The sequence below is a fragment of the Equus caballus genome, chromosome 2, assembly GCF_041296265.1.
Source record: "Equus caballus isolate H_3958 breed thoroughbred chromosome 2, TB-T2T, whole genome shotgun sequence".
NCBI classification, from domain to species: domain Eukaryota; kingdom Metazoa; phylum Chordata; class Mammalia; order Perissodactyla; family Equidae; genus Equus; species Equus caballus.
The window spans coordinates 118781624-119935056 of NC_091685.1; the positions used below are offsets into that span (position 1 = coordinate 118781624).

Genomic DNA, 1153433 nt, shown 5'->3' on the forward strand with positions numbered 1-1153433 from the left:
AGCATCAATGAACAAATTCAGAACTTTTTTAAGCTGCAAGTACAGAAAACTGAATTCCAAATATCTTAAATAACAAGAAGAATACATTATTTCACAGAACAAAAGAAAGCTGAGTTAGTTCCATGGTTATTTCAGTGACTCAACCACATGAGAAAGGATCCAGGTTCTTTTCATTTTTCAGCTTGCCCTTCTAAGAGTGTCAACTATACTCCAGGTTACAAGACCTCATGGTCCCAAAATGCATGACTTGGTTCCTAGTGTCACATCCAGTCAGGACAGCATCTGATGGAAGAGCTCTTGCCCGCTCTCCTCCACCCCCACCCCCGGGAAAGAAACATTTCTCAGAAGCCCCGTCGGCCCAGAACTAGGTCCCATGCCATACCTATTGGCTGAAACTGGTAAGGACCTAACCCAGAGCTGGGGGGCCTCTCCCCCTTATACCATGGGTGTTCAGGGAAGGGAGGATACCTCACAGACTGCATTGTAGAGGTTTTTTTCAAGAAAGAGTTCAGAAACCAACATTGTCTGGTATAGAAAGTACATTGGGAAAGTCAGAAAAATCTTTGTTTTTACTGTCCCATTTAGAGCTGCTATTCTGTGCCTAATGAGAGTGGTGAAAAAATAAAACAGAAGCAAGTGAGCCATTACCGTCTCCAAACCCTACACCTCGCCCCCTGATGTGTCCCCTCCTGCAGTAAGTTCCTCAGGTTCCCGGTCAGTTCCGTGCTGGAGGATTCTTCCATCATATAAAACACTTTGGGACCAGGAAAGTTTAGTCATTTCACTCCCTCCCGAGTTCTGCCAGGAACTTCAGCCCCCAAAAGAGCCCCTGAAGCCAGGATTGTGTCCTGCTCGTCCACATACGCTCTTTACCCATCCCTAACTTTAATGAAAAACTTTTACAAAACAAGTAAAGACCACTTGGGGCCTGAAACGACAGGTGGTGATCAATTGTCTTCAGTTCTGCTTTTCTTTTTAATTACTTCAAAGAAAGAAAGTAGGAAAGTGGGGGAGTGTAACCACTAAGTAACATCAACCGTCTTACTCACCATCCACACACTTGGTTCTGCCCCGCAAAGTGAACAAAAGAATAAGTGGCTCATCCTCAGAACCCTTCCCGCCTGGTCTGAAGCAACAACTTGCCGTGTGTGGGAGGACGCGTTGAGCTAACGACTTTGTGATTAAGTGGCGTTATATGTACAATGCTTCTTGTCAGTATGGTTGTTGCAAATGGAGATGACTCAGAGACATCTTCTGCTGAAGGTGGGGTTGGTTACTCACCACAGCCTTTCTTACAAAAGCCTTAGTTCTCACAACTTATCTTCCCCTCATATTTGCTCTTAATATTTTCATGAGCACTTTCACCCCCAAACAAAAGAACTAGATTCTGGCTTGTTCAAATTATGAGGAAAGGACTCCCTCTAGGGCATAGGACAAGTTTTAAAAGTGACAATGGAATTCACACTCCTGCATTCCCCTCTTTCAGTTCATAAGAAAATGTGTTACTCCGTCTTGAGACCACTCTGCTAGAAGACGAAGATCTGAACGTACAACACACGTAAACATGCATACATAGGAAGAGATATGGAAAATGAAGCACTGTGGGATGGCGAACAGGCATTTGGCTGGCAATGAGAGATGAGTGGGAAAGACAATATAAAATGAAATTTCCTTATAAGGAGGAAACGTTGACCAAGTGCTGACTATGTTACAGGCATGGTGATAAAAATTTTCCCAGAAGGAAAGAGCCCCTTGCCAAGAGATTGCAGCTGTGGGCTTCTACCTCATTCTTAACTGGGCTCTACTGCCCTCTGATTCATGCTAAGGCCACAAAACTCCTTAAAACTTACCCAAGCACATACACCCTACTTTTGGGAGAAGTCATGGAAAGAGGTCTTTCACCACCCAATCCATTACTCATGCCCCAAGAGCCGTTCCCCGGGTTTGAGACATTGAGGCTGGAGAAGCATCCTGGTCTTTAATCATGTTTGCTGTGGGATTTCTATGTTGATGCTACGGCATCAGGAAAGAGGGAATGAAGGAATGAGGGAAAGGGGGCATTTTGAACTCCAGATCTCCGCAGTAGGAAACCTCACGTTCCCTTTAGGGTAGATCCCATCTTTGTGTTCCATATTCACTCTTTTTTTATTTCTTTTAACGCATATGTTAAAAGCATGAATACACACAACCTCCCAAGAACAAATATTAATTCTTCTAAGGCCTAGAAAGAAAATACTTTGGTAGCTGCCTCTTGATCATCAATGTCCTTTCTCATTCTTAGCATATTTGGTTTCTTTCCTATTTCCCCTTCAAGCTTACTAAAAAAAATGGCAGAGCCTTATTACCCCTAATGATTACTTCTCAAGGGATGCTGAAATGCTGAGGATCTTTTGTTTTGTTTTGTTTTTCTAAAGATTGGCACCTGGGCATCTGTTGCCAACCTTTACTTTTTTTTTTTCCTTCTTCTCCTCGAAGCTCCCTGGTATATAGTTGTATATTCTAGTTGTAGGTCCTTCTGGTTGTGCTATGTGAGACTCTGCCTCAGGATGGCCTGATGAGAAGTGCCACGTCCGCACCCAGAATCCAAACCAGTGAAAGCCTGGGCCGCTGAAGTGGAGCACGCAAACTTAACCACTAGGCCATGGGGCAGCCCCAGGATCTCTTGTTCTTACTCTTCATCTGCAGAAAGGAAAAGGGATGCTCAGTTTCCCAATTGCGTACACAAGACGAAAGCAAGATCAGACTAGACTTTCTCTTGTGTGTCTTGCTTTCTTCACTTATTAGCATATAAACAAATTTCATTTCAAAAATATACTCCTATTACTTTTAGTGGCCTCATAATATTTACCTAAATGATATGCCATTTATTTAACCAACCCTTGTTGTTGAACGTGTATGTTTCTTACTTTTATGCTATTGACAATAAGCAATGAACATCTTGTAGCTAATTTTTTGCTCAGATTCTTGATTATTTCCTTAGGGAAATTACCAGAGGAGAAAATACTGAGTCATGCATTCCATTTTAGCCTCACAAATAGTTCTGATTTATAGGGCAGAAATTATCAGAGATTAAATTACATGACCATGCTCATTCAGTGGTAAAATTTTATCTCAAATCTAGGTTTCCTCATTTCACGTGCAGTAGACTCCCCACTGTGCAATCATCTGCAGCTCCTTTAAGCCACCACGCTCGACTCTGGTCACCACATTGGAAGGATAAGCTACCCCAGGAGGGAAATTCCAGAACACTGTTGCTATTCATAGCTTTAGTTTTGAACTGTTCTTTCCACTTGACTACATTCTTCTCCAGATCTTCGTGTGTATGGACCTTGCTGTTTAGGCTCCTGTTTTGGTTTTTTATTGTTTTTTCACTTCATCTTTCCCTTTAAAATGGACAAACACATTTTCCTAGATATCATTTAGGTTGCTTTTAAATATGACTTGGGCTGGAAAGTGCCCTAGATAGGCCTAGGAAGTCCTAATGGAAATACTCAGCCTGGATTATCAGTTTGGGAACTACGGATTGGCAAAAATGACTACGATAACTCAAAATCTTGTTATTTTCATTCTTTTGATTGTATTAGTCAGGGTTTTCTAGAGGAACACAACTAATAGGACATATGCAGAGGTAGAGAGATTTCTTATAAGGAATTGGCTCACATGATTATGGAGGCTGAGAAGTCAAGATTTTCAGGTGGCAAACTGGAGACCCAGAAGAGTCAACGGTGTAGTTCCAGTCTGAGAGCCAGCAAGCTTGAGAGCCAAGAAGAGCCAATGTTTCAGTTCAAGTTGGAAGGCAGGAAAAGACCAACTGAAGTCCCAGCTGCAGGCGGTCAGGCAGGAGACACTCCTTCTTACCAGAGGGAGGGTTAGCCTTCCAACTGACTGTATGAGGCCCACCCACATTAGAGAAGGCAATCTGCTTTGCTCAGTCTACCAATTCAAATGTTGATCTCACCCAGAAACACCCTCACACACACACCCAGAGTCATGTTTGACCAAATATCTGGGCACCCACGGCCTAGTCAAGTTGACGCATAAAATGAATCACACTGGTGTTAGCAATAATACAAGAGAGAAAAAGAACCTGCCTGATTTTCAAGAAGACCAGATAAATGGACAACCTGTAGATGGCACCCAATCTAATAGCCAATCTTATGGGTAAGAAATCTCAAGAAATAGAATAGCTATTGCCAATTTTAAAACTTGAATGAAAAACCATGCATTTTTGAAACCTAGAGCAATGCTCCTCAAACAATTTAGTCTCAGGACGCTTTACACGCAAAAAACAGTTGACAACCTCATAAAGCTGTTGTTTATGTAGCTTATATTTCCTGACATTTAGCATATTAGAAATTGAAACCAAGAAGCTTTTAAAATGTGATAATGTACAAGTGCATCATCCATTAGCCCTTAGGGCAACAATGTCACATCGTTCCACCTCTAGAAAACTCCACTGGACACTCATGACAGAATAAAAGTAAAACAGTAACAGAGGGAGAAGCCAAGCATCCAAAATTACTCTCAGTCTGCCAAGAGGCAGCATCAGGCACTAATTTACCGTCTTGCCTGAGACAATTTAAAAAACAGACAAAACATATGAAACAATGGTGTTTTGAATTTGGGTATTAGGTGACACAGGACAGTGATCTCAGAAATAGGAAGAAACAAGGTGAACTCTATGATTACCCCACTTTACTGCCTGGAGAGAGTTTCTAGCCTGTAACACAAGGGGCTCCCAACATTGCCCGCTAGTCTCCTTGAGTTGAGGAAATGGAGGCGGGAAAACAGGGAGGTCAAGGCAAGTAGAGTTCACAGGACAAAGTTCCAGAAAGAAGGGAACTGCACAGAGAATGCTCTGGAGATTTGCAGAGGATGCTCCTTGAGTCTTCGGCTGAGTACTGATTAGTGAGGCTGGGGGAAAAAATGCCTGAAAGCTAATCACCAGGGCTCGCATAGGGCTGGAAATAGTTTGCGCTTTCACCAGCCAGAGTGGAAAATCCTTGTAATCCGCAGGGCATCAGATAGAGGACTCAAAAGTTTATTGCCCCTGTGGTGGGAGAAAATTTTCCCTAGATTAAAAGCTTTTCTGATCCTCCATAACAGACTTTAAAAACGAGCCTCAAAAGGATCAAACTGTTTCCAAGTAACTAAACTGAGCCCCAGAGAAATTTTAAGAAAAATTTACAAGAGTACACAATACCCAGCAATAAATAAGGTAAAATTCACTATGTCTGGCAAACAATAAAAATCACCAGACATACAAAAAAAGCAGGAAAACACGAACCATGATGAGGAGAAAACTCAATAGAAGAAACAGATTCAGAGAGGTGAAAGATGATAAAATTAGCAGACAAGAGCATTGAAACAGTTATTATATATCATTGTGATCAAGAATGTAGAGGAAAGATTCAAGCATGTTAAGTAAAAATATTCTAATATATATAGAAAAAGTTCCAAAAAGAACTTCTAAATATGAAAAATACAATGTCTGAGATTAAAATACACTGGATGGAATTATTAGTTTATCAGATGCTACAAAAGAAACAATTAGTGAACTTAAAGACATAGCAATTGAAACCATCAAAAATGAAGCATGGAGAGAAAAACTGAAAAAGCATAAGCAGTATATCAGTGTGCTGTGGGCAACTTCGAGCAGCCTAATACATGTATAATTGGAGTCCCCATAAAAGGAGAGAAATAGGAGGAAATGAAAAAATATTTGAAGAAATTACTGCCAAAATTCTCCAAATTTTATGAAAAATATAACCATAGTTTGATTGTGATGTGTCTTGGTATATTTTCTCTGTTTCTTGTGCTTAGGGATCATGAGCTTTTGAATTTGTGAGTTGTGCAATGCAGGAATGGGAGGGGACAATTGCAGGAGTAAAGTCCTTGGGAGGAGATGGGATCCAGTACCTCACAAGTGTGATCTCTTTTGATTCTTCATATGTCAGGTCTGCTTTGAGAAGTCATTTTCCAAAATTTACTAGTTTAATAATAATCTATACTACTATTAAAAAAAAAGTTGTAAGATTTGGTTAGTTCTGTATTTTAGAAAGATTACTCTGGAAGCGGTGTGGGGCATAAATTCAAGTGGGTTAAGATTAGAGGTGTGGATTCTGTGTTAGGCAAAATAATAACCCTCCATATCCTAATGTCCATGTCCTGATCGCTGGCACCTGTGAGTACATTACCTTACATGCCAAAAGAGATTCAGTCAACGTGAGTAAATTAAGGAACTTGAGATGGGGAGATTATTTTGGATTATGTGGATGGCCGTCGTGTGATCACAGAGTCCTTATAAGGGAGAAAAGGAGGCGGGAAAAGTAGAGACAGAGATGAGAGTACAGAGAGAGAGAAGGAGAGATTTAAAGATGCTACACGATTAGCTTTGAAAGTGGAAGAAGGGGCTACAAGCCAAAGAATGCAAGTGGCAAGCTGGAAAAGTGGCAAGCTGGAATGCAAGAATGAAAGCTGGAATGCAAGAATGAAAGCTGGAAAAGGCAAGGAGGCAGGCTCCTGGGAGAACCTGCAGAAGGAACACGTTGACTTTAGTCCAGGGAGAGTGCTGACTCTCAGAAGCATAAGAAAATAAACGAGTCGTTTTAAGCCACTAAACTGGTAGCAACTTGTTACAGCTGCAATAGGAAACTCATACAGATTTCAACTAGGAATTTAATGCAGTGATCCAGGTGAATGATGCAGACTCCTAAGCCAGGATGGGAACACTGTATGTGGAGAAGAGAGGAGAATTCACTGGGTATTTGAGTTGTGACCATAGAAAATTAGTGCTGTGGTGTTCAGAATAAAAAGAAATTCGCTCTAAAAAAGGAAATGTGGCAGATGACTAGTTTACTACCACAAGTCATTCTTCTCCTTCCAAAGTACTGGGAAGTTGCTGCCTGGTGAGGGCCGACATATCTTCAGTCCCCTGCAACTAGGGGTCATGTGACTAATTCTTGCCAATGGAATGTGAACAGAAATGCTGTGTCGTTTCTAAGACCAAAGACCTGAAAAACCAGGTGTGCTTTCTATGCTCTGTTTCCCCATCCTCAGGCTGAGTGAGGATGCTGAGGCTCTGCGTGGCAGGAGAATAGGGGGATGCGGAGCCACAATATGAAAGGAGGTCCCCAAATCTCCACTTGGAAGGTCACTTGCCGACATAGGTCTGTGTGATGAGCAAGAAATAAACTTCCATTTTTTTAGGTCACTGATTTGAGGCTTATTGATTTTCATCTTGAAAATTGTAACTGCTACTAGAATGCTGTTTTAACAGAATCCTACAATATGTGCCATCATTCAGTGGATGGCAGAAGTTGATGTAGGAAGCTGGGAAGATGGAGAGTGATGCTACGCAGTGGCAATAGACTTGAAAACACTTCACTGCCAATAGCTAAGTAACTGCCACGCTTGCAGCTCTAAATTAGAATGTTGGTCGTGTTAGCTTGTTACCAGCTGTTTTTAGCAGGCTATTGGAAGAAAGATGAGCTCAAGAAAGAATTGACTGGTTTGCATGCAAAAATGAAAAGGAATAGAGAGAATCTAGCTATCGGAGGTTTCTCACAATTGGAAAGTCTGCATAATTCTCGAATTCAAACACTAATAGATAAGTGAAAAGGTTTTAAACAACTGAGGCCCTTTATTTTTTCAGTTAAATAAAGTGACTTGGTCTCAGATCAAAAGTCAGAATGAGGATGTTTCCTTCCCACCTAAGCCCATTGTTTGAAGACAGCTTTAAGTAGGCATCATTAAGTTAAGAGAAAGGCATAAGGCAAGAAAGCCAAGAAATAAAGCAGCCTGAGAATGAGGTCTCGGAAAAAACTGTAAAGTCCTGGCATATGGAACCGCTGGGAACTGGAACCTACTAAGTTTCTGAGGGAAGGAGTTACATTGCCAAAGGATCCACAATCCTAAACAAAAATGCTGTTGCATGTTTAAGCATTATCTTCAAACCCCAAACTCTCATGAACAGAGAGCTCAACAGAACCAAAGTCCATTCCCCAACACCCACTCCAGATACGGCCGTTCCTGCCAATGGAAGCCCTACCAGAGAGCTGGTTCAATGTTGAACCAAGAGACTCTCCCCACCTACCACTCACCCCCTGGCCAGGACAGAGGGACTCCACAATGCCACGAACTCAGCATGATTTCAACTTTGCCAGGGACCAGTGACAGCTGCGTGAGTCTCATTTTTCCCCTCGATTTGTTGAATTCCCCAATGTCATTAGATAGTTTGTTAAAACAAGACTAATTTTTTTAAAGCTTACTGCAGTAAGGGAGAGTTGACCACCTTGATGGAGGTTCAGCAGTGTCTCAGGAGGCAGAAATCAGAAATGGGATATATAGGTTCCAGAGTCCAGGATCAGTTGGTTTAAGCAAGTCGTTCAAAGCGGGGAACTGTTTGAGACAAGACAACGTACGTGATGTAACAGTTTAGGGCTGGTGGATGTAAGGGAAAGGGAGAGCTAGAAGCAAAGCCTTGATAAGAAAACTGTGACTGATAATGGAACTACTTACCCAGGTGAACAGACGATTGTGCCTGGCGGGAAAAAATATCTGTGGGAATTTCCTAAAGCAAACCATGGAGTTATTTCTTGATTTATAGCCATGTCTTTCCAGGTCAAATGTTTCCTCGAACAAACAGCAAAGTTGTGGTCCACAATATTTATCTAAGTCACATCGACACAAACTCTCAGTTTTTAGGAGCTGCATCCAAACCTGATGAGAGACTCCTCCTCCCCAGAGATCTAGGATCTGGGGGATGCGTTGATAGAAAGTTCCTTGGGGAGGAAGTAGGTGTGTTCCGTATTTAGAAAGAAGTTCGTATATGGATATTGGCTGCACAGATGTCTGGACCATATAAGAAACACTTAACTGATCACCACAATTTTGTGCCTCCCTTCCATTGTATAGACTCGTCACCAAGAAGTAGATGCCCAGCGAGAGACCACATTTCCCAGCTTCCTGCACAGTGAGTGGAGCCCTGTGACTAGTTCTCAGCTATGTGAATAGATGTGAGTGATGGTCCGGGTCCCTCCTAAACCTGGAATCTGTGAAATAGGCGTGCATGCTCTATTTTCTCTTTCTCCATCCGGCACTGAAGGCAAAGTATTTTGGCACTCTAGGAGAAGGCCAAACCAAAAATGGAAGAAACCCGGATGCCTGAATCCACACGTGGAAGGTTGCCCACAGACCAGAGCTGCCCACATTGGTTTGTTTGGTGAGGTAGAAATAAACTTCTGTTGGGTTAGGTCACTGAGATTTGGCAGCATGTTTACAATCGTAGATGGCGTTGTCCTAACGAATACATGGAGCTTATCCAAAAAGATTGAATATATAATATAAGTTCAAATAGTGACATTTGACATATTCATTGAAAAAGCAATACAAGCACATATGCATGGAATCATGCCATTTTTGTAACAACCACCAACTATATAAATAGAAGCTACAAGAATATTCATTAAAATTTTAATAATAAACATCTGAATATTGGTATTACTGATAATTTGTCTTATTCCTTATGCTTTTCTGAATTTTCCAAACGCTCTATAATTAATATGAAATAGTTTTTTTTTTTTTGAGGAAGATTAGCCCTGAGCTAACATCTGCCAGTCCTCCTCTTTTTGCTGAGGAAGACTGGCCCTGAGCTAACATCCATGCCCATCTTCCTCTATTTTATATGTGGGGTGCCTGCCACAGCATGGCTTGATAAGCAGTGCACAGGTCCACACCCAGGGTGTGAACCAGCAAACCGTGGGCCGCTGAAGCAGAACGTGTGAACTTAACCGCTGCGCCACTGGGCTGGCCCCTGAAATGCTTTTGATATAAGGAAAAAGGAGAATTTTTTTAAGGATGTAGCTATTAATAACCAGATGTGAGTGTCTCTAAGACATGAACCATTACTACTGAGTCCTGGCACACAGTAGTTCCTCAACAAATACCTATTAAATAATAATAATAATGACGGGGCTGGCCCCGTGGCTGAGTGGTTGAGTTCGCGCGCTCCGCTGCAGGCAGCCCAGTGTTTCGTTGGTTCGAATCCTGGATGCGGACATGGCACTGCTCATCTAAGCCACATGCCACAACTAGGTGGACTCACAACAAAGAATATACAACTATGTACCCGGGGGCCTTTGGGGAGAAAAAGGAAAAAAATAAAAAAATAAAAATCTTAAAAAAAAAAAAATAATAATAATGAAAGAGCTCTCACATACAAAGCCTTTGCTTTCTCAGGGGTTGCTGACAGAACAGAGGTGGAGGGTTCTGTAGGTGCTTTTTCAGTTTTGTGTTTGAAGGGACTCTTTTCTCAACAAAAAGCAAGTTCATTAATAAGTCATTTTTAAAAATAAGAGTGTCCAGAAAGTAATACTGTCATGAACTTTACTCAGGCAAGGTTTAAAAAGCGTAAGGCTAACACAGAGACTTTCAGACATGCCTGACCTCATACTGCTGTGACTCAGAATGAAGAACCATCCTCAGGGTAAGCAATTGATTCCTGAAATCGCCTGGAATCAGAGTGGAGTTGCTGGCAATGGTGTTTTTCTCCCCAGGGGGATGCTGAAGTGCCATCCAGCTCTGACTACCCCTGAAAACATGTGTTCTATCACCATGGCAGCAAGGCTGATCCTCTCATCTTGATTAAAGAGTTTCTGCTCTCAATCCCGTGAGGGTAAAATCAGCACTTCCAGGCGCAGAGTGAGTCAGTGCTTTGGGTCTCATTAACGTTGTGTAGCCCTTCCATCTGCTAACAACCCAATTTTTTAAAAAACAAAAAACAATTAACCAAATGAGTAAAATGATGCAGCCAGGCAGTGAGAATTCCAGCAAGTAATTCCAAGTCCCAACTTTGCTTTGGAAGAAGAGAAAGTAAATTAAAAAAACCCAAAAACAACTCCAGAAAACTACAATTAACCCTTTAATTTTACATATTCTTCAAAGAGCCAGAATCACCTGGTTGTTAGAAGAAAACATCGATTAAAGTATACACAGTGCATAGAAACCAAAAACAGTCTTCCCCCTAGTCCTGAAGAATAGACAAGGTTATTGCGATGCAGAATTCCTGGTTAAATGGGCTTCTTTGGCAGCAAGCTGGAGCCAGAGGAGAGGGCGTGTCTTCCTGCCGCTGAGACGGAGGGTTGAGTGGACGGGGAAATCGAAACCCCAGTGGCAGCTTTGTATGGAGAGGAGCCAGGGAGGAACATTCTGAAGCAACCATGTGGCTTTTGGAACAGTAGACATGTTTCATTAAGAGAAGGGACATGAAAGAGACTGAGCTGGACCATAAGAAGAAAATGCAACTATTCAACTCCCATTTGACTAAGCAAGGATTCACGATCAAGTTTTCCCAGGGTTAAACACACACAGCATAGAAAATACAGAGATCAAACTAGAATTTTTTCCTCTTTTTCCCTGCCAAATGTACAGGTAGCTTTCAGTACAAATAGCTAATTGAAGCACCATTATTTTTCTTGTAAAGATGACATTCTAAGATTTAACGATCTTTAGTACAGCAATCATGACAATATTATTATGTAGAGACTATTCCCGATGATTTTGTTTCCAAAGAGAGCCTCTTGTGGGGTGAAATGACAGCAGCAAGACTACTCCATAGGATGAAAGGAGAGGCTAATAATTTCTCAGTAAGAGTTCTGAAGAGCTAGGAACATCTTTAAAGAGTCCAGTGAACACGATCTCATTGTTAAGAACTTTACAATGTAGAACACATTGGTAAAATGACAGCAAAACTGGAGGAAATAGACGTCCAGGAATGCACTGAGAGCTGAAATATACAGCTCATGTGCAACTGGAGAGCACCTTAGGGGGTCTCATAAGGCCAAAGGTGCATGGTGGATGGATCATAGCAAGTAAGTTCCGTTGCTTTGAGCAAAAGCGATCTTGATTTCTCAGAACAAAGCATTGGAAGAAATCCAATAAAGTAAACAGACTAGATTCAGGTTCCAGAGACCTCTAAGAAAATGGGGTTACTGCGGAGTAAATACTCAAATGTGAATTTTAAACTAAATAAGGACAGGAAATAAAGAGCCAGTGACTATATTTAGTCTGAAATGTGCTAGTCAATTGAATTTCACATTTCCTAAAGCGGTCTGATTCTCCTTGGGTTGGGTGGATACATGATTTCCCACAGAAAAGAGCATGGCAGTGGTCAACAGTAGAGGGTATATTAACAAGGCAAGATTGATGGCAAAATACTTGTAGAGATTATACGATTGTCTTTAAAAATCTGTGGTACTTCAGATCTACTAACAGCCCATTGTCCTGGTCAAAGGCTACCGGCCAACCTCTTTCTAATTGCCTGGGATGTCTGCCATACTTAGGAATTCAGACAAGTAACTGTTCATCAGCATTCTCTCTCTCTGCCTGCCCCTCTCCCCTTCTCTCTTTCTCAAAGTTACCTTAAATCAGGACTTCAGAGCAGAACAGATGTTCTGACTAAATCATGGATATGGAATTTGTTTCATACTCGACCTTAGATACAGCATGTTTAAAGATGAAGGAAAGAAATCCCTTTTCATCCATGAGATATATTAAAAGTTCAGATGAATAATTAGTTAATTGTCTAAAATCTTCACTTTGTTTCTTCACAAAAAGAACTATAAGCCCTCAGTGAAGCAGTTCAGAGAATCTGAGACAAGTTCAGATAATCTTTATATTTTTCTCTCTTGGTAAATGTCTAGATAGGATAATGTGGGTCAATAGAACCAGGATTAGGAGGTTTGGGAAGTCAAGTAATATTGAACTTCTACTTTGTCAAGGATTATTCTGTAGGATAGCAAATGCTTGAGTAAAAGTCAATCTGTTCTCAGATTTATCCTTTGAACTTTCCAGGGCCTTTGTTTTGTTTTGTTTTTAGTCACATTGCCATTAGATATATGAGAACCTCTTTCTCTGAAATATCTCATATCTACTTTTTACCAAGGGCCATAAAATGCCCCCACTGGATTTCTCAGTTTTATGATTCCAAAGCAATCCTGGAACCAATGGACTAGAGATAGGAAGGACTCATGATCATCATCATCAAATGATCAGTGTCATTAGTTCTTTCCCAACACCATCCCCATCCAGGAATGTTCCAGGTTGGATTACCAATGAGGAGATGGAGTTGGGCACAAGATGTTTATTACCTATCACCACCTGTAAAGTAAAAGGGAGGAAGCAGGACTGGGCACAGGAAGAAGTCAGACTACAATGGAGCGCCAACAAACCTTGGCCAGCCAGACTGGAAGTTCTTGAGCGAGTGTGGCCTGTCAAGAGTCTCATACATTGAATTGAAATGGCTTGCCTTTGCATTCTTTCTCTGGTCAGCCCTTCTGTGTAGGGGCGCCCTGGGAAGGGCATGAACTTCAGTGAGGTGATTCTCTGCAGCTGAGGCAGACTTTGAAGGAGCTGACAGCTGGAGGTTTGCTGATAATCACGCCACAAGCTGAGCAGTGAGCCTTTCTTTAAAGGGGATCTGGGCAGTGCTTCTTCACGTGTATCAGAGGGGATTTTAAAATGTCCTCTTAAAAATGGTCACCACTCATAGGTCCACACAAAAACTTCTGTATGAATGTTTAGAGCAGTATTACTCATAATAGCCAAAAAGTGGAAACAACGCAATGTCCCTCAAGTAACGATTGGGTAAATACAAGGTGATCATCCATCCAGGGGAGTATCGTTTGGCGATACAAAGGAATGAAGTGCTGACAGATGCTACAACGTGGAATAACCTTGAAAGCACAATGCTAAGGGAAAAGCCAGTTACAAAAGGCAGCATATTGTATTCTTTCTTTTATATAAATGTCTAGAATAGGCAAATCTACGTGCACAGAAAGCAGATAAGTGTTTGCTTAGGACTTGAGGTGTGGGTGGAGAGAGATGACTGCTAATGGACATGGGGTTTCTCTTGGGGATGACGAAAATACTCTAAACTTAGATGGTGGTGATGTACAACTCTGCAAATATGCTAAAACCATCGAATTCACCACTTTAAATCAGTGAATTTTATAGTATATGTGAGGTAGATTTCAACAAATATGTTTTTAAAAGGGTCACCACTGAAGTAAGGTAGGCAATGTACTTCCTGCTCTCCTCTGAATATGTTTGACTAATCATCATTGACAACATTATTATTGTCATTAATATTAATAGGTACTTGTACCAGGCACTCTTCTAAAATGCTTTGCATGCATTATCTCATTTGTACATCAACCAACGATGATGACATGCTTCCCCGTTTTATCTATGATAAAATTGAGGTTTAAAGAGATTTAAGTAATTTGTCTAAGACTGCAGAGTTAGTGATACCAGAACTATGATTCAGTCTCTTTCTGCTTTCAGACCTGCTTAATGACTGTATTACCTATGTTTTAGAAATAGATCAAAATACCTGTTTTGATTTAGTGGCACTGTCCTAAAACTAACCCTGTTTGATGACATGATGATTTTACATTTTACATGCCCTGCCCTCTATGAAGTTTGAGAGTTTAAATCACCTCCTAATTATTCATTTTGATTATATTTTAATAATTAAGTTTTAATCTATTTCTCTACTTCTGGAAGCAGATTACCACTTCCTTATAATAAAATAATTATTTACTGGCATCTATAGAAATCGGAGGAGGATCAGGCAGTGGTATAAGGTTTTCTATTGGAAGATAGTACATTTTCTTTGCATGCGGCTATAATGAAGTTTATGAGGAGACAGAGACTGAGAATGGGGTGACAGTAACGTTTACACAGAAGATTGTCAGATCTGTATAAACTTGTAGACTAGTCTTTTTTTTATAGACAGTTGCGAAGCTTTGGAGGCATGGCATGGGAACATTCTTTTCAGTATGATTTAATATGCCAGGAAGTAGGACTGAAAACAAATGACCTCATGGGATACAGTCTCAAAAAAATGTGCCCTGACCACTTTACTAAAGGCCTTGGGCTATTTATCTGTGATGCTTCTTCAGTTAGGTGGGATATTAGTCTATTGTAGATTAGAAAATGTGAGTCTCAAATCCATCTCTGGTGGATGCTCCTGGCCCTGGTGCAAAGTGATATTGAAGAACTATGCATCTCATCAGGAGGAAATCATTCCAATATATACCAAGGAAGTTCATTTTAAAAATAAGACAAATTTTGATGATAAAGGTGAATAACTAATGATTTATTGGATAGAAGCCAATTTAAGAATTCAGAGATTTAAAAAGTTATTACTTTTAAGTTGTTAACCAAGAAGAAAAGAGAAAAGATGCAAATTACTGATATCATAAATGAAAGAGTGGTTACTACTACTGATCCCATGGACATCAAAAGGATAATAAAGGAAAACTATAAACAGCTCTATGATCAGAAATTTGATAACTTAGATGAAATGGACTAACCTCTTGAAAGAAACAAACTACCAAAACTCACACAAGGAGAATAAATCATTTGAATAGGTCTGTACCTATTAAAGTAACTGAATCAATAATTAGTTAACTTCCAGAAAAAGAAATCACCAGGCCTATTTCACTGATGAAGTCTACCAAACACTTAAGGAAGAAAAAATTGCAAATTTTCCACAATTTCTTCCAGAAAATAGAAGAAGAGTGCACATATTCTAACATGTTCTATGAGACTAGCATTACCCTAGTATCAAAACCAGATAAAGACACTATAAGAAAGGAAAACTATAGATCAGTATTTCTCATAGACATAGATGTAAAAATCCTCAACAAAATATTAGCAAGTTGAATCCAACAGTGTATAAAAAGAATTATATACCATGACCAAATGATTTATTCTGAATATGCAAGACCGGTTCAACATTTGAAAATCAATTAATATGATCCATCACGTCAATAGGTAAAAAAAAAGAAAAATCATATGATCATATCAGTTGCAGAAAAAGCATACAACCAAATTCAATACTCATTTATGATAATAACTCAGCAAACTAGAGAGAGAAATGGCCTTCCTTAAGTGACATCAGCAAGATGGTGGAATTGGGAGATATGAGCCTTTGTTCCCCTGCGAAAACCAACAATTAGCTATCCATGAATAAAAATAGCCCTAGGAGGGCTCAAGAGTCCAATAAGGACGTGCAGCAACACAGTGAAGCAAAAAACAGAATAACTACTCACAAAGTATCACCGGGAAGATTGGCATAACTGAGATGTCTGGAGATGGCTAGGAACAAAGAAGAAGGGTGGGAACCCTCAGTATCAGCCATATGTCAGGTGCCACCACTGTCCCCAGTGGCCCTTCTGGCAGCTGACAGCTGTGGACTCCCCACAGCTTTCGTATCAGAGGGTTCCATAGTGTTCATCAGCATGGACCTCAGTAGCCTGCTCCATAGAGGATATCAGCAGCTTTTGCCACTGAGGAACCAACGTCCATCACTGCAGCAGACTCCTGGAGAGGCAGACATTGCAGCACACCCCTCCTCCTAACAAGGAGCCCCTGTTGCACCACCCCAGGACAAGGGCTGTCATGCCTCTCACCCAGCCCTGCAACCCTGCACATGCCCCAGGTCCAAAGCTGCCACCTCTCTGTGGTACCTATACTCCAGACCTCAGCTCTATAGCGGCTCTGCTTATGCCCATGCTCCAGATCCGGACTCAGCAGCCACTCCATGAACACCTGCACCTAGGACACCAGAATAAGAGCTCTGTAGCAAGACTGCCCATATCCCTGACCTGTAGCCTTACTGATGGAGCTGCATGGAGACTATGCTGCTGCACCCTCTCCAGAGTTGGAACAATCAGACTCCACTCAGCCAGCACCCTCACACCCACTGGTAGGTGAGCTCTTTCCCTACCAAAAGCAGTCCATCAAATGTGACTGCTCCATCAAATGTGCAGGCAACAATGCAAGTGTATAAGAAACATGGAAAATCAAGGAAAAATGACACCACCAAAGGAACACAATTTTCCAGTAACCATTCCCAAAGAAATGGAGATCTAAGAGTTGCTGGACAAAGTATTCAAAATGATTGTTTTAAGGAAGCTCAGTAAACTACAAGAGAGTACAGACAGATAAAGCAAAATGAAATCAGGAAAACAGAATATGAACAAAACAAGAACTTCAACAAATTATAAAAAAAGAACCAAACAGGGGCTGGCTCTGTGACTTAGTGGTTAAGTACAGTGTGCTCCACTTCAGCAGCCTATGTTTGTGGGTTTGGATCCCAGGTGCAGAGCTATACCACTTGTTAGCCATGCTGTGGCAGCAACTCACGTATAAAGTGGAGGAAAATTGGCACAGATGTTAGCTCAGCACTAATGTTCCTCAAGAGAAAAATGAGCAAGATTGGCAACAGAAGTTAGCTCAGGGTGAATCTTCCTCAGCAAAAAAATAAAAACAGAACCAAACAGAAATCCTGGAGCTGAAGAATACAATGAATGAAATGAAAACCGCAATGGAGAGCATCAACAAAAGACTTGATCAACAGAAGAAAGAACCTGTGAACAGAAAGACAGCCATTTGAAATTACCCAGTTAAAAGAACAAAGAAAAATGAAAAAGAATGAAGAAAACCTATGGAATTTATGGGACAACATCCAGTGAAACACATTATGGGAGTCCAAGAAGTAAAACAGCAAGAGAAAGGGGCAGAAAGCTTATTTAAAGAAATAATGGCTGATAACATCTCGAATCTGAGGACAGATATGGACATCCAGGTACACGATTTATAGGTCCCAAAATTCAATCCAAAGAGGACTTCACCAAGACACATTATAATAAAACTGTCAACAATCAAAGACAAAGAAAAAATTTTGAAAGCACCAAGAGAAAAAAAAAAAAACCCTTCACATACAAGGGAACCCCATTAGGCCATCAGTGGATTTCTCAACAGAAACTTTGTAGGCCAGGAGATATGGAATGGTATATTCAAAGTGCACAAAGAAACTGCCAACCAAGAATAATTTACCTGGCAAAGCTGTCCTTCCAAAATGAAGGAGAGATAAAAACTTTCTTAGACAAACAAAAGCTGAGGGATTTCATCACCATGAGACCTGCCTTACAAGAAATGCTAAAGGAAGTTCTTCAAGCTGAAACAAAATACATTAATTAATAACGTGAAACATGAAAGTATAAAACTCACTGGTAAAGGTAAAGATATAGTCTAATTTAGAATATTCTAATACTGTCATGGTGGTGTGTAAATTACTGTTAACTCTAGTATAAATTAAGGCAAGTATTAAAGACAACCAAAAAGACAGAAATATTAAAAATATCTATAGCTATAATAATTTGTTAATGGATACACAATATAAGAAGTAACTTGTGACATCAAAAAATGTAAAATGTGAGTAGTGGAGTAAAAGTGTATGGTTTTGTATGTAATCAAAATCATTATCAGCTTTAAATAGAGTGTCATAACTGTAAGATGTTTTATGTAAGCCTTATAGCAACCACAAAGCAAAAACCTACAGTAGATACACAAAAGATAAAGAAAAAGAAATCAAAGCATACTAATACAGAAAATCATCAAATAACAAAGGAAGACAGCAAGAGAGGAAGAAAGGAACAAAGAAACTACAGAACAGTCGGAAAATGATTAACAAAACCACAATATTAAGTCTTAACCTATTAATAATTATTTTAAAGATACATAGATTAAGTAGCCAATCAAGATATAGAGTGAGGACTCCCTTGGCCCATACCTGCACCCATGCACACTCCCATGCCAGCCATTCTGTCAGGGCAACCCTAACACAGAGTGCCCCAGGACACCCCAAGCCTACACCCACTCCAGCCCTAGCCATCCCACCAAGGCAGCCCTGGTGCAGCATGCCCCAGGACCTCCTGGCCCATGCCTGCTCTAGCTGCAGTCTTCCCACCAAGGTGGTCCAGATGTGGCATGCCTTGCGATTCCCCCAGGCTACACCCACTACAGCTCCAGCCAGTCTGCCAAAGCCACCCAGCACATGCAATCTAAACAGGGGATGCCCCTACACAAGCCCACTCCTCTAAGACCAGGAGATGTAGCTGTTTCACCTAATTCATAGAAACAAACACAGAAAGTCAAACAAAATGAGACAAAGGAATATGCTCCAAATGAAAGAACAAGATAAAACCCCAGAAAAATATCCTAAAGAAAAGGAGATAAGTAATTTACCTGATAAAGAGTTCAAAGTAATGGCCATAAAGATGTGTACTGAACTCTAGAGAATGGAGGAACACAGCGAGAACTTCAACAAAAAGTTAAAAAATCTACAAAAGAACCAATCAAAGCTGAAGAATATAGTAACTGAAAAATACACTAGAAGGGAGCAGCAGCATATTAGATGATATAGAAGAATGGAACAGAGATCTTGGAGAAAAACTAGTGGAAATCACTCTATCAGAATAGAAAAAAGAAAGAATTTTTTAAAATGAGGATAGTTTAAGGGACCTCTGGGACAACATCCAGCATACTAACATTCATATTACAGGTGTCCAAGAAGTAGATGAAAGAGAGAAAGGGGCAGAACACTTATTTGAATAAATAATAGCTGAAAACTTCCTTAACCTGGGGAAGGAAACAGACATCCAGGTCCAGAAAGCACAGAGAGTCCCAAGCAAGGTGAACAAGGTAAAGATAAAGAGAAAATCTTAATAGCAGCAAGAGAAAAACAGTAAGTCACATGCAAGGGAACCCTTTTAAGAATATCAGTTGATTTTTCAGCAGATATTTGCAGGCCAGAAGAGAGTGGTATGACATAGCTAAAGTGCTGAAAGGAAAAAACTTACAACCAAGACCACTCTATTGGATAATTCACAACTGAAGAAGAGATAAGGAGTTTCCCAGAGAAGCGAAAATAAAGGAGTTCAGCACCACTGAACTGGACTTACAAGAAATGTTAAAGGGTCTTAACTTTAAGTAGAAAAGAAAAGACTGTAACTACAAATAAGAAAATATAAGAAAGAAAAAATCTCAGTGGTAAAGGCAAATATTTACTACAGGCAATGGTCAGCCACTTAAAAAGCTAGTATGGAGGTTAAAAGACAAAAGTAGTAAAATCAACTACAATAGTAGTTAAGGAATACATAAAATAAAAAGATATAAAATAGGACACTAAAATCAAACCAGGGGAGGGAAGTAAAAATGTAGTGCTTTTAGAATGTGTTCAAACTTAAGTAACTGTCACCTTAACATAGACTGCTATATATATAGGTCAATATATGTGAACTTCTTGGTAACCACAAACTGAAAACCAACAGTAGATACACAAAAAGTAAAGAGAAAAGAACCCAAATGTAACACTAAAGAAAACCATAAACCATAAGAGATCAAAAGAAGAAGAAAAGAACAGAGAAGAATCACAAAAACAACCATAAAACAACTAACAAATGGCCATAAGTACACACTTATCAATAATTACTTTAAATGTAAATGGACTAAATGCTTCAATCAAAAGACATAGGGTGGCTGAATGGAAAAATAAAAAAAAAGACCCACCTATATACTGCCAACAAGAGAGTCAGTTCAGACCTATAGACACACACAGACTGAAAGTGAAGGGATGGAAAAAGATATTTCATGCAAATGGAGACCAAAAGAAACTTGGGGTAGGGATACTCATATCAAACAAAACAGACTTTAAAACAAAGCCTAGCTGGCCCAGTGGTTAAGTGTGCACGTTCTGCTTTGGCGGCCTGGGGTTCACTGGTTTGGATCCCAGGTGTGGACATGGCACTGCTTGGCACGTCCTGTCTTGGTAGGCGTCCCACATATAAATTAGAGGAAGACGGGCACAGATGTTAGCTCAGGGCCAGTCTTCCTCAGCAAAAAGAGGAGGATTGGCAGCAGATGTTAGCTCAGGGCTAATCTTCCTCAAAATAAATAAATAAATAAATAAATAAAATAAAAAATAAAACAAAGGCTAAAGACGGAGAAAGGCATTACATGATAAAAGAGTCAATCCAAGAAGAGATATAACATTCATAAATATGCATGCAGCCAACAAAGGAGCAGCTAAATATATAAAGCAAGTATTTACAGACATAAAGGGAGAAATTGACAGTAATACAATAATAGGAGGAGACTTAAAACTCCACTTACCTCAATGGATAGATCATCCAGACAGAAAATCAATAAGGAAACACTGGCCTTAAATGGCGCATTAGACCAAATGGACTTGATAGATGTGCACAGACCATTCCATCCGAAAACTGCAGAATAAACATGTTTTAAGTGCACATGGAACAGTTTCCAGGATAAGTAATGTCAGGCCACAAAACAAGTCTCAACAAATTTAAGAAGATTGAAATTATATCAAGCATATTTTCCAACCACACAGTATGGAACTAGAAATCAATTACAAGAAGAAAAGCGGAAAAAAATACAAACAGGTAGAGACCAAACAATATACTATTAAACAACCAATGGGCCAATTAAGAAATCCAAAAGGAAATCCAAAAATACCTTGAGACAAATGAAAATGGAAACAAAACTTTCCAAAATCTATGGGACTCAGCAAAAGCAGTTCTAAGAGGGAAGTTCAAAGCTATACAAGCCTACCTCGAGAAACAAGAAAAATCTCAAATAAACAATCTAACTTTACACCTAAAGGAACTAGAAAAAGGAGAACAAAGCCCAAAGTTAGTAGAAGGAAGGAAATAATAAAGATCAGAGCTGATATAAATGAAATAGACACACTCAAAAAATAGAAAAGATCAATGAAAGTAACAGCTGGTTCTTTGTAAAGATAAACAAAATTGATAAACCTTTAGCCAGTGTCATCAAGAAAAAAAGACAGAGGGCCCAAATAAATCCGAAGTAGAAGAGGAGAAATTAAAACTGACACCACAGAGTTACAAAGGATTAAGAAACTGCTATAAACAACTGTAAGCCAAAAAATTGAAAACCTATAGGAAATACATAAATTCCTAGACACACACGACTTTCCAAGACTGAATCATGAAGAAATAGAAAATTTGAATAGACTCATTACAAGTTTAGTCATGCATTGGTTAACTACAGGGCTATGTTCTGAGAAACGCATTATTAGGTGATTTCATTGTTGTACAAACATCATAGAGTGTACCTACACAAACCTAGATGCTTGAAAAAATAATTTGAAGAAATAGCCTACTATATACCTAAGCTATATGGTACTAAAATTATGGGGCCACTGTCATATATGCAGTACATCATTGACCACAACGTCATTACGCAATGCATGACTCTAGTGAAATTGAATCAGTAATTTAAAAACTCCCCACAAACAAAAGCCCAGGACCAGATGGCTCTACCAGTGAATTCTACCAAACATTTAAAGAGTTAATACCTATCCTTCTCAATTTATTCCAAAAATGCAAGAGGAAGGAACCTTCCAAACTCATTTTACGAGGCCAGCTTACCCCAATACCAAAACCAGACAAAGATGCTACAAAAAAAAGAAACTTATAGGCTAATATCCTTGATGAGCATAGATGTGAAAATCCTCACCAAAACATTAGGAAACCAAATTCAACAATACATTTAAAAAATCATAAACTACAATCAAGTCAGATTTATTCTAAGGATGTAAGGATAGTTCAACATCACAAAATCAATGTAATACACCACATTAACAAAACAAAGGATAAAAATCATACAACCATTTCAATAGATGCAGAAAAAGCATTTGACAAAATTCAACATCTATTTATGATAAAAGCTCTCAACAAAGTGGGTATATAAGAAACATAGCTCAACATAAGAAAGGCTATGTATAACAAACCCCCTGCTAACATCATACTTACCAGTGAAAAGCTGAGAGCTTTTCCTCTAAGATCAGGAACAAGACAAGAGTGCCCACTCTCACCACTCTTATCCAACAACTGTGTTGGATTGGAAGATCAAGAAGATATAACAATTGTAAATATACATGCGCCCAACATCAGAGCACCTAAATATATTAATATGTTAAATAAGGAGAGTGAATCAGTAGTCAAAAATCCCCCAACAAAGAAAAGTCCAGGACCAGAGAGCTTCACTGGTGAATTCTACCAAACATTTAAAGAAGAATTAACGCCAATCCTTTTCAAACACTTCCGAAAAACTGAAGACAAGGGAACATTTCCAAACTCACTTTACGAGGCCAGCATTACCCTTATACCATAGCCAGATAAGTACACTACAAGAAAAGAAAATCATAGGCCAATATCCCTGATGAACATACATGCAAAAATCCTCAGCAAACTATTAGCAAACCAAATTCAACAGCACATTAAAAGGATCATACACCATGGCCAAGTTTGATTTACCCCGGGGATGCCAGGACATTGTTTCAAAATAATAAAAATCAATAAATGTGATACACCACATTAACAAAATGAAGGAAAAAATCATATGATCATCTCACTCAATGCAGAAAAGTTTGCTAAATTCAACATCTCTTTATAATAAAAACTGTCAACAAATTAGTTATAAAAGGAATGTACCTCAATATAATAAAGCCCATTTAGACAAGCCCATAGCTAGCATCATACCTAACAGTGAAAAGCTGAAAGTTTTTCTTCCAAGATCAGGGATGAGACAAGCATGCCCTCTCTCTCCACTTTTATTCAACATCACACTGGAAGTCCAAGCCAGAGCAATTAGGCAAGAAAAAGAAATCAAAGGCATCTAAACTGAAAAGGAAGAAGTAATATTGCCTATATTTGCAGATAATATGATCCTGTATATAGACCTAAAGACTTGACAAAAAAACTGTTAAAACTAATAAACAAATTCAGTAAAATTGCAGAATACAAAATCAGTTTGCAAAAATCAGTTAGATTTTTATATGCTAACAACAAATTATCTGAAAAAGAAAAAAACAATATCATTTACAAGAGCATCAAAAAGAATAAAGTACTTAGGAATAAATTTAACCAAGTAGATGAAAGATTTGTACGCTGAAAACTATAACACATTGATGAAAGAAATTGAAGAAGATGCAAATAAATGAAAGAATATCCTCTGTTTATAGATTGCAAGAATTTATATTGTGAAAATGTCCATACCACCCAAAGTGATCTACAGATTCAATGCAATCCCTACCAAAATTCCAATGGAATTTTCCACAGGAAAAAAATCCTAAAATTTGTATGGAATCACAAAAGACCCCAAATAGGTAAAGCAAGCTTAAGCAAGAAAAGCAAAGCTAGAGGCACCACACTTCCTGATTTCAAATTATATTACAGAGCTATAGTAATCAAAACAGTACAGTTCTGGGTGTCGGCCAGTAGCACAGTGGTTAAGTTCACACGTTCTGCTTTGGTGGCCCGGGGTTCACCAGTTTGGATCCCTTGGCAAGCTATGCCGTGGCAGGTGTCCCACATAAAACAGAGGAAGATGAGCACGGATGTTAGCTCAGGGCCAGTCTTCCTCAGCATAAAGAGGAGGATTGGCTGCAGATGTTAGCTCAGGGCTAATCCTCCTCCAAAAATCCCCACAAAAAACAGTATAGTTCTGGCATAAACACAGATACATAGACCAATAGAACAGAATAGAGAGCCTAGAAATAAATCTTTGCTTTAACGGTTAAATAGGCAAAAACACCAGACATCTCACCAAAGAATATAGACAGATGGTAAATAAGCATATGAAAAGATCATATGTCATTAGGGAATTGCAAATCAAAACTGCAAAGTGATAGCATTGCACACTCATTAGATTGATTCAAATCCAAAAAACTGACGATACCAATTGTTGGCGAGGATATGAAGCAACAGGAACTCTCATTCTTTGTTGGTGGGAATGTAAGTGGTACAGCCAATTTAGAAGACAGTTGGCAATTTCTTTCAAAGCTAAACATCGTCGTACCATAGAATCCAGCAATCACACTCCTATGCATTTACTCAAATGGATTAAAACGTATATCCACTCAAAAATCTGTATTAGAATGTTTATAGCAGTATTCATACCCCAAACTAGAAGCAACCAAAATGTCCTTCAAAAGTCAAATGGGTAAACAAACTGGTACATCCATACAATGGAATGTTTTTCAGTGAAAAAAGAAAAATCTATTAAATCACAAAAAGCTGTGTCTGAATCTTAAATCCATATTGCTAAGTGAGAGAAGCCAGTCTGGAAAAGATACGTACTCCATGATTCCAATTATATGACATTCTGGAAAAGAAAACTCTAGTAATGGTTAAAAAAATAATCAATAGTAGGCAGACCCTTGCAGATGGGGGACACAGTGAATAGATGTAACATAGGGCATTTTTTAAAAAAGTTTGTAAAACAATCTTTTATGATACTGTCATTGGGAATACATGACACCAAATTTGTGAAAACCCATAAAATGTTACAGTGCAAAGAATGAATCTTAATAATATAAATTTCTAAAATATCACATAGGAGGTCAGGGGATCCAAGGATGGAATGCAGAATATGACAAGACAATCTGACTGTATCACAAATGCATGAAACAACCTCACAGAAGAGGTGAGGGAAAAGGTACTGACCTTGTAACTTTGAAAAGAGCGGAGTCTGTAAGACTGAAAGCAGAAGAAACTGTGTATAAGCACTGTAATTGACAAAGTTGTTTCCTGTGGGGACATGGGTCAATAATTCTGATACCACTATACACATATACTGGAAGCAAACATTGTGTAGATGAAAAGTGGATGGTTTGAATGAGAGTTTACAGGTAAGTAAGGGGAAGAGGTTAGAATGATCCATGTAGTAATGGATTAAAGTCGGAGACCTCAGTCTGAACTTATATTTAGCCTAATGGAAGTACAGATGGTTACATATAATAGTATTTTTCAATATATGTCTATCAGTGGGTTATTATACACACACACACACACACACATTTCCTTGCTCTGTTAGCTGAGAGGGCTTAGAAGAAACAATACCCCAGCAGCAATGGGCATACTTGGTGCCTAGATCTTTTTTTTTTTTTGAGGAAGATTAGCCCTGAGCTAACATCTGCCACCAATCCTCCTCTTTTTTTTTTTTTTTCCGCTGAGGAAGACTGGCCTTGAGCTAACATCCTTGCTCATCTTCCTCCACTTTATATGTGGGATGCCTACCATAGCATGGCTTGCCAAGCGGTGCCATGTCTGCACCAGGGATCCAAACCAGCGAACCCCAGGCCTCCAAAGCAGAACATGCGAACTTAACTGCTGCGCCAGGGGCCTGGCCCCTGTGCCCAGATCTTTTATACCATCCTCCAAAGAAAGGAACCAGAGCTCGGAGAAAAGGCTGGTTCTAGGACTGGAGCAGGAAAAAAAATAAGATGAGCATGGGGTATCTAGAGTGCCAGAAAGCAAGGAAGTGCTTAAAAAAGAAAAGCCCACAATGATGGGAATGCATCAAAGGGAACGCTGGAGCCACCTGAAAGAGCTCCCAATGGCCAAAGCTGACATAATTGGATTAACAAGATAAAGTCATATTGGATTATAAACCAAGATATAAAATACATATTCCTGAGTCCATTCTGGTATGAGTAAATGAATAAATTAGTAAATGAAGAAAATAGACAAATCTCCTGTGTATAAGAATTAAAAATAATTCTTGTAGCTGTCTCCTTCAAGGAGGTGGAGCAGAACCACCCACTCCTTCAGTGTGGGCTGTGCAAAATGACTTTCTTCCAAAGGGGACAATTGCAAAACGTGGGGGAAGGGGTAACTTTATGGTGGTGAAGCCTGACAAGCACTAGCTCAGCCAGGTGATCAAGGTTAAACATCAACAGTGCTGTCGTGGTGAGATGGGTACTCTGTACTCTTGAAATGATATGACAAAAATGGCGACTTCCCTCTGGAGTCTTTCTCCCCCCAAACACGTAATTCCAGTCTAATCATGAGAAAAACAACAGACAAATCCCAGAGGGACATTCTCTGACCACTACTTCTCAAAACTGTCAAAGTCATCAAAAACAAGAAAGTCTGAGAAACTGTCCCTGTCCATAAGAGCATGAGGAGATGTGACAACTAAATGTTACATGTTATCCTGGGACAGAAAAAAGACATTATGTAATAACTAAGGAAATCTGAGTAAAGGATGAAGTTTAGTTATTAATAATGTGTTGATATTGTTCATTAATTGTAACAAACGTACCATACATTAGTACCTTACATTAGTAGGTAAGATACTAATAATAGACAAAATTGGATGTGGGGTATATGAGAACTCCTTGTACCATCTTCACAATTTTTCTATAAATCTAAAATAAGTTTTTAAGTTACTGTTAGAGAGTGGTTATGAAATCTTACTTTGATTTAAAAAAGTTGACAGAAGTACAGCATCTTTGCCCTAGTCATATCTGTTTATGTGTGTAATTATCAGCGAATACCATGATCAGCGAGAAGGCCAACCTGAAAAGTATATTTCTTGTAGCATAGCTACTACAAATTAGAGCCAACCGATAAGGTTAGGTGACATGTGACAGTTATAAGATTTTCTCAGAAAAACCACTCAATGACATACCAGCACAGTTTATGAACATTAGCATTTAGTTCAGAAGTGAAGTCACTGTCCCAACAAATTATGGTTCTTGCATCCTGCAACAATGTCCGACAAGTCCTTCCAAACATGGAGGCCTCCATAACCGAGGCTCACTTTCAACTATAGTATTAAAGATTTCCTGTTTTTCCTTGCTGTGTCTAACAACCATCCAGCCTGAGACCTTACAAAGAGATTCTTATACTGTTTCCATGAATGTTAATTGATTCTGAAACAATTCCTGCTTATCACCTAATGATGGGAGAGAGGGAGAAAGGGCGGGAGAGAGTCTGATAAGCATTTTTTCCAGGTTCAGTAGACATTACTTGATTATCTTGCATACTATCTTCAAACCATATAATAAGAGCGGTGAGGGTGGCAATGCTTATTACCCTGCCCCTTAAAAGCTTGATTTCTTTCCTCCTTTCAGGTGAGTAACATAGTGCGCAGCTATGCACTGGCGGAAACTTTCCCAGAAGAAATTTAATGCCCTCCCTCCTAAGCCGAGGCGGGATTCTGGAATCATATTGGCAGACAATGATGCCTGTCTCTGAGTTAATTATTTTATGTAATAAAGTATACGGAATAGATTCTGGCATGTCAAGCTTCTGTTCATGTATTCAATGCGACAGCCTTGTAAGCGAAAAACTATTGTTTGGCCAAATAATTTAACTGCCTTGGGCCTCAATTTCCACATGTGACAAGGGGAGCTAGTGCCAGATTACAAGGGCCCTCTCAGCTATCAGTCTGTACAGAGCTGCCTGAGGAGGACTTGAAACCCAGGACTTTTGGACTTTGTCCCTATTATTTAGCACATGGTAATTCTATTTCTATCTTTATTATTTTTCAGAAAACTTGACTTCAACTTCTTGAGTACAACCTTGCCTATCAATCTTACTTGCCCACTCTCATTTATCAATCCATTTACCAACCCAGAAAACTGCTCAGAAAGTTCTCATGTCCCATAACGCAAATTTCTACATCTTGATGATATTCTAATTTGTTCTTTGTAATTCTTAAATATCATTTTCTAGAAGTATACTCATTTCCTGGGGTGGCCATAACAAAGTACCAGAAACTGGATGGTTTAACCAACAAAAATGTATTGTCTCCTAGTTTTGGTGGCTGGAAGTCAGAAATCAAAGTGTTGGAAGGGCTGGTTCCTTCTGTGCTCTCCGAGAGAGAATGTGTTCCGTGCCTCTCCCCCGGTTTCTGGTAGCCTCAGCCATTCCTTCATTGCAGATGGCGTTCTCCCTGTGTCTTTACATCGCTTTTCCTCTATCTGTGTCTATTTCTGTTACCAAATTTCCTCTTTTTATAAAGACATCAGTCATACTGGATAGGACCCACCCTAATGATCTCGTTCATTTAATCATCTGCAAAGACCCTATTTCCAAATAGGTTCGCGTTCACAGGAACTGGGGTTAGGATTTCAACATCTTTTGGGAGGACACAATTCTACCCATAATAAGAAGGAAAAGAAATGACCTTACTCCAAATAATAGGTAAAAATGTTTCCTCCTCTATGTTTAACTTTTATAAAATGATGCTGTCATCTGAAGTTTCTAGTTGGCATAATCTCACTTTCTTTTCATATTTGCATAATTCTCTCCTCCTCCTCTCCTTTTTCATTTCCTCATCAATCTTTCTTTCTTCCTATGCAATGTGAAAATCTAAGAACTTGATGCAAACTTTTGAACCTTCTGTTTTTGTTCCAATTATCTCATTCATCAAATTAGCTTTAACCAATATGGATCATAATCTGGAATTATTTGTTTAGCAGGGATTGCTGGGAATATTGTGGTACTTACACCCAGGAAAGAGGGAGAGGTCTGAGCAAGGGAGGCAGGAATCAGCATCCACAATGAGATGAATAATGGCCAAGGAAAGGTGAGATTCTGAATCTGCAAATCCACTAACATAGGCTTGAATAATTAAGAAAATTTCTTGTAAAGCTGTGGATAAAATTTGTGTAAGTTTTCTTGGTTGTGAGAGGACACCTCCCCTACCCCAGATCCTGGCTATTATCATGGAATAAAGTTGGCTCTGGTTTGAAATTTGCATTTATGCCTATGAAATGGTACTTGAACTTACCACTAACAAGATACACATAGTACAAAAGCCAATTAAGCCTGCCAGAAAATTTATCTAAAATTCCTGGATCTGAGACGGTCAGCAATTGGCATCTCTGTGCTTAACACTTATTAGCAAGAAGGGTTCTAATGCTGGATTATTTAGACACAGAAGAGGCACATGTGCTTGGACGGCTCACAGGTCATCCCTGCAACTCCATCCTCACCGTGGTAAACCTTATCTGAGCCTCCTGCCACTTATATATGTGATATGTCTAGAATATGACTATGTCACATGGATGGAACTGTTTTACAATTCAACAAATTTGGGAAGGAGTGGTTTTTAGCCTAACTCTTTTGAAGTCCAGCTAAAAGATATATATTTTTGGTAATCTTAGCAGGTCCAACAAGAGTACACTCTGAACCACCACTTTGTCTTCATGCATTTTTGCTCAACATCAATTGTGTTTCAGTGGTTTCTGGGACTGCAATGTCATGAGTATTATTCCCTCTCTTTTGATCCACATTTATTTTTGGGAGTTAAATGTATTCCTTATTTCTATTTCCTGACTTCATATGTATGTCTAGTCCAGATTGCATTCTAAGATTGTAAACTGCCACAGCAGTACTGCCTGAGCTGTGTTGTGCATAAAAATCACTAAGAAATTTACTTTTAAAAATGCAGGTTTGGAGTTTTTAGCTAACGAGATTCTCAATCAGTAGATCTGGAAGAGAGACCCGAGACCTGTGCCTGTACCAAGCACCTTGTGGGGTCCTGATGCAGCTCGTCCTTGGAGCCCACTTTAGGAAACCAAGGGAGAGGATGGGGACAATCCCACCTAAGATGATTTATATCATTCACGGAGATAGCCCCACGCCGGTAGATAGTTAACTAACTCTGATTGTTGACTGCTGAAAACTGCCTTGTAAGCACTCCTTATAGCCAACTTGCTGGGCAGAAATAGAATGTTAAGTAGTTCATTAGCCACTGAGAAACAGAAGGACTCAGGGAGTTTTTTCCCCAAGTACTAGAGATGGCCACTAATTCTTAGACCAAGTTACTAAAACTCCCTCTTTCTTTGGTGCATGCAATTCCTGTGACCACAACAGTTCTTATGGATGGCTATGCTCTCTTTGGTTGACAACATATAAATGGAAAGTGTTTATAGTTATAGAGATGTACTCATTTCTCCTTTTCTTTTTTTTTTTTTTTGAGGAAGATTAGCCCTAAGCTAACCGCTGCCAATCCTCCTCTTTTTGCTGAGGAAGACTGGCCCTGAGCTAACATCCATGCCCATCTTCCTCTACTTTATATGTGGGAAGCCTACTACAGCATGGCTTTTGCCAAGCAGTCCCATGTCCGCACTCGGGATCCGAATCAGTGAATCCTGGGCCGCCAAGAAGCAGAACGTGTGGCCTTAAGTGCTGTGCCACTGGGCTGGCCCCTCATTTCTCCTTTTCTGCTGTCCCTCAGCATGTCACCTCTCTTCACATTTGTCTGATATCAGTTGAGGAAGATGCATTTATTTTACCAATTACAAAAATATTGCACAAGGAAAAAAAAAGTACTCCATTCAGGCCAGAAGCACTGTGCCCTAAATAAATAAATTTTCATCCAGTAGGCAATACTGTCCCAGTAGGGCTAAGGTTTCCGAGACAGACAGCCCTGTAACTCCAGCACTTCCAGTAGACGCTGGCTCTGACTCCCCCTGGTGCAGTTGAGCACCCCGTGCCCCCCTCAAGCCTGTGTAGCCTCCTACACCACTGTGTCATTGACAGTTTACTTGTCTGAATCCCATTGTCGTTTCTCCTGGAGGGTAGGAATTATGTCGAAACCATCTGTGTAGCCACAGCACTTGGCAAAGTGCCTGACATAAAGTAGGCAATGAAAAAACAATAGTCTAAGGAATGAATCGACCATCTAACTCCCTGGAAAAGCAGAGCTGGTTTCTACCACAGTCTTCCAGGAAATTCTTAGTTTCTCCAGGGGTGTCGGATCCACGCTGGTTCTCACGCCGGCAGCCTAGCCACTTCCCCACATCTCAAGCGTGCATTGCATCTACTTCACCAGATTTGTTCTAGAAGGATTGGTTGGGAAGAGATTAAAAATAAATCTAGCTTAAGCTCCTCAATGTGAAATGTCCAAGGTGAAGGGCAAGCTTAGACACAGGAAGGGGGCATGTGTGTGCGTGGGGGCAGGAGGTTCAAGGCATTCTCACAGCTTAGAAAGCTTCTGAATCTAACCCTTCACAACTGAACCCACCTATTATAGATTTGTTCAAGGCCTTAAAAACTTTCTTAAAGCCTTTTCTTTCCCTTTTTTTCACACTGTGTCCCTTCTTATAACATCTGCATTTTTATTTTTTAAAATATGAACTGGAAAAAAGCTGGAAAACGAAATATGGTGATTTGGGAGAATTTATCACTCGCCATCTCCTAAAAGGTGCTTAGTGCATCAGGACCCTGCAGTGAAACAGACATTGATCCCACCCAGAAAGGGGAAAGGAAGATCCCTTCCTCCTTAGCATCCTCATGTCCCATTCGTATCCATCCATAGCTCTCACGGCTGAGCTATTTTCTAGTTTTGATGCATTCTTGGTAGAAAAATAAGCAATGGCATTCATAACTCAGACTCTAACGGTAAATAAAAGAGTCTAATCTTTGAAGTAGGGAAGGAAATGGAAGGATTTCTTTTAAAATCTGCATGACTCTGACACCTGGTGGTTTAAAATTCTGACATACAGAGAAAAAAAGTCGTCTGAAAAACAGAAACACTGTAGAACTTGCTGTTGGATGTAGATTCTTTCTCAATAATACAAAGAGCAGAGCTCCCACAAAACTCCCCAGCACCTGGACTTTCTCCTGCTTTCTGGTCACAAGACAAAAGGGCACAATGATTCAGAGCAGAAATTTTAGAATCAGACAAAACTAGACTCGAATATTGTCTGGCCTTGAGAAAGTTATGTCAATTCTAGGAACTTCGATTCCCTCATCCATAAAAATGAAGACAAAAATACCTCACAGGTTATTGACAACATGAATAATGGATCTCTAGACAGCAGGCATTGATCACATGGAGATCAGCTAGCGGAGTGCCTGGCTCACTGTACGTGGTCCACAGAGCGGGCAGCAGTAAATTCTGAACCAATGCACAAGAGCTCCCGTATGGAGAATCAGACCCCCGCTGCCCAGGTGCTCTGTGTTACCCTTCAGATCCTTCTCTCCCACTTCTCCCGGTCTTTGTATGGATCTAGGTCACTCTATATATTTTTTTTAACTTCTATCATTTTGAGTCTTAAGTTAGATTCTACAAAATTACTGATGTTCCACCATTTTTGACCTGCAAAAACCAGCTATTTCATAGGGTTCAACCAAAAACCTCTCCATTGGTTAAAAGTCATTGTCCATTGTTAGAGGCTTTTCCAAGCGAATAAACAGTTGGGGAAAATGATTTTCCACAGGGTGAAATCAAAGCCTTGTGGTTAGTTCGCCCACTGAACTTAAAGGGGTCTGAAGAGAAGCGATTCCGCCTATAAAATCTCCCTTTTCTATAGGCTTTCCATTAAAGCACCTGTGATTGCTTCCATTAAAAGGCTCTCTGTGTTTCACAATAAGAATTTTAGAGGAAATTATATACTATGTAACTGAGGATTTTAAAGACAGTTTTTTCTGCATGTAATCCAAAATTGCTTTCTTTTTTACCATCTATGAAATCAAGAAACAACAAAAACTGTGGTTACTGAAAATAAAAGCCTGCTAGGCAACAAGCTCACACAATACAAAAATAATCTAATGCTGGCAGAAACGGTCCCTGGGAATAGCGGCTCATTTGTTTAGAGTTCTCCTGTTATTAACTTCGGGTGAGCGGGGAGGGAGAATGGAAAGGATGCCACGGAGAATCATTAAGAACAAAACACCAGATAGCGATAACCCATTTAGCTGACAAGCCACATGATGCAGTTTGGATTAAAAGCAAACCAACATACAAAAACAAAGGAAAAATTTAAAACCACTGCTGGAGAGCAGGAAGTCCCTGAAAATCCTGGCAGATTCCTGACATCTCTACAAAGGAAGGCCATTTCAATGTTATTGTCCCAAACCAATAACCAATGCTGAAAGTGTTTAAAAGGAGCTAAGAAAATGGAAAAGAGAAATTCTTAGCTGGAAGTTGGTAATATTTGAATGAGAGATTTAAAGTGGCCAGTGTCTCTTAACATTTTGTGGCCTTAAATGCACAGATGCGTCTGCAGGGGCAGAGTCTACACACGGTCAGGCCTAACCTGAGTGCAGAGCCTTCTCTGGAACATTCTGTGCATTGCCAGAGATTCTTGATCCCATTCCTTCACTTTTTTTCTTTTCTTTTTTTTTTTTACTGCACTCTTTTGTTCTGTCACTTACTCAAAATAATAGAAGCAGCCTTTGAACTCTAAGATTAAATTAATCATTGTGTCCACATTGAAGAGTTTCCTGAACTCTTGCTGAGCGCAGAAACCATGTGACCTTCAAAGAGTTGGCCGATGTGATGCGTCCACTGCAAGTCCAGAGCAGACTGGAGCCCCCTCTGACAGAGGAAACAACGAGGATGCTTATCTTCCCTTCCTGGGTCTTTGACAATGTCACCCTTGAGCTAAAGGGTTATAGCATCCTTGCTTTCTTACCACTTCTTTCCCTATATTTTCTCATATTGGAAAACAGGATAATAATCGCATAGGCACTGAAGGATTTCCCTGTGTGGTTATCAAGATATACATGGGATCGGGGAAATTTTTACTTTCACACACAAAAATAGTTTAGGGATATTCTCAGTCATTAACAGAAGATTCAGAGATGTGGATCCTATCAGGCTTGCAAAATGAAAAGCTTTCAAATTGTTAGATTTATTTGATTGATAAACAGAAGCTGGAAAATCAAGTCAGATTTGCCCTTGAAGAAAGACTTTCTCTGCATTTATTGATCATTGCCTCACACCATCACTTTTCCTCTCTACAGAGAACTTTTCCCTTACTTGCCATAAAAATAATTGCCTCAAAATGAAATGCAGTTAAATCAATTGTTAAGATAGTTTTGTTTTGTCTGAATCCAACGATGCTTTAAAATAAAACAGTCAAATCTGTTAAACACAGCCATTTTAAACCAAGTCTTCTGAGATTTCTTCACAATGTTTTATTCCTCCAAACCAATTAGTTAATTTTATCGATGTCTCAGTCCATTCAGGCTGCTATAACAAATTACCATAGTCTAGGTGGCTTATAAATGCTAGAAATTTATTTCTCACAGCTCTGGAGGCGAGGGTCCGAGATGAGGGAGCCAGCACGGTTGGGTTCTCACGAGAGCCCTCGTCCAGGTTGCAGACTGCAGACTTCTAGCGTGTCCTCACAGGAAGGGGTGAGAGCTCTCTAGCTCTTATAAGGCACTAATCCCACCCATGACGGCTCCACCCTCATCACCTAATACTTCCGAAAGGCCCCATCTCCAGATACCATCACATTTGGATAGAGTTTCACCACATGAATTTTGAGGGAACACCAACATGCAACCCACTGCGATGGCTTTTAGTCACAAACACAGCCAGTTGCTGTATAACTATTATCTCCCTTTGCAATACAAGGACCAAAAAGAATCAGTCAATATATAAATAACCACTCACTCTTCTCTCTGACCAGCCACTCCCCACCCACCATAGCTGTAAGTCTTTACTCAAGTGTCACCTTCATAAGACAGTCCCTGCCCAACTGGTTCAAAATCACAGTCCGAAGTCTACACCCTAGCTCCTATTGCGCTTCCCTGATTTATTCACCTCAGGACCTTTACCATCTGCATTGTTACATATTTTATTCATTTAATTTATTTAGGAAGGTCTTCTACTTCTATGAGAGAGGGTTACCTTTGCCTCTTACCTGCGGGTATACCTCAGGGTCTAAAAGAGAGCAGGCACATAGTGCGCGGTAAACACTTACTGCGTCAAGGAAGGAGAGGCTTGGGTGATGGAAAATTTACTTTGCAGTCATCTCTGAAGCCACTTTGCTATGAATGGAATTGATTTATATATCCAGGAAAAATACCTCCTGAAAAGTCTCTGCAGGGCAAATCAAACATATTCAAACAAATAGTGATAGTAAATGTGACATGTTATTTTTAGATGTTACACACTGGAACACAGGAAAGGGCGAGATCTGTGGGGCAAAACCCATAAAAATTCTATGCATGAGTAGAGAAACTAATTCTCCAAGCTTTACGATGCTTAGAAGTCTACAATAGTGCACGTGGCCCTAACTATTACAAATGAGTGAATTGGCTGCATCTTACAATGGAGTTTCAGTTCCTTCACAGGTGACTGAAGGGGTTGCTAAAGCTTGTAAACTGAAAGCAAAAGAAAGATTTCCCTGCGCTGCTGACAGGCTCACCTGCCAGGGGTCTGAAGTTTCTGAGCTGCAGGTGCAGTTGAACAGCACAAGATAACTTCCTGTAGCTAATGAGCCTTTTGCAGGTGCTTTGCATTGCTGAGGCCGCACGAAAGTCAACACCGCATCAAGGATTGTTCAAGGGAACTTTCTGGAGCCTAATTGGGCTTTCCAATACGGTTATTAAGCACAGCTATTGGCGTGTCCCCAGGCGACCTGAGCTGCCTGCTCCATACTCATTGCTACGTTCTTCGGCACTTGCTAGAGAGATGTTTACAATTTGCCGAGTTACAGAACAGAAAGAGCAGAAAAGGATTTAGTGTGATGTGTAATGGCAGCCCATGGTTCATATTTAACCTCACAGGTCTCCTCCATAAACTAGGTAGACTAGTCAACAGGCACTGGCACCGGCAGCATCTATTCTGTCCTTTATGTGGGGGACAGGGGCACACAGTGTGGCTCCCTCCCTCTGCCTTCCATTTTCATTTGCTGTTCCTTTCTTCTGCCCTTCAGTAGTCTGGGGTGTGTGGGTCATCTAAGTTCCACCATAGCTTATTGCCCATGAGTTTCTGAAGACTGTTAGGGAGTGTTGCTTTAATGAGAGAGTTATCAACATGGAATGGGGATCTCAGCCCTCAATTAGGTATCTCACTCCATTCTAACCTCAGGGAGGAAAAAAGAATTTCACAGATTAATTCACTTTCTCAAAAGAAAAATATACTCACCATACTTTCTTTAAAAAGGAGCATGCCATAGTTTGCTCCTGGAGTCAGGAGGGTGACTAGTGCAAAGGTTTGGCTCTTGCGCTCTGCAGTCAGATGGCATCACCTCTGTCGCTCATCAGGCATGTGTGCTTGGCTGTGGCCCAGTTTCTTGACTAGGAAATGAGGGTAATATAAGGACCCACCACTCAGGGTTGTAGTGAGAATTAAATGAAACCATGTACATAAAGTATTTAAGACTGTGCTGGACACGTAATCTCTCTATAAACATTCGCTGTTATAATTATTGCTTGCTACACCTTTGAAAAGAAAAACCTACAGTTCTCTACTGAGTAGGAAAAAGCCCACTCGTTCCTCCTGTGAGTCTGTTTTTCTTTCCTGTAAGTCTCCTTTACTTCTCACATTGAACGCTTCATTTTATTTTTTTTTAATTTTTTGGTGAAGTTCCATTTATGGTTTGTTTTTTTTTTTTTAAAGATTTTATTCTTTCCTTTTTCTCCCCAAAGCCCCCCAGTACATAGCTGTATATTTCTCGTTGTGGGTTCTTCTAGTTGTGGTATGTGGGACGCTGCCTCAGCGTGGTCTGACGAGCAGTCCATGTCCGCGCCCAGGATTCGAACCAGCGAAACACTGGGACGCCTGCAGCGGAGCGCGCGAACTTAACCACTCGGCCACGGGGCCAGCCCCTGAACGCTTCATTTTTGACACCCCTGGTCACCAAATGTGTTGGGGGTGTTTCCCCCATACCAGGCAGTCCTCCACACCAGCTGAGTGTCCTACAATTTAACTCAATTCTAGCACTATTTATCTGGAGACAGCATCAGATCCCACCAGACTGCCCCCCCCCACACACTTCAGACGCCTACTGCAAACTCAGGTTGTCACCTGCACTTCTGACCCACCAGCTATAGACTGGAGCTTCCAACAACCCCCCTTCCAGTTCATGTAATTTGCTAGAGCTGCTCACAGAGCTCTGAGAAACATTTTACTTACCTTCAGCAGTTTGTTATAAAAGGATATGATACAGGATACAGATGAACATCCACATGGAAGAGATTTGTAGGGCAAGGTATGTGGAAAGGCACATGGAGCTTCCAAGCCCTATCCCGGAGCACCAGTCTCCCAGCACCTCCGCATATCCACAAACCAGGACGTTCTCTAAACACTGTCCTTTTGGGTTTTTATGCAGGCTTCATCACACAGGTGTGATTACTTGACTCTTTGGCCATTGGTGATTGACTCAACCTCCAACCCCTCTCTCCTTCCTGAAGGTCAGGGTGTCAGAATCAAAGTTTCAATTCTCTAATCACTCCCCCCATACTTAGAAGCTTCCAAAAGTCACCTCATTAGCATAACAAGACACCTTTGTCGCTCTCATCTCTTAAGAAATTCCAAGGGTTTTAGGAGCTCTGTGCCAGGAACCAGGTCGAAGCTCAAATACATATTTCTTATTATGAATCCCATCACAATGTCACACTGAAAAAAATGCATTAAACTCTTCTTAACGTGAATATGTGATAAATTTAGAGTGTTAACTAATATCACAGACCCTTCTCAAGTATCTGTGCTTATGAGGCCAGAAGGAGATAAAGGATGATTATCCACAGATCTTATTGCTTTTCAGCTGCAACCGGTCAACAACATTCTCACCAGCTTTAAAAAGTAATTAACAGGCTTCTGTTTACTTCACTATCTCTGTCTCTTTCTCTTCACCGTTGGGTTCAGGTGCAGATCAGCAGGGAAATGGTTGAGGGTCTTTCCCTGACCCAAACAGCCATTTTCAAATGACTTCAATTTAGTAGAACAGCATTTGCGGAGTACCCACAATGTGCTGGGAAGTGGGTATTTGCTGGGGCACAAACTTCCCTATTTTTCCTTTAAGATGAAGAATTTTACCCCTGTGTACACATCTGCCTGTGTTCTGGGAGATTTAAATGCAGAAGAACAGGGTCGACGTTCGTGAATGCAGGAGCTGAGGGTGAAGGAGGAGATGAGCCCTGGCGGAGACCAGACCAGAGGAGCCTCCCTTCTTCAGCTCCGCCCACCTTCCTCCCCACCCAGGAGTGGACTTTGACCTTTCCTCAGCTCTTACTCTTGATTCAAATTGGCTCCTATTTCAAAAGACTGGATCGACACCAAGCTTGATTCTCTGTACAAAATCTTGGAAGATTATTGAGGAATCCAGGCCAGAAATAAATAAAGCCTCTATTCGTCAGTTCCCATTTGCTGCAGGACTCCGGGCTGTTCAGGCACAGCTCAGTTATCTGATCCTCCCCTGACAGGGAAGAGCACGATGCCATCATGATCTGTTGACTCCTATCATTCCTCAGCCAAACAGGAAGACCAATAAACATTGCTGTTAGCTCTTCTCGAAACCAAAATCTTATTTTAAAAATCCTCATGATCGATTCGCTTCATTTTGGTGATCATTAAGTCCACTCATTCAATTGAAATGAAGGAAATATATTAAATCCTAAGTAAACCACTATGAAAATAACCACCGTGGACATTGTAGGGGCAACCCACTAATCACTCATTTCATCTACAGAGTCCTACATTTTTAACCATGGGAGAAAAGAATTCAGACATGTTCAGTAGGAAGCCATTTGTTACCTCATTCCTCATATTGCTAAGAGGGGAGCTCTATTCCCCAAGAATGAACAATTTTGGGAGAAAACCGTTTTTTTTTTCCTCACCATGCTTGGGCGGGTCCACACAGCTCACAGGACACATAGGCTGCTACCACATGACAGGGAAAGTGCTCAGGGCCAAGCCTCTCCAACCACCCTGGAAATGGGTGGGAAAGTCAGTACAAAAGAGTGGGAACAGAGAAGGATGCCCAATTTTGGCTCCAAATCTATGCCTAATCCTATTGTATGTTTACTTACCCAAATAAAGCTGGTATTTGCTCCTGTAACTTCTCCCCATCTGGTGGAGGGTCATCTTCTGATCCCATCGTAAGAGGAAGATAATTAAGGAAAAATATTAACTTCCTTATACGTATACCCAGGTTCAGATTCCATTTATAAAAATTGTTTTCAAAACTTTATTTTGGAAGTGGAAATACCAATATCTCTTTCAAATGATTTGTTGAGTTTGGTATTGATCAGGGTCACCTGTGAATCTCACCAGTGATGTCAAGGTGACTGACTGTGACGCATGAGGTGAAAACCTGAGGACATTCAGAACTCTCAGTCTGTGATGAGATAAACAGGGGTGGGACCAAGTCTGCTGATGTCACGTGTGTGACTCTGAGCTTGTGTGTGATTGTCTGAAGGAAAGGAGGAACATTCATGTCATGCATTAATTAGATTTTCTAAATAAAGATTTATGAGCGACAACAGCTTCTAATGCATATAAAGCCCCAAACTGAACCTTCAACCAAATGTGAAGTCAGCACAATTGTAGGTACAATTTTAAGGTACAATAACTTAAAATATACAAACATTTTGCTGATTTTGTTACATAAATTAGTAAGGATTTCTGCAAGGTAAGGAACACAACCATAAAGTTTCACAAACATAAAGAGCCCAGTGGGTCATTAGACGTGTTAGAGAGGAAATATTCTTTCTCCGAGGAGTTTTATTAAGTTGGAGCAGATGATATATAAAATTTATTGTGCTTATAATTTATTTTACAATGTTTACATTTTGTTACTTGTAAACGTAATATATTTTTGAGGTGGAGATTTTGGAAAACACAGAAAAATACAAAGAAAAAGATGGAGAGCTAATTCTTATACTCACAGATAACTGTGTTCCATCAAGTGCTTCCTCCATGTGTGAGCGTGTGTGAGAGCCTGTGAGTGTGTGAGCATGTGCCTGTGTGTGTGTGTGAGGTGCTACATGATACTGTTCCTGCGGATTCAGAGCGTGGAGCTTTGGCGAGCCCCAGAGGACAGGAACTATAGTGCTTGACGACCCCTCCATGCAAGACAGGTGGAGTTTGTAAAACCAGTTTTGCACCTAGCTCATGACTGACTTTGCAAGAACCGAACAGAAAGGAGAGGGTGGAGGAAGAGCCAGGGGGCCTGGTGAGGAGTGCTTTGCAGAAGCTCTGATGTCCTGTGGATTCCCCCTTTACTCCTCCAGCTAAGCATGTGGAGCTTCAAGGAAGCCACTTGCAAAGATAAGCAAGTGAACTCTGAAATTTGGGAGATGGAGATAGCCTGACTCAGGCCGGAAGAGTCCAGAATGATCTGTGGTGGCAGAGCAGGGATGAGAAACAGGTCTGCTTTGGTACGGCCTGAACTTGCAGATATCAGCACAGCCAGAATGCACAAGATCCAGGTGGATGAGAAAAGGTGATTGGCCTTGAGTTGGCCTGAGAAGGACCCAATATAAGGACATGGCAGAGTGAGGTAACCCCCAAAACAGACTGTTGGTAGCTGGGGCTAAGCAGCGGGGGTTGCAAGCAGCCAGGCAAAGGGCTCCAGAGATGGGGAGATGCAGCCAGAGGGAGAGGGGGATGGAGGTAGGGCCCCAAGGCCAGTCTCACACACACACACACACACACACACACATACTTGGAAGACCCTGTCCTTCCTAATCCCCCTTACTTAGGTTTTTTCCAAACATTAGTTATGCATGTGTGTGTTTGTACATGCGTTTCTCCTTTGCAAAATAACACTTTACTTCACATGCTAGTAACAGTCATTTAAAATTTTCAACTGTATAAGTCCTGCGTATAAACACATTTTTGAATATCAGTTACTGTTTTATTTAAAAAAACCTGGTCCTTGGTAAATTATATTCTATTTTCCAACAATCTTATTTTTGAAAAGTTTGATCTTGATAGTGTCATCAGGCTTTGACTTTCGTTTCAGTGTTTGTGAGGACCTTGTTCCTAGACCACACCACAGCTGTCTGTCTCCTGTCTGCCCCCGAAACTCTTTCCACCCAGAGCTTTCCTGATCAAATATCTGCTATGGTTGTACATGGCCAACCGCATAACATCCACACTCCACAGCTTGGCAGTCAAGATTTTCCGAATTTAATTTGAAAAATCTTTTCAGATTTACTTCTCTTCATTCCCCAAAACCAACTTCCTGCATCAGGGAAACGGATCTATTCACGCTCCCTGAATATGCCTGACATGCTCCCTCCTCCCGGCTTGTGCTCATACAATTCCTCTGGGCTCTTCTCCACCTTTCTAGGAATGTCAGTTGAAAATTTTGGCCTGAAAGGAGAGAGCGATGGAATGTATTTCAGGGAAGGAGCAGATTCTAATGAAGTTTAAGTTAGGTTAGAAAGAGTTTAAGCATATTTATAGTCTAGGAGAGTGAACTGCATGTTTCCTGAGACAGAAGGACTACGAGGATATTGCGATAGGATGCTAGAAACACACGGGTCCACAAGGGAGATTTCTACATGCCAAAAATTGTGGCAGGATGAAGTAGTTTGAGGACATTGATTCCATGTATCTTTGTAAATAGAAGGGCATCCATTTAGAATGGGCAAAAAAGACCCAAAGGTTGGATGCAGACAGGTCTAAAGACTGTTTTAAAACCAAACAAAAGCTAGCAGAGCTGACCCAAGAGGCCACAAATGACCACCCCCAGACACCGTCCCTGGCCTGAATCCTGAGCACCTGTGAGGAGAAACTATCTAGTTTTAGAGTCAGCAAGAATGTTCTCATTCGAGCGACCCCTCAAGTGGATAAGGCGCTTCTAGATGGAAGTTACCTGGTTCTGACTTGAGTTTATTCAGAAGTTGGTAAGTAGTTACTTCTCCACAGCATCAGATGGTTACATGCCGCTCCATGCGGGACTCTCCCACACTGACTGGTTTTGCAATCCTGCCTCCCTGTGATTAAGAACTAATGCTGCTCCTCAGAATTACTGGGCATTCCAGCTCGTACCTGGAGATTATTAATATAGTTTTCAGCCTCCAAATACTTGGGAACAATGATTTCAAAGACAAAGCAAAACAAAAGAAATGTCACTGCAAATTTACGGAACAATTAAGTGAACCAAGTCAGATAATTACTTTAAGTTATTCAAAACAATTAAGGTCATTGGCAGGAAAAAAAAAATCTATGCAAAAGGTGGATCGATTAAAAGTCCTCAAAGGATGTGTTTGGAAAAATCTGCATTCATTCATTCATTTATTCCTTCAAAGAATAATTGTTATGTACTATATCTCAAGTACTGTGATAGACCTTACGGGACAAAGATGAAAATTTAGAGAAAGGGTCTGATCTAATAGAGTTTAAATCTAGTTGGGAAAAAACAACAAAATAAACAAATATAGTACAAGGAGATTGTTGCTGAAGTAGAGATATGCAGGAAAGAGCACCGAGACTGCCCTGGAGGGTCAGGAAAAGCTCTGCAGGGAGACTGCATGTGAGGGAGCTCCTGGAAGCGTCTCCTGTGGGGATGGGGAAGTGTGAGCTGCAGTGGGGCGAGAGTCAGCAAAGCTGTGGAGTGGCGGGCGGGGAGGGGTTAGCTCAGAGACCAACAGCTGTTGCAATGGACAGATTACAATGTTTTTATGGTAACAAAATACCTCTCAAGTAACAAGGTATAGGATGCGATTTTATGATTGGATGCCCTGGAAAGCTCCCAAGAAAGTCATTTACTATGAGCACACAACTGAACTGGCAGCCAGGTGCAATTATTAACATGTTATTAGACATTTGGGTGGCCTTTCATTACACTGGTGGTTCCCAGTATGATGGAGCATTTAAAAGCATGCATCTGCCATCAGAGCTCCCACATTCTGACCCTACCATACCTAGCTGTGAGAACTTGGGCAAGTTACTTTACCTCTCCGTGCCTCACCTTCCTCATCTGCAAAATGGGGGTGATAAATGCATTTACCTCAACAGGAGCATTGTGTAAATAACAAGACAAACAAAGTGCTTACAACAGTATCTGGCTCATAAGAAGCTCCTGATAACTACTAGCAATTTTTCAAAGAATAGACTAGCATCTAAACAGATTTGAGCTTAAATAGATTCTCTTTGTTTACTGGTTAAACTTTAACATGGTCAAATTTTAATTTAACAACAGTCATTCTGGTCACTCGGTGAGTCTGTGTGCTGCAATCACAGCCCGTGAGAGCTGGCAAAGTTCTTCGAGCCATCCAGTCCAGAACCCCTTCCGCATTTCACAGGTAAAATCGACGTCTACACAATTTCAGCAACTTTTCCCGTCGCAAAGCTTCTGAGCTGGCAGATTTTCGCTCCACTGTGGCAGCCGCCACGGGAGCTGTTGGGCAAATGACCGATCGTCTGCCGCCCTCTCGTGGCCAATCGGGGATATTTTCTTGTGTGCAATTCTAGAAACGGTGTCCCAAGAACCACTTATTTGCAGAGGACTCACGGGTCATGTAACAAAGTTTCTATGCGTTGTCTCTGTAGTGAAGTGAAAGTTAAAACTACTCGGTGTTTTTATTTCTACTTACAAGTAGCTAAAATTATTTCCATACAAATCGTATAAGGGATTGCTCTTTTTGAGTATTTGCGGTTTCCTTGCTTAAGCACCTCGACGTGTTTGAAACTCAAGCGTTGCTTCGGTGTTAACAGTATCTTATTACCAGTATCTATTTCTACTTGGGTTTAATCATCTATATAGTAACTATATCATTTCTCTCTGTCTCTCAATTAGCATGTGATGAATAAGAAGGAGGAAAAGGTGAGGAAAGAAATTAAACACAGCCAGAGGCTGCATAGCTCTGGGTTAGTCTCCCTAACACACCGTCAATAGACTCACACATCCGCACCTACACATAGAAGTTGTTTGACACAGATGTGGACACACTATTCTCCCTCCTCTGGACCTTACTTGTTCATATAAGACGTACTTGAGATAACAGCCTCATACCATTCCACTATGCATCCTATTAAAGATATAAAATTTTTCATTTTTTACTATTTTCAAAAAAAGGGTGCAATATTTTCCTTTCTCATGGAGTTTATCAATAAATCCCTTAAAGCAGAGCGGCTGAGTCAAAGGATTTGTAAGTATTTCATTCTGAGAGACATTGCCTTTATATGTTACTTCTCACGCCCACAGGTCTGTGAATGCCCCTTGTTCCCACACTTGGGGTAACACTTGGTCTTATGAAAATTGTAGTTGCTTCCAAATTGATACGCTTAAAAATAGCATCCTATTGTTTTAATATATAATTAGTCTTTTAATTTGTGATTAGTCTCACCTACTAATTGTCGGTGAGGCTGGGCTATTTTCCTGCGCCTGTGTGAACAGTCTGTGCACATCCTCTGCTGTTTCCATATTAACTTGTTGACATACGCGATCTCTTTACATAATCAATAAATTCATACTTTTCCATTTATCTTTTAATTTTGCTTATAACATTTTTCCATGTGGAAATTTAAAATATTTTTATAGTCAGCTGTATGGGGTTTTCTTCCACCCAGGCTTGTAGGTTTATTTCTCATCTGCAAAGATCTTCCTCATTGAAAGTAATAAACAATTTGTCTCTGCTTCCTTTTATTACTTTTACAGTTTAAAAAAAAATTACATTTGAATAAGTGAGCTATCTGTAATTTGTTTTAGTGAAGGGAAGAAATACGGATTTACTTTTATTTCCTCCCCAAAATAAGTAGTCATTTGACCTAAGACTATATAGAATAGTCTGCTCTTTTCTGGTTGGTTTGAAAGGCTATATTTATCATATGCCAAATTTCCATTTATTTTGGATCAGTTTCTCCTTCTGGAGTCCCCATTCTATTTCACGGCTCGCACTCTCAGTGGCTACACTAATACTAAACTCTTTCAAAAACAGTAGCTTCAAATAGTCTTAATATCTGGTAGGGCTCCCTTGCTACAAACATTTCTTTTTTTTTTGACCCCTAGAATCTTCTTGATTAATTTCACATGCTTGTTATTCATCATATAAACTCAACTTAAAATAAAATTCTATAAGCAATTTTATTGTGATCATTAGGAAATAAATTAATGAAGAATTGACAGCTTTACAGTATTTTCATGATTATATGTAAGACAGCATGTGTTCACCCAATTAAGTAAAACTTTTAAACAGTTTTTAATAGGCCCCGTACATTCCTTGTTAAATTTTTAACTAGGCATTTAATCTCTTTGGTTGCTATTGTAAATTATATGCACTGTTTCTTCCATTTTTAATTTGGAGATTTTCTATGTTAAGGAAAGTTACAGATTTTCTATGTTAATTTTGAAAAGAGTGACAAAATTGTTGACTAATTTTTCTTTCAGTTTGATTTCCTTTGGTTTTTCTGGTTCACAAACATATTATCTGCATAAATTGATGTTTGCCTCTTCTTTTCCAATTTTTATGCTTTATTTCTTTGGCTTTCCCCCCCAAATTTGTATTTATTAATGCTTCTTAATTCTGGCTAATAATGAAAATAATGGACTTCTTTTGGTCTTGTTTACAGTTTTAAAATAGAAATGTCCCCAGTGTTCATTATGAAGCAGGATGAATTTTGGTGTGAGGAGCACATGTCCCTTCCCCTAGTGCCCTCAATTTACTTAAAAAAAAGAAAATCTAGGTTACAAGGCAAAAAGGCATAAAGTAAGAGTTATTGCCTATAAAGCACAAATTTTAGCTAAAATTGCAGCATCGCTTGTGAACTGCATCCTAAAAGTAAATTCTTTCTAATTGCATTACGTAAACAAACAAAAGACCCCTCTATTTGTTGTACATTCATTCTTTCTGTTCTCATGTTTTTAAAAAAAATAACTTAATGAATGTATTAGTTTTTAACTGTTTACATGAGAGGATTTATAAATATTCCATAGCTGATATTACCTTGCAAAGAGTCAAGGTGACAACCTTGGGTATGGATGAAAAGGGAATGGTCTAAAACTGATGATGCCAAGGGATAGCACAGGGTGGGGGGAGGGAAGTGGTTGTGGGTGGTGTGGAGTCAGAGATCAGGTTTTCTCTATTACTGCAAATTATTGCAAAAGCTTTGCTAAAATGGGCATAACTTAAATGCTCTTCACATAAATTTATTTGAACATTTGCTAAGGAAGTGCCGTCTGTACATACGCATGTATCATTAGATCATTTTAAGGAAGAATGTATTTCTTCTGATTTTCTTAAAAGGATACAAAGATCACAAATGTATGCTACATTTTTCCAAATGCTTCTTGACCATCTATGGGAATAATCATACATTGGTTTTCTCCCTTGACCTTTCAATGTAGGTAGTTATATTAACAGCTATTAGTAACGAACCATTTTACATCTTAGAAAGAAGCCACTAGGTCATAATTTATTATTTTTTAAAATGTGTGCCAAATTGTATTTGCTATTTTGTAATTTCTGCATAGCTATTCCTTGGTGAGTTTTTGTTGTTGTTATTTGGATGTTTTGGGGGTACGCTTTGTCCAGTTTTGGTACCAATGATATACTTGCTTTGTTAAAAAAAATATTGGGAACTTTTGTTTTCTTCCAGGGCCCTGTGGCAGTCCAAATGGCATTGAAATCATCTGTTTATTGAAAGCTGAATAGAATCCATCTGTGACAGCACCTACCTCTGGGGCTTTCTTGTGATGTTAAATCCTTGATTACTGTCTTGATTTCTTCCATGGTTATCGGGTGTATTAATCAATGTTCTCCAGAGAAACAGAACCAATAGGATACACACAGGTAGATAGAAAGAGATTTATTGTGAGGAATTGGTTCCCGCAATTATGGAGGCTGAGAAGCCCCACGATCTTCTGTCTGTAAGCTGGATGCCCAGGCAAGCCAGTGGTGTAGTTCCAGTCCAAACCCGAAGGTCCTCGAACCAGGGGGCCCATGTCTAAGTCCCCCTCCAAGTCCCAAGAACCAGGAGCACTGATGTCCAAGGGCCAGAGAAGACAGATGCTCCAGCTCAAGCATGAGAGTAAATTTGCCCTTTCTCTACCTTTTTGTTCTCTTCTGGCCCTCAGTGGAATGGAAGATGCCCACCTGCATTGGTGAGGGCGGGTCTTCTCTACTCAGATTACCAATCAAATGCTAATCTCTTCCGGAAACAGCCACGCAGAGACACCCAGATACACAACGTTGTACTAGCTACCTGGGCACCTCTTAGCCCAGTCATGCTGAGAGATAAAATTAACCATCACCTTGGGATTTTCCTTTACTATCTCTTCTGTGGTAAATTTTAGTAATTTCCATTTAAACAAAATCATTTCCTTTATTCAGGTTTCTATATTTACTTACATAAAATTAGGAAACATTTTCTTTTTTTTTTTTTCTTTTTTTTCTTTTTTTTTTTTAAAGATTTTATTTTTTCCTTTTTCTCCCCAAAGCCCCCCGGTACATAGTTGTGTATTCTTCGTTGTGGGTTCTTCTAGTTGTGGCATGTGGGACGCTGCCTCAGCGTGGTCTGATGAGCAGTGCCATGTCCGCACCCAGGATTCGAACTAACGAAACACTGGGCCGCCTGCAGCGGAGCGCGCGAACTTAACCACTCGGCCACGGGGCCAGCCCAGGAAACATTTTCTTATAACCATTTCCTCCCTGATTATTTCCCTAGAGGGGTTCTCTCCTAATTCCAGTGTGTGGCGTTTCCCCCCCACCCCCCGCCACCGACACACACACCAACAGGCAATTCTCTTGCACCAACTGGGTGTCCTAGAATTCAGCTCAATTGTGATACTATCCTCCTGGAGAGAGCATCGGATCCCACAGGTTAAGGGCTCAGTCCTACAGGGCTCCCCCTCCCCTTTCAGTGGAGAGCCCAGGTTGTCACGTGAGCTTCTGACTGACCAACTACAGATCAGGGATTCCAGTGACCTCTTTGATTTTGACCAATTTGCTAGAGCTGCTCACAGAACTCAGAGAAACATTCTACTTACTAGATCACTTACTAGATTTATTATTATGAAAAGCTATAACGCAGGAACAGCCAGATGGAAGAGATGCATAGGGCAAGGTGTGGGGAACGGACGCAGAGCCTCCATGCTCTCTCCAAGCACACCACTCTCCCCACATCTCCACACGTTCACCAACCCAGAAGCTCTCCAAGCCCCGTACTTTTGGGTTTCTATGGAGGCTTCATTACATGGCATGATTGATTAAACCACTGTGCGGTGGTGCTTGATTCAATCTCCAGCCCCTGTCCTTTGTCCAGTAATCAGCGGGGTGGGGTTGAAAGTTCCAGCCTTCTAATCACATGGTTGGTTTCCCTGGCAAACAGCCCCATCCTTAGGTGCGGTCAGAAACTCACCCGGTTCACATCAGCTCAAGTGTGGTGGAAAGGGGCTTGTTAGGAATAATAAGTCACCCATTTTACCTTTATGGCTCTGAAACCATTTCAGGAACTGAGGTCAAGAAACCAAAAATTATAACAAAAGATGCTCCCATTACACGTATCATTCAGGAAATTCGAATGGTTTTAGGAGCTCTGTGGCAGAAATGGATGAAGACCAAATACATATTTCTTATTATAAATCACAGTATCACACTCTCCATTCTCTTTTTTAGCATGGCACATTTCTGCTTTCTCTTTACCTCTTGTTTATGTTCGTGGCGATTATCTATATTATTATTTCAAAAGACAGCTCTTAGACATATTTTGTGTTTTTACCATTTTTCTAATTAATAGATTGATCCTCAAAGGTTTATATTTCTCTCAATAGATATATTAAATGTGCATGCTCTCTTAAGTTTAAGGGCTGCACTAGTTCTTATTTTCTATTTCTAGACAATTCATACATTATATTCCTGTCTGGTCACTCTGGGCAAAAGAATTATGACCCCTAGTTTAAGGCTTTAAGTTTTCCTGTGGCCTCTGCTTAGCCATATCTTGTAGCTTCTAACACGTCAAGTTTTTAGGTTTTTTGAAGCCAGACTTGAAGGAGGATTGAGAAATAAGAAACTGGGGAAACACACGTAGGGGAAAAAGAAAAAGAAAGGCAGAGAAAGAGAGAGAGAGAGATCATTAGTTAGATGCAAAGCCAGGATTGAAGGATAAATCTGTTTTTCTTGGAAACTAACAGAAACCTGAGTGGGTGCCTAGGCTGGGAGAGAGAGCCAGAAGAGAGCATTACGAGAGAGAGCAATGGGTTCTAGGGTGCATGTGGACATACGTAATTTGGGAGGTAGGAATAGGAAAGGCATTTGTGATGGTTAATTTTTTGTGTCAGCTTGACTGGGTAACGGGAAGCAGGTAGTTGTAAACATTATCCTCAGTATGTCTGTGAGAACATTTCTGGATGAGATTAACATTTGAACTGGTAGGCTGAGTAGAGCAAATTGCCCTCTCCAGTGTTGGTGTACCTTATCCAGTCAGTTGATAGAATAAAAAGAACAAAAAGGCTGGCCCTTCCTTTAGTAAGGGCGGACTCTTCCTGCCTGACTGCCTTGACCTGGGACATCAGTGTTTTTCTGCCTTGCAACTCGAACTGAAACATCAGCTCTTCTTCGGTCTGGAGCCTGCCGGCTTTAGGACTGGAACTACACCATCGCTCTCCTGGGTCTTCAGCTTGCTGACTGCGCATCTTGGGACTTCTCAGCCTCTAAAACCACATGAGCCAGTTCCTTATGATGTCTCTCTCTATATATATTCATCCTGTTGTTTCTGTTTCTCTTTAGAGCTCTAACCAATGCAGCATGCCACTGACATCTACTTTCTTATAAAACAGTCAAGGTCATCTGCTGAGCATGCGGTGGGTGAGGAAGAGAAAGCAGACTCTAGGAGAAAGAAAGAGATTTTGGAGAAGAATAGAGATGAGAATGGTACTGAACAGGGCTTGTTTCCTTATAAATAAGGCAACAAGGTATTTCTCTAGAAGACAAATGTTAAATTAATTAATTATTTGTGAAATCATTGGTTCCATATGCCTCTACTGCAAGATTATAAACTGAAGGGGCAGGGATGGTGTCTTTCAAAGATGGAGCATGGTTTACTGCAGGAGCCATTTGCTTGGGTTCTTATCCCAGCTTTGCAGTTTTCTAGCTGCATGATCTGGGCAAGTTACTCAACCTCTTTGCCCCTCAATTTCCTCGTTGTGTCTCCTTCATAGGTTTGTGGTAGAGACTAAAGAAGTTTCAAGGGCACTTTCAATGGTGACTGGCAATAGTGAAAACTCATGACCATCTTGGCCTCAATCTACCCTGAGCCCTTAGCACAATGCCTGGAATACAGTAGGTCTTGAATGTGTGAATTAGTGGATGGCTGAAGACTGTCATTCTGTGGCTCAAACCCTATGGTTAGTTGCTGCCCTACCTTGTTAATCAGCATCATTTCTGTCCTATTCTACATTTTTCCCTGCAGGTTGGGGGAAGATCCTCAGAACTATACTTCTTGGAATCCATTTCCAGTGGGGTTATGTGTTAGATCCTGCCAATGATACCTGTTTGCCCAAGGTTTGAAAAGAAAAGAGGAGGAAAGTAATTATTTGTTCAGGGGCAGCCAGGAAGAGTGCATGGACTTTGGCAGAAGACAGAGAAGGCTTCCTGCAGTTGCATCTGGGTATTCTCCTAAGAAGCATACACTTGGTTGCTGTGTGGAGCCAAACCCGCCAGCTCTAGCTTCTAGTTCTGATTTCTACACTTAGGGATATTTTTTTTTTTTTTTTGAGGAAGATTAGCCCTGAACTAACATCCATGGCCAATCCTCCTCTTTTTTTTTTTTTTTTTTTTTTGCTGAGGAAGACTGGCCCTGGGCGACCATCTGTGCCCATCTTCCTCTACTTTATATGTGGGACGCCTACCACAGCATCACGTGCCAAGCTGTGCCATGTCTGCACCCAGGATCCAAACCGACGACCCATGGGCTGCTGAAAAGGAATGTGCAAACTTAACTGCTGTGCCACGGGGCCAGCCCCTGCACTTAGAGATTTCTTTAAAGCAGCAGTGGCTTCCCTGCCTTCCCTCTTTTGGCTCTTCCAACAATCGTACCATTTTCTAATTCCCTGACTCAATCTTTTCGCACTTGAAATACCTAGTGGGCTTGGGTTTTTGGACTAAATCCAATTGTTATGGGCCAAATTGTGTCCTCCCAAAATTCATATATTGAAGCACTAAACCTCTAGTACCTCAGAATGTGACTGTATTTGGAAACAGGGCCTTTAAAGAGGTGATTAAGGTAAAATGAGGCCATTTGGGTGGGGCCAATCGAATCTGACTGGTGTCCTAGTAAGAACAGGAAATGTGGACACAGGGACACCAGGGATGCACGTGCACTGAAGAAAGACCATGTGAGGACACAGCAAGAAGGTGGCAGGCCGCAAGCCAAAGAGGGAGACCTCAGAAGAAACCAACTGCCAACGTTCAATCTCAGATTTCATCCTGCAGAACTGTGAGGAGATAAACTTCTGTCAGGTAAGCCCCCAGGCCGTGGGGTTTTGTTACAGCAGCCCGAGGAAACAAATACACCAATCTCAACCCCAACAGGATTGTTGGAACAGCAGACGCTCCGCACTGTCCCTCTGTCCTCCGGGTGGTAGTGTGGCTGGGGAGGGGTTCTCTAAGGAATCACATTTGGTGAGTCATTTGGAAAATTCACACAATGTCCAACTCCTCCAAAGTTGCTGCTACACCACGTCCCAGTCTAGATGAGGGCTGAGTTCTCATCAACGCTCAGGATAAACGGGCACGATGTGGAATTCGTGCAGTCGTGGTAACTCAGTTGTTCTGCACGTGCACAGGGACAGCTGCTGTGTTCACGTCCCCCTCCAGTCCAGCCCAGGGCCCTGCCAGCCCTTCTCTTCGCAGTGTCTGTGCTGGACCTGCTGCTGGAAGAGAACACTTAGTAGGGGTTGGCGTGGCTTTCTCCAATTCTGCAGTCAAGGCTGAGAGTGGAGAAAAAAGAAAACCCAAAATAGAGTATGCGTGGGAAGTTTGAAAAAGGAATGGAAACCAGAACTGAGTTATAAGGGCCAACTGAGAAAAAGAGATCCTGAACAGTCTTTCCTCAGAAGGGGAAGCAAATCCAAGGGCTTCACTGACAAGAAGTTCCTGTGAGTGCCTGTGGGAAGCGGGTCACTTTATTTTCTAACCTAGAGGGCTCAGATGAGGCCTGCAACACCTACCCAGAGGCTCTCTCCTCCCCGAAGAGGTGGAAGGTCACAAATAGGGCTCCATAACCAATGGCCTCCAAGGACACATAGGCCACCATGGCACTTCTAGCTGAAGGGAGGACACATGAGGCAGGACTTGCGGCCCTGCCCTGCCGCCTGGTGTGGCGAGAGGGTTCTGAGGCGAGGATTCTCTCTTATTTTACTATGAGGGAATTATGCTCCAGAGGAGGAACTTCCGCAAAGTCACATCAGTGTGGACAGAGCTGGAGTAGTTCCACTTCAGTCTTCCTGCAAGAGCACCTGTTTAACCGTCGTGTCATATTGCCTCACTGGAACGTTTCAAGGGCTTACCAACCAAACCTTTCCAGTGATTGAAGGATGACAAATACCCCTGTCAAATGTCTCGTCTGCCATACACCCCAGCTCTACCCAAGGATACTCATGCGTGTCGTTTACTCCAGACCACGGAGCTAGTTTAAAGCAAGGGAGTAGTTTTGTTTTTCCCAGGAAGTGTAGTATAACCAAAAAAGCATATTTTAGTTTGTGTGCAGGAGTTGGGAATGAAGGTTTTTCTTATGATATTTGAAAGATTTTCTTAAATGTTCTATTATTACAGCAAGAAAAAGTGTATTATGTATTTACTTGAGGGACTCATTCTAAGATTGTAATTCTAGCTTTAATTAGATCAGAAAGAGAAATCCTACCTTGACGAAAGGAGACGACAGTTTTTCAGCAAGGAGTGGCAACCGAAGACAAAGACTTTCAAACAACTTCTTTTTTTATAGCATAATGAAAACGAGCAGACCATGTGTATTCCATTACGTAAGAAAACCTTGTAGCGATTTTGGTTCTCATTAAATTTTGTTGAACTTCCCTTTATCTGTTTTACTCATGTGCTGTCTGCTTGCCCACACCCAGACCCTCCGTGCCGACATAAATCGAATGACACCAGCAGCCTAAGTTCATTCAATTCAAGCCTGTTTCAATGTGCTTGTCTGTATTTGCTCGTCTTTATGACTAATGCAAGTCATTTACGAGAGGAGCATCATCTTCCTGCGGTCTGAGGGTTCCCACCATCCCAGATTTTAAATACGGTTCTGTAAAGGGTGTATGACTCACTGTTCATTTTTTTAATAGGGTTTGCACACCACCTAATTAACCATGAGAAGACATTGAATACTCTCTGTTGCTTCAATCTCCTTAATCAAACCCAAGTCACTGGAAGCCCAGAGCTCCTGTTGACGGAAAGCACAGCTCCTGAAGCCCATGAGAGGAGGGAGAGCTACACACATCCTACTACAGAAACACTTTTCAACTTTGGCTCTACTTCCTTTGAAAAATTTCAAGCAGAATTGGTACTTGAATTTTGGAAGATCTTGTAAATCAACCAGGCAGATGGGACAGATCCTGTGAGCTTCCTATCTCACACTAGATAAGATTTAAATAAAGCCAATTCCATAAACCGAGCCTTTTTATTTTTGCAGTAAAAATATATTATAGCAACACTAAAGGGATTTTGTTTTTTGAAAAAAAAAAGTAACCTCTCCAAATACAACTGATTTCACTTTTGCACATTCCTGCCCTGTCTTTATTTATATTAATGTATCCATTTAATTTCTAATTCCTCTTCTCAGGCTATAAGAGATAAATAACTCCCACCCACCCAGTGAAATGCTGTTCCCAAAGGCAGGGCTGATTCTGAGAGCTAGCGTCTTATAGGAGAGAGCTGAAAGGGGCCCTGCCTCGTGGGCTCGCTGGGCTGCCGAACCCTGGCTACCCTCTCCTCATCTCCCTCAGGCCCCTGGATGCCTAGTGCTCATTTACTACTGGCCATCTCAAAACGAAAAATAAATCTTTGTTTTTCTCCCTTTTTTTGATTGGCCCCGAGCTAACGTGAACATCTGGTGCCAATCTTTCTTTTCCTCCTTCTTCTCCCCAAAGCCCCACAGTACATAGTTGGATATTCTAGTTGTGGGTCCTTCTAATTGTGGCATGTGGGATGCTGCCTCAGCGTGGCCTGATGAGCGGTGCCATGTCCGTGCTCAGGATCCAAACCAGCAAACCCCTAGGCCACCGAAGGCGAGCACACGAACTTAACCACTCAGCCAGCCCCTGTTTTTCTTCCTTTGAATGACAATAAAAGTTCTTTGATGGCAAGGACAAAATCTATTCATCCCAGTGCTTAACACGATGTTGGACCCAGCATGTTCAGTTACCAAATAAAAACAACAACAAAGGCAATTTGTTCTTTCTTTTGGCTTCAAATCTATGTTGTCTCTTTAATAATCTCGTTTCTCCTGAAATCACAGATTAGTGATAAAGAAGAACAAATCACTGTTGCCACATTTAACACTTGTACATTTTATTTAATTAAATCAGCCATTGTACACATTGCAGCTATGTATTGTTAGTGTTGTATTTTTTTCCATTAACTAATACATGCCCTCATAGATATATTCACTTAGTGTTATCACCATGGGAACAAGATGCTGATTCATCAACTGAAAATTCACTTCTTCTCACAGTATTCAAGTTTTTTGATTACACAGCAAAAATCAAAATCAAAAAAAAGGTGAATAACCATTATGCTGTTACACAGACATCATCTGCACTGCAAAGAACACAATAGAAATGCTTTTCTTGAGCTCCAGTGAAGGTTGTAACAAGAAGGCCATGGTGTGTCCCAGAAAGTTTCACCACGGGCCTCTCTCATTCTGGCTGCCAAAGAATGCTTGATTTCCTATCCAACTGCCAAAAAGTGCTAGCCTGTGAGGCTTCGAGAGTCGGCTTGTGGGAAACCTCCCTCCCAGGAAATTTTCTCTCTTGGCAACGTTCCTTGAAAATGATGAAGTGCCATTGTTTGTCCCGTTTGTTTTTGACATTCGGGGCAATGAGTCATTTTTGCACAACAGGAAAAGACCAGATAGGAGTGGAAAACGTTCAATCATTGGAGGATGGACTCTGGTGTGTGTGTTGTTTTTTTTTAAATTTCATCTTCATTGAATATACTTTTCTTTAACAAATAACTGATTCAAAATGTATACCGTTTATATGAATATATTTGTGAATATATATATATGTTAAAATGCTACACAGCTTCAACCACTAGAGGAATAAGGAACAGGACGTGGAACTCACTCAGATTATTAAAGTCCCTTCTTTGAAACAAACGAACAGGAAAGTGCACCAACGCACTTAAGAGTTTCCAAGGGAGTTTGGATTTCAAATAAATAAACCAAAAATTTTAACCAAAACCAAATTTTTAAGGATTTCTCAACCTTGTCTGCAAGCTAAAAAACAGACCTAGCTGAACAGTGAAAAGTGCTTGCTCAGGGTATAAAGAATGAAAACCATTAATGTGATCAGAAGAGGGGTTTTGACTGTGGTTTTGATTTTCAAACGCTACATGCACGTATTAGAGAAGATACAAACCTGGGGGAAAAAAAAGAAGAAGCCACTCCAACACGGTGAAGGAGTTTAACCTTTTGTGTAGTGGGTAAGTCTGGTTTCCAATGAGTTATCTACAGTGCAGTGGCCAGAAGAAAGTACCACCAATAAGACAGCGTGGTTTGCTTAAGCAGCAGTGAAAACTGGGGAACTACAGTAGTTATAGCTTTTTAAAATACCCTGCCAACGTGTCCAAAATCTAAAAGACCTGAAGATGCTAGAGTGCCACAGGATGCAGTGGCTAGCAACTGAGTATCTCCTTGTCTCATTCTCTTTGCCTTCTGCTCCCTCCCTCAGAGTGGCTTTAGGAGAGTCACAAATCACGGCTGGCCAGCACCAGCAATAAGTGCTTAGTTAAGACAGTTCCTCAAGGTTATTAACCCATCTTTTAACTAGGAGCAATGGCTACTCTGGAAGTTCTAAGGACGTGGTAGTCTGAAGTGCTTCTTTTGCAGTAGAACTGTGTTATCATTCGATTGTGTTAGCAATATCTTAAGTAACCATTGTTCAGCAACTCTAGAGGCCTTTTATTCCATGATGCCCAGTGTAGTTAGGATAGGCAGTGGTTTTAATTTTAATATGTTGTTCATCTGAGCATTTTAGCTATATACATACATGGATATCCCTTGGAAGGATTCCGATATCTCATCACGTGAAGAGGTCTGCAGGTGAAGTTCTTCTGATCAATGGATCTTCATGGAGCTTGTGCAGGAGCAAAGAAAAATGGAGGTGGCCAGTTCCCAGGTTAGCACAGACACAACAAAGTAGTGGATACAGCATCCAGAATGAAGGATGCTATCTTTGGTCACAAATTAGCTTACAGTTAAAGAGGACGGGGAAAAACTAAAACAAGATGCAGTGTATCTGCTGAAAGTGGAAATGTCAGGGTATCCCACTAGGTCAGTTAGGTCACTCTGCTAAAGAAATGGGAAGTTGCATATTGAGCGAATGCGTGGTTTCTGGGTTGAGAATTGAGCAGCCCCTCATTTGGCCTCTTGCTTCAAGTGCTCCTTGCAGAAATGCTGAAGGAGTTGCTGGAGGTCGCGCTGGAGGTCGCCCTGGTCTAGCGCTTCTGGTACGTCCTCCAGGTGCTCCAAGTGAATGTGTTTTCCGTGCTGGTCCTTCACCACAGCCCTGCTCCGTGTACTGGCTTTACTCATTACTGTCCTGGAGGAAAGCAGACAAGAGGAGATTATGCTCTCTCTTCACTGCTAAAAGGCAGCTACTGCCTTTGGTATGGGGGTAAGCATCCCACTAAAGTACTTACTGTCTTACCTCTAGATATTTCTACACTGAGTTATCAATGTAACAACTACAGCCATTTTTTCACGTCTTTCTTTAAACATGGCTCCCCTATCTGAAACGAGTCATGAGATGTTTTTAAAGTATTCTGAAACAAGGAGTATTTTTTAACACTTTAAGAAATATTTCAAATAAAGGCAACCAAGCTTTAATATGATTTTCTCAAAAAGTAACCATACAACCATTCATGTTTTAAGTTGCACTGATATAAAAGAGCTTGGCTCATCCTGAAATAGTGATTCCATGCATACTTTCTGACAAGCTAAAGAAAAAGTTGTTAATTTAATTTGTGTAAAACACTTTAGCTGCCAGCTTAATCCTTAGAGTCACATTCTGACTTAAACTTCCCAGACTGGTGCTTACTTGAGAAAAGGGGGCTGTGATGTAACATTATATTTTGCGCTATTATTTTCCTGTATCCCTACCTGCAAATCGTTATACTGTAATTTTCATTCTCATTTCTTCTGTCTACTCTTAAATACAATTCTTCATTCCACAAAAACACGGTGAACGTGTTTTATGTGCCAGGTACTATTAACATAACAAATAAGGAAACTGAATCTCAGAGAACTGAAGCAATGCTCCAAATAAAAAATAGCACAGTTAGTATCCGTGGGGCCAGAGCCAGAAGCCATCACCCCTCTGCCATGCATCTTCACTTAGAACCCCGGAGGGATAAGCAGTTTTCGTGGCTTTACGCAGCCTTTCCTTCTGGATTCCTAGTGTCCAGGAGTCGGAGGTTCTGCTCATGGCTGCCCTTTTCATCAGGATACCTTCCAACACCTCCATGCATTTGTTAAGGTCATCCTGACTTTTAAAAAATGACTTACTCCAGCCAGAATACTTTCAGCTCACTTTTGGACATCTCTGCTTCCTTCATCCTTCTCCTCTCACGTTCTCTTACTTCCCTCTGCCCTTTGATACCACATGAGTTATTTTCTATCTGAAAGCAAACTTAACTTTGTTTCTCTTGATAGCAAGGTCAACTTTGGTTCCAATGGTTGAAATCAGATTATATTCAGCATCCATATATCGTTTTTTCCCTCAAAAAGAGATATATCTGACTGTTTCTGCCAAGAGCTAGCAGAAGCCTTTATGGCATTGGCGTCGGGGGATCAGCTTCTATCGTAGGACGACAGGCCCTGTATGTTGTGCAGGTATATGTAGATGAAGGTGTTTATGTATATGACTCAGGAAATGGAATGAATTTACTCAGATGTGTATCGGGGAGCAGTGGGTGTGATAAAATGTCTCCAGGAACGTATAAGACAAAGTGTTGCACATCGCAGACAGAGTTTATAACTAAGTAGCTGTGGAACTTAATTGAGTTGTCTGCATCCCCGGCTTCAAATTCACCAGGTGTAAATGAGAACTTTGGATTCATTGATCTCTAAATCTATTCTAATTCGAAGATCTCATGACGCTAGGGTGTGCACGGTTTATGTGGTTTCATTGGAATAACTGGTAAAAGACTTAAAAGCTGAGAGTATAAAAAGTACTGTATCCTTCATTCGTGTAGCCCATTTACAGTTCTGTGAGCAATTACACTCTTTTTAAATTCCTAGCTGCTGCTGTTTTTCACATGTGATTGGAGGGTGGAATTGCGACAGAACCTTTAATTTTACCGTTGTAATTATTATGTTCTACAGGCTAAAAATAGCTTTGTAGAGTACTATAAATGACAATCTTTCTCTTCTTTTCAATGAAATGGAAGCACAATAGTAACTTGAATTTCCATTGTGTCTTTTCACTGAGAAGCTGAGAACATTTGATGAATACTTACAGTGCTGCTGGAGGACCAGGGAGGAGCAAGAGTCAACCAAGGTCACAGCGCTGGAGTTTATGCATCAATGGGTGATGGAGACGGGGCAGAGCAGAGAGCCTGCCAGTGAGGCCCCTCATAGGCACAAAATAAGCTGGTCACTGCTTTCATGACACTTTCTTAACTTCTCAAAGCACCTAGTTTCAGCATCACTAGATTTATTCAGTTCATGGGTATCAAACTCATGCTCATGTTATTTGCTACTCAAATGCAGAATCAAGAAGCATCTTATTTAAAAAAGCAAAAACAAAAAAACAAGCATGTACTATTCAAAGTAATAATTTATTAAGACTGAGCTGAAGGCAGCTGGTCACAAGATTAATCTGCAAGCAGTTACTTAGATTCCTCTCCCTGTGCTCCCCAAACCCAACAACACATGGAAGACCCCAGCTGGCCGGTCTCAAGAAATGAGGACTTGCTGAAACCCAGGGAGTGACTGTGTCAACAGGCCTCTCCGCATCATCACACCTTATACGACCTTGAAAGCATCCAGAGGACACTACAGGCGTGACACACCGACAGACCTAGCCCTTGACAAAAGTCTTACAAAACAGGGAGAGTGGCAGTTCCCAAGGGGTTTTAGGGCATATGTAGCGGCTCTATTTTCCTTAAAAATCAGAAAAAGCTTTCAGGTGTGTTAGTTGGCAAAGCATCACTCCATGCTAACCAAACCTTTTAATTACGGATCCATCCTCTTTCAGGATTTCTCTCTCTACTAAACTGGGGGAGTGGACTTTCATGTGGCTACCTGTGTAACTCAAAGCCTGAAGTAAGAAAAAAGAAAGCAAGACAAGACCCATCTTAAACCACAGACTTTAAAATAATCGATTACCTTGCTTAATTGATAGTCGGTATAAAAAGATATACTTGAAAGGATAAACAAAAACAATTCTTGGAGCAGATCTGAGAAGTGAGTTTTAATCACATGTCTCCCATTTGTGGGGGGATCTGTTCTGTGACTCCACAGACGCTGCTGAGTAACATCCACACTGGTTGACTTATGATTTCCTCCTCGCCTCACCCCCTCCCTTTCCACAGGGGAGACCCCAGCGACAGATATAATGAGCAGAGGCAGGAACAAGCAGCAAACACATAAGGCCCAAGTGTATAACCCAGATAATTCATCTTTTGATCATCCAAGGTCACCAGTTGTCAAAATGTGAAGAACTAGAAGTATTTAAATAAGGCATGCTTTTAATATCACAACGCACTCACGTATAATCTCAATGCATATTGTGGGTATAGAAGAGGACACACAGGTAACATTTAACTTCAAAATGTTTTATAGCAAAAAATGTTTTGTAGATGTTTGCACATGCCTGTGATCCCTTAGTTGAAACCTTCGGGGCCAAATGTGTTTCAGAATTCATATTTTTTTTCCTTTCGAATTTTAGAATGGTAATATGATGCATATACTGTATGCTCTAATACCCCAGGAGCAGGGACAGCATCCTGTAATCAAACTCATTGCTATATCAACAGCAAAACATACGAATATTCACTCTAGGTGGGACAGAAAGACTCCATGGCATAGCTCCATGTCAGTTCACATTAAGCTTTATTGCCAAATCAGCTTGCTACTAACTTGTAGCATTAGTTTAGGTTTTCAGAATTTTTGGATTTTTTAATCATCATAATAGTTTGTGGACCTGCCACTGTGGACCCATCTCCTAATTATTGGAAATCAGAACTTAAATAATTATAAATGCTTGTTTTATTTATGACTATAAAATATATCTGAATTTTCTTTAATGCCTACCATTGGAAACATTTGAGAATATTAGCTAGCAAAGGTAATTTGCAACCTCCTTCTTTCTTTCCCTTATTACTTGGGAGTGCGAGTCGCTTCTGGGACTTTTAAGCAAGATGTACAATCCTGCCCCAAACTGGATGTTCTGATTTGGATTCAGCTGAAGTGAGTCCTGATCACTGGATTTTTAACAGCTCTTGAGCTGACACTGATGAACACCATAGGCCGAGGTAATGGAACCTCACTGCACGAGTTATTCAAACAGGAGCCCTCCTCTCCTGAAGGATTCTGCACCCTCCATGGATACATATACGGAATGACACAATGATAAACCATTTTCTTTTCAAGCACAGAGCAAACAGAACACACACACACACAGAAGGACAAAGGGAGGGGTTCTATACCTCTTCAAAGTCATCTTTGGCTGAAGGAAGATCAGTGGCTAAACTAGAGTCCCCCAGATGCTTCTCCATCCTCTCTCCATGTACCATGGTTGTCTTAACAACTTTGCTGACTCTACGGCCTTCCACTGGTTCAGCCTCAAATTGTGAGGAACTGGACAAAATGCTGGGCTCAGACAAAGTCACCTAGTGAATGAAGGACACACAACACACAGTTTCTGACTGCCAGAACGTAACAATGATGAATTTGTGTATGTAAACAAACAAAGCAAAACAAAAACATCTACCATGTTATATACTGGCCTTCCAGGAAACCAGCCATTTCGGAAAAGAGAAGCAGTTAGAAAAAAAAACAACCCTATAATCAACTGGTAATGTCTACATAATGACTCTATCTAGACAGCACCCAATCAATCACTTAATTAGTCACTTAAACAAAAATTAGTCAGGAAGTTTCATGAATAAGGAACTGACTGCTCAGAGCCAGGCAGACATAACAACCTATGGATGAACTCTCTTTTCCCATGTTTAAATGGTTTGCTTTGGCATTGTGAAGATAAAATTAACCCCCAAAGGAGGAACTCTCAAAGACATGAGAAACGGAACAAGTAGATTTCTAGAGGACCTCATGTGGAACATAATAAAATTTTGAGGATGTGAACGAATGCAAAATGTTGAGAATGTCACAAACCATACATCAAAGAGAGTAAACGTGTTCCTCAAAGAGGGAAGTAAAAGAGAAAGAAAGAAAACCAGAAACCAAGGAGTTTCTGGATCCTGATTTTAGGGACTCTGAAATGGAGAAGTCTAAACAGCAGATACTCATCTAAAGGTCCCTACACAAGCTGCTGTGCTGACCAGGCACAAACACCACAGTGCATTTGCACAGCATCTTGTCCTAATGTCCTGCTTGCCCCCAAATAGGATTCTAGTCTTCTAAAATTTCACTTTTGGATTTCTGCTGTGGTCAACTGTGAATTAAATGGAAAACACAAATAAAAAGGACCAAACAAGCACAATGAGTATAATGGTTACAAATCTCCTCGATGGCTATTTTTAAATTCCACAAAATCATGGGGGAAAAAAATAAATGTGTAACTAAAAGCAGACTGCCATAAAGGGGGAGAAGGGAGGTCAATATGAATAAACATCCGCCCATCTCTTTTGAGCTCTATTTTACACTTCTCCATAAAACCAGGTGGGAGAATCAGAGGACCTCACCTCCGACAGTGCGGTGTCACTCTTCAGTACAACGCGCTTGATGACTTTGGAATAGCCATCCCCCTCCTCGACGTCCACGGGGTCCTGTGGCAATCCCTGCACTGTAATCTCTTCCTTCTCGGTGCCATCCGAGGATACATACCGCTTAATGATTTTCCTCGTAACCTGAAAGATAGTTTATTCCCGCATCCTGTTTGTGAGTGACCATACCAGGGAACTGATACATTTCAAACAGCAGGTTGCAAATCAACCATGTGAGAACACATCAGACAATACCTTCTTTACCACCGTGTGTCCGTGCTCATCAATGTATTCTTCTTCTGTGACTGATTCCGGGGGTATGTCAGGCATGTCATCTCCCTAAAGAGTTAAGAGAAAAGGGTCACTTCAGTGTTTGACACCAATTCTGAGGAACGTCTCCCCAGTGTTTATCACGTGAGCGATGTTAGAATGTTAAAGGAACTGTTGAGAAGCACAGCAGAGATGCCAAATCCTGTCAGGTAGTAAGTTTAAAAGAAAAAAACCCAACTGGTGGGTAATAACATGCTTAGGAGAAGTGGACCAAAGGCAGGTAAAACTCCAAACAAACAAACAAACAAAAATGGACAAGCGCGAGGTGAGGCGGGAGGAACTGAAGAAGCTAAGTCTTGCTCTTGGTGCTCGCTCTCTTGGAGGCAGGCTGCAGATCTCACACCACTGCGTTTCCTTACAAACACAGCTTAGGAGAGTGGAGGGGTCTGCTGTTGATGGCCATGCACGACCTCAGGAGCATGCCGCGCCCTCATTGCTCTGGGTCTATCACTCCCTAAGGGTTACGGGCACAGACCCGTCCCGGACGTGCAAGTCATTTAACAGCTGGTACCTGAATGATCACTCGCCGGCGGACAACCCTGGTGGTTACCGTCGCCTCGTCATCTGAGCTGGCCTCCAGCTCACCTAATTCCTCTGTTAGCTCCTGGTGGAAGCACAGAAGCACTGTTTCGTTTAACGTGCTAAGGACTGTCTTCACTACTGGTCTCTGCTCTAGCTCACACTGGTTTCTGAAAGTTTTATGCATGCAGGCTTTGGAGGAAAAACCAGCAGGGGAAACAAGTGCATGCTAGTCTCATACTTCAGTGGGGATAGAGCTTTTTGTTCAATGAATGAAAAAAAACATTCTGGAATTCTGAGAGCTGTCTCGCCCCCATTACTTCTTGGACTTAAACTCCTGATAAATAACTGAATGTCAACACAGAACCCAAGCAGCATGAGAAATGCCTGTGAGCCACTGCCTCCGGGCTTAGACTTGGAATGGTTAGCCCAAAGGAGGAGAAACGTCTTAGGCTTGTGGCAGAACTATCTGCAGGGACTCAAAAAAATTCCCTGTCGCTATTATCCAGCCAGTAGTGCATCCCCCTGGCACCAGGGAAGGCAGGCTCTGAATAGGATGAGACTCATTTTGCAGAGAAGCTGAGATGCAGAGGCCAGTCTGATTTCATGGGTCTGGCCCAAAGCCAGAGATGGAGCTAAGAGCATAATTTTAGATTAGAACATATGTCTGAGAGCCATATATTGAATCACTCTTTCCTAACGGAATGTTATTTTTAGAAAAAGACAACTAAATTTTCTCGACGTATTTTAAAATACTGGTTATATTTCTGTATTCTTTTCTGCTAAAGGAAAACACATAAATTCTAAACAAAATTACACTTTAAATACACTCAGGAGTCTGCTGTCTAGAAATATGATCAGCAAGAAAAGTGATTGAAATTGGATCCTCAAGTCAGGGTCATGAGAAGTTAAGGGTCAAAATAGAAAGATTTAAAGAGAGAGAATTGCATATTCATCAGGAATAAGTGGAACAGACCCGGATAAAGACCGTGGAAAACAGAATGACTTATCAAAATTTACTTACATGCAGAGAACAGATTAAACAATGTGAATTATCCAGATAATTGTTTCAATTCTATACTTCAATTAGCCTATGGATTCTTAGGTTAAATTTGGTAACTTTTAAGTCCAGACAGCATCTATAAAACATTTTTACTAGAATTCATTTAAAGCCAAGAATTTGAGAGATGAGTAATTCTGTGCAAAGACAAACTTGGAATACAACTCCATTCATGGGATGAATTCATTATTTCAGATAACCGCCAAAATCACGAACAGTTCTTATCTGCCTGGTCCTCTCCTAACTGTAGCTATGATTTTAGAGAAATCCTGCTAGCAGATGTCACACTCACAGTGAACAAAAATAAATGTAGGTCTTAAGCCCAAAGATACGTTGTATCACTTTTTCCCCCAAAGTTTTAATTCATTTATATGACTCATTCTTTCCTACTAAGATGTATATTGATACTTTAAAAATTTTTTGACATATAAAATGTTTTTAAATTCTAGGAGGAAAATATATATCTAATTTAACTTATATTAAAAGTTTAGTTCAAAAAGATTCTTAAGCTTTTTTATGAGAATCATCTAGGGAGTCATGGAAAATGCAGATTCTTGTCCCCCTCCCATCCCTGGGATTCATTCTGATTCAGGAGTTCTCAAGAGGGATCACACCGCCCCCCAGTCAATGTGCAGAAATATGAACCATTGAGACCAAATTTTGAGAATCAGTGGCTTAAATGCATTTCTTAAGATGGTCTCCACCTCTCTTCACAATGTCAAAACTTACTTAATGACAAAGGAAACCCTGTGAAGCAACGTCACGCTGCTCTCAGGGTCCTGACATATACAACCAGCAAGAAGTTTAGGTACAATGTCCCTTGTCTGAGTCATTCTGAAATAAATATCAGGGGTTCTAATTTGGAAATAATCCTTCCTCTAATGAGAAAAATTTGTTTTGGGAGATAAACACAACCCAACAGCCACAGTCTTTGTGCTTATCACCTGACAGCACAGACATAGACCTAACAAGAGTGCGGGTTCCAGCACTTTCCCACGGTTACCTGAGGCTCTGTTAATGCCTCTCACTAGTCTTCATGCCTAAGGTTACTAATTTTGAAAAGCTACATCAGGTATATTGTTTCACCTCAGGGTTCATTTTTCTTAGCAACAGAGTTTTCAATTATAAAATTAGGGATTATGGTCAAGTAGCTAGAATTGGAACTGTGTTTCAATTTTTCCTCGAGTCATTGGTTCCCGGGTTTCAAAAGGGATTGGGGGCTTCATGTGGCCCAGGTTAATTAATTTGGCAAAGCTTTTTGTTTTTCAGGGAAAAATAAGCCATCAGAGAAATGGAAACTAGGAGAAGCCTTGTAGTTTTGCTACACATGGGGAAGAAAATGGAGAAGGCAAGTCTTACCTTCTGAAAAGCTGCATCTTCCTCGAGTCTTTCAAAGGCCTGTGGCTGGTCGTCAGCAGACTCCACTATCACGAGGCTAGTTTTCCGAGGACTCTCCTCCCTCTGTGCTAGGGGCTCTTCGGGTTCCTGTACGATGGGAGAGTCACCCTGCTCACTCGGCGTCGGGGTCTGGAGGTACGGCCTCTCCTCCTCAGGAGGGGTAGTAATTTCCTCAGGCGTCTTGCTGGGAGACCCAGATGCTGCCGTAGCCTTTTGAGTCTCTGACACTTCTGTCCCTGGGGTTGTCACACTGAAATGGAAAAACCAAATTATATCACGAGAACCTATGCATTTCTCTTCCTACTGAATGAAGCTAGGGAATTAGAAGAGAAGATGGAACTCATCTTCATAGGCCGTGAGAGTCAAACAGATTTTGTAAATTTGGCCAAGAAATGAAAGTTGAATAAAAATTACATGTAAGATATAGTATAGAGTTACAGCTCATGGATCTAGCATTGACTGGGAAAGATGTATTCTACAGATAAAAATTATCCTAAAATGTATTACCATGTCCTAATCTCTACAAAGCACATACATCATAATTTCATCTCTTCTTTGATAACTCAAAGTAATACTGAAGATTTGAGGAGATTTACATAACAAAGATCTGTAGATAATTAAGGCTTTTGAAGCGAGAATCAAAATTTGGCAAAATTTAGGAAAAGCAGTATATACACCCTATTTTAATATAGTAACCATATTGTAGACAGAGGGAGTTTCTTATTTTATCTCCTGAAAACTGTATTACTTGATAGAAAGACCTGTTGACATCGAAAGTTGTTCTACTGATAGAGTTTGGAGTTATTCCAATGCAATCTTTATAATCTCAATTTCTAAATAAGAAAATTCTCTGCCTTCTGCTCCTTTTTTCTATTTATTGCAATTCTCTGTCACTCCACAGCCATGAAATGCCCAGAGTGCCTCTCTGATGTTCCCTCTTTGCCTCCCATCCTTGCCTTTGTCCTTCTCTCTTTTCCTTACTTCTTCTTTACGTTCTCACTTAAAATCTAAAGGTAGATGGGGATAGGGTGGTGACCCTGCAGAAGAAAAGATCATTTTATTACCCATTTCACCCTCATCTCAAGTTCCAGGGAGCCCAGCACAAACCTCACTTTCACGACAAAGGCCACGCTGTGACACAATCTCCTGACACACTGCTCTCAGATTTCACATCTGCTTTTCTCATGATTGGTTTTCTTTTTCTAGACAAGTGCCATTTAAACAACTCTCTGTCTCCTTTTCTTCCCTAAAGCCCAGAACTTGAGTTCTAAGCTGCCTGTGCTCTGCAGCTTGCCTTAGCCAGAAGCTCTCTAGAAGGCTTCTCTTTATTCCCCCTCCAATCCCATCCCACCTCCTCTTAATGGTCTTTCATTCTGTGCGAATAATTTGTGTTGCATTTCTATTTTACTGTTAGCCACCTCCTAGCTTTGCTGAAATATGCGAGGGCTGAATCACCTCCAGCATCGCTGTTCATACTCTGAACCAATCATAGTACAGCGGGCACGTATCAGAAGCAGAGAAGCGAAGTGTAGCAATCTTACAGGCACTAACCATGTGGTCTACATGAAATTTTATAGTTTAAACAAAGCTTTCAAAGGCATATCCTTGACCCCCAACCCTGTGAGATGAATAAGGTGTATATTATTATCATAATTCATAGATGCAGAAACGAAGACTCAAAGGGGCTTTGGGACTTGCCCAAGGTCACAGGACTGGAGGCCGGTTCAAGCAGATCTGTGGCACACATCACCATCACAATCACGTCTCTGAAATATTTTGCTTTTTTCCGTAGCTCTGGCATTTGTTATTGGTGGTTTGTTATTCGAAAACTATCTGAGAATGATTTGTATGTGCCTGTACTTGTACACACTTGTATATGCCTGGCACCCTTGCCATATTGGCTTGTTTCTTTGGCATCACATTTGACGGGCTTTCTTTCGAAACTCACAAGTACTCCTGCTGATGGTCAGGAGGCGACTTTTCAGGCAGGTCTTGCATTTTCCCTGAGAAATCCTGTTGAACTTCCTCCTTGTGAGTCTGGGGAAGGAGCTCTGTTGTTGAGCTGTCCCCATCAGTTTTGGGGATGTAATCCTGAAAAGTGGAATAACCAACAGAAATGTCTTCCTCTGAGACGATGGGAGGCTGATCACAGGGCTCGCCTTCTTTGGAAGCAGCTTGCTCTTCTTCTTTCTGCTTCTGCTGTGCCAGGCACAGCTCCTCCTGAAGCACTGAGAACCCTACAGTGGAGAGCAGTTTAAATTAAGTATTTAACTGAAGCTCACCTATATTGAATGGGTATTTATTAAGTAACTACTACATGCCACATCCTGTGATAGGTCCATGGTTACAAAGCTAAACAACACACTGTGTCTGCCTTCAAGATGCTGATCATGTAGGGGATGAGCTTAGGCAAGGAACAGTCTGTTAAATTGCAGAGCGGCTGCGCCACAGGGTCAGTCAACGAATGTGGGGGTACCCGAGTCAGGGCTAAAGAATTAGGAGAGGAAATGCAGAGGGCATGACATCTTAAGGAGACCTAATGATAAACGGGCATCAACTGCAATAGCTGAGGCACAGAATCTAAGTGGTAAGAAGAGTCAGAGTTAATGATGATAATAATGATAGCTAATACATTCTGAATATTCACTATGTGTCAGGCACTGTTCTAGGCGCTTGGCAAGTAGTAACTTGTATTAAACAACACTCTGAGGTTAGCACTCTTCTTACAGAGGGGCTCTTACACCAGGCTAAGGCGTTTCATTATATCCAGGGCAATGATGCATCATCGAAAGATTTTTAGCAGAGGTGAGACTGACATTCATCTATTTATTTATTCACTCAACAGACACATATTGATTATCAACTACGTAGCAGGTGCTGTTTAAATGGTAGATGTATAGCAGTGAACAAGATAGAAAAAGCTTCTGTCCTCAGTGAACTTGCGTTTCTGCAGATACATATACAGTTGTGATAAATTTTAGGAGAAAAGGAAACCAGGGTAAAAGTATAGAGTAAATAGGACTAGCATCTTAGATAGACTGGTCAGGAAGGGCTCCCTGGAGGAGGTGATACTTGAGCAGAGCCCTGAATAAAGTGAAAGAAAAAGGTGCCTGACGATCTGAGGGAAGAACGCTCCAGAGTGGAGGCAACAGAAAGGACCAGGGCCCAGGAGCCCGAGAATGCATAGGGTGCCCAGGGCAGAGCAAGGAGGCCAGGTGTCCGGGGCTGATGAAAGATGGAGGGAGATGGGAGATGGGGCAAGCTCTGAGGCTCTCGTGAACAGTAACACACACCATCATTTAAATCAATGAAAAGTAAGAAGCTACAGCAAGAGACTGAGGAAGAATAGCCAGTTATACAGGAAAAAACAAAACAAAACAAGAAGCGAGGGTGCTGTGGAAAGTGAGTGAAGAAAATGTTTTAGGAAGGGATGAATTTTTCGTGTCAAATGCTCCTAAGGGGTACAGTAAGATGAAGACAGTTACCCACTGGATTTGGCAATGAGGAAACGACTGGCGAATTTTACAAGACTGTTTCCTTTGAGTGGTGATGACAAAAGCCTGACTGGTGTGGATTCTAGAGACAGTTCTAGAGAGAATGGGAAGAGAGGAAGTAGATACGGGAAATTAAGACTATTCTTCTGGGGGCCAGCCCTGTGGCGCAGCAGTTAAGTGCACACGTTCTGCTTCCGCGGCCCGGGGTTCACCGGTTTGGATCCCGGGTGCGGACATTGCACTGCTTGGCACGCCACGCTGTGGTAGGCATCCCACATAGAAAGCAGAGGAAGATGGGCATGGATGTTAGCTCAGGGCCACTCTTCCTCAGCAAAAAGAGGAGGATTGGCAACAGTTAGCTCAGGGCTAATCTTCCTCAAAAAAAAAAAAAAAAAGACTATTCTTCTGAAGAGATTTCCTATAAAACGGAGGAGATACAGAGCAATCATACAGGTTGATTGCATGATTGGGTAAAGGAGCTATTTGCTTTGTTTAGTTTTTAAAGACAGGGTCCATTAAAGCAGGTTTTAATGCTGTTGAGCATGGTCCAGTTGTAGAAAGCCAGAGTGGATAATTGCAGGGTTGGATAATTAGTTGGATAAAAGGGGTCAAGATCTAGCACAAAAAAAGGAATGATGGTTTTAGCAAAGCAAGGAAATTTCAGATAGGAGGGAAGGTAGAGTGTAAATACTGAGATGCACTTAGGTTGGTACATTTTGTGCTGAAAGAATATGGACATTTGCTTATGATTATTCCTATTTTTTCTAAGAGATATGAAGTGTGGTCATCAGCTTGGAATAAATAAGGAGAAGAGAAATGTTGGAGGCTTGAAAGAAGAAGGGAAGGTGTAAAATAGAGATCAGAGAGATAAAAGGAGAAAGAAAGAGTGAGTGAGCGTGCAAACGCATGGGTTAAAGAAACTTTAATACTCAAAAGGATTGATAGGACCAACGACTGGAGGACCCAGATGGTTTGAAGAATTGATGGTATAAAAGCCAAAGAGGAAGTATAATGCTGCAAGTTAGGACCTGGAAGTAGTACAATCATTGATGATGATATAGTCTTGGTCACGAGCATAGAAATGGGTGGAGTAAACGACACAAGTATCAGAAGTGCCATCAAGGAACTGAGGAAAGGGCATCAGACGGATCATCCATGTCAATGGTTGTTATGAACTGAATGTGTCCCCTTAAAATCTAATCCCAATGTGATGGTATTTGGAGGTGGTGCCTTTGGGATGTAACTAGGTCATGAGGGTAATTAGGTCAAGCCCTCATGAATAGGATTAGTGCCCTTATAGGAAGAGGGCAGAGAGCTAGCTCGCTCTCCTTCTTCCATGTGAGGACACAGCAAGATGGCTGTCTGCATCCCAGAAGAGGGCCCTCAACCAGAACCTGACCGTGCTGTCACCCTGATCTCGAACTTTTAGTCTCTACAACTGTGAGAAATACATTTCTGTTGCTTAAGCCACCCAGTTTATGGTATTTTGTTATAGCAGCTCAAGCTGACTAAGACAATGGTGAAATAACAAAGAAGGAGCAGAATAGGGGTGCCTATAAAATGGGCAGGGAAGTCTCAGGGTAGCGAGGAGAAAAGTGTGTGATCACCAAAGGCCAGAGTCCACCCTCTAAAAAAGGAAGACAGGAGGTCCAGTTGCCTGAATTAACCATACATATAACACATAACACACACATAACACACACACACACACACACACACACAGTTTTACCTTCACTATGATCCAGTGTAATGGTCTGTTCAATTTCTGCATAGCTGTGACTCATGTGCTCCTGGAGAGGCTCTGTGCTGGTCTCCAGGAGATGAACAATATCCATTCGGTTGATCTTGGTGAGGCATTCAATGAGACTGGTATCTGGGATATTAGAGAAAAAGCATTTTACATCTGAGGGATACTCTTTTCAAAATCTCTTTCATTTAGTTGCCTTGCTAAAATTTTGATATTTGTACAGGGAACAACCGAAGCCCAATTAAGGGTCTTTGTAACAACAGCAAACAGATAAAGAAGAGGTATGCACAAAAAGGGTGACAGCATGGGCACAGCCCTAATAGCAGAGTTGTCAGATAATGTATAAGACACCCTGTCAAATTTGAATTTCAGATTAAAAAAACCTTTTTTGGCATAAATATCCCAAATATTGCATGGGATATACTTATACTAAAAAATTATTTGTTGACTACCGGAAATTTTGTTTTAGCTGGGTGCCTTCTACTTTTATTTGCTAAATGTGGTGAGCCTACCTAGAAGAATGGTCAGAGAAGGAAAGATAACTGCAGACTGGATGTAAATAAACGGGGTCTCTAGGTAGATCTTCAGAGAGACACTAAAGGGAGTGGCAAATTCAGACCAGCTGAGGGATGAGAAGCAGTTATGGTCTACATCACTTCCCATTTATTAGATGTAGTCAGAATAGCAGATATAAATCATTCTATAGAATAATCTACTTGACATTTTTTCCCCACTTAAGTTATTTGGGAGTAAGGGAAGTAGGAACTGAAGGTAATGCACTACCAATAAAACAATGACCAATAAAGTAATTGGGCCCACTGTCAGTATTTAGAAAATTTTAGGACTTTAATAACATTCCTGTTAGCAGCCAGTGCTGGTATCACTTTCCACTTAATGCTGCTCATGGGAATATAGAGTAAGACTCTTAGGCACCATGCATATTTTAGAAATATCATAGCTTGTTTTCATTTGCTTACAGTAGTACTTCAGATTGATGGCATTTTCTCTTTTGTTATTTTACTGAATTTGCAAGAAAGGGTTTGCGGAACAAGACTCATTTCCCCTCTAGCCTAACGCCTTTTACACACAGCCCCACCCACCTGTAGCATGTTTCCCATCCCTCTCCAGCCAGTACTTCAGTAGCGCATGACTCTGGTCTTGGAGGGAGTTAGGGTTCTCAATTCGAATTTGATGAATTTGCTCCTCAGTGAAATCCAGTTCTCTTGCTAATTCTAGAAGAGAAAATACTGCTCTGTAAACACAATGACTTCAACGTTTCAGTCTCCACATCGGCCTCGTGATTTTGTAAATGAAGTGTTCTTTGTATTGCTGAGTTATAGGGCTCCTTTTTCTGCTAACATATTAAAAGTAACTCTTATATGCCTTTGTTCTTCTAGCACTAATTTCAGATTTTTCCTTAAAATTGGGTATGGAATTGATCACTGTTATAGTGGAAATAATAGTACATTTGAGGTAATGATGATAAAATATGAATAATTAGGCCCATTTAATTCAAAAATGCAGGAGAGACTATTAACTCTGGCTCATACTCTTAACCAAGATAATGGAAAATAAATGACTGAAAACAGGAAAAACAGACCATTTCTCACTTTTAATCATCATTAGGTGACGGTTTAAGTACTATAAATCCTGTTTCCAGGTACTTGGATAAATATTGGTTGTGGATATAGTCTGGTGGTTGGATAAACTCCTTTCTTTGATTTGACATCACATGAATAAAAGGTCTGGGAAGCATTAATTGGCCTAGGTAAAAAGCCACAAAATTTTTCTTTAAAGTCTACCATTAACATTTTATATGGATAGTTATACATTGTGGTGTGCAAGAGTATGCATGTGTGTATGTAAATAAGATGCCCGCTTTGGAAGGCAAATTTGCCAATATCTTTCAAAACTAAAAATATGCATACTCTTTACCGAGCAATTCTACTTTGAGGAATATACCCAATAGATATACTCAAAAAAATACACCAGTACACAAGGATATTTATTGCCATTAACAGGAAACAACCTAAATATCCATCAATAAAGGTCATTGATAAAATTATGGTACCTCCGTACAGTAGAATAACAGCCATTTAAAAGAATGAGATACGCATGTCTATGCTGATGGAATATTTACGAGGAATATTAAGTAAAATTTTGCTTATTTTTAAATTATAGGCATAGATGTGGGCACTGCATATTTTTTTCTGAATACTTGAGAACGTGTTAGCAGCTACCTTTGAGGTAGGGGGCTAGAAGACCAGAGGAAGGTGTGAGACTTATTTACTTTCCATTCTACACCATTCTGTATGGTTGTATGGTTTGAGTTTTCAACAAGTATACAGATATCACATTTAATACATTTGTATACATAAAATATATTTACAAAACAAAATAAATAATTCTGAATGTTATCAATTTATTAAGTCAACCAGGGATATTTTGATGCTCTTCCTTCCCCCCAAATCCCTCAACTAAATAAATCTGATCAACATCTACAAATTACTTTAAAATGTTTAAAAGTGAGAAAATAGCTGTTCTTCTGGCTACCAGTCATTTTCTGTATTATCAATTATCTTATTTAAGGGTCCTATGAACACCTATTCATCACCAAATCTTTGAGAAACTGAAAGGAGAAGAATATTAACTTTATACTATTTCTTTCAATAAAGTAGTCACAAGTGATATAAAAGGAAGTCAGACCAAGAAAAAAAAACAGAAAGCCAGACTGACAATTTCACCTTAATATGTTAAGTCAAAGCTAAGATTTTGAAAGAGTAGCTTTTAAAACCTAAAAATTATTATTTATAAAGAAACCATATTCATTTTAGAATTCACTTTCCCTTAATAAATTAACATATATTATAAATTCTATACTTAAATATTCCCATTTCTCATAAAATTAGTGAAACATCTCATTCACATGTATTTCAACATTCATCCAAAGCAAATTTTAGTACTGAGCATGATGAAGATATCTGATATATGGTATCTAAAATAAGGAGCCCTGGTTAAATCTCAAATTAAATTTTACGACAATTACATCTAACGATGGTTTTGAAACACAGTAATCTCCCCAAAGTTTGGAAATCCACAGGTCTCAAAGGAAGGTGGTGAGGGTTGGTATATTCTCAAAATCTCCCAATCTAAAGTTCTATTATTCTAAATCCCACAGACAATAAAACACCTGCCCTGGTTCACACAGTGAGTTAATGCAGAGCCTGGATTTTCTAGTTTGTAGTTTATTTTTCTTTTCACTATTCCACGTGGTCTTCCTCAAGGAAAGAAAAAAAGGCATCTTTTCATTGTTAATGACACTTGGCTGATGCAATTACGTCATTTAAGCCAAGCAAGTTTTGTTGGAAAAAAGGGTCACTTCATTTTACCTGTCCAGCTGAAGCCAAGGTGATCAGCAATATAAGCCAGCCTTTCCTCAGTCCGTTCCTGCTCATCCTGTTGATCTATAGAAGGTCAAAAACAGAATGGCCAAAGGTTGTCTATGACAGGAGAGGAACCACAGTACCGACCATCCAAAGAAAGGAAGTCACTTGTCCAAATATTGGATGATAGCACTAATGAGCTATTACATTTTAAATCATATTAAATTGTGAGTTTGCCTGACTTTTGGAATGGAATGGGGGAATAAATCTAATTATGAATCATGAAAACCATCTGCTTCCATATCTCTTCAATTAAGACTCATCACTGGACATAATTATATAAGTTGCAGATTTCGAGTAATGGTAGGACTTTCCTGTTTAAATCATCTGAGAGAATACTGCCCAACAGAAGACAACCATCTTGTTCATTAAACACCAGAAAAATCATCACAAATGAGATGCAAAAGTGGAGTAACTGATTAGGACCTCTACTGTGGCAGTAGAGATCACTTTCAGATCATGTCCGCAAGAAATCACATCTGAGATGACCAGATTATGGGTTGATCAGACCATACTGGGTTTTTTCAGTGTGGCCAGAAATAACATTTTCCTTGGTCCTGGTGACCTTGGAAGAAAGGACAAAAGTGTATGTATTTGTCTGATGTATTAGTATCTATATACGTCTTTTGGGCAAACTTTCTGTCTGCTTACTACTAAGTAGGCTCATAGACTAGTCCCACAAACTACAATTTTCCCATTCATTTTTAAGCCCCATTAATTGATGGGTAGCATTTTAGATCATGGTATTTTTTATAACCCAAATATAAGATTAACAGTCTTTATTGTAGAGATATTGGAAGACCAGAGGCTACCTCTCAAAGCCATCTATGGTTTGCTTTTTTTTTTTTTTTTTTAACTCAGCGAGTCATCATCCCCTCAGTCAACTTAAATCATGCAAAGTTTGAGTTTTTGTTGTCTGCCGCATCTAATTGGAGTACATTCTCCAACCATCTACCACTGAAACGAAAAGCATATTTTTACCTTATATTTGTTTGCTTAAAGTGTTTACCAATGTTATCTGAAATCCAATCTTTCTGAATCAAAAACAGATCCACAACAATTGAAATTTCATGATATGAGAAATCTTCTTGGGCAAATGGCTTCCTAGCAATTACAAAATTGTTAAGTACAAATTACTGTAAAGTACTCAAAGGTAAGAATAAAAAGCAATGAATCTTCATAATATGAAGCAAAACCCAATATATTTGTGTGCAAAAGCAAAAGGGCACAATTCAAGGCTAAGCCTGGGACTTCAGAACAACAAAACTCAAAGCTTGCATGGCCTGACGTGCAGTGGCTGGAGAAAGGCAACTTCACCATTGCCTGTTTATCGTGTTTATGTTTTCCATAAGCATTCTCATTACTCAATCTTGAGATTGTTTTCATAGACAAGAGTATACAGAGAAAGCACAAAACACAAAGGGCTTACACAAACACAGTAATCACTACAGAAAGCTTAAAGAAAATGAGACACAAATCACCAAATAAAACAGACATACAAAAAAACTCTATCAAATTTATGACATGCGTAGCACAGGGAATCCCAGTGGCTGGCAAATACCTTCAGCATGGTCATGGCCATTTTCATCAGGGATGCGTTCAATCAGAGTCTCAATGGACTCATCCCAAATGGGCCTTGTGTCAAAGATGTCCTCAGGAATTGAGTGCTCGGTCTCAACAGGCGGCAGATTTTCAATGACTGAAACTTCCAGGGCACTACTACTCTCATCATCTGAAACTAGTTCCTGCTCCCTTTCTGACTGTGTAAGTCTATCCACTAGCTTGGAAGCCTCATCGCTAATCTCCTCAAAGAACTCGATGGAGTTCCTATAAAGGTCAAGGAAGTGCTCCTTACTGTCTTTTGTGGGGCTCGTGTCCTCCCTGCAGGAAGATGTGGTGCTTTTGCTCTTAACTGGCAATCGGGACGCAAATATCTTTGTTCTTGTGGCCCCTTCTTCGGATTCTAACTCAAGCTCCTCTGCCTTCTCTCCGCTCTCTGTTTCTGTCTCAGTGTAACTTCTAGTTTTTACTGGACTTTTGGCCTTGGAGTCCAAAGGATCGGCATCAGATTCAGATTTGCTTCTATCATCTCGTGCTCTGCTTGTCACGTCCTGACCCTGAGGAGCCACTGTTTTCTGGAGAGATGAGTCTAGAACCAAAAGCTGCTGCTCTACTCTTTGGACGGGTGCTTTCACGGGGATTTTAGACTTTGGTTTTGTTTCATCCTCTTTACTTTCCTCATCCAGGCTGGGTGGAACATCTTCAGAAAGGGAATTCTCATCCTCCGCAGATGGAGGTGCTGGGGTTGAAGTGGGGATAGTCCTTATAGGAATTTTGGATTTGCTTTCAGTAGAAGGCACACTCTCCATGGGTGCAGTAGGGATTTCAATTACTGATTTCTGTTCCTCTGGGGAAGAATCAGGAGAATCATCTTCCCGATCTGAATACACAGACCTAGTGACTGTGGAAAAATCTAAGTGAACTTGCACAGCGGGCTCAGGGGAATCAGGGCAAGATGTCTGCTTCACACTGGACTTAGGAGGTGTGTCACTCACTTGTGTGGTGGGGAGGTCCTCAGGCTCTGCAGAAGTAGCATCTTCTGTTGATGTTTCAGCAGAGGCTGAAATTTCCATTTGGGAGTTAAGTTGAGCATCTGAAGAAGGTATTTCTTCTACTTCCTCACTCAGGTCGTCAGGAAGTAAGTCTGCCTCATCATCCACTGGTTCTTTTGATTGTGAAAGTGCTAGTGACTCAGCTGATGTCTCAAGCTGTGGAGGCTCAGCCCCAGTACTCACTCCTTTCATGTCTTCAGAGAGAGTTTCTTCGCTGGATTCTTGCCCAATTTGGAAAAAATGAAAACTTTCATCAGCATACGACCTTTTGGTCATATCAATAGCACCACTTCGGGTCATCTCAAACAATTTTCCCTCCTGAAAGAGGAATGGATTTTGCTCACTGGTTGGAGTCCCCTCTTCAGTTGGGGTCCTAGCAGGAGTGGTGTCAGGGGTGGTACCCTGTGACTGTCTGTCTACCATCAACCCAAATATCTTTTGCTCTTCCTCTTTCACTCGGGCCTCAAAGGCTTCATCATCCTCACGGATTTCACTCCAGGAATCAGAATCCACATCAGTTTTTGTGATGATGACCTTGCTTATTTTTTCACCAACAACTGCTGAAGTATTTGGTATAGTAGACTCTACAGATGAGGGAGCTCCATCTGACTGCATTTCCCACAAGGTACTTTCTTGTTTGGATTCTAGTTCCATGTTTTGGTCTTCAAAGTTAGATTCTTTGCTTGAAACAGTTCTACTAGAGGAGCTTTCCACTGCTACCTCTGCAACAGAGGATGTGACTGTAACAGAACACACTTCAGAAGAGTGAAAACTTGTGTGACTTGCATCTGTTTGGGTTTTGCTTTCCTCGCTAGAGAAAAAAGATTGGGAAGGAACATTTTCATAAGGGCTTATGGTTTGAGGATCAGAGATTTCATCAGTCTCAGCTGGGTCAGACACTGGTACATCCACAGACAATCTATCTGTTTGGGGGGTAATTGATGAGTCTTCAGTGGAACAGTCCTTTGGTAAGCTCTCAAAAGCTTGGTCAGTTTTTGTGGCCTCAACTTTTGTAGGAGAAGAGGGAGAAACTAAGTCTTCATCTAATTCTTTTCTTTCAGATGCTAGACAACGAGGCAAAGAGGATGGAGAAGAAGAGCTTTCACTGGGGCCTTCTACTTGTGGAGATTCCAATCCAGAAACATCAAGCTCTCCTTCTGTGTCTTTTTCCTCAGCGTCTTGGAGAGGTAATGCTTCCTTATGGATAACTAGCTGCTCGCTGATATCATGAGCACAGGAACTGTGGAGACCTGAAGAGATAGGAGTGGCTGGGCTGCTAGGACTCCCAGCCTCACAGCCATGGTCATCATAGATTTTTGGTTGATCATCATCTCTCTTTAGATCATCATAAGACATATCTGGGCCCTCAGTAGAAACAGTCTGACTGTCTTCAGGTAAATGGGATTCACAAACTTTTTCTTCTTCTGATTTACCTGATTCTTCCTGAGTATCTTCATTCATCTTGAAAGTGTATTGTTTGGAAACAATAGGTTGGAACTGTACTTCTTCAGGACTAGAATTGGAGTCTATGCTGGATGGAAGTGGGGAAGGAGGTTGCACTCGAATAACTGGCTCTGGTAAGAGGCCTGAGTCAGCACCTTTCTTCAGCTGTGTCAACTCAGGTTCACTTTCTGAGGAGGAAGAAGCCTTTCTGCTCTCTGATGTTACCGCCACAGGGACCTCGCTTTCCTCCTCCGCACTCTCCATGTGTTTCGGTTCATCCACATCTGCTGAAGAGTCAGCATCCGGCTCAGAGGAGGAAGATGATTCTTCTTGCTTGGGCTCTTTTCTGTAGTCCCTTTTCTGCTTTGCTTCTTGTTCAAGTTCATCAAACGTTTTGATTTTGGTTACCATTTTGAACATTTCCTCTTCAGGTGTGAACCTCTTTTTCTCCCCATTTTCCAGGTCATCCTCCTCTGCACATTCATGAATCACAGCTGGTTTTGGTGTGCTTGCATCTGTGGCTTTGGGCGTGACCTCATAGCTAATTTCTTCAGAGCTCGGGGTGTCAGGAGAAAGGGGGCTCTTCCCTGAGCTCTCCATGAGCGACGTCTGCTCAAGACTGTCATCCTCAGCACTGCCATCCGGATCTCGGAGCAGCCGGGACCGCATAGAGGCCACTTCTGTAAAGAGTTCCGTTTTGGCTACGGCTGCAGGAAGAGGAAAGTGACTTGAGAGAATTCCAGCCTTCATCTTTGGTTCCACAGGGCTGCTTTCGAGAGAGTCACGGCAAGGGGACTCTTTCAGAGGACTCGGCTCCAGAGAGTCAGGGGTTTTGTGTGAGGAGTTATCCTCCAGCACAGGGCTGGCTTCCAGGGAGTCTTTGTGGCTTACTGCAAACGATTCATCAGCGCCAGGGCTGAAGACCTCACTATCGCGGCTAGGGAGTGCAAGTTCTAATCCTTGGGGACTTCTAACAACTCCCTGGGGCTTTGGTTCAGTCCCTGTGCCTGTCTTTACAGAAACATCAGGCAGCGGCGAGGCCTTTGTCTCATCTGAGGGCTTGGTGGTTGTGGATCCCTGAGCTTCAGTATCAGTTTGGGCCTTGAGGGCTGAACTAACGTATGTAGGCTGACCCTCATCACAGGAGGCTTCCTCAGCCAGTCCTTTGGGTGTTTCTTTTGCTAATGATACACTATTACTGTCAAGGTAATCACCTTCCTGTTTGGAGGATGTGTCTTTGGAAGGGTCTAGGGTGGCCTCCTTCAGCAGGCACTCAGCTGAGGGCTCTGTACCCTCAGTGACGGCAGCACCTGGCTCTTCAGAACCATCAGGCACGTCTTTGGTTGAGGGATGTTCTTTTTCTAAATGAATTTCTCTTGGTGTTTCTAACTTGGTAGTTTCATTTTCTTCCCTAACTGGCTCTTCACTTTTCTTTGGTGAGAAAGAAAGGCTTTCTGGGCTTGTCTCAGGGGTCTCTGCTAGGCCCTCATGCTTATAGCTTTCCTCCGAACTAATCTGAGGGGTCCCTTCCATCAGGCTGCCGCATGGAGAGCCTGCCACCCCCTCGTGCTTTGGGCTCTCAGAACTGCCGTCTAAAGCACCGCTCGGTAAAGAGAGAGCTGGAAGAAACTCATCTTTCACGTAATCTAGTGGAAACGTCGTGTTGAAAGGACTCGTGAGGACCTGGTCTAGGTGAAGTTGCGCCTTTTCCGGCTCTTCACTCAGGCGGAATTGTTGGTATTTCTCATTGTCTTCCAGTTCTTGCTTAATGACATCAGAGAAGTCAGTGGAGGCTTTCCTGTCTGGGCTGATCTGGAGATCCATGTCTCCCTGTTCCTCAGCCGGCTTTTCTTTGGGGACTTCGTTCTCTTTATGGCTTTCTTCTTCCGGTGCTGACCGAACAGGTTCCGGCGTTTTGTGGCTGACACCTTTCTCCTTTTCTCCAACTGTCTCTTCTTTCTTAAACCCTAAGGAGGAAGCACGGACCCCTCTTTTGGATTCTGAAGCTCCTGTTACCAGGATTTTCTGGCCTCGTTTGATGGTCTGACTCTCTGTTCTCTGTGTTTCTCTCTGGGTTAACATCTGCCCCTTTTCTTTTTCTACCCGAACCTTGCCTTTTTCCTGTGGCTGCTTTTGCTTTGCTGATTTGTGCTCAAAGAGTCCAGCCTTATGTTTAGATGGGTCCTGACCTGACTGGAAAGCTTTCATCAACTCCCGCACAGACATGGTCTCCTCGATTCTTTCTGTTTTTGAGGTGGGGGAGACAGGTGGTTGCTTTTCTGTTTTCCCAGAAGGCGACACAGGCAAGTGCTTCTCGGTCTTCCCCAAGGCTGACACAGGTGGATGCCTTTCTATTCTTCCAGCCGGCGATACAGGCGAGCGTTTCTCCGTTCTCCCAGGTGATACTGGCGAGTGTTTCTCCGGTCTCCCAGAGGGCGATATGGGTGGGCGCTTGTCTGTTTTACCTGAAGGCGAAACAGGTGGGTGTCTTTCTGTTTTTGTGGAAGATGACACAGGGGAGTGTCTTTCAGTTTTTGTCGAGGGTGATACAGGTGAGTGTTTCTCAGTTTTACTTGACGATGACACAGGTGAGTGCCTTTCAGTTTTTGCAGACGGTGACACAGGGGAGTGTTTCTCTGTTTTACTGGATGGTGATACCGGAGGATGCCTTTCAGTTTTTGCAGAGGAGGAGAGAGAAGAGTGTCTTTCGGTTTTCGAGGCGGGTGACGCTGGTGTGTGCTTTTCTGCCTTCAGAGAGGGTGACACAGCCGGATGTGTCCTGTGCACTATCTTTTTTGGCACATCCTCCTTGCCTTTGACTCTGATGGGCAACTTGCTTCGACCCTTCTGTTCATCTTCCACTCGTTTCTGAAGGGCCTTTACTTTGTCCTTTATGGAACCAATGGGAGTTTCTTCTATCAAAGGTGAAGTGGCCTTTACAGCGGGAACAGGCTCAGGGGCCAGACCCAGGTCTTCATCTAATGACTCTTCTGAACTACCTTTTGTAAGTTCGGTTTTTTCTGTACTAGCTTGTAAACTTTCCTCCTTTTGTTTCTGTTTTTCTTTTAATTTCCTTCTCACTGGCTTCTTTATTCCCAAGCTTGGTTTCTGCTGTTTCTGGGGAATCTGTGTCTCATCTGGGTGGGCATCTTTCCCTTCGTTTTCAGAGCTCCTGCCAACAGCTGGAGCCTGCGATGTCTCCCCTGCCATCTCCTGAGCTGGCTGCAGTTGCTCTCCATGAGGAGACACATAGGAATTGAGATCCTCAGTCAGGTAGTTCACTAGCCCAGTTGAGTCTTTCTCTACTTCCTCTTTGGTCTCTTTATCTATTCTAACTTCTACACATGGATATTCGGTGATTTCTAAAGGTGCTTTCTGCCTGGCCTCCTCTATTTCCTCATCGCTAATGATAACCCATTCCTCTTCCACTAATTCTCTCTCCGACCGAGCCCTCGGCGCACTGGCTTCATCTCTTGTGCAGGTTCCACTCCTCAGGATTTCATTCACTTTCTCTAAGTCCTCTTTAACTCTCTCAACGATTTCAAAGGGCTCTCCTGGCTCTTCCTCGGCAGCCTTCACCAGCTCCTTCACTTTGATAGAACCCGCCCTTTCAGATACATCTGTAGTCAAGATGGCGGTCATTTTGATCAAATCTTGTTTCATCTCGGAAACTTCAGAGAGCAAGTCCGGACTGGCTAGGACAGGAACTTCATTAACCAGGTGACTTTTCAGGACAGATGTTTCTGTAGATTCTGTCTCATCATCTTTGATGTGAATGAAAAACATTGAAAGTAAAATGGAAATCAAAAAAGATATTGGCAAATGTAATCAGGACTGAAACGACACAGTGTCTTTTCCTGTCGTGGTGGGAGGGACAACAAAATGGGCTGGGAATGGCAGATCCACAAGGTCTCAGGATACAAAAGCAAAGCAAGGCTAACGGAAAGAAAAACTGAAAAGAAAAAATGAGCAGGAAATAACTTGCTTAATTTTCTCACTTGTAGCACATCCACACATACAACAAAGCTATAAAAAATAACCAAGACACACACACACACAAAACCATCACAAATCAAAACAGAACGAACGCAGTGAAATTACACAGAGGTATCTCAAGATTGTTCAGATGTTACAGATCAATGTTGAAAAAAATAAACATGGGGAAAGAAAAGGAAAAAAGCATTAGAAATTGCAGAAAGTTGATTTCCGCTAGGAGAAAGCCAGTAGGAGCAAATTCAGAACACCTTCTAATGATGTATGTATATGTTTTTAATCATAGAAAAATCTGGATTTCGGTACGCTCAGTTCTGCCAATATATACAATGACAATATAAAAAATATATCTGAATCAGCTGCAAACCGGCATTTCATCTAAGGGAAACTCACACCTAACAATGAAACAAACGGTCTTGTGCTGAGAGGCATGCCCTTTCCTTGGAGCAACCTCCTTGTTTAGACACATAATGGACAGACCAAGGAGGGAAATAAAGGAAAGGAAAGGAAAACAACAAAAACAACAACTGTGATGAAACTACGTGAGTCCAAAGTTAAAATCTGATGCATGGCAACCCAAATCAGAGACAGTCACACGGGACACACGCACAGTTTATGTAAGCCAAGTTATTTCCATGCAAAGCAAAGGTGGAGTAAAACCGGTGGGAGAGGTGGCCTTGCTGAAAAGCACGGGCAGGGGGATGGGAATAAATTAGAACGAGTATGTAAAACCTTACTGTGGTGAAGCGTATTTATTTCCCTATATAAGATGCTGAATGCAGTACAGCCCGGGCCTAGGTAGCGGGGGCCTGCGCCCATGAAAAGCGAAAAGGAAAACTCAGTCAAATGCTTTCAGGATTTACTCGTGAAAAGACTGTAGGAGAGTCCCTTCAACAGAGCCAGCCCTTCTTTAGAGATTATTTTATACCTCGATGAAGATTCTTTAATGATTGTCTTTAAACCAAAAGAAAACCAAACACGAGTCTATATTTGAAGTTTTTAAAATATTCACAGCACCCAGGAGTCATTCAGGAGAATCCATGGCACTACAGGAACATAGTAACTTTTTTCTTTTTGTTTTAAATGATTGAGCCAGGTGGATATATTAAATTTTGATTTCTACTAGCTCCTATCCAAGGAAGAAAAGAAAGGGCCATGTAAATAAACACAGGAGTCCTGAAGGAGAAAGTGGGATAATAAAATAAAATCTCTTAAAAAAGAAAAAGGAATTAATGAAGGCAATGATAACTTCAGTATTTTAAATAAACAAAAGTGCCTTCTCTTGAGAGAATCAGTATTTGTTGAAGAGACATACTCTGTGAATATGCATATATAAAGATATATTTAAATAATTTATATCAATAAATATTTGCTCAAATATAAACCAATGCAGACGTCCAGAATTTCAAGGATTCTAGTCCTGAATACTGATTTAGCATGAGAGTAAGGACACTCTCCAGTAAAAGCATTCCAGTAACTTAGTAGTAAATTAAATTGTGCTAGGACTTCAAAATAAAGGGAAAAAAAGCCCTCAGGTCATTGATGGGCCAGATGACCATATTAAACATGGTTCTAAGTTTTCTCCTTTGGGGAATAGCACCCTGAAATACAGTGATTCAAAATAAATCTTAAAATGAATAAATATGAAAAATTTGAATTTTTTTCCTAAAGCATTTGGGGCATAAAAGCCAGAAAGATAGGCGAAAAATTCAACTACTTCTACACAGGAAGCCAGAGAGTCACCAGAAACAGGCCAACACACTAAAATGTTAATTGAATGTTACAGACCTGAAATGAGTTCTAAAATAGCTCTCTTAAGGTCTGTACAAACCAGTTCTCTCTTCAGTAGCTTATGCTTGGGATTTGCATATTATTTAAAATTAGCCCTGTAATGACACGCTGTTGTGATTAGCAATTTCATCCAGAAGGCTTTAATTTTTGCATTCTTGGTTCTTATTTTTTTCAGAAGGTTTTCACAAAAGTCCGTTAGACCTCAGCCCTAAACAAGTCAGTTACACTTCACCACAGTAAGGGTGGGGGATGGGGGATGGGGGGGTTGGGGGTGGGGGAGAGTTAGGGTTGGCTGACAGCTATTAAGACAGTATCACTTTCGCAGGTGCAGCCTACAAAAATAATGAGGGCTCTACCGAAGTCAGTGTCACTTGATATAAAAAGTGATACTGTCATGTCAGTGCTTGAAAAAAAATGAGATGACAATGTTATGCTAATAAATGCACAAAAACGGTAGGGTGGTCTCTAAACAAGCATAACAGCAATAGCAGGGTTAACAGGGATATCAAAAGAAAGTGAATGCTTAGATGAATAATCATTGCATTTTACTGCTAATTAGCTCATACATTAGATATATTTGTCATTTAACTGGCCAAGCTGCTTTTCTAAATACACATTAATCATTAATAAGGATAATATAAAAATATAATTATTATGGTGGTTAGTAATGGCAACTAGCTTGCATCTTAATTCATGCTTCTCTTTATTGTAGCCAGCTTTCAAACAAACTCAATTTAAAATCTTACTTTTTTCTGATGTCATATCGATCTGAAAGAAAACATACATAAATTGAATGGTTACAAATAGCATCTTGTGTCATAGCCCCTGATGCGTACAATAAGCTCATATTCATAATTACACACATTGGGAGACCCCATCGGCTAGAGCAAGGTCGGAGTAATTTGCTACAGTTCTTCCTGGGAGTCCCTTGATTCTTATCCCAACTTAGAAAAAATAAATCTCCTTTCTAGACACTATGGGTAGAAAGTCTTTCCGACGTGTTATTCCTGGGAAGATATGACTCAGGGTGTGTTTGATGTCAGAAATAATATTTATTAGGGAAAAGGCCAGGAAAAGAGGGAAGTGGGTATTAAACAGTAAGCGTCAATTTAGTTGAGAAACAGAAGGAAAGAACAAATAGCAGGCCAGGTTGATATGCTCTACAGAGGTAGTTTCATTATCGTTAATTACAAGCCAGAATGCCAAATCCTGAAAGAACACGAAGTGGATCTATTGCCCTGAACAGTTCCTGAAAATATTGAATAGAAAAACCATAAATCTAATGGGAAAAACTCATTTGAACTTAGCAAAGTTGGTTTTGTCATTGTATTGCTCTTTCAAGAAGTTGTGTAGGTATCATTTTGAAAAGCTTTGGTGATACAGCCACCAAGTGCAGGAAGGAAATTGAATACGTGAGGCAAAGAGTGACTGCACAGTTGAGGGAAAGAATGACCTCAGTCTGTCAGAAGTGTATCGTGTATCTGCTTACGCACGGCAGGATAACGAGTCTATAATCACGCCTCTTCTCCTGCTCCACTGCCAGGATATCAGTGAAAAAGTGAATTCATGGGGACTCTCTGAACTGATAAGGCCTTATATTTTAAGCTGGTGGGGACGAGGGTGCTCATTATACTTTTCTATGTTTTTGTATTTAAAATCCAACAGAACAACATTAAAAAAATAAAACCAGTATATTTGCAAACATTTAAATGTAACTAATAACAATTGCCTTTGTCTATCTTAGAAATAAAAACCAATATATTAATAGGTAAGAATAAGGAATTTTGCAATGATTTCTTCTATTTCTATACAATGTTTGGGCATTTTCAGATCCTTATAAGGGAAACAAACACATAGTTTAACTTCAAAGCAGGTATAATTCAAATGGCTACTTATTCAGGGTAAGCTCTCTAAGACCTGTTTTCTCCATCTACGATGTAGCATCTGTGATGGCACACACCTCATAGGGTGATTGTGAGTGATCAGCGCTGACGAGGTATGTGGAGCACTTAGTAAAGAGCCTACCTTATAAGAAGTGCTCATTGTCAGTAGAGTTCCGCATTATAATGTCATTACAGTCTAACGGGTGAACTACATGCTCCTTGAAGTTTTTGGAATCAGTGGTTCTCAAACTTTTTGGTCTTAAGACCAAAAAAATTACTGAGGAGCCCGAAAAATTTTTGTTAATGTTTGATATATATACATAAATAAATACCTGTATTATGAATTAAAGCTGATAAAACGATAGAACCCAAATACACAAGCACACATTCCAGAGTGTCATAGTGATGATATCACACACAATGTAGCCTCTGGAAAACTCTGTAGCTTGCGAGGATACGGGAGTTAAAAGGCAAATAATGTCTAAGTTCTATTTAAAAAAAGAGTTTTGACCTCCGGGCATCTCCAGACCAACCTTTGCGAACCACTGAGATAATAGTTTGATCTTCAGTAGTTGGTAGAGAAATATATGCTATTGCACAGAGACAGGATAACAATTTACAGGGAAACTTTACTGTTCTCTGAGGTCAGTCCACAAGATGAGAAAACAGGGGCTCAGAGAACTTACGTAAAATTGTGATGCTTTAGTTACTAAGAACAACTGTACAACCCTTCTGAGAACACAGGTAAACCACGGGCTTTTGTTAGTTATAGCCACGACAATGTCAAACAATTACCTCTTCCTCCTGTTCTTGATCTGACTCTGATTCCTGCAGCCCCAAGATGCCATGCAAGACGGGAAAAAAGAGAGCAGGAAGAGCAGAGAGCATTTAGAAGAAAAGAAAAGATTCAATACCCTGCCCCCAAACATCGACAGGCAAGCAAACAGTCAGGGCACCCTTATTTCTTCTTACTAATAGTTTACAGAAGACAGACACAAAAATTAAAAAGGCTTGACAAATGTAAAAGTCTGTAGGTTCAAGAGACAAAAGAGACAAAATTACAAATATACTAATTTATTACACCAAGGAAGTAAAATTATAAATATTCTAATTTCAGATGCTAGGTCACCAGCAGCCTCAAAGTTTGACACTCAAACTTTAATGGCATACATTACAGAAATGGAGATGATAACATCCCAGTCATTACAGATATTGGCTGAAAATGTTAAAAGCCACAAATAAGGATATGGTGAAATATTTTCAATACTTGGGCCATATTTAGGAGTTCTATTATAATAAATAGCTACTAAATTCTAAAGTATATCTGAAGTATACAAAGTTTGGCATGCTTTCTTTTCATTTTGGGTTACTCAATGAAAAGTTGTCCTGGACCACAGGGTATTAATAACTGTGTCTGATATGTCTTCATTGAGAAATATAATGTAATAATGAAGTAAACGCTTTCTTTTAGAGCACACTGAAGGCTCCCTCAAATCAGAGACAAAGCTCAAGCATCCCTCTCTATCACTTGGTGGACTGCCTGCAGCAGAACCTATTTCTTCCGGTCCTTAGGTGGCATTCGGTTCTGTGACTGACAAGTGAGCAGCCCTACCAACCCCATGCCTTCTGCAGCACTGGAGAGCAGTTAGTTTAAGCTCACTTGGGTCAAGAGACCTCTCGCTGTATTCTAATTCTTGGAAAATATGTAAATTTCCAGAGAGAGATGGTGCTTCATCTCATTTTTATCATTTAACAAGAATTCACGATGTTAAACTTGATGCTACAAGCTGTTCTCTCTGTGATTGATCTCTATTTACAAGAATAACTAATTAAGAAAAATATACCGTGGTGCATAAAAAGAAGTATAGGGAATGCTTTGCTTTGTGGAATCAAGATTTAGGATTTGAAATATATTTCTACTTCCCCAGGTCTCACCTACACCACTCACCCCAACCTCCCCAACCTCTAATACACACCCCAACAACTTGCTGCAAACTCCTATAGGCTGCCATGTGGGAGCTTTCTATTAAAAAGGGGGTGCCAGTTAAAAATTTTTGTAAATAATAAGAAAGAAGTTATCCCAACATTAAATTCTTCGATTTGATCAGGGTAATCAAGGAGTTTTGTAATGGGGAGAGGTTTGAAAAGGAAGTAATATCCGTAGGTAGACTGTGGCTCAGAAATTAATGAATTTATCTTTTTCAACAATGTTTAAAATCTACTCCTTATTTATACTCATCATGTTAAAATATCTGAAAAATTCACCTGATGCTCCTAAATATTACAGGTTATAAGATGAACAGGTACTTATTTTATCAATAAGATAAAATATCATGAGGTTGCTCAGAATTTAATAATATATAACTCGCCTGTGAATTGGTCGTAAACAAAAGCTAATGGCTCATAATATTTGGGAGGGCCAAATGCACTAGCATGGTCCCAGGAGGGTAAGTAAAAACAATAACGAAGACAAAGCCAATTATTTTATTTTTAAAAATTAGTCCAAAAAGTTAAACTTTAAATTCAAATTTTCTCTCTCCCATACCCAATATGTATTTATAGAAATTTTTCCATCAAAGTGAATTTAATGCAAAATAAGGTAGAGCAACTTTTTCCCTACTTAAATGGAAAATCATAAATTTGGCAGGGAATCAAATTTGTTTGATTTTTTTCATGCTTGCATTCAGTGTCTTTGCTTTTATTTCTTTTCAAGGCTTTGAAAATCAAATCTCACAGTGCCTAAACTGCACCCCAGCAGATTTTACAATACCTTTGTATAAACCGGCAGGGTGATGTTTAAGTTGCAGATAGCCTGATGCACCAGGCCTCTTGTGGATTTTGGCTCTTTCATAAATGATAGTCGTCCGCAAGGTTCCTGAGTCGTGTCACGTACCTTGAACAAGAAAGGAACACAGGCTTCACTCCTATCTGATGAATACTCTTTTTTTTTAATTAGATGATACTCAAAAGAATCAGGGAAAAATAAAATTCAATTGATAATGTAAAGTAAGGATTTAGAAGAGTTCCTTTTTCCTTTTCCTATTATCTTGAATGACTTAAAAAAATCATTCAGCTAAAAAAACCATTGTAGTAAAATATACATAACACAAAACTTACCCTTTTCACTGCTATACTTACCATTTTTAAGTGTACAATTCAATTCAGTGGCATTTTAAGCATACTCACTGAGTTGTGCAATCATCACTACTATGCAGAATGTTTCATTATCCCAAACAGAAACTCTGTTCCCATCAAACAGTAACTGCCCATTCTCCACTCCCCCAGCCCCTGGTAACCCCTATCCTACTTTCTGTCTCTAAAAATTTGTCTCTGCTAGGTGCTTCGTATAGATAGAGTTATACAATACTTGTCCTTTTGTGTCTGAGTTATTCACTTATTTTCAAGGCTCATTTATGTTGCAACATATATCAGAATTGCATTCCTTTTTTTTCTTGTGTTAAAATATGCTAACATAAAACTTATCATTTCAATCATTTTTACATGCACAGTTTAGTAGCATTGAGTGCATTCACAGTGTTGTACAACCATCACCACCATCCGTCTTCAGAACTTTTTCATCTTCACAAACTGAAACCCTGTTTCCACTAAAAAATAACTTCCCATTCCTCCCTTCCCCCAGTTCCTGGCAACCACCATTCTATATTCTGACTATGCATTTGACCACTCTAGCTCCCTCATACAAGTGGAAACACACAATATCATTTGTCGTTTTGTGTCTGGCTAATTTCACTTAGCATACATCTTCACGGTTCATCCATGTTGTAGCATGTATCACAATTTCATTCCTGTTTAAGGCTGAATAATATTCCATTGTATGTGTTTACTACATTTTGTTTATCCATTCATCTGTTGATGGATATTTGGGATGTTTCCACTTTTTGGATATTGTGAATAATTCTTTTATGAACATCGGTGTGCAAGTGACTGTTTTTTGGGGAGTCCCTGCATTCAATTCTTTGGGGCATATATACCCAGAAGTGGAATTGGTAGATCATATGCTAATTCTATGTTTAACTTTTTTGAGGAATCACCATAATATTTTCCACAGTGGCTGCAGCATTTTACATTCCCACCAGTAATGCATCAGGGTGCCAATTTCTCCACATCCTCACCAACATTTGTTATTTTCTGTTGTTTTTTTGGGTTTTTTTGTTTTTTGGTAATAGCCATCCTAACGGGTATGGAATGGTATCTCATTGTGGTTTGAATTTGAATGTCCCTAAGCTGTTGAGCATGTTTTCATGTGCTTACTGGCCATTTGTATACCTTCTTTGGAGAAATGTCTATTTGAGTCCTTTGCCCATTTTTGTATTGGTTTGTTTATAGAATGACTTTCGTACATCAACAATATCAGATATTAGCTTAATTATACAGCTGTTTGTGTTAAATGGATCCACTATCCCTCAGCAGTTACTGCTCAATGTGGTGATCTGACAGAACCTATCTTTAATAAGGCAAAACAATCGAACTTTCCAGAAATGGCTCAATGAAAGGCTCAGTGGAGATCTTGGGAAAACTTAATAGACTTAAAAAAACTTCAAAGAAATTTACAGACACATACAGAGAGATCACGAGGGGTTAAAAATAAAAGGCGTCATTGCTGATGGACTGTTCGGGAATGAGTATTCTGAAGCAGGACTAGTAAAATGCCGATGGAGACCAGCTGCTACCTTGTGAGGATCTTGTGAGAAGTGAGCATTAGGACCTCTAGACGAGAGAAACGACACTGGGAGAAACGGAAAAAATGAGTGGCTGGAGAAACAGAGAACAGAATTACTACTGCCTTTTTATTGGAATCTAGAATGAAACATGTATATATCACTGCCAAATTTGTAATTTGCATTAATATTCCTAAACAGAGACAACAAATTATTGGTGCATTAAAGTGTCTCTATAAATTTTTACTGAATGAATTTATGAAAGTATATCCAGTCTATAGCTCTATCTATGATAATCTCTTATTAGATTAAATGAGATCCTGGTTCTTTTTGAGAGCTTTTATTACAAAAAGTTGTCACTTAGAACTCTTTTGGTCTCCACATTTGTGAAATTCATTTTTAAAATTTAAGCATAAATATTTAAAAGATATAACAGTAAAAAAAAAAAAAAGAGAGACTTTTGGAATTTGGAAAAGAATTGCCAATTTTTCTAATTAATGAATTGGCTTTTTGTCCTCATTCTTGGTCTTAAACGCAGTCTATAACTAAAAACTAAGGTTGACTTTGAACTTCAAAAATAAAAATGATTGGTTTTCCAGGACTTCAAAATTTTACAGATATAGTTTAAAAAATCACGGGAAATGACTGAAAAGTAAATATTCTCTCCTGCTAAAGGAAGCAAAATCTTTACTTGATCTTGAATAAAATACATTATAAAATTCCATGTATATATTACCTTGACAAAGAGAGGAAGTCTGTTTTCTTTGAAGGCAAAAAAACTGAATATATGATGTTGGCCACTCTTGGTTAATGGCACCAGGTTGCCAAAACAGTCAACATAGATGGGTTTTCCTTCTAATACCTGATGAAAACAGAGAAAAATAACACAGAGTATAGTAGCTGCAATTATTACTTGTTATTTTCACAAACAAGTGTTGGTACTACTTGGAACACTAAAATTCTTTAAATATACAAACAACAATCTCTGCTGACTGACATTTTGTTTGTGACAAAGTGCATACGAGAACTCCCTCTTCTTATGAGTAAGGGGAATCTTCAAATGCACGATGCTATTTAATGTTAAAGTTCTCATTTCAACACTGTAGCATGTTACCCCCCAAAACGAATATATCTTTAAATCCTAAATTTAAATCTCTGATTAGGTAATTTTTGACATCACAATGAGCCAGGTTACTCGACTTCAATATCCAAAGGTCTACATTGATGGAAAATTCTGAAATAAGACAAAGTAATGTAGAAAAGCCCTGGATATTGTACTTTCACATTCACACAAAAAAATATACTTCCCAGATTGTTTTCTTTACTATTAAAAATAATAACAACAAGGAAAGATAAAAAAAATCTAAACTGTTATAGTCACTTACATACTTTATCAATAACTCATGATTTTTCCCAAAATAATCTTTAAGAGAGTCCTTTTCCTCTTCACATACACTGAGTCAACCCCTATAGGATAGGTCCAAACTGGCTAAAAATAGCTAATTTTGGACTTTGACCTAAATGATCAAAATGTGAACTGGTCTTTTTTTATCTATGACTCTACTTATTAAACATTATTTTAAATATGGTCTATTAATAAAGGTATAAACAACATATCAACATAATTGCTTTTAAATACAGCACCTCCACATCCCTGCTTCTGGCCACCTCTGCAAAGTTTTCCTGCTGCTCAAGGGTCTTATCCACTTTATCATCAGTCATGCAGAAACATCGCAACCTGGCTTCAATGGGGTCATGCGATTTGGCAAACACTACAAATTTGGCCATATACGGGACACAGATGATTTCTCTGTATACTTGGGATGCAAAGGTAACGGATTCCTGGATTTGTCGACAATCTATCAGCCAGAACCTAGAAAATGAAATACGGTCAGTTACTTGAAATTTAAAGTGTACCAGGTGAAAAAAAAAAAAAAGGTCCTTCAACATGATTAAAGTAGGCATTAAATGCTTCTTGGAAAAAGAAGGTGAGAGAGGGAAGATGATGTGACAAAGTAAAAGTAAAGGGAAAGATAGCGAGGAGAGGCAGGAGGAGAGATGGGAAGGAAGAAGGGAGTGAGGGGAAGAGAGAAAGATGGTATCAGGCATTTACGATCAACGATTAAATACTGCATTTGTAACTTTCTTCCTTTGAAGCTCTTCTGAGTATTCAACCTTCCGAAATGTACCTTTAGTGTTTTGGAATCTTTTTACAGTGGTGTCCGCCCATATCAGACACTATGATAAATATCTCACTGGATGCGTTTCTATTTTCCTCAGTTCCCCCTCCTAGTCTTCATTTCATTTCCTGAAACTCTTTCCAATAAAATCTACCCAGCTTCTCCTCATCTCCTCATTCTTTTCCAAAAACCTCTCCAGTCACCCAGGTTGGATCAATCTAACCATTTTTAAAAATCTGCTTTTGCTCCAGAACTCCTAAATATTGCTGAATATAATTCATAGAAGAAATTATTGGTTTTGTGACTAATTTATGATTTCTAGCCTCAGCTGAGTCTGTGACGTTGCTTGGCAACTTTTTCCTCATATATCATTTTACTCAGCATAGTGACAACACTAAACCTTTATGACACTCCTCGAGCTTCCCCCTCATGTCAGGCCGTAAGAAAGATAACTCCACTGAGAAAGTAGAGGCCACCAGATGGACGTTTTTCCAATTTGCTATCTATACACTTCCAAAGGGTTATTCCAGAGCCTTGTGCTCTGAAACCTTTCTCCATCAACAGCCACCTCCTTCTCTTGACTCCTTTCCTACAATCTTCAAACATTCATGAGATGTCCTTGTCCTCTTGGCTTCTCTTTTCTTCAAATTCCTGATCCATCTCTCTTCTTGTTTTTTTTTCTTTCCGGCTTTTTGGTAAAGTGTACATAACATAAAATTTACTATTTTAACCATTTTTAAGTGTATGATTCATTGGCATTAAGTACATTTACAGTACTGTGCAACCATTACAGCTATCCATTTCCAGAACTTTTTTTTTTTTTTTTGCAGGGGAAGATTCCCCGTAAGCTAACATCTGTTGCCAAACTTCCTCCTTTCCCCACCCCCAAAGTCCCAGTACATAGCTATATATAGTTGTAAGTTCTTCTGGTTCTTCTGTGTGAGCTGCCACCACAGCATGGCTACTGACAGATGAGTGGTATGGTTCCGGGCCTGGGAACTGAACCTGGTACACCAAAGTGGAGCACACTGAACTTTAACCACTAAGCCATCAGAGCCGGCTCTCCTGAACTTTTTCCTCATCCCAAACAGAAACACTACACCCATTCAACAATGATTTTCAATTCTCCTCCTCACTCCAGACCCTGGTAACCTCTATTATACTTTCTGTCTCTATGAATGTGCCTTGTCTAGGTACCTCATATAGGTGGAATCGTGTAATATTTGTCCTTTTATGTCTGGCTTATTTCAGATGTCAAGGTTCAGCATAGTTCCCAGCTCTTGGCAGGCACTCAATACTCCCTTTCTCTTTATACTGATTCAACGATATTTTAGTCACTGTTTCTTCAGTTGTCTGGGAGTTAATTTATTAATACAATAACTAAAAAACTCCTGACTTCTCGGTCTGTCCTATAAGGCTTTCTCTAAACAATGTTGTCAACCAACATTCCAACATTATTTCTGAAGTATAGACCTCAAGATCATTGTTGCTATACCCCAATAACCTTTCTGCATGCTATCTCTGCATCTTTGCTCATGTGACTCTCTCTTCCGCTTTTATCTGCCTATTTTGTCCTACATGCCTCATGAGTCACCTCTTCTCAGACATCCTCTCTGAAAACCCCAACAAGAATGCCCTCCTCTGAATTCTTTTGGTGCCTCTGGTGTACCTCTCATTCAGAACTTGTCATTTTTCTCACCTTGGGGTGTGGGTGCATGAGTGGCCGAGCACACTGATGCACAGAACCAGAGACAACAATTGAGCCCTTGGGGTGGCTGGAACTACAAACATGTGCCACCACACCCAGTGATGGCTGTGCATTAGAACTGAATTCTTCATGCATTTCTATCTTTTCTTCCCCCCTAGAATAGGAATTTAAGCTTTAACCACTCTCATCTCCAGTTTTCTCATCTGTAAAACGGACATAATACCTCTTGCCCTACTTAAGTCACAAAGCAGTAATCAAATTAAATAAATGGGAAAATGCTTAGCTATCCATTAAAGATCATGCGAATGGGAACTAACATTAATAAATTGAGTTAGTGTGTGCATATGAAATAAAATTAGATAGCTTCAGCTTTTTAAAGATGTGTGATATTTAAATGGGTAATGTGTAAATGTGTTAGGACACCGAAGAGTCACTGAAACCTCCGAACCATTTAAGCAAACCACAGTGGGCTTTGTGCTTCTGTTATCGTTCGTTCTGTTGGAAAAAGTAGTTCAGGCCATTTTGTTGACAGCAGGAAACTGGTCATTCGTAAGACCTTCGGGGCTGGAAAAAGCGCTGGCTGCTAAAACCAGACACGGGGTCACACAGTCAAAGCCGACAATCACTGATTTTCCTTAGATTTTAACCTGACTCGTTGGACTTTATTACTGTATCATCATTATTACATTTGCTGGCAGGTCTAGTTTAAAACATGAAAGTAAATGCAGACCATATTTAAAACCAAATAAAAAAAATTCACTTTTAAAGAATGTAAGAAACAAAAGAAAACAAAACAAAAGACAGTTTAGGGGGAGGGGACAATATCATAGTGGCTTCTCTGTGCTGCATAACCATACCTGGCAGACACATTGGTTGTAAAGGAAACACATTCATTGACAAATGTTAATGGCGTAGTTCCTGTAATATCTTCCCACTGAGCAGGGGTGGTTCCACCTGAAATAATACAATTGTTGAAAAAAATCAGGCAAAACTCCAGACTCTGGATTGTAAAATAAAATCTCTGTGGTTCTGGCTGTGTTCACCAGCATATCCCATCCACCCCTCAAAATGACACACTGGAAACAAAATAACTAAAAACTATGTGCTAAAAAAATGACACATTGAAAATAAACAGCAGACACCACCTTCCAAGGAACTAAATTTAAGGGAGGTTATTTGAATAACTGCTTCAAATTACTAGGTGTTCTATTCTCTGCCTGACATTCTGAAGCTTTTATTGTAACTGCTAGGCTGTTAAGATAATTTTGAACTGTATACAGTTGATTATTTTAAAAGATCCTTTGACCAACCAAGGAGCTGAATACTTTGCTAAATTAATGAAAAGTACAAAAATTCTTTTGTTCCTGAACTTCATATTTTATGCAATTATTCTCTTATTTATTTATTTTTTTGGTGAGGAAGATTGGGCCTGAGGTAACATCCATTGTCAATCTTCCTCTTTTACCTTAAGAAAGATAGTCTCTGAGCTAACATCTGTGCCAATCCTCCTCCACTTTGTATGTGGGATGCTGTCACAGCATGGCTTGAAGAGCAGTATGTGGGTCTGTGCCCGGAATCTGAGCCCACAAACCCCTGGCTGCCAAAGCGGAGTGTGTAAACTTAAGCACTATGCCACCAGGCCAGCCCCATGAACTTATTTTCAAGAAACAAAGTTTCCTCTCAGTTTACAACTGAAGGTTGGCAAAAAAGAGATGCTTGGAAAATATTAAGAGCTCAATAAGTCCTGCAGGGTGAATGAACAAATGAATGAATGCCAGAGGCTGGCCTCTGCACATAGGAAAATCACCACAAAGGCTGATGCCCACTTTCATTTCCACTGAAAAATTAAGCTGGTGTAGATTTAACAGCACAGGAGGAATATACAATTGAGATGAAGACAAATTTTGACTCTAAAGTTTCTTAAAGAAAGAAACGGGTTATCAAAGAAAGGTCATGGAAACTTATTCTAATAGGCCTTTAAAATAAAAATTCTTAGCAGAACTGTATAATATAACATAGCAAAACACAAAAATCCAAACACATAGGTTAAGCATGTTTTTTTAAACTTAATAAATAAATTTAAGAAATCGTTTGGTGCAAGCCCATCTGAAGACAGACAGCTAGAGTGACTAGATTAGATAGCATCTAGGCCCACCTGGTACCCACTTGACCATCTACAAGGGCAAGATGTGCCACAGACTCTTTTCAATCTTGTTTTGCTTCCATGCTATTATGTTGAGCATCATAGAAAAGTTAATCGTATATACATGGACCAAAAAGTATGGGAAAGACACCCAGGAACACTAGGTAATAACGAAAAATGAGCAACCAGGCAAGAGATCATAGGTGAAGCATGTGATTTCCCCCCACACTCACTTTAATCCATATATTTGAAAATTTTGTCATATTGATAAACCTATGGGGTAAAGTCTCAACAACTTGCTATCATAAGCATGGAAAAAATACTAATAAGAAAAAATACTACTACTAATAATAAAAATACTACTAATAATAATTAATTAATACTAAAATAAGGGTGAACATTCCTGCCAATATGAAGGAGAAACAACAAAAAAAATTCTAACAATACCTAAACAACCAGGGATGGTTATTATTCCTACCCAAAAACAAAATTTTTACTGAATGCCAGTACCATGTAGTTACTGTTCAATAGGGAAATTATCAGTCAAGTTGTGTAGCTTGAGCATAGGTTGCTTATATGGATTTTTCACCTGACACCATTTGTGATGGTATTATTGGGCAGAGACAACCAATGTTCTGGGAATGTCCTTCTGGAGTTTGGTAGTTGTCTGAAAGGTATTACAACTTCCAGTTGAAAAGACCAAAATTCAGTTAAATGTCAAAAATCTTTACTTTGTTTTTCCAAAGTTAGTTCAATAGATCAATGAGAAACACATAACCAATTCTTAGAAAAGTTTGGTTTGAACTACTGGGTATAATTATTCAAGACGCTATTTATTTTTCAAAAGCTACAAGATGATGTCTTCAATGAAAGCTTAAAGTTTGGCCTCTGAGGTATAAGGGCTTGGACTGGAATCCCAACTCTGCCAAATATTTAGGGTATAATCTCAGGCAAGTTATACAACTTTTCTCAAACTTGATTTCCTTTTCAGTAAAATGGGGTTAAAGTTTCCTCATAGGACTAATGTGAAGATTAAAATGACAATGCAAATGATGTGTCTAATAGTTTGGCACACAGGCTTTATTTAGAAATATTAGCTCATTTCCCACCACCCTTCACTTCCCGAGTTAATTAGAATGTTTTTCTGAATCAATGCATATAACCCTGTAGGCATCTTATGACAAAGGTAATTTAACATTTGCAACGATCTAAGTTTCTTCTTTCAGAACATTTACTAACACAGTCCTACGTGACTCACCTGTTATGCTGCATAGTAATCTTAATGTTGGGGCATCTCCCCCAAAACCATTCAACATGACATCACTTGAAGCTTTGGGGACAGGAATGGTCATGGTAATTGGCTTGTGAAATTTTCTCCTTCTAGGTTCCAAAGTGACAATAGGGCTGAAGGTAGCTTTGTTGCCTAGGATCTTCTTAACCAGCTCGCTGTGCATAGGTTGAGCCTTTGTGAGGAAAAGAAAAGTATTAAAAATAACAACACATCATTATATTTCATGTCAAATTTCTTACTCAACGCATTGCTTTTTATCTCGTAAATCAGTTTGGGGGCTTCAAGTAAGATAACTGTGAGTTTAGTACTGTTTCTAAGCACTCCTCTAAAACTTTATAATGACAGCTTTTGCTCACCCAGGGATAAGTAGATTCTTTAACCATTTATTTCCCATTTGAAAAGCTGATTTGAAAAGGTGATTTTTTAATCACCAGAATGAAATCCATGTTGGGTGACCTTGAGTCTTAACACGGGCATACCTGCAGGCCTACGCGGATCCGCTTGGTCAGGGCCCCCTCTGGGAAGACGGCCTGCACCTGGGGCACCACCGTGCTGCTCAGCACGCCTCCCTCTGGGCCAATCAGGTTGCTGTCCTGTTTGATGCGAGACACCACTGCAAAGTACTGTGGGAAGTCGCGGGTGACGATGCGGCAGATGCGTTTCTTTTCTAGGTCTTCCGGGCTATCCAGCACTGCGGCAAGAAATGACCCATCTTCATACAGCAAGGGCTTCCTTCTGAAAGCATTCTAGCAAACTCACTGGCATGGCTAAGAGTGAACAGACGTGGCAGCAAAGCACTTTTTTCTTTTTAAATAATAGGAAAATTTTAAAAACAAGGCTATCCTAACAATACCAGAAAAAAAATTTGCAATCTTTCAAGACCCGTTAGTATTTATTTTGCATGTCTTATTTTTTTTTTGTGCAAACTAGGTTTTTCCAGGGCGCCGTGAAAGAAAAACATCTAGTTTGAGATGCAGTATTGCAGAGCTGCCTTGTAAAGGAGGGGGTTTGAGGGCAAACCTGGGATGAAAATGAACCTATTCTATTCTTGGTTCATGTGATAGGGAGGAAACTCTTTATGAACTCCCTTTCTTTGCAATTTCAAAATTAGCTCAAAAACTAGTTACTGTGGTTTTAAAAAGTAATAAAGCCCTTTCAGTTCTCAAGGGAATAGGCAGGAATAAAACCTGTCTTGAAGGGCAAGGTTTGTGTTTGTGTGTTTACTCCAGTAGGACAGTTTTTTGAGATAGTCACTGTGGATATAAAAAACGGTCAGTAATTATGAATCCAGGGTTTCAATATTCCCTGGAAACCATTAACTTATCAAACTTATCGTCCAGCATCAGGAGGACAGGACCATGGGCATTAGTGCAGATATGTAGGGCAATACAAAAAATCAGACTGGTTTAAAATGTAGAAAATTTGAACTAAGTGGATTACTGAATTTATTAAGAGATTATGGAAAGTTTTTCATTTTTAGAAATCATTTACAATTCATTACAGAGTCAGGAATAGCAACTATGTGGTGTTTTTGACTATTGAGTATAACTAGGTACCAAAAGCCAGAAGTCCTGGAATCTGATCGTGCATCACTGATGCTCTGGTAAACACTAGCATACGCTTACACAAGAATGCATTTCCAAACATAATGACTGTGAAAATACACAAATCTGAATCTTTGTTTTAAAACGAGCTTTTTACCTATGTAGAAAGTAACAACAGCAGGCCCCCGTCCGAGGACAAGATGCCAATGCTCATGGCAGTGTCAATGTCAGATAAATATCTCAGAGGAAAACATCCTAAAACTAAACGTGGGCAAAAGAAATGGTTCCAAGAAGCAGAGCAGCTAAATATTGCATGGAACAGGCTTTATCAGTAAGATTCCTGATCTTTGTATCTTGCTTGGAAGATACTGACCTATACATCTAGAGGGCATACTTTCTTCTTCCACCCACCCTGTGGATAGTGGAAGCCTGGTCTCTAATCTTATTCAATTTCAGCAGGATGCAGAAAGAAATATGAAAGCATCAGCTGTTGGTCTACTATCCACGAGCCACACCTGAAGCTACTGCAGCAATCCCAGAAGACAGAGAGACATGACAACAGCTGTGCAGCTGTGTGTCCAGCGCTATACAACATTTGGCATGCTCTTGGCATTTAGGCAAAGACCTTGCCCTATTTGTGTAGTTACTTAAAGTAGAACAGGTCTCCTGGTATTAGGACTGGACCTTGTCTCTGTGCAACCTAACGAGCCCAAGAATGAGCCACTTCCTTCTAGTCAAACAGATATTTCAACCTGTGGTAAAATGGCCCAAGCTGGATTTGGGATTTACAGAGTCTAAAGACATAATGAAAAAATAAGTTCCTTAACTATATGTGTACGTGTGTCTATGAAATTCGACCCTGGCTAACTTCCTGTGTGAATTGTATGTGGACGTTTGAATCCTTAATAATCGAAAGTTAAAAAGAAATTATATTATCCCATGATGCACTAGTTATGGGATATGTAAGTTTTTCAATAGAAAAGCTGAGCACTTTTTACCAGTGTCTTAAATATCTAAATTTTCAAGTGAGGCATTTTTTAAAGTCACAGATTTATTATCCAGTATCAGCTTATTTTGTTACAAAACAATAATATCTATTCTATCTTGTGTCTTAGTTTTGAAAAAGTCTACACTAAAGATGGAGACATAGTGTGTCTCGCTACTAAAATGAGATATTTGCTATTTAAAGGATTTTTTTTTCCTGCATGCAAGAGAAGTAAGACTAGGTAAATAAATTGTGCCTTCCATCTCAGCATCACTGGAACATGCCAGATTCCCCTAGGTCATAATGAAGTGCACTGTTTTCATGCCTCCACTTTAGAGTTCTTTGAAAACCCTCAGTATGAAGTACCTTCATCCATGCCATTAAGGATTTCATTCAATTCGTCTTCAGTGTATTCACAGTAATGCTCTTTCCAGCTGTCCCCGTTCTCACTGCGCAGGACCACCAGTTCCCTCTCCTTTCCTCGAAGGGCAGCAAAATGAGGGATCTCCACGATCACAGGCCTGTCATGGTAAGGCAGAAGGTTTAGTGTGGACAGGAGCTAACCAACAGCAAGACAAGCACCTTGACTCTGTCTGTCGCAAAGTGACCTGGAATTCTTCTCTTTCTGGGGACAGAGACAGAGTGGGCTGTCCTCTGGAGCTGTCGGCTAGCAGATGGTTGCACAGTAGCACTCCACCTCAGGGGCACCAATCCTCAGGGTCATGCTGCTACCTTAAGCCAAATGATGTTTCCCTGTGAGTGCATGTGGCATTCTGGAACTTCTCCTTTGATAAATGTAAGTAGAACACATTTAACCAAAAGAAATGTACATGCATATCTGGGATGTGTGCCAACCTCCTGAAATGTTTTCTACAAGGTGCAAAATGACAAAATGGTTTAAGAGGGAAAATGGCTCACGTGTTGCACAGTTTGATGTGTTGTAAATGAGGAGATGTCAGAAAAGTTGAAGACTTGGGAACTAAAGAGTCATGCACTCATGGTTTTTGTTTATATTTTCTTCATTCGGGGTAACAATAGGCATGTGCACACATGTGGCTTGAATCGAGCACCTCAGCAGACAGCCCAATTGTGTGCAATGCCTATTATATTCAGGATCCAGAACATGCGCCACCCCACTATTGTCAGGTTGCATTCACTCTCAGAATGTACAGAGGCTTTTGATTTTTCAGTCCAGGTTGCTTTGATACAGACTCCGAATTTATCATAACAACATCATAACTAGCACATAGTACAACTAGGCAGATCTCATGCTTTAAACGAAAATGAAGGTCACAGCACTTTAAGGGAAAAGATACAAAAACATCACTCAAAAATAAAAGTCACATACCACAAGGGTCAGAAATGGTCTACTAAAGATAGCTTATACAGAATTTAAATCATAGAGAGGGACATGTCATGGGCACAATGACAAAAAGAGAAATCATATTGCAGAAGAAGGAGAAGAATGGGGGCCAGCAGCCATCAATTTGTTTTAAGTCACTCCTACCCAAGGAATTTGGTTCCAGGAGGCCCCAGCTGAAGGATGCGGCTGACCAAACTTTCTCCCTCATTAAGTGGGGGAGGAGCCGTGGGCAGGTGAAGTTTACTGAGCACATCCAAGCAGCAGTAAAAGAAAGAACATAGGTCAGCTTCAGGCGTTGTTTCCCACAGAACCCCAGCGTCTCCAGCTGAGCAACAGGGTGAAGTGTGGTTTCACACTGCGTTTGGTTCTGCCCCTCCATTGGTCACAAAGAGCAAGGAACCGAGACCCAGAGTGTACAATGGAGGTGTGTGGAAGGAGAGCACTTGGGGGCTGGATCTGTCCCCATTTAGGTTCACTGCCAGGGCATGAGCCAAGAAAGAAAAGTAATATGCTCCACAAGAAAGACCAAGCTGTTGGGAATACAATAAAAACTCTGACTCGGTAGAGAGGCCAGATGTTTTCATGGATATTCCTTGACAGATCTGAAGATTACTAAAAAGCCTAAAAGCCTGAGCACGAGGGAGGGAAAAGGGCCTGGTCCAGAGCACAGAAGGACTTGTAGGGGAAGTGCTCCAACCATAACGGCATTTTCTGATGCAACCCAGAACTTCGCAGGCTCCTTCTAGATCCCTGGTCTGTCTGATAAGAGGACACGGGAGGGGGTTTCCTTAGTTGGGAAATACAGACACACCCCTTTTCAGGTGTGAACATAATTTGGAGCAACCAGTTAAGAGTTTGCTCCAAATTACATAGCTTTAGAACATTTTCTGAATTCTAAAGCAAGAAATCCTCTCCCCAGTATGACATTGGAAAAGCAAAAGAGTTCATGATTCCTAGGATTTTCTCCCAGTTTTTAAGCACAAAGACTCGATATGACAAGACTTAAATACAATTGATTTGTTTCAAAGTATTTTGAAACTCGTCCCCGTCCAAAACTTCATCCTTTCGTCACTTTTCAGCGGTAGCCATTCATTTCTTGGGATATTGAGATACCACTTAACATAATAGCAGCCATACAAACAACAGAAGAAAGAAGAAATGCTAATTTCTGCTCAAAATTGCTAAAAAGAGCATGGCGGAAGTTAGTCTGGATTTTGTTGTCTTCATGAAAATTACGACTAAATAGACTCCCGGTGTAATTTTAAGACTCAAGGTAGCAATTTTGATAACAGAAAAGACAATCACATAGACTAAATTTTTGGATCTTCTATAAAGGCAACACTGCTTTCCAAAGTGAAGATAGTGACTCTGTTTCATAATGACATGAGGCTTTAAATTTATGTTTAGAATAGAGTAGTATTTTTTCTTTATGACTTTACCACTTAAGTCTCAGATGAAATAAAAAATACCTACCATGAGCTAAAACATGATTATTCACATTGGGAGTCTAGCAGCTATTATCACATCCAAAGAGAAAGAATAATAATTAACCTGAATGTTTAACTCATTAATGCCTTCAAAGAGAGGCATGTAAGTGTAGTCAAGCATTGAGGTGCTACTTCCAAGTTTTACACAATTTCATAGGGGCCAATCTTCTTTCAAAACGTTTTGACGTACCTTTTTCCACTCCATCCTAGTGATTTCATGTAGAGGACACAAGCTCACCGGTGACTAAGTGGGAGGTTTATCAGAAACCCTTACCCAAGGAACTGAGCACCAGAAGGTCCAACTTCGATCAGGCGACTGGCCAGGCCTTCTCCTTCCACCATTGGAGGCATTGTTGCCAGCCTATGGCGTTTGACCAGTCGGCAGGTGACTCGTGTCGGGGCAGTACATTTCCGAGGGGGAATAATGATACGGAGCCCATTGTGTCTGCATCCTCGCATAGCACCACCTCGGGCATCCACCATAAAACTAACCAGGAAACTAAAAATTAAAATAGAAGATTAGATGTGTTGTGAAATATCAGAGGCAGAGAGATAAGCTTTGTCAAGTTAATTTTTTTCCATAATGCTATGTTCCCCAAACACCTCTTTTCTATTTATATGCATAGTAGCAAAAACTTTGTCCTTAAAAGTTATTTTACTTTATAACAATGCCTTTATTTCTGTTTCATTATTGTTTCAATTTTTGTATTATTTTGAACTAGAACTAAAGAAGTCTGCTAATTCTTGTTAACAATAGTGATATTAAACATAAACTGTAAATTAATAATATGCCCAATTGACTTAGAAAGAAAGTGGAATGAAATTAAATTAAGAACATTGAGGAGTCTTCTTTTGTTACAAATGCAAAGGCTCCTGCTTCCTTCTAAGTGTGTCCTGAAAAATCCCCATATTGAAACAACATAAGGATAGAGCAGAGAGGAACGACCAAGCTGCAGTTTATCTAAGTTAACTCGACTTTTCTAAATTCCATCTTGTCTAGCTCATTTTAATACAATTCTATGACTTAGGAAAAAAAAAGATTCCCAGGCCTTCTCCCAAGATCTAACCTGTGTACATGCATCCTGCTCCAACATCTTACCCAGGATGCAGGTTTGTAACTGATTACATTTCAAAGAAGAGGAAAAGCAAAATAATTAAATGTTTTAGATAGAACCAATTTACTGGCTGAAAAGCACTTTTTCACTTCTTAAGTAGGAATCTCCCTGTCGTGCCATGCTAACTGAAACAAAGATGGGGTGGACAGGAAACAAGATTATAAACACCTTCTACTGTGTTTTGAAGTGGGAAACCCTGGGCTCATGTTGATGGAGGATATCTGTGCATCAAGATTTTCCCCAAATTATAGTAAATTGAACTATAACAGTGGGAAATCATAGCTAATAATTTAGAAATGTAAAGGGATCTCTATTATTTTTCCCAAGCTAACTGTTCATGGATCCAAGGTGACTCAGCCTGTTTATTTCAAATGTACCAAGAGGAAAGGTTTGATTTACTTTGAAGTTGTTTCCTTTGGGACAATCTTAACAGATCCTGATGCAGCTTTGTGTCAGTTCCTGTCACTTTGTTAGTCATAACACTCATTAATGTGTTGGAGGCACTCACTTTGTCAAGGAGCAAAAATTAAACCAGGCAATCTGACTGTTGTGCACATATACACAAGGACACAAACAAACAGTGTGTACGCCCTTACACAAACTACATTACTGTCTTTCCCAGTTTTCATTGTATTTGTAAGATTTTTAGACCAAAACAGAAAGAGGAAAGCACCATATAGGTGTATTATGGATCTACTTATAGCTTCACCAGCGCAGAACTATACCAGATTCACCACACCTAGATACTGCATCCATGACAACATTTAAAACATTTAAAGCAATTTCATCAAAGTAAGTTATGGGATAGAAACACAATACATTTATGTTATTTTTAGACAAGTGAAGAAAAAATATCTTAGCATCCTCTTCACAGCAGAACACAGAGCGCATTATTAAGCATGCGATTAAACAGAAATCCTGTTGCTAGTATCAAAAACGGATGCGAAGGAGCCCAGAGTCCCTGTCTGAAGCACACCATGCAGGACGAGACCACAAGAAGAGGCATCAGAGTCCTTCCCACATGCAGGAGCCAGCCTAGACGGGCCATTCATGCCCCGCCCTATGTAACCAACAGTCCAGTACTGAGGTGTGGATGTTTCTGGTCTTTATCAAAACACAATGAGAAAATGTTGGCTGCTTTCCTACTACTAACTAGTCTTTAAGTATGAATTATTAAAAAAAATTCTTTCCTATTTGTTTTTTAAAATGTAACATTGCTCAAAAGATTGGAAGAACTGGTAAAACTTCTCCATGAATATAAAAGTTTCCATGCCATTGTATTATTTTTGACTAGTATTTTTATAAACACTAGAAAAAAGCTACTTAAGTTTTAACCAGTGCTGTTCCAAACTCATTGCAATATTTCTGACTTTCTCTAATTTTTTTTTTATCTTTTGGTTACTATCACCATTGGTGAGCAGAACAGGGACTCAGACTAGTAAGGAATTATTACAATACATCTGCTTAATATTATCAATCTTCAATACTATTTGTATCTTTTGAAGGCATTTAGGGAGTTTCCATACTCATGCTACGTGCTATTATATTTCCACTATATCCATTCCGGGGACGGCTTATAGCTTATACAATGCCTCCACCTAGAAGAGCATATAGGGCATCCTCTAGAGGTGCATTAATTGAAGTCGCTATGTTCTTGGCTGTAACAATGTTTGAGTAACTATATGTTTAATTACTTTCTCTGAGTTTGTATCATTGACTGTTCCTTTTGAAATTCTCTTTTGTTCTCATTTACTCCATAATTTCCATTTCCATGCTCCCCGTGCAATGTTTGTTACCCTAAAGTGTCAGGTGCCCTGCTAGGAACTGAGAACACAGAAAAGACATAATTGCTGCTGCCAAGATGGTCATAGTCTAAGCCCCAGATGTCACACGATGGTATCGCTTACTCAGAATCACTTACTTTCCTGGTCAATGAAAAATGAATTATAACCAAATACAAGAGTCATATACATGCCATAACGGCAGCGGCCTTGTTCTCCATATTTCTTCCTGTGTTCCCCCAAGGCCCAGCACAATGTGGATGGAGCACATAATAGGTAGTTGATAAATAATTGTTGAATAAGTGAATGAATGGAAGACTGAAAAGGGCAAGTTGTAAGAAGTTGTATATATTTCTGTCTAACAAAGAGAGAAGAAGGCTAAAGTAGAAGGCAATTTCATTTGGTCTCTGCACAACCGATCCAGTTAGAACTCATTCAAATTACTACACTCACATGTTTCAGCTCATAAAACAGCAAAATAGTTGGGAAGGAGTATCCTTAATATGAAATATTCTTCTACAGGCCTTTTCCTGCTCCAAAATGAGAGAACCAATAAATTTATTTCTCTTGATAGAGGACTAGTAAGAAATGAAAGTAAGCAAAAATCATTTGAATAGACCAAAGTAAACCATTTTCTTATGAGTGAAATTACATGAAGACAGACCAAAGATTGGGAAATCAAAATAAAAGAACTTAAAGACTGAAGCTGCAAGTAAATAAATTTAACTCTAAGTGTCTTTGTGTCATTATAGATCTGGAAAGTAATCCCTAAGTACTGCATCAGAACACAAAGCAAACTGGAAAAATTAAGGTGCAAATATGCATAATTCAGAGAAAAGAAAAATTAAATCTCCAAAGAAAATAAGCCTTTGCTTCTTTATCAAATAACCAAAGAAATCAGCACAGACTACAAACAGTGATGCTCTAGCGAGGGGATTTTCTTCAGCAAGAGAGAGAGAAAGAGATTGAGAATAAAGCGAAACAAAAAGATGTCAAGAAAGAAACAAGAGGATTGGAAGACATGGAAGAATTAAATAATAGTCATAATGAATAAAAATGTCTGTAAATTTAGCAAGAAAATACTCTAAACAAATTAGACTCAAATAATGTAATTGTAGAATAAACACCTAATAAAAAAGCCAAATACGTAAAATTGTATGCTAAAAGAAGTCTTGTCTTCAAATAAGAGGGAATAAGAGAAATAATGATTCAAGTTTATATCTAGGTACTGATGAAAATTCTTTTAGATAAAAGTTAACTAATATGCTAATCAGTTAACATGCTAATCAGTTAATCCCAATAGTTCGTAATACAAAATTGGGTACACATTTTCATTAAAAATATCAGACTATCGAAAGCTGTCATTATTTGGATTGGTAGTAGATTAGTGTACAGTTATTCTGCAATGTATCAAACAATTTCAAACAGCAAAAAGCAGATGGTAAGAGACCATGTACTTTTTTGTACCATAGGAAAAAGTGAAAGGTTGGAAGGCATGAGTCATGAGATGAATCAGTTCACATACTAGAGTTGATTAAATAAATATGACTTTCTCACCATTTCAGGGGATTAAAAATGGGACAAGATAATGCCTGCAAACATTTGGAGATGAAAGGAATTGAAGTAAAAACATGTAATTAAATAGGTACAGAGGAGATGGGATATGGATTGAAGCTCAGCTCTGTTGTTCATGAGTTGGAAGACTGAAGCATCATCTGTCAATGAGGGATAATCACGTCACCACTTACGGGTACAGTGAGGATTAAATCACAGGTGGGTAAAGCCTATAGAATTCAATAAATGCTCGTTCTCTTTCCCTGTACCCATATGATTTTTTATACTCTGAATGTCTTAAACATAATAGTACAATATCATGCAATGCCTAAAAAATAAATGGAGAAGCTAACATTTATTCAATACCTACAGTGAACTTGGAACTTTGCTAAAGCAATTTAATATACATGGAGTCTTTATTAGTTTATGAACCTAACTATTTAAATAAGATATAACAATACTACTATCACAGAGCACAAGACAATGCAGTAAGTACCATGCTCCTTCCTGGATCTATCTCTGTCTTGAGTTATTGCTCTAACCTTGGGCAAGTCGCTTAACATCATTAGGTTTCAGTTTTCTCCTCCATAAAATGAGAGACTGTGACGAAATAAACTCCAAGATGGTCTGCTGGTGTTAAAATTCTCAGTACCATTTACTTGTTAACTAGGTTAGGAAGCCTACTGAAATGTTCCATTTCAGATGCTCTAGAAGAATGCCTATTTGGAAAATAAACTGCTACCACTCCAAGAAACGTATATTATTTTTGCTATGGTTATGATTTGTTATGGTTAAAACAGTCAACGAGTAGTTTTGCAGAAAATGTATACACACACTGCACTAAACATTGACTTCAGACTGTGCAGACAAAAAATACTACATAACATACTCGGCTTTAATTGCATATCTTACTCTCCAAATGAAACTCAGCAATCATGCAAAGTAGAAATTCTTGTTGAAGTTTTCTAAATTGTGAGATACAATGTTATCACAATTTAAAAAGGATAAAAGCAAAAGCGATCCACCATTATTATGCAGATGACTTGCCTACAGATTCACAGTTTGATTAGCTAAACAGGTACATGCTTCAGAGGAGGGGCAGAAAACAATGGTTCTGGTTTTTTGAGGACTACATCCTCCACCCCAAAAGTTACTCATCCTTAGGTTTACTCTTAATTCATCCAGGACCATGGGGTGGGATGGGAAGGAGATTGCAGCATTCAGAGTTAGTTCTTGGGTGAAAACAGGAAAAAATAAAGTCATCAGGGTGCTTCAGTGATCCACACATACATAGCAAGAGGGCTTTCCATGAAATCTGATTCCTGGGGTACTGTGAGAAAACCACATCATGAACTCTTTTTCCTCTATAATTCCTTTAATTCCTTCCTAACCCTTCAAATTCCATAAACTGAAAAACAGATAGAAAATGGCTTTGAAAAAAGTGGCTCAAGTTTATTAAAATCACCAAATAATTATTTACCACTCACTATGTTCATGTGTAGAAACATAATATTTAGTGTGTGTTTCAGAAAAAATAAAAGGATGGATAGAAAATTTTCAAAATTGGAAATATAAAATTGTCTTATTTGTAGACAATTGGTAGTGTCATGAGAGAGGACTGTGTAATAAAATTACTATCATCAGCAGTCTAATAAGAAGCTTTAAAAATAACTTTATCAAAGTAACATAGAAAAATGGATGTTTTAGAACATTGACCAGAATCATTCGACACCCAGTTGAATGATTCTAGTCAATGTTCCAAAATATTAAACAATTTCCAAAATATGAAAAAGATATCAAAACAATTTCCAAAATATCTAGACAATTTCCAAAATATGAAAAGTTTGCATTAAAAGCAGCAGTAGCAAGGAAATGCACTATTAATAAACTTTCAGCCTTTGGTTCACCTAGAATATAGTTTAAAAAGCCTCTGCTAAGTGACATTTAAAATCATAACCTTTAAAACAACTTTAAAGTAGCTCAACCGATTTGCACAATTGCTGGGAATAAAATTTTTCAGCTCCATGTAGCACTTTTTCTCACAAAAGAAGCTAAGTGGAGACCCATGACCAAGATAGGTGCTCACAGAGTAAGTCTACATTAATTTTGGCACAAAATTTCTCTTCACCATAGAGAAAGGGGAATTCAGCAATGGCCACAATCTGGAGAATATAAAGCGCTCTCTCTCTCTGGCTAGGTATCTTCACACTAAAGCATCCTGAGGCAGGTTTATGCAGAAGGAGATGGTAAAAGGGGAGAGGAATAGGCAACATGTTCAGAGAAGGAATTATGCAGAAGTTCACCTGCTGTTGTCACGATCAAGACATGGAGAGGTGCGGCTGCAACAGAATAGATACTTTAGCACAGAGAAAGAATGGATAAAGTGAAATATAAAGAAGGAAATCAGAGGTGACTTTCAACAGAAATATATTGCTTATATACCAATACAGTATTCATTGAAAAAAAGATGGAAATATAAATGAGATATAGCTCTATGCAAATGCTGAGAGAAGAGCAAGGGAGGAGGGCTCTGTGGTGACTCCCAGTTTAGGGAACTGGGGATGTTATAAAATCAATGGATATGGATTTGTAGCCCAATTCAATACTGGCTTGTGGGGACACTTAAAGTCTAAGTGCCCAAGAAGTTACCAAAGCTCAAGGGGCATTCTAATGAAAGTTACAAAGTCTTTGATTTGATGGACATAGTCTGTCTCCAAAGCTTTTCATTCATGCTTTTAATATGTTCACAATAATGGCAATGCCCTTTTGGGCTACTACAGAAGAAATGCACACAGAAAAGGCACAATTTAAAGAATAGCTTCAATGACAAACAGTAGCGTAAACTATGAGGCAAAGTAGGTAACATTAATTACCTACTAGTAGGTAACAAAACACTATGCGAACAGTCTGAGTGCTTTCTTCAAGATGTTCGCTCTCTGCTTTGGGAATTGCTGTCTTCCTCACTGGTCACACTGACTAATCCCCTTTATAGGCTTGCCTTTCATTCCTCTTCCACCTGAGTCTGCTCTTCCTCAAAACCCTCCATAAGTTTTCATACAGTTCTCTTGTGTTTTCAACACCTGATGATATACGAAAGGACACGTTTAATGGACCAGAAATCCGACCTTACTAAACTTGTTTTGCCACTTATAAAATAACTTTCTTCATCCAAAAAATTTACCTTCATGTACCTTAAAAAGACCTAGGGTGTTTGAAATACTTGAAGAACTAAATTAACTGCTATAGGTATTTAGACAAATATTAATGTTGTCAAATGAGAAAATGCTTTGACTTCCTTGCATTTCAAATATCAACTTCCACTATTTGAGCTAATATCTTCGCATGTTTTTTAAAAATAGACTTGATGTTTTAGAGTAGCTTTAGCTTCACAGCAAAACTGCCTTCAACATGTTTTTATGAAAAATATGTCCTCTAAAACATCACTTTCTTATGGACTTCTAGTTACTATAATATCTTGTAGCATAACATCATGAATTTTCATTTAATTTTTGGTATTTGGCTATCATTAAAAAAACATAAAAATAAAGACCTTTGGAATAATAATATTTAAAATGAATCACAAAACTAGCTATTACTGGGAACTGTACCTTACATCTGCTAATTCATTATGCACTTATGAATTGGAGAAGAACCGTAAAATTCAAATTCTTACCCAAGCTATGTTGGTATATTTATAATTGGGATGCTAGAAATAACTGTTGGTTAGACTGTGAATCAATAATGCAACCTCTTAAAGAACAACAACGAAAATACTACTATCAGCCTTTCTTTTGCCAGACATTGGCTGTGTCTACTGGGCAGAACAGGTTTTTTAATCACCAATACCTATTCTCCTGTAGTCATGGACATTAGTCATTGGAAACTTAGAGGAGAGGTGAAAGCAAACACTAATACTACTTCTTGGTAGAAGCTATGTCTTCTATTAATCTAAGGTCCCTTTATAGAATCTAATGAACATTATACACAAAATTGCGACATGTGCATAAAAAAGCTAACTTTACTATCTCTTCTATCAAAAACCACTTTTTTCTTACATTTTGGGCAGATTTTGAAGTGGCTTACGAATTCACCCAGTTAATTAAAGAGAAACTTAGTTCCTTGAAAAATATATAAAAACTACTACTCAGGAACCTACCGTATAACGAATAAAACTACAAGAAATCATTGTTACATGATAGGATATTATGAACGTTATTCATATACATTAATATCACGGTGGCTTTCAAATACACTCAGAACCATTGAGTTTTCAATGGTAATTACCCATCTTATTAGAGTCATCTGTTGCACTGTTTGTTCAATACTATAGTAGAGACATTACTAGATGATAGACTATCTGATAAAGATAACAATAAATCAAACACTGCCATTATGAATTGTACCACATTGGTACTGGTATTTGAGGATTCAGAATACATTTTGCTGAACTGATTTGGAATTTATGAAAGATCTGGAAGATGTATGAGGATTGTATAAATTATAAATAAATTATAAACGTAATGGCTATGATTTATTGAGTACTTATTCTTTCTAAGCAAAATGCTACTTATATAAGCATTTTATCCCGCAAGCTCTCATATGGGATCCATAATATAACATTCGTCCTACAGATAAGTAAACTGAAACTCAGAGATTTTACATAACTTGCCCAGTGTCCTATATTGTGTGTCAGGGCCAGAACTGGAATTCTGATTGGTCAGACTCCAAAGCAAGCTCTTAACCATCATGTTATCTTTCTTCTAAAGATTGTCTTTCAACTTCAAATAACAACATATAGATGCATTTCTTAAAGGTAAGGGTAGGTCTTACTTATCTATTTTCCTTAGTGCCTGGCACAAGGATTGGTACTTTGTAGAATTCAACAATATGTGAAAAATGAATACCCAAGTGAATGGAAGAGAGAAAAAATGTTTGAGAGAACTAGGTATACGTTAATTACCCAGGTCTCTCTAATAATCAAAGTTTTATTAGGCAAAGATCTTTCTTTCTAACAGTGTATATCAAATTCATATATTTGGATTATTGACACTTGCGGAAAATACCAACGCCAAGGCCCCAACAACAGAGACTCTGATGTAATTGATGTGAGTTGAGACCTGGGCATCAGTATTTTTTAAAGCTCCCAGGAGATTCTACTATACAGCCAGAGTTGAGAATTATTTAGAGTCAGTGATCATGTTTGAAGTTCACAGAAAAATTGGCTTATTAGAGACCAAGATTTTAAAGATCCTTATCTTAATAAGCAATTAATCTTTAGCCACTGGATGCTCTTGGTTCGTCATGGTTCATCATAAGCAAATAACTATAAGTACTTATATATGTATCTAGTTTTATACAATTGGTATGTATATGGATGTACTTAGTGACTGCATTTTACTGACCTTCAGTAGTTAAAAGACTTTTTTAAGAAATTCCTTCTTTAAAACAAATTATTTTGAAAACTGAAGTATTACCACAACACTTTGACTCTTTTATAAATTCAGCTATTAATAGTTGATCACATTTTGCTTAAAATAATCTTGTCACTTTGTAGGCTGGATACAGACTTCATAGACTTTATTATGGTTTCCAGATTCTGATCTATCATCCTTCAACACTCTAGTCCAAGCCTCTTTTCCTTCTTCTCATCATTGAGAAATTTAGTAGCAGATTGAAATGGTATGTTTTTTGAATAATTGATAGTTGTCAGATTTTATTTATCTCATTTTATACTTAAAAATATCAAAGTAAAGTTGGATGAGGTTTAATTTGGTTTCTATTCCCTTCAATAACTCTTGTATCAAGAATTAACTTTCACTTATATAACAAGGAAAAGAGCATTATGATTATTTTCAATATCTATATAACATTTTATATCCTATGAGACTTTAGTGAAAGATTAGACTAAGAGGTCCAAAGAAATTTTTTTTTTTTAAAGATTGGCACCTGAGCTAACAACTGTTGCCAATCTTTTTCTTTTCTTTCTGCTTTTCTGCTTTTTCTCCCCCAATCTCCCCAGTACATAGTTGTATATTTTAATTGTGGGTCCTTCTAGTTGTGGCATGTGGGACGCCACCTCAACGTGGCCTGATGAGTGGTGCCATGTCCGTGCCCAGGATCCGAACCGATGAAACCCCGGGCCACCAAAGTGGAGCACGCAAACTTAAACACTCCGCCACGGGGCCGGCCCTGAGGTCCAAAATTTTTAACTATACTATCTTAGAATGCTTTCCTGAAAGGAGAATATTTTAGAATAATAAAAACAAGAAAGGATCCACTCCTCAAAATAGTTCTGAGGATTATGGATAAAGAGTTTGGGATAATAATTTAAACCAAAGTATCACATTTAGTTAGATAAAATATGGGTAGGGCTTTAAAAGTGATTAAATGAAAAAGTATTTTAAGGTTTACACATAATTATGAAATTACTATATAACTTGAAACTAAAATGTAAGGGAAAAGCCAATTTTCAAGAGTGTTACAATTTGAAACTCTTTAAGGAATTTATATTCCACATAATTAAATTCTTATACCTTAAGAACATCTTTAAGTATGTTTAAAATTATTTACTCAAAGTTCCACTTTTTACTGAGTTAAGACAAACAGGCAGCATGCCCTACGTAGCAGTGGCATATATATTACCTGGATGGCTTTTAAAGATGATTGAGAACCTGACTTGTTGCATTCAAATTTGCCTTTGCAGCATATCCCTACTTCAAATGGCATATGAACTCTTCTCCCTAACTGTGTGACTCAAACTCCTGAAAACATTATTTTAATTGCATTACCATGTGAGGAAAGGCATTTATTAAACTAGTCAGTTAATCTTAGTAAATAGAACTTTCTAGAAAGCAAATGATCCTGCACCTCTTTTTAAGATGTCTTAAAGACAAAATGTGAACAGTAAGGAGGTCATGGATATATTCTGGTTAGTTAGCAAGCTGTTCGACGGAATTCTACTAGGAATTTTAAAACAATCATCAGTTTTTCTATGCTCAATTCAACCCTTTTTGCTGGTTTGTTTTTGGAGATAGAGTCCACGTTGGATAAAGCAATGTTATTTACAAGTTTAAACAAAGGTCACTTCCCCTGTAAGCGAGCCATCAGCTAAAGCTACTGGACAAGGCTGTTATTTTCACTCTCATCTCTTTTTACCTCTTGATCTGGATACATAATATTGATTTACTCACCCTGAATGAATAGGGCTGGAAGAAAGAGCCACGTTGTCTAAGTTCTCAGTGCCCCAGCTGAGACGATAAGAATTCCTTTCTGCCTCCTTGGCTAGCGCTGACACCTAAACACAAAGAACACTGAATTTAATAACAAGACTTTCCTTCCATTGAAGCAAAATATAATGAACTGCAAAAAGTGGTACCACAGGAAGGTGTTATTACCTGGAAAAACTTTCATTTAAAAATATAAGACCAATGCATTAAAAAGGAATCTCTTATAATACATCCCTATTTCAATTATGTTATTGATATAAGATCACGTTTGTGTCATTGCCTTTGAGGAGAGCAGGGGTTCATCTATTTCCCTATATCCAATCAGCCAAAACAGATAAAATCAGTCCTAAAATTAAAATATTTCATAATAAATTTTACATCAATAACAATTGTAAACATTAAGATGTTTTTTAACTTGTACCACTCATCTTACACCTTGAAGGCATCCTACTTCGCTTTTTTCTTTATTAGGGACGTTATAAAGAAACAGATTTTTATATATAACATCCACAGAAGAATTCAGAATAACTGAAGAAAGAAGCAGTGTGTTACTTTAGAAAAACTTTGCTCATTTTAAAATCTACTGAACAGTTTTCAAGTTGTACGAAAACCCTCAAATCTCTTATCATAGTTTGTCAACAGAATTATGATAATCTTTTTTTTTTAGTGTAAAAATCTTTCTCTGGACATTTCCAGCATCAGGTAAGATTAAAAATCTCTCCAGAAAGCAGAAACGCGAAGGTAAAAAGTCACATACCTGGTGACTGGGGATCACAACCGTGTCGTCAATCATAGCACTGTCCCTCAGGTAGGAGGCATGGCTCAGGGTGTGAGACCTGTCGGAACTGAAGGATCGAAGGCTGGTAGGTTGGCAGGAGGCCATGGTCATATACCAACAGCAGGTAGGGTTGGGCGGATGAAATGAAGAGCAGAGCAGGAGAGTGAAAAAAGCGTGCTATTAGCTAACAGTGCAACTTCCAGGGGAACATAAATCACAACCGTGGGAGAAGAAAACACAGGTCTCTGTGTCGTCCTACCTCTCTGTCCAACAACTAAACTAACACACCTTTTGACTGGTTCCTACCACTCAATGGCAAGGACACAAGGGAATCCAGAAGTTAAAATTTGATACTCCTAATCTGATTCATTTTCTTCCCAGAAATGTCTGAAACCAGCAACTGTGGTTTACTTACTGCCAGTATAAGAAATTCACACTGGAAATAATTCCAGGATAGATTGCTTAAATCTGAGTTAAACGTTAATCCCCCTGAAACTAAGAAAAATATTAGGGGGAAAATAGTCTTCAGAGAGAACAAAATGAAAGCACAGGTTTCACTTTCACTCATTTTCCATTCTCTCCATGCTTCTTTCTCCTCCTCCCCAAGTGTGAATGACTGGATGTTGGTGCCTTCCCCTGGAAGCTACAGAGTGAAATGAACTGTGGCCAGATGCATGCTTCCTGCGGAAGTGGAGTTCCTCTTGTTTGTCTCTGGTGTCTCCAACAATGCTATTTCAAAGGACAGCACTGTTCCCTTTGCATGTCCTGTACGTGGTGAGTGAAGCACCAAAAGGTGCTGGCAATGAGATGCAAGAGCACAAGAAGCTGTTTCTAAGCACCAACCAAGAACACAGACACATCTGCCAGCACAAAAATAAACTGCCAGTGCACACTAACCAAAAACAAGGTTTGGCTTAAAAATGGGATTTAGGCCTTGACAATCAATGTTTTACATTTTTGATAAATCTGATTTCAAAGTTCTAAATTATATACTCAGATGGGTAAATGTGACATTTACAAAGATGAAATTTCATTCCTTCCTAATCAATTTGTACAATCAAATGACAAATAGGTTGATATCTTAAATAAACTATATTTTGTACACGTTAGTCCAAGAATTAAAGATCTGTATTCAAAATATTAGCCCAAAGCCCATAGGGGAAAATAAAGAACTCTGCAAGCTTTCGCAACATTTATAGAGGCAAAGTTTGATTTACTTTAGCTAGTCAGTATTTGGCTAGTGAAGCATTGTAGAATTATGGACTAAATGTCAAGTTAGTGTATTTATTAGCAGGAACTATTTTCATCTTTCAAATATACCTAATTTTGTAAACCATATACTGTCATCTTTATGAGGTGTCAATATAGCCAACTTCAATGATCTTTGAGGAAACATCACTTGGTAGATAATTCATAGTAATTTAGCGCTTTCTCCCTCCTATTCTGTTGTAGGTTTTATGCCTAAAAACTAGACCCTGACTATTAGAGGGTAAGTGACATGAATCAACGGAGATGACTCTCTGATCCTATGTGTTTACACTATATAAATCTGGGTGTTGAAATGAAATCTACATATAATTTGGGAATTCGCTATTTCATGTTATACAGGCTTTTGGAGATGATAGAGGCTCCTGACAGGGCCAAGTCAGGAGCATCCTGGATCCCTTAGTAAACCCGTCCACAGGCATGTTAATCCTGGCCGTTGGAGCCAGCCTGTATTATGGCTGATTTTACAGTTGCACAGCTGGGTTTTGATGGTACACTTCATAAACAGGCTGTGGGCTGCTGTGACTAACCTCGGCCTGACCTTGAATTTGAGGATTAGAAATGGATTAAATTACTGGGGAAAAGGGTTTTTAATCTTAGCAAAAGCTTGCCTCAACTGAGGGACTGAACTATTTTTTTCCTGCTTTAAACCACAAAGAGAGTTAAGATTCACTTGTGTGTGTTTTGTACCAGGCAGCACTAGATTGCCAGCTCTTAAATTCTATTCTCCTTGATTTTGTTTTGAATTGGTCCACGGGAGGGAAAATAGTAGAAGGGTCAACCTCTGGAAATGATATGTCCATCTATGGGCTCAACCATCTTGCCCCATCAAGTTCTACTGGGCTGAGATTTGTTAATTACATAATCTCTATCCATGGCTTTAGAATTCAAAGATCCAGATTATAACATCACACATTTAAAGGTGCTAGATCTATAAGAATGAACAGTACAAAAGGAGCAAGAGGCATTGGGATACAAGACTAGAAATGCCTGCTCATAAAAGCAAGTGGGGACTCTGTCACCAGGTAGACCTTTAAATGTAGCACTGGGATAGCAGGCACACAGGTTTCAAAGGGAAATGGAAATTTAGCTTGGATGGGAACAAACCGAATGGTAAATAATGGTTCTTTAAATAAGACCTAGTGATGTGGTTGCCACCATTGTAAATGTCTAAACTTTGAAAGAAGGCAGCCGAGTCTCAATTTCCACTCTCAGGGAGATACCACAGGTGAGTGGATGTCTGTCTATTCTAGGAATTAGACTTGAAGGAGCTCATTTGGCTGCAAATATAAAGCCACATTTTGCAATCAATGCCTGAGTAATAAAGGTGGATTTTTGATCTCCATCTCCCTTTTCCCTGGGTCTATCTCTTAATTGGTTTTGAACCAAGAGGGCAGAAGGGCTTCGGTGTTATTTTTTTATCTTTCCTAAAGCACCAACAGAAAAGAAATACAGAGGAAGAAGAAGGAAAGAAAGAGACAAAGTGACTTACAACCACAAAAAGCAGATTAGGGGAGAGAAAGAAACATATTAGGATATGGAGACAGAGAGTAGGAAAAGTTGGAGAGACAAGGAGAATGAGTAAGTTGGAACCATGTGTCTAAATACCTCTGTCCTCTATGATTTTATTCTAGCTCACTGTTTACTGACTGCTAAAAGGCAAATTGGTTATTTCATCAATGCTTATAATTTCTAATTGCTCTTTTTTCTATGATGTCATACACTCTACTTAAATGAAATAAAGGTAGAATATCCCAGCAGCAAATTATTCTCTCTGAAGGAATAGTGAACGGCATAAAGGTGTGCAATAATTCAAGTCCTTGCATCAGAAATGTCCATCCTGATATAAAATATCACAAACACATTTAAGTACTTTACAATGGAGTTGCCATTTTTCAAATTAATTCAGAAGTCATTTAATTCAATAAATTTACAATAACACTGTCCATAGAAGTGTAAATTTTTACTTACAAATTTCAGCTAAGGGATGTGCCAAAAGTTTCATTATGGTCTTAAATTTATACTTTTTTCACTATGGTACAACTGCTTTATGGACACATAGGAGTTACTATCAAAGTCTGTAATTTCACTGGAAAGCATAATAATTACTATCTTAGTAACCTGTAATATTTAATAGACATTCAATTAATGGAGTTTTCAAACCCTACTGGACAAGTAAATATCCAAAATTTTCAATGTATTGACTTTGATACATGGAGAAGCATCTGTGGTTCGCTGTTATTTAGTGTTTTACATAGAATTTGGATAGCATTTTTAATTTGTAAGCAATAACAAAATAAAATGGACACAAAATCCAACTCATCAGAACTTGGTTGTGTTTTTATTCAATGTATCCTATATTGCCCCTACTTTTTTCCTTCTGCATCCATGTACATGTTAGGCATCAGAATCATTTCTCTATCATTCCCAACTATACATCAGCTAATTAGGTTCCTCATGGGGAAGCTTGCTAATGTTTTATCAACAACAAGGTGAAACTGTGACCATTAAGACAAAGTCATGCCTGGGGCATGTCACAGACTTTCATTTTAGTAATATATGCACCCTTTTAGCTCAAAAGCTATTTAATTTAATACATAAAAATCCTAATTTGAGAATAAATCCATAATTCTAGAATATGAGCACTCCCTGCCAACTCACACACATACACACACACACACACATTGAGCAGTGAGCAGAGAAATGTGGCTGCATCCAGGAAGGTCATGGTTTCATACTATATAATACCTACCTGGGCATGGTACTATTGAAAGCATACCAAATAAAGAAATAATGAGAAGGAAAAATGGTTACCGAAAATAGGTAACATATTGAAATGTCTAAGCAAAATAAATAAACAAAAAAACCATGAAAATGAAAGACTGCCTATAATTCTATCATGGAGATCACGAATATATCTAGTGTTCTAGAAACGCAAGTGTGGACCTGGAGAACCAACCATGTCTTCTTAGTTTCATACCCCCCGTGCTGACATGCTGATAAGTATTCGGTTCAAGTACAATCATCAGACCATAGAACCCTGCTTTATAGAAAGTATTATTCTAAATTCTTTCTCAACCTAAGTACTTTCAAAGAAGGAAAAAGGACCAAATCAAGCACTTATTCTTAAGAGAGACCACGCTGAAAATAAAGGCTTTTCGGCTGACAGTAATATGATTATTCATACATTATTATGAATTCATACAAAGCCACAAATATTTCATTTTAGTGAAATTTGAAGTCTTTTAAGAATCTCAGACTGTGAGGTCCAAATCTATCAGTGTGTCAAAACTCACCCCCTTCTTTCACCCACCTGAGCGGCTCTTCCTTCCGTACCCTGATCCCAAGAACCACCCTCCATCTAAGTCATTGAAGCCCAGGAGCCCAGCCAATCTTCTTCCTCTCCTTCACTCACCCTATGAAATCCAGTGCCAAATCTGGCCAGTTTTACCTTGCAGATATGCTCTCGATTTTTTCATTTCTCAAGTTGTCCCATGACTGCTACCACCAAGGCTGTAGTTCGAGTCTTCTCCTAACAACTTCAGCTAATATTAGCGCAATAATTTCTCAGACGGTGGCAACTGCCAGGATCAGCCCTTTGACAACTCTCCTCTCAAGTTCTTCCTCTAACTCACTGTCAGAGGGATCCATCCAAAATGCAAATATGATCCCACAGCAGTCATAGTTACCCTCCAGCAGCACTCACTAGTCTCTTTCTCACACACACCATGAACCTCTGCTCGTGATCTTATTAAGGCTTCAAACGCCCTCCCCGTCTTCCCTCACCATCGTTACTCATCATTCCATCTCAGTTTGGGCTCAACTTCTCCAGGAGCCTGAGCCTCAGGGTTCTAGCTGTACTCTGTGGGTACCACCAGCCTTGTGTCTCTCCCACCTCGATAGACTAAAAATTTAGCAATCATGTCTTAGTCATATTTGTAACTCCAGCATCTACCACAAAGCCAGCCTAAAAAGGTACTTATTACATGCATATTCAATTGTTTAAAAGAAAAACAAGGTAGGCGAGGGGGCACTGGTGCTCAATGAAAAATACCAAGAAAAGCTGGTTTTTGCTAATTACCCATTTAGAATTGACTACTCTTTTTGGGGGGGGGGGGGCAGGGGGGTTATTGGCCCTGAACTAACATCTGTTGACAATCTTCCTCTGTTTGCTTGAGGAACAAGCAAAAAGTGGGCTGCCAGAGTGGATGTGTGCACTTAACCATTACGCCACTGAGCCGGCCCTGAATTGACTACTCTTTAAAGTGTTTATTTCTTAGACTCCAAATAAGCTGGATACAGCTCAGAATAGAGCCAAGACTAAAACTCTAAATTTGAGATTATTGATTAGTGAAAGACGTGACACTATATGGACAACTACATGCTTAACCTAAATTAGCAGTCATACTTTTCATGAGGTACCATGGAATGTTCTTATTCAGCTTGCCTCAAAAAAATAACGCCAGTCCTGCTAGTTAGTAATAACCAAAAAATAACATGGATGTTTCGTTTCAGAATATTATAGAAACCTCCCCAGAGTTGTCGATAAAACCTGGGCTCCTGCAGATTTTTCTCAGATTGCCTTTATGTCCAGGCTCTTGTGCGATTCAGTTTTGATTCTTTTTCATGAAAAAGTCAGTTCCAACATAGCTTCCTTCTGAATTTTTCTTTTTAATCCCTCTTCACAGCATCCTTTTATTCACATACATTATGGCACTAACAAAAACCCCAAAGGGATTGGAAGTGTCTATAATTGCCACTTTATAAGACCGCCCATAAGGCAAAACTGTCCTTTTTATTTGCTTAGAGAACAATGTGGCAAATGATTAAAAACGTCATATTTAAAAGTAGAGAGCTCTTTATTTATCATGGCTCTGCTTCTTCCTAGTTGTTTGATTTTTATCGTTATTTAATCTCTCTAGGCCTCAGTTTCCTGTTCTTTAAAATGGGCACTTAAAGTTGTTAGAGATGCAGTAAGGTAACATGCCAAGTGCTGAGAGTAGTGAGGTACTTATGAAGTGTTAATAAATATGGCTACTTTTTTTATCATCATCATAAAAATGCGTTGCACCCACTTCCGGCTGGTAACAAACGTCAGTTTCGTGTGAATACCTGTCAGAGCGTCCTCCCTCTAAGCTGTACCGCAGGTAGTTCATGCCATCCAGGAACTGACTGCTGGGGAGAGAGTCGTCACCCAGTTCCTTCAGATCCTCAGGCCGAAGGTATTCTCCCCCGTCACCCGTCATTGTGTCATCACCTTGAAACAATCAGAGGAAGATGGAGAAAGAGTTGTTTGTTGGCTGTATTATCTGCTACAAAATGACTGATGGTGAAAAACATCAGCATCATAACACTGACGTCACTGAAACACTGCACGCTAGAAAACACAACACACGCAATTAAAAAGTGCTAAAACTTAGGAGAAACAATGTTTGACTAATTTTCCTATTGCTTATCAAGAAGAAATAATTACCTGAATTGTAATTCTTTCAATATCAGTCAATTTTCTTCACTCATTTCTTTACCATGATAGCTGGTTTATAGCTTATATTATTTAACTTAATTAGTATGACAGGCAGACTACTTGCTTCTATATGTAGTGTCAACAACTTTGTACCTAATGTCAAGCATCAACAGTCTCTTCATGTAATTGGCAATATTCTAAGAAATGTCTACCACTCTAAAACAAATAGGAGGAATGTTAAATGGAGTAATACGATTTATAAGATTAACAAAATATGCACATTAGGGCAAGAACACTGGAACAAAGTGAGCAGATTGTGACATTTTAATAAACAAACTGGAACTTAATTTTTAAACATTACAGAACATAAAAAGAATGTTTTCTTGGAAACTAGATGGCTCCCCAAAGGTGAAGTACATCGAAAAAAGTGAATTAGGTAACTAAGCAGTGGCAGGCAGAGATGACGAATGCTGTAGCTCACATCTGGAAGTCCAAATGGTAAGGGGACGTTCTCTGCCCTAGAACTGGAATAGCTCACTTTCAAAATAACAGATTTCAGGTAATTCAATAAATAATATCTTATTCACAGGCATGCCCTATATACCATTAGCATGCTGGAACGGAGGAATAACACAGCTGAGAGAAACTGTTTTTGATGACTTGTTAGGAGCGTTAACCACACACTGTAAGCCTGATAACCTCTATAAGGAAAAGCCCGAAGGAATGTGCTTCATTTCTATAAGGAAGGTAAATATCATGTATTTTAATCTCATTTGCTTACAATAATTCCTCTCAATCAACACTAATTTATTTACAAAGATACAGCCTGAGAGGGATACGTCTTAAACATTTCATTGCTTCCCTGTACATATGATGCTAAGAGCCTAGATATATATCAAAAGATTATTAGTGCTCTAAATTACTTAAAGCTAAAGGCAGAATGAACAAAAGACCATTCAGGAAACAGAGACGCAATTTACCCACCATTAGATTTTTGTCTCAAAATCAATGCATTTAATATTTCACAGTTATAGGGTCTCACGATTAAAATTAATTTTATAGTTCCTTCAGGGACATCATTAGATTTTTATTTAGTTTTGGCTGAATTAGGCTACACAGAATAGCAATTACAAGTTGAGCCTTTAGAATTGGATAGACTTGGGTTCAAATTCTAATTCTGCTACTTACTTGCCAGTTAATCTTCCTGAGCCTCAGTTTCCACAACTGAAAAATGGGGATGATACTAATAATTGACCTTGCACTGATTACACGAATTAAATAACATAGAGAATGTGTAACAGAGTGCTGGAATTCCTAACTGCTAGCTATTATTTTTATTAATATAAAATGGTCAAAGTGTTGACACACCAACGAAACACGAGCTAAATTTCATTTACGCAAAAAATATTTTTTGAAAAAATGTATATATTAAAAAGAAATAAATATAATTTTAATCCACTGAAATATTTCATAAATCTAATACCGCTAATGAAAACATGAGTAAATTTTTTAAAATTAAGTTTGTTAAAGTGGTTCTCCCTGCCCTTGTGTACATTCTCTTCTTCAAAGTGTTCCCTCAGAAAGCAAGATACAACAACAATAGCATCCTATAGATACATAACAATATAGTCAAACACAAAATGCAGGGTGTTGGTCAACTTGAAAAACCAAAAAGGTTCAGAGGGGGGAGAGATCACTTTAGATGATATACTGGGTTGAGTAGTGTCCCCCCAAATTTCATGTCCACTCACGATGTGACCTTATTTGGAGATAGGGACTCCAATAATAAAGGTAAGGATATAATTAAGGTAAGGATTGAGATAAGAAAAATACTAAATAAATCCAATTATCATGTTTTTCTAAGAGACAGAGAAGGACACAGAGGAGAATGCCATGTGAAGGCAGAGGTTGGAGTGATGTATCTACAACCCAAGGAACACCAAGGATTGCTGACAGCCACTAGGAGCTGGAAGAGGCAAGAAAGGATTCTTGCCCAGAGCCAATAGAGGTTAGCATGGACCCACTTCTAACCTCCAGGACCGTGAGAGAATAAATTTAAGCCACCAAGGTTGTGGTAATTTGTTGTGGTAGCCCTAGGAAATTCCAGTGAAGCTGGAGAAGGAATCACTGAAGAAGGAATTGGAGCTGGTCATTTGTTTGGATGCAGTTTTAATGGGCAGAGATGATGGTATTTCAGGCAAGAGGCTGGTCTGTAAGGGGTCATGGAGAGCAGTAAAAATAGCGTGAATGAAAGAGTGCTATGCGATACTTATTTAGAGAACACTAAGTGGAATCGCTTGGCAATAGTAAATGTTCATGTTGGTGAGCAATGGCAGAAAGTGCGGGGAGAAAGCTGGTGTCTGAACATAGCAAGAAGATCAAGAAGCTCAGACAGTATAACATAGGCCTTGTAGTACTTATTTTTACTTTTGTTCCACCATTTCCACCTCTTGTTTAATTGGTATATCTTCACATAAGAGTGTTTGTAAGAGTCAAATGTTAGGATCCCCTTTGTTTATTTCTGGGAGAAAAAAAATTCTAAGATCAATTCTAAGAATTGGTTTACCAAGACACAGGCACTATCTAGTTTGGATATAAGCCTAAATGATTTTCAGAAAAAAATACATGAGTTTTGTTAACAGTTGGGAAGACTAAGTCTATTCTAATTTATTAAAAAGTGAAGGGACTAGTTAAATGCAGGATCTGATATATAATATAAGCTATACTTCATGGATCCCTTGAGCAAGAGGCCAAAAAGATTATTTAAAACTCAAAAGTCTGCTTGAATATCCTCTTTCCCTATCCTCCACTGTCCTACCCCAACCTGCAAGAATTCAATGTAGCTGCTTTCTGGCATCAAATTCCTAATTCCACTCAGATTAGGGCATCCTGTCCCTCCTCAGAGTCAATTTGCTTTTGCCCTTCATCTTGCTTCTCCTAATCTGCCAGTTCCCATCACAGTCTCCTAGCAGCCAAGAGGGTCACAAGGAACAAACGTAACTCAAAATAAGCTTCAATTTCTTGGTTCTTAAAACTCCTTAATAAAATAGGGCCTACATTACAAGTTTTCTGTTTTATTCCTCTCAATTTCCCCTCTTGTCATCCCTCGGTAGAGAGAAGGTTTATAAGAGAGAAGGAAAGAGTGGAGAAAAAAGAAAGGAAGGAAGCCTCGCTGGAATGACTCTAAGGCTGAAGACAAGGCCAGTGTCGCAGCTGCATCTTGTAGAACACACAGATGAACCACCAGAACTCAGCCTTGCCCCTCTCGCGTATATGGAATCTTATTAGAAGACAGAAAGAAAGCAATCTGAAGAGCAAATTTTCATCACATGTATCAAATTTTGCAACTGGTGATGAGTCAAGGCACAATTTAAAAACCTCTGCTTACGCTGAGATCATGAGATAGGGGATGCCCGTATTTACAGTCTTCCTCATTTTCTGCATTTTGATGGTTTTGTGACAATGTTATCTAAGACAGCTGCTACATAAAAAATCCTCTCCTGGTTCAATGTTACTAAATGTGAAGTTCAGGGTTTCATAGACACCTGTGAGGGCCTTAGGTATAGACAGCCACGCTGCATAATGATATTTTGGTCAACAATGGACCACATATACAACGGTGCTCCCATAAGATTAGTACCATATAGCCTAGGTGTGTAGTAGGCTACACCATCTAGGTTTGTGTGACTACACTCTATGATGTTCCCAGAATGACGAAATCGCCTAACGATGCATTCCTCAGAATGTACCCCTGTTTTAAGCGATGTATGACTGTATCCTGGTGTCTTGATTACGTCTGAGAGAGAAATGGCCCAAAGAAGCAAAGTCCCTAAACGCTGGTATCAGGGGCCAGATCCCAACTCAATGTTAGATTTAGCTGGAAAGGCACATGTTTGGGTACTAATATTGCTGGTGCTACCGTAAAATTTCCCTCCCAGGGCACTTGTGTATAAAACATGCTATTCAGTAGTTCACATCAGCAGTGTGAGGTGGAAAACAGAAATGCCTGCAGAAATTACTAGAATATAAAATCAGTTTGGGGAAAAAATAAAATTGCCCAAGTTGGTCCATAACTAGGAAATTCTGCATACAGCTCAAAGTTTTAAATGTTTTTAATGTGCCCCCAAAATAAGACAATCATATCCTTGCCTCCCATCTTGGTAGGCGAGGTGATTTCTCCCAGTCCAAGGCTAGCCCACTCTTGCCTTTGGATCCTCTTCTTCTCCCATCTTCCTAGATACCTTGTCTGGTAGGCCCTTCATTTTCAACCTCCCCTCTCTGTCAGCCCTTTCTCTTCCACAGATAAAACATCCATCTTTCTGCCATCTTTGAAATACAATAACTTCTTCCCCCAACTCTTAGTCCTTCTTTATTTCACACTGACTCCTCTTCCTTTCATTGTCAAACCTACTAAACAGATGCTTGCTAATTTTACAAATTAACCAGTGGCCAAGAGGTGATTTCTTCTTTGGAAAACGACCCTCCTGAATTTCTCTGACACAAATCTCTCTTGACCTTCCCTCTATTTCTGGAGTCTTTCCTCCCAGTCTCCACTCTCCTTAAATGTTGATATTTCCCAAGTGACCTTTCTTCTTATTTGACATATTAGCACGTGTTTTTAAGACTTCAAGGACCACCGATATACTGACTATACACAAATCTGTATCCATCCCAGACCTCTCTCAAAAAACTCCCCATTTGTATTTTAATTGCCTCCTGGACTTCTCCACATCCTGGATTCAATTGCTTCGTGGATTTCTTATAATCATCTCAGATGTAGCATATCCAAAACAAGACTCATCTTCTTTTCCCACCTCACCCTCTGCCCATCTGCTTCTCTCTGCAAATTCCCTATATGAGCAAATAGTACAACCGCTGCCCTACCCAAGCCAATGAGGAAAGAGGGAGGAAGGAAGCTCTCCTTTAAAATACGATGTTGGATTAAGATTTTTAGCTCTTATTTGTTTGAGGTGAGTTCTATGAGACTTGGAAAGAATTCTGCACAACTCAGAGAGCTTGTGGAAGAATGGTTATACTCTAACATACGTTTTTTTTTTTAGGAAGATTAGCCCTGAGCTAACATCTGCCACCAATCCTCCTCTTTTTGCTGAGGAAGACTGGCCCTGAGTTAACATCCATGCCCATCTTCCTCTCCTTTATATGTGGGATGCCTACCACAGCATGGCTTGCCAAGCGGTGCCATGTCCACACCCGGGATCTGAACCGGCGAACCCCGGGCCACCAAAGCAGAATGTGTGCACTTAACCTCTGCATCACTGGGCTGGCCCCTAACATACTTCCTTATATCAACTTACTTATTTGATGTAAAACAAATGAACAAAAGGCAAACCCTGTTTTCTTGCATCATAACAAACCTAAAAGGAACTTCCTTATTGTATCTTATACTTGGAACAACCCCTTCTCTGTCATTACCTATATATTCACTTAATAGAGTTCTGACTCCCAGGTTTTAGGACTTAACTTTTTTTTGTTGTATTCTCCAATTATTCCAATTCTGTGAAAAATCGTTCCTACTAACTGTATAGTGATGGTGTATTACTGGCTTTTTAAGTAAAGTTCATATTTTGATATCTGGAAACTACAAGATTCCTCAATGATAGTGGCACGTTTAGCTATGACCAGCCTCTGTAGGACACAGATCTCAAGAGCATGGGAATAAACCAAGATAAGCAAGTTAGCCTGAAAGGATATCTATACTTGGCTTCAATGCTATTTTGAGTATTGATACACACACTATCATTAAAATAGTAGACCTATAAAGAAAACAGGGATTGGCTAATACCTTCCAAACACATGCGGCTGCACTCTGTCCATATGAGTGACAGTAGTTTCCATGAAAACATTTTAATGGCACAAAACATTAAAGGGTTGGCAATGACAACCAGCCAAATCCCTTTATACTAATTCTTTGCACTAAAAAGTTGCTTCACAATATTCAAATATATCCTTTACATAAAAATTATTCAACTTGAATTTATTTCTGGGAAAAAAAATGTTAAGTTTTTGGCTATATCTAAAAATGGAAATTTTCTTCTCTCACCACAAAATTCTTGATCATTAGCCAGTATTCTTCTCAAATCAAGAGTTCTTATCACTAACAACTTTTAATATGTAACAGTTTTAATAAAAGTGTACAGAATGTTATAGATAGATCTTATATTATGCAACGGGCAGGTCCAAGAGGCTGTTTTATATAAATGGAATTTCTATAAACCCAGTAAATACTTTGAATGCATTAGCTATTGGAATCCTTTAACAATTATTTTGGAAATAAAAAATTATTTTTTAGTTAAATAATCACTATCTAATTTATCTGATTTATAAATTCAGATTTTCATGTAACAAGTTTGCTTAAAGTCATACCACATGTACATTGGAACCTACTTGCTAGATAGAATATTTTGTATTATCCATTTTCCCTATATGACAAAATTCTTTTTCATCATATAGGGAATAATTTTTAAATAATTTTTAAAGGTTACTTTATGTCTATTCCTAGCTACCTTAAAAAAATCACATTATAACTACTAATTTAATATATTTTTTTACCACACCTAAAATATACCTTCACCCAAGAATGATGTTAACTGCATTCATTTCAAGCTGTCATCAGATAATTTAATTGTGTTAATAGGTTTCATTAAGAGCATAAGCAATTCACGGCTTTAAGCTTCTAGGTTAATAGAATCCACACACTTAAATGCACACATACATATTTCCACCCACATTACACATGCTATTTCAAAAGAAACAGATTAGTATTAAGCAAGTTGCTTTTCCCCAGTTAAGAAAAACTAAAAGCAAACAAAAGTTCTCACTCCAACAATTTCCTCTAAAGGTACCTGAATCGCTAAGCACTTCCCCATCAATAAACTGGTCACCAAACTGTTTTAAAGCTGTTCGACATACAAGTGAAGATAAGAAAGATGAGCCCATGAAACAAAATGTAGTATGCACATATGAATGCTGAAACTAGCTGGCAAGTATTAGGATGGAACACAAAATTATTATAATAAATACTTGAAACTTCTGGCTTTGGCAATACCTTTTAATTTACTCAAAATCATACACTTGACCCAACATTTGTTCATTCTTGTCATAAGCTCTTTTAAAAGCTGAGATAATGCAACGCCTTTACCAACAGTTGATTTAACAAACTGGTTCCAAATAAGGACATCTCAGTGTAAAGTTTTTCCTTATGATTATATCTGGAAGAACCTAAAGAAATACCTTTACTAATTCTCCACAAAAGTAATTAGCATTGGGCCCAGTACCATCTTTTATGGCAATAATTTTTCAAATATATAGACTTAACTGAGAGCTGTACTATCGAAATTTGGTTGCATACTTTATGTGCTGCATTCATGATTTTTTAGCAGCAGATTTCTTTGGTCAAGAAGAGTCAACTACTGGATGGTAACTAGACTTATAGTGGTGATCATTTTGCAGTGTACAAAAATACCAAATCATTACGTTGTATACCTGAAACTAACATAACGTTAAATGTCAATTAAACCTCAAATAAAAAAAGAAAAGTCAACTACTCTAGTTGAAGTAGAGGTAGGGAGCCAGAAACCCTGCTAGGGGGACGTCTAACACAATGTTCCGTCTCCCTTGCCCCTCCCCCCAGGTCAGCCCCAGAGCAACAGGCTTCTCAGGACTTAGAAATCCACTCAATGCCTTAGAAAAGTTTTATCAATTCTAAAACTACAGGGGGCATATTTTCTGACTTAAAGAACCAAATTCTTATGTTGAATTTGTATGACTTACTGCCATGCTATTTTTAACTTTCTCTATGGCTCTTATCCTCTGGATGTAAAATATATTCTGTACATCTGAAGCAGTCAGAAAGCAGACATTTCTCAATATACCACAGATACTTTAAGGCACACTTTAGGGCATTTAATAAAAAATGTATTTAACATAATTAGAACATATATTATTAACAATCATATTATCAGGTAGAAATTTTAACACATGGCCAATCTCCAGTTTCTTCCCCTTTTCCCAGCCTTACTATTTAGTGAGACATTCAAGACAATACCGGTTGAAAACATTCTTGTTCAAATCCTCCCTCCCCCAAATGGCAAAAGTAGATCTATTGAAACAAAGGTGAAAAAGTGACTTTAAAGGTTAAGATGCTGTCATTCTCACCGACTGACCAGCCTAGTCACTGAAAAAAGAAAATGGCTTGCCCTTGTGTGAGACCACAGCAGATGTCACGGAAATTTGAATGAAAGTCTTACCTTCTTCATCAGAAACATCCAGAACCTCGGTCATCGTCTCAGGAACATTTAGCTTGTGTTTTTCAGTGATGGTCTGGAGAGAAAAAAATCATTAATGCCCAAGTTAAAAACAAAATCAAACAAAAGATCAAAAGAATCACAGAGGTAGTCCTCCTCTTTGCATCAGCAAGCCGCAGGGCCCTGAGCATCCCATCTCTTCCTCAAGTTTATTTTGGAAGCTTATTCTCTTTCAAGAACATTCATTTGTTCTCTCCGAAGATAAGTGATCATTTACTCCAGTAAAGTTGTACAAGCGAAAGTTCATTATTTTGAGTTCCCATTTGAAAAATAAATTCTTTAGCAAGGGCAAAAATAATTAGTCACACTGAGAAAGCAAATTATTTTCAGGGCTTCCCTAAAATGAACGAAGTAATGTCTCCAGAAAAAAGCTTTAAAAAGAAGCAATGAACATATGCAATTTATTAAAAACCAAGCCATTGGAGAAGTAGTTATAAACAATGTGAAAGACAAAAACTATTTGGGTGGAAAATGTAATGCATCTCTTCTGGGACAAGAGAATCAATCATCCTGACAGCGTTTCACTGGGCTGCAACTCGGGGTGTTGCTTATTTGCCTTCCGGGAGAGCACGGCAGAGTTGTCAAGTCACTGCTGTCCATTCCTGATATTCGACGTGAGGTTAAGGGACCGGGTTCTTGGAATCTGGCTGCCTGGGTGCAAGTCCTACCTTCAGCAGGTATTAGCTATGAGGCTTGGCAAGTCCCCTTGTTTCTCTATGCCTCAACTTCCTCAGCTGTAAAAGGGGGATAATACTACTACTTCATAAAATTGTTATGAAGATCAAATGAAATAATATATATAAGAGCTCTAAGAACAGTGCTTGGCATGTGTTAGTATTCAATAAATATTAGCTATTCTCCCTATTGTAATTCAATATTAAATTAATCTCAAAAATGAAGGGCCTCTGCGCTTTGTAGTTATTCAGCCACTCAAGAGACATTTTGAGTGCTTACTGCATGACAGGCATGATTTTAGACACCAGGGATACCACCGCGACAGAAAGATAAAAATCCAAATCTCATGACTTTAAATGTCACCCAAAAACAGTTGAGTCTCAATTCATATCTCTAGTTTCTGCACCGAAAATGTGTTAAGTGCATCTGCTGGCATTGTTAGGGGAACTTTAAAAAATGAATGTCTCAAAATAAGAGTAAAATCTTCAGCTAAAGCCACCGAAATACAACAAACACATTGTGTAGGTTTTTAGGCTTTGCCACACACATATTACAGACTTGTCTGAATGGCTGCAAGGACCCATCACTAATTTCTTTCTTTCCAAAAGCAGTAGAGAACTTCAAATATATTCACAGGGAAATTCAACTGATTAGTTTGAAAATATATACACATATACACGTATAATATCTGTGTGTTAAGAGGGACTCATTCAATCATAATGTGATATGCATTACTTTTCAGTGGCTCCCCATTTTCTTTAGGAAAAAAACAAAATAAACTGGTACAGAAGACCCCTGGTGACGCAGTAAGGAGAGCCAGGGTAACTTCACCTCTCACTCCACGCTACGACCATTTCACAGGTCATGCTTTCTCACGCCTCTGAGTTTTTCCATATATTCTTTCCTTTACTAGAAATATTCTTTCCCCTCTTTTCTTGGCTCATATCAGATGGAACTTCCTTGGAGAAACATTCCCTGATCCTCCCTGATGAAGTTATTTGTTTAACTGTGTTTATCTGCTGCTGTGTACCCTACAGCTTGTGTATGCCACATCAAACACAACCGAATGTGTGAGTCATTAAAGAGTAAGATTGTTTCCACAGAACTCGAAACATAGTAGGTGCTTCTCAAATATATATCGAATAAATCAATGAGATAAAATTATGCAAAATTCACATAATCACTAAACAGATTTTCTTTTGGGTACTAGCACACTGAAGGAATAGGAAGAAAAATAGGACAAAGCCAAGAAAGTCACATGTTACCCAGACTAAGGCACTGTTGAAGACCAGAGTAATAAATTCAGCTCCCCTACATGTTATTTATGGTGTTTAAATAATTCCATAATGTCTTATTCACCAAAAACAAACTAGGAAAGACAAAAGCATCCACCCAAAGTTCTGGAGAATAATAGGCAGTCAATAAATATTTGTTGAATGAATAAACTTAAAAAGACAATTACAATACACCACTTTATTATTTTAATATTAATCTATAAATTTAACACAGATAAATTGCAACCTATGTTCTATATCAAAGGTTCTCAACTCAAACTGCATATTAAAATTATTAGAGGAATTTAAAAAATATTCTTGCTTGGGTCCCATCACAGACCAATTAAATCAGCATCCCTGAGGACAAAGCCCAGCGATGGGTATTTTGATTTTTTAATTTTTTATATTTTTTTGCTGAGGAAGATTAGCCATGAGCTAACATCTGTGCTAATCTTCCTCTATTTTATATGTGGGATACTGCCACAGCATGGCTCATGAGTGGTGTAGGTCTGTGCCTGGGATGTGAACCTGTGAACCTGAGCTGCCAAAGCAGAGTGCGTTGAACTTAACCACTATGCCATGGTGCCAGCCCCAAGAGGTATTTTTAAAAAGTTCCTCAGGTGGGTGTATTGTGTAGCTCAATTTGCAAATCATTTCCCTGGATTACGAAAGTGCATAAATCATAGAAAAGTGATTTGCATTTAAAATATAGGATAGAGACAGTGACATCCTATTAAACAATGACATCCTATTAAACTCTGACTTTTAAAATAAGTATCTAAGTGTAAATAAAATGACTTAAAAATGCAAAAGGATATCTACAAGAAAATCCATTTCTACCAGAAAATCCATTTTTGTAGAATTGTTCCAGAGCATCTGCCCTCCACAGGAAACATTTCCACAAGAGGATGCTCCTCCAACTGAAAATAATTGATGGAAATACTTTTTAAATGATTAAGTTATATTGCCTGACATTCTTAGTTTTTTATTTTCAAAGGCTAACAATGGGACTATATTTTCTTTGAACTTGTGAGAGTGGAAATAACTGCCTTAGTTTGGTCTCTGAATACTATCAAAGTTATTCTCAGCAACTATAGGTGGCAACAGGAAAAGTAACACACAGTTATCATATTGGTCATGGACATTTTCTGTGTAGATATTAAAAATGCCCTCTATATGCAATGTAGTAAATATAGCATGCATTTGTACATGACGTCATGCTTGACCTTTAGAAGGCCATCGATAAATATTTGTTGAATGGACAACAAATAGGTCTTCCTACACATTAGTAATGTTACAAGAAATGAATATATGTTTTCCTTTTAAATAAAGTATCTTTTGAAAACTTGATTATCAGAAGATAAATATGGTTTTATGCAACTCCATCTGAATAGTATACAGAAAATAAGGATATAATTAAACGATCATGGGCATCTCCCTCTGCTATAGAATCTAAGATTCTGTGGTCAAGATTAGAAACTACTTTAAAAGTTAAAATGAGTCCTGCACCATGCACAAGTTTAACAGGATATAATTAAATCATATAATACAAACAAACAAATAGGATAAGCTAGATGGAAGAGTTAATAACGGGTTTTTAATATTTATCACAATGTGGGAAAGATGTAGAAAAAAAAGCATCCTTTAACATGCTGTTCTACAAATCATGGACAATATCTGGTCTGTTCTATGCAAAAGTAAAAGTCTGCTTTACTGACCTTTACTGAGGAATGGTTTACATCCCCTTGGTCAACCACTTCCTTTGTACCACATCCTCATCAAGCCACCAAAGCATGATGAGTGATCCTGGCTACTATGCCACCTTCTAATGCCCACACACGTTGGCTCCCATTGGTGGAGTGACAGGCCAAACTTGGTTTTGTACCCAAACCTATTTATACCAAGTGTACATGTTAATATAATTTTTGTAATAAATAGTATATAAATAGTATTTTTCTATAAAAACTAAGGTAAATGGTTTGGAAATTCTCAACAAAGGTGGGTCACCAAAAATAACTGCTACTCAATTAGGTGTGTTCAGACAATGATAACAGATTGGAAAAAAATGTGCCAAAAGTTTAAAAAGGTTTTGCACTCAGTATAGTGTCTCTTTAAGATAATACACAGAATATTATATAGATATGGATGTTATAAAATACATACACACACACAATATAGTATGTATTACTAATGTTCTTTATGCAAGAATGACAAATTAGCCTTCTGGTCAATGGACCTATGTTCAAAGAAAAGATCTTGACTCCACCTCAAAATGTGTCAAATGACTTTATGTGTATTTATTGCATTGCCATTTTAGGATTCCCATTTTAACTGACTTAAGGCATCAGATAAGATTTAGGACTTTGAATATTTACATTTTCTTAACTGCTTGTCAAAAAATTCCCCAATGGTTTAAATGATACTATAAATATAATATTTTTATTTTAGTAGTTTATTTGGTAATTTATGCTCTATATATCAATGATTATACACAACATGAAACATGATCACTTTAAAATTATGCAAATCATAGAAATAATTGATGATAGCTGATCAATAAGTAGAGGGATGAGTCATATCTCAGAGTTCTTCCAAACTGTATTAGGAGATTGAGCTTGTTGGCTTCTGCTGCCACAAATGTGTTCCTATCCCTTTGATGTCCATTCCAGCAAGTATACAATGACCGTAAGCCCAGGGGAAGGCTCACAGTCTCAGAGCCCCTGCTGGGTCTTTCAAAGTCGTCGGAAAGGCAGAGGTTAAGGAAACAAACCACAATTCCAAACTGTCTCAGAAATTTCTGTGGCAGTGACTTTTCCTTTACAAACCGCTGCCCGACCCTTCTCTCTACACAATGACTTTATTCATACTTTGAGAGAAAGAACTCTGGACGGAGCAAGAGCAAAGGAAACTTTCTCTGATGAAAGAGAACTCACTTGGCTGCCCAAATGGCACATTGTATGAAGCCAAGGATGTGAAATTCACGTTAGTTGTGCAGCTGTAGTTCAACGACTACACTGAAATGATAATAACATTAAATTTAATTTTACTAATTTTACATAATTATTAAATGGTCTTGTGCTACTTGCTTATCACCAGCAACTAGTTCCAAATTATTTTTAGTGAATCTGTAGACTTTAGAAAACGAAATTGAATAGGATGCTTTCAAGAAAATCAATAAAGAACATTATTTAAGTGGAGTTTTTTTTAAGTTGAAAATTAGGTGAAAACATTTCTTTCACATGATTCCAGTTAAGCTGCTTGTAGCAAAGCCAAGAGCAGTTATGTCAGAGTGGTTAAGAACACGGACTTTGGGATCTGACAAGCTAGCTTTGAATGCTGGATCGGCCCTTCATGTCTGGCATATCTGTAATTACTAAATATTAATTATTGTTTTTAATATCCTTAATAACACCATTATGTGTGGGGGAAAAAAATAAAAATCTCTTCCCAGAGAGAGGAACTACAAAGTAAGAAGACTCACATAACAGACAGGAATAAGTTCCTATTTCCAATTCTTAACCCCAAATTCTGTTTCACAAAACGATAAAACTCATAATTCTAAGGAAAGGATCCAATCCTAAGAGAGGCAGAAAGTAAAGATAGGGCAGCACCAAAACATGTAACCAACAAATAAATAAGACCACCCATTTAGATAAAGGGGTGTTTGTTTAGTTAATATGGGCAATGATTTCTTATTACCCCTACTGAACGCAGGCATGCTACTATGTTCATATTTGTTTGTTGGCTTTTCACCTAGAAACTTGATTTCTAAGTAGAGTGGTTTTTGTTGGAGTCAGCTCAGCTAGACAGCGTAGAGAACAAGGTACCAGAAAAGCAAAAATCTCGCAGAGAGTTCTCAGAGGAGGTTTTGAATCCCCCTAGAGGTAGATGTGGTGGACATAGGACCACATGCCTCATTTCTGAACTTGTTTAGCAATAGTATTTAAAAAGCCAATTGCTCCTCTTTCAAAATATAGATCTGTATAGTTAAAGTCATTCACTTTAAGTAACAGCTGTGAGCCTGAGATCTCTTTGAAACTGGATGTGTAAGTTCTATAGTTTTGTTGATGTTAAAAGAATTTATTTTCGTACCAAACGTCAGTCTTATTCTCCACTCCCACTACATGTAAGTTGCTGGCGGGGAGGAGTAATGTTCTTCAGCAGTCAGCACAGAATCCAGCACGTATTTTACATCTAGTAAATACTGAAGGAATGAATTAGTTAATGAAATGAATGGAAGAAAAGTGGGTCAAGGTGGCAAAAAAGATGCAAGCTTGCCATCTGGTGGTAACTTGATAAAAATGTACAAACATGATTACCAGAGAATGGACAAGGTTACAAAGTTGACAGAAGACATGACTTTTAAAAACAGATGTGCTTGGCCACTAACGGCTTCACTTATCTGCGACGTACACATTCTTTCAAAGACACCACATTAGAGACATATATGTATAGATCCCTAATATGAAGATTTTCCTGGTATAAGAAATCATAGAGTAAGAAAAAGCCATTGATTCAGCCTTACCAAGTGACTCAGAAGTATAGTGCGAGGTAGTGACAAGACTTGTTTTTTTCCTGTATAATTTATTAAAGCTATACTTTAAAAACATTTTGGTGCGCTGGCCAAAGGTTCTGAAGAAAACAACCAGTGCTGTTCTCTCCCATCTAAATTCAGTCTGTGTCCTGCAGTTCATTAATAAATCATACTCCACTCTATTTAAAACTTCACATCAAACCAACTGTCTTGCATTTACCTCAATGTATGTCAACAGGGATTTGCTGTCAGCCTGAAGAATGAAATTTGTCTCTTTTTCCTCACATCTACCAAAAGAACTGAGTGTTCTAAAACTCTATGTGCATCATTCCCAGCATGGGGCATTTACTAGAACCTCATTCAGAATTGATTTGTTGATTTATGATCTTATTGTCTCTAAAGAACATCTAATGTTCTACTGTTGCTCCACTTTCCTACTTTACAAAGGGAAATTAAACAGCTGTTGTCCTTAGAGTTCAAGCTTAACGGGAAAAGTTAATGAACGCATAAATGCAAAGAGATGGCATTTCCACTGGAAGTCTCCCTCTCATGAGGCCTCTTTCAAGCTTTGCTCCAACTGAGTGGCAAGAGCATTAGCACTCATTATTATCACTTCTAGAGTTTCTCTGGCAAAGGCCAATGATGATCACTGTTCTCTCCTACAGAATCAGCATCGTATTCAAAACAGCAAAAAATTTAAAAAATTAAATATGTACTGTCATGATATAGAGTTTACCTACTAAACACATTCAGTTTTCTTTTTGAATAAAAAATAATAATCAGAACTAAGAAGAAAGTAAGGATGACCTGATCTCACGGGGACCCATCTGACCCCGTGTGAGCATAGCGTTCGGAGGTCAGGGTCTTTCCAGGGGCTGCCTGAGCTCCTGGTTAAGGTGAGAAGTTTGCTGTGGAGTGTTCCTACCCGCCAGCAGCAAGTGTCACACCCAACCACAGCAACAGCGCAGAGGAGCCAGAAAAAAAGAAGCCAGTCACAGAAAAAGGAACCAAGCATTATAAAATTTCACTCATACATTTTATATGGATTTATGTTGACTAAAGGAAGCTAAACCCCTGCATTAGTTGTGTGAATGCATTTACATCTGCATACCTCTATGCATGTTCTACAACATATTCACCAAAAGAAGTTCAAAACTAAAAGCTCAAAACATTTTGTAAGTGAAAAACTATGTGGCTTGAAAACCCACACACTGGAGCCGAAGCTGAGCAGAGCAGTCCCTCTTACTCACCGTGGTGGTGGTGGTGACCTCCTCCGTCACAACCTTCAGGGTGTCGACCACGGAGATGTAGCCCAGCCGCTTAGCAATCGCCAAGGCCGTGTTGCCATTCTGAAGAGAGTGAACGAGAGAAAGAGTGAGAACTGAGAGGGAGGACGGCGATGGGAGCCAATGAGCTCACCCGCGGCTCTGCATGAGCCAGCATTTCCTTCCAAAACAAGGCACAGCTTAGGAAAATCACTAGTTTTTACCATTACATCTGAATCGTCTTTGTAACTTCTCTAGACTAGAGCCCAGGTCACCATGGTAACACAACAAGCTGCATCTGCCTGCGCTTTCCAATAAGAAGCACTTGACGCTTTAACCCCGAGGTTGTCAAATAGCTCTACCAATACTGTATTCTGCTTAGGAAAGTACCTCTTGCACAGAGGATGGTGCCTCCAAAAACGATTAGCGAGCACCAAGAACGCGGATTCCTCAGCACAGGCCGAGCCATCTGCTGCAGGTAAGATGTCACCACAGGGGACACAGTAACATCTCTAACTACAGCTGTGCAGAGGCTCACTGTGCAGGGAAATAACACAAGCCAGCAATTCAGGCTCCCGCCCAGGCCACTCGGCATGCCGGTTTGTTTAATTGCACCGCTTAGTTTACATTTCAATGGCTCCACATCCCCAAGAGCTTTGTCTAAGCCTCGGAAACTGTGCGCCCTTAAGAAGGCCGGGCGGAGGGGTGGCCTTGCGCTCACATCTGAGAGCCAGCTGTAGTCAGAGCACGTTCCAGCGGCCGGAGTGCGGGGCCCCGCTCTCCCGAGAGACAACTGAGTCAGGCCGTACTCCCTCCCTGGCCAAGCACTCCCAGCAAGTCCTGCTGATTTCTGGAAAGGCCTTCCAGAAAGCCCGGGCTTTCCAGAGTGCGGGGGCGTACTTAAGGGGGCCGTATCTGAACTCAGCTCAGACAACGGGCGGCGTGGGCAGGGGCAGCCACGCCCCCTTACCGCGGTGGTGGCGTTGGGCTTGGCCCCGTGCTGCAGCAGGACATTGATGATGTGCGTGTGGCCCTGCTGGGCGGCCTGGTGCAAAGGCGTGTAGCCGTTCTGTCGATGACGGTGGCGGTGGACCGGGTGGAGATTTGCAGAAGGAGAAGGAAAATTAGGTTAGCCTTCGTTTGGAATTTCTTAAATCTTATTTACAACCAAATGGTCACGGATGCCTGTTTATCTGGAGCGCAGTCTCAGCAGCAGCCCGACACTCCCTCACACCTTATGGTGAGCTAAACAGAAAGAGACCAGCTTAGGAAAGAGCAAGACCGACAGATGCCACATTCTAACTGTTTGGTGTTTTCACCAATTAGCATTAAAAATGGGTATGCTGAGAGAAGATTTATAATGAGAAACAGTGTTATCAGAGTGAATTCTTCCCTGGGAAAGAGAAAGAGTAAAATGCGTTTAACTGAAAGCTGCAGAGGATCATAACACTGCTTGCTAGTCACGACCTCCCTGATAATCTTTGGGCTGGCTTTAGGGATGCTAAGTCAATGAAAGCAAACCTCAATCTTACATTCCTTTGAGAGCACAGCTTTGGCCAAAGAAGAGCACACTTAGAGAAAAGAAGGTTTCACTGGAAGCTGAGTGGTCCACTTTCAATTAAAAAGTCTTTAAAAATTAGGTTCTTTTTAACATTCTGGTCTAAACTTCCACTCAGATGAAACCCTGTAATCCATGCTTTGTGAGGCATTGCTGTCAAGGTTAGTGTGAAGCCAACCTTGCCCAGCACTCTAGTGGGGGGTCGGCATGGCACAGGTGGTTTGCATAATTACGTTAATTAATCAAGCTGCCCTGGAATCCTTGCAGGCACAACAAAATGTTAATAGCGACCATTTACTGAGCACTCGTTCTGTGCCAGGTACTGGACCTTATATTTATTGTCTCTCTTAATCTTTATTATCATTGTGAAAATGAGCGTGCTTGGGACATGGTAGGTGTTTCGTGAATAATGGGTGACTGAGTGAATGAACAAATGAGTTAATAAATGAATATTTTTCTCCCCATTTCAGAGATGAAACTGAAAATAACAGTTATATAATTTCTTCACAATCATTCTAGGTTCAGATCCTACGTACAAGATTATGATAGCCAATGGCTATCAGACTACTTTTTTATTATCTACCTGCCTCAGCCCTGATAAAAGCGTATGGATACATTTCAGACCCAATTGTCCTGGGCTGTAAGTTCTGGGTCACCCGTGCATACCTTAAACTTGTAAGAGTATGCATCCCTTTCATCTAGTGTCACTGCCACCTCGTGACCAACATGTCGACTTGCTTCTCCTGTCTACACGAAGCCTCTGTGCAAGGTGTCCAGGATTCCCTCTACGCTTTCACTGCAGCCCTTCAGTCCATGGGGATGCACCCATGTGTGTGAAAGTCTGTCAGTCCGAGTGTCCCTCGGTCTGGAACATCATCAGCTCTGCACGTCTGCTATACTCTACATCCCTACAACGGAACGACCCCAGAAAACCTGGACATAAAAATCTGAGAAATTTAGAGCTATCACAGGACTCTGCTCTCAAATCAGGTAATCCATGGACATTTGAGAAGCATAAAGTAAGTGATATTTCCTCTCCTAAAAATTCTCCCTTTGCACTGTGTTTACACATATTCTACCAACCAAACTTAATTCACCTCTTCAGTACCAGCCAAGTTAGTTCATTCAGCAAACATTTACTACCCACGGGCTATGTGCTAAATAAGAGGCGCTGTGCTCACATAAATTAATGATGCCATAGTCCCTTTCTTGCCCTCAATAGCCCACATTATACTGAGTCCTCAATGGACACTGTGGCCGGGAAGATGCCCCCCAGGCCTGATTTCATCTGACTTTTACCTGAAGCCTCGGGTGCGTGAGTGTATCTGTAGGGAAGTGGGGAGCAACTCAGAAGCTTTTACGTGACTATTCGGTTGAAGCTTAATCTTCCATCTTAGCCCCACCCTGCTAGGAACTGTAGACTCAGTTCTACAGAGTACTAGCCTCTCCCTAAACCCCTCTAACCCTCAATTTTCTCATTTATAAAATGGAAATGGCCAAGATTTCAAGTTTGGTGAAGGATCAAATATGTTGTCTGTGAAATATTTCTTTAATTTATCTAAAGTTATATGAAAATGCTAACATTATTTTTCTTTCTCATTGAAGAGCTCTATGATCTTTGTAGCATATTTTATAAAGAAAATTTTCCTTTTATATGCTGAAGTTCTAAACACTCTTTGCAAATTAATCATATAATTAACAAAATCTGGCTTGCCTCAAGCTGATGTTACAGGGTTTCATTCTAATTTTAAGCAATAGTCCCATAAAACAAGTTCACTTTTCCAAATTTTTAGACCAAGTCATGAATGTTTGAGGACCAAAGGCAACACATATGTTTACATTTTCATAGCAACCAAACAATTTTTCCGTAACTATGGTTACACATGAGATGTGATGAAGAAAACACAATTCCTTCTCCAAAGATGTCATTCTCTGTGAAAAAATTCTTGTGTTTATTAAAAGAACATTCTTTGAGGTATGTATCTATCCACTCCCCTGAAGATATATCAAAAGATATATTTACTTCCAAAAGCAAGTAAAATCTACATAGTTTACTTTAAAAAAAACTTGAAAGTTAAAATGAAATTTTTCTCTCAACCAAATGTCCATTTGAATGCAGACCACACCCCAGGGAGGCAAGTGATGTTATCTAGACAGTACATTTGGCTTCTAAATATTATAACCATTTCAACAATCCAACACTTAAAAACATATGATAAACGTTTGCAAGTTCTGCCAAAGTCTCACTTATGCCTTGCAGGAGAATCCCTGGATTCCAATAAGAAGGTCTTGTCTGCAGTGCTTATGTGTGAGCTGAGTCAGCAAAAATGGTGCTAGGTGCTACTACCTGAGAATTCACATTTGAGAGTGTAAATAAGTCTCAAAGTGCAATTTCATGAGAACTCAAGAAGTCAGAAGCTAGGCAGCAGCTACTCTTGCTAGAGTCGGATTACAAGCTTTGAATCTCAAATGTTAATAGTATTATTTATAATTTTGAAAATAACTTTATTTTTAATTCACTTATAAATATGCTTATATAGAGACATGATTTTGTTTCGACTTCTAAAGGATATAAAAAAACTGACTCTTCCTAAACTTCATATGTTTCTAATTAGTAGCATCTTGAGTGACAACTTTGAAAATTCCTAAATGTGTTCACAGTAATTTACTTGAGCCCACTCATAGCTGCAGTTAGGGATACCTGATATATAACTTAAGAAAACAACATGCAATTACTTATTTCTTTGGACCAAGGAACCTGAGCTGAGTTATATTATGCCTGGCAGCAGTAGTTATCTTGCACATTTCTCTTCCCCTTGAAGAGAGTGCACAATTTGAGTACACTGAAGTGAGCTGTTACATTCCCACCTCGCCTTGCTGAATGCCACAGGAAAAAACAGTTGGGATCCAGTCAGCTCTGCATTATCCTTGAGAACTTCCCACCCAGGCCTTACACATTATTGCCTCACTGAGCATGACCACATGATATTCCAAATGTGAAAGAGTTGGCGGGAATGATGAGAATGTAATTTGGTGCGGTCACTATGGAAAACAGTATGGAGGTTCCTCAAAGAGTTAAAAATAGAGCTACCATATGATCCAGCAATTCCACTTCTGGGTATCTATCCAAACAAAACAAAAACACTAACTCAAAAAGATATATGCACTCCCATATTCATGGCAGCATTATTTACAACAGCCAATAGATGGAAACAACCTGAGTGCCCATCAGTGGATGAGTGGATACAGAAATAGTGGTATGTGTATATATATATATTATGCTAAGTGAAATAAATCAGACAGAGAAAGACAAATACTGAAGGATCTCACTTGTATGTGGAATCTTAAACAAAATACAAAAAACTGAACTCATGGATACAGCAAATAGATTGGTGGTTGCCAGAGGCAGGGGGTGGGGGGTGGACAAACTGGGTGAAGGGGTTCAAAAGGTAAAAAGAAAAAAAAATGAAATAAAAAAATAAATTTAAAGTTTGCATTATTTTGGATGTCCTGTGTTCAGCTATCTCCTACTATTTTAGTGTGAAGAATCCTTTCCTCAGGGGTGAATAGGAGGTGATTAGAAAGAACATACATTATTTTTTATAATGAACCATCAATAAAAATAGAAAGACATTAAAAAGTATGTACTGGTAATTTTTAAATGTTTTATGAGTGAATTTAAAAAGGAAGCACTATTATTTTGGGGATATGGTAATCATAAAATGTTCAAGTAGTTGGAAAAGCATTATAGAGGTTGTAGTTTAAGGACAGATAAGATTTAAATAGACAAAAGAGGGAGCACCTTGGAAGAGGAAAGACTATGAGCAAAATGGGAAAATATTAGTTGGGAGAAAGTGAAGTATTAACAGGCTACAGTTTAGTTGTGGGAAAGTTACGGGGGGCCATCTGGAAAGTTGCATTAGGTCAGGTCCCATTACAGCGACTCAAGGAATGGAAGAGGACTCCTTAAGAGAGGGAAGCAACAGGATCTGATAGTGTGGAATAAATGTCAGGTAGGAAAGTGAATGATGACGGATAAGATTTTAGATGCAGTGAGTTGAGGTTACTGACTTGTAGCAACGTGGGAATCAGAACAGCATACGCAGCAGTAAGAGCGGCCCCTGACGCTGACTGCCTGGGACTGAATTCTGATTCTGCCGACTAATACTTTGTGACCTTAGACAAGTTCCTTAAAGTCACAGTGTAAAATAGAGGTAGTAATAGCATCTGACTATGATGTTACTTAAGGATTAAGTGATTTAATATACCTAAAGCCATATATAGTGTATATATGACTCATAGCATACATTTAATGGATATCAGTTTTAAAGAAATGAAAGGAATGCAGTCTGGGCTGCCTGTCTGTCTTTCCTCACAAGGGCGTCAGGGCTGGGGGAGGGAGCCAAGGCCCTGCAACGGTGTAAAGGTGGTGAGCCAGAACATCACGATGTTCTCCAGGTATCTACTGTATCCTGCAGTAAAGTTTAAATCCATGTCAGCTACCTGAACTTTGTAATAGAAGTAGTTCTGAAGTTAACCTACATAACCCATCAAAGGTTATTAGAATGAGAAGTCTCAAACAATTGTACAAACTGATATTACTTATTCAAAACTGCTTTAGAAGAACCAAAAAGAAAAAAAGATACATTTGTAGCTATGGTGAGCTAGCAAAGTGTGCATATGGCTGAACCTTTTTGCTTATGGAAAATGAAAATGAGTACAAGTATTTTACCTTGGTTTTTGCGTTGACATCTGCCCCCTGCTTCAGAAGAAAGTTGACCATTTTCACATTTCCATAGTGACAGGCCACAATTAAAGGAGTGTAACCAAGCTATAAATAATAATAAACAAATAAATTACCTCTCTAGTGGTTAATACTCAGGGGAGAGCGATTAGGTAGAATTTCATTTGCGATAAGATGGGAGAAATTCTATTTGTACATATATTACTTAGCAGATGATATAGACATAGAAATATGGATAGGAGCAGATCCCTGAACACAAGGTACTTAACACCAGCAAAGGAGATCAGATGTGTGTGACTTAATCTGACAAAGAGCTAAGAGAGAGGCACAAATAACAGGACCTGATAACAGGAGGAGAGACTGAGCCTGACAGGAGGATCTTGAGGAGGTGTGTGAAAAATGTAGCTATGGTGGGCTTGAAGAATTTAATGGCATAGAGAGGGAAAAGCTATTTCAAGACCAAGGGCATGGAGGCAAGCAAGTACAGGAAGAAAACAGCAAGCTGTCTTGACTAGCTGAAGCAATAAGGGAGGAGGGTAGACTTAAGTCTGCAAAACTGGAATCATTTTGTAAAGGGTCCTGATATCATGCTATCCATTTGAACTTGATTCCAGCCAAACTGGAGAACCATTATAGATTTATGAGCAGGAGAGAGTCATAATTAATTGAGAATGGACTTTTAAGGAGGGGGGACTTGGACTTGGGGTGACTGAATGGGGGCTACTGGGAATCATCCAAGTCAGAACCTGTCACAGTATTGAGAGCAATTGCTTTACCTTCGTGTGAGCATCCTGATCAGCCCCATTCTTGGTGAGAATATCAGCAACATTCACTTTATCTTCCTGGGCTGCAAGGTGTAAGGATGTGAGTCCGCTCTACAGAGAGAATGGAAGCAAAGGGGTACATTTGAAGAAGAAAATACATTGCATCCTCTATAATATCATGTCTTGAAAAAATCCTGGAAAATTCATAGCCTCCCCCCAGAAACTGTAACTTTTGATGGATCTTGGACTTTCCATCCAAGACATATTCTCTAAGTTAATCAACACTTGCAGCAAGTTACATTTTCTATATTGGGTACTTAAATTATGATGTAAGACTTTAAAATAACTCAGCTAATAAGCTTCCAAAAACATTCATTTCAAACCAATCTGTGCCTCCTGCTGAATCTATTTATCCAGTTAAATAATTGATCAACCAACTACTACTTCACACTTTATAACCATAGCACAGTCTATATTTTCATCAATAAAATAGCACATCAATGTAAAAAGTGTACAGAGTTACAGGAAATGCGTTCAGAATAATTTTCTCCAGCACCCAAAGATAGTATACTATTTTTTTTGGTTCCTCTAAATGGTAAATAAAAAGTAACTCCATCATTTATATATAGCACCATAAACTGGCCATTTTTATGTAAATTGCTTGGCATATATACATTGAGTAATTATTCCGGTTAGTTGAATATGTAATTAACATTCAGTAAGAATTAATAAAAGATGAAAGAATAGAGAAAGGAGGAAAAAGTGGTTTATTCTGCCATAGATAATCTAGCAGCTTTACTATATGTACAAGTAGCATCCATCAAGGAAAACTGAAATTTAAAGAATATCTTCAAAACCTAAATCATTTGTACGTTTGATAGTATTTTTTGAGTACTTTTCATATGCCAGGATGTGTTTTAGGCACTTGAATTTACCAGTGAACTGATTTCAGATATATATGTACCATTTTTATGAATTAAAAATAACACCATCAGAAACATTGCAAGATCAGTTTCATGTCCAGAATTTTCATTCTACTTAAAATTTTGCATGATTTGTTTATGAATTTCTTGTGTTTATTTTCAAATAAAGATGTGTTTTTAACAGGCAATAAACACTTACATGCCCCCTTCATAGACTGATGTTAAATGAAACATTCTACCATTGGTTTCATGGTAAGGATATCCCCAATAGGGCAAATGACCCCCTAAATGGCATGGTTTCAGTGGCCACAAACAAATCCATGCTCAGACTGTATTGACCATCTGGCTAATACACTGAATTTCACCATAAGGCTCCATCACGTTCATTCTGGTTAAAATGCAAGTATCTTTTGGAGGGCTAACTCTATCATTAGCTCTCACGATACTTTAAAACAGGATCTGTGGGACTTTGATAGAGAACAGAGAAGTGCATAAGGGCAAGTGATGTACTAGAATACTTCTGAGGGGAAAAAACAGAATAGCACGCTAAAGGCAGTCAAAACAACCTGTCTTTTTTATAGCTGTTTCCAAAGGACAGATGCTATATAATCTATTTACAAATGCTAAGAGCAATTTACAAGTGAGTCTCCAAAAGCACTAATTAACTCAACAGTGAGATGTAGAAAACATAGAATTGTATATTTGTGGAGAATCCTAAGAAACTTAATTTTCACTAAACCCACACCATGTGTTACAAAAAGCATTAAGAGATCTAAATTGTGAGCTAACATAAATATAGGCTCCCATTTTTAGTTTCTCAGCAGCTGGCTCTACTGGGGTAGATATAAGTGTAAGACAGATATAGAATAGATGAGATTGACAATAGATAGAGCTACAAATATATACGTAGAGAGAAAGACAGACAGACAGACATGTACTTGTAAAAACCTAGACATTTTTATATTTGAATAATATCTTTTCCCATATATGTCTGACTGTTATGCTCTTATAGTTAATATGCTTGCCCACAAAGGCTATTCTCTGGGGAAAGAGTGACATGATTAGGGTGCTTTATTAAAAACACTGATTCTCTGACCACTACCACCACCACCATCCAAGACAAGCTGAAGATGGCTCGGAAATCTATATTTTACTGAGTTCCCTACCCCTACCCACAGGTGCCTCCGATGCTCAGCTGGGCTGGAGAACGACTGGGTGGTGGGCATGGCCCAGCAGCTTAGAAGCAGTTGTTTGGGTCAGACTCCAGATGAAACTGTCACCCCTCTCTCCTCTTTCTCTCACTCTCTCTCTCGCTCTCTGGGATGTGGAACCAGGCCCACCAGGTGCTGCAGCAATCTGGGCTGATGCTTGAACTGCGTGACATTAACTCTTGGGAGCTATGGGGTAGCCTCTTTGGTCACATATGCAGAGAAGCAGAGAAAGCAGATCTACCAAGAGGGGTAAAGGAAACTGACTTTCAGGGAAAAGTCAAGATGCAAAAATGCAGCCGTACAGACGGAGAGTCTGAGAGGCCCACTCCTCGCTTCCTTGTGGTTTCCCAGTCCTCATAAGGCTGGACTCCTTTACTGTCCTTGAATTCTGTAAGACATCTCTGTTGCCTTTTAATACAGCCCCTCTTTTTGGTCCAAGTTATCTTTGATTAGTTTCTGTTTACGTTCGTCCAAAAGACTCGACTAAAACAGGAGGTAAAAACAGAATACCTTGGTTGACATGTGGATATTGGCTCCCTTATCCAGAAGCAAGGTGACCATATCGGTGTGCCCCTCCTGGGAGGCCAGATGGAGTGGAGTTACTCCTTGTTTTGTCACAATGTTAGTCTCTGCTCCATAGTTCAAGAGTGTGGAAGCTATCTGCATTTGATTCTTCTTGGCAGCAATATGTAAAGGAGTATAGCCGTTCTAAAATAAATAAATAAGTAAATAAAACATGTATATATATATACACACACACACACACATATGAGGTGCTTACTATATATATATATATAGTAAGCTTAACAATTGCCCTAATATATACCTCTCAAGGAAATAAGAATTTCTAATCAGCAGAAAAGCTAAACACGTTAAAAGTGAGTTTGTAGTAAATCCAAATTCTTACTCGTCACGAGTTTCCATCCAACAATACCCAAATCTTTGCAACCAATGTCACAAGGCACCCCATCCTACTGTGAGACAGATAGAGACACAAAAGCCCCAAAACTTAAAGTCTCCCCCTAATATTGATTTTCTCCTGAAGAGCAGCATGAAGCAAGCCAGGTTCCTCTTCTTCATGACCATTCTTTAAACACCTGGAAATGGTGTTCCTATCTCCCTTTAGTCTTCTCTTTTCCAGGCTAAACTTCTCCATTCCTTCAACTATTCCTGACTGAAGCCCCATTGCTAGACCTCACTGAGGATGACTCGTTCTGAACTGATTCTAGTTTTCAGTGTTGCTGTTGAATGGTACTACCCGGAACCGAATGCTATATTTCAGAGATGGTTTTAATTACACAGGATAAAATGGAATTCTCTCTACGATCTTGTTATAACACTCCTTCTAATATGCTTCTGGTTCGATTGTACTTTTTTACTCATTCGACAGCTGTTTAGCGAGGACCCAGCATATGCCAGGCAGCATGCCAGGTGTGGGGGTACACAGGTGGACAAGACACAACCCCATCTTTAAGGGGTTGCATTCTACTGGAAAAGATATGAAACAACAAAATTGGCTTATATTAATCTTGTGGTCAGTTAAAATCCTGGATCTCCCCTTCGTCTCTACAACCTGCTGGCTCAAAAGCAGAAATATGAGGCTCCTAATTTTCTGTGAGAGTTCATGGAGAGGACCAGAGGAACTCGTACTTGCCTTACAAGAACCAAATTTTAGTCCCCATACTTCGCTAAGAGAAAAAACAAACAAAACTCTGGAACGAGGGTAAGTCTGGAAACTATATTGTTTCCTTTCCTTTTCTTTATCAAGCCTGGTAGAATTTTCCATGAAAAATGTGTGGTTGAAATAAAAAACAGTGGCTTTGCCATTAACTGTGACACGCTGAAGGGAAAGACAACATCATGATCAAATGCTTCTTGTGAGACAACCGTAAGAGGTCATTTTAGGTCATGTTATTTCCTGAAGTCTAGCTGCAAAGTGTACTAAAAAAAAAAAAAAAACAAACCCAACATTATCTATCTACTTTGTCCCCTTTGCTCCAAGCAAAAATAAGCATCTTTCAGTCCAGATGAATGCTATTTCTCTTTAAGCTGCTGAGGAAATCCAGCAGCTCTTCTTGGAAGTCTTTTCAGGGTCTGATCAGGCCCCAGATGCTCTAGGTAGTCTAGAACGTCAGAGCTGGACCATGGGCTCTATGAAGAGAAGGGCACACTGGCTTTTGTGGGGCCTGTAAGTTTAGGCATCATTTTTTTGCTACATTCTGTTTTCTTCAGTCCCGACTTTCCTCATTCCTGCAGCACAGGCTCTACAGAGGTTAGGTAAAGTATCAGAGGAAACCTACCAAGGCGGGGTAAAGTCAGAGACTCATGTGGAGGAGGACAGGGGCTTCTAACACACCAAAGCAAGCGGTCATCAAAGAGTGCCAAATTTGGCAATATAAGAGGTCTGACTCTCCAGCAGATAGTCGACCTGCAAGACCTGAAGAGCCCTCCTGCTCCATGTAGAGTAAAATTTTTTGGAATCAAATAACCAAAAAAATCCCCCAATGAAGATTATGAAAAAGTTCTGGACTCTGGTAGAAAGCAAAGAGGTTCTAGGGTCCAAAGGACCGTGAGTGTTGTGTGTGTGTTTTCGGGGGGAACTGTAGTGAATAGAGAGTCGAAAGTAGAGATGGGGCTGAGGGTTCAACCAACTAGACGCCTCTTAGAGCGGCCCCAGAGCTGAAGGACTCATGCTCACCGAGAGGCTGGGGCAGATGAGCGGGAGACACTAGAGGAGCCTCCTGAACACCTGCCCTACTGTGGGCTCTGGAGCAGAGGATTGCTCTGTCTCGTCTTCTGGACTTTGTCTGTGGCCCAAGAGTAAGGACCATACACTAAAGAGGCGAGAGATCAAGGCTACATTTGTCTCTTTGGGAAAACCACAAACATTATTGTATAATTTAGGTCTTCTCTCCCAAGTAGACTGAGAGTCCCTTGTGGGAGGAAAAAACGTGTTTTATAGTTTTTCTACAATCCTTTCCTTATACTAATAAGAGTTCAAATAAGTGTTGTGTTGGGTATCGATGAAGTCTTTTACAACTACGTTAAAAATGGTCAACCTGGAAAGCTAATGAAAAAAAATACTGGCATGTTAAGTGAGCAGGTATTTTTTATTCCATTGAAATAGTTGCTCAGTCTTCATTCTTTCATACAAACTTATTGAGAACCCACATAATATTGCATGAGACACCTCAGGGATATGCAAATGAACATGACATGATTACTGTCCTCAAGTAGTTTATAATCTAGTAAGAAGAAAGACATAAAATAAATGCAGAATTGATGAGATTACAGAGAAAAGGGTATAAAGGAGGAAGAATGGTATGTGCAATTATAAAAACTTTCCCTCCTTCTTTGACAGTTTAAATATTTTATTGTAAGTTGTATATTTGTACCAATAAAATATGCATATTTATGTATACATAGATGTATATATGTAGATGTATATGTAAGTATGTGCACAAAGTTGTATATATATTTATAATATTTTATTATATATAATGTGTTTACATACAAAATATATGGCATTATGCAGAATATACTTCTACATAGAGTATTCCATCTTACTAAGTATGTATAATTTAAATAGACATGTGAGTACACATGTAGATATTTACACAATAGAAATGGAATAATTCTCTCTCCCCTGCTCTGGGACACAGTGGACCTGGTGGTTAAGACTGCTGGCTGTAAAGTCAGGTTGCCTGAGGTCAGATCCTAGCTGTCACTTAGTCATGTGACTTTGGACAAACAAAATAACCTATTTAAATCTCACTTCTTCATCTATAAAATAGAAATCATTATAACACCAACCTCATGGGATTATTATGAGATCAAATGAGATATTTCATGTAAAGTGCTGGACACAGTGTTTGCCACATAAATGACAGTACCTGTTGTTTTATTACGTCATCTAATAGCATCAGTTTTTTCCCACCACAATACATACTTTTTCTTTCTAAATACACCCTGATATGCCCTCAATATACGTTTGCTGAATGAATCAGTGAAAGATGCAGTGATGACCTTATGTATTATACGACATTGATGTACACTTCCAGTGTAATGAGAAGGAAACCGGGAAAGGCCCTGACCAAGGGTACAAGTCTTAGCTGGAGCTGTTTCAGCAGTTGGTGCTACATAAACACCAAAAAGGCATTCCTAGCCTAGGAACTTAAAAGGATGTATGCTATAGTTACCATGGATAAAACCTTTAAAAGGCAAAGAAACAATGAGTCACTCACATAGCACAGTGAAAAATCTGAAGTCAAGGAATGAGCGAATCAAAGGGTATGTTATATCCTAACATGCTGTCTACAGGGGCAAGAAGAAACCTGCACTGCCTTTATTATGTTTCATTTCTCCAATTCATACTTCAGTCTCTAAACAACGAGTGTTGGTCACAAAGTCATCTCTACTGGTTCCTGGGCACATCCCCTTAATATCTACTGACTTTTAAAAAATCTTAAAAGGCTTTGTGGAAGCAACTGGTAGAAAGACAAAGAAAGAAAAAAGATGTCAATACCAAACATTTATTACTAGGACAGCTTGCAGTTATACCATTCCACGTGTTTAAAAAGCAGTTCCCTGCGCTGTCAGAGTATAGTTACACCCCATGTCTGTAAATCCTTTTCTGGGGTCCTCACCTTGGCAGTGGCATGAGGGGAAGCACCCTTCTCCAGTAAGAGCAGCGCCACCTTCTGGTTGTCATAATGAGCAGCAACATGGAGCGGGGTAAGGCCGTTCTGTAAAGGGTGTGTTTAAGTCTCAGCATTAATAAATAAGCGTTAGCTGCCCTGAAGCTACCAGGATGCACAGACACTGATATCGATTAAGTCCGTGTTAATTAATTAATACAGTGAATAGAAAAAAAATAATCAAAATAAATACCTAATGATTTTCATATTAGAAACTTAACTAAAACTGAAAATGACTGGTTGAGCTTATAATTAGCACACAGCATCTTTTTTTTTTGAGGAAGATTAGCCCTGAGCTAACTACTGCCAATCCTCCTCTTTTTGCTGAGGAAGACTGGCCCTGAGCTAACATCCATGACGATCTTCCTCTACTCTATACGTGGAATGCCTACCACAGCATGGCATGCCAAGTGGTGCCATGTCCCTACTGGGATCCAAGCCAGTGAGCCCCAGGCCACTGAGAAGCAGACCGCGTGCACTTAACCACTGCGCCAGCTGGCCGGCCCCCAGCACAGAGCATCTTGATGTCCACCATAAATAAAAGTCTAAAATGCTAAGTAAGAATTACTACAAGAATAATGCAGGGATTCTTCCTAATACAGGCAGGACCTGGGCCCCGTTGTGACAAGAGCACACATTTGTGGCACAGCTGTACACGCCGTCTGGATCGGTGTGTTTGTGGACAGGTCATGGACAGACATCTCCATCATGTCTATTTGAGATTATTTCATCAGTTACATTCATATTCCCTTCAGAAGAGTGAGAAAGACATCTTAAAATACAAACTTCCAAAGCTCCCAACTTGCCTGAGTTATATAACTAACAGTTTTTACTGAAAACCTTTACCTTCCCAGCGGAATCGGCAGCAGCACGGCGTTGCAAGAGAAGTTTTGCCACATCCAGGCTTCCATACTTGGCTGCCACGTGCAGCGGAGTAAAACCCTTCTGGAAATGTGAAGAACGAAAGTAAAATGCAGTATTTATTTTTGTGACTCCTAACAAAATCTTGTTTATTTGTTAACATGGTAAGCAAACTATGTTGATTCTCCATTTGGGAAAAATGCTGGAAGCATTAAGTCTCTTAGCCATAAACAAGGACTAGGGTAAAGAATGAAATTTAACATGCAAGAGTTTGGCTTGATAGACTAAACAGAAGAAATTTTATTTTAAGGGTTTGGAGACTGAAATTTTACTTTACGCATTTGGGATTTATAAAAGCCACTAGTGTCAGTAAAATGGCCCCAATTTGTGAGTGGCGGGAAAAAAAGCCTGTCTTTTTCTTGCCTCTGAAATTAACAGGATTGAGACCATAGCTGCCTTCTCTCCAATCCTTCTCTTTCTTTCTATCCTTTTTATAATACCTGAATTCCAAATTTCTTCATTTAAATTTTAGGATGTTTCAACAGCCATGGTAAAAAGTATCTAATTATTTGTAATTCAGTTGATTTGTATTTTCTGCAGAAATAGCAATGGTCAACAGAACAAAAAAATGTTTCCATGAAAAAGCACCTTTCATTCTGATTGTGACCGCCTTTCCCAGAAGACCCACACCGTATAAGAGACCAATTCCTTTTGTAAAACACGCTCTGCTTCTGGCGTGATGTTGAACTCATTAACGCTAGACTTTAAACACACTGCGGCTTTAAAGCTTTTTTAAAGACTGCTCTCCTGCACATTTATATGTACAGAGTCAACGTTTTGTATGCCTATCCAACGCCCCTCTGTTGTTGCAGAGTGTGTTGCAGACACAGCCAAGTCCCTGGCCTCGGATCTCAAGGATGGCACAGTTCCTACACCATGATCTCAAATCCATCCTCGTGGCCGGACAGTCTCACCACATGCTCTTCTGGGCCTACGGTGGGAGCAGGAGAATTCGACAGCTGACCAGGGGCTATAAACACACAGCAACTACGCCTGGGTGAGGTGATCTGAGGTATGGCTTCTCCTCAGGACCATTGAAGCCCTCATTGTAACACAGAATATCCCCACGAAACAATATTGCCCTTGTGCAGGGTCACCACACTAATTATTTTTAACTAAGATGCCACTTTTCCTTTTTGCTTCTTTTGGAACATTTGGTACCAATAAGTCCTTGGAGGAGAGTGAATCTCCCGCTTTTTCCAAGTATGGGACACGTAGAGGAAAGATTTCCTCCTTCTTGCCTTAGTCCATGTCAACCAACACTTGTTGTTACTGCTCTCCTCCCCCACTCAGTGCACACAATGACTGGGGCAACACTCGACTTGAAGGAGAGTTCTTTGACACAAACCACGTGGTTGGGAAGAAAAAGTAAACTCCTTATCCTTGAAGTCCTGCCGGAATTGCGATCCAGCCCCTTTATAAATTTGGAAACTATTATTAGACAAAACTACATAGAATCTTTACTGTAAAATCACAAACTAGAGGTTGGAAAGCATCTCTTGAGTCACACATCTTCCTTCTTCCCCTGTGTTAATCTGAACAGGATTTCTTTTACCCGAGGATATTTATAAACACTTAAATAGCTTTCATGATGGTAAGTGAACTACTCTTCAGAACCCAGTCAGTTCCACTGCTGAAGTCCTTCTGTTTATTAGTTTCTTCCATTTTATTGCTCTAATTGACTATGGCTCCAGATATATTTTTTAAATCCTAAAAATCTTTGGAAGATAAGGAACTATGTTTTATTCTCTATTCTCTATTTCTATATTTTACATATCTGAATTTCAAGGATTTATCACCTTCGTCGGATGAGACCATCACCCAGTCTCTCTTGGGTAATTATTACTATTATTATTATATATTTGTTGCTTAGTTTATGACTTTTTAAAAATAAAATCCTTTGAACTCTTTGGATTTCAGTATTTGAATAATTACCAGTTTCTTACAGCATAACATGCTTTACAGCCACAGGCACCCAGATGAGCCTTAACTGCGGGTGGGCTGCTCCGACTGCTAAGAGGACAGGTGCCACGCCACCACTGTGGTTCAGACTTGCAAATGGGCTTCTCCCCAGATGCAGTATTTCTGCCTATTTATTTTGAGAAAATTGAAAATGTCTTTTAATGACCTGAATCACTGTTGTATTTGTGGGAATTATTTTGCCCTGTGAACCATTCACTCTTTCTAGGCCTAACGTGTCTCATTTTCCTGCTCTTCTGCACTCGTTCAATTACTCTTGCTCCACTTAGCCAAGTGTGTTCATGTTTCATTCTAAGTCACACCCAAATAGTGAATTTCAAATAGAATGTATCAAGTGGAGAAAAAATTACTCTGCCCTAGCAGGGAACTGTGAACATAAGTAGAATTCAGGCCGGTGTATATCCTTGGTTAGATGACAGTAATAATAAATAAAGTGTGACTCTCCAGCAAGCTCTGTGTAGACACTGTAAATACCCAGGCAAGAGTGTGGCTGGTAAAGATTAGAGAGCAGAACAGGGATGATAGCTGATACCAGGGTTGGGCAAATGCAAATTAAGTAAAGTGAACTTCTAGATACTACTAAAACTCTTAACAAATATTGTTCTGCCAATTTAATACATTTTCATTTTCCTTGTTAGTAATACTAGTTCAAAGTATTTGGGAATCTCCTTGGGAATACATCAGAGGTTTTATAATGGAAAGGAAGGAGAAAGTAGCCCTTGCTTTCTGGAAATCAGCTTAGTTAAAGCACCAGATACCTGTACTACAAACAATACTGGCATTCATTAGGGGAATGGAATCCAGCACTCTTTATTGAAGATATTATATGGACTCTTACAATCCCCTCTGATCATTTAGAAAATGAATCTAAAATATTCAAAGAGAAAGAAGTGAGTCAGAGGCCTAAAGGAGATGGACCCTTCTTAATGATCTGTGTAGGAAAGGAGAGGCACCCCACTTCAGATTCCTTGTGCTCCATGTTGCCATGAAGCCATTCCCCTTACCTTGGTAGCTAAGGAGTGGGCTGCCCCTGCTTCCAAGAGGACTGATGCCACATCTACCTGGCCTTCCCTGGCAGAGATGTGCAGTGGAGTGTACCCATTTGTAGTGGCCGCATCTGGATGAGCCATATGTTGTAGAAGCAGCTGGACAATTTCTGTCTTACCCAGGCGAGAGGCAATATGCAAAGGCGTCTGTTCCTCCTACAACTCAAGTCAAGTACAAAGTTAGTGCCGGGACAAACCAAACTTCACTGATAATGTATTTCACTCAGATGTTTCATGATGTCTTCTTGGCATCTCTAGGAACTCCTACCTAAAATGAAATTATTACTACTCTGCCCACAATTTATCTTATATTTTGCTATAGAAGTGACCTGTTTTGTCACAAAATCTTCCTTAGGTTTTTTAAAAGTATGTACTTCCATGAACTCGGTCATTGTTTTCTGGCCAGACCAAAATGTTTCTCAACTCATTAAGGCTTCAGCTCTCACTTATGTTTAAATATAAACCAACTCATCGTTCTGAATAAGAAGGAAATCTAGTCCAGAAGTCCTAAGACCTAGATTTACATCCAAAGCTTTCATTAAGAGTCAGTATTTATTCCGGGAACCGTATCAAGAGAAAAAGAATGCGGAATGCTGGGAAAACTTTGTTCTTACTCCACTCAGCAAGCCAAGGATACAAATGCTGGTCATTTTGCTCAAGGAGAGACTGTGGATAAAGACGATAGTGTAATCTGATTTAAAAAGATGTTCCAGGAAACATTGCAGATGAGTCTGGGACTTGCATCCAGGACTTCAAAGATGAAATGGAACTCTGGCAAGAAGCAAATGGGGTTCACCATCTGCCAAGTGTTTTTCATTTAAAAACACAGAGAGGATATAGCTGGTATAAAGGACGGGAAGAACATGTTTGAGGAGGCTCAAGAAATCACCTGACTCTAATGTGTAGCCAAGAAAATGTTTTCAATATTAAGTAAACCAAGCAAACCACTGTCTTGTAAAAAGAAAATTGTGTACAACCTAAGTGATGAAAGAGGTATATCTTTATAATCTTCCCAAGGGCATGTCATGATAAAAGTGAGGAAGGCAAAGCTGGGCCAGCTCTCAGGGCTAAGAATGAGTGGAGAAAAGATGTAATAGAATCGGGAAGAGCTACTTGAATAAAAGCAGAATCTTAAAGTTAGAAGAAAGAAAAGTATTCGGAGGGAGCTACAGGAATAGATGAAATAGCATTGAATGAATTTCAGGGTGCTGAGGTATAAATAATAATATAATTATTTTAGTAATAGAATTGGAATTTTATAAAAATTTGTAATTTACAAACTTCCTTCATGTATGATGTATACTTGGTCCTATCCTTGTAATAGACCTGAAAAGAAGGCATAAAATGTATTATTAGACCATTTTCCAGAGGAGAATGATTAAGAGGAATTAAATGAGTTCTCCAGGATTGCCAAGGTCACTCAGCTATGAAAACAGGACTTGAATTCAGTTGTTGGATTCTAAAGACACTTATTTGCCTAAACATGCTACAGAAATAGACACAATAAAAATGGCAACTAACATAACTAGTAGGCCAAGGTGATCCTCAATAGAAAAGGAGACGCATAACACTTTAGGAGATGTACAGAGGAGAAAATAGAGGAATGCGGGAATTAACAGTTACAAAGATCAATGGATAGCAAAACAAACAAACAAACAGTAACAACAACAATTAAAAAACCAAAGAACTTGAGAATAGCTGTCCTGAACGTTTGTTGTGTCTGGGTCTCCCTTCTTGGACTTCTGCCCGGCAGAATTCGATGGAGGTGGGTATTACAAGTAACAAACTTGAAAATGTGTTTTCAACGAGTTTGGGCAATGATAACCCCTTAATCCATAGCTGAGAAATGGCAATCTCACCACTGATGGTAGCCAAGTAATTGTTTAAATTATCAACTAGTGTCCTTTAGTTCTCATACCATGGAGCATTAAGGTACTTGTCTAAAAAGAAGTTAAGAAATAATCTACCTTGCCCATTTTCTTCAACTTTTAGTACACTCCTATCCGAAAATGGAAAAGAGAAGAACATACAAATTTGATAAGAAAGTCTTTCCACCTGTAACCAGAGACATAAGATCTTTTGAGGTTTAGGTAATTTTTTTCCCTGTTGAATTCCAAAAGTTGAATTTGCTGCCCCAAGCTAAAGCTAAGTCAAGTCAAGGAAAAGAATTGGGAAAGCACAGAAGATAATATTCATGAGAAGGGTAAAAAAAAAAAAAAAAAAAAATGGGAGGCAACTTGATTCCCTAGACCTCTTCCAAATATAAAGGGGCAATAATTCCTTCTTCATAAAGCATCAGTGACGGTGATACAGCCTGGACCATGAAGAGATGAGCTCAGGCTACTGTTTTACTTTGCTCCAAGGTCACCAAAATTAGGGAGACTTTGCTGAGCCCCAAACTCCTTTTACCAAGAGACAAAAATAGCAATGGCTAAGACAGAGTTAAAAGATTTGATAAAATGTCTGCTATTAGTTCTAGCTAATAGGATTCGCAGGAACCAGATCTGCTGGCAGCTAACTAAAGTTTTAAATGAGTTAAGTTTCAAGTGAGTGTAAGCCGAGGGGCCCTGTGATTGCTCAGTCCCTAAAGCAAATGCTGGACCTCCATATGGTGCCAACAGAACGTGGGCACCAGGGCTGGCCCCATGGCTGAGTGATTAAATTCGCGCGCTCTGCTTCAGTGGCCCAGCGTTTCATCAGTTTGGATCCTGGGTGTGGACATGGCACTGCTTATAGGGCCATGCTGAGGCGGTGTCCCACATGCCACAACTAGAAAGACCCACAACTAAAATATACAACTATGTACCGGGGCGCTTTGGGGAGAAGAAGAATGAAAAAAAAAAAGATTGGCAACAGTTGTTAGCTCGAGTGCCAATCTTTAAAAAAAAAAAAAAGAATGTGGGCACCTAAAGCAGGAGAGCTCCCGGAAGGGCAGGTCCTGGTGGCCCTCAGTTATGTTCATGGAGGACACTGGCTGGACGAGGAAGGACCTTCCTGAGAGCAGGGTCTGGGGGCAAGCACACTGGCTGACCAAAGAATTTATACTCCTGCAGCCTCGGCTCTCCAGTCTGTCCAGCCAAGTATGACTTATGCTCTTGACTGGCGAATAGAGCAAGCTGCTTGCACATTTTAAATGAGATACTATTGTGATTATATGATTTTTTTCATTACATATTGGGAGTAGGCAAAAATATGACTTAGCCCCTTGATTATATAACCATGAGGTATTGTTTCTAAATCCGACTGAGAAGAATGCAGATTACCAGAAATCTCGACCTTGGAGCTCACTGCGGTAACTGGGCATAATTTGTGACTATCTCCTCTTTGGGAGAGAGTGGATAGCAGAGCAATAATGTTAGGTTAAGAGAGGGAGTTTTCAGGAGTCCATCATGTGCGGACGTGTGCTGGGAAACCCAGAGGTAAAATACAGCAGATAGATGGTTGTTTTCTGCCTAGTACCTCCTACCCCCTTCTTCTGGGAACAGCTTTCCCTCCTTTGGGGGAAGGGGACATCCCAGACTCCCTGTGGCTCTAGAGGGGCTGCCAATCATCTCACCCCACCTCATGTGGGGGCCACATGAATAGACATGGAGCCCAGGATTGATATTCTATCCTGGCCGTAGTGATCAGCTCAGGCAGGGAATGTGACTAATTAGAATTCAGTTGTTTGAATGAAAGAGAGAAGGGCTCTCTTTATATCTGAAATGGGAGATAATGATGTCATCAGAGAAGAGCTTGGAGAAAGATCCAGAACCAGAGGAGGAACACTCTTTCTTATCTGTTCTAACCCTTTGACCACAGGCATGTCAGCACAATCTTGACTTTTAGGATCCTAAGCCACTCTATAACACAGGGTTGTCCTGTGTGTCACAGTAAGATAATTTGTGTTAAAATGCTTTATGAATTAGAAACCACTGTACAAGTGTTAACTAAACCGAGTTCCAGGGAAACGTTAAAGGGTTAAGTGAGAATCAAAAATTCACAGTGAAAGTACAGCTTAAAATAGGACATGTGGAAAGGAGAAACCACAGCTCCTTGCTGCTCAATGTATAGTCCCAGGACCAGGGCATTGGCACCTCCTGTGAGATTGTAAGAAATGCAGAACGTGGGCCCCACCCTAGACCCTCTGAGTTACGGTCTGCATTCTACCAGGATCCCCAGTCATTTTTATGCGTCATGACCTTTGGGTAGCACCACTCTGTAAGGCTATGGTGGTTTCTCCTGTCCATAGTCAGAGGATGCTCTGGGGAAGGGATTTCAGTTGCCTCTAAGAATAGGTCGTAGAGCTGAACAAACAAACGAGCAAAGGAGGACATGAAATGTGATACTTAAATAAGGAGGGATGAAAAATTGAGATGTTTGTTTATATATGTAGACCATGAGACTAAATGTAGCTGCAAGAGAGAAGTAAAACAATAGAATTGATGGAATTTGTCTGAAATAAATAAATAAAGGTTATGATATTTCAAAGGAAAGAGTCTATAGCCGGTGGTGTTTTTGAGGAAGGGGTTTCAGATGGTATCCAAAAAGGTGTAAGGCAGTAATAATAGGTTAAATCAACAACATGAAAAAATTGGCAGAAAATGAGAAAATTTCCATTAAAAATAGAATAAATTAAAATTTGAACATTGAAAAGTATTAAGCAGTTTTATTTTGAGAGAGAAATGGGGAGCCTTTTATTATTAAATGTGGATTACAAATTATTTACCAAGATCACTATTATAATTTCTGGTAAAAATAGTGAAGTTCATGATCTTCAGATGCACTGATTGACCATAAAATTTTTTTTAAATAGCTGAATGCCAGGTAACCTTAAAAGGAAACAAGAATGGGCAGAGCACAGAGGATTTTTAGGGCAGTGAAACTACTCTGTATGATACTATAATGGTGGGTACATGTCATTATACATTTGTCTAAACCCACAGAATGTACACCAAGAGTGAACCTTAATGTAAAGGATGGACTCTTGGGAATTACGATGTATCAATGTAGGTTCATCAGTCATAATAAATACACCACACTGGTGGGGAATGCGTATAATGGGGGAGGCTGTGTGTGTGGGGGGTCAGGGGGCATGTGGGAACTCTCTGTACCCTCCTCTCAATTTTGTTCTGAACCTAAAACTGCTGGAAAAAAATAAAATCTTTAAGAAAAAGAGAAACAAGAAAAATGCCAAGGCAGGGGAGAATACAGTTTGAATAAGGAAAGCTCTAAATACATAAAAACATAAAATACCAGTGACGATTATGAAAGAACATAAATTACACTGCTTGTGCAATAGGGAAAGGCAGATAAAATCTAAAAACACAAGAGTGATGTCAAGGCTGCCCATGTATCACTGGATTCTGCATGAAGGGCTGTGGAAAAAATGCTATAAAATTCTTAGAGCCAGACAGTGTTAAGAAAGTCTGGAATGGAGTTTCAAGGTTTCTGAGCCCAATCTTCAAATTGTAATGATAAAGACCTGGAGGCAAAATGACTGGCCTGAAATGACAATTTGTGTGACTTGAGACAAATGCTTCCATTCCAATACAATACTGTTTCTAAAATGAAATCACGATTGTATGACTCAAGCTGAAGTGAGTTCTAGCTTAGGTATATCAAATATTGAAGAAGAGAAAGTGTTTAAGTACGCCATGAGAATCCCAAAGATGCTAGTGCGAAAGTTAATGGAACACGTGGAAGAAGAAGTAGAGGATACAGTACGTTGATACAAAATTACTGGTATATTTGGTGTAAAGGAAGATGTAGAAAGAAACCGGACAGTGAAATTTTTTAAAAAATGGAGAAAAAATCAACCTGTGGGGGAATTAGAAGCAATTAGAAACAGAAGTCCAATCAAGCCATCTCCAGGGCCCAAATTCCTCTATTCTGGGATAATGGAAGTACAGAATGTCTACATATGTAAAATCATATAAGAAGAACAGTAGAACTCATTATAGAAAAGAGGAAAGTGAAACAGATGAAGGTAACGCATTAAAACTTTCAGTACAATTTGTTTTTAAATAACTAGTAAGGAACGTCTGTGGAAATCTGATTGGCTTTGGTGGTCAGACATGAGTGTATAGTATCAATATAATATCTATATAGTATAGGTAAAGTTTTATAATTCAGGAAAATAAAGAGATATGTGAAAGTGCTCTTATAAGTAAAAAAAATATTAAAATGTTAGTCAATGCTGTATTTCTTAGATACTAAACTGTATATTTTTTCAAATGTCAATGTTTCTGAAATTGGGGTCTATTTTCCATTCTGTATATTTACTGTACCATTTATTTTTTGCCTGAAAAACTGTATTGAATTGATGCTTTCACTTACAGTCCCTGACCTATCCATGTCAAGGAAATGAAGATAGCACCCCTCGTAAGGATAGAACTCATGCCTACAATGAAAGAGACCCCAACACCAGACCTACCCTGGCTCTGGCATCGACAAGGGCGCCATTTCTCAGAAGGCATCGGACCACTTCCACCTGCCCCGCCCGGGCCGCCATGTGCAGTGCAGTCTCCCCGCGCTGCCGGGAAACAAAGATCGTTAAATCATGAGTAAACGCACTGCTCTAGATGGTGAAGAACAAAAATGTGCCTTTTTTGGTGACACTCAGCATTATATCCAAAGGTTTAAGAAATCTATGAAAAGGCATAATTAATTCAGAATTATTGCGTCTGGAAAAACACAGTTTTGTATCTTCTCTGTCTTCATAAGGATAAAACAAATGTTCTATTTTATTTTATTTTTTTAAGTCCGTGACAAACCAGTGAACTTACCCAAACATCCAGGACACCCTGAGGTTAGCTTCATAGTCAACCTCACATAACCTATGTTGTGTTTGGTGATACAAAGTTATCTTTTATGCTTCAAACCTGAAATCTGTCATTGTCACACTTAACTGTGTGATTACAACTTGACCCCATTTTAATGAGAAACTCTAGATGCTGAAGATTAAGCCAACCTGGTGCAAAAAAACGCATCATTTGTATCATACAAACGTCATTCCTTTCCAGAATTCAAAATTTACTTCTGAAGTAAACTACTATTTTGCATCTGCTTTGTCGTTGTGTTATGAAAGTAGACAATGACTGTTCATACAAGGAATCTGATTTGCCCAGCAGGTCCCCTATTTATTATTAATGAGCATTTTAATATAGACAGTTATTTGAGAGAACTACTGAGAGATGAGAAAAGCAACTGTTAACAGTGTCATCTGCTGACGTCATTCCCCAGGGATCTTCGGGCCACATCAAGGTGGGACACACTTATCAGGAAACGGTAGCTTAAGCTGCACCTTGAACGATGATGGTTAGATGTAGGAGAATTTTCTCACTGGGAAGACAGTTAATGACTAACTCTAAGAGAGGGGGTTGGTTGGTTTGCTTTAATCAACATAGTTTTAAACTACATGCAGTTCTGAAGAAGCCAGGGGTTCATTCTTTCAAACACTTCTGCAGTTAAAAATGAACAAGATACTGGAATAAAAGTTATTACTTTTAGTCATCACAACTATTCTAGAAAATAAGGCTGACTTCAATGAAGTAAACTATTCCAAATAAACTAAATTTATCCTAAAGTTGGTTATGGTAATTGGATAATTCTGATAAATTCCAGTGAATAATTTCTCCTGATTTCTTGCACAACAAACATTTACATCTAGAAAATGAACTTTATTTTAGTAGACAGCTCACAGTTCATTTTTTCCCAGTATTCACAGACCATTCCTTATTAAGTTATGAGAAATTTATTTCAAATGATTCGATTTTGAAAGCATTAAACTGGACATTTACTCTAATTTTCTCTTTTTCGTTGATGATTCATTTATCCTCTAATGGCCTTATTGTCTGATGACATATTTTGACTTCTGTAAAATAAATGTATCTGGAGTATGTTGTTTAATAAAATATATTATTGGAATAGTAATATTTGCCTTCAGACTTTGGGTGTATGGCAAGATTTTAGCTCTGTGGACAACCATGATTCGTGACTTGTTTTCTATATCACGGAAAACCTGCCTCTAAATAGATGAAGCAAAGATCTTCTAACTATTAAAAACAAAAAACAAATCCCCTCATCTTTACTCTATTTCTAGGTCTTATATAAGAATAGCAATTTTACTAATTTGATAGAAATGAAGACAAAAATAAATTTCCCTACTAGAAGTTAAGTTAAAGAGGCTCAGGAGTACTTACTCAATGATGAATTTATTATTTACTTTACAAGCCAAGTTTTATTAATAAGGTGTTTCAAAATGTAAAGTGTTTCCATTAGTAGTTTTAATATTTCCAATACCCTTACTTTATACTTAAATAAGTTATTTTTATGGTGTTTACACAGTCGAAATTGATGAGTTAGATATAACACCTAATCTAAAGTATTAAACACTATATTCAAAGAAAAGTTATATGTGCACACATGGTCTCTCCACCTTAAAGCAATGGTCTTGTTCAATTCTTATTTAATAGCTCTGGGGTAATCGACTTTTATTATAAATTGCCCTTACCCTTTTATATTTGTATTACCCTTGTTTATACATAAATTATAAATAAGAAATAAAAGAGAGTGGATATTATTTTGATCAATAACTCCCATTTCTTGATTGTTGGGCACATCATCTTATTCAACACCCTTGTTTTCCTTATCTTAAGCTAATTAACTTTAAGTATTGGGGAAATCCTTAAACATAATATGAAGTGTGAACTTAGCCATGAATCCATTGATTTGCTATAAGAAGAAAAACCTTGGTAATACCCACATTGTACTCTGGATAGCCCCCAAAATACTTGGGTTTCTACTCCCATGGTTGTCAGTAAATACTTTGCATTATGGATATATTACAACTCGCAGTTCAGCTTTCTAGGTTTTAAAGTGCATTTGTGAGCTTTCTGGAAAGGGAGCTTTGCAATAATAATATCTGCATGTGATTGAGTCATTGGTACACCTCACACTTGGAGTGAACTTTGACACAAAAACAAGACTGGCAAGAGAATGGGTATGCTCATGTCCAAAGCAGGTACTAAATTTCATGCCCCTCTTCTCAGTTGTTAAAACTGACTCTGCCGACAACTACATTGACTTCCACTTTGGCTGCATCAGTTGGAAAGCATCAAAGCACGACAGACAGCATTGCATTCAAAACTGCAACATGATTTCAGGCAACACACAAAGGCTCCAAGGGTGGGGTACATTGGGGTCAGGAAATGACCAGCTCTGACACAGCAAGCAGGCAGTCAGTATTCACACGGTCTCTTAATCAACCTGCGAAGTTTTGGATCCAGCTGCCATATCCTCATGTTCTAAGAATACAAAAGTTCATCGGCATCCCACGGCTAGAAAGTTAGATTCCTCTAAATATAGGGTTGCCAGATTTAGCAAATTAAAATACCGGATGGTCAGTTAAATTTGAATTCCAGGCAAACAACTAATAATTATTTTAGTATAAGTATGTCTCAACTATTGTATAGGATACACTTATATTAAAAACAATTATTCATTGTTTATCTGAAACTGAAATTTAACTGGGAGTCCTGTATTTTATCTGGCAACCCTGTATATATGGTATTTGCTTCCTGAAGGACACATCATACAAAAATCAAAATAAACAAACAAAAAAAACAACTAGGAAGCATCTGGAGGGAAGGTTTACAGTGGCAGGTGCCTCTCAAGTATTTGTTTGGAGGGGGCTGAAGGGAAAGAATACGTAATAGACAAATGAGAAGATAAAACAAAATGAAGAACTTTAAAATGACCAACTGGTGGAAGTTAAAGTTTAATATAGCGATTGTCAAATTTGGGAGTCTTTAAGAGCCTAAAGGATGTCAACATTTTTACTGTTTTAATTAATGTTTCATTTATCTTTATTTGAAAATCTGCATGTAGCCTATGTAACATTTTTTGTTGTTGTTGCAGAGAGGGGCATAACAATATGGAGTCATTTCTTAAGTGTCAAATGATTTGGAATTGGTCAGTTAAGAAGCAAATTAAAAGTAGCCACAGAATTATACAGCCATTTCATATGGATTTTCTTTGATGATTTCGAAAAAATCTCCCCTCTGAAAGATCAACCTAGGGGATTTCCATCAAGCATTGCATAGAATGTACTTGTAAATGTTATTATTATAACACAGTAACATAATTTAACATAGTATCACCATTGCTCCTGTGATCCTGTAGGCATTGAAATGAAATAAGGATAATACAGTATAGTAGGAAAGTGCACAGAGTACTTTTCTTGAAAGTTATTGGTTTGTACAGATCGCAAATAAAAAAAGGGAGGTGGTCATCTGTCAAGAAAAAAAGGATGATGTTGATTTTTTTTAAGTTCTGAGAAGGGACTAGAAATTAAACTCAAACTGACATGTTGTGAAATTACTCTTATCCTTAATGGAGTAATTAGAGATTAGCATATAATACTATTACTTTAGGACCAATAAAGTGTAATTAGGGAAATATAGACCATATTTCCGTTCTTTCATGGTTTTATGCTCCACTTGTGATTAATATGAATAGAGAGTATTAAATAATATTTAAAATCAAATAAATTTATTTCACATGGATTTTTTCCATGCATCAGAAACTTCAGCGCAGAAACAGTGTGTAAAATACAAAGAAATGAGAATATGAGAGGGAATACAAATAAAAAGTGAAATTGAACATTGTTGCACAACTCAAATGGAATGAGATACCAAAAATTAGCAACAATAGTCAATCAATTGCTTTTGAAAATATGATTCATTTTAATAATAAGCACTAATGTTTATTTGGGGAGAGTTATTCTGTGCATACTTATAAAAAATCTTAATATTCCAGTGGCCCCTGCTGAGCTTCAAATACATGGCCGCATCTTGGGGACAGCAGGTTCTCTTGCTCAGGAGAAAATCTGCATTTGATGATCAAAGTTTAAAGGGGCAGACTCCAAGATAATGAGAGAAATACAAGCAAATTGGAAGTAAAAGTCCTAATCTAGATTACATACAAGAATTCCGGGAGATCCAGTACTTAATGACAGGATGAAAGTTGTCTGAGACCAACATTCATTAAAGGATACGTGAAAAGGTTGCAATGGTATAATTATTTCAGGTAAGAGAGGACTCCACTCTAGCAAACAAAATCAAATCAAAATGAAAACTTGAAGGTTAGAAAATGAAAACTCCATGTAATTGAAGGAAGGAGAATTTGATATCAAGTAAAAATCCCTAATATTGGTCTGTCTCTGGTTATTTATTTGATATGATTGATTATGGTACTGACTTGATATTTTAACCAAAATTACCTGGAATACAATTCACTCAAGCAACTAGAGGGAGCCCTGAAGATTTTATTCCAACCAGTCATCCATTCATGTTCACAGGAGCTTTTAAAATGTACTTTGTTTCCATAAATGTATTTAAGATGCATGTTCAATCCGTGTGCACCAGGAAGCTGAAACAGTCTTACTCCACAGCTTCCATTTTATGTTTGAACACATTTCTCACCCTATTGAGGTTCTTCTCCACGAATTCTAGCAACTACTTCAATTGTTATCACTAGCACTCTTCTCAAAGCTCGGCCGCTGGCTTTGATGACATGCACACAACACCCCTGCACACTCCCACACTCTCTTCTCCTCTCGCTCTTTCTCCCTGCGGTTATTCTGACCCCAGCCATACTCACAATGTTAGTGACATCTGGAGAGGCTCCGTTCTGCAGCAGAAGGAGGACAATGTTCAAGTGGCCCATGAAGGCAGCCACATGTATTGGTGTGAGGCCAGACTGCGGAACAAAGCAACAGCAGTTTTACTCCTCTGCACGGTGAGAGCTTTGGGGCTTCTTCAGATACATACAACTTGAGTGAGGAGGACAGAGATGGGCGGAAGGAAGGGGAAGAAGGAGTAAGAGAAGCAATGTTTCGTGACAGGCTGAAACATTTTCTACCTCTGTGATAGCCTGGATTGAAGCCCCATATTTCACCAGCAGTTCCATGACTTTGATGCGGTTTTTCTTGCAGGCAATGTGCAGTGGAGTAAAACCGTTCTGTGCAAAAGACAATCAAGTTAGTTGAAGACATGCAGAAACGATTCTCACACAGCTCCATGCTGGCACATTGCAGGCAGTAACGTTACATCGTCACGTACTGTTACCATTTCTTCCAATGCTGTAGGTGTTGGAATTTGGGAAAAAAGGTGGTGGTGTGTTTCTGTAGACACTGAACTTTGCTTATATATGGTGGGCCTGCATATAATTCTGTTTGTGGGGGTTACAGAGAAAACAGAAGTAAAGAAAACTACATGGGTCTACTCTTCAAAGAAGGAAAAATAGAGGGGCAACTATCCTTTAGAAGTTCTAAGATGTTTTAAAATATACTTATTGGTCAGGTTATGAAATGGCTTGAAGACAAGAATGTATCTTTCTGATGAAGGACTATTTCTTAGAGCATAAAAACCGTTTATCTGTTTTACCTCAAAAGTCTAAGAACATGACTGCCTCTATAATAAATGTTTCTATAATAAATTTTGCTACCATTTTCTTCAGGGAGGAGATGTTGCAAATGAGCAGAAATCTTTATTTATGTTGATAATTTTTTATATCCAGAAGTTATGTATCTTATATTAAAAATTTTTTATAAAGAGTGTATATTAGCAGAAATCACTATGTTGATAATAATTTATATCCAAAAGTTATGTTTCTTATATTAAAAAGTTTTTATAACATTTGTCAATCAGATACATTTTATTTTATGAAGAAATGAGTCTTAAGTTCCTGAATATTTTCAAGAAAAGTATGGAGAATTTCTGGAATAATTGTTAGGAGATATCTCTCAGAGGCAAAGGAATGTGGAGAAGAAATCTTTAAGGAACTTTCTAACTTTTCAAACTAGGCTAATGTGTAAGAATTGTGGAAAATTACATAAAAATTTGTTAACTAGCCCCATGTTTAATCCTATGTGTTATATTTAAGTATTATATTTTTATGTGGAGAATGATCACTATATAGAGAATAGTTACATCTATTCTGCCAGTTAATAAGTTTGCATGTCCCAATGGGGTCTGATTGTCACTATTTTTCTACACTAGCAGTTCTCAGGAAAGCATATGGTCTTACTTAACCCAATGACTTAATATGCTTCACAATTTTTGTTAAATCATTTCCCCTTTATGAGCTATGTAATAAGCCAGATATAAATAGCCACATGTATATGCAGTACTTAAAGATTGCAATTATTAGATTGTGATATTTTATAAATGTACTGATCACTATCAGATTGAAAATGAGTATTTTCCTCCTTATGAGAAAATAAATATTGTCACATAATTGCACATAACTCTAAAAGTACATTTGCTTCCCAGGCAATTAGTAATAAATCGATTCAAATGGAAAATTTCTAATAAAAATAAGATTCAATATTTGATAATTCTAACAACATTTTCTTATCTTAAATATTGTCTGAAGACTAATTTAATGGACATAAACCATGTAAATGTATAGAAAAAAAGGATTTGCTTTTAGTTGGGGAATTAGGAAGCAAAAGGCATAAATTAGTACATGCCTAATACCTCCAATGATTATTGTTAGAATATCAGTGAAGCGAGGAAGATTTAATTCAATATTAGACCTTGGGAGACACAGAAGCTGCTCTAGGGGCAGCCTCTTGCAGATCTGAGCAGTTCCTGGAATGGTTTCTATAAAATGCTTCCTGAAGCAACAAGATGCTAGCATCATGTTTCTATTATCCCATGGTTGGGTAATCAGGTCAATAAGGAGAATCTCCAAGTGACGCTTCACAGGCTTACATTTTAACTATCTTACATAATCAAATCTAATCACCGCTTTCAAACTTTTTTTCAAAAAGAGATTAATAAAGTTCACCTTTTTTACACCTTTATTCTGACTCTATATAGAGGTGTCTAGAACTTATTTTATAATTTCTTATTTTTTGATTTCTATTTTCCACTTAAAATTGCTTATCACTCCAGGTTTTTCATGTCTATCTGCAACTCGCTAGTTGTGGAAATGGTACCTTGGTGTTCTCTCAAATCTATCCTTGCTCACCATCGTTTAATAGCAAACCGTGAAGGCATGAAGTAGGCAGGCAGCTTGTGGGAGGTGACAAACTTAGCAGAATTAACTACATATCCATAACCATGCATTGCTGGTGTCTGCACCATTGGTCAATCAATGTGGGTTTGCTCGTCTTGATCTGTATTCAGTTAATGTGGACTGGGCCAGGTTTACCAGGGCTCTGGCGTTCGGATTGGCTCTCTTGTCCAGAAGGAGTTTGGTTACACGGTAGTGGCCACAGTGTGCAGCAACATGGAGGGCAGTCAGGTAGTCTAGGGTGACATCATCAACAGGGGCCTTGTGCTGTAACAGGTGCTTCACACATTCCACGTGGTCCCCCTGTGCAGCCATGTGAAGTGGAGACAGCCCATTCTGTGCATCAAAATAAAACAAAACCAAGTCCACATTTTCGTCATTACTTCCAGGTTCTGAAACTCAACAACGTCAATTCTTGATCTCTGGCACAGTTGGTAGCAGGGAAAAAAATAATTTCCATTTGACATCTAAATATAAGCAGATTATGTGTGTCAGAGAGGGAAGCTAAGAGAACACTTAATTTCATAATTATGCTATTCTTAGGTAAAACCACAAATTAATATGTCTTTCATGAATGAATACAGAGTATGTGTGGCAATTCGATTGGACCTCATAATTATTAGGGAAATATTAGATATACAAAAACAAGCGACAGCTGATGCTTAAATTATTTTTATCCAATTCCGTACACGGAATCTATATTCAATTAATCTCTCTGCATGAATTTCTTTACTTCTAAATGGAAGAGGAGGTGGATGAAGGAGGAGGAAGTGGATGGGTCAGGGAGAGAAAGGACTTCGATCATCCACGCTGCTCTGAAATTCTATGATTCCTTTTTTCTATCATGAGAACTGAATTGGACTTGGAGAAAGTAGTGAGGTAAGAGCTAGAAAAGCATGAGGCAAATGTGCACCATGTGTCAATGATCTCCCAACTTTTAAATTTTGAGGATGATCTAAATTTATCATCATTGATACTGCTCCAAACAGCTTCACCTTATTTCTCAGAGGTCAACAGCAGGAATACAAAATATCAGGGTAATTCACTGATAATTATCAGTCTGGGTAAGATCCTCATTTTTTTTAAGTTAAATAAGCTTACAGGAAAAAATATGTAAAATTAGGAAAGAAACTAATTAGAAAAGATCTGCCCATTAAAGAGAGTGGACCGTTGTCTTTTCTTAATAGTCAATGAAAATAAGGTCACTAGAAAACCATTGTTGACCAAGTAACCAGTGTGGCAGTCATAACATTCAAAGAAGCAGAAACAGTGTCTAGAAAAGAAGCCAGAGTAGGCCCAAGGCTGAATACTCCCAACAAGGAAGGTGGTTTGAACAGTGAGGGACAGCTAAAAACAAAAGTATCAAAATCTTAGTTGTGGTGGTTTGTGGGTGCATATGTGATTTTAAAGTTATTAGTGTATTTTTCCATGTTCTTGACATACTCTTTATTCATAATTATTGCTTATATATTGAGAAATCCATAAAATGAACTTAGAAAAGAAAAGCAGGTTGATGAGAATGTATTTATGCATTGGGGGAAGATAGTATAAAGCACAAAGTGTAGTAGAAATTCAGGCCATGGCAACATGTGGACTGGTGTGTTTCATGTTTTTCTGATATTCTACCCATCTTTAATGCTGTTTTATCCACTTAAAGATCATGTGGAAAATAAAATCTTCACTATTTAATCTTTTGTTCATTTTACAAACCCTTTCTTTCATATTTTCTGAGTGCCTACTCAGCTCTGTTTAGGTACTGAGGAGACAGCAGGGAACAGGATGGCAAGGAGCCCCTGTCTTCATGGAACTTCCATCCTAGTGTGGTGGGCAAACAATTCAGAAAGAGCAAAATGCAAATGCATAGTACATTGGAAGGCTGTCAATGTCAAGAAGAAAACCAAAGCATAGGATGGCCAAAGAAGATTGTGTATATGCATGTAATTCTGTATTGGGTGGCCAGAAGTGGCCTCACTGAGGTGAGTTTGGACGAAAGACATGATGATACTAAGAGAGCTGGTCCTGTTGATTTGAGGGGAGAGCATCTGAGGTGGAGGAGAAGCAAGTACAAACATGTTGTGTTGGGACCACACCTAGCATGACCGATTAACAGTAGGGAGGAGAATGCTGCTGAAGGCAAGTGATGAGGCGGGTGTATAAGGAGAGGAATTCAGAGGTAAGGACCCCAAGTCAGAGCAGGTGCTTTGACTTTTACTCTGAGTGAGATGGGGTGCTCTGGAAGGTTAGAACAACAAGATTACCCTGGCTGTTGTGTCGAGAATAGACTAACAGGGTGAAGAGAGAAGAAGCGAGGCCAATTAGGGCCTCCCGCAGTCATCCAGGTAAGAGTGATGGTGCTCTGGACCAGGGTGGTGGTAATGGGACTGTTGAGAAGTTGCTGAGTTAGTGATACATTTTGAAGGACGAGGAAACAAAGTTTAGTAACAGGATGTGGAAAGAGAGAGAAAGAGAAGAGTCTAGCATTATATGAGGCATTTCGTCTGAGAAACTGAAAGAATGGGATGGCCATTATTTGAGATAAGAGAGACTGCAAGGGGATTAGGAATAGGTGTGGGGGTAATATCAGGGGCTGAGCTTTTAACTTACTAAATTTGAGATGCCCAGTGGACATCTCAGCAGCAAAGGAGGGTTGACATCTACATATGGAATTCTGCAGGTACACATTTGTGTGTCATCAGGGTATAGGTAGTATTCAAAGATGAGACTAGATGAGATTTCTTAGCAAGTGAGTCAGACAAAGACACAGTGTGAGTTCTGGAAGTTCTAACATTCAGAGACCTGAGAGTGAGGAGGAACTACCAGAGGACACCGAGAAGTGACAGCTAGAACAGAAGGAAAGCCAGAAGAGTTGAATGTCCCGGAAGGCAAATAAGGAAAGTGTCCTGAGGAGCGAGGAGTAAACAGTTTTGTCAGATGACAGCAATGGGGGAGAACGTAAATGATACAGGCTCTGATGCATGTCATTGGAGAGTCGGAAGGTAGGAATCTGTAGAAATGCTCTTCTGATTGCTTCCATTTTCTCAGTGCTGTGGGAAGTGAAGACAAGGAAAGAAGTCCAAGAAATTTGGAGAAAAAAGGAAAAGTGCAGAATGGTCAGGTAGCAGGGAGTGAGAGTGACTAGACTTGGGAAATACACTGTGATTGTCAGGCAGATTAAAGGCAGACTTGAAGTTAGAGATCATGAATTTAAAACAAGCCCAGTCCGCATGGTCAGGTATTTCCTGCGGTCACATTCAGCTGCAAGAGTGTGAGTTGTATTTAATTAGGGTGAAATGTAGGAAGTGAGTATGAATATATCAGGAGTGGTGTGAATAACTATGGAATTTGTGCTGGGCAGAGGTGAGGGCACAAAGTGAAGGACAGTGAAACAATGACTGACGGACCCAGCAAAATGAATGAGAGTTAGCTGAAACAGAGAAGGGGGTGGCTGGAGAGTGGGGAGGTTAGACACAGAAATTACAGAGGGTTGACAGTTACCAAACTGAGAGGCCAGCTAGAAGGATCACCTACTGCTCTTGCCAAGATCATTAAAGTCATCAGGAACTAGAATCGTGGTTCTAGAGAAGAGTCACAGTTTGCTGAGAGCTAGAATTTTCAAAGAATGAGGGGGAGTGACAACTAGATGGATGAGTATTTGCTTCAAGGAGGAACAATGGATGATTCAAAACTGGGAGTTCTTGTGGAGGGGGAGACAGAATAGTCTGGCATTATATGCCTTTTCCACTCAGGCTAGTGGCACCACTCACCAACCAGGTTAGTTCATCTTGTCTCTGTTCTTTACCCTATACATAGCTCTACTTTTAAGAATTATCTCCTTATCTATCTGAACCACTAAATTCCAAACTTCTTGAAAGTATAGACTGTGTCTTATTTCTCTTGATAGTGCCTTAGTTATCAGAACACTGCCTGGCACATTGTAGCTAATTACTATGATAGCTGGATGCATGGATGAAGGGATAAATATAGTCATGTAGTCACAGACGGTTTATGCTGGATCCTTACACATGAATATTTGATTTCACAAGAAGGCCACTAAAAAAAATTCGATAAAGGTAATCCATGGTTTCCATTAGTGACATGACAATTACAGGCAAATTCTGTCGACAAGATTGTTTTATAGTTCATGGAAGAATATATCTACCTAGCCTCAATTTGATAGAGACTTTTCATTAGTTTTAACGTGGCTGGTGAGATTTTGTTATTTCCATTTAAATTTCAATCAGTTTCCTCAACAAAACTTTCCGCAATTATCTCTGCATTACCCAGCTCAAAATGTCACATTTCAAAGGCAGATTTCTCCAACACTCACAGTTTAAGTAAGAGAATGAAAATATATGATTTGAAGCCACCTTTTCACAGCCTGTGGGGCATATCTTTAAAGATTGAGTTCATTCTACACACATTTTAAATGTGTGGGCTGGTTTTTACTCCAAATAATTTCAATTAAATGTTCAGTTAAAATATTACATAAATTGAAAGATATTTGCTCATGTTGGCTTCCTTATTTTTCTCAGCTTACCCTTGTAACACCATCAGTTGATACCAACCCTGGTTGGGGGATTGAAACTGGGAGAAAATTTAGGAAGCGTCCTTTGTCTGAATTTTTGTTGTTGAAGGATTCAAGGGTCGCTGCATATCCTATTAAATAGCTCTGTGCGATTATCTTCAATTTGTGTCTCATGATCTTTTCTCGTAATCCAATGTATAGGTGGAAAATGGCAAATTGTACAGTAATAAAACTTTTAAAATACATTCTATAATGAAAACCTCCAAGAAATCAGCTCATCACGTGGGTTTTTTAAATACGGACAAGCGTTTTTCCCATGTTGAGTGTATTGATGAAATGAGACAATAAGTGCTAGATGTACTGTGCCATAGAGAACAACTTGCTTGTTTAATGGTTCTTTGTGGATGGGCTATCCTAACTCAGGCTTTCCATATCATCTACAAATCCTAATTATAATCAACCAACACCACTGGTGAGTAATTCTTTTTGCTAACATTGCCTAACAGAGAAAGATTGGAGAGCTAAAAGATTTATCTTGTATTACTAATTGTGCTGCTTTAAAAGACAATTTTATAGGTATTTTATAGTCATCTCAGAGAATCATAAAAATATAGACTCACAGAATGTAAGAGAGTCTCATTTATATATAATATTCTCTTTTATATATAATACAAATATATTCAAATTTCCAACTGTAGTAAGAACAGCAGGTAAAAATATAGGAAGAACTTGAAGGTATACAACACATCTTAAAGATGCATTTATTAATTTTAAATAATTTTAAAACAGTTTGATGTATATTCCTCATTACTAGCACACAATTATTATGCAACTAGAAAATGCCTGGCTGATGCTTTGATTCCAAGAAGAATAGAGAGTGTAATAAAAAGTGGCTTAAAGCGTTGTTTGGATCCCTTCTTACCCATAATGCCTCACCTTAGTCCTTGCCAGCAAGGGAGCACCCCGTTCCAGCAGAAGTTCTACCACTTGGTCGTGCCCACTTCTTGCAGCACAATGAAGTGGTGTCAACCCATCCTGCCAAAAGAATTAAAGAATTAGGCCTGAGTTAAACTCTTTTTTTACAAAGCCAAGATTGTATCTATTGCTACCTCAAAGAGAGAGTTTCCTGAACTCAATCCTAGTGACTCAATAGGTCAGTAATAGAATTTCTACTAGTTAAATGAAAGAGAAAGAGAAGAGTGAGAGAGAAATCTTGACAGAGAGCCAGAGAGAGAAAGAGAAAGAGAGAGACAGGGATTGAGCAAGAGAGAACCCACATGTGGAGGTTCAATGTAAAAAGATCTGTTGCTGGTCCTCTGTTTGCATATTCAGGAAGATGGAAAAGCAGAGGATGCTGCATTTGTTGACCCTGAAAGCCCTACTTGCTGGGAACCACAACCAAAGATTAGATTGTTTACTGTTTTCATTTTGGATGTCCTAATACAACTTTTACTTAAAAATTCTTCTTAATCTAATTTGTACATTTATCTTCTCTCTTGAATTGTTGCTATTGTCATAAATTTTCCTACAATGCTCCCTGCTGCTCATAAAAGGGAAGAGCCATTTCTTCACATGCTTCTAAAGGTTTCTTCACATGTTTTACCACATTTTATAAACTACATAATTATTTCTCAAACATGAAAATTGTTATTAATAAATAGCATTAACACTGCCTCAAATAAAATTATATGTTATGTTATTTATAAAACTTTCTGACCTTGATACTTCATAGGTAGTTTCTGATTCCAGAGCAATTCCCAAATACCCTCTGTCTTTTGGATTTTATTTCCGTTTAGGTTGACATGGCCAGAAAACAGAGTTGGTGGGAAATATGAGGCAAAATGTAAGAACACTGAGCAAGAAGTGAGAGAGAAAATGAAATCCTGAGTACATAAGTTAGCTAGTGTTTTCAGTCTTAAGGAAAAAAAAGCAAAGATTGTCACAGGAAAAGAGATTGAGAGCTAGGCAGCAGTCAGAGAAAATGCGGGGTGCCGAGCCATTAAGAGGACTTCAGAAGCTTCTGATTTATCCAGAACTCAAATGGTCTATCTTCATGTCTCTGTTTCCAGGACCATCTTTCTGGGTTGTGCTTTCCTCCTAATAAATATAATTCCTCTGGATTACAACACTCTTCTTGATGCAGCATTCTGGGATTTCTATGCTAGATACCTTCCCTTGCCTCTCCACATCCATGTCCCACAGACAGAACTCTCTAGATTATATTTGTGGGCTACCTTGCCCCCTGGCTTCTGGTTGGGTTTGGTCAATGGGAAATGCAGCAAGATATGGGAGCGACTCCCTGAAGGCTCTCCTAATTCTGGCTGTGTCTCTTTAGCTCCTGCCAAAGCAGCCTGCTCCATACAATTCTCTCCTTTGAAGTTCTGGTAACCACTCTACTCACCTTTCGGGTCTGGGATCGGTAAGGCACCCTGTGGCCACTGGCCCCACGGATACTGCACCATCCCTTGTGCCTTCCCTTCACTCCACCCACAATGTTATAAATAGGCCCTTTAATAATCTCTATGCAAATTACCAAATTTGAGTGTGCCATCTGTTTTCCGCTAGGACCTTGACTGGTAATGATTCCTTGCTGTGTTAAATCTATTTAGCTAGTATTAAGAGACCAAGTAACCAAAACAGATCTTGCAGGTTTTTTTAATGTTGGAATTAGCATGAAAAGACTGCCTTTTCAGAAAAAAGTATTTAACTACTGCAATTGAGATGCCAAGTTATTTTAAAGTTTGCCAGAGAGGAGCCTAAAAAAGAAACTGAGCCGGCAAAGCGATTAAAATGATTATGCTTCTGTATCTTCATAACAGTACCTTGTGGTGGAACTACAGAGCACTAGTGGCTATATAAGGTATAAAGGTATTGTTTTATATGAATTAAATGAAATATTCATTGTGTAATCATGTTGAAACCTCCAACATATTCTCCGAATAGCAATAGGAAAATAGGGAGAACATGTAGTAAACGGACAAAAACATCAAGGGACAATAAGGACTAAATTGGTTCTAAATCTTACATTTCACTGATGCAATTTATCTGCCCTTATAAAGAATGTGTGAATTATATCAAATTTAAGTTGCCCGTCATGCTTAATCTGCGATTTTGGATATTTTCTACAAAGAACAATATCTCGTTATTGCCCCAAAAAATTCTATCAAAGTTTTGTATTCAAAGACTTTTTTACTTAAATTTTCTTTTTCTTTGCTCTTAGGGGCAATGATCTGTTTGTTATCTTTTTTCTTTTTTTACTTAAATTCTTAAGGTGGTGTTTGAAGGTTACTTTTTTTTTCCCTCCAGAATCCTTTTCCCTAAGTTCTCTTTCTCTCCTCACTAGAATCACTTCAGATCATACCATGATGTTGCTAATTCTTAAAAGGAAAATCAATCAACGTTAGAGGGACACCATTTATCCAGCTGGCAACCCACAGCATGAGCTTCTTACAAGCATTTCTTTCCCTACCTTTTCTTTCCTCCCTCTCTGGTTAGACTGTTCTTCCAGTGCTGCATCCCGAAGTCTGTAGATTAACATTGGCTCTGCTAATTACTAAGCTGTGTGTCCTAGGTCAAGTTACACAACTCCTCTGAAACTCATTTCTCCCTTTGGTAGTCTCATTTCTCAAATGAAGACCTCAATATTTTCTCAACAAGAAAGTCATACATACTTCATAAGTTATTAGGAAGTTGAAATAAGATGATATTTCTCGACAACTTAGCAGGGTGCTTAGAACATATGCTTACGACAATTGGTAGTCACTACTGTTTTTACTTTATTACTTCTAATAACAAGTAGCAAGTGTGATCTCTTTTTCTGATGGATTGTTTTTCATTCATTATCCTTTCATGTTTTTCATACACTTTTATTGTTTGCATTGAAATATGTATTTTAATACTTTAACCATAATCTTTATCTGGAGTATCTCCACAGTGAAATAATAAATAAATTAAAAAATAAAAAAGAATAGTGCCCTTAATAAAACTGAATTAATAATGTCATTTTTAACCAGCTATAAAGTTTCTGTTTTAACATTAAAATGAGGTTTTTTAGATACCAGAAAACCAAGGCTCTGTGAAAATGTCTCAGAGCGTCTCACTAGATCCTAGTCAATGGTGAGAATGCCAGGGAGATGCAGGATGTCCCCCTGAACGACAGTGCTGGGGAAAGTGGGGAGAAACTCTGGGAAAGATTATTTTTAATTATCCTAAAGCCTCTCTATATCTTGCTTTTCTACAGATAAAGAAAACTTCATACGTGAGAAAAATAATGGGAGGTTCGAGGAAAAACTCTTGATAGAATATACTAACTTCTGAATGTTTAAAACTAATCTGATTAGTAGGGGAAATTGAGACCTCTCTGATAAAAAAATGAAAGAATAATATTTATATTACTTTTACTTTCATATATAGAAGCTCTATTGTATTACCTAAAAGGATAGTCAAAAACAAAATAACATTTTTCTATTTTAAAATATATTTCAAAAGACAAAAGCAAACCATATTCCTTTGTTTTAGTAATGAAATATTATAGCTCCAGAACTCGCCCCACCATTCCAGACCAGTCCTTGTTTTCACTATTTACCTCCCGCTTGATTTTGCCTTTGGGAAGAAGGATATGTCTTTTAGTTATAGCCACAATTGAAAGAACCTAAGTGCTTTTAAAGTCCTGCTCCTTAGAGATGAGGAAATATTTTAACTTATGGGGGAAGAAGCTTAGTGCCACCATTCAATATTGCACCTCATCCTGGGGTGTGTTGGAACCAGCACACACAAACTAGTGAGAGCCAATTTTTTGCACATCTTTTCCCAATTCTGCATTCAGTTAAACCACACTGGTAGCTCTGATTGGCCATGAGGGAAGTATGGAGTATTTATACCATGGAAATCGGCAAAGGCAAGGGCTACAAATCAGGGCGTTTTTTTTTTTTTTAAAACCAATCATTAAACTCTTACCAACACACTGCCGTCTGATCCCTTGGGGACTGTTGACTTGAGTCTCTGAGGACAGGGACCTAGTCTGCCTTGTGAACTGTTCTATATCAAGAGTTCATAGCACCAAAGAGGAACTCAGTAACTATCTGTTTAAGGAAGGAATGAACAGAATGTCCACACCACATATCCAATTAGAAAATCTATTTTTGCTTTATAAATTCTTGAATGAAATTCAATTTATTTGCTGTATCTAAAGGACTACTGCACTGGATGGGCTGTCTGCTAGACTGGATAAATACAGTCCAAAAAGTCCCTGTACAGAAGAAACCAAGCCTTACGTTTGATTGTCAGCTTGCTGAAGGATAAGGAGTTACTGGTAGAACTAGCATAAGCATCGATTTCTCTCCACTTCTTAGTACTCTTCTTATGAAAATACAATGCCTATTTGGAGTTAGACTTTTAAATTGTATAAGCAAATGGATGTAGGCCATGCAAATTAGAGCATCTTTTAAAGAACTAGAAAATGTGGTGATGATTAGTAAGAAAAAATCAACTGCCTCAATAATGAATGAATACTCCAGAAAAGCATTTGTAAGATCAATGTGAACCCTTAAGACACTAAGATAAGAACTTTTTCCATTTACAAAGTGCTGTCTTTCCATTGGTGCTCTCAATTATTAGAGCGCCTCAACAGAAATGGAAAGGTAACTGTAAAGGGAGACATTATGTTAGTAAGGTACTTCAAGGAAAAGATACCGAAACTCTTTCCTTTAAATATAAAGAACAAGTAAGCAAAACATGCAGCATTGTGCATAACTGTTCCAAATTCTGCATACCTACAGCATAGCAAGGGAAAAGGCGTGCTGACAAAGCAAAGGGTAGAAACCACATAAAACTATGATGCAAAGACATTGGACACCACAACAAAGATCTTGACACACAGAGCAAACTACTCCAGAACTCCCACATGATAATACGACACAGGTGCTGTGGACCAAACGTCTTAGAGAAATGAGATTAAGAGAGCAACATTTCCTGAGGTCATTAACAGCCAGAATATATAGTCTGGGGCTGGTGTGGTTTCTGGAAGCTCAAAGATGATAAGGCTTTGAACAAAAACATTTGCCAGCCTCAAGATTTGCAAGGGAACTCGATCTGATTCTGATTCCTTGGACTATGAGAACATGAAGTCTCAGAATTAAAATAAGTGAGGACAAAATATCACAAGGGATATATCCTATCTACCATCCTCATAGACTTCTTATACCATATATTTAAAAATTTTCATATTATAACAATGTTTAAAGTTTTGCTGAAGTATATCCAGGTCTGGGGATAATTAACCATGTCCACTCCAGAGAATTAACACTGAAGTACTAGTTTAATGTTTTAGCTAGTAACTGCATATAATTTCAGTAACATAATCACAAATTATTAGTACCTAAGTAATTTGCCCACCCCACTTAAAAAAAGACAAATAATAATACCTAAGTGTTAATTCTCCCACAACCTATGAGGTAGGTACTGTTATTAGCCTAAGTTCAGAGAAAGTAAGTAAACTGCCAATATCAAGCAGCTAGGAAGTAGTAGAAGCAGGATTTGAAATCAGGTCATCTGCCTTCAGAGTCTGCACTTTTAACAGTTGTTCTCTCCTGCTTATCTAATTATCTATCTGCTGGGAGTGCATAAAAACCCAGAACAGTATTTTACTTAACAAGATTGACATGAGTAGAAGTGCACTATAATAACTGTATGCCTTTTCTCCATAAGCATTATAGCAAAGCTCCTGCTTACGTCAGTACAGCATAACCACTTAAGAAAAACGATTTAGGGCCAGCCTGGTTGTGTATGGTTAGGTTCACATGCTCCACTTAGGCAGCCCATGGTTCACGGATTTGGATCCCGGGAGAGGACCTACACACCACTCATCAAGCCATGCTGTTGCGGCACCACACATACAAAATAGAGGAAGATTGGCAAAGATATTAGCTCAGGGCCAATCTTCCTCACCAAAAAAAAAAAAAAAGAAGAATGAAAAATGATTTAGGAATTGAAAAGTTAGAAGCAAAAGATTTTCAACATGTATTAAAATATTTTACGTAAAAGCCACACTCTCATAGCTTAATGTATATTGATGAGTTTGAGTTCTTTATATTTACAGCTAACCACATGAGAGGTGTGTTAAGTCCAATCTTTGATCTTTGTTCGCAGAAAATCAATAAGCAAGGACTTGAAAAATCATCTCATTGAAGACCTAGCATTCTGTTTCTCCAGGAACTTATGAGAAAATATTAATTCCACTTTACAATGTGAAACCTCTAAATGCTGTATGAAGTTTCAATCAAATCTAAGAAAGCAATTTCCTTGAAAATTCATTGCCTATGTTTAGGACTGGTATTTTATTGTACCTACTAAAAGAATACAAGAAATAATAATGGTAGGAAAGTGAAAGAGCAGAGACACTCACCCTAGTTTTGGCATCGATCTGACCACCACGATCCAGTAGGAGCTTCACCATGTTTGTGTTCCCCCTTTTGGAAGCCACATGGAGAGGAGTGATTCCATTCTACACCATGGAAAGACCAAACAAGAGCATGTTGGGTAGGACAGGGCATGATGGTGAAGACCTTGTGTTAGAGGGCACAACGGAGGTTGTGACCTATGTGGTAATTTGATGCAAGGGTTCTAAAGTCTTAACGTCTTCAAAATTTCAGGAACAAAAAAGCACACAAACCACAAAGCACTATAGTTAAGGAATGAAAAATGGAATGAAACTGTATAACTAAGTTAGTCAATAACTACAACATAGGTATTGAATGTACACATTACAGTCAAGAGACAAAGGGAGCACTTTTGCATAATAGAAACAAAATTTCAGATTCTGTCTAGGATTGAGCCCAAGTCCAAAGTCTATCTTTCTTTCTGTAACACCCATGCACTTAAAGAATCTGGGATCTTAAAGTTGGCTATGCTTAAAAATAAAATATGCATATACATATCAATACCCAATGGAAAAATATTTCTGAAAAACACGTTCTTCAGAATAATTCAGTAGGAAAAACAACTTGAAAATAACTCAACATAGTTTCAGTGCAGAAGACTTCTAAGAACAAAGCACCGTATATACAAATTAAATTTATTTATTTTATTGGCTATCATATATCATCATCTTGACAAGGATATGTACCTCATTTTTTCTATGTCATAATTTTGCAAATATTCAAATGCTGCATTTACTGATTCATATTAAGTACACTGAGTATTATAATTATCATGTAAGTGTATTCTTTCCAATAAAAGCATACCATTTAACATATAACACAACATGATGTCTTTTTATGTATTTTGGTAAGACTCGTTATATAAGCAAATTCCTAATTCATTAAAAAAAATTCTCTGTCGAATTGTGTGCCCTATAATTATTGTTAAGACACTGTATAAATGTACTTATACATTTTATACTTAATGTTTTAACAGTTTCCAAGTTATTTATTGACTTGAAGCTGCCTATTCATGACTCATGGTGTGATCTTTAGATATAACTGCTCCTACTGAGGTCAGAATTAATATTCTCCTTAACCATTGCAAATGATTTGTGTGCTTCTGAATTTACACCTTCTTATTTTTCACTTATTGGGTCATGATGACTTCCTGTGACTTGAAGGAAAAAATGGAAAATCTAATAACTCCAGCACAGATCCAGTTAAGGAAAAAGAAATAAAACATTTATTGGTGTTCATTTTTACTTTAGTAAAATGCCCATTTATTGCTTTCTAAAATGAAAAAGTATTTGAATCCATACCCTGGCTGTGAAGTCCACAGCAGCTCCCCGGTTTAGTAGAAGAGTTGCCACGTTGACATTTCCATAATGGGCGGCAATGTGCAAAGGAGTAAAACCACTCTATGGAAAGCAAAGAAATTGAGTCAGTAAAGCATTTTACCTCCATACGTTGCAGTCACTGGATTAGTGAAGAAAATCACATGGTAACTGTCTACCTAATATGTGAGCAATACAATTCAGATAAATGCTTATAGCCTAGTGCTATAAGGTGGTAAATAAGCAAACATATAAACAGGTCAATAAATATCCTACATTTCTTGGCAACATTGTTTCTAATTACGTTAATAATTTATCTATTTATGAGATTTGTTGTTTATACAAAACCATGTTTCTTGAGTTGGTTTGGCTTTTCAGAAAAACAGAACTTGATTAAACAAGAAAGTTTCAGCCACGGGACTAATACAATTATGAATAAGAAATGTTTTCTCAAGAGAAAAAACCGAAACTTCTGTTTTTTTTGATTTTTGAGGTTTTTTTAAATGAGAAACAGCATTGGTTGGCATCGTATCTTTTGAACTATGAAAAATATTGTGAGAAATTCTTACAGAGGATGTACATTCATTCCACATCATTTAACACTGTCCTGATATTTCTATGCTCTTTAACAACTGTGTTTAGTCAGACTGTGTTACAGTGAAAAACCATACATTAAACAATATACTTGGCATCAATATGAATACAAAATAAAGAAAAAATTCAGCTGAACCCAGTTTTGAATATTAATTAAACCAAATTTCGTCAATAAAATACGATTGATATAAAATAAAATAAGCAGGTTAAATCAATTATCTGGGCATTAGAGAACTGTTTACTCTAAGAATGTTTAAAAACTGAGTCTCAAAGTCTTAAATGAAAGAAAAGTATACTTCCTTTCATTTCTTTTTCTGATTAAAATTTAGTTATAAATTTTTGCCATTTCATAATAGAAGCATATTAACTCTTATCATTCAAGTATGCAAAGACATATTATCTTTGCTCTCCATAATTTTCATTACTTAATAAAAAATTATAGGAACAATAAAGACTGTTCCTATAAAATTGGATGTCAGATCCTATAGTTCCGAAGTTATTTGTATTGTTCTCTTTAATCTGGAAATGGACTAGGATGTGCATAACATTGTTTTTAACAAATATCATCTACATTACAACCATTGCTTTTCTATCACTTGATATATAGGCTCTCGTGATTTTGTTTTGAAAATGGGCCCAAATATGCATTCAGACATGTTAGGTGACAGAAATTCCTCTGTGCTATTAGCCAAATTAGCTGCAAGTAATTTCTGGCTGCAGAGAACCAAGACATAAAATAAGAATAGTAACTTTTGATCCAAATCCCACGTTGGTGGTCAAGATGTTTTCATTTTGTGTCTACAGGATACCAAATATTCATGTCAATATGGAGGGAAAAAAATACGTCTACAACCTGGCTATTATCTTATAAAATGTCAAAATTTTATATTTTAGGAAATAATTGACTGGATGTTTTTCATTTTTATCTTGATATTTCCTGTCACCCAGACATGTCCTGAATGTGCGTCTGTAATTCAAGTCACAATTTAATTTCAGAAAAACATAGGGATTGCTGGTGAATCGTGTTCAAATTATCCAGCCATAATAATATTACTTTTCTCAATTTCAAAAGTAAACTAATTTATTGTCTGACACAGCCTCATTGACCATCCACAATGCTGCCTCGGGCTGTGACTCTTGGATCAACACGAGGCTGGAATAAGCCCCTGAGAGGAGCTCTCCCCTGATTAACACGGAGACAGAAGGCTCAGTTCACTTCCTACAGGATGATCAGGGCAGCGGCTTCCCCTCTTTGTTACTGTATTGTCCTCGAAGAAATATTTCTGATTCAGTCCCAATCTACTCTACCCACTGCTTTCAACACAATGTGGAAAGCCAATACTGCTTTCAGATATGTATCTTACACAATTACCAAAATTCACTTAAAAAATTAAAGGTATTAAAGTCAGTAATCAAGATACCAATTTGTACAGCTGCAGTCTTGAGCAATTTCACCGAGCAGTTGGCCTTTTTTTAAATCTCTGACCTAAGCTCCATGCACAGATATGGAACGGAAGAAGTGATATGAATAATTCACATATATTCACATCTCAATGGGTAAATTTGTCAATAAACAAGATATTAGTTTAGAAATATACTACTCTCAGTAAATTCGAAGTGTGTATGTTCCAAACCCCCACAGTGATCAGATGAGATGTTCGTCTCAAACTCCCCTCAACAAAGTGAAAATCAACCTACATTATTAGTCACTTGCCTTTGAATATTGGTTAATTTTTATAATATACTTTCAACAATGTTTGTGTTCATGCGTCTCAGGAGCAAAGGTCGAGAGACCACCAAACACACACACACAGACACACAGACACATGCACACACACACTATCCTGAGAGGCTTTTGCACTGAGTTTTCTTGTTGATCGACGTGACTTATCTTGGGATGTGGAAAATAGACGATTTCACGGCAAGTATTGTAAGACTTAGCAAGATAAAAGCAAATGCTTTGCTCCTGATATGCTCAATATCATTATTGATCACATACAATGTGGTTTAAAAAAATATGGAGAAAAAGGGCAACCATGAGACAAAAGGATTAAAACAGGGACCGAGAAATCTCCTTAAATTTCACTTTGCTAAACTCTAGCCTGAGAATTCTCATGAAGAGAAGTAAGTCACATCTCTTACTGGCAAAAAGCTAATAGTACAGCTCACTCAGTAAAATATATATTAATGAAGTTTCATTTCCTGCTCTACCCTAATAAGCTATTTAAATAGTTTCAATGATTAAATAATGCTTCAAATATATGTTACCTTAATTTTTTTGAACTATCCATTTGCCTCAATTATGGGAAAAGTTTCCAAATTAATTTCCTAATAATGGAAGTTCCAATCATTAGTACGAATTAGTGAGCATTTATTCTAATTGGGAAAAAAACTAAAATAAATAAAAACAAGGTATATTTTGGTTATAACCACAATACTGTACCTCGGTTGTCCTATTCACCATCATCTGAAGCAGTGTTGTGTGGGAAAAAGAGGGAAGATATTACACAGTGCAAAATGAAGGAAACAATCTTCTCACGGCAAGTGGATACACTGTTCCAACATGCCAAAATGCATTCTACCAAGAAAAGACATTCCTAATACAACACAATACAATTTTATCTTTCTAATTCTGTTTCTATTATTTCTGACTATAAATAGAATAAACAAACAGATTTCTAAAAAGCTGAACCTTATCTTTAAAAGAAAATTATCTTTAATTTTTTTTGATTACTGTACCCAATAGATAATCCCCTTTTTCCAAAATACCTCTGAAAGTACTTTATCTCTTTTGATGACCAGAAGTAATTTTGCATTATCACCATGGCCTACTTTGTCATCTCCCAGGAGGAGTCTGGCAGCGAAGAGCTCCTCTCCACAATGTGTTCAGCTTTTACCTTGGATTGCACGTCAGCATTGTGATCGTTCTGAAGCAGGAGTGCGGCAGACTTGGTGTCATCTTTCCTAGCTGCAATATGCAGAGCTGGCAGCCTCACTTTCCCTTTGGTGTCATTCTCCAAAAGGATGGCCACTGCCTGGTTGTGTCCTTGCTGGAGTGCCACAGCTAGAGGCGTAAAGCCGTCCTAGTAAAACAGAAGGAAAAAAAATCTTTCATTAACTTTTGCAAGTGTGGGATTCGACGCTAAGCAATGATGTGTCTAATTTTTGAAGTAACGCTGAAAACTGGCAAGCAAAGCAAAAGGATTAAATATTACTTTGAAGACTAAAGCAGATTGTCATCAGTTATTTGCAATACTATGGATTGACTTCATCAGACTGTTTTCTTAATTTCTATTCTATATATTTTGAAAAACATTGGCATTCCCTAACGGAGCATATTGCATACTGGATGTGCTCAAATGTATGTTTAGAATGGAAAAATAAAAGTCAGAACCAACCCTAAGTAATGCCTGCTTATGGAAAGGAGAAAATGAGAAGGGTAGAAATAATGATGTCCAAGTCTGATTGGGAACCAAAGATATGGTAGCCAAGAGAGGGAAGTAAATTATATAATTAACTATGCAAGTTGCTAAATATCTCTGTTGCTAATTCTCTTTGTATTGATTAGGGAAAAGCAATAACAACTGTTAATGGAATGGTCTGTTACCAATTAATTTGGGAAGTCTGGGACATCATATGATCCCAAACTCCTCAGCAAATAAGGCTAATTCATTAATTTTGTACTTAGTTGAATTTTATATTATTTAGATCATTTAGATCTAAAATTACAAGTGCTAGGTAATGTGAAAAAAATCAGCTTAATTCTAAACTAAATTCTAAACTTAGAAAACAATAAAAAAAAAAATCAGTAGCACAGATCATCAGAGTTAGGAGTCTTAGGGCTAGATAGATGACCACGCTAGAAAACTTGGGAGCCATGATTTCTCTCCAGAAACAAGTATTCAGTTAACAGAAAGGTGACAAGTAAGTAGGAAAAATATATAAGACCTCCCTTACTGTACAAAAGCTTGAGAATAAGTTGCAGAGTTAGAAGTTTCCATTCATAGAGACAAGAGATGAGGGCAATAGAACGGCGCTTTCATGACTGCACTCTAGAGACAACGGCAGTCTACCTCAATCCAACTACTCTATTTGTTTTCAACAATAATTTTTAAAAAGGTAACTGTAGACTTTTGAGGGAAAATCATTTTCCTCAAACGCATTGTGTCATCTATGCACTACCACAAAAAGAACTGAATTTTTAAAATAAGAATTGAATTTTAAATAAACACCCTACTTGATAGAATGGAAGAGTAAAGTGTGTGGTGTCATAAGAGGACAAATAGCAGCCTTAACTGGGAACTTTGATTGGCACCAGTTAAGCACTCCATGGGTGAGGCAAGAACAGGCTCTCACCTACATCGTTCACGTGACTGCCCTGCAACAGTGGGATGGTTTATAACAGAGGAGTGTAGGACAAGGCATTTGCTGACAGTACAGAACCTAATTAAAAAGGGTTTAACCTTCAATTTTGGTAACATTGAAGAAGAAGGAAGAAAGTAGAGAATTCTACAAATGGTTGTGGAAGGACAGTGAATTCCCTTCCGAGAATTTAACTTTGATCTCCACCACTTGGATTTCATTCTAATCTATACTCCACAGAGGAAGGTAAATATCGAGAATGATTTTTTTCAAGTACTTCAACTAACTCTATGAAAAAGGAAACATATTAAAATTCAGTAGCTTCATTTTTCATCACTTATTTACCAATGCTAATTGCTATAATTATGGGAAATTTCAAAACTTTAAATATTCTTTTTCAAACACGAGAGTCAATGCCATATGAAATGATTTCATAATTATTTGATTTTTAAAGTGGTCACAATATCTTGATCAGGAATTAATCTTTCTTTCTTTTTTTTTTTTTTTGAGGAAGCTTAGCCCTGAGCTAACATCTGCTACCAATCCTCCTCTTTTTGCTGAGGAAGACTGGCCCTGAGCTAATATCCATGCCCATCTTCCTCTACTTTATATGTGGGATGCCTCCCACAGCATGGCTTGACAAGGGGTTCGTAGGTCCGCACCCGGGATCCGAACCAGTGAATCCCGGGCCAGCGAAGTAGAAGGTGTGAACTTAACTGCTGCACCACAGGGCTGGCCTCGGGAATTAATTGTTGCAAATTGGGGCTACTAATGAGTTCAGAGTAAGTGTTATCTTTAGGCAGATTCACACATGTGCACCAAACTGTAGAAGGTACTTAGTGACAACCTAAAATCTCAAATAGTAATCAACTATAGAGCCCTATGAAGGTGTTATCTTTTACAGAATGATAGACTAAAAGGGAATGTGCAAAGCTTTGTCCGCATGCGTGTTTATTGATAATCATTAGGGCCAGCAGTGGAGGGTTAACCAAGTTCATATATGACCAGTCAGGAAAAATTCATTTTAGTTATTTAAATGATTAAAAGATGAAAACAAATAACAGGCAGACATACATATGTCAAAGCTGGGATTCAAAACCTCATATGATTCACTTGCAAAAGCCACATTTCTGTGAGAGTTTTAAATTTTCTGAGAATCACAGGGAAACATGGCCTCTGCCAATGTTATGTGCATAAAGGGGTATTTTTGGAACCAGACTGAAATGCTACAAAAGGCCAGACCGAAGGAGCCCTGAGACAGCTGAGAATGCCAGCAAGCTGAGTTTCCCTAAATCACACACTAGAAATATTAAGTCTATTTGGCAAGCAGAAGAACTCTGTAGTATAAAGATTTCTTTAGGTAAGTGATTCCACCTTTAAGGAAATAAAATAAAACAAACATAGATTTCCTTGTTTTGGTACATTTCTCAGAGGTCCTGATGCCGAGATACAGTCTCATATTGTCACTCAAGCTTTGCCTGAAGGTTTTCACAGGGTACTCATTGATAGAATTAGTGTCTCAGAAAAAAATGGTCCCAAATCATAACAATCACGCTGTAGCCTTCTGGTAAGAGTGTAAAATCTGTGTGTGCTGAATAGAGAACTTGAGATTATTTCATACTGGGCAGTTGTGTTTTCCACTCATAAGCAGGAAACATGGTCCCATTAATAGTGGTTTCTTAGAATTTCTTTTTCTTTTAAAGATTGGCAGCTGAGGTAACAACTGTTGCCAATCTTCTTTTTTGTATTTTTCCTTCTTTTTCTCCCTAAAGCCCCCCAGTACATAGTTGTATATTTTAGTTGTGGGTCCTTCCGGTTGTGGCATGTGGGCTGCCACCTCAGCATGGCCGGATGAGCAGTGCCATGTCCACATCCAGGATCCGAACCGGTGAAACCCTGGGCCGCTGAAGCGGAGTGAGCGAACTTACCACTCAGCCACGGGGCTGGACCTGGATTTTTTCTTTTTAACTAACGCGAATAAGCTGTCAGAAAGTTACTGTGATTGACTCCATAAAAATTTTTCTCCCAAAGGAACTGGAAATGGATTTAATAGATTATAATGACCTCTCCCCCCACAATGCAGGGTAGAAGGGAGTTCATGTTTATTTCACCTAAAGACTTAATTTCCAGAAAGAAAGTCATATTAAACATTAAAAATGATCAAGATAGTTTCTGAGTGACAAGAATCTACCAGTCATCTTTCACTCCAGCCCAGGAGTTTTAAAGTTTGATCATTGGAGGAGCAGAATATGAAATAGGAAAAACAAAGCCTGCATACTCTGGTTGAAAGGGGTGAGGAGAGGCATGTCCCAGTGGAACTCTCTTCCCCTTCTCTCTCACGTCACCCACTACCAACCTCCTACTCCCTGAGGCATTTTCTCCAAGCTCAAAGGCTTCTGGAGCATCCCTCAGAAATCACTGTTCTAAACAACATTGAACTTGCTTGTTAATCTGCCTAGGCAAAAATAAGAAGGAAAGTACACAGTAAGTTCTGCTTATTGGAGGACACGCATAGGAAAAGGCAAGTGATGTTCTCAGTTGGCCCATGCCAACCTCTTCTCATGTCCGGGTATCCTGAATGTTTGGATACTGGACTGACTTTGAACATTCTATTCAGCTGTCACCATAATCATAGTCACACAGCTACATGCCATAATTTGTGCTTCAGACAATAGGAACAGCTCTTTTTAGTGACATATTCCTCATAAAATTGTGCTAACACAAATATCTGTGAATTATTTCTGATCATTAAAAACTCTTCCCTTAAGGAATTGTATTGGATCCTAACAAAGGTAAAACATTGATGAATAGAGAAGGGTAAAACTTATAGTAATCTAATTTTGGAAAAGTACAAAGCTCCTCAAACCTAGAGAATGGCAAAATGATGGAAGCATGATTTCATGTAAGAATAAATGGACATGAATCACAAATCAAGGCATAAACTCCTTGAACTGTGTGCACGGGGCCATTCATTCATGGCCACTGTTGTCAACTGCGACAGTGATGGGAACATTCTTCGCATATTTTAGACAGGGTAATGGAGACCCTTAGCAGCTGGATATAAAGAATACAGACATTAAAATCAAAGAACTTGAACCTTCGACAGTCTTACCTCAGTAGCAGTGCTCTGATTAGCTCCATTCTCCAGCAGATACTTTACAACATCTATGTGGTTCTCTTGGGCAGCCATGTATAAAGGAGTAAAGCCATTCTGAAGACAAATAATAAAAAAGACACCTTCAATCATCTGTAAAGTTTAAACCAGGGCAGAATAGAAGGCAAGGAAAGAGAGAGTACTATAACATAGACGTTTGAAATGGTGAGGCATAGGACATGTCTTCACCCCGAAGAAGTAATACATATATTTACCAATTAAAACTAGACAAAATCGAAGTGAACCAGTTCCTACACACAATTCCTAAAAGAATGAGGAGAAAGGGAGAGGAAAGACGTTCCCTCATTTCCTGTCTTCATTTCAGCACCAGAGATTCACAGTTCTCATCATCGAACATTGTGTTAAAACTAAAGATCTTCAGTATCTTAACATCTACATAATTCTTAATATCTACATAATACATAGAATTATCACTATATATAGCATATATATAAAATAATATTTATTAAATATCTTCTGTATTTATCAATCCATAAACTATCTCAACAGACCACCATTATCTTGAATGTACACAGTGTGGTTAGCACCTTTAGAAGTATAAATTATTAGTCATTCCAGAATAGGCTAGGAGAGATTGCAAATCTGATTGAAAATTTAAAGAAATCTATATTTCAATGTTCTCATTGAAGTAACATTGTTTATACTCTATATCTTTGTATTACTTTTTTTAAACCATTCTGAAATTCTATCATTCATTAATTCTCACATTCATTTATTCAATTATTTACTGAAATCCAGACACTGGTAGCTGGGCCATCACACATACAGTGATAAACAAGGTAGACATCTGCCCTCATGGGGCACACACTATGATAAAATTAAAACATTAATATGTAGTCACAGATTGAAGAAAACCACTAAAATATTATAACGAGTTTAAAACGAAGTTTAAATTGTCAAATTTTCTTTTCATTGGATCCTTTGCAATATGTAATATCTCACTAAGGAAAAAACCCACAAAACTTTGGGGACAAAAAGTGAAATTATTAATAAACTCTCAAATCTAACAATTCTCTCAAAACATAGTTGAGTCCCTTAAAAATTCAATGCAGCAATGAGAATAAGTAAAAACATAGATGATACTTCAGGGATTTTCAAAAACTTTAAAGGGGAGAAAAACAACTCTTTTCAAAAATTCTTCTATATACATTGTGTAAGTGTAGAAATATTATTCAAAATGGCCAAGATCCAGCAAAATATAAACACAGAGTATACAAGTAGAACAAGAGAAGAAATGTAAAATTTGATTATAAAAGCAAACCTGCAGGCTTCAAATGGCAGAGGAAAATTTCTAACAAAGAAATATAAGAGAATGAACTGAGCGTTTTGTAGGATCTGGATAACTTGCTAGCTGGGTAGCATGTTTTTTAAAACACACAAACAGGTGAGATCTTGTGTATTTTAAGAAGACTGAAGAGGTGGCGGAAGGATGGAATTAAAGTTTCAAGGGAAGGGAAAGCCAGTGAGGATGGTTAAAAACAATGAGTGGGTGTGCAGTAAGGCTCTTTCACGACAAGTAAAAGGCAGAGGTGCAAAAAGAGAAAAAGAACTTTTAATAGAATAAAACAATTTGCTTACATGTTTTCCTCTGATAGAATCTTAATCAGATCACGAGAAAGGGAAATAGACCGTGGTTGCCAGATCAATAAGGGAAAGGAGATGCGCCATCCTTGGGCTCCTGCCCTGGTTCCTGGGCTTTATAGGGACCTCCTCCAGCTGAGCAGGGCAGGATCCATCCAGAGGGACATGCCCACTCTGATCCTGCAGCTCCCCTGCTTCCAGACCACACCCCAGGCATGCGGCCACCAGAACCCCTGCTTAGGCAGCCCCAAGTGTGGTTCCAGTGCTTGCTCAGACTTCTTCCTTGGGTTCATCCTGCCAAGAGTCTGTTGCTATGTACACCCTGTAGTAGGTTGACTAATGGCCCCCAAATACGTCCACATCCTAGTGCCTGGAACCTATAAATCTTACCTTATATGGCAAAAGGAACTTTGCATGGGTGATAAATTAAAGATCTTGAGATGGGGAGATTACCCTGGATTATCCAGCTGGGCTTCATGTAATCACAAGGGATTTTATACGAGGGAGGCAGTAGGTCAGAGAGGAGAGAAGATACTACACTGCTGGCTTTGAAGATGGAAGGAGGCGGCATGACTCAAAGGAAAGAGATTCTCACTTGGAGCCTCCAGAAGGAGCCAGCAGCGCCAACACCTTGGTTTAGCCCCTGCAAGACTAATTTCAGACTTCCAAAATTATAATAGAATAAATGTGTGCTACTTTAAGCCACTGAATTTGTAGTAATTTGTTATAGCAGCAACAGGAATGTAATACACACCACTAGAGTTGTTTGCTAGGGAGGGTGGAAGTAGGAGATGAGCAGAGCTTGAATGTGTAGGTTGGGGTGTCTACATATTTACATATGATGCTTTGGTGGTGTGGATGGAGCCAAGGATGCGGAGAGAAGAGGGGCCAGCTGTAGGCCAGGGTCCAGAATCAGCCCTCCCCTCAGCCACCATCCTGCATGGAACTGCAAGGTTTCTCAGAAGTCTAAGTCTGGACTTGTCATGTCGTTATTATAATATATTTGTCAGGGTAGGAGGATAGGAGATACTTATTTAATAGTTAGCTTGATGTATAGCTTTTAATTTAAAAAAATATATTGTAAGTAGGCTTCTTTTACACTCTTGTCCTGGGCCCTGCAAGTTTAATGCTGGGCTATAGTGGTAGAGAAAGAAAAGGGAAAAACGTCAAGGCTGATGATGTGTAGTATATCGTGGGGAAAGGGCAGTGACAGAGAAACATTCAGGATCTTGGTTAGAGCGCATCATGAACAAGTTTGTGCCTTGTGCCACAACCTGAGCATGCAAGGGCTTCCAGCAGAGTTGGAGAGGCACATATGAAGGACGATAAAAATAGAAATGCTCCATGCTACTCCCTGGGAGAGATGCTTTGAATATACCACCTCAGATTACTGGGACCACATGCCCCTGTTTGCCTGGGATAGTCAAAGTTTATGTATAGTATCGTGGAGTAATTATTAGTAGTGTCTCAGTTGGGATGATAAATTGGATGGCCGAATACTTAGAACAGTGCTGCAATATTGGTATCATTATCCCCATTTGAACTGAGGCAGCTGAGGCTCAAACACTTGGGTAACTTGGCCAAAGTCTCCCAGCTAATAAGTGAACTGGAAATGACAGACAGGAACCAGCCACGAATAGGCTTCTTCCCCTCAAGGAGCTGGGGATCAAGTGTGGTCCTCAGCCTGGCTGTGTGATAGACACTCCTGTGGAAACTTGCAAGACTGCCTACATACCACCCTGACACCAGACTGAACTGGAGTCTCCTCAAGCCGAAGCACATGCATTTTTTAAAAAGCTCGGTTTTTGAAATGACCTGGAGAACTTTGTAATAGGTGATTCAGAACAACTGAGTGGTTTTGGGCAGGGAGTACCATGACCACGTTTGCACTTCAGAAAGTTCACTCTGCTGACAACAGATGCCTTGGTTTGGGGTGGTGGGAAATAAGAACGGAAGTAGGGGTGAATCAGCTTTTGCAATATTTGCAAGAGTGAATTTACAAGATGAAAGAAACAGGAGCCAAGATAACATCTTGGCTAGGAGAAGGAGGGAGATATTTACTGTTACCAAATATATGTAGTAAGAAGGCAGAAGAGATTTACTACAGGTCCTAAAGATGTGGGAAATTATCCTTTCTTACCTCACTGATGCTATTTAACAAGAAATAGTCCAGCAGAGAATGGGAAACACGTGCTTGGGACAGGGCAAGGAGCACTGTGACACCACTGTCAGGTTTACGAGGAAGCTTTTATCTTCACACAGAGATAGGTTAACACCACAGGATTATTGGCCTCGGTGTCCATGCATCCAGGTACTTTCCAGGATATTATGTTTCTATGTTTTTCTAAAATAGCCTGGTTGCTTGTGGATATGAAAGGATATGTATTTTCTCCTTGTTGGTATCAAAAAGTCAAAGAGATCCACATCCCAGCTGACACTTGGAGAGTGTCAATGAGTACAGCATTGTCAGCTGTAACAGTAGTTCCAGCATGACCAATAGGTGCCCCTACTAACTGGTTATTAAATATTTTGAACATTATTCTTTCCATAGTAAATTATCATTTGCCCTTTATTTATACTTACTCAACAAAACTGTTTGGTGAGCCTTCACCGCGAGGCATCACGTGTTCACTTCTAGGGATTCAGAGATGAAAGGCAAAGTCTCTGTTTATGAGGAGCTCACGATCCAAGGCTGAGATGGGCAAGTCAGCAAACTATGGTACTACAGTCAGTGAACACATTTATAGTTAGTTTCCTATTTTTCAAAAAGAAGTTATGGGGCCGGCTCCATGGCCGAGTGGTTAAGTTCGTGCGCTCCGCTGCGGCAGCCCAGGGTTCGGATCCTGGGCGCGGACATGGCACTGCTCGTCAGGCCACGCTGAGGCGGCGTCCCACATCCCACAACTAGAAGGACCTGCAACTAAGATATACAACTATGTACTGGGGGGTTTGGGGAGATAAAGCAGGGAAAAAAAAAAAAAAAGATGGGTAACAGTTGTTAGCTCAGATGCCAATCTTAAAAAAAACAAAAACAAAAAACTTCTTTAAAAAAATAAATAAAAAGAAATAAAAAAGAAGTTATGTGTTGGATATAAAGAGAACATAGCAGGACACAGAACTCAACTGGATGAGGAAATTATAGCCGAAGGAAGTCACTGGGAGTGAAGGCTGGAAGACACTGGGAATGATTCGGTTTGAACTAGTCACAAAAACACTGAAGTTAAGCTAGAAGCAGGAAAGGTTTTTCAAAGAGAGAAGAGAAAACCAACATATAGAGATTGTGAAGAATTCATCATGACTGGTGGGGAGAGGAGGCTGAGACAGATGGGCGTCCATCTCCGCTTGCCCTGCTGAGAAGTCTGAATTTTATTCTGACGTCTTGCAAGTCACTGAAGGGTTTTAAGCAGGGGTTTGACATGGTCACATTTCCATTTGAAGGACATTAATTTGCCAGGGGTGGGGAGGATGAATTGGAAAATGACCAGAGTACACTCTGGAAGAGTAGAAAGAAGGTTTTGTAATAATCCAAATGAGAAGCGAGGATTCAAAATATGAATATAATTTTGATATTTAAAAAAGTAATTTGGTATTCATGTATTTATATTCTACTTCATGCCCTCCAAGATTAGCAGTGGTAACAGTCTACGATTTATTGATAATATTTCTCAGACTTATTAAAAAATTATAACATTTTCCTTCAAATCCAGTAGTTATGCTGCATTTTAGAGAATTCAAACACTGAAATATTACAAAAAATGTTTTTCCTATTTTCATTAGTGATATAACTGTGACTCAATCATCAGGTTTTAGCCCTTGGTGAGAATTCTTTTTGGTAATTGGATTATCTGGGAAAGCTGAATGAACAGGAGCTAATATTTTTATGTCTACCCATCAAATATAGATTTATTGAAGTTTTTGAGAACATTTTTAAAATAAGTAAATCTATTGATATTTATATGTCATTTCAAAAAAATTATAAAGAGACAATGTCAGTATGCAAAGTAATGAATGGTTTAGCATCAATGTATTGGATAAGGACCAAAACTCCAAGAATAATCATTATTACCAAGTTTTAAAGAATATTAACTTTTCAGCCTTAATTTTGCGGGTATGTATAACCTTATTCTTTCTTCATACAAGTGAATATTCATCAGTTGGATGACTTGAAATGATAGATCATATAAAATTACTTTTATCTTAACACAAGAGTCAATGTTACCATTCAATTCAGAAGGTTTTTTTTAAGGCACTAAATGTGTTCTAAAATTTTTCACCTAGGCACCAGACTAGGTATTTTGAGAGTAATACATGTAGATATTCATTGTTCCAGCCCTCAAGAGCAGGAAATATAAAGGAATTCACAGAATACACGTATAGAGAGTCATCTACAGCTCAATACATACTATAATCACTGAAAGAGAAGATAAATAAGATGCTGCCAGAGCACTAAAGAGTGATCACTTCACACCATGAAGAAGGGACTCTGGCCCAAGCACACAGATCTGAGGGGAAATGAGGATGCCTTAAGGAAATGAAGACAGTAGATCCAGAGAAAATGAAATGTTCTTTGCTGCTCTTTTCTCTTCTGGTTTCACTTGCCCCGTCCCTCAAGAGATGTGGTGTTTGTACGGGAAGTCTGACTGTGTTTGCTGCAGGCACATATTTCACTTGGGGAATTCTGTTCTCTAAGCCTAATAACGAGTCTAGTGAATAGTAAAAGAACAGTAAGGAAAATCACTGAACATGAGTAAAGCAAAGCAAGAATGCAACTTGAAAAGAATTCTTGCAGGTCTAAAAATTAAAAACAGAAAAAATTCAAAGATCTCTTAGCCAGACTGGTAACATAGAAAATGTCAATTCATGCATAACACATTACCACCCAACTAAAGAGAAACCTGAGGTAATTTCATAGATCAAGCCTGAGCTAAAAGAGTGGATTATGAAAACTTTAAGGGTGTATAAACTAATTTCTCTGTAAACTGCTCATTGTTATTTTATTTGTCATTACTTTCAGTCCTGTGCTGCTAAGTGTATTAAGTATATTTCAATGATTAAAAGAAATTGCCCTATTTTCCTAGATGAAAATGTTATAGCTAAAAGGGAACTCATCATTTTACATTTGAGGAAATTTTAGCCCAGAGACTGAGTGGACCACCAAGTGGACAGGCCAGTTACAAAGGTTGAGGTGAGAAGACGAAGTAAGCAGGCACAGCAGATGCAGAGATGCTGGGGACTCCTACCCTTTCCTTCTCATTTTTCAGGCCTTGACACAAGTCTCACACTCTCTGAGAGGGCTTATTCGGTGCCCATAACAACGTTTAGCATACAGTAGGTGTTCAATAAATATTTGTTAAATGGGTGAATGAACAAAGTAGAATAGGATCTAAGTTCCTTTTCATGCCTGTCGTGGTTTTAAAACATGACTGCAAATGCTTTGACACGCCTCCCTTCAAACAATGGAGCCTAATTCCCCTTCCCCTTGAATGCGGGCCAACTTAGTAATTCACTTCCACTGTATTGATTATGGTGGAATTGATGGTGTGTGATAGAGGCTAGGGTTTAAAGTCACTGCCTTATTGTCTCGCTCTCTCATGGATCACCTGTTCTGGAGGAAATGAGCTGCCACATCATGATGATATTCAAGCGGCCTGTGGAGAGACTCACAGGAGAAGGAACTGAGACCTCCCACCAACGATTAGCACCAACTTGTCTACCATGTGCAAAAGCACCTTAGGAGTGAATCTTAGGCCCAAGAAAGCCTTCAGATGGTTTTAGCCCTGGTCAACATCTTCACTACAACCTCATGAAAGAATGAGCCATAATGTCATAGCTTAGCCACTACTGAACTCCTGATCCAGGAAAACCGTGATGATAAATGTTTACTAATATTTTAAGCTACTAAGCTTTGGGATAATTTGTTATGCAGCAACAACTGACTAACACAATGTCCAACAAGGTCCTACATGATCTGGCCATGGCCTACCTTGCCAACCACACCTCTCACCATTCTTACCCTATGCTGCTTCCTTTTTCTTTAGGACAGGAATTCAGATCCTAGACAGTTACTTTCAAATTTTCTACTCATATAACTCTCTTCAAATGCTATCTAACCTAGAAACTCTCAAAATAAAATATTAAACATAGCTGCTCTGTTTGATGTTGACTGAGTGAGAACTATTCAGCAAAGTCTTCCCCATCCTCACACTACCAGGACAATAGTTTTTAAACTATGCTGTATTCCAAGGAGGTACATCAGGGATCCTTCTAGCAGAATGGAGAGTTTTAAGAGCTATGACTGTTTGAAAACACAAAGACAAAGCAGTATAACGTGGCAGTCATGTGTTACCCTTCTTTATAATGTTCTGCAATTGGAAAAGACATAGTCTTTGCATTAAGAAGAAGAAATGAGTGAAGTAGGTAGCTCGTATATAGTTGCTTAGATGGAGCAATCTACAGTCTAAGAGAGTTTGAAAACTACAGCTTTCAATCTTTATAAGACCCTTAATTTCATGTGCCATTTGTCAGTTTTCTAGGAGTATTACGTATACTCTCCATATCTACTGAAAGACTTATCAACAAATTACACAACCAATTCCAAATGTAGAAAATAGGAATGGTTACAGACAGCTCTGGATTTGAACTTAGCAAAAGTAGGAATACCCTTCTGACGAAGCCTTCTGTCTTTTGCAGGAAGGTCAGTGTCAAGACTAGGTTTTTTCACAGAGCAGAATTCTTCAGCAGCCTTAGCCATGACATGCTAGGAGGCTCTTCATCACACACCGGTTAGTGCTGTTTGGGTATTATCACGCTAGTTACATCCCAGATGCTGTGTATCATCTTCTTCCTTTGAATTAGCATTATGAGTGATAAGGTTGGAAAGTATCCCCAAACTATCACCCAGCTTTTAGGTCAGGATGATTCCAATTATTTCCCTAAATATATTGCAAATGCACAGCTGTAAAGCATGTAAAAAAAACCAATGGGTAGTAATTGTAGTCACAAAAATAGGCTATTTTGTGTACTCTGGGAGTCTACTTAGGGCAAAAGAAGAAGAGATAGATTTACGCACTTGCTTGGTAGATAAGAAGGCATTTTATTAATTAAAATGTCACACAAATTTTCTCAGATGATCTGAACTTGACAATTTTTTAAGAGAGTTAGGATATTATGAGTTATTTTAACCACCTTCTTCTCTCCAAATTGCTTTAAAGGATTATAGCTAAACTATTAAATGACATTAAAATAATTAATGTTCTAAATCTTTACAGGGAGGTTAAATTTCACGAAATGTTTACTTTATCATTTTGTTTCATCCCCAGGACCACACTATTAGGATCATTTAATGGATAAGTCTATGGCTCATAGTTATTCACCCAAGGACACACTCACAAGTGCTGTGATTGGGGCCTGAATCCTAAAGGACTCCGAACTCAGTGCTCCTTCCACTCCCCTCAGCTGTCCCCTTCAACCAGGATCAAATTGCCTCAGAGAACACCCACACTCTTATCTAGTAATTGGACAATTAATTAGCCTTTTTCTATTTTCTCCTAAGCCATTCACTAGAGATGAGCAGGGGACCTCTGACTAGTGACAGAATTGGAATTGTCATGACCTGTTTGATGAAGAATGTCCTAGTGTTCTCTAAGGTATAAAAATTCTTTTAGTTTTTATTTCCAGCGTGTAAGAAATTTAGGGTGGTAGTAGTGAGGAGAGAGAAGACTGCACACTTTATATTTATTTAACCCTAACAGCCAGGGGAAATAAGTAATATAGTGCTATATGACTCAAGGAAATTAACACTCACAGGGATTAAGAAGCATGCCTAAAGTTTCACACTACTTCAAACGTGGAGCTGGGATTTGAACCCACATACATCTAATTCTAAAGCTCACGTTGTTTCTACTACATTATTCTGCCATGTGCTTTAGCAGCGAATTTGACAAAGTATTTTATCATGTCTGGGTATTTCTAGCAATCATAAACGACGCTGAAAATACTGTATTCCCATTGGGTCTACCATAACCCCTGCTTTCAGCTCTTGATGGATAAATTACCAGAAAGACATTTGAACTATTTTACATATTCCAAGTTACTCCCTCCAGTGCACCCTGTACAACAACTGAACTAATCTTCCTAAAAAGTATTTTCAACAAACTACTGTCCTACACTGTCATTTTACTGACCACGATTGAGGATCAGTTTTCATAGACCATGGCTGAAGATCAATACCTTTTACACCCTCACTCCAGAGTCATAATAAGAACGAACCTTTAACACATGTTCTGACATTGCTCCAGACCAACTTGTCTCACCAATACTTCTACGCTCATCAAGCTCAACTGTACCTCCTAACATTGTTGTTACCAATTTTCCCATGTGGAAAGTCTTCCCCTTCAATTTCCCCTCTTATCTCTTTTTCAATGCCTGGCTCAAGTCCTCTGTGAATTTTTTCACGAACAGAGTTTAGTCAATTCCAACTTTCCTCTCTAAGACAGTCTGTTCCATACAATTTAGGAGCAAATCGTATAGGATCTTCTGTTGTTTGCTGTTGTTTTCTGTGTGTTTGTCTTGACTTTACACATAGGCTGTATACTTTTTAAAAGCAGCTTCCTGTCTGACACTGGTGGGGACTCCTCCACAGCAATCAGCACTGTGCCGAGTACACAGTAAACACCCGATGAACAGCTGCTGACTGACTAGCAGTTTACGCTTGGTTTTATTTTACTCAGTTCCTGACAATTATAGGTAACTTAGATCTATGCTTTTCTCCTTTATTCAAGTTTAAAATTTAAACTTAATAGGTAACTTATGACCACTGCATTCTACAGAGGAGTCAAGGTGGCTGGTGATGTTTTATTTACTCTCACATAACTCCAAAATGCTGAAACCATTTATCTCCATATTTCACTTTGCAAAAATGAATAAATACCTCATTAAACTTTTAAGCTAGGACTGAATAATTATATTTTTTATGTCTTTGGATTTGTAAACAAAATATGAGAAGCCAGATAAATTTTTTAAAAAATCATAGAGAAAGCAAATGGATTTTAAGAGAAAAATGAAATTTTAAAAATGAACAAACCAAATTAATTTTTTAAATGGAACGCCTAAGATACAATAGTATGTGTTTGTTGATGTCCACCCAGGATCCTTCCTCTTTTTTGAAAGTATTCTGGTTTTTTCTTAATGTATCTATGCTTTCCCAGTGAAGCTGAACTCTCCTCGTCTTCTAGCTCCAGGCAGGGCATCTGATGACTGAAGCCAATCCACACATTCCATTCCCTTGGATACAATCACAGGTTCAAGATTGGGGAAGAGAATTAAGATGGTCCAATCAGTCAATACCAGGATTCTCTTTTAGAAAGCTGGGACAGACAAGTTCCCTTATCATGACTCTGAACACAAAAAGTATGGCTCTAATCTTAGGTCCACGAGGGAAGCTGGCCTAGAATAAAGCTGCACTGCAGAAATCATAGCAAAGAGGAGAGAATCTGAGACCTTGGTTATGAATAAGCCAGTGGGAGAAAAAAAAAAAAAAACCCACCAATATAGTAATGGAACTTACCTTACCTATTTGAACTTTGTATTAAAAAAAGCCTAGAAAGTCTCTTGTTTATTTATCCAAGTATGAGGTAAGTTTTTTCTTGTTTGCAGTTGAAGGCATCCTAGATGATACAGACATCTACACTAAGATATAGCTTATACTGCTGTCCTTAGTTTAAAATATTTTCCAGGAAATCTGGAGTATCACAACATGTATCACAAAAATAAAAGTATGAAAGCAAAATTAACTATTAATTTGTTAAAAATAAATTAGCAAGTGACCCTGGGACACATCTGCAGGAAAATATAAAATAGATTTTTTTTATTTTTTGAGGAAGATTAGCCCTGAGCTAACACCTGCTGCCAATTCTCCCCTTTTTCCTGAGGAAGACTGGCCCTGAGCTAACATCCATGGCCATCTTCCTCAGCTTTATATGTGAGATGCCTCCCACGGCATGGCTTGACAAGTGGTGTGTAGGTCTGCAGCTGGGATCCAAACCAGTGAACCCCGGGCTGCTGAAGTGGAACGTGTGAACTTAACTGCTGCACCACCAGGCCGGCCCCTAAAATAAATTTTTAAGAATGAGGTTGAACTACAAAAAAGTAGGTGGATCATTTTCAGTAAGGAAGTAAATTTCTCTTGCAAGTGATGAGAATTTAAAATAATTTTTTCTCTGTGAGTGGCAAATACAAAATAAGGTATTCAGTGGTAGGTTTTCTACCATTGTTATTTTTGCACATATAATGTGCAAAATATAATAACTTTTATTTAAGTTGTTAATAGAAATTGCCTTTACCTATCCATAGAGTAAATGTTTTGTTGCTATATCACATAAAATTTTATAATAATCTATATAAATGACTTTGTGTTGTATACGTAATAAATAATTTTAACGATAAAAAATAAATTTGCAGATGTTGTGCCCTGACTAATCCCTATAGAAGTAATGAAAATGTGTCAACATCAGAGATGAAACTTTAACATGAAGTTAATGAATATTTGAATATTGAAATTGGGTAGAAATTCATTTCCTGACAGATTTTCTTTAACGAAATTTTTCTAGACTTTTAAATTGCCGAACAGCACAGATTATTAGGTTCAGATCTTTAGTATGTAATACAATTTACTTGGATATATAGCAGCTGCTTTAAAAATGTGCATTTTTGAGCAACTTCAAAAATGACCCAGTGGCTTAGAAGCAAGAGGAAATGTGTCACCTCCAAAAGCAAAAATATTGACTACTGCGTATAGGTCCATGATATTGAGAAAATAAAGTCAATAACAATCACTGTGGGGTACTTTTATTTTCCCCCAATAGAGTAAAATCTGAAATCTGAGTAAAATATGAGTAAAATCATAAAACTGAAAACAATTATTTTGAATTAAGCCATAATACTAATGTAATTGGTTATTATTTTATTATTTTAAGGTTAAGTGTCATAACAGTCAAAGAATTTTGACTCTCCAGATTAAAATACTCAAAATACGCTATAACTCTTTTATTTCTCTCACATATTATGCCAAAAAAATTTTTTAAATTAATGATTAACCAAATATAATTCTTGTTTCTACCCAACTATCTTTGAGAAAATAAAATGCTACTCCAAGTCTTTAAAAACACATCTAACATCAAAATACTATATAGTTCATTTGGGCCAACTCATCTAAAGCCACACTTCTTATAATCCTGTCAACAACTGCAGCTAGTAGGCTTCACTTTGTTCATAAATAGAGAAGGTAATCCCATAGCATTTTTCTATTGCCCAAGACATGCATCCAGACAGTCTAAATACGGGGGGGGGGGGGGGGGGGGGGGGGGGGGGGGGTGGTTAATTCATTCATTTTTAGCTTTTATTTAAAAAATTGAGGTTATGATAGTTTACAACATTGTGAAATTTCAGTTGTACATTATTATTTGTCAGTCACCATATAGGTGTGCCCCTTCACCCTTTGCGCCACCCTTCTCTCCCCTTCCCCCTGGTAGCCACTAAATACTTCTCTCTGTCCGTGTGTTTATCTGCCACATATGAGTGCTATCACACAGTGCTTGTCTTAGGAAGTCTAAATATTTAATGAGGGGCCGGCTCCGTGGCGGAGTGGTTACGTTCACAGGCTCTGCTGCGGCGGCCCAGGGTTCAGATCCTGGGCGCGGACATGGCACCACTCGTCAGGCCACGTTGAGGCGGCGTCCCATACCCCACAACTAGAAGGACCTGCAACTAAGATATACAACTGTGTACGAGGGGGAGGAGGGGGGTTTGGAGAGATAAAGCAGGAAAAAAAAAAAAAAGAAGAAGATTGGCAACAGTTGTTAGCTCAGGTGCCAATCTTTGAATAAATAAATAAATATGTAATGAGATTAAATTATTGCTTCCTTCAGCAATGTCAATCTTTTTTTTTTTTTTTTTTGCCATTTAATGATTAGAGTACTTTGCATGCCAATCCAAAAATGAAAACATATAGTTGAAAGCATGCAAACACACAAACACACTCACACATTCCATTGGGATTCAAAGATTTTTTCTTAATTTTCCAAAGCAAAAGTTTCCTTTTCTTTGATTCTAGAATATTTGCTCTAAGTTTTCTCAGTCCTCAACAATAGTTAGAATTACAATGCTATTCTTACCTCTTGTCTGATATTGGCAGTTTGGGATACAAGCAAGGTCTCACTTCATGTCATTTTATACATATCATACCAATAGAAACTAGATCAAAGACCTGGGACTATAAAGAGGTTCAGTGCTGTCGGAGGAACAGAGCAGTGTAAGGGCAATAAAAGCTTAATATAGAACACTTCCCTTACTAAAGGTGGGTTATTCTCTGCGTTGATTTACCCTTATCTAAGCCCTTTCAAAAGTTGCTAGGGAGTTAGAGCAGGCAGTGCCCCCAGGCAGTGCTGAGACCAAGAAAGAAAATAGATCCATTAAAATAACCAGCCCCAAGCGATATTCTCAATACTTAACAGCTGCTTAATACATTCTAGTTCACAACTTGCCAAAGATATACCCTCAAAGAATAATACTCTCAATGTAATGATCCAAAAACTCATGTAGACAACACATGGGACCATTCATCACATACCCAGACTTAGTATCCTTTGGAGTACTCATTTATAATTTATATCTTGAAATATATTCACCTTCACAAAGAATTTAAGGTTACTTAAAACACTTTATATATACATACAGTTAACATATATATCTAAAGTGGAGATAAGGCTAAAGAGGCAGACCTAAGGAAACTTCAGTTGCAGAAACCTAGTGGGATGGCAGAACCCAGAATGAGCTAGGTGCAATAATTGAACACTTGGATTTTGGCAGCTATAGAAATAAGGGAAATGTGATAGATGATGGAGGTTGTCATATTTTTTAAAAAAGGAAACTTTCTGATTGCCATCTAGAATCTTGATTTCAAACAAGGGACAGAGAAGGCACGGAAGTTGTCTAAATGTGCCCGAGGGAAGAGTTCTCTCAGGCACATATATGTCAGAGAAGGAATCATCAGCAGATGGAGAGTGAGTTTTCATCCAGGGAAATAACCTTTAATTAGCATCTGAGGTGGCAAGGTTGATTCATCCTACTCCTGGAAACTATGAGTGTGACACATCCTTTCTGAGACAGAGGCTCCTTACTTTAACCTAGATGTACCTACAACAACACTTCCCTTCAAAAAATGTGTTTGATCTGCTTAAAAAATCTGGGTGCATAGAGTTCTTAATCTCAAAATAGGAAAGATACAATTTGGACTCAAATAATTTTAAGGGAAGAGGTTACCCCTCAAAGCTCAGCTATAAAAGGACATAAATATGTCCCATCTATTCCTTATCCTCCCATTAAAAATCAGATTAAAAAAAAAATATATATATATATATATATTTTTGATAGTCCTGCCTGGATGTATTGGCTTCAAAATGTACCCAGAAACAACTAACTAAGCTGATCTGTCAGATGTGTTTTCTGGAGCATGCCTGCCCCAAACAACAACTGTCATGGGGGCTGAGATGATAATTATTATTATACTTTCAAATGAGGATGTCTTAACAGATCTAATTGCAAAAAGGATAACTCCCGGTTTGTGCTCAAGGCATTGTCATGGTATAGAATTCTTATCTTTATTTTGGCCGTGGCAAGTGAATATTTACTGAATCAGGAAAGTACAGAAACAGGTTGTTTAGATGTAAGCACCTTTAAAGGTCTAAAATCAGAATTCGGTCTGTGAATAGAAAATGCTTTCCTTTCCTGCTATTATCAGCGGCACTATTTGAGAAGGTTTGCATTGTCTGAGATTGCTGATGGCATCCTGGTAGCTTGGCCTCAAACTATTCCTAGCTAAAAAATCAGAAGGTGACAAAAGATTGGTAAATAGTTTACAAAAATTTACAGTTTTAATTATTTTCTCAGTAAATTGAAAGATTATGACAAATATTCGTAAGAAACAGTTTTGCCAGAAATTGCTTGCCCCTCACATAAAGTAATAGATTTAGTCTGGGATTTGAAATATACCAAGAAAATGTAAGGAGAATAGCTGGTTTAACAGCTGAAAGAGAAAAAACAAGGATTTTTCTAAGTAAGCAATCCTTTATCTTCAGCCTTCAAAATGTGTTTCTCATGTGTAAGAAGGGATAAAGAACAGCATATTCTTTTATTAAATCATATTTAAGTAAATTTGTTAAATAGTGGGATTAAAAATGTAAGTTATGTTAAAAGAACAGAAAATAGAAAAATTAATTATTAGATCAAGATAACAAGAAAAAGGGATGTTTTTTAGTTCGGTTGTTATAACTACCAGAAGTTAATAAGGCAAAGACTATCTCGGTGCATCCCCAGTGGCTAGCACAGTGCTTGGCCTACGATATGTGTTCAATGAATATTGTCAATTTTCTTTCTTGCTTTTGTAGGAACTGCTTTTTCTAATCATTCAGCTTCATGCTCTTTTTCCAAACCTAGGTTATAAGAAGGAAAAGTCACATATAGCTAATCCCTAAAGATGAAATTTCTGTATAATCTTTTCTCTACCTCTACCTCCAGATAATAACAGTCTCTCAGCTCCGATGGACAATCAGCCATAATTACAAATATGGTCCTCAATTGATGCACCAAACCATTTTTTACTTATTCAACAACTAAAGAAAATAACACCATTATATATAATAATTAGGAAAATAGCTAACATTATAGTCCATTTATTACATACCTGGCCCTGTTCTGAGCACTTTGCATGTACTAACCCATTTCCTCTTTATATTTACTCTGGCAGTCCATACTGTTACCCCTATTTTACAGATGGGGAAATGGGGTCACTGAGAGGTTAAGGAACAAGCCCAGGGTCACACAAATAGGAAGTGTAGAGTAGGGGTTCATACCCACTAGACTGTAGAGTCTCTCATGAAGTCTTCATCCCAGCAGGTAGTATTCTCAGATTAATTAAACTTCAATTAAACTAAATCAATTAAATTAATTATTTCATTGCCTTTCTTCTCTTGTTCAGAAGTAGTGGATCTGCCCTGCTCCTGTATTTGTCTCCACTTGCTGACGTCTTTGTCCTGCTCTCCTGAAAAGATGCACCTCAGTTGTTTGGTACTTTAACGTCAAGGTTTTATTCTACTGCTTATCTTTCCTGCTATTCGTGTCTTCAAGTCAATGCGTCATTGAAACTTAAAATTTTAAAGGGATACAATTTAAAATATTGTATCAAGTTATGTTCGGACAGCATTCAGGAGAACCTCTCGTACAATCAGATCATTAGCAAATGTCTTTTGATGACATTGTTGGTTCACGTGAGTTTCAATTCCTGAAAATACAAAATTTTAAAAGGCTGCTCTTTGCAAATGAAAGATACATACTTTCACAATGATGTGATTTTGTGACCTTTCAAAATCATTAAAAAACATTTCCCAATGATTTGAAAAGAACAGAAAATATAGTTGAAGTCGGTCATGCAAGCACACTCTGATGAAGCTCTACCCTGTGATTCACAAATCTAATTTCAGTATATTTAAAGTCCTACTCTACCGCTTTTAGATATGAAACTTACTACTTTTAGTGTTAACTGTTTAAGAGAATAATTCATTTCCTCTTTCAGACTGAAGAAAATCTTAGACAAATACCATGAAAGGACAACTCTGTGATTCATGGATAGAATTATGCAGGCAATAGGCTCTTAATAAATTAATAAATGTAAAAATATTTTAACAATTGATTCGTAGGTTCCTTTAGATTGTTTATTTAAATAATCATATCTTCTGTATAAAACAACATTTTTGTCTTTTCCTTTTCCATTCATATTCTTATTTTATTGCATTGGCTAGGGCTTGAATGCAAGCTTGAATAGTATCACTAACAAAAATCCTTTCCTTGTTACTGGCTTTAACGAGAATACTTCTAATATTTTGCCATTTAGACTGATGTTTACAGTGTTTTTTGGTATATTTCCTCTGGAAGCAGCCTGATGGTCCTAGTTGGGTAAATTTTTTATTATTTAAATTCAATCTATTAATTTAAATGCATATTAGATACACCATTTAAAATAATATTAAAATATTGGATACAAAAATATGTGTAGTGGAGGACTAAAATTATCCATAAAATACTACCAATTAGTCTTTCAAAGAGGTAAACATATGCTCAAATAATAGATGTAGCATGGTACTTTATATTTAAAGAAAAGCAAACCATATCAATCCAGAACACTGATGTTTTTTAATTAGCAATTTAAAGTTGTTTCTCCATACCTTCAGCCTGTGACTTTAGCCTCATTGATATCTTGTTCTATATAAGGTATATTAATGCTATATTTTAGTCACTTCAAAAATCTTTTTACTATTGTACCATAAGCAAAGATAAACAATACTTGTTAGGTTTATGATATTTTATTTAGAATTTTCCACAATTGGAATTACCCTCTAAAAGTGACTTTCAAAACTAGTATTTGGTTAAAACCACATTTTGTTAGTTGTACTTCAGTTTTCACCATCCAGAATGTAGGTATCTAAGATGAGAATTCTCATTCTTTTATCCATTAGCCTGAAGCTACAAGTGTCTCTAGGTGATCAATGTCTATACTCTAAAAGTCCTGATATTGAATTAGTTAAATGATTAAATTACTGTTGTGTCTGTGCTGAGGATAATGCAATTTCATGCACTCCAACTGACAGTGTTCTAAGGAGCGTGTGAAAAAAGCCAGTCAGAAGAACTACAGATTTCACTTTTAGTAGCAATCTCTTAACCTACATCAGTGAACTGACTGTTACACTGCTCACTGTGCGAAGAACAGGCAGCAGTGGCCTGCAGAATGGCTGCTCTGGCACAAATGCACTATCACTGAGTCTGGTGATAATGACAGCTAACAGTCATTGAGTTCTCATGCCAGGCATTGTTCTAAGTGCTGCACATGGATTAACTAATTTAATGCTCAGGACAACTTCTATGAGGAAGGTACAATTATTATGATGTTCCTTTCATAGATGAAGACATTGAAGCATGGTTACATGAGTAGACAGTAGAAGAGTTTGAGAATCCAGCTTCAGAATCTGTATTCTTAGCCACTTCGCTATGCTGCCTACCTATGCAATGTCAAAAGGGATCACAGGTAATTTTAACATCTTAAAAATGTCTATTCTCTTTCATGGATTTAAGAGTAGAAATAATCAGAAGATTTCAGCTATAACACATAAATAGTTAGCTGTAGTTAACAGTCTAATTTATTTGCATACAAATTTATATTTACCATGGTCAGTCAATTACTGGGCACTGCAAATCTTCCCAAATAAGAAAGGAAATGCATACTAAAGAAATTGGTTAGAATAACGCTTGAGAAAAGAATCATAAGAAATTGCACCAAATATGAAAGTTAAAAAAAATTGTCATAATGCAGATGCTAATATTCATGTTTCAACAGGGTTACGTAATTAATCAATGTTTTGGGTATAAACAAAATCACTTTGGGTCCGTGAATTTCCTTTCTATAAAGTGGAGAAAGCAATGTCTGATTTCTGTGCAAATAAGGTAGCAAAGAGTAATGAAATAGTCTCAATAAATTCCCTTGTGCTTTTCAGAGTTTTAGACATATAAACCTAGAAAACTCCATTAAGGAAGAATAAAAATGTAATTGCTTATGAAACATCATGGTGTAGTATAAAGAGAATTTAATTGCATAGAAAGGAACTAGAAAAATGATTACTTCTGAATAAACGCATAGTAATTGGGAAGGGGAAAATTATACTTTTTGTTACATAAACTTGTGCATTGTTTTGATTAAAATAAGAATATATTCATATATTGCTGGTAAGTTAAGACAGACAGGTAGATAGATGATAGATAGAGAGATAGATAGACAGATAGATAGACAGACACTCAAATCACACTGAGTATTAACCAGATATCAGAAGACAGAGGTCATCAATAGGACTATGGCTACTTGACTCCGTGGACCTCAGATGCATATAGCAAGTGCTACAGACATGATGTCTCTAATACTCCCTTCCAGTTCATAACTACAATAATTTAGTGAAGGGCATAATACGGGGAGAATGCAAGGGACCCACACCCCTTAAATAAAGCAAAATAGTTAACAATCATCCATGGGAGATTTACTCTAAAAATAGTTAAAATACTGTTCACATCCTAGCCTCTACAACTTTTTGTTAAAACACAAAGCACAATGCTAATTTAGAAGGTCAAAAGCTTTTCCAACAACTTCAGAAAATAGGCAAAATATCAAAGTGTCCATATAAGATGACATAGTATATAGAACGTTGTTGCAAAATGCAAAGCTGTTTATTAATCAATGACATATTCGAATAAAGGAGGGAAAGAAAGGCCACCTGTAAAGTCTTTGCAGCTGGTCCAACTGTCAAATGCTAGTGAGTTTGTTTGTCATTAGCTCCAATACATGGTGTGCACCTTGAGACAAGAATCCTTTCCTAGTCAGACCAATTGAAATAGTGTAGGAATAGAAGTTGAAAATTCTGATCTGTTTAAAAGGCCTTGATATAGTTGGATATTTTGTGTTCTCTCCTGGCCTCTCTTTTTCATCCATTAAGTTCCCAGTTTCTTTCGCTGGTCTTCACACTGCTCTGCTCTCCTTTCCAATATTCTTGACTTGCAAATGCTAACTTAGATTGTCTTGCACTGCTATTCTTAAGAATCAATAAATATAATAAACAGGGAGGGAAAGTAATTCAGGACCTAAGGAATCAAAAACAACTGAACCAGTGCTTCCCACATAGATAGTAAAACAGCCTTCCCACGCCCATGCCCGTGAAGCTGACAACAAAAATAACAAAAATAACAACAGAAACTAACATAGAGTGCTTGCTGTGTGCCAAGGATTGTGCTCAGTATTTCCTTCAATCCTCACAATAACCCTAAACTTTATGTACTGTATCTACTCCTGTCTTACAGATGAGTAATCCAGGCACAGAGATGATAAGTCCCTTGCCCAAAGTCACAAGGCTAGTGGGTGGGTGATGGAGGTAGGATTCAGGATTCTAGGTTATCTGATTCTGGAGTCTGGCTCTCAACTCTGCTAAACCCAAGCCAGTCCAAGGTTAACTCAACGCTTTATTTCACGGTCTTGATTGGCTTTCATTCTAATTCTTCCAGGCTTGCTATTTTTCACTCACTTTACATTAAGGACTCAGAGACCTCTGGAGAATTACTATAACTTTTTCAATTTTTTTTTTTTGCCATATGTCCCAAATTTTCTTCATCACCTTATTTTCTTCAATACAAAAAACTTCCCATAAATAAAGTCATCCCATTTGTGACAACATAGATGGACCTTGAGGGTATTATGTTAAGCAAAATAAGCCAGAGAGAGAAAGACAAACACCATATGATTTCACTCATATGTGGAAAATAAACAAATACATGGATAAGGAAAACAGATTAGTGGTTACCAGAGGGGAAGAGGGGTGGGAGAAAGGCGAAAGAAGTAAAGGGTCACATATGTACAGTGACAGATAAAAACTAGACCACTCATGGTGAGCATGATGCAGTCTACACAGAAACTGATATACAACGATATACACCTTAAATTACACAGTGTTGTAAACCAATATGACCTCAATGAAATAATTTAAAAAATAACGAAATAAAAACTTTCCCTGCATCCTAGACCCTCTCCCACCTCTCCCAGGCTTCACTGCTTTGGCAGCCGCATTCAAGTCTAATGCTTCAACAACCAGTTACGCTGGATGACCCATAAACGTCTTCATTTCGTTCCAGAATTCTTCCGCAAGCTCTAGACCTGTAGCTTAAACGTCCCAATAAAATCTCCTCTTAGATGTCTAACAAGTACTTAAAATGCGACCCATGATCTCCACTCTCCTTTTCACCCAAAAAAAAAAAACCCCAAAACAAAACCCTGTCCTCATCCAGTGTTCTATCAGTGGACTGCATCACCATCTATACTGACAGTTAAGAGAAATCCAGAAGTCATCCTGTCACCTCTTCCTCACCTCCCATAGGCTATCAGTACCCAGTGCTCAGAAAGAGTTCCTACCTCTCTGTCAGAGCAGTCCCCTTTTCTCCAGCACACAAACCACCAGCTCTCCATGCTAAGCTAATATCACCTGTTGTCTAGAGTCAGCCACTGCAATTGTCTCCCAATAGTTTGCTTTGCATCCGCCCTGGCTTCCCTCCAAGTTGTTCTCCAAACTGCACCAGGGCAACCTTCTCCACATCCAAATCTTATCTCGTTCTACCTCCCACCTCCACCTCATATTAGGCTTAGGATAAACATCTTAAAACGAAAGCATTAACGTGGCTCACAGAGTCCTGCAGGATCTGACTTCCTCTGTCAGGCCTCATATCTACCACATTTCCCCTTAATGTTTCAGCTCCCAGATGTCCTCAGGCTCCTGCGGGTACTATTTCATTTTCCTGTAGCACACTGCATCTCTTCTTACCCTGATTTTCATCTCAGTTCCTGTCTTCAAGAGAACAGTTCACTGGAGGGCATTACGCTCAGTGAAATAAACCAGAGGGAGAAAAACAAATACCGCATGGTATCACTTATACGTGAAATCTAAAAAAAAAAAAATCGAACTCATAGAAACAAAGGGTAGAAAAGTGGTTGCCAGGGGCGGTGGGGGGTGGTACGTGGGGGAAATAGGGAGAGATTGGTCAAAGGGTACAAAGATTCAGCTATAAGATGAATAAGGTCTGAGGATTTAATGTATAAGACAGTGAGTATAGCTGATAACACTGTGTGGAATAATTGAAAATTGCTAAGAGAGTAGAACCTAAATGTTTTCACCAAAAAAGAAAGCAATATGTGAGGTGACGGATGTGTTAATTAATGTGACGGGGGGAGTCCTTTCACAACAGATACATACGTCAAATCATCACGATGTACACTTTAAATATCTTACAATTTTATTTGTCAATTATACCTCAATAAAGCTGGAAAAGGTAAATTAAAAAAATTAAATTATGAGTTAGAAGAAAGAGAGCAGTTCAGTTGTCACTTGCTCAGGCCTCCTTCCTCCCCGCATCGTTTTATCTCTAGCAGACATTAGAGAACACACATTGAATACCAGAGACCTGCTGAGGAGGGGAGGGTGGTGGGGGTGATTACTTCCAATAATTTTCTATTGGCAAGTTTTATTTAGCGTTATGTTTTCCCATTTTTGTTTCGTTTTGCGATCTTTGTCTCGAAGGGTCTTCCTGATGGGTTCATCCAGGGTCTCACTGGCTGTGGAGTGTACACACTGTGCTGTGAGAGCTGAGGTAACCACTTTAACCATTTACTGCCACAGAAGCTTATCTTCCACTTTAACTCAGAAGGAGAGGAAAAGGAGGGTCTTCTGTATGAAATTTGAACTGTATTTCTACTAAGAGAAATTTAGAGCTATCGTTGCCATTTTTCTCTTCTCCCTATAAGTCGCATCTTACTCCAAATTTCGTTCCCTTAAAATGCAATAATATTGGACTTGGGTAGGCTTATGAAATGATAAATAAATGGGGGATCTACCAAAGATTTAGATTTGATGATGTTTATGCCTTAATTCATTCAAGTTTCAGAAAAAGTGACAACTAGCATTCTGTCTTTCCATACCACCTGTCCCCAGATAAATGAGCATAAAGTCAAAATATAAATATATTAATTTTATCTCAAAAATTGAAAAAATTACTTTATTGAAGACATTATCATGTCTTTTCAGAAATTCTGTGTTCATATTTAGCAGACTAGTAATTTTGTGTGTGTGTGAGAGGAAGATCAGCTATGAGCTAACATCTGTGGCCAATTTTCCTCTTTTTCTTGAGGAAGAGTGACCCTGAGCTAACATCTATGCCAATCTTCCCCTATTTTGTATATGGGATGCTGCCACAGCATGGCTTAAGGAGTGGTATGTAGGTCCGCACCCAGGATCTGAACCTGAAAACCCTGGGCCACCAAAGCAGAGCACGCGAATTCAACCACACCACCAGGCTGGCCCTGCAGACTGGTAATTTTAATGCTGGAATTCTACTGGGATGTGAGACAATAATTCCATCCTATGCAAAATTTTAAAGACATCAATTCTCATCATTTCTTTAAGCATATCAAAGAATGGAGAATTGGAGAAAGCATACTTCCTTTAACTTGGAATGCTGAGGAACACAGATGTTCCTACAAACTTGTACTCACCCAATAAGCTGATTTTCAGAGTCAAAAAGACAACACAAGTATTCTGACTTCTTTCTTATGCCTGGACAGATGAAAGTACGTGCCTTCATCTTAACATCAGAGAATTTGTGTTACGATAGTAATTTTCCCAATTGAAAAAATCAAGAACCTTACTAAGAAAGAACCATACGTGTATATTTGGAGAAAAAAAAAAGCTGAAAACAAAACCTTTTTTTGAAATCTGTGATCACGGATTCCATTTTATACACTTTGTGTGTGTGTGACAGAACAGAATGTTCCATTATGAGTTTTTGTTTCGAGAGCCAAGGATGGCTCTATGGCCATATGGAAGCAATTCAGTGTAATGGGCATGCTGGCCAACTGTGTAGGCTTTCTTCCTCTTCACAGCCCAATTCAAATTATTTGTGACAATGGGTAAGGGCCAATGAAGAAAAAGCTATTGGATGCTACACCTGAAAAGACATTTATCCTTGCATATGGAGGGTATATGCACCTCTAAAATTCTGGGGTGTAATCAATGGTCATGAAATCTTGCAACTGTTGTTAATGGTCACAGTCTGAAACTGTGAAAGCTAATAAAATAACAGCCTAAATATGCTTGTGTTAAAAAGAGGAAAGTCTTCTTTTGGAATGAAATTTCCAGGATTGAAAGAACAAATGTCACCAACTAATTGCCCTGAGGAACTCAAGGGTGGGTTTGGAAGCATTTAACTGTTTAAGAGATGCAATCACCAATCACCCTGAACCAGACTAAGCCCCACCACAAGGGCGAGGTCTATGACCTTGGCCTTATATTTAATGCTAAGATCTCCTCTCCAGGAGGAGCATAGGCCTTATTACCATAACCTACAGTGTCTGTGGAAACATGTTTTCCATCTGAGCCTGCACCAGCGAACATCCACCTCTCCCTTTTGACTATTCATTCCCCATCCAAAATAAAAAGTCCTTGCTTCCCTTTGTTCAGGGACACCATGACTTTGGAAATGACTCCACGTGGCCTCCTATTTGCTGCAAATATACCCTACTTTGTGTAACAACTGTTTCCAGTGGAGAGTCTGATTTAACTCACCAGGAGGAAAACACACTTTGGTTTCAGTAACACAAAGAGTAGTGAGCACAAAACAGGCAAAAGGAGTCAAGAAAAACAGAAATAAATTTTCAGTAAAACATCAAGACTACCAAATCAGAGTATCTTATTTGGACTTAACCATTAAAATAAGATGAAAAGAAAAAATTCTTTCTGGAGTCCTCATAAAAGGAGTGAAACACAAGAAATTCCAAGAAAAAGTAAAACAGCGTAGACATAGATAAGAAAAATGAATCAAAAAAGACATGACAAACCACAGCTCAGAAAGCGTATTTAAGTCTTCCATGTGTTAAAAATTGTGTTTGGTGAAAGAACACTCTTAAGAGAATGGATGGCTGAGTGAAAAAGTCCCGACTACGGATGAGGCGTCACAGTGTACGTGAATCCCTTCACCTGGTAGTTGCCTACCTTTTACAGAACGCTCTTAGTTATTTCCACCATCTGAGCACTAGACCAGGAGTGAATGGATGGCGTCTGAACCAGGGACCCGGCTCTTGTGGAAGGTAAGTAGGGTCTTGGACCTCCCTAGTGGAGGCAGAAGGTGTAGAAACAGCTTTACGGGAAATAGTGAACTATACTGAGGATTATTGGAAGGTATGTTATTAAGGTATCCATACCAAACGGCCATGGGTTTGTGGCTCCATCACTAATTTGTTACGAGATCTTGGTTTTCCTACGTGCCTCCGTTTTCCCCATATCCAAAATGAGAATAACCATCGCTGATTCACATCATCGTAAAGATAAAATGAGATTAAATAACACATGAAAATACACTGTAAGAGTGTGAGTGCAACATATCACTATTTGGCTGTACCTTTGTGGCATCTGGAATCTATTTCAACCCAGACTCAGCTCCCCAGACACATACTTCTTAAACAGGCTCATGGGAGCTTCTAGCCCATCCTTTCTTCTAATGAAATCACATTTTTCTTTCTCTATCACGGAACTCAACCATCACAGGCTCCACTGCACAAGGTGGAAGATAGTGAGAAAGCCACAGCTGACCAGTTGTCCTGGCCCACGCACCACAGTTTCACCTAGTTTCTGCTGCACAGAGATTTTATCTATTCTGGGATCCATTTTGCTTTTTTTTTTTTTTTTAATTGTAGTAAAGTATACATAACAGAAATCAGTTTGCTTTATAAAAACAAAAACCAGATATTTTTAAGGTACCCTTGCTTTATTTAAAATCATTCTGATTTTAATAATTTTATATAAGGAGAATATAATAAAGATCTAAAGGAAAAACTTTCTTAGATGAGGAACAAAAAGTCACATTTTTGTAGAGAAAATTAAAGGGGAGACATTCCTCAGGCCTGATTTCCTTGGCAGTGACAGCAAAATCTATTCACGTCTCGAACATTTCACAGAGCTATCGCACCTTGAACCTTCTGCACGGATTCTACTTCAGGAGAATCCACTTATTTGGACCTTAATATGGTTTTGGGCCAGAAGAAAAAGGAATTTTTAAAATTATTCTCCAAGGTCTGTAGTGAAGGTAGAACTGATGTGGGAACTGTGAGGAGCAGTTTTGCCTGGGGATGCAGATTATGAGCGAGTAAGTGAAATATCATTGTTTGTTTGTCATCGATAATGACAGAGTAAATGAAGATCAAAAGAGACAAGGCACACAATGCGCTGGAGACAGTGCCCGGCAGTCAGTATTATTATTTGTACTATTATTAATATTAACACCCACTGTTAGGAATGACAGGAATACATAACAAAGCTAATTCTTACAAATGAAGAGCATCCGTGCACATGTTTAGCCTCCGATCATATACGCACAAGGCTTTATGCCAAATCCCAAGACTATAAAGAAATGTGAGAAGAATGACCTGCTCTCCAGAAGTTAAAGACTTTGCAGAAATTGTAGATATACACTGAAAAAACAAACCTGAGATGGCTAAATTTCAGCAGGCAAAAAGTGCTACAAGAATTTAAGGGAACTCATTTCTCTAAGAATATTTTTAATACTTTTTCAAAGTCTAATTTCTTTGATAATATGTAACTGGGACAATTTTTTAAAAGTCATCTCTCTGAGTCTCGTAGCTTTAAAGGTTATAAAAGTGACCAAAAAATGCCCGTACAGATAGCCAGAGCGCATCCCAGCAAGACTCATGGAAGACTGTTTGGAGGATGTTAAATGCCTAATAAGGATTTCCTGAAAGTATCTCTGTTTTCAGAAAGCAAGCAACCATCATCGAGGCAAATAGCATTCCTTAGATCACTCTAATTTGACTTCCAGCCCCATTATTCCATCAAAACAGCTTTCACTGAGGTCTTGATGAGATCCCCATGCCACTGAATCCAGGAGAGCCAAGAATCAAGCCGGAGAGACACAAGGTCAGGGCAATACTTAAAATCACACTGAGAACTGGCTGGGTGGGGCCCTCACTGCTACCACTGCTGAGCACAGAAACTTCAACGTTTGTTGACTGTTAACATATCAACCACATAATTCTATTTAAAATACTTAAATAGCTCCTGCTGGTGTTCTGCAATTCTTCATGAAATAAGCACACTGCCTACCGAAATTGGCACTGTCATGTGAAGGTAAGCCTCCGGTGGATCTCGCAGTTTCTGTAGAGAATGCAGAAGAATCCACAGATGTGTACCTCTCCAGAACCTATGAGCCTGTAAATGTTGACTGAATGCTTATCCCTTCAAGCTTTCCAGAGAGTTTCTTACTTTCTTAATTCAACAAAAACCTTAATGGTCCATTTCCAAATAACCCAGAAGCCTTCCAAAAGCAAAGTACTATGCAGCCACCAACGTTCCTGTAATAACAGACTATTCTGTACTTACCTTGCATTATGTTCTTAAAAAGATGTAGAAGGTATAATTTGAGTACAAAATTCAAAATCTATGTTGTGCATTTGGGATTCCTATGCTCTTTTTCTGGTTCTGAAAAGGAAGTGACAGTCCAACCATCATGAGCATGGCTCTTATCCATTCACCTGAGTCCACTGTTGTCACATAAGAAATCTGTATCTTAAACAGGACAGGGCCGAGGAGAATCATTTATGCAGAAGGACTCATATCTACCCTCAACAGCCCTTAAAATCATGCCTTTGGAATTTACTTATACACAGAAGCAAAATTGTCAACCTGTTTTATATAAATTCCTGTATTTTAATCCTAATCATTAAATTATAAAATATCCTAAGTAATAATAATTTTTGTTAATTGGTAATGATGGCTACCTAAATTCAATATAGCAAAAAAAAGTCACTCTAAAACTTTCTCACAATATAAAAATCAGTTTGAAGCTATTTGTCAGGATTTCCTATAATGTAAATCTTAAATTGAGCTAATTGAATATAGTGCAGATAAAGATTATTTTAATCTCTTAATGATAATATAAATCTTCCTTTAAGACCTGTTATAATCTGGCATGATTATGACTATAAAGAACAGGCTCATTGACTCTGAAAGCAAATTACTGATTAAACGGTTTTAGCTGGTTCTCCTTGAAAAGGCTCCAAAGCATATAAGTTTCCAACAATCACTGTAATGACCGATGTAACTTTTAACAAGCATTTACCTTGCAGCATCTGCTACCTGTCAACTTTTATGAAATCACTATGTTCAACCAGTCAGTTGAAAAAAGTAACCAAGTTCTTTTTATAGATATTAATAGCACCAACGTATAGGTGAACTTCCCATCAAAAGGAACCTCCTGTGGGCAATTGAACTTGACCAGGCTCTCATTTCCATGCTTCTTAAGTACATAAACTATTGACTCATGCATGTAGTTGAATCTATATTTAGTGAATCTTACTACAATATTCTTATGCCAAATTTTCTCTTACATTCTCCAAAGCAGTGGTTCTCAAAGTGCGGTCCCTGGGCCAGCAGTATCAGCATTATCTGAGAACTTGTGAGAAATGAAAATTCTCAGGTCCCACCCCAGAACTGAACCAGAAATTCTGGGGTGGGGCCCAGAAGCACGTGTTTCAACAAGCCCTGCAGGTGATTACAATGCAAGCTAAAGTTTGAGCACCTCTGCTCTGCAGCGAAAAGATGTTCTCTTGCTATAAAGAAAAGTTTTTATCCCTTACTTTGGGGCAGTAGATTTTGTAGAGTCCTGTGTCTCCAAGCCCAAGATACCATCATACTTTATAGAATAAACAGGAGTTCTTTACAGATGGTACCAATTTTTTTAAAAATTTCATTTAATAAAGACTTTAGAATATGGCATATTCTTGATAAATGTGAAAATATTGATATGTATTTAACTAAAAATTTGTGTTGTAAGGGAAAAATGTGGTTATTTAAAACAGTATGATATTACAGATAAAAATGGATAATGTCTTGTCTGTTATAATTTCAACAGATTCTTCCCTATAATCAAAGTCAAAGAAAATACGGCTGATTCCAACCTTTGCCCTTAAGTATTTCATGGGTCCAGAACTCGGAGCTTGTGCCATTTCTACAACTAGACCTGTGTCCTCATGACAAATGAATGAACAAAGTAGGTAACAGATATTCCTATATAAAGGACTTCAAGGGCAAACTGGTGAGGTTATCCCAACAAATGCATTGAGAAGGACTGGTTTATTTTCCCAATAACCCCCATGGTGTGGTCTGTGTTATCAGAAAGGCTAAAAACCTTAAAAAGTAGAGAAAATAAATGGAGTTGATTATAAAGATAGGCACCTCAATTTCTACACAAATGCATACTAGATACTAAGAGTAAAGCTTTGGGCAAAACAATATTTTCCCTCTTTTCCACCAGAAAAAAAAAATAGGGATCAAGTTTAGGGTATGATGTATTTTGATTATTCTTTTAAAATTTTTCTTAATTTCATTTTAATAACATGCATTTCCTACCTTATATAATTGTTATTCCATGCATCACAAGGCTGTGGGTCTCGAATTTTCCCGTTTCCCTTTGGGGTTTTGTAAAGCCCACATTTAGAGTGTGAAGTAACCAAGGTAGTGTGATTCCCACTTTACAGCAGATTTCCCACTGGAATGCTAATCTTTTGAGAATTTTTAAAATTTAAGGAAAGAAAATACTTTTATAGAGCAACACAGAACTTGCATGAATAATTCATATTTCACAGATGTCACTGTCATTCTGGATAAAACACTTTATATTCTTTTTTAATGCACTTCAAGACAATGATAGACTGTGCACTTGTCAAAGTTTCAGTTATCTTAAGAGGGAGGTCATGATGCATCAAAAAAATGAGAAACGTCATAGCCTGAGTTCATAAAATAATTTGGCTGAAATAAATAACAGCAGTACTTATACTAAATTTATCTACCCAACTGCTGACAAAACCCATTAAATCAACTTCACAAAGCTGTTCTAATTGAAATTTATTTACGTTAGAGGAAATCCGAGTGTAATACCTGAGACTGTGCATTGATATTGGCTCCTTCCTTAACCAGAACTTTGACAACTTCTGCTTGTCCAGCCAAAGACGCAATGTGAAGAGCAGTATTTCCCTTCTGTTTTGGAGAAACAAAGTAGAAAATGTTAGGTTTCCAAATTTTGTAGAAATTAAAAGGTACAGGCATTTTCAATTTTGCTGATTCTTTCAACTGGTTAAAACTTATCATTCTATCAAAATAGTAGCCCACCTTGGGAAGGGATAATTTTTTATGGTTAAAACCCATATAGTGTCTTTCTTTTCTATCCTTCACAATTCCAGTGTAGTGTTAAGAACATTCAAAGACTGAGTTCTCATTGAATCAAATAATTTGGGATGTGTGTGCATGAGTGTGTGTGTGACAATATCACCATTCATGTGATTTAACCAACAACTAAACAGTCCCATCCCAAGGTAAAGTTAACTAAAAAAAAAAACTTTACTGAACCATTGAGCTCATACCACCTTGCGGAGAAACCTACAGATTTTAAGTGGTAGAGAAACTGACTTAACTCACAGTTGTATTTCCAGCCACTAGAGCACATGGTTGTTCAAAATATTTGGGGAATGAAATACTACATTTTACAGAAACTATAACGTTACTGATGATTTCTACCATATGCTATATCAAAATTTACCATCCACAGGACCAAACATAAATGAAAAATAATTTAAACTTTTCATGAAAAGAAAATATAGATGAAAAGAAAATATAGAAAAAAAGAAAATTATGATGTGACTAAAATAAATAAAAGGAAAAAATGAAAAAAACAGAAATCTGTAGATTCAGAGCCATAAATCATGGACACTAGTTCTCTTTCTGTCACCAACTCACTATGGGGCCTTCAGCCACTCACTTCCTATTTTGAGGGCTCAGCTGCCTTCTTTTTAAATGAGATTTTTTTCCAGATCTAAAATTCTACAATTGTAATCTATGATGTAAAGTGAATCTATATTTCAAAATATCAATAGAGTTTAAAGGAAAGGAAATGATAAACAAGCAACCAAAAAGTAGTTGGTTTAATGAATATATTATACTAATTTGGGCAACTCAGAGGAAGCAAATAATTTGATACACATTCAAACTGATATTCTTTAAATATTCTTTTAACATTTATTTGACGTGTCCAAGAGAAATGTTAATAAAAGTGTTCATTCTGGTATTACTCATGGCTGAGACTAGCAAAGAAAAATTTATTTACCCTTTCCATACTTCTCATTTCTCATTTAGTATTGAGACAACGTTTTCCTTTGATGGTTCACAGGCATTAAGCTACATACATTCATACTCTCGGTTTGTACATTCAATCTAGAGGTTCTAGAGAAATAGCAACTTTTCATAAACTTTTTGGTTATGACATACAATATGAGGGTTTAAATGTTTTGATACATTTGAGATTACCAAGAGAATTTCTTCAGTTGTAAAACAGAGCCCAGTTCAACATAATCATATATGCAAATATTTTAATCTATTGATTTCAAAATATTTTAAAATAATGATTTATCAACAAAATAAATGCACATACACACACACACACACATTTGAAATGAAGTAGGAGACACAGACATTTAAAATACAAGGCCAAGGGTCTGGCCTGGGACGTAGTGGTTAAGTTTGCACACTCTGCTTAGGCGGCCTGGGATTTTCAATACAGATCCCGGGAGTGGACCTACACACCGCTCATCAAGCCATGCTGTGGCGGTGTCCCACATACAACGTAGAGGAAGACTGGCACAGATGTCAGCTCAGCAACAATCTTCCTCACCAAAGAAAAATGTTCATTCTCTTTTTATGTTCAAAGTAAGGAATTTATTGCATATCATGAACTTACATTTTGACTTCTTTGGAATTGCCAGAGAATTTTTGTTTGTTTTTGTTTTTAAATTTCCACTAGAATTGCTGTATACTACACTATACTGTAAGCAGGGCCAGTCCACATTTTGGCAATTATGCATGAGGTATTGGAAATCCAGGTTAACTGGCCATATTCTTAATTTATTCCAGTACTCTTTTTTCTTTCCTGCTTAGACTAAAGCCCCAGCTGGGGGCTGGAGTGCCTGTCACCTCTCTCTGCATCTCCCACAACCATATTATCACCCTCAGCCCTGGTCAGCAAGCTTGATTCTGACTGGCTGCCAGTTTTTTTTTTCAAATTAAAATTTCACCTTCTAAAGACAAAGACTTGTCACCATTGATGATATGTTTTAAAACATCTGTTGTTTCTGAAATGACTCCCCAAAGATGAGATTCAAATATATTTTAGCAAAAGCATTATCAACAAGGAAGCAACGGTTTCTAGTATACTGACCATCTTGTACATTTCTTTAAAAATGAGTCCAATTTCTTTACAAACCAAGTACAGTGACAAAAATCTAATTTTCCTTTAATTCAATCCATGATCTAAAAAATCTCTTTTCCACTAGAGTATAAAGGATTCTGTATATTCCTTTACCAACTTAAATGAATATATTAAAAGATATAACAATTTAATTAAAGCATGAAAATTACTTGCTCATTTCCACTGAGAAGCTTATTACATCAATTTATTTTTAAAATTGAATTAACTTTAGGAAAACAGGTGCTATCGTTTAAGGAGAATTATATTAATCTAGTCTCTATGTGAATCAAAGGAAAAAAGAAAATATTATACAGAATTCTTCAGTCTCATATCTGAGAAATCTCTAAATGAAACAATTCAAACTCTAAAAAGTTTAATGGAACGGGTTTCAATTTCAGTTCTGTATTGTTAAGAATCTTGGTGTTCCAGCAAACCTCTGAAATGTATAACCAGGGAAAAGAAACTTTAAATGATTTCTTCTTTTCCAGGGAAAAAAATTCTACCAGCACGAACCTTACCTTCGTGGCAGAATCCACGGAGGATCCTCTCCCCAGCAGCTCCTGCACCAGCCCCACGTGGCCCTCTTTGGCAGCCAGATGGAGCGCATTGAGTCCATTCTGAGGAGAGACAAACAAGGCCTCAGAAGTGGAGTAGCAATGAGAGAGACAGTTGCTCACCTAAGGCTAGCATATAACCGCGAGAACAGACAGACTCTGATCTCCTCATTGTTCTTTCTTTTTGTATAAGCTTGATGCTATTAAGTTCAATTCAGAGAGGCAAAGAGGTAAATATTCATCAGAAATGTGGTTTTGGCAACTTCATTCAACAAACTTTTTTTTTTAACTAAGAAACATCTAAATAGTTTTCTAATGAGAGAAAAAAAGAGCAACTCTATATTATTTATTGTGCTAGCCAGAAACAAAATTCTGTCCAGTTTCTAGACCATAGAGAGCTTTAAATCAATTTTTTAACAAATGGAAGAGAAATGTCCTTTTCATAAAAAGTGATTAAAAAGCCATAGGACAATTTCTAAAACAACATAACTTTGCAATGATAATACTATACTTAAAGGACATTTAGCATTATGTCACTAATTTGTCTTGAGATTATTTTTCAAAAATTTAAAATTTATCTTACAATCTCCGATAGTACTATAATATCTGGTTCCCATCTAGCTAAATTCCTAAAAAATTAATTACTCACCATAGCGTTGAAAAAACTCATTGAAAATTTCACTAAACATGATATCTACACATATTATACTGACATAAAGTTTGAAGGCAGATCTTGCCCTAAATACAAGGAGAACCAAATGCAGATGCAAGTTGCTATATGGTAAGTTTCCTGTTTGCGGTCATTGAACATCTTATATTTAATGATTTTCTTATGGAAAGTATTCAGGCTTTTATATTTGACTCAAAAATAAAGCATGGTGCCGGCCCGGTAGCACAGCAGTTAAGTTTGCACGTTCCACTTCAGCAGCCTTGGGTTTGCCTGTTTGGATCTCGGGTGTGGACATGGCACCATTTGGCAAGCCATGCTGTGGCTGGCTTCCCACATATAAAGTAGAGGAAGATGGGCAGAGATGTTAGCTCAGGGCCAATCTTCCTCAGCAAAAAAAGGAGGATTGGCAGCAGATGTTAGCTCAGGGCTAATCTTCCTCAATAAATAAATAAAAAAATAAAGCAATATTTGTTTTTCTTCTTTGCAAAACGTGGTCCTGGTTTCTCACTAACAGTCAACTTTGAGTAGGCGATACAGTTGTACTGTGAATACATGCCTGTCATGGTCTCTATATATTTACATGGTACAAAATAGTAAGAATTAAAGCACTTTTGAAATTTATTATTATATTCCTAGAAAATTTATCAAATGAATCAACAATATAGTAAAAACTTGAAAAAGATGGAATTTTATGATCCCTGGATTCTACCACTATGCAAATAATGTTAACTGTGTTAACTATACACAAATGATTCAACAACTAAAAATTATTTTCACTCCCTTTACCAGACCAAGGAAAGCATTACATTTTAAAGTTGTTTTCTGAGCTAATTATTCAACATCCACTCTCTTTGTAACAGGAAGCACTTAATTTAAATAGATGTAATCTACTTCACAAACAGTCAACTCATTCTGACAGACAGGGAAGAGAAAGCAATGTGGCCACAGGGTAGAAATTTTTAAGGAGATAATTAAGCCTGAAGATATTTAAGAGCCTTTAACTTCCCTGATAGCTTTTTATTCTATATATTCTTCAGCATGACATTTTATTGGTTTTCCTAAGTTGTTTACAGGAAGAAATCTTCAACTCTATATCATGAACGATCACTAAAATGTTTTGGGAGAGTGGATCCATTATTTCAGTCAGTAAGAATCAAATGTTCCAATCACTGGGAGTAGTCTAGATGGCCTAATATCGAAAGAATTTTGCATCTTAAGATGTTTATTGTAAGAAGTTGCCTTCCCTCTTCCTCAATTCCTACCTCTGCCTCCATCCGAGGTTTCAGAACCTGAGAGTTTGAAAAGATCTTTGAGACTGTTCAGGTCAGGGATTTACGGGTGCTCAGCCCCAGGCTGACACAGAGAATCTACTAGATAAATATTGTTGGACGAATGAAAGACTCTACAGAGAGCATAGAGGGAATATTTTGGTAAATATTACATTTGTAAATAATCAAAACTATTTAATATGTTTGAAAAAAGATTGAGTAGTCCCTACAGTTTATAAGCTTTCTGTATATCAGGATTTTTGTCCAAATGGGAATAGAGATAGCAGGTTTGGAGATATTTTTTTCCAGGTGCTTGAGGCCTGCCTGTGGAACAACTGGACTCATTTGCCCAGGAGTTGTTATCGTCTTTCTAAAATCTGATGCCATATAATTTGGTAAGCTCTAACTTGAGGGGCAAACATTTGGCTTGGTCAAATAACAGAATCTCTCCATGGATGACTCCGTGTTAACCCACTCTTTACAAAGTTCCTCTCCAAGACTGAAGAATGGGGAATCGTTTTATTTGCTCTTCTGCAAATCTATCTTTCAGTTTTTAAAAAAAGTTCCTTTTTGCTGACTTTTATATCCCACTAGAATTTTCCCAATAGATCAATTTTACTTTTTAGAAGTTATTTTATCTGATGTCAATGTTTATTTAACTTAAAAAAAAAGTTTAACCTGTAAATTAAAATCACATGTGGAGGGGACATGGAGGATGTCCCACCTTAAGTTCTCTGAAGCCCTTTAACCACCCCAAACAGAGCATGGACTAAGCCCATGGCTTCTGAGCTATAGCTAGTCGAAGGAGGAGAATGAAAAGGAAGAGAAGAAGAAAGCCTTGCCTCGATATGTGCCAGCGATTTCTCTCCTAGTTCTTTAATTTAATATTTCCCAATATCATGTCTCCCTTTCCTGTCATGGAAATATTTTACTATGCAAATCAGCAAATAATATATATCAGGGCTTTTTTGCCCCCCACTCCATCCAGTTGTTAAACATTTACCAGCAATATCACCAATATTAAAACATCAGCCATATTACAAATTTCGTAATGTGGGCAGCTTGTGGGATAAATCTATGGGGAATATTGTTTACATTTTTAATAAAGAATCAAGCATTATTAACTAATCATCAATCCATCATTGTTTAAAATGAATGCTCTAGACTGGCTTGAAAATGATCTCAACAGTACCATTCTGAATGTTACTTTCTACGAATTTAAAGTAAAAGGTTTGAGAATGAAGATGTTTAAAAATGTGTAAAATTTTCTTTGATTCCATGAGTGATCAACTCTCTGAAGTTTAAAGGATTTACAATTCTCTTGCCAGCCTCCCCTCTGACAGATATTTCTCCTTTCACTCCACAGCATTAGCACCACCGAAAACTTGAACTTGCTGTAGAGCAGACTATGAGAACACTAGACTTCCGATTTTCCTATTTCAACAAATATCGACAAAAACTTTTAAAAAAATTGATGAAGGTAACAAGACAGTATCTCAAATAGAATAAAGCTTACACAATCTAAAAACTTACGGAATTCAAATATATACTTAAATTAAACAATTTCAGGAGAAGTTATCCTAAGGAGGACCCCAAGGCCAAACCTTCTTGGTTTACTCCACAGAATTTTCTTTTCATAAATTCATGAATGTTGCCAACCTCATTTTCACACACACACACACACAAAAATTTAAATCTACAGAACAGGATAGAACATTTCCTTAATAATTGGCCAGCTTTCTTCTCAATTAATTACTAGGTTAAGTTAGAAGAATTTTACATGGAAAAAAATATCCTTTTGGGGGGCACAAAGTTCCCACTACAAATCACTGCACTATAGTTGCATTTGATTGAAAAAATCATCAAGAATAAGATTAAAATTTTCTATGTGAGGGAATAGTTCAGAAACCAAACTGCGCACAAGATATAAATGGAATTCAGGATATACATGTCTCTTCAAGATTTCTGTAACACCAGTACTACTCAAACTAGCGTGGTTATAAAGACACAGATGGTGGGTGAAATTCTACTCATAAATGCTGTTAAATTCTTAATCTGCCTTCTTTTAAAATGCAATGAGGGGGCCGGCCCCGTGGCCGAGTGGTTAAGTTCGAGCTCCACTTCGGTGGCCCAGGGTTTCGCCGGTTCCGATCCTGGACGCGGACGTGGCACCACTCATCAGGTCACCCTGAGGCGGCGTCCCACATGCCACAACTAGAAGGACCCACAACTAAAAAGAATACAACTATGTACTGGGGGAATTTGGGGGAGAAAAAGCAGAAAAAAAAAAAAGAAGATTGGCAACAGTTGTTTGTTAGCTCAGGTGCCAATCTTTAAAAAAATAAAAAATACAATGCAATGAAAGTGGGACTGCCATCATGTTATTGAATTCACGTCCTTCAGATGTAGGAAACAGAAGACAAGCAACTTTCTTTATGCTAATGTTTTGGTGTTGGAATTTCTAACCAAAAATAGATTTAATTAGCAGTTGAATACGTTGGGTAAGTGTCATCAGAAAAAGCAACTCAGCATCAACTGGACTTAAAACAAAAATGTTTTATCTTGTGAATATGAGCTTACATACAAATTAATTATGTTTAAAATGGAAAGTGATAAACAATCCCATTCAACAGTACAACTCAGCTAACTCCTCGAGAATATATCCTGTAGTTAACCCATTGGTGAGTTCTTCGGTCATATTTCCAAAAATCAAATTTCCCACAGGAGCCACACTATCAGTCTTTAGCTTACCGTAGTCAGTTAGTAATACTGGCCCACATTTCTAAGGATGTTTTGTTGGTGTTAGGTACTTTTCACTTTGTTGAGTGAGGGAGCAGGAAGGAGGCAGGCTTGAAGGGGTCAGACCCTTTATATTTGGGGGCAAATACAGGGCAGGTTCAAGTACTTTCTCAGTAGTGCCTCCCACACACACGGTGTCTGAGGCACACAGGCTCTTTCATATCAAAATATAAAATAGTGTCAGTTTCTGCATTTATTAGAACACTCATCATGGGGTCACTTAGTTCTGGCTGAAGAGTCTTCTGAGACAATTCATATACAACAGAAACATTAACTATTCCTTCTCCCAGATTACTATCAGGGTAGACATTCAGGTAGATCACCAGAAAGCAATGTACCTAGAGCATGTTATCTCTATTCCCTACAGAAATGGCTTCACTGAACTATGAAATATTACAATACGTTTGGTTTTACATAAGGTGGATATAAGAAATGTCCATTTGAGCAATATTTATGTCCTTGTGTCTGTCTTATATGGGTTCTCTTGGTTAACTATTGTTGAATTTAGTAACAGGAAAATGTTTAGTCACAGAGAAAGTCTCTATGCTTCTTTTTATTAACCTTTAATTTAGGAAAAATGCATAATTTAATGTGTTTCTCTTTTTCATACTTTCCAGGAAACAGAATAAATTCAGTATCCACGGGAAATAAGTAACACGAGTCCTCTATTCCTCTCTTCTTTTTGCTTGGTTTTGCTTTTATATTGTTTGGTTTCATTTTTAATGATGTCAGAATCACAGGGCATGTGAGTGTGTATATGTACATGCTGTTCCACCAATACCTTATTGTAAACATTTTTTAGTCCTTTTGTATCTCAAAACAGCTCTATGCCACCTGCTATTCTCACTTAGTTTGATATATTCCCTACTTCAACGGATTTACAGACAGCAATTATACTTTGAACAATACGGCTGCTCACTCTAATTAGCTACTTAGAGACTCAACATAGTAACTAACACTTTGGAAAAACCTTAGAAGAAAATTTAAAATGATTTAAAAATAAAAAAAAATTTTAAGGGAAAATCTAAGAATTAATTAAACCTAAAAAATAGTAGGCTAAGCAGTGAATTAATATCCTCAGTATGCTTGGGAATAAAAAGCCATTGATGTTATTATCATTGAGTTAGAGAAGCCTGGAAATCTTTCCTTTAAAGGTTAAAGGTTAAATGTTTCTCATTTGATGCGACTGACTGAATGTGCTTTTTTTTCCTTTTTCTTTCTTTTGTTTTTCTTTCTTCCCTTCTGTTCTTCTTTCTTCTTTTTTAATACAGTATGGGCAACTGCAGGAATAATAACATGGTGTTGGGAATAATAAGAAACGCAATCTGGTCCTTGCCCTGCTGCTAACCAGAAGTGTGGCTTCTGCCAAATCACTTAACCTCTCTGTCCTCTAATGGTCTTATATACAAACAATAATAAGGATGACAATGAAAAGTGATGATGACTACGATAAAGAAATAAACATTTATGAGCACTAGTTATGTGCCAATCATTGCTTTAGCCTTTTTTTTTTTTTTTTTTTGGAAATGAATGGAAATTTATTGAAACTGGTTTTGGGGAGGATGGGTGGGTGGATAGTTGGGGCTTTTCCAAAGAGAACTGTGGGGAGGAGCCAGCGCCCAGCCTGGAGGGAGCAGGAGCCTGGCCCCAGACCCCACCTCAGGCCCAATTTCCTCTCCTGCTGCTTCTCACGCACCACGTCCAGGTTCCAGTCTTTCCACAAGCTTTTGCTCAGCTTGATGGGGCGCGAGCCCATTCGTCTCACACATGGGGTGCACAGAGTCTCTGGGATCCTTAAAGATGATGAATTTAGCCCCTGGTCTTGCCCGCGCTTTTCTCAGATCCCTTTAGCCTTAAGGAAGGATGGGAAGTGGCCGAAGGTGCTGCCAAGATGCCATCGTTCACCTCATTGCCCAGATCCCCACAGAAGATCCGGAAGTCATCTGCATCCCACTCCAGCAGGCTGGGGTCCTCCCAGCTGCTCCCAGCTGCCCTGTGAATGCAGCATTTCAATTTCTCTGGCTTTCCTTTCTTCTTGTCCTCACCCAGGGGCTCTGGGACCTCGAGAGCCGTGAGGCCAGGGCAAGGAGGCCAGGACCACGGACGCAGAGACAGGAGCTCAGGGATGCACAGCAGGGGCAGTAGGCCTGGCACAGTGCTTGCAGCGGGAGGGGCAGGGACTCAGCCCAGGCCAAGGCATAGTCAGGGCCAGTGGTGGGCTGGGCCCTATGACTGCAGGGCCAGTTGGGGCACCCCCGTCGCCAAAGCCACCAGCGCACTAGCCTCCTCCAGCCCAGCTGCTGCTGCCACCACGGCCTCTTCTTTCTCTTCTAGGCCCAACCCCAGGCCTACGCCCAGCTCTCGGGGTGTAGCTGGCTCTTCCAGGGGAGGCCTGAGAGCAGCCATGGAGCCCAGGGGGACCCCAGGCCCAAGCCATTGGTGGCAGCATCATAGGTGGTCCCAAGGGGCCCAGGCAGCTGGGAAGGGGGAGGCCATCAGGGCCTGGTGAGAGGGCCACAGGGCCATAGGGCAGGAACCAGCTTCTGCAGAGGAAAGGGCAGAATCTGCTCTCTGTAGCCCTTGAGGGAGGAACGATAGACTCAGGATAGGAGCCCTCTGGGAACCACAGCTCTTCCCCGCAGGAACATGGCTTACCGAGCCCCTGCACTGTCCAGGTGACTCGGATCGCCAGGGCCAAAGCCAGCTAGGCCCACAAAGGAGGGCCACCCGCCATGCGAAGAACCACTGTGGCTGCAGCGGCTGCCGGGGCCTCCAGAGTCTGGTGCACCTGCTGGTAGGTGCTGGTCGCGAGGAGCTGCTGAGACGTGCATCGCTTCTACCATGGGGACCGTGGGGACCACAGGCGCAGCTCCTTACCGGAGCCCCTAGAACTTCCTGCTCAACCGGCGACATGTGCGCCTCCATTTCCTTCCCGCGTTCCTCGCCGCTCTTGCCCGGGATGCCGGCGCCAGGGCCCGGGAGCACGGATCCTCTGCCCCGAGAGTCCGGCGCTGGCCCGCCAGCCCCTGCTGTCGCTGCCGCAGCTTACTGAGCGGAAACCAACCAAAGCAGGCTACTACTGATAAGTCCTTGATACTGGCTTTATGTAAGTTAATGTTGATAAAACAATATGAACTTGAGTCTTACTCATTGACCTCTTATCGTGAGCAAGGTATCGATTGTGCTCATAGATCTGCAGTCCCAGGCAAGGTATCATCGTTGATTCTACAACTTTTGGAATAATGCTATTTCTATGTAATATCATTAAAATGATTAAATATACCAAGTAGTCAAAAAATAAGATCTTAACGCTACTTTGAAACAACCATGTACTCATGAATCAATTTTAAAGGGTAGAGTTATCTTTTTTGTTTAGCACTTCTATTAAATTTTTATAAGGCAGTATTATAACATTTTGTTTACAATCAGATTTTACAACAAGCTCTGTTCACCATTTCTCTTGCTGATTTCATGAGATATTTTGCCCACTGACTGCTTTTCTATGATCATGTAAATCTATTAGATGAAACCCAAGCTAAAATAGTCAATAAAAATTTTTATAGAGTCATTTGAGTATTAGTTACATTTCTGGCACACACAGAAAAGATAGAGTAGTCCATCTGGACAAGTTGAGGAAGAGATTCAAGAGGATACAGCTAAACACATAGGAAGGGTAAATGGTGGCATCAAAATCCGTCTTTCTGCATCTTAGTACAAATCCATAATCAATACATATTTATCAGTAAATCAACAAGCATTTGCTAGGTACCCACCAAGTGCTCAGCTCTAGGTACAAAGTTCTAAGGGAGAAGCAAAGGACACATGACATAGTTTCTTTCCCCAAAGTGCCCCCGAAGTATTTATTATTAAACAACCGAAAATCACCTCAGCACTAGCATGTACTTGTCTGTGATTTTTTTCAAATCTCTGGTTACTCTACTTTGCAAATCTTACAAATTAAGTTAAGGGTCCTCCAGTCCGTCTGATGCATATCAGAAAACTACAACCAGCTTATATAACTTCCTTAATTATACTAAAATGTGAACATTTGGAAGGAGGCAATTGAAATATATGTTCTTGAAAAATATTAGAAGAAAGAGATGGAGAGTGAATGGGCACATCAAAGGGCAAGAAGAAAGAAGAGAAAGTGAAAAATGGCCCCACCACCACCCCACCCCCGCTCTGCATGGGGCTTCGGTGTCAGAGAGGCCCTGGACCAGGAGCTCTTTTCAAGAGAAACTACATGCCCACATATAGATTTACAAATAAATGTGAAATACTCTTTACAGTTTTACTCTTCCATTAGCATCAATGACATTGGCAAAAGGAATCATCTCTACGATGGAGGGAAAAAATTGAAACTGAAAACAAAAACGACCTGTTTACATATTCCCATCCAAGTCCCACTCTTTATTCCCATCCATACTCTATGTGCACCTTTCCCACCTCTTTCACAGTGGCTGCTCTAAACTAAGAGTACTCACTGTGATGGACTGAAGGATTTATTTAGTTTTTATGAAGAACAGGAAAAGCAAAGTAAACAATGTGTTATCTTTGTCAGACTCAATTTAACTGATTTTACCATGTCTTTGGCTGGTCTCCAAAGGTTTAATAAAGTAAATCAAACTATGGGTGACCCCGCAGGAAACTTGTTTTATTAGTGGATTATTCTTAAATCTTTAAGGCTTTCTTGTTAATTCTCAAATGATGAGTTTTTAATGAGCTATTTGCTAAGCCTTCAGCAATTTAAAAATATTTACAGTGAGGCTTGGAATTTGGTGGCTCATTGATCACGTCATAGGGAAAAGGCTTAGAATAAGAATGCTTTGATGATATCACTTTATATAGTCCACTTCTGGATCCCCATTTCAACTCATCTAGTGCCCCTCACTGGTAGCTCCCTCTTTGGCCAACGATCTTTCTCCCCTGTCTAGCTCCATCAATGTTTCTATCATGTAATCCACAAAATATAGAGAACAACATTAAATATGATAGTAAGTAAGCCTGGCAGAAGAAAGAGTTGTGAAAACTCTTCAAAATCTTACCAAGATCAAGAGGGATAAAGAGGTTATGCATACTGAGAAATAAACACTTGATGAATGAAAGAGTGAGAAACTTAATGACATAGATATCATTATTATACTTTATATTTTAGATCTATCACATCATTATATCTTACAGATAACAACACTAAAATGTTCAGAAGTCAAGTGATTTGCCTCAAAGACCCTTACCCCTAAAAAGAAGAAAAGCAAAAATTCAAACTTAGATCTATCTGATGTCCAAACTCATGCTATTTAAGATAAAATAATTAAGCTCTAAACTCATGTTTCAAACTCTAAATCATGATGCATGAGGAGGTCATAAAATCTACTTAATGGATTGCCAATCAATGTATTTCAAAACATGAAGTAGAGCAAAGAAAAACAGAATGTACTGTGGATGGTGAGTGTTGATTTTGTTTTTGGTTTATTTTGGGGGTGAAACTTTCCAAACATCCACATGCATACATGCACGTGTGTCTGTGTGTGTGTGCACACATGCTCTGAATTTCAAAATAAAATAAGGAAGTTTAAGCAGGATCTGAAACATAGGGCATCTTGGGGAAACTAGATGTCTTTTAAGACCAAGTAAGTAAAAAGCAACACTTACAAAGATCATTCTAAAAGAGGAATGATTTTTATGGTATGCTTATTTGAATTTTCTGAACTTAATAATTCCCACTTTAGACGAGTGTCGTGATGCAAATAAGAGGAGTGACAACGGGAGGAACAAGAATTCTTCATTTGAAATTGTTGGCTGCATCACTGTTAAATCATGTCCATAGCTGGGGTTCCAAGAGGGAGTGCTGACTGGTGCAGAACACACACTTTTGATGACACCTGAGCTCCCATCCTGTCTCTCACAGTAGCGACGCGAGTTAGAGCTTATTCACTAGTAAAAGGGCAAAAGTTCCCACTCTGCCCACTTTAGATAGTTATTTAAAAGAAAATAAAAAATAAAGTAGGTTTGTGCTATTTGAAAACTATAAAATAATGTACAAATGTAAGATATTGATGATTTCCTGGTTAGATGCAAGAAGTAATAAATTCATACGTTCCTAACTCTTGCCTTCTGTTTTCTGTCACTGAGATTTGGTTAAATATGATGAATTGAATTGAGCAGTTTTGAGTCTAACAAGTAATGTTTACCTGGGCTAGGGTAATTGTTAATTTATGCAGAAAAGATTTATTTTAAAAAGTATTTTGCATTCTAATAAAACCTGGGAAGCAGATGGGAACCTGGTCCATTTTAGTCATCCTTGTCAATAATTCAAAGAGCTGCTATTTTACTACTGAAAGTTTTAACTCTCCTAATTTAAATGTCACTTTCACATGGTCTCATTTCTTTGATTAAGTTAATTTTTATGAGAAATGATAGATAAATTTTTTCTTTAGTATTTGACTTAACATGTGCTAAAGCAAACATCATATGAAGCTCAAAGAAAGACAATTATTTGAGCTACTTATTGGAATAGCCATGCTTAAAGAGATTTAAACATTAAATTTAAAAGTTAGCAGCAAATTACTTAAATAATAGCTAAACTTATTAGAGTTTATTTCTATGTGTCAGGCTCGGTTCTAAGCTTTTAATTGCATTAACTCATTTAACCCTGAATTGAACATTATGAGTTATGAACTACCCAGTGATTCTAGCTCAGAAACTACACTCTTAAGCCCTACAATTTAAAGAAAAAAATCTAAGGACCTTGCATTGTAATCCTACTTTGCTTTCTTTAGACCTCAATTTCTCATTACCACTATTTGGTATTCTGTGGAATAGGAAATATCTCAGGCTCTGATAATAAGTCAGTAGTTAAGGAGAAAAATTATTTCCTTTAAGCCTCTAGACATATAATATCCAAATGTGTTCAAATTAGAAAGGGATTCTATAATGAATTCTAGAATGTTATGGTATCATACTCATGCCAAGCTTAGCTGGTTTTAATTTAAAGTAAAAATGGAGGAAAGGGGTTAGACTGATCCCTTAAGTTTCTCACAGTAATAAAATTCTGTGATTCTTAGATCAGATGACAAGTAATGACAGTATAATTTCCAGAAGATTTTGAAGAAAATATCCAGGAGACTAAGTCTTGTCTTTGTATATTTACCACTGACTCATCTGATATTTCAATCAACTCATTCAGAAAGAGAGCATTAAAAATCTGAACTTTCTCCTTCTAACCCAGAATTTGTCAAGACTGGCAAGCAGGGGAAGGAGCGTGTACCGGAATCAATCAGTAAACGTTTTTTTTTTTTAATGAAATGAGAGGAGTCTCTAGTAGGGTAGCCTGAAGTAGATGTGCCTCCAGGGGCCAAGGGTGAGATTGGAATGAGGGAGGGAAAGAGGTGCAGGATCTCAAAGGGAAGGAAGCAAGAAGGGACAATGGAGTCTAAAAACGTTCCACAGCTAACTCCCCCTACTTCTAGTGAGGCACAAGACAGGAAACAGTTCTGAACAAAATATTAAACTCGGATAAAAACATGGCACAGAGTTTTAAAATTAACATAGACCAGAGAAAGCTTAAATTCAATAATAATAATAATTGACTATCAATTATTCACATATTAAAACATTTATTGAACGTTTATTCTATGCCAAACATTCTGCTAGGAAGCAAGTCCACATTTCAAGGTACTCATACAAAAGTCTAGTGATGTTATTAGAGAATTACAATGACTTCTAATCTTTCCATTTTTTACAATTTTAATTAAGCGTAAGCCAAATTTGTCATGCTGGACTCTGGAAGTATATGGGAAAAGTGAGGAGGGAGCCATCCAACGACAAAAGTTGGCTTATAGGAGTATTCCAAGGAGCACAGCATGACTCTGCTGTCCATCATTATAACGTGATTCCTACAGATTGCATTTGGTACCAATTTCACGTCTGTCTGAGACACGCCAGCTGGCGTAGTCACTTTATCCTCTGAGAAATCACCAAATTTGGTTCTTTCCACAATTTATTGTATTTTGTGTTTCCTGTTTATCTTCCCAACAGGGCTTCTTATGGGCAAGAATCAAATCCTATTAACCTTTGTCACCTCCACACCTAATATAGCACCTAGCACAAGAAAAAGGATACTTCAACAACGTTTGTACAATGGGTGCGCTAATAAACAGCACGTACGGTATGGAGATAAACAGGAGTCTGCTTAATTCATCCAGTTACTCTGCATTTTGTCACTAAATGCAGTCAGTGTGTGGGGAAGTCAAGTACAAATATGTCCATCTCTAGCCTTTGGAAACCCATAAGGAAAGGTTCACTCTCTGAGGCTGGAGGTGGTTACTATTGACATTGATAACAGAAAAATAACCCCAAGATAACCACTGAATCTAAAACAGCTTTTCTCATCCTAGAATCCTTGGATGTGTTCTTAAAGGTCTCAGAATTCTGCGAGAATTTTTTAATTTGACATTTTCTTTTTAGTGACAATCTAAAAAAAAATTAATAGAAGTATATTCTAGATCATCTGGATAATCACATTTAGTTAACTATCATCTAGTAATTTCTTATTTTTGGTCATGTTTAAACTGTGTTGATTGATTCCAAGGGATCACTTAAGAGACCACTCAAATTTTAATGCAGTATTCTCCAACTGAAGCATGCGCAGGGGTCCAAAGACAAGTCGCCCTCTGCAAGGGGAAGAAATTGTCTTAAGAGATGGATTGTAAACAAAACCTGACAAAACTTGGGTCTTTCCATCTAGAAGGCAGAATAGATGCTTGCGGAGGCATGAGTAGAACCTTCCTAAGTGTTAGAAGCTTTACTGAATCCCACACGATTACAAATTGTCTGACAGAAATTTTGATTAAATTGGAAGGAATAAACTTGTTAGTACTTGTCCATCCAGCCATTCTAGTTTGAGTGAAAACATTAATTGTGGCCAGCCCTACTTTTTCTTAATTAAATTTTATCTAGCTGCAATTGTCAGAGACATAATTTGGTCTCTTGAGTGAGTGTGCGCAACACAATAGGTTTTCACATGTATCATTTGGGCCCCCCTTTGACGCAGAGAAGTATGTTGTGAAGATTATACGTATAAAGTATGTAGTACAGTGATGAGCACGTAGTAGGCATGCAATAAAGGTAACTATTATTTGATATCGTAGGTATTATCATTTCCCACTTCACAAATGGATAATTTGAGACTCAGAATGATTTAAGTGACTGGCCCAAAGTCCATGTTCATTCAATCATCCATTTATCAAATATTAATTGGATACCTATTATGTGCCAATCCTGGGTCTCATTCCTTCCAGCGGAGTACTGCCCTTTTCACTAAACAACGCTGAAGCCTGAATCCTAGTTAACAAATCATCGTTTGTGAGCTGGTTCATGTAATTCAGTGCCAGCCTCCTTCCCCACTAAGTTTAATTTTGACCGTATTCCTATTGATACATTTCATGAACCTTTCTTTTTAAACCTTAATTTTCCAGTGTTGCCAATGTTCCAGGTTTCCAGTTTGTGGAACTTGCATTCCTTTCTGCATATTGCTAAATTGTTAGCTGTGAATGCAATTGGTTAATAAGGATCTGGTACCTTCTTTAGAGACACAAAAATCTCACTAACAGGAGTTGTTAAAAAGGACTGTAGAGATGGTTGATAGTTTGATGTCCAAACTATTAACTCGAAGGGAACTTGAATAACAAATCTCTTGATGAACTTCTGGTGCTTGCTTTGGATGAGAAAATACATTCTTGATTCTCATAAATTGCTTCTTTGTCTTCCTGCTTCCCTCCTCTGCCTCCCATGGGCACTACTGCTGTCTTCTCTCATTCCTCAAAGGAAATATTGCGCCATAAGTTTTCTAATAAATTTCTTTCCCAAGAGCAGTAGCATCCTTCATTCAGCCCAGCAACAACTCAGATACCCACTAAGGTACAGAGTTTCATTTCAGACTGTTTCCACTGCCCACTCCAACCTGCACAAAGAACTTTCTTCTTTTTATTGATGATAGCTTTTGGGAGGGAGGGGAGCCATGGATTACCTGCTCCAAGGTGTGCCCTTATGAGCTTTTGTTCATCCGCATTTCAGACTCCTTCATCCTACCCTGAGACCTTTCATTTGTGAGGGAAGAGGCTGAAAAGAAACGAGTAGGGGACTAATAACAACTGCCTACATCAAGTTATACACATGGACATACACAGGCTCATTAACAGACAAGTGACCCTTGATCATGCCCATCTCAACGGACAACCACTTCTTAGTACTGGACTGCTGAATTCTCTTCCACACATCTATTTCTTTCATTTCTAAGAATTTGAAGAAGTTACTATCTGAAAACAAGGTTTTATTTTCTCCTTATTCCAGGAGAGAGAAGGCCTCGAAAAAACTAGAGATCCTGAGATTTGGGTTACTCTGTTACAATCATTAAAACATGCATACACATACACTCACACACACACATGAAAAGAAAGGAGAAGAAATCCGTGAGGGCAGAGAGGGATGGGAAAGGACTGGGAAACTTCTGTAGAAGACAGGAAGACGACTGCTTAGAATAAATGGTCAGCAAAAGAAAGAGAATGTTGGACTATGAGTGGGGCAAAATCTCAGCTACTGCACAGGGGCTGGATATCGAATGGCACAAAGGAAACAACCAGGCAGAAAAATGACTAAGCTGGAATGGCAGCTACATCTCACCTTACACACTACCTGTGTCTGCTTGTAGTGTGTATCTGAAGAGCTGTGTGGAATACACATTTGGATCAAGATCTTTCCTCTGTTGACCTCCAACAGCAGAAATCAAGGTGAGACTCCAGAACTCTGCAGGCTCCAGGCTGGACTCCTCCCCATGTCTTCCCCCAGATGACTCCCACAAGCTAACCATCACCATCTGCTTGGGACCATGTGGACTAAATTTATCATACTCTTTATCCCTGTTTATGCAAGTCACCAGGTCAATCCTCATGCCTTCAAATGTCACCCCTGTATGCCTCTGTGTATCCCCTTTTCTGACTTTGTCTCTTAGAACTTCCCGTTTCCTGAAACTCTTACACTAAGTGCTCTAGAACAAATGATTGTAGTCATTAGCAACATCTCTGCATGCTAAATCTCTTCTCTAAACATTCCTCTCAAACTTCTTGCTCTAACTGAAACCTAAACCACTGCTTCCCTGAAATCTACTCAAATGGTAGATATTTACCCTTCACATCCCAATTAACCACTGGACTCGATGGAGCTGTACTTATGCTCCTGGCCCACCATCGCTCTTCCAAACTATTTCTTCTTCTCCTTTTTCATAAACTTCCAGATGATATCAGCCTGTATCCTCTAGATCCCAGCTCTCATCCCTTAAAGATTTTACCTTCTAGTTGATTGTCATTTTCTCCAATATACATGTAGGTGATTTTTCCAAAACTTTGGACTTTCGGGTTCCTGACTTCCTCTCTGCCAATCATTTGTCATTTTCTCTACTTGATCCACTTTCTTCCATGGTGACACTCTAGACCTTGTCATTATCAGTAATATAGTCTCCCTCAAGGATCTCAATTTCAAGCCTCCAATCCTTTGGCCACCATCTATTTTCTTGCCAATCTACTGATTCAACTCCAACAATCCCTGACAGCTAGAGTCTATTCATCTTTTCGCAGTGCCCGCTTCTCTCCTCACTCGGCCTAAAGTTCATGCATAATCTTTATAATCATTTTATTCATTTCCTTGTATGCAACGAATACATACAGTTTGTTTGCCTTCCTCTAACTATCTTATACATGCTGAGCTAAACCACATTCCTAGTTATATATAACTCTCCATCTGATCCCATGCCTGAATGTAGCTGCAGAAGAACACGCATACATGCTAACTGGTCACGATCCTTAAGTGGGCCTTTAATGCCACCTGGCAATCACACTCTGTTACCCTTAATCACTCTCTCCTTCACTCTCTTTGATGATTATTTCACATCTTCTCTCCTCGATCTCTATCATCTCCTCTCCCATCTTCACTCTCAGCTGATAACCTTGACTCATACTTCACTGAAAAAATAGAAGCAATTAAAAGAGAACTTCCACTCCACATCCAGCTCCCAGCACCACACCCACACAACTTCCTGCTCCTTTATCCACAAACCCTTCCATTTCCTGAACTATCCACGTTCCTAGCAAAGGCCAGTCTTCTCACTTGTGCACCAGGCCCCATCCCCTCTCATCTACTCAAGGACACCAACCAGCAATTCTCCCTTCTCTCTCTCTTGCATCATTGATTTTCACTCCTCTGCTGATTTTTTTCTAGCAATGAAACAAAAATGTTATTATTTCATATTTTTTTTAAAAAGCTTCTCTTGATTCCATTTCCTCTTCCAGCTACCTCCTCTGTTCTCTTTTTCCCTTTATAGAAAGAGTACTTGAAGTAGCATGTGGTCTGCCCATCATCTATTGAATCAACCCCAGTCAGACTTTCACCCACTACTCAACTGAAAATGCTTTTATCAAGGCACCAGGTACCATGACATTACTAAGCTGCTGTCACTTCCTCAGCTTGTTTGATCAACAGCATTTTATAGAGTTAATCATTTCCTCCACCTGAACATAACTTTTGCTTGGCTTCCAAGACACCACACTCTCCAGATTCTCCTCCTACTTCTCTCAACACTCTTCCCCATCCTCCTTACTGGCTCCTCCTCATCTTCTTGACCTCTAAAAGCTGAAGCGCCCCAAGGCTCAGGCTTTGGACCTCTTCAATTTTTCATAAACACTCACTCTTTTGGTGACCTCATCCAATTTTATGATTTTAAATAACATTAACACTGAGGGCTCGAAAATACATCTCTCTGGTCAAAACCTCTTCTCTGAACTCCAGACTCACATCCAACTGCCTACTCAATATCTTGGGCATCAAATAGACAAATCAAGCTGAACATGTTCAAAACTCACCTGATTATTCCCTCAGATCTGCTTATCACACAGTCTTCCCCATCTCAGTTAATGAAACTTTAATTCTCATTAGTTTCCTTGTGACCCCAACCTTCATCCCTGACTCCTCTCTTTTGCTCTCATCCTACATTAAATCCTTCAACAAAATCTATCAGCTTTATCTTCAAGACAGATCCATAATCCAACCACTTCTCTCCATGTCTCCTGCCCGCTGCCCTAGTACATATAGGATGCCTCATCTCTCACCTGAAGCATTCCAGAGGCCTGCCTTCTTTCTGCCCGTGCTCTCTCACAAGTTGTCAGCTTCCATCACTTTTCTGCTAAAAACTCTCTAATCACTTCTCTTCTCACTCAGAATTAAAGCCACAGGTCTTAAAATAGCCTACAAGTGCTTCCCTGACCTGGGGGCCCTTTCTGCTCTGCCCCGACATCCTCCTTCTCTTCACCTCCGTGATCCTACTCTAGCTACGCTGGCCTTCTTTGTGGGCCTTGAGCACGCCAGGCTGCTCTCTCCCTGGGGCTTTCGCACATATCAAGCCTTCTTCTAAAATGTACCTCCTCCAAAAAGTGCAGGGCTTCCTTGCTCAGCTCCTTCAGGTCTTCTTCTGACCATCCTATCTAAAACGACACTCTGCGCCCCTTCTGCTCCTTCTCCTCCACGGCTGTATTTTTCTCCCTCTCACTTACTGCCATCTCTCCTTCTATATGTTTTACTTACTTCCTTGGTGACTGTCTGTCTCCTCTCAGGTTCTAGATTGTAAGCTGTTTGAGAGCAGAGTCTTTGCCTCTCTTATCACTGCTCCATCCCCCCAGCACCTAGGACAGTGCCTTCCGCATAGTAAAATAACAGCACACGTTTGAATAAATAGATGAACAAATGATGAGCCTGAGTTCATATTGGCAAAAGAATGCTGTGATTATAATATCTGAGATGAGTTAGGAAGAGTTGAGTGGCTGCCTGGGAGTTATATATTAAAATCCACATATTTCAGTCATAGAGAGCATTCCAGAGAATTCCCAGAAAATAAATTGTTCTCTGTTCCAATCTAACCCACTGCAGCAGAGCACTTAAGAAGACAGTCTCAGAAATAATTTGCATGAAGCAACCCCTACAGAGCAAGGACTGGTGTTAATGCCCGGAAGAAAATTAGAGAATAATACAGTCTCCAAAGGCAAACCAGAACCAGACAGCTGCACCACCTTTTGCGTCTTGTAAATGAGGGGTCAATAATAAACACATAGATATATAGCTCCATTATTTGTACATATATTTGTGCCTCATTTAACTGGTTAGAAAACAATACATAGTTCATTCCATATTCCATTAATTCCATGAATTCAATTCTCTGCTATTCCTTTTTGTTGCCATTAGAAAGTCCCAGGCTAACAGAATTGTTTCGGGCATTTTTAAAGAGAGGTCCAGACTAGATGGATCTAAATGGCATTTGTGAAAAAAAGACTTTAGTTTAACGCAACCCAGATAAACAGTAATTGCTACCAAATTGCTACTAACATGATCTTTCCTATTTGATGACACAGGCTGTGTTAATACCTTTTATGTTCTGTCCTGCCTATTAGAACCAGCATCACTCTTGCTAAAGTGGAGGTTGAGAATCAATATCCAAAGATTACAGTATTATAATAAGGGTTACCATTCGCTGATATTTATTGAATGCTTGCTCTGTTAAGCATTTTGCAAACATATAATTTAATCATCACAACAACCCTTTGACCTCAGTCTTTTTATGATCACTATTTCACAGCTGAGAAAAGTGAGTTTTGGAGAAGGTGATTGCCCGGGGTCACTCGGCTGGTAAGAGGATAAATGAGAATTTGGATTCCAGCACACACATTTTTAATGTGACCTCCAAAAATGCTTTTGTGGTCTGAGTCATAAGTATGTGAGCATATGCTAAAGTCATTGTTGGGTGTACCTTCTTGTTGCTAAAGGCCTGCAATTTGAGGAACATTAATATTATTTGGAAAATGGTGCTTTAGACCTTGCCTTCTGTTTTTGAGAAACAGGATCTAATTGATAATTTTGCATTTTTACACCTTCGCGGCAAAAAGTCAAGACCAAAAATCAGGACAATTTAAGAACCGTTAACCTTTAGTGTCATATCTAGAATTACGTCCAATAAATGATAAGTGATACCCTTTATTTTGAAGTCACTGCAGTAGAACTAATAAATTTTATACATGGTGAAAGTATCTGAACTCTCTGAGGCTTTTATCGACTTGTAACTGGCTATAAATTTTTTATGAACAAGTTATAGAGTCTATTTTTAATGTCTGGAAGTTAACCTTGTTTATAACATTATTAGATTATGAGGAAATACTGCATAAGTAAGAGAAGCATGAGTAGACATTAGTTTCAGAAACAGGAAGCAAATGCAAAGATTTAGCCTCTTTTCTGAATGTACAAGAGATGATAAGATAAATAAATTACCACTTTGATCTTTTAAAGAAAATAAAAGTTAACAGATTTATAACCATTTGGGGAAGAAAACTGAAAACTTGAAGCTGGTTTTATTTTTTTTTTTAAGAATAATATCTTCTGCCAAATTTATGAATTTTTCCCATAGCCTTTAAATGATTAGAAGCCAAATGGTATTTTTGGATTAAATTTCAAAATTCTCATGGTAGTTATGAGACCAATTTTATGAAGAAAAAAATTTTCATCCAAATATCAGTCTAAGGAATCTTAGCACGCCAACACAAGCGATATTTTTGGAAAGCCGGTGCAGCCCAGACTGCCTTTCGTTGAGAAATAACAAGGTCTGGAAAGTCCTGGTTTCTATGTTACATGTCATAAAGCTCCCCAGAAACTCGGGCTTACAAGCAAAAGAGAGGATACTTTTTCTTCTCTGCTTTCATATGCCATCATAGCTTTGAGCTTTTACATATTTAGAAATAGGAATACTTTGACTTACCAGTTGCTTCTTTTTCCCTCCTGGGTGTTCGGAAAATATTTTCTGTTCCCTATTCTATTTGACTTTTAGTAGTAATCCCGATGGTGATGCTCTTTGACTTAAAAGTTCCTCTAACTACCTACTATGTTAATCTAAGGATGAATAAAGATCTTTTTATATTAACAAAGGTAGATTAAAAATAAGATTTGAGCTTCCAGATAAAGGATACCACCACCGTACACTTTGAAGTGCAGCTCCGAATGTCTCAGGGAGATGTTCTGAAGTAGAGAAGAGGTGGACGTGGGCGACAGACAGACCTGAGTGAGCCTGGGAACATCACTGAACTGCTTGTGGGCTCAGTTTCTGCATTTGTAAACTCGGGCGAATGCCTACCTCATGACATTCGTCTGCGCTGACTGACGAAACGTCACATGGAACGCCCCAGCAGGAAGTCTGATACATAGTAGCTAATTAGTTAACTTCAGTGACTTTAATTCCCTAATCTCTATTTAATGTACATTCTTGAATAGTAATAATAAAGAACCAATACGAGACAACAACATTTACTTACTGCCTAGTAAATTCAGGTGATTGAAGAGAATCAATCTCATATTTTGTGTGGAAGTCAATTTTAACTTTTTTTATTCTTGGTGAATTATACACAGTAATGACAATTAGAACACATGCACTTTAGAAATTCCTTTCAGATTTCATAATTTAACCTACACTGCAACTCAATGATGTAAGCACTGAATGTATTGCTATTGTCCTGTTTTAGAAATTAGAAAAATGTCACTTTCTGAACTGGAATGATGTGACGAGAGTGGAGCTGGAACATAAACTTGAGCCTCTGGGCTCTAAGTTTTGTGTGGTTTCGTGACATCGTGTTGTCTTCTCACAGAAATAAATCTTCTTCCTTTTTATGATATGTTAGTGGACAGTTGGCCACTATTAGAAAAATATGTGAAGCTGCTAAAAACTTTTTGAGGTAACCCAAGAACTGAGGGTGGTCTGTAAAGCTGGTAAGAACTGAGTATTTACTGCTGAGAGACTATTTTTCCAAAAAAAACCCTAAGATCTTTCATACAATTAATACACTTGTTATACTTTAGGATGAAGTGGACTTAGTTTCACTTAGGTTAACTTCATTTTCCATGGGCTCCTTTTTTGGCATTATTTATCATAATTTTACCTAAATGATCTAATAATTTCACTGTCCATTCTCTAGCATACTGCAAATTTAGAAAGTTAATGAATTAACATTAAATTTGGGTAATATATAATAATACACTTTAAAAAACCTAAAGCAACATGTTAAAATTATAAAATATTTTATATTCCATTTCATAGGCATTTTTGGAAGATGTTCACATGTCCGTATGGGAATTTGGATGTTCTTTCTCTTTTAAAGTAACTAATGTACCTAAAGTTCAACTTGATTATTCAAAAGAGCACTAAAAACATGTCAAATAAAAAGATTTATAAGGGAAAATAAGTTTGATAAGGAATGGAGATGCAGAATATGAAGATCTTATATATTGGGATAAAGGAATTTGGCTTTATTCCATAGGTCAATGTCAAAAACTACAAAGGGCTGGGATTTTATCTTACCTACAAGCTAAAAAGCTAAACTGCTACTGTGTCACGATGCTGAATCTAGGAGACATGAGTCTCCTAGGTCAGAGACAAAGGACTTTATAATTCACAGCAAAAGCAGTGGCTAAGTGTACCAGTTCCCCACACCTGCCTCCCAATCCCATGGGAGTGATGCAAGGGACAATGGTTGATGCCTACACATGCAGTGGGGTTATATTAAAGAAGAACACTGAACTTGGGGATTCACAGCTTTTACAATAAGCAGAAACAAGTCTATTTTTCGTCTGAGAGGAGGTGTTATCTAATCCCTATTGCTCCCTGCAAGCACCACCCTCAGAAATGGCTCAGATGAAGTGCAATCAGGGCCTTTCATTCTTGTCACACCCCAAAGAATGTGCAGGGATTCTCAGGGTGACAGTAGATTGCCTTTCCCAACAGCAAGCAGCACTCCACATTTTTCAATGCTAAGAAATGCGCTCCTCTAAAGGATAAGAAATATTGCCATCAGTGGCAATGCCTTCTATGCTGGAAATCAGCAGGTGGGAATTAGAGAGGAGAGTAAGTTTAAGTATGAGAAGATATTGGGGGACTATAGATTGAACATAACTGGGCTCCATATATTCCAGGATACAAACAGGCATTCTGAAGATGACTTAGAATCCAACAACGAAATTTACCTCTTGTTAACTTAAAATTAGCCAGGATTATTCACTTTCCAGTTCACTCAGTCAAACACACACACACACACACTCACCATCAACATTTAGCACACTATAGTAAATAGTGGAGTCCGCTAGACACTTTAATTCAGGGCGTAAAAATCTTCGTCAAAAATATAAAAATCTCAACATCCCTGGGTCCGAATAATATCCAAAATGTGTAATGTTGTCTAGTCATCATCAAACGGATGTGATGAATGAATAATGCAAACCCTTCACTTAAGCCCATAGTTTCAACCTCTTCCCATTCTAATCCATATTTTAAAACTAATTAAGAGAAAAAAGGATAAGTTTGATTTTATCCTCTTAGTTCTCTATCCCAAATTGTAATCAGTTACGCATGAGTAAAAGGCATACAGCAGAGAAGAAAAGAAGCCAGAGCCTGGAGAACTAGTTGATGATAAATGAGAAGTAAAACATCATTCTTGGTCAACATTCCAGCTAAGGGTGGCCAAAGTCACTTCACAGACAAAGTGGAATTCCATTGTTATTTTTGACCTATCTACTTTGCCAGCAAAGTTAGCTCTATATGCAAACGTCTGAGGCTTCAAAAGTTATTAAAGGCGAGAAAATGGATTTTCATAAGTCTCAGTGACACTTTAATAAATTCAACGAGGACAAAAAATAACTTTGGGCTGCTGTAATACATCTGTGGGTAACGAGTGGTTCTTCTTTGTCTGATCCCAAGCCAGCTGCCATGCTCTCACCTGATTGCAGGTATTGATGTCTATGCCCCCCTTGAGATATTCCACGACTTTGTCCAGGTTGCCTGCTCTGGCAGCACGGAGGAAGCTTGCATTGCTGTCAGACTGGGAGAAAAAGAAAAGACTTTTAGTCAATTATTGATAAAACAAAGACACGTCGAAGACGAAAAGACAAGAATGATTATACTGCAAGGCAGAAAATATTAGCTCCTAAAAATTTCAATACTGAGTTTAAACATTGAATAATGGTTCATAGTATAAGGTAGCAACTTCACAATATTTCTAGAGAGTTATTTAAGGATATTAAAGTGAATAGGAAATACACTCTATTAAAGAATGCAAATGAACCATTAAAATGAAAATAATTGCTACTGACTTATTCTAAATCTTCAGCCACAGTGGAAGACGAATTTACACTATCCCCATATCCACTATGACCCTTTCGTTTTAGCTACAGGATGCTAGTGACTTTATACTGAGCCTAATGTCGAGCCTAACAGGAATCAGAAGACTAAAAGAAATGGGAGACGCTGGGTTTCTTCTTTCTCTCCTTCACTGTTTGGTTTTCAGATGAGTCTCAGGGAGAAGGCTGAGTAGGGGTCACTCAGCAGTCATCTGTCCTCATTAGAGGGGAATAACAGAAGGCTCCGAGGATGCTTTGAGGAAAGAGGATAGCACTACTTGGCAGGTGTGGACTGGGCTGATGCAAATTTTGTGATCCCAGTGATTTTGGAAAAACAAGATTAAATTTAAACAAGCTGACATAATACCAGACTAAAATGTCTTGGTAAAGATGATCACTCTTGATGTACACTGCTTTGTAAGTCCTTATCTCTCACCTACTCCTTTCAAAATCTGATCCGGGAAGAATTGGCTGAATTTTCCCCATGGAAGGTCCTGAGGAGAGCTGCTCGAGAGGCCCAGCGGCAGGCACCCTGCCCCTCCAGCTTGCTGCAAGAGCCTGACTTTCAAAGCTTAACACAATAGTGATGATAAACGTTTGTCAGGTTCTAAGACACTTGCATACTTTATAATTCTTCCTGTGATAGAATATCTGTTTAGAGAGAAAGCAGTAGCACGCAAGGGACGTCACTGCCCTACTAGGATGTGAGACAAGGTGTGAGGGCTCTGAACCCAACATTCTCCTCAGCAGGCCACACTGCCTCCCTCCCTCTGAGAACGCACTCAGCAGGGGCTCCTGGCACACTCTGTCAGAACTATTTATCACCACCGGTCACGATGCACAAAGATAGAAATGGAAGGACTTTCTCTGAGAGTCTCAAATATGGAATTACTTGATACTGTTAAAATGATTTACACATGGGAAGACTGAAAACCCTAGGACTAAATTAGCTCACATTTAACCGAAATACCACAATGGGTTACACGTTTACAAGTCAAAGAGATAACTGATGAAAAATTGAAGGGGATGCCTGAAATCTATACATCTGGAACTCATGCTGATTCCTTAGAAATGACTCATGGTGTGATTAATATCCCTCCCTCCCTGCACCACTCTGATGCCTCACTGTCGTCCTTCCTGAAAGCTGTGCCCGTGGCAGGTGCCCCGAGGGTATCTGCAATGCTGCAGGGACCCAATTGTGACTCATCTTTAAATGCCTAGTCTATGGAATTACTTTGCAGTTTGGGGCAAATTCTAAATTTCAGGGAGATTTTCCACCTTCAGTTTCTTGCTACAGCACTTAAAGGGGAAACATAATACTACTCACTATGTTATGTCAATATCTCACAGGAAATGTTATTTACCATAAGACAACAAAAATTAAATATTAGGTCACAGAAAGTTTGACAATATTATTTCCCATATATAGTTTTAAAAAATAAATCTATGTGCTATATCTTAACATTTGCGCCTAGAAAGTACTTCCAACTTGTATGTGAGGCATATTAATTATACGTGATATTTATTGAGTGTTTACTGCAAGCCAGGCACAGAGCTAAGTATGATATGTATAATATCATTAATGCTCACAGTAATACCATGAAGAAGGAACGATTATTATGCTCCTGTAATAGGTGAGGAAACAAGTTTAGAAAGTTTCCAAGGTCACAAAACCATTCGGTGGAAAATCCACGATTTAACTCATGTTTATCAGCTTTGGAGCTAGTCTTATCTGCTCTTCTGCCTCACCCCTCCAAAGTGACAAGGCAGATGTTACTACAGATTCCTAACCTATGAGCTATAATCTATTTTGTTTCTGATAGCCATGGTTATCTGATGCCCTTGGTCTACATATTCACTCTGTAAATCATGGCACTTGCTAAATAGAGTGCTTCAGCTGGAGAGAGAATTCTCAGCTGACATCCTAGTCCTCACATTTATCACCCATGTATATACACCTAGAAAAATTAGGAGCTGGCCTGAGATAAACTACTTAGAAACATATTCATTTGGGAATGAGGAAAGAGGTGGTAAAGTACACTCTCGTGAAAAACCCAGTTGTCTGTCTCTCTGTACATGCCTAATATGATTAACCGTAGGACCTAAGATCAGGTTGCTGTATCTTTCTTGTAAAAAAAGAATGCCAAGAACAGGTAGAACAGAAGGAAGTATCTGACCCCAAAGGGATTAAGAGACACCCGGAGACACCACTGTGGAAGTTAAAGGGGGAGATGTTGGTCTGAAGGGAGCTGCAGACGTCACTGAGGAGCACCCAACAGATCCTCTCAGAGCCTTCTCTAGGGACTGGACGTGACATTAAGGACTGTTTTTGCTGTTACATAATAACATGTTTTCATCACTGGTTTTCTCTTTTCTGAATCAAACTTCTGAAGAGTAGATGCAAGTCAGAGACTTACAGCCAGTCCCTGAAATTTTAGCAAAAAATGTTCCCACTGTTCTTGAGGGGCTGGACCCAATGGAACTGTAACATCTGAGCCATCCTGCCAGGGAGCTCTTCAACAGCTGAGTCACAGGAGATTTCATAGTAGATTTGCTATAAGTTGGATTCTTCTGGAAGCATGGTAAGAGATTTAGTTTTCCCAAAGTGAGAAAATGCATTCAATGAAAGTGTGATTATAAATGGTTCATGAACATGGATTTCAAGAACAAAACTAAAATGAGACTTCAAAATTTAAGTACAGATATTGACATTATTGAAGGTCAAAAGTATAGATGTGCACAGAAATATATATTCTTCTCTCCCTGCCCCATAGACGCATGTACACACTATGCTACAACGAGGTCAATCTGGGATTAAAGCTCTTGACACAAGAGCTTAGGGTAAACAGTAGTCGATCTGGTTATCTTCGATCAACACAGAGAAGAAAGAGGATTGAGAAACTCATGGTGAGAGATGCAGCAATTTTGACCATGCTGTTTCCTTCTGAGCGTGAGAAAAGTCAGAATTTTAAAGTGAAGTATAAAAAAGGGGAAAAGCATGCTTTCAAAATAGACTCTTGTCTCCTGGCTCAACCAGGAGATTTCACACATAAAAAGCACAATAAAGAGAAAATGAGGCAAGAGCAAGTCCTCTGGAGAAAGTGTCAGATGAATATAAGACCGCCCTCTTCCTGCTCTGCCGTTCTGTGTCCCTAGGACTCTCACTCCTAAAACCAATTGTACTGATGCCTGCAAAGTCGGACCCTGAACGAGGAATTCAAACACTGAGCCCCATGTATTTTAATCTGCAACAGATGGATGACATTAAAACTTGCCCCCTTTACAACCCTAGTGTGGCATCTCAAGCCAAGAAAGAAAAATTTCCTCTTAAATTCTTCTTGACACTGGTCTGTACATTTTTTTGTATCTGAATGTTAGAAAAACAGAATACTTTCTTAGCACCCAGCAGGGTGGACATGAAAGGCACAGAGGAATGTGCATTCACAGAGCTACATTATATCCCAAAGGAATGCTTCCCCAAAGGGTCTAGGGATCCACAGGGCTCCATTTTAAAAAAATTCTGTGCGTTCATTTCAATAATAACCTAATAAGGAAAATATAAGCATGTTCCAGGTCATCTAGATGGCTACCATTTAACTGAGTACAACCATGCAATTCTGGTATATGACTTTGTGTTTATAATTCAGTGCATAACAAGCGAAGTATAGATGACATATAGATGCATGATATGTACAAAGTTTTACCATGGTACAGAGAGTGATCAGAGAATCTGGTCATCATATGTGGCAGGATGGTAGAGACATGACGAGCCAAAAGAACCTGAGCACAGGGGGCTGACCCATGACCGAGTGGTTAAGCTCATGCTTTCTGCTTCCGTGGCCCGGGGTTCACTGGTTTGTATCCTGGGCGTGGAACTACAAATTGCTCATCAAGCCATGCCGTGGCAGCATCCCATGTAGAAGAACTAAAATGATTTACAACTAGGATATATACAACGTTGCCTGGGGCTTTGGGGAGGAAAACAAAAAGAGGAAGATTGGCAACAGATGTTAGCTCAGGGCCAATCTTCCTCACCAAATTTGAAAAAAAAACACAAAAGAACACAGTGCACAGTAATCAGCAGCAGCACATTAAAGCTGCAAATAAACATGAGGCTCTGTGTTATCTTTGTATGGTCCAACTTGCACCGACCATTAGCAGTGAGTGTACTAGAAAATCCACAGGGAAACATTTTTCAGCTCCCATTTTAGCTTTTAAAGGATTAGGTATACATCTCTACCACAACACTAATTTCACCTCCAAGTAAATAAACAGAGCTTTAAGCGATTATCAAATGGCATGCCATTAAAATTGACATTAGCAAATTTCTCTGGTAGCTTTCAGTCTTATAATTCTGAAGTAGGAAACAAAATCTTAAACATATTATAATGGTTTGTACAACATGCTAACAAAAAAAGGTTTTCTTTATATGGTTTCCCTTGAAGTCAAATTCAGAAGCATATTAAATTACAGAAATCGGAGATTAAATCTTTTTACTGTTAAACCCATTATCTATGATTTAGTTTTAGACAATTCTATCCATACTATTAGGTTGGTGTCATTTATTTGGATAATACTAATTTTGTAGTTTCATTTATGCTTAATTTGTAAAACTTTCTTTTTAGTAGTGGTCTAAGATTTTAAGCAGTTTTGTGTAGTTTTATCTTTACATTTAATTAACACTATAACAAAAATAACAACACCAGAGGTCATGAACTTTGTTTATACTTTAAAAGAATGGATACATCATTCCAGTCTAAGAAGCACTCATCCGACGGTGGGAGTCAGCCAGCCGTCCTCCCAGCCCAGAGAGAGTGTGGCAGAGCCCCTCTCTTCACTGTCCCCGGCTTATAGCGCGCCTGCCACCAATATCTGCTGACTGATGAGCCCTAAGAAAAACACATGTTCCTTGTGGAATTTGAAGAATTTGTTTATTCTCTTAGGATGCAGTTTTTGCTTTGTAAAAACAGGGCCACTTACCTTCCTACCCCGAGATCCACATTTTTATAGCAATACAAAATAAATAAAATTTATCAAAATAAGTTGAGGGGAAAAACTTTAATATGAATATCATGAAATATGGAACATTTCTATAGTTCCTTGGGTCTTTCCTAGGAATGTGGGATAAGGTAAATCCACGTTCAGCAAATCGTGAGTTGCATGATCTCTGGTGTTTGTGGGTCTCAGTTTCCTTAGCAAAAATAAAGGTACTTTATAGAGTTGCTGGAAGTATTAAATACAATGATTTGAAGGTGCTTAGCCCAATGACAGGCACAGAGGACACTTACTGAGTTTGTTTTATAATTGTGGTTTTTCTTGCAAATCATAAATGCAAAAAACAACAGCAAATCAAAGTACAGATGCACCCACGTGATCTTTTTAAAAATGAAGGTTGTTACCAGAGGACCAGAGTATTTGAAAATACTCTGATATTTGCAGGTGCAGGAGGACAAAGAGCTGGGTCTGTGTGGTCTGTCTCCACCAACGAAGATTTGTAGCACTCTCTGTGATATATCAATGCTTTTACTTAAATAATCATACTTTTGCTGGATTGTTTAAATAATTTAGCTCCTCTAGTAGCTCCAATTGTTATCATTATCTTGTCATAAAACAGAAATTTAGGGGCAAATGAGTACTGCACACTAGATGTACTGGAACTTTTTAAAAAGAATTCCACAAGTTGCCCTCCTCCAGTGAGAACACATAAACGACAGGTAAAACACCTTACACCACAAAATCCCACTTGATAATTTCCGTTCAGCCGCCACTAATAACAAAAACTGCTGTAAAGCAAAAGTTTGTTCCCTTTAGTTCAAACATGCAGACTAACACACATTTTCAGGTTCACTTCAATCGGTCTTTAGACTGCCACTAAATGAAAAATACTGACAGATGCTCTAATACTTAGAGAGTTAATGCAGCTTCCCCACAGATTATTTACTCCAGCAACCTATGTGCTAAGAAAATTGGTTCAGATATAGGCGTTCATGTTTTTCCTTTTAAAATATTATCTAAGATACTTATTAACAAATAAAATTGAGAATTGGGATCAGAACAATGTCTAAGTTTAACTAAACAGATAAATTATGCCTGAATATTTTAAGCAAATACCTTTTTGTTATGCAAGATCACTTGAAATGATATTTTTATAAAACAAGGATTTTTTTCTTTATCTTTATTACATTTTGACATTGATTTCCACTAGCACACTAAATTATTTCACTCATCATGCTTTCCCTAAGATTATCATCCATGAAATGTAAAAACTGCCTACAGCATACCAATTCCATCCTTTTCAAAGCATTATTTGCAATCCTCTATTGAGATTTGTGACTCCCTTGTACAATTCTTATACTTTAAAAGAGAGTAAAACTGGAATATTACACAACAATGGGAATAGGAATGAACGAACCCTATCTATATGCAACATCAACAGCTCTCACAAAAATAATACTAAGCAAAATAAATCAGACCCAAAAATGTACATCCTTATGATTCCATTTATCAAGGCTCAAAAACTGGCAAAACTAATCTGTACTGTTAGAAGTCAGAAGTTTCTGGAAAGAAAATGGAGTCTGGTTGCTGGAAATTTTGTAGTTTTGCTTTCTAGTTCTGGGTGTTGTTAAATGGGCATGTAAACTTTGTGAGAAATATCAAATGAATATTATAATTTATGCATTTTTCTGTTTGTATGTTATAATTAAATGAAATGTTTACTTAAAAAAGATGGTGACACTGAAAAATAAGTTCCTAACTTATACAATGGTGACAAAAATCACTGAAGAGTAAATAGATGAAAACCTTAGTACTCAAAAGCCGTATCTTTTTCTCACAGTGGAGGCACGTTTTCTAATGCTGACTATTCATATTATGCAAGAGTTTTAATGAAAATTATATTTGCATATATTTAAGGTACTACACAGTCTATGAGACAACACAAACTACTAAATATCACAATTTTATTCTTTAACTGAAAAGAAGGGTTGCTAAGTCAAATTCTAGAGCATCTTTTCTTAGTTGCTCTGACGTCTATGAGGCTTTGTAATTATAAAAACTGCATGATTCTACTTGATCATACATTAATTATACTATTCATTTGGCATTAGTGAAATTTACTCCACTTCTCTTATCCTTTGTCCAAATTGTACGAATAATACTCCTCTGATATTCAAAATGTTTACTACTAATCCAGGAAGACCAGATTTGGTTCAGAGATCTCAGTTGTTAAATCTTCTAGGATAAACATAGGTGAAGTAAGTTGTTTGAGACAATTTTATATCTGAAAAAATTTTTGTATACTTATGTTTCTCTGACACTCACTTTTCTGAAAACTTAGTCAAATATTAATAATGTGATAATATGCTTCCTTAATGAATTAGAATTACTACCACAAGAACACAAAAAACCTAAACTAGTAGGAACAGAAACTCTAAACCAGGAAAGACAATCATCATGTACATTTGATAATTGTTTTTTGATGAATATTTTATACTTTAAATTCACTACATGATAATGAAATTTTCAAAAGTGTTTATATATATATATATATTTTAAAGAATTATTGAGCAGAAGGAATATGAATTTCCCAGTTAGCATTTCATGACACAGTAGAAGTCTGACGTGAAAAGTGACCATTTTGCTGACATTAGTTTGGCTTTATAAAATATTTCTATAACTAGGCTCATTACCAAGATGCTTATTACAATGAGATGCATTGAAACTTTCACTAAAATGGGAACTTTTACAAAGATTCGTGGAAACTTTCTTAAGCGTTTATCATTCTCAGTTTCCTATCGAACTTCATGGTGAATTGAAAATCTAAGAAACTTCCCACAAGGTAGAAAATCAAAAGGTTTTGATTGCTTGTATTCTAGGCATATGTTCTGCCTATGATTCTGAAACACCTGCGGAACTCAAAAATTCCATCATCAGATACAAAATGTCAGAGCCAGCCCTGATGGCCTCGTAGTTAAGTTTCAGCGCTCTCACTGCTCTGGCGGCCCAGTTCATTTCCCGGTTGCAGGACCACACCACCCGTCTGGCAGTTGCAGTGCTGTGGCAGCAGCTCACATTGAAGACCCAGAAGAACTTCCAACTAGGATATACAACTATCCAGTGGGGCTTTGGGGAGAACAGAAAAAATAGAGTAAGATTGGCAACAGATGTTAGTTCAGAGCGAATCCTTCCTTGCAAAAAAAAAAATTCACTAAAAAAAAAGTCAGTTTTTCCTGAATTTAAATGGGAAAATGGTAAGTTTGTAGATGGAAATATTTGTGGCTCCTTTCACAAATTTATAAATCTCTACCAAGAAAATCAGAATAATAAGAGAAACATTTTGCTATAGTTATAGGTCAGATGTAAGATTAAATAACTTGAGATTCATCTTAAAAACTTAAATGGAAGAACATTGCAATTGAATTCTTCTGATTTTTTTCAAGTGATGAGATACGCTTTGAGAGGCCTCAATTACATGAACAGATTTAAGACATTGCTGCTTCAGTTCAGTAAGTACTTTAATGATTGCTTTGGTTATTAAACTATTTATCAAGGGTTAATATTTCTTCCTAAAGAGCCTATCATCCTCCAGAGAATGATATATGACTAGGAGACCAGGATGCCCCACTTTTGTTACTGGTTCCTCTGGGTGTAGAGCTATCTTATAATATCATTGTTTAATTCCACACACAACCCCTAACACTAGGGGTTGCTTGAACTGATGTATTTGAAAAGTTCTGCTTATTTTTTTATGTTCAAAATGCTGACAGTGCAATACCAAGCAAACTATTCTACAAATCCTATACCAAATATTATAGTTTTCCCATAAAATTTCCTAATATTTTCAATAGCTAAAGTAACAAGGAAATCTGCATTTAACATGTTAACAATAAAAATAATGAAAATAATTGAAAACTTAGAGCTCCACAATAGAAGTTTAATAAGCCACACCACATCTATAAATGATTGAATTCTAAACAGTTCTCTATCACTGCTTTGGGATCTCCAACTGGTATTAATTGTGTGTAAAATAATGAAAACAATCTGTATCCAAGACCTAATCTCTTTCCTAATTTCCAACTAGCTGGACATCTCTGTAAAATGTTCTGCCCGTATCCTAAACTCAACATGCGCCAAATGAATATGGGTCAAAACATGGAAGAGCTTATCAAGCTTTTATGTACTGTTCACAAATTTCCAAAGGAATTTCCTTTTGGACTGTCACTGATCATAAAAGAAGTAGGTTTTATAAATGAATAACAACCAACTATAATAACATCTGGGTCAGGAGAAAAAAGACAAAGCTTTTGATATAATTGGTAGGAACAGTTTATTGAATTCTTTCATTAAGGGAGTTTCTCTACACAAAACTCTTTTCATTCCCTGACTAATCAGCGTCTTAAAATATTACAGGACATTTTGAGGGGAAAGATATATTAGAATTCATCCCACTGCTATACTTAAGGTCAGGATAAATAGACCTGAATTAGGTTTTAGTCTCCCTTGAAGGCCTTTAGAACTGTCAGGATATGAAAAAACAAACCCGAACAAGTGAAAATATATTTCATCAATTTTTTATTAGCGAGGCATCCTACAGTGTTAATTTACTATTGCCCCCTTGAGGTAAGCATCGCATTTTTATCCCCATTGGTCTGATTATTCTTCATCTTCAGACCATCTGCTCTGAGGCAGACATCACTCAAACAGAAGCAGCTTCGTGACAGAGCATAGAAGAGGTGCTGACCCCACCCTCATGGACAGCACACACTACAAAGTAGATTGCTTCTTTAGCACTGAATTATTCAGGATTGAAAAAAAAAAATGCATTCTTGCAATGACAGCTTCACAATGTCTTCTTTTATAATATGACCTCTATTTTCAAAGAACTTGCATATATTTTTCTGTCATGATACATATCCTTACATCGTTGATTTTCGTGGGGTCTGTTAAGATGCATATGGAAATATAGAAGGGCTTTTTGTTTACAACAGCCTGGAGTACATCTGTAAGTGTCAGTCAGACTGATTTTTCTAGGGAGTATCACTTAATTATAGCTTATCAACCACACACCATGACAACCTTACTCTACTTGTTTAAATGCAATTCTGAACTCATTTATACCATTTTCAAAAAAAGATCAATTCAGAGAAAATGCATAAGTTATTCAAATATTTTATTTTCATTTTTTTAGTAAAGTTCTACAATATTAATATCCACTCCAGAATAACATAGGAATTCAAATTCATTACATTCTGTATCATTTGTGGTCCAAAGACAATATTTTAATTTTCTAGGAAGAATAAACCCAAGAACTCTGTTTGTGCCGCCCTTGAAGTTTCTATTTTTTGGGGAAAATCTTTCTAATTATCAAGTGTCGGGAATTTCAGCATGATAATTATGTTGTTTATTAGAAATAATTTGTGTGTCTCTAGTCCCTTTCATTAAACTATTACGTTCATTGTCATCTGTAAGATCACAAGGGTTCATCTTTCTAATGTGCATATAATTTTTGAGAAGTTGTTTATTTACCCCATTCTCCAAAGTATGTGGGTTCCAAAAGGGCATGCACAGCTTTTAGACTCTTTTGAACATTTGTGTTTATCTACATGGACAGTGAGTGCAAACAATGAACTTTAGAAGGTGAAATTCCAATCCTAATTAAGTCAGCATTATGCTAAATGTAATATATAAAATTATTTTTACATCCATTTCCTGATCTCCATCATGCTGGCCTTGTGGTACACAGCAGAATGGCAACAAACTTTTTAAAATTAAATTAAAAAAAACTCTAAAGAATATGTAATATGCGTACCGTATAAGAAGGAAATCACGTCCCAGTTTGACTCACTGAAAAAATTACCGAAAAGATCTATAGTTGTGCCTGTCTAAAGGTGTACATATTGGAAAAATCATAGCTTCAGTTTGGAAAAAGTGGAATAAATTAGTCAAACAACAGGTTATTTTGCCAATAAATAGTTAAAATATTTAACCAGTCCTTTGCAACAATTTAGTTGAGAGTCAGACAAATACTTTTGAAGCACTGTGTGCCAAGCACTGTGTTAGATCAAGGAAGTGAATGTAGAAGAAATAAACATGATCCATCCCCTCAAAAGACTTTAAGATCTGCATTAAAAAATAATTTCAGGGGCCAGCCCCATGGCCGAGTGGTTAAGTTCGTGCACTCCACTTTGGCGGCCCAGGGTTTCTCTGGTTCTCATCCTGGGCGCACACCTCGCACAGCTCATCAGGCCATGTTGAGGCGGCGTCCTACATAGCAGAGCCAAAAGGACCTACAACTGGAATATACAACTACATAGTGGGGGGCTTTGGGGAGGAGAAAAAAAAAGGCAACAGATGCTAGCTCAGGTGCCAATCTCTAAAATAAAATAATAATGTCAGCTGCAATATGGTCCATGAATTAGAAGGGGCAAAAGTGGATCCAGAGAGATCCATTTAGAGGCAGTAGTCCAAGCAATAGACGCTTGCTTTGTTTTACAAACATATTTTATATTTAGATATAGAATAGGAACAGCAATATAGTGTTTGATAAAGTTGCTGGTGGAAAGTCAGGTGGAAAACATAGCAGGCACAGGGAACAGAAGATGCAACATCACGGTGTTGTGAAAGAACGCAGTGTGTAGGAAACTGTAAGTAAATCAGTTGTATGTGAATTATAACGATCATGTTGGCAACAAGAAGTAAAATTCTGAGAGTCAGGCAGGGCCCGGACCATGAATGTTCTCGTATGCCGTAATAAGAAGATTGAGTATTATCCTGTAGGTGAAGGGACAGAAAAAGCCAAGATCAGATGTTGTTTTAAAATAATCCCTCTGGAACACATGGAGGATGAGTTAGAGGGGGAAGAGAAGGCAGTTGGTGAGACAATTTGGGATACTATTGCAATACACCTGGTGAGCAAGGTCGTCAGGGACAGCAATATGGGAAAAGAAGTGATTTATCATATATGTAGGGAAAAGAAGGTATAAAACTGGGGGAAATTGAATTTGAGGGTTTATGGAAAAGAAGAAATTAAAGAAAACTTGGAGACGTCTAGCTTTGGCATGTAATGAGTGACGCGTCTGATCAAGACCTGGAATCCAGGGGAACAGAAAAACCCTAAAATTGGAGAGAGCACAATAGTTTTGGACTGATTAAATTTGAAGAGCTATTGCTGCACAGTAGTGTGCTGAAAATGCAAGACTAAGAAGTCCAGGAGAGAGTGTGGACAAAGACACGGGCCACAGAGCAACTTTCACTCCTTACCGTTTCTCTGTCCATAAAACTCCTAGGAATCGGGAAATTCACCCATTAACATCTTGCATGAGATGCCAGGAAGTGCTGTTAAATAGAAATTGCAGTATATATATATACTGCAGTACATCTGTACATTGCAGTATGTATATACAGGTACATACATATATACATATGCATATGTATATACACGCAGTATGCATATATGTATATATATATACATACACACACATATATATGAGATATATATCAGTGAGACTGAAACAGAATTCTGTACAAGAGGTGTCTCATGAGCTCAGAATACTGATATCATACAGCTGACATTTTCCCCTAAGACCCGGGCACAACTGAGATATCGCTTATATCCTCAATGGATGTGACCTGCTGTAACTTTCTAAATTTACCCTTGTGCTTTGAACTGCAATCATCAAGATGGTTTGAGCAATTCGATTCTAACTCTATACAAGGTATGCAGCTTATGAAATTTTACACTGAAATGTAAAAGATAGGATGGAAAACCGGCTAAAAAAATGTGTAATTGATTAATTACAGTACATGACACATGGCAGTGGAAAAAAGATTAGCGAATCAAGTATTGGTAGCTTGCACTGCCTTTTTCTTTCTTTCTTTTTTTTGTTTTTTTAACATTTTAACTTATAGTACAAAATCCCACTGTTGGAAATCAGTCAATAAAAACCCCTCTAGTTATTACTGCATTTCAAAGAATATCTGAACTTCTTCTGAGGCAGCTTTCAAAGCACATTCTTGAGTTGTTGAGAGAAGAGCATTGGCATCAAATGTAAAGAAAGTTTTGAAAAGGAAACTCCTAATTCCAACATAACTAGAAACAAAAGCAGGGCTAATTCATCTCATGGAACTAAGCTTTGGTTCAGATGCCCAAGACCCTTTTAAAAGAAAAATCAGGCTTAAGCCAAGTTTAATGAAAAATGGAGAATTCTCTACTAGTTGTTTTTTATTATTTGACTTCTACAAGAATTTGTATTAAGTGAAGCCTGTGGGTCTACTTCCCAGAGGCTTGGGATAGCTTCTCCAGAACACCCTCTCAACCTACCCTCTCTGCACAACTTTGAACACACTTCTTTACTCTGGGGTTCCCTAACACCCTGAGCATTCAATCACTCATAAATATTTGCTGACTTCTGGTGATAAGAGCACCATGTTGCACTAAGTGTTGTGCAGGGGCCCCAATTTATCTGTTTACGTGTCTATCTCCCCAACTAGCCTGGCCCTCCAGGGTAGATAGTCATGACCCACTCATCTTTGTGACTCTACTGCCCAGCACAGCACCCAACTCAGAGTAGATCAATAAATATTTGTGGAAATGAACAAAAATAAAGGAACAAGTTCAACAAAGTGAAGTTGGCCAAATAGGAGCACCAAGCAGCACTGGCCAATGTGAATTAAACTAGTGAAAAGTTTGGTGGATCAAGTAAATTTTGGCAGACTTGCTAAATTTTAAAACTTGGTGTCAAATCTTTTTTTTTTCATGCTTTTTCTCCCCAAATTCCCCCAGTACATAGTTGTATATTTTAGTTGTGGGTCCTTCTAGTTGTGGCATGTGGGACGCCGCCTCAGCGTGGCCTGATGAGCAGTGTCACGTCTGCACCCAGGATCTGAACCGGCGAAACCCTGGGCTGCTGAAGTGGAGAGCGAACTCAACCACTTGGCCATGGGGCTGGCCCCTGGTGTCAAATCTTGATTAGCAAAATTTATACTTGTTATATTAATTCACCTGAAACTCATTACTTAAGATTAAAATTGTTTTTCAAAGTCTCCTATATAATTCTATGAGATATCCACAATAAAACCAAATAATGCCTAACTCTTCCTAAGGGTGAATGAACAGAGTAATGGGCACGGATGGCCTCCACCAGTATCATTATTCTTTTACAGCTGAAGTCATGGGAAAACTACTGGACTGAGCAGTGGACTTGATGAGATAGGCTCTGGCTCAACACTCTCTGACTTTAATTAGGTTAACAGATAGTTGGCAATGATGACATTAGTAAAGAAATTAAATATAGAAAGAACAAGTATCTTATGGATACTAACTACACAGAACCATTAGTGTCCTGTTTCTTAGAAATAAGAAACTATAATTTTGCTCTTCTCTGGGGGAGAAAAAAAGACTTTATATAAAGTAATAACATAAGCTTTTATTACTGTATAAATCATACAAAGAAAAGAATTACTGACTATGCAGTATTTCTGAATGCATAACAGCATACAAGAATCCATTTCAATATCCCCAGTAGTTACAGTAAGACTAGTTAACTTTCTAAATAAAAGGGATCATTGGTATGTTTAACTTATTCTAACCAAGATATAGAGGAGAGAGGCTGTTTTCTCTTAGAATTATTAGGCATATAAACTATACTTCCCCTCAGTTATAAAGAACCTATATATTTAATTCCACCTTTACATTCTTATATAAATATCCACCTGAAATATGACATATAAAATTAAACTATATGTGTGTAAGTGGTGTGTTTGTGAATTTGTGTGTATGGTGTGTGTGTATGAGTGTGTGTATGGAGAAAGAGAGTCATATACCCACATATAACTTCCCTTGAAGGCAGAAAACAATGTCCTACAATTCTTAGAATTTCCAAATCCTAGTTAAAAGCCTACAATTATTAGCCAATAAATATATTATGATGATAATGGATCCTTGGGAAAAATATTATCATATATTTTACTCTTACGCAAAGCTGATAACAAGTAATATAAACGCAAGTTATTCTAGTTTTAATTGCTTGAAAGTTAAACTTAGAAAATTGCTATGCAAGAGCTGGGTTACTTTTGGACATATAAAAAGATAGCATTGGGACTTGCTGTGCAAAGCGGTAGTTAACTGTAGCCAATAAGACCTTGTTTGTCCAGCAAAATCAACTTAGTTAAAATGTCAAAATTTTTCTTAAATATTAACACCATAGATACTTATTACTGGTCTTTGACTAAGAACCAGATGGCAGGCTACCTTTGTCTCAGTAAACAACAAAACTTGTGAAACTAAGAGATGTTGAGAATTTCATTTAAAAGATGTTTCGCTTGTGCCGTTTCTGATTCGCAGTCCTCTAGAGCAGGAAAGCTCCACTTCCACTTGGTTTCTTTTTCCCACATATAAGAAACATGGGGACTTTAGTAACTGAGTTTCTTTTGCTGATATCTTTTCACAGGTGTAACTATTCATTTAACCCTGATGATGTAAAGTAATCGTTACAAAGATTTAACCTAACCTAAAGCCTTTTTCTCCTGGTTATGGTTTCGAGTAAGAGAATTAATTATACGTGTTTTGATTGGGTTTACTTCACTTTTTTACCACCATATTTTAAGATAAGCAATTGTCAAAAGGCACATTGAGCAAAAAGTTAATTCTTCATCGTTTTCACACGATTCATGAATATTTATGTAGTTTTGGTGATTGCTTATTGAGATTTCTTAATATTTTCCTACAGAATATGGACTGACATACACACATTAGGATTCTACATGCCGCCTAGACTTGCTTTGTCCTTTAAGACGTCCGCCTACTTATGAGACTTGACAACATGCAGTTTGCTTTTGTGGGCATACACTCTGCTACGCAACCAGACCGCAGACTCCTTGAAGGAAGCAATAATGGTTTGCATTTTTTGTATTTCTTTCTCACGCTTTCTGCTACAATATTAATGACTAACGCTCCTGTATGCCAAACACTTTTATATTCTCATTTAATTCTCATATACCACCCAAATGAGGAAACTGAGGCTTAGTTAGATTAAACCACTTGTCCATGGATTTTTAGTAATAAATGCCAGAGCTGAGATTAGTGCCCAGTCAGTCTTACTCCATACTCCATAACCACAACTACCACGCATTACCACCACCCTGGCTCCCCGCAAAAGGGCCACATACCTTTTCATTGCCGACTGACTTATAGTAGCGTCTGCTGCTTCCTGCTCTGGGGGAAAGCTACTGTAGCCACGTTCCCGGCCCAGTGATCATGTTCTGATCTCCCTTGTTGCCCACTTCCCTTCCTTGTGTAGGGGCAAGGCCAGCGTTTGAACCATACAGCCCTGACACCTCTGGAATTCCAGATTTCTTGTCTTTAACACTGCTACCCCAAGAGTTGTGACTTTTAAAAACAAGTTATATTATTTCAAAATATGGCTGCATATTATCCTCAACAAGTGAATCTAGAGCAATGTTTCTATCACAATTGTCACTATCACCATGCAAGGAAAAAATTTTTCAAGCTCCACAGCATGGTAGGCTTCAAAGACAACATTTGTTCCTCTGTTTTCAAAGCAGCATGCAGACTTTTACTAGCTCATACTGACATATTTCCCTGAGTGGGATTGAAAGCTGGACTGCTTCCAAGATGGATGAAACTTCTCTCAGCTGTTCTTAATTAATCACCACACCTGCTAGTTAAATGTTGATTACACCTATAAGAAATGATAATAGTAATCCTATTTTCCTGGTGAAAAGGTACACACAAAAAGTCTTCTCTCCAAATTAAGTGAAAAGCTAAATAAGTGTAGAATATTAAATAAAATAATTTGTTATGAAACCTAGAGAATACAGAAATAAATACTCCATAAGAGTATTTGTCTAACACTATACAACTTTCTATGTTCTTTAACCCCTTTTTTGTTCTTACAAAAACTTTCTCTTAAAAAAGGTAGGGGGATCATTAAAAAAAATATATATATATATTCTCATAATAGAACATCTGAAAATGAACGAAAAAGAAAACACAATCAGCCAGCAGCCATAACCCCATTAATCAAACTTGGCAGATTTTGATGCATTTTCTTCTAGAATTTTGCTATATACACTGTATAGTATATACACCCTGTATATGTGTGTATAGATAATGTTTCTACAAAGCTGGGGTAATAATACTCTGTCTTCTACTTTTAAAATCTAACGTTGCCAAATAACTTTTGCCTACACTATTCAAAGTTTGAAGGAAAGTCTAAATCTCCTAAGAGTTTACAGCTAGATTACAATTGTTTTTAACTTTCCCTAATCATTTGTAAAACTAGTGCATTTGATTTTGATTATTGTCAAGAATGTTGTGATAAAAAGTTTTGTACATAAGTCTTTGTTCCTGGCTTGATTATGTCCATTGTTTAAATTCCTAAAGGTGGAATAACCACGTCAAAGGATGTAGATTCTTGGCACATATTGTAATATTGCAAAACTGTCCTCAAGAGAGGCTGGATGAAAAGATACCACCACGGCTGTTTGTGGAAGAGCCTGTCTCAGCAGAACAGCATGCTCAAATTTGCTTTGTTTAATTGATGTGTATATCATTGTGGCTTTGATTTACCTGTTTCATTTTTAAAGAGTTTGAAAACTTAGTCAAACATTTATTGTTTATTACATTTTTTGTCTTCTTTGATTAGTTCACATTTTCTGTCCTCAGAGTTTCAAACGTCTTTTTTATTTTTAAAAATTTCATATAGGCAAGATAACATTTTGTCATATTTGTTGCAAATTTTTCCAAATTTATTTTCTTTTTCGTATATCTTGACTTTCAGAAGTTTCAAGTTTCATAGACTAAAATGTATAAATTTCTACTTTTGGATTTTTTTCCCATTGCTTTTATGCTTTCCAGTCCTGAAATCAATGAAATACTTCTCTTCATTTTCCTCTAGCTTTAAAAAGATTACTTTTTTTTTTTTGCATTTAACTTTTAATTACCTGAAATTTATCTTGGTAGGGGCCATAAGTGATAATCTGAAAATTTTCCAAGTGGGCAATTTTTCTCAATTGTTGAAAATTTTTCAACTCACTTTTAACTTTCTCTAATATCTCCTTTTTTTACATTTCTCTTTCCTTAAAAAGCCAGGATAACACGATGCACTTAGAACTACCTTTTCTATGCAGGTTCTATCACTTACCACAGGCTGTGTGACCTGGAGCAAATTACTGAACTCAAATAAGCCTCAGTTTACTCGTCTATAAAATGCATAGGATTATATGGATTAAATTAGGTAATATATGTAAAACCCCTAAGAGGAGAGTATCGGGATAAAAGACACTCAATAAAAGTAAATTTTAATACTTGACTCACAGAGCTATCACCAGGAGTAAATTAAATTGATACTCTGTGAATGGTATGCAGCACACCACTACAGAATCTGGCAAAAAATAGGGGCTTAGTAAATGATAGCCACAATTATTAATAATTAATATAGAATTCCCTCCTACATTCCTACATTTCTTTTATTTTCTTTCTTTTTTATTTTCCTGCTATTTTCCACATCTAAGTCATTTTTCATCCTGAGCAGACAAGACATAGTCCTAATGCCAGATCAAGTGGTTAGGGACAGTCCAGAATGCAGCCCAGGATCAATAACTTGACTGACAATGTCCAGGTGAGGCTCTGACACATGGCTCTAGCTGCATGGGCCATATTTTAAAAAGGAATGGAAGTTGGCTTGTCCATCTGGATCACTGCTTAATTCTTCAAAGAATTAACTGGTGAGTAAATACAAATCAACACCAAAGAAAAGGTTGATACTTCAATCTTCATTAATACATTATATAACAAAAGAAAGAAAGGAAGGAAGGAAGGACAGAAGGAAAGAAGGAGGAAGGAAGAAGCGTGTAGACTTACAGAATTCATTATTTACCTTCTTGGAAGAAACTGACAGCACTTAAATTTACAGATCTTTTGGAATGCATATATAATTTTAAAAATTGAAAAGACATGGAGTGAATACTTGACACTTCACATTAGTCGATGTACTAAGAAATTTTAATGAGGCCAGAACTTGTTAATCATTTCTCACATGCTACATGACTTTTTAGGCAGAAGTGGCATTCAGCCAGGATCTCGTACTGGACTTCAGTTCCAAGGAAGGATCAGATCATCCAGAAAAGCCTGCTGTTCAAGCTGGCTGATCAACAGCAGAATGAAATTCTGATTTTTAAAAGATTTGGGGACATATTTTCATAACAACGTCATAGAGGTCCTCAGTGCCTAGATTTCTGATGGGAGTTTACAAGGTTAAACAATGAATGAAAGGACTCTAGATAGGTATACTGTAGTTATTAGTTTTTGGAAGTGGAGCTTAAAATTACTCTAAGTGCTGTGGTTTAAAATTCCATTGCAATACAATGCAGACACTTTCTTACTTTTAAGACGATGCATAAGAACCTTAGGAGGGCCCCATTTGCTGGCAGAGCAGCCTCTGTTCCCATGTGTCCTGTGTGGTCTTAGTTTCTTTATTTACCACTAAATAGAATTTTGGCAATCAGCTGAATTAACCTGTGTTAGAAGAAGCTTAATAAAATGCGAAAGGTTTTTATTCTCTTAAGCACTGATGTTACATATTGAGCCCTGTCTCTTCAGTAAAGTCAACCTCTTAGAACACAGAGCAGTAGTTATCATACTTCAGTGCACTTAAGGGTTACTTAGAAATCATGCTTAATCTTGTTAAATAAATAATCTTGGCCCCCACCTTGGAGATTCTAATTCTAGAGTTCTGGAGGGAGGCTCAGCAATTCACAACACTTTAAAACACCCTAGGTGATTCTTCTGATGTGGCTGGTTCACAGAACACACTTCGGGAGTTGCTGACATAAAGGATTAACTTGACCTTTCATTCTATGTATTTATTACACAACCCAAATACTCTTTATCCCTGTGTCATCATCAATCATTTAGTTGGTCATAAGATGTAAGAATGCATAAAAAGCTGAATATGATAAGCTATTTTTTTAAAGAAATAATTATGTATTATAGACATATGGACAACTTTGTAAAACATACTCTTTATTAGTAGAAAATTGTTGAATCTTTTATTTCTGAAAAATATCCTTTTCCTTTCATAAATCTGCAAATAAAAAAATCCACACATGACAACCAGTGGTTTTCAAAAAGGAAAGAGTCACAAATTTTCTTATGTATTTCAGTTTTACTAGATGTCTTAGTAGATGCTTTCTAACTAATTTCCTTCAGAAGACCAACCACGTAGAAAGATGTGATACTCAGGTAGCAAAGCCAAAGAGACTAACTCTAGTTTTAATACACTGTTTCCGCCTGGAGAGATCCAATTTGTTGTATTTTTCCTTGATAAAATGAGACGTCTCCATTAGACAAATTATCAATCATAGAAATTTAATTTTAAGTACATGATGTGTTTATTTCGTAGAGTTGTTACATTAGAATGTAGAAATTGTTACAGTTTCAGGTAGAACATAAGATTATGCTTTAAAGCCCCCTTTTGTAACTCATTGATAACTTAGGTGGGTAAAGAGTACAAAAAAACCCCACCAAAATTTAAAATAAACAATATGTCAGCAACACTTATAATTCATCAAAAACACTGTTTCAACTCACATCTCTACTTTACTATACAACACGTGGCTTTCACATAGCTTTTAGATACAATTCCTTTGCTCAAAGACACCATTAAAACGATTACACTTCAAATGATCATTGTACGTCGTAAGATTTTTGCCCACACAAATATGATGTGAATGTAACTTTTGAAAAGCCAAACACTTAAAATGTTGACAATTAAATGTAATATAATATGCCCCAAATTTCACGAAGAAACCTTTAAATGAAAATGAACGAATCATAAAATGAGTAGATATTTCTTGCGGCATAATAAATTTTAAGTTTCACCCACTAAAAGGACATTAAATCCAAACAGCAACTGAAAGTGGATACGAAGCACGGCAGATGTCTGTGTGGGAAGGAAGCAAAATATGGTTGAAAAGACAGCTCTCTCCCCAGACTATTCTCAGCTCCATCATACATGTGACCTTGGAAGAGCCACTGTATGTACAGTGAAACTACTCTCATTAAATATAACAGAAGAAAGACTGTTAAAAATTATTAGACAGTTTAAATAAATAACTATGTTTGGTTTGGATGAACCTCACTGTAAGAAATATACAATAGACATATTATATTAGATATTGTTTATGTTGTAATTATTCCTCTTGTCACAACGTAAACTTTCACTAAATTTCTCTAAAAGGCAAGGATTGCATTTTATATACAACTTGATATAGGGAATGCATAATAATTCAAGAAAATATATGCTATTTTATATAGTACATATGTCTTATAGAACTAATATTCCACAGCAGTAATGTGTGTGCACTTGCAGTAAGGGTACATTCCTTTTTTGAGCAGAAGGTTATAATTAAAACTTCTTAGTCGCTGAGTTCTTGAAATGTTTGAGCCATGTCTTTGGTATCTCTATCACTTTTTCATTTCACAGCCTCTGGTTTCATCTGTGGGCTGTCAGCAGCAGCTGGAAAATGCCCACAACTGGATATGCTACCTTGGGAGATTTCCTAGTCGTTCACTTATTTATATGGTCCACAAATATTTATTGAGCACCTATTAAGTGCTAGGTACTTTGTTAGGCATTGCAAAGAGAGTGGTGCTTCTGATATGCAAACCACAATCTAATTGATTCTCCTAAAATGGCCTTTGATCAGTGGTCTTTCACTGGAATAGAGTCCAAATTCTATAACTTGGCTTATCAAGATCTTGATAATCTGATCCCCATGCTTATTATACAAATTTCATGGGTTCTATACATGTCCAATACAAACTAGGTGTTATAGCCATGGGGATTTAGACACTGCTTCTCTATCATTCTATGTTACTGCGATTCCAAGACTGAATTTGTGATCTACCCATAACGCTGCAAGATTTGACTTTTCTGCCACCCTTTCAGACTGAGTTGTCATTCTTAGGTAATCCATAAGACCTTGTGATTTTTTACCACATTATATTGGGACTCCTGCTTTGTCCATCCCTGGATTGTGCTCCTTTAAGCCGAGGTTGTGTGCCTTATTGATCTGGGTACACCTAGGACCCGGCACTTAGCAGGTGTTCAGTAAATGCTTACTGAATGTATCTTCTTCCCAACAGGAACCAAGATTGTACTCTCCTGCCAAGATCTACTACAGGCTCCAACTTCTCCATTAACAGAAGAGAGATTCAAAACGTTTAACAACTGGTCTTAGTTTCTTTATTCATCATTAAATAGAATTTTGGCAGTCTTCTGAATTAACCTGCAACCAACCAATGACAACAGATGCTGGCTGTAGCGCTGGAGGAAGGTGGTCCTGGAGGCCCCTTGCTGCCAGGCATTACTCCTTTGTCTGCTCATTTTGGGGATGGAAGTGGACTGGGGAACCCTGGAGACAGGCTCCAGGCAGCTCACTCGAAGAGCAGCTTGGTGGGCTCACAGAAGCAGCTATTTAATTAGCCTGTGTGGAAGGAGGTCAACTCTAAATATTGGTAAATTGGTAAAGCTGTTGTGCTCCAGACTGGCTGAATATCAGCCCTGTGTATGAGGCATTCCCAAAACACTGGGCTGCACTGGTCCTCTGCTTCTTCAGCATCTCCTAGGTCCTCATTTCACCACTCACATTGCCACTGAAGTGTCTGCGGCCTTCTATAGTCAATTGATCACATGAGGATAAGTCCTATTTGTAAAACCAGCTTGAAAGTTCCTAGATGACAGAAGCTGTCTTATCTTCCTTCAATATTTATCTTTAAATAAATCATCCAAAAGTTACATAACTATGCCCAAATCATTTCATATTTTTTGAAATGCTTTATTAAAAGGATTTTCATTGTACTCTTGATTCTTTTTTGGGTTAATATCAAAACTAACTAAATGAAGAAAGTTTCCTTATAGCAGTTATAAAAAGGCTACTGAAGATAATGTTTACCGTATCATTTAAAGTCTCGTACATCTATCCTCTTAAACACAAAATTGAAGAAAAGTTTAACTCTCTTGACATACCGATGTGTTCCATACATAATGAATCATCTTTCTCTCACACAGATACACACACAAACACCACTCCACCTTAGTAAATAGCACTATCTTATACCCAGTTGCTTAAGCCAAAAACCCCTTCTCCTTCTCTTGTAACACCAAAACAATCCTTCAATAAAAACAAACATACGCCCTGAATCTGATCACTTGGCTCCTCCACTGTTAACACTCTAATCCAATCCTCCAGCATTGTTCGCCTCAGCGGTTTCAGGGACCACTAAATTGGCTCCCTCCTTCCTCTCTTGCCACGCTCACAAGCCATCCTCCACCAGAGAGAAAAAGACAGAGAGAGACAGAGAGAGAGAGAGAGAAAGTCAGAGAGAGAGAGAGAGCTCTTTCAAAGCACAGATGAGGTCCTATCATTCTCCTGACTAAAACCCTCCTGAGGTTTCCCACTGTACTTCGAATGAAACTCAAGCCGCTTTACCAAGACCCACTACATTTAGAAAGAAATCCAAACTGCTGCCAAGGTAGGCCCAGGCTCACCTCTCAGACCTTGCTGCCATACACTGTCTTCTTTGTTCACTCTGCATCAGCCACACTGTCCTGTCCCTTGACCACGCCCAGCACATTCCTGCCTCAGCTAGGCAGCACGCTCCCCCTGCCCCCCACCACAGGATCTCTGTCTTGTCACCAGGATATGACCAGCACTTAGAACTATACCTAGCTCAATAAATATTTGCCGATTGACTTACTATCTTTTGATTCAGCATAGCAGAAAAGTTCTGAATTGTGTTCACAGTGACACCAGAATTCACTGCTCATGGTGTAAAGTCACATGAAAATTTACAGAATAATGAAAAGGCTGATATAAGAAAGATAAAATTCTTTACTATAATTGGGGAAAAATGTTAAAGTAAATTAAATGAGAAATAAAAATCTCCGAGAATAAACTGATAAAAAGAGAAGGATGTACTAATTTAAAAACCAGCTAGGATAGATAAACTAAGGAATGTCTGTGACGAAACATCACATTTATGGTTTTGCTCTTGGGACAAAGCAAATTAATCTGATATGGTAAAGAAACTATAATAAAACATACATGATCTAGATGCAAAAAAAAATACAGACCGCACTTAGACCAATATGCAAATCTATAAATGATGCCATAACAAAAATGCAAACCAAGAAGAAGCACAGGAAATGAAGACATATTCCTGATGCTGTTCTAGATTGCACGTTACCAAAGCATGGTCAAGAAGCTGTCTCTCTGGAGCCTGCTAGGACCCTGCATGGCTTTGCTGACTCATGTCACGGACAGAGGTCCCCTAGCATCCAGGGCATCTCTGCACGGCATCTCTAAGAGATTCTCCTTTCATAAGTGAACTTGGACTATACATACCGCTGATCTGCATGAATGAAAATGTGTCTGAGAGATGATGCAGTTTTCCCTACTGTGATCCAAAGAAAAACTCAGGATTCTTACTAGACTTATTCTGAATCAGAATTTAAAAATAATTGAATTTTGTTCTTGACTCTCTCCTGCCCTACATGTTTCCTCCTTTTGGAACTGTCAGGCTGATTGTGGTAACAGCAAATCTTTGAGTCCTTTAAAGACCAAAGTAAGAGGCAACAAAATTTCAGAGGAAAACTCTAACATATGCTCATGAGTCTTCCATCTTCTTTAGGAAGGCAGGTATTTTCTCAGTGGATTTGGAATAAGGTCTCTGGGGTAGAGTTCTCTCCCACCTGTAAAGTTTGAGTGAAGGGAGAGATGGGCTTGCGAATACATACAACAGAGAGATTGGAGTCCAGTCCAGTCCATTTTCTGAGGCTGGAGGTGAGAGTCTGCCCAGAAGATTTGCCTATTCTTTTTTCTCCATGAAATGCCTCCCTGCTACTAGAGTCTTCACTGCACTAGCGAAACAAAATACAGAAATTGTAACTAGAATTTGAAATGTATTTCCAAATTGCTTTCCAAATAATTAGAAAAATTTACAGCATACCCAGGAATGTCTACCAGTCTCAATACAATCTTCTAAGACTAAGTATTATACTATTTTATTATTACAAATATTCAGTCTTAGAAGATTGGTATGATTGGTTCAGATAGAATAGTAGCTTATTATCATTTTAATTTATATCTTTCCAAAATAGAAAAATAGTAACTAAAATTAATATTTAGTGACTGAAAAATTTTGCAATTGAAACTTTAATAATAGAAAAATTTAGTAGTTGTTGGAACACAGCCAGGCCTACTTGTTTATCTATTGTATATCGCTGCTGTCGCCACAACAGCAGAGGTGGGCAGCTGCAACAGAGACCACATGGCCCACAACATCTGTAATAGTCACTCTCGGGCCCTTTGCAGAAGGAATTTGCTGAACTCTACTTTTATTAATTTGTATATACATTATAAAAACACCACATTGTTGGTCCAGTTCTAGAATTTGACATTTTTTTGGCATATTAGCTGTTCATCTTTTTTGCTATAATTGTCAAAGGTTGCCTTAAAACTTAGAAAATTATCATACTGCCAAAATAATGTTTAGTTTCATTTTCTATTTTTTTGGTATAATTTCTGTGTTTAGGTATGTAACATATCTGGAAATGATTCTGGTCTGATTTTCTTTATCTTTCTTATAAAAAACTTGTAAGCCTATAAGTGGAATTTCAAATACGGACATACAATAATATTGCTCAAGGAGAAATTATTTTTGTTTGCTTACTTCCAACACAATTTCTGACTATTGATTTATTCCTCATTGCTATAATTATCCGTAAGGATAAATGTGAGAATATTCAAAATTCTAAATAAAACTTATAAAAAAGAGTGAAGTATTAATTTACATAAAGTCCAGCAGTTGTATTACTTTAAATTATATTTTTTCCATGAGTTTAGTTCTGATTATGAATAAACCGGAAAATTTATTTATTTGAAATTTTTGGCCAAACAACACAATCAATGCTATAAAACATTTCTAAGTTTATTTCCAAAAGGAAAAAAGTGCCAAGGACCTCTGTTTCTGTTTTTTCCCCTCAAAAAAAGGATATTATAAAGATATAAGTTAATAAGTTCTGAAGCTCTTTATCATTAATTGTGATAAACATGAATGATGGAAAGGGACTAATTAAGGAAAGTATTTATCAGATGATTTAAGGAGTGAGTGACTCCAGTCTACTATAAGACCCCATTTAAAAGTAAAGAAAGATGATAGATTTTCTAAATTTGGGAAACCTAAGCTAGATAGAACCACATATTTTACTTAAGTCATCCTTGGTAGGAAGAATTAACTTTTTTTGCCCCATGGCCAAAGTGGAGAAATTCTGAGCAGAATGTTACTTTAGAAGATAGACAACAGGTGCATTTTCACTTTTACTGTCCCTTTCCACGTCACAGCAATCAGTACATGCTGCCATCTAGAAAATCTTTGACAGAAGAGATTATTCAATGATCAGCAGGTTATGAGTATGTTATTTAATTCAGAGAAATCAGATTATAATATTAAAAAAAACACTTTTTTTAGGGCCAACATCTATATTAATAGGATAAAAGGATTTTAACAAAGGAATGATATTGCTGTTGGTTATTTCTTTTAAAAAGTCTTTAATCGCTTTCTGAACTCTGAAGTTTTGAATGAATTTCTCATTCCAGCCCTTGGACCTCAAAACCATGTTGACACTTGCTCTTCTTTACCTAAAAGAACCTGTCAACGCATCAAGATATCACCACTTCTATTCTCTACATTTATAAAATATGCTCTCATATTTAATTTTTAAAGCACCTCTTATTTTTACACATTACATTTTTCTTAATGACTTTTCAAAGATGAAAAAATGGAACACACTGTGTAATTTAAAAATACTGAAGGAATTTTTAACTAACATTTTAAAGAATGCCCTAAATTTCAAATTAATAAATATTCATAGAAACTATCTTTTAAATAAGGTAGTTACTTCCTAGGGAATATATTTTTGGATTGCAACTAAGCAAGCATGTAGAGTTACTAAAAAGTTACCCAAAAGTTCACCTTTTTTTTGTCTTCTCAGTCCAGAAATTGCATCAGAAGTGGCTGCTCAGAAATCTAGAGTGACTCTCCTGGTGGACGTGGGTCATTTAAACGGCAACCCAGAAGGAGAAATGCAACTGCTCTCGTTAGGAAGCTGGCCTGTGCGGTTGTCAAGGCAGGTGCTCTCCCTTCTCGCGGGGTTGCCTCCTCTCCACCTTTCTCTTTATTCCCCTGTCTGTGCTCATTTCCATTCCCGTTCCAGAATCGCTGTCCTCTTTTTCACTACAACGCTCATAGACTTTCTCTTCACTTCTGCTGACTGCAAACACTGGCTCAGCGTATTGTCTTTATTGATACGTTACGTTCTTAGTTTCTGTGTCAGTTTCGCTGTGGGCTGACAGAATTTCAATGCTATGAAATTATGAACTTCATCCAGGTCAGAGTAAAAGACAAAAAGAGTAGGGCACCACCCCAGCCTCCTCACAGACAAGCTGTTCTCACTCCTGGAAATAGAATCATCAGGCACGTACTTCCTCCAGGACCACCTCTCTGTCTCTCGTACTCAGAAATCCTACGTTGCTTACTTTCATGGTTTCACTCTGAAATAAATAACTTGTGCTAAGGTCAAATTCCTGGACCCGACAGATCAAAGATAAAACTTTATTCTCCAGAATATATGAAAATTGAATATTTCAGAAAGATTTTTGGCCCTTCTCCCCAAAAAATCACAATAAGCCTTTGTAACCATTTTAAGGAATATACCAAGACTACGTATTATTAAAATCTGAAAGTCAAGTTAAATATTTGATTGCTCAACTTTGAAGCCTCTGCACAAAATATTATTGTCATAAGCAGAACAGTATTTAAAGGCATTTTCACTGAAGTTCATCAAATATTAGACGTAAAACGCCTGTGCAGGCTCAAGCTGGGATCTGAAGTTAGCACAAGCTTAAATGCTCTGTGACCGAATGAAAAATGAACCGTATACGAACATGTAAACAGGCAGAAGAAAGTGACAGCCTGGATGGAGGTAAATCTCTGCAAGATTGCAACAGGTCACTCCATAATAAAATGTCCAGCTTTGGACAAAATTTCAAGTTAAAGAGACGGCATCATTGCTTATTCCCAAATGTCAGTTCACAGTTAAAGCCAGCTCAGAAGGAACAGACACGTGTCCCTGCAGAGTGCGCAGAGGAAGCCACAGCGTGCCACTGAACCAGAGGCAGTCAGGTGGCTGGATCACATTGGTTTTATTCTGTCAACTTCCTTCCAGGAAGTTTAGAAGTTTGACCAATGAGGTCCATTGTTGATTTTTATTCCACCATCCTCCTCCCCTCCTCGTCTGTGGCCTGGAACTTACCCGTGACCCAAGTTCTTTGGTGTCCTCGCTGTCACAGCCATAGTAGTCTGGGGTTTTATCCAGTTCCGGCATGTGTCCTTGTGCGCCTACGCTCTTACTGGCATGGCAGGACGGGCAGAGAGCTGCATTTCCCATCTCAGTTCTACAGTTCCTGCTGTCAGTGGGCCCGTCCTTGCCCTCTGTGCTGTGTCCAGGGTTCCCAGGGGGACACTAATGTGGACAATTCATCCAGATGATCCTTGGCTCCTCTGCTGGATTGCCCTACACGCCCCTCATCAGTTCTCCCCATCTGCTGGCTGGCCTGCTGGTGTCAGGGACAGCTCAAAACCCCAGCAACTGCAGGCTGCCTTCAGTGACCATTTCCAATTCAGGCGCTGCCAGTCTATTTTTACACCTACCAGGCCAGCTATGCATGTCAATGGAGTGAGGGGGGTGAGGCCGAGGGAGAGCAGGGGAGGGGGCGGTGATGTTTTGTTTTTCACCATGCAAGCAGCCTGCTTTACACACGGACTTAAGTTCCTGCTGTGTAAAATGTCTCCACATAGGAGAATTTTGCAGCACTCAATGAATGCCTTCGAAAACTTTGCTTTTTCCCCTCTCTGTCTTGCTGCTCACACAGAACACTAAATCTGCTAATGATCTCGCTTTACCAGCACAACAGGTAAAAATTATGTTTGTAACTGCTTAAACCAAGAGGCATCCACTCAGCTTACAGACATTATTTTTTCATGATCATTTACAGAAAAGAATTAGCCATCCTTTCAGCATTTGAAATTCACTGGAACCACATCAATCAAAATGGCTCATTTTACACTGCTATGGATGTTTTACATTTTATCCACAGTTTTCCATTATTCGTGATTGTGCCACATAAGAGCAAACATTTTGATTCATTTATAATTTTTAATATTTTGAAAATGTTTCCCCCAGCTTTACAAAAAATACTCAAAAATGCCTTTCAACACCATACATACATACTATCTTAGGTGAAAGTTTCATAAAGATGAAGCTTCAATATCAGTAACAAGATTAAACTGGTAGCCGAGACGTATCAGGCAAAGGCTTTGTGTTGCCTGCATCATTTTTATATAGGCTAAACTAATGCTTTATCATAATATGGGAATTTCTCATCAAATCTTCCACATACTTGAACTGTGTACTCTAAGAATTAAGTCAGCTGTAACGTTTAATTATGTGTTTACAAACTCTTCTAAAAGAATGTGTTTTCAATTTTCCTATCTTCTTCTCTAAGGTTCTTACTGCCTTACATGGCCTTACAAAGTCACAACGGGTGTTTCTTCTTGAATATATGTGAACTATTTTATTCAGAATATAAGCCAAGATTTTGCCAGTTGTTGAAAGAAGGGGACTTTTTTCCTCACTTTGGAATCAGTCAGTTGATTATTTTTAAAACATGAAAATTTAATATTTGCCTTTTAATATAGAATCATGCAACTTAAAAACTGAAAGCAAGTCCTAAAAATTTTCTCTAGCCTCCTCCCTTCATTCTAGAGCTGAGATCTGAAACCCTGTACTTAACATGTGTAAAAGGAATAATTCACCACTCCAGATTAGGGAGAGACGTCCCCAGGTGCAAGATAAATAATTCTGCAGCGCTTTAACAGCACGAATTGCTTGCTGGCATCTTTCGGTCTTGTTAATATGTTACCCATTCTACCACCATGCCTTTAATTTTGTTTCCCCTCAGCCAAGCATGCAGCCCCTCCCCGACCAGTCCATCTTTACTGTCTCTTTCAAAGGTCATCTTAAAATTCACTTTCCCCTGAAAGTCTTAATTACTCCTACGTTAGTCCCTTAATCTGTTCTTTTTGAATAAAGTTGGGACTACTATCAGCTCTTACTCTTTTTACATAATATGCCTTGTCTCTCTCACTGACCTTCTCACAGATGTAAAATGCACACAGTGGTATTACATATTTGTTAAGTAAATGAATAAAAGGCAGCCACCGATCGGAGCAAAATTCATAAAGTCAATATTTAACTGGACTACACTGACCTAAACTTCTTTCTACGCATTAATAGTAACAAATTTAATAATTTTACACATTTTTAAAGATGACAAATCTTTTTTTTTTAAAAAGATTGGCACCTGTGCTAACAAATGTTGCCAATCTTCTTTTTTTTCCCTTCTCCCCAAATCCCCCCAGTACATAGCTGTACACTCTAGTTGTGAGTGCCTCTGGCTGTGGTATGTGGGACACTGCCTCAGCATGGCTTGATGAGCGGTGCCACGTCCACGCCAAGGATCCGAACCAGTGAAACCCTGGGCCACTGAAGCGGAGCACGCGAACTTAACCACTCAGCCTTTGGGGCCGGCCCCTAAGCATGACAAATCTTTAATTTCATCTCCAGATTTTAGCCTTTGAAAAAATATTAATATTGTATGGGGTCAGGTTTTGTAGAAAATAATTCATTACAAAAGAAAAAAATGTTTATAAAGTACAGTGAGACTATGAACCAAAAAAGAAACACTGACAACTCTTAGAAGATACTTTTTCTGAATGACTAGCAATTACTCTTCTTCTATCCTTCTCTCTTCTCTTCATCCCAGGGAAATGGTCTTATTCTTTCCCTAACAGAGAACCTACCTGCTTGTGGACTGTAACATCCATGCTGCTATCCTCCAGGCTGCCCAAAATATGCCCCATAGTGGTTCTACTACAGAAGTTTAACCCCAAACAAGAATGGGAAAGGAAAGACAAATCCATCCGCCGGTGCTCCTATGATTGCCGAAATTTTCTATTTTCTGACTGAGCAGATTTAAATTATCAACCTGGAAGATATCAAAGCTGTGAAAACAGAACTTCCACTGGACAGCTTTACATTCATGATCACTCCACACTTTGCCAATGGTCTGATGCTTTCTGCCTAATCCTAAACGGGGTGAGAGGGGTCTGTGGAAGAGGGCGTAACTTCAGAAGTTAAAATACTGCTAGTTCTGTCTCCCAGTGGATAACTAAGAGTGGCCGCCAGACAGGTTTGTCACGAAAGCTTGGGGGATGTGACAACCTATATACTTAACATTTTGTCAACTAGAAGGCAAGGTTAACAAATACTGTGCAGCACCCATGCCATAATAATGTGTCGTAGACTGTTGGGATCTCTGTGGACATCTGACAAGGATATGCTTTCTGCCAGGGTGGAACAATGTCACCAGTGTTTCTCAAAAATGCTTCAAAGTCATTAGGACAAATTACTCAGAAAGCAAATATTTGCATGTTTGGCCACACTTACAGCAGGACACTTGAACTTGGTGCATGAGTTAGAAAGTGAAATTCAAAACTCCATGATGTGACATATTTGCAATATCTTCTTAAATTCCCAGGCGCTTTTACTGTTATTCTTTCATCTGAATAGCTGTGTTTCAAATCCATCAAAAGAGCACCATGATTAAGGACTGAGAATGCAGGCCAGCTTCTCAGCTATAATCTTCTGAAAGCAGCTGCTGACAGCAAATCTGAAAACTTTATCCACTGCAACTTCAAGTTTCACCTTTCAAATATGAAGCAATGATTAGAGAATCATCAGAACACTAACACCTTGGAGAGGAAATAACTGTCTCAGTCCTGTAACTTAACCTAGAGTTAGACCACAGCTCCTGTAGTGGAATGAAAAGACCTCTTCGCTAGGAGTAACTAATCCCAGATTTTGGTTCTACTACTAATTTACCTGTGTGGATTTGTGTAACCTTTATCAACGCTCCGCTTTAATTTCCTCTTTTTTAAAATGAGGGCTTAGACTAGATGATTCTAGAGCCCTTTCAGCTCTGAAGTTCTTTACTTCTATGAAACAAAACTTCTTAACATTTGAACGCACATCTAACACAATGTAGTAGTTGAAGCTGAGCATCTATTTAGTTTGCTAGCATGAAATTTTTTAAAAAAGGATAAGAACCACTCGGTATCTTGCATCACGGGTCCCTGGTTCCAGGAGCTGACTATGCTCAGTAGCGTGTCCCTGGGAGATGCACAAGGGAAGATGAAAAGACCATTCTGTAAAATCTGATGAACTCTTTGTTGGTATCCAGGAGCTCTTTTCCAAGATGACGCCCCTTCTCTCTTTCTCCACCTTTCCTGAATATTAGCCCCACTGAAAAACTTGAAGAATTTTGGAAACCATACCTGTCAGTCTTCCACATCTCACAATTGTAAAACAACTTTCACCTGGAAATGGTCTTGCTCTCCAAAACCAACTTGTAGGACAGCTTCAGAGGACTTGGCAGGACAAGTTTTTGCAACTCAACTGCATAAGTCAGTAGGGGTTTTATTCTCCCTCAAATATTTCGATTTATTTGTTCTTAAAGGGCAAGTGCTATCATATTAAAAATACTGAAAAAAATATTTTGCTGGAAGTCTTTAAAGCGGCAAATTAGAAAGAAAGTTTCACTCGGAATCATGGAATTTAATTTTTCTCTCTCTTCCAAAGTTGTAAGGGTTATTCAAGAATATCTACCACACCAATGAAAAAAGCCATGTAGAGTCTCTGTTAATCTACACTATCGTGCAAAATAAACTGTCCTAAAAGGATATTTAGCTCACACTTTGTATTTTGCAGACCATCATTCATATGTAAGATTTATGTACCTTTGCTGAATTTGGAAATCTGCTTAGATTACAATCCACTTCCCCTCTTTCCTTTTTTTTTTTTTTTTTTTTACAATGGTAGCCATAATTCAAGACTGATTATTTTGGGCTTTATCTGATTAAACTAATATTTTGTTACTCCTGTTACGTGCAAAATTCTCCATGCCAAATCACATGAGACCAAGGACAAGTTCTTCTCACTTTGAGAATCACTGACCTGTGAAAATAAAACTGGAACATTCTGTGCAACAACCGAGGCAGCACATCATTTTCTCCTGGGTTTGGGTACATTCGATATAATTTCTTCAGCTAAAAGTTAAACACGTAATGATTTTCTCCAGTTGGATCTGTTATATAATTGACCAGTCAGGAAAACTGTTGCATAATGTATAGATCTACACCGGATTCCCTCTATTAACACGTGGCATAACTTTTCTAATCAAGGTCAGTATAAATGAGTTTTACTGTTTACACTGTACACAAATGAATCAAAATGAATATTGCCAAGCTTTATGTGCCCACAAACATCAATTAACCAATTTAATTTTACATTCCTCCCAGCTATTATTTTCATTCCAGACTGCGGCCTCTTGACTTCTAGTACATAAAGGAGGACATTCTTTAATAAACAGTGCTACCAACTTGAGAAGTTTTCTAAATGCTACTGCACACAATGCCCAGCACAAAGTGGGCACTCAAGAAATGTCGTTGACTGACATTAAAGAGACTCTGAGGCAGGAAGTGTAGGGTGTCCAAAGCAAGCCAAAGGGCCATTTGACCAATTCTAAGCTCTGTCATATTGAACTGGACTTTGAAACACAACACGAATAAAACAATTTAGCCATTGTGCACTCCTACTTTTTCTGAAGAAAACTATGTGTGTGCATAGGACTCAGAAAGCGGTTAACTATGAAAGCAGGGGCTCCCCACAGGCTTTATTGCAGAAAGGGTCAAGTGATGAAAATACAAAAGCAGCAAGGGGGCTCCATGACACTCTGGCTTCAATAGTGACTTTTTGAAACCTAAGTCAGCATTTTAGTTTACTAACATTTCTTGTAAGTTTCCATCTGTGAACCAGGGAGACAGCTGATAGAGGTGATCTGGAAAGTACTCGGTTAAGGTGATGTTATAATGAATGAATGGCGCATTGCACAGCTGTTGATCAGATAGTGGGGAAAGGTGAGTGCCCAAAGGAACAACATTCTTGGAGGAGATAACTCCTCACGGGCGGCTGAGGCGAAGGCTGACCAGCTATGTTTCATGTGCTGCATGCCACAGCTGTCTAGACCTATCTATCAAAGAGGTCACTCACCTGCTGCAGCAGCAGACACAGTGCTTGAGCATCAGGACAAGATAAAGGGGAGTGCTGAAGTGATGAGAACTTAGACTCAACCTCTCCAGATAACGCCTTCCTATTAAGCACATAGGAAACCCACCACCAAGCTCAAATGAATTACCCATGACTGAGAGTAGTGAAGAAAAATTCATTTACCATTTCCATACTTGTCAGTTCTCACTTAGTACTAGGACAATGTTTTCCTTTGATGGTTCACAGACATTAAGCTACACACATTTGTGCTCTCAGTTTGTACATTCATACAACATGAGGGTTTAAATGTTTTGATAAACTTGTCATTATCAAAAGAATTTCTTCAGCTGTAAAACAGAGCCCAGTTCAATGTAATCATATACTCAAATATTTTAATCTCTTGATTTCAAAGTGTATTAAAATACAAATTTCCCAATGAAAAAAAAAATGCATGCACACACACACCATTTGAACTGAAGCAGGAGACACAGACATTTAAAGTGCATGGCCAGATTGCAGGCAGGCATTGATCAATCAAGAACAAATTCAAGTTCAGACTAAATATCTAATACTAGCTCAAACTGGTGCAGATATGAGTATTTATCAAAATGACCAATTAAACCTGATTTATTAAGAGGATGGTAACTGATTTCCTTGTACTACATTAAAATATTCAATGAAGTAGGTTCACCCAGTTGTGTAGCACCTACCTCAGTGAGCGGTTGTAAGCCATGGTATCATGAGTTTTTTTAAAACTGCATGTTGAGTGTGCATTCAATCAAAAATTAAATTAACTACAATTATGGAATGATAGAGTAAATTCAGTTTATTTCAAAGGCTGTGAAATCTTAGAGTGTCAAAAAGAACCCAAATTTCATAGTCCAAGTGGTAATTAATGTGGCTTCTATTTCAAGATCTTCCTAGAGTGAATTTATTCTATGCACCTTAAAGTATAAATAACTGTTTATAATCCTTCATATATTATTCATACTGGAAAAAAATATCTTGACTATATATCACCTGTTCTCCCTGGAAAATAGGAGAATTTTTAAAAAGTTTTTAATTGTGTCCTACAATTTTTTGAAGACAGAATCATTTTATAGGCAATCAAAAATCCTGGGAATATAAAAATAAAAATATTATAAAATCAATATCATTAATTCTTCTAAAACTGTGTCAGTGTGGTCTTACGTCCTCTGAGCTACAATGTTATTGGCTATATGTTCCTAAGGAATGAATGCTGGACAGAACACTGTCAGCTGTCATTTTGAACTCGAGTATTCCCTTCTGTATAATAATGAGCTACAGTAAATAGACTCTCATGCTAATGTTTGTGTGTCTTGAATCTTCAGAGTCCTAAGTTTATAAATCATGCTATGAGCTCAGCAAATGATCTTCTCTGCAGGAAGATAAGGAAGAAAGAAAGATGGAAAAAGGAAAGGAGAGAAGGAAGGAAAAAGGAAGTAAATATGATAAGAAAATAACATCTGTCTCTAAAACTGAAGGATTTTTCTCTTAAGAGCAGTTACTATAAAATATTTCTGATAAAAATGTTTTTCCTTTCTACTAGTTTTTTAGAGCTAGTATTAAACATGCTCAGGGCTTTCCTAGGTCAATAAAGAATCTCTCTCCTGGGGCCAGTCCCATGCAGAGTGGTTAAGTTCACATGCTCTGCCTTGGCAGCTTGTGATTTGCCGGTTCAGATCCTGGGCACAGACCTACACACCACTCATCAAGCCATGCTGTGGCAGCATCCCACACAGAACTAGAATGACTTACAACTAGGATATACAACCATGTAATGGGGCTTTGGGGAGGAAGAAAAAATCTCTCCCCTAAGCCAGTGTTCTCCCCAAACCTGCTCCTGGCCCTGTCCCCTGCAGCTCAACTGACTGGCACCCCATACACCATGCTGTTCAAGCTGGAAATGATGTTCTTAACATTCCCTTTCCTGTACACTCAGTCCTGAAGGGTCTACTTTTTTCCATCCCTTTGCCACTATTTAAGGTCAGGAATTCATCATTTCCTGACTGAATTACTGTAACCATCTCCTAAATAATTTCCTGCTTCGAGCTTGCTCTGTTCCAATCCGTTCTCCACACTGCAACCAGAATGAGCTTTCCAAGGCTTAGACCTGTTCAGGGCACTTCCTATACTCTTCACGATAAAAGGCAAAGTCTTTACTGTGGTATAGAGTCCTGTATGATCTGACCCTCCTGCCCCGTCTCATCTTTGCCTTTCTCTCATAATTTCTTCTAGACTTTTATAAACAATTAATTCTCCATCTGGATCTCCTCCCTCCCTCTCTCCATATTTACAAGACTTTTCTTGGAACCCTGCCTGGCCAACAGGATTAGGGCCTGTTGTGAACACAGAGCCATCAGAGTGATTGCTGTTCTGCGCTGTAAGCATCTTTTTACATGCTTGTCCCCTTCAGAGACTATGAGCTCATGGTGGACAGACAGTACATTTTATCTGTCTGTTTATCACTGGTCCTTCTGAAAGTGTCTCTAATACAGCAGACACGCATAACTGATTACTGAATAAATAAACCATAAAACCTTCCTTAACACATTTAAAATGATTGGTTTTTACAAACATTTATTTCATTCATCCCCTAAATATTTATCCATCATTATATGCCAGGCTCAAATATATCATTTAAATAAAAAGAGGCAAATGTGTATTATTTCTGATGTACACACAGAAATGCTTTAATAAATCTCTGAGAATGGCAATCTGCAGCAATCCATTCAATTACTGGTAAATACTTCTCTGTTTTGTTCACATTGCTATTCTGTCAGCTCTCGTATGATTATTTTTTCAGATGTTTGATTTTGTTAAGAAATGGTCTTGGCATTCAACTTGTTGGTAATCACCTGAATATGAGGAGGAATGAAAAGAAGAACAAAAATGCAAATGGCTACAAGAGCCACAGAAGCCACAAACCAGAAGATGGTTTATTAAGTAAGGATACTACTCCTGATCACACCATGGATATTGTAGCCAGGCCTAAAACCTACAGAGAGTAATCACTGCTAATGCCAGAGACATGTAGTGATTGTCCTCTAGAGGTACAAATAGATGACTCTTACAATGCATGTTCACATGCAAACATGTGCATGCACGCGCGCGCGCACACACACACACACACACACACACCCTACCTCTGTGGCTTGGCCATCATGGGCCTCTAAGGTTTATGTGCGGTGGAAACCTCTTTTCATTCTGTCCTTTCCACCTGTAGAGCTGCTCTGTGTTCTTTCATTATTAGCTCCCTTTTTAATTGATGTTGATAGGTCATCAATAGGTCCCTGCCTTTACTGTCACATCTCATCCTCTTCACAGCCATCACCCCTATACGGCCAGGACCTTCTCTGACATTGCCTCTAATCTATGACACTCACTTCCTTCTCCTCCTTTCCACTGTTTTTCTTTATTTCTTCAATATGTACCTTTGCTTCTAACATCTTACCTTAAATGCAAACACTAAGCTTTTGTAGACAACACCAACCAATAATATAGCAAATTCATAAATGCAAAATACCTCACAGTTATCACCTAGAGTAAGTACTCATAGAAAAAAATGTGCATTTCCTACTTATGCCTATGATAAACAACCAATTAAACTGCACCTGGAACTCTCCAATCTTTGCCACTATTAGATCTCAGTAATCCAGATAGATGTTCTCTGCAGTGGTAGATCTTGAAGAAAGGAGCACCACAAAAATTCAGTCTTGCCTTCTTTTTTTAATGACACTTCTAATGTTTGAAATTAGAATTTCCAATTTCGAAATCCCTATGGCAATAACATTTATTTCTGACTTCCTATTTTGATAACTCATTAGACTATAAATGGCAAAGTACTAATCAGATTTTGTCAAATTTTACTAAACACATAGATCGTGTTCTATTTGTTCGACTAAGAAGTGTGTCACAACGATTTACTTTTATACTAAATTCTTCCTAAAAAAAGAATGATCAGTAAGAGTAAACGGAGCTTTCATTAACCACTGACATTTTAAAATGTCAACTTTACTGAAATATGTTCTTCCTATTTTAGTAACGTTCGATTTTAGCTGCTTTGGGGATCAAACTTCAAAGCCATTTCTGATAAGGTGGTTCTTTCTCTTTGCTCTGGACCCCGATATAGTTCAGTTGATTATCATTCCACACTGAGATAGGGAAGATCGATTTGTCTGTTACAGCGCTTCACGCAGATCCTTGACCTCATCGTTCTGCCAAGGAGAGATGGCATTCAAAGACCTTCACGTGCTGCCCACCTTTCTGGGTGTGTAGTCAAGAAGACCTCAGCAGTCGTCCTTTGCCAGTGTGCTTCGTATTTATGTCCTGGGGTTCCCTCTGTGGTCCAGTGAAAAAACGAACTTTCAGGAAATTTTAGAACTACCTCCATCTACAGTTTGCTAAACTGACTTCACATTAACCACCCATTTGACATTTGGGGTCTATGAAACCTACGTCATCTGTCCTCTACTCTCACAAGATTCCTGTTGAAGACATCTAGGATGTAGACATCTACTTGATGCTATTTTGATTGTTAGAGATGTGAGCAGTACAGGTGGTCTGAGCACTTGGTAAGGCTAACCATTCCATCCTTCTTCCTCCTATAATCTTGTTATTGGAGACCTTGATGTGGTGGAACCACATTACGACTGTTAAGAGGCTCTCCCATCCTGTTTGCTGTGTTCCTTGAAATGTTAGAAACATTTTTGTTTATCTTAATGATACACATTCTACATCACAGCTATTTTTATTGCTAGCATTATAAGGTAAGTTGGAGAAGTACAGATACAAGTTATTCAGAGTTTTATCTCTTTCTTCCTTCTTAAACCTCACTTTTTCCATTTAACAAAAGGGGGTTATAATCATTTCTGCCTCATGGTGGTGCCGAGAGATTAAGCAAACTGCTGCATCTTAAGCTGAGCACAGTGCCTGCACATGGCCTTGCTCGGGAAATGCTAGCTATGATTAGTTTTCCTCACCTTTACTCTTCTTTCACTTTTTGAATTGGATGGCCCCAAATTGTGTCTATTACTTGTCCTACCATGTAACTTAAAAGTACTACAAAATCAGAATTGTGTCACAGCATACGCCAGCATGGTTTAGAGAAAACGCATGGACTCTGGGATCAGACTCAAGGAATATATTTGCTGTGAGATTTGGGGCAAATGAATTAATCTTTCTAAGCCTCATTTTCCTCACCTGAAAAATGAGGTTAAAGATATCTACTTCAAGGGGCCGCCCCACGGCCAAGTGGTTAAGTTCACACATTCTGCTTCGGCGGCCCGGGGTTTCACCAGTTCGGATCCTGGGCGTGGACATGGCACCACTCATCAAGCCATGCTGAGGCGGCATCCCACATGCCACAACCAGAAGGACCTACAACTAGAATATACACCTATGTACTGGGGGGCTTCGGGGAGAAGAAGAAGAAGAAGAAGAAAAGAAGATTGGTAACAGATGTTAGCTCAGGTGCCAATCTTTTAAAAAAAAAAAAAAACTACCTCATTGTGAGAATTAAATGATATAATAAAAAAATCAGAAAGCCAAGTATAGAGACTACTGTTCTTATTTCTGTCTGCGTCAGTTCCTCGTGCCTGGCTGGGTCCGCAGATGCATCCCACTTGCTGCCTCCATTCATCCCTAATTTCAGAACAGATGGGTCAAACTTCCTCAGGCTTCCAGGCAGTGGTGGCTCACAATGAAGTCATCTTCAGAAAAAGTTCCGCCTGCTCTCCTGTTTTACTCATCATCCATTTAGGGGCAAGTCCTTGTATCTTTACCTATATCTAGCGACAACCAATAATTAAGTCACTCTCAAAGTATGACTTCATCTTCCTCTTCATGTTGTCACTGAAGAGGAGTAACCCTTACTTCTAAATTTAGGCTGTGTGACCAAAACCCTAGTACCTCTCTCTGCCTAGAGGGCTGCCGTGAAGGGGTCTGTGGGTAGTACAACTTCCCAGGTATATTCATAATGTTTTTATTTCCCAGTACGGAAATTTTGTCCCATAATCAACATCAGGGGGTGGCATCACGCTGGCCAAGAATAGATGTGAAGCTCCTCTTTGCTTGATCCCCAATAGACAGCTGCTGGAACCCCTCATTGCTGTATTCCCCCTGCCCAATAAAAACCCCTATGTTGACTGTTTCCTACATGGTGGATGAGGCAATTATGTGATCCCATGCCTGGCATACCCTTCTGAGCCCAGACTCTGCAGCTAGATTGGTTCTGATGCCAGATCCCAAATGTTATCACTTAGTTCATGGGGTGCGTAGGCTGAGACAGTGCCATCGTGCTCAGGCTACAGTTGCAAGGTACAAAGTACAAATTTCAATACTCTTTAACTTAGAAAAGGTGTCTTCAATTTCACACACTTATGAAAGGATCCATCCCTTTGTTAAATCCTATTAAAATGGCCACTCCCTTAAGAACATTTGAAGGCCATACTCTAGGAAAACGGCAATACTGTAACTTCAATATATTGGAAACTCAGGGAAAAAAGTAAACAGAGAGACACTATTAAAACACACGTAAAAATGGAAATAAAATTTTGAGAAATATAGCTATATAGAATATAAAAATGTATGTCCACACATGCATACATTTATATATACAGACACATCATACCTTAAAATCGGAATTCCAAGGATGGGTTTTCTCACAGAAGAACCTACTTCACAATGAGCTAATTAGAAAAAACCCTTTAATCAAGTTGCGTAAGAGTTCATGGTCTGATAGTTGTGACATCTCAGAAGAATATTCTGTTTTTTCTTTTATATGGTAGAGACATTTTCCTAGTTAACTTTACTACTCTGTTAGGTCAAATTCTTGACCTATTTCCTCCATGGCGTTAAATGATAATTGAGCTCAAAGAGGAAAGGGAAGGGAAAAAAAGCCTTTGAACTTTTAAAGCTTTTGTCTACACATTTCACTCTTATATCTTGCCCAGATGTGTTTTTATCCCTGAATCTTCCATGAAAATGCATGTGGTTTCACACAGAGAAAAACTGCTTCTTCAGGATATGTGGGATCACAAAGATCCCTTTTAACTCTGCTGTGCTTTAGTGCGTAGGAATGTTAGGCGGTTTTAGACTCAGTTACAATACACTGCTTGTTGCAACAGTGTGCCTTTGCTGTTCTGTTCTACAGGTTTGTCTGCACTTGAGTCTGTAAAACAGGCCTACACACCACAATCGGTTAATTAGTCTTCGAAGGCTAACTGGGCTTCACACTTCTACTCCCTTTGGCATTACAGTGATGTGCATGCTGTTAGCAGCTTTCAAGGGGGAGAAAACTACATATACCAGGGGATGATCCTTCAGAAGTTTTATAAATCATTGGCACACTGATACGTCTCACAAGGAATGGAATGCAGATTTCAGCAATGCAGCCTATATGCTTGGGTCACTGGCATGTAGGCACCTCATCACAGGAGCTTGAGTGACATTCATCAAAACAGAGCATGAAGAGAACAAGGAACGTTACTGAGTTTGGCCCTGCTTTCGGGCAGCTAAATATGCCATTAATACGCACTTATGAACAAGGATCATGGTGAAGGGGAGAAGCAGCACAGAGCAGTCATGAGAAGGTGTCACCAGCCTAACGCAGTCAACTTCATGGACCCCAGCGGAAAGCTTCAAGTCCCATGAAGATGAGGACATTTGTATTGAAAACAGTACAATTAGTAAAAAAAACTATTAACTAAAAGTTTTTAAACATCAGTTTGACTTTGAGATACAAACAGTGCATTAACGTTTAAAATTACTGGTACGATGGGAGATAAAAGATATTTCTCCATAAAATTTTTTGTCCTATCCTTCATAATGTCTTTAATTTTCTTGTTAATATATGCAGTTGAGAATAGCTGTTTGCAAAATGTTAAAAGCTCTGGTTCTCTTTCATTCCATAACAATGGCTGATGCTTGCTACGATCTAGCAGTTGCCCAAATAAATTTCTCCTTTTAAGTTTGACTCAGAAGACTAACCCATGACAAATTTGAGTTTAGGACACAAAAATGGTAATTGGATGTTTAGAATCAGTAGGTTATCTACAGTGTCTTAGGCAATGGTGACATGACATAGAAGGAAAATCAGTGGTAGTTATGGGCACAGCAAGCTGGTCAAGTCACATGACACCAGGGCATTGGGCTGTTCCAGGCAGAACACTGTTCTCATCTTGTGCATTAAAACTACAAACTACATGGGCTTAGGGAAAGAACCTCAAGTCCTCCTGGGTAAACACATTTAGTTAACACTATGTCATGTGGTCATTTATGTAGAGAACATGGATGTAGCATTAACAGAAGTACTTGTGTGGTCTCTAATCAGTGGTCAAGTGCTCTACAGAAGGTTAAAATACATGCTTAACTTACAATATCATTATACTTTTGATTATAACTAAGAATTTAGTGTCAAGTGAACCGACATTACATATCTAAATATTTTGCGAAGCTAAAATGTAGGCGGGCAAGTGAATTACTAACGGCGAAGAAAACAGAAGGAAGAATTTTACCGAGTTTGGCCATGAAGTAACAAAGTTAATTAAAATGAGAAGTTGAGCGCACCTTTGAGAGGGACCGGGGAGGGCTTCATCAGTTGTGAGAGTATTAACTGTATGTGGAGAGCAGCTGCCTGCTCGTGAAAATTATTAGAGACTCAAGTATGGCAAATAAAAGAGAAAGTTAATTCTCATAGCCAAACTGGAAAAAAAGAACAACTCAGTGGTACATTATCACCTCTGAAACAGAAGTAGCATATTGTACAGTTTCCTGCACAGATTCATGGTGTACCTTGGTGACAAAAAAGCAGAGAAATAAGACAATTACCCAAGTAATTCAAACTAATAAAAATGATAATTTTGCCCACCAGTAGGAAGATAAAAAAGGTTTAACAAAATGTTAGTGGCCAATGTTATTTTATATATTACATATTTAATGTCACCAGCAAATAAATAGATATACTTCTACCCATTATCAAAAAAAGATCTTTTAAATTACCATTTTATTCAAAATAGTTCAGGAATAAAATGGAAAAGTAAGAAAAGGATTGCATCAGTGCCAACATCATCTCTGCCAAGAGCGCAGTGTTCAGTACAAGGCAGACAGGTAATTCATACAGACCCACTTCAGATATTTGAAAAATACCACCATCATAAACAAAACACCGTCTGGTAATTTTGGTCATATCATTCAATACACTATACAGAAGTTCTTTGCATGTGCCATTTCTTTAAATATTAATTTATGTGAAAACATGCATAAATACATTTAAAACAAAAAAATGCATATGTCAATTATACTTCAAAAAAACAAAACTAAGAGAGCCGGCCCCCTGGCCAAGTGGTTAAGTTTGCACGCTCTGCTTCGGCGGCCCAGGGTTTCGCCAGTTCGAATCCCGGGCGCGGACATGGCACCGCTTGCCAGGCCACGTTAGGGCAGTGTCCCACATGCCACAACTAGAAGAATCCACAACTAAAAATACACAACTATGTACCAGGGGCCTTTGGGAGAAAAAGTAAAAATAAAGTCTTTAAAAAAAAAAACCTAAAATAATTCTGTTTTGTATTTATAATTTCATGATATCTTTAAAATAAATAAATAAAAATATCATAACACCATACAAGTTATTCTAAACTCTACAAGGTAATTGTGGCTCCTAAGTTTTTCCCTCTATGACAGCTTAGACAGTTAATTTTTACTGAATTCTGTAGTTAAAAACAATTCACTAATACAACTTTTAATAGTGTGAACTATCAAACAGGTAAGATTGCTGTTTACCTTTGTGCCTTTGTATTAGTTATAACCAACATGACTTCTTCCAGATTTATAAATTAAAATTCTACTGAGAGAAAAATCTTTCCCTTCTCCATACTTATTTATCCATTTATTCAATTATTTATTTCTGTTATTATGAATCATGGGTATTTTATTCTATGAGTTATAATTCATTACTCTTATCAATTATTTTGTTGTTCAAATAGTAGGTCATTGGGAGCTTCTTCATCATTTTTTGAGTACTTTCTTACTTGAGTCAGCCATTTCTCCAAGGAGTTCTGGTTCCTTTTATTGGAAAATGATATTTAGAAAAGATCTGGGTTACATATGCTCATTGCTACTGATGCGTCATTGCCGCCAGACCCTCTCAGTGGAGAGCTGCTCTTTGTATGTATACACACACAGAGCACACATCTCTACATATTTCTCTTTCTATCTATATGTATATTAAAAACAATGAGTTTATACTGATATCTTTATAAACATTTTTAACCCTTTAAGTGGTAACTAAATATCCTTTTCTCCTTCTCCCACATAAAAAAAGGGGGGAAAGTTGGTAATATGATAACTAATATTATCTGTCTAGTGCTTTCATGAACATTATTTCATTTTAGTCCCTACAACTACTCTTTTCAGAAAAGAAAACCAAAGCAGAGGATCAGATGACCAGAATGTGGTGGAGCTGAGCAGGATTCCAACTCTAAACTTCAAACTTCTTTCACTACACCAAAACAGAAAGATAGATAATATTTTTATTTTTTGGCCTTTTGTTATAAAGTCTCTGTATTTAAGTAAGAAGGACATCATCTTGCCACCATTTCAAACTCATCATGTATAAAGTAATGCATTTTTATTTTCCCCTTGAACTGCACTTGAGATTTTTGTTTCTGTCAATGCCACCGCCATTTTTAATATCACTTAAATGTATAGCCTTAAAATCATTTTCTTCACCTTTTTTCCATTACTCTCAGTTGAGTGCTAATCTCCATCCCATTTTCCTCCCCACTGATGTGCCCCTTCAACTCTTCCAATCCAAGCCGTGTTCATCTGTCTTGGATTACTTTACAGTCTCCCGGGTGACCCCACTGGCTCCACTTCCTCCCCACAATCTTACGTCATCACAGAACCTGCTGAAGTTTCTGACTTTTGCCTCATGGAGTTCAGTTACCTCTTCCTTGCTCTGAAGGCTCTCCTGGGCAGTCAGCTTTATTTCCGACTATCCACCAACTCTCATCCAGTCCTACCTCTCTAGTCACGTCCTGCCGGGCTGTTCACCAACTCATACACGTGTCTTCTGAAATACTCTCCACCTAAGCCAACCTTAACTATCCTCCTTACACCTGATGTAGCACTGTCCTCTAATTTTTTCGCCACAGACAGTGACCTTAAACACTTATCTAGAAGAGAAGTTGCTTGAGAGAAATATATTTTTTCACTCAATCAAAAATCTTTATCACTCTTAACTTAAAATTTAGCTCATAGTAGTTATTCATTTAATAATTCTTTGATCCAAAGAGCGGCAATATTTTGAATAATATGTATTTATACATCTGAACTCCCATTGGAAATAGGGAGAAGGATTGATGGAAAATGAAGCATGATAATTTTTTCTAACCAACACAAGAAAGAACAGAAATAAATCAGTTCAATTTAAAAGAGCTCCTGGTTGACTCTAAGTGGAAAGTGTAATTAAAACTAGAAAGCACACTTATTTGAATTTCTTGATTAATAAAGTTTTATAGAATTTTAAAAATCATTGGAGTGACTAAATTGTTTCATAAGCTCTTATACAACTTACTATAGAACACACAACCCAGCAGGCTCATGTGTGGAAGCTAATTACAGTGATTAAAGAGGCGTGCATCTCTGTTATCAAGCTTCCTTTGATGGCAAAAGGTTTCTCATATTAGCTTACCACAAATTCTTCTTCCATCTTTCCAGTGCTGTTTCCTAGCATAAAAGCTGAAAGTTCAGAAATATTGCGTCTTGCGTTAAATGGCTGAGCATGAGTGTTTTATGTTATACACAAAGCCCCTTACAGGACTCGCTAAAGTGTTTGTAGTCAGAACTGGCATCTGCTACTCGGTCCTTCATCATCTGCCTTTTCCTTGTTAATGACAACTTGTGCTTTTAAGATGCCTTTTTTCTCCCCCACCCACGCCGTCTTTGATTCCCGCCTCTGTGAACCTACACTGAAGCCCCACGTTTAGAGGTGACCACCCTGAACAAAAGCTCCTCATTTCCTCAGTGACCTCTGTCCTCAAAGGAGTTACTGTTTCTAGGTAACCTGTTCCACTTACACTTTATCGGTTTCGGTTGTTTCAGGATGTGACATAGTTTAATTAGGCATTCTGGCCCAGTTTGAGGTAGGAGTTGTAAACAAGGAGGAAGTGTGTACTTCTTCCGCTGGAACAACTCAGGAGATGGTTACTGTCACTGAGCTGTACAGTTGAATAGTTTGTGAATTGCTGAGGTTTCCTTTTGCGTGCTATGCACTCTTGTTCATCACAGCACCCTGGGTTTCAAAGGCATTACTGCATTGGATCTTTGTAAAATGATTAACGACACCATGATGATATTTCTCTGTGGGTTTATAAGTCGTGCTATTATCAGTATACAGAGCACCTAATAGAAAATAAGGGAACCACAATAAACATCTTCCTACAAAATGAGTCAAGTTAGTATCAGAAATATAAAGCAAAAACAACCACAGAGCTTCAGAAGATTACTTCATTTTCTATACATCCTGCCTTAACAACGTCCAGAAAATTTCAAGTACCACAACAGGAACTATTTCCTTCCATTATTTCTTCTGCCAGATAAGAGCTTACAAATACAAGACCTATTAAAGAAAACTTGCGTCATATATACAAAAATAGGCAATCTCCAATCCAACTTAATGGCCCAAATGACATTTTATTCTTGCTATTCGTGAAAGTACCTATCATCCCACGTGGTCTGAAAGCTCCTTGGTTGAAGGCACTGTATCTGGGACATAGTGTCAGCTCAAAAAATGCCCATTAAATGAGGAAAAACTTGGAAATTCCACTGAACTATCTCAATCATTTATAAAAGTCAAGATAAGCAAAGACACAATTAAAAATGGTGCAAATCATACAAGAACAGAAAGAATTGTATCACACCTCAGGTCGTCATCATTTTATAGGTGAGAAAACTAAGATCAGGTCAGTGGTCTACCCAACGTCACAGTTAGTCGACAGAATTAAAGACAGGTCTCCTGAGTTTGCCTTTATGGAGCTGTAGAAGTATCTGGTAATTGTGTATAAATATCACTTATTAAATTAGTAAACAGCTTTCTAGTATGTTGCCTGTTCTGTATAACCTTAGATCCCACATCCACCTCCACTTGTGCTGAATGTCTGGAAAGGGTTGGCAGCTAAACTTGGTTTCAGATGCAAAAGTAATATTTGTCTTTATATTAATAATAAAAATGGAGACTTAGAGTACATGTTTTTGATGTTAATATATTTTTTAAATCCAACCTAGAGATTAAATAGCTCCCCTGAAAAATAGACATTTGAAAAAAAAAAGCATCATTACTCACGTACAGACACATAAAGAGAGGTCATTGTCAGTCTTGATTTCACCCTTTTTTTTACACACCAACTATAAACAAGTGAGCTAAAATTGGTAATTAACAGATCTCTATACAAAATATATACAAAGCCAAGAAATATATATTAATGTGAAGTAACACTACAGTAGTCTCCCCTTATCCGTGGTTTCACTTTCTGTGGTTTCAGTTACCCACGGTCAACTGCGGTCCAAAAATATTAAATGGAAAATTCCAGAAATAAACAATTCATAGCTTTAAATTGCATGAGGTTCTGTGATGAATCTCACAAGGTCCCACCTGGGATGCATGTGACTCTTCCCCTTGTCCTGCGGATCCATCCTGTATACACTACCCACCCCCGTTAGTCACTTAGTAGCCCTCTTGGTTATCAGATCAACTGTGGTGATATCGCAGTGCTCCTGTTCAAGTAACCCTTATTTTCTTAATAATGGCTCCAAAGCACAAGAGCAGTGATGCCAGCAATTCAGATGTGCCAAAGAGAAGCTGTAAAGTGCTTCCTTTAAGTGAAAAGGAGAAAGTTCTCGACTTAATAAGGAAGGAAAAAAAATTGTACACTGAAGTTGCTAAGATCTATGGTAAGAAGGAATCAGGATTGTGAAGAAGGAAAAAGGAATTTGTCCTAGTTTTACTGTTGGACCTCAAATATGCATATACAGGAAAAAACATAGTATACATAAGGGTCAGTACTATCATCAGTTTCAGGCCTCCACTGGGGGTCTTGGAATGCATCCCTCACGGATAAGGGGGCACTACCGTATTACTCCTAACCAAATAAAGACTAGATTGATATGCTTACAATAATTGCACCTCTCATATTTCTCTTCCTTAATACTACATACATTATTTTCTATTGAGGCATCCCCATGATATAAGCTGCATAGAAATGATATACAATAATGGGACTTCTCTAGAAAAAGGCTAAGTTGGATTACAATGAAGCTCTAATTGAGGGGAGAGGGCTTTCCCTGGTAAGCTACTAATAAAATAATGGAAAATGGAAGGAACAATTCCAATTGTACATGCTAAAAAGTCCATTCCAGAATTCTGTACAACCTAGTGGAGAATTCCTTCCTGGCTGCCCTGGAAGCTGCAGTGAGCCAGGAAGAGAGTGAGAGAGCAGATGTAAAATATTCACGCAAAAAACAAAAACATAACAAACAAACAAACAAAAAAACATTGTGATTGCAAGAAGTTGATCAGTTAGAAATATTAAAGGAAAATATCAGAAGAATAAGGGCAGATAATTCTTCTATAAGTTTCTTCATTCCTTTTTCCTCCTCTATATTCACACTATTTTATAGAATTTTGAAAAGAGACAGAAAATCTATCAAAGTCAAGTACAAGAAACAAAAAGTAGTCGTTGATTTGTGTTAGGAGTTTTAGAAGTACTGACATCTCTAAAGGTTTGAGGTCTCCAAGGCTGCTAAGTTACCAATTAAATTCCCAGGACATTTACTTGAATTTACACAAAATGGCACAATCTGTTTAAGACGTAACTTTTAAATCACATTTTAGTGGATTTCCTTCAAACACTTCGCTGAGATAACTCCTTGATCCTCTTTGAGCTTAGTTATGTAGAACTCAAAGATGAAAAAGCCTCATTCCTGAAGATTATTCCATCAGGACAGAGAGAGTCACACTGCAGATCATGAAGCTTTACAACTTTCCCTTAAACACTTGTTTCCTCATCTCAATGCTCAGAATTAATTGGTTATTATATCGACCAATTAGTCTCATTAAACTTTCAGAAGGTTGCTGGGGTGTCCTCTAGCTACACATGGAAAATTTTTCTCAATGGCAGTTTAGATCTGGTTATTAGGTCTGTCATTGCTCCAAATTCAAAGATAGGGCAGAGTAAGGGTTGGTGAGGGGATGAAAGTATTTATTCTAGTGGCTTCCCATTCTGGTTGGAATCACCATGGGAGCTTTAAAACTGTATAGATTAGAGTCTCCTTTCCCTCCCATTCTACCCAAGACTCTGCTTTATCACAAATGGGACGGAGCCAGATGACACTGACAAAATTTTCCATACTACGCATTTAAAATCACAAGTCACCTTTGGAGCAAAAGGATCACACTCAAATAGCTGATGATTCCACCACCAATTTATGTAGAACTCCAAAATTTGGGAAGTGCCTTCTTTGTACTATTACTTATCTTAATCTATAGTCTGTCATTGAGTAAAATTAAGTATTCTTTGTGAAGAAGTTATTTTGAGAATTATAAATGAAAAAGGATGACATAACGGAAAATGTAAACCCCCAAATCATTAAATATGGTGTGAGTAGAATTCTTAACTTCACTGACCCCTACAATGCCTCCACAAAATATTTCCAGCATTCTTTATGATGTCAAAATGTGCTGTAAATATTATCATTTTTTACCCAAGTGATGAAAAAGTTTGATATTAAAGGTTTGAAATTAAAAGTTTGATAATAAAGGTCACCAATGAATTAATTTTGATTTTTGAAGATTAAGATATGTATATGAACTCAGATTAATAAAACAAAAACGGGGAAAAATTATGTTGGGTTGTGTTTAAAGATTTTAGATTCCAAAAATAAATTAAATCCACTCATAATAGCTTTTCTACATTAAGATTTTGTCTTTTAACAGTCTTCTTAAAAACTTATCTCAAGCCATATAATTGGGACTATTTTTTGCCACAATTCCACAAATCTGACAGCTGTAACCCTAAGCTAGTAGTTACTCACCCACTCAACAGCTGAAAGAGGTTCTTTATACTTAAGAATTAACAGAAACTCAGACTTACGGTGCTGCTGAAGAGCGCCGTTAACAGTGCAAGGCGCTTATATAAAGATAATTATTCTAACCAAGAAAGCGTTTGTGAATTGAACTAAGAAAAGGGGATAGAAGGAGTTTTCAAATGGAAGAAAATGGGTTTTAAAAAAATCATGATTCTATGGCAGCCTCCACATGTAAATAGATAAGCCTGAACATATTTATTCAGACTCAAGTGGGAAAGCAAATCCACAAAACCTTTAAGTGTTCACTTATAAGTGGGCATTAAGACATAAGAAGAGCAACTATCCAGATAAAGCTCAAGACTGACCAATCTACCTCATGTTAGTGTGGCTTCTGGAAGTACTGACATATTGACAAAGTGGGTATAGGAAGTTATATAAAAACAATTCGATGTAAGGCCTAAAAATCGGTACCAGAATTTTCCATGTTTGAAGAGTTCTAGAATGTAAAACATTATACAGGACCATATTATTCTGCTGTGATTTGTATTTTTAATTTGTATTTGGCTTGGTGCCCAGAAATCTTTGTGTACATGGTTCTAAGTGTTGCTGCTCTCAGAGTTGGGCTTCCCTTTGGAATCAAGCTGCCGAGAGCCTAAGCAGAAGACTAAAGGACAGGAGGGGTGACTGGCCTGTCCACTCTCCTCCTACACGACAGGGCTCACCCACACACCACCAGCGAGAACAGGCACAGCCAGCCATTTTATGTTTATTTACAACTCATCTTACAACACAATTCAGAAGTTACAGAATACACTCCTCTCCGCACTTAAAAATAAAACATTCTTCCATTTTAACAAAGTATACTCATACAGAAACTTTTAGAAGTCCACATCTCTCCATGTCCCATTACAGCTTGGTGATAAGTCCACTATATTTACCCAATAAGTATTACCATTGTGATCAACTTAATAACCACATGGACATGGAGAAATTGTGGGGTAGTGTCTCCCAAAGGTTATCCTAGAAATTAGTAAGTCTTGTTCTCGCCAAGATAATAATGACATACATAAAAAAACAAAAGCAAAGAACTGATCAACCTTTGTCTATGAAATTCAATGAAAAGGACTTGGAAAAAAATTGGTTTTATTTTCTACTCAATCCCACATAAAATCACCTTTCTGTGTCAGTTTAATAAATGTAAATACACAAATACATTTTGAGGTCCTGATAAAATTTTAAAAAAGAATGATGATATATCATAGTCTATCACTGACTGCAATTACTATATACAAGGAGCGAATGTTGATTTCTAATAATTAATTTTCCACGAAATCTCATGAAATTTACCATAGAATCACAACCTTAAATTTATATAGTTTCCTCTCAAATATGTCTTTTAACTCATTCTCACAGTAAATTTCTTTTGCTTGTAGAAAGGTATTTTGGAGGTGAAGAAATTGAGGCACAGGCAGATTAATTGATTTACTTCCAGTCTACATTCAGCATAGGTACAAGACCAAGAAATCATATGACCTTTTTTCCCCAATGAATTTTGGAGCCTGAGTTCAAATCCCAACTCTGCCACATACTAGTTGCATATGATTAAGCTAGTTCTATAACTCTGAGTCTCAGTTTCTTTAATTGTGAAATGGAGAGAATTAATGCCTAATGTGTAGGACTGTCATTGGGATTAAACAGCACAGTGTGCGTAAAGTGCCAGATACAGGGCCACATTGGCACTCAATAAATATTATCATACATTTTTTTACAGGAAATATGAACTCTGTCATTTTTAATAGGATGAATTAAAATAATAGGAAGAATTCTTAAGTATTAGATGCTAAGAACTAGTCATGCAAATTGCTTTTTATGTCATATGATTCCAATGAGTGTTACAGACATTATGATGGATTGGAAAATGGTTTGTCCATGCTGAGAAATGGAGAACATATCTATTTATTTGAAAATAACTTGTATTCATAAGTTTAAATGAGGAAGACCACGTAAATACATGCTTTACTTTCAAGGATGGAATTATTTTGTTTTTTTTTTTTTTTTACTGATTCTCTGAAAGTTAATTATTTTTCCAAATTTAAAAAAAGTACAGTTGAGAAATAGTATGTGGTTGTGGAAAGACTATTATGCTCAAAATTGCTTTCTAGAATTAAGTCTTAGAAGTTTGTGAGAAACCGTTTTTCTGTGGGCATCCTCTTCGAGTCTAAAATGCTCAGGTTTTATTGTAGAAACTAGACATCTCGACATAAAAAGAAACGATTTAAGTTAATATATGCTAATAATTAGAACAGGAATATCCTCTTATCCCTGTAAAAAGCTAGAATATTAATGTACTCCTTTGAGTAAATAAACGTTAAATTAATTTGTTTTAACTAATCTTAATCTTGGTCCATTTGCTTAAAGCTCAGTTTTATTCTAGCTCTACCACAGTATGACACCTACACAATATACATTTGGTACATACTATATTTAAATATTAGCTATCCACATTATAGCCCAAAGAAGCCTGAACATTTTATTCTAAGGTAAATTCTGCTGATGATGAGGCTGAAACTAGGTCCCCTACTATACAAATATAGCCATTTAAAAAAACCATACCACTGAGAACTTGCTAGAGGGCTTATAGCCAAATATGCAATGTGTTTTAAGTTTACACATAATTGAAATTTACTTAAAATGTTTCATGGAGTACAACATAATAATGCAAAGATTCTTTTAATAGGAAATTTACAAAAGAATAGTAAAATGAAATCCAAATATGAGACTACCTAATTGATATAATACTCAATAATTTTTACTTCAGGAAAAATCTTTTCAAAGTCAGCTTATTTATTTTTTCAAGCTCCGCAGTTGGATTTATCTGCATTGGGGCAGGTCCCATCTGAATTTTGCGAATAAACAAGTTCATTTGCAAGACACTTCATGAGTGCTACGTTAATGACACACTCAGTCATCTCTACAACTGATGGATTCCCATATGGTTACAAAATGGCTCAGCAAATAAAGCAGAATAATTTTTAGATAACTTTCTGGAGATGGTGTTCCAGAGTGCTGCTAACAGGCAACCATCATTTTTTCATTTCTTTATAAACTACCGTTTTATAAACCTTATGGAATGATAATGATGTAAATTTTTCTTCTCTTAAACCAAATTTCAGAACTTGCTCAAGCAGCTATGTGTGTTGGGGTAGGGGAGATGGAAATGAGAAAATAAATCTGATACAGCTTAAAAACCCAGCCACCCTTTTAGCAAGTATCTGCTGTGCTGAGTAAATACCTATGTAATGCCTCGCTCATCTGCAGTAGAAAGGGGAAGCGGTCCAATAGGTATGTTTAAAAAAAAGAGAAGAACACGAACAAAGAGTAGCTATGCCATTATTACCCCAATTTCCTCTGGTTCTAGCTTAATGATATTATCTAAAACGTGAAAGTCAGAGATGATCCCATCGTCTGACCACGTTATTAACCAATGATCTTGCCTCCTTTCTGGATTCAAGGAAAAACAATGCAGCATCCAGGCAACGGAGATTCTGAACAACTATTGGCACTTCTTCATTTTAATGATGTAGTTTTACAATTTTAATAAAGCACAGAAAAAGGAAAAAAATTGAACTAGATGCAGATACGAGAGTGAGACAAAGAGCTCTTCCAGGTGTCTGCATGGTTCTCTAGCCAAACAAAGTTACTAGGTCACACCTGGATGCTGAACAAGCAGTCCTGGCCAAGGTATAATATACTGTGTTTTGAAGAACAAAACGTAAAAAAGATATAATCACAGGAAACTGCTTCATGCAGTAACGCTCCATTTAGAGGACTAGAAACAGAACTGCAGTAGCTGTCAAGAAGGAAGCCAGTTCCCACAATGATGGCCAATAATACTTTTGATATCACGAAAAAGAATTAATGCATCCTTGAAACAAGGTCTTGTAAAGGGCAGACAGACTGTATTAAAGTTTTCCCCGGAAGGGAAATTATAATATACACTAATTTTATTTATTTGTGTTGCCTAACAGCAATCATGTGATCTAACTGGTGGGGAAAAGTAGTAAAACTGAAATGTAACGAATCTCTATGCAGTAAGATCTCAACTCACTGTGAGTTCTTAAGCATCTTTCCAAAAATGAGGCAAAGATAACATCCCCAAAATGGAAAGGTAAACATATCTATTATGGAACCAAAAAAGGCACCAAGCATATGGATTAGTGAGCATCTGGGGATCCCCAGCACATCCCTAATCCCAGAGCTATGTTTAACAACAGCTTGCGTTCAAATCACTATTTTTATGTTCTGCTAATGTGATATGCCATTTAGCATCTTCTGAAACTATTCAGTGACCTACTTTGTTCATTAAAGCATTTACAGAGATCTTCTTCCCCGATAGAACCAGACCACTCGCTAAATGAATATTTCAGTTCCATCAAGTTATAAGATTATTTCTATTTGAAAGAAAAAAATATTTTAAAAGACAGAAACAGACAACAATTCTATAGTTTAATGTAAAGAGAATCAATATTTTTCCCCTTTATTTAACCTTAGTCTTCTCATTTAATTGCTATAGTCAGAAAAGAAAACCATAAGATTAATGATGGCAATCAAAAATAAATTAATTAAAATTAAAATTTTTAAAATTCAGTGACATGGCTCATTGCACCAGTATTCTTAGTGTGGTTTCACATAGAACAGTGTCAACCTTCAGAAGGGAAAAAAAAGAGTAAATAAAACCTGTGGTTTACTCTTAAGTAGAGATCTAAATCAAATATATAAAGTCACTGAGAAGGCGCAGTGCTAAAGATCTATCTAGTAGTAGAGATGAGGAACAAGAAGAGGGAAATACTTTAACCTTCCAAGCATAAATCAACCCCTTCCTTCTTCTATGACAAGTGTTCAGAGTGGCCTGGAGAAATAAAGCACTTGGCTTTGAGATTGAATAAAGATAATTGAGAAAAACAGAGAAAAATGAGGTGCAGGCATTTTTATCTTTGCTTGGTTAAAGCAAAGGGAATTTGCCCTGGTCAGGCATCTCCTCCCAATGCAGCAAATTTAGGCATGAGCTATAGGCTGCAAACTGAGCCTGGGGATGGTGCAGGGGAATGATGGACGGAAGGGAGGATGAAGTTGCCAGTTCTGAGGGTTTACAGTGAGCCACAGAGAGAAAGGGTTAAAGAGACGCTCCTCATACCTTTCTTTTCCGTTCCATGCGCTCTCTGGGGATTTTCCGTTGTTTTTTTCTCTCTCTCTCAAGGGTTTTTTCCTTTTCATCCAGTTCAGCCTCTCGAACTTTTTTAATAGAAGCAGCAGCATGAGCCATTTTGCAGAGGAAATCAGCAGAAGCAGTTGCCGCGGCTCAGTTTCCACTCCCTAGCAATCCAGGAGATTTTAAGAGCTAGATGGAGATGTGACTTGCCCTACCAGGCCAATGGCTGGCAGCCAGAACACTCACAAAATAATCCACTCCGCCCCCGAGCTAGGTCATAATCTTGCTCCAGCCTCTGCAGCACCCATAATTCACCACGACGTACCAAGGTCCCAGGCCAAGCGCCTCAGCAGCAGACACCTGCACACGCGCAGGCAGAGGTTTGCACCCACTCTCGGAAATGGTCCCCGGGGAGGGCGGAGCACTAGACTTCAAGCTCTTCAGCAGTTGGGAGGCCGCAAGTGCAGACAAGCATCCTACTAGTTGGAAAAAGCCTTCCTTAGACACGCATCACCAGTTGGAACGGTCTTTGGGGACTCCTCCAGACAGTCTGTGTCTTCCGACTGGAGCCAGGAAGAGGCCACCTCTGTGGATCTGCTAGGGGGTGGGTAGCTGATTGCCGCTTCCAACCACACCTCTATGCAGGGTGAGAAGAAAATGGTGCAGTCTCTCTGAAAGACTCGCTGCTGCTGCTGTTGCTGCTGCTGCTGCTGCTGCCGTGGCTACGGCTGCTCTGCTGTAGCGCATGACATGAATTCCTGCCTCTTAAATCTCTCAGTCCTTCCCTTCTCCAAGGTTCATTTAAAGAAAAGAATCAACGCTGCCGTTTGGAGAGAGGACGAGCACTGTTGGCATTACTTGCCCCTGCCATAGCAATACAGGGGTGAGCACCCCGGGGGAGGGCTGGGAGCAACCTGGTCCTCCCTGTGTCATTGACAGACCCACGTGAGGCTGCACTGGGGAGCTGCATTAAGCAGGGAATGGAAAGGAGCTGTCAGTGAGCACAGCATAATCTGGGCTCAGCTAGGTTATCCCCGGGGAAAGAGGGGGCCCCCAAATAGGGAAAGGAGGGCAGAAATAGAGGAAAGGAGAGAGAGGAGCAGGCAACAGGGAAAGCTACTCTCCATCATTCTAAGAGGCACACAGGTACACATCATTAACTACCAAAGGCTTTTGTCAAATACAAAATTAACATTAAGTAACGTGATGAAGTAAAGCAGGATCGTATTTCTGGATGTTCCTGTTTCTATACTCAATAGGGAGACGCAATGAAAAAAGAGAGGACACAACCTGTTAACTCAAGAAGATGAAATTCTATTCAGCATTCCAGTTGCATATACGGCCAAATTTTCAAAATTTTACCACAATTTTATCAAGGGCCAATAGGATGTCACTTATTTCATAATTATTCATCCCTGGACTCTGGAGACAGTCATAACACTGTGTTGCACATAGCGGATTATGGAAACCCCTGCACACATACACACACTCACTCACACAATTGTCCCATCTTAGAAGAAAAAAGTTTTGACTACTACTATAATCATTGACATTTAAACAATATAATCTGATTCTACATATTTCCTATTATTAAGAAAAAAGTAAAATAACATCACAAGTGTCCTCTTAGGAAATGATATGTTTTTGTACCCTAACTTTACAACATACCTACCTCGATAAATGAAGAATGTATAGTTTCCTTTCCTATACTGTATGAAGATAGTAAGATAGTAACTCTTCTAGGAGAGAAAATACTAATTTTCTATACTGTGGGTGGTCTCTACATGTTTTAGCTTATAATAACATAATTTACAATTTTTCTTTTCTACCTAAAATAAGTTGAAAGAGGTAAGATTAATAAAATATCCCACAAGCAAGCAAAATGCACTGCAGGGTAGTATAGAGAACCCAGCTTTTAATCTGACTCAAAAGTCAGTCAAAGGCGAGAATAATCACCGTGGCTTGGGCAGCATTATATTGGCGCCATGGTGGTTCATGGATCAGTTAACTTCCAGGCAGCAAGATTAGTTTCTTATGTATGAGAAGCATAACCCTCTCTGACTTGAACAGCTGAGAATTCATCTCCTAAAAAAAAAAAGTCAGCTTCTAATTGACTCCTTCCTCTAGAAAATCTTGTACATGTTTACAAAGAAACACACATAGACATTTAGGCTTCCTGGGAAGGAACCACATGGATTTGGGGAGAATTCTTATATCTCCTTACCCAGGTGACTCACCGCCTGCCACTTGATATAAGACAATTCTAACGTTTTCTCCTCTGAGGTACTTCAAGACGATCAGCTGTGATGGTGTCAAAGCGGTCGTTAGGAGCGAAGGTGGCTCAGGGAGAGCACCAAGACTGGAGTGCAGGGTGTCCTTAGGGCCATCTGCATTCTCTTTTCTCCTGAATACTTTTTAAAAAATGTTTACAACCAAGCAAGTCTTACTTGATTCGCAAACGTCCTTTTAACTTAGTACCACGCATCCTAATAAATTATGGCCAAGCCTCCTACGGGGTTTCCCTGTTAATGAAGGTGACTCTTGGGCTTCCTCTGGGACAACGCCCTTCCTCTATATCACAGTATCTTCTCCCCTCTGTAGACGTCCCCAAAGGAAGGTGAAAAATCACAAGCACAGCTAGAGAAGAAAGTGGGGAGTTCCTGTTGTCGAAAAAAAAAATGTGTTTACTTCATTAGCTTTAATGAGCTCAATAGACCTACTTGTAAATCGACAGAATCAATTTAACTATGTTGTCTTCTAAGGCCTGGAAAATTACACATTTTTAAATTTCAATCTGCTAACTTAAAAAGAAGTTCTTAGACATGGTTAACAGAGTCTTAGTCCCCAAGATCCCTCCATTCCATTTTTCTACAAAAAAGTAGAGAGCGCTATTCTTGAGAGCTCTTTTCGTCACTTTGTCTCATGAAGAAAAGGTAATGAGTTAGATGTTGGTTTGTTAGATGTTTAGTTTGACTGACATAAATATTTCACAAAGCACTGTGATTGCCAAATCTTTGAAAAGGATAATTACGCTACTTTGCCCACATTTTCTCATAATATCTTTGAATGCAACACAGAGAAGCAAAGTCATCGTGTTTTTACAGTTGAGGACACCAGAAGGCAAACAACTTGTTCCAGATCACCTTCCCGAGGATGGTTTGCAGTGGCAGGAGGGCCGAGGTTCGGTACTCTTAAATCAGCCCACTTCGGGAGAGGCCACCCACTCAAAAGTTCCTGCTGTGGGCTCTACCGGTCAAATCCCCAAACAGGAACTCACAGGCTAGGACGAATATTTTTAAATAAAATAACCGATCACGAGTCCTTTTTTAGTGCGCGATTTTTCATTTATCTTTTCCTCAATCATAGAACATATTGCTCCCACATGAGATGGATGGCAGCACATAATCCTTTTTGGAGCAGATCAGACATTCCTACGCAGTCGGAGTGTCGTTTCTCTACAACCAACTTATTCAATAGTAAGCTGTTGAGAAATGATTTTCTAAAATCACTCCTTCCTGTATATTCCTGTTGCTCAAACTTTCCTGATTTCTATTTGAATGGAAAAAAATCGGTGTCGATTTTCTGAGGAAAGAGAGCAGCGAGCACTCACCAGCTGACCTCTGCACAGACAGGGCACCAGGTTCCAGTCCCAGGAGCTCCCGGCCATTTAAATGATGCAGGCACCGCATTCAAGGAGTCTTTCCATCAAGCCTCCAGCGGAGAGACAACACTGCCTGAATTTTGAACTTGTAACAAAAGCTGCTTCCTTCCACAAAGCATCTTGGCCATCAATGGGATAAGCTTGTGTCTGCCTTCAAAGTAAGGAACACACTGTCGTTTACATTTAAACTTGAGAGCCAGCATAGATAGATTGCCCTTCAGAGAGGACATACTTCATTTTAAAGACAGGAGAGAAAAAGGCCATTTGCTGTCCTCAGTGTCCAGCACTCCATTGATCATAATCCAAAGAAAATCCTCTGCAGACGTCAGGCATCAGTCAGGGCATCGTTCAATAACAACTGAGCCGGCCATATGCAACTTAATCCCCTTCTCTCTCCCCTGCCTCGCACAGGAGAGGCAGCTATGCAATTAAACAGCATATATTGTCACTCCACCAAAAATGGAGTGTGGGTGGTAAGGGGGAAAAGAAGCAGATGCACTAGGAAGACAGTTAAAACATCACCTAATCAGCAAAAAAAGACTCTGCTCACTTGAGCTATGAGCCAAGAGTTTATGCTACTCGAGTTCAACGGTGTTTGCCCATGTTTGAGAATTCCTGTGTGTTCTGAGACTCATGAATGGTCAGGGTAAGAGAAAGCAAGCTGAACGAGGGGCTGCGTTGATGTATCACCCCCGATTTGTTTTGCCTGAAGCCAAATCCAAAAGCCAATTTGATAACATAAGGTTAATAAAGCAGAGCTTGCTAATAATATAACAGATCCTACTTTCCATTGACAACGGTCTCTGTAAGGAGATGATTTGGTTGAAGTTAGAATACCCAAATGGTGTCTTCCTTCTACTTCTGCCTGAGGAATGGAAGTAAGGACACCCCAGCTCCAAGTCAAAACAGGCAGTTCCCATAGTTTATGACGGAAAAGCAGAAGCAGTCTCAAGACCCCCACCTTCCAGCCTCTGAAATAAGCTCATAACACTTTTGATGTGTCACAGAAACTTTCCAGCTGTTACAATGGGAAGCAGACAAGGAGAGAAAAGCTTCCCTCTGGAGACCCCTTTACATAAAGAAGATAAAGCCACACAAAGTGTAGGTCATAAATAGTTAGCATTTTGTCACCAAAGACCTCAGCCCTATAATGACTGTGAGTATGGTAAGGGGATCAGCGGAGCAGCCACGTCTGCAACGGGCAGACGGAAGGGAAAGGCACAGACAGAGAAAGGAAAATCAAAAAAGCCACAGTTCAGGAGGAAAAGAGAGATACGGCCTCTCTCTCCCGGCATCAGCTGAACCCCATCCCCAACTCCATTCATTCATTCCCAAAGTGCAGGCCTAGAGGGACAAAGGTTCATGTGCATTAGCTGAGCTTGTGTAAACTGGAGTCGGCCCAGGTTTGCTCCCTGTAAAAAACTCTTCCAACAGAAAAACCCTTCACTGAGGCTTCTTAATCAAATTTATTTCTCTGTGCTCCCTTTGACAAGAAATAAAGAAATAAGTTCATCAGGAATCAGAAAAGCCCCATAATGCTAAAATCTATCCTCCTTTTAATTTTTTATATAGCATCTTAGATTGAAAGCCTCGGAATTAATCTAAAATTTGCCTTTTAAAATATTTTTTTTTAATATTTGTTTAAAATAAAAACTTTCTCACTCTCCCCACCGTATTACTGCACAGCTTCTATCTCTGGTGCCACCTTTTTCTTAAATACAGTTACTGCGGGCCTAATATGAGCCAGTCGAGAAGCACCGGGGATGCAGGAGTGAAAATGACAAAGTCTCTGCCGTAGTGGAGATGAACATCCACCATTAGAAGCGAACGATTTCCAGACATCCTGCAACATCTCCGTCACTCTGTACAATCTACAGTGAGTACAACTACGAATATTCAGATCTTGAATAGAAAGCTGTTTCCCCATCTTCAAATGCCTGGTTTCAAGTTTCAAACTATTTCTAAAAACCTTTAAATGTCTTCTCAGGGCTGCTCTCTTCTCATAAGTGGACATTTATTCAGGAAAAACATACTGATCTTGGGTAAGAAAGCCCCATCGTCTATTAGGGATTGAAAGCTTGGGGTTGAGTTTTAACTCCTGCTGACAGTTTAAAGTTGTCTTTTAAAACACATATAACTTCCCTTTTGGGTTTGTAACAGCTTTTCATAAACACTCTGGCTGTATTTCTTAGCCCTTTTACTTTGGCCAAATAAAAAGCACTGAATTGTGGTTAAAATGTGAAAATGCAATCTCAAACTTATTCGCCCTTGAAGATGTTTTTGTGTACCTTTTATCCATGAAGGAATTTATATTTTATTCTAGGAATTATATTTGTCCTCAGGATTTATATGTTAGTACCTTTAGCATCTCAAAGGAACAGCTTAATTGGTAAGGGAGAGAGAAGTTTGATCAACACGTGAAAGTTTTATATTTGCATAATGTCAGTTAGAACTGCTACTAGGATAAACAGTTTGATAGAACATGTTTTCATTAGACTATTTACAAAAGGAAAAGATTAATTTTTCTTGATTGAGACAAAACTATTTTTAATTGTTATTCTTTATGTGACTCCAAATTTAAGCCATGTGTCTTAATTTTCATGAAATAATTTATATTTGCATATAAATCAGAAAGGCTTAAAATCCAGTAAATGTGGGTTGAAATGACTGGACTATTATTCTATACATTTTATCGACCATGAATTACAGCCCTGTAACTAAGTATTCCTGGCCAGTAAATTATTAGCAAAAATATCTCATTATTTTTCAAAATTAACAATAGAAAGATGGCAAAATGTATCTTAGAGCATACCCAAATCTGCTGAAGATCAAACACCCAATCAGTGATAGATGTTTCAGATCTCCAGTTTTCCAAGCCAATGCCCTAATCATTAAAATACGGACATAAACACTTGCAGCAATTCCAACAACCAATTCCATACCCAGTGGAGTTTCTGTGCAGTGGATACGGCAATAAATATAAAAGACTTAAAACATATGTTGTTTCAATAATTCAACCATTCAAAAAACAATTCCCTTGTGGCTGCATTGTTGGTACTAAAAAATTGAAGTGCTCCAAAGTGCTCCTTTTGTATCTGTGGATGGTTAGTAATTTTTATGAAGGTATAAACTTCTGGATTATTACTGCTTCTGGACCCCATCACATTTAGTTAACCATCCACCACAACCACCACCACCCCCACCTCTGCCAATATAGAGTTTCCATGAGCTGTTTTCATTTCTTCACCAACAGACATAAGATATCCTTTTTATCGCAATCTTTGTTTAATTGACCTATAAAGAAAATCTGTTGCTAGGCAGTCAGCGTTTCTTGCTTTAGGCACGACCAGCACTTTTCATTTTATACTTACTCATGCAAAGTCATAGCCCATAAATATGGAAACCAATGCATAAAATTAAATCAAACTTTCTTTGGAAACCACATTTCCGGAGGTAAGGCATAGTGGAGTCTTTTCTGTGACATGGTGTTTATATCACTTCTAGATCAGATCAATCAGCAAATTACTGAGCACCTACATGGACAGCATGTGTTTCCAGCTAATAGGAGCCAGGTCATCCTGACCAACCCTCCCCCAAAACAAACCAGGAATACTGAATATAATATTAACAACTTCTTAAAAGCAACAAATAGCTGACACTATAAAAAAGAATTCTAGGCAAAACTGAAGGAAAACGGAGCCACTGAAAGATGAGCATAGAAATTGCTTTTCTTTCCCGAATGTATTTCCCTAGAAAAATTGAACTTTGATGTTGAAAACTTCATGAGAAATCAAAGGCCAATGTCTACACAAGATGCAGTGTCTAATGGAGGGGTCTCCCCACAATCACCTGGGACTTCAAAAGCTATACTCTTAGGCTAAGGGTAGAATAGTAAATAATCGCCTTCCAGCAGATTTACAACCTGGGTTTTACTGCCTGGAGTTTCAACAAAGCTCAAGCCTTGAACCAGGTCTCAGGTGATCTCCAAACCACCCGTGACCACAGAGCCTGGCAGCAGTAAATACAGATCTCGGCAAGAGTCACTTTCATCCTTGACCTCAAATTATCTGCATAAATAATTTTCCAAGTACAGTGACCAGCATACAATCAAAGACAATGAAGTATACAAAAGAATAGAGAACAAACCTATACAGACTTGAGATAATGGAACTATGAACAAGGCAGTGACACAAAAAAGAAGAATTCAAACAAACAAACCAACCAACCGTTCTGGTTCCTCAAAATAGTATCACTTAGTTAGGAAGTTAAGTAATCTAATCTCTTTGAGTTCAGACTTATTTCCTTTTTTTTCTCTACCTCTCAACCAAACTATACTACTTTGCATAAGAACAGACAATAATAAATGTTAGATAAGTGAGCGATAGAAGCATCCAATGAATTGTAGAAACTATGTGTACTATAGGACTTTAGAACGCCATACATTTTATTAATAAAAGTTTTGTTAACGATGTAGTAACTAAAGGCAATTTCACCCTTAAACATCTGAAAATTCAAAAATGTCACCAAAATCTAACAGATAAATAAGATGTAACTGAAAAAATACAATAGACTATTTTCCACAAGTTAAAAGTTTTATATAAAAACAAATCTGATGGCTTGGGTAGAAACTTTAGGCAATATTCAACCCAACAAACTTTGTAACATAACATCTGCAGTTTTTACTGTTTCAAGTCCTGTGATGCACTTAGCTTTCAATGTCTTCACAGAAAGTTTTCTTTCTCCCCTCATTTCTTGAAAGACAGAGAGTAGAAGCTCTCTTAACAAACCTTTACTTAACAAGATGTCTCCATTCCCTCTAGGAATACTACTGATGCCCACCATATATTAGAAGCTTGCAGCTTACTAGTTGTTCTATACTATCTGCACATTCTTCTCCAGCTAGTAAAGTTGTATGCTTACAAGAGCCAGCTATGTTTATTACTGACCTTTTTATTCCAGTTGTACTTGTTATTACAATTATATAATTTAAATATGTCTTATATTATCTAAGAAAATATGGGTACAAAAAAAGTTGTTTTATGAAAATTGATACAAATGCTTTGTAAGGACTTGATAAAGATGAATCCCTAATAAATACTGCTGTTGAGTGATGAGAATGGCTGGAACAAATGTAAAAGATTGGGGGACAGGCTTTAGAAACATCTAGAAATCCTGCCATCAGATTTTTTTGCAAGTGTCTTTAAGTTCTGACTCCAAGTAAAAGACACCAAACTGGAAAATATAGATGAGACAATACCTATAGGTAGGTATTGTTTATTCAAAGATCACAAGATGAAACCTCAAACAGTGAAAAATTCTTAAACAAAAGGTCACGATCCAACATCAAACCATTGATAAAAGAAGTCCAATGTATATGTTTCAAGTTAAAATAAAATGCTTAAAGCATGTAAGTATTATTGTTTGAGTCTCCACTTGAACCATCTTTTCTTATTAACTGATCATATAACACAGTTTTGATAACGTTATAAAAGAGAGCTTCTTTTTGTGGTGAAGGGTCTTGAGTCTGGATTCCAACTTGGGCTCTATAACTTTGGATACATTACCTAGCCTCTGTAGTCTTCAATCTCCTTCTATATAAACGGGGGTAATGTCTACCTAACAGAACCAAGAGCAATGGCACCTGTAAAACTTGTAGTAGGTGCTCAATGAGTAGTAACTACTGTGATCACTGTTCTGAGAAAAAAAACAAAACATGAATATAAAAGCATGAAAGGGGAGGAAAGTAGACTTGTAAGACAGAAACACAGGGAATAGATGGAAATAAGATACAATTGCCCCCAAAAATAGTGTGGGAAGAAAATGCTGATCCCTTTGATGACCAACATCATTAATAAGCTCACAATTCTTCAGACTGTTTGGTAAGGATGAAATCCAACACAAAGCTTTGTAACACTGTGGAATGAAGCTTAAAGTCAGTGAACTTGTGCTATAGTCTGAATGTTTGTGTCCTCCCAAAATTCGTATGTTGAAATCCTAATGCCAGTTGAGATGGTATTAGTGGGTGGGGCCTTTGGGAGGTGATTAGGTCACCAGTGAGATTAATCCCCTTATAAAAGAGACCCCAGAGAGCTCCCTGCCTCCTCTGCACCACATGAGGACACAAGGAGAAGTCTGCTCCCCTGGAAGAGGGCCCTCATTTCACCTGACCCCATAGTGGCACCCTGATCTCGGACTTACAGCCTCCAGAACTATGAGAAATAAACTTCTGTTGTTTATAAGTTACCCAGTCTGTAGTATTTTGTTATAGCACCCTGGACTGACTAAGACAACTGAAGTGCCTGAGAAAGTTTTACTAGCCCCCGTGAAACGATAGCTCTATAGTCAAATTACATAAGTGAATTCAGTACCACAGATTTACGGCAGGCCTCAATCAGAATAAAGGACATCCTACAAAAGCTCCCTTTTGAATGGAAAAACAAAACAAAGAACAGTTACCATTTGACTACCAAGTAGGCATAGTTCCAAATAGAAGCCTCTGTCATACTTTCTTTTACACATAAATTTATTACCAAAGTACAATAATAAATAGGGAGGTGATGGAACGCTTTTTCAGTCTCATAATTAGAGGGCAAAACTGACCTCATTACAGGAATAAATATAGAAGGACACAGTCAATCGGTCCGTCAGTTTGGCACACCTATGTAATACTGGGAAGAAAATGTCAAAATAAATCCCTTTTCACTCATAAGATTGGAGATAAAATGTCATCTTTCCTGAAAGAAGACAAAAACAAGACATACACCCATAGGGTAGGAGTTACAAATACAACTGAAGACAAACCCAGTACGAGGAACTTTCATAACTTGGACATCATTCTGCTTATGTATTATTCTCTGCAGTGTCAGCGTTAGGATTTTTACGGAGCGAAAGATATTTACGACTCTACCCAAAAAGAGCTGACTTTGAATTTGGAAGAGTATTTTTGGATAAATCAGAGCGGAGGGTTTCCATTAGCCTCCACAATTCACTGGGGTTCCTGCAGAAGCAGCTCAGGGGCCCTGCTGCAATCTCGAGCAGCTCCAGGGGCACCTCCTTTACATACAGGAAAACTCCATTTGAAGAAAAAGATCCGCTGCTTAAAGAAAAAAACACCAAAAAAACCCAGAAAACAGAAAACTCAAATAAGCTATACAAATTTGTTATGTGTACAAATACAAATTCCTGGAGTTTGGTAGCCCTCTGCTGGATGAGAGAGAGTAAATCCACTTCTCTAAAGCACTGTTTGAGAAACTAAATGTTTTCATAAGATTTAGAGGACTACTTTAATGCTTGCTATATACCTATCTTTTGTTCAGTGGATATTTTTCTGTTTTGCAGAAGAGAGAAAGGAAATATCCTCTCTGCCAAGCCATATAATATAACAGTAAACTAGAACAATCTAATGCAGATTATAAATTAAAATACTGTGCAGTTCACTTTTTTAAAAAATAAAAACAGAATTTGAAACAAACAAAGCAAGTAAAATTTCAGCACAAGCAAGATATTTGTAGGTTCTCAGCTGTCACATCCCCACCTAGGATTTCTCTTAACCTGATTCTAGGTTAGATCAACATATTTACAACTGATTTTTAAAAGTCATTTGTTGATGCAGTCTCAAACTGTACACTAATATGTGTTGTCAGGTCTAGTCTTATACACATTTGAGTAATACAATATGATCAGGCTTTTTGTTTAGAGTAAGAACATTTCTAAACATCATGGCAGAATTACTCTAGAACATTCAACTCAGTCTGGATGTGCAATTTCTGAAGCATGTCAGGTCCTAGAACAATGCTGTCTTTACAGAAACTGTTTTGCAAAAGAACTTGCATGTTTATATCAAACCCAACTGGAAAATTATTTGTTGTGTGTTTGAAAGTCTCAATAGTAAACCTTAAAACGAATGAGTCTCGAAATTGTCTCTTAAGATCTTGGATCAATTTCTGGTTAATTTTATTTCACACATCTTTTCAAAATCCCATCTTCCTGTTGTATCACTTAAAACTTTCTTACTTTCAAGCCTCTCTCCATACACCTAGACTCTGTCACTGGTGCTTCCTAAACCAATTGATAAGCTTTTGCCTGGTGCACAGTCTCTTCAACTTTCCCATCCTCGCAGCAGAGGCCACCTGATATATTCACTTCCAAATTCTGCTAATCCTGTCCTGAGGCAAGTAGAGATTATGAAATTCTTTTCCAATTCTCCAAAATGCAGGGCCAACTCACTTTTGCATCTCAGTTTAGATAACTAGGTTTATCCTTTGATGTCAAAATTTAATCCCAACCTAGGCTGGTAAAATGCCTAGGACTTGAGAAGTGCTACCTACTGACAAGACTGCCTGCTTCCAACTGCCATCATTCTCCTGAATATCCAAAATTCCTCTCCTCCTGAGTTTCTGTCTCCGTGCTTCACCTGTCTGCTGGGACACCACTGTCGTGCACATTGGACCCTCTCAATCTGTTGGATTATCACCTATCTCCTGGGGCCATTTTCTACTATCACCGTAACCATTGAGTACACTGAGTCTAGCTACTTCCTGTTTCCACTGTTCATGGTCCTTAACTAGACACTGCTAGGAGGAGTCCCAAGATACCACACTTTGTTACCAAAATTATGTTCTTCACCCTCACCCATTATATTTGATTTCACTAATTTTAAACCATAGGCTCAGTTTACTTGCTTTTTTTTAATGATCCTGCCTTCTCTTTCAGTTTTTTCTCAGTAACACGTTTTTCACAGTTCTTTTCACTTCAAAACAACCGTCTAGATTTGTAAAGCTCTTTGTGATAATAATGAAGTTTTCAAAATTTTTTTAATTTTTTTTTTTTTTTGAGGAAGATTAGCCCTGAGCTAACATCTGCTGCCCATCCTCCTCATTTGCTGAGGAAGACTGGCCCTGAGCTAACATCCGTGCCCATCTTCCTCTACTTTATATGTGGGACACCTACCACAGCATGGTTTGCCAAGTGGTGACATGTCTGAACCTGGGATCCGAACCAGTGAACCCCAGACCGCAGAAGCGGAACATGTGAACTTAATCACTGTGCCACCGGGCCAGTCCCTTTCAAAAACTTTTTTAAAAGACAAAAAGCCTGCTTTTCTTTTTGTCCTTATTTCCCACACCAGAATTCCCACCATGTCTCCATCAAAATAACAAAAATACAGTCCTTTTGAAAAAAGAACTGCAGCATTTCACCCAGGGAACAGAAACATTATGCAGGGGTTACACTCTTAGCTTACTACTGAAAAGAGGAACAGGCAGGGGGATGACAATGTGGACAGAGGAGGTTTCCCCTTCAACCTGTTCTAACGCTATCAAGTACTCATTAAACCCCAGGTTTCAAAGACCCTCAATATTTTAAAAAGTGCTGCCCAAGTCAGCATTTTGTCCACCTTCTGAGGAAAAGAATGAGAGGCATGAGGGAGGAAGGAGACAAAAATAACAACTAATATTTTTTAACTTGCTAAAATGCAAATTATAAAACTAGGCTTAAACATCTTCCTCTTGTTTTATATTTAAACAAACATTCAGGTGTGCATACATATTCCATTTCCTGAAAAATGACTAACGGATATTCTAATGCGTATACCCTATCAACTTTATATAGCTGACTTTTAAAACACTGACAATGAAAGCTAAACATCATCCTAAATGTTGATGAGTCTTATATAACGGCACAAATAATATTTAGTAATGCATTTCTAGAGATCTTATGTGCTTCAAAGGTACTAAGCACTATTTTACCTGGATTTTGGTTAGTGTTAAGCAGGATTCTAAATTATTTTAGTCATTTACCATAAATTCATGATGATGTATACTGGAGTAACGTTTGGCTATTTTCAAAAATTGCCGTTAAAAAACATCACTAAAATTCTTTTCCTTTATTTCAAAAAACATTCTCCACTTAAAAGAAATCTTTAGTCTTGGATGACACTATTTTTAAAATAGTTGGTGTTTTTGTACTATGAAGGGTATCAAATTCAGTCAATTCTTGGCCATTTAAGCATTTATTTCTTAGTAGTTAATGCCAAGTCTTCTCTTATATAAGTGTTATAAAAAGTGAAATAAGTGAAAGAAGATGAAAAGTTTCAAGTCATCTTGACATAAGCCATTTCATAGTATTTGTGTTCCACCTTAAGGCCAATTTCACTTTATGCCATGGATTACAGCAAATTAAATTGCAAAGAAAGCTCTAGTATTTGTGATTTAATCACAGCAGGAGTAGACAAAACAAGAATGTATTTACATGGGCGTTTTGAAACAGATAACATTTCATCACTGATTTTTCTGAGTAGATGAAGGTAAGTAAATTAAGTAAATATAACAAGAAGGAAAAGAAATTCTGTGAAGAACAGGACAAAATAATTCTATGTCGTGTGTGTGTTGTATTAACTTTCTCTTTTGTCCGTTTCATTCTCCTGCCTCCCCTTTCCCTGTGTCATGCTTTTGTTTTGGCCCAAAGAGAAGAGGAAAATTAGACGAATAGGGGAAAATAACTTGGGAGAGTGGAGAGGAAGAGAAAAATGAAGTCAGTCCCTGAGGACAATACAAGGTGAGAAGAAGAGGATGCCCTAGAAATGCAGTTCAGTCTAGATACGTGCTTTCAAAATACCTGGAAATACTTTACCACGTTACTAGTGACCTCCATGTTGCCAAATCAAGTAGAAATTCATCAATGCTTATATTAGTTGACCTTTTAATAGTATTTCATGTAATTGAACATTCCTTCCTCTTTTGGAAAACTCTCTTTACCTAGTTCTGGCTCTAGAATCTCCTGTTCTTCCCCCTGTCTTTTCAGCTATGCTTCAGTCTTCTCTGAGGTGTCCTCCTTTTCCTCATCTGAACTCAGCTGCTCAGAACTGTCCTGGGGTTTTCTTGCTTCTCACGCTACACATGCTCCCCAGCAGCAGAAGCTACTCCCATGGCTTTAAATCTTATATCTGTGCCAAATCCACGGTTTCTCTCTCTAGTTCTGACCTCTCCTATGAGCTGCCCATTTGATATAACCATTTGGATATTTTACAGGTATTTCTGGATCTTTCCCCCCAAACTTCTTTCTCCCCTAGGCTTCCATATCTCAATAAATAATACCCAGCCAAAAACCTGGGAATTGTCCACATTCAATCTATCCCTGAGTCTTGCAAATTCTTCTACTAAAATGTATCTTCATCTATACTTTCCCTTCATCCCCACAGCTTCCAGCCATCGCTGCTTCTCGCCAAGCCTCTCCCAACAGCTTCCTACAGCTCCCCTACCTCTACTCCACCCCTCCTCCATTCCTCTCAGAGAAAAAGTGTCAAATTATAAGTTGGAGCCTGCTTAGCAAATGTCTAAATAATTCCAATGAATTCCCACCGAACTTAGTAACAATTCCAAAGCCTTCATGATCTGGCCCCCGTTTGCTCCTCTCTCTTGACTACGCTCCAGTGACCCTGGCCTTCTCTCAGTCCCTACATGCAACAAGCTCTTCCCCACTTCAGGACCTGCACATCTACTTCCCTCTGCCTGGAATGTTGTCCTCATTCTTCACCTTGCTTATCCTTCAAATCTCAGATTCAGTATCATCACTTGCTCATAGCAGGTCCCTCCGACACTTTCTCAACCCGAGCCAAATTAGCTCGCCTTGTAAAACTCTTATAACAACTTGGGTTCTAATTCATAGCACCTATCACAATTTCTAATGATGTAGTTAACTAGGTTCTTATTTGGTTAATTTTTCCCCCACTGGAATGTAAACTCTACTAAGGCAAGCTCCAGGTGCCAAAAACACTGACTGGCATGTAATATGGGCTTAGTAACTTTTTGTTGAGTAGACGGATGAATGCCTGCATGCATGAATGATCTACTGACGACTAAGAACACTGAAAGGAATGCTGATGATTAAAAATGCTAAAGTTGTATATCTTTGGAGTCCAGTAAATGCCACTAATGACTAGAATTTGACAGTTCCCCTGGGATCCACATTGAATTTCTTAGAGAAATTAAGGATATTTCCTTTTCACAGATAGAAGTAATAGTATCTTTGCAAAAAGTTATTCTGCATTTAATCAAAGCCTCAATTTTTTGTACCAAAGAGAGAAATATCATATTCATTCATTAATGTAAAAAACTGTAATTATGACTCATTGACATATACACATTTGGAAAGAAATACATTATCATGTTATCAGTGGTATCTCTAGAATTTGGAAAAAAGTTTTTGTTGCTGTTGTTGCTGATTTTGTTTTGTTTTGTTTTTTAATTAAGTTCCATAGTCTACAGTAGGGTTCACTCTCTGTGCTGTACAATTCTATGGGTTTTGACAAATACATAATGGTATGTATCCAACATTACAGGACCATACAAAATAGTTTCACCACCATAAAAATCCTCGCGCTTCACCTATTCATTGCTCCTCCATTTCACCCCAGAAACCCTCATGAAAACAGATCTTGTTACTATCTCTATAGTTTTGTCTTTTTCAGAATGTGATATAGTTGGAAAGAAATAGTATGGAGCCTTTTCAGACTTGCTTCTTTTACTTAGAAATATATATTTAAGGTTCCTCCATGTTTTTTTGTGGCTTGATAGCTTATTTCTTTTATCACTGAATAGTATTCCATTGTATAGATGTAACACAAGTTTATTTATCCATTCGCATATTAAGGGATGTCTTGTTCGCTTCTAGTTTTGCATAATTATCAATAAAGCTGCCATAAGCATTCAAGGACAGTTTCTTGTGTGGACCTAAGTTTTCGCCTCATTTGGGTAAACACCTAGGAGCATGACTGCTATAGGTTTTTTTTTAATCAATTTGAATAAGTTCCCCTCTATTCCTAGTTTGCTGAGTTTTTTTAAAAATCAAAACTTGATGTTGGACTTTGTCATATGTTTTTTCCAAATCTATTGACATGATCATATGATTTTTCTTCTTTGGCCTGTTGATGTAATGGATTATTTTAATTGGTTTTTGAATGTTGAATCAATATTGTATACTTAGAATAAATCCCACTTAGTCACGGTGTATAAATCTTTTCTATACATCGTTGCATGCTATTTACTAACATTTTATTGAGGATCTTTACATCTATTTTCATGACAGACATTGGTCTGTAGTTTTCCTTTCTTGTCATGTCTTTATTTGGTGTTGGTATTAGGTAATGCTGGCCTCAAAGAATGATTTAGGAAGAGTTCTCTCTCTTTCTATTTTCTGGAAGAGACTGTAGAAAATTGATATTATTTCTTCCTTAAATGTTTGGTGGAATTCATCAAGGAAACCATTTGGGCCTGGTGCTTTCTTTATTGGGAGGTTTTTAATTATTGATTCAATCTATTTGATAAATATAGGCTTATTCAGATTATGAATTTCCCCGTGTATAAACTTGGATAGATTATGTTTTTCGAGGAATTGGTCCATTTCCTCTAAGTTGCTGTTCAAAATATTTCTTTATTGTCCCTTTAATGTACATGAGATCACTACTGATGGTCCCTCTTTCATTTCAGACACAAGTAATTTGTGTCTTTTCTCTTTTTTTTTTTCTTGGTAGCCTGGCTAGAGTTTTATCAATTTTATTTAATTCAAAGAACGAGCTCTTGGTTTTGTTGATTTTCTCTACTGTTTTACTATTTTCAATTTAATTGACTTTTGCTCTAATTTTTATTATATCTTTCCTTCTACTTGCTTGCTCTTCCTTCTCCAGCTTCCCATGGTGGAAGCTTAGATTATTGGATTTTGGATCTCTCTTCTTTTCTAAAAATGCATTCAATGCTGTAAATTTTCTTCTAAGTACTGTTCTTACTGTTTTGTTTTGCTCATCTGTATTTTCTAATTTTTCAAAATAGATTCAACATATATTACACATAGGGGCAAATAAAGAAAGGAAATGGAAACTCTGAACCATGGCTTGCCCAAGACCACATGGCTAGCATTGATTGATCACTAAGATATGTTAGGCTTTATTTATCACTTTATTCAAATCATACAAGTATACATGTATTTATGTGTATTGCAAGAGCAAAACATCTATAGCTATTTTGCTTTTTTCTCTGAGCTAATGGCTAATCCAAATTTCAAAGTTAGCTTTCAAAAGCTAAAATAATTTACAGTGCTCAAATATCTGCAGTGTCTGATTTTCCTGAATCTGCATCTACAATTTATTTTGATTGTATCTAGATATTAATACTCCTTCAAACAGGATCAGCCTTAAGCAAAAATTAGAAAGTTTTCCATCCATATAATGTTTCCTGAAATAAATGTGTACCAAAAGCAGGTAGCTCTGAAAATGATCTAACACTAATCAATCCTGATTTATTCTCCCTTTGGAATAGGAAAAAGAGTAAACTTTGATAGGAAAACACTCCCAAGCTGTATAAACTGGGCACAATTGCATTCTGGAATCTATTATTCTTGCTATTATACCTTGAAGCAGCCAGATCTACTGGAAGAAACATAAGCTAGGTCTCACTCAGAAAAAAAAATTACATGCTGAGTGTCTGGAAGTTCACCATAACCGATCTGCATGGGTGCTACTCACTCCAGCAGAGAGCCCAGCAGAAATATGCCTTTCTGGGAGCAGAATTTAGGGTAGTGAATACTTGTCATCAAAGCACCTATCAGACACAATTTGCTGCAAAGATCACAGTTAGGAAATCAATTATGTCACATAGATAATTCTACACAGCAGAGAGAGCCTGAGTGACGTACTTTGACCATAGCCAATGAAATAAAAAGGAAACGGAAGAGTGGCACTGGACAACTCTGTAACTAACAGACAGTCCTAGCCAGAAGAGAAATTAAAGGAGTGGTGATATTTTGCTATGGAGAGGGCAAATAAAACAGCCCATGTTGGCCTTGGAGGCAATTAATACTGTTTTGGCTCAAGGTCAACTGGTAGGCTAGGCATTCCAGAAAACTACTCGCATGAGCATTGTGGCAAAGTCCACTTGCTGTTCCTTAACAGCTGTTCTCCCTTCTTGTTTTGATAAGATAATAATAATAATAATAATATTGTTGGGCACATGGCTGTCATAGTAAAGACGACATTTTCCAGCCTCATCTGAAGCCAAGTGCGGTCATGTAATTATGTGATGACCAATAGGATTAAAAAAAAGAAAAACAGATTGCTTTCAACTTTTGTAAATGTCCTTAAAGACAAGTCATGAATATGCCTCCCCATCTTTCTCCATTCTGCTGGACATGATGGTTAGAGCTTGAGACATCAGTTTAAGCTATGAAGTGGCAGCTTCATGGTGAGCATGGCAGAGCCACAGGATAGAAGGATCCTGGATTCCTGACCCAGTGGAGTACCTTACCAGTTTCAGAATATTCATGTTGGGCTTTATTTTATGTGTGGGAGAAATGAACTTCTATCACATTTAAGCCACTATTACTGTGGGTTTTCATTCATTCCAGGAATAAACAATTATTTACTTAATTAATTAATCCCAATTGATGAAGAGACCAGGGAGCCTTTTGGTGAAGAACTCATCCAAATAGAAGAAGGAGCAAGTCACAGGAGATTCATGTAGCAACGAGGACGTCTTCATAAAAAAGAAAGGGCTGGCTGCTGTCACAGACAGCACTCCTTATCCTTTAACTCCTTATCAGCTCCCAAATCCTCCTCATATTAGAACTGTATAGAAAGAATTGGAATGAACTTTGTAAGACACTGGGGCACAAGCTACACTACTGTGGCTGCCCTTCAACACAGCACAATGGGGATTGAGTTCCAATCAGATAACAAGTACCTTTGGCCCCTCAAAGACATTGGTGCCCCTGTGGAACCTGGGGCCAGAGCAGTGGGCAATGGAGGAAAAGAGAGGATATTCTCAGTCACCATTTGGCAGCTGATGAGGTGGTTCACCAGACTTGTTCATGAGCACATGTAAGACCCCACCTGGAGACCCCCCCCCCCAAAAATACAAGAGTGGTGAAGGGAGGCAAGGAGAGCAGGTTTCCAGTAGACTGAGATGGGGATATTGGTCATAAAAGAAGACATGTGACTATGAAACTGACTTCATTTGTATCCTTGGCTGGTGGGGCCTAAGGAAATTTAGCCGTCTGCATGTGGTCTCTATCTGCCAAGGTCTGAATTACAGTTAACTAATACAAACCCACATTTACAAAAACTATAGAGGAAAATAAGTCTGAGCATGCAGGCAATGAGATGCACGATACAAATGTATTTAGATGAGAAACTAAGGCAAAAGATAAAGGTTCCAGAGTTCCTGACCCACACTACAAAACAGAAAAAAAAAAGGCACGTAGTCATGGTGGTCCAGATGAGGTGAACAGAAAAGTCTGAGAAAAAATGTAGAGGTGGTCCAGACACTCATGTCTAACTTACAACTGGTCTTGACCATCCAAGTATTTTATTTTCTATAGAAGAACTATTAACACACTTATAATCAGAAAAAAATATTTACTTCAGTTATTCTCACCTAGACTCTTTCCCTGGTCCCCATCATTTTATTTATGGCTCCTGTCTTCTACTGCTGTGGACAATAGAATAATAGAGAGAAATAGTAACAAGAAAGGACATACTAAATATAGCAGTTCAAGATCTGAATACTTCCTGTCTTCGTGCCTGATGCTATTCATAGGCAAACCTCCCAGTTATCCACACTCATCCTTAAAATGGCTGCAAAGTAACAGTGCCATTGTTACATGGATCCTTAATTTTCACCTATTTAGATACAATTTCAGAGTTCTTGGAGTACTTAACCAAAATTAAAAGCTGTCAGAAAAAAAGGCACAAAAGGAAAAACAGGTACTATATTAAAGATACACTTTGAAGAAGTATCAAACACAGCAGACAGGAGATAGCCAGAGAGAGGTCAGTCTCTTCTCTTAGAAAACGGAAATCCACGTAAACCTGCCTCTGTGGAAAAGTCCTGAGCCACAATTGCATGAAAGCATCACCCCACATAGAACACTTTTTCCATATTGGGGAATCCCATGGTAAGAGGGAGGCAGGGCCCACCTCCCATCACGGAAGACCTGACGCTCCGTTTCACCAGCCCTGCCAATTAGCACCTGGTGCATGACCTCAGCCCATGTGTAATTGCTCTTCTCTAAATTTCACCTGTTGCTTTGACTCTAGCAGTGATGCTGTTCTTCAGAGACACCACTGGAGGCCAGTCATGCTACAGTATGAATTCCAGCCACACCCTAAATTTTAAAAAAATAGAACTATAGTTACGAAAACAACGCTTTGTGAGTATACACAGGTAAACGTACACAAATCTGATTTTAATTTAAAAATTCAACATAATAGTAAAACTTTTGCTGGAGAAGAGATGGAATCTCGTTCTGAGATTTCAATTAAACACCTCTATCCATCGTAGGATAACTAAATATGTTGACTATCTTGATTGTGGTGATGGTTTTATGTTTCATACATATGTCAAAATTTATCAAATTGTATACTACACTAAATATCTATGTCAATTATATCTTTAAAACTGCTAATAAAAAGAAGATAAGTGAAACCCACTGCAGCTTTAACTTACATATATATATTCAAGAGCCATACACTCCTCTCCATGGCAGTCGATCCTTTCTGGCCCTCTCAGAGCTGATGTAATTGGTTTGAATTCGTAACCAAAGAGCTTCCTTCAGACGAATGTCTGCATTTTTAAACTTTACATAAACACGGTTGCCTCAAGACTGTCTCTTTTCCAATGACTTAAAGTCTTTGTCTCAGAGATATGTTGATAAGAAAAGCCTTTATTTATTTATGAATCTGATGATGAAGCAAAACAGAATTCCCCTGGTTTTTAAGAAATTGTTTTTAAAAAAAATCACAGAGCACCTCAACGGGATATGACTTGCAGATATATTAAAATAAGCAGAAGAAATGACCTAATTTAATTTGCATTACTTCAGCATCCAATTCAATTTAAATATTTATTCAATGTGTTGGCCACATGTTCACCAGGAAAATTTATCATCATTAATTGAGAAAGAGAAACAAAGGCAGCAAACTAAGGAAGGTCTCCAAGAGTTCTGTTCATTTATAAAAGTTTCATAATACACTCTGGTCCCCACATAAACACTGGCTGAGTTAATTATGAATCTGGGACAGATTTTCAGGCAAAGAAGAATTACGGTGAACTCCAAACACTTAAGTTCTTGGTTATCATAGAGTTGATATTTTGCTACAAACTGCTACCAAAAAATGGAAGCAACAAATTTCAGTGAATTTTCAAATGCAGAGCAGACAACTTGGGTGAAGTCACTGCATTTCATTCAGTGAAGATTTGCTGAGTGCCTACAATGATTCAGCCAGTGTGTTCACATGGTGCCTAGACAACAGGGCTTTATGCAGCGAGAGCAAAGGACAGCAGACTGTTATTTGAAGCTTTAATGAATGTGTTGATACTATTATAGAAGGAGCAGATTTTCAAATAGTAAATGATTTCTTATAGAAATAACAGATCTGAGATTAGATATAGGCAATTAGGGTATATGTTTGTGGCTGAAACAGTAACTTAATAATGTAAAAGATTTTCTGAAGCGTCTAAAAGTACCCAATATAGAGCTACAAAACAGCAGTCATCTGAACACCTTATCACTAATTCTCATTGATTAAGATAACATATGCATAATAATTGGCTTTTTCCAGTTCAATAAAATCTATAAAATAGTATTATAAGCATTTTAAAGCTCTTTATATTCTCATATAATATCCACGAAAGCCAAAAGGCTAAATGATGGGTTCAAGGTCAAAAGAACTGGGACTAGAATATAGTCTGTCTAATCCCCACGCCAGTGTTTTTTCCACTGGGCTCTTTAACTCTTGGAAAATATTGCTTCTTTTAACTTTTCAGTTTTTAAAAACCTATCTATATTGGTATAACCGCTTTAGAAAACAGCTTTGCATTACCACATAAAGTTGAAAATGTGCAAAAAAAAAAAAGCATATTAAATATCTGTATAGGAAATTTGGGGAGACATTTACTATCCTATTTGCCAGGTGATCAATAAGATAATATTGATAATATTAATAATCAATAAGATAATATTGATAAGATAATCAGGGAAACAACATCTAAAATAACCATTGCAAGCATTTAATAACCACATAATATATGCAGACAATATTCTATATACCTTACAATTATTACCTCATTTAATCCTTAAAATAGTATGAGGTAAGTATTATTATTCCCTCTATTTTACAGGCAACTAAATGAAGATCACAGAATTGACTTGTCTAGAATCAATGTAGGGTAAGTGGCAGGGAATGGAAGAAACTAAAATACAGAGCATAGTAAGTGACTTCAAGATAGCACAACTAATTTCGGGCAGAATCTACTCTCTTTAGCCCAGCGCTTCTCAAACTTTAGCACCCACATGAATCACCGTTGATGTAAACAGTTCTGATTCCCTAGGTCCGAGCTGGCGTCTGAGATTCTGCATTTCTTACAAGCTCCCAGGTGATACCCATGCTCCTGGTCTGTGGACACACTTTAATTAGCAAGGATTTACACTATTGTTTCTGCCTATGTATCACATGACATCTTCTCTCTACTTCTTCCTTATGTTTATTAAACTTAATATTTATTAAACTCCAGTCCTCGCAGTCAAAAGGAAGAGCAATTCTCCACGGTGATAAATGCTGTATGTAGCTTTGCTATTGTGTATGGTACATACTTTGACCACATGGACTGTAATCTTGCAGCCAGATGCCATTCTAAATAAATCCAGGTATTCTAACCTTAATTTTCATCTTTGCACATTACAACATTTTTTTAAAAAAACATTGAGAATGTACACTGACTCTATTCAAACCATCTTAGAAGAGAAAAACAATGTTTAGAGTGGAAACACATGATTTTGATTTGTAAGGAAAATACACAGTTTCCACCAATCTTTGTATCAATGGATTTTGTTTTTATCTGTCATTATAGTACCTATGATTATAAATCCTTAAGTTTCATACAGAATGTTCAAAAAATCCAGTAAAGTTTAGACACCTGCACAGGTTATTAAAATGTCTGAAGAGAGGCCTTGGTGAAAGTCAGTGGAGGCTGCGACGAGTGTCTGAGGGACACAAGCAGAGAGCGGGCAGGGCAGAGCGATTCAGAGCAGACTTGGAAATCAGACCACCAGGACACAACTCCTGTTGTCTGTGAATTTAGACAAATTTTATTCTCTCTCTCTGTCTCAATTTTCGTATTTATAAAGTGAGGCTATCTAATAAGGATAAATAAGTTAATATGGAACCCTTAAAATGTTGGCACATAATAAGCACTCAATAATGTTAGCTACTATTATTAAAAAATAATAATTATTTTTTTTGGTAAGGAAGATTGTCCCTGAACTAACATCTATGCCAATCTTTGTCTATTTTGTATGTGGGATGCCACCACAGCGTGGCTTGATGAGTGGTGTGTAGCTCCATGCCTAGGTCCTAACTCATGAACCCGGGGCTGCCGAAGAAGAGACTGCAAACTTAACCATTATGTCATCGGGCCAGCTCCTTTTCGAAACTAATTTTGATAATTTTCAAAACTATGCATGTTGATTCATTTCATCTCTTTGTTTCAGAAAGTAGAATTTCTTTTTAATCAACTTTAAAATTGCCAATTGGTATGCAAATCATAACCATACTCTGGGAAAAATTTAATAATGACAAACACATCAAAATTCATTAGATTTTTAAAAAATATATAGATCAAGTATCACGTCTTATAAAGACTGTGCCAATCCAAAATTAGATTTGGATTGATTTGACTACTATTTAGTTTGCCTAAATTCCTGAATTCAGAAATCAAGGTAATTGGAATTATAATCATTTTTCTCCATTCTTTGTAGCTTTACAAGAGAATTGACAGAAGTCAAATTTCAGTCTGTATTGGCTTGGATATCAATATGATACTAAAGATGACTGATAAGCAGTATTTTAAAAGCAGCAGGTGCGATCTGTGCTGAAGCATTACTGCCAACGTCAGGTTTTATGACATCGTTCAAAGACAGACAGAATCTGGACCACTGTTATTCAGAGCTTGATCAGGAGGCAGATAGGCAGAACTCTTAAGCTCATCTTTTCTCTTTGCACCCATACATCAGAGAGTCTCCACACTCTGTCACTGATGTACCGTTGATATGCCCAGTAGCAGCCCCCAAATTCTTTGATTTTCAAACATCAGAGGGGTGTTTGGATCCTTTCAACCATAATTCTGTCATTGTCTCAAACTCAAATGCCTAGCATATTGCCTTAAGTATGGGAAGCCGGGGTGATAGTGACCGGCTTGCACATGCCCCTTCTAAATAGGGCAACTTCTATTCAGCTTCAAACCGTTATATTCAAGCAGGAATGCTGGCTCAATATTATCAGATATTCTGATTTTTATGGAGAAACTAGAAATCCAGACTTTTGTGTAAAATCTTCTGATATTAAAATATTGACAACTAACTCAGTTTTAGAAACATCATGTGAGCTAAACAGAATACGCTGTAGCTTGGGCAGTGGATTTTCTAATCCCAAGATTTTATGGTAGAGGATGCAATTTGAGCAAACATATATAAAAACAAACCAAAAAAACAACCAAAATCCACAGAAGGAAGCTTTAAATCCCTACAATGTCAGTTACTGGAGCCACTTAAGAACAGATCACTCAGGGTTAACTTTCAAATACAGCCTTCCTAAATCACGTCCCCAAATTTGACCCAGCCTTCCCTTACAAAAGAAATCCTGGGAGGATATCTTCTCTGTAGCATCGTTTAGGTTTTCCATTTTAGAACTCATTGTAACATACTGCAATAATATTTTGAGATGCCAAAAGAAAATTAGATTTTAGAAGGAGAAAGAGTCAAGAGTAATAACTTGTTACATAAAATGGTAGCTTATCAATGACTTGGTATTTTTATGAAAGTCATATTCAAGGTTAGAATAATTTTTAGAAAGAGAGGATTTAATGGAGGACTCTCATTTCTTGGGAAAGCCTTTAGAGTAGGCAGGCATTTCTGCATTAGCCAGGACCATTCCACGTCCATGATAAGATTCCACAGGCTTCTCGGTATGAGGGTATGTGGATCTGATAGTATTAACTATCCAAAGGATGGCAAGACTTTGACTTCACACAGCTTTTACTCATTTCTTGATTCTATAGCCATGAAGAAAAAAACACAATCAAAAGTACCACATTTTATTGTATTTCAGAAAACCATTAATGCTTCTCTAAGTCTAGAAGAAAATTCTTATGCCCTATGAACTAGAGATTATGTTTCATATCTCTTTTTCATCTATTTCAATCTATTAAAAGTTCCTTTCAACTGTAAACCCTAGCATCTTCTATGAGTCATAATAATACCTGAAATTACAGAGGGCTCTATTTATAGGTTTTCGAGGTATCTTCATGCTCTTTATCTCCTGTCAAATATCTCCTTCATAAGGTAAAGTAGGACAAAATTGGCAGACACATTTAAGAATCTAAAGCTTCATTTTCTAACATTCTAAAGTGCTTTGGTAACAAAGCAACATAATACAACATATTAAAAATTAAAAACAGGAAAAAATAATGACCAATTAAATACGGTCACAAAACATTTGTACCTCCTGCCATCAAGAGAGAAAACCTATTTTCCACCCATTGAATCTGGGCTGGCCTTGTGACTTGCTTTGACAAATAGAATGTGGTGAAGAGGCACTGTGGGACTTCTAGAGCCTAGGTCTTAAGATACTTTGCATCTTCCATTTTTACCTTCTGGGAAAGCTGCCCTGAGACCACCATATAAGAAAGCCAATGGAACCCACTGAAATTGAGAGAATTTAAATGGTTGTTGTTTTAAACCATTGAGTACTGGAGTGGTTTGTTACGCTGCAATAATTAACTAGAGCAGAACTATGGCACAGAAAGATCAAATGATGTGGTTAAGCAGAACTGGGACTCATGATAGATGAAACCATGAACGTTAGAGCAAGCAAGGCCTGGATTCCAGTCCATGATCTAGTCATCCAGCTTTTGTGAGCTTCAGTTTACTCATCTGTAAAATATGATGCTAATTATGTCTGTGTAACAATTATGGCAGTTACATGAACTAATGTATAAAGATTCATATGCAAATAAATGTCTGTTTCTTTCCCAGCCCAGGTCACTTGGCTTCTGTTTGATTATCTTTTGGAGACATAAAATGTTCTTCTTTTCTAAATAACATTTTGTTAAAGATTAACATTCCTAGGTTTTCAAGCTTTGTTACATAAAGCCCATTAAAATGAGACTACGATCATGCGTTTAGACACATGAGGCCAACTGTTGATGATGGTGCACTCTAACAATCTCCACTTTATGTAGGTCAACACTTCCACTTTAGAATTATGTTTGGAAATTAAGGATGACGCTAATGTTTTGTGCACATGGACATGCATATTCTAAAACACTAGTGCTATCTGTTCAGCTTGTCCCCCCGCCCATTCCTAAAAGAACTGGGACTGCTGCAGCCACTAACCAAAGGCCCTGTGGCATAGCCAGAGAGGCGCCGGTAAAAAAACTCCCAGAGACCCAGCCGTGCCTCTCAGAGCACCGCCTGCTCCTCTGGAGAACCCCCGAGTCCCCGAGCTCAGATTCTACACAGCCTGCAGTTCCCAAGACAGTATTTCACCATAGTACTTCTAATTCTAATGAAGAGCATCAAGGGATAGCTGACATAGCAATTTATCAGCTTCAAACCTATCCAGTGAAAAATACTCACGAGTTAATTCTGATTTCTCGTAGAGCATACAGCGCCATTCTAGGAAGTCTAGACGCACTTCAATCTTCAAAAAGAGTACCAACGAGCTTTTGTAGACCCCACCAACGCCGCTGCCACCCAGCCAAGGTCAACCCACCCGATTCTTTGGCATCGCAGTCAAGGGCTAGCTCTTGAGCCATGTCTGCTTCAAGCTGTTTGCAGACAGATTTCCAAAGACAGCAGAAACATTTTGCATTGTGAGCACTGGGGAGAAAGAGTTTGGTTATAAGGGCTCCTGCTTTCACAGCATTATTCTGGGACTTATGTGCCAGGGTGGTGACTTCACACCCTATAATAGCACTAGTGGCAAGTCCATCAATGGGGAGAAATTTGATGATGAGGACTTCAAGCATACAGGTCCTGGCACCTTGTCTATGGCAAATACTGGACTCAACAAAACGGTTCCCAGTTTTTCACCTGTACTGCCAAGACTGAGTGGTTGATGGCAAGCACGTGGTCTTGGCAACGTGAAAGAGGATGTGAATATTGTGAGAGCCATGGAGAACTCTGGGTCCAGAATGTCAAGACCAGCAAGAAGCTCACCATTGTCCACTGTAAACAACTCTAATAAATTTGACTTATATTTCATTTTAGCCACCAAACCATTCTTTCTGCAGCTCAGCAGAGCATCTCTCCACCCCACCGGCAGGCAACATCCTCTCATCTTTGTGTTCTTGCTGCTGCTCTTTGGGGTCCACGCTTTCCTAGCTCTCTCCACATCTAGTTGGATTGCAGAGTTAAATTTACGATTATGAAATGAAAAATAAACAAAACAAAGATGGCCAATGAAATCAGTTTGAAGTGAAATCTTTTGAAGCTAAAATAATACATTGTGAAAATTTATGTTCAAAACCTAAAATTTATTTATAATTTACTTTTAAAAGTTTCCAACCAAGATGCAAGATAATAGGTGAATAAATGTAAAACAGTAACAGTCATTCAAAATGTAAAATCTCCTGAAAAGTAATAATACTTGAGCAAGAAATGGTCATTAAAAGTACATTATTTATATCTCTAGAACTTAGGGAAAATCAATGTCTATGAGGAAACTAGGAAACCCATCACTTTTTAAAAAGTAAATAATTATTAAATAATACACATGTAACTTTGAGATCTCTATTTTTGCCCCCAAACTAAAAATTAAAGTAGGCTTGGAAATTCTCCCTGTTTCCCTCCACTGAGGAAATGGATAACTCATCTCCTTTTGATTTTTTTTGTGTATGTGTGTGTGTAAGGAAGATTGGCCCTGAGCTAACATCTGTTGCCAATCTTCCTCTTTTTGCCTAAGGAAGACTGTTGCTGAGCTAACATCTGTGCCAATCTTCCTCTTTTTGCCTAAGGAAGACTGTTGCTGAGCTAACATCTGTGCCAATCTTCTTCTATTTTATGTGGGATGCTGCCATAGCATGGCTTGACGAGCAGTGCTAGGTCTGTGCCCAGGATCCGAACCTGGGAACACAACCACTATGCCACAGGGCTGGCCCCTCCCTTTGATATTTTTAATTACTTGTTAACGATTTTCCCTGCTTTTAAGGAGTGGTGAAATAACATAGAGAAAAATAAAGAGTTTAATAAAGTGGAAAAAAATTTTTAATTTCTATAGAATAGAATAAGTCAAATTAAAAAGGAAAAACAGTCTGGAATGTTTTATTGTAATGTTCGAGAGATTTGTAACTTGGGACCTTTATGATTTGGTTCTAATCTATTTTCCAGCCTCATCTTTCATGACTTTCCAACATACGTCTTTTTTTTTTTTTAATCTTGTTAAACATTTGCCAAGCCTACACTATGCCAGGACGTTCCACAACCCCGGGACTGTGGCACATGCTGCTCTCTATGTTTAGAATGCCTTTCCTCCCATCTTTTCCCAGAAAACTCTTATTCATCCTTCAAATTCCATTGAGCACCACTGTCTCCCCAGGGCAGTTACGTATGCTATCCACTGCACTTTGTTCCCTTCTTTACGACGGCACCTAACACATTTTATTGCAATTTATTTGCTTATACATCTATGTGTTATTTGAATACAAGCTTCTTGAAGTTAAGGATGCCCTAGTCCCTTCAGTGTTCTTATCACTCGATATATACCTGCCACACACAGCAGCACTTATAATGTGGTCCCTGGTGACCTCTGACCTTGTCTCTGACCGTTCTCCGTCTTGCTCCCCATGCTTCACTTACTAGTCCCACTGCTCTCATCGAGGATGCCAAGCAAGTTCCATTCTCAGGCACCGTAGACTGGCTGTTTCCTCTGCTGGGAATGGACTTACCCTGATAGTCACAGAGGTGACTCCCTTACTTCTCTCAGGTCTCTCATCAAGTATCACCTGCTCAGAGAACCTTGCTTTCCTTCACTACCTCAGTTCAAACACCCATCACTCGCTATCTCCTTACTGGGCTTTAGTTTTCTTCATAGCATGTACTGCCATCTGACATCATGGATTTGTTGGTTTCTGTTCATTGTCTACACCCCCTACCTCCACTGGAACATAATCATCAGAGGGGCAGGGACTTCGTGTCATTCACAGCAATGTCCCCCACACCTAGAACAAGGCCTGCCACAGGGTAGGCACGTACTCAACATTTGTTGAATAAATGAGTGATGATTGTCTGAGATAAACTGAATGGCAACTATAGAAAACTATCTATGAATATAAACAAAGAATGGAAAATATGATTTTGTTATTTAATACAGCAATCAAAACTGTCTTCAAATTTTTATTTAATTCTAGTGTGCTGATTTTTGAATAAAAACAGAATAGTTTTTAAAACTACTTCTGAGACAGACTACTTTTATCAACTTCTGAGACACGTTTCAAAGACAGGCAAAGCGTATTCAGGGTCTTTACTAATAGAACATGGTGGTTCTTAAATGTGTTCTGAGGCAGTTTTTATATTGGTATTAAATATAATATACTACTTTGGTTCTACTATATCTTCTGATCAATGATCAATAAATATATAACATTGGACCAGCTTTTAGGTCATATAAAAGGAAAAATACTAAGTAAATTAACTTACGATATACAGGGGCCCAAAGCTAAAAGCAAGCTTTCTGGGTCCTCTGTTCTTTCCATCTTCCCTTCTACATTCAAGCAGAACTTCCAATAAACTGTTCCAGAAGATGAGAATCTATTTCTTTTAAAAGAAAATTAAAAGTTTGATAAAACCCTAGTGACTGCCTCTAGTGCCTAACAACTCTGATGGAAAGATCTTCCTTCCTCTAAACCGCTTAGGCTGCGGTCCCAGTCTGTGCTGGGGGCTCCCAGCTGAGTTCCTCACAGCCTCACTCCCTTAAGAGGCCCTCACAGAGTCGAACACTTTTACCAACTTGTCTTTGAGGTCTGTCTTCTCCATGATGAATATTTTTTGATCAGCCCAAGGGTTTTAATATGCAAAGTCACAATTTGCAACCACGGGTAACTTCCGGGCAGGCAATAAATATTGCCACTGGGAATAAAAAAAAGGCCCACAGAAATGTAAGTGCCACAGAAATCTGTGAAGGACAAGGGCTGACAACAAGGCTGGACATAAGTAATCAACATGGAAACCAACCCACATGATACGTGTATCACAGCAGGTGGGGGATGGATTTAAAGGGGCAGAGCTGGAGGTGGAACAGGGACAGAGTAAAGAGATGGTAACCATTGCAAATCTAGACATACACGTAGGTCACAATAAGCGAGGAAGCACAGAACAGGTTCAAGTTAATTATGATTCTAACTGTATTGCCTGTCTACTATAGCATCTCATTTTTTTATTGGTTTTATTTCCCAATGTTTATGACTCTCTGCGAGCTATCCTTTAAATTTTGTTTCTGAAGCCTAGATGTGTATATTATATTTTAATGTTATTTCCCAATTTTAAGCCAAATAATTACAATGCAACTGCACTTTGCATATTACACTTTAAAAAGCACTACACATCCACTTGAACTCCTACTCATTCTTCCAGAATTGATTCCAACATCACCTCCCCTGGAACGCCTTCTATAGCACCCACTGTATCCCACCCAAGACTAGGCTAGACTCTCCTCGTGGGGCTGATAAGGCTCCCTGAATGTCCTCTCTCCTCGTCTTTATCAGACTAGAGAGGCCTCCGCTTACTTTGTTTATCCCTCATGAGACAGATCTTCTTGAGAAAAGGAATCATCTCTTTTATCTCTGTATCAAACAACTCTGGGCAATAAACACTCAAGAAAGAGGCAATGAATTAAAAGGTGAAAAGTCAACTACACTACATAAAACCATTTTTTAAAAATTGTAGAAATAGCTCTGGGTTCATTTGGAAATATATTGGAGCTACAGTTTTGATGGCTTGTGCCCTATGGATTGAAAGAAAAAAGTTTAATACCTCTGCACTCTTGGAATTCTACTCGATAAATATTTAAAAGCCAATACACAAGATATGCCTGCACCAGCAAAATGAAAAACCAGCCATGCTCCTCTGTCATTTCAGTCCCCTTGGTTATTTCACTCACACGTCACCTGCATCAGTGGTCATTTTCATAGATTGTACAAACTGAAAAATCTAAACTAAGGGTTCTTTCCAGTGTCTAGATAGATATGGTTATTGTGGGTTATGGCAACAGCATTCCAGGATGGTGGTTCTCACTCATCTAACCCTTAAAATCCAAAGGATTTTAAACTATTCATTTACGCTCTGAGTCTCATATTCCTTGTCCAAAACGAGGGCTAATAATACTTACTTTATCTTTCTCAAAGGGTCGTTGATGGGCCCAAGTGGCATAAGGACTTACAAATACTTTGTAAAGTACTGTGAGGACATAGCTATTCTTAATCACAGATATTTATTTTAGCATCATAGAACGTTTATGTTTCATTTTATGTATCATTTTAATACAAAATGATGTGTCGTACATATCTTCTAAATAAAACTATCATCTCGCTTAGCAATTTTATTTAAGCAACTACAGAAAGATGGGATTTTTACCCCTTTACTTAAAAATAATCCACAGAGGAAAAAATTGGGAACAAGTGTTCTGAATTTCAGAAATCCAAGAATATCTCCCTAATCATCCAAATGGGAGTCTATTTGATGAGATAACATCTCCTCTTGTTCTAAAACAATAGTCTTAAACTTATTCCATCATGGATTTAATAGTGTTTAGTTAGTTTCTATTTTTAAAAATAGCTTTATTTTCAATACCATTACTCCAAGGACAATTTTCAGTAGCTCTTGAATACAGCAATCATAGTCATTCCTTACCATACCAGAGGAAGCTTGTTATTCGCCAAAAATTCATGCTGCACTTTCAAGAAGTATTGTTTTTGGAAAATGGCCACCCCAGTGCAGACCTCATTTTGCATTAGGTTAGATCATATGACAGACTATGGAACCTAAGGAGAAGAGACGCACGTCCCTTTCCAGCCCGGCCTATAAAATCTCCTGCACCGTCCTCCACAGGCTCACTTCCTTGGTTGGCCCGGTGGATGTCAATCCCCGGGGAGATCTCGGAAGCCAAAGGTTAGAAGAGGCGGAGTCTCTATCAACCTTAGTCTCTGAACAAATCTGTATAAATCTGAGTCCCTGACAACTGCATATAAAAGACACAAGAACTTCACCCCGACCCCACCATCGTTGCACTAGACTCTACGTGAACAAAAACTAAGCTTCTTTTGTGCTAAGCTATGAAATTTCAGGCTTATATATTACATCAACTATCAGTAATAACTCTTATATCACTGCTGAATTTAGCACATAATCTCAATGTCCATCGGAGATATATTCTTAGAAAAAAATAACCTCAATGAACTGATTCAAAATACCAGATACATAAAACAAAATACTTTAAATACTTGCTATTGGCTAGTTTCCTTCTTGAGACTGAGATTTCCTGTGGCCCAAGCAACAGTGTCACTATAAATCAACACATCTATGTTGTGGCTTTGAACTTCAATGCCCACCTGACTCTGCTTGGCCCAGAGAGATTTCTCAGTCACACAGTGGGAGGGACAAGCAGTAATGCCCCTTTCCCGCTCCTTACACCCGCACATCTGGTTTGTGCATCTGCAAGAGGACGGAGTGGAAGACTAGATGCAAGTCACTTGTGCCGTCTAACTGCAGGAAGAATTAAGAAATTATAGAAATATGCACCATCCTCTCCAGATGGGGCTGAGGGCACACGTTAGGGAGCCACTCAGACTGCTTATGCCCAGGCTGCCCAAACACGTTTGCACGTTCATCAGTGACTCGGACAGATTTTGTAGTTCTAAGCAGGACCAGTTTCACAAAGATGGCTCAACATTTATAGCAGAATTTATGCAATATTTTATTTCAAGGAACATAACAATGAAGACTAAATATATAAAATTTAAAGAGGGAACTAGGAATAAATTACTAAGGAATTCTGTCTTGTAAAATTCATAAGATGCGAAATATTTTAAGTCAGAATATTTGAACCAGGTTTGCTCTCCTCACTTGTATAATATTCTCAACTGAAGCAATTGCCCACAACAGAGGAATACTCTCATGTATGTTTCAAATATTGAAGCTGAATTAGTTTTGTAAACAGTCCAATGGATAAAATGGAGGGGGAAATTGTGCATTAAAATTGAACATGATTAATTAAGTTTTAATAATTATGTCATTTCATCATTAATAGTGACATAAAATTAATTATTAAATAAATTAATAAAATTTATAGCTATTGCAAAATCTGAATACAAATGTAACCCTATAGAAATAGAAGGCAAAGAATTCTTGTACCAAATGAAACTGAATTATTGTACACATCTGCTGCATATTTAGATGCAAAATATAGATAATGTAAATCCAACTCCATGTTAGTATAAAATGTACAATTTTTTTATATTATAGGTTTTTGTGTATTATTTATTCAATAAATATTTATTGAGCATTAGAACATGCATCCACTGTATTACTTCTAGGACCAAGTTATTTTATGGGGAAAAGGATAGAATGCAATGATTGAGTTTAATTAATTATAGGTGGAAAAGATTTCCTTGAAGAAATAACGTCTAAGCTGAGACTTGACAGATGAGGGGCCAGTTTTGCTTATTAATAATAAATAATTTTTCACCATCATTAAAAGGACTTACCGCCTATCATGTAAAATGATTTGAAATCTAAACCAGCAATGATTATGTATTCTCCACAAGTGATTTAAATAGTATCTTCAAGGGAAGTGGATTTCTGTTTAGGGTCATATCATCAGAACACCTTGAGCCCAAAGCAGAAGAGCAGGGCAAGATTCTGCTAAGAATGTTGCCATGACAGCAAAAATTTCCCCAAGACTTGTCAATGACAATACATTTTTCACACTAAAAAATAGATCTTTTTTTCTATTAAGTAATCAGCTTCTTATTACCTTTTTATTACTAAATGGCTCCTAATGTCATGCTGCTAGGATCAAGACAGCTGAAGTGGCAATTAAAAACTCAGTTAAAGGGAAGCCAGCTTTATTAATTGCTAGAAAATGCCTAGTCATCCTAGCTGGGCTCAAAGATTGTTACCCTGGAATGGAATCATGTTCTTTGAAGGAACTAATGACTATTTAGAAGTACACTCCCTTCAAAATTAAAAGCAATCAATGTACATAGGAGATTCCCACTGACATCAGTTAATGCTGAGTTTAAAAATGTAAAGTGGTAAGTGGTATTAGATATACACAGTAAAAATCTTATTTAACAGAACTAATTAAAAGAAAAGACAGTCTGATGGGCCAGCCCACTGGAGTCACAGTTAAGTTCACATGCTCCGCTTCAGCGGCCCAGGATTCCCAGGTTCGGATCCCAGGCATAGACCTACACACTGCTCATCAAGCCACGCTGTGGCAGCGTCCCACATACAAAATAGAGGAAGATTGGTACAGATGTTAGCTCAGTGACAATCTTCCTCAAGCAAAAAGAGGAAGATAGGCAACAGATGTTAGGGCCAATCTTACTCACCACAAAAGAGAGAGAGAGAGAAAAAAAAAGAAAAGAAATTGATGTTTTACTTTGATCAGAATCTAAGTCTTATAAGATGATAGAGTCTATATCCATTATACTGAGTGTATATTCTCGAAACTATATGGGGAGCAGGCATACCAGACTGTATACTTGACAGACAAAACTGTTTTCCCATCAAACAATTCAAAAGGCTTCACAGAGCTTTCATACTTTATTTTATTATTCCTGATTTTTAAAGTCTTCTAGCGATAAAGAATAACAATGAAAATGTCACCATTAGAGGCTAATTGTGAAATGATAGACCGGTTTTAACAAACAAAACCACTTCCGCTTCCATAAACCTCTTCCTTAGGAGAGCAACATTGACTGTTTTGCTCTAGAAATCACCTCAAAGCCCAGCTAAACCACGTGAGGGTGCACCACTCTCTGCCGTCGCAGAGGCCCACAGGCGGGTTAGCCGGAACTGCACCCGCCAGAAGCAAGACATTCAGGATGTCAGTGTGGCAACTGGCTTTCTTCTCTTAAATTAATAGTTAAAACTGCTTTATGTTTTCATCTTTGATTAGGTTTGAATATTTTTCATTTTATTGAATTTGGTTATTTGTGGTATGCTGAGGGAAAAGTCAAGACAAGGACACACATGCAACTGAAATGTTTATTTCCTCTGAACAGACCATTTTCAATAATGACACAGTGGTTCAGATAAATGAGGAGGAAAGCCAATACAACTAAATAGATTTGAAAAAGAAATATAGTTATAATCATTTTCAAGGTCACTCACTTGAAAAACATTTACTGAAATGTGCCAAGTAGTATTCTGAGCAGTAAGAAAACTGAGACAAACAAGGTGTGGTCTCTATCCTCAAGCGACTTGCACTCCAGAAGAGAAAACCAAACATAAAAGCAAGGAAGTGCAATTTAAAGATGTTGAAATTAAAAGTTCAAAGAACAGCGGGGAAGCAGCTGGCCCTGCGTGAGCGGTGCAGGGACAGCCTCACAGACAGGAGTATGCGAGCCGCAGCAAAGGAGCACAGAACAGCACTGGAAAGTGTTCACAGGTCGTGTGGTTCAGATCGTGAGTTAAGCTGCAGAGGGAGCAGGGGCAAAATCAAGCCATGATTAACTGTATCCGGGAGACAATGGAGGAAACAAAGTATATCTATAGCAGAATTACTGATTCAACAGATTCCGCTGAGACCCAATCAGCTCTACTGAAAAGACACAAACTGTAATCTCCTCCCTCCGCTTGAGTAGATGGACCAGAAAATGCGTAGGGCACTGGACCAAAAGGCAGGAGGTAGGACCCTTGGGCTCTTGGGCAGGTTCCACCTGTTTTACTATGAGAAATTTGGATGCAAGCCAGCTTCTCCAGGTTTCAATTTCTTTTTAAAAAATAAATGGCTGATGCGAAATATTCTGCATATTATTATGAAACTGTCCTCTAAGTTTCTCTTATTTGCTACTTAGAAACCTTATTTGTATATTAAAGTACGAGTTTAAGAGGAAAGCAGCCCTACTATTCTGCATTTTTTTATGTGAATGGCTAACCCTAAAGTACTCTCTGGCAGTTGGTTCTCCTAAGTGGTTAAATGCTCCTTTCTGAGCTTTACTCAGAATATTTATGGACAAACACTGCAAGTGCTAAGCAGCAGAGACTCTGCAATCAGCCCAGCTGGGAGGTTCCAAATTTGGCTCCACTACTTACCAGTCAATTGACCTTGAGTACATCACCTAATCTTTCTAAGCCTCAGTTTCCTCATCTTTAAAATGGCAAAAGTAATAGCATCTCATAAGGCTGATGAGAGAAATCAATGAGACAAGGCATGCAGAATGTTTAACATAATGCCTAGTACATGGGAATTGTTCAGTAATTGCACTCATGGGTTTTTACATTTCTTTTCTCTACTAGATGGTAAATACAGAGAAAGCACTGGTAGCTACTTTTTGATGTGTCACCCCAGGCACCCAATCCAGAAACCGGGCAGTCATCTTTACATCTAATCTATGCTGGTTGATTTCACCTCCTAAGTATTTCTTGAATCCTTCTTCTCATCCCTGACTACCAATGCCCTCTTTGAAGAAATCCCCATCTCTCATCTGGATTCTAATAGCTTCGTTACAGGTCTCCCTGCCTGTAGTCCACATGGCAGCCAAAGTGGCTGTTCCCTAACACAAACGTTACTGTAATTCCCTCTCTTGTTCAAAACTCCACCACCTATAGGACAATGTAGCTTGGCTGTTAAGGCTCTTAGAAAATATGGTGCCTACTCACCTCTCTGCTTACCAGGCTTCAGAAAAAAAAATCATAGACTGACCTCACCTAGGGGTCAGGGAAGGTTTAATCGAGGTAGAAGGAGAATCGGAACAGTGCACTGGCCATGGTAAAACACAATGTTATTTTTCCTGCTTCAAAAACATACGAATACTGCTCTGTAAATTCAGTAATATAACAGCTAAAGAAAACCTAGCAGGACAGGCTCACATCTGGGCACTTTTCTATTCTGACAAGGGAAAAGAAAAAGTCTATCTACCACAAAGGAAAAAGTCTATCTAATAAACTTTCTGAAGCCAAAAGAAATAACTGCTGATAACTTTATGAGACTTAAGCTTAATTTTAGAAAAAAATCATGTTCACTCTGCATCCAGCCGATGCCTCTAACAGGCTGTAACACCTACATCATTAGTAACCCACTGCTTCACGTGACCTCATTTCCCCAGAGAGCACTGCTACTATTGACCAGTAGCATCCAATATGCTGATAGAATAATGTCACAAACAATTCTCAGCAACTCTGCCTTCTGGAAGGGCTGCTCCTGCCAATGACATCACAGCTTGTCAGCTCAATATGCCACTGGCATATGGGTTCACTTTAAGTGGTGATAATAAATAGCATCGGGCCATCCAGTTACACTCCATTTTGAGATCACATTACAAAGTGGCATGAAGTCCCGGGCAAGACAGGAGGACTGCTGCTGTTTACTGTCTCTTGAGCCTCACTCCGTACTTAAGAAGGAACCTAAATCACAAGAAAAATGGGAACATGATCATGTAACAACTAATATTTTAAAACTGTAGTTTACAAATCTCTCTTTCTTGCATACTTTAAAGGAGATAATCCGAGAAAGCCATTATGATTCCTATTTTAAAGATAAATAAACTGAAATGCAATTGAGATTGCCAAGGTCACTCAATGAGATGGAGCCCCCAACACATTTTGTCTGCATATTTTATGTTTTTATTGCATGAGCAGAAGCAGATAGAATGGTCCTCGCTGGTGTCTGCTTTTTATGCAGACACATTCACAATACCAGAGCAGGCCTGCTCTTAAGGAGCTTGGTCTGGGACTATTGTTCTGTGTAATGGCGTGGATGGCCAGCTGCTGGATTTGATTCAGTAGCCAGTGGTGAAAAGTGAACAACACTTGCATAGAAGCAAAGTAGAAAGCAGCCTTCCTTGGGGACAGCTTGAACTCAATAAATAGCTCCATTAGTTTAAGGCAGCAAATACGCACAGGGATACACAGCGAACTCACAAAGGCACTGTTTCTCTCTGCCTGTACTAATTGGATCTAACTTCTTTCCGTGGTTACTGGTTAATAGGACTTGGCAGATGGTCCTTCGAACTGAAGGGACAGTAAAGGTTCATTTAGCCCATCCACCTGTTCTCAAGCAGAACTATCCTTAAAACAACCCAGACTTTAAAAATTATATTCTTTAAAAGCTTTTCTTAATTATAACAGTAACATAAGCTCATTGAAAAGATTTTGGACTACACAGAAAGTTACCAAGAAAAAATAATTACAATCACTTACAGTTCAATACTCCAGATATGACCACTGTTACATTTTGATGTTTCCATCTAAATTTTTTATGTTTGTTTTTATCACTTTCAAAATTAATTTTCTTATATCCTATTTCCTTTTAACATTATATGATGAGAATCTTCCTATGTTAAATACTTAAAAAAAATATTAAGTGGCTGCATTTTGTTTTCATGTGGATATACTAAAATATGTTTACTCACGTTTCTATAGTTCAACAGTCAGGTTTACTTTGCTATTGATAAATAATGCTGCAATGATCATCTGTTTACATAAATCATTATTCAAGTGTCTGACTATTTCCCTGGATAACTTCTTAGATAAGGAATTATGTAGTGAAGGAATATTGAGATTTTACGCCTTTTCCTGCAACACTAAGTTGGTTTCAAGAACGTATCAACAATATATAAGAGGGACCCTCTACGTTCATCAACTTTGAATGCTATGTTTTATATTCGTGTTTTAATTTGACAATCCAAAAGTAGGTAAATATTTCTGAAATATATTTTATTTTATAATACATACAGAGAATGAGATTTGGCATCCTCCCTTGACAAAATCCTCTATGATTATTGGAGATAAACTGACTTGGAATATGACAAAGTCTAAAATGTTACAAACGCTTGTTGTTGTTGTTTGTCTCAAAATAGTTAGGAACAAGGCCCAGCCCTGGTGGCCTAGTGGGTAAGTTCAGCACCCTCCACTTCAGCAGCCCAGACCCAATTCCCAGGCACAGACCTACACCACCCCTCTGTCAGCAGCCATGCTGTGGTCATGGCTCACATAAAAAAATAAAGAGGAAGATTAGCAGCAGATGTTAGAAAAAAAATTAGGAATAAGAAATAAAGCAAAACAGCACATGAAGGTAATTTAATTGTCTGTTGGTCACACCACAAATCCTCAGATGGAAGATTCCATGGTGTCTTAATCAAGTAACATAAATCAAGTGCATTTTTCTCCCTTATTTGTCAAAAAGATATTTCAGATTTGTCAACCTGAATATTTAAACCACCGTATCTCCTTATATACTGCAAATTCTCTTAGCTCCATTTTACGTGGAAATGCATTGAGGTCATTGACTCGTCACAGTTACAGTTGCAAAAGTTCATTGATAAACTGAGCAGGAGAAATGATACAAACTCCTCACTTTCCAAGATAAAAAGTTCCTGACATTGACCCATGCAGTAGATTTACAACAGGACAACTGTTAGCTAACATTTCTCAGCCCATTGTGAATCACCTCACAACGGTTAGGAGCATCACTTATTTTCCATCCCTCTTTCCTTCCTTCCCTCCCCCACTCCCTCCCTTTCCTTCTTCCTTTTTTCCTTCTATCATGGTAAGTAGCTAAGAAAAAACCTTCCAGCACCAGTAAAGTCAGATACTAATTACAGGTTTCTTGTAAAAAAAAAATGTAGTGAATTATTTCCTACGAAAATGCAACATGATCAATACTAAAATATAATGGATTACATATTTCAATGCTTAGAATATGAAATCCTACAATGAAAACAAAATCATTGTCTAATACCATCTCCTTCAGAAAGCTTGCCTGACCAAGTAGATCAATCTATAGTTTACTAAGCGTAAGTAATAGGCTAACAACTGGGTTTTAGATAATTCTAACACTGGCAGAAAGTTATCAATTCCTAAGAATATAGTGCCTTAGAGCAATGTCTTTTCAAAATGTGGTCTTCTTAGCACCAACGACAGAATCCCTGGGCTGCTTGTTTCAATACACATTCCTGAGCCTTTCTCCAACTTATTGAATCAAAATCTCAGTGGGGTTTAGAATATCTTTTTTTGAACAACATCCTTAGATATTCTTTCGCTAAACTAAACTTTGAGAAAGACAGATGATTTCTGTAACTAAGCGTATTAGTTCTTGTTGCTAAGTATCAATCTAAGGGTATTTAACCAGATCACCAAATCCAATGCTATTTGAGAAAAGGAATGTTTTAATGATTATTTGTTAATATACTGCCCTTTAGATCAGAGGTGCTATTGGAAAACAGCCATCCAAAAAATCTTCTGCCATTTGGCAAAACTTCTCTGAATCATTATTCATAGTTACTTGTTTAATTCAGATTAAAGAAGTAAACAATGCTTAAGCACCCAAGCCAGACCCTCCACCTGTATGTCTCGGGTTTACTCTGGCATCCAGGTTTCCGTGGATAGCTTCCCAGGCCCAAGTCTTTCTTTCCCATCTGCCATATGCCACCCAAACCCACATGCAGTAGGATGGCAGGGGCACAGTATATGGGATTATAATGGGTTTCCAGAGGTGATTTTGAGGACGCTCATTTGAAAAGCAGAGGAAATGTTACCAAGGTTCATGGTGAAAAGATCCTATTCAGGACACGGGGATTGGAACTGGAGAGGAATACCTAGTCAAAGTTACAAGAATTTAAATGTATTAATCACACTTAAGCAAATTATTATATGGGGCTATATAGTGTGATAGACATAAAAAGATATCTGATTAAAAGAGCTTGTCATCTACAAATACTCTTTATTGTTCACAGTCAAGTAGAAATTTAATTTATTGAAACATATGTCCACCTCCCTTAGTTGATTATAGCTATTATGTAATCGTAATTTAGATACGAAAGAAGTGTGTTTCAGACTTTAGTGTATAAACAAAAATCTTTTTTAAATGCATATTTTGATTCACTAGGTTGTGGAGCAGGGCAAGAGCCTACATTTCTTACAAACTACAGATGATGCTAATCTGAGTACCACACATTTTGAACAGCAACGTACCAAAGTGCATTTTTAAATCTATTCCTACTTTACCATATATTAAGCACTTTCAACCATGTTGTTTGAGAGCATGAGAAAAAAACTGCTGCTGCTGAAATACCCATTTCATAAATGTATTTGCGTTCCTACTAGCTAGCTAAACTTGCAAATCCACAGTAGCTTTCCCAATAGCAATCAACCACGCGCTCTTTTTCTCATAAGCATGCATTAGTTACTCAGCCTTCACAGAACTGACCCTGTCTTTCTCTTTCTTGCCTTAGACTCTCTTCCTGCATACGTCTCTCTGCCAATCAAAATTTTACACATTTAAAGTCCACTGAAATAGTACTTCCTTCGTAAGTCTTCCCTGATAGCCTCAATGATGTGTAATTTCTCCTCCCTTTAACTTCTCAAACTTTTCAAATGGATAAATGATTCAAAACAGTGTACTCTGTACATCTACAGGAGCTTGGCCATAACTACGTTTCTGCTTCCTTTTTATCAGTTATTCGTTCTCAAATCTAGTTGCATATTATGCATGTGAGGAGACATATGAAAAAACTTTGGGGCCACAAGCCTTACCAAAACCAATTAAATCAAAATCTCTGGGGAGCAAGACTCAGGCATCAGAATTTTTTTAAAGTTCCCCGTGGGGATTCCAAAGTGCAGCCACAGTTGAGAATCACTGTCTTGGAAGGCTCTCGAAGAGCTCATACCAGGGCTTGTTCATAATCATTTATAATAGTACACTCAACTCAACTCAACTCAATAATTTACTGAGGGCCTTGAACACAGTAGGCACTTAATAAATACATACCAAATTGAACATTAAAATTTTCCACATTTGCACACTGGGAAGAAAAGGAAATCACATCAACCAAACTTTCTAGTCTTCACAATGCATTCTCAAATGGTACACTCAATAAAAGATGAAATCCTTCGTGTAAAAAAATTCTGAAATTGCTGATATATTCCTCAATTCCTCTGCCATCAAATGTTCACTTTAGAGATTAGGATTTTCCATAAGACTGGTTCCAATTTACTTTTCTTTTTCAGAAAAGCACTTTTCGCCTCTCTTCAAGTTGAATAGATACTACGAATCATTAATGGAATGTTCAGCAGCAACCATCCTGGAAATAATCAGCTGGCACCCAAGGCAGGGCACACTTTTCGCTGCTGTCAAACAAAATTAATCACAAGCCTCCAGCATGCTGAGTAGAGGCGGCCCTGGCACCAACGGAGGGGGTGCCTCTACAGCGTGGTGGCAGTCGGTGATCAGCGGGAGAGCCAAGCTGTTTTCAGATAACACAGCAATGGGTTGCTTCTTTCCCTCCTTTTCTTTCTTCTTTTCAATTTCTAAGGGAGAACCTCCTGGCAATGCACCCAGGAGGTTTTCTTGCCATGGAAACAAGAGAACCGGTGTCTTAAAAGCAGACTGTAGGAAAGAATGCCACTCTCCTGGCTTTGTTCTGCCTCTGCAGAGGACTATAGGGAATTACTTAAAGAATTCAGGCTGAAGTCCTAGTTACACATGAATTACACAGACAAACCAGGTATATCCTGGGAGTCCTGGCTGTATTATCCAGATATATCTGTCCTAGCATGCTTTGGTGTTATTTAGGAGAGATCTAAATTGTATATGTTCAATCAATAAGAGTTAATTCATTATTTGAAAAATAAATTAACTGAGTGACATTGATGTGCCAGGTATTGTGCAAAACTCCAAGAATTAAAAGGCACAGTCTCTGTGACACAGTTGAGAAGATAGTCAGGTCTACTAACAGCACAATGGAATTGTCACAAATTCTATAATAGAAACTGTTTGAGTAGGGACATTATAATGTCTACAATTATAGCACCCCATAAATAGTCTAAACACATACTTTGAGAGCTAGAAAGGAAGGACAGCAAGAAAAATCTTGAAGTAATTGTTTTTTAAGAAAAAAAAAGAACATCAAAGAAGTCATCATGGTAATTTCTTACACTTATATTTTGGTGGAGTTCTGCATAAGGCCTTGTTATTGCCTAAGCCACTCCCACAATCTCCTGACACAGCTCAGCAGAGGTGTCCTCACCCCTCATTCCTCACCCATACCTCTAAGAAAACAGTTGCAAACGTCTTCTAATTTTGAGAATATCTCATACTCACTTTATTTAAACATCACAAAGACCAGCCTGGCAAGAAGACTGACATTTGAACACCTGAGTAGATTGGCACTTGAACTCTGTAGCATTCAAAACACACTTTTTCCCCCAGAAATCCAACTGTCTATGTTGCCTGAGTTTGCTTGTTGTAAGACTCCATATAATGAATCTCTGAGTCATCCGTCTAAGCCCAAGAAAGGGGATCTGATCTAAGCATATAAAGATCGTTACAAAAGCTGTGTTTTATTGGCCTTCTTTCTCATACCAAGTAGCCCTTAGGTTATCAGGAAGCCAGAGTCCCCTGCTACTTTCACCAATAGGGCAACGGTCAAAAGTGCTGGTAAAAGGAGAGGTTTAGTTTGTAAATGCTTACTCAAGGTATTTGTCCTTCTGTCTGCTGTCTTGGGCTCCCCAGCACTGACTTTATTCAAAATGAGGGAGGGGCAGGGTGTACCATCATCTAAACCCACAGCAGATTATAAAGCTATATGTCAATCAGTGAATCCCATCAGGGTGCAGGGTAGTGAGTAGGGAGGGCTAAACATGCTTGTTGACCAAGGAAAGAGGAAAGTTTGGCTTAAGGAGAAGGTGGATTTTGAGTTAAGTCTGGGAGGAGTTATCCTAACAGCCAAAGTAGCTAAAGTCCAGGTAAGACAGACCCTGTGAAACACAGGGAGAGTTTTAGGAAGCTCTTCTGGACTCCTCGATCTGAGTAGCAATCACACTGTGCATTTCTGTAGCGTCCTTTAAAAATAGATACTATGGCCTTCATCACGGCGAACTGTAATTGCTGTTTATTTTCTAGCCTACTACCCTGTCAGCTGACTGCCTTTGAAACCATGCCATTCTGCCAGTCTTCGCCTCTAATCTGACTGAAAAGACATCAGGCCTAAGCTTCTGTCAGCTCCTATTGCATTTAAGGTTTTGTTTTTAAATAAATGCGAGGCAATTCAGACATGTACAGTGTACACTAGAAGCAGTCATTATTTCAGGACTATGGGATGGTTGTCATCTCAATTTAAAATGAACTCAGCCTTATTCTTAGGGCTTTATCCTGTCTGTTACTTCTTTCTAAACAAATCTAACTAGACATTCTTGGCTCATAACTTCTCTGGGGTGTGACAGTCTCCTTTATCCATCACCATTACTGTCATCCAAATTTGATGTTATGATGGGTACTAAGGGTTTACCGAGCAACTAAACATAAGCATTTCAAGTGTCCCTAAGGCTTATCATCTTAGACAGAAAAGATAAAGGCAGAATGGTATGTTAATGACATATACCATAAATTAATTTAATTAGTGTCTAAGGATTTTTAAAAGACTCAGTACATTCACTGGCAGCATTGGGTAAGATCAGGGAAGTTACAAAGAGAATTAGGCTGTTGGATCTCTGAAGGAAATGTAGTTAGTCTGACTGAGCAGCAATGGCTGCTACCCAACAAAAAAAGTGTTTGATTGGTTGGTCCCAAAATTGTACTGACAGGCTCGTAGGGCAAATGGATACTGTCTTCCAGTCAAACTTATTGCTTTCCTGGTGTACCAAAACCAGGAAATTAAAGTAAGTGCATTTTTATTGGGACTTGTAGGGAGTCAAAATTTGCTACCTCAAGATGTATCTCTTTGGCATGATGATTATTTTGGGCTGGTTATTTTTCAAGAAACTGTAGACATGGAAGAAGCTCTGAAAACCAAGCAGAAGTTACCCTTTGTAAGATACATTTACATTTGTAAGGGACATCTCCATCTATAAAGGTGTCTCCCTCTCTGTACCAGGAAGAGGGGGATAACCTTATCTCTAGAAACTCTCATCAACAGAAGGCAAGGACTTAAATCTGCATAATAACCTTACTCTTGTTTAAGGTGCTTTTTCTGGTAATCTCCCATAACTGACACCCCACCTCCAACATCCTCCTTTATCTTTATTGAAGATGGTATTTAAGGCAGCAGCTTTAGCCATTCTGGCGAGTTCCTCAGTTTTCCTGGGTTTCTCCCACAGATACATGTTATTAAACTTTGACTTTCTCCTGTTATTCTGTCTCATGTCAGTTTAATTCTTGGACCAGCCAGAAGGACCTAGAGAGTAGAGGAATTGTCTTCCTCCCCTACAGATTCAAATTCAGAGTCACTAAGTTTAGTCAGAATTAGAAGAAAAAATTCAAACATAGGACAATGCCATTTATACTGATTAATCCCAGAGTCAAATGCCAAGTAATCACATGCTTGAAGTATCACCACCACTCTCCTAGTTGTACACATAGTTTCATGAACTTTAGTGATGCTGACTGAGATTTTTTTTAAGTGATAAAATGACAATGATGGCATTCTAGGGATAGAGGTCAGTAGAGTACAAAGGGAAGCTGATGAACTTTGTCTAGAAGAAGAGAACACGTACTAAGACAAGAGAAATGAATAAAGGAAGCTATATTTTAATTTGGAGAATATAAGATGTAGTCTCTCTGAGAGAAAGTATGGAATTGATGTGCCAATTCTCTGCAGCATCCACCCAGGATCAGGAACAAAAGAGACAAATGGTGTAAAGACTGAAATGTGGTCTGACCCTCAACACATGAGTGAAGTGACAATGTTGACCTGAACATCCAACTGGGATTAGGATGAAGTGGGTTAGATTGTTCTGGTCAAGTGTTAAAAAGTTCACAGCATGATGTACAGCTGGATAGCCCCCATGCCTAGAGAACAAGATGAAGAAGAGGAGGAGGTTACCAGAATTAAGCAGAAAAGAGAACTTCGACAACAGCACTACTGGATGAACAGAGTCCTGTGGTCCTTGGGGGAGGCCAGAGAAGAAAGAATGAGTAGGCACTGTGGTCAAGGTAAAAGTGATGAGTTAGAGAGAGACACTGGATATTCAGCATGAGAAGGAACAATGAGTCACATGTGGTCCCAAGGTTAATGAGAAATATTACCCTTTAATGGAAAAGTTTAGCATAAACGATGATGCAATAAAGAGAAGACCAGCTCTTTTCTTGTCCTATTTAGTTTCATTTGGTAGCAAAATATCCAGCTTAAGATATCATATGGTTGTACCAAAGGTTAAACGCATTTCTTGACTTTTAAAAGACTGATTCCACCGGGCTGGCCCTGTAGCCGAGTGGTTAAGTTTGCGCGCTCTGCTGCAGGCAGCCCAGTGTTTCGTTGGTTTGAATCCTGGGTGCGGACATGGCACTGCTCATGAAACCACGCTGAGGCAGCATCCCACACGCCACAACTGGAAGGACCCATAATGAAGAATATACAACTATGTACCCGGGGGCTTTGGGTAGAAAAAGAAAAAAATATAAAATCTTTGAAAAAAAAAACAACACTGATTCCAATATGTAAGTCTCGTGAACTTGTGCTGATCTTCTTTGATGATGAGTATTATCCCTTACTTTACTAAAGCACTCTTTCTTCTCTCTCAGTCTTCATGAGGCGTGTTGCTACTGCTAATTGTCCACTGCAGCCTGTGCTGGAGACCTGGAAGACGGCCTGCTCTAATTTGGCTCATTTGATGGTTTGTGCCAATAAATTTTTAAATTCTGCTCTCCAGGTGGCAAGGCTGTTTTATAACAAATTGCTGGCTAATTAGGGCATAAATGTTCTTTTCTTCATTTCTCCCTGACCTTGCTCATTCTCCTCTCCTTGCTGATTACATGCCCCAGCAGTGGTCTCTCCACTCCTTGTTTCACAGTCTCTTCTGTGATCTGCTTGCATCACTTATTACTTCCAGGACTTTGATCTTAATTTCCAATTTTTTTAATCTGTTGAGTCTGACATCCCTTACTTAATTTTATACCTTCTTAGTATTTCCCTAAAGCTAAACTGATAGTTTATTATTTATTTATTATAAAATTATCTACAATTTTTTACTCTTAACCATGTCATTATTCTGTCTATAATACAAATATACAATCATATGAGGCATTTCTGACCATTCTCTTTATCCTCATGTGACATCACACTCTATTTCTAAAATCTGTAAAATACATTTAGGTGCTCCACTAGGCACTTTTCTAATCCATTCCTAAAAGTGTTATATATTTTTATTTGCTTTTTATCTAATATTACAAAATTGAAATTACCCAAAGTTTTTATGAGATGCCTATTTATGTGATTGACAATATATCAAATGGTAGAAGCAAACAAGGGTAACATAAATTTAAAGGACTTCCAGAGACCTCCAGAATGCAAAGCATTTAAAAATAACAAAGTAAATATTCTCATAACAATTTCCAGCATCACTTATATACAACACATCCAGTATAGACATAACTTACTGCCTCAATTTTTGTATATCTTTACAATTCTTTCACTGTGTAGGTGAAATTCACACATAAGGGCAGGAAACGCTTAAAGACTTTTTAATTGCCATTCACAGGCAATTATTAGCAGATTTGTTTTTGTTGCAGAGATGTGGCTATAAAGTTCACATCTTTCCAACACTTCAGGGAAAACTGTTTAAAGAAAAAGAAATAAAAATGCGATAGAGAGAGAGAGAGATAATTTGTTCTGGTTTTCTTTGGGAATAATTGCTCAAATGATCTCTTTAATTTGTATTTGCTCCAGGAATTAAATAGACTTATAACAGCATGCTTAGAAAATCAACTGGCCTGAGTGGCCCAGAGACACAGTGATCGTGTGACCAGTACAGAGAGGAGAACAAGTGTGGTCCACCTGACCAGAGAGAAACATGTCACTGTTAACTTATTCTCACCATGGTCGTGAAGGCTGGGTGGAGTCTTGGACAATCAGGCACCAACAGACTCATGCCTGGGGCCACCATATGGAAAGCGCAGCCTCAGAGGCACACTTGTTAGAATCTAAGCCTGGCATTCATATGTGGAGAAATCAAACCCAGTTCTCCTAGGAGCTCCTCCACCTCCTTTTATTGTCTCCACCCTGAGAATCTCTTTCTCAGCCTTCCCAATAACTACAGGTGTCACTCCAGGACTCTGTCCCCCACCTATGAGTGACTTCATCGCTTCTCACGATTTCAACCTCTCTATCTTATGGTTCCTAAAATTCTATCTGTCCTCACCTTTCCTCTAAGTGTCACACTTCAAATGCTTGCTGGACTTTTCTATCTGCATGTGTAATACAAACCTCAAGCCCTATATGTGAAAATTGGAGCCCAGGACGCTTCCCTCTGAACCGCTCCTCCTGTACTTTTGGCTCTGTCAGTTGCTAGTACCGCCAGCCACCAAATCACCAGAGTTGGACACCTAAGAGTCATTTTTGCTTCTTGTTCCCCTACACTCCACCTCACCCCCTTGTCCACTCAATGGCTTAATCAGACTAATTTACCTTTGTTTTTCCCTTCCTTTCCACACCTACCACTACATCTTAGTTCATTTCCATATCCTATCTCCCCAGCATTATAGCTCCCTACATAAAATCTGTCTCAAGACTTTCTCATTCTCTACATTCTCCACAGGGATGGAAAAAATAAATCTGGCATGTCACCCCACTGCTTAAAGCCTTTCAAAGTCTCCTCTTTAGCTACCCAGCATAAAGTCCAAGCTCATCAACATGAGGAACAATAATCTTACTCCTGCCCACGCCTTCAGCCTCATTTATCACATGTCCTACTTACTTTTCACTTTATAATCTAGCAACAGAAAATTTACATAGTGCTCACTCACTACTGCCAAGCCCTATTCTAAGCACTTTACATACACCAACTCACATAATTCTCACAGAAACCCTATTAGGTAGGTCCTATAATTATCTCAATTTTTATAGATGAGGAAACTGAGACGCAGAGAAGCTAAGGTACCTGCCCAAAGTTACATACCTCGCATGTGTCAGAGCATGTGGTCCAGTTCCAGACTCCACCCTCTACCCTACTCTGCCCCTCCTTCCCTGGGTGTGCAGGACTGTTTTCATTTCCTCATGACATGGCTCATGCTCTACCTTCTGTCGGAAATGCTTCTGTCGCACCTATGCCTGGCCCCCTCCTACTTGCCTTTAAAGCTCAGCTCAGTCATCATCGCTTACAGTAGCTCAGCCGTCAGAGCTTGCAGCAGTTCTTGCTAGACTCTTCCCCTTCCTCACAGGGCCTCCTGTGCTCCTAAAGCAGGCCGGGAAAATTCTGTGCTCCTATAGCAGGCTCTGTATATTCTGTCCTCCTATAGTAGATGATGTATATTCTGTGCTCATACAGTAGGCTATGTATATTCTGTGTCCTGTAATAGGTGATGTATGGTCTGTGCTCCTACAGCAGGCTATGCATAGGCTGTGCTCCTATGGCAGGCTATGCCTATTCTCTACTCCCATAGCAGGTGATGTATAGTCCGTGCTCCTGTAGTAGACTAGATATTACCTGTGTGCAGGCTGTGTATATTCTGTGCTCCCATAGTAGGCGATGTATAGTCTGTGCTCCTATGGCAGATTATGCATATTCTCTGCTTCTACAGCAGGGCACAGAATACGCCTCCCTCATTTTTAGATTTTGTATTTTGCACAGCACAGTGTCCAGCCATTAAGAAGCATTCAATAAATGTGTACTGAGTGCAGACTTAATGAATATGTGGATGAACAAAGGGCATCCCCACCAGTAACCAAGACATCTTCCTAATAAGAGTACCACAGTAAGTGAACTTTAAGCACTTACAGAATGAGTCCAGGAGCCCCTGCAGTCAGCTTACAAAAACCGTAATAGGCCTAAGTGCATATGCCTGCGTGTGTGTGTGTGTGTGCATGTACGTGTGAGTGTGGGTGTGTTGGGGGGAGCCAACATGAATCAAGGTAGAAAGGGACTAACACTTGAAGCAATACACAGACTACGCAGAACCAAGCAACTCTATGAGACTAATGTGTGTTAACGATTCCACAAATCCATATACAGTTTCCTAATAATGTTTTGATTTCAGTTACTTTTTTAGTTGGTTTTAAAGTCCTAATTTAAAAAGGCCTTAAGGTATCATAAAATATATACTGGAACCCAGGTGGACTGCAGGGTAATGACTATAGCAAAGCAGCCCTCTTTTCACAAATCACAGCTGAAAGACACCTACTGGTTTGGTAGCACCAATATGACAAATTCTCATGAAGCATTTGATTAGTAAATAAAAGGAAATTAGCTTTTGCTAATAACCTTGCAGATGAAAACTTGGTATATCACTTGGTGTTAGAAACATGGCTTGTCCTCACTGTCAACCTGCACTGCCTCTCCTTCATCCAGCAGATAAGGGGCATTTCTAAAGCTGTACCTCTCTCACAATCAGCACTTACATGCTCTTTCTCATGGCTAGGCTTTGATCACTCTTTAAGATGGCCTCTAAGCAATAGGAAGATCAGTGTCCTAGGAGTCAGGAGACACGCATCTAGACTCATGTTTACATGCTTTTGGCCAATGTGCTTGACTTCTCTGGGTCTCAGTTTTCTCATATAAAAAAAAGACATTTGGATTTGGAAATTTTCAGCTAATCTCAGCTCTACTTTAAGCTACTTGCATCTCTAAAAGTTTATGCTCTCAAAGAAAACTAGTATGAATCACACATTAAAGTCACCTGCATGCATGCACATAAACACACACACACACACACACAAAGAGAGAGAGGGAGGGAGAGCCCTCAGATATATATTGATTTTGCAATTAAAAAAACGTTACCTTTATTATATACACAGGATAGGTGTTATTGGTATGTTTCTGTAGAATTTGAGAGGTACTATATTTGTTTAAATTTCAATTCTAAATTTTGTATTTGCTAGAGGTTCTACAGATGCACAAGAAAATTAATTACAATTCATGACTTAAATCATAAATAAAAGTTAGTTTACTTCTCAAAAATTTTCTCATTAGTTTGGATTTCCTCAAAATGATGGGTTCGTACTCTGCAGCAAGGTACACCAGCACAAGTTGAGCTCTTAGAGTGAGGTACGTAAGCTGGGCTGGCAGGTGGGGAGACAAGTGTTGCTGACATGGGAAAAACAAAAGGTGGCCATGTGCCTCCATGGAACGTAGAGCCCCTCTTGGTTAACGCTAGCTGAATCCTGACTGGCGCCGCCTGCTGTTATGTCTATGCTCCCAGAACAGCTGGCACCTGCAGAGGGGAGACATGACTAAAAGAGGCACAAGATCACATCAGGATCATGAGCTACACGGCATTCATAGCGAGCTCAATCTGCACACAGAGATGATGAGGCAGGTGGAAGGGACCTTTGTCTAGTGTTAGACTCACAGCAAAATGCACTTATGTCATATCAAATTCTAAAGGGCTTCACATTCCTAAAGAATTAATGCGGCAAAATCTCTCTAAGTTAAGTAATGCACATCTTTAACACCTAAAGCAACACAGCTTAAACTGGATCGTATCACTAAAAGTTCCAAAAATGACTTTCAATGGGAAGAAAGCCATTTGCACATACCTACTGTAAAAAAGTACTCTTTTGTGTTTATGAAAATAATCAAATTTCAGTTAACTGTTTTAGGTCAGCCCCAAAATAAAATAACATTATATTAAAAGCAGCTGAATGGAGAGCTTTCTGTAAGTAAGGTGACATTTGAGGCATCAAGTGAAATAAAGAAGCAGAAATGTATTTTTTCCATCGCAACCTAAACAAGTTCAAATGTTATTTAGTTGAAAATTAGCAAGAATTAACGTCTACTCAAAATTGCCCTGAAATTTATTTTACAGCTTTACTTTTACATTTTCATTGAGTTCAGTTGCATAATTTTAAAATATAGTAATATTTTTATATGAGACAAAATACCATTTTCCATAATTCAGCTTTTTTCCATATTTACTGTTAATTTTCAAGAATTTTTAAAACTATAATATGAAAAAATACCTACCTATAACTGCCAGCAAATGAAAATAATCTGTAATTAATATCATAGATGTATATTACTATTTATCAGTCTGTTTAGCTTTCCCTCTTCTTCCAACTGAGAAAGTGGCCACACAAAAACAGACAACGTTTTTTTGTTTGTTTTTGTTTTCTTTTTATTGCGTTCATAGTAGTTTACATCAATGGGAGATTTCAGTTGTATGTTATTTCTCAATGTTTTTTGATTGTGGCAAAAACAATTATTTTTACAATGGTAAAAGACACATTTGCACCATGAAAGAAATCAAACTTTGACCAGACACATGGAAGAAAGTGAACTCAAGAACTACAATACATTTTCTGAGAAAGTAATGTTGAAATCCACCTTTTCCAGAACTTATTTTAATAATGACTATTATCAAATACTATCTTATCTCTAATATTAGTGGCAGGTATGATTTGAAAGCCTTTACTAAATAATAATCCAATACTATCAATTAGGAGACATGGCAAGTTTTATGGTGTTTTTTGCTGTTATTTGGTAATATTCCAAAGATAATATTTGTTATACACACGCATGCACAGATGCATATATATGAATATATACATAGTCATATATAATCCACTGGATAAGTTCTTACTAAATTTCACATTCAATTTTATAATCTTAAATTCCAAGTAGATATTACACTTTAGAATTTGAATTTTGGTCAGCTATAACACAGACACTTGTCATCTGTTATCGAAATTGGTATAAGCACCTCATTTCCTCAAGGTCACTTTAGGGTCAAAAGACATAATTGCTTGTCATCATGGTAGGCCTAGGGAAAATAATCAAATTAGTACTGTAGAAATAGAAGGCAAAATATTAATCCTATTCTTAAATAGCTTGGCTATACAGCCTTGAAATTACTGGACAAATAGTAAATGAATGTGTTCTAGACAGTTGCAATTGAATGGATGCAAAGGGATCACTCTCATATCCCAGAACATTCAGCATATTGAAAGATGTAGCCAGTCACATCTGCCTAAGTATCAGTCACCCCTGAGATGCAATTATTTCTATCAAAAATATTCTCGGAGTTCCATGTTGAACCACATATTCTCAGCTTACTGAATTATTCACAACTATTCACTTCTGCAATTCATATAGGATTGAATAATCTCTACTTAAAATGAGGCTCTTCTGGACATTAACAAAGGTATATAAAAGGGTGATATGTATTCATATACAAATATACAAAGAGTGGTACAGACAGTAATATAAAGAATATAAGATCCAAACTTATTGATGATTGATCATGAATTTGAGAAACATTCCAAATAGTAAAAATTCCAAAATGCACAGTAATATTACTTTTATTATCAAGGACTAAATTGGAATGTACATGATATTTGAATTATAGATCAGGCCATTCCATGACAGTGTCCACATGACCCTTGACTCCTGGCTTGGAATGTGAGACTGCCATCATAGATCATGAGATACACAGATAAAAATAGCCAAACCCACCCTAAGCCTGTTTGAATATTTGGAAATTCAATTTATAGTTTTAAAATTAATAATCCAGCTTTATACAAGAATATAAAATCTGCAAATGGCATGGTATTAAGTTTTCAGAATGAGGATAGTTCATTATAAAAACCTTCTATGACAACAGTAATAATAAAGACACTTCAAATATCCAGGCAGCTATGAGTTATAGCATGGTCATCACTGTTTTTTCAAAAATCCAAAAGTTTCTAAACCATTTCTAATAGTGTCATATCTGAGCCTCAGAATAATCCAAATGCATATGTGTAAACAGAATTTTTCCCAAACTCTTGACGATGTTCTATAGGCAGCCTACAAAAAGTACCTCCCAATATCCTTTATGAAAATAAAAATCAATTGCTCTGCAAAGGAAAAAGTAATTCCATTACACTAATTGTCTTCACATGGAGATAAATTAAAAATGAGATTTCTTAAAAAAATAATCATCGATTAATACTATCATCAGAAAGAAGCAATAAGAAGAGGAACTTTGCTTTTCCACTGGACTCTGGCCAGTGATTCAGAAAATGGTTCCAACAGTAGTTCTTTAGCTGATCAAGCCTTCTGTCAAAGTAAGAGTAAGTTCCCAAAATCTGTATAACGTGTTGCTATTGCCCAAGAACTACCTTCACAAATCAGGTGTGGAAGCCACTCGGGGTCAGGCCACAGGGAAGTTTGCAGATGCAACAGACCTCCTACCCGCTCCCCAAATAGTTCACAGTGCAGGTGCCTACGTGGGCCACTAGACTACGGCTGATCGCGCCACGTAACAGTCCAGTCTCTCCTACTGACTGTTTAACAGCTGGACAGAGGACCCTGCGTGTGATGAGATTATGGAGCACATGATAACTTAGTGACCTTTGGAATTAGGACAAACAACGTGAACTTACTAACAAATTCCCCCTTATATTGGAGAGGCTATGTTAAGGGTGACAGCCATTTGACAAAAATAGTTGAAGAGCAGATGGAAATACTAACACATAAAGCTTCATTCTTCAGTGTTCCAGTGCTCAGACTGAGAACTCACATCTGGCTTGAATATTACAGAAGCACTGGACAATTTTAAGTAGTCAACAACTACATAAAAACCACTTTGCTATTTGGATTTATACTTCTGTTTTGAACTATATTTGAAAAGAAAAATCAATCAAAATAGCTTTTTAGATTCATTGACCAGTTAGCAAAGACATATTAGTGCAGTGAGTTTTGGACGTAAAGAAACCTCTATATCTTTCATTCTTCATCCTATTTTAATTGTTTAAAACTTTTTCTATCAGCATATATAGCACAGGGGTTTGGAGACAGGCAGAATGGTCAACTTGATCTGGGGTAACATCCAGAGCCCATCATTTAGTAGCTATATGGATTCAATCAGGGAAGCTTTTCAATCCCTCTAGACATCAATCTCCTCATCTTTAATATGGGGATAATATAGTACCAACTCATCAGACTATTCTGAAAATAAAATTAGATAATCTATGTAGAACTCAGCACAATGGCTGACACATAATATGATAAGCTCTCAATATTTTAAACTATTGCTTATTATTTATTATTGTAAAATGCTGTTCCAATAAGGTGAACTAATTTTCCTAATGAAGAATTATTCTATAATTAAACTGTTCAGCTTATTGGATAAGACATAATGTATTCAAACAAGTTTGATTTAGGTAAACTTCATCATAAAGGCATAAAGGATCTCCATTTTACTCTCATTATATTACGATTGCTACTCCTCATATGGACCTTTGACAAAGGACCAGAATTCCTTTTCATGTTGAGGAGATAAGTAATTAGGGGATAATCTTGATACATAAATATTTGTTGATAGAATAGTCATTTAATTTTTTTAATTTTTTAATTTTTACTTTTTGCTTGGAAAGATTCACCCTGAGCTAACATCTGTTGCCAATCTTCTTCTTTTTTATTTTGTTCTCCCCAAGGCCCCGGTACATAGTTGTATATTTTAGTTGTAAATCCTTCTATTTCTTCTATGCAAGCCACTGCCACATCATGGCTACTGACAGATGAGTGGTGTGGTACCGTGCTGGGGAACCAAACCTGGGCCACTGAAGAGGAGTGTGCTGAACTTAAACACAAGGCCATCAGGGCTGGCTCTAGAATAGCCATTTTTTAATAGTATGCTTGTCTGGGTAATGGATTTGGGTTTGTACACATCTAGCAGTATTCTCCTGCCCTGTCTCCCTTTGATCAGCTACTCTCTGAGGTTAAGAATGAAGTGCAAGCCTTAGAGACTAAATGAAGATAACTGATTTGTGTGAAATAGTAGTGGCTAGATTAGCACTATGCCCTAAACAGCTGAGCAATTCAAACCAAAACCCAATCACACTCATCCTAAAACCTCAGTACATGGACTTATTCTGAGTCTCAGAGCAAAGCATAGCAATGTGTTACTTAGGAATGCTTTATTAATGCTACTCAAACGTGGTTTTCAAAATAGTCCAAAATTATGAAAACAAACGGGTAATTCACATTGAGGTTTTGCAGAGTCTCTACTGTACTAGAAATCATAGGCTATGAGGAAAGTGTTGCCAATTTCTGAGTTCTTAAAGCACAATACAAAATTCACAAAAAGAATTTTATACGTATACTTCACTTTATTCCTGTCATTTGTTTCATTTCATTCTGTAGGTTGTCTTGGGAGAACCAGCTCCCTTTGACAGAACGAGGGGGTAAACTCTGCAATGTAAATTCTACTCTAATATCAGATTTATGCATTCAAAATTAACAAACAACTATCAGACCTTGAAATCCACACAAAAAAACTACTCTGCAGTTAAACCTCAGATGAAAACCTATTTTATCCTGTTGAGTCCACAAACATTTCTGCATGCCTTCTGAAATGGGTGGAAGAGCAGCTACCTACGTGACATCTCCTCAATGTCAAGGAGTCCTCACCTTGTACTATGCAGGATACAACATTACCATCAGGATAGAGCAGGACTTGACTTTCTACACAAGTCAGGAAGCTGACAACCGTATTGAAGGGCATATCAGCTTTTCTTCAGGAGATTTAAAAGAATCATCACAACCTTGAGTGTAACAAATTTGCCTTACCTCTGTCACAGGTACACATTCCCATTATATGCTGTGTGACCCAGCAATGCACAGGTGTGTGGCATACAGCCACATCGAAGTCCTGGGGCAGAGGAATGATCTGTAAGAATACACCATTATGGTACCCCTCTCCTCCTCATGCAGAGGCAGAACAGAACTGATTCCTATAGGCTGTTTTATTTATAAAGTAATTCATTGGCATTTAAATATGAGCTTTTGAACAACTGTTCTACACAATTGATATGTGGTAAGTCCTACTAACCCTAAATTGCATAGACAATTATTAAATACATTTACTACGGTTCATGTCAACAACATACACATATCAAATTCATATGCAGACCTCGTCTTTTGAATTTGACTGATTTAAGAGGACACTGAAATGATTTACTGTGTCAACTACACGGAGAATACTATACAGTGATGCCAGGTTAAACATATCTAAAACGGGTTTGATTGAATGTGAGAAAATTAAACAGATATTCAAACCAATTTTAATAAGCCAATTGGATGGATAGTTCTAACGGCATCTCTAAACTATTGAATGCAAAGTGTCTGCACGTGTTCTAGTTTTTTTCCTTCCTGGTTTTCATTTTAAAATATTGGTCTTTAGCTCTGTTGCCACCCTCATGTGCAATGATTACAATGAGACAGTGCTATAAAATGAGAGAGGAAGGCATTCTGCCACCACACTCAGAATTCAGGGCAAACACTTAGAAAACCTGAGAAAACGAATCTTTAGGGATAAGCATTATTTGAATAGAGAATTGAAATCTTGACACAGAAAATACCAAGTTTCTCATATATCATTTTCATTATGTTTGGATTTTTAAAGAAGTTTTCAATAAGTTTTTAAAAGGCTCAGTTTGTCACATGGAAATATTTGTTGTTAAAGACTAGCATTATAGTAAATTATTACATTATTATATTAAAACACTTATAAAAAGGTGTCGCTTACTAGTACTTGGTAAAACATTCTAGGATGGCCCACCTTTCATTTTTAACTTCTTCAAACTTCCAAAATCAACACAGATCCTAACACTTACTTCTGTTTCCATAGTTTTACATCTAAAACACCCCGTTACTTCTTTCTCTTTAACCTTGAGTCTTCTCTGAAGTGGCAGTGAGTATAATTGTCCTTATTTTATGGGTAGAAAGTCCAGGCAGCTAAGGGTAAAATGATTGGCTATGAGTCACTCTGCCTGCTGGTGAAGATGGACAAAGACCACGTGCAGAAACCTGTGGACAGACCAGCAGTGGAAAGGAGGGAAAAGTCATGAATTTCACATTCAAGGATCCGAAAATCAAACAGGACCTAGCTACTCGGAGCAAATTCAAAAGGATGCCAGCACACAAAGTGGGCTAACATATACCAGATATAATAATAACCAAAGGAGAAGAACCATTTTCAGCTACTACACAGCGGCTTAAGAGTTTCTGAATAAGTATTCTAGGTCATCATAGCCCTGGGTTAGCTATATCAGCATCTCTTCAGGTAAAAGCAGAGGTTGATTATTTGGATAATTTCAAAAAGTATCCCTAACTAGACAAGACGCCTTGTTAATTTGGAGGCATATTTATTGGAATTTCCTATTGACTACAGAAATGATTTATAAACACGAATATATATGGGGCAAGGATTCATAGATAAGATGAGTGATTTAGAAGATATGTGCTGGGGGCCGGCCCGGTGGCACTGCGGTTAAGTTCCCATGTTCCACTATGTTGGCCCGGGGTTTGCTGGTTCAGATCCTGGGTGTGGACATAGCACCGCTTGGCACGCCATGCTGTGGTAGGCATCCCACACATAAAGTAGAGCAAGATGGGCATGGATGTTAGCTCAGGGCCAATCTTTCTCAGCAAAAAGAGGAGGATTGGCAGCAGTTAGCTCAGGGCTAATCTTCCTCAAAAAAAATAAAAATAAAAGTAAAAGATATGTGCTGTAGGAGATGGACACAGAATAAGTCCTCCAAACAAGATGGATTCCAAAATGTAAGTCTAGAACTGACCAAGGCTCAGAGCATAAGGACATGTCACAGGGAGTTCACCCACAAAGTCTATGATTGTGAACTACAACAAATCTTTCAACAGTGTCCTAATCTTTAACGTGACTTGCAATCATACAGCTAAGCTCGCGCCAGACAGATTGCCTGTGTATTCCTTTCCTTCATACTCAAGTAGTAGCCATAATTCAAGGCTCAGGGCTACAGCTCATTCACTTGTAGGGCTTAATGTTTTAATAAAATCACATTGATCTCTCACCCTTCTAAAGGCTCCTTTAGAATTTATTTTTGGAAATGCACAACATAATACTTATTATTTACAATACTTGTGAGCATTACATAATAGTCATAATATTTCTCTGGATTGCTCATTATGTGTTTTTGGACAGGAATGTCTGCTCAATCAGATTACAAGTTTGGTAAAGTTATCAACCATTGACTTTTAGACCAGCGATGCCATGGAAGCTATTACAGTGCTGTACACCCAGCAAACCAACACAGAATTGTTCAATTAAAGGAGCGTTCCTATGCGTTAGGAGGAAACACCTAAATTAAATTGAGTTAAACAAGCTGATTCTTAGAAAGTGAAGCTCATTAAGCAAATGCTAGAAATCAAAGTCTTTGTCTTAATGAGCACAAACACAAATTAGTGGGTAGAAGATGATAGTTGTCTTTGAGTTAACAGAAAAACATGAATAAAAACCAGGGCTGAGAACCAAGTAGAAGCTCACCCTCTAGATTTGGGTCATTAACTAGAGCATATTTCACCATTTTTCTCCAGTTTTTAAAAACTGACCGTCCCTAAAGGGTTAGCAGTATTAATGGATTTCAAAGAAAAGAAATACCCTATCATGTTTACTTAGTCTTGTGTATAAAATAGTTACTTTTTTTTTAATCAAAAAAGATCATCTCATTTGGTAGCAATCCCAATTCTGCCCTTTTAAGTAAAAGGAAATTGAGATGGTAAGTTTATTTGTTGTCAGGAATCCTTCCAGTGCCCACTGAGACAAAAATAGGCAGTGGTTTTGTTTCTGCTACCAACAGGAATCAGAACAGAATACAGTCAGGAGAGAAATAAAGTCATAGGCATACTTATCATTTAGTATGCTCTGAATCAGGACTAGACGGTAACAAGTACAGATAAAAATTTTAGTTCTATTTCAATATGCAATCACTTGTCTCTGTAGAAACTTCACCAAGAAGGAAAAAATGTCAAACCGTTCAGAAAAAAGTACATGAAAAAGAACCTTCCATAGAACAATTACTGAGAATAACATACTAACAGAGTTTCTCAACAGAATATTTAGAACTAAAGTTAAGAAAGTAGGATCAACTTTTTATGTTGTCTTGATTTAATACGCGTAAACCACATGAAGATACTTGTCTACTTATGTAGTTGTTCTGTTCATTTTTGTGTATCTAGTTATTCCGTTCATTTTGGCGAATTTTCAAAGTCCAGTACATTGTCTGTATAGACTAAAAGAAATATCAACACCAACATGTCACAAAATGAAGCAAAACGAGGGAAAAGAGGAGTCCTGCTTGGAAGAACACTATTGACAGCCAGGAGAGAAATCACCTTTACATATTATTCCCAGAGATTAGAGTGAGCATTTTGGAGAATGCGATCAACTGATAAAAGATAGGAAGCAATATGGGGGCAGGGGGATATGGAGGCTCTCTCAGCAGAAGATGAAGCTGTAGGTACCTTAGGAACTTTGGAAGAGACCGCAGAGGAATAGCTTGGCCCCTGGTTTCCACGGAGAAATGGTTCAAAATGTACCATTTGTTGAATAGCAGGAAAAATGTCTATCATTTGTCTAGCACCATCCCTACATAAAGTCTCTGACTTTCCAGCTCCTCATCTACGAAACTGGGATAATAATACTCAATGAGAGTTATTTTGAAGATTAAATGAGACGGTGCTTGTGAAGCAATTTTAGGACTAGATGTAGAATAATAGTAAGATAGAAAAAAATGCTTTCTGCTGTCTTCTGTCATTGCACTGCCATCTAGACGTAAACAAACGTTAACTGTAAGAATCAAGTAATATCTAGCACACTCAATTCAAATTAGAGATTCTTCTTTTTAAAGTAACTCGGTGTTCGTAACAAAGAGTTGGGAGGCTGTTAAAAATCCCTTAAACTGATTGAGCAGGTCAGAAGTGGGTTCCAGGAATTCTATTCTTTTAGGAGGAAACCCAAGTAATTCTGGTAATTATGGTCAGCAGACAGCACTTTGTTTTAAAAAAGATATTCTAGGATTAATATCTACATGTGAAATTAGCAGTGAAAAAATCACTATCATCAAGGTGGGTAGAAAGAGATGGAAATAGAGAGACAGACATAGAAAGAAAATCATGGAATACCAGGTTGTAAGGGATTTTTCCATCCAATAAAAAAATTTCCATCATATTGGACAGATGGTCATCTTAAATACCTTCAGTGATGAGGAATTGCTGTCTTCAGGCAACACATGCTATTTTGGGTTATAAATTGATGTAAAAAAAAAAGGGCAAATCATAAGTTATTTGGAAAATTGAAGAAATGGGGATATCTTGAAAGACTTTCCAGACTTGATTGAACTAGGTAAGACACCAACGAAATTCAAATTCAATTTGACTGCAAGACTATTTGAACATCCAAATGTTGGATCTACTACCTGATTCCACTAAAAAAGCCATACATTCTGTGGCTGCTGTAAAAATAAACCTTTTAATATGTCTTTGATTCACATTTCAATGGTGCACCATTTCAATCACACATCTGGCATCACTGTCATCTCCCTATTTAGGCAGTGGCAAGTAAATAGCAATAAAAATATATATAACCAAAATATTTTGCAATGTTCATGAGGATCAAAACATCTTAAATAAATATAAGGTATCCTACAAAGCCATTTTATCTTACTATTCTGTTGAAACTAATAGTATTTATATTTTAACCTTTATATAGTTTTATAGTTATTCCACCAAATGAGGAAAACAATTATCAAGCCCTTTAATTGTTCACTTGTTTTAAAAGAACTCACAAAGCCAAGTGGCTTCAGATGGCTCTGTCTCCTGTGACTGATGCTTGGGCATTTCCATTTTCATTTATGTAAATTATCAAAGGCTCTTGTACTCTTCTAGCACAAATCCACTGCTATGTCATTGATACAAAATTGGAAAGTATGTGGTGTTGCACACTAATATGGTCTTGGATTATTTCAATCTAATCTGTCAAAATATTGTCTGGAATAATGAATTTTTACAGAGTTGTCTGGCATTTAGAATGGGCTAAAAACTCCCTTACATCAATACATTTCACATAGGTCCCACTGCTTCCTTTTAGTCCAGGATTTCAGCTGAAAATCAGAGTAGTTCCCATTTCCTCATTTCCACTGAACCCCCATCAACCCCAAATCTGCACCCTGGGCAATATTTGTTTGTGTGAAATAACTGGCCTTAAAGGAACTGTTTTGTTGAAGTATTAGATAAAAAACGTTTCTATGAATACTTCAGCAATGCTACTATCTGATTTATTTTATTTTATTGGACACTAAAGAGCATCCAATAATAAATAAATCTCCCTCTCTCCAAAAGTATCTTTGTGTTCAAGCTTGAGAAAGAGAAAAGCAGCTACTGACATGCAGGAGCTGGCTGGTACTATCAGCAAGACCTTGGTGCTCGCCTATTGAACGTAAACAATTTCGCAGGGCATCAACATCAGACCAGGCCACTCTGTGGTCGTGATGGAGCTGGACAAAAAACAGCACCACTCCCTTATCACATCCGAACACAGACGAAACACAAACATAGTCCAAGCCACAAAATACCAAACATCCCCCTCTCCTGCTAAATAAGAGACTGCCGCTTCTTTACTGACTACAGCTTTAGTAACACTTCAGTCTGTCCTCCTAGAGCTAAGATTTATTGGGAAACACAATCAGAGAAGCGTCTCCACTTTCTGACAGTACCCAATCCACAGTGAGCCCCCACTTTCTCAGACCCTTCCCCAAATTACTCATCTAAAGCCCAAATCCTATGAATCTTTTTTAACATGATTCCCCATGATGTGCATCCTCCCTCAGTGCGGTGAGTTGTAACCCCAGCATGTTCAACCACAGGTGTGTGCTGCCTTTGCATGTGGGACATTGGCAAGCTCAATTACTAAAGCCAGAATAGACATTCTTAAGAAAAGCTAAAAGGATTTTTATCATCAAGGTACTCTCTACAATTCTGATATGAAATAATCTCCCTGAACCTTTTTTCTCACATTGTGGGTTTCGTGGCAAAGGATCCTTTAGTTCTGTCCTCCAGAAGAATTACTTTTGTGAGGTATAGAATAAACAAGTGGATTATGGCTCATCTGTTAGATATTTACTAGAGGAAGAGGCGTGTTTTCAAGGAATATGATTCAGCATGTGAGCTCAGCACCCAGGCCTCAGTGAGCCTGGTGGTCCATAATCCTGGATGCTTATATAGAATCCTGCGGTGGATGCAATGCGAACATCTGGTAGAAAAACAGACAACTGTATTGAAGTGACGCGGTGTTGATTTTGCTCCAATTCTTGCTTTTCTCAGATTTTAGGCCTATTAGGGATGTTTATCTCTTGACTATTATATCCTCATCAAAGCACATTTAATGGGCTAGTTTCTAAATATGAAAATTTAAGTTGCCTGCTATGCAAAAAGATGTGAAGCGGCAATTTAAAGACCTAAGGTACGTTTACGTAAATCTCAATAATTTGTACGAAACAAAAAGTTTCCAATTATAGCATATAACTTTTGACATTTTGAAAAATGACTACTAGCCTCTGCAAAGTACCAATATTATATTCTGCCTCTCCCAAAAATATAAACAGACTTTCTTTCCACAGGGCTTATTACAACAAATAATTTCCACTTAAGGGAATAGTAATAACATCTAGAAGTTATTGCCATCAACTATATATTTAATACTGCTCAAAGATTTTTATACACATTATTTTTAATCCTGACAAAAATACCAAAGGTATATGCATTTATTCACGTTTTGCAGATGACGACCTGGATCAGAGATATTAAATGATACATACTCCAAACACGCAATATTAATGGCTAGAGCTCAGACTCAAACCCACCTATGTCTGACTTGACAAGCTGAAGGATGTTTGTGTGTGTGTGTGTGTGTGTGTGTGTGTGTATGTTTTCCTTTTAGGTAAAATTACTTTTAACCACTCAATATTCACTGTGTCTTAACAGCTCACTTAATATGTGCCTCTGAACGTGTCCACCAACACACAAACATTCAAAACTTGCTATTAATTGCTATCATTCTGACTAAGAGTTTGGAAAAGAATTTATTCCTAAAATAAGTATGTTTGAGAAAATGGAGCTTAAAAAATATTATAGTTATTACATATGATGATTTCGTCTTCTCTACCCCCTCAAATACTTTAAGATGGCTTTGGTCATGTGAATTTAGTCTCATCACTCAGAGCTTAAAATCTCCTTGAGATCATTCACCACCCCTGGAGTGCTTCTGAGTATATTGTTTCTAACGCAACACAGGGACTTCAGGGAGAAATTAAGAGGATTTTCAAATGACACTATGAATTCAAGCAAAAATTCCTTTTTTCTTTCTTTCTTTTTCCTATCTCTTGCTCTGTTTCTCTTTTCTGTTTGCTTTTTCTTTTTTAAAAAATGTTTATCAATTAACTGACACTATAAAAATGCCCTTGAGGTCTGGGGGATCCAGAAGCCTCAGGTACAAAAGGACATTCTACCAGTGTTCCGACCTGCCCTGAATTATCCTTTGCCTTTATCAGATTGCATCACTATCTCCAGGCTATTATTAAAAAATTGTCATCTGTGGGCATGCTTATTTTTATCAAATTACATGGCACCATACAAATATACTAATCTCTTGTTTGCTAACACAATGATCTTTTAAATATCAGAGGATTCAAACTGTTTTGAATTTTTTCTATTATCAGATGTTTAGTACACCAGAGATTTGTAATTTTGAAACACAATGCAATTTCAACATTATCAAAATTAAAAATACTCGTTTATTCGTGATAATTATTTCTTTAATCTGCTCATTTAAACTCCAAAACCAAACATTGGAACCATTTACATTAGAATTATACCCTATATCCTGCCCATATTATTGCTTCAGGAAATAAATGGATTTTAGGAGAATATATTTAAAAGGCATCTCTTTCAGAGGTGGGGCTCAAAGAGCTCTGTGAGGCTGCAACAGTTTACCAGAAGGAATCAGGCCATAAAGAAAGAAGTGCTGGCATTGGGTGGGGCCGAATAGTTTGCATCTTTTCCCACTGTTTCTCCCTGGTATCACTTCCATGAAAATCAGCGGTGTGGGCCTGTGTGCCAGGGTAAGAGATTCTGCGCCTGCTTTGTGTGCCCACACCCCCGCCCCATAATATCCTTAGCTGTTTATCTTAATCAATGAAAGAGCCACCACAAGGTCTGGGAAAACCGTAGAGGAGGTAGGCAAGCCAAAGAAATATCACGCTGGGGATCATATTTCTCCTGTCACAACAAGCTTTTCTCCTTAGGAAGAATACAGTTAGCGTGGAAGCAGAAGGCATTTGCTGTCTAGCCATCTCAAGATTATCACCGAGCAAAAACATCTGGCCAAAAATCTTCCTTTTACTTCACGATTCACCTTGCTTAGCACTTCCTTTTAAAGTCACACATCCTAAAAATAAAATGACTCTCTCTGTACCCGGTTAACACCAGAAGCATCCATCAGTGGCCACAATCCTCAGTAACCCACATGCCAAACACACCTCATCTCTGTTCACTTCACCATGCTCCAGGCAGTGTATCCATCATGAACGGGTTCCTTTCCTAGTCTCAGAAAGCAGCCGTTGGCACCTGCCTCTTTAAAAAGCAGTGCTTGGCACTGCTATAGTCTATAGTTACTCAAACACTCCACAGTTTCTATAGCCTCACTGATATTACACACTCACACACACACACATCTATATACAGACATTCCTAATTCCGGTGATTTACCTTTTTGGGTCTTTTTCTTCTCTGACTACTGCCGTTGAACTTCTCTCCACTGTCGCTTTTCTGAGCTGCATCTTCGTTCATCATTTTGAACAGTTTGGAAAGAAAATAGCTGTGCCATTAAACCCCGCCGCCTGTACAGACCACTAGCGAGTGTGCACTTACTGGAGGAAAGCAGGAGGAGGAGGAGGGGTGGGGAAGGGGCGCGCACTGGGAGGGTAAGGACGGTGACGTTGCCATGGCAGCAGCTGCCACAACTGTTTATCTGACTGCATTGTTAAATCTGATTCAACCAATTACCATCAGGGACCGGTTACAATGAAGAAAGCCTTGAAAAAAGAATGCCGAGGACTCGAATGATTTGGGGACACTGCTGGTTGGTTTCCGACACACCCTCAATTCGATCAGCTCTCAACCCACACACAAAACCTGGGCTTAATTTTCCTCCTCAGGTACTTCAACACAGAACAGACACAATGCATACTAAGAAAACGAAAACATTCTTGAATGTGTTTCTGAACCTGAAGAGGTACATCTCAGTCGGTGAAGAGGCCACTCAAGGAAACGGAACAGCTATTAATGTCCTAAAGTGAATGTCAGAAAGTTACATTTTTAAGATGTTATTCACACGACTTGGAAAGATAATCCTTCAAAACTCAGTTTAAGGATAACTTCTGTCATAAAGCCTTGAGAACAGGTTTCCCTGCGACCAGGTGACACAGACCACTCCCTCCTCTGTGCTTCTCTTTCCACTGTAGCTTCTGACAGAGCACCTGAACACCATCACAATGCCACATTCACCCAACTGTCTCTTTTTGACAGGCCAGGAGCTTCTGAAGGCCAGGGGTAGTGTGCATGTGTGTGTGTGTGTGTGTGCGCGTGCATCCGCGTGTTTGGGTAGGTGGAGATCATTGATTTTCCCAGAACCAAGCATGATGCCTGGCACATTAAAGGCAATTAAGCAAGGTTGCTGAATATTTAAGTTAGACACTATGGGTAATACAAATATAGGAAAGTTATGGAATTAAAACATTTCATAACTGACCTTAGAAATCTTCTTAATCTAATTTTCGTTGTTGGCTGATGAATAAAACAGAACCCCTGGTCTCAAGGAGTTTATAATATAAAGTTCCAGAATTATTCTTGATAAGAAAAGAAAATAGGGCTTGTTTTTATAAGAAGAAACTCAATTTCATCTATCAGATCAAGGTGGCCATATTTGTATATTAAAACAAATTAAAATGTGAATGCAACCAGAACCCAATATGTTTTGTACAAATACACATATGCACACGCTAAACATTCAGCCCTCTTCCTAGAAAACAAACTCGAAGTATAATACACAGAATACTTAGATGTAAAAATAGAGTTAGGATGGAACCAAGGAGGTAATGTATAAAATATTCTTTGAAAATTGAGGGTGCCTATGTGAATGTGTTATTGCTATTGCTAACCTATCATTATTTCTACAAATATAGGGGCTGGCCTGGTGGCGTTGTGGTTAAGTTTGCACATTCCATTTTGCTGGCCAGTTTGGATCCTGGGTGCGGACTTAGCACCCGTCGTCAAGCCATGCTGAGGTGGCATCCCACATAGCACAACTAGAAGGACCTACAAGTAGGATAGACAACTATGTACTAAGCTTTGGGGGGAAAAAAAAGAGGAAGATTGGCAACAGATATTAGCTCAGGGCTAATCTTCCAGTTCAAAAATTAAAACAAAACAAAACCCTCTTTAAAAAACCCCGCAAATATAGGTAATTTTCAACCTGGAAAATCTACTTTAAAAATGTTTCTTACAAGAAAACCTCTACCAAAATTGGAGCTCATCTTTCCAGTAAACACAGCAAGAAAAATTCACCTTCTCTCCCACTGCTGTTGGGATTGTTCTCTCTCTGCCTTAACATCCCTAAGATCTTTGCCACATCCTCATCCAGAGGCACCTCGTCTTGCTGCCCCTCCCTCCCTCCCTCTGCTACAGCAGACACATCCCACCAGTGATACCTCAGATCCCACAGCCAGGACAGAGGCAATAGGCCCCTTTCTGCAAAACAAAACCCTCCAGGAACTTCTACAAAACCCTCTAGAAGCCCAACTCCCACTGTTGTCAGAACCCTCATCAAAGTCCCCCATGATATCCTCCCTCTCCTCCGCTGTCCCCTCACCCATCCCCTCACTCAGATCCCCCATGATATCCTCCCTCTCCTCCGCTGTCCCCTCACCCATCCCCTCACTCAGATCCCCCATGATATCCTCCCTCTCCTCCGCTGTCCCCTCACCCACCCCCTCACTCAGATCCCCCATGATATCCTCCCTCTCCTCCGCTGTCCCCTCACCCATCCCCTCACTCAGATCCCCCATGATATCCTCCCTCTCCTCCGCTGTCCCCTCACCCACCCCCTCACTCAGATCCCCCATGATATCCTCCCTCTCCTCCGCTGTCCCCTCATCCACCCCCTCACTCAGATCCCCCATGATATCCTCCGCTGTCCCCTCACCCATCCCCTCACTCAGATCCCCCATGATATCCTCCCTCTCCTCCGCTGTCCCCTCACCCATCCCCTCACTCAGATCCCCCATGATATCCTCCCTCTCCTCCGCTGTCCTCTCATCCATCCCCTCACTCAGATCCCCCATGATATCCTCCCTCTCCTCCGCTGTCCTCTCACCCACCCCTTCACTTATTCTCTCTCCTGTCTCCATTGTGCCCTGCATACTGGTCCTTTCTTAGGTGCAGCCTCAGCCTGGAAACTGTATTCATTTACTCTACAAATATTCATTGAATGCCTGTCATGTGCCAGGAACTAAGCATTAGGGATACATTGACCTAACCACCAGGGACATAATGGTGAACAAAACAGGCAATGTTTTTGCAGTCATGGTGCTAATAGTCTAACAGGGGAACTAGGCAGTAAACACAATAATTGTGCTAAGTGCTACGGGGACAAAAAGTAGGATAAGGAGTGATGGGAGACAGATGCTATTTCAGATAAGGTGCTGAGGAATGCTCTCTAGAAACTTGAATGAAGCGAGGGACCAAGCCAAGCAATTGTCTGGAGACAGAATATTCTAGGCAAAGAGAATAGCAGTTCAAAGGTGCTGAGATGGGAACTTTTTGGCAAACATAGTGAGGAAACTATGATACCACCAAAAGGGGAAAAGAAGGAAAAAGGAAAACTTTTCTAGCAACTGGTTCTATAGGAGAGCTGTGTTACCAACACCCTTCATTCTCCTTAGATGTCAGAATGTGCTTTTCAATCCATGGGTTTGGTGGCCCAGCTAGGAACCTAAGCATTTCTTACATGACCTCTGCAATGTAAATTGCAAACAAATGTACTTTATGAATCCATACCTTCTGATTATGTTCAGACTGCCTCTGGTAACACTCCCTTCTCTGTCAACGTCTACATATATAGTAGATGGCCCTAAATATTCAGGTTTAGGTGTCTAATTTTGACAATGAACTCTAATCTCCTGGTTGTTTGGTGTTGTTCTGAAATACGATTAAAACTTCTATTCAATACACATCCTTTACAGAGCAGAAGTACTGCACAAATACTATACCAGCACACCATGGATATCAACGTCTATAATCAAAGTGTAAAATACAATCTCAGCAAGTCGATGAATTAGCCAGGTGCCAGTAGTACTACGTCCATTGCAGTGTTAGAAGGTAAATATTCTACATATAGAGAATGTCCACAAGATGTGATGGTGTTCTAAATGTTTGGGTTCCTCTTATGAAGCTTTCAATCTATTCCTCCATGCCTGTCTGCTGGGCACTCTTCACTTGCTATCCTCATAGTGCAGTTTTTAGTGGGCATGTGCCCAACTGGACTCTAAGCTCCCTGAGGGCCAGATTAATGTCTATCTTTGCATCCCACATGGAGCCTAACACATTGCATGGCATAGCATAGGGGCCAATTTGAATGCAATACACAAACCTTTTCAATATTTACCATGAGTTTATATTTACAGTTAAATTTCTAATGGGTAAATATTTCATTTCTTAGATTTTCTTTTATTTTGTGTACTTCCTGACATCTAGGAGGTATGCATAATTTCAAACAGGATTTTTTTTTTTTAAAGATTTTATTTTTTTCCCCCAAAGCCCCCCAGTACATAGTTGTACATTCTTCATTGTGCGTCCTTCTAGTTGTGGCATGTGGGATGCTGCCTCAGCGTGGCTTGATGAGCAGTGCCATGTCCTTGCCCAGGATTTGAACCAACAAAACACTGGGCCGCCTGCAGTGGAGCGCAGGAACTTAACCACTCGGCCACAGGGCGAGCCCCTCAAATAGGACTTTTTAAGGGCATTTGAGAAACTGGAGTTGCTGCAGATATGATAGCAATGATGATAATACCTTACATTTGTAAAGCATTTTATAATTTATATCATTTTTAGCTCCTAGAATGGAAGCTCCATGAAGACTGAGATCTTTGTTCTCACTTACACATCCCAAGCACTTATAATGACAGACACTCAAATATTAAGTGATTTTGTGGGATTCTCACAATCACACAGGGAAAAGGTTAATATCAATCATAGTATAGGTGAAAAACCTGAAGTAAAAAGCAGTTTGGGTGACTTGCCCAAGATAACAAAGTGAGTAAGTTACAGAGCTAAAGCTCTTTTTATTCTAAGGCCACTGTTCTTTCAATAAGTCATGGCTGGCTTCAATGAAGAGCAGCCACCTCATAAAGTATGGTAAGATGGCCAAACACTAAGATGGGAAATGCCAAGAGCAGAAACCACAGATAGACAACAGGGACCCAAGTAGAAAAAGTAAATCTTTACTGGTTTTATGTTAAGCATATTTTACAGGCCTGGGGTTTTAGAGGTGATTATATTAATTTTAACATGCCTATTCTTTTTTATTAAACCATTAGAGTTAATAGTATTACAAAATCTGACACATAATACCTTTAAAAAAATTGTAACATTATTTGAGTAGGATAAAGTTCCTTGAAGTATAGCAATTATGATCTTAGAGATAGGTTGTCTTCCAAAAGTTAGTCAGAATTGTCTGGTGTTAAAAATACATTTTTCACAGAAACAATGTTATAAATAAAGGTTCAGTTCTCTAAAGCCCTCAAAAGTCTCCCCAACTCACTCTTACTTGTGGTAGAGAATCTTAACAACTAGGCAGAGATTGATCAGCGGTTCACCAAACCATTTCTCTTTTCCTCTTGGTCAGGTAGACCACTATCATGGGTTGAACTGTGTCCTCCCAAAAGATATGTTTGTCCCATCCTGCCCCCCCAGTACCTGTGTGTGTGATCTTATTTGGGAACAGGGCCTTTGCAGATGTAATCATGTTAAGATAAGATCATAATGGATTAAGGTGGGCCTGAATCCAATGACTGGTACCGTTGTAAAAAAAGGAAAATTTGGGTACAGAGACACAGAGGGAAGACAGCCATATGAAGACAGAGGCAGGAATTGGAGCAAAGTAACTGCAAGCCAAGAACACCAGTTGCCAGCAACCACCAGAAGCTGGGCAGAGGTAAGGAAGGATCCTTCGCTACAGCCTTCAGAAGGAGCATGGCCCTGACGACCTCTTGATTTCAGGCTTCTACCCTCCCAAACTGTGAGAGAATGAAGTTCTGTCATTTTAAGCCACCCAGTCTGAGGTGCTTTGCTATGGTAACCCGAGGAAACTAGTACAACCATATTTTCCAGTCACCCTTGCAGTTGGGTGCAGCCACATGACTTAGTTCTAACCCCTGGAATGTGGGTGGAAGTGTATGCCACTGTCATGCCTAGCCAATATAACCCTCCCAAGAGTGATCTTTTCTCTTTACGCATCTAGTGGCTGAGCACACAGAAAGACATAACCAAGCAGGTAGAGGAGCAACAGGTCAGTGAAAGCCTGAGTTCCTTAATCATCGTGCAGAGCAGAGTCCTTCTTTCCATTCCCTCCTCTGTTGACCCTCACTGGACCTGAGTTACTTTTTGTCAAGAGGGTTTTGTCACTGAGATTGTGGTGTTGTTTGTTACAACAGTTAGCCCATGGAAACTAACCACATCTGCTCATGTCCTCCAGGGCATACGTAGTCACATCTGCTTGGGTTGCCTGTTATATGAATGATGCTCTCAGTGCATCAAAGCTTGCAGCCCCTGTAAATGGATCCTATGTGCTAGAGCAAAGGTGCTAGTCTGAAAGAAAGAGGCCCACAAGTAATTAGAGAGGATCAAAAGAGATGAGGAGAGGAATATTGTTGATCAGGAGTAGGTAGGAGAAAGGGATGCCTGATAGGCCTATGGGATGACAGTCTCAGAGCAGCTTTTGTCCACTCCTTTCCTTCCTATCTCTCTTCCTGGATAAATCCTTTGTTTCATTTCCTATTTCAAGAAGTCATTTCTTCTGAGCATGGTGGTCTCCCTTCTCTGACCCACTGAGAATGAAAACTTACAGTGCTTGCCTATCTTATAAGCAAACACATAGCCTTCTTGAGGTTCTCTAAGGATTCTTCTTTTTCTTCCTTTTTTTTTATACATTTGTTATCAATGGGGAAACAAATATGAACAAAAGATAGCAAACAAAGGGAGAACAGTTTCTCAAAGTTCACATAAAAAAGCCCTAGTGTTTGTTGGAATGTACACAGACTTGGGCTCAAATCCACTTCTAGGTCCCAGGACTGCTCTCCTCTAGCGCCTTTTCCTGAATTGCAGGGTATTCTGCATAAGTCTTATTCTATGTTGTTTCTTTTCCATGGGAAACCCAGAGGGACTCTTTCTAACAGTTACACCTCCTTAGAAGCTTCAGTCAGGCTCACGGGCCAGGCAGGAGGCCTTTTTCATTTTTCTCTCCCAGTTCTTTATAGTTCCAACCTCAGCATCAGCAGGAAGTACTTGCTCTCCCTCCTTGTGAGCCTCTCCTTCCTCTCATCTATGACTTCCTCTTCAATTATTCACTCACTCCTTTATTCAGATATTTTATTGGGTGACTGATTACTAAAAGCTAGGCTCCCTGCTAGATGTTGGGGCTTTAGCATGAGAATTAGATAATCTTTGCCTTTAAAGAGCTTACAATCTAAAAGTGGGATGGTCATTGAACTAAGAGTGTAATGACTCTATCTGTAGGGGATGTTAAGGGTATATGGAAGCAGAAAACAGGGTCCCCACCTTAGTCTGAAAGAACAGGACAAGTTTCTGAGAGGAAGTGACTTGAATATTAGGAAGATTTGAATGATGAGTAGGAATTTTCTAAGAGGAAAGAAAGGTGTAAGGTGGGGTTTGGGAAGAATGATCGAAGCAGAAGCACCAGCATAGGTGAATGCCCTCTGGTGGGAAGGAACGTGGCGTTGCAGAACTGAGACAAGACCCATGTGGTTGACTGGTAGCCCCTAGCCAGGCCTGCAGCAGTGATCCTTCCTAAGCCTTAAAGTATCACCAATTGTGCCTGTCCATAGATGGTCATTGTCCCATGCAGGTACCCACATCTGACAGCTAATCCTGATTATATAACTTGTGAACCACGTAGCAAGATGGCCCTGTTAGCTTATGAAGAATATGTACCCAAAACCAGGATGTTAAAACCAGGTGATATGGCCAGAAAAAGGCAGATTTTGCAACCATGTAACATACTTTGGAGTTTCAGGGAGGCTATTTGGAGATAGAAGAAGCCAGTCCTCACCCTGGACAGGAAAAATTCCATCACCATGAAACCAAGCACATCTCCCGTGAAGATCTGGAGAGACTGAAGAAACCACACCCAGCAACATCCTTCAGCCAGATTTCACCAGGTGTGATTTGATAAATGTATATTCTTTGTGCTTACTGCAGCAAATTTAAACCAAAACAAAGTACTCATTTTCACTGAGCCACCACCTCAGTGTCCTGTGGGACAACTACTGGCTGCAGCAAATTAAAGGAGAGGGTGGCAGGAGGAGAGAGTCCAGAGGTGTAGTAGGGACTAAAGAGCAGAGAGGCCAGTAAGACATCCCAGGATTTGGGGTTCAGACCAAAAAGCCATGTAAAGCCACTTAGTGGTTTAAAGAGAGAAGTGAGGGGCCGGCCTGTGGTCAAGTTGTTAAGTTCACGCACTCCATTTCGGCAGCCCAGGTTTCGCCAGTTGAGATCCTGGGCAGAGACCTAGCACTGCTCTTCAAGCCATGCTGTGGCAGCATCCCACACAGAAGAACTAGAATGACTTACAACTAGGAGCCACAACTATGTACTGGGGCTTTGGAGAGGGGAAAAAAAAGGGGGGAGAAGATTGGCAGTAGACGTTAGATCAGTGCCAATCTTCATCACCAAAAGAAGATCATAATTATAAAGATAAAAGTGAAATGATAAATTTGGTGGGGTTTTGTTTTAAGAGTATTCTTTATAAAGAACTACTGAAGGGGAGCTAAACAGACACTGGATGTGAAGAGATACGGTTAAGAGGCTATATCAACAGTCTGGGAGAATGATGATGGTGACAGAGTGGACAGAGGCATTAGTTACTCTGTCACCATTAACAGTGCTTTATTCAGAAGTCCTGGGAGGAAGCGAGAAGCAAGAAGAGGGCAGTGGGGAGGCATCTTGCCCAAATAGTAAAGGGAAAAAGACCTCATCTTCATAAAAGTCTCACATTAGAAAGAGGCCTCAAAGAAAAGATTTTTGAAATCCATTCCATTTAACAAACGAGGGAACGAGACTCAGAAAGATTAGAGATTGTTCCCAAGATTCCACAACTAGTTAGTAGCTTAAGGAAGACCAGGCTCCAGGACTCATGCCACCTCCCTCAACAGCCTTTACATCAAGAGAAGGACCTGTGTTTCTCACGTAAATATGCTGTGTGTTCCGCCCTGGATTGGGGCAGGCTCAATAAATGTTTCAATGAGATGGATTGTCAAGCAGCAGCTGCAACAATAGACTAGGGAGGGACCTGCTTCTGCCACTTTATGCCAGTCTTATATAAGGTTTACCAAAGAGGTATTCTATTGCAAAATTTACCGTATCCAACCTAAAAAGAGAGCTTTTGGAACCCATGAGATACAATTTGAGCACCTCACTTCACCCGAGGCACATAATTATTAAAATTAGGGTAGTGATTAATGATCGTCTCATTTTTCATAAATATCAGCAACAATATTTTAGATCAAACATAGAATTTTACAGGAGAATAACAGAATGTGGGTGAGCGCACCACGCACACGTTCCTGTCTAGGTCAGTTTTATAGGACGCACTGTCACCCGCTTGCTCCACTACAGGGGCGCTCTGCTCAGTCTCCAGTGGTGTCAGTTTTTGAAAATAGCTGTTATAATTGGGTTTCCCTGTAGATACAAATGAACAGCTCATCGGGGCAGGTTGTGTCCTTGACAAACTTTTCCAGTGCAATTTAACTTGATTGCTGTAAACACTTTAAATCTTAAACTAGTTTGAAAATAGGTTAAGACAAATGGGTTTTTTTCTTTTAATGATGAAGAGAAAGTATGTGTCCAATGATAATCAACATAGAAATAATCCAGAGTCTCCATATTTAAGTCTTACATAAATGTAAATCATATTTTTTTCATTTTGTTTTGTTTTTTGTGAGGAAGATTGGCCCTGAGCTCACATCTGTTGCCAATCTTCCTCTTTTTGCTTGAGGGAGATGGGCCCTGAGTTATCATTGTGCCCATCTTCCTCTATTTTATGTGGGATGCCTCCACAGCGTGGATTGATGAACCGTGCTAGGTCCGTGCCTGGGATCCGAACCTGCAAACCCTGGGCCACCAAAGCAGAGAGTGCAAACTTAACCACCACATATTTGTATGTGGCTCCTGTAAATCATATTTTAAAAGATGTGTAACCACGGTGGTAATACAAGTAACAAAACCACCAAGACTCTCAATGTTAGAAGGTAACTTAGAGACTGTCATATCTAGCTCCTCATTTTCAATAAGTAAGAAAATTGGAGCCCAACTGGATTATTCACTTACCCAAGGCTGTACCTACAGTTAAGTAGAACTTTGAATTAAATTCCCAATTTTCTCATTCCTCCTCCAGTGTCGATGTCTTCTAGTGGGGCATCTCTCTAGTAAATGAAAGTCTAGGAGCCCTCCCGCCTCAGCAAACACACAGGTGTAGTGATGGCTCAGTTGCTCTCAGAATGGAAAAAAAAAATTATATGATTCATTTTACACCAGGCAGAAATGTTTCAGACATTAGAAGTGGAGAGCTGAATAAGATAAAATAATCTCTTTTTTTTAATGTTGCAAAATATCCCAAGTTGAGATCAGGGTTTGCTATAACAGGACCACAGGAGGAGAAGGCAAAAGAGGATTAACTTGTAGATGAGCTTATTTTTTCACAATTTTACTCTTTGCCAAAGAATCTTAAGAATGATAGAAAAGCAGTGATAATATGAACATTAAAGCTTCAAAGAGCCTTTAAAAAAATGGATTAATCAAGACGACAGGAGTTGACAAATGAAGTCAGTTTGCTATCTTATAACTCCTGTGAGTGAATTATTAATGAATGACCACTACTATTTCTCGCATTTAGAAAAAAAGGTCAAAATGAAGATCTTATTTTCTATAAGTGCTCTCTAACTTTCAACTTCCAGTCCAGAGTGACAGTATTCCAAATATTTATTGCTGTTACAAACTACCTCATAAACTAAGTGGCTTAAAACAATAATTTTATTTTGCTCAAAAACTTATGGGCCAAGGATTCGACAAGGGCTCAGCTGACTGATTCACTTGGGTTCATGTGGGATCAAGCGAGGCAGCTAAGGCTGGAGAATCCGCTTCCATAATGGCATTCTCACTCACGTTCTCGTTCCTTGGTGCTTGTTGACCTTTCTCTCTATCTACATGGCATCTCATTTTCCAAGGCCTCTCCCCATGGCTGGGACTTCTCACTGACTGTATGCAAGTCTCAAAGTAGTTGCATTCTTCCATGACAGCTGTCTTCTAAGAGGCAGGAATTGGAAAGGACCAGGCCAATTAAGGGCTCTGCCATATTTTATTAGTCAAAGCAGTCATGGGGTCTATCTAGATTCAAAGGATAAAGAAATAGACTCCACCTCTTGATGGGAGAGGGTGGAAAGGTCACATTGCAGAAGAGCATATGGGATGGGGGAGCCATCTTGGAAAATGCAATCTGCCACAGATGGCTAGCAAGTAAAGTAGGCCATGAGAGAGATAAAGTACAAGGGCTGACTTTGCATATTATAAAGACAGGTCTTTTCCCAATGAACAGACTCTGCTAGCTAGAAATGCAGTGGTCTGCAATCTTTTTTTTTTTAATACAAAAAAGTTATCAATGTTAATTTCTGAAATGATTAACTATGTATTACTGGGTCAAACTCTACTATTGCCTCTCAAAGCAAAGCCTCTGTCAGTCTTCAAAGATGAGTTTCACGTGTCATATTTTCTGAACGTGAGCCACTTTGTCTAACAGATTCACAGGAAGGCTTTCATATTTGAGTACAGCTTCCTTTGCACCTTTTCGCTTTGCACTCTCCCCGGCCTCTCACTCACTCTCGCACCCATTCTATCCTTCTGTATAACATCAAGATGGCATCATAACCACCTTAAATTCTACAAAAGATGATAAGAAAAAAAGCTTAAAAAGGAAGCAGAAGTATATTATAGCTAAGAACTACCTTGAGCTAATGTCCAAAGAGAGACATGCAGTCATATTCATTGTTAGCTTCAAACCCTATACCAGGAAAATGATTAAACCTACATTAGAGTTGGAGGCAAGATTACCAATTTGTTAAGTACACTGTAACTATAGTCCAGAATTTACTCTTTAGTGCTGATTTGCGTAAATGTTGGATATCATTTGTTATGGGCCTTAACAAAGCTATGAGTTCCCTTTGTCATTCAGTCTTCATGTGTTCTCTTCTATGTAGGCCTCACTTGTGTTTCTAGCTTAGAAATAAAACTAAAACAGACAATGTCTATTTTAATATTCAATCTGCTTAACTACCAAGAACAAATTGTGCCTTAGGCCTTGATAATATGGTGATAATCAGGCCTGGAAAGGGAGTTTCCAAATTCAAGTAGGCAGAAGAATCTTCCTTAAGGAAGTTCATCAAGTCATACATGCAAAATTTAGCAACCAAAGTATGGTGAATCCCTCCATTTTGGGCATATTGACTGTCTATATAAATTCCTACATAATATCTACTTGCCAGTTTATCCTGCACAATGTCCCAAAAAATAACTTTTTCCAGCTGTCAATTTACAAAAACATTTAGAATATAACAACGATAATATATTCAATGCTATATAGGTTGTAATGAGTGAAAGCAAGGACTATTTCACAAATCCTACCACAAGCCCCAGGATATCAATGTCCCACTTGGATCTTAGGCTGTTCTATCTAAAACTATAGCAGTCTAACTAATATACAGCATTTCAGATTTCCTTTATGCCTTGTCAATTATCAGATTTTTCCTGGGCCCATAATCCTCGCCACCTAGAAAGTTTCAAGAACTGTGAAGAGTCTGAGGTCCTACTTATAAGGTAACAAGTTAGCCTGTTACAGTTTCAGCTGGCAGAAGACATGAAACTTCTGGGTCAGAGACAAAGTACTTCACTATTCATGGCACAGCAAACAGCATGGCCATCAGCATACTTGTGTAAGTTTTTCTTACTCCCAATTCCTGAAGAGGTAATGTGTGGGGGCCACATGGGTGCCTGCACACTCAGTGGGTGTATAGAGGAGAGGAACTCTGAGTTTAGGGAACCTGAGTCTTTCAGAGTAGGTAGTAAGCATGTCTGTATGTTGCTCCACAGGGAGCCATTACCTTTATCACACTGGAGAATAAGTGTGCCTGATCTTTGCTTCTCTGTCTTCCAAGGCAGTTTGCTATACCAACATCCTTGAAAAAATAGTCTGGAACAGACAGTCAATGCCTCTGCATGCAAGATGTACAGAAATGTAAGAAACCCATAGAAAATTATCTCTTCAAAAGAAAGTTTCAAGAAAACAGGTTAGGCCAGCCCTGGTGGCCTAGTGGTTAAGTTTGGTGTGCTCTACTTCAGTGGCCCAGGTTCGGTTCCTGGGCATGGACCTACACCACTTGTCTGTCAGTGGCCATGCTGTGGTGGTGGACTCACAAACAAAAAGAGGAAGATTGGCAGCAGATGTTAGTTCAGGGCAAATCTTCCTCAGCAAAGACAAAAAAAAGAAAAAATACAAGTTATCCTACAGTTGAGGAGTTAAATGCCAAACTGGCCTCTATAACAGTCTAAATTTAACTGGAAACTAAGTGAGATTGCCTGCACATTCTCTGCAGTGATACATATATGCGATGTTTTAACAGTTATCCTAGTTATAAACATTTGGAAGATTTCACACATTATCTATAGCTATATTTTGCTAGAATTACGATGGCATACAATAAGGAGCAAAGGTTGGAAAGCCAGTACATGTCAGTTGTCGTTAACTGACAACATGGCTCACGACAAATTATATAATTTACCTGGGTTTCTGTATCTATCCGAATTTGTGATCACTCCCCTACTTTTCTCCCAGATAATTTTCTACTTCTTTTTGTAGTGCTAAAAGTCCTTGAATCTATGAACCTACATTTTAAACGGGAAAAATGATGCAAAGAGAATTTAATGAGCAGATTAAACGGCCAGTGATTCAACATCAAACAGAATGTAATGTAGCTGTCTTTGTTTTCAATTTTCTTTTCTTTTTTTCCTCTGGAAAACAAAGACTTTGGAAAACATCTGAGACTACAGAACCTAGCTTTTCTCAAGGTCAACAAATGAAGTCAGAAAATAATGAGGGGAAACAGAAATGCTGACAGTTACGATACAAATTATTTAGAAAACAATTTTGGCCCTTGTGCAAATGCTGTGGAGTTTCATCCACCAGTCTGGACAGAAATAAAAAGTCTACCAGGCTTGAAACTTTAGTCACCTTTCCCTTCTCTCTTTCCAATCTCTCACACCCAGTAAATAAAACCTTTTGTTTCTACTTTGGAAAGATATTTACGTATTCATTCCATTCTGCCCCTACACCACTGTGCCACCGCTTTTCCTTTCATATCTGAACCATTTTAATCAACAGAATTTACTGTTTTGTCACCTCCAGGTTTTCTCCTTGAATCTGACCCCCACACTGTTGTACTTTTACTCTTCATAAAATTTTTTTCTAGTCTTCACTTCCTCAGAACAAAGTTCAAACATCTCCAGTTATTGCTCAAATTCATCTGTACACTCCCGACTTCAAGTGTTTTGCTCAAGGTGGTCGATAAAAAGAGATAGATAAATCAAAATACAATATAATCAGATTCTTCTTAAGGAAAAGTTACCAGAGCTTCTAGAAGGAGCATCAAATCCTGTCTTGGTGGGTCAGTGAAGAATTCCCAGATAAAAAATACCTATTCTTATTTTCTTTCTTCTCCCTAAAATCGACACCCCTCAAGTCTCAAATTGACCGTGGAGCCCTTTTCTCAAGATCACTATGCCACTTCTCTGTATTAACCACACAAGCTACTTAACTGCTTAATATGCATCTATCTTTTATGCCCAGCTAAATGCCTTGCAATGTCAAATAAAATAATCATGAATAAATCCAGGACCTACAACACCACCACCAAAAAAAGATATCCTTTGATAAACATCTTTTTATCCTGGGTGAAAGGCATTGTTGGTATTTGTTATTTCCCCACACAGATTCATAGCGGGTAGAATAGTAGAAAAGCCTATTTTAAAAAACAAGTGGATATGAACCTAACTTAGAAAAAGTGTTGGGTTCCCAAGTTTGAACACATTTGGTCCTAGAAACTATGTTATATAAGACTATGTTACCTAGAGTTCCTGGATAACTCACAAAAACCTTGGTACCGCCCAAAACAGTTTTCAATTATATCTAAATTGCCATTTTAAACATGTATAGGAAAATGAATTTCATACTCCCACAAAGATGCCAAAATGCACTTCCTCATCATGGTAGCCTAAGCAGGAAGGTAGGGAAAGGTGAAGAGAGAGATGTCATGAGGTGGAAAAGAACAAGTAATTTACTCATTCTCTACATTTGCCCAGAAAGATTGTCAATACTCCTTCAGCAAACATTATTGTGCACCTGCTTAGTGCCCGGTTCTGTTCTCCATTCCAGGGATACAATGATAATTAAGATATGATTCTTGCCCTCAAGGGTATGCATGAAAATGGTCTCTTCTCAGTGAGAACTCTGGTCCCACCTTTACTTTAACCTAGGAAGGTTACAACCACCCCCTGCGGGTTCCTTTATGTTAGCTGGAGTCTTTCCTCATTAATATGTTCTTTCCAGTAATGCTGGTCACAAAGCAGACAGTACATATTTCTTGATCAATTGAATAGATTGCAGATAAATCAAGACTACTCAGTTATTATCAATTTAATCAGAAAACTCCATCTGGTTATAAGCGAAACAAAATTACAAACAGCAGAGAGTCCTCTTCTTGACCAACCTAAAGAATATTTGTGACATAGCTAAAATTGATCTTGATTTCCCCTCTTGGTCTAATCCTCATCCTCAAATTCACCCCATTTTCAAAGTTTTCCCGTTCCACCATTCAACACGGGTCTCCGCTTGGCACAGGGAGTTGGAGCCTCTTCCGCTGGCTTGAACTTTTTAGGTAATTCCCAGCAAATTACTCATTCCATTCTGCTTGCTAATTTGGCATGGCAGCATATTCATAGGAAAATGGAGCAAGCAGGAAGAGATGGTCGCCCAGCACCAGATCTACCCACTGGGTCTGGAGACCTGACTAGCAGTGGAGGTTCAGCCAAGAAGCCAGGACACACTCTTCAGGATCATTAAGAAAGCTCTTCCCGTAGCTCAGATAATGAGGCATCCAAGGTGTAGGAATGAGACAATGTAGGAGACAGAATCAAGGCAAGTGATTACTGGAGGTTGTGGATATAGAGGTCAAGTGCTAACAACAAAGGGACAGTTAGATTGTCCCTACATTGCTGTCTGTCTCAGAATGTACACTCCAGAACAAATGGAAAATGCTCATTTAATTTACTTTTTATCATAGAGTCACATACCTTGCTGAGCTTCTTGATAATGTTGGAAGAGGGTAGTAGTAAAGAAGGCATATTAATAATACAAAGTTAACATTTAATATAGAGAAGATTTATTTTGTTTTATAAAATATTTCTCTATGTTTCCTAGATTTAAGAACTTTTTATTCCCCATCAAGACATTATAGACCTTGAGTTTTTGGTCTGCTCTATAGGATGAGTAGTCAGGACACAAGAATCCCATTCTTGGATCGACCACTAATTGGAATACAACTGTGGGCAAGTCACTTTACCTGAATCTCAGTGCCTTGATTTCTACAATAAGAAAGTTAAGCTATAGGTATGATTATCAAGGTTGTTCTATGAGCCTATCATCCTGGTATACACTCAGTCATTCTCGGCTCATGTATTACAAGATTGTGACATTATCCTTGGTTACACTGGTGGCCACAGGGTGTTCCTCCGATCCCTATTGATCATGTTTCTTAGGCCCAGATAATAAGTGTTTTTCCAAACACAAGAAAAAGGCTGTTTCATTTTTCTCAAGTGTAATCTAATTGAAATGAACCATGTGGGAAAATAGAGCAGTATTCATGATTCCACAAGGGTGCCTATGTTTTTCCTGGTACTGGAAGCTGCTTGTGGCATAGTGAATGTCAACTGGACCTGCTTCCAAAATCACTCCAAAATTTTATTTTTCTGGAGGAATTCATTGCTTTCCTGGAGAAGAATGTTTCACCTGGCTGGTAGTAGACATTTTCAGAAAACATACATCTACAAGCATTTGAGTGAGTATTCTGACTCAGCCTAGGAACATGATCCTATAAGAAAGAGAACACTACAGGGTGGCTCTCTCTTTGGATTACATAAAACAAATGAGACTCATTTGATTGTAAAAGACTACCTTCCTTCTCTCTAAACTCATTCTTAAGTCTTTCTCTGGTATCATTGACTTTGGAAAACAGAAGTTCTCTTTGGGCAATACCTCATGTCATGTTACAGCCTTACTCATTGCTAAGTGGAAGATTTAGGGATCACACTAATGTCCCTAGAGACTCTACTCCCAGAGGCCCATCAAGAACAACTTAAGATTGGGAAATTTAACAATCTACCCTCTTGGCACGAAAAGAGTTTAAAAGGGTGAAGGTGGGAATGAAGAATACCTGGCAATAGAAACAGGACTCAAAGACAAAAAGGATTGATATCTCTTCACTCTGGAATCCTTCTTATGCCTCAATGGGGAAATGGAGTTCAGTTCCCCAATGAGAAACAAAAGTGCTATGGTAGCGCTTGACATTCACAGGGTGACTTTACCTGGATTATTCTCCTTAGTCTACACCATAACCCTCTAAGAAGAAGTTCTCTTTGGTTCTCCCATTTTACATGGGAGGAGACTTGTGGCTCAGAGAGGTTAAGTACTAACCAAGGCAAACCCCAGTCCGTGGCAGAGAGGGTGCTGCATGGATCCTCTGGTTCCCATTTCCACTGTTTTACATTCCTCATATTTAACCTATGCCTTTGACTCTCCACAGTTGACGCCCGGGTCTGGGCATAGAACAATAGGTTTTCCATATGTAGAAACCAATTGGAAAAATAGAAAAAAGCAGAGATGAATTAAAAACATTCTATATGTTTTTCTCCCTCCAAAAACCACAGACACATAATTTAAGTTGAATATATTTTTCAAATAGTGTGCGTAGCCAAAGAGTAGTATAGTAAATAGAAGTGTTAATTACAGTCAAAATAATGCATTGATTCCTGTGTGATAGCATTAACACTCCTGCCAGGATGTTTGGGAAACTTAGTTTGAGAAGTTCTTTATTTCTAGAGCCCTCGACTGGGCTCGTATATAGGAGTTAAAGCACAACTTGATTACACAGCAATTACATCTAATTGTGATGACTTCAAAACATGCTGTGCATAACGAGTAAATACAAATGTTTTGTTTTAGAAAAGAAAAAGAAAGAAAGAAATAAGAAAGCACACTGTGGTTTTTGCAAACCCTTGCAGCTGATGTTAAGAACGTCACTGTTTTATTCATCCTGAGTTCTCCATTTCCTAAGTAATGGGAGGAGGGATGTTCAGATGGGATTTCCCAATTCTTCTTTAATGAGAGGCTTCTCCTCGCTCCCTCCTGCTGAACCCTGCAGTTATATCTGTCCTACTCCGATAACCAAAGAACAAAAGAACAAACCCCTGGTGCACTTAAGGTTTCGTCCGTGATAATACTAAATCACCAAGTCAAACCAGAAAACCAAAAAAACAGAAACGGGATGAGGGGTCGAGGAGACTAATAATATCTTTATTTTTATTTATATTTCCATGATTGAGTAAACCTCATTTTAAGCGGTTCCTATCCCTTAGGAGGAAGTTTAAAGTCAAACCATTCCAGCTTACTAATAAGCAAGAAATCAGCCCATCTGCCCATTATTTTCAAACAGTCCCCAGGGCACCCTCTCCCCCTTAAATAAATAAATCCAAGGCAAGATGAATGGATGGCTCAGAGAAAGGGAAGTATCTCCAGAAAAGATGAAATAAAGGTAAGTTTTGAGCCAATTAATAAATTATAAAATTGATTTTTTTCTAATGCATCTCTATAGGCGTCTCAAAAATAATAATATTATATAGCTCGTCCTTTCGTTTATTTTAATTAAAATTTACAATTCATTTCGAAGAGGTTTTGGCTAACTTCAAATTACCATCACCGAGCTGGTAGACAATTCAAGTCAACTGCTAAGTATTTTTCAGGCACATAAATATCTCAAATCTTAAGGGATAATGACCATTCATTATCTCAGTCAAGCTTTCCAGGATGGTAATTTCACTATTCTCTTCGTCTCTTCTAATATTCATCACCCTGATAGTCAGCAACATATCTTTTTGCTTTCACTGAACCCATTTTCCTTCCATCTCAATATAAAAAGGAAATGATCAACCTCCCCCTCATAAGAAATAAAAATCCCTTCCTGTATTTAAAAGGATCCATATAAGTAATTTTTCAGCTTATCTGTTGTTGTTGTTGTTTTTTTATTTTCTGGCTTGAACCATTCCCAATTTCTTAAACCTGTGCTCACGTACGATCTCCTCTTTCCTTCTTTTTGATCATCTGGATTACTTTTACACACTCTTCAGTTTTACCTTGTAGCTCCTTAAAGCACGTTGGCCATTCACAAACACGGAATTCCTGAAAACCACAGCCAGCCCAGTGCAGACACTTTTAAACAATGGCAGTGTATTGCTGACTCATATTCAGTTTGTACCAGATTTTTTTCCTGGCCTTTTCTTTCATTCTGTGCTGAGTCCAGCCCTGTGTTTAAATTATAAAGGACATCATACTTCTCTGTAGAGAATTTTTATTCTGTTTGTAAAACTACTAGAATTTTATTTCTATCTTTGGAGTCTCACCTAATTTAAGCATCAAGTACAAAACCGATGAACATATTCTAGATTCTTTTTTCCAGGTCATCTAGTAAAGATATTAAATCAAGTGTCCCCAAACCCAATCCCATTGCTCAACAAGAAAGGAACTGAGCTACAGAGACTGTAGGTTCTTGCTTCAAACACTCTCCTCTTCACAACATTTCAGCCAGGCTGGAGATGACCACTTTGCTTAGGAAACTATCAAGTGAGTCAAACATGAGACTTTCCATTCTCTAGGTGGCTGGCACCTCCCTGACAAGTTACCTGATCTTTTTTTTTTTTGCTCTTATATAGAGAATGTACTCTCTTGATTTTATTTTAGTTGTAAAGATGAAATACATGCTGCCTTTTCAATAATACCTGTCTATACACTATTGTTCTGTTGCCTTTTGATGATATTTATAATTCACATAGTACACTAGATACCATTTTTAAAAATATGTATTTTTTATTCTACATAATAAATATATTTACTTTTCATTGAAAAAGTGTTCCTTAGTAGCAGATAACTCACAAAGTAAACCAGATTTTACATTTCAATTTCAAATCACCTATATGTGGAACCTCAAAAACAAAACACACCAACAAACAAAACAGAAACACACTCATGGAGACAGAGCACAAACTGGTGGTCGCCCGAAGGGGGTGGGGTGGGAGACAGGCAAAACAGGTAAAGGGGATTAAGAACTATAAACTCCCAGTCATAAAATAAATAAGTCACAGAGATGTAGTCTACAGCATAGGGAACATAGTCAATAATATTATAATAACATTGTATGGTGACAGATGGTAACTAGACATATCATGGTGATCATTCCGTAAAGTATAAAAATATTGAATCATTATGTTGTACATCTGAAACTAATACAATATTGTATGTCATTTATACTTCAACAAAAAAATTTCAAAAAGAACAATGAGAAAACCATGTAAAATTGTGTGACTATTAATTGTGATAAGGTACACATGTTTTATTATTTCCCTCACTTATAATTTAAGAATGAGTCAACAGACACCCCCATAACTCTACTGCCTTCATCTACCAGGGCACTTGGTACAATGGGTGTTTGGGCTGTCAAGGTAAATATGTCATCCTGAGGTGTGGAGGTACCGAGACAAAGCACAGGCAAGAATGCAGAGGGCTATACGGGCCAGGTTCTACCTGTGGGTGTGTAATTCTGAGCAGGTCACTCCAACTCACTGGGTCTCAGTGGGCCTCAGACCCATTGATCCTTCTGGTCGCTTAAGCTCTAAAGGTCCATCTTTTTAGAGAAACTTCTGTCACATTCATTGGCAGTATCTTTTTTAAAATACTTAAATCCCCATGTATCATAAAAGTCCTTGTTTTAGAATAATTTTGCTCTCTTAAAATATTATTTTTCTAGGAATTAATGACAAGTAATATATAATCTACTCCTACTAATATGTTAAAAGTGCCTGGAGTTTTTCCAGTTACTCTGAATCCAAGTTTTTATTTTAATCTTCTAAATTCACTCAATTGTGTTGATGCCAGATATGATCAAACCTTCTGAGGCTGAGCTGCTCTAACAGAACACACAGTAAGATGTCATTCCAAGATATTAATTTATATTAGCACAAGTACTTGAGTTGATTGAGTGTTTCAATCCCCTGCCTGAGGAGAATAGATATATTGGGTTCACATAAAGCAAAATATAAAGGAAGTGGATGGTCTTTGAGGTTTCTCTCATAACCTTTGGGTTAGCAAATCATTTTCCTCCATCATGGAAACAATGCACATTTTCCTTTGCCACAAACAGAATGTACAGACACTCCACAAGCATCATTCTTCTCACTTATTCTAGGTTTCTCACTCTAAAATCTGCTGCAAAGCAAACCTATTATCTTGGTAGCACAAGCTTGAATTCTGAATTAAGCCCCTAAATGAAAACTTAACAAAAGGTCCCCTTACATTTGGGTTATTGAAAACAAACCTGCAGCCTTCCTTGAAACCTCCAAATATAATTGATTATTCCTCCTTTGTTCTTTGCATATGTCTCTATTACTGTAGCTTTGTACTGCCCTGTAATGATTTGTTAATGTGTTCATGTTACTTCTCCACTACATAGTAAACACCATGAAGACAGTCGTGTGGCATTTTATGACTTCCAGTGCCCAGCACAGTGCCTGGCACATAAGTGGTACTTAACATATCCAACTTAACATATCTAAAATAGCTAACAAACGTTCTCCCCATTTTCCTGACTTACTGTATCTGGACTTCCCTCTGGGACAGTCTTTCCCTCTGTTCAGAACAACCCCCTCATTTGGCTCCCTCCTATGCCTCCTTCAGTTCTTATCCCCAAGGTGACTTCCCCTGAGAAACCTCTGTCCTGTTAGATCAGTTGCGTGCCCATTCCATGCTCTCACAGTATTTTGCACTCCCCCCTACCATGGCACATGTCACACTATTGCAATTGCTTAATTAGCCATGTCCCCTGTTAGATACAAGTAAACATGTGCAAACTGTTTACCATCTCCACTAAGGCATAATCCACAGAAGGTGCTAAATAAATGTTCGTTGTATTAATGGCTGCCAGTCATCTATTTTAATAGCTTTACCAGAGCAGAAGAAATAAATTTGAAATAAATACATTTGAAATTTTAAATAAATAAAATGGACAAGCTGGAGGAATGCACATTTTACACCAGCATATTTTTGTTATTTTTAACATCAACTAAACTATGCCACCACATTACATGACAACAGGATAGTGTATTGTAAACCAAGTAATCAATCATTTCATCCAAAACCACCATTTCCAAATAAATCCACCAGTCTCCTCTCCTCCACAGGAGCTATACTTCAGTGTTTTTTAGGGAATTTCAACAAAAGGGCAGAAAGATTTCTATTTCTATTTTTCTCCTATATACCTCCCAGCAGAAGATTTATGTTTAATTTTCAGCAAACAACAGCTAACAGGAATTTAAAAATTTGTGAAAATGGAAGTGTGCCATACCATTCAATGGAGTTAAAAGGAAATGGCTGTAAGACGCCTGGGGACATGAGCTCTTCCTGAGCTCTTGGCAACATGATATAATGCTGGAGCCCCAGGGGCAGGATCATGCGGCTCAGCTCAGGTAAGGGCAGCCCCCGGAAGGGGACAGACAGAGTTCAGTGGAAGGGCTGCATATAAACAGGTAGAGATCAGGTTCTGCACAGTCAGCAAAAATAACCACGGAATACTCTTGGCTCAGCAGAGCCCCACAGTAATATTACTTGAAGTACAACCCACCCTTAAGGAACCAAGACCATCGGTCTAGAGACATTATTACATGCTAGAGTGACTTTCACACACAGGAGAGAGAGTATATCTCCTATAACCTGTGAGTTAGTGAAGGTATTGAACTTCTGAATATACTCTCAATACACTCAAATAATGATTCATAATTTTATTAATCATCCCATCCAGAAACTATCAAGAAATTTTATGTTTCAGCTATTCACACCATAGAGGGGTTCATATATGTCACCAGACATGCAAGTCAAAAGAAGTCACTTACCTTCCAAGATACCAGAGACAACGAAGAGAGTGTATCACCATCCAACCTGAAGCAAGCACAGATGCTCCCCATTTCTAACACATCGTTTTCCCTGAAACCAATGGATTCCTCCACTCTCACCCTGGTCCCTTTTCTCTTTGTATCCAAGCTCTTGGAAAAGCGGCATACCTCTGGAGCTTCCAGTTTCTCACCTCTAACTCCATTAACCTTCTCCAATCTGGCTTCCATCCCAACTACTGCAAAGGGCCACCCTTTTCATGGTTTCCAATAACCTCCTCTCAGCCAAATCAAGTTGCTGCTTCCCTGGACTGATCATTTTATTTCTTTCCTCCAAAAAACCAGTCAGCACAGTCCGCCATTATGAATTACTCCCTTCTCCTTGATTCCCCATTGTCCTGCACTTCCAGACACAATCCCACCTTCTCCAGCTATTGTTGTCATTTTTTTTTGCCTCCTATTAAATCTTCACTTGACTTGACTATGGTTCCGCAGCTTAGCTATTGGGCCCTGTCCTAAATGGCTGCCCTCAGAATTATCAACACTCTCAGTCCATTGAAAATATCTCTGTAGATCAAATTTTTCTAGAAAAATTCATTCCAATGAAAGTTTTGATAAAAATATTTCTGCTTATCAGTTGTTGATCCACAGCAGCAAAGCTCTGTTGATACAGTTACAAAGGAAAGAGGAGACAGTTCCTGCCCTCAAAGAACTCCACGTGGAGCTCTCTGGCACAGGAAGGAATCAGAGACGACCTAGTGGCTAGGACATGCATCACGGCAGTCCTTGCACTGGACATGGCTTCATTGTGTGACCTCATTGTGTTTAGTTTGGCCCACACAGTTGTGTTTGTGTTTTTGCTTTTGTTAGAACTCACTTTAAAAAGTCAGGAGATTTTGCGTCAGAATTCTTATTTATTACTTCTTTTGAAAACTCACATGGAGCTCACATCAGTACACGGCAACAGTAAGTCGAGCTAAACTGCAGCACTTCCCTGTAGACTTACTTTCCACATAGCAGGTCCCAAGTGTCAGCTGCCATATATCATGGCACTGGTGTTTGTGGGGTTTTTTCTCAAGAAATTTATCTTATACTCTATGTCTATCAAATGTCAAGGTGCAAAATGACCAAGAAACCAAGCAATTCTTCTTATGCCCATCCAGCTTCATTTATTTACTTAACCTGCCTGTTCCTGTTTTAATTTATATCCTTGATCTCCTAATTTTATGAATTAGGAAATTAACACACATAAAGGTGAAATAATCTATATAAATTCACCTATGTATCATTTCTCACTATTTAAAGTTACATAGCTATTAGTCATACCACCCATCCCTCCATATCTCTCAAAAACTTCTTTTCCACAAAATAATTCCTGATCCATCCCTGAGAGTGAGACCCCTTCCCCCAACCCTTAGATCCTCATAGCAATTTATATTTACAGATTTCACAGAGGAAAAGAAAGAGCTACTCATTAACCATCCACAAGAACCCAAGAAACAACATGCAAAGCTAATTACAACTGTGTAAGGAGATAGCTTCATTCATTTTGAAGGAATGTAGGGATGATTGAAGAGCAGCCTTAGAAAGTGTCACACAGATTAATTTTTAGCAAGGTTTTGAATAGAAGAAACATAATGTACCAGGAGTTTGGGGATTATCCATCAAGGCACAAAGAGAAATTTACATTTGTTTGGACAAAGAATCCAACTGGAGATGGGCCCATCAGGAAACAAATGTGTGTGGAGGGGGTGGCAGGAGTGAAGTGGTACATAAGAATCCCCAGGGAGACTCCCGAGGTCCACATTCACAACCTCTCTCGCTCTGTCAGGATTCTTACATCATGGGTATGTGTTGAGAGGGGTCAGGGATGGGGGAGCTGATGCCGATAGCCACTTTATACATGTTGCCTTATAAAAAAAAAAGAAAAAAGCAATGTGATTAGAGTGGTATCTAAGGATTGATCCTGGCTGTTATGCTTAGGATAACTGGGGAAAGGGGCAGAAAAGAGCAAAGGAAAAGAATTAGAGAAAAGAGTAATATAGAGGGGTACTTTGTACAAGGATTATAAATGTTAAGAATTAGGGAAAAAATGATGACTTTCTGAATTTTAGCTTTTGAATAATAATGAAAGAACATTCTAAGAGTAATAAATCAATTGTATGCTACAAAAAACAAGACATACAAAACTAACATGAAATATAGGGAAATTGCAGTACCTTATTCTTAATCTTGATGCAAACCTAAAACCACTTAAAAGAAAAAAAGACTAAACCACAGCCGGCCCCATGGCCGAGTGGTTAAGTTCCCACGATCCACTTTGGCGCCCCAGGGTTTCACTGGTTTGGATCCTGGGTGCGGACATGGCAGCACTCATCAAGCCATGCTGAGGTGGCATCGCACATGCCACAACTAGAAGGACCCACAACTAAAAAATATACAGTTATGTACTGGGGGGCTTTAGGGAGAAGGAGGAAAAACAAAATCTTTAAAAGAAAAGTATTTTTTTCAAAAAAGTCAAAATAGACTTTTTTAGTTTAATACCTAAAAGAAAATGTATGCTGGAAAAGATTAATCTTTAACATTTTTACTAATACAGTCTTTGTACTTTTTACGACTATCACAGGGCCTGAAATTTTGTGACTAACAAACATTTAGTACCAGTAACCTAAATTGTACTATCTTCTAGCCTCCAACGATGATTTATGTCCAGCATTCTTCGTACACTGTTTGTAAGGCTGGGAAGTGGAGGTGTATTTAAGCTTGCATAATGTCCTTGGTATCTTTAAGATACAAGCTCTACAGTCCTTACAAAGACACAGGAGAATGGCTTGTCCTGTAGTACTTCACAGTTGTCGTGCTGGGCACAGGCCACGTGACTACTGCCATAGTTACACAACTTCTGGCAGGGACGGTTTGCTGGGAGTAGTGCCTTGAGTGTCTTCCATTTGTTTTCTCTTTGGTGTTTCATTTGTTTATTTTTGTAAACCAAGGAAGATTTTTGCATCCTTTTAAAAGTGTTTTCTGGGGGCCAGCCCCATGGCAAAGTGGTAAAGCTCAGGGCACTCCCAGTTTCACAGGTTCGGATCCCAGGCATGGACCTACACCACTCATCAGCCATGCTGTGGTGGCGACCCACACACAAAATAGAGGAAGACTGGCACAGATGTTAGCTGAGGGTGAATCTTCCTCAACAACAACAACAAAAGTGTTTTCTTTATGCAGCAAATTGACAAATGAGTAGAGAGAGAGAAATCTTAATGGGGGAAAAGAAATCTGGGATCCTAAAGTTGAACAACAGGCTCTCACCTGTGTCTATCTGAGAGGACGTCTAGTATGTCAGCAATTTTTAAGTAAAATAGATTAACATATACTGTTCATTTTTTTTTTTTTTTTTTTTTTTTTGTTTTTTTTGGAGGAAGATTAGCCCTCAGCTAACTACTGCCAGTCCTCCTCTTTTTGCTGAGGAAGCCTGGCTCTGAGCTAACATCCGTGCCCATCTTCCTCTAGTTTATACGTGGGACGCCTACCACAGCATGGCTGCCAAGCAGTGCCATGTCCGCACCCGGGATCCGAACCAGCGAACCCCGGGCCACCGAGAAGCGGAACGTGCGAACTTAACCGCTGCGCCACCGGGCCGGCCCCATACTGTTCATTATTAAGCCCAGCCTCTGCAATGGAGGAGGATGCTCTTTGGGTAAATGCATAGTTTTATGCTAACAAATTAAAGAATTCCATTATATATATCTTTTTCGGTTTCTATTCTCATTGCCTGGTTTCTTTAAGCCTGATATGAACATATGTTCTGTGTTAATGAACTAGAATATATGTAAAGTTACCAAAATAGGAGGTTTAAATTGAAGTCTACTCTTTACATAAAATAAATATTTTAAGTTCCATGAAGGAAAGGACTGTTACTTTCACTGTTGCCTTTCAAAATTATCTTCTCATGAAGGAAATTCATTGATTTTCCCCCAATTATTTATTAAGCATCCACTAAGTGCCAGGAACTGAGCCAGGTGCTGGAGATGGAGCACGAACAAACAAAGACCCCACTGTCGTGGAGCTCACATGGTAGCGCGCTAGGAAACAGAAAACAAATGAAGACGGAATATGGCCAGTGGTGAGACAAAGACAACACAAGGTAAGGTATAGAGACGGGGGCGGAGCTGTTTTAGATGAGGTGTTCAGACACGATGTCTCTGAGAAAGTAACATCTGTTCAGGGACCTGAAAGGAGCGTGGGAGTCAGCCATGGGCACATCTGTACAGAGCATTCCAGGCAGCAGCATACAGTACACATGCGAGGAGCGCTGGGCGAAGCCCCCCAAGGGCAGGCAAACTGAGTGAGGGTGGGAGGTGGAGAGTGATGGAGCTGTGGTAGCTGGGGCTGCCCATGCATGGCCAGGCTCTTGCTGGGTTAGATTATTGGTGGGCAGTGGGTGAAATGAGATGGGGGCTTAATATTTAGCTATAGAAAGAGTAGTAGGAAATGTAAGCTGTGATCTGAACTCATTCTGTTTGTTGGTCCACGCTTATGGACTGATTCACTCCTCCTTTCCTCTCCTGTCCATATTCTGAACTATTTTTGAATATTAGGCATGCCCTGGAGGTATGTACAGATTTTCTTTAACAAATCAATCATAACGTTTATTGCTTTTACAAAAATTCGAGTAATAGAAGGAGAAATCTTCCCTTTTGCTGTAGCTCCATGGTATTGATTATGCTAACCTCTTGAAATTCAGCAACACTGCTCCCATCTGGGTGAAACAAGCACAGTGAGGGAAATTTGGCTAATTTTTCAGGACTCATCATTGCATCACCCAGCCAATGAAAAGTGATATGAAGTCTCTGCTAAAAATAGCCCGCGGTTCTTATGACATTAAAGCCACACTCTCAAGGATAAGTGAATTAGTGTCAGCCACACTGATGGAAGAGGTAGCAATTATATTTTTAGTTTTTAAATTTCTCTATTGTGGTTAGCTCTAAATGAGTGAAATAGATCCAAAAATTCCACATACAGTGTGTATTGGCAGGGAGTGGCCAAGTGCCTGGGGATGTGACCAGGATTCCATGCCTCCCAAGAAGTAGGCACTGGATAAATCTCTGAACCATCTGAGTTGAGTCACTGTGAAAAGCGAAGGGTTTGTACTGGAGCCCCATCCAGCTGGAAAACGCTATTATCCTGGAACCAAACATCAAATACAATATGAGAGAGAAACGTCCAAGTGAAGAATGAGGAACTAAAGTAGATTTTAACAGAAATAATGCTTTTCCTCTTAAGCCTTAGTTTACAATCTGGTAAAACAAGCATTTCATAAATGACAGGAGCCATGTTGCTGAATTTGCCAAAAAAATACTGATCTGTAAATTTATGTGTGTTATCAAATACATATGATCAGCAACATTATATGGACATAGTGATAAGCTGCCCTGTTTTCCTTTCCAGATAGGGGAAAAACTACACAGTTCCACACATATATATTCTTGCTGGACCTCATGACTACTAAAGAATCTCAAAGATTTTATCTATTGATATAAAGTTACCCAAATGGGAAACATTTAGAAACTCTGAAGGTTTAAAAAAAAAAAGAGGGAAATGGGAGAAGAAGAAAGCTATCCAAAGACTGTTGGCCTCAAAGTGGGAAGCTCAGTGTCATGTTGTTTAAGCATTACTTTAGTTATTGTTACGAATATTTTAAAACAAAGTTAATTCTTAAAACAGTTTTATCTAAGTATCTTTTTTTCCTCTTTAGAATCCAAGCTCCTCCAAAGCTAAGGCTCAGATTACCTAAAACATATTTATATGTAACACAGATTTAACAAACACACAGGGAAGTAGAGATTGCCGTGAATACATAATAACGTGTCTCAGTCGGTAAGTTACAAATACCTGTATATACTTCAGAAAGCCATCTCCTTATAGAGATGGCAAAGTTATATTCCAAGATAATGTGTCATGACTTTTAAAAAAATCACACAAAATAGATAAAATGGGATCCAAGCCAGTGGAGGTAAACAAAGAACGTCCGAAGACTTGTCTGCTCTGCTCCTCAAGCATCCAGCCTGGATTCCTCCCCTGGCTCTGCTGTGAACACTCTTTCTCAACCCAGGATCCATCACCAGTGGCTCTCTATACCATGCCTGCCCCCCTACATTTGGCAAGCTATTTCACCACAAAGCTGATGTGAACATTACATATTTAAAGTTTATTTAAAAAAAAATAAATAAAAGGAACGAAGCATGAAGCACACCCTAGGGGATCAATAGTTACTTAATTGAGAGTAATACTCACTATTGTCAGAATTATACAAGGCCGACAGCTTGTGGGTTCCATGACCTACAAGTTTGCAGGCCTGAAAGAAACGCTTCTTTCAACTGTATGAGTTTCTCTTGAATGAATCCCTTTATTTTGCAGACTTCTAAACGTCAGTAAATATATTGGAAGAATTTTTAAAGCCACTTTACCTTAAAAGAAACAAGAATGGAAAACGAGAGGCTACATTGGGTTCAACCACTGGAAGGGGTGGTCATCACTGTGGCTAAAGTGGTCTCACTTGAGTCATTAGGGAACCATGAAGCTGGTAAAATTTGCAAATGTTCTCAGTGCTAGTTTTGAGTTAGGTTGGGCTGAATCATATGGGCGACCTAATGATTAATTAATGACTCTAAAAAACTCTGAAAGAGCTGCATCGTTTGAAGTTTCTATAAGCAAGAGAATAAGGAAATTTCTGATAAACAAAATGGCCTTCATTTGAGAAATCAAGAATAGTTTTATAAATTGTTTGGTCTCCATTATAGGCAGAGAACTATTCTGAAACTTTCTAAGGAGCTATTGAAATTTGGGGATGAGTGAACAGCAGAGTGATGTGTCTTTTCTATTGAGATTTGTCTTAGGAAGTGAATTCACATCTTCTTCTGTACTGGAACGTTTTTTGAAAATGTTTTAAGGAACAAAAGGACAGGAAAACAGTAGAGAAAACCTAACAGACCTCTGTCTGATACTAAATTGTATCGCAATGTTCTCTTCCTCTTTTGAATGATAATAACAATTATTACTTGCCAAGTGCTTCATTGTTTAAAAAGTTTATTCACATTATCCCATTTGATCTTCTCAAGAGCCCAAAGAGGTGGGTAGGTTTATACTAGCAGCATAGGGGGATATTTCAAAATGCAAACACTTGCTTCTTTCTTCTCCTTGGGATTCTTACTTCTTCAGTTTGGAGGTTTTACCTTCAAAATGTCACCTTTTTCTGTGAAACCATCCCTGGTGACTCTACCTAAAATTACAAATCATCCCACATGTTTCACTGCTTTTTCTTTTTCCTTCTTCTTTCTTTTTCTTTTTTTGCACTTGTCACTTATCATTCCAATATATGATGTATTTGCTTTTTTAAAAATTCCTCCCCTGTTAAATAAGCCTATAAGGACGCAGCCCCTGCCCTTTTTGTCTGTTTTGTTCACAGCTACATCTCCAGCACCAGGAAAAAGGGTCTGGCACATGATAGGTGCTCAGTAAGCACTCTGCACAGGAATGGAACTAGATTCCTCTCCGGACTTGTTTCTTCCTCTATAAAGTGTTATAACAGTTCCTATCACTTAAGGTTGTTGGAGGAATTAACTCAGCTAAGGCTTGTAAAGCACGTAGCACAGTACCCGCATGCAATAAGCACAGGATCAACCTAAGCCATTATTACCTCCATTTTTCAGATAACTAAACTGAGATTTAGAGACGCTAAATGACTTTTCTAAATCATACAGCAAGTGTTTAGTGGTGTCTGACCAGGATCTGGTTTGACTCCCATTCCAGTACATTTTTTAAACAGAGATTATTCAATACCATCAATGTTACCTTCTGCACAACGAACCTATTGAAAAATGCTTTGGAATAAAATGCTTCATAAAAATAGCTACCATTTATTCAGTGTTTACCGTGAGGTAGACATTTTGCTTTACATAAATCTTTTCTGTTCATACTCATCAAGGACTCTAGATGATCTATGAGATCAATTTTATTATTATCCTCATGCTATCAATAAAAAATTGAGGCACAGAGATGTTGATAACTTGACCAAGGTCCCCACGCTGCAAAGAGGCAGACCTGGGCTCTGCTCTAAGGTCCCTCAGCTCCAGAGCCCTCGACTGCACACTGCGCTCCTGCCAGCCACACCAGGCTTCCTCCGCTTGGCATTGCTCTCCCCCTCTCCCTGCGGGGATCTTAGGGGGCTCACCCTGGGCTGACGGTGGGGGTTCTGGTTTTGAGTGACTCATGCGAGGACAGAACAATCTTGTGTGACCAGAAACCCCTGGAACATCTCGCACTAAGGATCTAGCAGGACAATGGGAATGAGCAAAGGGGAAGAAGTGTTATGCTGAAAGACTACAGGGCTCTCTGAATTCTCCCTTTGTGTATAAAAGCTTCTATTCATTGGGATTTAAGAGAAAAAAATCCCCTTTACTCTCTGTGCTTTGAAGGGTTTACATCATTGCTTCTCACATTCCAATAATTCAGCAGAAACAGCTGTTCTGCTGTCCTGCGCAAGAAGCCATGAACTGCATTCCAAAGAACATGTTCCATGCCGTTATTATTTATTAATGATACAGCGCCTGCCTTATAATAAACTAATATCTACCAAAAAGAGTAAACAGAAAGAAAAGTCATTTATTTTCTCTATTTCCCAAAGCCAAAGCAATACCCTGATTTTATATCCTTAGCCTCTAAATGAACTGCTACGTTATTCTCTCCACTTTTCAAACAAATTCGTTAAGAATCCTTTCTTGTCTTTTGGTAGAATATAGACCAGAAACATTTTATCATTAAACTGACTTCATAAGCAAAAATGAAGGATTTCTTTGTCTCAGAGGATCAAAAAATATAAACAAAAAAATCCAAGGCGGTGAAAATGGGAAATATCTTGCATACAGATTTTTTAAATGATAAATATTTAAAATAGAAAATATCTGCACAGCTGGCATCAAACTAGTCATTGAAAGCTTAACCACTTTGCCTGGTCTTCTGAATCAGAGTAAGACGAATGTATCTTTCATGCAATCAACACCATCCAGACTCTGAAGTTGGCTCCTTTTCTGTAGAGTTGCACTACCTTTATTAGATGACGGGGAACACCTCCTAGTCTACATTGAGTTTAGAAATAAAACCCACAACATACATATTTTCACTTGTATTTAGGAATACATTCACTGTTTTTCTGGATTTTTATGATCATAAACAGTTTGGCTACTTCAGATTTTAAATTAGTGATCTAACTCTTCTAGAAAATAGAAAAATGGGAGCCATCCCCTAAAATAAAATAAGGGTCCAAAATCAGATTCTCAGAAATTGTGTTGCATACCATTATAATTTTCTTATTATAGAAGAATACTTAGAAGATAGAATCCTTAGAAGGTACTTTTTATGCTCAAAATGATTATTAATCTATGTTCATAAATGACATACCTCTTAATTTCTTTTTAAGAGTGAAGCCATTCTTTCAAAACAATGTAAATAATAACATGAACAAAAATAGTTGTATCTACTCAATCATCAAAAACAAGTATAATTTTTCTTGGAATATATTATGTGTGTTTTGTTTTACCTGATTTGTATGTGTCAAAAAAAGTCAAAGGCTATACTAGATCAAATAACATTTAACTGAAAGTATTTTGCTTGGAAGAACTGACTTTTATATATCTAGGGCAGAGTTTAGATGCAAAAAGTGTGCTCAAAACTTTATTTACAAGCGTGGTTAAAGTAACATGCTCTCTGTGTATCTACTTCACACTATATGTATAGAGACAGAGAACTGATGAGAACTTTAAATATTATTGAGAAATACAAAATATTTTTAACTGGGATATTTAAAAATTTTTAAAAACCTACTGGCAGTAGATTATTAACTAGTTCTTTTTATATACGGAATCTGTAAGTACACATTATCTTTAAAGAGAAGGATGCACACACATCTTTAATTGCTACCTTAAATAAAAAGCTTTGAAATCCTATGATAAATGCTCACAAATAAGGAAGTTGCATAGTTCCCCTCAACTGGTTAATCTGGGGAGAAGTCCAACATTCAGCTTCACGTTGGATCTATGTGACAATTTAGATGAAAGTATAAGAGACCATCGCAGAGAAGTGTAAGATTAACACAAGAAATTGATATCCTTGCATGAATGGCAACCCAACTCTGTTCACTCATGTCCCAAGGAGATGGGGAAGGTGAAAAGAGTGCCTCCCACAAATTAGGCCTTCAGGACGATCTGAAAGGATGCATTTGCCTATTGATGACTGAAACAAGGTCAGGGACAACCTGGAGAAACACCTCCCGTGCCGCAGGCTCCTGTGCCTCTGTGGGATGATAGAAGGGAAAACCTTGCTGGTGCTAGAATTGGTATATTCCTTACAATTGTGCTTCGGTCAGCCCTAGCTATGGCCCTAAATAATTATCTCACTTACCACCTTTGGCACAAGTGCTAAAGAAAGCTCTCTTTAGACCCTAGGTCTGAACTCCAAATTTCCAAACTGGTAAGCTGTCAAATAGTAAAGACTGATTTAATTTATCTTCCATTCGCATAGGCTTTTCTCCCAAGAGAATATGATGAACTCCTACGACATGGATTTTCAACACAATGGTTCCTTAGAGATTTTGCTACCAAAGTAAAATCACACATTTTAATTGTAAACTGGTGTTTTGATTGATGGTCAATAACTAACATCCTTCAAAGTATGGCCCTTATTCCAAGATAGATTTAATTTCAAATTTTCTCCAAGTCGCAACCGCTATCTTTGTAAAATGACTTCCTGTCAAGTTGCCTGTGTTTTATATCATGAATTTCAGCCAGTTGCCTCAGGCTACAGAATACTGGTCTGTCAGTTTGAACACACAGACATCGAGACTGACTGACAACTAAAACACTCTTTGCAAATCTAACGCACTAAACATTTCACCTTGTTATTTTCAAGGAAAATATCCAGAATTGCAACAAATTCCCATTGTCTTCACACGTATTACTTTGAACTTCTCCTCTTTGCATGCTATTAAGTCCACAGCCGTTTGCTCGTACACTCACCACATCCAATTATTTAGAAAATGAATATTTTCAATATCTGACAATCGGGTCTGATGGGTCGTTTGACACTGAAATAAAGGTAGGGAGAAAGAGCTTCTCAGAGCAATGGGCATGGATCTCGTGGCATCATATACCATCCGCTTAGAGTGTCCAGTTAATAGGAGATTCCATAAAAACTGCATGCTGCAGCTAAAATTCAACCTTCACTAGCCAAGTTTTTCTAATCCATTTTCAAGTGCACTTGAAACAAGTGGAGCATTAAAGGTCTATACTAAAATCTTCACGTTAATGAGAGATGCAAATCTAAGGTTTGGAGGGAACCCAAATAAGATGAGCTTCTGAAAGATTTATAGTTGCAGCATACTTCATGAAGAAAGAGTCCATTAACTAAATTATAGAGTCTTTAGAAAATGTCTATACTAGTTCTAATTTCCACAATGCTGGTTTAGCTTTTCTCTTCCATGATAAGCCAAAATAGAGGCTTCAGTCTTACAGAGATTTCTCTTAAAGAAAAAGATCAAAGACTACTATGCTATACATGCAGCACACTGGCCTTCACCCTTTGTTTTTCTATTTTCTAGAGAATTCATATTATCACCCGTAGTGTTCACAAAATAGAAAACCGACCAAGTTAGAGCTTCCACACACCCAAGACATTTCTTGAAAGTGAAATGGGTGCTTGGGAAAATTTAAGCTATATAATGTACTCGAGGAATATGAAATAAGTTTAATATTTAGCTAAACAAAACAGGAAGATAAACAGCTGCAAAAGGAAACCCAGCAGCGTACACAGAGGTCAAAAATTAGCTACAAAGCCTTTTGAGACACTTTTAAATTAAAAATTAAGAGCTGTTTATTTACCATAGGTGCCCACAAAATTTCCTAAGTGGTCTGCCATTGTCTAAGTATTTCATGCTTAGAAATGAGGTGAAGGAACGGTCGAGAGTGCTAACAGCAATTCTCCTTCCCCTCCTGGAGAGAGGAGACAGGGTGGGAGGATGGAGACCTGGCCCCCAACCTGTCCAAGTTGACGTGAGGTAGGGCAGTCGGGGACAATCCGCGGTCATCCTCAGCAAGGCAGTGGATGACAGTAGCAGCTTCTGGTCCTCACTCCCTCTCCACAGCCTCTCCATGACTAGCCTCTCTGGCAGGATGCGTAGCTGGTCTCTACAAAGCCAGAATCAAGCTTCCTTTCCACCCTGCTCCCTTGGACTCATTTTCCCATTGCATAATTTTTCATTCCTTTGGGTCTTGAAAGCAGCCTTTTAAAAAACACAAACCCTATGGTGGGGAAGATGGCTCAGAGCTCTTGCCACCAGAGGCCGGAAGAAGGTATCACACTACCAGCCCACGCCTTCATTAGCATTTTAGCCTCTTGCAGCAGACCAGTGAAGAATGTGAGACCTAGGGAAGAGCATCCTGGAGCAGAGGAGAGATGGTAGGAGCTCTGAAAAGGAAAAGGGTAGTTGTCAAAAACAACATAATTTTGCCATTCCACCAAAACAGTCTTGCATTATTGTCTGGTACATGAGCTATGAGCTGCTGAGTAGAAACTTGGAGGGTGAAGAACCTACGAGAGTTTGTGCTTCCCAGATATTAAAAATGCCCATAAAAGATTCTATGGGCTTCATGTCAGATGAGGCTTCTCTCTCTCTAAGGCCTCCAGGCCCCTTCCTAAACGTCCTTAACAACAGGAAACCTGCCACCTACTAGGAAATTTGGAAAAAACAAAGCTACTCAAGGAGAATTTTCACTGCCAATTCTCTTGAAGGCTTCCATATCTTTTTTTTTCTGGAAAAGTTCATGTGTGTGTGCTTTGCTAATATTAACTTTTAAACACCATATCATGATCTCCTTATTAGTCATTTGCTTGTCTCCCCAAACCTGCAAGATGCTATGCCTCAAACCTTGAGCAAAACCTTTTAAATTTATCCTGAATTGTCTTCAACTCTCTAGGAAATAAATGAGCAAAAATTCATGAAAGTAAAAAGCATGATGGACCAAAGAAAAGATATACAACTGGGAATTCAAAATCTTTCAGATTTTCATGATAATTCTAAATTCCTTTTGTGAAATGGCACGCAAATTAACAGTAGTCATTAGACTAGGTAGTTTCCATGGAAAGTGGAACATGATGCAATGTGACCCCACAACCCATATCGTTTTCATTATTCATGAACTAGAACTAAGGGCAACAAAACTGCAGGTAGCAAAAAGAGGAACTAAAATACCAATATTATGAATGACCTCATGAACATATTCCATCACAACGTTTAGTTCAACAATTGAAAACGCAGTTAACAGCGCATAGAAGTCTACAGATTAGATGTTCTGAGAGTTTGGTCATATAATCAGAAAGTTAAGACCCTTGAAATTTCAGCTTGACACACTATAAAAAAATAGTTGTTATTTATTTAGGGCTCTGAGCTAAGTCTATTCTCATCTTATCCTTAAACTTTATCACAATCTTGAAAATTAGGTATTATTACATCTTCTCAAAGATAGGAGGAAATTAAGGCTTAAAAGAGGCTAGGGATTTGCCCAAAGTCACACACTATTAGGTGCCAGGGCTATTTCTAATAATTTCTGTAAACCTGTTCCATAAACAGGATCCCCATTTACAGAAATGATATGTCCCAAATCCAGTCAATATGACAAGAGCATTGGCTCACATGTACCGGTACTAAGCACTTTACATACATTTTCTCATTTAACCTTTACAGTAACTCTAAGAGACTGTCTTATGCATTCAGGCTGCCATAATAACATGTCACAGCCTAGATGGCTTATGAACAACAGAAATTTATTTCCCACAGTTCTGGAGGCTGGAAGTCCAAGATCAGAGTGCCAGCGTGGTTGGGTTCTGGTGAAGGTGCTCTTTCGGATTGCAGACTGCTGACTTCTCATTGTGTCCTCGCATGGCAGAAGAGGCAAGGGAGCTCTATGGGGTCTCTTTTATTTTTATTTTATTTTATTTTATTGAGGAGGATTAGCCCTAAGTTAACATCTGCCGCCAATCCTCCTCTTTTTGATGATGAAGGCTGGCCCTGAGCTAACATCCATGACCATCTTCCTCTACTTTATATGTGGGAGGCCTGCCACAGCATGGCTTGCCAAGTCGTGCCAAGTCCACACCCAGGATCCAAACCTGCGAACCCCAGGCCACCAAAGAGGAACGTGTGAACTTAACCACTGCACCACTGGGCCAGCTTCTGGGGACTCTTTCATAAGGACACTAATCCCATTCGTGAGGGCTCTACCCTCATGACTTAATCACCTCTCAAAGGACCGACTTCCTAGTACCATTAAGTTGGTCATCAGGTTTTCAATATATGAATTTGGGGGGAAACATTCAACCTATTGCAGAGTTACTTATTATTTCCACTTATAAAGATGAGAAAGCTGAGGCTTAGAGAAGTAGCTTCAGCTTTACATTCAGTAACTTAATGGCACAGAACCATTAAGTGGCAAAGTCAGGACTGAACCCAGTCTATTGGCCTGCAAAAGCCACGATCCTAAGCCATTTTGCAATACTGCCTTAACCTCACGTCGGTCATCAAATGAAGAAGTGAATTGTCATTTATCATAACATAAGGTTGAGCTAAACGCATGGAGAGGAGCCAGTTAATACCAACTGAGTAGTTTGTATCCAGCACTATCATGAAAGGATAGTGCTTTGATCCTAGATGACTCTCTTTTTTTTTGACAGTAATATATTCTTAGAATTAAAGATCAGAAACAATGGAAATGAAAACTTATCATGAGGAATATTTATCCTAATTCCATTTTGACCAGAACTTTCTGATTTGTAATTAGTTCCCTGAGTAGAGACATGCAAAGAAAATGAGGTGTGCTCTGTGGAAATGACTAGTCTACGTTTCTGAAAAAGCTGTATCTTCCTTTGTAAATGGTTTAAATGGTTTATAAATCCATGCCCGTGCATTTACTTATTGTGAGCCAACCACTAAAGACAGTGCGCCCCTGGGTGAACTGACAAAAAACAGAAGCAAGTTTCTGGACCAGCAAAACTGTAGATGAAACCAAGGGCCGTGAATACCCCCACAGAACGGCTCAGCCTAAACAACCACCCAGTGCTCCTCACAGCGGCTTTAAAACAGGGCTCTGCAAGGACACTCTCAGATTTGAATTCTGGCTCTGATAATTAGTAACCATGCAACCTTGGGAAGTCGCTCAACGTCACTCTGCCTCACTGTTCTTATCTGTAGAATGGGAATAAGAACAGGACCCTCACAGGGTTATTACAAGTGATAGACCCCTCATATGGTATCATAAAGCTTAAGTGAACAATGAAACTCTTGCAACAGTTCCTGGCACATGCTTTGTTCTCAAAAAATGTTGGCCATTGTTATTATCTCTTAGGTCTACAAGCAGCTCAGTCTTTATGGATTAGCCAGCCATCCTATGAAATCTTCAAAGATTTTCTGTTTTACTTTTCATTTCTGGGTCTCCGTGAAATAACAAACAAAGAGAAGGCTACTTCTAGTCCATGCCTGATTCAACCCCATAGTCAGTCAACCTAAAACCGGCTCTCCAGGTCTCGGAGCTTGACCTGGCAAAGATATGCAGTTATTCTAATTCCTTAAACTGAGTCAAATTCTACATCACAAAGTTGAAATGAAACAGTCACGCGATCTCTTTCCCTCACTCAAAAGTTTAGTGATTAAAACAAGGAAAAGTGCTGGCTTTCTGTTCCATTAAGATGGTGATTAACAAAATCCTTAAAACAAATATTCCGAATACCTCTTGGAAAAGGACGGGGCAGATATTTAGTAAACATAGAGGCTTTCAACTTCAAGACTAACCCCTGACCATTTCAATATTTTGAGTGTAATTGTGAAGGAAAAAAAAGTGTTCAAAACACAAGAGAGCCAACACGAAGACACTTTTAAAGCAGTTTAAAAATCCAATGTAAAGCTAACTTAAAAAAAACACACCACCAAGGAAAAATGCACATTTTATATCTCTTTATTTAATAATTATATACATGATTTTTACCACAAAATGTTAAAAGTAGTTAGCTCTAGGAGATTTTTAACTATCTGCTTTATGCTTTCTAAACTGTCTGCATTTTAGATAAGAAATATGTAATAAGTATAATTAATAAGTATAATTAGAAAAATAAACTGATTTTCATTTTGCAAAAAAGGAAATATGAAGAGTAATAGAATTTTTTGGAGTCCTCTAGTGTTCTGATGTCTGACAGAAACATGAAATGGTTCTTTCCCTCTCAAATAATCAATGTGTGATGATGGATGGTCTGGCTACTTTGTGAGCCCTTGGAAGAGTCAGATGGAAATGACCTTGAATTAGGTAGTGTCTGTGAAATCAAAACACTTTGAAAAACAGGCTGCTAAATTATCCTCCTGGTATGTAGATGACATACCCTGAACTAATCATAAACTACAGAGCAGTTCACGGGGATATCAGTTCTTTTCCAGAGTATGGGATTCCTGCCGTATGCTGGCGAGGATCACTTTAAAATACCACTGAGATAAACAATGTCTTTCACTTATGAATTCCAACTGATTGCACAGAAACTTTAAAGTCCTAGCAACACTGTTGCTATAGCAATGCAACCTGATTAGATATTCTTAGCAACCAGCCACAACTCACACCCACAGAGTTCCCTCATTTCTTCCAAGAAGAATAATGTTGATATTCCAATTTCTAAAATATACAGATCTGAGTGATAGACATCTATGTATGAGAGGCCTGTGATCCAGTGGAATAGCAAGTGAATAAATATTGCACCTGGGTCTTGAACACACCCTATATATAAACAATAAACACAGACAACAGTGTATTCTACATGGCTGGAAATTAACGAAGATTTCATTTGGCTCTTGGAGTATATGTAAATAATGGCAGAATCCTTGAATTTCATATTGTAGTAGCTAAAGTTTCCATGGTTCTCAAATTGTATATTCTTTCATACTGAATTAACAGAGATAATGATGAAATTACATGTTTACAACAAAGAGCAACAATTTGACATTTTGATTCTAAAGCTTTCATCGGAACAGGCATCACACTTGAAAAACCACAGGCACTACTGAGAGCGAGGTGTGGTTGATTACGAATGTGCCCAGCAGAAACATGGCCTTGCTGTCACACAGGCCTAAGCGAGAACGGATGCGAGAGACCGGTGGAGTTTTGCTCCAAAGGGCAGGATCTGTCACATTCTGAGCAGGATGAGATTTGAAGACGAAATTCTAGAGTTATCTCCAGGCTGATCTTAGGAAGATCAGATGCCTGACTGTATCTATGAAGGCTCAGAAATGACGACAGCCCAGAAATCTGCAAACATGACCCATGGCTCTATCATTAAATAAAGGATGCTCTCCTCTAAGTCCAGATCCTGAATCATTCTGTTTGATATGAAAAAGAAACCAATTACATCCTCCCCCTGCCTTGAATGGTTACATTTTAGTGCTTAAAAATCCATCTCTCTCTGTATGCAGCTTCTGCTACAAATGGAGGTGAAGGGAAGAAAGGAATTAAGGTGAAAAACAACCAGAAGCAAAGATATGCCTTTTTGTTATCATTGCCTTTAAAAGTTATTAAATATGAGCCATGAATATGATATTATGAAAATAACCATTCTCAGCTAAGCTACAGAATTAGGAAGCAGTTTTGAGGGATCTCCAAATTTGATTAATTACTTTAAAACATCAAATCTATGAAAAAATCTGCATCAAAACTTTTTTGCACATCCTTTATATAAGAATTCAATGCATCCTGAGAAAATGACCATTAATGTGCCCAAATACACGGCTAGAAGCAGCTTCATCCTAGCAATCTAAAATAACAACTTAAGTGGAAACAGCCTAAATATATAAAAATGTGGCATTAACTAAATTAATTATGGTATTTTATATCACAAAATACTCCTCCACAATCCCCTTACCTAGAATCTTGAAACCTAAATAGCACAAAAAATAAGTTTATATATAACTTATTTGGCAGAAAAACCTGATCTGACCAGAGCTCATTTGACACCAAAACCTAATTGGAAGTGAGACTATTCAGAGGCTTTATTTATGTCACACAGTGTGATTATTCTACATTTCAATGCAGAAATATTCATGTGTTTGATTATAGGGTGCTACCCCAGACACGCTGAAAATGTTACCTAATACACGTTTTTAACCATAGGATGTTTCAAAACTTCAAAAAATCCTGAATTCTAAAATATTACCACAAGAGATGTATATAAAGAATTGTGGACATTTATATTTAGTGAAAAAAGACAGGTTAAAACTGTATATACGTCTGGTGTTCTCTCTACCTGAAACACTCTCTCCCTGACTTTTACACGGCTTGTTCCTTCCCATCCTTCAAGGCTGGACTTAGAATTCTCCTCCTAGAGCTGTTCCCGTCTACCACGTCTAACGAGGATGCGTGTTGTTATTCTCCACGACACATCCTGCTTATTCCCTTCACAGCACCCACCACCACCATGGATCATCTCCTTTCTTTCTGCTCTTGCATATCTAGTGACTGTCTCTCCCACTGAGCGCCAAGAGGGCAGGGGCCTGACTTGTCTTGTTCTCTGCAGCGTCCCAGCATCCAGGGCAATGCCAGGCACCTGGTCTGGGCTCCGTATATATTTGTCGAATGAATAAATGAGTGAACAAATGAGTTTTTGTAAATATATGCACATTAAAAGATGAAAAAAAGACCCAAGGTTAACAATTGGGTGGGATGAGGCGTAGTTTTTTTTTTCCTTTGGGGTTTATCTTCAAAATTTTCTGTGAGAAAATTGTATTCCCTTTGTAATAGAGGGAACAATTTTTAATGGATAGTGTATCAGTGATCAAATTGATTCACAGTACACCAAACGCTTCTCTCAAAGCACTTATTATTTCAAAAAGTACACGACCCTCTGCTAGCAAGAATTTCTTCCGTCAGGATCACACAGTGCAATTTCCCCAAAATGAGAAACCAGGCGAAATAAAAGTGAAAGATAAAAGTAAGCTCCAGGAGCAGACCCATATTTCCTGCAATGCTCGTGCTCTCCACCATGTGTGGATTATTATGTTATTTGCTCTCCTGCCTAATTCCCAAACCAAAGTGCTGCCATATCGTTCCACAAGTATAATGGGGTGTGTGTGTTTGTGTGTCCTCTCCCAAAAATAGGGCCTTGGAGAACAAGGAATCTAACAAAAACTGTGGGTTCATTTATGAAGATAGGATGAGCATTAGAAGCACAGCCTACTTCATAAAGGTAAAACATTTTTTAACTACACAATTAGGCATTTCCAAAATGGATGTATCACACCGATTTACTGTGGATTACTTCACAAAGGACACATACAACCAAATGATGAAAATTCCAGATCCAGTCCCAAGACACTGTTTACCCTCAGGAGCGGTCCGGCACTGAGCGGGAGAACGCACCTGTGTCCTCTGACCCCGCCGCAGGCTCCAGAACCGCAGGGTGCCTGGAAACGGCAGGGCATGGCAACTGCTTTTACACAAAACATTCTCAGTATGTTTTTCTTCAACCTCCAGACGTGCTTTCAGGTGAACTACCTCTGAATTTCCTGGTGTTTGCAGACTTTTTGCCTACTGTTTTGTATTTCCTGTAACTTTTTCAGATTAACAATTGGGCCCATTGCTTTAAATTTAGAGGTACTTCAACTAAAAAGGTGTCTGGAGGATGAAGAAACACGCTGAAAACATAAAAATAACTAATGAGTATTTAAAACAGTTTCAGACTTTTGAACACTCTGTAGTTTCCAGAATATGTTTAAACCAAAGAATAGCATGGATTTGCCATCATTTTAAGGAATCCACTTAACACCACATCCATCTCACTTAATTCCTGCTCTAATTCTAGGAGCAGCTCAAAAACAAAAACAAAACCACTAACCAGAACACTGTTCTCCTTTATCTGCATGGCTGCGTGTTTATAATAAAAAATCTGTGGTTCAGGCCTGATGGAAGAACCGGGTGCTGACAGCCGTCTCTGTGCACTTCAGTGGGCAGGTGTGTTGTATTGTCATTTAAAACACGCTCTTGAGGACAAACCAAATTCTTCCTCTGCGGCCCCTTAAGTGAGGCAGCTGAAGACCAGCAGCTGCAAGCTGTCTGCTTTATTCCCCAGCTCGTCTTTGTTAGCTCTGGTCACTGAGCCCTTTCCCCTAATGAACAGGCTGCGTCTGTGGGGCAGCTGAACGGGCCCGCTCCTATTCACCACCAAGACGTGGAGCACAGAATCATGGAGCCAAACCGCCCACAGCCAGCAAGGCCTCAATGTGCTCACTTTAAGGACTAGAGGGTCCTGGGATATGGATAATACAATTACCCCATTAATGAGACGAAATGGAAAATGACCATTTGATTCAATAATTTCCCACCTACATTCTCCAAATCGTGTTTGATACATTTTTCTTTTACTTTTCTACAATAGAAGCACCTCATTCCTTTTTAATTCACATTAAAACACCAAATACCAAAGGCCTACTTCAAGGACTCCAACTTTACAAGCACGAATCAAACTGAAATTCTTGAATGGCCTATTCTATGTTTCGTAAGTGATTTTCAAATGTTAGCCTGTAAGTGGCTTATAATCAGAGGTCTAGATATTTTATCTGGTATGAAAATTAAATTTCCTGTCTAAAAACTCCAGTCCTAACTAAAACTAAAATAACATTTCCTTTGGCATATCAGAACTAAATTCTAAGGCTACACTTGCAAAAACAAACAGCTGATAATCATGTGGGGTTTTTCTCTAACTACAAATACAAGGTTTATGTACAATAAACTCCACTTAACTGCCTTTAAAAGCCAATAAAGTGTAGCACACAAGGCTTGTGCAGTGTTTGCAAGTCTTAGGCAGTTGGGAAATCCTAAAATTACAACCTGAGTTTATTTCCATTAAAAAACTTAGTTCAAAAGGAAAAACAAGAAAATTCCATTCAGGAAAAAAAAAAAAAAAGAAAAGCTTAATAAGTGAATGGTGTAGGTACATTATTGTCGGGGTAAAACTACTATAAAATGCAAGAATTAAAACTCTACCTGATGCTGGCTCCAGAGAAGAAAAATGTGTGCTGTTCTCGAAATGGAAAGGTTTTAGAGGAAGTGACCTGGAGAGCTGGAGCTCGCGAGCCTGAACGGACAGACCTCCTCCACTCCCGTACGCTGCCTTTCCGTTTCTTCATGCCCTGTAACTGCCATATGACGGTGTGTCTCGTAGGGAGTCTGCACTCCCCTCCACTGCTGGCTTTCATTTTAGCTATGCTTGTGTCTGTATAACACGGCCTTACCTATTCACCTTTACCTTGTTTGCTTCTGTTTTTAAATCTTAACGCCATACTTCAAGGTACAAACTTCCTTGCTATCAATAAATTCAGTATGCATGTTCTCTGTTTAGCAACCCATGTCATTAAACATATGTGATGTGATTCTGCATAATATCTCTCACATCCAAGTCTTTCTGAGCTCTTTCACTTCTTTGAGTAACAGTTTTCTTCTGAGATGAGAAGAAAACACTCTCAATGAAGCACACAGGAAAAAGTACATTACTATCCACTTAGGCAGGTGGTACTTTGAGTATCCTGTCACGGAACTATTGATTATACTCAGTTTCTGAGTGTAGTTGTCAGCAAAGGGTAAATCTCTGGGGACTCTGTGGCCAGAGCCACACTTAGCCACCTGCTTCTCCAGGACAGCACAGGTAGCCATACACATGAGAGCTCCATTCTGAAAAGCTTAAAGCTTACTCGGCTCCCCAGAGGCCAAGATGAAGGTCAAACTGCTGCACAAAACACTCAAGTCAGGGAATTCCATGTATTACACATTTTTCCAGTTTTCTTATAAGTTAAAAGAAGCAAGGGGCCTGCCGGTGGCCGAGTGGTTAAGTTTGTGTGCTCTGCTTTGGCAGCCTGGGGTTCGCTGGTTCAGATCCTGGGCACAGACCCATGCAGCACTCATGAAGCCATGCTATGGTGGCATGGCACGTAGAAGAACTAGAATGACCTACAACTAGGATAGACAACTATGTACTGGGGCTTTGCAGAGGGAAAAAAAAAAAGGAAGATTGACAACAGATGTTAGCTCAGGGCCAATCTTCCTCACCAAAAAACAAACAAAAAAAGCATGAGTTTAACTGTTTTGGATTGCACATATAAGTAAGATCAGGGAGTATTTGTCTTTCAAAAACAAAAAAGAAGAAAACAACATTTGATCAAAGCATGTACCCTAAAACATATAACTGATTAAAAAAATAGGTATTTTGGAAAAGCAATCAATGGTAGACATCAGTGTATGGTGTATCAATATTTTTTTAGACCATTTACTTTCTCAGGCTAAATAAAATGCTAGCCTTTCAGTTTCAAAATAGAAGATAAGAAGAGTAACTCTTCTTTCTTCTAAATTTTCTAATTGTAAGCAATTTTTAAAGTATGAGTTTCTTGGAAAATGTATTCCTCAGATTCACGACAAAGTCTCATAAGTTTGAAGCAAAATATAGGGACACACTTTGTCCCAGTAAGGGGGCAGAAGGGGGAGGGAAAAGATAAAACTGGACCAAAAGATGGTGAAAGGAAGATTTTTTTTAAACACAAATCACTCAATTTTAATTTAAAATTACATTTATATTTTAACATAGAAAAAATGTATTAACACAGTCCCAAATATATCTGTGAATTAAATCCCTACATGCAGAATTGCTGGATCAAAGGGTATGTTTATCTGTAATTTTGATAGATATTGCCAAATTGTCCTCTTTTGTTGTACTCATTTACACTTCTACCAACAATCTATGGGAAAAGATCGTTTGCTCATATCTCCTAACACAAATTATTACCCAAGCTCTTTCATGTTTGCTAATCAGAAAGACGATCAATGATATCTCAACGTGTTTCAATGTGTACCACTCCTGAGAGTGAAGCCATGCCTCCAGTCACATTGAAGAGACACTTCTATTTCCTTTTCTGTTAACTATCTCGTCATTTCTATGACCTATTTTATTGGTTCATTTGTCTTTTTCTTATTGATATGTGAGAGCCCTTTATCTATTAGGTAAATTGGCCCTGTGTCTGTGACACAAGCGCAAATATTTCTCCCTGATTTGGAGATTATTTCTTGAATTTACTTGTGGTAACCTTTGCAAGCAGAAATATTTTTATTTATATGTAGCTGAACCTGTCATTTTTCTTTCTCATGACTTATTATTCTTAGGTCATAGTTAGAAAGCTTTTCCCTATTCCAATTTTATTAAAAAATTCTTCTATGGCTTATTGAAGTATTTCTTTTATGCTTTCATTCTTCATGTTTAAATCTTTAATTCATTGCCACTCTGCAGACTTGAGATGCCACTGTGGGGACCTGAGGTTGGCCATCCCAAGATATGTCTCTTTGGCTTCAGGATTATTTGAGGCTGATTGCTTTTGATAAACTGGGACAGGGAAGGAGGCTCTGAGAATGGAACTTGCCCTTTGTTAGGACATATTTACATTTGTAAGGTAAATCTCTATCTGTAAAGGTGCCTCCCTCTCTGTACCAGGAAGAAGAAAGGAGATGACCTTCTCTCTAAAAACTCTTAATCAATACCAAAGGCAAGGACTTAAAATCTGCATTTTATCGTGCTTCTCTGGTAACCTCCTATAACTGACTTCCCTCCCCCTCCCAACATTGGCATCTCCTTAAAGATTAAGCATCTTTCTTTAGGCTGGGAACCGATTGCGGTGCTCATCTGTGACCCCCCCCAGCCCGAGGCAACACACCTGCCACCCCGTGGCGTCCACTGAGACAGCAGGCCTATCTGCCTCCATCAAGGGCTGTGCTGACAGAGCGGCCTCATGACTGTTGTAAAAGGGACATTTCAATCACATGTGAAACACCCTGTTTGGGGGTATATAACCACTATGTGCACCTCACTTCTTCGGTGCCCTTTCTTCCTTCGGGAAGAAAGGCCCCGGGCCATGGTTCCTCATAAAGCTTTGTTTAATTTTCTCTTGCTATTCTGTCTCATGTGAATTTAATTCGTTCTCCGGCCAGACGAACCCCCATTTGGGGAGAGGAAATGTCCTCCTCCCCTACAGCACCTCAATCATACACTCAGTCCTCACATTTAGCTTAGTCTCTTTCTTTTTTTTCCTTTTTTTTTTCAGCGAAAGATTTGCACTGAGCTAACATATGTTGCCACACTTCCTCCTTTTTTTTCCTCCCCAAAGCCCCAGTGCATGGTTGTACATCGTAAGTCCTTCTAGTTCTTCCATGTGAGTTACCACCACAGCATGACAACTGGCAGATGGGTGGTGTGGTTCTGTGACCAGGAAACAAACCTGGGCCACTGAAGCAGCGGTGAGAGGGCTGATCCTTAACCATTAGGTCATCAGGGCTGGCTCTCCCAGTCTATTTCTTGACCTTCTATTTTGTTCCATTGATTTGTCTCTTTTCATATTCCAATACTATACACTATGTTTTATAATATTTAAAAAATATTTAATATTTTAAATACTTAATATAATATTTAAAAATATTTTAAATATCCAGGCTAGTCCTCTCCCCCTTTCCATATTATTCTCCTTTTCCAGAGTTTTTGGTCAATTATTGATTATTTATTTTTTCATTTGAATGTTAGATTCAGTTTGTCTAGCTCAGAAAGGAAATAAAGAAAAAGATCTGTAATATTGTTTTGGGGATGATGTTAAATGTACAGATTAACTTAGGAAAAAGGTATATGATATTGAATTTTCCTATAGGAAAACATGGTCTGGTTTTCCATTTGTTCATGTCTTCTTTTGAGACCTCAGGAATGGATATAAAATTTTTTCATAAAAGTTGACACATTTCTTGTTTTGTTTATTCCCAGGTATTTTATCTTTCCTGTTGCTATTGTAATCGGGGGTACAAAGAATTGCAAGATAAGACTTTCACACTCAAAGGTGGGCAGGTGAAAATCTTAAATATTTATTAATCTGACACATTCCCAGAATATTCAAGAATATGCTGGCCATTTGACTGCAGCATTCCCTTTGGTAGTTTTGCTTCATAACTCATATTTTTCTTTATAATAAAGATAATTTTATTAATAGTCAATTATAAAGGTTCACATTATTTTTAAAGAACAGAAAAAGGAAGCAAGAAAATGCAATGGAAAAGAAGAAAATGTTCAACGTTCATCTCATATCTTTACCATCACAGACATGAGCTCAAAATTTTGTAGAAATTACTCCTGTGTCTTTTGTAAACAATTGGAAAAAGTGACAAGTAAATAGTCATTATCTGGTTACATTCTTCTTCACAAGGATGACGGTTTGGGTAATGAAAATAATAGAATCAATCCTATTGTCATCACTCAGTCATGAAGACCGTGACAAGGAGCCACTGAAAGTATCTGGAGTTTTGAATTGATTTGAACCACCCACACTCTTTCACCAGAAGCTGTGTGCACAAATCTAGTTTTCCTGGTTGACTCAAAACATAACTCTATCGTTAGTTCCTATATTCAACTTTTCCCAGCTTCTACTCTCATGGGTTTTTCCATATTATCCTATATTCCTGAAAAACTTGCAACTCACTTATCAGATGACTTTCTTCCGTAGACACACTGGCCAGTGTATTACTGAATAAGTCCCTTTCTCTCTCTAGACCTGTCATCTCTGAGACCCTCCAGAAATCGCATTCCCAAATTAACTGTGCTATGATGTTTGGCAAGAAAAGCCAGAAAGAATTCCAGGAGGTTTAAATAAAATTAAAATCCGCAGCCCAAGCCCTTCATGGTTGGCACTCTGACAGTGGATATGGGCTCTTTTTTTTTTTTTTTTTTTTTGAGGAGGAGGAGGAATAGGAAGTGGGGGTGGGGGGAAACTTAGTATATTGCTAGAAATCTTCTACTGTTTTTGTAGTCCAAAATTTCAGATGTTCTTTAGTGAACCAAAACAGCTTGTAAAAGCACTGAATATTTCAAGAGTATACGTAGACTTTCAGAATTCTGTCCCTTCCACTGCTCTGTGAGGTGAGAGACAGAGGCAGGCCTAGATCAGTGGTGGCTCTGAGGCTGATTTTCAACAAATCAGTTAACCTCTCTGATCTCCGTTTCCTCAATATAAAAGGAGGTCATGCTGGGCCTGTCTACCCTGCGGGGTGATTGTGAGAATTAAATAAAATGATAATTTGAGGTTGCTTGGTAAACTGTAAGGTGACACATAAATACAGAGTATTCAATTACAGTTACTCTTGAAACTGTCTTCCTTATCATTATTCTATTATTAAAAATTTGGGTAAAATATTTTCAACAATGGAAGAATGATTTCTTAGCATCTATCCCCATTGCAGAGGAAAACAGGAGAGGTATAATGCACGACAGGAAATTGCTTATTTTAATATTTGAAAACGTATAATGTGCACATACATAGCATTTTGTCTAATATATGTGTTGCAATACTTTACATATGTGTATACTTTATACATATACAAGTATAGAGGCATAATTTATAATTATTGTTCTTATTTCTCCTATTTTGATTTGCAATTAAAATATATACAAAAAGGAGTATATGCAGAGATTTCTCCAAATTACTTTAGAAGTATGGTCATTTTCTGCAAAATGAAATGGGTATTTTTGAATTAAAAAAAGTGCTGGATCAAATATGTTTAGTCAATGCCACGTACTGTATGCCTTACTTAGAGACGAAAAATTCAGTGACATATGAGAGGTTCTGAGAAATCCTGCCAGAGAAATCTGTTCAACTTTATTTAACACAATTTGCCAAATTTATTTAACCATGACACTTTCATTTTTTTTTGACCAACCACTTATTAATATTTCATGAACCTCTAGTGTTCTGCATAATACAATTGGGGAAAGCTGGTCAGTGAAATCCATGTTTTAAATACGCAGCAGTCATTACAAAATAAAAGACACCAGTGCAGACTCTACACTAGGCTTGCTGACCACTTTTTCTCTCACTCACAAACATTTCAACCTAAAAGCCATGCTGGAAACCCTGGCAAATGCGTCACGATACATGCAGCCGTGTGACTGAGATTGACCGGACAGCAGAGGGTACTTCTGGCAAATGGTACAAAGTATTACAGTTGTTAGAGACCATCACTCATTTTAGGCACAAAACCTCTTCTGAACTGTACCCTAAGGGCCCAGTGGGTGAACGGAGAATTGCACCTACAGGGAGGCAGGCATAATTGACTTCTGCTGGAAAGAGTCAGTTTGCCCTTGGCAAAACAGCCAAATGTACCTTGAAAATGGCAATCATTTATTACCACTGGATTATCTAAGATTTATGAAAAACTCAGTATGCCAGACTCTATAAAAATATTAGCCTCATCTAATGAACTTTTGCTGATTCCAGTAGCTTTTGAGAACAAAATGTGACGAATTAAGACCTTCATATTTAGGACCACAGGCTCAAAGGATGACCGTTGTATAGGTTACAATTTCCCACATGCTAGGTGATTAGACAAAGTAGTCAATGGCACCAAAGTTTTATGAAATCTGACCCCACAAGTAGAAAATCAAAGCCTAAATATTTGTGTTCACATAAGTACCCAATAAGAAGAGAACACAATGCATTCTCCAAAAACGGGGGAGTTCTTTTGAGTCTTAGGTGTTTGACTAGAAATGAGCTCCCAAGGATGAAAAATCCAAGTGATCTGACGGAGGCATCGCCTCTGTATCCAGAGGGTTTTGAGGTGAAGAGGAGGTTGATACATTAGCCTGCATACTAGGCATTATGCGTAGCAGAGGAGCCTAGCGGAGAGGGGGAGGGGCAGAAGGAGGAGGGGGGTGACGGAGGGAGCTCCTAGATTTGATCAGTCAGAAATTCCACAGAGTAAGGATGTGCGTGCAGTTTGAAACTTACATATTCTTACTACAGGAAAATAAACTTCACCATAATCTTGACTAGTGAAGATCTAGCAAAGAATGCAAAAGCACTAGGAAAAACCTAAACTTTATGTGGATTAAAATGAATGAAATATTATGACACAAGTTAAGGGAATGGTGCAATAAAAGGAGGTATTCCTATTGCCTTCTATAAGCACAGTACATATTTTATGTGTAAAATGAGTATATATGTTCCTTTTTTAAACATAATTTTATTGAGGTATAACTGATGTACAATAACCTGCATATATTTAAAGTGTACAATTTGATGAGATTTAACATGTGTATACCCACAAGCTATCACCACAGTTAAGAAAATGAACATATTTATCACCCCCAAAAGTTTCCTCATGCCCCTTGGTAATCTGTCTCTCCCTGCTCCTGTCCTTGTTCCCAGGAACTCGCTGATCTGCATTCTGTCACCATGGATTAATTTGTATTTTCTAGAATTTCACATAAATGGAATAATACAGTATGTGTTTGTTTTATGCCTGGCTTCTTTCACTTAGACGATTACTTTGAGATCATCTATGTTGTTGTATGTATCAATAGTTTGGCTCTTTTTGTTTACTCATTCACCAGTTGATGGATATTTGGGTTGTATCAAGTTTGTGTCTATTACAAATAAAGCTGCTATAAATATTTGCATATGAGTCTGCACAGATTCGTGCTTTCATTTATCTTGGGTAAATATTTATGAGTGGAATGGTTGGGTATGTAGGTGTATGTTTAACTTTTTAAGAAACTGTCAAATTGTTCTCCAGATTGGACCACTTTCCATTCCTACCAGAAGTATATGAAGGTTAGAAAGGATGTGGAATCCTCACCAAAACCTCATGAAAGTAGATCATACTATCAAAAGCACAATGTATATACCACAAAGAAATTTTTAAACTACTAGAGACTTGCTAATGACAATTTGCCTTCTGAATGCTGCCAAAAGTTTATCGGTAGAGGAAACTCCATAGTTTGTTGTTAGTGCCATGGAGTTGATTCCAACTCTTGGTGACCTTGTGTACAGCAGAGCAGAAGCCTTCCCAGTCTTTTCGAGCTTCCTCTCACTTTCCCCTGCTATAACAGACAATGTTCTGCTGCTATTCACAGGGTTTTCATGGCCAATGTTTTCAGAAGTGGGTGTCCAGGTGCTTCTTCCTCATCTGTCTTAATCTGGAAGCACCACTGAAATCTGCCCAACACGGGTGACCCTGCTGGTATTTGAAATACCGGTGGCTTTTCAACATCACAGCAACATGCAGGCCCCGCAGTGTGACAACGGACAGACAGGTAACATGATTCCCTGACCAGGAAATGAACCTGGGCAACTGGCAGTGAGAATGCAAGATCTTAATCACTAGACCACTAGGGCTAGCTAGAAACTCCAAAGCAGTTCTTAGCCAACTGTCTTATGAATTATTGACCTAGCTAGGATATAAATGTTCAAATTTTGTTAACACATCATTTTTCTTTTTGCTATTAGTTGCCACGAATCTACCAGTGAAGGGAATTATGTCTGTTTACTAAAATATGTTGCAAAAAAATGTCTTTTCCTCAGTGTCAGAAAGAACCTGTAAAAATGTTGCTGTCTCTGAGACTGTCAAAACTATTATAAGAAAACTGGTTAGATTAATATCTGATTTTATTAATGCATTCACTGTTCCATTCAGATCCAAGGGTCAGCATACAAACCTACCTAGCAAGTACTAAGATGTTCCGGACTGTCTGTCAAATGAAAATAGGTTTGTGTGCATCGATGAGCGAAGGCATGCAACTGCCCCCAGAATGGAGTGAACACGCTCTTGCTTAACTCTATACTCCTAGCTCCCACCACAATGCATGGATGGTAGAAGGTATACAACCAAAGAAGCAGAATCAGTAGAAGGTATATATTAAGAGATTTATCGCAAGGAATTGGCTTATGCAGTTGTGGGGTTGGCCAGGAAAGTCTGAACTCCTCGGGCAGGCCATCGGGACAGGCAGGCTGGAACTTTCAGGCACAGGCTAAAACTGCTGTCCAAAAGAAGAATTTTGTTTTCATCAAAGAAACCTTGGTTCTGTTTTTAAAGCCTTTCAAATCGAATCAGCCCACCCAGGTTGTCTAGGATAATCTCCCTTATTTAAAAGTCAGATAATCACATCTACAAAATACCTTTACAGCAATGCCTAGATTAGAGCTTGATTGAACAACTGGGTACTGTAGCCTAGCAAGTGGACATTACAATGACCATCACACGAACCATGCACATCCAGGAAGTGGGGGTGGGTGGCGAGGAGGGGAGAGGAGAAAGCTGGGGCTCTAAGCGTATTCCGTCCTGGGATAAAGGCAGATTTACACTAACAAGCAGTGGAACATCCCCTTCGTTGTTTACTGTGCCCCCCAAATTGGTGTCTTCTCCTCTTTTGAAGTGCCTATCACGTCATGAAATATTGATCTCCTTGGGTGCATTAGAGATGATAAACTGCACTCTCTCTGTCTGGAACAGGCCCAAACATTGATATGCAACTCTTAGATACTCTAAGACAGGTATAAAAAGAAATCCCTAGGGCTGGCCCTGTAGCCTAGTAGTTAAGTTCGGCACGCTCCACTTTGGCAGCCCAGGTTCAGTTCCTGGGCGTGTACCTACACCACTTACTGGTGGCCATGCTGTGGTTGCAACCCACATACAAAATAGAGGAAGACTAGCACAGAAGTTAGCTTAGGGTGAATCTTCTTCAAGAAAAAGCAGAAAGATTGGCAACGGGTGTTAGCTCAGGGCAAATCTTCCTCAGCAAAAAAAAAAAAAGAGAGAGAGAGAGAGAGAAATCTCTCCCACAAACATGCTGGACATTAGAGAAGAAATCAACTTAGTCAAGGAATAATTACTCAGAGTGGGGTGTCGTCTAACATCTGAGACCAGGGACTTTCATACGTTGACTAATACTGAGGGACTGTCATCATGCCAGCCCTCTAATGGCCTCAAAGCTATTGTTTTGGCTCAATATCTGCATTATTTTAGGAAGTTATTAATTCAGTTTGCCAAAGTATTGTAATTTCAACAATGCCCATGGAGCTATGGAATTAAACGATAATTTTCAATTTCATCTTGGAAGGATACAGTCATGCACTGTCCAAAGTAAAAAAATGCGTGTGTGTATGTGTGTGTGTGCGTGTGCTTGCTTTAATCCATGGGTGTCAAAACAACTATTACCTTCACAATACAAAACTCCACATTCCCTTTTAAACTAAATTCTTTCCAAGATCTCTGATGAATTTCTACCATTTGGGGAAGCTGACAAGACTGCACCACAAGGCTGCAGGATATTTTTTGAAACCACGCATTTAAAAATTTGTCCCACTGTGATGTTCCCTAACCTCTCATAATCTAGAGACTGACTTTATGAAAGTGTATTGAGAGCAGACGGTACAAGGTGCTGAGCCTGTCAGAGGCACACGGGCTTATTTTTAGCCCCATAAACAATTAGCTAAAATAAATATAAAACACCACTACAAATAAAAGGAAATTTGGTAGATAAATATTATGGCCAAGAGGAATCAATGAATCAGTAAGACCACATGTTTTATCATATGTTTGCGACTACAGACTTCATTTTCATCAATATTATAACATAAATTGTCCTATTAAAGATATTTATGAGTGTCTGCTATAATATTAAATAAGAATTTTTAACTTGTTTCTCATTTGAAATATGAGAACTAGATCTCTAGGGTTTTCTGTGGTCCTAGGATTGGTTTTTATCCGCTTTAAGAAAAACACAAGTTGGAGACAGGTCTACACATAAGTTCAAGTATTATTTGTCTACACAGTGAGCAGGACCATTCCTGTGGACCTGGCACACCTAGAAAACCTGCCTCCTCCCAACAGAGATTTCGAGACCAAGCTCTTTTTCTTCCCCATCAGAATTTTGTTACCATTTGTTACCAGCAAAAGCTAATATATTGGTCTCTGGTTATCAGCTGTGAGTAGGATAAAGACTCTGACCCCCTTCTACTAGTTCACGTACCATATCTCATCACACAGTTCGGCTAATATTACCTTTCCTATTTACCTAAAGAATTTTGTTAGGTTCCAATAAGACAAGTTAGGTGAAAGAAGGTTGTAGATCATGAGGCATTGTACATATTTTAGCTGTTACTATTTAACAAAAAGAAATGCTAAAACACATCCCAAGTTAACCAGTCACTGTGTCTCCAGGTGCTGTTTCCCCATTTCCATCTCTAAATTTGGGGACAGGAAGTAACTGTATGATTGGCCTGTAGCAAATTGTTAGCTCTCCCTTAGAGAGTAACTGTATGCTTCTCAGCTCAATTCTTCTTCCCATGGATTTCCTGGATCCTTGCTTCCACATCTCAGAACCCATCTGAGTGGAGCTGGAGTAGAACATAGAATAACAATTCTACGTAAGTAAGAAGCGGATCGCCCACTCAAGATACTTCAGCCATCATCCTGTAAGGATATTCCTAACATGGTCAAGAACAACAAGGACAAAGATCCACTGAGGACACTTGATTCTCACAACAATGTAAGTGCCAAGACACCAAAGGGTTTTCTCTGTTTTATTTAATGTTGCATCCTAGTTGCTGGAATAGTGCCTGGTACATAACAGATGGCCAATAAATACCCAATGAACGAATTAACCTGCTTCAAGTATGCTTCCTTAACAATTTCTAGAAGAGTTTTTTTTTTTTTCACAAAGCAGCCACATATGTGTAGCTATTGCTAATCTGCAGTGTAAACCACTGATTTCTTTTCACTAGGGCACTGAGGAAATGCTAGGACATAAACTTTATCCTAATTTGGAACCCATTCCTCCTTTGTCATGCTAGTTCTGTTCTGGCGTCTGAGTCACCTCTCATTTCTACATCTTATGCTGTTGCACGATAATGTAGCCACTTCCTGGAATCCGAAATGATATATAGGAAATTCCCTATTTTTGTACATAACGTATCCCTGAAAAAAATGTTACCACGTTTAGTGTCTGAAAGTTGGGCAATAGACCTGCGTGTTATAGTTGTTCCCTCAGAAATCAAACAAGAGAGATAATAATTCCTGAACTAAATTTCTTTCTGGTACTGCGTCCCACAGGGCCAAGCAATCATGCTAGTGAGGGACAACTTTCATAGGTGTCTGGGAATTGCTGACCTCGGAGCCAACTGGTCATTTCCATTCCCTGACACAAACATTTAGTAGGGTATTCCCTTCCCCAAAGACACGCCGCCTTCCAACAAAGGCAGGTGAGAAAGTCAGCATCCAACCTGAACCTGGTTAGGACCTGAAGCAAAGGATAAAGGGCTTTTGTTTATCTCCCGCCCCCATCCACCAGGAGAGGGAAGCATAGAGCTCATCGCCAAGGTGCGTGGCCACCTGAGTACAATCCAGCGCTGCCCACAGCACTGGGGAAGCGTGAACCAGAAAACTGTCCTGAATGCCAGTCTAGTCTGAACAAGTTGGGAGGATAGGACTAAAGACCCACGCAATACCTTGAAACCACGAGGTACCTGATACATGAAAACTTGAATTAGGTGTCTGCCATGCGTGTCAATGTCTACCTAGTGTGCCAAAGTGCCAGTGGAGGAAACGTGAACAGAGAAGGTTGAACGCTGCACAGCCTCGTCTGCACGCACTCGACGTTCACTCCACACTGTGGCTCCTACTTCATTACCAATTATGCTGTTACTCTAGCAGTTCTTTCCATTTGATATTTCACAAATCCAAAATACTGGAAATGCTTAACAGCGAAACGCCTTCAAAGCAGACACCCTGTCACTGCCTTCTGTAAAAATGTCACCTACAAAGATAGCTGACGCAGTCACACAATATATAGAGCGTCTCAAATGTGTTGAAGATTTTCCAAGCAGAATGTGACCAGGAAGATCCTCCCCCAGAGTCAAAAGCCATTTCTTCTAAGCATGTTTCCTTCTCCTACTGTCTCCAGTTCCCTGGAGTAAATGAAGAGAAAACCCTCTGCTGGCTACCTCTCTGGGGATTTTACAATTTGCCAGTCTTATGCTCATGTGGGTGGCTAAAACACATGCCTTCATATAAAACTAGCATTGTAAGCACTTCAAATTCTGTAAGTTTCTATTTTTTTTAGATGAAGGTTCTCTGCTTTAAATCTTTTTTTTTTTCAGGAAGATTAGCCCTGAGCTAACCTGTGCTGCCAATCCTTCTCTTTTTGCTGAGGAAGAGTGGCCCTGAGCTAACATCTGTGCCCATCTTCCTCTACTTTATATGTGGGATGCCTGCCACAGCATGGCTTGATGAGCAGTGCGTAGGTCAGAGCCCAGGATCCAAACCAGCGAACCCCGGACTGCCGAAGTGGAACATGCGAACTTAACTGCTACACCACCGGGCTGGCCCCTATGCTTTAAATCTTAAAGTACATTTGAATGATATATACAGACAGGACTTAATGAACTAGAAAAAAAATGGCTATTTATATATAGAAACTATACATTTCTCTAAATGTATTGCACAGCTCAATTATAAACAGAAACTTGAGAGCCAAACTGACCTTCCTTGGATCTTGAACTTCTGATCCTATTACCCTGGACCAGAGTCTATTTCTCTCAGCAGAGCCTGGGGTCTCTGAATCTTTAGTTCTACACCCTGCCTTCCAGGGAGAGCTGTGGAGCCTAGAAGGCCCACTAGACAATCTGAGAAATGAGACTAGCAGCGGACTTCCATATCACTAAACTAAACGACAGATGTCCTCTGAAACTAGTAGCTTCAAAGACCTAACTTTAACCAAGCAGGTTCCCATAGAAGAGCTAACGTTCTCATCAATCTTCAGATGAGAACGAGTTTACAAATACGGATGTGGGGCATCAGAATCGGCCACCCCAAAATACATCTCTTTGGCTTGATTATTTTTGAGAACAAAAGGCTCTGAAAGAAACTTTGACCTCCCCGCCAAGTGCCTTAAAGAATTTAAAATAGGGCCCGGCCTGGTGGCGCAGGAGTTAAGTGCACATGTTCCACTTCGGTGGCCCAGGGTTTGCCAGTTCGGATCCCGAGTTTGGATGTAGCACCGCTTGTCAAACCATGCTGTGGCAGGTGTCCCACATATAAAGTGGAGGAAGATGGGCACAGATGTTAGCTCAGGGCCAGTCTTCCTCAGCAAAAAGAGGAGGATCGGCAGCAATTAGCTCAGGGCTAATCTTCCTAAAAAAAGAATTCAAAATAGAAGGGGGGGTTCCAGAAAGGAGCTAATACCATAAGACAACTGCAAGGTAATGTAAAACATGTCTCTCAGGCCACATTGTCTGTAGTTGACCCATTTACATTTCCATCTGCATGCAAATTGCCTTCCACGCCCTTGAAGTCCCAAACCATGACCCTCAACATCCTCCTTTGTCATTAGCTGAAGATGATATTTAAGATGAAAGACTCAGCCATTTTGGCGAGTTGCTCAGTTTTCCTGAGTGTCTCCCATGTATACACGTTATAAAGCTTTGTTTGATTTTCTCCTGTTATTCTGTCTCATGTGAATTTAATTCATAGCCCAGTCAGAAGGACCCATTGGTGGAGGATATGCCTTCCTCTCCTACACAGAGAATGAGGACTATGCTCAATAAAAGCTCGGGAAGAGTTCTCCTTCTTAAAACCACAACCCAAGTGCAGAAGGAGAGCACCCGGCTCTGAAAGAGCCTCCCCTAGAAGCCTGTCTGCTCTCAGTGCCTCTTCCCCTTAGAAGAATGACTGGAGAGAAGTGGAGAAGAAGACGGGCCTCGAGTTAGCATTCTCAGCGTACCAGCACAGGTGGGGGTTGGGGGTAGTCTCAACTGTAACGCAAATCTCTTACCTTCAGAATCACAATGACAAGTTTGCAGACACGCTCAATTGACGAATACCTGGAACTATATCTCAGTGGGAGTGGTTTAGGCATAGAACAGTGTTTCAAAAGGGGCTATTTTGATGGAGGCCCTTAGAAAATTTAGTAGACAGGTTAGAAATACAAATACGTCTATCTTAATCACAGCAGATATAGGAGTACCGTCTTGTTTTGAATGACAACATCACCATGATTTAAAAAGTCAGCTACATAAAAGTTTAATCATAGAATCTAGATGGTGGATAAGTGAATAACTATGCAATTACTCTGTATATTTGAACTTTTTCATAATAAACTCTTGGACAAGGTAGAGGGGAAGTGAAGCCACAGAGAGGAGTTAGTTCACGGAGCCCAGTTTCTCAGGGACCCTCTGGCTCCAGCACGTGCTGGTAACACAATGGAGCAGCCTGAATCCAGACGGTATGAATGTCCTTCCCAGGTGGGGGTGCGTGCGCTCACTCCTAACTGCTAGAATGAACTTTAATAATAATAACATTTGTGACAATGTGGGTGGACCTTGAGGGCATTACCCCAAGTGCGATAAGTCAGACAGAGAAAGACAAATACTGCACGGTACCATTTACAAGTGGAATCTAAACAAAGAGTCAAACTCACAGAAACAGAGAGTAGAAAAGTGGTTGCCAAGGGCTGGGGGGTGGGGGAAACAGGGAGAGGTTGGTAAAAGGGTACAAAGTTTCAACTATAAGATGAATAAGGTCTGAGGATCTAATGTAAACGATGGTGCCTAGGGTTGATAACGCTGTATTGTATAATTGAAATTTGCTGAGAGTAGAACTTAAACGTTCTCACAAAAAAAAAAAAAGAGATAAAAATGTGAGGAGATGGAGGGGATCCTTTCACAGAGCATACGTATATCAAATCACTACGATGTACACTTTAAATATCTTACAATTTTATTTGTGCATTATACCTCAATAAAGCTAACATTTTAAAAATAGTCAGTAACCTACTGGGATTGGATGAATTTCTGAGGCTCCACACACCCAGCCATCTTGATTCTTTAAAGAGGAAGCCGGGGGCCTGGTAATAAAGACGTGGGCTTTGAACCAAAGTTGAGATCTTGACCTTGCTACTTCCTACTGATCAAACTTCCTGATCCTCTCCCCATACATCAGGAAAACCAAGATACTAACTTCAATTTCACACGGTTGATGTAAATACTAAATAAGTAGATTTTTATAATCCCAAGCACAGTATGAACACATTGTAGAAGACCTTTCGTTATGATTCCATATTGGCTGAGCCTCTGCCCAGATGAAGAATTGTCTAGAACTTTTAAAATTGCTTTTAGGCAGTAGGATATCAAATTATCATCATTATTATTTCGTTGAGAGCACTAAAAATATAGATAAGTTCTTTTAAGCAGGCTCCGTCTTCATGAACTTCCATATGTCTCCAGTAAAGTATTTGGTTTGTTGATGACCCCAAGGTCCCGAAAGTTCCTGAAGTGTCTTCTGAATTATGAAAGTACAATAAGAGGGAAGAAAAGGGAGAGACAGCTGTTCACTCTCCTAGAACGCGGCTCCATGTCACCCTCCTTCCTGCTGTGTTATCCTCCACATATGCAGAAAGAGGCAAAGAAACAGCAGGAGATAAATTTATAAAAGGAGCTCAGTTCTTTTTTTTTTAGCCCACATTTTGCACAACAATGTTAGAAGTCTACATACTTCATATAAATAATGACAATGCATCCATGATCATTTTTGTCACCGTCTGAATAATTATTTTATAATACATATATATGAGCTAAAAAATAACAAACAATCTAATACGTTGAATAAAATGAAATACAATGATGTGAAGAAGTAAACCCATTTTCTTCAGAAATGCATATTAAAATCTAGCAGCAATTTTTCTTCAAGATAATAAAATAGAATTTTGACTTTAAAGATGGTTAAAAATGCTGCATAGAGTTAATGAGAGAAATGAAAATGATTACTATTATTAGTCTTGTTGGGGTGGCTGAAATGCCGTGTGGGTCTGGCGCACTGGTTGCCATGGTGTATATTGTTGCATTCTTCAAACAGAGGATAGAACAGTTCTATAATCAATAACAAGGGCTGGGAGAATGAATTCTACTGCACAGATTCCAAAACAGCTTTTCAGTCCCTGCTTTTTCCTTCAACTACCAGGAGGAACCACAAAATATACACGAAACGACGAGACTTTCTAGAACTGCTTAACCAAAAAGTGTAAACAGTGTGTTCTTGGTGGTTTATTTCGAATGTGACCAGCTTTTGTCATTTTTTTCCCCATCTGCAGGGCACAGCTTCCAACAAGGAATCTTTGGTCCCATGTGAGTCCTGGTTCACATCCATGATGCCCTCCACCCTCTATGATTCTTCAAAAGCCCCTTTCCGGGGCTGGAGCCCATGTTCTCTTCAACTTTTCCCCTAGGACAGAGGCACTGGAAATTCCTCCATGACCTAAGATATTTTAGCAAAAATTTTTTTTTTCCAAAACAAAATTATTTTAAATTTCTTGTATCAGCTCAATTTTATTTTTCAAGAACATAGTAATAACTATGCGCTTTTTAAAATTAACGTTTCAAGGCCGGCCCAGTGGAGGAATGGTCAAGCTCACATGTTCCACTTCAGCTGCCTGGAGTCTGCCAGTTCAGATCCCAGGTGCAGACCTAGCACTGCCTGTAAGCCATGCTGTGGCAGGCGTCCCACATAAAAAAATAGAGGAAGATTGGCACGGATGTTAGCTCAGGGCCAGTCATCCTCAGCAAAAAGAGGAGGATTGGCTGCAGATGTTAGCTCAGGGCTACTCTTCCTCAAAAAATATAAATAAATACAATAAAAATTAAAAATATTAAATTAAATTAATGTTTCATTTGTTGAGAAAAATTCTCTGCTAATGCTACCTAGCAGATTTTCAGAATTTGCTAAATTCATATTCTTCATACAAATTAGATTATTTTGCCTTTCTGATCACGTTGTATTGATAGTTCAACATAAGATAAAAATATGACCTCTCAGTGTCTGTCAAAGTTGATCGTATTTCAAGATTTAATGTTGGAGATAGATCACTCACCTCCAACTAAACGTTTTTTCCCCGAAACTTTATGCTTCTCCTCCTGCCCCTCAATGACCACATCTCCTGCATTCTCTTATTCCTGTATCTTTCCCTTTAGAATAGATATTTTGTGAAGTTTCTTCCTCTGGTCAATTTTCTTCTCTATAATCTTTTCCTCAATGACCTCATTCTTTACCATGGCTTCAAAAATGTCCTCTATGAAGCTGCTTACCTCAGTCTGAGGAAATGATAGTTCCCAAATTTTCCCCTTCACAAATCCCTCATTGCAATATATATGTACTTTAAAATGAATATTATATTAGTTTTCTGGGCTGCCATAACAAAGTACCACGGATAGCGTGGCTTAATCACAGAAATGTATTTTCTCACGACTGTGGAGGCTGGAAGGCCGAGATCAGGGTTCCTTCTGAGGGCTGTGAGGGAAGGATCCATTTCTGGCCTCTCTCCCTTACAGACAGCTGTCTTGTCCCTGTGTCTTCACATTGTCTTCTCTCTTCACGTGCCTATGTCCAAATTTCCTCTTCCTATCAGGACACTAATCATATTAGATTAGGGCCCACTCTAATGGCCTAATTTTAACTTAATTATCTCTGTAATTACTATTTCCAAATATGGTCACATTCCAAGGTACTAGGGGTTAGCACTTCGACATACGAATTGGGGGGATGACACAATCTAGCCCATAACAAATATTGTACAATTATATTGTATTGAGATATGATTATTCAGTGAAAACTTGCAAAATTAATACTACTTCATTGCTATTATGGGGAAGATTACCCAAGTGAGGTCAACTTTTATGTCAAAGACCAAAGAAAGAAGTGGAAGTGGATCCACAAGTAAGAATCAAGATAGGCCCCAGCTAAGCAGGAGACAGGGACTGACCTGTCTGTCTTAGTCAAAATCTTAAGAAAGAAGATGTCAGGATTGGGATCCTGGACGGTGGGTTTTAGGATGGACATCACGTGGAGGGAGTTTGGGAGCTATAAAAAGAAACATGCCTGTAGCAGGCCCCAACTAAAGAGCAGTGAGCAATATTTTGTGTATTTAATTATCTATGTTATTATAAATTATTCTCCATTTCAAAATCTCTCAAATGTTCCGAATTCTATAGCTTCCTCTCAGTGATTGACAGTGAATGTTAATAATTCCAAAACTGAAAAGTCCAGTAAAAATAAAATGAAGTAAACATAAACAAGATTTTACAATTTTAAGAAACGATTTGCCTTTAACTCCAGCATTTCCAAACTCATTTGACCACAGACCTCTTTTTTTCCCACACGGGCTAACCATCGTTGTGTCACATTGAGAAGGGCTGAGTGTGGCAAAGCTTTGTTTGAATTTTTGTCCCAGCTGTTGTGTGAGGTCAAAGTGACAGTTGCACTGCTTCTACAAGCATCATGTTGGCAGAGACAGTTGTCAAAAGGCAGAGAAACCCTTTCACCATCCCACCCCCAAGGAAGACGCATCTTACGATTGTTGAAGGAATAAAGTTAGAACCATGGAATCTGGCCTCCTCCCAACCTTGGAGGGTAAGGATTTGTCTTTAAGGAACAGGCAGTACTTCACAATCCCAATGCCTACCTCTAGCCCTGACTCTCTTTTGACCTCACATTTTGTAGTATTTCTTTTGTTTTCCACTAAAGTTGGTATTCCTCAATATTTCTTCCTCAGGTGTAGTCACAAAAAAGATTAATTGCTAGCCTCTTAAATTCAAAATACCCCAAATAGAATTCACTGCCTCCTCCCCAGTCCCTTCCTCCTCCTGATTTATTATTCCTGTTAGTAGAACCATCATTCTATTAGCCCTCTCAACCTGAAACTTTAGTTAGTCATTCTCTACTCGATTTCTCACCCAATAAGGTGCTAAATCTGGTAGATTTCACCTCTGCAATGTCTCTTGAATTTATTCCCTCTTTTTCATTCCAAGCTATCACCCTAATCTGGGCCCTTCCATATAAACTCTTCTGAAAATAGAGAATCTGAATAAACCAATCACCAAGTAAAGAAATCTAAACAGTAATCCAAAACCTCCCCAAAAATAAAAGCCCAGGACCAGACGGTTTCTCTGGAGAATTCTACCAAACATTCAAAGAAGATTTAATACCTATCCTTCTCAAACTATTCCATATAAACTCCTCTGATATGCCACTTTGCTGTTTTCAATCTGCCTCCCAGCTCCCCTTCTCCAGCCTCTACATTTCTGCTGGTCAGTTTTCACAAAGGCAACTCTGACATTTCTGTATGTAAATCTTTGATATCTTGCCATTGCCTACCACAAACTGGCATTCAGCCTAGGATATCTTCACAACAATTTCATACCCAAACTGCTTTTCCAGCCTTATTGCTCATTCTTCCCTTACTCATATACCAGTGAGGTCTTAGGCATGCACCTCACTTGAGCACATCTCTGCCATTTTTATCTGGAATGTCCTTCCTCCACATTCTTCCCCCATATCTTCCTCCAGGTCCATCTCAAATATTTACACTCTCAGGCTGAGGTATGGTGTAGTAAAATGGTAGCACAGGTGTGTACAAGCTTTGTAATCAGGCAGATTCTTGATTCATAACTCAACTGTGACTCCTACCAGCTGTAAGCTCTCTCTAATCCTTGGCACCCTCATGAATAAAACTGGAGATAATAATCTTACTACATATGTGTTCATAAAGATTAAATGAAATCCACACACACGCACACATAAAGTTTCTGGCACATAATCATTACCACTATGATCACTGAAATCTTTCCTAATTTCCTCTATACTAAAATCATCTCTTCCAATTAAAAATTTCACTATTAAACAATTTCACTTCATAAACAGCTTTAATGACATGAATTCTGCTTTACTGTGCTTACTGATTCCTACCATCACTGCCACCCCAAACCCTAAGCACCCCAAGAGGAAGGACTAACCACATATTAGCACACACTAGAGCATTACATTATGCCTTGATGAGGCACTCAGCACATAGGCACATGGCTAGTGACCTGCAGAGTCAAGATTTGAGCCCACCCAGGGCCGGACCACACTCTGTCGTCTCACTAGTGTAAAAGGTCAGAGGACTACAAGAAATTTATACTTGTTGAAGCATTTTCAAGTTGCTAAAATTACAGTTCCAGAAGAACTAAATTACTGGGAAAATTTTAAAAATGAACAGAAACAACTCAAATTTCCATTGATTGGTGAATGGATAAACAAAATGTGGTAAATAGAATATTATTCACCCTTAAAAAGGAATGAAATTCTGACATTTGCTACAACATGTATGAATCTTGAGGACACTATGCTAAGTGAAACAAGCCAGACACAAAAGGACAAATATCTTATGATTCCACTTATATGAGGTACCCAGAGTAATCAAATCCAGAGATACAAAGTAGAACGGTGGTCGCCAGGGGCCGGGGAAGAGGAGGAATAGGGAGGTGTTAAATGGGTACAGAGTTTCAGGTTGGGAAGATGCAAAACTTCCGGATGGTGGTGATGTTCCCACAGCGATGTGAATGTGTTTGATGCCACTGAACTGTACACCTAAAAATGTTTAAAATGGTAAAATTTTATGTATGTATATCTTACCACAGTAAAAAAAAGTGGAGCAAAATTACATTGCAAATTCAGAATAAGAGGAATTTCTAAATGAATGTAATAGAAAATAAACTTCCAAAAAGGATAATAATTATTTCCTTTTTTAACAGAATCTTATGGGAAAAAAACAATGAATTAATGTTTATTAAATGCTTAAAGAAGAATAAAGTCAAGGTAGATATTAGAAAAACTCATCACATTTTTAAAAAATTCAGAAAAGACATTACAGTTAATGATTCAAACTCACTTTTAAAATTTCTTTATATTTTAATATAAAACTATTCTTAAAATTCAATTCCACTCAGTACTTTCTAACAAGTTTGTGCCTTGTTGGAAATAAAAGTGTACCTTGCTATTGTTAATTTCAACAATATCCTTTGAGGAAGAAAGATAGTTGTTCATAATAAACAAAGTAATTTTTTCCATACCAAAACAGCCAAACAATTTGATATCATCGACTCATTTCTTTAAATATCACAACAAAGAATCAAGAAAGGCTTATGGATACAGTCTAATTCCTACTATTTCTACCCTTCATAAAAATTTAATTGTTAAAATAAATTTGGCCCAGTAAAAACTATTCTTTAAAATGGCAAACCTCCACTTTGTTTCAGAAAAGAAAATCAAGAGAAAGAATAGAACATAGAATTCCCGCTTTCTAGTCTTCCAAAATAAATCTAACTCAACAGAGACTTGCAAGAGTTTATTACTGACAACCCCCGGGGCTAGATGCTAGGGGTACAATGATGACTAAGACCCTTTCTCCCTGCTGTCAAGGAGTTGAGTCCATGGGGGATATAAGCACGTACTTGAATGCCTCTCCATGTTGTAGGCGGAGATTCAAAGAAGGAGATTTAACAAAAGAGGTGGATTTAAAATATAGTAGGAGCACAAAAATGTAATCATTTCTAAGTTGCTAATTCTGGAGCTCGCTTGAAGGAAAAGAAAATCACAATGCTCTCTGGTATGGAACAGCTATCTTTAGAAAAAAGTCAATATCAGCATTAATATCACCTTACATTTCTAATACCACCCTAGGTTTCACTGTAAAATTTATATAGCGATTTCTCACACATTACTTTACTGGATGTAACAACCCTGCGAGGCCTCTATGATTATTCCCACACTGCAGATGAAGAAGGTGTCTCAGAGAAACAGCCGGCTCAAAACTACATAGCCAGCAAATCCCAGGGCTATTTACAACAAACTCTTAATTCCTAAACTGCTCCCTCACTAAACTTCACACCAGCATGCTCACAGGGGAAGGCGTAGAGAATATACGGATGGCAGAAAGAAGTAATGTGAACTGAAGAAATGTCAGAAGCATGTGTTGGCATATTAAATCTTCAAATTGAGAAACATCAATTAAATATACGATGGGAACAACTACTTAGGCAGCTGAGGCTCTCTGAATAATAAAGACTAAAGATTAACTCACACCACGTGCAGATTGATCGCATTCAAATGTACCCATTTACCAGTTTTAGAAAATTCTCTGAAAAATAATTAGTTGGTGCCCTAATCTAATAATCTGATAGTTTAAATGAAATATTTGATAATCATGATGTAGAGGAAGTGCCCCTGAACCATTCCACCTGATTATTGTCAACATTAAAGGGAGTCATTTGTGCAAAAAAAGAAAGATGTGCCAATCGGAAAACAGACTTTATTTGCTTCCAGTCCTGCTGCATATCATTTATAGAAGGAATTAAAATTAGAGTGGTTGATGGTGTTCACTTCCAACTCACAGGTCACATTAGATAAAACTGCCAGCCCTTCCTTTTGATTTATTCCTCCAGTTTAATTAAACCCATTTTTCTGTATTATTGAATACATCAAACAATGAAAAATCATTTAAAGTTGTGTATAATATTTTCCAAAATGTTTTTTAGGATCCAGTAAGTTTTTTTTTTTTTCCTTTTGAGTTTATATTTAACTCAACTGGTCTTGACAATCTGAAAACTATGAATAGATCATTTTATTTGAAGGAGCAAGGGCATCTCCAAATTCACCCTAGCCAAAAAAAAAAAAAAAAAAAATTGTAAGCAATAATCATCACAAACTTAGGAAAATTATGATTCTTGCTAAGTGAACATACACATGAGTAGAATATGCTAATCTTACACAGGTAGCTAAGTGGAAGCTCCTAAGCAGTATATTCCTTAACAAAAAGATAATGTCAAACAGATAAGAAGCCCAAGTGACTTAAATTAGATTCTCGGTGGTGGGAGGTGGGGGCAGGGTTGAAATGAAGAACAGCAATGTCGTATATGAAAAGTGCCCAACTGGGAATGCGTGACATTAGTTTCTCATCCAGGTTTACTTCTATCTAAACGTTTTACTTTATTATCTTCAAATATACTTAAGCCATCTGAAAATGAAAACGTTGGACTCGATGACCTGACACATCCCTTCCCATGACATCCCCACCCTTCTCTGACAGCCCTGCCTCCCCACCTTCACACAGCTTTTGGTCACACCTAGGTTCTCTTCCTTTCTTTTTCTATTTTTACCAAGGCAAGACTAGGAGCTAAATTGGGAAGTGGGAGAGAAGAAATAGAGAAATTTCTATGGAGTGTGAGTTCTTTATAGAAAACTAGCTAGGGAAACCAGAGCAATTTGTTAATCACTCTAAACTTCATTGTCCTCACCTATAAAGTGAAATAATAAAATTATCCTGAGGATTAACGAGATAATCCCTCTGTAGTCCCTGCTGCATAGATAAAAGCACTTAATACATTCTGGCTATTATTGCCACTGTTTATCGAGAGCAGGAGATGGAAGGAGAAAGAGGACTAGTCAGGTTCACCCATGTCCTCTCTTCCTTTTATTTTATTTCCCCTCTCCTCACAAACATTTTACAATTCCATTTCACTCCGAGTGATGATCTATACGAAATGTCAGGTAGTATTTAATTGAGTAACAAGAGACAAGCAGCTTTCTGGATTAGCACTTCATGTTGTATATCGGATCCCTCTAGCTCTTTATAGCAGACACAGGAAATTAGCAGGGTCCCCTTTTAACAGAAAACGTTTTCTTGCTAAATCTGAATTGCTTTACAATTTTGGCCCTTGTCATTGTCTTCCCACAAATGACACAATTTAACAGTGGATGCGTGGATTCTCTAGAGACCGAGAGGGTTCATGAAAATATCCCTAGGAGAGGTGTGGCCTTTTCCCCCAGCACTACGCACTGCACCCAATTTAGAAAGACAAACTCTCAGCAGATGGGGCTCCTGGCCTCTTTCCAGTACGTGATTTGAATTGTTTTTTAAAGACACCACAAATCAAAGGCTGACTAATGTCGCGAACAATTTTTATGTCTCAGAGAATCAAGTGACAAGGTCAGTGCAAGGCACCACTTTAATTATTATACTTTTTAATGATTTCCTTTTTAGAGTGTGGTAGCTGGTGGCGTAAGTAATTTGAGGCTTTCCTAAGATTATAATGAAATATTTCTTACCTTCAGTTATCTATCCAGTCAGACGGACAGTGACTGACCCCTAACAACAGTGCAGTGGCCCGTAAGAAATGTTTCTGCTTTTAATCCAGTTCCTTAATGGAGAACCAGCTACACCACACAACCCATCACCCAGAGTGGGACCATTTAGATGGAAAAACCAATGGCCAGATGTGGTCCTGTGTCTCCATTATTTAATGTCAGTCAATATCCTAAATGATGGCACAAGGAACATGCTCATTAAGTCTGCACAGGAAGCCAGGCTGGAAGGAAAGCAGGGGCCAGCATCTGAGAAAATACCAATCAGCTCGCAGTGACCATGTCTAACTGGATCCTTTATCAATAGCAACACAACAAAACTCGGCAAGGAGAGTACAGACACAGATAAGATGGAAAGCACACACTAGTCTGAAGCTCTGAGGTCGACTTAACTCTGCCATCTATTAGATAAATATATATATTTACCAGATAAATATATACATATTGCTGTTCCATACTTCACTTTGTCAACTATAAAACAGGGATAAAAATGTCCTACCACACCTATTTGCTAGAGTTTTGTGAAACTCAAACCGCATCTGCTCATTTGATTTTTAAAATAAAAACATGAAAAACATACATTCCAGAGAAAACAACCTCACCTCTCTGTTGTCCTACTCATATCGAAAGTCTCATTGAGGAAACGATATTTGTGGAAGACAGTTTGATTACTACCACCCACAGTCACCATTTGTACTATCCTACTGCCGAGGCCACTACCACGCAGTAACCCTTCCCATCCCGCCTCCCCGGCTTCAAGTAACACCTGTGCACTGACAATTCCAACACTCATTTTTAGGCCTCTTCTTGCCTCTGAACAAGTCAGTCTACCTGACAGCTCCACTTAGATGTTTAATAAGCACATAAAAGTTTTTTTTATAATAATAGTAATAATTTTAATGGCAATCATCGCAACTACAGTTTATTGAACACTTACTTCATGCCAGGCACTATGCTAATGTTTTCAATATCACTTTCCTGTTCCTTCCCTGGCAAGACTCCTCTCCCTTAAAGTTTACACTGCTCTTGGCAGAACTGTAAAAAGGGCCCATTGAATCTTGAGTAATTCTTCCACAACCCTTTGAGAAAGAACCATTGCTAGAGATGAATCAAACAGGCCATTTGAAAGTCCAATTCTCAGACTATAATTATCCTTCCTACTCCCTTCTCACCCCACCCCTGTCCCACCGGAACTGCTTTCTCTGAGTGGGTTTTCTTGTTGGTGGTGTTGTTTTTATTTTTCCTTCTTCTCCCCAAAGACCCCTAGTATACAGTTGTATATTTTAGCTGTGGGTCCTTCTAGTTGTGCTATGTGGGACGCCACCTCAGCACGGCTTGATGAGGGGTGCCATGTCCGTGCCCAGGATCCTAACCGGTGAAACCCTGGGCCACCCAGGCAGAGTGCGCGAACTTAACCACTCGGCCATGGGGCCAGGCCCTCTGAGTGGGTTTTAATGTGCATCCAAGGCTTCCATTGCAGGATCCTTTAAGAAAATACCCCTATCACATCTGTTATTGCATTTGCCAGAGGGCTGTTGTGAGGACTGTGGGATGTGTAATTCCAAGCCTCCACCCTCTGACCCCCAATCTGAAGCTCCTCAGGATAAACGTTTTTCTTTTTTTTTAAGGTACGCTTTTTGGTGAGGAAGATTGGTGCTGACCTAATATCTATTGCCAATCTTCCTCCTTTTTTTTTTTTCTCCCAAAAGTCCCCATACATAGTTGTGTACCCTAGTTGTAGGGCATTCTAGTTCTTCTATGTGGGAGGCTGCCACAGCATGGCTTGATGAGCAGTGTGTAGGTCCATACCCAAGGATCCAAACCAGTGAAGCGCAGGCTGTGGAAGCAGAGCACACGAACTTAACCACTATGCCACCAGGCCAGCCCCTAAACCTGTCTTTTTCTTAAGAAAAACTTTCCTTCCCTGAAGGAATTGATGTGCTTCTTATTTCCAACGATAAAATCTTCTAATCTTTCATATCTTCTACTCACTTTGGCTGTCAGAAAACTTACAAGGAAATACAAATTTTAAACAGTAATTACTTTACAGCCTATGTACATATGTTCTATTTCCCACTTTGATCTTAGTCCTTTACAGTAACATCTTAAATTATTTGTCAGAAAAATTATCCAAAACTTGGAAATTGGCAAAAGAGATTACTAGATATGCTTTCAGTGCCATACCGGGCATTCTATTGACTATTAACAATTTCGTAGGGACAGAGGTTGACTTGCAGATTTTCTTCAGTAGAAATACAAATAACGTCTGTCCGATGGAACTCAAAGGTTATGGCTTATGGCTCTGTTGGACAGTAACCAGTTTTGTATCTAATTTAGCGATCTAATAAATCTAATAAAAACTAAGTGTTCTTTGGACTAGTTTTTAACATTTTACTGGTACCCTCATCAATTAATAAGATGAATGAAATCTGTGACATGTTCATTTTATATTCTCATGAGTCAGGATTTTTCCCTTTTAAAATTATACTTCAACATATTTTACATAACCATGACTTTTTAATTTCTGTTCATATTTTCCCACTTTATTATATGTATTTTGTTGTATATATTTTTTTCTTATACACATATGTTTATAGTTTAGCAGTATTTTCAAATAAAATAATATGACAGGGGCTTCAGCAAAAATAGTATTTAGGGGGCCGGCCCCATGACCTAGCGGTTAAGTTTTCATGCTCCACTTCGGCAGCCTGGTGCCCTGGGTTTGCAGGTTCATATCCCATGCACAGACCTACACCACTTGTCAGCCATGCTATGGCAGCGACCCACATAAAAAATAGAGGAAGAGTGGCACAGATGTTAGCTTAGGACGAATCTTCCTCAAGCAAAAAGAGGAAGATTGGTAACAGATGTTAGCTAAGGGCCAATCTTCCTTAGCAAAATAAATAAATAAATAGTATTTGGAGTTAGATATTAGGCCTTTCATACTTATCACTAGTGAGACTGAATTAAAGTACTATGTGAGGGCTCAGCTGTGAAGAAATACAATACTTATTATCAAATGAAAAAGGAGGTTGCTAGTAGCTGCTCTCCATATCTACCAAGGACAGAACAAGACGATACTGGCTCACTCTACAGGGCAAAAGTCAGATTAGATATGAGCAGAGGGGTCGGCCCCATGGCCGAGTGGTTAAGTTTGCACGCTTTGCTGCGGCGGCCCAGGGTCCGGATCCTGGGCGTGGACATGGCACCGCTCGTCAGGCCACGTTGAGGCGGCATCCCACATCCCACAACTAGAAGGACCTGCAACTAAGATATACAACTGTGTACAGGGGGGGTTTGGGGAGATAAAGCAGAAAAAAAAAAAGAAAAAGATTGGCAACAGTTGTTAGCCCAGGTGCCAATCTTAAAAAAAAAAAAAAGACTAATTTTCAATATGATGACAAATTTGCTTTTAAAAAGTGTATATATGTGTGTATGTATGTATATATCCATTTTAAAAGGACGAGAAAGAAAACCAAAACACTAATGCTAATTTACATGACAAATGTGACTAATTTTCTAAATTTTCTACTAGTAATATAGATTACTTTTATAATGAAAAATACATATAAAAAGACTTATCCTCAAATTACATAAACAAAAATTATTTTAGTATATTTTAATTTTTTAATGAGTTGTATAATCTTTTAGGAAGAAGCAGAAGATATAAATTTAATGAAACATTCAAGACATAATTTGGTTTCATAGCATAAGAGTTCACAAGGCAAGAGAAACATATCATAGTTTCTTCCTAAAGTATTTTGCACCTTAATTGATGCAGATAATTAAACTATTATAACCGAAGATGTTTATAGATTTCAATTTTTAAAAGTTTTATACTTGGCAATGTGACGGATATCCTATTTAAATATATTAAATTTGAGGTTTTCTAAATTTGAAAATGTCATTAAAATTCTTTTTAAGAATTTTGATGGTTTTGTAAAGTTAGGCAATAAGAATTATAAAATACAGCATTGTGTTGTTTGCTATAACAGAAATATTCCAGCCAAAGTGATTTAAAATATCATCTAGGGATAAAAGGATAGTAAAAATAAAAAATGTCATGTTTTCTTCTAAATAACTAAGACTCCACAGTAGGGATATGGTTGGATAATAACACAATGCATCCATGAACATGATGCATAGGATGACTACATACAATCATGGAAGTGGTTATAAGACATCAACATCAGTAAGTGTCGATAGTTGGCTACTATAAATAATGGGGATAAAGACTGTAAAGGGTCACAAGAAAATGAAATTACGCTAGCATGCAGGTATTATCACTGGTTAAATTTCACTTTGTATGTCAAAGTAATGTTAGCTGTTTCGAATTGTAACTGTTTGATTATTGCAAATATCACTTTCTATAAAGACATAGTTAAGCTTCCATAGTTTACGAAGGTTTTTTAAGCTATATTTTTCCTTGAAGGAAACATATGAGAAGTTAACATGTTTTACTATTGCCTTCTTTTTTGCTAAGGGAGATTCATCCTGAGCTAACATTTGTTGCCAATCTTCCTCTTTTTGCTTGAGAAGACTCACCCTGAGCTAAGATCTGTGCCAGTCTTCCTCTATTTTGTATGTGGGTGCCACATACACGGCCTCTGATGAGTGGTGTAGGTCTATGCCTGGGAGCTGAACCCAGGCCACTGAAGCAGAGCACACCAAACTTAACCGTTAGGCCACAGGGCTGGCCCCTTATTACGTCCATTTTATAGAGACACCCATGGAGACTGAAAAACCCATGCAGAGAAATAGCGATTGAATTGGGAATGAAATTCAACCCTGCTCCTTCTCTGAACACTTTAAAGCCGAGTGCTACTCTCTTACTGTGGCCCACGGATTATTTTTGGTTATCAACATTTTGAACTAATAAATTACTTCTCTAGTTTCAAGTATGACTAAATTCTAAGTAATCTCACCAAAACTCACTGAACCCAAGAGCTGTAATCACCTTTGGTGCTGTGATATTTTGACTATTAGAGCTAAGAGGCAGGAACAGAAGCATGAAATAGATTGAGTTCCCAGAAAAGAGTGTTTCTGCCTTGTTCAGCATAGCTATAAAGGTGAAAGTGGCTTTAGTTTCATCAAAATCATTAAAAATTAAAAGAGTCGACCAATAAAACCAACATATACTTGGAAATACACTCGGCTTTGAAAGAGAAAGAATTAAGCCAAAATACATGCTCATATTGCTTTCAGAGACGAGTACAGCTTGAGACCACTTAGACAAGTCAATCTCCTCCAGGACAACAGTCAGAATATGCCACTGCCTATTTCAATGTTCCTGCTAGTAACTGAATACTAAGCAGTATAAAAAAATGAAATGATGGGAAACAAATTAAGTAATCAGGAAATATTCATCTTTTAGCTGAAAAAAAGCTGGGCATAGAAAGAAATAACACTTTAGTACACAAATGATTAGCAGTAACTTGCTGGTGAGTCTCAGAGTAAACAATTTCCTTTCCTATGCTGAGCGATGCCACACTAAAACCAAAGTCTAATTAAGGTTTAGTGAAGTCATGTCATTCTGCTCTTGCCATAAATCAGTGATTCTCAAAGGCATTTAAAAGTACAGATGCTGGCAGTCCTCTCCCCATAGATTCCGAGTCATTAAGTTGGAGTGGGGCTTTCGGATGTTTCCTTAATTAGTTCCCATTATCTATAGGGAACCAAAATTTGAGGACCACAAACTAGATTAGTGGTACTTAGAAGTACATTGGAAACTTTAGAAAAATTCCTAGGCCCAAGCCCCACCCCAGACAAATTAAATGAGAATCTCTGGAGAGGGGCCCAGGTATCAGTATATTTTAAAGGCCTTCAAGTCATTATTAAGGGTGGTTGGGGTTGAGAACCACTGCATCATTCTGACTTCTGGAAAGCCCTTCGATCAGCTCTGGTCATTAGAATAACGCTAGAATTTTTATCTTAAGATCATCAGCACAGCACCTTACTTAAGAAGGAGAGAAAATGGCTAACAAAAAGTCAACCAAAGACCCGTGGTCCAGCAGCCCTAAACATGACGGAGGGAAACAACACAGCACGCTCCCGTTCTGGTTGCATAAGTCACAGTCAGCAGAAAGCAAATGGTCTTCTCAACCGACAGCCCCCGCAGCTCAGCCAAGGCCCCGGTTCTCTGGCATTTTCAAGTATTTAGAAGCCATTAAAGAAATGAGGAACTTATTAAGCACATGCTTTTCCTTTCTCCATCCTGTGCTCAGAATCTACGTTTGCAGGTTTATTTTGGTAATTTTGAAGTAAAGAAGGAAAGAAGGGTTCTGTTTGGTAATATTTCTGAGATGGAAACAAGTAACTCACTCTCTATACCCAAAACCTTATTGCTTCATTCAGTTCTCCTTCCCTACCCACGCTGAAAGCAGCACACGGGAGTTTTGGTGCTGTTGTTATACAGACTCTCAGAATCCAGAGAAAGCACCCAGTTTTCTTCACACAGAATTCATCGTAAGTAGATCAGACAAACTCTTTCCACGGGCTGTCTGCTCAGACAAGAAAATGGCTTTTTGTGCAGAACTCTTCTCTGCAGCGAGATTTTTGTAATGGAATTTTATCTGTAGCCTATTTGTCTCTAGTAAGCCCACTATTAGAATTATTTGAATACTTAGTTACTTAAACAACTTACATAAACTAAACAATTTCTAATATACCTCAAAAAAACAACGCTACACAAGATCGATAGGGAACTTGAGTGTTGCAAACAGCTTACAAATCTGATTATTTGTGAAAAAGCGTCTGGTGATAAGGCAACGCGACAAACTGAGAATAACCTGAAGTCACTCCCTAAGGAAAAAATGAACTTTTCTGAACCTCGGTTTTATCTGTAAAACTAGAGTAATACCTGAATACCTGAATACCCTTGTAGGGATGCTGTGAAGGTTAACAGGAAAGGCTGGGAGGAAACTTGGGAAGCCAACATACTAAACAAATGACTCTCATTACTATAACAATGCTCAAGTTGGGGAAAACAATGGCAGAGTTAAATTTTAATGTAAAGAAGAATTATCATTAATTTATTGTTTTAAAGAATAACTTTACAAAGATAATAGTGTTTATTTTTAAATTGATTTAATTCTGGTCTTCAACTAAATACAACCTAGTTTGGGGGCCTTATGACTGCACCAAACTTTAGGACTAATGAATTCTTTTAAAATAAAGAATGTTGGGGGGGCCAGCCGGGTGGTGCAGCGGTTAAGTGCTCACATTCCACTTCAGCGGCCCAGGGTTTGCTGGTTCAGATCCTGGGTGCATATATGGCACCACTTCACAAGCCATGCTATGGTAGGCATCCCACATATAAAGTAGAGGAAGACAGGCATGGATGTTAGCTCAGGGCCAGTCTTCCTCAGCAAAAAGAGGATTGGCAACAGCTGAGGGCTAATCTTCCTCAAAAAAAATAAAAAGAATGTTGGGGATTCTAGTTCTTAAAAAACAAAGAAACAACAAACAAACAATGATTATACCTGGGAACCAGAAAAACTACGTTAGAAAATAGAAACTCAGGGCTAGCCCCGTGGCCGAGTGGTTAAGTTCATGTGCTCTGCTTCAGCAGCCCAGGGTTTCAACGGTTCAGATCCTGGGTGTGGACCTGGCACCACTCATCGAGCCATGCTGAGGTGGCATCCCACACAGCACAACCAGAAGGATCTACAACTAGAATATACAACTACGTACTGGGGGACTTTGGGGAGAAGGAGAAGAAAAAAAAAGAAGAAAGAAGACTGGCAACAGATGTTAGCTCAGGTGCCAATCTTTAAAAACAAAAAGGAAAATAGAAACGCATGTGTCTGGTATAATACTCATCTATTTTCTGTCATTTTGAGTGGCTTTGGAAATGAGGTACCAAAAGATGATAATAGTATATTTTTTTAAAATACAGCAGACGTTAACACAGTTCCTTCTCTGGTTTAGAATCTACCTTACATACATTTCATCTATGGTCATCCAATCTAGACAACTTTGCCTCAAAAAGAGGCTCTGGGACAATATATGTAGGTCCTCGAGCCTAATGGCCACCTCCCGATATTCCTAACACAGATGGGCTTGATATTATTACAGGATGGCTTTCTCAGTTCTTCTCTTAGATGATGCTATTCATCTGAGTTGTTTGGCTTGGATATACAATGACTTTTGTCTCCACTTAGGTTCTTTTAAATAAATTATTACTGCTACCAGTGTCACCACAGGAGACAAGCACCATGAAGGCTCATCAGAGTTTCTATCATGCACTTTGCTTTTCTGGTTTCAGTCTATGTCAGTGGCTTAACATCAGATGGGTCTAAGCCTTGGCCTCTGGATAGCAGGAGCACACGTGATTGTTGACAGTTCTAAGGCAGGTTTCAGAGGAGGAGGTCTCTCCAGTCGGGCTGACAGCAAGGTATTCCTCATGGACCCAGCAGGTACCTGCACATGGATTTGACAATTCTCCCAATCTTCTGAGGGTCTCTCAGCCAGTATTTCTTTTACTTCCACTCTTTTTTTTTTTTTAAAGATTGGCACCTGAGCTAACAACCATTACCAGTCTTTTTCTTTTTTCCTGGTTTTTCTCCCCAAATCCCTCCAATACATAGTTGCATATTTTAGTTGTGGGTTCTTCTAGTTGTGGCATGTGGGACGCCGCCTCAGCGTAGCTTGATGAGTGGTGCCATGTCCGTGCCCAGGATCCAAACCAGTGAAACCCTGGGCTGCCAAGGCAGAGCACACAAACTTAATCACTCGGCCATGGGCCCAGCCCTGCTTCCACTCTTTAATCTTACCGCCAGCACTTTCAGTAGTAGCACTACTATTTATCAACAGGACAACTTGGATGCACAAAAATTCCTACTATCAACACATTTGAGGTAGGAATTCTGGTCATAAAGGCAACTGTACTACAGACAGAGACTACTCAGTAGAATAAACCACTATCTCTCTACTTATCCACACGCCTGTGTGTCCCACAATATCTTCACAAGGTTCCCAAACCTTCACTTTTTCACCTTTGCATCAATTCAATTAGGCAAACACTGATAAAAGCATTAGAGACTCAAAAATAACTTTTACAATCCCTAAGGAGGTGCTCTTATCTGCGGTAGTGAGGAGGGCTTCATTAACAAAATAACGTATCTTACAATGGAGATTTTTTTCCCAGAAAATTTGCTTCATTGGGGGTTAAGTTAGGGTTCCGTTCTCCATTTCAACCTCCTTTTTTCCTGATACGATATCCTTATCACCGGATTGGGAATAAACATTTGGCTCCATATATTAATAACGTTTTTCAAGTAGAGTCAACTCAAAAAGGGTACTAAACACTTGACCTTATGTGGTACATATTAAATCTTTAAGACAAGGGCAATAATGAAATTTCACCTTAGGGAAATTTAAGAGGTCACTTAAAAATATATATATCACAAAATACAGAGTACAGACACTGTCTACCTTCCCATCCTTAGCCATTAAATTTAATTAACACTCGGAAGACTCAATATTTTTATCCACTTCATTCTCTCCATTCAATTTTAGTTTTTTCATGGATTCCACAGGTGGTAATGACTTAGGATCAATCACAACTATTTTCTTAGGAACGCCTAATATTTATAAAATGCAATAGCTGCCTTTGAAAGGAAGACTAGAAAATGAGTTATTTTAAATATTTTTATATGTTTTTGCTAACCATTGTCTCTCCTGCACTAAGTACAGCAATTGGCACATAGCTGGTGATTGAGAAGCACCTATTAAGTGAAAGAATGAATGAATAAATGCCTGTACTTGCTACAGAAAAAAAAATTATTTAGGAAGCAAGATGGCCTCCACACAAACTTCCCTAAATAGTTATATGGGTCCTTCATTTTCCCTTCTCCCTCAAATACTACTAATTACCCAAGATTAGTACATAAATATTGGTAATTATATATTTAACGTTTTATTATGCCCAGCATATTGCTACGTAAAGCATGTTTGTTTCCAGTAACTAACATTCATGACACAATAGACTAGAATCCCATTGTATCAGACTATATGCGTACCACGCAGTAAATTGGTAATTCCTTACATAATCAAGTGCACAATAACTTCACATTCACTAAAAAAATTTTTACAATAAGATGTTTTATGGTTTAAAAGTTTTTGGACTAAGAATTAAAGGACTAAATGTTTTAGTCTTCCTTGCTACTAATGTTCTCACAACTACATAATTTATAGTATATAATCGCTAAGGTTCTGGCCCTTTCACTATTAAAAACAGAACCTTAAATTATTACAGCAGTGAAAGATGGTCTGTACAATCATTAGGCCTAGGTTAATTTGATGCCTAGTTCTGGGTCAGGAATGCAGCTTATTTTTCATATCTTTTATTATAAAGGTAATATGATCTTTTTAATTAGAAAAAGATGAAAAATACCCTGACCACAACCACTATTAACATATTGAGTATTTTCTTCCGTAGATAGCTGAAGTTGTTGCCTACTTTTAATGAAGCTTAGATGATTTCAATCAAAGAATGATTTCCATCTTCTTTTTTTCACTTACATTGCCATAAATTTCATTTTTATGGCTTTGTTTCTGTTAACATAACTGTAATGTGAGCACAGTTAGTGTAACTTCATACCTCTTGCCAAAGATTTGCACTTTTCACAATTATAAACATATGTGGTCATGCAGGAGTTTTTTTTTTTTTTAACATATCTAGGATTTTTTTTTTAGGACTGATTCCTTCAAATCAGCTTCTTGCCTGTGTACATTTTCAAATTTTAATGTACATTTCCAAATTATTTTCCAAAAACATTATCCCATCTTACACTCATCCCATCAAGCCTTGCTTATAACACCGCATCTACAGAGAATTTGTGTCTACGTACAAAAAGCAGAGATGGCCAGATAATTCTCTGAACTTTTTCATTTCTAAAACCAGCATCTTTCTAGTCTAAGAAGAACTGTCTTCTTAAAGACTATATTTATATTTTGCTATTCTTATTGTTTAGAAATACAGGTTGATTAATGGTCAAATAAAATTTATTAAGAAATCAAATGGAGGGTGAACATCAAGTATTACAGGTCTAGAGAGCTGGTGCTGTTTTCTCCAGAATGAAGCCCAAAAGCCATTACCTGTTTAACAGTTTAAAGTTCTGCTTATATTTGAAATATGTATTAGATATGAGTCATCTGGGTTCCCAGTACACAATCCCTTCCATTTAAATACTTTATCTCCTTGCTCCCATGGACAGTAAATGTCATAACTGGAGTTCAAATAATATTCTGCTTTGGTTCAGAAAATAATTTAATGGAAGTGATTTTTGCCACTCTAACTCTGTAGAGGGAACTATGACTTTCAGCACTGACATATTCCTGAACTGGCCTCTGGAAAGATAGGGAGGAAGACAGGGAGGGAGGGAGGAAGGGAGAGGATGGGAGGGGGAGAGAGAGAGGAAGTTATCAATACCCAGTGGCAAATTTCATTCTGTACAAATGAATGAAATTATTCACATAGCAATAGCAATTAGGAACTGAAATCCTATTTGGGTTTAAAATACAGACAGAAGTTACTGCATTTTTCTGAGTCTATGAAGTGCCAACCTATCCCATATTCCATTCTAGTCTTTATTTATTTATTTATTTATTGCCCCTAAAATTAGCACAAAACAAGAAAGTATCTGTTTATATGACTTCAAACACCTAAAATAAAACTAAAACATTGAGATATTTGAACAGGGTGGATAAGATCTCCATGGCTAGTTCCTATGAGTTTTCACAATTTCTGAGATGCTTATTAGACCACCAAACACCTGATACTAATCCTTACCAAAATTGAAGACACAAGCTTTAGTACCAATCAAGCAAAAGAACTACCTCTAGCAGAGTGGAGAGCAGGGAAAGTCAATGATTAGACCTCTAGAGAATTCCAAAAGTTGAATTTCCCTTATAGGAAATTAATATCTGTCAAAAGGAGTCCTGTATGAGAAATGCTCGTGTCAAAGCTCTGAAATTAATGCAAACTAAACATACATAATCCTTTCAACAAACTGATGATGGGATTCTCCCCACAACCACAGGAGGAGGCCTGGGGACAGTAGGCACAGTGGTCCTTGCTGTGAACATCGCCCTCACTGGAACACCAGAAAAGAACTCTGGCCTTTGAGTTTCATATAGAATCAAACACCTGAATACAGCACTTCTTTCTGGAACAATGCAGAACAGGAACACGTGTAGCTGAGAACAGTGAAGCTGTCCTACTTAGTGGCTACTAGTTTAAAAATATGAGGGGCCGGCCCCACGGCTGAGTGGTTAAGTTTGCACGCTCCACTTCGGCAGCCCAGGGTTTCGCCTGTTTGGATCTGGGTGCAGACATGGCAGTGCTCATCAGGCCATGCTGAGGTGGCGTCCCATGTAGCAGAACCAGAAGGACCTACAACTAGAATATACAACTCTGTACTGTGGTGCTTTGGGGAGAAGAAGAAAAAAGAAAAGATTGGCAATAGATGTTAGCTCAGGGGCCAGTCTCTAAAAGAACAAACCACAATCCCAAGAACATTGTTTAGCAAGTTAGCAGAGGGAAACCCACATTCAACCAAAATCCACAAGTAAATAGAACCCTGCAAAGATGTGATATGATAAAGCATATTTGTTATGAGATATCAGTTTGAACTATTTATTATAAGGAATAGCTATGGTGTATTTTTCCCCTGGGTATTAAAATGCTAAAAGAAGAGAAATTACTACTATTCACTAAATCTTGGATGAGAACACTCTCCAGTGAGGTCAAGGGTGAGCAGGGCAAGTCAAAGCTGTCAGAGGCAAGAAAAGGAAAAGGAAAGTATGGTCACCATGAAAAACAGAAATCAAAATAGCATCTATGTTTTAGAAATAGTACATCGAGTTTCAGTCAATATTGTTTCTTCCACAAATTTGGAAAACTATTTTAAAAGTTATTTATCATAATTTCTTTGCTTATTGAAAAGAAAGACACTAAAAATCCCTGTAGGCTCTCAAAATAGAAATTTTAAGAAATAAAAAGGAAAAATAATCCTGTTTAAGGAGAAAGGTAGTATTTAATGATACTTTCCTGGAACTAGTTTTGCAATATCCGAGCTATAATAAATGATATGTACCTGAGGAATGGATAGAATAAACTGCATTCCTAGTTCCCTTTTTTTTCTTTCTTTCTTTTTTTTTTAGGAAGATTAGCCCTGAGCTAACATCTGCTGCCGATCCTCCTCTTTTTGCTGGCCCTGAGCTAACATCCATGTCCATCTTCCTCTATTTTACATGTGGGATGCCTACCACAGTATGGCTTGCCAAGCGGTGCCATGGCCGCACCTGGGATCCGAACCAGCAAACCCCAGGCCACCAAAGCAGAACATGTGCACTTAACCGCTGTGCCACCGGGCCAGCCCCAACTGCATTCCTAGTTCCTTCCCTGCATACAGGGAGTCCAGGTTAGGAACGGGGGGCAGGAGATTATAGCACCTCTCGGAGTTACGTTCTGGGGTCAGACACCCCTGGCTGTGAACCTCATGTTCCCCACTTCTTTCATAATTTTGGGTGAGTTGCTCTCTCTCTCTCATCTGGTTTCCCTGCTTGAAAAGTGGAGATTCATAGGGCTATTGAGAGGATTAAACGAAATAGTACCTGCAATGTATTTAGAATAATGCTTAGCACACCTCCAGTGCTCAGCCAGCGTTTCCCGTAGTGACGTTGTTGCTGCTATTATTATCTTTATTATTATAGCTCTCCTAATGTCTCTTGACCTTGGTCAAGTCACCTGACCTCTTTGTATCCCCATTTCCTAACCAGTAAAGTGAGAGTAATAATAATCTTCACACAGGTTTGTAAAAAGGGTCAAATGAGATAGTATAAAGAAGCAATTTAAGAAATAAAAGGATTACATTATAAAATTATCTCCAAGAGGGACCAGCCAGGTGTACTGGTTAAGTTTGTGTGCTCCACTTTGGCAGCCCCGGAGTTCACTGGTTCAGATCCCAGGCATAGACCTAGGCACCACTTACCAACCCACGCTGTGCCAGTGTCCCACAAATAAAATAGAGGAAGATGGGCACAGATGTTGGCTCAGGGCCAATCTTCCTCAAAAATAAATAAGTAAATAAATAAAAATAATACGAATAATAGGAAAAGTCTCTCCAAGAGATATTTTAGTTTAGATAATTGTACCTGTATGCTTAGAATCTCACTCAGGAATTGAGAACTTTGTATATATATTTTATGCTTTCTTCCTTTTTTTTTTTAACAGGAAGCTCAAAGGCTTAAACACACATGTTAAGGAAGAGTAATCTCCTCAATTAGTGCAAGTTAAGGAAGCAATCCCTCTGCCGTAACACACATTAATGGCAGCTAACAATAAAACAATGCCATAATAAGCTGCACTAACACAAATTAGGGACTCAAAGAATGGTTCTCTTTCGTGGTTTGCAGTTTTCCTAGCACAATAAAGATAAATCAGAAAGCAAAGATAACGGCTATATTCAGTGGTGTGCTGGAGCTGGCTCACCCAGGCTTGCAAGCGCCAAGTGTTAAATTTTCAAGAATTTTTCAAGCCAGTTGTTAACAGTCATTTAAGTTATAGAATCTTATAATTAAATAAATTATATTAAAAGTAAAGATAAATGTACATTTCAAACTTATCACTTCCTATTTACTATGTTTCCTACATTTTATTATTATCTATGCTCTTGAGGTTATGTCTACCATATCTGTACGGTAAAAATGCTATACAATACTACATAATACAATGGTGTGCTACTGTGTATCCATTCCCAAATCCATGTTCAGTGATGTCACATTGGTAGATTGAAATTGAGCACAGTGAGAATATTTACAAAACAGAAATGGACAAGTGCTACAATAAGGGCTTGATTTAGTGCTAAAGCTGAAAGAGATTTGAGTTTAATGAATATAATTTGTACACAGATAAGAAATAGCTATACATTATATTATATATAAGGTATAATGATAATTGGGAAAAGAGTTAGTGGATTGGGATATACTTCTATGTGTCAAATCATGGTTGAACTGCTACCATAGGTTGGCTACAGACACGAGTTGAGCAAAAATCAATGAAAGCATTTTGGGATAATTAATTAGCTATATAACACAAATAAAGACTATTTCCTATTTTATCATTACTTGTAAATCGTGTGCTACCTTTACACAAATTGTGTGCCTTCCTTATGAAAGTAAAATTTAGTAAAAATTTATGTAAATCTATCTATTTTTTGGAAAGCTAGTTGTCAAACATTTACCAGTACGTTGCTGGTGATTTTTTAAACTCTTAAATACAAACAGTTGTCTTTTGGAAAAAAAAACAAGCTGTAATTTCAAATAGTTAAAAAAGGAAACTAATCCTCATCCACTAGGTGGCAGTAACAAGAATTAAGAAAATGGCAGGAAAAGAAACTAGAAGGAAAAGGAATTTACAAAGAAATTACTTCACCTGTTTTCTTTACATTTGAGTCATTAAATAACATTAGAAAAGGAAATTATGACCTTTTTCGAAGTTGTCTTGTACTAGCTAGTTATCAAAATAACCTGTGTTCAGTATAAAAAGTTCAGAAAATGAATAAGGGCATATAACTTAAGTAAAATAATCCACAAAATGACTCAAGAATTAAGTACTGTGAAAATCCTTGTAAACATTTTGCAAAGACAAGATTATACTATACACACTTATTTATAATTTTACTTTTTCCTACTGTATCACACTTTTATGTCAAGAAATATGATTTTTAGTCACTGCATAATATTTGGTTGCTTGGATGTACTACAGTACATCGACTTCACATTTATTCATGGGTGTTCCACTCGCTGATAACTTTTCCCTATTATAAGCAAGACTTTGATAAACAACCATGTACATGCATCGTTGTGCTCTTGTGCACAATTTTCCTAGGATAAAATTCCAAATCATGGAATTACTTGATCAAGAGTGTGCACATCTTAAAATTTGATTCAAACTGCCAAATTCTCCTACAGAAATATTGCACTAATTTATACCTCCAGGAATAGGGTATAAATACACTATTTCACCCATGCTGGGTATTTGCAGTTTTTAATTTTTTTCAATTCAATAGGAAAATATTGTTTGTAATTGCTTCAGTTTAATTCCTATTAATTCTTTCACTCATTTACACATTTATTCAATGAACATTTGAGTCACCTGTGACCAAGCTCTAGACATATATTAGGAAAAAAACCTAGAGATTAGGTCCCTGATCTTAAAAAGCTTCTATTCAAATAGAGGCAGACAGGGAAGCGATGACACAGGAAATGACTGAGCTGAGGGGCTTTAGGGAGAAGACCTGAGCAAGAAGGAATCAGGCTTATAAAGTCTGTGAGCAAAGGGGGCAGCTTTCAAACAGACCCAACAGCAGCTAGGTGAGACTGATCATGTGATCATAGTTATGTGTATTGAACAATTGCACTTCCTCTTTATTGAGTTGTCTATCTCTAGCTTTTGTTCATCTTTCGACCATATTTATATTTTTCTTAATGATATCTCATTATATATTGAGACTATTAACCCTTTTCATAAATTGTTGCTCCATTATATAATTAGTTCTTTTAACTGTTAATGGTGCATGCCATACAGAAGTTTTTAATTTTTATATGTCCCAGTTGAGCATTCATTTCCTTTATAGTTTCTTAGGTTTGCCACCAAATTTAGAAAGGCCTTTCCCAGACCAAGATGAACATCTTTTTTTTCTAGTACTTTTATTAACTTTATTCTGCATTTTAATCTTTAATCCATCTCAGATTTATTTTTGTGTATGGTATTAAAATAGAGATCCAACTATTTTTGTTCCAAATGGTTAGCAAGATATACCAATGCCATTTAGAAAGAACTTCCCCCAATACATTTGATTATTACATTTGAAAAAGAATGTGGAATAAAACTCTTTGTTTTGGCTCAGAATTTAAGCTGAAGCCCCAAACTGAGGCAATAGGTCAGCAGTATCCACAAATACTCTAAAAGTAACCAATAGGTGCATCATCCCCACAGGAATTAAAAGATCACAAACCACAGCCAGTGAACATATAATTTCACTGGCTACAGATTCATTAAGAAGCCTGTTTCTTTGAAGGGAATTTTAGGAGGAGAACGCTCTGTGATGTTTTCCCTCCATCACACCATGCAGGAAAAGGAGGGACCAAGAGAACGACATTGGAGATGGCTGCAGGTTTTACGCAGCTGGGGAGATACCAATATCTTCTTTCAAGATGAAACCAATGAAACTAGATTCAAACAGTTAGCTAAACTTATGTCATCTTGACTTGACAGCCATCCCCCAAGAAAGCAGTTGCCTGCCGGGGCAAAAGGACCCACCAGGAAATGGTTGGAGTTGTACTGCACAGGGCAAAAGTTCAGGGATGAGAGAAACTCTGAGATAAATCCAACAGGAAATCTTGAAAGATCACCAGTGGCCTCATAAAAGAGGCGGCATCTGAATACTTGAAAGGAAGAGGGCATTTGATACAAGGACAGTACCACAAACAACGTTACTCATTATCCTCTTTGTCCACCCCAGAAGACCTAAAAGTGAGGAGACTATGGGGCCAGAAGAATGAAAGACCCGTCCTACTCCTCCTCACCCCCTGCTGATTCCAGAGTCAACCCTAAGTCAGACCTGAGCTGAAAGGAGGCTAAGTCTTTAAATTGCACATCAAAATAAAGTTTCAATCAAGAAGAAATAACACTTATAAATATCTATGCACCCAGCACAGGAGCACCAAAGTTCATAAAGCAACTATTAACAAACCTAAAAGAAGATATCAAAAATAACACAATAATAGTAGGGGACCTCAACACCCCACTCACATCACTGGACAGATCATCCAGACAGAAAATCAACAAGGAAACAGTGGAATTAAATGAAAAGCTAAAACAGTTGGACTTAATAGACATATATAGAACACTCCAACCCAAAACAGCAGAATACACATTCTTCTCAAGTGCGCACGGAACAATCTCAAGGATAGACCATGTGTTGGGAAACAAGGCAAGCCTCTGCAAATTTAAAAAAATTGAAATAATAACAAGCATCTTCTCCGATCATAATGCTGTAAAGCTAGAAATTAATTACAAGAAAAAAGCTGAGAAAGGGACAAAGATGTAGAGACTAAACAATATGCTATTGAACAAGCAATGGATCATTGAAGAAATTAAAGAAGAAATCAAAAAATATCTGGAGCCAAATGAAAAGGATAACATGCCACACCAACTCATATGGGATACAGCAAAAGCTGTATTGAGAGGGAACTTCATCGCAATACAGGCACACCTTAACAAACAAGAAAAATGCCAGATAAGCAATCTCAAATTACACCTAACTGAATTAGAGAAAGAAGAACAAACAACGCCCAAAGTCAGCAGAAGGAGAGAAATAATAAAAATCAGAGCAGAAATAAATGCTATTGAAACAAAAAAGGCAGTAGAAAGGATCGATGAAACAAAGAGCTGGTTCTTTGAGAAGATAAATAAAATTGACAAACCCCTAGCCAAACTTACAAAGAAAAAAAGACAGAAAGCTCAAATAAACAAAATCAGAAATGAAAGAGGAGAAATAACAACAGACTCTGCAGAAATACAACAGATTATAAGAGAATACTATGAAAAACTATATGCCAACAAAATGGATAACGTAGAGGAAATGGATAAATTCTTAGACTCTTACAATCTCCCAAAGCTAAGTCAAGAAGAAGCAGACAATCTGAACAGACCAATCACAAGGAAGGAGATTGAAACAGCAATCAAAAGCATCCCAAAGAATAAAATCCCAGGACCAGACGGCTTTCCTGGGGAATTCCACCAAACTTTCAAAGAGGATTTAACGCCTATACTTTTCAAGCTATTCCAAAAAATTAGGGAAGATGGAACACTTCCTAACACATTCTACGAGGCCAACATCATGCTGATACCAAAGCCTAACAAGGACAGCACGAAAAAGGAGAACTACAGGCCAATATTGCTGACGAACATAGATGCAAAAATTCTCAACAAAATTTTGACAACTTGAATTCAGCAATACATCAAAAGGATGATACATCACGATCAAGTGGGATTCATACCAGGGACACAGGGATGGTTCAACATCTGCAAATCAATCAATGTGATACACCATATCAACAAATTGAGGAATAAAAACTACATGATCATCTCAATAGATGCACAGAAAGCATTTGACAAGATCCAACAGCCATTTATGATAAAAACTCTGAACAAAATGGAGATAGAAGGAAATTACCTCAACATAATAAAGGCCATATATGACAAACCCACAGCCAATATCATACTCAGTGGGCAAAATCTGAGCGCCATCCCCCTGAAAACAGGAACGAGACAAGGATGCCCACTATCACCACTTTTATTCACCATAGTACTGGAGGTTTTGGCCAGAGCAATTAGGCAAGAAAAAGGAATCCAAATAGGGAAGGAAGAAGTGAAACTCTCACGGTTTGCAGACAACGTGATCTTATGTATAGAAAAGCCTAAATAATCCATTGGAAAACTTTTAGAAATAATCAACAACTACAGCAAAGTTGCAGGGTATAAAATCAACTTACATAAATCAGCATTTCTATACTCTAATAACGAACTAACAGAAAAGGAACTCAAGAACACAATACCATTCACAATTGCAACAAAAAGAATAAAATACCTCTGGGTGAATTTAACTAAGGAAGTAAAAGACCTATACAACGAAAACTACAAGGCTTTCCTGAAAGAAATGGATGACGACATAAAGAGATGGAAAGACATTCCATGTACATAGATTGGAAGAATAAACATAGTTAAAATGTCCATACTACCTAAAGCAATCTACAGATTCAATGCAATCCCAATCAAATCCCAATGACATTCTTTACAGAAATAGAACAAAGAATCCTAAAACTCATATGGGGCAACAAAAGACCCCGAATTGCTACAGCAACCCTGAGAAAAAAGAACAAAGCTGGAGGCATCACAATCCCTGACTTCAAAACATACTACAAAGCTACAGTAATCAAAACAGCATGGTACTAGTACAAAAACATGTACACAGATCAATGGAACAGAACTGAAAGCCCAGAAATAAAACCACACATCTATGGACAGCTTATCTTCGACAAAGAGCTGAGGGCATACAATGGAGAAAAGAAAGTCTTTTCAACAAATGGTGCTGGGAAAACTGGAAAGCCACATGTAAAAGAATGAAAATTGACCAATCTTTTTCATCATTCACAAAAATAAACTCGAAATGGATCAAAGACCTAAAGGTAAGACCTGAAACCATAAGGCTTCTAGAAGAAAATATACGCAGTACACTCTTTAACATCAGTATTAAAAGCATCTTTTCAGACACTATGTCTTCTCAGACAAGGGAAACAATAGAAAGAATAAACAAATTGGACTTCATCAGGCTAAAGAGCTTCTTCAAGGTAAGAGAAAATAGGATTGAAACAAAAAAACAACCCACTAATTGGGAAAAAATATTTGCAAGTCATATATCCCACAAAGGGTTAATCTCCATAATATATAAAGAACTCACACAGCTCAACAACAAAAAATCAAACAACCCAATCAAAAAATGCGCAGGAGACATGAACAGACATTTCTCCAAAGAAGATAGACGGATGGCCAAGAGGCACATGAAAAGATGTTCATCATCACTGATCTTCAGGGAAATGCAAATCAAAACTACACTAAGATATCACCTTACACCCATTAGAATGACAATAATAACCAAAACAAAAGGTAACAAATGTTGGAGAGGTTGTGGAGAAAAAGGAACCCTCAAACGCAGCTGGTGGGAATGCAAACTGGTGCAGCCACTATGGAAAACAGGATGGAGATTGCTCAAAAAATTAAAAATAGAAATACCATATGACCCAGCCATCCCACTACTGGGTATCTATCCAAAGAGCTTGAAGTCAGCAATTCCAAAAGTCCCATGCACCCCTATGTTCATTGCAGCATTATTTACAATAGCCAAGACATGGAAGCAACCTAAGTGACCATCAACTGATGATTGGATAAAGAAGATATGGTATATATACATATATATACAATGGAATGCTACTCAGCCATAAAAAAGAATAAAATTGTCCCATTCACAACAACATGGATGGACCTTGAGGGAATTATGTTAAGTGAAATAAGCCAGATAGAGAAGGACAATCTCTGTGTGACTCCACTCCTATGAGGAATTTAAACATGCAGACAAAGAGAATAGATTAGTGGCTACCATGGGAAAGGGGAGCATGGGGGATGGGCACAAAGGGTGAAGGGGTGCACCAGTGTTGTCATGACTGACAAACAATAATGTACAACTGAAATTTCACAAGATTGCAAACTATCATAAACTCAATAAAAATTAACTAAAAAAAATGTTATCCTATCCTATGCAAAAAAAAAAATAAAATAAAGTTTCGATATATGTGGACTAGACTGTTACATGTCTGAAAATGAGACCACTTGGTCACATGAAAGTGACCAAAAAGCTATCAGATGACTTAAGATGATGTCCAGGGCCAGGAGAGAGAGATGACAGAGATTTTTTGAAAGAAGTGTTGGGAGAAAACCAGAGTTGTTTCCTGTGTGCAAGCCCTTCACTGAATCAAGATACTTACACGTTGATCATATCATTGGATTTCTTCTGGATTCTATTCTGGCTCATTGATCTGTCTGTCTCTTCCTTCACCAGGGCCAGCTTTAATGACTAATTACTGTTATTTTTACATTGTTCAAACAAATATGTTAAACTGTTCAAAACACAAGTAACAAATATTTTTAAACTGTTCAAACACAAATATTGTTCAAATGCAAATAACAACCAGCTAAAATTTTATGTCAATTCTCACAAAAATGAACCATAGATAGAAAGAAGACATAGTATATATCTATTTGGCTTCTCCAAGGTGCTGATTTCTAGTAAGAAGGCAAAAAGCAGCTCAAGCAGCCTTATCAACTGCTACTGCCCAGTTATCCAAGGCAAGTGGCACACGCTCGATCCTCTGTGATAACTTAGCTCCATCATCTCCATTTCCCATGCTTCTCTATTCTGACTTCTGATTTGGGCAGAAAAATGTGAAGAGGAAAGTGATCATCATGGGTCAGTATGTACACATTAGGAAACGCATGTAATAAAATGACAAGGGTCAACAAGGGGAGAATGGCTCGAGCACTTGGTGGGATCAGAAATTTTAAATCTCATCATAAGGTTGGCAGATATCACAAGGTTCTCCTATTTGACACACATTTTTCTCCAGAAAAATAGAACAGACGGCATCTTCCTTAGATTCGTTGACTTACCAAAACAATCCTGACTGTCGGACTTCAATAATGATAATACAGTAAGTACTGTTTCCTGAGTGCCTGCTTAGGTCTAGATGTTTTCCACACACTTGATCCTCAGAACAACCTTACAAGTTAAGAATTACAAACTCCATGTAATAAAATTTAAAAAGTAAGTTTCAAAATGACGACAAATTGCTGCAGGTGAAACAGCTATGAGTCAGAGAGCCCGGACGGGAACCCAGACATACCTCACAGACTGTGCCTGGGGTGCTTTCCATTACTTCCTATAAGCTCTCTGGTTAATTACCAAACCATTGCACCAATTGGTGCAATTAATAAATTGCCCCAATTCTTTTTCATTTTATAAATTAATATCTTGGAGTTTATCAGCATAACATCTACATTAAATATATACCTCCTAATTCTCTGGAAACAATAAAATTATAACCTTCCATTGTGCAGGTTTCAGTTGCCTTCCCTCTATGGCCAGATGCCTCCATGCTTCTCTCTGCCATATCTTAAGGGGATGGAAATATAATTAAATAATTCTAGTCGTTTTTTGGCATAACTCAGAACGATAAGGACCTTATTTGATAGCAAGATCCCAAAGCAAAGATTGTCATTAAAATTGGGGGCATATATTATCAGTTAATGAGCTACATAAAATGCCTAACCATAAAGTAACTACACTTCATTAAATCAGCCATTAACTGAAGGGCCCACACTAAGAATAATGGGGGTTAAATAACCGCTTAGCGATGGTTCCTACTCCCAAAGGGCATACAATATTATGTGAAGATAATATGGACTTAACCAGCATGCAGTACCCATTCATACAAGTGAATCACTCCAGAGAAAAGACTGCTTTGCTGTTTCTGCATTGGTTTCATATCAGTGTTAACTGGGAAAGGCAGTCTAGAAAACGTGGAGTGAGCAGAGACTTTAGGAAAAGATAATTCTTCAATTTGAAAGAAGAATTGATCCACTGAACAGAATCACCTATGCAAGTGTATCTCAACGGTAAGCAGATATCTGAAGCTGAGCCATACAACTTTGGGGAAATCACTTAACCTCTTTAGGCTTCAGTCTGCCTACCTATAAATTGGAATAATAGTACCTACCTCATAGGGCTATTGCAGGGAGTCAATAAAACCATCTAGATCTGGCTTGGTACCAGGTACTGTTTAGTAGTCAATGCTAAGAAAAAGTAGATTTTTACTGTTACAAATTCCAAAATTAGTTCTTCTGATATTGTTCCTGGTCTATAAATGGTATATAGACTTCATTTATTTATAGTTAGAAATAGTGAATAACGGACTGCTGCAACTGGTTAACTGACAATTTCACCCTCTTTGCCTTTTAATTTAAGGTCAGCCACCTGTCTGTGCCGTAATCAAAGTACAGGCAGTCTTATGTACCAGCATCCTCCCAGCTTCCGCCACGGACACCCCTTTGTGACTGGCAGCACTCAGAGCAGGGGGTAGCTAACAGCATCTCTCCGCCTGTTCATTTCTCCAGCGCTCGGGCTCGTGAAAGCCCACCCCACCCTCCAGCCCACCACATCCGGGCATCGGGAAGCCCGCTTAGCCCGGCAAGGGCTCCTTTCCAGGATGGCTCTGGTCTTCATCTTATGGGACATCACTGGTTCCCAGCCTCTGACGGAGCCCCTCTGCCAGGCCCAGGAAATAACTGGGCTTCTGTAGCAAAAGCCCAGAAAACCACTAATTCAGAGACAGTTCGTTGTTCTGGTGAGACTAGGCTCATGGCCACAGCAGAGTGCCAAGACAGTTGCTCTTCTCCTGGGGCCAGCTGAGCCAGCTGCACCACCTCTCCAGTCGCTGTCTCCTGAACCCGCCGCAGCCGCAGCGCTCAGTATCCCGCGGGGCCCAGGGTTGCAGCAAGCTGGCAGGGTATATGGATGAGCACTTGTTCTTTGATGCTAGATAGGCAAAGTTCAGTCGCTTCTGAGCTGTGCTACTTGGGAAGTGGAACTTGACCCCTTAGGGCCTGGGTTCCTCATCTGTAAAATGGGCATGCTAATACCACCATCACTTATTATAAGCACTGTATGTATGATATAACCTTGTATTTCTCAAACTAGAGTCTGTTGAACTGAATTCTTGGTGGGGCGGAGGTATCCTGTGTCTGCTCTTGTACTTATGTTGAATTATCTTACACCTTTACAAAAGAAATAAACTTCCTGAGTGATAATTTGCAATTAATAGACACTTTCAGAACATAAAACTTCAGTTTCTTAAGTCAGGGCTCCTCAAACTGCTGTTCATGACTGCATTCTCAGGTACACTTAGAGTGACTGCCACGTGGTTACCATCAGAAATGGAAGCCCTGACCCAGCGATTTATTAAACTTTTCCTGCTTAGTCACTATGACCATTTTCCTTTAACGAATTTATTACTTTTAAAATCTTGATACAAAATAGTAATTGGGAATATTTTTTCCTCTTTTTGGTTGAGGTTGGTGCAACCCACCAGTGTTTCTGGTTCTCCTCCTTCTGGACACAAGGCGGCATTGCACTTGCTTTTGGCCGATGAAGTGGAAGTAGAAGTAACATTCCTCTCTGCCAGGGAGAAGCCTTTCACAGTTGGCACACGTTTCACCACATTGCTTCCCAGTGCCATGGCACACAGCAATATTCCAGACGGCAGGAGCTCTGCCAGCCTGTGCCCCGAGTGAGGACAACGTGGAGCACAGTTCCCACCAACCCAAGATGCATGTGCGGTATGAGCAAGAGATAAATCTTTGTGGATTTAAGTCACTAAGTTTTGGGGTTATTTGTTACTGCAGTATAACCCAGCCTGTTTTGACTGTATACTTGCTTAAATATCATGTAATAATTTGTATAAAACCTTGGACATCACACTCTTGGTCTGAGAATGTTAGCTCTCACTTCAGCATTGTTTTTTGCAGGAAGGTACCCTTTTCTAAAAGGTAATCAGTGGGAATGCCACTATGGAAAACAGAATGGAGATTTCTCAAAAAATTACAAATAGAAATACCATATGATCTAGCTATCCCACTACTGGGTATTTATCCAAAGAACATGAAATAAACGATCCAAAGAGACTTATGCACCCCTATGTTCACTGCAGCATTATTCACAATAGCCAAGACATGGAAGCAACCCAAATGCCCATCAACTGAGGAATGGGTAAAAAAGATGTGGTCTATCGAATACAACTTAGCCACAAAAAAAAGTGAAAATCGTGCCATTTGCAACAACATGGATGGACCTTGAGGGCATGATGTTAAGCGAAATAACCCAGAAAGAGAAAGACAAACACTGCATGATTTCATTCCTATGTGGAAGATAAACAAACACATGGACAAAGAGAACAGATTAGTGGTTACCAGAAAGAAAGGGGCTTGGGGGGGGGGGGGGTGAAAAGGGTAGAGGGGCACATATGTATGGTGACGGATAAAAATCAGACTACTAGTAGTGAGCACGATGCAGTCTATACAGAAATTGATAAATAATAACGTAAACCTGAAATTATACAATGTTATAAACCTTTATGTTTTCAATAAAATAATTGAAAAAAAAATTAAAATAAAAGGTAATCAGCCCTGAGAGGGAGAGCTACCTGCATCAAATCATATTCTTCCTCAAGGCAAGGTATCATCCTCAGCAGTCCACTGATGGCCGTGTCACCATTCATTCCCTCTGCTGTCCTCTGTAAGTCCACTGATGGCTGTGTCACCACTCATTGCCTCTGCTGTCCTCTATAAGCCTCTATACGGCTTATTCTGTTACCTGCTTCAGCTCTCCTCACTGCAAACAAACTAGCCTTTTCATTTCTTTTTCTGTGCTAAACCTTAACCTAGGAATCACTTCCCAATTCCCATGTGCAAACAACTACCCTGCTCACCAAACCTCAGGAATCCACATATTCAGAGGTTCCCATCAAAGGGGGAGGAGATGGACACGAAAGAGGAAATTAGGGTTTATAAGGACCTAGCCTCTTAAAATTGAGTGACTTCAATGTGCTGTAACATTCATTAAATGTAGTCGTGATTAATAATAATTTCCCATTGTCCTTATCACAAAGAAGTAGAATGTTTGCATTTCTGAAAAATTCCAAATTAATGGGTGCTTTTACGTTTGGCAGGTCTGTCAACTGCAAAAGTCATTTGCTCCGTTTATTGACTGGAAATGAAAATACTTGTACAGGAGTATGTGGGTGAGATCATAGTAAACACATAGACAAGACAGCTAATACAATGCACCATGTCTTGTCAATTAGGAAAAGGCCATAACAAAGAGATGCACACCAAGACCAAGACATCCCAGAACAGTAAGTGAAAGCCTCGTCCAGAAAGAGAAGGGGGTTTAATGGCCGATTTCCATGTAGGGAAGCCTTATACATGTGTTCTCTAGTCCTGGCCCAACATAAATAGTAGTTCAATGGACTGAAAATTCTGCAACATGTTACCACAGGCTTCTCGAATCTAAGGCCACCAAAACCCATGCCCATTTTATATAAACAGTCTGAAGTCATCTAAATTACATCTGACTTACAAATTAGGTTTGAATCCATAAAGCTTGTTACTGAATACCAACTCTGCTTTCCTAATTAAAAATTATTACCCAAGAATGCCAGAAAATAAATTAAATTATATTCTCTCACAGCAATCTTCTCTTTCCACCATCCCTACCCCACCCCGAAATGTTTACAGCAAAACAAGGTAGAGGAAAAAGTAAAAGAAATTATAGGCTCCATGTTATTAGTTTTTGGGAAACTTCATTAATCCTAACATTATCATCTCATATACAACACACACACACACACACACCCCTTTGATATGCAATAAAATTAGAAGAGTTTAGAGCTGAAAGGGTCCTTAGATGCCTAATGCCATTACTGCAAAGGTGAGGACACAGAATCCTACAGAAATCAAATCCAGGCCTGTGTGAGGCATCAGAATTGGCCACCTCAAAATGGGTCTCTTTGGCTTGATTACTTTTTAGGAATAAAAGACTGAAAGAAACTTTGACCCTCCCCCTAACTGCCTAAAAGAATTTAAGATAGAAGGCCTGTTCCCAGGACAGGCCACACCATCCATAACTCTGGGTATGGTAGACAGGAGGATCCTTGCTACACCCATTTTAATCAAAGTGCTCTCTCTCTGGTCACACTATCCATAGATGGTCAGGGAACATGTGTTTAGCAAACATTTGCTTTTCCATCGCCATGTGAATTGCCTTTCTCCCCTTTGAAGTCCCAAACCACTATCCCCAACATCCTCCTTTGTCTTTAACAGAAGACAGCATTCAAGGTGGTGGCTTCAGTCATTTTGGCAAGTTCCTCAGTTTTCCTGTGTTTCTCCCATGTACACATGTTATTAAACTTTGATTTTTCTCCTGTTCTGTCTCACATCATTTTAATCCTTAGACCAGCCAGAAGGACCTAGAGGGTAGAGGAATAGTTCATCCTTCCTTACACCTGGAACCCAGAGCACATACCTCCAGTCAAGGTCTTCTTCCTCTGGGCACAAAGGCCACAAGTGAAAATGAACAGAAAGGAGGAGAATAATGGGAATCTGGTTCTCCCAACATCTCTGATTTTTTTCCCACGGTTGCTCAGTCTTTAGAGTAAATTGTTAATTGAGGCTGCCGATAATTGAAAGTAGAAGGAGGGAAGGAAGGAAGGAGGGAAGGAGAGAGGAAAGGAAAGAGAGAGAGAAACTTCCAGTTTATTTTGAGAGAGTTCTCACAGAGAATACACTTTCCTTTCAAGTTTTACATTTGAGCCATCAGCACCTATGATCTAGGATGAGAATTAGCCACCTGCTGAGGCCCCATCTGACTGCTTAAATCTGTTCTCAGAGTTAGGGGTTCATTATGAGGCTTCGACTCTGCCATGCACCTGTTCACAGAAGTCTGGAGAAAGAAGGAGAAAGATGAAGGGCTACAAAAATGCTTACCAAATGTAACCACTCACATGTTGGGCAAGTAAAATTGTGTTCAATTTAGTAATTTGTCCTGTTGCTAATACTTTAGATTACAATTAGTTTAAAAAGCGTTCCTCCCCCCAAAAAGATAGTGTGTAAGAAATTAATGGAGGGGCCAGCCCCGTGGCCGAGTGGTTAAGTATGCACGCTCTGCTTTGGCGGCCCAGGGTTTGGCCAGTTCGGATCCTGGATGCAGACATGGCACCGCTTGTTAGGCCATGTTGAAGTGGCATCCCACATGACACAACTAGAAGGACCCACAGTTAAAATGTACAACTATGTACTGGGGGGGATTTGGGGAAAAAAAGCAGGGGGGGAAAAAGAAATTAATGGAGAAAATTATTTTCTTAATTTTATTTTATGAATAGGAAGGAATATAAAGAGATAAGCAAATAAATATAAAATTAAAGTTGATACAAATCAAAGTGACTTGTTTGGGAAATTATAAGGAAAGCATTTGGCATGTGTACACACACAAACCCATTTGTAATAACCCATTTGTATATAGATATGCTATATATTCTCTTCCATTCCTCTCAGTATCATATTTTTAAATCTCAATAAATATTTCAAAAATATCCTATACAATTGGTGTCATTCCCTCTCTAGTATACTTTGATCACTTTTCCTCATTTTTCTTACGGGAAGCACTACGCTTTAACAAGATTACCTGGGTTCAAATCCTGACCCCACTCCTTGCTTGTTGTGAGTCTGCTCAGTTTTCTTGTCTATAAGATGGGGGTGATATCATTAAATGACATGACACATAAAACTAAACCACAAGGTGCTAAGTGACTATGAATTGCTTTGAACATATCCTTAACTTTCAGTCAACAAACCTTTATTGAGCACTGACTAGGAACTGGACAAGTGTCGGATACAAAGGAAAGTAAAATCAGCAAGACCAACACAGTCCTACCCAGTGAAGCTCACAGCCCACTGGAGAACACAGTCCTCAAACCGATCATTAGTTCATTACAGCAGCAGGATGTGCTTCAGAGAGGGTTGAATGGCAGAGAAACTAAAAAAAAATCCTAGAAACAGACAATATATTTTTTAAATAACGTGATCATAAAATTAACATGTTGATTACAGAAAATTATGAAAATAATGTAAGGAAACAAAAGAAAATAAATCTATATACTAATAATCTATAAAACACCACACATAGCAATAAAAACAACAATCATAACAGCTACTGTTTATACCAGTCACTGTTCTAAGCATTTTAGAAGTATTATTTTATTTAATCTTTATAGCAACCCTATAAAATATGTCCTATCATTATCTTCACTTTTAAAATGAAGAAACTGGGGCACAGAGAAAACTTCTACCAAAATTTCGATGTGCAGTTTCCATTTTTTTCCTGTGCATATTTATTATATATTTTTTCTTTTTAACCGAATTAGGTTAATACAGTTCATATTCTTTTTAAATAAGCTTTAATATGTTTTTTGATATGCTTTTTCACTCAACACAATCACATGAACATTTCCTCACGTTGTTGACTATTCTTCTGCCATATGATTTTAATAGAGTATTATGTAAATAAAGAATATAAATATCCTAAAGACGCACTTAATAACTTTCAGGACAAAGTAGCCAAACTCCTCTGACAATTTTTCAGTATATGTTTTCCCAGGTTTTAAAAATGCCAGAATCTGGGGCTGGCCCTGTGGCCGGCCCTGTGGCCGAGTGGTTAAGTTCGTGCGCTCCACTTCAGCGGCCCAGGGTTTCACTGGTTCAAATCCTGGGTGTGGACATGGTGCCGCTCATCAGGCCACGCTGAGGCGGCATCCCACATGCCACAACTAGAAGGCCCCACAACTAAAAATACACAACTGTGTACCAAGGGGCTTTGGGGAGAAAAAGGAAAAATAAAATCTTTAAAAGAAATGCCAAAATCTTATCAACAATAGCACGAGGGGCTTGAAAGTATCTGTCACTTTCTTGCATTGATCTTCAGTTCTTAATGGGAATGCGAGCCTTAAAGTCCGTGCTCCAGAACGTAAATAAATCATCTCCCTTGACATAAGGATCCCTATTTGGCTATGCTTTCACCAAGACAGAATAGATGCCTCAGGGACAAATCAATGTGCTTTAAGCTGCCTGAACTAAAAATGCTGCTTTTCCATGCAAAAAGCAAACCAAGAAAGCGTTCAAAGACTTTTTATAGATTCCTTCACTTTGAGTTCCTTTATCTGAAATGTCCACACTGAGCTGGCATTGCAGTCATGATTCTGAGGCTGCTATGCTAAACGCAGTCCTACAACAGTTACGCAGCTGAGCATATGTCAGACAGTCCAAGCCTCAACACATTATATTAATGGGTATTCTCATTTTCTGTACAATGCCTCAGGCATTTGGAAGAGCTTTAAAAATGCTAATGACTTCACTTCTCAGACCAAATACTGAAAGTGGTCTGGAGTCAGTAATTTTTTTAAGTGCTTGGACATTCTCTGTGTATGTTCAGATAAAGCCAAATTTTTAATTGTCACCAGCTCCTCTTGTTTATGTGTCCCTGGGTAAGATTTATCCCACGAATGCTCTACATAATTATTAGGTGATTTCTACAGTCTGTAGCAAGGTTTTAGGTTCATGGGAGTATTTAAGAGTGACTTGTCAATGAATATGTATCTTGCCTTTCTCTACCATTTTCTTACTAGCAAAATAAAGAAATGAGGCGAAAACTCGCTTGGGTAACAAGCAAATAACATTTGCTAAACTAAAATGCCTGTAACTGTGTTTCTCTGGCCTGCTGATATGATTGCTGCAAATTACTAAGGCACTGGAAACGTGAGAAGACCTGGCGGACATTTACAACCTGGTGATACTGTTTGTCAAGTAACATACTGAGAATTTCTGTACATAATGTACGTGCAAATATAAATTTATTATAGAAACAAACAAGAAATTGACAAGGCTAAGAATCGCCGTTTAAACATAATCCTGGGAATAAGAAAAGGAATTTTTTAGTGGGAAAACACTGCCATTTTTGCTAATAATTAAAAGCATGTTATGATAGCTGAGAGAACTCTAAGTTTTTCATAAAATTTTGTTCTTTATAATAATAGGTACAATTTGTATAGCTGTTCTTTATCATAATAGGTAAAATTTTATAAAAAGGCATATTCACTTGCAAATATCTAAGGACACATGGGAGAATAACACTGGTGGCTAATTAGGTAGCTGGAGGACAGAGATAGGGAGGGAGAATTTTCACACTATGCCTTTTTGTACTTTTTGAATTTTGAGTCATTTTGATGAATATCCAATCTTAAAATAATTTTAAAGAATGGATTTTTCCCTGATATTACGTTTTTTAAATTCACAGTCTCTTCCAATTTTGACTTGATGAATACACCTACTAGCTTTCCCATTTTCTACTGACTAGCTTGCCATTTCCCAAGCAAGTTTAAAAATTAGCCATACAAATATTTCCACAAGTCTTAGTTTTAAAAAAAAATTTGTTTCAATTTCCACCAAATATTAGCAAACTAACTTTACAATAGGAGCTAGGATACAAAACTATGAAGTACAAATAAAACTGACAAACTTGTTTTCATATATGAACTATAGAAAATTCTCCAGCAAAAGGAAAAATATGAATAATATTTTTAATTTAAAAAATAAGAATGGGCCGGTCCCGTGGTGTTCTGGTTAAGTTTGCATGTTCCACTTCAATGGCCCCAGGTTCGCAGGTTTGGATCCCAGGGGCAGACCCAGCACTGCCGGTCAAGCCACTCTGTGGCAGCCTTCCACATAAAATAGAGAAAGACTGGCCAAAACTTTAGCTCAGGGCGAATCTTCCTCAAGCAAAAAGAGGAAGACGGGCAACAGATATTAGCTCAAGGATAATCTTCCTCATGACAACAACAACAAAAAGAAGTTAAATTTAACATTCAATTCATTTAATAAACCTTTATCGAGTTCCTGCTATGTGGCAGGCATTGTTCTGGGTTCTGGGGATACAGTAGTGAACGGAACAGAAAAATTATGGTGCTTAACATTAAGGTGTGATACTCTACTGATGAGTGGCTCACAGTGTACTAGAGACTCTAAGGTGGTACGTCTTACATCTCCCCTTTCTTTGTTTTCCATTTATTTTAACATTTTCCATCTACATCTTGCCTTCTCTAATTTTTCTTTCTTAGCTCAGCTATCTAGAAAAAATCCACTAGGTGGCATTGTCTCATTGATCAGAATAAAAAGTGACTTCCTTGTTTCCATGGGAATGTATTCTTTTTGTTTCCTTTGGTTTTGTTTTTAACTTGCTTTTTTCATGACCAAAACACAGCTTAAAATATACCATTTGGGGGAAGTAAAAAATATATAAACAGGTGAGATAAGAGAAGAGTCTGAGTTTGCTGGAACACACCACCTTAGTTATAACATAACAGGTTAAGGCATGATTTCTCACTCAACCACACCCCAACACATATGGCGGTGGGCAGACTCCTCACCACAAAGGAAGAGAACTCCTGAAGAGAAGCAGTGTGGAATGATGGGGAAAAAAATCTGGAAAAAGTGTCTAGAGAGATACTTTCAAGTTCCGGCTTTAGCTCACCTTTAACCCACCTTTAGATGAGCAACCAGGGACAATTCACCTAATCACCGTGCACCTTAAGTTTCTCATTAGAAAAATATAAGGAGTAATATATCCTTACTCCCCCAGGAGGGTCTTGTAAAGATCAAATGATTTAAAGTCTGTGAAAATGCTATTTTGGACCTATTTAGCTACGTGGTTCTAACAAGATATTTTGGCTAAGAGAAAATACATGATTTTTGGAATTATGAACATAGTAAATAATATTTTTAAATTATTTTTTAATTAGTGCTTACTATGTATCATGAACTGTTCCAACTACTTTAAAATATTAATTCATTTAATATTTTAAATTTAACACAATGAGGTAGGTACTATTCTTATCCTCAATTACAATTGAGGAAACAGGGTTACAAAGAGAAAGAATAACCTGCCAAAGCCCATACGGCTATTAAGTGGCAGAGCTCATCTTTTCCCCAAGGACCACCTCACTTCCGTAAACCACATCCATTACACGAGCTGTTTGAGGAGTTCCTGCCCCACTGAAAACATCAGAACCAATAGAACACTTGGCATATGATAAAGAACAGGAATTCTTTTCAGAGCATGACAGGGTAATGCGTATAACAGCATCATACAAGGAAATCAAGCTAATCAGACCTGAAAAGGCCTGAACTGAAAGAGACTAGAACTGTGCTCATACAAATGAAGTCCATACTCGTGTATCCTGTATACTTTTAGAGCTGATCCAATATAGAGCCCCCCATCCAAAGGTAAGTCATGAAAGGTCAGATTTTCCAAACCTATCATTATTTTATCCAATCCTTCAGGCCCTGTTCAGACACTTGTCAGCTCTTCAAAAACAAGCTCAGATCTATTTTTTGGGAATAAAGAAAAAGTCGTTGAAATACAAATACCTTCATCAGTAGAGTAGTTTGGAACATGATCTCTATAGAATACAGACTGTTTTGGTTTGAATTTTTGCTCCCTCACTTGCCAATTGAAATATTTGGGGAAAGCTTTTGACCCCCACATCAATAAAATAGGGACAGTGATAGTACATCTTAGGGATGCAAGAGTAAAATGCGTTATTACATGGAAAATGCTTAGAATAGGATCTAGCACATAGGAAGAGCTCACTAAGTGGTAATTATCATTGTTCTCGTCCTTCCTACTTCTCAAAACACATGAGCTCTTCACACTTAGTGGCCAAATCATCTGCATTAGTGCTATACAATACAGAAGCCCCTCCATTTACCAACTTTGAATCCACACAATTGCAGAGACAGATAAAGCCATGCTCCAGAAGAAAAGTATGTGTCATTGACGGATTGTCATTTTTAACTAGTGACAGATTAATTTAGCAACGGTCTTTCTGAGACTAACCTCTCCCAAGAAAGATAAACTTCCTCTATTTTACATCACTGCTATTGCTTTGTCATTTTTAAGTTTTAATTTCTGTATGTCTTTCCCTGTCTCCTGCTAAGAATGATTATAAATTCCTTAAGGCAAGGGTCTTGTATATTTTTATATTCTTCATAATATTGACTGAGGATTAAAGGGTGTTTGTTGTTATTTTTATTGTATGCTTCAAAAATCACAGAACTGAGAAGACAAGATGCCAGACACATGGTGTCAAAGGCAGGGATGTGGCTTAGACATCATTTTCTCCCAGGATAGAGCACTGTGCTTGCCCCGCAGTAGCGGTTTCAAAACATTTATTCAAATAAACAAAAGATGATATCATATTTACCTTCACAGTTTTACTCTAAGATTTGTGTGTGTGTGTGTGTGTGTGCGCGTGTGTGAGGAAGAGTGTCCCTGAGCTAACATCTGTTGCCAGTCTTCCATTTTTGGCTTGACGAAGATTGTCACTGGGCTAACATCTGTGCCAATCTTCCTCTATTTTATGTGTGGGACATCACCACAGCATGGCTTGATGAGTGGTGTGTAGGTCTGCACCCAGGATCTGAACCTGCGAACCCTGGGCTGCTGACATGGAGCATGCGAACTTAACTGCTACACCATGGGGCCAGCCCCTAACATTTTTTTTTTTTTAATTTTCACTTTCAAAAGTAATAAATCCTGAGTAAAAGAAAACATTTAAGATGCAATTTGGGTCATGTCACTGCTCAGCTGGAAACCCTTCAATGGCTCCCCATCTCACTAGGAGTAAAACGAAAGACCTTACAAAGCACTATATGTTATAGCACACCAACTATACCCTTTACACACACAGACACTTCTCTGACTTCAGTTTCTACACTCTCTCCCTTGCTTACTCCATTCTAGCTCCTGGAACAAGCCAAGCATACTCCTACTCAAGACTTTGCCCTCACCGTTCCCTACATATGGAATGTTCTTTCCTCCAATACCCACACTGTTTGTTCCCACCTCTGCTCAAATGTCATCTAATCAGAAAGGCTGTCCCTGTCCATCCTATAAAAGAACAGCATCCTCCCCTTTGCACTCCTTATTCCCTCTATTCTCATATAGTTTCCTCTACAGCACCTATTACTATCTAACAAATACATTATTACTTGTTTGGTTTCTGTCTCCTTCCACTAGAATCTAGACTCCACGAGAGCAAGGAGCTTTTGCTTATTTCATTAAGTGCTGTATCTCCAGTACCTGAATATTGCCTGGCATGTAGAAAATGCTCAATAGTTATTTGTTATAAGTTAATTTTACATCATTTTTCTAATCTATGTGTTTAACAAAATATGAAGAAATAAATATAATAAATCCTGCAGAAAGGAAAGAGGTGGATTGACAGTGACTTTCAATGACTAAAAGAGCAAATGTGATGGTAGAATCCAGTGAATACCATTGACTTGACTTAAATGTTGAAAAAATAGAGATGTTGACTAAAAAATCAAGTCGAGAGGAATTAAGAGACCAGAGGGAGAAGAAAAGAACGTTGGGAGAGAGTAATGTCTTGGATAAAACAAAAAATAGAAAGATATAGAGTCGTAGGAATCAATGAAACCACAGAGAACTGGAAGGTTCTCAGAGCTCAAGCGGATCTCACCTCCAACCTCCAGACGGAAACACTCAGCAGGGCTCTCGAGCTGGTCACTAGCTTCTACCAAAAACTTCAGCCACAGAAATAAAGACAGTTAAGTTCTTTGTGGAGAAAATTCTTGTTAATAAGTTCTTCCAAATTCTAAACCCAAACCTTCCACTTCGTTCTCCCATTAATTGGTCCCAATCCTGCCTTCCAGAATTACACTGATTCTATTTCCACAACTCTTCAAATATTCAAAAACAACTAACAGGTCCCATCTCCTCCACCCCTTGCACAAGTGTCCCCTCTTCTTGGCTAAGTCTCTCCAGCATCTCTGGCCATCCGCATACGACCGTGTCCAGATGGTCATCCTCTTAGCCAATCGCCTTTAGAGCTACTGCAATTTTCCTGTTCGCTTCTTTAAAAAATTACTTGCACAAGGAAAGGCCAAAGATAAGTGATTGTGTTTACATTAATAACTTGTAACTCATTTTAGAAATCACTTTCTACTTTTTTCAGAGTTCTCTCATGTGAATTACACTGTTTAATCCTCACTGTAAGGTGGTTTTGTTTTCAATTTTAAAGCTGGAAATACCGAGAATCAGAAGAGTTAGTTAAGTAACAATTTCCAATTTGTCAGAGTCACTATAAGCTTCCATTGTTTCATTTCATGACAATTCCCAAAGCCAGAGTGTAGATCTGATATTAGAAAACCTCTCTCTGGTTTTGGTTTTATTTTTTATTATGAAAAATTTCAGACATACATAAAAGCAGAGAGATTTGTAAAATGAACATCCATATTCTCTTCTCCTAGATATAACAATGATTAACATTGGTTTCATCTGACTTTTTTTTCCTTTGGTAAAGTGCTTTGAAGACAATTCCAGGGGGGCCAGCCTCATGGCCGAGTGCTTAAGTTTACGTGCTCTGCTTCGGTGGCCTAGGGTTTCGCCGGCTCAGATCCTGGGTGCTGATGTGGCACGGCACATCAAGCCACACTGAGATGGCGTCCCACATGCCACAAGTAGAAGGACCCACAACTTAAGGTATACAACTATGTACCGGGGGCCTTTGGGGAGAAAAAGGAAAAAGGAAAATCTTAAAGAAAAGAAAATTCCAGGCATTCTGGCATTTCATCACTAAGTCCTTTAATACACACCTCTAAAATATAAGGACATTTGCTTACGTAACCTTTAACTGGTATCACATCTGACAAAATTAACAATTATTTCTTAATATCACCTAATTCTCACTCCATATTCAAATTTCCCTGCTTATATCCAAATGTCTTTTTTTGATAATTTGTTCATGAATCATATCCCTTAACTCCTGATCCATTCTTATTTCCACTATACCATGGAAATTACAATCAAAATGGAAAAAGGTATGTTAATAAGGGAAGGATGAAAGAAAAAATTGACTGTTGAATGATCAATTAATTGATTTTTACATTTTTCTGAACATAGGAAAAAGTAAGAGACTATCAAAGGTAACATGAAGTTGACTCATTTGATTAAATGAAGGATAATTATATTAGTGATTTTATTAAAGTTTTTTACTAACATTTTCCTTTAGCTTTACATTAGAGAAACTTTAATCTTATTTAGTAGGAAGCTACTTTGAAAACTCACAGAGATTTTTTAAGAGTGAAATTATACGTAGCAATCTGGTAAATATTTTCAAGAAGTTTTTTTCATTGGCCTTAAAATAGTCTACTAAATCTGATTACAAACAAATTTTGGACTAACACAAACTCTTACATCCTTTGTAGGCAAAAAGCCACAGCTGCAGCCATGAGAATGAGGCTAGCTTGCTTCAGACTGTTCAGCATTTTGGCCAAATATTTTATCTTTATCACTCTCATCAGGCTAGAGGCTGGCCCTGCACATATTAAACAATAAATTAACACTTGTTGACAAATAACTAGTTCTTAGCAGCAGGAACACTATGATATTCTGTTGTCTTTTTAAATATGAATTAAACTGAATCTTCAGTACCTATGTTATATTAAGCAGCAATTTCCAATTTTTTAGAATCATTATAAACCTTCATTACTTGATTTTCTGACAATTCTCAAATAGGAGCGAAAATTAATTTTGTCTGTAAAAAATGTGCAATTCCTATAAGATAATTAGAGATACCAGGATTGGGGCTATAAATCAGTATGGGATGCTCTTTGTGGAGTTATCACTTGATTCTCCAATCAAGGCATCAAGACTAACCTGCAGTTACCTCAAGTAGGGGGAGGAGCCTTTATGGAGCTTATTAAGGTAGAAATCTTTGTATGTAAAATAAGCAGTATGCATTCAAGCTTGTCATTAACTTACAACAAATGCATGGCTTCTTGAATCCCATGGCTTTAGGCTGTGAGCCAATGATAAAAGGGGATTGAGGGGAAGATGAGTCTTGTAGGGTGCCAGTCTTTCTATTTCCACCACTAAGACCCCAGTGTCCATGGCCCTGCTCTCCTCAACCACTTTCCCAGACATGTCCCCCATCAGCTGCACCCAGGCTTTCTCCCTAGCGACATGCAGCATCCACAGTGGATTTAAAAGCTCTTATCATCACTGAGAGAAAAGGACTAAAGAACTGTTACAAATCATCAGACTTCCTGTTCATCTACACCCCCCCCCCCCCCGCCCCCTGCCCCGACACCTTGAAGCCTCTATGTCCTGTTCCAAGTGTGCTCTGACAAATCCGGGCAGTTATTCTCAATCCGCGCTTAATTTAGTTTCCCTCCTAAGACACTTTACACTCGTAAATGTCTGGAGACCCCACTTGTTATTCCTGTCTGTTGTCCTTTATCACGTTGAGCCTTATTCTTACATCTCTTTTTTTCCCCATTTACAGTTCAGTCCTTCCCTCTCTGCCCCTCACACCTTAACTCCCCTGCCCAGTATTCACAGGTAGCACCCCTAGACAACACTTGAACATTTTCAATTAGCAGGAAAGTAACTGTAAGAAAGTGAGCTCCCACTTTGATCAGATCTTACATCCCCAAATATTCTATCCCTCTACCCTTTCAGCACCGTCCCATTCACCGGTTTCATTATATGGGCCCGGAAGCAAAAAGTTCATTATTCTGCCAGGAGCAAGACAATCACTCAAAGAGACCCCACTTCATGAGTCAGTGACTATCACAGTCTCCTCGCTGGCCAAATTCTAGTCATTGTAAACTGAGTGTGGAGAGTTCTTCCTTCAATATCTGTCTAGGCTGCCACTTCCTGGGAAGAAATGCGACAGGCAACTATGCCAGCCCCCACCCCACAAAGGGATATCATTAGGTTTGTGGTCATCAGAGAGAGAGAATTAATGCAGATTGTTAGGATGAGAACAACCCAGGAGGAGCCTACCTCAAGTGGCAAAAACAATCGCTCATTGTAATCCAGACTTCATTTATTTCTGAGTTCACCTAGAGACCAGTCATTTGAGGTCAAGAAATGGAAGATTTCTCAGGGGAAAATAAGCTTGGCCAGCTGGCTAGTGCCTATGTTGGCCATGACAGCAACAAAAAAGAAAGATTAATGCAATGGCTGCACATGAACACAATAACAGAATGAATCCAAAAAGTAGGATGAATATTTGTCACAGCAAGCTGCTAGTTCAGGAGCTTGCCCTCCACAAAGTTCTCTTCATTTGTTCATTCTTTTTTTTATAATCCTGAAAGCAATTTGTTTTCATCATTGCAAACTCTTGTTAGAATAGAGATATGTCTATGGAATAAATGGCATGTCAATCATTTCTAAACTAAGAGATGTGTAGTAGTATAAATCAGGGACCTCCCAAAAACAGAAGTTGACTTTCACCAAAAATGGGAGCCAAATAAACTTTGACTGGTAAGCAGAAATAAACCTACTTACAGACTTGAATATGGTGCATGGTTGCCCTATTCTACCTTGAAGGCAATGGAAAACCTCTTAAGACTGAAACCACAGAAATTTATTTTCTCGTAATTCTGGAGGCTAGAAGTTCAAAACTGAAGTGTTGGCAGGGTTGGTTTTTGCTGGAGCCTCCCTCCATGGCTTACAGATGGCTGTCTTCTCCCTGGGTCTTCACACGCTTTTCTCTCTGGGAGTGTCTGCGTCGCAATCTCTCCTTAGCAGGACACCGGTCATACTAGATTACGGCCACCCTAATGACCTCATTTTAATTTAATTATCTCTGTAAAGACCCTGAAATATTGCAGGTTAGGATTCCAACATATGAATTTGAAGGGGACACAATTCAGCCCTTAACAATTACTATTACTATTGTCAAAAAATTCTATCTTAGATGTTTCAAGAAAAATGTATCTTTTCTTTTTTCCTTTATTATTATTTATTTATTTATTTAGAGGAAGATTAGCCCTGAGCTAACATCAGCGGTCAATCCTCCTCTTTTTGCTGAGGAAGACTGGCCCTTGAGCTAACATCCTTGCCCATCTTCCTCTACTTTATATGTGGGACGCCTGCCACAGCATGGCTTGCCAAGCGGTGCATAAGTCCCGTCTGGGATCTGAACCAGTGAACCCTGGGCCGCCAAAGAGGAGCCTGTGAACTTAACCACTGCACCACTGGGCAGGACCCAAGAAAAATTTTTTTTAAAGATTGGCACCTGAGGGGCCAACCCCCGGCCAAGTGGTTAAGTTCGTGTGCTCCGCTTCGACGGCCCTGGGTTTCGCCCATTCGGATCCTGGGCACAGACATGGCACCACTCATTAGCCCACGCTGAGGTGGCATCCCACATGCCACAACTGGAAGTACCCACAACTAAGAATATACAACTATGTACCGGGGCGACTTGGGGAGAAAAAAAAATTTAAAGATTGGCACCTGAGCTAACATCTGTTGCCAATCTTCTTTTTTTCTTTCTTTATTTCTTCTTTCTTCTCCCCAAAGCCCCCCAGTACATAGTTGTATATTGTAGTTGTAGATCCTTCTGGTTGTGCTGTGTGGGACGCCACCTCAGCATGGCCTGATGAGCAGTGCCATGTCCACCAGCCGCCCGGGATTCAAACTAGGGAAACCCTGGGCCACCAAAGTGGAGCACACGAACTTAACCACTCGGCCATGGGGCCGGCCCCCCAAAATGTACATTTTTATGGTTGACAGTGAAAAGATGTCACAGTGCCATTTGTGTTTTCTATCATAAGTGCTAATGACATGAGAGTATATTATTTTCCTATTTAAAACATTTCCTAATTGTATCAGAGTAGGAAAATGAAAGGCACTTCCTCTGTCAATTATAATTACTTCAAAAGCTAGTTCAAAGAAAACAGCAACTGTTTTAGCCTGAAGTCCAGTGTATTATTCTTTTCTCTATATTTGCACTATTTAAAAATGCAATTATAATCATTATTTTAAGACTTAAATATATTGTCACAGATGATCATACCTTTAGCAAACACTTTTTTCTGATATTTCTAAAAGTGTACATATCAATTTCTTTTTCAATTTCTTTTAAACAAAATGATCCTCCAAGACTATTAGAAAATCAGAAAATGCTTATAAACTTTACAGGCTAATGGCACACCAGGGCTTTCCTAACTAAGTATGGAGAGTATCTAGAGCCAGCCCACTATTAGCTCTGATCATTTGGTATGAGAAAGTTTATTGGTCTGGAAAGCAAGAGGGGATATCTTTGAATAGTTTCAAGAGCAAAGTCACATTTCCACACAACAGGTCAAAGAAATAAGTACAATTTACACATAACTCTGACATATTTTGCCTGCTGCCACGGTAACAAGGAATGCTTCTCCAGTAAATGCAATGAAGTTTATGACCATAACTTACTCAGCAAAAAACATAAAAATGATTATGATGAAATCAATAGCTGCAGGAGAGTTGATTTTTGTCAACAAATCTGTCAGAATAGATTTTTTAGAAACAGCCAGGGTAGATGATTCTATACATTTTTTCTGTGTGATATCTGAGAACGAATCACCAATGTGTCATCTCAACTTCTGAAAGAAGCAGTGATGGGCAAGGAGGAGATACATCCCATCTCCAGCTCCAGTGGTAAGTAGTGATGAGCAAGAAAACAGCCACTGCTTGAAAGAGCAGTCGGTATAGAAATATCCCTGATGGGAAATCCATTCCAAAGGCAAAGTCATGCAGGTATTTATAGTGTGAAAGCACGATTTTCAAAAAGGTAAAATCATAACTATCATTCCAATAGAAAATGTTGGACGTCAAAGATTTTATGTAGCTAATTAAGGAGGAGATGAGTAAGATGTTAAAACAGGTCCAAAGAAGAATCTGAAGAACAGACTTATAGACGTTGAAATGATTTTGCTAATAGATGCAAAACTGGTTAATGGCCTAGATGGTAATAAAATATTGTGTTTGAGATTATATTTTCTATGTAACAGACATAATTGTATTCATACTGGATAAAATTTACTAGCATCTCTATGGAAAAAATCATTTGCATTACTATCAGTTTTCTACAAATTAACTTCTACCTCTACAAAGCTGTCAAATGGCCTAGAAAGAGAGTTGAATATGAAGACCCTTACAAAACCAGATAATTCCCAGAGGTCTGCTAGACAGCCTCCAGCACTCCACTGAACAGACACCCATGAATCTCTTCTGCCATTTCAGATCTTTGACAATTTATCCTGACATAATTGAATCAATCAATTTGCCTGCTCTTTGCCCTTCTATTTCTGGCATGGTAGAACCTCGGACAATAGACATGAAAAAATCAACATGTGAGAAGACAGCTCATGACAGGAAAATATCTTTTCTATTAGAAAAATGTATATCGTCCCAATTTTAAAGAGTAGACCCTGAGCTGCTCTTTCAGAGTAAGCAACGCGAGGACCAGCCTGATGTCTTATCTCTTTGTATCCTCAGTGACTTGCATCTACAGCCCAGTATTCTCTATTTGGGCTACACGTCAAAATAGCTAGAGGGGTTTTCTGTTTTAGTTTGCTTAAATATAGTCACTCTGACCTTGCTGAACATATCAGGTTCTCCAGGTACAGAATGCAAGTCTCTGAACTTTTTAAATGATTCTGATGCACCCATGGGGGAGACACACTGATGACTGAGTGAAAGGAAAAGATTCAAGGAAGTTATTTCTGAAATTGTTGTGTAGGGTCCAGAACACAAACTAATGCCTGACTTTACATGCAACTATTCTGTTAAAAGCAAAGAATCACCATATCTTCTTTTCGTGATGACTACAGGTTTCTCCCTTAGCTGACCATAGTTCCATTCAACTGTGGAAGAATGGATTGATTACCAGAGAAGTCCAGGAAAGAAAATCATTTCATGTTCTATAACTTTAATTAAATACTTATTATATTCTGTACCAGCAAAGTCTTCTGAATAATCTCTCAGAGTTCTTCCAAGTTTATTCCACTCAAGTAGTCCCAAATGTTTATAGTATACTTGCACCATTTGATTTTATTAGTTAAGAATTCCTTTGAGGTATTACTCTCTCTATCATTGGGTATTAGGAAGACTATGCCAAGTTCATATTGGCTGGGATCTGCCAGATTTAAGCTATTATTTTCTTCCAATCATGTGAAAATTTTCTTTCAGAATATAATTTATATAGTCAATGGGATCTACATTGGGCAGATACATCTTCTGTATTAGTGATAACAGCACACACATTTTTAAAAACCTCATAAAACTTACCATGGCAGATGGAAAACGGATGGTTGTTATTAGTCTAAGGCTTGAGTGGTGGAGCGACGCAGTGGATCCCAGTTTCAGGGTAGCAGGTATTTCTGCATTCTTTGTTTTTTTCCTTCCTCACACATTTCAGAAAAAACTAGCTTTTATCATATCCTATTGACAATGATTATTTTCATCGTAATATGCAGCAACATTTGGAATCAGTAAGCTTTAAAAAATGTAGTTTCTGATTATAAAAGGTAATAAATGTTCCCTGTAAGAAGAATTTTAACTTAAAGAAAAAATTGAAGATAAATGCTAGGTATCCAGATAAAACCACTATTGACATATACATATTTCTTTTGCATGTTTCTATGCCTATGGATAAAACAGTTGAGAGCATATTGGATACATTTTTTCATCCTGAATTTTTTTTTAAATTGGCACCTGAGCTAACTGTTGCCAATCTTTTTCTTTTTAGTCTCCTCAAAGCCCCCCAGTACACAGTTGTATATTCTAGTTGTGAGTGCTTCTGTTTGTGCTATGTGGGATGCCACCTCAGCATGGCTTGATGAGTGGTGCCGTGTCCGTGCCCAGGATCTGAACCAGTGAAACCCTGGGCCGCCAAAGTGGAGCGAGCTAACTTAACCACTCAGCCACGGCGCCAGCCCCCAACCTGAATATTTAAGTTAATAAATAATGAGCATTTTTCATGCTATTAAAATTTCTTGTAAAAATTACTTTTAAATGGCTGCATAATATTCCGTTTCATGGAATACCATAATTTATTTAACAATTTCCTTATTATTAAATATTTTGATTGTTTTTCATTAAGAACCATTATAATAATACTAACTCAGCTTTTAAAAAGCTGTTTTCTCATCAAGCAATAGCCAGAATATGCACTAGCTGTCTAAGATGAAGTGTCATCCATGGATAAACAACTCAAATTTTCTGGAGACGTTTCAAGAAATCTAAAAAGTCCTTAGTTTTAAAATGTCAACATACACTCACCTTTTAAATTAATTTCAAAATCATTTTTACATATCATCTTTTCATTTTTTTACACTAAGACTTATAGAAGTATCTTTTGAGTCATTAAAACAGAAGTGTGACTAAAATATTTCAAAATTGGAAGAACTATTATTTTTAAACCTCTACTGAATTTCAGAGATCATTTCCTTTTGGTTTGAATCAAATTCCAAGAATTTGGGCGTTTCATCATATTCCTTTCCAAAATCCTCTTTCCTCTCTATGCCAATAAAGCTTAGCAACACAGCAAAAGTGACCAATTCTTTTTTTTTACAACTTACTCAAGAGATTGCTTGATGTTAATATTTTGGTTCCCATTTGGTTCAAATTTCAGGACTTGACCCTTTGGGGTATTTAAAATGAACATACTAATTTTAGAGCAGTCATGAATTTTTTTTGCTTAATATCTAATTCATATTTGCAAAAGACGGTCTTTTTCTTCCTCCCTCAAAATATCTAGCTCATGTTATTTTCCGCAAACCTCATGTGGTATTTGAGCTTGCTATTTGGGGGGATTTTATTAGCTCAATGCTCATTTAAAACAATATAGCAACAATTAGCTTAATAATCAGCCTCATTCCAAAAGTAATTCCATACAAAATAGAGTTTAACATTTTAGTTAGCAGCTTAAGTACCAGTACACAGTACACAGAACACAGTACACAGAACTTTCCACTAAAGCAATTGTTCTGGCATTTTATTGGAAAAGGCAAAGAAGCAACAACATTAAAGACATTTTAAATAACTCTTCGATATTATCCCTTACAGCATTTATTTAAATTGTTGGAATGTAAATAAATTGAATTTCTCTGATCTTTAGTTTAGTGCTATGTGTTAAGTGGGGTGGGCTTTGAATGTAGCGCTATTAAATGCCAAAACACAAAAATGCTAAAAACAGAAAAATGTGTTGACTAGGGTATATTGATTATTGAAACTGCACCTCCATTTGGAAATACAGATCTTGTGACATTTAAATCTATGCCTCTCTAACAATAAATTCAAAGTATTATTTTCTTTGTAGTTAGAAAAATAATCTTAGCATTATGTAAGAATTTTTTCCTTTCCTTTTTTTTAAGGAGCATTAAAAACAACTTCTTGTGTATAATACTAGAAAAAAAGGAGACAACCTCAAACAAGGACTTTGTTCCCTCTGCTACTGAATCTTGGGTTTTGCTAGGTTGGTGTCGGTGACAGTGAATATTGGAGGTCATTTTTAATCGTAGCTGTTTTTCAGGGTTTGACCATACTCATGTTGACCATACTCATACAATGTTGAAATGCAACAGTGGTAGTGAACTGTCTGAAATGATTAATGCATTAAATCAGTATCAAACTTCAAGACCTTCCTTTTGATAGTCCAAGTAAGCTCTTTATGAAACCTCTGCTCTAAATAAGTAACTCAACCCATCTCTGACTCCATCATGCCAGGCTGAACAGTCTTTGCTACCATCTTGAGTATTCCCAACCAAAACTACATTATTTAATCTGTACTTTGGTGTTGTGACATAATAGAAAACCTATATTTATTTGTCTCTGCCACCAGTTCCAGGCACAGAACTCCTGATACCCTTGTAATTCCCTAACGATAAGAGCACTAGGAGAATCTTCTGTTCCAAAATTTGGTTCCTGACACAGAGCTCCTAAATCCTGTGGGATTTCCTGAGTCATAGCTGCGTCTTTTGTTCTAAAGAGGTGATTCTTACTGGGATCTTGGATCAGAGCTGGTCACCAGAAAAACCTGCCATGATTGGAAACTTGGAATTTTCAGCCCCACTCCCCATTCTCCAGAGTGAGGAGATAGGCTAGAAATGAAGTTAACAATGGATCATGCTTATGTGATGAAGCCTCCAAAAAAATCCCAAAAGTGGGAGGCTAGTGAACACAAGGAGGTGCTGGAGGAGTGGTGTGCTGGGACGTCTCCACTCCCCTTCCCACATATCTTGCCCTACACATCTCTGTCATCTGGATGCTCATCTGTATCCTTTATCATATCCTTTTATAATTAACTAGCAAACAGTAAGTAAACTGTTTTCCTGAGGTCTATGAGCCACTCTAACAAATTAATCGAATCAGAGGAGGGAGTGTGGGAACCTCCAGTTTAGAGTTGGTCAGTCACGAGCACTGGTAACAACCTGGGCATGCCACTGGCATCTGAGGGGTGGGGGCGGTCTTGTAGGACTGAGCCCTTAATATGGGGGAATCTGATACTAGTTCCAGGTAAACAGTGTCAGAATTGAATTAAATTGTAGGACCCCCGGCTGGTGTTGTAGAACTGCTTGGTGTGGGGAAAAAACCCACGTATTTGGTGACAAGAAGAGTCTAGTCCAGTGAAATCACTAGAAGTACCTGTGTGAGTACTGAAGGAGAGACACACAGGAGGAGAAGTGAGTTTTTCCTACTCAAGTATCTTTAAATTGAGTCCTCTTTTACTTCTTTCTATCACTTTACTACAGAGCATTAATTAAGAACATTGCTGAAGTTCAAAGTTTGCAAACATACATCCTAGTTGGGCTAAGTCATTTGAAGAGGATCTCATAGTTGGTGAATATTTCTTGTCAATTATTCTATTTCATCTTAAATATGGCTCATAGGGATAGTAAAGAATCCAGTCACAAAACTAAATGTGGCAACATGAGCATGTCTAGAACCCTTGGGCTACATGAAAAAGAGGATTGGACAACCACACAAGAAAATTACAGAGGTTAGCACAAGGACAACTCAAGTGCAGCTCAATACAGATTTACTCAAAAATGGCTTTCTCTCCTCAAAACTCCCGAAGATAAGAACCAGTCTTCCCTCTCTAACTGTCCAGTTAAAGGAAACCAAGGGTTCTAGAGATTGATGTATTTGGACACTCCCAAGATCAATTAGAATAGCCCAAAAATTTCATTAATTAGAACATTTGAACTAAAAACAGCCTTTGAAAATCATCCAGCCCTACTTCTTCATTTAACAACTCAGGAAACTAAGGCCCAAAGATGTTGGTCAGTTGTTCATGCCCACAAGATTAAACAGCACTGGGGCTGGCACTAGCACACAAGTCTTCTGACTTCCAGACTAGAGTTCTGTTCCTTCTGCTGCCTGTCAGATGACGGTTTCCAGGCAACACATTCAAAGGACAAATGAAGTAGAGCTGAATTGCTGTGAGTTCTAAGCACTATACATAGGAGAGGATGCTGTTAGACATTTGACAAGGAACAAGTAATAAATTCTTCTCAGCTGCCATGGTAACAAACATTTAAACACAGAAACAAATGGAGGAAAATGCAAAAAACGTGGAATTGTATTTTAAATTCACTCTTGAAAATTGGATAAAAATTAGAGAAACACTATCTCACGTTTCTCAAAATACCTTTACTGAACTCTGTGTCGGAGTATATAACAGCAACTATAAAAAGAATTAAAGAAACCTGACGCAGAAAATTTTCTCATAAGAAAATAATACATAGAATTATTCATTTGGACTAATCACCAACATAAACTCTGATAACATGATGTCTTTAAATAAATAAGATTCTCTGAATATTTCTTAACAAGAAATCCCTGAGCTACACAAGCTAAAGTTGTAACTTAAGGTTGAATTTTAAATATAAAATTTAACAATTTTATATTTGGCATTTAAAGCAATTTTTTTTTTAAGATTGGCACCGGAGCTAACAACTGTTGCCAATCTCTCTGTTTTTATTTTCTTTCTGCTTTTTCTCCCCAAATCTCCCTAGTACATAGTTGTATATATTTTAGTTGTGGGTCCTTCTAATTGTGGCATGTGGGATGCCACCTCAGTGTGGCTTGATGAGCAGAGCTATGTCTGCACCCAGGATCCAAACCAGCGAAACCCTGGGCCACTGTAGCGGAGCACGTGAATTTAACCACTTGGCCACAGGGCCGGCCCCTAAAGTAATATTAAACAGAAAGTGAGGGAAGTAGAATGGAGAATTCTTGATCCTTAAGTATGTGTGTGTGCAATAAAGTATAGTCAGAATTAAAGCAAATCTACAAAGTAAACATGACAATTCGGTTAAATAAGAACAGAACAGACCATCTTTGAAGGCAGTATGAAACTCTATCACACTCTATCTATGAGGAAAGTAAGCAAATAAATGGCTTCTCTGTGCCAATCTGCACATTATTTATAACTAATATGGCAATTCCTTCAAAAACCCAAGAGAATTTAAAATACTAATGATGAAATTATATTATTTACAACTAAAATAATATATGATTGTTAGTAATCAAAAATCCTTGAAGATTATTTTACTTTGTCCAGATTTTAAAAGCATAGATTTTAACAAAAATAAAATGTATCTTGTCTCTTTATTGTTACATTCTATATCCTCCATACATGTGTGTAATATTTTGGAAACATTTATTACTTCTTCACTAATTGCTTTTTGATAGGGACACATTTTGTCTAATTGTGGGAAGGCTGGGTGTAGACATCGGCATTTCCACTTACGTATCCTCAGAACACGTCCCTCACCAGACACCATCTCAGGAGTTGTTGCCAGCACAGAATGTATTTTATAAATATATGTGAAAAGAAAACTGAGCTGAGTCTCCTTAATATTAGAAATGCAGACTGACTCTGTGTCTTACAAAGTGTTTTGTGGATGTTACAAACCATACAAACACAGCAGTGAAAAACATTCTGGGCTCAGAGGCAGGAGATGTGAGTTTTAGACCCAGCCTTGCCACTCACCAGGCAGGTGGAGAACCTTCTGTAGTACCTAAAATAAGATCATTGGACTTTAATGATCCCTTCCCAGGAGACCGAAAATTCCATAATTTTATTATTCTACTCTAAAATATAATAAATTTTATTAATAGCTGCATGAGGAAAAACTATACCCAGACGCATTAATTAAAGTGATATTTATTCTTGTCTTGACAAAATAATTTTTTCATTAGGATGTTCAATCTTCATTGATGGCAGACATTATAATGCATTTAAAGTTCTCTTTGGGGCCAGCCCAGTGGCACAGCAGTTAAGTTTGCCCATTCCACTTCGACGGCCCGGGGTTCACCTGTTCAGATCCCGGGTGTGGCCCTACGCACCGCTTGTTAAGCCATGCTGTGGCAGGCGTCCCACATACAAAGTAGAGGAAGATGGGTATGGATGTTAGCTCAGGGCCAGTCTTCCTCAGCGAAAAGAGGAGGATTGGCAACAGATGTTAGCTCAGGGCTAATTTTCCTCAAAAAAAAAAAATAAATAAACTTTCTTTAAAAAATTAAAAAATTTTTAAAAAATAAAGTTACCTTTGTATTTCCCAACTGGAACTTTAGTCTGGCAGCACTTACCTACAGTTGCAAACATTAGCAAGATACTTAGTAGGACTACAGCAAACAAACAATTATTCCCTATTACAGAATATCGACAAAGTGCTGGTTTATGAATTTTCTACTTGTTATTTTTTGCTAAGAGAATTAGATTTGGTAATGCCCTTATTTCACTGTCTCAGGAAAAATAAAGAGAATGTTGAAAGCTCTATGCATTTCAATGCAAATCAAAACCACAATGAGATACCACCTCACACCCATCAGAATGACAAAAAATAACAAATGTTTGAGAGGATGTAGAGAAAAGGGAACACAAACCCTCCTGGTGGGAACGCAAACAAGCACAGCCTCTATGGAAAACAGTATGGAGAGTTCTCAAAAAATTAAAAATAGAAATACCATACAATCCAGCTATCCCACCACTAGGGATTTATTCAAAGAAGTTGAAATTAACAATTCAAAGAGACTTACACAGCCCTATGTTCACTGCAGCATTATTCACAATAGCCAAGACGTGGAAGCAACCCAAGTGCCCATCAACTGATGAATGGATAAAGAGGATGTGGTATATATATACAATGGAAAACTACTCAGTCATTAAAAAATGACAAAATCATTCCATTTGCAACAACATAGATGGACCTTGAGGGTATTATGTTAAGTGAAATAAGCCAAAGACAAATACCATATGATTTCACTCATATGTGAGAGATAGAACAAAAGATGGACAAAGAGAACAGATTAGTGGTTACCAGAAGGAAAGGCGGTTGGGGGTCAGCATAAGGGGTGAAGGGGCACCTATATGGTGACTCACAAATAATGATGTACAACTGAAATTTCACAATGTTATAAACTATTATGACCTCAAAAAAAAAAAAAAAGCTCTATGTATTTCAAACTGTTAGGATTTAGGTGCATTAAAAATAATTCAATATATATTAAAATTAGCATATACATTAATTATCCTCTTTTGGCCTTCATAAAATAAACTAATTGTTATTTCCTCACCTGAAAGGCTGGACTTCAAGATGTTAATATCATCAGTGAGTGGGCTTATGCTGAGTTTTAATTTATTTTAAAATATCACTTTTTTTAATATACATCAAAAACATAGGTAACACAAATAAAAACACCTATGATAAAGAAATGAAATCTGACTGAAGCTAATGGAAGTATAAACAGAAAAATAACGAACTGCTTAATGCTATTCCCCACCTCATACAGCTCCTGCCAGTCTTCACCGTCACCTACAAATTCATCTGACAAAAAAGATGCTTCTGCCAATTTTTGGTATGGAGCTAAGGCTAGAGGACAATACTAATATGTATATCTTAGTATACCAAGAAATTTCCACTAAGCTAGGAAGAGTTCCATTTTAGTCAGCCCAAAAGCGTATTTGCACATAGAACAGGATAAAGAAAACTTTATTAAATACAAAGTGCAAAAAAGTAGAAATTTAATAGAGAGCATAAGCAATCAAGGGTCAATTAAAGCAGAGCATATTGCTACCCCTGATTAGCAGTATATAGACTCAAATAATTATGCAGAAATGATGACATGCAAATACCAATCCCAGTTCTGGAGGTAGCCAAGTAAACAATGGCCAAATAAACAAAAAGCTGGGAACATGGGAAAATAAACTGCCACGGAAAATTTTAACAATTTTTCAAAAACAGAAAGTAATTAGCATGAAAATTAAAGGATAAAAAGATTAAAGGGTACAAAAAGTCATTTGCAATCCAAAACCAATGCTTCTGTTGGCATGCCAAACCACATAGATATAAAACGTGAAACACTGAGAAAATAGCAGATAATGTCAATTGCTCTGCTGTCATGCCTTTTGATTCTGTTTGTTAGAAGGTGGCGTAACCTTCAGGCTAAGAGGCTTTGAAGGAGAATGTAAATGGTATCAATTTATTCCCTACAGAATCCTTTAGGAACAATGGCACCACTAACATTCAAATCATTGTATTTGCAAATTATATTCCCTCACATATGTTCCCATGTATGTCCCATAATGTCCCATATGTCCCATAATGACTGTAGGCTTTGTCATTAAGACAGGCCTGGGTTCAAATTTAAATACCACTTTAAGGTGTCTAAACTTGAGCAAATTATTTGATCTCTCTGTTTCTTATAATGTACATTTCACAAGTGTATATTAATAATGCTCCCTTAAAGATTAGATGCGGAGATTCAAAATTACACCCACAAAGCATCTGGCTCATAAAAGATCCAACTCTACTAGTTTGTAGTTACTTGGAAAAATGTCTTAAAATAAATTATGTCCCTAAGCACAGTGCCTTATATATAATGTTTTTAAACTAATCTTTAACAGGCAAAAGACTCTAGTCATTAAAAAGTCTCCTATTTCCAGGAAAAAAAGCTGCTCAAGAAAGGTTCTCAAGCCTGTTAGTGAGGTTGCACCCAACTCATGCTACAGTCAAGGACCGCCAAATCCCACCCACAGCAACTGATGAAAGTGACCCTCCTTATCAGTTAGACAGTCTCTTATCAAATTGATTCCACTTACTAATGAAAGAAAGCAACAAACACAACTGTAAATCTTTAGATGTGAACATGGAAGTGAGGTGGTGAGCATTAAAAGCACTTAGTGGTTTGGTCTGAACAATACTAAGTAGCGTGCAAATAAAGAGGCACAAGCAGATTTCAGCTTTAAAATATGATGCACTTAACTTTCAATTAACCATTACTGAGTAATTAAGCAAGAATTTTCCCCTTTATAATTGAGGAGTCTTGACTGAATTTTAAAACTCCTTCAATTTTGCACAAGAAAGCCAAGATTTTTGAATCTGTTTCTCCTTGTTCTTCAAAGAGGAAAAATCACCTTCACTTGGCAAGAAATGCACCAGCCATGGTGGAGGCAGTCCTAGAAGTTTGATTTTCTGCCACGTCTCTCAGGTACTCCCAGTCATGCGACAAATCTGGGTGATAACTCCATCATCTTTTATCCCTCCTTGAATAAATATCCGATGACGTCACTTTCCTGCTTGTGCTCTGTCAGGTGCTCCACATAATCTGAATTATGCTGGCAGGGAAGGCAAATACAGGGAATTATCTTCACTCTCCCCTCCCTGAATCCAGGGTAGCTCTCAGCCACAATCTCCCAGGCACTCTATTCCACTGAATTTGAGTCTCAGAGTCCTTCTTAAGACTGTTCCAGAAGCCACTTCCAATCAATCAGAGATAGCCCATGAAAGAAAACCTACCTATCTCCTGGATATACCACTAATCAGAAGAATGCTCTGCTCAGAGGAGGGTCTGAGCAACGGACTTACAGTCAGAGGAAAAAGAGGTTGACCATGCCAGTCCAAGCAGGCGAAGCAACTACAAGCCCCAAACCCTCCCACGTTCCAATCCTGGTGGCCAGATAATCCTTTTTATGTAGATGATGCCGCAGAAAACTAGGCTGATACCATTGACAATCAAATTATATAATTATCTCCCCGCTTCTTCTGGTCTCATCCTTATGTAAAAACCTTCTGGTTAATATTTGGTTCCTATATAATTTTATTTGCCTATAAATTTAGAATACTAGACTCATGTTGGCACTTCTATTCAAATCTTATGTGATGATACACTGGAACTATTTTATACATCACTTTTGTTGAGGTCAGTTAACATGAATTCACCCCAAGAGATTTTTCTATTCTTGGTGTGCTGACAAACTTAATTCCTGGGCCTACAAAGTAAGGATTCAAGGTAGAACCATGATGAATTCCCCAAGATTCACGTCATCTAATAATATATCTTAACAACCAAACAGTTGGAGTTTATTGCCAAGGCTACTTCTTTCTCACCAGAACCTCAACACGTAACTCATGGAAGAAAGGTCCCTCATGATCTCAGCCCCACCTTTTTTTCCCACTTTTACCTCTGATGTGATCAAACAGTTAGTACCATCAGCAGGAGTGCCACCCATGGCAGTGCTGTTGGTGGAGGACAGGATGTTGCTTCAGCATCAAATCTAAAGTCATGAAACAAAATCTAAAATAGTGGAGTGAGAAACAATGCTGGAAGTTGTGAGCATCGAAAGCTTACAGAATTACCCTGGATGTTATATGATATGGGAAGTGGGATTAGACACAAGAGAGTTATCAGTGAAGAGACTGTCATGAGTTCTGTTTTACTGTGGTGCTTGGTGCTTTGGCAGAATGATGGGAGCTTACAGCAGTTGGGTGACTCTTGGGCCTCCCCACTTAAACCCATCTTGTGCACAACCCTGAGCCTACCCACCCTCAATTACTTGCTGTTCTGGAATTGCCATAGTCCACACATTCCTATGTCTTTGTACATGCTCTTCCTTCCTTTTGGAATATCCATTGGCCTTTACTCAAGCCTTGCCTCCTCTCTGCTCCCATAGCATTTATGACATTGGCATATAAGAAATCCCTATATATTTCTTTTATGAGTATAAATTCCTTAAAAGCAGGGCCTAAGTCATCTTAATTCCGCTGAAGTGCCGTTCAAACAGTACTTTACATACAAGGAGATTTGCCATGTGATTATTGAATTACTCATTAAAACACATTGAATGGAACTCCCGGGGCTATTATAATAGTTGAAGATGTTCTCAGAAACACTCATTTATTCATTCATATAACACATGTGTAGCAAAGTTTTTGTTTTTCACTTTCTTAAAGTAAAATGTGCCAGACCTTGTGCTAGGAATGTGAGATACGAAAGTGACTCGGTCTTGGCCATTAAGGAGATGATGGTCTTGGCAGAAAGTTGACACTTTTTCTCTCTGTCACATTGCTATCCAAATGGCCACAAAATATACATAGACGAGAAAGGTTTAATTTAAATATTTAATAGATTAAGGGAGAAATTTTAATTTATGCATTGGTTATTCATCAAATCTTTATACATCAATATCCTCTGCCTCATAATTGTAGTTTAGTTATAGAATTATAATGTGCATCAAAGGTGATTTTGATAAATAATCCCACATTCTCCTATTTTCCATTACTGAGGCTCCCGGACCTGCTCAGTGATAAGGATGCAACAGTACATTTAGTGAATTAACCTTCAATAACCAAATTAAAGGCAGATTTTTATTACTTATATCCATAAACTATTAGGTTAAATGTTGGCCCATTTCCTCTTCAAAACCACATGAGAACACAAAAATGCTACAGATTCATATGACTGGTTTATTAATTTAGGAATTGTAACATTTAGAATCCACAAGCCAAAAATACTGTCTGATCTCGAAAACAAATATATTTACTAGGTAGTTTAACAATAACTTTCTTAACTTAATGAAACACACACATCTTTCCTCAATGCAGCATCTGAAGACCACTGAAAAAAACCAAAAAGCATACAGAAAAGTAAAAAATTTTGCGTATGTTAATTTTTGATGTTCTAAGTATAAAATTCTGTGATAAGCAAATGTTATACTAAGTTATACTAAGTATACTTATACTTAATAATTATACCAAGCACAGTCATGTGCTCACAAACACAACTGCAAAGCCTAAAAGATGAAAGCAAACACAAGACTGAAACCCAACACAAACTGAAAAATCATTCATATTACCTTGTTACCAGTTTTTAAAACACAAACTCTTATTCAAGATACACTCCATCCTATATTTTCCTTTGACAATTTTAACTTATCCTTTCAAAAAAATCTCTTTGGAGTCTTATTTTCCTGTCAGGTCTCATGTTCTCGATAAAGATTTCTTTTGATCAAGTTCGACATTTACATTTGTTTGTTTATCCCAACACGTTACTGAGCGCCCATCAGGAGTTTCCAGGCACTGAGGATCCTGAGGTTAAGAGAGCAGATAAGGTCCCTGCTCCTAAGGAACTTTGTCTAGAAAACACACCAGGAAGTAGAAAGAGCAATAATAATTGGAGAAGAAATCGAAATCTAATTTCTGTAACTCAATTCAATTCAAAAGAAGTCATAAACTTATTATCTTGGGAAAATCAGAAAATATGGACCCTAAATTTACCAGTAAACTTTAGTGTAATGTATTTTCCAGTAAGTATTCAGAAGAAGGCAGCAGCCCCAGAAGCACTGGCCATTATCATTTATATTGGACTCTGTTGCATTAAGCTTTCCAAAAATAGAATTCACATCTTCCTTCATGTATCCCCAACAGATTTTTCCTCCAATGGAAGAAACATTAATGTTCTTACCTTGACTATCATTTCAACTGTGATACAGGAACTTGAATTTAAAAATCAGGGGTGAGACTAGCTCTCTAAGGCCCCTTCTAGCTCCAAATGTCAGGAAACAGCAGGTGCCACTCCCTGCCCCCCTAATCTGAAAACACATGTGCTGGGGCCTTTTCCGAAACCCTCAAGTCACAGAAAGAAAAGTAAGCAGGTATGGAAAAAAATCACACTAGATGGTAGTTCACACTAGATACCTTATGCAATCATATGTAATTTTACCATGTGCTAATTCTATAAACGACTGGATGCAATGAAGGTAACACAAATGGGTATTTCATTGTTATGTTTACATGTAACAGTTACCTATGTATTTAGAAATATAGGGTACAGTTTGATTTCATGATTAAATGTACAAGTTTTGAAATCAGACAGATATGGATTTGAAGCCCAGCTATGCCACAATTGACGTGACCTAAACAAGTTATATAACCATGCCAAGCCTCAGTTTCCACTTCTACACAATAGGAATACTAAAAATCTACCTCAAAGTATCATGCACCTGAGGTCGTTAGCAGGAATTAAGCACTAAAGCTGTCAGCTATTACTGCAATAAAACATTTCCATTGAAAAGAACATAGGATAAATACCTGCGAAAAGTTCCCTAACATAAGAAAACATAGATACAGAAAAAATATCTTGAAGATGTTACTATATCTAAAATATATCTTGAAGGTGCTATTATATCTAAATTTCATAGCAAACTGGTCTCATTTTTATAAGCTTGGCTCTCTTTTCAAACAACTTCTCAATGGTTTCCAAACAGGGCTTTCAAGCTGCTGAACAAAAACAGGTACATCTGTACAACTTTAGGATGCGTGTCTAACATGTTTACAGATGAAGCCAAGTCAGATGAAGAGAATAGAGGGTATGAAGAGATTTTCAAAGCATTTAAAGAATTCAAGGTATTGAACTCAAATACAGACCCTATAATCTAACTGGGTAAAATTCAAGAACATATATTTTTAAAAATGCATTATTCAAAAATTAATTCTGATAGAAAACAGTTTCAGGAAAATAAGTAAAAAGTACAAAGTAAAATCAATTTTTCAACATTAAAACATGCCATTTCAAAGGGGCTAACATTGACTCGATAAAGTGCTCATATGATGTACCGGAAAGTCTCTGTGTCTCACTTTCTCATTCTTTCTCTCCCTCTCTCTCTCCTTTCCTTCTTATCTACCTCTTTAGTTTCTAGAATAGTAGAGGTTGTATTTATTTTTGAAAACTTTTATTAAGGATGTATTCTATTGAACAAACTTCTCAGTTTCTAATTGCCTTGCTTAGAAAGTGGGAATGATAATGACTTCACCTATTCAACAGGGAAAGGCATTATTCTGCTCAAAAGTCTTTATGATAAGCTTCATTTTGCCAAAAAACTTTATATCGCAGGAAGATACCCAAATGCCAATTACTGGCATTTCATATAAATATACAACATTATATAAATATTTAATATTCAAGTAGTATTTAATATAGCACTATTCTAGTGTTACTAATAATTTGGATAGTTACAATTTGAACATAACAACAATAGATGTGAACTACGTAGAGTGCTCCAACACACAAGCTAATATTAGTTCTTTTTCTGCTATATGGGCAACCTGAGCCTATGCGCTGTGTCTTGTTCCAACCATTGATTGACATACTACATCAGAAAATGACAGATCTGGAAGAAACCTTAGAGACGTCACTAGATTTTCAGTCCAGTACTTTTTTCCCCCTAATCATGTTTTCCTAGATGTAGTTATTTCTAGAAGCTGGAAAATATTTAATTTACAAATACATATCTCTACTCCACTTTTGGTCACGTGGCTGACTTGCCCTTGATAATGTTAAAATAAATTAGGCTGCTTACAAACTCAGTCTTCTGGAAACCATACTACGGATCAGCGACCATCCAGCTCTCTTCATTGCGTGATATTTTCCATGTGACTTTTCTAGGAATACACATTTTGTCCTTTGGGAATCCCCACTTAAAAGATGAATAATTTTTCATGGGAGGAAATGAGAGGGATAGAAAAAAAATCACAATATATACCTCCCCCCGCCAGAATAAATTGGCAACTAAATGGTTTTCCTTACATTCGATATTACACAGTGGAATTTTGCTTGGAAACTCTGAAGTAGGAATGAGTGGTTTATAAAGCAATGCTTTTATACCAGAATATCAGAGTTTTGGGTCACGTGTTGAAAGAAAATAAGTATATTTGGAAGCACTTGGTCCTCATAACTGATTGCTCCTTTTCTCCAAATTTATCTTATTAGAAAAATTCAACTTTTTTCTGAGTCACAAGTATTGTGCCCACATAACTGTAAAATCCCACACCCAAATTTTTTAACAACAAAGATGACACAGTACCATAACTAATTATATAGATATACTCTAGCTAACTCACCTCAGATATGTAAACTATTTTTCTAGCTAACTCATATTTTATTTCCAGAAAATTCTTTCCTTTTTTATCTGAATAACTTGGCGAAACAAATTATATAGAGACAACTTTAGCTTCTTTTAAGCGTCATTGACAACATAGTAAGTAAAAGAATGGTGTTAAATTTTGTTTAAAATTATACTAATGTTATACATTTTTTACCACAAAGAAAACAATACTGAATTTCTACTCAAGATTCACATGGTACAGGGGTCAGCTCCGTGGCCAGGTGGTTGAGTTCTCGCACTCTGCTTCAGCAGCCCAGGGTTCACGGGTTTGGATCCTTGGCACGGACCTACCCACCACTCATCAAGCCATGCTGTGGCAGCATCCCATGTGGAAGAACTAGAATGACTTACAGCTGGGATATACAACCATGTACTGGGTCTTTGAGGAGAAAGAAAAAAAAAAAGAGGAGGATTGGCAATAGATCTTAGCTCAGGGCCAATCTTCCTCACCAAAGAAATTTAAAAAAGAAGATTCACACAATATATGATAAAAGCAATGGCTTTTCTCAGAGGATGTTGAGACACAGTCCCCAAGTGTGGGATATTTTGTAAAATGCACTAACTAAAATAGATCTACTCTTGGAAATGTTGTTTATTTCCAAGTCATTGACGGAACACTAAACATTTGTGTCTAAATTTTGAAAGCAAATATGAGAATCATATTGTTCACAGGATCAATCAATCAATCACTCGGTTGATCTGGCCTCAAAGACACACAAGCTCAGCCAAGAGCACATTTCCAATCAACTTCACAAATATCCCCTGAGCAAAGATAATGGATCTAGGACCACATAAAATTGAATATGTCTAAGAGACTATGAGCATTTTAGCCCATGTCATCTATGTAATCTTAATCTGTGGATGATTAACTATAATAAACTAATAGTTAATCTAAAATGAGAATCCCTGCCACTGTTCCTTACTTTGCCACATTATACACTTTTAGTTTCCATCAAAAAATATGAATATAAATTTTTTTAATTTTAATATAGTGCTTCTATAATATTTTATGTTTGCTAATACTTTGTCATTATTTTTTTTTTTTGAGGAAGATTAGCCCTGAGCTAACTACTGCCAATCCTCCTCTTTTTGCTGAGGAAGACTGGCCCTGAGCTAACATCCATGCCCATCTTCCTCTACTTTATACATGGGATGCCTACCACAGCATGGCTTTTGCCAAGAAGTGCCGTGTCTGCACCCAGGATCTGAACCGGTGAACCCCGGGCCGCCAAGAAGCGGAATGTTCAAACCTAACCGTTGCGCCACTGGGCCACCCCCGTATTTTGTCATTATTGTTCTTCCTTTTTTTTCTCTTGCTAACCAAATTTTGTTTATTCATTAAACTTTTCACCCAGTTGATGGTCTATAACTTTTCTAGATTTTCTATAACTTTTCTAGATTGTTTTATCTCTCATAGATTTCATTAAGCAGAAAATAATGATAATAAAAATAAAATGTGAAATACTGGTCAGTTAAAGAGCATTGCAATTAAAGCACTATTCTTCAGGGTTCAAAAAAGAAAAACATCTATATATTTACATATGTAAATATATAGATACATAAACATGTATATATACACACATAATCTAGGAAGCTTATAACGATAGTGTAAGAGTTCATGCATGCTTGTATTATAAGAAAATTTAAATTAGCCATGTTCCTAAAGGATTTAGACCATCTGGAATTTTAATGTAGATTTATAGTAAGTGAAACTGATGGACCCAAATCAGAAGTCTACATATGTTAGGAGAGGGGAAAAAAACGTAATTGCTAACTTTTTCCACTCACTAACAATGGCTAATGATGGATTTTGTAACTCCACCACGTATATTTTTTTTCTCAAGTGGATATTTCTGTGATTCCCTAACTTCAGTCCTTCCGGAGGAACGTTTACAGACAGAAATAACTTTATGTCAGTGCTATTCTCACTACACTGTCCTCAGGCTACACCTTCTGCAAAGGCAACCAGAACTATAGGATGAGTTCTTAGCCTAACTGTGTCAACAGAACTGCCACATTTTTTCAGTTGTCAGTATTCTTATTTTGAAAAAGAAAAATTAATCTTCTCTTCCTCACCCATAATTTCCAATGATTCTCATAATAGTCATGTAAAATAAGCAAATCAGTTCATGTTTTGACAGTCATACGGTTAGTCAATAGCAAAGTCCGGACTAGCAGTCTTCCCATTATGTTATTCCCTTTAAAATATACACATATTCTCTTAAATATATATATATATATTTTAATACATACTCATTGAAAACAGATCCAAACAATACAGAAGGTATTTATAAAAAGGAAAAGTCTCCTGTGCCCACTCAGAATCCTGTTTGCCAAAGGCGGCCACCATTAACAGTGCAGTGTCCTTCAGACATTTTCTACGGCTATGCAGATATTCACGACAGAAATAGATTCAAGCATGGTGTTCTACATCTTTCTTTTCTTTCTTCCTTTTTTTTTTCTTTACCTTGGCGATCTTTCCACCTTAGAACACGTAACTTTATTCAATTTAAAGAGCTATCTATCCACCAGTCCCCTCTTAAAAGTGGATGCTCCCTTTTAATTTTTCTATATTAAGCCCATAGAATATTTTGTAATGCTCCAACTGTAACGGGAAAATTTTATAAAATGTGAAAATCATGGACTTACATTTCAAGTCAGTCAGTCCTCTCCACTGTTCTGTATGATTTAATTTTTGTGACAAAATACTTAAAATATATATATTTGAATTTAAAACACCTGGTAAAAGTTCTTGATATTGCTATAATAATTTGTTCTGAAAGACGATTTCATCACTCAATTCATATACATTCATATAAACAAACATAATATAAAACATATGTTATTCATTAATATTGATATATACAGCATGTTTTCATATATGCCAATATTTTCCAGAAAATATTCTTTCGAGACAAACTCATCTATACTGCTGTGTAGCTTGTTTTTCTGTAATGTATATAATCCGGATCAGTAAACATGGTTTTTCTCATATGAATACATATTTAGAAAACTGATTGCATTGACTGATATCATAATGATGAAACTATAGCAATATAGCAAGAAAAACAAAAGATACTGAAATAGTTTTTTTAACTTAAAAAGCAAATGGCAAATAAACAAAAGTCTTCAAATTATAAACCATATGGCTTGGGCTTCTGTCAATTATGAGAAATTATTTTGGAAGCACCAACGGGTATTAAAAACTTTTTTGAAAAAGGCTAAATATAGGTTTTTCTTTCAACCTTTTTCAAACATTGCTTCTAAAATCTCTTAGCAGTTGTCTTCCCAATATTACCCTCTTTTTAAGGTAAAAAAGACAAAAGATAATTAGTTCCTCTGGAAGTCTCTATGTTTGCCTGATTGTGCTGAGTAGAAATATGCATATTTGCAGATCTGCCAAGTTCAATCCATTTTGCTGGAGAATTCCCAATGCATTGGATTTTTGCCAAACAACTAAACTAAGCTGGGTTGTTGAAAGTTCTTTTTATCCATCTGCAAAATTTCACTCTCTCCCTCTGCTGGCGGCCACAGACACCCTTTACAGATATTGGGTTTAGACATGCAATGAAATGCACATTTGTTCCCTTTAAGCGTTACAACAATGAGTACTTCAGTATCCCCTTCTTATAAGTATTTTACTTTAGAGCTGCTCTCAGTAACTGGACTTCACCACTCCCTGTGGAGCTGAATAAAGCTTTTCTGTGAAAGGCTCTTCCTATAAGATTTGCAACTCTTACCATTATTTGGAGAGTTCAGAAGCACTTCTAAAAGCTGTAAGCATTTTACAACGCTTTCTTTGCATCACTGAACAGCCCTGGCTGATGAAAGCAAAATGGAAAGGGCCAGAAGCGTGCTGAAAAGAGCACGGTCCTTTCTGTGGGATCAATATTTCCAGCTTTAGCCCATAATCAGGGTGAGGGCCTGCCTTGCTCATATGTGTTGCCTCTAAGCATGTGGACTCAGACATTGCAGATCACTGGGATGCATGTAAGTTTGCGCAAAAAAAGTCTCTCCAACTTACCCAAGAAGAACATGCTTACTCTATTGTTTATTTGTTTGCAAAATTTTAAACACTAAAGAAGATGGTTAACAACAATAATTAACACAAATTTTGCTGTTGTACCCCTGGTTACTTATGTGACCAATATTGCAACTGTAACACAAAAAGTTACTAGCACTGCTAGAATTACAATTAATTTATACAAAATAAATGGAGGAATTGTGGGAGAGGGAGGCACATTTTGCTTTGAAAAAGTAACAATTTGCTCATTAGAGCTTCACTCACTTTATTGGATACCAACCCTTCCACATGGTCTCTGTTGTAGACTGACCACACAGTGAGGACGGGCTCCAGGTGTGGTACAGAAAAACTCATCAGAGTGAACACTTTCCAAAAAGTCTGTTCTTTTCTTTCAGAAAAATTATTAGTACTTTGGTTTATTGAGTTTTCATTTTCTCCTTTTTTTCACAGTGGGGGCAGAAAAGGAGGTTTTATGCCAATTGTAAAGCTTTAACCAAAACCAAAACATAACAAAACAGGAAATAGGATGAAACGAAAGAAGCTTCTTTTCTCCAGTCACAAGAACTGCATGTAAACGATAATTACAGTAATATAAGGATAATATATCTATCTATTAAATTTAGCTGAGACAGAGAGACTAGAAAGTTCCCATTTGATCTGATGCTTAGTAACACAAATGGATTAAGATGAACAAATCTAATTCTATCATTACTCCAAATTGTGTATGTTCTTCAAGAAAAAATATTCCTGAAGACACAGAGTTTGAGAGTTTGAGTTATCTAAATTTAAGCAAATCATGTTGTAATTATTGATCAGAACAAAGGGTTAATATTCCATCCCTGTAGGAAATGTCTCAAACATTACATTTGATTTACACAAAAAGATAAGAAGTTGGCACTACAGAGTATAAAATTTTTTTTGACATGACAGGCAAACAAAAATGTACATATTATCAATAATAATGCCCATGCAGGGCATTCTACTCCCTAACATCTGATCTCCTAGGAGCCCTACATATTTAAACACGCTTTGAAAAAACTTCTAAAAACTCGAGACTGTAAATTTTATATCTGGCTCACATGATGTCATATTTAACGATTACAATTATTCTCATTTCCCTTTGTTACTTGCTTCTCTATAACCAGAAGAAGATCTCATATACCAGTAGATACAGATCCTAATGTACAATTTGGGGATTTGCACCTGAATAGAAGATGTCAGGGACACAGCCCAGAACTAAGCTCCTTCGCCTTTCCCAGGAAATGAATCTGGGAATGAAAGGAAAAAGCTCTCCCAGTCAATGGGCCAGACTTCCAAAGAAAGCGACACTGCCGGGAGTCCTCAGCCAGCGGGAGCCCTTCAATATTGAAAGCTCTTGGTGGCATAAGCCCCAAGTGGCCTGCGCCCTGCAGAGATAGTCCGCTAATCACCATAGTATTTAGAGGGAGGATCCTGCAGAGGCAATTAAAAAGGAAGTAAGTTCCAAGGATACAGGCTCTCATTGGACTCTCAGAGCCACTTCTTTTCCCAGTAGTCGCTGGAGGTCTTCAGTTCTTGGGTAGCACTCTCTGGGCTGGAGCAACAGTCCTCTTCTTGCTATATGTCTAACTGTTTTGAACTTTGCCTTCACAAGTTCAGCCACTTCTAATCCCAGCTGGCTGTTGGGTCTGCCACTGCAAGGCCACTTTGGTCTTGAAATAAAATGATCTGTATCTAAATTTGGGCTCCACCACATTTGCTGTAATTTACTGTGTGAGTTGGACAAGCTACTTAACCTCACTGAGCCCCCATTTCATCGAACATAAAATCAAGTCATAATGTCTACCTCATGGGGTTGCTATGACTATTAAAAATAAGTCAAGTAAACTATTTGGTATTGTATGTGGCACAGATCATATGTTCAATACTCTCCCCTATTGTTTGACTTTATAATTCTATTAGCAAGTCCTACATACTCCAAGTTAGACTTCTTTTGACCATTCCCTCTATCTACCTTACCCATGCTCTAGTTTCCAACAGGATGCTGTTATTTTCTTGACAACATTCCATTTCATGTCTATAGATACTCTCAGCCCTAGGCAAAGTCATATCCTAACATAAGAGCAACACCTTAGTAATTTATACTACGTACTTTCATGGCTGCTCAAGGTCAAGGCAGATAAATCCCTCCTGCCGTATCATATGTCCATCCTTTGAAGACAATAAAGAAGAGTTCTACACATGAGCTTAGTAAAGGACTCCTCATTTGCAAACTTTGATCATCCTGACCAGCAGAATTAATTAAATGGAATGCCTGGCTTTCCAAAGCCCAGATCTGCAACAAACTTAGCAATGGTTTTTATTGACCAAAATTGCTACCTATTATCACTAAAATTCGCAATATAATCACATATTTTGGGTCAAAGTAGATACTAACCTGCCTATTTTATTATAGAGGAAAAAATTATCTTCAAACCACAGTTAATTTATCTTAAGAACTTTATAATTTGATGAAATTCAGTACAGTTGTGATCACCTAGAACTGTAATTTTCAAACAACTCTCCACGGAGGTTCAACAGTGATGTCTCAGGGGACCTACCTGAACACGAGATGAGAAGGAAGGGAAAAAGGGAGAGTAGGCGGGGTCCAGGTCCACCATGCAGACTGCAACCAGAACAGGGCTCTTTTTATCTTTGTTTACACCACACCAGATTCTATTTCTCAAAGTGGTCTTGCAGCAAAAAAAAAAACATTTGAAAGGCCCTGAACAAGAAGATCTCTTCAGTCTTGTAAAGAACTTTACGCCCTCAGGTAAACACTCTCAAAAACCAAAACAGGAATAGAAATTTAGAGTTTCTAGTTAAATGGGCATATGAACATTCTTATAATTCAAAGTCAACAAACTGAAGTCTTTCATCTTCTGGGCCGGTTTAGTACTTTCACAGTCTAACTCTACTGTCCAAAGGACGCTCGCCAGAGTAGGAGGAACATGCCAAGCTAACGACGCCTGAGAAGGGACAGCAGGCTCTCTTCAGTCATGGCAAACAGGACATAAGTTTTTGATTAAAAAAAGTAAACTTTTCTTCAAGGTCAAATAGTGTTAAATTTTGCCATGAAAATACTAGGAGACAGATACCGAAACTCAAGACCTGAGAAAGTAATAGTCAATATCTTCCTTATCCCATTCCTCAAGGCAGAATATCTCTGATTTCTGATTTTCAGAAAGTAAATTCATACATATAGTACACTTATAAAAATATACATAATATTTGTTCATGAAAATTAAGGAAAAGACCACACTTAAATGAGTGTCTTCAAATATGGTTCTATTTTAATTCCGTGGAAGAGGGTACTTAATTATTAGGTTTAAATAAACCCTCCTACCACCTAACGCATGTCATCATCTACAATGGTTAAAGGTTATCATCAAACTGAAAGCTTAAGACCACTGGCAAAATTCAGGGAGTTTGATGACACTACAATTCCCAGTCATTGATTAGCCAGCCTAGTCTAAAAACACTGTCCCTAATGCAAATTTCCCTCTCCCATCTCCACAAATACTATTTCAAACTTTTCTCTTTCCTCAAATCCTTACCAACTATCTGGCCACTCCCTCTTCATAGAGAAAATTGCCGGTATGCCCCAACTTCCCCTGCCAAGTCTATAAGCCTACCTGCATCTGTACGTATTCTACTGTCATTGCCTTAGTTACGTTGAGGAGGTATCCTCCCACCAGCTATGGGTAACGCCTCTTCCTGCACTGCCCACTTCATCCTTTCCTTCCTTTTCAGAAACACACACCTTTAGTCTCTCCACTTCTTCTGCACTGTTCCCGTTAACATTTAAACGTGTTCAAGGCTCTCTCCCATTCCAACATCCCTGTCCAGATATGGGATTCTCTCTATTTTTATTCACAGACAACATTTTCATAGAACTCTCTTTTTTGCTAACCTCATCTCCTTACCCATTATTTATTCCTCAACCCATTCCCATCTGGCTTCTGTCCCCACCATTCCACCAAAACGTCCCTTGCCAAAGTCACTAAGGACAATTATGTGGAAAATCCAGTGGGTTTATTGAAGTCTTCATCTTCCTTGACCTGTCAGCAGTATTTGGCACTCCCAGAGAACTCATTATTCTCTCCCTTTTTTCAAGTACCAGAGTTGGTTCTCTGTTCGTTATCATACTATAATCTCTACAAAAGTCGTTTCATTTATTCTCACAGCCTTAGTAACCAACTGCAAAACAATGATTCCCCAAATCCACCCCAGATCTCTCTTCTGAGTTTCTAAGACTCATCTATTCAACTGCCCATTTAGCCTTTACGCTTGGAAGTCTCACTGGTATCTCAAGTGAAGCAAATTGTATCACAATATGTTAATATAACAAAGACAGGGTAACATCTGCCCTTCCTAAAAATAGCCCGAGCTGATTAGTGCTCTCTCATTGTCAGTAATAATAAAATTGTCTAATTCTCATTTGACACTCAAAAAATAACCACAAAGTAAAGAAAATTTATGCTAACTAAATGATCATCATTTAGAAGAGTATGAACTTTTTGGTGTAAAGCTATTTCCCCAACTTTTTTTCAAACTTCTCTTCAAATTAAGTCTCTTCTGAGGCACCTGCCCTGAATTTCATAAGGGCCTTCAGGAAATTTCTAAGCAAAATCAGAAATTTTTTTTAATTGTGATTTTATACAGAAGTCAAATAGATTTCTCCTCTTTTAGTACTCTCATGTATCTTTTGTTCCTTGGAATAAATTGTCAATTTAGTATAAAGGGACAATACTCACTTTATTGCACCTAAAATATCATCGGTCTTTTGCCTGATTGCCAGTGTTAATGGTGTTGCACAGCTCACCCAATAGTTCATAATGTAATTGTTTCCCCTGTGACCAGATGTGATGGTTTCTATAATATTTTTAAAATTTCTTCTTGAAAAGAAAGAGATTCTTCCAGACAAGAGTCATGACTTTTAAAAAAAAATCAGATTTCCACAAACTATGCATGTGATAGATATCCAGAACTAAGAATTTTATATTCTATTATTCCTTTAAGTGTATTTCCTTCTTCCTTCCCTCCCCTTTATTTAATTTTTTTTCATATAAATAGAAACTGCAAAATTCTCCACACTGATGCAACCTATTTGAATTATCCAGAATCAATTTGCCTTATTGACCAGCTTAGCGTGATCAATTTTGTGAGCAATTCTAAAGACAGTGTTTTGATCACAGAAAACAAACCATAAGACCTTAGAGAAAATAGACAGACAACCTTCATGCCCAATTCCAATGTATTCATTTTGTCTACTGCATCTAATTGCTCTGCCCCATTTCACTCTCTCCAACAATGCATATGTTGACAAAATGGTAATTTATTTATCTTCCCATTGCCAAATAACATTGACAATAATTTCATAGACAACAGAAAGAAAAGTCCTATTATATATTACATTTCTCATAATTAAAATATTATTAAAGCTATATCACCTTTAAATCTATTTACACAAAAAATTGTTTTTACCAAAATAGTACTTTGCTATATTCCAACCTCTGTCTTTTTATAGGATTCCTTTTACAGTAATATTAAAATACCAAAAGTACCTTTTGCAACATGGTTGTCATTTGAAATATCACTTCTTCATGTCCCTGTTCAGTTACTTACCTAAAAGAACAAAAAAAAGAAACATAAGTTTGAAAGCATTTCAATACATCATTAAGAAAAGTTTTTTACATCTGTAATAAAAATAGGTTTGTAGTAGGCACTGATAAATTACTCCATAAAAAAATTGTCACTCTACTTGAGGGTATTATGTTGAGTGAAATAAGCCAGACAGAGAAAGACGAACTCTGCATGACTCCACTCATAGGTGGTAGTTAACATATAGACAAAGAGAACTGATCGGTGGTTACCAGGGGAAAGGGGGGCATGCGGGGAGGGCACAAAGGGTGAAGTGGTGTACCTACAACATGACTAACAATAATGTACAACTGTAATTTCACAAGGTTGTTAACTATCATAATCTTAATAAAAAAAATTGTCACTCTATTATAAATGCAAAAGAGCAAACAAAAAGTAGGCAAATATTTCAAGAGCTCAGAAAAGTAGGCAAAATAGAGTAGATGAAAAGATGGAAAAATAGTATATATAAGAGGAAGAGATTTAAGAAATTATGAGAATGTCCATCTACTCACAGGGAACTTTAGTCTGAGATAGTCAAGATAATTGCAAATGAGATAAAATTCTTGTGTTCACACTTGAGAATTGTTTACATTGGTTCAAGCTGAGTATGCCAAACAACACTTAACCAATACACTCTGGTTGATGCTTTAGTTATATTCTATAGGAAAGTTTACATAGTCTATATTAAAACTTTTATTGTTAAAACATTATAAAAATAGTAAAAGATTTGAGGAACAATAAAAATCACTCATTTCACTACCTGAACTCAATAGTTTTTATTTATTCATGTTCTTTCTCCTTTAAATCTATGAATATGAATAGGTACTCATTTAAAGAGGTGACTATAAACCTAGCATGAATATGAGTATGTACTCCTTTAAATCTAGCACATATAACACACTATAAATACAAAATATTATATTCTTTCTTTATTTTTTATTACTTATAATTATTTTTCATGTTACTGCCTACTGTTCACGCATGTCAATTTAATGTCTGCAAATTTGTGCATTGAGCTGCTGTTTCATAATTTACTTATCCATTGTCTTTTTAATGACAGGTAAATTATTGTCAAATTTCTATAAGTAATAATTCAAGTATATGTGTATACGTAGCTCTTTTCTCTCTTTTCAGTTCCGCTCATCTTTAGTCCTAATTTTTGCTGATTTATGTGCATCCCTACATCTGGTAGGATAGATCCTCCTTCGTTGCCCTCCCTTTTTTTTTCAGAGTATATGTTTATATCACGCCGATGTCTTTTCCAATTGAAGTTCAGTATCAATTTGTTGAGTTTAATTCCTTAAAGTCCAATGAGACTTATTAGGATTGCATTCAGTCTATAAATAGATTTGATAAGAATTGACAACCCAACAACTGCTTGTCACTCATCTATCCCTTATTCAAATCTTCCCTTTCATCTCCCAAAAAAGTATTCCAGTTGTCTTTGTATGGTTCATGCACACCCCTTGCTAAGCTCATTGAGAGGTATTTAACACTTCTTCTTGCAATTGTCAACAAGATCTTCTTCCTTGTTATACTTTCTGTCTGATATACATTAATACCATTAATTTCTGCACTTCTGTGTTTATTCTCTTTAGAAAGTTTATAGGCCCTTTAAAGTTTTTGAATTTCTTGATTACATAACAATTTTTAAAACTATAAGGAAAATGCACAAATTCTTCCTGAGTATACCTATTATACAAGTTAATATAATTACGCAGACAGACCATGATATGCAAAACAACCTGGAGTTGATGGCAGTGAGGACCATCAAGATGACTTACTGAGCCACATTCCAAAAGTAGGCTTTGATTTTTACGTGTACATCCACTTGGAAATCGTGCTGCCTCACACGTAACATTCAAATATTTTATAACTTTGCATTAAAAGTGTGCATGTATCATTTTCAGAGAAAACTTACTACACAATGATATCCTTTGGCTTTCCTCAGAAAGCTATTTTAAGTGTGTTTGTGTCCCATGGGAGAAAAGGTCAAAGGATGTGAACTGCGGTTTAACAGGAAGAGCCTGGCTTTGGAATCTTACCGTCCTGGCTTCAAGGCCTGACTCTGCCACTTGCTAACCACAGGCCCTGCGCAAATTGCTTGAACTCTGAGCTCCAGTTCTCCTCAGGAAATGAGGTGACTCGGAGGATTAGAGATAGTAGGTAGGATGCAACTAGCATAAATGTGTCACTCAACAATTGGTAGGTATTACCGTTTATTGACAGAAGGCTATATCTAGACTTAATTCTAAGCGTTTTACATACATTAATTCATTTAATCTCACAATAACCATGTGAAATATTTTGTATATTTAGTCCATGAGGAATGGGTTCAGAGTCTATATTGAACAAGTTCACAATAATCAGTGCTGATCCGGGATTCTAACCATGTCTCTCTGATGCTAAGTCAATGTTCTCTCCACTGTGACATCCTGAATTCCATTTTCATTCCTTTTCCCTTCTAAGATCCAGCTTTTCATAATATTCTAAAGACTTCCTCGGGGCCAGCCCGGTGGCGCAGTGGTTAAGTGTGCACGTTCCGCTTCGATAGCTAGTGGTTCACGGGTTCAGATCCCGGTTGTGGACATGGCACCACTTGGAAAGCCATGCTGTGGCAGGCATCCTACATATAAAGTAGAGGAAGATGCGCATGTATGTTAGCTCGGGACCAGTCTTCTTCAGCAAAAAAGACGAGGATTGGCAGCAGATGTTAGCTCAGGGCTAATCTTCCTCAAAATAAACAAATAAATAAATAAAGGTTTCCTTTTAATTTGAAATGATGGAAAAGAGACCTTTCGAATTTACTTTAAAATCCAGTGAATAATGTCTATAATCTTGAAACTGTCATTAAAAACCATCTATCATCTATCTAACCCAAAATACCTTTTCCAACGTTAGTTATCACTACTTTCCTTTACTCATCCTACAACCAGACCAAATTCCTTGCTATTCTCCTTTACATACATGCAAAATTTGATTTCACTTTTTTGTCTCCATGCTGTCTCAACATAATTCACTGAAAAACTTTTCATTACAAAAGAAATAACTGTTTGTACTGGTTATTTTCTAGGCACGCCTGAGCTCCCATCTGTTCCCTTCTCTTCTCTGCCCTGCTCTTGTCTGTGAGTTGACCTCCACAGACTGTTACACAAGCGCCCTTACCCAGTGGCTTTGGGTTTTGCCAGTGGGACTCACCCAGCAAGAGATACCACAGTGGAATATGGGAGAGATTAACATTAATGTGTATGTTCTTCATGTTCCCTCCCGGCTTTGACATTCTGGCCATGCCTGCACCCTTCTAGCACTACAGCTTCCATTAGATGGCCCCTGTTTACATGTTAGGAACACAGTTTCCTCCACCTTGGTCCTTCAGGTCTAGCCTAAGGGAGATGATGGGTGCCCCAATGTACTTCACCATGCCTTGATGGTTCCCTTAACCTAACTCACTTCTCTTTAAACTGTCTCTTCATTAAAGTCTCTTCAAGAATCCTGGCTGAGTGTCCCATCTATTCTTTCTCATAAAAAAAAGTGTATAAAGTACAGAGAAAAATACTCTATGTATAAGCATATAAAGTAAAGAAAAAGATATTCTTGGAACAACCAAGCTTAACAAGAAACATATTACTTCCAGAATTGCTTTATATATGTACACAGAGTTATTGTCTTAAAAATTATATAATATTGTTTTGGAACTTGCTTTTTTTGTCCTCATGGACCTTGGCCATGCCAGTATATACAAACTCACTTCATCTTTTTAAATACTTCTTAGTGTTTCTAGAATATATGCACAAACCATATATCTATTTAATCAAAGAAAAGACATTTTTTCCATCCCACAATATCCAAAATTAGTTTAAAATTTTCTTAGTTTTCATTTATATCTTCAAGTGCTCCGTTCATAATTCTTCTATGAAGGAAACTTGAGGGATGATGTTTACTTTGACTCGCATACAAAAGCACTGTCTGAAATTGCTGACCGAGGAATGTTAAGTTGGACAGGCATCTCGTCTCACAGTCAAACTGTAAGAAAAACTAAGAGATGAGCGATGCCTGCAGCCTATTACTTCTTCTCCCTTTTACAATTACCATTTATTACACACCTACAATATGTCCGAAGCTACACTAGCTTTCTCACGTATATTATCTATTTATTCTTCATGACATGTAAGAAAGAATTAAGTCCCTTTTACAAGAGAGAAAACTAACCATCACAAGGCTGAGTAATTTGCCCAGGCTTTGTATGTACCAGAGCCAGGATCTAGCCACCTCCCAAGTCTTCTTTTTCATTGTCTTGCTGCCTCCTTTAAAAGATTTGGTTTATTTACAATTTACTTGATATCAGGAGTTTAGAAAACTTTTTTATGCCAAAGTTGTGTTATATTATACGAAGTTTTGCTAAACGCTCATTGCATTGCATCACACTACATCAGATTTTCTTGACATGTGATTTGGCCTAAAGTTTCATTAAGCCATTAAAATACTGTAATGTTTCCACTTTATCCTCTCCTACTCTTCAATGTAGGTTACAACTTCACCAGTCATTAACATTCAAGCCATGAATGGTTACGAAAACATGAAGGACTCAAACACTACAGCGTTAGAGATGTTCCAATGACTGAGAGGCCCTAAATGAGTGCCCCTGGACCAATTACAGCAGAATCACAAGGGTGCTTTCTAAAAAGTCCTAGAGCCTTGAGCCTCACCCCAGTATAATTTGTTAAGATTTTACGCTTTTTAAAACTTCCCCAAGATGATCCTTTTGCATATTAAAATTTGAGAAAATAAGACAAGAATGATTGCCTTGTTCCAGTGGGCTTTGGACCAGCAGTATATCAGCATCACCTATGAACTTGTAAGAGATGCAAATTCTTATGCCCACCCCAGACCTTCTAAATAAAAACAGATATTCAGACACTTAAATCAGAACCGTCGTTTCAAATTGCCTTAGAATAGTGTTTGTAACCATAGAGATCAGATGGTTAGTATAATACTTTTTTGAAAATGTCTTTCTATAGTTCCCTTTGTTTGTGATGAACAAGCCTCTCTGTATCTTAGTATCAATTTGGAAAGTACAACATTTAGGCATTCCTAAGAAGTTTCCATGGAAAAGATCAATCAAATTGAAAGAAGAACATCGCCTCTAGATGTCAAAAGAATAGCACAAGTTCACAAAAACCTTGGCCAATTAAAGTCTAAGACAATAACATCACAGAATATTAATTGTGGACCAAGTTGCTGCCCAGCTTGTACATTAGTGAATGCACTAACCGGGATGTGATCCGCCGTCTTACACAACAACCAAGAACCTAAGGGGAAAATCAACGCTGTTCATTGCATGCTGAGCAAACTGTTGCATCTGACATTTAGAACTGGTTGCACTCAACTACTTTTAATTTTAGTCCCAATTTTAATAGACAAAACAAGAGAGCTACTGCATGAAGTCCTTGTTCCAGGTCCCGTTGGCTATTCTGTTGAGCCTTTGAATACTCTGAGCTCCACCAACAGAACACACATTATTTCCTTTTGAAACTGAAAACCAGTTCCTGGGCCTTTGCATCCGTGTTCATTCTTCTCTAAGAAAATCGAAAGCAACGTACGTGCTCTCCTCTTCCCTGTGAGGCTGTAAGTCTCCTCTCTTAATGATGCAGTGTCTTGGGCTTAGTTCATTTTAAAATGCACTTTCTTGGCCTCCTTCAGCTCCACAATTCAATTAGATTCTCCCGGCCTCTGACTGTGAATAGCTTTCCGTGCTGAAATATATCAGACCTCCTATTTTTCTTCCTTCAAGGCAGAGTATTTTGCTTTGAGATTGGCAAAGAAACAACACTGAAAACCATTTGCAGCAAATAAAATATTAACTAGACAGACATGCTCAGCAGCAGTTTCTCAACATCTCTTTCCTCTCTAAACTTAATAGAAAACCCCATATGAAGATAAAGACTCACTAATTTCAATCTTATCTTTCTCCTAATTTTAACAATTACTTAAACAGGAAGAATAGGTACAGTAGCTTTTCCTCATGTTTTAGAATGTACGTTTCCATTCCTACTTCATAGTTATCCAGTCACAACCGACTACTAAAAACCACATATGAACAACAAGATGCATATTTAGATGACCGAGTAGGAACCCCGCAGGCTAAAGTGGTAGGTCTGAAACCTGCAAACCAACTCCCCACAAAACTACACAGTATCGCCAGTGTGCAAGCCATTATTTCAGTGCTTTCCAATCTATTTGGAGATGACATAATTAAACAAAAAAATATAATTATTAATAATAATAACCTATCACTTATAGAGTGTTTCCAAGTACAAAAAATCGTATTGACTACTTTACATACATGATCTCCATTACTATTCAAAACAACCCCGTGAAAATCATCCTATATTTACATTCTATAGGCAAGGAAAGGGAGACTCTGGGAAACGAAGAGACCTATCCAAGAACATATTGCTAATAAGTGATTGGACTGAAAATCCAATCCACGTCTTTCCAATTTATGAAGCCTAGGTCTTAGCCACAGTCGGTTTTATAAATCAAAGCAACGTAAACTAAGTGGCAACGTAAACTAAGTAAACTAATACGCTGGATCAGGCATTAAATGGCTGGCGCTGTGTAATCTTTACAGAAGAGATGAAACTTAAGCTGACCTTTGAAGTAGTTAAGAACAGAGAACAGAAAAGGAAATTGGAAGGAAGGAAAGGAAGGGAAAGAAAGACCCAAAGGAGAATGTCAGATGAGTTAATATTGGCCTAAGTAAAGTTACAGAGCAAGACTTCTCAAGGCAAGTTCAAGAGACCAGTCTGGCTACAATAGAGTTAACAGAACAAAAAAATAAAATGGAAAGTGTGAGTGAGGGTCAGATTTCACAGGTCTTAAATGTCAAGCTATGCAGTTTGACCTTGATCTCTAGAATATGACGAGTCATACTTTAGGTTTTTTAGTAAGAATGACATGATCAGAATGGAGTTTTAAGGAGATTCATCTAGCAAGTGGGCAGGCTGACTTGCACAGGGGTTAGAAAGAGATAACTACAGGGAAAATAATGTTCTAAAGGACCTGACAATTGCAAAACACCCCAAAGCTTAAGAATTATATCCTAGCTCCTAAAGACCAAATCTGCATCAGTTAAACCTCTTGGACTTAGCAGTGAATGTCTTTTTTTTCCACCCCAGGTCAAGTCTAGGACTAACACTTGCAGAGGCTCCAGCCACTAGAATGTAAGCTGCATGAGAGAGAGATTGTTGTTAATTGTTTTAATTGTTGAATGCCTGTGTCTAGAACAGTGCCTAACATGGAGGAGACACTCAATAAATATTTACTGAATGAAAGAATAACCCAAAATGCCCAACCACGTAAATGGCTAATCCTAGGCCTAATGCTATTAAGTGCTTAGGTAGAAAACTCTTTTTTTGGTGAGGAAGATTGGTTGGCCCTGAGCTAACATCTTTTGCCAGTCTTCCTCTTTTTGCTTGAGGAAGATTGTCTCTGTGCCAGTCTTCCTCTATGCTGTATGTGGGACCGCCATGACATGGTCTGATGAGTGTGTGTAGATCCATGCCTGGGATCGAATCTGCTAATCCCAGGCCACCAAAGCAGAGCATGTGAACTTAACTACTATGCCACCGAACTGGCCCCGGAAATACATTTTCTATACAGACCACCACTCACCCATCCCATATATATTCATATATAGGGGAGTGTGACATAAATCACACTCCCCTATATATTAATATTAAACAATACCTCATTATAACCAAATGCAATCTACAGGCTTGTTTGGGTCCCGATTTGAACAAATCAACTGTACAAAAGGCAGGTCTAAGACAATTAGGGAAATATGGATATTAGGTATTTGGTATTAAATTTTATTAAAGAGCTATGATAATGGCATGGTGGGAAAAAAAGCCTTACTAGTTAGAGGCATAATGAAATATTTACAAGTAGAATGATATAATGTCTGGTGTTTGCTTTCAAATACTTCAACAAAATTGAACAAAAAAAATGTGAGGCGGGAGAGAGACGAAGCAGAATTAGCAAAATGATGATTTTTGAAGCTGATTGTATACATGGCAACTCATTATAGTATTCTCCTTACTTTGGCCCACGTAAAAAAAATCCAGAAACGATTTTTTTAAGAGCCTCATGAAATGTGGGCAGCAAAACAAAAACAAACACCAAAATTTTAGTCTACACGTGGAGATGTCCACCAGATACCACCCAAATATGCTTATCCTCATTCATTCATTCAGCACATGCTTATTGAGTAGGCAATGTACTGGGGTTACTCGAAGGTGAAGGAGACACAGTCCCTGCCCGCAGAGATCTCATAATCACAAACGGGAGGCAGGATGGAAAGCTAATGATAGCAATCCGGAGTCATTGTGACGCGCTGATATAGACAAGTTACAGTGGGGCACAAGGGACACAATTAAATTTAATATTTAGAAAACTCCATCTGGCTGCAGGGTAGTTAATGGACTGAGGAAAGCAGGGAAAATGAGGACAGGAACTGAGGCGGTAGCACTGAAACTAGAGAAGAAGGGATGGATACAAGAAATGTTAAGGAAGTAATATAATTCTCATACTACTTATAATTTACTTTTAATAATAATAAAATAGCTAGCTCTATTGGGTGCCTACTTTGTACCCAGTTCTGCAAAGAAGATCCTGTTTTTGATCTTGTCAAACATGCTGATGGCTAAGAAAATGGTGTTTTTATGGGCCAGAGGAGGAAAAAAAGGAAACTATATGTGCACGCACACAGTAGTTAGAATGTAAATACTAATTAACAAGATGAGAAAAAAATTTATGGAGAAATAGATAAATAAATACTATAAAAATCATTTTGGATGTCACTAAGAAAATACGTACACACACATTGATCTATGCAACGGTTTTTATTTAAAGCGAACTCCTTTTGCTGAACTCAGTATGTGATATTTAGAATCCAAACACTGCAGAATATATCCAGTTACTCAGGTCACATCTGTATTCTGTTAAGGAAGTTAGTTCCCTAACTTCCACTAATATCAAAATATGTGACAGGATATTCAAGGAACCACACACCTGAATGATTCTCCGTAACATTTCTTTCACTCAATTTTAAATAAAAAATAATGAGCCTGTGCCCACAGGAAAGGCTTCGCAGCCCCATCGACCTGGGTAGAGTCAGGCTAGAAAGATGCAGACGAGGGTTAGGAAATGCCTTTTCCTTCCCTGAACAGGGTGTTTGGAAATGTTGAAAGTACCTGGGACGGCCACATCTTTAAATGTCTCAGAGACTGGAATGAAATATCTGAGTCGACAGTCACAATCAACAGGGTAACAATTCCTTCGTGGAGCTGACACTTCCCAGAGAAAAAGACCATCTTCTGTTTCCTCCCTTTTTATTTCCTGGTGTGTCAACGACACGAAAAAAATTATCTCCCTGGGAGAGTGGTCTGAGTAAGTCATGAGCTTAGATATCTTCGTTAGACAGGAGAAGAAAAGCAAATGGATTATTTCATTCATTTTCATTATACTGAAGGCCATTTCCTCATGATCTTTTCCAAATTAATTTCCAAATCTAGAATCTAGAACTTTTACTTGAAAAGACAGTCAACAGAGGTTTAAAAGTAGTTGGCTCGAGTGGAGAAACTTGACAAACACTATTTCAGCCAGGTGACCAAGGTTCATACCAACAGTGCTAATCATATGGATGGTATTATCCTTGATATGATGTGATGGGAACAGCACCTTATTCCGTGATCTTCCTCTCAAAAATGTATAACCCAGTCTAATCATGAGAAAATATCAGACAAATTCCAGTAGGGGGGTATCCCACAATATACCTATCCAGTATTCCTCAAAATGATCAAGGTCATCACAAACAAGGAAAGCCTGAAGAACTGTCACAGCCAAGAGGAGACTAAGGAGATAAGACTTCGTAATGTGGGATCCTGGAACAAAAAAGGAACATTAGGTTAAAAACTAAGAAGATCACAAAAGGGGCTGGCCCGGTGGTGCAGCAGTTAAGGTCACACATTCCGCTTCTCGGCAGCCTGGTGTTCGCCAGCTCGGATCCCGGGTGCGGACATGGCACCGCTTGGCAAAAGCCATGCTGTGGTAAGCGTCCCACGTATAAAGTAGAGGAAGATGGGCACGGATGTTAGCTCAGGGCCAGTCTTCCTCAGCAAAAGAGGAGGATTGGCAGTAGTTAGCTCAGGGCTAATCTTCCTCAAAAAAAAAGATCACAATAAACTATGGATTTTAGCTAAGAATAATATAAACAATAACTATAATTAATAAAATGTATTACTAATTGTAACAAATGTACTATTGTAAGATGTTAACAGTAGGTGAAATGGACGGGGAGAGGTAATATGTGAATTCTCTGTACTATCTGCTCAATTTTTCTGTAGACATAAAATTGCTCAAAAAAGAAAATCTATTAATTTAAGAAAAAGTTGGCTTCTCTCAATGAAATAATTCAAAACGTATTCTTATCTTTCCTATTTATGTTTCATAAATCCATACTATGATTAGATAGTCAATCTCTGTTCTTTTGAGATACTTAAGAGGAATATACATATTTTCTCCATTATCCCAAAATAGATTTCCCAATCTCAAAAAGGAAATAGGAAGGAAACTAGCTCTTATATTATTCTTGGAAATAATGAGAATAAAAGGCTCTTCCAGAGACCAGAGGCCTGACACCTTCTGGAGAGGCATGCTGCTGTTGCTAGCTGCAAGAGCGAGTAATGGGAATTGCACTGCGTTGGTATTAGAGATCCCAAACAGATGTTCAACCCATTGATCAAAAGATGTGCAGTATGGAGAACTGAACATCCATCTGTCTTTTCCCACAAGAAGACAGAACATCATCAGTGCGTGGAAATTGTTGGGTTTACAAAGACCCTTAAGAGATCATCTGCTCTAATCCTTTCATTTTCACAGATGAGGAAATTTTAACAGCCAGCTAATTTCTGATCAGCAATCCACTTAATACTTTTTTGAAGTGTGATAAATAAAGAGGCTGATCCTAAGCGGTTAAAGAAAATCAGCCTCTTTTCTTTATAATAATGTAGGCAAATAAATTTTACTTAAGACAGACGACATTTTCCACTTGAACTCCTAGTATGGAGAAAGGGCAAATCAAAAAAGTAGCAAGGACAAAGACAAATAAGAGGCATTGAACAAAGAGAACTGGTAAACTAGGTCAATGAAGATGAGGCTGATGGGAAAATCCAGGAGAGGGAAGAAGCCTCTGTCATGGGGAACTAGAAGCTACAGCCATACAAGGTTTTTGGAGGCAGATACAGTTTTTGTTTTGCCTGAACGAAAACTTGAATAACCACTGCCCGATCTCTAAAGAACTGGCCACTTCCTCAGTGAAGCTATCAGCGCAGCTCAGCGACAGGGGACTCTAGCCTTGGTTAGAAGAGAAGTAAGACTTGTCAGAACACCGGCTGGGAGAGTGCACTGGAGAAGGGAAACTGAGAAGAGGAATTCATGACTGAGGAATCATCTTCCCCTATAACACAAGAGGGTGCCCTTTATTGGCATGTCTGTGTGTAGTTAATATGCTGAGAACACTCACACTTGGAGGTAAGAGGTCTGTTCTCTAAAGAACAGTTGGACTGTGAAGTCAAACATGATTCAGTGGAAGGGGCTTTCCTTAGAGCAGGAAAGGGGCCATGGCCATGATTCCAAGTTGAATACAGAGAGAAGCCCCTAATAAGGTCTCAGGTTGGTGACAGCAGAAATGACAACTGACAAAGCAGGCAGTCTGAGCCCAGCATTTACTGAGTTTATCCAAACCAGCTCCATAGCAGCAATAAAATCTTGGCCAAAAGCTCTTGAATCCCTTTCTCAGCATCTGAGATGTCATAATGTCTTTCTCTACCTCAAGAAAAGGGGCACCAGCACCCAGACATGCACTTTTCCTTTCTGCGAGAGAAGAGAGGTCTCAATAAGCTGCGAGGTTTCTGCTCTGTTCCTCAGTCCTGTTTTCTCCTCTCTGTCTGGTTCTGCTGAAGGTGGTTTTCACTTTCTTTCCAATGCACGGATTTGGCCTCTCAGAACTATTACTTGCTTAGACAAGGCAAAAGGCTTGGCAGCAGACCGACTGTAGGAGAAACTCATTCTGCACTGGAGAATAGGCCTCTGCTGAGGAAACAACTGTGCTCTAGACAGAACTTTTTCAGTTCATAATCGATACCACACATGGCAAAAGAAACAACTTCTGCAAGTACATGGTACCTCCTTCCCCCGTGGCAGGAAAACAATGTACAAATAGCTAAGCTCTCTAAATAACCCCCGAACATAAATTAGTAGGAGCTTTACTGCACGTCCAGCAACCCTGTGGACCCTTTAAAGCATTGTAAAGAGAGCCCCTTTTGCTCCGTTGGAGTTTGGGCAGAGCGGCCTGGAAGTGAAGCAGTAGGGCGATGAGAGAATGAGGACAAATGCTTCCACTGTGCGGCTTGCCGAGACAAAACAAGAGCTCGATTCACAGATGCAACACAATTTGGGGCAATGCAGAGGCCACCATGCAGGGGCCACCATGCAGAAGCTATAACGCAGAGGCCACCACGCAGAGGCTGCCATGCAGAGGCCGCCATGCACCAGCATTGAAACACAGACTCCTCGAATGCTTTCACTTCGACGCATACTCTGAGCCGGACAGCTTTCTACCTTGTTCCTGACATCACTGCCAACCAACAAAACTATTTTTAAGCTGCTTTTGTTCTTATTTTGATTTTGGAATTCACAAATACTGAGGGAGATAGACTTGATATCTTGCCTGGTTGGTTGTTGTTGTTGGCATTTTTTAAACATAGGAGTCTTGCATTACTTTAGTTTGGGGACACATCTGGGGAGGGTGTTAGGCAGAATTTCAAAGTAACTGAACTATGTGATGCAATTGTTGATGAATTAAAAGTGTTCCTTTGGGTTCTTATGGTGACTGTATCACTTGTCTGAAAAATACAGAAGTGCCAGCATCCGCAAGCCCTCGTGTTATGTGAGCATAATAGGAAAACTGTGACCTCAATGGAGCATTTAAAAAATCTATTTAATTCTCCAAAGAATAGACAATGATAACTTTCTGCCACTCTGGGGAGGAATCGATGGCATTCTCCACCTAAAAGTTCCTAAAATTGATGGGGAAAGTAATGCTGATCTTCGCTAATGAATGAAAATTCCTTTTGCAAATCCTGCTTTGAAAGATTATTTTTTCTTTTAAATTGAAAATAGGCTTGCCTATTCAAGTCTGTGAAAGAGAAGAGTAAAAGGCTTTATGGTGAGTGTATCAAGTTTCCCTGAGTACTGTATTGATGTCATCCACTGCAGCATTAGGCTAATATACTTGTTTTCAGTGCCATCTGTATTTTCACCCAGACAAATGGAATATGACAGCAACAATACTAAGTGGCTCAATACTTATCACAATAAAAATTTCCATTAAGAAAATATGGTTACGAGTATCCAGGGTAACTAAATTATCCTTAGGTCATTTACCAGCACATTGACGCTTCATTTCTAAGCATCTCCATTGGGAGTGGCCTTATAAAACTACTGCACAAAATGTGTCTAATGCACCAGCATTCTGATGTCACCAATGGTACATTGAGCCTATTAACCCTGCCATGCATTTATTGAATTACTAGAAATTTTATCACTTGTTAGTCATGGAGACTGAGGAAAAAAAGAAATATTATATACCAACCCTGGCATTCAGATCCTGCAGCGTCATCGTATCTATGAGCTCTGCTGTTCTAAAGCGTGTTGCATTGGTGCGACTCAAAGAATCCACAGCTAAAACATGAGTATAACAAACTTCCCTCTTGTTTCCACGCCTATGAAGTCATGCTGGAATAACCAAGGGATGGCGGAAAAACTGGGGTAGTGACTTAATCCAAGAGAACATCCTGCTTCCAATGAAGAATGACACGGATCTTTGAGTATTTGGGTTTTACTGTGTTTCGCACATTTCACTTTTAAGCAGTTGTGGAACATTCTATAGCACACCCAGAGAAAAGTAAGTAGCCAAAAAGATTTTGTGTCAGTCAGTAATTTCAATCTCCTTAAAAAGAAAGGACTAGCAGATGCCTTCTAACTACATAAATGCATGGAGTCCTCCTTCGCAACTAGACTAAACTTTTCAAAGATAGAGCCAGGGTTGTATTCACCTCTGCATGACTGGAGCCTATTACATGTCTGGCACATAGTAGGTGCTCAAGAAATGAAGGGATTAGGTTAGAAAAATAATATGCTTATAAGTAGTCAGCTAAGACATCTTGAATTGGGACATCACAGAGCTTAGAGACTAGGAATCAGCACGACATGGTGGAAACTGCACAAGCACGGGGTTAGACAGGCTGGTGTTTGCATCCTGATTTTGCGATTTCATTGTACGATAATGAATAAATAACTCAATCTCTGTGGAGATTTCCTCCATCTCAAAAAAGAGAAGAATCTCACAAGACCATTATAGAATAAAGAATATACGCAAAATGCAGAGTTTGGTAAATAGTAATTATTATGATAATGTTTCCTGAGTTTCTTTATAGCAAGTTAAGATTTAAGGTGCATTATTATTCATATTCACAAGAATAATATCTCACACCTATAGGTAAATGCACTTTTCTAAGCATCTTGTAAACATTGTGATATCAACCCAGTCAACAACCGTAGGAAGCAGTATTATCTCCATTTTATATCTGAGAAATTTGAAGTTCCTATTCCTAGGCATCTTCACAAGATTAGAGTTAGAATATCAGCATGGGCTCTTAAAGAAATGTAAAAACAATTAACTAAAAAAATTAAATATTTATCCAAAATGTAGTTGAAATGAACATTTTTTGGATATATGTTTTAATGAGTAACTTGTAAAAAACATAAACAAGATATTTAAAAAACATGCAAATGTATTAAGATGTACCCTCTCCTGACCTTTTGCAACAGCATAAGTAGCTAAATATGTGAAGCCAAAATAGTTTTTCAAAGATTGTTATTAAGCGTAAAACCACTAAAGCCCCAGACCCTATGAACTCAGGACTCAAAGAAATAAAAAGAGAATGAGAAAAGCAATTATGCTTTAAAGTTTAACCTCACTACCCTTGGAGCATACACATCAATCATAACCTTGACTGAATCCTTGCTGCTCCGACCATGTGAACATGGAACACTGCTATTTCCTGATGGCAGCACACCCAAGGGTCAGGGCTTGTAACTAGGACAATGTCAGCATTCACAGCAAGTCCATATCTTTGCAAAGCACTTTACATTCACAAAGAGCTTTCAAATACTTTACTTCAAAATTCGACATGTCAGATAGTTGTGATGATCCTTAAAAATTATAAAAGCTATCATTTGTTGGATTTCTATGAGCAAACGTTACATACGTGCATACACACAAGGCGGCACACACATACATCATTCTAATCCTTTCAAGAGCCCTATAGAGTAAATATTATCATCCCTAGTTCTCCAGTGAACCAGCTGAGGCTGCTTGCCCAAGGGACTTGCCCCAGATTAACATAGCCTAATTTCAAGGACCAGATTTTCCTGCCATGCAAGAGCTATTTCTCTTTTCCCAGTAAGTAATGTCAATAAAATCTTTGTGCAAATAACATTTGTTTGAGGGCCCCTTCCATTTCCACCCCTTCCTTCCAGCTGGATCCAGAAAAGTTTCACTGGCCCAGCATTGTCTAGAACTCCCAAATCCTGTCTGAGTCTCCCCTCCCAGGAGCTCCATGCAACTTTTCCCTGCCCAAATTCCCATCCTCCCACTGCCATCATCAAAACCTACCTAACCCAACTCTATGCTTTTACCTCTCTCTCCTTTTTCTTTTTTTTTTTTTTGTGAGGAAGATTGGCCCTGAGCTAACATCTGTGCCCATCTTCCTCTATTTTGTACGTGGGATGCTGCCACAGCACGGCTTGCTGAGCAGTGTGTAGGTCCACACCCGGGATCCAAACCCGCAAACCCCAGGCCACTGAAGCAGAGCGCATAAATTTAACTGCTAAGCCACCCAGCCAGCCCCTCTCCTATATCTCTTTGAAATACAAATTATCAAACATAAATGGATGCTAGTGCATTTTATTCCTCTAGGATTTAATAAATATTTATTGAGAACTTATTATGTGATAATTCTGGAAAAACAAATGCTTAAATTCTAAGGACCAATGAAGCTACATTTATCTTCAGACAAGTCTTTGGATGGCACTCAAAGTAGGTACAGAGGTCATTTTCTCTCCCCGCATATAACAATTGATAACATTCATCAAGCAGTTACTCTGTTTTACACATATTACCTGTACACGTATTACCTCATTTAAAACAAACATTGACCCCATAAAATAGGTACTAATAATAATATTGCTGTCTTCTATTTGAGGAAACTGAGGCACAGGGATGAGGCATTTAGACAGAAATCATTTGGCTAGGGAACACTAGAATCAGGGTTTGAACTTAGCTCCGTCCTGGGAGCTGATACTCCTAGTAAGCTATACTATCTCTAGTTGGGTTTTATTGTTCATATTTAGGGCATACATGCATCCTAATTTGCCTGTGATAATTCTGGAGTAATCAACAGTGCCCCCATTCACTCTCAAAAGTGTCCTTCTTTGAAGAATAAAGTTATACTGTCACCCTAGTTCCAACAAAAGAGTTATTTTTACCTGGACATGGCTAGAATAGAAAACAGCACAAGATTATTAATTTAGTAGATGTTATCATTACCAGATAAAATAATTCTATAACACATTCACTAAGACACACACAGGGTATGGAAAGGAAGGAAAACCAAAAAACTAGGAGTCAATAGACCTTGATTCAAGACTGGGCTCTGTTACTGGTTAGTTGTGTGTCACTGGGCAAGTCACATAACCTCTTCGACTAATTAATCTCATCCATAAAAGTGAGTGAAAAGCACCAACTCCCAGGGCTGAGGAGAAAAGCAAATGAGATTACACAGGAAACGTACCTGGACTTCACACGTGGAACACGATAAGGTCTCAAAAAAATAGGTGTTCAGTTATTCTTTGGAACCCAGTTTCTCTTACTACACATGATTTTTCTACTGCAAATGACAATGAGTTCTTAGAGAATTAAACGGCCTTTGGATAGGCATCTAACATTACAGAGCCAATAGAAATTTATGTCATGAATTCCCACTACAATCTTTATTCTTCAGAGTTATAGCATTGGGAATTATGTATGAAAATGAACCCCTTTCATAAGACATTCCTCGAAGGCCACGCAGTATTCTGTAGCCCGAGGATCTAGTCATCGTAGGTGGTCTTACCATGTAAGCTGAAGTAGCAAAACCACATCAGGCTCTTGGATTTTCATTTTTATTCTAGAATCTGGGACTTCAAAGACCAAGGAGCTAAATTTGAAGACTCATCTTGAGGGAACAGGAAAGGAAATCCCAGAGCAGCAAGGTAGGATGGAGCTCTTTCCCTTTCTCTCACTGTGAAAGAATAAAACTATTTGGCAAGGAAGACTATGTTTGTACCTCCTGTACTGTGTTGAAAGAAAGAAAAAGAGGTAAGGAAGAATGCAAGGGGTCTGAATATATTATAAACCACTAGATATTATTAGTTTAATGTTTCCTAAGCCTACTTAATTATTTATTTCATCTTTTAAGTCTCTCTTCATAGCACAGTTTTGCTAGATGGTAATAAGGCAAGATGCTAAAGAACGATGTGTTTTCACTTAACAAGCTATGAAAGAAGAAATAAATTTCAAACGGCCCTCAACTAAGAAAACATCACAGCCCCACAGACCTCTGCAACCCCGAATCCTTGAGGAATGTGGATTCACCCAGCTCTAGCTAACATTAAATTGTCGGGTGATTGTGCTTCTTTAAATTCAAATAATTCATGCCAATTACGTAAGTCACATGACTCCCTGTGGACTTAGCAATTCCCTAACAGCTGGGATGTGAAATAAAGACCATACACTGAGTTCTTTTCAAGGATAAATTAAAACATAAACCTATTGGATCATGACATGCTTTACTAGTAAATAAAGAAAATATCATGATATACTTTCATTTCTCACACTAACTTTGTAAAGTAGAAATAACTGGTCACTTTTAAAAATAAAAAAAAAATCAGGAACCCAGTAAAAAAAATTGGGGTGGGAGACAAAAAGAAAGAGCTAAAAAATATAATATGATAGCCAAAATATCTAAAGTGGAACATACAAAACAGAGATAAGTGTTTATTCTGGTCTACTCAGTGTAGCTCTGCAGAACTGTGGGCTCCTAGACCCTGTGTTTAGAAGGATCAAGACGGGCCGTGTAGAGCATACATCCTGAAATGTGTATAATAGTCTGTAATATTGTATTACAGAAACAACATCATGCATCACTCACCCCAAAGAGAAAAGAGGCCAACATCTCCCAGAAAAGAGATCACTAATCGTAGGCACAGTGTTCAAGTGAATTTAAAGTTTATCTTTTTGAATGAGTACTTCAAGAGAAATAGCAGTCATAGAATTCAAGAATGGTAACTGTAAATAGTATCTATTAAACAAGCTTTAAAAACTGGGGAAAAAAATCTTATTTTAAGGAAACCTTCATAAATGGAGATTTTAAGAAGAGAAATATGTCATTTATAGGAGAGATAGAAATTGCAATTCACAATTTCGTAACACCACTTGATGTTAGCTGGTTGATAAATTTATATCAGTCAAAGGGACCAAATATAAATAGGGGTTTATGCCCTGATTCCTTTTTTCCATCACTATTAACAAACCTTCCAGAAAACCCACCACCGTTAATCAGGTTCAGCGTACTGGGGTCAGCATTCTGAGTCATCCTCTTCTTTGTTTGGCTGTCCTGACATGATACATGTTGGTACCACAACAACGACAGCTGACAACTACTTTTCCTGTTTGAAAAGACTCTGCCATTCAACTCGGACCAAAAACATTTGTCATGTTGTAGGCAGTAGATTAACTAGAATCAAACCAAGCCAGCGGTAGCGCCAGTGCCAGATTGAAAGAATCTGCTGGAACAAAGACTGGATTTATCTTTCTGAGCGTTGCTAGTTTGTTTCTCTTTTGGGGGGTGGGAAGGTCAGAGGTTAGAAAACAGACAGAACTCCCTTTCTGTAGGCAGTCCTGATATTTTCAAAAGAAAATATCAAAATTAAAATAATTTAGAACTGTTTACCTTGCCAAAATCCATCCCCCCCAAATTTTGTTTTGTTGTTTTTTTGAGGAAGATTAGCCCTGAGCTCATATCCACCGCCAGTTCTCTTTTTTGCTGAGGATGGTTGGCCCTGAGCTAACACCCTCGCCCATCTTCCTCTACTTTATATGTGGGACACCTACCACAGCACGGCTTGACAAGCAGTGCATAGGTCTGCACCCGGGATCTGAACAGGCGAACACTGGGCCACCAAAGCAGAACATGTGAACTTGAGGACTGGGCCACCAGGCCAGCCCCCAAAAATGTTTTCATGTTGAGAATTTATCCTAGTTATATTTTAAAATGCAAACCTTTGTTTATTTTCAGAATGCAAAAAAAATCTTCCTCTTATATTTTTTGTTTGAGAAAAGTTTTACTAATTGTACAAAATATCAACTTAGAACTCTGACTCTGTGAACCACTCTAACTTTCTGGAGCTCCTTTTTCATCATCTCTAGTGACTAGATGATCCCTTGGGTCCACTTTAGCTATAGAATATGATGACATTAAACACTGTTAACCACTTCCACCTTCTACATAACTAGATAATTCCTCACCAATCAATTTTTAACTTGTGAGTTGTTATCAAAGGGACCATAAAAATAGTCAGTGTGATATGTGTAAATAGCAATCAAATCTACAGCTAAAACCCGCTTGAAAGAAACTAACAAATAAAGGAAAAAGACTATGTACTCTAATTTTGGTTAAAATATAGATTTTAGTTAGCAAGCCTTATATTAAAACTATAATTCCCAAGAAAAATTATTTGAAAACTCTGAAGGCTCTTCTTGACACACTCAAATGGTTTAAAATAAATTATCACAAAATGGTAAGATGTGTGTCATATTTATGAAAGTTTGGCCAAATCCAGTGAATGTCAGACATTTAATGCATATTTATTGAAAATTTACTATGCGCCAGGAATTGTTGAAAATATTGAGGCTACAAAACAAGGTCTCTATCCTCAAGGAGCTTACATTTTAGTAGAGAAGATAAACAAATAAATGTATATTCAACATTCTGGGATAAAAACAATAAACAATTCTATTTTCCACTTATACAAAAAGGGAGAAGATCAATCACTTTAGCCTGCTAATTTGTGGAAACCTCTATGAAAACTCATGATCTATGATAACATTGAGGAAGATTCTCCATGCATACATATAGGTACATGAGTAAATACAAAAATTTCAGAAAGTGGATATTTTCAAAACAGGAAAAATATGGGACACATACATCTTCTACTCATATATTCAAAAATAATTATTGAGTGCTTACTATATGACTTTGATGGGTAAATACATTAGTAACTAAAAAGATAAGAAAATACAACCCCGGACCCCAAGCAGGAAAATAAAATATGCATGGAGGTAACCATAATATAACTATAATGTCACATAGTTAGGTACCATGGGAGAGACATCAACCAGTGAGAAGTCAAAAGAGAAATAAATTATTTCCGGTTGGAGGAATTCAAGGAAGCCTCTTGAAAACTTCCTACAATTTGAATAGGACCTTGAAGGATGTATTAAATATTAACAAAAAAAATAATGGGAAAATGCACTACAGGCTTTTTGTGGGCTGGCAACATGTGGGTTATCTCAGGTACTGTTTCTTTGACTGCATTTTTTTTCTTGATTATGGGTCTTATTCTGCCTCTTAATATGACTAGTAGTTATTTTACTGTATGGTGAAAACTGTGGGTGATACATTGTAGGAAGTCTGGATTATGTCATCTTCCTGTAAAGGGTGTTGAGCTATTTTTCTGGAGGGCAGTGACATTATTTACAGATCCTTTTGGTCCTGTTGGGATCAGTTTCACCTTCTTTGTTAGGACAAGTCTATTTGTTTTGAACCTAGACTTAGAGCATAGCTCTTAGCCCTTACTCCACACACTTACTGGAATGTGGCCTTTTTGGGATCTCAGCTGAACACTCAAGGTATCCGATGTGGTGTCCCTATTCCAGCTGGGCCAGAACTTGAACATCTCCCAGCATGGTACAAGCTCTGTATCACGTTCACCTCTCAGCCCTGCAGCAGGCAATTTCTGCTAGGCCTTATGGAGTCTTGTCTTATACATGTGCAGGTCAAACTTTGGACAAGGATGCACAATGAGTCCCCAAGATGACTTCTGTGACTCTCCTCCTCTTCTCCAGGCTCCCGTCCTACAAATTTCAGCTGCTGCAGATGCTCAAACTCTGATCTCCACCTCCTCGGGCCAGTGAGACTGTGCTCCATTTGGGCTCCACCTCCAGGTGCCACAGCAGGAAAGGGTTCCCAGAAAGAAGCTATGGCCCACCTCACGTGTTTCCTTCCCTTTAGATATCCAAAACATATTATCTCAAGGAAAAAAATGAATTCCTTGTCTCAGTAAGGAATAGATGAGTATCAATATCAACAGAAGCTTTTGTTGTTATTGTCTTTTTATAGAGACTCTAGCATGATTATGGACAGGGAAGGAAGTCAATGGAGAAAGATTAAGTGAAGACATAGAGGAAAAAAGGATATTGAGACCAAAAACCCAAATAAAAATGTTTTAAAACTTAATAAAAGAGTAAGAAATATTGTATTTTGATAGTAAACATGCCAACCTAAAAAGTATTTATCCTTCTATGTTCTCAGTACAATGCAGAGGGGAGTTAGAGGGAGCATGATACATGGTCTCTGCTCCAAGTTATAATCAAAAGAATCAAAGCTCGCACATCTGAAATAACAAAGGATTAATTCACACTTATCATGTGAAAGAGACTGAAGGTACTTAAAAGAATTTGGAGGCAAGGGAGACACGTGAGGGCTAGTGAAGCTGGGAAAGTTAGGAGGGAGAATAGAGGGATTAAGCTGACTTTGGATTATAAGATAGAACAGAAGATATTTCAGGCAAGAAAAAAGGTGAGCAAAGAATGTGTTAGCAAATATGAACACAATGCGCTTCTGTGATATTCAAACAACCTGATTAGATGGTCGTGAGAGAGGCACCGTTGCATAACTAGAATGAAGTCTGGATCTGGGCTGGCAAACGCGTGCGGGAGGGCCGAATGCAGCCCGTGAACTAAAAATAGTTTTTATACTTTGAAACGGTTGAAAAATATCTAAAGGACAATAGCATTCCATGACATGTGAAAATTATATGAAATTCAAATTTCAGTGCCCACAAAGAAAAAGAGAGCACAACCATACAGACTCATTTACATATTATCTATGACTGCTTTTGGTGTAAGACCAGAGTTGAGTAGTAACCATATGACCCACAAAACCAAAAATATTTACTATCTGGCCCTTTACAAAAAAAGTTGCCAAACCCTGGTCTAAAAAATCAAACTTTTGATCTATTCATTATCCACTGGCCAACAAGTTTAATAATTTCAATCAAAATAGGCCAGTTTGTTTCATTTTTGTGATAAGACCACTAGAGAATTTTAAAGACTACAAGTTTACACTGCCTATCTCTTTTTTGAAAACCTTTTATCAAAATTTCAAGTTTTTCTGTAATTACTTACCACAAGTATTGATAGAGCCTAAGCTACATTTTCATAATCACTCAGGGGAATTCATGAAATGAGATCAGATTTGGTTGAAACTTTACAGAATCATTTTTTTAATCTCTTGAAAAAGACTCAAAATATAAGCTCACCCTCCTTGCCTCCTTATCTCAAACCATCAGGTCCAGGTGTGGGTTGGTAAATTGAAAAAGCTAGAACTGGCAATCATAAAAAAGATATATAAATAACTTAAACATTTTATTTTTTTTTAAAGATTTTGTTTTTCCTTTTTCTCCCCAAAGCCCCCAGGTACATAGTTGTATATTTTTAGTTGTGGGTCCTTCTAGTTGTTGTGGCATGTGGGACGCCACCTCAGCATGGCTTGATGGGCAGTGCCATGTACGTACCCAGGATCCAAACCGGTGAAACCCTGGGCCGCCGAAGTGGAGTGTACAAACTTAACCACTTGGTCACGGGGCCAGCCCTTAAACATTTTATTTTAACTTGATCAAAAGCACACGGATTCACCATTTTGTTGAGTAGGGCCAAGGACCTTTGTTTGATGGCATGTCTGCAATATGGAGTTCCAAGTCCTCTGCCTAGCATGAACCCCATCCTCAATGGACAGTCTCATTTCATATTTCAGCTCCTTTAAGTAGAGGGAAAATGTCAATCCAAATGTGAGGCAATCTGAATACAGATCCTTCAAGATTTTTGATAAAATTCTCCCTAATCTTTTAAAGTTTTCTGGCCCACTTTGACACCCCAAGTCCTAACAAAGCATTCTATTTTTCATAGAAATAACTTTTTTTTCAAATATGTTTCATCTGCCTATGTAATAATTAAGTTGCATAATTCTAACAGCAAACACAAGTGGAAAGAAAGACAAGTGACTGCGAGTGAGCACAAAACTCCCAAGCAAACCGGATAGCGGTCACCAGCCACATCCATTCAGCACATCATGGCTCCATTCAGTGTGTTCTCCAGGGGAAAGGAGCGTACAGGTTAAGCCAGCCTGGTGATTGCATGAGCACTTCGATTGTATTCTGCTACAAGGCTAATAAAAGCTTTGTGTCCTTTGTACAAGACACTGTTATTCTCATGGAATTTATCAACAAATATTTTTCATATTCTCAGGATTCCTAAAACTACATTAAACACTCTGCCTATATTAAGAGATGAAATCAACAGAATGTAGGTTTCTTATTTTGCTTTGTTTTTTAATCTTTCAATTATTGAGGCATTAGACCTGATATTCTTGATTAACTCCAATTTGGATCATTTCATTTCGCCTACATAAATTTTCCCAAAGTTTCAATTAGATATGGCATTCTTTGATTTTGATCCTAAACCAACATTCTTATTGTTCTGAACCATTGAACAGCTGCCACATTCCATTCGCCAGATGAGGTTTCCAACCATTCCAAATTAGTAAACATCATTCAGAATTTGAGCCTGAAAATACATTTTAAACTACTAACGGATATTTCAGCAACTAAAAAGGGATTTAATTTTTTCTTCTTTTGTAAGTTGGTAATCTTAACCCTAACATTACTGGGAGTTACTTCTGTATATTTTTCCCTACATATGGGACTATAAAAACAATTCAAAGGTCAAAAGCTTAGACAAAAAAATGTCTTCATTCACAGCAGCTGATACATTCAAATATTCATTAAACAACAATATACAATTCCATTAGTTATTTAAAATTGTTCTCTAGAATATATTTGATAACATAATATGTTCATGATGTAGAAAGTAATGTAAGACTTTAAAATGTGTGGCATATTTTCATTCTTATAAAGGAGAATGAAAATTCAGTTTATACTAAAACATTTAGTGGTTATTTCTATGTGATAAGCATAGTCGTGATTTTTACTATCTTATTTTAGCTTAACTGTACATCTAATTCTTAACAATAAACTTTTGTAACAAGAAACAAACAACTGGAACTTTTCTCTAGGAACAGATTGTATTATCCCATTTCCCTCTCAGTCTAGGGCTCCAAGTGAAGCTGAGAGGGACCGAGTAAGGCCTTTTCTAATTCTGTTGATCTCTTTGAGGGATTTATAGAGAAGTTACCAAACCCTGGTCTAAATAACCAAACAGAGAAAACAGGAAAAGGAAAGAGGATCTGAGGATACAGAAAGGGGATGCTCTGCTCAAATTTGTATCTTAACATTAAAATGCAGGAGCAAGCATTTGTCTTGTTTTTCCCCTACCTCAATCAAAGACTACAAATCTCGCTTTCAACCTATAAAGCTAATTTTTCTCATCATGGTCATGAGCTAGTTTCCTGAAGCAAAATGATGCTTGGCTGTTGGCATTTCACACTTGGCACAATGGTGTCAACTTGATATACCTCAGCTGATCCTGCAGACAGAGCTCTGAAACCCACAAACTCTCTCATCAGCTACTGCCAATAGATAGAACCAGTTTTCTGCACTGCTGGGTGCCCATGCTCATTGACTTTGTAAGGAACTGGTATATTAACTACAACAAAATAAAATGGAGTATTCTTCACAAGCCCTACACGAGCACTTTCAAACAGAATTTTCTGTAACGAAGGGAGTGTTCTATATTCTGCCCAGACAACAAGCGTGGGGGGAGGCATTGCACAGGGGCATGGGGAAACTCTTGGGGTCATGGATAGGATCACCATCTTGATTGTGGGGATGGTTTCACGGTTGTTTACAGCCCAGTTTGTAATCCATCCCTCCCAACCCTCCTCTCCCTCCAGACAAGCATCATGTACATTCCCATCACCTTTCAGCTCCAATACATCCATTTCTACATCTGTTTGTTTAATCCTTTCCTGCAGAGTTGGAGGAAGCAGGACGTCTAATCTCAAAATTAAAGCCTACACCTGTGCCCTCCATCCCACATACACTGTTTTGCTTGCTTTTTCAATGGCTTCCATTCCTCTGGTTTCCTCCTCCTCCTCTTTATTTACCTCTGTAAATAGTTTCAACATAAATAAAAACTCCCTAATTTATCTTATTTTGAGAGTGTCAGCTTCTTTCTATTGGAATTCTAATTGATATGCTGTCTAATTTCAAAATATCCCCACCGTATATGCAAAATACATTGATGTAAATTAACATGTTTCAAAGCATATAGAAACTCCAAGCGGGATTCCCTGTTTTAAAGGCGGGACACTGATTATCACCGTGGTGAAGCCCTTAAGCTGCTTTCTGCTCAGGTTATATATTGGCTTCCTATTTATTCAAGCTACAAACTTATCTGAAAAACAGCATTGGCAAAGGACTGGTTATACTCATTCAAAACACCTCTTTAAACTTTTGAAAAGACATTAAATGTTCTACGGGAAAAAAATCCCAAACATCCAGGGAACATTTCCCATTTGCTTTAATGATGAAAGCAGAAATTAAAAGTAATTAGAGAGTTGAAACATAATTTCTCAGGATGGCTTTCATTCCTCTAAGCATCTCCTGCCTAAAATTCTAAAAACAAACTAGTTTTCCTGCCTCTGGTCTCTCAATTTTTCAATGCCTAGCTCAGACTGCCATCCGACAAATAATTGCTGAACTAAACGTGCAAGTATTGTTCTACGCCCTGGGAATGCAGCAGATATAATAATATTCATTCCTTCCAAAAATCTCCTCTCTCTTCTTACTGATTACAGAGGAAAGTCCATACCCATTGGCAAGGCAACCATTATCTTTCATAATCTGAGTCAAATTTATATCCAGGGTCATTTCCCACCATTCTTTTAGGTCAGTAGTTGTCAAACATTTTGCTCTTAGTCTGTTCACACTCTTAAAAGTTCTTGAGGACCCCAAAGCTTCTGTTTATGTGGTTTATATCTGTCAGTATTTACTATATTCAAAATTAGAACTGTGAACCTTTAAAAATGTTTATTTATTGAATAATTTTTGCACATGAAATATTCTGCAGGATAGACCATACATTATGCCAAAAAATAACTCAATAAGTTTAAAAAGAATGAAATCATAGGAAGTATATTCTTCAACCTCAATGGAATGAAATTAAAAACCTAGAACAGAATAAAATTTGGGAAATTCAACAATATGTGGAAATTAAACAACATATTTCTAAGAACCAATGGGGCAAAGAAGAAATCACAAGGGAAATTAGATAATACTTTGAGATGAAATAAAATGAAAATACAACATACCAAAACTTATGGGATAACAGGGGCAAGTTTACAGCTGTCAACGTGTTTGCTAAAAAAAAACCCAAAAAAACTCAAGTCAGTAACCTAACCTTTCATTTTAAGAAGTTAAAACATAAGAGCAAATGAAACCCAAAGCAAACAGAGGAAAGGAAATGATAATGATTAGAGTATAAATCAGAGAATAGAAAAAAAAATGAATAAAACCAAAAGTTGGTTCTTTGAAAACATCAACAAATTAACAAAATTTGAATTAGATTGATCAAGAAAAAAGAGAGAAGAGTCAAATTACTAAAATCAGGAATAAAAGAGGAGACATTATCCCAATATTACAGGGAATAAAAAAGAATTATATGGAAACACTACAAACAATTGCATGCCAACGAATTTGATATCTAGATGAAATGGAAAAATTCCTAAATAGACACAAACTACTGAAGTGACTTAAGAAGAAATAGAAAATCTAAATACATGCCTAACAACTAAAGAGAGTGGAGCAGTATTTTAAAAACTTCACACAAAGAAAAGCCCAGGATAAGATGGTTTCACTGGTGAACTCCATCAAATGTTTAAAGAGTTAAGTTCAATCTTTCAAAAACTCTTCCAAAAAATAGAATATGAGAAAACACTTCCAAACTCATTCTCTAAGGCCAATGTCACCTTCATACCAAACAAGACAACGCCCTCACAAGAAAACTGCAAATCAATATCTCTTAAGAATACAAATACAAAAATTATCAACAAAATACCAGCAAACCAAATCCTTACCATGCAAAAAGGATTATACATTATCACCAAGAGTGATTTATCCTGGAAATGCAAGGTTGGCTTAATATCCAGAAATCAATTAGTGTAATATGCCATATCAATAGAATAAAAACAAAAACCACATGATCATCCCTATCGATGTAGAAAAACCATTTAACAAAAAGGTTTTATTATAAAACATTTTTGTAATAAAAACACTCAACAAAAAAAGGAATAAAAGAGAACTTCCTGAACCTGATAAAGGGCATCTATGAAAAATTCCCATACAGAATGGTGAAAGCCTGAAAGTTTTTCCCATAAGATCAAAAGTAAGATAAGCATGTCCACTCTCATCACTTCTAGTCAACAGTGTACTGGAAGTTCTAGCTAAAGCAATAAAGCAAGAAAAAGAAATAAAAGGCATTCAGATTGGAAAAGAAGTAAAACTATTCCTATTTAAAAATGACACAGTATTATATATAGAAAACTCTAAGGAATTCACACATACCCACACATACACACAAATGCATACACACACAATTTAATGGTAATAAATAAGTTTGGCAAGGTTGTAGGATACAAGATCAATAAACCAATAGCACTAATATTCCTATATGCTATCAATGAACAATTCAAGAGTAATTAAGAAAGTTCCATTTATAACAGCATCAAAAATAATCAAATATTTTAACTTGATTATTTTATTAAATATTTAAATTAAGAATAAATTTAACCAAAGAAATGCAAGACTTGTACACTGAAAACTACAAAACATTGTTGAAAGAAATTAATGAAGACCTCAATAAATGGGAAGACACATGTTCATGGGTTGGAAGCCCTAATATCATTACATTGGTAATACTACCCAAGTGATCTACAAATTCAATGGAATCCTCATTAAAATTCCAACTGCCTATTTTGCTGAGATGGATAAGCTGACCCTAAAATTCATAAGGAATTGTAAGGGACCCACAATAGACAAAACAATACTGAAAGAGAACAAAGTTGGAAGACTCACACTCCCTAATCTCAAACTTATTACAGGACAGTGTGGTGCTGGCATAGGACAGACATATAGATAAATAGAAAAAATTAAGAGTCCAGAAAAAAAACCATGTGCCTGTGATCAACTGATTTCCAACAAAGATTCCAAGACCATTCAAGGGGGAAGAATATTCTTTTCAAGAAATACTACTAGGACAACTGGATATCAAAATGTAAAAGAATGAATTTGGACCCGCACCTTACACCGTATACAAAAATTAACTCAAAATGGATGAAAGGCCCAAATATAAGAAATAAAACTATAAAACTCTTAGAAGAAAACATAGGTATAAATCATCATGACCGTGAACCATGCAAGGATTTCTTAGATATGACATCAAATGTACAAGGAACAAAAGAATCAACAAGTTGGACTTCATTAATATTAGAACCTTTGTGTGTCAAAGGGCACTATTAAGTGCCCTTTGTATTAAAAGGATCTTTTCGGACACTATGTCTTCTCAGACAAGGGAAACAATAGAAAGAATAAACAAATGGGACTTCATCAGGCTAAAGAGCTTCTTCAAGGTGAGGGAAAACAGGATTGAAACAAAAAAACAACCACTAACTGGGAAAAAAATATTTGCAAGTAATACATCCGACAAAGGTGCAATATCCATAATATATAAAGAACTCACACAACTCAACAACAAAAAATTAAACAACCCAATCAAAAAATGGGCAGGAGACATGAACAGACATTTCTCCAAAGAAGATATATGGATGGCCAATAGGCACATGAAAAGATGCTCATCATCGCTGATCATCAGGGAAATGCAAATCAAAACTACACTAATATATCACCTTACACCCATTAGAATGACAAAAATATCTAAAACTAATAGTAACAAATGTTGGAGAGGTTGTGGAGAAAAAGGAACCCTCATACACTGCTGGTGGGAATGCAAACTGGTGCAGCCGCTATGGAAAACAATATGGGGATTCCTCAAAAAACTAAAAATAGAACTACCATATGATCGAGCCATTCCACTACTGGGTATCTATCCAGAGAGCTTGAAGTCAGCAATTCCAAAAGTCCTATGCACCCCAATGTGTATTGCAGCATTATTTACAATAGCCAAGACATGGAAGCAACCTAAGTGCCCCATCAACAGACGATTGGATAAAGAAGATGTGGTATATATACACAATGGAATATTACTCAGCCATAAAAAAGAACAAAATAGTCTCATTTGCAACAACATGGATGGACCTTGAGGGAATTATGTTAAGTGAAATAAGCCAGATAGAGAAGGACAATCTCTGCATGACTCCACTCATATGAAGAATTTAAAGTTGTGGACAAAGAGAACAGATTAGTGGCTACCAGGGGAAAGGGGGGGTGGGGGATGGGCACAAAGGGTGAAGTGTTGCACCTACAACATGACTGACAGACAATAATATACAACTGAAATTTCACAAGATTGTAACCTATCATTAACTCAATAAAAAATTAAAAACAAAAAAAGAAATTGAAAAGATAACTCTCAGAATGGGAGAAATCAGAATGGGAGAAAATATTTGCAAATCATATATCTGATAAAGGTCTAATATCCATAATATATAGAAAAGTCTCAAAATGCAATAATAAAAAGACAAACAGCTCAATTTAAAAATAGGTAAGAAATTTGAATAGACATTTCTCCAAAGATGATATAAAAATATCTAATAAGCACATGAAAAGATGCTCAACATCATTAGTTACCAGAAAAATGCACATCAAAAACACAATGAAATACCACTTCACATGCACTAGGCTGGCTACAATCAAAAAGTCAGATATTAACAAGTGTTGACAAAGATGTGGAGAAATAGGAACCCTCATACTCTACTCTGATGGTAGAAATGTAAAATGGTACAGCCTCTTTGGAAAACAATCTGGCAGTTACTCAAATGATTAAATATGGAGTTACTGTATGACATAGCAATTCTACTCCTAGGTCAGTATCCAAATGAAATGAGGACATATATCCACAGGAAAACTTGTACATGAATGTTTATAGTAGCTTTATTCATTATAGTCAAAAACTGGAAACAACCCAAATGTCTATCAACTGATGAATGAATAAACAAAACGGTGCATCTATACAGTGGAATATTATCCAGCCATGAAAAGAAATGGAATACTGATACATAATAATGTGGATGAACCTTGAAACATTATGATAAGTGAAAGAAGTCAGACACAAAAGGCCACATATTGTATGATTTCTTTTATATGAATGTCCAGAATAAGCAAATCCATAGACACAGAGAGTCTATTAGTGGTTACCAAGGGCTGGGGGGAAGTGGGAATGAGGAATGACTGCTAACAGGTAGAGTTTCTTTTTTGGGGTGATGAAATGTTATGGAGTCCTATGGTGATGGTAGTTGCACAATTTTATGAATATTCAAAAAACCACTGATTTGCACACTTTAAAATGATGAATTTTATGGTATATGTGTTATATATCAATTTTTAAAAAAATAGAATCTATAAAAAAATGCAAAAAAATAGGGAAAAACAGAGGAAATAAATGACAAATTAAGAGTATTCATCAGAAAAATGCTACCAAGGAACAGACAAAAAATTTGATCAAATGTATTAATGTAATTTATAAAAAGCTTTAAAAAGCAATTGCCTTTATAAAATAAGAGCACAAAGTAGAAATACAAGTGCTTAGAGAAGATAAGGAAATACGTTCAAAGGAGATCAAACATGAACTGGTAGAGTTCAAGAAAAAAATGCAAAAAAATTAAAAGACCTCAAAAAATGGAAATCATTATGAAAGCAGAGAGAAGTACGTTACAGACAAAACATAAGGTTTTTCAGAGTGTATTAAAGGAGAACCTAGAAATCTAGCATGGATCTGGGAAATAGCTAAACCCGTCAAAATACAAATAATTTTTTTAAATGCATTAAAAGTAAATTTGTAATAATTATGGAAACTTGGATTTACCTACAATTTATAAGCTTTAATACAAGGAAGTAACTATTCTGACACAAAGCAACACTGACAAACCACCACAAAAGATTATCAGAAGACAACATAGAATTGTGAGGGAAAGGGAAAAGACCATGACATGGAGTTTTCCTTTAGCCATAATTCACTTTTAAGAAAAATTTAGCATTCACCTTCAGGACCACAGCATACTACTACCTTCTCTTTAAAAATTAATAATAAACATGAGGAAAAATATACAAAAAGTTTACACCGCTGTTAACATCAAAAATTAACTGTCAGTTTGGGGGTAGTTGGATGATAAGTGAACCTTATTATCTTCATTTTGCTTGTGTTTTATCATTTTTATGCAATAACCAAGTCTTATAATAAAATAATTAAAAAGAGCAATGCCATCTATTAACCTTAGTTTATTATGTAAATGTAACTATGGTTAAGGTACCCAAGGAGTACTCAGTTTATATCATTCTTATTCTGTAGTTTGGGTTAGTCACTAAATCTTTTTATTGTCGTTATATAATCTCACATCAATGGTTCCCTCAGGTATATGGCTAAGATCTTAACTGGGTCTCTACTACGATCCAGATTTTGATGTTCTTACCTCACGGCAGGATAAGCTACGCCACTATATCACGCTACTGTAAGCACTTTCCCTGCGTAGGGTTTACAGGGGGTGGCAGGGCATGAATTACAGTCACAAAGCGGATGCCCAATAACTGATAGTTAAGACTATTTAATTCTCCAAAAGATAATTTTCCCTTCTGCACCACATACTGCGCCTCAATTAGAAAATAGTTATGGCTCGTATTTAAGAAAACAGCAGTGCTGACTCTTATTAAAATAGAATGCTTCGTAAGTGTAGCAAAATGATCTGCCAAAGAACTAAAGTAAGGCCAACATGTGGGTGTTTGCATGTGTGTGTGCAATTAATCTTAATTTCCCACAAAACTTTATTAGATAATTGAAACATATTGCTATGGAAAATAACAGGGTGCTTAATTTCTTTAAAACTTGGAGCAATGATTTTTTGGAATGAATATGTTAAGAAACCCAGTAAACCATCCCTACCAATAACAGATTTTTTATGAAGTTGCAAGAAAGTTTGTGAAACTCATCCATCCTTAGTATTTCAAATATGTACGTCAGGAAATAACTCTTAGGTAAATAACAATGTTTTCATTTTTTAAAGGTTATGGTGTGTAAATAGATTAGATGTCTTTTAGTATTTTCTATCATCACATCTCATAAATTCTAACTGCAGCAAAACTTCATTCCTGTGATTCATCGGGCTCTCCTCCACACCCCTACACCACATTTTGTTTTGCTCTAACCGTTTTTAAGTAGTTTATTCATTTATTTTTCATGGGTGAAACTTGCAGTAAATAGAATGAGATTACTGCAACAAAATATATCCTTTTTATGTGGCATATTAATGCTTCTCATATATCCAGCAATCTTTTCAAAAGAGATCTTTTTAAAACCTGAATCAAAAACCATACACACGGGCTGCCCTGGTGGCCCCGTGGTTAAGTTCACACGTTCTGCTTTGTGGCCCGGGGTTCGCCAGTTCAGATCCCAGGTGCAGACATGGCACTGCTTGGTGAGCCATGCTGTGGAAGGCGTCCCACATATAAAGTAGAGGAAGATGGGCATGGATGTTAGCTCAGGGCCAGTCTTCCTCAGCAAAAAGAGGAGGATTGGCAGTAGTTAGCTCAGGGCTAGTCTTCCTCAAAAAAAAATAAAAATAAAAATAAAAAAATAAAAACCACACACAAACATTCCCATTGAGACCTGCAGCTGTGAGTTTGGTATAAACCAAAACTCATCATAACTGTAGCAACGGTTTTGACAAAGTTGGGAGAAAATGAAAGGCGGGAAGGTTAATTTCTTTAACCTTTTTTTGGTCATGCAATTTTTAAAACTCTCAACATTAAGTTTCATGACTGGCGATATTGCTTTTGGAGGATTATGACTTATAATGTGGAGCCAGAGTTCTCCCTGTTACTTTGACAGCAAATGAAGACCCACCCCACTGGACGGATTGGAATAATCCTAATGCACAGGTCTCAGCGAATGCCATTTCCACGGCTGATGAATCCCTAGTTTCTACTCCTAACAGCCACTCAGATCAAAGTGCCGTCAGCATAGTATTTGGTTGCTTTGATATGCTTTTAAAATACAGTATGAGTTAATGAATAACTTTTGGTCAAATAAACATTAAACATAGATATATATCTTGGAGTGTGGACTCCAACACTGTAATCACCTGTTGAACTTACATGTTTTTCTCCCTTTTCCAAAACCCTAATAGAAGATATCACCCACTTTTTGTATTTATAGGCAGTACCTAATGTCAACAGTCACAAGTGAGCAATTTGATTGCCTCGGAGAATTAACCTATAAAAATCAGCCCATAGTGCGATGTCACCTCAATGAGGCAGAGAATCAGAAGTTAAAATAAAGAGAGGCAAGGTAAGACCTGTGGGATCAGGGGGTTTTGTCTGTGTTGTTTCTTACTGTACCCTCCCTGCCCACATCAGTGCCTGGCATATAATAGGATCACAACCAATGTTTGTTGAATGAATGAGTGACAATCTTTGAGATCATGAACACTTTGAGACCTCATTGATGATATGAACACATCTAAAGCAAGAATGTGCTATTTCGAATTGGAATTCATCAGCACTGGAGGAACTCAGAAGGGAAGTCATAGATCAGATGTTGGCAGTGTCCTTGAAAAACAAATCTTTAAAAATCCTTACCAACGTCATAAGTAACTCAATGAGAGGAATCCTTTCACAATGTATATATATATCCAATCACCAAGATGACACTTCAAGTATCTTACAATTTTATATGTCAATTATACCTCAACAAAGCTGAAATTTAAAAAAAATTCTTGGGGTTGGCCCCATGGCTGAGTGGTTGAGTTCGTGTACTCCACTTCGGTGGCCCAGGGTTCGGATCCTGGCGCAGGCCTAGCACTGCTCATCAAGCCATGCTGAGGCGGCGTCCCACGTGACACAACTAGAAGGACCCATAACTAAAACAAATATACAAGTATGTACTGGGGGGCTTTGGGGAGAAGAAAGAAAAATAAAATCTTTACAAAAAAATTCTTACCCTTTCATGAAAATGTTACTGGTCCTTCCCAAAATATCACAATGTCACAGCGATAAGAGATGGCACTGAGACTGAATGGTGGATCTGGTTAAGGGATATTTTGATCTCATCTGGAACAAAATCTTTTTTGAATACTAAATGAATGAAATATGTCCATTTATTAACCAGAACCCTTATTTTAGTCTTTCCCTATTATTTTGAATCTGATTTCTTGCTTCTACAAATAATATTTGGCTGCTCTCCATAACACCCTACCCACTGCCTGCTTCTTCCTCCCCTGACGCCACATGCAGACAGTTCTCCTGGCTGCATGTACTACCACAGAAATGTCAGGCTCTGGGGACCACTGACTGTGCTGTCTGTCATCTTTTATTAATTCTTTTAATAACAGTATTTTATCATTTAATTCTTGACCTCCTTTTGTTTACAAATATTTCATTATTTTCTTCATAATACATAAAATGGAGCTGACCAGTTATAGCCATTACCATATCAAAAAATTATAAACAACGATACTCTAAAGTTAGAGGTTTTCCCCCAAATTATGTAACAGTAAAAAAAAAAAAAGGATTTTGTAACCTTTAAGATCACAATGAAATCTCAGGCTATTGAATTTACTACATCTTATGTAAAATTAGAAATTATTAATTTTTAATTTAGGAGTAATGCATGATCACTAAATTTTTTTAAATAAGAATACTTGAGGGGCCGAACCTGTGGCCGAGTGGTTAAGTTCGCCTGCTCTGCTTCAGTGGCCCAGGGTTTCACCAGTTCGGATCCTGGGAGTGAACATGGCACTGCTCATCAGGCCAAGCTGAGGTGGCATCCCACATGCCACAACTAGAAGGACCTGCAACTAGCATATACAACTGTGTACTGGGGGGCTTTGGGGAGAAAAAGCAGAAAAAGAAAAAAGGAAGATTGGCAACGGTTGTTAGCTCAGGTGCCAATCTTTAAAAAAGAAAAGGAATACTTGAAAAATAAAAAACTTTACAATGCCAATACCCACACATAGCTACTGTTCCTCATAGCCTTTTTCTCTAGTCAAAGACTTTTTAAATTTTCATAGTTATAATCACACTGACTATATAGAAATTAATATCTCTTAAAATCCTTTTTTCAAAAATGAAATACAGCATGTTTGGGAGCAAAACAAGGTAACTTCTCAACGTTTTGTTCTACAAAAACCATAAACGCAGATGAATAAATTATGAAATAGCAAAGTACTTAATCAATTCCAAAACCTTTACTTCATCACTAGCGGTGCACGTGTCATATTTTATGTATAAAAACTGTATTTACAGGAAAATTCAAACTCTGGAATTCCCTGAATCCTCTAGAGTAAATGGCTTTCATTTAATTTTTTATTCATAGGAAAAACATTTATCTCATGTCTTAAAAATGCTTTGTAAATTAAATATACAAAATAATTGCAAAGAAAAAAAGTAGTTAATCTAACAACACAACTATAAGCCATAAGACCTCACATTTGAGTATCTGATTAACTAATTTCACTGCCATCTAATTTGAAGAGAAATAACCCTTCTCAAAGGATTTAGACTCAAACCAGAGTCTATAAACATTTTTCCCACTAGTTTTGTTTCTGTGCTTTTCTTAAAATCCCAGAAAAACAACTGGGACTCTGGAATACAGCTGCCCTTGTCAGCATTCCAAAAATTAAAGCTCTGATCCGCCTTGGCCAGCAGCACTCCAGAAATAATGAAGCCCAGCTTTCACAGGGAAGATCAGCGTGTTTAAAAATGAAGCTTAGAACTGTTCTCATTGGACAAACCATCTATATCTCTTTGTGAAATCAAAAAGTAATAACTGGACACTGAACAATAATGAAATAAACTACTTTAAGGGAAAGCACTGTTTCTTAAATCTGTCACACACCACCATACTAAAGTTCTTTGTTCCTATTTTTGAAATTAAGGGCCCATCAGTTTAACGCCGGTGGGGGAGGAATGATGATCGCCAACTTTTCCTGGGTGTTGAGCACATGCCAGATACTTTGTTTATAGCCTTTATCCCCTTTCACCTTAGGAGGACTATTATCATCACCAAAATTGAGATGAAGACACTGAAGCGGAGAAGTTAGGTAGCTTGACCGATCACTCAGTTAGTAAGTTGCACACTTCAGATTTGAACCAAGGAGTCAAGATTCAACTCTGTGCCAGGTTCTGGCCACTCTTAAAGAAGAAGGAAGATTTCCCTTTGTTCGTTTTCCATATGGCTGTGAGTCTCCCATTCTTCCTTCTTTTTCTCTCCCCACCTTTTTGTTTGCTTGTTTTTAACAAAGAAGAATTATCTCGATTCACATTTGTGATAAAATGTTGCCACCCTGAAAGAGCCACATTTCAAATCATTGTACCCAGTAAGGACGGGGAGCCTTATCAGGTTCCTTGGGACACTAACAATGCCATTAAATTTCATCGAATCCTCTCAATAACCCCGTACTACCTCATTTTATACATAAGCTCAAGCAATTTAAGTAACTCCCTTCAAAGTAAACAGCTATTTAGTGCGCAGCTGAGCTTACGGACGGCTGAATCTGAAGGCTACCTATTATTTCCTCCAGACTCCATGCTGTTTCACAGGCTAAGACCCACTAGGACCACCAAGACTACAGTAAAGAAGACGTCTGAGGCGACCCTCAGTAAATCAGCGTGGCCACATGTTTGTTTGGGTCTCACTCTAATCTCGGTGAGTTAAGTATGCACAGCCTTTGGGACAATCCTGAATGCCTCAGAAACGGATTTACAAGTTCCAGATTTCAAGGAATTCCAACCTAATTAGTAGTCCATCTGCAATTTCAACCTTTCCTTTCCCTAATAAGATATAAATCCAAGAGCTTGAGTGTAGCCCGGCTAATTAGGTCTTTGTCAAACAATAGTCCTTTTCTTTAAATCTGTGCCTTCTCACCCAGATGATAAAAAGCTATTTCAGTTCAAGACTTTTACTTAATTGGTTTGCGCCCTCACAGGGACCTCCTGGGCTCCTTCTGCATGTCCCACATCAGAGGGTAGGGAGAATTCTTTGCCTCCCAGCAAAGCACAGTTCTTCTAAGATTTATGTGTGGCTTTCATGTCCACCCATTGAATGAAATCTAAAGGCTTCACTCCTTTTAGCTTCCACTACCTTCCCTAAGGAAAGCACAGCTTTGGAAACTTGTGCATGTCAAAGGAGTTTGTTTACCATTAGAAAAGTCCAGCAGAATTAACAGTGAAGCAATTCTTTTATACCCTTTGGCAGCCTCTGTGGCTAAGGACCCCAAATCACAATAGCCCGAGTCACCCAACCTTGGAAAGCAAGATTACATCCAGAAAATAGTCATTGTAATATCTTTCCCCTTTAAAATGTTAACATATATTCTACCAGTACTTATTAAACCCACATAATTAAGCAAGCCCCTAATTTAGCAAGTATTGCCTTGTTTCCTGAAACACATGGCGACAAAATTTTAGACCTCAAGATATCAGTAATCACTTTTTCCAACCACTTCATTTTTCCAGATACTTAATCTGAGGCCCGGAGGGCTCAAATGTCTTTTCCAGTGAGTAGCAGGGTGGGCCCAGGACCCAGATCTTCTCAATTATTTTCTAGTGTTCAAATAAAAAACAAAAAAGAAAAAGAAAGAAAAAAACCTCTGTTAAGAACTTGGGTCACATTAAATGGTAAATCTGGCTCCAAGAGACTGTGGATGAGAAAGTGACTGGGAAGGAAGTGCAGTAAACGGCACTTAGTCACATAAATGTTTTCTTCTCTGAGAGGCAGACACTGTAATAATGGAAGGCTGACATGAGTCTTCCTTTCACTGGAGCTGTTCCCCCCATTGGGTGGATCAGATCACCTGGTATGGAACAGCACCCCCTTATTTTGTAGAGAACGGTCACTCTATTCCTGGCACAGCAGCAATCAGCCAGTGTATTCACATCTGCCAGGGAGCAGACAAATCATGGAAACCAAGACAAATTAAGTAAGCAACTAAAACTCCATCTTTTTAATATTATTATTATTATTATTTTTCAAGTAATGAAGGTCATTAATTCAGGAAAACAAATCCCTATGTATTAGCCCTCTTAACCATAGAACTTGAAATCAGCCAGGTGAGAGGGGTCCCCAGACAGAGTCTGTGGCCTGGGCAGGGCAGTCACAGATAAGTAGCCATTTGGCTGCCCCCATGCACATTGCACATGTACTTGGTCCTCAGCAGAGACTTTATTAAAGAGACTCCAGGCAGCAGAACACAATTCTGGCTTCCACCCACATAACCTGACAGCAAGGAAGAGACAACGAAGGTGCAAGCTTAGGCCAACACAGCTCTGAACAAGGAGGAGCCTGCTGAGGCCAGATAATTCGGGAAAACAGACATCTAACTGGGCCACCTCTCCTGACCCTTTCCCAAATCCAGGAAGCACAAAGTAAGAGTACTAGGAGTTTCAAAGGCCTGGTATTTTAATGTAAATATGGAAACAAGTGATCATAATTATCTTCTGTAAAACTACAATTCTTTGAGAGAGTACAACTAAGAAACACGCTAAGTTCTCTCTTCTACTTTGCCCAGGAACTATTTAGCCAAGTGACAATTTCACCCTTGGCCAGACGTATCTGTCTACCATTTACTTCAAAAGACTTCTACGTGGGCAGAGGGATGTTGTAGTTGTACACGGGTCTTAATCTACACCCTGAGGACAGTTAAATCAGCTTTTCCAGGGGGAGGGGGCTGGCATTGGACAAACCCTCATCAGCATTCAGGAGTCTGAGCTTCTGAGGTTGCTTGGGCAAACAATTCAAACATCTCCATCTGACTCACTCTGGGCAAAAGGAGTCATTAGTTAACACAAGGCTCTTAGACACAATCCCTTACTGGTGAAATGAGGGGTCCTCATGCCATGGGGACTGGCTGGAAATAGCAGATGGACAGCTCTGCCCTGCACGGCAGATAAGCACCTGTCCAGGCCAGGGGCATAGCAACCTTGAGTAGCTCTTAGGACTAGAACATCATTTATTCCTGTGTCTGTCACATAACAGAGGACTCTTGTCACCTGATCCAACTCCAAGGTTAGGAACCCTGCTGCCAGAACATCCTAACATTTGCCTCAGAGGAACCTGCCATATGCTGGGTTGCAGGAATGTACGAGAGAGAGTGCAGACCAGCAGCTGCATTCCAGGGCGCACGACTGCTTTCGGGCTTGCTCACTATTAGACGCATGTTTTGGGACACAATTTGGTCCAAACATGCTTTCATTGTGTCAGCTCACATGGCAGTGAAGTTGTGGACGGGACAGAAGACAGCCCTCACTCACGTCGTCTGCTCACCGAGGCGACCACTTCACCAAAAGGAACCTGAGAGCTGTGGACGGTCACCCTCTCAAGAGAGATGTAGCATTGGACCCACCCCTGCCCACATCTGTCTTTGTTTTCCCTGAACAGAGAGGAAATTAAATGGGAAATTTCCCACACTTCCGTCTCTTTCTAGAACAAGGTACTATAAAAGTTGTGAATCTTGGGGACGGCCCCGTGGCCGAGTGGTTAAGTTCGCACACTCCGGTGCAGCGGTCCAGGGTTTCACCAGTTCGGATCCTGGGCGCGGACATGGCACCGCTCATCAAGCCATGCTGAGGCTACATCCCACATGCCACAACTAGAGGGACCCACAACTAAAATATACAGCTATGTACTGTGGGGCTTTGGGGAGAAGAAAGAAAAATAAAATCTTAAAAAAAAAAAAAGTTGTGAATGCTGCATTTACTTCTATAATTCCTAGGTTTGCTAGCAAAACAATAAAACAGGAAAGAGAGGATGATATATATGGGTGACGTGTGATGTTGGCGGCTGTACCTTGATGGAATCCACTGACTGCCGACAAGAGGAGCCCCATGGGATTCCGGGCTGACTGGCAGCTCAGCCTCGGAAGGGTCAGTCAGCTGTGAACTGCACACCACTTTCGGTAAATAGGATCCTTCGGGCCCTTTGCTTTTGGTTTTGTTTTCAGGCTTTGTCAGCTTATACATCAAGCCTTTTGCTGCTACTTTTTACCAGAATCCATTTCTGTGAAGAAAAATATTACGCGGAGACCTATGCTGCCAGTGTGGTAATTTACTGAAAATACTTGCGTGTGTGTGAATTTTTAATCTACACTGTAAAAGTGAGTGATTAGCATTTGCAGTATGTAATCATGAATCAATACTCCAGAGGTTTCTGGAGTACTTCAAATATCCTTCTCAAAATCTACACCAGGGTGCACGCTGCCCACTTCCCCCCTACTCAACCCCCCCGCATACTGCCTGCAGCCTTCAACTTCACACACACACACACACACAAACTACACCAGAAGCTTTATTAATTAACACAAGGGAGGTTTGAAATAATGTTTCCTTGTAAAATGAGTGGAGGAATGTTGAGCCCCACTGTCCCCAGGGGACAGCACACGCAGCGTCTGAGGCCCCATTGGTACTGGGTCTCTCCTGTCTTAGGATGCTTGGTCATCTCAACTCCCACAAGCTTAGCTGCTCCTGCCATCAGAATTTCGTGTGTTTGCCTCAGAGTGAGGTTTTCATGGGCAGTGTTGGTAAGAGCACAGAGAGCCCGAGGACAGAGATCGGGGGAACTCCAGGAACAAGTGCTGGAACCTTCTGGCCTTCTGCTCATAGTGTTTGGAGGTATAGCAATATGTGGTCTGAGACTTGCTTTCATTTTAACATAAAGACTTCATGAGAGGGGATCAGAAGCCACTGAGAGTACTCTCCAAAAGAGCCTGACAACTGTTGAAGGGTCAAACAACTCTGGACTGTGTGCATCACACAATCCGAAGGGAAGAAGAAGATTACGTACCTGCTATGTGGAGGGAAGGTTGAGAAAAGAGAAACTTTCAAGGAAGAACATAAGAGAGTAAATAGTCTCTAGATCATCTTTGTCCTCAAAGATGTTACAGCCACAGTCCTAGACAGAATCATTTTGCCAGGTCGGTCTTTTCTAATTTTCTCTTTGTTTCAGTCAATACGTGAACTAAGGTGGATTGTGAAGAACAGGGATCTCGATACTGTTTCTGTTACTACTACCAAATTTGCTCTTAGAGATTAGACACAACTTTGGAGTCAAGCAGATCTGAGTTCAAATTTCCCTTCCATCACTGCAGATTCCTGAACTTCTCTGAACTATGGTTTCCTCCTCCTTCGATCAAAACACATTTAATAATATGTAGCTTGCAAGGCTGTTGCAGGGACTTAAAAAGATGAAATATAAAGAGCACCCAGAAGAATGATTAGCATATAGTCTGTGCTCAAAACACGACAGTTTTATTATTTTTGCTATTGACCTTATTTTTGGGAATAATACTATTGCTACTCATTAGGAGCTCATATCCATAAAAAGGCTTCCGCTTAATGAGGGATGCTACAAGTGAGGAAGTCAGTGACACCTATAAATAATGTACCACACTTCCATGAAATAACAGTCATCTTCACTGCCTGGAAGTAATAAATAAATTAAAATTCTGATTTCACAATGTGACAAGAATATGACGGGGATCAAAATATGCAACCCCAAAATACACCACTTTGGCATTAGTATGGCGTTGAGCTGACAGCAACTAAGAAGCAGGAAATGCAGAAAGAGGTCTCCACCCTCCCCCATCTGCCTAAAAGCAGGACCTAAATGTCCCTTTGTGAAGATGTTCACTCTTCCCACTCCCTGACCAGGAGGAGGAAAACAGTCATTACCAGAGACAAAAAGACGACAGTGAGATAGGTCTGCACAACCAAACCTTACTAAAATAACCCCCGTCTTTCCATTAGTTTCCCCATATATTTATCTTCCCATAATTTACTGCCCCTAGAAGCTCAAATCCCCTTTTTTTTTTTGCCTCATCACTTCTCCACAATTTATTCCTCCTTGTTAAAATGGTATATAAGCTCTGAAGATTAACTGCTTCTTTGGGTCATTTCTTTCCCATGAAGGCCTCCATGCACATAAAAAATAAAATACTAACATCACATAAAATGTGTATGACTTTTCCTCTGTTAATCTGACTTGTGTCAGTCTAATTTGCATATCCTAGTGATGGAACCTAAGACGGTAGTGGCAATGTTTTTTCCCTTCCCTTTCAAACGTATATATGTTTTGAAACTAGGAACTACTCTTAATTTTAGGGGAGAGAAGTAAATAAATAGCTCAAAAGGGCACTTAGTGCTATTCCTTTTGAGTTAGATCTTTGCTACTCATCCAAAGACCAGCAGAATTAGCATCACCTGGGAGCTTGACAGAAATGCCAAATCTGAGGCCCTCCCTAATGCAGATGTACTGCGTCAAAAACTGCATGCTAACAAGATCCCAGGTGATTTGTACGTACATTAATATTTGAGGCGCACTGGACCCTCACTAGCCATATTGCTCCACATTCCTATTTAATGACACACAAGTCCAATAGCTCAGGGTGGTAACATTCCATTATTCTGTTTCTAATCAGTAGGAGGTGACTAAGTAAACCATTGCAGTGTAGAAACATGTTATTTCTCTTTTAAAACCCAATTAGAGTCTTGCACAATAAATATCTTGGTGCCAAATTCCAGGCAAATATATTCTTGCAAATTTAAACAAGATATACTAGAGAATACTAGATGAACATTTCCTAATGGTTTTTGAATATGCCTAAGCCAAATCATGAGCATCTGCTTTTCTGTGCTATGGCCATTGTAGGCGAGAATACATTTTACATAACATGTTAATGGTACACAACTGACTTGAGGTTTCCTGACATTAAAATATTAATGCTCCATAAGTCTGAGGAATACCTTCCTCCATTTCTTAAAAAACTAAGAAATTTATTTATTTCTTTTGCATATTGATTCTCTTCTTCATAAACTTTAGACAGGTCCTCTGAGCCTTCTTCTCAACTGTCCCTCAGTCTTGGTCCCCGTCCTTGTTGGGCCTGGATAGCCCAGTTTTAGCAAGAATCCTGATCCGTCAGTTTGAAGAGAATCCCCCATCCTCAATATCCAATCAAATTCCTCAGCTCTCACCCCTGATATCTGGTCACCCTGGCTTGTCTTCAGCGAGAATCCTGTTAAGTCAGTTCAGCAAGAATCTCCCTGCCCTTAATGTCTCCTTTTAGTACTTTTCCACCCACTGACCCCTCACTCTGCTCCTTGGCTGTAAGTCTCGAGCTGTCTTTGCTGTATTGGGAGTTGGGCCCCATCTCTCTCCCCTATCACAATAGTCTTGACACCTTTCACAATAGTCCTGAATAAAGTCTTTCTTACCATTTTAACAAGTGTCAGAATAATTTTTTCTTTAACAATGCACTTTTTAAAAATTCTTATTAAGAGGCAGCCAGAGCACAGAAACATTGGCAAGAACCATAGCTTACCCATAGAGAGCTATAAAACACTGGGAGCAGTTTGTTTGAATAAAATTTATTTTATTAAAAGTATACTTGAGACTATTCAGCTTAACAAGTGAAGTTATGCAAGGCTGTAATTTCACCCAGAACGTAGATAGGGATAATGAAAAGAAAATCAAACATCTAAAACAACAGCCCAAAAATGTGAAGTCCCCAAATATTAATGATCTATTTTGTTTGGAGAACAGAGGTCCAGTGATCCTGCATTAATTCACCTCTTGGTCAGGTACCCACATCTAAGTTTCACCCACACTGCTCGTGAAACTCAAATTAAGTCCCAGAAATGAGATAACATGAGACTCTTCTCACGTCCCTCAAAAGGCCATGAAAATGACAACAGGGCAGTCCAATTCCAAAGGACCAGGCTCTCTAGGTCACATCAAGCTATCTCATCTCCCCTGGGGACATTTTTGAAAAGACCTCTAAATACTCTCAAGTCTGAAAATTAACAAAGTAGGTCAAAGCAGAGGCACTCATTAAAGTGTGGATAGATGATAAATAAGACAATTTCAGGCCACTTTTATAGGGATTGCCCAGGTTGAGTGCTTCATTATCCACATCTGTGTTTCCCAAGGCCATGTTCTGCAGAACACCGGCCAATGAGATGCTCCCCCCAAAAATGGTTCCGTCATCAAATAAACTTGGAAAAGAGTGCGTGCTCAATCCTCCCTGTGTCAAGACTCACATGCTCATCAGCATATGAAAGATTCTAATCACATTAGCATATTACTGGTTCCGAAAGTGCTGAAGGAAAGGAGCCTGCATAACTGTCCAGTCCAGGGTTTTCCCAAACGCAATTGCCACAGACCCTCTTCAAATCTCACAATGTCAATTGCTTGTTGAAACTGCTGAACCTCATGGGGAAGATTTCATCTTCTTGGGGAAAGAAAAGGAGAAGATGGGAAGGGAGGGGTGTGTTTTATCAGTGAAACTTATAAAGGAAAGAATTAAGATAGGGCATCACCACGCCTCCCCCCCATTCCCCCCCCACCACCACCATCATCACCTTCTCATCACTCAAAACACAGGATAATGGAGAAATTTTGCTTTTCCTTTAAAAGTGGAGAGCACACAGGTAGAGTGCAGCCATCCGGAAGAGCCCCTACTGGCCACGGAGTGAGAAGGCGAGAGAAGAGCTCCACTGGGACACACAATGGAAGAGGAGAGGCCATTTCAGCGGGCCCATGGGGCGGGGGCGGACACCTGTTCCTGACAGGGCCAGGAGAACCCAGACTGGTTGCTGCAGCTCACAGATAATGCCCATTTATTCAGAATGATGAAACACCACAGAGCGCACAGAAGAACAGGAGTAGGACTGGAGAAAGCAAAGAATGGGGAGGGGAATCAAGGTGATAATTGCAGGTGACAGGGAGGTTAAGCTCAGGGACTCTGGAGCCAGGCTGCCTGAGTCTGAACCCTGGCTCTCTCACTCTTCAGATGTGGAATCTTGGACAATCGTTTAACTCCTGTCCCTCTAGTTTTCTCGCCTATAACCATACTTACCTCATAGGGTCGTTGTGAAGTTAATGCATGCAATTCACTTAGGGCAATGCCTGGCACACAGTAAGTACTAGATAAATATTAGTTATAACCATTAGAGGTATTTCTGCTGTAGCTTGACATACGCATTCTGAAAAGAGAGGAATAGGGGTACCTCTCAAAACCTACGCACCCTGTCATCAGAGCACTACCAAAAACCGTGACTTGTACAGCTTAAACTGCCTAGGCGGCAACTCCACAGAGCTGAAAGCTGTCCCAGCAGATGCTTAAAATGTGCGAAGATAATGGAGGGGAAATATGGCAATACTTCAGTCTGAGAGGCTGATGGGTGTTGAGAGAACGCAGATGGATGCAGAGCCCTGGGCCAGTGGTGCTGCCGGAGCCACAATCCCAGGAGGCAACCCAACCCCTAGGGACCTGCACGAGGCCAGGGGCACATCCTCTGGGAAGCCAGCCCCACGTCCAGGCACTTGTGGTTTTTTTCCCCAAAGATTAGCACCTGAGCTAACAACTGTTGCCAATCTTCTTTTTTTTTCTCCTTCTTTTTCCCCCCAAATTCCCCCAGTACCTAGTTGTATATTTTAGTTGTGGGTCCCTCTAGTTGTGGCATGTGGGACACTGCCTCAGCATGGCCTAATGAGCAGTGCCATGTCCACGCCCAGGATTCGAACTGGCAGCACCCTGGGCCACCGAAGCGGAGTGTGCAAACTTCACCACTCGGCCATGGTCCCGGTCCCAAGGCACTTGTTTTCAATTTCCACAAAATACAGCAGAAAGTGCTCCTGCTAACAGTGCAGCTGAACTATTCCAAGGTCTCTACTGCGAGAGAGTATTAGGAAGCTGACCGTCTCCACACAGCTAAGCCACATCCTGTCATGGAACCTTTCTTAGTACTAAAGTTAATATTTTGCTGCCCATTTTCCTGAGTCTTTTGTCATTCTCAGTTAACTTATAATGCATGGGAGAAGAGAAGTAAGATATATCAGCCCCCTTGTAATAGATTTTCCCATTTTAAGATGAGGAAACTGAGGGAAGAGTCATTAACTTGCCCAATGTCATCCAGCCACACAGAGCCCAAGTTCATGGTCGGTGCCCAGATCATGGACAGCCTGTCTTAACCAATGTATTTATAGGATTAAAAAATGGAACAACATAGTCAACAACTGTGTTGTGTCATTAGGAACTTAACATTTAGAAACAAACTAAAACCTTTTTTATGGTTTGGCAATTTGTCATCAACCTAACTCTCTAACACTCAGTCAGAAACACAAATACAGAAACGGAATAACCAAATCAAATCACAGCCCCTCATCTCCCATTCTACCCGACTCCTCCCACACTGAACCCATCTCTGGCACAATGATGCACCCATTCCCTGTCCCCACCTCTGTACTCTGAGTCCTAAACTGAGCCCTCAAGACACAAGTTCATTATGACTCATTACAATGTCCTGCTCCCGAAAACACTCTTCCTCTTGTAATCCCAGTTTTGGGGAATCACCTGTCCCACTCTCTAAGGCCAGAACTCTTTGATGCCTTCCTAGAATCCTACCTCTTCCGATCACTGAATCATGCGGATTCAACCTCTCATTCCCACAGTATTGGCCCTTATCATCTGTCCTGCAGAGGCTACGACAGTGTCCCAGCTTAGCTCCCTGTCTCCCTGCCACCATCTATGTAACTACTACCAAATGACCTCCCTAAAACACAATGCTATCACGTCACCATGGAAGGCATGTCAGGCCTCCATTGTCTGGCCTGCATTATCTGCAGACTCCCATCGCATGTCTTCATCATACTAAGCTGTGTACAGGTCCCTGAACATGCCAGACTGGTTCTTACATTTTCTGTCCTTCACTCATGTGTCTCCCTGTCTGAAGGACCCTCCTCTACTCCCAGGCCCCACCACCTCCAGTTCTACAATTTATAATCACCTTCCTAGTAACCCCCTGCTGAATTTATGAGATTCTGCATAAGAATGACTTCCTCTGTCTTGCCTTTACAAACCCACACTGCCCTCCACTCCCCAACCTCTGTAGAAGTGCCCATTCCTTCCTTTGGGTCCCCATTCTCATTCTTGGCCATATACAGCTCTAGCAGAGCCCCTGTAACACTCTATTATCCTTATCTCCTTACAGATACCTCCCCTCTACTAGACTCTAGGCTCCCTGAGAACAGGAACCGTATCTATACCATTTCGGTATCTCCTGTACCTAACATTATTCCTGGCATGTAGTTGAGGATTATTAAATGCTTCTTTACTGAATGAATGAATGACACTTATGAACGTTTAAGGTATTTATTTCTACACCATCTTGTGGCCATTCCTAGAAATGGCACCTTCTCCAGAACCCTGAAATCCTATGAATTAAGAAATATTCCCAGTTTCCCCTAGATTTCTCCCTGTTCTCTGCTGTCCAAAATACTCATAGAGATGGAAAACTCAATTGATTAGCTAACTTGTAATAGTTGTTCTTCTATCAAAAGGAAGACTTTTCTTTTTTGCTTTTTCTCCCCAAATCCCCCCGTACATAGTTGTACATTTTTTAGTTGTGGGTCCTTCTATTGTGGCATATGGGACACCACCTCAGCGTGGTCTGATGAGCGGTGCCATGTCCTCACCCAGGATCTGAACTGGCGAAAACCTGGGCCGCCAACACGGAGCACGCGAACTCAACCACTCGGCCACGGGGCTGGCCCCTAAAAGGAAGACTTTTTTAGTAACTGAAATTCAAGAACAATAGAAGCTTAGGGAATCAACCTCTCAAGTTATTTTGTATTTATTAAGGGAAACAATTATGTGGATGTAAGTAAGACAAAGCTGCTTCTTTTAAGACATTCTTTTAGGAAACTAAATTCTAGTAGATATGTCTAGAGTGTTAGTTGGCTTTTCTAGCCTATGTTTTATGCTATTGTGCAAAATCAATTCAAACTTACCATTATACACAAAGAAGACAAATCAGAGTCATTATAAATAACATTTTATACTCCAAAATGAGGGGTCCACAAAGCGGCTTTAAATATTACATGTAGCCAAATGTTTACTTTTATAATCAATGAGCCCAGATGACGACATGTCTTTTCTCCAAATTCCTGCTTAATTTCTTCCAATGCTTTCTTGATTGAGGCCACGTGTTATCTTGAGAGCTTTTTTTCCCCTGTTGGTATTCCATTCCAATACCCTCGCTTGGAATTCACCAAAAAAAGGGGACTTATAATCCAACAAAAAATGCACGCAGAGAATCCTAAGTATGATACATGTAAATGCCTATGCATTTAGAGAAATTCCTAACTAGGAAATATGGCAGAAACTTCGTGTTGTTTTTTTCTTAAAAGACTCACATCTTGGCCTAGAAATTTAACTTCAAACATATCAAATGACTCACGCTGTTCGAACTTCCTCTACTGATCAGTTCCACTGATTATTCACTATGTGTTAAGCCCACACTAGACGTGCAGGGGAAGGAGGAGGGCAGACATAGGAAGTATAGGAAATCCTCCTGACCTCAAGAAAGTTAATCGGAAAGACAAAACCAAAATATAAACAATTTGGGTATAATAAAATAGTGATTTTTAAGTACAATAGCAGAGATGTTGACTAGAGTAGACAGACAGCAATCTGGGAGAGATGAAAGTTGAATTGGAAATTTAAGACTATGAAGGGTCAAGGGGATGTTCTTCAGGCACAAACGTCAACCTGGGCAAAGAAGCAACAGCAATGGACATGGTGTGTTCCCAAAACATCATCTCTCTACAGCGCCCCTTACATGCTGGAGTATGTTGTAAAAGAATATAACGGGTGAGGGAACGGAGAGACGTTTAAATGCCAGTTTGTATCTAATCCAAAATAACACAGATTTATGAACAGTTCTTGAAGAAGCAAACCAGAAGCAAAGAACACTTACAGACTGGACAAATCTATTGAAGGGGGCTAAGGGTCCATCATAAGTTAGTGGTAGCAATATTGGAGAATGGATAAATAAAAGAAGGATTTTAAAGAAAAACAATGATAGTATAACATTCAACTTCATTCACATGAGAAAAGTCAAGTCAAAGGTGATGCAAAGTTCTAGCGTAACAAGAGCAGTTGGGGAAGAGAGCTGTCTTTGAATGTGGATCTGAAATGAGAGTGGGATACTGATAGAGATATCTGGGGTTGGGGCGGGGAGTGTTTTTCCCATTCCTGACATTTCCTCCACGTGGATGAATGTCCAGCAGTGTAACCCCTTGGCCTCACTCCACCTCCTCACTCCCTCCTCCCCACATGAGGTTGACTGGGGAACCTGGGAGAAAAAGCTAGACATGCAGCATTTCTCCTTCCTTTTCTCTTCATCTTTGGGCAGCAAGCGCAGGAGGAAGTGCACTCTGCTTTGCTCCACCTGTTTAAGTTTTAAAGTGGACTGTTCAATTTTGCATTCAGCATTAGGAAGTCAATTTTTCACAAATATAAGTCACATTTTAGACTTTCAGCTCTACTAATAACAAAGATGGTATTTTGGTTTCATCTGCTTTACTCCTAGTCCATCCATTAACTGGCTCAGATCTTGGGTGTGGAGGACAAGTACTATTCATTGGTCCCCTAAAACCTCACTAATGTCCTTCAGGTAATGAGATCATACGCAGAGATGCTCATCTGAGAAATATCAACATATAGGTCATAGTCAAAACTGAACTCCCTAGGAATAAGAGCAGAGGAGGGGAGACAGAGAGAGGAATGACCACAGAAGTGTCGCTAAAGCATTCTAATGCATTCCAAGCAAAAAGACCAACACAGGCAAAGTCAGGAAACTATGGGCCACTGTGAGAGAAAAGCAATAACCCTATTTGACTAAACTATAAAGTGTGTGTAGAGAATGGGAAAAAGGAACAAAAGATAAAGCTGGAAAGGCAAGTTAGATCCAGATTTTAGAAAAATTTAGACATTTCTGGACAGCAGTGCGGAAACCTTAAGCATTCCAAACAAATCTATGACTAGACATACACTTCTTCAAGAAGCATAAACTAGAGGCAGCTTAATGACTAGCTTGGAAAGGTAAAAGATAGCCAGTAAGGAGAAGAGAGAGAAATCCAGAGAGGAGTCATAAACCAGGCATGTGCAGAGGAATGGGGAGAGAGAGAATGAATAAGACTACTACAGAATGGTGTGGTCTCAGGTGACTGTTAATTACAGGGGACAAGGGAGAAAAGAGCAAGATAATTTCGACATTTCAAACCTCTGTAACACAAAGACTGGTAATGTCATTAAAAGAAACAGCGAAGTTGGATATGACACCAAAACCACAGGCAACAAAAACAAAAATAGACAAGTGGGACTACACAAAACTTAAAATCTTCAGCATAGCAAAGGAAACAATCAGCAGAGCAAAAAAGCAACCTACAGAATGGGAGAAAATAATTGCAAATTATGTATCTGATACGGGCTTAATATCTAAAATATATAAGGAACTTATACAACTCAACAAAAACAATAAAATCCAATTTAAAAATGGCCAAAGGACTTGAGTGGACATTTCTCCAAAGAAGATCAACAAATGGCCGATAAGCACATGAAAAGATGCTCAACAACACTGATCATTAGGGAAATGCAAACCAAAACTACATGAGATATCACCTCAAACCCATCAGGATGGCCACTGTCAAAAGAACAGAAAATCACAGATGTTGGTGAGAATGAAGAGAAATTGGAACACTTGCGCACTGCTGTGGGAATGTAAAATGGTACAGCCATTATTGAAAACAGCATAGAGTTTCCTTAAAAAATGAAAACTAGAATTACTGTAAGACCCACCTATCCCACTTCTGGGTATTTACCCAAAAGAATTCAAAGCAGAATCGTGAAGAGATATTGCACACCCATGTTCATCACAGCATTAGTCACTATAGCCAAGAAGTGGAATAACCCAAATGTGCATTGACAGATGAATGGATAAAGGAAATGTGGTATATACATACAATGGAATATTATGCAGCCTTTAAAAAGAAGGAAATCCTGTCACATGCTACCACATGGATGAACCTCAAGGACATCATGCTAAGCGAAATAAGTCAGTCAGAGAAGGACAAATACTGTATGATTCCATGCATATGAACTACCTATATAAAGTAGTCAAAATCAGAAATAGAAAGTAAAAAGGTGGTTGCCAAGGACAGAGGGAAGGGAGAAGAGAGAATTATTGTTTAGTGGGTAGTGTTATAAGGTGAAAAAGTTCTAGAGATCTGTTGCACAATAATGTGGCTATAACTACTAAACTATACACTTAAAAATGGTTATGATGGTGAATTTAATATTTTTTTATTATTAAAAAATAGACAAGTAAAAAAGAGGAATTTGTTTGGGGGTGGGGGGATACGACGTTGGGCTTGATTTTGTCCCATATATACACACCCTGCACCTGGTGCTAAAGTGTCCCCTATAAAAACAGCAGATTACGTTGTCAACTCTGAATGCTTGAATACATCAATTTGTCTTACATGTCACTTTTTTGGGACTGTGCCCACTTTAACTTTGGCCTCCATACAGATGCTCCTGTAAATCCCTTACATGGTTCAATAAACATGGACTATGAAACAACATTCTACCCTACTGATGCCAAAACAAAACACTCCAGGATAAATGCAATTTTGCAGATTGTTTCACAGTCCAGCAGTTGCCATTTCATGTTTAGAATCAGAAGATTGCTCCTTTTTGTTGCAAAATAGCATATGCACGGCCATCAAACTCTTGTTCCACTCCTTATGGGAAGGGTGAGTCAGAGCCAAGGAAACTGATTGACCCTCATTTTTCTACTGTGAATCCATTGCAATTCAGCACAATGCAGTTCAATTTAACAGACATTTATTTCATGTCTACTTTTGCCAGACGATAAGAATCAAAGGTGAGTAAGTCAACACTCCTACCTTCAAAGAGCTCAAAGTCCAGCAAGTGAGACAACCAGATACATAAATAAATATAATCATAAAAGTTCTCTAGGGGCCAGCCCGATGGCACAGCAGTTAAGTGAGCATGTTCCACTTCGGCAGCCCAGAGTTCGCCAGTTGGGATCCCGGTGCGGACATGGCACCACTTGGTGAGCCATGCTGTGGTAGGCATCCCACATATAAAGTGGAGGAAGTTGGGTACGGATGTTAGCTCAGGGCCAGTCTTCCTCAGCAAAAAGGGGAGGATTGGCAGCAGTAAGCTCAGGGTTAATCTTCCTCAAAAAATAAATAAATAAAAATAAAAGTTCTCTAATAGAAGCATTATCAAATGCTATAAAAACACAAATCGGGGAAAAGCACTTCCTGTGGTAGTCACACAAAAAAAATACAAATGTAGCATTTGAGAAGGAGAGGAAAAGAATTGACACTTTGAGGCTCTCCTCTGGCCTGTGTACTCGATATAGTTTCTTTTATTAAATCCATTTTTCTGATGAGGAAACTAAGATGAGCTCTTCATCCAAGCCCGCCTGGGTCCAAAGCTCATGTTCTTTCAGGAGAGTAACGGTGCCCCCAGTGAACAACAGAGAGACATCACTTATGACCAAAGGAACAGGAGCAAACACAGACCCACCAGTGCCTGCCACACATAAGAGGAGTGATTGATGCCATGCAACTAGAGCAAGGAAAATGATGGAAATACTGGCTAAAGATAAGCTGGGAGAGTCAGCTGGGCCTGGGTTATGAAAGGTCTTCTAATTACTAGCAAGTAATCTGAATTAAAATCCTGTAAGCCAGCAATTTTCAACTACACTCTAAGCACAACGCCCATACAAGAAATTTTGCAGGTTTTTTTTATACTGGGGAATTTTGAGTAAGATTTATTTGAAGAAAGAAAAAGCTTCCATTTCTAAAAATCATCTTTAAAGAAAGCCCACAGTAGTAAATGGAGAATGAGAATGAAATGATCTCCTATACGCTTTAGAAAGATAATAGGGTGGCTGTGTGGATAACAACTTTTAGGCCAGAGACCTCTCAAGAAGCTTCAGAAATAAGATAACACAGAGCCTTTGGGGATCTAGCTAGACAGACAGTGGTAGAAAGATGAACTAAATAATTGAAATATTTAGAGCTGGGTGAAAAATTTGCTGTAGGGAATAAGATATAAAGAGGAATCAAGAATGACTGAGATTTCTAGTTCAAGCAACAGAGTACTGATCATTAACTGAGACTGGGAAAGTGGTGGAGGAGAAAGCTTGGAGAACAGAATTAGTTCAGATTTGCTTGGTTTTGACATGTTGAGTTCGAAGTGTCTGCAGGACACACAAAAGGAGACATCCCATGTTAATGTACTCAATGGGGGGAATCCTTTCACAATGTATACGTATATCAAATCATCATGATCTACACTTTACATATTGCACAATTTTATATGTCAATTATACTTCAATAAAGCAAAATCTTTTAAAACATTAATGAACCATAAAATAAAGAAGACATCACAAAGTAGACATATCTATGAATCTGGAGCATCAGGGGGTGGGGCTGAAGATATTTTAGCAGAGACCACTAATTTTTCCCCCTTCTTCCTTGTAGTTATTAAACTTGCAGTTTTCACAGAGTCCATGGCCACTCATTTCTCAGCCTCCCTTGAGACTACATGTGGTCAAGCTGCTGGAAGGAGCTTAGCCTCACTATGACTAATGTGGGAGTCATCAGCTCATAGTTGAAACCTCAGGATGAATGAGATCTTCAGGGAAAAAAGGAGAGAAAACTTGGAGGAGCATGATAATGAACAACAATCTCTAAAAAGTGAGGAAAAATGAGACCAAAAAGAAACAGTCACAACAGAGGTAGGAGGAGATCAAGAGAGAGGAGACAGGAGGCTGGTTTAGAAAAGTAAAATTGGGCAGAGGAAAACTAAGATGGAGACTAAAAAGAGGCTAATGAATTTGGTGACATTGGCTAGAACAAAGTCAGTGAAGTTGTAGGGGCAGTCTGCCTATTAAAAGTTAACAGGCCAAGACTATACAGTGGAGAAAAGATAGTCTCTTAGATAAATGGTGCTGGGAAAACTAGAAAGCCACATGCAAAAAAATGAAAGTAGACTGTTATCTCATACCATACACAAAAATAAACTCAAAATGGATCAAAAACCTGAAGATAAGTCCTCAAACCATCAAACTCCTGGAAGATAATATAGGCAGTACACTCTTTGACATCGAACTAAAAAGGATCTTTACAAATACCATGTCTTCCCAGACAAGGGAAACAAAAGAAAAAAATAAGCAGGTGGGACTTCATCAGACTAAAGAGCTTCTGCAAGGCAAAAGAAACTAGGATCAAAACAAAGAGACAACCCACCAACTGGGAGAAAATATTTACAAATCACATATCTGACAAGGGGTTAATCTCCATAATATATAAGGAACTCACACAACTGAACAATAAAAACACAAACAGCCCAATCAAAAAATGGGCAGAGAATATGAACAGACATTTTTCCAAAGAAGATGTACAGATGGCCAACAAACACATGAAAAGATGTTCAACATCACTAATCATCAGGGAAACGCAAATCAAAACTACACTAAGATACCACCTTCTGCCTATTAAAATGGCTATAATCACTAAGACTAAAAATAACGAATGTTGGAGAGTATGTGGAGAAAAGGGAACCCTCATACACTGCCGGTGGGAATGCAAACTGATGCAGGCACTATGGAAAACAGTATGGAGAGCACTCAAAAAACTAAAAATAGAACTACCATACATCCAGCTATCCCGCTACTGGGTATCTACAGAAACAACTTGAAATCAACAATCTAAAGCAGCATATGCACCCCTATGTTCATTGCAGCACTATTCACAACAGCCAAGACAAGGAAACAATCCAAGTGCCCATCAACTGAGGATTGGATAAAGAAGATGTGGTATATGTATACAATGGAATATCACTCAGCCAGAAAAAAAGACAAATTCATCCCATTTGCAACAACATGGAATGACCTGGAGGGAATTATGCTAAGCGAAATAAGCCAGACTAAGAAAGACAAACACCAGATGATTTCACTCATATGTGGAACATGAACAAACACATGAACAAAGAAAACAGTTCAGTGGTTCCAGGGGAAGGGGGGTGGGAGGTGAGCACAGGGTTGAAGGGGAATGCTTATCTGGTGACAGTCAAGAAATAGCGTACAATTGAAATCTCACATTGATGTAAACTATTACAAACTCAATTAAAAAAACAGGTATGTATTTATAAAAAAAAAAACTTAGGAAGGAAGGAAGCAGATACAATTGAGGAAGACTACTGTTTCAAGAAGTAGAGAGAAGAGAGATGAAGAAAGGTATTTTGAAGGTCAGGATTACAGTTTCTTGTATAAGCTAAATAAAACCCCTAAATGTGAGGCAAAGTCAAGTCGTGGCGACTCAAAGGAATCAGAAACCAAATAAGAAGGCTTACTTACCACCCTAGATCTGGCTGGGTACCCCAATCAGCACCAACATGGGAAGTCAGAAGGAAGGAAGGAGGTCAGGGTAAATTTTTATCCTAGCCTCAAAACCCCCAATATTAAGACAACATCCCAAGAAAAACCCCAAAATTTAAAAATAACTTTTGGGAATCCACATTTTTGTAAACTCTTCAGTAAATTTTTGCATGTTGACAGGTATTTCCAAACTGACATTGGCAGTGGCTCAGTGACATGACAGCAATATAAAATCCACAAGGGTGCATGAGAAGGGAAGTGAGCGGTGGTTAATTTCCCAGAAGACACGCTATTTCCATCAGTCACATCCCTGCAATGAGAACACTCCCATCCAGCTTTCCCAACCCCAAGAGAGGGCTCCAGGTGCATTCCCTTCTTTAATTGGTTTCTATTCTCACACCTTCCTTTTAAGTCATCATTTTCTGGAATAACTGGTATCTGTGAATTCTCACTAGACTCCATTTCCTTCTACTGAAAAGGAACTTAAATTGCAATATAAGGAAGATAAATGCTCTATGTTTAACTGAATTTTCCCTGTTGTTTTATAACTAGTCCTATTTGCTGCATTCTGTAGTTATATGTACAGAGAAAAAGAAAAAACACCTAAGTAAACAATGTTCATCAATATTTGAGCCCCATCTTCAGGTAATTGATTATATTAATTGATTACAACGTATTTATTCTAACCACCAGGCAAGAGATTCTACATTATTCCACATTCTTTTCTTTTACCTCCTAGCAAAATTTTATACTTAGCACAATAATTGCTAAACACGGATTTTGCAAAAAATGTTTGATAGCTCTTTTGCAATTTTATTAGCATAATGGGATTTCATGAAACTCTGTTTATCCCTTTATACAGGTGCACTCCTTATTTAGGTTCTGCCATGATGGTGGAAATGCCATCAGTATAAACGGAGAGTAATATGCAAGATTTCTCTCTGAAATGCACTGCTGTGTTTAGAGTAAACATGAGTTGAATACGTTATTCTTTATATTACACAGTGAACTCCTTCTGATATCCCATGAGAAGAATTTCTTTCTGGTCCAAGTTCCAGGGATAACTATGTTTCACGTGAGCAAATGACATCATAATTTTCTAGATACTGAAAATCAAATAACTAACTGCTTCCTTCATAAACTTCTAGTAAGCTTAGCACCAAATCAATGTCCTCCCCTTGCAAATGCATAAGATTTTATGGCAAATATTTTTCAGAATGAGGCTCACTCTTAAATCCATTTTACTTTCCAACTTTATCTTTCCTTTGCCTTAGTTATCCTAGCTATTTTCAATTTAGATTTTCCTTGCTCTGTATATATCTCTGGGAGTTTTCCTCAAATTTTAAGTACGGAAGGATATAAATGGATGGATCAACTGATGGATGATTGAAGTGTACACCTGATACTGCTAGAATTTCCATCCTAAGTTAATGCATTCATTCACTCATTGAGTCATTCATTCGACGAGCATGGGTCCAGTTCCTGCTAAAGGAGAAGCATTGAGCCAGGCACCAAGAGGGACCTAGTGATGGCTCCTAGTCTCAAGAACTTTCTTTTGGGCAGATAAGCCATGACAGGAAACTAATAATGTATGATAAACTGTGATCAGTATCATAAGGAAGGGACAAAGAAAGTGCAATGAAAATCTTATCTGACAAAGACACATTGCCAACCTATGCTAAGAGCTGTCTAACCGTGAACTCAGCAGAGGAGCTAAAGCTGTCTTCACACCATTGTTGGGAGCTCTCAGATGAATCAACATAAGTTATCAAGTACCATTCTGGACCACTTTAGAGGAAACATCTTCTCAAAATAGGGAAAAGGTGAATACAATTTTTTTTTTTTATTAATGTTATGATAGATTACAACCTTGTGAGACTTCAGTTGTACATTATTGTTAGTCATGTTGTGGGTACACCACTTCCCCCTTTGTGCCCTCCCCCCAGCCCCCCTTTTCCCTGGTAACCACCGATCAGATCTCCTTGTCAATATATTAACTTCCACCTATGAGTGGAGTCATATAGAGTTCGTCTTTCTCTGACTGGCTTATTTCGCTTAACATAATACCCTCGAGGTCCAACCATGTTGCTGCGAATGGGTCAATTTTGTCTTTTTTATGGCTGAGTAGTATTCCATTGTGTATATATACCATATCTTCTTTATCCAATCATCAGTTTCTGGGCATGTAGGTTGGTTCCACGTCTTGGCTATTGTAAATAATGCTGCGATGAACATAGGGGTGCAAGGGACTCTTGGGATTTCTGATTTCAGGTTCTTAGGATAGATACCCAGTAATGGGATGGCTGGGTCATAGGGTATTTCTATTTTTAACTTTTTGAGAAATCTCCATACTGTTTTCCATAGTGGCTGTACCAAAGGTGAATACAATTTTTAAAGAAATTAATGTATTCCTGGGGCCGGCCTTGTGGCCAAGTGGCTGGGTTTGTGTGCTCCGTTTCAGCAGCCCAGGGTTTCACCACTTTGGATCCTGGGCACAGACATGGCACCATTCATCAAGCCATGCTGAGGTGGTGTCCCACATGCCACAGCTAGAAGGACCCACAACTAAAAATATACAACTATGTACCAGGGGGCTTTGGGGAGAAGAGGAAAAATAAATCTTTAAAAAAAAAAATTAATGTATTCCAGTCCTGTGAATCTGAGATAGTATTCACAATAATAAATTTTTCTACATACCTTAAAAAACATCAAGATATTATCTTACTTTTCAAAACAACTTTGTGTTATAGTCACAAAATTCTTGTATGCATGTAATATTATTCTAAATATTTATTTACAGAAATATAAGTTATTCTTAATGTCAGGTTTTGAATTTAAATTATGAAAGTTGGTTGCTTTAAAGTCTAAAGAAACTAAGTTCCAGATACACAGTAGAGAAAGAAGATTAAACAAAAAAGATGTTACTTAGGAAATATTTAGAGTGAGCTCCAATATACCCATATACCCATTTTATGATTTTTTCAGGGCAATACAGTTAAATTTTAGAATGAAAGACCAGGGGCCAGCTCCATGGCCAAGTGGTTAAGTTCTCGTGCTCTGCTTCAGCGGCCCAGGGTTTCACCGGTTCCAATCCTGGGTGCAGACATGGCACTGCTCATCAGTCCATGCTGAGGCAGCATCCCGTGTACCACAACTAGAAGGAACCACAACTAAAATATATACAACTATGTACTGGGGGGCTTTGGGGAGAGAAAGGAAAAAAAAATCTTTAGAATGAAAGACCACATTAAGGACAACACTCCCCAAACATAGTACATTGGTATCCTTTAGAAGATCCTTAATAAGCATTCTTAAAAAAAAAAACATTTCATTGTAAAAGACATTTGGAATCACAGACAAGAGCAAGAATTCTCAGCACCTTTTCCATATGCTAATATGCATTAAAGATGAAGGTGGGTGGGATAGAACATGCAATATTTTTCAATCTCTTTTGACTGAGAACATTATTTAACATAAAACATCTCTTAACATTTCATGGGCCACTAGAGCTCCAGTTTCTTCACATCACTGTCGGGTGTTCTCAGGTAAATCAAATGTGAGACCTTAACGGAGCGTCTGGTATTTGGATGATAAAAAAAGAAAGGATAGTTGAGGGAGAAGTGCTAATTTCACGTGAATTTCTCCCACACAAAATCTCTTAGCAAATCACAGTTGACATCTCTGTGGTAGGCTAAATAATGTCCCTTCCCCAAAGATGTCTCATCCTAACCCCTGGAGCCTGTGAATGTTACACCATGTGGCAAAAGGGCCTTTGCAGATGTGATTAAGCTACGGACTTCGAGATGGGGGGATGATCCAGGTGCGCCCAATGTAACCACAAGGATCCTTATAAGAGGGAGGCAAGAGGGTCAACAAGGGAGAAGGTGATGTGATGACAGAACCAGAGGTTGGAGTCATGTTCTTTTTTTTAAAGATGGGCCCTGAGCTAACATCTGTAGCCAATCTCTTTTTTTTCTTCTCCCCAAAGCCCCCCAGTACCTAGTTGTATATTCTAGTTGTAGGTGCTTCTGGTTATGCCATGTGGGACACCACCTCAGCATGGCCTGATGAGTGGTACTAGGTCTGCACCCAGGATCTGAACCTGCGAAACCCTGGGCTGCCGAAGCAGAGCGCGTGAACTTAGCCACTCAGCCACAGGGCTGAGTGATGTTCTTTGTGTATGGGATCAGGAGCCAAGAAATGCAGGCGACCTCCGGAATTTGGAAAAGGCAAGGAAACAAATTCTCCCCTAGAGGCTTCAGAGGAACCACAGCCCTGCCAAAACCTTGCTTTCAGCCCAGTGAAACCCATTTGGGACTTCTGATCTCCAGACTGTAAAGTAATAAATTTGCGTTGTTTTAAGTCACTGAGTTTGTGGAAATTTATTATAGCAACAATATGAAACTAATATAATATCTCAATAGTTAAAAGTAAAGAAATTACTCTTATGAATCATAACTCTAGCTTTCAGAGGTTTAATCTATTGCTTTCTTCAGTGGGAATGTTATTTTAAGAGAAGCACCAGATATCTGTTGACATCAAAAATAATGTGGGGTAAAGGGTCATTCACTTTTTACTTCAAAAATGTCTTCTCCTATTGAATTTTTTATAAGAAGTACAAATTATCTTTAATGGAAAATAATTAGTTTGAATTAATATAAATAATTTGACGTTGGATATTCAATGGGGTCTATAGTCATTCCTGACCTGTGAGAAGTTCATAGCCAGAAATAACCATGCCCTTCAGTAAAGCTACAAGTTGACACAACCAGGCAAGAGTTATTTGTTAAGTGGGAGAATAAGTATTTATGCACCGGTTAGAATGGCTATAATTAAGAAGACAAGAAATAACAAGTGTTGGAGACGATGTGGAGAGAAGGGAACTCTCATACACTGCTGGTGGGAATGCAAACTGGTGTAGCCACAATGGAAAACAGTATGGAGATTTGTCAAAAAATTACAAATAGAATTACCATATGATCTAGCTATCCCACTTTTAGGTATTTATCCAAAGAACATGAAATCAACAATTCAAAGAGATTTATGCATCCCTGTGTTCCTTGCAGCACTTTTCACAATAGCCAACATGTGGAAGCAACCCAGTGTCCATCAATGGATGAATGGATAAAGAAGATGTGGTGTATATACATATACAATGGAATATTATTCAGCCATAAAAATAGACAAAATCTTGCCATTTGCAACAAGATGGACGGACCTTGAGGATATTATGTAAGTGAAATAAGCCAGACAGAGAAAGATGAACATATGAACCACTCATATGTGGAAGATAAACACATGGATAAGGAGAACAGACTAGTGTTTACCAGAGGGGAAGGGGGTGGGGGCAGGGCAAAAGGGATAAAGGGGCACATATGTATGGTGACGGATAGAAGCTATGGTGGTGAACACAATGCAGTCTATGCAGAAACTGATATATAATAACGTACACCTGAAATGTATACAATGTTATAAGCCAATATGACCTCGATAAAACAATAAAAAAAGAATAAGTGTTTATGCAGCAAACCCATACCCAAGAATTATTTGATCAGTAAGACAATGTTTTGTGGGTGTAATTCTTCTAACGAGGAAGCCAGGAACAAGTCTAGGCTGCCAGGCCACTGGGCAAAATTCCCAAGAAATGGCAGGCCCTTTTGCTCCTCGTTCTACAGAAAAAAAGAAAGTGATCTCATTTTCCACCAATTTCCTTCTCATTCAAGACACCTTCAGATCTGTTTGTAAGCCAGGTCTCTGTCATCCGGTATAATATGTAAAAAATGTTAAACAGCTCCTAAAAAAGAACCCCAGTCAAGGAACTCTTCATGTCAGAAGCTCAGATAGAATTCAAACGTATTTTCCCTTAACATTTTTTAAGCTTAAGTTAATAATTATCCACATTACTGAACACACAACATGAAAGCCTTTAGATAGCCAATCTGAAATTAAAACCAACCAAAGAAATTAAAAAGTGGTCAGCTTTCTAAATACACACCGCAAGGTTGTTTTGTTTTGTTTTGTTGGCTTTTGCATCATACACACTTGCTTAAAGACAAGATGTTGTGGGTTCATCTCTAAAGACAGAACACCCCATCTTCATGTCAGGGAGTGACGACCAGGTCTTCTGTAGAGGGGTTTCCGTATGTGTCTAGATTATAAGGTAACAGCAAAAAGAAGCATGTAATTTCTTCTCTACAACAGAAGAAACCAGACCTGAAGTCATTTACAAGGGCGGTTGACAGGGCTTCCAGAAGTGTTCTTTGTGTGGCCCATGGGGAGGGAGGGCATTGCTTGGTGAAGAGCTGAGAGCAATCAGTGCTCACGTAGAACAGTGGGAAAGGTGCGTACTTCTGCTGTGACCATTTTAAACGATGATGCTTCTGAGAGGCAGTTGAATGCAGAGGTGATGAGCTTGCATTCTACTCTACGCTTACCCATGTTGGAGTCCTGGCCCTGCGGAGTGACTTTGAGCCTTACTTAACCTCTCTGTTTCTTCATCTATAAAATGAGGATGCTACTACTAGCGCCTACCTCATAAGGTGGTTAGGACTGAATGAATTAATACATGTAAAGTGCTTAGGACAGCACCGAGGCGCAGCAAGACACTGTGCATGTGTTTGCTCTTATGGTTTTATCTCTGCATACTTCTCACCCTAAACAAGTCCTCATAATATTAGCTGTCAGCTATATTCTCCCTCTTGGACATCGTAGGGGCTAAATTATGGACCCTCTAGGGATATAAGCCCTGGGCCCGTATCCCCCCCAAGCAGTACTCCCCACCTAACCCAGAATCTGTCCCTTAATCTAGGACTGTGACTTTCTGGAGGAGAGAATTCACACCCTTCCCAGACGCTGTTATATCAGCACTTCAGCCGGCCCCCTCCAGAGGAAGCTCCTTCAAGCCAGGCAAGGGTTCCCTTCCTGAGGAGCCTCCCAGAAATATCGACGCTGAATGGACAGCTCTCTCTGTGGGATGCAGTGCATCGCACGCTGGCGGTTACTCTCCCTATTAACCACCTCACTCCTGCCATGCTCTGGGCCAGTGCACAAGCATCATCTGATGAAAATGCAGATTCCTAAGCCTATCCCAAGATCTGGACTCCGCAGCTGAGGAAGGGTCCCAGGAGAGGCCACAGAGCGCACTCTGGGAAATGCTGCCTGTTCCAGACAGAGATGCTTCGCCTGGTGCCAGCTGTCAGACCAGGACCACGTCTTATTCCTCTTTGTACCTCCAGCACACAGCACTAGCTCTAGCACATCATAGTTGCTCAATAAATTAGTGTTGCATGAATGAGTGAAAGCAGGAGGAAAAACTCTTGTCCTTCAGAGATGGAACAACAGCCCATTGGCCAACATACAGAGGAGTGCAAAACTAGCGGAGAAAGCACACAAGCAGGCATTTTTAAGAGGTTTCCCCCTGAAGGACTCCCAGGTACAGAGAATGTGAGAGACAAAATTTCAACCATTACATTTAATTCTCTTTAAAGTCTTCCATCAATCAATAAAAACTATACCCAGGATGAAGAGCAGACATGGGCCATTATTGTTTAAAGCCGGCTGGTGAAATCTAACTTGTCATGGATTAATCATAAGGTAACTGAAAAAAATAAGCAGTCTTCGTGTTCTTGATCATTTTCCTCCACTTTATACTTTACTTTTAATTTAAGTAACAGAGCAATTCTGTGAGAGTTTGTGATGCTCCAAATTTCAATGAATACACCAAATGACATTCATCTTAATCAAAACCATACTTTAATATTTGATAACATTCATTCAAATTCATCAAAACACTTAGCATCACCACTCTTTGAAGACTCAGCACACGTTCATGATATCCTTCTATCGAAGCAGACAGAACAAACATCACTAGAATGACCAGAAATATCTCTTGTTTTCCAGGCTGTTACTAAAACGCATGTGTGCTCCTTCAGCACATTTCATTGAAAAACAGCCTGATCCTGAACATCAGGGAGTCAATTGTTCTTTTCCAGTCTGCAGTGCTGACTCGATGTTATTATCTTCGGCACATCTTTTCAAATGACTTAACCTTTCTGCATTCTGCATGTCTGAAAACTTGGGATCAGTGCATGAAAGTATAGTGCTTGTCAGCTATAACACAGGAACACAGGAAGAAGAAATGGGGTGATGCTGAGAAAGGCCAGCTTTATCCAATCACTTGGATGACGAGATGGTGCAGAATGTCTCCTTGCTTCATGGTGCTTCTGAGAATTGAAAGGTTATAGGATGAGAGCAGAAAGTAGGAGAGGAGATGCTAGAGGCCTGAAGTTCATAGAGGAAAGAGGAAAAGCTGACCATGATTTGATAGGGGAAAGTGGAGGAATAAAGCTAAAGCCAAAGATGTTACAAAGATGAGGAATATATGGGAAAGAGAAATACGAAGAGGGCAGGAGAGAGTGTACTCATGAGTTTCTAGAAAAAATAATTTAACGTAACTTTCAGGCAAATGCTATTTAAAGTAACATTTGGGAATGTTCATTTGTCATGATTCTATTTAGTTTTAATTCCCACCTGAGTTTAGACAGAGTATAGGAAGTAACACAGACTTAGAGTCACATCAGGATAACTTTCTAATCCTAAAATGAGCTGGAAACCATGGATGGGGCAGGGAGAGCGTGGCAGCAGAGGGGAACACTCTGTTCCACAGCTCACAGAGTTGCTTGCATTCTACCTGGTCCCTTCTGGACTGAGGCAGCTGAGAAGTGGGCATTTCTCAGTATGCAGCAAGGCCTCCGGGACGGGGAGCTGTGACCCCAGCAATTCCAGGTGGCTCTCCATAAGGCTAACAGCAGAATGACGGAAGGACCACTTCCAGCAAAAAGCTCAGGGCAGCTAAGGTTTGTCTTTTTTTTTTTCTTCATTCCTGAAAACAGTCTAGGAGAAAGAATAACCTTCACTGCTGCTCAAATTGGAGGAAAAACAAAGGAAGGGAGAAGAGTAGCACTATTAAGCATCTATTTGCCAGGCCCTGTCCAATGGACTTTGCATGTGTTATTTCATTTAATCCTCAAATATTAACAAAAAGTTCATCTTACTGAGCACTTACAACATGGTAGGCACTGTACCAAGCATTTTGATAGATTATTCTATTTAATCCTTAGAAGAGTCAAGATACCAGATGTCATCATTATTCCCAATATATGAACGAGGAGAATGAGGCTTGAAAAGGATAAATAATTTGCCCAAGGTCATGTGATTAATAAATGATCCAGAGTTAAAATACAGGTCTGTCTGACTCTAACTCTCATATTTATACTAAATTAACATGCAGAACGTTAAAATGTCAATAATTACTCTTCTGTTAAAATATAACTCCTAAAATTCCATAGTGTAGTATTCATCATAAATACGTAAGTATATGAGAAAATACAGTAAGAAAAAATATTTAAACAACCCAAGAGATAGAAAAAGAAACATGCCAAGTATCCATAAACAGAGGACCAGTTAAAGTCTGGTACAATAAAATGCTATGTGGTCTTTACAAAGAATAAACCAACTGTACTTAGGCTAATAAAGAAGTTGATGAGGGGAACCTCAAAAGAAGTGGAAGAATTAGAAAGTATTTTGCAACACTTAATGGAATAATGGACTGAGGCAATGATAACCACTGGATGCCAAAAACATTAGGTGAAATGTGGATGGGAAACTTTATAATGGGCAGATCAGGCTGACGCCACCCAAATCCTCCGCTCAATCTTAGAATCACCCGAAGTGAAACCAGAAACACATGAGCCTCCTGAGATGACACAGCAAGAACACAGCAAGACCACCTAGGAAGGATTCTTGCCCAAAAATATTCAACCTGAATCTAATCAAGCCTCAAATACGAGGGAAAGAGGAACAAGTTGAACAGCACTTGGAGGAAACATTCAAATCAAGAAAGTAGGGTCTTCTGCAGGATAAATAACCTTGTTTCTTGAAAAGATAAATATGCTTTTTTTCTTTAAAGGAAGAGAACTATTGAAGTTTAAAAGAATGCCATATGTGGACCTAATTTGGTTCCTAATTTAAACAAAACAACTATAAAAAGCCATTTTTGAGAAAATGAGGTAAATTGGAAAACAGACTAGGTTTTAGATCATATTAAGAATTACTGTTAATTTTCTGAGATGTGATAACAGCATTATAGGGATTTTTTTAAAGTCCTTATGTCTTAGGAATACAAACTGAAGCTTCTATGGGTAAAATTACACGATATCTAGGATTTATTTTAAAATACTCCAGAGAAAAAGGGGGAGGTATAGACGAAACCAGAATAGCAAATGTATTTCTTATTATGAAAATTTTTCAACATACACAACAGCAAAGAAATAATATAATGAATCTGCATTCATCCAACTTCAATATTTTGCCAGTCTTGGGTCAAGCTATTCCTCCCACACATCATGTTTTCTTGTATATTTTAAAACAAATCTCAAACATCAGACAACATATCATTTACTCATAAATATATCAGCATGCATCTCTAATTGATAATAAAAAATTATTTAACATACCCACTAGGCACCGACCACACCTAAGTTAATGATACATTACATATTATACATTAACACAAGTTAATGATAATTCATTAATATCATCTTATACACAGTAAGATTGGCAAAATACTGGTATGCATGTTGAAGCTGGATAATAGATACCCGGGACTTCATTATACATTCTAATTTTGTTTTCATAATAAAACATTTGTTTAAAGAAAAAGGTAACTTTGTACATACTGATATGGAGCAATACCCAAGACATATTAAGTGAAAAACGGCACAGAATAGTGTATGAAGCATGCTCCAATTTGTGTTTTACAAGATAGATATAGATACACGTATATATAGTCACGGGATATAACCAGAAAATACACATGGAACCAAAAACAGCAGTTGTCTCTGAGGAGGGGAACTCAAGCCCCAGGGAAGAAGGAAGACTTATTTATCCTTTTGTACCTTTTGAAATGGGGACAGTATATTATATATTCAAAAACATAAATCATTCATAAATTAAAAGGAAAAAACAAAATCTACAGCCACCTGGGTACATGATGTATCATCAAAACTAATCATTAACTGTGATGATCAGTCACGGCTTACACTAATCTCACTTGGTGTCCTCCCAGATTTATCTAGGAAAATTGCCCTGATACCTCTAAACTCAGAAATCCCCACCATGTGTCCAATCCAATATTCCAGTGTTCTGGGTTTTGGAGCTACTATGCTCTATAAGATTGCCTCTTTAGCTTGCTGTCATCTCCCCCTACCTAGCATCACCTATTTTGCTTATTCTGATTCACACATTTTCTATTTCGGTATTCCAAGACTTTCTTCAGTAGAGCCAACGCTCTCCGTTAACTTCTTTGATGGTTCAAAGTGAATGCAAGACCACCTTTCAATCAGCCCCATGTCCACATGAGACCCGCCTTACAATCCAGCTGCTACAGATCACTTTCTGTCCTTCCAACCGACATGTCCCAGCTAAGTATTGACTAACTAACATATGCTGGGCCGGCTACTTTTAAGGGGATTTGCCTTTTTTAAAAATTAAACTTTAAATAATTTAAACAGATTCGTATCTAATCACAAGTATATAGTTTTCTCTTTATAGCAATAATTTAGATTTAACTGAGGCAGCATACCGGGATCTTACAAAGCACCAACACATTTCATTTTCTTTTTCTTTTTTTGTTTTTTCTTTTTCTTGGTGAGGAAGGTTGGCCCTGAGCTAATATCTGTTGCCAATCTTCCTCTTTCTGTTTGAGCATAATTGTCACTGAGCTAAAATCCGTGCCAATCTTCCTCTGTTTTGTATGTGGGATGCTGCCACAGCATGGCTTGATGAGTGGTGTGTATGTCTGTGCCCTGGATCCAAACCGCAAACCCCGGGCTGCCAAAATGGAGTGGGCAAACTTAAGCACTATGCCACCAGGCCAGCCCCAATACATCTCCTTTTTAAATATTTTTTCTAAATTTCTTCTTTTCAACCCCAAATGGAAAATGAAGCAAGAGCATATAACAAATAGGAAACTATAGAATGTTATTCCCTGTGTGAAATTTTAGAGCAACAATTATTTTTAGTAACATCTCAGCCAAATGTTCTTACAGGTCTTAGTTTATTCTGAAATTGAATACTGTACAATATCAGAATGAGGAGTTTAAAATTCTGCAATATTATTCTAAAAGTAACTTTATAACTAGAAAGAATATGATTTTATCTATTTCAACAAAGTTTTAGTAAGCATAAAATGTACAATATGGAGAAGCAACAGCCTTTCCTGACAAAACAATACTTATGTGACTGTGAAAGGATGCAAAATCTACTTTTCAACTCAGCTTCATTCTTCAGTAGGGATGGTTTAATATTGCCTTTATATAAAACCCAGTGATATTAAGCAATGAGGACAAGCTACGAATTGCAAAGTGGATGTTCCAACACCAAGATGAGAAAAAGATCTAATCAAGTAAAACTTTCTGGAGCATATTTTTTCATTAGCACTTGAAAACCACATTTAAGGGTGTACTTTTAAGTGCCGCAAACAAGAGCCCCAACAATGGGTGTTCTGAATGGCTAGCATGAAAGGATTTGTGACATTTCTTTGCCAAAAATCAAGGCACAAGCAGTTCAGTTTGGATTAGATTTTGTTTTCTGGTTTTTGTTCTGTTTTTCCACAGTGTATTCTGTTAAAATGTCAAAGAAATCCAACTTTGAAGTTTCAACCACTAAGCTTACACCTTGAAAGAGCTGGGCCTCACGGTGGATGGCAATTTTGCAAACAAGCAACCTCCTGTAGCAGCCACTGTGCCCAGTTCTGGGAAGACAAAGGTGAAACTCAGCCCTTCTCTCAAGGAGCTTAAAGAACTCTAAGCTAAGTGGACAAATGCCTACTCAGGTTAGGGGACATGAACTGATGCGCAAAAGGAGGAAAATGTCACAAATATGATGTTGGGCTTTTTCAGACTTCCAGTATTAGCGTTCTGCGAAATATTTTAACAGCGCGTTGTTACACTTTAGGAAGCCCTCCAACGTTGAACAGCAAGTTAAATTGACTATAAAGCTACCATGTTTTGGATAAAGTTGAAAGAACTATGCTTTTAAAAACAAGGTCCTGTGATACAAAATTTTGTTAAATGATGGTATTTTCATCAGGAGCTTGCTATGCGGACTGCCTTCTAGATCCTTAAAGTAGAACCAACAAGCAGGTAAGTAGCACACGTGAGCATTTCCCATATCTTTTAACCATATCACACCACAATTTATTAACTTAATGGTATCCAAAATAAAGGCATTCTCTCCTCCCCTCACCAAATCTGTGTGTTGTATGTAAATAAAAGGTCTTTGTCACAACCTTTATGTCTGTGTACACAACTCTAAAGAAATCTATAGTTGAAACAATAAGCATAATTACAAGAGATAGAGGTTTAGACTTAGAAAGACCTGGTTGGAATCTCAGCTGACAAGTCACATGCTTTGGTACAAGTTCACCTTACCACCTGTGAAATGTCCATAGATAAACGCAGTGTTGGTAAAGGGCCCAGCATACGGGAAGTGCTCAGCATCTGGAGTTGTTATTGTTGTTATTATCATTACTACTTACAACACTTCCCCGAAAACCAGTTTAATCTGATGCAAAAGGCACAAACCAAATGGGGTAAGATCAAGGAATAAGAGACTAACAATGTCAGCGAAATCCGACACTGTTTTCAACTGAGGACACTGGAGAGTCTTTTTCTAAATCAATATACACAGAACTACTTTTCTACCAAATCTTCTCAAAGACTGTGTTGTGGTGATATTTTCAAGCGTGGCGTTGTACATCTTCATGACTTCTTTTCCACGCTCAAGACAAAGGACCAAGATGTGCTGAAGACCCACATCAAACCCAAAGCCCAAAAGACAATAAATAAACACAGTTTTCACAAGGAAGCTCTCCGTCTAAACAGCTTAGACAGTTGGGCGTAAATTAGGTTTAAGAGATTGTTCTAAAAAATCAGCATTAATCAAAACAGACTGGAGTGTAGAAGCTTAAATTTATGGTCAGAAAAATCAATCTATAACTTCCATTGACCCCAAGCAGTAATCTCAGATTTCACATTGAAGCTGGCAAAGTTACTAGCACAGTAAACAGTAGCATCTGGCTCTCATGTGGGATGGCGTATACAATGGACTGCTCCATAACTTCAGTCTATTCTAGACATTTAGATGGATGGGCTAAGAGCCCAGTGTGTTATAATAACCCTGAAAAGCTTTTGGCTCTGGCTGTGAACACATTAGCATTAACTTAAATCTGTTGCTTTGTTTACAACAAGAGATATTTGCTTGTGCTTTCTGCCTAAATGGAACCAGTTAAAGGCACCCAGGACCTTAAGGAGTGAAATTTACACCGAGGACAGCAGCTTTTCACCGTATCAAGCGTCTAGAGAACCACCTTCTTTGCATTTCCTCTTAGTTACATCTTTTTAAAATAAGTGTTATCTTTATTTGGAGTCTCTGTTTCTCCACATTAGGAACATCAATTCCTAATTTCCCTTTTCTGTTTTGTTTTTTCCCCCTCCACAACCTGAAGCTTAAAATAAGAAATCAGCTAGAGGGTTCCTTGAAGATGTCACCATTTAGAAATGTCACACATGCAGCCATTTGTTTCCGAGCTGGAGAGCACAGGCTCTTTAGAACAGTGTTCCAATTATTCTTGTTGAAACTACTCAAAGCTACCAGAACTAATTTCTCCCAATATATCACTATAGTTTAACGTCTAGAATGAAAAGATGCCCTCACTGGACCAGTAGAAACTGGTTGTTTCACATTAAGGATATAATCAGAGGGCTTCTGTATTGTAGTCAAGGCTTCCAAAAAATGTAATTAAACAACACCCAATCTAATTATGTGTTTATTGCTTTTACAAATAGCATCAACATGATGAATTACATGTGACATTTATTCATATTTACACTGATTTCAAGCAAATATGTGAATGTCACCCTGACCAAAATTAGACTGAATAATTAACAGATGGGCATTCTAATACCATTATGGAACAGCATTATATTGCGTTATCTTTTAAATCTCGTTACATTCATAAGTAGACATTTTAATGTTCTGTATATTCTATAAATCAATCAACAAGTATTTTTTTGAAAATCTCTTTTGGGTCTAGCAATAATCTAAAGAGAGTAAGTTAAGCTGAAACTTTTAAATTAAGTATCTCTTAAATGGTTTTAAATATGTCACCATGAATAGGGCCTGTGTAAAAAAAGAGCATTAATATGACTCAGAAAACTACCTAAATGGGAAGAAACTTCTAAATGTTCTTGTGGTATTTGATTTTCCATAACTCAACAATGATCCTGATATTAATTAGAGTGGGCCACATCCCCAGTAAGGCAAGACTGGAAAATTAGTGATCAGCTATCTGAGATCTCATCGCAAGAGCCACAAAAATATATACATGCTACTCCCCTGAGAACATGGAACTTAATTTTCTTTTTTTTTCTTTTAGGAAGATTAGTCCTGAGCTAACATCTGCTGCCAATCCTCCTCTTTTTGCTGAGGAAGGCAGGCCCTGAGCTAACATCCGTGCCCATCTTCCTCTGCTTTATATGTGGGACGCCTGCCACAGCATGGCTTCTCAAGCAGTGCCATGTCCGCACCCAGGATCTGAACCCACGAACTCCAGCCCGCCGAAGTGGAACGTGTGCCCTTAACTGCTACGCCACTGGGCTAGCCCCTAATTTTCTTTTTAAGGACTTTCCAGTCTATTGCAACATATTCTTAGGAAAGTGAAATTGCAGTGATTTTACTAGTAATAACACAGCTAAACAGAATAAAAAATAACCTGAAATTGAAAAACACCGAATTTTGTAGGAAAATACTCTCTCCTTAAGTTTCGTGACTGCAGAAGGTGCACTGAGCTGGAAGGCAGGAGATCTGGGTTGTGGTCCTGACTCTGTCACTCATCACATGTACAACTCTGGCTAGTTTTCCCCTCTGTAAAATAAGGGGATGAACCGTCAGTCCTTAAGGTCTGTTCCAGCTCCAAGTCCCTCACTGCATTTGCCTTTCCTGAAAAGTAGAAATCTGGAGTATCGATGGCCCCTCTGCATTAATCATAGCCTGCTGAAAGTGATGGTTAAGACAAGAAGGAAGCACAAAGACATTAAACAGAGCTTGTGTGCATGAGATGGGGAAATGAGTAATTTCCTTCCATTTCTTTTCATAGTACTGTATTAATTTCCAAAGAAATGAAATTCTAAAATTCTCATAAATGGACATCTCTACCCTAAAAAGCAGGCGGTGTGTGCTTACAGAGAGAGAAGGGCTCCTCGGTTTTATGACCAAGCAAGGGCATCATTTCATCCGGCTTTCCTTCAGAGAGATACAGTGCTTGGCATGTGGCCAAAAAGGGGGGTGTGGTCCAGGGGCTGATCGGAGAAGGCAGAGAGAGAGGGCTGGGTCAGTAAGAGTACCTCTGAAATCATTCCTCACACTCTGCTCACCTGCTTTCCCCCAGCAAGTACCAGCTGCACATCCTGTGCCCTTTGTCAGCTTCTCCGAAATGGCCAACAAAATTCTAAGCCAGAAAAGGGACTGTTGGCAGCATAAATCTAGCTTCACTCAAGAACATGGAAGGAGGACAAGGCGGGGTGGGGCAGGACGGAGGGAATCTCCATTTCATTTGGCTCGCACTCTATTTCACAGGGCTCAGAGGATGAATTAGAACCCTCTCTGCACTTACAGCTCGTGCAGTTCAGTGGAATAAAATGGCAAGTTGAATAATCCACGTTCACAACAAAATGGGTGGGGCAAGCTCTTGTCTGTTGTCTGAGGTTCTGGGACTTAAATCATCTATTGCAAAACGCTGTAAAAGAGAATAGACCTCACCTAAGCATACTTCCTTTGCTCCCATCCCACCGTCTTTCCCACCCAAAAGTTTCTGGAATGCTTAAAGGGTTCTGGAATCAGTCTTTGGCCCCAAAGCCTACAGTTTGTGCAGAGACTCACAGAAAAGGCTAGAATTATGCCTTAAAAAAACAAAACAAAACAAAAGAATATTTTTCCAATGCTCAAAGACATAGCCTAATTATTTAATATTTGCTTATTGTCTTTCAAGCAGACATCCTACACCTTGGCCTCAAATGTTCATAGAAAAGTGCCAAGGCAAATAAACAGTCTGTTCTCCTAAATTTCCCTTTACGGCCCCTTCCGACCACACACGCTTATTTTCAGTCTCTAAATAAACTTAGCGCTATACTCCTAGAAGGAAGAGTAAGGTGTTATTGGATTTACTCCCTTGCTCTCCAAAAAGGCCACACCTAAACATCGCAGAGGCGAGGCTCTCTGCAGCTGCCTGGGTGCGGGAATGCGACGCTTGTTACCAGCAAAAACCAATAACGTGCTTGGAAACCTGTACCTCCCGCACTTCTCCCCATTCTGTAATTGGGCTTCGGAAGCAGGAAAGACAATTTGCTGGCTGGGCACAGGGAGAGAGAACTCCATCATGCTTTCACTCCCGGCACCTGTTCTGCCAGCTGACACCACCTAACATAAATTAGACCATTAAGAAAAGGCAATATATTAACGGCACTACAATTTGCCAGAAACTACCCCAATCTCCATGCTCCTCACGGCTGGTTTAGCCTGCTTTCTCTCCCACCACCTATTCACCCCAAGCAGAAAAGGGGTGGCAACCACGAAAAATTTCTCCGGCACAGACACAGCCAGTAGCTTAACACAAGCAGGGATTCCGACCGAGGGCCACCACCCTCTTTCCCGTGTCCCTGCTTACCATGCAGAGAACACCAGGTCCTCTCAGGGGTCTGGGAATCTGAAATCAACCCACTTTAACCATATCTAACAAATCTGCCCTAAATTACAAAAATAGAAAACGCAAATCAGAAAAACACATCACATGGAGTACAAACCAAAATAGGGGCTGGGGGACATTTGCACATCAGTGCTGCCTATGACCTCCAGGATGGCATGTAAAAGAGACCTGCCCAGCCCAGATCTGGGAGAGTGTTTGACAAAGGGCTTCCAGGAATCCCCATCAACACCAAGGCTTCCTCCCCGCTTCCAAAATGCTCTGAATAAGACCTTCTTTAAGCACTTACTGGGAGCAGCAGCTTCTCTCTGCAATGTGCCTGTGAGTCACGCAGCAGGAGGGGCCCGGGAGCGGGGCAGATCCGAGAGCCCCCAGCTTCCCTGCAGGCTGAGGTCTATGAGACAGCAGCCCAGGAGCCGACTTTCCCATTCCAGCCTCAGACTGTAATCCATGTGCTTTCGGCGGGCCAGTCCCAGCTGCCCACAGAGCACCACATGATCCTCTCTGACATCACATCAGCCAGACGTGACAGCCCATCCGCAGCCTCTTTCACACTCACAGTTGCATCATTTGGGTGCCCTGGGCTTGCATTTAAGCCGGTGGTACCGAGGAAGGAACTGTTGTTTTCTCACAAAAAAGAAATTTTTTTTTTGCCTGATTCCCTCTGTTTCTAGCAGAAGGAAAAAATAAGCAAGAAAAGCACTTGGATCTGTAAGCAGCCAGAATTCATCAGATATATGGGAAGTAACTGGAGTTCCACGCCTGGTCTGGGAAGGTGAAGAATGAACTACTGTCAAGATGCCAATACCCTGGGAGTGATTTCATCCGCCAATCACTGCCCCCGCCTTGTGTAGATTATCCTTATATAGGTGTGTGTGTGTATATATATATATCTATATATATAGACAGACAGACATTTAAGTCATAAAATATTGGTGGGTTAAAAAAATATATTGGTGGGTTTTGTATGGATTTTATTTAAACTAGTTACCACTGATTTTAGTTTTCAGATGTTCTCAGGGAGTAACCACTAGACTCGGTGCCATGCACAATAATTGCACTGCGAGGGGATTCACATACAGTCCAGCAGAAATAGACTTACAGACCTAGACAGACAGACAGGTGAGTAGGCAGAAAGTCGGGACCATCTATTCATGCTTGCGCTCATTCATTCAGTAGCCGTTTATTGAGCACCTAGGAGGTTCCTAGCACAAAGCGGGGGATATTAGAATTGGGGCAGGGAGATATTTGAGCAGTGTGCATAGTTTCAAGTAAGATTTCTTTTTATTAGCACAGGGTTTCTAATTTTATTTCTGTGATGTCAAAAAAGTAATAGCTTTATCAAAGCTCCTTATACATAATATGTTCTGTATCTAATACTGAATCTGAAGGCTGATAGTAAAACATGTTTTATCTTAATTTCATTATGATATATAGTAATAAATGTAACCTTTAAGGAAATAACAGCCAAAATTACTGAGCTTTTATGAAGCAAAATCATAGCAAAATCAAGTTAGGCAGCAAGGACCTCCCTAGCCGAGAGGAGAATTCGCTTTCTTTGTCTATTTTAACTGCATTACTTCTGGGATTTTGGTTTATCAACTGTATTTCAGATGTTTATGTAGAAACAGGATCTTCCTGACCAGCTTATAAACCCACTGAATGTCATGCACCTTGGTATTATTTACAGTTATTTGAACATAATAGGTGTTCAATAGGTAATGAGAATAAATGAAGTGACTCAAACAGTTTTATTCTTTACATGGCTTATTCCCAATAGAGATCAAATGGAAATTAGTTGCCCCATGGAATCTCATATTGAGTTCCACAGTCACAGGCAACCTGGTCATCTAGTCAGGGGAAAATATCACAAGCTTGATACATAACAGAGATGACTTTAATATTATATATAGAATGACAAATAGATTATTAGATTAATAATTATATAGACTAATAGATTATTATTAGATTAAATTATTTCCATAACAAAGAGGCTACTAGATACTATTTAAATGCATAAGGACATAGTACAATCCCGTTTAAATGCAAAGAACAAAGACAGCCAGGGGTTTTCATTATTTTGTGATTATTCTGTGGGAAAGAGCATATTAATAAAGTAAAATACAAGAAAATGAAAATGATACATTTTTCTACTCGGGAAGTGTCTTTTTGTTTGGAGTTTCTTGGCGCTTTGCTCATTTTTAACTTTATAAACATAATTAACTTTGAACATTTTAAAATAACGCTTCCCAGAAATGTGACTCTACCAACACCCCACTTAGTGATCTTCTGCCACGATCGCTTACTATACAGGCTAAGTAAAGTGGGAAATTTGGTCTCATAGACAAAATGCTGCTTCCAAAATCTATACAGCTAATCAAAGTTTAATATTCAAAGACAGCTACTGCTAAAACGCTAGTTCCAAGTACCACCATGCTGTGTCTCCTGGACAACAGCAACTGCTTCCACTCTGTCCTCTACACGGCAAACAGAATGTTCTTCTGAATCAGACAGAATCACGCTTTTACTTAAAACCCTTCACTGGTTTCCCTTCTCCTTTAATTCCATACCATGGCCTCTAAACCCCTTCAATAATAGTGCACAGATGTTTCTCAAATGGTTTTCCTCTCTAGCAAGAAACATATTGAACATTACTTTCCCTGGCTGAGTTATTGTTCTTTAAGCAATTAATACTTATTTTCTGTAATTGATTTATTTCCTTAGGATAGATGATCAGAAATGGAATTATTGAGTCAAAGGATGTGGTCTGCTTCCTAAGTAATAGTGTTGAAGCTAAATATATAGTCTTCCATCCTAAAACTACAACTCCCAACCTCCCTTGCAGCTAGGGGTGGCCTCGTCAGCAGAATTCTACCTCTCTTGCTTAAAAGCAAATTGCTTGTCCTAGACTTCTTTCCCCTTCATGCAAGCTGGAACACAGACTTGTCTGTGACCTGCCTTCAACCACACAACTTTAACACTTAGGAAATGGCAGAACAAGAGAATGGAAGGAAATTGGGCCCCTACATGACCACAGAAAGCAGAGCTGCCCTTCCAACCTGGCCCACTCTCCCTGGTTGTATGAAAGAAAAACAAACTTAGGCTCTATCCTAACTAGCACAAGTGGTTGCAACGTTTTCATATCACAACTGAATTCACATTGCCCAATTACTTAGCAGAAAGCCAAAAATCAAGTGACGTTTCCACCAACGTAGACAAGATTACAGTTTTACTGCATTCTTGTCAACACTGAAGCTTATTTCTTTTAAAGAAAATCTACTAATTTGATAAATGAAAAAATAGTATATATTCTCTTTATTATTAGGAAGTTGAACATGATTCAGTATCTATTATTCATTGGTATTCCATCTTTTGAGAATTGCCAGTTCATGTTGTTTTCTATTTTTATTGGATTTTTAACGTTTTTCTTGTCCACTCTGCTGAGCTTCATAGTTTCTCTTTCAATTCTGCTTTGGGAAACATGTAGAACTGTTTTATTGTCATCAAATACGTAATTTTTCTATTGTAATTTGTTCCACTGAAACCTTTCCGAATGCCCACGTTTTGAACCGGAAATAGCATTCCCCACTAAAAGGAATCAGGGCTCTTTGGGGAAAAGGCTGATTTCATATCTGAGGCAGAGAATGTATAAGGGGAGCTTAAGACATCGTCTGATGCCAGAAAGCAAGGAAACCATTGAAGAGCATTGGCATCATGTCCAAGGACGTAGGAATCATGTTGGGGAGACTCCCAAAGGCCAACTTCGTGAAAGCATCTGTTCTGGTTACTGCGGCTGTGCAAAAAGCCAGGCCAAACTTAGCTAAAACAACATTTATTCTTCTTCAAATCCTGTCTGGGCAGGGCTCTGTGGGTCAGCTGGCGTGCACTCCACTCAGCATCACGTGAGCGCCTCAAAAGCTGGAGCCTGAAATGCTCCGAGGGCTCACTCACTCATTCACACGTCTGCTGCCTGGACTTGAACAGCTAAAGTGTGGAACAATCAGGACCCCTTAGTCATCCTCCTGTATCTCTGTGTTGTCTTTCCATGTGCTCACTCCAAAGTGGTGGCTTCCGGGTGACTGGATTTCACTAAAAGCACCAGTCCCGAGAGACTGCTGGGCAGAAGAAATGGAGAAGAGTCAATATCACATTCTAAGAAGAACATGTGGGACCAAATATATCTGTGTAGCTTTCCTTGCTAATACAATCTGTCACAGCATCATGAGGAATATGATAACTGACTGATGCACTTGAATATATAAAATCCTAATGAGGGGCCAGCCCAGTGGCATAGTCGTTAATCTTGGCTCTCCACTTCAGCGGCTTGAGTGTGTGGGTTCAGATCCTGGGTGCCGACATACACACCATTCATCAAACCAAGCTGTGGCAGCATCTCACACACAAAACAGAGGAAGATTGGCACAGATGTTAGCTCAGGGCCAATCTTCCTCAACAAAAAAAACTAATGATACTCAACATAGAAAGAAAAAAACACATTTGCCACATATTAAGATGATGGTTATACCAATTCTTTATTCAAATATTGGTAAAGAGAGAAGTTTAAGTATTAACTCTTTCTTTACCACGTGGAACTCTATTTCAGAATAACAATTAGCTCCAGTTGATGAGGGGAAGCTCTTCTTGACAGAAGAATCCTAATTACTGAATGCAGAAGGACTGACAGAATTGGAAAAATCATCATTTTGCACCTGTAATGGAATAACTGGTTCAGGCAAGAATCAGCTATGGGTGCTAAAAGCATTGAGTATAAAGTTGACAAGGACTGGATAATAATCTGCTGCCAAGCTACCAATGCAGAATATTTACTTGTCTCAAGGGGAAAAATCATAACTCTGCAATGGAGAGATGTGGCAATTTTCACATTAACCATTAATCTAGCGACGGAGTTTAGCATCATAAAAAGTAAAAGAATGAGGTATTACGCAACTCCTGATATGATACAATATAATGATCACAGCATCAGCCATGAAATATTCTTGACAAGAGTGTTTTACCTGACTTTAATCACCACTGAGATCAAAATCTCCAGTTTACAGAAATTACAGTGGAGAGTAAACTAAAAGTTACATAAAACAGGAAGAAAACAATGATATACCCAGAAGGTTCAATTCTACCAGGAATTGACCCAGTCTCTTCAACAAGAAAATATAATGAAAAAAGGGAGAGAGGGACTTTTCTGGACCACAGAGCATGAAGGGCCATAACAGCCAAATGGTAAGGGCCATGTAGGTCATTGACTGGATCCTGGCATGAGCAAATTAGCTCAACACAAAACACTCTTGGGGAACAACTGAGGAAACCTGAATGTGTACTGGGTATTAAAAGACACCAGGGAATTATTTTTAATATTGTAGATGGGATAATAATATTATTGTGCTTAGTTAGGAAAATATTCTTATTTTAGAGATGCATACTAAAGAATGCGAGGGTAAAACAACATGTCTGAAATTTACTTCCAAATTCTTTAAAAAGAAAACAAATATGGAAAAATGTTAGCAATTAGTAAACCTACTTAAGGAATACATGGGGATTTGTCGTACTATTCACTCCATGTATTTTCATGTTTGAAATGTTTTATACAAATCATAATAAAATAGAAAAATTCTTCCCAAGTCCAGGAGTTTTCTAAATATTCACTTCTAATTTTTCTAATTTTTATGGCTTGATTTTTTTTAACCAATTTAAGAATTTAAAAGTCATCTGTAAGGGTTTTTTTTTTTGAGTATTTTGTCTATCTTCAATTACCAAACCAATTGTCCTAGAAAATTTTTTTTAAATGTAGCTTTTATTTTTATTGATTTATTTTTTTGTGTGAGGAAGATTGGCCTTGAGCTAACATCTGTTTGCCAATCTTCCTCTTTTTGCTTGAGGAAGATTGTCCCTGAGTTAATATCTGTAGCAGTCTTCCTCTACTTTATTTGGGATGCCACCACAGCATGGCTTGATAAGCAGTGCTAGGTCCATGCCTGGGATCCAAACCTGTGAACCCGGGGCCGCCAAAGCAGAGTGTGCAAACTTAACCACTACGCCACCAGGCTAGCCCCTGTCCTAGAAAATTTCTTAAATAATCCCTCAGTTGTTATACCTCTTTTGTCTTCTATTAAATTATCGATATATTAGAACCTATTTCTGAGATAACTATTCCATTGATTTGTCTATACTAGTGTTATTTTAATTTAATCATTATAGCTTTATGTAATAATGAAACAACTTTCTCTTTTCAATTTTTAAAGCCATTATTGCCCATTTGGCTTTCCAAGTAAATTCTGAAATTTGCCCCCAAACTCTAAAAGAATCTCACTTTTTTCTTTATATTTTCTATTGGGTTTTGAATAAAATTGAACTGGGTAGCATTATCATTTCTACAATACTGACAATACTTAATCTCACTCAAATTTTAAGAGCTCTAGTTTTAATTTTTCCTCATATTGAGTCACAATGTGCTTTCTTCAACTTCCCCAACCCACTATTTTAGTTCTCCTCCCTGGAGTGATATAAAATTCATGTGCTCCTTCTTCCAAATTACTGAAGAGAGCAATTAAGCTCCCAGTTTATGCAGCCATTTCTTTTTTTTTTTTTTTTTTTTTTTTTTTTGAGGAAGATTAGCCCTGAGCTAACCACTGCCAATCCTCCTCTTTTTGCTGAGAAGGGCTGGCCCTGAGCTAGCATCTGTGCCCATCTTCCTCTACTTTATATGTGGGACGCCTACCCACAGCATGGCTGGCCAAGTGGTGCCATGTCCGCACGTGGGATCCGAACCGGCGAACCCCAGGCTGCAGAAGCGGAACGTGCGCACTTAACTTCTGCGCCACCGGGCCGGCCCCTGAAGCCATTCCTTATTTCACGTGATTTTCCATTATCTTCGTTGTCCTGCTACCCACTTCCAAACATGCTCCACTTTGTCAATGCTTCCTCTTGAAATGCGGAACTCGGATCTAAGGACTCACGAATGCAAATATAAGTGGTCTGAGAAGCACAAAGTGGTATTGTGCCCCTTATTCTGAACCCTCAGCTGTTCCTAATGCAGTCTAGATTTTATCCACTTTTCTTGGCAGCCCTCTACACTACTGGATCACAATGAGCTTGCAGTCAACTAAAATCACTAGAACTTTTCCACTAAATTGTTCTTAAAATAGATCTTCATTTTCTGAAACATAAGCAGATGAATGCTGAATCTATTTGTATACATATGGTCATATGTATCCTTGTGAAATGTCATCTTTTCAATATCGGTCCATCATTTCAGCCTGGCCATAAATCCTAATTCTACCTTCCAAAGCTTTAAAACTTAGTCATCTGTAAATTTAATAAACATGCCTTTTTCTGACCTCCTGCACAGAGTCCGACAAAGAGCAAAGGACTAAGTTCTGTGACAAAATAATCAAATGCTGCCTTCAGGGGATTGCCCAAGGTTGGGATCTTCAGATTGCCTTACCAACTAGGAGGCCTATGGACAACAGGACCAAGGTTATTGGATCTCACTTGCTCTTTGCAAACCCAAACTGACTCCTAGTGATTACTTCTCCCCAATCTGAGTGCTCACAAACCACCTATCTTAAAATTCATTCTAAATTTTGCTGAGGACCAACCAATTGTATATCGAAATCCAAAGTTTATCCCCTTTCTAAAAATATGGATAAAAATCACCCATCACCCAGAATCTCTGCCATTCTCCAGCATTCCTCAAAGAACAGTGACTGTGAATTGCACCTGCAGGTATTTTCATTGTTCTGGTACATCATCCCTAATTGTGGTACCCACATGTACTTTCAAGAAGGGGTTTGCATACGTGTTTGTATTCTCAACCAGATTTTAATATACTTAAGAACAGCATTGAGGGCCAGCTCAGTGGCACAGTGGTTAAGTGCGCATGTTCCACTTTGGCAGCCCGGGGTTCTCCGGTTCAGATCTCGGGTGTGGACATGGCACCACTCGGCACGCCATGCTGTGGTAGGTGTCCACATATAAAGTAGAGGAAGATGGGCACGGATGTTAGCTCAGGGCCAGGCTTCCTCAGCAAAAAGAGGAGGATTGGCAGCAGATGTTAGCTGAGGGCTAATCTTCCTCAAAAAAACAAACAAACAAAAACGAAAAAACAGCGTTGAGTCACATTCAGTTCAATTCAACCCACATTTAATGAGCGTCAGGTATTTTAACAGCAACTGTGATAGGAGACGCAGAGGGACAACAGAGAGAACAGAAGCAGGGGTGTAGCACAGCATAGTGTGTGCAAGGACTAGAAACAGTTCTGCCCTGCTGGCCTGAGAGTTACGGAGGAGCAGGAAATGAGGATGAAGGGTGTTTAAAAGACACCTCAACCAGAGAGGGCCTTGGAAGCCATGCTAACAAACTTCAGCTTATAGGAGAAAGTTGGGAACACCCACCCAAGAGCCACCCACTCGTTTTGTCTGCCCCGCTCAATCTTAAACACAAAGGTACAAAGAGCTACATGTCTACTTTGTCACAGTCCCTGCCTTCTTGTCTTACACTGCCACTAGAATATTAGCTCTTGGAGCACTGAGCCTTTGTCTGCTCCTTTATAACAGTCTCCTCTGTGCCTAGATCAGTGCCTGGTGTACAGGAAGCATCAAAAAGGAAACATTGGTCTGAGATCTCAATAGATGCAGAAAATGCAATACACAAAATTCAACGTCCTTTCATGATAAAACTCTCAACATATTAGGTACAGATGAAATGTGTATCAACACAATAAAGGCCATATATGATAAACCCACAGCTAACATCATACTCAACAGGGAAAAGCAGAAAGCTTTTCCTCTAAGATCAGGAACAAGACAAAGGTGCCCACTCTCACCACTTCTATTCAACACAGCACTGGAAGGCCAAGGCAGAGCAATCAGACAAGAAAAAGAAATAGAAGGCATCTCAATCAGAAAAAAAGAAATAAAACTGTCTCTGTTTGCAGATGATATAATCTTATATATAGAAAACCCGAAAGACTCCACCAAAAAACTGTTAGAAATACAAACAAATTCAGTAAATTTACAGTATAAAAAAAATACAACGAGTTGCGTTTCTATACACTAACTACAAACTATCAGAAAGAGAAATTAAGAAAACAATCCCATTTATAATAGCATAAAAAACAATAAAATACTTAGGAATAAATTTAACCTAGAAGGTGAAAAATCTCTTCACTGAAAACTGTAACACATTGATGAAAGAAACTGAGGAAGACACAAATAAATGGAAAGATATTCTTTGTTCATAGATTAGAAGAACTGATATTGTTAAACTTCCCCATTTATTTTTTCTTGTCTCAATGAAAACTAGACCAGGTATGTGTACCGAAGGATGTCTTGTTCCAGGCTATGACTTAGCTATGTGACCCTGGGCCAGCTATTCAAACTCTCAGTGCCTATTTCTTAATTTGTAAAATGTCCATACTATGCAAAGCAATCTGCAGATTCAATGCAATCCCTATCAAAAGTCCAATGGTGGGGCCAGCCCAGTGGCACAGCAGTTAAGTTCGCACGTTCCACTTTGGCCCAGGGTTCACCAGTTCGGATCCTGAGTGTGGACCTAGCACCGCTCATCAAGCCATGCTGTGGAAGGCATCCCACATATAAAGTAGAGGAAGATGGGCATGGATGTTAGCTCAGGGCCAGTCTTCATCAGCAAAAAAGAGGAGGATTGGCAGCAGATGTTAACTCAGGGCTAAACTTCCTCAAAATAAATAAATAAATAAAAATTAAAAAGTCCAATGGCATTTTTTACAGAAATAGAAAAGACAATCCTAAAATTTGTATAGAAATACTAAAGACCCCAAATAGCCAAAGCAATCTCAAGAAGGAAAAACAAAGCTGAAGACATTACACTTCCTAACTTCAAATTCTGTTACAAAGCTATAGTAAAGCCGTATGATACTGGTATAAAAACAGATGCATAAATTGATAGAGAGCCCAGAAATAAACCCATGCATACATGGCCAACTAATCTTTGACAAGGGAACCAAGAACACGCAATGAGAAAAGAATAGTCTCTTCAATAAAGGGTGTTGGGAAAACTGGATATCCACATGCAAAAGAATGACACTGGAGCACTATCTTTTACCACACACAAAAATTAACTCAACATGAATTAAAGACTTAAATGTAAGACCTGAAACTGTAAAACTCCTAGAACAAAGCACAGGGAAAAAGCTCCTCGACATTGCTCTTGGCAGTGATTTTTTTGGATATGACACCAAGAGCACAGGCAACAAAAGCAAAAATCAACAAATGGAACTCCATCAAACTGAAAAGCTTCTGCACAGCAAAGGAAACAATCAACAAAATGAAAAGGCAGCCTATGCAATGGGAGAAAATATTACATGCAAACCATATATCTAAGGGGTTAATATTAAAAATACATAAAGAACTTATACAACTAAATAGCAAAGAAACAAATAATCCAATTTAAAAATTGGCAGAGGACCTAAACAGACATTCTTCCAAAGACATACAAATGGCCAGAGGGTGCATGAAAAGGTGCTCGACATCAGTTAATCATGAGGGAAAGGTGAATTAAAACCACAATGAGCCAACACCTCACACTTGTTAGGATGGCTTTTACTAAAAAGACAAGAGATAGCAAGTGTTGGCAAGGATGTGGAGGAAAGGGAACAAACTCCTGGATTCTTCTGGAAGGACGCAGCATCTTGATATTCAGTGCTGTTGCCACACACCCCTCTCCTGACATACATGCGTACACACATTCATTAGTATATACACACAAAAGAACACTACCAGAGCTCCTCCTTTTAAACAAAGTCTTGTTTCAAAGACTGTAAGATTGGCCATGTGTTGATGATTGTGGAAGCTAGGTGATGGACACACGGGGCTTCATTATACTATTCTCCCTACTTTTGAATATATTTGAAAATTTCAATACTAAAAATACTTTTTAACTATTTGAAAAGTTACCATGTCATTTATTCACCAAACATCCATTATACCAAACACTACTAAACAATCACGCCGAGATGACTAAGACATGATCTCTATCTAGGGTTACCAAATAAAATATGCAGGAGGCCTGCCCAGTTCAATTTGAATTTCAGATAAACAACAAATAATATGTTTTTAGTGTGAGTATATTCCATGCAATGCTTGGGATATTTATTCTCTCACATTTCTGGCATTGAAAAGCCTGAAATCAGTTTCACTAGGTTGAATCAGGGTGTGAGCAGAACTGCATTCCCTCCCAATGCAAATTTTCTAGGAGAAAATCTGCCTCATGCCTCCTCTAGATTCTGGTGGCTGCTGGCTTTCCTTGGCTTATGGCTACATCACTCCAATCTTCAAGGCCAACATCTTCTAATCTCTGTCTGCTCTGCCTTTTCATTGCCTCCTCTTCTGCGTCTGTGTCAAATCTCCTCCTGCCTGTCTCTTATAAGGACACTTGTGATGGCATTTAGGGCCCACCTGGATAATCCAGAATAATCTTGACATCTCAAGATCTGTAACGTAGTCAGATCTGCAAAGACCGTTTTTCCAAATATGGTCACATTTAAGTGTTCCAGGAATTAGGACCTGATATCTTTGGGGGTCATTATTCAGCCTACCATAGGGGCCATGATAGACATATACCAGGGGACACTAGAGAAACAGAGAGGAGATGACAGTTCAATTAGGAAGGAGTGGGAAGAAGAGGCAGATGTCAAGAAAGGCTTCCAAAATCATTGATGTTGGAGAACATAGATTACTAAAGCAGCAGTGATAATGACACCCAGTAATCAGACCAACCAGAACAGACATCAGCTGTAAATAACTACTGCAGACTCCCAGTGAGTACCAGTTGAGCATCAGTCTTGCTAACAGGTGTAAAGCTGGAGGCTTGCTACAGAAGAATAAATAAGAAGCAGCAACTGAATGACAAACCTTCTTTACACGTGGCTCCTAATCTACCACTTAGGGAAGCTAGAAGGCAAGAAGACTTTTCCCTGTGTAGTTTGAAGAGAGTAGCCCCAAAGCTCCTACCCCACTGCCAGTCATTGTTTTTCTTTCTATGTCTTCTACCTTGCTCTTCAAAACTTCCCCACCCCTTCGATTATTTTTTGTCAACCCCCAATTTACTCAAAATTTGTACTCAATAATTTTGATTTAATTATTTTTTCATAGAATAAAGTGCTTTGTGGAAAAAAATTCTAGCAATACAAGATTATATAAAGTAATAATTCCCCTCTCCTCCAACTAACCCCACTTCCCAAAAATAAGCACAGTCACAGACATATCAAGACCTTATCTATATGTATATAAGCACTTGTATATTTAAATGAACAGGAAGGAGCAATCACTTAGCTGTTGGCAAAAAATGATAATCAAAACAATGCTACTTCTGTTTGACAAATATTAATGTACAACTGAAATTTCACAATGTTATAAACTATTTAGACCACAATTAAAAACTTTAAGAAAAAACAAAAAACAATGCTACATCAGCCCAGTATGCTCCCAAAAAGCAGCAAATTATGTGCCCCTTCCTGTAGGATTGTGTGATCCAATCTCACAGGAAATATCTCTAATTCATAAATTATTAATTCTGTAGTGCATCCTAGAAGAAGATTGGCAATAGAGCAACCATCAAAACATCAACAACAAGAATTTCTCCTAATCTCCCCCTAAAACTTTCACCCTAATAGTCTTCTTGGCTGTCACACAGACACCTCCAATATAAATTATCTCAAACTGAATTTATCATCTTGCCTAGGAAATTGCTACTCACCTAGTAGGCAAGCCAGAAACCAGAGAGGTACCCTTTCTCTCCACATCATAGATCCCCAAAATGGTCAAATCCTGGAAAAAGAGCACTCAAATTTATAAACTTCCCTCCATTCCTGGACTGGTACAAAAAACTCCTGAGTGCTCTCCCAGACTCCCGTCTTCCCCTCCCCTTACCCATTCTCCACATGCAGCTAGAGTCATCTTTGCAGAACACAAGTTTAATTCTGATGCACCCTTTCTTCAAGCTCTTTAATGAGTCTCCATTGCTCACAGAACAGAGTCCTAAAGAGGGTTGACAAGACCCCAGATTAGGCAGTTCCTGCTTCTCTCTCTGGCTTCATCTCACACCCACACAATCTGGTCTCAAACCACGCTTGCCTTTTCTCCATTTTCTTAAGAATGCATTGTATCTGCTGTTTCTTATAAGAAAGAGCTGTCCTTTTCCTGCTTAGCTAATTCCCGTTCACTCCGTAGGTGTTCATTTAGTTATCGGTTCCTCTCGGCAGTCTTCCCCAGCTCTCTCAGTCTGAGTTAGGCGCCTCTTCTCTGTGCTGCCTCAGCACCCTGTGCTTTCTCTGTCATTTATTATATTTCTCAATTGTAATGGCCTATTCACTTGTCTTTCACCACCACTGGGCCACAGATCACAGACCTTTGCATTCTCAGGATCTAGCATAGTACCGAGGACACAGTAGGATCTCAATAAATTATTGTTAAATTTGCTGTTAGCGCCAACTGATTCTGACTCCTAGCGACCCTGTGTTCAGCAGAGTGGAACCCTGTCCATCTTTTTGTCCCGTCCTCTCACCTTCCAGCACTCTATCAGACAATGCTCTGCTGCTATTCACAGGGTTTTCATGGCCAGTTTCTTCAGAAGTGGGTGGCCAGGTCCTTCTTCCTAGTCTGTCTTGGTCTGGAAGCTCCGCAGAAACCTGTCCACCATGGGTGACCCCGCTGGTATTTGAAACACGGGTGGCATAGCTTTCAGCATCACAGCAACAGGTAGCTGCCACAGTCTGACAACTGACAGATGGAGGGTGGGGCAACTGCCGTGAGACCACCAAATCGTAACCACTAGACCACCAGGGCTGGCTAATGAAATTGGTAAATAAGTGGAACTAAATAGACAGAAAGAGTAACGAGGATCTTCAGCAGCAAGGCACTGTGCGTGAATGCTCAGGAAGGCAGTCCAATGCGTGGCTTGCGTGTAATAAATCAAATGACAGCATGACTGTTTACAGCATTCTCTTGACTTGGGCACAAGACAAATAGATCCCATCCAAAAAAATGAGCCCATTCTTCTCTCTACAGGAAGAAAATCAGACTATGATTCAGTTGCAAATAGATGTCCTCCTTATCCTTCCGCATTTATACAGAAAGCAGAAGTCGTAACGTAACAGCAGAGCTGGCTGATTCCTCTGGGCTCTGTGTGTTTCTGCCGTTACTATGGACCAGCGAATAGTCCTCACTCTGCAGGTTCAGAGCTCAGGGTTATTATTTCACTCAAAAGAGGAAAGTCAGTGAGGCAGACTTTCTCAACAGGGCTTGTTCATCTGAACACAAAATACAGAACATTATTTGACTGATTATTTCTCGATTCTTTCAAGGATGGCAAATAACTAGTACCATTCCAGATGTAAAGAGCAGTTAATTCATTACATACAATGGATGCCTTATAGCCGTGAGGACTTATTTCATTCCCAGAACTCCAGAGGGCTTGAAGCTCATGAAGTCAACTCTCTCTATATATATAGTTTATATATATATATATATATATATATATATATATTCACTAATTTGTAAAAGAAAATACATGTGTCACCAAAACTAGAATACAGTATCATTACTAACAATGAAGTGGCTTGAAAAATATGGACTTTAGAGCCAAAAGGATTAAATGCTTTTAAAGGGTACTTTAATTGAGCTGTCATATCTTGGTGACTCATTCTTCCTCCCTAGAAAGATAACAGGCTGTGAGTTCTTTGAGAGAAGGAATCACATTTGTCTTGGCTTCACTTTTTATTGAAATTCAAACTCCTAACAACTAACATACTGCATGGCACATACTCCAGTTAATTGACTGAATGGATGGATGAATGAATAAATTGTATTGTAATACTTCCTGAATTATTTTCTATTGGCATTTCATTTCATATATGATGTGTGGATTCGTAGTCATTCATTGAACAAACACCTACTATGTGCGTGGATCCTAAGCTAGGAAATGAGACAGGTTATGCATTGTATGTCACAATTCATGTGCTTTCAGATTAATCTACTACTTCATACCCATTAGTATAACATTATCAAAAAACCAGAAAATAACAAGTGTTGGTGAGTACGTGGAGAAATTGGAACCTTTGTGCACTGCTGGTGGGAATGTAAAATGATGAAGCTGCTGCAGGAAACAGAAACATTATTGCCAAAAGATGAAAGCAACCCAAGAGTCCATTGACAGAATAATGGATAGACAAAATGTGGTATATATAAACAATGGAATATCATTCAGCCATAAAAAGAAGGAAATCCTGACACATCTACAGTACGGATGAATCTTGATGACGCTATGGTAAGTGAAATAAGCCAGTCACAAAAGCACAAATACTGTATGATTCCACTTATATGAGGTATCTAGAGTAGTCAAATTTATAGAGACAGAAGGTAGAATGGTGGTTGCCAGGGGCTGGGGCTGGGGAGTTATTGTTTAATGGGTATAGAGTTTCAGTTTTGGAAGAAAAAAAAGTTCTAGAGATGGATGGTGGTGATGGTTGCACAGCAATGTGAATGGACTTAATGCCACTGAACTGTGCACTTAAAATGGTGAAAATGGTAAAGTTTATGTTATATATATTTTACCACAATTTTTTTTTAAGATTTTATTTTTCCTTTTTCCCCCTAAAGCCCCCTGGTACACAGTTGTGTATTTTAGTTGTGGGTCCTTCTAGTTGTGGCACGTGGGACACCGCCTCAGCGTGGCTTGAGGAGCAGTGCCATGTCCGTGCCCAGGATCCAAACCGGCGAAACCCTGGGCTGCCGAAGTGGAGCGCGAGAACTTAACCGCTGGGCCATGGGGCCGGCCCACCACAATTTTTTTTTAAAAGATCAACCTCGTTGTTCTTTCTTATCCTGTCCCTGGATCTTGACATCGATCTTAAGCATCTGTAGATCTTGTTCATCTTTCATAGAGAAAAATAGTAATCCACTTTACCTGAGCATCAGGACTCTAAGCAACTGTGGCCAATCTTGGATTACTTCACCTTGGAATGCAGGACTAGTTATCATCATGTCAAGTCTGAGTGATACATCCAAAGGCGAGGTTTCTGGAAATTGGATTCAGTTGGCTTTGCACTGTTTGGAGTTAGAGCTGGGGTTAGAAATGGAGCACAGTGGAGAACAGTAATCTGGACCCTTGTCCTACATTTACTGGAAGGTAACATCCACAGATTACACGGCTTCTGTAGTAGCCCAATGCTCTCTGTTCCCACTCCAGTTATTCTCCAGTTTAGTCTCCAAGGAATCCAAAGGAAGTAGAATTGGATTTGTAAGGAGACAGGGAGGGCATTCAGACTTGTGCAGCACGTACCAGACACTGCCATGGGTGCTTGACAGTGATTGTTTCATCTGATTCTCATGACAAATTATTATCTTCATTTCACAGGTAGACAAATTAAGGCTCAGAGCAATTAGCATTTCCCAAAGACAGGATGCTTGCAAGTCCTAGGACTAGGATTCAAACTTAACGATTTCCTGACTCCGCAGCCCAGGCTCACTTTATTGCTCTGTCTCACAGTTGCCTACAGTCAATTTCTGCCACTGGCTCCTCCTTGGAAAGAGCTTTGTTACCCTCAGATCACAAATCTATACCCAAATCCTCATGTTGGCAGGCAAATAAGGTTCCTGGCAGCAAGTTCATTCTTTGATGAAAGCACTTAAGATTGATTCCCAGCTAGAATAATTAGGGGCGACAGAAGAAAGTGATTCTTATCTCTGCATTCAGCACCTCTCTTGGCCCGAAAAGGAAAACAGAGCCATGAACTCATTGATGAAACAAATTAAACCCAATTCCTGAAAATTACTAAGTATAAATTCAGCCTTGGATATTGTACTCCCCTGCAAGCATAAGAGGCCTTGTAGGCTTAATTATACTAAAATTGCATTTCCAGGAGTTTTTGTTATGGTATTGGTTTTCCTTTATTGGCTAGGAATAGACAAAGCAATAAACAAATGAGACAACTACATACTCGGCTTTGATTAATCATTTAATTAAATATCTTCTAACAAATGACCTCTTCCAGACAAGAGGAGACTTGTCTATCAAAATCCTGTATTGAATACATCAAATTCTTATAAATTAAATCTTAATACACAGCAACTGATTTTATAAGACAACCAAGTAAAAAATCTGTGCAAATAAACTATTAACTACCTGAAAACTTTCCAAAGGATTTTCATGACTTTTTATAGCTTGTCTTAAAATGAAATTCACTTTTGCCAAAGAAGCACTTGAAAGCTCTCTTTTGCATTGTTAAATGTCTTCCAACACATTGGCCTGGGGTGGGGAATCAACAATTTGTCACTCTATAAACCACAACTGAAATATGATGATACTGGGGGCGGGAGAGCTGCTCGTTACTCAGTGGAGGAAATAATCTCATTTCTCTCCGAGCTTCACTTTTCCCATCTGTGAAAGATGGAATTGAACAAAATTATCTCTAGAGATATTTCAGTCTTTGAGTTTCTATGATTTGGTTATTCAGCAATATGATAAATCAAAATATAAAATATTTCCTATCTAATTCTTAGTAAGTACTGGCATGACAAGATAAAATTCTTAACAAGGAGTTTTCAGGGTAAATAATAATGATAAAAACTACTTGTCTTATAACTAGTTTTCTAAGTAATTATTAGGTAACTAATATGCCTTTAATATAATTAAATTCTTTGAACAAAATATAAATATTATTCCAGCCTTTCACATCATAATTTTGATATGAACCACTTTAACACCTTAACTATTGGCTCATTTGTGACTTGTTTTAATTCCTTGGACAAAAAAAGTTAATCAATGGTATCAAAAGATATAAAAACGGGCCAGCCCAGTGACGTAGTAGTTAAGTTCACGTGTTCTGCTTCTATGGCCCAGGGTTCACGGGTTCAGATCCTCAGCACGGAACTACACACCACTCATCAAGCCATGCTGTGGCAGCGCCCCACATACAACAAATAGAGGAAGATTGGCAGAGATGTTAGCTTAGGGACAATCTTCCTCAAACAAAAGGAGGAAGATTGGCAACAGATGTTAGCTCAGGACCAATCTTCCTCACCAAAAAAAACCCCAAAAAATAAAAACTGATTTAAAAATTTTCTTGGGGCTGGCCCAGTGGTGTAGTGGTTAAGTTCGCACATTCCTCTTTGATGGCCTGGGCGGGGTTCACTGGTTCGGATCCCGGGTGCGGACATGGCACCGCTTGGCAAGCCATGCTGTGGTAAGCGTCCCACATATAAAGTAGAGGAAGATGGGCACAGACGTTAGCTCAGGGCCAGTCTTCCTTAGCAAAGAGAGGAGGATTGATGGCAGATGTTAGCTCAGGGCTGATCTTCCTCAAAAAAAAAAAAAAATTCTTATACTAACTACAGCAGAAAAAATATTTGGTCTGCTACAAGATAAATAAGAAACATACAGATGCTACACAGCATATAATTTTCTGCCTTCCACGTAGCTGGTTTGCTTCTATTTTAGAAACAGGAAGGGGCCAGCCCCGTGGCTGAGTGGTTTTGCTGATTTGGATCCTGGCACAGACATGTCACTGCTCGTCAAGCCATGCTGAGGTGGCATCCCACACAGCAGAACTGGAAGGACCTACACCTAGAATACACAACTATGTACTGGGGGGCTTTGGGGAGAAGAAGAAAACACATTGCCACAGCCGTTAGCTCAGGTGCCAATCTTAAAAAAAAAGAAAAAGAAACATGGAGAAATAAAGAGCCAAAAGGAAGGAGAGAAATAGAAAAGTTTTGCCCTGATACGAAGGAGGATGTGAATTTTATTTGCATGATATCCTATTCTTTTGTGGTTGTTTTGTTATAAATTTGATACATACTTATTATAGAACGCTTTGGAAAAGAGTGCATTATTTTTAAACTTACCATCTGTTACCTCAAAACTAAATTTTTTTGAATAACATAAACTCATCATTCCTTTTGATCCAAAATTTAAGGTATTTGGATATTCTATCTAGGCAGATGCTGATGTTTTCAATTCTCATATCTAACCAAGTACAGGCAGCTCTAGAGGTAAGAGTTTTTCTTAACCTCCACCTCGATTTTCCAACACCTATGACTTTAGTTCCTAAGAAACTTCCTGAATAAGATCAAATCTTTTTACAAACGTGCGCCCTGATCTATGCCTGTCTCCAAAAATCTAAGCTTTTGCTTATTCCTTCTGATTCAAGAAAACTGAGATCATCAGGTCAAGTCTCTCCTAGTCTGAGGATCCCCTTTACAACTTTCCTGACAGGTAACTAACCAGTTTCTTTTTTTTTTTTTTTAAGATTTTTTTTATTATTTTTTTCCCCCAAAGCCCCCTGGTACATAGTTGTATATTATTCGTTGTGGGTCCTTCTAGTTGTGGCATGTGGGACGCTGCCTCAGCATGGTCTGATGAGCAGTGCCATGTCCACGCCCAGGATTCGAACCAAGGAAACAGTGGGCCGCCTGCAGCAGAGCGCGCGAACTTAACCACTCAGCCACCGGGCCAGCCCCTAACCAGTTTCTATTTAAACTCCAAACACAGAGTTCCCCTGTTTTCTGTCCCCACAAAATTCTTATGCCAAAGCCCTAACCCTGTGTGGCTGTATTTGGAGACGGGGCTGCTAAGGAAGTACTGAGGTTAAATGAGGTTATAAGTGCAGAGCCCTGATGCAATAGGATTAGTGTCGTTTTAGGAAGACACCCCAGAGCTCGCTCTCTTCCTCCACTGAGGAAAGACAAGTGAGGACAAGGGAGAAGGCAGCCATGTGCAAGCCAGCAAAGAGCTCTCACCAGAGACGGAATCAACCAGAACCTTGACCCTGGACTTCCAGCCTCCAGAACTGTGAGAATACACATTTCTCTCATTTAAGCTGCCCAGTCTATGGTATTTTGTTACAGCAGATGACTAATAACCCTGCTTCACAAGGTGACCAGTTCCGCTCTCAAACAACTCTAGGTGTTAGAAAGTTCCTATTTTAAGCAGAAATCTGCTTTCTGCAACTTTGACCCAATAATTCAGCTTCTGCTTTTTGGGGCTACATGGAATAAATTTAACCCCTCTTCTCAACTGAAAAAAATCAATGAAGAGTCTCAGGCATTTTAACAATTCTGTCTTATCCTTTAGGTCCTGTCTTTCCTAGAATGTTCTAATTTATCAAAACTCTCTTTAAAACATGGGAGCTAGAAAGACTCCTCAAATCCTCTATAAATGTGAATAATACAGGGATGCTATCCTTTGCTAAATTAGTTCTAATATGTAGCATTTTCCTGAAGAAAAACTACTTTCTATTTCTGCCTACCCTTAAAAACGTTTAAGAAGGGAACAACCAACGAGGCTACACATCTAGGAAGAAAAACCTTCTGTAAGCCCCCTCACCCTGCTCAGAAATCAACAAGGGAGACTTCAAGAGCAACTGGCTGGAGACCCGATGCTTCACAAAGATAAACGAGTACATCATGAGGCCAGATTATTTCTATTTACCTCAAGGTCACTGTGGACAAAGAAGCCATTCATTCCTTCTCAGGAGGAAAATTCATGTATGTTTATCACCTTTCTTAAGTCCAAAATGTCTAAATCAGTCTCCTCTTATTCATTCTTTTTTCCTCCAGGGACAAACTAAGTAGACCAGTGCCCATTTACGTCTGTTCTCTCTACTCCATCAGAAGAGCAAAGAAGCCTAACCCTTTGGTGCTTGGGGAAGTCCTCAGTGATCCCTCGCTGTCACCATCTTGGGGAACTCTCTGGTGCTGCTTCCAAGGATCAAAGAGAGAGATTTTTGCCTTCAAGTCCTGCACCTTTGGGTTCATGTCCTCTCCCACCCCTTATTTTTCCTTCTCTGATTTACTCCACCTGCTGTGGTCCATAACACAGATATCAAAGGCACAGATTTGCTACAGTGTAGGGGAAGCAGGGAATGCAACCCATTGCACCTGAGATAAATCACGGGTGAGATTTAAAGCTTTCGGCGGTCACTGTTGTCCTTGTTAGCCCACTATTGCTTCTCCCCAGCTCCCAAGCTCAGAATAAACTCAACTCTAAATTTAATAAATATAAGTATTTTCATTTGTGCATTCCTACAGCCGGTTGAAAGAGTTTCCTTTCTAGGCCCCTCCCCACCTTCTTAGTCTCAAGTCATAACTAGTTCCCTGGTGGTCACCTCACCTGCTTACTTGAGTGGTATCCTCTATGCTCTTCTTTCAAGGATCCCGAGCAAGTTAGTCATCAAGTACAACCTGCTAAACCTCCATTTAGATCTTCCTATTCTGGATGCCCTTCTCCCAACTGTCTTTTGTCTTTTTATATCTTTTCCAGTCTTCTAACGCTTAAGGATTTTCTAGTAAGCATGAACCCCAGGCAGCAGCTCACCAAAGATTTGGAGTTTTCTTCCTCAAGTCTGCTCTGAGCCCTTTCAGAATCTGCCATCTTACCACAGTATAATATCAGAGCACATTCTATATGCAGTGACTTCTTAGTGAGAGTATTGTCTTATTGCAAGTAGATATGTATTACCTTTTCTTTAGAAATGAATGCGATTTTTAAAAAATTGGCAAAAGGCACAAAATCATAATCTACTACATAGAATTCATGCCCTAAACATGTTGAATGAAGTAAAGACACACCAAACATGGCCCCTGCCCTCAGAGATTTTATACCCTACTTAAGATGACTTAATATATAATTTTAATAATTAACAAATAATACTAGTCGGCACATGATATGTGCTCAGTGAGGATCCACTAAGACTCCTAGATGGATGATGTCCGTAGACAGCAATATTTTGGGCAGGCTTTGCCTAACTCATTAATATTTTGGCTGAGTAGAATCAGAATATGTGTAAATTCATATGAAACACCCTACATATAAGAGAATAGGTGTCAGCAAAGGTAGAGGGGTGGAAATACCTTGGACACGTCTTAGACATGTCAGTCCCAGGCTCATGCAGAAAATCTCATGCCTGCAACTGAAACTGCCTACCCACAACAGTGGTGCTACTCTATTCTTGACTCAGAAATGGTCACTGATGGGACCAAAGTGAGCCTGACCCAAGGGCAGCAACTCCACACTCTTGACCCATGGGGTGGTATGATTCAAAGGACTCTTCCTACTGGGGCAATGGAAATTAGTCCAACCAGCCTATCTCCCTCCAGGATGTTACATTGGAGAATACAGAGAGAATTGAACAGGAGGAAGAAAAGACAAGAGCAGTCACTCAGAAAGATACCAGAAGACCAAGTCTAGGTCCTGGGTATTTACAATAAACTCCATTCTCTTAAGACTATCTGAGTGAATCTCTTCCTTGCAACCAAAAAAAGAAAGGATAATTCAATATATTTTAGGAAAAAGCAATTCACGAGTCTGCCCTGAATGAAGGGCTTATCCACAGTGTAGGAGAAGGTAGGTTTAGAAGAGTAAAGTCTTCCCATGTGAAGAACTTTGAATACTAGCCATATTTTTTCCTTTTAATCTAATCTTACTTTAATTTTGCCACAGCACATTTGACAAAACCTTAAAAACAAAAGAACACTGATCTTGAATTATTAAATTAATTTAGTTATTAAATTAAATTTTATTTTTTTTGGGGAGGCAAATTGGCCTTCAGCTAACATCTGTTGACAATCTTCCTCTTTTTGCCTGAGGAAGATTGTCACTGAGCTAACATTTGTGCCAGTCTTCCCCTATTTTTTGAATGTGGGACACCACCACAGCATGGCTTCAGGAGTGATGTGTAGGTCCACACCAGGGATCCAAACCCAGGAACCCTGGGTGAGCCCTGGGGCACGAAAGCAGAGCACGCAAACTTAACCACTAAGCCACCAGGCTGACCCTCAAATTAAATTTAATTATTTGCAAGAGATACATGTGACTTGAAAAGCATAAATAAAAATGTTTGATTTCAGGGGGCTGGCCCCATGGCCGAGTTGTTAAGTTCACACACTCCGCTTTGGTGGCCCAGGGCTTCGCCAGTTTGGATCCTGGGTGCAGACATGACACCATTCATCAAGCCATGCTGAGGTGGTGTCCCACATGCCACAACTAGAAGGACCCACAACTAAAAATATACAGCTATGTACCAGGGGCTGTATACCAAAGGAAAAATAAAAAATTTAAAAAATCTTTAAAGAAAAAATGTTTGATTTCATACCTATTTGTCACAGGTGACCAAAGGCATTAGAAATTCTAGTGGTGTGTTGACATAGTAAGCACATGCTCTCTAAATTTTTTCATATGCAAAAAAGATGTACATCTCCCACTAAAATCAGATACAAGGAAAGGATGTCCCCTCTCACCACTTCTGTTCAACATTGTACTGGAAGTCCTCGCTAGTGCAGTAAGGCAAGAAAGGGAAATAGAAGGTATACAGACAGATTGGGAAGGAAGAAATAAAACTGTCTTTGTTTGCACAAGACATGATCATCTAGGTACAAAATCCAAAAGGATCAACAAAGAAACTCCTGAAGCTAATAAATGATTATAGCAAGGTTGCAGGATATAAAGTTAATATACAAAAGTCCATTGCTTTCTATATTCTAACAGTCAATAATTTGGAATTAATTGGAATTTGTTAGAATTTGAAATTAAAATCACAGTAACACAGGAGCATCCAGAAAAATGAAATACTTAGGTATAAATCTAATAAAATATGTACAAGATTTATATGAAAAAAACTCTGATGAATGAAATCAAAGAACTAAATCAATGGCGATATATTCCATCTCCATGGATGAGAAGACAATATTGTCAAGATCCACTGCAATCCCATTCAAAATCCCAGCCAGTTATTTTATGGATATTGACAAGCTGATTCTAAAGTTCACATGGAGAGGCAACAGACTCAGAATAGCTCCCACAATATTGAAGGAGAAGAAAAAAGTTGCAAGACTGATGCTACTCAACTTCAGGACTTACAATAAAGCTACAGTAGTCAAGACAGTGTGGTACTGGTGAAAGAATAGACAAACAGATTGATGGAAGAGAAGAGAGAGTTCAGAAACTGATCCGCACAAATATAGTCAATTGATCTTTGACAAGGGAGCAAAAGCAATACAATGGAACAAATACAGTCTCTTCAACAAAGACACTGGACATCCATGTGCAAAAAAATGAATCTAGACATAGACCTTACAGTCTCACAAAAGTTAACTAAAAATGGACCATAGACCTAAAAGTAAAATGCAAAAACTATAAAACTCCTAGAAGAAAAACTCTTAGATGACCTTGGGTATGTCAACACCAAAGGCACAATCCATGAGAGAAATAATTGATAATCTGGACTTGATTAAAATTAAAAACTTCTGCTCTGCAAAAGACAATGTCAAGAAAATTAGAAGACAAGCCACAGACTGGGAAAAAAATATTTGCAAAAGATACATCTGATAGTGGACTGTTATTCAAGATATGCAAATAATTCTTAAAACTCAACAACAAGAAACAAACAACCCAATTAAAAAATGGGCCAAAGACCTTAACAGATATCTCACCAAAGAAAATATACAGATGTCAAATGAACATATGAAAAGATGCTCTACATCATATATCATCAAGGCAATGCAAATTAAAAAAACAAGATGGGCCAGCCCCAGAGGCCTAGTGGTTAAGTTCAGCACACTCCACTGCAGCAGCGCGGGTTCAGTTCCTAGGCACGGACCTACACCACTCATCCATCAGTGGCCATGATGTGACAGTGGCTCACATACAAAAGAGAGAAAGATTGGGAACAGATGTCAGCTCAGGGTGAATCTTCCTCAGCAAAAAATAAATAAATAGAAAATAAAATAATAAAAATGAAAATAAATAAGTAGATTTGAAAAAACAAGACACCACTGCACAACTATTAGAATAGCCAAAATCTGGAACACTGACAACATCAAATGCTGGCAAGGACGTGGAACAAAAGGAACTCTCATTTATTGCTCATAGGAGTGCAAAATGGTACAGCCACTTTGGAAGATAGTTTGGCAGTGTCTTAGAAAATTAAATGTACTCTTACCATACAATCCAGCAATCGTGCTCCTTGGTATTTACCAAAAGGAATTGAAAACACATCCACACAAAAACCAGCACATGGATGTTTACGGCAGCTTTATTCATAATCGCCGAAACTTGGAAGCAACCAAGATGTCCCTCAGTAGATGAAGGGATAAATAAACTGTAGTATATCCAGACAGTGGAATGTTATTCAACACTAAAAAGAAATGAGCTACTAAGCCATGAAAAGACATGGTGGAACCCTAAACATATATTGCTGAGCAATATGACATTCTGGAAAAGGCAAAAATAAAAAGATCAGTGGTTGCCAGGGATGGGAGGAAGGTGATTCAGCAGAGCACAGAGGGTTTTTAGGGCAGTGAAAATACTCCGGATGATATTATATTGACATATTATTACATGTCATTATACATTTGTCCAATCCCATACAATTAAAGTGTACAACACCAGGAGTGAATCCTAAGGAAAACTGTGGACTTCGGGTGACTATGATGTGTCAATGTAGGTTCATCCTTAGCAACAAATGTACTATCCTAGTGAGTGATGTTGATAATGTGGGAGGCTATGCATGTGTGGGTGCAGGAGGTATATGAGAAATCACTGTACCTTCTACTCAGTTTTGTTGTGAACCTACAACGGCTCTAAAAAAATTATAATTTTAGGGGCAGGCCCCATGGACTAGTAGTTAAAATTCCATGTGCTCCACTTCAGCAACCCTGGTTCACATGTTCGGATCCCAGATGTGGACCTACTCCACTCATCAGCCATGCTGTGGAGGCATCCCACATATAAAGTAGAGGAAGATTGCCACAGGTGTTAGCTCAGGGCTAATCTTCCTCAAGCAAAAAAAAAAAAAAAAAGAGGAGAATTGGCAGTGGATGTTAGCTCAGGGTGAAATTTCCCCATACACAGAAAAAAATTATAGTTTTAAAAACAAAAAAGATGTACTTCAACATCCACACTTCATATTGCCATATTTTTTTGCATACACTGAAGAAGAGATTTTGCAAGCCAAAATATTTTGGTCAACATTGTAAAAAGTTTACAGGATATCTCCAAATAAGATTGATTTTTCTTGTGGTTGAATTTAAATATTAAAGGCTTTATGGTTCCAACTGGTAATGCATGATAACTGGTCTGCTTTAGAAGGATTTTTAAAGCAAAGCATAAGTAGCAAGAAAGTTTAAAGGAATAAGATGCTAAAATATTCTTTCTTGTGTATAGTAATATGCTTTAAAATTCTTTTAACCATAATCTTTTAATTGAAATATATTCCTTGGCTCTGTCTGACGTGAAGGCTGGGATAAAAGCTGAAACTTTTTACAAATAATATTCAGAAAAAGAAAGCAACATCCAGTTTTCCAAGATAGTCTCAGGTAAGAATCTACCTACAATGCAGGAACATTGACCACTGAGTATTGCTAATATTGAAATAAGAGAAAAGCTGGCAATTAAAAAGCACCACCAAATGGTAACAATTTATTTTCCAATGTCATTCCAGCACCTATTACCCCTTTCTACAAAGGTGTGCACCAAAAGCACAAGAGCCACCGCAGTATGGCAAAGACTGACCTCAGTATGCCCACTACTAACTATTGAACTCAAGCTTCCCTCTCTCTTTTAGGTGAGAAAGAGTCACTACTGCCAAGAGACTCAACCACGGAGGGTCACTACAAAGGTCGTTCATAATCCAGACTGAGGTACAAAGACATATTAGGGATCAAGGAGAGGTAGCAAAAGAAACACGGGAGAGTGGACAGCAAAAAAGATAAATATTCCCGCCAACAATCCAGATGTACAAACTCTTCCATCATTTGCATCCACAGCCCCAAGACTCTTGAAGATGGATTTCTCTCTAGAGCAAGCAGCTGTTTCACCAAAGCTACGCCGAGGTCATTTCTATAAGATAATATACTGTTATTTTGAAGACTTCCTCTCTCCTCATATTTTTGCTTCTTTCCCTCTTGTTTTATTTTATTGCCCACAGTGTCAAACTGAGTAAACATTTTTCAGCTTAACCACATTATCTGCTTTGTCTTTCTATGCACGCTTCCAGTTGCTCTTAAGGGGAGCTATATTTTTCTGTAAGAACAGATGAAATGTAGTCTGTCATGAGAATCAGTGAGAACCATCTGGAATATCTGCAGGGAAGACCAAATAAAATTCAATCAAATATGTTCTAGAAACAAAAGAACATTTTTATCCACTAATTTTAAAGTTTATAAGTTGCCATTGTTGGTAGGAGTTTATCCTTTTAACATACTCATATGAGTACACCATATATATTTGTGGGAGCATTGCTTGTTATAACAATAGACGGGAAACAACCTCAATGTCTATCAGTAGGGAGCTGGTTAAATAAAGTGGCTTACCCATACAATGAATGGAAACTATGTAGCTAATTAAGAGAAATGAGGTGGATCTAGATTTCTGAAATGGAAAATGCTCCAAAGAATAATGTGACACTGAAAATAAGTGAAAATGGAAGTTTAGCTCTAATTTATGTATTTTCAGTATTGTATGGTATGCCAGATTATGAGCATGTTACAATATATTTATAAAACATCTCAACATAAATGTATCTCACAAACATTAAGTTGAGGGCAAAATGCAAATTACTAAAATACTAACAGTATGATCCCATTCATGAGAAAGTTAAAACATGAGAAACAATTCTATCTACTGTTAGGGACACATACATATGAAGTAAAAGCACAAAGAAATGCCTGGGAGTGATGGCAGTTATTATCTGGGGGTTGGGGAGAGGATATAAGGACGAGGTATTGGGTTAAACCATGGGACATTGCCAATGTTCCACCATTTTTGACCCACAGAAACAACAATGTCATATGGTTCAACCTGACATATAAGCGGTCTTTAACTGTGTAAGATAGATTTTCTTTCTTAAGCTGAGAAGCAGATTCACCTGGGTTCAGATAAACCCATGTGGATCCCCCACTATTTATCTCTGTGATCCTAGACAGGCTATTTAACCTAATTTCTTCATCTGTAAAATGGAGATGATAATACATATCCCACAGGGGTAGAGTGAAGATCAAATAAGTTAATATACGTAAAGCACTCAAACAGTGTGTGGCACGAGTAAGCACTATTTGATCCAGCTACTGTTATTTTTTTATAGCTTTTTGTACGGCTGGAATATTTTATGAAAATATTTTTCACTTCTTAATGGAAAATTGCAAATATAAACAAAAGCAAGGAGACTAGTATAATAAACCCAAACGTACCAATTACTTTGCTTTAATAATTAGCAAATGATGGCCAATTACGTTTCACTTCTGCCCCCATATTAGATTATTTTGAAGGAAATCCTAGAGTTCATCCCTAAGTTTGCCATCATGTGCCACTCCTATGAACGAGTGACGCCCACAATGTCCTGTCGTGCCTATGGCTTCCTTTATGGAGTCACTCCATCTCATACGTGGTCTTCCTCTTTTCCTGCTGCCGTCTATTTTCCCAGCGTTATTATCTTTTCCAAAGAATCCTGCCTTCTCATGATGCACCCAAAGTAGAACAGCTTCAGTTTGATCATTTTTGCCTCCAGTGAGAGTTCAGCTTTAATTTGCTCTAGGACCCACTTGTCCATCCATAAGCACTTCATTGTATATCTTTAAAATATAAGGACTTTTAAAAACTCACCAAAAATACCATTATCACACTATAAGAATTAACAATCCCTTGATATTATCAAATATTTAGTCACTGTTTAAATTTCCTTGCTTATCTCATAAATACTTACAAGTAAATTTTGCTTTGCAGTAGTTATGAGCATACAGCTTGCTGAATTTTTACAAAGTGAACATACTCATGTAATCAGCCCGCATCTGGAACAGAACGTTGGATTTTGGGGGTTTTTTACAATTTTTTAAAATCAGGATCCAAGTAGGTTCATATTTTACAATTGGTTGACAGTCTTTTTCACAGTAAATTTTAATTCTTAAATTAACGTTGAAATGATAAAGAATATGAGCCTATTTCTACTTTTTAAACAATTTGAATATTTTCCATTATTTCTAAAAGGATACACAAAACACTATTACCACTGGCAGTGGGAATGGAAGTCAGAAATCCAGTAAGGCAAGTTTTACTTTTCATTTTTTACTCTTCTTTAGTGTTTACCTTTTTGCCATATGTTCATATTGGATTTACTTAAAGAAATATTGAAATAAAATAAAATTTGGCAGTACGGTCTTTTGAGGCACTACCATCGAACAGCATTTTAAAAAAGGAAATACCATTGAAAATTTAAAACAGATTCAATTTATGGTCATTAAAGAGTAACAAACACCGAGCAACCTCTTCCGCAGCTAACTCAATATAGAGACGCCCTTTAGAACTCCCTTGTTTCTTCATGATCATGATTGTGTTCTACCTTAACTACCGTGCTTCTATGACCTGGGTTTCCACTCCTGGGTCTAAATTGAAATGAAAGTGTCTTAATGGTGCGCCAGCAACAGAATTGGAAAATCTTTAGTCTGGGATATTGTAGTTTTGCAGCCCTTAATGGCATTGTCCTTGAGTGGAGATGCACACGAAAATTCATTTCCTGTCGGCCTCTCCGAGGCTAATGGGCCTTCCAACTGCAGAGCTTTCACTGACTTCAGCCACTCACTGCAGGAGAGGGGGCTCTGGGAGCACAATACCGTCTTCTGGCAGAGTTCCTGGGAGAAAGGAAATTTTGAAGATGCACTGCAATAAAGACAGCATTGATAAATGGGGGTTGTATATCACACAAAAGACGATATAGAAAATTTGCACAAGAGCAGGCTTCCATTTCTGACCACTTTGGTGAAAACTAGATTTCCCTAGAGGTCCAATTTGATATAAAGAATAGGTGATTTAAACTGGCTCAGCAAGTCAGAAATCAGTGGTAAGTTCTAGTGTTGCCAGTAAAAGATGATGTTGAGAGGTCAAAGTTGTTATAAATTCCGTTTCCCCCATATAAAAACTTAGCAAACCAACAGATGTAGTTCCAGGCAATGGTGTGCTGGGTGGTTATCTGAGAGTCAGCCACTCCCACATCCTGCTCCCACCACCCCCCAAAAACCAAACAGGAATGCTCCAGCTAGCAGCTCTGTTGCAGGCTGGTATCTATTCTCAAAGGTTTGGTTCCATGACACAACTATTGCAAGAGAGCAAGGAAAGGACAGGGACCCACTTCAGAGGAGCCAGACATGATGAAGCCCTTCAGCAGAAAAACCATGGGTTCTATTTATCCCTGTCTCCCCAGCCCTTAGCGCTACCAGAAAATTAATTGCATCCTCCACAGATGTTCATTGAAGTTACGGTTGACTGGAAGTCATACTATTTCAGGATCTATGTTCAGCCAGCCCTTGCAGTAGCAAGGTGCTGATGAAATTTTAACTTATATATATTTGTGATATCATTTTGTCACAATCTATCATTTTGAAAGCATTTTCGTATACAGAGCTGATTTCTTTTTTTACCGCAATCTTGAGAAGGAGTTAGAATAGTTATCCTGATTTACGAAAGCTGACCGAGACTACAGGGGACTCCCCTAAAGACATTAAGAGAGACAGGAAACAACGATGGGTCTCAAATAGTTATACTACATCCAATGTGCTTTTCTCCCTACCTCATGTTTGTTGAGCTATCAAATTCTAGCACCCACAGAAAAGAAAAGGGTTGGTAAGAGCCACCCTGATTGGCTCTGCAAGGTCTCACTGGTATCCATAGGACCTTGTGTGTGACCAAGTCTTGACCATCCTAGAATCAACTGTGGACTCAGACCAGCACACACTTTGTTTTCACTATGTTCTGATGAGAGCTGGGGACTAGGAATATTCGTCTGGAAGTAATAAGCAGGATCAGAGGTGACTGGAGGCAAGGAGAGCAGTTAAAGGGCCACGAAAATAGCCCCAGAATAAAGTACTTTAAAAAGAAAAGACGTACAGGTCAATAGCTGATACATCAATAGGTGATGGTAGGTAGATATATACATATAAATTACAATTTCTCAATTCTGAAATATATATCTTTTCATAGTTAATGTTTCTGAAATAAGGATGCATTTTATAATCAATGTGCATATTTAACACAATGATATCTTCTTCCTAATACTAGAGGAGGGAAGAAATATACACGTAATTTCTATCGCCTAACAACTTCCTTCTTTTAATTTGAAACTTTAGATCAGAGAGCAGTTGATCAATAAACTAAATTTGATTATCTTATAGTCTACTCATATTTTTGCCTCACTATATATAATCTCTCTGAGAGCAAAGGCCCCCTCTTATTGATCTCTGTAATTTCCCGTAACACCTAATACTTCTTGATACCTAGAGTTCAATATGTCTTTGCTATCAAGTATTGTTAAAGTTATATGCATGCAATTAGCAAAAAAATTGTCTCAGCAGGTGACTAATCTCTAACAAAATGAAAGAAACTGAGAAAAGTAAAACTGTTGAACGTTTCCAGGCACTAGATGCATCCATCAGACTAAGAGGAGACATCATCTACATACCTAAACATCAAAGAGAACGGTGTCAAAAATTAAATTTCTGCTTACGACATTTTAGTAGAAATTCTCTATCATACAAAAAAGAATATTAATATTCACCTCACTATATTTTGACTAGAATAATTTTTGAAAGGAAACAATTTGAGGCAATAGTTAAATTATGACACAACCGTATACTAGAAGATAGTGCTGCCAATGAAAATGAGGTTTCCAAAAGGACATTGAATGACATGGACAGATATCCACATTATAATACTGAGGGGGAAAAAGCGTGACACAAAATTAAATCAGTCACTTGATTTCAACTTTCTCGACATTGACGGAGTTCAGAACATACTCCCCCAAAATACGGTGACTTGGTATATTGAATATTTGAAGCTGAAGGAATTTGAGAAATAGCAGGTGCAGGAAGGGTACCCTGACCTCCTATGGGTCCTGAAACAGATCGTAAGACCCTCATGTGAGAGATGCCCTCCCTGTACCCAGAGGGGAGAAGCATCCTTCTCTCTGAAGACAGACGGACACCGAGAGCAATCTCAAGGAACAGGCATTGCTAAGTGTCCCCAGTGTACTACCCTTAGCACAAACCCTGTACTCCTATCACGTTTGTTCATGACTGTTCTTCATCAAATCTAGTATAAAAACACTCTGGTTTGACCATTTCTTCAGGTCTTCATTTTCCTATGAAGGCTCCTGTGTCATGTAAAACTTCAACAAATGTGTATGTTTTTCTCTTGTTAATGTGTGTGGCTTGTTTTTTTGTTTTTTTGTGTTTTTTTTTTGAGGAAGATTAGCCCTCAGCTAACATCTGCTGCCAATCCTCCTCTTTTTGCTGAGGAAGCCGGGCCCTGAGCTAACATCCGTGCCCATCTTCCTCTACTTTATATGTGGGACACCTACCACAGCATGGCCTGATGAGAGACGCCATGTTCGCACCCAGAATCCGAACTGGTGAACCCCAGGCTGCTGAAGCGGAACGTGCAAACTTAACAGCTGCGCCACCGGGCCAGCCCCCTAACGTGTGTTTTGTCAGTCCAGTTTACAGGGCCCACCCAGAGAACTTAGGAGGGGAGTGGGAAAAAGAATTTTTCTCCCCCTACAATATAAATGCAACTAGAAAGAAATATAGCTAAATCTTCATAGTGGTTATTCCTCAAATACGAGATTATGGATATATATTTTAAAACTAATTTTAATACTTTCCAATATGTTTATTAACAGAGCTTTTAAAAAATTGACTTTGAGGAGTGAGTTCCCCACTTATGTAAATGTGATTTTGCTCATTGAGTCTGCAATACGCATATTGCTGGTCAGCTGTAGTTTACACCTCAAAATGAAACGGTATATGGAAACAGCTTAACCAAATCAACAAGAACATATTATACTAACACTCGCTGAGTTATTTTTGTTACTGATATTATTTTCATTTTCCTCATAAGAAAAATTAAATTTCCATTTTTAGAAGCAACTCAGAGGAAGTCTCAGATTATAAATTTGGTTTGGCTTTTTTATTCAAGGAGTGGGTTAAGCAGACCAGTTACTGAGAGGACGAGCCACTGAGACCTGTGTGAAATGGAGGACTCCCAAATGAAAGCCATTCAGGGATTACAGAATGAGGAGGATCCCCAAAAGACCAAACTTCTGTGATTCCCAGCATTCTCTCTCTTCCCAGTTCTCTTCTGAGACTTCTTATCTAACTGTATACCTGACATGTGCATATTTAACGTGAAAATGTATGTGCATGAGGGACATATTTAATGTACAGTTATTTTTTGTACAATGCAAGGGAGCTGTAAGATATATCTATAGGCATCTCTCACTAGCTCTTCTTCTTTCACTTCCTTCTGAATCTGGACACTCCCCCAAACCCCATCCTCAGCCATCCTCTTTCACTGTATGTTTCTTTAGGCTGGTGCTTCTCGCAGTGTGGTCCCCAGACCAGCAGCCTCAGCTGCACCTGGGTATCTGTTGAACCTGAAAGTATGGGGCCCTACCCAGACTGGATCAGAAATTCCAGAACTGAGGCCCTGCTACGAGCTATAAGAAGGGCTCCAGGGATCCTGATGCATGCTGAAGTGTGGAAAACCCCTGCCACAGGGCAGTCTCATCCATCACCACAGCTTCAGTCCTGTAGGGCTATGACCAGAAACCTATACCTGCTGGCTCTGACCTCTCTTGTGAGCTCCAGATCTGAGTTCCCATCTGCCTGCTAATCTTTCTATCTGAAGATCCCCAGCATTCTCAGACTCAACAAAGCAATAAGCTTCTACCTTCCTACTCCTCTCCCTGACCACCTCCATCCTACAGCCCGATCCTTTTCCTACTCTCCATCTTAACTAATGATGGTCACCTGGGTGTCAACCTAGAAATCCTAAAAATCATCCATTTGGGTTGTTCTCTTCTCTTCCTGCCCCGTCTGGTCACCAAGTCCTGACTCAACCACAGCAACGTCTCTTCTGTCCTACTCTCCTTTCTTACTCTCTCTGCCAGTTCTGCAGAGAATCAGCAACCAGTCTACTGACTGCCAGTGGACTCCCACACAAACCATGGCTGGCAATTCTGCTGGACAAAACCCACGAGAGGGGAAGAAGCTGTCGGGAGACTATGTTGGATAGCAATACAAATCCCAGGCTGGAAGTCTCAAAAGATTATTCTCCTGGGACCTGATTCTCTCTGTGACCCTGTTGCCTCAAATAGTATGGAGCTATTTTTCCAAAATATCCATCTTGTCTGTTAAATCTCTTCTCAAAAACTTTCAGAACATCCTGTTGCCTATAAAAAGTTTCAACTCTTTAAAATGGCACTAAGTTTTAAGCCCCGCCCCTCCTGGGGTGGTATGGTGCCACTCCACACTTGCATGCATGCTCCTCCTTGGATCTGGATCTCTCTCCCATTGCCACCCCTCCGTCTTTCCCGCTTCACTTTGTATCCTTCAAAGACCAGCTCAAAGGCTACCTGTCTACTAGAACTCATAAATCAGTCCTCTTTGTCCTCCCCGTGGCATATTCCTTACACCTTTACGAGAGCTGCATTTCTTCCAGGCATATAGTAGTCAGTTACTTATCTGACAAAACACAGATGAGAGCTCCTTCCTGAAAGGCATGATAGAGGCCTTAATCCATTTTTATCTCTTATACCACTTGACCCACTTAGAAAGCACTCTACTATGGTCTGAATGTTTTTGTCCTCCCGAGATTCATGTGTTGAAACCCTAATGCCCAATGTTATAGTATTAGAAGGTGGGGCCTTTGGGAGGTGATTGGGTCATAAGAGTGGAGATTTCATGAATGGATTATTGCTTTTACAAAAGAGACCTCACAGAGCTCCCTAGCGCCTCTGGCCATGTAAGGATCAACGAGAAGCTGCTAGTGCGAAACAGGACCCCCACGCAACCATGCTGGCACCCTGATCTTGGACTTCCAGCCTCCAGAACTGTGAGAAATAAATATCTATTGTTTATAAGCTACCTACACAGTGGTTTTTTTTTTTTTTTTTTGAGGAAGATTAGCCCTCAGCTAACATCTGCTGCCAATCCTCCTCTTTTTGCTGAGGAAGACTGGCCCTAAGCTAACATCCGTGCCCATCTTCCTCTACTTTCTATGTGGGATGCCTGCCACAGCATGGCTTGCCAAGCAGTACCATGTTCACACCTGGGATCCGAACCCGCAAACCCCGGGCCACTGAATCAGAAGGCGCAAACCTAACCACTGCACCACCGGGCTGGCCCACCACAGTGCTCTTTTGTTATAGCAGCCCAAACTGGATTAAGACACACTCAATAAATACTCTCTGAGTGGAAATATATATTGTATCAATTACCGCAGAAAGGTTAAGCCAACCTGACCTAGTCATGTTGGCACAAGTTGAAGGCATGAAGGTGTCTCTCCTAGTTTCTCCAGGGCAGGGGCTGTCACACCTGGCTGGTGATGAAAGAAGACGGTTGAGGATGGACCTTGCAGACTGCCCAGCTTAAGAAGGAACGAGGGAAGAGGAGCTACTGAGGGTTACTTATAGGTCTGTCATAGAATTCTCTCACATTGTAATAAAAATAGTTTTACATTAAGTATGTACACTTTTCCCCCCAAATTAGATATTATCTAGGTAGAAACACAGGAGAGCAGTAAGAGGGACTACCTTTTAGTAAAGGGCCCAGGGGTAAGTGGGAGGAGAGAGGCTCTTACTTTTCATTTTATACCTCCAACACTATGTGAATTTTCCAAATATGTACATATTTTCTATTTTTTCTTTAATGCCAATATGGGTTATCTAAGTAGAAGAATACAGACCAATTTTGTGTCCTTTTTTCTATTTTTCTGGTTTTTTTTTTTAAACCTAACATATTGTTTTAAAATTAAATTAAAATACAGATTCTAAGACATGGTTACGGAGGTTCTCAGCTGGCAAGTCTGCCGTGGGAATCTGCATTTTTTCCCAAAGATCCTCATGTGATTCTGGCACAGCCCAGGACTCGTGCTCCTCGGTATGTTAGCCTCCTACCCCTTGACTAGAGGTAAACGGGTGGATCGGCTCACCAATTTCCAAATGTAACAAAACGAGAAATGGACTTGAAGGCATCACCTGGCCACAACAGGCACACCTGGAGCACGAAAGGACTGCCCAGCGAGGGCCTGGGCCTCCCTCTGCAGAGGACACTTCTTCCACCGGGTTATGGGGTACTAGTCCTGAGGCTGCATTTGCCTCTTGTGCCTTCTTTTCCCCTCAAAATAGTTCTTCATATTCATGTAAGCCAAATTTTAGGAGAATAAAATATCGGCTGGCCAAAAGGAGAGGGTAATCCGGTTGTGATGCATCAATGTGGGGATGGCCACGTTGGTGCTGTCTGCAGCGTCACTTCTCTTCGGCAGAGGAGGTCGAGTTGTGGAGGCCCCTGTTAACTATGCTGAGGAGCTGGAACTTCATTCTGCAATAAAGCACTTTTCAGGGCCCGGCCCCGTGGCTGAGTGGTTGAGTTGGTGCGCTCCGCTGCGGCAGCCCAGGGTTTTGGTGGTTCGAATCCTGGGCACGGGCAAGGCACTGCTCATCAGGCCGCGCTGAGGCGGCATCCCACATGGCACAACTAGAAGGACCTGCAACTAAAATATACAACTGTGTACTGGGGGCTTTGGGGAGAAAAAGGAAAAAATAAAATCTTTAAAAAAAGGCACTTTCAAAGTGTGATGACCAGAGCATCAGCATCAGCACAGTGCTGGGAACCGTTAGAAAATGCAATTCCTGGGCCCCACCCTAGATCCACTGAACCAGAAATTCTGGAGTTGGGGCTCAGAAATCTGCTTTTAAAAGCCCTCCAGGGAATTCTAACGCACGTACGTTTGAGAACTACTGACATAAGGGACAGGTAGTGACTGGTGGTTTAAAACAAAGAAATGATGTTCGTAGATCTGTGATTTAGAAAGATAGCTCTGATGGTATAAATTAAACAGGAAAACAAAGGAAATCAAACATTTTTATTGCACCTATAATGTATCAAGTACCAGGCACTTTATGGGCTTTTATGTCTTGTGTGGACAGAAGGTCAATGAGGCTATCTCTGCCCGGACCCCCCAAGGGCCCTCAGTGCAGTTCTCCCAACAGGGCCCCTCAAGCTGTGCAGCTCCCACTCTGCTGGGCCAGGGACCACTCTCTGATCTCTCTGTCCCATGCCCTTCTCTGACTCTGACATTCAAGGTCCACAATCCCCCTCTAATGGCCAGAGCTGGCTTGCATAGACCCCGGGGGGCACATGGGGATGATGCAAACAGTGTCTGCTGGGACTGTGTGTATCTTTGGGGCTGTTGCCACAAAGCTCTGGAGTTCCCCAGATCAGCAGGGTAAGTCAGCACCAAATTTCAGTGTGCAATCCTCCCTCCATCTCCTGTGTCCCAGGGCCACAGGCAAAGAAAAGATGGGTGCTGGCTCTGGATGACTCTCACCACGATGGTCCTGAGGTCACATTTCTCCCCAGAACATCTCCTCACTTCATCACTGAGGTGGAATTATTCCAACATCCCACTCAGCTTTTTGTCCATGAGAGGACACCTGTAGATTTTCTTTCAGAAATGCTGACCCAAACAGTAAAGCTGCTGTTCTTGTAGAAAGTACGAAGATTTAAGGCTCTGCAAGTCATCAGCAGAGGCATGCTCAAGAGGAGATACCACAGGGCCAGCCCCATGGCCAAGTGGTTAAGTTCGCGCACTCTCCTTCCATGACCCAGAATTTCACCAGTTCAGATTCTGGGTGCGGACCTAGTACCACTCATCAAGCCGTGCTGAGGTGGCGTCCCACATAGCACAACTAGAAGGACCCACAACTAAAATATACAACTATGTACTGGGGAGCTTTGGGGAGAAGAAGAAAAAGTTTTTAAAAAAAGAGGCGATACCACAGAGACACACTATCCCAAGCAAGGTCTGCTTTAGTGACCTGCAGTGACCCCAGTGTTAGAGGCTTCCACAATCTGCTCCCAATGCTGGTGCCTCCAGATCTCTGCTGATGCTGAACTGTAACCCTCATTGGCATTGGCTACAGTGAAAACTGCTCCCCTCCCATCTAACCAGGGGTATTGTGAATGGAGCATGAGCCCTTGGGATGATACCCTCTCCAATGCTGCATGAACAGACAGCACAGAAACTGTAGCCGGCTCACCCAAATTGTATACCCACACTCTTCAGAGCTCCTGACTGGAGCACAGCTTCGGAGGGCTAAAACATCTCTGGGGTTGTGAGTCAGAAGACTGCCAGAGAAGGGAGAAACCAATTTATGGGGATCTGCAAGGCTCATAGAGAAACTGAACCAGCTTTGCTGTGATTTGATGTGGAACTTGATAAAACAGGGGGGCGGGGAGGGCGGGAGAGGGAGGGGTGGTAACCTACCCGGTGCAAAGACTATTATAGTAATCCAGAAGAACGATGGTTAGGTTTTGAATCATGCAGCATTAGTGGGTACTGATGAAGAGAAAGAGTTGAGTCTATTGCAGAGGAAGAATGAAGAGGACATGATCAACTGCACAAAAAATAAAGGAAACAGAGAAACCAAGGATAACTCGGAGTCTAACTTAGACAAGTGCAGTAGCTTGACTGCCTTAAAGGCCCCAATTAAATGGCTTCCCCTACCCACACCATTTACCCTATACCCTGTGCTCAGCTATGTGACATGCTTTCACCAATGGGACAATAGCAAGCTGAAAGCAAGCAGCAACTTGGAAAAGCTCTTGAGGATTTCTACTCCCTTTTGCTCCTCTGTGATCACCATGAGTATACTCTCCAAGCTTGCCTGAAAACACACTCAGGCAAGCCTGCTGGAGGGACATGAGAAACATGTGCGCATGAGGGACACATGAAGGAGAGCCCAGTTATCCAACTAAGGTCATCTTAGAGCATCCTGTAGCCCGCCGACCCTCAACACGTGGAAGCCCAGTCAAGGCTCAGCAGAGCCATGAACCCAAAGGGCAGCTGACCTCATAACGCATGAGTGAAACCAGCTGAGACCTGTGAGTCATGACAATAACTGTACTTCAAGCCACAAAGCTTTTGGGGCGAGTTGTTACGCAACCTTATTATAGCAGCAGATAACAGAGATAGTAAGAAACCAAATGGTTCTCTTTTTACAGACTTCTGGAACAGAGTCAGGTCATGTGGGTAGAGAAAGATAAGTTTAGGTCTAAACATCTTGAGTTTGAGATAATTACAGGACATCTGGGTAAAAACATCCAAAAAACAGATTGAAACACAAGTCTAGAACCCAAATAAAATTTTGAGCTGGCAACAAAAATGTGCACCATCCACAAAATTGATCTCAGAGAGCACAAAGAAGGAGATTTAAAAAAAAAAAAAAGATCAAAATAAGAAATTTAGGGAAACATCATTTAGAATAGAAAACAGGTAGTCTCTCCTGCCACAGGAGAAAATAATATTGCAAAACATAAAGAAAAAGAACTTCAAGAAGGAAAGCATGAACAATAGTACCAAATAATTCTGATTTCAATTAGGATGAGGGCTGAGAAATGCACGTGCCCGTTGATTACGGAGCAATGTCAATGTAGGTATAAAGGACGATATATGAAGTCAAACATCCCTTTCACCCCTGTGACCTCCACCCCTTCAACAACAGCCACTCAACAAATCCTGCACAGCAACTCCGTCTTCCCAGTTTCCTTCTTCCTCGCCCTCTCCCTGTTTCCCACCCCTTCGTTTTCCCCTTCTTGCCTTTCGAGCCTCACCCCCCTTCCCCAGAGGTATTTCAGACCTTGGAACAGGATTGTGGTGATGGGAAAGGGATCCCTGGAACTGGAGTATTTGATTGCCTGGGTGGGGAATCCCAGCCTTTTTGAGCAATTAAGTCCTTTAAAAATTAAAAATACTCTTAGTATCTGTTAAGGTAACAACAATGGCCAAAAATGCTATCAATAAATAGACGTTTAATTTTAACAATAGCATCTACATATTCATGACATATCCAGAAGGAAAATTTAGTCTATAAATAATATTTTCCTGCTGCTCATTCCCTTCGCTCCAGAGGTGAAAGCTAGGAATATATGGTCTAGAACATATATTTTAGAAATTAGATTAAATTTAGCATCTTAACTCATACTACGCTGAATTGTTCTTCAATTATTTTATTACAAATTTGACACCACAAGTAGGCTTCAAGAAATACTTGTCGAATTGAATTAAAGACTTCAATCCTATTTGGAATATTCCTTTAGTTTATAGTTTTGTAGTAAGAAAGAGATGATGCTCTACATCATAAGATATTCAAAATATGCGAATAATGTTTGATGTTTGATATCATATATACATTTAGAAACTCTGCACATGGTACAGATGATGATGATTGAATGTTTGAGTGGTATTCGGTACTGGGTGGTAGGTTTGAGTAGTAGACATGTGTGTTGTTTGTTTATTTGCTTCCTGCTCAGCATCCATCCCCTCTTCTTTGGAGGAAAGCATCTGGTTCAGGTGGCCTAACTCAATTCCTGCCTTGAGTGAGGGAGAAGACACAATCCTACCCAGCCCATCAATGTATCCCATCTCCGCTGGCCACAGTGATTGGTTTAGGTACAAGCAGGCGATGCAAATGACTTTAGTAAGATTTAAGAGTGGGGTGGAACTGTTAGGAAAACAAAATTCTCCTTTCTGCTGGACTTTGGGGTGAGGGATAGAACCCCTGAATTGCTAGGCACCATCTTGAGAAGAGAGCCCACCAGAAAGCAAAGACAATATCCAGAGGAGAAAGCCAAAGATGAAAGGAAATCAAGTTCCAACAATACCATTTAAGCCCCTGGGTCCGTAAATTTCTGAATGCAGATGCCCATGTACTTTTCAATTAATAATCCAGCGTGAACTGAGTTTTTGTCACTTATAATTAAAGGAGTTCTAATAAAATAGTTTACTTTTGTGTAACGTGTGTGTGTATGTGTTTGCGTGGCAAAATAGTCTACTTTAAAAGGTCAAATTTCAAAATTCATTTGCTCAACAAATATTTATTGAGCGACTACCATGTGCTGGTACACCACATCCTATCAGTCAACCAAGAGTAAATTAACTAGGATTGGCTGCACAGTGTTTTTCAACATGGGCACTATTACCGTTTTAGGCAAGGTAATTCTTAGTGGCTCAGGATTATTGCAAGTAGGGAAGACTATTTAGCATCCCTGGCCTCTGGCCAATATATATGCCGGAAAGGTCCCGGTCACTGTGACAACTGAAAGTGCCACACATTTCCAGAAGTTCCCCTAGGGGGCAGCACGACTCCTGATAGAGAACCACCAACTGGGGGAAAAGACCCAGACGATGACATCATAGAACTAAGATTTTAGACCTGTCAGGCATATCCTGTCTAAAAGACATGTCAGAAGTACCTATTAGGAAAAAAAAATAGAGTAGGAAAAGTTTCCAGAAAGCAGAACAGAGTGGTATCTACTATTAGACGGTAAAAGGCAAATTAGGGTTTCCATGAGTAGAAAGAAATATCACAAAATAGCAAATGATTAAGGACTAACAGAAAAAAATGCTCAAAGTCACCAGTGGCCATGAGGAAGATAAAACAAGCTAATAATAAAATAGAGCTTCGATCTGACAAATTCACAAGGACAACATTCTGCAGACAGTTGGTCTTCCCTCTCAACAAAGCAAGGTCACAAAAAGGACGAGAGTTGGGGGTGGTGAGGACTATTCTAGATCGAAAGGGACCTAAGAAGCAAAACAACCCAATGCAATAAATATGTGGACCTGTCTTGGATCCTGATTGGAACAAATTAACTGTAAAAGACATTTGGGAACAATTGGGAAAATTTGAGAATAGATTGTATCTTAGATGATATTAAGGAAATGTTGTCAATTTTGTTGGATATTGCTATGTAGGAATATCTTCATGTTTTTAGAGATGTATAGTTCAATATTCAGGGGTGAACAATCATCTATCAACATGTCTGTAAGTACTCTAAAATATCTCAGCCAATAAAAGATGAAGCAAAAACAGCAAAAGCTTAATAATGTTTTTAAAGATTGGCCCTGAGCTAACATCTATTGCTAATCTTTTTTTTTTCTTCTTCCTCTTCTCCCCAAAGGCCCCCCCCAGTACATAGCTATATATTCCAGTTGTAGGTCCTTCTGGTTGTGCTATGTGGGACACCGCCTCAGCATGGCCTGATGAGCGGTGCCATGTCCACGCCCAGGATCCAAACACGCGAAACCCCAGGCCACAAAAGCAGAGTACACGAACTTAACCACTTGGCCACGGGCTGGCCCTGGAAGCTTAATAATTGTTAGAGCTAGGATACTGGGTTAGAGATTCAATTTCGCACTTTAATAAATACTCTCTTTAATTGCCTTTTAATTATTTTGTTAAAATATTGCTGGATATATGGATTTTCACAAAATCCTATTTCAAAAAAATCCTATTTTTTTCCTACTTTTCTTTATGTTAGAAAAATTTTCATGATAAAATGTCAATTAAGAAAACTAGGGGCCAGCCCAGTGGCACAGCGGTTAAGTGCACATGTTCCACTTTGGCGGCCCAGGGTTCATCGGTTCAGATCCCAGGTGCAGACATGGCACTGCTTGGCAAGCCATGCTGGGGTAGGCATCCCACACACAATGTAGAGGAAGATGGGCACGGATGTTAGCTCAGGGCTAGTCTTCCTCAGCAAAAAGAGGAGAATTGGCAGCAGTTAGCTCAGGGCTAATCTTCCTCAAAGAAAAAAAAAAGAAGAAAAGAAAAGAAAACCAGGGGGCTGGCCCCATGGCCGAGTGGTTATGTTCGCACACTCCACTTCAGCCACCCAGGGTTTCACCAGTTTGGATCCTGGGCTCAGACATGGTACCGCTCATCAAGCCATGCTAAGGCAGCATCCTATATGCCACATCTAGAAGGACCCACAACTGAAAATACACAACTACGTACCGGGGGCTTTGGGGAGAAAAAGGAAAAATAAAATCTTTAAAAAAAAAAAAGAAAGTGGAATATAAATATATAAAAGATCATCATAATTGAAGAAGTTTCTGATCCAGATAAGAATTCAATACCATGATTATTAATGTGATTTATTACCATCCCATTTTACAGACATGGCTCAAAGATATTAAAGACTTATCTGAATTCACAGAGCTAATTAACCACGTAGGTGAATCATAATTACAGGCCTCTGACTCTATGTTCAATGCACTTTTCACCTCAGGTGACCTCTGACCTGTGCTTGAAGAATATAACTTTAGCAACTGTATACAGAATGAATTAGACTAGAGAGTCTTAAACTACAAATGCCTGGGACCCGTCAAAAACCTAGTAAATTGTCGTCTTAGTCCCAGAATCACTCCAGTCGATTCTGATCTTTGGGAAGAACTGAATTAGACTCATTGGTTCTGTGTAGAATGTAGAGAGAAGAGAAAGAAAGGTATATTCTTGAGAGTCTGATGCACCCTGGATGGGCTGAGGGGAGCAGAATGTGGCAGAAAGCCCCATAGGTGATCTTGATTCATGAGACCACCTGTGTCAGCTCTATGGCGAGGACCACTGAAGTTGAAGGGATTGATGGTGGGGTAAAGGAGACCAGTTAGAAGATACAAGCAAAAATCAATGAGAAATATAAAGAAACACAGAAGCAAATGGAATAGAAGAGGCAACAGATTAGGGAAATACAATAGAAAAGAGATCAATGGGACCAGGAACCATCTGATTGGATGAGCATAAATGAAGTCAAAGATGAAGCCAGTATTTAGTGGCTGTATAATGGAAGGATGGTGGGGGGGAAATAATCATGAGACCTAGAAGGAGCAAATGTGAGAATTACATTAAATTTTAAGTGTGACTGAGATATCCAAGGAGAGATAAGACAACCAGTTTGCACCAATCACCAAGCAAGCTAATGGAAATGTTATATATGCATCTCTGGAGAAATAAACCTAGAAACACGGATTTAGGAATACTCTCTATGAAAATAGTAATTAAAGCATTGGTAGTAAATGAAATCAGTAAATGTAAGAATGTTGAATGTAAAAGCACAAATCTTGCACTGGAAGAAGCCCTTAGCGCCCCTTGGCCCTTAAGGCTAGATTCTAAGTGTGCAGACAGACTTGGAACACCCTCCAAGATATGCTCCTGACCCATCTCTTTAGTGTAGCTAAAACCTGCCGTGGTCATTTCACCGTACCGACCTTTCACCTCAATAAGGCCGAAACTAGATTCATCAACTCTCCCTGCAAGACGACCTGCTCTCACATTCTCGATTCTAGAGTCTGGTCTGTCTTCAACGACAATGCCAGAAATGTGGAAGACTTCCTTGACTTTTCCCTCTCTGGCAGACATCCAGGCAACACCAGGTCCTTGAAGTCTATCTACTGAACCCATCCTGTCTCGCTATCACAAAGGCAGCCAGCAAAGCTGGGCCTCTAACATCTCTTACATCTTACTGTCCCAAAACCCTCTTAACTGGGATCCTAGCTTCCAGTCTTGTCCCTGCAGCCATGGAGGGAGAACCTCCCTCAACTACAAATCTGATCCTTTCACTTGCCTGTGTAAGACTTACCAATGGCTTCAAATTGCCTTTAGGATAAAGTAGTACACAATTAACACGACCATTAGGTTTGGCTTCAACTTTAAGGCTAACATCTATTCATTTATTTTAGGTCTCAACTTCAATATTACCATGTTCTTCCTTGGAAGTAGTTAACTCATCATACCTTATCGTAACTGCTTAACTGTCTATCTCATACATTACACTAGAGAGTAAACTTATTGAGAGTAGAGACTGAGTTTGTCATTCCTAGCATAGTACCCTAACATAGGCACTCAAAAACTATCGGATGGATGGATGGCCATGGAGTGTTCCAAACCTGCCAACCTCTCTTTACGTTTTAAATGTATGTTTTACATGCTGTAACTTCTGCCTAAAAGGTGCTTATACAGTCTTAATTAAACCTTTTTCAAACTCTTTCACCTTCCTAAATATTTTTTTAAGTTTCAACTCTAGCATCACTACCTCAGTTCTCACTGCTCACATTGAGTTTGCAATTTCATAGGACCCCACATATTATAAGCCATACCAATATATATAGCATTGAAATCATACTGCATTGTAATCAGTTGTTTGTCTTTCCCACACTAGACCCTAAACTCATCTTTACACTTACTTATTTTTAAATGTGTTATTGAAGACTAACAAGGTGCACAAATTATAATGCGGGTCTTGATAAATTTTCACAAAGTAAACGTATCCATATATAAGCATTCAGATTAAGAAATACAACACAAAGGCACACAGAAGTCATTTTTCAATCTCCAAGGACTAATATGGTGCCTCTCACCTTCGCTCATATACTCACACACACACTAAATGAATGAATGCATGAATAACTGATTCAGAGAAGGACCAGTCAGAGGGATAACAATGCAGTTAGGATACTGATTCACAGAAAACAAAGGAAAGAGCTTCAAGAAAGAGGAAAGACTTAGTGCCAAAGAGTAAAGGAGGGTTAAAAAATGAATGCAAACATGTTGGACAACTGGTGATTGCTGATCTCAAAAAAAAAAAAAATGGAACAGTTTTGAAAGAGAAAGCCAGGATGCAGGGAGTGGATTGCAAATAGTTGATAAGGGACTAGGGACAGGGGATGTGATTTGGGTGATGAAAGAAAAAGGACACATTGATAGGATCAGGGAAGGATTTTAAGGAGAAAAAAAAAAGCCTGCATAGCACTGTGGTTGACAGTGAGAACTCTGGAGTCACATTTCTCGGGTTCAAATCTTCACGTTGCCAAATACCAGGTGTATGACTTTGGACCTGTTAACCTCGCTTGTCTGTGTTTCATCCAGTTCCTTACTTGTCATATGAGCTTCACAGTAATACCTCTCTCATACGGTTGTGAGGATTCAAAAAGTGACCACATATAAAACACTGAAATAGTAAACACTCAACATTTTTCATTGAAAAAATCTCAGTGGGCAGATAGGCATTTGGAAAAAAGAGAGGAGTAAGAGATAAAGAAGATAAGAGAGAGACGGTAATTCAGTGGAGAGAAACTGGACCAGGATCGTGGAGATGGGGAGTCTTGTCTCGGCTCTGCCATTATCTAGTGATGAGATTCAGAACACACTCCCCCAAAATATGGCACCTTGGCATGAATATTTTAAGCTAAAGGAATTTGAGAAATGGCAGGTGCAGGAAGGGCTCTATGACCTCTCCCGTCTCCCCTGAAATAGGTCTTAAGACCCTCATGTGAGATGTGCCCTCCCTGTACCCAGAGGAAAGGAGCATCCTTCTCTCTGAAGACAGAGGGATGCTGAGAGCAACAGGCCTTGCTAAGTTTCCCCCAGTTTATTACCTCTAGCTCATACCCTTTTGTCCTATCCCGTTTTCCCACAACTTTCCACTCTTCATCAAACCTACTACAAAGATGCTCAGGATTAACAGTTTCTTTGGGTCTTCATTTCCTTAAAAAGGCTCCTCTGTCACATAAAACATATTAAATAAATGTGTATGCTTTTCTTTTGTCAATCTGTATTTTGTCAGTCCAATTTACAGAGCCCCAGCCAGAGAACCTAGGAGGGTCGTAGGAAAAAGAATTTTTTCCACCCTACACTGGGAAATCATGAAATGTTTCTGAACGCATCTGTAAAATGGGATCACCATAACCTACCCCATAAGGGTACTGTAAGATCAAAGGAGACAACGTGTGCATGAGAGATTGCGTGTCTCTCGTTCACGTAGGACGGTAAGTAGTCTAAGAAGAAAGAAATGCAGAAACAGCTGATCGAAGGAGCTGGCCAGACCAGCTCCCTGTAACCACATTCAGATCAGGACTAGATGGAGAAGGTTTAGTAGACCTAGAGAGAGGCTGTGGCCCAGTGACCAAGGAGAGCCTTGGAGAACAAGGCTGTGCCAGAACCCAAGAGACGTAGCTACTGGGGATAGTGTTGCCTCTTCACCTGTTTCCTTTTAGAACGGAAGGAAGCCAGAGCGGAGTCTCAGCATCCCCAGTGGAACGAGAGGCTGGACGTACCAGGGGCACTGGGAGTGTAAAAGAAAGGTGACCTCCAGTGAAAGAGAAGAGAAGTAGGCTGAGAAGCTTGGTCCCAGAAATGATTGCAATTGTCATTGGGGTCAGTTCACGAGATAAGTTGTTAAGTTGTTATTTTAATAATGTGACACGAGCAAGGTTCCTCTGGCTGACTTAAGAGTCAAGATTCCCTGGAACTCATGAAATCAGCTCCAGGGGCTGCGTCTGGGTTCTCCATTACTGGGACGAGGAGCTACTGATCAGAGGGAATTGGGAGTGGAGTCGAGACCAGGTGGAAGACTCGGGGAAACGCCTCAGGGAAAGGAACGATTGTGAACACTAAAGGAATGATTTCTTTGAGGGAAAATCTCCTTGTTTGCCAGATGACAGCTCTAGTCAAAGTGTAGAGAGAACCCTTCGGCTAGTGAACCCTGCATTCCAGAAGCCTCTGTGGGGTCTGAGTTATGGACAGTCTTAACTCCCACAGGCAGACTCAAGTAGGAAAAAGGCGAGATGTTTCAGTGGGCCTGGATCTTAATGTCTGTATCCTAAATAAAGTAATAACTTATATAAAAGGTTTTCTTAAAAAGTTTCAAGAACAATTCATAAAGGTGAATGAAAACACCCCAGAGTCCCTCAGCAAGGACCCAAATGAAGGCTAACAGTTACATAGTGAAAAGAGCGGAAGAAACACAGAGAGAGAGAGAAATGTCCAGGCCCTTTCCTTTGGGAGGCTAATTCTTCTTGCCTTTATCTCCCTTTAAGTCCCAGCCTCCTTTATGTATTATAGTTCTGAACTCAGAGACTGGCAAAATCTCCAAAATTTCTTAGCAAGTGCCAAAAGCCTGGTTGAAATATCACTTCTCCACAGCCCTCCATCACTCTCTGTCTCCTCACACCTAGCCTAGGAAACACAGTAAGGAATTCCTAGGAATTACAACAACCTGGTGTTAAAGTTGTTTTAAAGTCAGCAAGTGCTTTACCTACACATTTCATTTAATACACAAAATAAAAGTAATAAATAGTAAACTACTACTATCACCACTTTACAGACGAGAAAACTGAAGCCCAGCGAGGAAAAATGGCAACAGTCAGAGTTGGAGCAAGTGCTCATACTCAGTCTCCAGACGCTGGATCCTGTGCCCACGGCCGGGGCAATGGCAAACAGGGGCAAAGCCTGATCTTGAACTAGAACCAAGGTCTTTCTAGAGTTTTCAACTGGATGATTCTGCCTTGCTTCTTCAAAAGAAACCCGACCAGTTATCTGATACTTTGTAACTCTATAATCTGATTTCTGGGACCAGAGAAAATTCCACTGCACTTATCTTTTGAATGCAGCAGACTCCTCCCTCCCAGGGGCAATATTCCCTAATTATCGAAAAGCTATAGATAAAAGAAACTATGTAAATTATCACTCCACTCTGTGTGTTCTTGATGTCCTCCTGATTTGATATGCTTAGCTTCCTAGATAAAATTTCCGTGGCATTCAGCTCCAAACAGTGTGCCTTGAAACCTTTTGAGAATTGTAACCCACTGATTCTTTCTTTTCTTAAATGAATTGAATATTCATCAAGTTCCAATAATGTTTCTAGGAATTATTACTTTATACTAATCCAAATTACTACTTCCATCCCATTAGTTGCAAGCTTAATTTTCTCCTAATGAAATGTTGCATATGCATAGAATTAACTGTATCAAACAGTGGTGAGCTTTTTCAAAACTCTTAATTAAGGATTTCACCGTTCATTCCTACCACTAGAGGGCGCCAGAAGTTCAGAAGCATAAACGTAAAAAAATAGCATAGTTTTCAAGCTGTTACACAATTCAATTCTGAAGTATCAAAAACCAAATAGAGTACAAGTTACGGTGTCAAAATATTTAGAAAATCTAACTCGTGGCTTAATTTTATTCTTTTCCACTAAATATTGTTAAACTGATTTTAAAACATTGCCTCTAAATATTTGAAATTCTTTAAAAAGAATCAACAGAATAATATTATCAAGACTTGTTGCAATTTTAAATTAGAGATTACTCTCCTTAACCAAATAAATCACCTCACTTTATTAAGAGTGCAGATTTGAGCTAATGTTCCCTCAACTTTCCTTGCATCCCTAACGTTTCCTTGCATCTTTATGTTCCAATGGTTTATTTAATCAAAAGCTAAGAAAACATTTTTACTTGAGTAATAAATTGAATTCCAAAGAAACAGACTAGCCCTTAGAGGTCTACGTCTTCAATCTTTCAATGCACTGATTGACTGGGGTGGCTTGGCTAGATCTCTCCCCACTTTGGTGGGATTATTCCCTTTACCTGGAGTGTCCTAGCCCAGCCCAGTAAATTCCAGGACCAGCTAAAGTGTTGGTCCAGCTTTCTCCAGCACCCCATCACCTAGGCAGAAATGCATCTTTCCTCCCTGTGTGCTTCTCTGTACTCCTACAACCCTCGGAGAATCCCATGCAATCAAAGGAAGGAAATGTTTCTTAAGAACATATGTGACAGGCACCGGAGGCTCAGATTTTTCCCTTAAGGAGTTTATGTCACGGGGTTCAGGACATGCTACCCCAAAATATGGCAATGTGGCATATGGAATATTTTAAGCTGAAGGAATTTGAGAAATGGCAGGTGCACGAAGGGCTTTCTGACCTTCCTCTAAAGCAGATCATAAAACCCTCCCGTGAGAGGTGCCCTCCCTACACCCAGACAAAGGAGCACCCCTGTCTGGGAAGAGAAGGGGACACAGAGAGGAATCTGAAGGAACAGGCCTTGCTAAGTTTCCCCCTATTTACTGCATTCACTTCATACCCTTTGTTTCATCATATCCTTCCAGAACTTTCCACTCTTCATCAAACCTAGCATAAAAACACTCAGGTTGAACCATCTCTGCAGGTCTTCATTTCCTTATGAAGGCTCTGACGTCATGTTAAAATTCTATTACATAAACTTTTCTTTTGTTAATCTGTCTGTTGCTACAAGGGTCCCCCTTAAGAACTAAAAAGGATAGAGGAAAAAAATATTCTTTCTCCCCTACAATAGGTGATAGAGTGAAATGAGAAAAAAAAATACGATTACATGCAAAAATAGGTGTACAGTCATGGCAGAAGGGTAGTAGATCAGTAAACATCGAGTAAGCACTCACTACTGAAAGAAATATTTGCAAGCACTGTCTTTGCACTCAACTTGGAAGAGAACTTTATTTTTATTAACTGAGTATGAACTGCATTTATTAGCCACTGTGGAGAAACACACAAAAAAAAATAAATGGGGGCTGGCCCCTTGGCCAAGTGGTTAAGTTCGCACACTCCGCTTTGGCGGCCCAGGGTTTCACAGGTTCGGATCCTGGGCATGGACATGGCACTGCTCGTCGGGCCATGCTGAGGTGGCATCCCACATGCCACAACTAGAGGCACTCACAACTAGAATCCACAACTATGTAGTGGGGGGCAATGGAGAGAAAAAGAAGAAAAAAAGAATAAATGACACAGTTTCTAATTCAGGATATTTCAAGCACACTGGGTGAACGAAACGTGTACACCCAAAACTTCAGGACGTTACAAAAGCAATCTACATTCAAATGTAATGAATTTACTATGAAGAAAATATATTCATGTTCAGAAAAGAGAGGAATCATTTATAAAGAAAGTACACACAATAAACTTATCTAAAGCACCTTTGACTTCATATATCAGAAAACAAGGAATCCCATTAAGTCTAGAGGAGACAGCCTAGCTTTAAGAAAATGGAATTTGAAAACTATTTTCCTCCCAGCTCTACACAGAACGAACTGGAATTGGAGTTGGGTGGGGCTGGGGAACTAAGCAGTCAGAGCTCGATTTATGGCCTGGAAGGCAGTGGTCAAGGGACCTGGGGGGACCTGCAATCTTGCCAAAGTTAGTTAACCTTCATCATGTTCCAGTTTCTTCATTTAAAAGATGAGAAGTTCATATTACATGGTCTCTAAGGATCCTTCCAGCCCCACCATGCTGCGATTTTTATGGTATCAGTTCCTGGAATGGGAGGGTTGACCCTAAAAGACATTAGAATCAGGGACTCATTAGGAACTTGACAACAAACTAGATATGGAGAAAATGAAGAGAAGAGAGGAAACAATTCAAAAGACACGAAAGTGTCCTCCCCCAATAGAAGATCCTCTCCCCAGAGGCAACAAATAACATCAGTTTCTTGAGAATGCTGCAAGAAATGGTCTCTCCATTTACAAGAAAATAGGTAGACCTTGCTTTTGTAATATGGAAAAAGAGGGTTTTGTTTTTTATTTATTTATTTATTTATTTTGAGGAAGATTAGCCCTGAGCTAACATCTGCTGCCAATCCTCCTCTTTTTGCTGAGGAAGACTGGCCCTGAGCTAACATCCACGCCCATCTTCCTCCACTCTATATGTGGGACGCCTACCACAGCATGGCTTTTTGCCAAGTGGTGTCCGCACCCGGGATCAGAACCGGTGAACCCCAGGCTGTCAAAGCAGAACATGCGCACTTAACCGGTGCACCAAAAAAAGAGGATTTTAAAGAAAATAAATAAATAAAACCACCTCCGCTTGCTTTCTCCCCTAGCCCCTTTGCACTGGCCTGTCACTGAGTCCCCTTTTGGCTTGCTGAAGGCTCCTGCAGCCAGAAGCCAGTGCTGCACTCCTTCCTCATTCAAGGGCTCGCCGAGTTCCCAGGAATGTTGGAAGGACTGAGGGGCCTTCTACCCTAAATACATTTTCCAGTCACTGTCCTTAAGGAGTAGAAGACATTTCCTTCTCTTATTTTAAAACTATCCAGAAACTAGTGACTCGTTTTAGAAATCGTTTCTAATAAAGATGATGTTACATAGATAAATAATGTAGAAAACTTATGAACAAAATGGTTAGGAAATAAGAAGAGTTCCACTACATATAGAGATTGGCATGGTCAGCCAAGGTTGTACATCAAATAAGGGGGAAGAAACAATGCTAATTAACTGCCTTCTGAGTAATTATCATTTTACTTGTTATGCTCCCAGTCTTTCTGAATTGCAACAGCTTCACTTTTGTCTATTTTTGTTGATTTAAAGTTAAGGCTCTGATTCCCTTCACTGTTCCTAAATAGCGGGAACAGTCCTGAATAATAGTGTTGATAAGGAGATATTGGAAGGGCTACAGTCATCCATATCTATTCAATAAATATTGATGAAGAACTTACCCCATGACCTTAGAGAATCTAGCCTGTCATTTTTTTTTTTTTTTTTTAAGATTTTATTTTTCCGGGGCCGGCCTGGTGGTGCAGTGGTTAAGTTTGCACATTCCGCTTCTCGGCGGCCTGGGGTTCGCTGGTTCGGATCCCAGGTGTGGACATGGCACCACTTGGCAAACCCCATGCTGTGGTAGGTGTCCCAGCTATAAAGGAGAGGAAGGTGGGCACAGATGTTAGCTCAGGGCCAGTCTTCCTCAGCAAAAAGAGGAGGACTGGCTTGATGAGCAGTGCCATGTCCGCGCCCAGGATCCGAACCAGCAAAACCCTGGGCCGCCAAAGCGGAGCACGTAAACTTAACCACTCGGCCACAGGGAGGCCCCAGGCCTGTCCTTTTTAAACTGTAGAAATCAGGCCTTCATAGTTTAAAGAGAAGGCCAAAGTCACTAGGTATGCTAATGTGCTAGAACCCAACAACTTGCCCACGGGCCACTTGAGTAAACATCCTCCAGTGCATGGTGGGACTGGATGCTGACAAATTCACGATGAGAGAATGCTAGAACCATCATCCCGACAGAATCAAATCACATCTATAAACCTCAGTCACCCAAAGAAGAATCCAAAGGATTCTAGGAATCAGCTTTGAGAAGTACTGATACATACATCTCTCAATTACATAAAGCAATAACCTTAAGATTAACATTACTCTTATTTCAATTCAATCAACATTTATTCTGTACCAATATCACTCTGCAGGGCTTATAGGATAGTTAAGAGGGTAAAGGAGAGTTGTTCTTGTCACAAGGTAGATCCACTGGTCCACCATCAGACTCAAAATCTTAACAAAGTAAATATTAGCTATGTTCAAGTTGCTGATGCGCCTTTAAGTTTTCAGCTTGGAGTTTTCCCACCTGTGGGTTGTCAGGACACAAGAGTTTAAGGTAATGAGTTTTCCTCTTTCTCCCTCCTCCTCTATCTCTATTTGTAGGGGTGCCCACTGTTACCGTGTTAGAATTTGTCATCAATTCAGTATTTCACTCCCACAAACCTCCACTATTGGTTTTCTTCACATGACCCTTACTCTCCCTTCTAGTACTTTCCTTTCTAGCAATTTTCTCTGGCAGCTTTACGGCAGAGACTACGGACACAGCACATGCGGTGAATGGTTGACACAGGCTTGCAGACCTGGGAACCGGGGAACTTTATGGACTCTGCAGGTGGCGGCTTCGGCCAACGTCTGCCTGAAGAAAAGCAAGCTCAGCGCACCACATTTTTCTGAAAGAAAGTAGAAATCCATACTTTCATATGAAGCCTTTTAACCATTGGAAACTAATTAAAAGTTTATAACATAATACAGCCCGAAAAGCCCACACAAACAACAGAAACATAACATGGACCCGATTCAGCCCCCAAGGTGACAGTTAGCTGCCTCTACTTTAGATTTACAAGAAGTGTTAGATTGACCATAGAAATGTAGAACCAGAAAGGATTTTAGAAATCATCAAGTGCAAACACTGTTTTATGGCAAAAAGAAACTGGGGCTGTGGCTCCAGTGGAGGGGAGCCAGTGTCAACTGGGGATGAATTACCATGCCAGTGAAGGGAGCAGAATGTGCCACCCCAAAGTATGCCCCTTAAGAAACAGCAGACAGAGGAGCTCTGAAACCCAGTAGAAGGCAGAAAACACGCATGGCGTCAAGGCCCTGCCCTCAAGCTGCTCAAGTGGGAGAAAGAACCTGTGAACACTGGAAATCAGTTTTATCAATGCCCATGCAATGACAGAAACTGTACCAAGTGCAGAAACAGAACAAAGAAGGAAATGGTCAGCTCTTGGATAGCCACTTAATGCCTGTCACCCCAACCCAGGTCTCTTGTTTCTCCAGCCTCAAGCTCTTCCCTCTACACCACACTGCCTCCTGGTCCCCAAAATCAACCCCAGCCCCTCCCTCCAAGGAAATGTAGCGCTGTAAAATGAGACCAGGCTTGCAAATATGGAGGAAAGCTGCCAGCATTTAGAATGCCATATAGCAGTGTCAGGCAACCTGTGTAAGGAAAGAAACACTGGGCCTTTAATTTTAAAACTATGGTGGCGCAGTTAACACAGCGCTGGAAATTGCCAAGAGGCAATCTAGTTCTGGTTCAGCCATTAACCAGCTAAAGGACTAGGCAAATAAGTAAACCCACGAGGTTAGACTGGAAGGAGACATCAGGGGCTGCCGGCTTGGTGATTCTAAGACTTTTTATGACAGATTTCATTGAGTTCAAAGAAGAAAGATACCATTGTGGACAGGAAATGTCAGGAAAACTTTGTCGAGGAGCTCCGGATTAGATTAGGTCCTAAAGGATGAGAAGGATTAAGTAGCAGGGGGAAGGGGTGGAATGAGAAGTGGGGGAGGAGGAAGCAGCTTTAGCAAAGATGTAAGGACAGGAATGCACCCCAGTCCTGCTAAGGTGTGGAGCAGTTACTCCGGATGGCAGAGATCTTATCTGTAAAGTAGGAAGTCAGGGTCATCTGCATAAAGAACCCCAAAGGAGTTGTTAAGGATTTAAGAGGTGGGCAAATTTTTGGACCTTTTCTTGTTGGGAATGTGCTGAGGTCTCAAGAAGGGATGTTTTAGCTGGGAATGAGTTACTTTTACTATCAGTACAAAGAAGGGGGTAAGTAGTTTGGGGCGTGCTCTGATGTTTTCGCTACCATTCTTAGGATTTAACCAGAGGCTAAATGACCACTGAAGCCAAGACTTCTCATACACCTGGCACTGCCTGATCTCCACGCCCAGGAACTGTAACTTTTTTAGGAGACAGAAATTCAGGAGAAGTCAACCTTTCATTCATTCCTCAGTCTTCTACTGAGTTCTGTACTCGACAATGTTAGGAACCTCACTCTGTGTCCCTTGCTCTCATCAGATTACTAACATCACTCTGCTTTTTACCATCTTCTTAGACCCACCACTCCTCCTTGAACAGTGTGCGCCGGTGCCTGCAGGGTGAGACTCCACTCACCCAAGGACGCAGGGTGGAGATGAGGATGAGGCAAGAGAGGAGCTTGCTCTCCGGGTCATTAAATTTTGGGCAGTTGGGCCTCTTGGTTCATTCTAGGCCCGGCCTGGAGTATACACACAGCCTTTTTCTCCTGCTCTTCTGAGCAACATTCCCCTGGGTCAGACTATCTCTTTCCTACCACTGCCTTTACTTCCCACCAATGCTGTTCTCAGTAACCTTCCCACAAGCCTGGGCCCTCACTTCTCAGAGCTCCACTGTGTGTTCCTTCCCTCTGGCCCCAGGCCCTCGCCTTCCCAGAGCACCTCAGACCATGCTGGGCTCAGAGGGCCAGTCTTGCTTCATTTCCTGAGATTTGAAAGATTGTACAGGCAGGTGGTCGAAGGAGCTCCAGAGAAATCCCCAAGCACATAGATACATATGAGGTATTACACACACACGCACGCACACATGTGACAGTAAACAATAAATCTGGTTAAAAAGCAGTGTCCTGAGATTTTTGCCCACAGCTATGATAACTCATCCAGATCTAAAAACACCAAAGTCTGAAGGGTGATTTTTCTAAACAAAGAGGTGGACATTCCTACTTCGTGAGCGGCTGTCTGAAGGACTTTGTCCTTCCTTGATGTGTTCAATCACAAATACACGAGGACGAGGCAGCGGGTCCTGGGGGCTTGGTATATAACCACTGACTCCCCCTGTAATTACGCTTCAGTTAGTCTGAGATTTACCCCTCAATATCCGCTTCCCTTAACAGAAAGAGAACATTCTTACAGATAAAATCAAACCTAGTAATACCCATGCCCTATTGCATGGAAACACACAGGTGCTTATTTGATCTGTTTGGATTTTTCTCATTCATGATCACTATGGTAATAAAAAAGCTAGGTTTGGGGCATTTTTCTCGAGTTTCTAAGTCAGAAATTATAGACGTAAGAAAACGATGTTAGAAAGTGCCTGAAATGAACACCTTTTATATTCTATGATAAATCTCAATGTCAAAAATTTGCTTCCCTATTATCCAGCGCCATCCGGGAACATCATAGTGCAGTCCAGAAAATACTGCCATGATCGTTCTCAATCCAGCGACTCTATTCAGTAGCTGCCCATTTGGCTCACGAGCTCTGCAGGGTTGGGGACAGCTGACTTTGGCAAATTTTAGAGTAAACAGCCCATGCTTTTCCGTGCATTTTATGGATGTAACATTTTCTCCTGAATTCCAAAGTTTATTTTGGTCCATAAACAAGTTCTTGCCATTAATATATATGAATCTATTTTTATACCTAAGTGCAAAATCACCCAAGAGGGTTTTTCCCACCAGAAACTTGAAATCCTCACATATCCGTTACCAATGACATCCCTGGAGACTTTACAGAAGTGATAACTGCTGAAATGTGCAGGGGTCATAAAAGAACCAATTAGAGGGGATTTACATTGATGAGTCAGTCCAATGCCTTTATTTTAAAGAACTGTCCCTGCTTTTAACTGCTATTTACTAGGTTGATTACCTGCAATTCTTGTTTCCAGTAATTCCAAGTATTTAAAAACCACGGGTGTGTTTCAAAATGTCCTCCAACCAAGTAGGTTCAGTTGCCTTGCTTCAGGGGACCATAAAACCTGTATGTGAGTATCTTATATTCATCCATTCTCAGAACAGATCCAGGACAAAATTATGTTGTGAGAAACTTCCAGCCCCACAGCAGCAGAAGTTAAAGGGAAGGAAATAAAGTCAAAGAGGAATGTGTTGTCTGTGCTTGAAATTAACATAACCTTCCTTATCAGTTAAGCCTAAAACAAAGATAAAACAAACTAGAAAGAAAGGAGATTTAAGGAAAGAAGAATTCATCATTGTGAACTAGCCCTCTCCAGGGATTAAGGATACCTGGTCACTCACATTCCTGAAAGAAATACATTGCATCAGGCATTTATGAGAATGATCTCTATATTTCCACAGCAAGTTCAGGTCTAGCAAGTCTGAATTAGATCTACCACCACTTAGGGGTCTTGGGTTTTATTTCCGACTTGTGCCACATTTACTCTATAAAACCCACCATGACCATTTTAATTTGCTATCTAACAATTATCATGCAGTAAACACGTTTATGTAAATAAGCACAATTGGTATTCAGCTCCAGATTAAAAACTGGTTTTTGCCTCAGGAATCTCTTGTAAATTAGTTTAGAAACTTGGGAGCAAGATAGTCTTCCAGAAGGGCTTTCAGGGTTCTACATCATACAATATTAATCACCACATTTTCCTGAGGTACTGAAGATATTGAATCACTTGGAGGATGCCTTAACCAAAAAAATGTAGGGCACAAAAACAGCTTTTACTACATCTCAATAGCTAATGTAGAACTCATTATATTCCAGGATGACAGCCAAATGTTTTCATCAACTAAAAAATTAGTAAATACCTATATGATGACATCTTTGGGAACTCTCTAAAATAGAGAATTATTAATCCATTGTGCGGGGATTAGCCTGATAACATCAGCAGTTACCAGCATTTAGAAATCCTTATCAACTTCTACCTTTTATCTCACAATTAGGATTTCTCCTTTCAGACCCTAGAACACTGGAGGATTAAAGTCTGTTATATAATATAAAGTCTACTGTTTCTCTGTCCTTACGTTCTCCCCACTTCTTCCACCTTCCCAATATTCAGAGGGTAGCTGGATCCTGATAAGTAAAACCAGATATTAGAGAACCACCTTTAAAATCCATCACTTTAGAGTGAAATCAATTTGCTTCACTGTCAGCACTGAACAGTTAACTTTTAGTTCGAAACATAAATCCACTCTTAAATTCAGTGCTTTTATGTAAAACTTTGCTTCCCGCCTCCCCCAACAGTTCCGAGGAGAAAACAACCACCTTCCATCTTCTCAACAAAAGGTATTCACCTAACCAATTTGCGCATAAATCACTCATTTTCACATGCAAATGTGTCAGCATTTTGCACATGTGAATGAGATCTTTACATTTAAAGTCCAGTGGCAAGGCTTTAGAGAGCCCAGCCGGTGGTCTATGGATTAAGATTTCGTTTCTAATTATCATTTCCTTTTGGTGCTAATGTGTTTGTTCCTTGTTAGTGCCGCTCACTGGCCTGGATGTAAGCCAGATTCAAAGAAATTCCTTTGATTCTCCTGGTTTCAAAGATACAAAAGAATTTCCCACTTTGAAAAATCCCCAGAGAGTTTTGGGTGAAGAATGTATCACCTCAGGATGTTGATACCCTTCATTATAACTTATACTCTTCGGAATTCCTCAACCTAGAAGATCTGGTTACTGTTGCTCCCTTCTTCTGGGAGGGTGTAAAGGTAATGTCTGCTGCTATGAGTCGGAGGCCAGTAATTGTGCTCAATTCCTGAAATAATCTAATACATATTGAGATTTGTTTTAGGGATTTTATAAATATGTAAATACAGTTATAGACCTACCTACTGCTTAAAATTGCATATTTGAATATATTTGAAGCATTTGCAGAAAAATAAAATCATGTCTTTTTTTATCATTGAATAATAGGAACAACTTTCCCAAGCTTCATCAGGCTTTCCCTAGTGAGCATGATTAAAAGTTAAATTAGTACATCATTTAAAGCTATTTTTAAGTTAAAATGTTTGAAATACTTAAAGATTAGTAAATTCCTTTAGATTAATATGTCAAGTATTTGTCCCTATGTTACAAATCTTCAGATGAAACTAAATATTATTTAATACTAAAGCTTGTGCATAAACTCAAGAGAACATCATCTATCCGCATCTTTGCAATAGGAGAAAAACAATGATGTCTTCTTTATTCAGAAAATCACCTATGTTAGGAAGAGGTAGGTCGTCAAAGGCATTTTCTGGCCCCCAAGTTAATTCTGCTACCCCCATAATTCACAAAGCGTTTTATTTGGACTCTCCTTTTATTTGCATCATACGTAAGAGCTAAAAAAAGCAGTGTTAACTAAAATTAAACACAAATAATGTGCTCTTTAAATATATTTTTAAAACTACTCAAGATTCTTAGCATTAATATACTCTTAAGATTCATATAATTTTTTAATTTTCTTAATTCGTATACATTTTAGTGATCAATAAAAGCTTGCCATATATGCTAATTTGTCATCCCAAATATGCATAATCTTATCTTAAGAACTTCCAAAACATTTTAACAGCCACTATATCATTGAAAATGTAGTACATTCCTTTAAAGGGCTGAAGTGAGGACTAAGGGTGGGTGGGAGGACAGGATTAATACTGAATGTAAAAAAAAAAAGCAGTATAGCTTTCATGTGTGCATTTATATTTGATACATGTGTGTCATGACCTGTACAACAGGTGAATGTACATAATATAATTTTTTTAGAATTAGGGAAGGAGTGAAAAATGAAGGAAGGAGAAGACTGATAATTTGACTACCTACTTGTGAATGTAATAAAGAAAAAATATGATCAACCAGAATCCAAGAATTCCAATCCAACTAGGAAAAATTATTTGCTCACATGTGACACACACAAAAAGGCCCTAAAAGTCAGTAAGAAAGAGAAAAAAGCACAGATAGAAAATGGCAGACTATGAACAGACATTCACAAATAAGGAAATATAAATGGCTAATAAACTTACAAAAATACGTTAAATCTGATGACAAATGAATAAATGTATGTTAACTCAATGAATGTGTTTGGGCTATCAGGTTGGCAGAGATTTGCTGAAACAGACACACTCATATTCTTCAAGCAGGAATGTAAATTTGTGCCATATCTGTAAAGGGCAATTTGGCAATGTATACTGAAAGTCAAGAAGCACGTAGTCTGACCCAGAAATTCTACTTCTGGGATCTCATCCTAAGGAAACACAATAGACAACATGAAAAACTGGAAACAAAGGAAATGTCCCAAAGAGTAGAATTATCCATTAAATGTAATACTCTGTAGCCATGAGTAATGTGCTATTTTATCCAAGATGTTCAGTGAGAAATACAAGATGCAGAATAGTATACATCTACGTGTGTTGCTTTAAGTAACAGACGTAAAAAAGCTGGAAAACTGTGTGCTAAGGAGGTTATCCTTACTGAAGAGAACTACAGAAGTCACGTATTTTCCTTTAACATAGTTCTACAGTGTTGGAACTATTGTAAGTATATATTATGCTTTAACCAGAAAATATATTTTTTAAATAAAATTCAATATGTAGAACTGAAATAACATATGTAAATAATAAGCGAGTAAACAGACAAAGCGAATCATATCGGATTCTACCACAGTGGGCTTGTCAGATATCAGCTAAGGAGACCTGCCTGCACTTCATGTTTCTGTCCCAAATCGAAAAGAAAGACGATAGAACACCATTAAAAGACTGGGAGAGCAGCCAGTTCCCTAAAAACAGTGTTATTGACCAAGCAAAGTAGTGAGCTGATAGAGGAAAACATTTGCCTTTACAGCCTGAGGAAGATTAAAGTTCCATATTCTCCATGCAAAGAATCAGAGTCAACGCCTGGGCTTTGACCTGACTTGGAAGCCGCGGCAGATCTGAGAAGGAGATGTAGAATGTGGATGGAAATCCCCAAAATCTGTTGATGCATTGTTGGAATGAAATTTTGGATCATTTTGGGGGGCTTTTCTTCTATTTTAGTTTTACTTTGTTTTAACAAGAAACAAAGTAAATCTCATCATGTTACTCCTCCACTTGCAAATCTGTTACCGGTAACCATTGTTCAAAGGATAATGCACAAACTCCTCCTTATCAAGGCAAACAAGACTCTGAACATTCTGGCCCTAACCCACCTTAACCAGCCTTATCTAGGATCTCCCCACACCACACCCCACCTACATACACACACACACACACACACACACACGCAATTCAGTGAAAAGCTTGATGAGGACGCACTGCTAACATGGAGTGGACTTCATCTCCCTTGTGAAGCCTTCTTCAAGTTTGTGTAGGATTTATTTTATTTATTTATTTATTTATTTATTTATTTATTTATTTATTATTTAGGAAGATCAGCCCTGAGCTAACATCTGCTGCCAATTCTCCTCTTTTTTTTTTTCCTTTTTTCTTTTTTTTTCTTTTTGTTTGCTGAGGAAGACTGGCCCTAAGCTGACATCCGTGGCCAACTTCCTCTACTTTATATGTGGGATGCCTGCCACAGCATGACTTGACAAGTTGTGCCATGTTTGCACCCGGGATCCAAACAGGCAAACCATGGGTCACCAAAGCAGAACGTGGGAACTTAGCCACTGCACCACCAGGCTGGCCCCTGTGTAGGATTTATTACACTTTATTTATAGTGCTTATTCTCTGCTCTAAACAATAACCTACTCAAGTAAAATGGCCAAGGATTTAGCATCTAGTACCTGGAACACTGTTATTTCATAACTGTTTATACCAATAAGTAAAAAAAGTGCTTTGAGAAGGGTTTGCTTTGTTGTTTTTGTCTTTGTTTTTTTGAGGAAGATTAACCCTGAGCTAACATCTGCTGCCAATCCTCCTCTTTTTGCTGAGGAAGACTGGCCCTGAGCTAACATCCGTGCCTATCTCCCTCTACTTTATGTGTGGGACACCTGCCACAGCATGGCTTGCCAAGTGGTGCCATGTCTGCACCTGGGATCTAAACCAGAGAACTCTGGGCCGCCAAAGTGGAATGTGCACACTTAACCAGTGTGCCACCAGGCCAGCCCTGAGAAGGGTTTTGAATCCAATGCTTACTTGAAAGATTCACAAACCAGGGGCCGGCTTGGTCGTGCAGCGGTTAAGTGTGCATGTTCTGCTTCTCGGTGGCCTGGGGTTCACCAGTTCGGATCCCGGGTGTGAACATGGCACTACTTGGCAAGCCATGCTGTGGCAGGTGTCCCACACATAAAGTTGAGGAAGATGGGCACGGATGTTAGCTCAGGGCCAGGCTTCCTCAGCAAAAAAGAGGAGGACTGGCAGTAGTTAGCTCAGGGCTAATCTTCCTCAAAAAAAAAAAAAGGATTCACAAACCAGCCATTTCACAGGAAGAATAGTGAAATCCAAATGGAACAGAAAACAAAAAACATAATTATAACAAAAAACAAACAAAAAATTATAATTATAAAATTATATCCAGAACAAAATCTGACCATAAATGCTTAAAATAGGCAACTCCACAGATGCCGGCCCTCATAGATCTGGCTGTGCGCGTGATGGCCTGACTGCTCCACCACCCACACCCCCCAGGTCCAGCCCTAAGAGACAGTGTGGACAGGGCAGGCTTTGCCTGGTCAAGGTGGCCATGTGAGGAAATGGAGGCTCTCTATCTGCTTAGGGCCAAGTGTAGGAGCAGGACTCGTGGGAAAGAAGAAGCCTTACTGGAAACTGCCTTTTTTTTTTGAAAGATTTTATTTTTCCTTTTCCTCCCAAAGCCCCCCAGTATATAGTTGTATATTTTTAGTTATGGGTCCTTCTAGTTGTGCCTTGTGGGACGCTGCCTCAGCGTGGCATGATGAGTGGAGCCACGTCCACACCCAGGATCCGAACCAGCGAAACCCTGGGCCGCTGAAGCGGACGGCGCGAACTTAACCACTTGGCCACGGGGCCAGCCCCAGAAAGTGCTTTTTGACAGAGGAAAATCCATTGATTAGGGAGAAGCCTAGTGGGTGCAGTTGGACAACTGAATAAAAGGGAGCTGAGCTGATCTCTTTCTCCTGGGTGCTTATGCCTGGGTGAGAGAACGAAGCTGGGTCCCTGGATACAGAAGCACATGATAACCGTTGTTGCTAGGGAGAGAGCGGTTGTTGTATGTGATAATGATCCTTCAGAGAATAATGCTTTTGCCCCTTTGGTAATAGCCGTTTGTTTCCACTTCTCCTCTTTATTTTCCCCCCTCATCAGAAGCTGGACTACAAATACTGACAGCTAACCACAGTAAAAGGAGCAGGTTGGTGGCAAGAATTTGGAAAATGGAATAGCCAAGCTAGAAAAACCAGTCTGCAACCAAGATTTTTATTTGTTAAGAATAGTTTTTCCCAAGAAAAACATTATTATTCATACAAGATGTATCTTGCTAGACACTGGGGATAAGATGACTAAGATGTAGTCCATGCCCTCAAGGATGTTACAGATGTTAAAACAAAGAAGTGCATTAAACCGTTAGAGGCAGAAGCAGCAGCAATGAAAGTCTGTCAAGGTGGAGGCAGGGCACAAAGAAGGCTGGTTTGATTCAACCCCGGAGACTCAGAAAAGGCTCTCATGGAGGGAGGACTCTTGAGATGCATCTAGAAAGAGAAGTAAACTCCATGGTTGGCCAGGAGGGGGAAGGCTTGGAATCCAAACAAAGGAGTTAAGATGAGAAGCAAAAACTGCGTGGCCCATTCAGAGACCTGGGGCTCTGCTTAGAAGGGACCAGCCAGACCACGGAGGATCTTAGAAGCCTTATTAAGAACTTGGAGTTCATCTTAAAATCAATGAAAAGTCATTGAATAATTTCAGGTAAGGGAATAACAGGATCAAATTTGAGCTTAAAAAGATCTCTCTGGAGGCAGAGTCAAGGATAAACTAGGAGTGTGAGATAGAGACAGGCTAGTAAGAGACAGGAGAGTAAGAAACGCAGAAGAGCAGAGGGGACACGTAAGAGATGCCACCTGGCCATCCTAGCTGGGGGAGAAAAAACAATACTGATAAGGATTAAATTTTAATCTGTTGTCTTAGTATAAAAATGTTGTATTGTATGGCTCTTCTCCCAGCCCTAAAACTCAAACCAGACTCTCCTGATAAATCCAGAAGAAAGCCTGCTGGTGTTTTCCAGCCCTGCAGGAGCATTAATGCTAATTATGTATCTAAAGTAGACCGTGTTTCTAATTCAGAGCAGACAGTTACCATTGTCGAAAGAAGTTAATAGAGAAACCACTGATTACAAAAATTAACCTGACATTTATGTGGGCTTTCTTAAAGCTAGAAAGAATCCCCTAGGATTAACAGTCATCCAATCCATTTGGAGTATGTCACATTTCCCACATCCTTCTGAAGAAAATCTAATAACACAAGCTCATGATCAAGAGATTGAAGATTGTCCTCCTACAGTATCTATCAGTCAATAAATCTGTCAAAATTGTTTATTGTAAATAAAATATTTTAGATACAAACTTTAAAAGTTATGTAAGAATATATACATATATATTCACTCATCAATATTTACTTAGCCCCAATTAGGTACAGGGGAAATAAATAGTGAAAAATGAAACACAATCTCTACCTTTGTGGAATTTACACTTGAAAAAAAGAAAAGTTTAATACAGTCTCATATTTTCTGAATATAAAATATTACATCATAAAAGGTAAAATTGAATTCGTCATTTTTTTCACTAGCATAGCTTTTGTTTTGATTGTACATTCAGAAGTTACTTGCAACTTCCGCCTACCTTTCTTTTTAAACAGTTTAGAACTTGATTTACTATTTTTAACATGGTAAATGACATTTGTTACTTCTTTCCCATTATTAATGCAAGAGGACAATCTGGGAACTACAGAAAGTATTAACAGGGAAATAAGAAACCATCCAAACTATTGTCAATGGCAAATCTTGCATCTTCTCCTTCCCGTTCTTTCCCTCACCCACTGCAGCCAATTCTTCAGGAAGTCTATCAGGTCTGTCCCCTAAACATGTTCCATACCACCCACTTTTCTCGGTCTCCATCAATAGTCCTCTAATCCAAGCCATCATTATCTCTTCCACAAAGGATTGTACCATCTCAACTAGCCTTGCTATCTCTTGTCACCATTCCATCTAATCGCCACACAATAGCAAGTGATTCTTTAAAAACATAATTCAGACGATGTCACTCACCTACATATCTTTTAATGTGGTGACTGATCACCAATAAGCAACTCTTTAGAGAAGTTCTTCATCATGACAATGACCTTCTGTCCAGCATGATAACTGCTGCAGGTTTTCTCTACATAAATTTCCCATGGAAGTGACCCTACCCCCCTCCCTTCTTGAGTGTTATTCTGTCTCATTTCAATTCCTATCTCATTATTCTACATTACATGAAGTCTGAAAAGGATTCAGCTGCAAGGTATCTCAGAGGTCATAAACTCCAGAGGTTTTTCATTTCGTTTTTTAGCAGTATGACTCAAATGAACAGTTACACAGCAACCCAATACATAAAGTGATATGAAATGTATTTTCTTAGGATAAATGTGTTACATAAATTCAAATCTATAACTTTTGTAAAGACACAGTAAGTTATCTTCGAAGATAATAACTTGGAGCTTGTTATGTGCTTGGCTCCACTTGGTGGGCAGAGCATGCTTGGTGCTGATGGGAGCCTGTGAAGGATCTCTTCTGAGGGCTTCAATTTTCTCAGTGAATCCAGAAGCAAGGCCATCAGCTGAGGGAGTGAAAGAGGAGATGATAGAAGTTTAAGAGAATGGAGAAATGAAATTTTGAAATGGAGTGAGAGAGTGAATGGTCTAAGACGCTGGTTTATAAAGTGTGGTGCCCAGAACAGGAGTACCAGTATCACGTGGGAACTTGTTAGACATTACAAGTTATCAAGCCCCACCCAGATTTACTGAATCAGAAACCGTGGCGCCAAGGTACTGCTGGATCTCTTGTTTTAACAAGCTCCTCCAGAGACAGTGATGCGCGTGCTGAAACCCAAGTCCACAGGATGCGGAAGGGCAGTAACATTTCTGGACAGTGTTAACAGTCCCTTGAGGTTCAGGGTTATGAATCTAAAGGGAAAGTGGGCACCATTGTGGCATTTTTTTCTTCGACCAAATTTAACTGTAGAGTACAGGCTTGAAGTAAATGGAGATTTTAATTTAACTCAAATCAGTGGTTTCCAGTCATAGTTCAATACATGCACTTTTTTTCAACGTCTAAAAATGAAACAAATATATTTGAAAAATAAAACCCGAACAACATGTTTTTCATTCCTCAAGCAGAAACACAGTAGGAAAGCTAAACCACCAGATCTAACCCAACCGCCTCATTACACAGGTGAGCTGCCTGCCTGGATTAACCCTGCCCCTCTTTTATTCTAATTGATAAGAATTCCTACTTTGAATAGGAAATTGGACAATGGACATATTCAACAATGACAATGATATTTTTAATAAGAAATATTTTTCTGGAGTCTTCTTAGCCTACCTGAATTAAATCAGTGGTTGTCTAAAATTTTCCTCTCCTAACAAGGGAGAGGACAACATAGATTTATCAGAAAGAGTGCTTAGGGGGGAGGTGGGAGGAAATTGCTACCCTCCTCTCCCAAGGGAACATCAGGAATTTGGTAATTTGGAACAAGTGGGGCAGGCAGAGGTGACTTTTAAAAGCTCCATCCCATGCACATTGGCGTCTCCCTCTCTGGAATCACTTGGGTATTTTGCTGATACCCTCTAGGTCGAAGGGTCAGTCCCTAGAGCCCTGCGTGTGGAACGCACACCTCTCTGCGAGCTGTTTTGTAAGCAGGTGCCCAGAGCTCCCTGCTGGGCGCAGTGAAGCAGCAGGGCCAGCCCAGCTCCCGCCGCGAAGGAGCCGAGCACCGCAGGCACAGGCCCGGCTGCTGGCTCCGCGCTGGGTTCCTTCACCTGGAACGCTTCCTCCCCCACGCCTTACCATTTTAAGTGCCTCACATCATTTAATATCCAGACAAAACAGATTTTCCTTGCCTACTTTAACTCTGCTTCTCTCCTTTCACTGAACTCCTACAGAATGTATTATTTTTACCTCACAATTCAGAATTCTCGTGAACCCAGAGATGAGGCTAAGATTGCTGCTAAATGCTGCCGGCAGAGAGCCCTTAGCCCTCAGAGCACCCATTACACCACGAGTTGATGGAATTGCTTGTTTAATCTCCTGACATACCCTCTATCGGGGCAAGGATCCTGTCCATTTTGTTCAATTGTGTATACCCGGTTCCTATTCCAAGGTCTGGCACAGTATAGACGCTCAGCAAATGACTGTGGAAATAATGAGTGAATATTCTTTTATACAGCAAGGGTAGCCAAATATTTCCATTAGATGAACGGTGTGAGGGTCGGCAGTGGCCGAGTGGTTAAGTTCCTGCACTCTGCTTTGGGGACCAGGGGTTTTGCCGGTTCAGATCCTGGGCATGGACATGGCACCGCTCATCAGGCCATGTGGATGTGGCGTCCCACATGGCACAACCAGAGGTTCTCACAACTAGAATAGACAACTATGTACTGGGTGGGGGGAAGGAGAAAAGAAAAAAGATTGGGGAAAAAAAGTAAATGTTAGATGAATGGTGTGGCAGTCTGATACACTCTGGGGCCTCAGTGAACCATACCTCCTGCTATTTAGATCCTGGGGCAGTCCCCTCTTCTTGAATCTGACACACTTTAACCAACGGAATACAGAGGAAGTTACTCTGAGACAGTCCCAGACTTCAGAAAGCTTAGCAGCTGCCTCTTCTTTGCCCACCTGGAAGCTAATCCTCATGTACATAGTGCAGCCACCTTGAGACCACCAAGCTAGGAGGAAGGCTAAGTTATCTATATGCTGAGGCCACACGGAAGAGAACGGAGAGCCCAGCTGACAGCAGAAACTGAGGAACTCAGCTGAACAAGAACTAAACCTCTCCCCGAACCAAACACGCGGGTAACAACCAGCACCAACTTCCCAGTCACGTGAGGGGGCCATCTTAGAATGGATCATCCAACCCCAGTCAAGCTGCCCAGCTGATGCCGTGGGGAGCAGAGACAGGCTGCTCTGCCATGTCCTGCACAAACACAGAATCAAGAACAGATGAATGATTGGTATAGTTTTAAGCCACCAAATATTGGAATGGTTGTTATGCAGGAATTGACGACTTAGATAAATGGTCAACAGATAATAATTCAAATTTCATAGAAATAATACATAAACCCTATAGATATGTGGGATGCCTACCAGAGCATGGCTTGCCAAGCAGTGCCATGTCCACACCCGGGATATGAACCCTCGAACCCAGGCCTCCGAAGCGCAACGTGCGCACTTAACTGGTGCACCACCACACCAGCCCATAAACCCTATATATATATGCATGTGTATACACACTATGTCCATATATTCTCTATATATGTATATACTCTCTCTATATATAGAGAGATATATACACTCAAAGATTTTCTTCAATGAAAGGCAGCAAATTTACAGAGAAAACTTGTATAATTTCTGGACATAGAATAGTCTGATTTCTTATTAAATCAAGCATTATGAAATATTACCACTTTTCGCTTAGTCATGAAAAATAACTAACGTTTATGAGGTACTTACTATGTGCTTGGCACATTGTATGCATCATTTAATTCTCACAGCAGCTCTCTGCTATACATATTATCCCCAGTTTACAGATGAGGAAACCGAGCGTTAGAGAGATGAATGAAGTAACCTGTCCAAGGTCAGACAGCAAGCGGGATTCAGAGCCAGGATCTGAACCCAGACAGTGCATCTTCAGAGCCCAGGATCTTAAAAACACCAGAGTGCCCTTTTGAACACAGCCACCACCCAATCACCAGAACCATTTAATTCTGCTCCTTAAAAGAAGAATTGCTGTCTTGATTCTCTAACCACTTAAGTGCCTATGAGTGGGATGGCTCAGTCACCAATTTTACCCATAAAAAGGATTTGCAGAACGAGAGTTAACCTTCTCAACATTCAGCACCTGCGGAGATGGTGTGATTACAAGGAAAAGCCCGTCTGACCAAAAATACCTTCTCCAACTGGTTGATGCCTGAAATCTGCCATCACAGAGGGCAAGTGACAAATGACCTGCCGCATACTTCTGTATATCCAATTCTCTGGACTCAATTTCTTCATCTGTAAAATTAGAGAACTTTATTTTTTAAATTCTATCATTCTATTTTTGATTTCTTTAAGGTAAACTTAGCAGCTATGTCCTTAAGTGAGGTAAAGGATTATAAAACATCATGATTTAGTTGAAAGGTACTGGTAACACTTGGGTTTATTTCTATTCTGAAATGTAAAAGAAACAGTAGGATTTGGGGAACATTTAGCACAAATGACTCCGAGACAAATTATCTACATTAAATCTGCCAGCAAAGTTAAAACTGGTTAGAAAAAAAAAGACCTGAGAATAAGAAATCTTACATAAATGTCCCTCATGGTCTCCACAAGTATGTATGGCATGTAGTTAAAGCATTCTATGCATAGGTGAGATTTGAAAGTCTGGCTTTACTCATTCAACACAAATTTATTGAACGCATTTAATGAAAATTTTTCTGTACTAATCAATATGAAGGATCAGAAAATGTACATGACAACATCTGGTAGCTTAAAATCTGGTAGAAAAGAAAAGATATATACATGAATAACAAATGTGAATAATTACAATAAAGGAAAATAGATATATGAAATGTCAGCCACAAAAAGACAAATCCTGTAAGATTCCACTTATGTGAGCTATCTAGAGTAGCCAAATTCATAGAAACGGAAAGTAGAATGGTGGGTTCCAGGGGCGGGGGGTGGCAGAAACGGGAAGTTGTTTAATGGGTACAGAGTTCCAGTTTTGCAAGTTGAAGAAGTTCTGGAGATTGGTTGCACAACAATGTGAACATACTAAACACTACTGAACTGTGCACTTAGAAATGGTTAAGATAGTCAATTTCATGTTATGAGTTTTTACTGCAATAAAAAAAAAGAAATAGAATATAAACACCACATGAACCGTACAGACAGTAAGCAGTGCAGGGGTTCCAGGAAATGAAAGACCCATTGCTGTGACTGAGGTGAGTGTGAGGAAAGCCTCCCTTTTGGAAGTAAGATTGGTGGCAGTCCTTGAAGATGACTCGAATCTTGGCAGGTAGAGATGGGAAGATGGAAGAAATGAGAAAAACTGGGGAGGCGGAAAAGGCCACAGTGTGTTGAGGATAGGAAGAGACCCACTCTGATTTCGCACTAAGTAATGTGCACAGAGAAGAAATGCTTAAAGAACCACAATCCAGGGAATTTTAAATTCATGTAGTTAGAGTTATATTTCCTCTGTGCATCATTTCTTCGTAATTGAGACAACACATGAGACTGCCCTAGGGATTGAACTTTTTATTGCTTCAATTTTAGATTGATAAGAACACGTTATGAGGTATCATTAGTAGTAGCTAATAACAGTAATGATTTAATAAGTGTAATGCAATCTAAGACATTTCACAAATAAACAAAAATTAAGCCAAACTGGGCAAAATGCCCAGACTACTTCCTACACACACCAACTAAGTACTATAAAAAGTGAACATGGAAACAAATGCCTCCCAATAATGGTGGTTACTTTTGGGTGGTCAAACAATAGAAGACTTTTCTTTTCTTTTCTGTATTACTTTTTATTTCTATGTTTTAAAAATAAGCATGAACATCATTTATAATGGGAAAACATTTAACGAGATAAGCTGCTATTACAATAAATTACATTGGAAAATGAGAAAAGCATTCCTTGAGATCCTGAAAGAAAAATGATGGAGATCTTCGACAAAGTGAGGGGACAGTTATCTTGGTCACATTCCCTCGAAGCTTATCGGATCCCTCTCTCCATCTCTGTATTACCAAGCAAAGTGAGGATTACAGCTACTTGGTGGCAGATAACTTGTCTTTCATTGATTTTACACACTCCTAACAGAGTTCTTCCCAGTACACTTTCTCAGTGAATAGTTCTTGACTATTAATGACTCTGAACACAAAAGATGGAAAGGGACTAAGCTATCCCTGGGGTACACTTTGGCCCTGAGCTTAACTGAAAGAGGGGAACAGCAGGGATGCTCCAATCACTTACTATGCTAAGGAGAATGTTATATATAACTTCTCAAGTTCCATCAGTGAGCCAATCTAGGGTGTCAGTTCCCTCCCCAAAGAGGAGAAGATATGGCATCACTTCGTAAGGAGAGACAGTGAGGAGACTTACAACTGAACTCGCACTCCCTGACCCTAAAGGAAAGCAATTTTACCAGATTCTTCTATTTCCTTCCACAGATATTCTGTACATATATATGCAAACACAAATGTTACACACATACATATCACATCACATCACATAACTGGTCTCTGTCTCCAATTTTCCAATTTCTTTCCACCCCCAATATATTCTACCTATACCCATAGCATTAATCCTTGTTGATTTAAAGATTTTATTTTTCCTTTTTCTCCCCAAGACCCCCCAGTACATAGTTGTATATTTTAGTTGTGGGTCCTTCTAGTTGTGGCATGTGGGACGCTGCCTCAGCGTGGCCTGACAACTGGTGCCATGTCCTTGCCCAGGATCTGAACTGGCGAAACCCTGGGCCACTGAGGCAGAACGTGAGAACTTTACTTAGCCACGGGGCCAAATCTTTGTTGATTTAAATTGAAGTTGAACTGTTGAACTGAGTCAAAGAAAATTTCATTTATTGATTCAACAAATGTCTAATTTGAGTTAGATACTGGGTCTATACTAGTGAACAAAACACATAGGGTTTCTACCCTCACAAAGCTTAAAGTCTAATTTGCAAACTCATAATAAGCTATTAGTCTAAAACCTACCTAACTTGTGTAAAAAGTAGGTACGCGTACAAAACAACTAGAAGGAAGTTACCAATGGACTCAAATGCTTAATCACTGGCAGATCTATGGGCTGCATGTGGAGCAGATGCTGGGTCTTCGAACACCAGGGCCAAGAGACAGAACTGGATAGGCTTTGGTTAAGTAATCATTTTATACCTGGAAGACATTTTAGATATAATCATATCCAAATTCTTCACTTTTTGGTGAGGAATCTAAGTCTTAGGAGGAATACTAAGTGCTATTTAGAAGCAGAGAAAAACCCTCTGAACACAAAAGATGGAAAGACACCAAGCCATTCCTGGGGTACACTTTGGCTATTTAGAAGCAGGTTTAATCCAGACTAAACCATATTGTCTGGTGTGGGTGAGGACTCATGCAGACGACTTCTAAGCGTACGTTCCAACCTCCAGTCACGAGGTTGCGTTCTGTTTGTAGAAAACACTGTAAGGGGAGAACACCTCTTTGGGAGCAATCAACAGTAACAATGCAAAGAGTTTAAGACCATGAACTTGAGAGACTAACTGTAGACATTAAAATCCCTACTCTGCAATTACTATCTGTGTGACCAGGGCAAGTGAACTTAACGTCCCTGGTCTCAGTTTCTGCATCTGTAAAATGGGAATGATAGTGGTAGCCATTTTACGGAGTCATTGTGAGAGTAAAATGAATTGATACCCACATTGATGTGATGGTAAATGTTTAACAATGAGCCCGGAGGTGGGTACGGTTGATTCGTAGTATTGTCAAATTTCCTACCACGGCCAATTTCAAGTTATCAATGTCAATCAGCTCACAGAATTCCTGATATTTTAGCAATAGGCTCTCTCAAGCTGGTACATGGCACACTACTGTATGGAAAGCGTTTATAAAAGTGCCTGGCACTTGGTAAGCACTCTCTCTCTATAAAACATGTGGATATTAGTGACTATATATACTAATATATGTAACAGCATTTCCTCTGATTTTGGATTGTTCAAATACACTATAATTTTCAGAATAACTAAATTCACAGTGGTGTCCAGAGGGGCCCTTCTTGCCAGGAGGCCCCAACAGAACATACAACCTAACTAAAACAGTACGTTTACTATGCAAATGCAACTTCTAGACAGATCCCCCAATGTCTCTGCCCCTTCTAATTCGGTTTCCACTCTTAATTCCCTCCAAGACAGAGTAGAGCCACTCACTGCAAATGCATGAAAGAGTCTCATTTGAAAGACATTATTAATGATACATGATTTAAAATTTCATAAAATTTCCTAACAATTAATTGAATGTATCCCATGTGCTTTCCTTACAATATCTCAGTTAATCCTTACAGCAACCATATTGGGTGGATATTATTTTTAAGTGAAGAAACTGAGGTTTGGAGAGGATTCATAACTTTCCAAAGGGCATATATCTAGTAAATAAAATAACATATACTTGAACCTGGTCTTTTGAGGCTAAATCTTTTTTTTTTTTAAAGATGGGCACCTGAGCTAACATCTGTTGCCAATCTTCCTTTTTTTTTTTCTTCTTCTTCTTCTCCCCAAAGTCCCCCAGTACACAGTTGTATATTCTAGTTGTAGGTCCTTCTGGTTGTGCTATGTGGGACGCCGCCTCAGCATGGCTTGATGAGCGGTGCTAGCTCCATGCCCAAGATCCGAACCAGCGAAAACCTGGGCCACCAAAGTGGAGCACGAGAACTTAACCACTCGGCTACAGGGCTGGCCCCTTGAAGCTAAATATTATGCTCTCTCCACTATCACATATTATGCCATAATTAGAAGAGGTTTTTTTTTTCAGTTCCATGTAAAAATTTGGGTTAAACAACTTATCTAAATACTATTTTAACAATAACTCTCTATACTATGTACAGTGTATATAACTCTCATATACTGCTACAGCTACTATATATTGAACCATGTATGTATTATTTAATTTTATATGTAAAGTCCAAAGAATGCTATAGCTGGGTATTTATAAACCCTGAGAAAACTCACCTTAGTATATGTTTACCAGTGAATTACCTGTGATTCTGAAAGCAAGAAGGCTTACATTTTGATTTTCGTACTTTTTAATTTACTTTTGCAATAATGGAATTCTTCAAATAAACTTAATTTCTTACTCTGAAGTTATAAACACCATATTAATTCTGTAACTTGGGGGCTGGCACCATGGCTGAATGGTTAAGTTTGCGCTCTCCATTTAGGCTGCGGCCCAGGGCTGCCAGTTCGGATCCTGGGCATGGGCATGGCATGGCTCATCAGGTCATGCTGAGGCAGCATCCCACATACCACAACTGGAAGGACCCACAACTAAAAATATGCAACTGTGTACCAGGGGGCTTTGGGGAGAAAAAGGAAAAATAAAATCTTTAGGGGGAAAAAAAAATACCTTTATAATTCTGTAACTTGAAAATTTTGGAAAAATACTCCTTAGAAGAATGTCAAGACAGGGCAGAGTGGGGAAGAATCATACTGAATACAGTTTAGGGACTGTGTGCGCCAACATAAACGTTCATCTGTTCCCGTGTAGAGCTATGAGAGTGAAAACATATGTGATTTAGGTCAGTCTGCTTTCAAACAAACCGACACTATGCTTATAATTACAGAGAAATATAATACCCATATTTTATTCATCCCAGGATGCATTTATGCATCCTCACTGTTAAACTTGAAACATGATCTGTCTACCTCCACCTCTCTGAGACCTCATTCTAACACTCTCCGCCTCGCCTGCTCAGCTGGAGCCATGCTGGCAATCACCTCGTTCCTGGAACACGCCAAATCGGTCCTACCTTTGACCTCCTCGTTTGCTCCAACATCTGCCTAAAAGGCTCTCCCCCAGGTGAGGGCTCCCTCCTTCCCATACTTCGGACCTCTGCTTGACTGTCACTCATCAGGGGGCTCTTCTCTCACCACCAAATATAAGACGGCCATCCACACCCCCCACACCCCCGGTGCCCCCACTCCTATTTGTTTTATCTTTTCCATAGCCCTTATCACTACCTGACAAGTTATTTATTTATTTATTTATTTATGTATATTTTTCAACTTTGGTAAAATATACATAAAATTTACTCTCTTAACCATCATTAAGTGTACAGTTCAGTAGTACAAAGCACATTAATATTGTTGTGCAGCCAATCTTCAGAGCCCTTTTCATCTTCCCAAACTGAAACCCTATACCCATTCAACAACAACTCCTATTTCCCCCTCCCCAGCCCCTGGCAACCACCATCCTACCCTCTGTCTCTATGAAGTTGACTACTCTAGATACCTCACATAAATGGAATCATACAGTAGGTGCCTTCTGTGACTGGCTTATTTCACTTAACATGATGTCTTCAAGGTCCATCCGTATTGTAGCATGTGTCAGAATTTCCTTCCTTTTTAAGACTGAATGATATTTCATTGTTTGTATAGGCCACATTTTATTTACCCATCACTCTGTCGACGGACACTTGCATTTCTTTCGCCTTTTGGCTATAATACTTCTATGAACACGGGTGTACAAATATGTATTCGAGTTCCTGCTTTCAACTCTTTTGGTTACAGACCTAGAAGAGGCACTGCTGGATCATATGGTAATTCTATTAAATTTTTTGAGGAATCATCATACTGGTTTCCACAGCAGCTGCACCATTTTACATTCCCACCAGCAGTGCCTAGGGGTTCCAATTTCTCGACATCATCCCCAACTCTTATTATTTTCAGCCTTTTGATTGTCTTTATTTCTATTTTTGCTCCCTACTAGAATAAAGCTCCATGGGGGCAGCAACTTTCTTTTTGTCACCATTGTATTCCCAAATCCTGTAACACTGCCTGATACATATTAGGTATCCAAAAAGTATTTCTTGAATTAACTAATGATATCTTAAAGATTTCTTTTATCTTAGCATAACTTTCAAACTGAAAAGATAAGAGAATAGTTATTGCAGGAATTATTACATAGACCATCTCTAACAGATTCCCTCAGACCTTTGAGTATAAAATTGAGACTCTTGATTCTGTTGGTGATATTTTAAAATTTAAACCCAGATGTAATTTCAGTAATGTAATGCATACATCACATCAACTGAAGAATAAACTCCTTTGAACACATTCTCAGCAATTGTCAAGGAGCACTTGTTTGTTCCTGTGATCATCATCTAAACCGTGTTCTTTGCTGTTAGGTTCTCAAGGAATGCTCTTAGATGATAAGGCTTTTGATCACCATGGAAACACTAACCACGACGTTTATATCAAACCCTTGCAGAGAGAAGTAAACAGAAAAACAACCTTAAAAACCACTTTTCCTTCCATTGAGCTAGATAAATTGAACATAAGATTCAGTCTTTAAGCCTAACAGTGGTAAATATACAGTAAATTAACTGCAGATACATGAGGTCTAAAATTCAATCAAGTTCAACCAACAATATCAATGTAGCAGATATTGTTGGTTGGCTACCTGACACCTTTTCTCTAATTTTCCCCAACCATTGGTTGGATGACAATGAATCCAGCCCCATACATGGCATCCTGTTCCACATTGCTAGGGATTTCTCTAGGGGCAAGCACATGATCCAGTTCTAATAATGAAAAGAAAGGAAGCTTTTTCAAGAAGACTTCTTGGAAAGATTTTCCTCCCTGAGGCAAAAAGAGGTGTTTCCAGAGAAAGACCTGGCAACCACTTGCCACTCTCCCCCTAACCCTGCTTTCTGCTTTGGACATAACATGAAGACACGATGCTTAGAATTTGGCAGCCATATTGTGACCAAGAGGAATGACATAATTAACACCTGAGGATTGCAAAGCACAAGGATCAGAGAAGCTTCAACCACTGATAATATTATTGAGCCACCAAACCAACAATCCTGGGAATAACTTCTGGCCTCCTTGTTAGGTAAACAGTAGATGCCTTTATGGCTTAAGGCACGATTAGTTGAAATGTCTTAAATGATGCGTATGTATGTGTGTGTGTTTTAGGTAGACTCTTCCATTAAAGAGCTGTGATTCTAGACCACAACTTCATCATCTGCAGAGAGAGAGACAGAGACTGTTAGGTGATCCAAACTTACAAGCTTCGGCAGCCAGCAGTAAGGATGAGTCAAAAGAGAGTTGAAGACCAAACACAAGATAAACTGCAACTATGTTATGTTTGCTGGAGCTGTCTGCCAGCCTTGAAGCAATTCAGAGCATACCAAATGGTGACAGCTGGTCAGAAATCACTCAGATAAGATGTCTGAAGGGTCAGGAATCTGTGGACATAAAAGTCTCTGATGTTTTTCACTTCTCTTCAAGGAGAAACTCACCATTGAGATCACTCTAGATGCCATGGGTTTAGATCAGTGTGATCCCAGGTGATTCACTTACTCAACGACTTGCTTTTGATATCTTTTCTATTAATGCTCATAATGCCACTTCCATCCCACCTGCATATGAGTTGCTACCTAGACACAATAAATCCTGACACTTTCATTTCAGGATTTACAATTTCATTGCTACTTTCCCCTTTGAAAATGAGCAATAGCTTTGGAATCATTTCCCCTCCTTTCCACTTCTCCCACTCTCCAACTTGGAAGATCACAGCTTTTTTCCAGATGTACAGGGACACTGTCTTCCCCAGGGCAGCCAAACTCCTAGTCAGCTCCAGGATGATAAAGGGTCTCTATTATCTCCATCGCAATGGCAACCCCAGTTGTAAGAAGCACAAAAGAACTCTCCATCTTCTGTCCTACCCTTCCTTGAGCATCCTTCCTCCCACCCTATCTTTCATGTACCCAACTGTTAGAGTGGCCTGGGAGCGTGGGCTTTTGAACTTGAGGATTCAGGGATTCTATTTTCTCTGAAGCAAGAAGAGAGTAAAAGGCGCCCATAGATGCTGGTGGGGGTGGTGTGGGGGATTTTCCTAAATGCTGAGATAATCCCCTGGTACTTTTCAGAAAAACAACAGGTGGGCAAACCTTCTGAACATGGACCATTTATACCCTTCATTCTTCTCTAACAGTCCAGCCAAACGTAAGTTCTTTTTCAGTATATAATGGCTTTTCCATTTGCCAACATGTCTCTATAGACAACAAATATTTGAGTTATCCATTACATAATAGTGTTTTGAAACACTTTAATTCTTAAAAGTAGATTATGAAACCAAACTCTATTTTTTTCCTTCTATCTAGTCCGCATAGGTGAGACTTTTTGTGGGTTGGGGAGTAAATAGTGAGATCCTTTTAGACAGGTTAGGCTTGAAGGACCTGCAGGATAAAAAGGAAAAGGTTTACAGAAGTCAGATGAAAATATGAAGTCAAGAGGGGGGCTGGCACCAGGATAGCGAGGGAAGAAAGATCCACATATGGGTGGTAATGGAGGCTACAGGAGTGGACGATTGGCCTGGGCAGAAGTATAAATATATATTTATATTTTTATCTAACTTTTATGGAAAAATATACGAATATTATATTTTTATATAAATATAAAAATACGAGAAGGAAATCAAAGACAGAAAGCAGAACCCTGAGAGACACTAATACATAAATAATAAGTGAAGGAAGAAGAAGTCAGGGAGGAGAATGATAAAGAACTGCCTGGGAAACACTAGGAGGAAAACCACAAATGAATCACGACAGCAAACAAGGCTTTTTTGGATCTGGCTCTTGACTGACTCACCAGTCTCATCTCCTGTGACGTGTGCCAAGTACTCTGCTCCAACCGCTCAGAACTGCTGACTACTCCCTAAAACGCAATATGCTTTCTACTTCCATGCCTTTGCACCTGCTATTCCCCTGCCTGGAATTCCCTCTCTATCTTAATCATGTTGCAAAGTCTTACTCTTCCTTCAAGCACCAGCTTCCTTTGGAGGCCTTTGCTGAATTCTCCAAGCAAACAAAGGCCCCCGCTGCACTGGATCATACCTCCATCACTGTGTAGTTTGTTTTTCCACTATCCTATAAGTTCCACGAGCACTGATGTTTCACTTCTGTATTTGGGGTGCTTTCATGTCTGTATTTCCAGGCCCTTACATGGCACCTGGCATGAGGATGTGGTATTATACGCTCTGTTTAAGGACATGGGCTCTGATCCCTAACACAGGTGGGTATGAATCCCCTACTCTGCCATTTACCTGGCTGTGTGATCCTGAGCAAACTACCAAGCCTCAGTTTCTCTGTCTTTAAATTGGGATAATTATTGTACCTATCTCATAGAATGCATGGGTGAATGAAATGAGATAATACATGCTAAGAGCTTGGCACAGAGCTTGGCACACACTCAGGCTCAGTTAAGTGTGAGCATCATTATTTCAGAGGGAGTTCAATATAATTGCTGAATATACGAATGGTGCTCTACAGTCCTATGGGGAAGAATTTCAGGAAGGAGGGAAAGGTCAACAGAATCAAAACTGCTGAGAAGACTAGTAGGATTAGGGCTGCGAGTTTTCTAAATTCTCAACCAAGGCATCCTTCTCCCTCCAGCAGTAGGATTTCTTTTTCTTTCCTTTTTTTTTTTTTTTTTTTGAGGAAGATTAGCCCTGAGATAACATCTGCTACCAATCCTCCTCTTTTTGCTGAGGAAGACTGGCCCTGAGGTAACATCAGTGCCATCTTTCTCTACTTTATATGCGGGACGCCTGCCACGGCATGGCTTGCCAAGCAGTGCCATGTCCGCACCTGGGATCTGAATCAGCGAACCCCAGGCCACCAAAGCAGAACGTGCAAACTTAACCACTGCACCACCGGGCAGGCCCAACAGCGGGATTTCTTTAACCTCACCATCAGGCTCAACTCTGCCCCAGTCACTACAAAATCAAAGATGAAAAAGTTGGGAAAAAAAGAAAGCAACTCCTGGACAAAGTCCTAGAATAGGCAAAAAGAGTGTGATCAAGGTCAGGATAATTCTTCCTCTGTAACAGGAAGGAAGCAAGCGAGAATACAGGTGTGAAAACACGCTGGTTATAGGTGGAGGTGTGTTCCTGGTCTTTATAACTGAAGAAGGTAGCTATAAAAGAGGCATTCATAGATAAAACATTTTGTACTCTCAGATGAAAGAATTGTCACTGATACAATTCAAGCTTTTATCGAAAATAGAGATAAGATTTTCTAAGTTGGCATACAAGGTCTCTTATCCAATTAGAAGTCTGATTTAGTCAGCAGCCTTGATACTCTTGTACATTTTACCTACTTATATTTATAAATGTGTGTTTTATTAAAGTAAATATTTATTCATTGCTGTCTAAATAAATTATATGAGCACTTCTAACAAATACTTGATAACTATCATGGATAGGTAATAGCACTAAATGTATTGTTTTGTTGGATATTATTTCTAGCTCAATGGTGTAAATTTACAGAACAAAAATTTTTCCTTATAAACTAGCATTATAAAAGTGATCAGCCTACATAATGTATGTTAAATATATCTATTATTCTTAAAGTTACAAGTTCACACAATTTAAGCAATATCACGATACCATGCATCTACTATTTTCCTTCATGTCCATGATTATCAGCCATTACATAGGGCAGCAAATTAAATCACATTAGCATCAAATAAGATTAATATGCAAATAATGATAATGGGCCTAAAACAAGAAAGTTATCAACCACAGCACAGACACTGCTGGGAAAGAACGCGGGATTCCGAATGTGATCAGGCTGTCCTCAGAAGAAAGGAAATCCAGACCGGACCGAGACTTCCTAGTGAAGAGGCACAGAATTCCACAGCAAAACCCCACTGGACAATATTCATAATTGCAGAGATATGTTTAACTTATTGTATCTTTAAACGTATTTTTCCTTCTATACTGTGAGTTCCGTTATTCTCTATAAATTCTTCTATTACTTCCATAAAGTCCTGAATTAAAGACTTTCTTCCAAGCATTGTTATAAAAAGATATGTGGTCTAACACTTGGATGTTAGTCAAGATTCTGGTGCTCAAATGAGCCAAACCAGATAAGCAATACGTATTACAATGTTCATTTTTTCTGTGTTCCACTTACACAAAAGGACCCTAACCAGAGCTATGATCTTAAATCTATTATTGTTCAGCCTTTGAAATAGATTATTCCTTCAACTAAAATCCCTCCACGCAGCAACAGCTCCAGAATTTCTATTTAGAAGGGACTTCAGGGAGGCAATGTGACAGGAGCACAGGAAGATTCTAAGGGAGCATGGCATGAAGTTATTTCTGCAGAGAATAAACATATTGTTTTTCTTGGATTTTACGGTACAGAATTGATGAAAACAGCAATGTTTGCTAAAGTTACTTTTATTCACATCTTAGTTAAGATTGCGGCAATATGGCTTATCCATGATTAGGTGACGATAATGATGCTGATTTTATTTGAAGGTAGCTTTTCTCTGGGGATGGGAGGCAGGTGGACAATAGAGCCAAATCCTAGCAGGGGTGTTCCCTCTCTACAGAATAAAGACCAACCTCTGGGAAACTGAAGACTCTCCGTGATGCTATACCAATTATCTTTCCAACTTTATCTTTCCCTAATCACTCCTCATCTCCTACTCTGTAGCTCACTGGGATTGATTACTAACCGTTCTGCCTACTCTCCAATATTTTCCCGTCTCTCTGTGTCTCTTCATGCTGTTCATTCTGGATCTCAAATGCTTTCTAGCCAATCTCTACCTGTCAAAATTAAATCCATTCTTCAATACATATCCAACTCGAATTTCAATTGCTTTCTTCTTTTATCTGCCTTCCACGGTTTTTGTTCTCTATTATTGTACCTACCATATTCTATCTGAACTATAGTGAGCTGGGTACACTATTTGATTTCATCTTCTATAGGATTGTAAGATTCTTGGGAGCATGGATAGATCTAATGTCATTTTTAGGAAGAATTTTGCAAATGAACCATAGCTTATTTTATGTAATCATGGCTTATCTTTTGAAAAATCTGAGGAACTTACCTCTTAAAATGACCATCAAGGGGTATACTCCAGGCAACACCTGAACTTTAAATTTGGATTCTCATTTTAAGAGCTACTTTCTATTATGTGCAAGTGAAAATGTAAAGGAGGGTTACATTACTAGTATATCTTCTATCAAATGATAGCTAAAATTGAAAACGTGATTGTTGACTGCTATCTTCTTGTTTGAAATGCAATAAAGTTCCATCGGTTCAAAAGCAAATAATTACTCCTCAGGGCCTTCTTCAGACTGCCATTCACTTGCTGGGTGATCCTGAGCAAACTATTGAGACTCTTTGTGCATCCATTTAACTAATCTGAAATCTAAAATATGGATTATCTGCTTTCCAAGTTGTTACACATATTAGTCATTAAGTGATGGTCAAGAATTATAACGAAAGAGGGAATCTGAAAAGTGAACAGAAACGGTACTTGTTAATAACACCTGGAGCTGAATAATCCAAAGTGATCTAAGGAAAGAACAGAGTGAAATGAAGAAAAATCTTCAGCCGAAGTATGTAGAACCCATTATGACTCACCACAAGATTATGACGGCTCTTTTTCTAATATGTTGACATTTAAGCATGTAACATTTAAAAGTGGAGGAAATAAAGATTTGCAAAATATAAAGCTTGATTGGCAATTGGATACCTAAGACGAAAATTGATGTAATTCAGTTTGTTACTTGGGGTTTTCTACATTGTTGAATAGAGTACTCAGAAGTGTAAAAAGTAGCCTTTGATACAACAATTTTTACTTCTGGGAATTTATCTATCAATACTTGTGTTCAGGGGCCGGCCCCATGGCAGAGTGGTTAAGTTCGCCCCCTCTGCTTTGGCGGCCCAGGGTTTCGCCAGTTCGATCCTGGGCGTGGACATGGCACCATTCATTAGGCCATGTTGAGGCAGCGTCCCACATGCCACAACTAGAAGGACCCACAACTAAAATATACAACTATGTACTGGGGGATTTGGGGAGAAAAAGCAGGAAAAAAAAAGAATACTTGTTTCATAGACCCATATATATCCAACATATTCTTAAATACAAATGTATAAGATCTTCACTGTAGCAAAACACTGGAAACAACCTAAATGTCTATTCATGAAGAAAGACTGAAGTGAATTATGACACACGTATTTAATAAAATAATATGTAACCAAATAAAAAATGAAGTGTGTGTACCAAAATGGAATGATGCTGGAATGAGCAGAATAAATTTTTATGAAAGAGGCAGAGTATAAAGCAATGTGTATAGTTCCTCCCATTTATGTAAACACAAGGGGGAGGGATATGTACACAGATAAATTTTCTATAAACACAGGATATTTCTAGACGGAATACATAAGCGGTTGCTTTGCGGGTAGGGGATTGCAGAGTTTGGGTGTGGAGCGAGGTTTACTTTTCAAATATATCTATCTATAAATATATGAAGTTATTACGATATTCTTGTATGACTTCTTCAATTTAAAAAATACAATAAAATTATCTTTATAAACTGTTAGAATAATGGTCAGTTAGCTAACCAAGATGCTTAGAACACAAACAAGTCAAATCAAAATTACAGGGTTTTTCACAATAAAGTACGCCTCTGTACTATTTTATTGTTTACAAAGTACTTACACAAGTATTATGTCATTAGAGTTTAGTAATGGCCCTATGAGACAGAATGATAATTACTCCCCTTTTGTAGATTACAAAACTAAGAATTAGCGGGATTAAATAATTTATTTACTCAGAATTACTCAAATCGCACACAGGACAGGTGGGCAAGCCTGATTTCTGACTTCTATGTCTACTCCTCAGGAAAACGTCTCTCCTTCTAGTGCTGTCCTTGGGAAAGGGAAGAGGATGATATTTATTCAGCATTTATCATACAATAACAAGAGCTAAAATTATTTAGTTACCAAGTGCCAGGCAATGAGCAAAATACATTGTGTGCATTATATTATTTAACCCTTTCACTATAGGCAGCGGATACTGCCATGCTCCCCATTTCATAAGTGAAGAAACTAGGCACATATAGGTTAAGGAGATTGCCTAAAGTCACATGGCCAGTAAGTAACTAAGACTAAACTAGACTTTGCACAAGACATGTGGATACCCCACCTTCACTGTCAAGCTCTGGCTACACCCTCCACGAACAGGCATCCTGGAGTCAGGGGTGCACCCACTGGCCTCACAGTCTGCCCCCTGGAGAACAGGTGGGGAGCAAAGGCCTGTTTCAGCCCAGGAAGGAGACTTGAGGCCACTGGGCAGGAAATCCTGGGTCTTGACCACCCAGAGCATAGTTTCGAAGATGAAGTGCTGGCCCAATGTGAGCAAGACCCCTGGCCCCAGGCAGTCCTCACTCGGTGGGAAAGGGTGGGGTCAGACGAGGCCCACAGTGGGAGGCTCTCGAGCCTCTTCTGTTTGGTCTAAGGGTGCTACTGTGGGCCCCTCAGACTCCAAGGGCAGAACCGGAGTCCAGCACTATGGAGCAACTGAAAGTCAGGTAAAATGCAAAAGAACCATGTTTGCATATAGTAATTTATGAAGATTCAAGTGCAAAAATATTTCCTCTGAAATGCTGATTTAACTATTTCTTGTCACCTCCTGATCCAATGACAAAAATAGTGCTGAGTGTACAAGCTTACCTTGTGTTGACTTAGTTCTCATGCTCTGTGGTAGGTCATATTTTCAAAGGTGGCCAATATCCCTCCTACATGCTATTCTTACAATGTAATAGTGATATTCAGCCCTCTGCACAGAGGAGTGGAGTCTGTGTCCTCTCCTCTGGAATCTGGGTGAACCTCTGTGACTGCCTCAACCAACACACTACAGCAAAAGCAAGGCGAGGTCATAAAGATGGCATTTACTTCTGCTGTGATTTCTTGGGACTCTTACTCTTAGAACCCAGTCACCATGCTGTCAGAAGTATCTGCATGGAGAGGACTCATATGGGTGTTCCAGCCACAGCCCTAGCCAGCACTGGCCACAAGACACATAAGCGAGCAAACACGTAAGTGAGGATTCCTGCCCCAGCCATAAAGTCACCTCCAGCCTTCCAGGAACCCCAGCTGACTCCCAAGGTCCTCATCAAGCCCTGTTTAAATTGCAGATTAATGAGCAAAACACATGATTATTGTTTGAAACCGCTGTGTTTGGGGTGGTTCATTATGCAGCAATAGATAAGTGAATTTTATATATCCTTGCAATAAAAGCTAGGTTTATAGACTATTGAACTCAAGGCTGTATGTGTCACAAGAACAGATAATGAGCTCCTTAATATACCATAATCTACTCATATAATAACTCTTTGTAAAAACATGAAACGCTAATCCTCTCCAAAGCCTGCAGTGAATGAAGCTTACCGTCCCGATTTATTTCTCATCTTACTGCCTGTATTTAACACAGCTGATTTAGAAACTGTCTTCCTAAAGCCTCTGGAAATCCTGTTTTCTTCAAGTAAGGCATCCAATGTGACATATTCTCTTGTCAGTTTTCCATTTGTTTTCTTGATATAGTTTTATTGTATTTCACTCTCATAAACAGCTTCCCTCCCAGACATGAGGACCTGCCTTGTAACTTCATATGATGTTGAGACGGCAAATTATTTAAATAACATTTTTAAAAACAAAGCCAAAAGCATATTAATGTCATTAAGATTTTCTAAAAATTACATGATACATACTTTCTTCTAAAACCTGAAAAAACTCAAAATATCTAAATCCAGAAGAGAGAGTACAGAAATGGACTCATGGCAATATGTCAATTAATTTTTTACAAAGCGGCAAAGGCAATTTAATAGATAAAGCATTTGTTCTTTTCAACAAATGATGCTGAAACAACTGGATATCCATATGCAAAAAAAAAAAGGAACTTTGATATATATGTCACAAAAATCAACTAAAAATGGATGACAGACTTAAATGTAAAACGTTAAAACTATAAAATTTTTAAGAAAAAATATGGGAGAAAATCTTTGTGACTTTGAGTTAGGGAAAGAGTTTTTAGTTACAATAAAAGCACAACCCTTAGATGAAAATACTGAAAATTGGACTTCCTCAAAATTGAAAACCTTTGCTCTGAGAAAGACACTATAAAGAAATGAAAAGACAAGGAATAGACAAAGAGAAAATATTTTCAAATCGCATATCTATCAAAGAACTTGTATCCAGAACATAAATAACTCTCTAAACTCAACAATAAGAAAACAACAACCCAATTTAAAAGATGGCCAAAATATCTGGACACTTCAACAAAGAAAATGTAAGGAGGGAAAATAAGCACAGCAAGAGTGTTCAACATCATTAGTCAATAGATAAATATAAATTAAAATCACAATGAGATACCTCTGTACATCTATTAGAATGACTAAAACAAAAAAATGACAATACCAAATGTTGGCAAGGATGAGGAGCAACAGGAATTCTCATTCATTGTTGGAAGGAAGGCAAAAACAGTACAGCCACTTTGGAAAATAGTCTGGCAGTTTCACATATGATCTGGCAATCCTATTCCTAGGTAGACACCCAAAAGAAATAAAAACTCATGTTCACATAACCTGTATATGAATGTTTAACAGCAACTTTATTCATAATTGCCTCAACCTGGAAATAACCCACATGTTCTTCCTCTGAATAGCTAAACATGGTACACCCATACAATGGAATACTACTCTGCAAAAAAAAAGAACAAAATATTGATGAACACAAGAAGTTACATAGATATTAAGGGCATTATGCTGATTTGAAAAAAAGTCCATTTCAAAAGGTTACATTCTAGGGGCCGGCCTCGTGGCCAAGTGGTTGAGTTCGTGTTCTCTGCTTTGGTGGCCCAGGGTTTCTCGGGTTCAGATCCTGGGTGTGGACATGGCACTGCTCATTAAGCCATGCTGAGGTGGTGTCCCACATGCCACAACTAGAAGGACCCATGACTGAAAATATACAACTATGTACCGGGGGGCTTTGGGAAGAAAAAGGAAAAATAAAATCTTTAAAAAAAAAAAAAAGGTTACATTCTGGATGATTCCATTTACGTGACATTCTTGGAAAGGCAAAAATATAGGGGCAGCTCAGGGGCTGCCAGAGTTTGGAAGTGGGAGGATTTGTTTGAACAGTGGAACCTGCACAAGGGAATGAATGTTTCAGGGAGATAGAAGCGTTCTGTACCTAGATTGTGGTGGTGGATACACAACTCGAAGTATTTGTCAAAACTCATTAAACTGTATGAAAAGTGAATTTTACGGTGGGTAAATTTTTTTTAAATTTTAAAAATCTAAACCAATTATATGAATGCATCACTATATTCATTTCTTGCCTTTTTCTCCCATCCTTTCACTGTCTAAATTAAATTACCCTCTTTTGTAACTCAAATTCTTTGTGTAACATGAAAATTCAAAATATAACTCATCTTGACAAGCACAAAGAATGGAATTAATATTAGAAGAAATTGGAAAACTTGAAAACGTAAGCCTATTATTTATTTATTTATGCCTTTTCAAGAAGACTCTCATTAACCCAACTCATTCTCAGAATTATTTTCGTCAGGATCATCATGGAAACAGCAGGAATAATTGAAGAGATCTCAGGGGAAGCAAAAGCTGAATAAGGGCTTTAGTCTCTCCTCTCAGCAGCCTCTACCCTGAAGAAACGCTCTCTCAGAGAATATAGGAGTGAAAGAGGAATTCAAGTTATTCTCATTTGATGAATTAGAGGAATGAAAAATTATTTCAACGCTGCTGTAAATTCTACAGTTAATTTCAATGTAACCTAAAGGAGAATGCTTACAGATAGCTCCGAGTAGCAGGAGTGCTAAGAGGAGCTGGCTCAATAGTCACAATGTCTGAAAATTAAAACAGGAAGACAATAAATAATAGTGATTGTGACATAAGGCATCATTAAGACCAAGTTTTAAATCTCTGATTTGCAAGTTACTAGCCATGACCTTGATTACGTATCTTAGTTTCTCTAAACCCAAGTTTCCCATTTGGAAAATGGGAATAACAATATCTCCTCTGTAGGACGATTGTGAAAACTGTACCCAGCTTAGCATCATTCCTGCCTCATTGTAAATATTTCCTTATTACCATGTGGGAGGTCTCTAAGTTCCTACAGCAAACAAAGAAGGAACGTTGGTTTGCTGCCAAAAATGAAATGACACCATTACCCACAGATCTTGGGGAAGGATGGATCATGAAATAAGAAAAAGATGCTAAATTTTACTGGCACTAAATACAAAGGATGTCTTATAGCTCTCCAATTCTCAAAGCAATCAATGCCTTGGAAATTCCCATGGGAGCTCATCAGAAAGATGTAAGACCCAGAAAGATGCTAGCAAAGTGTCTTAACTTGCAGATCTCAATGAACAGTCATTTAATTAATCGATTTAAATTATCTGGCAATGGCCAGAGGAATTATATGGGTCTCTTAACATACATAATATATGTAGACAAACTATTTAAAACAGTTGCAAAACTACCATTTTTTTTTTTTTTTGGAGGAAGATTAGCCCTGAGCTAACTACAGCCAATCCTCCTCTTTTTGTTGAGGAAGACTGGCCCTGAGCTAACATCCATGCCCATCTTCCTCTACTTTATATGTGGGATGCCTACCACAGCATGGCTTTTGCCAAGTGGTGCCATGTCCACACCCGGGATCCAAACTGGCGAACCCTGGGCCACCAAGAAGCAGAATGTCCGAACTTAACCGCTGGGCCACCAGGCCGGCCCAAAATTACCATTTCTTAACCTTGTCTTTTACGAAGTCAGAAAATGAATGAAAATGAATCAAGAATAAACACAGGATGAAATCCAAGAAATTCATCTTTCTAGTTTGGTAAATAATTTGACTTAGATGTTTAAAAGAGTAGGTGAAATTTCTGTCCTTAGTTACCTTGTATATAGAATAAAGAAGAGATAACAGTTTTCTTAAAAGAGGAAAAAAATTAAATATCCATTATCTTAGGAGCCTGAGCAGACAGAGCATATTGATAAATTTTTCTCTCCCTTAACATGACAGAATGAAGTTGAAGGTCATTTTCCCTGACCTTCTCATTTTTGGAAACTCAGATTTTAACTATACTGTAAAGGCACTGGACTGCTTTAGCTATTTTGGGCTATATCAGCATTTTCCAAAAGGTTAAAAAAAAAAACCTTTGTCCAAAAGATCAAATTGTAAATAATATATATAGTTTCTGATTTGTAGTTCTAATAACATATTAAATAACTAAAAGAGAACAGAAATACATCAGATGGATGCAAACATGAATTCAGTCATACAGTGACTTTTTAGATATATGCAAACTTATCTCTTTTTTTTATTTTTAGGCTCATTATTAGAGAAATGATTAAAACAAAAAGCTGAGAAATAAAGATTTTTTTAAAATAATGTGGAAAGGACACCATAAGCAATTCAAATTTCAAATGCTTCAATGCTTGTCTTCATGAAAAATATCTACACCTACTAATGGAGAAGATTTTTGTCCTCTTCATTTCTGTGTCTTTAGGGCATGAAACATTACTTTATGCTGAATAAATGAATGTTCACATAGCATATTTTCATTGAAATTAGCAGTTAAATATACTAACTTACCATTTATATTTACCAAAAGCCTTTGTAAAATATTTTTATTTTTAAATTTCCCCTATGCAATTAAAATTATGACCAATAAATTTATCTGTTGCTAAAATCCATGCAATGTCTTTAATTAAAATTTTTCACTCCTTTGGACGTCTGTCCTTTTTCAATTATACTTTTTCTCAACCATGGTTTAGAAAGAGGAAAACAATTCAGATTTTAATTCAATTCTAATTCAACCCAAAATTGATTTGAAAAAGAATTACTAAAGAACAAGCAGAAACATTTCCAGCAAACAGTGATCCAGTTGAAATACACTGGGACTAATGCCTAAAACATTTCACCGCTTTGCAGGGAAACACTGTTAACACTTTTGTTTTTGTATTTCTAATTTGCTCAGAATCACTGGCAGGCAAATGGTGATGCTGCAGGCAGAGGCTGTCAGTACTTCTGCTCCACCTGCCTGGATGAATCAGGTAGGCTGGAGTGACCAATAATTCCAGCAACCTATTTCCACATCCTATGCAAATTAATGCACCAATCACTAAAAGAGTGCTCTGTAAGGTCACATAAGGAAAGTCTGAAGAGAGGACACCAGTCAGTTACTTGAGTGTTGCGGCATTAGGTCATTCACACGGCTTCTAATTATGAGGTCCTCTAAGTATTGTATCTACTCTGCAAAATAACAATGACCTTTCATGCAAATTTTTTCTAGTAACTATTCTCATATATACTATTTTAGATCAACAGAAGTGTTCTTCATATAGAATGAAATTTCATAGAGATTTTGAGTGCACATATTCTACTTAAATTAACATATTTTACGTCCTCAAAGCTGATATATATATATATGCATAAATATTTATTCAAATAGATATAAAAATTATTTTTTGCATAGGATATGATTTCTCTCATATTGCAACTAGCACTAATTTCACCTTTATTCTTAGATGCACGCTACAACAATTCTTCAGGGGAAAAAATAGCTCCAAATGCAATTCAGACTGCATTGTCATAAAATGAGAGTCCTGCATCCTGTAAGGATTTGCAACCCTAACAATTTCTTTGGGACACAGAGTGCCATAAGAAAAAGTAGTACACATTAAATTTTAGTCATTGCATGAGAAATGCACATAAACAAAAGGCTGTCCCTAAAATAACACCACCTATACAAATTAAAATTCAAATGTGGCAAAGACCTTGGTAAGTGTCAACCAAATTTTAATGTCATGTTTTCACAAATTCTGAAGCCCCTGGTGTTCTTCAAAATTTCCACACCGCCCTGAAGAAAAAGACCATTCTGCTGGCCATTATCTTCCTGCAAAGATAGTCTCCATCAACCAGTTTATCCTATTTCTAAACAGGAATCTAATTCTCTTCAGTAAAGAGGCTGCCTTCTTGCAATCAGCGATCATATCCTCACACTCCTACACCACCCTGAACCGGGAAGGCTGACACTCGCGTTACTACTGCGATAACCTAAGCGCTAATGCTGGAGTTCCTGGCACTGGCAGCAGGAAAAAAAAAAAAAACTCTTAGATACCAGATCACAACCAGATGGAGTACTCCCTTGTTTTAATATTACCATACAAACAGAAAACAGGGCTTATTCTACCAGCCAAAGAAATGTGCATTCCCCCTTGCAGTGTTGGGGAAAACTGCGTCTCTGCGGACGGCGGGCGGAGAGCAGCAACACATGTTTCTCGTACTCCTTGTCTGCTACAGGGCTGCAGTTGTTGGGGTAGCTCTGCCTGAAAGTTGAGAACTGCTAAGAAACCTCTAGACAAGGTTCCTTCTCTCCCCTGGGTGGGACGTGAACGCCTCCAGCAGCGCCTCTCAAGGCCCTCAGGGGATGTGGGTCTGGGGAGCATCCCCCCGCCACCCCGCCCGGGCACCAGGGGTTTCTTCTAATGGTGCAGCTCCGCAGTGGGTCATGTGACAGCTGGGTGTGTGCCTCTGTGCGCGGTGGGGGGATGCGTTTGCGGGCGGGTGTGTGTGTGTGTCTGCATGTGTGTGTGCAGAAGTTCACGTCTGGTTTTGGAACGTTGTGTGTGTATTTGCGTGTGTGTGGGGGGGGTGGGTGTGTGTGTGTGTGTGTTTCTGCGTCTGGGTGTGAAGTGAGATTGAGAAGAAGAGATCCAGCGAATGGTCCTGGGCCAGGCGATGCGGCCAAGGCAGCCCGTGCCAGTCCCCCTCGGGGGCCAGCCTGCGCCTGGGGCGCGCGGTCCCGGCCCCGGGGGGGCGGGGGGGGCGGCCGGCGGGGCGCTGCGCCCCTGCCCACCCTGGGCACCCACCTGACGAATCCGCGGAGGGTTCGGCGGGGTGCAGGCCCCGCCCTCGGGGGCCGGGGAGGTGGGAGAAGCCATCTTCCCGGGCGCCGGCTCGTCCGCTGTCACGCCGGCTCCCCCGCGGCTCCGGCCGCTCCCCGGCCTGCGGCCCGCGGCCCCTCTGGCCCCCGGCGCCTGGGCCGCAGAGAGCGAGGGCGGCTGTGCCCGGCTGGCCGGCCGCGGTCCCGGCCGAAGCCGCTGCCCTGCCCGCGCCCGCCTCCTCCGGGCGGGGCGGCGCGACCTTGGCCGCGGGCTGGGCTGGCCGGCGGGCCGCCGGGTGGGCGCGAGCGGGCGGCCGGGCTCGGGCTAGCGGCGCGCGGAGAGCGGAGGCTGCTGCCCTGGCCGCCGCCGCCGCCGCGAGAGCGATGAGCTCATGGACAGCTCCAGAAATCCGGCTCGGCGCCCGCCGCCGCTCCGAGGGGTGGGGACGCGCAGGCTCCCGCGGGCGCGCCGCATCGCGGGCACACGTGCCCCGCGCCCGCCCGCCTGTTCCCATTCATGCCGCACACACGGCCTCTCCGCGCTCATTGTCCCTACGCGTGGTGACAGCCACCCACCCACGCTGGCCTCCGCCGGCACACAGTCTTTGTTCTGCCAGCCACTCCCTGTTGATAAGGAGGAATTAATTTATGGGGTGAACACAGTATGAGATGCCGCTGCGACTGCAACTCCGGGCAGATGTGGGCCAGGGAATGAGACACCCTAAGCGCTGTGTCTTTCAGCGTTTGCCTCCTTTCTCCGTTCCAGCCTCTCCCTTCCCACCTCCTTCTCTATGAGAAAGCATCTTCCAGCTATCCCAGGGTGGTGACGGCCCCCCGCTCACCACGACCCAGACCACGCCTTCTGTAGCCCTGTGAAGGACCTAAAAGACACGACCAGGTTTGGGGACCTCAGTCTGTGCAAGGACTGAGGTGATCCCTGGAGCACAGGGGCCATCCCTGTTTGCATCCCTCTTTATCTCTTGAGGATATAGATAAGAGCTACCCTTGACGGAGTACAGACCACTTTCCCAGACCTGACCATTCTGACCCCCTTGATTGGTTCTGCTGCCCCACTGAGGCGGGAATTATGGCTTTTTACAGATGAGAAGATGACCCTCAAGAGATAATCGTTTCCTCTCACGGCTGAGTTTTCCCTTTCTTGTGGATCTCCATACAAACATGCTCCCACCTTGAGGAAACAAGTTAAACTTTCCTTTACCACAGACACGCTCCCCGACCTCTCCTCCCCGCAGCTAGCATTCATTTCTCTACACCTCTTCTCAGCAAGATCTTCTAGGGGGCCGGCTCCGTGGCCCAGTGGTTAAGTTCACGCACTCCGCTGCGGCGTCCCAGATTTCGGATCCTGGGCGCGGACATGGCACCGCTCGTCAGGACAGGTTGAGGCGGCGACCCACATCCCACAACTGGATGGACCTGCAACTAAGATATACAACTATGTATGGGGGTTGGGGAGATAAAGCAGAAAAAAAAAAAAGATTGGCAACAGTTGTTAGCTCAGGTGCCAATCTTTAAAAAAAAAAAAGAAGATTGGCAACAGTTGTTAGCCCAGGTGCCAATCTTTAAAAAAAAAAGAAAAAGATCTACAAAGTTTCAGCGTCTCCAGTGCCTCTCCTCACGTTCTCCATTGAACCCTGTCCATTCAGGCTCTCCTGCATCTACTCCACCTAACTTCTCCTGACAAGGTCCCCAGGGACCCCGTGTTGGTAAATCTGAGGATCAATTCTCAGTCCTCATTTGGCTTCACCTCTAAACACTTTTTTTTTTTTTTAATCACTCCTTCCTTCTTGAAAATGTCTTCGTTTGGCTTCTGGACACCATTGTTTCTCAATCATCTTACCTCACTGGTTCCTTCTCGTCAGTCTCCTTTGCTGGTTCTTCCTCACCTTCCAGACTCTCAACTTTGGAATGCCAAAGAGTTCACTCCTGGACCTCTTTTTCTTCTCTGTCTATACTCACTCTGTTCTTGGTCTCATACAGTTTCGTGGCTTTAAATAGAATCTGGATTCTGATATATATTCCCAAATGCGTCTCCATCCCCACTCTCCCTCATTCAGTTGAAACTCCTTTTGCCAACTGCTTCCACCTCTTTCTGGATATCTAGGAGTTTCAAATTTACCGTGTGCAAAAACGGGGCTCCTTTTTGTCTTCCTCTCCCACATTAACTTCTCTGATACAGCTTTTCCCAACTTTCAGATGCTGAGGACAAAAACCTCAGAGGTATTCTTTGTTCCTTACTTGCTCCCGTGACCCTCATTTGATCTAACAACAAATCCTTCATACAGAATCCAACCACTTCTATATTTCCACTACGATCTCTCTAGTCCAAGCGGCCATCATCTCTCATCTGTCTGATAGCAAGAGTCTCTAACCAGCCTGCCTTCCTCCACCCTTGCTCCTCACAGTCAACTTGCAATGGAGAGACTAGCCGGTGCTCAAAGCCCTGCTGTGTCTCCCCATCTCACTCAGAGTCAGAGCCGAGGCCTTTCGACCTTTCAGTGTAAGACACAGTCTGTGTAACCCATCGTCTGTTCCTGCCCACCACCCCTCTAATCTTGCTTCCAGCCGTCTCCTCACCTCTCCCCGCATAGCCACACTGGCCTTGTCTCTACTTCTTGAGCATTCCAGGCCTCCTCTGGTCTCAGGCACCTTGCACCTGAACCATCCTTCCTTCATATCTGCATGGATCATTCTTTCACTTCCTTCAGGGCTCTGTGCCAGTATCACCTCATCAGTGAGGCCTCCCAGATTACCCTGTGCTTTGGGTGAATTGTCTCCCCCAAAATTCATATGCTGAGTCCTAACCCCCAACACCTCACAATATTTGGAAATAGAGTGGTTACAGATATAATTACTTAAGATGAAGTCATACCGGAGTAGGGTGGGTCCCCAGTCCAACATGACTGGTGTCCTTATAAAAAGAGGAAATATGAACATAGACACACACACGGGGAGGATGCCATCTCATGAAAGCAGAGATTGGGATGATCCATCTACAAACCAAGGAATGCCAAAGTTTGCCAGCAAACTACCAGCAGCTAGAAAAGTGTGGCATGGAGCAGATTCTCCCTCACAGCCCTCAGAAGGACCCAACCTGCCTGCATTGATCTTGGACTTCCAGCCTTCAGAACTGGGAGAGGATAGATTTGCATTGTTGAAGCCACTCAGTTTGTGGTACTTTGTTACAGCACCCTGAGAAAACATATTGCTGTATCCTATAAAACACCGCTCCCTCCTCATCTCACCTTGCAGTGTGTCCCTCTTGTACGCTTATCACTGTCTGACAGAGGTTATATTTACCTGTTTGTTTGTTGATACTCACCCGTCACTGGAAGGTAAGTTCCATGAGGACAGGGATGTGGTTTTGTTCACTGTTTTTAGACACCTAGAACCTCCAGAAGCTTGAATAATGCCTGACACATTGCTGTTCAATAAATATTTGTTGAATGAAGTATCTTTGTCAAGGTTATTTAGAAAATTGGAGAGCTATGATTGAACTCTAGTTCAAATCTTAAAGCCCAAACTCAAAACCATAACTGGAACACTATACATACAGCAATTTCTCAAATATGTGGATTACATATTCATGTTTAAATGTGAAAAACTATATGAAGCTACGTCATAAAACCTGAGTTTTTTTCCTTCACAAGCATTCTCAAGCCATCCAATGTGACGATTTTTATGGTGGCAATGTAGTATGGTGGTTAGGATGGTGAACTGAAGTCTGTTACTACCTTGAGATCCTTGTTAATTAATGTTTCTATACTTTAGTTTTCTCATCTGTGAAATGGAAATAATAATAGTTCTTACTTTACAGGATCGTAGTGACTATTAAATGAGGTAATGTACATATACATTATAAACACTTAATAATGTAGTTATCGCTATTTATCTATGTAATGTCATCTACCTAAAAATAGGAGGCTGAGGATAAAGGTCGTTAAAAAAGAAACTCTTTACTTCATTTCAGAGAATCCAGGGAAATTTAGTGAGGCAAGTAAGTGACAGTAATGCTGCTATGGCTCTGTGCTGTTCCACCTCATGACTGGGCACATGGAAATCCAAATCAGAGTCCTCAGTCTCTAGTGGCTCAGGGTGCTTCATTCAAATTAACAAAAAGTGAACATATCAATAAAGGTTTCAAGTAGACAGAGAGGTAAAAAAGTAGATGTAGATATTGAGATTGACAGATATGGATGGATATATCATGTAATTTTGTAAGTAGGAAAATATTCCCATCTTTACTTTCATAAATCCTGGTGTCACTTGTCACTTGCCACAACGGTGAAGAGTGATTCCAGAAAGTGTTAGCTGGCTCCCGTGGGTTAGGTAAAGTCCCTAGAATAGAAGATATTTAATACACAACACATCTCTGTTACATTATCCATCCCATCCATTCATCCGTATACGCAAATACTCAAAGCCTGCTCCAACATCTTCATTCCAATCTGGATGCAGATTCTCACCATCAACCAAGTCACTAAACTAGAAACTTCAATGTTATTCTAGACCTCCCTACATCTCTCACACTCCAAAATCTCTCCAAACCCTGTGAATTCTAATATGGTAATGTCTTGCTTCTTTCTCTCCATCCATATCCATGGCTTTAGTCCAGGCTTTCAGCTACTCTTAGTGTATTGTTGTAGTTTCTTAATAATGGCCTTGCAGAGCTTTTTTCTATCCTGGAACATCTTGCATAATTCAACCAGAGTGTCTTCCTTTTAAAAAATTCTCCTGTTTCAAAAGCCCTGATAGCTTTCTATTGCCCTCACAATAAAATCTACATTCCTTCGCTTTGAAGTAAAAGCCCTTCTTAATATTAACATACTTTTTGTGTTGAGGAAGACGTCCCTAAGACTAATAGCTTTAAAAGGATGAAAAGGAAAAGGTTGATAGATTATCCTACATAAAATTGTAAAACTTCTTTATATTAAAACTCATTATTATAATTCGTATGAAAATGTATAATATACATATATGTGTGTACACATTTATGTGTATGAAGAGAAAAAAATTAAAAGCTTAATGACTCCAAGAAGAAATATTTATACACTTTTTATGGACAGAGAGTCAATATCTGTAATATACAACCAAGATAAGCACCTTGTTAAAAGGGAGGAGGGGTTTCAAGAAAACTCACAAAAAAAATAGTGATTTCCAATGAGCAGGTGGAAACAATCTTTAGCCCCATTAGATATAAAAGAAATGCAAATTCAAATGACAAAACACTATTTTCACTTATGCAATTGGCAGAGAAAAGATTTCAAGTAATGAAAATTCCCCCAGAGCTTCAGAAAGAATACTCGACATTGTTCATAGGCAGGTAAACTGGTACAAACTCTCTGAAGGATATTTTGTCACTCTGTACAAAAAAGACTTAAAAATGTGTGTAATGTTTGACTTGGAAAATAATCAAGAACATAAGAATAATTTTTCATTGCAGTATTCTTTGTAATAATTGTAAACAAACAATAACAACATTGTTCCAAACAAACATTCTAAAAGACGGAATTGAGTACATACGTGATGAAACTTCCACATATTAGGATGTATAATGGAATTCTGTTCAGTCATTCAAATAATACTGTAGGCAAATATTTCAGGTAGAGTAGTTTTCATAATAAAATTGTTTCAAGTTATTAGTTTTTTTTTTCTTTTAGTGTCCTTCCCAGTCTTTCCCACAACTGGCCTTTTGAGCCTGTTTTCTTCTGCTCCTCATTCACGTTCTTTTCCTGCACTCTCTTGTCCTTGAAAGCCAGCCTTGCCTGAGCCTGTGGCCTCACACATGCTGGGTTCCATCTGCCCAGAATGCCCGCAGCTCTCCCCTTCACCTGACTAACAACATCTCTGCACCCTGCAAGACCTAGGTCAAGAGAAAGCCTTTCTGGACTCCCTCCCATAGACTAGGGTTTTGGTCTTCGTGCCCCCAAAGTAATTTTTCCCTAGTTCAGTGTTAATACTCACACATCTGTAATTTGTCTGTCTACGCAGTTGTCTCCCCAACCAGACTATCAGCTCTCAAGAGTTAAGACTGGGTTTTGTTTTTCTCTGAATTTCCATTGCCTAAAGTAGTTCCTGACATTTGGTAAGTATTCAGTAAAGCTTGTTATTTAAAGAAGAACAGGGGCCAGCCTGGTGGCGTAGGGGCTAAATTTGTAGACTCCACTTTGGTGGCCTGGGGTTTGCTAGTTCGGATGCCACGCAAGGACCTGCACACCAGAAATTAAGCCATGATGTGGTGGCATCTCACATACAAAATAGAGGAAGACTGTCACAGATGTTAGGTAACCACAGCTACCTGACTGCACTGAGATTCCACCAACTGTGTGTGTGTGTGTGTGAGAGAGAGAGAGAGTCTGTGTGTATGAGTGTTGTATAAATAATTTGGAGAGACCATTATGTATTGAATATGAAGCAAAGAAAAATAACCACATAATTCCTAACAATTCTCAGAAAAGTCAACTCTTCTCAGAGCTGTATTCTTTGTTTCCTCAAAGACACTATAACTTCTTATAGAGTAATGGAAATTTACGTATAAATTTGTATGATCTTAGATTTTCTTAGATACACAAAACTCCCCAAATAGTATTATATACAGCATACCACATATATGTTAATAAATATATTTAAAATATGCATTAATTAGCATTTCAATCAACCTTCAAAAAACACAGGGCCCCCAACCTCTCAAATGTCTCCAATTATCTCCTGATCTCTATTTCATAATAGAGTATTTCATAATACTCATTACCATCATTACTAGAATTAGGCTATTTGTGCAGGTCCAAAAGTTGAAGGTATGTATTTTGGTATAACAAACTTGACTTTGAGTTTGGATTCTGTCTCTTGTAACCTGTGATGTTGGGCAAGTTACCTCTCTAAACCTCATAGGCTGATGTGTGTGTGTGTGGGGGGGGGGGGGGGGTGAGGGTCTAAATGGGATATAAATCGTTATTATTGTGTCTGGGAACTCAATGAGTGCAAAGAAATGTTAGATATTATTTTTCCTTAATCTGAAGTTCCACTGTTAGAATTACTCTTTCATTCACAGGTTTTTATACCTATCGCTCACATTTGATCTTCAGAGCTGCTATGTGGAGTAGCAGGACAGTGTTATGCTTACGTTATAGATAAGGGAAATGAGACCCAGAGAAGTTTAGATCTATGACCAAGTCACGTGGCTAGTATGCGCTGTTTCCAGCGCCCTCGTCAACACTTGCTGCTGAATTGTACTACAGCGGAGCTTTATTAAGACTCACAGGTGTCTTCTGACTCTGACTAAAAAGAGTTTTCTTTTTTTTTTTTTTTTTTTTACCTCTGAGGCTCAATTTTCCTCTACCTGCTTTTTCCTGTTGCTCAAAATGAACTGAAGACTTTGAATAACATGATGATGCTTCAATTTGTGACCGCACTAGATCATGTGAAACACTGAATCAACTTTCTAGGAAGCTATGGGTCTACCACTAACGTGCTGTCACTCCATCCCTTCTGATGTTTATCAAGGGCCACATTCCAAAGGATCAAATATATGTGATAGCACATTGTAAATGGGAAATGCCATGGCATACAAGTGTCGCTTGACATTATCCTCAGCACACCACCTGGTTGTAGTGTTTGTAATTAACTTATTTTTTCCCCTCCTCTCCCTCCATATATAACTGGAAAGAAGCTAAGGACTTATCTTATTCATAATGGAAAGATAGTTTTATTACAGTATAATTTTCATTTTAGGTGGGATTTGTAATCTAAAGACCCTAGACCTTGCTTTCCACACTATACCCTAACTAAGGTTTAAAAAGTCTCTCTAGGGTTTCAAGACAAAATTGAGAGGGGTAATAAATCCCTAAAGAGAAGTGGCCTCATTCCCAAATAAACATATTAAACCAATATACATAAGGTCCAAAACAACCTCAAAACCAATCAACTAAAAGGATAGGATTTTCAGCTACACAAAACAAATCAATAGACTGAAATTCATGGATTCCAGCTTACAGAGATCTTGACCCAAGTTCTATTTCACATTAAGTATAGACTGAATGTCCAGAAGCTGACATTGAAGACTTCACATTAGGACTCCTTTGTTCCTCTCCAATTTTATTTCCTATCTTTTCTCTGCATAAACCTTTTCTCAGCTGAACCAGTCTACTCTTTCTTAAATAAATTCCTGCATTTATTTCTGCCCTCTAGCCAGAATATTGTTAGATTTCCCTAGACTTCTGAAATTACCTTATCCTGTGATCATTTATTAGCACTTACTGTCACTTACTACTATTACTTAATAGTTATTCAGTTGGATTTTTTTTGTAAAATTTTAATTATAAAGGTAATACACGTTCATGGCAAACAACATACCAATGTTACAGAAATATATCAAGTGAAAAATGAGTCCTCCACTCGCCCATTCCTCATGCCCAGAAGTAAACTACTGTAAACTGTTTTCGTTTGTCCTTCCAGAACTCTTAGCACATACATCTGCAAAGACATAATCAGCATATGTTGGGGATTGTATTATACAAGCTACTTGACAGGGTGCTTTTATCACTTGACACTATAGCATCCCTCCATATCAGCACATATAAATCTACTTCATTTTTAAATTTTAATATAACACTTGAGATCTACAGACAGCTTTTTTAACTGATACATCATAATTAAAACACAATATGATGAGCTTGTATTGATATAATGAAACTATAGATTCTTGCCATTATTTTTTGTTAAACAGAAGTTTTTATTGAAATAATGGTAGGTTCACATGCAGTTGTAAGAAATAATACAGCCAGCTCCCTTGTACACTTTGCCCAGTCACCCCCATGGTAACATTTTACAAAGCAATAGTAATATCCCCACAGCCAGGAGATTGACATTGATAGAATCCACCAGTCTTATTCAGATTTCCCCAGTATTACTCATTTGTGTGTGCAAGTATTAAGTGCTATACAATTTTGTCACCCATGTAGGTTCATATATCCACCACCACAGACAAGATATTAAACAGTTCCAACACCACAAGGATCCCCGTGTGGCCCTTATATAAACACCCCCTCCTTAACCCCTGGCAACATTTGTAAAATGTTGTCATTATATAAAACGTTATATAAATAGAATCATATAGTATGTAACCTTTTGAGATTGATTTCTTTTTCTCAGCAAAGTTTGCTGGAGATTCATACAGGTTCTTGCATGCATCAACGGTTCCTTCCTTTTTATTGCAGAGTAGTATGACTTGGGATCTTAATACCATAAGCAACATGTAGCACCACAGCGTCTTCTATCACAACAAATATCTTCTATATTTAAGAAGTCAAATATAAGGAACTCTATAAAAGTCACGTATTGTGTTATGAAATTAACATAGACCCAGCCTTGGAGTCAGGAATGCAATGGTAACTTGATGAATGATGAATGAATGAATGAATGAAAAATGATGAATATGTTCCTGGGTGAGGCCCAGGACAGTCTTTCCAATAGAAAATGTATCAAGTTAGGAAACACCTCTGCATTTGTACGTGTTTAACCATTTGGTCAACACAATTTACTTTGACCTTAAGAGACAAGAACAGTAATCTCAGGTTGAAGGAAACCTCCAGAAGATTTCTGACCTTCTCCACTGGGATATTTTCCAGTTCATCTGGGGCAGCATGCCTGGTACATGAAGAGCTAATGCGAAATCAGCTATCTGAGTAGGTCAAAAGTGTAAAGTCCTCTTTTATGGACTGGCTCTAGTGTTTGAAACAACTTCCTGTTAAAGGACAAGGAGTATCTTAGTGAATTAAGATAATATCACCCATTCAGAGCAGTTAGGAAAATGTGAAGGGAAAGGAAGACTGAGAAAAACTACAGATTTAGGACTCATTAACCTTGCAACTGCTGAAACAGCTATATAAAGCGTTTCAGAAAATAGGAAATAGTACTCTGTCAAAAAGCACTTCTCTGAAACAGGAAACCAAAATGGAAAACAACTGTACAAATACGTAAGAATTCCACCATTAAATAGAATTTATTTCCTTAGAGATGTTAGTTCTTGGTGAAGTAGTACAGGGAATATAAACAGAGGAAATAATGTTAGACATAAGTTTATAGATGAGAAATGCGCATCTGACACTTTATGGTTTTTGTCAATTAAAATGTGATCTGAGCATCTGTAAATAGGAGCAGAATATTCATAGGCAACTAAGAAAATTTGAATAACAAATTTCATTGGTTTGCAGATGGCACATAAATGTGACTTTGTAAAAAATAGACCAGAGAGAACAGGAGAGAAATGGAAAGTAACTTATTTCAGTAGCAGAGGAAATAGTGTTATTTTCCTATTTCTGCTAAAAGTGCTTTATATATTAGCTGGTTTTAAGATAATCTTGATTTTTTTTCAATTTGACATGCAGGCAAAGTTTCAGTTTGTGTCCTTGAAATAGTTTCTTTCCTTCTATCCATCCTTTTTTTAACCATACAAAAAGGGACATGGAGAATAATACCACTGAAAGACGAGGACAAAGATAAAACATCCTTTAGAGGCCAACTGGGCAGGCCTAGTGTCATCTCAAACTCAGCTTGTCCCAAACCAACTTCAGCTCCTTCTCTGCTTTCTCGCAGTGAAAACCAGAAATTCAGGCAATATCCTAATTTCCTTCTTCTCTTCCTCCAATCGTCCCCACATCAGTCATGAAATGCCCTCTGTACTAACTTCTTCTGAGTCAGTCTCTTCTCTTCCTTTGCAGGTGCCACAATCTTTTTTTTTTTTTTTAAAGATTGGCACCTGACCTAACATCTGTTGCTAATCTTCCTTTTTGTTTTTCTTCTCCCCAAAGCCCCCCAGTACCTAGTTGCATATTCTAGTTGTGAGTGCTTCTGGTTGTGCTATGTGGAACACCGCCTCAGCGTGGCCTGTCGAGCAGTGCCATGTCCGTGCCTGGGATCTGAACTGGCGAGACCCTGGGCCACTGAAGCCCAGCGCGCGAACAAACCACTTGCCACCGGGCCGGCCTCTCTTTCTTCGCAGTTGCCACAATCTTATTTCGGGCTGTCACTGCTTTCTGTCCTGTTTTACTGCAGGGACTTCTTGACTTGCCTGGTCTCTCCGACTCCGATCCTGTGATCTACCCTAGAATGATCTTTCTAAACAAAAGTCTAATGAAGTGGCATTTCTGCTTCCACTCCTTCAAAGTTTCTGCGTGGTGTTCAGGATAAAATCCAAACTCTAGTTTAATGCACAAAGCTCTTTACAATCTGGTCCCCGCCTCTGGCTCTCGCCTCAGCATCTACCATTGCTGCACACGGCACTGCACACAGCGCCCAAAGAGATCTTGCTATTTCTCACCACCTTACCTTCAAACGTCCTGCTCCCTATGACTCAAATGCTCTTCCCTCATGTCTACAAAACGCAGCTCAAGGTCACTCTTCTGGGTTCTGCCATCTCTGCTCTCACATCAGTCTAATTTAAATTCCTCTGTTTCATGCTCTTATTTTGCCTATGTTACTCATTCATTCAGTCAACAAATATTTGCATGTCCACTGTGTGCAAGGCGTTATGCTACACTGTCACTGTGCTATGATGATTTATGTGTCTCTCCTCTCCACCTGAATGTAAACTCTCTGGATACTGGATTTAACTTGAATACAGTGTCTAGTGGATGGATGGATGGATGGATGGATGGATGGATGGATGGATGGAGATTTTTAAAAATAGCTCACAGTGTTCCTTGAAAGCACCAAAAAAAATTTTTACCTTAATCATTTTCTGTAGAAAAATTTCTAAGATGTGTTATAACCTCCCTGACTTCTGAAAAATGACTAAGAGTGTTTGAGCCTACTAAATGGCCTCCTATTAGTATTCTTTGAAGAACTTAAGTTTTCTTTTTTATTTTTCTGTTTCTTCCTTGTTGACATTTGCTGCTTATCACTGTTGCTGATACACAACCTGAGGCAGCTGTGTTTCCTCTAACGCCATTCTGATCTGACACAAGCTTGGAAGACATGTCATGAAAATTGCTGTAACTCTATGCAAAATACAAACAGATTCAGAATGAGGCCCTGAAGACCCTCCTGTGAGAATGGTCGTGAACTCCAGGGTGCTGGACTTTATCCCAACTATTTTTGCTTACTCAGAATACTTTCCTCACTTCATGACTCTTTGGGCTCTGGTTGGAAGTGGTATTAATGTGTAAAATTAGTACTTTTTCAAAAACTAAAATCCACCAAAATGCGAATTAATATTTGAACATATGCCTATTTAGGAAACAGTGGTAAGACACGGTATTGTGAAAAGGCAGATTATAAAATGAATTCATTTTGATACCTGGCCCAGTCTATGGTGCTCTCTAGTACACGATGACACGAAAAGAGCGTCAGCTTTGGAAATGGATAAACCCTGGCCGAAATCCCTGTTCACCTTTGGATAACTTAGCCTCTCTCCATTCATTTCATCTATGAAATCCCTAGCCTGAAAAATGAAGATAAAAACACTCTTCTTACTGGGTTATTTGCAAATAGATTAAGATAATAATTTAAATAGTCAACATTAATGTATTGTACATAAAAATTTGTTGAGAGTAGCTCTCATGGTAGGTGGATTGGCTACAATAAACTAAAATTTTTAAAAAAGATAATTTTAGAGCAGTTGCTTATCTGGCATTTTCTCTTGCAGAAATGAGCTGCTCCAAAATAAGATAGGTGTATAGATCAGTCTTTAGAGAAAGAAAGCTAAAGTCTCAATAAAATGATAGATCATTAATGTTTTACTGGACAAATCTTGTGATCCCTTTTAAATGTGTGCTCTCAGGGCCTCTTTCGAGCAACCTTGTGACCTTTGCTAACTTATGATTACAGCCTTGCTCAGCCTGCTGTCATGAGGTCTCCTCCCCTCTGCTCTATTTGAGTGGCAACAAGCTCCTCTTCCCCCACAGACCACCAGGCCGTTCTTGGAGAGAGTTTTACCTTTTAAATTCTGAATCTGTGCTAAGCACTTTGTATTCGTTAACTTTTTAATCGCGTGAGACAGGTACTGTCTTTATTTTTCTTTTTTGTTATGTTTATTTTTTTCTTGAGGTATAATTGACAAATAACACTATATTAGCTTCAGATGTACAACATAACGATTCAATATTTGTATATATTGTGAGACGATCACCAAGACAGGTCCAGTTAACATCCATCACCATACACAGTTACAAAAGGTTTTTATCTTGTGATAAGAACTTTTAAGATTTACTGTCGTAGCAACTTTCAAATATACGGCACAGTATTATTAACTGGAGTCACCATGCTGTGCATTCCATCCCCAGGACTTATTTCTTTCAAACCTGGAAGCTTGTATGTTTTGACCGCCTTCACCCAATTTGCTCCCCACCCCCAAACAGGAAGTTTCATGCACATTTTACAGATAGGAAAACTGAGGCAGAAGTTTAAGCCTGTGTTGTTCAATACAGTAGCCACTAGCACGTGCGGCAATTGAGCACCTGAAATGTGGCTTGTCTGAATTGAGATGTACGGGTGAATCACACATAGGATTTCAAAGACTTAGTACAAATTAAAAGAATTAAACTATCTTACTAATATTGTTTTATATTGATTGTATGTTGAAGTAACATTTTGTGCATATTGGCTTAAGTTAAATATATTATTAAAGTTAATTTCATTTGTTTCTTCAACTTTCTTTAACGTGGCTACCAGAAAAGTTAAAATTACTTGTGTGTCTCATATTCAGCTTCAGTGGGACAGCGCTGGTTTAAGCAAGTTGCCTGAGATCACCCTGGTAGAATCAGAGGCAGGGTTAGAACCAGACGGTCTGGCCCAGAGCACAGCTCTGAATCTGCATAAAGCACGCATTTCCTCCCAGGCGCATAGTAGGACCACAATTCAGTGAAGGTGGATCCTCTGGTCTTTTTCCTTCTCTGTTCACTAACAACATATCCTTTTCCCACACCTGTGCTTCTGCCTGAAGTGCACATTAAATCAAGTAGATCTAGAAAATACAATAACAACCTCTTCTAGATGGAGAGCCCACGTGTACTGAGACGGTCCTCTTTTTGCTTTAACAGTTTTAAGAAGCCACAGTTACTTAACTCACAATGTGTGAAAAGGAAAGTCTTGCAGTATAACTCGATGTATTTCTGAATACAGTGGACTACTTTACTCATGAACAGTAGATGGATTTGAGCCACTGGGTCAATATTTAAAATGCTTAAATTATACCTGAATTTTCTAGCAATTATCTCAAACACAGCATCATGCTCTTCAAGCTGGGAATGGCTTTGGGACGACTGCCTCCACGGCATGCCCTCAGTAAGTAGGTTGACTAGAAATATTAATTGCCTCTGTATGGTAGCATTACGGTGAATTATGTTTAGTGTACAATTTCTGATGTGTAATCAGAGCTGTGTTTTTGAGTTGATAAAAGTGTAGAGTCCCAAACTGAAGAATTAACATAATCATAATAATTATTCTTACATTTACTATGTCGCTTACTGAGTGCTTATCTCTAAATAGAGATAGTAATAGTACTTATCTTAAAATATTGTTTTAGAGATTAAAAGACTTAATCCGTGCAGGGGCCAGCCCAATGGCGTAGTGGTTAAGTTCATGAGCTCTGCTTTGGCGGCCCTGGGTTTGCTGCTTCAGATCCTGGGTGTGGACCTACACACTGCTCATCAAGCCATGCTGTGGCAGCATCCCACATGCAAAATAGAGGAAGATTGGCACAGATGTTAGCTCAGAGACAATCTTCCTCACCAAAAAAAAAAAAAAGATTTAATATGTGTAAAGATCAAAACAGTGTTGGCACATAGTAAATCGACAGTAAATGTTAGCCATTATTTTTATAGCTTATTGTTAAACTTTGGCTCATTAGCTGATTTAGTCTTCAGGGCTCCTGTAAGAGAGAAGTGAGGTTCAGAAAAGTTAGATAAGTTGCTGAAGTTTACGCAGTTGATGGTACAGCTAGACTACATGCAACCCATCTGACTAGAGCCAATGCTCTGAACTACTCTGCTCTGGTTCAATAAACATCTTTCTGTGGCTTTCTTAATTGTGCAAATAAGGTAGGCTCATCATAGAAAAAATTAAAATATAGATAAGCAAGGAGAAAAATAAAAACTGCTTATAATCTAACTGGCTCTGACCTGTTAACATCTTTGTTAACTCTTCCAGATTTTTTTTTTTGAGGAAGATTGGCCCTGAGCTAACATCTGTCGCCAATCCTCTTTTTGCTGAGGAAGAGTGGTCCTGAGCTAACATCCGTGCCCATCTTCCTCTACTTTATATGTGGGACACCTACCACAGCATGGCTTGTTAAGTGGTGTGTAGGTCCGTGCCCAGGATCCAAACCGGTAAACCCCAGGCCGCTGAAGCAGAGCATGTGAACTTAACTGTTACGCCACTGGGCCGGCCCCCAGATATTTTTCTACTGATTTAAAGAAACACAATCATTTGATTTATTTAATTTAAATTAATAATATATTATGAATATTGTTTTAATGCCAATAAATATAATCCTAGTACATCTTTTTATGGCTGCATAGAATTCTACTATATGACTAAATTATTGATTCAGTTACGTATTTTTGGCCATTCAGATTGTTTCTAATTTTTAATTTCATTATGACCTATTGTAAACTATGCTGTAATGAACATCATTCTAGCTGGATATAGCTGAGTATTCCTACACTTCATTAATTACAGCCTTCAAATGCACCTCCAGCACTTCAAAATGTATATTTTTGTATACACTTTGGAGCTTTAGATACAAATTTGAAAGATTTTACAAAATTATACTCCCATGAGCAGTGAATGCACTTCTCACCATATTTTTATAAACAATATACATTGATTTTTAAAATAACTTTTCCGGTTTGATAGGTGAAATACTGTACACTGTTTTAACTGGTATTTCTTTGATGACTAGTGAGGTTGAACGTATTTTTTTCATATTTTCATGAGGGCCTTTGATGGGGAGAGCATCCCAAAGTGTTTTTCCCACTTACACGTGTCCTTGTGATGATAACAACAGCTGGTATTTGCTGAGCACATACTGTTTCAGGCACTATGCCAAGTACGTTACAGATATTATCTGATTTAATTTCCACAACAAGCCTACTAGATACCTGCTACCATTATGTCCATTTTACAGACCAGGATGTGGAGGTTTGGAGAGCTTAAGTCGCTTAGCCAAGATCACAAAGCCAGCGAGGAGCTGAGCTGTCTCAGAATACGTACGTTCACAGGGATCATATTATTCAGTCCATCTAAACTGCTGAGACAACTGTATGGGGTCTGCTCTGTGGAGCCAGTATTTCCAGGTAATTGTTAAGACAAGCTGCAGCCAGGAGACTGAAGCCAAGTTTCTGATCCCCAGCAGTCAGATTTGTAAAGACACAACCTCAGAAAAATGTTAAGCAGTCACTGCTGCCTTATTTCTTCTGTCATAAGCTATACTTCATTTTCAATATAAATTAATGTTAGCTGATATACTAAAATACTTTTAAATGCCTCAAACAAAATATTCCTAATTTGCTGGACAAGGTACAATACAGTACCTTGCATACCATGTCTAGTCATTCTCATCGTACAGCTCAGTTTAACACATCACTTTATAACATTAGGACATTCTGGAACCTCTCAGCTTTCAAAATTAAAGCTACAGAAGAAAAGAATTTAAGATGCCCTTGTTACAAATCTTTGAGATAATTCACAGGGGAGAATATAGCCTTAATCTTTTGACAGTTAGTAGTTGTGTTTTAATTTTCAAAAAATATTTTGTGGACAAAATTTTTGAAATTTGTGAAAAAACAACAAGAAAATCCCTCGCTTTAACGGAGCTTATGTTCTAGCCAGGGGATGGGAGGGGAAACTGATGTTACAGATAAATAGATATTATTTCCAGTGGTTTAAGCAGCTAGAAAGAACGACAAGCAGTGTAAGGGCACTGAGGACGACAGGAGAGTGATGGATGGGATGGTGCTCTTTGTAACGGGAGGATCTGAGAAGCCCTCGCTGCTATGTGACATTGGCACAGGGACCAAATGGAGTGATGGAGCATGCCTTGCAGTTATTTTAGGGGAGAGCATTCCAGGCGAGGGAAAGGCAGGTGCAAAGACCTAAGGCAGGAGCAGAAAGCTAACAGGGCCAGAATGGAGTGAAGGAGGTAGAAGATGAGGATGGGGGCGGGGTGGATGCAGCGGGCCTGATAGGTCACTGGAAGGACTTTCTATTTCATTTTGACCGACACTGAAAGTCCTTGGAGGTTTTAGAGCAGTGGAGTGATCAGTTCTGAGGCACTCTCTTACTGCTTAATGGACAATAGATTGTCGGCAACAAGAATGAAAGTAGGGGGCCAGTTAAGAGGCTATTGCAATTGCCCAGCTGTGCAGGTCTGGCAGCTCAGACTAGGATAGTGTCTGTGTGGGTGAGGAGAGAGGTCAGATTTGGGTTATTTATGAAGGCAAGGCTGACAAAATTTGAGAATGGATTGGGTGTGAGATGTGGGGAAAGATAGCAGTTAAGATAGCAAAGTGGCCTGAAAACATAGGACTTTGTCTTGTTTCATTTATTTGTTCTTTCATTCATCCTTTCATATATATATTTTTTTAAAGCTGGCACCCGAGCTAACATCTGTTGCCAATCTTCTTTTCTTCTTCTTCTCCCCAAATCCCCCCAGTACATAGTTGTATATTTTAGTTGTAGGTCCTTCTGGTTGTGCTATGTGGGATGCCGCCTCAGCATGGCCTGATGAGCAGTGCTCGGTCCGCGCCCAGGATCAGAACCAGCGAAACCCCAGGCCCCAAAGTGGAGCATGCGAACTTAACCACTTGGCCCCTGGGCTGGCCCCTCATATACATTTTTATCCAGCATTTCTGCAAGCTGACAGAATGCGGTAAATGTGCTGGATGCTGGAAAGGCAAGGGAGAGAAACCTTTCTGTCTAGTGGATTTGAGAAGCACATTTTTCAACAACTTTTTTTCCTAATTATAAAACTAATATTTGCTGAAGATATTTTCAGAGGAAAAATTAAAATCCCCACCAAGGTATTAAAGTCTTGAAATTTTAGCATATATTCTTCCTTGAACTATTTAACATACTTAGTAAGGTTTCTTCCTGTGTTTTGATTTCTAATTTATATATTGTCTAAGATGTACGTAACATAACATCCCTGGGATCATATTCTATACAGTGTTTCACACTCAATATTTCTTCACTCAACACAGTTCCCTTAGCATGTCATTTAAAGTTTTTAAAAAGAAAATACTTTTTTTGAGGAAGATTAGCCCTGAGCTAACATCTGTGCCCATCTTCCTCTATTATATATGTGGGATGCCTGCCACAGAATGGCTTGATAAGCAATGTGTGGGTCTGTGCCCGGGAACCGAACCAGCAAACCCTGGGCTGCCGAAGTGGAGCGCAGGAACTTAAAGGCTATGCCACTAGGCTGGCCCCACAGAAATATTATTTTTAATAGCTACACATTACTTCATTTTATGAATATACCAGACTTTTCTTGACCATTCCCATGTATTTGATTTATTTTCTTTGGGAGGAAAAACCCTGGAACTGGAGTTTCTAGGTCGAAGCATAGAAATTTCTTGAAAGCTCTTCAAGAAATTGTTAAGTAGCTCTCTTGAAAATATCAATTCTGTACCTACCAGCAGATCACGAGCACTATCTTCTCATTGGACCCTTGTCCATATTGAGTGGTAATTGTTTATTAAACTGCCAATTTTCAAAGCAAAAAACCAAGAAAATGATTTTAGAATATTTCTTTAATTTGCATTTCTTTGAATACTTAAAAGTTTAAATATTATGTCACACTTACATGTCGTAGTTTGTCTGTCATTTGTTTTTGTGTTCACATCCTTCCTGGGGGTTTCCATTGGGGTGTGCAGGAGCAATTATGAGACAAAGTGAGCTGGAGATTAAGAAGATGGGGGACCCCTTGGGCTAAGGATGCTTTGGCAAGGGCAATGCAGGTTAAAGTCAGCTCTCTCTTCAGTTTCTCTACCTAGGACCTTGATAGCTTATCCAAGGACGGCTCAAGCTACCCAAACTCACTGCTGTAAATATAATTTATTTATATAAATAAGGTATATAGCTCACCAGCAACTGAATATATGTGTCCTATTGGCAGGTGGCTATATGTCTAGATAATCCCATTGACTATATGTCTAGATAATCAGTATAATAATAAATTCAACAAGTACCTATTAAGTGCCTATTATCTGCCAGCCAATATGGGTAAGTGATGAGTGTTACACAGATTATCCCCTCAAGGCCTTTACAGTCACATGAAGAACAATGGACTCCCAGACCGCTAACTGTAACACACACACAGAATGAAGGAGCCACAAAGACAAGGCTGTGAGAAAGTGGCTTGCTGAGAACAGACGGGAAAGGGGAAGTAGCTGGTGTTTGGCTAAACCATTGTGGAGTATCCTCCACAGAGTATGACTCTCTGATGCGCCTCAAACCCCTTGTGCTTCCTCTTTGAGGTCTGTAGGGTAAACGTAAAATTCTGGCCTTTCCATAGGCTTCCTGGTAATACCACTATAGCTAATGCACTGCGATATCACTATTTCTCATTTCAATGTCCTTTTTACAGCATCGTGTTTTATGTTTAGAGCTTTGAGTGCATTGTCAGAGTGCTGGCCACATCTAGAGGGGCAGGGCCGCATCATGACTTTCATGGGGTTGAGGCACTTTTACTGTCATGAGCTCCTTCCGCATATTGAAACTATATTTTACAACTGTGTTGGGATAAAAAAAAAATTAATATTATATGCTAAAATATTTTCTTCAATCTGAGTCATTTTTTCTTTTGATTTTAAAATAAATTAAAACATTTTTTCAGGCCCCAAAGAATAGCGTGGGCACTAGATATTGTGCCAGCCATCCCTAAGGGAAAAGTCAGCCCTGGCCCAGCCCTGGTGGCCTAGTGGTCAAGTTTGGCACTCTCTGCTTCAGCGGCTTGGGTTTGGTTCCTAGGTGTGGACCTACACTACTTGTCTGTCTGGGGCCATGCTGTGACAGCAGCTCACATACAAAAAGAGAAAGATTGGAAGCAGATGTTAGTTCAGGGTGAATCTTCCTCAGGAAAAAAAAAAAAAAAAGAAAGAAGAAAGAAAAGTACCTTTACCAAGTCACTAATCTCATCAATAGCCAGTTTCTACTCAGGGCACCTTCTTTGTTTTAAAGATTTTATTTTTTTCTTTTTTCTCCCCAAAGCCCCCAGGTACATAGTTGTGGATTCTTAGTTGTGGGTCCCTCTAGTTGTGGTATGTGGGATGCCACCTCAGTGTGACTCACTGAGCGGTGCCATGTCCGAGCCCAGGATTCGAACTGATGAAACCCTAGGCTGCCTGCAGCAGAGCGCTGGAACTTAACCACTCAGCCACGGGGCCAGACCCCAGGGCACTTTCTTATACACAGCCAATCCCACTTGCAGGTGTAGACCCCCAGTAGTCTTTTTTTTTTTTTTTTTTGAGAAACATTAGCCATGAGCTAACTGCTGCCAATCCTCCACTTTTTGCTAAGGAAGACTGGCCCTGAGCTCACATCCGTGCCCATCTTCCTCCACTTCATATGTGAGATGCCTGCCACGGCATGGCGTGCCAAGCAGTGCCATGTCCACACCCGGGATCTGAACTGGCAAAACCCAGGCCGCCAAAGCAGAATGTGTGCACTTAACAGCTGTGCCACGGTGCCGGCCCCTCCCCCAGCAGTCTTAATCAAAGAGTGTGACTCCTCTCACCCTTCAGAATGCCAAGTGCCTGGTCACTCAAAGAGGGTTTGATGAATAAATGAACAGGTGAAAGAAGTGAGGTAAGAGAGTAAAAAGAGCTCTCGTTTGTTGGTACCTATTTATGTCAGATGCTGTGCTAAGCACTCCATTACTAATCCTTAAATAATCGTACCAGACAGGTACTGTTATCACCCCCCTCACCCCCTCATCCTCCTTTTACAGATGAGGAAACTGAGGCAGAGAGAGGGGAAGCAACTCACCCACATTCCTGCAGGGATCAAGCGGCAGAGCTGGACTCTGAACTCTGCCACTGGTTACCTGTGCCCAAACCCAAACTCATTCTCATATAAAGTAACCCCTCTGGCTCCACCATTATTATTTTTTTTATCTTATAGTGTAGTTCTATTTTTATTTTTTTGGTACTGTTTTCCATAATAGCTATACCAACTTACATTCCTATCAACAGTGCACAATAGTTCCCTTTTCTCCACATCCTCACTGGCATTTGTTATTCTTTGTCTTGTTTTTTTTGAGGAAGATTAGCCCTGAGCCAACACCTGTCTTTTCATCTTTGTCTTTTTGATAACAGCCATCCTAACAAGTGTGGGATGATATTTCATTGTGGTCTTTATTTGCATTTCCCTGATAATCAGTGATATTGAGCATCTTTCCATGTACCTGTTGGCCATCTGTGTATCTATTCAGATCCTCTGCCCATTTTTCAATCAGATGGGGTTTTTTTTGCTATTGAGTTGTACGGGTTCTTTATATTTTGGGGATAGTAGCCCCTTATCAGATATAAGATTCGCAATTATTTTCTCCCATTCAGTAGGTTCCTCCACCATTATTTTTTGAGTGGTAATTTTTTAGGTAATTTTTCCCTTTAAAAAACAAATTACAGGGGCCGGCCTGGTGACGCAGCAGTTAAGTGCGAGCGTTCTGCTTTAGTGGCCTGGGGTTCGCCAGTTCGGATCCCAGGTGTGGACATGGCACCTCTTGGCAAGCCATGCTGTGGTAGGCGTCCCACGTATAAAGTAGAGGAAGATGGGCACAGATGTATAAATTACATTTATAAAAAACTTTCTAAGTATTTTTTTGAAAATAGGAGGAAAATCATCCCTAATCACACCCCCTAAGTCTAATGTCGGTATTTCGTATATTCTTTTCCTTGTACTTTGCAAGATGCCTGCATATTTTTACATAATGAAATTATTAGGCATAATCTATTGTCTATCTTGCATATTCAGTTTTGGCTTTTGTCTACATGGTATTCAAAAGGAACGTTTATAACGATTGCATAGCAAAGTGTATGCATCTCAGTTTCAATAACTATTCCTCTTGCAGGTTCTTCCAATTCTTCCTTATTATAAATTGCACTGAGGGGCTGGCCCCGTGGCCGAGTGGTTAAGTTCGCGCGCTCCGCTGCAGGCGGCCCAGTGTTTCGTCGGTTCGAATCCTGGGCGCGGACATGGCACTGCTCGTCAGACCACGCTGAGGCAGCGTCCCACATGCTACAACTAGAGGAACCCACAACGAAGAATACACAACTATGTACCGGGGGGCTTTGGGGAGAAAAAGGAAAAAAAAAAATAAAATAAAAAAATCTTTAAAAAATAAAAATAAAAAAAATAAAAAATAATAAATTGCACTGAAAGTGTGTTCCTTTTTTTGGGTTATAATATTATGTCAAAATTTCAGATTTGAATGGTTGCATCAAAAATGATGAACAAGGGGCTGGCCCTGCAGCCAAGTGGTTGGATTCGCATGCTCTACTTTGGTGGCCCGGGGTTTCGCTGGTTGGGATCCTGGGTGTGGACATGGTACCACTGGTCAGGCCATGCTGAGGACCTACAGCTAGAGTACACAACTGTGTACTGGGGGGCTTTGTGGAGAAGAAGAAAAAAAAAGGAGGAATGTTTTGTATAACATCTTGAAATTCATCTTCATTACATCTCTCTATTCAATATCTGTGTAACATAACTTGAACTTGGTGAACATAATAATTTTATGGAGGCCTAAGCTTCTGAATTTTCAGTCAAAAATCCCACAAAAAAAAATCTTTCTCAAATTATTTGATTGACATGTAAAAAGATATCTATTTAAAAATTTTTATTAGTATGGCTTTACTATTTATTTTATTTCAAAAGTAACACACGTTACTTTTTTTTTTTTTTAAAAGATTTTATTTTTTTCCTTTTTCTCCCCAAAGCCCCCCGGTACATAGTTGTATATTCTTCGTTGTGGGTCCTTCTAGTTGTGGCATGTGGGACGCTGCCTCAGCGTGGTCCGATGAGCAGTGCCATGTCCGCGCCCAGGATCTGAACCAACTAAACACCGGGCCGCCTGCAGCGGAGCATGCGAACTTAACCACTCGGCCACGGGGCCAGCCCCAACACACGTTACTTTTAAATGTGTATTTGACATTTTTAGAAATAGAAAGATAGAAGTAGGAAAAACGGTTTACTCATTTTCCCACATCCCCATCACAGTCACTGATAGGCTCTTACTGTATCTTTTCCAGTCTTTTTTTATTGCTTAGATTATTCTTACTTATTTTTTTTAAAACTTATTTGTATTCCTACTATAAACACAATTTTACATCATGACTTATTCACTTAACATTTTTCCACATAAACAGTCCTCATAAACACAGTTTTTTAAGGACTGTAATGTTGTGTGGAATGTTCTTGGCCATTAACATGATCTACCTTGACTCCTGGTAAGCCGTCCATCAGAGCTGATCAGGTTGATCCATCAAGTTAAATGGTTGTCTTGGTCCTCGCTTAGCAGCCCCTGGGGCTCCACTGAACAGCCTTGTCCAAAGAGCGGAGGCAGGCTTGCGGAAGCGCCCATGATGGACCCCCTACAGATTTTCCTCAACTATTCGCCTATGCTTTTGAGTTTCTTTAATTCCATATTGGTGCTGCATCTGTCTTTACATAGCCTTTCCAACTTATATGTTAGTAAATCATCATATATGCATATTTTAAAATTAAACATAACCTTCATCTTCTTTATTAAAGAAGCAATACCTGTTCACTTAAGAACGTTATAAAATAGACAAGAAGAAAAAGGTAAAAGAAATCCAAGAGCTGTAATCCCAGCAACAAGGCTAACTCCTGGCAGACACCATTTACATCTTCCCTTTTTTTCATATGCATATGTATGTATATATGCCCTTTGCAGTTCCTCTGCACGTGTCTGTATTATTTGTCATCAACAATGGAGAAAAAAACCTAATTTTTCATCTTGGAAAAAATACAAAAGCTGCACCCTTGAACTGAAGTTTCGTATTCCTGCGATGTTTTTCTCAAAGGGACTTAGGAAGCCTTACCTATTCAGTTCAGGGAACAGAAAACAAAGTGAGAGAAGGTTGGCGCTGGATGTAAAAGAAAGTAGGGAAAAGTAAGTCAAGGTCAAGGTCGGAGAGGAAGGCTGGGTCTCGGAGTCCCTGGGTCCTCAGCTGCTGTTGCTTCTCATCTTGCACCTGGCCCCCTGCCGAACCGAGTGCCTGCCCTTTACCCGCCTCCTCCATCCTGCCCTTGAGGAGACAACACGGAGATGGGGAAGCCTAAACTCGTGCTTGCCTGCGCTAACCCTGCAGTGCGAATGCCCACGCCGTGCCCCTGGTACTGAGTGCAGTCTTAGGGTTTCTGGTGATCAACATTGCCTTAGGAGACTGCCTTGTGTTTGGGCAACATTCTCACCTCCATAAAAGAAAACCATGGGAAAACACAATTTAAATAGTTTAACTATGTATAATGTTCCAGAGAATAATGAAACTATATACAGACTGCGTGCTTGATATTTACATTCTATTTTACAAAATGTCACCATTTGTGCTGGTAAAACATGGACTGTAATGTCAAATAAACTCAAAATCTTACTCTGACTTCGTCACTTATTAGTTGCGGGAACTTCATCAAGCAATTTTAATTCTCTATGCTTCAATCCCTTTAGACAAAATGGAGCTAATAGTCCCTAACTGCAGATTTAAGTGTTGAATGAAATATTATATTCAAAAAGACTAATACAGTGCCACGCAGACAGTTTTTTAAACCTTTATTTCTTATCACAGCTAGAATGGTGTCTCGTGTATCTTTTGCAACTGAATTAAATAAATGAGCGTATATAAACATGTGTTCATTCTTTGCCAGGCGTCTGAGAATTTTTGCAAGGGAGAGAGAAAGCTCCTTAGTCTTTTAATGCTGGAAAGTGGTGCCCAGCACTGCCATTCACTCATGCATATCCCCGGGTATGGAGTCTACTTGGGTGCATGCCAAAGAAAAGTAAGGGATTAAGAATCTGAAAGAGTGGCCAGTAGGACGCAGAATCAGGAATTTTCCAGCATGTTGCCATTGAGCCTGAATTACTGAATTGACAGCAAAATTACACAGGACTTTACATTAGCCATGAGCTTCAGAGACTCTCAGTATAAATCTGACTGAAGCAGAAAATTTAGGAAGGAAAGAGAAGAGAAATAACTGCCCTGCATCATCCTAGAATGAATGAACTTAGGATCCAAGAGGAAAGAGCCACTCCATGCACATAGTGGTGAATGAATACGAAGGGCTAAGAGTTGGTCAGCACTTTTTTTAATGATGAGTTAGCAATGATGGGTTCCCCTCTAATGATGGGTTTACAGTAAGAATAATATTTTTAGAACAAAGTAATCTGAAACTTTTCTCTTTATTTCTTATTTTACCTCTTGTCACTAAAAGAATAGTTTCATTCTCACACGACCAGCAAAATTCAGGGCATTACACGGCTGGTCTTGTCTGTAGACAGGGGAACAGAGGAAAGGAGGAGGTTTCAAAAAGACATTCCCTGTCTAAAAATATCTTCCTCTCCCTGAAATTCTATTTCAGAATCTGCTTGTAAAATGCTTGTCACAGTGCCTGCACATATTAATTGTATAATGTGTGATGGCCATCTCTATTCCCATTATAATATACATAATATTACTTATTGTCATTCCTTTATTTTCTCTCTACAATTTTGTAGTCCTGGAAAGGACAGTACTTTAGGATGTTTTAGACCATACTGTCCCACTCAAAACCCTCCAGTGGCGTCTCCTCTCCCTCAGAATCACAACAAAATTTTTTACAGTGACCCCCAAAGTCCTATATCCTCTCACCTCCAGCTCCATGCTCAGCCTCATCTCCTACCTCTCTCCCCCTCAGTCACTCCATACCAGCCATGTTGGCTTCGTACTTTTCCTGAGAATTGGAGGGATCCTCCTACTTTAGGGCCTTTGCATCTGCTGTTCCAGGGCTTGAAAGCTGGATTGCTCCCTACTTCATATCCTCCAACTCTTTACTCAAATGTCATCCCCTCAATAAGACTAATCCTGAGTCCCCTATTTAAAATGGTAATATCCGCACAAGCACCCCCCCCCCCCCTTGAACTCCCTATCTCCCTTCCTGGCTCTACTTTTCTCCATAGCATAATCGCAATCCAATAGAGTGTATACATATTTATGTATTTATTGTCATCTCCCTCTACTAGAGTGTAAGCTCAACAAGGGCAGATAGATTATTTTGTTGCTGAGGCATAGCCTTAATAACCGCACAATAAATATTTGCTGAATGAATAAATGAATGAATCATATACATTGCCATTTTTTAGTGGAAGATCTAAGAAAATTTTTTATTTTTTTTTGTGAGGTAGATTGGTCCTGAGGTAACATCTGCGCCAATCTTCCTCTACTTTATATGTGGGATGCGGCCACAACAAGGCTTGATGAGTGGCATGTAGGTCCATGCCCGGGATCCAAACCCACAAACCCCAGGCTGCCAAAGCAGAGCATGTGAACTTAACTGCTACACCACTGGGCCAGCCCCAAGAAAATATTTTAATAAAAGCACAATCATGAGAAGAGGTCTAAAAATCAGGTGGGACACCACCAGGGAGATGAAGGCACAGAGTGGAGAAGTTTTGGAGGTCTGCAGATAAACTTGTCTACTCAATCATTGTGCAGAAGGCCAGCCCTCTTCAACGGGCCAGAAACAACACTGCATTGATCCTGGCAATTGAGGAAAACCTAAACCTCATCTTAGAAATTCCACTGTGTATCAAAACCCTTTGGTGGCCATTTCTCATTCATATTAATAGACCTCTCCTTTTCCTCTAAGGTCAGTGGAGCCAAAAAAAATGACTTCAAGGGCCCTGAAGGGAATGACTGACTAAATATAGTCACATCGTACTGTAAAAAATAGACTGTAAGTCTGCCAAAATTAGATCCCATAAACAGGGAACACATTATGTTCTTCCTGATTTCAATCTTGAGATAGGAAAGTTTAAGCAACTAAGATGCCCAAGTCTCTATTTTTCATATAATAATCAAAAATTTCTAATGAACTGATATTTGCACCATCCTTTCAAAGTGCAACCTGGATATTTAAAGGCAGGGACTACGTGACTCCAGACAAAAATATACTGTATCACATTGGAAGCTATGTATGCTTCCCAGCTGCTGCAAGAACATTTGTCATGTGGTGACAGCATTCTTCTCACTTCTGATAGCACGCACGCTCTCGAACCAGTGCCCACGGCCTCTGCTAGAGTTTCCGTGTCTTTGTGAAGTCAACTTTCAAGAACCATTTGAGAACAGAACAACATAAGGAAGGTCTGAAGTCTACTCCTACTTTTTCAAAGCATTCCAAAGTTAAGTAGACTCTGATCCACAGAGACTACACTTCAATGATGTGCAGTGTGTGGCCAGAGGTGTGGTGAAAGCAGACACTTCTTCAGGCCTGCGCGGGATCTCACCCCTGCGGGATTAAACATCAGCTTCGGATGCCAAGCGAAGCAGAGTCATCAAAACTTGCTCTGGAAAACTTTTAATTATAGCTCTCTCTTTCTTGGCATAGGCAAGTTAGACAGGAAGCAGGGATGGAGGGAAATTCTGTTTTAAAAGATGGTGGTCTTTTTTACATAGAGGACTTCAGGAAAGGAAAATTAAGTATAAACAGAGAGGGGTATGTTGGAAGCTGACAATAGGGTAGTTCACAAGGGAATATGATGTGAGGCTTAAGCAAATCAAAGAAGAGGCCAAATGATAGGGAAAAATTTGTTGTATGAGATAATAATATCCTTCCATGTAGTTAGCATCAGATAATCACAGAAACAGTGGTCCTCAAAACAAACCGTGGTCCCTGGACCAGCAGCATCAGCATCACCTGGGAACTTGAGATGCAAATTCTCAGGCTCACCCCAGATCTCCTGAGTCACAAGCTCTGTGGGCGGAGCCCAGCAAGCTCAACAAGCCCTCCAAGTGACTCTGATGCCCATTAAAGTTTGAGAAGCACTAACTAGTGGATCTCCCGCCCCAGTGCGGTAGCTCTCCAAACTAACGAGCCTCCGAATCATCACCTGGTGAGAGATCGCTCCCTCCAATGCCCTGCGCAGAGCAGGCTCCTCATCAATTCTTGTGGACTTGCTGAGGAAAGGAAAGGCCGGGAGAGGAGGGGTCTACTCGTAAACTATACTGAAGAAGCTGAACTCCTCAACTTCCATCACTCATCTCCTACATCTTCATTTTTATTATACGCAAATAAGTTTACAGAAAAACATTAATCTCTCACATTATTTGCATTGTATGAAGCAAATGTACGTAACATTTTACCAAGTTGAAATCAGCGTATATGTAATATTTTGCGGTACAAGGTTTTTGTTTGTTTGTTTATGCTTTACGTTTACCTATAAAGGATTTGAGGCTACTACTTTTTTCACTTGGTTTATGTACACACTCGCATGTATCAGTTTAACCCATACACTTGTCATTTTTATGCTTTACAACCTTTCTGTGAGTTTCCTTCTCAGCAGAATAAATATAAAACAAAACAACTAATTCTGATTTTTATGACAAGCAATGGTAATAGCATTTGAATCTGCTACAAAAGACATCATTGAGCGCTATCATGTGCTAAGTTCAGCTCAAATAGAAAAACAAAGATTCAGGGGCCGGCCCGTTGGCGCAGTGGTTAAGTGCGCACGCTCCGCTTCTCGGCAGCCTGGGGTTCGCTAGTTCAGATCCCGGGTGCGGACATGGCACTGCTTGGCACACCATGCTGTGGTAGGCGTCCCACACATAAAGTGGAGGAAGATGGGCGCAAATGTTAGCTCAGGGCAACCTTCCTCAGCAAAAAGAGGAGGGTTGGCAGCAGATGTTAGCTCAGGGCTAATCTTCCTCCAAAAAAAAAAGAAAAAGAAAGAAAGAAAGAAGTGATCAGGATGGGAAGGCTCCTGAAGGAAAATTAATTTTTGGATCAGCATCAAGAGGAAGTGATGGTATGGACTGACAAGAGAGTAGAAAAGCCATTCCAGGTTTGGGGACTGGCTTTTCTAAGGACTGAAAGAAAGGAAGCAGCAGGTCATGTGCTGGGTGCTATCTGCCAATTAACTTGGCTCAAGAAGAAGGTCATGTTAGGGAATCACAAAAGATGAGGCTGGAGAGTTGACAGTGAGCCCAGGAGGCTAAGCTAAGAGATACGGTAACCAGTAAACAGGGAATTTTGAAAGATTCACAGGTGAGAGAGTGATGTGATAAAACCAATCAAAAAGGTTGACATCCAAAGTGAATACTGATGTAGAAGTAAAATCTGTGGGTTTATATGGTTGGCAATACAAACCATTTAAAGCAAGAATTGTTGTGCATAAGACGTGTAAGTTATCCACACTGTTATGTCTTTCTCCCATTGTTTGGCTACCTAATGTGCTTTAACAACTCTCTGCCCTATTTCCCCCGGCATCACAGTATAAAACAATTCTAATGTAAATTCGTGCTGGAAAAAATATTCTCTGACTGACATACCAAATTCTATCATGCACGAGTAGTTCAGGTTTTCTAGAACCAATGCCAGCACTGTATTTCTGAAGCCCCTCTGCTTGCATTGAGCTGTAAAGGCTGTGCTACTGAACCTTAGTAAAACCAGCAAAGTCCCTGCTTGCAAAGTCCTTTGCACAGGCTGTCAGCTTCATTTAAGGCAACTGCCTCTATACTCACATTTCACTGTCTTTAACTGGAGCAGTAACAAGGTTGAAAATAGCTCTTAAAAATCTTGATAATTTACATATGCCAAAGATATTGAATAAAAGGGGAAAAGTGATGCTATACTGCCCAGTACTAATCTTTTTTTTTTTTTTTGAGGAAGATTAGCCCTGAGCTAACCGCTGCCAATCCTCCTCTTTTTGCCGAGGAAGACTGGCCCTGAGCTAACATCCATGCCCACCTTCCTCTGCTTTATATGTGGGACGCCTACCACAGCATGGCTTGCCAAGCAGTGCCATGTCCACACCTGGGATCAGAACCGGTGAACCCCGGGCTGCCAAAGCAGAATGTGTGAACTTAACCACTGCGCCACCGGGCCAGCCCCAGTACTAATGTTAAATTCTATTTTTTTCTTTTTAATTTTAATATTCCACACGTACAAGAAGCTATCTATAATTGAGCTATAATTGTTTACTTTGGGGTCCGCATAACACAAGGATATTGTGATGGATTTAAGTCGAGAGCAGAGTTGATGCATAACAAACCAGTGTGGGAAATTTGCCAAGGCTTGATGGCACAGGAAGTGATGATTTTTTTTTTAAACTATTTTTTTTTAAAGATTTTATTTTTTTTCCTTTTTCTCCCCAAAGCCCCCCAGTACATAGTTGTGTATTCTTCGTTGTGGGTTCCTCTAGTTGTGGCATGTGGGACGCTGCCTCAGCGTGGTCTGACGAGCAGCGCCATATCCGCGCCCAGGACTCGAACCGACGAAACACTGGGCCGCCTGCAGCGGAGCGCGCGAACTTAACCCCTCGGCCACGGGGCCAGCCCCAGGAAGTGATGATTTTGAAGCAAAACTTTCCCCAACCTGTCAAGGACTCTAAGAGCTAGGGAAAGCAAGGTATTGAAAAGCTGAACCCACGGATTTAGTTCAAGTTGTTTCAGGGTCAACGCTAACCTTTTGGCCAAGGTTGTGTGAAGTATTGAGAAGTGAGTCTGCGGTTTGGGAGAGTTAGTCAACAGGACAGTGAGAAAAGAAGCGTAAGGATTCCCCACTTGATATAAACCAAAGACTACCTCCAGGTGCGCTCCTCACTGGCGGATGCTTGTCGCTCTTGCATTTTCCCCCTATTCCAGTTCCTCGTGTGCTCCCGTGGTCCCCTCAACTGTGGTGGAGTCACAAAATACGTACATTTACCTTCAATAACAAACATTACAAGCTCGGAAAGGAGAGAGGGAGAAGAGGGAGAGAAGCCAAGAAAAGGAAGGAGGGGGAGGGGAAGAAGGAGCGTGTGATCATTCAATTAGTGTGGGAAAGTCCACTTACTTGGGAAGTGGGAGGATGCTCTCCCTGACTTATTTTCCCACATTCTTCTCTGAGTGTGAACATCGAGGTACACTCGAGTGTGATCTAGCATTTAAAGATTCATTTGTCATGTGACACGACCCTCATATACATTGTTGTCCGCCTGAGGGAACAGGGACTACTTCTAACAGTGGTGGGAAAATTGTCTCTGTTGAGCTTAAAGAATGAATTTTTCCAATGAGACATATTCCTGGGGGATTTTTTTTTCCCCTAGATAAATTTGGCTATTAGTGGTGTTTCTCTTAGTCGTTGGCTTTAGCACCTAACCCCAGCATTCAGGGCAGTCCACTTGTCCGGTGGCTTTGGGTACATAATTGAACACTCTAGGCTTCTGTTTCTCATCTGTAACATAAGAAACGCTTACCAGATGAAGGTTGTGTGTCTTTCTTGCACATGAAACTTTCATCTGTGATCATTTCGAGTGCAGCCTCCCTTCTCAGACCTGTGATGCCTGCCTCCGAAAGAAGCTGAACTTTTGGAACCCTCTGTAGAAATGTTCAACCCATTCAGCCCATCCTCGGGTTCCCCAAGCTTATGGGAGGAGAAGAGTGGTTTTTAGTTGCTTCTTAGATCACAATGGCAAGTATATAGGGGGAAAATTATTTAGTATTGCAAACCTGTATTACAGAGATTAAAGAACTTTTCTAAATTAATTCTCAGCGTAGATTTGTGACTGAGTTTTTTGTGTTTCCATTATTGATTGTCAATGGAAACTGTTTTATAAGGAAAACATAAGAAAAAACTTAAGTAAAATAAGAAAAATAAGGAACTTATACAAAGAACTAGATAAGAAGAGATTAAAGACATAAGAATGAGAAAAGAAAAATGAATTTAAAAAATAGGTCAAAGAAATGTGCAAAATATCTCAGAGAAGAAAGATTACACCTCTTTGCTTACAGGGCTATCAACAAGCATCTATTGCTGTTTTCCACTGTGCACTTCAAAATGATACTGATTACTGTGGGACCTAAACATTCTTTAAAAATGTTAAATAAATTTTACAAGTACTGTGGCATAGAAAGATCACTCTTCTCATATCCCTTTCTAAGAGACTGTTGTCTTTTTTATATAAATACTAGTTAGTATCTGTTAGTTACTGGTAATTGCAATATAAAAATAATATCTTTAATATAGATTAAATATGTTAAAAGGAAAGACTAAGGATTCTATTCTGATTCTGAGAGCAATGAACAATCATAAAGCCCTTGCTCCATGCCAGGCATTGACCCAAACACATCACGCCACTTAACTCACTGAATCCTCCCCACATTCTCCAAAAATAGATCCTATCCAAACCCTCATTCTACAGCGGAGGAAACTGAGGCATAAAGAGGTAAAGTAACTTACCAAAAACATGTAGCTACTGAATAGCACGATAGAGTTTTGAGTTCAGAATCATAAACATCACGTAAAATTCCCTAATTATTCTACCAAGATTGCTGTCTATAGTAAGAAATAGTAGGAGAACCCAGGTCTACGGTTAATACACTTCACCCATGTGACTTCATACAGCTCGGCCTCTCAAACTAACAGAGAAAGATGTCTGAATTAGATAAAACCTCACAATGAATAATTGAAAGTATTACGTTCTCTATTTTGACACATATTGTTTGGTAATACTTTAAGACAGACTAACAAAGTACAAGAAAGTGTCACTAAATAGGAATAATTTGAAATCAGTATCATAATTATATGTAAATGGATATTTTTTTAAGTAATCAAAAGTAGTTTATTCTCTTATGATGATTAAAATAAGCTTAGTCTATTTAAAGTCTTTTATTAAAGGTATACAACGTGACTATTGATTACATGTATACATTGTGAAATGATCAACTACTATATATATATATATATATTTTTTTTATGGTTTTTCTCCCCAAATCCCCCAAGTACATAGTTGTATATTTTTGTTGTGGGTCCTTCTAGTTGTGGCATGTGGGATGCTCCCTCAGCATGGCTTGATGAGTGGTGCCATGTCCGCCCCCAAGATCCAAACTGGTGAAACCCTGGGCCACTGAAGCACAAACTTAACCCCTCGACAACAAGGCCAGCCCCTAAATGATCAACAATATTAATCAACAACAAGATCCTCAGAACCTACCACCATGTAACTAAAAGTATATATCCTTTGACCAACCTCTCCCCATTTCCCCCACCCCCAGCCCCTGGCAGCCACCATTCTGCTCTCTGTTTCTATGAGTTTGACTTGTTTATATTCCACATATAAGTGAGATCATACAGTATTTGTCTTTCTCTGTCAGGTTTATTTCACTTAGCATAATGTCCTCCAGGATCATTCATGTTGTTACAAATGGCAGGATTTCCTTCTTTGTGACTGAGTAATGTTCCATTGCATATGTATGCTACATTTTCTTTATCCATTTGTTCATCAACGGACACTTAGGTTGTTTCCGTATCTTGGCTATTGTGAATAATGCTCTAATGAACTTGGGAGTGCAGATATCTCTTCGAGTTACTCATTCCATTTCCTTTGTATATATACCTAGAAGTGGGATTACTGGATCACATGGTAATTCTATTTTTAATTTTTTGAGGACTCTCCATACTGTTTTCCATAATGGTTGTACCAATTTACGTTCCCACCAGGAGCGCTTGAGGGTTCCCTTTTCTTCACACCCTCCTTTTGATAATAGCCATGCTAACATGTGTGAAGGGATATGTCATTGTGGTATTGATTTGCATTTCCCTAGTGATGTTGATCTTTTTATGTACCTGTTGGCTATCTGTATGTCCTCTTTGGAAAAATGTCTATTCAGATCCTCTGCTCATTTTTTAAGTGAGTTTTTTTTTTTTTTTGCTATTAAGTTGTATGAATTTCTTATATATTTTGGATATTAACAGCTTATCGGATTTGTGATTTGCAAAACTTTCTCTCATTCCATACGTTGCTTTTTCATTTTGTTTATTGTTTCCTTTGCTGTACAGAAGCTTATTAGTTTGACATAGTCCCACTATATGTTGATTTTTGCTTTTGTTGCCTGTACTTTTGGTGTCCTATTTAAAAAGATCATTGTCAAGACCAATGTCAAGGAGCTTTTCCCTGTGTTTTCTTCTAGGAGTTTTAAGATTCCAGGTCTTACATTTAAGTCTTTAATCTATTTCAAGTTAATTTTTGTGTATGGTGTAAGATAAGGGTCAATTTTGTCCTTTTGCATGTGGCTGTCCAGTTTTCCCAACACCATTTGTTGAAAAGATTATCTGTTACCCATGTGTGTTCTTGGGACCCTTGTCAAAGATTACTTGAGGGTATGTGCATGGGTTTATTTCTGGGCTCTCTATTCTGTTCCATTGATCTATGTGTCTGTTTCTATGCCAGTTCTATACTGTTTTGAACACCATAGCTTGTAATATAGTTTGAAATCAGGGAGCATGATGCCTCCAGCTTTGTTCTTTCTCAGGATTCCTTTGACTATTCAGGGTCCTTTGTGGTTCCACATAAATTTTATGACTTTTTTTCTATTTCTGTGAAAAAGGCCATTGGAATTTTGATAGGTGTTTCATTGAATCTGCAGGTTGCTTTGGGTAGTATGGACACTTTAACAATATTAATTTTTCCAGTTCGTGAACATAGGGTATCTTTCCATTTATTTGTGTCTTCAATTTCTTTTATCAATGTGTTATAGCTTTCAGTGTACAGGTCTTTCACTTCTTTGGTTAAATTTATTCCTAAGTATTTTATTCTTTTTGATGCCATTGTACTGGAGATTGTTTTCTTAATTTCTTTTTCAGATAGTTTGTTGATGGAGTACAGAAATGCAATTGATTTTTGTGCATTGATTCTGTATCCTACAACGTTGCTGAATTCATTTATTAGTTCTAACGGTTTTTGATGGAGTCTGTAGGGCTTTCTGTATACAACAGCATGCCATCTGCAAACAGAGATAATTTTCTTCTTCCTTTTCTATTTGAATGCTTTTTATTTCTTTTCATTGCCTGATAGCACTGCCAGTGCTATGTCGAATAGAAGTGGCAAGAGTGGGCAACTTTGTCTTGTTTCTGATCTTGGAGGAAAATCTTTCAGCTTTTCACTGTTGAGTATGATGTTAACTGTGGGATTATCATATATGGCCTTTATTATGTTGATACCTGTTCCTTCTATATCTAACTTGTTGAGAGTTGTATCATGAAATGATGTTGAATTTTGTTAGATGCTTTTTCTGCGTCTATTGAGATCTCAGACCGATGTTTCCTTTTGGATGCTTCCCATGCACCAGGCACTGATCTAGGCACTGGGAGGACCTGGTTTGAAATCCTAGCTCTATTTACTCGCTATGTGGCCTTGGATAAGTTTCTCAACCTCTCTGATGTGCAGTTTCCTAGTATGTAAAATGTATCTACCTCATAGGATTATTATAAAAAGTCTGAGTTAGTAAATGCATAGTGCTTCTCACAGGGCCTCGCACAGTTAGCACCTGTGAAGATTAGCTTTTATCATTAATTAATACAGAGATGGATAAAGTAGAAAGTGAAAATCCACACCCCAGCCTACTCTGCAGACACAACCATGTGAACAGTTTGGTTTATATTTGTCCATCTTTTCATATGCATATACAAATTTTATATCCATATGTATGCATATAACTATTTTATATAAGTGGGACCATTCTGCTCTTCAACTTGCTTTTTTTTTAAGATTTTATTTTTCCTTTTTCTCCCCAAAGCCCCCCGGTACACAGCTGCCTATTCTAGTTGTGAGTCCCTCTAGTTGCGGCATGTAGGACGCCACATCATTGTGGCCTTACAAGGGAGCCATGTCCGCACCCAGGATCTGAACTGCGGAAACCCTGAGCCGCCGTAGCAGAGCGGGTGAACTTAACCACTCAGCCACGGGGCTGGCCCCATCAACTTGCTTTTTCACTTAACTATATTTATTTTATACTCAGAAAGAAATGGATATCCACTATATATTCTACAGAAATAAATAGACTATCTATAAATTAAGCAGCTCCCCATCCACGCTCATAATCAAATATGGATAGGGAAATGACTTCCAGGCCACCTGGAAGACTGAGCTAGATAGTTTCTGGTTACAGAGGTAAATGTGTAATAGAGAATATGGTCCATTGTTAAGCTGGTAAATCTGTTTTTTCACTGACATTAATTGAGGTCAGCTTTTCTTCTTTAAAAGTAATCTAAGAGAATTTGATCTATGATATGTTAAAGCTGAGACTAATGCCAGATCCATCCAAACCAAAATATGTCCATAGTGGGCCTGGCTTGGTGGCATAGTGGGTAAGTGTGGACCTACACACAGCTCATTAAGCCCTGCTGTGGCAGTGTGCCACATACAAAATAGAGGAAGATTGGGACAGATGTTAGCTCAGTGACAATCTTCCTCACCAAAAAACAACAACAAAAACAAAATACGTCCATAGAAGCAGAGAACAGTCCTCAGGACTAGAATCCTGGGTAGGATCTGTGGGGAGTGCCAGTGAATAGCACGATGTGATCAGAAGATTACAGACAGTTTATTCTTAGAAAGACAGTGTTTTTAATCAGATTGCTAAAACACTGAACACACAATTGGGAAGGACCAGCATGTCTGAGTACTCATGCTGGCGTGGATAGAGAGCAACAGTCCAGCTGGTGTGCAGAAGGATCACAGGTGTATTCAGAACTAAGAAAAATTTATAGTGCCGTAGAAATGTCTAATAAGTTGTCCCTTCCTTCCAGTTTCTCCTATTTCATGTTGAAGGTGGAAAGTTAGGTTCTTGAAGGTGGTAGGAGGGAGACATGCCCAGATGACTTCAGTAGAAGACACAGATGCCAGCTCCTCAGCCACTCGGCCAATCCTGCCATGAAGGCACCCTCTGTTGAACCAGCGCAGGGGCTCAGCTTGCTGTGAGAGATCTACCCCCTGACAGAGAAGAGGGTGCTGAGTCCAGTCGCACACTGACTGGATGGGATTTGATTCCCAGCCTCCCTAGAACCTCTTGGCCTCCCCCAGGTCCGACCCACAGGTCTGCCTTTGGCTCTGGTCTAGTCAGTCCTGGTCACGGTTGCGAGGTAGGTTCTTGACATGCATGGCACAAAGCATGTCAACTTTTAAAGATTTTTTAATTGTTTCCTTTTTCTCCCCAAAGCCCCCCGGTACATAGTTGTATATTCTTTGCTGTGGGTCCTTCTAGTTGTGGCATGTGGGACACTGCCTCAGCGTGGTGTGATGAGCAGTGCCATGTCCGCACCCAGGATTCGAACCAATGAAACAATGGGCTGCCTGCAGCGGAGCGCGGGAACTTAACCACTCGGCCACGGGGCCAGCCCCACAAAGCATGTCAACTTTACAGGAAGGGCAAAAACAGATTTTAGAAGTATGTAGCAGGCCCTTATTAGGAATTCACGGGCCACCTCCTTTGTCCTCTACCCTTTGCCTGCTATGAACACTTCCAGGAATTTATCCTAAGCACACATAAATAATTATAACAATCAACAAATAGAAAACTAACTGTCAAGCAATAATGGATTGATTAATAAGTTCTGGTAGATAACATCGTGGCACACCAATAGCTATTAAGAATAATGATGCTATTTTTGAGAGACGGACGGTTGATGAATGGTTACCATATGCCAAGCACATGCTGGATGGTAGAGCATATCACCACCTCTATACAGCTGATTAAAATCCTGACTGGGGGAAAGTAATATTTATTGACAGAAAAATTTTTACAATACACTATTCAGTAAACAGGAAGTGATGAAACAGTGTAATAATATGTATAGAATTTTGGTGACTTCCTTTTCTTTTTTGTTCTTACGTATTTCCTAATTTTTCCCTCAATGAATTTGTGTTATTTATGTAACTGAAGTATAACACCAGGGGAAAAAATTTTTTAATTAAAAATTTTATATATTTTTCATTTCTTGAGATAACTCAAAAATACATCTTCATTCCTTTATTTAGTCTTTCCTTCTTACTCTTTATCAAATTTTTTGGCTTTTTTTCCCCTTAATCTAGAGACATGGCAAATAGTTGGTTTCCTTAGTAATAGCAACTAAAGCTCCCAAACATTCTTTTCTTTTTGTTTTTTCCATTACTTTCTTTTAAAACTGTTTGGATTTCCTGAGCAATAGATATGCATACTAATTATTGGTCCAATTTTATTCTAGGGGCTTGAAAATGATGACTGCGAAAATGGCCCCATTCAAAGTTTAAACCAACAATTTTAACAGCTTAAATCAACAATTTTAAGTGGGTCACCAGTTCCTCCTAGAATTTTCAGACACTTTAACACTGCAATTTAAGTCCAAGGGCCGATGTCTTATTGCACAGATGTCAACAAGGGTTCTCATATTAAACATGAAGATTGTATTGGAAGGATTCTTCAACTTTCTATTCATATTTTTTAAATTAAAGTAACGCACGTTTGTTAAAAAATGCAAACAGGACAGAAAGACAAAGTAAAAAAGTCTCTGTCTTTACTTCAGTTCTTCACCAGAGAGATGAATGTGATCAATTTCCTGTGTATTATTCTAAAATGTGTTTAATGTATATAATGGCACATATATGATACATGCTTTTTAAAAGGAGATATATCCTCTTTAATATGTTTACCGGAGGGGCTCATGCTGTATCACTGACTTGTAACCTCTTTTCTCCCTTCCAATTGTTAACTGCTGCAGAGTATTCAATTGTATAAATGTACCACAATATAAACAACTAGTCTCTTTTTGATGATTTAGGGTTTTTCTTTTAGAAACAATCCTGGAATGAGCAAACCAATGACACAAAAGAACATCTGAATGTTTGATTCTGTTTATGTAAAGCACAAAATTGGGTGAAACTGAACTATGCTGTTGAGAGTCCTCCCTAGGTGGAGGGGATGGGAGGGAATGGAAGAGGTTCCCAGGGTGCTTATGATAATCTGTTTCTTGAGTTTGGTGCTGGTTACACACGTGTGTTCCTTCTGGAAAATTTCCTCAACCTTTAAACTCTAAAGTACAGTTTTCAGTACGCATGTTGTACTTCCATAAGAAGTTGGAAAGATGGTTGTTAGTGCAATTGCTATTGGTAGGAATGAACACTGTTGCTTTATGCAACATGAAGTGATAAGTTATGTTACTTTTATGGAGTTTTAGCTCTCGTGCTTTTGCATATTTCAATGGATAAATATATAAGAGTTGCAAATATATGACTGACACATTATAACCTTACACTCTTCTCCAGAGTACAGCTCTAGCATCACAGTTTCAACAGCACAGCAATTTGGGGGAAACCCAAGTCCCGGTATTCAGCCTCTTGCTATTATTTCATTATGGTTCTCATTTGTCCAACAATCTGTAGGACATTTCCACTTAGAACTCCACCCCAAAATTAACATAGATTAAAAATTTACAATCACACTCCCACCCCATCGGCCTACCTTCTGAAAATCAACACTCATCTTAACCTTTTTTTTTAAATCAACTGCTGTTCTCTGCCATCTAGCCCAAAATCTTAGAGATAGCTTTGGCTCTTCCATTTCCATTGACATTTATATCTGATCAATCACTGAGGATTGTCAGCTCTTCCTCTGACCCAGGCCTGGCATTCATAACATCCTTTTCATTTTCACTGGACTCCATTTCTCTATGACTGAAATATTCTAGTGGTTTTCTAATCTTATTTCACTGATACCTGTTTCTTCTTCACTTTGAATAGTTGACACATTGATGTTGGTTTTATTAGACTGATATTTCATGGTAACTTTCCCTTGGTTAAAGTCTTCAACGGCCTATAGGGCAAGCCTTGGGTCTGACATTTGAAAATGTCTGTAGATGGGTCCTTATCAACCTATCCCATTTTTCATCTTTTCTACTTCCTTTTTACCAATCTTCTTCAGCTGCTGAGTTTCTTGGCTGTGCTTCAAACACACCAGGCAAGTTCCTCCTTCAGTATTTTTACATGTGCCGTTCACTCAATGCTACTTCTATAAGAGAATTAGTGGGGTACATGCTCAGCTCACAACCTTTGCCCTCTTTAAGAAATTACTCCCCAAACTGTAGCCCTAGTGTGAGTATTCAATCTACTCCTCTTGCCACAAGTGATTGATCCAAGTATGCACCTGAGTCAAGCCTGGTCCATCAGATTCTGTCTCCTGGGAATTGGGAATTTTGAACTGAGAGTTCATGAGCCTGGAGAGCATTGTTGCTGAACCAACTGAACAGTTACTTGAGTAGCCTCTCTAAAAAGTCCTGTTGTCGGGAGGTCCAGAGCTGTCCAGGCTCCTGCACTTCCTAAGGCTTTATTATACATCTATTTCTTCCTCGGATTTCATGAGTCTCCTTTGTATTCTTACAATGATTTTTTCCTTTGCTTAATCTAATGCAGTTATTTCCTGCAACCAAAATAGTACTATTTCTGCCTCATTTGCTCTCGCACACTTATTCTGTAAATACGTTGCTGGGTCCCATATTGACCTATTCTTACTCTGATTGACAGGTGAAGAGAAGTGAATCAACAATCACTGAGTGTTTACTTCACAAGCCAGGCAAGTCACAGCACAGCACAGCACAGCACAAAAGTTCTGGAGTTATTCTTGCATCCTGTGCGTGGCCCAGTAGCATGAGGACTATTGCCCCAAGTATGCAGGAACAAGGGATACCTACGCACCTGGAGGGAATTCATGACTTGGGACTAATTAAGACAGTGGCCTTCTCAGATATATGACTGGAGATAAATGGGTCCCCAGAACCTGGTATTGCATAAGCCTGCAGAATTCTGACTCAACTCTAAGAGAAAGGGAGAGAACCCTAAATTGACTGAGATTAAGAACCTTGGTGGGATGTGGGGCTTGAAACAGAGATTAAGTTGAATTATAGAAAAATAAGGCTATATTTCTTGCACACCTTAGTCTGTGAGTTGAGATTTATATTGCTGCAGAAATAATGTATTTTGTTACTTTAGGTAAAGTGCTATAAGATGTACATTATTTGACCATACCTATTTGGTTCAAAATCGAATTTATCAATTGCATAATGAATTCACTAGTTAACCCACAAGATAGTTGGGTAAGATAATATTTTTAAACATCCATCCTCTTTTTGTACTTATCACTTTATATTAAAATAAGGATTAGGCAGATATGTGTTTGAATGGTTACTTTGTAATTAATTACACAAAATGTTCTTCAAGTATAGAAAAAAACACTCCTTAAATCTTGACAATTTTTATTTAGTCACACCACTAGAGACTGATGGAAATACAAATCCAGACCTATTCCAGTCAAAAGATAACACAGCAAGCTTATCGAATGGATTTTTTATTTTCCTGGCATCAGCTACACCTTTGGTAGCCATATAAGTGTTGTGATATTCTCAGTCATTCTTTCAGTAACTGGGAGTCAGTATAAGCTATTTCCATAAATACTACCATGAATTCCAGTTGCACTGTGCTTCCTCCAAGTCAGTGCTGTCCAACTGAAATATAATGAGCCACATAAGTAATTTTTAATTTTCTAGTAGCCACATCAAAAAAGTAAAAAGGGGCTGGCCCAGTGGTATAGCAGTTAAGTTTGTGTGCTTCGCTTCGGCAGCCCGGGGTTCGCCAGTTCAGATCCGGGTGCAGACCCATGCACCACTCAAGCCATGCTGTGGCAGGCGTCTCACACATAAAAGAGGAAATGGGCACAGACGTTAGCTCAGGGCCAGTATTCCTCAAAAAGAAAAGAAAAAAAAGAAAAAAGTAAAAAGAAATAAGTGAAACTAATTTTAGTAAATTTTATTTAACCCAATAAATAAAAAATACAGACATACTTTGTTTTATTGTGCTTAGCTTTATTGTGTTCGCAGATACTTTTTTTTTTACAAGGCCCTCCACCAACAAAAAGATTATGACTCCCTGAAGGTTCAGATGATTGTTAGCACTTTTTAGCAATAAAATATTTTTAAATTAAGGTATGAATATTGTTGTTTTAGACATGCTATTGTACATTTAATAGACTACAGTAGAGCATAAACATAACTTTTATATACACTGGGAAAACAAAAAATTCGTGTAACTTACTTATTGCAACATTCACTTTATTGCAATGGTCTGGAACCGAACTCACACTATCTCCGAGGTGGGCCTGTATTACCATTTCAATATGTATTCAATACGAGAAGATTATTAAAGACATAATTGTTTCACCAAGTCTTCAAAACGTTGATATATATTCTACACTTACAGCATATCTCAACTCAAACAAGCCACACGTGTACTGGATGGTGCAGAGCCAAGTAATTACAAATTACATTGTTAAAGAGAAAATCTATATAATCTTTGGGACGTCATCATTCTAAAGAGGTATCCATACTTGCTTCTATATCAACCCCTACAGATAATTCCAAGAATGAAACTCATACAGAAATCTGATTATAATATTGTTTATATTATTATAATACTGCCAGTACATGCTTGGCTTACTTCTACGCACATGAAAGGACTGGCTTTGTTTCTTTAAACACATCTTATCTCTTCCTATGAGGACAGTAGAATTCCTTTCTTATATAAACATATATATGCTGAAATCATACTTGTCAGATTCCAGATTTTGTTCACTTCAAAACAACTGAAATTATATTTTTAACAGACTTTTATCAAGTAAGGAGCATTCACCGAAGACTGAGCCTGCTTCCTGCATCTTCAACATTCTATGTTATCAAAGTTTGAGATCTTTGCCAATTTAATAAATGAAAAATAGTATCTTCGTGCAGTTTTGACTTGTTTCTCCTACTGTGAATGCAGTTTGAGAATATTCTCGCATGTCTGAGAGTCATTTGCAGTTCATTTTCTGTAAACTGTTTGTAGTACATATTCTTTTATTTTGATATTTGCCAAATTTCCTTTCAATAAAGTTGTATCCATTCACAAAGCAGTATATCATGTAACCCCTTCATCCCATGCCTGAACACACTCCATAATATCAATCTTTTCTATATTTGTCAATCTAATGAACCAAAAAAAGGGAAGGGTGCTTCATTTTATTATTTCCATTTCCTTGATTATTAGTGAGTACGCGCCTGTTCCTCGTGTTTATTGGCCATCTGTACCTCCTAATCCTTGCCCATTTTTCTATTAAGTTGCTTAACCTTTCCTCATTGATTTGTAGAATTAAAAACAACACACATCACTTTTCTTAAGAATAAGCCCTGTTTACTCAAGAGAGAGCAAATCTAAAACCTTTCAGTAGACACTTGGAATATAGTTATGATTATAGCTGTCAACTATTGCTACTACTGCCCTATAATAGGAGTTGAAAAATGGCAGGGAGGCAGACATTGAGAGACTCCTGTTATAATTCTCGTCCCTGAAGTCCCTCTGGTCTATATTAGGGATCATGCCCCTAGGTTTGGCTCACCTCAGACCTGGACTACTTGTGATAATTACAGGAAGGTTAGTTGTTTTGTTTTGTTTCCTTCAGCAGTGCAAGGAATGCCTCCAGTACAAAACACAAAAAGCTAAAGATCCTTGTGGGCTGGGCTGCCACATATGGCATGCAGATTGTGCACCGCACAACTCCAAAACACCATTCCCACTGTAGCCCATGCAAATTCTGCCGCAGCACAAGCTTGTGTGGCCGTGTGAACGAGGCAGCCTCATGTGTGGGCATGCTAGCTTTACTTCATGGAGAGAGAAAAATAAGGGAGCGAGTCGGTGGCAACTTGCCAAGACACCTATTTTTGGTAGTAATAAGCTGTTGTCACCCCAACCAGTGAGGCAGCCCACTCCTCAAATCTCTGGCCCACAGAAGTGAATCGATTCCTGATTGTAAGCCTCCCACAGGCATAGAAGGGGCAGCCAAATCATGCCCTGAATCCTGGACAAGGCTGACAGAATTAGGAATGGGTTTGGAGACCAAGAAAATGGACCCCATGGCTGTCCGGAGTACTTTCTTGACATTCCGATGAGAGATTAAGATGCCAGGCATGTACATAAAGGCCCCGTAGGGTCAGTTCTGGGAAGACTTTAAATGCTACAGTTTGTGATTTTCTGGAATAAAATGAGAGACCTCAGTTATATCTCAGGCTGACTTCTAGAAGATCTGTTTTCTTTTTCTTGTGTTCACAGCATCTGGTTCATTTTATTTTGTTAAATCGAAATAAAATGTTTTAACTTCATTTATGAAAAACAAACTCAATACTTTTAAAATTTAACATTTTAATTGGAAACAGTTCATATGGAATGGTCTGTTCAATGGAAGCTCAGAGAGGCAAAGTACAATAAACAGAATGAAATATCACACATACGTTTCTGTAGAAATCAACATGAAAGGATATCCAAGATACCTAAAATGGAAAAAGCAAGCTACAAAATAATAAGTACAGTGAGAGCCCACTGCTAAACATTTTTTTCTAAACTATATATTTATATTTTTGCAAATGATATTGTTTTTGCAATATAAAAACAACAAAATTAATGGTAACATTTATTTACCAAATCACTTTGAGGTTGATTTACGTAAGATAATATCAACAAAATGAAAAAAAATGAAAAATTGTGGTATACACTGTACTTGTTTCTAGACAAAAGTCTTATTTACAAGTTAAGAGAAAAAGGTACGTCTTTTAATTAAATGCAGGTTTTAGAAATACATTCATTACACATTACAACCATAACAAAAATGGACTTCCTAAGAATGGCTCAAGTATCCAGTGACACCTTAAGATATGAACCAAAATTGTTTCTCAATCATATTCAGAAAACCTAATGTGTTTACTTGCTTGTTGAGTCTTTTCGAGTCTAATCTTTTCAGCTTTGGTGATTAACTATAGAAAAAGAAATCAGAAATTAGAATGTATTGGACATCCAAACACAAAAAAATTAACTACGACTAGAAAAATTTCACAACTATCAGCTTGAATAAAATTTTTTAAAAAGGGGGAGAGGTAGACAAATGAGATAAGTTGAGGTCAAATCAATCACAGAGAGAACTGTCTACATTACAGCTTATTAAGTACAATACGTATTAAATCTTCGCATTATCAAAACCCCTCCTACTGTAGTTCCAGATTACTAAAAATTTTTCAATTAAAAATAGCCACTCCGTGCTGGCAATTTTTTTAACCTTTTAGGAGGGTTCAGGACCCACATTTGTTAGTTGTTTCACATCCCCGTGGGCTTGAGTATTAATTACCAAGACACTTCTTAAATGATATGTGGTCCTTAGTAATTACATTGTGCTTGAGCATTCATGTGTTATTTAAAGAAGACACCATATTTTGGGCTGAATGCTACACAAAGGTTTGCTTATAAATTTGAAAATTAAAATATTCCAAATAAGGATCTGCTACTAAGAGTACTTATTTTTTATTACATCTTTACATAAATACTTGAATATTTTTAAAGGAGGCAAATGAAATTATATGGAATGCAGAAGACCATTTAAAATGTCTAAATTTCCCAAAAGCTTTCTTGATGGAAAAAATCGAAAATATCTTCTTTAGTTTTGGAAGAAATGAAAACTGGGGCTGGCCCCGTGGCCGAGTGGTTAAGTTCGCGCACTCTGCTGCAGGCGGCCCAGTGTTTTCGTCAGTTCGAATCCTGGGCACAGACATGGCACTGCTCATCCAACCACGCTGAGGCAGCGTCCCACATGCCACTAGAAGGACCCACAACTTGGAATATACAACTACGTACTGGGGGGCTTTGGGGAGTAAAAGGAAAAAAAAAATGAAATCTTAAAAAAAAAAAAAAGAAATGAAAAGCTTTTTCTCTTAAAAATACAGATTCTAAAGAGCATTCATTAAAATAGTTTCTCTTTTTTTCCCCAATTATTTTCTTGAGGTTATAATGGTTTATAACATTGTGTAATTTCAGGTGTATATTATTTAAAATAGTTTCTTCAGGGGCTGGCCCACTGGCTGAGTGGTTAAGTTTGCGCGCTCCACTTCGATGGCCCAGGGTTTCGAAGGTCCAGGGTTTCGCCGGTTCGGATCCTGGGCACAGACATGGCACGGCTCATTAAGCCATGCTGAGGTGGCGTCCCACATGCCATAACTAGAAGGACCCACAACTAAAAACATACAACTATGTACCGGGGTGCTTTGGGGAGAAAAAGGAAAAAAGTAAAATCTTAAAAAAAAAAAAGTTTCTTCAAAGTGTTTGCTGACGTGACCATTGGCAGGAAGTCACTTTTGGATTAAACTAAAAGATATTCATCAGTGAGGTGAGTCAAAATGTATTTAAAACTCTGTCACACACATGTGCTGTTCACAAATTTTAGAATTCTGCCTTTACCCGCTGAATATTGACATATCAGTAATTTGTAAAGAAAAGACCATTTTGATAAACAAAAAATCCAAATATGCCTTAAAAGCTAAAGAGAAATGAGAAAAGCCTCATTCTGTCTCCAGCAGCTGTTATCTAATTTTACCAGGGTACTCAAAGTGAAGGGTACACTACAAAGATTTGGCAGATCTTTCCTTTTGTTTTATTGATCTTTTGTGAGTCTTAATTTATCTATACTTGATTTTTATATGTAAAATATCATATCTAGAAAATAAAATTTTCCTTTATCCCTTCCTTTTTTTGTCTTGTAATTCTGCATAAACTGACCGGGGCTTAGGAAACTGTCCCCAGTATCCTTTTACTCTGTAATGTGAAAATTAAGAAACAGGGTTTTTTATTAGTGCTTTTCCTTTACTCCATTATGGACCAAATACAATACTACTGTGGAAACGTTGGACTGTCAGGTCAATAAAGTATTTATTACAAACTTTTGGCTGCTAACTTTTTCCTAGTCCTTAACTTCCAGTACTAAGAACCTGTTTCTAGTACTGCAGCGACACCAGCCTCCTTGTCGACACTCTCCCCTGCAGCCCTGCGCCTTCTGCTTACTCTGCCGGGAGAGCTGTGCATTGGAGCTCTCCTGGGTGGCTTGCTCCCTTCCCTGAGGTCTGCTCTAACGTCCCTCCACAGAGGGGACTTCCCAGACCACCTCGTGGATTTAAAGCTATCCCGCAATACCCTTTCATTTGATTTTTCTGCACAGCACTTGCCATCGCCTGATCTATAGTTTATCTGTAAGCTGCATGACAGCAGGGGACTTTGTGTCCCATGCCTGTATCCCCAGTCCCTGGGACAGTGGCTAACACAAAAGGGCATTCAAAAAACATTAATTAAATGAATTAACAAAAAAGTAGGTCGACAAACTAACTAGGGTCTACCCTCTCCTCTGAGGCTGTACAGTACCTACTTGGTGTGGTTTCCATTTTTTCATTTTGTGAGATGAGCCAACTAGCTACCTCCACAGGTTCCCTAGGATCCTATACTTTCAGATGTTTCTGTTTATCAAACAAATCTGATGGCAGAAGTAACTGAGATCAGGATAAGAACGCTCAATGACAGACCTACTCACTGTATCCCAGCCCAGTTTATGAAATATCCCAGGCAATGTTTATTTCCTTGCCTCAAATTTAACTTACAGAGACGGGATCTTTCTGAAAAACAAAATGACTAATTCCTAGTTTTAAAAATATATACAATTTAAATGAAATTCCACACCAATTAGAAGGATAAGTATTAACGAAGTGACTGCATTTCCATTGAGTTTTGGATTAACGATTTTAACATTTAAATCAACCCAAGTGGACTTTTAAATTAACACCTCATTGACCTGAAAGAGTCCTTAGGAGGGAGGGAGGCCTCCCCACCACAGCAAATTGGGTCTGTACTCACCGAGAGTTAACAAAAGACCAGTAGGAAACCTCCCGCTAAATCACCCTAAATCCCAATGAATCCTGGGTGATGGCAGGGCTGATGTAAAACACTTGATTTTTAAGTTAAAAAAAAAAAATTTATAAATATGACCCCAAATCAACAGACAGGAAGTATGTCTTTTCAAGTGCTAACCAATCATTAAAAAAAATGCATATTTTTTAGATTTTTCTGATTTTATAATATGTATTTTAAATTTTGGTAACTAACATTGGTTATTATGTGCCCTATTTTGTTCTAAGCACTTTAAGACATACTAATCTTTACATAATTTGCTTTTAAAAGAATAAACTTGATAGCTTACTGTCAACAATAATTATTTGATAAATTACTCAATATAATTTAAAATAAAATTATAGAAAGAGAGGCTTGCTTTAAATTATTTAAGGTATTTAAGCTTGTTTATATCACTTGTTGACTACCATAGAGAAAACGGAATAAAGCTTATCATTGCCATAGGGAACATTAGCATAGTCTCTCCATCTTATCTGTGGAGACTCATATCTTTAAAAACTACACTCTAAATACATTGCGTTTTTACTACTAACACAATCTTTAAATAATCATTTACAATCAAAATACAAAACACAGCAGCCAGAAATGATTGTTTAAATTATATCACTAGTCAAAAAAGGGAGAAACTCTTAAATTAAAATAAGTATTCTCTCTTGATCTAAAATGCAGTATAGTATATACCATGTAAACCTTTGTCACGTATAGCAAAACCAACGTTATTTTAGGACTACCCATTACTGACTTTCAGAAGATATTCAACCTCCAAAAGAAGTTTAGGCTGCAAAACAAAACAAAACAGATACGAATTGATTACCTTCTCAGTGCCTCTTTTCTTTTCACGAGGCTGATTAAGTTTGGCCTGCCTATCTACCAAGATCTTCTGCCAATACCTCTGTTCGTGATCACCTTAAAAACAAACAGAAACAGATCACTGAACACCAGGATACATATGAAGAAACATATTCAAGGAATTACACTCTTAATAAGAAAACTAGAATAGTTGTCTGATTAGATTTAATGCTACCAGGTAATGAAAAAAATACTAGTTTCATAAGCCAAACTCAGAAAATATAATATAATCACTGCACAACAAGAATTGTTAAAAAAAAGATCCTATGAAGTTTTACCAGACAGGATCTCGAGCTTCCAGCACTGTTTCTTTTTCATTTCCGTATACGCCTTTATTACCGCTTGGGCGTCCGCAGGAGTTTTAAACCTAGCATGGCATTCTGTGTCTCCTTCCAGCAAATCAACATAAACAACTTCTGAGACTGCGGCCAAAGTATCCTGCATGAGAGTTTAGAAAGACTGAAAATAAATAACAAAAATCTTTTGTAATAATTCTAAAACTATTCCAATGGCTGTGTCAGAATGTATTATATAAATAAGTCATACGTAGCTTAAAATGAGGAGTAACTATTCTACATCAACAATTTCTTCTGAAATAAGCACAAATGCTCTTAAGAATCGACTTGGAGAAAGCTGAGAACCAATTTACCACCAGCTCTAATCATCATGTACTTTCTTTTATTCAAGCGCATCCTCGTGATCCTAACTGGAATGGGAACATTGCACAATGAGACCAGATCTGTAGGGCAGAATGTGCAAACACTTCCCCCAACCCCAAATCAAGAAGAGGAGTTCCAAGTCTGGGCGTAGTTGGAATAAGGAATACAATTAAAAACAAATGAACAAACCCATGACGAATTGGGGGAGGTGTGCTTCTACTCACCTGTAAAAAATCACATATGTAAAAAACAGTCAACTTTCTATAACAACTCATGGAAAAAAAAGCTTCATGGAACTTACAAAAATCCTAGGTTGGGAGTGGATCTATGGACTATAGCTCAGGAGCTCTGACTTTCTGATAAAATACCTAAGCAACCTGTTCTACACAAGTTGTGGTCACCCAGCAAAGAAAAGTTTTATCTAGAATGCCTGCTGTGAGGGCAAATTAACGAGATTCCTGCATTCCTAATCATTTTTTTGGTCACAGCAGGTTCTACAGTATATACAATGCAATTATGCAGGAATGTTACACTAATTCTTAACTCATCAACTGCCATTCATAAAGCTTAAGAAATAATTGGAGATTCCCAATGAAAAAACAGCGTTTTATCCATCTCATTCCCTTTAGTTTTAACCCCAAATTTCAAACCACAACTAATTTACTTTCAGGTGTTCGATTTTTAAAGTCTGAATTACAGAAAGAACTGAGCAAGATCTAGAAATATTATTTCATCACAGAATAAGAAAAGTTTATTAGTTAATAATACAGAATAAGTAGTAAAATAAGTAGTAAAAACACGTGAGTCTGTAGAAGCCAGGGACTAAGTCTTATGTCATCCCAACACTTAGCATACTGCCTTTCACAAAATAGGCACTTAATAAATGAAAAAATTACAAAAGAAATGGAGAGAAACATACTTGCCAATTTGTTCCATTTCCCTAATTAATTAGTACTAAGTTTAGACACAAAGTGAGAAAAATAATCGGTATCAAGTTGATGAAATTTGAATGTATTAGTCACTGGTAGTAGTGAGTTTTGTAATTGATTTATCAGACAGATTAGATGACTACAATTCAGAAGATATTTACTACATATCCATTATAATGTCAGGCTAATCTCCAGATTTAAAACCCTTCTTAGAATGACAAATTAGCCTGGTAATGACATGGCCAAGCCACAGGCAGCCCCTGACCATCATCATAGCTGTTTTTGTTCCAGCAAAATGTAAGTAACTACTAACTTGGTTAATGCAGTTATCTTATGATTTTGATGATCATAAATGAAGAATTTGTAATTGTGATAATAAAAGCTTTACTTAGATAATAAAAGCTCTTTATAAATATAATTAAATCCCTATCAGTCACTCCAAATAACAAGCTTTGAGCAATTCTTCTATTAAAGCTTGCAATCTGACTAACCACAGCAGCACTTACATCCTCAGTGTTTTGTCCTTCTTATCTGAAATTGTATATTGCTATCAGACTCTGAAATGCAAGCTGGTAATACCAATTTGGGATAGACCAAACCCCTTATCAATATCATAAAGAGAACCTAAATTTATGTGTGAGTGACAGCTACATGATTTTCGGATAGGGTTTCAAATAGAGAGTGCCCACAGATGATTACAGGGGGCAACTTCAATGGGTACGCAAGTTAAAAATGTAACTGGTTTGAGTCTGTGCAAGACAAAAAGAACATACTGCATGGTGCTGAGTGTCAGTATAAGAATTTTAAATAGATTTGCTTTGTTACAGAACATTCTACATAGTTTTTAAAAAAGCACCTCACCTAAATGGGTGACGGGAAGGGTAAATAAGATAGGTACTTAACACAAACGACTATGTCAGTGAGAAAGAAATATTGCCGCATTGGTACAAAATGCTGTAGAAGATAAAACATGAAGTGGAAAAGAACAGTATGTATAGCAACTTGTAGCAAAAATTATGGAGAACCGTGAATTTATTTTTGCACATGCATGTAGATTTTTGTAGCTTTTCAAAATACTTTACACTTTCCTGTAACTGTTCCAGTTTTTTTAAATAATTGGCATGGTTTGAAAAATACCAAAATTTTTAAAAATAAAAACTAAAAAGACTCTTTTCTCCAAAAAACTCTACATTTCTGAGAAAACAGTTTCAATTCCCAAGAGAATTCATTAACCAACAAAAATAAAATAAATCCATGGTAAGTGAAAAATATGCATACTATCCTTTTTATTCCATTAATAGTTCTGACCTTTTTTTAGGTCAGAAAATCTTTTACAAATCTACTGAGAGCTAAAAGCTCTAATGAAAACAAATTACAAATTCTGCAGCTTGCTCCTAAACCAGACAACAGCACATGACTACAATTTTAAAATAATTTCAGACCAACTCTAATGTTCATTAAATCTTTTAAAAAGTTCAGGCTCTAAGTAGTTTTCCAAAATCCATGTTTTTCTCAAAACAGAAAAAGTCGTCTAAGAAATTGTAGGGGAGGTGAACACTGGCAAAGCATTTTACTGTATCTACTCCTTTCGTTATAGTGACTACAGTATGGTTTCCTCATTCAGCTACACACCAACCAATCCTTAGGGGCAGAAATAAAAATAAGCACAAATGGCAGTTTTTCTATAGAAGGACTTTTAAGCTGTGCTCACTGTAAATCTGCTCCAGTGAGGAATTTCAGCGTTTACATTTTGCTTCAGGGCAAACGAAGGAGTCCCTACGGAATCAAACCTTACAAGCAGTTTGCCACAGAGGAACGGACTCTAATTTGATTTACTTCCTTCTCCATATTCAAAACATTTTCACACGGGGAAGTTTTGAAGAGGAAAGAGGGACAACCACCCTGGGGACTCAAAAGCATTACCTTGACTTGCTTCCTGCCAGGCAGAGGCTCCGTGCTGACGATCTTCACGATGACGCCGCTCACAAACTGCGGTCCCGTGGCAGGAACCTTCTCCTGGGGACAGGGCGCTTCACTGTCTGCTGTTGATTTGAAAAGGAAAAGACCAGAAATAAATCTCTTACACTTAATAATTTAACACTCAGCAGGCTCACTTTAGAATAACAACGATTTCTTAGGCTGATTTAAATAATTAATTTAGATTTACTTAATCTAAAATTTAATTGTAAAATAATTAAGTAATTAAGAAAGTTGTGTTGTAAGTCATATGCTTATTGCAGATTAACATGAAACAAAACGTCAATTACGCTAAATGCAAACTGTTACTGTTCCGTAGAGCATTTGTAAAACCTTAAAAAAAGAGGCCCCCTTTCCCCAAACCAACCAGCAAAGTACTTTACTTTCTAAAGTGAAGAAATAAGATAAACAGGCATAGGATAATATAAGAATATTCTGTACTCATTGTTTCAAATGAGAAAATTTTTATTTTCAATGCATAAGAATTTAAAATATATCCTAGTATTGAAGATTTCATAAGAACCTTGTTTTATTTGTTCCTGCTTGTAATACTATGGAATAAAAGTAGAGGTGAGAAATTACAATCTTTGTTTCTACAAATTTGCTCAATTCATAAACTAGGCACTCATTACCAAATCGAATTAATAGAGAAAACTTACGTGATTAAAAAAGATACTGTTTAAAATAAGCCCTGCAAATATTCTTATATCAAGAATAAATCACACATCTGGACTTGATAAGTCAATAATTGTTCTAATAATGACCACTGTATAGAAAGTTTTTTAAAATTAAAGTTTATCCTGTCATAACTCAAACTGCTTTTAGTATATAAGCACAATGTTACAAAAACTATCATAGTGATGCTTACTTTTTCCATTTTTCATTCCAGACTTATCAGGTACTCCATGGTCTGTTTCCATTTCTGACTCCAATTTTATTTGGGATATTGTTTTTTTTAAAGAAGCCATGCTGGCTTTTTGCAATGCTAAATACTCTTTTTTCAAATCCATCCATTCGCTCCTGTAATGAAAAAAATGTACTTTTGAAATAGTGACAAATTACTAAGTAAAAAGTAAGTATCTGAACATAGACATTCACAGTGACTTGCAAGCTCTCCTCCCCACTCTTCTCCCTTTAAACACACACATTCACACACACATTCCTGAGTTCTAAGTCCATCTAGCAAACAAGCAAAGTTACCCCAGCCCCAACATTCAGATTAAGTGTTTTAAATTTGCCAACTTGATTCTTGAGTATGCTTCAAATATCTGAATTTATAAAAATAAAAGCTTTGAATTAATTAACTAGGAACATTTACTAGAACAGCCAGCCATCTCTGGGTGAAAGAAAGGAGAGACTAAAATTTAAAGATTATTTGTTAAACTGCTTCCAATTTGAGAGAACATTCCTCAGTATTTACTTGAGTCAAAAGGAATTTCTAAGAAGAAAAAAACACCCCATGGAAGCGATTTATTTATTTACATACATTTAACATGTAGATGTTTCTTCAAATAGCTAGAGCTCCTCCAGATAGAAACACAATGCCTCTCTTAGCTCCCCAGGAGCACTCATTGTTACCCTAATCTATGCCATCAAACAAGCAGATGGGGGATTTTTTTTTTAAAGAGGAGGATATCTTGTGGTAATGGTTTTAGCTGTTAACATTGACATCTGTATACTTCAAAAAAAAAAAAGTATCCAGACCCACCCAGGATCATACACTCCCTGGGAGCTGATACATTAGAATAACAAAAGGCTCTTGTAATGATTCTCTGAGATAAAAAGGCAAAAGGAATTCAGGGGTTAAGATTAGTATAAATACAAGTGCCTGAGGTCCTTGCCTTTTAACCTTCAAGAGGAGAACAGGACTCTTTGGAAAATATGATCCAGGAAGGTTAAGAAAATCTCTTCCAAAGGTATGCGATTTTGCCTTTTCTCCACCTTGTTCTCACCCCTCGAGTGGATGGACTCTCTTTAACTTTAACATGGACGTGCTTTCTGTGACTTGCAAAATAGTAAGTGCTTCCATGTTTTAGTAGAAGTGAATCCAAATTATTCCTCTGGATGCAACATGGCAATCCGGCTAACAGAGGTCAAGGGGATCCCCTTTGCTTTAACATGGGGGTACCTGCTGTGTAAAGCAAAAGTAAGTGCTTCCATGTTTCAGTGGAGGTGTCTCCAAACCGTCACAGTTATTTTGACCCAAGATTATTTTCTAAACTTATTTTACAGGTTAAAGAATGTTTCTCATTACAAGTTTTTCTAAGATTGGGCTCCCCACCACTTAAACGTGGATGTACTTGCTTTGAAACTATAAAAGTAAGTGCTTCCATGTTTTAGTGATGGTAGGTCTTCCTTTTACAAGACTTCAAGAGTACTTTATGTAACTGCTGTCTCTGGTGTAGTGACTGTGCCTTTTAAATCTGTTAAGGAACACCCTCTACTTTAACATGGAGGCACTTGCTGTGACTTGAGAAAAATAAGTGCTTCCATGTTTTAGTGTGGTGGTTCCTTTTTAATCCTCAACCGTGTTATACCCACACTGTGCAGAGACCTTGGGCATATGCCATCACTGTTGCTAATATGCAACTCTGTTCAATACAAACTGGAATTGCACTTTAGCAATGGTGACGGAGTGTGTCAACTGCCAACAATTACCACTGACTTACTTTGATAGCACTCTTAGTGGTATAACTTCTTCTCCCATCTTATGCCTCTCTTTATGCTTTTTCTTATGCTTCCTTTTTGCTTTTAAGAGGGATCCATCTTTTATATCCCCAGTATCCTTTTCCTCTTCAGTAGAGACTTCTAAATCTTAAATATAAAGTTAAGAAAAGACAAGTTAAGGAATAAAAGCCTTAATTATGTAAGCCTAACCTTAAAGTTATATAAAATACCTTTGTTTTCTTTGGAAACTTCTGAAGCTTCTTTTTGAACGTCACCTTTCTGAGCCATTTTCTTTACTTTTGCTCTGGGAGTTAGGCATTCCGCATCTTCGGAGCTACTTCTCTTCCTCTTCCCTGTTCTGATTGAAGGTAAGCTGGATGTTTCAGCTTTTTCCCGTTTTTTCTTCTTCTTTGAGGGTGGCTTTTGGGGTTCAGTAATCTCTACTTCGGAGCCCTCAGATGTGGTCCTGGATCTTTTCATTTTACAGGCGGCCTCCTTGCTTGTGTCCATATTTGACTCCTTGGTCTGCACGTTGTCTTCCTTCTTCACTCGGCCTTTTTTCTTCTTTTTCTTTTTCTTTTCTTCTGTAACAATGCTATCATTAATTTTAATTTTACTTCCACTACATCTACTTAAATATTAAGCTACTCACCTGATACTCTAAGGGCAGGAATGGGCTTATTTTTCACTGTCTTAGGAAATACACCAGGTTTTCTTGGTGCTTCTTCTGGTGGGTTGTTAAGAAACTGAAAAGAAATCAGCAAAATTTTGTTACTATTTCAAACACTTGCTAATTTTCTTTTTTTCTTTTTAGGTTCTGGACCTACCTCAATAGCTTTTGCTGCTTGTTCTTTTGTTTCAAATTCCACAAAGGCAAATCCCTTTGGATCTCCAGTAGACTTATAATGTGGTATACTTATATAAACAACATTGCCACATTTCCCAAAAACTCTCTCAATCCAGCTGTGATTAACGTTTTTGGGAAGCAACTCCTATAAATTGATAAACTGGATTAGAAGCAGTATTAAATACATTAAGATTCTTGTTCAGAAGGCCATTAAATTTTTAGTTGAATGTTAAAATGTTTGTCTTTTTTTTGTATGTGAGAGAAAGGGGTGTGAACAAGCATGTGAGAAAGAAATGCATGAGACAAAAGAGGTTGAGAGATATGTGAATCTGAGTGTGAGGGGGGAGACAAGGCAGGTGGAAGGGAGCCGTTTGAGAGATGTTGGTGTGAAACTGAGAGTGGGTGTGCAGATGGAGACTGAGAAAGGAGTGTAAGACAGGTATGGTGTGTAAACAGCCGTGTCGATGAGACAGAAGTATCAAAACGTTCGTCATTCTTTACTGGGGACGTGGCTGTAAGGTTTTTGTAGGAAAAGGCTTACCACATACACTGTGCGCTCATCCTCATCCTTCGGTCTCTCACCCAGAGGCTTCTTTCTCCTGATTCTGGTGCCTTCTAAATCCAGCTTTAAAATGGTATATTAGATTAAGAAACTAAATTATGTAGTTACATGATATATAATACAGTCTAATAATTCTTACCTCTACAACAGCTGAACTTTTCAGGGCTCTGGCTATTAGCTTTCCATCAGTAGTCAATTTTTTCATTTTGTTGAAAGACACAAGAAGTGATATGTCAACGTCTAATGGAAATGCCAAAGGGAATAAATATAAATAGAAGCCAAATCAGTGGTACAAATGAAAATTGGGATGAATTTAATCTGCCCTTATATGTAGGTGTAGTCCATTAAGTTATTTGGTAAAAAATTCACTCATATTTAAGTCTTAGCACAATTTAACACATTAAACTATTAAAGGGGTTTTTGGACTAGGTAAAATGTCTTGTCTGAAATAACTGCCTAAGTACACATAACACATGCTTATATCCTCATCTCTGAAATACACAATACACTTCAGAATAAATTTGGCATAACTGCTTTGGTCTGCAGTTGCTAGAGTCCTACTATGTATGAGTCTCTAGAAAAAATAGTGTCATAAAGGGCACAACAGTTTATCTGGAAAATACTTAATATCTAACGGATGTATCATAAAATTCTATATGTACATATATAAAATAGTGTATATTATATATTTCTAAATATACTATATAATACTATATAATGTACTATAACATACTGTATATACTACATAGGATTTTACTTTATATTTTAGAAGTTAAAGGGCAACACACAAAAATTGGTTCCGTTACATACTGAAGCAAACTTACATCCATCTCTAGATTTTTCTATCTGCTCTCGAAGAAATCTATCCTTGTGAAGATTTGCATCTCCAAACCAGAAGTCCACTTGCTTAGCAATATCTGCAAGCACCTGTTTAACTCGAGACCGTTTCTTTTTTTCTACGTCTTTTTTCTTTTCAGTGCTTTCTTCTTCCATTGCCTTTTCCTGATTTCCACTTTCAGTTTCCATTCCTATGAAATGAAAAATGGGTGAATATTTAAGTCACCACGAAATTGGTGGTAATATTAGCACTAATTTTTAAAAGAAAAATATTTAGATGAGCCTTAAATCTAAAGGGATAACGGACTCAAATTTGGCTGCCAGAAGATAAACTTTTCAGAGGAACTTTTCCCAGACGTTTTCTACAATCAGCTGAGGAAACTTTCATTGGCCTTGTGGTTTTAAAATTTTTTTAGCTTTTCCCTGTTCACTTTTCATTGGTCTTGTTTTCACTTTTAAAATAATTTACCTCCTATGCCATGGGTCATAGCTTTAGTTTTTTATGCCTTTTTAAACTGCAGGACCAGATTATCCTAGTACAGTATAAAGTCTATAACTACATCTATAGCTCACCAAACTACACCTTCAAATCGTGCGTCAAAATGTAAGATTCAGGGACTCAGACATTCTTCATCTCAAAAAAACCTGAAAAAGTCACTCATTTCTTAATACTACAACCTCTAATGAAATACTAATAACTTGATTCTTGATTTTTAACAAGGTTAATTTCTGCTCACCAGGAGCAGAATTCAACTGGCAGGCTATAGGACAGGCCTTCTCTTTTCAGGCAGCCATCCCATCCTGGTGTGTAATTCCTAGGCAGCAATGCCCAGCCCCTCCTTCCTTAGGTGACTTTGCAGGGCTCTTCTGTGCTCTCAGCTCCAGTCATACTGGTTTTCCAGCTGCAACTAAAACTCAGCCAGCAAACTCTAGACGGAGGGCCTCTGGAGCCTGTCGGTTTCTCTCAAGTCCGCATGCCCTGGACAATACAGCTTGCTCCCTCACTTGCTGAAGTCTTGCTCAAATGTCACCTCAGTGAGGTCTCCTCCCACAACCATATTTAAAACTGCAAATCTGGAGACAAACATACTGTATCTCTCCTGCCTTATCTTCTCCATTGCACTTAAATCACCTTCTAACATTAATATATAATTTGTTTATTCTTTATCCTTCTTAGAATGTAAGATTGATGGAATCAGAGATTTTTGTCTGTTTTGTTTATTGATAGATCCCCAGTCCCTGGCAAGTAGTCACTCAAAAATTTGTTGAATGAGTTGTGCCACCTTAATCAAACCACTAGAGGTACGTACACAAAACCGAGTATATGAGCCTGGGATGAGGTGGGCCTGCCTGAGAATAACCTCAGTCTCCCGTAATACGGTTTTCTGGGAAAGAGGAGAGTGAAGACAAATGGGGAGTTGTACCTGTGTCTCCTGGTGAACCTGGGTGGGAGCCACTATTAGCAGGCATTGGGCCTATGTGACCAGAGTGACAGAGCTGACTGGTGGGCAAAAGGGGTAAAGCTTTTACCTATCAAGGTGACCTAAAACACTGTGCCCTTATCTGTGGAAGCCATACATGTCTGCTGTAGGTAAGGGGCACCAAAAAAAAGGGGGGGGGGGTGGATTTGGGTTAATTGCTGGATTTGGCTAAGAGCTGGGGCTGGATAGGCTGGGCCTCCAGAGGAGATGAGGATGTTGCCCCTACTGTATCTGCTGCCTCGTATCCTTCTTTAAAGCTCAGTAAACACAGTATTAGATTAAAGCCTACTCATGTCTCCTGAGTCTGTCAGCTAGAATCTGTCACTGCAGTGATGCTGCAGAAGTGACAGATAATGTGTTTCAAAGAGACATCTACTAAGAGAGCACAAAGCCACTGATGCATTTCACTTCAAATCCCCAACAAAACTTGCATCCTCACCAAAGGCAACAGAAGAGTATTTTGGCATTTATTTAGAACAGGTTTCAGGTGATCAGACAAGTACCAACTTTGAAAATATGTAATTCATGCAGTATTTATTTAGATGATGCTAGCATAACACACAAAATGGGGTTCCACGGCAGAAGTAATCAGGAGAAAAGCAAGCAGCTGTCATTTAACGCCACATAACCACATTCCTCACCTCATACTCTCACTTCAACCCATCCTGTCAGGCTTTCCTTCCCGCCATTCTAGCGACTCTGAAAACAATGGTCGCCACTGCCTGCCTGATCTCTCAGCCGCTCTTCTAGTTGATAACTCCTTCCTTGAAAACATTTTCTTCATTTGGCTTCCAGGAGAGTTTTCCTCCTTCTCAATTTCCTTTTCGGGACCCTCCTAGTCCGCGCTACCTTCCTGTGCTGCTGAGGACTACATTCAGTCCTGAGTGCCCTTATCCACACACTCATCCTTGCTGAGGCTCCCTGGCTTTCAGCTCCTCAGCTCTATGCTGATTTTTCACAGATCTGCGTTCTCCAGCCCTGACTTCTCTCATCAGCTGCCTATTCCAATATTCAACTGTCCATCTGACAGCTCCTCTTGTTCACCTAAAGTCAATCTCAAGCTTAAAAGGGCAAAAATTAAGTTCCCAAATTTTAACAAACCCATTTTTTGCCTAGTTTTTCCTAACTCAGGAAATACCAATTACAAAACTGCGAAGATGTCAAAAACCTTGAAATCCTCCTTAATTCTTTTCCTCACACCCCACAGCCAATTCATTAGCATTTCTATTAGCTCTAACTTTAGGAAAAATATCCTGAATATGAATACTTCTCATTTCTTCATCACAACCACCTGGTCCAAGCTACGATTGTGTTTTGCCTGAACTACTGCAAAGAGCACCCTAACGTCTGCTAGCTTCTATTCTTCCTTCATTATCAATTCTCCAAAAAACAGCCAGAATAATCATTTAAATATGCAGATCAGATCACGTCAATCTCTTACACAAAATCCTCCAAAGGTTTCTCATCGAACTCAGAATATAATCCTTCCTCTGGCCTACTAGGCCCTATTTGATCTGGCTTGGGGCTCTCCCTCTAACTTCCTCTCTTAGAATTCTTTCCAGCAGGCTCACTTCAACCACAACATACCACCTTTCCGTTTCTTAAACATGCTAAGGCCATGCCCATCTCCAGGCTTTTGCTCTCGCTGCTCTCTTTACCTTCCCTGCCACATCTATAGGGATTAATTCCTTGTTCACTCAGGCCTCTACAAATGTTACTTTCTCAAAGAGGCTTTCTCTGTCACCCAACGTAAAATATTCCCTCCCTGGGGCTGCCCTGTGGCCCAATGGTTAAGTTCCAGGTGCTCTGCTTAGGTAAATGTTAACCGCCAATGTTAACCAACCCCCCCCCCCCCCCCCCCCCGCTACCCCCAGTCACCACTTTCTATCCTTGTATCCTCTTATCATAACCTGGAATTACAACTGTATTGTCTGTGTACCTCACTAGAATGTAAACACTATGAGGGCAGGAACTTTAGCTTGGTCACGATCTAAGCATCTGTTGAATTAAATAAATAATGCATTTAAAAGGATCTTAAAAACTGAAGTGTTAAGCATTTAGGTTCTTTTGTAAGGTGGTAGAATTATAAATGAAACACAAATGTAGCCTATGCTTATCACTAGAGCAGGATCCACTGCTAACTTTTCCTTCTGAAAAAGTACAGACTATAAAGGCCAGATTACCAGCTCTCCAATTCCTTTCCTTGTCAAAGCTGCCACCTAAGGAAATGGTGGACAGAACTGCAAAAGCACAGAAAGTCACAATTCTGGAAACCAGACTCTTCCCATCATTTTCATATCTCAGTCTAGACCTCTCCCTCATTCCTTCTCCTAAGAATTATTTTAGTGGCTTGGAGAATTAAGCTCAGAAACTCCTGCCTAGTGCGCGTAACACATATCTGCAATTAGCAATCTTAAAAAATATGTGTAACCATTATTATTTACTATCATTTACCAATCAGTCACTGAGTCCTATCAATTCGACCTTTGGACTGGCTCATATCTCCACCCACTGCTTTCTATAACTACTGTCACTATATCATGGGAACAGTTTATAAACTGTTCTAGAAGTCACCCATCCTTCACAAAAGCTGTGTAACTTACCTAAAACACAGACAATTTTGTGACTGTGATGTTAAAACTTTCAATACTAAAAATTCCTAGCCTCTTCTTGTAACATAGTATGTATTTTTAAAAAACTATTAAATGAACCAGTGACAGCTAACTGGCTTCTGAACAGGGGCTTCAAACAAAGAATACGAGTTACTGTGTAACCATGACAGTTACTTTACATATATTGTTTTAAATCCTCACAATCCCACGAGGTGGTTTCTTCCAACTTCTTGCAGAGGCTCAAAGGTTAAGCAACTTGGGCAAAGTGAGCCAGGTAAGGAAGCTCAGGTATGTGTGACTCCCACACTGCCTATCTTTTGGTAGAATCTCTTGCAAACTGTCACCATGCATTCTATGTTCTGATTCAGCAATTATTAACCTGAAGTCCAAGGGATTTTGGGTGGGTTTCAACAATTCTTGTGAATCCCATGATACTCTTAAAAGATAAACTTTAAAGAAAAGGTAAAATCATGACTATCATACAAATATAAAGTGAACACATATTAAAGGTTTTATTTAAGTAATTCATCAGGGAACTAATGTTAAAAGTCAGTTCAAAGAAGAATTCAAAAACCAGACACATACAAATACAAGCAATTAGGAACGTTGAAATCCACTTGTTAATAAATGCAAAACTGGCCAGGGCAATAATTGCAAAATTAATTGCAAGGCTAATTTCCATTATTATCGTTTACTACAACGTACACAATTGTAAAATAACGGCAACGAAAGGCAGAGATAACCTGGATGAGGGAGCTAGACAAGACAACCAGTATTTCTTTTCCTGGCCATTTCAAAGTCTTTCACAATTTTTCCCGACAAAATTATACACAAAATATTTTCACATGGACGTGCATTTTCCTGGGCGGCTCATCCACAGCTTTCATCACTTTTTTAAAAGAAATGGTGTGCCAAAAAGATTGAGAACCATTGTTCTAGTCACAGCCAACTATTCAACGGTACCCGAGAACTTTCCTGCCTGTGTGCCTTTGCTCTGAATGAGTCTTGTCTTCCTTGATTTATAAACCCCTACTCAATCTCAAGGCCCAGGCGAAAGTGCACCTTATGCTCTGCATCGCTTTCCACCACCACGTCTCCCCTGATTAACGGCCTCCTCATCTGCTTTCTCTTAAGTACGTCTATTAACGCACTTGGTACACTGTATTTAGCACTTATTTGTTAGCTCCCTTCCATTGAGGACAAGGACTAGAGTCCTGAAAAAGAAAATGACTTAATTTTACAACACAAGTAGTCACACTCGCTATCCATTGGCCGCCACATCTCAAATTTGCGAAGCAAGGCAATTTCCCTTCTGACGTCTGGCCCTCTCGGCACCCGTCCTTCCGCATCGACGCCGCCAGGGACGCGGCGGGCCCCAAACCTCCCAACGCCGGACATCACGCGCCCCCAGTCGCTGACAACTAGAACTACAAGGGCTGCCAGAGAACTTCTGCGCGTGCGCACAAAGAATCAGGACGGGCGAACCGACGGGTTGGTGGGAGGGGGCGGGGTGAGAGGGACGAGAGATGACAGAACGGACTGCATGAAAAACGACTGAGGGGAATTTACACCTCACCCAACCTGAGCGACCCTACGGTCCACTCGAACTTACTCCGTTCAGTGCCCAAAATACAGAGCCAGGGACTGCGTCCTTCAGCCCTGTCCGTCTCCCGATCCTTACGGTCGTGGCTGTTTCTGCGTCATAGGAGCAGCGACACGGCTCTCCGCTTCGTCTCGTAAAAGACCGGGCCGGAGGCGGTGCGCCGTTGCTTACGTCACAGGCGTGGGCTGGCTCGGGGGCGGGGCATCGGAGAACGCGGCCCGCCAAGGAGGCTCGCAGCCAGGGGAGAATTTGATTGGCGGTTTGAAAACGGCGGTTTTGACTGGGGCGCTGGGGGGGCGGGCTAAGTATTGGGTCCTGGTCTGGTTGCGGTCGCGGGTTAATGACGTCACAGACTTTCGCGGGGGAAATTCGAAAGTGGATTTTGTACAGTGGAAAAGTGAAGTGAACTCTTTCTCGGGGTTTCCGGAGAGTGGGGCTGGATAGGCAGCGGGATTTTAGCGAGAGGCGGCGAAGCTGATTTGGGGCAAGAGGACGAGAGAATGTGCTCTGACAGAAGCGGACCGGTAAGGGTGCTGCGTGGAACCGGGATTGGGTGGCGACAGTCACAGCTGGCTCGGACTCCCTGTGGAAAGTGGTGCCTCGTCTTCACCACTTTCCCAGCCCTTGCTTTGCGGTTCCCGCATACGTGTGAGGACCAGAGAGGGTTTTGCTGTTTGTTTTTATGACTGACAAAGGGTCGAGTCTTCATTGTCACTTGGTTACACAGGGTCATGGTAATTAGAATCTTGGCAAATGAAATATGGGCTTCTTTTTAGTTATTTGCACTGAATGGTGTCTCAACACAATCTTGGGTTCGTGACTAGAAACTGTTAGACCTGTGAACCACTTTGGGATGAGAAAGATCCTGCTTGTTCCAAAACAAAAGGACCAAAAACATCTCGTCATACCTAATGGGAAGAATGGCTCACGTTTTAATGAAAGCACCTAATTTTATACATAAATGTATAAAGCAGCAGAATAATGTGTGTGTATATATATGTGTGGAGGTCTGTATGTCTGTCTGTAATTATATAATTATCACAGAACATCTGAGGTCTCCACACCACTTTAAAACTTTCTTGGCACGTTAAACTTTTACCTTTCAGAGGTGAGTCAGCGCTTGAATTGTTTGACAGATGTGGATAGATGAAGACTTTCAGAAAATGTTTTATCCTTGCACACTTAAATATATGATGCTGTTGGCTAAAACCGTTTTTCCTGTTTAATGGTAAGAAAGGCGTTTTGACTTTCCTTTGAAGGTAGAAATTAGGGCTCTTCTAAATATTTTTAAATCCAGTTAACTTTTCCTTTTTTTTTGGAGGTCTTTTGAAGTTGTAAATCTCACAAGTATTATCTCTAATTTAGAAAAACAATGGGAAATGTATTTTGCAATTCCTAAATAGCATGTAAGTAATCCTAAATTAGTAAATACCAGATTCCTAATCTGTAAATTGTGGTGATAATATCTACTCTTCAGGATTATGAGACTGATGAATATTATATGTAAAGTATCTAGTCCAATTCCTGCCTTGATGTAGTAGGTACTCAATAAATAGTCATATAATGTAGTATTTGTGAGTATGAGCACCAGAGTTTAGGCAACTTAGTTTTCAATTCTGAATCTGCCACTTATTTACTTTATGATTTTGGGCAAATTACTTACCTATTACCTTAGTTTTATTTTTTGTAAAATGAATATGGAAGATAGTATCAACACCATAAAGTCGTAAGCGTTTGAAGCATTTTAACAGTGTCTAGCATATAATCACACAGAATAAATGATAGCTATTGTTAAAAGGATCTAATATGAATAACTGCCACATGCCAAGCACTGTGTCTGCACCATGTAGTCTCATCTATATAGAGAGAATGTCCAACTCACTGAGTGGCTGGGAGCAAGTTGCTCTAACAACAGCACTGAATGATGTGTTTCGCTGGACCTCTCTGTTATCTTCTTGGCATTCATTAGGCATCTAACAATTTCTGTGGGCTGGAGGGGAGGGATATAGGATATGGGAATTATATTTCTGAAAGGCAATGCCTTTGTAGGTCTGGGTCTTTTCCTGTGAACTATGTCATGGGGCGTTAATTCATATCTCATTTGCCTACTCCTTACCCCATGCTTTCTCCATGTGACAGCCAGAGTAATCTTTGTAAAACCCAAGTCAGATAATGTAATCTTATGCTTCAAATCCTGCCATGGCTTCCTATAGTCTTCATAGAAAGTCGGGACAATTCAGCCTAACATAGAAGGCCCTCTGAATCCTATGACTGCTCACTTTTTCAGTCTTATCTCTCACTCCTCACTGTCTTACACTTGACCCCTTAACTGTTCTACTTGAGTTCCTTGATCATGCCTTGCTTTGTCTTCCACAGGCCTTTGTACATATTGATTCATATTTGCAAATACCTTCCCTGGCATCTTCCCTGGGTTAATGGTTATTTCAGTGGACAGCTTAGACATTACGTCCTTCGGAAATGCAGTAGATAGAGTTGGGTATCCCTCCTGTGCTTATTCCTGTCATATTTTCTTGTAATTCCTGTTTGTCACCGTTATACGAAAATTCCTTGAGATTGGGGATAATATTTTGTTCATTTTACTACCTTAGCCTAGCATAATGTCTGGCATGTGGTAAGTGCTAAATAAATATTTGTAATTTGTAAATATTATGTAGGTGGCCTATTTTATCTATTTTATGTGTATCAAGGAGGAATTGAATCCAGAATTGCAAATTACAGCTTTCTTGAATCCCCCCAGGTCTTTTTGGGCCGTCTTCTCAACCTTGAGCATGTATCCCTATCACCCGCAGGGCTTGTTAAAGCACAGGCTAGTTCCCAAGTGATGCTGCTGCTGCTGCTGCAGAGAGCATACCTTTGGAACCACTGCTTTAGGAAAAAAAGTGATCATTTTCTTTGGCATCTCTGTTTACTTCTTCAATTCACTATCAGTGATTTTAGATTTCCAAAATTGCCCACAATAACAGTTTTATCCAGTAGCATAGGGTAATACAGTACTAGTGGCAAGGATATTGAAAAGATTTTTCCTTGCAGAAGTATTAGAACGTATATTTGGTTCTAGATGTTCTGGTATATTGGCTTTAAGATGTTAAAGGAAAAATTTAAAACGCAAAGGGGCCATCTTGTGGTAACCATAGCAATTCAGAAAACTATTTTTTTTGAGGAAGATTAGCCCAGAGCTAACATCTGCTGCCAATCCTCCTCTTTTTTGCTGAGGAAGACTGGCCCTGAGCTAACATCTGTGCCCATCTTCCTCTACTTTACATGTGGGACACCTACTACAGCATGGCTTGCCAAGTGGTGCCCTGTCTGAACCCAGGATCTGAACTGGAGAACCCCGGGCCGCTGAAGCAGAACATGCACACTTAACCACTGCACCACTGGGCCAGCCCCCAGAAAACTTAAAAAATTGCAGCTTTTTCTATAAGGAACCAAACATGGGGGGAGGGGGTGAATCAGTTTCTGATACATATTATGGCACCTGGAAAAATGTTTGCAGTGTGATACTTATTTTGTATATTTTGCTTAGTTTTCTCTACTTGGCAAATTCTTTTTCCATAGTGTGGTGTCGCTCTTTTCTCGTGTCCTCAGGGGCAGATAATTTGATTACCTCTGTGCTTCCTTTTTTAGTTACGTGCTCTTGGAACTCTTCAATTCCTCTCTCTGGTCAAGAGTTTGTGGGGAAAACTTGTATTTGATACTTATTCTTTTCATGAGGGTTGAAGAGTCCTTGTCATTTTTCATTTTAGGTAGTATAAATAGTTGAAGACGCACTGATTACTTTCTGGACCAGACTGGTTTATAAATTCTGAACAAATGATGGAAAGCCAAGAATTTACCGTAAGTCTGCCAGTTTTCACTATTTCCTTTTTTCTTCTTTCCTTCCTTCCACATTTCATAAATGTCTTGCTAGGGTTGCCAGATTTACCCAAAAAACCCAAAAACAAAACCTAAAAGTAGGACACAGTTAAATTTGAATTTTAGATAAACGCTGAATAATTTTTTAGTTTAATTATGTATGTCTCAAATGTTGGCCTATATTTTATCTGGCAACCCTATCTCTTGCCTACTATTCACGTTTGTTATACAGAGTTCTTTGGAACAAATTCTTTGGAAGCTTGGCACCAGGAAGTAATTTCTTTCTCTTGACGAACTGGAATGCCTCTTCTGTCTAGATCAGTGGTTCTTAAACTGTTTGGTCTGTTTAGGACCCTGTTATACACTTAAAAATTGTTAAGGACCCCAAAGAATTTTTGATTATGGGGCTTCTATCTATTGATGTCTTTCATATGAGAAATTATAACAGATATTTAAAAAGTATTTATTTATTAATTCAAAAAAACCCATTACATTTAACATAAATTACATTTTTTAATGAAAATAGCTACATTTTCCAAAATAATAACAGAAAAAAACTTTGAAAAGACTAGCATTGCTATACACTTTTTGCAAATCGCTTTAACATTTGACTTAATAGAAGACAGCTAGTTCTCAGTTGTGCTTCTGCTTTCAGTCTGAAATGGAATCTTGTAATATTTCACATACGTAACCCTGGGAGGCTCCACTATGCTTGCCTGAAGGAATGAGAATGACAAGGCAAATAACATGATGAAGATAGTTTTGACCTCACAGACCTCTGACAAAGTGCTGGGGACCTCTAGGAGTCTCTGGACTACACTGTGAGAACTGCATAGATCATGAGTACTGTGTAACCCAACACATTTTTTCTGTTCCCACGAATGACTAGGAAGCTCAAAATTATTTCTGTTGCTCAGTTAACTTTTCTGTTTCTTCCTTAGATTTTTACCTCTCCTTCTTCCCTCCTTTACCTTGTACTACCTAGTTTCTTTCTTTTTTTTGGTGAGGAAGATTGGCCCTGAGCTAACATCTGTTGCCAATCTTCCTCTTTTTGCTTGAGGGAGAGTGGCCCTGAGCTAACATCTGTGCCCATCTTCCTCTCTTTTATATATGGACACCACTACAGCATGGCTGATTAGTGGTGTAGGTCCACACCTGGGGTCGGAACCTGTGAACCCAGGCCACTGAAGCAGAGCACGCCGAACTTAACCCCTATGCCACAGGGCTGGCCCCAGTTTTTTGTTTTTTTGTTTTTTTCTTCTCCCAAAAGCCCCCCAGTACATAGTTATATATTCTAGTTGTAGGTCCTTCCGGTTGTGCCATGTGGGACACCACCTCAGCATGGCCTGATGAGTGGTGCCATGTCCACACCCAGGATCTGAACCAGCAAAACCCCGGGCTGCCAAAGGGGAGCACATGAACCCAACCACTTGGCCAAGTGGCCGGCCCCCACAGTTTTTCTTTATTGAAGTTTTCTTGTTATTGTTATGATATCTGCTTTTATTTCCATAAAAGATGTCTTAAATATTTTTTATACGTAGGAAGGTTATAAAAATGTATAACACTTAATACATATAAATAGAAACCATTTCTTTACTTTTGTACTTTTGGAAATTAGGTACTATATACTCATCAAAAGATGAAGAAGTCAAAAGTGTGGCAGGATGGAATTCTGAAGATTACTCACTTAGGAAACAAAGTAAGTCTAAGGTATTGGTTCTTGCCTTTTGATTGAATATTACGAAAACTGTGTAGATAATAAAATTTTGGATGTGACCATAAGTTGACATTATGTGAAAACAGAAGTTGTTAAATGATTTCCATATCACAGTGATTAATTTGTGCATTATAAAGGTTCAGTGAATATTATTTAATTTGTTTTGATTTTTTTTAATTCAAATTAGATTTTCCATGAAACCTTTTAGGCATTTTGACCCATTTTTTCTTTGCAGGCAATAAGAGTTTAACTGCATAGAAAAATCTCCCTATTAAACTATATTTCTAACACAATAACGCTCATAGTGAAATGGTACATAGAGAGTTGACAAACCACTTTAGAAAAGCTGCTGATTTCTGAAATTATGTATAGAATTCTCCTCTTCTATTTTCTGATTTTCTTTGAATCTCTTCCTTTGGTTGTGATATGATCCTATCAGTCTTGAGAGAATCATATACTAGGTGATATTTCACTCTGTTAGATATGGTGACCGTCTCCATCTGCCAAATTTTAGTGTTCTCCTCTTATCACTGCTCGTGACCCTGTTGAGCACTCTTGCCCCCCCCATTCTTCACAATGCCTCTTCTTCGTTTGACTTCTGTGACACCACCCTCTCCTGATGTTGCTTCCTCATCACTTCTGAGTATTTTCTTTGTGCTCATTCTCTTCCCAAACTTGAAGTTTTTACTTAGGACTCGGTCCTGTGTGCTCTTCAATTATTAGATGTGTAATCTCGGCAAGTTATTTAGCTTCTCAAGGCCTCTAGTCTCTTCTTTGTAAAATGGGAGAAATGATACTTCATAAAGTTGTCCTGAGGATTAAATGAGAAAACACGTAAACCCCTTAACAAGGTACGTGGCACATTGTAAGCATTCAGTGAATGGTAACTGTTATTGTAGTTTTTGTCTTCAAGGGAGTTTTATCTAAGCATAAGGATTATCATATGTACAGAGTTATGCTTAGGGATCTATGAGATTACAAAGGTGAGACATCAAAATCTGACTCTGGTTCAGAGAAGTCTTTCCAGATGAAGAATTTTTTTGGAGTGTTTTGTTTTGTAAACAAAATTGATAGGTTGGAGGGAGGGGAGCTGAAGATGGTGTCATAGCTGTAACAACAAGGAGGTATGAAACAGTAGGAAACTTTGGGGAACTATAAGCAATTAAATATGGCTGGAATGAAGGGCCCGTGCTGGGAAATGTAGAATAGACAGCTAAAGAAGTAGGCAGGAGCCATATCACAAAGGACTTTGTGAGCTCAGCCTGAGGAGCCAGTGAAGAATTAGGAGCAGAAGAGTGACGTTATCATGTTTCTATTTTGGAGAGCTCACTTGGTAAGCAATGTCTAACATAACTCTTAAGTTATGTAGGATGAAAGTCAGATTGGATTTAGGAAGACTGTCATAATAGGGAGGCTACAGAATAATGTAGCCAAAAAGTGATGGTGGTCTGACCAAGCAGGCATTGGCAATGACAATGGCAAGAAAAGAATATTAGAAATTGTGAAAATATTATAGCATCTTAAGGTCTTGGATATGAAGGCAAGGAGGATCTAGGGTAACTTCCGGGTTTCAGTATTATACTTATGGTGCTGAGTTAGGATATCTCAAAAAGAAAAGCAAGTTTAGGGGAAAAAGTGAAGATTTTGAGTTCAATTTTGAACATACCGAATTTGTAGTGTCATAGAAACACTCAAGTAATTGGCTACAGGGATCTGGGAAAGAGTTCTGGGCTACTGATATAGATTGAAAATACTTAGCATTTAGATGAGATATTGAAGCTCCTGGAGTGGATTCCTTCATTCCTTTATTCAACAAATATTTTTTGAGCACCTGTTCTGAGTTACCCACTGTTCTAGGGGATGCAGCAGGGAACAAAACAGATAAATCCCTTGCTTTGTGGTAATAACATGGAGGAGACAGACCAGTAAATGAATATGTATGTCTAGTGGGTTAGGCAAATGACAAGGAGCAGAGTGAGCAAGGGTGAGAATGGACATAAAAGGTATTATGTGGGCCTTATTGGTCATTGTAAGGAGTTTTGTTCTTATTCTTTGGGAGCTGTGGAGACTTTGGAAGTATTTCAGCAGAAGCATGACTGATAAAGGATGGCAATATAGAGTGTAAAGAATAGAGGGAAAAAGAACCCTTGGAGGCAACAATTTTTTTTAACAGCTTTATTTTATTTATTTTTTACCTTATTTTTTTTAAAGGTTTTTAGTTTTATTTATTTTATTTTTTATTTTTCCTTTTTCTCCCCAAAGCCCTCCAGTACATAGTTGTGTATTTTAGTTGTGGGTCCTTCTCATTGTGCTCTGTGGGACGCCGCCTCAGCATGGCCTGATGAGCAGTGCTAGGTCCGTGCCCAGGATCCGAACCCGTGAAACCTGGGCTGCCTAAGCGGAGCACCCGAACTTAGCCACTTGGTGATGGGCCCGGCCCTCTAACAGCTTTATTGAGATATAACTCACACACTTTTCAATTCATCCATTTAAAGTATATAATTCAATGGTTCTTAGTATATTCACAGAGTTTTGCAACTATCACCACAATCTAATTTTAGAACATTTTTGTCATCCCCAAAAGAAATCCCATACCTGTTAGCAGTCACTACTCAGTAGCCAACTCCCAGCCCTAAGCAACTACTAATCTACTTACTTTCTCAATAATTTGCCTTTTCAGGACCTTTTACATGAATGGAATTACACAATATGTGGTCTTTTGTAATTAACTTCTTTCATTTAGCATATTTTCAAGGTTCATCCATGTTGAAGCATGTATCAATACTTTATTCCTTTTCATTGCTGAATAATATTCTTTTGTATGGCTATATCCCATTATATTTATTCATTCATCAATTAATGTACATTTGAGTTGTTTCTACTTTTTGGCTATTATAAATAATGCTGCTATGAACACTTGTGTGCAAGTTTTTGTGAAGACATATGTTTTCATTTCTCTGTATATACACCTGGGAGTAGAGTTGCTGGATTATATGGTAACTCTATGTTTAATCTTTTAAAGAACTGCCCAACTGTTTTCTAAAGTGATGGGAACAGCAATATTTAAGGGGCTAGTGAAGAAACTGCTATGAAAAAATGGCTAGAGAGACACAAGAAGAAAGCCAGAAAGTGATAATCACTTTAGCTTCTTTTTTCTCCCTTATCCCTTTCATCAACAAGTTTTATTCATTATACCTCGTAAACAGTTGTCTTATTCCAGGGTTGATGAATTATTTAAGGCACTAATCATCTCCCCGTCCTACATACCACATCATTGCAATAATCTCTTTACTGATCTTGTCTCCTGTTTTGCCCCCTCTAACGCATTCCAATTCTTTTTTCTTCCTAGTTCAATTCCCAGATCCTCCTGGTAGAGATTAAGTTCTTGAATTTTTTTATGTGTATGCCTTTGCTTTCTTGCAGGGACTGAATAGATGCTTAGTAAACACTTTCTAGTTTAAGTTAAAGTGGGTAATTGTTTCATTATATGATTTGCTTATAAACAATTTTTGATTTGCTAGTGAAGATGTTTAAGAAAAGCAGAATTATGCTCTGTTCCTTTTTAACATTTATTTTGTTTTAATATAGGCAATTTTATATGATGACAAAGGAGGCTGTTTGGATAGTATATTTCTTAAGTGCCTTGAGGTATTTTAATGTTTTTATCTTATTTTTAAGTATTCTTGAAAAAATCTCTTTACTTCCTTTATGAATATGGCTAAATAGTATGGTCATGGTACTAATAGTTATAATTACAGCTAGTATTTATTGAATATTTATCATTAGCCAGACCCTCTGCTGAAAGCTCTTAGATATTGTTGCATTTATTCTTTACACAGCTGTGTGATTTTTATGCATGAGGAGTGCAGTGCAGACAGGTGAAGTAACTTGCCCAGCTCACAGAGCTGCAGTGGGACGGCTGGGATTTGAACCCAGGAAGTGACTGTTGTCTAACTCTATTCCATGGTTTTGGTAGGCAGAGAACTACAGTGGGAAATATTTTGTGAAATTATTCCTATTTGAAATATTTTCTCAAATATTTATTCTGTGTTTTTCCCCTGTTGGAAAAAAGCAGGAAAAGGAACTAAAGGCATATTTTAGTGTAAAGAATAAGGATATAAGCATTGGTCATTCTGGGTTCATTTCCCACTTTCAAATACTTCCTAATTAAGCTAACCTCTCTGTCCAGCTTCTCTACTGTAAAGTGTAGACCATAGACGGACTTTATTTGGTTGGTCTGAAAATTAGAAATAACTTATGTAAAGTGCTTAGCAGTTTAGTAGAGTGATTCTAAAAGTGTTAAAATGCATATTCTTCTTATCATTGTGTTGATTTTGGTCATAGTATTTAATCTTTTTAAATTTTATATGACATTAATAGCGGTTGTGGTAGTTTTGTATCTATTAAAAGAGGGTTTGGGAGAAGCACTGTCTTAGTAGAGGTTTAATTGGGAGTAACAACTGTGATTATTTCATTTTAAATAATTTCGTTAGTAAAGACTAAGCATGTATCTGTGATATACACAGATTTCTGTATTATCAACTAGCTTGATAATCTTATTTTTATACTGTCATCAAAGATGGTGGCAAGTGCTATATTTTGTTAATTAAGGTGATTAAAATGTTTTTTGGAATACGACTGTTTAAGCAACTGTAATAATTTCTAATAATATTTAATTTGTGATAATTATGAGTATGTATCTAATTCGCATTAGTTTATAAAGATATATAATTGATACTTAATAGCTCTAATTTAAAAAATTTCATTTAGTTGGATGGATTCTGAGTGAACTCCTTGAGAGGAGGCACAGTTTTCTTGCTTGCCTTTGTAGCCCCAGCATATAAGGAAGGACCTCATATAGGTCTCCACTATGTATTGCTGAATAAACAAATTAGTGACTTTTTTTTTGTTTGGTTAACAATTACCATTTTTTGTGCTTGTTGATAGTTAACTAGTGCATCATAATAAATAAAGAATTGATTGATTCATTCATTCATTCAACAACTATTGAATATGCATTGTGTCTTGCTGGTGCTGGTGACCTTACTGGAACACACAAATAATCAAATAATTAGACTTATATGATTTTGACATTTATTCTTTTCAACTTAGGTGAAGCCTGGAGATGACTTAGAAAGTGATCGATACTTAATCACTGTTGAGGAGGTTAAAGTTGCTGGAAGCATCGCTGTTAAACAGGATGTCACTAAAGAAGCACCAGAGTTAAACTCAAGGAGGTTTATATCCTCTGGCCGGTCCCTTGGATGTCAGCCCGCTGGTTTAAAAAGGAAGTTTACTGTAAGTTTCTCTGTTGAAAATAATAAATCAATATGTATTTATAAAATCGTTTTAAGAAGTAGTGAATTGTGAAGCTGTTGTAATCTGTCATTAAATTGGTACTTCATAGTCTATGCTTAGGTAGAAAGTACGTAAACCCTGATTAGAAATTCTTAGTACAAATGAGTGTTTGCCTTTTAACTTAGCAAACTTTATATCTTTTTTTTTTTTTAAAGATTTTATTTTTTTCCTTTTTCTCCCCAAAGCCCCCTGGTACATAGTTGTATATTCTTCATTCTGGGTCCTTCTAGTTGTGGCATGTGGGACGCTGCCTCAGTGTGGTTTGATGAGCAGTGCCATGTCCGCACCCAGGATTCAAACCAACGAAACACTGGGCCGCCTGCAGCGGAGCGCGCGAACTTAACCACTCGGCCATGGCGCCAGCCCCAGCAAACTTTATATCTTAGTTATTACTTTACTGTGCAAAACAAACACACTCCTTTTTCTTTTTTTTTTTTTTAGCCTGTTTCTTTCACATTTTCTTTATAGGTAATGGAACAGCTAATATTTATTTTAATATTTTTAGGGTTTTCAAGGACCACGTCAAGTGCCAAAGAAAATGGTTATTACAGAGAACGGTGAATCAGCTGCATCACTTGAGGCTAAGAAACCTGGCCCTGCTTTCCTTTCTCCAGTCTACAGCTCACCTTCTTTGTTTTCTACTGTTGGCAAGAGAGAGATAAATAATATGCCAGCAGACTCGGAGAACACTGTCACTTACAAGAACAGAGAGAGAAATGGCATACCTTTTTCTTCAGTTGTCTCTATTCCATCCTTCAAGATTAACCCAGAAATGCTGTGTGAAGAAAATTATTTTTGTTCTCCTATGAGTTCTGTAAATAAGCAGTCAGATTCTTTACTGACCAATGAGGCCATGAAAAGAGATAGTTTGGCATCTCACTGTTTAGGGGTTTCACAAAACATCAGAAGCACAACACAGATATTAGCTCTTCTGAAGTCCAAATCAACTAGTATTTGTAAGGAACTAAATTCTGAGATTAAAGAACATTTCCCTCAGATACAGCCACAAGGAACTATAAACATTCCTAATAAACCAAAGTGCTTAGTGGAACGGGAAGAGTGCGCTGAGGTGAAGGGCACAGAAAGGTTACACCACCAGCATCAATCAGAAAATACCATGAGAAGTAAAAGCCGGTGGGCCATGTATGTATCCTCACAGAGTTCAGCTGCACATTCTTCTGCTGAAGATGGAAATGGTAGAGAAAGGAAACCCAAGTCCCAGGGAGAGAATATAAATTTAAATTTGAGAGAGCTTTTGGTACAAAAAAGGATACAGTTCTTTGAAACATGTGCTGAAAAGGGGAAAAAATATAATGAAGACAAGCCAGTAGATAATAATGATCAGTCCTGGGATCAGGAAGTAACATTGGAAACGCCTTCATTCTGTGAAAGCAACAGCTTACCAGTTTCCTGTAGCAATGTAGAAAGTGACGACTTATCAGGATCAGACATTCAGGAAAATGATAAAATACCTGTTCATCAGAATGACCAGATGTGTGTAGAAGGGTCAATTCTCATTAGAGAAAATGCTGAGGAGGTAAATATATGTGGAACACCAGAAGAGGGGTGTAAACAACCAGTGTCGTATCTGCCAGAATGTGAACATCTGCAAGTGGCATCTTCTCTAAATAGCACTTCTAGGATCTCTGATAATACGACTGACATGTTTTCTAAAAGTCATACTGACAATGAAAGTCTTACTATTCATGAACCTGTCAGTAATGTAACACAACCACTTGTGGAGGTGACTTTTGACCTGAACAATTTTGAAACCAGTGACACTGAGGAGGAATCACAGGAAAGCAATAAAATTTCCCAGGATTCAGAGGGTTGGGTAAGGGAAACTTGGGTTAATGATGGCAATTCAGGTGTTCGGAAGAGATGTGAGGATACGAGCCATGAAGAAGCTGACAGTGAACGTGTGCCTCTCTCAGCGTCTAGTGGGAGTACACCTACAGAGGCGTTTCCTGTTGAAGAGGCTCTGCCGTCACACTTTTGTGGTAAAATTTGTGTAGGTTTTGACACAAGACCTTGGGAAACTGGAAACACTGGAAGAGAAATAGAGGAGTGTAGTGACACATTAAGCAATTTTGACTCATCTTTAGAGTGGACTGATGATGTATACATAAATAATAATGAGGATGTGAGTAAATCTACCCCCAAGGTCAGAATTAACTATGATTTTGTTTCACTTCCAAATAAACCTAAAGGTATAAATACAAGTTTACATATTCCTCATTTTTTAAACAAAGCCACTAATCAAACTCCTGAAAATAACCTATTTTCAGAACAGGCTCAGCCGCAGCCCTTTATTATGGTAGGCGACTTACACAAAAATGATGAACAGGTTTTACCCTCCACCTCTAGCAGTGACATCAGTATCCAACTCTTGGGTGCCAGTCAGAATCACTCTGAAGAACGTATTGCACTTGATAAATCAAATTCTCTAGTTTCTGATTCTTTGTTTTACCCTCTGGGAAAAAAGCATTCTATTTCCAAAGACACAGAAGCACATATTCCTGAATCTGAAGATTTGGGGAGGATTAGAAGTTTATCTGGTGACCATATTGAAGTAGACACTGCTGGAGAAAGCAAACAATACTGGAATAGTCCTAGAAATTCTTCAGAACTTTCTGGATTAGTAAATAACATTTCGCTTTTAAAATCCTTGTCTGAACACACTACAGCTTTAGAAGGCTTGGAAATATTGAAAAAGAAAAATACTACCTTTAAGCAACAGGAAACTCTGCAGACGTATGCGCCGGATAGCAGTCCCGAAGGTGAGAACTGCATGGTGTTTTGGATTGTTCTCTTGTAGCTGAAAGGATAAGAAGATATTTGCTTTGGAGGCTGTGTTAAAGAATTGCATAGTATTTAAATGGGATTTTACCATGTACTTGGTAAAATCAGTTCTAATAGAGGATAATATCCTTCCTATCACAGTCCCTTAGTCCACTTCCAGCGTATCTTTCTAGAAATATCCCATGCATATATAAACATATATAAGTACATATAAGCAAATGTGTGTGTGTGTATTATAATCCATTCTTATCCTATGTTTTTGGATACATGCTAGGATGTACTTTTTTTAAAAAAAATCGTTAGTTCATATTGATATCTCCAATTGCAATTCTAAGCCACAGGATTCTTCCTCTCTCCTCCATTCGGTAACTGTGTTTCTTTACTCCCACAGTGAGAGAGGGCCCTGGTTCCCAGCATCAGTATATTTACTTCAGTTCTATGATATACACCAAACAGTTTCTAAATTGTTACATCCATATCACTACCAGCAAAAAACTTACAAATTCGTAAAGTTCACAGATCCTTTGCTGGTTTTTTTTTGGCTTGTTTTTAGAATATATCCTACTCAGAGTATACAGCTAGATAGAGTAGTATGTTCAAAAAACTTGGGTTACGTTTTTTTTCTTTAGTGTGATTATGTTATCATTTGATTTAAATATAGTTAAGTTCATTGTTTATATTCAGTATGAGGGCTTTTTTGCCCATCCTTTTTGATTTATTTTTATTTCTGACTGTGTAAAATATTAACCTAGTTCAAAAGTCAAAGCTATATAAAAACATGTGCTCAGATGCCCTGTTTCTACCTACCTGCTGCAGGTAACCAGTATATCATAACTGTGTTTCTTTTTGCAAAAATAAATATCTCCAGGGGGCCGGCACCTTGGCTGAGTGGTGAAGTTCGTGCGCTCCGCTTCAGCAGCCCAGGGTTTAGCTGATTTGGACCCTGGGTGCGGACATGGCACCGCTAGTCAGGCCGTGTTGAGGCAGCGTCCCACATGCCACAACTAGAGCGACCCACAACTAAAATACACAGCTATGTACTCGGGATTCAGGGAAGAAAAAGCAGGGGAAAAAAAAAAAGAAGATTGGCAACAGTTGTTAGCTCAGCTGCCAATCTTTAAAAAAAAAAAACTCCATGTATAAATTCTTATTTCCTCTTATTCAACAAAGGCACCATACTCTGTACATTTTTTAGCTCCTTCCTTCTTTTCTCTTAATAATAATAATAATAATCCTGGAAATCACTTCATTGTAGTTCATAGGACACATCCTCATTTTATTTGTTTACAGTTGTGTGATAATCCACTCTGTAGATGAATCATCATTTATGCAACCAATCTCCAATATTTTGCTATTACAAATAATGTGACAATAAGTAACCTTATGTATCTATATCTGTATACATATATGGGCCTTTGCGTATTGTTGGAGGTGTGTCTTCAAGGCACATTCCTAGCAGTAGGGTTGCTGGGTAAATGTGTGGCTTTACTAGACACTTCAAAGTTCCCGCCATTTCTAACTCCCACTAGTAATGTGTGAGGGTGCCTGCTTCTCCACAACCTTGCCAACAGAGTATGTTGCCACGCTTTTGAATTTTTACCAATCTAATAGATGAGAAATGGCATTTCAGGGTATTTTAAATTTATATTTCTATTATTGCCAATGAAATTGAGCATCTTTCCATATGTTTCAGCATCGTTTCTGTACGTTTTTTCGTGAACTGTCTGTTCTACGCTTTTGTCCAGTTTTTTATTGGCTGTTGGTCTTTTTGTTCTTCTTGATTTGTAAGTTCTTTAAATATTGGAGATCTTAGCCCTTTATCTATGAAAAATGTTGCAAATATTTTCTTTCAGTTGTCAGTAAGTCTTTTGACTTTGCTTATGGTATGTTGCCAACAGCATTTTTAAAAAGAAAAAGGATAGTATAAACACATTAGTAAATATAGTAAATATTATATACTTACAAATGTGAATGAAGAATGTACTTGATGCTACTTGCAAAGAAAAGTTAAAATTGAACTCTTATTTGAATATCTCAAGGGATTCCTGAAAAAAAAAGAATAAATTATTGTGCCTACTAAAATGTTTCTTTAAAATGTTAAATTTTATGGTAGTTCTTACAGTTTATTTTCTAAAAATTAAAAATAAGGAAAAAACTTTAATGAAAAACAAGTATGGGTAGTATAACTATGTATTGTCGTATAAGGATATAGATTCATAACATGAAAATTTAGAAATTATAGAATCTGGTTTTGGGAAATCTACTCTTTTCTTGTCAAGTTGGAAAAGAGGGTTACAGTTGATTCTCATTATTTGCGGTTGTTATGTTCTGTAGAGTCACCACAAACACCGAACTAGTGAACTGTGAGCCATTGCTTTTTGGGGAAGTACAGAGTTCATTTCCTTCAAACTTCTGGTCAGAACATTTTTATCAACCAATCAGTACTAAACCTTGTTTTATGTGTGTTTCTATTTAAAGACCTCATTTGATATATATTGTTGATTCGTTAACATTGAGCTCACGGCCAACAGCATACACCTCCTGCCTGAGAGAAAGTCATCTCATACACATCCTTTCTCCATAAGGGGCCTCACAGCCTTCTCGCACTTAGGAACACCAGACAGCACTGTGCTTAGGGAGCATTTTAAATGGCAGAGTCACCAACAAAAAGCCCCAAAGCACAAAAAAATGTACTAAATAGGCCAGGAAAAGGATACTTGCTTAGAGTATGAGAGCTCAGGAAAGCAGTGTCGCCTTGTTCTCCCTCAGCTGGGAATGTGTGTGTCAGGCAACTCGTTTTTTGTAGCTCTGTGTGTCTGCGAATGACCTCAGAAACAGGATATGGATTTGAAGGTTCCGAATAAATTTTAGCTAATAGGCGGAATCTGTGAGTAATGTGGATTAACTGTATTTGTTTTCTGATAGAAGTATATTTCTCTAGGAAGGATTAAGTTGGTTTTCTTGAAACAATCTGAGAAAATTGAATCTGTTTATTGGGATATAGGAAATGACTTCATGTAGTTTAATACCGAATTAGAGAAGAATCAGTTTTCCAACGAATTTAGGATGTGTGAAAGTGTTACAAAACATTTTCTCGGGGCCAGCCCCGTGGTGTAGTAGTTAAGTTCTCACTCTGCTTTAGTGACCTGGGTTCACAGGTTTGGATCCCAGGGTGTGGACCTAGCACCACTCATCAGCCACGCTGTGACGGGCATCCTACACATAAAGTGGAGGAAGATTGGCACAGATGTTAGCTCAGGGTGACGCTTCCTCAGCAAAAATACCCGTTTTCTCAAGTATGTTCAAGTTTTTGTGAGATCATTGAATATATCTTAGAAATATTAATTTAGAATTTTTTTTCTTGAGTAAAGGCAAGAAAGGAAAAAACACCAATTTTCATTCAGTGCCTTTTTAAAGCTATTTTTAGAACAACATGAAGTTTCCAAATCCACTTATTTTTATTTATTTATTTTTTTGGTGAGGAAGATTGGCCCTGAGCTTACATCTGTTGCCAGTTTTCCTCTTTCTGTTTGAGGAAGCAGTTTATCTGGTTTATCTTCTGTGGGCCTCCCTTTCTGCTTTTTCCCCAGCGCCTGGCATGCTGTGCTTAGAAAATAAATTGAAGTTTTTTCCCCAAACCGTAGTCAAATGGATTTAAGAAAGACTCAGAAATAGCATTAAGTGCTTTTTCCTTTTCCATGTTTGCACACAGCAGCAGTGTAATGGTGGTCTTGGCTTTTTTGCTACTAACAGTTTATATTTCATTTTTAGCATTTCTAGTATAGGCTGTTAGCTGTTGACTCAGTATTTATTTTTTAATTAGTTTAAAAAAAAGAAAAAGCAAAGGAAGCATTCCTAATGTTGACTTAGAAAGTAATCAAAAAGGCTTTCCTTTTTTTTTTGTTTGTGAGCAGGATTGGCCCTGAGCTAACATCTGTGCCAATCTTCCTCTTTTCTGTGGGATGCTGCCACAGCATGGCTTGGTGAGCGGTGCTAGGTCTGCGCCTGGGATCCAAAACTGCGAGCCTGGGCACCAAAGCCGAACACTTGAACTTAACCACTTTGCCACTGGGCCAGCCACGAGGCTTTCTTTTTTTTTTTGAATTTTTATTGTGAAAATGTTTGAACAAACACAGAGCTAATACTACAATGAATCCTCAGATACCCACAATCCAGATTCAGCAATTTCAAGACTTTGCCTCATCTTAAAATTTAAGTTGTATTCCTTGTTTCAGTCAGTTTTAGAAATGTTCAAAAAAATTTTAGATCACTGCTGTCTTTATGAATAAGATCATTTGATTTTCTCCATTATAGCTAGGAAACTGTTGCCTACAGTTGTTTCACAAGCTATACCAAACTCTCCTCATCTGAACCAGGCTTCTCAACAGGTATATGTATTTTTTTCTATCAGTATATTCTTTTATTTCAATATAGAATGTCCTGTAATTTGTAATGGGATTATAGTAATACAGAAAGTCCAAGCTGTCTCAGTTCATGACCTGCCTTGTATCTCAGTAATTTTTTCATTGCATCCCTTGGCCAAAAGAAATACCTAGCAGTTCCATTTATTAACTAGTTAGTAGTATTAAATAGCTTAATGGGCTGGCCCCGTGGCCTACTGGTTAAGTCGGGTGTGCTCTGCCTCGGTGGCCCGGGTTTGGTTCCCAGGTGTGGAGCTACTCTACTCATTAGCAGTTATGCTGTGGCAGTGGCCCACGTGGAAAACAGAGGAAGATTGGCACAAATGTAAGCTCAGGATGAATCTTCCTTAAGCAAAAAGAGAAAGATTGGCAACAGATGTTAGCTCAACGAATCGTCCTCAGCAAAACAAAAAAACCCCCCCAACTTAGTAAGTATTATGTCATAGTAACTTAGTAAGAATTTTATTTTTATTTTTTCTAGTTTTATTGAAATAGAATTGACACATAACATTATATCAGTTTAAGGTGTATGACAATCATTTGATATATGTATATGTTGTGCAATGATTACTGTAAGCATTTTTTTTTTTTAAAGATTGGCACCTGAGCTAACAACTGTTGCCAATCTTGGGTTTTTTTTTCTGCTTTTTCTCGCCAAATCCCCCCAGTACATAGTTGTATATTTTAGTTGTGGGTCCTTCTAGATGTGGCATGCTGCCTCAACGTGGCTTGATGAGTGATGCCATGTCCGCACCCAGGATCCGATCCAGTGAAACCCTGGGCTGCCAAAGCAGAGTGCACGAACTTAACCACTCAGCCATGGGGCTGGCCCCTACTGTAAGCATTTTATTTTTAAATAAATACAGTTACTAAGGGAATTTGTGCACTTGTTGGGCACTGCACAACTTCTCACACCTTGGAATAGATTAGTTTTCTTGTTCCACGTTGACTTTTGCATGGTAATTAATTTTTATCATAGCAATTTTCAGAAACCCAGCTTCACAAAGATATGATGTCATTGATAGAAATGACATGAAATCTGATGTTGAAACTGAACTGCCTTGAGCTATTAGTTCATTCATTGTCCAACAGGTGTTGAGTGACACTGTATAGTTCCCTCAAATTTAAAACATCTTGTGGAGCCCCTGTTGAGTTCTCTGTGGCACGCCAAAGTACCTACTTGCACAGTTTGGGAACCGTGGTAATAATATAAGAAATAATAGTACTAAGTAGGATGAATTGAAGTTCTAGAATAGGTTATCTAGATTACTGTTTCTCAGTGGGGATGCCACCAGCATTTTGGAAGGACAGTTCTTTCATTATATGACACTGCTCTTTCTAGCGGACATATTTGGAAGAAAAGAAAGTGAAATGTTTCACTTGCCCCCATTTTGTATCTTACTCTATTTTCCGTGTTACCAGTCTTTTTTTTTCTCTTAATAAGCTTGATTTTTTTTCCTGTTTTTTTAGGAAGATTAGCCCTGAGCTAGCTACTGCCATTCTTCCTCTTTTTGCTAAGGAAGACCGGCCCTGAGCTAACATCCATGCCCATCTTCCTCTACTTTATACGTAGGACGCCTACCACAGCACGGCTTTTGCCAAGAGGTGCCATGTCCGCACCTGAGATCCCAACCGGCAAACCCTGGGCCGCCAAGAAGCGGAACGTGCGCACTTAACTGCTGCGCCACCGAGCCAGCCCTCCTTTTTTAAATACAGAAAAAAGTGAAAAAAAATAAAAAAAACCCTGCCACCCAGACAAAATTATTATTAACATTTTCAGCCTTTTTGGGCCTGCTTAAAAAAATATGGTTAGATTGACGTGTACAAATAGTTTTTTATCCTTTCCCCTTAATAACACATTGTCTTTCCTCACGTTATTAAAAATTTGCCTAAAAAAATATTTTTCCTTAAATATATCTTTTAAAGGTTATTTGCCATTCCATCCTATTGATATCCTATGCTTTGGACAAACAGTTCCCTATTTTGAACATTTAGATCATTTCCAGGATTTTGCTATTATAAATAAAAGTTTAGTAAATGTTTTGCACATAAATCATTGTTTACATTTTAAGTTATTTCCTTAGATTTGATTCCCAGAAGTGGAAGTGATATCTTGAAAGGCTAAGAACAACTTTCTTAGGTCCTTGATGTATATCGTCAAATCTAAAAATCTTACGGTTTTACAACGTGAATATTTATTTCACTTCATATTCACCAGTACTGTTAAGATCTTTTTAAATTCTTGCTAAGTGAAAATAGTGTTTAATCAACATTTAGTTTTTATTTCTTTGATTATTAGTGATGGTGTTCTTAGATTTCTTATGTCTAATAGAAATTTATATTTTCTTTTGTAACTTACTATTGTCTTTTGGTTTACCTTATATTAATGTTCTGTTTCTAAGATTATGAAAGAAAATGAAGTTGAACAAAGTGAACCACTACAGTCTTTGCAGGTGAGTTAACTTTTAAAATGTAAAGTAGCCAGAAATTATATTTGTATATATAGGTATGGCATATAATTTTATGTTTGTATTTTGTCAGTTTTCAAACTCATTTGTAACTAGTTACCCCTTTATATTCATTTAGATGGGCCTGCTGTCTTTTGTATAAATGTCTTGTGTGGTCAATAGGATTTGCTTAAATAGCAAATCTTTTATCATAAAGCTAACTTTGCAAATTTATAAGCATTACCTAATACAAGAATTGTCATTGACAATTGCAGCTGCATGTGAAGCTCTATTGCCTAAAAGAGAACAAAACAAAACAAAATCCATTTTGTGATGGCTCAACCATTTTTCACCCTTATATAATAAGATCAAATGTATAAAATGATAAACAATCAGCAACTGCATAATTTAGCTTACAAATGATCACAATCTTACTGTTTTTCTTTCACTTGAAAAAGATAGGGTTTAAACTTTTTCAAGTATAATTATCACAAAGTATAACCTGTAAATAAATATTATCATTGTTTTTTCCTCCAGAGTGAGTTACCATTTAAAATAAATGTCATATAATGTCAAATAAACATATTTTAAAAAAATCTGTTGAGGGATGGCCTTGTGGCTCACTGGTTAAGTGTGCAAGTTCTGCTTCGGCGGCCCAGGGTTTGCCACTTCCGATCCTGGGTGCAGACATGGCACCGCTTGGCAATCCATGCTGTGGCGGGTGTCCCGCATATAAAGTAGAGGAAGATGGGCACGGATGTTAGGTCAGGGCCAGTCTTCCTTCACAAAAAGGAGGATTGGCAGCAGATGTTAGCTCAGGGCTAATCTTCCTCAAAAAAAAAAAAAAAAACCTGTTGTAATTTCACAGTAATAAAAAAGGTCTTAAAATCTTTCTCAAAAAAGTTATTTAAATCTTTTTGGCATTATTATACGAGTATATTTGTGTGTTTTAATGACTTTCTTACTACAACTCAGAGACAACTTCTTCACATACATTAGTGATAAGAGGAACTTTCAAAACTTTAAAGTTAGGGTGCTCTTTCAGGATACACATAATGCCACCTCCACCTTATTTCTGTAAGTATAATTAGCTACACATAGCCAAGGAGCTGTTCCAGCAGAGAAGGTACTATGCTAATTGATTTTTTAAACTCACCATATGAGAAAATTCTAATTCTAAAATATGAGTTGAATGTTTTCAAGAGCTACTTTGTTGGCTTATATATAGTGTTATTAAAGGAAGGTGACCATTATTTAAAGAAATATACTGCTTTACCTCTTCTGTCTATTGAGATTTTTTCTTTTCTTTTTTTTTTTTTTGAGGAAGATTATCCCTGAGCTAACGTCTGCCTCCAATCCTCCTCTTTTTGCTGAGGAAGACTGGCCCTGAGCTAACATCTGTGCCCATCTTCCTCTACTTTATATGTGGGATGCCTGCCACAGCATGGCTTGCCAAGCGGTGCCAGGTCCATACCCAGGATCCGAACTGGCAAACCCCAGGCTGCTGAAGCGGAATGTGCGCACTTAACCACTGCACCACTGGGCCGGCCCCTCTCTACATTTTTTAAACATAAAAAAAATTGTTTTCTGCAGTTGAATTCAGTTCTAAGTCTGTCCAATTGATATTAGAAGTTATGGTTATTTTATGTAGTCACTTGAACTAAAAATGAGTAGCTACTGTTGTCTATATCTTCTGTTTTATGGTTGCTAGAAGATGATTCATTCTTTATTTTTTAAATTTTTTTTTAAAGATTTTATATTTCCTTTTTCTCCCCAAAGCACCCTGGTACATAGTTGTGTGTTTTTAGTTGTGGGTCTTTTTGGTTGTGGCATTTGGGACGCTGCCTCAGCATGGCTTGATGGGTGGTGCCATGTCTGCTCCCAGGATCCGAACTGGCGAAACCGTGGGCTGCCGAAGCGGAGTGCACGAACTTAACCACTCAGCCACGGGGGCTGCCTCCATCATTCTTTAAATACACTGTTACACTGTTTACAATTTTTCCTTTGGTTTCATACTAATTTTTGAATTAAATAATCTGCATTAACATAAGCATTAGGTTTGATGGGTGATTTATTATGTACCCAACAATTTTTCTAGTGTTAAAAGATTCAATTGACATTTTAGAATTCTTATTTTCTAACATACTGCGTTTTACATTGATTAGCTTACTACCTTATGTGCTGGAGAACTGCTTTGCCAGGGTAGCTTCTTATATGTGTGTGTGGAGAGAAGCAAGATGGAGATAGCAAGTCTGTCTTCAAAGGACAAACATGGCTTTAAGTTCTGGGAGCATTTTCCCAGGAAATTCATGAACCACCTACAGAACTGTTTTAGCTAACACACTTATTGACATTGTATTCTAGTTCTTTTCCTTGGGAAGTGAAGAAGAGACTGCTTTTCTGGCTGTTATTCCTAAACAAACAGAGAGAAAAACCTGCGACCCTAAGGTAAAATTTGTGAAGAGCATTGATTTTCTACCCCCTTGTGTTTTCCTGCTGTTTTTATACGACTATCAGAGTTCATAGGCAGAAGGTGAGTGAGCAGAATGTATTGACCTGGTGTTAAGAACAAGAGAAACTTGGCGTTGAGCCTTCTCTCTGTCAGCAATGAACTAGTAATGCAGTGTATATACATAGATGCCCCAGGGCTTGGACACGAAGATGTGTAAAGCACAGTTAATGAATGTTCTGTGGAGGACAAGCTGAAGCTCTTTATAGCCTTTAACTTACTATCGTCTACTCCACACTTCTCCCTCTGCCTGGAAGTTTAGAAGCACATGTAACCCGAGCTCGCGGTAGTGCTACCTGCTCCACATGGAAAATGGATAGAGACAACAACACATAAATGGATGGCTTTTGTAAATAGTGATTCTATTCCTAAAACCCAACAGACCTTTGGAAAAGATCTACATAGAAACTTAGGAAACAAGGCATCTGTTTGCTTGTGGAGAATGTGTATTCCCCATCAAACAAATCAGAAATATACAGAGTCTTTACGAGTTGAGACTTTTTTTATTGAAATGTGTATGTTTTAAAATTCAGCATAATATTTTCAACAAAAGTCCTGTATAGAGGACGTTTTAGATTTGATTTTCCTTTCAAATGTGTGATTTAGAATCTTCGTTTTTAAATAAATAATATTCAGATTTATATTCTTGTCATTCTGTTAATTTATCATTTAGCAATAAATGCATGCTTCATGTACATTCCTTTAGCTCTATTAGCAATCTTATTTTTCCGCATTTTGGGTCGGCTTTGTTACCTTGTGTGGAGTAAAAATCCTAGAACCCTCAAGGGGGCAGCAGAGAACGCCATTTGCCACCCGAAAGCAGACCAAGTCTCTGAGGGGATGAGAGCACCTCTCTGAGTCACACTTCTGTGTGAACCCTTAGGCCTTTGTTCTCCGAGCAGTGGGATCATGTCTTTGGGGAGGCAGAGAGCCCGCCAGCCCTCTTGTGTTAAGCCCAATAGTTTACGAAACCCTTAAACCAAGGCGAATGCTTCCTGTGCTCCTTCCCTTTTGTCCCTCCCTGTTATGTGTTTATTGATGGCCTCCTGTATGCCGAGCACATGTTAAATGCTGGTGCTGCCCTGATGAAACAGAAAGGTCTCTGCCCGCAAGGAGCTTACAGAGCAGTTAGTAGACAGAGAAGAAGACGTCATGGTGTATGTGCTGTCTGTAATGGAAAGTTGTGTCATGGACAGTGGAAGCATAGAGAAAGGAGCAACTGTGTCTTTCTGGCTTAATCAATCCATTATTACTACACTTTTTATGCTCATAATAAAAAAAAATCATACTTATTAATGTTGAACTTGAATTCAGTTAAATCAATACAGTTTAAATTAGCTACCCTTAACATATGTTTTAGGATAATAGGAGTATTTCCTGGTTTTCAGTATTAATCCCTTCGTAATTACTTACATTAAGTAATATTTAACAGAAAGCTGAATTATGTATTATTTTCTATGTGTATCTACATCGTGATTATATATGTCAATATATACTTATGCAATACTCATTTTTAATAATTTACCTGTAGCCTGTTGAGTTTCAAGGGCACCAAGTAAAGGGATCAGCTACTAGTGCTGTGCTGGTCAGAGGACACAGCTCCCAGCTAGAACACAGTCAGTTTCCAGAGAGTGCTGGGTATGGCAGCTGCATGACGGACACTTGTTTTTTGACATCAAAGTTGCCTAGCACTTGTATGCAGATTGACTTCTTGCAGGTAAAAATATTTCCATAGTTACATCTTGCCAAGTCATTTTCTTTATGTCAATACTAAACTTTTTAAAGAGAGTATATTTAAATCTTTGCACAGTTGTAACTTAAAAAGGAATTTAGTAAATTGACAAGAAGTATAATATCTCAAATCAAACTAAATAAGGCAAAAATGTTTTATTTGAGAGATTTGCTGCCTTTTTAGGATCAGGAATTTAAACGATTGCTTTTCCCTTCAGGGAAGACTAGGAATTCATGACAAGAGCAGATAGGCAGATTACATACAGAAAATATGATTCACAGCTAGTAGGTTTTTTTCCCTCTAATATTCCTCCCCCACCCCCCCAAGTATGGCCCCAAGTACCTCTCATTACTATGAAATAGAGGTCATGGAGACAGAATGATATACACGTATTTGAAATAGTATCTGTTAAAGAGATTTTAAATTTTTTTCTTTTGTATTAAAGCATAAAGCACATACAGAATAAGTGCACAGCTCAATATTTACCACAAAGTGAACACACCCATGTAACCTCCACCCTTAGGAAACAGTATTACCGGCATTCCAGATGTCCCCCTTCTGCCCCCTTTCAGTCAGTGCCCCTTCCATTCTCCTCAAAGATAACCACTCTCTTGACTTAGAGCACCAAATATTAGTTTTGCTTTTAAAACTTTGTATAAATAAAGTAATACACAGTGTATTTTTTGTGTCTGGCTTCTTTCATTCAGTATTGCAGTTTTGAAATTCATCCGTGTTGTTGCCTGTGGCTGTAGTTTTTCGTTTTCTTTGCTAGTGTAGTATTCCACTGTATGAATATGGCCCCGTTTATCCGTTCTTCAGTTGTCTGGGGTGTTTGCATTCGGGGGCTATTACAGATAGTGTTGCTGTGAACATTCGTGTACTGTCATGAATGTGTACACACAGGACACACTTCTGTTAGGTATACTTCCTAGCAGTCACCAGATAGGCCCATCTTTACTTTTAGTGGATGATGCCAAAGTGCTTTCCAAAGTGGTGGTTACAGTTTACGGTTCTCGTCCCCATCACTCTACGTCTTCAATACTTGGTGCTGACAGTTTTTTGTTTTGAATTTTAGCTATTCTGCTGGGTGTGTAGTGGTATTTCACTGTGGTTTTAATTTGCATTTTCCTGTCTAACAATGAGATTGGGACGTTTTTATATGCTTATTGGCCTTCCCTGTATCCTCTTTGATGAAATGTTTGTTCAGGATTCTTCCTCAGTTTTTAATTTGTGTGCTTGTCTTTTTAATTGATTTTTGGAATTCTTTATATTTTGGATATATACTCGTTGTAACTTGTATACTTTGCAAATATCTTCCCCAGCTCTGACTTATCTCTCACTCTTAATGATGCCTCTTGACGAATGGAAGTTTATAATTTTTTGTTGTTTTGGGGGGTTTTTTGGTGAGGAAGATTCACCCTGAGCTAACATCTGTTGCCAAACTTCCTCTTTTTGCTGAGGAAGATTCGCCCTGAGCTAACACCTGTGCCAATCTTCCTTTTTTTGTATGTGACCCGCTGCCACAGCATGGCTGCTGACAAGTGGTGTAGGTCCATGGCCAGGAACCAAACCTGGGCCGCTGAAGTGGAGCATGTTGATCTTAACCACTAGGCCATGGGCTGGCCCCCAATCAGTTTACTTCTTATTGGGGCTCTTGTAGTAGGTACTTTGGTTTGATTTTTCTTCCATATTGCCAAGTGTATGCTCTTTCCCCATCCTTGTAATATTGTATTGTAATTCAGGGTTACCATTGTTTCCTGGTTTCATCAAAGATAAAAGATGTTTCTGTTTCTCATTTCCTGTGTTTTTTGAGAGGTTCTCCACATTTAAAAAGAAACTCAGGTCCATTCATTCATTTTATTTCTAATTATTTTACGTACATCAGTATGGTCATGTTTTATATCCTGAGTTTATAAAAAATGTTCTAGGGCAAAATGGCTAGACCCACCACAGAGATAAGAGATTTTGGAGTGAGTTTGACAGTTTACTTGCACATAGCAGTCTCTGAACTTTACAAAATATTCTGTATTTCATCAATTTCTAAGATACTATTGCTGATTATAAGAAGCACCATTATATTATATATCAAGAGAGAAGAGCAGTCAGTTAACATTAGACAATGCTTCATCACTTAGGCTTTTTTATTTTAAAAAATTTTCTTTTATTGTGCTAAAAAACACATAAAATTTGCAATTTTATGTATATCTTAACCATTTTTATTTATTTATTTATTTATTTTATTTTTTAATTTTTTTTGAGGAAGATTAGCCCTGAGCTAACTACTGCCGGTCCTCCTCTTTTTTGCTAAGGAAGCCTGGCCCTGAGCTAACATCCGTGCCCATCTTCCTCTACTTTATATGTGGGACACCTACCACGACGTGGTGTTCCAAGTGGTGCCATGTCCGCACCCGGGATCCAAACCGGCAAACCCCAGACCACTGAGAAGTGGAACGTGCGAAGTTAACCACTGCGCCCCCGGGCCAGCGCCATTAACCATTTTATGTGTACAGTTCAGTAAAGTGAAGTGTATTTAAAATGATATAAAACAGATCTCTGGAACTTTTTCACCTTCACTTAGATTTTTAATGTTATATTTATTTTGAAAGAAGGCTTGTAGACTTGTTTGGACATAGATTTCTATTGTGTGTCACACTGGTTTGTTTTCTTGCCTTTCTGTGAACACATACTTTTTTGTCCAATGCTAAATCATAGTGTAATCTTTTTGAAGACATTTAAACAGCAAAATTATTTAACATATCTAATATTAATGCACAAACTCATATTTAAGCGATTATATGAACAGTATGACTAATTTTCACGTAATTGCACTTAACGCAGGCAATCACAACTATGTCACAACTGTTGTCTGTGCTAGAGAGAGGTAAAAATGCCATCGCTTTTACAGCACATCCCTATTTCAAAGATGTTAAGATGTGAGAAATATGAGTCAGAAGAATTGATGGAAAATTATGTACTTTGCTTTCCCTGAATAGAATTGGCTCCATAACATATTTATTTCTGTTTTTCTCTCTCAAGTTGTAACCATAAACTGTATGTATGTGTGTGTGTGTCTATATATATATAGAGAGAGAGAGAGAGAGATAATAAAACATACAGATAGACAAAGATATAGGTGTGCACACACAGTTTTATTTTTTACTAAATAAACTGGTAAATGGATCTTTGTTATCTAGTTCCCAGATGAAGAAAACTTTCCAAAAGGAAGTACTAGCTTTAACATTGAAGACAATTTTCAAGTGATGGCTGAGTCTAATAAGGGTTCAATTGAAAATGATTGTAAGTAAATTGTGAGTAAAATATAACATTAAAAAGTTATTTGACATTGAACAAACTGTTATGTAAAGACCATGCTTTTTTTCCCCACAGCAATTTTAGATTTCTCTTCTAAAGATTCAGAATGTTCATATCATCATTTGGATTATAATTTTAAATCAGCAGAAAGGACTTCATGGAAAGCAAATAAGGTATAATAAACAAAGTTTTAATAGTTGAGAGTGAAAAATTTTGGTAGTCTTATAAGAAAGGAATCTATCAAAAACTGAAAAGATAAAAATCTTGAAACTGGATGATTTTTCAAAATGGATCAAGAAAGTTTATCAACAACTAATATTATTTTAGTGATGAAATGGCAGCGTAATTTCTGTTAGAATAAATAACAAAATGCAAATACTGCTATCTTCTTTGTTATTCGAAGATATCTTGATTTTTGCAATATGACGTGAAATGAAGAACATGCATAATTAGAAAGGAAGAAATAGAGTTAGAAGAATCAAGTAAAAATAAGAAGTTTAAGAACTTTGTAAAGGAGCTGAAAACAAGATAAAATTGAAAAATTAATAGTTTTCCTAAATCAGTTAGAAAATATAATAGAAAAAGAGTCCCAGCAATAGTAACAAATGATATGCAATACCAAGATATACTCTTAATGAGAAATGTGTGGAACGTGTGTGAAATAGACAATGAAATTTTACTGTGAAATATAAAATTCACGAGTAAATAGGAATTCAACAGTACTTATTGAATGCCTTCTATAGGTCAGGAACTTGTGAGACTTGGGTGCAGAGTGATGGACAAAACAGGTATGATCTCTGCCTTTTAAGGCCAGCAGGGGGAGAGAGATATTTATCAAGAGAAGAAATTGCACTGTAGGAAAGCTGTGAAAGTACTCTGAAATCACAGGGGAAATCTGCCTTGTGGGTGATTAGGAAGGTTCCTGCAGCTATGGCAGCAGTGAGGGAAGAACATAACATGCAGAGAAACAAGTGTAAATACCCTAAGATTGGAAAGGGTTGGGTGAGAACGTGAAAGAAGGCCAGAGCAGCCAGCTAGTGATGAGTGACACGGAAAGTGGCAATTAAATGAGATGGAAAAGTGAGCGGGACCAGACAGAAGAGTCCTGCAGGTCGGGTGAAGAGCTTTGATGTTGTTCTCTGTTTCACTGGGAAGTGACTGAAGGGTTTTCAGCAGGAAGTCACCTGACTTAATTTACATTTGTAAAAGGTTTTGCTGGCTGCTGTGTGGAGGATGGATTCAATGGGATGGGCACTGCCGCAGAAGCGGGGAAACCAGTTAAGAGGAGCCTCAGATGGTAGTGACTTGAAGTAGGGACCGTGCAGTGAAAGTGCAGCGGAGTTGATAAATAAGTTTCAGATAAATTTGGGAGGTAGCAGCATGGATGTTGCTGGATTGGGTGTAGAGAGAGTGGGGTGAAGGACAGGGAGGAAAAAGACTCCTGGCTTTCGAACTTAACCGTTGTGTGGCCTGAGGTGGTTTGCACTGAGTGGAGTAGGATGGAATGTTAGTCTACTAGGGTTGCCATAGGAAAATCCCATAGGATAGGTGCTGACCCAACAAATTTATTTTGTCACAATTCTGGAGGCTAGAAGTCCAAGATCAAGGTTCTGGCCAATTTGGTTTCTGGTGAGGACTCTTCCTGGCTTGCAGATGGCTGCCTTCTCACTATGTCCTCACATGGCCTTTGCTGGGTGTGTTCACATGGAGAAAAAGAGAGAGAGACCTCTCATCTTATAAGGACACTAATTCTGTCAGATCAGGGCCCCAGTCTTAGGACCTCATTTAGTCTTTATTACCTCTTAAAGGCCCTGCCTCCAAATTCAGTCACACTCGGTGTTAGGGCTCAACATATGAATTTTAGGGGGACACAATTCAGACCACAGCAGGGAGGAACAGGTTTGGTGAGTATATAGGAACAGAGAAGGAGTGCCTGTGAGACAGTGAAGGAGAGATGTTAAGTAAGAAGCTGGGTACATGGGTCTGGTTCAGAGGAGACGTGTGTATAGTCACTGGCACGTAGTAAAATTTACAGCTCTGAAAATGGATTTAAAGAAAGTGTGGGAGAGGAGTGTGTTATATACCATCCTCAAGAATTGGGAAGGGGAGAGGGTAAGTTATGTCAGTTATTGTGGAGACATCCAATAAAATGAGACTGAAACATGGCCATCTGGCGATTTGGAGGTCGTTCGTGACCTTGTCAAGAGCAGTATCAATGAAACAGTGAGGGTAGAAACTGGTTTAGGGTGTATTAAGTAGTGAGTGAGAGGTAAGAAAGTGGAGTCAGTGTGTGTGGAAAACTCCCTAGAAAGATTAGCGTATTTAGTCAGTCTGTTAGTCACTCATTTATTAAATATTTTTTAAGCTACTACCATGGGCTGCACTGTTCTTGGTGCTAGAGGTTGGCCTGTGAATGAGCAGGCGAGGACTTGCCCTTGTGGAACTTACATTCTAGTGAAAGGAGACAGACAGTGAACAAGTCAGCATATAGTGCCTCAGAGGGTTGTGAGTGCTGTGGAGAACCTGCAGCTGTGTGGGGGTAGAGGGTGCAGATGGGTGTGGAGTTCTAGTTTGTACATGTAAAGTAAGCCCTCTCTGGTAGCATGACGTTGGAGTAGAGAACTGAATGAAGCGAGAGAGAGCCATACAGATATCTGGAGGAAGAGCATTCCAGGCCCAGGGCACAGCAAGTGCAAAGGTTTTGAGGTAGGAGAATGCTGGCCAGTTTGTAGAACAGCCTGGAGGTTGCCATGGAGTGAGTGAAGGAGTGAAGGGAGAGGTGAGAAGTGAGGGCAGAGAGGAAGTGAGGGGCCTGATCTTGCAGGGTGGCTCCAGGGACATGGTAGGAGCCTTCTAGTTCTCTGGGAGAGACTGGGAACCATTGGAGTTGTAAAGAGAGGAGGGAAATGATGGAGTTTACATTGAGAGAGTACTCTGGCAGGTTTGTAGAGACTGTGCTGTGCGGAGAGGGTGTAACACTCAATAACGATTGCCTGTTGTTATTTTTATTGACGGGGCAATACAGTCTAGACTGCCTAGGTTTGAATCCCAACTCTGATGCTTATAAGCTGGATGGATTTAAAAAATTTAATTGCTTAACTGCTCTGTTTCTCAGTTCCCTCACTTGTAAAATGAAAATGAGAGTACCACCTCATATGGTTGTGGTAAGGATCGAATTAGTTAAAAAATAGAAAGTTCTTGGAAGAGTCCTGGGCACACAGTAAGAATCGATAATAGAGCAAAACTATTATTACGTGATGATTGAATTGTAATTTCCCATTTGTTTCGTCGTTTCTTCTACTAGACTGAATTCCTTGAGTGCAGGGACCATGGGTATTCATCGTCTCATCCTTAGCTCCTAGCACAGCACCTGGAACCAAGTGGCTAGTCAAGAAAATGTTTTAAAATTTATATATAAACTTTTTATCTGTATTGTGACTTACTCAAAAAAAAATACACAAACACGTCTTAAGTTCAAACCATTCAGAAGAGTACGACGTTACACGTAAAAACCTTTCCCCCGGGGGCTGGCCCCGTGGCCGAGTGGTTAAGTTCGCGCGCTCCGCTGCAGGCGGCCCAGTGTTTCGTTGGTTCGAATCCTGGGCGCGGACATGGCACTGCTCATCAGACCACGCTGAGGCAGCGTCCCACATGCCACAGCTAGAAGAACCCGCAACGAAGAATACACAACTATGTACCAGGGGGCTTTGGGGAGAAAAAGGGAAAAATAAAAATCTTTAAAAATAAAAAAAATAAAAAAAATAAAAAAAAAAAAACCTTTCCCCCGTATCCCACCCCCATTAGAAACCACTCTTGACAGTTTGGTGTGTATTCTTCCAAACTTGAATTCTTTTATTCTATTCTCATCCAAATATGTGTATTAAATGTGATCATCATATTAGATTTTTAAGGTGATTAATTTCTAGAAGCAGCAACAAAATTAAGTACTATTCTAAGGAGAATAACATAGTGAATAATATGACTGGTCAGGTCTGGAATATATCAAAAAAGTTCATTGCATTTGGGAGCAATGTCTTGAAGTTTAGGTCAACTATAGATAAACCCTAGACCTGAGGACATAAGAGAGAGTTGTTCAGTCCTTGGGTCTGCAGGAAGTTTTACCTTCACAGCTTCTAAATGTGAGGTCTCATTTAGCCCGAGCCCCTTAGACTGGAAATTGATCTTCAGGACCACATCCCCATAACCCAGATCAATCCAAATCAGAATGTGGCCCATTTCAAATAAATCCAACAGGCTTTGTGTTCTGCATTTCACTTTCTATTATTATTGATTTAAATGGTTTATTCTGGGGGCTGGCCCAGTAGCACAGCGGTTAAGTTCACAGGTTCCACTCCGGTGGCCCAGGGTTTGCTGATTCGGATCCCGGGTGCGGACATGGCATCGCTTGTCAAGCCATGCTGTTGTAGGCATCCCACCTATAAAGTAGAGAAAGATGGGCACGGATGTTAGCTCAGGGCCAGGCTTCCTCAGCAAAAAACGAGGAGGATTGGCAGCAGATGTTAGCTCAGGGCTAATCTTCCTCAAAAAAAAAATTTAAAAAAATATTTAAATGAGTTTATTCTATCCTGTGCCTTTTGGAAGAATCTTTGCCCCACTATAGCTCTACGTAATCTGCTTGAAAGCATTGTTTTTACAATATAGATTACTAGAATTCATTCAAAGTGAGGGAGAAAATGCACTAAGAAGATTCTGATCTATAGCTTTGTTTCTTCTTTCTGGATAGGTGACATCACCAGAACAAAAGATCTCAACATCAAGTCCTGTTTCTACTTTTTCTTTGAACTCAAGAGATGAAGACGTCATGCCAAAATTCTCTGAGGAGTCCCTGAAAGCAAGAACTTCACCTGGTGATCTTCACTCTCTCAACTTAGGCAGTTGTTACCATATTGCTCTAATATCTGTCTGTCTGCGTAAAATGAAGTTTTTTATTTGAGAGATTGTTACTAAAAATATTTTGGAACCAGGTTTTAATTTTCTGTCAGTGTTGCTTGATTGACTTGTTAGAATTACGACCTAAGACTTTATAAAAGAATACCATTGGCTTACCTACTGCTCTGCTGCCTTCCCTGGTGGTCTCCAGAGTTTATTTCCAACAAAATAGAAACTCTGTCCAGAGGGTACATTATTATAAAATAGGGAACCGTAGCATTGTCAGATAAAAATTTTAAGCTTATATTGTTCCCATGCGATGTTATTCATTCATTTATTCAACAAATATTATTGCTTTTGCATTTTTAAGAATATATCTATTACTAACGCAGCTGACAGATAGAAGGAATTATAAAACTCAGCCAAAATCTGCCATAAGATGTTTACCAGAATTGAATTCTTCTCACATACCAAAATAAATCAAATAGATCAAAATTAAGTCAATTTGAAATAGATCAAAATAAAGCTAAAAATCATTTTTACTCTGAAGGTCAACATATTAATTCATGAGTGTAATAAATATATAGAGGAAGTTACAATCACATGGTCAAGTAAATGAACCATGAACTTCAGTCTCTGGGGAGGGAATATAAAGTTGAGAAGAAAAAGCTAGTTTTGGGTTCTCGTCCTGACTCTGCTAATTGCTGGTCCTGTTACCTCTAGGCCTTGGTAATCTCATCTGTAAAATGAGAAAGATGAATCCCGTTTTGGCTGTAAAGTACTTTGAGAACTTAAGTGTTATGTAAATATAATGTAGTAATTGGGGGGGCGGGGTGGGGCAGGAAATCCTTAGCTAAGGGGGAGAAGAAAAGAGAATTTCAAATTCGTCAACTTTAAAAAAGTGTCAGAGTGTATTAATTAAAGCTTTGTAATCTTTATTTTTTTGAGACTAAAACTAGTAAATTTTTTGTTTGTTTTAAAAAAGGAAATAAAATTTTGTTTGCTTTTTTTTGCAAGGCAAGTTGGTACTTTTTGCATTTTTGTATAGATAGCCACTGTTTTCTAGAGCCTGGGTGATCACCTTTTTTTTTTTTTCCAGTAATGAGAAAATCCAGTTCTCTGGAGAATGAGAACCTTCAAAGGCTGCCTTTAGTAAGTAGAACCCGAGTTCCACTTGTTACCTTGCCACCTGCTGATGGGCAACTTGACTTAGATTCTTGTTCACATGGGATCGACGGTGACAGGCGAGAGTCTTCTGGTTCCCTCATGTTCAACCTGTGTCACGCGTCAGCGGTTCTTTCTTTTAGCCTTGGGCCTGAGGACCACAGTGAAACTTCCTCCTCTAAAAAATCTAGGGAAGTGACTCCAGGGGATGTTTCACTTCTCGATAATATAAATACTCAAAGCAAGTGGCTGAAATATCAGAATGTACCCCAAGGCAGCTTGACTACTCCAAGTAGACTTGATAAGAAAGTGACAGATGGCTTCTTTGCTGTGGCTGTTCCCGGGATGCGCTTTAGTGACGCGGGTGAGAGACAGGGTGGTGCTGTGAGTGGGCGCTCTGTAGGCCCCGTGCATCTGCAAATGATGAGAGGCGTGCTTCACCAACAGCAGCAGGAGTCTAGCAACCAGGATTTGGCTTCCAGAAGGGAAGCACTTTCTCTGAATTTAAAGCAGATTTTTAAGACTGAGGAAATTCAAAGTGTGTTAGGAAAGTCTGCCTGCTCCATCTATAGTGAAACAGGAGATTTACAGGTGAGAAAAGGTACCAATGTCTCAGTGCGTTGTTTCCAATAGTTATTGTCAGAATTTCAGCAAGAGCATTACCAAAATCAAGCTACAGTCACATCTTCTTTAACTTAAAATCTTTCCTAGTAGTTGTGAAGATTAAGTGAAATTACGTATTTGAGTGAGGGTGTCTGGTGCAGTCTCTGGCACTCAATAGGTATTTAATAAATTACAGCTCTGACTGTGTCCACCACCACTTCCACTACTACAATTCTGTAATTGTTTCCATTCTTCACTGTTGGCTCTGTTTTGCTGATCAGATCATTATTTGGGTAAAGGTACATCTTACTACATATTGGTTGTGAACAATTCTTATTATAGTTGTAACCAGAAATAGAGATCCATTCATATGAGTTAAGTTTTTCCTAGCAAAAAGTATTTAACAACTAATTGAGTGGCACACAGGAAAAGTCAGTCTAGGGGGCCGCCACGTGGCTGAGCGGTTAAGTTCGAGCACTCCGCTTTGGCGGCCCAGGGTTTCGCCGGTTCACATCCTGGGTGCGGCCGTGGCACTGCTTGTCAGGCCACGCTGAGGCAGCGTCCCACATAGCACAACCAGAAAGACCCACAACTAGAATATACAACTATGTACTGGGAGGATTTGGGGAGAAAAAGCAGAAAAAAAAAAAAGAAGATTGGCAACAGTTGTTAGCTCAGGTGCCAATCTTTAAAAAACAAAGAAAAGTCAGTCTTATTTATGATTAATAGTGCCATGCAGAGTCATTCTTGCCCTATTTGGTTTCTCACTTAAAGTTAGAAAATGATTTTCAAGGATTCTGGAAATCGAAAGGAAAGTTTATTTTCTTAAACATGTGTATAGAAAATAATTCACTCATTAGTAAACAGTATTTTTCTGGAGTTATTATAATGACTTGAATTATTCCATTTCAGGAAATAAATAGCTCTGAGCTATGCTTCCCAAGTGGGCAGAAAATAAAATCTGCTTATCTTCCCCAACGGCAGATTCACATACCAGCTGTTTTTCAGTCATCTGCTCATTACAAACAGATTTTTTCATCTTGTCTCATAGGTATGACTGTTATCTTTTCATTTTATTATGGTTGATCGCTGCCTAATATAAGTAGTATTGCTGTGAGAAAGTGTAATATCTTATATTGTGAATTTTCATATTAAATTATCTACTTGAGATTTGTTCTTTTCCTTGTGTTTGCTCCAGTTTTTGACAGTAAGTTATATTCTAGTTTCGGATCAAAATTGAGTTTTAAAAGTGGGAAATGATAGTATTATCTTTTTCAAGTTATAGTTTTTCATTTTTTTTAAGCTGTAAGTGTTACAAATGGTTTTGTTAAGTTAAGTAGGAAATTTTAAGTATGGTGCATAATTAGTTTTGATGGTTTGTTTTATTGCACAAGGGCAAAACTTCCTTTTAAAAATGGATATTTTTATTAGGTTGTGGTTTACTCTGTTAAAAGGTTTTCAAATTTAGCTAACAAACAGCACATATGTGATACAAACAGAATTATTTTGTATTTAATTTTCATCTGTATCTATCTTTCTCTTTTTTATAGAACATCTAAATATATTGCTGTTTGGATTAGCACAAAGGTTGCACAAAGCTCTTTCAAAAGTTGACATATCATTTTACACATCATCAAAAAGAGAGAAACTGAAAAATGTGGAAAATAATGTGCCATCCTGCCACCATCATCAACCTGCAAAACTTGTCATGGTTAAAAAGGAAGGTCCAAATAAGGTATTGTTTCCTCTTCCCCTCTCGTTGCCCCAGCAAATACTTGTCTTATGAAAAGTTAGGTACCTATTGCTTGATGACAAGCTTAGTTAAAGAGTGAGTCTTGATTAGGAGCCTTCTACTTGAGCAGTTAGTAGCTGACGTATAGTAAACTCTCAATAAATTGTTATTGAAAGATGATCTGTGTTTGAAGATAGAAAAATGATTAACCTTCATGTTGCTTAGGAACTTATTGTGTAGTAGTAGATGGAGAGAGATACACTAAAGGAACTTTTATATAATACTGTAATGGATAAAGTAGGAGGGATATTCCCAAGTCACAGTGAGAACACTGAGAAAGGATCATATCCCAGCCTGAGGGCTTAGAGAATGCAGAGATGAGCCTGAAGGAAGTGAAGGTTGAAACTACTCTACTGTGTGATCCCCAGTACCAGTAACAGATAAGGCCAGGGGAATAGAAAAGGATGCTGATTTAATTTTTATTGCTGAGAAGTCAAGTTAGTAAAATATATATTGATCGATGGTTTGTACTGATTTGTAAGACTGTACGTTCATTCATAATAATAGAATTTTCTTCCATTGTTTGCAGCATTCTACATCATCATTAGTTGAGTATGTAAATTTGGATTTAAATTTAATTGTCAAAAGCGAGAATTCATAAATGATATAATCATAGAATCAAATATTATAGAGTCACTAAGTCTTCTTTTCTTTTTAAGATTATTTGATGACTTGGTTGTCATACTCATAGTATGTTGTCGGGTATAAGGGTTAGGTTATAGAGTAGAAAATGTGTTGTTATCTGAGTTTTGTTGTAAAAAAACTATACTTGTGTGTATCCTCATGTGTGTGCTCATGCACACTTGTGTGAATGAGAGAAAAGGCTGGAAAGAAATGGAAAAGGTGTTCCTGCTGGTTGTTTCTGGGCAGCTTTCAGTTGTCTATAGTGAACATTTTAAATCAGAAAAACAGTGAATTTTATTTTTCAAATAAGCTTATATTCTCAGAATAATGTAATTTTTTGATAAAGAGAAAATAAGTGGAAAAGAAGGTGGTTTTAAATTTTAATTTATTGTTTAAATTAATTAAGAAGATTAAGTTGTGTAGTGACTAATCTATTGGAGTACATTAATGCCAAGCAGCCTTTATAAACGTCTTGACATACATAATATAAAAACAGTAAAAAATAAAAACATTATTTTTCTTACTAAATTTTTCTATCTTTTTCCCCTTAGGGTCGCCTCTTTTATACCTGTGATGGAGCCAAAGCTGACCGATGTAAATTTTTCAAGTGGCTTGAAGAAGTGACCCCAGGATATTTAACACAGGAAGAATCTCTACCTAGCGTGGTTTTAACTGATATAAAGAGTATTGGCTTGTACTTAAGAAGTCAAAAGATACCCCTCTATGAGGAATGCCAGCTTTTGGTGAGGTATGTTGTATGGTACCAAATAATTGCCTCTAATTATATCAGAAAATAGTAACCTCACAGAATTATCATCAGTTTTAAAAGAGATTGAGATAGGAAAAGTATCTCAAAGATAGAGTACCTCTGTTTTTATAATTCTAAAATGGGAATAATCCCCTAGAGCTGTTTTTGGCCCCCTCTAAACATCAAGAAGTGTCAGCAATGTCAGGGTAACTGGCAGGAATACTATTTTTCTAACAATTTTTGTATATAGCCACAATCCTAAGTGAAACCCTATTGAACAAACCACAAGAATAGTTTTTAATCAGTGCAGGATAATAGGTAGTTGTCCTTCACAAGCCTGAACTACACAGTTTATAGGATAATAGAATGCTGCTATTTGGAAATATGTCTTATAAAAGTGGGATTACCCAAAAGAGTAAATATAATGAGCATTTGCATGCTAATTTAATAATAACAACATTTATTAGGAGCTTGTATATGCCAGGGACTCTTCCAAGCACTTTATATTTATTTTTTCAGTTCATCTTCATAATCTATAAGATATGGAAATAATAGGGATAATTTATTATTCCAATTTTACAATTATAGAAACTGAGGTACTCTATCTTTTAGATACTTTCCTGTCTCTATCTTTTTTAAAACTAATGATCATTATATCAGGGTTGCTGTTTTCTTCCTTTGACACAGTACATCTTTATTTTGTATACATGTATGAAATTATATAACATACACCCTGTTTTTCTTTTTGTGCTGTATTTTAAAATTTAAAAAAAAATTTGTACCTTCAAACTTCCATTATAAAATAAATAAGTCATAGGGATGTAATGTGGAGCATGGTGGCTATAGTTAGTAATACTGTGTTGTGTATCGAAAGTTGCTAAGAGAGTAGATCTTAAAAGTTATTATCATAAGAAAAAAAATTTGTAACTGTGTGGTGATGGATGTTAACTAGACTTATTGTGGTGATCACTTCACAATGTATACATATATCGAATCATAATGTTGTACACAGGAAACAATGTTATATGTCAATTATATCTCAATAAAAAAGTTTGTATCTTAATATTCAAAGTTATTTTTGTTTTTTATTCATTTTGCAGAAAGGGATTTGATTTTCAAAGAAAACGGTATGGCAAACTAAAGAAGTTTTCTACTGTAAATCCTGAATTTTATAGTGAATCTAAAAGCAAACTCTATCTTAAGCTGAGTCGGAAGGAAATTTCTTCAACTTATAGCAAAGGTAAGTTGATCTGATCATGTTGTTGACTGAGTCTAGCCTTGTATCTCAGTTATATACAGCTCTGTAAATTCTTTCTATTGAAGAGATTTTTTTAAAGTACGGTTTAATAGTATATATTGTTAATTACTGTATAATTAATTAGACTATTTGTAAAAAGCACATTTTAAAATTTTATCTTCTTAAGAAACTTTACTAAAGGCTACCAAAAACTTTAATTTTATTTAAAAAGTCACAGTAAGTTCTTGGCATCATATAAATCAGTATATTGATTCAACTGTACTTTGACCAATATCAAAAATAAACTGAAGATGTAATGAGTTTATTGATAACTGCTGTCATTGTCTGCACACTTTGATGACACTGGACCCCAAATTTTGTATGTTTGAAAGTAAAATCCTTAAAAAATTCTTTTTCCAAGGACCTTAAGTACACTAATTTAGGTTAATCATTATCTCTGGTTTCATGACCTACTCTTGCCATTGATCTTTACCTAGTTTGCTTTAGTTATTTAATTAGTTATTTTAAATGATATAAGTGTGAGTCCACAAACCAAGGCAAAATTCAGTACCTTTATAGCTGCCTGAATTTAATATAAAGTAACCCCACTGATGGTCTCTCCTAACGTAAGGTAGTTAGCATTTTGATCCCTGTGTTCATTAACATCTTGCTTTCCTTTGTATAGAGGTGTATATAAATGAATTTCCAAGATCGTGTTTCAAATTTTAAGTTTTTAGGTTTTTTGGTTTTTTGTGAGGAAGATTGGCCCTGAGCTAACATCTGCTGCCAAGCCTCCTCTTTTTGCTTGAGGAAGACTGTCCCTGAGCTAACATCTGTGCCAGTCTTCCTCTATTTTGTGTGTGGGATGCCTCCACAGCATGGCTTGATAAGTGGTGTGTAGGTCTGTGACCAGGGTCCGAACCTTTGAACCCCAGGCCACCGAAGCGGAGTACGTGAACTTAACCACCATGCCACGAGGCCGGCCCCAGTTTTTAGTTATTTCTTTCTTTCTTTCTTTAATTTTTAAAAATTTTTATTGCAGTAACATTGGATTATAACATTATATAACTTTCAGGTGTACATCGTAATATATTTCAAATTCTGTGTAGATTACATCGTGTTCACCCCCCCAAAGACTAATTACAATCTATCACCACACACATGTGTGTAATCACCCTTTTTTTTCTTTTTATTAAGATTATGATAGTTTACAACCCTGTGAAATTTCAGTTGTACATTATTGTTAGTCATGTTGTTTTTAGTTATTTTTTAACGTTACTAAAATGATATAATTCTAGATGTAATCTTTTGGAATTTATCTTTTTCACTTAATAGTATATTGCTGCAATATATACGTATTATTGATGTTGGTCTAAAACCTAGAGTCTAGATTACTTGTTTGGATTTCTGTCTAACACTTTATTTTGTGAATATGCCACAGTTCATTCATTCACTCTTCCATTGATGGTCATTTTGGTTTCCGCATTTTGCCATTGGGAACAGTATGCTCTGAATCTTCTTATACTCTCTTGTAGATGTGCAAGAGTTTCTTTCAGATATAATCCTAGGAATGAAAATGCTGTGTTACAGGCTGGGAAAATGCCCCATACAGATTTAGGCTGTAGTGCCAAACTGCTTTCTACAGCGGTTACATCAGTGTGTACTCCTGCTGTCATGTGGCTCCGCCTACTCAAATGCGTGTGAAGGGTCTCATGGTGGTTTTAGTTTGCAATTCTGTGCTCACCAGTGATGTTAAACAGCGCTTCATGTGTTTGTTAGCTATGTACTCCTTCTTACCCATTTTACTGTTGTGTTGTTTGTGATCTTATTTATAGTTCTTGTATATTCTTCATGTTAATTGTTTGTTGATCATATGTATTTTGACTGTCTGCTCCCAGTTTGTATCATGTCTTTCACTTACTTTAAGGTATCTTTAGATAAACAAGAATTATTTTTTAATATAGTCAGATTTATTAGTCTTTTTTTCTTTTTATATTGCTTTTTGTGTCTTATTTTAAAAATCTTTCCCTATGCTAAGGTCTAAAATTATTCACCTATATTTTCTACTAATTGTCATAAAGTTTTGTTTTTTACATTTTTTTTTACTTCTTTAGAGTTTTTTAAGGTTTTCGTAATGGCATAGTACATGAGAAAATCTTCAATCCCTTTGGAGTTTTTTTGTACATGGTATGAGATATGGACCCAATTTCATCTTTTTCTCTTTAATTAACAGTTTTGCTAGAATAATAATTTTTTATTGATTAATCTCTCTTTCCCTCTTGAATTGAAATTCTACCTCTGTCATATAACCAAGTTCAAAATAGTATAGGTCTGTTTCTGGAGTCATTAATTTTATATTGTTGTTCAGTTTGTTTATCATTGTGCCAGTTCTACACTGTTTTAATTACTGTAGCTTCATCCATGGTATGCTTTCTCCCTGCTATTTTATTACTTTTTGGATCTTATATATTGAGGTTATTTTATTAGGTGCATATATATTTTAAATTGCTATTAGCTTCTTGAAACTTTTATCATTATTTAGAGACTCTCCATCTCTTATAATAGTCTTTTCTTAAAATCTAGTTATTAATATAGCTCTGTGAGGTTTGTTTTGACTAGTGTTTGCTCAATAAGTCTTCCAATCTTTTCATTCCAGCTTTGTGTGTATCTTGTATTATAGGTGTGTCCCTTATAAACAGCTTATGTCTGAATTTTAAAAATTTGACTGACAAATGGAATAAGTCCAATAGTTAAATTTATTATAATAATAGATATACTTGGGTATTTTTCTACGATCTTAAGTTATTTCTGTTTATCCCACTTTATCTATGCTCTTTTTAATCCTTTCGTTTTTTAAAAAAATTGTTAGTTAAATCTTACCCTGCAATAAGACAAGAACTTAGAAAGTACTCACATGGCTTGTTTTCCCCCTTTGACCTCTTCCTTCACTCTCCCCACCCCCAGCACGTTGATGTTATCTAGACTAGTGCTTCTCAAAGGTGGTCTGCAGGCTGGTCTGGTCCACAAACTGGTACTGGTTCCCAGAAGGAGGTGAGGAGCTGCTCCCTAAATGCAAAGCGTTTGTGTCGCTAAGCAGACTGTTCAGTTGTGTTTTGCTTTGTTTTCTTTTGTTTTGTTTGCAGCAAGACTCTTGAATGAAGGAGGCATTATGATTTGTTGAATTACATTCTAGCATGAGCTTCTGGTTGCAGACCACTAACAAACTGTTCAGGGCAGGCTGCTTTAAGTAGCACAATTCTAAAATGTAAATTTTGGGTTAGTATGGATTTATTTTCTATCATTTTTTTGGATGCAACTACTTTTTAAAAGATGACTACAAATATGTGCAAAGTATTTAATTACCTTTATTTCATGTATTTCTTTTAGCAGCTCCTGGATTTTTCTCTCTTGTTTATGTATTTCATCAAAAACTGTTTGGAATGTAGGTCTTTGTATAGTAAACCTCCCGAAGCCTTCAATGTCTGAGAATATTTTTATTATATATTCATATTTGAATGATAGTTTGGTTACATATAAACTCTAGGTCCTAGCAGGTTTTGTGGTGGTGGTTTTTCTTTTTTGTTTTTTCTTTTAGCAAATCTTAATTTAGTCTTTCTAAATTATTCACTTGAGTTTTCTTAAAACGATTTTTTCTTCATACTCATATGGTTCAAATAATACATGTTAAGTTATATAATTATAATAACAAATACAACTGTGGTATAAATAAGTTTTAGAATAAATACAATTGACTTTTTGTAAGTATAAATTCAACTGGTGGTAGAAATAGTGCACAGGTATTCTGGAAGTAGCCTGCTAGCCGTCAGTGCTCACTATACTGTGGAGATGGGTAGGCCCGTTATACAGAAAGAAAGGAGAACACTCATTAATCTGAAGCGTCAGTCAATTAGATGTCCATTTAGAGAACTTGTATTCTCCCATCCGAGTGCTAACCAGGCCAAACCCTGCTTAGCTTCTGAGACCAGACGAGATTGGGCAAGTTCAGGGTGGTATGGCCATAGACAAGAGAACTTGTATTCTGTCCATGATTGCCAACTTTATTTGAGCATGGAAACCATTATATGGCAGAGCATCTTTTTAGACTAATATTCTACCTTGGGTAAGTCTGATGTAGCTATAAAACTGTTTTATAAGAGAAAGATGAGTTACAGTTTGTCTTCTTTGCTTTATTTACATTGGTTTTTTGTTTGTTTGTTTTTTTGGTGTGTGTGAGGAAGATTGGCCCTGAGCTAACATCTGTGCCAATCTTCCTCTGTTTTTCGTATGTGGGATGCTGCCACGGCATGGCTTGATAAGCGGTGTCTAGGTCCACACCTGGGATCTGAACCCGTGAACCGCAGGCCGCCGAAGCAGAATGTGTGATCTTAACCACTATGCCATTGGGCCGGCCCTGACATTGTTTTTTTTTTAAATAATTATAAAACTAACTTTAAAAACATAAAACAAATAGAGTTAAAAACAAGGAAATGAAATGTTATTAGTTCGGATGGAATCTTGTAGATGATAGTAACCAATTTTGTTTTTTGAGAAATAATGTAAGAGTAAGCATCTAAGAAATCCATAGTAGGTTGGGATTCAGCATAGTTCTGGGTCCTTTTGACAGTGTTTGTGGTTTCAGATGATCTCTGGGTTGTTTCAAAAACCCTAGACTTTGAACTGGATACTTTTATTGCATGCAGTGCTTTCTTTGGACCGTCATCTGCCAATGAGGTGGAGCTACTACCTTTGAAAGGTTACTTCCCCTCTAATTGGCCCACTAACAGTAAGTATTACCATGGCCATGTTAATTTATATTAAAAAAGAATGATAGACATGAAGTAGGCTGTGAGCAAGAGTGCTAACTTTGTGTGGGATTGTTTGATTAAAGCCAATGAAAACATTCACCTCTACTTCCTACTGTTGTATACAATGTGTTCCTGAAAATGCGTGTGAAAGTTGGATATATGAACATTTCTGCAGTTCAAGTCCCAGAGGGCTAACACTAGAATCAAATCTTGACCCCTCACTTAATATTTTTGATAAAGTTTTGTTAAAGTTAACTTTTACACGATATATACTTGATTTTTAAAAATGTAAACATTAAACATATAAATAAGAATTTCTCAAGTAATTTCCTACATCAAATTTTGATTCTCTTGGTTTATTGAATTCTCTTGGTTTGTTATTCTAATAGGGTACATTTAGTAGCAAATCATTTACTTTTACATTGAGAACATCTTGTAGATTTTGCAAAAGATTTTGCAAGTTGTTGAGCAGGAGGGTATGATTTTTATTTTGAGAGTAGTTTATCATCTGCCTTGAGAAATCCTTTTGGTTTTTTAGTGGGGAGGAAGAGTGGCCCTGTTGCCAATCTCCCACTTTTTACTTGAGGAAGACTGTCGCTGAGCTAACATCTGTGCCCATCTTCCTCTATATTTTTTGTGGGATGGTGCCACAGTATGGTTTGATGGGGGGCCAGGTCCGTGCCCAGGATCTGAACCTGTGAACCCTGGGCCGCCAAAGTGGAGTGTGCAAACTTAACCACTATGCCACCGGGCCAGCCCCTTGAGAAATTCTTAATAAGACAGTATAGGCTACCAGCTTTATTTTTCTTTTAGTAAAGAAGGCTTTAATAAGCTGAATCCCTATGCAGTTCTATGAATCCATAGACTTCTCTATACATTTCAGTCTCTGGAATAATTTCTTATGGTTGAATTTGGTCCATAACTAATTAAAGATACAGCATTTAATGACTTATTTCAAGTATTTTATATACATTTTTAACTTTTGATTTTTTCTTTGAGAACTGAATAAACCTAATCAACCAGCTTGAGTCCAATAAGAGCCTAATTAAGTGAATGTTTGTCACTTTTCACATGCATATTTTCATATTTGCTGCATTTGTTTCCTGACCAACATCAGCATTCTAACTTTTCCATATATTTCTATAAGGTAATTGAGGAAAAAATGCAAGAAAATGCTCAAAAACTACACAAGTGCCACTGTACAGCACAAGGTGCTACGCTGATAAAGGAACTGCTGCCTGTCAAGCAGCACACCACGCACTAACTCACAACAGTTGTTTTTCTTCATCAGCGGATGTGTGGAAGTCCAAACTTGATTTAAGTTATACAGTTTGTGGGTACCCATATAAGAAGTATGAAAGAGCAGTTAGTATTGTAGCTTAATGGATAAAGGAACTCTGTGTGTACGTGAGGGTTTATTTTATGTCATGCGATTCATTCAGTAGCTGAACACTGCGTTAGTCTTTTTTAACGGTCCATTTTACTTACATTAAATGTTCATTTTCTGCATCCTCTCTATAGTGGTGGTTCATGCACTCTTGGTTTGTAACGCTAGCACAGAGCTGACCACTTTGAAAAACATCCAGGACTACTTTAATCCAGCTACTCTGCCTCTAACACAGAGCCTGTTAACGCTGTAAGTCATTATTTACCTCCAGGTCTTTGGTATTCCAAAATGGTGACTAAATGTGAATATGAAATTGCAGCAAAAGTGTATTACATAAATTTTTGCCAAAACATTAATTATCTTTTAGAGATTATGAGATTACTGTGGATTACTAGTTAAAAATGAAAAGATAAAGGGAAATATGCATCGTTTGCCATCACTCCATCCATCCATCCATCCATTTATTTATTATGATTGAGACTAATAAATGTTATTGCAAATGTTTTCCCTTTGTCAAGGAGTGATTTCTTAAGGATCTTTTGAGTGTTGACTTTATTTTTCTATTCATCTGTATTTTTCTGCTGCAAATTATTTAACATTTAAAAGAATCATTTTGCAGCTTGAATTCAGTATGTATATTGATACTGATTTTATCTCTTGACATAACCTTTATCTCATTTTTAATTTCTCAAGCACTATGCCCCCTTTTTAAAAATTGGTAGTGATATCATATTAAATTCATTAAAATGATAGAAAAAGTCTAGTTTCTAGTTTGGAATGTTATGATCTGTCTTGTGGTATTTCATTTTTCTCAACATAATGAAGTCCTAGGTAAAAAAAAGTTTCTTTCTTTTTGAGGAAGATTAGCCCTGAGCTAACATGTGCCACCAATCCTCCTCTTTTTGCTGAGGAAGGCTGGCTCTGAGCTAACATCCATGCCCATCTTCCTCTGCTTTATGTGTGGGATGCCTACCACAGCATGGCTTGTCAAGCAGTGCCATGTCTGCACCCAGGATCTGAACTGGCGAACCCCAGGCCACCAAGGCAGAACGTGCACACTTAACCACTGCACCACAGGGCTGGCCCCAAAATAAATATCTTTATGATTCCATTATGTTATTTATCTGCTTCCAAATGAATTCAGGCTGTATAGAAATAGAAATAAAACCAATTTATTTATTGCAGTTTTACCTGAAATAGAGGCTGTATTAATTATCTCAGTTTTATATAATAGAACGTGGCTTTAAAGTCAGTACACCACTTATTAGCTGTGTGCTTTTTAGGAAAAAATTTAATGTTTCTGCATCTTTATTTGAGATAATTAACTACTTCCTAGTGTTGTTGTGAAGATTACATCAAATGCCATGTAAAATGCTCGCATAGTGCCAGTGCATAGTAGGTATTCAACAAATGTTAGTTCTCTTCCTTTCTACCCTCCTCCAAATTGGGGTTTATATCCATTTGCGCCCATGAAAAAATCTTCTGTGATGCTTAAAAAGTGGAAGCAAAGTTATGAATAGGTTTACTCACCTTTTTCAAAAGCCCCTCATTTTTCTTTGATTTTATTTACTGCCTTTTTACTAGGTCTTCATCAACTACAGTTAGCAACAAGAGAGTCAATAAGAGAAAATTTATCCCACCGGCCTTTTCGAATATCAACACAAAGTTTGAACTCCTCAGCCTAGGAGCAACGTTGCAGTTAGCTAGTGAGTTAATTCAGGCACACGAGTTAAACAAGGACCAAGCTACAGCTCTAATTCAGATAGCTCACATGATGGCCTCACACGAAAGCATGGAAGTGGAGGAACTGCGAACCCCTACCCTCCCTATCACCATCATACATGGTAAGAAGCAAGAAAGAAACAGGCTAGTAAATACATTGTTATATAAGCTTTTATAACTCAGTTGGCTTGTTTGTCATTTCCTAGTCAAACAAGATTCCAGAATAACTCTAAATAGATTTTTTGAATCTGAACCTGTTTTGGTAAACCATTAGGTGAGAGCAGAACTGTCCACCCTAAATGGGAGAATGGGTAGGGTATCTGATGAGTGAGTCGCATTGCTCATTCGTATCCAAGTGCCCAGACTTGATTTAGATGTCTACGTGTTGCTCTGTTAGAGTGGACTTCAACTCTGACCAGCAAAGCCGTGTATTTCCTATCAGCTCGCTCTTCCATCCTTCACAGCAGCTGTTCCAAACCTTCCTTCTTCTCATAACCCCATCGTTGCCCCTGCTCCACTCTCTGAAATTGGTCTTACCTCTGGAACACGAAGTGGAGTTCATAACAGCAGCTCCTTCCAATGTGCTGCCCTCCTTCTCAGATTTGCCTAAGTTTGGACCTCTGTTAGCCCTTTTGGTTCTCCCAGTGAAGGAGCTTTGCTTTGTCCTCTTCAGAGCTAATGCCTCTGTCTGGATTCTGTCACCTCTTCAGCTCATTTCCTCTCGCCTCCACTCCAAAGCTGATCTTGCTTTTTGTACTATTTTGAGGATTTACATCACATCCACCTTGTTGACCAATCTAGACATCTGGGTGTCATCCTAGATTATTCTTTCTCCCTGGACTAAGTGACTTTTGCTTAATCCTCCTCATACTCTCTTACTGTTGACCTCCCCCCATGAGATCAGTCCCTGAGATGTTTCCCTTCTAGTGTCTGCCTGTCTTTCATATCGATTCTCTCTGCTCAGTTCACTTGCACTGCCACTTAATCCAAGCCTCATCGCACCTCCATCTAGCCTAGTGGGCAGAGTGGGGGCTCTAGAGCTAGAATCCTGCATTTTTATCCTGGCTGTATCATGCATTAGCTGTATGATCTTGGGCAGGTTGCTTATCTCTTAGCTTTAATTTCCTACTCTGTAAAATGGGTTGATAATAGCCTCTGTCTCGAAGGGTTGGAGGATGAAGTGAGTTAACGTTGGTGAAGGGCTTGGGACAGTGCCTGGCACAGGGCAGGAGCTTAGTGAAGTTAGCATGTTTACTGTTAGGATTATCTCACACAGCTTTCTAATTGATCTACCTTTACTTTTACCTTTCTTCATGTTTTCACTCAAGGAATTTTTCTAAAACACAATCTGATTAAGTCAATTCCATTGCTTAAAATCCTTCAGTGACTTCCCCTGGCCTTTAAGACAAAACTCCAACTCTTTAGCCATAGCAAGCAGAGCTCTTGTGATTTGTCCCCTTGTCTACCTTGTCACCTCGTCTCTTGTCTATTCGCCACAGGCTGTGTAGAAATACTTAATGGCCTCGTGCGTTGTCATGCCTCTGCCCAGAAGGACCCTGTCTTTGAGCAGACTGGCTATCTTATTCTGGAAGACTTAGTTCTGCTGCTGCTTATCTTTAGGAAGCATTCCCACCTCCACCAAAGCAGGGAGAGCTGTTCTTTCTCTGACACCGTAACGGTGTTATTTAACATATTATTTATCATTGTTCCTTTACTTTGCCTATCTTCCTAAGTAGCCTAGGGTCTCATTAAATGTGGAGGTCTTTTGGTTATTTATTTATTTATCCTTTGTGCTGAGCACACAGTGGCCACTCAATTAATGTTTTTTGAATAAATAAATGGAGAAGAGAGGGAGATAGATGAAATATTTCTTGTGCTTTCAGAAACTTAATTATGATATTGCCTTTATTTTTTTCTCCTCCTTCAAATTAATTAGGTGTTTTTGGAGCAGGAAAGAGTTATTTGCTGGCAGTGGTGATTTTGTTTTTTGTACAGCTATTTGAGAAGAGTGAAGCTCCTACAGTTGGAAATGCAAGACCATGGAAACTTCTGATTTCTTCTTCCACTAATGTAGCTGTTGACAGAGTACTTCTTGGGTAAGTATGACAAGTGTATTTAAGTAGCTAATGTTTAGGTTATTGTTGAGAAAGGCAATCCACCATAGGCCCTGAGTGTCCATGCACACTTTTGCTGGGTATGCCAAAAATGCATGGCCTTTGTCTCTGACTCAAGAGGTGGTATCCAGAAACAGTAATAGGCTAACTTATTAGTTTGTAAGTAGGATAAAATAAAATACCAAACCTGACAATTTTGGCACAAGGTTGGGATACTTATGTAAAAATTTGAGTTCAGCCAAGAACATGTAGAGCTGAAGGGTGTGTTGTTGGAGGAGGCAATAAGCCCTGGGATGCTGACATACCCACCGGGATGCTAAAGACGCAAGGCCTTGAGTCCTCTTACCCAAGACATTTCTCAGGGTTGTGTTTACAACAAGCAACCTTGACTGATAAGGTCATGTCTCCCTCTGGGACAAAGAGCAGGTTTGCTTACTAAGCCCCAAGCTTAGTGTTCCTTTCCTATAGCTCAGCCCACTACATGTGCAGGCATCCATCTGGACCCTCTGCCTCTCCTCATAGGATTTGAGGACCAAGAGAAACCAATGCAGATATATTGATGCTTATGCTGCTTCCTGTGCCATGAGTTAAAGTCCTCTGTCGCTGACCCAGGAGCCTTGGAAGTAGGCTAAAATTGCAGAACCAAATTGTAGGTCATTCTCTTGTCCACCTGCTGTATGAAAATATAGTGGTAAAGTAGCTGAACAATTTAATTAAATTATGTGTTTGGTTTCAATAAGAGGGATCTAAAGAAGGCAACACAATCTGTTTGCAGGGATACAATTTTTGTGATTGTGTAAGATTTTATTAAAAATACAAAGAACTATTACATAATATTTTACCAATATTCCAGTGTTTAATGATCTGAATTTCAGCATAAATGATGAAGTTTAATTAGGAGAAATAATCCTTTACTTATAAGTGGCTTTTTAAAAATTAACTTTTATAATTACATATGTTAATACTTACGATAGAAAATATGCAGACTATACAGATAATATTATATTTCTTTACAAATTTTTTATATATATACACACACACACACATTTTGTTTTTCAAACTTGGTATTCAACAGTATATATTGTTTTGTGTCCTGCTTTTTTTACTTAAAGATTATTTCTCTATATCAAATCATCTTAGAAAACATAATTTTTCATAGCTCTATTATATGCAATGATTAGCCTTTTGTTAAGCAATTTTTTTTTATTGAGGTCATAATAGTTTATAACATTATGAAATTTCAGTTGTACATTATTTGTCAGTCACTATATAAATGTGCCCCTTCACTCCTTGTGCCCATTCCTTCCCCTCTGGTAACCACTAAACTGTTCTCTTTGTCCATGTGTTAGTTTATCTTCCACATCTGAGTGAAATCGTATGGTATTTGTCTTTCTCTGTCTGGCTTATTTCGCTTAACATAATACTCTGAAGGTCCATCCATGTTGTTGCAAATGGGACAATTTTGGTTTTTTTTATGGCTGAGTAGTATTCCATTGGATATATATACACCACATGTTCTTTATCCATTCGTGAGTTGATGGGTACTTGGGTTGCTTCCATGTCTTGGCTATTGTGAATAATGCTGCAGTGAACATAGGGGTGCATAAACCTCTTTGAATTGTTGTTTTCAACTTCTTTGGATAAATACCCAGTAGTGGGATAGCTGGATCATATGGTATTTCTATTGTTAATTTTTTGAGAAATCTCCATACTGTATTCCATAGTAGTTGCACCAGTTTGCATTCCCACCAGCAGTGTATGAGGGTTCCCTTTTCTCCACATCCTCTCCAACGTTAGTAATTTTTTGTCTTGGTGATTATAGCCATTCTAACAGGTGTAAGGTGATATGTTAGTGTAGTTTTTTGGGTTTTTTCCTGAAGATTTTATTTTTCCTTTTTTCTCCCCAAAGCCCCCCAGTACATAGTTGTGTATTTTTAGTTGTGGATCCTTCTAGTTGTGGCATGTGGGATGCTGCCTCAACGTGGCTTGATGAGCGGTGCCATGTCTACACTCAGGATTTGAATCAGTAAAACCATGGGCCGACGAAGCATAGTGCACAAACTTAACCACTCGGCCATGGGGCTGGCCCCTTAGTGTAGGTTTTTTTTTTTTTTTTTTGAGTTAATGATAGGTTACAAACTTGTAAAATTTCAGTTGTACATTGATTGTCAGTCGTGTTGCAGGTGCACCACTTCCCCCCTGTGCCCACCCCCTACTTCCCCTCTCCCCTTGTAGCCACCAATCTGTTCTCTCTGTCTGCATTTTTAAATTCCTCATATGAGTGAAGTCATACAGAGATTGTCCTTCTCTAACTGGCTTATTTCACTTAGCGTAATTCCCTCAAGGTCCATCCATGTTATTGCAAATGGAATGCTTTTGTTCTGTTTTACAGCTGAGTAGTATTCCATTGTATATATGTACCACATCTTCTTTATCCATTCATCTGTTGATGGGCACTTAGGTTGCTTCCATGTCTTGGTTATTGTAAATAATTCTGCAATAAACATTGGGGTGCGTAGGACTTTAGGAATTGCTGACTTCAAGCTCTTTGGATAGATACCCAGTAGTGGAATGGCTGGGTTGTATGGTAGTTCTATTTTTAATTTTTTGAGGAATCTCCATACTGTTTTCCATAGTGGCTGCACCAGTTTGCATTCCCACCAGCAGTGTATGAGAGTTCCTTTTTCTCCATAACCTCTCCAACATTTGTTACTATTAGTTTTAGATATTTTTGTCATTCTGATGGGTGTAAGGTGATATCTTAGTGTGGTTTTGATTTGCATCTCCCTGATGATTAGTGATGTTGAACATCTTTTCATGTGCCTTTTGGCCATCTGTACATCTCCTTTGGAAAAATGTCTGTTCATATCCTCTGCCCATTTTTTGATCAGGGTGTTTGTTTTTTTGTTGTTTAGTTATGTGAGTTCTTTGTATAGTTTGGAGATTAACCCCTTGTTGGATAAATGATTTGTACGTATTTTCTCCCAGTTGGTGTCTTTTTGTTTTGTTCCTGGTTTTCTTTGCCTCACAGATGCTTTTTAGTTTGGTCAAGTCCCACTTGTTTATTTTCTCTTTTGTTTCCCTGGTCTGAGTAGACGTGGTATTTGAGAAGATCCTTCTAAGACCAGTGTCAAAGAGTGTACTGCCTATATTTTCTTCTAGGAGTTTTATGACTTCAGGTCTTAGCTTCAAGTCTTTGATCCATTTTGAGTTAATTTTTGTGTATGGCGAAAGATAACCTTTATTCTTTTGCATGTGGCTGTCCAGTTTTCCCAACACCATTTGTTGAAGAGACTTTGCTTTCTCCATTGTATGTTCTTAGCTCCTCTGTCGAAGATTAGCTATCTGTAGATGTGTGGTTTTATTTCTGGGCTTGCAATTCTGTTCCACTGATCTGTGTGCCTGTTTTTTGTACCAGTATCATGCTGTTTTGATTACTATGGCTTTGTAGTATATTTTGAAGTCAGGGATTGCGACACCTTCAGCTGTGTTCTTTTTTCTCAGGATTGCTTTAGCTATTCGGGGTCTTTGGTTGCCCCATATGAATTTTAGGATTCTTTGTTCTATTTCTGTGAAGAATATCATTGGAATTCTGATTGGGATTGCATTGAATTTGTAGATTGCTTTAGGTAGTATGGACATTTTAAATATATTTATTCTTCTAATCCATGTGCATGGAATATCTTTCCATTTCTTTATGTCATTATTGATTTCTTTCAATCATATCTTATAGTTTTCACTGTATAGGTCTTTCACCTCCTTGATTAAATTTACTCCTAGATATTTTATTCTTTTTGTTGTGGTTGTAAATGTGATTGTATTCTTGAGTTCTCTTTCTCTTAGTTTGTTATTAGAGTGTAGAAATGCAACTGATTTTTGTAAGTTGATTTTGTACCCTGTAACTTTGCTGTAGTTGTTGATTATCTCTAGTAGTTTTCTGATGGATTCCTTAGGGTTTTCTATGTCTAAAATCATGTTGTCTGCAAACAGCGAGAGTTTCACTTCTTAATTGCCTATTTAGACTCCTTTTATTTCTTTTTCTTACCTAATTGCTCTGGCTGAAACCTCCAGTACTATGTTGAATAAGAGTGGTGAGAGTGGGCACCCTTGTCTTGTTCCTGTTCTCAGAAGGATGACTTTCAGATTTTCCCCATTGACTATGATGTTGGCAGTGGTTTTATCATATATGGCCTTTATTATGTTGAAGTACTTTCCTTCTATATCCATTTTATTGAGAGTTTTTTTTTTATCATAAATGGATGTTGGATCTTGTCAAATGCTTTCTCTGCCTCTATTGAGATGATCATGTGGTTTTTAGTCCTCATTTTGTTAACGGTGTATCACATTGATTGATTTGTGGATGTTGAACCATCCCTGTGTCCCTGGTATCAATCCCACTTGATCATGGTATATGATCTTTTTGATGTATATTGCTGTATTTAGTTTGCCAATATATTCACCAGCGATATTGGCCTATAATTTTCCTTCTTTGTGTTGTCCTTGTCTGGCTTTGGCATCAGGGTGATGTTGGCCATGTAGAATGAGAAGACAGAAGTGTTCTGTCTTCCTCAGTTTTTTGGAGTAGTTTGAAAAGGATAGGTATTAAATCTTCTTTGAATGTTTGGTAGAATTCTCCAGAGAAGCTATCTGGTCCTGGACTTTTATTTTCGGGGAGGTTTTTGATTTGTGTTTCAATCTCTTTACTTGTGATTGGTCTATTCAGATTCTCTATTTCTTCTTGGTTCAGTTTTGGGAGGTTGTATGAGTCTAAGAATTTATCCATTTCTTCTAGATTGTCCACTTGGTTGGCATATAGTTTTTCATAGTATTCTCTTATAACCCTTTGTATTTCTATGGTATCCATTGTAATTTCTCCTCTTTCACTTCTAATTTTATTTATTTGAGTCTTCTCTCTTTTTTTCTCAGTGAGTCTGGCTAAGGATTTGTCAATCTTGTTTATCTTCTGAAAGAACCAGCTCTTTGTTTCATTGATCCTTTCTACTGTTTTGTTTTTAAATTTCAATTTCATTTATTTCTGCTCTAATTTTTATTATCTCCCTTCTGCTGACTTTGGGCTTTGTTTGCTCTTCTTTTTCTAATTCTGTTAGGTGTAGTTGAAGATTGCCTATTTGAGATTTTTCTTGTTTGTTAAGCTAGTTCTGTATTGCTATGTATTTCCCTCTTAGGACCACTTTTACTACATCCCATATGAGTTGGTATGGTGTATTTTCATTCTCATTTGTCTCCAAATATTTTTGATTTCTCCTTTAATTTCTTCAATGATCCATTGGCTATTCAGTAGTGTGTTGTTTAGTCTCCACATTTTTGGCCCTTGCCCAGCTTTTCTTCTTTTTTTTTTTTCTTGAGGAAGATTAGCCCTGAGATAACTACTGCCAATCCTCCTCTTTTTTGGTGAGGAAGACTGGCCCTGAGCTGACATCCATGCCCATCTTCCTCTACTTTATATGTGGGATGCCTACCACAGCATGGCTTTTGCCAAGCGGTGCCATGTCCGCACCCAGGATCCAAACCAGTGAACCCTGGGCCACCAAGAAGGGGAACATGCGAACTTAGCTGCTGCACCACCCAGCCAGCCCCCTGTTCTCTTTGTCTACATGTTTAACTTCCACCTTTGAGTGGAGTCATACAGAGATTGTCTTTCTCTATCTGGCTTATTTCACTTAACATAATACCCTCAAGGTCCATCCATGTTGTTGTGAATGGGACGATTTTTTATGGCTGAGTAGTATTCCATTGTATATATATACCATATCTTCTTTATCCAATCATCAGTTGATGGGCACTTAGGTTGCTTCCATGTCTTGGCTATTGTGAATAATGCTGCAATGAACATAGGGGTGCGTGGGACTTTTGGAATTGCTGATTTCAAGTTCTTTGGATAGATACCCAGTAGTGGGATGGCTGGGTCATATGGTATTTCTATTTTTAACTTTTTGAGGAACCTCCATACTGTTTTCCATAGTGGCTGCACCAGTTTGCATTCCCACCAGCTGTGTATGAGGGTTCCTTTTTCTCCACACCCTCTCCAACATTTGTTACTTTTTGTTTTGGTTATTTTTGCCATTCTAATGGGTGTAAGGTGATATCTTAGTGTAGTTTTGATTTGCATCTCCCTGACGATCAGTGATGATGAGCAGCTTTTCATGTGCCTATTGGCCATCCGTATATCTTCTTTGGAGAAACGTCTGTTCATGTCCCCTGACCATGTTTTGATCAGGTTGTTTGATTTTTTTGTTGTTGGGTTGTGTGAATTCTTTATATAGTATGGAGATTAACCGTTTGTTGGATATACGATTTGCAAATATTTTTTCCCAATTGGTGGGTTGTTTTTTTGTTTCAGTCCTGTTTTCCCTTGCCTTGAAGAAGCTCTTTAGTCTGATGAAGTCCCATTTGTTTATTCTTTCTATTGTTTCCCTTGTCCGAGAAGACGTGGTGTCTGAAAAGATCCTTTTGATACTGATGTCAAAGAGAGTACTGCCTATATTTACTTCTAGAAGCCTTATGGTTTCAGGCCTTACCTTTAGGTCTTTGATCCATTTCGAGTTTATTTTTGTGAATGGTGAAAAAGAACGGTCAATTTTCATTCTTTTACATGTGGCTTTCCAGTTTTCCCACCACCATTTGTTGAAAAGACTTTCTTTTTTCCATTGTATGCCCTCAGCTCCTTTGTCGAAGATTAGCTGTCTATAGATGTGTGGTTTTATTTCTGGGCATTCAATTCTGTTCCATTGATCTTTGCACCTGTTTTTGTACTCTTTCCAGATTTTTGCCACTGTAAATAATATTGTGACAAAGATCCTTAAACATCAATCTTTGTCTTTCTTTCTGATTCTTTCCTCGGGAAAAAGCCCTAGGCCTAGTATAAAAGATATGAACATTTTTAAGCTTCCTCATATGCTTTGCAAAATTGCCCTTCAGAAAGGTTCTGCCAGGGTGCACTCTGCTGAGTAATCTAAAAAAGCAGCTGAGGACATTTTTTGATTCAAGTCAATGAAGAGACATGGAGACTAGACAGGCAAGAACTTTAGAGTGCTCAGCCTGAGATGAAAATTTAGCTGTAGACTATTAGAAAAGAAAAAATCAAGTAGAATGAAGACGGAAGGTGAGCACTGAAAGTTAAAAGGCAACAAAACATTCAGTAGAGATTCTTTAATGCTTAAACCTCTGATAAGGACTTGAGTAATGTGAATGTGTAATTAGCATATATAGCTCAACTGTGTATAGGCTGGACCACATATTTCTTCACACTGAGGTAACGTTTACCTGTGCATGTGGACCATGTATTCCAATTGTAATGGACAGGAGAGGATACAGAGTTTCTTGAGAAGAAATGAAACATACTTTTTACCCTATGGTAGCAGTACAATGAGGCTACTGCACCCTTTATTATCACAGAATTAACACAAACTGGCATTGGGAAAAATGTAAACTAGGTTTTCAGACTAAAAAGTAGCTGACTATTCTCCAAGATGAGGACTATGAAAAATGCAAAAATTGAAACCTATTCATGTATTGACATTGAACAAATTGCTTCAAAATTATTTAGGAAAACTATGTTTGGGGAGCCATAGTTTCTTTAGTTTTCTGGCTCTTTAATTCCCATTTGAGGTGGGAGAAGACGTTTTAGAGACTGGATGTTCACTGAGCTCCTGCTCTGTTCCTCGCCCAGAGCTGGAGCTGTAAGATCATAAGAGGGAAGGGCAGGTGAGGGCTGCGGCATCAGCAGGCCCTGAGTGGGGGTAAGGCATGTAGAAGAGCCGTCACAGCCTTTGCAGGTAGACACACTTGCCCAGATTTGAATCACAGCTGACTCCACTTCCTGGCTGTGTGGCTTCACTTCTGAGTTTCAGTGTCCTCTTTAAGATGAGATTTAGTGCAGAGCTGTAATGATATTAAACGAGATAGTGCACATAAAGAGGCTAACACTGTTCCTAATAAATCTCGATGCTAAATGTATGGTAGCTATTGCTTTCATATGTCTTTAGGGGCAATTTGATTAGTGATAAATAGTAACATCAGTATTTTATGAACATTTAATGAGCCCTCAACATAAGATAATATGTATTTAAAAATTCTCTATAAAATGCATTATATAAAAAAGTCTTTTAGCTACATTCCATTTACTTTGAGTTTTGGCATTTTACATTGAATTATATAACTATAAAATATACTGTTACACGAAATTAATTTTCATAACATAAATATTATATGAAACCTTACTTTATATTCTTCTTTCTAAATAATCAGAATCTGTTTTACCTTGTGTTCTTTAAAGGCTTCTCGGTCTTGGATTTGAAAAGTTTGTCAGAGTTGGAAGTGTTAGGAAGATTGCCAAGCCAATTTTACCTTATAGGTAAGAATGCTAAATTCTGGAAGTTGCTGAATGTTCAGAAAAGTATAATAGTTTTATGTAACTCTTACCCTAAAATTGGTTTTTGAAGAAGAGTGAAGAAAGCCTTATCTTTTTTTTGGTTGACTTAGAAAATCTGTGTTTTACTTTTTATGGTATTATGAAAAATGGAATAAATTATATAATTCTGTTTTTAGCTTGCATGCTGGCTCAGAAAATGAAAATGAGCAATTAAAAGAACTACATGCATTGATGAAAGAAGACCTGACTCCTGTGGAAAAAGTCTATGTGAGGAAAAGTATTGAGCAGCATAAACTGGGAACCAATAAAACCCTCCTGAAGCAGGTGAGGGGCAACAGCTTCCGTTGGTTTCTTTATCATTTATATATGCTATTCAGATTTATTTTAGTCGTGTTGATGGAGGATATTTCCTTTAAATTACCACAAACGACTATGATAGCTTAGATTTAATGTGCATGTCTATCCAGTGCTTGTTATTTTATTGTAAAGCATTCTTTAAATTTGTGAACAAATCCAACTCACCATGACTGAATCACATCCTTTCTCCCTTTGTCTGTTTGATTATCTTTCAGTAAGCTTAAAGAGGAAAGGGAAGAGGTAGGAATCAATTCCTGGCAAATTAAATGAAACTTGGCTTTTTTTTCTCTGGAAGAAATAGAGGAAGAGAAAGTCTGACCCTGGGCAAAATATCCAAGTGAAATTTGTCTTTAATTTAGGAGAGCTCCTAGAAAGCCAAGCCTTTCAAAGTCTGTCTATATCCAAGAATATAGGAGGCTCAGACACTTGCTTCTGTATTAGGAGCCAAGACTGGACATACAGGATCCCAGGCTATAACAAGTAGCATCATCCCCTTTATCAGCTTCTGATCCAGGGCAGCTTGGGCATCAGCTGGTAGGGGAAAAGAAGCCAATTAGTAGCTTCCTCCCATGAAAGGAGAGCATGGGGAAAAGTAAAGGGATGGAGGGGAAGAAGCTTGTTGGCTTCATGGACCATGTGGACGTTGGTCATTTTCTGCAAGAGATTCAGGAAAATCAGCATGCTTGGGACCCTCTATTGGTCAGCTATTGCTGAAATAATGCTGCTTAACAAATAAAATCTCAGTACTTTAAGACAACAAACCTAGGACTCTACAGATCAGTTGGCATGACTCAGCTTAAGGCTATGGGTCAGGTCTCTCATTCTGGAACAGTTGCCTGTGGCATGATGGCCTTCTCCTGATAGATGGCAGAAGTGCAAGAGAGCAGGCTAGGTCACACAAATGCATTTAGAGCTTCTGTTCATCTCATGTCCTCTAACACTCCATTGGCTATAAGAGGTCATATGGCCACGCCCAACATCGTGGGGACAGGGAAATATACTCCACCTATTTCTCTGGTGGGAAGCACTGCAGAGTCACATGGCAGAGGGTGTGGATGTGCCACACTCTCACAGAGAGGAAGGGGAAATTGGAAATATAACCAGTCTGCAACATGTCCTTAGAAGGCTCCAGACTAGCTTTCTATTATCTGAGTTACAGAGTAACTGACTCTACTCCCTTCTCCCCAACCAAATCCAGAAGGGCTTGGTTTGACTGTGTTCAATTAATGCCAATTAGTCATTTATGTAAACTATTTACCATTTTACTCACTTATCCAACACAATAGTGATATGTAAGAATTAATGGTTTCTTTGGTAACTTTCTAAGTGAAAGCTGAGTTACCATAATCTGCTACTCATTGGTATTGCCTGTTCACAAATGAAAACTCTTAGAGGAAACTTTTTTTACAGGTTTTCTCTAACAAACTTCCAAGGTCCGGTTAGACCTGACACATTGCTAAAGTGACATATCTTTACAATGAAACTTATTTTTAAAGAAAAAGCTTATTAGTTCTTTAGGTTTTCGTATTAGATATTTAAGTGAAAAAATTGCTTCCTGATTCATAACTCTAGGGTTCTCATTCTAAGGTTGTTTTTGTCAGATACAGTTACCAGAAATTAGATAGCGGATGGTATTTGAGAGTAGTACCAAGAGCAGTGTATATTGCTACAAGGGTGTCCTTTCCTGGATCGTTTTAGAAGAACCGAATGTTTAAAAACTGTGGAGTTTCTAATATAAATATGGCATTAGGATTTTTGTTTTTGTTTTTAACAAAAGAAGGGAAACCTGACAAAGGTCTTATATGTGATGAATATTATTTATTATTAAAGAAAATAATGTGTTTAGAATATTTTCTTGTTTCACAGGATCTGTGGAGGCAGCATTTAATTTGTAAAGCATACGTATGTGTGTGTGTGTGTAGATGTGTGCACAGACCATTAGTAGACTGTGCAGTAGACTGCTAGGCCGATGCCCACATCCACTTAGAAAATTCATCGATTTTCCTCTTATTTATGTTTAGTTCCAGAGATAAAATATTAGCTTTTATCAGGCCTTTTGCCTTGAGACTTGGAAGATTCGAATATACTTACAGGCTACAAGTCCACTTAAACTTACTGTTGTTCAGAATTAGTTAGCCATCTTTATCTTCTTAAATAAGTCAGAATACTAGTGTGCTTGAAGTTTAAGCAAAGGACCGTTCGTTAGCGTGTTCAGTGCTCCTTGTGGAGAGCTCTGGCCTGTGTTGATAACAATGCATGTTGTGTTTATTCAGCCTCATCTAGAAGGATAAAATGTGTACATTACCTTAATGTTTTAAAAATCCTTGATATAATACTTTCCTTCCGAATATCAAAATGTGCCTTTTATTTGTTCTTATTAATGGGCTTGTGGCCTATATTCTGTGATTTCCATTTCTAATGTGGGAGTAATGAAATGTGGAAATAAAGTGACCCATGATTTCTGATTGTCACTAATTAGGCCTAGCTCATTTCTGATTTTAGCCTGCAAGTTCTTTGGTAAAAACATTCTCTTACCTTTTTTAATGGTTGTTAATCAGTACCATTCTTGTAATAAAGGTTCGAGTAGTTGGAGCTACCTGTGCGGCCTGCCCGTTCCCGTGCATGAATGAGCTTAAATTTCCTGTGGTTGTGCTGGATGAGTGTAGTCAGATAACTGAGCCGGCCTCTCTCCTGCCTATTGCAAGGTAACCTAAAAGATTCTTTTCCAAAGGGCACTCAGATGTCACAATTATTTCAAACATTTCCTCAGCTTAAACTCTTACCATACTTTTGTGAAAATTTTTAGCAATTCAAGTACTAAACTTATTTTTTAATAGAATGCAGAGGGAAATTTGGGGGGGATTCAGTGTATCAAAATTTTGTTAGGGGGCCAGCCGGGTGACGCAGCGGTTAAGTGTGCACGTTCTGCTTCAGCGGCCCAGGGTTTGCCGGTTCGAATCCTGGATGCGGACATGGCACTGATTGTCAAGCAATGCTGTGGTAGCCGTCCCACATAGAAAGTAGAGGAAGATGGGCACAGATGTTAGCTCAGGGCCAGGCTTCCTCAGCAAAAATAGGAGGATTGGCAGATGTTAACTCAGGGCTAGTCTTCCTCAAAAAAAAAAAATTAAAAAAAAAATTTGTTAGATCACGGTTTAGATATTTGGATCACATAACCCTGAAAGCCTTGATAGCACTAGTGCTAGGATTCTACTGGAACCCTGCAGATTTCTCAACTGGATTAAAGGTCCTCTTTAGTCATAGTTTTGAGAATCTAACTCTACTGAAGAATGTGCTTCAGTTCCCTTACCTTGATATAATTCCAGTGTTTAGGTTCTGAAAATAATTTAAGATTATGAAAGGATATAGAGTGTATAAAGAAAACTCAGTTGAAAATGAAAATTTGTCTACTAAAATTGAGAACACCATGCAATCTTCTAAGCTGACTCAGCCAATTGAAACCTTGTACTTCTAAAGTATCTCTTACGGAGGAATCCTAAAGGTGGGGAAAGAGTAAGAGACTTGGACTCAGTAGGCCTGAGTTCTGGTGCTTGCTCTGTCCCAGTTAATGAGGGAGTAGGGTACCAACGGTCATGATTCCCCCAGGAGTTGGAAGCTTCCTGCATCGTGGGGCTTTCACTGTTTAAACTGGGACAGTCCTGGGCAAACCAGGATGAGTTGGTCACCCTACTCAGGAGCCAGTGTGGAGGAAGGGTGAGGCCCTGCACGAAGGGTGGAGGCGTGACACTTGTGGAGCACCTACTCTATACTAAACACATTGCATGCTTGATTAAATCCTTCCAACAGCCATGCAGGGTGGTATTACCTCCAGGTTACCAATAAAAATACTGAAGCCCGGAGAGATTAGAAAACTTGCTGTGTCCATGGAATACAACAGAGCTGAGATTTGGATATAGGTTTTTCTATAAAACTTTGACTTTTTCCCATTATATCCCACCTCTATTTAGAAAGACATTTAGCCTAATTTACTGAGCCTGAGAGCCTAATTTACTTCATCTCTAAAGCAAGGCTTTAAGCCAAATGACTCCTAAGAAAGCTTCCAAGTCTAAAAGTTTATTGATTCTAAAAATCACTGTTTCTCAAAGTGTGTTCTGTGAAATACCAATTCCATGCAGGGGCGGGGGACACTTAATAGGTTTTATGTGGAAAAGAATAAAGTTATGTAAAGGATTCTTTACTGCATAACTGTTCAAAGCCTTTTAATACACTTATTAGCACTACTAAGCCTTGTTAGTTCTCAGAACACTTCATGGTATTCGAATTCTTTGAAATAGATTTTAGAAAATAGTGCAATAAATGATGTGAATGCATGCTTTTCTCATTGCTTAGATTAATTTTTGGAATTCTGTCTTTAGGTTTGAGTGTGAAAAGCTCATTCTTGTTGGAGATCCCAAACAGCTTCCTCCTACTGTTCAGGGTTCTGATGCAGCTCATGAAAATGGATTGGAACAAACTCTTTTTGATCGACTTTGCTTAATGGTAACACTGCTAAATTCATATAGATTTATCATTTATTGTTTATATATTGTGTAGATTCCAATTTCTTTACATCTTCACCAACGCATTTTTTTTTTTTTTGATAATAGCTACCCTAATGGACATGAAGTGGAATCTCATTGTGATTTCCCTAGTGACTAATGATGTTGAGGATTTTTTCATGCACTGATCATTAGAAAAACGTCTATTCAAGTTCTTTGCCCTTTTTTTTTTTTTTTTGAGTATTGGCACCTGAGCCAACATCTGTTGCCAGTCTTTTCCTGTATTTTTTTCTTCTCCCCGAAGTCCCCCAGCATACAGCTGCACACTCTAGTTGTAGGTCCCTCTGGTTCCGCTATGTGGGACACTGCCCCAGCATGGCCTGATGAGTGGTGCCAGGTCCATGCCCAGGATCTGAACCAGCAAAGCCCTGGGCCACCTAAGCAGAACGCATGAACCCAACCACTCAGCCATGGGGCCAATTTTGAATTGGGTTGTTTATTGTGTTGTTGTTGAGTTCTAGGAGCTCTTTATATATTTTGGATATTAATCCCTTATTAGATATATGATTTGCAAATATTTTCTTCAATCCTATAGATTGTCTTTTTGTTTTCTTGATAGTATCCCTTGATGCACTGAAGTTTATAATTTTGATGAAGTTCAATTCATCTATTTTTTTCTTGTGTGGTTCATGCTTTTGGTGTCATGTCCGTGAAACTGTTGCCAAATCCAATGTTGTGAAGATTTCCCCCAGTGTTTTCTCCTAGGAGTTTTATAGTTTTGGCTCTTACATTTAAGTCTTTCATCCATTTTGAGTTAATTTTTGCATATAGTATAAGGTAAGAGACCAACTTCATTCTTTTCCATATAGATGTCCAGTTTTTTCAGTGCCATTTGTTGAAAAGACTGTCTTTTCCCCATTGAGTGGTTTTGGTGCCCTTGTCAAAAATCAATTGACTATATGTGTGCACGTTTATTTCTGGGATCTCTGTTCTATTCCATCGGTCTTTGTGACTTCATTACTTTTTATGTACCACAAGTTCTTATCTATTCATCATTACTATTGTTTTGATGCAATAATCTAAATCAAGCTATTTTTATAAGCAGAAAATTAAAATAGTACAGCCAAAAGAATTGTAAAAAATTTTTTGCCAAAAGAAAAATTTTATCATTGTTGCTAGTTTAAATTGCATTTAAGGAATTATTTTGCTGAACTTTCAATAATCCGTAATTTCTTAACAGAGGAAGAAAAACTGAAATGAAACTAAAAAAATTATTAAATCTCAAGTAAATATTTTTTCACCCATAACAGATATTATTCCCTAAAAATCCCTCTAACAAGAGATTTTGGACAGACTGGGTTGATTTCTCTGCTCTGGGAGGAAGAGACATTAGTGCTCTCATGCTTTTTTCCCCTCTTTCTCACCCCCTCCCATGTTCCTATTTTGTTACATATATTGTTATTATTTTCGTTCTACAATCAGAATTTGTACAATTATTTAGAATCAGTTCTGTATTTAAAGATTCAGTACTTAGCTTCTTCATTCATCTGAGTGCTTTGGACTTCGTCATCCGTTTATTTTTTTCAGGAATGGCTCATAGATGCTTACCTTCCTGAATTCTTTTTATGTTTAAAAGATCTATTGCCTTTAAATGTAAATGGCACCTTGGCCTATTGGATAGTTGCATGGATGATTACTGTGAATTCTAGGGCCAGCCTGATTACTTTTCTACCTGGATGCAAGAACTCTTTCTATAACCTGTGACTGTAAAGTTGATAAATTTACTACAATATATGTGGACCTGGAGTGTTCTGTATCTCTTCGTCCTGTAATATAAATTTTCTCAAAGTGGAGATTCTGTTCTTTGTTTCAGGAAAGTTTTTTGTTCCATTTGGTGGGTTTTCTATCAATGTCTTAGTCAGCTCAGGCTGCTATAACAAAATACTGTAGGCTTAACCAACAGACATTTATTTCTCACGGTTCTGGAGTCTGAGAAGGCCAAGATCAAGGTGCCCTTAGATTCACTTCCTGGTAAGGGCTGTCTTCTTGGCTGTGCCCTCACATGGTGGAGAGAAAGAAAACTCTGGTCTTTTCCTCTTATAAAAAAGGCACTAATCTCATCATGAGGACCCCACCCTCGTGACCTCATCTAAACCTAATTACCTTCCAAATGCCCCACCTCCAAATACCATCTGGGGTTTAGAGGTTCAGCATATGAATGGGGGGCATAAACATTGAGTCCATAACACAGAGGTACCCCAGTTATTCTTATATTGGGTGTCTTTATCTGTCTTCCATTTGTATTACTTTAATTTCATCTGCATTATCTGTGAAGCCTTTTCTTCTATGTCAGAAATTTTATTTCTGTTCCCCTTATGTTGAGTGTGAAGTTGCATTCAGTTTTGAGTTGGGTTATACTGAGTTTTGTGATGAAAATTCTATTTGTTTTTTGCTGCTTGTAGTTTATCAGTTCTTTAATGATATTTTTTTTTTTTTTTTTTTTTAAAGATTTTATTTTTTCCCCAAAGCCCCCCGGTACACAGCCGTGCACTCCTCGTTGTGGGTTCCTCCAGTTGTGGCATGCGGGACGCTGCCTCAGCGTGGTCTGATGAGCAGTGCCATGTCCGCGCCCAGGATTCGAACCAACGAAACACTGAGCCGCCTGCAGCGGAGCGCGCGAACCTAACCACTCGGCCACGGGGCCAGCCCCTTAATGATATTTTTTTAGTTGTTTATTCTTTAGGATTGAAATTTCCCTTTTAATCTCGTCATCTTTTCATCATCACACCTTTGAGATTTTGTTTCACTGAATCATATTCTGATTGTATACTAAAGCTTGAAAACTTGTGGAAAATTTCCTTCTGGTTCTGGCTATATTTTTGTCTAGGCTGTGTTCTACATGTATCTGTTGCATTGTCTTCCTTGACTTTATTAATTTTGAGGCTCCATAACATTTGCACAGTTGCCATTCCTCTTTCATTTCCTGATGTTCTCTAGTGGGCATCTCTCTCAGATTTGTGTTCTGTGTTCTCTCTGTTTTCCCAGTACCCTGAAAATATGCTGGTGGGAGACGAGGAGGGGTGGGATTGGACTAGAGCTCAGTAAGAATATGTGCTGTCTGCATTAGCTTACATGGGCTCTCTCACTTCTAAGGTTTTGTTAAATTCGCTGCACCAGAATTCGCTCCACATGGTTGGCAGTGTTGTCCCTTTCCCAGATGAGGGATGTTCTGGAGCCTGAGGTGTCCCATCATTTTGATGTTTGGTCCTCAGAGCCTTCACTTCCACCAAAAACCTCTCAGTTCACTTGCTCTGTTTCATTTTCCTTCTTAGGAGCCATTTCCATTATATGACTTCTGGAGAAATTAGGAATCTCGCTACACTGCATTTCTCCTTTCCACCCCAGAAACTTCTTTCTTTCTTGACGACAACCACATTTTAAAGTTTATGTCATTGGGTTGGCTGTAAATCCTTCTTTCGGCCTGGCTGCTGAACTTTTCCTTTGCTGTTGTTTTTAGTGTTTGTTGTTGTTCCTTTAGATATTGGAGAATGGATTCTGCAAGGTGGCTTTTCCTGCCACCTTCTTAATTCGGAAATTCTCCCTACGTTGAGTTTCAAGTGACAGTGAGATTTTAATTGAGTTCTACTTAATTTTGTGAAGACCCAAGCTCTCAGTTGTCTTGAGCTTTTAATTGTAATTGAATTGCAAAACTTTCTACCCCTTCCGTGATAAGTCACTGTCCAGGCTCCTTTGAATCAAACTTTTTTAATGACTTCTTAAAAATCTTAATTTAAAAAATTATTTAAATTCTTGGGTCTGGCCTTATGGTTAAGTTTGGTGTGCTCCACTTTGGCGGCCTGGGTTCAGTTCCTGGGTGCAGACCTATACCTCTCATCAGTGGCCATGGTGGGGTGGCAACCCACATATACATTAGAGGAAGATTGGCACGGATGTTAGGTCAGGGCGAATCTTCTTCAAGCAAAAAGAAGATCGGCAACAGATGTTAGCTCAGGGTGAATCTTCCTGAGGGAAAAAAAATCTTAAAACATTTTGAATAGGTAATTTTGTCACATGATTCAAAATTTAAGCAGAACCAAAAAGTATAGACAGTGAAAAGACTTCCACTCCTATCCCCCCAACTACTCAGTTCCTCTCCCTAAAAGCAACCGTCATCTTTTTCTTGTATCCTGCTAGCAATAATTTATGCCAATATAAGCAAATACATAAAATACTTTCCCCCGTTTTACAAATGGTAGCATATTATGTGTGCTGTTATGCCCTTTGCGCTTTCACCTCTCTGTTGTCGATGACTTTTAAAATATGAAGTAGACTTTTTTTTTTAAGATTTTATTTTTTTCCTTTTTCTCCCCAAAGCCCCCCAGTACATAGTTGTATATTCTTTGTTGTGGGTCCTTCTAGTTGTGGCATGTGGGACACTGCCTCAGCGTGGTTTGATGAGCAGTGCCATGTCCGCGCCCAGGATTTGAACCAACGAAACACTGGGCCGCCTGCAGCAGAGCGCGCGAACTTAACCACTCGGCCACGGGGCCAGCCCCTGAAGTAGACTTTTTAAGGGAATTTTAAAAGGACAAATAAAGGATAGACTAAAAAGTGATTTAGTTACAGAATGGAATAATATAAAACGATTAAGATGAATGAACCTGATCCATATAGAGAGTTCTCAAAAACATAGTGGATGTTGAAAGAAGCAAGGTACAAAGGGAGATTTACAGTAAAATATCCTTATGTGAATTTCAAAAGCCCAACAAATAATATATATTGTTCATCAATGTGTGCCAGTGCAGTAAACACGTAAAACTCACGTGGGATGCCGTAAAAAAAAACTCGGCACTGGGGCTATTTCTGGGGAAGGTGGTAAAAGACAGGAGAGGGAGGGGCTTTCGCTATGTATGTCGCATTTTATTTCTTAACAAAAGAGAGATCTGAAGCAAATATGACTAAATACTAATGTCACATTTTGTTTTTCTGTATATTTGAACTAGTTCAGAATTAGTTAAAAGCAAAAGAAATGAAAGTAATACCTACTACTCATGATAGAAAGTATGGAAACTACAGAAAAGTAAAAAGGTAAAAATACATCTATAATAACCTCACCACCCCCAAGAGAAAACCCTTTGTAATATTTCAGTGTTTTTTTCTTCCAGCTTTTATCCTAGGGGTGTATGTATGTATCAGGTATATGTATTTTTATATATTTTATGTATTTTATGGTGTGTGTGTGTGTGTTATATATATGTGGAATATTAAAAAGCCAAACTCAGAAACTAAGAGTAGAATGGTGGTTGCCAGGGGCTGGAGGGTGGGGAAATGGGGAGATGTTGGTCAAAGGGTACAAACTTCCAGTTATAAGAGGTGTAAGTTCTGGGATCTGTTGTACAGCACGGTGATTGTAGTTAATAATACTGCGTTATATACTTGAAAGTTGCTCAGGGAGTAGGTCTTAAATGTTCTTACTACTAAAAAGAAATGGTAGTTATGTGACGTGATGGAGGTGTTAGTTAAGGCTGTGGTGGAGGTCATTTTGCAATATATAAATGTATCAAATCAACACATTGTACACCTTAAACTTATACAGTGTTATATGTCAATCATATCTAAATAAAACTGGAAAATATGTATATATGTATTTTTACATAGTTGAGATCATACCGTTAATATAATTTCTATCCTATCTTTTTTTAACTTTACATTATAATAAATGATGTCCCTGTGTTATTACTAGCTTTGTAATCATTCACTGTTGTCATAAATATGTTTAATCACTGAATATTATGTTGTATGGATATACCATAATTTAGTCATTTCTCTAATGTTTTTGGGTTTTTTTTAAGATTTTATTTTTTTTTTCCTTTTTCTCCCCAAAACCCCCCAGTACATAGTTGTGTATTTTTCAGTTGTGGGTCCTTCTAGTTGTGGCATGTGGGATGCTGCCTCAGCATGGCTTGATGAGTGGTGCCATGTCCATGCCCAGGATTCAAACGAGGGAAACCCTGGGCCGCCGAAGCAGAGCGTGCGAACTTAACGACTTGGCCACAGGGCCAGCCCCTCTCTAATGTTGTTTTAAGTTATAAACAATGATCCTTTGAGCATTTTTATACCTAAAGCTTTTTGTCAGAGGTTTCCCATGCCCACCGACTTCAACTTATCCACATACTGTTGCCCTAAAGAGTACTGAGGATTGATGTTTTTCTTGCATGTTTTTCCCCCATAGAAGATACATTGTCTATGTGATCATTAATCCAACATTTTATTATGTATCATTATTATTAGAATATCTTGTAGCTATTCAAAATGTTGAAACAATACTACGGAACATTTTGCGAATAAAGAATGTGCTCCAGAAGAGCCCTAATGTAGATGGGACTTGACTTTATGAGGGCTTAACAAAATTAGAAACTTCTTTGAAGATTCAGAATGAAACATAGCTTGTACCCAAGGAGGAAAGTTAATAAATGAGTTATCAACAACACTTTCTAATGCTTTTAAAGATTCTTTTTCAATTAGTGTTAGACCAACTCCGCATAGATTATGAAAGCATAATGTTAGGTGCAAACTTCTTTTATATTTTATAATTTGGTGGTGTAATAATAGTTTACCAGGAATATTTTTAGTAATTTTTAAAAATTATTTTTATTTACAGTCTGTTTTATCATGGTTGTAATTCATTTACTAAGAGCAAAATATGGCTTTATTTTTATTTATTTGTTTGTTTATTTATTTGCTGGGAAAGATTTGCCCTGAGCTAACATCTATTGCCAATCTTCCCCTCTTTTTTTCCCTCCCCAAAGCCCCAGTACATGGTTGTATATTCTGGTTATAAGTGCTTCTAGTTCTTCTGTGTGAGCCACCACAGCATGGCCACTGACAGACAAGTGGTGTGGTTCCACGACCGGGAACTGAACGTGGGCCACCGAAGTGGAGTGTGCCAAACTTTAACCACTAGGCCATCAGGGCTGGTTCAATATGGCAATATTTTTAAATTTTAAAGTACTTTTTTTTCCTAAGAAAAAAAATGCTGTTTTAATTTTTTATTTTTCTGCATTTAACTTTCTAAGGGTCACAAGCCAGTTCTATTGAGAACCCAGTACCGTTGTCACCCTGCGATCAGTGCTATTGCTAATGATCTGTTTTATGAAGGAAACCTCATAAACGGTGTTTCGGAAACAGAGAGGAGCCCTTTATTGGAATGGCTACCAACGCTGTGTTTCTATAATGTCAAAGGACTGGAACAGGTAAATGACATTAATGCTGATGAGAGTCAACACGGTTTAGTTTCCTGGTTTAATTTCATTGTTGTTTGTATGATTTCCTTGGTCTTTCCATAGCCTTTCTGGGAAACAGAATTTAGGGTCTGTTTCTTATTCCAGATTGAAAGAGATAACAGCTTTCATAATGTGGCAGAAGCTGCTTTTACACTCAAGCTGATTCAATCACTGATTGCAAGTGGAATCTCGGGCTCTCTGATTGGGGTGATAACATTATACAAATCCCAGATGTACAAGGTTTGTATTACGTATTATGATATTTATCATCTATTAAATATTATAATTTTATATTACAGTATTTGATATTACATTTGTAGTAGTTTGGTTTGGTGCTTGAAAAACTTTGGGGACTATAGTTAATATATTAAAAAAGAAACATTCTGATTTTTGTCTGGTCTGGGTTTTTTTCTGTATAATTAAATGTAAACCTAACAAGGTTTAATTAAATTCACTTTACAGCTGTTGAGGCAAAAATGCAAATAAACAAATTAGAGGGAAGAAAATGTGGTGTATGCTTTGTGTTTTGGGACAGATGGGATTGAATCTCTGTTTTCCAGAATGTTCTTTCATTATTATTACATTTTATCAGTAAATCAAAGATAGATACCAGATATTAATATACACATGAGCCAATTACTTCTAACCAGTTTTTTTTTTAGTATTTTTCATCCGTTTCATTATTAGTTTATCAACTCTAAATTAGCATATCCAAATGAGTTCCCCAGGAATAGATAAGTCATCACTTTTGATTTTGTGTCATAATTTATATTGTCATCTAGTTGTTTATCTATCATTTTAGAAACTATCTAGCTAAATCTATGTGAGTCATAAAGAAAATGAAAATTATCCACTGTTTGTTAAATTGAAATGGTCGCTGCGAGTAGGTTCAGGGCTTAAGTTCTTCATGGTCTCTGCACTGCCTGATCCCTGTCTTCTTCCCCCACAGCTGTGTCACTTACTGAGTGCCGTGGACTTCGACCATCCTCATCTTAAAGCTGTGCAGGTGTCCACCGTAGATGCTTTCCAGGGAGCTGAGAAGGAGATCATTATTCTGTCCTGTGTAAGGACGAGACAAGTAGGATTCATTGACTCAGAAAAGAGAATGAACGTTGCATTGACCAGAGGAAGGAGGCATTTGTTGATTGTGGGAAATTTAGCCTGTTTGAGGAAAAATCGACTATGGGGGCGTGTGATCCAACACTGTGAAGGTAAAATAAAAATGTGTTGAATTCAAGCATTTTGAATTAAAACTGACTTTTAGGTTAGTGCTTGGAGTGGTTCATGTAGGAACAGCTCCGAATTTGCCACTGTGGGAGATGACTGAAATGATAAATTGGGAACCACACTAAAGTATAGTTGGCTCATATTTTCTATCTTTTTAAGGAAGGGAAGGCGGATTACAACATGCAAGCCAGTGTGAACCACAGCTGAACCATCTCCTTAAAGATTATTTTGAAAAACAAGCAGACGAAAAACAGAAGAAGAAGAGTGAAAAAGATAAATCCAAAGATAAATCTCATTCACAAAAGGACGTGGTATAGATATTTTGTATTTATATAAATTCAAATTTATTTTACACTGTACATTTTTTATATTTTTACTACCCCAAAACACTTGTTATCGAAAAAGGTAGTTCATGATAGTTAAATAACATTAAAGAAACACATATAAAAAATTTGCTCTTCAAAAAAGTATACATTACTTATATTAAAATAGGCAGATGTTGAAGATATAAAATCTTACTAATAAAATTAAATTTTTTCTAAAAATTATGGCTTCTGTTTGCTAAGGAAATGAATTTGCAAGGGGCAGGACAAAGCCTTCCTGTGGAATGCCAATGTTACTTCAAAAATAAGTGACTATCTCGGGGTCGGCCCCATGGCCAAGTGGTTAAGTTCGCGCGCTCCGCTTGGTAGCCCAGGGTTTCGCCAGTTTGAATCCTGGGCGCCGACATGGCACCGCTCATCAAGCCATGATGAGGCGGCATCCCACATGCCACAATTTAGAAGGACCCACAACTAAAAATACACAACTATGTACCGGGGGGCTTTGTGAGAAAAAAAGGAAAAATTAAAAATCTTTAAAAAAAATAAATAAAAATAAGTGAATATCTCAAAAGCTTGTCTGTGAGAACGTGGCTACACAGTTATACCAACACACTCTTTCTGAACTATAGCTCTATCAGAATCTTTTAAAAATAAATATAATGCCCTGTCATTTTATAAGTAAAAACAGATTCAAAATAAAACTTTAAAGAAGTACAAAAGGAAGAAGAAAAACACTGAAAGCTCACTGCTGGAGATGGTAGGGCTCCACACTTGGCCGTGGTCAGTACCCAGCCCCAGACCTGGTAGAGCAGGTGCTCACTAAGTTTCTGTGGGATGAATGAACAAATGAATGAATGAAAGACGTCCTTTGGTTCATTTCCTTCTAGTCTTTTTCCTGTGCGTTTACTTGCATAATAGTTATTGGTATATATTTTTTAAAATTTGTATTATAAAAAGAATACATTCTCCTAGAAAATTTGGAAAATACAGAAGAGTATACAACAGAAGGCACCTATAGATCTGCTATCCAGAGATAGTCATTGCAAACATTTTGCTTCTGTCCCTTTTCTGTGGTGATATTCTGTATGTATATATGTAAATAAGTTAAACCATTTGTCATATGATTTTTAGACATTATTAACAAAGGAAGATTTATTCATCCTACATGGAAAAATGGCAAGGACTTGACTATAATTAATATCAATGAAATATTTGTCTTTCCCAATTAAAAAAATATCTCAGTGACCCAAGTCACTCAGTATTCATTTAAAAGATGCCAAAAATTGCTTACTTGAATTACTTAGCAATAAAAAATGACCAGTCTACCTCTATAAAACTCTTCTTTTATGTTTGGGAGAAAAATTAATCCAACAAATGAACAAAACTTGTTTTGTAATTCTCCAAGCCTTGTCCCAAATGTGTCCTTGATTGTGACAGCAGTAGCTCTTTAAAGCATTCATCCACCTGTGAAGTGAAAGTTATGACTTTCAACAGTTCCTTACACGGGTAAGGAGTCCTCGAAGGAAGGATTACAGAGCCACGCTTTACCTTTGAGCTGTACAATCTGACAATGCATATTTAAAGTGGATTCCTGAGTTTTGCTGCCCAAACTTCCCTATTTTTCATTTCTTAATTTTGAGTCAGTTCTTGGTCAGCTGGAGCTAAGTCTCAAGTAATTTTTTTTTCCCAAGAACAGTATTTTGATGATACATCTTCTGAGGCTCGGTGTATCTGAGGACATCTTTCTGTTCCCTACACTTATGAGTGCTATCTAAGCACTAGGGGGATTGCCCTTGGCCTCGCTTCCTGTTCATTGGGATGACGGTTGAATTTCCATCTCATGTCTACAACTGATGGCAGACAGATTTTGCACAGCTCCTGGTCTAACTCTTAGTTTTCATCTAACTACTCAAAGACTCTGATAACATCTTCTGCACTTGTGCTTGTGCTATCATTAGTTCCTCCCTCCACTCTGCCTCTCATTTTGTGAGTTTTCAAGAAATTTGCATTTCTGCAACGATGTAGGAAGAGGTCTTGATGGTGTAGAGCAGGATTTCTCAACTTCGGCTCTCTTGTCATTTTGGGCTGGATAACTCTTTGCTCTGGGGGCTGTCCTGTGCGTCATAGGATGTTAGCAGCATCCTTGGCCTCTGCCCACTTGATGTCAGTTGCATCTTCCCCCAAGTCATAACAACTAAAAATGTCTCCAGACATTGCCAAATATTGTGGTATAGAGGGTAGGCCCAGCACCCTGGCAGGCTCAGAAAGCAGCAACTGCACTTACAAGTGTGGCTGTCCCTTTCCTGCTTGGGATCAGTCTAGTATTTTTGATCCAGGCAAGTTAATAGAGGAGAGCAAAGGGCCTTTTTATTTTTAGATGGGCATGCCCACCCCATTTCTAATGGCATCATCCAGGCAGTCCACAAATTATGTTTTCAATCCAGTCTGTCATCCTTGCAGTTTATGACTGTTCCTCCCAACTCCTGACAACAGGTCAGCTCTGAATGTCAAACGTTTATGTGTTGCCATAGTTATTTGTATGTGACAGTGCTGAAACCTTTTTAAACAGGAACACGTTGAAATCTTTAAAAGAGCTTCCCGTTCATTCAACGATATTCTTGTCTAGAACATGGTAACAGGTACAAATGTTATGGCATAGCAGGTGGTTAAGAGATTGAGAGATTGGTTGAGAGAAGGATGGTATACTGCTGCTGCTGAAGGGTAGCTATATCTTAGAACTTCATAGCGAATTTTTGTCAGTTTCTAATTTATAGTATATTATAATTAACAAAGTTCTGAAACTAGTTAACAGAAAACAACATTGGTGTTGCAGAATTGCTTCTGGGCCAACTCCAGCCCACCTGAATAATTCAAAAGTGCACAGTAAGCACTTTTTTACACCAGGCACTTTAGAAAGAAAAAGGAGTCACAGTGGTGTGGGGGAAAAGGGGAGAAGATGGGAGTGGCTCAATCTCTGCTCCCTTGCCTCCCCTGTTCCCTTGGCCCAGAGTGGAGATTCACAGTTCAGATTTCTTCTCTGAGTGGACATGACTTACAGTGGATATGGTGCTATTGGTCTTTTTTCTCTGGTTCTCTTTCCCATCCTGGAGAGAGACCTATTTGAATTGGGTCACAGAACATCATCGCAAGGTGTAATGTCAGCTGCAGCAAGTCTGGTTTACATGCAGGGGTCAGATCTTACACAGTGCTCTTGGGCCCCATCCATCAGAACAGAAGAAGTCTTCACTCACTCCTTCTCGCAAGACTCTTACAACAGAAATGGGGTGAGGGACGGTTAGTTCTTATTTCCTTCAAAGACCCCGTAAGAGGAGCCAGGGATCTAGTGACTCATCTATTTTATCTTTCTTAAAGATTAATAAATCAAGACATTCTTCTGATTGGGTGGTGTCGACCACTGTAGAGTTGACTTTGGTTCACGATACATTTTGAGCAAAAACATACTATCAGAACCCTGAATATCAGTATGGCCTTTATTTCTATTTTCAAGAAGAAAAAGGCCATAACAATATATAGAAAAATCTCCAAAATCCAGGCTAACACTGACTCTTTTTCATCCCAACTTCCAAGTTTGGTTAGACACAAACTGAATTTTAAGGAGTATTCTATTTAGTAAACAACAAATATTAGAATTTCTCATGATTTTACAATATACTCAAAGTAATAAGCCAGTTTTATATCTAGAGACATCACAAATCTATAGATAACAATAATATTAAAACAGTGTCTCCCATCCTATGTTCAGTGATAGAATTAGATAAGAAGATTTTCTAGGGGCCGGCCCTGTGGCCAAGTGGTTAAGTTGGCGCACTCTGCTTAGGCAGCCTGGGGTTTCGCCGGTTTGGATCCTGGGCACAGACATGGCACCATTCATCAGGCCATGCTGAGGCGGCATCCCACATAGCACAACCAGAAGAACCTACAACTAGAATATACAACTATGTACTGGGGGGCTTTGGGGAGAAGAAGAAGATGGAAAAAAAAAAAGAAGATTGGCAACAGATGTTAGCTCAAGTGCCCATCTTTAATAAAAACAAATGTTCTCTAGATTTTTACGTACAGAAAAAGTCTATTAGTTTAAGCATCGCATATTGAAATAGAAGGAAATTTCTAGGCTTTAATGCACTCATCATTAATTGCCTTTGCTTTACAGGGTATGTGTGTGAGGTTTTCTCAAGGTTCTTTCACAAACATTACATTGATCCCCAGTGAGGAGAACACGTGTTTTCCCTATTTTATAAATGAGGAAGCCAAGATCAGAGAAATTGAAGTGACCCACCTAAACTACTATAACTAGTACAAGGCAGAGCTGGAACCCAGACAAATCCAGCTGAGGCTCTTCTGCTGTACTGCACAGCCTGCATGGTGAGTCACTTCAAATTACCAAAAGGTGAAAGTCACTGAAACCACAAGTCCCGTGATCATCTTTGACCCAACCAAACAGACTCATTTCCTGGTAATTTACCTGGGTTAATTTATTATGTAACAAGTTATTCACAAGGTATTTGAACAATCTATGCTTTCCTGGCAAATATATCTTACTAGAAAAATGGGATTGTTGATTTCTCTTTGAAGGTCTACGTTTGCTACTAGAAGATCCAGTCTGCTACCTAATGCAAGAAAAACTTTATTAACAAAAATGCCTTAATAGCTGAGTTGGTGATTCTTAAATTTCTTATTAACAAAAGCTGGTTACAAAATAATGTATATGTTTCATACTCTGCTCTGCAGCCAAGCCCTGTCCTTAGAAACATACATTTCAATATTTGAGTTACTTGTGAAAAATCACAAATTAAAATCTGAGATTATGAAGCCCAGCTTAAAACTTCACAATAAAATGTAACTTTTGGTAATGTTCTTTAATACTTGAATGAAAAGAATGTTTGCTTTGGCAATGCTGAAGCAAACCCCAAATGCTGCATGCTCTTGACTATGGTTTAATTTAAAGACAGCTGTGAAATAGCTTTATACTAATTTGATTTTTTTATATTAAATAAGAATGAAATGGAAATTGGTGATTTACTCGACAGATATTGGACCTTGAAAATTAAATAATTGTTCTAAGAACATTAGCTCAACGCTGATTTGAAATGCCTGCTTTGTAATTAGTCATGAGTGAAATGTGTGTTCAGTTCAAGTTGTGTTTTTGGTTTGTATTCGCATGACTTGATCATAAAGTAAAGGAAAAACACAATCCAAATCTCTCTGCAGGCCCCTGAGTTTCTTTCGTCCTGAAACACTAGTTAGGTTGATTTTTTTTTTAACTCTTCCGTTAGTCTCTTAATTATTGGTTTTCTTTACTATTCTACTTTCTAATCAGGCAAATCTGGTCCTGATAATAGAGTAAATGAGGACGTGTGCGTGTGTGAGAAATCCGGAAGCAGTCAACTTTCAAGTCAAAGAACTAGTAGAGAAGATTTCCTAAGTGGAAGTTTTAGGGTACCTTTTATAACAAAAACTTCGAGTACATTTATTTTATAGACTGAATTATGAACCGATTCTTTGGTTCAGGTGAAGTCAGTGCATTCAGTGAGCCTCTCCTCTGTGGCTGGCCCTGTAGTAAATGGAACGCAGTCTAGGTCAATCATCTGGAACACGTGTGTGCAGCTTCTTTTATTTGTCAGCCCTGGCATGGAGTATAGGTGAACTGGTCACATACTACCCACCCTACCCCTACCTGGGGCAAGCTAACACTCTCTCTGGTGGAGAAACTTGGGGGAATTTTGGGGGTAAGAAAAGCAGCCTTTGACCCTTCTTTTGGAATGTGTACCTCTAAACAAACCAAGAACTAACACGGCCGTGATGTTGCTGGGAGCTCAGATACATTGTCTCCTATATCCTCGGGTTCCTTATCTTCAGAGTTAGTGTCAGGGTTTGGAGTGTGAGCGAGAGGCCAGTTATTTGAGGACCAGGTAAGACAGTGAGAAGGAGGACAGGGATGGATGGGCATGGGGGCAGGTAACTGGTAGGGAAGATACATGGTTGACAAATTCTGAGGCATGAAAAGATCTCAAGTTTTTCAGCACAGATGGGGGGTGGGTGGCGTGTGTCTGTGTGTGTAACCAGATCACATCTCCCATCAGTTTGTGGCTCCCCTTAGGAATCACAATCTCTCTCCAGTGTTTTGAATGGGTAATGGAGACGTCACGTGCGTCAAGAATCAGGGCATTCAGCAAAGTGTAACGAACAGCAGTCCAGGGAAATTGCTAAGTCTCAAGATTGTTGTATGAGACTTGCATTTACATGCTAGGCATACCACAAAAGCAAGCTCACTGAATATAAGGCATCAAGGACACAGTAGACAACATATCACAAAGGAACTACATACACGACTTTAGTGCCACTGGCTCTCAGAATCACACTGTGTGTGTATAATCTCTGATCCGCACCAGCACAATAGGTGCTCAGTAAGTGTTTAACCATTGAACGAAGTATAAAATCTAGAATGTCCAGCTGATCTGTTTCCTTTCTTTAAAAATTGCCTTCTTTTAAAACATTTTCTTCTATATTTTTAAACAAATCAAACTGGGCTTTTTTCTCTTACCCTCTAGTATTTGTTCATATGTATGCCTAATGTATATACTTGAAGAGTGAATACCTCACTTTGTATTCTGTTTTTATTCATTACATCACGTCTAATTTCTTTTTCCTTCTTTTTTGTTTAAGGTAATAACACATACGGTTCAATATTCAAGAGAACAAAAGGGAATGATGTGAACGTCTTCCTTCGTCTTGTGTCCCCAGCCACCCGCTGTCCTTCCCCAGAGCCAATCGATATGTAAGCTTCTTGTATTTCCTTCCAGAAATAGTTTACTTACATACAAGTCAACACAGATAAATGGTCTCCCCCTTTTCATGGTAGCCTACTATACACACTTTCTTGTACATCACCTTTTTCACTGAACAACGTATCTTAGAGCTCATTCCTTGTTGTCGATACTTCTAAAATGTCACCTGGGACTAGTCATCACCCTAAATTACTCCAACATGCCGCTGATCACAGCCTCTCCCTCACTTCCCTACACACACTTTCTGGCTTCATCATGATCTCTCATCTCCCAGCTCTTTACTATTCTGCCAATCTGTCAGCCTCCTTTTATCTTTCTTGTCTGCCTGGATGCCACTCTCAACGGCCTTGGTGCACTGCTCTTTGCTGCAGTTTTTTCCAGCTGAAGAAATTCTAACCATGGATGAGTCTAAGCATCCTTTTCCATTTTCTTACACCTGGACTGCTGGGTGCTCTAGAGAAAATTATACTAATGTGCAGATGGGTGCCACAACACATTTGTGATAACTGATCTCACAGGTCCCACAGGCCCAGAAGTTATATGGCCCTAATAAGCTCTTCAGCTCATTGTCTCCAGTCACTCTTCCCACCAGAATGATTTTCCTAACCTGCAAAATTCCCATGAAGTCCATCCCTCCTCCACCCCAGGAACCACTTATCCACTCTGTCACCATTGATTAGTTTCGTCTGCCCTAAAACTTTGTATAAATCAAATCATGCAGTATCTGCTCTTTTGAGCTTTTTACTCAGCATGTTTTTGATGTGTATACATGTTATTACATGTATCAGCAGTTTGTTCCTTTTAATCCTGAGTGATATTCTATTGTATGACTATACAATAGTTGTTGCTGTTTTAAATCTATTCACCGGTTCTTCACTTCTAAGATAACTTCATCTTGTCTATTTTCTCTGTTCTCTCTGAAACTCCTCCTGGTCAGACGATGGACTCCTGGACTGATTCTCTGAGTATCTTATCCTTACTCTTGTCTATATCTTTGACTTTTTTCCTACACTCTGGGAGATTCCTTTGAATTTATTTTTTTTTAAAGGACTTAATTTTTTTAGAGCAATTAGGTTTACAACAAAATTGAGAGGAAGGTACAGAGATTTCCCGTATACTCTCTGCCCCGACACGTGCACAGTCTCCCCCATTATCAACATCATTCACCAGAATGTTGTTGCCAAGGATGAACCTACACTGACACATCATAATCGCCCAAAATCTCTAGTTAAACTTAGGCTTCACTCTTGGTGCTGTACATTCTAATTCTATGGGTTTGACCAAACGTATAATGACATATATGCATCATTATAGTATCATACAAAGTATTTTCACTGCCCTAAAAATCCTCTGTGCACTGCCTGTCCCTCTCCCCACTACTGGCAACCACTGATCTTTTTATCGTTTCCCCTTTTCCAAAAAGTCATTTGGTTGGAATCATACAGTATGTAGCTTTTCAGATTGGCTTCTCTCACTTAGAAATATGCATTTAAGGTCCCTCCATGTCTTTTCATGGCTTGATAGCTAATTTCTTTTTAGCATTGAGTAATATTCCATTGTCTAGATGGACCACAGTTTATTTATCCATTCACCTACTGGAGGACATCTTGGTTCCTTCCAAGTTTTGACAATTATCAATAAAGCTGCTGTAAACATCGTGTGCAGGTTTTGTGTGGACATAAATTTTCAATTCCTTTGGGTAAATATCAAGGAGTGTGATTGCTAGATCTTATGGTACGAGTATGTTTAGTTAAACCTCCAAACTGTCTTCCAAGGTGGCTGGACCACTTTGCATTTCCACCAGCAATGAATGAGAGATCCTGTTGCTCCACATCCTCCCCAGCATTTGGTGTTATCAGCGTTCCATACTTTGGCCATTCTAATAGATGTGTGGTTGTGTAGTGATATCTCATTGTTGTTTTAATTTGCATTCCCCTGATGACAAATGATATGCAACATATTTTCATATGCTTATTTTCATCTGTACATTTTCTTTGGTGAGATGTCTGTTAAGGTCTTTGGCCTATTTTTTAATCTGGTTGTTCATTTTCAAATTGTTGAGTTTTAAAGAGTTCTTTGTATATTTTGGATAATGGTTCTAGATGTGTCTTTTGCAAATATTTTCTCCCAGTCTGTGGCTTGTCTTCTAATTCTCTCGATAGTGTCTTTTACAGAGCAGAAGTTTTTAATTTTAATGAAGCCCAGCTTATCCATTATTTCTTTTATGGATTGCACCTTTGGTGTTGTATCTAAAAAGGCATCATCATACCCAAGGTCATCTAGGTTTTCTCCTACGTTGTCTTCTAGGAGTTGTATAGTTTTGCATTGTACATTTAGCTCTATGATCCATTTTGATTGAGTTTTTGTGGAGAGTGTAAGTTATGTGTCTAGATTCATTTTTGGCAGGTGGATGTCCAGTTGTTCCCACACCATTTGTTGGAGAGACTCTCTTTGTTCCATTGTATTACCTTTGCTCCTTTATCAAAGATCAGTAGACTATATTTGTAAGGGTCTATTTCTGGGCTCTCTATTCTGTTCTCTCTTTGTCTGTTCTTTCACCTATACCACACTGTCTTGATTACTGCAGCTTCAGAGTAAGTCTTGAAGTCAGTAGATTCCATCTTCCAACTTTGTTCTTCTCCTCCAATTTTGTATTGGCTATTCTGGATCTTTGGGCTCTCCATATAAACTGTAGAATCAGTTTGTCAATATCCATAAAGTAAGTTGCTGGGATTTTGATTGGGATTGCATTGAATCTATAGGTCAAGTTGGAAAGAACTGACATCTTAACAATATTCAGTCTTCCAATGCATGAAGATAGAGTATCTCTCAATTTATTAAGTGCTTTGATTTTGTTCATCAGAGTTTTATAGTTTTCCTCATATAGATCTTGTATTTTGATAGATTTACACCTAAGTGTTTCATTCATTTGGGTGCTAATGTAAAAAGTATTGTGTTTTTAATTACAAATCAATTAATTTTTGTACATTAACCTTGCTATAACCATTTATTACTTTCAGTTTTTAAAAATTATTTTTATTGGGGCCAGCCCTGTGGCCGAGTGGTTAAGCCTGCGAGCTCTGCTTCGGCGGCCCAGGGTTTCACCAGTTCGAATCCTGGGCATGGACATGGCACCATTTGTCAGGCCATGCTGAGGTGGTGTCCCACATGCCACAACTAGAAGGACCTGCAACTAAAATATACAACTGTGTACTGGGGGATTTGGGGAGAAAAAGCGGAAGAAAAAAAATATCTTAAAAAATTATTTTTGTTGAGGTCTTAGTAGTTTATAACATTGTGAAATTTCAGTTGTACATTATTACTTGTCAGTCACCACATAAATATGCCCCTTCATCCATTGTGCCCACCCCCCAACCCCCTTCCCTTCTCCTCTGGTAACCACTAAACTGTTCTCTTTGTTCATGTGTTAGTTTATCTTCCACATATGAGTGAAATCATACGGTATTTGTCTTTCTCTGTCTGGCTTATTTCACTTAATACCCTCAAGGTCCATCTATGTTGTTGCAAATGGGACGATTTTGTCTTTTTTTTATGACTGAGTAGTATTACATTGTATATATATACACCACATCTTCTTTATCCAATCGTCAGTTGATGGGCACTTGGGTTGCTTCCACTTCTTGGCTATAGCAAATAAGGCTGCAAATATGAGCCTAGTGGTGCATAAGTCTCTTTGAATTGTCACTTTCAAGTTCTTTGGATAAATACCCAGTAGTGGGATAGCTGGGTCATATGGTATTTCTATTTTTAATTTTTTGAGAATTCACCACACTGTTTTCCATAGTGGCTGCACAAGTTTGCACCCTCACCAGCATTTTCCCTTTCTCCACATCCTCCCCAACATTTGTTATTTTTTGTCTTGGTGATTATAGCCATTCCACTTGGTTTAAGGTGATATCTTAGTGTAGTTTTGATTTGCATTTCTCTGATGATTAGTGATGTTGAACATCTTTTCTTATGCCTATTGGCCATGTGTATATCTTCTTTGGAAAAATGTCTGTTCACATTCTCTGTCCATTTTTTGATCAGGTTGTTTGTATTTTTTGTTGTTCAGCTGTGTGAGTTCTTTGTATAGTTTGGAGATTAACCCCTTATTGGATGTATGATTTGTACATATTTTCTCCCAGTTGGTGAGTTGTCTTTTTGTTTTGTTCCTGGTTTTCTTTGCCTTGCAGAAGCTCTTTAGTCTGATGAAGTCCCACTTGTTTATTTTTTCTTTTGTTTCTCTGGTCCGAGTAGACATGGTATTCAAGAAGATCCTACTAAGACCGATGTCAAAGAATGTACTGCCTATATTTTCTTCTAGGAGTTTTATGATTTCAGGTCTTACCTTCAAGTCTTTGATCCATTTTGAGTTAATTTTTGTGTGTGGTGAAAGATAATGGTCTACTTTCATTCTTTTGCATGTGGCTGTCCAGTTTTCCCAACACTATTAATTGAAGAGACTGTCCTTTCTCCATTGTATGTTCTTAGCTCCTTTGTCAAAGATTAGCTATCTGTAGATGTGTGGGGCTTTTTGGTTTTTTTTCTAAAGATTTTATTATTCCTTTTTCTCCCCAAAGCCCCTCAGTACATAGTTGCATATTTTTAGTTGTGGGTCCTTCTAGCTGTGGCATGTGGGACACTGCCTCAGCATGGCTTGATGAGTGGTGCCATGTCCGTGCCCAGGATTTGAACTGGAGAAACCCTGGGCCGCCGAAGCAGAGCGTGCAAACTTAACCACTCGGCCACGGAGCCAGCCTCTAGATGTATGGTTTTACTTCTGGGCTTTCAATTGTGTTTCATTGATCTGTGTGCCTGTTTTTGTACCAGTACCGTGCTGTTTTGATTACTATAGCTTTGTAGTATATTTTGAAATCAGGGATTGTGACACCTCCAGCTGTGTTCTTGTTTCTCAGGATTGCTTTAGCTATTCAGGATCTTTTGTTACCCTATATGAATTTTAGGGTTCTTTGCTCTATTTCTGTGAAGAATGTCATTGGGATTCTTTTTTTGTTGTTGTTAAAAGGTATGCTTTTTTTGATGAGGAAGATTGGCCCTGAGCTAACATCTCTTGCCAAATCTTCCTCTTTTATTTTTTCTCCCCAAAGCCTCAGTACATAGTTGTATTACCTAGTTGTAAGTCCTTCAGTTCTTCTATGCGGGATGCTGCCACAGCGTGGCTTGATAGGAGGTGTGTAGATCCGTGCCCAGGATCCAAACCAGCGAACCCTGGGCCACTGAAGAGGAGCACGTGAACTTAACCACTATGCAGCAGGTTGGCCTCTATCATTGGGATTCTGATTGGGATTGCATTTAATCTGTAGATTGCTTTAGGTAGTATTGACACTTTAAATATATTTATCCTTCCAATCCATGTGCATGGAATATCTTTCCATTTCTTTATGTTATCACTGATTTCTTTCAACAATGTCTTATAGTTTTCATTTATAGGTCTTTCACCTCGTTGGTCAAATTTATTCCTAGATATTTTATTCTTTTTGTTGTGATTGTAAATGAGACCGTATTCTTGAGTTCTCTTTCTCTTAGTTTGTTATTAGAGTATAGAAATGCAACTAATTTTTGTAAGTTGATTTTGTACCCTGTAACTTTGCTGTTGTTGTTGATGATTTCTAGCAGTTTTCTGATGGACTCCTTAGGGTTTTCTACGTCTAAAATCATGTTGTCTGCAAACAGCGAGAGTTTCACTTCTTAATTGCCTATTTAGACTCCTTTTGCTTCTTTTACTTGCCTAATTGCTCTGGCTGAAACCTCCAGTACTATGATGAATAAGAGTGGTGAGAGTGGGCACCCTTGTCTTGTTCCTGTTCTCAGGGGGATGGCTTTCATATTTTCTCCATTGAGTATGATGTTGGCTGTGGGTTTGTCATATATGACCTTTATTATGTTGAGGTCGTTTCCTTCTATACCCATTTTATTGACAGTTTCTTTCATAAATGGATGTTGGATCTTGTCAAATGCTTTCTCTGCATCTATTGAGACAGTCACGTGGTTTTTAGTCCTCATTTTGTTAATGTGGCATATCATGTTGATTGATTTGTGGATGTTGAGCCATCCCTGCATCCCTGGTATAAATCCCACTTGATCTGGTATGTGATCTTTTTAATGTATTGCTGTATTCAGTTTGCCAATAGTTGTTAAGGATTTTTGCATCTATATTCATCAGCGATATTGGCCTATGATTTTCGTTTGTGTTGTCCTCATCTGGCTTTGGCATCAGGGTGATGTTGGTCTTGTAGACTGTGTTAGGAGTCTATTTTACTCAATTTTTCGGAATACTTTGAGGAGGATAGGTATTAAATCTTCTTTGAATGTTTGGAAAAATTCTCCAGAGAAGCTATCTGGTCCTGGACTTTTATTTTTGGGGAGGTTTTTGATTTGTGTTTCAATCTCTTTACTTGTGATTGGTCTATTCAGATTCTCCATTTCTTCTTGGTTCAGTTTTGGGAGGTTGTATGAGTCTAAGAATTTATCCATTTCTTCTAGGTTGTCCAATTGGTTGGCATATAGTTTTTCATAGTATTCTCTTGTAACCCTTTGTATTTCTGTGGTCTCATTGTAATTTCTCCTCTTTCATTTATAATTTTATTTGAGTCTTCTCTCTTTTTTTCTTAGTGAGTCTGGCTAAAGGTTTATCAGTTTTGTTTATCTTCTCAAAGAACCATCTCTTTGTTTCATTCATCCTTTCTACTGTTTTTTTTTTTTTTTTTTTGGTTTCAATTTCATTTATTTCTGCTCTAATTTTTATTATTTCCCTCCTTCTGCTGACTTTGGGCTTTATTTGTTCTTTTTCTAATTCTGTTAAGTGTAGTTTAAGATTGGTTATTTGAGACTTTTCTTGTTGGTTAAGGTGGGCCTGTATTGCCATGAATTTCCCTCTTTGGACCGCTTTTGCTGTATCCCATGTGAATTGGCATGGTGTCTTTTCATTTTCATTTGTCTCCAGATATTTTTTCATTTCTCCTTTAATTTCTTTAATGATCCATTGGGTGTTCAGTAGCATGTTGTTTAGTCTCCTCATATTTATCATTTTCCCAGCTTTTTTCTTGTAATTGATTTCTAGTTTCATAGCATTATGGTCAGAAAAGGTGCTTGATATGATTTCAATCTTCTTAAATTTATTGAGGCTTGCCTTGTTTCCCAACATATGGTCTATCCTTGAGAATGTTCCATGTGCACTTGAGAAGAATATGTATTCTGCTGTTTGGGGATGGAGTGTTCTACATATATCTATTAAGTCCATCTGGTCTAGTTTTTCATTTAAGTCTGCTATTTCCTTGTTGACTTTCTGTCTAGATGATCTATCCATTAATGTAAGCAGAGTGTTGAGGTCCCCTACTATTATTGTGTTGCTGTTGATTTCCCCTTTTATGTCTCTTAAAAGTTGCTTTATGTACTTTGGTGCTCCTGTGTTAGGTGCATATATATTTATAAGTGTTATGTCTTCTTGCTGGAGTGTCCCTTTTATCATTATATACTGTGCCTCTTTGTCTCTTATTACCTGTTTTATCTTGAAGTCTACTTTGATATAAGTATGGCAACACCTGCTTTCTTTTGTTTGCTATTGCCTTGGAGTATCGTCTTCCATCCTTTCACTCTGAGCCTTGTCTTTGGAGCTGAGATGTGTTTCTTGGACGCAGCATATTGTTGGGTCTTCTTTTTTAATCCATCCAGCCACTCTACATGTTTTGATTGGCGAATTCAACCCATTTACATTTAAAGTGATCATTGATATATGAGGGCTTAATGCTGCCATTTTATCACCTGTTTTCCAGTTCTTCTGCCTTTCCTTTGTTTCTCATCCCATGTATTTCAGACTTCTAATTCAGTTTGGTAGTTCTCTATGATGGTTTTCTTAGTTTTCTCTTTATTTATTATTTGCGTCTCTCTTCTGATTATTTATTTAGTGGTTACCATGAGGTTTGTATAAAAGATGTTATAGATGCCTTAATCCATTTTCTGATAGTCTCGTATTTCCTTAGACTAAGTCAATTCCATCACTTTTCTCTTCCCTTCTAAGTTATTATTGTCACAACTTATTCCATCTTTTTTTGTGAGTTTGTGGTTAAAATGATAAGATTATATTTATTTTTGATGTTTTATTTCCCTTTATCTTTAATGTTAAAATTGTTTGCTAACCTGTTCTGATAGAGAGCTGCAATTTTCTGATTTTGTCTACTGATTTATCTCCTTGCTCAAGGCTTTGTAACCCCTTTCTTTCTTTCTTTCTTTCTTTTTTTTCAGGTATGAGGGCCTTCTTGAGCATTTCTTGTAGGGGGTTGGGTCTTGTGGTGATGAACTTCCTTAGCTTTTGTTTATCCGGGAAAGTTTTTATTTCTCCACCATATGTGAAAGATATTTTCACTGGATAGAGTATTCTTGCTTGAAAGTTTTTGTCTTGCAGAATTTTGAATATATTATTCCACTCTCTCCTAGCCTGTAAGTTTTCTGCTGAGAAATCTGCTGAAAGCCTGATGGGGTTCCTTTGGAAGTTATTTTCTTCTGCCTTGCTGCCCTTAATATTTTTTCTTTGTCATTGACTTTTTCCAGCTTTACTACTATATGCCTTGGAGAATCTCTTTTAACACTGATAAAATTAGGAGTTATAATGGTTTCTTCCACTTGTATTTCCAGCTCCTTTCCCAGGTTTGGGAAGTTCTCCACTATTATTTCTTTGAACAAGCTTTCTGCTCCATTCTCCTTCTCTTCCTGCTCTGGAATACATATACTCTTTATGTTGCAATTCCTAATTGTGTTGGATATTTCTCAGAGAATTTCTTCATTTCTTTTTAGTCTTAGTTCTCTCTCCTCTGCCATCTGAAGCATTTCTATATTTCTATCCTCCAAGCTGCTAATGCTGTCCTCCACAATATCAACTCTGTTATTCAGGGATTCCAGATTTTTATTTATCTCATCTATTGTGTTTTTCATTTCCAAGATTTCTGATTGGTTTTTCTTTACAGTGTCAATCTCTTTTTTGAAGAAGTTCCTCATTTCATTGAATTGTCTATTTGTATTTTCTTGTAACTCATTGAGTTTTTTTATGATAGCTATTTTGAATTCTCTGTCATTTAGATGATAAATTTCTGTGCCTTTAGGATTGACTTCTGGGTGCTTGTCATTTTCCTTCTGGTCTGGAGTATTAATATATTTTTTCCTACTGTTTGATGGCATTCATTTGTGCCTCCGCACACTGATAGTATTTGGTTGCAGCTTTCGCTTGATGCCACTATGTGGAGGTTAAGAACTGTGTATTCTGAGCCCACAACTATCTGTGGCTCGCTCTCTCAGAGCTGCTGCTTTTCTATTGTATGTGCAGGTGCTCTGGCCCACCAGCTGAGTTGGAGCACCAGGCGGGGGAGGGGTGCTTTCTTTCCCCTGCACAATCCCAGAGGTTTCTTGCTCTGACTTTATCATCTCTCTTCTGGGGTGCTGGCTTGATGAAGACATCCCGCAACATCTTAGCCACCTCTGGAGGGGCATTCCTACAGGCTGTGAGGGGACTTGGAGAGCAAACGTGTTCCTGCAGAGGGCTAATCCTCTCCTCATCCTCTCAGAGCTGTGCACAGTCCTAGGGTTGCTGCCATTTAAGAGGGAGAGGAATTCCTTTAGCTCCTTCCACTTCCTCCAGGGGTCCAGGACCTCCACCTTCAGGCATATGGCTGCGTGAGTCTCTCAGACATCTTTTGTGTTGTGTGAATGTCCTTTGTTGCTATATGAATGTCCTTTTTGTTGTCTCTTAGAGGGGCGAGTCTAAGGGAAGCGTTCATTCTGCCGTGATGCTGACATCACTCCTCTTCAGTTTCAGTGTTTTTTGTCCATTCTTTCAGATTTTCCACCTAGACAGTCATGACATCTGTGAACACAGACAGCTTTTTATCTTCTTTCCCAATCTGTATACCTTTTCTTTCCTTTTCTTGCCTTAATTGCATTACCAAGGACTTCCAGTACAATGTTGAAAAGGAGTGGTGAGAGGGGACATCCTGCCTTGTATCTGATCTTAGTGGGAAAGCTTTGAGTTTCTCACCATTAAGTATAGTGTTAGCTGTAGGTTTTTTGTGGATAGTCTTTATCAAGTTGATAAAGTTCCCTTCTATTTCTAGTTTACTAAGAGTTTTTATCATGAATAGGTGTTGGATTTTGTCACATGCTTTTTCTGCATCGATTATGATGACCATGTGATTTTTCTTTCTCAGTCTATTGATGTGATGGATTACATTAATTGATTTTTGAATATTGAACTAGCTTTGCACACCTGGGATAAATCCCACTGGGTCATGGCATGTAATTCTTCTTACACTTTTTTAGATTTCATTTACTAATATTTTGTTAAGGATTTTTGCATCTATGTTTATGAGAGATATTGGTGTTTTGTTTTCTTTTCTTGTAATGTCTGTCTGGTTTGGGTATCAGGGTAATGCTGGCCTCAAAGAATGAGTTAGGAAGTATTTCCTCTGCTTCTCTCCTCTGAAAGAGATTGCAGAGAATTGCTATAATTTCTTCCTTAAATGTTTGGTGGAATTCACCAGTGAGCCCATCTGGGCCTGCTGCTTTCTGTTTTGAAAGGTTATTAATTATTGATTAAATTTATTTAATAGTTATAGGCCAATTTAGATTGTCTATTTCTTCTTCTGTGAGTTTTGGCAGACTGTGGCTTTCAAGGAGTTGGGCCATTTCATCTAAGTTATCAAATCTGTGTGTGTAATATTATTCATAGTATTCCTTTATTATCCTTTTAACTTCCATTAGGTCTGTATTGATGTCCCCTCTTTCATTTCTGATATTAGTAATTTATGTCTTTTCTCTTTTTTCTTAGTTAGTCTGCTTAGAGGCTTGTTGCTTTTGTTGATCTTCTCAAAGACCTGGCTTTTGGTTTAGTTTACTTTATTGATTTCCTGTTTTGAATTTCATTGAATCGTGCTCTAATTCTTCTTTTTACTTTTCTTCTGCTTACTTTGGATTGCATTTGCTCTTCTTTTTCTAGTTTCCCAGGGTGGAAACTAGAGTATTTATTTTAGATCTTTCTTCTTTTCTAATGTATTCATTCAATGCTATAAATTCCCCTCTAAGAACTGCTATTGCTGCATCCCACAAATTATAGTAAGTTGTGTTTTCATTTTCATTTAGTTCAAAATATTTTTTCTCTTGAGATTTCTTCTTTGACCTGTATGCTATTTAGAAGTGTGTTGTTTAAAATCCACATATCTTGGGATTCTTCAGTTATCTTTCTGTTATTGATTTCTAGTTTAGTTCCATTGTGGTATGAGAGCAGACACTGTATGATTTTTATTCTTTCAAATATGTTAAGGTATGTTTTATGGTCCAGAATCTGATCTATCTTGGTAAATGTTCCATGTGAGCTTGAGAAAAATGTGCGTTCTGCTGTTGTTGAATGAAGTAGTCTAGAGATGTCATTATTGATAGTGTTGTTGAGTTCAACCATGTCCTTACTGATTTTCTGCCTGCTGGATCTTTCCATTTCTGAGAGAGGGGTGTCAAAGTCTCCATTTATGATAGTATATTCATCTGTTTCTCCATGAAGTTCTGTCAGTTTTTGCCTCCTGTAATTTGATGCTTTGCTGTTAGGTGCATACATGCTAAGGATTATGTCTTCTCGGAGAATTGTCCCCTTTATCATTATGTAATGCCTCTCTTTATCCCTGGTAACTTTCATTACTTTGAAGTCTTCTCTGTCTGAAATTAATATAGCTACTCTTGCTTTCTTTTGATTAGTATTAGCATGGTATATTTTTCTCCAACCATTGACTTTTAATCTATATGTGTCTTTATATTCAAAGTGGATTTCTTATAGACAAGTATAATTGGGTCATGTTTTCTGATCCACTTTTATAATCTCTGTCTAATTGGTGCATTTAAACCACTGACATCCAAAGTGATTATTGACATAATGGATTAATATCTACCATATTTATTACTATTGTTGCCTTTGATATTTGTTTCTATTTTTGTCTTCCACTCTTTTCTTTTTGTGGTTTTTATTGAGCATTTTATATAAGTTTATTTTCTCTCTTTTCTTAATATGTTATACTTCCTTTTTTACTTTATTTAGTGGTTGCCCTAGAGTTTGCAATATATATCCAAGTCCACTTTCAAATAGCACTATACCAGCTCACAGGTAGTATGAGTACCTTATAATAACAAAATAATCCTAATTCCTTCCTCCTATTCCTTGTATCATTGCCGTCACTCATTTCACTTATATATGAGCAGACATAAGCATATATATTAATAAGATATATATGTAGGCACACATAACTGAATACATTGTTGCTATTATTATCTTGAATAAATTATTATTTGTTAGATCAATTAAGAATAAGAAAAACAATGGGGTCAGACTGGTGGCGTAGTGGTTAAGTTCACATGTTCCGCTTTGGCAGTCTGGGGCTGGCAGGTTTGAATCCTGGGTGCGGACCTACACACTGCTCATCCAGCCATGCCATGGTGGCATTCCATGTACAAAATAGAGGAAGATGGGCATGGATGTTAGCTCAGGGCTAATCTTCCTCAAGAAAAAGAGGAGGATTGATGGTGGATATTAGCTCAGGGCTAATCTTCCTCAAAAAAAAAAAGAAAAAAAAGCATAGACATGGAAATCAATGGAAGAGAATAAGGAATCTAGAAATAGGGCTACACAAATAAGGATAACTTATTTTTGACAAAGATAATTCAATGGAGAAAGGGGAGTTTTCAACAAATGGTGCTAGAGCAATTAACACCCATTTGCAAGGAAATTAACCTTAATCCATACCTTGTACCATACACAAAAATAAGTCATAGACCAAAATGTAAAATGTAAAACTACATAACTTCTGGAAGAAAATCCTTGGCGTCCTTGATTTAGTTAAAGATTTTTAAGATAATATGCCAAAAGCACTATCTATAGAAGAAAAATTGATAAATATGACTTCATCAAAGTTTAAAACTTCTACTTTTCAAAACAAACTGTTAATAGAATAAAAAGAGAAGGAATATACAGAGAAAATATTTTCAAACCATATGTCTGATAGAGGACTTGTTTCCAGAATATATAAAGAAATCTCAAAATTCAATAATAAGAAAGCAAATAACCCAATTTTAAAAATGAACATGGGGGTCAGCCCCAGTGGCCTAACGGTTAAATTTGGTGTGCTCTACTTGCGGGCCTCAGGTTCAGTTCCTGGCACAGACCTGCACCACTCATCAGTGGCCATACTGTGGTGGTGTCCCACATACAAAATAGAGGAAGACTGGCAACAGATGTTAGCTCAGGGCCAATCTTCCTCAGCAAAAAAATAAATAAATAGAAAATAAAATGGACAAGGGCTTTAAAGATACTTCACCAGAAAAGACATAGGAATGGCAAATAAGCACATGAAAAAAAATGCTCAATCTCATTATTTGTGAAGAGAATGCAAGTGAAAACCACAGTGAGCTACTACTACACATGACAAAAACAACAAAAACAGAGACAAAAACAAAACTGACAATGCCAAGTGCTGAAAAGGATGCAGAGCAAGTGGAACTCAAATTCTGCTGATGGGAATACAAAATGGTACAATAACTTTGAAAATAGTTTAGCAGTTTCTTACAAATACACACTTAACCATATGAACCAGCAATTTTCCTCCTGTCCCCATGTGAAATGAAAACTAAGTTCACACAAAAACGTGCACGTGACTTTTTATAGTGGCTTCATTCATAATTGCCCCAAACTGGAAACAACTGAAATGTCCTTCAACTTGTGAATACATAACTGTGGTACATCCACACAAGGAAACACTACTCAGCAATAAAAAGGACGAATTATTGATACTCACAACATGAGTAAATCTCAGATGCATTGCACTAAATGAAAGAAGCCAGACTCAAGAGGCTACATTCTGTATGATTCATTTACATAACAATTTGGAAAAAGCAAATGCAGGTACAGAAAACAGGTCAGTGGTTGCTAGGCATTACAGGAGTAGAGAGGGACTGACTGTGAATGAGCTGGGGGAAGTTTAGGGGGTGATGAAACTCTTCTATATCTTGATTGTGGTGTTGGTTACAGGTCTGTAGGCATTTGTCAAAACTCACAGACCTGTACATGAAAATGGGGTGATTTATTTTATATAAATTATACCTCATCTAAAATAGACAAGCAAATGACCAATACACCATTTTTCTTCTAAGATTCAGCTACGTGCTTTTCTAAGTTGGGGTTCTACTTCCCTGCTCCCCCAGGGAAATGTTACCTTTGCCTCCGCATGATTCCACATCCACTCAGCTACTAAGGGCATTGAACCTTCTCATTTTATCTCAAGTTCTCAAAACATAGGAAGGTTGTCATTAGTGATGGTTAAACTGAAGCATTCTGCTTGCACTTGCTCAGCTCGGCTCCAGTTACACAATCTGCTGGGTATTCTAGGTGTCCTATCTGGAATTATGAGGGTCCACATAAGATGTTCCCTGGTTCACCTTCTTCTGTGACCAAGATTACCACCTTTAACTACCTAGGAATCAAGGTAAGATTGAGAGAGAGGCAAATCTCCCTCTCTCTGGTACTTTCCCCGGGTTCCGGAGTCTGGAGCGTGTGCTCATTAGATTCAGTTGTGAGTGACAGAAAACCCTAAACAAAAGGGGTTCAAACAAGTAAAAATTTATTTCTCTCATGCACACAAATTTGGAAAGAAGCAGTGGAGAGCTGGCACAGCATCTCTGCTCCACCGTCTCCAGACTGTGCTCTTCTTCCTCATGAGCCAAGACAGAGATCCAAATGTCACACCATGTTCCAAGCAGCAGGGCAGAGGAAAAGGAGGCAGCAGGGATGCTTCTACCTTTAAAGACGTAAACTGTGAATACCACATCTTTTTACCTCTCATCAGCTAGAATTGGGTTTGTACTGACCACTCCTAGCTGCAAGGAAAATGAGAAATGTAGTCTTTATTGTAGGCAGCCATGTGCCCAGCTAAAAGATGGGAGTCATATCTCTAGAGAAGAAGGAGAAAATGGCTAGTAGAGGCCCACTGGCAGTCTCTGCCACAGCGATGTTGCATTAAGGACATTCCCATTCAATCTTGCCAGAGTAGGTCTTTGTCCTTGAATGTCTTGAAGGACTGAGGAGGTGGCATTTCCATCAGTTCATGGGGTAGGTCCAGTTTTGATGTGGAACTATGGATCTAATGGCAGGTGTCTATGGGAATACAGGGTTCGTTGTGGCCACTGGTTACATGAGATTTTAGTGCCCTATTTGCATTTATGTTAGATTGTGTTGGCTCCAAGTGTGTGCTTTAATAGCTAATAAAAAAATAAGGCAACTTAATATATACTTTATTTGTTGACTCTAATGGCAGCCAAATGACACTGTACAAAGATTTATCAATACATCTAAAATAGAAAAGTGGTGGGCACCATCATACAATACCTGACGTGATACTAAAGGCACCAAACTGGAAATTTCACAGTGACTGGTTGAATAAAATTTGCATTGTGGGTCTTTATGTAGTTAAAAAGAAAAAAATATATATATGTATATAATCTATCACATCAATTAATATTAATTTGGATGCAATTGCCTTTATAGTTGTGCCTTTTTTAATTTGTAAACTTTGTTGGTTTTCATGGTTGTATACAATATACAAACATAAGGAATTTATACCAAGATTTTGTTTGTACATCTTTAGATAACATCATCATAATCATAGCCATGGTCTACCCTGAGTGGACCACAGAGAATCTTTTCCTTTTCATAAGCGTCAACACATTACTCAAGGAAAGGACACAGGCTTGGAACTGTCAAGTCTGGGTACACATTGTGACAGGTCTAGACTGCAATAAGGATCTCCATCTTTAGGCAACGGGTGACCTTGGGCAATGGTTTCCTCATTTGTGAAAATGGTAATGACAATAATGTCCTCCTTGGGATTTGTGGAAGACGAAACGAAATAATATACTGAAAGTTCCTACCTGGTACGGTGCCTGGCTCACTGTAGGTCTGCTTCCCTTCTGCAAGAAGCAGCTCCTATTTCCTTGGTTTTCATCAGGTATCCAATGAAATAAGTCTTTAGGAAAGCACTCCAGAAAATGGCACTGCAACCGAAACATATGGGGAAAGACTAAGTGGAGAAAAAAACTGCAAAAGAAATTGTTCCTTCAGAAGACAATTTGTCAAGAGCACTGATGTTGACCTGCACAGCTGTGGATTTTGTATTGTCCAGTCAATATTAATCAACGCAGAGGAGGAGGAGGAAAAAGAGATGGTCCTCATCCCTGTGGATGCCATGTTGACCTCCATTTTGACTCACTTCTCCACAATGACTAAATTCACCCTGTGTTTTATACTTACAGATTTATTTCTTCTTAAATATTGAGTTAGAGAGAATCTCCAGTTGCTAGCAAATTGTGATTGAAATCACTATCTAGGTATTCTTTCTTAGCCAAATGCTTGGAAGCAAGAAATGTATTACTGACTTCATATTAGACTGCATATATATATATGCTTTTATTTATTATTATTTTAAGATTCTGTGTGGCTTAGTATATGTCATCCCTATTTTGTGAGGAAAGAAAAAAGCACTTTGAGCTTTTGGGGTAAGAGGGAAGGAAAAGGCTGTTATTTAATAAGACACTACTCCTTAATTAGCTTACTTTAACAAATCAATTGTTTCCAAGCATCAGCATGGAGAAAAGTAAGCATTGTTAAGACCAATTTCATAAGACTGAGAGCCCAAGGGAGATTTGGAGAAGAAACCAAAACCCCATGTGATTCTTTGGGAGCGGCCAGCAATTTATCCTAAGAAACAACGCACTTAGCCCCACAACAACTTCCTTAAACCTCCGATGACTCATTTCTGAGAAATAGTGTGGATCTCAAATCCAATGTAACTCAGATAATTTGCAGTATGGGGGGGGGGTCACCAGATTCATGGAAATAATAAAATTGTATTTTCCTCTAAATTTTAGTGGCATATTAGATTCTCTCCAGATGGGAAATCAAAAGAAAAGGAGAAAGCTATGTTCTAGTTAGGGCATTAATAGGAGTTCAGGTTCGAGTTAATGTTGACACAGAGTTTTATTTTTTATTTTTAGCCTATTTTATTTTTTCAGAATTTCTTAGTAGACATTTACCATGAAAAACTTTAGAAAATATCTCTTCATTTCTTCTGCACAATATTGCATTGTGAGATTATTCTTTTTCTTCCTTCAAGAAAAAATGAACTTGCAAATCCTCAAAAATAAAAACTCTGCAGAAAAAGAGAATTTGCTGAGAAGAATGCCATTATCCACTTGCAAATCCTTGCCTTTCTCTTATTCTCTGTCCTGCTGTCTCCTGCACAGTCAACAATACAGCACAGTTTCAGTGGGGTGATCGGTGCTGCAAGAGGGCAGAGGGAAACAGACCCACAGTCGCCTCCTTCAGGGGGAAGACAGCTTCTGTCGACAGAGAAAGCCAAAGCCTCAAAGCAACACTCAGAATTAAACATTTTCTGGATCCTGATTGTTTTTAACATAGCAGCTTTAGATGCCGTATTTTCAAGCACGGGGATGAAAGAGGACAGGTTTTAATCACCGCTGAGGACAAGTCAAGAAGAAACATTTAGGAATGATTAGACACAAAAAAATTCCTGTTAGCAAGTATTATTAAATAAGGAAAAACATTACTTTAAAACATTGGTAAAAAAATCTTTCTTTGGGAATCCATCAAAGCCCTGTGAGGTGACCTCATCCCTCTGGGAAAATTAGATGTGATTTACCCAGAATATGGAAATAATAGCACTGAAGAGCGTTTCTTTCTCTGGTCTACCCCAAGAATGGTGATTTAACAAAAATTAAAAATTTAGAATTAGCATTGAACGTTTCGGTCCTGTACAACAATGTTTATATTATAGTTCAAGAACAAGTTTTTTAAGTGTTTGTTTTTAAGTTACAGTATCCCATGTCAACCCAAACGGTCAACTTCCAGGGCCTGGATTTCAACTGTGGGTGAGCTCTGTGATGTAACTCACCCCCTTTAGCCATCTCTGATCTGGAACTTACTTCCAATCTCTGACGAAGACTGCGAAAGACCAGGCACTCTCCAGAAGACCAGCGTTTTTAAATAACAATCCTTGATTACAAATGTTCCAAAATTTACTTGGAAAACTCAGAAGAAAATTTAAATGACCACTCCCCAATGGCAAAAAGATAAGTACTATGACTATTTTTCTCTCCAGGATGTATGTGTTCCTGTTTCCCTCCAACCACTCAGATATATATATATATATATATACACATACATGGTCTACAAACTGGGGTCACACTAAGCATCATATCACGATTTTCAGAAATTAAATATCTGTCATAAATATGATTTTAAAGTCTGCGGGACTTTTTATTTGTTGCGGCAGTACTGTAATTTATTATTAGTCTCCACTGTTGGCAAATGTGGGCAGCTTAAAAGAGTCACAGGGAAAATGCTAAAATTTAAGTCCTTAAGTTACCTTTGACACTTAGGAAAGCACAATTTACCTAACCAAGTTAAGGACAAGTAAATTTTAGCAGGAAAGAGATGAAAATGGGGAGCAGAAACAGGAATTTGGGCGTCTGGATCCAGGGCATGAGGCCTAAGGCAGCCCCCTCCCCCAACATTTTACACACATGCCATCTAACTAAAATGAGCATCAAATTCCAACTCGGAAGAGAAGAAAAAATACTGGGGGAGCCACAGCAGTATGAGAGAGAATCTGGAAAGGGGCTCTGGACGCGTGAGGACAAACATTTATCTGTACCACAGGATACAATGTACAGACGCGGTATCCTCCCCAGGAGCGCATACGAGGTCCTCTTAACAGTCTGGAGTCCAGGTCTTTTCCCCGACCGAGTCCTGGCGTCGCTTCCAGCTGTGGAACAGCGAAGTCCTCCCAACGCAAGTCCGGGGCTAGGCCGGCCGCTTGTGGACCTCGGCTGCCGCAGGCCGCCGCGGAGGGTCCGGCCTGCCCGTGCGCTGGGCTCCGCGGCGGCCGCAGGTGGAGGCCCGGAGGGCGGCCCGGGGACCCGGCAGAGGGCGCCAGGCCCTCGCCGCGCGCCCCGCGGACGCCCAGGTGCGGCGGGCGGGGAGCGGGAGCCCGGGGCGCCGCCGGCTGGAGGGGCGCCTCCTGCAGACCCCTCGGCGCTCCGGCTCCCGCGGGCCTCGGCCTCCGTAAGATCTTGTTTTGTGTTTTGTTTTAAAAGCCTCCTCCGCCCCCGGACTGCTTGAAGGCGCAAATGAGAGAGGGCGGCAGGGGAGGGAGGGGGACATGGAGAAAAGAGGCGCTGGGGACTGAATGCCTTCTTTAAATTACTGCTGACACCTCGGTTCCAGGCCCCTAAAATCTCAATCAACAATCCATTAGAACTCAACAGGAGTAAAACGAAATCCTCGTTTAAGTGTATTTATCCGATCTCCTTTCTCTCTTTCAAATGCTAAATCCATTTCAGCATATGCCCCCTTCTTTCTCTCGCCTTTCTCTCCAGACTGGCAGCCCGTACCACTCTTGTAAATATGAAAGATGCTAATCATATGACATATCACGTCTCCGTCGGAGCCGGAATAAAGCCTTCAGATTTGGGATCATTGCCTCCAGACAACAGCTTCATCAGCCGGAAAGTTGGTTTTTTTCTCCTTTCCTTCAACTCTCAATCCCTTCTTTGTCTAGAGGAAAATGCAGCCGACTCGAGCCACCCAGGCCATATGGTTCACTCTGTATTTTCTTAGTTGAATTCTGAATTGTTTCTGTGACTTGCGAAGTTTTTTTGGAAGTGCGTATAAAGACATAGAAGAGCTACTTGTGCTGGGAGCGCTGCCCGCGCGCCGCGGCCGCCCCCTCCCGGCCTGGAGTCCCGACCCCGCGGCGTCCGCCAGCGCAGCATCACCCGCGGGACCGGCCGTCCAGGCCGCGGCCGTCTGCTCGCCGGCGGGGCGCACTCCGCGCCCCGCACGGCGCCTGGCACACAGTAGGCGCTTGAGAAATATTTGGAGGAATGAAAGAATGAATAAGTCAGCTCTTAGGGTCGCCCCCAAATGTTTTGGGCTCTAAAGTATCCCTTTGGATCTCTGAAAATAAAACCTAGCCTCGTGCTCTCCTGACACTCTCTATTATATTACAGTTTTTTTGTGTCGATGCAACACACAGTTTTCTGATTTATGTGACTTTTTTTTTTTTGGTCTACTTATTTGAATGTAAGCTCTCCACGGGTAGGAATGATGTCTGCCTCCTGCGTGGCATCGTTCCCGGGGGTCGGTACAGGGCCCGGCATACACTGGGTGCTCATTAAGTGTATTTGGAATGTAGGAAGGAGGGATGGTTGAACGAATGAGTGAAAGTAGTAAACTGATATCCTATTCCCCAAAGGTACAGATTAAAGAATGTTCTCTGCTGAAGTTTGGAACTTATTTATCCCCCAAGTTCAGCCTTATATCAGCAACAACAAACAATAGCTTTATTTCCAGAAGAGAATTCAGTGTTTTGGGGGGTTTTGCTTTTTCCTTAGTGGAGAAGAAAGGAAAAATCAGTTTTCAGATCTGGATCCATTGCTCTCAATAAGTTTTGTGTTTTCCAGGTTCAGGACTGTCCTGCGAGGGAGCAGGCTGCCAAATTTCCTTTCTCTCCGTCTAACTCCTTATACAAACCCCAAAGGGCCCTTTCACCAAATCATTAAATTCTGCAGAGGTGGTCAAGCTCGCACTGCTTTTCATGAGACGGAGAAAGAAAAGGGTCCTTGAAGTTTAGAAGATGCCCAAGGAAAACTCCTTGAATGACATCAAAAGAATGAGTTTCCATAGCTGTTGAAGCACGAGGGCCTTGTATCCGCACAAAGGGGGACCGGGGCACCGGGACGGGCCCACCGCTCTGTCCCAGGACAATTGGGTCACTGAAATAGGGAATTAATTACCATTGGAGAGTGGGCAGCCCATTCACCACTGGCTGAGTTTTATTAAACGCCAATATAAATAACAAAACAACTCTTGTGGCTGCACTATTCCTACACGCCAAAGGAAGGATTATGCTGGGGATTAACATCTTAAAGTCTATGAGACTTTCTGACTCAAGGCTCGGAGCTGGTAATCGTGTTTGTCTCCTGGTTCAGCGATTAGTGCTCTCTTTCTTGCACTTTCCCCTGGATAGCCAATGTCCCTTTTTGCAGGCACAGAGTGTTGCGTGGGCGGGGGGCTTCTCTCCCTAGTGGGCCCCCAGCCCCCCATTCACGGGCCGGCTGTTCTTTTCCCCTCACCTGAGGAAAACAATCAGAAAGCTGGCTAGGATTGGCAAAATCTCCTGCAGTGATTTCTTTCCTTCGTGGGAAAGGAGAAGGGCGCTTGGGCAGCGGGTGGCACAGGGGTGAAGAGAAGCGGGCGGGGCGCTGCGTTCCCGGAGCGGGTGGGAGAGGGTAGGGTCGGCGGAAGGAACCGAGCCTCCTAGCACCTGCCGGGCAGACTTCGCCGCCATCAGGACGACCTTGTGCGTCAAGCTCAAGTCCCCGAATGTTTGGTCTGCGGCACCAAAGCGCGCTGTGCGGCCTTGGGGCAAGGGTGGGGGAACGGGGCTCGGCGCCAGGGACCGACCCTGCCGGGCTCGCGTCTCCGCTGGCTGATTCCGCCGCCGCCACCAGCCGCCGGGAGCGGGCGGGGCGGGGCTGGGCGGGAGGCGGCCGCGCGCCCGGGCTCCGACCTCTCCAGGACTCGGGGGACGCCGAATCCTCCCCGGACAGGGTCCGAGGGAAAAGCCAGGGTGAGACTGAGAATTCCGTGCAGGACTCCAGTACGAGGTGGGGCGTGAGTTTACTTGGTTATTTCTCGTGGCTTCCTGGGCTCCCCGAAGGGGACGGCCCCAAACTCCGAGCTCCCCCAGCGCTCACCGTCACAACGACGAACTCTGGCTTTGCGAGGAGCCCCCTGCAGGGGGAGAGCGGATCCTTCCCACCGCGGCCTCCCCGGCTCGGGGAAACTGGGTTTCTAGCCCCCAGCGGAGAACTAAAGATGTTTGGGATTGGCTAACTTTTCCTCGCCATCTTTCCGCCTTTCGGAGAGGATTAGGATTTAGGCTACAAAGCCCCGCTTGGCAGGCACGTCACCCTGTCCCTTGAGCAGAGCGGAGACGCGCCCTCCCCTAGCCGGCAGGGTGGTTGACTGTGAGTCGGGAGACAGGCTCGCTGGGCAGGCAAACTTTGCTCTCGTTCTCTCCGGGGACAGCGCCCCCCACCCCCACCCCCACCCCGTATTCACCTGCGGGAGCAGGAGTCTGGCGCGGGGACCATTTGTCCTCTTTGGCCCCTTGTGGGGTCGAAGTGTGCATGGGATGTAGCCTATGGCCCCACAGCAACACCTACCCTAAACTTTAGGGCTTTTGGGTCGTCTCAAAGTTCAAGCTTCTTAGGAGGAACAAAGACTTTCTAAGGATCTCTTCCCCTTCACCCCTCCCCTCGCGTCACTTTCCTCTCGCCACACGCACTCGGCCCCTTTCTTTCTAAGGCTTGGGGATGAGTCTAAATCATTGTGCTCGCATTTCTTGATAACTGCCCGCTTTGAGCTTTTGTTCTCGTAAGTAGGATTGCACACTGAAAGAGGGGCTGAAGATGAACAGTTTGACCCTTTGGGACAGTTCACGCGGTGGACAGCAGCGGCCCCCGGTCCCCTGCTCACTGATGCTATTCACACGCTGCCCTCCCCCTCCGCGCAGCATTTCAGCCCCGGTTCATCTGGACAATCTTTTAGACCACACAAGTGCCTCTTGAATTTATTTAAGTTAAAAGAGTGCCAGAAGACTCCAGCTAAGGATATTTGGTGTTGGTCACGTCTTTGCAAATCTGAGTACAAATCGAAATTGCTTTCTTTCAGCAAAACCGAGCAAAATGCTGAACAAACAGATTTCTGCAACTGGCCGTGAACGGTTGGTTTCTGGATCACACCAGCGTTGTTATTTTGTTCTTAGGGTTGTTTCTTTTTTGAGGTAATACTCTTCATGGTGAGAAATATTTCCAGAAGCGTTCTGCTATCAAGAGTGACGCTTCAATACACACAACCAAAATTCCAGAATTCCAAGATGACAGAGAGGGTGGTTTTTTTAAATGCCTGTACTTTGCACAGTAATCTAGCATACACTCCAAGAAGCCCTTATTTTAAAAATAAAATTCTATAAACTCCATGATATCTTTATATTTACATAGAGATTGACGTGTCAATGTTAGAATGTGTTCACAACCTTAAGTTTCTTGGCATACTTTTTCCTTTTGAAGGAAATTTCTGGAATCAGGAATGTGCAATTTACCCTGATAATATTTTACCATTACTAAATATCTGCACAGGATACACTTAAATACGCATTATTAAATCCTCACTCACAGGCAGCCTAGAAGGTCTGGGTTTTGACAAAGGAAAGTGTGTACCCTTTCAATGCATCATAAAAACATAAAATCTTGGGAGAACATAAAAACTGGGGAGTCAGAGGCCCAAATACTGTTAACAATCAACTAAAGAAATCCATTGTGTGTTTGACGAGCACTGAGCATTAGCCCCAGCTTGATCTTGGTGTTTGTTCAGGGTTATACAAAGCTCATCAGGTTTTCCTTTAAGCCTCGACTTAACTGGATTCCAATTCTGTTCCTCCTCCAAATATATTTTATCATCAAATCAAGCCGGCACTTCCTAGCCAAACCAAAATTTTGAAACCACCTGTCCGAAGAGGTCAGTCTGTGCTGATGCTAACAGAAACCCTCCTTTGTTTTCTATTACACTAATCTATTGGCCTGTCTTTCTTTGCAGGCTCCTCCTGCAGTGAGATGTAGTTATCTAAAGACTGATACCCCACGGCTCCTGCCATCAGTCCAGTACTTATTTTTAGCAGTCTTTGATCCTTTCCTCAGAACCCAGTCTTCTCATCCTCTGTTTCATTCAAATTAACACAAAAATCCTGCATCCACTCCCACATGTTCCTCAGTCTGTACCAGGCTAGCCAAGGCCTTGGAGGGTTTTCTTTTAGGGGATCGTGAAGAGTATTTACTTGTTTGTTTGTATCAGTGGCCACCACCTATAAAATAATGCTAATGGGTCCATGCAACCAAGGAAAGCAGTTCTGGTGTCTGTCACTACTGAGCAAACTCTTGTATTAATTTCTGATTCTGCAGGTTCATGACACAGAGACAGAGACCCAAAGAAGTGGGAGCAAGGCAGATGCTGCATTCCAGAGAGACTGTCTCTTCTTTCTTTTGAAATTTCTGCACCACTAACAAATGAAATCAAGCTGTTCTGAGAGGATTGAGGAGGGAACTGGGGAAATAATGCTTTTAAATTTAGCGAATTTATTTTAAAAGGGGAGGAGATGCAAAACACAAATATCAAGTAGCAAAGTGAAAATCGTGGAGGAAAGTCTGGAGGTTGGAGAGCAGAGGCGGGTGACAGTCTCACAGGGTTTAATTTCCATTTTCTTTACTTTGTGCCTTGCGATCCTGCACGTTACCTCTCTGCAGAAAACATTAAAGCCATGCCAGAACACTAACAACCACTTTCGTCGTCCTCTTCTCTGAAATACAACTTGTTTCCAATTCCTACAAACCGGATGAGACAGAGAGCTGCACACAATGTTCTTTTTCTCTTTCAACTCCTAATATTCCACTTGCGCCTTGCTTAAACTTAATTTGCAAACAGGATCTCAAGGGACCCTCTCCAGTCTGCTGGAGTTCAGATCCATCCCCACTACTCACGCACGGTCTAACTCTCGGCCCAGCACATACTTCTGGGGGCTCTGGTTCCATCTTTGGGGAAAGTCAGCCACGTCGAGAAGACGGTGGGCGTGAGCGTGGGGAGGAGAGAGGGAGGGCGGACGTGCAGTTCAGAACAAGTTTCCTCTCAAGTCCGGTAGCCCTTCAGCTTTTTTCCTATTGAAAAGCCGGAGAACCGGGAGGACCGGCAGCATGTCCCTACAACGCCGCCCAGCGCGGAGCAGAGGTCACGGAAATGTCAGCACAGCTCCTTCACTCACCGGAGCTGCAAGTCGCCCGCTGCTCCTGCTTTGCTCGCCGCCGCCCACGCGGGAAGTCCCTGCCTACCACGCTCTGCCGTAAACTGGGGTTAACCCGGGGAAAATACCACCAGTGTCAGTGCCCGGGGCCTCAGTTTATCACAGGTAAATTGAGGAGGTCCCTTTCAACTCTAACATGTGAGTGCTTTTATTCTCACAGCCTCTAAAGGCCCTTCAACTGCCCTCACCCCATCTCCTCGTCCAAGAGACGCCTCTGTGAATCCGCCAACGTCCTCTCCCTTCACCCTCTCCCGTTAGTCTCCCTCGAACCCAAACACGCTTGCCCAGGGTGTACCCACCGCTCCGCACCCACACCCCAGTCCTCCCTTAACCGAATGAAAGCGTTTTAAAATCGTTTACTATTTGAGACAGCTCCTAAGAGGCTTTGCCAAGAGACGCCCGGCAGCACCAGAGGTCTGCTGTCCCCGGGATGCTGACCCCCATTAACTAATTCCTCGGATCCCGACGTCCGGGAGCGAGGGGGACCGGCAGCGCCGGGTGCAGTGCATGCGCGCGCGCCGGGCGGGGTGGGGTGCGGCCGCAAGGACGGGGGCGGGGGCGGTCGCCTCGGTCTCCCCACCCGCCCCCAGCGCCCCGGCCCCTAATGAGCCGCTGAAAGGGAGCGGGCTCCGGTGCGCGTGGCTCGCAGGCCTCCCGGAGTCCGGGGCGCCCTGATTGGCCAGCTGCGCCTCGAGACCTCCATTCATTAATAAATTAGCGGCACGCTCCAGCCGAGCGCGAGCCACCAATCACAATGGGCAGCGGCGGCGACAACAGCCGCAGCTTGAGCCGATGCCGCCGCCAGGGCTTCTGCCGCTGCGACCGCAGCCTCGAGCTCCAACAGGAGCTTTAGAACCATTTTATGCTGATTAGATAAAGGGGGGAAAGAGAGGCGGGGGCGATGGGAGGAGGATGGATGGCAGGGCCAGGGGAGGGGGGACGTGGGTGAAGAAAGAGAAAGAAATGAATGATGATAATGCAATGAAAAGAGTAAGCCGGGGGAGGGAAAAGCGGGGGAGAAGGGGAGCGGCACAGGGGGGAGGAGGAGGCGGCAGCCGGGGGTGGGGGGAGCTGGGGGCCCCGGGGGCAGAGCTGATTGTTTTCTTGGTGGTATATAAGGGGTTTTAAGGAGAGTCGTGTGCCAGACACGCAGCCACTGAACCACAAGCAGCTTCGCTTTAACTGGAGTGCCCGGGAGTCGCGTGCCAGGAGCCGCACGGCCTGGGACTGACTGACAGACAGACACGCACCACCACCACAACACACGAGACCCAGGCGGGTCGCCGTGGCCGCCGGGGCTCTTGGCAGACTCGCGGGTCGGAGGGCCCCCGCGGCGCCGCGCCGCAGTAGCGCCAGGCCCGCTGCTGCCCGGCGGGGAGAAGGAGGCTGCGCGGCGCCCCCGGCTGCGCGCAGAAGCGCCGCGCTCGCCCCAGCAGCAGCGACGCCGAGGCGCACTGAGAGCGCGAACTAAGTAAGTTCCCGGCTGCGGCTGCCAACCTGGAAGGGTGTTTCCCGCACTCTGTCCCAACACCTCCGATCGCCCTTGGCTCGCGCAGAATCTTTGTCACCGGGCCGCAGTCCCTTCCCGGGCGGGAACACAGCCGCCAGGGCGGCGCGCAGAGTGCGGGACCCGGCTGGCTGGCAGCGGGGTCACAGCCACAGCCGGGGGCGCTCCTGAGCTCGGAGAGCAGGGGTGGGGGTTCCTTCCTAACTGTTCTTCCTTGGCGAGGTTCCGAGCCAGTCCTTTCGGGCGCCTTCGGGAGAACGTCCCGGTGACACCAACAAGGCGCCTCTGCGTCTATACTGACACCTCGTTTGGTTCTTTCTCCCTCCCTGCTTCTTCGGTAGGATGTTCGTCAAATCCGAGACCTTGGAGTTGAAGGAGGAGGAGGACGTGCTGGTGCTGCTCGGCTCGGCCTCCCCAGCCTCGGCGGCCCTGACCCCGCTGTCGTCCAGCGCCGACGAGGAGGAGGAGGAGGAGCGCGGCGCTGCGGGCGGCGCGCGGCGGCAGCGAGGGGCGGAGGCCGGGCCCCGGGCGCGGGGCGGCTCGCCCGCCGGAGCCGAGGGCTGCCGGCCCGCGCGGCTGCTGGGTCTGGTGCACGAGTGCAAGCGGCGCCCCTCCAGGGCGCGGGCCGTCTCCCGCGGCGCCAAGACGGCCGAGACCGTGCAGCGCATCAAGAAGACGCGGAGGCTGAAGGCCAACAACCGCGAGCGCAACCGCATGCACAACCTCAACGCGGCGCTGGACGCGCTGCGGGAGGTGCTCCCCACCTTCCCCGAGGACGCCAAGCTCACCAAGATAGAGACCCTGCGCTTCGCCCACAACTACATCTGGGCGCTCACCGAGACCCTGCGCCTGGCCGACCACTGCGGGGGCGCCGGCGCAGGCCTGCCGGGGGCGCTCTTCTCCGAGGCCGTGTTGCTGAGCCCGGGAGGGGCGAGCGCCGCAGTGAGCAGCAGCGGAGACAGCCCGTCACCTGCCTCCACGTGGAGCTGCACCAACAGCCCCGCGCCGTCCTCCTCCGCGTCCTCCAACTCCACCTCCCCCTACAGCTGCACTTTATCTCCCGCCAGCCCCGCGGGTTCCGAGATGGACTTTTGGCAGCCCCCGCCTCCCGACAAGCACCGCTACGCACCTCACCTCCCCATAGTCCGGGACTGTATCTAAAGCCGCCATCTCTGCTACCCGGGCCAGGCCTTAGTGGGTTTCCTTTCCTGTCCCCGACCCAGCCCTCCTTCCACCCACCCCTCTCCTGCCCCCACTTTCCACGCCCTGGAAACCATCTCACTTCACAGAGCAGATGTAGCCGTTCTGATTCCTCGGTTGTTGCCTTCCTTGGCTAAGGGTTTCCTTCCTTCAGACGGGCTCTAATTTATTGAAGGCGTGATGGAGCTTATTGTCAAAGAGGATGGTGGAGTTTGGGGGGCGCTTCTTACGGCTAAAAGGATGCTGGGAAGAGATGAAGGTGGCATGTCTGAAGAGTTTGCAGAGGGGCCTGACGTTCCTCGCCTCTCTCTGTAACGCCAGAGGACTCGGAGCAGTTCGTGTGAATCTCCCAGGGGGAATGCAACTGGTTCCTGTGATCTCTCCAACTTTGCTTCTACATAGAGATGTTAATGTCGAGTAGAAAGAAATGTTATCTTAGCATCTGAATGATTTTATCGGTAATAATATTATCCACAGATTTGCAATGGCTGGCATCTGCTTTCTTCCCATTGCTGTCTGCGGGCTGTGGGAATTTCACCTGTCAAACCAAACTTGCCTCTGATGTGCACTTTGTTCTGTTTCCCAGATTCGTCACAATGCCTATTGTCCCGTCCTTCTCTTTCCTTTTTCTTCTCCATTTTGCCATCTGTCTCTTATGATTTATAAGGGGAAAAAGTTGTTTTGTTAGAGGACCAGGTTAGAAGTCATTGTATAATTTGTAGGCTTTGTAATGACTGAATGCAAGCGTGGAAATTTAGGCTGAACTCTCTATCAAAAGGAAAAATGTGGAGGAAAAGGGAAAAATCAGGAGGGAGGATTGCTTCATGCATTATTTATCTCGACCTTTTAGGGGAGAAGGAACTTCCCCATTCTTTCAAGGGACTAAAAATAAATCAACAGACTGAGAACCTAAGCAGACACGGAGCATTATTGGGATCAGCCACACACGTGTTCCTTTCTATTTATTATAAAGAAAATTTCATGGGAAAAATATGTATTTTTTGTATATTCCACAGAGTTTATTCTAGTATGTATTTACGTCTTGGAGAACAAGAAAATTGCTCTTGTGATTAAACTATAAATAAAATATCTAATTTTCATAACTTTTGTATGTTGTATTAAAACTTTTTCCTACTTATATGGTTTTAGAAAAATGAGTTGTGTTTTTCTGAAATTATCCCTCTATCAGATTGAATAGAGTCCTTGTACTTTTCACCAACATCTATGTGTAGAATTTCACTGACACATAAGGTCAAAGAAATCACAAGAAGCAGAATCATACCTGAGACACAAACACTGACATAAGAGTGTAACCCTCAATACAAACCAAACTTGGTTTTTAAGAAATCAATTTCTCAGCAAATAAGATTAGTATAAAAAAAAGAGAGGGAGATTTTAATGATAATTAAGTTGCGATAAGCTCCAAAGTTCAGAAACCCTGATTTTAGAAAATAATGAAGTTGAAATTTCTTGGAGTGTGTAGAAATTTGGTTCTTATGCTTCTTTGAACTTCTTACTCCCTTAAACTGACCAGATTGGATAGTCATCACTAAGGGCCCCTTCCAGCTCTAACATGTGTGATGTCACTGAGGGCTCATAAATTCATCATTGGAAGCTGATTTTGTATCAGCTATTCTAACAAGTTTGTTGTTTGAAAAGCACAATCCCAGAGGAAAAAAATATTCAGAGGGAGCTGGAATAAAATAGTATCTGAAAGAAATAGCTCAGCTTTCCAATTTTGTCAAAATAATTACATAGAACTTCAAAGAAAAAGTGAAAATGGTTTCCTAATCTTCAAGATACATAACTCTAACTTGCACCTCAATCTCCAAGGCAGAAATGAGTGACATCTGACTGGCCTTGGGTGAAGACGACCAAGTGAAGCTTGACCACGTCCTAGGTCTAAGCCCTTTGGAGGGGGGCATGGATTTCACTTCTCAAACCAAAGTGTTTTAAAACTCTCATGCTACAATTGCTTTGCTTGCTGGCTTGGCTTTTTTAAACACTAGAAACATAAATGTGAATATAGGAGAAATACCACTTTCTTCTAGTGATGGCGATGCTGATGATATACGGCTCTTCTTTGGGAAACTTGCGAAGTCGCAGTCCACGGCACAGGTCTGTGGAGGCAAACCCTCAGGTGCTCTTCCAAGACTACGGGAAACCTCCTCATTTGGTGAGGCGATCGCGTAAACAGGTGACCCTAATGGCCTAGTTAGGCATGGATGTGGAGATGGTCCAATGATCACAGCTTTGAGTAAGGGTATACAGCTAACGACTTAACCCACAACCTAGCTAAATCTCGCAGCCACCCCTACAGTTTCTCCCGGTCTCTGGGCAGGCGCTGGTAGGTCCCCCTACACATCAGCACCACGTCATACATGGCAGGAATTCCGTCTATCATCTGTGATCTACACTCAGGCTTTGCCGACTCCATCTACAGCAGACCTTATTTTACACTAAATTGACGCAATTATTTTTTATGGCATCTTATCTCTTTAAGCGGTTAAGAATGTTTTTTCTGCCTGACTTCGCGCTGGGAATTGTCCTCCCCACCCCACGGCAACCTCCACAGCCTGTGGGCCGGGGCCCTGTCGTCCTCTTCCCTCCCCCGCCATAATGAAAACTACAGGGCGAGGCCACAGCTTCTGCAGGGGGGGCGACAGTCGCTCTTCGTCTTCATCCGCTTCCCTTCCCACCCAGTGCCCGCGCGGGGAGGGGCCGGGCTGTCTGCACCAAGCCGGCTCGTGCGCGACTGAGCCAAGCCACTCGGTTTCTGGCAGCTCTCTGATGAAAAAGTTTCAAACAAGGCCCTGGAGATGTTCTTCCCATGACACTTCCCAGCGCCAGAGTTTCTAGATCTTTCCAGCGCTGGAAAGGTGCGCAGGTGGGTCCTGTCCTGGTTAGAGACGCGGCCTCGGCGCCGCCAGGGCCCGGGCGCTGGTTGTATACATTGGTTCTGCACTGCCCAGGCCTTGCTAAGGCTTCTTTTCCCCTCTCCAGATTTTAAAGAAGTCCATTTGAGGGTCAACAAGCGGCGGGCAGCAGAGAGGCGGGCTGCCGACCGCGGGGCGCGCCGCGCGCCCGGCCCCGGCCCAGCCGAGTCGGGGCAGGAGATGGGTGGCGAGGGCGAGGGCATGGGAAGGCCGGGATTGAGCCCATTATCCGTGCAGGGCATCCAGGCCCAAGGCCCGCTCCAGCCGCGCCACGCTGAGGTCCGGGGCGCAGGGGCTCCGGGCTGCCTCCCGCCGGGGGCACCCCCTGCATCGCACAGCCTTGGGCAGGTTGTGACTCTGGGCACCGACACCTGGAACGCGTTAAAAGCGCCTCCTCCTCATCCCACCCTCCCCCCGCCCCGGGCTCCAGGCGAGCTTTGAATGTATTAATTAAATAAAGCGGGCAGTCCCTGAATCGCGCCAATGCAGGGCGCTCCCGGGAGCGTGAAAGTCCCGGCCTTCGAATCCGCAAAAGAAAATGTGTGAAAAGAGAATTAGTGAAATTAGGTTAGACCAATAAAACGTGAGGGCTCCTCAGCCCCTCCCGCTCCCCCAGCCCGGGGCTAGAAGGGCTATCTGGTCTGATCTATTGTTTCCCGCCCTGGCAGGGGGCTCATTGTGTGATAAATAATTCCCCTCCATTTTATTCCTAAAAAAAATGGGTATTTGCATAATCACTGCTTTGATGTGGCCAGAAATCGGAGGCTTGGTGTCCCCAAGTCCGCTATTGGTAGCGAAGCAACAAAGCTCTAACCAGATCTTTCACTTCGCGGATAGTGTGGGGCAGATTGTCCGAAACGGCGGCGTTAAGCTGCTGCCTCCTTTTTTTAAGGATCCACTTTTAATGATTAAACTTAAGGAATGTCCCAAAAAAGGAGGGAGGGGGTGAAAGACGAGGTTCTCACCCCGCTCCACCTCTCCCTGTCCTTCAGGACTCATTGTTCACGGCAGTTTCTCTTCCAAAGCCCCCGGGGGGGGGGGGGGCGCTGCGCCTCCCTCGAGGCCTCCCCACGTGGCTCGCAGTGGGCCCCGGCAGGGGTCCGCCCGGCCCGGGAGGGGGCGAGGGCTGCAGGAGTGGTCCTCTTCGGGCCCCCCGCCCCTCCGCACCTCGTTTTTCTTTTCCCCGTTTTGTTTATCTAGCCTGGATGGGTTCGTCTTATGGAAGAGGACGCCTAAGTGAGCTACTCTTTGGTCCCCGAGTGGAATCCGGGTGCGGGGGGGGGGTCTTTGGGAACGCATCCTGGGGGCAGTTTCAGAAGGTTCCCGATACGAGAGAGGAGCAAAGAAATTCAGTCATCCGGAAAGCAGAAGGGGAAAGCCAGTGTGGCCGGAGCTATTATTTCCCTGCAAGGTGGCGTGAGTCGGGAGGATGGAGTGGGAAAGAATCCTGATGGTGTGTGCGCTACAACAAACGACTTTTTTTTCTCCGGGTGCCAGGGTGGCGGGAGGAGGGAGGGCGGTGGGAGTGCTCCTGTCTGCTCTCACTCGCACTGGGCGTCTCCAGCCACTCAAGCGCGAAGAGGGGAAAGTCAACTTGGATTATTGACTATGAACGACACGTGAAAGGCCGGGGCTTCCTGAGGACCCCGACAGGCGCCTGCTCCGTGCTCCAGCTGGGTAGACCTCCCTTGCGGGAGAGACGCAGGGATCCCGGAGGGCTGGAGGCGGGGAGATGCCGGCGGGAAAGGAGGAGGATGGGAGAAGCACCTGCCGGTCCAGAGCCGCGTTCCTTCTCCCGCTCCCTTGCCCCCGCATCTCGCCGAGCTGACCCCCGGCCATTCTTCAGGTGTGCCACCAGCTTTTGGATCAGAGAGCTTCAACAGTGATCAGCTCATTATCAATTCCCTTTTTACTTATCTTTTCCTTTTGCTTTTCAAGGCTGTAACTGCGTAAGCATTAGGTTTTCTTCACGTCAAGTTTGTCACAAAAGTCCTATTTCTTATAAAAGGACTTGGGATCCCAGATTCCTCCCAGTGGAAGCGTGCTTTCCAATTGGGGTTGGACTTTGCGGGCCGCGCTTTAGATTCACGTTACTTAGTAGACACTGAATTCCAGGGATGTAGGAAATCATGAGGCAAAAGTTAAAGTTATAAAAGTTAAAATTATTTCAAAGGACACATCTCCAAGAGAGGCTGTTTGGACTGAAGCTGGCCTTTCAAAGATTCAACAACGTGTGTGTATCTTCCTGATCTTCTCGAATTGTAGAGCCGACTGTGTCACCAGTGTTCTCTTCCTTTCTCCTTCCTTTCTAACGATTCCATCATCACCTTCTCTTTGTTCTCTTCACTCCAGTACCTGGAGGCATACCTGCGCGCATTAAACAATGGAGCAAAGAACCAAAACCTTTCACCTAGTTTATTTGATCCAGCAACAATTTGTGATAGTGCTGAAGTCCATGTAAAATGGAAATAGGCACCTTCAAAATAAGCAGAGAGAACTGGGGGCTGGTTTCCATGGCAGCAGCTTGCAATAAAGCCTAATTCCTTGTGACAAAGAGGTCATCTTCCTTTTCAAATGTGTTTATGATCCCTTTGTGCATTGTATTTTGGCATAAAAGCCCCTCTACACTGTCAGGGCTCCCGGGGCAACTCTATGACTCTCGAGGGGGTTTATTGCCTCCTTGGTATAAGCATAGCAGAAAGAAGCCGAACTAGTGCCAGGGTGACAAAAGAGTAACCCCAAGGGCTTGCCATTGCTTTCTTTCTGCAATACATAAATCTTGCTTTGCATTGAAATAATTAAAAAATGAGGGATTCTGGGATAACTTTAATTTGATTTTGTGTTTTTTCAACCTTTTACATCTACGGAAACAACCACATGCAAACAAATACAAGAAAATTGATTCAATGGGAGGATATACTTAATTTATTTTCTTGCCTTACTTTCCAGATAATTTTGGAAAAGAAATCAAATGAAGTAAACTTTGAACATGCCTTTGAAAATATATGGAGGAAAGTCTAACCATAAACTTTAGGAAAGTGTTGTGTTAATGCATTAATACTTCTTTCATATCATGGTACCTAAAATATGATGAAAAATATTTTTTTGAATCAAACCTAGCTAAGCTAATAATATTTTCCTTAGCTCTTAGAATTGCTGTGGCAGCAGCTTGGAAATAGATAAGAAAACATAATTTGCTGGGAGAGCAGTAAAGCAAATCAAAAGTTCTGAGTTCAAGTCCAGTGTTTTCCATAAATTAGATGGAAATAATTTCACCATGTCTGCATGACAGCAGCCGTGTGCACAGACAGGCCTTTCCAGTGGAACGCTCCTTGGCCTCTGCAAAGGAAACTCGTGCCATTTTCAGTGGACCTAGGACAGCCCATCTGACAACATCTCAGTCTGGGAAGTATCAGACTGTAGTGGAAAACGAGTTTTATTTTTCTGTGAGCAAGTAATTTAAAAAGGGTTTCAGTTCTACTTGAATGAAACTGTTTTGGAATCTTAGACTCTTCTTCTCTCCTACACTGGGGAGAGTTTTCTGCACTTCCTAGAGTTTTTTCAGAGCAAAATGGTCTAACCTACAGAAGGTGAAGGCACTCATCAGTGGGACACACCTCACCTTCCTGTCCCTCTGATCTCTTGGACACTCCTGTCTTCCATGACAACATGTATATGATGGTAATGCCAATAATCCATTACAAAGCAGGCTGGAGCAAATCCTTATGGTGGCAGCTTCTGGTCAGAGCTCTCCAGATAACTGCTATTTCTGTATCTTTTCATCTGGAAGAGACCAAAGTTCAATTTTCTTCAATAGCTCCCTTTTCCTACCACAGCTAAATAAGTGATGTTACGACATCTTTGATAAGGGACTAGAAGGAAAGCATTCATAAACATTAGACTTCTCAACCTTTTTGTATTCATGGCACACTTTCGAATTTTAGAAATTTTGTTAGTGTATTTGAAGGGATTAGGAGTCTCAAAGTGGTCTTCAGCAAGGCAGTTACGAGGACACCACACAGTCTCCTCACTGTGTAGCACCGAACCTGTAACACTCGGTCATCAGCTGTTGTGCTTCAGCATTGTATCATTGAGTAGAACTATTTCTTGTCTGGACGGTGCCTCCCATATCCACTAGACAGTATTCCTGCGTGTTCCAGCAAACATAATTTCTTTGGTACTATCCTTACACAACACTGCAACTCTTATTCAAAGCCTGTTATTTCATTTCATTCCATCTGACAAAGCCCTTCTGCTGGACATTGAGGAGGATGTCCCTAGATGCCACCAATATCTGATGTTATAACCATTCTTGGCATGCTCAGTCCCCTTACAATTGGGTAGGGCCCCATCTGCTGTCTATCTTCTTCTTGTCTTAAGATGGTGAGGCCAAAATATTAAAGCTGGTTGGGCTTCTGAGTGACCATACAAACAGCAATGGTCCTACTGAGTCACCTAAGCTCACAGTCTATGTTGCATGAGGGAGAAAAAAACGTATGAATTAAAAGCCACTAAGACTCAGTGGTTGTTATTGCATCATTGCAGCCTATTCTGATTAATATAGATGTATATTTATTTGAGGATTGTATAACTTATTTATAGCAAAAAAAAAAAAAAAAAAAATGTCTTCTTGACCGAAACTTGGTGGCTTACCTCTGAAGAGTTTGAAGATTGTATTGTAAAAGCCATTTTTATTTTTGGCCATGCAAGAAAGCTTTAATACTGCGAAGTCTATAGCTATCCTCAAAGCAATTTTTAAAAATTGTCAGGGCCAGCCCAGTGGCGCAGCAGTTAAGTGCGCACGTTCTGCTTCGGCGGCCCAACTTTCGCTGATTCGGATTCCGGGTGCGGACATGGCACCGCTTGGCAAGCCATGCTGTGGTAGGCGTGCCACATATAAAGTAGAGGAAGATGGGCATGGATGTTAGCTCAGGGCCAGTCTTCCCCAGCAAAAAGAGGAGGATTGGCAGCAGATGTTAGCTCAGGGCTAATCTTCCTCAAGAAAAAAAAATTGTCTTAACCGTTTTTAAGTGTGCAGTTCAGCAGTGTTAAGTATATTCACATTGTTGTACAACGGATCTCCAGAACGTTTTCATCTTGCAAAACTGAAACTCTATACACATCAGACAACAACTCCCGTTTCCCCTCCCCCACAGCCTCTGGGAACCACTGCTCTTTCTGTTTCTATGAGTTTGACTGCTTTATACACCTTATATAATAAAAGCCCTTTTTATTTTTAAAGCGTGTAGTTTCCCTGCGCCCATTTTCCTCTATCTCATTTTAATAAACTTTTTTGTTTCTCCACCCTGCCTACGTAGAAGTAAGCATGCATTGTTTTATCATTCACCACACCTAGCCTTTCTGCTATCTTGCAGGAAATAGTTAATAATATGGAGCTGTACTCTTCTTTGTATAGTGTTATTGACTGATGGAGGGCAAATTTGCAGGAGGGTACCCCTTATCTCGATACTTGTCCCTCTTGAATGAAGCAATCTATTCTTGAGAGAGCCTGCAGGTAATTATGTTTTTGCCCCAATCTATCCAGAATGCGCTCGAGGTGGTCTGATAAGCTCTGGAGGCCAGTTTGAAGAGCAGATTGATTCCTGGGTCACCACGGATAAAACCCACCATGACAATGTCATTTGATCCTGTTGTACCCAAACCTGTAAGGGGACAGTCTGGTTAAACTACACATTTAACTGAAGTGCTATCATTAGTTTATTAACATAGAGTATGTGATCAAGCGTTTTCATTTTGGTGAAGCCAGAGTACTGGCTTGAGTCAAGAGGCTGACTTCGTGGTGAGAGTCCTTTTGGTTACTGAGTGGCTGTATGACCACGAGAAAGTCTCTTAGCGTGAGAGGCCTAAGGTCAGACTAGATATTTCCAAAGTCTCTCCTAGCTCTGATTTTCAATGTTTTTATGAAATATAATAGGTTTGCTTTTAGCAACACTTTTGGACAAAACCTAACAATTTTATCTTGATATATTTTCAGAAAGATTTATTTTTAAAAGAGCCGTGTTGATTTTCAAAAGATACATGGAGAAACCAAATTGTAAGTTGCCTTTTATAAGCGTGTCTTTAAAATGAAAACTGGAAGCTTGAAGAAGGCAAGTGACATGCCCCTCAAGCTAGGCTGATATTTACCACTGACATCTAACACTTGTCACGCACCCTGAATCCGATCTTGTTTCAGTTCAGCCCTTGCACTGCACAGAAGCCAATCGTTTTAGGTGGGGGAGAAAAGCAAACCTTTAAGAAAGATTTCTCCTTTTTCAGCTGCTTCCTGGCAGAGGATGACTGTTTTGTTTATTCAGAGACTTATATTCCTTCATCTGCCTCCTTTCTCCTTCATCTTTAAAGGTGTCTCTTGATTGGGTATCATGGATCTATAAACATCACACAAGTAATTTAAAATTGTTCTTCTTGGGGGGAAAACAGATTAAGTCTCAGCTCTCCATGAATAGTAGCTCTACTCTCTCCTTTTTAATAAAGAAGAGTTAGACTGGACCAGTGCCGATGGCATATTTACCTTCATGAGCAAAAAAAAAAAAAAAGAAAAAAGAAAAAAAAGTTAATTACTGCTCGGAGCAAGTTAGTCCGGCTGTCCTGAGCTGTCTTTTATTAGTTGTCCCCTTCATTAATTTCCTTCACTGGATTTGCTGCTAATAGCTGCCTGGTCCCAGTCAGCTCAAAGCCGCATCTGTGCCATTGAGCAGAAAAGTAGGAGCCTGGCCAAAGGGGGGTGAGATGGGCTGAGGGAGACGCTATTTACAAATCAACTCTTATTAACATGATGGTCTGGTCTGCTGAGGAGGGGAGAGGGTGGGCCCCGCAGCAGGGAGCTGAGGAGTGGAGGACAGAGGGTAAGATCCAGCACCAAGCATGGCGGCTGGGAAGTTTGCTTCCTTCTTAGGAACTAGTGTTCTCCTAGCATGATCTTAGAATAGTAGTTTTTTCCCCAAAGGCTGGATGAAGTGTACTACTCTGTCACTGAACTTCATGAAATGTAACGAAAGTATTGATCTTTCAGTAAGAAGGTTTGATTTTCCTTATCTGATACAGAGACTTTGAGAGATCCATGTGAACAAATGATCTTTTTCCTTTATAAGCTTATAGCTTATTTTTAGATATTAATTCAGTTAGAGACTATGTATTGAAGGCATATATGATTTTTCACTCTTTTTCCAGTGATGATGTACTCCACTTTGGAAATGCCCAGCCACCTTTGTTTTTCTCACACTTTTCAACAAATAAGTATACTATCTTGTTAACTTATTTTGTTTATGTTGTCTCCCCTTATTAGAATGTAAGGTCCTGGAGGACGTGTGTATGTGTGTGTGTGTGTGTGTGTGTGTATGTGCTTTATTCAATGCTGCTATCTCCAACATCTGTAACAGTGCCTCCAACACACACAGTAGGAGCTCAATAAATATTTGTTGAGTTATTGTTGAAGAATGAAGGAATTTTTTTTTGGTGAGGAAGATTGTCCCTGGGCTAACATCTGTGCTAATCTTCCTCTATTTTGTATGTAGGAATCCTCCACAGCATGGCTTGATGAGCAGTGCTGGGTCCACCCCCAGGATCCGAACTCATGACCCCCGGGGCTGCTGAAGCAGAGGATGCAAACTGAACCACTACACCACTGGGCAGGCCCCGTGAAGGAATTTTTAATAGACAAAGAACAATCAGTTCCAAATTGCTGTTTATATGCATACTCAACTAAGACATATCTCAATGACCCTTTTTTTCTTGCTAAGAAGAAAATATGTAGCTTGTTCAAATGTTAACCCTTCTCCCAACCTCTGTCATAGATGGATGTGGTCATAGATGGGTCTGCCTAAACAGTCATTTTTCTTCTTTATACGATAGTTCATCTTTTCAAGCTGCATGGAGACTCTGCCAAAGCTGAGAAAAGCATACTTGCAACAATATTGCCAGGTAGATGAGGTGGGAGTTAGGGGTTCAGAATATATTCTATATGAACACAATAGCTTGAAGAGTTAAGAGGCAATAGTAATGCCTTTCTATAAGTCTTGTAATATACTCAAACTTCCATTCACATTGCTCTATCACAATCAAATAGGAAAGTTAAATTTTAATATTACATGCCTGGGCTTGGGTTCAAATCCCACTTCTAATATTTATTAGCCCTATGGTCATAAGCACCTGATTTTGGCCTTAGTTCCCTATTTTTAAATAGAGTTAAATGAGCTAATACATGTAATGTACTTGGCACAAAGTCAGTCCCCCCAAATGGCTGTTATTTTAGTATTTTCTTGAAACAGATGAGTAGTAAAGGTACATAGTATTTTAAGTATAAAAATTATACAGGCTTTAGATTTTTTGTTATTTCAAAAATAACATGAGTTTTAGTGACATATCAAAGGAGAATTCAGGTTAGTAAAATTCTAGGATAATTGTACCTTCCATTGACTTCAGAGTGGCATTATTTATAGTTAATAGCTATAGTTAATAGAATCCTTTGGAGAGGTGAAACAAAATACTTAATCCTTTGATAATGTATGATGCAGCAAGAGAGGAGCCTAGGTAGTGTGTTTCGAAAATTAAAAAGCATATGCCCTTTGAACCAGAAATTCTATTTTTAGGAAGCCATCCTATAGAAACTCTCTCGCTCTCTCTGTCTTTACACACACACACACGGATGTTTATTATAGTGTTGCTTGTACGATAGAAAGTTTGGAATCAATTTAACTTGTCATCAATAGGGAATAAGTTAAATAAGGCATGGTACATTCACGTGGTGGAATACTACACACCACCGTAAAAGGATGGGGTATTGTAAGTGAACTGACTTGCCAGGTTGACCAGAAGCTCATCTTCCACTACTGTTCCTGCTAATTGGCTCTCCAGGAAACATTGATGGTTCTATTGTCTTCAGTCATGGCTGATCATCAGAATCACTTTGTTATATTTTATAGAGTCCTACCTCCTTCTTCAGACTTATAGGATGAGACTTTTTGAAGCTGGAGCCCAGAATCTGTATTTTTTTTAAAAAAACTAAAATGATTCTGATGCAGTCAGCTTGGCGCCAGTTCTGGGATCAGCTTTCAGGAAGTGTGGAGTAAGACAATAAAGACGAACGTGGAGGATTTTTCCAGATGGCCTTGGTTAAAGTGTATGCATATAATTTCGGAGGGCTCTTTTGCAAGGGGGGCTGTATTAGCTATGGGAGTGCCTTACGTTACGTTATTCCTGGGGAGGTCTACCTTGGGCAAAATTGGGAAGAGGTAAATTGTCCACAATATTTTAATAAATGAAAATATCAAGTTGTAGAACATTATGTATGGAATCATCCAATTTTAATAAAAGTAGCAACATATTTTTTTTATATCCGCATGTTCATATGAGCAAAGAAAAACATGAAAGGGTGCACAACAAATAGTAATAGTAGCCACTGGGGAGTGGGATTTGATGGTGGGGTGAGGGAGGCCCTTTTCCTTTGTACCGTATATGATACAACAGAGTACGAAATTTTGTAAGTTTGTATCACCCAGGTAATTAAAAAGAACCAATAAACACATTAAGTATGGTTGAGACAAGGCTTTAAGGTTCTGTTAAGGTGCATATTTGTTTGGCACATGCCAGACTGGGATTTGACTCCATTCTTCCCCTATTGTGGTCTGCCTGCAGATGCAAAATGGATTCCCCTGCCCCATCCAAAATTTGGATCTCAGGACTGATGATGTCACACACGCACCAAAAGGGCATGAAAAGATTATTATTCATGTAATGAGCCTCTCTGGGGAGAAGGCAGGCTCCCAAGCAAGTCTAAAATATCTTGAAAGAGTGGGCTTAGGGTTCCATGGTGTTTAGAGGGAGAGAGCTTTTCATGGGTTGGGGTTTGCATGCTTTCAACTTCCTGCTGGTGCCAAAGGAGAGAGCACCTGGGCTTTCTGGTGAGCTTGTCCGGACGTGGGGCAGAAAGGTGAGGGGGAGTGGTGGGGCTTCAAAGCTGTCAACAATCAAACATCAAAAATGGAGTCAGGCCCTTTATTAGATTCCCAGTTTGATCCACAGACTCAATAATCTCCCCATTAAAATCCCTCTGTATCCCTGATAGTAATCTACGTTCTGAAGTCTACTTTGTGTGATACTCACGTGGCTCCTACAAGTTTCTTTTCATTAATGTTTGGTGGTATCTCTTTTCACTATTTTTGATGTGGTTGGATTTAAATCTACCATCTTTCTAGTTGTTTTCTCTTTGTCTCATGTGTTCTGTGTTTCTCCTTTTTCCTTTTTTTTTTGGTTTTATTTTTGATTGAGTACTTTTTATGATTCCATTTTATCTTTGCTGTTGACTTGTAATTATATTTCTGTTTAATTTTTTTCATAATGCTTGCTCTAGGATTGACAATATCTATCATGAATTTATCAGTCTGTCTTCAAATAACATCATTTCACTTCATATATAATGTAAGAAACTTACAATAGTTATTTGTTACATTTACGATTACAACTTTTGCTTTGCGCAATTATCTTTTTACGTGATTAAAAATGAGAAAATCATTTTTATATACACATATACATTTATTTATTTATCATTAATTATTTAGTAAATTTTTAACATTTCTGGCACCCTTCTTTAGTTTTTGTAGATTCAGGTTTCTGTCCAGTATCATACTCCTACATGAGGGAATTCCTTTAAGATTTGTTGCAGCATAGTTTTTCTTGTGATGAAGTCTTTCACTTAATGTTTATTTGAAAGTCTTTATCATCATTTTTAAAAGATATTTTCATTGGGTATAGAATTCTGTTTAACTTTTTTTCCTCCAGTAATTTAAACATATTATTCCATTGTCTTCTGGTTTGTATAGTTTCTGACAAGAAATCTATACTTCTTATCTTTACATGTATGTGGTTCTTTTGGTATCTCTACACAGCTCTCAGTGGCTCTCCCTCTCTCTTTTTGACTTTGCATTTCATTTTATATGGTAGATACTAATTTATCTTCAAATTCACCAATTCTATTTTCAGCTGTGTTCAGCCTGCTGATGAGCCCATCTAGAGAATTCTTCATCTCTGATAATGTTTTTTTTATGTCAAACATTTTCATTTGACTTTTTTAATAGTTTCTATGTCTATGCTGAAATTCCCTGTCTGTTCATACATGTTATCAATCTTTTTAATTAAATCCTTTAAATATTAATTAGAGTTATTTTAAAGTCTCTGACTGATACTTTCAACATCTGAGTCATTTCTTATTCTAGTTCTGTTGATTGCTTTATCTCTTAAGAATGGATTGGTGTTTTCCTGCTTTTAAAAGTATCGTATCATTTGAATGAAGGCTTGACATTATTTGTATAAAAACAATAGCAGCTGAGGTGAATAATATTTACATCTGGAAATGGGCGTACTTCTTCTTTTTTTGGGCTGTCATGTTGAGAGTTGAGTTAGTCTGGTCAGAAGTTCGGCTGGGTTTGGGTTTCGTTGTTCTTCTCATTTTCTTCACTGCAGTGAAAGCTTACATTCCTTCAGTGGTGGCTGCCGTTCTCCATGCTTAGAGTGGAGTGGGCCTGGGTCAATGCAGGGTTCTTTTCCCTTATAGCTCCTGCTCCATCTTCAGCTTACTGTACTCCCTGTATGCCTGTACCACAGAGGGGTCTCTTTCCATGTCTTTTGTCCTCCTCCAGTTGTCAGCTACTGATGCTTATTACTGTGTGCTAGGCTCATGATGGGGAAGAGAAGATCTTTATTTTCTTGGTGTGGCTTCAGTCTTCAGCAGACTCTCTGTGCCTGATTCTCAGGAACAGTGCTTTCTCAGTGTTGCTACCTCTTCTCCCAAAGCCTGCTGAATTCTCACTTGTAGGTCATGGATAGAAAGGATTTCCTGTCTATTCCCAGAAGTCGTACACCTCTCCTTATCTCAGGGCAGGATCCTGAGTCCAAGAGCCTTTCCTGCTTTTCCTCAGGAACATCGGGGCTTTGCTTCTATTTGTATCCTAAGAGCAATAGGTTTGACCCTTCCTCCAGTAGTTTCAGACTTTTTTGCTTTTTATGAAAGGAGGATCCAGGTCAGTGGGTGAGTTTTCATACCTCTGCCCCAGTGGCAGCCAGAAATGTCCTGTATGCCCATCCCACTGATCACCTCCTGCCTGCCTACTCTAGTTTGTCTGTAGTTTTTCTCATGAGCTTCCAGTGGAAAGGAGCTTGTGAATTAAGGCAAAGTCCCCTTGTGTTTTGGACTCTCAGCTATTCCAAACTAGTACTTTAGTCCACACTTGGCCTTTAAGAATTCATTAAACTTTTAGCTGATTTCTTCTTACTGGCTTCCATGGTGGTCATCTCTTTCTTCTGTGCTCTGCCAAAGGAAAAAGAGTTTGTGTTTCCTATATCTTCTTGGAAGAGCTTGCCATTCTTTGGAACTTAGTTCATTTGATTGCCTTGTAACATCAGCTCTCTTATGGGCTCCAGAAAATCTGTAGATTTTCTAGCTTTTTCTGGTTGCTGAGATGGGTGCCATGTTTCTCTTCTGACACTCTACATCCTAAGTAGGAGCAGAACTCTAGAAATTTAAACTTGAAAGACAGAAAGGAGCCAATCAGGGAGAGTGGCTAAGTTATATTAATGGCAAATCACCAGAGCAAAGGTTTACTAACACAGTTGTGGGTCTATGTCTGCTCTAGGTCTTGGATTTTCATGTGAGAAGACTTCCCTTATTATCTCACGTGTACCCAAATGAATTCTCCTTAAAGAAGTGTCCATTCCTTCCAACTAAAAACCTTGAAACGTGTATGAAACCCAGTATCCCAGAATCAGGAGGAGTGAACTTGAATTGCATGGTAGGCAGAATTCTAATGATGTCCTCCCAAGATTCTCGTATCTTGATTATTCAAATACTTATCTAGGTAATGCTGTAAAGGGATTTTGCAGATGTAGTTAAAGTCCTAAGCCAGTCGAACTTAAGATCTGGAGATTATCCAGGGAGGGCCTGACTCAATCAGGTGACCCCTCTTAAAGTACAAAGTTTTCTACGGCTGGTAGCAGAAGTCAGAGATTGGAAGCATGAGAAGGATTCAGTGGACTGTTGTTGGCTTTGAAGGTGGAGGGGCCTCTGTGCTAGGACCAGAGAGTGGCCATGAGTAGCTGAGAGCAATCCCCAGCTAATAGCCAACAAGGGAATGGGGACCTCATTCTACTACTGCAAGGAACTGAATTCTGCCAGTAATGGGAACGGGACTGGAAAAGGAGCTTGAGCTCCAGATGAGAACAGAGCTAGCTGACTTACTGATTTTAGCCTTGTGAGATCCTGAGGGGAGAGCTCAGCTACACCATCCAGGATTTCTGACCTTTAGAACTGTGAGGTAACAAATGGGTGTCGTTTTAAGATGCTAAGTTTGTTACGCAGCAACAGAAAATTAATACACGTTGATTTCAGGTGCATGGAAGCCCCTGGAGCTGTGCAGTGCTGCAGCCCTGATCATAAATAATTTTGTGATCATGTATCACCAGAATAAGAGACATTCGAAAAGGCACTTTTTCATGATCAGGATGCAAGATTCTTCATGTTGAATGAACTTATAGCAGAAGTTGAACCATAGAAAACATGGAGGAAATAGCATGAAATAACACTTGAATGAGTGGGGAGGTAACTTTGCAGGAAGCAGATTCTATCAGTAAACAAGAATTAACGCAACTTGAGTTCATAGAGGAACTAGCCTTAGCTCAAGTGGAAGACAAAACTAAGGTTGACAACAGTGGCTCTGCTTTGGTTTAGAGAATAAAATATGGTGGATAAATAATAATGATGATTCTCAAAAGAACAGCAACAGCAACATGTATGGGACATCTACTCTGCACAAGGCACTGTTGTAGCAACTTCTCCTGTGCTCTTTCTAATTCTTACAAAACCTTTGAGGGCAATACTATTAATCTTCTTTTAACCGGTTGGTGGTAATGAAGAATGACTCTGAGATTAACGAGGATAAAAACAGGAAAGGAGGGCAGCATTTGGGTACAGAAGTTGAAGTGCCTGTATTAGCTTTATGATGTGCCCTTAATCTCAGTAATGCTTATCGGCTCTGGCTAAAGGAGAACCCATGCTCTTTAATTCATGAAACTTGAAAAATACCCTTCTTAATGCACTTAAAAACACCTGGTTTCTGAGTCAAGGCCAGTAAATTAGATCTTCTTTATCTCTTTTTTTTTTTTTTTTTTGAGGAAGGTTTCCCCTGAGCTAACGACTGCCAATCTTCCTCTTTTTGCTGAGGAAGACTGGCCCTGAGCTAACATCTGTGCCCATCTTCCTCTACTTTACATGTGGGACGCCTACCACAGCATGGCTTGCAGAGCGGTGCCATGTCCACAGCCAGGATCGGAACCAGCGAACCCGGGGCCACCAAAGCGGAACATGCGCACTTAACCGCTGCACCACTGGGCCGGCCCCTATCGCTTATTTTTAAAATAGTTCATGCTTTATCTGAAGCATATTACGTAATAATATATATAACGTGGGTTAGCAACATTTATTGACTATCTTAAAAAGTAGATTACCAACGCATTTTTAGCCACACGGTAGCATAGTGCTCTGGAGATAATCATGCCCGTGGCTAGAGTCCAAGAACTGACAGTAATCAGTTTCCCCAGAGTTATCTGATTGCAGACATATAAAATAGTGATAAAAATCAACATTAATACAACACTGGAAGCCATCCTTATTTTTACCAATTTTAATTCATGTACTACAAGTAGTTTAATTTTCTTAATTAGAAAAACACTAAAATCAAAATCATGGAAAATAAGAGAGGACCGAATCTCCCTGAGTGATGAAGCACTCAAGCATTTTTACTTTTTCACCCAGAGGAAAAAACAAAACAAATAACAAACAAACAAAAAAACCCTGTCCACCCAGCAGCTAATCCATTTTCCACACTCATTATCATTCAGATGAGTCTTTTGTAAGACAAAGATGTCGGCATAGTATTTTTCAGTGTCTGAGAACGCCTTTCTTATTTGGATTGTACAAATAAAGAGGACCCTCTGGATCTAATTAAGAGATTTTTCACCTGCCATCATTCATGCATTCATTCAGTTCACAACCATTTATGGAACACGTGCTCTGTGCACGACACAATGTTAAATACTGTATTACACCAAGAGTTATACCACAACGGACCAATCATAAAACTACACTCTTAATTAATCTTGTGATTTTTAATGATTTAGTTCTTTCGTTCAACAAGGTCTTATTAAGAACCAAGTGCTAGGCCAGGCACTGGGACTTACGAAGTGAACTCACAGTCTCTGCTTTCACGTGCTCATAGCCTAATGGGGGAGGCAGTTACAGAAACTCGTAATTACTGTGCAATTGAGGTCCCGCCATAAGGGTTTGTGACTGTGTAATGGAACCCGCCTGTGTGTGTGTGTGCGTGAGGTGTGTTCGTGTGAATGAGCACGTGTGTGTGTTACTAGGGGGGAGACGAGTCAGAGAAGTTCTCTCTTGGGAGGTGACGCTTGAGCTGAGTCTTGAAGGACAAGTAAGAGCTTCCCAGGGGTCGCGGGGGACGCTATGCCAGGTGCAGGACGGAGCCTTGGGAAGCATAGTTGTGGGAGGGCATGTGGTGTTTGGGAACTGCAGTCAGGAAAGGCTGGGAGGGTGTGGGACCACATGGAGACAAGGCTGGAGAGATGGAGAGTGAGAGGATCATGTTTGAATATTAATTACGTTGAACTTTCCCATGTTATTTTGACTTAAAGAGCAAATTGATATGGTTTAAATAATATTTCAAGGTGACACAATAATGATGAATGAGCATCAGTAAACAACCACGTGAGCGGACTCTATTACTATTGTTGTTGTTGTTATTATTTGCATTCCTCTCTCCCCACCCCCATCAGAAATCGCTGCTCCCCAGGACCAAGGCTGTTCCACGTGTCTGGGGGAGATTCTGAGCTTACATGCAGACACGTAGTCTTGGCCACCGAAGCTAGTGAGTGTGGGACTGGGAAAGTGAATTCGGCAGGATTGCGTTGGGGGAAGAGCTTGGCTAACAACGATAATAAAACCCTATTCTTTACTGAACACCAAAATGTGCCAGCCACTGTGCTAAGTCCTTCACATGCCTTGTCTCTGATCCTCACTATGCTTCCAGGGTGTCTTTTTAGACCCACTGTCCATGTGGAGACTCTAAGGCTCTGAGGGGTCCCGTGCCTCTCTTCTAGGAAGTGGCAGAGCTGTGACTGTGCCAGACACTGCCCTTCCAGGAGGCCTAATGTGAGTGACTGTAGGTGGAACCAGAAGAGACCTGACCACCAGCTGGTGTTTAAAAGTTAGTGCCCAGAAGAGGAAAGACCGGAAAGTGGGCATAGCCCCACGACGACTTACTCCAGTGTCGGAAGTCCTTGCTTTTTCATTTAATCTTTTTGGCCTTAGGGATATGGGAAGGGAGAAGAGGGGAGGGGGTTGGGGATATATAGGAAGCAGTTTGGTAATATGGGAAGAAAAGCAAAGGCAGGGAGCTCTTTCCTCTCCAACTTCCTTGGCAAGCCAGCAGCTGGCTCTGTCATTTAACTCTTTGTTTACTGTGGCAAGAACAAAGCACATTCTGCTCAGTGATGTCCTTCCCGCCAGCAGTTACATAGCAGGGGGGAAAGCTCTGTAGATATCATCTGATGCAAACATTTTCCTTGATTTATGCCCCTAAAAAATGTGCATGGAAAGGAGTACGTAATCAAGAAAATACAACATCCAAATGTGAAGCAGTTTACTAAGGGAGTGTTGTGAACTGGGAGATGTGCCCATCACTCCGGGGTGGCTGTCCAGAGGAGATGCAGCAGTCCCCTGCGGCCTTGTGTCTCGAAGCCACCCAGCACACTATAACAGGCAGTGGGAACAATGCCTTGGGAGCCACGTGATCCATGAGCACAGCATCTCATCTATTATCCAAGTGGCCTATTCTAGAAACCATCTTTCTGGTGTGTCTTTTCATTTGTTTCTTCTGTCCCACATGCTGAGAGTGATGACAAGGGTCGTTTCTAGTTAATGCTGTGGACAGTGCACTCGAAGTGACCTCTTCAACTGAGAAGCAGCCATTCACAGTCTGGATTTTTAAACAGTTTTCTCCAAAAAAAAAAAAGTAGATATATTTCCTTACAGGTCATCCTTTTGAATTTAGATTTAGGTGCCTGTGGCTGTCTGAGTCTTGCCTCTTTTCATAAGAAACATGATTTTGTTAGGATTGAAAGAGAAAATAACTCTAGGGTTATTTTGCAGGGGTAGAAGAGAAGCCCTTTTCCACAAAGCAGAGTATATAATTAATCTTTCCAATGGAAAAGTACTGCAAGAAATAGGCACACGTCTTAGCAGAGTCTCCTCTCTTTTCTAGCAATTGCATGAGTCAGCTGTACCGAACTATGAAATGCTTCCTGAAAACAATGTTTTCTTGATAACTGGACTGATGTTTTAAATTTATAGAACACTGACTTTCCTCAAGTGCCTTTTTCAGCTCATCTTTGTAGTATTTGAGATACACTCTGGTTGGTAGATGATGGGTCTAATCGCAGCATTTTGAGCACATCTTCAAAACCATCAAGGGAGTACAGCAGTTGCTATACCCCAAATGACCAAGCACTTAATTCATCTTGATCTGCATTTGAATTTAAGTTTTAAGTGCTTGGTGACAAAGTCTGGCATTCTCCTGACATCCAGGGCAATATGGAGCTGTCTATCTGCCAATCATTGGCTACTATGTAGCCACTGAACAATAAAAAAAAAAGTTATTGGCCTATGAAGGATGGATCTTTTTGATTGTTTGCATTTTCTCCCTGCCCTCTGGTAACCAAGAGCTGAATATAATAATAATGTAATAAAAGCTTGTACCTGGCAATGCAGTTTTAGAGATGCCAAGTTTAATTTGCCTTTATATGTGATCATGTCGTCTCAGGATGCTTAGGAATAAGCTTTGCTTGTTGGGTGTGTGTCCTTGCTCAGCTCAGACAGTGCAGAGGCTGTGCTGCCAGGATGGAGGGATGGGATGATGCAGGAGGGGAGGAGCTCAGGTCTATGTATTTTGCGGGAGGTTGTTGAGGTCATGCTGAATTATGGAGCTCTCGCTAATATCCAGCTCAATCTCGGGTCATCTTCTTTGGTGCTTGTGCAAAAGTCTTAGGACTTTGGTATTTTAAATTGCCTTTGTCAGAACAATTTATGGCTTTGAGTCTCTGCACGAGGCATGTTTCAAAGGCTCCTGAGCTCCATTGCTCTTAACCTTTATCTATAGCCATTGAAGGATCTTGCTAACGTGTCTCTGGCTGGGCAAAGAGGCTGACGACTCAGATGGATGCCTGTGTGCTGGTCTGTCCGGAGCTGGCTTCTGCACAAACATGCCCCGGAGGCTGGGGAAGGATACAGCTGGCCAGAGGCTCCTGTCCCTCATCTACCATCCTCTCTGATGCAGGTGGCTCAGTGACTGCTGTCCAGCCCAAGGGAACACTGCACATGATCCAGGTGCTCAGCCCAGAGAGAATGTTCTCTATTGAAAACATGTTGGGAACACAGCCCTTCAAAGCCAGTCGCTGTGGGTCCTTCTGTTATTTGGAAAAGACCATGTCAAATGTCTAACAAAAGTGTTTAAACAGTCCCTCTCCTTTTTGGTGATTTGTGTAGGAAAAGAGGGTTAAATCTGGTGTCTGTTCTTGGCAGAGAAAAATTACATATTCCAGCGCTGTCATTTACTCCTACAGCACACTTATAGAACATACAGCTGGTTATAGGTAAGTAATGTTTGAAAATTTAATTAAAAACAACAAAATAAGGCATTCTTTGGTTTTAAATCCCTTTGATCAGAAAAATGATCTGTATTTTAAGAAAGAATTTGGAGTGGCAAAGTATGGGCAAAATGTGAATAATGAAGCCATTTCTAACAACAGTGTTGCCTAAAATTCAACAGAACCTAAAAGAAAACACAGAATTCTTTCTCCTTAACATGCGTCAAATTGAAAATTACTTTTAAAAACAAATATGCCGCTACAGATTCAGTTATTTTAAAAATACTGTTTTCTGCAATATGGTGAATATTTGCCTCAGCTTGGTAAATTAAAGCTTCCATTGTGAGCTCATTTCTGTGTGAGATTCATTTAGCATTTTATTACTGTGTAGACCACACAATGGAGTAACAGTGCTAATAACTCGATCCTGTAGCTGCAGGACTTGCAGCCTATTCTCATGAAGTGAACTGCCCCAGGGCCAGTGGCTGCTCATTTATTTCACCATATTTAAATCAATTGTGGAGGCAGGCAGACAATAAATTGTGTGTCCATCTCTGGTAATAAAATTGGCACCTCAAACAGCAGAGGCGTGTACAAACGAACAGCTCCCCTTTCGGGACCGATTCTTCTTTGTACCATCTTCTGCAGGGAGGGTGCGTAGACGTAAAGTAACTTTCCTTTTCTGTCTTCTTGTTAAATTCTCTATTTTACCTCCGTATAGTGGAGACCAACTTTTTCAGCTTCTGTCAAGCCCCCACTTACTGCTTGAGGGGAATTCTTTTGTCTGAGCAGCGGAACAAGATAACCGACTTAATCTTCCTAGGAACACGTGAGTCGCCATGTATCATTTTAATCTGCAAAACGCTAGGGCTGAGTAGTGTCGCATGCTGATTTTACTTTTCTATGAGAAACTGACTCCCTGGTTCAATGATGGATTGCTTGTTCTCTTTAAACAACAGTCAAGATGGTGAATGCCCCCGGGTGATAGACAGAGTGTGCAATGGGAATGGGGGCAAATCTGATGGCCCGGTTCAAGTTCACCTGACAAAGCTGGAGCAGTCTGTGAGCAGCATTCGAGAAGGGATTATTCACACTGGCATTATGGTTTTGAATGCATTTTTCTCCTTGCGCAGCTGCAAAGCTCCCTCACACTGAAGGTTTATGCACCATAATAAAGAGATTTATTTTTTTTCTCTCTCTCTCTCTCTTGCTTCTTACACTTACACCTAGTTTTACTGAACTGTTCGGACAGAGGACGTCTGTATGTCCAAACTACACAGAACAAACATCATCTTCAAAACAATAGCAGTGCTGAAAGAGTAACAAAAGTCTGACATTTGTGATGTCTGAAGAGACAAAAATTAAGTCTCCTTAAGTTGAACTCAACTCCTGAAGCTTAGTTTTTTATATATTGTCATTTCACAATGCTACACACAAAAGATTAAAATAAAAATTAATTATTTACTTCATAAACCAAAGAATGATAATGGAGTTTTTATAAAAGTTATTTGAAAATTTCCCAGTATCCATTTTGCTGTGAGAAATAAACATTAAAGAATGGGGGGAGGAAATTAGAAAAGTTTAAACATGAGAGAGCAACAAAATTTTCCTTATAAATTAGAGGTGGACTGAGAAAATTTTGTCTTTCTTTCCTTCCAACTTTCCATCCTTCTGTCCATCCAATTATCTACCCACCTCCTGCCTTGCTGCAGAATAACTCTCTGAGGACTGAAAAGCTCAAAAACACTTTACTTCTGTAATGGAGACAGAGATCCTCACTGCCTCTTGCCTTATGTAGCAAGAGGTAGTTGGCCGATGAGGACTTATCGAGCATATAAAATGCATAGCATTGACGTCTCATTCATCTACTCACTTGTGCACATGAAAATCAACTAAGCACCAACTGTTAAGCTGACATGATAATAAGCTAGTGCTGAGGGCGCAAAGAGGCACAAGCTCTGTTTAGGTTGGTGAGATAGTGTCATCACCAAGACAGCCTCCAGTGACCCCTGCCTCCAAGTGTTCTTGCCCTTTTAGTCTCCCCCACGTTGCACCAGGGCTAGTCTGTGTGACTAATAAAATATAGAAGGAGTGATGGTATGTCACTTCTGAGGCTAGGTTATAAAAGACATGGTGACTTCTACCTCTCTCTCCTTGGATTTTTCACTCTGGCTGAAGCCAGCTGTGATGTTGCGCGTACAGGCCACATGGTAAGAAACTGAGGGCTCCTACCAACAGCCAGCGTGGAAGAGGCCTCTGTCCAACAGTCATGGGAGAGAGCTTGGAAGCAGACCTTCCAGCCCCAGTCAAGCCTTCGGATGACTGCAGCCCCACTGACAGCTTGACAGCAACCCCAAGAGAGACTCTGAGTCAGCACCACCCAGCAATGCCACGTCCCTGATCTGCGGAAACTGCAAGATAATAAATAAATGTTCTAAGCCTCTAAGTTTTGGGGTAATTGTCATTCAGCAATAGATAAATAATACAACAGATAATTATAATTCAACTATAGTGTAGATAATGACACAAGTGTATAACAGCGTCCATGATAACCGTGCAGTGATAGGTGCACAGTTCCTTTGGGAGATCAAAGGAGGGATAGCTTACCTAGGTAGTGGAGGGGAGGGAATGGGAATAAACGATACCACAGAGGATGTTTTGAAGGAGGTGTTGGTTGAGGTGAGTCTTCAAGGATGAGAAGATGTAGGGGTTATGGTCCCTGTAGGTAAAAGAAAAACATGAGAACGTCAACCAAGTGACAAAGCATCTTGTGGGGTCAGGGGTGGGGAGGAGGTGGGGTGGACTACACGTCGACACCATGAGTAGTTTCTGGAGAGTGTACTACGAGACTGGGAGCAGTGATGGGCTAGAGGAGAAAGCCCTATATGCTCATCTAATAATGTGCACTTTCTATCGGAAAAGAGAATCACTTGAATTTCTTATTAAATACTATTTTTTTGATATAAGTAATGCATGCTTATTGCAGAAAATTTGGAAAATATAGATTATAAAGAAAATAAAATCCACTACCACAAATTCACTAGCCAGGGAAAAACACAATGAACGTTTCAATGTACTATATATTATTTTTTCTATTTACATATACATGTATACTGAAATTGGGATCAATTCTATAAATGCTATTTTATAAATTTTTTTTTTACTTTAAAGTTTATATATAATTAAATATTTTTGAAAATATGCAGTTTCAATGGATGAATAATATTTAGCCATATTGATAAATTAGAATATATAAAACTATTCCCCTGCTCTTGAAAATTTAAGTTATTTCATTTGTTACTACCATAAGTAAGGTTATGATAGAATACTTGCATACATAAACATTTGTTCATATTTCTGATTATTTCCTCATTAGAGATTTGTAGAAGTAGAATTATTGGGTCCTGGAATGGAGATTAGATATTGCCAAATTCCTTTCATAAAGGGTGTCATAATTTATGTTCTTATCATCAGTTATAAGAGAGTTTCTTCCAATCTTTCCAGAATTAAGTATTACTTTTTAGCATATTTGCAATTTGATGAGTGAAAATAATATTTCTTTTTTGTAAATCATTGTTCACCTCCTTTGCCTATTTTTCCTTCTTATTTGTTTGCTAGTGTTTCATGGTAGGATTTTTTTTTTCCGGATGTACATCATATTTCGAATTCTGTGTACATTACATCATGTTCACCACCCGAACACTAACTATAGTGCATCCCCTCACATGTGACCTTAATCACCCCTTTTGCCCTCCCCCCTCCCCCCTTCCCCAATGGTAACCACAAATCCAATCTCCAATGCTATGTGGTTTTTTTGTCGTTGTTTTTATCTTCTACTTATGAGTGAGATCATATGGTATTTGACTTTCTGCCTCTAACTTATTTCACTCAGCATAATACCTCATGGTCCATCCATGTTGTCACAAATGGCCAGATTTCATCATTTCTTATGGCTGAGTAGTACATCAGGTATAAATACCACGTCTTCTTTATCCTTTTGTCTCTTGATGGGCACCTAGGTTGCTTCCATGTCTTGACTATTGTGTATAATGCCACAATGAACATAGGGGTGCATGTATCTTTATGCCTTTGTGTTTTCAAGTTCTTTGGATAAATACCCAGCAGTGGGATAGTTGGATCATATGGTAGATCTATCCTTAATTTTCTGAGGATACTCCAAACTGCTTTCCATAGTGGCTGCACCAGTTTGCACTCCCACCAGCAGTGAACAAGGGTTCCTTTCTCTCCACATCCTCTCCAACACTTGTTGTTTCCTGTCTTGTTAATTATAGCCATTCTGACCGGAGTGAGGTGATACCTCATTGTAGTTTTGATTTGCATTTGATTTGCCTGATAGCTAATGATGTTGAGCATCTTTTCATGTGCCTGTTGGCCATCATGGTAGGATTTAAAGCAAGTTGATGACACGAGATTTGTTTTAAGAGAGATCGCCATTGTCTCAGAGGAGGATGTGGGGCAACGGCAGAGTCAGAGATCCCATGGACCTCAATTAAGGTTCTGTTCGTAGGGACAGAGAAAGAGTGATTTTAAGCAGAGTAGACTGAAGGACTCAGTGGAGAATTTCCACTCATCTCCACCTACACACCTGTTCATGCCCATGTGCATTGCACTCGGGCCTCTACCTCCTTGCCTGCTGCTATGGGGAAACTATCCATGCTTTAGTCTAAAGCCATTCCCTCCATTGTATACTGGATTCTATCCCTCTCACCTACTTCAGGGCATTGCACCAACAATTCTCCACTCTGTTTCCCCTATACCATCATTTCTTCAACCTCTTCTGTAACTCTCCCATTACTATGCTGTAATTTTCCCAACTACAAAAAATCTCCCGTATCTCTCTTCATTCCACTTCTCCCACTCTCTACCATGCCATTTCTTTGTTCCCTATTGCAGGAAATCTCACAGTGTTCCATACGCTCTTCCTCCAATTCTTTTCCTCTCTTCTCTCTTAAACGCTCTTGTGTGGATAGACTCTAAGGTAACCCTCAGTGAATCACACCCTGTATAATTCCCTCCCCTTGAATGTGGAGGGGAAATTGTGATTTCCTTCTATCCAATAGAATAGACTCTTAATTAGGTTATGTTACATAAGACTCCTTCTTGGCCTACTGGAAAGGAGAGAGATGGTCTTGAAGAAGCTCAGCCAGTGAGAGGGCCTGTGAGAGGTTCCCATACCAAGAAGCTGCTGATGGCCCCCAGGAGCCGAGAGAGGCCTCCAGCTACAGCCTGTATGAAAATGGCGACCTCAGTCTTACAACTGTAAGGAGATGAATTCTGCAACAACCTGATGAGCTTGGCAAAGCATCCTCCCTTTGTCAAGCCTCCAGATGAGAAAATAGTCTGACTAACACCTTGATCACAGCCTTGGGGGACACTGAGCAAAGAACCAGCTAAGCTGTGCCCAGACTTCTGACCCACAGGAACTGTGAGATAATAAATGTGTTTTGTTTTAAGCTGCTAAGTTTGTGATAATTAGTTATACAGCAGTAGAAGCCTAACTACCTTTCCGTTCAGGCTATACCCCCAGTACTCAACTAGATTTGCTCAGGTCTCCAGGGTACTCCACATTGCTAAATCCAACACTTTACTCACAGTCCTATCTTACTCGCCTATCAGCAGCATTTGACACAACTGATCATGCCCTCCTTGACTCATTTTCTCCACTTGATTGGGAGGTTCCCTCTCTCATTCTCTTTTTCTCCTTCTAGAACTCCCACTATTGATGTTAGATCCTCTTTTTCTCTCCTCCTAATCTTTTATTCACTCTTTTGTATTTTCTATCCATTTATCTTTGTGCTACATTTGATTAATGTCTTCACATTTACCTACCAATTCAATAATCTATTCTTGAACGATGCCTAGTCTGCTGTTTAATTTTTCTGTTAAGTTATAAATTTCAGTGACAATATTTTTCATTTTTGAGAAAGTCTGTTTGGCTCTTTTTAAACCTATCTGGTCTTTTTTATATTTATGCAAAGCTTAAAAGTATTTTTTAAAAAACTAATACTGGATATTTATTGTCACTTTTTGTTTGTTTGTTTTAAAGATTCGACCTGAGCTAACATCTGTTGCCAATCGTCCTCTTTTTTGTCTTCTCTCCAAAGCCCCGGTGCTTTTCCCAGGTTGTATATCCTAGTTGTAAGTCCTAGTTCTTCTGTGTGAGCCATTGCCTCAGCATGGCAACTGACAGACGGATGGCGTGGTTCCACCACTGGGAAACAAACCTGGGCCACCGAGGCAGTGAGAGCACCGAACTTTAACCACTAGGCCATCAGGGCTGGCTCTTTATTGTTACTTTTACACAAAATATAAGTGTAACAACATTAAGTAAAAGTAAATGTGTAACAACATTAAGAGGAATGATAGCCAATGATTTCTGGACAGTGATTCCTCTTGGGTAGAGGAAGAGTCGAGATCAGAGATGGATCCATTGGAGGCTTCAACAGTAGTGTTACATTTAGTTTCTTAAGCTACTTGTTGAGTATGTGAGTGTTGATGTAAATAAGTAACAAAGATTTAAAAAATGTAATTTCCTGCAAATTCTTCTCTGTAGTACTATTTTTGCCCTTTATAATATAGAGATGTGCATTGTTTCAAATCTTTTCCTCCTTTCAAATTCCTGACTTGGCTAGCCACATCTCACTCAGTACATATCCTAGCTTTTTGACTTCACAAAGAAAAGTGTGCTCTAGAATATGCTTTCCATCAACTTCTTTCTCTACCACCTCCAATTTTCAATTTCTTCACTCACTGTTACTCCATTTCTTTTATGTTGGTAGAGATACCCATATTTCTTTGTAAATGTAAATATGCTGACCTTTATTCCTGATTTCATCTTCTACAACAAGGGTTGACAAACTTTTTCCATGAAGGACCAGATAGTGAATATTTTTTACTTTGTGAGACATACAGTTTCTGACACAACTGCTCAACTCTGCCATTTTAACACAAAATCAGCCAAAGACAATACATACCTGAATGAGTGCAGCTGTGTTCCAATAAAACTTTATTTACAAAAACACATGGCAGCAGGATTTGACCCATGGGCCATAGTTTGCTGTTCCTTATTCTATAACATCCAAAAGGTCATTCTGTCAGTTAATGGCTCCTTTTGCCATCAGCAATCTCTTTTCACTGTCCTCAGTCTCTTACCTAATACACAATTCTATCTTCCACAGGAATTTACACTGTTGAACATTCCTTCTTATATTCTCTTCTGATTATTATTTTTTTATACAAATCTTGGTTTTCATCATTTCTACCTACCCATTCTTTGAATTTTCCTTGGTATTTTTTCCTTTCTATGACCTTACATTAAAAAATTTTTTGTGGCGATTTAAAAACATATACAAAAGGAGAAAAACTTTTATAATGAGTCCTCTTGTACCCATTTCTCTATTTCAACATTATCAAGAAAGATCCAAGCTTTTTTTACTTCCTCTTCCACTTTTTTTTGTCTTTAGTATTTTTTTAAGATATCACTTCACTAATTTTATCTAACACCGGGTCCACAATAAAAATCCATGATTTTCCCAAAAGTGTTATTTTATCATTGATTTATTGTCCCGCTTTTAGTGATAAAATTTACTGAGATATAAGTTGCATTAGCCTGATTCTTCCATTACAAAGTTCCCCATCAACCATTCTCCTAATCGTTTCAGCAGCTATCAATGATTTTTCCCCAGGCCCATTATTTCATTAAGGGAGGCAACATGGTGATTTCTTAATTCTGTCATTCCTTCTATGTTAATTAGATGGAATTCTTCTATAATATTCTGTAGGAAAAAAACTCTTCATGTTTCTACATTACTCACATACATTACTACCACACTCACAACGCTTCTGACACCACATTTATGGGTTTTTTTCCCCCACCAACCAATTCTCTCACACCAGCTGGATGTCCCATAATTCAATCCAGTTCTGGCACTGTCTACCTGGAGTTAGCATCAGATCCCAAAGGTTAAGGGCTCAGTCCCACAAGACTGCTTGTACTTCAGATGCCAATTTCAAGTCCCATATTGTCTCCTGTGCTTCTGACTGAATGGCTATAAACTGGAATTCCTATCACCCTCTCCTTGGGTTTAATAATACGCGAGAATGACTTACAGAACTTGGGGAAACTCTTACAATTTGGCCCTCTGTATGTGCTGGTTCTGCATCTGTGAATTCAACCAACTGCAGATCAAAAGGCCTATGATGGTTGCATCTGTATTGAATATGTATAGACTTTTTTTCTTGTCATTATTTGTTAAACAATACAGTATAACAGCTATTTACATAATATTTACATTGTATTAGGTATTATAAGTAATCTAGAGATGATTTAAAGTACGTGGGAAGGTGTGCGTAGGTTATACACAAATACTACACCATTTTATATAAGGGAGTTTAGCATCCTCAAACTTTAGTATCTGCAGGGGTCTTGGAACAAATCCCCTGCAGATACCTAGGGATGGCTGTACTTCTGTTACAGGTTTATTATAAGAGGATGTGATGCAGGATATAGATGAACATCCAGATGGAAGAGATGTGTAGGGCAAAGTATGGGGGAAGAGGCATGGACGCAGAGCTGCCGTGCCCTCTGCAGGCGCTCACCCTCCCAGTACCTCCATGTGTTCAGCAACCAGAGTCTTGAACCCTGTACTTTTGGGAATTTTAAGGAGGCTTCATCACGTAGGCATGATCAATCATTAATTCAATCTCCAACCCTTCACCCCTTCCCATAGGATGGGAGTAAGGCCAAAAGTTCCAAGCATCTAATCATGGTTTGGTCTTTTTGGTGACCAGTTCCCATCTTGAAGCTGTCTAGGAGCCCCCCCAGACTCACCACATTAGAACAAAAGACACTCCTGTCACCCAGGAAATTCCAAGGGATTTAAGAGCTGTGTGTCAAGACCCATGGTCAAAGACCAAATATTACAGCAAAAGACACTCCTAATGCTCTTAGCAGTTAGGAGATTACATGCGTTTTAGGAGCTCTGTGCTGAGAACCAGAGTCAGAGACCAAAATGTATATATTTTGTATTTTTTCACAAGTGTTGAATAGAGTTGGGGTAGTGAACAAATTTATTTCCTTTCTTAAACGGAAAATTTTAACTGCTTCACTGTTAATTATGATATTGCTGTTCTTTAAAAAAAAATTTTTAAACCCTTTATCAGATTCAGAAAGTTTTCCATTATGCCTAGTTTGCAAAGAATTTTTTTTACCATGAATTGATTTTCAATTTTATTAAATAATTTTCCTACGTCTTTTGAGATTATAATATGATTTTCCCCCTTTATTTTGTTAATAAGATGAATTTTTTTTCATTTGTTTAATAAATATGTTTTAGTTTGGTTTCTTCAAGAAGCAGATGCCAAGAACGGGTTAGACATATAGATATTTTGGGGGTAAATGATGGCAAAGTCTAAGTGGGAGGGAACAGGAGTATGCAAGGAGGCCAGCATGCAGGGCTGACAGCCATGAAAGGAGAAGGCAAACAAGGAGGATCCAGCAGGAAGAGGCTCCGACCACAGCACAGTTTGAAGAAGGTTTTGGTCAGCCCACTGGGAATACTGTGTGCAGTCACCTGTTAGAAATATTCTGAGCCTGGTATCCTTGCCTTGCTTAATCATTGGCTGAGGGCACACTGGCGGAGCATGACTTCATTGTGAACACAGTGGTGGATCCAGAAAGCTGGGGGTGTTGGTCAACTCTGCTCCCCACAGCAAGAGATCTGAATGGTGCTCATTTTCTCCAATTGCAATTGTGAGCAGACATGTGCAGTAACCCCAAATTGAGAAAAGTAGAACAATCAAGCATTTAGAACCTTCATGTATGTATGTCAGCCACCAAGACTTGCGGAGGTAATGGCTAAGGGGGAGAGAAATTTAGCACGAATCGTGGAGGAGGGAGAGTGAGTACCAGTGCAGCCCCAAAGACTAACTGCAGCAAGGGAGTATCTCACCATCTCCCTTTGGTAAGTTCCTTTCAGAAGACCATGGAGCAGCTGCTCCCCAAACCTGTCGGAAGAAGCTGACCTGTGTGGTGCAAGTGGCAGACTGTCGTGACCATTAGAATGCACCACTGTTGCCTCATACGTTTCACAAATGTCAATGCACTAGAAGAGAATATGGAAGGATTAAAAGTGAAGAAACCCTGGGGCCGGATCCGTGGCTGAGTGGTTAAGGTTTTGCGTCAGCCATGCTGTGGAGGCGTCCCACATACAGGGTAGAAGAAGACTGGCACAGATAGCTCAGGGCTAATCTTCCTCGAAGGGAGGCAGGAAGGAAGGAAGGAAGCAATGAAGGAAGGGAGGAAGGGAGGATGGAAGGAAGGAAGATAGATTAGGGGAGATCTACATATGACGTGTAACCTAGAGGCCATAAAACAAAAGATTGATGAGTTTAGCTATATAAAACAAACCCTGCATGGAAAAAAGTTTCATACAAAGTCAAATGTCAAAATACTAAAGAAAAAAACCTGGAGCTCATATCATCAAGGTGTGAATTCTTTAATATATGTAAAGAACTCCTAAATAATTAAGAAAAACACTAGTAGTATGTGTCTTGATAGACAGTGAAAAAAGCTCCGAAATCTTGATGCCACAAACCACAAAAGTTTATTTCTCATCTGTCTTTGTGTCCATCGTGGGTCATGGGGCTCTTTTCCATGTTGTCCTCACTGCTGGACTTACGATGATAGGCAGCTGCCTCCTGATGTGGTCTTGCTGGTGGTGGTAGAGGAAAGAGACTCTGCAGGGTCTTGCACTGGCAATTAAATATGGGCCTGAAATGACTCTTGATTCCTCTCACAAACCAGTGGACAGAAGCAGTCGCATTGCTCCACCTAAGCCCAAAGGGAAAAGGTGACACAATCTGTGTGCCCAGAAGGAGAGGAGAACCTGTGTTCAGTGAGCAGCACCTAAGCTATGGCATGGCCACTCCAGAAGGTCTATGACTTATTTAGTTTCTCAGTTGAAGGTCTTGTCAAAGAAAGACGATGACATATTTCATTACATTCCACATGCTGGTTATTAAAGAAGTAAAAAATTCCTCTCTTTCCAAAATTGGTAGTGATGTCTTTCTGACCAACAGAGTGAATCTGGGGATCTGTGAGGTAGATGAGCCCTTTTCCATTGCCAGTCACCCAACCTAAAAGAGAGATAAAGGTGTCTGAGAATTAAATCCTCTAGAAATGTCAGTAAAGTGTTTCAGCAAAACAAACATTATATATATATATATATACTTAAACAGACACTTTAAAAACTTGGCCATCCTGTGGTTTATGTTTGACAAATTTTTGTTAAGGTATTTGGTCTTGCATATTCCAATTATTGGTTTAAGAAGGAGAATTGAATATTGGGTAATTGTTTGTCAAATATGACATACCCTGACCACCATTTTTCAAGGAATTAGAGAGCAATAAAATGGACTTAGTATAATTACTAAAATCACAATATTGAATATTTCTTTCAGGATTCAGAAGTTTCTTTAGTGCCTTATTCATTAATCTGTGTATTCATCTGTTCATTTCACAAATATTTACTGAGCACACGCACTGTACAAAAACACTGTTTTGGGTGCTGAGGATATAGCAGTGAACAAGTGAGTCAAAAATCTCTGTACTCATTGAGCTAACATTCTTGTGGAGGGGACAGATGAATTAAACAATATCAGTAAGTGAAACATGTAATATGAGAGAGGTTGATGATAAATGCGTGGAAGGGGAATGGAAAGGCCTTGGAGGATGGTCATAGAATCATTTCTAGAAATAATTGTAATAAATCTCGCTGATCATTTAAACGAAGTCTAGAATACTGGCTAATTCTGATAAAGAAAATACTAGATGAACTGAAACAAAATGAAAATATTAATGCGGATCTTAAGTCAGATTCAAGCACATACAGCTTCCTGTTCCATAGTGATCCCAATTATGAAACCCAAGATCACACTTGTAATAAGGGTAAAAGGCTGGAGAAAAGGACGTGTGAAAAGATTCGGAGACATTAAAATGTGATCATAGGTAACCGACATCACTCAAATCCACGTGAGGGAAATAAAAAAGGTGTTATGGATTCGCTCTAGAATCACGCCCAACAGAATCCCTATCTTCTCAGTGATTACTTGACACCTTAGACACTGTGGAAGCTTTAGACATTTTTTCAGAGATCTTTTGCCACATACAGTAAAATTGATAAATTTAATTCCAAATATTGGCCTGTGCACTGAACAATCCAGTAAGGAAAGATTGGTGGAGCTAGTTTGAAGCCCTCACATTTACATATAAATAACACTAAAAGTAAAATGTAATTTCCAGTTTCACATACCTTGTAAATCGACTACAACGTCTCGATGGTTGGAAAACTCATATGAAAAATGGCCGTAAGCCAGGCCATATTCTGTGGCTTTGTATTCTGTTTTCACCACTTTCGTGTTATTGGATAATTTTACGAATTCTCCCAGCATATAAGGTTCCACACTGACACATCCCTTTATTGTCTTGTCCTCTAAAATCTGAAAAATAAAAACAGGAGGCAGTATACCATAATGGTGAAGGCCATAGGCCATGGGGTCAGGTAGACCTCGCTCGGAACCCAGGCTTTGCCACTTAGGAGCTTTATTACTTCTCTGGATTTTGGTTTCCTTATTTGTAAAGTGGGTATAATAATAGCTATCTTAAAGAATTGTTGAAAGGATTACATGAGAAAATGCATGTAAAGTGCTGAACATGGTATGTGGCACATAATAGAACCTAAAAGTACTCTCCTTCTTTTATTAAAATGTGCACATAAAAATGAGGCCATGAAGTGCCCTACCCCAGGGGCTAGCTGGCCGGGGCATGCAGCTGGACCATGCACGGGGACTCGGGGTTGGAACGTCAGCTCAAGCATTTCTGTGCCCTGTGCTGGACTTGCGGAGTTGTTACAAAGGTCAGAGTTAATGCTTGTTAAACGCCCAGACTGCTGCTTGACATAAAGAAAAGGTGCAAAATGGATGCAAGGTATTGTTATTATAAGTAATAAAATATGGGTCTAAGAACGTCTTTGGCCAAAGTAAAAAAATCCTTTAGGTGTGAATGAGCTAAGGATCAAACACCTTTGGGGAAGCGGGGTAGCCTTAATCCAAAGAAGAGAAAAGCCAGCGGGGATGGCTGCCTTTACATATTTAAGGAGACATCTTAGTGAAGAGAGACTGGTCTCAGAGGTGCCAGAGGCAGAACTGTAATCCACACATCCAATAATGTAGAAATTAGAGGAAGACAGATTTGGGTCAAATCTAAGAGCTCCAACAATTAGAATTATTTGAAGGTAAAAAGGTAATAGTAATTTTTTCTTACTGAAGGTGTTTAAGCTATGGCTTGGTAACCCCTTGGTTGTGAGGAGTGGGGACCAACAGATATTAAACAAGGCATTTATGCATCATGTTGAGAGGATAATCTGTATTAGATATGATCTTAGGGTTCTTTCTCTCTCTCTGAAAGTGCAGAGACAATACAAAGGAAAAGTATACTAAAAATGCTAACTTGACCATGTAGGACCAGAAACCAGGATCGACAGATATTTAATCTGATCTAAATGATCTAAATGATCTAAATGATGTATTCGGGGTACAGAGGTCACATTTCTTACCTGTCTGTCTAAGTAGATGGAGCAGATAAAGCAGAAGAAGGCAGGCTGGTAACTGAGTTTATTGGATTTTAGCAGAATGATGGTGGAGGTGGATGGATGGTAGGTTGGCAATAGAAATCTAACCTAATACATATTTATAGGCCTGTTTAACTAAACCCTTGCTTTCTTTAATCTCACCAGTAATATTGTGGATGGGAGGTAGAATATCTGTGTTGGAATGTTTTGCTCATAGAGTCTCTTGTTAAATTCTGTCACATAGTGCTGTGCAGTCATCTGCCTCTCCACATCGATGAAGTGGTGCCAGAGCTCCTTCGGGTCCTTATATTCTTTCCCAACATACCTATGAATGGAGAAAACCACACAGAGAAATGAAAAGTGATCTTACGATAGAGTAAGAGAGAGGGGATCAAAAGAGGTGTGAAAAAACGCTTGGAAGATGTTACTCTTTTTCTGCCTTACACAGTTACTATTAATTATCTTGACCTCTCATGACTCACATAATTTTGTAAGAGCCATTGGAACAATGGAACACAATTCATCTAGCTGACTGGTGGTTAATTTTATGTGTCCTATTGATTTGGCAACAGAGTGCCCAGATATTTGGTCAAACATTATTCTGGGTGTTTCTGTGAGGGTGTCTTTGGACGAATTTAACATTTAAATTAATAGACTGAGTAAAGCAGCTTGCCCTCCCTAACGTGAATGGGCCTCATCCAATCAGTTGAAGGACAAGATACAACAAAAGGCTGACCTTCTCCCAAGTAAGGTAGAATTCCTCTTCCTGACTGCCTTTGAGCTGGGACATTTGTCTTTTCCTGCCTTTGGACTTGAACTAAAATATCTGCTCTTCCCTGGGTCTTGAACCTGCTGACCCCTTGGGACTAGAGCTATATCGTCAGCTCTCCTGGGTCTCCAGCTTGCCAACTGCAGATCTTGAGACTTATCAGCCTCTATAATTGTGTGAGTTAATTCCTTATAATAAATCCCTGTCTATATGTGTTTATATATCCTATTGGTTCTGTTTCTCTGGAGAATTCTGACTAACACACTGACCTGGGACAACATCGATCATAAAGAGAAAGTGTCCAGTTAATGTAGCAGTTCACCAGACTTCTTTGGTACGCCAAGGGAGCCAGTGTGGGGACTGGAAATTTCAAGGACTCTGGGGCCAGATCTTTCACTACCTACTGCGTGACCTTACATAGGTCAGTTAATCCATCAGAAGCCGCCTTCGTTCCCTTCCTTTTATGATCACTTCATCTCTCCAAATACTTGTTTTCCATCTTCATCTATTATGTGCATGACACTCAGCTAGTGCTGAGTGTTTTGAAGAAAGTGTGAAACATGATTTGTATATTTCATGGGCTTATGCATAGTTGGGGACAAAGATACAAGGCAGTAAACAACTAAGTGTTTAAGGGAGCAAAACAGCAATTACTACACTGCAGTTTACAGTTGCTATAAGTTGGTGTGAATTTATGAGTAATTCACTTGGGTCCAGAGTGACCTCCAAAAATCAAAGGGAATTGTCACAGTCATAGACCTCAACCAGAGAAAACTCTGCAGAAATTTCTGAGTCCGACAAGATAAAGGAATCCAAGTTGGCTGCAGTTTTGGCCATTCACACTCCTGGGATCAGAAATTGCTGTGGAGACAGCTGGGTCTGCAGAGGCTTTGAACCAGTTCAGAACTTTGAGCAAACTCTGTGGGTGCTGGTTCAGCGTCTCCTGGACATTCTGCCAGAGGATCATCAATCCACAAACAGATGTCGTTCCTTCTGGCATCTTGCACCATTTTGCTGGGATCATTTTTCTTTGGTAAAGATTTGCTAGCAGCAAATTCTTTTTTCTTTGCTTTGAAGATTGCTTCTCTGTCCTTGGTTCTGAAGTTTGGCTACTATGTACCTAGAAATTAATTTATGATGGCCTTCCTTCCTTCCTTCTAGTTTCTTCTCTCTTTCCCTTTCTATCCTACTTGGGATTCACTGTGATTCCTACATTTGAAGATTAATGTATTTAGGCAATTCTGGAAAATTATCAGAAATTATCTATTCAAATAGTAATTCCTTACTCTTCGCTTTGCTACCTTTTTCTGATCAGATGTGTTGGACCCTCTCACTCCATATTCCACGACTCTTATTCTCTCTTATATTTCCCCTCTCAGACCCTCCATGATGTATCCTGGTGTATTAGTTTCTTAGGGCTGCCGTGACAAAGTGCCACAGACGGGGGGGCTTAATTAACAGAAAATGATTCTCTCTCAGTTCTGGAGCCTAGAAGTCCAAGATTAAGGTGTCAGCAGAGCCATGCTTCCTCTGAAAGTGCCAGGGAAGGATGTTTTCCCAACCTCTCTCCTAGCTTCTTATACTTCCTGCCTTGTGGCAGCATAACTACAATTTTCTCCCTGTCTGCATGTCTATCTCCAAATTTCCTCTTTTTATGAAGATACCACTCATAGCAGATTAGGGGCCCACCCCACTCCAATATGACCTCATCTTAACTAATTACATCTGCAATGACTCTATTTCTAAATAAGATCATGGTCTGAGGTACGGGGGTTAGGACTTCAACACATGAATTTGGGGAGGGGCACAGAGATGTTAAGAAACTCTTTCCACCCACAACACCTAGCTCCACCACGTCAATGTGTGACTTGGGGCAAGTTTCTTAACGTCTCTGTGCCTCAGTTCCCTCATCTGTAAAATGGGGATAATAATAATATCTACCTCACAGTGTTTTGTGAGGATTAATTAAATTATTATATAACTCACTTAAAACAGGGCCTGGCACATGATAAGTCCATTTACATGTTTACTACTGTTATTATCATCAACAACTTTTTCAAGAAATGTAGTTCTACTGTTTAAGATTCACCCAATTTCTCTCTCTGTCTCTTTTTTTTCTCCTCTCTTCCTATTTATTTCTTACATTACTTGCATTTGGGTAAAGAACAGGGTCTACTTTAAATTAAAATTCTTGACTTACAGATTTTTTTAAATGCACAGATAGTGTAAAATTCAGCCTCAAACCCAATGAGGACCACCTGTGGTCACTAATTTTTCAGGTGAGTTTTTGCTTAAAGTTGTCATTGAGAACTAAGGCCAAACAAGAAGTTTAGTGGGTCTTTGCTTCAGTGGGGTGGGATCTTTTAAGATAGCCTTTCCCCTGAGGATATAGCCACTCCTGAATCCCTGCTTTCTATGGGTCTTCTCTGAACTCGTTCCCTTCCCTGTGTGACTGTTGTCTCTGGCTGCTCCCTCGTCCGCCCCTGCCCAGGACTCCAGTGGAGGTGTCTCAGGAGCTCAGTGGTCACCGATGTCCCTGCCCAGGCTTCATCTCTGGCCTCAGATGACTTCCTTGCCTTTTTTGCAGGCTCACTCATTTACTTAAGAGTGGCTTTCATAGTTTAGCTAGACTTTTTGCCAGCATTTTTACGGAGAGTGTTTAAGCCTCTCTTGCCTGCCATAGCGCCAGCAACTCCATTTTTCTTGTCTTTACAATTGGGATGAGAATGTTTCCCTAATGGGTTTGAGATCACGTGTATCTATGCAAAATGGCTGACACAGTGTTGGTCAATATGTGGTAACTGTTATTAATTAGCTAATGAGGAGAAGGAAGGAGTAGAAATCTGAAAACACAAATTTTGGCCAACTTCTTCACCCCTTTCAAAATATCACAAATGATTAATCAATAGAATGGCAAAATCAGCCCATTTGACATGAAAGATGTGGGTGTTTTAGAGCAATACCTCCCCAGAGTCTCTTCTTGATGGAGATAATGAACCCAGAAAGCATTTCTCTGTCTGCCTTTCTTCTTCACATTCAGGTAGTCCCCCAGGTACACAGCAGTTTCCTGGGCTGTCCACAATTCAGAATTCTTCGAATATTTTAACAAAAGAGCATCTGGAAAAAAGATAAGATGAAAATGGATCTTATTTTCAAAAGGATGTTACAATTCATGAACAAAGTTGAAGTGACATAGAACCTAACCCAGCTCATCTGAAATCATCAACTTCTTTATCCATTTTCTCAAAGTTCAGCCTCTTCTATGACTACTAGTAAGAGGTTAGTAAAGTCCAATCACCAAGCAAAGCTTTGCAAACACAATGAAGATTCACAAAATCTCTTGTTCGTGATGGCAAGGGCTTAAGATAAGGCCAGAGTTTCTGCATGAAAGTAGTGGAAATTAAGAGCTTTTCAAACAGCAAACTCGAAAGACCATCTTGGAAGAACTTATGTATGCTTGCAGCTCTTCTAATTGTCGGGGCCCCAGATGATGGAGGGTACTCCCTGTGCCAGATCACACAGATGGAAATAAATTACATAATTCTCCCTCAGAGGTTCCTGATGACTCCAGGGATCCTGAGTACATATTAAAGTGCACCCTAATTTTCTCTTACTTGTTTTGCTTAAGTTGGGGAAGTCCAGGAATTACTTGAGAAAATACAGCTACTGTACAAAGATGCAAACTCAACTGAAAAGGGAAAAGATCAGAGGAAAAAGTAAGACTGGTCTCCACCTCAGAGAAAGGAAGACAGTGCTAGCAGGAAAGCATCCCTTTGAGTGGAAAGACCAACGTGAACCTTGAGGAGGAAATGCAACATGGTGGGATCCAACTTAAAACGAACAGAACAAGGACGGCCTGTGTCTAGGATGTGATAATGGATGCACGAACGGGAGAATTGGGAGACGAAGATCTTAGAGTAAGATAAAGGGGCAGGGGATGGGGGATGGAGGTGACTGGGGCTGGGGGAGATGTAACCAGGGCTGGGCAACTCACTCAGAGAAGCTAGGGATGGAAGCGGAAGGTGAGCTGCGTGCACACACAGGAAGGGCAATGAGTTGGGGGAAGAAGATAGGAGGAAATGTATAATTTGTTCTGTTTCTTTGACTTTGGGCCTCACTTCCTCCAAAGTGGTTTTTCACCCATAAGTTGGCACACAGATGTAGCGGTAAAGCAGTTACCTAATGCTAAGAACTGTGATTCTGAACCTGCAGAATCTCACAGTAAATAGGGAAACCCTATTGGTAGAAAATTTTGCTTCTTTTGATAACAGCCTGATCTGTATTTCAGTCTGACTTCAAGGTGGCAGGCAAAACACTGGAATACTTTGAAGCAGAAGTTCTCAAGACTGGCTTTATACGAACTCAGCAGAGAGCTCTTAAAAAACACCGATGCGTGGACCCATATCCAGACCCATTAAATTGGAATCACCAGGATGAGGCTCTAGCAAGCCCATTTTTATCAAAGTTCTTTCTTGAATCTCATTGTCTATAGATGACCCAGAAAACATGTGCTTGTCAAACATTTGCTTTTCCGTCTCCCCGTAAATTGACTTCCTCCCCTTTGGAGTCCCAAACCACTATCCCCAACATCCTCCTTTGTCTTTAGTCAAAGATGGCATTTAAGGTAGTGGCTTTCACCATTTTGGCAAGTTATGCAGATTCCCTGGGGTGCTCCCATGTATACGTGTTATTAAACTTTGATTTTCTCCTGTTATTCTGTCTCGTGTCAATTTAATTCTTAGATCAGCCAGAAGGACCTAGAGGGTGCAGGGATAGTTCTTCCTGCCTTACACTCACAAGGCGTAACAGGGGCCTAGGTCACCAATGAGCTTTAAATGATCTACATAACAAGCTCTTCAAAGGGCCTCAAACACACAGAGATGCTTCCTGAGGCTGTAGCTACTGAGAAGGTGGCACTTACTGTGTGCTTGGTGGAGTTGACTGGGCTTAAACACTCCCGTATTCTCCAGTCTCTGGAGCAGCCAGTCATGCCTCACCCCTGCCAAGAGTTTTTCAAAGTCTTCAGGCTGCAGGGTGCGAGCCTCAGGGATCTCTTGCCTCATCATTCCTGGCAATGAAACAAAAGAACTTCCACTGGAATTCAGAAAGAACCATGGATTTTCCCCCTCAGAAGAACCGCTGGAAAATACAGGTGATTTCAACCACCACACTGAGGACGAGTTGGAGTTCTGGCTGCAGTTGAGCACGTGTCCAGGTTCCTTTCCTTCCTCGGTGGTAGTGCAGTCTTCGCCGAGCACAGGGAAGGGAATGTTGTTGCTTACAGAGCAATTGGGGGTCTCGGCTCCCTGACCATGCGGCTGCCTCAGAGCACCTAGTCTGTGAGAGCCACGTCCACTCGTGGGGCGAACATCTGTGCTGTCGAGCAGTTGGCCCTTCTCATCCACCGTGGAGGCATCAGGGTCGATGCCCAGCTCTCTGACTGAGCCACCACTTTCTCCTGAGTCCAGATTTTGAACAGGCCAGTGAGGAGTGAAACCTGCCATCAGGGGACTTTTGCCCAGAGGATCATCCATGATCATGTGAGAGTCTAAGGGCATATCCTTTTCTCTCTCTGCTGTTTCTCCTTCTGGGTCAACCCAGGAGGGGCTGTCTTTAAATGTAGGGCTTGTACCTCTTTTGATTTCTCCTCCCTTCTCTTCCCCATGCCTGTCTTTGGCATTACAGCTGATTTCTGGAAACTGATCAATTATTTCAAAGGTTTCTTCTTCTTGGATTGAAGGATATGTGGCCATGTTCTTGGGCCAACCAGAATCAGAAGAAAATGAAGAAGCAGAACTAAACGAGGGTCTGGAATGAGCAGAAGTATTTCTGGATCCCATATTTCTGACTTCCTGCATACCTTCTGGAGCTCCTTCTAAACGCCCTGCACCAGAGGCCAAGAAAGTGCCTGTTGTGCTGTGAGGAGGGAAGGCTGTCAAGGGCATGTGTTTGTGTGGTTGATTTTGGGAAGACTCTAAATTGTCATCCTTGGATGTCACATGGAGAGAGACACTCTGAAGCTGTGAAGACAGTGAATGCACATCTCTGCTTTCCCCATTCACCTCCAACTCTTCAGACAGGGCAGTGGAACACTGAGTGTCCACAAGATGTTCTTTGCTAGGCTCTTTTCTGGCTGACCTATCAGCAGCATGATCATTCACTTCCTCCCAGCTCGCAGATGAACTAAACTTTGATAACTTGCTCCAGGAACTGGAGCTCTGGCTGTCACTCAGAGACTTGTTCAAAACAGCTCCCCCAGCATCGCTGTGGTCTGGTGCCTCAGCCTCAGCCTCAGCATCTTGGTCCAAGGAGACTCGAAAAGCCGCAGAATGTGTCCAGTTTCTCCTTCCTACTCTCCCAAGCCTCTCTTGACCATTCTTAGCCATTTGGGAGGAAGATATTCCCAAGCCTTTTTGAAAACGTGGTTTGTCCTCAGTGGTACTCACCGTATCTATGTTTTTTGTTTCTGTTTTTAGAGCAGTGATACAGACTCCTGTTTCTGTATATTTCTGTTTATTTTTGTTGTTTCCACAAGTGCTTTCAAATACTTCACACACTGAAGTATGGTGCTGGGAATAGGTTTGAAGGATTTTTTGGAAATCCACCTGCCCATGCAAGAGGGGTTTATCCAGCCCACACTTGAAGCCCTCTGGAACATAAGACTTGTCATCTAACTTTGAGAAGCTTTGAACTTGCAAACGATCCTTCACCTGGGTGATAATAGACATGATGTCCTGAGAGAGGGCTTCTCGCTCCGGACTTCTGGAGGAGGTGCCGAAAGTGTACAGCTTTCCCATGGCTTCACGACAGAGCTGGCTCGCTGCCTGCACCACCTCCGCCTCCCCATAGAGTCTTCGGTGCACCGTGGTGAGACCAAAAGCAGCTCTGAGAAAACTGTGAAGCTCCTGCTTTACAGCAACCGGCTCATCACATCTCTTGGTGAGGAGGCCAATTTCAAAGGCCTCTTTGGCTTCACACAGATAGAAATTTTTCATTTCTGGAGGACAGTCATTAGAACTACTGTATGACAACAAGCACGTGCCACGAATATTCTGAGGAAAATACCAAACACAAAATCAGACATTGAATTGGAAACTGGAGGTGAATGGGGAAAACCTTTCCATTCCTGGAGGACAGTCATTAGAAATATAATACAACAAATATGTGCCACAGATATTCTAAGAAACATGCACGATCAAAAACTGAGTTAATGACCTGAGGTCTTTTTGGTGAATCAGGAGACGGGATGTTTGTGACTGGCTGGCATGAAGGGGAAGAAATCAGCTTTAACCACAAGTCTACTGTGGCCCTTATACTTTTTGATCATAGACGATGGATTTGTTGCTGGTGGTGGTTTTAGCAAACAGAGTCTACACAGGGGACACGGACATAACAAGTGTCTCTATGCAAATAAGGTTGCTACATATAAACACATCATTCAATAGCCAAAACAATAGAGTAGTGGCTTCCAAACACCTCTGTGCATTTGAATCACCTGGGCAGTATCTTAAAATCAAAGATTTCTGGGCACCAATCGCAGATATTTGCATTTAGTGGATGTAGGCTAGAGCCCAGGATTATGTACTTTGAAAAGGCTCCTTGGGTGATTCTGATGTGCTGGGGAGCCATTGTTCTAGAGCCGATAACATCAGGCTGAGTTAACTTAGCTTTCACCAGGATGTGTCACCCTGACTGCTAAGACCTTTCCCTCCACGTGGCCTGATCACGGTTATCCATTGATGTGCTCAAAGCCTGCTTTAGGGTTAGACCTTTCCCCCCCGGTGTTGTGTCAAGGGGGAGAGGTCCAGCGAGGGCAGCCCTCTGTTTACCACAGCGGTGAGCACGAAGAGGGGCGTGTAGGGACTAAAGGCGGCTGCCAGCTTGCAGGCTTCCGCGGCTGACAGCAAGTGGTGGGCAAACTCCTTCAGCAGGCCCTGCGAGGAAACAGAAGCCAAGTGTAGTGTGGACAATTATTTATCCATTAGCAAAAGACAGGCTAGGAGATGCCTTTGCTGTTCTGTCAGGACTCTGAGGGATACCCGGCCCCTCATTATAACCATTTCAAAACAGTGCCAAGACAGAGTAAGTCAGTCCAAGGACCCCAGGGCGTTGGCCATCCTCTCCCTCAGCACCCACACACTATCCAGCCCCACCCCCACCCCACAGAGGCCCAATATGTGCACAAGTTCACAATGCCCGCCAGTGCAAAAGAATTCAGACACGTTTCTTCGGAGGATTGTGGCAGCTCTTTGTTCACAGGAACTCTGCATATTTTGCAAGCAGATTGATGATTTCTGCATTGTTCTTGGCAAAGAGCCCTTTGATTTACAATTTCACAGCAATTAAGACTCATTCATTCATGCTAGAAATATGTATTGAGTACTGCCACGTGCCAGGCACTGTTCTAGACATGAAGGAGAAAGCACACAGTGGGCCTGCAATGAGCTTACTGTCTACTGAGGGGAAGAGATTGGCCAATACACAGAATAAGTAAAATGCATAGTAATTGAGATGGCGATAAGTGCTCCAGAGGAAAATAAAGTGGGGAAGCGGTCAGGGAGGTCCAGGGTGGGAAGACAGTTTGCACTTTTAATGATCAGCAGGGACAACGTCACTGAACGAAGGATGTGACCCTTTCCCTGTGTTTTGGTCTGAGCAAAAGCACCATCTTGCTAAAATTCAGATTACTAGCAGCACGTTGTTCGTGTTCTTGTGCTACACTAATTAGTATTGCCTACAGTTACAAATGTCAGTTTGGTATTTAATAAAAATGGCAATATTGATGATAACATTAAAATCGCAATTTCAGTGCAGTGCAGAAAGCAGTTCAATGTCTGTGCCAATGCTGTGGGCTGGTCAGAGACCCGAGTTCTGCTCTCAGGTCTCTCTCTTACCGGTCGTGCAAACTGCAGAGGTCACTTAATTGTCTGGACCTCAGTTTATTTTCTTCTAAAATAGGAACAATGCATTTAGCTCCACTTAGCTGGTAGGATTTTATGTGGCTCGTACACATATACACGCAACCTTTCTGAATTGTAAAGCCATGTATAAATGTTAGTAATCCTTTTTATTAAGGATAAGAGCCTGGACAGGTGACTGATGCTCTGATTTGAACAGATGGGAATTAAAGTTTTAAAATTATTACCCCTTTGCCTTATCATTGAGATGGCTCACATGTGGAAACTGAATTTCAGGATAATTTGAAAGGAAATAAGTGGGATTCAAAGCATTTATCACTTTGATGATATTCTTTCATTCACTCACCAGTCACTTTTCAGTACCCTCTGTATGTCTGCTGCTGTGATAATAAAGCCAAATAGGACAGCATAGGAACTGTCCCTGGGATTGCTCCCATTATCCAAAGAGGGGAGACACCACTTCCCGACCCCGGAAAGACAGTGGGATTGGCTAACCAACCTCTGAGAGAATGGTGGCAGCTTTGTAGGTGATGTCCCTCGGCCCCCTAGTTTTGACAAGTGATAATTACCAAGTTAATTTGTGGATTGTTTTTAAACTTTTCATAATCTTTCTTGCTCATGGAAACAAAGATGTCTGCCAGGATGCCTAGTGATGTGGAGATACCCTGTAAGGAAAAGACAGACGAAACAAATCAGGACTCCATCTCAAGGCGTAAAGGCAATAATTAGCTCTCCATATGAGCCATTGCTTATTATTATAATTATGACACTAGAAATGCTTTTAAACTAGATACCACGGGGCATGAAAGATCATCACATCCTGAGGACATGGACCTCAAGTAAACGCAGCCATTTCTTAGTTGGGCCTTGCTGGATCACCAAAACTAACCTACCACACTGCCAGGGCTGAAGAACTGGCCCAGCAAGAGTCCTCACATCCATTCTGTCCAAGTCATAAAAGGACAGTAGGCAAGAGTGCTGCTAACACAGCTCAGGGAAAGGTGACAACCCGATGCTTCAGGTCACGAGGAGAAGATACCCACAGAGATACAGAGAACGAAAATACCAGGTAGGAAAGCGAATACTGCCTCTCAGTTTCTTGAATAAAGATGCTACGTGAACAATTAATTGATGTCTCTGCTCACTCAACTCATGGAAAATGACTTTACATATGAGCTACTTGGCCATCTCGACTTCACTATGGAGTCGGATAAAGGCTAAATATACGACGAAATAGATGGACAAATGGATAGTAGAAGTAAATATATAAATAGTTGCAATATATAGATAGTTACAAATGAATTTAGAGACACTACATGTATGCCAGGAGTCCAGCAGTGAGCGAGGACAGAGCGAGACACAGGAGGAAGTTACCAAATGCTCCTCGTCCTACGCCCACATAGACTCAATAAACACAGGACAACAAAACTCTTCAATGATAAACTGAATTGTGCCATAAGGAGATAAACATCCACACACAAACATAGGAAAGGAGAAAAAAAGCACTAGACCAAAAACCAACCTTTTTATCGGGCTGAGGAACTGTCAGATAGCCTACGATCGAGGCCCACGTTAGCTCTGCCGCTTCATACCACATCCCTGAAAAAAAGGGGGAGATGGAAAAACCGCCAGTATCTGTGTTCTTGTGTTAGAAAACAGCTTTGCAAACTAATACAGGAAGAAGATGCATTGAGCTGTTAGGAAAGTTGAGGGCGGGATTAGACTGGCAGCAATCAACAGACAACGATCTGCAGGAGTATCAGCAATCTGTTTTCCAGTTGGTTTAATACAGACGCGTTTTCCCTTTCACAGGGAAACAGTAAGAATTATTATAGATTATGCAAATATATATTAATATATACATAATTATCTCCACTATTTACACGATTAATAATTATCATCCTCTGTTAAAAATTTTCCAACACTTCAGTTTGGATTTTAAAGTATTAATTATATGTATATAATTCTATAGGAAACTAAGGGAAGTGGGGATTAACAATTTTAACCAGACACAGTAAGAACATTCCACAGTAAAGTCTCGTAGCCAGACTGTGCCAAGGAGCCTTGAGAGGAGCTAATGTTTCATGCCGGTACCTAGCTTCTGCAGAATTTGCCCTCTGATCTGTATGCAGACCGCCTGCACCAGGACCTTGTCACTTTCATTTCTGTACAGCCAGGTACCTACAATAAAAGAAGGGGAAAAGAAAAGCATTTTTGGCCTTGAATTATTTAAGAAATAGTCTGTAAAATAAAATTATTTTCGTAGAAGCTGTCAGGAGCACACATGATACAGATTCGAGAGACGGTCTCTTCTCTACATTTAGAGCAAGGTCCTTGCTGTAACCTGCAAGCCTTCACGGGAGCTCTCCTGCCTGGTCTCCAGCTCTCCCCTTAATACACGTGCTCTGCATGCCGCTTCATCTGTGTTCCTGATAGTGGCAGCCGTCTCTGGCTTCCTGGCATCTGCACTTGCCTCACCTCTGCCCGGGACCCCTTCCCTCTGGCTCCTGAGGAGACCTGCTCCTTCTCCCACTTCAGGTCTCAGCCTCAATGCTATGGCCTCAATGGCCTCTGCGGGTTGATTTACCTACAGTCTTACCCCACTGTCTTGGGGTTGCCTCGTGGAGGGTGGGATACATCCCGTTCACCCCAAATTGGTTTGGATATGAAAACTGATGACTCCACATAGGCACCAAGAGGGTGTGAAAAGATTTACTACTCACACAGTGAGCCTTTCTGAGGAGAGCAGGGCAGGCACCAAGCTGGTGTGTTTGACTTGAATGAAGAGAGCAGTGAGTGGCTCTGGTTTTTATTGTGACTAGAGTGTGGGGCCAGAGTAAAGGTTCCCGCAAGCTGAGCCAGGGTTTACTGATGAATCAGCCCGTCCAGATGTGGGGCGAAAGGCATAGGGAATGCTGAGATCTGAAAGCTGTCAGTGGTCAAACACCAAAAGTAGAGTCTAATTTATTATTACACGTCCCCCCCGTTATTCTCTGTCACATTACCCTCTTTATTTTCTCCCTAGCCTTTAATCCTACTGTATGTGTGTGTGTGTGTGTATGTATATGTAGGGTGTAGAAGATGAGAAGAGTGCATATTGTAGGTTAGTGATGGTGGCCACAAATGAGGGGTGTGTGGTCATGATTTATATTCCAGGGGCTGGCCCCGTGGCACAGCGGTTAAGTTTGCATGTTCTGCTTCGGTGGCCTGGGGTTCGCTGGTTTGGATCCTGGGTGCGGACACAGCACCGCTTGGCAAGCCATGCTGTGGTAGGCATCCCACATAGAAAGCAGAGGAAGATGGGCACGGATGTTAGCTCAGGGCCAGTCTTCCTCAGCAAAAAGAGGAGGATTGGCAGCTGTTAGCTCAGGGCTAATCTTCCTCAAAAAAAAAAAAAAAGATTTAAATTCCAAACGACCTCCCCACTGGAAACATCTACAAGTTTCTTGGAGCTTGGGACCTTACATCCAAGCATATTGAGCTTAAGAGTCTACTGGAAATTGTGTTCAACTGATCGGGAAAGGTGTTGACTTAAATGCCCAGAAATTCAGACAAGATATCTGAAGGCTTAGATGATTTGTTACTGAACGATTAGGACTTGATTCCTTTTACATGTGATTAAATATTGAAAGAAATCCGTTTCAAAATAAGTTCTTATTGAAGTTCTTATGTAGCAAATCAAATTTATTTCCCAAATCATTTAAATACATAAAGCCATATGTGTATTCTTCTGAACTCAGAGTCTTATTCCCATTCAAAATTCTTCTCAAGTTCACTACTGAGCCCTTTCTGAGGCCCAGAGAGCTACCTGCTTTAACACTATGGCTCATTAGATAACAAACTACAGTGAAGCGGGGAAATATTAGAAGCCTTGATTGTTTTTGTTTTGGAGTAGAGAAAATGGAGACACAGAGAAGTAAGCTGCTTGGCCAAAGTGACTTCATTCATCAGTGGCAGAGCCAGTCCCAGGTCGTTCTGTGAACGGCTAGTTACAGTGTCCTTTACGTCAGTAAATTGTTCTTAAACTAGGACGCTGCTGGGGACAGAGGCAGAAGGTCGTGTGAAGATATGAAAGCTCCTTACCTGTTGCTCCGTTGTTGCTGATCAGGCTGCCCAGGATATACTCTGCTTTCAAAAGTTTCCCTGAAAACCAGCAGCCACACGCCACACAATTAGTTTGGAACATGTGTTTTAAATACCACGAGGAGTTCACGCTCTGAGATTAACACGTTTTAACAGGGACCATAACCTCTCTTGGAAACATTCTATTTTAGAGTTTAACATCAACAAGTACATCATTTATAAAAGTGAGAAACAAGATGAATTCAGGAATTGGCAAGGTGGGAGTTGTACAGGATCTGAAATGGCAATTAGATTCATATATATAAATACATAAACTCACTCTTGTGAATAAATAATTCATTCATACAGAGTAAGGCTTGAGAACTCAAGGCAAACCTTGTAAAAGGCTGTTTCTCCGTTTGTGAGAACCGCACCTCAAGAAGTGGAACAGAGTTGCCCATGAACAGGACTATTTACAGAATTATCAAGAAGGGATTTTGATGGGGGAAGGGGTAGGGTGGGTCTTTCTAAACTTTTCACTCATGTTGGTGACCACCGCATAGGAGGGGCCTAATCTATGGACAGCTGTTGTTCTCTAAGGAGGAAATGCAATAATTTACCCTTTTATCCATCCCTTCTTCCAGGTGCCTCTAGGCCCTACCTGACCTGGCCCCTGAGACTTCTTTGGCATCATCTCCAGCATTCTTCCCCCGACTCTCACTCCCTCTTCTTTGGGGACAGTGGCCTCCTTGCTGTCTCTTGAACCCTCCAGGCTTGTTCCCATATCAGGGTCTTTGTACAATTATTTTAGTCTGGAATGTGTCTCTCCTAAATATCTCCAAGGCTTGCGCCCCCTCTTCTTCAGGTCTTTGCTCAGATGTCCCTGTCTCATAAGGCCTTCCCTGACCAGCCTAGTTCAAATTGCACCCACAGACATACACCTGGCTGTGGTAGGTTGTGTTTCCAAAGGAGGTCACGTCAATATCTTCCATCCCACGTGCTCTTTTGTAAGGTGACCTTGCCATTCCTCCATCAAGAAGTGGAATCTAGAGTTTATTTCCCTTCTCCTCGAGTGTGAACTGGCCCTGTGACCTGTTGTGACCAACGGAATGTGGCAGAGGGGACACTGTGTACCTTTCTATTCTGGGCTTTAAGAGATCTATAACTTCTACCTTCACCACTCTGAACCCAGCCACCATGCTGTGAGGAAGCCGAAGCAGCTACAAGGAGAGGCCCAGGCAGGAGAGAACTGCGGCCCTCACCTGAGGGCCCAGCTGAACTCCTGGCCGGCAGCCAGTATCACGTGCCTGCTGTGGGTGCAAGACCACTTTGGACCTTCCAGCAGTCTCACCTTCTCAGGCGACACTACTTAAAATAAAAGAATTGCCCAGTTGAACTACAAAATTATGAGAAGTAATAAATTATTATTGTTTTAAGCCAGTAAGTTATGGGGTGGATTGCAATACAGCAATATGTAACAGAAACTGGGTGCCTAAAGCGGGATACAACTGTAGCAGAAACAGAGCGTCCAGCACCGGCTGAGGAACTGAGGGTCGGGTGCAAGCTTGAGAGACGTTGAGGAGACTGAAAGGGCAGTGAGGAAATTGTTACTGGAGGTTTGAGAAAAGACAGCACACGTTATATAGTGGTGGAAAGTTGGGCAACATGGTCTCCAGTAGTAATGGGGAAAATAGAAAATATAACCAATGAACTTGTGTATCTAGAAAGGAGATACTCAGGAAGAGGCTGAAAGTACCAAACTGACCTCTGTTAGCACCTAGGATGCAGTGTGGGAAGAAAGGGGCACTAAAGAAGGAACGATTTGATTTTTAAGAAGGATTTAGAAGAAATATAAAAGGCCCAGAATAGCCTTTCCAGCCAGTAAGACATTTTCAAAATAAAACCTAGGGATAAAGATCAAATCCGGGGTAATGGCAGTAAGATGTAGCCAAGATCAGATCAAGGGTGTGGCTACTAAACCCTTTGCCAAGACCTCAGACCCTCTTGACCAGGCAAAAGAGCTCCTAAGAATCTTAAGGGTTCTGTTCCATAGCACCTTGATTTTCAAGCCAGGGTAGAGCTCACAGATAATTGTAGGCATGGCTTTTGTCTAATTCAATGCATTGAAAGGCTATAACGTATTTAAAGGAATTGCATCAGCTTAGTCTAAGAAGGGCAGTGATAGCTCAAAATGAAACCCAACTGGGACCCCACCTTTCTATGCGCATGGAGCAGGCTGAGAAATGTTCACAAGAAATGTCCCATGGAAAAGGAAGGATGACTAAGAGGACAAGTCCAAGAGCTGAGGGGACCCACTCCCAAAGAGAGGAAGGGAGTCTTAACGTCCCCAGAAGGAAGACTTGGGACATATGTCTGGCTGGATTTTAGATGACTATGGACATAGTGACAGCTGTTGGACTCTCATGTCCCCCCGTTCTGGACAGGAGTGTTCAAAGCTATCTCCCCATTTTATGCTGGTTGTGTTGGAGGGTAGAAAACTTGACTTTTAGTTCACAAGTCTCTGTGCCCTAGAAGCAGCACTTGAGAAGACTTGTCTTGTCTGTCCCTAGACTTGATTCAGAGGACGAGATCCTGAACCTAGGGCTGGATGCCTTCACGGGATGACACTCAGGGTGGGGTAAGACTAGGTCGCACGTGGGAGGGATGTGAATTGTTGTGGTCAGAATGCAAACTCTAAAACAGTAGGGGGTCTTGTCCATTTCATGCACCGCTCTGTCGCATGTATCTCTCTAACAATGCTTGGCACATAGCAGATACTCAGTGAATGTCTGTTATTCAACCAAACGATATTTGAAAGTGTCAGGGACTCTGCTAACAGCTGGAGATGGAACGACGAACAAGGTTGAGTCCCTGCCTTCAAGGTCATAATAGTAAGAGCTACCATTTATGAAGTGCATGCTATATGCTGGGCATTGTTCTAAATTACAGTAGTCCCCCCTTATCTGTGGTTTCACTTTCTGCAGTTTCAGTTACCTGAGGTCCAAAAATACTAAACGGAAATTCCAGAAATAAACAATTCATAAGTCTTCAATTGTGTGCAGTTCTGAGTAGCCTGATGACATCTCTCGCTGTCTTGCTCCATCTCTCCCGGGACATAACTCATCCCTTTGTCCAGTGGATCCACGCTGTATACACGCTACCTGCCCTTGGTCACCTAGTAGCTGTCTCTGTTATCAGATTCACTGTCGCTGTATCGCAGTGCTTGTGCACAAATAACCCTTATTTTACTTAATAATGGTCCCAAAGTGCGAGAGGAGTGATGCTGGCAACTCAGATATGCCAAAGAGAAGCCATAAAGTGCTTCCTTTAGGTGAAAAAGTGAAATTCTCAATTTAAGGGAAAAAAAATCATATGTTGAGGTTGCTAAGCTCTATGGCTAACTTTTATTACAATATATTGTTATTATTATTCTATTTTATTAGTTGTTGTTAATCTCTTACTGTGCCTAATTTATAAATTAAACTATCGTAGGTATGTATGTGTATGAAAAAATATAGTATACTATATTTATTATATAGGGTTCGGTACTGTCCTCGGTTTCAGGCATCCAGTGGGGGTCTTGGCACATATCCCCGAGGATGAGGAGGCACTACTGTATACACAGGACTTTTATGATCTTCATTTCACAGATGAGGAAATGGGCCCCACATAGGCTGGTAACATGACCCATCCATCTGAACAAAGCATGTGAACTCTCTCTTGCGCTAAGCTGCTTCCCAGAGTCACCAGTATTTAAGATCAGTGTCCAACATGACAGTTTGGTAGAGGCCTGTTTTCAGCCATGCAGGATATAATTTTCTTTGCTCACAGTCTCTTTCTGTCCTCAAACAAAGCAGTATTTCCAATTTCCTACCTTTTCCTCCCAATTTTTTAAATTTGCTGAGCTCCTCCTTTCTTTCCTCCCCTTCTCCCTCCTTCCCTTTCTCTCTCTCTCCCCCTCCTCTCCCTCCCTCCCTTCTTCCTTCTTTCCTTTCTAACTTTCTCTCTATTTTAAACCACATTGTTTTACACTTTTTGGTAGTTGTTTATGATCTGTCTCCTCCCCTAACTTGATCTACTTGAAAATCATGAACCACGTCTTGATCATCTTTATGAGTATCTCCAAGGCCTACTGTAATTCCTGCCACACAGAGGCTTTCAACATATATTTGTCAAAAGGAAGAAGAAATAAAATCAGCATTGGAAATAATGAGTTAGGGTCTGATTAAAATTCATTCATATGAATGTATTCAAAAAGAGAGCAATAACATGAAATACCTGTGTGAATGCATTTTATCAAAGCTCTCTCTTCTTAAAAATTATTTATTTATTTTTTTTGAGGAAGATTAGCCTTGAGCTAACTACTGCCAATTCTCCTCTTTTTGCTGAGGAAGACTGGCCCTGAGCTAACATCCGTGCCCATCTTCCTCTACCTATTATGTGGGACGCCTACCACAGCATGGCGTGCCAAGCGGTGCCATGTCTGCACCCAAGATCCGAATTGGCGAATCCTGAGCTGCCAAAGCAGAACCTGCACTCTTAACCACTGCACCGCTAGGGTGGCCCCAAAAGTTATGTTTTCTAATCAGATTTTGCTGATACATAAGGATGGGCATTTAAACATATGCTGATACTGTATTCACCCACCGTGCTGAATTTCTTAATTCTAATAATCTGTGGATTTCTTCAAGTTTTCTATGGGGGCAATCATACTATCTACAAATCATCCTAATTTTGTTTATTCACTTCGAATCTTCATACCTCTTGTTTCTTTTTCTCTTCTCACTGCATTGGGAAGGTTTCCAGGTCAGTATCGAATAGAAGTGGTAACAAGATGCGTTTTTTCTTGACTTGCTTTTAAAAGGAATACTCCTAACTTTTCATCATTAGTTTTGCTGAAGGTTTTGGTTGTTTCCCTTTATCTAGTTGAGAAAGTTCCCTCTTGTGCAATTACCAACTTATTGCCTTTCAGGTCCAAATGCACCTTTCATGGCCTGCTTTGCGGTAATGGGTCTGGACCTTGTAAGCACTTCTCCTTTGCCAGCTTTGTATTAGATGGTGTGGAAGGACCCATGGGGAAGGTGCTTCTCTTCCTGAGTTTGTATGCTTCTCTTGCCAGGCTCTTGCAGTGCATACAGCTTCTCCAATGCATGCTTCCTGCAGTGTTCCTGGCTTCTCCTGTGCCTGACTTACTGCAACACGGGCAGTTTCTCCAGCACCCAGCTGCCCAGTGTGCAAAGGTCAGCAGCACCCAGAGGCAAGCAGCTCCCTCCAGCATCCTGTCAAGCGACTTCACAGTGGCGTGTTGCCAGTAAGGCACCTCCCCATGGACGTCTCCCCCTGGCATTCCATAAAGGCAGCTTTGTGGTAAGTTCCAAGTCACCTCTCTGGGGATGGCTTCACCCAGAACCCAAGAGGGTGGATTTCCAGTGAGTTCTGTGGCCTGGAACCTTGACTTCTTTGCCATCCAGTGAGCCATGACTATGCCCTCTCCAACAAGGTCTGGATCTCAGTGCAGGCGTACTTGGGTGTGGGGTTGGGAGCTCTTTCTCAGGCGCTCTAGCTCAGTCCAAGGGATAGTGGCTGCTCCTTAAAACTACCTATCCTGTATTCTTTAGAGTTCTCTTTACATCTCACTAGCCATCCCTCATGACTCTAATCCCCTGATACAGTTAATAATTATATTAAACTTTCCTTGCTCAAATTACGGTGTGATTTCTGCCTCATGATTGCACCTGACTGATAACATCTTTAACTCCAGTTTGTAATTTTTTTTGTTTTGGTGAGGAGGATTAGCCCTGAGCTAACATCTGTTGCCAATTTTCCTCTTTTTGCTTGAGGAAGATTGTTGCTGAGCTAACATCTGTGCCAATCTTTCTCTATTTCGTATGTGGGACGCTGGCTCAGCACAGCTTGATGAGCAGTGCATATGTCTGCACCCAGGATCCAAACCTGCGAACCGTGGGCCGCCAAAGCAGAACATGTGAACTTAACCACTACACCACAGGCCAGCCCCCAATTTGTATTTTTAACATAACTAGGTTTAAAATTTTATAAAATACTTTTCAAATCAATTTAGGTGAACACATATTAACTATCTTTATGTATCTGGAGTAAACCTTACTTGACTGTAATGTATTATTATTAATCTAATATAATGCTGATCAATTTGCTAATATTTTAGGATTTTTGCATCTTATAAATTATATAAGTGATATTGCCCTAGAATTTCCTTTTCTTTCTATCTTATTTAGATTAACCTGTGCATTTACCAAATTCTGTATTCACCATTGCTTTTTGAATCCCCCACTCTGACTTTGAATGCCTTCTGTGTTACAGACACCTTAAAGAAATCTTTAATTCACCATATTGATGTGATGGGAGAAGACTCTGCACTTGCTCAGTCCTCCACGTTGACAGAATTGGAAGTCTGAACCCGTATCTCTGATTGTGCCTTGAAAGGTTTTGTCTCCTAATTTCAGGCAAGAGTGAGCTGGGCAGGCCAGGGCATCCTCTCTTACCTCTGAAATATCATTACGCTGAAAGCTTTGCCCTTTGGAAGGTGTTCTGAGTGGACACCAGGAAGGGCTGGGTCAGAGGGGACAACAGGAAGACTGTGCTGTCCCTCACGTTACCTTTCTTCCTCGTCCCTGCCCTTAAAGCATCATGGATCCCTCTCATTTCTCCCGCCCAGGAGCCCCCAATGCTGGGCCTTGAGAGCCTTTCACTGTGCCATCTTCTCTTCCCAGGACACCCCCTGCTCTAAGCCCCTCTTCCTCTGAGACCCCCCGTGCAGGCAGAGGCTCAAGAGACGTCTGGGGCCAGAAGCTTACAAAGAAGCCCTCAACTCCGAGGCTGGGTTTGTCTTCTTGTGGCGCTTCTGGGAGTGCCTCTGAGGAAAAGACAACTCCAACTGTCAGAGAGTAAGATCTAGAACCTTTGTCTTAGACACGAGACGTGTGAGCAGAGGAGAATACTGCTCACGATGACATCGAGGCTTACACCTTATCAGGAGAAAAGCTCTAGCCCACCTTGGTTAGAGACACAAGAGAAATAACAAAACCAACCAACCAACCAGCTAAGATTACTTTGTATCAAAGCAAAGCTAGCAACATGCCTGCTTACCGTTTGATCTCGACTTCCATGTCACCCCACAGCAATTCTGTATATCATAAAACAGGCCGCACTGACTCTGTTCCACTTGACGAGAGTCAGCATCAGAACTCTGCTTGTGCACGCCTGGCCCTCACCGTTTGGCCCCGCGTCGTACCCCTGCGGCTCCATGCTCTGCTCACACATCATTGCCATCTGATGCCATCAGAAGCAACATTAGCTGTTAGGTTTCCCTCATACCCCAAACATTATAAAATGTCCCAAATGAGGGACATTTAAAGGAAGAAACTTTTCCCTTAGTTCAACTCTGTCCCTGAGTTCCTCTAGAAAAGTAGTAATAAGATGCGGGCACAATTTACGCACAGCCGCAAGAACTGGAAAGAGAAGGAACTTGGGTTTTTGAACGTTAACCTCCAGAAGCCCATTTCTCCCATGTCCTTTTATCTCTGCCCCTCTCTGCATCCAGCAATTGTCCCATCTAGGATAGTTAGTACAGTTCCTTTTCAAGGAAATGCAGTAAAGATATTTTAACCTCTTAACGACCAGAGCTGTTAATAACAATAGCGAAAACCAATTAAAAAACTGAGCCAGTCCTGATTCTGGGAGGAGCAACTTCCCTTCTGTTTTTGTCCTTTATTCCTTCGCTCTTGGAACTGAGACTACCAGGCCACACAGTTGCTAACCCTCATGGTTATCGGGAATTTAAATAATTCATGAATTCCATGGAAGTGGACTTCGCTCTAAGGCATAGCAGGCCCCTCTCCCCTCCAACCCCTCTACATTACGTCCTAAGTTAGAATGTCAGCCTCCTTTTTCATTTCATTCAAAGTGACAGAAGGAAAAAAAAAAAGATACTTTAAGGCCTAATCAGGTAGTGTACCGGTGTTCCAAGCGATGAAAGACCCCTCAGATTACTTCAGTGGGTTTGTCAGCTCTATTGTTAGCATAGTCAAGTGGCCCTACAGAAAGGAGACGGGGAGCTAAGAGAAAATAGTAGAATTCTAATCTGCTTTCTAAAGGCTCTTGGTCAGAAGTAGAGCAATTCAGATACCCCTGTTTGAAAGCAGCAGGACAGATTTGTTAGAAGACAAAAGCTCCAATTAGTATTTTCCACACCCTTTCACAATTTTCTCTAGCGCCCCTGGCTCTGACGCGCCTCGCGCCGGGGCCTTTGTGCGCGGGGCGCGGGGCTCCCGCCTGGTCCAGCGCGGCCCGGCGGCCGGGGCGCGGCGCTACCTGCGTTGACGGAGACGCGCGCCTGGCGAATCACCAGCTGCGGAGCGACGGGCGCGGCGGGCTGCAGCCGGTGGAGCCCCTTGGCGACCTGCAGCAGCGGCCGGGAGGCGTCGAGCCCGTACAGGAGGCGGTCGCTCAGGAAGACGATGGCCGCGGCGGTGGCGCCGTCCCGGGCGAGGATGGACGCTCTCAGGGCCGCCTAGGGGACATGGGGACAAATGAGCCCGCGAAAAGGCGCCCGCGGGGAAGACCAGGTCCTGGGGCCCCGCTTAGTCTGCTAGGTGTTTGTATGAAGACAGGGACAACCAAACCTCGAGCTAGGAGAAGACACCTGCTTTAGGAGGCGACTGAACCAAAAGGAAGGATATAAGGAAGAGTCCGGCTCACTGGTGGGACAAAGTAACATGGCTTTCATCTCAGCGTCCCCATTACGTTTCCAAAATCATATGAGGGCTCAGTGCATATTTCTTGTTTTTAAAAAACTCAAACAGCACAAAGTAAAAATTAAAGGTGCCCCTTATTTTCTCGACTCTAACTTATCTTTTCCCATCCCCCCCACAATCACTCTTCGTGATAATGGTTTTGGAGAGATCCTTCTAGAACTTCTTCTACCCTTTTTTGCATACTTAGACGTTGATTCCTTGTCTTGTCTTCTCCCTCCCTTTCTCCTTTTCTCTTTCCTTCTTTCTTTTTCTTTCATCTTTCTCTTTCTTTTTCTTTCATCTTTCTCTTTCTTTTTTCCTTCCTCCCTTCCTTTCTTTCTCTCTCCCTCTCTCTCTCTTTCATAAAGGAGATTACACTTGGTTCTTTCAGTCATCCTAACATCTAGGAGAACTTTCCACATCAGTTCATTATACTCAGCTTCATTTATTGTCTGCATTTTAATTAGGAAAAATATAGAATTTTAGGTAACATTTTAAATTTGATTTATATGATCATGTTTAGTTAATGAATAAAGTAAGAAAAAGAAGGAAACACATAAAATGACAGCGTGACATAAACAGTGAGAAGTAGAGATAAATGAGGCAAACTTTTATGGAAAGACATCATCTTTTGGTCTCTTAAGGTGTTATTCCAAAGACATTCAAAGTCTTGCAGCTAAGAGCATAAATGAGTTTACCACCCAGTAGTACTTTCTCCATTTGCGAAACTAAATCAAGCAGAGTATTTTCTGGGCATGTCAGCTCACATGTGAAGCCTAGAAAGCGTTGGAAGCATCGCCCATTTTCCTGCCACAACGTTACTACACAAACACTGCTTTCCTCACCATATTACTCTATGTACTAACACTTCCTGGGCAAAACTAGGTGCCAGGGACAGAGCTAAATGCTCCATACGTATTAATTCATTGAATCCTCGCAACGATCCTAAGAGGGAGATTCCATTATTGTCCCCATTTACAGAGAGAAAACCTCAGAATCATAGAGGTTAAATAACACGACCGAGGTCACATGACCTGTGATTAAGAGCGAGGATTTGCTCAAGACCCATGTGGTAGAGGCCTATCTATATTAGGAAGACTGGAGGCCTTGGACATCAATTATCTGATACTTACAGTAACGTTAGTAGAAGCCCTATATGCAATCGATAGTATTGCAGTTGCTGGGCTGAGCAGGGGTTAATTTAACCAATTGAACGTGAGAGAGGGTGCATTCAAATTGGGAGAGAGTAATCTCTACTTTTCAAAAGAGCTAGAACGGCTCTTCAGAGTTTTAATTTGACACTTGCATGTCTATAAGTAAAACTGGCCTAAACTTTTACATCTGGCCCATTTGAGGGTTCCATCTATGGTACTTATTCACATGATTTTATTTCTGAGAGATATCCATCATCCATGTATCTATGTGTCTGTGTGTCCATCTGTCCAATGATAGATAGACAGATGGTGATCTGCAGCGCTCATGGAGAACGTAACATTCATATTTATAGGTGTGCATCAGCAGTCAGGAATACCTACTAATCACCAGCACAATAACCCTTCTCTTTTCAAATTGACGCTTTCTTAACTTGTTGAGGCTTTTTACCTCTTACCGTGTTTATTAAGTCTGGAAAGTGATAATTTGCACTTGTATTTATCCTTTTGTTCTAAGCCAATCACTGTTCCAATTGTGATAGAGATGCCAATTGTTAGGGAGGAATATCTCTTCTCTCTTCTTGATGTTTCCCTTCATGTGAAGGGAGCTCAATGACTGGAGCACTCCTGGCCTCTCTCCACTCTTTGCCGACTCTGCGCCAGGGGAGGTGGAGTGACTAATCTGACTGGTCATTGGGAAGAAGAAACTGGGCATGCATGGCTTAGCTCTTCTTTTTTCTCTTGGGAACAAACTGTCTGAATGAAACAGGGGTTCTTCTTTAGTCTTCTGTATCATAAGTCTTATCTAGAAATGCACCCTATGTGGGATGTTCTGCTTGGCCCAGTAATTCCTGTGACTAGTTGGGGAAGTCTACGTAATTCTGGGGTTCATCCAACAGACCCCCATGCTCTAATATGAAGCTATATCTTCCAATTTAGCCTTTATCAGAATTAACGGTAATATTTAATCTCTTGTCTGCCTAACTCTTGTGTTATATTTCTCAGTTTGCTCAGAGTCCAGGAGGGGAAGAGAGGTATTATTTATTGGATACTCCCCAAGACCCAGACATTAATCATTGCCTGACACACATAACCGTTTCTAAAGGAAACTGCTCTGCCCACAGCCCCTGACTTTGAAACAGCCATGGATATGTGGCTACTTGACCTTGACCCCATCGCCCAACCCCAGTGGCAGCTTGATACTAACCTAAGAGTAGCCACCTGAGACCTGGCCCCATGACTCTGTGGCCAGACTTGAAAAAATGAATTTATTAATCTGAACTAAGAAACATAGAAGGAACTTGCCAGTTGTTATAGGATGGAAAGAAGCAGAAAGTAGAGTGTAGCTAAGCCACGTTTATGGGCACCATCAGAATGAGGATCCAAGAATGATGGCCCTGAATCCAAATCCACCTCTTTGCGAGTGTCGTTCTTAGAGTTACAGATCTCCTTTATTGTCCCATGTGTATCTTTATAATAGTGTACACCCCATTTTATGAGTTTGCTTGAGTGAGCCTCTGTTCCTTCCAACCGAAAAAGCCTAACTAAAACTAAAATGCTCAAAACCTTATTGAGGTTTGTCAAATAAACCACCAATCTGAAAAATGCGTTTTAAGGTGAGAACAACTTAGTCATCTGACATTCATAAAATGTAAATTTCATAGACAGAGAAGAAAATTGATGGATTTGTGTATGCTCAGCTCTCCTTAACAAGGCCAGTGCCTGATCAAGAGTCCTGCCTGTGCCTGGTACTCATGAACAGTCTTTGGGTTTGCAGCCTCAGCTGCTGTCTGCAGAACTTACAGCTTCTGCCATTACTAGGCTCCCTTAAGCTTTTGTGTGGAAAGAGTAACCTTATTCCTGTCGTCCTGCTCAGGGCTGTGTACTTCGGAGGATACTCAGCAAGCCACCGAGAGTCCCCTCTCTTTGAGGTTGCATGTTGGTGCATGCTCGACATCTGCTCTCTGTTCTCACAGGTACCCCACTTCAGCTCTGGGATAACTGAAGTAGCTACTTGGGGTGCAATGCTTAGAGGCAGGCTGTTCTCCCGAGGCCATTCTCCACCCTTTCCTCCATGATCATAATGGTTTCCATCTTTGTAGCACCATCTAGTTGGTGAAAAATATTCACACACATTGTCTTATTTAAATTTATAGTAACTGTAAAATCTAAGATAAGAAAAATGAGGCTGAGAGTTTAAGTAACTTTCCAAAATCACAAAATCAAAAAGGTCAAGGTCGGGAAGGAGCTCCAGGCTCTATGTTTTTTATTTTGGTAAAAAATACATAACATAAAATTTACCACCTTAACCAGTTTTAAGTGTACAGGTGAGAAGTCTTAAGTATATTCACAGTGTTGTAAAACAGATCTCCAGAACATTTTCGTCTTGCGAATGTGAAATTCTATACCCATTAAACATCAACTCCCCTTTTCCCCCTCCCCCAGACCCTGGTAACCACCATTTTACTTTCTGTTTCTATGAATTTGATTATTCTAAATATCTCATATAAGTGGAATCATACAGTATTTGTCTTTTTATGACTGGCCTACTTCACTTAGCATAATGTCCTCAAGGTTCATCCTTGCTATAGCATGTGACAGGATTTCTTTCCTTTTTAAGGCTGAATAATATTTCATTGCATGTATTTACCACATTTCGTTTATCCATTATTCTGTTGGTGGACATTTGGGTTGCTTCAACCTCTTGGCTATTGTGATAGTGCTGCTATGAACATGGTATGCAAGTATCTCTTTGAGACCCTGCTTTTGGCTGTATACTCAGCAATAAGACTGCTGGATCATATAGAATTCTATTTTTAATTTTGTGAGGAGTCTCCAAACTGTTTTCTATAGAGGTTGCACCATTTTACAATGGAACCATGCACAGAGTTCCTATTTTCCCATATCCTTGGCCTACACTCGAGGAACTCAAGGCTCTTAAAGGTCAGTTTTCCTTCTGCTTTCTCCCCATGGTCTGACCAAGGTGACTTTGAGTAGGGCCAACTCTGGGGATAAGAAGCTGGGTCTTCGGAGCTATGGCTGAACTGACCACTCACTATGTCCAAACAGTGGCTCTAAGGAACCCAAACCCCTTATTATTATGAAAAGATTCTAAGAAAAAAACAGGGACAAAAGTAGAGAGAAACAATTGAAAAGAGTGTTCTGTTATGTATTTAAAAAGAAGAGAAAGGAAAGAAAACTTCCCAGGAGATGGCCTTTAATTTCAGTGTTTTGAAATTCTTTAGTGAAAGTTGGTGCCATGAGAGCAACTGACGATTCAGTGACGAGAGTTGGAATTTTTAGGGATAGCCCCAACTGGGCATGCCTCAGACGGAGCTGTAAGGACACTTTGCAAGTCCTGTGGACCCTCTGTGAGGTAGTCCTCCTGAGTTGAGGAGATGGAGCTTCTAGGAGTCTGGGGAGGCCAAGGTGGCCAGAGTTCACAGGGCAGAGCATCAGAAGGAGAGAGCTGCACAAAGCAACTTGTCCAGAGACTGCAGAGGGTCCCCCTTGAGTCTTCAGCAGAATAGTGATCGGCTCACGTAGGGAAAGACAGCACCTGAGGCTGGGGGAAGAACCACCTGAAAGGAGCAGAGGAAACAACCTCAGGCCTCATGCAGCTTGTATTTCCACCAGCCAGGGTAGCAGGCCTTGTCATTCACAGGGCGTGGGGTAGAGTATTCAGAAGGATATTACTCCAGTAGTGACATGAAATTAACTTTAGTGTAAGAAAGCTTTTAGCTCAGTCTGAAAATTTAGAAGCAAGTTTGGAAAGGATCAACCTATTTTCTAACTTGAGTGAGTCCCAGAACAAAACTCAAGAATATTAATAGGCACATGAGTTATCCACTATCCTATAAGGTGAAATTTACAATGTCTGGCATCCAGTCAAAAATTACTGGGCATCAAAGAAGCTCATATTACAGAGAAAAAAAAAAATCAGTAGAAACTGACCCCAAAATGACAGTTATTATAACTGTATTTCACAAGTTCATGAAGGTAGAGTAAAGATTATGTGGAATTAGAGACATGGGGGATATAAAAAAAATGATCTAAGTGAAACCTCTAGAGGTAAGAGAATATAATGTCTGAGAGGAAACCAGAGGTATCTGAGTTTGTTTCTGAGCTCCACCATTTACTTGCTGTGTCAAGTTACTTAACCTCTCTGAGTCTCAGTTCCCTCATCTGGGAACTGTGGGCGATGTCTATTTGCAGTGCTTTTTCAGGAGTAGAGGAAATGTGGGTCAGATGCTCGGCACAGAGCCTGGCACACTGTGGGCGCTTGATCAATGACACGGAGCCCTACGCAAAAAAGGGAAAAAGTCAGTCCACGTGTGCCCACTCTCTTGTATGACAAAATAACAACAAGCAAAAAGACAGGCTCCTGAAATAAATGTCAGTGGCATTTTCAATAGCGTAAAAAGGAAATAACAGATCACGCATAGCACATCTCTGAGGCTTATCTCAGAAAATGGCTAAACTCATTTCTTTTAAGCCCTCACCAAGGCTGAGGAGTGATGTTATTAGAAACTGGTGAAAAAGAAGGAAAATGAGCTGTATGGCAATTGGCGAAGGAAGTCTGGTTCCTGAAAGGGAGTCTGCTCAGCACGCACGTGCGCGTTGCTTCTGGCTGTCGCCAATGGAGGAATGCCTCCCCAGCACCTGTAAACTGATGCTGCAAACACCCCATTCTGCATCCCGCACGAACACGCCGTATATTTGAGCAGAGAACATTGCCTAATCTATTTTTCGCCCTTCTACTCTTAATAGATTGGAGCACAAAAGCCTGAGAGAGGGTGACCTGCCAGACAAAGGCCCTTTGAGTTCCTTGGAAAAGTAGACTTGGAGGAGGATGGAAGGAATCCAAGTGGCCCTATTATTTCCACTTGCACTAATTAGACATTTTTCTGTCAGCTATTGAGCACTGCTGAGAGGCCAAACTCACTGAATTCATTTCTAAAGTGTTTACAGAAGTTTGCATCTGTTTGTGTCTCTTCAGGAGGAAAATAAGCACTTCAATAGCATTGTGGAAAATCTAAACGAAGCATCCTATTCTGGAGGACCTGGCATCCCCCACAGCTGCATAATTTAACTCCGTTCAGGGCCCGAACCTCTCGCATCTCTCTCCAAAACCTAACGATGCAAAATGCAGGGAAGTCAACTCAGGAGAATCTTTGCTTTCTTGTCATTGTCTTTTCTCGCCCTCTTTTGAGGCGGTGGCGTGCTGCGCGCCTCATGCAGTTTTCGGTGGGCATAGTTCCTGCTGCCCCCTCTCGTGTTTCTCCCAGCACTCTGAGAAATTAATACCCACTTTCATTTGCTGCCAAGCGAGGGGATAGTAATTCCTCAGCAGCAAAGCAGAATACATCACTCTCCTGGGAATCTCCCCCAAATGGACACCGGGGGAGCCCTAGTGACTTCAGAAGGGGAGAATGAAAGGCGGGCAGAGTGTGTGGTAGGGAGGGACTCTAAAGGGAAAGTTTCCCTACGCGGTAAAATGTGCCTGGGTTATGCACACTTAGATTAACATGAAAGGGAGCTCCTCTCCCTCCCCCCACTCCCCAAAAAAGAAAGAAAAAGAAAACAACACAAAAACCCCAACCCACCAACTACATGGGCAGTGCCTTTGAAATGCATATTGGTCGACATGGAATTTGATTCAGGATTCTCTTTGTTTGGGGTTTCAGGCCCACGACTGACCCACCATCACAGAGGACTCAAAAATATGATCTTTTTAGGTAGTGTCACAGTAACAGAATTTTAGGGTTGGAGCCAACATAGGATAACTCAAGCGAAAGCAGGACCAGGAATTCTCTTCCTTTATCTTTCCTCAGAGGCTGACTTCAAGGGAATATGGTCCAAGCAGTCACCAAATCGTGTTTTTCTTGTTGAGCGATGTTTAAATAAAAATATATGGATGTAGATAAGGGAGTGTGCTGGATTTCTAAAGAGACAGGCTCACAGATGTGTACACGCGCGTACACACACGCCCCATGGTTGTTTTTTTCACATCTGTTTTCAGGATGGGAAATATGGGGTCTAATTGAGTTTGTGGCACAAAGGGAACTTCATGGCTAGGAAGCTGAGTCAGGTGGTAAAGGAATTAAACTCCACAATGAGATTTCAATACACAGATGATTGAAAAAATGCTAAAGAGTCTTTTCTAAGAGCTTTTGCTGAACAGCAGCAAGGAAAAGCATGTGCTGTTTTCATGGTCCCTTGCTTTAGCACCAGCCCCTCCCGGTGCTGAGCATCAAATTTGGGTCCCAGCTATGGGTTCAAAGCCGCGATGTGTTCACAGCAATGACAATGGCAGCTGTTCTCAAGGGGGGCTGGGTGAGGGGACTCAGAGCCGAAGCCATCTGGCATTGCAATTGGCAGGAACAGTGTAAAGGGAAATTATTGCTGCATAGCAAATTGGGAGATTGGAAAAAGGCAGGAGAAAGAGGGGGGAAGATGTCCTGAGGTGAGGAATTAGCAGAATAAACAAATGAAAAGTGATTGACGCCTGCATAGTTATGCATCAACAATAAAAGCAGAGTAAGAGTCGAAGCAATCAAACCAGACCACTGAAGGTCAATGGAAGACCAGGCATGGCACGCTCCATGTTTGTCCACCCACTGAAATGTGAGAAGGAGGAGAGAAGAAAAACTGAACTTTCGTAAGGTTTATGGCCAAGGTCTGTTAACATTTCAGGGGCATGTCCTTCGTTTTACCAGGGAAACATGCAGATTCAAGCACTTCTGGCAAATACAAATAGTCTTTTTCTCTATCTTGACACCTAAAGATAACATTTTGGATCATCTCGCTCTCTCTCTTTTCTTTTTTTGGTGAGGAAGATTGGCCCTGAGCGAACATCTGTTGCCAATCTTTTTTTTTTTCTTTTCCCTGAAGCCCCTCAATGCATAGTCGTATATTCTAGTTGTAAGTCCTTCTGGTTGTGCTATGTGGCACACCGCTTCAGCATGCCTTGACAAGTGGTGCCATGTCTGTGCCTAGGATCTGAACTGGCGAAACCCTGGGTCACTGAAGCAGAGCGCATGAACTTAACCACAAGGGCACAGGGACAGCCCCCAATCTTCTTCTTTTTTGCTGAGGAAGATTGTCATTGAGCTAACATCTGTGCCAATCTTCCTCTATTTTATGTGGGACACCGCCACAGCATGGGGAGCAGTGTCTGGGTTCACATCTGGGATCTGAACCTGTGCACCCTGGGCCACCAAACCTGAGCATGAGAACTTAACATCTAAGCCACTGGGCTGGCCGCGGGGTCATCTCTTCCTGCTTTCTCACTCTCCCTCTCTCAAATCTGCCATCAATGGAGTTGGCTGTTTGTTAGAAGAAAAAGAAAGCAGTATCAAACAGATAACCACCAAACTAGGGTCCTGGTGAATTTCATGCCCTGGGAGTCGGGGACCGCATGCCTCACCTCTCCTCCAGGTTGCTATGGCCACCATGACTCCAGTCATCATTCCTGGTGATTTCAACATCCACACTGAGGATTCACTCAGCACACTGGTCTCTCTTGCCACGGCCTCCTTGTCCCATGATCTTGTTCTACACCCAACCTTAGTCACCTGCTCCCATAGGCAATCATACTCTAGAACTCACCATTTTGGCAGCATCACGATCTCAATTTAAGCATTTGTTTCTCTGATCTTTATTTCATATTCTTCCAGCTGTTTTCTCAATAGCCCAACGATTTTGTAACCCTTTGGAGACAATCCACACAATCCACTGACCCTACTACGTTTTGCTGTGCCATTGATCCCCTAATATCCTCACTTGCCTCTTTAAATTCCATGGTACGTCAACATAATGACTTTTTAAACAGCATTCTTGACTCCTTTGCCACTCTCTGCTTCTGTCTTATTTGTCTGGAAATTCCAACCATATGTATTGTTAAGAGAAAATTAGAATCACCTAGGGGATTTTCAAAAATCCAGATGCTCAGATGGCACCCCAGACCAGTTAAATCAGAATCTCTGCAAGTGTACCCAGGCATCGGTTTCTTTCAAGGATCCCCAGGTGATTCCAATGTGCAGGCAGAGTAAAGAACCCCTGAGCTAGCCTGACCTTCCGCCTCTTTCCCCACCCCTCACTCTCTCCTCCCTGCTGGAGGTGGAATGAGTGTGCTGGGAGTGGCAAACCTGGCTCAGACCTTCCTCTCATCTCTCTTCAAATCTTCCGGCCTCCAGAGGGTGCATTCTGGCCTGTTCTCCAATAAGGGAAGGGGCCTGCCAGCAAGAAGATGGGTCTGGAGTGAAGAATTTTCCAACCCATTTGTCTGAATACCTAAAGCTACATTCTCCTATCCATTTTAGAATAATAAAGGTTGTTCTTTTGCTGTCTTTCAGATGATTCTAAACACAGGGGGAGAAGATGAATGGTATTTATTGTCACTTTAAATCCTCAAATTATATATAATTCTCTGCCTAACCCAAGCTTCTACCCAAGCAAGTGAATACGGCTGGAGAAAAACAAACAACCATGACACTTTAAATTTATGACCATAATCTGAAGTTGGCCTTCAGCGTGGCCTGGCAATCCCAGCTACATTTATACCTTGTGCTCTCTTCTTAAGCTGCCACAACCCCCTTAACCTCCTCACTCTCAGCTGATGACCTTGCTGTTTATTTCACGAAGAAAACAGTGAGTGAGAAGAGACCTTCCTTATTCTCTTACTGAAATTTACCGATTGGACCCATGTTCCTGCATACCCTCCTACTGGTAGATTTAAGGTGAAACCTCCACTTAAATACTCAATTCTGTCTCTTCTTGTTTACTCCAGGACATTATGCCTGTAAACACCCTCTTTCTCTTCTGCATCATTAATTTCCTCATCTCTACTGGATCATTCTCATTAGTACACAAACATATTGTAATGTCTTCCATCTTAAAAAGTCCTACCTTGACCATACATCTCTTAGTCTAGTCAGGCTGCTATAACAGAAATACCAAAGACTGGGTGACTTATAAACAACAGACATTTATTTCTCACAGTTCTGGAAGCAGGGATGTCCGACATCAAGGCACTGGCAGATTCAGTGTCTGGAGAGGGTCTGCTTCCTGGTTCACAGACGGCTGTCTTTTCTCTGTGTCCTCACATGGCGGAAAGGGCCATGGATCTCTCTGTCACAAGGGCTCCACCCTCATGGCCTAATCACCTCTCAAAGGCCCCATCTCCTAATACCATTACCTTGGGGGTTAAGATTTCATCATATGAATCCCACGGGGGCAGGGGGGACACAAATATTCAGTCCACAGCAATCTCCTTCCAGCTCCTGTCCATTTCTTTGTCCCCCTTCACAGCCAATCTCAAAAGAGTTGTCTAAACTCAAGCCAGCCCTGATGGCCTACAGGTTAAAGTTTGGCATGCTCCACTTTGGTGGCCTGGGTTCGGTTCCCAGGTGCAAAACCACACCACCCGTCTGTCAGTAGACATGCTGTGGCAGCAGCTCACATAGAACTAGACGGTCTTACAACTAAAATATACAATTATGTCCTGAGGCTTTGGGGAGAAAAAAAGAGAGAGGGAGATTGGCAGTAGATGTTAGCTCAGAGCGAATCTTTCCCAGCAAAAGCAAACAAACAAACACAAAAGGAGTGGGAAATAATAAAGTTGTTCTTTAAAAAAAAAAAAAAGAGCTGTCTAAACTCACTGTCTTCATTTCCTCATATCTCACTCTTTCTCAAATCTATAGCTTTCATCCTCAAAACTCCATGATCCCATTCTTTTCAAGGTTGCCAACAACCTCCAAATCCAACGACCATGTATTAATCCACATCTTATTCAAACTCCTAGAAGCATTTGACTGAGTTGATCAATCCCTCCTTTTCTATTCATGTGACTTCTGGCATGTCACACTCTCCTGGTTTTCTCTCTACTTAAGGCTACTCTTCCTCACTCTACTTGCTGGAGCATCCTTCTCTTCCCAGCCTCTGAATGTTGAAGACCGTAGGACCCAGTCCTGAGGCTGCTTCTCTTCTCTAGGTACACTCTCTTAGACTGTCCCATGGTCTCAAGTATCATTTCTGTGGATGAATCCCAAATTTAAATACCTTCCTGAGTCTCTTTCCTGAAATTCACAACTGTATATGAAATTGCCTAGACAATAGCCCAACTGGGATGTCAATTAGGTATCTCAAACTTAACATGTTTGAAATAGAACTCTTTATTTTCTCTTCTCCACTTGCTTCTCCGTCAGTGTCCTTCATCTCAGTTAATGAAAACCCATTCATTCATTTGCTTAGAACAAAATTAGTTTTGACTCCAAGTTTGTGACTCTTCTCCTTCTCTCTTATTTTACATCCAATCCATCAGCAAATCCTGTTGTCTCTGCCTTTAAAATACGTACAAGACTTGATCACTTTTCATCTCCTCCAGAGCAACCACTTTAGTCACAGCCACTACCGTCATCTTGCTTGACACAAGCAAGCACTTCCTAACTAGAATTTCTGCATTCGCCGCCTCGGTCTCCTTGCTCATCCTGCCCCCCATTTCTCACGGGGCAACCAGAGCGATCCCTTTGAAATGTAAATTAAATAATAACGCTAATTCCCTGCTCTCAACTTCAACATGGCTTCTCATCACATTTAAAATGAAATTTAAATCTGTTATCATGGCCAACAAGGCCCTATATAATATTTCCTCTGACGACTTCACTGACCTCTCCTCGCATTCTCATCATTTCTCACGTTCTCCAGCCTCTCTCCTCATCCTCCAGTAAGTCCAGCATGTGCCTTTAGGCCTTTGCACTTGCTGTTTCCTCTGTCTGGAATGCTCTTCCCTCAGCTATGTGTATGGTTCCCCCATTCAGATCTGGACTCAGTCACTCTTTCAAAGAAGTCTTTTCTGACTGTTCCTCTAAAATAGTATTATCCACAATCACTTGTCCCTTGAGTCTGCTTTATTTGTCTTCATAGCACTCATCACCCTCCAATATTAAATTATGTATGTTTTTCTGTTTACCTGTTCATTGCCTATCTTCCCACCGAAATGTAAGCTTTTCATTTACACTGAAGGACAATGCTGATGCACCTTGTCTTGTTTCCTGCTGCATCCTCAGTGCCTTGGGGAGCGGCTCAACAAATAATTGTTGAGTAAATAAAGTAGCTCACGGTTCTCTAGGTGTCTCCCCGATTCATTTACTTTCCCATATGCATGCATGGCTGACTTACTACTGCTTCAGCTTTTAGATCATGATTTATTTGTTACATAAGGCCTAAGTGAAAATATTGATAGGTCAAAGTTTTTTCAGGAAGTAAAACACCAATTAATTAATGAAGATCAAAGCAGATGATAAGGAAGACAGAAGGGATTTTGTTTTCCAAGCTAGCTTGCTCTAAAAATATAGACTTTCATCATTGGGCATAAAGTCCATATTTTTATGAAAACATTTATTAGTGATGCCAATGTCATAATTAGGTGCAGTAACAAAGAAGTGTTAGAGAAGTCTGAGAAATTGGGATTCTTATTCCTTCTTTTCTAACTATGAAAATGCCTATAAAATCATAGCAAAACTATATTTTCTTAGAGGGACTTTCCATTGGAAATAACCATAAAATGAGAAGCAAAATCAGAAGTCTGTATTAGTTGATGTAAAACTCTGCTGTGGGCAGAACTAACTCATTTGGGGCCCATGAACTTAATCTCACAAATAAGGGGAAACTCATCATTGCAATTCACCCTAATAATAGGGGAAAACTTTGCACTTGAAAGTTTATAATGTAGCAAATGATTCTTGGCACATGGTTTAGTGGGAATTCATTCATTCATTCAACAAAATATTTATTGAGCATCTTCTAGATGCATCTGATAGACATTGGAGATACAATAATAACAAAGACAGACACAGTGTTATCTGATCTGTAAACATTTTGAAGATGAAAATCCCCACCTAAAAGGACTGGGTAGCTAACAGAAAATATAGAACAGATTAATGTCAGAGATGGCAACGCAAATTTAATATTTAGCCCACAAGTATAGGATTCTATTCTGAGTCAATGAATTGTTTGCAAGTCAAAAAGTCAACTCTTCCTCCCAGAGGAAGAGTTATCTGATGGAGAACAGGATGCAGTCTTCTCCCATATCCCAACCACCTGAGCTCCTGGGGAGATGCCCTTCCTCTCTAAAGAGTACCAAGTCAGGTCAAAGGCAGAAGTCCTTCTTATCTAATATAGAGTTTAAAGATATTTGTAACTAGTGGTGGGGTGTTCCTTCGTTTCCTGGGAGCTAAGTCCACTCTATGTGGATATTACTCTTAATAATCAGTGGGTTCCATCAGGGGTTAAGGCTATGAAGTCTCAGGCTGGGCCCCAAAGGCACTCCAGGGAACAATCCAGAATATTGGCTCACCACTATCTGAAGCTTCTTCCTTCTCAGTGTCTGTCAGTGGTAGCAGAGGAAGTGGCTAGCATGACAATCAGTGGCCTGCAGTCTGGGGTTCTCCAACTACATCATTGATTACCTCTTCCTTTTTTCGAAAATAGGGGTGGTGTGAGCATCTGGAGGTATTGGGGCACGGGCTCTCAGGGAGAAGTTCAAACTGGCAGATTCACTATCATACTATTTGAAATGTTGAGTTGTTTGTATTGTTTGCATTCCAATTGCATTGCATTTGAAAGGTTGCCTACATCTGTTAATGGACAGTCCTGAAAAGACACCACAGTCATTGTCTGATGTCCTGACAGCAAAATTCAGTTAGAGGCTTGATTCCTCTATTTGATCTTAGCATTTATCTCTCTTACCTCATAACTATAACAATCCCATCTGGCAGTAAGCCATGTCCTTTTGTCAATTAGCTTATAGGATAGCAATAGCTTCTATTTATCGAGTGCCAGGCACTGTTCTGAGCCTTCCTGTGTTATCCACTTACTTAATCCTCCAAACAATCTATGAAATAGGTATGGTTATTACCATCATTATAGAGGTAGGAAAGTGGAAGCCAACAGTTTAGATAAGTTGCCCCTGATGACAAAGCTAATAAAGAACAGCCCTGGGATTCAAACTAGCCCCCAAGTCAGCTTCTTTAACTTCTACCTTTACTGCCTTAATTTTAATGGTAAAGCCTGTCACTGTTACCAAAGCGATACAGGAGAATAGCAGCAGATACATAGTACAGAGAGCGCTGTTTGGGCCCTCGGGATCCCGTTGTCCGTAGGGATTTTTACTTGTTTTTAAAGTAATAATTGTCACTGAAAGGATTAAGAGCTTACTTATGCCTGCTGGAATTTTAACAGCTATGCATACTTAGGGAAAGAAATGGAACTGCTTTGTCACTTTAGAATCTTACAATCCAACAGAATCACATTCACCTAAGGACAGCAGAAATAAATGCTTAATCAATAAGAGTTAGCCTTGCTTAATGAAACCTCCTATAAAAAAAAATCCCAGACTACGAAACTAGGAAGTGCCAACTTAAGGAATGGTTATCCACGTCACAAAGTAGTCTTCATGATTCACTGTAATATTCTTCAATCATGAGCTTCCATAATTTATTTAAAATATGGCTCAATTACAAACGTGTTAATAACAAGCTACTTCAAAGGGGGAGTAAAACAGTGGTGAGTCAGCCAGGTTGTACGTTAGAATCAATAGTGATGTCTTATTAATACGGGTTCTCGGATCTCGGCAGAGATCTACTAAATCTGAATCTCTGGGTAGCGGGACCTGGGAATATATATTTGTTAGAAGCTGGCCTTCTGCCCGCTCTCCTGCCTGCCCTTCCCACCCCAGCACACACACAGCCCGGGAAGCCTGATTCGCTCAGCCCCTGGAGCAGTACTGGGATTCTCTGGCATCAGTCACTGAAGCCATGAACAGGTCTAAGTTATGTGCATTTTGAACATATTAGACAAAGATATGGCCGTACTCAAAGAGTGAGGAGAAGATGCCACAGTCTTGTGCTCAAGGTCATAAAATGGGAGGGTCCCTGAGAGAAGATTAGGAGTCTGACACCTAAGCCCTTTGAAAGTTCTACGTGATAATGACTCCAGAAGGCCCAGAGGTTTCCATTTCTTATACGATGCCAGAGGGAATAATTCATGCCTCTGACGATAAGAGGTTTCCAATGACCATGAAAGAAACATATCTTGCTTCCGGTCTTTGCAAGCTGAATAAATATTAAAAATTCCAGAATTGAGTTGGAAATACTTTCAAAATGTGACACATTATCCGTTGATATGGAAAAGAAGCCAATTTGCTGAGACTATTCTCCTGAGGAAGTTGGTCAGCTTAGTTACTGGAGGGAGATTTGGGGAAAAGTGGAAAAAAAATGGGACTTTGATTGCACTGAGGCACTACTTGATTTTGGGTTAGTTGCTTAACTTTTCCTTTCAACTTTCTTATATATAAAATAAGGATAATAATATCACATAGATTACTGAGAAAATTAAAAAAATATATACGTAAACCGGCCAGCACTTAGCAGATGCTCAATAAATCACTCATTATTTTGACAATAGACTGAGGGTAGATCTGTGGAATCAGTCTCTGAGATCTAAAAATATAAAGAAAATTCAAAAAGTTTCCACTGAAGTTTACCAATGAGAGAGAAATTGTTAGCTTTACTGACACTTTAAAAAGTGGATGGACACCAGCCCCTTACTTTGCTTGTATGTCCAATGGTTACTGATCACAGATGGAACAGGAGGAACTCCTCCTCTTGGAGAGGCTGACTATGAGAACTCACTCATTCAACTGTTGTCAGCTTAGTGTATTGCCCTTTATTTATATCCAGTTAAGTAGATTTACAGATTATATTATTTACAAATCACAGATACTACCAAAAAGTTCATAACAAGAGGGAGGAAGACTACAAAAATCTCACGGCAGAGTTCTTTAAAGAGTCGTCAAAGGCAAAGAGTTTAGACATGTTTCTTTTATAAACAGACAAGTGCTGGCTTTGTGCAGTGGCAGTATCGCAGCCAATGAGGTTTTTTGGAGGCGCGATTACTGCTAATTGAAACCGACAAATGCTCCAAATTTGCCAACCTTTTCTGTGATGACAAGTGGCTGACAACAGTATGCCATCCAATAAGTATTTTGAAAAATATTTTTCAGATGATGAGATCTGGAAGTGTTTTCATCATTGTGATTTTCTTACTAAAAATAAAATGTTACATATAAAGAAACCTCACACAAATGAGAAACTTTAATCTTGTTTAAAAATCTTCTAAATACAGAGTTTGAATGGGTTTTGATATCCTTTGTTAAAAAAACAATGTCTTCTGGGGCCCGGCCCGGTGGCGCAGGGGTTAAGTTCGCACTTTCCCCTTCGGTGGCCTGGGGTTCGCCGGTTCAGATCCTGGGTGCAGACATGGCACCGCTTGGCAAGCCATGCTGTGGTAGGTGTGCCACATATAAAGTAGAGGAAGATGGGCATGGATGTTAACTCAGGGCTGGTCTTCCTCAGCAAAAAGAGGATTGGCAGCAGATGTTAGCTCAGGGCTAATCTTCCTTAAAAAAAAAAAAAGTCTTCTGATTACCTTGCAGAAACGCACAATTGGCACTAAGGAAGGTTGAAATTTGCAGGTTGAACTTCAACAAATGACTTTTCATAATTGGTGGGTGGATTGAAGTATGAGTAGCATGAATTGGTAATCACAGCTGACCTCTTTTATTCGGATCTACAAATCTTTGAGACATCGTTTTTCAACTATTACAGCCATTAAAACTAAGTATTGAAATAAACTGTGCTGGCCACATCTTCAGAGCACTGTGCTAAGCCAAGATTTTAAAAACTAATTAAACATATTCAATTACAATCTTAATATAAACAAAGAGATTCTCATGCCAATAATGTAATTTTAAAAATTATTTTAGGGGCCGGCCCAGTGGCGCAGCGGTTAAGTTCGCATGTCCCGCTTCTCAGCGCACCGGGGTTCGCCAGTTTGGATCCTGGGTGCGGACATGGCACCGCTTGGCCAAAGCCACACTGTGGTAGGCATCCCACGTATAAAGTAGAGGAAGATGGGCATGGATGTTAGCTCAGGGCCAGTCTTCCTCAGCAAAAAGAGGAGGATTGGCAGTAGTTAGCTCAGAGCTAATCTTCCTCCAAAAAAAAAATTATTTAAAAATATTCACTTAATCTTTGTCTTATTCTTAAAAGTCTATGCTATAGAAATATATATCACACTAATGCATAGTACATGCATATAATTTATTAAGTAAATAAATGTTCATCAGGGTGCTTGCTCAAGTTTGACTGATGAGCAATAAAAAATTTAAAGATAACTGATTCAGAATGATCGATCAGTGGGGAGAAGGCAAATTTTTCTTTCGTGCTGTACAAACACATCCTAAAAAAGAGAGGACAAATTCCGAACATCTATGAATTTGTTGAGCTTAAAACTTTTTGGTTTCTGCCCCCTGAGGCAAGTTGGTTTAATAAGAGGGTGGGTGATTCCACATCAGGAAAGGATGTGGCAGACGGAGGGAGGCGCACGGAAGGCAGGTCTGGGGTTACAGTCCAGCTTAGCCACACTTGGCAGCGTGGCTTGGGAACGTCTCTTCAGCTTTCTGAGCCAAGCACTTCATCTACAGAATGGGCACAATCAATCCTATTTTGCAGGGCTGTCATCAAGATGATATGTTGTGAAGAACGTATCAGATTGAATCCTATGACAGTGCCAGCATCTGAGGTTTGTTGACATACAGACACAACTCTAATGTTCAACCTAATATAAACAGTGTCAGACATATGGAGGCCTATATTTAGAGATAATATTATTATTTAAGCTCCTTTTTTACATAACATGTAAGAAGTGAGAGGGGATTAGGAGGCACAAACTTTTAGTTATAAAATAAGGAACTATGAGGATCTAATGTCCAGCATAGGGAACCTAGTCAATAATATTGTAAGAACTTTGTATGGCGACAGATGGTCGCTAGGTTTATTGTGGTGATCGTTTTGTAACGTATATAACTATTGAATCACTATGATGTGCGCTTGAAATGAATAGGATATTATATGTCAATCATCGTTCAATAAAAATAAATAAATAAAAAGACGTGGGAGGTGATGTTATCCCTACTTGCTGACAGGACTGAATAAACACGTCCCCAGGATTCACCATTTTCTGAAGGTCATTGCTATCTTCTGTCTGCCCAACACTTCAACCTGTTCGTCTTGTGCATTTTGAGCTGGGTTGCTGTGCCCGCTCCTCTTAGTTGGATCAACTCCTCCGAGGGTCGGCGTAGCCTCTGGGCCTCGTTATGGGGAGACAAGAAGTTCACGTCGTGGGTTAGCCCTCATCAAAGGGGTAACTCACATGCGTGATTCTGTGGAAACCAAAGTTTCGTTGGTAGAATTATAAGGACAAGTCACCATTTAATTGATCTTCCATTGTATTGAAAGTACAGTTATTAAAAGGAGCAGTTTTTGGCACAGTTTTAGAGCAGGGTTTAAGTCCTTGGTGATTTTAATCATCTTCTATCTTTTTTTTTTAACTTTTTAAAAAACTTTTTTTCCTGCTTTTTCTCCCCAAATCCCCCCAGTACATAGTTGTATATCATAGTTGCAGGTCCTTCTAGTTGTGGCACGTGGGACGCCACCTCAACATGGCTTGATGAGCAGTGCCACGTCTGCACCCAGGATCGGAACCAGTGAAACCCTGGGCCGCTGAAGTGGAGCGCATGGACTTAACCACTCGGCCACTGGCCGGCCCCAGGCAGCTTCTATCTTAAAGTCTTAACATCCATAGGCCTTAGGGCTACTATTTGTCCTTCAAAGGCACCATTCTCTTGGAGCCTAATTCTCACTTATTTAATGAAATGTATTTTTGATGAACATTTTGTCTGCCTCCTTTTCAAAAGAAGAACTATAATGTCCTGCAGAGGAAACTAAAGTTTTAAATGTTGATAAGTGGAATTATAAAGTTTCTGTCTTAATTAATTCTGCTTTGAGTAAACACGTGGCATCACATTGACAGAGGGGCAGAGGGCGGGTCAGGGCAGCAGGGAGGAGAGGATTGGACGAGGTGGGGCTGCTCCAGTCCTACACCAGCCCGTGGAAAGGACGGATCTTGTGGATTCAGGGAGCACAGGGGGGCCCAGGGTCAGGACACCTGGGTGGTGGTCCTGCCGTTCCCGCTCACCGCTGTGGGACTTGCGATGAGCCATCTCTTACTCTCGCTGCATTTCAGTTTCCCCATCTGTCAAATGATGGGCTTGAAATAGATGATCTCTAAATTTCCCTCTACCTTTGATGTTCTATCATTTGATTAAAAAATAACGTGTTCCTGAATATCAATTATACAGATATGTACGTATGTGTATTCCATATATGTATATGTGTGCGCACGTGTGCTAGTGTGATCTCCAAAAACAGGACAGCAGAACCATGATACTTAGCTTATAGCAGGCCATCACACAGGAAGAGAAAAGATTCGGAAACAAGCACATTGCGTTTCGAATCCTCACTTTCTCAGTGAAAAGATGCATGTCCACATCATTTAGTGAATGACCTTGGCCTCTCCCTTGTGAAGATGTGTGTGATTCCATATCTGCACTTGCTCTTAGAGAAGTGGCGCAGCCAAGCCTCATCCTCCTCACTCAGGTGTTCGAGCGTTTGACCCTGTCCAGATTTAAAGGCAAGTGATCATCAGACACTCTCCTCTCTCTCTCAATTCCTTTCCTTTATATTGTGAAGAATCAAAGAAACATAAAGAAGAAAAGTAACTGGTAATCCTACCACTTTAATGAAAATGCTCATCCAGATTTATTTAGAAGATTTTATTGTTCAGGATTAGCATTAGGTGCTTTTGTAAGATACATATGTTACTTTATTTATTTATATTAGCAATGTTTTTTGGTGAGGAAGATTGTCCCTCAGCCAGCGTCCATGCTCATCTTCCTCTGTTTTATGTGGGACGCCTGCCATAGCATGGCTTGACAAGTGGTGCTAGGTCCACACCCTGGATCCAAACCTGTGAACCCCCGGGCCACCGAAGTGGAGCGTGAGAACTTAACCACTACACCATTGGGCCGGCCCCTTATTTATTTTTTAATTAACTGAGATCCCCCTACACCCAACCCAGGGATTTAAGCAAGAAAAAGTGTCAGATTGCTATCTTAGAAAGATGGCTTTGGTTGCAGCGTGGAGAAAAGCTGGCAAGCCATGGCAGTGATGGGTACTGTCTGCCAATCTATTTCTGGGTCTCCTCCTTCTGAGCACATGGTAGAATTGTGTTTCCCTGCCTCCTTGAAGGGAGCTGTGGCTACATGGCTTACCTTGACCCATGGCCACTTCTCCATGGAAGTATACAGGCGCCACTGAATTGCGCCCCTGTGCAATTCATCATTTCTCCTTCTGCCTGCCATGGCAACCAGCAATATTCTCAATGGCAGATATTCCTTCAAGCTGGGTCCCCGAGGGAGAGTGACATAAAGCAGAACTTTCCTCTTCCCCCTCAGATGGACACATAGCAAGAGGAAGGAACAAAACTTTATTGCTTTAAACTCTAAGATTTTGGAGTTGTTTTTTTCTGCAGCCTAAGCTTACTATTCTTACTGATACAGAGGACATGACTGGAAGTAGGGAGAGGAGTTGTATATAATCTAGCACAGTTGCCGTAGGGTTGGAGAAGTGAAGATGCATTTGAGGGGCCGGCCTGCGGTGCAGTGGTCAAGTTTGCGTGTTCCGCTTCAGTGGCCTGAGGTTTGTGGGTTCAGATCCCAGGCGTGGACCTACACACCATGCATCAAGTCATACTGTGGCGGCATGCCACATGCAAAATAGAGGAAGATTGGCACGGATGCTAGCTCAGTGACAATCTTCCTTAAGCCAAAAAGGAATATTGGTAACAGACCTTAGCTCAGGGCCAATCTTCCGCACCAAAAGAAGAAGAAGAAGAAGAAGAGGAAGAAGAAGAAGAAGAAGAAGAAGAAAAGATGCATTTGAGAGATATTTAAGGGTAAAATTAATGGAGCTTGATTACCAATGAGATATGAGGGTTGAGGGAGAAGATAGAGTTAAAGACGATTCCTAGGTCTTGACTTGGATAACTGCGTGGTCCATGGTACTGTTTATTGATACTATGATCACTGGAGGAGGATAAAATGTGGTTGGTGGAGGGAAAGCGAGTTGCGAGAGGACAAGTTCAGTCTTCAACCTGTTGGACGTGAGATATCTGGGACACCCAAACGGAGACGGTTAGTTGACTGCACTGCAACCCAAAACTGAAGTAAGAAGAGTGACATGTTTTTTCCCATCTACTTTCTCCAGTCATGTTTAAGGATGAAATAACATAGTAGACACTAGAACCTCCTTTTTTTTGTCTTTTAGAAACTATTTTTGCTGAAATGGTCCTTTGAAGAAACTCTGTTCTCGCCTGTGGACTGCGGTTCCTTTTGCCTTTTTCTCTATAGAGGCAGAGGATCACAGGCTGAGAATCTTGAAGTCATTTGAGAGCTTTCTTACTTCATTGTCTTCCACATGTGCATAAGCTGGCTTCTACTTGGTGTGTCAGTTTTCTGTTGCCATAACAAAGTACCACAAATTGGGTGGCTTAAAACATAGAGATGTGTTGTCTCAAAGTTCAGGAGGCTAGAAGTCCAAAGTCAAGGTGTTAGCAGGGCCATGTTCTCTCTAAGGTTCCATGCCTTTCTCTTCGCTTTTGGCGTTGCCAGAAATCCTCAGCCTGTAGCTGCATTACTCTGACCTCCGCCTCTGTCACTCACGGCCTGCTCCCTGGGTCTCTGTGTCTTCACACAGCCATCTTCTCACAAGGATGCCAGTCAGATCGGGTTAAGGGCTCACCCTACTCTAGTCCGACCTCGTCTTAACTAATTACATCTGCAATGACTGTATTTTCAAACAAAGTCTCTTTCTGAGGCACTGAGGGTTAGGACTTCAATGTATTTTGCTGGGGGACAAATCAACCCATAACACTTGGTGAGACTGGGGTAACCCCCAAATTTCAGGGCCTTCAACAGCCAAGTGTTTTGGTTGTGGTTCACATTTCACACTGGCGCAGTCTGGCTCCATCTCTGAGACGCTGCTGCTTCCTGTTGCCCTGTCCAGGATCCAGGCTGAGGGAGTAGCTCCTATGGTGTTCATGAAGCAAAGAAAAACTTCCAACTGCTGAGCTACACAATGGCTTATAAAGCTTCTGCTTGGGACTGGCATATGTCATTTCTAACCACATTGCATTGTCTAAAACCGTTATATGGCCAAGCCTGTGAGAATTAGAATATGTCTTGAGCACCTGCCCCCTTAGCTGGTCAATAAATAGGAGGAACCGTTCCAACAAGCAGCCTTTGACAAAGAGTTGCCCTAGCTCTTCATTCTGGCAGTTTTTCTAGAACATGAACTAAGTCTTCTATTTCTTTTGCATTTCTCTCAATGTCTCTATCAAATGTCTGGCACATGTGAACACTCAAAGTGCACTCACTTCAATTTTTGCATCCTGATGAAAAAGATCTCAGCTATTAAAGCCCCAAAGCACAGAGTTAAAGATGAAAACCTCGCATGAGAAAATCAGTTGCTGAAAGAATCATAATCTAAAAAACACCTGTTACTGCTTTTGAATTCTCTATTATTAATATGAAAACCGGCGCCTGAAGTAAATGGTTTTTAAATTAGTTTTAAGGACATATTTTAACCCAGCGCTTATTCATAGAGGGAATTTTATTGTTCCCATAGATGTATCTCATCTCGTACCTCTTCCTCACGTCCTTAAGCCACATCTTTCTTCAACCGGACATTTCATTTCCTAACAAATTCACACTTTAGTTATCTTCTGCTAAAGACCCTTTTCCACCTCTCTGCTCCCAGGTTAATCGCACTGCATGTTTTTAAACCATTTCCCTGAAATCTTGTAATGACCAACTCTTGTATTTTGCCATGTTTATTTATGTTTTAATTCTTGGCCTGTTAATATTTAAGTAGTCCCAAAATAAAAATATCGATAAGTTAAAGGCAGCAAGATTGTCTGAAGAAACGTATTAGAAAAAATATTCTGAAAACTGAACTTATCAAACCTTACTCATCCACAAAGGTTTTTCACCCACGATAGCATAAGAAAACAACTAATCATTTATTTTTCTGGTCTCTTGTCAAATCCCCGCAAGGTCGCACAGTTATTTCCAAAAATATTTGTGGAATAAAAGTTATCAGGTTACTCATTTTCACGGTTGTAAAGTTGGAAAGGAAATGGAAAAAATATCCTCATGCTGAGCCTGCTTCGTCTCCTTGGACTGTCCTTGCCAACCTATAAACTTACCCTGTGTCTCCTGCAGAGGTGAGGCACCCAACTCAGACTCCCTCCCTGCACAGAAACAGGGCTGGGGAGAGCTGGCCCCCACCAGCATCAACACCCCCAACTCTGCAGGGGATGCTCAAAACCAGCGTCTATCAGACACCTCTTCCTGGCCCTGCAACCCGGTCAGCTCCCAACTGCCACAGACATGCAAAGGCAGACATGCCCTTCATCTCCTGTTTAAAAGCTTTATTTTCATATTTTCTTTTAGTTGTGTAGAAATTGTCCTTTTTAGAAGTGTGGCAGTTGCTGAAAAAGTTACAAAAGGTGGCACCCACATGGAGGCTGGTGCCTTCCCTCCCTGGTACCTCAGAAGCAAGGACGGGTTTCCTGGTTGGAATCCACCGCGCCCGCCCGAAACCAAGCTGAACCGAAGCGAAGGCGGAATGCCTCCAGTACTTTCCGAAAAATCCATCAAAGGTTTTGCTGAATGATATTTATAAGGGCCGTACTGTTCTCTTTCAGAAACTGAAATGCCCTTCTCCGACACTTGAAAAAAATTGCTTGTGCTTTTCATCTTTCCCTCTGAGAGTGTAAACATTGTTTTGAGTGAAAAGAGCTGAAGGAGCGCTTACTTTCCCTTGAAATTTTATTTTTAAATAAGAGAGGGAGAAAATCCTTTTTCTGACTAATACTAATAATACAGGTCAAAGTGTCAGGAGATATACAATTAAATGGAAAACAAAAAAGGTTCCCCCTCTTTTTCCCACAGTACAATGGCACTGGAATATAAATTACTGACGAGGATGGAATAATACTTCAAAGCCGGTGGGGCAGGCAGCGCAGTGTTTACAAAGTATTTTCTACAGCGCGAGGAGACGTTACAGACGATGGTAACCCATGGACTTGAGGGTGTCACTGAATAGTCTAAAACTAGCATGAGGTAGGATTTCAGGATTTTATAGCCTGTGACCCCGTGATATGCTTTGTTCCACAGGGCAGCTGCAGTTATCAACAGATGTTTCAGCAATAAATAATTGGTATCGTCTCGGGAAGACTCATCTACCTGGGGAGAGGGCATAATGCCCGAATGCTGCCCGGCCATTACAGCCACATTAATCTCCCATCTCTCCAGGTTTCTCGGGGCGCGTACTGCAGGTGTTTTTTCTGGGAGAGAGCAGACAAACTCTCTCAAGTCAGCAAGCTTTGTGTGGAGTGTAAAGGAGGCTGGCCCCTGCCATAAATTTCTGTCTGTGGCCACACACCAAAGGAGAAAAGACTGGGGGTGGGGAAGGAGGAGAGAGGCAGGGAGGGAGGGAGGAAAGGGGGGAGGCAGTGGAGAAGAGAAAGCAAAGCACAAAACACAGATCATTTTCCTTCAGTTCAGCCTAAGAGAGTAACATTATAAATGACCCTTCATTTCACCAACTCGGGCACTGAGCACAACTCTATGCTTAACTGAGCTGTTTTTCATGGAAATAACTTAAAGTCACAGCGCTTACACTCCAAGTGAAATGCTCAGTTTAAAAATGGAGGGGAAACTTTTAATGGGAAGGATTCATTTGGAGTTTAAAAAAAATCATGGAAAGTTTAGATTTATGAAAAAACAATAAGAGATAAGACAACTGAAAAGACCAACTCAGCAGCCTTTAGCTATTTTTTATGTGAGAACAGAATCTCACAATTAATTGATTATTAAAACACGGTCATCCGGCTTCAGTAAAGTATAATATTGAAAGTAACGGATAATGGGATAAAAACTGATCATGGAATTTACTCGTGATGCTTTTGACAAGCTAAGATTTTAAAAGTAGCATGAGTTCACAGGGTGCTATATTTCTCTCTGTTTACAAAACAGAGTGGCGTAGCGATTGTGCACTTGGGGTCTGACACAATAGCCGAGCATTCTGAGAGTCTTCAGGAGGTGTGGTTGCTTAATTTACAGCTTGCTGGGTAAGCTAAATAAAACGATGCTCCCAGTTCTAAAAGCTCCCAGGTTAAATACATTAGGGGCTAAAAAAGCCTAATGGACTGATTCTTAGAGCTGCCACTGAGTGATCTTGTAAGCTGGATGCAAATTTCTGTGCCTCTATTTCTCCCCCACGTTGTGAGATCCGTGCAATGTATAGAGGGAGAGTAGACGGAATAAAATGGACTCTTAAAAGAGTCTAACAACTATGAGCAGCTTGTCTCCCAACTGACATGAAGCCCCAAATGCAGCAAGAAGAAGGTTTTGAGAGACCGTCTCCAGTTTTTCAGCAAATGTCACAACCAGCTTTGAGCGCAGGCAGGGGCGTGTGGTGACTGAAGGATGGAGGGACGGCCTCTCGGCCTAGACTCGGAAGTCAGAGGAACTTTCTAAGCGCCAAAGGTCAAAGCAGGGGTCCCTCCCTCTGGGAAGCTGTCCTGCTCTCACCTTTCTTGGAAGCCTTGTGAAGTTCTTAGGTGCCATGAGCTGAATCACACAGGGCTTTCCAAGCAGGCGAAGCCACTACTGGCTCTGTGGCATTGGCCCCAGTCTAGATGATGGTTGCCAGCATTGATGGGACAGAGACTTCTCTGGTTGTCTCCTGCAGCCCTCACTCTGGAATCTCCCCTCCGCCTCCCCTTCTCCACTCGCATCCCTATCAGCCCCTCTGACCGTCCCCCCTCACTGGGCACACTGGTCTCTTCTTTAAGACAGCAGTTCTCAAACTCCAGCACGCATCACAATCATCTGGAGGGCTTGTCTAATGCTGACTGCTAGACCCTCACCCTGAGTTTTTGATCCAGTAAGACCTGTGGGGGCAGGTGGTGCAAGAATCTGAATTTCCAACAAGTTTCTAGCTGATGCTGGTGCCCTTGTCGTGAGGTCTCCCTTTAAGCCTCACTGCCTCGAGCTGCGCTGTCCACCAAAACAGCAGCCCCAGCCACGTGGGGCTGTGTATATAGAAATTGATTAAAAATAGAAATAAAACCAGAAACTCAGTCCTGCAGTCATATTTGCCACCTTTCAAGTTCTCAAGGGCCACATGCAGCCAGGGCCTGACGCATTGGGCAGCGGAGATAGAGAACGTTTCCACCATTGCAGAAAGTTCTACTGGACAGCCTACAGCTTGCTTCAGAGTAAACAGGTCTCAGGGCTTCTACCTGTGCTGTCAAGGTCTTCACCTGGGGCTTCCTGAGGGAGAATTGTCAGTGGGACAGAGGAATGGGCCCCACAGGAGTCACAGCCAAACCACTCACTGGTCTGTTCCCCTGGGAGAGCTAATCTCCCTGCATCTTGATTTCCTCACCTGTAGAATGGGGGTGATAAAGGTAACAATCACTGGGGGGCTATTTTGAGAATTAAGGGTGGTGATGCTTGTGCAGGCACCCTGCAAGCTGCATAGAGATGTACAAGTTACAGTCATTATCCCATCCATCCCAGTGCTCCGCTAATACCAAGCATGCTTATTGAAGCCCCCTGGCTCTCCACTGCACTCTTCCAAGGATCCGATTCTCTTTGCCTGCAATTTCCAGTCTGCTTCACCCCAGTCTGTTTGGGAGTTTTTGGGGGGGATGGGTGGGAAAGGTGGGGGTTTTACTGTTTCTAAAGATACTGTTATGTGTACTTAGATCAGGGGATCCCTCCTGAATTTTTGTTTTGACAGGTGAAGACGATATCTATACGATATCTATACATATATCTATGATCCCAAAACACATTCCCATGTAAACTGATAAACTAAAAATTGTAGGGTATTGTCACTGCTTATAACGCCTGGTCTCCAGACAAATACATATTTTTATGTGAGAAAAAATACATATAAGCTGTTAGACTCCCTTCCTTGACAAACATCTGAGAGAATGTAGGTAAAAAACAATGCTACCAAAAAGGACAGCGGCACTCCTTGGGGCATCCCCAGGGCCTAAGCCTGAAATCCAAGCCTAAATGCGAGGTCAGGTGCTATTCTTGGGGCCCACTCTTATCGGGGAGGAGGTGTCCGTTTGATGAATTTGCAATAAGAGAGTTGAGGCATAAGCGCCTCAGTGACTCTGACTTGATGCTCCCTGACCAGCCTGCATCGTGAGGAGAAGAGGATCCCAGGTCTGGGAAGGGACATGCCAGACTTCGACAGCTTAAACAGCAAGTCACGTTGATGAAACAGGGGTGAATTTATTTTTTAAGCTACCCGACTTTTAGAAAGGAGCATTTCAAAATAAAAATGCTATGAGGCAAGGCAGAATCACACTACTGCTCCTGGCCCACCAGGGATCCGTAAATAAGTCAGGATGACAGGTTGCTCCATAGACCCACTGACCACCCTTCTTCACTTTTCCTTGATTTGGCTTTCCAACAGACGATCTCATGGGCAAGCAACGCTTTCTAAAAGCTATTTCCCCCACATCAGTCAATCTGGCAGAGCTGACCATAAGGGTAGGGGCTGTCTGATCCTTCAAAGAAATTTAATCTATTAGACCACTTAGAGGCTAAACGCCTCACTTGGGGGGAGTCAGAGGCACAGGTGGTGTGGCTCTTCCTACCAGTAACGGCTGCAGCCCGGCGCCAATCACGTCCTGCAGGTTTGTTTTGTCCTCTGGGCCCACGGCTTGTTTGTACTGCCACTTTTCAGGCACGAAGGGCCACTTCATTTCCTTTGCCTCCTGGATCAGGGTCCTTAACTCGCTGGGGAGTGAAGCTGAAAAGGTCAGAGTTCAGGTAAGGAAATTGCAGTCAAAGAAAAGGCAGTTGAGTTACCAATGTTATGATGAAGCACCTCAGCAGCCAAGATTTTTTTCCTCCCTCTCGCTGGCTGCTCTAAGCTGGCGGTTCAGACTCACAGAATAATAGCGCAAAGCTATCTGTCAGGGTGGCCCCCTGGTCTGCTGTGCCCTACAGGTAAATTGGGGTAGTCAGGCATTAAGAAAGGGTTTTGGCAGGAAGTAAAGCACTTCCGTGACTATGTCTGCATGAAGAATCAGAGAAAGGAATGAAGGAAATATTATTCTCCCTGTAAAGTGAGAAAGGGGCTGAGATGGATGGCATGTGGGGCTTGTGGCAGGTGGGCGACGCAGAGTCAGTTTGTACGACCTCTTTTTACTTCTCCAGGATCGCACCTCGCCTCGTACTTTCACTGTGGACTACATTTGAATATAGACCTTGAATACAAAAACCCAAATGAAACTGGAAATGGGTATCAATTTATTCTGAAATGACTTTATTTCACATTGTAGACATATTCAGTCTCTTTATGGGCACCAAGCCTACTTAAACAGGTCCACAATCTCCTATCCAAACTTAGGAAACCCCAAACGCTCTGGAAACTAGAAGGTTTTTTTCTAGAGATTGGCACTCAAACCAGCCTTGAATTGACTGGAGGCTGTTTATAGTCTTCTTTGTCCTACTTAGTGATATTGCTTAAAGGTTTTGCTGCAAAAATTTTAATGTTTGCCTACAGATGCTGCCCCAGCTTCTGCTGGAATGTGAATGCAACAGATAGTATGTGCACCGTATTATCTTCCTAACATTTGAAAAATTCTGAATTCTGAAGCACACGTGACTCCCAGGGTTCTGAATAAGGGATTATGGACCTGTATATATGACTGCCAGCTACAAATCTAGGTGCTTTTTTTGCAGATATCTCAGACTCAACCTATCTAAAACTGAACTCGCTACCTTTTCTCTAAACGTTTCCCTCTGTCTTCTTTATTTTGAGGAATGCTACCATTCTCTGAGTCACCCAAGTCTAAAACTCGGGAGTCAGTCTGGACTTTTGCTCTCTCTTCCTCCCGAAACCTAACTGGTTATCAAATCCTGTGGATCCTAAAATCCATTCCCTCCTCTGCATTATCCACAATTCTTGTCTGAATCACTGCTTCCTATCTCGCCCCACCCACTCCATATTCCACATTGCTGATCCCTGTTTTGCTAAAAATAAGATGGAGCAGACCATGGCCCTGCATAAGGTTCTCCAATGGTTTTGCACACCCCGTCCTTGCTGTTTGCATTGCCCTCCCTCAGCCTCTCATGACCAAGCTCAGGCCCACTGAGTTTAGCTTTCAATGCAGCCATGGCCACTTCTTGTCAGCCTGCCATGACCTCCCAGTGGGATTGAGATGCCCTTCCTGAGTGCTCCCAAGCCCACATGTGCAGGCGCCTTTCAACGTCCATCGCACTGTTCTGTAGCCACATCTGGCCTCTCATGGGCTGCGAGATCCCTGAAGACAGTCATCATGTCTTAGCACTTTTGTAAATCACACCATGATGAGTAAAACAAGGATTAGTCTTATGTCTACATGAGACATACTAAATAGGGCAAAAAAGAGATGTCAGAGATAGTGAAAAACTAAAAGAAGCGAAGGGAGAAACGTAAGGAAATCTCCTGATGGGGAGGGGCTGCTTGGCATTGAGGGGATATCATATGGGCCACACCAATAAGGGATCTGGACTGACCACTGAGGATGACTTACAAATATCACCCTGAAGTCATCCCCCCACCCCCATTCAGCAGCTCAGAGCTACTGAGCACCTGTGCACAACAGCACTCCTCCAATGAAAGCAGAGCTGCGGGGTTAGGGACCTATGTGCTCACCATCTGCTGGAAAGGCTGGCTCTCGTACCATCACTGACATAATTTCAACCTCTGAAAATGTTTCCAATGTATATATAGGGAAAAATTGTTAAATGATATTTCTAAATAGGTAGGAATAGGATGACGATTCAGTCCTATTTGCTTAGGACCGTCCTAGGTGGTCCTAGTGTACTTATTAAGGCACTCCTGTTTGCCCTCAGAGGTGTCCCAGTTTGACTGATAAATTATTCCTTCACTCTGTCTATGAGGGTCAAGCTCAGGAGTCAACCGAGTAGTCAAATGACAACAGAAATGTGATTTCTGGATTCCTAGAAATTCACCATACTTCGGCACTGAGTAGTTTAAATATTTTCAAATTTCTTCATAATGATGGAGAAAATCTATTCTTTACACCCGAGTTTTACCTCCTCCACCCCACCCTCTTCCTAAGGTCACGCCAGGATGTGGATACGCCACGGGGCATACTGAAATAGAAGATGCCTCTGAAACACGTTTTGAAAATATATCTATGTTTGGATTTCATTTCCTTGTCTATCTCTGAGGAACTTGCTAGGGGTAGTCACCCATGCTGGCAAGGACAATTTCTAAGGGAAAAAGATGGGGTTGAGAGGAAGAGGGGAAAGGATAAAAACCACAGTGTCTGTGTCGGAGTCTGCTAGCTTGCCCTCTGCCATAAACGACCCTGTACTAATGTGTTTCTCTTGGAGCACATGTGGTGGTAGCTGGTGGTGACACCACCTGCCCCCGGAGCTGCTCAGAAACCACCTGTGTTCGGGCTGAATCCAGTTGTGCCAGTAGCGCTCGGTGGACCACCCAGCAGCCAGGGGATCGTTAATGCTGTGACTATCTGTGGCTCAGCCTAGGAGTTTCCTCCCTGCCTGTGTATGGGCTTCAGCCAATGCCCTCGGTCAGCCCTGACTGGGCAGAGCCACCTCTTCCTCTCTGAGCACTTACTTCCCCAAGCAGCTTACCTGAAGGCCCGTGGCTAACTGAGTGATTTTGCAGCCATGATTTGCCTTCTCTGGAACTAAACTGATTATTTCTCCTAGTCTGTGGCCCTTGGGAAGAAAATGCTACCCGACTGGGGGCTCAGAGTCTTCACTGGAGACACACAAAGCTTAAAGGAATTGGGGCTAAAAAGACAAAGGATGCGATGTAGTAAAAGGAAAAGAGAAAAACTTCAGTGGAAGTAACAGAACAGAACACACTGCCTCTGGGGAGAAATAGGACCAGCACTCGAGCATTACTGGGGGTGCTGTGTACCTGCTGGTACCCGACAAAGGGCTGACACCCGCCAGTGTGTGCTCAGGATGACCAGCACGTGTAACTGGCAAGTCAAGTCACACACTGGTGTATGTGGCTAGTAAAGAAAGAAAATACCTAAATTCAGGTGGTGAAACGACGGCGGGACACAGGACATTTTATCTTGAAAGGAGCGCAGGCTACATGAATGACAGGTTACAGAAGATTAAGACTTCTATAGGCACCTAAAAGCACCTGCATATAAGAACATGGGAAAAAGAGAGTCCAAAACCTTCCCCATCACATAGTCACAAGGACAACAAAGGAGATGCGGAGTGGATGTTTTGTATGGGAATCTTACTTCTGAAAAGAAAACAAATCCCTAAAAATACAAGAGGAAAATGCTAAAAGCACATAAAAGGGATGCACTTGTAGAAATGCAGGAAAATTTATTCAAATGCTAAAAAGAAATCTAAGGAAAAAAGATTGCCTCTCTAAAACTGGCTAACGAAGAAATAAGAATTGCTTTAACCTTCTAAACTCTGTGACTGAAACTTCCTAAACGATGACTCATCTGAAACTATGAATGGCACAAACTATGAAATGAGCAAAAAGCCAAGTTCTTAAACCCTGATACTGATGCAGAAAGTATTTATCAGTATGAGCGGATTTATTTTACGAACGGCATGTGAATATAACACGAGAAATATATTGATGATTAAAAAAAAAGAGATTGGACTGATGAGATGACATATTTATGGAAACCGTAGAGGTCTATGGAAACTGATGAGGCACAAAAGCCTGGTTTGTAAAAAAGTACGTGCCACCATTCAGAAGTTGCTTCAATTTTTTAATAATTGAAATTTACGTGCACCAGCCCACTTGGACCCTTTGTTCTTCTTGAACTAAACTGTTTCTTGTAGCCTCATGTTTACTGAAGCCTAAAATTAGAACTGACAGCAATTCACTGCAACAAAGTGGGCTTCCTCCCCTGCCCGTCCGCCCGCAGCTCATGTCCCATTCATGCCCTAGAAATCCACTCATCTCTCGGTGGTCATCTGCCAAGAGAAGAAAAATAGGGCAGAGATGAGAACGTGTCGTTCAGGCTGGGGAGAGGAGAGTGAACCTGCTGGCTGCCCCTCCCCCCAGTGCCTCCAATCAGGACCTCACCTCTGCATCGCTGGTCCTCGCTCTTATCCACCTCGGACACATCTGACGCCTCCAACAGAAGCTGGTCCAGTATTTGCTTGCACTCTTGCAGGAGCACAACTACAGCTTTCTGATTATTCATGATGATTAGCCTCCCCTGATGATGAGTTGAGTGTCCCTGGGTCTACGGTGATCAATTACCAAGGAGAAGACATCGATTCTCAATAAAAGAGTCCCTTCAAGGCCGTGGTACCTGGTGAACAAAAGAGGGGGAAAGATGATTAACTGAAGCGTCATCAATTATCTGTAAGACTCAAGCAGGGAGAGATAATAGGGCAAACACATGAAAATACATGACAGCCCCTGAGGACTTTATTAGGGGAGTGCGTGAAATGACTCCAGGCCTGGTCTCGATGGGCAGCACCTCGAAGGCATCGGAGAGCAGAAGGGAGAGGGTCCTGGTGCAGACCCCGTTATCCACGGTGAAGTCAGTGGAATTGCACGGAACCAAGTGAAATTAGCATACCCTATGACTTATGTATCTTCTGCCTACTTCACATCGGTGCCTCTGGATCCCAATGGCACCACACTTTCTGCCTCTCTGGACGTCTAGAGGAAGCATCTGTCTAACAGCTCTAATATTCAGACACAAGCACATGGTAATATGAAGTTTACCTCTCATAACCCACTCCTGATTTCCCCTGTGCAGTATTCTTTAAGGTATTTAGCATCATACAATTTGGACCAAGATAGGCAGTGACAGATGCCAAATTTAAAGCTCTTCACTGTCAGGCACAGTGTTAAATAAAATACAGAAATGATAACCCAGAAAATCCAGTTTCCTAGATCTATCATATGGATGGCCCTATCATATGAAGGATGGATCTACATATGTTCCCATCTAACGTATATATCGCTGAGAGATTTCTTATGTAAATACAAGTATATTGGAAGGCACTATTGCAGTCAATTTTAAGTTATTGCAGTTATTTTAGGAACAAAATCACTCACTGACAGTAAAAAAAGGCCTGACAAATAAATGCCAAAAAGTTATTTGATTAACAAGTCTTTTTGTCTTTCTTTTATTAAAGAGCGTACATTGTGAACAAAACAAAGGAAGCTATTCTCTTTCTGAGTTTGCCAGAACAGATAGTGGGGCTGCTGTCTGGTTTAGACCCTCTTGTAAGGCATGTAGAATTTTATTACCAAAGCAAGAGAATCTGAAAGGGAAGAAAGTAATAATTATATGGATGGCTCTACTCCTTCTGTCTCCTAGCTTCTCCATGCAAGGAAGTAATCATGGAAAATATTAAAGTAGTGAATTATTGTGTTGGTGTTGGAGTAAAATGTGCTTTACTACCCAAAGACTTCACTTTAAGAAGTTGGTTTTGAATTTGAAACAGCAAGAAAGGCTTTTTTTCTATCTTTCTTCTATTCTATGACTTAACAGGAACAGAAAATGAAGGATAAGCTAACTGTGTTATCTAAATTTTGTATTTTGCGTTCTAGCCTGCCTGATACATTCTGTATGCTTTGGGTTTTAAAGCACATGTACAGGGTCGGCTCCATGGCATAGTGATTAATTCTGGCATGCTCCACTTTTGTGGCCTGGGTTTGAGGGTTCAGATTCCAGGTGCAGACCTATACCACTCATCAGCCAAGTTGTGGTGGCAACCTACATATCAAATAGAGGAAGATTGGCACAGACGTTAGCTCAGGGCTAATCTCCCTCAGCTAAAAAAGCCAAAAACAACCTCCCCCCCAAAAAACAAGAAAAATACACGCACAAACACACACACGCTTTACACAGAACTGCCAAAGCAAAGTTTTAGGAATGCCCCAGGCTTGTTTCATTAAAATAACCACGTATTTGTTGATGAGGAACACAAGCAGGGTTCTCGAATACAAAATCCTTGTTACTTGAAAGAGCATTCACATAAGTGAGATCGTGAAGAGTTAGTGCTGGAAGAATTTGAAGATAAGTATAAATTTAATCTCTTTTCTGGTTAGGTGTTTCAGAATGTATTCCTGCATTCATTGGGTTGTTGGGCTAAATGGATTTCAACGTCGCTTTTAGCTCAACTGTTTATAAGTCAATGTTTTGTGATATAAGGTGGCCATTAGCTTGCCTTTCTCACTAAAGAACCAAGCAGTAAGGGCTGATCAGGGAGCTAAACAGGGGACTAGAGTGAGCAAGAGGCCATGTAGCAATGACATCCCATTCCCACCCTGCCTGCAGCCGGGGGCTAGAATGGAAAGTTAGTGTGGAGACTGAGAAATGCAGTTGGTTGTTGAGAAGGTTAAGAATAAACTTTGCTTGGGACAAGTGTGGGTGAGTGGGACACTCATTTTTCTTCAAATCCTAAATTAGAGTGAGAAGGGGATTCTCATTCCTGGGATCCTTTTTTAGGACTTCACATAGAAAGAGAGGTAGAATAAGAAAATAAGAAGAGCTCATGCACAAAGGAATAAAACTGCATTATAATATAATTTTAACAGCACATCACCCATCCGTCTAGAGGCTTATAGGAATGTTTTACTGGTTCTGTATCATCCTCCTAAGGTAGGAAGCAGTCTTCTGTTATACTGGCAAATTGAAATAAACTTTAACTGCTCCGTTTCTATAAATGTTTTAAGCAGAGACAGTATGTAGTAACGAAAAGAGAACCTAGAAACAGGAATACTAGTACACATAATAGTGCTCAGCAGACATTTGTGGGCTAATTCCACTTCATTCTCTATCTTGTACTATTTATGACACCTCTGAGATTCACTTTTCCCATCTGTTGTTTGAGAGGTTGGTGGGAACCGTTGTTAAGATCCTTCCAGGTCTTCAATTACGTTCTCAAAGCTGTCCTGATAGACTAGGTTGTCTACTGCTGCATTTATTTACTGCAAAATTCCTGGCTCTTTTGAGAACACAAGCATAATACTTTTAGATATAGTTTTCTCTGTGGTTTAGAAATGTTGGCTTGAATCTTAGAGGTTGATTACTAAACAAATATACATCTTTGCTTTTGTTTCCTCACTTGAAACCCCAATTCCTGGTGTACCAGATCATAAATGTCTTCCTTTTGTCGAAGTGCTGTGAAAGAGAGAGAAGATGTGTGGTTTTGTGAGGGTAAAGGACAGGACTCGACTTAACCATTTGGGTAAGGCTGGGGCAGGTCAAGGGGCCTTTCCCCGAGGATGTGACACCTGAATTAAGGTCTGAAAGAGGAACAGAGCTTAATGAACTTAAAATGGTGGGGAACAGCCTTAACATAGAAGGAACCACAGAAGGAATGAAAGAAGGCCAGGGCGGCTGAACTAGAGATAAAAGGAGAAAATTGATAGGCAGTGAGGTTGGAGGGGTAGGCAGGGGCTGTACAGGCCCCTGCATGCCAGGTGAGAAATTTTGTGTTTACCCTCAGAGTGCTAGGAAACTACTAGAAGCAGGAGTAACGCGGCTAGATATGCATTTGGAAAAGATCCTTCTGTTTTGGCTGTAGTATGTACTGGAGGTGGGAGGAAGAGGGTGTCTGGTGACTGTGGGTGAATCTGTTAGGTACTTATTGCAATAATCCAGGTGAGAGATATCAGGAATTTGGACCAGGACGATAGTATTAGAGAAAGGGAAAATTGGACAGATTTGAGAGCAGTTTGGGGGAGCAAATACAGTATTGGTGTTGGTGGATATGAGTGGTCTTAAGGATAAATCCCAAATTTCTGCCTCACCAAAGCTCAAAACCCAATGGATGATGCTACTTTGGGACAGGGATCATAGAAGAGATCTTCTAGGGAAAGACATAAATACATCTTATATTTTGTATTTCTAGCAATAAAGAAAGTAAGGAAGATAAATCACACTGTCCAAAATAAGCAATCAGACTTTAACCAAGAAAGCCTTTTTAAAAGGGCAGAAGAATGTCCACAGTAATTAATGTTTGGTACTTGTGACTCCCCAGAATGTACTGAAGATGATATTCTTTATACTTTTGAAAGTTATAGCATTTTCCCCTTTCCCTGTAGAATTTAGGAGAGACAACAGGAAGAAAATACTGTAACATGAGAAACACTTTGGAATCCAACCATCTGTCCAGACTTGTATGCTTCATTGTTAGCATAACAGAGGCTGGAGCCCAGGAAATTTTCCTTCAGGCAACAGGACTGCTGGAAATTTTGGTCAGCTTCACTTGTGAAAGAATCATTTTCAATTTCAACACATATCAGTTTTTGCCCCCCTGAACTGTGGCACCCTGTGAGCTGTACATTATTTCTAAATTGAATAATGGAAGTTTCCCAATACTTTTTGTAATCTATGGATCGTTTTTTCTATTTTAAAGTCCCCCTCATATATATTTTCTTAAAAGTCAAATAGAAAGAGGCCAGAAAAAGCAATCAAACATACAGACAACAGAATAACACTAGACACCCCGCAAAGTAGAATTATGCACTCCCTGAGACACACACGAACACACACAGCCGAACGGCCATGTGGTCATACATTCTGTATTTGATTTTGACATATGTATGCTTTAGTTTTATTGATGACCCAGAATTTAGCTGAGTGGCTGAGCTATATATAGGACAATTGATAAATCAGCCATCATTAAAAATAAAGAAATCAGGAGATTATTCAAAGCCCCATTTCTTTTGGCCTTTGTGTTTTTTTCACTGGACAATTAGTCCCTCTATTAGGGGGTGAATGAGAGAAAATAAAAGAACTCCAAAGGTAGGCCATGGTCTACCGGCTGCCACCTCTGTAATATCCACCAGCAAGCTAGTCAGAATCCCTAAGCATGAAGATGTGGGCAAGCATAAAGAAGTATAAGAGATGGTCTGTACTATCAAGGAGTTTACAATATAATCAGAGGAATAAAAGATAAACACATAAAAAATGAACTATAGAAGGCATATTACAATTACAATTATATTCCAAAAGCTCAACTTAAGTTATCTTTATTGGAATTCAATTAATGGTTGGTTATATTTATAAGCAAGCTCACAGAGCTCATTTAATTCATATGTACATGAATAATTATACTAAAAATAAGTTTTTATCTACATTCAAAATCACTTATCATATTGTTTTTGTGAGAAAATGTATTCTGGTCTCCTATATAGAAGGACAAGAAGATGTTTCTTCAATCAGACCCCAGCAATGACAGTCCAACCTTTTGCACCCTTTCATCCTCCCCTGAGCAACCACAGACAAATTCTGACCCTATTGTCTCTTGTACTGATTGGTGGTGGAAGTGGAGAAACAAAAGGAGAAAGGGAAATCTGATTGGAGAGTAAAACAACTATGGGGCTTGAATAGATATTTTTGGGTAACAGCCATTTGTTAGCATTTTAAAATTGCATAAAAAGGGAGAAGGAGAAGGCAACTTCTAAGTCACCAAAAACATAAAGTGTAGACTTCTATTTCTAACAGTATGGAAGACCATAAGCCCTGACCAACACTTCTGCTGAAAACAACTGAGAATGCTGGGCAAGCATTTAAAAACCTCTAAAATGCATCAATGGAATGGCAAGACATGAAGGACTACTCAGAAGACAAAAACCAAGTAAAAGCTGAAACGCAGGGCCAGCCCCAGTTGCCTAGTGGTTAAGTTCAGTGCACTCCACTTTGGCAGCCTGGGTTTGGTTCCAAAGTGTGGACCTACACCACTCATCTGTCAGTGGTCATGCTGTGGCAGTGGCTCACATACCAAAAAAAAAAGAGGAAGATTGGCAGCAGGTGTTAGCTCAGGTCGAATTTTCCTCAGCAAAAAAAAAAAAAAAAAAAAAGCTGGAACCCAGAAAGTTAACCAACACAGAAGCTAGCATCTTCCTTGAATGTATTTGCCAAACACTGTGTGCTGAAACTTTGGTTTTCACTATCTTTGAGTGTGGGAGGATCAGAAATAAAACCAAAGGCCTACCAAGGTGGGAAGTATAAGAGGAGACTGCCTCCCTGAATAAAACTGAGATCCTAAAAGGTTGCACTACAGTGTAAGTGTGGGCTAAAAATAAATCCTCATTGTCTCCCCCAACTTCCCAGGAAAACTGCCTGTGGCAAAACATGCTACTTCATGGAGGAAAAGAAAAATTTTTCCTGAGAATGTGATGCCACATGGTCCACAAAACCTCTAGTTGATGATTATTTTAAAGTAAGTTATTTTAAAATAATCTTATGTTCTACTTTTCTCAGGCAACTGGTGGAATGAAACGTAATCTCCTCTAAAGGAATCTGACTTCAATCCAAGCTTCAAATAATTCCCACCTATAAAATACTAAGAAATACGAGCTCCTGGTCAAAGCTCACAAAATGCACAAGGTAAGAAGAAGCAATGAGTGGAAGCAGAAACAACAGATGGTAAAATCAGACCCACAGAGACTTTAGGCAATGGAACTATCAGATATAGACTATAAAATATACGTGTTTTGAACTGGAAGTGTATTTTGAATGTATGAATAAAGAGCAAGAAACTATAAAAAGGTACAAACAGATTGAAAAAGAATTAGAAGAATTTATAGGAATAAAAAATATAATAATTAAAAATGTTAAATTCAATGAATTGGATATATTTGACAAAATATAGCTCAGGCTGAAAATAGAATTTTTGAACTGGATGATAAATTGGAACGTATCACCTAGAATGCAACAGAAAAGACAAAAGAATGGAAAATACAAAAGAGAGGTTAAGAAACAGGGGAGATTATTGGAAAAGGCCTAACATATGTCTAATCAGAGTCCTAGATTGGAAGAAGAGCAGGCAGCAGAAGAAATGTTTGGAGAGATAATGACTAAGAACTTTTAAAACAGAAGAAAAACAATAATCAAAATACTCATAATCGCCAAGCAGGATAAATAAACAAAAATCCATATCTAGAAATATAATGAAACTAGGGAACACCAAAGACTTGAGAAGATCTTTAAAATAGCCAGAGAGAAAAGACAGATTACCTTCAAAGAAATAACAATGGATTTATTGCTGGCTACCTAAAAGCAACAATGGAAAACTAGAAGACAATGAAAGCATATCTTCAACATGCTGGGGGGTAAACTCTGCAAAATAAAAATACTTAAAAATAAACATCAGTTGTCCCTTACTAAACAAATCTCTAAAGTATATACTTTAGATGGAAGGAAAGTGATCGCAGATGAAGGGTCTGAGATTCAAGGAGAAATAGTAAACAACAAAAGTGGTAAGTTATTGGTAAAATATAAACAAACATTGATTACATAAAGCTACAACAATAACAATGTCTTATGGGTTAAAAAAAATACACAGACAAACACAAACAACGTTTATGTCAGGAGGAGAGTTATTGACCTTAAAGTGTTCTAAGGTCTTTGAATTGGTCAGGAGGAGGGGAGACATTAACTTTAGACTGTGATAAAATTTCTAAGATAATCCCAAAAAGTTGAAATAAAATATATAACTTTGAAACTAGTAGAAGGAAAAAAGTGAAAAGAAACAAAACAATCTAAAAGAAGACAACAAAAAAATAAAATTAAGAAATAAAGTTCTAAATAACTCACAGGTCAAAGAAATCATAATTATGGAAATTAGAAAATATAATGGAATGACAAATACTACATATCAAAATGTGTGGAATTCAGTCAGAGTGGAACATAAAAAAGTAAGTGTTAGGATAAATATGAAGCACATAATAAGATGGTGAAAATAAATTTAAATATATCAGTAATTCCAATAAATATAAATGAACAAAATGCTACAGTAAAAAAGACATAGACTAGATTAAAAAAATAGCTACATGGATTTAGTTAAAGCATAAGAATACAGAAAGATTAAAAGAATAAGCTGGAAAAAGATACACCAGAAAAAAAACTAAAAGAAAGCTGGGATAGATAGCTTTATCAATATCAGCCAAAATAGACTTTAATACAAAAAGCATTAGCAGAGATAAAAAGTCCCTTTACAATGACAGATGGTTCATTTCACTAGAGAGGTATAGCAGTTCTAAACTTGTATGCACCTAGTTGCATAACTTCAGTGTATATGAAACAAGAATTGAAGGAATCATAAAGAAAAACATGTAAATACATAATCATATTGGAAAATTTAACACACCTCACTTAGAAACTAATAGATTAAGCAGACAAAAAAAAAATGAGTAATGATATAATTGATTTGATCAACACAATTAACAAACAAACTTGATCTTACAGATGTTTATGAAGGAACATACCCAACAATAGCAGAATATACATTATTTTCAAGCACACCTGGAACTTTTATAAGAATTTAACAGCTACCTCAGCAAATTTCAAAGATTAATATATACAGATAACATTGTATGGCCAAAATGCTATTAAGTTGGTGATCAATAACAAAAAAGATGACTAGAAAAATCCTTATATAAATGAAAATTAAGAAATCCTCTTCTAGGGGCTGGCTCTGTGGCCGAGTGGTTAAGTTCACGCGCTCCGCTGCGGCGGCCCAGGGTTCGGATCCTGGGCGCAGACATGGCACCGCTCGTCAGGCCACGTTGAGGCAGCATCCCACATTCCACAACTAGAAGGACCTGCAACTAAGATATACAACTATGTACGGGGGGGGGGGGGGTTAAAAAAAAAAAAAAAGAAATACTCTTCTATAAAAACGACAAACAAACACATAGAGACAGAGATTGGATTGGTGGTTACCAGAGGGGAAGGAGGGGCAAAGGGGTGGTTAGGCACATGTGTGGTGATGGATTGTGATTCGTGTTTGGGTGGTGAACATGATGTAATCTACCCAGAATTCAAAATATATTATGATGTACATCTGAAAGTTATATAATCTTATAATACAGTGTCACTGCTATAAAAACAAAAATTAGAATTAAAAAAAAAGAAATACTCTTCTAAATAACTAACAGGTCAAAGAAGTCACCATTATGAAAATTAGAATATATTATAATGGAATGATAAAAATTATATACCAAAAGGTGTGGAATTCAGTTAAAGTGGAATATAGAAGGAAATTTAAAGCCTAAATTCTTATAACAGAGAAAAAAACATGGAAAGTTAATGAGTTAAGCTCACATAACCAAAAGTAAGGAAATGAATAGAAAAAATAAACTAACAGAAAGTATAAGAAAGTAAATAAAGGTAAGAATAGAAATCAATGAGATCAAAAACCAAATATTAATAGGAAGATCAACAAAATAAAATTCTTTCAAAAGACCAATGAAATTGACAAACTACTGGCAAATTTGATTGAGAGATAAAGAGAAATAAATAGAAACAGAATTAGAAATCTTGGGGGAGGCATTACAGATGCTGTAGAGATTTTTAAAAAGCTAATAAGAGAATATTAGAAACATTTCATACGAATATATTTTAAAACTTAGATAAAATGGGCAATTCCTGTAAAAATATACCTTACTTAAAAGAAAGCAAGAAGAAACAGAACACATATGATCTTATAATCTTAAAGAAATTCAATCAGTAGTTGAAAAATCTTCAGAAAACACACCAGGAACATATACTTTTACCAGCAAAATTTTACCAAACATTCAGTGAGCCAATACATCCAACCTTGTGCAAAATATCCTTGAAATCAGCAAAAACATGGCTAAAAAATGCAATTGAATAAAAATATACCATTAACAATGGAATGAAATTTTGTTATAATAAAAAATAATATATATGCATTTATGTATATATAAAGTATTTAAGAATAATTCTAATAAATATGCAAAACTTTTAGAAAGATATCATAAAACTTACTTCATTGAAAGACATTGATGAAAATCTAAATACATGAGGAGGTATCCCACGTTAATGGCCTGGAAAACTCAATATTATTAACATATGGATTTTCCCCAAGTTAATCTTTCTTTAACGTAATTCCATTCAAAATCTCAACAGCTCTGAGTGTCTTTGCACATCTTTGTGTGTAACCTCACAAGACGATTCTAAAGTTTAGGTGGAAGAACAAAGTTCAAGAATAATCAAGACATTCCTAATGAAAAATAACAAGGGAGGAGAGAGAGAGTCACACCAGGTGTCAATAATTAGTATAAAATTACATTAAATGATACAAAAGCTATTGACACTAGGATAGACAAACTGACCTTCTAAATAAAAGACGGAGTCTAGCAAGAGACCCACATACACAGGGAAACTTGATTTATTACAGAGCTCAGTATACGGCATTGAGTCAACTGTTATTTTAAAATCAATACTACTAAGATTAAAGACTTAAATGTGAAAGACAAAACTATGCAACTTCTAAAAGAAAATACTTAAAAAAGCATATCTTCATGGCCTTTGGTTAGGCAAGAATTTCTTAAACACTTGCAAAAAAAGCAAGTCATAAAGGAAAAGATTGATATATGTAATTAATTGGAAAGATGAACTTCTGATTAGTAAAATGGCACCATAAAGAAAGCAAAAGACAAGTAACACACTAGGAGAAAGTATTTGTTACATGAGTAACTGGAAAAGAATTTCCATCTAGAATATATAAAGAATTCCCGTAAATCAATGAGAAAAGGACCAACTAAATGGAAGAAAAAGAATGAGCAAAAGACTTGAACAGACACTTCACACAAGGAAGCATGAATGGTCAATGAGCATACGAAAAGTGTCCACCCTCATTAGTAATCAGGAAATACAAATTCAAACTACAATGAAAAACCATTCACATCTTTTTTTTTCTTTGGTGAGGAAGACTGGTCCTGAGCTAACATCCATTGCCAGTCTCTTGAGGAAGATTGTCCCTGAGCTAACATCTGTGCCAGTCTTCCTGTATTTTGTACATGGGACATTGCCACAGCATGGCTTGATGAGCAGTGTGTAGGTCTGCGCCTGGGGACCGAAACCATGAACCCCAGGCTGCCGAGGTGGAGTACACAAACTTAACCACTACGCCACCAGGCCGGCCTCCATTCACAACTTTTTGATTGGAAAAAATTTTAAGTTGAATAACAATTGTCAAGAACAGTCAGGGTTAGTTAATCCCATCCACCACTGTTGGATCCTACAGTTTGGCATTTTCCCGTAAAATCAAAGATGCACACACAGTATGACCCAGTGTCTTCTCTTAGATATATATTCTAGTTTAGAGAAACTCTTAGACCTGTGTCTAGGGGACATGCATAAGAATGTTCACAGTGACACAGTTTGTAATACCAAGCAAACAAAAGGGAACAATCCATATGTCCATCAATGGGAGGATGGATTAGAAAATTGAAGTATATTCAGACACTGGAATAGAATAAGCAAATAAATGAATGAATTACAGTTATGTATAACAACGTGGATGAATCTTAGAAATATAAAAAGCAAGTCACTGGGGTTGGCCTCATGGCCGAGTGGTTAAGTGCGCGCGCTCTGCTGCAGGTGGCCCAGTGTTTCGTTGGTTCGAATCCTGGGCGCGGACATGGCACTGCTCATCAAGCCACGCTGAGGCAACATCCCACATGCCACAACCAGAAGGACCACAACGAAGAATATACAACTATGTACCGGAGGGCTTTGGGGAGAAAAAAGAAAAAATAAAATCTTAAAAAAAAAAAAAAGAAATATAAAAAGCAAGTCACAGACGAATACATGTATAAACAATATTATTCATAGCTAACCAATATTATTATTAATAATAATATTAATAAATAATAATATTAATATTATTACAGGGTACAAATATATATGGTAAAATTACAAAGAAAAGTAAGGGAATGATGAACTAAAAATTCAGAATGGTGGACTTACTGAGGGGAGACTGAAGAAGACGGGAGGGAGGTGTGTGCACACCAGAGACTTCAAAGTAAGTGGTACATCCTTTTACTTAAATTGGTTGATCTGTGGGTATTCACCATGTTCTGTGTGTATTACATCTATTTTATAATTTTTATCTATCCGACATTTAACGAAAAAATTAAAAAGGATAAAATGGAAAGCCAAGTCAAGGAGTATTGCATCAATATCTAGGAGTATTGCAAAATAGGTAATAAATATCAGTTCCTGCCCTTAAGATTGGAAGCAGTGATTCCATTGAGAGACAGTAAAAGACAGAGCATTTCCGAGCAAGGAGGGGCACTTGCACAGTGATTTCTCAAGGGGTAGGATCTGGAATAGTTGAAGGTGAAAGCCAGGAAAAGAAATCTAGTTGGGGACTGAGGGGAGCAGAGATTTCAAGGAGGAGAGCCTCACCTTGTGTTGGGAATCCATGAATAAGCAGAGGCTACTGAAATAATTGATGAGACAGGCAGTTTGAAGTATTGGTTTAACAAACACTAGATTGCCAAGAAATTCAATTTATCTTTTCATTCCATTTATAAAGAAAATGAAGGAGTGTGCTACGATTTTGAAAAAAGAAAAACAGATTTTAGGGAATTCTATAAGTGAAAATGAAGTTCTTTGCTATGGCTCTTTCACATCAAGATTTCCAGGCTGAGGGCCACACCTTGTTAAAATGAGAGATCAGAGGCCAAAGCTGTCCCTTCCCTCAGTCTCTCTCCCCCTTGGGCCCCACCCTCTCCAGTCCCCAGCAGCTGAACCTGTTTATCAAACTTGACTGCGCAAGAAAGTGCAATGAGAGTGTTCCGGGTCACGAATGGGTTACCTGCCCGCCTCAGGAAGAAAGAAGAGGAAAAAGAAAGGGCCATCAGTGAGGGGACGGCTGCTCATTCTCTCTGGCTACGGTTACCCACTCCATCAGCCATGGTGACATCTGACGAACTATGAGTCGGGCCCCCATGGCTAGAAGAGCCACATCTCAGGTCAAGGTGAGTCAAGCTTGCCATCTGGTCCTGCTCAAGGCCCCTGTACTTATGACTTCCAAATGGTCCTCCCAGGAGAGTTTTCTTTGCATTTCTGCATCCCAAATGAGAGAAGAGTACTCACATATACTGACTCCATATGTCCCTAAATCCAGAGCCGTCATCATACTGGAAAGCATTCATAGAGCAGGAAAAATTATTTTATAAACTTTGAAGGGCCTTTAATCTGAGGAGTATCCTCTGGGAAGCAGCTATTATTCACCCAAACTCTAGGTAAAGAATTTGAGCCATGAAGAGGTGTGAAGAGGCAGAAGGAGGTTGAGTAACTTGCTGAAAGACCCAAGCAGAGATCACAATAAGAATTCAGGGGTTCTGACTTGTCCTCAAAACACAGTTGGCTTCCCATTAAATAGATATCAAAGTTCTGGAGCAAAGCACAGTAAGCATCACTTTGCTGAAAGAGACATAGTTCTTCTTAAAAAGAGAACTGTCTTTAAATGAAGAAATGGAGTAGTTTGTGCTGCATCAGAGGAGGCAACCGAAATGCTCTGTTTACACCTGCAGTCAGGATGGCAAAGCTGCTGTCTCCAGGGACGAAGTAGGCGCCAGTCCAGACGATGTGCGGTATGTATATGGAAAAGGCGTGCAGCATACTATGATGTAAAATTGCCAGGGCTGTGAAGCATTATATGCTTTTGACGATGCCAGCAAATGTGAGGATGAAGGTTAATTTTGAAACAAAATATTTCCCAATCTGTATTTATAATTCCCACAGCCAAGAAAGTTATTTTGCAAAGAACCATGTAGATTTTGAAGTTAGAGACAGCCCACAAAGGAGCAGTCTATTTTGGAGAAAAGGGACGAGAGGGTTCTGAAATTGTTGGGGGAGGAAAATGAAGATATTGATATGAAGAATCGCAGCTTTGCTGTCTAAGTCATCCAAAGGCAGCCAAATGAAATCCATGCACTTTGCAGTCAGGGTTCTTGGGTTTAAATTTCAGTTCTGCTATTTGCTGGCTGAGCAGCCTTTGGCAAACATGTCTCAGTTCCCTCATCCGTAAAAAAGGGACAATCATAGCACCAATCTCACAGCGTGTTACGAGGATCAATTGAATTAAAATATGTAAAACACAGAGAACATTGCCTAGCACGTGGTAAGTGCTTTATAGCTGTCAGTTACTGATATCAATAAAACTTTCAAGAAATAAAATTTCGTTTTTTAAAGGGTCATCCAATTTCTCCTTAGTTTACCTTATTTGGACTCGGTTTCCCTGTTGGCTTCATCAGTGTTTATGGTTTTTAGGAAGAAAATCGCTTGGCTATGCAAAGTCTTCAGGTCCTTGCTATTTTTCCCGTATAAAGCCAGGTCATAATGGGATTATCCCCTGAATAATTCTCCAGATACACATTCAGTTGACAAATAGAAACTCTGTTAGAGAACTGAAATATTATGACCTGTTAGACATTTGCAGGAAGAAAGATGTGAGTTTTACTTGCTTTTAAAAAACCTTAACCCCAGGCCCCTTGGTTCCATCAGCTGTTTGCCTCCAGCACACAGCCGCCCCTCTGTCTGAGGTGTCAGAAAAGCGAGCTCGCAGTGGGGAAGGAATGGAGCGTCCACTGGATTACAGATCAGAGACACCTCCAGCCCCTCGTCTTCTTCACTCTGAGACACACAAAGTTCTTTACTTGTTTCATACTTAAAATATCCGGGGCCCCTGGGGGCGGCCTCTAGACCGGGATTGGCCGACCACACTCCCGGGCTGACATAATGCAAGTCCACCATGTGGCCATGTGATTCACATAGTGTGTGGGTGTCACTGGCAACCATGGGTCTTGGCAGGGAGCCTCCTGCTGGCCTGGGAACAAGGACTGTGGACTTGCGTTTCCCCAAGTGGCAGGCGACTGTGACGGAGAATTGCTCGGATAGCCGCACTCTTCGACTGCCCAAAGGCAAACGTATCATTCAGTGGGGCAGACACCCTCACGCCAAAGCACTGCAATGCAGTGACCACTACAGAGGGCCCAGCGGCAAGGGGCTCTGCAGGACGAGGCGGGCACGGCAGGGTTTTACTACTCCTGTGGGATCTTAAGGGGGAAAAAACGTCTATAAAGAAAAGATGGCACATTTAAGTTTTTGTTTACTTACCTCTTGATGCGGCTCCTAAGCAGTATATGCAAATGCAGAGTCCTTAACATGGTTCATCCTAGCCAAAAAGACTTGCTCAGAAGCCAGGCCTACTTCTGCTCTCGCGGTAACCGGCAGGCAGCTTCCGGGCCGTCATTGCATCGGGCTGACTTGGAAAATGAGGACAGTTTCAGAATTTCAGGATTCTACACTTTGTGTAAGAGTTCCGTTATTGAGTCAAATGCTGCTCAGTCACGGAGCAAATGTGCTCAGCGGGTCAATCACCTGATTTGGGGGATAACTTTATGGTTTTTCAGCCACTTCACTCACTTTCTTTGGTAGCTCCTGGAGCGGAAGGGCTCTCATTTGCTCCTTTCTCTAATAAGGAGGATGGAGATCTGAGACTCAGTGTTAACTCTATTCTTTGCTTTTAGCTAATGAAGGAATATTTGCCAGTATAGAACTAACAGTGATACAGAAGTTTTTTTTTAAACGAGTAAATCAAAAGAGGCAGTGAAATACATTAGCTTTTACAAAACTCGTTACTGGCAAAAAATAATTATTTGTTTCCCACCATTTCCTTAATGCTTGGCCTTCATAACTAACTTAGAGGTTTAAAATATAAAATAATATGTACTGTATTTGAAACTCCTGAAAGGTAGTTAAGCATTTACTGAGTATCCATTATATACTGTTCTTGACACTTTTAAAGGTTACCAAGAAATAGAATAAACAGTTCCAACCCTCAGAGACAACCTCATTGGGAAGTAAAGTAAATATGTAACCCAACCCAAGAAAAATTCCAAAGCCACAGTCCGACCCACAGGATGAGTTTACTTAAAGTTAGACAAGTTGGAGAATTCACTGGATCCTTCCCACTGTTACAGAAGGAAAGGCATGCATATTGGGTCTTGGCAAAAGAACACAGAAGAATTGGGGTGATTATCTTGCTTTTATAAGATCACAGTGAGGATGAGGAAGGTAGCAAGGAGCATGGATCCTGTTCGAAGAAAGTGAGAAGTTCGGTGATTTGTCCAGTTCAAACAGCAACTGACAGGGATTATCTGCAAGAGTTAGACCCAAGCTTCTAGATGTCCATTCCACTGTGGTTTTACCACTCTGTGTCCTGGGTCCTTTGGGATAAGAAACCAATAATCACACTGAAAACCAGGATGTATTTCTTTGGTAGATTGTTGATTCTATGACAGAAATGTAAATTCTGGTCTGTTTAAAGAAACAACTGTTGGGCTTGAATCTCAAATTTTAAAGCACTGAAATAATAATTGCTGTGTTTTTCCTGGGGAGAAAGTATCCTGATTTTGACCTGATTCATGCTGTGATATAATTCCAGAAGGACCAATGAAGGGGGAGGAAAGAACTGATGAGGTCTCAGTGGCGATTGCATTATAGATTAATACTGACAGGGACCAAGTTCGGCTCCTCCCAGGAGGCCCCAGAATAGTCCACTGAGAAGCAGGGTCATTATTTATGAGCACAGTGATTTTTCCCATTACAATACACATTAATTACTTTAAGTGAAACATTCTTTTTAATGATAGTAAGCTTAAAAATTAAGTTCTGTACTGTAATTTTTTAAAATTTCAGCTATGTATGCAATCCTTTCTTATTCTTTACACTGCTTCACACAGCAAGTTTGTCTTGCTCTAAAATCAAAATGGGAAAATAATATACATTTATTTAAAAAGCATTTCACATATCAAAACCTGCAAGACCCCACATGGGGACAGAATGGGCCAAATGAGTGGTCAGTAGCATGACCCCAGGGCAATGTCATTTCCATCCGGTTTATATAGTGGCCTTCCATGTATAATTCCATTTGACGCTGATAAGTTTAGAAAACACTTATCCAAATGCATCATTGAAGGTGGGGTAAGAGTAGAATAATGATGCAATTTATATTTTTCAATAAAATGGCAAAATCTCATTCTAGGAAGATACCACTACATACCACAAAACATACCAACCATGTAAATCCACCATGAAAGTCATCACAAAAGACTATTCACAAAATTGTTGTGTTGCGGAAGCAAAATCACTAATTTGTAAGGTGAGAGCCAAACAATCAACTTCCTTTAAAAAAAGAAAAAGAGTCCCCGTTTTCCAACTGCTAAAATTAAGTCACAATAAATGATATTAAGGAATTAGTGTTACTTTTTCCAGAAGATAATAGTTCTGTGGTTATGTTAAAAAGGAGTTCATATCTTTTTAGGGAAACACTGAAAGATTTACAGATGGAATTATATGAAGTTGATATTTGAGGCATGGAGATGGGGAGAAAGTAAGAGTATAAATCAGGCAAGATTCGCGATACATCATTAAATACTGAGGCTGCATAAAGTTCCATCAGGGGCCGGCCTGGTGGCGCAGCGCTTAATTTTGCACATTTTGCTCCGGCAGCCTGGGGTTCACCCGTTCAGATCCCGGGTGTGGACATGGCCCCGCTTGACAAACCATGCTGTGGTAGGCGTGCCACATGTAAAGTAGAGGAAGATGGGCACAGATCTTAGCTCAGGCCCAGTCTTCCTCAGCAAAAAGAGGAGGATTGGCAGCAGATGTTAGCTCATGGCTAATCTTCCTCAAAAAAAAAAAAAGTATATTAGATTTCTTATACTGCCCCCTCTACTTTTGTACACTTCTGAAATTTTTCGTAATAAAAAATTTTTAAAGATTTTGTTTTGAGGTCTGTAAGCAAAAAGGAATGGTCTTAATGAACTCCAAAAAACAGGAAACAATCATTCAGCAATTATTTTAAACCTGCCCAGTCCCCGGTTTAGACAGCCAACAAAATTGGGCTTCGGTTCCCTCATGCGACCACTACTCTGTGAAGGGAAGCTGCTGCTTCATCCCATTCCGTAATTAAGGCCAGACTGCGACTGCGGGCGTTTGGAGCGTCTGCTTAATGAGTTAGCAACAACACATTGTATTTTTTGTCAGAGTCCCGTTCCACCTACATCCCCATCATGTCATACTTCTCGGCCACTGTGCTGCATTTCCCTGTTAGTATGTGCTTCAAAATCACAACCGAATTTCAATAATATCTTAAGCAAAATGTAAACAAAAGGTTAAATGTGGTGCAAAAATAATCATACCAAATACTTCAAAGCCATTAGCACGGGTAAACGAGCACTGTCTATACCACACGAGAAGCACGCCCCCTCTTAGCACTGCCTTGGGAAATCGGGCAACGACTGTGAATGAGTAGAGGAGCTGTGCCTGCTTTTACCAAAACTATGCAGCACACTTGTATTGTTCTACTTCCTACAGAACTAAAAAGTGAAAGAGCTTAAAACACAAATGCCAAACTGTGGGAAGAAAATCTCCAACTTCATCTCTCTAAAAATTTTGTAAATATGAAAAAGTAGTCTGATGATTTGAATGCTTAGAGTTTTTGAACTAAGTTTAGTGTTTTTAGTCCACAGTTTGCTGTCACAGACACCACCGAAAGGAGGGGTTGGAGAGGGAAAGCATCATTGGTCAAATACGTCTATACTTCAGGTACTGTGCTAGTTAGCCCAGACGCAAAACCTTACAACGTAGGCTTTATTATTCCCACTTTAGAGATGAGAAGGTTGAGGGTAACGGAGATTAAGCAATTTGCAGAAGGTCACATACTTGATAAGGGCATATTTAGATTTTTCAGAAGACCTTGACCCCATGGGTGAAATTTTTGAAACCGTTGGCCTTCCAGCCTACTGACACAGTCCTGAATATTTCAATGTATCAATACATAGAAAGATGGGATTAATGGAAGTCCTTTTAGGTACTCTTAGACTTCCAATACAATAATTCTATAAACATATATGTATATATCACATACGTACTCCTCCAATTTACTAATGCATCCATTTCCACCCAGCCTGGTCCAAAGAAGGTTAATCAAATTCCATAATTTCCTCTAAATATACTAGCAAGAGACAGCTGAAAAGTCAGAGACTAATTCAACTGGTCACTCCTGCTGTTTCCATGGTGGAAAGACAATTGCTTACAGCTGAATTCTCTCTAGACTTCAACTAGCAGTAATTCAGGCCACAACACGCTCTGCTGTCACACTCTTGTCTTCCCCAAGTTAGGGGGAGTTTTGCCTCATAACGGATAATTAAAGACATGGCAGAGCCACTTGCTGGGATTTCTCTCTTTCTCTTTTACCTCTTATAAAAGAAGAAACTTTAGTTTAAAGATTAGATTTTTTTTTTTTCCTTTTTCTAAAGTGGGGTATACCAACTGGCATCGGCTGTATTAAAATCAGGAGAAGCCTCCATCAAAAAGCCCCTCTCGGAAGGCAGGCTTTCTTGTTAATATGCACCAACATGAAAGGCTTTCTTTTCATCCTATACAACTACAGTGTGTGTAAATTGCAGGGGGCTCATTGGCATAAATCTCGGCTGCGACCTCTGAGGTAAACTGGATTTACATTACTTTCTGACAAGAATTAAATGAAGGCCTTGTGGATATATGAACAGCCTTCTAGGCTGCAACAGATGGGCATGAATGTGCTCCCTAGGAAAACTATCAGTGACATCTGTGTCCTCCAAATTCTGGTGGTCTCAGCCAATTAACAGGGAGGAGGAGAGGTGGGGGTTGGGAGGCCGCTGCACAGCCCCCAGCCAAACCCAGGCAGAAGTGTTTGTGTTTGAAGATGGGATCAGGCTGGCCTGCAGCCGCGAGGTTAGCACTTTATTGTTATCATTCAAATGGAGAATGTGGCTTACAAGCTATTTGTATACCCCAGTGAGGATAATATGATTTTTCTCATTTGACCGGAGGAGATGGCCCTCTCTGGCAGCTGATATCATGTTTCAGTGCAGTCTCTTTGAGACCGGGGTTTACTTTCGTCTCTTCCAAGGCAGGCTGATGGGGCTGCTGCCTGATAGTTTATGTGCTGCGTTCACGTGCCACAAAGCAGGTGAACTCTAGGACAATACAGAGATCTTTCCCCAAAACATTCTTCCTCAAAATCCACGTCTTTCTTCCTCCAATGTGGTATTTACTGATTTCATGACAAAGTTGAAATCAAGGTTTCCCGGTTAAAACAAAGTCCAGAGAAATTACATCGGAGATCTTTAATCAAGTGATGGAGGATTCCTTGAAAAGACAGCACAGTGAACCAAGAACCCTACCATCTGAATTTATCGGATATTACCACATCAATCCTCCTGTGTTTAACGAGCAGGCAGAAGGAAAACTGGATGAACCCAGGCAGAGGACACGGTCCCCCTTGCACTTCTGTCCCACTTCCTGCCCTGTTTCATCCCATTTTCTTGGATTGTGTGGAACAAGTGGCCAGGACTGGGGAGCTGAAGGATGGGAGGGGAGACAAGAACTAACATTTCCTTGTTCAGTACCAGGAGCAATGAGGAGAGGGCTATTTAGGCATTCCAGGCCCTATGTCTTCTAGGCTCTAGCATGAAGACCAGAGGCTTCCATCCAAAGTACCCAAGTCTGGGTCCACTACTTACTGGATGTGAGACAACAGGCAGGTTACTGAATTTCTTTGTGCCTCACTTTCCTAATCTGTGAAATTGAGCTAATAAAAGTATCTACCTCTTAATAAGGATGAAATAACCTAACACATGGGAAATGCTTCTGACATTGCTTTGAGGGCTGTTTTTATCCTGACATTATGGAGAGCAGTACTGAGGGCCCATAGGTAGAGTCCTGAACCCCTAAACTAGTCTTTCAAAATGAAAGGGATTATGTGCTATCAGTTTTTGGAAATTCAGAAAACTGACTTTTCAAAAGAAACAATGTTTATTGCTTTTAGAAACCTAAGGTCACACTTTAAAATTACGTATTTCCATGGGGCTGGCCCCGTGGCCGAGTGGTTAAGTTCGCGCGCTCCACTGCAGGCGGCCCCGTGTTTCGTTGGTTCAAATCCTGGGCGTGGACATGGCACTGCTCACCAAACCAAGCTGAGGTAGCGTCCCACATGCCACAACTAGAAGGACCCACAACGAAGAATATACTGCTATGTACCGAGGGGCTTTGGGGAGAAAAAGGAAAAAAAAAATCTTAAAAAATAAATAAATAAAATAAAATTACGTATTTCCTTTCGTGGATAAGATCTTGAAATTATGACTTGGTAAAATGAACTCACTAATTAGCAAAAGCATCTGGATATCTCTAAGGTATAAAATGGTCTGCTAAGAGGCTAACAAAATAATACAAATAAAAAATGCATAAGTAAATAAAAGAAATTAAGCCATTTGTTCTCACCTCCTTTTCCTGGCTGCAGAAATGGAAGTGAGTAGCTTGTTCTGTCCAAACGTGTGGTCACTATGTGTGACGTTTCAGAAGACAGTGGTTAATCATTGCAGTTTGGACGTGAACTACCCCTTGGTCCTAGATGTTGTTTAAAACACAATAAGTCCACGTGACAATTGTTTAGAACCAGAACAACAGCCAAAGGAGGACCAAAAGTGCAGGTGGGCCTTCCCAACCAGAGAACCTAGTGCCCAGTGGGAAACATTCCTCCTGACATGTTTCTAAAGCAAATTTTCACATAGGAATTCTTATCCTATTGTTTTCTGCTCCATATGACTTTCTAACTATCCCGTTATAAGAACTTTAGCCAGCTGAGCCTCCGCACAATGTAAGATTGCTTCTAGGGGAAGCCAAATTGTTGGTCCACAAAGAAGTCCCTTGCTCTTTCTCCACAGTCCTCGTTTGCTGGCTTTTGAAACCCGTGGACTCTATGGTGAGGATGAAAACAATTACCGGCACAATTTTCATAGAAATTGTGAAGGTTTTATCTTGTTTAGGCTGCAATACCAAATATAATTTTGTCTTCTCCTGTGGGTCGTATCATCCTTCTGTGGAGCGATGAACAGCAGAGGGGCCTTTGTCTACAGAGGGACTCAGAAGAGAATTGACACGAAACAAAAGCACCTGTTGTTCCGTTCTTGTCGTGGCCACAGAAGTGACCAGTTGGCTGCATTTTCTCCTCTCTCCTTAGGCTTTCCCAACACTACCGTCTCACACAGCATTATCGGACGTAAAAGGAGAAGAATTGAAGAGAAGATCAATAAATTTAAAAGCTCTTTAAGGAAAGACATAATGAATTTGGTACAGCACATATTTTTAGATCAAAGATGCCTTTGAAGTGACAAAACCCTAATCCATAAACTACTGAAGCACTTCCTTTCTCTCCCGAACTGCTTGTTGTCAAATAAAATGGAAGTTAAGGAAATTATCTTTATCTGAAAATAGCCAAAAGAAGCCATCACCTAATGACAGCCTTGTCACAAGCGACAATTGGGGAAATTGTCAGGAAGGCAAGGCCTAACAAGCAGGAGTGGGCTTGCTGTTTGCACTAATCTGGCCATGCAGCCCCCACACACAAGCCCAGTCAGCTTGCTGTGTGAAACAAGCTAAGGCTTTGTCAGTGGTAGCAGGGCCTGGAAAGAGCCCTCTTTCATGAATATGTATGACCATCCCTCGGTGTCTACAGAGACAAACCCTTCAAAACTGAGGTATAAAACACGCGCACACACCATTGACCAACAAACACTGAGAGAACCTAAGCTACTTGGTTGAGTGTCGTGAAATGCTGGTAACTAATGAAAGATCACGCGTTGGAAACCCAGCCACAGGCACTGGGTTCACTGTGTTTGCTGGGATCTTTATTCCCCAGCAATTGAGATGAAATCTTTGGAGAGATTTCAGTCTTTCCGAACCATGTGTATAGATTCCAAGATGCTACACACAGTTACATGGGTTGCAAATCACAGCTTTATAATGAATTCACCTTCCCAAGGCCAAATATGTTCTCAAATTCTAGATCTGTGAAAATAACTTTAATATTAATTGAGTACACATGCAGTTTTAAGAAAGTGATCAAATCTCATATTGGCTTCCTATGGAGTATAAAAGCACTATATGGAAAATTATGATAAAGATACAGCATTTTCCAATATTGAGCAGAAGGACATTAGACAGACAAAACGTAAAAACTGCAAATAAAAATTTTAAGGTGAAATGGGGGAAACCCTGCAAGCCTTTTGTAATCCTAAAATAGTGTTTAAAAAACCCATGTTATATGTATATCCTTTTCCACAAAGATGAATTATTTCACATCCACCCCTGGGCATAGATGTAGTTAAGATATTTTTGAATGACTGAACTTTGGTTTTTCTACTGACTTTGTAATTAGTTTAAATATAAATATGCATGTATATATATTTAAATTCTCTTTTTATAGAAGCAGATACTTAAGGAAGAAAAGTATAAGGTCGTTTCTTTTATACTTTTTCTTCTGATATGATAAAGTTGGGTTTCCCACTGTGCAACAGACAAAGCTTAGTTTCGAGGGTTTGCGATATTACGCAATGTTTGCCGTAGACATTTACATTTCATTAGCATATCCTACTCTACGTGAAATCCAGCGCTGAATGCTCCCAGCGCTGGGCTAATCCTCTGTAAAGAACTACGGGCTGTCTTACATGTGGCCACAGCAGCAGCCGTGTCATGGCTGCATCACTTTGAAGACGATGAACAGACTTCTCTTGTGCGTCCGTCTGTACCCAGCCTCGTAGCCTTGTAAACCGCTGCTTTCTGTGCTGTGAAATCCTCCTGTTTTCATCAAGGAGAATCATGAGGAGGCTGAAATCCGTGCTACTGCTCTGAAAGTGGACTGCGCTTGAAGAGGAGAAATTATGCTGATTTCACTTTTTCCTAAGTGTCTATCCACAGTCTTTTCAACTAAGATTAAAATGAACTCTATCCAAGTATTTTTGGTCCGTTGATAAGGATCAAGTGCTAACTACATCTTCTGTCTGGGGAATCTGATCCTGGATAATCGGGGAAAGAGACTCAGCGAGGTCACAGGTCTTTTTGCTTGTATTCGTATTTTTATGGGATGTTAAACATTTAGATGCAGTAATTCATAGGCAGCTTGCTTTACTACAGAGGAAGGTGACTCAGCTGACAGTATCCAACTAAACCGCAGAATAGAAAATCCAGTATTGAATTTCAGTAAAGTGTAACAAACTAAAAATTATACAGCATTGCAGAAAAGGTCATATTTTTCAGTTAAAAACAAAGGAAAACAAGTCCATCATCCTACTGATGATATCCCCTTAATAATGCTTAGATTATTTTTTTAAAGGAAAGTGCTATGCTATAAACAAAACTGGTCTTACTTGTTTTTCTTATTTTATGGTAATTAATTTGTAAAAAGAATCGGCTTATACATTGTAATTTTGAAAATCATTATTTGGTAAACGTTGCTATTGCAGATGTCCATCATACCGCTTAATGTTATTTTACTTAGACTACAGAGTAAATTCTCCTGTGATTAAAGCAGGAGACACTTCGATTTTCATGCCGAATGGGTGTATTTCTTTTTATTAGATTATGAGGATCTAAACCTCACTTTATTGTCCCTTTTTGCCTTTACTTCCGGGAAACTCAGAGCCAGATTTTGTCATCAGTTCCCTGGGTGTCCTTCACCTAGATAACCCTGTACAAACCATCTAACCCACGTCCTTCAGTACTTGGTCCGCATTCTTTACCCTTGGTGTAGTACTGGACACATCTATGTGTCTCATTATAGCCAATTTCAAATATTTTTGGAAGTGTGTGCAAGTTGAAATACAGCCCATGATAGCGTTCCTTTTTTAGTTTAGCCATTTTCTTCATAAGCCTAAGCTAGAAAAGCTTTGTGGCACAAGGGAAAGAACTCAGAGTTTGGAGCCAAATAGGCCTGGATTTGTTACGTACCTACTATGTGGCAGGCATTATTTTGCCTGCTCTTCTGGGGTGACTAAGCCGTGAGGCAGGTGACCCATTATTTCTCTTGCCATGGGCCACTTCGGCACTTTCAGAAACTAAAAGAAAACTTTGCTATAAGTTTTCATGCGGTCCCTCCCTTTGATGCTGGCCATACCTAAATTCGGACAGAAGTCTCATTTATAGTTAGTATAATTCTCTGCTTGTTTTTGTACTACAGTCATTTCCAGGGTAAAACACACTCTGAAAGACTTTATTGCAGTCCTCCAGACATTAGCAAATACCTTTCCTGGCGGTGTCCCTCCTTCAGTGTCTGTGCCGCTTTAAGAGTTATAAAAGCACCTCTGTGCGATTTTCCTGTTCTCTCTGTGCCTCTTCCTGATCGTCTCCTTACTGTCACCTTCTTCCCGTACTTCTAACTAAAGGTAGGAAAAGAAGTCGAGAGTGGGCTATGGTTACAATTGTCTATGATATTTTACTCAAAAACTGTCTTCCTAGAAAAAAACACTAGGGATGAATATACTTAAGAATAAAAAACGACATAAAATAGCTTATTAATCAAAATAATTTTAAAATTGCATACCTTCAACTCTTATTCATAATAAGTGCATGAAGGTGTATTACTAGCGAACATTTATAAAAATTAATAATATAGTAGGCCCAAAAGAAACTTCACAAATGCCCAAAAGGAAAACATTATTTGACCACAATGCAGAAAAGCTCTAAATTAATAACAAAAAATTTAAATGTGTAATTAGCCCACTTGAAAATTTCCGTAGTGCTCACAAGTCGTCTCACTGTCCTTTTCCGATCTGTCTTCGAACTTAGGGGATGAAGCCAAAACTCTACTCAGAACAAAATCCACAGCTTGACAATTTTTTATAATAGAAATGAATTGTATAAACTGTGCTTTCATCTTAAAGAAAAGGAACAACAAACTAAGTCTTAGGGAAGCAGAAGGAGTGAATAAACATAATTTTTGTTTTTTTTCCTAAAGATTGGCACCTGAGCTAACAACATTGCCAATCTTTTTTTTTTCTCTGCTTTTTCTCCCCAAATCCCCCAAGTAGATAGTTGTATATTTTTAGTTGTGGGTCTTTCTAGTTGTGGTATGTGGGACACCGCCTCAACATGGCCTAATGAGTGGTGCCATGTCCGTGCCCAGGATCCGAAACCTCAGGCCACCACAACAGAGCACGCGAACTTAACCGTTCAACCATGGGGCCTGCCCCGAAACACGAAAATTTTAAAATAATGATTTATAAAATAGTACATGAACCAAAATGGTAGTTATTTGAAAAGGCCAATAACTTGGTTTTTAGGAAAATCTAATGGGAAAAAAGAAGAAAGAAACCTTTCATAATGGGAAAAGTAGTATAAACACCGTTAACAGTTAAGATTTTAGAAACATGAGACTATTATATACAAATCCACCTAAAAAATGTGAACACTTGCATAAAAGTGTTTATTTCCTAGGACAATTTTGATATACTCTTGAAACCGAAGAAAAATCTAAGATCTAATTAAGACTAAGTGAAAAAAAATTTCTTTTATTTCCAAGAAAGTTGCCAGGATCAGATGATATCATAATTTCCACCAAATCTTTCAGAAATGTGTGATTTCCAGGATATTAAGATTATTACAGAGGATAGAAATATATAAAAGACATTCCCAGTTTATTTTATGAGGCTGACATAACACTATTGTTAATTCCTGACCAAGACGATGGAAAAAAGATAACTACAGTAGACAGAGATGTTGCCCACCCATATCTCCAAAATGTAAACTGCTATATATAAATTTAATAACTGGATTCGAGCTATAAGAGGAAAGAAAACTTTACTGATGTGAATTGAAGAACAACCAACCAAATAATATTCGTGGATTCAAAGACTAACTATTTTAAAGACGTCGTTTGTTCCCAAATCATCCATACAATTCTACCCCCTTATCTGCAGGGGTTACATTCCAAGACCCCTATAGTGAATGCCTGAAACCTCTGCTAGTACCGAACCCTGTATGTACTGTGTTTTTCCTATATACTTACCTATGATAAAGTTATTTATAAATTAGGCACAGTAAGAGATTAACAACAATAACTAATAATAAAATAAAATAAAATAATAACAGTATACCATAATAAAAGTTACTGCAGACCTTAGCAACCTCACCATGTGATTTTCATTTTCCTTATTCAGTAAAGGATTTTTACCTTTTCACTTGAAGGAAGCACTTTACAGCTCCTCTTGGGCTTCAGTATGAATGGGCAGTATCACTACTCTTGTGCTTTGGGGCCGTTATTAAGTAAAGTAGGGGTTCCTTGAACACAAGCACTGTGATACAGCGACAGTCAATCTAATAACCTAGACGGCTACTAAGTGCCTAACTGGCGGGCGGCAGATACAGCTTGGATCCTTTGGACAAAAGGATGAGTTACCTCCCAGGCTGGACAGGAGGGAAGACGCAAGATTTCATTGTGCTACTCAGAACGGGGCACAATTTATTGGGTTGTTTTATCCGGAATTTTTCATTTAATATTTTTGGACCACAGTTGACCGCAGATAACTGAAACCACAGAGAGTGAAACTGCAGTTAAGGGGCACTACTGTCCCTCGAGTGAATCTAGTTAAAAACATACCAACAGGATAAATTTAGAGGTGGTAAATGTTTAACAACCAGTTCTCCAGTTTCTAAACGACACCGTTCTGAGTCTCACTTTACCCACTCTGTCAGCGAACCTGCTCTCCATCGTCCAGATACTTTCTTATCCATCCCCACTGTGTGTAGGTTATGCAGATCTACCCAGTGTTAAGATTGTAAAATAAAGACCAAACTAAAGGTCAATTTTATTGTATAAGTTAAAAAATAAAATAAGGTAAATAAAAATAAAGCTGATATATGTTGTTTTTCAAAAGAATAAAGAAAGAGGGAAGGAAAGAGAGGAAAAAAAAAGGAAAAGAAAAATAAGAATTATGGACCGTCAGTGTCTTCCACTTGAAATGGCAGGGCTGAGGCAGCCAAGTGCCAAAAGCAGAGTCTGACCAAGCTATCCCCAGAGGAGCAGGCTTACACAGCAAAAAAACCCCCCCCAAAACATGATTTTTTTCCAATTTATATGAGCAGAAACCAGGGGAATATGTGTGAAAATGACTTCTGAAATGCTAGACCAGGGAGGAAGAAACGAACATGGCTCCTTTGGGTCAAAATTACTAACATGAGTACATTTACCAGAGATTCTGGACTCGTGCTGGTTCCAGTAGGTGGGATTGGTTGTCATAATTTGGTCAGAAAATAGCAAATACGTCAGATGCCTCAGTAAGACACATATGTGACTGAGGATAAGAAAAAAATCCATGAAAGTTCAGAGATCTTCTCATTCACTGATGTTTCAGCGAGTCTAGAGATCTGGCAGACACTGAGGTACCCTCTCCAAAGAGGGAGATGACTTGCTTCACCTTGTGTCCAGTTCCGTGAAGAAAGAGGACACACATTTGGTGGGATTTTAGTATTACAGAGGAAAAATGACATCCCATTGGTGTTGCTCCTTCCTACTTCTTGAATAAACCATAAGTCTTCTATATTTAAGAAAGGCCCAAAGCAAAAGAATATTCTTCACCGAGTTTGCTTTAAAGAATAAGCCACTCTTGCCGCTTAGATCTTGTGACTCAGGAAATCTAATGTACACAAATTGTCAGCGGCAGACCATCGAGCCTATGGAACTCCCAAATAAGAGAATAATAGTACAACCTCTAGAATTGAGAGTAAACCCATATCTCTTTGACAAATAACTATTTTCCTTGAGAAACATCTCCTGGTTTTTACTGTTGGGTCCTGGTAGAGACTGAATATCTGGCCATGGAAAATGAACTGATGATGAGACCTGAGCTGTCCTTCCCAATTAGGTGCTATTTGATTGACCTATTTTTAAATTCGGATGTGCAGAGCAGCTCTCCATCATCAAGTTGAAGTGGCATACACAAGATCACACTCGAGCAAGTTCTAACGGCACAAGAAAGTTTCATGAGCAAATGGATCCAACTCTCACGGCACCTAATTTTGCTGTAATGTCACCTCTCCCTAGACGCACACATAAAGGGGATTTCCCTATGGGCAGGGAAGAAAAGATTTAAGACTGATTTACTAATGATTATGCATAATATACTGGCACTAGCCATAAATAAATTGATGCAGCATTAGAGCTCTCCTCATTGTTAGCCATCAGAAAGACAAATTAGGAACAACAAGCAGAACTTTGAGAAGCACATCTAATTGCACATTTTGCCTAGAAGGAAAAGTACTCACAGTGAAGATTTATACATAGATCCTAAAGGTTTGAAGGTGAGCTAGTTGAAAGGAATGAGGTTGGATGGCAAGGAGGTTTAGTGTAGAAGTGCATGTATGGACTTCTCAAAAGAGGTGCATGATGTGAGAATACTTGTGCCCCACGTGAGTGCTCACCAAAAGACTCACTGCACAGGACACTCTCAGTGATCAGATGGGTGAGAAGACCAGCACTGCAAAGGTCGGCTGTCCTCTTTCCTCAGAATGACTACTATTCCTCAATGAGCTCAAGAACAAAGCAGCTCTGGTGACAGAGATGGAGGTTATCCATTGGCTCAACCACAATAACTTCCCGTTACCAAGGCAGAGCTGGCTACCACCGCTATTGAATGCCTCAAATGCCAGCAGCAGAGACCTATGCTGAGCCCTCCGTACAGCTCCGAGTATGGGGGATGGAAGGGCATGTCCAGCCTCCTGTTGACTGATTATATTGAACCCCTTTCATCGTGGACTTGGTAGCAGTTTCTCTCACTAGAATGGATATTTGTTCTGGATATAGATTTGACTTCCCTGCGATGCTTCTATTAGCTATACCTTCTGTGGAATTAATGAAAGCTTAATTCACCCTCAGTAATCCATACCACATTGCTTCTGGCCAAGGAGGCTTTAAGATTCCCACAGGATTCACTGGTCCTACTGTAACCCAGGAGCAGCTGGTCTAGAAGGCACTGCAATAGTCTATTGAAGACTTAGTTACAGAGCCAGCTGGAGGACATTGTATGAAGTAGGGAGGCTGGTCCAGAGAAAATGGTATATGCTCCAAATCAATAAGCAATATATGGTGTTGTTTCACCCAAGGACAGATCACATGGGTCCAGGAATCATAGGGGAGAAGTTGGAGTGGAACCTCTCCCACTGCCCTCCTCTCTTTACTGACAGTGCAGGAAGGAAGTTATCAATCTAGCCTCATAACAGGTTTCAAAAATGGCATTACGGGTAATATTTATATTGTTTTGCTTGCATGGCAGTGTATATGTTCATACATTAACCTATTGCTTTTTTCCCCCTCTCCTTGTCACTTTGTTATTTCGTATAGGGCATATTGATGGCAGTTACTTCTATAGTTTAGCCCATGAATAACATGTGTGTAGCTTTCACAAAACTATCAAATGTCTTCTTCTTTCTCTTAAGTGTCCATGCAATAAATTCTTTCTAGAATTAAGTCCCAAGAATAAGTGTGCATTTCCAGATGAATTTGTAAACTTCCCTTTACCGACGGAGAACTGCACGATCTGGCACGTGTCTCTTTTGAACTGGGTGACTGGAAGCTCAGAGCGACCCGTTAAGCCCATTATAATGATTTACTCACCTCAGGTTTCCAGGACGTTGCTTTCTTCCTTCTAAACGGTTTCTGATCGGTGCTTTTCACTTTAAGTCTTCCTGCACTGGTTTATGTACATGTTAATAGTGCATGTCACTTCCACTCCTTTTCATATGTACTTAAGTAAATATATAAGTAGATAGATAAGCCCTACCTTTAGTGAAGCAGTTCATGGCTTCCCTTAGCAGCCACACAGTGGCCTGTCCATTCAACCAGCAGTTATCGAGTGCTTACCATGTGCAGACATGACCATCCTATACTCCCCATCACTGTGCACCATCCACAGGTCCTCGACTATCTCTATTATTTCATGTCAAATGCCCCATTGTCAACTCTATGGGTGACACTGGGGTGACATGTGACTCCTCTTATTTGCACTATCTTTTGGGATCTTATATCTGATTGTTCCTCATTCTTGCCCTGTTGGGTCTGCCTTTCACCAGCGGGTGTCCATAAATCCAAATCCACTCAGATAAGATCCTACAATTTCTGAATTTTCTGACAACTTCTCTATTTATCTTAGAGTAACCGCAATCTTTTAGAAGCTTTTAGAAGCTACCTGAAAACTAGGGTTACTTCATCATGAGAGCTAGGGACTCTCTTTGTTTTGAAATAGATGAAGATGTGAAATACATGAAATGGGGCACGGGCAAGGCTGTCGGCTGGACACAAACATTGTCATCTCTGGCGAGATGTGTTCTCTACTGGAAATAGTGAACAGCACGTTAGTTTATGTCAACCTCTTGAGAGGTTGGTTGGTAAAAAAAAGTGGATTGGGCTGGACACAATCTACTGTTCTTTTCTTCTCTACCTTAGGAATCAATCTGTCTAATATAGGTACAATTCCTTATAGGTGGTTGGCTGATCTTCCTTTTTTTTTTTTCTAAATTGGTCTTTCCTCCTTCCTGCCTGCTTGTTCTTCTCAAGCACATATATTTACTCTTTAATTCATTCAGCATTTTCATAAGAACCTGCTATGTGCCAGACACAATCTGTTTAAGGATAAACAGACAAATATGCTACTGTTTCTTGACTCTAGAAGCACATAGTTGTGGGGAGGCCAATGTGTAGACAATAATTACAGCCTTGTGAAAAATGACAGAGCCAAGGCACCATAGAAGTCTAAAGATGTCCCTTCACCTGACCCACAAGCTGAGAGGCACTTTGGGGACAGTGACCCTGCTTTATAATGCAGCAAAAGGTCATCAATCTATCATGTTGGGTGAGTTGTGGGCCTTTTCAGAACTGAAAGAACCCACAAGACATCTCAGGCTACTGCAGGACCCTTTTTGGAAAGTCACACTAATCTTCCCACAAACTCACAGATTATATGTAGTTGTGATCTGAGCGGGTAAAACTAGTAGCCCAAAGTAGAAATTTAAGGACAAAAAAGTGTTTCTCCAGTAGGGCACACAGATTATACAAAGTACCAGAGAGTTCCCTTAGGAGGCCTGAATGCCCAGCGCAGTAGTCTAGAAATCTCTGTCAGCCAGTGAAATGATGTCAATAAAGGATAGTAATTGGTCTCTAAAGGATTGCCTTGGGGAGTGTACAGAACAAACACTCAACAGTGGCAATCAGTGAGCAAGGGAGCATATAATTATTTATATAGATCAAAAGATCTATATAAATAATTAATATATATAAGATCAAATTATACTTTGGACACGTACCATGGGTTCAGATAATTAAATAGTGTTACCTACGGATATTCTGAGAAGATAACATTTCTGCACCCCTCAAGAGACTTACAAAAAATCCCTTCATGTTCCCCACTTGATCTTCCTTTCTCTTGTATCAGTGACCAGCAGCCAGCTCGAATGCTCAACCAAACACTTCTACCAGAAGCTAACACAGCCTGTCTCCCAACAGCACACGCGACTGAGGGTGGACTCACTTCCACAGACAGGTTGACAGTCCCCTTGGAAGAAGGAACCCCGTGTGTCAGCAAAGAATTCTTTTGGCTTGGTGTCGTTTACAGCCTTTATTAATGTATCAATTTTATTTAGTCTTCCTGTCAACAAAACAAAAACCACTGCTTTCTTCTCTGGGTAGCCATGGCTTAGTGTCACCCTAGCCAAGTTCGCCATCTACAGGTCACACAGTTTACAATTGCTTTTAAGGTCTTGAGAAGATTGCATGCCTCAAATTTAAGGAGTTTATGCCGCTGCTGGCTGATACCACAAGTGATGGCTATCTACTGCAGAGTTATTGTCTTGTTAGATATTTACTGGAGTCTTCTTTTACACTTCTCTACCACACAGGGATTTATGTTAAAAAGGTAATAGCAAAGGAGAGCTAATAAACCCAGATCTTCCTCGACTCAAGATTGGGTTACGTCCTGATAAACTCGTAGTAAAAGTTGAAAATATTGTAAGTTGAAGACGCGTTTAACTCACCTACCCTACCGAACATCCCAGCTTATCCTTGCCTCCCTTCAACGCGCTCAGAACACTTACATGAGCCTACAGTTGGGCAAAATCGTCTAACGCAAAGCGTGCCTTATGATAAAGTGTTGAATACCTCATGTAATCGATTGAGTACTCTACTGAAAGGGAGAACAGAATGGTTGGGTGGGTACAGTAGGGTTGTCCGTGTGTCGGTTGCTCACCCTCGTGGCCGCAGGGCTGACGGGAGCTATGGCAGCCGCCACTGCCCAGCATCACGAGAGAGGATTCTACCACACGTTACTAGTCTGCAAAAAGATCAAAATTCAAAGTACAGTTTCCACTGAATGTGTATCGCTTTTGCACCATCATAAAGTCAAAAACTCGGAAGTCGAAACATGGTGAGTTGGGAACTGTCCGTGTATGTTTCAGTGCCATTTCCCAACTTTAAAAAAATTCATTCTCCCTTCTGGTTAACATAAAGATAACATGCTTTTCATTAATGCTTGTATTACAAAGCACTAACAATCTTAACCATCCCTACCCTTTACTGAGCACTTTGCTGGTACCACTGGCCTAGGAACTCACAGTCATTATCTAATTTAATGGGGCAAATTTATGAAATATTATCATTCTCATTTTGTGCATGAGAAATCTGAGGTAAGAGAGGTTAGGCAGCTTAACTAAGGACATAGAGCTAGTTAGTAAGTCGGAGAGCTGGTTCGGAGATCTGTCTCACTTCAAACCTGTGCTCTTGACAAACCCAGCCTCCTGCCGCCAAGGATTTTATTTTCTATATTTCAGACGTAGAAGGCTTGCCTGCAGCTCCTTCAGCTCCTTCCCCCGTTGAGGGCTGCATGGACCCTCCCAGGCAGGGGTTGCGCCCCTGTGCTTTACCGAGCAGGAAAGAAGAACCTTTCTTCTCGACGTGCTGTGTGGTAACTGAGGGCGCAGCCAGGAGCTGCAGAGAAGTCTCCTGCATCCCCAGTTAGTCTAACAGCTTCTAGAGGTCAGAGTGAAGCTGTGACCTGCTCCTCCTCTTTCTGGAGTTCAGCTTGGCAGGCAAGTGTCTCCTGATGAGACCTCATCCTCCCCGTGGACTTTAAGTCACATTCACTCAACAAGGCCCAGGGCGGGCGCCTCCCTCCAAGAGAATCCTCAAGTTGGAGTTTTTGTTACATTTTTCTCCAGAGGTTACCTTTTAAGAAAACCATCAAGCTTTATTTTGGGAGGTAATTTTTAAATTTTCGGTTGAATTTGGGTTTCTACTCTTTTCCCTGTCCCCAAAAAGGTGAGATTCACTTAGGCAAAGTGGAGGCTTTCCCACGTCTGGAATTTGGTGATTTCTGGACACGCCACCAAGAGGTCTGGTTTGCATAACGAACCATAGCTCCCTGGGGACAAGAAGACTTTAGAGACTGACGACTGGGAACCTTGGATTAAGAGATTCTTAGGTTTAATTTAGCTGTTAGGAACGGAACACACCCAAACTAGCTTTAGCATAAAGGGGAATTTATTGGATGGACACAGGGATATCTCCTGGACATAAGGACAGGAAATGCAGAAGATCCTCATGAGGCATTAGAGCCAGGAAACGGAAAGCTGTAGGAGGCAGTAGTAATTTCTCTCTCTCTCTGTGTCTCTCTCACACTCCACAGTCCGATTATGCATTCCATCAAAATTCACGGAGTGCCCACTCTCTGTCAGGTGCCACGCTAGGCGAAAGGGTACAGAGGTGGCAGAACAGACAAGGTCTGCTTCATTCCTCCTGTAGAACATCCCCATCTGACCCACTTGACATAGCTTTACGTGCCCTCCTGATTCAAGCCCTCGATCAAACATCTCAGTCTCAGCATCCTTAGTTCAAAGAAAGTCTCAGCACAACCCATGACTTGTTACCTCTGGCATGGGCTTTCCACCCCCGGTCCAATCAGGTTTAGCAATGATGACTCTGGTGGTGGTGATGGGGGGGGGGTGGGGTGGGGGGCGGGGATCTGCATGGGACAATCTCGGCCACGAGGGAAGACTGCAACAAATTCTGTGAAAATGGGATGGTAGTAAGGAGGGTCTGACTGGGGAAGGCAATGATGGTCATCCCTACTGGGAAGATTTTCAAAGACAAGAAGGATGATGAAAGTTTCCACAAACTTGAGGACAGAAAAGGAAAGAGCCTCAGGAAGGCTGAGAACTCACTTTGAGGTCGGGAAGAGTTCCCAGACATATGGCCTATCTGGGGACACAGGTTTGAGTCTGAGTGAAACAGAAGGTTACTCCAAAGCCCTCTAACCTCGCCTCAGGGAACCTGGGTGACATTCCTTGGGAGGGGAAGGATGGGGGTGGGGCATTATGGATCTTAAAAACAAGGCTTTCCTTGGAAGATCTGAAAAACTTCTAGCTGCTTAAAAGTTCAGATTCTCTAAGGTTGCCTGAAACATTTGAACCCTGGAGAAAAATCAGTCTCTGATTTCGAGAGCAGCAGATGGAGAGCAGAGACCCACAGCAGTAGCTCGTAAAGGCTGGAAAACATCCAGAAAACATGGGGAGTGGGGAGGCTGAAAGTTGAGACATGCGACAGTAAAACTTTGTATGACTGTAGCCCAAGGTTTTTAGCCACTAGGGCTGATGCGGTCCCGAGAAACAGGTGTTAGAATCTTCAGTGTGAAAATAAATCCCCTCAGGACTCTGGACTTCCGACCTGGATGCCTCAGGTACGTAACTTTTCACTCAGACAGGATATCTCAGGCTAATTCCTTTCCTTCAAGAGAATCCTGAGAGGGGAAGACGTTTCATTTGTTCAACTACAAATTTCTAAGGAAGTGTTTAATTCTGATCAAATTTGTTACCGTAATCTACTTTGATTTGTAGCTTAACTTACCATTTTGAGAAAGTAAAAATCATTTCTGGTAAAAGCTCCCAAATGGGCATAATGTCTAAAGTTTTTTTAAAACTTTCAATGAAATTTGGTATGTGGCAAAAGGCTGTGGATGTGAAAAGCTGCAGTTGCTGCAGTTTTAATTGAGCTGCAGGAATTGCCCCGGGCTATTTGGACTTGATCAGCGATTATTCTGCACGTGAGTCCCAGACTCACTTGCCCCGGGGTAAGGCCTTTAGAAACTGCATTGGTTACAAAGCCGGGTAGTCTACAAAGTCCTAGTTCTCAATGCGCTTCTGAGTCTACCTCCTGAATCAGGTCTGAAATCTGGAACTTTTCCGTCGGGGGATTCACCCTGTTTGACATTTTTCAGTTGCTCGTGGTCCCCCTTCTTCTCATTAATTAATTTGACTTGACAAATATTTATTGAACCCCTCTGATGTGCCAGGATAACCATAATTCTTACTCTTATGGAATGTTTTTGAGAGAAGTAATCCACCATGGGCTGCGGACATGTCTGCGAGTTCTGGCTGGGTGCGTTGAGAATGCCAGACTAATCTCTCCTTGCCAGGGCTAGTTATCAGGATTGTATATGCAGCCATCTTGAAGGACAAGGTAATGTCCCTCTGGGACAAAGAACAGGCTTGCTATAAAAGCGGTGGATTCCTCAAGCTCAGTGCTCCTTGGCTGCAACACAAGCCCCCTCACATCCACCTGGACCACTCAGCATCGCTCCTTTGGGACTTGCAGGACGTGAGGAGCTGATGTCAACATGATGCTCATGCTGCTTGCCGTGCTCTGAGTAGTAAAGCCTTTGTCTTTGACCCAAGAGTCTCGTGTCTTCTGCCAGCAACCACGAAACAGTAGCAGGCTAACTTAGGAATTTTGAGGAAAGTAAAATAAAATCTTAGACCATGAAACTTAATCTTAATTTCCAAGAATTCTATCATCCCTAAATAAGCCCCTTGCAGAGTGAAATTTTATGTAATTCCCTAAAAATCTGTCTTAACTGAAATAGAACAAAGGCAAAAATGTCAATTTTATTTGACATAAATTTGTTTTTTTACTTTCTACGTTCTCCCATATTTTTAGCCTGCATATTATGAATTCCATGCTCTTCAAAAATAAAAATCCTTAAAAATTAAGGTTTGTGGCACTTGTCTTCCAGGAATGCAAATTAACCAAAGTTTCCAGGTTTCTGCTGTGTGCAAGGGTCTGCAGGGGCTAGAAGGATGAAAAGACACAGTCCCAGCACTTTTAGGGCTCAGGGTTTAATAGAGAGGACAAACGCGGACGTGTATCAAACACAAGACTGAGTGAGATCAGATGTAGTTGAATTCCAAGCAAAGAATGGGCAAAGAGTGGAGAAGAGGAGATTAGGCTAATTTATTGTTTGTTCAGAAGGCCAACTATGAGCTGAACATTGAAGGATGGGTAGGACTCCAACAAGTGGGCAAATGGCAGAGGCAGGGTCTGGGGAACAAGGAATGAGGTGTGAAGAGATGCACTTCAGACAGGAGGGGTGAGACAGAGACACATCAAGAGCAAAGGCACAGGAGGACCCTGCACATCATGACTGGAGTCAGCAGGTGGTCCAGGGTGTCTGTAACACCACTAGGAGATGATGAGTTCAGACCAGTCCTGTCTAAAGTGCCCATGGAACCTTGTAGAGAAACACAGCTCTCCACACAAGGTGGGAAATGTGAGTTCAATTCAGGAGACAGATTAGAACTGGGGATGAACTGAGGAATCATCCACACGGGGGTGGTCATTGAAGCCACTACATGAGATTAAAGGAGGCAAAGGTAGGAGATGAAGACATGAACTTCTAGAGAATGTCTCTACCCAGGAGCCAAATAGTGGAATAGGGATCTGCACAAGAAGCAGCTAGAAATTTGAGAACCAGGAAAGTAGAGACGTGGCACGGTGCACAAGTTCTACACAAAGCCCCAGGGTAAAGACTGGGTAGAGGCAACTAGATTGGGTTGTTGGGAAATTCTCATTGCTCTTGTAAATAGGTGTTTCAGAAGAGGACAGATCAGAAGAAGTTGATGGATGCATGTTAAACAGGAAATGAAAGGGATAAATATAGACTGCTGTTTTGAGAAGCACTGCTGTGAAGGGAAGGAAAAAGATAGAATACAGTCTCAAGGGAAATGAATGTTTCATAAGAATCATTAGATTTAAACATGTTTGTAGGCTAAGGAGAAGATGTTATAAGGCAAAAAAAAAAAAAAAGAAAGAAAGAAAAAAGATGAAAGAAGGTGGATATGAATAATGAGAAAAATTCCAAAAGAGGTAAAAGGGGGTTGGTTCAAGAAAACAGGAGTGGGCTTGCATACAAGACAGAGCATTGTTCCTCTGAGGCAGAAGGGAAGGAGGAAAGAATGGCCAATGATTTAGAGAAAATCTGAGAGTTCCCCATGGATAGCCCAGTATCCTACGTCAAACAGACGGAAATAGGGGAGGTTGGGGGGATGGGAGTGAGTTTGGCTTGAAAAGAGGGAGCCTGGATTGAAACAGGAGCTATGGAGAATTGAAAAGACAATCAATTAAAGAGGAATAAAAGAATCGATGAGCATCTTTGAGAGCCCAGCTATGGCTCTTCAGTAATGGATCCCATCAGAGTCAGCTGGAGATAGTGTCAGCTCTGGCCTGGAGAGATGATTCAGCCCAGATCTGAGAACTGTATACAATGGAGGTCAAAGGAACAAAACACAAGTCTAAAGTGCTTGTAAAAACATAGATAACCTTTTTGGCTCAGGGGTCTAAACTCAGAGGAAGGCCATAGGGGCTAGACGTGGGCTCATAGCCTGGGCAAACTGGGAATCGGGGATGTCAGAGATGCCAGTGAAGACGAATGAAAAGATGAGGTAGGGGATTATGTTTACACAAGTGTTTTTCAGCTTTGGGATCTAGGGGTCAGAGTGGATCCAGTGAGGACAGATGCTCAGCTGCCGTTGGGGCTGACGTGGCGTCAGTCAAGTCGAGACGGTCAGGGAGGCACACTTCAGACTAACAACGTGTTTTACTGCTGCATATCAATACTCAAATACTCTTTTGCAATGTTTTTTTCATAAATCTGTAAGTGTTACCTTATCCATTTTATTTCTTGTTAAAGGAAATACATAATATAAATGAGTATTAATAACTTAAAGACCAGTTGTTCTTGAGTCCTATTTTCAATTTCACTTAATTTCTAATTTTGGGAATGAGCTCAAACTAATTTATTTGGGGCCCTGTGGTAGAGTGTCCTTCTATAGCCTGGAATATTCAATACCTGGTATAATTCTAAGCACATACGAGGTACTCAAAAAAATATTTGTTGTTAAATGTTTACAAAAAGAGATATTGGCTGACTCTGGTCAATCTCTCTTATCACTTAATCCTATGCATTGTTTACTGTATATTTGATAAGTTCGGAATATCTCTTTTTATTTCAGGAATATCGGTAATGTTCAAAGAAAATAAGATTCCTTTTACTGTCTCTGCAAACCTAAATTCTCTGCTTATGCTCTTGAAGTGACAAGAAACATGCTTACTTTTAATTCATCCTCTAATGTTTTCCCTCGAAACTGATGTCAAGTTTTCAGAATTTCTCTTAGTGTCCATCCTCATCAACCTTAACAGAAATTTCCACAAATTTATTACCTTATTGTAGTATAAGGACATCACATCATCAGATTTTCTGGAAATTCTGTGACAACGTTTATGTCATAGTCTCTGGCTCAGAAAACCAGTCAGTTAATTAAGACGTCAGCTCAACAAAAGTTTATGTCAGTCACCTGGTCTTTACCGCCTTTCTGCAATTTAAGGGCCTGTAAATTAGTTCTGTATCGTCTCACTGCCGCCCTCTTCTGGTGGCATGTTATAGCACAGGCATAAGAGGGGATCACTTTTAACGAGATGTATATTTTTACTTACTAATGAAAACAAATGTGGCACTCTACAGGACAAAAAAATCTAAATAAATTACAAGACTTATTTATGACCTAAGGAAATTGAAAACTTCTGGGAAACATTAAAATATTGATGCATATTATTTACCTGACCAATAATCTTTTTTGAAGTCCAGTAAAAATTCATTAATCTCTTTGAATTTCATTATAGAAAAAAGTTCACTAGTCTGTTGTCTCAACATCTATGATGTTTCAATATAACAACGATAAAAATCACACTTGTACTATTTATGGAGAGTTTGCCAACCAAATTAATAGTATATAGCATTGCACAGCATATTTAAGCTACTTGGAAGAAAAAAATCTATGGAACTATTAGAGTATTTTAGAATGACTAAACATGTGGAAGAAATACTGATAATCCAAAGGAACATTATCTATTTATGAAATGCTCCCCAATCCTTCACCTGCAAATAATGCAGTGTCCTGAACACATCCGTCACCTGAGGCTTCGTTCAGGCTGTTCTCTTGACTCCTACCGTATTCTCACCACACGTCCTACATTTGACGAATTCTGTCAACTTCTCCTCATAAAGAAGGCCTGTGTTCTCTCAGTCTCTCCTGTTGCTGCCTGTCCCAGGTCCTCTCCATCACCAGACTGGACCATTAGCCTCCAGACTGGTCTTGCTGCCACCTGTCTCTTTCCCTGTTCCCACGCTCCATCCTTCTCGCACTGCCAGATAGCCTCCTAAAAGCAAAACGTACTGTGCCACTTCTCTACTTAGAAATGTCTGCTGGCTTGCTGTTGCCCATAGGATGAAGTCCAAGCGTCTGAACTTGGCATGGAGAGTCCACCTGCTGTGCTCAGCACTGCTGCAACACAGCATAGCTCCTGCCACCGTGCGCTTGCCCTTAGGACCCTGGAATCGTGCCCCCCAGCACTTGTTTGGCACAAAGCTCTGCCATACGTCAGCTGCTTGACTGTCTCCCAAGAGACTGGGATTCCTGAGGGTGATCAGTGTCTCCTTCATTCTCTTTCAAATCCCTAGCACACAGCTGGAGCTGGCTGTGACCAGCACACAGCAGAAGCTCAGAGCAGGTTTGTGAGTGGATAAATGAACAAACGAACAAATGAACGAATGAATGCTGCTTTCCCCATTTTTGCCTAATGAAGTTGTCAGTTTTCAAGTCTTAGATTATAATGCCACCTCTCTAGAGCTTCTCCTGACTCTCATCTGGCAGAATTCACTGCTATCACAGTTTTTTGCTCACATTTCGGTTAGCGGCGTGTACCCCATCTCCTGTGCCAGGTCGTAAATGTTGAAGGCAACCTGGGAGGTGGAGCTCACACCACTTCCCCATGGGAATGATGCAAAGCGAAAAAAGAAAGTGAAAGCTCAAGGGACCATAAGTAGACAAAATAATCTTGAAAAAGAAGAACAAATTTGGAGGCCTCATCCTTCCTCATTTTGAAACTTACCACAAAGCGATAGTGATCAGAACAGTGTGGAACTGGGATAAAGACAGACACATAGACCAACGGAATAGAACAGAGAGCCCAGAAATAAACTCTCACATATGTAGTCAAATGATTTTCAACAGGGTGGCAAAACCATTCAATGAGGAAAGGACAGTCTTTTCAATAAACGATAGTGGGAAAATTGGATATCCATGTGCAAAAGAATTAAGTTGGACCCTTACCATAAACAAAAATTAACTAAAAAAAAATAAGAGCTAAAACTATAAAACTCTTAGAAGAAAACATAAAGGGAAATCTTCATGACATTGGATTTTGCAATGATTTCTTGCACATGGCATCAAAAGCGCAAGCAACAAGAGAACAAATAGATAAATTGGACTGCATCAAAATTAAAAACTTCTTTGCATCAAAGGACACAATAAACAGAGTGAGAAGGAAACCCTTGGAAAGAAAAAATATTTGCAAACAATATAGCTAATAAGGAGTTAATATCCTGAATATATAAAGAATTTTTACCACTCAACAACAAAAATATACACAACCTGATTAAAAAAATAATCAAAGCACTTGGATAGATGTTTCTCCAAAGAAGATACAAATGGTCAATAAGCCTATGAAAAGGTGCTCAACATCACTGATTATTAAGGGAATGCAGATAAAAATCACAATAAGATACCATCTCACACTCATTATGATGGCTACTATGAAAAAAAACCCCAGACAATAAAGTGTTGGCCAGGATGTGGAGAAATTGTGGAACCGTAGCACACTGTTGGTTGGAATATAGAACGGTGTAGCTGCTATGGAAAACAGTATGGTGGTTCCTCAAAAAATTGAAAATAGAGTTAAGGTATGATCCGGCAATTCCGCTTCTGAGTATATGCTCAAAATAATTGAAAGCAGGGATTTGAAGAGATATTTGTACACTATGTTCATAACAGCAATTTATAATAGCCAAAAGGTGGAAGCAACCTATGTGTCCATCGACAGATGAGAGGGTAAACAAAACGTGGCATATCCATACCAAACAATAATGGAATATTATTCAGCCTTAAAAAGAAAATTTCAACAAATGCTACAACATGGATGAACTTTGTGGACATTATACTAAGTGAAATAAGCCAGTCACGAAAGGACAAATATTGCATGCTTCCACTTATATGAAGTACCTAGAGTGGTCAAATTCATAGAGACAGAAAGTAGAATGGTGGGTGCCAAGGGCTGGGGAGGGAGGAATGGAGAGTTACTGCTCAATGCTACAGAGTTCCAGTTTTGCAAGATGAAAAGAATTCCGTGGACGGATGGGAGTGACAGCAGCACAATAATGTGCAAGTAAATTAACACCACTAAAGTGTACACTTAAAAATGGTCATGATGGTCAATTTTATGTGTATTTTACCACAATTTAAAAAATAAGTGGAAAATAAACAGAAAGAAATACACCAAAATATTAAGTCTTTGCCTCTAAGTAATACTTTTTGATTATTTTCCCCCTTCTTTTCATATTTTCTACCAAAACTATGTATAACTATATAATTAGGAAAAGAGTATTTAGTTCAAAAGTCTCATAATGAAAACTTACCCCAAAATCTGTGTTCACTAGATTTAAATCCACTTCTGATTTAGAAGAACTTTCTAGTTAGGAAAAAAACACATTAAATACAGAGGACTTTATTATAATAAGAGAATAGGCAGAATAAGGAATGATCTCTACCCTTTTTTTCCCGCATTATGCCATAGGCATTGTTTTATGCTTGCTATCAGAAACATCCGGTCAAGAAAAGAGGAAGTTCACATTCCTGAGTCCCACGTGAGAGTGAAGTTACAATTGGTCATCACTGTCCGTTACTTTAGATACACAAGGGGGAGGAATGTCACATCAAGGCAGACCAGATGGTGTCCAAAGTGCTTGACAAGGGAAAAATTTGACACGGGACAAATCTCTTTTGGTCTTGACAAATAAAAATGGCAAGCAATAGGATATATTGGAGAATATGAGGAAGCCATTTGGTATAAACCTAATTCAGCCTGACCTTGTCTTTCCAAAAGGGCCTGACTGTGGCATGAGTGAAAGAAGTGCCACCAAAATATGTACAATGTTTTGCTAAATCACTTCTGAATACACCTAGGCATCTCAATTGAGAGGCAAAAATCAGACTGCTCAATTATAGTCAAATTACAGCTAGTTAAATTTTGAAAACTTACACTTTTTAAAACTTTGTCATTATAAATATTATAACTATGCAGAGAAACAATGATATCAAAATATTTATTGTGCTTATGTCTTAGTGGGACTACGGGTAATCCTTTCTTTTTTGTCATATTTTTTCTCTAAATTTTCTACAATAATACTGTTTTGCTCTCAGAATGGTAAAATGCTTCAAAACTCTAGATTCCTAAAAAATATATCAGAGATATCTATGGCACAATCTTCAAGACTTTTATGCTTTAAATACTTCTTGATTGAGCCTATGGGCTCAAGCATCCAGTAGGCTGGTAATACCTCTCACTCGAAAGCCAGCAGCCACCATGTATGAAGAAGGAAGTCACAGTGAAAGAACAGGAAAGCATCACCTATTATACAATAGATAGATTTCAGAAGTCCCACAGTGTCTCAACACGGGCATTCCCCCGAGTCACAGTTGTCAGAGGAAAAGCTTTTTAGGCTGCAGCTGCATGTACACAAAGTGAAAGGCTGGGTGGACATGAGGGAACCAAGGAATCTCCCTGGCCAAAGTTTTTCCAAGAGCTGTATCCCCTCAGCTCACCCTGTCTGTTCCCACTCAGCCTCTTCTGGATGCACTTCTCTCCTAAGAGTTGGCCTTTCCTTTCACTCTCCCAGAAAGGTGGAGTCATGAACTGAGGAGATCAGGAGTCCAATATGGACATGGTGAGAATGTGATGCTTATTGGATACCAAGTGCAGATATCAAATAAACAGTTGAAAATATGCATCTGAAAAGTTCAAGAGAGAGGTTTGGACTGGAGATAGAAATTTGGTGATTGTCAACCAATACGTAGTGTTTAGAACCATGAACTGAATGAAATCGCCAAGGAGTGGATTTAGATGGAGAAGGGAAGAGACCCCGAGACTAACATAATGGCGTCTAGAAGAGGAGGAGGAACCAGACAAAAAGGCTGAGAAGGAGTGATCAGTAAGGCAGGAGGAAAACCAAGAGAGTGCCGTGTCCTGGAAGGCAATGGAGGAGGGAGGGTCTGTGTCACATGCTGCTGGAAGGTCAACTAAGACGAGGAGTGAGAATTGACCATTGCATTTAGCAATGTAGAGTTTATCAGTGACTTTGACAAGGAAGGTTTCAGTGGAGTGGTCTGGCAGGTATGTCATCTCACTCAAAGGAGAGGTGACCAGACGATCAGTACAGTTCTAGTAAATGACTGGAATCAGAGATGGAGGAAGTAGATAGCGTGAGGTAGAGTCACGGAATCATGCTAATAGCTTAGCATAGTGTAGGGGAGGAAGACATTTCCTCTACCTTTTGTGGGTTTGTCAGGCCGGAGAACGAATTAAATTCACATGAGACAGAATAGCAGGAGAAAATTAAACAAAGCTTTATAACATGTATACATGGGAGAGGCTCAGGCAAGCTGAGCAACTTGCCAAAATGGCTGAAGCCCTCACCTTAAGTATCATCTCAGCTAACGAGAAAGGAGGATGTTGGGGGTGGAGGGGGAGTCGATCATGGGAGATTACCACACAAGTACAGTAAGCAAAATGCAGATTTAAGTCCTTGCCTTTGGCATTGATTAAGAGTTTCTAGAGAGAAGGTCATCCCCTTTCTTCTTCCTGGTACAGAGAGGGAGGCACCTTTACAGATGGAGAGTTCCTTTATAAATGTAAATGTCTCCTAACAAAGGGCAAGCAAGTTCCACTCCTCAGAGCCTCCTTCCCTGTCCCAGTTTATCAAAAGCACTCAGCCTCAAATAATCCTCATGCCAAAGAGACATATCTTGGCGTGGCCAAGACCAGTCCCCCACAATAGCAAAGAGGTAGAAATAATAATTATTACCATTTATTGAGCAAACGCTGCTAATAATAGTACCTGACTCACAAAACTATCGTGAGTATTAAATAAGATAATGTATATAAACCCGAAAGCAAAAAGACTGCTGTACAGAACGTGCACGTGCACAATAAGTATGTATTAATGAATAATGGATACCTATAAAGTTATTATTAACTATCATTATATAGCTTTGGTGAATAGATTGAGAGTGTCATTTAGGGTGGGGAGGAGAGTCCTACTTCCTTGGCTTCTTAGATCTTTAAATACTGCCTGTTCTTGAATTCCCCGCACTCTGTGATCTGTTCACCTCATGTTGGATCTCAACTGCACAGTAAGTCTCCTGCTGCCAGGCGAGGGCTCTTTCCATTCATCGCATACTTGGAGACCTGGGTTCTAATCCTGGATCTGTCATAAACCAGCTGTGTGAACTTATGCAAGTCCCCTCTCCCTGCTAGACCTTAATTTCTTCATGTCTAGAATTAGGGGGTTTTGTTAAGTTCTCTAAAGTCCCTTCCAAACAAACACATGAGTAAAGAGAACAGATTAGTGGTTCCCAGAGGGGAAGAGCATTGAGGGTGGGCAAAAGGGGTAAAGGGGCACATATATATGGTGACGGATAAAAATTAGACTACTGGTGGTAAGCAGGAGGCAGTTCATTACAGAAACTGATAAATAATTACAGAGACCTGAAATTTCACAATGTTATAAACCATTATGACCTTCATAAAAATAAATAAATAAATAAGTAAAATTTAAAAATAGTCCTAATAGACATCCAAAAAAGTTTAATAAAGCATTTCTTTATCTATCAAATATTTTGTATGTTCTATATTTAAGAAATTTGACAGATTGTGTTATCCGTTGAGCTCCATAGCCAAGGACAGGTGAAGTTCAAAGACACTGCACTGGTTCAGAAAATATTCACTTCTCAAACACATTAGTGTAACACTTCCAAAACTTTAGCCATTTACATGCTGCCTTCACAATTTTTTACCAAAGCTGCATATTGCCTGTAATATTATTTATTTAATCATTTCCTTAAAGTCAATAGTAAATTGGTTCACTTTCTTTTTACTTAGCATCTTCCTGAGTAGTAATATCCATGAAATCATAGGTTTTACAAGCTAATTATATTTTTATTTCACATTAGACTAAACGCATAACTCTAGTTTTCAAAGTTTGGACGTGTGTTACCTAAAATCAGCAGTTGGTATAACATACTTTGGGAAAATTGCATTCACATATAATGACTATCTAAGCTACGATTGTCTCTTTCTGTTCTTCAGACATAGCAGAATGAGAGCACAAGATAATATTCTTCCTTTTCAATTTGTCTATCCCACAGAACTCCACAAACAAAGCAAATCACAACACATTGCAAAAATAGATGCCACTGTCAATAACAAGAAAGAAAGAGTCCCCATAGAGAGAGGCAACAAACTCAGTAACAAAAATACGGAATGAGTTCACAACAAAAGCTGGAACGCACGTTCTTGTAAGAGTTTTTCAACCTGTAGACACTTAAAATTTCAGGAAAGAAAAGCATTTACGATGAAGATTTTATACTAAAAAGCCATTATTCTCTAAAATAAACTAAAGGACAATAAAGGTAGTACATGTGCTGTGTTCGGAGAAAGTGGCCAGTGAAATTCTTTTGGAACAGAAGGAGCCATGGGATTTCAGAAATATTTGGAAATGCACACACTTAACCTTAAGGAAAATTCCAGGTTTTAAGCCCAAACTGAGATCACATAGCACTTAAGGGGAGATTGTTACAGCTTAACATGTCAGGCAAGCTCATTACACAGTATTATTTTTATATGAGACTTTTTAATATCCATCCTGACTTACTTATGGCTTTTTTATTTTAAAATATATATTTTTTAAGTTTAATTATCGGCTTTTTACTCGTGCAAGTGGAGGATACAATAAAATTCCTGTTGGGAGAAGAACTGGGAGGACTCATCAAAGACTCGAAAGATATTTGAAGCAGAGAGTAAACTATCGTGAGAATAATTTTTAGTATTTTGTTTCTCTTGAAGCTGCAGATTGACAGAGTTTGGAAGGAGGAAGTGGGAAGAGAAAAGTAAGTTATTTTGGTCAGTGGATATAAAGACTTAGCATTTGTTTAGGTCTGGAGCGTCTCTCAAGCGGTAAATTAACCTACACCCACCAGCACCCAAAATCATACACACTGTACAGACATGTAATTTGCTGACACACCACCTAGACTTAGGGGCACAGAGCTTCCCTGGTACAATTACTAGTGCTCTGGACAGTTCAGTCGTATCTCAGGCCAAGGAGGAAAGAGGAGAAACGACAGAGCACGGAGATTACGCTGGAGCATCATGTATAGACTTGTAGAGCAACGGTGAGTACGTGTAAGGAATTAAAAAGGTTCTTAACCATGAGGTATCAGCCAACCAAAGGTAGGTATTGTTTCTCACAAGAGTACTAGCTGCACTAAGTCAAAAGAAAAGAAAAGGCAGGGGAGGTAGAAGCAAATACTAAGAACAGAGGTGCCATTATGTTGTGACATCAAGTCCCCTCTCTTCTGATCCTGCGTCTCTGCACCCTCACCCAGCTTCGAATCCCAAACAATTCTAAAGGCTCTAATTTGTGGCTTTCCAAAGCAATCGAGAGCCAGAAGTTCAAATGCCAAAATTGGTTAACGAAAGGACCCTTTGAAATAGAAGCACAAAGAATTTAATTTTTTAAGTGCTTTCTCTCTACGGTTCTCCACACCCAGAATTCCTGCCAGTTCTTCTCAGATGAGAAAAATAATACTCAAGCCTTATCTGCCTGTTTCCTGGCAAAATTGTTGAGGCCATCACTAAAGAGATAGATTTCTGTTATCACTACCTATGTACTCCAGGCAAAAGTCGTAGGGTTGATTTTTCACACAAGTAATCCTGGCTCCTTTAAGGCTTTAATCAAACCTCAATTCAGTGACAAATAAAGCCAGATGTTCACTAGCAGGTCTAGCTAGCCCCGTCACGTAAGGACTTTGTTATTAAAACCTTCTAAAAGCTGGTTCCTTTTGTCCTCTTCATAATAACCTAAATTTAATGTTGTAGGTAGTTCCCTGCCCCCGCCTGTCCCCTTTCTGTGGAGTTTCTAGAAGTGAAAATATTCTGAAAGCTTTAAATTTATTTAAATATAGGCAAGATCAGGAGGTGGAAACAGGGTCACAATTTAAGAGAAAATCCCTCCTCATACATCATGCCTTCTTTTGTACCCACAGCTACTGCGTTTTGTCATTTAAAGGTGGACACTCACCTGTATCTTGAAGAAGAGGAAAGACACTTTTAGATCAGCAAATCTAACTCTGAAAAACGTTCATTCTAGCACCACTTCCCTGAAATGTCCTGTTTCTTATAAACGGCCTCAGTTACAGGAAGCAGGAATTTGAAAGAAAACCAAGCCTGTCACTATCTCGGAATATGACTGTGTAATTCAACACCCACCGGGACTTTCAGTAGTTCCCACCACAAGACACACCCCTTTAGGAACCGCTTTGGTGAAAGGTATTACCACAGAAAGTATCCTTCTTTTAAAGAAAGTGCAAGAAAATCATGTTTGGACTAAGTCAGAAAGGAGATTCAGTCCCCTCAGAAGCAGGGAAAGACAATGTCAGTAAGAAGCAATAGCATGACATTGTTTAGATCTATTGCTAAAAGACACACTCATGTTAAGGCTCCATTCAGCACTCCATCTATTTTAGAATTAGAGTGGAAAAGCGAGCTGTTGTCACAAGGACACATATGCTAAGAGGCTTCTTTGAATTGAAAAATGACGTTAAATTTTTCCTCATAGAAAATCTCATTAGGTGGATTGGTTTGACACGAGCACTGTCTACTTGTGTTACATGGTGGACACCGTCCATTGATTGAACAATTGAAATCTGCAGCTACAAATTTTGACAAAAAATATCAAAAGTACATGAAAAGATTTTTAAATCTTTGATGACATTTTCTTGGAAAAGTCATTGAAGTCAACAATATTTTAGTTTTCTCAATTCTTTCTGAGCCTGCTGGGTTAGGGAAGTGTCCTCCTGGGGGAAGGAGGAAGAGATTTCATTAGTAGTAATTTGATAAGTCTGGGCAAAGCCTTTGGGGTATATTCCCCCAAAACTGGGAAAGTGAATGAATCTAATAAGTGGGTAACAAATCCTTTGGCAAGTCGAATGGTTTGCAACTCTACTTTCCAGCAAAATAGAAAAAGGAAACACTCAAGCATTCAGCCACTCAGTATTTATACTAGTACTAGAGTACTAAATACTCAGTATTTAGACCACTTAAAAAATTTTTACCATAGATCATACATAATTCTTAATATATGACCTTAGAAGAAGCTCAAATAAGCAAATGACTTTGCTGTAACAAAACTCTTTTTATCTCCAGTTGTTTATGTGAAGACTTTCTCTTTTCCATGTATGTGTTTTTGTGGGATGCTGTTTTATTCCAGCTGTCAGTAACGTTCATCCATGAACCAATTTTTTAAAACCTCATAAATCTCATTGAGAAATGCATTTTCCATAAAATTTCATTCTGTTTAATAGCTATTCATCAAAATATATCATTTATTTTTGACTTTATAATCCATTATGAATTCATAATTCTTGGATAATTCCTTATTTTTAAAAATTTAATGGTTAAAATGTATGGCTAGAGGAAATAAAAATGTTTAATTTCAGTATCCACATGTTTATATTATAAAGAAATATGATAAATAAAACTTTCAAGCAAATAAACTACTTAATATTAGGAGAAAATTCTATGGAGGAAGTGGAATGGAAATAGATGTTTAAGGAGATAAGGGAATAATATAAAATTTCCAGTTGTTAAACTTGTACATATACAAGAACTTGTATGTGTGTTTTTAAATGGATGACAGGGGGCATCAAATCACTAGCACGTATAATTTTTATTGGATACATCTAAAGAGTTATTAAATATCTGATTTAGATCCTTTGCAACTATTTAAAGTTATGATAAAAGATGAATAGCAACTTTAAAATGTGTGAGACAGTTATTGTTTTTGTAAAATTTTGTTTGAGGGTAGGTGAGAAAAATGTTAGAAATTCAGTGCTTTAGAGGAAGGACTGAATATTCTAGAGCCTAAAAGAGGGCACTGGATAGTTGGGAATGTAGAGAGAAAAAAGGGTACTGACAGTGCTACCATTCTTATGGAGGAATACAATAAGGAGACTTTCATCTTCCGTACCATTTGGACAAGAGTTAAGTCTGTCTCCAATAGGGAGGGATTCCCGCTAGAATTCCCAGAGCCGTGGAACGTAAAGATGCACTGTCTCATTTATAATCACAATGTTGAGCTTTAGAAAGATTTCAAAGATAAAAGTTCCTTGAGATGGAAATCTAATAACACAAGCCTCAACTATTGTCAGTGATTGAGATGTATACCCTAGGTATTATAATATGGAACATAAATCGCTGAAATAAGCTGATATCATTAATTCATTCAAATAGCACGTTCAGAGCATTTATTTTGTGCCAAGTGCTCCATTGGTGCCCTGGATTCAGACTGACCACATAAGCAATACCCTCAAGGCAATCGCCGTGATAGATGGATTGGTGGAGATATGGCTAGAGATTAGCTGGAAAAGTAGGAGTTAGCTCATAATATGAGAGCTCTGTGTATCATTCTAAGGAATTTGGACTTTTGTCTTGAAAACACCAGGGAGGGGCCAGCCCCCGTGGCAGAGTGGTTAAGTTTGTGCATTCTGCTTCAGTGGCCCAGGGTTCACTGGTTTGGATCTTGGGCCCGGACCTCTGCACCCCTCATCAAGCCATGGTGTGGCAGCATCCCACACAGAGGAAGTAGAATGACCTTCTACTAAAATATACAACTATGTACTGGGGCTTTGGGAGGCAAAAAAAAAAAAAAAGGAAGATTGGCAACAGATTTTAGCTCAGGGCCAATCTCCTCACATACACACACACAAAAATCAGAACTGAAATCTATTAAAAAAAAAAAGAAAGCACTGGGGAATCATATAAAAATTTAAGGAATATAGTAATAAAATAGTGTAATTATTTTAGAAAGAACACTCATCGTAGTTAGAAGGTTGGATTATGGAACAAGGTTTGTACCCGGCAGAGATCATGGTAGTGGATGGATTAGAAGGCAAGACTGGAAAATGAGTTGGAAGACTAGTGCAACGGTCTGGAGAGAGGTGATGACTGGGCTTAACTAATGAGAGCAACAGTGGAAATCAAAAGGAAAGGAAAGAAATATTTGTGGGACCCTGTGGGCCTGCAGAGGTCACACCCTCTTGAAGCCAGCCCTTCCTAAAAGCCAAGTAGGCGAGAGTGATGGAGTAACTGGGCCACATTTCAGTGAAGTGGGAGCGGTCCACGGTCCTAAATGATGCAGAGAAGTAAGTGAAGGAGGATGAGGACAAAAAATGTCCATTGGCTTGGCAAGTAGGTCAACGGTAGTTTTAATAAGAACACATTCAGTGGAGAGGTGGCAGAAAGCAGATGGAGTCTTTTTAAAATCCTGGTAAGATAAAGAAGTAGAGTAGAAAGAGAATCTTTCCGTCTAAGCCCGGCTTAAACAAAATATACAGGTGGAGCCTACTTTTGGAAGGGGTTACCCTCCTTCCGAAGGTCCTTCAGTGTTGGAGCAAGACGATCTCAAGACCACCTTAACCCTTTTATTATATAATTAATTACATAATAAACTTGAAGGCCACAAACAGCAGGGAATAGTGATATTTCTGTGGGGATAATGGCCAGAATGTCATTCTGGAACTTTCTTCTCGGAATTATGTACCTAGTTGGCAGCACAATGATGGTAAACATAAAGAGAGAATCAGAGACGGAGGATAGAAAGAGAATTTATTCCAGGTATGGCATTTCTCCGAGGCAATATTTTCTATTTTATTTTACAAGAAAATTAAATTATTGTGTTATAAATTGAATAATGCATATCTTCTGACCCTCATTAGTAGTATAAAATGCTATGTGTTAGGATGCTAGCAATTCACCAGATTTTTGAAAATTAATGAAGGAGCACTAGCAAATGAAATCTAAATGCTTAAATATAATATTAAAGAAGGGAGGTTTTTGGTTTTGTTTTCTTTTTTACTAAAAATTACACCGATAAGGAGCATTGTTTGACAAAGCTTAGACTCAACAAGGGAAAGATGAAGTCACCTGGTTTGGAGGACATGTGATCGGTAGGAATAAGGCCCGCCCTATATCCGCCCTTCTTTTCCTGCTTACACAGCATCTGGCTCTCATAATGGGTGATGGGGGCTCCAGGACCAGCATCTACTGGGGACTCTCATAAATCATTGAGGTTCTCCAACAAAAAAACTGTATCAGTGATCTATTGTTGCATAACAAATTACTTTAAATTTAGCAACTAAAAACAGCACTCATTAAATTATCTACTCCATGGACCAAATGTAAAATATTTATAAATGAAGATGCATCTTAAATGTCTATAAATGGTGGCATAACTAAAGCATAGATGTTATAAGTATTTAAGAATTCAGCGGAAACATAATAAAGCTTCTATGATCTACAAAAAACCCCCAGCACCCATGTATTATGTCAAGGCTTCTGCCAGTCAGAAGTGTGGGCACCTGAGAGCTGAGAAGGCTGCAGTTCTCATCTGAGGCCTGGGGCCTCCTTCAAGTCCCAGTCAGGTTGTTGGCAGAATTCCAGTTGTAGGACTGAGGTGCCCATTTTCTTGCTTGCTGTTGGCTGGGGGTCACTCTCAGCTCCTAGATGCCACCCGCAGTTCCTTGCCATGTGGTCTCCACAGGCAGTTCCTGGCGAGGATGTCTGCTTCCAGGACAGCAGGCGTGTCTGTCTCTGACTTCCTGAGGGGCTCAGTCCTTTTGAAGGATTCACATGATCCAGTCCAGCCCAGCAGGATAATCTCCCTTTGGATTAACTCGAAGACAAGTAATTAGAAACCTAATCACAGGAGTGTTAGCCCATCATATTCACAGGTTCTGCCCACACCAAGGGGAGGAGATTACACAAATTGTGTACACCACGGGGGGGCAATCTTGGGGGCCATCTCAGAATTCTGCTACCACAACAACGTTGCCACAGCTGTCTCCAGGGAGGGGCAGGACAGATGGTCCGAGACAGACTGACCCCTCCTCTCCCTCCAGCCTCCAGATGCCCTGTCTCTGGGCCTCCAATGTTCTCCTCACCAAATGACCACTATCTTAAGAGTCTGAGCTTTATTGCTATCCTCCATTCTGTGAAAAATATTGAGGCATTAAAGCACTAAGTGAGACCTTTCTCTTGGGAGACTTCTCTTACTTGCCTCTTCTTGAAAAAGCTTTTTTGGTGTGTAACCATAATGCATGCCAATGAGACAAAAGTCCAAACAGTTTGAAAAAGTACATAGCGAAAAATAACTCCCTGCCTCCACCTTCTGCCCTCTCTCTTCCAAATTCTTTTCCTGAGATTAACCAATGTTATCTGTTCCATGTCTCAGATCTCTTTGCAGGTAGTACATGCATTTACAGACATGTTTATTCCACAAACGGTAGGACTTTTGTTCTGCGCTTTGGTTTTTTCTTGAGTGGTGCATCCGACAGATCTTTCCACATAGATCTAAATTGTTTTAACTGCAGTCACTTGACTCCAGGCCTAGGGAGGAAGAGAAGTCCTCACTAACTTTTCTTCATTCCCATCCCAACACTTTGGGTTTCCTCCTGTCTCCCATTTAGGAGACTTTTATGGAAAAAGAGCTAAGAGAGATGTCACAGGGGATTCTGAATGTTTTCACAGGTCGACAGCATCAGCGGTGATGGGGTACCCCTGGGCTGAATGACTCGGAATCTGAGCATCTGTGCTGGACAATATGGAGATTTAGATGAGCAGGCATCCAAGGGGTTCGGAGCACATTCAGCAGAAGGCGAACATTCTGTAACCCCATCACCAGCGAGCAACACAAACAAGCAACACTTTTTCATTTTTTTCTATACTGTTTAATCATATTACCACAAATTAGCATCCTCTGTTTTTGATTTTAAGTGAAATATAATAGGCTTTCAGGTACATCAGTTTAATTATTTTTAAGATTCTTAGCACGGACAAATATTTTTATAGTTCCAAACAACCAAGTAACTGAATGAGGAATCGTGTTGTGACCCATGTCACGGGGGTGGGGGTTGGCGATAGTAAGGGGAACAGTTACTGAAGGGACTTCACCAATTGAGTATGAGAGCTGAGACAAAATTTTACTTTATTTTTTAACATTAATACAATTTGGAAATTTCAAATTGTTCAAAGCTAGATGACAATATATTGGGTTGTCAGCATTTACATTATTTTTAAATTAAGTGATTCATCACTGATAGTTCAAACGGTAAATCCCTCTTTTTTTGTATCAACAATATACACACCTAGAGTTTTCTTCTGTTTTGCTTTGATAAACAATTCTACCCTGACTTTTGGGATACCATTTCTCTGAATGGTTCCTTTTAATCTCTTCCTAAATTAGCAGTTTAGGAATAGTACTTAAACCTTCCAGAAAGCACTTAGCTTACGTCTGCATCCCCAACAACAGTGACAGCCTTTGGCTATATCAAGTGAAGTTAACCCAGTTTAAAAGCCACCCAACACCTTTGTTAAATTCACAGGAAGGGAGTTTGCTTTAAGAGACATTAGCAGCCCAGGAGCAGTTCTGAGCACAAGAGAATGTTTTTGCCACTTCCAGATCAAAGAATGGGTTTGTCAAAAAGACACAAGCACACTGAAACCAAAAATAAAAATAAAATAAAATAAAATTGTTTTCTTCCTTTTCGAAAAGGAAATCTGCAAATAAAAGAGCCTCAAAAGTGATTTCCAGCAGGCGTGTTCTCAGCAGCAGCCTGGTGATGGTAGTACATACTGGAAGCTTTCCTTCCACAGCCTGGTGTTATTTTGGATGAAGTGTTTTCACACAGCCTTTTAGCAATTCGCTTGTTTTTAGAAAAATCATAGCCTGAGGTGAGAATATCTGTATAACTCCTTCCTGTAATCTCTAGTACACTAGTCCTAGTGTGTTCCTTCAACATTATCAAAGAATGATGCTCATGTCTTTCTATAAATGAAACCATTACTTCGTTTGCTTAAATTTTGACGTTGAATAACAAGGTGGTGTTAGTGCCATAGAGTTGATTCTGACTCCTGGCGACCCTGTGGACAGCAGAGCGGAACCCTGCCGGGTCTTTCTGCGCCATCGTCTCCCCTTCCAGCACTGTATCAGACAACGCTCCGCTGCTATTCACAGGGTTTTCATGGCCAATTTTTTTCAGAAGTGGGTGGCCAGGTCCTTCTTCCTAGTCTGTCTTAATCTGGAAGCTCCACTGAAACCTGTCCACCATGTGTGGCCCTGCTGGTATTTGAAACATGGGTGGCAGCGTTCAGCATCACAGCAACACGCAGCCACCATAGCGTGACAACCAGCAGCCGGGTGGTGTGGTTTCCTGAGCAGGAAAGGAACCTGGGCGGCGGGGGTGAGAGCCCCAGATCTTAACCACTAGACCACCACGGCTGGGTTAAATAACAAGAAAACAAGTAAAAGCTGTAGTAAAATTGTAAAATAAACTCTGCATTTAAAAATGTTTTTGGCAGTTTTATACAAACAGAAACAGAGATTACTTTGCCTAGTTTAGGTATTAGTGATTTAAAATTGCTTCTTTTTAAAATATCCCCAGTGGATCCTGAGGAAACTCAGAAAATTGAAATTACAGACAGAAATGACCAAATTTCTTTTTGGTTCTGGCCCTATCCAAACTTTTAGAAGTTTTCCGGGCCTTTTGTCAGTTTTCACCAAGTCAAGGTGATCAAGGTTGCCAATGTCTGTGCCTCAGTTACTACTTTGAGGGGAAACAAATGGAGCAGGCAACGTAGCCACTGCCAGAGTCCCCTCAAGCCTCAAGGAACAGAAACTTTTCAACTGTGCGCTCTTGGCTATTTCTCAACGTCCACAAACCATTTTCCGTTTTAGGACCCTTCACTTGTAACCAATTGTCAGTCAGAGGGAGAAAATCACTATTGATATTGGATTCTGATTGACACTGAAGACATTCAAAATCTCGTTTGGGTCATTAGGAAGCCATCTTGAGGGAAACAGAAAAACGGAGTAATCTTCAGCAGCATGAATTTTAGCAATTGTTGTATTTTCTCTATTAGTGTTATTAACAACACCTAAATAGTCCTTGGCAGTTTATAAAGCATTTTCACATCTTAATTTTAAAAGTTAGAAATGAGAAACTCCACTTTGGGTAGTATTATTGTATGAGTTTGTTGGTATTGTCAAATTCCATTTCTTATCTTCCACCCACTCTAACGTTCTTCAGCTGAAAGAAGGTAACACTGGCTGTGTCTTATTTCAGAGAAGAAGCTATAAATGTTGATTAACGAATGAAATTGCAGCTTTACGGGAATCTGCCTCACTTGTAGGTGCACCTTTCTTGCTTCCTTCCTCATGTTTACGGTTCTTGATTATAGCTCAGTCGGAGAGTTCAAAACTTGACCCCTCCCCAGAACTTCTTTATCAGATGGCGAGGCAGCAAGCCGTTGATGTCATTTTATTGCCAGGGAAACTTACTCATAAATAAGCCCTCTGCTGAAGTCAAAGGCAGAACCCAGACAAAGGAGCGGCTCCCATCCGACGACGTTTACCAGAACTGGCGGGCCGTTTCCCAAGCGCTGAAGTAGGCGGGCCAGTATGACCTCAGTCAATGCCAGCTTTGTCCCCCCTCCGCCATTCTCAATCCTCTTTGTCTTTACTCTCCCTCCTGCCCTCTTTGGGCTCTCTCCACCCTCAGTTCATTCCAAACCTTCTTCCTGAGGCAGAAAAACAGTGTCGCCTTATTCATGCTAAGCTGTAAAGGACTCCTGGGAGGGCGAAGTTTCCCACTGCACCTAGTACCAGCCTTCACTTGTGGACCCCCAAACCCCGGGTGTCGAGTGAGGAAGCCCCCCAGGTGGACCGGGAGGGAGAGGAAGCGCACGGGCTGCTGGGTGTCAGGTGGGGGCATCCTGGGCAGCGGCAGGCTGATTTGGAGCTCTGGAGCAAGTTCAAATCCTGCCTCTGCCCTTGCTCGCCGCAACCCTTACCCACCCTCTGGGCCTCAGTTTACTCATCTGTAAGGGAGACCTACTCTCCTGGCCGCGAGGATGAGATGAGATGACGCGTGCCCTGCACCTGGCTTGCTTGGTAGGTTGGTTCAGTTTCCTGCCTCCTCCCACCCGCGTCCCAGGCCAACACTTGGGGCGGAGGGGAGTGGGGTTCGCGCTTAATGCTGAAGCGACTCCATTCACTTTTCAAACTCTAGCTGGTAAGTCACGCCCTCTCGGGAACAGCCTCCTGTTTGCGGAGGCTTGGCCTCCGCTGTCACTGCGCAGCATCACACGGGCCGGGAGCGCGGAGGGCGGTCCGGGGCCGGGCCTCCGGGGCGTGGGCGCGGCGGCCCGCGGAGGAGACAGGCGGGCGGAGTCCGGCGGGCGCGCAGTCCCCGGCGGTGAGGGCTCCCGGGAGGCGAGCTTGGCAGCGCGGGGAGGACACAGCGCGCATCGGGCCCCGCAACCCTGCTCGGCGCGTCCCCATCGCGCCCACCCGCGTCCCGGTGGCTGCGGCCGGTCCAGGCGCCCCCGCGGAGTCGGTGCGGACGTGGGGCGCGTGCGGTGGCCATCCCCCACGAGGCTCCGCCAGCTCGCCTCCATTAGCGACGTGCAAAGCGGTTCTGGGAAGTTCACGGACTCGGGGACCCAGGTACCTGCGGACAGGGTGGGGGGTGAAGTGGGGACTGTCTGTTCTGTGTGTCGCCCAAGGGGGAAGCTCCGTCAGTGAGCGTCTCGGATTTTCTGGGAAGAGTCGTCGCCCGCTGCTCCTGCCGGCGGGACCACCGCGTGGGCGCCCCAACAATGATAGAGTGATAGAGGGCGAGATCCCAGCTTTGCAAAATACAGAAATATTTATCAACGGTGGGGGAAGCGCCTAAGAGAAATAGTGGAGACGGGGCGTGTTTTCTTTGTGCTTTTCTGTGCTTTCCCGGGCGTTTTCCTAATCGAAAAACAAGAATTCCGCTTAGAGGGCCGCCCAGCGGCCGAGTGGTTAAGTTCGCCTGCTCCGCTGCGGGCGGCCCAGTGTTTCGTTGGTTCGAATCCTGGGCCGGACATGGCACTGCTCATCAAACCACGCTGAGGCGGTATCCCACATGCCACAACTAGAAGGAGCCACAACTAAGAATATACAACTATGTCCCCGGGGCGGGGGGCGGGGGGCGGGGGGGGAGGGGGGCTTTGGAGAGAAAAAGGGGAAAAAAAAAAAGAGAATTCCACTTAGGAGGTGTCGCTCACAGCCTGCCTCGCCATCCTCAACGCCCTTCACCCTCGCTGCCCGAACACCTGTTGGGGACCGGGTTCCCTGGAGCGTGGTGTTCCTCTTCTGCAGAGGGTGCCCCTGGACCTGCCTGGCTTGCTTGAGGCTGGTTCATTAGGAAAATACAGTCATCTGTTGTTTTCTGGGACTTTATGCAGTTTTCAGATTGAAAGGAGCGATTTCCCAAATCCTCTGGAAGCCGGAATCCACGCTGACCCTCACGGCGGATGTCTGCAGCCACCCAGCAGCTGGGCTTTGCGGGCCTGATTGGGTACCGGTCGGTCTGGCACCGCGTCTGAGAACAATTGGGCTTTCCTAAGGGTTTCCTCCGGCTGTTTTGGTTCTCACCGCTCCTGCTGCGACACCTGTTACTTTGGTAAGTATCGATGCTTCTGAACAGCAGCGGTCACAGATGTCTTCACAGTCCCGCAGGGAGATGAGTGGTGACAGGGTCAGGCAGGAGGACAACTGCGTCTTCTGCTGTGCTTTTTTCTTTTCCCCTCCCCTTAGCTCAGTGCTGGGTGTTGGTCAGGGAAGAGAGCCTTTGATAAAATAGGAAACTTCCACTTGGAACAGGGCAAAGACATACTCTCTCGGGAGTATCAGTAGGGTGGGGGGCTGAGGAGAAATGAAAGTAAAAATTTTAGAGGGATGCCTCCCTTAACACATCACCCAGAGCAAACTTCATTGTTACACAATGGAGCTTGTGTTAAAAAACAAATTGAAAGCATGTGAAACCTGTTGGCATGCATGATGACCCAGGGGCACCAAGCTTGCTGTTGAAGTGCTTGGACACCTGTCCCCTTGTAGCAAAAATCTCTCTTTTTGTTCATGACAACTGAAGGCCAAACAGCCTTCTGCAGGGGGAGGGTAGTATGTCTCTTCACTGGCTCTGCAGGGCCTTGGGAGGAGTGGCTGGTGTGTGTATGGCAGGAGTGGGGGATGGGAGTGTGAGCCGGGGTGGAGATGATGTTTTTGCACCTAACACCTCTGCACACTTCCACCCTTCCTTCCTTTGAGAGGAGTCAGAAGCCGACCGCAGAGTTGAGTGCTTCTCTTCCGGGTCTGAGGTCCCGGCTTAGTGTGTCCTTCTCGGGTCCAGCACAGGAGGGGTTAACTCCTCTTCTGCCCCTGGAGAGCGGAGCGCCCAGGCCATCTGTGTTAGCTTTCTGTGATAAAGGTCCTGCTAGCAGAGCTCGTTTTCATTTCTGTATTTCTTTATCTGTTTATTGTGGTTCGTTTGTTAACACAGATATTCCTGCATGTCAGACATCATCACAGTGTTTTCCAACTTTCTGATGTCAGATATCACAGTTTACCACTTTAAAGATACTTGGCTAATATCCAACTCCATTAATTGCATAAAAATAAGATGGTTTGTGATTTTGTAGAGAAAATATTTGTTAAATGTTTGAAGAGATCTTACGTGCACGTGGTGTAAAATCCCAAAGGCACAGTTGCAGTGAAGTCCCCTCCCGTTTCCCGGTCATTGGTGGCCGCTGTTGCCAAAAGGTAGGCTCATTGGTCTTCTGTTTCTTTGATAACTTGTACAAACAGATTTGAAAAAGCTGCTTTTGAGCATTTGCATGCTAGTAATTAAAAAAAATTTTTTAGTTTATTACTTTAGTTTTCTGTTAGTTTACGTCTTTTCTGTTTTTCTGCTGACCTCTCAGAAATGTCATAGATTCAGGCCATTTTGTAGAGGGACCCTGCAGCCTTGGAAATGAATGAATAGATTAATTTCTAAGTTCCTTGTGTTCAGAGACCATGATTGACGCAACTTGGGAGCTCCCCAAACAACCCGCCACAGTTACTAGTGACTCCTAGGTCCACGCTAACATCCTACACCCAGGCTTAAGGATAACGGATGCTCTCGGTAACCTGGAGCTTCAGAGCCCCTTCCTCTTAGGAGGCAGCAGGAACAGTGTATTTCCCTCCCCAACACTAGATTCTAGTGGCTTGCTGGTTTTAACGCACCTCTGTGGCCCTGTTCTCCACAGGTTAACTGCTCTATTTTCTGAAGTAACTGGTAACAGGGAGCAGTGTTTGCAGTGGGTAAGAGAGGATACGTTTCTGTTCTGTTTGAATCCTGCCTTTGACACTGGCTTCGTGATCTGTGCTACTTAGCTGAACCCTCTGAGACTCAGCTCCCTCCTACGTGAAGGTGATTCGTAGGGTTGTTGTGAAGATTAAGGAAGACAGTCCGTGTAAGGGGCAGCACTGGCCTGGTGCAGGATGGCCCGTGGTGATGGTAGCCCATATCACTGTCAGGTTTGCAGTCTGTCATACTTTCACAAGACGGGCCACTGCACATGGCCGGTGACCTCATGGCCTAGGAAAAGATGACCTACAGGAAGAGGGGTTGATTTCTTGCCCTCATTACATGTCCTTTATGGCGCTGGGACCGAGGCTGAGCTGCTCATTTTGGGGACTGGCAATGTGGCAGAAGGAAAGAAGAAAGGCGAAACTATGCAGTGGCTTCTGAAGCTTCTGTTTGGAAATAAGCTTCCTTGTCACTTCCATTCGTGTTTCATTGACATGGCTGTCAACAGAGTGGGAAGTATCATCTTTCTAAAGGAGCAGAGCCGTCGGGGTAGGCCTGGTAGGGAGTGGCAGCAAATATTTGATAGGTACAGTCTCTCAGTGTTTGTCGGAGGGTCCCAGTTATGGACTGGAAGTCCATGAGACCCTGAGAGACGATGCACATCAAGACGCTCATAGCCACTCATTTATAAACCAGTGTGCTAAATTTTTTCCCTTGCAGTGGATGCTGTATCTGGGTACCAGCCACAAGAGCCTGTTTGAGGCAAACTTTTCATGGTGGCAGATTTGCTCAAAAGACTGAATCCTAAACTATTAAGTTATACAAAGAGCACAAAAACAAAATTGGGTGTTACCAAAAGACTATGTCCAGAACACATCACAGAACTGTGATTATCCAAAGTCCAAGAATGAATTAGAATGAAGGCAGTGTACCCTAAACGAGGCTGAGATCATGGACAGATTCTTGCTCTTCCTTTTAAAGCTCTTTACTTGTTAACAGCTAATTCTTTTCTTGTCACCCGCTAATTGCATCATCTAATGGTTTGTTATATTTTCTTTCATGCTGTCTGCTTCTTGAATAATGAGACTTTATTATCATCATTGAAGAATCTTCAAATCACAGTGTAGGATGGATTAACCAAGTCTACCCATTGTGTGTTTTCTTACTGTCTTCGGTTTCATAGTAATTTTTACCACCCTTTGGCCAGTGTTTTGAGGGTTCCTCTCACTTTTCTGCTTATAGCTGGATATCTCTTGTCTGCATAGGTAATGCAATATGATGCAATAATGTCCAAAAAGAATCTATTATGAAAGTAAATTTAAAATTAAGGATGTGTTTCCAAATCCATAAAAAAAGAAATTTTGCTTTGCTGTGTCGTTTGTTGAATAGTTGAATAAATTGAGAGTTTGATTTTTAGCAGCATAACTTTGCAAAATGGAAGGAAAGATTGTATCTCAAAAGTAAACATCAGCACACAAAGAAAAAGAAAGCATTTTTTAACCAGTTTACTTCTGACACCAGCATCTGTTATAGATGGCAGACAGAAAACCATGAAACTACAAATTAACTTCACTTACCACTACTGATCCCCAGGGGCTGGTCCGGTGGCCGAGTGGTTAAGTTCACGCACTCTGCTTCGGCCACCCAGGGTTCGAGGGTTGGGATCCTGGGTGTGGACCTACACACTGCCTATCAAGCTGTGCTGTGGCGGCATCACACAGAACTCGAACGACCCGCAACTAGGATATACACTATGTACTGGGGCTTTGGGGAGGGAAAAAAAGGGAAGATTGGCAACAGATGTTAGCTCAGGGCCAGTCTTCCTCACCAAAAAACATACCTTAAAAAAAGAAAAAGCTTAAAAAAAAGACTATGGGTCCCCAAACCCCAAATACAGTCTTTGAGGAATGCATGGGGACCCTCAGCATCGTTCTTTTGGTATAATTTCCCCACCACACTAGATTAAAGGAATTCTGTGCAGCTGTTCAAAAATGAAGTAGGTTTATATGTGTAGATGTGGGGAAAAATCACCTATTTGTAGTATTAATTGAAAAAATGCAAGATCTAGAACTAAATACAGTATTCCTATTTGTGTAAGAAATTGTTTTCTCTGTGTGTAGAAATGTATGCGTATGTGTGTGTGCACACGTGTAGTTATCTTGTATAAAGACAATTTCTGTAAGGATCAAAGCCACTGAAACAGAACATTCGCACTGAACCGCTGCGCCACCGGGCTGGTCCCTAAATCGTCACTGTTTTTAACCCTTTACCTACTAGAAATCTAAGCAAGGATATAAAGGATAATTGTTGTAATTAGTTGTTTACAACTTTTTCATTTTTTAATTTAATCAGGTTTCACAGTTCATAATACCTCTAGTTGTAAGTCAGTTAATAAACTGTAGGTTTTCTTTATGTGTATATCCTCTGTGGGCATTCATACCAAAGGAAGTCTTTATTCCTGATTTTAAAGTATAGCTGTCGTGTTTTCTCTGGGCCCAAATCACTCTATTTAAATGAGAAAGGCAGGGAAGTTTCTTTATGCTCCCCCCAGATCACTTGATTATCAACAACCATTCCTCGTTATTGTCTGGATTATATGTATGGTTTTATTGTCAAGCTAGAAATGAAAAATAGGTAGGCAAACATAATACACCGCTTCTCATGGGGCTTAGTATAAGGTTTCACATATCTACTAGTTAATGGAAAGTATTCTAGGTATGGTTTTCTTAAAGTTCAAATAACTCACCTATCAGAAGATTTTTGTCAAATTGTGAGGATCAAAGCCCTCAGGGCCTAGAGTGTGGGAGTAAACTAATGTGCAGGTGTGATTGCCGCAGGTGGGTCTGGTTCTCGGGCGCATCATGTCCAGTTTCGAAGACGCGGACACAGAAGAGACGCTAACCTGTCTCCAGATGACTGTTTACCATCCTGGCCAGCAGCCAAATGGAATATTCCAATCAATAGGGTTTCATAAGCGGGAGAAACTCCCCTCCAGGGAAGAGGTGAAATTTGGCCGAAGTTCCAAAGTCTGTAATTATACCTTTCAGGACAGACAGGTTTCCCGAGTTCAGTTTTCTCTGCAGCTGTTTAAAAAGTTTGATAGCTCAGTTCTCTCTTTTGAAATTAAAAATATGAGTAAGAGGACCAGTCTGATTGTGGACAACAGGACGCTGGACTTCCTGCATAAAGTGGACCTGCCCGACAGGTGCATGATCAGATTCGGAGACTATCAGATCCTGATGGAGAAGGAAGATGGAGTGTCGTTAGAATTTTTTGAGACGGAGTTTATTTTGTCTCCAAGATCACTCTTGCAAAAAAACTACTGGCCCCCACAGAATCCCATACCTGAGTATTGCCATTCTGTATGGTCTTCCTCCCAAAGCACTTCTCCTATGGAAACGGACGAAAATGAACTGTGAACACAGAGGGCTAAGAGGACAATCATGAAGGACGTAGAGCTCTGTAGACAACGCTTTCTAGACGCTCCGCTTACGAAGTGGTGTGCCGGTACTGATCGGTCCCCTTCGTTACTGTGGTATGTTATTGTTATCTGCTGTGCTGGCAAATTTGGGATCTGGTATTTTACTTTTGAAGTCTGTAAATTGTGTTAGTCATCGATTTGGTCTCCTGTTGCATTCCTGGATGTATGAAGAATTATTTTAAGGGTACAACTGTGAGGGTTATTGTACAAGAGATCTCCTTTGTGATGAAGGAAGAGTGTTCTCAGAGTAAGGTTATATTATTCTCACTTTATGCTTGACTTTAGTCCTATGCTTTAATTTTGTTTGTAAGGAACTCTCTCTTGGTTTGGTCATATTATTTCACAACGGTCATTTGTTTTCAAGGTCAAGACTACGGGCAAGTTGTTACTAGTGTTGTAGCCTGTTGGTACTTATAGTACCAGTGTCCTGGAACACAGCATAATGTTTTGGAGTATTGTACATGTGTCGTTGTGTTTTTAATATGGGACGATTTATTTGAGCAATAATACCTTGATTTTCTATGATTTTCTTTCTATAGAATTGTACTTATTCCCAAGAATACAGTTCTCTTTATGTATACACAGCATCTAAAACCAATAAACATTTGAATGTACCACTGTGTTTATGATCATCTTTCAGGTTTTTTACCAAGTTTTAAATTATTTGATTTTTATGTACAACAAATTTTTAAATTCCATGAATTCAAAGCTTTAACAGCATCCATGCACATCGTAAAGTTTCCTTCTGCAAACATTTCCCTTGAAACTCTTTCTGAAGAAAGGAGACTACTGTTCTTTTTCTTTTTTTAAATTTTTTTTTGAGGAAGATTAGCCCTGAGCTAACTGCTGCCAATCCTCCTCTTTTTGCTGAGGAAGACTGGCCTTGAGCTAACATCCGTGCCCATCTTCCTCTACTTTATATGTGGGACGCCTACCACAGCATGGCGTGCCAAGCAGTGCCATGTCCACACCCAGGATCCGAACCGGCGAACCCCGGGCTGCTGAAGTGGAACATGCACACTTAACTGCTGTGCCACCAGGCGGCCCCAGGAGAGAACTGTTCTTGGACTGCTTTACGGGAGGCATGCGGCAGGCCTCAGGCAGAGGCCATGCTGGGGGCTGTCACACCTCCAGCTCTGCCCCCCAGTGCATACCGGCTCCATTCTCCATTTGTTCCTCACTCCCCATGGTGGCACACGGCCACCAGTGGCTCCCAGGTTTTGCACGTTATTCATCAGCCACCGAAAGAGCATGATCTCCCAGTTCCAGTTCCAGCGAAGGGGCAGCTTCGGTCAGGTGCCCACCCCTCTACCAATCAACTCTCCTCAGGTTAGGTTAAGTAATGGCTGCTCCAGGCAGTGACCACATGGATAGGAAAAGCATTTTCTGTAAAACTGGCCACAGTGGATGGGGGTGGAGGCAAACAAAAGTATTAGTGTTTGATATGGGGTCCTGTTAGCTAAGTTGTGAAACTCAGTACACCCCTTAAGGACTCATTTGTCCCAGGAAATTGATTTTTCTTGGGCTCTTTAAGTAGAGGGGCGTATTAATTGGTGCCAGTGTTAGTCATAGGCAGTCTTCTAGAACCTGCAACTTTATGACAAGGTGGTGCTTTTCAATGGTGAAATCTCATATATCATGATTATATAAGCGTATTCTAGAAGATTCTGTCTCTACTATCTAATGCACGGACTGACTTGAAGCAGCATTACCTTTAGGCTCTAACATGCATGGTCACGTTTGTTTCAATATATCTTGTAGAAAAATTAGCTCTAATCTTGCTACCAGGAGCTAACAATTGTTAACAGCATGTGTATGTGTGTGTGTTGATGTAGTAGCTGCTTCCATGTTATCTTATGGCCCTGTCTGCTTTTTTAGTTCTCTAAAAGGGGTTTAATTCCTTATGGTAATTATCTGTTAAACTATCAGGTGTGGGGGCCAGCCTCGTGGTGCAGTGGTTAAGTTCGCACGTTCCGATTCTTGGCGGCCCAGGGTTCCCCGGTTCGGATCCGGATGCGGACATGGCACCTCTTGGCAAAAGCCATGCTGTGGTAGGCGTCCCACGTGTAAACGTAGAGGAAGATGGGCATGGATGTTAGCTCAGGGCCAGTCTTCCTCAGCAAAAAGAGGAGGATTGGCAGCAGATGTTAGCTCAGGGCTAATCTTCCTCAAAATAAATAAATAAATAAATAAATAAAAATAAAATATCAGGTGTGGTTACTAGTTTACTAACTGGACCCTGACTGAAACAATCAGAGCTTCTATTTCAGGTGGTGATCAAGGATGAGCACTATGAAAAGTGCAATGGAATGTGCTGGGCTGCTAGTTGGTACTAATGGTGCCCAAGGGCATCATCACTCATCATTCCACTATTCAGCCTTCGTGAAAATATTTATCTGTCCTTGTATCTCTTAAGCAATGAATTCAGGGCCAGGGACCCTGGTGAAAAAAATGGGAAAGCAGTGATTTCTGCTCTGTTGCTGGTGTCAACATTTGTTGCTAAAACAGAAAACTTCTGAGGTTAGACAGTCAAGATAAGGTGAAACAGTGGAACTTCACCTTTGGTCAAAGTGCCTTTTTATAATATCATTTTTGATATCATAAAACAACTTTTCAATCATCCGAAGTTAGTTTAGCCAGATTTTTTCTAACAGCTAAGCAAAAAACCCCTAAACCTCAAGAAACCCTCAAAAATAATACTGATCTAATTCCTATAGACAGGAAGCATGTGTAGTGTCGAGTGTGGGCTCTGAACCCCCTGCCTGGGTTTCTCTACCATTTCCTGGGGAATTTGTCACTAACTCTGAGCTTCAGTTTCCTCTTCTGAAAAACAAGGATTCAAATAGCGTCTCCCTCATAGGGTTTCTGTGAAAATCGCCTGAGACACAGTATGTAGCATCCTTACCACCGTGTTACACATGGAATGTTATTGTGAATAGCACTGAGCAAAAGCAGTCCTTATGTTTAATGGTCACATATAAAAGATTATCGAACTACAGAGGACATTGCTACATTTGGGTGTCAGGAAAAAAATCTTTAAATAATTTGCAATATTAATAAAAATAATGTATTTTAATATCAATTTCCTAATTTAATTTCACTTTCAGCTTTAATATTTCCTGCAGATACAAGAATCAGATATGGGAAATCTGTGTTTTTCATTGACTTCTTCTGTGATCTCCTTTACTGTCAGATAATTAACCAGAGGTACCAAGTAAATGCTATATAATTGATATAAAGTCTTTTTTAGACATCTGTGTTCTTAAATTATGATTAGAACATCTTTACGTAAAGTAAAATAAAATTCTGGCCTCTACCAAAAAAACGTATTTCTCTAATTACTGAAAAAAAAAAAGCAGGTGTAATTCCAGGTCATACCATTTTAGAAGTTCTAGTATTTTAAATAAAACCCTCACATAACTCCACATTCCCCTCCAGCTACCCCATTTTGTGCTAACAGCGACTTTTTAAATAGTCTACTCTGATCATTCTTTATTCTTCACTTGTTATGATACTCCATAGTTTCCATTTCTTCATTTGTAAAAACAATACCATGCAACAGTCTTCATGTTCCCAAGCCAATTGGCCACCTGTCCTTTTCTCTCAACACCCCCATGGCACTTGATGTCACTGACTCCTCTCTTCTTGGCTCCTGTGACATCACACTCTTTGGTTCCTTGCGTTCCTCCTGTATCTGCTTCTTTTGGGCATTTCTCTACCCATGACTTTTAAATGTCAACACTTAGTTTGCCTATATGCCTTCTCTGCCTATATGCTTCCCCGAGGTGATCTCAGCTAGCATGACTTAACATACCATTTACCTACTAATGACCCCTAAACTTCTACCTAGACCTCTTCTCTGAGCTGCAGACTGACTCCGTTACCCACCTGACATCTTCAGATTTCTCATAAAACCTCAAATTTAACTTTCCAAAGCAGAACTCTTAATTTCCTCCACTCTCCCAGACCTGTTCCTCCCACTACGTTCATTAAGTCAGATACCAAGAAGTTATTGTCAAGTGTAGTTGCAGCTGCTAGGTTGGCTGTCACAATTCCATAGATTTGGCCAGAAGGGAGACAATGAGCTCAAATAGATTTAGACAGTTTATTACTCACACAAGCAAAAGTAAGATCAGCAGTCAGTGTTCTGCATCCTTGATCCCTAGGGATGTCCCTAGGATGACACTGAACCAGGGTGGCCGGATGACCTAAGTGGAGGGTAGCTCTGTCACTGAGGAGCTAACTCTAAATTCCAACCCAGCAGTTGTATCAGCCTCCATCTGTATCTGAGCAAGCGTGAGGTGGAAATCCCACGCCTCACCAAACCAGGCAGTTGGATGAGAAACTGCCTCATGGCAGCCTTCTCCAAGATGGGGATGCAGCTGATAAATGGCCTCGTGACCGCTCCTCTAAGACTGCCTGTCGAGGCATTTTCCAGGGAGGATCACAGGGCTCTCGGTAAAGACTTGGGTCAGACTATGGTTGAGTGTTGCTATGTGGGTATATACAGTGAGCAAGGTCGCCAGGATACCACACTGGACGCATTGCCTACAGTAGTCTCTGATCCCACTCCTTCTTTTGCCCCCATATCTAACCCATTTGAAAATCTTCTGGGTTCTCTCTCAAGTTAGTCTGCTGTGCATTCCTACAGCCATCATCATCCCATGCCACAGCATGTCCTGCTAGGAGTACCATATGTCCTCTCTTGCCCTCTTACAACCCATTCTCTACACAGCAGCTAAAGGAGTTTTTCAAAAATGCAAATCTGATCACCGTACATTCCAGCTTCCAAAATGTCAGTGGCTTCCTTTTATATATCAAATAAAACTCACTCTTAGCCATGGCCTACAAAGCTTGCATGATCTGGCCCCTATCTACTCCTCCAATGTCATCTCATGGCACTCGCCCTCCCTCCTGCTCAACAATTGGGTCTCAGCTCAAATCTCAGAAGACTCCTTGACCTGTCAAAAGTAGCCACTCATCCCCAGCGACCCTGCATCCGATCCTCTTGTATTTTTCCTAATTGTGATCAGTGGTTTTCTCATTTATATGTTCACGTGTTATTGTCTGTCTCTCTCACCAGAATGTAAGCAAAGAGCAGGGACTTTGTATGTCTTTTTACTACTGTGTCCCTAACACCCTACCAGACACAGTAGGTTCTCAAATATTTGCTGAATAAATAAATGTTATTTCTAGTGTTTTTTATAAACATATAAATCAAGAAAATATCCTTTTCTTAGCAGTTAAAATACAAGCATTTTCAAGTTTAGTTCTATCCTGTGCTTTCCTAAGTCACCCCTTTTTGTCTTCACAGCAGATTTAGTAAAATAATTATTTTATAAGTTAGGAGTCAGAATTATTGCATGTTTATGGAGTAAAACTAGTAATAATCAAATAATTTATTATTTTTAAATGTAAAAATGTGTTTATTCACAATCCTTGAGAAGTTACCATTCCTTCAAAAAATTCTTTATGAACAAAATGCCAAGAAAAATTACAATCATAGCTTATGCCAAACCAAAAATATACATCTGATGTATACAAACTTTAAAAAGCATAACACAGGCAATGTGAATATAGATTACCTTTAAAATATTTCCAATGACACAGCTACAATTTAAATTATGTCAGGAGACAGAAATAATAGCATTACATATATATTTACATATTTAAAGTGTCATATTTATTTCTACGAGATAAAAAAGGAAATGAAACTACAGCTGTCATTGCCTAGTAGTTCAAATATTGCAAGGGCCACATGATTTTTTTTTTAAGTACAGCAAGAACTTTACATTTCTATTTATATCTGGACCTTCCTATGTTTTTGAGAACATGCACTGTCATTGCTGCAAGAAAAAGAAAAGAAAAAAACACTAAGGAAAAGTTGAAAAACAGTTTGCTACTAAAATCATACTCAATCCCCAGCAAAATCAAGACAAGCAATTAGGGAGTGTCTTGTGTCCTTGGCCTTTTACATTAATATGTAAAATTTAGAGAAAAGAAGAGTTAATGGTCTATCACAAAATGCAGTTATATATATTGATATACTTAGTTCCATCCCATTAAAGCACCTTGTATTACAAGGCAAAGGAAAGCTTAACAAAATCAATGGATCCTTTCATACCAGAAAGGATTTTATTTACTTTGAAATACCCGTATTACCTTTTTAGGTTTTCCTTTCTTAATAAATCATGCACAGAGAATATGTTCTGTGTAAAATCTTCCTTAGACCATTGATTGGAAATATAGAATTAAAAAAAATGACAGCTAGAAATTTGGTATTTCAATTAACAAAGTCAATATTCATATTTATAGTGGCATGTAAAAGGAAGTGAAAAACCTAAGTATATATATTTCTTAAATATTATTTTTGATTACCAACTTTAAATATCCAAACTGAACACTTTTTTAACATATCCTATCCTTTGTTCAGACTGAATCAACATTATTATAATAGGATATGCAGTAAGTGCAGAAAGAAACGGATACTTCAGCATTTCTTTAGGGTCATCTTTGTGCTTACTTCTAGATAATAAAATTTAAATAAGTCACAGGAATAAATAATGCTGGAAAAGGGAACACTATTCTCAATCTGAAGCTGGCAGTCCCTCATGCTCCCTTCACATCTGCTGAGAATTAACACAAACAGCCTTAATATTTTTACAGTTAGCTGCTGAAATAGGCTTAAGAAAGCATTCAAAGTAAAATCAATAAAACTTTTTAAAAAGTGAAAACTACAAACAGTAAACAGGAATGATATAAAGAAAAGTTAAAATAAATTTAATTGCTAACATGACAGAACCATTAAATTGTTTTGAAAAGCAGAAGGCAGATGAAGCAATTGCACTTGATTCTGTAGCAATTCCGACCAGCCTGCCATCCCCATCCCTTTCTAATGCGCACAGACAACACAGTTTCTCACCTCCGTCTTACAAGAAGGCTCAGCACAACCATTTATACATTCTAGTTGGTTTTTAACATTTGGTCATAACGACGGACAGGGTCACACAATTTTACTCTATCGTTTCTGTTGATCTGCATCAGATTGCTTTATGCAAGAATCAGACAGTTCTAATACAGGATTTACAAATCCAGAATACTCAGAATTGCCATTATCATCCATTTCAGCACTAACAAAATCATTCTCCCACTCTAGGCCGTTGGAGTCCTCAGAGGCTGACGTCGGATTACTTCCGGTCCTCTTGCTGCTGGATTTCAGTGCTGCCCGGAGAATGTCTTCCTCTGTTTTGGAACGTTCTCTCATTGGAAGCATTCGATTCATTCCTATTATTTGCGCAGAATTATTAGAAATGTCAGTGAAGATTAAAAAAGCTAATTAAAAGACTTCCAATTTAACAATAGAGTTTTTATTTAATAATCAGATTTGATCTGTGAATTGACTTAAAGAGTCAGTTAAGAAGGGAATTCCCCTTAAGACGGGGAACTGTTGGGGTCTAATACTAGAGTGTGCCTTGGAGAAAAATAAACATTAATACTCACAAAAGGACAGTTTTTTTTTTTTTTGTAGTTTTCAAGATATATTTCAAGGGAAATACTAGTGATTTATTTAATTATAAAATTAATGAAATAATGATTTTACAATCTATATATCATCAAAGTGTAGTCATTAAAAAAAAGCCATTTCAAAACACACGGTTTACTTTTATGCAATCATCAAACAAGTATCAAGCATATACTGGACTAGATACTGCTGAGGAAGAAAGAATATTTCTCTCTGTTCCTCTTTTATTTATTTGCATGCTTCTATATATATGCATGTGTATGTGTATACACCCACACAGGCAAGCAAACAAGTAATGTAAATTCAAATATTAATAATAAAATATCATAAATAATAAAACCCAGAAAGAGGGTAAAAAGTTTGGATGGGAGATAAAGATCGAAGGCTTGAATGAGTCCAGAAACGTGAATGATGAGAAGAAAGGAAGCTTGCAAAGACTTGGGGGAAGACAGTTTAAGCAGAATACTCCAGGACCCGAGGCCAGAATGAGCTTTGTATGCTGAAGGAATAGAAAAACAAGCCAGATGGACTAAAGCATCATAAATGTGGGGAGGGAAGGATGAGATGAGGGCCAAGAGGGATGTATCGTCTTTGTAGATAGATCATTGTGTGAAGTTTGGAATTTACTTTAAGAGCAGTTGGGAATTCATCGATTGGGATGGTCAAAAGTGGCAGTGGCATGATCTGACTTGCCTTCCTACAAGTGCATTCTGATAGTACAGCTGGAAGCAGAGAAGTGGTATTTAAAAACTATTATAGTACAGGTGAGAGAGAAAAGTGTCTTGAACCAGATGGAAGTAGAGGAAGTGATGAGACTTGATCAGATTCTCATACTGCATATGTGTTTTGAAGCTGTTGGCTATAGGACCTGCTGATGGACTGAATGTAAGATAGAAGGAAAGAATGGAGTAAACAATATTTTCTGTGTGTTAGTCTGAGCACCTCAGTGAAAATATATTTCAAACCACTTAGAAATATTTTTCTAACATCTCCAAAATTTTTGAGGAGCAATTATTTGTAACATTCTTATCTGCTACATTATACTTATCTGCCTGGAATGCTACCCTCTCCCTGTTTGTCTCCCATCTCTTTCATCAACTAACTGATATTCCTTCTTCATGACTCAGTATAAATATATCTTCCTGTAGATTCAGAAAAGGACAGTTTTGATGCAACACTGAGCATCTACTAAGGTGAAATTTTTGAAGCGCCATAAATAAAGCAGAATGGATGGAGGACTTCAATTGCTATTAGTCTTAAATGGCCAAATCAGTGTGTCTGCCAAAGTCCTTTCCTGCCCAGAGGACAATTTCATTTCCCAGAGATAATATAACTCTAATGCTAATGCTAACAACATATACCTTTCCAGCATTTGCTAGGTTCCAGTTATGTTGTTTGCACTTCACATACATTAGCTGATTTGATCTTCAACAACTCTGCGAAGTTACATACAGTGCTGTCATTATCCCCCATTCTACGGTAAAGGAATGTGATCTGGCCAAGGTCACACAGCTACAGAAGTGATGGAGCAAGAATCTAAATCCATTCAGTCTGGCTCCGAAGTCGGTGCTCTTCTGTTATTCTGACTCTACCACAACAGAATAGCGACAATTCTAGGGAAAACTGTTCTGGATCTAATTCTGAACAGAAAGAAACTGGTCAGTACAGTGAAAGCATCAAAAATCTTGGAAGAAAAAAATGTCGTTTTGGTAGAAGGAAGAGAGGGATGACAGAAAAGAAACTGGAATTTATAAGTACAGAATCAACATTGGTAACAGAATTAAAATCTAGGACTAGAAAAGAGACTATAACATCCCTAGACACATTTAATAATTTTGTTTTCTGACCTTAAAGAATCAGATCCTACAATAATAAAAGAACATTTAAATTTCTGAGCACTGTTGTCTGTCACTCCTGAAAAATGAGAAAGACTCAACCCAGCAAAGCAAGTTATCCCTATAGACGAGATAAAAACATAGCTGGATGCTAATATAACTTTGTGGGCTTGTATCCAATTGAGTAACACTATGTCTAAAGGAAGCTGGACTGCACAGCAGTCTATAAACAGATTTCTAGTGGGCTGTGTCTTCTATCTCGTCTAGTTTAATAGTTCTGTTAATGACTTGCATAATAACCTCAAAAGTCATTTTATCAGCATACAGCGTGGATGCAGAATTAGGAATTGAAAAACCTGAAAGGCTTTGTTCAAATTGAACAGATGCTAAAATAAAAATAAGTTTAAAGTCTGCTAACTGGGATCCAAACATGCAATAATCTAAATACAGGATTGGGGAAACAGTGTTAGCTGAGAAGACGATTTAAGGAAGTTGATGCAATCTTTGGTAAAGTTATTCAAGGCCACTGTATATCTGTTTTTTTACTGACAAAACAAATAGCTTGTTTAGAGGATCTAAGGTCCATTCCATCTCAAAATTCTATGAAATACTTAATGCTTACTATTGTTCTTAAAGCCCTATGTTCTGTAATTGGTTCTTCCTTTTTGGATTACTGATTTCTTAAAATGAAAATGAAAACTTGGGCCTTATTCAGTGAAATAGACTTTTCTTTAAAAAAAATCCACATTTTAGCTATAATTTTGAGTACTTGCCATGTGCTACATCCTGTGCTGGGTGTTTTATATAAATTTTATTTAATCCTCACAACATTTATTCATTCATTTGTTCTAATATTTACTGACTGCCTGTTATGTGTTGGGCATTTTTAGACCCTGAGAATACAACAGTGAATAATCATCCTTTAAAGGAGGTTGATTATTCCCTTTTTGTGATGAATAAACTATGGCTGAGAGAGATTAAGAAATCTACCTAAAGTACTACAGCTACGAAGACATATCAGCTAAAATTCAAACTCATGTGTGTGTTACACCTTTTGTACTACCAGAAAGACTAACAAATTGTTAACTTACAATGAACCCAAAGTTAACTAAATTCGGCTTTACGTTGCCCACAAGGGGGCAGTGATTATTCTTATTGAGCAGTATCATGGGCTGGATTACAAAAACCGTAAAATGAGAAATTTACACTCAATTTTTTTTTTTTAAGATTGGCACCTGAGTTAACAACTGTTGCCAATCTTTTTTTTTTTGCTTTTTCTCCCCAAATCCCCCCAGTACATAGTTGTATATTTTTGTTGTGGGTCCTTCTAGTTGTGGCATGTGGGAAGCCACCTCAGCGTGGCCTGACAAGTGGTGCCATGTTCACGCCCAGGATCTGAACCAGCGAAACCCTGGGCTGTCAAAGCAGAGAGCACGAACTTAACCACTTGGCTACAGAGCCAGCCCCATCATTCAATTTTTAAATCTCCAAAAACATTAAGAACTAAGCAACTTTCTAAACAATTTATCAACAAATGATAATCACTAATATAATAAGAGTCTAAGAAATTTTTATGCTGATTTTTCAAGGCCTTCCAGTCATTTCAGTTTAAATAAAGTAAAATACCAAGTAGATTTCTAGAAATTAACAAAGATTGAATTAAATTAGGTATTAAATTAACTCAGGTAAAATTGTGAATATGAAATACCTTCTTCATCTTCCCACTCTAGATCTAAGGATGTGCTGTCATCATTTCCACTAGTTGATTTAGTTTTGGTCATCAAATCACAACTGCTTTCTGTATTTGGTGTCAAAACTGTAGCATCTGATGAAAGTCCTACAATATACACCAAATACAATTAAATGTGGCCATGTGTACTCTTTTACCACAAACATTTATTTTGCAGTAATTGTCTCTCTCCAGATATTATTATTCCCTTTAACATCCTAAGAAACAATTATTGAAATCATTACATTACTAAGTTTCTGTTAGGAACAGTATGAAGGGCTTTTTTTCCTTTCTTTCGTTTTAATTTTTTTGTCATCTAGCACAGTAAACATGCAAATTTAAATGAATTATAAACTTCTCAAATATGATGAACTCTAGGTAATATTTTTTTTTTTTTAAAGATTTTATTTTTTCCTTTTTCTCCCCAAAGCCCCCCGGTACATAGTTGTGTATTCTTCGTTGTGGGTTCTTCTAGTTGTGGCATGTGGGACGCTGCCTCAGCGTGGTCTGATGAGCAGTGCCATGTCCGCGCCCAGGATTCGAACTAAAGAAACACTGGGCCGCCTGCAGCGGAGCGCGCAAACTTAACCACTCAGCCACGGGGCCAGCCCCGTCTAGGTAATATTTTTAATAGTCAATTTCAAAGAGGGACAAAAGAACAAATGAAAAAATAAATATGATAAAACAAATAAAGAGCAATCTGTATTTTCAAAAGGAACCACAACTATACTTCCATTACTGGAAAGCATAGGAGTTTTGACTCTAGAAACTTGGAGAACAACATTTTAATCTTATAAATCAGTTTGTAATAAGTAGATTAAGTACACTTTTGTACTATTTCCTCCCATCTTCTCTTTTTGTGGGAGGGGAAAGGTGGGTTCAGAAGAGAAATGGAAAAAGGAGTGCTTGACTCCCTCTACGGATCTACAGAAATAGCCTGAGATTTTTCTTTGCTCCAACTCCTTTTAAAAAAGGAAAGATAAAATTGTATAATTATGGACTAGTTAATGACCTATCTGGGCAACACGAATTGAAGGGTAGGAAGTTCTTCTATAGAAACAGAGCCAGGATCTCCAATTATCTGTTTAACGTAGCATAAAGTAAACTTAAAACCTACACAGATATTTTAAAAGACTTACTACTACTTCGAAAAACTTCGTACTGTGACTTTATATTTCTCAAACAAGATTCAAAGTCGTCTTCTGGTCCCGAACTGTAATAAAAGTGAAATAAATTTTTTATATATTCACAGTAGATGCAACATAATGCACGCTTAAGTTAATGAAGGCATTTTGGCTTGAAGGTCTATCCAACACAAATTCATAATCACTGTACAACTGAATAATCTAATGAAAATAGGTCTTAATTTTCTTAATGCTAACAGTAAACTAAAAACAGTAAGATTTTGGTTAATGTTGAAGTCAAAATCCAAAGCTCAGCCATAAGCCCAACTTCACAATTTACCATAATGACGCATGAATGAGGTTCTCTGAGTGAGCAGGAAACACTCGTGGAAAGGTGACATCTGAAATGTGTCTTCCCCAAAATGATCACGCATAACTTTATAAAACAAGAGAGGGGCTAAGGCAACCACAAAGGACCCGGGCATAAACAATGTATCAAGGCATTCAGTGTGCTGCTGCATGATCTTCTATATGGAAGATGTGGCCACTCTTAAAAATGCAGTAAAGTCAATTCAAATACATGATCACTTTCCAACATAAAGAAAGCAAATGTGCTCAGTATTCTTACAAGACAATGTCTTTGAAAAGCAGTACTATTTTAGGGAACATGAATGTGGATACGTGTACAAACATCCAGGCGACCTGTGTTCTCTTTGGAAATAACGTTTTCTACCACAAAGGGAGGGTTTACCTTTGATAGTCTCCATTGCTTGAAGGGTGGTATCGCTGCACAACTCTCTGCCTTTCTTGCTTTGGAAACATAAGGCAATACAAAATCACTCTGTTATAAAATTATATTTTTTAAAACCATTCATGCAACACTGAAAAGGATTTTTTTCTAGTTTCTAGAAAAATAAAACTTAAAAAGTTATTCTATTTTAGTCTTTTTCCTTAAATGCATCACTGCTCCCTTCTAATTATGAGTAGAATTTCTCAGTTTCTGATCCTTAAGCGGTCAGAATATTCATACTGTTACTAAAAATAACTTTTAAAACAAATATATATTGGTGTACTCAACATTCATATTACACCTAAGAACTTCTAATAACTGGAAAGATGAGGGGCAAGAAAGAAATAGCTAAAAACAGTAAATGAAGTTCTATTCTGGGTGAAATAAGTAGCAAGAAAACGAAAGATCTAGAAGACCTGGATGAGTTAATTCAGAAATAACAAAAACAAAGGATTCAGAAGACTCTGTCAGAGTTGTGGCTCTGACAGTTATTAGCTGTGTGTCCCTGCATGTCCTTCACTTTCTGTTTCTTCATCTGTAAATTACAGATGGCTGTAATACTAATACTGACCCAGCAAACCCACGGCGCTATTGGGAAAACCAAATGTATGTACAGGTATCTGAGTATCTTTGTGGTTAGTGTATGTTGTATACACTTGTTATGTGTTCCTATACCAATATTTAGTCAGGGAAGAAAAAACTCAAGAGAACTCAAACAGATGCTGCATATGGAATGCTTCTGGTCTTTAAAAGGTGAGCAGTAGAGAATTTATTATAGTAAAAAGAGGTGTCTAAATTATACCCAGAAAAATATTATTTCTTAGTAGAAGGTTAATTTTAAACTTTCCCACTATTTAGAACTTACTATAAAAAAAAAGATACTCCCCATATAATCTAATTAATCTGCTGAAATACCAAAAAGAGAGAGAGAGAGATAAAGGGCACAGGTCACATTAGAAATCACACAGCAATATAATACACACGGTTTTTCAGTTTCTCTAAGTTACAACAATTACTATGTGACATGATCAGTTAACACTACCGTGGCGAGTTCACACAGGCCAAATACAGAGGGAGATACTAAGCAGGATACTGGCTAAGCAATCCTGTGCCTGAACTCTGGCTCCGCCATTTATTAGCTGTAGGATCAAGCAAGTTACTTAACATCTCTGTCGCTTGGTTTTCTCATCTACAAAATGGGGATTAAAAACACAACCTATCTCCTAGGACTGCTGTGAGGATTAAGTAAGGTAAAACATGTGAACTACTTAGAACAGTTCCTGACGCTTAGCCAGGGCTCCAGAAATGTCTATGATTAACAGCTGTATGGTATTATGGTAATACAATATGAGCATATGGCACGAAAGATATGATAAATGTGTTGCCTTCTCTGATAATATGCCAAAGATTTCTCAAGACTCAAACTCCCAATCTCTTAAAGACACAAGAATAAAGAAAAGAAAAATACACTATTTCTATGGAGCAAAATTGCCCGGCTTAGCAATTCTAGGAAGTACAAGGAATTCTAGCAGTTCAAGGAACTGTTAAAACAAAAACTCAAAAATGCTACAGAAATTATATTTAAAGGCTGGTTTTGCAATGTTTCCATCTAAGAATATATTTATTTTCCCAAAAGAAGTCTGGGTTTTGGAAAACTAAATTTCATCTTTGGGATAAACAAGAATTAGCTTCTGCTAAATTAAAGCTAAACAGCATTCAGTATCAAGCACATGATTTGATGTTATTTCTGGCTATGAAAGACCAACTAATTTGCCTTTAAAATTCCTAAGAATATATGCATCAATACATTAGTGGTTAAACAAGAAGCCCTTGATTTTAGGGGGAAAAAAGTGCCAACTAAGCTTTGTCGGAAAGAATCAGGAGAAGAGCAGCCCTGACGTGCGCGGGGGCCTCTCCCTCACCTCCAAGAGCTTTCGCTGCTTTGCTGCCCTGGCTGCTTCACGCTGTGCAGCGTATAAAGCTTCTTCTTCTAGTCTTAACTTCTCCTCTTGTAAGGCTAACTGTGCATGAACAAAACAATAAGGATTAACAAAAATCAGAACCTGTCTAACTGCTCTAAAAATAAAATGTCTCTATTTATAAAATAAAAAATAAATTATTAAAAAAATGATCTCTACGAAGCATAACAGAATTGAAATTTTTGTGATATCTCGTTTCAATTTCTCTTTTTACAAAATAATTCAAATGATATCAAATATATTACAGAATTTTTCAGAAGCTGTAGTAGCCTCTAATTTGCATAAAGATAAAACTGTTTCTTTCTTTAGAACATGCAATGACCTTCATTCTCAACAATTGTTCCAATGCCTATCACCCTGACAAGTTTAATGGTTTTGGTTCTGGTAACTCCAAGGTCTTTAAAACTAAGGCCAATCATGTCACCGTCCACCACAGTGCAGGAAGCTTTCACAAAGTCCACACCTCATTGATGCACATGTCCTGAATTTTACTATCAGGCTATTAAAAAATTACTTTACAATTACTTTACATTTAAGTTCTTGCCATTCACTACAGCATCCAAAATGCTTTACTGATAATCTATTGTATATCAAATCAAACTGAAAAATCAAATTTCAACACAATTTTTTTCTTTAGCCTAATATTAGCATCTTTTGTGTAGCTTAAGTTAATGCTATTGAAATCACTAATTGGCACTAAATAGACTATTTTTAAATGTATAATGGAATATGAATGATTCTATTTAGTTTAGTAAATAGCAAAACTGTAATTACAGGCCATTTCCATAAATATATTAAAATAAATATAACATTTATGATCATTAGAAGTACCTGATTCACTTACTAAGAATAAATAAATGCAAGACAAACAAAAAGACAAAAAAAATACTTATTGTGAAATAGAGTAATTTTTTAAAGTTGGTTTTAAACACAAAGGTGGATCTATCTTGTCAGAGTCCCTACTTGTGAATTAAAAAATTATTTTTATAAAATGTATTATCTTTATTTTGGGGCAGCATCTCATTTCTGATAAATTAAAACAAGTTATAATAGGGTGGAATAACTTTTTGACTTTTAAATCATTTCCATCTGTATATATCTAACTATAAGTCCAATGACTGATCATATGCAATATATTATTTAATGACAACTTTCCCCTATAAACAGAGGTTTTATGATAACATATATGTAAGCAACATAAAAGACTATTTACCTCTTTTTGAATTTTCATATCAAGATCTTTCTGTTTTTCAGCAATAGAATCATAATGCCTCTCTCTCAGGTCAACAATTTCTTCCTCAGTAAGAGGCCTTACAGCGAAAAATGAGGGAGAAAAAGAAAGAAAATAAAAAAAAACTTCTGATGAATCCAAGTCCAAATAAAACACTCATAAAACCAGTGAAATTCTGAAATTTTACTGTAAAAAATGTATTAAAGCAATTTGATGCTATAATATCAATTGTGAGAGTGAAAGAGCATACATTCTAACATGATATAATTTGGGATATAAGTTGAATAAGATGATGTATTCCCAGCGTATTTTTTAGCACTACAACTTTTAAGAAATGTGGACTGCATTTACCTTCACTTTGGCTCTGCTTCAGCCATCTGACCATATCCCAAAACGTTCATCATAAAATAAAAACTTCAGTAAGCTACACTGCCACCCCAGCCCTCACACCCTCTGGGACCCTCAATGCTCATTCCCACTATTTATCCTGCTCAGTCACTCTGGCCACCCCAGGCCCTTGATCCTTCCCTTTCCTCCCAGTCTATCCATCCTGATCCTCTCCTGGCCTCACTTCACCTAAACTAACGTGGACACCATGGCAAACGTGAAGTATTTTATCATCAATATGCTCCCTTTCTTGCACTCCTATCAATAAGTCTTACTCTCCTAGCTTACTCACTCTCTGACCTTGGATCATTTCTGTGATTAGCCCTTTCTGCTGAGAGCTGCTAGAGAAAATCCAACATCTATTGGCCCTCAGGCCCCAGCAATAACCCTGTACTTATACATGGGCAACTCCCTCTCACATCCTATGTTAACTACTTCGAAACCTTCACATACTCCTTAAGTTCCTCATTTGAACTTTTCCCTTAGAAGTTAAATTCTCCCCACTTTGAGATATGGGGAGCATCAAACATCAATTCCCTCAACTTCTTGCCACTCCTCCTCCCACTTGAGTCTGCCCTTCCTCTTCTTCCCTCTGCCCTCTAAAGAGGTGGCGTTCCTTAACTCGTTCAAGGCCACCTGCTACACTGATACTCTTGATTCATTCACCAGTGATGCCACCTTCCCTCCGCCACTCCAGAGAGTTCTCTGGGATATTGCTCCATCACTTAGCACCTCTCTTTCATCTTTAGCCTAGGATTCACCTCTCTTCCATGTGAAGTAAGAAGGGAAGAAAGAAAAAAGGAAGAAGGAAACATTTTCATTCGACCTATATCTATCTCTAGCTACCGCTCCCTCTCTCCTCGTTTCAGCCAAAATTCCTGAAAATTAAACGCATATTGATAGCACATCTAGCACTTACTATGTGTCAGGCTTTCTTGTGAGTGCTTTACATATATTAACTAACGTCAGTCCTCACATCAACCCTATAAGGTAGGTATAGAGATCATACATATGAGGGAAATAAGCTGAAGACAGATTATGCCCAAGTAAGTCACTTAGTTCCTAGGCGGCAGAGCTAGAATTTGAACCCAAGTAGACCAGCTCCTTAATCTTAACTACTGTGCTTCTTCGACCTTCTGTGTCCTTACCTCCCATTCTCTACTCAACTCACAGTAGTCCACCTCCACTTTCATCGCTCTAATAACTCTAGCAAAGGTAAGTGATGGCTTCTATGTTGCCAAACACAACAGACAGTTTTAAGTCCTTATCGTATTCAGCTTCATGTGACAGTGCTGACCATCCCCTCCATTCCGTCTGTCTGCCCACCTCCTTCCTTGGCTTTCCATGCTCTCCTGGTTCTTTTTGTCCATTGCCTCTTGGCTGTTTTCCTCCTGTTTCCCAACCTCAGGCAGGTGATCTTGATAATTATCATGGTTTTAACCAGATCCGTGTAAGCTAACGTCTCCTACTTCTGCTCCTCTAGCCCTAACTTCTGCCTAGGGCTTTTGCTTTCTTTCTTTCTTTTTTTTGGTCTTTTGAGATATAACTTACATAAAACAAAATACAAATTTTAAGTGTTCAGTTCATTAAGTTTTGACAACTATACACTCATGTAACTGCCACCCAAAGCAAGATACAAAGCATTTCCATCACTCCACAAAGTCCCCCTCTGCCTCCTTCCAGGCAGTTCTCCCACTTTGTTCATGCCATTTCTTCTATCTGGAATGCTCTCCTCCTCTGGATAGTTACCACTTACCAATCCTTCAAGTATCAACCCAGGTGCATCTCCTTAAAGAAGTCTACCTGGACATACCTCCTCTTACACATTTTGGGCAAAGGGTTTCTCCTCTAGGTTTTCCTTGTGTGTTTATAACTGCTATTTAATCGCTTTTCCCACCTCACATTGAAATTATCATCTCCACGGACTATCTCCCATACCAGGATATTCTTTCTTCTAATGTAGAGAACCACGTCTGCTTTTTTTTTTTTTTAAGATTTTATTTTTCCTTGTTCCTCCCCAAAGCCCCCTGGCACACAGTTGTATATTTTCAGTTGTGGGTCCTTCCAGCCATGGCATGTGGGACGCCACCACAGCACAGCCCAATGAGCGGTGCCATGTCCATGCCCAGGACTTGAACTGGCAAAACCCTGGGCTGCTGAAGCAGAGAGCATAAACCCAACCACTCGGCCATGGGGCTGGCCCCTCATGTCTGCTTTTTAAATCCCAGCGTTCAGCACAGTGCCTGGCCACATGAGAGTTGTTTAATAAATCTTTGCTAAACTAAGAAAGGTAAAGAATATACATTGAAAATATGAAACAGTATACGAAAATATTCTCTTGATATTAAGAACTCTCTTTTGACTTAGATGGTTCTTTTTCAAGTAGCTCATGTAATTTAAAAAAATATAAAGAGGCTGCTTAAATAAATTAAGAGTGTCAAGGTTCTAGTTACTATTGAAAGATAAAAAATGTTATTAGTAAAACAAGTTTTAGAATGTCATAAGGAAGGAAAAGGGAGATAATGTTTAAAAAATTCAAGGAAATGTATTTATCAATATTAAATTTTTTTTTAAAAACTAAAAATACATAAAAACTTAGGTTCAACAGGAAGAACCTAGGCACTTATGTACATTAAATTCTTCAATGTTTGAAACAATCTTTGGAGATATGTTATTATTTGCCTCAGTCTTAGAGAAAGAGAAAACTAAGGTCCTGATGTTTAATGCCTCAAAGCAAGCAAATGACGGAGCCTGGACTCTCAGAGGGCTTCTTATAGTTCACATAGAAGTTGTTTTGTTCTTTTTTAAAAAATGGTCTTACCTATGACTGCTTCCTGGGCTTTCCCCCTGTACAAAAATTAATTAAACAATTAAAGAAATTTCATTAGCTGAATTCTATTTAAGGCAAGCCAATAAAATTATTTAATCACAATATTTTCTGCTTATCTCTTTTTATCATGGTAAACAAATTTCATTATTAAAAGTGTTTTAAACAAAACGCCTTAAAATTTTACTATTTCTCCAAGGCAAAATTTAGTTTAACATCTGGCTTAACTATATAACAACTAATTGCTGGACATTTCTTAATTTTTTCTAACAAATATGTATTCTATACGAAATGACCTTTTGGGGTCAGGAGGTACTAGACAACATATTCTCTATGCCCTCATCATTTACAGTTGATCCTTGTTATTTGCAGATTCCCTATTTGCAAATTCACCTATGATCTCAAATTTATTTGTAACATCAACACCAATACTCCCTGTACTTCTGTGGTCATTCTCAGACTTGCGGAGAGCACCAGAAAATTTGAGTTGCCCAATAGGTACAGTCCCAGCTGAGGGAGAACACAGTAAGGCTCTGCCTGCTCGTTTCAGCTCTCGTGCTGCGTCCTCGTCACAGTCTATTTAGCACCAGGTCTTCTGCATTTGCGTGCTCTTTTGTTGGTAATTTCACTGTTTAAAATGACCTCCATGTGTAGTGCTGTCTAATGTTCCTAATCCGAAGAATGTTGTGATGTGCCTTATACAGAAAATACGTGTTAGATAAACTTCGTTCAGGCATGAATTATAGGCTGTTGACTGTAAGTTCAAACTTAACAAATCAGTAATATATATTAAAATAAGGTGTCAAACAGAAACGTGAAGCAAGGTTATCTACTGATCGGTTGACAAACATGTTGTGACCAGAAGCTCACAGGAACCTAACTCTGTATTTCCCCAAGGAGCAATGTTCTGGTAGTCACTAATTCAGCATTCACTGCAATTTTATAGAACTTAACTACCACAAATAAGAAGAAGCAACTGTGTTTGTTTTCTTTCACAGGGTGATGAAATTACCTACAGTTTTTTCCTCCAAAGCAAACCATAACTACTTTCAAGACTAATTTGGATTTAGACATCTTTCTTACACATTTAAGCTATTCACATCTGATAGTTAAAATATATGACTAAGTAACAACAGGAATAAAATTCCAAATGGCCCAAAAGAATGTAGGAAATAGCACTACAAAACAGGATGATGTCCAACTAAAACAAATATGAAATATGATATGAGAGTGGGAAAGACTGGTTAGCAAAAACAAAAACAAACAAAAAACTCAACCAAACAAAAAGCACCTTAGGAAAACACATGAAACCACAAATTCTTTTAAAAAGCAGATGATGCTGGGAGAAAGAACTCTTACATTTAGTACTTGTCAGAAACTTAAAAAATATCATGTTAAGCATTTGCTTACACTTGTTTTAAGAAATACATGGAATTAAAGTGACCTTTAAAAAGGGAAAGAAACTAGGTTCTATGAAACGTTAAAATATTTGGGAGAAATTTTACTGGGAAAACAAAAGGCTAAGAGTTTCCCAAATGTGTCCTACCAGATGGTAATAAATATGTATTACTATTTTCAAAAAGAATTTATACCCAAATTAATTTGGAAATGCTTGGTTGAACAAGTTTAAGTAATTTTCTTTAAAAGTTTCTTTAATAGTTCTTCTCAGAACTGTTAAATATGCTAATTTACACTCAGACTAGTATTGTGTACTTTGCACAAACTCATATAATTAGTTGAGTGAAGTTGGAAATTAACATATAAACTAAAAGTCTTTGAACTATATCAGTGCATAAGAAATATACACCACATTTCCCTAATTCTAAAAAGTACTTTTTTTTTTTTTTTTTCATATTTTAACATTTCTGTACTTGGGATGCATCTTAAAATTGATTAAGGGGCCAGCCCGGGGGTGCAGCGGTTAAGCGCACACGTTATGCTTCGGGGGCCCCGGGGTTCGCCAGTTCGGATCCTGAGTGCAGACATGGCACCACTTCGCAAAGCCATGCTGTGGTAGGCGTCCCACATATAAAGCAGAGGAAGATGGGCATGGATGTTAGCTCAGGGCCAGTCTTCCTCAGCAAAAAGAGGAGGATTGGCAGCAGCTGTTAGCTCAGGGCTAACCTTCCTCAAAAATAAAAAAATAAAAATATGGTTAAAAAATTGAGTTTTAGATGAGATTAAATACAAAAAGCCAACACAAGGAATAACTGATAAAAAAGATAAATGGGTAGTCAAAAGTGATTGTAGAATAAACATGTATAAATTCTACCTTCAGAAATCTATGAAAACTATGGTTAAAGAATGGGTCTGCTCTGGATTGCTCAGGAATTTTACCTACCTAATGGCAAATGGTTAGAAATATCCCTTTTTAAATGCTATAGAATTCTATAAAATGCTTAAAAAACCTGCTATATCTATCTCTCTGATATAATATATGTAACTGATATATGCAACTATCTATAGTATACTATATATGTATATAGTATTATAAATGTTTACAGCAGAAAATTCTGAATTATGTACTAAAATAAATTAGTAAAAGAAGAAAATGGTAAGGGACTGAAAAGTAAAAACAAAAACCAAAGAATAAAAGTTCTAAAATAGAAGATAATAAAATAAAAATTTTAAAAACAGTTGTTAGAACTAATGAGAACGAATACAGGTTTTGCACTACTGTGGAAATACTTACCTCATCACTTTCTACTAGATTCTCAAACTGAAAGAACAAGAAAGTAAGTGTTAGGGAGAATATTTGTCTAAGGCACATATCTCACAAAAAATTGTCACTTTTTCACTTCAAAAATAAAATATCTTTATATTTTTAAGATAAGTCGTGTCTTTTTCAACATTAGTTCATTTGATATATTCAACAGTCCAAAAGATAGCCAAGACAAGCATATAATTTATGACTTTATATGAAAAAGAAAAATTAAAGCAATTTTCTACATAAATAAGAAATTTATAAACTAAAACTTTCACCTGATTGAATATTTCTTATGGTGTTTCAAACCGACACTGCCGGAATTTTCCACTTCACTTGTGTTCAGAACAAATTACTTAATGTCATAAGAGGAAAATTACTCAAGAAACAGGGACTGAAAAGATACCCAAATAAGAATTTCTCTCATAATGTTTATATTTATTCATCTATTCATTCATATAACTATTTACTGAAAATCTACTAGATGGTAGCTGCTACTGCTGAGAGTCTTTCTAGAGATACGTGAACAATTTAATCATAACATGATGAATGCTATTATGCCAAATGACTGAAAGTCATTGCTATTATTAAAATATTTGTATTTTAAATATAAATAATTTGATAACCACTTAACAGAAAGGAAACTGTTTTATTGTTAATATTGTTTTGTTGTTTAAAAATGGAGAAAACAATGAATCCAAAAGGTTTAGAAAATACAAGAACCTAAAGAGATGACTTAAAACTGTCTAAACTTATTATCTTGAACTTATTTTTTGTATTGGTTTGTGATTTTTTTTAAAACTAATTCCTAGTTCACATGCTTCCTTGTTTCATAGAGAAGGCAAGGAAGCAGGTGTTCAAGTTTGAAGGCACACAGCAGAGGACTGGATTTAGGTCCTGCCACTTACAGGTTGTGGAATACAGCCCAGCTTCTTCACCTGTCTAAGCCTCCACTTCTCACCCGTAAAATGAGGTGACTGCCACCTATTCACTAGAATCGTCACAAGAATCACGTGCAGTGACATTCATCAACTGTGTGTGGGAGCAGCCGGTACACAGTAGGGACTGAGTGAATGGCAGAGTCTATTACTGTCTTTTACATAGAAAGAACAAGCAACTCAGTGATTCATCCAGCGCAGCTGCTTAAAATCAACCTGCTGCTCTGATTCAGCTACCTCTGCATCGGGGCAGGCCAGCCACCTGTCTCTAGAATCACTGCTTACTGAACCACGACCGATGGAAGAGCACGCTCTCCCTGGGTTGTGTAGGATGGAAAAAAAGACGAAACAAAAAACAAAAATACCACTTCATAAGCGGAAATAGCAATTCTATTAGAAAAATAGGACCTTAATCTTCTGCAAACTTCTCCCTATTCACCCCTCCCCACACCACCCCAATTCTTTCCCTCTTTACTAGCAGCAATAATATTGAAATATAAATAGTCCATACTAAATTTAGGTCCTGATCCTTCCCCCTTAATAAAAAACAAAGTTGTTCCTGAAGGTACTTTTATCCAATCAGATTCATGACTCTACTTACCTCTATGGTTAAGTGCTCACCTCTTGAGCATGTTCTAAAATACCTGGATCTGGGGAGAAAAATAACTTTAAAAATCACAATTAATTCATTTTTTCCCCTTCTTCTTCTTCTTCTCCTCCCCAAAGCTCCCCAGTACACAGTTGTATATTCTAGTTATAGGTCTTTCTAGTTCTGCTATGTGGGATGCTGCCTCAGCCTGGCCTGATGAGCAGTGCCATGTCCGTGCCCAGGATGCGAACCAGAGAAACCCTGGGCCGCCCAAGCGGAGCATGCGAACTTAACCACCTGGCCTTGGGGCAGCCCCCACAATTAATTCTAAAACTGAGTTAATATAGTGGCATTAAAAACATTTCCTCAAGAGCAACTTTAAATTCTCTAACATATAGTATCTTACATTTATAAAAAGGAACCATCAATACAAATAGTCCAGATTTTTAAACTTAGTTATGAGCTTAAAAGTTTAGTCAACAAAAATTTCTATTAGTACTAATATTTACTAAACCTGTAGTATGACTTTGTTATATTTACTACAGAGAGAAAAATACAATTAAGTTTTAAAATGTATTATTATTTTTACTGTATCAAGAAAAATATCTTGTTAAAATACTGATGTCTTAAATAATGTATAAAGAGTATGTTCTGAATTTTGTTAAACATGCAAAACAACAAAAATCTAAAAATATATATTCCAATATGCTAAGAGTAGTTCTCTCAAGATGGTGGGATCCCATGTGTTTATACAAAGTTAGGTGCTTTTTGTTCTCTTTCCATGCCCACACAAATGAAAGAAAAAGAAAAACCATATACACATCAACCAAATAATCCATTACATTAATTTTCCCAACTAGGGCCAAATATTGACTTTAAATTTATCTTCACAATGTATACATGTATCAAGTCACCATGATATACACTTTAAATACCTTACAGTTTTGCCAACTATACTTCAATAAAGCTGAAATAAAAAAATTTAATCACTTTTCCATTCCTACTAGTGAAACTTACATGTACTCAAATAAGCACCTGTTTTTTTATATATGCTCCAAAGATATATCCATACTCTGTGAAAGATGGTATAGGACAGAGACAAACTCCTTTACTACTGGAGATACCAGGAGATTCTAAGACTCACTTATAATGTGGTTCCTGTTATGGCTGCCTAAATAGATGGAGGAGAGGACTCCCCATCCCTGATGGGATCCAAAATCACACTGAGAGTTCCTAACGCGTCAGATTTCTTGGAGAGAAAGCACTCCCTCAAGAGCTGGGAAGAATCCCGGGGTTAGGATGGGTCAAAATACTCCGTGAGTATCAGGTGATATGCGAGTGTGGAGGGGGCAGATGGTTCAGTAAAAGAGAGTGCTATATTACCATGAATAAATTTTTGTTATCATAAACAATAAAAAGAGCAATGAAATTATAGGTGCTATTTTTCCTGGTATAATCTTTCTTGGCTAATGGATGCAAAGCAGTTTTACTGCCCATTAAGAGATCACTGGGGCACTGATGATGCCTCGAGCAGAGGCAGTAGAGGGTGAAAAGTGCAGGCTCTCAAATACAACCAGAAGCAGCTCAGAACAAAGTAACCAAAGCCTCACCCAAATAAGAGATCATTGCTAAGAAACAGAGGACTTGGTATTGTTGTTCCATAATCTAAGAGTTCATGGAACATATTCAGTATAAACAAAATACCCTGAATTCTCTAAGCATCTAGGGCCCCCATTTTTATATTTTCCCCATTTCTCACACAACAAAAATGAGTTGAGCCTTCCAGCAGCCCTGCGTCCTGTCATTAGGATTCATGCTTAAAGTGCTATATGCTCTCGCCCTGCAACCATCACTCTCTTCCCTCAATGAAGAATCTGTCTCTGATGAATTTACTTCCCCTTGCAGGTATAACTGAATAATGTAAATAAAGTTCAGGAATACTAAGTATCTCAGTACAAGCCATCAGTGTGACTTCACTGCTGAAGCAAAGCCTAAAGCTAAGTGGTACACTGTCCAAACCAAGGGAAGCAATTGGTGCACTACACTTATATTCAAGAGCAGAGCACTGCGTTCTGTGCCAACTATACACAGATACACAGCTAACTTTAGTAGGTGGTCAAGGTGCTGGCTCTTGGTAATGTCTCCCATTTCTGTCCCCTCTATACATACCTACCAGCAGTGAGGACAATCATGCTCTTGCATGACTCCGACTCCCTGATTATCTCATTATCTGACCAAGACCACAGCCATCCCCCAGACCTCATTTGATTGGTGCAGGGTATACGGAAACTGACCAGAGAGGGACAATATCCTCCTGAGAGCTCTACAGAGCTGCCAGGGGTTTCTGAATCTATATTCACTAAGCACCTCCATCCCATTATTCTGCATTCATAGTGAAAGAATGTCCTTACCTGAAGATACAAGCACTATATAGTTCCTGGACAGTTATAGTTCTTGTTTTCACTTGCTAAATTTGCCTTTTGGTTTTCTTTCTTTTTTTTTCTGCTTTTTCCCCCCAAATCCCCCCAGTATATAGTTGTATATTGTTTTAGTTGTGGGTCCTTCTAGTTGTGGCATATGGGACACTGCCTCAACGTGACCTGATGAGCGGTGCCATGTCCACTCCCAGGATCCGAAAAGGCAAAACCCTGGGCCACTGAAGCATAGCGCATGAACTCAGCCACTTGGCCATGGGGACTGCCCCTGCCTTTTGGTTTCCTATATCCAATTCACTAAGACTGAGGGCGAGAGCCTGGGACAAGGTGAAATCACCGTGTGGTTGTTCAGACTAAACTACTGTGAATCAATGGGACAACAAAACTAGCCACAGGAAAAATCACAGGACTGTCTCATTCCAGTCTCCCACGTTCTGTGCAGTAACATTCCATAACGGTATACACATCCTGGTTGAGAATATTTTCTTCAAGAACGAAGTTTTAGTTGTGTGTAAGGGAGCACCACTAAAAAAGAGCAGAAGAAAACAAGATAAAGAGAAATTGAATCATAGTATAAAACTAGCAACTTGGTACCAAGTACTTAAAGTACATTTTCAACAACCTTCAATAAAAGTTAAATCTTAGAAGGAAGGATAAAAAACAAAATCACTAAAAGCAGCAATGTCTATTGCAAAGGCCTGGCTCTTGATTACTGCTGCTTAGTTTAGAGAACTAACATTTTGCTTTCTTCAACTTGAAAAAAAAGTCAAGATTTTATTGACATGAAGTTTCCAACTATATATGATACTACAAAAAACAAAGTATAACAACAAGCTATTACTATAATGGAGAGCAAAGAGAGACTCATTTACTGGGTACCTATAATGGGCTAGGGTTTGTTTTTTTTTTAGGAAGATTAGCCCTGAGCTAACATCTGCTGCCAATCCTCCTCTTTTCGCTGAGGAAGACTGGCCCTGAGCTAACATCCATGCTCATCTTCCTCTACTTTATATGTGGGATGCCTACCACAGCATGGCTTGCAAGCAGTGCCATGGCCGCACCCGGGATCCGAACCAGCGAACCCCGGGCCGCTGAAGTGGAATGTGCATACTTAACTGCTGTGCCACCAGGCTGGCCCCATGGACTAGGTTTTATATGTAGTATGAGCTTAATTTTTATATGTATCCTTTCCACAATAATCCTATGAGGTACTGTAATCTTATAGGATATCTGCATTGTCCAATATGATAGCCACTAGCTGTGGCTACTGAGCACTTGAAATGTGGCTAGTCTGAATTGAGAAGGCTATTTCAAATACACACTGCATTTTTAAGACTTAGTACCAAATAAAAAGAATGTAAAATATCTGACTCCAATAACTAGGCTCTTTTCAACATATAACCATGATCAAACATAGATAAGTCTCTTTCAGGTCTTCCTCAATTCTTCCTCCCTCCAAGTTCAACAGAACCAGTTCTGCAGTTGGAAACACCGCTGTGCACCTTCCAACACTGTGTGTCCAGGTGGGAATTGAAGTGTGCTGATTTTATATGTAATGCTGCTTGCAATATATGCTTTAATATACTCTTAAAAGAAAAAATAAGTTTGTACTATTCATAAAGCATTTATTATATTATTCCTATAAAGTTTTTCACTAAATATTGGGGATAAATAAATCTGATGACACTTAAAATTAAAAGAAAATCTGGTTAACACTGTCATCATTAACTTCTTAAGAATCTAAGAATTGGGGCCGTCTCCGTGGACGAGTGGTTAAGTTCGTGCGCTCCGCTGCGGCGGCCCAGGGTTCGGATCCTGGGCGCGGACATGGCACCGCTCGTCAGGCCACATTGAGGCGGCGTCCCACAACTAGAAGGACCTGCAACTAAGATATACAACTATGTACCTGGGGGGTTTGGGAAATAAAGCAGAAAAAAAAAAAAAAAAAAGATTGGCAACAGTTGCTAGCCCAGGTGCCAATCCTTAAAAAAAAAAAGGATGATTGGCAACAGATGTTAGCCTAGGTGCCAATCTTTAAAAAAAAAAAAAAAAAGAATCTAAGAATAAAGGAGATTGGCCATCCTACATTTGTAGACCTACTGTTAGCATATAAGTGGGTCATACTATACAAAACTCCCAAAATTTACTAAAAACACCATAAAGTAAATCAGTACAGAACAATTTAAGATTTTTCTATTATATAAACATAATTGCTTACAAATAGGAAGCTAAGAACCACACTCGTTTCCATATTTGTAACATTTGACTAAAGGTATTGAACCTGAAATTAATCTTATTTATAAATGATAACGTAATTCAATGAAAAAACTCCCAAGTTCATATGGACCAGAGATACTCAGAGGAGTGAATGTTGGCGGCATTACAGAAAACATGAGAAAATGGCAACAGTAAATCCAGGGAGGCATCCATCGCCCACCCTTGGGCAAAAATCAATATAATTAATGTTATTATTACGGACAAGAGACTATACCTCTGACAGTAGAGATAAGAAAGAAAGAAAAGGTATGGGTCCCTGAACTGGACACCATACATAAAAATGCCTCCAATGATATGTGTTTAGTGCTAACAGCTGTTCTGCTAAAGCAGTCATTCTCAGACTTTGGCACATAACAATCACCTTGTTAAAAATGAAGATACTGACCACACCTCAGGTTGATTTACAGAGCCTGGGTATTACACACTGTTCTGCTCACCTATTTGTCTAGCCATGTGCCAATACAACAGGGTTTCAATAATTAGAATGTATTATCTGATAGGCAAGTTGCCTTCCTCAAAATTTGCAGGCCATCTTTGGTCCTTTGCTCTTCCATAAAAATTGTCGGAATTAGCTTGTCAAGTTTTAGCGGAATTGTTGGAATTGCACTGAATTGAGATCTTTCTATCCATGAAGACGATATTCTCCTCCATTTATTTTTAGCTTTTCATTTTTAAATGTTGTTTTAGTCTAACACATCCATTATTGATTTAGTCCTAACTTCTTATATTTTTCATTGCTAATACAGACAGTAATTTTTAAAATATGTATTCTCTGTTGGTGTATAGGAATACAATAAAATTTTAATACAAATATTAGATAGCATTGCACATTAACAGATTGGAAAAATATCTGATAATACCAAGTGTTTGGAAGTAGAACAATGAAAATCCACTGTTGGTAAAAGTATGAACTGGTATAATTACTTTGAAAGTTTGACATTTTCTAGTAAATAAAAAGATGTGCATGAGCCATGACCTAGGAAGCCCACTCCTAGGTATATATACCTAAAGAATCTCCTGTAGGGGCCGGCCCTGTGGCCGAGTGGTTAAGGTTGCGTGCTCCACTCCTGCAGCCCAGGGTTTCGCCAGTTCGAATCCTGGGCACGGACATGGCATCATTCATCAAGCCATGCTGAGGTGGCATCCCACATGCCACAACTAGAAGGACTCACAACTAAAAATACACAACTATGTACCGGGGGGCTTTGGGGAGAAAAAGGAAAAATAAAATCTTAAAAAAAAAAAAAAAAGAATCTCTTGTAGATGTGCACAAAGAGACATTGATAAGAATGTTAACTGAAGTTGTTTGTAAAAGCCAAAAACTCGAAATAATCTAAATGTTCATCAACACAAGAATAAATTAATTATGGCCTATTCACATAATGAAACACTACACAGGAGTAGAAATGAATGAGTCAGAGCTACCTGTATGAAAATGGGAATACTGAATGAATATTCCAGTTAAGAAGCACTACCCTAAATCAAAGACTTAATGTTCACTGTATTTAGAGTGACTACAGGGGAATAAACCCATCATTGTTTCCTTCAATTTAGAGGAGTAAACTTGAGTCCACAAAAGCAGCTGCTCCTGCAAGTGCCAGGAACCACGTGAATCCAAGAGAAATCAGTGGGGATAAATGCATAGAGAGTGAATACATGAATAATGTATGCAATTAATCTTGAGTCTAAGCAAGAAATGATGACAGCCTGCACTAGAGTGCTGTAAGAGAAATGGGTAGATTAAAAATGAGAGACGATGGGGAGGAGTGTCAGAATCCCAGTGGAGATGTCTCAGCAAAGGAGCAGGAGTCAGGATGGAGGTACAGGAGAAAAGTAAATGTGGCAAATCCAAGAAGGAAGACTTAAATGCCGGGGGTGAAAAGGCTAAAAGACAAAGTGAGGTGACAAGCCTGGAAGAGTCCTCTAGGAACACACCAGGATCACATCAAAAAAAGCTGAGTTGTGAGGAAAATGGTTAAAGTCACATCACGTGTGCATTTTACTTTCAGGAACTTAGCCATATACCCTGGGGGAAGGAGGAGGTGAGAAATAATGTGGGCAACAATCCACCATTCTATTCAAGAATGTGTGTATTCAGGTGTATTAATTGTGGTGAAAGTTGAGCTGCTGAAATAGTTCCACAAACAATGATTTAAAGAAAACAGAAGTCTATCTTCCCTCTTTCTAAACAGTCTAGATCTCCCCAAAGTCATCCATGGACATTCATTTACACATAATCCTTATGCCCCCGAGAGCAGTCTCAAAGTGAGGTAAACTAAGTTGCCGTATATCCCTTCTACTACTGCTGCTGATGTGAAAGTGGACTCAAACATGGAAAGGATAGAAAAGAGGGAGGAAAGACAGGCTATCCACTCTGAGCAATGGGGCACGTAAAGGAATTTGGAAGTCTGAAAGTAATGTGGTATAAAAGTGGAGACTCTTGAGCATATATTTATCAGTGTTATCAAGGCAGATATCAAGACGATCTTTTATTAAGGATAAAACCAGTTTCATCAAGAATAGACTGAAAATGCAGTATTTTATGCTTCTCTATGTTATTTTGCATAGCAGGTAAATACTCTTTTATACCAAAGTGACTTAAGTTAAAGACAAATGAAAAATTCCCACAAATCCTACAATGGAGTTTTCCTTTTCTTCATATTCTTCTGTATAATATTTGTTAAAATTAAACAGGAAAGTCTTTTCCTATATCTTCTGTTTGACATTATAAATAAATGACGAAGAATCATGGTAAATTGTTCCAAAGTCTATTAAAAATTAAAAGCTTCCCAAGACTCTTTTTCTGAACAAAAATTGGAAAGGTTACAAATCAGATGCCTGGCAAAAACTGTTACAGTGAAGATGATGGACACGTTGTTTTTCAATTAGCATCAAATACTTCAATGGAGCTCTAATCATTTAAATCTCAAAGGACGATCCATCAACAGATTTTCCAGGTAGAGATAGCATCAACATAGGTGGTAATAATAAAGTAATAATATTTACTGTTTAATAAGCCCCTCCCTAATGAAGGCAAATTTAGTAAGAATGGATGTTCAGAAAATGTATTTTATACCTCAGAAGAAAAGAGACAAATCTTCTTGCTAATTATGTTAAAGACAGAAAACATGGGTTAAAAGAACAAGTCACTGCCCTTTAAGAGGAGCCTGATTTAGAGGAAACAGTAACTAGAAGGGATCTTAGAGGTCTTTTAGTTTTTATCATTCATCCTCTCAATCTGTGTGCAGCAACTGAAATTGTTGACCACCCACTTCTTTGAAACTGTCGCCACTTATACGTCTGTGATACTGAAGGTTCTAATTATTCTTACTTCCCTGGGTTACTGAATGACAGACACAGCTATGTATTTAAAATACAAAAGTGAATGTATTTTCCCAAGAGGCTTACAGTCTAACAGGAAAGACACACAGGTAAATTAACAACTACCATGCTCTGAGAAGGATATATTCAGATGAGGAGCATCAAAAATCAGCCAGAGGAGGAATCAGGCCCCAAAGTAGTGGAAAGGAATGTTTCAGGGAGCAGCGGGTAGCAAAGGCAAAGGGGAATGAAAAAATCAAGACCATATTCACTAATTCTGTCCACAAGTATTTACTGAACATCTACTACATACTAGGCATGTAGCTTGGAGCCGAGTATTCAACAGCAAGCAAAAACAGGCATGGACTCCTCCTTCCTTTACACTGACAGCGGAAGACAGACATTAACCAAATAATCCTACTATTTCAGGTATAATTATAACCTGAGGAAGTGCTGAGAAGAAAAGGAAGACGGTTTCTTTTCTTTCTTTTTTTTTTGTGGAAGATCAGCCCTGAGCTAACATCTGCTGCCAATCCTCCTCTTTTTGCTGAGGAAGACTGGCCCTGAGCTAACATCCGTACCCATCTTCCTCTACTTTATATGTGCAACACCTACCACAGCACGGCTTGCCAAGAGGTGCCATGTCTGCACCCGGGATCTGAACCGGCAAACCCTGGGCCGCTGAAGCAGAATGTGTACACTTAACTGCTGTGCTACTGGGCCGGCCCCGGAAGACGGTTTCTTGATGGTATGAGGATTTATCCCTGAGGGTACGAGATGCTTTGGGAAGACTTCTGTAGGAAATAAACTTTGAGCTGGCATCCAGAAGATGAGTGAGTAGGAGTTGTCCAAGCAAAAAGGGAAGAAACGGATTCAAGTAAAGTATGACACAGATGAGACCAAAAAAAAAAAGGAAGGTAAGGAATAGATAATGCAAGGCCTTGAAAGTTACATTAAAGATTTTGGTGAATATCTTAGAAGTACAGTAAACCAGTAAAAACTTTTAATCTGTGTTTGTATCCTAGATTTGCATTTAAGATCACTCTGGCTCCAGAGTGCAGAATAAACTGACAAAGGTCAGGAACAGATATGCGGAGACCAGCTGGTAGTCTATCGACTCAGTCACAAATATTTATTGAGTGTCTACTATGTGGCAAGCAGTGTCAGGGCACTGGATATGTAGGAATACACAAATCAAAGTCCCTGACCTCATGAAATTCATACTCTATTGGGGGGAACAGACAAAAGACAAATAAACAAACACTCAGAGTCTATAGTCATGGAGTGGAAAGTGCTGTGAAGGAAAATAAAGAAGTGTCAGAAAATGGTGAATGAGGAGGAGTGCTATTTTAACACAGAGTACTGGAAATCTAGGCAAAAAATGACAGCTTGGACTAAGGTGGCAGTGGTTAGCGAAGTGATGGATTGAAAAGCTATTTAGGAGACACAAAAAAATTAGGTTTTGGGGATGACTAGAAATGTGGGATGATGGGGAGTAGTGTCAAAGATACTCCTAGGTTAGTGACTGTATGCATGCTGTTCTTTAAAGAAAGTACAGTAGAAGAGTCGAGTCTAAGTTTGAAGAACTCCAGCATTTAATGACTGAGGTGAAGAAAATGAACATTCACAGGAAGATAGATCCATTTAAGGCCAATACCAGGGAGGTAGATGGAAAATGTAGGGACTGTGAAGTCACAGGAGTTAAGGGAGATGTCAACAGCATCTAATGCTGCTAAAAGATCACGTACAGTAAGGATTAACAGTACCCACTGGATTAGGATGGATGTTTTAATGTTATGATGGTGGGGGAAGGAAGGGGAACAGTGACAGGGAGAGTGAACATTAGCTTGCTTTGAAGACTGAGCAAGAAGTGAGGAAGTGGAGATATCAATACTAGACAATTCTCTAAGTGTTAAAGGGAAAAGACAGGAGGTAGGGTAATAGCTGGAGGGAGATGCAGAGTCTACATAAGGTTTAGTGTTTGTTTCTTTTTGGTTTTCAGATTAGAGAGGCACAAGCTCAAATGGGTATTGGCAAGAGGGGAGAGCTACAAATATAGAAGACCAAAGGATCTCTACTAAAGCGAGGAGGGTGTAGAGGTAGGAAAGATGTAGGAGCCATTCGGAAGTATAATCTACGGACTTGACAACCTGGATTTGGAGGTAAGTGAAAGGGGGGTTTAATATGATTCACAGGTTCACGACTTAGGTGACTATACACTGTCTTACTACTCACAAGGCAGGACACAAAGTAGTAGAAATGGCTTGGGCTTTAAAAAAGAGAAAAAAGAAAGAGGAAAGGGTTATAAGAAAGATGAGCTTAACTTTACAAACTGCATTTGAGGTTATGTTTGATACCCAAGTGGAAATACTTAGCAGGCAATTAGGTATTTCAGAGCTCAGACTGGGACAACTGAGCTCATTAGCATGCAAGCAGCAGTCAAGTCAGGTGTTTTCGTGCCATCACCCAGGGAAAGTACATTAAGGAAGGAAAATATATGAGGGAAGAAGAGAGAGGTTCAGAACACAGCCCTGGGGAGTCTTAAGGGTGTAACACAGAATGTTCAAGAAACTCAAATCCATTTAAGTCTACTACTGTTTTCCTTCCTAACTTCTGAAATTTCAACAGAAACATCTTACACCTGTATATTTTTCAAAGCTGACAAACATGTAGAAAACTGAAATGAATCTCTCAATGATACTACTTATTACTATATTTTAGCAATATATATTGCAATAAAATATTTTTTAAATTCTTAGTGCTCTATATAGTATCTCTTTTTTTTAAAAAAAAAAGTAAGCTAACATAGAACTGGTAGGATGTGTGTTTATGTGAATGAGTGGTGTTTTTGCCAAAGTTACGGAATTACCTAGAGACCAAAAAAAACATATAAGAGAATACACTGTTTTCTAGATCTTACAAGTTCATAAAATATTCTCTGGCTATTCATTCAATAAACATGAGACACTGAGAGTGGAGAGAGGGAAAGATAAGACACAGTCCCTGACCTTGAGGATCTCTCAACCCATTTCATGGTATATACCAGGAGTCAGCAAACTATGGTCCAGGGGCCAAATCCGGCTCAATGCCTGTTTCTGTAAGTAAAGTTTTATCGCAACACAGTTACATACATCCATTTGTTTACATTGTCTATGGTTGCTTCTGTGCTAAAACAGTGTTGAGTGGTTACAACAGAGACCTTATGGCCTACAAAGCCTAAAATAAGTATTATCTGGCCCTTTACAGAAAAAGTTTGCCAATCCCTGATATACATCAATTTAAGGCTACAGAAAATATTATTTCCTCAGGGAAATAATACTGTCTCGGGGGTTGGAGCAGGTTTCACAGGGAAAGTAATATTTAAGGATAAGTAAAAGGTGCAGCACCAAGAAGAGGAAAAGAAGAATAAATATCACACATAAAGGCACAGGATGTGAGAACACTGTATTTTAGGAAACAGGAACAAGGATAGTCCATCTGGTATATAGGATATTGGACAAGTGAAAGAATGGCAGAGAACACTTTACTGGTTTCCCCCTGCCTATGCTGCCAAGCTCATGTGCACAGGGAGTAAAATCTACAATTTTAAATTCTATACTCTAGGGAAAATATAATTAGAAAACATAATTAGACTGGTAAAACAGATTAAGGTTATCTTGTCAGGAGTTTAAAGTTGATTCTACTCTCATTTGGAAGGTTATCATTTATCAAAAAAGTTTAAATTTTAAGATTTATGAATAAGTTTTTTGAAATTAGAATAGATTCAGTGTTTTCCTTTTAATGTGATTCTCACTATTTGCATTGACATGAATTTCTGAATGAGAGAACAAGAGTGACATTACAACTCTTCACCCAAATGCAGAACTGCACATAATCCTGAGTACACAAATGGACGTTATGTTGCACACTGAATGCAACACAACTCATCAACTGTTACAGAAGGAAAAAAAGGCTGAGCAATATAGATGCAAAAAACAGGACGCAGATGGAAGTCGTTAAGCAAGGGAATGGCATGATCCAGCATGGGTTTTGCAAGCCTAAAATGACAGGAAGGGAAGATGGACTGAAGTGTGAGAGAGACAATAGGGAGAGCAGTCTAGAAGCCAGTGACCACGTGATCTGAAAGACAAACTTTAAGGTAGAAGTAAGGGAAGGAAACGTTCAGTATGTATTATGGAGAGACTGAAGAGCTGATTAGAGAGAGGAACAGGACTATGAAGTTTGTAGCTTAGAAAACTGTGAATGGAGCTGTTCAGTGAATTAGGGAATACATGAAGCAGGGAAGAAGAAATCTGGGAGAAAGAAAACACACTATTTGAGATACTGTTTGGAACAGATTAGATATTTTAGATAGGTTGGTTTGAGAAGCCTTGGCACAGCCAAGTGTATCTCTTCAGCAGGCAACTGAAAATACCAGGCTGAACCTCTGAGAAGGTCTGTTCAGAAGATGTGAGATTGGAAATGGTGGTGGGTGAAATCACAGGAATGGAAGAAATTTCTTCAGGAGTCGGTATATGTGTGAAGGGAACTAAATACAGAAGAGAAAAGACAGAGGAAAATTCCAGTAGTGGGAATAGGAACAGCCAGGACAGGAACATGAAAAGAAGAAGATAAAAGAGATGCTGCAGAGATCAAGCGCATAGTTTCAAGAAAAGAAGAGCTTCTCACAGAGAATAAGAAGCCAAGTTGCTGAGACACAAGCAAAAGATGTTCCGGTGACAAAGTACCAGATAATGCATTGAGAGAGCGAGCAACCAAATATTTATCTACAGAATAAAAAGCCACGAGCTATTAGTGGTTAAAGGTAAAAGCTCTGAATCAGAGGGACCTGGGCTGCGATCCCACCTCCACTGCCTTGGGCATGTGACACTTTCTTTCAGTTTTCAACCTATAATGTATGTAATAGTACTTACCTTCCTCACAGGACTGTGGTGAGGAACAAATAAGATAATGTACTGACTTGAGTGCCTGGCACATAGGAAGTAATCGAATGTTGGCAGCTATTATTAAAATCATTTTTACCACGTAAGGAAACAGCAAATTATTGTAAACTATTGCCTGAAGGCAACTTTGCTGCTGGAGCCAAAAAGGCCAACAAATGTGAAATATCTAGAAAGATACAAAATATGATCATACTTTTATATAAAATTATAGTATATCTTAACTGGAACCAGTGTGTGGAATTACACAAGATAAAAATAGGAATTAAAATACAGCACAACAAAACATAATTGGGTCTTCAGTTTCAGCAAGAAAAAACTAAGAACACAGTGTCTATACAAAAGATTTCTAGTACTGCCCAAAAAAACAGGGGAACTGACCAGCAGATGGAGCCCTCTAGAATGTGTTGGTAGGCAAAACTCCCTATAGTGAAGAAAGATGTCTAAATTTTATTCCTCAAAGACATTAAACTCCTTCTGCATTAATCACCAAATAACGTCATTAGTAGCAACGTTTCTGACATCCCTCAACACTGATATTGATATTTGACTAGTCCACAGATACTCTAGAATATAAAATCCTAGAATTCTCTAATATTCTATAAATTAAAAACTTGGTAATTCTGGCTTTGAAATTAGATCGTGGAAAGTGAGTGGTCTAACTCTGAGATGGCCCTGGGAAATCTACAAGGCTAGGAAACCAGGCCCTGGATCATATAGCACTGTTGCAACGTCCAGCTTAAAGCAGCCTAAGAACGCCCAGGATTCTTCTACCTGTGGTCACTACAGTGACAAATACAAATCATATCAAGTTTTTGTAATTACTCTTAAACTTTTTGGCCTTTACATAAACTACTAGTTAACTCTCTTGACCTATACCTGAAAGAAAATCAGAACTACTGGGTGATTAAAAAAAAAAAAGCAACTAAATGAGAGGCAAAGTTTAACCTTATTCTGCAAATAGCAATGAACTATATGCATCTGTCTCTGAATGTTTACTAGAAGCTCCCAAAATAATACCAAACTGAATCAGAAGATTCAAGTAAAGGAACTGTCCAAACCTACATTTATGGATTAAAACAAGCAGGATCGATATCACCATTATATGGTTTTAGATGAGTGTTCACAACCCACAGACTTTCACTGCTGCAACAGGACTCGTCTGTTCAAGTTTTGTCCACAACCAGAAGATACAGATCCAACCATGATGTTTTTATGGCCTATCTAAAGACATTTAACACTCACAGTGACTCACTGATTTCCCCTGTCCCTTCTCTATGCTGCAGAAAGTAAAATCTACAATTTTAACACTATAAGGAAAACATAATTTGTAAAGTCACCCTAAAAGAACAAAACAAAAATCCCACAGACGCCACACAATGAGGTTTAAAGTCAAACATAAATGATTTTTGCTTACCCAGTTAGAGTATGGGACCCTATTTTTAGAGTTAGAATTTAACACTCACCAACTACAAATGAAATATTAACAACGCCAAAGATTTTGTGGCATCTAGTCCTTAGGAGAGCCTATTTAAGCCGCTTGATTACATGGGTGCATCCATACAGAAAAATTAGAAGTAAATTAGATGACTCTGGTTGACAAGATAAAACAGCTGCCAGGTTTGCCTGTAGCAGCCCTTAAGTCAGGGAAACCAAAATACTAAACTAGGGACAAAATCTTGAAGTCTTTACTTTTTCATTGGAGGGACACTTAGGGTACAACCTCACCTACTCTGTATCAGAGAGGTGACACAATACCCGATGACGAATGAGTGAGTCATATATATTGTAAGATCTGCATCACCAAAAAATCCAAATTACAAATCACTTGGCTTCAATTTGTGTAGGCTGAACACCTTATTACCTAATAATGGTTAAAGAAGACACTTTCTGAAAACTTAGCAGCTGTTTCAGAAAGTGCAAAATTAATGTCTTATTCCTTACATAAAGTGGCTTGGTTCAGATTTCCAATTCTAAGTCTGAATTCTTGGGAAATATCTAACAACAACAAAGCCAACTTCAAAAGGATGTGTTCTAATTCTTTCAATACCCTATGAAATAAAAAACACAAAAACGGAATAATTATTAAATTGTACTATTCTATGGCTGGTCTGAGTAGAAAAACTTATGCATATCCCAGTTTTAACCAACAGAAGGGAGGTTCGGAAGGACTGTGATTTCCCTCATATTACAAAGCTTGTGGGTAGCAATCAGGGTAGCGCATTCCTCTCGAAATTCCAAAAAATTAATATTACAAAGCTACACACTGCCCCTCTTGTTATCAGTACCAAGAATCCGAATGCCCACTGGAAACCCTGTAATTCGGCACGTCTTTGTACATATCAAAGAGTCACTCAAATGTCTGAAACCTTATTTTACTCCAGCATTCAAACGACTACGAGAAATGGCTCTGAGGCATCAACTTTTTGGAGCCAGATTCTCACCTGCTGTCAGAGCCAGAGAGGACCAAACAGGGAGCTACCACCCTTGGCATGAAACCCCAGCTCCGCGCAGGGTGTGTCCGGGTTGCCGTGGAGCCTGTTCCACGGCCCGTCCGTGGGAGGGTGCCCAGGCTTCCTGGCGATGAGGCCTCCCGTGACTCTTCCCCGCGTGACAGCGCGCCCCGGGGAGCCTGGCGGGAGCCGCACCCCGCCCCCTTCTCTAGCTCTCTCCCGGGGCGGCCCGTCCCGACACGGGCCTCCACCACGACCACCTGCCCGGCCCCCATGCAGCCCCCCAAGCCGCCGGGGGCCGGGGAGGAGGAGCGAGCGGGAGCCGGGCCCTCCCCCGGGGGCTTACCCGCCGCCGCCTGCCACACGCTGCAGCCGCCCCGCTTCCTTGCGGAGCAGCCCGAAGCACTGCGTCCAGCAGCAGTTCCCCATCGCATGCCGCCCGGGCGCCGCCGCTCCCCCTCCTCTCCTCCCGCTCCGAGCCCAGGCCCAGGCCCGGCAGCCGCATTCGCGCGGCACCAGCCGAAGGGGGGTTCGGGCACCGAGGGCGGGCCGGCCGGAGCGCGGCGGCGTGAGGGGCTGGGGCGCCGGGAGGGACCGGCGTCGGAACAAAGGCAGTGGTTACTCCAGCGGCCGCAGGGTCGCCGCCGCGCGACGGAAGCGCGCCAGGCTGCGGGCTCCCGAATCCCTCGCCGTCCGCATGGCCCCTCGCTCCCCTCAGCCGCTCAGCCCGACGCCAGTGACCGCCTCCAGCCGCCGGAGGAGGCCAGTCCCCGCAGGTGGCGCGCACAGGCCCCGCCCTCCCGCGCACCCGGCCGGCGCCTCGCCGCCGACGCCGCCACACCCCCGCCTCTCCCGGGCCCCCATAGGGCGCGCCCCCGGCGGCCCCGCCTCCTCCGGCGACTGGACCTGACGTCACTTCCGCCAGCTGCGGGGTCAGCCCCGGTCCCTGCAGCGGGATGCTTCCCGGGAGTGGGCGTGTGTTTTGTTGGACCTTGACCCGGCTGGGAAATCTCCTTTTCTCCTTGCAGTTCGTGCCGCTGTGTCCCGAGCGTCACTGGTGTCGCACCGTCAGGGCTCAGCCTTCGAGCCCGTACCGGAGGCTTGTGAGCGGCTCACCTGGAGCCCCGGGCCGGGAGTCATCGGGTGTGAAGGGCGCTCTCTGGGCGGCGTGCGCTTGGATTTCGTTAATACGGCACCTAAGTGGCAGATAGAGTCAGGGACCGATGGAAGTTGTTTTGAACGCACCGAGAATTTGTTCTCCTCCGGCTTCTAGTTTGCGTTTCAATCCCCAAACTGTCAGTGTTGTAGGGAGACTTATTAATGGTGCCCTACTGGCCTCATTTTGTTTTGCTTAAAGTCGTATCTTCAGATAATTTAGGATGGGGGGGTTGAGGTCCAGAAGAAATGAGACGGCTAGGGTTTTTCAGGGACACCAGCATTACCAGTCCAAGCGCGCTGCCCAGAACCGTGGCAGATGGAGGAGAGAGCTACTCTGACGCGTCTTGGTCTTCGGCGCCCTCCTCAAGCGCTCCTGTAAATCTCGTTTTTTGTGTGTAGTTGGCCTTAAAATCAGGTATAAGGCGTGGATTAGTAAACGCCTAGTCCAGTAGGTAGATGGGATGCTTTGGTTTACTAACCAGATATGTCCATCTTTAGCCTGTGTTCCTTAACCTAGGAAAATTGTTACATTTTAGAAAATTGTTAACGATAAAGTGTTCATTGGGCTACTCATTTTCTTGCTTCCTGAAATCTAGACCGACCTGGGTTTCAATCTTAGCACTGCTACTTAGGTAATTTTGACCTTATTTGGCTGTTAGTCATTTTTGTAATCAAGTGCGTAGGGATACTTTTGGCCCAGTAGCCTGCAACCTGAATGTTGGTGGAATGACTGAATGACTTCCTGAATAATGACTTTGTTTCCTTTCCCCCTTTGAGCCCCTGGAATTAGGCAAATATATTCATAAAATGGTCTTTAAAATTCAACTATAACTTTTAAAGAATCCTGTGGATATTCATCCTATGGAACACTATTCAGCAACAAAAAAAACATACATACTATCCACACTCGCCTTAAATGAATCTGCAGGAAATTATACTGAATGGAAAAGCTAACATATTGTATAATTCCATTTATATAACATTCTAGAAATGACAAAATTATATCCAGAAATGACAGATCATGTGGTTGCCAGGGGTCAGGGAGTGGGGGATGGATCCTTTTGGTGATGGGAAACCTGTTATCTTGGTTGTATCAATGTCAATATCCTGTTTGTGATATTGCACATAGTTTTGCTAGATGGTATCATTGGGGGAAACTGGGTAAAGGGTACATATGGTGACTTCTCTATATTATTTTTTACAACTGCATTTGACACTATTATCTCAAAAGAAAAAGCTTAATTTAAAAAAATGCAACTGTACACACTTGATGGACATTTTCTTTTAGGCATTCTTATAAACCTTTATTAAAAGTAAATCTGATCTGAGTTAAGGATATGAATAATCCTCAGAATCAATACAAATGATTAAAAAATTGACTTTATGAATCAAAACAATGCAAATTAAAACACAACGAGAAGTCGTTCACTTGTCAGATTGACAAAAATTTACCAATGAAATGTTCAGTCTTTGCTTGGAACCAGTGCAAGGGTCCAGTGAAATTCTATTCTGAACTGTTGGGGAGAAACTCATTCTGAAAAGTCATTTGAAAATATTTATCAAGAGTCAGAAACAAACTAAATGCTCAAAAATTGAAGGATGGTTAAATTTGCTGCTATATTCTTATAAATATTATATAACCATCAGAAATGTTTTTTGAAAAAACTTTAATAACAGCAAAATGCTGCTGAATAATGTTGTGTGAAAAAAATCAGGTAGAAAATTATATACATTATGTGTTCCAAATCATGTTTAAAACAAAGCATCTACATTCTTACATATACATATACATTTTTCTTACACATATTCCTAGGAGAAAATAAAGGCTAGATGGTAAATATCAAAATATTAACAGTAATTATCTCAAGATGTGGATTTGGGGAGATTTTTTTCTTATACTTCTCTGTTTTCTCAATTTTTTTTACAATGATCCTTTAATACTTTTTAAAAAAATTTTTTGTTTAATTTTTAAATTTTTCCTTCTCCCCAAAGACCCCTAGTATGTAGTTGTATATTTTAGTTGTGGGTCCTTCTAGTTGTGGCATGTAGCACACTGCCTCAGCATGGCTTGATGAGTGGTGCTAGATCTGTGCCCAGGATCCCAACTGGCAAAACCCTGGGCTACTGAAGCGGAGTGCATGAATTTAACCACTCGGCCATGGGGCCAGCCCCCACTTAATACTTCTGTAGTCAGAAAAAAGTATTTGTTAATCTGGCCTATCAACAGAAAGGATTAATTGATAGCCAGTTCAGTTAAGTGTGATAGGAAATGCAGACATTTAGAAAGTGATGAGAACTTGAATGCAGATTATAATAAATTGAGTTGAGCTACTTAATTTTTTTCTAGAAATGTGTTAAATTACTGAGCTGATATTAAGAGTTATTGGAATTTATCCTGCAGTATTTCACCAAATTGACATCAAGAATCTTATCTTCACTGTAATGTAGCTTTAACATTTTTTGTACATTCAGTTGAGTGATGGTCTGCTATCAGTCAGAATTAGTGGGAAGAAATCCCATAACTGGAAGAGATGTTTGTAAGGCAGATGAACTCCTTCATTTTGCAGGTGAAAAAGAAGACTCCTAGAAGAATTGCATGATTTGCCCAAGGTCATACAATGAATTAAAGGCGTAAAATGAAGAAAACTCAGGTCTCCTGAGAGCAAGGCATGTGCTCCTGCCGTGGTACAGTATTGCTTCCCAACTCTACACTTGGGCATGGATATGAAATCAGTGAAGACAATAGTCAAGTGTATTCTGATAAGACTTAAGTGTTTAATTCATTACATGCAGAGCATCCATTTATATGGCAGTGGGCCAGGCCGAATATTCAATATACCAGTGAGAGACGCACAGATTGTCAACAGTCATGGCCTCTTAACATCAGCTAGCTGGAGAGACCCCACCTGCCCACCTTCGGGTAACAGGCCCTTTCTCCTTCCCCATCCCTTTCATAGTTCCCTTCTCTCTAGTAGTTTATTCTGAAGTCAAAGGAAGAGTTTTTCTCATAGGTGCTCTGGAGTCAATCAGCATGCAATCCGTACCTCCAACTGTCTTCTAGATTATGTGGGTCCAAATTTGAATCTCTTTGCTTAGAACTCCTTCTATGTCAGCTAGTAGTCACTTTGGGTTGTTTTGAAATCAATTGCTACTCTCATGTTCTAGTGGTTAGGGGGCCCCCGCTAGGGGAAGAATTCTGTGCCCTCCATGACCACACTGGTCCAAACATGGACATAGACTCATCCTTTTAATTTATTGGAGCATAGTTTAGATTACCAAAATTTGCGCAGGATGCTAGATATGACCACTGTAACATGGAGATAATGAGACAATAATAACATTTACCTATGGCTTTGTTGTCAGGATAAATGATTAAACACTTAATCAAGTGCTTAGTATAATATAAAAGCAAGTTCTTAGTGTAATATCGTTACAGTATAATTCCTATAATGTATTATATATAGTATGCTATAATTATCTATAATACCGTAAATGTAATATAAATATTAGCTGTTATTATCCACAGACTGAAGGGGATTTTCATCACCAAATTATTCTTTGCTTTGTAGTCCATCCCTTGCATCCTGTGAAAAACACTAGCTTTTTCAGAATTCTACCTCTTAGACATGCACTCAGGTGCACTCCACTCTGCTACTTGAAGTCGGGTTCTGTGAAAGTGGGCCTACGTAGAGGAAAGAGCTCTCCAGCTCTCAGGCCCTTCTGTCCCACCGTCTGCCTCTTTCCAGGATGGTTGGAAATGAGAATATCCACTGACTTGTGGGGAGGGGAGACCTCACCGCCTACCAACTAGGATGTTTGTCCTGGGAACCAATAGAACAATCTCATCATGACACAATAATTCAGTGTCATTATCGTTCCTAAAGTCTTATTTATTCAGCCTTAAGTAATACTGTGTGAAAGACCAATAGTGCGGTCCAGGTTTCACTTGACCCAGCATTGCCTAGCTCTTTTGTACATATTTACCTCTTTGCGAAGTCAAGAGGTGAGTGCACCAAGCCTCGTTAGTGCTCAACAATGCCTTAAACACAAGCATACTGCCATAAGAGTAAGTAACACTCTGGGCACATCACGGCTTAACTTCCTACTTAAAAAACAAACATTTCTCCAAAAAAAAAAAAAGTCCAAATGAACCAACTCTGCCTGCAATGCAAAGAACCTTTGCACTATTGTACAGAGTGGTTTAGCTCCTTAAAATTACTGCTGGCAAATGGCTTGATTTCTGCATTGGTCCTTTACTTTACATTTGTGTAACTAAATAGCTAAACGGACCATTTAAGTGATTTTCCAAGAACAAAGGCATGCAAAGACGTGCTTAAAGATAAAGGGGAATGTAGAAGGGGAAATTACTTAATTTTTGGCTCAATCACCAGTGCCCCATTTATTCTGACCTTTGGGAGTGTGATGATCTTTGTTAATTGGTCAGTATCACAGAGTACAATACACACTAAGTGATTTGCTTCCTTATTGGCTCACCCAATATTTACATTTCACAAAGACAGAGATTAATAAGAACAGTTATATGATTAATAAGGAGTGTTTCCACCTGGTGGAGTTTGTTCCAGATCTCTCTTTCCTGGTCAGAAACCGCACTAGTAATGTGAACAGGGAAAATTTAACACAAGGAGTCATTAAGGAGGTAAGTAGTGGTTAATGCTAGAAGGAAACTCTAAGGTCTAACAGATATAGCTACTGCAGGGGGCAGCCACCAGCCTGGGACTGAGGAAAAGTGAACAGGGAAGGAATTTAGACATTTAGAGGAAGGCCCTACAAGGTAGACACTGAGACCTCTGAGGACAGGGTGGAAGACATAGAAACAGGCTGCCCCTTCACTGTGGTAAAGGAGAAGGTAGGTGGAAAGATGCCCACCCTCAAACCCACCTCTAGGGGTAGGGGCAGTCACCACTGAAGCTGGAGGGGTGTGGCCACTGTGGTAGACACTGCCAGGACTCCTTCCTGCTGATCCACTTGCCACCATATGGAGAACAGAACAGCAGAAAAAGAATAAATTGCTTCTTCCAGCCTGGCAGTGTTTCTCCAGTACCGTTATTGGAAGATCCCAACATAGAACCTGCCAGGAAAGGGGAAAGATAGTCTGCAGAATCCAGTTCTAGCATCAGAAAGCAGGGCAAAGAGGACAGGAGTTAAAAAGGATTGTTAATATTGATGTGATCTAGGTTAGAAAAAAAGGCTTGTCTTCTTTCTAGTTAAGGAGTTGGAATTTACAATAGCCTCAGAGTCTTGGAACCGCAGGCTGAGAAATTAACACAGAAAGTGGTTGAGGCAATGATGCCCTTGAGATGTCTTGCAAAGCAAGAACAAATTCACTCTAGGGGGGAATATACCTTCCATCTTGGTTGCACAAGATTCCTATAGATATAAGACCAGACTGAAAATGAACCTGCAATCACATATTACAAATAAACTACCATGACACAGGCAGACACAGGAAGAGTGAAAATAGAGTCAGATAGACACTGTAAAATAAGCATGTTTAAAATAGTTAAGGTCATAAAAAAGAAAGCAAGGAAATGCAAAAGAATAGTTAGTTAAAATAAAACGACTAATAGGAATGAAAAAGACATTGAAATTAAGCATTAGTGGAGAGATTTCTGCTTCCAGTTAAGATGCGGAAGGACATGAAAGACACGTGGTAACAACAAAAAAAACCTCAATAAAATTGAAATCCTATTTTTCTGTACAGTTAGCAAGAAGGGATGAAGAAAAGAAAGCCTGGATGAACTGATTTTTAGAGAGAAATGAGGCATTCATGAATGAACAGAAAGACTCAGCAGTTTTCTACTGGGGTAGGCACCTGGACTAAATATGGGCAGCTGGAGAATTAGCCTGCCAAAGATGGAGATGAGGAGAAACCAACCAAGATGTAGACAGCCTGTGGGCTTGTGGGATGCACTGGAATCTGGAAGAAGACTGCAGTAGATTGAGTTTTCCAAAAATGGCCTTAATAGTATCTCCCATCCTACATTCTTTTTCCAAAAATGTGACATTTGCCTCCCTCCCATCGAATGGTATTGTCCATGATCCTTGCTTTGAATCTGGTCAAGTTTGTGGCAATGGCGGAAATAATGATATGTGAATTCTGAGGCCAAGTCATAAAAGGTGATACAGCTTCTGCCTGGCCCTCTTGGGAGACATGACTTTGCAACCCTGACTGCAATGTAAGGAATCCACTGCTGCTGTGCTGTGAGGAAGGGTCATGTGGAGGTGTTCTGGATCATCCCAAGCTGAGTTCCCAGCCAGCAGTCAGGATCAACCAGCAGGTGTGTCATTGGAGCCACCTCTAGAGGATTCCTGCTCCCTGCCATTGTGTCACCTTCAGTCTGAGCCACATAATCCCTGAATGTACTAAAATATTTTTGTTTCAAATAGTATTGTTTTATTTCAATTTAAATGTCTTCATTTCAAATGTTTAAACTGCTAAATTTGGGGTAACATGATGGAACAATAAATAACCAGAATAAGCTCCAGATTTGAAAATAAATTACTCACCTTGACAATTCTCCCCTCCATGTATACCACTCACACCCAAATATTGCCAAGAAAGCAGCAGTGGAGGAAAGCCTGGACATAGAGATCGAACGCATATTCCTCTGCATCCTCGCAGTGCTTGGATTGTGGGCCCTATCAGAGTTGAGTCTAACGATGAGCCAAAATTATCTGAAGGTAACCCAACCTCCTCTCACCTCAGATTTTTAAAAAATTAAAGACAGAGTTAATGCGTTGGTAGTTAGGCTAATTATGGGTGAATTAAAGCTAAAAAACCAAGTGTGACTTGTGTCGATGAAAATAATCCATAACCAATCCATAAATGAAAATTTGGGTGAGTTTATTCTGAGCTTAAATCTGAGGATTATAACCCAGGAGAGTCTTTCTGCAAAGGAACAGAGCACTCCAAAGAAGTGGGGGTATACAGGGTGGTTATATACCCTCAAAGAGTATGTTTCACATATGATTGAAACGTCTCTTTTACAATAGTCACGAGGCTGCTCTGTCACCACAGCGACTGATGGAAACAGCAGATAGGCTTGCTGTCTAAGTGAAGCCCGCAGGGTGGCAGGTCCATTGCCTCGAGCTGGGCGGTCACAGATGAGTGCTGCAATCAGTTCCCAGCCTAAAGAAAGATGCTTAATCTTTAAGGAGATGCCAACGTTGGGAGGGGGAGGGAAGTTGCACCTTTATCTCAAAATGTCTAAGCAGATATACAATGCATGCTCAAGGGCCACAGTCAGGCCCTTTTGGAAAAAACAAAGTCAGGCCAAATTAGGTTTATACCAAATGGCTTCCTCGTATACTCCAATATATCCTATTGCTTGCCATTTTTATTTGTCACTTGACTCTGTTCAAAGTGACTTTTGGAAGAATCTGAATAGTCACCCTTGCCCTAACTGAGGAAAGGGCTTGTACTCTCTGGGAATAATCAGAACAAAACAAAAATTACACTTAAGTTTTCATTATTGTTTTACATAAATGTCTATAAATTAATTTTTTAATGGACGTGAAAATAAGCAGAAAAATGAGACCATAATCAAGAAAAAGATTAGTCAATAAAAGTAGACGTAGAGGGCTGGCCCCGTGGCCGAGTGGTTAAGTTCGCGCACTCCGCTGCAGGCGTCCCAGTGTTTCGTTAGTTCGAATCCTGGGTGCGGACATGGCACTGCTCATCAGACCACGCTGAGGCAGCGTCCCACATGCCACATCTAGAAGAACCCACAACGAAGAATACACAACTATGTACCGGGGGGGCTTTGGGGAGAAAAAGGAAAAAATAAAAAAAAATCTTTAAAAAAAAAAAAAAAGTAGACGTAGAGATGACTCAGCTATTAGACTCCATTAACAGGAACTTTAATGCAACCATTATAAAATGTAAAAGCATATACAAGAAAACATGGATATAACAGGTGAAGACGTAGCATTTCAGAAGAGAAAGAGAAACATCAAAAAGAAGTAAGCAAATTTTAGGACTAAAAATTGTATTGAAAAATACAATATCAAAAATTTAAAAATGTATCAGTTGAGCTTAAAAGCAGATTTATGGTTCAGAAGAAAAGATTAGTGAACTTGAAAATAGTTCAGTAGAAATTAACTAACCTGAAGAGGAAAGGATTAGAAAAAAAAATCAGAGTGTTAACTGCCTGTGAGATAATATCACGTGGTTCAACACATTTGTGCTTGAGGTCCAAAATTTGGGGGGGAAGGAGTGGGGATTGAGAGAATTGGGTAGAAAACAAAAAGTATTTAAAGAAGAAATAATGGCAAAAACACTATTTATATTTGATGGAAAACATCAAACCACAGATCCAAAAAAACTCAACAACGGGATAAGCACAAAGAATCCACACCTAGGCATGTCATAGTCAAATTGCTGGAAACCAAAGATAAAGAGAAAATCTAAACATAAAAAAACCCAAAAACATCAGGCAAAAAAACGACTCACTACAGAAGGACAACAGTAAGGACTTCCTCTGACTTCTCAGAACAAACGCAAGCCACTGGAATATCTGTAAAGCACTGAAAGAGGAAAAAACTGTCAACCTAGAATTCTATATTTAGGGAACATATCTGTCCAAAATAAGTCAAAATAAGGACATTCTCTGATAAACACAAACTGAGAGAGTTCAATGCCACAAATTTTTATTACAAAAATACTACAGGAAGCTCATTAGGCTGCATGAAAATGATACCAGATGGACATTCAGATTTATAGGGAAGAATGAAGAGCACTAGAAATGTGGATAAATATAAACCACTATTTTTTTCTTAAAAATTTTAAAAGGACAAGTGACCTTATAAAGCAAATAGAACAACCACGTACTGTGGGAGTTGTAGCTTGTACAATTAAAATATGTGATAATAACGGCACAAAGGAAGGGAGAAGTTAAGTGGAAATATACAGTTGTAAGATTCTTCTATTATCAGAGAAGTGGTTTAATGTAATTTCAAGATAGGCTATAGTAAATTAAGGATGAATGTAGTAATCCCTAAAGCAGGATTTCTTAATCTCAGCATTATGGACATATTGAGCCAGGTAATTCTTGTCATGGGGGCCTGTCTTGTGCATTGTAGGATGTTTATGGCATCGTTGGCCTCTACCCCCTAGATGCCAGTCATCCCCACTTCCCCACTGTGACAACCAAAAATTTCTTCAGACTTTGCCAGTGTCCCCTGGGTGTCAATACTGCCCCCTGTTGAGAACCACTGCCTTAGAGCAATCACTAAAAGACACACAACAAAGGAAATACACACACACACACACACAAATAGAAGAGGTAAAAGGAAATAAACAAAGAACTCAATCCAAAAGAGTTGCAGAAGATGAGAAAAAACAGAAGGAAGCACTGATGAGATAAATGAAAAACAAATCACAAGATGGTAGATTTCAACCAAACATATAAATAATCACCTTAAAGGTAAATGGGCTGGGGCTGGCCTGGTGGCATAGTGGTTAAGTGCACACGTTCTGCTTCTCAGCGGCCTGGGGTTTGCTGGTTCGGATTCCGGGTGCGGACATGGCACTGCTTGGCAAAAGCCATGCTGTGGTAAGTGTCCCACATATAAAGTAGAGGAAGATGGGCATGGATGTTAGCTCAGGGCCAGTCTTCCTCAGCAAAAAGAGGAGGATTGGCAGTAGTTAGCTGAGGGCTAATCTTCCTCAAAAAAAAAAAAAAGTAAATGGGCTAAGCATATCAATTAAAAGGTAGGAACTTTTATTCAAACTGGATTAAAAAAAAAAACCTCACTGTATATTATTCACAAGACATGCACTTTGAACTAAGGATGAAAAAGATACAATGATACAAACACTAATCATAATCGTAGAGCCAGTGTGATTATATTAATGTGAAACAAATTAGATGTCGATACAAGGAGGACTACCAGTGATAAAGAGGGATGTTTTATTATGATAAGCTGGTAAATTAATCAAGAAGACATAATAATCCCAACTTGTGCATGTACCTAATAATTGGCTCTGGGAGTCCCGCTGCCAGGCTGGGGAGACCATGGGGAAGATTGCTGGAGTGCCCTGGCTCCCAGCCCCAGCTGAGCTCCCCGCTGGCAGCTGGGACCAAGGGCTAGCTATGTGAGTGAGGTCATCCAGGCCTTCCAGTGCTCCAGCATCTTAGCTGATATCATATGAAGCAGAAGAACCACCCTGTCACCTCACAGAATTGTGAGGAATAATAAATTGTTTTAAGCCACTAAATTTTGGGGTGGTTTGTTATGCAGCAATAGATAACAGAAATAATACCTATATCTGAAAAATCTAGAACTGGCAATAAAAGCATGTTATTTAGTGATATGAAAGTTATGACTAAAGGAATCAGTAAAAAAAGTTAAAGTTGTTGCCTCTTTGATATTTTAAACCATTTGCATGTATTACCTTGATACAAATAAAATCATTTTTTAAAAGAGAACTTATGAACTCATAAGAAATTCTGAGAAAGTTGCCCAGAATTTACTATATAAGGAGGCAATATGAAAGAGAGTTTAATAGACTGGGATATCAAGTGGGCAGGTATAATAGGAGTTCAAGAAGGAGAAGCAAGAAAGAATAGGGTTTGGAAATATTCAAAAAGATAATATCTGAAGTATCATCAATACTTGATTAAGATATGAATCCTCAGTTTCGGAAAATACAATTCTTGAGGAAAATAAATAAAAAGAAATCCATATCTAGACACATCATATGAGAACTGAAAAACATCCAAGTCATAAAGATCTTAAAAAGAAACCAAGAGAAGAAATATAGTATATTTATAGGAGTGATGACCCTCAACAGACTCTCAACAGCAACAGTACAAACCAGAAGACCGTGGGGGCTCGCCCGGTAGTGGAGCGGTTAAGTTTCGGTGGCCTGGGGTTCACAGGTTCAGATCCCAGGCGTAGACCTAGCACCGCTCATCAAGCCACTCTACTGTAGCATCCCATATAAAATAGAGGAAGAAAGTCAACACATGTTAGCTCAGGGCCAATCTTCCTCACACATACACAGAGAAAAACAACAGAGGACCATGGAGTAATATATTCAAAGTGCTGACAGAAAATAAACCAATACCCAGCTAAAATATCCTTTTATAGTGAGAGCAAAATAAAGGTATCTGCCATATCTGCTATCTAGAAAGTCACACAACTTTGGCCTTTACTACGGTCAAGATATTGGAATCCTTTCACACTGGTTGGTAAACAGCTGCTACCCCAAGCCCTCTGGGTGTCCCTTAGGACCCTCCCTCCCATCTCTCTAAAGTCCAGCAACTGAAGGTTAATGCCTGGCATGGAAAGAGGCTCTCAGGACCTTGTTCTGGCCCTGTGATTGGTGTCTATTTTGACTGGTTGGGCTCTGCCTGTCTGCCAAATCCTGCCACCCAGGCACTGCCATTGGATGTCCCAGAGAACCCCCAAAGGACCCACCTTTTCCTTGCCTGAGCCTATGACCTGGCCCTGGTGGGGGGAGGGGGGATCATTCGGGCACCACTGAGGGTGTGTGCTGGTGCCTGCCACCCTACAGGCCTGCACGCCAGGTTGCTGTGTAGCCCGTGTGCTAGCTCCCATTCTATGATGTTCTCCTGGCCAAAATGGGCCTTGATTCCCCTGGTAGCAGTACTTGTGCCCTGGGGAGCAAAAGCCCCGTACCAGTCTGGCTCCCTTCCCAGTGCTGTGGCCACTTGCTAAAGCCTGACACACATTCGGATTCACCGTTGAATGGCCACTTGTGGGAACTGTAACCTCCTTAGGACCTTGACTCTGAGAAAGCCGTGGAGAAAGCGAGAAATCAGTTGATAGCAGTAACCTTTGACCCTGGGCAGATGCTGCAAGTTCTTCTAGCACAGAAAGCATTCTATGACAAACATGAGGCCGTGGAGGATGGGCAGACCTATATGGGTGGTTTGGAGCCAGACGATGCCCTTTTCATTTCCCAGTTGATTTTCGGTTTTATTTAATGGGATGACTTTGTTAAAACCCAGCTTGCATCCTCCATCACAGACACACAACATCTGTGTTTATAATAAAAATGAGAGCTAAATTATATAGTGCTTGCTCTGTGCCGGGCATCACTGTAAAGATATAGTAACACATTTGGGTAATAGAATTATCACCATCAAAGGGAGGAAAAAAAAAGCCACCAGTGTCAGGGGCCGCCTTGAGAGATGTGATTTAGCCAGTCTAGTCTCAGGACCCAGCATGGGTATTTCAAAAAAGCATCCCAGGTAATACTAATGTTCTGTCAGGGTGGAAACCACTGCTCTACAGCATCGGTGGGCAAGCTCTAGCCTGCAGCTGCCTGTTTTTGTAAATAAAGTTTTATTGGAACCTGGCCATCCTCATTTATCATGTGTCGTCTGTGTCTACTTTTTTCCACAACAGTGGAGCAGTTGTTGCAAGACCATATGGCCCACTCAACCTAAAATATTTTCTATCTGGTCTTTTACAGAAAAAGTTTTCCAAGCCTTTCTCTACAGCACTGAAAAATGCATGAACGAGTACTATAATGATATTTTTTTAAATCTCCAATAAAAATTTTAATGAAATAAAACAAGCTGCAGAATGATATGTACAGTGTAATACAATTTATCTGGAATTCCAGCCTACCTAGTACTGCCTTACAGGTACTGGTTTGTGTAGTAAATGTTTTTTTTTTTTTTAAACCACAAAGGAATGATAAGCACAACATTCAGGATAGTCCCTACATCTCGGGAAGGAAGAAGGGAAGTAAGATTAGGAAAAAGTAGAAGAAAAGGAGAGAAAAAAAAAAAATAGGCAAAATGGTAAGATTGGCCAGGACCGAAGGATGGGGGCGTACAGGTTTATGTTATCCTCTGTACTTCCCTAAATGCTTCAAAAATTAAACAATTAAAGAGTGGTGGTCTTAAGGCCTTTTGGATTCTACCTGTAGTCCATTGCAATGAAGTACTTCCAAGTATTTCCAAGTGTATGAACTTGTTTCATTCTCACATTAATCCAGTGAAGCAGGTTTTAGTGTTAACTCCACGAGGGTAGGCACTGTATCTGCACTTGCTCACCACTGAATCTCCGGCAACTAATGCCCTGCCTGGAACTTAGTATATGATCGCGAAATCTTTGCTGAATCAACAAACTAGTGAACAACGAATTCATTTGTAGCCATAGCAGCTCAGTCAGGCAAAGTGGCTCATACGGAGTAAAACTGTTAATTCGTGGAAGAGCGAGCATTTGAATTCAGGTTACTGACAGCTAGCCTCCTGTCGTTTATAATATTCTAAGTTAGCCTCTCCTCTCCTCCTTTTCTATAATCTGTTATGCTTTTGAACCAATGGCCTTGACAAGAACCATTAGCAAGAAGAGAGGCGATGAACTCGTCCCTAGCACTTTCCTGCAATTATCCGAAACACAGTCTTGAGAAGATCAAGTTAACGATTTGGAGTTTGTAGTTGTTGGTCTGGTACCTATGAGAATGGGCATATAGCTTGGTTCACTGTTTCCTATGGGATTGACATGTTTTATGGATTTCAAATCTGGGAAGAAGGGCTAGGGTCACTGGTTAAATAGGATGGTTGCCTAGAAGGTGCATTGATTTATCTCTAAGACCAGTATTAATACTATTTCTAATGTGATTGCCTTTGCAAGTCATTTACTGAGTGGAAAGGAAGCATGCCACCAGCCTCCTCTTTCACGCTGCTATTGTATCATTTTCTTTTTCTTCTAATAATTACGGATATGGTGGTAACACTATCACCCTCACCATCCACACCAGCTCTGCCAAGAACACAAACACAGTTGCATAGCCCTTAGAATCCTAAAGTACTTTCAATTGCTTATTTCATTTTTCTTTCTCAATGAGGGAAATTAGGTTTACAGATGAGAAAGCTGAAGTTAAAAGAATTAGGTGTCATCCATGTTCGCAAAACTAACGTGTGGCAAAGTTATGATTTGGGCCTAAATATGATTTCGAGACCATTTTTTCTTTGTGGCTGTGGGAGGCTAACATCAAGCTGGATGTGGGAAACAAAAGCGCAGGTCTGAAACAGTGCTTATCCTGATCTTGGGAGATTGGTTGACTGGTTTGCCTTTCAGTTGGTTTTTAGGCTTTGGGTTGGTTATTTTTCTAGTTCTGAGTATCTCCTGAGTCCTAAAGCCGTGTTGGGGTTTTAAGCCAAGGCTGGATTTCCAGATGCGAGTGTAGTGTCTGTCACACGTCCTGGCCTGTACACACTTGCTGATGAATGGGTGTTTACTCCACTGTAGACTTCTTTCCAATGCGTGAGCGCGAGGTGGTTTAGACCTGTGCTGCCAGGGCTGAGTCTAAACCAAATGGCTGGGTGAGGGCAGGGAACATCAGCCAGTTCATAGAATGCATTTCCCCTAGCCATATAAATCTTCACTTGTGCGCATAGATTGTAGCTATATACAGTACAGAATATTTTACTTGCTATTTCTATTAACATAATAGACATGAAAGCTACTATTCTAACATAGGGCATTACATAAATATATCCATTCATTCACGGGTCTACAAAACGACACGAATACAGTCATTAGCTGCATAACGATGTTTCAATCGAGGACAGACCACATATACAATGGTGGTCTCCTAAGATGAATACCATAGAGAGCAGGTGTGTAGTAGGCTATGCCATCCAGGTTTGTATAAGTACATGCTATGATGTTCACATAACAACAAAATCACCTAACAATGGGTTTCTCAGCACGCATCCCCGTCATTAAGCAATGCATGGCTGTATTTTAAATGGAGTAATAGATAAGGAGGTATATTGAGTTAATCTTCTTTAACTACATTATATTTGAAATTTACACAAAGTAAAATACGAAAGTCAGGACCTGTTCAGATTTTTGTCAGTAGGGAGGAAAATATTTTTAAATGCAGATTTTAAATTATCACTCACTCTCTATGGGAGGCTGGACTCTTCCATGCTTTTTCTTTCAGAGTGTGGAGACCGTGTTGAGTACCGGTAGCCATCAGAACAAAAGATTCAGTGTTTTTTCCAAAGTCAAATTGTTTGGTTTACTCCTGCTCTCATTTTTCAGGTCTTCTAATTGGTATAAATTGCATTTCTTATAGCTGGATTAAAAGACTTTTAGAACTATTTAGACTAGAAATTAGCAGCCAATTACCTCATTTCATAGTAAGAAAACAACACCCAGAGGGGTTAGGAAGCAGAGTTGGAACTAAATCTGAAAGTCCGATTTCAGAGAGTTAACCTTGACCTTCCTGAACAGTTCAGTTGCTAATTCTTATTGAAAAATTATTTTGAAATGTTGGATTGATCTAATTCTTTCAAAATCCACTGCTAACTCCTCACTCCAAGCATTTAATACCCCTAGATATCTACAGTATTCTAAACTGGACTTTGTGCTTCCAGTTTCTTTTTACTCCAATTCATCATATTTTTGTTTCTGAATTATTTTACTCCTGGCTAAGTACCCTATGTAGTCTTTAAAATTTTTTTAAATAATCATGAAATATTTTGTCTTTACAAAATAATATTATCTTAGATCAGGAAATACATTCTGAGAGGGAGATTTCTGCTCAGGGAGTTTATTGGGACGTGCTCTCGGGATCAACACCCACAAGAGGAGGCAAGAAAGTAAAATTGGGAGGAGGGAGCAGGTGAGCAGCTCTGGAGACCAGGCCTTACACTCCTGTATCTGCCAGTCATGGGATGCAGGCGGCTTCTGTGGAAAGGACAAGGCCCTGGGAGAGGTGACTGTTTTTGGTTAAGGGTAATTCCCGGAGAGGACTCAACTGGGAACTGTGAGCTGCTAATTATTCCAGAAGCTGGGGAATGAGTGCCCTACGTCTGAACAGACATCTGAGTGGCACACCACAGTGTCCACTACAAATCATATAATATATAAATAAGAAATGCAAAGAATAATGTGTCATGCCCCCTCCAAATGTCCACATGCTAATCCTTGGAACATGTAAATATCTTACCTTATATGGCAAAAGGGACTTTGCAGCTGTGATTAAGTTAAAGACTTAGAGATGGGGGGTTATCCTGGATTATCCATGTGGGTCCAGTGTAATCACGGGGGCTTTTATAAGAGGGAGGCAGGAAGGTCCAGAATCAGAGGAGATGGGATGACAGAAGCAGAGGTTGGAGCCATGTGGCCACAAATTAAGGAATGTGGCAGCTTCTAGTTGATGGAAAGCCGAAAAACATATTTGCCCCTAGATCCTAGAAGGATCTCAGCTCTGCTAACACTTGGATTTTTGCCCCATTAGACCCATTTCAGACTTCTGAACTTTAAAACTGTACGATAGTAAATTTGTGTTGTTTGAAACCACTAAATTTGTGGTAATTTGTTACAGTAGCAATGAAAACTAATGTGCCAGTGTGAGAACCCCACATTAAGCAACACAACATGAACCATGGCCCTGAGAATACCTGTGTACCCCTCTCCAATCACATCCCTCTCTCTACCAAAGGTCACTACTGATCTGAGTATTGATCTTATCATTTTCTCACTTTTCATTGTAGTTTTACCATATAGGTATATATTTCTTACGGTATATTGTTAAGTGTTTATGTTTTTATAGTATTCTGACATTGTTTTATCGCTCAACATTGTGTTTTTGAGATTCATCAATGTGAATGTGTGAAGCTGTGGTTCATTTATTTTTACTGCTGTATAATTCTAGTTTTATAAGGATGTGGCAATTTAGTTTTCCTCCTGTTGGACACTATTCTACCTTCTCATGCTTGACTTACTCTAGCAAAATTACTGCAGATTGTCCTCCAAACAGGTAAGGGCAAGGTCTGAGGAAAAGCAGGTCAGGGGTCAGTGTGGTATTGCAATCTTTCCCTTTCTGGTTACCTCACTGTCTATCCTGGCAAATGAATATCTTTCTCATTTTCATGACCTAATTTAAATGATAAGTTCCTAGATGATAGGAATTGTGATGCTAAACATATGTTTTATATTGTACAATGTATTGCTGGTGCTGAATAATTGTTAAATAATAATAGCAATAAATGTTATGTACTACCCCCATGTAGGGGTCAAGACCTTTTGGTTGCAAACAACAGAAACTCAACTCATACAAGCTTAAGTACAAGACGTATTTTTTTGGTTTGCGTATGTGGAAATTTCAGTGGTGGAGCTGGAGCTTTAAGGCACAGGTAGATACAAGGGTTGAAATGATGTCCTTAGGACTCTTTCTCTCTCTCCATCACTGAGATTGCCCTTCTCTGCCTGACCTCATTCTCAGAAAAAGAATACCATAAGAAGATGCCTATTGTTGGCTTCAAATCTACTTCATCTTACCTGTCATTTTTCCAGAAAAAGAAGACATCCCCTTTCCTCCTAGTGACCAGATAGGAAATCTCTGATGATCTGGAAGTATTTTGATTGCTTTTTTTTGTCATGACAGTCCTACATGCTTTACGTGGACTGAAAATATGAATATGGAACGGGTGAGCGTCTGCCATAGGAGAGGCTGCTGAGCAGAAAAGGTCCTCCACCGCCTATGTCAGAAAACCTTCCCAGCTTCAATGTATTTAACACCACGCTTAATGTGAAGATGCTGAGATCTTAATCTAAACAAAGGTAATCCTTTTAAGCATGGATTCTCACAATCATAATGTTGTGAATATTACTTAGATTTATAACCTATTATCTGGCTACATTTCCTCTTTGGGACTCAGAATGTTCTGGACCTGTGCTTCAGACAGACTAGCTACAAATAGGTTCCAATGCCTATGCCTCCAACTCTATGCCAATGGTAAGTCCAGGTTGTCATCTGTGCTTCTGATGGACCGGCTATAAATCAGAGGTTCCCCTGACCCCCTGTTCAAGTTCGATTAATTTGCCAGAGTGGCTCACAGAACTCAGAGAAATATTTTACTTACAAGATCACCATTTTATTGTGAAAGAATATAGCTCAGGAACAGCCAGACGGAAGACATACACAGAGCAAAGCACAGGGAAAGGGCTGGAGCTTCTACGCCTCCCCAGGTTGTCACTCTCCCGGCACCTCCACATGTTTACAACCGGGAAGCTCTCGAAACCCTGTCCTTTTGAGTTTTCATGGCTGCTTCATTACACAGGCATGATTGATTAAATCATCAGCAGTGGCGATTGATCTCACTCTCCAGCCCTTCTCCCTTCCCCAGAGGTTGGGGGGTAGGACAGAACGGTCCAGCCCTCTAATCACGTGGTTGCTTCTCCTGGCACCCAGTTCCCATCCTTAGGTGGGGTCCAAAAGTCACCTCATTCACATAGCAAAGACACCTTTATCACTCTCATCACCTAGGAAATCCCAAGGGTTTGGGAGCTGTGTGCCAGAAACGAGGTCGAAGACCAAATGTCTATTTCTTATTAAAAGTCACAATATCACAGGATGGGTAATAAAAGAACCAACCTAAAGCAATGTTGTGAGGATTAAATGGGTTAATGATATCTGTAAAACATGTCGAACAGTCCCTGGCACGTAGCATTGCCGTAGACTGCTGGCTGTCAGTCACTTGACTCTCGGTGCCCAGGCTAGGCACGACTCTTTCAGGGAGGCGTCCCCTCACCTTTCAGACTCGGCCAAACACTGTCATTTGAGGCTCCTTGCTCCTTTTTTCATAGCACTAGTCACAGCTATGTTTTTACATTTATTTATGCGATTTTTTTTCATAACCTAGATGTTGGCAGCACAGGTGTTTCTTTTATTCTTTTACTTTAAACTGTGCGTATACCTTTAAAAAATTTTTCCCATCAAACATTTGCCAGTTTTACTGAAGTACAATTGACACACCTCAGCTGCACAATTTCAAGTCCAATTCTGTAAGCTTTGACAAACGTATGCAGCTGTAAAATACTGCCACGATCCAGCCTGTCAACGTTTTGAGTAGACTTACTTCCCACTGATCTCGAAGTCTCCAGAGGCGTTTTTCTTACTGCTGGAGCGCTTCTCCTGGGAGGGTTTTCAAAGAGGCTCTTTATGACATGAACATTCTGATGCTTTACATGCCTGAAAGTTTCTTTGTTTCAGCCACACACGTAGAGAATAGTTTAGTTTTATGTAAAATCCTAGGTTTGAAGTTCTTTTCTTTCAGTATTTTGAGAATATTGCTCCGTGTTCTTCTTCCATGCCAGTTTTATTCTCGTACCTTTTATGTGATTATTTGACTAATGTCCTTCTCCACAACTAGACTTTAAACTCTGGAAAGGCAGAGGTCGTGTGGCTTTTACTCAGCCTTGTATCCAGTATAGTGGCTTGGTTCCTAATGCGTGCTTGTTAATGCTTGTTGAATGAATAAAGAAAGGTTCAGAGTGAGGCAAGACTGGAAAGATATTTGGGATAGTGTTTTGGATAGCCTTGAATGCTGGTTGAAGAGTTTGTATTTAATAAGGTAAGCAATAGAGTTACGCAGGGTTTTAAAACAGTGTAGTGTAAAGACACAATTAGAGCAGCACTTTAGAAAGATTATTCTGACAGCAGCGTGTTAGACATGTTGGAGTATGGGATGCTAAGAGTCATGGAAACCAATTACAGCGCCATGGCAACAATATAGGCTAAGTAATGAAGGCCTGAACTCAGATGCTGGGTGTAGGAATTGCACATTGAAGTCATATTTGAGACAGGACAGGACTTGACAAGGGTAGTGAATCATTCTAAGATGATTTGAAATTTCAGGTCTGGATAACTGGGAGACCGTGTTCTGTGAACAGAAGGAAGATATTTCAGACAAGCAGATGGTGTGGATGAGGCATATCTTCTGAGTTAGGTTTTAAATGATTTCATCTGAGGTACTGTTGGGATGTTCAGATCAAGAGGAACAGGAAAAAGCTGAAAATGTGGTTGTGGAGCTCAGGACAAAGGTCAAAACTAGAGACACGGTCTTAAACAGGGCTGGCCAGCTATGGCCCAGGGGTATCCAAACTGCTACCCACTTTCCTACAGCCCACAAGCCAGGACTGTGTTTTAGGTTTTTAAACGCTGAAAAAACAATCAAAAGAATAGTATTTTGTGATGCATGAAAATTATATGAAATTCAAATTTTAGTGTTCATAAAAATAGTTTAATTGGCGTAGAGCCACACTCATTCATTTCCGTATTGTCTATGGCTGCTTTTGTGCTACAAAAGCAGAGTCAAATAGCTGCTTCAGACAGCGTAAGGCCTGCAAAGCCTAAAATATTTACCATCTGGCCCTTTACAGGAAAAATTTACCACTGTATACATACCTCGCTGGGTTGTCACCTGTTGTCACTCTTTCATAAAGCAATTTGACCAGAAGACCAAAAAATGATAATGGATGTGTTAAAATAACAAAATTATGGGTTTTTTTCTTATTTTACAAATTCTTTCAAGTATTTTGAGGACATGGATGGTTTTTCTTAAAATATATTTTATGGAAAATTTATTCAAGTATTTCAGGCAAAAGTAAATGTATTTACTGTTTGAATAAAGAGCAAAATTCTAGGGTTATAATAAAAATTGGAGCACTTTGTTAGGTCCTACCAAGCAGGATTTTTCACAAACGAGGCTGACTGTGAGGCGTAGAGGAAGAATGAGAAACTAGACTCTACTCGTTCAGCTACAGGGAGGGGCTGTGTCATAAATGGGCCAATTGCCTCTGATTAAAGGCCCAGGTCTTGGCTTTGCAGCACAGGAATTCAATTTTTCAGTTATCTGGGAGTTGGTTTTTGAATGCATTTCTTCTCAGTGAGAAAGGCCGCTTGGTACACCAAAAACCGAAAGTGGCTGGGTGAGCCTGTGGAAAGTCATCATCAGACTAAAAAAGTCTCTTACTATGAAGACACAGTAAGGGCTGGCCCTGGCAGCCTGCTGGTTAAGTTCGGTGCGCTCTGCTTTGGCAGCCAGGGTTCTGTTCTCAGGAGCGGACATACCCCACTCGTCAGTGGCCACGCTGTGGTGGTGGCTCACATACAAAAAGAGGAAGATTGGCAACAGATGTTATCTCAGGGCGAACCTTCCTCAGCACACACACACACAGAAAAGACACAGCAAGTCTGACCCAAATGTTTGAATTGGTCAGCCAAGATACCCTCTGCTGTGGTATCTTGTGGATAAATACTGGTAAATCACCGCTCTTTGACTCTCTTATTTTAGACCCCATAATGATTATTACTCTTCAGTTACATAGCATGACACCATTGTAGACAAGAATAAAAAATATCAAAAGTTATCCTTATATTTATTCTCTCTGATAAAATTAAAGAGCAGTTATAGTCTTTCTGATAGAATTTGGGGGAACACTTTAGCATTGTAAATGTCAGCTCAGAGAATGAATTTCTTTTTTTTTCTTTTGAGGAAGATTAGCCCTGAGCTAACATCTGCTGCCAATCCTCTTCTTTTTGCTGAGGAAGACTGGCCCTGAGCTAATATCTGTGCCCATCTTCTGCTACTTTATATATGGGACGCCTACCACAGCATGGCTTTGCCAAGCAGTGCCATGTCTGCACCTGGGATCTGAACCAGCGACTCTCAGGCCGCCAAAGCAGAACGTGTGCACTTAACCACTGTGCCACCGGGCTGGCCCCTGATTTTTTTTTTTAAACATCCAACATTTACCTTTTTGTTTTTTGGAAGATTGGCCCTGAGCTAACATCTTTTGTCAATCTTCCTCTTTTTGTTTTTCTCCCCAAAGCCCCAGTACATAGTTGTGTATCCTAGTTGTAAGTGGTTCTAGTTCTTCTATGTGGGATGCTGCCACAGCACGGCTGGATGAGCAGTGCATAGGTCTGTGCCCAAGATCCAAACTGGCAAACCAAACAGAGCATGTGAACTCAACCTCTCAGCCACGGGCCGGCCTCCAGAGAATGATTTTTATTGATCTCTTCTCCCATATTCTGGAGAGTCCATCCTTTTTAGGTATTACATTTTCATACGTTCAGCTTATAGTGGGTACTTAATATATATTGGGATGATTCTTTAGCTGTTTTCTCAAAAGGTAAGACTTTTCTTTTTCCTTTTAGCATGATCAATCCCATAGGCGATAAATGTCACATCTTTAAAAAATACAATTTTATAGGGTTTGAGGTATATACAATTTTTTCAATAGAGTGACTTGAAATACATTGTAATATTTTCTATGGTAATTTTTTAGCACAGTTTTTGGTATGATATAAAATCAGCTGGAACGGCATAATAGTATGCTTTCTATGTTAGACATAACAAATTTGAGGGGCAAGGGTGGACAATATGAAAGAATCCAGAAATCTATTGGAAATGTAGCATTAGACCTGTGGACAAAGGTCAGGCCTAGAGACACCAGTATTAAGATTCAGGGCAGAGCAGCAGATGAGGTCAACAAGAGAACTTGTGGAAATGGACGAGGAGCTGTGTGGTGTGAAGGTGAGATATATAAAATTATCTGCCACAGTGTCTGGTGCACACTGTGCACCTTACGGATGGTCTACACCACCGAGAATGGATTGGCAATTGAGGAATATTCGGGGTGCAAAGAAAAAAAAAAGCCAGCAAGAGAGGTTTAAGAAATAGGAGAATCTTTTTATTAAGGGCTGGAGTATTTCATAAAATTTCTTTGTCATTGGGATCCTTTCTCCCAGGATTGAAATCTGTGCAAGTATCTGTAATAGCTGGTAATAAAAAGACTCAAAGTTCATCTGGCAAGAAAAATAACTTCTGTACACTGAGTGAAGTTAACAACATTGGCCAACAAGAAGACTGCTAAGTGCAGAGGTCATGGGATGCAAGTGCAATAATTATGGCTTATGAGTTAACTATTAGGAGAAATTCCTCACTACTGTTTCCAATGTTCGTCTGCTTTCAGAGGTGACATCCTTTACTTTATAAACACAGTTTATCAAAGACTATTCTATTTTAGCATATATATTAATTATAAAGCAATTTCTAGAATATGAAACCTAATCTCTAAAGTGTTTCAATCTTCAGACAATTGTTGAAAAACTTTTTATTATGGAACTTTTCAAACACATATAGGACTAGGAAAAAAAAGAATATGAATTGCCACCTGCCACTACTCAGATTTAACAATTATCAGCATTTTGCTGGTTGTATTTCATCTATCACCCTGCACATCCCCCCACTGCAAAAAAATGCTGCTCCCATCCAAACACTCAGAAAAAGCGAGGTAATCTACAGAATGATAACTTATCGAGCCCATCAGAGAGATCTGAGATTGTAAGGCAAACAGATAAATTCTAAAGGGTGACAAGTCCCTCCAAGGAGAAATGGTACATACAATCTGTCTCACCTTTCACAGAGCACAGAAGGAAAATGTTGCCACCATAAATTCAGGAAAAAGAAAGCAGCTAAAGTTTTAACAAATCCTTAAAGGCTGAGCGTGGGCTACCGTGACAGTTTAGGATCTTTGGGAATACTAGAGTCCTTGTTCATTTGTCAATTCTTTTCCATTGGCCTCTTCCTGGTGTTCACAAGAAAGACTGGGTTCAGGATATCCAGGAGACCTGAGAGCATGCCCCTCGGTGGGACACAGACGTGGAAGTCTGTCCACTTTATAGACTTTTCTCACACGCAGAGCAAAAGCTGTAAACCGCTGGGGGAGGGGCAGGAAACACTTCTACTCCCTCCCAGAGTCCAGGCAAAGGTAAAATACTGCTGAGGGAGGGGTAAAAGCAAAAGGAAAAGCAGGAAACCTCTCTGCCCCAACCGTGAGTCTTGCACTGAGTAACAAGAAGAGCACTATCCTTCTGGAGGAGGGGCAGAAAACTCTCTCTAGTCCAAAACGCCCAAGAATTTGATTCCTGGAGCAAGGAGGGGCAAGAACACTGGGAAAGCCCATACCCAAGGCCCTGGGCACACATGGCCTGTCTAAGGCTGAGAATGGCCGAGGAGAAATGAAAACCTTCTCCATCCCACCATAAGCTACCCATCAAGTAGGAAACAATGACAGTCCAGTGCTGAGGAAAAAGGAAATAAATAGCAGGGTGGTAGGTATAAAATTCAATCATATAAATAAGTACATTAAATATAAATGCTTCAAACACCCCAAATGGATGGCCGACATTGTTAGACTGAATCTATAAACAAGACTCAACTATATTTGGCCTAAAAGAGACATCTAAAGCAGTTGGTAGAGAGAAATGTTTAGCATTAAATGTCTTTATCAAAAAAAAGAAAATTCTCAAATCAATGGTCTAAATTTTTACTTTAAGAAACTAGAAAAGAAGAACAGAATAAGCAGAAGGAAGGAAATGATGATAAGAAGAGAAATCAGTGAAGAAAGAAAAAGAGAAAGATAGATCTTTCTCGATTTACGATGGGGTTATATCCCCATAAACCCATCATAAAATTTGAAAATACGGTAAATCAAAAATGCATTTAATACACCTAACCTACCGAACAGCCTAACTTATCCTAGCTTACCTTAAATGTGCTTGTGACACTTATATTAGTGTGCAGTTGGGCAAAACCATCTAACACAAAGCCTACTTTATAGTGAAGTGTTGAATATCTCATGTAACTGACCGAATACTGTACTGAAAGTGGAAACAGAATGGCTGGATGGGTTACAGAACGATCCGTAAGTCTGTTGGTTGCTCACCTCGTGACTGCACGGCTGTCTCGGAGCTGCAGCTCTCTGCCACTGTCCAGGATCAGGAGAGAGTATTGCATCCATATTGCCAGCCTGGGAAAAGATCAAAATTCAAAATTTGAAGTATAGTTTCCACTGAATGCGTATTGCTTTTGCACCATTGTAAAGTTGAAAAATTGTAAGTTGACCGATCGTAAGTTGGGGACCATCTGTACAGAGAAAGTCAATAAAACAAAAAGCTGGTTCCTTGAAAAGATAAATAAAATTGGTAAACCTCCAGCCAGACTAATCAAGAAAAAAATTGAAAAGACACATATTCCAAATATCTGAAATGAAATAAAGGATATCACTACAGATCTCACCAACATTAAAAGAAAAATAAGTGAATGTTTTGAACAAGTTTATGCCGATAGAGTTGATAACTTAAATGAAATGGAAGAATTCCTTGAAACATCCAAACAACCAAAGTTCATTGAAGAAGAGAAAGTAACCTGAATAGTCCTATCTATTAAAGGAATTGAATTTGTAGTTAAAAACCTTCTCACAAAGAAAACTCCAGGCTCATATGGCTTCACTAGGAAATCCTACCAAATATTTAAGGAAGAAATACACCAATTCTACTCAAACTCTTTTAGAAAATAGAAGAAAAAGGAACACTTCCCAACTCATTTCATGAGACCAGCATTACTCTGATTGCAAGATCAGACAAAGACGTTTCACGAAAAGACAATTTAAGACCAATATACCGCATAAACATGGATGCAAATATCTTCAGCAAAATATTAGCTAACCAAATCCAGTAACATATAAAAAGGATAATACATCATAACCAAGTTGGATTACCCCAGGAATGTAAGCTTGGTTCATATTTACTAATTAATCAGTGTAATTCACCCTATCAATAGACTAAAAAGGAAAATCCATAGATCCTTTCAAAAGAGGCAGAAAAGAGTATTTGATAAAGTTTAACATCCATGCATGATAAAATTTTTTAGCAAACTAGGAATAGAAGGGAACTTTCACAACTTGAAAAAGAGAGTCTATAAAATACCTACAGGTATCATCATATCACCATACTTAATAATGAAAGAGTGTGGGGCCGGCCTGGTGGTGTAGCGGTTAAGTTTGCACACTCCCCTTTGGTGGTCTGGGGTTCAAGGGTTTGGATCCCAGGCATGGACCTGGCACTGCTCATTAAGTCATGCCATGGCGGCGTCCCACATAAGGTAGAGGAAGACTGGCACAGATGTTAGCTCAGCAACAATCTTCCTCACCAAAATAAATAAATAAATAAATAAATAAATAAAAATAAAAAAATAATGAAAGAATGAATACTTTCTTGCTAAGATCAAGAACCAGGCAAGGATGTCAGCTCTCACCATTTCTATGAAATCCAAAATCTTAGATGGTGAAATAAGACAAAAAAAAAAAAAGTAATAATAGGTATGTGGATAGGCAATTGGCATTCCCTGTCTTTATTGAAAGCTGATACGATCATGTCCCTAAAAAATCCCAATGAATCTGCAAAAACGTACTAATGTCAATAAGTGAATTCAGCAAAATTTCAGGATATAAGGTCAATATACAAAAATCAACCAGATTTCTATATATACTAACAACAAGCAATTGGAAATTGAAATAAAATTAGCTAATTACCAAAACAACAAAAACTATGAAATACTTAAGGGTAAATCTAAATCTACTTTATTTTCCTCCTTTCATCTTCTATCCCTAATCCCATTCCTTCCCCTCCATAGACACTAGAATCAATGTGTGTAATACGTGTCCTTCCAATACCCCTCCTGACACTTTATATATATATATATAAATGTCTCCTTGAAATATACTATATATATGTATATTTCCTTGGAAAAATACACTGTGGCCTTTGTGCATCTTTAACATTTTTTATATGATTGGTATCTGTTATGTGCCATCGCCCAATCCTGGCATTTCAATCTGGCCTAGAGTACACAAGTGAGTTCCGACAATTCAAAACTCACAAAAACTACAGAACAAAGCAAAACAGGATACAACCCCAAGAAGTTCAGGAAGTAACTGAGAATTGCTATAGTGGAAGAAATATACATATATTTGTTATTTTGTTTCTATTATACCCCTGGAAGATATTTGTTATGTATTTTTCTTAGAATTAAAACTGTTTTGAAAAATTTCTACTTTAGTACTGTACTAAGAAGTGACTGAAATACAATTTTGGCTTCTTTTTCCTTTTCAAGTGAGAGCCTGGGTTGGTTCTCAGGATTCTGGGTTCGGTTCTCAGCGTTGCCTGTGAGGACAGTGCAGAAACACTCAGGAACGTCCCATTCTGCATTTAGCAGGAGCTGCCACCTGCAGGCAAAACACGAAATAAACTCACTGGTCCTTTTTTCTTTTTGAATGGGATTGAATTCATTATCAGTACTTACTTTTCTTTATTTGAAATAATCTGGCTCCCCCTTTCTCTTACCAATTTACCAGTCTTTCCTGCTTTTCCTTTGTTGTTAGTTTTCTTAATTCCCAATTGTTTCATTTGTTCTTTCGAGCAACGTCATCCTCTTCACTCCTTTTTTAAATTTTTTTAAGATTTTATTTTTTTTCCCTTTTTCTCCCCAAAGTCCCCCAGTACATAGTTGTGTATTTTTAGTTGTGGGTCCTTCTAGTTGTGGCATGTGGGACGCTGCCTCAGCATGGCTTGGTGAGTGGTGCCATGTCCGTGCCCAGGATTCGAACTGGCGAAACCCTGGGCCACCAAAGCAGAGCACACGAACTTAACCACTCGGCCGCGGGACCTGGCCCCCTCTTCAGTCCTTTATTCAGCTGTCTTCTGTTACACCAAAAGACACACGAGACGAGATTTCTAAATGATAATCATTGGATTTAGGAATTCAGTTTTTTAGATTGTTTAGTATGTAAACAGCCCTAGGTCTTGTCATACGTAAACATTATCTATCTCAGATTTCAGCCTCCAAAGATTAGGGATATGCTTATTTAACTGGTTTTTTCTTCCATGACTTATTTTTTAAGTCTTAGATTCAGCTTTACGAAGTTTCAGTTTAGCATGAATTCAACGTAAAGTCGTGAACTTCTTTTACCATTTCTCTTCCTCTCCGGGCTTTCTTGAGATTGAATTGCCATCATTAATTCTTCCTCAAAGTTTCTTCGTCCCGGAGGTTATTTTTCTTTGGGTCTACAATGAGATCACAGTTAACTGGGAGTCAGCATGAGGCTGCACTGACTGGATTTAAATGTTCTAGTGTTAGTTGCATTTATTTACTCTTGAAAGGGAATATCTTAATTTCCAATAAGGATAAAAACGTTTGCTTAGGACATAACAGAATTGTACTTTTAAATATTCAAAGTGTTACCAGTATGAGTTAGTCACTTAACGCTATGCTATGCTGGATAAAAAATTAGTCCGCACATTTTAATGGCTTAACACAAGTGTTTACTTTTCATGCCCAACATGGTATAATGATGGGACATCTTCCTTCTTGTAGATCCACCAACTGCAACACGTGCTGTTCAAGATTGCTGCGGAATGGGAAGAGAGGGCGAGGAAAAGGCAACTCAGCTCCTGTTTCAGCATGGATGTGCCATTTATTACTTCCACTCACAGTTTATTGGCCAGAACTTGATATATGGTCCCAACCTAACTAACTATAGGAAAGGGTGTGAAATATACAGAAGTACATGCGTATTTGATGAGAATTAATAGTCTCTGTCAAATTGCTTTTATTGTTAATCCTTGACTTTTTCTTAAAGAAATAGTGATATATGAAATAGAGAGAAAACTTTCCAGATGAAAGAATTAGAATCCTATCATAGAACTTCCAAAATTAGTCAAGTGAAATTTGGAGCCAAATTAATACAGGCATGAGGTTTATTTTTAATGCTTTAATTATACTCATGCTGATCAATTGGTTTCAAAGGGGATTGTGGAGACAAAAATATGTCCACAAATTCTCTGCCATTCCTCTCTTCTAAAGGTGGAGCTCATGCCTCTCTTCCTAAGTGCAGGCTGGACTTAGAGACCCACTTCTAATGAATAGAATATAGTGGAAATGATGATGTATGACTCCCAAGACTAGATCATTAACGGCATTGTGGCTTTCTCTTCGTTCTCTCTCTTGGGTCACTGGCTTTAGAGTAAGCAAGTTGACAGGTTTTGAGAATACATCAAATAGCTCTGTGTGCTGTGAGGAACTGAGGCCTTCTGCTAACAGCCACATAGGTGAGCTATTGTAGAAGTGGGTCCTCCGGTCTCAGGCCTTCAGATGAAGGTGGCTCCAGCAACTGCACGAGAGCTCATGAGCCAGACCAACCAGCTAAGCCGCTCTGAAATTCCACACCCACAAAAACCATGAGATAATGTGTTTTTGTTTTAGGTCACTATGATTTGGGGTAATTTGTAATGCAGCAGTAGATAACTAATTCAGTATTGTAAGATAAAGTCTACTGGCATAAAAAATTTCCTAGTGAGATGCTAAATAAAAACATTTTAATTAACACTTTAACACTTTTAATTAAAACCATGAGTACTCCATGTGTGTAGGGGAGGAAGAGGGAAGTAAGGGGTCAAGAGCTGTTCTTCAGCAATTCTACTGTCCTCTTACAATATCATATTAACAAATAACCAAATAACTCAGGAGAAAAACCAAGAGGATTTAGATGTTTTCAGTGAAATATTTCAATAACACATACAAATTTAATAACTACAGTATGCAGTATATTGAAAAGGATTCTAATTTTAAAATCAGTCATCATAATGTTTAGTTTATAGTAACTAAAATACAGATTGCATAATCTGTGTGTAAAATATAGAAGGAGGTGGATTGATGGATATTAGAAATCAGACTTTCGTCATGTTCATATAAGCTGCCAAAGACTAAACCTAACCCTACCCCAGGGGTCAATAAACTTGACCAAGTTGATACACTGACCTTGGGCATGGAGCTCATGATGAAATTTTAAAAAATAACTGATATATAATTCATATACCATAATATTAACTTCTTTAAAATGTACAATTTAGTAGTTTTTAGCATATTCACAAGACTGTGGAACCATCACCACTAATTCCAGAATGTTTCTATCACCCTCAAAAGAAACTCTGTACTCATTAGCCATTACTTCTTATTCTCACCTCCCCTCAACCCCCGGCAACCACTAATCTGCCTTCTATCTCTGGACGTTTCAATAGAAATGTCATCATCCAATGTGTGGTCTTCTGTGTTTGGCTTCTTTCTCTTGAGCATAATGTTTTCAAGGTTCATCTATGTCGTAGCATGCATTAGCACTACATTGCTTTTTATGGCTAATATTCCGTTGTGTGGATATACAACATTTTGTTTAGCCATCCATCAGCTGATGGACATTTGGGTTGTTTCTACTTTTTGGTTATTATGAATAATACTGCTGTGAACGTTCACCTGTGAGTTCTTGCGTAGGCGTGTGTTTACATTTCTCTTGGGTATACATGTAGAAGTGGAACTGCTGGGTCATATGGAAATTCTACGTTTAACTTTTTGAGGAACTACTGAACTGCTTTCCAAACCACTGCACAATTTTACCTTCTTATCAGCCATATGTGAGGGTCCCACTTTCTCCACGTCCTCACCAACGTGTGTAGCGTGAACCAGTATCTCGTGATTTTCATTTTTATTTTTTAATGACTGATGATGTTGAGTATCATTTCAGGTGCTTATTGGCCATTTGTATATTTTCTTTGGATAAATTTCATAATGAAAAACTTAAAAACTTTCTCATGTCATCTATTCATCCAAGACTTTAGCAGGTATAGATATGAAAGTTTTAAAGATATTTTGTGCGTGAAATTATAATTTGTGCGTTATTCTTATATTCGCTGCATCTGCTTCTCTAGGGCCAGTCCTGAGTAGGTAGTATGCAGAAATTAGCCATGTTAAAGCATTTGGGGAGCGCCGCATATTCAGTTTTGTACCTCCTAGATACCCAAATATCCAGGGGTAGGGACCACTTGGTTCAAGTATTTTTACCAAAACCTGGTGGGTCAAGATGTGGAATTAATGAAGAAGACAAAGGAGGTTGGTTGACAATGAATACTGCTTAATGAGAACTATATTTAGTTTTCTATATTGTTGACTTAAGTGAAATTATGTGCAAGTACTAATACTATAACGTGGGAATATTGATATTACTGGTTTTATTTATTTTGATTCATTGGTTACTCATTATTTTTTCCATGTTTTTACAGAAATTTAAAAATGTGAATTTTTGTGATTATAAGATTAATATACATTTATTGTAGGAAATTTGAAAACTATAAAATACAAAAGAAAAAAACAACAACCAGTCTCTCTCTTTCAGAGATGACCACTATTAACATGTTGGTATGCATCCTTTTATATATTATATATATGCATTTAAAAATTATTTACTTTTTTTAAAATATTTTATTTTTCCTTTTTTCTCCCCAAAGCCCTCCAGTACATAATCATATATTTTAGTTGTGGGTCCTCCTGGCTGTGGCATGTGGGACACTGCCTCAGCATAGCTTGATGAGTGGTGCCATGTCCACAGCCAGGATCCGAACCAGAGAAAGCAGAGCTCGGGAACTTAACCACTCGGCCATGGGCCAGCCCCAATTATTCACTTTTTTTAAAGAACTAGTTAATACATACACATAGAACAAAATAAAAAGGTTCAAAAGGGGGGCCAGCCGGGTGGCATAGTGGTTAAGTGCGCACGTTCCGCTTTGGCGGCCGGGGTTCACTGGTTTGGATCCTGGGTGTGGACATGGCACTGCTTGTTAAAGCCATGCTGTGGTAGGTGTCTCATGTATAAAGTGGAGGAAGATGGGCACGGATGTTAGCTCAGGGCCAGTCTCCCTCAAAAAAAAAAAAAAAAAAAGGTTCAAAAGCATACAAAGTGAAATGTTACTTCTCTCTCCCCTGTGTCCCAGTTTTCCTACCCAGAAGCAACCTCTGTTATCACTGTATGGCATAATCTTCCAGAGATACCTCACACACACACTTGCGTGAGTGTTTTAAATTCCTCCTTTTTAAGGTATTGGTGAAAATTGTAAATCATGATGGTTTAAGACAATGGTTCCTTTCTCGTCAAATATGGTTTATTTTTCTTTTTTGTTTGTTCCAATTCTATTGAGCCTATCCTCTTCCTATTATTTTATAGAATTATCAGTCTCTTTTTGTATGTTCCAAATTCACTTTGACTATTGAACTTTTATAACTGGCCTTCCTAAGAAAGTTTCCTTCTGCAGTACGCTCTGTAAAAGATCTCTAGTCACCCCACAAGGGAACGTTTTGCCTCTCATGGTGTTTTGTTTTTTTTTTAAAGATGTAATTTTTTTCCTTTTTCTCCCCAAAGCCCCCCAGTACATAGCTGTATATTCTTCATTGTGGGTCCTTCTAGTTGTGGCATGTGGGACGAGCAGTGCCATGTCCGCGCCCAGGATTCAAACCAACGAAACACTGGACCGCCTGCAGTGGAGCGGGCGAACTGAACCGCTTGGCCACGGGGCCAGCCCCTGAAGATGGTGTTTTAAATTTTGTTTCTTTTGGCAGAAAGAGTAATTTCTTGATGGAGGCTTAGCTAACAATGGATTTTTCCCTGGGGCAGAAACATGAGCATCATTATCCTGACTGTGCAATACTATTAACACTTTCTAGGGGCTTAATGTTTAACGACTTCACTCTCAATATCGTGTAGCCTACAAATATACAGAGAAATTGCGAATATTTCTTCTTTTGTTTCTGATAAATTTGACTTTCTGGAATTTGTTCCTGATACTTTACTGTGAAATCTTTCTGAAGTAGAGTTAAACTGTTTCTGAAATAAGTAAGCATTTTCTACTCCTTCCTTCCTTCCTTTCACTATTGACTATTTCATCCTTTCACAATATGAGGATTTTTACCCACAAAATTAATTTTCTCATTGTACCATTTCCCTTACCAGTAGTTTAGTTCTGTAACATTTGATCATCTGTGATGGTGTTAGAGAAAATGAAATTTCTTGACAAAATTATTAGATGTTCACTGTCTGGCTTAGAAAAAACAGATCATCTAAATATTTGTTACAATTTTAAAATTTTCTCTTTAAAATTGCGTTTGTCTTTAAAAGACATTTGTCTTTAAAATGTATAAAGACAATCATATTTAATGCATCCTTAATCTTTATCACGCATACTAAGAAACAAAAAATTCTGTAAGCACTCTCCCAGCATATCACTGAGTTGTAGACATTTTTTCAGCTGTGATATGAAGGCACAGGGGAGGTGTGTAACAAGCTGTGACCAGGAGCCTCGAGACCTAGGTGGTAACCTCAGATCTGGAACAGAGGAAGCTGGGTTCACTTGGGCAAGTTATTTTAGTAACTTGAACCATACTTTCCTCACTTCTAAAATGATGCAGCTGAACTAGATAGTCTCCAATGTCCCTCTCAGCTTGTAAGGCCATGATTTTAGTTCAGAAAGATTGATAGAATGAGAAAGAAAGATCCCTGGGGGGAGAGATGCAATGACTAATGGCAAATGAAGCTCAAGGAAGTTTTTCTTCCCTCCCCACAGCCCCAGTACACAGATGTATTTTCTAGTTGTAGGTTGTTCTGGTTCTTCTGTGTGAGCTGCAGCCATAGCATGGCAACATGTGTGTGTGGTTCTGCCACCCGGCTGCCAAAGTGTTTGAGCACCAAACTTTAACCACTAGACCATCAAGGCTGGCTCTGAAGACAGATTCTGGGTCATCATATTTCTTTGCCTACCTTTGTTGGCTCAGTAGCACATAGCTCAATAACAGTGCACCTTTCGGTTTCTATCTGCCTGTGACTCTGAAGTGAAGGACCTGCTCTTAATCTCCCCCCCTTTGACAGACTCAGCTCAGGACTGGCTGGTAGGGAGTCAAGACTGGGTCTCACTGAGCTGTTAGGAGGTGGCAAACAGCAAATCTGGTGGAGTTCAGGTAATACAGACATAAGCAAATAGGTCAAGGACTGAGAAAATAATACCCATCTGGTATCGGGCATTTATAAGAAACCAGGCTCATTATCTCTAGTCCTCAGAACATCTCAACAAGATATAACAAAGAGAATGGAGAGGTCAGAAATTAGGAGCTCGGAAAGCTAGGATTTAGACCCAGGTTTATTTTGCTAGAGAGTCCTTGCTCTACGCTGATTTATGCAGCTTTATGAATGTGAGTGGTTCTGGGCTCACAAAAAACCAGATGCAGATATCCCGTTGTCTCCCTACCTGGTGATACCTGTGTCTTCATTCTACATGAGGAGGGCAATGGCTCCTGGTTCCAGAAGTGCATAGGAGAGCAGCTAAAACTCTAACTTCTAACAGTAGGTGAGGAAACTAGGTTAGTGTCTCCAAGGACGGTAAGCTGGAGTCTAGGTCTGCAAAGTCGAGCCTGGCGCTGGAGTGGGCTGGGGCCTGGGGCGCGGAGCCAGCCTGGTACTGAGATAGCTTGAAAGCCTGGGTCTGTGGTGGTTGGCCTGGCGCTGGGCCCAGTTGGGAGCCTTCGTTTGCAGGGGCTGATGGAGAGCCCATGGGGCCACAGGAGCCATCTGGGACTTGAGAATTGGCAGGCACAGGGGTGAGCGGGAGACTGATGCTGCAGGAGCTGCCTGGGGGCTCAGGAGTCACCTGGGGCTGCTGGAGAGAGTAGGCACTGGGGTGAGCCAGGGGCTTGGGTTCACAGAAAACCACAGGGAGACACCTAGGGCCGAGGGAGGCAGCCTGCTGCTGGGGCGGGCTGGCTCTGGGGTCTCCAGTAAAGTTGGGTGCTCACTCACTCTGCTTCCACGGGGAGGGTGTCACTCTCCGTGCTCAGGAGCCCTGGCTCCAGGGAAGAGGGGTGGGATAATGTGAATCTCTTTCCTATTCCTCAGTGCGTCTTTTCTTCTTTCTGTGCTTCACCCAGGTGCTGTAATCCATCACCTGGAATCCTTGGCTCTTGTGAAGGTATTTTTGTGCAGCATAATTGTTCAAATGGATGTTTCTAGGGGGGACAAGCACTACAAATTCTTATGTCAGCATTTTGCTAATGTCATTCCCCCATATAACGCATGCGTCACTTAAGGACTGGATATGTTCTGAGAAATGTGTCGTTAGGGGAGCCTGTTGTGGGAACATCATAGAGTGCACTTACACAAACCTAGGTGGTGTAGCCTACTACACACCTAGGCTAAATGGTACTAATCTTATGGGACCACCGTCACATATGCGGTTTGTTGTTGACTGAAACGTCGTGATGTGGGGCATAACTGTAGTATTCTAACTTCATCATTTTCAACCACAAAACTGAATTTACAACCTATTTTTATCTCTTGCTATTGCTATTAAAATTTTCATGTTTACTTTTGATATAACTAGATTGGATATAACTAGATTTATTTGATATAAACTAGATTATAAACTCTTTGATAGTAAGTACCAGGCCTTATAATTTGTTTCTTAGAGCGTGCAGTGCCTGCACTGCTTTGCAGATCATGGGTGTTTAATAAGTGTTTGTGGACTGAGTGATTCAACAGAAAAAGCAGACCTCCCAAATCTTGCCAAGAAACTAAAACAAAACAAAACATCTCAGTACAGAAGATAAATGCCATGTGAAATCACAAATCATGTCCCAAAGGGTTCTTTCTTTTCCGTATGCAAATACCTGGATAACATATAGATGAGAAAATTTTGCTTTGACTGTTGTTTTGAAAAAATGTTGAAAAAAGTTATAAAAACTTCTAAAAATCTGTGTTTAAGCTTGTTTTTAATGTTTGCAGTGTTTAAACAAGTTCTACACAAGTTTACATGAAAAGAAATGCGAGAAGCAGTGATAGGGTTTGGTGGATAGGCCATTACCCTGAGATTTAGCAAGTCCCTGGAGAGCTGGGCCAGGTTTCGTTTCTGCTGCCACACCTAACTCTCAGGCTATCCAGAATGTGGCAAAGTCTCGCTGAGCGGTCTGCCAGGCACTTTGAATTTTCCCAGAGGGAAGAATTAAGACTTAAGAAATAAGAATTTTGGTCCTGATCTTTACTTGATTAGTTAGATTAAAACAAGCATTATTGCCAACTTGAGGGAAAAAAACCCAGGACTGCTCCAGCAGCTGACCCAAGAGGGCTTCAGAAGGCACCTGTCCTGGCCTTGGTTTGGAATTATTCCTCTCCTGCCTGGCGTCCTGTTATGGTGGGAGTGGAGGAGCAGCAGGGGTAGGGGACATTCTGAAGACTGTTTTCGGGGATTCCAGAATTTAAACTTTCATTACTGATCTCAGGTATGCAAACAGTTGAACAAATAACGTGTAAAATTTAGGTTCAAAGTAATTGGCAGTTCAAGTAACAAGTTCTCAGTTCACATCGTTTTGCATGTTATATCTGACCTTTCCGTGACACGAAGCTTATTTTCCCAACAATCAATTATGACATCGCCTTTGGAGCACTTCGGGCCCCATGGCCCAGGTGCAGTGTAAAGAAAACAGCTCACCATCTGGGTCTTATTATCCTTTTTGTCATCCAGGTATCAGCACGTTTTCTCACCTGTGTTCAGGCCTGACCACTCATGCAATTTTTATAGTAGCAAGTGAAAATAGTTGGGAAATTTCCATCTCGAAAGCCAACACTTCATGGAAAACTTTGAGAAGCATTTTATTGATTGATAGAAACTCAGTTTATTAACATTCTTAGTATGTATTTTTCCAACTTTTCTATTTCATTAAATAGACTATTCTTTAAAAAACCACTTTTCCGCCAGGCAGGGAACAGGTAGAAGGCAGAGAAATGTAATACACTGAATGTATAAATTAGCATAGATTAAAAATAAGCCTTTAATTATTAGTGCATTGTAGAAAATAAACTAAGCAAAAATGGCTAAATAGAAACAATGACCACCACTCAGAGATCACCACTGTTGACACCTTACTATATCTCCTGGAAAGTGTATATAAAAAATTAAATAAATATAATAAATATTCATAATAAATGTATATATAAATTTAATATATAAATATAACCAAATTAATTTAAATATAATATTTAACGAAAGTCAAAATGTCTTTAAACCCTATCTGATAATGTTTTTTACCTTTTTGAGAGTGAAATTAAATTAGCATTTACAAACAGGAAACCAGGGAGCAGCCTGGTTCTTATAGGGCAGGAGTCAGCAAGAGACTGCAAGTGCCATTCCTTTTTCTCTGTTTTGTCACCTGTTCAATGTACAGACATTTTTCATAATCACCATTGGATAGGTAGAGTAACCGACCTTCAAAAAGTAAGAGAGAGCATCCTGGAGATATTCGGGCAGAAATGTTTTCAAATTCTCACGAGCCAGAAGATCTCGTAATGAGCGGGGAACAGGTGCTGCTGTCAGAAGCAGTTATCAAACCTTGTAAGCCTTACACTCCGGAAAGCACCCAGCACCTGTTCTTTTCCCCTGAGAGGGCCTCTTAGGGAAGTGCAGATATATTGAGGATGCCCCCACAGCCAGGCGTGACAGCAAACGGAGGTTGCCAGGCTGCAGGCCCCGCCCCTGCCTCATGCTTCCTCTTCAGGGTCCTCTGAGGCCACAGGGCCACACTGATACCAACCTGGGAAGCAGCCCTGGAAAGACTTTTTAGGATATTTCCAGCCTAGGGACTCTCCTGGGTAGACTGGCTCCAAGGCTAAGACGCTTCTTGGGGGTCAGTGGGGAAGGGGGGCAGTGTTCCAGTTTGGTCTGTCCTGAGCAGATCAGAATACTCAGCAGTGTGGAGGCTCTTCAGGACCTCTGAGCCAGCAGGCTCTCTGTCGCTGTCACAGCCTGCCTGCTTCCAGGGCGTGCTGGAGGCACAGCCCACACCCAGCCGGAACCTCCAGAAGCATGGGAGTATATGTCAAACTCAAAGGCTCTCTTGAGTGTGAGCTAAATTCCTTTGTATTAGGACATTTAGGTTCCTATTCTTTCCCCCACCCCTGGAACATTGTGAAACAGTCAAATGCTCACACGGAAAGTTACAGATCAATAATTTTTCGAAGGAGAGTGAGTTAACATGAATTTTAAATTGCTGTAAAATAATGTATTAAAAAAAGAGGATGAGAAAAAGCAGAAGCCATTAGAAACTCATGTTGGCTGATAACACAAATTACATTTATAGTAAAGGGGATAATACCTAGTTACTGCCTGGCTAACAGTTCAGGTGGAATTTGTTAAGTTACTCTTTTAAAAAATACACTGAATTTTAGAATAGTTTTATATTTGTGGAAAAGTTGCAAAGATTGTACATAGGGTTTCTGTATATCCAGTATCCAGTACCTCTTATTGTGAACGTCTTAAATTTATGCTTACAGTATAGTACATTTCTCACAATGGACCAATATTGATACATTATTAATTAAAATCCATATTTTATTCAGAATTCCTTAGTTTTCCCTAATGTCCTCTTTCTGTTCCAGAATCCTTTCCAGGATGTCACATTACAGTCAATCATCATGTCACCTTAGACTCCACTTGTCTGGGACAGTTTCTCAGACTTTCCTTGATTTTGATGACCTTGACAGTTTTGGGAAGTACCAGTCAGATGTTTTGTAGAATAATTCTCAATTTGGGTTTTTCAGCTGTTTTTTCCCATGATTAGCCTGGAGTTATGGTTTCTGGAGAGGAAGACCACAGATGGAAAGTAACATTCTCACCATATCCTGTCAAGGGGCAGTGCTGTCAGCATGACTTATCACGCATGATATTAACCTTGATGACCTGGCTGAGGTGGAGTTTGTCAGGCTTCTCCACTATACAGTTACCCCCTACTATGCTCTTTGGAAAGTAAATCCCGAGTTTAAGGGGTGGGGAGTTATGCTCCACCTTTTGGAGAGAGCAGTATCTACATGTTATTTGGAATTCTTCTGTATGGGAGATTTGTCTATTCTCCCCCCTTAATTTATTAATTTGATCATTTACTTATATTAGAACTCAGGGATATTTATTTTATACTTTGGGTTACAATCCAATACTACTTTACATATTTTCTTGCTCCAATTATCCCAGCTTTGGTCATGGGGAGCTCTTTCACTTGGCTCCTATACCCCATCTGTGTGTGTGAGTGTGAGTGATATTTCAGCACTTCCTTACTTTCTGGCACTGCAGGATATCCCAGGCTCATCTAGTCTATTCCCTGCCCAGCCCTAGAATCGGCCACTTCTCCCGAGAGCCTGGGCTCCTGTTTTTAGAGGATGGTGTCAGAAACAAAGGCCTGGTGCTGGTATGCTGGTGACTTCTGGGGTGTTTTTACTTGTGGGTGCTCTCAGCTTGGAAATATATGAGTGTATGCTGGAGTGGAGGAAAGACTTTCCCTTCACCCTCCTAGATTCGATAGCTGGGCCTGTGAAATAAATTGACAACAGGCAGATTAACAGGAACAAATTATACAAATTTATTAATCTTCAATATTACATGCACAGGAGCATCACAGGAAAAAAAAAAGTGAATATTCCCCCAAATCAGTAAGATTTGAGAACTTCTATACCATTAGAATGGGGAAGGGGAGTGGGGCTGTAGGCAATTGAGGGGACCGTACCTGATTTTTAGGAAAGATGATGGGCTCTTAGAAGACTAGATGGGAGGTACGATGGTTTGTGACAGTTTGTCTGGCTGTGGTGTCGACTTCTAGTCTCATCTCTTCCCTGGTTGATGAGACTCCCGGGGAGGGGGTTGATGATGATTGAGTTCCTCTTGGAGGACCTGTCTTTAGGCAGATAAGGGGAGTCCAGAGACAGCCTCTCCCTGCATTCACTGTTTTTCAGGTGCCTTCAGCTCAAAATAATCAGTGTTCCAAAGCGGCATATTTTGGGGTGGCATGTCCTAATCTCCTTCAATCCTAACCCTTTGTATAACACATATCTACTTATTCCTATATTTACCTATCTGTGTTTATATTAAGCTAAACATGAGTTCGTACTGATGTTCCTAGCTCTGTATTTTTTTTTAAGGAAGTTTAGCACTGAGCTAACTGCTGCCAACCCTCCTCTTTTTGCTGAGGAAGACTGGCCCTGAGCTAACATCCGTGCCCATCTTCCTCTACTTTATATGTGGGACACCTGCCACAGCATGGCTTGTCAAGCGGTGCTATGTCCGCAGTTGGGATCCAAACCAATGAACCCCAGGGATCCGAACTGGGGAACCCCAGGCGCAGAAGCAGAACGTGTGCACTTAACCGCTGGGCCACCGGACGGCCCTCCCCTTGCTCTGTATTTAAAGAACGAAGTTGGCAGCAGAGGCCATCTCGCAGCAAGTTTCATTCCAGTTTTGCTGTGGTTCTATGTGCCGAACCTACTAGGAAAATCATGGTCTGTTCTCCAGGCCTCCTCAGAAGGTTAGATCGCATTGAAGGACACAGTTCTACCGGGAACAAAGCGCTGCGGAGCACTGGAAGGGCAGCAAACACTAGGAGAGCAGAAGAGGCAGGTGGGTGGAGCTGCAATCTTGCTCTTCGACTAGATGGCAACAGAGATATGCAATATGAAGTTTGGACAGACTTTAAGGACTCCCTCGTACCGTTTTCCTGGTATAAACATGCCTGAAGTTGTTGATGAAGAGAGTGACTCCTCTGGGAAAGAGGGCGTTTCGGCAGCAGCCGGTCCTACGTGCTGTGGCAGAGACGGCACAGCAGCACCCAGCCCCAGTACGGAAACGGTTATCAGTGAAGCGCCTGGAATTTAAAACGAGTCTTAACGTTCAGGTCTTTTTGTGTCTAAATCTTTCTGTGCTACGAAAATAATGTCTTCTTTGTTAGCCCAGGGCTTTTGCAAGCCAGGTGAGTGGAAAAAAGCCTGTGTCTTCGACTTGGGTGTCGGTGATATGGTGAGGGAGGGAGGGGCAGGGATATTTCCATTTCAGACGGGAGCGAGGGTGACGATCACTAGCCAGGCGTGGAGCTCTAAGAAATGTTCCTTACAGCTTGAAAAGGCGAGAAATGCCTGAGGAGAGCTGTATTTGGCCAACATCAGCTCTATCTGAGCATCTTACAAAAATATCTGAAAGCATAAACTGACAGTTAAGGAAAATGTGGGAGAACCAGTTTTGAAACGCGCTAGGAGATGGCACTAAAGATATGCCACAGCTTATTATAAAACATTCGTATCTGTAAACATCTGATTTGAGAAACTTTCACTTCTCGGATGGGAGAATTACTTGAAAGAAAAGGAAATATGAAAGAGGAACCCAGGATGGAACAATGTAATTGAAGATTTGCTAAAATAAAGGTTAATTAAGATCATAATATACTTTTAGCATGTTTTCACAGACTAAAAAGATAAGACTTCATGAACATATTAATAATACTCTTTTAAAGACTACATAGTAATAACCTCTGCTAGCGTACACTGACTCCCTGTATCCAGACTGTATCCATGTGTATTGGCATGCGCTGGATGTTTTATGTGAGAGTACTAGTGTACAATTATATTTATCTTGGTGAATCGTTTTTAGTGCATATTGAAAACATAACAGAACTTGGACCAACAGATTAGTCTGAAATTTCACTGTGGATCAAAGCAAGATACTGTTTATGATTCTATGAATATAACATAATACTCTTGGCCTATGCAATGGAGTAAAACTTAGAAAAGGATTTTCAGAATTGATTTCATTTTGTCACTTGTTCAAATCCATAGCAGAATTGCGTATTTATTGGTATGATTCTGCACCTAAGTTTACTGAGGCAAGGGAGCAACAGAAAATGCACGGCATTGTGGTAAGTAGGTGTTTAAAGAAAACAGCTTTTCATCAGAGAAGGTGTGGCTGTCCAGAGCACATTTCATTTCTGTTCATCAACTCCTTAGGTTCTTCATTCCTTATCTTTATGGATAAGAATCATTTTGATTCATGAAGCACTAACAGTTGTAGTTAATAAGAGAACTCACAAAGATTTCAGTCATGAGGAATTGGGAGCACAGTACTGTAATAGAATTCCCTTGTATTTATCTATCTTTTGGCAACAATAAAATAATCAGGCCTTTTATGTCTCTCAACATATGAACTTTCCGTGGATAGTGAAGAATGTCCTCTCTTATGTGTGAATGTTTATATTTAATAATGATGACTAGCATTTATCAAAAGCTTGCTATGTGTGAGACACTACAATAAGACATGCAATAATTTATTCAGTCATAACAATTACCCCGTGTTACAGATGAGGGTCTCAGAGTTTAAAGGGATGTGGGTATGACTTATAGAAATTGTAGTTACGCAATGGCAAACCAAGTCATACATTCAGGTCTGACATAAAGACATCCTTCTATTTGAAGTTTGTACATTGTTCTAATATTTTCCTATAACCAAAGGGGGAAGTCATGCCTAAACACTGCTTATAGTTTTAATGTGTAATTGGCTTGGGGCCACTGTCTTGCTTGATCCTGCCCACTCCTAAGATTCCAGGGATAAAAATAGCAGCTAAAATTACTCTTAGAGGTCCCCAAAATATTCTGAGCCAGACTGGAGAAAGCTCTTTTCAAGTGTCTACTGAATTACCAAATCTGGCTGCTGAGATCTTTTGTACTAAAAATAAACGGGAAAGTCATGATTAGGGCCAGTTCCATTGCAATAGGGTGTTGAGGGCAGGGGGAGATGGTTTCCTTACAAGTGAGTTCTGCTCTGCCATTAAAAATCTTATTTTAAATATGCTCCAAAAGTTTGGGGATTAAAACTGCTTGGAACTTGGGAAAGGGGCCAGAGAGCACAAAGCAGACTCACCGACATCTGGGCTTGAACCTGCCCAGCTCCCAAGACGTGCCCGGATGATGGTTTGTCCTGATGCCTTGTGAGGCCCTGAGGGACTTACTGCCTTAAATGTTGACCTGAGTAGGTTACGTATACCCAATCTCATGGATTCCTACTCCTAGTTGTAAGTCATGGGCTTTTCTGTCAATCGTTTGTTCACCTGTTCCTAATACCCTCAAGCCTTTTTTGAACCCTGGGCAAACTGTTCAGTCAACTAAAGCTTTATCACAATTGAAGACCTGAATCTCATAATAGAAACAGGCAACACAACAGACTAAAGGCTATACCCCTAATTTTTTTTATCCATCTTGACCAATGAATTTATTATTTAGTCCTTTTCACAATGTACTCCAAAGAGTGAGGTTTTTGGAAGTGACTCAGGTATCAAGGAGGGTGGGGTGAGAAAAGAATAGGGTCTATAGTGGATGCTGCATCGTGCTGCTCAGATCCTCCCTTCAGAACCCAAGGGTTTACTCTGACCACTGCTGGGGGTGCTGCTAGATGACGGCCCCCAGCTGTCAGCCTTCTCTGGGAATTGCTTTTGGCTGAAGAGAGCTCCCTTGTCCCAGCATAGGTCCATCCTTAAGGCCCACCCTGTTTGAGAGCACCCCGTAGAGTCGCGGAGGCCTTGCTGTGACTGTATTGCATAATTCTCTGCCGAATGCTGCTCTTTTTCTGTCCTTCACAGGTGCTGCTCCCAGAGCGCTCCCTAAGAAACTTCCTGCATGCTAATTTCTTCTGAGTCTGCTCCCAGGGAACTCGACAGACAGCAAAATCAATTACAGCAGCTCCACTTTTATCGTCTCAATATATCAGATATTCATGTAGGATTTCACTTAGAGCAAACTAAACAAAAACCTTTGAAAGCCACTGGTCTAACAAACAAATGCTTTACCTTATAGGAAAAATTATCATTATGGTTTTGTGCAAGACCAATTTATTTAAATTAATCTTTCCAAACCACCATCTAAGGAGTGTGTTTTCCTCTTGTAATTGCTTCTTCTCAGCCTTTATTTGTATGTTGCATTTACACACATACTCTTGTGCCTTTTAAAGCTTAAAATATATTAATAATAAAATCATGAATATTTTTGATATTACATATGTAAAACCAGGAAAATACATAGCAGAAGCAATCATGACAGACCAGAGGGGGCATTCAGTAGATGGCACATATTCTCAAATATTGATAGAGTTTTTACATATCCCATTTACCCCCACCCTGAAAAATAATTCTTAGATTTTGTCTTAAACCAGCTATAGTATTAATAAGTATAGTGTAGAATTCTCATTTTTATGTTTAAAAAAAATCTCACATTAAAAAATATATTATCAACTAGCCTTTTGTAGTACAGGAATAAACCAATAACAAAAAAGGTCCATGGTCTTATAATAAAAGTCACTGTATTCTGCGGTGCTTTGGCAAACTAGCGAGAAAATTCCCAACTAATTAAGTTGCAGAAACATGAAATGATAAAAGTTTAACTGTTGAAAAGATAACTCAAATTTAATAAGCATATAAGTGACTAAGTTCTGGATCTTAGCAGGCTCCTGCAGAGTGCATTCAATAATTCTAACTTCACAATAGTCAAGGCAACAGAAAGAAAAAAGACAGCTTGGATGCAGAGGTGGATCTTGATCTGGAGTTTCCTACAACTCTATTGCCTAGGAAGCCACACATACATCAGGCCTTGGCTTTCTGCTCTGGCAATTGTTTTAGTGCATTCCACCTGATTCAGACTCCTGGTGACCCTGTGTACAGTAGAGTGGAACCCTGCCCGGTCTTTTTACGCCATTCTCTCACCTTCCTGCACTATATCAGACAATGCTCCACTGCTAGTCTTAGGGTTTTCATGGCCAATCTTTTTGGAAGTGGGTGGCCAGGTCTTTCTTCCTACTCTGGCTAGTCTGGAAGCTCCACTGAAACCTGTCCACCATGTGTGACCCTGCTGGCATTTGAAATCCTGGTGCCATAGCTTTCAGCATCACAGCAAGATGCAGCCGTCACAGTATGACAACCGACAGACAGGTAGTGTGGTTCCCTCACTGGGAAACAGCCCATGCCAGGGCGGTGACAGCATCAGATCTTATCCACCAGACCATCAGGGCAGGTTGCTCCAGCAACAGCAACGTGGAAAATATACAAGCTCTGCTCACTCTCAGATGTGTTGTTTCTTTGGCAATTTCCGAACTTGATATAGCAGCGATTAACTGATAAGTAGAACATGATACAGGGAGTCAGAGGAGAGACTCAGAATGCAGGGTTGTGAAAGAATATTATTTATTAGAAAGAATAACATAGAACTTTATACACATGTTATTGACATACATGATCTGGGCTATGAGGACATTCTAGGAGGGAATTTATTCTGGAGCCTAAAATACCAAGCTGATATACTTGAGAATTCCTGCTGACAACTTTTGAGTTTTTTAAAACATTAAAATTTAGTAGATAAAGGTCTACTGAAAAACACTGGAAAAATATGAAATTTAGGTAGCTTCCGTGATCATATGCATTCCAAAATATCCTTTCTGGAGAAATAGTGATTCCACCAAGCACAACACTGAAAATACATTTTCTCTTAAAAAATGTGAGGGTGTAGTAGCAATCCTGCATATGTATGCAAATAACAGCAATATTCTTCCATCAAAAGTGAAGAAACTTACAAATGACAACATGCATATCAATCCACTGTCTTCATGCACAGTGAGTATATTTTTGGGGTGAAAGAACTCTAAAGTACAACCAACTCTAGATCTTCTTGGTTAATCACTATAGGAAGAGCATGAATAAATGAAGTTGATTCATTCACTTGACAAATATTTTGAGCACATATTATGTGCTGTGAGCAAGCACTGTGGTAGGCGATGCAATTATGAACAAGATAGACATGTTTTCTGCCTTTGTGAAGCCTATTGTCTAATGGAAGAAGCTGACACATAAGCTATTACAATCGAGCATGACAAGTGCTGACAGGGGAAGTCCAGGGCTCTCTGAAAGCACATGAAGTACGAAAACTGGATTTAAAAGAGTCAGAGAAATTTTCCTGGGGCACACAATGTCTAAGTGGAGGCTTGAAAGCTGTAAATGTGTTGGTCAGTTTGGCGGGGAGGAGTTAAAGAAAGAAGGTAAAGCAGGTACAGAGCTCTGGAAGAGAGAAAGCATGTGTCTCTCAAGGAACTGAGAACAAATTCAGTATAGCTGAGTCTTGGAAAGGGAGGGTGGTAGTATAGGGAGATGAGGTAGGCAAGAACCTGTTCATGAAGGGCCTTGTAAAACATACTAAGGAGTAAGGACTTGATCATAATGGTAACAGGGAGCCACTGAAAAGATTTAGGCCAAGGCGATCAGTCATGTTTCAGAAAGATTATTCTGAGTATAAAGTAGAAAAATGAAGGCAGGGAGACCAATTAGAATTCTGAGCTAGCAATCCAAGCGAGAGGATGGTGGTATGGACTAGATTAGTGATACTGAGAATGGCAAGAAGTGGTAAGGTTAAAGACATTTTCAGGAAGTAGAAGTTTAAAATAGATAAGACTTGGTGATTGTTATATGTGGGCAGTGTAGGAGAGAATTTTGTCATTTGCTGAGACTGGAAACACAGGAAGAAGAAAAGGTTTGGGAGAAGGATGCCAAGTTCCTTTTCTGGACACACTGAATTGGAGGTACTAAGGGACAAGCAAGTACAAACGTTGGGCAAGCAATTGACTGAAGGGATCTGATATGCTGTACAGCGCTATGAACTGGAGAGTTGTTAGTCTGAAATGGTAACTGAAGCCATGGGAGTGGTGACATTGTCTAAGGCGATGTGTAGAGTGATGAAAAGAACAGGCTGTTGGAAGGAAGCCCAAGGGACACCAAAAATTAAGGGTTGGGCAGAGAAAAAGAAGTTACAAAATACCCTCAGTCCACCAATAAATAATCCTGAAGCCATAATTTGTACACTAGTTTATATTCTCCTTGGTCCAGTCTGTTACTAGAAGTACTAACAGGTATGAAAGTCTTGTTTGATTTCTCTTCTTGCTCCTTGGGAAGCCATGAATCGGCAATGAAAACATTTTAAATAAACTGAAATCAATAAGCATTTATAAAATAACTGTTAAAATGTAATCTACAAACCAAACGAACAGCCCTTGATTGCTTAATACCTAGCTTTGACTATTCTGGGCTTTCTACTTTACCACAGACCTTTACTTAGGCTGTAATTTTCCCTCCCTCAGTTCTGTAACTGTTTCTTATTTCCTGATTGTCTGGATAGTCTTTAATGGATTTGCAGCTCAGTGACAGCACAGAAAGATTTTCTCTGATCAAAACGTCATTAAATAGAGATACATCAGTCAGAAGACAACCATGGTCCATAATTCCCACATGGGAAAATATCCAAATACAGTCTTGGATGGGTCAATGGGGATTTTTATATCTACAGGAGTAGAAATGGGAATGTGGCCTCTAGAGTGGCTAATAGTGGTGTGCTGATACATGTTTAACTACTGGCTCACCAGGAAAAAGAGCCCTGATCTGTCATGTTTGCCAGTTTTTATGGTGTAAATACCCCCCCCCCCCAGACAGTTTCAAACTACCAACTTGATGCCACTGAAGGCAGAGTAGGGAAAAAATGTACACAATTGGCTCTTGCAAGCCAGTGCAAGCTGGCTTCAGCACACTACTGAACCAAGAATGATCTGTCTGGTGGCCGAGAATGGGCAAATACCTTGTATGTGACAGCTTAAGATGTGACAGGACTGAATTCTACAAAATACTGAATTTTCTCTTCAAGGAAAATTGATTTATTTGTCTATTGTCAGTTTCTTCATAGATCTTGACCTTCCTTTGAATTGAGGACTGATGGTATGAGTGATGCATAAATTAATTATTAATAACTTATTTTTGTAAGTTCTATTTTGTAACTCTATTCATAGCAATAACAGTTTCTAAAACTGGCTTGTATCTGAGATTGAAATGGTTGAGAATCATTTTCAATCTAATTCCTTTTATTATGAATCAAAGAAATGATCAGTTTCTTTTTACTTCAAGATATCAGTATAATCTGGATTCTAATATATTTCATAAAAGAAAATATCTTATTTCCATCAAATAAGCAAAGTTTATTTTTTCCCTATCAAGCAAACAATCTGATGTATAACCGCTCTAACCAACAATATATGCAGAAAAAAGTAGCAGCAAAATATCTTATTTCTTTATATAATTTAATTTATACCCTATAAACAGCAGTGTGCAGATGCATAGTAGTGACAGTATTCTAAATAATTACTATTAAAACTTGCTTTTAAAGTATTTTCAACATTATGCACTGGTGGAACCAGAATTGTTATTATGTGCACTGTATCTTTTTTACATTCCAAAGGGAAATTAAAATTCCTGATAGCATTAGAAAAGAATGAACTTTTTCATATTTAATGCAGATATACAAAATCTCATGGCTTCTATTAAAAACCTCAAAATTATGCTGTGCACAAATGAAGACACCTTTTCAAATAACTTGCACTTGTGCTGAGTTCATAAAGGTTACTATAAAAATATTGCCAACCCAATAAAAACACGATATAGTACAAAGTCTTTTTTTTTAAAGTCAAACTTTCAAGGGTTCATATTTATACAAATGCACAATACTTTTCAGTGCCCTGTGAATGGTATTTTTGTTTCAGATTATTTGACTTTAGAAATCTAAGTTGAACATTTTTCATCAATTTTCTGCTTCAGAATGGAAGACACTGAGAACTTACAAAATAAATTTTAAAACAGGATTGGGTAAAAACTTTACAAGGTGAAATAGTATACACTTTACACGCTTTAGTTATTGCCCTGCCAAAGATAAAAATGAGCCATTATCCCATTTTCCTCTTATTTAACTTGCATTTCTGGATAATTATTTTAACTACCTCTTCTTTATCTATATAGAAAGTCTTTGAGACAAAAGTGTAAAGATATTAGGCTCTCTAACAAAATCCAATATATCACTAAGCCATTTTCCATTTTCACATTATAACATGAATAACATGGCTGGCCAATTACTGAGTTGGCTTTTGCCTCAGAGGACTATTATTACAATTGGCTGTTAAGTTCCAAACTTAAGCATTTGGTTTTATACTGTAATACTGTACTTTCCAATGCAGATACTAAAGAAAATGAGCTGATTTTTTTCCTTAAAAGAATAGTAAAGTAATCAGCCGTAATAGAAATCAATTTGGGGGGGCAGAAATCCATGCCAAGATAGGAAATAGATTTTTAAAATCTTATAATAATGCTATACAAGAACTATAAAATGTAAATTTCTGGAAAAAAATACACTGAAAATGTCTCTCTAGGAAAAAATATGCAATTTGTTAGATACAAGAAAATACAGCATTACCATGGGGTGCAGCCAACTATGGACCTGGCTTATGAGACCTAAAAAATTCACAAGGAGTAATTAGCACCAAAATTGTCTAAAACTTCAAATGATATACTGAAATGATTCCAGGCCCAAGTGTTACATTATAAAAAAGATACATTTAACTCGGGAAGTTTCCTCAGCAATAATAAATATATTCTTTTCAATCTTTAGAAAATGTGCTAGCATTACTGGTTTTCATCAAAATATTAAGGTAGTGTATAGTAATTATCATTTACATTGGTTTGAGCTGAGCAGGGACAATAGAAATCCAAATTATTTCCTAAATAATATGGGGTTATTTGGTGGGTGTGGGTGGGGAGCAATTCTCCAATTAAAACTTATTTTTAGTTCCTTGTTTCATCTTCTTTCTCCTAAAATGTTTTATTGGAGCTCTTCACAAGACCTTTATTGCCCAATTTGAATTCCATATCCTGTCATTTTCCCTGCTCACTTTTTGGTGGTGTTATTTAAATTTTGGCATGGGAACAGGGTGTTTATAAGTGGGCAGAGATTGCAGTAATAAAACATGAGTTTTGAATAAGCTACAAAATATATATTCAACCCTGTTATAATCAAGAGTTGAGTTTAATTCTAAACAACATCCACTCATAAATTTAATTACGAAACAGCACACAATTTGACACAAAGCAAACTTCTCGACTTTCATGTAGTGAAATATATAATTTCACCAATTACACATATGGCTACCAAATGTCAGACAGCAGCTCATTTGACCGTACTTTACTGTTGCACGTAAATAATGACAAGGCAAAGAACAGCAACTAGTCCAAGGGCTTGTAGTCCAAGGAACCACAGCATGAGCCAAAAGAAGATGACGATCACCGGTTCCACAATTCGTTCTCCAAAATACATCCTTGTGAAGCCCATGTTGAGGAGGCTTTTGTTCAGTTCACCGAAAAGTGTTCCCATCTTTTTGTAGTCGTCTCCAACAGGCTCGCCAGTGTGGTTTTGTGATTCTTCAATATCCTTTAAAAAAGACAAAACAAACATAAAATGAGAAAGAGGTGAAGGTCTTTAAAAATAATGACAACTTCATAGTTCTTCTTCATCTGCCAAAGCACTCGGCATATTTCTGACATTTTTCCAATACCTGAGAATGTTCCTTTTGCTTGACAATAAAACAACTATGCCTTTGCCCACCTTTCAGGAATATGGAAAGCACTGATTTATTGATTTCTGTGGAATCAACACTGACTGGACCCTCAACTACCAGAACAGTGATTTACAAGATGAAGGAAGGAACTGATTCATTTCCATTCATTTTCTAGTTTCCTGGAATTGCACAAAGACAGCTCCTTAAAAAATCAAGTATTTCAGAAGAACCATTTTCTACCAACCTCCTACTTTGAGGCAGTACCCAGATTGCTCTGTTCTGGTAAATAAGCTTCTTTGTAGTCCATTCGTTTGACACTGAGACTTTAGGGAACCTAGCCTCGACTGACTGGAGCATGTCTTGCTGCTACTATTAAGCAATCCTCAGCCATTACTGCTGTGACCTTTCAATCTTAGCCCCAGCTAAGGACACTTCAGTGTTGGCCTCTGCATAGTTTCCTGTCCAAATTCCACAAATGTCCTAAATGCTTCTTATTAATCTCATCAGGAGAAACACATAGTTTCCAAATAGGAATAATTTTGTACAATAAGCTCAAAAGTCCACCTAGAAGTCAGCTCCCCAGAAGATGTCATGTGTACTCAATTATACTTACCAAAAAGTATCTACTATTATATTGCCTCTCAGTCTTATTACAATTAAGGCCTTCATGCCAGTTATTCAGCTACTATCCCTCAGCTTCAAACTGACCCTTTGGAATTCTGCAAACATTTCTGGCTCCCTGTTAGGCTCATCGCACAGATGGAGAAGGAAGAAGGGACTTGCTCTTTCTTGTTTGCTTCTGATGGTTTCTTGATCCTGTCAGTCTCACTCTTGCAACAGTTCTTCACTCTGGCAGTAACAGTTCCTTCCAGCAGCAGCCACCGATTTCAATTTGGGGGCTTCCCAATACTTGCAGAACCCATCTCAATGTGCCTTCTTGAGACACCAGATCCAACTCATGGGGGCCTCCTCCTCACATACCTGGCTCCCAGGTCTATGGCATCCCTTCTTTGAGCTCAGAGACACCACCCCCAGGAGAGCAGTGATGGGTTCTTGGAAGTCTTTCAGCTCCATGGGACCTTTCCCTAATCTCAGTTTTAGTAATTCCACCTCTTTTCTAGGCTGCGCCAGGCCTACGAGTGGTGGCTGCTTCTGGCTGTTGCTAACAGCAATACTTTTGCTACTTTAGTGCTGTGGTTTTTAAACTTTAGCATAAGTTAGAATCCCCTGGAGGGCTTGTTAAGGCACAGATTGCTGGGCCCACCACAAGAGTTTCCCACTGAGTAAACTGGGGGTGGGGGGTGGGGACCTTGGAGTCTGACAATTTGCATTTCTGACAAGTTTCCTGGTGATGCTATGGATGCTGGTCTGGTGACGATCTTTTGAAAAATCACAGCCTTAGCATTGTCTTTCTGCCTTTCCTATTCTTCAATGCCTACTTAACAATTCATTATATTAAATTATCTTTGTTAAAATAATTGGTATAGTTTCTCTCTTCTCACTAGGCTCTAATACAATCACACACACACACACAAACATGTCATGTAGGTGACATAGGTGTAATTATAATTTACTAAACCTAATTTCTTTTAGGAGTCATGATTCAAATCAGTACTTATGAACATCTACTTGCTCGTAGGAGGTGCAAGATGGAAAATTACTCATATGTGAAAACAAAGCCTTTAGGTATAGGGTTTCATTAAAAAGTAAGTATCAAATACCATGAAATATGCTGTCTAGGCCACAGGAAAGTTAATTAGCTTAAAAAGACAAAAATCACCTGCCAAAAAGAGCCAATGAATTTGAGGGAGTTCTGAGGCACTCTTCAAACGCATGAGGCAAACTTAGATTCCTTTAGTGGAAACCAAAGCTTGATCATTTCAGTCATCAATCATTGAATAACTAAAAATATCTTTTCACTTAAAAAATGCCTTATTTTCTATTCTACATATACAGTTCAAAACATATTTAAGGGAAGACAGTGAAAAGAATCTAATTTTTATTTGCAATAGTTAGACAAAATGATTTTCAACATGACTTTTAAGGTGGTCTTTTCTCACATAATAGTAACTTATGTAGAGCAGAGTGTCAGTGATGAAGTAGTGGAAAAATGAGACTCAAGGGCGTGTCATTATTAGTCTATATTTTAAGTTAAAGCCAGAATTATTTGAGCTATATTTATAATTTTTTATTACTTTTTGATTTTATTTCTATTAAAAAAAAAACCGTGGGAAAAATAAAATGCTGCAGAGATATCTAGGGAGTTCAGATCCAGGCTCCAACACTTTAACTTAGTGACTTGACTAAATTACCTCACTCTCCTGAGCTTCAGTTTTCTAATCCACAAAACGGATTCATATGATTCCTCTTTGATACGGATAGTATCCTCTTGAATTATAATTTACTTGTTAACCTTTCCTTTTTTTTGGATTTTAATTTCTAAATTATTTTTCCTTCACTGAAGTGCTCTGCTACATTTATGTGTTCCATGATAATATACTACATTAAAAAAGAAAAACACAATCTCGCTCTTCCTCGAGACTAAGCTTTTCTTTTCCTGAGGACGGAACTTGAGAGACCCTGATTTAGTTTCTAATTCTTCTAGTCCCTCAACCCTCTCTACTGCTTCAGCGTCTAGCATTGCTACTGTCATTTCTGGACCCTTTTTTCAATATTTTATTAAAGATTTTTTCCTTTTTTACTCTTTCCAATTTCTTTTAATCTACACACTCATTGTACCTTGAGGTTTTCTGTTGTTACTGAAGCTTTTTAAGACTTTTTTTTCATTATTTTTGTGGTTTTGGTACAAAGAAAGTACCCTAATCTGATACGGTTCTCTCTGAAGATTTACTTTCAATTCTTGTACAAACTGCTCGTGAGTTTTTCAGGGGAAGTAGGTGTTGCAACATTTAAGTCAAAATTGGGAATCAGTTAACTCCTAGAGGCCAGATGGGGAGGCAGCAACAATCACGTCTCAGCTCCGGGAACAGCGGGTGGGATGGAGGCTGGAAGTGGAGGTCCCGGCGAGGACTGCTCCGGGCACGCTGTGGCTGCTGCAGCCTGCTGCTTTTTTTTTTCAATATGAAAAATTTCCAAGCACACACAAAATTAGAGAAAACAGTACAATGAACTCCTATATACCTATTAACCAGATTCAACAATTACTAAAATTTTGCCACTTTTCTGCAGCACTTCTTAATCTGGGCAATCTAAAGGAGAGAAAAAAGTCTAATCACTAGAAGAACGCCTGAAAGTGGCAAATCTTCACAAATGAAGTTCTGTGGAAACATCAAAGATGTCCAGCAATGAAGCAGATGAGGGTTCAAACAATCCTAAAGGAAAGACACTTAATAACATGGAAAAGAAAAGAGGCAGCATTCTTAGATCAGTGAGATTACAGTCAATCTCATTACAGTACTTTCTGCATCCAGGATACCCCCCCCAAACACCACAGTTCTTAAAGGTACAAACAGGGGTGTGCTGGTTAATGTTTCATAATAGGCTTTGTAGGGGTGGGCCGGGAGGGATGGTGGATCTCTGATTTGTACCATTTACCAATTCTGTGGTGTTTTCCAATTTCTGTAGCGCTAGTACTCCCATTGTGGCCAATTTCAAGCTACTTATAACCAGCTGGCAAGGTTCCTGAAAGTTTAGCAATTGGCTCTTAAGGTCTGATAGGAGCCAGCACCAGCACTCCACTGTAGGTACACTAGTTGAGATAAAGACCTGCTTGGTCTTTATCTTTGATCTCTCTCTTCTTTCCATCAACCAGTACATTTTTATGAGTTTGTTTACAAAAGCGACAAGTTGGGATAGCTAAATAGAATCACTGCATTATAATATATTGAAATTAAGAAAACTGTATTAAGAAAGAAATACATTATGACTTGAGTAGTGGATATGGTTAGATAGAATGCAATACATGGAATGCTACAAAACCACCACAAGTTAATAGCATTTTGCTTTTTCTAGTCTGTTTCATGCAGATATCAAAAATGCACCCAGTTCAATAATTTTTAGTTCTGATTTACAATAAAATTTAAACTGCCTGATTTGTGAGCAAGTGGTGCTCTTTCAATGCTCTCCAGCTCTGTGAACGGTATGGCACTGCCATCCATATGCCAGATCCAAAGGCTAGAAACCTGAGGCATTCTTGACTCTACCCTCTTCCCCACCTCCCACATCCAGCTCATCACCATATCCTCTTTATTTCACCTACTAAATATTTCCTTAATGTGTATACACTAGTCCATCTACTGCTGTCATCCTAAAACAATCTACTAACATCTCTTGTCTATTCCTATGGTTTCCTAAATGCCCTTGCACACATCCCTTAGCTCCCCTAAAACTATTTACCACACTGCAGCCACAGCGACCCTTTCAAATTGCCAATCCAATCACCCCACCTCCATCCTGCTTTTAGGATCAAGGCCAAAATCTTTAACATGATCTATGAGGCCCTGTGCAGTCTGGCTTCTATCTGGGTCTTTGGCCTCGTCCTGTCATCAGCCTCCTTCCGTCTCTCTCTGTTTCAGCCACATGGGGCTTCTTTAACTTCTTGAACAGGCCATGCTTTTGCCTGCCGCAGATTTGCACAAGCTGTTTTCTCTGCCCAGTGCACTCTTTCCTCCTTCCTTTTCTTAGTTAATGCCTGCTCTTCATTTAGTCTCAGTTTAAGCCTGAACTCAGTCTCATAGCACTATATAATGCGCTGTCAATGCAAATATGTATGTGATTGTTTGATGAATGTCTTTCTCTCTCACTGCAATGTAAGCTACCTCACAGCTGGGGCACTATCCATTTTTGCTGATTACTGATATCCTCTGATATCAATATATGGCAAGTACTATCTTGGGAATAGCAGCACATACAAGGAGCTCAATAAATATTTGTTGAATAAATGGAGAGAATGTATCATGTATCTGCAAGCATTAGAGCAATATCTTGATTTTGAATATTTTGAATTGCTACCTTGCTTTTTTTTTTTTTTAAAGCTTGGCACCTGAGCTAACATCTGTTGCCAATCTTTTTTGTTTTTTGTTTTTGTTTCTTTTTCTCCCCAAAGGCCCCCAGTACATAGTTGTATATATTCTAGTTGTAGGTCCTTCTAGTTGTGGCATGTGGGACACCACCTCAGCATGGCTTGAGTGATGCCAGGTCCGCACCCAAGATCCAAACCGGCAAAATCCTGGGCCGCCGAAGGGGAGCACACGAACTTAACCACTCAGCCACGGGGCTGGCCCCTCTTGCTCACTTCTTGCCAAACAAAAGATGATCTTTATTTTCTGAAGTATTATTTATTATAGTAATCTCAAAACAATGTGTAAACGTTTATGGGATTAGCAGTATTTCTGTTGTGGTTACTATTAAGCATCCATCCCTCTTTCCTCTTAGAACCTTAATCCAGCCCACATTCCTCAGGTGAGGCAGACCCCTACAGCCCCATAGATGAGAGGTCTAAGTAATCTCTGTCCCTTTACTGGAAGCCAGCTTTGGAAAGGGCCTGTGATCCACTTTGGAACAATGACTTTTGTGCATCTTCTGGGGAAATTCTTTCTAGCCCTTCTGACACAAGTTTGGAAAATGATCCTTCTTCTATTTCTCCACGTATAGTCCTTAGGTAAAGAGAATTTATTGTTTTTGTACTAGTTTTCTATTGCTGCCATAAGAAATTACTACAAACAGTGGCTTAAAACATCACAAATATATCCTCTTATCATTCTGTAGGTTAGAAGTCATCCAACAGGATTGCGTTTCTTTCTGGAGGTTCTAGGACAGAATCTATTTCCCTACCTTTTCTAGATGTTAGAGGCCAACCATATTTCTGGGCTCTTGGCCCCTTTCCTCCATCTGCAAAGCCAGCAATGTTACAGCTCTGACTACTTTTCTGTAGTTAACTACTTCTTCTGACCACAGCAGGGAAAGGTTCTCTCTTTAAGGACCCATGTGATAAGGTCTAGCCCAGCTGGATAATCCAGGATAATCTCCCCATCTCAAGGTCCTTTGATTTAATCACATCCGCAAAATCTCTTTTGCCAAGTAAGGTATCATATTCACGGGTTCTAAGGATTAAGGTGTGGGCATCTTGTGTGTGTGTGTGGGGTGGGGTGGGCGGGGGACCATTATTCTGCCTATCACAGTGTTTTATTAAAAGTTATTTCTTTATATATCTATTTCTCATCACTAGCTTTGATAAAAAGGGCAAGGTCATTAAGGGCAAGAACCATGTCTTATAAATTTTAACATCAATACTTAGTATATTGCACTGTGCCTGACCCATTGTAGGCTCACAACAAGTACCTGTTGAACTACTGAACAATAGAAACATTCTACAACATTAGGCAAAAAAACACACACAAGGGGCCGGCTCCGTGGGCGAGTGGTTAAGTTCGCGAGCTCCGCTGCGGCGGCCCAGAGTTTGGATCCTAGGCGCGGACATGGCACCACTCGTCAGGTCATGGTGAGGCGTCATCCCATATCCCACAACTAGAAGGACTTGCAACTAAGATATACAAATATGTACGGGGGCGTTTGGGGAGATAAAGTGGAAGGGAAAAAAAAGATTGGCAACAGTTGTTAGCTCAGGTGCCAATCTTTTTTAAAAAAAAAGAAAACAAAAACAATAAAAACATACAAAACTTCTGTGTAACATCAATTATTTTATTCTCCCATGAGTACAGTTGTGAATTAGTTCAAATATTTATAAAGAAATTCTAGACCAGATTACAAGATTTAGCTGCTAGCTAAAATTTACATGCTCAACTCAATTTCTAAACCATTATATTTTAAGAGCAGAGGCTAATATGAACAGATGAGCTCTTGAGTCCTTGACTTTCTCTCAAATGTTTGTAATCCTCAGAGTGACAGTAGGAGTGGCGGTATTATTAACGGTAGAGTAGAAGAGCTAACACTGGGAGCCTACCATGTGCCAGGCACTGTGCTTTACAAGCATTACTTTGTTTGATCTTTCCAAAAAGCCAGAAGGGAGGCACTATAATTTTCCCCCATTTGCAGATACAGAAACTAAGCAATCGGAGGAGTTAAATGTCTGACCATTGACTTATACTCAGTAATTGAATTTGCTTTGGTATGAACCCAGGCCTTCCTCACTCCAGAGACCACACCATTAATCCCCATACTATACTCTCTCCAGTTATTATATTATTAATAGCTAACATCTGTCTAACGTTGCTGAGTTCTCAGAGAAATTTTATATATTTGATCTCTGAAAAAAAGAAAAGCTATGTATACATTTTAATTTTTCACAAAATGAGTATATTTAACACAGCAAAATCTTTTATTGCTTTACATCTTTTCTCAGTTTACAGCATACTTAAAAGTGAGTTTATCAAGCATAAAAACTGCTCAAATTTTTTTCATCTAATATAAACAAGGTAAAGTTATTTGTAGCAGTTTAGTACATTTTTCATAGCCCTTTTGGTATTGACTAGAATTTAGATTCAAGTGTGAAAAAAAAGACTCCCAGCAAAAATGGAGAGATATGCTTGGCAGAATTGCAATAAGGCAAAAAAACCCCACTTCACACATAACACAGTAGCGCAGAAATGCAGATGGTGCTTCTCCCCCTGTTCTAACATTAATCACGTTGTGTCTTTGCCAAATTTTTTTCTTTGTATGTGAGGTCCCAATGGAAGAACATTTGTCAAATGCACAGTTTCCTTCATGATTGTACAATAGTACTGACGATGACATGCACATTAAAAAGTATTCTCACCAAAACAGTGATATTATTTTTTGTCCATGATTAAAGACATACATAAAAATAATTAATATAATTAATTCAAAATTTTGAATATAATTAATTCAAAATCCTTCTTAAAAGATACACAAAATTAATGATGAGAAACTAAAGGTGAACCCTTAAAGAATCAAAGGATTTTTAAGAGAGAAGGATGCTTAAAAATAAGTCAAAGTCTCCTACTTTAGAAACAAGGACTAAAAGGTTAAGTCACACAGCCTATTAATATAAAACAAGGCTCTAGAAGCAAATAGGACAGATTCAAATCTTGCTCTGTCATGTACACAGGGTGAACTACTTAACCACTGACCCTCAGTGTATAAAAGGAGCATAGTAATACCTACCTCAGAGTTGTGATAATGAGGAAATAGATAAAAAGCTTTTACAACACACGCAATAATCACTCAATATATGGTAACTAGTATGATTACTATGTTTTTGGTAGAATTTATGTCTTGTGATTTTTACTTCTCTTTCTATTGTACCATGCTGCCTGAGATAATTAATACCTTGGTGATCATCTTTCTCATGATAATTAAATTTAACTGTATTTTTCTTCAAGTGTTATGACAATTTAATTATACAGAAGTTGAAGTTGTTTTCTATGGAACAATCTGTGCACATTAGTATAGTGGAGGCCCTGTTTATCCACTTTTAAGAAGAGCACAAGCTCCGTTCTATAAACAGGCTTTTGCTGAATGGATGACAATTTAGCCTCACTTGCACCTGTTTTCCTGTTTGCGGTGTTGTGTGTTGTGTCACTGCACAGGCCTACGTGTGCAGTGTGAGACAGCTGCTGTTTCTGACCGACTGGGATTTAGTGCGCCGTCTTCTGCTGGTAGCACCGTGCTTTAACTTTGGGGAAGGCACCCCCCACCCACTCTTAGTTCACGTGTTTTGGTTGAAGATGTACCCATTCTCCCAGTTCCAGGCCTGGCCAATCAGAACATGTCATTTCCTTGGACATATGATTAGTTAAGGAATGAGCATGTAACCCAAGACAGGCCAACGAAAGCTCTACCTAAGACTTTTGCTGCAACTATTGAGAAAGAGACACTTTTTTTTTCACTGCACTGGTTAGCTGCTAAGACATAGGGCATCTTATTCCCATGAGGGGAAAGCTTGCTATAAATGAAGTCAATATAAAGTAAAGCCAAGAAATGATATAGTTGATAGAGTTTGAAAACTTGAATCCAGCTAGTGTATCTGCCTCTGGTCTTTTTAATAATATGAGCCAATAAATTCCTATTTTGCAAAATCCAGTAGAAGTTAAATTTTTGTCATTTGGAACCAAGAGTTCTGACTATAGATGATGAGGATGATAAAAAATAATAATAGTTACTGTTAAGCGAATGTTTCCTATATGCTAGATATTGTGTTAAGTACTTTACATTCATTATGGTAATCTTCACTTTTTACAATAAATATTGTTAGTTAATTCCAAAGCCTGTGTTCTTCTAGTGCTCAACTATTTCCTCATTAATTTGGTTTTTTACTAGTAATAATTAACATGACAAATATATTAATAACGTTAAAAAACAATTAGTGGGAGTTATCCAAGAGGAAATTTTAGACATAACTTTCTAAAATTTTTTTTAAAAAACTACATAAAAATACATCAATAAATGGTTATTGTAAATATTCACACAACACAAAAGAATAGAGAGTAAAAACTGAGATGCCGATTCCTCCTTGTCACTTTTGGTTGGCCTTCCCTAGCCATCAAGCAGAGCCTCAATAATACAAGCCCAAGGAAATCATAATTAGGAAGGTAAATTTATCTTAATAAACATCTCAAGATGCATACCAAGCAAAAGGGAAACAACTTTTGGATAGCACATACTGGTCTGTGAATTGAGGTTTATTGAATGAATGAATGAATGAATGAATGAACAACCCTTAATCTGTGCTGCAAACTCTTCTCTCCACCTGTTCATTCAACTTCCCATAGACTGTTTTCCAGCTTCCCTGGGATTGTAGTCCATGGATCTCTAACTTCTCTCAATTCACTAGCCCTCTTCTTTCTTTACTTTCCTCATTTAGCTTGGCTTCTATGACCCAGAATTTCAATAAAATTTTAAACTCCTTTGTCTCATCAGGCAAAAGTCTAATTTTGGAGGAACTTAACTCTTTTCGATGCCTACACCTGAGCATCTGTGGCGCCAGAGAAAGTCACAGCAAAGGGTATATTGGTACCAACAGTTTATGACCATTAACCCCAAACAGATCTTCAAATACCTCACATTGCTACTTCACTTCTCTGCTCAACTCTTTTTTTCTGCTCTCTACAGACTATTTCAAATCTCTTCTTTTCTAAACCTGTAATTGCCTCCTGCTCCTCTCTTTCTCTATCCCCTTCCTCCAACAAATTACCTGACCTCCTGCTTCTCGGAAAAAAGGGGAACAGTCAGAAAAGAGCTTCCTTAACTTTGTGATATTAAATGTATCCACTACTTAAGTTTATGGCCCTCTTCCCTGCATTCTCTTTTGTTACAAATAAAGAAATGGGGAAGCGTTCCTCCTCTGTCCAATTCCTCTTACCTATGATTAGGATCACATTCTTTCCTACCTTATGTTATCCCTTTTCCATTATCCTCTGTCTCAGATACATTCAATCTTTCCCTCTCAATTGGCGCCTCGTCAATATTTATACATGCTGAGATCTTCCCCCCCTACTAAAACACTTCCACCATGCAACATCCTCTACTAGTTCTGTCTTTTCCTTTCTTCTCCTCCATGGCCAGACTGTTTGAAACAATTCACTCCACTTGTTTCCATTTCTTCATCTTTGTCAAAAACTGTGAAGGACTGAGATTTTATCTTACTTGCAAGTTAACAAGTTAGCTTGTCAGAGTTTCATGGGTGCTGGCGGAAGACACAAGACTCCTGGGTCAGAGACAAAAGACTTTATTACTCAGGCCACAGGAATCAGCATGAGTTTCATGTTGACTCTTGCTTCCCCTTTCCTCCTATGCCCCAAAGGGTGACAGAGTGGCACAGGGAAGCTGCATGCAGTGGGTTTGTGTCACTGCTGAGGAACTCAGAGCTTAGGGAACTCTAATCTTTTATTATGGGCTGCAGGCAAACCTGCCTGACCTTTGTCCCAGAGGGAGACATTATCTTTATTATACTGGACAGCAAACAAATCTGCCCTCTGTTCCAGAGGGAGATACTATCCCTATCTTCCAAGTCTGTTCACTTAACAAACATCCTTGAAAAAACAGTCCTGAATGAAAGCTCTTAGTTCAAGAGATCCATGGAGAATTGCTCCCAACAACCTTCCATTCACATCTCAACTTACTCCAGTCCGGCTTTGGTCCCCAGGATACTACCAAAACAGCTCTTGAAAAAATTACCAATAAACTGCCATATCAATAAGTTAAATAGACATTTTTCAGTTCTCATTTTATTCAAGTGCTACGCAGCATTTATGATGACCATTTATTCTCTTCTTTTGAATTTTACAGCATTACATTTTCCTGGTCCTATTTTTACTCCTTTGGCTAGGCCACCTCAGTCTCCTTTGTGGGTTCATCCTCCTCCACCAGCTATTAAATATTGGTCCTCAACCCCTGGTCCTAAGTTCTCGTGTCTTTTCACTCCATATTCTCTTCCCAAATAAGGTCATCCAAAACTTACAGTTTCAGTTACTACCAATCAATCAATTACGTAAATATTATATCCAGGGCAGACCTTTCTTTTGCACTCTAGAACCATATATTCAACTGCCTTCTTGACATTTACACTTGGATATCTTGAGTATACATCAATTTTCAAGATATTCTAAGCCAAATCCATGACTTTCCTCCTCAAAAACTCGTCTTCATTCAATGAACAGATTCTCAGGAATGAAATCCATCCTTAATTTCTACAAGCCAGAAACCGAGGAATGATCTGCAAAACCTTCTTTTTCCTCATTTCCTATATCCACTTTATCAGTGGTCCTGTTGGTCTTAACACCTAAATCTTAAATATCTCCCTAATCTATCTAATTCTCCCTATATCATTCTACCTACCTATCTCATTTGGCTTCATCTTACACCTCGTTCCCTCCTTTACTTTCTCTACTTTAGCCCCCCTTTCCTGATCTGTGTCTCTCATACTCACCTGCTTTCCTTGACTTAGAGTTTTTTTAAAGTTATTTCTTCTGCCTGGTATGTTCTACCCTCTTATTTTCATCTACTAACTCCTATTCATTCTTCAGATCTCAAGAAAGTCTGTCCTGACCTCTCTGCTAGAAAAATCTCCTTATTAAATGCTCTTACGACACCATATCCTTATCAGATGAATTTTGTATTTTGTTTGATTATCTGATTTGTGTTTATCTTCCTCACTGGCCTGCAAGTAGCAAAAAGCAAAAATCATGTTTTTCCCCTTAAGTTTTATATTCTTAGTACCTGCCATATTTTAGGCACTTTCATCTAGATTACAAGGTCTTACAAGGTATTCCATGTAAGCATCCTACTAATTCAGCCTACTTTCTAACTGTCCCTTAAAATAAGCTCTATTCTAGTCACATCCTCCTGTTCTCCTCATCCTCTCCACTCACATGTAAGGCTTACGGTAACAAACATTGCATTAAACATCTACTATACCTGTTTCCTATGTTATCCTATCTAAAATTCAAAAGAACCCTACAAGGTACGTATATTATGATGCATCTGAGACTACTTGCTCAAATAGAGGTATATAATGTATAGATAGCATATGGAAGAACCAAGATTGAATTTTGGACTGATTCCACAACTATGGCACTATATTAGTTAGGAAATATTATTCCCATTTTTAAACTCAGTATGTAAAAGGTTCTTTATAGTTTAGTCATAAAGTACAAGTTGAGTATTTACAAAGCCCAAACCTAAATTTTTAGATAAGATAGAAAATTTTGGGACCAAGGCAAGGAGAGCCTCTTAAACGGAGGAGACTTCTTCTCCATGGGCATTAATGAATGAGGGCTAAAAATAGGCAAGATGTAACCAAGCAAACAGTAGTGAAGACCCCCATTACTACATGCCAGAGAAATAAATATGTGAAGAACACTAACAAATAGTGTCTTATCAATTAACTAAAATATTAAATCCCAGAATAATGTTTTCTTTATTGGATTCCTTATTGCATTAACTATATGCAATCTTGCAAAACTTGGCAAGATTATGTGCTATAATGGTTCAAGAGGTTTATTTTAGCTTATGTGCTCCCTCCCCACTACAAACACACACACACACACACACACACACACATCCTGGTCTTTCATTTTAAATTCTGCCCTTTTCCTTTTAAGTGAACTTTTGTGAGCAGGGAAATGGTACAAGTTCCTAGTCAAAAGCAATTGTAAGAAGTGTCTCAAAAGAAGATAATAGAACAAGCACTTATATTTCTTCTAATCTCTCTTGTTCTTTGGCTGGTATATAATCTGTCTTCTCACTACCTCCCTGTCTAGTTCTCTTCCTTCCTGTGCATCTGCATTTCTTTTTGGTGTCGTTTCCTTACTCCAATACAACTTTGTTTCTACCTGCCTCTTTGGTGTTGATATTGTCAAATATATTACATTTCAATGCTATAGGCTCAACAATACAATTACATACATATTGTTTTATGCAATTGCTTTTTACTTTTTTATTTTATTCATTTTTTATTATAAATGCTTTTACAGCTGACTATCAGAACATGTTTTTAATCATGTAACTGTAATGAATAGCTTTTTTTTTTTTAATTCAGTACATAGTTGTATATTCTTCGTTGTGGGTCCTTCTAGTTGTGGCATGTGGGATGCTGCCTCAGCGTGGTTTGATGAGCAGTGCCATGTCTGCACCCAGGATTCGAACCAACGAAACACCGGGCCGCCTGCAGCAGAGCACGCGAACTTAACTGCTCGGCCACGGGGCCAGCCCCTGAAATTGCTTTTTAAATCAGTCAAGAAGATATATATGCAATTATCCTATCTTTTGTAATTATCTGCATAATTACCATTACCAGTGCTCTTCGTTTTTTTGGTATGGATTCAAAGTATTGTCTGGTGTCACATGCTTTTATGCTCATAACTTCTTTTGATATTTCTTGTAAGACAGGTCTGCTGGCAAAAATTCTCAGCTTTTGTTTCTCTAGGAATGTGTTTCATCTTCATTTTTTTTTTTTTTAAAGATTTTATTTCTTTTCCTTTTTCTCCCCAAAGCCCCCCGGTACGTAGTTGTATACTCTTCGTCATAGGTCCTTCTAGTTGTGGTATGTGGGACACTGCCTCAGCATGGTTTGATGAGCAGTGCCATGTCCGCGCCCAGGATTCGAACCAACGAAACACTGGGCCATCTGCAGCAGAGCGCGTGAACTTAACCACTCAGCCACGGGGCCAGCCCCCTCATCTTCATTTTTGAAAGATAGTTTTGCTAGATATTAGATTGTTCATTGACAGGTTTTTACTTTCAGCACTTTGAATATGTTGCCCTATTGCCTTCTGTCCTCCAATATTTCTGATGAGAACTATTAATCTTAACAGGGTTCCCTTGCATGTGATGAGTTGTTTTTCCCATGCTTCTTTCAAGATTTTCTCTTTGTCTTTGTCTTTCAACATTTTGATTATGATGTGTCTGGACGTGGACCGTGTTGTGTTTATCCTACTTAGATTTCATTAAATTTCTTGGATGTGTAGCTTAATGCTTTTGATTAAATTTGAAAAATTTTCAGCCATTATATTTTAGAATATTTTTTCTGGTCCTTTCTCTCTCCTTCACTGATATTCCCATTATTTGTATGTTGGTATGCTTAATCATATCCCACAATTCTCTGAGGCTCTGTTCATTTTTTTCCATTCTTTTTCTCTCTCTTCTTCAGATTGCATAATCTCTATTGATCTATCTACAAATTCACTGATTTTTATTTTCTGCCAGCTCAAACAATTTTTATTTGGGTCATTGTACTTTTCAACTCAAGAATGTCCATTTAATTAAAAAAATACACAATTTTTCTTGATTAATATTCTCTATTTGATGAGACACTGTCATCATACTTTCCTTTCATTCTTTAAGCATGATTTCCTTCAGTTCTTTGAATTTATTTATAATAGCTGCTTTGAAGTCTTTGTCTGCTAAGTACATCATCTGGGCCTTTTCTATTGCCTGCTTTTCCCCCTACTATTTATGGGTTATACTTCGTGTTTCTTTCCATGTCTCATAATTTCTTGTTGATAACTGGACATTTTAGATAATGTATTTCAGCAACAGTAGATTACTGATCCTCCACCCCCACCGTAGAGGTGGTTGCTGTTATTGTTTGCTTGATTATGCATTTGTTTAGTGACTTGGCTAAACTAATTGTACAAAGTCTAGTCCTCTGCAGTGTGCAGACTCTGATGTTCCTACTCGTGTTTTTCCCCTTGTTTTCATCTTTTAGCCCCATTACCTAGGGATTGTCCTTAGGTTAGCATAAGTTGTTTACTGGTTAAAGGTTGTGCTTAAGCCCCCTGCCCCCAGACAATTTTTACTCCCTACCATTGACTGTATCTGTAGCTTAGAGACTACTTTCAAAGTTCATGGATTTTACTTGTTTGCCCCACATTCAGCCAGGGACTAGTAGCTTGGAGGTTTCCACTGTGACTGCTCCTGAGAGGCGTTGGGCACGTACACAGTTTTCCAGACTGCCAGGGACGATTGTGATATTAGTTTTAAACCTTGTTTCTTAGGAGTTACCCTGGGTCAGGGTAGTTTATTGTTCCATCAGTGTTTGATCACAGGTTGTGTGAAGCCCCTTGTTCCTGGGAGCCTTCTGCCCCGTGTTGATGGGTCTGTGTGCAGCTTGGGAAATGCTTTCAGGTCTGCCCCACATCCTGCTCTGATTGCTCCTGAGTGGGTGCAGCCTAGCACATGCACACTGCCTTCCTGATCCCCACAGATGACTAGGATCCCAGGAGGGCTCTTCTTGGCTGACTCTTTCCCTAGTTCTTTCTTTAAAACAACTGGCTGCTATGTTGTTTGATGTATTATGGAACTACCAGCCTCTTCTTAATTGTTCTTTTCCCAGATCTGTATTGTTTTCAACACCCTTAGTCACGGAGTTCTCCACTCCTTCTTCCAAATAAAGTCAGTCCTCTCAGGCAGATCTATGGAGCTCTTTACCCCTTATTGTCTGCCTTCTCCCCTAGGCAGAATACCTGCACCAGTGCACTGGAGTTGGGGGCTGGGACCCTCATTTCCCAGGGTGACAACCCTGCTCTACAAGTAGGCACTGGAGGTAGGGAGAAGCTCTCTGTCTAGGCTTGCTTCTCTTGGTGTGGAACCTCTACCCATGGTGAGTGGGGGAAGGGTAATCGGGCTGCAGTATTCTCAGTTTGCCATGCCTAGAGTGGGGGCTGGTTGGGGGAAGGGAGACTTGGTCCTCTTGGCCACACCTACCTGGAAGAGTTCCTGTAAAGGTAAGGCTGGAAGAGGAGGGAGGGGGGAAAGGGATGAAAAACAACAAGAGGTCTACCCTTCCAGGGTGAAACTGTAGCTCTAGCCTGGGGGTTAGGGGGAGAGGGAACCCCGTCTTCTTGGCTACATGTGCTGGGGTTGGAGCTTCTGTAACACAGCACTGTGAGGGGGAGGTAATAGATTGGGTTGTGGCTCAAATGCCACAAATATTCACTGTTCTTACTGAGATTTAGTAGATTTTCTTTAACAAAAGTTTCTCAATTTGCCGTTAGGATGATTCCCAAAGACTTTAAATGATTGTTTTGTTTTCAAATAATCTGTACTAAATTGTTGTTTTGCTGGGGGAAAATCCTCTGAGTTCCTTACTTTATTGTTCTAGAAGCCCAGCCTTGGTTATTGCTGGACATTAATTATTTTTGATCACGAACTGAGGGACAATTCCTGCAAGGGTGAACCATCCAGGGTGGTAGACAGCTAGTTTTCTGTAATAAGTCTTGGGACCTTTTCCTTTTGAAGAGTATTTATTATTTTTCATATGTCTTGTGACGGTTAAATTCTGGGTATAAAAGTTCAAGTTTTGAAGGGCTGGCCCCGTGGCCGAGTGGTTAAGTTCGCGTGCTCCGCTGCAGGCGTCCCAGTGTTTCGTTAGTTCGAATCCTGGGCGCGGACATGGCACTGCTCATCAGACCACGCTGAGGCAGCGTCCCACATGCCACAACTAGAAGAACCCACAACGAAGAATACACAACTATGTACCGGGGGGGCTTTGGGGAGAAAAAGGAAAAAATAAAATCTTAAAAAACAAACAAACAAAAAAAAAACTATGTGTTCCTATGTACATTAAAAAAAAAAAAAAAGTTCAAGTTTTGAGGATCCATTTAATCAGATGATTCTTCCACTAAAACTTTTTTTTTAAAAGTTTTTAAAAATTTACTTGTATTTAAAGTTTACATGAATAAAAAACAATGGGTTTCTTTTATTCCTTTCTCATTTCCTCTCACACCCATCATTAAAGAGGCAGTTTTCGCTTTTTGCTTAGCAGAGTCTACCAAGTTCTTTAGTTGGTAATTCACTCATTTTTTTAATTAAGCCTAAGGAAAGTTAACCAGAAATTCAAATTTCACAATAGTCCTTTTTTTTGCTTTTGTTGCTTTCAATACATTAAATGTCACACCTCGATCTGTTTTTTAAAATGATTTTTAGCATAATTAAAATACTTTTTAAAATCTGTATTTATAACCCTCTGGCAAAGTTCATAAAAGATGCAGAAATGTCAGAGGTAAATCATGAATGTTCTATGAGCATTGAAATCATCTCCTCCTTCTTACTCTCCACCTAAATCCCTGGCAGCCCAAAAAGAAAAAAAATAAAGAAATAAACATATTAATACATATAAGAACAAATAAAACTACCTTAATCTATTATGTCTATTCAATATAACACATAATTATTTTGCTGTCAAAACAATTCTACTTTATAGAATGAATTCAATTCAACAAACATTTTCCTGGTGCCTATAATGCATTAGATAAGTAAGACTATATCCTTAACTTAAAAAACTAACGATTTAGTAAGGAGGTTAACACTTATGAAAAAATAAGTATTTTTTAAGGCAAGATATGCTATGTTTAAGAGTTGCAAAATGCTTGGAATTTAGTTCAAAAAAGGTCAATTTGCTCAAAAAATTAAATCAGGAAAGTTGGCAAAAAAAAAAAAAAAAAACCATTAATGCAATGCTTTCAAATACTTAGCTGATGTTTTGAAAAAATGAGATGGTGTGCTTAACTGCTTTTGTTTCATTATATAATAGAATAAGTGTTAATACCACTGATGAACTACAAACTGATTCTGTGGTTATCAAAAACACATTTACTTCAGCTTTTAGTCACCTGCAAAGACTCATTTTTTTGCTTATTATTCCTCTTCATCTAAGTAGAGATGCTTTGATATATGAGTCTTAAAAATAACAACTAAGGGGCCAGCCCGGTGGCTGAGGTTAAGTTCCTGCGCTCCACTGTGGTGGCCCAGGGTTTTGCGGGCGCAGACATGGCACCACTAGTCAAGCCATGCTGAGGCAGCATCCCACATGCCACAACTAGAAGGACCCACAACTAAAAATATACTACTATGTACTGGGGGGCTTTGGGGAGAAGAAGGAAAAATAAAATCTTTAAAAAAAAAAACCCAACCAAATAATGTTTAAGTGAAGTTTTTAATGGATTTCTCAACACATTTATTAATTTAAAAAACCCTAACATTTACTGAATATCTATTATGTGCTGGGCAGTGTTTTAAGTACTTTGATCTTCAAACATAAAGGAAACTGAGGAAGAGAGACTACATAATTTAGTTGAGATCACCTAGTAACTGGTGGAGTGATGACACACATTCAGGCATTCTGCTCTAAAGCCCTATACTATATGCTTTCTTATAAATATAAAATCAATCTTGTAATCATTCACATTCTATTTGTTTTAATATTATCAGTTTTTCTTTTTTTTAGGAAGATTGGCCCTGAGCTAACATCTGTACCCATCCTCTATTTTATATGTGGGATGCCTGCCATAGCGTGGCTTGATAAGTGGTGCGCAGGTCCACACCCAGGATCAGAACTGGTGAACCCCAGGCCAACAAAGCGGAGTGTGCGAACTTAACCACTACGCCACCAGGCCAGCCCCCTATTATCAGTTTTTTGTTTGTTTTTTCTTTTTACAGACTGGCCCTGAGCTAAGAACTGTTTCCAATCGTTTTTTTCTTCTTCTCCCCAAAGGCCCCCCTCCCCCCCCACCCCCGGTACATAGTTGTATATTCCAGTTGTAGGTCCTTCTGGCTCTGCTATGTGGGATGCCACCTCAGCATGGCCTGATGAGCACTGCTAGGTCCATGCCCAGGATCCCAATAGGCGAAACGCTGGGTCTCCAAAGCAGAGTGTATGAACTTAATCACTCAGCCACAGGGCCAACCCCCATATTCTCAGTTTTTAACAGCAATGTGATGGGGTTCAGGGCAGGCCACCCCAAGATGCGTCACTCTGGTACGTGGATTATTTTGAGTTGAAGACAATAAAGGCTCAGACTCAGAAAAAACATTGGAGCTTTTCCCCCTAACTGCCTAAAAGAAATTTAAAATAAAGGCCTGTTCTCTGGACAGGCCATCACCATAGATAACTGTGGGTTTCAGTAGACTGGGAGGATCCTTGCTAAGCCCACTCTTATCAAAGTTCTATTTACCAAACATTTGCTTTTTCATTTCCATGTGAGTTGCCTTCCTCCCCTTTGAAGCCCCAAATCACTACCCCAAACGTCCTCCTTGTCTGTAGCTGAAGATACTTAAACAGGCAGCCTCAGCCAGTTGGCTGAGTCACTCAGTCTCTCCTGAGTGTCTCCCATGTATACATGCTGCTAAACTTTGTTTGATTTTCTCCTGCTAACCTGTCTTTTTAATTATTTGACCAGCCATAAGAACCTTAAGGAAAAGGGTGGGGGGAATTCTCCCACTTCCCTGACAAGTTCAAACAGTTACACTTGTCTTGACTCATTTATATTCAGCAAAAATAACAAATCATTTAAAAATGGTTTTGTGGTGTCTACCTTTGGCTTACTATAGAGTACAGCACCTGGTCTCAAGTGTGATACTTAACGCTTTGTCTAGGATTTAAAATTTCTCTTTTTTTACAGATAAAAAGCAAGCCAATCTCTAATTCTTAATCCTACCACTGCCCCCCAGAAGGAAAGCAACATAAATTGGCATAAAGACTAAGCACATAGAACACTTCAGACACAGATATTTTTGTTTCATTTTTCTGATAAATGGCAAGCAATAGGATATATTGGAGTACACGAGGAAGCCATTTGGTATAAAACTAATTTGGCCTGACCTTGTTTTTCCAAAAGGGGCTGACGTGGCCATTGAGCATGCATTGTACATCTGCTTAAAGCATTTGCTATGTCCCAAAGACAAGAACAAATGCTCTTAAGATAAAGATGCAACTTCCCCCACAATGGCATTTCCCTAAGGATAAGCATCTCTCCCCAGGCTAGGAACTTATTGCTGCACCCACCCATGACCACCCAGCTCAAGACAGCAGACCTGCCACCTGCTGAGTGAATAGCTGTGCTGTGCTGGCTAGGCAATCTCCCGACTGTTATAAAAGGGACATTCCTATCATATGTGATGTATGTTCTTTGTTCCAAGGTGGTATATAACCACTCGGTATACCCCACTTCTTTGGTGCCTGTCTGTCCTTGGGGAAGGAACTCCCTGGGCTAGTCCTCAGATCTGGCTCATAATAAATTCACCCCAGGGCCGGTGCTGTGGCTGAGTCGTTAAGTTCACGCGCTCCACTGTGGTGGCCCAGGGTTTTTGCTGGTTCGGATCCTGGGCGCAGACATGGCATCATTCATCAAGCCATGCTGAGGCGGCATCCCACATGCCACAACTAGAAGGACCCACAACTAAAAATACACAGCTATGTACCAGGGGGCTTTGGGGAGAAAAAGGAAAAATAAAAAGTAAAATCTTTAAAAAAACATAAAAATAAATTCACCCCAATTTTGATTTATAGATTGGTTATTGATTATTTGCATCAATATTTCTAACTATATCCAGTTAAGAGAGAAAAATCTATCTTATTTGGACAGAAAATAACCAGCTTCCTCCCCACCCCCTTGAAATTTTCTTGCCTTAGTAGTATGAACAATGAACTTCCAACACAGTAGAAAGTGCTCCAATGATCACAGAAAGGCTGCCTTTATACATAACGTAACTTTTGATTGCACATAATTATGGAGAGACAAAAATGAAGGGGACGAACAATGATAGAACAAGGTGGGGATCAGTTTCAGAGGGATTTTAGATTGAAGTCTTCCCCCCAAAATACTAGAATTTTGTTTCACTTACTCTACTCCACCATCCCAATCAACCTCTCAAAAGAAAGACCTTATTTTGAAAAAGATAGTGTTACTTTCCTCTAAAAGGGCAGGAGTCTGACATCGGCAAAGCACCAACAAGACATAACATCACAGTGTGAGAAACAAATGAACAGAGAGAGGAAGAGAGCAGGTGTTCTAAGTTTTAAAGCCTCTCGATTATATATTTAGCCCTTTTGGCTTTTTTCTTCTTGTAGTTCAGAATCCACAGTCTACCTTTCATCTTTGAATTCACAGCCACATGTTCTCCCCACTCCCTGACTTTCAGCAGCCTCCAATTTCCCTGCTGCTTCTTCTAGGCTGCTAAGTGTTGTGGTAAAAAATTGTGCTCAGATGCCTTGTTATAAAATCATGTTGTCTCGGCACTCCTTCTCTACTCTCATTACTCCTTCATACTCTCATATACTCCTCTATACCCTTCGATCACCTCTCAATAACTGTTCATCCAATTCCTCATATTTATTGTTCCAAATCTTTGCCACTCTTCTATCTTCTTCCTAGAGGGGTTGCTATTTCTTTTTAAGGATAACCTATATTCACAATCCAAATGCTCCCATCCATACATCTAAGTACAAAAGTGGATTTTGTATTATAATACAACTTTTGATTCCTAAAGCAAAAGACACAAAATAGAGATTCTGATTGGAACTGGAACACTTCTGTGTTAGGCAAATTACACTTCCTTTTATGACAAAATCAAGCAAGGCAAAACCATAACAAAATCAGAGGCACTAGACAAAATCTGAAGCACAAACTAGATGAAGACCGATTCTTACAAGCACTGGGTCTATCACTGATGGCTGCTGTTTGGGTTGCTTGACCATAATCTATTGAAAGAATCATCAACATTTATGACTTTGTGATAGCTTTCTCTCTCTCTCTTTTTTTTTCTTCACTGAGGAAGATTCTCCCTGAGTTAACATCTGTGCCAATCTTCCTCTATTTTGTATGTGGGTCACTGCCACAGCATGGCCACCAATGAGTGGTGTAGCTCTGTGCCTGGGAACCAAACTTGGGCTGCTGAAGCAGAGTGTGGCAAACTAAACTACTAGGCCAAGGGGCTGGCCCCCTGAATACCTCTATTTAAATTAAATTTTAGAATAAAAGTTTTAAGTTTGTATCTAGACCAAGGATGCCCAGCTTTATGCAAGTTTGAAAATTCTACTTGTGTACATTTTTATAAGTCTTTTCCATATGATATTTGAAGAGTTAAAGATAAACATCGCTGGTCTAATAGAACTATGCAAATATATGAACCATCCTTGTTAGAATTAAGTTGCCTTTAAAGTTAACTTTTTATCATTAATTTCTTACTAAGATCTATGACAAGATTTTTGTCTCATAGCAAAATTAGCAGTAGTTATGGATCTAACAATTTTTCAAAAAGCTAAGAAAATGCCACTCATATAACAATGTTCGGGAGTTGTTGATTGTGTTCTGTACAACAGCAGCTTCTTGTTTGTATTCACACTGCACTTTTTGTCAAATGCAGTGAGTCGGCTGATATTTTTCTTTGCAGTTCTCAAATAACCACTGCCGTGCAGTTCTTATGAAATGAAACGCCTATTAAGTTACCAATCAACCATTTAGACTAAGTGGGGAAAAAGTTTAAATGCTTTTCATTATTTATGGCACTAAAGAATCTGTAGGAACGTAGTCTTGTAAATAAAGAAAAGTATGTGGGTTTATGACATTTCTTATGGAAGAAGTTCTTTGAAAAACAGTATATGCATATACAGCCACCTTATTTGATAATGACGTATATTAGCTTTAATTTTAGATGAATGGTGATAAACTGAAAATGATTACAAGTTCTCTGCTACTGTAATAGTCTGTAGTTATGTTCTAAAGTTATGATCTTCTCTCTCAGCATGCTTTGCATTTTATGCAAGATGTGTTGTGCTCTGCTGTGGCAAACCTGCACAGACCTGACTGATTTGCCAGACTGACAGCTGCTAACTTTCAGGAAACCACACTCTGTTTTTTGGTGTATGTCACGTCCTCCCTGAGTACCACCAGCCTTTGATTACTGAACTCCAACTCCGGTAACTCACAATCCTTGACTCGCAGAACAGTCTGGCTTGCAAAATAAACCCATTAGTCAATTTAGTTCAATTTAGTAAATAATAATTGAATTCCTACCATGAGCAAGGTAAGTGCTGTGGGGGACACAAAATAAATAATCCATACTCCCTGCTATTAAGCTGCTTATGATATAAGGAAAGATCGGTATTCAAATCATCATATTAAAATATTGCTGCACTCTCCCTTACTAAGTAAAATGACGTGTACTTTTATAAAAGATTCATAGTTTTCTTCCTATCTTTCTCAGCGTTACTTCTCAGCTCAGGCAACTCTTCAGGTTTCTAGACTTGTATGCTTGACTGCATATCCAACATTTCCACGTAGATGTCTCATAGGAACCTCAAACTCAGCCTGCCCTGTACTAAACTTAGAATCATCTGCCCTAAAATTCGTCCTCCTCCAGGGTCTCCTACCTCAGTGAATGGCACAACTCAGAAGTGCAAGCAAGAAGCCTGTGTCACTCTAGATGTCTTCGCTGCCTTTGGCCTTCTTGATCTACTTTTGCCGGCTCGTTCCCCTCTGAGTTTGCGCTGCAGCTCCTCAGCGACTTCTCGACTTCTCCGCGGGCCATGCTCTCCTCCCACTCTGCAGTCTCTCCTGATGGAGACTTCAGGTACTCTCACGAGTTTACTAATGCTTAGATGGTTTATATGCTGAAGACTCTCAGTTTCAAATCACACCTTGGTCAAGAGAAAATTATCAGTGTAATATTTTTAATCTCTTCAAAAAAATTCCTGTAGTTTTACTTTGATTTTTCCCCCATTTTTAATTGCAATTTCTCCCACGTTTTCATTTGCTTATTAGTCATTTGTTCAATAAACTTATTAAACACATGTATTCCAGGCATTTTCTCCTCATAAAAATGCCATAAGGTGGGTGTTATCAGATTCTAAAGGTCAAGTGACTTTTCCAGAATCAAACCAGCTGGGATTTGAATGCAGGAGTCTTTTGACTATAAATTCAGAGCTCTTTCTAATAAACTGCACTTCAAATTTCTAAATCCCTTAGTGCAAAGGAACTGAACCAGGTATTAAAAAGAAAGCAAAATATTTAAACAAATTCATTATAATGTGTGATTATATGATGCTCCTTAAGAAATACACTTTTTAAAAGACGAAATTTGCTACCTGAAGTAAAATCATAATTAACTTACTTTTGCCTCTTATCTTTCTACAAAGGATCTGAACTTGCTTATAGTAGGAACAAATGAATAAAATAGTAATAAAATATAGACAACTGGAAAGGGTGCTGTGTGAGAAAGAACTGAGAATCTAGACTGGGCAAAGATACGTTACCACAATTACTAAGACCGAGTCTCAGATTTGGCTCTACCCCACTAGCTAGTCAAAGCAAAAGGAGGGGCACAGCTCAGTGAGTAATTCTCACTTCCTTTAGGTCCCTGCTTAGCTATCACCTCAGTGAGCCCTTCCATAACCACCTTATTTAAAAGAGCAACCCTACCCCATCCCCACACTCCCTATGCACCTTCCCTGCTTTTATTTTTTCCATAGCACCTATAACCCACTCATGTTCTTGTTCATTTATTCATTGTCTCTTTCTCCCGACTACAATGCGAGGTTAGTGAGGGGAGAGATTTGGGCCTGTTTCTGTTTGTTTCTTTCTATCCTGGGTGTCTAGAGCAGTGCCTGGAAAATAGTAGGAGTTCAATAAGTTTTTTGAATGAATGAATGAGAAACTATCAAGAAAGTATATGGTAGCCAGAAAAATAAGGAACAAATAATACAGAAAACTTTAATCAGTTCTTAAAGCAATTGATGTTCAATATGATACAGATGGAGAAAGAAAGTATCTTCAGTATATGGCCAGGTTGTTAGACCCACTGAAGCCTTAAAATACTAGCCAAATAAATACAGTGTATCTAAATAGTCAGTCATTTAAACTCCAAAGGGAAAATATTATCATCCAGAAACGGCAGAATCATTATAACCTTTTCATTACACTACTGTTAGAGAAACTTTTATACGTACTGCATAATGAAGGAATAATTTGGTATTTTAATTTTTTTCTTCATATATTTATTCTCAAGTGTTTTACATCAGGTATTTTTTATTGATATCAAGGATGGTTACGCTAACTGGTTAATTCTCTATGAAGAAATCACTGCATTCTTACTCTTTAAATTAAAAAGCTTAAACTACATGTGCTTCTATACTCCTGTGAAACTCCTGAGTAGACAAAGCTGTCTCTGAAATCAATAACCTTTCAACACATGGAGAAAATATGCTAGGATGATATGAATAAGCAGTTGGGATTTGTTTGCTAAATGAAAACTAGATATAGGTAGGGAATCCTTGGAGCAGCAATCTTGTTCTCATCAAAATTTGTTTTTCGGGGGCCAGCCCCATGGCTGAGTGGTTAAGTTTGTGTGCTCCGCTTCAGTGGCCCAGGGTTTCACTGGCTGGGATCCTGGGTGTGGACTGGCACCACTCGTCAGGCCATGCTCAGGCGGCATCCCACATGCCACAACTAGAGGGACCCACAACTAGGATGTACAACTATGTACTGGGGGGGATTTGGGGAGAAAAAGCAAAAAAAAAAAAAATTGTTTTTCGAGATCAGGTGCGTTCAGGGTGTTACGGCCATGGACAAAAATTTGATTTTCAGTAGTTATCTTAGCATCAGGTCAATTTTAGTTATATAACTCAACAGAAACAATTTCAAATATAAATCAATCCTTGCTTTTCACATGCACATAAATTGTGCATTTTCACATGCACATTGAATGTGTCTATACATTACCATGAAAGAAGATTAGATTAGAACTAATATTTTCTGGCAGCATGAGACGTTGTAAAGGGAGAGATCAGGTACCCTATCTACAAATTAATTTATTCTGTGCAGCGAATTTTAGAAATTTCTTTATTACTCTAAGGAAACTAAGAATAAGCAAAAAAAAAAAAAAAAAAAAAAAAAAATTACAGAGTGTCTCCACAGAAAACTCTGCATTATTTGGAATATTGTTTAGCCTTCACGGCTTTTGAGCTATTTTACGTCTGTAAATTACAGATAACAAATAGCAATGCAAAATAATTCTTATCTATTGACATACAAACAAATTCTGTTACAGTGGAGGCTCAATTGTCTTCCTTCCCCTGCCTATGGAAAAAGCCAGTTTCATGTCAATTTGTCAGTTCATTTCAACATACCCATTTTCTCCAAATATATTTTTGATTCTTTGTTTTCTCCTTTGAATCAGTTGTAACATTTGTCTGGTTCCCTCATTAATGATGAGTTAAATAAAATCCTTAATAAGTGCTCATTTTCTATTTAATGAGCACTATAATTTTACTTCTTTTTCAAAATTACCCTTTAACATTGCCATTATTGAAATGGCTAATCTGAATTTTAACTTATGTTAGCTCTGGGTTTCATTTACTATCTTTCCTGTGTTGAGTTCAAGAAAATTTAAAAACAAATCTGCAAATTTAGACCAATTTCATAAATGAATACCAAGATCCCAAGTTTGATAGCCTTTCAGCTTCCTGTTTTGGTGGTTTTTAAACTCAGCATATCAAGGAACACAATCCTTGCCTAAATTCTTGCCAGTATCTTAGAGGGAGCTTTAGCTCAACACACAACTAACAGCACTAGTTTCTTTTAATTCTGACAATAAAGTATGTTCTTGTTATACACAAAGTCCTTTCTCTTCAGAATTAATTTTTGTCATGATAATGGCCCCTGGGAAGCCACACTGCTTCAGCAAAAACATCAATTGAGGTTTTACCAGCAGTGTCATTTTCGACAGAAGTTTTTACAAACTCTATACTACCTCAGAGATGCCATAATAACTGTCTGAAGCAAATGCCATATACTGTGATCTCCTCTTTCATGGGGTTTATGTTTTAGCGTGAGCCTGTGAAGGGGGAAGTGGGAAGTGGCAGAGAATAAACACATTAAGAAATAAATTAATCAGATCATTTCAAATAGTGAGAAGAGCTATGAGGAAAATAAAAAACAGAATAGCGGAAGAGAGGAAGATGGAGTGGATTGGAGGTTCTCTTTATAGAGTAGGCAGAGCTGGGATTTCGGAGAGGTGACATCAGCTGATGATAGAAGATCTGGGGAAGAAAGTCCAGGCAGAGGCCGTGAGACAGAATTGAGCTGGCTGGGCAGTGCAGTGATCTTGACTGTGATCAACAATAAGAAATATATTTTCCATCTTGACCCAGTACATAGCAGAAACCAAAGTTCCACAAAATGATACTTATACCATGTGTGATACATTCTAACCATTTGTATCCTATCCTGTTCACAATCCACTAAATTGATTTCATGGCCTAACACCAGCTTGGTGGTTAAGACCTGAGGCTTTAAGAATGGATTTGAATCTCAACTCTGCAACTTACTAGCTATGATACTTTCAATATGTTACTCAACTTAAGTTAATATGTTAACTTATGTCAATATGTTAACTTATGTTACTTACGCTGCTGTTTTTACATCTTTAAAGTGGGGGTAATAAGAGTATCTACTCATGAGGTTTGATATCAGATTTCCCTCCAGAAAGACTGAACCAATTTATGCTTTTAACTTCAGTGTATTCTTATTTCATACGTTGTTTCTCTAAACCCACACCATTCATCTTTTTAATCTTTAACAACTAGCTTTAATTTGCATTTTTAAAATTCCTAGTGAGGCTGGGCATGTTTTCCCGCTCACTGGATATTAAATGCAGTTGCAATTTTCATTTCCTACAAAATGTATAAAAATATGTTAAATATAAAAATTGACTAACTATACAAAGCTTTGCCTAGCCACATTATATAATTCAGAACATGGTTATCATCATATTTATAAACTCGTTTGTCATTTTTAATTAAATATCATAACTTGTCATTTTGGATTAAATGCAGTTATTTATTTACACTTATCTCCCACTAAATTACATAAAACCAATAAAGGAAAAAAACACATTCTGAGGAGATGGATAAAAATCAATGAGAATATCAACTACTCCTTGAATTAGTCTTTGAAATGATTACAAACTGAAAAATACTAAAATTTGTATTCATTTTCACTTTAACCAATAGGATTCAATATTTTAAATCATAGCTGCAAACATACACAAATGAAACTACCAAGTATTCAAAAAGATGCACACAATTTCAGCCATATCCATCAAAAATATTAAAAGAGTTGCCTACTATAGTGGAAGAGAATGGTTGTGCAATGAAAAAATATTTAAATTAAATAAGAGAGGGCTGTGCATGAACTGATGATAGATAAGATTAGGCCATGAAGTGAAGAACATGATTAATTCAAGCTGCAGGTTAAAAATTTCTACATTTTGTACTTTTCCTAAAATCTACTTAACTTTTAAGAAATGAAGTGTCTGGTGACATTATTGAGTACCTTGTATGTGCAGGGCCATATGCTAGATGCTACCACAAGACAGACTAGCTTGTCTATTAAAAGTAGCCAAAAGCAAACAGCTTTCCTTAAAACTGACTTTCCTTCTCAATTCTCAACTTACGGCAGTGTCAACAGCTTCTATTATACATTATTATCTCTGAAAATCATGGACTGAGGAATTCTGAGTGCAATCAGACTGATGAATTTTCTGGTCACAGGAAATCAAACTTGAATTCCCAGCCTCTGTAGACGATCTGCATACATCGAAGTAGAAAACAAAAATCAATTTCTTTGGATTAATTAGAAGAGGGAATAAAAAAATCTCAAACAGAGATGTTACAAAAAGCTATATCAGAGAGAATATAGTAAAACCCATAATGGAAATTTAATTATCTTAACACTGTTTAGATATTAAGCATTAATAATAATTTTATCCTTCATTTTCCATGAAGTTCAAAACTTTTCCATGCTTTCTCTTTGATCAGAGCTCTGATAAACTCTACTAGTTGTTGCCATAAGGAAACAGCAACAATAAACAAAGCCAACCATCGTCTCTTCTCATGCCAAGCTAAGGCATAGCTGCCAATGAGGTTAAATGGAAAAAAAAAAAAAAAAAACCACACTGGATATGGGAAAAAAATTAGTTGAGAAGTTAGAAAATATCTTTTGCATCAAGTTAATTACAAATTCAGTCTCTTTGCTCAAATGAAACTACTCTTTGTCTCATGAATTCCTCTAAACACACACACACACACACACACACACACACACACACACATATCAGACTTAAAGAATCACAACGTGACTATTAGGGACTGTCAAGGTTTTTGAAGATAGGTGGCTGCTACTGCTAGATAAGCTTGTGACTCCAGAGAAGAAGAGAGAAACTAGAGATAGTGTGGCTAAGGCTTAAAGAAGGTACGAATAAAGATACAGGGTTTCTACTTTGGCCTCTTAGGGCAAGGCTAATAGTACTTTTAGTTTTTCCCCTTAACCTTGCTTTACCACTTCTCTGGAATAGGAAATTGAGAAAAACTCGTACAGAGGAGGGTGGGTATTCTTTTTCCTATCAAGGATCAATGACCTACAACAGAAAAAACAACAACAACAATAACTGAAGATTTACACAAAAAGCAACATAATTTAGGTTGGGGGGTTAATTTTTTTTTTTAGAGAAATATGAAACATCTGATTTTTAGATTAGGAAATCTTAATACTTTATTAAATAAATAAATAATATTTATTTTATAAATCTGAAAATTACATGTACTAAAAATACAGTTTTGTGATGCAGTTAGTTGAGAGGAATAAGAAGACAACAGGAGGATGAGACTTTCTCAATAAGGAGAGACAGAAAGACAGGTTGTAGGAAAGGGGGACAGAAAAAGAATGTGAGAGAGAGAGCAAAATAGAGAAAGGTGCATATGAGGAGTTGCTGAAAGTAGTGATACAAGAAAAGATACAACTTGGGAGATTACCTGTTTGGAATGTAAGCTTCAAGAAAATAAATTTTTACCTATCCATTGGTATATCTATTAGCAGAGTAATTATATTTAACAACTCAAACCACTGTAACTCTAATGCATTTTGAGTAGGCTTTCTCAACTTTGGCACTTTTGACATTTGGGCCAGATAACACTTTGTTGTAGGAGACTGTTCTGTGCATTATAGGATGTGTAGCAGTATCCCTGGACTCTTCCTATTAGATGCCAGTGGCACTCCCCTAGTCTTAACAGTAAAAAATGTCTCTAGACATTGCCAAATGTCCCCTGTGAACTAAACTGCCCCCAGTTAAGAACCACTGATTTAGAAGTTCCCCTCTGAATAATGATAAAAAAATGAACGAAAGATGCCTAAGATATGCAAAATTATTCTGAGTTACTCTAGTGACTGGACACTCTCGGGAACAAGGTGAGATTAAGTTTAGAGCTGAATTCATCTAAACTCATATCACTTGTTACAGTACTGCCTGAAAATTGCTTCTAAAAGGTATGAAAGCATATGGGTATAAAGGAATGCCTAACGTTGAGCTACACAATCTAAGGAAGGGCAGCTGATCTGTCCGAGACTGTTCTTCCAGCACGTGGGAGGCCTCTTTGTATGTATGAAAAACACAGGCTGTGGCCTGGATTCTGGTCTACTCTAGTACTAGTTAGCTGTAGGACCTAAAGCAAATCACTTGGCCTGGGGAACAACTGTAGGCTTCTCATACTTTACCACGAGTTCAAATATACTCTTCTAGGGAAATAGTTAAATAACTTCCTTATATATATCTATTACTGTTACTCTGTTGAAGGGCAAGTAGTGTGAATACTGTGGACTGGCTTGCTTATCCTCTACTCCTTTGCTACTCAAAGTGTGGTACATGGGCAAAGTATCAGCATCACTTGGGAGCTTGTTAGAGATGCAAAATCTTAGGCCTCACCCCAGACCAAGGAAATTACAATCTGCATTTAACAAGAGATGATTCATCTGCACATTAAAGCTGAGGAGCACTGTTCTATTCCACCTTCCTACGAGATTATTAGAAAGGGTGACTTTCTAACTGCAGAGGCTGGAAAGGTTAAAAACTACATTTCTCAGGTTTCTTTTTGGTTAGGGTTCTGGTTAAAAATCGGGTCCGAAAGCTAACACTTACATGCTTATTATGTGCTAGGGACTGCTCTAAGCACTTTAGATATACTATTAGCTCATATAACCCTCCCAACAATCCTTTAAGGTTGATACAACTATTATTCCCTTTATACAGATGAAGAAACTGAAGGCAGAGAGGGTAATTAACTTACCCAAAATTACATTAGTAAGTGGCAGAGTTAGGATTCAAACCTAGGTATTCTGAATCTAGAATCTGTACTGTTAATCATATATTTAATGACAGATCAAAGAGGAAGCATAAGGCTTCCCTCCACTGCCATTGTTTTTTTACAGATGATCTTGTGGAACATACTTTAGTAGGTGCTGTTATAGAGGTTCCTTCATTTATTTATTTAAATATCTCTGAATGAACATTGATCTCAAAGTTCCAGGCATTGCCAAAGGCAAGAAATAGAAATGAAGAATTACCATTTGAAAGGAAGCGAAATCAACCTTATCTATAGACTGGAAGATTATACACCTAGAAAATGCAAAGAAATCAAGTCTAAGAGATACTAGTATTTATTAGTATTAGAATTAATAACAGAATTCAGAAAGGTAGCTAGTTAAAAACTTAACATATAAAAACCAAAAGCTAGAAACCAGCAGCAAAAACACGATGTGGTTAAGAAAAATTCCTTTCACAATACCAACAAAAGTATAAAAGCTTAATATAGACTTTCGTATTTATAACTATCGTAAAGGATTGTAAAGCCAGGGAGAAAGTGCATTATTAATGATTGGGGGGATAAAAAACAGATTAGCTCTAAACCTCACACAATACATATAGTCATTCTAAAGAGACTAAATACATAGAGTAAAAAACGTCCAACCATAAACACACACACACACAAGAAAATACTGGTGGATATTTAACTGATTGTAGGAATAGAAAGAATGTTCTAAACAGATATAGATATATGTGTGGGGCAGGTGTGTGTGTGAGTGGGTGGTGTGTGTGTATGAAATCACAAATAAAAATTTCTTTAGCTAATAAAAATTTAAAGCATTTCTAAATCAAAAACATCATAAACAAAATTATAAAGCAAACAGCAAGCAGGGAAAATATAATCAACATAAAATAAGGGATTAATACCTTACAATAATGCCAAAAGAAAAAAATGGTCAAAGAACATGATTTAAAAGAAATATAAATGTTTAATAAATATATGAATGGCTTAGTAAACCTCTCCAGCAATATCTTACAACAATAAGATAATTTTTGCCTACAACATTGGCAAAGTTTAATCTATAAATTATACTGTTCATTGCTGGCATGGACAGTTTCCAATTGGCGCTCTTATAAACCAATGCTGGGAGTGTACCCTGGTGCAACCTTTCTCGAATGCAATTCTTTAGGGTGTTTCAACAGGCTTCAAAGAGTGTGACTTGTTGACCCAGTTCTTCCACTTCTAGGAATCCATCCCAAGGTAGAGCCATGAGGGTTTACAGGCAAAGATTTTCATTACAGCATTTATAAAAGAAAGTCTGAAGCAACTCAAATGTGCAGTATTAAGGGTATAGACTTTTAGGCAGCCCTAAAAATAACTTTCATGAAGAATTTTTGATAACATAGGAAAATGACACAACATGCTAAGTAGATAAAACAAGATGCCAAATTCAAATATTACATTAAAACATGTTCAAAATATCTCTCTGTGTATATGCACATATGCACACATAAAGAGAGATGTACGAATGTAGTAATACGAAATATTTGATATTTCATAACATTATATTACTTGGAGTGGGATTTCAAATGCTTTTATTTTCTCCTTCAGATCTCTCTATATTTCTCCATTTTCCAAAGTACATATTACTTTTATAACCACAAAGAAAGACCTTACAGCTAAAGATAATGCTTCTAAAGTCAATCTAAGGATAATGGGACCTCTCTATGCTCTGGGTAAGCAGGGCCATCTCAGATTATTCAGGCTATGAACCGCCTTATCTAAGCAGAGGCTATTCACATTATAGACATATAATAAAAGGACTGGAGATGTTTCGTCTTCCAGCCATGCGGCAAGGCAGACACTCTCTTACATAAAGCCACCTGGCATTCACAGTCATCAACATCCTTGGATCATCTCCCATGCACGCAATTACCAACACACATGTGGGACAGCCGTCCCTGTCCCTTCAGTTCCCTGGGCATTTTGCCTCTCTTGCCAATCTCTCTTAGGGGCCTGACTCTTCAAACTTGACATAGTTCCTTCATCTCAAGGGCTTGGTCCATTCTTTTAAGTCCTTCTTTCCTAGGATACTTGATTTTAACCAGGCCTCCTTGGTCAATCATCCTACCTGAAAAAATTCGGGCCAGAAGGACAGAAGAACCTTAGTTTACTCTCAGACGGAGTAGCATTTAAGGACAAATTATAAACAATAATGCTGACAATATCTTAGTTATTCAGAAACACCTATATCAATATGACAAAATAAATACCAAAATACAGGGGCCGACCCCGTGGCGCAGTGGTTAACTTCACACGTTCTGCTTTGGTGGCCAGAGGTTCACTGGTTTGGATCCTGGGTGTGGACATGGCACTGCCTGGCAAGCCATGCTGTGGTAGGCGTCCCAAATATAAAGTAGAGGAAGATGGGCATGGATGTTAGCTCAGGGCCAGTCTTCCTTAGCAAAAAGAGGAGGATTGGCAGCAGATGTTAGCTCAGGGCTAATCTTCCTCAAAAAACAAACAAACAAAAATACATACACATTTTGATCTAGCATAATAACAGTGAGCCACAGATAGGTTTTGTACAGTCAAAGCTGATGCAAGAGCCTTCGAGGTTGTGGAAAGGCATGACCCTTTCAAGCAGGAGTGGAAAGAGAAATTAGTGAAAAAAAGGATGCACTGGAGTCCCCCCTTATCTGTAGCTTCACTTTCTGGGGTTTCAGTTACCCCTCCAGTCAACTGCGGTCTAAAGATATTAAATAGAAAATTCCAGAAAGAGAAATTCATAAATTTTAAATTGCACGCAGTTCTGAGTGATGAAATCTCCCTCCATCTGGCTCCTTCCCGCCCTGGATGTGAATCATCCCTTTGTCCAGCAGATCCACACTGTACAGGCCACCGGCCCATCAGTCACCAGTAGCCCTCTCAGTTATCGGATAGACTGTTGAGGTATCGCAGCGCTTGTGTCCAAGGAACCATTATTTTACTTAATGATGGCCCCAAAGTGCAAGAGTAGTGATGCTGACAATTTGGATACACCACAGAGAAGCCTTCAAGTGCTTCCTTTAAGTGAAAAGGTGAAAGTTCTCCACTTAATCAGGAAAGAAAAAAAATTGTAGGCCCAGGTTGCTAAGCTCTATAGTAACTTTTATTAAAGTATGTTGTTATAATTATTCTTAGCTGTTGTTGTTAATCACTTACTGTGCCTAATTTACAAATTAAACTTTATCACAAGTATGTATGTGTAGGAAAAAACATAGTATATATACAGTTCAGGACTGGCCATGGTTTCAGGCATCCACTGGGGGTCTTGGAACATTTCCCCTGTGGATAAGGGGGACTACCGTATGTGGAGGAGCCTTTAGCCTGGTGAATAGGTAAAGGAAGAAACCTCCTTCATCAAATTGTCAGGTAAGGGCAAAACTCTGTGAAGGAAATAGAAAGGGATTTAATACAGAAAATTACGGGCTGACAAAAATCTTTGAAAGAGCTGGAGAAGCAAAAGTTGGGTGCCTTTTGGAGCTATTGTGTTCATGAGCACACCATCAAATAGCTCTGCTCCAGACAGAAAGGAGCTGCTGTTGCTGCTGCTGCTGCTGCTGCTGCTGAAGCCGCCAATTCTCTCTCCACATCCAGGAGGCTACTAAGACTCTGGAAGACCAAGTAAGTGTGCTAAGCAGATAGGACAGCAGGAAGACTGCCTCTGCCTCATTTCCAGCTAATTAGTTTTGGTTCTGTTTCTATTTATGTGTATCATTGTTTCTGTAGAAGAGTTCATTGTAAGTTCTAAATAACTAGCTCATGAGCCAAGCTTTCAGAAATATTCCATTTGTAATTTGGAGTCCATGTATTCTTAAAACAACAAAACAAACACACAACATCCCCTGAAGAAAAAATAAATAAAATAACTCCTTAGCATATGTTTTACAGTCATTAAATACAGGTAAAGACACCTCTGCAGGTACCTCTACCATCACTGCAAGGCAGTGCATAAAAATTTTACATTTCACTTGTAAGACTTGAAAAAAACCTTGAAAACAAGGCTTTGTGATAATATTGCCAAGAAATGATTTATCACAAAAGCTTTCTTCTTACACCAATGGGCTGGCTTCTTACACCAATTTTTCTGTTTATTTTTGGCTTCTCGATAAGAAGTTGTTCCTTGGTGTTGATATAGGAGGAAATGAATATCTCAGGTATAATTTTCAATTATTGTGCATGTAGGCTTGGAGTACACAAATAAATCATGTGATAAAAATGAAATGGTAACATTTTCAAAGGAGTACAGGAAAATGAATTTCCATGACATGCAATGAAAGAAGCAGATATGCAAAGAAGTGCTATCTGTTTTCTAGGATACATGTTTCATTCTTTTTTCATTTCATCCTTTTTCTTTGTACCATAAGCAATTTTGGTAAGACCAGAGCTACTGATCCACAAAATCCACAGAAACTTAAATGAAGTATTTTACATGCTGCCTTACAATTTGCAAACTTACTTTGGGAACCTCAGCTCAAGATGCCCCGGCCCCACCTCCGGGAGTTTCTGTTGCTGTTTTCTTCGCTTCCAGTTGAACAACTCAAGTAAGAGGAAACTAAGCCCTTTAGCTACGGAGTCATGGCACAGTTAATGGGGGAAAACCACCAGGAAGGGAATCAGGAAGATCTCCTAGCTACCAGTTATTTGCTTCAGTCACCGTCTCTTATATTGTCATAAGGATGAAAAATTGCACTTCCACATGGTGAGCAAACCTAATGCTAAGGTTTTGTGTGTGCCACACACTGTTAATTCTGTTCCCCAAATGAAATGCTGAAATACTAAAAGGTATGCTTTACCCATGAATGCATTTAGCGATGATCTTGGAGTTCTTGAAATGTGACATAAAGGACAGACGGACAAGGAAAATTGAGAGGAGACAGAATTAACTGATTGTCCCAATAGGGTAGACTGTAGTTAAGGCAAAAAACCATTTGAATTCCTGCTCTTTAATGTAATTCTGAAAGCTGGCTTCTCTCGGGTCTTTCCGAAGGCCTAATTACCGCATTTGCTGGTGAAAATTCACCCCACATATAATTCAATTTCTTTTTAAAAATTTCCTGCCTAATCTTGAAGAGATCCAATGTGATATAACGCCTGTTATCACACTTCATTTAGTAACAGCAAATTCACAGAATCTCAAAAATTACCCAACTTCTCTTTCCCCTTATTACAGCTGGCCTCTTACGCTTCTCTCTCTTTGGTAGCAACCGAAAGCAATTTTCTTGCTTTTTCACTTTTAAAATGAAGCTTGGATCTCCTCTATGTTCATGGAAAGAACTCGCTCCGGGAGAGTCCCTGTCGAGACATCTTTGTCACCCCCCATCCTACACCGCCTTCCGACTCTGATGGCTTATCTGGAGCGACACCCACGCCGCCCCGAGACGCGACGGATGGCGGACGAGCGGGCAGCGGTTCCCGAAGCCCCGCGGGGGCGTGGACCTGCGGTTGAGAGCGAGTGTCGCCACGCGAGGCGCTTCGATGAGCGACCGTTACGGGGCACACGGCCTAGGGCCCGGCGCCGGCCCGAGACCCCCGCCCGACGGCAGCGGCAGGGCCGCGCCCACCCCGCCCGGCGGGCGACCTGGCAGCACCTGCCGGCGCCCACGCGCGGCCCCGCGGCCGGCCGAGCTCCGGCCAACGCTCCCGGGGGCCGCCCGCCCCGCGGCCACGGCGCCCACGGCAGCACGGCCCGCGCCGCCCGCCCGCCTCCAGCCGCCGGGCCGCGCCGCCCCTCCGCGCTCACCTGCTCGCGCTCCTCCTGCGCCCGCCGCCCGCGCCGCCGCGGGCTCGCCCCGGGCTCCCGCTCCGGCCCCGCCGCCGCCCGCGCCGCCCGCGCGTCCGCGTCCTCGTCGCGCTCCCCGCCGCCGCCGCCTCCGCCGCCGCCGCCGAGCAGCTCCCCGGCCGAGCACATCCCGTCGCCAGCTCCCTCCGCTCGCTCCGGCCGCCGGGGGCCAAGCCGCGAAGGCGAAGCGAAGCGGCGGTGGCCGCCCGAGGGCCGCCCTGGATCAGCCGCGCTCGCCGCACACGGGCGCCTCCGGAGCGCGCCCAGCCGGCCAGGGCGCCAGAAGTCCCGGCCCGGGCCGGCAGCCTCCTGTCACCGGCTCGCCCCGCCCCCGGCCCCGGGGCGGGGCCAAGGCGGGGGGCGGGGCCAGCGGGGCGGGGCCAAGGCGGGGGACTGGGGGGACGGGGGTTTCCGCGTGCGCTCATTTGTGAGAGAGTGTGGGAGTGTGTGTGTGTGTGAGTGAGAGGGCGTGGATGGTGAGAGGGGCTGCGAGTGTGTGAGACTGTGCGTGTGAGACTGTATGTGAGAGACTGAGCGAGAGTGTGAGAGACTGTGTGTGAGAGACCGTGAGTGTGAGGCCGTGTGTGAGAGACCGTGTGTGAGAGACCGTGTGTGAGAGACCGTGTGTGTGAGAGGCTGTGTGTGAGAGACCGTGTGTGTGAGAGGCCGTGAGTGTGGGAGGCTGTGTGTGGGAGAGAGTGGGCTGGCGAGGGAGAGGAGAGCGTGTGTGTGGGGCGTGAGAAGCGCGCGCACACTGTCGCGCTCTCGTGGGTCCGCGGCCGCCTGGCCCCGGGGCTGTGGGGCGCGCGCCTGTCCCGAGCCGCCGGCCGGCCTGTGCGCGTCACCGCCCCTGTCCCGGGCCCCTCGGAGGCTCCGCGCGTGCTGCCTGGCGGGGTTGGTTGGTGCAGCCTTGGGAGCGTCCGGTGGGGTGTCTGCCTTTGTGTGTGTTTCAATAACTGGGTAAGAATCCGTCTCTCTCAGGGGAGAGGAAGGGGGACACGACTAGTTTATGACTTTCTTACTACCTGTGACACTGTGATTTATAACAAGAAATACGTGTTTGGTCTTCATCCCCATTGCTGGCACACAGCTCCTAACCCTAGGAATTTCCTGAGGGAGGAGAGCGTGTCTCTTCTTATGTACCAGGTGCCTTTGGGAAGTCCCTAGGTAACCCAGCGAGGGGCCTGGTCACCAGGAGACCAACCTGTGCTTAGAAGGTGGGAACTTTCCTTCCCACCACTGGCTTGTGGGGAGGGACGGGGCTGGGGGTTGAATCAATCACCAACGGCCGATGAGTTAATCCCTCGGGCCTGTGCGACGAAGCCTCCATAGACGCCCCAAAGGGCCGGGTTCAGAGAGCCTCTGGGTTGGTGACAGGGGGAGATGCAGGGAGGGTGGGTGACAGAGGGAGATGCAGGGAGGGTGGGTGACAGGGGGAGATGCAGGGAGGGTGGGTGACAGAGGGAGATGCAGGGAGGGTGGGTGACAGGGGGAGATGCAGGGAGGGTGGGTGACAGGGGGAGATGCAGGGAGGGTGGGTGACAGAGGGAGATGCAGGGAGGGTGGGTGACAGGGGGAGATGCAGGGAGGGTAGGTGACCGGGGGTTGCGGGGGGAGATGCAGGGAGGGTGGGTGACAAATGGAGATGCTGAGAGGGTTTCACGCCCAGAGAGAGCACGGAAGCTCTGCACCCCACGTACCTTACCCTGTGCACCTCTTCGTGTGGCTGTTCATCTGTATCCTTTATAATATCTTTTATAATAAACTGGTCAAAGTAGGTAAATGTTTCTCACTCAAGAAAATTAATCAAACCCAAGGAGGGGGTGCTTAGAACTTCAAATGTGTAGCCAGTCAGTCAGAAGCACAGGTGCCAACCTGGACTTGTGACTGGCCGCTGAAGTGGAGGGACCTGGCCCTTAAACTGTGAGATCTGGGATCTCATCTCCAGGTCGATGGTGTCAGAACTGAGTTGATTGCTTGATGGTGTTGAAAAACACATCAGACTACCTGACCCATTTTGTTAAGGGAAGTTGAGGGGCATTTAAATAAAATACCAAATATTGTGTATCACTTATGTGTATGTTGAGAAAATGGTAGACTATTGCATAGATAAAATATCAGGACATTTGTCAATGGAAAGTAAACATGCCTAGGTATGGAGATTAACTGCAGTTATTTGGGACGTTCTATTAAATGTCTTCAAGCCCAGAGAGGGAATTAAAATAGGCGGGAACTTAAAGGCTTGTTTTAAAGACCTGTTTCCTGTTTTTGGTAGGATCGTAGGGACTAGAAAACATGCCTTTGGATGTCGCCAATTAGAAAGAAAATGAATCTGGTTTATTTCCTTTTTAAAAAGCCTTAAAAAGCCCAGAAGAAAGAATTTAATATTGTGTATTAAAACTCAGAAAACAATGTCACCATGGGAACCCGAAAACACACCCTGAGCGTCCTTATTGCTTTCCTCTCGTAATGACGACACTTTCAGTCTTGAAATTTTGCTTTGGCTCTTACTAGTGTTTCTTACCAAAAATGAACTTACATATTTTTAAATAAAACTTTGGAATTACATATAGTGGCAGAGAACATCAGCCTTTTACTGCCAACTCTGTGGCGCTCGAGGCCCGTTTTGAAGCTCTCCCTCTTTCGGGTTGTGTCTGATGACTTGGTGAGTCAAGCAGCCATGCACTCGTCAGTCAGCCCACAGAGTGAGCAGGCCCTCTTGTGTACATGAGGACTCAGAAGGCACGGCATACACATGGTGGGGCAGGTAAAAAGAGTAATACAGAGCATAGCTTTCTTCAATTTAGGGGACTAATCTTTTTTTTTTTTCCATAGTTGTATATCTTAGTTGCAGGTCCTTCTAGTTGTGGGATGTGGGACGCTGCCTCAACATGGCCTGAGGAGCGGTGCCATGTCCGTGCCCAGGATCCGAACCCTGGGCCGCCGCAGCAGAGCACACGAACTTAACCACTCGGCCACAGAGCCAGCTCCTAGGGGACTAATCCTATGGAAGTCCTTTAGAATATGTTGTCTGGCTTTTTGGAGATTCAGGCTTCTTGATTCTTTCAGGAGTGTATTGATTCATCATTTAGCAGGTATTTATTGAACACCACTAGGCATTAGGTTGAGGTCAAGTTCTCTACTCTTAAGAAGCTTCCATTTTATTCTCTTTCGAATTCTAGTCTGCTTCTCCTGGCAAAAGCCAAGAGCTTTCACCAGAGGGTGGCCAGAATCCTCTCATCCCCACCTAGGACTGATGTCAGAACCTTTTCTTTTTCTTACTATTGTCTCCTTTTCATTTAGGGAATGAATTTCTCTTTGAACTGTTATTCTTTTGTTCATAGAGACTTTGGTCTTTCCTGGGAGACTTAGGAAATCACCCCTTTAAAAAAAGATCTAATAGTAGCATTTTACATAAAAGATATTATTCAGGTTACATCACAGACAACACACTTTCAAGCACGTCTTATGGGACAGGAGGGCTGTTTTCACTCTGCTGCACAATATAAATAATATACACTTAAAGCGATTACTGCCCGTTTCCCGTGGGAAATGTAAATTTTTATTACCTAGGCAACGATAACATGTTGGTCTCAAATTGTGTGTAGTTCAGGTGTGATTTTATTGGTATATTTGCCTTATGTTTTCCCAGAAATTAAGTGGCAAGAAACAGATGCATGTCTAAGGAGTGGCCTGTGTCGCGCAAATGTGTCTCATGTAGTTGCTGTGGGAACAAGGACTTTTAATTTCTCACTTTCGCACCTTTAATATCTTATCTTTAATGTTCTTCCACTCTTATTTGTATCCAGAGGGAAAAATGAACAAGTCAGAATAATCTGTACTCATTTAATAATATAATGTTAGGAAAACAAATTATTTTTGTCGTTTGTGAAACTATGCCAAACTTCATTTCCCAGTTTGATTTTTGACAAACTATGTTGTTATTTTATTATATGCTTCTTGTGCTTTAATTTTTGCTTCTTGTATGATTTTTTTATCTGCTTCTTTCCTGTTTAATAGAGCCTTTGGTATAGGGAATTATTTTTGAGATGATTGGAATCTTAACTGAAATCCCAGGAAAAAGTATGGATTCTGGACGATATATGTGAATTTGGAGGAAAAAGAACTTCTTGGAGAACCCTCACTTCCTTTAGTGTTCCTTCAGTTTCAGGAAGCTGTATCAGAGACATGTTGAACCAGTGCTCGCTCAGTGTTCTCTAGCCTTCCCAGAGTGCATGCCAGTTGGGAGGAGGAGATATTTGCCCTTCTTGGAGTTAATTTCTATCCTCTCTGTTGTTAAAGAACAAAATCCAACTGAGTAAATTTTAAGGATCTTATTGGCTTTATTCAGTGATTCATGAACAGAGCGGCATCCAATCTAGCAGATAGAAAAGAACTCCGAAGAATTGTACAGTTTGAGAGGGTTTTATACACCACGGCGAGCAGGAACAAGAAGTTATACTGGGCATTTGCTGATTGGTTAGAGCAAGGTCACTTCCCTTATATGGAGCAAAGGGAAGTCTCGGAGCCAGGTTAGGTAACTTGTGCAGGGCAGGCCAGCGCTCATTGATTGACCTAGGCCCTCCTTTCCTGGGAGAGCTGAGCATAGAAATTTAGTTAAGTTTTGGTTTGCTGATATGAGGCTTAGCATGAGCAAATCCATATTGGGCTTAATCTGGTTACTTTAATGCTGCTTATTCGCTTTCTCTGGTGTGACTTTTTTCATCTACATGCACTGCTGAGTTCTTTCACTAAAGTAGGAATGTAGATTAAGAGTTGTATTTTTGTTAAAAAAAAGAGTTAAGAGGGCTATTGCAACTTACTCATGTTTTTAGAGGAAAACAATGGAAATATAAACAATTATAAAGTACTACTTAATATATGTTAGTAATTTTTAAAATGTTGTGTAAAACCTATCGTGGACAATGCCTTAGGGAAAGGTTAAACTAGTTACTGCTAGTAGCACTGCAAACTGATAGCGTTCTTTTGGAAGTACCTATTCAGAACCATAAAAATATTCATACCCTTTGGCCCACTAACCCCAGACCTAAGAAATAATTCAAAAGAGGGAAAAAACTGTTTGTATAAAGATGTTCAAGGCAGCAGTATAGTGAAGAGTTGAAAGAAACGTAAATGCCCTCCAGTAGGGAAATGGCTGAGTAAACTATGTTATACCAACACAGCTAAGTGTGTAAGGCCCTAAAACAGTAATGATGAAGATTTTGTATCAGCGTGGTAAACATATTTAATATAACATTAAGTGAAAAAGTACAGCTTGACAGTAGCAGAGCCACTCAGCTATCCTGTATCTCAGGAGCTGGGAAGGTAAAAAGAGTAATACAAAACTTAGCGTTGTTCAGCTTAGGGAATAAGCCTGACAGAAGTGAAATTATATGAACATATTGATTAAATTTGGAAGAGAAATTTTTAAAATTGGAAAAACATTTTTGGGTTTTTTTGGTAACGTTACTTTTAATGTTGTAATTTAAAAGTAATCGTTTATAAAGATTTGGATCTGTTTTCCTTATAAAATGGGTGGCTGGCACCCAAAGTCTGGTAGATTCAACTTCATAGCTGAAAGTTCTATTACTTTTTGTTGAATAATTTAGTTCTTGAATGGGTTTGGATCTTTTATTCATGCTGTTCTCAGTAATTTAGAATCTTAGAGTGGGAAGGAATCTAAGAGGCAGTGTAGAGCACCCTCCTACCCAGTGTAGTCCCTTCTGTAACATTCCCAACAGATGGCCACCATCCTGCGAGAACGCTTCCAACTATGGGAAACTCTTTACTTCATGATGCCACCTGTTCAATTACTGGACATCTCTAATTGTTAGAAAGTTCTTTACATCTACTGAATTAAATCTGTATCCTTATCTCCTCTGCCTATTGGCCCTAATTCTTTCCTGCAGTACAAGAAAATGGATTAATCTTTTTTTCCATCAAGACAGTTTTTTGAATGTTTTTTTAGAAAGCATTTTTTTGTCTTCTCTTAGCCTTTATTCTTTCAACTGTTGTTTATAGGTAGATGTTGTAGAATTTGTGGATTTTGCCATTTATCATCTGTACCCACTTTTTGTGTTAACAGTACCCCAGCTTTTTTTTTGTTGATCCAGCTCTCTTCCACTCTCAGTCTGTGGTTTCGTTGAAGATGACACTATTCCTAAGTCCAGGAAGGGAGAATATGAATATAAATGTTTACCTTTACTGCGTAAATCAAATACATTTCACCTTCCCTACCTCCCATAGCCACAGTGATTGGTTCCAGGATGGGCACATGACCCAAGTCAGGCAGATCAGGGCCAATAAAACTCAATTCTGGGACTTTTGTTTGTATTATAAGAAAAGCAATCTTGTCTCCAAAATTTGTGGTGTGTGATGATATGAGCTTGGAATTATAGGAGAGCCATCTTATAGGGCCTAAGAATGAAGTCAACCCAGCAGAATACATGACTGAGAGATGAACTTTTTTAGCCAGTTACTCCCAAAGTTAAGTTACCCCTGTATGCCTTTTTCAGTTATGTTGGCTGATAAATCTATCATCAAGCCTCTTAGTAAACCAATAATATGTGGATATGTCTATCCTCACATTTACCATATTATAGTAACAGTAACTCCCTTGTTTATATTCTCCTCTCTCCAATTGGACTATATGTTTACAAATTGCCAGGTATGTAGTAGGTACATAATCAGTGTTTGAGCTGATTCAGCTATATCTAAATTTTGATTAGCTTTGGGTAAAGTCCTTACCCTGTAAAACTCACCCTATTTCTATGCTGATTTTGAGGTCTCCTGCTCTGCTTAGTTTCCTATTAAAAATATCTTTGGAAAATTCATATCTCATATCAAGTAAACTAGGAGCAAAAAGATGTTTGCCAAACTTTAATCATTATAGAGAAGGGACAGTAAGCCAACGATTGCTAAATCCTTTTTCAGAGTTCATGTAGGACAGAATTAGGGTAGGGAATAGAGACTTGGAAGACCCTAGAGAAGCACATTTTAGATTGTCTGTGAATACTAACCAGCTCCTTTCTGCTTCTGCAACCCAATAGACATAGTATCTATTAAAAATTTTAAAAAAATTCTGTGATTCCTTGTTTTCTTAAATATTCAAATTATAGGCAGTCCTTAACTCATAATTTCTGAGATTTTGTCCAACTTGAACTTTCCATGTCATTAATTGACACTCATAAATAAAATGTGTACTATTGTATTCAGCAGTTGGAGAATGATTATTCTGAGTCATTAGGGGAAAGCCAATAGCTCAGTTTTGGCCCCATTGCCTTCCTTTTCTGAACAACAGTGACAATTTAGCTATTCAATTGAATTTTGACATAACACCTTTACAGTTATAAGGGACAGTGTGCTAGAAAAATTAAAGTTCTGTTGAAATATGTATAAGAGGTATAGTCCGCATCAACTTAATTGCAGTGGAGCAAAGGTCAAAATCATTAGGGACATTAGGCATGTTCCTAATGGCACAATTTTGACATCAACAATACATTATTTAGCTTTAACTTGTTCAGTTCATCTGTGAGGTTCAATTAGCAGGGAAGATAAAAATAAAGAGTTGATACCAATTGCCAGACATTTATTTTCAAATTGTACCAAGAAGATGTACCTTAAGGATTTTTATACAGTTTTTAGCCTTCTGAGAAAGTACACATTTAACCCTCACATAGAGTTTTAGAAATCCATTGTATGAAAAAGTAGGGGACTGCTTATATTTATTTTTTTTGATAGGTGCCTCTTTTCTCAAATTGTACTTGAGTATCTTCAGTTTTTCCTGTTTTAATGACGTCTTGCTGTTTCTTGTCTCTACCTCTTAATAACCTTATCTGTCTAAAACAGGACTAAGAACAAGGAACTAAGCAAAAGCCCTCTGAAAGACTGTTAAACCTCCTAAGCCTTATAGTTCCTCTGCTCAGAAAAAAAGAATGCTGCTCGGGTCCTCACTCAGAGTCTGTTTGTTCATAATCTATCTATTCTCAATTCTAACAATCATGATGTAAAAAGACACCTAGGTATTGTTTAAATTCTGTATGCAAGGTGATTGTGTTTGGGGTGATTTATGTGAAAGGGCACAAGGAATATTGAGACCCTTCTTATTCTCAGGTGCTTAAACCTTAATAAGAGATATAAAGCATTTACACAACTAAGAGTAAAGCAGTGTAGAATGAGAAAAGTGTCATGGGGAATTGCAAAGGAAGTGCTGTATAGTTCAGGAGAGAGGGAGGTTACTTAGTTACCTGACTCCAGACCTTCAGTGTACATCTGCAATAGTAAATTTAGAAGAAGAAAGAACTGCTATAGGCAGGCATGCTGTCAGCAGCTACTATTACAGCTGATAAGTTAACATCAAGAGAGAACTTAGCAATATTCTAGAAAGCAGGTATGTGAACATAAAATGTCCAGGAGTCATTTAATGTAAGGTCAACTTTAAGAAGCTTCGAGGATATCACTGAATAAAATAATCAGTAGAATAATGATTCATTGACTTTTAGAAGTTCTCTTAAAGGCCATCTAGGCTCCACATTTTCTTAATGGCATTGAGAAAGGGTAAGTACTTGCCTCAGCTTTTCTCCGGGTTGGGGGGGCTGATCATCCTTGACTCTTTTTTTCTTTCCCTCATATTTTCCATCCTTTCCACCTACCATCCCTATCTAATCAATGATCTTATCTTTTTCCCTCCATTTTCCTCGAATTTATGTTCCTTTTTCCATCTCAATTTTCATTGCCTTACATCAGAACTTCAATATCTCTTGCCTGGAACTCTTCCATGGATTCCTACTCATCTTTCTCTTTCCATTTCTTATCCTTCTTAAATCTATATACCACTTATCCAGCCAGAGACATCTGGCTGAAATGCAAATCTGATGGTGACACTCACTAAGTTTATGCTGCAACAGCTTTCCATTGCCTGCAAGGTGAACTTCAGGCTCCTGTCCAGCCCCTCCCTGCTTTCTACCATCAGCTCCTGATCCTATATATACCATATGTGTAATTTGGGGGCGGGGGGGGGGGGACTTGGCACATTGCCCCCTTCCCCCTCCTCATTCCCTCTCCAAATTTACTTGGCTAATGTCTCACCCTTTAGGACTCATCTTAGATGCTGTCTCCTCCAGGAAGCCTAGGCTAAGATAGGAGGTCTTTCATCGTACAGTGATAGATGTTCATTGCATCTTTTTATTTGATTGACTCAAGATTTTCATTGTGTCCTTTTATTTGATTGACTCATTGTACTAAAATTATGTATTTGGCTACCCTATTTGATTGTGACCTCTTTGATAGACCACGTTTTCTTCATCTTTGTATACCAAAGCCAATATTAGGTGCTCAATATTAAGATGTGTTAGATGCCCAATCAATGTCTGTTGAATGCATGCACAAGCTATTAGAAATAAAGCTACCAGAATACTAGTGGTCAGGGAAGCGTTCTTCCTCTTACACTCTGGTCCATGAAACTGGCTGTGGATCAGAATCACCTGGGAAGGTTTTAAAAAGCACAGATCTCTAGGTTTCACTCCTGCACTAGTAAATCAGAATCTGTATATTTTTATGAGGTTTCCCAGGTGATTCTTATGAGTCAACCTAGGGCCTGATCTCAGGCTGGAGTTTGTAAATCATTACACAGTGTTTCTTATCATGAGCCTTTAAAAAGTCAAGGTAATGTATTATAGATTTTAGAAAGATTTGCATTCAAGATGGTTAAATTCGTTTTAAATGTGTATTAGTTAAAGGATATACTGCCAGCTCTCCAGAAAACTCTGCATACCATAATTCTTTCACTAATGATTCTAGAGAGACAAGGTTTTAATTTTATTTATATCATTCAATTTATTTTCTTCCTTTCCTAACTCCTTTGAAATAGATTTCACTTCTCATATTAGTTTTCTTTGTATCACTTCTTCTTAGTATCTTTTGCTCCTTTCTCCATTAGGAAAACTCCATTCCTTCATGCCTCAACTCTCCTTTTCTAACGAAATGTACCTTTTCAACTTTTCCTTTTTAAAACTCTTGATATTTCGTTCATCTGCTCTATGAGTTCATTGAGTCTCTGCAGTGTACCTAAAGATTTCCATCTACAAGAGAAGCAGGTCCTGGCTTTCATCTCACCATTGCAGTGAGCTGATTGGTTCCTCTGGGTTGTCAGGGCACTGCTGAGGAGAGGAACTGATGTGGGTTGGAATTTGGCTGACTCCGCAGTCCTCCATATGCACCGTGTGCTCCTTGTGCTTGAGCAGAAAGCTGGTCTCCATGTGCAGACCTGGGAGCAGGAAGACAGCCTCTGTGTGGGTGGTTTTGAAGAAACCTCCCTGTGTTTTTTTCTGTACCCAGCTGGTTTTAAGTTTCTGGAGAGTAGTGCTAGACTAACCTTCAAGTTTTGCCTTTGATTTAATAGGATTTTGGGCCTGTGTTTAAAGATTGCCCTTGGTTTTGGACCTATTTCTTTATGTATTTTACAAGACAATTTTTCTCCAGCTTTGGTTTTCTGCTAGATACATTTTGTGCAAACATTTAATATTTTTAGTTTGAACTGGGTAATTTGGTAAAATACAATGATCTCCCAATGGAAGTTTATACTACTCTCACCCGAATTGTGGGGAGGAAATGAATTGGTTATAGTAAATGTTAGTATTAAGATTTATCTGAACTTAAGTTACATTCTAGATGAAAGGCACATAACACATGTTTTTCCTAAAATATTTTCTAAAGTTTATGGCTTTCAGGTCACCAAGAATATAGACTAGTTTAACATTTACATCTTCTGATATTACTACTACTTTTGTTGTTTTGCTAGCTAGCAACATGTATTCACTTAAGAGATCCTCCACATTGTTGAGTGCTTAAAATCTAATAGGGAATACAAAATATTTATACAACTAACAATAAATGTTTTGGAGTTGAGAAAATGTCGAAAGTTAATGGAACATCTTTAGGGTCTCCAAAGATTTCTATTCTGAAGAAAAACCTTCCTTCTGCCTTGTGCCAGACCTAAACTGGCTGATTCATGTAAGGACAGGAGGGCAATTACAGGTAGATACCTATGATTGTTTTCATTTGTTAACTGCTTACTGTATGGTTTTGAGCATGTAAAATGGCACAGTCCCCAGCAATTTTTATTTAAGTGTTGGTGAAGTGGTTCACTTTGATTATTTAATGACATGTCCTTTACCAAATTTTGCTTGAATTTTCGTATATCTCCAGGAAAATCTGCATTATAATCTTGCATGTTAACTTACAATATTAGATTTCCAGGTTAAAACATTTAAACCTTGTTAGTTAGGTTTAAAAATCCATAAAAGCCTATGACTTTCTTCAAGGTAGTTTTTAGGTACTACAAGGTGGTGTCTTATTTATTTATTTATTTATTTATTTGAGGAAGATTAGCCCTGAGCTAGCTACTGTCAATCCTCCTCTTTTTGCTGAGGAAGACTGGCCCTGAGCTAACATCAATGCCCATCTTCCTACACTTTATACGTGGGACGCCTACTACAGCATGGCCTTTGCCAAGTGGTTCCATGTTCACACCTGGGATCTGAACTGGCCAACCCCGGGCCACCGAGAAGTGGAACTGCGCACTTAACCGCTGCGGGTGGTATCTTTTAAAGTGGTAGTAGTAGTAACCATAGGTTGTGCAAATGTATCTTCTTGATGCTGAAAGCAATTGAAAATTTTACATATACATTTATTATACATATTTAAATTATATTTTAAGTTTTTTGAAAAAACTTGGATAGAAGTTTGTTTTAAGTACCATGTAAAAATACAGAGTGTAGTTTTAGGTCATCATTTTAAATATTCTTTCAGGTGCCGTCATATCCCTCACAATTGCAGCTATTTCATGTTCAAGGACATAGTCCATTATGAATTATTCCTTAGATAATTGATCTCAACAGACTTGATATTTTTGATAGGTACTAACAAATATTGAATAATATTTTTTCCTCATCTAAACCGAGTGACTATTATCACTTATTGTGATAACAAGCAATTAAGTGATTATGGAAAGATGTGTTATGACATCTAGAAAATAGGTATTTTTTATGTCAGGGCTACAGGTAGACTGAAGCCAAGTTCAAACCAGGGACATTACTTGGTAAATTTGTTAGCTTTAGTTCAGCAGTAAAGAGCCCAAGCTCTGCCGTCAGATGAGGGTTCAACCTTGAGTCTCACCTTCACTAGCGATGTAATTTCCATTAAGTCTCTAAGTTCTGTTTTCCTCCTCTGTAGAGTGGGACTAAGGTACCTACCTCATTGTGATAATTACACGAGAAAATACATGACGTAGTTAACATAGTTCTTGGCACACAGGAAATACTCTAGAAATGATAGTTATATGGTTATCAATAATAAACATTTTAACAATTTACACTTCAAAATTACAGACTGATTATTTATATGGTAGATTGTAAGCTTAGTTGTAAGCTATTAGTGACTTTAAATCAATTAAATTTATTTGCCTTTTACAAATATTCTGTGATTTTAAAAGTCTTTTTTTTTTTTTCCTAAGCAGGAGATTTAGGAAACTTTTCACTTAGAAACATTTCTGATAAAAAGCGTTTTCAAAGGCCAGCCCAGTGGTGCAGCAGTTAAGTTCGCACATTCCGCATTGGTGGCCTGGGGTTCACTGGCTTGGATCCCTGGTGTGGACCTATGCACTGTTTGTCAAGCCATGCTATGGGAGGCATCCCACATATAAAGTAGAGGAAGATGGGCATGGATGTTAGCTCAGGGCCAGTCTTCCTCAGCAAAAAGAGGAGGATTGGAGGCAGATGTTAGCTCAGGGCTAATCTTCTTCTTTAAAAAAGCATTTTCAAATTGGATTTATAGGATGGTAGAGATTGAAAAATTTTAAAAACCGTATGAGAGCATCTATTCCACCTATGGATTTACTAGTGAAGAGACTGAATCCTATCGTATTTAACTGACTCACTCCGAGTGAAATATAAAGGAAGAAAAATCCATGAATTTGGTCGCCATTTTTTATGGGTCTTGGATATTAGTCCTTTATGGAAAGTGAAGAAATGGGATGATCATCTGGACGATAAAAGTCTGATACTTTTTAAAAAATGAATTCTATAAATATTTAATGATGATGTTTTCTTTTTAGTAGATCATGGTTCTATTGTCTTGGTGTAATTATTAATACCCCTTTCACCCTCAGAAGTGTCTCAGCTTGGACACTATGTTGTATGCTCTTCCAGTTTAATTGTGTTTATACAGGCAAAGAGTAGCAACCGTCTTGTAATTTGTGGACTTAGTAGATCCCAAAATAGACAACTTTTTTCTTCGTCTAAAATTGGGAAATGGCTGGCATTGCTGGACAATTACTCAACACTTTCTTCATCTTCTGAGTATAGTCCTCTAGATGAGGAGCTATTAATTGATGACTTGGTGGGGATGGTAAGATTAATAAACCTGCTGGAATTATATGCAAAATGGTGTGTGTGTACATTTTTCTGGGAAGCGTGTCCATATTTTCTGTCAGATTCTCAAAGATTCTACTTATAGAATTTTGAGGTGTTAACCTCAAAAGACTGAGCCATTGCTCCATGTTTTGTTCCATTTGCAAGTTACTGGCCCTGGTTTCCCTGTTAGACTTTTTAAATATCAAATCTGTAGGAGACAAGAGGAAATTACTCCCAAATAGTGTTTTTATAATTAATATGCTTCTATAAATTTAAACTCTTTAGTGAAAATTATTAAATTGAACCATACGAAATGTTGACAAAATCACTTGAATGTGAAGTGCCTGTTAGGAGAGCCCATTTACGGGGAGGGAAGAAGCTAACACCAAACAGTGGGTTTCTTAAATGTGTTTGGGCCGGGGTAATAGAATCCTTACCAATTTTTGAGTTGAAGTGCCCACTTCATATGGTTTAACTGAATGATGCCACAAGTGAATTTAATTCAACGAACTCTGTTGAGAATCCACTTTATGAAATCATTGTATGAGGAGCTATTCAAGGAATAGAAATATCAATTAGACATCTTTCCTCATTTTAGGAGAATGTGGAGAGCTTTATTTTTTATTTTTATTTTTTTTGAGGAAGATTAGCCCTGAGCTAACATGTGCTGCCGATCCTCTTCTTTTTTTTTTTGCTGAGGAAGACTGGCCCTGAGCTAACATCTACTGTATACATGGGACACCTACCACAGCGTGGAGTGCCAAGCGGTGCCATATCTGCACGCAGACTCCAAACCGGTGAACGCCAGGCTGGCGAAGCAGAATGTGCGAACTTAACTGCTGTGCCACCAGTCTGGCCCTGGAGGGCTTTAAATGGGGAAATGACTAGGTTTTTATTCAATGTGACTTAGTAGTATTCTGACACAATACTCCAGGAAATACAATTCTGGCTGGGGAGACAGACATTTAATGTAATGCACAGCAGAATAAGCATTAAATAGTCCCAAGTATTATGCTGTAGGTGCACAGAGGAAAGGCAGGGTTAATTGTGACTGCAGTGATCGAGGAGGGCTTGGAGAGCAGGCAGCGATCACTTGTGGAGAGCAGGTGGACAGACACGGCAGATGCAAGGAACTTGGTTTGCTGTGGTTTTTTCTTGCTGGTTATTCTTCCTTCCTGCTCTTTATCAAATTCTTTCTTTTTTCTTAGCCTCATACTTTTTTTTGAAGTGGGAAGAGAAAAAAATGGTTTCTTAAGATGACTAACCGAAGAGCACATGCTCCCAGAGAGCAAAGCACTCAGCTCCCTGGGATAAGAGTCTAAATATATACTGAAATCCAGATACAGATAGATGGAGAAGGACCTGCTGTGCTTCAAGGGAGCACACTGACCAGTTGAAGGAGGTTTGCTTTATTCTTCATTATTTTTTTAAAAAGGGCCATGAGTTTTTAAAATGATAACTATTAGAAAAAAGACAGCACAATTGCTCAGTTTTAAATAACTGCCTATCTTGGGAACAGAATCCCAGGAGAGAGCTGGCAGAAATAGCTCATGCTTTTTTTAGCTGCCTGTATTTTAACTTTACACAGAGAAAAATGAAATCTATGTATAGATTTGCACAAATATGTATAAAATTAGAAGGCCTAAGTTGTCTAGTGGGTAAAGATTCCTTCAAAGAATACATAAAAGTCTAAATATAATATTATGTATACACACACACAGAAGGTTGGAATTATATATTTTAGTCTAGTGATAAAGAGACATGGGCCTTTGTCACAAGAGAAAGAAAAGCAAAGTATATAATTCCACCCACATTTAATAAGTTTTTTTTTGTCAGAAAATAATCTTTATCATTATTTATTTAATTCATAAACATTAAACGTCTTTGAAAATTTGATTCTAAAGCTAATTTTCTAGGGAAAATGATGGAAGCACGCACATGCTGGAGGTCCTCTCCCAACTTTCCTATTTCACATCTGAGTAATTGGAAGCCCTGAGAGAGACTATAGGTGGCTTGCTCAAGTCTTCTCTCATTGGTTATTTAGTCCCATATGCTATCTCACTTGTTTTCTAAATTCATGGCAACCAGTAGTTATGATTAGACATTCTTATAATAATATTTGAAATTTATCACATTCCAATTTTCTATATGTCCTACTTGTTCCAAGAAAAGAAAGAGAAATTTTATTTTTTCAGTACAGGTTCTTTGGATGTAATCCTGTACTTGGAAAGGAAAAAAGAAAATGAAAGTAAATATCGAAATCTTAGTTCTCAAAATAAATAACAGCTTTATTGAGATATAATTCACATACCATAAAGTTAATTCTAAAGTGTAGAATGTAATGGCTTGTAGTATAGACACTATGTTGTGTGTATATTACTACTATCTAATTCTAGAATATTTTCATCTCTCTCCACCAAAACTCCGTACCCATTAACAGTCATTTCCCATTCTCCTTTCCCCTCCCAGCCCCTGACAACTATTAATCTATTCTTTGTCTCTAGGATTTTCCTATTCTGAACATTTGATATGAAAGGAATCATATGTAGCTGTGTGTGGCTTCTTTCATTTAGGATAATGTTTTCAAGATTTATCCGGGTTTTAGCATGTATCAATACTTTATTCCTTTTAATGGCAGCATAAGTATTTCATTGTATGGATATAGCATATTTTGTTTAGCCATTCATAAGTTAATGGACATTTGAGTTGTTTCCACTTTTTGGCTATTGTGAATAATGCTGCTATAAACATTCATGTACAAGTTTTTGTGTAGATATACGTTTTCATTTTTCTGTTGTATATGCCTAGGAATGAAATTGATGGTCATATGGTAACTTTACGTTTAACATTTGAGAAACTATCAGACTATTTTACAAAGTGACTCCACCATTTTACATCCCCACAGGCAATGCATAAGGGTTCCAATTTCTCTACATCTTCCCCAATACTTATTCGTGTCTTCTTTTTTTTTTGAGGAAGTTTAGCCCTGAGCTAATATCTGCCACCAATCCTCCTCTTTCTGCGGCAGAAGATTGGCCCTGAGGTAACATCTGTGCCCATCTTTCTCTATTTTACATGTGGGACGCCTGCCACAGCATGGCTTGATAAGTGAGTAAGTCTGCGCCCAGGATCCAAACTGGCAAACCCCGGGCTGCTGAAGTGGAGTGCGTGAACTTAACTGCTGCACTACCGGGCTGGCCCCCTTACTAGTGTCTTTTTGATATTGCCATCCTAGTAGGTGTGAGTAGGTGTGATCTGCTAGTAGGTGTGATCTACCGATCATTGTGGTTTTGATATGCATTTCTTTAATGACTAGTGATAATGAGCCTTTTTTCATGTGCTTTTTGGCCATTTGTATATCTTCTTTAGAGAAACCTCTGTTCAATCCTTCCCCTAGTTTTAATTTTGGGTTATTTGCTTTTTGTTGTTGTTGATTTGTAAAAGTTCTTTATGTATTCTGGATACAAGTTGCTTATCAGATATATGATTGACAAATATTTTCTCCCATTTTGTGGGCTGTCTTTTACTTTCTTGATGTCCTTTGAAGTACAAAGGTTTTGAATTTTGATGAAATCCAACTTATCTATTTTTTATTTTGTCACTTGTGCTTTTGTTGTCAGATCTAAGAAAACATTGCCTAATCCAAAGTCATGAAGATTTACTCCTATCTTTTTTCCTAAGGGTTTTATAGTTTTAGTTCTTACATTTAAATCTATGATCCATTTAGAATGAATTTTTGCATATAATATGAGGTAGGAGTCCAAATTCATTCTGTTGTATGTGGATATTCAGTTGTCCCAGTATCATTTATTGAAGAAATGTTCTTTCCCCATTGAATGATCTTGGCACCTATGTCAAAAATCAATTAACCTAAGTTTAATGGTTTATTTCTGGCTTTCAATTCTTTGCCATTGGTCTGTATCTCTATCCTTATGCTACTACCATGTTGTCTTGATTACTATAGCTTTGAAGTAAATTTTGAAATCAGGAAGTGAATCTTCCAGCTTAGTTCTTTTTCAAGAGTTCTTTGACTATTCTGGATCCTTCACATTTCCATATGAATTTTAGGATCATTTTGTCAATTTCTGCAAAAAAAAAAAGAAGAAAAAAGATAGCTGGTGTCAACGAAAATAATCCATAACCAATCTATAAATGAAAATTTGAGTGAGTTTATTCTGAGCTTAAATTTGAGGATTATAACCCGGGAGAGTCTTTCCACAAAGGAACAGAGCACTCCAAAGAAGTGGGGGTATACAGGGTGGTTATATACCCTCAAAGAGTATGTTTCACATATGATTGAAATGTCCCTTTTACAATAGTCACAAGGCTGCTCTGTCACCACAGCGCTTGATGGAAGCAGCAGATAGGCTTGCTGTCTCAGTGAACCCTGCAGGCTGGCAGGTCTGTTGCCTCGAGCTAGGTGGTCACAGATGAGTGCTGCAATCAGTTCCCAGCCTAAAGAAAGATGCTTAATCTTTAAGGAGATGCCAACGTTGGGAGGGGGAGGGAAGTTGCACCTTTATCTCAAAATGTCTAAGCAGATATACAATGCATGCTCAATGGCCACAGTCAGGCCCTTTTGGAAAAAACAAAGTCAGGCCGAATTAGGTTTATACCAAATGGCTTCCTCATATACTCCAATATATCCTATTGCTTGCCATTTTTATTTGTCACTGGGAATTCTCAATATTTGCTAAGGCATAGTTTGTTATAAAAACTAGGCACCACAGAGACTACAGAGATGAAACCCAGTCCTCAATCTTAAGAGACCCAATAATCTTGGAATTATACAGATGTATCGATTATCAACTTATTACCTCTCAGCTCCAAATTTGTTCTTTAATATATGCTCTTCAATAATGGACAGAATTCTTTTAAGTACCTCCCCTTTACAGTGAGCATGATGCCAAGTTTTCTCAGTAGAGGCTGTTAGAAGGGTCCCTCCTGGTATTTCCAGCTGGTGGAGCAGGTGAGGACATCTGGTGGAGCTGTGCTTCAGCCACATGCCGGGAAGATGACCTTGCAGCCTCAGCGTGGACTGGCAATAAGCTTGCCACAGCACCCTCCTCCTTGACATAAAAACTCATTTCTCTAAAGCCTCCTGCCCACGTCAGTGTCCTAATTCCCTCTGCAGACCCGCATATGGATTATCAGGAGCCTGGAGTGTTTTCACTGAGCCATTACTTCCTCTTCTGGCCTCTGTGGCCTGCCTGCTCCCAGGGCCCCAATCTCCCGTGCACACCCATATCTCTGGTTGCTGATCAGCTATCCTTGGCCTGCACTCTAGAGGGATGCCTCTTGCTCTCCCAGTGGCCCCAGTCAGACCCGTGAACGTTTTTTGTTATCTAGTAGGCTGAACTATACCTTCTCCAATGAGATCTAAACTCCAGCCTTGGGGAAGGGAAACCCTTCCAACTTTGTTCTTCCTTGGCTACTCTCCCTCAGCCCTAGGTACCATGCAGTTTCCTTATTCTTGTTTCTACACACTTGTTTATAAGAATTTAATAATTCTTTATATTACACATCCTCTGTCAAACCCACTGTGTGATTGGGCCTACACAAGTACGACAAATAACATTTGCAAGTCAGAATATGGTAAGCAGTGTCTTCAGAGATCTGAATGTGAGAGAAGGATGTGGAGCTCACAGTCTGTTGATGGCATCAGGAAAGATTTAATGAGGGAGTGCAATTTGAGAGGAACTTTGAAGGATGGTTAAGGATTTCCTTTGAATTTGCCATTGGGGAGCTCGTATTTTTTAAGATGATTACCTCAGATTTCCATTTCAAGAGTAAAGACATTTACAAACTGAATTGCATTATTTTTCCCAAACAGCTGTCCTTTACTCCTATTGACAAGTTCACCCTGGGTTTTCCTACAGGTCTGGATGGAGTTGGTAAAGGTGTTAGAGACAAATGGAAGAGATACCTGGGCTAGAGTGGGTTCCTGACCCCCAAATAGGAGGTTTTTAAGTGGCATCGTCTCGTTGGAATTACTCAACCAAGTGTTTAAAAGAAAGGCTTTGATGGAAGGTTTAGTATGGTTAGAAAGGAACACCCACAGCCATATGTACCAATTAATTTCCTCTCCAAATGTTTTTAAACTGTTGGGTAGATATGGCCTATGTTTTGGAAGGATTCTTTCCTTTGAAGTAGTCATTACAGTGTTTTATTTCCTATATGAATGCCAAGTACACATTACTTTTCATTTCCCTTTTTGCTTGCCAAAGCCTTGTAATTTTGTTTCATCTCTTCGCAAATATCTAATAAATAATTATGATTTGTAGAGCTATTCAAAGCATGGTCCTTGGACCAGCAGACCCATCGTCATTTGGGAGCTTATTATAAAAGCAAATTCTTGGGCCCCACTTCAGACTCGCTGAATCCGAATCTCAAGGGGGCGGGGACCTGAATCTGTGTTTTAACTAGCTCGCCAGGAGATTTTTATGCACATTGAAGTTTGAGAAGCACCAATTAAAATTTTACTTACTGTATTTCACTTGAGACACACTCTAGAGTTTAAAAGGATCTAGATTCCTGAAAACAATTGATCAGTTCCAATCAGGAGTCTGTGTCTCCAACATCCCTGAGAGATTGGCATCTAACTTCTGCCTGCGATTTTCTATTGATGAGAGACCACCTCACAAGGTGACAACATTTGGGAACAATCCTATGATTAGAATTTTCTCTTATTATGCAGTTAACTCAAGTTGACTTAATTGTACCTTTTACCTTTTGCTCATTGTTCCTAATGCTGCTCATGAGGAGCATGAAATCAACCTGATTTCCTTTACATAGCCCAGATGTTTAGATATTTGAGGCAGTGGTCTGCTCTCTCCTAAGAATTTTCTTGCCAAGAAAGGACATTCTTAGTCCCTTTAATTTCCTCACCTGATGATGTCTTTTGACTCCTTCCCTCTTAGAATGACTTATATATCAATATTCTGCTTAAAATGCCACCTCTAGAATCAAATATAAAACGTTCCATGGAGTTTGTCCAATGAAGGCTATTACAGGACTGTTCTATCTACTGTAGATAGTAAACCAAATCTCTCCTAGGCTTTAGAAAGTTGAATTCCAAGCCTGATTTTGTCACAATGGATTTGGACAGATCACTCAATTTCTGTGGATTTAGTTTTATTTAACTATAAAAATTGAGATTACCTTATGGCACCTGAACCTGGGGAAATACTAATGTTTAGGGAGTAGCCATGGCCAGTAGAGCTATTCAAAAGAATTGAAATGGAGTTGTTAAAAAGGCAGAAAGGGAGCCAGTAGAAAGTGCTGACACAGGTATTTGATTCCCTCTCTTAACAGGCATGTCCTATGGGCTCAGCTTGGACAAGTCGTAGAGCCTGGACTGGGCTCCAAGGCAGGATGTTTCTTACCCAAGGGACCAGAGTTCTCCACAGGGAGTCAGTGGGTAATGAGCAGAAGCAGTGTTCTGATGGAGAGCAAGGTTAGAGTGAGGATGCAGGCCAAAGCTGGTCATGTAGCCCTGCGTGGAAAGAGGTTGTAGGTGAAAAAGGAGAGATGACTCGCATCAACAGCAATATGCTGTGCTATTCTTGTCTTTCCATGCTTGTTTCCAAGATATGCTGGATGCCTTTAAAGAGCAGAAGAGGAGTGAAGGGGTGAAGCCCAGGAGGACAAAATTCCAAAAAGTGATTGTCAGCGTCAAATGATACAGAAAAGTTAAAAAAACAAAACAACCCAGGGCAGAAAGATATTTAACTAGATAGGAAGATTTTGTTGCAAGTAACAGAAAATTGAATTTAAACTGGCTAAAAACAAGGTTTATTTGTTCACACACCATCTACAAGAATGGCTTCAGCGGGGCTCTGGATCTTTCTCTGAGATTCTCCAGGCTTTGCTGTCCTCCTTGTGTTAGGTTTATCCTCAGGCTGAATTTTCTCATGACTTCTGGAGGCCACTGGGTCACTTCCTGGGAAAGAGAGCATCTAGTTTTCATAACCACTAACTGAATGTCCTGACCTTTGCCTTGACCGGATCACTTCTAGCCCAGCAATGTAGCTAAGGGGAATGCCTTGCACTGTAGAAAGAGAGGTGGGATAATTGATTTTGTTAATCTCTCCCAAATCCTGTGACTGAACAGTGGGAGAAGAGTGGTTCACCATTTGAGAAAACTACAGCTCCAGGCTTCCATTGTCCTCATGCCTAGTGACCCCAGCAAAAAGAATATCTGTCTTTCTTGCTCCTTCTAGCGAAGGTTCCAGGGAGGCCTCTGGATGGGCTCATCTGCCTTTCCTGAACCAATCTCAGGGGACGGGGAGGTGAAGGACACTAATTTGACAGCCAGAGTTGTGTGTTTGCAGCTGTATGGAGATGAAAAGGGTCAGCACCACCCAAACCACATAGAATGAATTCCCCAGAGCTGATATCTCATTGTGGTTTTATGTTGTGTTTCCTTAATGACAATGATGTTGCACATCTCTTCAGGAGCCGATTAGCCATTCATATGTCTTCTTTGGGAAATGTCTATTCATATCTTCTGCCCACTTTTTAATTGGGTAGTTTGTCTTACGATTATTGAGTTATAAGCATTCTTTATATAGTCTGAATGCAAATACTTTACCAGATGTATTATTTGCAAATATGTTCTCATATCTGTATCTTGTCTTTTTATTTTCTTAGGACTTTCAGGTTGTGAAATGGAAAAAAAAAATGTAATGGACCCAATATTAGGTGAAGAAGATACTGAATCTTCTAATAATTTTATTCTTTTAAATCCTCAAACACAAACTTTAGAGCTTCTGGGTAATAATGCAGACTGAATTTGCAAACCAGAATTAAAGTTTACTCCCTAGAGGATGAACTATAACACAAGAACCTTTTGTAAGAATATATTTTGATATAAGACTAGTGGTTTACAGCTAACCAGCTTGCAGGGGCCACAGGTTAGAGATGCTGATTTGTAGCATTTCCAATTTCCACAGTGTAAATTCTTGCCCTCAGACTATGTCAAGATACTAATGCTTTAACCACCAGCTCACAAAATTTCTAAATATTTAGCTATTGACTCTAGAGAGCCAGAATGAGCTAGCTCAAGTACACTACTGAAAATCCATGATTGGATGATTGGACTGGTAATAAGGAGTCTTGAAAAGAAGCTCCTTTTTTTTTTTTTTTAAAAAAAAAGGCAACTGCTTTGGAGGAATTTGCAGATTACCAAGAAAGAAGTCACTGATCCTTCACTTAAGAATGAAAGGAAGGTGAGTTTTTAAAAATCTAAGTACACAGATTATAAAAATATATAAATAAGAAGTTCTACAAAGAATGAAAATGTACTACATACCCACTAAAATAGCTGTAGTAAAAAAGGCTAACAAGTTTTTGTGAGGATATGTGGAATTCTGAACTCTCATGCATGGCTGGGGGGAATGCAAAAATGGTGCAGCTGCTTTGGAAACAGTTGGGCAATTCCTCAATAAGTTAAACAAAGAATTACCAAATGACCCAACAATTAGAGAATTGGAAACTTGTATCCTCAGAAAAATGTGCACTTGAGTGTTTATAGCAGCATTATTTATAATAGCCAAAAAAGTGGAAACAACCCAGAAGTCCATCAACTGATGAATGGATAAACAAAATGTGGTATATGTATCTATACAGAGGAATGTTATTCAGTGATAAAAAGGAATAGCTATTGATACATTCTATGTTATGGATAAACCTTAAAACATTATGTTAGGTGAAAGATGTCAAATGAAAAGACTACATGCCGTTTCATTTATAAGAAATCTTAAGAAAAGATACATCTACAAAGACAAACAGTAAATCCGCGTTTCCTAGGGCTGAGAGGAGGAAGGGGAGTCACTGCAAACAGGCACCAGGGAAGTTTTTGGGGCGATGGAAATGTTTTAAAATTGGATTGTGGTGGTTGCTGAACGCTCTATAAATTTACTAACAATCCTTGTACACTTACAATGGTGAATTTTGTGATATATAAATTATAATTCAATTAAGATGTTTTAAAAAGCCTTAAAGTCACAAATTCACCTAACTTCTCATTAATAAATGAAAGTAGTAAGTATTCAGGGGATTTAACCTTTCAGTTTTCAGCTTCTTTCATCTGCTGGCTTCCGTCTTTAATATGCGGAGTGATGCGGGGTCAGTGAGCCAAGGAGTTGAAAGAAAGATTTCTTGGACTCTCAAGATCTGGCGGTAGTGCTCTTTTATTTAGAGAATAGTGTGGAATAGCCTGGGGACAGGAGCCATGGGCAGTCAGGCTGCTGCGTGGGGACAGGGCCCACAGGCAGGAGGAGGTGCTGCTGCCACTGCTTCTGCTGCAAACATGGGTGGAGAGTAAGGCTAAATTTAAGGCATAGGTATGTGAGCCATCTCTTTACAAGACACAGGAAGGAACATGTAAAAAAGTTAAAATGGTATCAGTGCAGGTGGGGTCTGGCCATTGGGTGGTCCCACAATTTTTAGATAAGAATCAAATCAGATTAAGTAAAGGCCAGAAGCCACCACCCTAAATGAGTTACATGAGGTTGCCAGACAGTAACCAACTTAAGTCCTTGCCTTCCCCATTAAGAGTTTCCAGAGATAAGGCCATCCCCTCTTCCTCCTGGTGCAGAGAGGGAGGCATGGAGAGTTCCTTCACAAATGCAAATGTCTCTCAAAGGGCAAGCAAACTCTGCTCCTCGGAGCCTGCTTCTCATCTGCAGTTTTAAAATTAACCAGCCTAAAATCCTCATCAGGGAGTGGGTCCAGAAACATTAAATACGTCCGCATTTCTGAAGGAAAAGATATGTACTTCTCTGCAGTTCCAGAAACCAGCTTACTGAATAAAATTGTTTTCAAGTTATGTTATAACCCAATGGCTGTTTATGTGGAAATCAAAATATCACAAAGAAAATCGAGAGATATTGCCAATGAAATGTTTGCCAAAGCAGCAAAAAAGACATGATTAAATAAAAACACATGAAACACACCCACACACAGAGTAAGGAATTTAATTTCAAGGATAAATTTGGATTTCTTTACCTAATCTTTGACAAATAAAAATGGCAAGCAATAGCATATATTGGAGTATATGAGGAAGCCATTTAGTATAAACCTAATTCGGCCTGACCTTGTCTTTCCGAAAGGGCCTGACCAAGGCCGTTGAGCACGCATTGTATATCTGCTTTAGATATTCCCTATGGCAAGAGCAAAGGCCCTTGAGATAAAGGTGCAACTTCCCTCCCCCTCCCAACATTGGCATTTCTTTAAGGATTAAGCATCTTTCCTTAGGCTAGGAACTGATTGCTGCACTCACCTGTGACCACTCTGCTCCAGACAATAGACTTGCCTCCTGCTACGCCCTCCGAGACAGCAGACCCACTACCTGCTGTGTCCATCAAGTGCTGTGCTGACAGGGCAATCTTGTGACTATTGTGGGAGGGACATTTCAATCATATGTGAAATGTCCTGTATGGGGGTATATAACCACTCTGTATATCTCACCTCTTTGGTGCCCTTTCTTCCTTTGGGAAGAAAGGCCCCCGGCCATGGTCCTCAGATTACAGCTCAGAATAAACTCTCCCAAATTTTCATTTATAGATTGGTTATGGATTATTTTCGTCAACATCTTATTCTGTATACTCCTGTGGGAGGAAAGGAATGAAGATTTACCACACAACGGCAAAAATATATTCAAAACCTAATATAAACCATCCAGAAGAGATTACTATTTACCTTTTCATCATATTTTCAAATATGGCACATTGTAATTTTTTGGGAATTCTTTTCATTATTTTATTGTTCTGATAATCAGAAACTCATTCTATATGCTATTTAAGTTAAAACTTCTCTCCCTACAACCTACCTTGGGACCCAAAATGGGGAAAGTTTCGGCTCTGTTCTGAAAATGAAAATTTCCCCAGAGTAAATTCCCTCTATCTTCCCAAAACTTCAGCAAAGTCAGCTCCTCTCAAAAGCGTGTGTGAAAGTATGAGTGTAAGTGTTTTTTATGGGCGGATTGAAGCAGTGGGACGGAGAAAAGCAAAAAAAGTAGCTGAGATCCTTGTGTGAATCCATCCTGGCTGACAAGAGTTAGCAAATGCGAAATGATAATTCAGTAGAAACAGAACCAAAAATGATCACTGAAATCAAGCTTTATGAAAATTCTTAGAGATTTGGGGGCAAATAAGACTCCTTGTATATGGGTTAAAAAGAAAGCATCAAACCAGTCTGTTGATATTAACACATACTGTAACATATTATTTCTTTTGTTTGCAGAAGTCAATGAAGAGATGTGTGGTGAGCCATGTTGTGAAAGGTGTGGATATGCTTCTACCTTTGGCTGCACGAATACTATAAACTTGACACGAGAAAAACTTTTGAAGAGAATTGGCTTGTGTGTAACTGTTTAAAATGCTCTACCATAATATTATCTTTAATCTTAGTAATGAGGATCAAGGCTGCCCCAGGGAGAAGGCCAAGGCGTCCTGCCCTACACACTGATCTATATCATCCTCGGGGAAGCATAGGACGTCCTGACTTAATCTGACCTCATTCTTATCTAAAGTTATCGGACCACCCAATAACCACACCCCACCTGCACTGATACCATTTTAACGATTTTTTTCATGATCCTTCCTTTGTCTTGTAAAGAAATAACTCACATACCTATGCCTTATAAATTTAGCCCTAACCCTCAACACACTGCAGCCCTTCACTGCCCGTGGGTCCTGTCCCCATGCTACTCCATGCTATTCTCTGAATAAAGGAGCGCTACTGCCAGACCTTGAGAGTCCAAGAAATCTTCCTTCCGACTCCTCAGCTTGCCGAGCCCGCATCATTAGGACAACAGTACTAGATGAATGAGGCCAGATCCCACTTATGCTTTTAGGATTTTTATAATTTATAAATTCTATTCACTTCTATGAATCCCCAGGCCTGCTCTCCAAGGCTACTCAGCCCCACTCTGCTAGCTGCCTTCCCTGATAAGAAATGCTGGATTTCTAAATAATGTGCTCATAGTGCTGCTTCTCAGTTTGTCTTTAGGGACTTAGTTTTCTCTCGGTATCAGTCAGTGTTCAGTTCAGGAAGCTGCAATCGTTCTAGGGGTTGAGGGCAGGGAGTCAGGTGATTACCAAAGTGTGAGCGGGGGGTGGGGCAGGCAACAGTAGAGTGGGAGGCAAAGGCCATCACAGGACTATTGGATTCAATGGCATACCCGGAGAGCGTGGGACACACCCATGGAGTCCAGAATAGACCCTGGAATGTGAAGGTAGTCCTCTGCAAACACTTTTGTCTGACCAACCTCGTTTACCAGTAGCCACAGCCACTAGGAAATGGCCTTTGCCTCACTTCTGCCTTCCAAATCTCAAGCGAGTGCGTCGTATGACAGAATTTAAATTGTATGCAGAACTGTGGCGTCAAGATCATTTGGGAAATGTGACCATTTTTAGCTTCCCAGCCTCTGTGATTAAGGGGGTACATTGAAAAGGTGAGAATGTATGTTAAAGACTGAACAATTATACCTAGCACACTCCCATGTCCCACCACTCTCTTTCCCTCATCCCCCAACGTAGTAACACAATACATTTGGGCTAAATCAATACTCAGTGTTTACTTTATGACTGTGCAAATGTTATGCACTATTAAGTCGTGCTGTGTACTACATCACACTGTTCTCATATAATACTTTTTCCTGCAGTTAATAATTCATCTTTTCATTTGCCAGGTTTACTAAGATCTTCTTGCTAATTTTTGCAAATATTATGACATCTCTGTGACATGGCTGTCAACAACTTTTTGAGCATATTTAAATGCAAAGGGAATTGGAGAGGGAGGGGTAAATGTAAACAAGTTGGCATGTATGTCTGACTGCTGTTGTTCTGAAAGTAGGGTAGATAGTAGGGTGGAAAATTTCTCAGCTTTCACTATTCAGATTTTCATGTAATCCTCTCTCCTATTTTCAGCCTTCCATCCCCCACACTGTTCTTTGGTTTCATGAGTCCAGTGCATCTCTGAGTCAATTTCTAGTCCTCACCTGGTGAGGTGGGACCTAGACTTCCAACTGCTTCGTATACAAACATACTTTCAACTAGACCTTGGTTTTAGCTTGAGCCTCACCCCCATCCCATATTCCACGGGAACTTGCGTAGCCTGGCCCTGAGCCTCTAGCCAACAAATTGGCTGGTTTATGGCTCTACCTCTGCAGACACTTAGGCCACACTGCTAAGTTATCCCTGCTCTGTCTCTTTTCTACTGAATCTGTTGAAATATTTCTCTGCTGTTGTCCATTCTTTTTTTTCCTTATAGTATATGTCCTTTTAATTCTTCTCTTTTTTTCATTTTTGTGGGATTTACGAAAAGAGAAGGAATAAAAACATGCTCAATTAACTATGCTTAACTGAAAGTCTATGCCTTCCCCCCTCAATCCATGTTTTCTCAGTAAGACTTATTTGATTTTCCTTAGATAACTATGAAAACTTAGAAATGTTTTAATACACTTTTACAAAGAACTTGAGGCTCAGAGAAATTAAATGGTGCATTTAAGATCGCACAGCTAGAACGCGGCAGAGCAAGGACTAAAAATTTGGCGCCATGATTTTCTAGGGTAGCAGCAGCACCTGGAAGTGTGACTGGCATTGTAGAGATACTATACATATTGATTGAATGAATAAATGATTGTAACATATTCTCATCTGACTACCCCATGAGGCATGCTGGTAGTATTCTGTGTCTTGATCTGGGTTCTCATTTTACAGATGTGTTCAGATGTGAAAATTCTATTTTCAAATGAATCTTATCTCATGAGAGGGCAGGACCTGGAAGGCCAGGGGCAGGACCTGGATATGGGGGTGAGGAAGATATTGAGTGGATGACCCTTTGGGGTATGTTGTAGGAAAGTCTGGTGTGCCATCAGATCATGGTATCCAGAGGCATTGCTACTGAAGATAAACAGTCCGGCCCAGGAGTGCCTCAGGGAGACTGAAGATGTAATAAGTAATGTCAAGCAGGTGGAGTATGAGAAACGAATATAAAAAGCTAGAACTAAAGCAGAGAAAAAGCAATTGTAGGTTTTCAGCAGATATTAGGGCCTACACCCTAAAAGGGAAGATAGAAACCAAGATTTAAAGCATGAACCGGTTTTCAAGAATAAATTTATGATTCACTGCTTAGATCACCTCCAGTTTTCTCATATCCTTATAAAACCACGGTGATAAAACTAGCTTGAGTGCTGTAAAGGTGTGACTAATGTTTTAGTCAGTACACTACAGTTTATAAGAGAAACGAGACAAGAGTACAAAAATAAGTGTGATGCTTTACATAAACAGACTGTTAAGAAAAAGAACTGTGCCTATTTTTGTGTACTATTCTTATTTTAAAAATATGAATTACTCATGATTCCACCACTTTTTTGAATATAGAAAAATATTTTTATGACATAAACAAAGAACACTACAGGCAATGTCCAATTGGACTGCAAAAGCTTACAACTGATAGCTACATTATTGTTTAACTATTTTATGGACTTACGATTAACCTACAGAAAAGTGATCATATTATAATTGTAAAACTCAATGAATCTTCACAAACTGAGCACTGCTGTGTCATGAAACCCAGATCAAGACACAGAACGTTACCAGCATTGCGGAAGCTCTTCTTGTGCCCCAAAGCCGCCAACCAACACCCTCACCATCCTGCCAAGTGCAACTACTCTCTCCACTTCTGAACATCATACATTAGTTTTATCTGTTTTTATAATAATAGAATCACATTAAACACTGTTTTTGTGTTTGGCTTCTTTCACTCACTATTTTTTATGAGATTCATCTGTATCACTAGATATAGTAAGAGATCATTTATTCTTATTTTTGTATAGTATTCCATGTTGAGAATCTATTATACTTTATCCATTCTACTGTTGATGGGCTATCAACATACCGGTTATTTCAAAAGAGAGAATTTAGTATAAAGAATTGGCTAAGTAGGTACTGAAGGACTGAAAAGACAAAAAGATACATTAAGATGACACAAAGATAACAACAGCAGGAAGCACCTGTAAGGCTCGTGGACAAAAGGAAGAGGTTAACATTCAAACCTAGAAGTTTGAAGAAGTTCTGCAGAGCTGGCATCAAGACATCCGGAGAGGGATTGCTGCTCAGCTGGCGCTGGTGCCTCAGGACCTTGGACGAGGGGTTCCTTGAGGGGCCTGGATGGTGCTAATGTCTCTGAGGGGAATGGGGAGGCTGGTTCTTGGAATGTGGAAAAAATTGAAAAATGCAAAAATGACTAATGCCAGAGTGAGGAATTGCTATTGAAGTGATGCTGAGAGAAACAGGGAGCAGAGCCGGAAAGGATCCAGTTTTTTCTCCCTCTTCCAGCCCTCCAGGCTCTCTTTCGCACTCCTGTTGGTGGAACCTAATGTAGATTTATCTGGCGAAGTAGAAATGTGGTTTGCAGAATTCAAGTTTCACCATTACAAAGCAGAGGACGGAATGGTGGTTTCAGAACTGAGTAACAATAACTGGAAACCAGCACATGTAATTTCCAGGTTTTGGAAATTTGGTTTATTACCAATCATGCTGCTCTGAACATTCTAGTAACTGTGTTTTGGTAAACGTACATTTACATTTCTCTTGGGTTTATACCCAGAGGTGGAACTGCTGGCTCACAGAATGCGCATATGTTCAGTTTTAGTAGATAAATGGTGTCCAAAGTTATACCAATTTATACTCTCACCAGCAGTATATGAAAGTTCCAGCTGCTTTACATCTGTGCTATCATCTTAGTCATTCTGATGGGTGTGTAGTGGCATCTCATTGTGGTTTTATTTGCATTTCCCTGA

General features: G+C 39.3%; 8 protein-coding genes, 3 long non-coding RNA genes, 5 other non-coding genes and 3 pseudogenes across 84 annotated transcripts; 12 read left to right on the forward strand and 7 right to left on the reverse strand.

The window, feature by feature from the left end:
- Window positions 1-54887: 54887 nt before the first annotated feature.
- Window positions 54888-673584, reverse strand: ANK2 (ankyrin 2). Of its 50 annotated transcripts, XM_070259757.1 has the most exons (52): window positions 582286-582485; window positions 508105-508165; window positions 248880-248981; window positions 225262-225360; window positions 222385-222483; window positions 192113-192211; window positions 187536-187721; window positions 187082-187105; window positions 184030-184128; window positions 182695-182793; window positions 176229-176327; window positions 170906-171103; window positions 168608-168706; window positions 168347-168445; window positions 163119-163217; window positions 156662-156859; window positions 153603-153701; window positions 152706-152804; window positions 148570-148767; window positions 145938-146036; window positions 145150-145248; window positions 139830-139928; window positions 138845-138943; window positions 131055-131127; window positions 129651-129704; window positions 122436-122580; window positions 116037-116139; window positions 115244-115347; window positions 110357-110392; window positions 103878-104102; window positions 102261-102359; window positions 101120-101274; window positions 98704-98915; window positions 98192-98396; window positions 95648-95744; window positions 92547-92775; window positions 91639-91764; window positions 88994-89116; window positions 87019-87051; window positions 85087-85108; window positions 76063-82320; window positions 74448-74522; window positions 72159-72290; window positions 71041-71184; window positions 67766-68054; window positions 65779-66067; window positions 63352-63444; window positions 62766-62849; window positions 62490-62654; window positions 61272-61454; window positions 59790-59881; window positions 54888-57160 (listed from the first exon to the last, which is right to left on the reverse strand). In XM_070259757.1, exons 2-52 carry the CDS (start codon window positions 508123-508125, stop codon window positions 56977-56979), a joined length of 12441 nt encoding a protein of 4146 aa, XP_070115858.1. In that variant the 5' UTR covers window positions 508126-508165; window positions 582286-582485; the 3' UTR covers window positions 54888-56976. The 50 variants fall into 50 exon arrangements, with proteins under 50 accessions (XP_070115858.1, XP_070115859.1, XP_070115862.1 ...); XM_070259758.1 differs by lacking the exon at window positions 187082-187105 and having other exon boundaries at window positions 582286-582626; XM_070259761.1 differs by lacking the exon at window positions 129651-129704 and having other exon boundaries at window positions 582286-582481.
- LOC111772604 (RNA-binding protein 42 pseudogene) lies at window positions 231391-233251 on the reverse strand (annotated as a pseudogene).
- On the forward strand, window positions 332442-332846 carry LOC138920138 (peptidyl-prolyl cis-trans isomerase A pseudogene; annotated as a pseudogene).
- A 44017-nt stretch (window positions 673585-717601) lies between the features above and the next one.
- LARP7 (La ribonucleoprotein 7, transcriptional regulator) lies at window positions 717602-736363 on the reverse strand. Of its 2 annotated transcripts, none has more exons than XM_005607885.4 (13): window positions 736227-736363; window positions 730509-730712; window positions 729824-729924; window positions 729664-729747; window positions 729103-729267; window positions 728928-729021; window positions 728506-728856; window positions 728278-728422; window positions 726477-726628; window positions 725555-725673; window positions 722322-722481; window positions 722009-722100; window positions 717602-718229 (listed from the first exon to the last, which is right to left on the reverse strand). In XM_005607885.4, the coding sequence occupies exons 2-13, from the start codon at window positions 730708-730710 to the stop codon at window positions 718149-718151; spliced, it is 1746 nt and encodes a 581-aa protein (XP_005607942.1). In that variant the 5' UTR covers window positions 730711-730712; window positions 736227-736363; the 3' UTR covers window positions 717602-718148. The 2 variants fall into 2 exon arrangements, with proteins under 2 accessions (XP_005607942.1, XP_001503501.1); XM_001503451.5 differs by having other exon boundaries at window positions 728506-728859.
- On the forward strand, window positions 727576-727651 carry MIR302B (microRNA mir-302b). The gene has a single exon (NR_032798.1). It is a non-coding gene; the product is annotated as a microRNA mir-302b (primary transcript).
- MIR302C (microRNA mir-302c) lies at window positions 727714-727781 on the forward strand. The gene has a single exon (NR_032799.1). It is a non-coding gene; the product is annotated as a microRNA mir-302c (primary transcript).
- On the forward strand, window positions 727886-727953 carry MIR302A (microRNA mir-302a). Its single transcript, NR_032797.1, has one exon. It is a non-coding gene; the product is annotated as a microRNA mir-302a (primary transcript).
- On the forward strand, window positions 728046-728113 carry MIR302D (microRNA mir-302d). Its single transcript, NR_032800.1, has one exon. It is a non-coding gene; the product is annotated as a microRNA mir-302d (primary transcript).
- MIR367 (microRNA mir-367) lies at window positions 728175-728242 on the forward strand. Its single transcript, NR_032804.1, has one exon. It is a non-coding gene; the product is annotated as a microRNA mir-367 (primary transcript).
- A 7-nt stretch (window positions 736364-736370) lies between the features above and the next one.
- Window positions 736371-807780, forward strand: ZGRF1 (zinc finger GRF-type containing 1). Of its 8 annotated transcripts, none has more exons than XR_011436300.1 (31): window positions 736371-736741; window positions 739985-740075; window positions 741712-741792; window positions 745399-745458; window positions 746923-747108; window positions 747674-749948; window positions 754285-754358; window positions 756794-756844; window positions 759203-759286; window positions 760879-761064; window positions 764274-764376; window positions 764467-764564; window positions 769136-769259; window positions 770381-770433; window positions 771961-772099; window positions 772599-772783; window positions 774016-774212; window positions 775313-775452; window positions 780089-780232; window positions 781776-781890; window positions 783226-783485; window positions 785300-785459; window positions 793774-793851; window positions 794046-794193; window positions 796804-796931; window positions 798603-798726; window positions 803729-803813; window positions 805802-805978; window positions 806114-806248; window positions 806958-807219; window positions 807395-807780. XR_011436300.1 is itself a non-coding variant. In XM_070259806.1 (31 exons), the coding sequence occupies exons 2-31, from the start codon at window positions 740052-740054 to the stop codon at window positions 807550-807552; spliced, it is 5262 nt and encodes a 1753-aa protein (XP_070115907.1). In that variant the 5' UTR covers window positions 736557-736741; window positions 739985-740051; the 3' UTR covers window positions 807553-807780. The 8 variants fall into 8 exon arrangements, 7 of the variants coding, with proteins under 7 accessions (XP_023492496.1, XP_070115904.1, XP_070115906.1 ...); XM_070259806.1 differs by lacking the exon at window positions 803729-803813 and having other exon boundaries at window positions 736557-736741; window positions 747674-749168; window positions 749856-749948; XM_023636728.2 differs by lacking the exon at window positions 803729-803813.
- A 6461-nt stretch (window positions 807781-814241) lies between these two features.
- LOC138923100 (uncharacterized) lies at window positions 814242-835324 on the forward strand. Its single transcript, XR_011436302.1, has 3 exons — window positions 814242-814354; window positions 828796-828892; window positions 833859-835324. It is a non-coding gene; the product is annotated as an uncharacterized lncRNA (long non-coding RNA).
- Window positions 829011-833873, reverse strand: LOC106782852 (uncharacterized). 2 transcript variants are annotated; one of them, XR_011436301.1, is made up of 4 exons: window positions 833145-833873; window positions 831495-831938; window positions 830334-830456; window positions 829011-829204 (listed from the first exon to the last, which is right to left on the reverse strand). It is a non-coding gene; the product is annotated as an uncharacterized lncRNA (long non-coding RNA). The 2 variants fall into 2 exon arrangements; XR_002806576.2 differs by having other exon boundaries at window positions 831495-833873.
- A 5550-nt stretch (window positions 835325-840874) lies between the features above and the next one.
- Window positions 840875-843147, forward strand: NEUROG2 (neurogenin 2). The gene has a single exon (XM_023636733.2). The coding sequence runs from the start codon at window positions 841248-841250 to the stop codon at window positions 842064-842066; it is 819 nt and encodes a 272-aa protein (XP_023492501.1). The 5' UTR covers window positions 840875-841247; the 3' UTR covers window positions 842067-843147.
- Window positions 843148-874260: 31113 nt separating this feature from the next.
- ALPK1 (alpha kinase 1) lies at window positions 874261-980546 on the reverse strand. 5 transcript variants are annotated; one of them, XM_023636734.2, is made up of 15 exons: window positions 980416-980546; window positions 947087-947235; window positions 932257-932488; window positions 927797-927951; window positions 899515-899713; window positions 891187-891246; window positions 889198-889284; window positions 888626-888702; window positions 887673-887768; window positions 886015-886119; window positions 883107-885237; window positions 881149-881302; window positions 877579-877741; window positions 876100-876286; window positions 874261-874924 (listed from the first exon to the last, which is right to left on the reverse strand). In XM_023636734.2, the coding sequence occupies exons 3-15, from the start codon at window positions 932375-932377 to the stop codon at window positions 874725-874727; spliced, it is 3735 nt and encodes a 1244-aa protein (XP_023492502.1). In that variant the 5' UTR covers window positions 932378-932488; window positions 947087-947235; window positions 980416-980546; the 3' UTR covers window positions 874261-874724. The 5 variants fall into 5 exon arrangements, 4 of the variants coding, with proteins under 4 accessions (XP_023492502.1, XP_070115910.1, XP_070115911.1 ...); XM_070259809.1 differs by having other exon boundaries at window positions 947087-947231; window positions 980416-980532; XR_011436303.1 differs by having other exon boundaries at window positions 874267-874924; window positions 877402-877741.
- Window positions 915990-916066, forward strand: LOC111772617 (U4 spliceosomal RNA; annotated as a pseudogene).
- Window positions 980547-988669: 8123 nt separating the features above from the next.
- TIFA (TRAF interacting protein with forkhead associated domain) lies at window positions 988670-996643 on the forward strand. 5 transcript variants are annotated; one of them, XR_011436306.1, is made up of 4 exons: window positions 988670-988834; window positions 989259-989340; window positions 990663-990880; window positions 995386-996643. XR_011436306.1 is itself a non-coding variant. In XM_070259813.1 (2 exons), the coding sequence occupies exon 2, from the start codon at window positions 995410-995412 to the stop codon at window positions 995965-995967; it is 558 nt and encodes a 185-aa protein (XP_070115914.1). In that variant the 5' UTR covers window positions 990743-990880; window positions 995386-995409; the 3' UTR covers window positions 995968-996643. The 5 variants fall into 5 exon arrangements, 1 of the variants encoding a protein (XP_070115914.1); XR_011436307.1 differs by lacking the exon at window positions 989259-989340 and having other exon boundaries at window positions 988674-988834; XR_011436305.1 differs by lacking the exon at window positions 988670-988834 and having other exon boundaries at window positions 988867-989340.
- Window positions 996644-1001427: 4784 nt separating this feature from the next.
- On the reverse strand, window positions 1001428-1036001 carry AP1AR (adaptor related protein complex 1 associated regulatory protein). 3 transcript variants are annotated; one of them, XM_023636737.2, is made up of 10 exons: window positions 1035457-1035964; window positions 1019697-1019745; window positions 1018146-1018172; window positions 1015448-1015473; window positions 1012222-1012318; window positions 1010952-1011050; window positions 1008991-1009049; window positions 1008255-1008328; window positions 1007095-1007223; window positions 1001428-1003313 (listed from the first exon to the last, which is right to left on the reverse strand). In XM_023636737.2, exons 1-10 carry the CDS (start codon window positions 1035537-1035539, stop codon window positions 1003048-1003050), a joined length of 909 nt encoding a protein of 302 aa, XP_023492505.1. In that variant the 5' UTR covers window positions 1035540-1035964; the 3' UTR covers window positions 1001428-1003047. The 3 variants fall into 3 exon arrangements, with proteins under 3 accessions (XP_023492505.1, XP_023492507.1, XP_023492508.1); XM_023636739.2 differs by lacking the exon at window positions 1010952-1011050 and having other exon boundaries at window positions 1035457-1036001; XM_023636740.2 differs by lacking the exon at window positions 1007095-1007223.
- A 40315-nt stretch (window positions 1036002-1076316) lies between these two features.
- On the forward strand, window positions 1076317-1079494 carry LOC111772588 (uncharacterized). The gene is made up of 2 exons (XR_002806577.2): window positions 1076317-1076566; window positions 1079219-1079494. It is a non-coding gene; the product is annotated as an uncharacterized lncRNA (long non-coding RNA).
- A 1300-nt stretch (window positions 1079495-1080794) lies between these two features.
- Window positions 1080795-1123489, reverse strand: FAM241A (family with sequence similarity 241 member A). Its single transcript, XM_023636742.2, has 2 exons — window positions 1123176-1123489; window positions 1080795-1085912 (listed from the first exon to the last, which is right to left on the reverse strand). Exons 1-2 carry the CDS (start codon window positions 1123341-1123343, stop codon window positions 1085667-1085669), a joined length of 414 nt encoding a protein of 137 aa, XP_023492510.1. The 5' UTR covers window positions 1123344-1123489; the 3' UTR covers window positions 1080795-1085666.
- Window positions 1123490-1153433: the final 29944 nt, after the last annotated feature.

Excerpts from the sequence above, each read along its gene's own strand:
- ZGRF1 (XM_023636728.2), top strand. The coding sequence starts at position 740,052 with ATGATGGAAAGCCAAGAATTTACC. Across the intron at positions 772,784-774,015 it reads AAAAGGAAGGTCCAAATAAG|GGTCGCCTCTTTTATACCTG; the intron begins GTATTGTTTCCT and ends TTTTCCCCTTAG. Across the intron at positions 783,486-785,299 it reads CCCTATCACCATCATACATG|GTGTTTTTGGAGCAGGAAAG; the intron begins GTAAGAAGCAAG and ends CAAATTAATTAG.
- ALPK1 (XM_023636734.2), bottom strand. The coding sequence starts at position 932,377 with ATGAATAATCAGAAAGCTGTAGTTGTGCTCCTGCAAGAGTGCAAGCAA. Across the intron at positions 899,714-927,796 it reads CCGGGCTGCAGCCGTTACTG|GCGGCCCTGAGAGCGTCCAT; the intron begins GTAGGAAGAGCC and ends CATGTCCCCTAG. Across the intron at positions 881,303-883,106 it reads TCAACTCCACCAAGCACACA|ATGCTCTTTTGTTAAAATAT; the intron begins GTAAGTGCCACC and ends TCTTTTTTCCAG.
- AP1AR (XM_023636737.2), bottom strand. The coding sequence starts at position 1,035,539 with ATGGGGAACTGCTGCTGGACGCAGTGCTTCGGGCTGCTCCGCAAGGAA. Across the intron at positions 1,011,051-1,012,221 it reads ATATGAAAATTCAAAAAGAG|TTAGCCTTACAAGAGGAGAA; the intron begins GTAAATAGTCTT and ends GTTCATGCACAG. Across the intron at positions 1,009,050-1,010,951 it reads AGCAGCGAAAGCTCTTGGAG|CAAGAAAGGCAGAGAGTTGT; the intron begins GTGAGGGAGAGG and ends ATGTTTCCAAAG.
- NEUROG2 (XM_023636733.2), top strand. The coding sequence starts at position 841,248 with ATGTTCGTCAAATCCGAGACCTTGGAGTTGAAGGAGGAGGAGGACGTG.
- TIFA (XM_070259813.1), top strand. The coding sequence starts at position 995,410 with ATGTCCAGTTTCGAAGACGCGGACACAGAAGAGACGCTAACCTGTCTC.
- ANK2 (XM_070259754.1), bottom strand. The coding sequence starts at position 371,395 with ATGATGAACGAAGATGCAGCTCAGAAAAGCGACAGTGGAGAGAAGTTC. Across the intron at positions 115,348-116,036 it reads TTGTGATCCCCAGTCACCAG|GTGTCAGCGCTAGCCAAGGA; the intron begins GTATGTGACTTT and ends CTTTGTGTTTAG. Across the intron at positions 68,055-71,040 it reads TACACTGGATCATAGTGAAG|GGTTCTCAGTGCTTCAGGAG; the intron begins GTAAAACTGTGT and ends TCTCCACTGTAG.
- FAM241A (XM_023636742.2), bottom strand. The coding sequence starts at position 1,123,343 with ATGTGCTCGGCCGGGGAGCTGCTCGGCGGCGGCGGCGGAGGCGGCGGC. Across the intron at positions 1,085,913-1,123,175 it reads CGCAGGAGGAGCGCGAGCAG|GATATTGAAGAATCACAAAA; the intron begins GTGAGCGCGGAG and ends TCTTTTTTAAAG.
- LARP7 (XM_001503451.5), bottom strand. The coding sequence starts at position 730,710 with ATGGAAACTGAAAGTGGAAATCAGGAAAAGGCAATGGAAGAAGAAAGC. Across the intron at positions 728,423-728,505 it reads AGTTTCCAAAGAAAACAAAG|ATTTAGAAGTCTCTACTGAA; the intron begins GTATTTTATATA and ends TTTATATTTAAG. Across the intron at positions 718,230-722,008 it reads AGAAAAGAGGCACTGAGAAG|TTAATCACCAAAGCTGAAAA; the intron begins GTAATCAATTCG and ends CTTTTTCTATAG.